At 38.2% G+C, this 1134702-nt stretch overlaps 16 protein-coding genes, 3 long non-coding RNA genes, 4 other non-coding genes and 2 pseudogenes across 57 annotated transcripts; 9 read left to right on the forward strand and 16 right to left on the reverse strand.

Annotated features, from left to right (window-relative positions):
- Nucleotides 1–12795: 12795 nt before the first annotated feature.
- Nucleotides 12796–46535, reverse strand: LOC137248432 (zinc finger protein 91-like). Its single transcript, XM_067779370.1, has 13 exons — nucleotides 45800–46535; nucleotides 44951–45252; nucleotides 44799–44895; nucleotides 44505–44738; nucleotides 44166–44438; nucleotides 20384–20667; nucleotides 16856–17468; nucleotides 16550–16789; nucleotides 15963–16481; nucleotides 15707–15888; nucleotides 15539–15638; nucleotides 13650–13886; nucleotides 12796–13571 (listed from the first exon to the last, which is right to left on the reverse strand). Exons 1-13 carry the CDS (start codon nucleotides 46432–46434, stop codon nucleotides 13238–13240), a joined length of 4050 nt encoding a protein of 1349 aa, XP_067635471.1. The 5' UTR covers nucleotides 46435–46535; the 3' UTR covers nucleotides 12796–13237.
- A 7377-nt stretch (nucleotides 46536–53912) lies between these two features.
- Nucleotides 53913–96290, reverse strand: LOC137248433 (zinc finger protein 493-like). The gene is made up of 11 exons (XM_067779371.1): nucleotides 95134–96290; nucleotides 94647–95071; nucleotides 94118–94214; nucleotides 93817–94050; nucleotides 93450–93752; nucleotides 59152–59880; nucleotides 58767–59074; nucleotides 58609–58708; nucleotides 57602–57835; nucleotides 57175–57528; nucleotides 53913–56581 (listed from the first exon to the last, which is right to left on the reverse strand). Exons 1-10 carry the CDS (start codon nucleotides 95778–95780, stop codon nucleotides 57213–57215), a joined length of 3393 nt encoding a protein of 1130 aa, XP_067635472.1. The 5' UTR covers nucleotides 95781–96290; the 3' UTR covers nucleotides 53913–56581; nucleotides 57175–57212.
- A 5518-nt stretch (nucleotides 96291–101808) lies between these two features.
- Nucleotides 101809–239753, reverse strand: LOC137248434 (zinc finger protein 91-like). Its single transcript, XM_067779372.1, has 16 exons — nucleotides 239046–239753; nucleotides 238628–238992; nucleotides 238473–238572; nucleotides 224865–225101; nucleotides 224451–224778; nucleotides 165686–166250; nucleotides 165535–165634; nucleotides 165240–165476; nucleotides 164852–165157; nucleotides 103728–104399; nucleotides 103389–103655; nucleotides 103233–103316; nucleotides 103101–103154; nucleotides 102732–103024; nucleotides 102341–102677; nucleotides 101809–102260 (listed from the first exon to the last, which is right to left on the reverse strand). Exons 2-16 carry the CDS (start codon nucleotides 238893–238895, stop codon nucleotides 101924–101926), a joined length of 4185 nt encoding a protein of 1394 aa, XP_067635473.1. The 5' UTR covers nucleotides 238896–238992; nucleotides 239046–239753; the 3' UTR covers nucleotides 101809–101923.
- LOC137249313 (uncharacterized) lies at nucleotides 121878–124257 on the forward strand. Its single transcript, XR_010952337.1, has 3 exons — nucleotides 121878–122213; nucleotides 122896–123997; nucleotides 124052–124257. It is a non-coding gene; the product is annotated as an uncharacterized lncRNA (long non-coding RNA).
- On the reverse strand, nucleotides 122650–133252 carry LOC137249307 (zinc finger protein 345-like). Of its 10 annotated transcripts, XR_010952328.1 has the most exons (8): nucleotides 129114–133252; nucleotides 128756–129048; nucleotides 128429–128528; nucleotides 128119–128355; nucleotides 126902–127216; nucleotides 126551–126669; nucleotides 124221–125805; nucleotides 122650–124157 (listed from the first exon to the last, which is right to left on the reverse strand). XR_010952328.1 is itself a non-coding variant. In XM_067780652.1 (6 exons), exons 1-6 carry the CDS (start codon nucleotides 129734–129736, stop codon nucleotides 126606–126608), a joined length of 1632 nt encoding a protein of 543 aa, XP_067636753.1. In that variant the 5' UTR covers nucleotides 129737–133252; the 3' UTR covers nucleotides 125819–126605. The 10 variants fall into 10 exon arrangements, 1 of the variants encoding a protein (XP_067636753.1); XR_010952330.1 differs by having other exon boundaries at nucleotides 122650–125801; XR_010952327.1 differs by having other exon boundaries at nucleotides 122650–125805.
- On the forward strand, nucleotides 156330–925235 carry LOC137249306 (uncharacterized). Of its 5 annotated transcripts, none has more exons than XM_067780647.1 (9): nucleotides 156330–163400; nucleotides 170223–170369; nucleotides 205390–205447; nucleotides 312386–312495; nucleotides 454304–454412; nucleotides 496690–496798; nucleotides 531459–531567; nucleotides 881131–881234; nucleotides 925159–925235. In XM_067780647.1, the coding sequence occupies exon 1, from the start codon at nucleotides 159621–159623 to the stop codon at nucleotides 161376–161378; it is 1758 nt and encodes a 585-aa protein (XP_067636748.1). In that variant the 5' UTR covers nucleotides 156330–159620; the 3' UTR covers nucleotides 161379–163400; nucleotides 170223–170369; nucleotides 205390–205447; nucleotides 312386–312495; nucleotides 454304–454412; nucleotides 496690–496798; nucleotides 531459–531567; nucleotides 881131–881234; nucleotides 925159–925235. The 5 variants fall into 4 exon arrangements, with proteins under 5 accessions (XP_067636748.1, XP_067636752.1, XP_067636749.1 ...); XM_067780648.1 differs by having other exon boundaries at nucleotides 454321–454412; XM_067780649.1 differs by lacking the exons at nucleotides 312386–312495; nucleotides 454304–454412; nucleotides 496690–496798; ... (1 more) ...; nucleotides 881131–881234; nucleotides 925159–925235 and adding an exon at nucleotides 205675–205775.
- Nucleotides 242934–244340, reverse strand: Mocs2B (Molybdenum cofactor synthesis 2B). The gene has a single exon (XM_067778675.1). The coding sequence runs from the start codon at nucleotides 244204–244206 to the stop codon at nucleotides 243049–243051; it is 1158 nt and encodes a 385-aa protein (XP_067634776.1). The 5' UTR covers nucleotides 244207–244340; the 3' UTR covers nucleotides 242934–243048.
- On the forward strand, nucleotides 249473–254018 carry LOC137249279 (uncharacterized). 9 transcript variants are annotated; one of them, XM_067780600.1, is made up of 7 exons: nucleotides 249473–249580; nucleotides 250252–250535; nucleotides 250602–250746; nucleotides 252326–252549; nucleotides 252613–253320; nucleotides 253573–253656; nucleotides 253722–254018. In XM_067780600.1, the coding sequence occupies exons 2-7, from the start codon at nucleotides 250362–250364 to the stop codon at nucleotides 253890–253892; spliced, it is 1506 nt and encodes a 501-aa protein (XP_067636701.1). In that variant the 5' UTR covers nucleotides 249473–249580; nucleotides 250252–250361; the 3' UTR covers nucleotides 253893–254018. The 9 variants fall into 9 exon arrangements, with proteins under 9 accessions (XP_067636701.1, XP_067636702.1, XP_067636700.1 ...); XM_067780601.1 differs by having other exon boundaries at nucleotides 249498–249519; XM_067780599.1 differs by having other exon boundaries at nucleotides 249526–249765.
- Nucleotides 274914–277026, forward strand: LOC137248435 (uncharacterized; annotated as a pseudogene).
- Nucleotides 426935–430168, reverse strand: LOC137248437 (uncharacterized). The gene is made up of 4 exons (XM_067779373.1): nucleotides 430063–430168; nucleotides 429461–429835; nucleotides 428691–429364; nucleotides 426935–427123 (listed from the first exon to the last, which is right to left on the reverse strand). The coding sequence occupies exons 1-4, from the start codon at nucleotides 430166–430168 to the stop codon at nucleotides 426935–426937; spliced, it is 1344 nt and encodes a 447-aa protein (XP_067635474.1).
- LOC137251565 (U1 spliceosomal RNA) lies at nucleotides 444806–444969 on the reverse strand. The gene has a single exon (XR_010953300.1). It is a non-coding gene; the product is annotated as a U1 spliceosomal RNA (small nuclear RNA).
- LOC137251530 (U1 spliceosomal RNA) lies at nucleotides 487192–487355 on the reverse strand. The gene has a single exon (XR_010953275.1). It is a non-coding gene; the product is annotated as a U1 spliceosomal RNA (small nuclear RNA).
- Nucleotides 528519–528682, reverse strand: LOC137251531 (U1 spliceosomal RNA). The gene has a single exon (XR_010953276.1). It is a non-coding gene; the product is annotated as a U1 spliceosomal RNA (small nuclear RNA).
- LOC137248438 (uncharacterized) lies at nucleotides 541838–544067 on the forward strand (annotated as a pseudogene).
- On the forward strand, nucleotides 544828–545060 carry LOC137251560 (U11 spliceosomal RNA). The gene has a single exon (XR_010953296.1). It is a non-coding gene; the product is annotated as a U11 spliceosomal RNA (small nuclear RNA).
- LOC137247715 (uncharacterized) lies at nucleotides 581918–583394 on the forward strand. The gene is made up of 3 exons (XR_010951882.1): nucleotides 581918–582099; nucleotides 582169–582790; nucleotides 583113–583394. It is a non-coding gene; the product is annotated as an uncharacterized lncRNA (long non-coding RNA).
- LOC137249294 (apolipoprotein D-like) lies at nucleotides 612104–635660 on the reverse strand. The gene is made up of 6 exons (XM_067780622.1): nucleotides 635559–635660; nucleotides 624392–624509; nucleotides 624135–624268; nucleotides 621725–621804; nucleotides 621566–621658; nucleotides 612104–612465 (listed from the first exon to the last, which is right to left on the reverse strand). The coding sequence occupies exons 1-6, from the start codon at nucleotides 635579–635581 to the stop codon at nucleotides 612290–612292; spliced, it is 624 nt and encodes a 207-aa protein (XP_067636723.1). The 5' UTR covers nucleotides 635582–635660; the 3' UTR covers nucleotides 612104–612289.
- On the reverse strand, nucleotides 848700–929093 carry LOC137249312 (uncharacterized oxidoreductase SAR2567). Of its 4 annotated transcripts, XM_067780663.1 has the most exons (4): nucleotides 928720–929093; nucleotides 928371–928569; nucleotides 851542–852305; nucleotides 848700–851460 (listed from the first exon to the last, which is right to left on the reverse strand). In XM_067780663.1, exons 3-4 carry the CDS (start codon nucleotides 852293–852295, stop codon nucleotides 851249–851251), a joined length of 966 nt encoding a protein of 321 aa, XP_067636764.1. In that variant the 5' UTR covers nucleotides 852296–852305; nucleotides 928371–928569; nucleotides 928720–929093; the 3' UTR covers nucleotides 848700–851248. The 4 variants fall into 4 exon arrangements, with proteins under 4 accessions (XP_067636764.1, XP_067636763.1, XP_067636762.1 ...); XM_067780662.1 differs by lacking the exons at nucleotides 928371–928569; nucleotides 928720–929093 and adding an exon at nucleotides 925330–925448; XM_067780661.1 differs by lacking the exons at nucleotides 928371–928569; nucleotides 928720–929093 and adding an exon at nucleotides 925330–925444 and having other exon boundaries at nucleotides 848700–851457.
- A 24222-nt stretch (nucleotides 929094–953315) lies between these two features.
- On the reverse strand, nucleotides 953316–958888 carry CDK2AP1 (CDK2-associated protein 1). Its single transcript, XM_067780626.1, has 2 exons — nucleotides 958442–958888; nucleotides 953316–958377 (listed from the first exon to the last, which is right to left on the reverse strand). The coding sequence occupies exon 2, from the start codon at nucleotides 958320–958322 to the stop codon at nucleotides 957369–957371; it is 954 nt and encodes a 317-aa protein (XP_067636727.1). The 5' UTR covers nucleotides 958323–958377; nucleotides 958442–958888; the 3' UTR covers nucleotides 953316–957368.
- Nucleotides 958889–971775: 12887 nt separating this feature from the next.
- On the forward strand, nucleotides 971776–992522 carry Klp10A (kinesin-like protein 10A). Of its 8 annotated transcripts, none has more exons than XM_067780630.1 (6): nucleotides 971785–971897; nucleotides 972842–973250; nucleotides 973321–974544; nucleotides 989716–989962; nucleotides 990026–990763; nucleotides 991146–992522. In XM_067780630.1, exons 3-6 carry the CDS (start codon nucleotides 973586–973588, stop codon nucleotides 991464–991466), a joined length of 2265 nt encoding a protein of 754 aa, XP_067636731.1. In that variant the 5' UTR covers nucleotides 971785–971897; nucleotides 972842–973250; nucleotides 973321–973585; the 3' UTR covers nucleotides 991467–992522. The 8 variants fall into 8 exon arrangements, with proteins under 8 accessions (XP_067636728.1, XP_067636731.1, XP_067636732.1 ...); XM_067780631.1 differs by having other exon boundaries at nucleotides 971837–971897; nucleotides 972839–973250; XM_067780629.1 differs by having other exon boundaries at nucleotides 971846–971985; nucleotides 972839–973250.
- Nucleotides 975679–990364, reverse strand: LOC137249300 (uncharacterized protein F13E9.13, mitochondrial). Of its 2 annotated transcripts, none has more exons than XM_067780635.1 (2): nucleotides 989287–990364; nucleotides 975679–976681 (listed from the first exon to the last, which is right to left on the reverse strand). In XM_067780635.1, exon 2 carries the CDS (start codon nucleotides 976624–976626, stop codon nucleotides 975808–975810), a length of 819 nt encoding a protein of 272 aa, XP_067636736.1. In that variant the 5' UTR covers nucleotides 976627–976681; nucleotides 989287–990364; the 3' UTR covers nucleotides 975679–975807. The 2 variants fall into 2 exon arrangements, with proteins under 2 accessions (XP_067636736.1, XP_067636737.1); XM_067780636.1 differs by lacking the exon at nucleotides 989287–990364 and having other exon boundaries at nucleotides 975679–975962; nucleotides 976041–976817.
- Nucleotides 992523–1048908: 56386 nt separating the features above from the next.
- LOC137247717 (uncharacterized) lies at nucleotides 1048909–1051550 on the reverse strand. Of its 2 annotated transcripts, XM_067778677.1 has the most exons (6): nucleotides 1051421–1051550; nucleotides 1050918–1051138; nucleotides 1049975–1050864; nucleotides 1049583–1049875; nucleotides 1049322–1049521; nucleotides 1048909–1049251 (listed from the first exon to the last, which is right to left on the reverse strand). In XM_067778677.1, the coding sequence occupies exons 2-6, from the start codon at nucleotides 1051089–1051091 to the stop codon at nucleotides 1048961–1048963; spliced, it is 1848 nt and encodes a 615-aa protein (XP_067634778.1). In that variant the 5' UTR covers nucleotides 1051092–1051138; nucleotides 1051421–1051550; the 3' UTR covers nucleotides 1048909–1048960. The 2 variants fall into 2 exon arrangements, with proteins under 2 accessions (XP_067634778.1, XP_067634779.1); XM_067778678.1 differs by lacking the exon at nucleotides 1051421–1051550 and having other exon boundaries at nucleotides 1050918–1051159.
- A 4204-nt stretch (nucleotides 1051551–1055754) lies between these two features.
- On the forward strand, nucleotides 1055755–1068402 carry Dredd (Caspase-8 Dredd). 2 transcript variants are annotated; one of them, XM_067780637.1, is made up of 7 exons: nucleotides 1055755–1055937; nucleotides 1061834–1061896; nucleotides 1061949–1062749; nucleotides 1062813–1063023; nucleotides 1063734–1063867; nucleotides 1064120–1064271; nucleotides 1067792–1068402. In XM_067780637.1, the coding sequence occupies exons 1-7, from the start codon at nucleotides 1055833–1055835 to the stop codon at nucleotides 1067928–1067930; spliced, it is 1605 nt and encodes a 534-aa protein (XP_067636738.1). In that variant the 5' UTR covers nucleotides 1055755–1055832; the 3' UTR covers nucleotides 1067931–1068402. The 2 variants fall into 2 exon arrangements, with proteins under 2 accessions (XP_067636738.1, XP_067636739.1); XM_067780638.1 differs by having other exon boundaries at nucleotides 1055799–1055937; nucleotides 1061978–1062749.
- Nucleotides 1068403–1071888: 3486 nt separating this feature from the next.
- LOC137249310 (transmembrane protein 198) lies at nucleotides 1071889–1110633 on the reverse strand. Its single transcript, XM_067780660.1, has 7 exons — nucleotides 1110506–1110633; nucleotides 1106298–1107152; nucleotides 1082753–1082855; nucleotides 1081287–1081549; nucleotides 1081049–1081213; nucleotides 1080657–1080962; nucleotides 1071889–1079591 (listed from the first exon to the last, which is right to left on the reverse strand). Exons 2-7 carry the CDS (start codon nucleotides 1106400–1106402, stop codon nucleotides 1079412–1079414), a joined length of 1122 nt encoding a protein of 373 aa, XP_067636761.1. The 5' UTR covers nucleotides 1106403–1107152; nucleotides 1110506–1110633; the 3' UTR covers nucleotides 1071889–1079411.
- A 3690-nt stretch (nucleotides 1110634–1114323) lies between these two features.
- On the reverse strand, nucleotides 1114324–1122907 carry LOC137247719 (uncharacterized). Its single transcript, XR_010951883.1, has 3 exons — nucleotides 1122466–1122907; nucleotides 1122201–1122390; nucleotides 1114324–1114762 (listed from the first exon to the last, which is right to left on the reverse strand). It is a non-coding gene; the product is annotated as an uncharacterized lncRNA (long non-coding RNA).
- Nucleotides 1122908–1134702: the final 11795 nt, after the last annotated feature.

A 1134702-nucleotide genomic window follows, 5' to 3' on the forward strand; every position in this document is an offset into this window, starting at 1 on the left:
TCGCCTCCAGCTTTGTCATTAAAACCATTCATGCTGTTGCAACCACTAGGATCAATATCGCAATGATGTGTATTGTGACCGGGCTTCCCGCATTTGAAACATTTGATAACTCTCTCACTCCGCTTTCGCGATCCTTTCAGCGCCTCCAATATTGCATCTACCCACTCCGGCCTTTCTACTTCCACACGGGGTGCTTTGAAAACTGGCTTACACAGAAGCGAAGCTGTTTCCTGAATCAGAGCTTGTGAAACCGTTTCTGCCAATGTCAGCTTCGGGTTTGCGTATGTAGCTCGCTTTGTTTCCACGTCCCGTAGGCCATTTATAAAACTCTAGATTTTTACCCTCTCGGTGTATTCCACGGGTGCGTCCGCATTTGCGAGATGAGCCAATCTTTCAAGATCCGAGCCAAACTCCTGCAAAGTCTCATTCGCTCTCTGGTGACGGTTTTGCAACTCAATTTGGTATATCTGTTTTCTATGCTCGCTTCCATAATGTCTCTCGACATTGGCCATAGTTGTTCCGCTCCCCAATTGTTCACTGCTGCGGTCTTCTCAAACTGTAGCTTAAAGACCTGTAAAGGTACAGAACTGTCAAACGTTTAGGATTTTATCTTCAGAGTAGACGTTGAAGTGATTGGACGGTTCAATTGTAACTCCTGAATCCGATCTTTCAAAGCATACATCTCGGCCTCCATTTTCTCTTGTCTTTCACTAAAAACCACCAGCTGCTATGAGAATTTTGTTTCCTGTGCCTCCAGCTGCGAGGATATGCGATCCTCCGGTGCTTTCAACTGCTCAGCTAACTGAGATGCCATATATGTCTTCTGTTCTTCCAGTTGAGTTTCCATCTTGGATGCCATATATGTCTTCTGTTCTTCCATCTTGGATGTTAAACGTGTCTCCTGCGATTCCAGCTGAGATGCCACTGTTGATGTTTGAGCAGTTATTGCAGCCAATATCATGTTCAAGTCTGTGCTGGTAACTATCTGCGGTGTTTCATTTTTCTCCTCCAATTTTGTTGTCTCATCGCCATCAAAATTAAAGACATACTCTTCCACGTCAATTCCTTCTAATTCCATTGCCTGTCGTAGTCGTTCCTGAAGTTCTAGTTTAAGGCCGGTTGTATTCAATCCACGGCTCTCCAACTTCTTCTTCAGTTGCTGGATCTTCAATTCACTTAACTTTGCCATGTCCAAGTTGTATTCCCAATCTTCGGAATTTATTCAACAATTCCTCTTCTAACACCAATTGTAACGAATTTACTGCAATTCCGCTTATTTCAGCTCTTCTACTAAGGTTCGTATCGCTAAACTGTTGCATAAATAACACAACTATTCAATAATGCGAAATGGCCTTTATTAAAGTACTTCACAATAAATAACTCTACTATTGCTCGCCAGATAGCGTCTTAAATCCAACTGATTGTCGCGCCTCTACTGTTGCTGCTTTTATGCTGTGTGATGTCCTCGTTGCATCTTCTAGGCGCTTCCAGCATTTACTTAGTTACTGGTATATAGTTATAACTACAGATGCACGTGTGTAGCTCTCATATGCGCGTGTATTTGTGAGCGACACTTCCACTTATAATTGCATACTTTTGGGAGCATCTCAGATAAGATATATGTATGTGTTTGTGCGTTGTATCTCCGCTGCGTGTACGTACATATGTGTAGACATAATGATTGAATTATTGATGTGCATACAAGTCACTGCTTAGCATCGGCTTAGAGATGACAGTACCCCTTCGTGTTGCTAATATTCGTAACAGTATGTATGCAGAAAAGATTTCTTTGAGTTCCTTAACCAAAGATTTTGGAGTGTTCTGCAACTTAATGCGTGATTTATTAGGCGAGAAACATTACCCAGGCAATTTTATCTTCTGCCAAGTATTTCCTTTAAACCCGTGAATTGCTTCCTGCTGTACCGTTTCTGTTATTTGTGCTGCCTCTCCAGAGCCATACAAAAAGATAACATCTATAATGATGGTTAGGGTTTAAGTTGTTGCTCCTGCCCATGTTCCATCAGCGCGCTTGGCAATGGTCTTGTTTTATTTGTTATTGGGCTAGAATTTTACCAAGGCCTGCTGAATCCCTCGTGACCTCGATAGACTCGCAATGTTCTTGCCAGGGTTTTGTTCTTCTACCCTCTCGATATTCCACTTTAGATCGCTAAGGTTTTTATCCCATCATAGAGGGAAGTGTTCTTGATCCTTCAAATGGGACAGATAATTTTGTGTGCTACCTGGCAACTTTTTTTCAGAGACTCTACTCGGCTGTCCAGATTATCTGAAGGTTTAATGGATGTCTTGTTTGTAGATATAGATTTCCATGCGGAGGCTTTATTTCACTTTCCTAGTCTATAATAAGTGGGATCGTACGATGATCAGATAAGCAGATATTTTTCAAAACTTTCCAATTTCTTTCTTATAATTGCTAACCTTGGCTACGCATTGCTCGAGAAATTCCTGAGAGAACTAGTCCTCACGTTTGATGACCCTGCACCACCCTCTACAGATCTCATCACAATTGTAGGCGTGAACTACAGTCTGCCTCTCCACGAGGTGGTCGACGACCATCTCAGGTATTTGTTGCAGGGGCGATCCAACAACAACGGGTGATGCGCTCCCATAAAAACTCCTCCCCGAGCTGTAGGAAACATGGGAATTTCCTTTTAGTTCGTTCCACATTGAGATCTCAGCAGAAATTCCAAAGTAATACTTAGGCCCATTCGTTGCGGCAAGGCGACCTAAAATGACGGATAATTTGACTATAACTATGCAAAAACTTTTCGCAATATAAAGATAAGAAGTTTTTTGAAATAGGAATTTTGACATACACGGTTCAAAAACATTAGGCAATATTAATTTTTAAGCTGGCAAGCTAGATGAAACTTTAATGCAAATAGCATCAATGCAAAGTGCTTATGGTTTAAGATTTTCACTTTATTATCGAAAAAGATGTGACCACGTTTATCAAATCTCACCGGAAGTGAAGTCTTCTTCATCTCCTTTTATTATACAGAGTTGCTTTTTTTTCTATAGTAAATGTCGGAAGCGCATGTTCCATGTCAGCAAAGTCCATTCGTCGTGGCTGCAGCGAGTTGGTGTTACCTTTTAAGTTTTCAATCTCCTTAATTAATTTTAACATTTCCACCCGCTTGCGTAGTGCCATAAGTTCCTAATCAATATTGGAGATGTTGGTGGCGGCAGTCGTATTGGCGAAAATCGTGGGAATATTATTAGTGTCAGCAGTGAAAGGCACATCGGCAATGGCGGCCATATTGGCAGTGGCAATCATATCGGCAGTGGCGGCTATAGCGGCAGTGGAGGCTATATCAGTAGCGGTAGTGGTGGTAATTTCGGCGGTATCTATAACTGCGGCAATATTGGTGATTGCTCTATCGGCAGAAGTAGCGGCGGTGGTGGCAATACCAGTGCCGGCAGTATTGATAGATGTGGCGGCATCGGCAGTACCAGTGAAAGCGGCAGTATCAGCAAGGGCAGCGTTATTGGTCCCACCACCAATCACCTCCTGTAATGTAGCGGCGGTGGTGGCAGTATTTATGGCGGTATCGGCAGAGGCGGCAGTACCAGTGAAAGCGGCAGTATCAGCGAGGGTAGCGTTATTGGTCCCATCGCCAATCACCTCCTGTAATAGTCGGCGAAGTTGACTGTTCGTAGCGGTAGATGGAAATCCAATTCCCAACTTGGTCAATGAAGCTATAATGTTGGCTCTGGTGTCACCCATAGCAATTTTCAGAATTTTATTGTGTTATACGATTATTGGCGTATGCTTTGTGGTTGAACCCCACACCTGAGATATAAAAACAGTGTTTTTGTTCTGGTTTAAGTTGGATGGTTTAAGATTTTCTCTTTATTATCGAAAAGATGTGATCACGTTTATTAAATCTCACCGGAACTGAAGTCTTCTGCATCTCCTTTTATTATACAGAGTTGCTTTTTTTTCTATAGTAAGGTATTGTAACGAATTTACTGCAATTCCTCTTATTTGCAACCTTCTACTAACGTTCGAATCGCTAAACTGTTGAATAAATAACTTCACTATTCAATAATGCAAAACAGCCTTTATTAGACTATTTTCAAAATAACACTACTATTGCTCGCCAGATGGCGTCTTAAATCAAACTGAATGTCGTGCTTCTACTGTTGCTGTTTTTTATACTCTGTGATTTCTCGTTCGCATCTTCTAGGCGCTTCCATTTCTAGAATTTACTAGTTGGTTGTCAGCTATAAAATTACTACGTTTATAGCTTCTCATATGCGCGTGTATATGTGAGCACAATTATAATTGCATACTTTTGGGAGCATCCCAGATAAGATATCTGCATGGCTTTGTGCGTCTCATAGGCTTATACTACGTTTCTACTACCGATACGTACTTAGAGAAGTCACCCTTAACACACAATAGTTTGATGACAATATTATAAGCTTACAGTATGTTTATATATTTGTACATATTTACATACGTTTTAACTGGCAGAAACTCATTTTTTAAATCACAACAGCCCGCAAATTCTAACCATCGCTAACTCTAACCCTTAGGCTCGCTTTTTCAGTACAAGTTCAACTCAGTTTGTCGCTTGCTCTTATTCGACAGTTTTTCGGCCTACTTCAACTGAAGTTTAAGCTGAGCTTAAGCGACCGATCTGGCAGGGTTAAACTCTAGTTAACCTATCAGTTATTTGCGTTCGTTCGAAATGGCGTCGAATATACCCAACAAGCATTTGAGCTGGAGTAACATTAGAGTCACATGTAAGTCCACGACAGTGGAGAAGTGCCGCAAATCTCTTAACGAGATCGCTGAGCAAACTTCCCTCAGTCTGGTATGGATGTCTGGACACTCGGAAGTACCGGGCAAGGGATGTCTGTCGAACTTGCAAGAGGGGGCACATCCGTTCCGTTTTCATCATCCTGGAAGGGATTGAGCATGCCGCTCGCTGCCTGTAAGCTCACTTTGAAAGGAATTTTCCTTAGGGAAGCGGGTGTGAGATGGAGCAATCTCGTATCCTGCTACCACACTAAGCTCGTGTGACCTGAATGGGACGCGAGACGTACAAGAAGTCTCCTTCTTCTCGGAAGGGGGGGACATATCTCTTGTGGTTGGACTTATAACTGGCTACATAGCAATCGGGAAGCATGCACAACGGCTGGGTGCTCCTTATAATGATTACTGCAGGAGCTGCAAAGACGAAGAGGAGATAGAAACAGTCAAGCATTTGATTACTGTAGGAGCTGCAAAGACGAAGTGGAGATAGAAACAGTCAAGCATTTTCTGTGCGACTGTCCTGCGTTTTGGCCCAAGAGGAAAAATCTCGGGGATCTCCCTTCTTTGGCGATCATTGTGATCTGGCTAAGTTGGAACCTAAAAAATTCCTGACATTTGCTGAATTGACCTGTTGGTTTGAGTAGGGGAGAGATCCACGTGGTATCACAATGGGACCTTTTGGGCCTAAGTGCACTGGTGCTCGCACCGGTGGCCACTCTAACCTAACCTAACCAACATTAGAGCTCATGTTGATAACTAGGCATACTTCTAAAATCTCAAGAGTTGTTTCGAAACAGTGACTCAACTGTTGTTGTTGTTGTAGCGATTAGGTTACTCCTCGAAGGCTTTGGGGAGTGTTATCGATGTGATGGTACTTTGTCTGATACAGATCCGATACGCTCCGGTAACACAGCACCATTAAGCTGCTGGCCCGACCATCTCGGGAACGAGTGACTCAACTCGAGAATCATAGCTATCTTTTAATTTTACAAAATTTTTCAAAGGTTGGATAGTGATTGGATGAAGTTGGATATCAACTCGAGAACTATCTAGTTTAAGAATAATTAAATAATGATGTTGGATAACACTTCCGGAACTAGATATATATTTCGCTGGAGAATTTTTTTCCATGTGTGTTGGGTAAACAAAATCCAGCTGTTGCCGTATCTACAAATTATCTAGATAATAAAAAACCAATGTTGCCGCACAAAAAGCATACCCCAAAGGCGGCCGTAAACTGTGACTGAAATACTGCTCAGTACTTTAACCGGAGTTTAAGCAAACATAGTTTAAGCTTTGCTCAAACAATTACTGTAACCGGGCCTTAATCGCCAAAAATATCTAAAACTGTATCAAGTGCGCAGAAAAGTATGCAACATTTGATACCATATGATCACAAGGAATAACAACGTAACTCCTATAATTTTACGTAGCACATAGGTGGTTTTTCCTTATGACCACGGGTGGGCATGAGCTTAGCACCTGCTAAGCGGCCATATACGTATACGACGAGCGAACGAAAATGACTACTTCGTCAAAATCAACGACCAAACACATTTAGTTTGATTTCGACTGCCGTACAATAAGGAAGTGTCGCACGTAATATTACCACACAAAACGGTCGAAAAATACGTACATATGAATGAAAAATTTCCAGGTTGGGTTGGAGTTATCATGGTGGAATAACCAGGTGAAGTAAGCCGTCAATTGTATCGCTCTAAATTCTCCTTTGTTCTGTCATTCGGTTCATCTGAAAATTTTTCACCAATATTGGCCCCGAAAGTGTTTTGTTTTGCATTTTTCAGGAGTAAAAGATGGTAGTTTTAGTATTTTTTAAACGGTTTTATTTAGCTTGACTTGAACAGGCCGTTATGAACGAATTTTGTAATTAAAATTTAAGTAACTTTCGGATAAGCTACAAGCTTGAAACTTGGAATATAGTTCAGGACCCGATTACAATGCAATAATAAGAAAAGAAAACTCCGATAGGTGGCGCATGGATCGAAATATTTCAAAAAATCGTATTTGTGGTCCGATTAGGCTCATATTTGGAACACATAATACATACATGAATAGTAATAATAATACTAAAATGTAGAACAAAATTAGGTACTAGTCATCACACCCCTCATCAATCTAGGGAGTTGATCACAAATTTTTATAATTTTCCCGCAAACTAAACATTGTGGCTTATTGACGCTATTTAAAACAAAAATAAAATAATTAAAAAAAAATGTTTAAGTTAAACGGTTTTATTGAAAACAATACTTACATGAAGTAATAATAATACGAAAAGCTAGAAAATAATTAGGTAGGTACTAGTCATCACACTCTTTATCAATCTATGGCGTTGATCAGACAATTAAATAAAAGCGTTGGGCACGTGAAATTTCTAAAAATGTGACTGATTAAGGTTCAGTTAGTTTTACTTATGACTATCAGTAGAAATATGACGCGTCCAACGCTTTTATTTAATTGTCTGATCAACGCCATAGATTGATAAGAAGTGTGATGACTAGTACCTACCTAATTATTTTCTAGCTTTTCGTATTATTATTACTTCATGTAAGTATTGTTTTCAATAAAACCGTTTAACTTAAAAAATTTTTTTTAATTATTTTATTTTCAAGTTTTTAGTCTTTATTTAATGCCTATTATTTCTCATTCTATTTAGTTCATTTAGTGACTCATTATTACAAGGACTATTTCCTGACAATTTGTTACAACCTAAGTCCTCAATACATAATCCTTCCAAAGACTTTACTCTGCGCCACGTATGCTTGTCCCTCCTCCAACTCCAAAATAATTTGATGTCACTTCTATCGGACTGTATGCAATATTTGTTCCAAACATGAGCCAAATCGGGCATCATAGGTCGCTTTCTATTCATGTATCTATGTATTATGTGTTCCAAATATGGGCAAAATCGGACCACAAATATGATTTTTTGAATATCTCGATCCTTCCGCCACCTAGCGGCGATTTTTTTTGATAGGTCGCTTTCAATTCTTGTATGTATTAAGTGTTCCAAATATGAGCCAAATCGGGCCACAAATACGATTTTTGCGAATATATCGATCCATGCGCCACCTAGCGGCGATTTTTTTTCATAGGTTGCTTTCTATTCTTGTATGTATTGTTTGTTCCAAATATGAGCCAAATCGGGCCACAAATACAATTTTTGTGAATATCTGGATCCATGCGCCACCTAGCGGCAATTTTTTTCACAGGTCGATTTATATTCTTGTATGTATTAAGTGTTCCAAATATGAGCCAAATCGGTCCACAAATACGATTTTTGCGAAAATCTCGATCCATGCGCCACCTAGCGGCGATTTTTTTCTTATTATTGCATTGTCATCGGGTTCTGAACTATATTCCGAGTTTCATGCTTGTAGCTTATCGGGAAGTTACTTAAATTTCAATTATAAGATTCATTCACAACGGCCGTGCAGCCGTGCATGCGGCCTGTCAACTTAAGCTAAATAAAACGGTTTAAAAAAAGCTACTTCCCATTCAACCTGAAAAATTTTGCATTCATAAGAACGTACATACATTCGTATTGTACGACCAAACACTGTACCAAGACTGCGTGCGATATGTGCTTATAGTACAAGCGCTGAAATCAAACTAACTAAATCGCTGTATCCGTATCCCTAAAGCCGGAGTCATTGGTGCCGTATGTCGTATCGCTGTATCCGTATCCCTAACGTAATCAGCTGTTTATCGTTACGACGGTAAACCAAAACCCAATTGGTTGGCTACGATACGGTTACGACCTTAGCGGCACCAATAATCGATTGCATTGATTCTCATAAGGTTGGTAGAATCAGCTGTTAAAAGGTTACCGATACGGTTACCGATAAAGCACCAATGTCTCCAGCTTAACGTAATCAGCTGTTTATCGTTACGACGGTAAACTAAAACCCAATTGCCGTACAAGAATACTGACTTATCATATGACTATCATCTGATTGTCAGCAATGTCAACCTAACGATCAGCGCCTCATACAAACTTTCTATCACAAACTTAAGGGGACTTGCGCAAATGTGATGTAAACAACTGTGTACGTGTGAGTTTTTGTCTCCTTCTTATACACCAACAGGGCCTACTGATTAAGTATATAGCCGTACTGCTCACTCTCATTCCTTTTCCTGGGTCAGTGCTGACACTCTAAGTATCAAAAAGTGTCATAAATTATAGTTTACTGTAGATATCAGGTTTGACTGTTTTACTATCATAAATGACCATCGTTATATTCCGCCAAAAATGAAACAATGCTTTTTGCTTTTTATTTACTTTATTTCATTACGTTTTTAATTTTGTTCTTATTTGTTTAAAATAACTAGTTTTATAGGAATTCGAGTTCAGAATGTTCAATTTAAATTCAGAAAATAACAAAACAACAGAAGAGCGCTTTCCCCATGCGGAAACACATTTAAAAATTAATCACCACTAACCACTATTATTTTTCGCGTATCAATTTTTTGAGTGCGCCCCATACATTCCGACAGCTTTTGGTATTTTTTAATATTATTTTCGATTTTTTTTCTTTTAGCATGGAGCTTTGAAATGCTCTCTTTTTCATTTTTAAACTTATTTTTTATATGGTTTTCGTCGGTTGAAAATGGCGGAATTTAAAAAATAACAAGACAACCGTGATAATCATTTGATTGTCATATGACAGTCAGTAGTGACAACATGATTAAATCGGATAAACTGTTCTCGCATACATAAAATTCCGTTGAGAATTATGTATCTGTCTCACATGCATAATGGTATCTGCTGTATGTTCTTTTGTTCTGTACCAGGTGTCCGAAGCTTTGCCAGTTTGAGTCCTTTTTCATTATTATAGGCTGTCGTTGGGAACATGCGGACATGCATGAGCGAACAAAGGAACATACATAAATTTGTGTATCAATGTTTACGTCATCGCAGGATCAGCATTGTCAATTACAAGTGTGAGTGTATTAGTAAAACTATCAGCGTTTCTTGTAGGGTGATTGGCTACGATACGGTTACGACCTTAGCGGCACCAATAATCGATTGCATTGATTCTCATAAGATTGGTCGAATCAGATGTTATAAGGTTACCGATACGGTTACCGATAAAGCACCAATGTCTGCAGCTTAAATATTTGACTTTACATTCGTGCTAGCCACGCGTTCGTGTATACTAACCCATTCTCAATTTGGTAATCGTGCATATGTAGTGGTGCCCACCTATGCTTATGACCCTATGGTAATAAATGTTGCATCCTTTTCTGCGCGCTTGTAATACGGCCCATACATGACACAAAAACCATGCGCAAATATAAAACGACGAAATTTGTGCAAATGAAAATTTTGACATACACGGCTCAAAAACACTGCGCAATATTCATTTTTAAAGTAGCGCAACAAATGAAACATGTATTTTAATTGTATAAAAAAGGCATTAATTGTATAAAAATTCACTATTTATTTTCCACAGTGCTGGTAATTCACGGTATAAGTCGAAAAACTCGCACAGAAGCGTTTATTTTCCATTGTATTTATAAAATATATATTTTAATTGCAAGACCAGCTCAACTCATTGCAGCACTGCACAATATTAATTTTTCAACTAGCGCAACAAATGAAACATGCGTTCTAATTGTATAAAAAAATTATAATTTATTATTGAATTTGTGTGAATTCCTGTTACAAGCTAGAGATGGTCCTTGCGCCTTCGATATTAACATTTTTATGCAATAATTACTGATGCTATATTATCAGGAACCCCAGGTAAACTGTGTAAGATTTACCACACACGAAGAAAAAAGCATGTGCAATATTTGCAGACATGCGTAAATATCAAAATCGTTTTGATTTTAGCGCAGTTCTTTGCGCAAATAGCGCAACCAGTGCACACACCGGGCAAATCCTTGTGCAAATTGGTATTGGCACAAGGATACTTGAGCCGTGTAATTGGCGTATTGGATAAGAGCAGAATGAATATGACGAACAAAATCATCAGCGCAGTATTCGTCAAGTTCGTTTCCGTAGTTGTTAGTACCGGATGCGCCGCCAAACCTTAAACACGTCTCGGAAGTTTTGCCACGATGTGCTTACTAAATTTCTAACATTGAAAGGGATATATTACTGTAAACAGTGTGTGGAATACTGTGGCAGTGGTGATTGTAAAATAAACATTATTAAAAGTAAAATAAGTTAAAGGATTTAAAAAGTAATGTGTGAATATGAATGCAATTAAAATTGAATAAGCCGCGATAGTTCAGCGAGCACGCGCTGAAAAAAGAACATTCGGGAAGTGCTAAAAAATACATTCATGTGCGCGAATATATAAGTTAACCCGTTGTGGGTTTAAAACTTAAAAAAAATTATTTTTTTTTTGCCGGCTTATGCCGGTGTTTTTCACTTTATTACTTTTACATGAGCAAAATACAACTGAAATACAACTGAACTTAAAACTATATTAGTATGGCTTTTTATTAATTCTTAGCGACGGCCCAATTGCAGCGGCGTCGCATCGTTGTTGGTATTTTCATATGTTGCAGTGGTATCGTATCACTGTCAATGTTCCCATCCGCTGGTGACGCGCGGTTGACGTTTGTTGGATGCTCGTATAGAAATATGAAGCTAAGGTATGAGCAGTACTTGCAGTGTGAACTATGTTCCCACGGAGCGGTAGTGAGGCATCAGCATTTATTTCATATGCATGCGAGTTTTGTAACTGGAGTGAAGAATGCAGGTGGCTTATGTTGTTGATATCATGTCACCAGTAATATTCCCATGATGTGAATATGCTTAGTCAGCGTTTATCGCATACTCGTGTGCTGCGATGTGACTTATGCGGCAGTTACTCACGAACGTACGTACCAAAAACGTGTCAGCTGACACGACCTATCTTATGAGTGTGCAATGTAAACGAAAACTCACCGACGTGCAACGCCCGTACGTACGTAGCCCGGAACGTAGAAATCAAAACAATTTTGATTTTTTCCGTAAGAACGTGTCAGCTGATCGCTCTCTCACTAGACAGAGTTGCCTAGTAAACTTTTGTGCGCTAATTTTTGACCGTTTGCAGTTTTATGCAAAAACACCTAATTAAAGTTTGAAAAATTGTGAAAATAATTCGAAATAATTATGTAAAAGTGCTGATTATAAATATGTAATCTATTTATATTTATTTAATATTAATTCCAGCCTTTTACAACATCAAAAATTAAATTGGAAAAAGTTGATGTTTGCATAAGCAGGCATGCAAAATGGTGAATGGCAACAGTGCTTATCTGTAAACAATACACACACAAATATGTTATGTACATGTACACAGACGCACACATTGATTCCTACGGGCTTGAGAGTTCGGTCAAACGTGCTTCGTACGACAAACGTCCTTACGTACGGCACACGTCGGTGGGTAACTGCCGCATTAGAGAATGCAGGCAACCCACTATGTGAATGTTTGTGAAGTTTGAATGTGTGTGGTGTTAACTTATACATACATATGTATGTGGGAAGTTGCATTAGATTGCCTAATAAACAGTATTAAAATTTTCTCTTATTTCCATTCTTAACGGTGTTTTTTTAATTGTGCATTGCGGTTACCTATGTACATATGTACATAAATCACATTTTCGGTGCAAAGATTTTTGGTAGGCTGACCATTTTACTTCTTTGATAACCATTGAGGCTATCCTTAAAAAATAATTTTATGATGCGATTTAATGTGCATTCCCGCATAGCTGTGTGTATAGAAAAGTGCAGAACTGTTCAAATGTGCTATTGTGCAAAGTAAGGAGAAAAGTCGATGAAAGTCCTTTCCCAAATGTATTTAAATATACATAAATGTATGAAAAGCAGTAGAGCAGTCTCATTATTCAAGAAAGTGAAGTGTAAAAGGAATGTGTACGTGTATGTACAAAGATATGTAAGTGAAGTAACAGTTGCTAAAAGAAATTGCTACTAAAAGCGATATATTAACTTTTAAGAAAAAAATAAAGATAATAATAATAAAGAAGTGGAAGACGTTACGCATTCAAGAAGTGTAGCTTTATTAAATTAAGTAAGGTAAGTAGTCAATTTCTTTATCAATTAGTTCCATAACAGCCATTTTTAAATTTTCCAAATATTGGCAAAAACGTAACGCTTCTTTTGATACTCCCCTAGGCAAAGTTTTTAAATAAATAATTAGCGCTTAATCGGTTACGGCCGTCCAACAAGGTGCGCCAGTCCCTTTTTCACTGGGTTAGCTGGCGCTAATTGATCTTACCAAGAGAATTTAAATTATTTTCGCTGGTCCTTCCAGCCGCAATATCATCTTTTATTCGGGCAACATGTAATAGCCAGCGTAGCCGATGTGTTTTAATTTGCTGGACTATGTTATTGTGTTTGCTTGCACTGTGTTATTGGTAAAATAATTAGAAAAACCCAAACAAGCAAATGCGTTTCTTTCAGAGTTATTATATTCACACACATCGAGTTTTATTGCAAATATTACAGATGCTATTCGTCAATTTTAATTGCAATTTAACCTCAGCCTCCTTTAATGCTATCATATTTTGTTCACGTGTCTCTGGATCTTCATTTTTATGCTTGATTATGTGTAAATTCAATTCCGACACTAATCGGAATGCCAATGGGCATAATTCGCATCTATAAACATTATCACCTATATGAATACGTAAATGCTTGATTAGATCGTTGCCCTGGGCATAGGCACATTCGCAGTATTTGCATTTGTATGGTTTTTCACCGGTGTGAATGCGTATATGTCGGCGCTGCTGGTCAGCACGAACAAAGCTTTACGGTTTATTTAAAACGAGAAAGTGATCTTAATTAAGATATCTTTATCTATCAAAGGATTTTGTGGTAACTTACCGCATTCCACAAAAGTCACATTTATATGGTTTTTCACCGCTATGATTCAGTTTATGTTTCCTTAACAGACTGGCTTGCCTAAAAGCATAGCCACAAACATCACAAATGTGTGATTTTACTGCGTTATGTGTTTTTTTGTGACTGATCAAGTTGCTACTACAACGGAACTTCTTTGGACAAAGAGGACATTCGTAAGCCTTTATAACACTGTGACGTCCAAGATGATTTTTTAAGTTGCTGCAAAGAGATTATTAAGACAATAATAATAAATTAGACTTGGTACTCTTTGTACGAGGGGGCAAACATTCATTCAGAGTTAAATAAAAATAAATGTAAGACGCGATAACCTCCGAAGAGATCTAAGGCCGAGCTTCTCTTCCAATTTGCGTCGTGCTCCTCTTGATTTTTCCCTACATTTTGGCCGGACGGGACCTACATGTTTTATGCAGACTCCGAACGGCATCTGCAAGGCAGGTGAGTTTTCACTGAGAGCTTTTCATGGCAGAAATACAATCGGAGCGCTTACCAGACACTGCCGAGGGGCGACCCCGCTTAGAAAAATTTTCTTCTAATTGAAAAATCTTATTTCTAAAATTTTGATGTTGCTTTGCCCGGGAGTTGAACCCAGGGCATACGGTGTGATAGGCGGAGCACGCTACCATCACACCACGGTGGCCGTCATTCAGAGTTATAAGTTTGAAAATTCAATGGCTATTTTCTTTTCAGTTCAACTGAAATATATTCGGGCCTAACTTGGTTGGGCCGAAAATATAAGTATATCTCAAAGTTGGCTCCTGAACCCTTTTCTGTCGGATTGGCGGAGGTGGGATGTGCAATGCTACCCAAAACTAGAGTTAGGGAAATATTTTGTACTCACTCATGAACTAACGGAACAAAGATCCTTTTTTTCTTAAAACAAGTGAAAACACATGGCAACACCACATAAAGATATCAAAATACGTTCATACATTGAGTAATTAAGAGAAATTCTTGTAATTGTTGATGGCGCTATAATTCATAGAATGCGGCCAAGTTATTCGATGTAGGACGTTTTAAATTTTGTTAGAATCGATAAATCCGTTTATGATGCAACTGGGTCGATTTATTAACCGATATCGCGCCATCGATTTTTCGATAGGATTTGAGCTCAGGAAAAAAAAGTTCCAATCAATTTCAATTGATTGTAAATATTAAATATAAAAAAATATATATATATATATCTATATATATTTTTTTTTTTTAAAAAACTTATCGACGTTTTTAGCGGACATTTTTGCGTTTCACAGGGTATACATATGAAAATTTTTTTAGTAGGTCATGAAAAAAACTAAAAATCAAAGTCGAAAAAATGTAATTTCGCAGCCTCGAAAGTTATTTTTTTGGGTATGCGTAGTGGAACTTTTTTTCCTGAGCCCAAATCCTATCGAAAAACCGTTGGCGTGATATCGGTTAACTTGCGTCCATACAAATCGGCCCACCCTATGTCTGCATAAAAATGAATTTGTTTCTGGGCCTGTACAACTGTGTGTTTTATAGGCATCCAAATATCTAAAAATTTTAGTGGAATTTTCACAATAGGCGCGCGACATCACTCGCAATTTGCTCAATATAACCATATGCAGTTATTTTGTATTTGCGGTTGATCGTTCATGAAAAATAGCAAACTTCTGTTAGTAGCACCCTCGTATTATTTCACTTATTTATAGTTATATATTTGAACGACTGGAGTGAAGAAGCGGATTTATGTTTTGAGCCCGGAAAAAGTGAAAAACTTATTGAATACTTATATGAAAGCTTTATGGGGTGTCCTTTTTTCTTATTTTATTTTTTGCGGCTTTAAACCAAAGTCCGCTTTATAATTCCAGCCGTGCATATACATATGTAATTACGTTGACGCCGTAAATGATTTGCCACACTCGGGACATAAAAATGGTCGTTCGCCTGTATGTGTCCGTGTATGATTCCTTAGCGCATTCGATCTTTTATAACCTGCAAATTGATGTTGTCTATATAACCATGCCAACGACTTTTAATACAAGTTTTGAAATTTCACTCACACTTATCGCAAAATTTGCATTGATATTTACGGAACGCCTTAATTTGGGTTTTGGACTTTTTTACTTTTTTTTGCTTTTGTAATTTTTGTTCTTCACCTTCTTTGTGGCGCTTTAAATGGCATTTTAAAAAGCGGGGTGTACTAAAACTTTTATTGCATAGAACACATATAAGTTGCGGCGAGCTATAAAGATAAAACATTCGAATATGAAATTAGTGCAATATTCATTTCATAAAGTTTAAGTAATTAATACGTACGTCGAGCTAACTCCTTTCTCTGTTGCAGCCGTGAACGGTGTAAGCAATTTTTCACCTCTATTGCTATACTCAACATTAGATTCATTGTTAACTGCTTTTACATGATTCACAGCATTAACACTGAAATCAGATTTGATAGCTGATCCATTGCCTTGCGGGGGATCATCAACAGTAGTAGTTGGTTCTTCTGGTAAGATGTTTACCAGTTCTAGCTTTTTGGAAACTAGAAGTGGTTCTTGCACATTTAAAACTGTATATTTTACATTGGACTCATCGTTTTTACATGCCTCATTGTTTTCATAATTGTCAGTATCAACACTGGAAAAAGTTTTGATTGGGGATTTTGATAGAGGATTATCAGAGCTATATTGATATGTTTGTAATGCTTCCTGCTTTGTTCTCCAAGTTTGTGTTAGTAATCTTTTTTCATCCTTTTTTTTGTGGCGAATCAAATGACATTTCAAATAGCGGGATTTACTAAAATTTTTATTGCATATAGCACATATATATGGAGGCGATCTATAAAGAGGGTACATACGTAATAACTGCATTATTTGTTAATAAAAGTTAAAATAATTTATGCTTACGAGTTAGTTTTCTCCGTCTCTATAACATGCAGTGAATTATTGTTTACCACACTCGGTACGAGCAGCTCATCACTATCACTATATTCAACATTGGATTCGTAATTCTCAAATTCAGCATTAGTATAAGTTTTAATAGATTTAGATTTTTCATCCTTTTTTTTGTGGCGAATCAAATGGCATTTCAAATAGCGGGATTTACTAAAATTTTTATTGCATATAGAACATATATATGGAGGCGATCTATAAAGAGGGTACATACGTAATAACTGCAATATTTGTTAATAAGTTAAAATAATTTATGCTTACGAGTTAGTTTTCTCCTTCTCTATAACAGTCAGTGAATTATTGTTTGCCACACGCGGCACGAGCAGCTCATCACTATCACTATATTCAACATTGGATTCGTAATTTTCAGTTTTGATAGCTGTTCCATTGCTCTCGAGAGGATCATCAGCGCTAGTTGCTGGTGTTTTAGGCAAAGTTTTCACAGATTCAAACTCTTTGGAATCTAGAAGATATGCCTGTACTAAAATTTCCTCATTGTCCAATTTTTCGTTTTCCGCTGGTGGTTCAATTAATATTTTTAAATTAGTTTTTCTTTCAGCGACCAGTTCATACATATGTTGCTGTGATTGTTTACATATTTGCTGGAATCGATATGCACTTTTCAATTTCTGCAGACATTCACAACAAATTTTTTTTGGCAGCTCGTCATTTAACTGCACCTCTATCTGTGGTATTGTATTGCATAGCAGCTGAGTGATAGACAAAGAGTCACATTCCTCAATTACATCAAGGAGAGACTGCCATTGTTGCTCTGGAGTGATAGTGTCGCATGAAGACATTTCAACTAGTTCATGCATACAAGTCCGACATAGGTAATCAAATAACAGCTTATCAGTTACCATTTTGGTTGGTTTATTTCAATCCTTTTAAGAATTGCAATACTATACTTTAAATAATGTATTGAAACGAATCTACTTGATTTGTATGCAAAACAAGTGAACATTGGTGTTTATAGAGCTGAATTTCTATTCGATTTCTAATCGATCTTTTTTTAGGAAATAAAGAATCGATTTCCTATCGAAGTTTTTATCACTAAAGGGCCAATTAATGGTGACTTATAACCATAACCAAATAAAACAGCTGATCGAACCTACCTTATGGAAATCAATGTAATCGATTAATAGTGCCATACTATAACGCTAACGCCATAACCATTGTGAATGATGACTAAGTGTGATATCTTCTGCATAAACGTCAAAATTCCAAAGTGATTGGATCACCTGATTCGTATTTGACTAGCGCTGTCTCATTCTGTATCTCTTTCTATCACCCGCTGAAGATAGGCGCCGCCATATTGAACAGCCTGTCAAAACGCTGAAAAGTAGCCATATTGAACAGCCTGTCAGGCAGTTGACAGATAAGATAACACACTTTGTCATCATTCACAATGGCCATAACCATACCATAGCCAACCTATTGGTTTTTGGTTTCTCGCCATATTCATAACCTAAAAATATTTGAGTTGGTGAATTTAATAACTTTTCGTAGATTTTATTCATTGTTTTGAATACTTTATTACTAAGAGACTTATTTTTTGTGGAATATGTTTGTAATTCTTATGAAATTTTCACAATTTTTAGGTTAAGGCACCATTAATCGATCAAATTGGAGATGGTTATGGGCATGGGTATGGTTACGACTATGGCGTTAGGGTTAAGGAAGTTTAAAGCTGGAGACATTGGTGCTTTATCGGTAACCGTATCGGTAACCTTTTAACAGCTGATTCGACCAACCTTATGAGAATCAATGCAATCGATTATTGGTGCCGCTAAGGTCGTAACCGTATCGTAGCCAACCAATTGGGGTTTGGTTTACCGTCGTAACGATAAACAGCTGATTACGCTAGGGATACGGATACAGCGATACGACATGCGGCACCAATGACTCCGGCTTAATTGACTCGTCAATATACTGCCGAAGCAGCAATATCATTTTTTAGTTATGTCCGCATAATTATTAAATATTCGTTTAAATATAATAGGGGGACTCATTAAAGCATGAAATTTATAAGGTGTAAAATTATATCCATTAACACACGCTGTTATATGAACGTAACTAGTAATATTATTGATAAACTTAATTGTCGATCAGCTGTATTATTGCCAAAAAAAGTTTTTGATTGTTATACAAATTAAAAAATGCCAAGATTAAGTGAAAAATCAAAACTAAAATGTCTTTACTAAGATATTATTATAAATGACTTGCTGATGTTGGAGATTTCTGACGGAAATGACGGTTGTTATGTTTGCAAGGTTTGAGTTTATCGCGTTTACACCATGAAATATGCGCGTAAATTTATACAAATTGTGTAAATGATTTTTAATACAAAATTTGACAGTTCTTTTACGTACTAGATAAATTTATACGTTTACACACTTTATAAGGCATTTATAAAGTTAAATGAGTCCCCCTAATGTGGTTTTTGATAAAGAAAATATGTTTTGTGCAACGTAAAAAAGGCTTATGTTTTGTCTATTTAAATAAACTTTCGTTTATTAAAAAAAAATTACAAAAATTGTAATAATGTGCAATATTAAAATCAAAGTTACTTAAAATCGATTATCATAGTCGTATGATATAACATATATAACGGAGATACTAAACGGTAAAATGAAATCAACTTAGAGATTATTGTAACAAAGCATGTACAGTCATGTACATTCAATTTAAACTTCAACTAATAATTTTATAAGAAAAATCAATTAATACAATACTAATGATAAAACATTAAACAAAATGCGCTTATATGTAACAAAGATTGTGAAATAATTTCAAAATAAATAAATATAATAAATTAATTTGAGTGATTGCATCTATACATTTAATATTGTAATCCATCAGAAATGAAGGTACTGACACTCGTCGTTAGTAATAATTGTGTACCAGCCCTAATAGTCACTGGATGGAATGCCAACGCCATCTAACAGTCAGATCGGTTGCACGAGCAGAAGGTGTAATGTGAAAAATATAAGTATGGCAGTGCTGTCTTTTAGGCAAGAATCTGGCGATCAGCCAATCAGGTGCTCGCTTTGATTCTTGCTTAGCTGACGCAGCCCTCTGTACATAGTGTACAAGTACAAGTGTGTTGACTTATCTGTCAAGCATTCTGACAGGCACTCGCTGGATTCGGAATGACAGCGAATTCAAAATGGATACCATTACCGAGTGCGCCGAATGATTGAAAAATTGAAAAAGTCGATACGATTGGTAGTCAAAAATGTTGTGGTTGAGACCAAAAATGCGACTCTAGACCTGAGATTTCCATCAGGTGAGCGAGGCTGTTTGTATTTTTGACGTTTATCGCTTAGTGAACACACTTGGTATAGGTACACTATGCCTCTGTAGGAAAACATCGGTAGCTTATTATAAGAAAGATGTTTAAAGAAAATGTGAAAATATGGCAATGAGGTAGACACGAAAAAAGAAGAAAGAAGATTGATTGAGAATAGAGCACTGAATGCGAACGGATAAATAAAAAAACCCAACCTTGGCATTATTATTACAAATAAACCGGAATTATAGCTCAGGTGTGAAAAAAGAACTTACGTACCACAAAAACAATTGAAAAATGAACATTCGTGAGGAAATGGCCAATATCTTGGCTGATGCTGGGGTGGAATTTCCACAAACAGCTACAACAACGCAGTTGCGGAAATTGTTAAAAAACGTGGTTGGGACTGGCCAAATCCCTTCCACCAATATTGCCTTACGCGTTCCTTCAGCTATTAATACAAATGATTCATTTGCCGCGGATAACCAAAACATTACCAATGATTTTATTATTTCTGGTGTTTCCGGCACTGCTGATGGTGCCGTAACCGATGCCGCTGTCAACGATGTCCCTGTCACTACAGACGCCATCACCACCGCCGCTGTCATCGCCATTCCCGACGCTGAAACCGCCGCCATTACTACCACCGCTGCCACTGCTACTACCACCGCTGCCACTGCCACTACCGACGCCATCACCACCGCCGCTGTCATTGCCAATAGCGACGCCATCACCACCGCTGCCACTATGGCCAATACCACAACCGAGTTCACTGAAGAAGCTGCAGGCATATTATACGGGGAAATGCCTAACAGTCTACAACATATAAAAGATGAACTGAACAAAAGGATAGAAATCCTAAGAAAGGAAAAAGAAATCGTGACATTGGAAAAATCCGTTGCGGACTTAAAACGTGAATTCCAAAACGCACGAAACGACACCCCCATTGGTAACGGTAGGCTACAAATCCCAAATCGTTTAACTTTTCGAGACATCGAACATACCATCACAAAATTTGACGGTGAAAATAAAGCATATAGCGTGCACGACTTTCTTCGCAATTTTGATAGAGTCATGCAGATGTTAAATGCAGACGACATTTTTAAGTACACTTGCTTGTGCAATTCTCTTTGTGGTGACGCTAAACTTTTACTATATAGAGACGTTCTAAATTACGAAGATTTAAAATCGCTTTTGGTTAGAGAATTTGGTCGGGTGGTGAGCCGTTACGAAGTATACAAAGCGTTGGCCACTCATAAATGGGATAAAAAAAGCAGCATTCGCCGATATGTGTTGGAAATGGAAAACATCGCTGCTCGTTGTGACTATGTCGACGAATTTGAACTGATCAACTTTATAGTTGATGGCCTCCAAGACAGGTCCCCGGAAATATATATCCTAATAAACACAAGGACGATGAAAGAATTCAAACAATCGCTTGACCTATACGAGCGTCGTCGCTCATCTCGCCCATCTATATGCGACAACGTTCAAAAACCGAAACCATCAAAATCAAATACGCCAAAGAACGATGAAACTAATGCAGCAGAAATACGCTGCTTCAATAGCACCCATATGGGACACTTTCAGAGCAAATGTCCATACGAAAAAAGGCCGGTGGGAAGTTGTTTCCGTTGCTGTAAGATGGGCCATGACCACCGCAGTTGTACTAACTCAAAAAAGGTACTAAACTTGAAGAAAACAGTTGCTGCAGTCGGGACCGACACTGAAGATGGGGATGAAGAACGTTGCTACCGAATGTTAGGATCTATGAATATGGTAAGTGTCGCCTATGTAACAAAACAAGTTAAGTGCAAAAGATTTATGGATTGTTTATCTCTCTTTGATACTGGCAGTCCAACTAGCTTTGTTCGCAAGTCCGCCGTGCCATTTGATATGAGCGGAGTCGCCAAGCAGTCAAAATATCGAGGATTGGGAAATAACAAATTAATGATTTTTGGAAAAATTAAATGCGAAATAAAATTTAAAAATTAAATAGATGAATTTGTTTTAAATGTGGTGCCTGATGACATTATGGAGATTCCTCTAATTTTAGGCAGAGATTTTTTAAAAAGATTTCATATTTGCTTATGCTTATTAGGTGATGCGACAATTAAACATACAAAACAAGAAAATAATGATATGCCAGATAACACTTCTTATTTCTGTGCGCTTAACTTGAATAATATACCTAGTCTTAAGGGTGAAAAGAGGCATTCAGAATTACAAATCTCTGTACCAAATAGCAGTATACGGGTAGAAGATGTTGAGCTCGAAGAAATAAACGTAGTGTCTCATGAGGCTTGCAGCGATGGGTTATGCCCACTTGATCAAAATTTTAGTGAGAATATTTCTAATAAACAGGCCGCCTGCATATCTGACATTAATATAAATCAAGAATTAGAAGAAAATAGTACTGATGTATTGAGAAAGACCTTAGAAGATAACTATTTGAGGCCAAGAAATATCGAATCTAAACCGTATGATTACGAGATGAAAATAAGGTTAGTTGAGGATAAACCATTCCATGCGTTGCCAAGGCGACTTTCTTATTATGAAAAAGCTGAACTTAGAAAGATAACGGATGAATAACTGGAAAAGAGTATCATTAGGCCAAGCGATTCACCATATGCCTCTGCGGTTGTATTAGTAAAAAAAAAAAAGAATGGCGAAATTCGTAAATGTGTTGAATACCGACCGCTGAATAAATTAACAGTTCGGGACAATTTCCCGCTCCCCTTGATCGAAGACTGCCTCGACTATCTAGGCGGAAAAAAATTTTTCTCAACACTAGACCTAAAAAACGGATTCTTCCATGTTAAAATGGCCCCAGATTCCATTAAATATACAGCTTTTGTAACGCCTTACGGTCAATTTGAATATATGCATATGCCGTTTGGGTTAAAAAACGCCCCCGCTGTATTCCAGCGATATGTCCACATTTTCAAAGATTTGGTTGACGATGGATCGATAATGATATATATGGATGATTTAATTGTAGCCACGGTAGAATTCCAAACCCACGTTAAGATCCTCGGCAAAGTACTTAGAAGAATGAAAAAAACGAATTTAGAACTTAGGCTAAATAAATGTATGTTCGGGTTTAATACTCTCAAATATTTAGGCTATTCAGTCAGTTCGGATGGCATTCGCCCCAGCGATGCGCACATAGAAACAATCAAAAAATATAGGCTCCCGAAAAATTGTAAAGAACTTAAGACCTGCTTAGGCCTCTTCTCATACTTCAGAAGGTTTATTCTGAATTTTGCCAAAATAGCTGGACCATTACAAAAACTGACACGAGATGGTGTTAAATTCGAACTGTCAGAAGACTGTTTACGAGCCTTTAAGGAACTTAAAATAAAACTGTCGTCCGCCCCAGTGCTTGCAATATACGATCCGAAGAAACAAACTGAGTTGCACTGCGATGCAAGTTCAGCAGGTTTCGGTTCGGTCATACTCCAAAAACAAACGGACTGTCGTTTGCACCCGATTATGTACTTTTCAAAAGCCACCTCACCCGCGGAAGCAAGATACCACAGCTTCGAACTGGAAACCCTGTCCATCATATACGCTCTACGCCGGTTTAGAGTTTATTTGGAAGGAATTCCGTTCAAGATAGTCACAGATTGCAACTCCCTTACGATGACTTTAAGTAAAAAACAACTTAACCCGCGTATAGCCAGATGGGCTCTAGAGCTTGAAAATTATAACTATACAATTCAACACAGAGGTGGAGTTAACATGGGACACGTTGATGCGCTTAGCCGCTGCCCTGAAGCCGGAACTGCCGATGAATCCGAATCAATCGTCGCTACTATCGACAAGAAGCCTGCGGGAATAACAAAACTCTGCGAAATGGTCTTCGCCGCGAATGCCGACGAAGCAGATTTTCACATCCAAGCGACAGAATACCGCAACAATAACATAAAACAATTACGAGAAAAGCTAGAGACAGGTCCCGTGCCGAACTTTGAATTAGTAGACGGTCTCGTCTTTAGGAAAGAGGGGGAGGGGAGGCTACAGTTGTACGTCCCGAATGAGATGGAGAATAACTCTATTAGACTGGTTCATGAGAAAATTGGTCACTTAGGCGTCGATAAGACGTGCGATCAACTAAAGAAACACTATTGGCTACCCAAGATGAAAGATAAAGTAGAAAACTTTGTTCGAAATTGCATTAAATGCATCATGTACTCAGCCCCAGCCCGCGTGAACAAGCGAAATATGCATAGCATTGCTAAAATACCGATACCATTCGACACCATACATGTCGATCACTTTGGCCCTCTGCCCTCCATTAACTCGAAGCGCAAATATATTTTAGTGGTTGTTGATGCATGCACGAAGTTCGTTCGTTTGTATCCAGTAAATTCAACGAGTACGAAAGAAGTCATAGCTTCCCTAGACAAATACTTCAGTTATTACAGCAGACCCAAGAGGCTGATATCTGACCGCGGCTCTTGTTTCACTTCTCTCGAATTCGACGCGTATTTGTTAAAAAACAACATATGTCACGTGAAAGTAGCCACGGCAAACGGACAGGTAGAAAGGGTGAATAGAATAATCAAGGCCATGTTGAGTAAAATCTCCGAGCCGATTAACCATGCCAACTGGTCAGCCAAGTTAGGTCAAGTAGAATACGGTCTTAATAATACCATACACCACCACTGGTTACGCACCAAGTATGTTGCTGTTCGGTGTGGAACAGAGAGGAGCGATAATCGATGAATTGACAGAACACCTAGAGGATAAAAACCATTACAGTGCGCCTCGTGACCTTGAGGCTACCCGTGCGTCTGCCTTAGCTGCTATAGAAATGTCACAAGAATATAACTTAAAATACTTTTCCAATCGCTCCAAGCCTCCTGAGACATACAGTGTCGGTGACTTTGTTGTCATACGTAATGTAGATACATCGGCCGGTTCTAATAAAAAGTTTATACCAAAATATAGAGGCCCATACGTAATTCATAAGGTATTACCACATGACCGATACGTAATAAGAGACATAGAAAATTGCCAGTTAACCCAGTTACCCTATGATGGTATTATAGAAGCATCGCGCATTAGAATGTGGTCTGCCGATGCATCTGAATGCCACTCAACTCCCGTTTAGGCGACACTCCATGTATTTCAAGTATATTGTGTTTATTTTAAGTAAGAACAATTTAGCTTATAGTTACAAATAGAAATAAGTGATTTAATAATCGTGGTCGATTATAGTGTCAGATTGGCCGAAGCTATAATCCATCAGAAATGAAGGTACTGACACTCGTCGTTAGTAATAATTGTGTGCCAGCCCTAATAGTCACTGGATGGATTGCAGCCAACGCCATCTAACAGTCAGATCGGTTGCACGAACAGAAGGTGTAATGTGAAAAATATAAGTATGGCAGCGCTGTCTTTTAGGCAAGAATCTGGCGATCAGCCAATCAGGTGCTCGCTTTGATTCTTGCTAAGCTGACGCAGCCCTCTGTAGGAAAACATGGGTAGCTTATTATAAGAAAGATGTTTAAAGAAATGTGAAAATATGGGAATGAGGTAGACACGAAAAAAAAAGAAAGAAGATTGATTGAGAATAGAGCACTGAATGCGAACGGATAAATAAAAAAAACCCAACCTTGGCATTATTATTACAAATAAACCGGAATTATAATATCAAATTTAAAACAGAGACATTAAACATTGTATAATGGAAAACATGTGCTACATGACATAACGGAGCTACGAAGCTGTAAAAAGAACAGTAATTGCGTGATTAGTTCTACTCAAAATTAAAAAACGAAATTTAAAATAAATACATTAAAGACTATAAAAAAATTAGTAATCTAGAAAAATAAAACAAATCATTACATATGGAAGAAAAAAAATCATTTTAAAAACTTAACATCTGTCAATTCATACTGTTTTTGATTACCCTGGCCACATGGATGAATTGCTCGGTCATACAAATTGAAAATAAAAAAAAAGAGATTATTGTAATGCATTCAACCTAAAGTGACTAAAATTAAATCTATTTAACATTTTTGGACATATGAGTAACTAAAAATAAGAGCTGCTATACACAGTGAAATTATGGAGACATGCTGATATATACATTCCCTACAAGAACACTGACTATCATATGACTATCATCTGATTGTCAGAAATGTCAACCTAACGATCAGCGCCTCATACAAACTTTCTATCACAAACTTAAGGGGACTTGCGCAAATGTGATGTAAACAACTGTGTACGTGTGAGTTTTTGTCTCCTTCTTATACACTAACATGGCCTACTGATTAAGTATATAGCCGTACTGCTCACTCTCATTCCTTTTCCTGGATCAGTACTGACACTCTAACTATCAAAAAGTGTCATAAATGATAGTTTACTGTAGATATCAGGTTTGACTGTTATACTATCATAAATGACCATTGTTATATTCCGCCAAAAATGAAACAATGCTTTTTGCTTTTTATTTACTTTATTTCATTACGTTTTTAATTTTGTACGTGATAAAAGCATACGTGTTTCTTATTTGTTTAAAATAAATAGTTTTATAAGAATTCGAGTTCAAAATGTTCAATTTAAATACAGAAAATAACAAAACAACAGAAGAGCGCTTTCCTCATGCGGAAACACATTTAAAAATGAATCACCACTAACCACTATTATTTTTCGCGTATCAATTTTTTGAGTGCGCCCCATACATTCCGACAGCTTTTGGTATTTTTTTAATATTATTTTAGATTTTTTTCTTTTAGCATGAAGCTTTGAAATGCTCTCTTTTTAATTTTTTAGACTTATTTTTTATATGGTTTTCGTCGTTTGAAAATGGCGGAATTTAAAAAATAACAAAACAACCGTGATAATCATTTGATTGCCATATGACAGTCAGTAGTGACAACATGATTAAATCGGATAATCTGTTCTCGCATACATAAAATTCCGTTGAGAATTATGTATCTGTCTCACATGCATTATGGTATCTGCTGTATGTTCTTTTGTTCTGTACCAGGTGTCCGAAGCCTTCCCAGTTTCAGTCCTTTTTCATGATTATAGGCTGTCGTTGGGAACATGCGGACATGCGTGAGCGAACAAAGGAACATACATAAATTTGAGTATCAATGTTTACGTCATCGCAGGATCAGTATTGTCAATTACAAGTGTGAGTGTATTAGTAAAACTATCAGCGTTTCTTGTAGGGATTGCAATCACGAATACAAAGGTACATTATTTGGCAACAAACAACAACAGAGGAATGCAAAATAAAGAAAACACATCATTTACAAAAACTCAACATCTGACAACTCATACTGTTTTTGATTAGACGGCCCATACATGACATAAAAGCCATGCACAAATATAAAACGACGGAATTTGTGCAAATGAAAATTTTGACATACACGGCTCAAAAACACTGCGCAATATTCATTTTTAATGTAGCGCAACAAATGAAAGATGTGTTTTAATTGTATAAAAAAGGCACTAATTTTATAAAAAACACTATTTATTTTCCACAGTGCTGGTAATTTAGAGTAAAGTCGAAAAACTCGCACCAGAAGCGTTTATTTTCCATTGTATTAATAATATATATTTTTTAGTTGCAAGACCAGCTCAACTCATTGCAGCACTGCGCAATATTCATTTTTCAACTAGCGTAACAAATGAAACATGTGTTCTAATTGTTTAAAAAATTATTATGTATTATTGAATTTATGTGAATTCCTGTCACAAGCTAGAGATGGTCCTTACGCCTTCGATATTAACATTTTTAAGCAACAATTACTGATGTTATATTATCAGAAACCACAGGTCATTGTAAATTTTACCAAGTAGCGCAACTAACAGCTGATCGGTGAAAATTCGCACATTCACACGCACAGTTCTCGAATCAGTTTCAAAAAAAACTAGATTATTTAATTCAAATTTTAAAGTGAGATAATCCTTACAAATTTATGTATACAGAATATATATGGCGTTTTTGTTGTTATTAAAACAATAGTTTTATTTATATTAAAGCTTTTATAATTTTTTTTTTTTAACTTTGAAAAATCTCCGAACACCATTCCTTCATTATATGACATTCGACTGCCTAGTCCAATGCCTTCCACTCTATTCGCAACATAACCTCTACTTAAGCTGCCAAACTATATACATATACACATATATGTACACATATGTACGTACACGCATCGGAGAAGCAACGCACAAACTCATGCAGATATCTTATCTGAGATGCTCCCAAAAGTATGCAATTATAATTGTGGAAGTGTCGCTCACAAATACACGCGCATATGAGAGTTATACACGTGCATCTTTAGTTATAATTATATAGCAGTAACTAAGTAAATTCTAGAACAGAACCGCCTAGAAATGTCAACGAGGAAACCAAACACGATGAAAACAGCAACAGTTGAGGCACGACAATCAGTTTCGATTAAGCACACTATCTGTCGAGCAACAGAAGTGTTATTTTGAAAGTACTTGAATAAAGACCATTTTGCATTATTAAATATTGTAGTTATTTATTCAACAGTTTAGCGATACGAACGTTAGTAGAAGGTTACAAATAAGATGAATTGCACTAAATTCGTTACAATTGGTGTCAGAAGAGGAATTGTTGAATAAATTCCGCAGATTTTGAATACAACTTGGCCATGGCAAAGTTGAGTGAATTAAAGATCCAGCAACTGAAAAAGGAGTTGGAGAACCGTGGATTCAATACAACCGGCAATAAGATCGAACTTCAAGCATGGCTACGAGAGGTAATGAAGTCGCAAGGAATTAATGTGGACGAGTATGTCTTTTATCCTGATGTGGAAGAATCAACAACAAAAATTGAAGAGAAAAACGAAACATCGCAGACAGTTACCAGCACAGACTTGAACATGATATTGGCTGCAATATCTGCACAAACATCGACAGTAACATCAATGTCGTCGCAAATGTCATCTCAACTGGAAGAACAGAAGACCTATATGGCATCACAACTGGATGAACAGAACACAAGTATTGCATTTCAACTGGAATCGCAGGAGACACGCATAACGTCCAAATTGAAGCACAAGAAACGCGTATAACAGAAATGTCATAACAAATATCCACAAACATGTCATCACAACTGGAAGAGCAGAAGGCATATATGGTATCCCAACTGGAAGAGGAAAAGACATATATGGCATCCCAACTGGAATCACAGGAGACACGTATCTCAGAGATGTCGTCAGAAATAACATCTAAAATTGAAGCACAAGACGCACGAATATCCGAAATGTCGGCACAAATTTCAGCACAGGTATCATCGCAGATCTCTGCACAGTTGGAAGCGCGTATGGACAAAAAAATTACGCAGTTTGAGGAAAAAACGAGGCCGAGGTGGATGCTTTGAGAGGACATATCCAGGAGTTGCAACTTAATCGTGCGGCTGCTTCAGCGAGTAATACGAAGGTAAAAACACCATCCTTTGACGGTTCTGTTCCTTTCCAGGTCTTTAAGCTACAATTTTTTCAAAATTTTACTTCATATGCATACATTTGCTTATTTCATATACAGTAACTCATGTGAATAAGTAACATAGATCCAAAAAAATTTAAAGGACTTAAGAATATTACTTTATTGTACTTAAATACTCTAAAAAATTCTAAAAATTCGGAAAAAATATTTAAATTTTTTATGAAAATTCGTCGAATTTTTCAAACATTTTTTAAATATAATTTAGTTTTTGTTATAGATCGTGACAAATTTTCTTATGGGAAATTAGTTAAACTAAATTTGCGAAAGCGAAAATTGTAAGAATTGCCCAAAAAGGAGTGTTTCCTTATTTACGTGAGTAACTGTACATACATATGTACATACATATTTTGTATTTATTTGAGTATTTATCCTGGCACTACAATTTTTACAAAATTAATTTATAGTACCAGTCAGGAATGTAAAAGTGAATTACAATAATAATAATAACAATGTAAATAATTAAATTAATTATGTGAAAATTACTTATTACAAAAATTTAAAAGTAAAGTATCATACAAAGTAGAAAAGACAATAGATTTAAATTAAATAAAATCTGAGCCAACAAAAAGTTATAGGATAGGTTATCTTTTATAATTATGTTATTATTCGCTATCATCACTTTCACGATGAGTCACTTGTGGAATAGTCGTGAGCACCAGCAACACTACTGTGAAAGCTTGAAACAACTGGGGTATTTATTGACTCCTCAACATTATCGGGAGACAGTAAATTTAAGACTTCTGAGGTCAGACTTTTAAATTTTTTCTCAGGTATCTCCCTAAAACTGTTAACTAAAGGATCTGATGTTATAAGCAACATATTCATAAGATCTCTATTCGTGGCTTCACGCGACTGCTTTTGTGGGTTATCATCCCTGAATCGTCTCAAATCTTTGTTACGGGCTTCCTGTGCTTCCTCAGAAAGTTGAACAATAGGTAAAATTGCTGATTTTATAATATCAGTACTATGCACTAAGATTTTATGAACTGTAACAGGCATATTAAACGATGGATAGAGATCTATGTATAGTTTTTTAGTCTCGACCGCAAATTTTTCAAATCTTTGGATATTTATATTGTACCCAGATGCTAATGCGCGAAGGAGAGTGTCGAATCTTTTGATGAGCGTTACATCCAATCCCGTAATCTCAGCACTAGCCTCAGAATTTTCGAAAAACCTACGAGCAGTGTTGCCGTCATTGGTATTGCCGAAACCTGGTTTTGGTTTATCTACTATCAATCCAAGTACACTTTTAAATTTTTTACTTCGAGGCTATAACTTATGTGAAGCAAGCATTCAAACATCTTATTCATGCATGGAGAGTAGGCAAACCAAAACCAAGATTATCTCTGTTAGGCGTAAAGTACCGCAACTCATTATTCATATCTTTTGGAGTGGCACCAAAAATATAACACGTTTGTGCGGAAAAAGTTTCAGTCAAAGCATTGCAAACTTTTCCGTCAATCATTGTTAGAAGCATATTGTGATTTACGGAAACTTCGTATTCTTCGAGCATGTACTTTGTTGGCAACAACGCATTTATCTCCTCTAAAACTTTGTTCGTTTCAAAAACAATAAAACCTTTTGTTTCTTTAGAAAAAATAAATATAATTGGACGACAATACATGGTAGAAGAAGGTCGAGGATTCTGCCAAACAATGTTACCTTTTTCATCCTGTAATTGAAGAGGAACGAAAGAGAATATAAACAAAAAGTCATCAGTGTCAGAACTGCATGTAAACTTTTGCTTATATGTGCTATGGCCAGAACTTCCATCGCAACCCCACTTGCTGATTAAAGCATCAACGTCAAGTTTGTAGGTAATAAACTAACAAAAACTTCTTGATTTGCTAAAACTAAACGCTCAACAGTTTTATCTAATACGGACTGGACTTTAATTTCCGCACGTGTTTCACTCACATCAATTTCATTTGGATAGCATTCTGGCTTAGCTTTTCTTAGACTATAAAATGATGGATACACCTTATGGCCTGCCTTGATGCTCCACTTCCGAGTCGTTTTGTACCCATGAGTCGTCGACTTGCTATCTACGTAGTATGCTAAAGCTTCTACGTTGCTCAAGCATCTTGCATCTGGCTCACATGTCATCTTTTTGCCGGTTATTTGAGTGGTTTCCTGTAATTTTTTTATAATGTTAGCAACATTTCTGTTGCCGGACATACGCGTTGATACTTCTGCCGTATAAAGTAACTCACCAGGACTTCTAGATTGCAAGAGATCATCCACTTTCACTGCAGCTAACAAAGTCCTTCTTTCGTGTTCCGGGGCCGGGGTTACCCAAAGAAGTGGTTGGTTGGTCTGATGGCAAATTTGAATCCATCGTTATTGTAAATGTGACCCGAAAGGCACTCCGAGTTTTTATTCAAAAATCGCTCCTTATGTCTTCCAGAAGTGTTCCACTTTTGATCCAGCGTCGACGAATATGCCGATATTTATAAGCTTAAACTTTTTACCGAATACTCGGCTGCTTCGTTTAAATCGTACTTAAGTACAACAAAACTCAATAATTCTTTATATCTGCTTTCCTTCGAATGTTGAACCCAAAGGTCAAAAAACTCCGTTCTTGGTACGGTTATAACTAAACTGCTTTATGTTGTTGATTTTCCAACAGGGTGAATAGTTGATGATTGTTGTGCTGCCATCTTAAGTGTCGTTGATCGTTCTGATTTGTTATCAGTTGTACAGTATTTATATTACATTCAGGTATTGGCGTAGATGCTACCAAATGGGGTTGTTTTGTGTGGCGTTCCTGTGTGGTTATACCTGCATTAGGATTGCTTTGTGTGTACCAGTTTTTATGCCTTGGTGACTGGTGCGGTAGGTTTTGGCAGGTTGAAGTCAGTGATCTTCGCCTTTTTGCTTTTGGTGTGCTCTTATTGGCCTTGCGCGTTTATTTTTGTGTGTTTTATGGCTACGTGTTTGTTCCCTGTACCTGGGAATTGGTTTTGCCGTTTGTAGATCAGCTTTAAAGGTTCAAATATCTCGTCGGAGCTGGTACGTACATACATCCTATTTTATATGTAGAGATAACTAAATCTACAAAAAAAAAATTAAAAATAGATGTGCAAAGAATTCGCAATGGTTTTTTCTTTCGACTTTTAGAGAATACTTGCGACTATAACATATGTAAAATTTAGCCCGGATGTCCGCGGATGTATGTAACTTTTTTGTCCCTAAAGTTAAAAATATAGAGAAAAAATACCTTTTCTTCTTAATAACGGAATGTTAAATATATTGAAAATACTCTAATTGCGAAAGAATTACTATTAAAAAATTTTACTTACCTTCGAGCTTAGAATCCATCAAAAAAATTATATAAAAGTGTTCACTTAAAAGAAATATGAAGCTTAATATTCAACAAAAATTTTGCAAATTAATCAATGCATTTTACGGCCACTCCTGCCTTCTTACTTCAATTACTCAATATATTTGAGCAAAAATATCAAAAAAAAGCAAAAATTCCGTTATTTGGTTTATTTTCTTTCATTTCTCATTACACTTTTCTTGGAATAAGAACGTTGTTTTTGTCCAGCTAACTTGTTCTACACGAAACACTGTGCGCAGCAGTGAACAACTGGAATGTTGAAGATAAAGTTGCTGCATTGTTCATGGCGTTTAAAGGCCTGCAGCTGATATTTTACAAACCATTCCAGAGGGCGAACGGAACTGTTATTAAGCATTGATGGGCGCTTTAGCGAAACGATACGGAACTGAGCATAGGAGACAGATATACCAAATGGAGATGCTGAGCCGCTTCCAGAGGCCTGGTGAAACATTGCAAGAGTTTGCGTCGGATGTTGAAAGGCTAGCACATTTAGCGAATGCGGACGCACCCGTGGAATACACTGAAAGGGTACAGATTCAGAGCTTTATAAATGGCATGCGTGACGTCGAAACAAAGCGAGCTACATACGCAAACCCAAAGCCAACATTCGCAGAAACGGTATCACATGCTCTGATTCAGGAAACAGCGTCGCTTCTGTGTAAGCCAGTTTTCAAAGCACGCCGTGTGGAAGTAGAAAGGCCAGAGTGGGTAGACGCAATTTTGTGAAGGAACGCAACAGAGGAATAATGGTGCAATCAAATGTTTCAAGTGTGGTAACCCAGGTCACATTGCTCGTCATTGCAGCACCGGTCCTGGTAGTTCCAACTTGGGTGGCCGTAAACGCAAAGCTGGAGGAGATGAGCAAGAGCGTGCCAGATGTAAAGATCGTGAGCTAGCTCCATCTGTTGAATGTCCTGTGATATCTATCTCGCAAATTGGAAGAAAATCGAGCAGTATTGCCGTCAAAAGAAAGCTGGATGGCAAGGATCGTGTACTGACTGTAGATACGGGCGCATCTCACTCCTTAATCCGATCTGATTTGGTCAATAGGAGAGTAAAGCCATTACCTGGAGTAAGGTTGCGTAAGGTCACAGGTGAGTATAACCAAGTCCAGGGAGAAGTAATATGTGAAGTCTTAATTGGGAAGGTCGTGGTTCTACACAAATTCATTGTGGCGGAGATTGTTGATGAAGTCATATTGGGAGTGGACTTCTTAGGTGACCATGACATCAAGATCGATATGCAGAGAGGGGTTATGCGATATGAGAACCAGGATGTACCACTTAACTTTAGTTTGGAGGAAGGGTTCAGCAGTAATCTAGTACTGGTGGAGAAGACTCGACAAAGACCACGGAAGTCAACGGTAAAGGTTGATGTATCGAATGGGCCAAATAAAGCCAAATCGAAAGTACCTGCGAGATAAACACTAGCATTGACAAAACCAAAGGGACGCACGAAAACGAAGCAAAGAATTTCCCAGAAGGAATGCGAGGGTGATTTCAAGCCAGGGCGCACCACTGTTGTGAAACTTGGGAACGATACTGATTATGCGAAGCCAATACGTCCAGCGCAAGCTCTGCGAAGTAGTTCATTGGCCAAACAACAGAGTGCTAGGGAACGATCCAGGATAATGAGTAGTAAGATGAAACGCAGGTACGATGAGCACAATAATTCGGAAGGTCTCTTGGTGCGAGATTTGGTACTGTTATACAACCCTCACCGGCGGAAAAGTGTTCTATCCATATTTCGGTGCAGTTGGGAAGGCCCGTACTAAGTTGTGAAGAGGATCAGTGATACCATGTACCGCATACAAACCATTGGGAAACCCCGAAATAGAAGTGGTACATTTGGAGATGCTAACAGCGTTTAGATCGAGGGAGTTGTCTGATCGGGACGATCAGACGTAGGTGGAGGGCAATGTAACGAATATTAGCAGCACTAAGGGATACTATCATCTCTAAGCTGATGCTAAGCAGTGACTTGTATGCACATCAATAATTCAATCATTATGTCTACACATATGTACGTACACGCAGCGGAGAAGCAACGCACAAACACATGCAGATATCTTATCTGAGAAGCTCCCAAAAGTATGCAATTATAATTGTGGAAGTGTCGCTCACAAATACACGCGCATATGAGAGCTATACACGTGCATCTGTAGTTATAATTATATAGCAGTAACTAAGTACATTCTAGAACAGAACCGCCTAGAAATGTCAACAAGGAAACCAACACTATAAAAGCAGCAACAGTTGAGACACGACAATCAGTTTCGATTAAGCACGCTATCTGTCGAGCAATGGAAGTGTTATTTTGAAAGTACTTGAATAAAGGCCATTTTGCATTATTAAATATTGGAGTTATTTATTCAACAGTTTAGCGATACGAACGTTAGTAGAGGAATTGCACTAAATTCGTTACAATACTATATAAAGGATTACTTGTGTACACCGATAATTCAGTATTGTTACGACAACGACGATGGCAAGAAATCCCATCGATACTATCCCCTCAACTGTTTGTTGTAAGTCGTGTGGTTTGGATACACATACGCGTAAGAGTAGCAAAAAATGAGCCAATTATTTGCCGCCTCGAAGAAAGCGTGGAGGAGCAGGAGGAACCGAAACAGAAACCGCTACATCCGAAGAGGAAGAAGAAAAAATTTCAACGATAAAAGTTGCATTGCATCAACATTGTCTGGACGAACGAGTTTTCGAGAAAATTCAATCGGGTGTTTGTGAAATGTATGCTTTATTTGTCGACGCGAGTCTCTATATCAATTATTCACTGTACAAACGATGGAACAGCGGACATTTTTACGACAACGGTGAAGGAAAAATTGATTTTTTACCATACTTTTACGAACTACTCGATAAAAGTAAAGTTAAATATGACATAGATCAGGATTACAGACGTCTTCGTGCCACTCATTACACTAGCCGTCTCTACGACAAAGCAGTTCGATCAAATTTATTCGTAAAACAGGCAGCTCAGTATGCCACTTTGTTACACAACAATTTACTTATGCATGCCTACGCGAGATTACGAAGATTTTTTTAACACTTCCACCGATGGTCGTTTAGTCTATCAAACACTGGATGTTCTATTCACCCGATGCAGCAAATATGAAGCAAGCGAAATGTTACTGTCTCAAATGTCGCTTGAATTTCTACGACATTGAAAATAAATCAAAGTATGCCAAATACATCAAATAGTTTTTTCTTTTGCAACGCTTCAATCACGCTAATGGAAATAAAAATGTTCGACTAGTGCCTCTTCTAAAACAGGGTCACCATCGCGTTCATTGCGATTCGTTTGCATTGCATCAATTGCTTACTTCGATGAAACTGTACAAGGGACATGTGCGCGATATGCCAAACGAGGAATGGTACCAATGGTTCGCTATACGACCACTGGAGACTAGACGTAAAAAGTTTGGCTACTCGATGCAAACCGATGGAGTGGCAGTCTCTTTTTCTCAGTGAATTTATTCGTCATCCGACAGCGACTAATGAACCGACAGTGGCGAATGAACCACAGACGAAATCGAAAAAGCAAAAGATCAATGAAACCAAATCTACAGCGAAGGCTCGATATTTGATTACTGTGCGTCTCGGACTGTCGCAAAACAAGTACACTCAATTGATCGGTCTGGATCCGGGTGCACGTTTGGGTGGCTTTGCTAAAGATCTCACTTCTGACGGTTCAACGAGAATGATTAAAACTTTAAGTAAACAGTATCATCATCTGGCTGGTTTCAATACGCGACAAAAAAAATTACAAAAATGGACAAAGTGTGTGGTGGATGACAATATTTTGCAACTGGAACCACATCAGTACATTGAATACACGGAGCATCGATTCCGCAATTTTGAGATGAAACAGCGCGTTTTCAAACAGCGCAAGGTGACTCGATTGAAAGTTCAAGCGTACGTGTGCCGCGAGAAAGCTGCACGAAAAGTTGTCGAAATGATTATTTGTAATACTAGCAGCAGTAGCAGCCCAGCTCATCGTACAATGATTGTAATTGGAGACACGGAAATAAATCGAAATTCACCTGTTAAATGTTACGTTCGAACACCCAATCGAACGATCGTCAAACATTTACGATCGATTGGTGGGGATGTACTGCGAATCGGGGAATTTCGTACCACCAAACTGTGCAGTCGATGTCACTGCGAAGCCAAAACAAGTCTCTCTCCACACCGATATCAGTTTTGCCAAAAATGTAATATCTCATGGAACAGGGACGTAAACGCCGGCAAAATATATCCTCTTTTTGGGCTTTCATCATTATGTTATGGGACTGGAGATGCCTGAAGCTTTTCAGCAAAGCGTGCAGAAACAGAAACCATCGACGACGACAACGGCAGCAGCAGCCGAAATGGACGATCAAAGGAGATGAAAAAATAACAAACATAATGCAGATTGTATTTTGATATTTTGTTGTATTATGTTGATTGTATGTTTTTTTAACAATAAAAATGTACGATTTAGCCTTTTCTGATTGTTAGCGAAAAATCATGTGATGCGATACAGGTCGCGTGTGACTTGCGCATTGATTTTTTTCTGCCTGTTAGAGGGTTATGCGAAGTAAAGTGCACACGCAGCTCTGAAGCTAAACGAAAAGCTGACGGACACAATTCAAATCTATAAACATTCAGCCCAATTCTAAACGAAAATTCCGTGCGAGTTTTTTCCCTTCTCCCATTCCTCGTATTCTAAATAAAAATTCCTTGTGAGTTTTTTCACTACTCCCTTTCCTCGTATTCTGAACAATGTTCGAAAAAGCGGAAACCGGTTATGGGAGAAAATTAGGTACTATGAATGTGAGGGAGAGGGAGATTTCTTTGCCATTTCATAGGAGTTTTTTCACTAGTTAAATTAAAGGGAATGCATCAAAATAGTTAAAGGAAATTCGTTCTTTTAAGAAATAACACTTATTTGTACAAATTTGTGCTAAAATATGTATTTACATTCTACCACAATATTCTCACTGTTAATACAACAACAACCACAATATTCTTTATTTTAAGTCGAAAAGTATATCATAAGCAACGGAAGAGCTCTTCGCATATTTGATGCAGCCATCCAGAAATTGCGCAAGGATTTTTTAAGAAGGCTTAAATAGATCTTAGCATATGGAGAAAGGCGAACTCAACTCGAATTGGCCGCCAGAAAATTGCTTTGCAGAATGAATGCAGGCAACTCCGCCGGATTTGTGTTATCCCGCCAGTCTTTTTCTTATGCTCCTCTGTTGATGTTGCTGTGGCACCAATTCATTACTCATTTCAGTGAATACCACATGAAATGCAATAATGTGCATTGTTTATACCTTATTTCTTAATTTCAAACTAATTGGCAACAATAATTAAACTTTACAATTTTTAAACAAAATAAGAAATGCGCAACGAAATTTCAATTGACAAAACAGCTGACTTCGAAAATTCGAAATTCCTATTCCCCAATTATTCTTTTCCCTAGGAGAAAAGAATTGGAGGAATTTTTCCGCGGGAATAAAAAAATCCGCGAGAATATTTAGAATTGGTCTGATTATCTCCGATGTGAGTGCGTAAATGCTTCATGTGATCGTTACTTTGGGCAAAGGCGCGTTCGCAATATTTGCACTGGTATGGTTTTTCTAGAGAATTTAAACACAATGAGAAGGCGTTTTTTTGGCATCCACTGCTTACGATCCATTTGCATGTGACACGTCTTGCACTTCACCACTATTCCCCAAATTCATGTTAACTTAACAGGGTGCAAGACGTAACAGAAAATTCTCGTAACGATTTTCTCTGTTTGTCTGTTACCAAAAAATTCTCTGATCAGAGCAAATATATTGGAAATTTTAATTCTCTGATTTTTATACTCAGTTGAGCAGAGCTCACAGAGTATATTAAGTTTGATTGGATAACGGTTGGTTGTACAGGTATAAAGGAATCGAGATAGATATAGACTTCCATATATCAAAATCATCAGTATCGAAAAAAAATTCGATTGAGCCATGTCCGTCCGTCCGTCTGTCCGTTAACACGATAACTTGAGTAAATTTTGAGGTATCTGATGAAATTTGGTATGTAGGTTCCTGGGCACTCATCTCAGATCGCTATTTAAAATGAACGATATCGGACAATAACCACGCCCACTTTTTCGATATCGAAAATTTCGAAAAATCGAAAAAGTGCGATAATTCCTTACCAAATACGGATAAAGCGATGAAACTTGGTAGGTGAGTTGAACTTATGACGCAGAATAGAAAACTAGTACAATTTTGGACAATGGGCGTGGCACCGCCCACTTTTAAAAGAAGGTAATTTAGAAGTTTTGCAAGCTGTAATTTGGCAGTCGTTGAAGATATCATGATGAAATTTGGCAGGAACGTTATACTTGTTACTATATGCCTGTTTAATAAAAATTAGTAAAATCGGAGAACGACCACGCCCACTTTTTAAAAAATTTTTTTTTTAAATTCAAATTTTAAAAGAAAAGTTAATATCTTTACAGTATATAAGTAAATTATGTCAACATTCAACTCCAGTAATGATATAATAAATAAATGTAAGGCGCGATAACCTCCGAAGAGATCTAAGGCCGAGCTTCTCTTCCAATTTGCGTCGTGCTCCTCTTGATTTTCCCTACAAATTGGCCGGACGGGACCTACATGTTTTATGCCGACTCCGAACGGCATCTGCAAAGCAGATGAGTTTTCACTGAGAGCTTTTCATGGCAGAAATACACCCGGAGTGCTTGCCAAACACTGCCGAGGGGCGACCCCGCATAGAAAAATTTTCTTCTAATTGAAAAATCTTATTTCTAAAATTTTGATGTTGCTCTGCCCGGGAGTTGAACCCAGGGCATACGGTGTGATAGGCGGAGCACGCTACCATCACACCACGGTGGCCGCCAATGATATGGTGCAACAAAATACAAAAATAAAAGAAAATTTCAAAATGGGCGTGGCTCCGCCCTTTTTCATTTAATTTGTCTAGGATACTTTTAATGCCATAAGTCGATCAAAAATTTACCAATCCTTGTGAAATTTGGTAGAGGCTTAGATTCTAGGACGATAACTATTTTCTGTGAAAAAGGGCGAAATCGGTTGAAGCCACGCCCAGTTTTTATACACAGTCGACCGTCTGTCCTTCCGCTCGGCCGTTAACACGATAACTTGAACAAAAATCGATATATCTTTACTAAACTCAGTTCACGTACTTATTTGAACTCACTTTGTATTGGTGTAAAAAATGGCCGAAATCTGACTATGACCACGCCCACTTTTTCGATATCCAAAATTATGAAAAATGAAAAAAATGCCATAATTATATACCAAATACGAAAAAAGGGATGAAACATGGTAATTGTATTGGTCTATTGACGCAAAATATAACTTTAGAAAAAAACTTGGTAAAATGGGTGTGACACCTACCATATTAAGTATAAGAAAATGAAAAAGTTTTGCAGGGCGAAATCAAAAGCCCTTGGAATCTTGGAAGGAATACTGTTCGTGGTATTACATATATAAATAAATTAGCGGTACCCGACAGATGTTGTTCTGGATCACCTTGGTCCACATTTTGGTCGATATCTCGAAAACGCCTTCACATATACAACTAAGGGCCACTCCCTTTTAAAACCCTCATTAATACCATTATTTTGATACCCATATCGTACAACCATATTCTAGTCACCCCTGGTCCACTTTTATGGCGATATCTCGAAAAGGCGTCCACATATAGAACTAAGGTCCACGCCCTCTTAAAATACTCATAAACGCCTTTCATTTGATACTCATATCGTACGAACAAATTCTAGAGTCACCCCTGGTCCATCTTTATTGCGATATCTTGAAAAGGCGTCCATCTATAGAACTTAGGCCCACGCCCTTTTAAAATACTCATTAATACCTTTCATTTGATACCCATATCGTACAAACAAATTCTAGAGTCAGGCCTGGTCCACCTTTATGGCGATATCCCTAAATGGCCCACTTCTTCTTAAAATACTCTTTAATACCTTCCATTTGATACACATGTCATACAAACACATTCCAGGGTTGCCCTAGGTTCTTTTTACAACATGGTGATTTTCCCTTACTTTGTCTCCACAACTCTCAACTGAGTATGTAATGTTCGGTTACACCCGAACATAGCCTTCCTTACTTGTTTGTAAATAAATTATGATGATTCATTGTAAATTGACTTGCCCCATTAAGGTCTTAGGAGGCAATTATTTAATAGGGTGTTTGATGCAGGTGTAAAGCACTTGTATCAATTTCAATCAAAATCAATAAAAGTTTCTTTTTATAAGGTACAGAAGAAGGCAGAAAATTTGAAAAAGAGCCGGATTCACCAGGCCATCATAAAAATGTGTAGGGTTACTGGATAATATAAATTGAATTTGGCATCTCTAATGAATGCTGCTAAGTAAAAAGTACTAGGGCTATCTCCTTTGTACAACATATGAATATATTTCCAAGTCAGAAATTAACGTTAGTTATATATATCTTCCACGCATTCACTCACCATCACTTGATTGAAACTCATGCATTTCGCATCTCTAATGAATGCTGCGAAGTAAAAAGTACTATACGAATCATAGAGGATAATAGGGCTATCTCCTTTGTACAACATATAAATATGTTTCCAAGTTAGAAATTAACGTTAGTTATATATATCTTCCACGCATTCACTCACCATCACTTGATTGAAACTCATGCATTTCGCATCTCTAATGAATGCTGCGAAGTAAAAAGTACTATACGAATCATAGAGGATAATAGGGTTATCTCCTTTGTACAACATATAAATATGTTTCCAAGTTAGAAATTATATATATGTTCCACGCATTCACTCACCACTCACCACTCACTAGATTGAAACTCATGCTTATAACTGCCTGTTAGGCTATTAAACTTCACAAGCTATTGTGGCACAGCTGTGTAGGCAACTACGTTGTTGTACGATTTCGTGGGTTCGAAGCCCGCTCCAGTTAAAATCCTTCTTTATTTTTTTTTAGCTGAAATTATAAAAATTCTGATATTGCGCCAAAATAGCAAAATTTTGCCGATAAGCGCGTTTTCTTACAATGCAATATCAAAGCAAAATTTTTTGCAAGAATATATAAAAATGTGCTTAAACCATTTGACAAAATTAAAAGCTAACCAAATTCAAACAATTGTTGAATTACTTTCAATTGTTAGAAATTGTTCTCGAAGCTAAAAAGGGCATTTCAAGACCATTAAAAGCTGGCATGGTAATAGGCGACCATACAAAATAGCAAATGTCGCTAAAAATATGCAAACATTTTTCCTAACTTCCATACCCGCCTCAAGCACAAAAGTCAAACCAGAGAAAAAATCTTAAATTTTGATTTTGTGTCGATTATTATTACCAACACATTCAAACATTTCGTCCGGCCTCGTACATATAGGCCAAAACTAACACAACCTTAGATTTTGGCGGGGAAATCTTACATTCCCGCCTACGTCTCAACAACAAAATCACAAACATAAGAGGAAGAACAAAAAATCGAAGTCAGACAAAATTTTTATTTCTACTTGATTCCGCTTACTAACACATTCAAAGTTTCTGTCTGGCCTCGTACATATAGCCCAAAACTACTACACCTAAGAGAAAAACTTCCTTTCCCGCCTACTACACATTGTCCAAAAGCAAACTTATAGAATTAATTTTTTCAAAGACATTGTAAAAATCCATCTTGCCTTGTCTTCAAAGTGTAAGAAGAAGAATCATTGGGCAAGAAACATTTTAATATTATCAGGCGCTCATAAAAATTGGTGCGTGTGTGAAATGTATGAAAATAGTTTTTTGGCTTTCGTACGCACATATGCTATTCCTTTTACGCGTGAGGCTATACCATACAAAACTTCATATTTCCATTTCTGTTCTGATATTTCGAAGTTTCGAATGAGAAGAAAAAAATCTTCTTTTTCTTCGCCGCCTTCACCTGACCCACAAACAAAATAGCAAAAGCGAAATATTTTTGAGGTCGTTCGCACTTGCAAGCGGAATGTATAGAGTTGGGTCGTTTCGTTCTGAACTTGTTCAATTGACCGGGTCTCTCAACTGAACAAGTGAACTAGATCTTCGATTTCGGTTCTATTTGTTCTTTTAGTTCGTTTTACCTAATGTTATTCTTTCTCTCTTCTCGTTCACGAACATTGTAAATTCATACATACATACGTAGAAATTCACAGTGAGCACGAATGTCGATGATGCCACTTATGCGATATGTGTGTATATATTTATGAAAAACATCTTTTGTAAGAAACTAATTATTATATTTATTAAACTTGAAAAGTTCATATTTACAATTTGTGCCTGTACTCTTTCAACTTCCTCGATCTTCCGAAATTTGTAACTTTTTTTGAAGTTAATTATACATATGTATATATATTAACTTACTTATTCATAACACATTTAAATATACCTACACAAAGCATTGCTGCATACACTTGCTTGAAAAAAAAGGAAAAGATGAACAAAAAGAACGAAAGAACCGAATCTCTGAAATGAACGGAAAAGCGCAACTCTAGCAATGTATTTGTAATTATACATGGTCAGTTGATCAGGTCAGAATAAGGTAATCAAAAATTTGAAACGCAAAATAGTCAAAAACGGAAAAAATTGCCAAAAATCGGCGGAATTTTCTATGAACTTAACATTTGCACTTTGTTAGGGTAAAATTAAAAGGGCTATACAACTGTATACTTGAAATATTATTTCAAATTACAGAAAAAAATCCACACTTAATAAATATAATTAAATAAGCAAAATGACATAGACTTTTCGGCTTTTGCTTATCGAAAATTCATAATTCGATATGTTAACGGGTTTTTCCATCAATAAAAAAAAAAAGAAAACAAGCTTTATTAAGGTTCGAACCTGAAACACCTGCAGCCTTAAACGAGTGCCTAACAGGTGCGCCAAACCTACTATGACTTTTATGCTGTCTTATCTGCTACTTTGATCGTATATACGAATTTGCGCGCCATAAGGCTATTTTCAACCCTCCATTTACCATTGAAATTAAGCCTATTTTACCTTTTTTAAAATTTCTAAATTATATTAATTAAATTCAAATTCATATTAAATTATAAAACAAGCAAATATATTGCTACAAGTAATAAAATTTAAATTTAATTAATCCTACTAAATACCTATATTCCTACAAAGAAATCATATTAAGAGAAAATCCAGAGAATTTATACACCGGCTGAAACTGTTGACAGAGAATTTTCTGCTGTTAACTGGTTAACATTGAAATTGGATTGTGTGTGGTGAAGTGCAAGACGTGTTCACATGCAAAAAAGTTGGAATCTAGCAAAAACGCCTTCTCATTGTGTTTAAATTCTCTGATAAATATTAAAAGACAGCAGTAGTGATGATAACCTTTGGTTCTCTTAAAGTCTCTCTGCTTCCTTTAACGCTTTCATATTTTGTTCACGTGTCTCCTCATCCTCGTTTTTGTGCGAAGCAAAGTGTGCCCGTAGCTCTGATGCCAAACGGAAAGTTAATGGACATAATTCACATCTGTAAACATTGTCACCTAGATGAGTACGTAAATGTTTGATATGATCATTACTTTGGGCATAAGCGCGGTCACAGTATTTGCATTTATATGGCTTTTCACCGGTATGTGTACGCATATGACGACGTTGATGATCTGGGCGAACAAAACTTTTTGGACGAGCCGAAAGGAGTAGAAATTAGTTTGAATATTTATTATTTCTTAATGCTGCTTACCGCATATCACAATAGTCACATTTATATTTTCTTTCGCCAAGATGATATCTTTTATGTTTCTTTAATTCATAAGGTTGGCTAAAAGCAGCGCCACAAATATCGCAAATGTTTGTTTTGGCTTCATGTATTTTTTTATGGTTGTACACACTGCTGACACAAGTAAACCTAAGCGGACAGTAAGGGCACTCGTAAGGCTTATCATCACGATGGCGTAGACGATGTTGCTTGAGGTTACTACACATAAAATAAATAAATTAACATATATTATTGTTCCATTTTGTATTTTATAAATACCCTTCTGTGCTAAAAGATTTGCCACACTCAGGGCACAAGACCCGTTCACCTGTATGCGTGCGTACATGATGCTTTAGTGAAACAGAACTTTTGTAAACTGCAAATAAATATTTGTTTATTATATACTACGATTCGAAAGGTAATTGTTTTACTTCTATCACAGAATTCACAGGCATAATGTTTCAAAGAATTTTGTGTTTGGTCAGCAGAATGTCGTAGCCTTTTATGATTCGCTAATGTGACAGGGGAATTATACGTCTTTTCACACAGATCACAAACATGGCTTCGTTTCTTTTTACCCGCTTTGCTATTGTGTATCAAACGATGCTTGTGTAGTGATTCCGGTTTTTGGAAACAACGCTGACAAAGTTCACACTTAAAACGGTAATTATCAGTTTTTTTCTTAAGATGCAAAGGAATTTCTTGTTTATCAGTTTTCAATTTGTTGGGTTCGCTAAATGATTTATTGCATATATCACATATACATATATCAAGTTAGGCTATTTAGAATGACACGAATTTATCAGCGCAAAAGTAATGTAACCCGGAATTCAGTTACTGTTCTGATTAGGTTGCGTTAAGTAGTGCTCTTGCAATGCAAGGGTGCAATAAGATTTCTTCTAGTATCCATAAGTATATGGCACTAAAAGCATCATATTTGCATGGCCACAAGACAACATATTGTAATATCAATTCACCAAGACCCTAGCACGATTTTTTTGCGAAACTTACAAAATTTTGGTAAGATATATTAAAATACATCCGCAGAAAATTTGGAAATGTTAGAACCAATAACAACGCAACTATGTAGTTTTTAAAAGGCCATATCTGCATGTAATAAAACAATTTTTTTTGCTTCTCCTGCAATTATTTTAATATGTTGGCTAGGGTCTTTGTGAATTAAGCTTACTATATCGTATGAGCGATATAAGTGGAAGCGCCACTTTAATAACACCGCTTTAGCGCTAATAACCTCATCTATGTACATAAATAAAACTCACCCCAAGCTTACTTGTTCCATTTCGGCTTCCTTTGACGTTTCTTCAGTTTTAACAGTGACCGTTGGAAGCAGAATTTCCTCATCACTAAATTCAGCATAAGAGTCATCGGTCCCTATCTCAGTTTTCACAAAACCACCAACATCAAGAGGAAAATCCGCGCTATGGTCTTTTGTATCACTAGTGCTTTTTAAAGGATCCGCAATGCTCAATTGTGGCTCTACCGGCAAAGTGTTAACACACTTAAAATCAATTCTGTGCTCTTCGGTGTCCAGAACAAAGTCTAGTACTGTTGGGCCTGTATGTTTAGCATTTGGATATCTTTTAGAAATCAATTCACGCATTTGTTGATCAGATTGTACGCAGATTCGCTGGAACCGATAAGCGTTTTGCAATTGTTGAAGACATTCACAACAAATTTTCTTTGGCAGCTCGTCATTTAGTTGCACTTCCAAAATTTGCGGGATTATGTTAGAAAGTAGCTCTGCTATTTGTAAAGCCCCACATTCCTGAATTGTATCAAAGACAGATTGCCATTTCTGCTCCGGACCAGTGTTGGCTTCAAATAAGGGTTCATTCAGTTCGTGCATACACGTCCGACAAAGCGAACTGAATAGCTGATCAGTGATGTTAGCCATATAGTTGTATTATTTTTCTTGTTTAATTAGTAATACTTTTTCATTACAGAAAAATTAAAAGATGCAAGACGAATTGTGTACAAAATTCTGCTAATCTGTCAGTAGAGATGTAAAAGACAACTTCTTAGGCATAGCCGATTAAAAATAGTCGATTTTTTTACAATCGACTTTTGTGGCGAAATTCTTTCTCGAAAATTGCTAAAGGGCCTGCCACCACCTTATAATGTTCTACCAAGATAAAAAGATATTGTTGCGGAGCTGGTAACACTATTCACCACCTTCATTTGCTTTCGTTCGTTTAATTGCAACAACGAAAAAAGCGACAATATTATCGACAGGTTTTCCGCGAATAACTTTTAAACGAGATAAAAAACTTAGTTTCTGCTTTCGGATTCTGAATCTTGACGCAAATACACGTCTTTTGATACTGCCATCGAATGCGACCCGAATTTTAAGTGCAGGACTTAAGTTGAAATTTTACTAAATTTGGAAATTAAAAAGCTTATATTTCATAAACTAAGAGTTTCCTAGAGCTGCGGATTCCATTTTGGTGATTTTTAGGACCCCGTCTACCCGTACTAATCAACAAAAGTTTGAAAAACGTGGCACCTTATTCAAAATATTCCCCTAGCAATTTAAGGTTTCAAATCATTACTGCAAATGACGGTATCGGTCTTCTTTTTAACTTTGCAAGCAAACTGTTATGTTTTTGCTTAATTTGAAAGATATAAGGGAAAAAATGAGTTAGGCTGTTATGACTTGTTGACTGAAAAAATTTAAAATTTCTTAGTTTGAGTTGGGCTGTTATTCCGAATAAAAAAATGTTTAGAAGTGCCTAAAGTTGAAATCTTATGTGTAGTTATGCTATTATTCCTTACTTTTAAATTATGAATTTTATTATTAAGTCAGTTTTATATAGTAAATCTTGAAATGCGATAATAAATTCATGAGCTTAACACCGGCTTATAATAATTCAATTTCAATTATTATGTTTTCTCAGAGAAACTGAAAAGAAAGAAACATTTACTGGCATGATGTATATTGGAACGATTTTCCGTCATCCCTTGTCAAAACGGAAATCGACACTGATAATGGCACAACGCCGAAACCGGTTTGTCTCAAAACCAAATTTGACAATGGATGACGGAAAATCGGTTCAATATACACCATTTATCCACCCTGTCGAAATATAAAAAAAAAAAACGAAATAAGTCATTTACTAGCATATTGCGATGGTACCATTTCGAAAACCGCCAACCTAATCATCATCAGGCAATTTCGTAATGTTGTCAAAGGTTTCACTGGTTAAACTGCAAAATACAGCTTCTGTAATTGCATTCGTAGAAAACAATTTATTTTTTCACTTCTATTTTCAGTATTTCCACTAAATTTTTACCCGCTAAATCTTGCTTGCTAAATCTTCTTTCTTTTTTAATTTAGTTTACCTGGTGATTCCACCATGTATCCCAACAAACATTGATATCCAATATCATTCTCCAATTAACTTCCTCTCCAAATGCAGTCAAAGTTGCCCTTTAAAAGTTCACAAGTTTTTTATACTCCAGGTTAATAGAGGAAAGAATCCAAAATTTGCTTTAGACTAAAAAACATCAAAAACCTTTAAAATTCCTAACGAAAACCTTGACGGTGACATAAATACTTCTAAGATCGCACTGGCTAAAAACGTTATCTGACATGCTAAACATTTTTTCTCCATCTCGACGGCTGGGTGGAACGTGACCCTATCTAGGCTGCAAGCTCGAAAGCGCCCTACCTAATAATATTTTTCAAAAACACCCTATTTCGGAATCCCTAACTCAGAATTTTTTCATCAACACCCCAGCTAATGCTCATCAGATAGGTCTTTTTTGAAATATACTCTGAGATGGCGCGTTACTTAACTCAAAAGGATTATATTCCGCAAATGAGTTTTAAAAGGATTATATTCCGTAAAATTAATTTATTTGTTAAAACAGAATGTTCAATTCTTTTATAGATTCTTGAAAAAAAACTGAAAAACTATTTTACATTTCATTTCAAATACAAACGGTAATTCAAATATTACTGAATGATATTACATGAACATAAAATACAGTACAAAGAACACAAAGTACAATTTACACCTCTAATATAACTCGCCCCTCCTTAAGATTCGAGTCCCATCGAATCATTTATACGTGAAAATTTAAACGCGAAATTTAACAAAAAATAAAACAAATTTTCACATAATTAAACATATTTTAAATCCATATTTTCAATTTGAACATGTGTAACATTCAAATAAGAATTACAATTATCAAATTTAAAACCTTTTTTTCATTTTTTTAAGAAGTATTATAAAGTATAAATTTTATTATAACAATTGTTTTAATCATACATATAATTTTTCTTGTTTATTTAAACATTCTCAAATTATAATTATTAGGGTTGTATAGATTTTGAAGGTCTTCGAAATCTAGCAACATCGATTTTATTTTTATTATTGGAATAATACTTTTTAAACCTTTTTGCCGTTTTCTGTCTAATAGCTGTAGGATTTTTCATATAAAGATTCGGTTGATTTAATTCAATATTTATATTTTCTCTTTTCATATTAATTCTATCTATTGTTTTTTTCTTTGTATATTCTATTCTTGTTTTTATTTCTTCAAAATTTATTTCCATCTTATTTATAAAATCAATGGGTTTTAACTTGGTGGTGCTTTGAATGGTGTTATTATAAAAATGTATAGCTTTAATTACTAACTCCTCCGAATCATCAATATTTTGACTATGTTTTATTATTCTTATATGTTCAAGTAGTGTTGAGTGCATCCTCTCTATGTCTGAGTTTCCAGTGTGAGAATTCGGTGTAGTATAATGGGGTTTTATGTTATTTTCTCTACAAAAAAGTTTTATTAATGTATTATTGAATTCATTATCCATAACCAATTTATTTGGTTTTCCTAAAAATGCTATCCTTTCTTCAATTTTTGTTTTAATTGTCACCATATTTTTATCATTAAGTTTATGTGCTGTCCCTAATTTCGTAAATTTATCAATTGATGTTAAAAAACAAGTTTTCTGAATTTGAAAAATATCTATATGCACTATTGAATTTGGTTTATCAGGTGTCGTAGAATAATGAAATTCGTTTCTTAATGGTTTCCGATCATACTCATATTACAATTATTGCAATAAATAGGATAAATTTAATTAGTTTAGAATTAAAGTAAATATCTTTCAATTCTTCATAATTTTCCTGAATTCCTCGATGGTTGCCTTTTATATGAATATCGTCAATAAAGACTCTTCAGATCCAATATCGTTTGAAATTTTCGTACATTTTATAAAATGCAGATCTTTGTTATTACAAAATAATTCAATTAATAACCTTTCAATTTCATCGTACATATTATCACCAATTTCGGAATATATTCCGACCTTTCCTTTTCTAAATTCCCTTCTAAATAAATCATTTAAATAATGAGTATTATTAAAATCATTTTCTGAAACATATACTATTTTATATTTTTTAAAAAGCATCTCTTTTTCTTCATTTTTATTTTTAACTATTCTTATTTGCATTTTGTATTTATTGACAATTTTATTAACTATAAAAAATTTTGCGTATAAATTTTTTATCGAGTTTTGAATTGAATTCGAAGTAATTGGTTTAACTGAACTCTACTTAAAAAGTCTGCCACCATATTCTCCTTCCTCCTCTATATCAAAGTAAAATTCATCTAATATTTTCCATCTAATTATTCTAGAGTTAGGATCTTTTAATGAATAAAGCCATTTCAAAGGTTGATGATCAGTTTGAACTAAAAACTTACGACCATAAAGATAAGGGCGGTAATATTTCATTGACCATACAATGGCCAGTAATTCCTTCTCTAATGTTGAGTAATTTTTTTCGTGCCCATTCAACGTCCTGCTCGCAAAGCATATAGGCTTTCCTTCCTGGCTTAAAACTGCCCCAATGGCTACATTACTTGCATCTGTTGTGAACACAAACTTTTTATTGAGATCCGGATAAATTAATAAGGGTGGATTAATAAAAATTTTCTTCAATTTTTCAAAAGCTTCTACATACGATTTATCATTGATATCTATTTTGCTATTCTTTTTCTAATATTTTATTATTGGACTAGCTATAAAAGAGTAATTTCGAATGAATTTCCGGTAATATCCGGTTAAACCTAGAAAAGATTTTATATCCTTCAGTTCTTTGGTATTTGCAAATTCTGTATTACACTGATTTTTTCTGGATTTGGCTTAATACCCTTATTCGTTATTACATGCCCAAGAAAAGTAGTTTCTTTTGATAAAAATTTACACTTATTGATTTGAACTTTTAAATTATATTCATTTAATTTGTTAAATATTTTCTTTAAACTTTCCAAATGTTCAGCTAAAGAAGTTGAAAAAACTAATATATCATCCATATATATTATACAAATTTTATTAATATAATCTGATAAGACATAATTTAACATACGCTGAAAAGTTGCAGGTGCATTTTTGAGACCAAAGGGCATTCGAATGAACTCGAAATGGCCCTTTGCTGTCAAAAAAGCTGTTTTTTCAATATCGTTTTCCTCCATCAAAGCTTGATGAAAGCCTTTTGCAAGGTCCAACGACGAAAAATATTGCGCTTTTCCCAGTTTATCGAACAAGGATTCTTTATTTGGAATTGGATATTTATCATCCACTGTAATTTCATTTACTTACTTACTTAATTGGCGCTTAACCGTCTAAACGGTTATGGCCGTCCAACAAGGCGCGCCAGTCGCTCCGCCAACCGGCGCCAATTGGTCACACCAAGGGAGTTTAAATCATTTACCACCTGGTCCTTCCAACGGAGTGGGGGCCGCCCTCTACCTCTGTTTCCATAGGCGGGTTCCGATAGAAACACTTTCTTGGCCGGAGCCTCATCTTTCATTCGCATAACATGGCCTAGCCAGCGCAGCCGCTGCGTTTTAATTCGCTGGACTATGTTGATGTCTGCGTAAAGCTCGTACAGCTCATCATTAAATCTTCTTCGGTACTCGCCATCGCCAACGCGTAGAGGTCCATAAATCTTTCGAAGAACTTTTCTCTCGAACACTCCCAAAGCCGCTTCATCTGCTGTTGTCATGGTCCATGCTTCTGCCCCATATAGCAGGACGGGTACGATAAGTGACTTGTAGAGTATGATTTTCGTTCGCCGAGAGAGGACTTTACTTTTCAATTGCCTACCTAGTCCAAAGTAGCATTTATTGGCAAGATTAATTCTTCGCTAGATTCAGTGCTGATGTTGTTGCTAGTGTTGATGCTGGTTCCCAAATAAACGAAGTCTTTTACTATTTCGAAATTATGGCTGCCAACAGTAGCGCGGTTGCCAAGGCGCATATGCGCTGACTCTTTGCTCGATGACAGCAGGTACTTCGTTTTGTCCTCATTCACCATCAAACCCATCTTTACCGCTTCTTTTTCCAGTTTGGAGTAAGCAGAACTAACAGCGCGGGTGTTTAGGCCGATGATATCAATGTCATCAGCATATGCCAGTAATTGCACGCTTTTATAGTATATTGTTCCAGTGCGGTTAAGTTCTGCAGCTAGTATAATTTTCTCCAGCATCAAATTAAAGAAATCGCACGATAGGGGGTCACCCTGTCTGAAACCTCGTTTAGTTTCGAACGGCTCGGAGAGGTCCTTCCCAATTCTGACTGAGATGATGGTGTTGCTCAACGTCATTTTGCACAGCCGTATAAGTTTTGTGGGGAAACCAAATTCAGACATAGCGGCATATAGGCAGCTCCTTTTCGTGCTGTCGAAGGCGGCTTTAAGGTCGACGAAGAGGTGATGTGTGTCGATTCTCTTTTCACGGGTTTTTTCCAAGATTTGGCGCATTGTGAAAATCTGGTCGATGGTAGATTTACCAGGTCTGAAGCCGTACTGATAAGATCCAATCAGCCGGTCCACGGTGGGCTTCAATCTTTCGCACAATACACTTGAAAGGACCTTATATGCGATATTAAGAAGGCTGATTCCACGATAGTTGGTGCATTTTGCAGTATCACCCTTCTTGTGGACTGGGCAAAGAACACTTAGATTCCAACCGTCGGGCATGCTTTCGGCCGCCCATATTTTGCTAAGAAGCTGCTGCATGCGCCATACCAACTCCTCGCCGCCGAACTTGAATAGCTCCGCAGGCAATCCATTTAACTTTCTAAACCAATTTTATTTAACTTTCTAAAATCTATAACTAACCGCCATTTTTGTTTAATATTATTATCTGACTTCTTTTTGACAATCCACAAAGGAGAGTTGTATGGTGACTTACTGGGACGTATTATATTTTGTTTTAGCATATCATTTACCTGCTCTTCTATTTCACTTTCTAAAATCTGAGGATGTCGGTAATTTTTACAATATATTGCTTTTTCAGAAGTGGTTATTATTTTATGTTTTACGCAGTTCGTTGTTGTTAGGTTTTGACCTTCAATATAAAACGTTTTTTTTATTTTTATGTAAAAAATTTTCTAATAATTTCATTTCTTGTTTATTCAAATTATTTGGTATTAAATCTTTGAATTTTGTTATATCAAATTTTTCTAAATAATGTATTTCTTCATAAACAATATTAAATTCATAAGTAAACAATCTTATTTCATTGTTATTTACCGTAAGTGTATTTTTTTTTTTAAATCTATTATAGCTCCAATTGGCCGTAAAATATTCATTCCTATGATGCAATCAAAATCTTTATCCAAAAAATTTGTGAGTTTAACAGACAAAGTGCTATTGAGCCCTATTCTTGAATCCATCGTAGAAAATCTACGAATACAACCCTCCGCTACGAATACGAAGAATTTGCTATCACTGAACTCATGTGAAACTGAAAAAAGTGCTGCCAACATATAATGTCAAATTTTGGTTATTCGAAGTCAGCTGAGCGATTGTAAGTAAAAAATTTCAATTTAAATTTTAGTTTAAAATTGCATTATATCATTTAAAAAAAAAAAGTTTAGTGCTTAAAATGGATTCTATATCATTTGCAGCTTTGTTAGAAGAAAATGAGCAAGAAAGGCGTGATTTAAAAATTGCGAGGAGTCTTGAAATTAGAAGAGGCTATGTATGTGAAAGGATCCGTGTTTTAATGAACTTATAAAGGTTTTAAAAAATTGTGTTTTATAAAAACTTTCCGCCTAAACAAGGTTGCGTTTACCTACGTGCTCGGTGTTATAAATGAAGGAAGTACACCGTTCGGTGGGTCATGTTCAATGAGTCCTATAATTCGCTTAGCATCGGTAAAACCTTTTTTTTTTACGGAAGGTAGCTATCAGCACGGAGTTGGAAAATATTTTGACTTTCCGATGTGTCAGACCACATTTTCCAAAGTTTTAAAAGATGCCTTACTAATTTTCCAAACGCGGCTATGTCCACAATTGATATACTTAGATATGACCAACGAAGAGAAACGTAGCGTAAAAAGGAAGTTCTACGAAAAATATAGGTTTCAGGGTGTAATCATGTTTTATAGGTTTTGCAATAATTGTCATTATTATAAGACCCTTAAAAATTAAAATAAATATTTTAGTAATTTAATTTTAATTTAATTCTTTTAAGCCTTCTTCCAAATCTGTGAAGCTAAGTTGCCGATATGCATACGCATTACTTTTTTCCAGATAGTTGCATCTTTTGTTGGTGGCGCAATACTATTTCCAATGTTTTCCCAAAATTTGTTAACCTCCTCCGTTGGGCACTTTGTAAAGCCTAGCCGCCATTTCAGGGTGCTGCTGCAATAGGTCAAGTAAGCAGGAACATTGTTGGCGAGTTGTGACAATTTTTGACCTATTATAACAATAGATTGTAATTAAATTAGTATATATATCACTCTTAATAATATACTTATATTTTATTTGTTTAATATCACTTTTTATTCTGAATTTTTAATGATTTTACTTTTTCCCACAAACTGATACGCGTCGTAGAAAATTTGTACGAAACTCTACGATTTCAACGTTCGAGTGTGTTCAGTGAAGGCTTTCTACGAATTTCGAACTTACGATGGTTTCAGTAAACGTACTTTCGTAGAATTTACGAAAATCGAGTATACAATAGGGTTGATTATTTTCCTTGAATTCATTTGGTACACTCACTATTACCTCTTCCGTTACAATATTATTTCCTATTAAAGTATTTAATAAAATTGGTTTGGCAAATATTTTCCTTATTCCAATTTTAGAAAAGAAATCATAATCACCTAGAGTTGTAGCAGCACCACTATGAATTAAACATTTTGTTTTTGTGTTGTTAATTGTCAAAATCACTATGGGTAATGAAAGTTCTGAGGCTGTATACGAAAATTTTCCGTACTATTGTTAAAATCAACTTCCATTGGTTGTTGAAAAGTATTACCATTTCTACCTTCAATTTGTGGATTTGGCTTACAATTTCCAGAATTATAGCTGAAATCCTTCTGTTGCATATTTTTATAAGGTTAGAACTGATATTCATTAGTTTTGTAATTTCCATTTGAGTTATTATTATAGCTTAATTTATTTTGCGTACGAAAATTTGCACTTCGAAAATTGTTAGGGTTTGATACTTTATTAGCATTGTTATTGGAGATATAACTAAAGCTATAAGGTTTATTTTGAAAATTATTACTTGGAAAACTATATGCATGTTTTTTATTCATTAATTGTATATCTTTTAACAAATTATTTTCTAGAAAAAAAGAGTAAGAAGCTTTTATAGATGTAATATTATTTTGAATTAATAATGTTTTTATACTAATAGGCAAAAAATTAATATAAATGTCAAAAATTAGCCTCTCATTATTTTCCGGAGTATACGAAATATTAGGCTCTAAACTATACTTTGTATTCATTAAACTTAAAATGTTACATAGTTTATAATTTAATTCTTCAATATTCCTTGCTTCTACGTTTAATGCATCACTTCTTAAATTGAAAAAACTTCGTTTTACTCCAAATTCTTCTTTAAGTTTTCTTATAATGTCTTCCCATGAAGGATTTAATAAAGTTTCTACTGATCTTAACGCCTTACCTTGCAGTCTGTTACTTAAAATTGCTTTTACCGTATCTTGATAGTCTATTTGCGTCAATTGTAACACCGTTGCGACATCTCTCAAATAATTGGTTAAGGTATTTTCACTACTCCCATTGAAGACTGGCAAGCTCCTGGCTTCACGCAAACTCTCTGCTAGTGTCAAAGCCATCTCAAATTATAATTTATGTATATGTTATAGTTTGCGTTTAACAGCTGTCTTCAGCTTGTGGATTCAATGATGATAAAACGTTATTTGCAATGTTTTACTGTTAACACTTTATTGAAAACTATAACTTTACTCAGTATCGTAATTGTTGGTTTTTTTATATATACTTTTTTAATCTTTAATTCTTTATTGGTTTTCTTAATTTGCCTAAACAAATTTCTTTCAGATTTCGGATAAGTCCACTTATTAAATTTTTTTTTTTGTAAATTATCACAATTTCACGATCAAAATTTCTTAAATTTGTCTGGTATTTTTTTTTTCAAAATTGCTTATTTGTTTATTGTTTGAACTTTTCAAACATAAATGTCCTTTTAAGGATGCGCATATATATTTTTTAAAATTTTTCTTCTCTCTTAAATTGATCTTTTTTTTTTTAACTGATGTTGTTTTTGGGTTCAGATCGGTTGGCAAATTAACCGTCACAGGATACGTTATCGTACAACCTATCCCATCCTCGTCGCCACTTAACTCAAAAGGATTATATTCCGCAAATGAGTTTTAAAAGGATTATATTCCGTAAAATTTATTAATTTGTTAAAACAGAATGTTCAATTCTTTTATAGATTCTTGAAAAAAAACTGAAAAACTATTTTACATTTCATTTCAAATACAAAATGTAATTCAAATATTACTGAATGATATTACATGAACATAAAATGCAGTACAAAGAACACAAAGTACAATTTACACCTCTAATATAACTCGTTCCTCAACCGAGTTCTGAGAGAGGGCGTTTTTTAAGCAAATTCTGAAGTAGAGCGTTATTCAAAAGTTTTCTGAAATAGGCTGTTTTTGCAACAGAGATAGGGCTAAGTAGAATTAGCAGTGGATATAGTACGATTGTCTTAATACAAATATATATTTACACATATATATATATTGTAACGAATGTTAGCAGCACTGAGCGATGCTATCGTCTCTAAGCGATGCTAACCAGTGACGTGAATGCACATCAATAATTCATCATTATGTATCTACATAAACGAATAAATAATTGCGTCTACACATATGTACGTATACGAACATCTGAGCGGCAATGCACAAATACATGCATATATCTTATCTGAGTTGTCACAAGAGAGAGCAATAATTTGTGCACGTAGTTGTGGCTGGCGATTTTGTAGCCGAAACAACTAGTAACTTCTGGAAATCGAAGAGCCTAGAAGTATGCAGCGTAAACTATAAAAGCAGTGCAGGCGAGTAAGAAGTAATTCAGTTTGATTTGAATTGTCAAGCAGTTATCTACGATATCTAGCGAGCAATAGCACTATTATTTTGAAAGTCAGTTTCCTTTAAGATATGAGTTTGGTTATTAAGCTATTCGTTGCACAGTTTGAGTGTTATTGTGAAGTATTTTAATAAAGGCCATTTTTCAGTTATTCAATATTGGAGTTATTTATTCAACAGTTTAGCGATACGATCCTAGCAAAAGGGCAAATAAGAGGATTTGCAAATAAAAATTCGTTACAATATATATGACCAATCCATTATGCTGTGGTTTTCGTATTCACTGTGGTTGCAACCCATCCGAGTATAGCTTTGCCAATTTAGCCTCTTCGTCTTTTAAGGCTTTCATATTTAGCTCTCGCGTCTTTTCATCCTCGTTTTTATGTAAAGCAAAATGTTGTCGCCTCAATGAAGCTAAACGAAAAGCTAGCGGGCATAATTCACATCTATAAACATTATCACCTACGTGGATACGTCGTAAATGTTTAACAAGATCACCACTTTGAGAAAATGAGCGATTGCAGTATTTGCACTTATAAGGTTTTTCGCCGGTATGAATGCGCATATGTCGGCGTTTATGATCTGGTCGAACAAAGCTTTAAGGCAGTGTCGGAACAAAAGTATCGTTAAATTTGGATAAATATCAACGAAGTTTTGATAAGAACTTACCACATTTCACAATAGTCACATTTATAAGGTTTTTCACCATTATGTAACTTTTTATGTTGCTCCAACCGATGACGTTGCTTAAATGCAGAACCACAAATATTACAGACGTGTTGTTTGAGTGAATGCATTTTTTTGTGATTGGACAAATTGCCGGGACAAGAAAATCTTAAGGGACACTGGGGACACTCGTAAGGCTTGTCGTCACTGTGACGTAAACGATGACCTTTGAGTTTGCTGCAAATAATACATCAGGATTAAATTAAAATTTTGCCACAAGTAAGAAGTACAAACCGTATCGATAATGAAAAACTAAAAATAAGATTCGATAGATATTTGTTTCCTGAGTACAACACTAAACATTGTGCAACTTGACGGTAATTAAACACACAAAAAAACTCAAATCGCTTTCCACATTCTCCTTCCAAATGGGGCTTGCCTTTTTTTGCTTCCATTCACCGTTGCCAACAATAACAAAACGAGTACAAAAGTGACTTTTAGATCATGTTGTTGTTGTTGTAGCGATAAGGACACACCCCAAAGGCCTTGGGGAGTGTCATCGATGTTGATGATCCTTTGCCGGATGCAGATCCGGTACCAAGCCGACCATCTCGGGAACGATTTGTTATGACATGTGGCCTTCTAAGCCATAATCGCCCCCCCCCCCTCGCCGCGGATAGGTGAGGTTGACAATTGGGTTTGGAGAAGCTATATATTGCGCTGGCAACCTGAAAGGGTTGTGCTACACAACCCCTTGAATCTATTTGGTATTTTAGTCGCCTCTTGCGACAAGCATACCTACCGCAGGTATATTCTAACCCCCCCTAACCCGCTGGGGAAATCATACTCTCCGTCTGTTATGAAAGCTCTGCTTTTTTTTCCTAAAATACCTCTCGCTTTCCGTTTCAACTAACTTAAGCTTTCAAAGCAAACAAAGTTTGTTGTAACCAAGGAAAGGCTTCAATTCAACCAAATTTTTTGTTTTGTATCGAAACGGTTGGGATATTTACCGTTCCGTATTAAATGATTTTCCACACTCAGGGCACAAGAATACTTCAGTGGTGTGTTTACGTATTGTGTGTTTTTTTAACACAACTGAACTTTTAAAAACTGCAAATAAACCTTATTTTTGTAAAGAATTTTAAGAATTGAAAATAATTTTATATACTTTTCTTGCAGAACTCGCATGTGTGCTGTCGTTGTAAAGTTTCTGTAGGATGCCGCACCCTTTTATGCCTCATTAATGCACGCCGCGAGCTGTACGTTCTTCCACACAGATCACAATCATTGCAGGTGATAATATCATTGGGTTTGGCATCGTGTGCCAAACGATGATTCTGTAGCGATTCAGCCTTATGAAAATGACGATTACAAATATCACATTTAAAACTGCTAATTGTAATTTTTTTCTTGGACTTGGCTTTTGGTTTATCCTTCTCTTTAAGTTGTTTCACTGCATTGAAATGTAGAGTCCGACTATAAAGGTGTACACGGGAGTATATGTTTGAATGCATATATCAATAATAACCCTTTTATATAATATCTATACTTACACCAGATTTGCTTTTTCAACTTCTCTTGTTTCTACCGCCATTATTACTTCATTTGCAACTGCGGCCATTGCCTGCGAAGTTTCGTTATCACTAAATATAACATCATGTGGCTCATAATCACATAGCTCATCCTTAACAAAGTCGCTATCGTCACTTTTAGGATCTTTACAATGTTCCATTATATCATTGATGCTTTGCAAAGGGTCCACACCACTTGTTAACGGTGCATCGAGCAAAATTTTCGAACATTTTAAATCAACTCTCTGCACTTTAGTCTCTTGCGGGTATTGTTGTACTGGAGCTTCGATTGTGGCTCTAGCGGCCTGTCCCGAATCCTCTGTTATGATGGAACACGTATTCGTTTTGGCGATCATGTCACGCAATTGCTGATCGGCTTCAATGCACATCTGTTGAAATCGATACACACATACCAATTCGTCCGCACATTTACAACAAATTTTCTTTGGCAGATCGTCATTTAGCTGCACTTCTATTTCCGGTACTGCTTTGGAAATCAGATTACAAATTTCGATCGTGCCACATTCCTCAATAGTATCAAAAATAGATTTCCATTGCTGCTGTGGTTTAGTGCTGGCCCCAAATGAGGATGCTCCGATCACTTCATGCAAGCAAGTTCGGCACAGGTAATTAAACAGGCTATCGGTTGTTTTGGACATTTCTATTTTTTCATTTTGATACTCCTGCTGCCAAGGCGAATTCAGTACCAGGTGTTGTTATCCCAACAGCTGATTGATTATTTTCCAAGGCGAATTCAGTACCAGATGTTGTTATCCCAACAGCTGATTGCTTCGTTTTGGTTATTTTCCATATAACGCCTTGTACTTTAATATGTCAGTTAATCGAAATGAATTAAAATTTTCTTTTGACTTGAACTACTGCAGCTTGAGATCCCAAGAAATGCCGAAATCCCGGGATTTTAATAAATGTGATTCAGCCTTCGGGTTATTAATACTATTGTCAGGACGCGCCGTTTGATACCTCTCTCGATATTTTTGGTAGCGCATTAGCAGTCGACCCCTCAACTAGACTTTTACCAAAGAACTTTGCATGTCAATGCAACATCAACGATTTGAGCCAAAAAAATCCAGAGGTCTGATTCAGTTTGTTTGGCAACACTGCCGCTAATAAATCTACTTTTTCAAAAATAGATGTCGCTGCTCGACCTTTAGTTGTATGTGCCAAGGCCGATTTTTCAGTGCGAATTTAGCCTTACGACTTGTTTCGATAACATAAAATTATACTGCTCATCTCAGTTTAAGCTTCCTTAGTGGGACGGATAAAGTCCTGTCAACTTATGAAACACAATAGCGACAACTGCCTATCACAACTCATGAGTACAAAAATATCGCGACCTCTGCCTCTCAAGTCTAGCGAAGATCCAGGGCATTGAAGTAAGAATTAAACATGATACAGAGCTAGAAAACTCACTGGATGAGGGCTGTTGTGTTAATGTTTAATCCATGTTGTTTCCCAATACTTAAGAGAGAGTATAGAAACTGTTGCTTTATTATTTTGCCGTGAACCACTCAGACCTAAAAACTGATGCTCCTAATGCGTTTAACATGGCGATTCTAGTTTGAATTTGACCATCTCCCGCAGTACCCTGTTGGCTTGACTCATCCATTTCTGTGCTTTGAAATAAGCCGTCGCTTTCGCTGTTGTTAAGTCCATAGTGAAAGTTAAGTCTTTCTGACGCACTGGGTCGTAAGAATTATCTGTCGGACTTCGACTTGTCCCCTGATTTAATTTTGTACATACGATCGGAATATCGTTTACGCAGTAATTTCCAGTGAATTTCAACAATTGGTGCCATAAGGACTCACACAGAGAGTGATCCCGAAATGGCCCCGACGGGATCCCGGACGGATACCGAAAACCATCCAGTAATGATGCTCACTTTGTAAACCCTCGACTTATTTGACCCATTGAGTCTGTAATATTAGTGAAGGCCAGTATAAGTAAAGTTATAATGTGTAAAAATGTAAACCCCCACCCCCTTTCCATGTTCAAAAAAAATGTCGCTAGTAGACTATTGTCTGTGCCCCAAATTTAATCAAAATCCGTGTAGCCGTTCAGGCGTGATTCGGTCACAAAGACAAAAAAAATACAATAATTAAATTATAACTGTTCCTAGGGGGCGGGACATCCCCCCTTTTCAAAAAAATATAGCTTCTAGACTATTGGCTATATGTGTGCCAAATTTCATCCAAATCGGTCCAGCCGCTCTTGCGTGATTGAGTCACAAAGATAAACGTCTGGACAAACATCCAAACATCTAAACATCCAAACTTTCCCATTTATAATATATATTAGATAGCCTTTCCCGCGGCCCCGTCCGCAAGGAGTAATTGAAATATATGGGCTATTCACGTTAGCCTACTTATCAAGTTTTCTGTTTAAAATTTTTTTTTCTGTCTAATGCATTTTATTTTTGTAATTGAGTAAAAAAAGGACTAAATGAGCTGATAACCTGATAGGATCTCCAAATGATCTCGAAATTATCCAGAAAAAGCCACGAAATGATCCCGACGCTATCGCGGACGGATCCCGAAAACCATCCAGAAATGCCCCTGAAGGGCGTCCAAAAGTTCCCGGGATAGTCCCAAAAAAACCCGTAATGACAAAGACATGATTCTAGGCTTATCTAGAGAACCACACAGAAATTATCCCTGAAGGGTACCAAAATGATCTCGAAATAGTTCCGAAAAAGTTCCGAAATGACCCTGACGGGCTCCCGGACGGATCTCAAAAACCATCCAGGAAGGATTCCTAAATTATCCCGACATAGTCCAGAAAAAATTCCGAAATGACCCCGAGGGGATCCACGACGGATCGCGAAAACCATACAGAAATGATTCCGGAAGGGTCCCGAATGACCCCGAAGGGATCCCGGACGGATCCCCAAAACCATCTAGAAATTATGCCGGAAGGTACTCCAAATGATCCCGAAAAAGACCTGAAATGACCCCGACGGGATCCCGGACGGATCCCGAGAACCATCCAGAAATGATGCCGGAAGGGATCCCAAATTATCCCGAAAGAGTCCCGAAATGACCCCGACGAGAACCCGGACGGATACCGAAAACCAACCAGATATGATGCAGGAAAGATCCTCAAATGATCCCGTATTAATTGAGAAAAGTCCCGAAATGACCCCGAAGGGATCCCGGACGGATACCGAAAACCATCTAGAAATGATGCCGGTGGGTACCCCAAATGATCCCGAAATCGTCCCGAAATGACCCCGTCGGGATCCAGGACGGATCCCGGAAACTATCGAGAAATGATGCCGCAAAGGTTCCCAAATGATCCCGAAATAGTTCCGAAGTGACCCGTCGGGATCCCGGACGGATACCGAAAACCATCCAGATATGATGCAGGAAAGGTCCTCAAATGATCCCCTAATAGTCCCAAAATGACCCTGACGGGATCCCGGATGGATGCCGAAAACCATCCAGAAATAATGGCGAACGGGTCCGCAAATGATTCCGTATTAGTCGCGAAAAAGTCTCGAAATGACCCCGACGGGATCCCGGACGGATCCCAAAAACCATCTAGAAATGATGCCGGATGGGACACCAAATGATCCCGAAATGACCCCGACGGGATCCAGGACGAATTCCGAAAACTATCCAGAAATGATGCCGGAAAGGTTCTCAAATGATCCCTAATAGTCCCGAAATTACCCTGAAGGGATCCCCGACGGATCCCGGAAACTATGCAGAAATGATGCCGCAAAGGTTCCAAATGATCCCGAAATAGTCCCGAAATGACCCCGTCGGGATCCCGGACGGATCCCGAAAACTATCCAGAAATGATGCCGGAAAGGCCCTCAAATGATCCCGAAATAGTCCCGAAAAAGTCCCCAAATTACCCCGGCGGGATCCCGGACGGATTCCAAAAACTATACAGAAATGATCCCGGAAGGGTCCCAAAATAATCCAGAAATAGTCCCGAAAAAGTCCCGAAATTACCCCGGCAGGATCCCGGACGGATACCGAAAACCATCCAGATATGATCCCGGAAGGATCTCGATATGACCCTAACGGGATTACAAATAAGGTAAAGCTAATTATAGAACAATGTTAATAAGGCAGTAGGCGCGTTGGAGTGAATGAAGAGTTACATAGAAACATACAGGTAAAACTAATAAAAGCGTGCTAATAAAAACAACTGAAGGAGGGCGGATGGCGGGAGGAGAAGGAGAGGACCACTGATCGTTTGTTTAGATCTCGATCTGTATGTGCCAGATACCAAAAACCATTGATTTAGGAGAAAATTTATATTGAGTTATAACAATTTATAGATTTTACACCAGAGGGGCAGAGAAGGGGGGGGGGGGGGGGCAGAGAGTATCACTGCTCACTTTGTAAGCCCTCGACTTATTTGACCCATTGAGTCTGTAATATTGGTGAAGGCCAGTATATGTAAAGTTATGTGTAAAAATTATTAAAAAGTAATTTTTCGAAGGGGTCGTGGGGCCCCACCCCCTTCCCATGTTGCCAATATATTTATATTTATATTTATATTTATATTTTATATTTATATGACTTCCTTACAGACTAGTTAAAAATAGAGAAAAGTTCAAGCTTAAATTTATAAATGCTATTATTAAAGTTAAGAAGACCACTATATCGATTTGCTAGGTGTAAAGCCTTGGATATGGGTTCATTCAACGCGTAATTCGTTCGATGAGTTACTTCAACAAATAGTCTGGTGTGCCTTAGATCACGTGGTGGAATATATGAAACGAATAAATTAGATAAATCAGGGCAGTTTATATTACCGTTGATAACGTTATAGGCAAGCATGAGTGAGATACAAGTTCTACGGTCATACAAAGCCTGGAGTCCGAGCAATTTACGCCTGCTGATATATGATGGGAGGCCATCGGGCCAGTGAAGCATACGCAAAGCAATTTTGGTGAAAATTCTTTGAACTCTCTCAATTTTATGTGAGCTCCCTTCATAGACTCCATATAATCGAGCAATATTCCAGACGACTTCTTACCAATGCCGTAAAAAGTGCCTTCAAAGTCATCGGATCCTTGAAGTCCCTGGAATTACGTCTAATAAACCCGACCATTGCAAAAGATTTGGAAATAATAAAGTCGATGTGACCAGAAAAAGAGAGTTGGTTGTCAAAAATTACGCCCAGATCTTTTATCTCTCGACAACGGTTTAAAGATCCAGCATTTAATTTGTAGTTGAAAAAGGTGGTAGTGACCCTTTTAGAATAGGAAACCACGCAGCATTTGTTAGTATTTAAAAGTAGGTTATTACTTGAACACCATTCATTAAAAGAATCGAGATCATAAAAAAAAAAAATAAATGTAAGGCGCGATAACCTCCGAAGAGATCTAAGGCCGAGCTTCTCTTCCAATTTGCGTCGTGCTCCTCTTGATTTTCCCTGCAAATTGGCCGGACGGGACCTACATGTTTTATGCCGACTCCGAACGGCATCTGCAAAGCAGATGAGTTTTCACTGAGAGCTTTTCATGGCAGAAATACACTCGGAGTGCTTGCCAAACACTGCCGAGGGCGACCGCGCTTAGAAAAATGTTCTTCTAATTGAAAAATCTTATTTCTAAAATTTTGATGTTGCTTTGCCCGGGAGTTGAACCCAGGGCATACGGTGTAATAGGCGGAGCACGCTACCATCACACCACGGTGGCCGCCGAATCGAGATCATATTGCAAGTTAATGCAGTCAGAAGTATCCCGTACGGTTAGAAAGAGTTTGACGTCGTCTGCAAACATTAAACATTTAGCAAATTTGAATTTTTGAGGTAGATCATTAATAAAAATTAGGAACAACAGACGGCCACAGTGGGTTCCCTGTGGGATTCCAGACCAAGCGTTAATAAGCGCAGTAGACTGGTTGGCTCCGATTGACACAAAAAGCTTTCTATTCGATAAGAAGCTTGAGAAGAACTTCAGCAAACTTCCGGTCACTCCGTACATCCCCAGTTTTTGCAATAGTATAGAGTGGTCGACCTTGTCAAATGCTTTCGAGAAGTCAGTATAGATGACGTCTAGTTGCGCATGGTTCTCAAAGGCATCTACAATTTGGCTAGTGACTAAAGCCAGATTGGTAGAAGTAGACCTGCCAGGAAAAAACCCATGCTGACACTCAACAATAGCCTTGACTATGTAGTCAAACAATTTGCTATGAAGGATACTATCGAATAGTTTTGCCAGAGTACTATTGGTGCAAATTTTTTAGAAAAATTTGGTATTTTGGTAGATATTAAAAATAAAGAAATTACAGATTTGAAAACAAAATTAAAAGTTTCTGGATCTTCTGGTTTTTGCGATATATTTTCCCTTAAGATTCCTATTTCAGAAAATAAATTTACAAATATTTTAAATGAAATTCCTCTTATTACGCGTGAACCTAATTATACTGAAAAAGTACAACACAAAACAGTTCACCGAATAGAAATAAAAGGAGTATCTCCTTTTTCTAAACCTCTTCGTCTAGATCCTATAAAATTAAAAATAGCTAAAACTGAATTTGAATTTTTAGTCAAAACTGGAATATGTAGACCTTCTAACTCTCACATCGCTTCTCCACTCCATCTGGTCCCTAAGAAAAATCCAAATGACTGGAGAGCTTGTGGAGATTACAGACGACTTAATTTTATAACAATACCAGATAGGTATCCCTTACCTCATATTCATGACCTTAACATAGATTTAAAAAATAAAAAGATATTTTCAAAAATTGACCTCATTCGTGCATATCACCAAATACCAATGGCAGAAGAAGATATTCACAAAACAGCTATAACAACTCCATTCGGAATGTTTGAATTCGTACGAATGCCATTTGGATTACGAAACAGTGCTCAAACATTTCAACGTTTCATAAACGAAGTATTTTCAGGTTTAGATTTTGTTTTTGTCTATATTGACGATATATTAGTAGCTAGTAACAATGAGGAAGAACATATAGAACATTTAAAAAAAGTTTTTAAAAGACTTGAGAAATATAATTTAAATATTAAACCTACAAAATGTATTTTCGGAGTTAAAAAATTGGACTTTGTAAGTTATGAAATTTCTAGTGAAGGAATCAGGCCTTCTTTTGAACGAGTTGAAATTATTTCTAATTTTGAAAAACCTCTCTCAATTAATAAATTACAAAAATTTTTAGGTATGGTGAATTATTAGATATATTAAAATGTTAGCAAAAGAACTTAGTCCACTACATGAAATGTTAAATTTTGCTATCAAAAATAAACTTAAAGAATTAAATTGGACAGAAAAAACTACTTCAGCTTTTGAAAATGTTAAGAAACTTTTTACACAAAAAAACACTACTCACCCACTTTGATAAAAATGGTCAACTATCACTTGCTGTAGATGCATCAAATGTTGCAATTGGAGCAGTTCTACAACAAATAAGTAATAACTCTTTAGAACCACTTGCATATTTTTCAAGAAAATTAACTCAAACTGAAATTAATTACTCTACTTTTGATAGAGATCTTCTAGCAATATACAACTCTATTAAACACTTTAGACATTTTCTTGAAGGAAGAACATTTACTATATACACTGATCATAAACCTTTAACACATGTTTTAAATTCAAAAACAGACAGATCACCTCGTCAAACCCGTCATCTTGAATACATTGCACAATTCACCAATGACATTCAATACATTTCTGGCAAAAATAATACAGTAGCTGATACTCTCTCACGGATTCCAGATATTAATACAATTTTAACAAAAGATATTAATTTTCAAACATTATATGATGAACAACAAAAAGATGAAATTCTTAAAAAATTAATTTCAGATCTTAGTTCCAAAAATAATTTAAAAGAAATTAATATTCCTCTTCTAAATCTCAATATTTGGTGTGACATTACTCAAAAACCTTTTAGACCATATGTTCCTAATTCAATGAGAAAAATTATATTTGACAAAATTCATTGTTTATCTCACCCAAGTGTTCGAACAACTAGACGTCTCATTCAATCTAAATATTTTTGGCCAGAAATGCGTAAGGAAATTAATAATTGGGCAACTAGTTGTATTAGTTGTCAAAAATGTAAAATTTCTAAATATACGAAAAGTCCTATTCAAAAAATTGATATTCCTTCAGGAAGATTTAAACATATACATATGGATCTAGTTGGTCCACTACCTATATCCAAAGAAAATCGGTATATATTGACTATTATCGATAGACACACGTTGGCCAGAAGCATATCCATTAAAAGATATTTCAGCAAAAACAGTATCAACTACATTTGTTCAAAATTATGTTCCTCGTTTCGGTATTCCACTCAAAATTACAGTAGATCAAGGTTCACAATTTACATCTAAATTATTCACTGAATTAACTGTTTTATTAGGGGCTCATAAAATTCACACTTCTCCATATCACCCACAGTCAAATGGAATGATTGAAAGATTTCGTAGAACTTTAAAAACGGCAATTACAGCTTCGGACGACTCCACACATTGGTCAGAGATTTTACCTTGGATAATTTTAGGCTTACGAACTTCTATTAAAGAAGATTTGAAATGCTCTTCCGCTGAACTTGTATATGGACAAACAATTAGACTTCCTGGCGAATTAGTTGTTTCTAATTATAATAATGAAATTGATAACACAAATGAAACTCTTACTAAACTTAGAAAACATTTCTCAATTGTACGATCAAAAATAACTCATCATATCAAAGAAAATGATTTTATTCCCAAAAATTTAGATACTTGTGAATACGTCTTTCTTAAAGTTATTCATAAGTCTAATTTACTTTAAAGTTATTTCCAGACAAAATAAAACATTCAAAATTCAACATGGTAATACTATTAAAACTGTTTCCATAGATTTACTTAAACCCGCACATACAATTATGACTAATACACGAAACAAAAATACACTACACTCCACAAAAAAAATTTCATTTAACATTAATTAATATTTAATTTTATTGATCGTTTCACTGGAGGGGGAGTAAATGTAGGATCTATACTAAGTTGTTTATTTTATTTATATTAATACTTTTACTTGTTTCCTACTTGTGATTTTTAAATTTTTTTTAAATAATTAAGTTACCTTTTTTAAATGAAAATTTTGGAAGTTATCAAAATAAGAAAATTATATTAGAATATAAAATTTTGTTAAACGAATTAATATTTCAAAATAATTCAATAAAAATTTATAGAATAAATAGTTTATTATAATTATTCTATACCGATCAGACAAATCTCTCGATCTAAACGCTGCTAGCATCGCCAAATGTACCACTCTTCTATTTCGGGATTTCATAATTGCTTGCGTGCGGTAGATGATATCACTGATCGTCTTCGCAACTCTGTACGGGCCTTCCTAACTGCACCGATATTTGGATGGAACACCTTTCCGCCGGTGAGGGTTGTATAGCAGTACCAAATCTCCCTCCCGGAAACCTTCCAAATTATTTTCCTTGTCGTACCTGTGTCTCATCTTACTACTCATTATCCTGGATCGTTCCCTCGCACTTTGTTGGTTGGCCAATGAACTACTTCGTAGAGCTTGAGCTTGACGGATTGGCTTTGCATAATCAGTATCGTCTGGACGCTTCACAACAGTAGTGCGCGCTGGCTTGAAACCGCCCTTGCATTTTTTCTGAAAAATTCTTTCACTCGTTTTAGTGCGTCCATTAGGGTTTGTCGATGTCGGTCTTTTTCTCGCAGGTACTTTTAATTTTTCTTTATTTGGCCCATTCGATCCATCAACCTTTCCTTTTGACTTTCGTGGCCTTTGTCGAGTCTTCTCCGCCATTACTCGATTATTACTGAACCGTTTCTACAACTTGAAGTTAAGTGGTACATCCTGGTTCTCATAACGCATCACCCTTCTCTGCACATCGATATTGATGTCATGGTCAACCAAGAAGTCCACTCCCAATATGACTTCTTCAACGATCTTCGCCATGTGTAGAACCGTGACCTTTCCAATCAAGACTTCACATATCACTTCTCCCTGAACTTGGTTATACTCGCCAGTGACCGTACGCAACCTTGCTCTGTTGACCAAGTCAGATCGGATCAAGGAATGAGATGCGCCCGTATCTACAGTCAGAACACGTTCTTTACCATCCACATTCCCTCTGACGGTAAGACTGCTCGATTTTCTACCAATTTGCAACACAGATATCACAGGACATTCAATAGCTGGATCTAGCTCTCGATCTCTACCTCTTACTCGCTCTTGCTCATCTCCTCCAGCTTTGCGTTTACGGCCACCCACATTGTTGGAACTATTAGGACCAAGATCGCAATGACGTGCAATGTGACCGGACTTCCCGCATTTGAAGCATTTGATAACTTTTTCACTCCGCTTTTGCGATCCTTTCAGCGCCTCCAATATTGCGTCTACCCACTCTGGCCTTTCCACTTCCACGCGATGAGCTTTGTATGCGGGCTTACTCAAAAGTGACGCTGTTTCCTGAGTCAGTGCGTGGGATACCGTTTCAGCAAATGTTAGTTTTGGATTCGCATATGTAGACCATTCCGTATGCCATTTATGAAGCTCTGGATTTTTACCCTTTCAGTGTATTCAACGGGTGCGTCCGCATTTGCAAGATGAGCCAATCTTTCGATATTTGAAGCAAACTCCTGCAATGTCTCATTTGCTTTTTGGTAGCGGTTTTGCAACTCAATTTGGAATATCTGTTTTCTATGCTCGCTTCCATAACGTCGTTCTACAGCAGCCATCAATGTGTCATAACTGTTCCGTTCGTACTCTGGAATAGTCTGTAAGATTTCGGCAGCTGGTCCTTTCAATGCTACGAAGAGTGAAGCAACTTTATTTTCCGCATTCCAGTTGTTCACTGCCGCGGTCTTCTCAAACTGTAGCTTAAAGACCTGGAAAGGAATAGAACCGTCAAAGGATGGTGTTTTTACCTTTGGATTACTCGCGTAAACAGCTGGCCGATTTAATTGTAATTCCTGGATCCTATCTTTCAAAGCATCCATCTCTGCCTCTATTTTATCCTGTCGACCCCTGAAGCCTTCATGAAACTGGGTTAGTTTTTCTTCCATATGCGCTTCCAGTTTCGATGATATACGGACTTCCTGCTCTTCTAGTTGTGTGGAGATCTGAGATGATATCTGTGATGAAATTTGTGCCGACATTTCGGAAATACGCGTCTCCTGTGCTTCAATCTTAGATGTTATGCGTGTTTCTTGCGATTCCAGTTGAGATGACATTTGTGACGACATTTCTGAAATGCGTGCCTCCTGTGATTCCAGTTGGGATGCCATATATGTCTTCTGCACTTCCAGTTGGGATGCCATATATGTCTTCTGTTCTTCGAGCTGTGTTTCCATCTTGGATGTAATCTGTGTCGACATTTCTGACATTTGCGACGACATTGATGTTACTGTCGATGTTTGTGCAGATATTGCAGCCAAAATCATGTTCAAGTCTGTGCTCGTAACTGTCTGCGATGTTTCGTTTTTCTCTTCAATTTTTGTTGTTGTCTCGTCCCCATCAGGATAAAAGACAAACTCGTCCACATCAATTCCTTGCGACTCCATTACCTCTCGTAGCCGTGCTTGAAGTTCGATCTTATTGCCGGTTGTATTTAATGCACGGTTCTCCAACTCCTTTTTCAGTTGCTGGATATTCAATTCACTGAACTTTGCCATGTCCTTGTTGTCCTCTGGAATTTATTCAACAATTCCTCTTCTGACACCAATTGTAACGAATTTTACTTCAATTCCCCTTATTTGCAATCTTCTGCTGAGTTCGAATCACTAAACTGTTGAATAAATAACTCCAATATTGAGTAATGGGAAAATGGCCTTTATTAAAGTACTTCACAATAACACTCAAACTTTGCAACGAATAGCTTGCTTAATAACCAAACTGATTGATAGCTCAAATGAAACTCTACTATTGGCCGCCAGATTGCGTGCTTAATCAATAACTGCTTGATAGCTCAACTCAAACTGAATTCCAGCGCCTCTACATTTGCTGCCTTTTATACTCTCTGATTTCAACGTTGCATCTTCTAGGCGCTTCCATTTCCAGAATCTTCTAGTCCATCAGCTCTCAAACATCTCAGTGTAACTACAATTGCACGATTTTATAGCTTCTCATTGCATACTTTCAGGAGTATCTCAGATAAATGCATGTGTTCGTGCATTGACTCTCCGCTGCTCGTATACGTACATGGTACATATGTGTAGACGCAATTATTGTTTCGTTTATGTAGATACATAATGATTGAATTATTGATGTGAATTCACGTCACTGCTTAGCATCGGCTTAGAGATAGCAGCACCCCTTAGTTTTGCTAATATTCGTAACAATATCAATGTGAATTACTAGTCATTTCTTTGCACTATTAAGGTACTACTAGCTCGACCATCTCGGGAATGATTATATTTAAACCTTCTAGGCCATCCCGCCCTCCCCACCCCCTAGTTCCATGAGGAACTTGGGGTCGCCAGAGCCTCAGCTGTCAATGAAACAGCATCCTCCACTGTTAGGTGAGTTGACAATTGGGTTGGAGTAGCTATATATTGTATGCTGGAAACCCCTGAGAGGGTTGCGAACACAACCCCTTGAAATTGGATTTACCCAATTGAGACATGCCTTTGGTGTATGATAAATGCTTTGCGCTGACTATTATCTACTACAATTCTTACATGTCGATAACTACATGCTTTCTTACAGACTAGTAAAAATAGAAAATAATTCAAGCTTAAACTTATATAAGCTGTTATTAAAATTAATAACACTACTGAATCGATTTGCTAGATGTAGAGTCCTAGTTATAGGTTCATTCATAGCATAATTCGATTTATGAGTTATTTCGATAAATAATCTATTATGCCGAAGATCACGCAGTGGAATATATGGAATGAACAAAGTAGATAAATCAGAGCAATTCGTGCTAACGTTTATTACATTATAGGCAAGCATGAGTGAGATTCAAGTTGTTCTGTCATGCAAAGTCTGAAGACCAAGCAACTTGCACCTGCTGGTATATGATGGGAATCCGTCTGGCCAGTGAAGCATACGTAAAGCAATTTTGTAAAAATTTTTGGAACTTTCTCAATTTTATATGAGTTAGATTCATAGAAAGGATTCCATATTATTGAGCAATATTCAACACCACTTCTGACCAAGGATATATAAAGTGCCTTCAACGTCATAGGGTCCTTAGAGTCACTGGTGTTACGTCTACAGAACGCAACCATTGCAACAAATTTTGAAACAACGAAATCAGTGTGACTAGAAAAAGAGAGTTTGGAGTCAAAAATTACACCCAAGTCTTTACTCTCTTGACAACGATTAAGAGATTTAGCATTTAGTTTGAAGATAAAGTATGTGGCAGTTGTCTTTATGGAATACTAGCAGACCCGTCATACGTTGTTCTGCCCTAAATTTGGTCTATCTCCATACATTTTAATAAACTTTTTCCGTCTAACTCTACCCCCCCCCCCCCTACCCCTCCTCACTTTTTCTTAATCCCTTTATTCACTCCTCCCTCCGTCTTTTCGCTTCATCTATCTCTATTTTCGTCTCACTCTATCTCTTTCTCAGTCTCCTTCTCCTTCCGTTTTTTCTCTTCTCTAAAGTTTTTCCCATTCGTCTTCATCCCTTATTACCAGGCAAATCGAATAGGACGTATGTAAATAGTTATGTGGGTATTATTAATTCATGTCTTTATTTCGGCTTCGCATGCACATTTATCAGTTTTGCCAGGTTAATGCAACTAAATCGAATATCACAATGAAAATTACTTTAAAGCTCTCAGCAACAACTTTCATTTGAAATCCATATTACACACATATTCTAGGGGTATCCGGGTCCAGGTTTTGCCCATATCTTGAGACCCTAGTCACCCAGCTGTATAAAAATTACTCTGCACTAAAGCACTCATCAACAGCTTCAATTTGATACCCATAATGTAAAAAAACATCCTAGTGTTACCTTGATGCACGTTTTGGCCTATATCTCGAGACCGTTCACAAATAAGTATGAAAACTACCCTGTACTAAAGCACTCATCAACAGCTTTCGTTCCTTATCCATATTCTATAAACACATTCTAGGCGTACCCGCGTCCACGTTTTCGCTTATATCTCGAGACCATAGTTACACGCGGGTATGAAAAATACCCCGTATTAAAGTACTCATAAATAGCTTACATTCGATACCCATATTGTACAAAGATATCCCAGGATTACCCAGGTCCACGTTTTGATCTCAATACCCTATCCAGAACGGGATAAAAATTAACCTATGTCTGTCTCCTGGTTCTAAGCTACCCCTTCACCAATTTTCAGCCAAATATGTTCATCCGTTACTTCCTCTTCAATCACTCTTTATCTATTAAAAAAGCGCATCAAAATCCGTTGCGTATTTTTAAAGGTTTAAGCATTCAAAGGGGCATAGGGACAGAAAAAGCGACTTTGTTTTATACTATGTAGTGATGTACATCCATACATACCTATAAACCTACGCCCGAAGTTAATTAACGCAGCGAATGCTATATATGTACGTATGTATGTGTCGCATCAAGCCTCACTCAAAAGCAATTAGCGCGGACAGTTCACAGCGAACAAACACACATACGCATTTTTTGATAAAAATGTTACTTTTGTTTAAACAATTTGGCTGATATAAGAAAGGAATCGAGTATTTTTTTTTTGCGGATCGAAGGTAAATATTTCAAAGTTTTACTGAAAAGTAGAATTTTTTAAATCCATCCATCCGTTTATGAGTTATAGCTGTGTAAACAAAAATTTTATGATTTTTTACTACATTTTGTCAATTTGTCACGCCCCTATAATATATACCATTAAATTATATTAACTGTACCATCTCACGTAGCTAAGCTTTCAAATGCAAAAAACCGTTTTGAAATCGGAGCATTCTGTGTGAAGTTATGTGCATACATGGCATTTAGCGACTTTATTTTATAAGATTTATATAGAAGACACAACACAACATTTGTTTGATTTTAAAAATAAGTTATTGTCTGCGCACCATCCGGCAAAAGAGTTCTGATCAGAAACGTTAGAAATAAAATAAATAAATAAATGTAAGGCGCGATAACCTCCGAAGAGATTTTAGGCCGAGCTTCTCTTCCAATTTACGTCGTGCTCCTTTTTTTATTTTTCCTATAAATTGGCGGGACAGGACCTACTTGTTTTATGCCGACTCCGAACGGCATCTGCGAGGCAGATGAGTTTCAACTGTGAGCTTTTCATGGCAGAAATACACTCGGAGTGCTTGCCAAATACTGCTGAGGGGCGACCCCGCTGAGAAAAATTTTCTTCTAATTGAAAAACCTTATTTCTAAAATTTTGATGTTCCTTTGGCCGGGGTGTGAACCCAGGGCATTCGGTGTGGTAGGCGGAGCACGCTACCATCACACCACGGTGGCGGCCGCCAATAGTTAGAAATAGTTTGACAAATAAATAGTATTTTTTGTGAAATATATACTTTTAGTGTTATATTGCAATCATTAAAGGGGAGGGTGATGGGGAAACATATTGAGTAAAAAGTGCTAAGTCAGGAGAAAAAATTTGTTTTGAGTGAGGAAATTGTGCTAAGTCATAAAATAGCTGCTGGGTTAGCATACATGATTTTTATTTATCTTTTTCAAAGCTTCTACACTCAAAAGTATTGCAACTAAGGTGTCCTCATTCACAGTTTTGAAAAAAAAAGTTATTTCAAAAATTATTCAGTTTTTTTCATCTCCTGTAAAATTCGTAAAAAGTGACTTAGCACATTTTCACATTAAGCTAACGAAATTTTAGTTTGATACAAATCATTTCTGCTTAAGTTCGTGAAATCTAATAAAATTGTTTTATTATTTTAATATGGAGCTTTTACAAAATAAGGTGATTAATTATTTTATATTATCTTTAAAATAAAATAACAAAACTGTGTTTTTATACCAATGAACGATCAAGAATAACTCACTGGTACCATATAGCGATACTGAGTCTGAAAAGACATATTCTGGGGAATTAGAAAACGAGATATGCGTTGGAACAAGAGGGTACAAGAAGAAACGAAAACTTCCTAAAAGATTTCGGGGTAAAAAACGAAAGCTGTATGAAGTTAAACCAAATCCCTGCGTAGGTAAAAAGTGTGGAAACAAGTGTTGTGAAAAGCTTAGTGAGCAAGATCGGTTGGTGCTAAATGAACACTTTTGGGGCTTAGGCAACAAGATACGAGAAAGAGATTCGCTTCTATCGTGCATCAAAGGAGAACATCAGATAGCCTTAAAAAACAGTGGAGCTATGCATATTTCGTTACCTATAACGAAAAGGGTTTAAAGTTTGTCAGCAGTGTTTACTGAAAACACTTAATATTTCCCAAAACACGTTAATATGTGTTAAAAAAAAACGTAACCCTTCAAATACCTCTTGCCTGACCAAAAAAGACCTCCTCCCCATAATAAGTCTGACGAAATAAATGTAGCTCTTTTGAAATCATTCATTGAACACCTACCAGCAGTTCCTTCCCACTTTTGTAGGAACAAAAGTACTAAGTTATATCTTCCACAGTACTTTCGAAACGTGCGAACTTTTTATAGGTGTTACACGCAGCACTTGATAAATACAAATCAGGAGCAAGCTAAGTTATCCCTAAGTTTTTCGTACCATTTTCAAAAATGAATACCATATAAGCTTCCCTTTGCCAAAAAAGACAAATGCATTATTTGGAAAAGTATAAGAATTCGGAGAGAGAAGCACAAAACCTTTTACAGCAAACTGAGGAACATAAAATGCACATACGGGACAGAGATAAATCAAAAGAAAATTTCTTAGAGGACCAAAGAAAAAGCAAAGAGAATTGGGAGTATATCTGCGCCAGCTTCGACCTTCAGAAAGTATTGAATGCACCACACGGAAAAAGCGTAAACCTTTTCTATTCAAGAACATATGCTTTTTATAATGAACACATTTAGGAAAACGGCACAAGAAACGGTTATTGCTTTTTATGGGGTGAATCGGATGCAAAACGTGGATGTAACGAAATTTCCAGTGCAATTTTCCAATACTTAAATATCGTGGATGAAACGGGGACTCATTCTGATATAAGTCTATATTGTGATAGTTGTGTTGGGCAGTACAGGAACAGAGCTATGCAAAGATAATATATTTCTTAGAGAAGGCTGCTAACATAAAACACATTAAATTAACTACCTGTTGCCTGGGCATACCATGATGCCCGTGGACTCCATACATAGCACTATTGAGTCTTTTATTCGCGATAGAAATGTTTGGGCTCCAAGTGAAGGGTATACAATTATTTCGAACGCAAGAACTATACCAGAAAATTATACATGCATTTCAATTCATAATTCGGATTTTAAAGATTGGAAAACCTTTTCTCAAGCTTTTCTTCCAGCTTCAGTTAAAATATCATTTACGTCTTTGCGTTGCGCTATCTTCGAAAAAAATTCTCCATTGGTTAAACTTCACTATGGTTATTTTCACGATAGCGAAAAAAAGGTATACGATCTCAGTACAATTATGCGGTCAAGACGAAATTCTCTCATACTTAGTAAGGTTCCTGTTACCTTGTATGATCACTTCTTACACATTTCATCTTCAAAATATAACGACCTAAAAGCTCTTTGCGAAAAGAATATCATACCAAAACAATTTCACTATGAATATATCAGCTTATCCCATACTGGAAAGATAATTGATACATTGCCTGAGACAAACGAAGATGACTGAATTATTTTGTTTACAACAATACTGTTTAATATATTGTATTCAAATTTGGAATTGTATAAGTTTCTTTTAATTTCAAATGTATGTATGTACTAAAAAATTACAATAAATACGCCTTTAATGTGCCCCTATGTAATCTGAAATATATAATTGAATAACTTAAAATTTAAGGTAACCAACAAAATAATGTTTGGAAAGTGAGCCAACATGACAGCAAAAAAAAACGTAAGTACAGATAACAGGACTTTCGGTACAGTGTGGTCAAAAACCGAAGTCTTAATTGTAGGCTCAAGAAATATTTTATGCACATACCAAATTTCATGATAGTAGCTATTTTTTGTCAGAAGATAATTACAAAAAACCCACTGTAAAATTTCCTTTTTGTTGGTTACATTTAAATTGCGGGAAGGGCTCGATATATTAGATTAGATATTAGATTATTGTAAACTTTCTCTTTATAGAATTACGAGTTTATTTTACTGTTTTGTTAGTGAACTCTCTTTTCACTTAATTCAATATGATTCTTTCACCACAACATAATACACAAACATCTACATTTACTAGCAATTTAAACGACACTTTGATAGATTTACCAAATGACACTTCTCAACAACAAATTACAAATCCATATGCAAATGTTACTCAAAATGAAATTACAAATCCATATGCAAATGTTACTAAAAATGAAATTTTGTCAGTTTCAGTAAAGCTTCCACAATTTTGGACTAATTGTCCGGAAGCATGGTTTATTCATGCCGAAACACAATTTAGTACTAAAAATATTACACAAGAAAACACTAAATACGAACATATCATTACAGCACTTCCGCAGGAAGTAATAATAACTATTTCAGATTTTATCCAAAATCCCCCTATTAATAACAAAGACACTCACTGCGCTTCCCAAGGCAGTCGGTTCTATGTACCGGAGCGACTCGGGATTTTTCCCGACCAAGGACTGTCATTTCAGTGTAACCCCATTTAATTTGTTTCGTCCCTCCCACAAATTGTCATCCTCCCAGCAGCTCCTTGCAGCAGGACTGCTCCATATTCTCTTGCTCCGGGAAGGTATCGAATCCAATCCGGGTCCGTCTCCTGACCCCGGTCCTGAGAAATGGTTTTGCTGCATCTGCCGGAAAAGAATCTTTTTAGGACGGTCATACTCTGTTCAGTGTGTCTCGTGTAAGGGATGGTTGCATCGGACAGGTTGTTCTGGGCTTGATCCCAAAACCCGACGTCCACGTAACTTTTATAAATCTTTTGTGGCTCCTTGCTGTTCACGCCCAAGGGCGCCTCGTAGTCTACGTCTAAGCGCCCCCCCATTACCTTCCAGCAGCCCCGCTGCTCAGCAAGCCACAACAAGTACCCGCTGCTGCTCGCGCCTTACGGCGCCAACAACTCAAACAGCTGCTACCACTCATAACTACAATCTTCGTAGTAGAGTCGGAAGCAATGCTGAGCAACAGCCCCTGCCCCCGTCTTCTCCCCCCCTCTTTTCCGGCAGCAATCGTGTAGGTCAGGGAACCAGACTCTTAGTCCCTACCTCCGTTTGCACCGTTTGCCAGCACAGAATATATATGTTTGCGACATCCGCCCAATGCAGCTCCTGCCTTGGGTGGTGCCACTTTCCTAGATGTTCTGGTCTCCGCGACGGCAACCCCTCGACGGGTTTCATCGCGCCATGTTGCCAGGTCGCAAACCCAAATCATCCGGGTACCCCAATGCTTGCCCAAGGACGCCCAGTCCCAGGGCCACAACAGCAATTGCGTCCTGGCCTTCCTCAACCCAGGCGTAGTCACCCGTCACTTACCCCCAGAGTGGCGACGTCTCCCCTCATGCACTTCAGAATTCTGCAGTTAAACTGTAATGGACTAACTGGGAAGATTACGGAGATAGTCAATTTCATGAAGCGGCACAACATCCGCATTGCTGCGATTCAAGAGACTAAACTCACAGCACGATCTGCATTGCAGACCTGCTCTGGGTATAATGTCCACAGAAAAGATCGCGAGAGCGGAAATGGAGGCGGCCTCGCGTTTATAATACACCACTCTGTGCAGTATCACATATTTGATCCTGGCATCGACCGCAGGGACAACGTCTTAGAACGTCAAGGCCTATCTGTCCGGTCAGGCGATGCAAACCTAGAAATCATCAACATCTACATCCCCCCTGCCACCTGTTGCCCCGGTGGATACCGCCCTAATATCAGAGCCTTACTCACTGGAAACAATCGCATTATTTTAGGCGACTTCAATGCCCATCATGATCTATGGCATTCAAATTTGCGGGCGGACAGTAGGGGCGAGATGTTGGCGGATCAAATAGAAGAAACGACGTTCTGCACAATAAACGGAGACGCCCCCACACGTATGGTAGGAAGCTGTCACAGTTCGCCAGATATCTCAATCGTGAGCGCAGAACTCGTAAACTGCGTCAACTGGCAGCCGATGGTATCATTGGCATCCGACCACCTGCCTATACTTGTTTCGCTCGAGCGTACCGCCGACTTCATCGTCACCGAAAAACGCACTTTCATAAACTTTAAAAAAGGAAAGTGGGAAGAATATAAATCCTTTACAGACAACCTCTTTGCTGCCCTCCCTATCCCGACTGATGCCCGCCAAGGGGAGCGTGCCTTCCGCAAGGTCATTGAATCCGCCTCGGCACGTTTCATTCCCGCCGGGAGAATTCCCGAAATCCGGCCCCACTTCCCGGCGGAGGCCGCAAACTTAGCGAGTGAACGTGTCCTTATAAGGCAGCTTGATCCAGGCGACCCCCAAATAAGGGATATAAACCAACGCATCAGATTGCTTGTGGATGAACACAAGCGGGCGAAATGGGAGGAGCACCTAAGAGGTTGTAACCTCTCTACCGGTGTGGGTAAAGTTTGGTCCACCGTAAAGTCCCTATCGAATCCGACTAAGCACAAAGACAAAGTTTCCATCGCCTTTGGCGACAAAGTGCTGTCGGATGCGAAAAAATGCGCGAGCGCTTTCTGCCGACAATATATAATGCATTCTACGGTCGACAAAGTTAGACGGAGGGCCAACAGACACGCACATAAACACAAATTCAGCGCGTCACCAATCACCATCACCGCTAAAGAGGTTGAGGACGCCATTGGTCGCGCTAAACCATCCAAAGCAGTGGGCCCAGACGGCATAGCCATGCCGATGCTTAAAAGCCTAGGGAAAGAGGGTTTCAAATATTTAGCGCAGGTCTTCAACCTGTCTCTTTCCACCTTTGTCATACCCGAGAAATGGAGAATGGCCAAGGTGGTCCCGCTACTAAAGCCTGGTAAACCAGCTAACATAGGAGAGTCGTATCGTCCGATATCTCTCCTATCGCCAGTAGCAAAGACGCTCGAAGCCATTTTGCTCCCTTATTTCCAAGCATATTTGCAACTAGCCTCCCATCAGCATGGCTTCAGAAAACTCCATAGCACTACCTCCGCGCTAAATGCCATCAGCACCCAGATAAATTGCGGTTTAAATCAAAACCCCCACCATAGAACAGTACTCGTAGCGCTAGACCTATCAAAAGCTTTTGATACGGTCAACCATGGCTCGTTACTGCAAGACCTGGAAGGGTCTACCCTTCCCCCATGTCTTAAAAGGTGGACCGCGAATTATCTGGGTGGTCGGCAGGCATCGGTGCTATTTAGAAACGAAACATCAAAGCCAAAGAGAATTAAACAAGGGGTGCCACAGGGTGGTGTCCTATCCCCACTTTTGTTTAATTTCTACATATCTAAGCTACCTTCACCACCGGAAGGAGTCACAATCGTTTCCTACGCCGATGACTGCACAGTAATGGCCACAGGCCCAGGCCCACAGATCGATGAGCTATGCAATAAAATAAACGGCTACCTCCCTGATCTCTCCAGTTTTTTCGCCTCGCGAAACCTGGCATTATCACCGACTAAATCTTCCGCGACCTTATTTACAACATGGACGTCCCAAATGTCGACCATTTTGAACATCCACGTCGATGGCTCTACGCTACCGACTGTCCTACACCCCAAAATCTTGGGTGTGACGTTTGATCAGGATCTACATTTTGGTGAGCACGCAGCCGCAATTGTTCCGAGAATTCAGAGCCGTAACAAAATCCTCAAATCCCTTGCTGGCAGTACCTGGGGAAAAGATAAAGAAACGCTCATGACTACATACAAAGCAATTAGCCAGCCGATTACGTGCTACGGGTCACCCAAATGGTCGCCAAGCCTAAAAATTACCCACTGGAAGAAGCTACAGGCCTGCCAAAATACTGCTCTCAGAATTGCCACGGGCTGTCTTCTTATGTCCCCAGAACACCATCTACATAATGAGGCGAGAATACTCCCCATCAGGGAAAGAAACGAGATGCTGACCAAACAGTTCCTGTTGAATACCCAGAAACCTGGGCATCCCAACAGACATCTGATTGACGAGCCAGCACCGCCTAGGGGCTTAAGGAGTCATCTCCGTAAGCATTTTGAGGAAATACGGCATCTGAGAACACAGCCGTATGAAGCGAAAAAACATAAGCAGGTCCTTGGTGAACTCCACAAACAGGCGTCGGACCTTTATGCCGGGAATTGCCCGGTGAACCCAGTACTCAAAGTAAAGTATCCAAAACTTGCGGAAGAGGAACGCATACTCCCCAGGGAAACGCGTGTCACTCTGGCTCAACTTCGTTCTGGATACTGTAACAGGTTAAACTCTTACCTATCCAGAATCAACCCCGACATACAAAATGTATGCCCCGCTTGCAATGTGTCCCCACATGACACCAACCATCTCTTTAATTGTAATGTGGAACCAACGCCTCTAACACCCCTTTCCCTATGGTCCACCCCTGTTGAAACAGCAAGTTTCCTTGGACTCCCGTTAGAGGATATTGATGACAGTTTGTGATCGGTCGCGTCAGTTAGGTGGGGCGAAGCACTGCTACAACAACAACAACAACAACACTCACTTAGCGAAAGTTCGAAACTTGATAAAATTTTAAACGATTCTGAGATGGGTGAGCCCTCAGAATTTTATCGTTCATTAATTATATTAGCCGGGTAAAATTTTAGGGAAAATATTTTAAAGAAAATTTGGATGCGTAAACTTCCTAAAAATTTGAGTATGATTTTGGCTAGTTCGAGAAATAATATTAACGAATTAACAAAATTAGCAGATAATATTAGGGAAGTGATTAACAAAAATTAAGTATTTTCGGTTAATAATTTTTCGGAAACAAAAGCACAAAATTCTGTTGTTAAAAACTTGGTTAAAACGACTTCTTTGATTTGTGAGAATTTCCAGACTCTCTTTAGAGTTATCTGAAGTCAAAAACCATATTTATAGAAATCAACCTAGATCGCGGTCTAGTTCGAGAAACAAATTACGAAACATTTAGGCATAGACCGAATTCACGAAATAATCAAAATTGGTTGTGTAGATTTCACTACAAATTTGGAAGTAATGCCAGGAAATGTGAACAACCTTGTTCGTATAACAAAAACAAAGATTCAAAAAACTAAATTCTTCCGTTTTGTAGCGACGAACAACGGAAATTTAGAATTTTCGACACGTCGCTTATTTATTTTTGATAAGGAAAACAAACAAAACTTTTTAATTGATAGTGGAGCAGAAATTCCGATATTACCCGCGTCATAATAAAGATTCTGACACTGCAATTTACGTTCCAAAAGATCTTCAAACTTGTAAATTTGCATTTGTTCGAGTCATTAATAAACATTCATTACAACAACCATATGAAGGACCTTACAAAATTGTGGAAAAGATCAAAAATGTTTAAAACTTGAAATAGATAATAACATTAAAACTATTCCTATTGATAGCTTAAAACCTGCAATAATTGAAATAACAGACACAAACAACACCAAGAATTTACGTTCAATTTGTTTAATGTTAAATTTTCTTGAAGGGGGAGTAATGTAGGGTTGTTATTATTATACTCAGTTGAGCAGAGCTCACAGAGTATATTAACTTTGATTGGATAACGGTTGGTTGTACAGGTATAAAGGAATCGAGATAGATATATACTTCCATATATCAAAATCATCTTAAAATACTCATTAACACCTTTCATTTGATACTCATATCGTACAAACAAATTCTAGAGTCACCCCTGGTCCATCTTTATGGCGATATCTCGAAAAGGCGTCCATCTATAGAGCTTAGGCCCACGCCCTTTTAAAATACTCATTAATACCTTTCATTTGATACCCATATCGTACAAAATAAATTCTAGAGTCACCCCTGGTCCACCTTTATGGCGATATCTCGAAAAGGCGTCCACCTATAGAACTTAGGCCCACTCCCTTTTAAAATTATCATTAACACATTTCATTTGATACCCATATCGTACAAACAAATTCTAGAGTCAGGCCTGGTCCACCTTTATGGCGATATCCCTAAATGGCGTCCATCTATAGAACTATGGCCCACTTCCTCTTAAAATACTCTTTAATACCTTCCATTTGATACACATGTCATACAAACACATTCCAGGGTTACCCTAGGTTCTTTTTACAACATGGTGATTTTCCCTTACTTTGTCTCCACAGCTCTCAACTGAGTATATAATGTTCGGTTACACCCGAACTTAGCCTTCCTTACTTGTTTTTAATTTAACTTTGTATTTTAGTTACTTTGAACTTTGTTATTTTAAAATGTTTTATCAATATTTTAATTTTCAATATTAATTTTTCAATTTTCAAAAATTTTTATTATTGTGAAAAATTTAAAATAAAACCGACGCATACATTTAGGCGTATTGAAAAATATAGTTTTAAAGTTTTTATAAATTAAAACGTGATTTCAATCACCACAATATTTGCGGATTTCTTCGAATCTAATTATTCAAACACCTCTCGAATTTTCCTTTCAGATTGTCCCCCTTGAATTCCCAGGCTCACTCATCTCGAAAATGTAAAAACTTCTTACTCTAGTCGTCTGGATCAAATTCCGTCAGTTGTGCTGAAATCTTGTGCTCGATACTAATATCGACATCTAGCCTGTTTGTTCAATGCCTCCCTGAAGCAAGGGATATTTCCCAAGAAGTGGAAAGAATCATTCATAATACCACTGCATATAAATGGAAGTAGAACATGTTATAAATTACAGAGGAATAAATAAAATCAACACTATTCCTAAGCTATTTGACACGATAACCACAGAACAACTTGCTTTTAGAGTATCTTCATTAGTTGACTTTTGACAACATGGCTTTGGCAAGGGTAAGTCTATGGTGTCCAACTTCTTGAGTTTACAACCTTTGTATCCAACAGTTTTAAAACTAATTGTGAAGTTGATGTTATTTATACTGATTTTAGTAAGGCATTTGATAATGTTTCACATTCCATACCTTTATTCAAACTTGATCGGTTAGGATTTCCTCCATTGTTCCTCTCTTGGGTTTCTTCTTATTTTAAGGAAAGAAAAAAAATCAGTTATATGTAATAATTGCTGGTCTCAGTTCATAAACGTAACTTCTGGTGTTCCACACGGCAGCCACCTTGGTCCAGTTTTGTTCCTTGTTGTTGTTGTTGTAGCAGTGCTTCGCCCCACCTAACAGCTGCGACCGATACAAATTGTCATCAATATCCTCTAACGGGAGTCCAAGGAAACTTGCTGTTTCAACAGGGGTGGACCATAATGAAAGGGGTGTTAGAGGCGTTGGTTCCGCATTACAGTTAAAGAGATGGTTGGTGTCATGTGGGGACACATTGCAAGCGGGGCATACTTTTTGTATGTCTGGTTTGATTCTGGATAGGTATAATGTTTATTATTTATTATTAAATTATTAACTTTGTATTTTATACTTTACATTTTGAATATTTTGTTATCGAATTACTTTTTAAAATATGAAAACTTTGGTGATATCAAAATGAAAATTTATGATTGATAAAATTTTAAACATCAAATAAATAAAATAATATTTTTTTAAAAAATAAATATTTGATTAACCACCAAATATTTTGGGAGGGGGAGTATATGTAGAGTTATCTACTTGCAAAATATATACTTGTTATATTTTAAATTTATTCTTATTATATTATTTATTTTTTATTATCAAAAAATGAAAATATTTAAGTCATCAAAAATATCTTTTTAAAAAAATAAAGTTTAAATATATTAATCAAAATTAAATAGAAAATTATTATTTTCTATAATAGGTAAGAGTATAACCTGTTACAGTATCCAGAACGACATTGAGCTAGAGTGACTCGCGTTTCCCTGGGGAGTATGCGTTCCTCTTTCGCAAGTTTTGGGTACTGTTGTTTGAGTACTGGATTCACCGGGCAATTCCTGGCATAAAAGTCCGACGCCTGTTTGTGGAGTTCACCAAGGACCTGCTTGTGCTTTTTTGCTTCATACGGATAAGTTCTCAGGTGCCGTATTTCCTCAAAATGCTTACGGAGATGACTCCTTAAGCCCCTAGGCGGTGTTGGCTCATCAATCAGATGTCTGTTGGGATGCCCAGTTTTCTGGGTATTCAACAGGAACTGTTTGGTTAACATCTCATTTCTCTCCCTGATGAACAGGTCTGCAGTGCAGATCTTGCTGTGAGTTTAGTCTCTTGAATCGCAGCAATGCGGATGTTGTGCCGCTTCATGAAATCGAGTATCTCCGTTATCTTCCCAGTTAATCCATTACAATTTAACTGCAGAAGTCTGAAGTGCATAGGGAGAGACGTCGCCACTCTGGCAGTAAGTGACGGGTGACTACGTCTGGGTTGTGGAAAGCTAGGACGCAACTGCTGTTGTGCCCCTGGGACTGGACGTCCTTGGGTACTTGGTGTATTTGGGTATGCGACCTGGCAACATGGCGCAATGAAACCCGTCGAGGGGTTGCCTTCGCGGAGACCAGAACATCTAGGAAATTGGCACCGTCCATGGCAGGACAACGGTGCTGGCAAACGGTGCAAAGGGAGGTAGGGACTAAGAGTCTGTTTCCCTGATCTACACAATTTCTGGCGGAAAGAGGGGCGAGAAGACGGGGGCAGGGGCTGATGCTCGGCATAGTTCCCGACTCTACTACGAAGATTGTAGGTATGAGTGGGAGCAGCCGTAAGAGTTGGTGGCGCCGAGCAACAGCGGGTACTTGTTGTGGCTTGCGGATCAGCGGGGCTGCTGGAAGGTAGCGGGGGCGCTAAGGCGCAGACTACGGGACGTCCTAGGGCGTGAACAGCAAGGAGCCACAAAAGATTTATAGAAGTTACGTGGACGTCTGGTTTTGGGATCTAGCCCAGAACAGCCTGTCCGATGCAACCATCCCTTACACAAGACACACTGAAAAGAGTATGACCGTCCTAAAAAGATTATTTTCCGGCAGATGCAGCAAAACCATTTCTCAAGACCGGGGTCTGGAGACGGACCCTGATTGGGTTCGATACCTTCCCGGAGCAAGAGAATATGGAGCAGTCCCGCTGCAAGGAGCTGCTGGGAGGATGATAATTTGCGGGAGGGACGCAACAAATTAAATGGGGTTACACTGAAATGGCAGTCCTTGGTCGGGAAAAATCCCGAGTCGCTCCGGTACATAGAACCGACGGCCTTGGGAAGCGCAGTTTTGTTCCTGTTGTTCATTAATGACCTTCCAAGTGTTTTGAAGTACTGCAAGCCGTTGATGTACGCCGATGATATCAAACTTTTAATGCATATCCGCTTACCCGTGGATAGGGAATTTCTTCAGGCGGATCTGAATAGTCTAGTTGATTGGTGTAATGTAAACGCCATGTCACTAAACCTTCCTAAATACAAGTTCTTGTGTTTTACAAGGAAGTCCTTCCAATCTCATGATTATGCTATTAGCGATTATTTAATCAAGCAAGTCACTAACTTTTTTGATCTGGGCGTTATAATGGATCCAAAACAGGATTTTAAATTTCATATTGAATCTTGCGTGAATAGGGCTAAACGTACTTTGGCTTTCGTTAGGTCTCTTAAGCTAGCCCAACCTTTTCAGCCCAATCAAAAAACGAGACCGTACTAAATTGCACAACATTTATTACTAATTTAGTACCGATTAATTAAATTGATTACTCTTGTATTTAAAAAATATCGAGGGTTGGGCTAGCTTAAGTTTAAGCCAGCCCAACCCATATGCACAATCAAAAAACGAGACCGTACTAAGCTGCAAAACATTTATTACTAATTTAGTACCGGTTAATTAAATTTATTACCCTTGTATTTTAAAAAATATCGAGGGTTGGGCTAGCTTAAGTTTAAGCCAACCCAACCCATATGCACAATCAAAAAACGGGACCGTACTAAACTGCAAAACATTTATTACTAATTTAGTACCGGTTAATTAAATTTATTACCCTTGTATTTTAAAAAATATCGAGGGTTGGGCTAGCTTAAGTTTAAGCCAGCCCAACCCATATGCACAATCAAAAAACGAGACCGTACTAAACTGCAAAACATTTATTACTAATTTAGTACCGGTTAATTAAATTTATTACCCTTGTATTTTAAAAAATATCGAGGGTTGGGCTAGCTTAAGTTTAAGCCAACCCAACCCATATGCACAATCAAAAAACGAGACCGTACTAAACTGCAAAACATTTATTACTAATTTAGTACCGGTTAATTAAATTTATTACCCTTGTATTTTAAAAAATATCGAGGGTTGGGCTAGCTTAAATTTAAGCCAACCCAACCCATATGAACAATCAAAAAACGAGACCGTACTAAACTGCAAAACATTTATTACTAATTTAGTACCGGTTAATGAAATTTATTACTCTTTTATTTTAAAAAATATCGAGGGTTGGGCTAGCTTAAGTTTAAGCCAGCCCAACCCATATGCACAATCAAAAAACGAGACCGTACTAAATTGCACAACATTTATTACTAATTTAGTACCGATTAATTAAATTGATTACCCTTGTATTTTAAAAAATATCGAGGGTTGGGCTAGCTTAAGTTTAAGCCAACCCAACCCATATGCACAATCAAAAAACGAGACCGTACTAAACTGCAAAACATTTATTACTAATTTAGTACCGGTTAATTAAATTTATTACCCTTGTATTTTAAAAAATATCGATGCACAATCAAAAAACGAGACCGTTCTAAACTGCACAACATTTATTACTAATTTAGTACCGGTTAATTAAATTTATTACCTTTGTATTTTAAAAAATATCGAAGGTTGGGGATCACGTTTAATGCTAAATGCCGACCGGACAGTAATAAAGTTATAAGCAAAACTTATGTATATGATTCGATCTACGGAAAGGGGGTTTTGGTCCCTAACTCCAAATTTTGGGGATTTTTTGGAAATTATAAAAATGCACTTTTTGTATACTCGAGCAGACCTACAACTTGATGTATAGATCGCAAGAAGCATACTTAAACTTTTTTTATTTTGTCACAGTTTTATTTATAAGTTCTTTTATATCAGTAATAAAAATAATACAATGAATGGTGTTTTGTATTTGTTTTCAAAGTTTTATATCGAATTATCTTGGTGTACATTGTATATGTACATCCAATTTTTCTATAAATAAAATTTTTAGCCTTTGTTTTAATGGAATATACATATATAACATTCGTAAAAGCTAAAAAAAAAACTCAAATAAAATTATTTAAGTAAGTACGTTGTTCGTAATAAAAGTTGTAAATGCTTCGAATATTTTTAAACGTCCGCTAGCTTAAATTTAAGCCAACCCAACCCTCGATATTTTTTAAAATACAAGGGTAATAAATTTAATTAACCGGTACTAAATTAGTAATAAATTTTTTGCAGTTTAGTACGGTCTCGTTTTTTGATTGTGCATATGGGTTGGACTGGCTTAAACTTAAGCTAGCCCAACCCTCGATATTTTTTAAAATACAAGGGTAATCAATTTAATTAATCGGTACTAAATTAGTAATAAATGTTGTGCAATTTAGTACGGTCTCGTTTTTTGATTGTGCATATGGGTTGGGTTGGCTTAAACTTAAGCTAGCCCAACCCTCGATATTTTTTAAAATACAAGGGTAATAAATTTAATTAACCGGTACTAAATTAGTAATAAATGTTTTGCAGTTTAGTACGGTCTCGTTTTTTGATTGTGCATATGGGTTGGACTGGCTTAAACTTAAGCTAGCCCAACCCTCGATATTTTTTAAAATACAAGGGTAGTCAATTTAATTAATCGGTACTAAATTAGTAATAAATGTTGTGCAATTTAGTACGGTCTCGTTTTTTGATTGTGCATATGGGTTGGGCTGGCTTAAACTTAAGCTAGCCCAACCCTCGATATTTTTTAAAATACAAGGGTAATAAATTTAATTAACCGGTACTAAATTAGTAATAAATGTTTTGCAGTTTAGTACGGTCTCGTTTGTTGATTGTGCATATGGGTTGGGTTGGCTTAAATTTAAGCTAGCCCAACCCTCGATATTTTTTAAAATACAAGGGTAATAAATTTAATTAACCGGTACTAAATTAGTAATAAATTTTTTGCAGTTTAGTACGGCCTCGTTTTTTGATTGTGCATATGGGTTAGGTTGGCTTGTAATAAATTTCATTAACCGGTACTAAATTAGTAATAAATGTTGTGCAATTTAGTACGGTCTCGTTTTTTGATTGTGCATATGGGTTGGGCTGGCTTAAACTTAAGCTAGCCAACCCTCGATATTTTTTAAAATACAAGGGTAATAAATTTAATTAACCGGTACTAAATTAGTAATAAATGTTTTGCAGTTTAGTACGGTCTCGTTTTTTGATTGTGCATATGGGTTGGGCTGGCTTAAACTTAAGCTAGCCAACCCTCGATATTTTTTAAAATACAAGGGTAATAAATTTAATTAACCGGTACTAAATTAGTAATAAATGTTTTGCAGTTTAGTATGGTCTCGTTTTTTGATTGTGCATATGGGTTGGGTTGGCTTAAATTTAAGCTAGCCCAACCCTCGATATTTTTTAAAATACAAGGGTAATAAATTTAATTAACCGGTACTAAATTAGTAATAAATGTTTTGCAGTTTAGTACCGTCTCGTTTGTTGATTGTGCATATGGGTTGGGTTGGCTTAAATTTAAGCTAGCCCAACCCTCGATATTTTTTAAAATACAAGGGTAATAAATTTAATTAACCGGTACTAAATTAGTAATAAATTTTTTGCAGTTTAGTACGGCCTCGTTTTTTGATTGTGCATATGGGTTAGGTTGGCTTGTAATAAATTTCATTAACCGGTACTAAATTAGTAATAAATGTTGTGCAATTTAGTACGGTCTCGTTTTTTGATTGTGCATATGGGTTGGGCTGGCTTAAACTTAAGCTAGCCAACCCTCGATATTTTTTAAAATAAAAGAGTAATAAATTTCATTAACCGGTACTAAATTAGTAATAAATGTTTTGTAGTTTAGTACGGTCTCGTTTTTTGATTGTGCATATGGGTTGGGTTGGCTTAAATTTAAGCTAGCCCAACCCTCGATATTTTTTAAAATACAAGGGTAATAAATTTAATTAACCGGTACTAAATTAGTATTAAATGTTTTGCAGTTTAGTACGGTCTCGTTTTTTGATTGTGCATATGGGTTGGGTTGGCTTAAACTTAAGCTAGTCCAACCCTCGATATTTTTTAAAATACAAGGGTAATAAATTTAATTAACCGGTACTAAATTAGTAATAAATGTTTTGCAGTTTAGTACGGTCTCGTTTTTTGATTGTGTATATGGGTTGGGCTGGCTTAAACTTAAGCTAGCCCAACCCTCGATATTTTTTAAAATACAAGGGTAATAAATTTAATTAACCGGTACTAAATTAGTAATAAATGTTGAGCAGTTTAGTACGGTCTCGTTTTTTCATTGTGCATATGGGTTGGGTTGGCTTAAACTTAAGCTAGTCCAACCCTCGATATTTTTTAAAATACAAGGGTAATAAATTTAATTAACCGGTACTAAATTAGTAATAAATGTTGAGCAGTTTAGTACGGTCTCGTTTTTTGATTGTGCATATGGGTTAGGTTGGCTTGTAATAAATTTCATTAACCGGTACTAAATTAGTAATAAATGTTGTGCAATTTAGTACGGTCTCGTTTTTTGATTGTGCATATGGGTTGGGCTGGCTTAAACTTAAGCTAGCCAACCCTCGATATTTTTAAAATACAAGGGTAATAAATTTAATTAACCGGTACTAAATTAGTAATAAATGTTTTGCAGTTTAGTACGGTCTCGTTTTTTGATTGTGCATATGGGTTGGGCTGGCTTAAACTTAAGCTAGCCAACCCTCGATATTTTTTAAAATACAAGGGTAATAAATTTAATTAACCGGTACTAAATTAGTAATAAATGTTTTGCAGTTTAGTACGGTCTCGTTTTTTGATTGTGCATATGGGTTGGGTTGGCTTAAATTTAAGCTAGCCCAACCCTCGATATTTTTTAAAATACAAGGGTAATAAATTTAATTAACCGGTACTAAATTAGTAATAAATGTTTTGCAGTTTAGTACGGTCTCGTTTGTTGATTGTGCATATGGGTTGGGTTGGCTTAAATTTAAGCTAGCCCAACCCTCGATATTTTTTAAAATACAAGGGTAATAAATTTAATTAACCGGTACTAAATTAGTAATAAATTTTTTGCAGTTTAGTACGGCCTCGTTTTTTGATTGTGCATATGGGTTAGGTTGGCTTGTAATAAATTTCATTAACCGGTACTAAATTAGTAATAAATGTTGTGCAATTTAGTACGGTCTCGTTTTTTAATTGTGCATATGGGTTGGGCTGGCTTAAACTTAAGCTAGCCAACCCTCGATATTTTTTAAAATAAAAGAGTAATAAATTTCATTAACCGGTACTAAATTAGTAATAAATGTTTTGCAGTTTAGTACGGTCTCGTTTTTTGATTGTGCATATGGGTTGGGTTGGCTTAAATTTAAGCTAGCCCAACCCTCGATATTTTTTAAAATACAAGGGTAATAAATTTAATTAACCGGTACTAAATTAGTAATAAATGTTTTGCAGTTTAGTACGGTCTCGTTTTTTGATTGTGCATATGGGTTGGTCTGGCTTAAACTTAAGCTAGCCCAACCCTCGATATTTTTTAAAATACAAGGGTAATAAATTTAATTAATCGGTACTAAATTAGTAATAAATGTTGTGCAATTTAGTACGGTCTCGTTTTTTGATTGGGCTGAAAAGGTTGGGCTAGCTTAAGAGACCTGCTTTCGTTAAACGTTGGTCTAAGGAATTCAACGACCCATACGTTACAAAAACTCTTTTTTATCATTGGTCAGGCCTATTTTGGAATACGTTTCAATAATTTGGAATCCACGTTATCAGGTTGATTCTGACAAGCTGGAATCGGTCCAGAAACAATTTTTGCTTTAAAACACCTACCTTGGGATCCTTCCAAAAATCTTCCATTTTTGCTAGGTGAAATCAAGATGTTCCAACTAGGCCATCTAGACATTTTCACTCAATTTTTGTAGCTACATGCAGATCGATTTATGAAATGCACGAGCTGTTTATGTAATGGTTTTAATAAACACTATACAAATTTCGACGCCTGTGACTCGTTTCTTGGTATTAAAAAGTATCTTTTAAAATTAAATTTGTAATTTTAAATGAACCAAACAACGCTTAACGGTAATAATACTATTCAACCCTCTATTTCAAATATGAAAGTACTAGTTATTGGAAACTTGTTTGCAAAATTGTGATTTGATCATTATTTTTATATGTATGTACTCAAATTTATTCTGTATAAATTTTGCTTACAATTAATTTGCTCTATTGTTGCCTATTTCATAAGTTCACGTGTGCCCCCTACTGGGCAAACAGCTCCTTCATGAGCACTTTGTGTGAGGTCTTTTTGAGATACTTATAAAAATTCATTTACAACATTTTAACTTCTGCTTACTTCTAAGTTTTGAATTTGAAATTGTCAAGCGTTTAATTGAATACTTATTGAATACTTATTGAATACTTTTTAAATATTATTTTGAAATTGATGATTGCATATGTTATTTCTATCGTACATTTAGCTTTAAATTAAGTGTCTGTATATTTGGTCTGTATAATTGTTTAATTTTTAGACTGAAATAAATTAAATTAAATTAAAATACGGTTTCCAATGTCTTAGCTACTGGCGAAAGGAGTGATATCGGTCGATAAGACTCGCTTTCGTTAGCTGGTTTGCCAGGCTTTAGTAGCGGGATTATCCTGGGGAATGGCGAAGGATTCCAGTGACAGGTTGAAAACTTGTGTTAGGTTTTTTATTCCCTCATCGCCAAGGTGTTTAAGCATTGGCATGACTATTCCGTTGGGACCTATCGACTTGTAGGGCCAGGCCTTACGGATGGCTGCTTCAATCTCTGTGGGGGTGATGCTAATGGGTGGGACGTCGTGTTTATGTTTATGGACTCGTCTGTTAGCACGTCATCTGGCTTTGTCCACCTGTTTCATAAGTGCGCTTAGCGGTTCATACACAGTTTAAGAGCAGGCGTATATGCGTGAATATCGTAGGATTTTGTTAGTCAACAATTTACGACATAATACTGTTTATAAGACTTTTTTTAAGTATTTATTGTACAATGTGATTGATGTGTGCACTTGTTACTGCGAACGCTGACAAGCTAGATTTGCCAGTTTGGCCTCTTCTTCTTTTAAGGCTTTCAAATTACGTTCACGGGTCTCTTCATCGTCGTTTTTATGTGTAGCAAAATGTTGTCGCCTCAATGAAGCTAAACGAAAAGCTAGCGGGCACAAATCGCATCTATAAATATTATCCCCCAAGTGGGTACGTAAATGTTTAACATGGTCGTTACTTTGAGCAAAGGCTCGGTCGCAGTATCTGCATTTGAATGGTTTTTCACCGGTATGAGTGCGCATATGACGGCGCTGCTGATCAATGCGAACAAAGCTATTTGTGAGAGAAAAGTTTTAATAAATTACAATATTTTTAAAGTAATGTTATGACAATATACCGTTTTTCACAATAGTCACATTTATAAGGCCTCTCGCCACTATGGTGCTTTTTATGATTCTTTAACTCATAAGGTTGCGTAAAAGCAGAACCACAAATATTACAAATGTGTCGTTTGGCTTCGTGTATTTTTTTGTGATTATACAGATCGCTGACACAAGGGAACTTACGCGGACAGTGGGGGCACTCGTAGGGCTTGTCGTCTCCATGACGTAAAAGATGAGTTTTCAGACCACTAAAGGTAATAAATAAATGGATTATTTAACAAATTGAATTCTATAATTATGCTATAATGTGAGTACCCTTCGCAACTGATTGACTTGCCACATTGGGGACACAACACGGGTTCAGCTTTATGCCTACGTACGTGCTGCCTTAATGCTTCAGAATTTTTACAAACTGTAAATAAATGTTACATTCGTAAATTTAATGAGATGTATTCACAATAATTTCTCTTATAAAATTATATTATTATGATGGAAAAACTGGAAGGAATTAAACATACTGGTTGATATTGTAGGTATTTTGACCCTGTCAAAGATCTCTTCAAATATCTTTTTAATTTTAAATTAGAGATTATATTCTTCCCGAGTACGATTCGAACTCGAGTCATCAAATTTCTAACACCGCAGGCCTGCGATTAGGCTATCTGTCACTGCGTCTGTTTGTATGTGGCTTAACTTCAGTTTTTCCCGCACAGTGTACCACATATAAACAAAATGATTGAGCTCTACTGCATCAAGCAAATAAAATGAAATAAAAGTAAGAAAACCAAGGGGGGGAAAAGCTCAAAACTAAACAAATCCTTCGCGCGAAATTTTCTGTAGTTACCTTTTTCGCAGAATGTGCATGAAAGTGATTTCAATGATATATCAGGGTTTCCTGTAGCCTTTAGGTTTTTTGAGTTGTTCCTTGACTTAAGTTCGATTGGTGTCAGTACGGTGGAATGTCGTAGCCTTTTATGCCTTTCTAAGGTCAGTCTCGAGCTGTACATCTTTTTACACAAATCACAAGCATGACTTTTTAGTTTATCATTTGTTTTTTCACCGTGCATCAATCGATGTTTATTTAAAGAATTCAGTTTTTTAAAATGACGATCGCAAACGTCACATTTAAAATGATCGTCAATATTCAAATACTCCGTGAGAATTTCTTTTATCTCTGCATCCTTTTTTCTATGAATCTTCATATGATTTTTTAAAAAGCGTAGCGCCTTATAAGATTTGTTGCATGTGGGACAGACATGCGAAGGCAATCTATAAATAGTGATATATGTGTACAAACATATATGCATACAGTCAATAAAATATCTACTTACGCCAAGTTAAGTTGCTCTGTCTTCATGTCCTTTGTAATTACATCATATTTAGCACTGGCCGTTGAGATCAGAGTTTCGTTATCACTATACTCAGCATTATGCCCATCACTCGCAATCTCTTCATAATCAGAAACATAATCTTCAAAATTCGTGTAATGTTTCTTTGCGTTGCTAACTATTTTAAAAGGGTCAGCATCACTAAATGTTGCTGCTAACGGCAATGCGTCAACACACTCAAAGCCCATTCCTTGCTCTCTACTTTCTTGTACTGAGGTATCTTTAAAGTCTACCACATTTTTCACCGTTGGCTCTGTACATATATATGAAAAGCTATTTCTATTAGCAATCAATTCTCGTAGCCTCTGATCGGTTTCTAGGCACTGTTGTTGGAACTGATATGCATTCATCAATTGCCTCAAGCATTTACAACATATTTTTTTTGGCAGTTCATCACTTGACTGCACTTCTATCTGAGGTATAGTGTTGGATAGTACCTCAGCGATACGTAAATTTCCATACTCCTCAATCGGCTCAAAGATGGATTGACACTGCTGTTTTGACATATCCGATGCGTCGAAAGACGTTTCAGCTAACTGATGCATACAAGCTCTACACAAATAATCAAAAGACGTTTCACTTGTGGCCATTTTTGTAAATTTCCTGAATAGTTTGACAAAATTGCAATGTTTACGCCATTGTATAAATCATTCTTTTCTATATAGTTCGACAGCTTAAATTGAAGTTTGGTAGCGAATTGGGTAACGTTTTACAAGACGGTGCACCACCTAATTTTTACCAAAAAATATCATTTTCTGGTTTTTGTAAATATACTTCTCCAAATAAAATTTTTTTATTTCCGTTTTCGGATTCTAAAAACAGAGGGAAGCGCGTCCATCATTGTTTACCACCCACATAGGTTGCCAGCTTAAATTGTAGTTATGTTGCGAATAAAGTGGAACGCAATAAAAGAAGGCAGTCGAATGGAGTGGAATGAAGAACAGCAGCAAGAGCGGGATTGCTTTGCATCAATATATCTTCAATCTTTGTATCAAAATTGAAGACCAATTTAGAATAAATAATAGGGGGATTCATTAAAGAATATAAATTTATAAAGTGTAAAATTATATCCATTTACACACGCAGTTATATGAACGCAATACAAACAGTAATATTATTGATAAACTTAATTGCCGATCACCTGTATTATTGCCAAAAAAATGTTTGATTTGTTATACAAATTAAAAAATGCCAAGATTAAGAGAAAAATCGAATCTAAAACTTCTTTACTAAGAAATTCTTGCTGATGTCGAGGATTTCTGATGAAAAGGGCGTGCATTATGTTTTCAAGGTTGCATTCCTTTGAGTTTACCACGTTTACACCATGAAATGTGCGCGTAAATTTATACAAATTGTGTAAATGATTTTTCATACAAAATTTGATAGTTCGTTTACGCACTAGATAAATTTATACGTTTCCACACTTTAGTTACGTTCCATTGAGACTTGAGCGAGATTCGGATAGAAATTTAACATGCAAATGCAACAACAACGTTGTGATCCTGATATTTATCTGGTTCAATTTCTGATCCGTATAGCAGTTCTGTTCGTTTCGTTTTCTGTAGTAGATTTTTTGATAGCTAACCACTTTTTAGTTGGTAGCACTCATGGCTCAACTATATGGTTGGTTCATCTCTACAGCAACAACATACATTTATTCACATTGCCAAAATCAGAGTGTTGCTGTTAGACGAATGGAATGGAATGAAATCATAAAACTTAGCAGCATTTGTATGTAGTAAGAAAATGTTGTAAATTCGTTGGTTTCATTTTAAGTTTGCCATCTCCTTCTGACAATCTCTACTACAGTGAAATGAAAAAAATAAAATCAGCTGGTGAGATGAGCCAACCATATAGTTGAGCCATTGTAGCACTGAACGAAATATGTGTACATTTGTGTATACATAAAAGAATTCGCCATATTTAAAAGCAAAAACACTGAAAGAGTAAACAACTTGAAGATGATGTAAGGAAAATAAATAGTTTGCTTACGTGCGAAACTATTTAAATGTTAATAATTCTATCAGTATCTTAAAATTGTGTGTTCGTTTCTTATTTCCAACAAAACAGATGTTTTATATTAGTGCTGCCAGTTCTCATAAAGTTGATCCAGATCGTTCAAATGAGATTTGAGCCAGAGCCAGAGCTCGATAAACCAATGGAACGGCCCTTTTATAAGGCATTTATAAGGTTGAATGAGTGCCCCTAATAGCCGTGTTTTTTTTCACACGCGTATAAGTTTACGTTTGCGCGTAAAAAACACGCTTATCCTCGCTTAGATAATGATTAGGAGACCCATCTAGCGGCAGAGGTTAAATAACTAGCTACAGCACAGGGCGTACCGAAAAGCGGAGACACAACCCTCTCATGGTCATAGGGTATAACATATAGCAGAACCAGTTGCGAAGAATTGTGGACATATATAGAATACATAGAATTAGTGTAGAGGGTGAAACATAGACGCATATTTCAGTTACATCTGAGTATAATGCGTATTGAAATTTAATAGGACAAATTTCATGCGCACCAATTTCACGGGTGTATTTAAAGTTTGTCGCTTAGCAGTGCATATAAAGTTTAAGCCTAAAGGTATATAGAAGTAAAAAAAACACAGCTAATATAATAATCAGAGCTGGGTAGTAATGATTACTTTAGGTAATCAGTACCCGTCGATTCCCCATTACATGTACTTGGGGAAAGTAATCAATTTCTTTCCTCCACAACAAAGGAATTGATTACATTTCAATTCCTCAAAAAAAATACCAAAAGTAATTTCGTTTTTTGAGGCTCAAGTACAAAAAAATTTTTCTTTGTAATTGAGAAAAAAATACTTTGTTCAAATGTAATTTCTGCCCAAGTACTTTGGAAAGGAATTGGAAATGTAATTGAAAATTTTTTGCGATTCAAGTGGTGATCTCATGAGGCCATTGTAACTTTTTGGACCATAAGAAAATGTTTTTAAAACACAAGCACTGCCTTCAGTGACTTGCAATTCATTTCTTCTCGCCATATATGAGGAGGGTTATGGTAAGATTGTATCATCGTAGTTTAGATTTTCTGTTGAATGGCCGGCCAATTGCTTTGTACGTGGCTAGCAATGCTTCTTCATCTTTTCCCCAAGTGCTACTGGCAAGCGACTTGAGGATTTTGTTGCGGATTTGTACTTTAGATACAACTTCGATGGCATACTTCTTGAAGGTGAGAGTGTGACCGAATGTTGCTCCTAAGATATTTTAATGGCTGACAATCGGTAACGCAACACCATCGACGTCAACGTCCAATATTCCACGTCGCAAAACAGTGACCGTGGATTTGGCCGGCTAAGTTCGGATAATTTACAGTTTATGTTTTTATACAAAGGGGAAAGGGTGAATCTTCTATATTTTGGAGTATAGTACCGTGGTTGACTGTGTCAAAAGCTTTTGACAGTGCTGGTAGTGCTATATATTTTGCGGAAGCCATGCTGATGAGTGGCTAGGCGAAGATTCGCAGTAAACGGAGCAGGAAGGTTTCTAATGTCTTCGCTACTGGCGAACAGAGTAATACCGGTCGTTATAACTCACCTTCGTTAGCCGGTTTCCCAGGCTCGAAAACGTGCGTCAGATAGCTTTCTTCCTCAGTGCCAAGATGTTTTAGCATTGGCATGACTACTCCATTTGGACCTATTGAATTAGAAGGTTTGGCTCTTTTCGTGGCTTCTTCAACCTCTGTGCGGTGATGGTAACGGGTCACACGTCGTGTTTGTGTCTATGTTCACCTCATCCGGGGAATTAAAAATTCCGGGCATTAAAAAATACCGGCAAAAACCGCTCACGCATATCTTCGAGGCACAAGAGTTGTATCGCCAAAGGCGATGGATAAATTACACAGGCCGACAAAATTTAACCAACATTCAGACCCAGATACCGGACTGTATATTTTCCAAGGTTTATGATGCTCTGAAGGTTTAGAAATAAATAAATATGTTTAAAGTCCAAAGTTAATAGTTTTGCAAGGACTTATATTATAAAAGGAATAACAGTTTCAGCCCCTGGAATAATGGGGATACCATTACTTAAAAACTCACAAATTTTGCGTAACGCCTTATTGCCAAAAGCGAGAACAACATCGTACTGTGAGGAGGTGGAAATGCAAATATCCCGACTTAAAATCAATGAGGCACAGAAGAACATCTGACCACTAAACTTTTCAAACAAGGAGGCGAAGGGATGCATCATTTCTACGCAAACTTTAAAATATTAAGAAGCATTTGGCATAGAGAAATTTAGTAGCGCATGGTGCCGCTATACCTTAGCTACACTTCACCTCAAATGCTTCTGAGGTTTTATACGTTTATACGGACGATTTGTCATTGTCTTCTTTAATATTATTTATTACAATATGGTTCAGAAGAGGCAACTATTGATGGATCAAAAGATCAAGAATACGAGAAAAAAGTTTTCCGGAACATTATTGGTATTTACGTTATGCCAGCTGAATGAATCAAAGAGAATTAAAAAGTATGCTGCTTACCTATAGCCACTACCCTTTGATAGCGGAGGAAGGAGAGAAGATCCCTTACCAGTTACCACTCAAAAGCAAAATCTGATGAAATAATGAAAAGTGTGACCCGAAAAGTCACCCACATCAACCCGCGTAAGTTCCTATACACTTGTAGTTTTTCAATTACTTTCGCAATTCCTTTGAGGAATGGAATGGGAAATTCGAAAGTACTTTTTCAATTCCTTGTAATGTAATTGGAAAATTTTCAATTACATTTGCAATTCCTTTCGAAAGTACTGGGCAGAAATTACATTTGAGCAAAGTATTTTTTTTTTCAATTACAAGCAAATATTGTTTGTACTTGAACCCCAAAAAACGAAATTACTTTTGGTATTTTTTTTTTTGAGGAATTGAAATGTAATCAATTCCTTTGCCGTGGAGAAAAGGAATTGATTACTTTTTCCAATTACTGAGGAATGTAATGGGTAATGTAATGGAATTGAAATTACCCAGCTCTGATAATAATAAATATGTACCTGAATAGAAGCAAACATTTTCGGTAATTCTATACGAGAGCATGACACTGCTAATACGCGTCCAAAAATATCGAGAGAGGTGTCAAACGACGCGTTTTGACATCAGTATTAATAATCCGAGACCGGAAAGGAAAAATTTTAAGTCGTTCAAAAGATATTAACGAAAAACTGAAAAATGACCTGTTGGTCTCTCCTAAACCGGGGGTGGAATCCACAGTACTTTTGCCAAAACTATATCCGCGCAAAACACTTATGTTCACAATTTTTTTTTGTGGGTACAACAACATTACAACGACCACATGAAAATCGGCAACTTCAACTGCAAATATCTCCGGACAGAGATAAAATTTTTATTTCCTGGTTTCGGATTATTGTTTTCGAGATTAATACTTGTCTTTTGACACCTCTTTCGATATTTTTGGACGCGCATTAGCAGTGTCATGCTGTCGTATAGAATTACCACATTTTCTCTTAATTACTACAAAGAAGGTATCCTAAATTCTATACTTTCCAAAGTTATCACAGTTTATGTCTGTTTAAAATTTTATTGAATTTCCTTAAAGATTTTCGTAATATGGCCATTAGTGATGTTTGTGCGTGTGTGATAATTTTGAGCAATCAGCTGTTAGTTGACATAAACTGTGATCATTTTGCACAAATCACAAAAGAAGATTGCGCATTGTGCATGTAAACAAAAGATCAACTGTTTTTTATGGGCAATTTTTACGTAATTTTCCTTTAGCTCTTGTTTTTTTCTCTTTCTTTCATTCGCCCAAGCAGTCAAGTGTGACGTAGATGCGCAGAACGAAGCAATTTTGAACTCGTGAATGCGGAATCTGGGTAGGTGATTTGCGATCATTTTGGATCTGGATATTTAACAGGTTAAACTCTTACCTATCCAGAATGAACCCCGACATACAAAATGTATGCGCTGCTTGCAATGTGTCCCCACATGACACCAACAATCTCTTCAATTGTAATGTGGAACCACCGTCTCTAACACCCCTATCATTACGGTCCGCCCCTGTTGAAAAAGCAAGTTTCCTTGGACTCCTGTTAGAGGATATAGATGACAATTTGTGATCGGTCGCACCTATTGGTATGTATAGACTTATTTTTACCAATTATAGCAACTTTCGCGATATATAATGTTCTATACTTATGCTATCATTATTTAAGCATTCTATAGTTGTTGTTGTTGTAGCGATAAGGTTGCTCCCCGAAGACTTTGGGGAGTGTTATTGATGTGATGGTCCTTTGCCGGATACAGATCCGGTGACACAGCACCATTAAGGTGCTAGCCCGACCATCCCGAGAACGATTTATTTGGCCACATTCACATTCAGGCCATTCCTCCCTCCCCACCCCCAATTTCCATGAGGAGCTTGGAGTCGCCAGAGCCTCGTCTGTTAGTGAAACGGGATTCGCTGGTCGAAGGTGAGGTTGACAATTGGGTTTGGAGAAGCTGTATATTGCGCTGGCAACCTGAAAAGTTTGCGCTACACAACCCCTTGTATCTTGTATTTTAGTCGCCTCTTACGACAGGCGTACCTACCAGGTGTATATTCTGACCCCCTAACCCGCTGGAGGAATTTAAGCATTATCTGTTTTTGGTTTGTACAATTTGCTTTAATAGGGAATAAGAGTATAATTTAAGTGGGCTGAGTAGGTTAAAATATTTTCATAATTTGGGTTTTTTTTTTTTTCAACTCAATTCAGATTTTACTCTGTGTTCCTTGGTCCTGCGCAAACTTGGCGTCAAATTTGAATAGCAATTTTGCATCTTCTTCCTTAATTACTTTCATAATTAGTTCTGCAGGGGTATCTGGAGCTACTTTTTTATGCGTTGCGAAGTGCACACGTAACTCTGAAGCTAAACGAAAAGTTAATGGACATAGCTCACATCTATAAACATTATCACCTAGGTGAGTACGTAAATGTTTAATATGATCGCCGCTTTGGGCAAATGCGCGATCACAATATTTGCATTCGTATGGCTTTTCACCGGTGTGTGTGCGCATGTGGACGCGCTGAGCACTCTTGCGAACAAAGCTATTTGGCGAAATAAGAAGTTAATGAAAATTAGAATTTTTAAATATACATACTACGAGTGATCTTTTTTTTTAACTTACCACATTTCACAATATTCACATTTAAAAGGTTTTTCATTGTTATGATACCTCTTATGCACGGCTAATTGACACGATTTGGTAAAACCAGCACCACAAATATCGCATATATGTCGTTTAATCCCCTCATGTATCATTTTATGTTGAGCCACATAGTTCGGACAACGAAACTTTAACGGACAGTAGGGACACTCGAAAAGTTTTTCATCGCCGTGACGTAAAATATGCTGCTTTAGATTACTAGGATCGGAGAATGATTTACCACATTCGGGACACAAGTATGGACGCTCGCCTGTATGCTTGCGTATATGAATCTTTAGAGCCTCAGAATTTTTATAAGCTGTAAATTTAAGTTTTACATATTTAATTTCGTGTTCTATACAAAAAAGCTTACTTTTATCACAGAGTTGGCATGCAAATTGTTTTAATCTTTTCTGTTGTTTTTGAGTAGAATCAAGTAATTTCTTCTTATGCCTTGATGGTTTAGGCAGTGAATTCGACTTGTCGGTATTCAGATTACCAGATCGTAATTTAAGCACTCTCTTTGGCCTTTCGATGGAATGATATCTTTTTATATGCCTCTTTAACGAAGACTTCGTGCTGAACGTATTCTCACATATGCCGCAAATATTTCCTAACAATATTTTATCGATTTTCTCACTGTCTAAAGATTCTGTTTGCTTGCCACTGAAATTACAAATTTTAGTAATTGCTTAAAAAATTGGTACCTTCTCCAATAATTCCTTAAAATGCTTTATCTTACGCTGATCGCGCTATATCAATTTGCGCATTGTGTAAACTTGGTGTCTGCTCGTAACTGAAATAATCAATTTAGATATTTGGCTTAAAATTTGGTACCTACTCCAATGAGTTCTTTTTTTTTTTTTTTGCTTACGCTAATCGCCCTTGGCCCTCCTCAGAGTATGCTATCAACACTCTATCCATTTGTTCATTGTATAAACTTTGTGTTTTTTCGCCACTAAAATAGAAATTTTCAATAATTTTCTAAAATGTTTTACACCAATACTTCCTTTGGAAATATCAATCTTACTCTAATATCTCCTGTTCCTTCCGTAGTTCACTAGAATGTCGCAATTGTCTGTGCTCCTCTAATTTAGAATGCGTGTTATAAGTTTCGTCACACAGTTCACAAGCTATCTTTTTTAACGCTTTTTTAGGTTTTGTACCAGAATGAAATCTTCTTTTATGTCTTTTTAATGAGCTCAATGTGCTGAACGTCCCCTTACAACTATCACAAATATTTCTTAGTAGGTTTGTATCTGTTTTCTCATGTTGTATACTTTTTGGTTGTTCGCCACTGAAATACAAGCATAGGTAATTCATAAAAATACATTTTTTTATATAATTTCTTAAACAAGTTGATACTTACGATAGCCTCACTTGTTTCTCTGCTGTTTTTACTTTCAGCATTTTATTTTTCACAAAGACGTTTAAGGGTAGTGTTTCACCATCGCTTTCTCCAGCATCTTCACATGGCTCGTTTTTAAAATATTTGCTAGCATCTTCCTCCGAATCTGAGCGATGTTCCATCACCACTTCGATATTTTGCAGAGGGTCTACTGGATGTACTTGTGGTGGTTCTGGTGTAGTGTTCACAGACTCAAACTCAATGGTTTGTTGATTTGCGTCCAAAAGAGATTCTAGTTTTAAACATTCACTTGATTTTGTTTTATTTTTTACTGATGATTTTTTTATTGATATTTTTGAATCTTTACTCCTTTTGTCAACCAGTGCACGCATTTGTTTATCTGATTGGGTGCACATCTGCTGGAACCTAAAAAGATTCAGCAATTGCTCTAAACAACCACTACAAATTTTCTTTGGCAACTCGTCACTTGGCTCCACTTTCACTATTTGCGGTATTGTTTTGGATAGCAACTGAGCGATTTGTAGATCTCCACAATCCTCAATCGTATCAAAGATAGATTGCCACTGGGCTGGTTTTTTGTTAAAGTCATTGTAGAGAAATTCCGTTAGTTCATGCATACAAGTCCGACACAGAAAATCGAAAAATTGTTCACTCGTTGCCATTTTAATTGACCTTTACCTTTTATCGTATTAACTTTTATAAATATGTATAATAAATTTCGTGCAATACAATTGGAATATATGTACGAAGATATTAGTTCACAAATGATTTGTGATATCAGTTGGATGTAGAGCTGGACTTCGATTCGATATTTAATCGTGTTTAGGTCAGCAATCGATTCTTTGTAATCGTTCGATCTGTCTTAACTTTTTGTGTGTTCTCAGTATCCACAAAGAAATTAAAATTATAACCTAAAACTCACCCCTATTCTGCATTTCGATTACGTTCCAGTTCTACGCTCCGCTTTAATCGAAGTTTGGTATTCTGCATTACGACGGAATCGTAAAGAGAAGAGGATGAGCAAATGATTTTTCGAAATCAGCTGTTGGTACGGAATGTGTTAACATTGGAACAAAATAAATTAAAGACAATTTGTAAAAAACACTGAAAAACGTTTATATTTTATTATCCACGCCATTTTGTACAAAAAGAGCAATAGAATATATTGCCGCAGTGTTATATTTTTTTGAGTGAAGTGCTTTCATAATTGTAAGTGTGTTTTTGTCGTTCTTTTGGCCAATTCCCTGCCGTGGCCATCAAGTTTTGTTAAAACGGATTCCTGCACGAATACAGTTGACATTTTGCTGAATTTTAAGGATGCTAATTTCATTGCACTGGCCTAAAATACTTTATAAAGGTTTATTTATTCTTTCCGCAAGGATTGTTTACGTTTTCGCTTCACCTTCCTCTACTCCGGCAGCTTGCTTTAGCATATAACTGAACCCAACGAACTGACACAAATTATAGCTGTCTATTCGCTTCCCAAGGCAGTCGGTTCTATGTACTGGAGCGACTCGGGATTTTTCCCTACCAAGGACTGTCATTTCAGTGTGACCCCATCTAATTTGTTTCGTCCCTCCCACAAATTGTCATCCTCCCAGCAGCTCCTTGCAGCAGGACTGCTCCATATTCTCTTACTCCGGGAAGGCATCGAATCGAATCCGGGTCCGTCTCCTGACCCCGGTCCTGAGAAAGGGTTTTGCTGCATCTGCCGGAAAAGAATCTTTTTAGGAGGGTCATACTCTGTTCAGTGTGTCTCGTGCAAGGGATGGTTGCATCGGACAGGTTGTTCTGGGCTTGATCCCAGAACTTGACGTCCACGTAACTTTTATAAATCTGTGGCAACGCCAAACATATATATTCGCTGGCAACCATCGTCACGTTGACAAGTAATTTTTTCCTTTCTTTTTTAATCTTAGATTCTTACCTTCATTTTGTATTAAGCTTTCAATAAAATTTCGTTGAGCAATTAACACGTGATATTTTATATTGGTGACCTCTCATTTCCACCTATTGCCTGACTTATCAAACAAATGTCTCGTTGACCACAATACGGGCAAAACAATAAAAGGTGTGTTACGTCAGATGCCCGATTATAATATCGCCACTCTAAATACAGAAAACGTGCCCCGAACTCTACTTAGTGTATATAAATGCCTTTTTCGCCCATCCGCCAAGTTTCAGATGCTTACAACTACCTCGGTGCATCATCACATAGATACAACTGGTCCACCGGTTGCAGAAAAACCTCGGCGCCTCAGTGGCGAAAAATTAGTGGCTGCAAAGGCAGAATTTAGGAGTCTAATAGAAACGGCATATGCAGAGCATCCAAAAGTCCTTGGTCGAGCCCGTTACATATGGTTCACAAGAAGAATGGTGAGTGGCGCGTTTGTGGAGACTATAGAAAGCTCAATTCGCAAACCACTCCTGATCGCTACCCCATAGCTCATATTCATGACTTCAACGAGAAGCTGCACGGAAACACGATTTTCTCAACCATCGACCTTGTCAAAGCTTATCACCAAATACCAATGGCAGATGAAGATGTTGCCAAGACCGCCGTATGCACGCCGTTTGGATTGTTTGAGTACTTATATATGCCTTTTGGACTTCGAAACGCCACACAGACATTTCAGCGAATTATGGACTCAATTTTCAGGGACATAAATTTTGTGTACATATATGTTGACGACATACTCGTAATGTCCAAAACACAAAACGAGCATCAGGAACATTTACGTATAATTTTTTCTCTTTTAAAGCAACATGGCCTTCGCATTAATCTTGATAAATGTAAATTCAGCGAACCTGAAGTCGAATTTTTAGGATACACTGTTAATTCGCAGGGCTGTAGGCCACCAAATGATCGGGTAGCCGTTATTGAAAAATATAATAAACCTGAAACTATTGCCGACCTCCGAAGGTTTCTAGGTATAATAAATTATTACCGACGGTGCATACCCCATGCTGCCAAACTCCAAGCTCCACATAATGAGTACCTGCATGACTCAAAAAAGAATGATAAAAGAAAAATTGTCTGGACACCGAAATCGAGTAAGGCGTTCGAAGCATGCAAAAAGAGTATTTCCAATGCAGCAATCGTTGCGCATCCAGTATGCAACGCTCCTCTTGCACTCACATGTGACGCTTCAGACGTGGCCATTGGGGCCTCGGTTGAACAAAAAATTAATAGCGTTTGGCGTCCCCTCGGATTTTTCTCCCGAAAATTATCCCCAACCGAGCAAAATTATAGCACATGATCGGGAGCTTTTGGCGATTTACGAGTCGGTAAAATACTTTCGACATTTTCTAGAAGCGCAGCAGTTTATCATCAAAACCGATCACAAGCCTCTCATGTACGTTTTCACGCAAAAGCTTGACAAAGCATCACCTCGTCAGCTACGTCAACTTAACTACATATCGCAGTTTTCAACGAGCATCGTACATCTTTCTGGTGACGAAAATTCAGTAGCAGATGCACTGTCGAGGCTTTACACAATTTCTATGCCAACTGCAGTTACTAATAAGCAACTTCAAAACGCGCAAGAGATGGATAGTGAGCTAAGAGAACTGTTAACCTGCACAAATTCTTTAACATTGCGGCGCATGAATTTCGACGATCAAACAAAAATTTATTGCGATACTTCTACAGGCCAAAACAGAATCCATATACCAAAAAACTTACGGTTTCAAATTTTTATTTCGGTTCATGGGCAATCACATCCGAGTTCACGATCGACCCTTCGTCAAATGCGAGGTAAATATGTATGGCCAGCGATTAATAAAGACGTCGCTCATTGGGCCAGAAGTTGCCTGCAATGTCAGAGAGCTAAAATCAGCAGACACAATCATTTCATACCTATCAAAATTCAGATGCCTAACAATCGTTTTGATCACGTCCATATGGACATAGTCGTTCTGCCACCTGACAGAGGTTACCGATACTGCCTAACAATGATTGATCGATTCTCTCGATGGCCGGAGGCTGTTCCACTTCGAAACATCACTGCTGACGTAGTTGGGCAAGCTTTCTGGAACCATTGGATATCGCGCTTTGGATGTCCAAAGTCAATAACAACTGACCAAGGTACCCAATTTGAGTCTGCTCTTTTCAACTCACTATCTAAACTCATTGGCGCACAACACATACACACAACAGCATATCATCCGTAATCTAACGGCATGATAGAAAGGTGGCATCGATCACTCAAAGCCGCCCTTATGTGTCATGACAGCAATCGGTGGACTACACTGCTACCAATCGTACTCTTGGGCCTCAGAACGAGTTTCAAAGATGATTTGCAAGCCTCTTCGGCTGAGTTTGTTTACGGGACCAATCTTCGCTTACCCAATGAATTTTTAGACCATAATGAGTCTACGAGTAGCCCGCACAATTTTATCAACAGACTTAGAGAGCAAATGAGAGTACTACGTCCAGTCCCAGCAGCCCACCATAGTAAAATTAAGCCATTTTTAGCAAAAAACATGAGCAGCTGCTCCCACGTATTTCTCCGAACAGATTCGGTGCGTGCACTATTGGAACCACCATACACTGGGCCCTATGAAGTGATATCCATAGACCATCCGATCGAGTTTTCACCATAAGGATCGGGAACAAAGATGTCCAGGTTTCTGTAGAACGGCTTAAACCAGCTTTCATTACTTCCGACCATTAATATTTTCAATGAAGTTATTAAGAAGGGAGTGATGTGGCAACGCCAAACATATATATTCGCTGGCAACCATCGTCACGTTGACAAGTAATTTTTTCCTTTCTTTTTTAATCTTAGATTCTTACCTTCATTTTGTATTAAGCTTTCAATAAAATTTCGTTGAGCAATTAACACGTGATATTTTATAAATCTTTTGTGGCTCCTTGCTGTTCACGCCCAAGGGCGTCCCGTAGTCTACGTCTAAGCGCCCCCCCCCCCCCCCCCCTACCTTCCAGCAGCCCCGCTGCTCAGCAAGCCACAACAAGTACCCGCTGCTGCTCGCGCCCCACGGCGTCAACAACTCAAACAGCTGCTACCACTCATACCTACAATCTTCGTAGTAGAGTCGGAAGCAATGCTGAGCAACAGCCCCTGCCCCCGTCTTCTCCCCCCCTCTTTTCCGGCAGCAATCGTGTAGATCAGGGAAACAGACTCTTAGTCCCTACCTCCCTTTGCACCGTTTGCCAGCACAGAATATATACGTTTGCGACATCCGCCCAATGCAGCTCCTGCCATGGACGGTGCCACTTTCCTAGATGTTCTGGTCTCCGCGACGGCAACCCCTCGACGGGTTTCATCGCGCCATGTTGCCAGGCCGCATACCCAAATACACCGGGTATCCCATTGCTTACCCAAGGACGTCCAGTCCCAGAGCCACAACAGCAGTTGCGTCCTAGCTTCCACAACCCAGGCGTAGTCACCCGTCACTTACTCCCAGAGTGACGACGGCTCCCCTATGCACTTCAGAATTCTGCAGTTAAACTGTAATGGATTAACTGGGAAGATCACGGAGATAGTCGATTTCATGAAGCGGCACAATATCCGCATTGCTGCGATTCAAGAGACTAAACTCACAGCAAGATCTGCACTGCAGACCTTTTCTGGGTATAATGTCCACAGAAAAGATCGCGAGAGCGGAAATGGAGGCGGCCTCGCGTTTATCTTACACCACTCTGTGCAATATCATATATTTGATCCCGGCATCGACCGCAGGGACAATGTCTTAGAACGTCAAGGCCTATCTGTCCGGTCAGGCGATGCAAACCTAGAAATCATCAACATCTACATCCCTCCTGCCACCTGTTGCCCCAGTGGATACCGCCCTAATATCAGGGCCTTACTCACTGGCAACAATCGCATTATCTTAGGCGATTTCAATGCCCATCATGATCTATGGCATTCAAACTTGCGGGCGGACAGTAGGGGTGAGATGTTGGCGGATCAAATAGAAGAAACGACGTTCTGCACAATAAACGGAGACGCCCCCACACGTATGGTAGGAAGCTGTCACAGCTCGCCAGATATCTCAATCGTGAGCGCAGAACTCGTACACTGCGTCAACTGGCAGCCGATGGTAACATTGGCATCCGACAACCTGCCCATACTTATTTCGCTTGAGCGTAACGCCGACTTCATCGTCACTGAAAAACGCACTTTCATAAACTTCAAAAAAGGAAAGTGGGAAGAATATAAATCCTTTACAGACAGCCGCCTGGCTGCCCTCCCTATCCCGACTGATGCCCGCCAAGGGGAGCGTGCCTTCCGTAAGGTCATTAAATCCGCCTCGGCACATTTCATTCCCGCCGGGAGAATTCCCGAAATCCGGCCCACTTCCCGGCGGAGGCCGGAAATTTAGCGAGAGAACGTGACCTTATAAGACAGCTTGACCCAGGCGACCCCCAAATAAGGGATATAAACCAACGCATCAGATTGCTTGTAGATGAACACAAGCGGGCGAAATCGGAGGAGCACCTAAGAGGTTGTAACCTCTCTACCGGTGTGGGTAAACTTTGGTCCACCGTAAAGTCCCTATCGAATCCGACTAAGCACAAAGACAAAGTTTCCATCGCCTTTGGCGACAAAGTGCTGTCGGACGCGAAAAAATGCGCGAGCGCTTTCTGCCGACAATATATATTGCATCCTACGGTTGACAAAGATAGACGGAGAGCCAATAGACGCGCACATAAACACAAATTCAGCGCGTCACCAGTCACCATCACCGCTAAAGAGGTTGAGGACGCCATTGGTCGTGCTAAACCATCCAAAGCAGTGGGCCCAGACGGCATAGCCATGCCGATGCTTAAAAACCTAGGGAAAGAGGGGTTCAAATATTTAGCGCATGTCTTCAATCTGTCTCTTTCCACCTTTGTCATACCTGAGAAATGGAAAATGGCCAAGGTGGTCCCGCTACTAAAGCCTGGGAAACCAGCTACCATAGGTGAGTCGTATCGTCCGATATCTCTCCTATCGCCTGTGGCAAAGACGCTTGAAGCCATTTTGCTCCCTTATTTCCAAGCAAATTTGCAGCTAGCCCCTCATCAGCATGGCTTCAGAAAACTCCATAGCACTACCACCGCGCTAAATGCCATTACCACCCAGATAAATTGCGGCTTAAATCAATACCCCCACCATAGAACAGTACTCGTAGCGCTAGACCTATCAAAAGCTTTTGATACCGTCAACCATGGCTCGTTACTGCAAGACCTGGAAGGGTCTACCCTTCCCCCATGTCTTAAAAGGTGGACCGCAAATTATCTGGGTGGTCGGCAGGCATCGGTGCAATTTAGAAACGAAACATCAAAACCAAGGAGAATTAAACAGGGGGTACCACAGGGTGGTGTCCTATCCCCACTTTTGTTTAATTTCTACATATCTAAGCTGCCTTCACCACCGGAAGGAGTCACAATCGTTTCCTACGCCGATGACTGCACAATAATGGCCACAGGCCCAGGCCCAAAGATCGATGCGCTATGCAATAAAATAACCGGCTACCTCTCTGATCTCTCCAGTTTTTTCGCCTCGCGAAACCTGGCATTATCACCGACTAAATCTTCCGCGACCTTATTTACAACATGGACGCCCCAAATGTCGACCATTTTGAACATCCACGTCGATGGCACTACGCTACCGACTGTCCGACACCCCAAAATCTTGGGTGTGACGTTTGATCAGGATCTACATTTTGGTGAGCACGCAGCCGCAATTGTTCCGAGAATTCAGAGTCGTAACAAAATCCCCAAATCCCTCGCTGGCAGTACTTGGGGAAAAGATAAAGAAACGCTCATGACTACATACAAAGCAATTAGCCAGCCGATTACGTGCTACGCGTCACCCATATGGTCGCCAAGCCTAAAAATCACCCACTGGAAGAAACTACAGGCCTGCCAAAATACTGCTCTCAGAATCGCCACGGGCTGTCTTCTTATGTCCCCAGAACACCATCTGCATAATGAGGCGAGAATACTCCCCATCAGGGAGAGAAATGAGATGCTGACCAAACAGTTCCTGTTGAATACCCAGAAACCTGGTGTGGTAGTTGATAAATATACCACTATTTAATTGTACAAACACTATTTTATTTTTTATAAAATATCTTTATTTTAATGACTCCTAAATGTATGTTACAATACGTTTTAAAAATTCATAACCGAATGAAAATTTTTGAAAGAATAATCTCAAAATTGAAATATAAAAAATTAACAAGAACAAAAATTAAATTCATTTAAAGTAGGTACATTTAAAGTTGAATATAAATATAACCCTGCAATACTCCCCCTTCCGGAGATTTAACGTTAAATAAATTAAAAGTAACTTTCTCTTTTGTTTTTGTGTTAGCTGTTTTTCCTATTATATTTGTTGTTATTTGTTCCTGCTTTCTTTGTAGTTATTTTGGTAGCTGCTTGTTTTCTTACACGCTTTTGTGGTGTTATTGCTTAACGTTTGATTGGTTGCTTTCTAGCTTTAATATATTCCGCGTTCAGTATCTCAAAAATATTAACAAGTAACTGAGCATTTGTAAATTTTCTGCTCTTTATTTCAAATCAATCTTTTAGTTAAATTTAGATTTTATTTTTTAATTATTTTAATTTTATACAGGATGTTATTAATAAATCGCACCGCTAATTGTTTGTTCTAATTTTTGCTTTTTAACTACTTTTTGCAATAACACATTTTTGATGATCCAATTTAGGGAATAAATCACGCTAATTTTCTTATGCCTGTTTGGCTGCGTTAATTTCAGCTTGTTGTATAGATGAATCATTTGCCGTTGCCAAATGCTTGGTACGAAAATAAACTGCTACATACTGTGGTATTTAATATATAAATCACTATTTAATAATAAGCACTATTTATTTTTATAAAATATTTTTATTTAACCGCTCCTAAAAATATGTTACAAAACGTTTTTAAATATTTCAACCGAATGAAAATTTTTGAAAGACAATATTTTACAATTGAAAAATAAAAATTAACAAGAACAAAAAAATTCAATTTATTTAAAGTAGGTACATTTAAAGTTGAATATAAATATAACCCTACAATACTCCCCCTTCCGGAGATTTAATGTTAAATAAATTAAAAGTAACTTTCTTTTTTGTTTTTGTGTTAGGTATCTGTATTTTATCAATCATTGCTGGTTTTAAACGATCAATAGGAATAGATTTAATTTCATTGTTTATTTCAATTTTAAAGTTTTTAATATCTTTTTCAATAACTCTATAAGGACTTTCATACGGATGTTGCAAGGAATGTTTGTTTATTACACGTACAAAAACAAAATGACAATCTTTTAAATCTTTTGGAACAAAAATACCACTAGAATTTTGATGATGTTCCAAATTTGATTTAAAATTTTTAAAATGTTCACGCAAACTACTTAAAACATCCGTTGAAGTTATATTCTCTGTAGTTGAAACAAATAATTCACCAGGTAATCTTAAATTTTGTCCATAAACCATTTCAGCCGGTGTTGCTGAAATATCTTCTTTAAAAATCGATCGCAAACCCATAAGTACTATTGGTAACTCTTCATACCAATCTCTGGATCCATTCCTAGGCATTATTGAAGATTTAAGCTGTCTATGAAAACGTTCTATCATTCCATTAGCTTGGGGATGATAAGGAGAAGTTGTTATTTGATGACTTCCAAGAAGTTTCGTTAATTCTGAAAACAAGTTTGAAGTAAATTGAGATCCCTGATCTGTTGTTATTTCTAATGGAACTCCAAAACGTGAAATATATTCTTTAAAAAATTTATTTACAACCGTAGCTGCAGAAATATCTCTTAGTGCGAATGCCTCTGGCCAACGTGTAAATCTATCAATTATAGTTAATATGTAACGATATCCTTTTGAAACAGGTAAGGGTCCAACAATATCTAAGTGAATGTGTTCAAATCTAGATTTTGGAATTGGAATTTTCATAACTGGAGATTTTGTATGACGATGTACTTTCGATTGTTGACAACTTATACATTCTTTAGACCAAGTATTAATATCTTTATTCATTTTAGGCCAAAAATATTTCTTAACTATCAAACGACGTGTAGCTCTACTACCAGGATGTGAAATCCCATGTAACATATCAAATATTATTTTTCTTAAATTGTTTGGAATGAAAGGCCTAGGATTTTCTCCTGACACTTCGCACCATATATTAAAGTTAAGAACAGGAATTTTTATTAGTTTCAAATTTAAAAATGTTTGCTCTGAGGTAAGTTTGCTTAATTCACTGTCTTGTTGTTGTTCACTTTGTAAAATTTTTAAATTAATGTCCGAATTATTAATCCATTCTACTTCAAACGCACGAGATAATGTATCAGCTACAACATTTTCTTGTCCTTTAATATACCTAATGTCATTCGTAAACTGAGCAATGAATTCCATATGTCTAGTCTGTCTTGGACTGCGTTCTGTTTTTGAATTTAAAGCAAATACAAGAGGCTTGTGATCTGTGAAAACTGTAAATTCACGTCCTTCTAGAAGGTAACGAAAATGTTTAATGTTCAAATAAATAGCTAATAGTTCCCTATCAAATGCACTATATTTAATTTCGGATGGAGACAATTTCTTTGAAAAGAATGCAAGTGGTTCTGACTTATTATTAAACGTTTGATGTATGACACCACCTATTGCCGTATTAGATGCATCTACATTTAAAGAAAGTTTTGCATCTTTGTTAAAATGATTTAACAATATCGCAGATGCAAACTTTTCTTTAATGCATTCGAAAGCTTTATTAGATGCATCGTCCCAAATTCAAATCTTGTCTCGCTTCTTATTTGTTCTATTAATTAAATCATAGATAACTGTCGTAAACTCTGCTAATTTTTTTATATATCGATGGTAATAATTAACCATACCAATAAATTTTTGTGCCTGCATAATAGATTTTGGACGATCAAAATGTCGAATGGCTAAAACTTTTTCTTCTGAGGGTCTAATTCCCGTTTCAGAAATATTATGTCCTAAAAAGTCAACATTTGTTACGCCAAAAGTACATTTACTTGGTTTTATATTTAAACCGTACTCCGTTAGGCGCTGAATAGTACGCGAAGATCTTTGAAATGTCATTTTCGCTTGCCACTAAGAGATCATCAATATATGTAAAAACAAAGTCTAAATCATTAACTACTTCATTAATAAATCGTTGAAAAGTTTGCGCGGAGTTTCTAAGCCCGAAAGGCGTAGTGATTGCAGTTTTATAGATATCCTCTTCTGCCATTGGAATTTGGTGATAAGCTCTTACCAAATCTAGCTTCGAAAATACTTTCTTATTTCTGAGATTCTAGTTGAAGTTATGAACATGGGGCAAAGGATAACGATCAGGGACTGTTACAACGTTTAATCTTCTAAAATCTCCACAAGGACGCCAGTCATTTAACTCCTTCTTGGGTACAAGATGCAAAGGAGATGCTACCGCTGAATTAGAAGGCCTACATATCCCTGTCTTTACTAAAAAATCGAATTCAGTTTTAGCTACTTTGAATTTAATAGGGTCTAAACGTCTTGGTTTAGAAAATGGTAAATTTCCTTCAGTGACTAGTCTGTGAACTGTTGTATGTCTAACTGGTTGTGAATAATCTGGTTCAGAAAATAAAGAAGGAAATTCTTTCAATAACTTTGTAAATTTGTTATCAACAGCGAAAACTTTTCGTAGCGAAACATCACAAACACATGAAATTGTGTTAACTGAAAGACTTGTTACCGGATCTACTAAGCATTTGCGTTTAACATCAATTAAGAGACCATATTTACACAGAAAATCAGCACCGATAATTGGTTTAGCTATATCCGCTATTAAAAACGTGAACGGAAATTCGCGACGCAGTCCTAAATTAATATTTAAAAGTTTTTTACCGTATGTCGAAATCGTTGAACCGTTAGCTCCAGTTAAAATAATATCTGATGACTTTTTCGAACTTGAAGATTTTGAAACCGGATGCACTGAAATTTCTGCTCCACTATATATTAAAAAATTAAGTTTGTTTGTTTTATCAAAAATAAATAAGCGACGTGTAAAGGTGTCTAAATGTCCGTTGTTTGTCGCCGTAACAACGGATGACTTTAGTTTGACGAACTATTGTTATTTTTAAAAGCGCATGGTTGTTCGCACTTCAAAGCCTGATTACCAAACTTATAATGATACCTACAGAGCCAATTTGGGTTGTCACGAGACTTTGATCGATATCTAGAAGGACTTCTAAAGCGATTCCTACTAAAAGATCGGGACCTTGAATAATTTTGACTCATCTGATTTTTAATTTCACTGATCTCTAATGATAATTTTTCAAAATTTTTGCAAATAATGTTAGTTGTTTGAACTAAATTTGAAATAATTGTATTTTCGCTTTTAGAATTTGGAAAATTACTAACTGAAGCTATTTCATTTTTATTATAAGCTTCCCAAATATTATCGGCTAATTTAACTAATTCACTTATTTCAGTCGAATTCGAACTAGCAAGGATAATACTTAATTTTTTTGGAAACTTCCTTATCCAAAACTTTTTAAGAATTTCCTTGCTAAAATTGTTTCCAGAGAGTAGCACTAGAGACCGATAAAACTCAGAAGGTTTACAATCTCCCATTTCTGAATCGGATAACATTCGATCTAACTTGGCATTCTTACTTAATGAGTGCCGTTCAATTAAAATTTTCTTTAATGCAGAAAATTTGTCATCTTCAGGAGGATTTTGAATAAAATCAAGAATTGTCATAATTACATCCTGCGTAAGTGCAGTTATGACATATTCATATTTTGTCCCTTCCTGAGTAATGTTCTTTCGACTAAATTGCATTTCAGCATGGATGAACCATGCTTCAGGGCAATTAGTCCAAAATTAGGGAAGTTTTACCGATGTAGTAAAAATTTCGTTATTTTGATTCACATATGGATTTGGTAAATAATTTTGATAATTTTCATTATCCAAATCAATAAGCGAATCGTTTACGGTGATTGATGGTGAATGAAGCATTGTTAATAAAAATAATTACAAAAATTATATTATAGGAAGAAATAAAAATGTCCGGAAAGGAGCGTTTACAAAACCAAAATGTTTAATCTATTTTGATACATATACATATACATATAAAAAATATTAATGCTAGATACAGCTCACCAAATATTTCTCGCAATTGTATATTTTTTACTTATTTCGAAATAATATGTTTGTCCAGAAAATCCAAAATTGCATAACAAATTCTTGAGTTCCTTTTCTACACGTTCTCTGCACTCGCAAGTGAGCTGTTTTTCCTATTATATTTGTTGTTATTTGTTCCTGCTTTCTTTGTAGTTATTTTGGTAGCTGCTTGTTTTCTTACACGCTTTTGTGGTGTTATTGCTTAACGTTTGATTGGTTGCTTTCTAGCTTTAATATATTCCGCATTCAGTATCTCAAAAATATTAACAAGTAACTGAGCATTTGTAAATTTTCTGCTCTTTATTTCAAATTAATCTTTTAGTTAAATTTAGATTTTATTTATTAATTATTTATTTTAATTTTATACAGGATATTATTAATAAATCGCACCGCTAATTGTTTGTTCTAATTTTTGCTTTTTAACTACTTTTTGCAATAACACATTTTTGATGATCCAATTTAGGGAATAAATCACGCTAATTTTCTAATGCCTGTTTGGCTGCGTTCATTTCAGCTTGTTGTATAGATGAATCATTTGCCGTTGCCAAATGCTTGGAACGAAAATAAACTGCTACATACTGTGGTATTTAATATATAAATCACTATTTAATAATAAGCACTATTTATTTTTATAAAATATTTTTATTTAACCGCTCCTAAAAATATGTTACAAAACGTTTTTAAATATTTCAACCGAATGAAAATTTTGAAAGACAATATTTTACAATTGAAAAATAAAAATTAACAAGAACAAAAAAATTCAATTTATTTAAAGTAGGTACATTTAAAGTTGAATATAAATATAACCCTACAATACTCCCCCTTCCGGAGATTTAATGTTAAATAAATTAAAAGTAACTTTCTTTTTTGTTTTTGTGTTAGGTATCTGTATTTTATCAATCATTGCTGGTTTTAAACGATCAATAGGAATAGATTTAATTTCATTGTTTATTTAAATTTTAAAGTTTTTAATATCTTTTTCAATAACTCTATAAGGACCTTCATACGGATGTTGCAAGGAATGTTTGTTTATTACACGTACAAAAACAAAATGACAATCTTTTAAATCTTTTGGAACAAAAATACCACTAGAATTTTGATGATGTTCCAAATTTGATTTAAAATTTTTAAAATGTTCACGCAAACTACTTAAAACATCCGTTGAAGTTATATTCTCTGTAGTTGAAACAAATAATTCACCAGGTAATCTTAAATTTTGTCCATAAACCATTTCAGCCGGTGTTGCTGAAATATCTTCTTTAAAAATCGATCGCAAACCCATAAGTACTATTGGTAACTCTTCATACCAATCTCTGGATCCATTCCTAGCCATTATTGAAGATTTAAGCTGTCTATGAAAACGTTCTATCATTCCATTAGCTTGGGGATGATAAGGAGAAGTTGTTATTTGATGACTTCCAAGAAGTTTCGTTAATTCTGAAAACAAGTTTGAAGTAAATTGAGATCCCTGATCTGTTGTTATTTCTAATGGAACTCCAAAACGTGAAATATATTCTTTAAAAAATTTATTTACAACCGTAACTGCAGAAATATCTCTTAGTGCGAATGCCTCTGGCAACGTGTAAATCTATCAATTATAGTTAATATGTAACGATATCCTTTTGAAACAGGTAAGGGTCCAACAATATCTAAGTGAATGTGTTCAAATCTAGATTTTTGAATTGGAATTTTCATAACTGGAGATTTTGTATGACGATGTACTTTCGATTTTTGACAACTTATACATCCTTTAGACCAAGTATTAATATCTTTATTCATTTTGGGCCAAAAATATTTCTTAACTATCAAACGACGTGTAGCTCTACTACTAGGATGTGAAATCCCATGTAACATATCAAATATTATTTTTCTTAAATTGTTTGGAATGAAAGGCCTAGGATTTTCTCCTGACACTTCGCACCATATATTAAAGTTAAGAACAGGAATTTTTATTAGTTTCAAATTTAAAAATGTTTGCTCTGAGGTAAGTTTGCTTAATTCACTGTCTTGTTGTTGTTCACTTTGTAAAATTTTTAAATTAATGTCCGAATTATTAATCGCTTCTACTTCAAACGCACGAGATAATGTATCAGCTACAACATTTTCTTGTCCTTTAATATACCTAATGTCATTCGTAAACTGAGCAATGAATTCCATATGTCTAGTCTGTCTTGGACTGCGTTCTGTTTTTGAATTTAAAGCAAATACAAGAGGCTTGTGATCTGTGAAAACTGTAAATTCACGTCCTTCTAGAAGGTAACGAAAATGTTTAATGTTCAAATAAATAGCTAATAGTTCCCTATCAAATGCACTATATTTAATTTCGGATGGAGACAATTTCTTTGAAAAGAATGCAAGTGGTTCTGACTTATTATTAAACGTTTGATGTATGACACCACCTATTGCCGTATTGGATGCATCTACATTTAAAGAAAGTTTTGCATCTTTGTTAAAATGATTTAACAATATCGCAGACGCAAACTTTTCTTTAATGCATTCGAAAGCTTTATTATATGTATCGTCCCAAATTAAAATCTTGTCTCGCTTCTTATTTGTTCTATTAATTAAATCATAGATAACTGTCGTAAACTCTGCTAATTTTGGTATATATCGATGGTAATAATTAACCATACCAATAAATTTTTTTGCCTGCTTAATAGATTTTGGACGATCAAAATTTCGAATGGCTAAAACTTTTTCTTCTGAGGGTCTAATTCCCGTTTCAGAAATATTATGTCCTAAAAAGTCAACATTTGTTACGCCAAAAGTACATTTACTTGGTTTTATATTTAAACCGTACTCCGTTAGGCGCTGAAATAGTACGCGAAGATCTTTGAAATGTTGTTCCTCATTTTCGCTTGTCACTAAGAGATCATCAATATATGTAAAAACAAAGTCTAAATCATTAACTACTTCATTAATAAATCGTTGAAAAGTTTGCGCGGAGTTCCTAAGCCCGAAAGGCATTCGTACAAATTCAAACATGCCAAAAGGCGTAGTGATTGCAGTTTTATAGATATCCTCTTCTGCCATTGGAATTTGGTATAAGCTCTTACCAAATCTAATTTTGAAAATATTTTCTTATTTCTTAGATTCATGTTGAAGTCATGAACATGGGGCAAAGGATAACGATCAGGAACTGTTATGACATTTAATCTCCTAAAATCTCCACAAGGACGCCAGTCATTTTACTCCTTCTTGGGTACAAGATGTAAAGGAGATGCTACTGCTGAATTAGAAGGTCTACATATCCCTGTCTTTACTAAAAAATCGAATTCAGTTTTAGCTACTTTGAATTTAATGGGGTCTAAACGTCTTGGTTTAGAAAATGGCAAATTTCCTTCAGTGACTAATCTGTGAACTGTTGTATGTCTAACTGGTTGTGAATAATCTGGTTCAGAAAATAAAGAAGGAAATTCTTTTAGTAACTTTGTAAATTTGTTCTCAACAGCGAAAACTTTTGGTAGCGAAACATTACAAACACATGAAATTGTGTTAACTGAAAGACTTGTTATCGGATCTACTAAGCATTTGCGTTTAACATCAACTAAGAGACCATATTTACACAAAAAATCAGCACCGATAATTGGTTTAGCTATATCCACTATTAAAAACGTGAACGGAAATTCGCGAGGCAGTCCTAAATTAATATTTAAAAGTTTTTTACCGTATGTCGAAATCGTTGAACCGTTAGCTGCAGTTAAAATAATATCTGATGACTTTTTCGAACTTGAAGATTTTGAAACCGGAAGCACTGAAATTTCTGCTCCACTATCTATTAAAAAATTAAGTTTGTTTGTTTTATCAAAAATAAATAAGCGACGTGTAAAGGTGTCTAAATGTCCGTTGTTTGTCGCCGTAACAACGGATAACTTTAGTTTGACGAACTATTATTTTTAAAAGCGCATGGTTGCTCGCACTTCAAAGCCTGATTACCAAACTTATAACGATACCTACAGAGCCAATTTGGGTTGTCACGAGACTTTGATCGATATCTAGAAGGACTTCTAAAACGATTCCTACTAAAAGATCGGGACCTTGAATAATTTTGGCTCATCTGATTTTTAATTTCACTGATCTCTAATGACAATTTTTCAAAATTTTTGCACATCATGTTAGTTGTTTGAACCAAATTTGAAATAATTGCATTTTCGCTTTTAGAATTTGGAAAATTACTAACTGAGGCTATTTCATTTTTATTATAAACTTCCCAAATATTATCGGCTAATTTAACTAATTCACTTATTTCATTCAAATTCGAACTAGTAAGAATAATACTTAAATTTTTGGGCAACTTCCTTATCCAAAGCTTTTTAAGAATTTCTTTGCTAAAATTGTTTCCAGAGAGTAGCACTAGAGACCGATAAAACTCAGAAGGTTTACGATCTCCCATTTCTGAATCGGATAACACTCGACCTAATTTGGCATTCTCACTTAATGAGTGCCGTTCAATTAAAATTTTCTTTAATGCAGAAAATTTGTCATTTTCAGGAGGATTTTGAATAAAATCAAGAATTGTCATAATTACATCCTGTGGAAGTGCAGTTATGACATATTCATATTTTGTCCCTTCCTGAGTAATGTTCTTTCGACTAAATTGCATTTCAGCATGGATGAACCATGCTTCAGGGCAATTAGTCCAAAATTGGGGAAGTTTTACCGATGTAGCAAAAATTTCATTATTTTGATTCAAATATGGATTTGGTAAATCATTTTGATAATTTTCATTATCCAAATCAATAAGTGAATCGTTGACTTGATTTCGTGGTGTAGATGTACGTATATTATTTGATGGTGAATGAAACATTGTTAATAGAAATAACTACACAAATTATATTATAGGAAGAAATAAAAATGTCCGAAAAGGAGCGTTTACAAAACCCAAATTATTAATCTATTTTTATACATATACAGATACATATAAATAATATTAATACTAGATACAGCTCACCAAATATTTGTCGCAATGGTTGATGAATTTAGACAATGTATTGTGCAATGGCTTTATAGTTGATTGATGAAATTGGACAATGTATTGTGCAATGGCTTTAATTGTTTTGTATTTGTAGCTTTTGTTGTTGTTGCTCTTGCAATGTTTGATTGAAAGGCTGATGTTAATGACGCAGCGGTAACGTCTGAAATAATGACAATCCAAAAATACGACGAAGACGACGTCGTGCAGTTGAAAATAAACTAATTTTATAGAAGTGAATCTAGTTTTTGGACCACCACGTCTACGTCAAATACGCGTTAGAGAGGGCTCTTGTGATGTTCACGATATATTTGGTATATATTTTCAACTTGTTTTTCAGATAATTCTTCGAGTAGTGAGGACACTTCACACTAGTTTAAAGGTACGAATTACAAAACTTTTAGCGAGTTAGAGCTGGACGTTGCAAGATGTTACGCACTTTATTTGAAAGTGAATTTAAATAAATCTCTTCGCTGGTCTTTTGTAAATCAATTAAAGTTTGTTCAAGTGCACCACCTTTAACAATTTGTTTAAGAATTTGCTGATAGAAACGTAATAAGTTGGATATAGTAAACAGAATTATGGTATCGTTTTCGGAAGTCAATATGGTTTCCACTCGCATAATATATAACTAGGAAGAGAATAAATCGATTTTTGCTGAACATCAACTGGTGGCGTTATTATTTCATACAGCATACAAGAATTAAAATTTGATTCGTTGTTTTTGAAGGACGGTTTTTATGTTTGGCTGGCTAGATCGCCAATGTAGTATTTAATATAAAATCACTATTTAATAATAAGCACTATTTATTTTTATAAAATATTTTTATTTAACCGCTCCTAAAAATATGTTACAAAACGTTTTTAAATATTTCAACCGAATGAAAATTTTTGAAAGACAATATTTTACAATTGAAAAATAAAAATTAACAAGAACAAAAAAATTCAATTTATTTAAAGTACGTACATTTAAAGTTGAATATAAATATAACCCTACACATACATATAAACTCTTGTATTAGTTGGCTCAATAGACTCTATCACTTAATAAACTGATATTTCAGATTCTCCGCTTTCATTATTGGCAACATAAGACAGTATTGTTTTAGCTACGATTTTTGATCATTCCAATAGAGCTTTTAAAAATACTTCCAACAAATCAGCGTGATCCTTAGTCTTAATTAACGATGAGCGTTTTTCTTATCACTGTAGGTTTTTTAAAAAAGGCCTGGCTGATCGCCAATGTGGTAGTTGATAAATATACCACTATTTAATTGTACAAACACTATTTTATTTTTTAATAAAATATCTTTATTTTAATGACTCCTAAATGTATGTTACAATACGTTTTAAAAATTCATAACCGCATGAAAATTTTTGAAAGAATAATCTCAAAATTGAAATATAAAAAATTAACAAGAACAAAAATTAAATTCATTTAAAGTAGGTACATTTAAAGTTGAATATAAATATAACCCTACACCTGGGCATCCCAACAGACATCTGATTGATGAACCAGCACCGCCTAGGGGCTTAAGGAGTCATCTCCGTAAGCATTTCGAGGAAATACGGCACCTGAGAACCCAGCCGTATGAAGTGAAAAAACACAAGCAGGTCCTTGGTGAACTCCATAAACAGGCGTCTCACCATTATGCCTGGAATTGCCCGGTGAATCCAGTACTTAACGAAAATTATCCAAAACTTGCGGAAGAGGAACGCATACTCCCCAGGGAAACGCGTGTCACTCTTGCTCAACTTCGTTCTGGATACTGTAACAGGTTAAACTCTTACCTATCCAGAAGCAACCCCGACATACAAAATGTATGCCCCGCTTACAATGTGTCCCCACATGACACCAACCATCTCTTCAATTGTAATGTGGAACCAACGCCTCTAACACCCCTTTCCTTATGGTCCACCCCTGTTGAAACGGCAAGTTTCCTTGGACTCCCGTTAGAGGATATTGATGACATTTTGTGATCGGTCGTGGCTATTAGGTGGGGCGAGCATCGCTACAACAACAACATATCTGTCTATTATAATGGAATCAATAGCCGCGGCATTATTTATGGAATTGGAAAGCAACGCATACGAAAATTGCCAGGCGAGAATGGAAAGGCAAATATTGCGAGATTTGTGTAATTCATTTGAGATGAGTGACGAATTGTAAGAAATTGAACTTAAAAGTGGTAAAGTTTAATGACTTATTTTCTTATTTAGGTTCAAAAAAACTTTCGACTTAATAAGGATGCTTTCAAGTATGTGTTAGATACTTTTGCGGGGCAAATACGTCCAAGGACTTCGACATCGACATGTTGTTTTTGACCTGGAAACATATAAAAAACAATCATCATCAAGCCTTCTACGTTTCTTAACAAGTTTTACTTACATTTTTGTTATAAATTAATAAAAAAATAAAAAGAAAATATTTTTCCGCCAACTAATTTGCAACTTAGAAAAACGGAACTACGATCGAAATGCAGAATACAAAAAATCGAACGATTTGAAGTTGGATCGAAAGAGATTGGAACACAGAATACCAAAATTCCCAAATCGAAAAAATTCCAATCCAAGTCGAAATGCAGAATAGGGCTGAACAATTTTTCGGGAACAACATTGGTGAAACATTTTCAGATAGCCGAATGACAGAACAAAGAAGAATTTAGAGCGGGACAATTGACGGCTTACTTCACCTGGTTATTCTACCATGGATTCTAAGCTGTCTAATTTTCACCTTTCTCTTTTCCTTCGTGCTTCCACTTAGACATAACACCCTAGAGGTGGTTCTTTGTCTATGAAAAAATTCGCAATCCTGATTTGTTCCTAATTACCATATATCGAAAGGAAAAAATTATATGGGAAATCTGGTTCTTTAATTAACGATTAGAAGTGCGAAAACTAAGAAAATCTCGTTATATTTAAACTGGGTCTTACTGCTACAATAATAAAAGTTTTGTTGGTTGTCTTCCTTTGATTTCGAATTCAAAACTCATTGATAGCATATTATTAATATAGAAATATAGGATTTATATTACATATGTATATGCAAAATATGCAGTGCAGGGGTTGCCAACGCAATTTATAGCTTCTCCAACCCAATTGTCAACTCACTTACCCGTGACAAATCCTGTTTCTTTAGCAGCCGAGGCTCTGGCGACCCGAAATTCCTCATGGATCTAGGTGGGAGGGCAGTATGGACTTGAATTTTTCATGCGGTCATACTAAATCGTGAACGCATCGCCAATGGTGAACAAAACTAAACGGTTACGAGAATTCGCTACCAATAATATAATTTTCCTGTCCCAATATGTAGTGAGGAACACTTTCAACCGGTTTGCTTTGGTTTTGATATCTTTACAATTTAAGGAACAGGTCAAAATTATTTACTAATTTTTTACTAAATGTAAATAAAGGATTTATAACTTTATATTAAACAGCGAAACGGTAAAATTCAAAATTACATAAGTGCAAAACTGTAACACGCCTTATTTTATATTTTTGTGTGCTACCTGATTAGTTATTCAACACTATTCTTGAATCCATCGTATGTTCGATTTTCGTAGATTCTACGAAAGTCCGTTCACTGAATCCATCGTAAGTTCGAAATTCGTAGAAAGCCTTCACTGAACTCTCTCGAACTGTCAAATCGTAGAGTTTCGTATAAATTTTCTACGACGCGTATCAGCTTGCGGAAAAAAGTGAAATTATCTCAAATTCAGAATAAAAAGGAATATTAAACAAATAAAATGTAAGTATATTATTAAAAGTGATATTTATACTAATTAAATTGCAATATATTGTTATAATAGGTCCAAAATTGTCACAACTCGCCAACAATGTTCCCGCTTACTTGACCTATTGCAGCAGCACCCTGAAATGGTGCTAGGCTTTACAAAGTGCCCAAAGGAGGAGGTTAACAAATTTTGGGAAAACATTGCAAATTGTATTGCGCCACCAACAAAAGATGCAACTACCTGAAAAAAGTAATGGTTTTGTAATATGTATGCATGTATGTATATCGGCAACAGAGCTTTACAGATTTAGAAGAAAGCTTAAAAGAATTAAATTAAAATTAAATTACTAAAATATTTATTTAAATTTTTAAGGGTCTTATAATAATGACAATTATTACAAAAACTATAAAACATGATTACACATTGAAACCTATATTTTTCGTAGAAATCCCTTTTTACGCTACGTTTCTCTTCGTTGGTCATATCTAAGTGTATCAGTTGTGGATATAGCCGCGTTTGGAAAATTAGTAGGGCATCTTTCAAAACTTTGGAAAATGTGGTCTGACACATCGGAGAGTCAAAATCTTCTCCAACTCCGTGCTGATAGCTACCTTCCGCAAAAAAAAAAAAACGTAATACCGATGCTAAGCGTATTATATGAGTCATTGAAGATGACCCACCGAACGGTGTACTTCCTTCATTTATAACACCGAGCACGTAGGTAAATGCAGCCTTGTTTAGGTGGAAAGTTTTTATAAAACACAATTTTTTAAAACCTTCATTAGTTCATTAAAACACGGATCCTTTCACATACATAGCCTCTTCTAATTTCAAGACTCCTCGCAATTTTTAAATCACGCCTTTCTTGCTAACAAAGCTGCAAATGATATGGAATCCATTTTAAGCACTAAACTTTTATTTTAAATGATATAATGCAATTTTAAACTAAAATTTAAGTTGAAATCTTTTATTTACAATCGCTCACCTGACTTCGAATAACCAAAATTTGACATTTTATGTTGGCAGCACTTTTTTCGGTTTCACATGAGTTCAGTGATAGCAAATTCTTCGTATTCGTAGCGGAGGGTTGTATTCGTAGATTTTCTACGATGGATTCAAGAATAGAATAGGGCTGATTATAATGGCATTAAAATGATAACACACAAGTGCCACTAAAATTATATATCAAAATATGTTATTCAAACGGAGCTGTAGAAGAGCAGTTGCTGTAGTTCAAATTAATATAGCATGTTACAGTATTACTTGCCACATTAGTTGCGTATGCAGTCCAAAGGTTACAAGCTGGTTTTACTTAACGACTATTATGTTCACTTACTCCAACGACTTCTTAGCTGATTTAGCAAATTTTAATTGCAATTGAGCCTCTTCATTCAACAGGGCTTTCATATTTCGATCACGTGTCTCTTGATCCTCGTTTTTATGCGTTGCATAGTGTAAACGCATATCTGTACTTGAAGGAAACGCCAATGGGCATAATTTACATCTATAAACATTATCACCTAGGTGTATACGCAAATGCTTCATATGATCATTAGTTTGAGCAAAGGCGCGTTCGCAGTATGTGCATTTGTAAGGTTTTTCGCCGGTATGTGTGCGCATATGACGGCGTTGAGCACTCATGCGAGGAAAGCTGTTTTTGTTTAGAGGCGTAATTAAAGTTTGAAAAGAAATTCTAATTTATATATTACACAATGTAGTATGTGCCGATCCATGTCAAAGCTGCCTAAGTCCACAGATGGCATTTTTTCAGATTTTGTATGAAATATATACTAGTATACTAGTAGACCAAATCTATAGTTTAAAACAAACAAAAATTACCCAAATAATGACAATAATATTAAGAACGCGTATTTAATCCTATCTTTTTTTTTTAAGTAAAAGTTCTACTGTACGTGCAGGCCAAAACTACCTAACAAGCCAACCTAATATAAACGCAAGCAAGCCATTTTCTGTCAAAAATGTCTCATGTACATACAACTTGTATGAGAGCAACCCAAATTTAATTTGCTGCGTAAAAACCTAACTCGATTTCCAATTTTTGTTCTGCGTGACATTTGCATACATGCTTTACATTGTCGCAAGGCAGGCTTATTTGGGTTAGGGCACAAAACGCCGGTTGTTTGCGTGCGCTAAAAAACGCAGTGAGGTTTTATTAGGTTGGCTTGTAAGTCCATTCAAGCGAATCGGATTATGCTCTGCTACTGCATACCGTGACAAATTTGTTGGAACTTCCAAAGTGGGCACATCAACAAGTTCGGATTTTAACAAAAATGTGATACAATTTATCAAAACTAAGTCTATATGGTTTCCATATGATTTTTAAAGTGCTTAGACCCAACTAGATCTTAACTTTTTGTTTGCAAACGCTTTCAATATTGTATTTGGCAATTATCACATATGTAATAGTTATAACAGTTTTCCAACGTATATGTCAAATGCCAGCTCTGAAACAAATAACTTGAGTTGCCCAACATTTTCTTATGATGAACTTAAGCGACTTGTAAATGTATCGACTCATTACAGTTAACTTACCGCATTTCGCAACAATCACACTTATAAGGTTTTACATTATTATGATACCTTTTATGCATAGACAATTGATTTGATTTGCCAAAACTATAGCCACATATATCGCAAACGTGTCGTTTTACTCCTTCATGTATTATTTTATGATTAGCCACGTCGTTCGGACAACTAAACTTCGAGGGACAATAGGGGCATTCGAAAGTCTTGTCGTCACCGTGACGTAAAATATGCTGCCTGAGGTTTCTGTAAATAATGCGTAGCCAAAATGAAAATAAAGAATGTTAAGTGGTTGTGTTTAATATGAATGTAATTATACCCTGCCTGGCTGAATGATTTGCCACACTCGGGACATAAGTGTGGCCGATCGCCTTTATGCGTGCGCTCGTGCGCCTTAAGTGCCGCCAGTTTTTGAAAGCCTGAAAATAAGTTTTATGTATGATGTGACGCTCGAAAAGAAACCCCCAACACGAAAAAATTAATTTTTGTTTTTTTGAGGGTTAATTACAAATTAAAGTTCATTCTAGATATTGTTAAAAACCGAAAATCGATATCTTTATTACTTTTTTAGCCCTACTGGAAAGGGGGCCTTTCCCGTGGACGTCACAAATGCGTATTCGGTAACCATAACAAAAAAAAAACTTACTTTTTCCGCAGATATCGCAGGGATTATTTTGTTGTTTCTCCATAGAATGCTGCAATTTCTTATGCTTCGCTAATTTGAACCGTGTTTTATATGTTTCATCGCACTCGTCACATGGATACTGTTTTATTGATTTCTGTTGTTGGGAAGGATGCCGTAATTTTACATGCTTCGCCAGCTTCGTCCTCGTGCCGCACAATTCATCGCACAGATGACAAGAAAGCTGTTTGAGTGGTATATTTGTGGTTTCGATAGAATGATATTTCTTTGTATGTAAGTTTTGTCTTTGTGCGCCCCTAATATACATGGATAGATAATGAAATGTGGGTTTGATATATTTTCTCTAAAAATCGGTACTTACTTTAGTTTTACTGTTTCTTCCTCTGATTCTACCATCAACACTTTGTTTTTTGCAGAGATTATTGCTGACAATGCTTCACTATCACTATAATCAGTATTGTGTTCATCAACATATATCTCATTTTTAACAAATGCGCTTAAGTTATTTGACTCATCTTTGCCATATTCAATAACTACGTCGATATTTTGAAGCGGATCAGCAGCGCTGGATGATGGCAATTCTGGTAAAGCGCTTGCAATTCCAACTCCCTTTATAGCTCCTTGAGATGTTTCCTCTTCCATAATTGACATTTTTTCATATTTAGCCCTTTCTACGATCAATGCGCGCATTTGTTGATCGGATTGGATGCACATACGTTGGAACCGATTTACGCTTAATAACTGTTGTACGCATTTAGAACAAATTTTCTGTGGCAGCTCGTCATTTAGTTGCACTTCAATTTGCGGTATTGTGTTGGACAACAGCTCAGCCAATCGGAGAGTACCGCATTCTTCAATCCTATCAAATAAGGATTGCCAGTTTTGATCCGCCTTTGTGTTGGTTTCGAAGTGGGACACTTCAACCACTTTCTGCATACATGTCCGACACAGGCAATCAAAAGATCGTACACTTGTTATAGCCATTTTATATGTGTTATTTTCATAGATTATTATTTCTTAAATGCCAGTCAATTATATACATATAAACACATCAAACCCCTAATTTGGGATTTTCCATGGATATTAATAAAATTGGGGACTTTCAGCGAAAACAATCTTTGTTGATACGTACCAGTGTTGCCAGAACGTTTTCAGAGAAAGGCTAGATGGACAAAAAATAAAAGCTAAATAAAAAATTTATTTTTAAAGCCTGGGGCCATGGTACATGCTTATGTGTCGAAGCTATAAGCGCTTTCAGTTGAAACCGCCGCTTAGGTAATTGTCGACCTGATTGATAGTGTTGTATAGTGTTGCATATTCAAAAATAGGGCACCTTTGTAAACGAGCGAATGAAATGAACATACGAATGTGCAGATAAACAAAAATTGTTCATCGGAGATCAACTACTACCAACTTGCTTCAATTTACGTCTTTTGTTATGAATGGTTTTTAGATTGCAAACAAACCGATGTAATTTACACCGACTTTAGTAAAGCATTTGACTCTGTTAATCACGAGCTCCCTACAAGAATACTGACTATCATATGACTATCATCTGATTGTCAGCAATGTCAACCTAACGATCAGCGTCTCATACAAACTTTCTATCACAAACTTAAGGGGACTTGCGCAAATGTGATGTAAACAACTGTGTACGTGTGAGTTTGTGTCTCCTTCTTATACACCAACATGGCCTACTGATTAAGTATATAGCCGTACTGCTCACTCTCATTCATTTTCCTGGATCAGTGCTGACACTCTAACTATCAAAAAGTGTCATAAATGATAGTTTACTGTAGATATCAGGTTTGACTGTTATACTATCATAAATGACCATTGATATATTCCGCCAAAAATGAAACAATGATTTTTGCTTTTTATTTACTTTATTTCATTACGTTTTTAATTTTGTACGTGATAAAAGCATACGTGTTTCTTATTTGTTTAAAATAAATAGTTTTATAAGAATTCGAGTTCAGAATGTTCAATTTAAATTCAGAAAATAACAAAACAACAGAAGAGCGCTTTCCTCATGCGGAAACACATTTAAAAATGAATCACCACTAACCACTATTATTTTTCGCGTATCAATTTTTTGAGTGCGCCCCATACATTCCGCCAGCTTTTGGTATTTTTTAATATTATTTTCGAATTTTTTTTCTTTTAGCATGGAGCTTTGAAATGCTCTCTTTTTAATTTTTTAAACTTATTTTTTATATGGTTTTCGTCGGTTGAAAATGGTGGAATTTAAAAAATAACAAAACAACCGTGATAATCATTTGATTGTCATATGACAGTCAGTAGTGACAACATGATTAAATCGGATAATCTGTTCTCGCATACATAAAATTCCGTTGAGAATTATGTATCTGTCTCACATGCATTATGGTATCTGCTGTATGTTCTTTTGTTCTGTACCAGGTGTCCGAAGCCTTCCCAGTTTCAGTCCTTTTTCATGATTATAGGCTGTCGTTGGGAACATGCGGACATGCGTGAGCGAACAAAGGAACATACATAAATTTGAGTATCAATGTTTACGTCATCGCAGGATCAGCATTGTCAATTACAAGTGTGAGTGTTTAGTAAAACTATCAGCGTTTCTTGTAGGGAATTTGCCATCTCTAGAGAATCGTAGAGTATTACTTGGCGTTATGTTCATTCACAAGCTCATCATTGGCGTGATTGACTCCCCTGACCTAATCAGTCAACTAAATTTTGCGGTTCCTGCTAGGGCGTCCAGACATTTCGTGCCTTTTCATTTACCTCTATGCCGGCAAAATTTTGCTAGAAACAGTCCCCTACGTCATTGGTGCTCGCGGTACAATGATTTGTATAACTGCATTGGCTTTGAATGTTCGTTTGCTGCTTTACATACTGCTATACTCTTATGCATGGTTCAACTATATACAGGTTGGCTCATCTGTAAAGCAACAAAATATGTCTGTTCAAATTGTCAAAATCTGTGTATTGGTGTTGGTGCGAATGGTATGGAATGGAAACATAAAACTTAGCAGTTTTTGTATGTGTAAGTAAAATGTTGCCAATGGGTTGGTTTCATTTTGAGTTTGCCATCTACTTTTGACAATCCCTTCGACCATTCAATGACATAAATAAAATCAGCTGATGAGATGAGCCAACCTGTACATAATTGAACCATGACTCTTATGTTTAGCCTGATATTTTAATTTTATTTTTTCTTATACAATGCGATGTCAAATGCTTATAACATACAAATTTTCCTAGCGGCGATTTTTTTTCATAAGTCGCTTTTTATTCTTGCATGTATTATGTGTTCCAAATATGAGCCAAATCGGGTCACAAACACGATTTTTGTGAATATCTCGATCCATGCGCCACCAAGCGGCGATTTTTTTTTCATAAGTCGCTTTTTAATCTTGCATGTATTATGTGTTCCAAATATGAGCCAAATCGGACCACAAATCAAAAACGATCAAAAAAGTTAGTACTGATTTTTTGCTATTTTCAAAATTTAAATCGAATTTTCTCAAAAACGGCTCAGTAGAAAAAGCCTAAGTTTTGGATTCTGACTTAATTTGGTCCATAAAATAAGAATCCACGAGAAAATCGGTTGTGCTTTGACCCTTCAATTAAACTTGCTTCAGGCACACCGTGGGCCCCGGTTACCATAAAAATTTACTCAGACCGATCCAACACCGGTTTCGCATCAAAATTAAATACGTGTGAAGCATTACAACACCAACACGAAATTTTAATCAATTTTTTGCAAATATGTTTTGACAGAAATAAATTTTTTAATTTTTGCTTTCAAATTCCTAAATCGTACGTACGAATTTTTTGATTTCTCCTCGGTAATTTTTAATAAAAATTAGGAAGTCTTGTACTACTGCACCACCTACTAAATTTTATGCATTTTATTTACCAGAAGGAAAAAAATTGTGTAATTGTTTACTTTAGCTCACAACTGCTAAAACCCGACCAAAAATATCGGGAGGTGTCAAAAGACGCGGTTTGATCCCAGGACCACGAATCCGAGAGAGGAAATTCAAAATTTTATTTCGTTTCGGAGATGATCACTTCTGTATTTTAGGCGACTTTAATTTGCCTAACATTGTATGGTCATGTGTCAACAATAGTTCAAATCTTATTCCTACGAATGTTTCCAGTACCTCTGAGGTGTATCTTATTGATAATTTCCTAAATTTCAATCTATCCCAGATAAATAGCTTCTCCAATCAGTTATCTAGAATGTTAGATCTTGTCTTCATCAGTGATAATATTAACTGCATGGTGGCTGAATGTCTGGATCCACTATCTAGCTCTGGTATTCACGACATACCGCTTACGCTTGCCATAGAGTTTTACATTTTCGACAGCATCACTGCCAATAATGAAGCTCTGTGAAGTTGGCACCTACTTGGGCGAATAATTAAAAAAACCATATCTCATTCGTTTGTCCAACGTTTGTCCATGTTTGTCCAGGAGAAATTTTCGTTTGTCCACCTTTTGTTAAAAAGTTATTTCAAAAAAAAAAAAAACAAATCGTGTGTGAAGTTGGCACCTCCATTTGCGTGTATTTAAAAAAACGAAATGCCATTCGTTTGTCCACGTTTGTCCAGGAATATTTTTCGTTTGTCCACCTTTTGTTAAAAAGTTATTTCAACAAGTAAGGAAGGCTAAGTTCGGGTGTAACCGAACATTACATACTCAGTTGAGAGCTATGGAGACAAAATAAGGAAAATCACCATGTAGGAAAATGAACCTAGGGTAACCCTGGAATGTGGTTGTATGACATGTGTATCAAATGGAAGGTATTAAAGAGTATTTTAAGAGAGAGTAGGCCATAGTTCTATGGATGGACGCCATTTAGGGATATCGCCATAAAGGTGGACCAGGGCTGACTCTAGAATGTGTTTGTACGACATGGGTATCAAATGAAAGGTGATAATGAGTATTTTAAAAGGGAATGGGCTTTAGTTCTATAGGTGAACGCCTTTTCGAGAAATCCCCATAAAGGTGGACCAGGGGTGACTCTAGAATATGTTTTTACGATATGGGTATCAAATGAAAGCTGTTAATGAGTATTTTGAAAAGGAGTGATCCTTAGTTCCCTAGGTGGACGCCGTTTCGAGATATCGCCATAAAGGTGGACCAGGGGTGTCTCTAGTTGTACGATATGGGAATCAAATGAAAGGTGTTACTGAGCGTTTTAAGAGGGAGTGGGCATTAGGTCTATAGGTGGACGCCTTTTCGAAATGTCGCCATTAGGGTGGGCCAGGGGTGACTCTAGAATGTGTTTGTACGATATGGGTATCAAACGAAAGGTGTTACTGAGCATTTTAAGAGGGAGTGGGCATTAGGTCCATAGGTGGACGCCTTTTCAAGATATCGCCATTAGGGTGGGCCAGGGGTGACTCTGGAATGTGTTTGTACGATATGGGTATCAAATGAAAGGTGGTAATGAGTATTTTAAAAGGGAGTAATCCTTAGTTCTATAGGTGGACGCCTTTTCGAGATATCGCCATAAAGGTGGACCAAGGGTGACTCTAGAATGTTTGTACGATATGGGTATCAAACGAAAGGTGTTACTGAGCATTTTAAGAGGGAGTGGGCACTAGGTCTATAGGTGGACGCCTTTTCGAGATATCGCCATTAGGGTGGGCCAGGGGTGACTCTAGAATGTTTGTACGATATGGGTATCAAACGAAAGGTGTTACTGAGCATTTTAAGAGGGAGTGGGCATTAGGTCTATAGGTGGGCGCCTTTTCGAGATATCGCCATTAGGGTGGGCCAGGGTGACTCTAGAATGTGTTTGTACGATATGGGTATCAAATGAAAGGTGGTAATGAGTATTTTAAAAGGGAGTAATCCTCAGTTCTATAGGTGGACGCCTTTTCGAGATATCGCCATTAGGGTGGGCCAGGGGTGACTCTAGAATGTTTGTACGATATGGGTATCAAACGAAAGGTGTTACTGAGCATTTTAAGAGGGAGTGGGCATTAGGTCTATAGGTGGACGCCTTTTCGAGATATCGCCATTAGGGTGGGCCAGGGGTGACTCTAGATTGTTTGTACGATATGGGTATCAAAGGAAAGGTGTTACGTAGCATTTTAAGAGGGAGTGGACATTAGGTCTATAGGTGGACGCCTTTTCGAGATATCGCCATTAGGGTGGGCCAGGGGTGACTCTAGAATGTTTTTACGATATGGGTATCAAATGAAAGGTGTTACTGAGCATTTTAAGAGGGAGTGGGCATTAGGTCTATAGGTGCACGCCTTTTCGAGATATCGCCATTAGGGTGGGCCAGGGGTGACTCTAGAATGTGTTTGTACGATATGGATATCAAATTAAAGGTATTAATGAGGGTTTTAAAAGCGAGTGGCCCTTAGATGTATATGTGAAGGCGTTCTCGCGATATCGACCAAATGTGGATCAGGTGATCCAGAAAATCATCTGTCGGGTACTGCTAATTTATTTATATATTCAATAACACTAACAGTATTCCTGCCAAGATTCCAAGGGCTGTTGATTTCGCCTTGTAGAACTTTTTCATTTTCTTCTACTTAATATGGTAGGTGTCACACCCATTTTACAAGGTTTTTTCCAAAGTTATATTTTGCGTCAATAAACCAATCCAGTTACCATGTTTCATCCCTTTTTTCGTATTTGGTATAGAATTATGGCATTTTTTTAATTTTTCGTAATTTTCGATATCGATAAAGTGGGCGTGGTTATGGTCGGATTTCGGCCATTTTTTATACCAAGATAAAGTGAGTTCAGATAAGTACGTGGACTAAGTTTAGTAAAGATATATCGGTTTTTGCTCAAGTTATTGTGTTAACGGCCGAGCGGAAGGACAGACGGTGGACTGTGTATAAAAACTGGGCGTGGCTTCCATCGATTTCGCCCATTTTCACAGAGAACAGTTAACGTCATAGAATCTATGCTCCTACCAAATTTCAAAAGGATTGGTAAATTTTTGTTCGACTTATGGCATTAAAAGTGTTCTAGACACACTAAATGAAAATGGGCGGAGCCACGCCCATTTTGAAATTTTCTTTTATTTTTGTATTTTGTTGCATCATATCATTACTGGAGTTGAATTTTGACTTAATTTACTTATATACAGTAAAGATATACAGTAAAGATATTAAATTTTTTGTTAAAATTTGAATTTAAAAAAAATTTTTTTTAAAAAGTGGGCGTGTTATTCATCCAATTTTGCTAATTTTTATTTAGCACATATATAGTAATAGTAGTAACGTTCCTGCCAAATTTCATCATGATATCTTCAACGACTGCCAAATTACAGCTTGCAAAACTTTTAAATTACATTCTTGTAAAAGTGGGCGGTGCCACGCCCATTGTCCAAAATCTTACTAATTTTCTATTCTGCGTCATAACGTCAACCCATCTACCAAGTTTCATCGCTTTAACCGCCTTTGGCAATGAATTATCGCATTTTTTCGGTTTTTCGAAATTTTCGATATCGAAAAAGTGTGCGTGGTTATAGTCCGATATCGTTCATTTTAAATAGCGATCTGAGATGAGTGCTCAGGAACCTACATACCAAATTTCATCAAGATACCTCAAAATTTACTCAAGTTATCGTGTTAACGGACGGACGGACGGACGGACGGACGGACGGACATGGCTCAATCAAATTTTTTTTGGATCCTGATTATTTTGATATATGGAAGTCTATATCTATCTCGATTCCTTTATATATGTACAACCAACCGTTATCCAATCAAACTTAATATACTCTGTGAGCTCTGCTCAACTGAGTATAAAAAAAAAAAATCCTGTGTGAAGTTGGGCCCTCCATTCGCGAGTATTTAAAAAAACCAAATGCCATTCGTTTGTCCATCGTTTGTCCATCGTTTGTCCACGTTTGTCCAGGAAAAATTTTCGTTTGTCCACCTTTTGCTAAAAAGTTATAACAAAAACATTTTTTTTCGAAAAACCCCAAAAATTTTTTTGTTTCGCTTTATTGTGCTAAATCGTATGTCCATCGTTTGCCCATCGTTTGTTCATGTTTGTCCAGGAAAAAATTTTCATTTGGCTACCTTTTGTTAAAAAGTTATAAAAAATTTTTTTTTTTTCGAAAAAACCCAAAAAAAATTTTGTTTCGCTTTATTGTGCTAAATCGTATGTCCGTCGTTTGCCCATCGTTTGTCCATGTTTGTCCAGGAAAAATTTTCATTTGGCTACCTTTTGTTAAAAAGTTATAACAAACATTTTTTTTTCGAAAAAACCCAAACAAAATTTGTTTCGCTCTATTGTGCTAAATCGTATGCCCGTCGTTTTCCCATCGTTTGTCCATGTTTGTCCAGGAAAATTTTTCGTTTGTCCACCTTGTGTTAAAAAGTTATAACAAATTTTTTTTTTTCTCGAAAAAACCCAAAGAAATTTTTGTTTCACTTTATTGTGCTAAATCGTATGTCTGTCGTTTGCCCATCGTTTGTTCATGTTTGTCCAGGAAAAATTTTCATTTGGCTACCTTTTGTTAAAAAGTTATAACAAATTTTTTTTTTTTCGAAAAAACCCAAAAAAAATTTTGTTTCGCTTTATTGTGCTAAATCGTATGTCCGTCGTTTGCCCATCGTTTGCCCATCGTTTGTCCATGTTTGTCCAGGAAAAAGTTTCATTTGGATACCTTTTGTTAAAAAGTTATAACAAATTTTTTTTTTTCGAAAAGAAAATGTTTAAATTATAACTTTTTAACAAAAGGTGGACAAACGAAAATTTTTCCTGGACAAACGAATGGCATTTGGTGTTTTTAAATACTCGCAAATGGAGGTGCCAACTTCACACACGATTTTTGTTTTTTTGAAATAACTTTTTAACAAAAGGTGGACAAACGAAAATTTTTCCTGGACAAACATGGACAAACGATGGGCAAACGACGGACATACAATGTAGCACAATAAAGCGAAACAAATTTTTTTTTGAGTTTTTTGGAAAACAAAATTTTTGTTATAACTTTTTTACAAAAGGTGGACAAACGACAATTTTTCCTGGACAAACGTGGACAAACGAATGGCATTTGGTGTTTTGAAATACTCGCAAATGGAGGTGCCAACTTCACACATGATTTTTGTTTTTTTGAAATAACTTTTTAACAAAAGGTAGACAAACGAAAATTTTTCCTGGACAAACATGGACAAACGATGGGCAAAAGACGGACATACAATGTAGCACAATAAAGCGAAACAAAAATTTTTTTGGGTTTTTTCGAAAAAAAATGTTTTTGTTATAACTTTTTAACAAAAAGTGGACAAACGAAAAATTTTCCTGGACAATCGTGGACAAACGATGGACAAACGAATGGCATTTGGTTTTTTTAATTACTCGTAAATGGAGGTGCCAACTTCACACACGATTTTTGTTTTTTGAAATAACTTTTTAAAAAATAGTGGACAAACGAAAATTTTTCCTGGACAATCGTGGACAAACGATGGACAAACGAATGGCATTTGGTTTTTTTAATTACTCGTAAATGGAGGTGCCAACTTCACACACAATTTTTGTTTTTTTGAAATAACTTTTTAAAAAAAGGTGGACAAACAAAAATTTTTCCTGGACAAACATGGACAAACGATGGGCAAACGATGGACATACGATTTAGCACAATAAAGCGAAACAAAAAATTTTTTGGGTTTTTTCGAAAAAAAATGTTTTTGTTATAACTTTTTAACAAAAGGTGGACAAACGAAAATTTTTCCTGGACAAACGTGGACAAACGATGGACAAACGAATGGCATTTGGGTTTTTTAAATACTCGCGAATGGAGGTGCCAACTTCACACAGGATTTTTTTTTTGAAATAACTTTTTAACAAAAGGTGGACAAACGAAAATTTTTCCTGGACAAACGTGGACAAACGATGGACAAACGAATTGCATTTGGTTTTTTTAATTACTCGTAAATGGAGGTGCCAACTTCACACACGATTTTTTTTTTTTTTGAAATAACTTTTTAACAAAAGGTGGATAAACGAAAATTTTTCCTGGACAAACATGGACAAACGGTGGACAAACGAATGAGATATGGTTTTTTTAATTATTGGCCCAAGTAGGTGCCAACTTCACAGAGCTCGATAATGAGTCTCTTGGTTTTTCTTTTAGACGTGGCAATTTTGATTTAATTTTTCAGGAGGTCTCCTTGATTGATTGGGAAGCTCTTTTTCTGGGTTATGATCTTTCTGAGAGTTTTAATGTTTTTAAAAATACCGTGAATCAAATCTGTATTAATAATATTCCGCGGAAGAATAAGAGTTGTTATAAAATTCCATGGTATACTAAGAAACTAAAGCGACTAAAGAATCTGAGGAATAAGTATTTTAAAAAGTTCAAATATACCAAATTGTTGGCTCATAAACGTAAATACCTTTTTTACTCCAATAAATTCAAAGCGTTAGGCAAGAGGCTCCACAGGTCTTTTGTTAGCAACTATGAATCTGACATCAAAGTAAACCCCAAGGCTTTCTGGAACTATGTTAAGGCTAAAAAACTTTGCTCGTCTATTCCTTCATCAGTCTTTTACAATACGGAGGGAGCTTCTGAACCTTTTGCGGCGGCTAATTTATTCGCAGACTTCTTTCGCGCCAACTTTGTGGCAGAACCTGATCTCCCAACGGTTTTCCCCTCATTAGTAGCTAATTCTATTAACTTCGGCGCCCTGAATCTGTCGCTAGACGATATTGTTAATGGGATTCGAAATATAAAATTGTCTACCCAGACAGATATTGACGGCTTATCGTCTTATCTTTTTAAAAACTGTTTGGCTTTGGCCACCCCACTCCTGCTAATTTTTAACAAATCTCTCGAGTGCGGCGAGTTTTTGGATGCATGGAAGATGACCCTCATCACCCCTGTTTTCAAACACGGTAACAAAAACAATGTTGCTAACTATTGCCAAATTGTCTACCATTTCGAAACTCTTGTGAGTATATTGTCAAACAGAAAATGTATTTTGCCGTTAGGCATCTAATCATAGAGAATCAGCACGGTTTTGTGTCTGACAGATCTACTGTGACGAACCTGTCGATTTTCTCTGAATTCTGCCTATCAGCCTTTAACAGTCGCCTTCAAGTCGATGCAGTATATACTGATTTTTCTAAAGCGTTTGATAAAATCAGCCATTCAATATTGATCTCAAAACTCAATTTTTCTTTCTTGGTTAAAATCGTATCTTGTCCAGCGGAACTGTGTCGTTGTGTTAGAAAATGCGCGTTCGAACTCTTTTGTTGCCACCTCAGGCGTACCTCAAGGTAGCATTCTTGGACCATTACTATTTATAATTTTTATAAATGACATTTCGGTCTGTTTTAAACAATCAAACTTTCTGCTATATGCTGATGATTTAAAGGTTTTCTCTACCATTTCAAACTTGTCAGATTCAGATAAGTTACTATCCGATTTGGACAATGTCGCTGCCTGGTGTAATTCAAACAATATACCGCTAAACGTAAGTAAATGTTTTCACGTAACATTTTCTAAATCTCGTTATCCCATATTCACATCTTATACCATTTGCAGTTCCCGCCTCTCAACTCTTACAGAACTGAAAGATATTGGGGTAGTTTTCGACTCTAAGTTTTCGTTCTCGATACATTTAAATTCTACAATTGCTAAGGCCTATTCTCTTCTTGCTTTTATCCGGCGTTTTAGCTCAAATTTTACGCATCCTTATACCCTTAAGATACTGTTCACCTCACTTGTTCGCTCCAAGTTGGAATATGCCTGTTTCATTTGGCGACCCTATCATGAGTGTCATATCAAGAGGCTCGAAAGTGTGCAAAAAAGCTTTGTTCGTTTTGCACTGCGTTGTAGCGTCATGTAGTGCCAGCCAACTAAAAACTTAAAATAAAACTAAAAACTAAAATAGCTGGCATCACCTCCACATGCAACCATGCATGTATGCACTTGGCGTTATGCGGCAGTTACCCACCGACGTGTGCCGTACGTAAGGACGTTTGTCGTACGAAGCACGTTTGACCGAACTCTCAAGCCCGTAGGAATCAATGTGTGCGTCTGTGTACATGTACATAACATATTTGTGTGTGTATTGTTTACAGATAAGCACTGTTGCCATTGACCATTTTGCATGTATGCTTATGGAAACATCAACTTTTTCCAATTTAATTTTTGATATTGTAAAAGGCCGGAATACATATTAAATAAGTATAAATAGATTACATATTTATAATCAGCACTTTTACATAATTATTTCGAATTATTTTCACAATTTTTCAAACTTTAATTAGGTGTTTTTGCATAAAATTGCAAACGGTCAAAAATTAGCGCACAAAAGTTTACTAGGCAACTCTGTCTAGTGAGAGATCGATCAGCTGACACGTTCTTACGGAAAAAATCAAAATTGTTTTGATTTCTACGTTCCGGGCTACGTACGTACGGGCGTTGCACGTGCGTGAGTTTTCGTTTACATTGCACGCTCATAAGATAGGTCGTGTCAGCTGACACGTTTTTGGTACGTACGTTCGTGAGTAACTGCCGCAATACTGGGTGAAAGAGTCGAATGACGGAGAGAATTCTGATTGGCTGAATCTTCCGTTACTCGACTCTATCACGCCACTGCATCATGCGATTTTACCGCTATGTACTTTTGGCATAGCGGCAGGGCTGCTTTGAAGCGTCAGCAGTTTTGAGTTTTTGGGCAGAGTTTGAAGTGAACCGGCTGCGGCAATACACGCGAGAAAGAACTAAGAATAAAATAACTAAGGACTAGGTTTATTAAAACTAAACATTTATTGTGCAAATAAAACTTAAAGCAACTTAACAAACAAACATAAGAGAACTTTAATAAAAAAGTAACTAAAATTAAAGCAAGTGCGGTGTTTATTTATTTTGCGTGTGTGGGCGCGCGAGGGGCTGTATGCCCAAAATTAAGTGGCATCGAAATGCCACTTTACATGGCGACCGTGACATGCGTTCGCAACGAAAGAATTTTTTTGTTAGAATAATGCGATTCTTTTCCATGTTTTAACTCGGAAAAAATAAAAACGGTTGTGTAAGAAAATCGCCAAAACTTTTTATTTCAAAGTGCAGCATATTTTAATATATATACTAATTTTCTACGCTTCGCGTTAATAACCGAATGACGGTGCCGAAAATCCACGAAACGGGATATCAGAAGACAGTAGCAGTGAAAATTATTGTGCCTAACGTAGTACAGTCCCATAGGGAGTTGATACCGTTTAATACCAAAAAGTAGGCGTGGAAAAACGTAAATTGATTGCGAATCGCAGAAACAAAAGATTTCCAAAAATAATTTTTGCCATAAAAATATGTTGAACATTTTTTTAAATATCAACATTATCACAGTGATGGTTTCTCACCGAATAAAAGTGAAGGTGGTGAGAGTTTGCTACGTTAATATGGGAAAAATGACGTTTCAATTCCTAAGTTGCGGCGTCGATGGAAAAATTTCGCAAAGGAAAAAAATTGGAAATTGCGGTGTCGTTTTAGAGCTCCGAAATTACGGCGCGACATTGTACATACATAATACAGTTTAAACGAACTCAAGTGTTAAAAAGGAAAATCTTCAAAAAATACAAAACCTACAAAAAAAAATTTGTAAACTACACAATTACACAAAATATTCTTAAATCAACAAAATATACAAAGATATGGGTGAACTGAACTAAAACTACAAAAATAATCCCAAAAAAAAAACATATATGTATATATACTATATATAAAATCTACAAAAAAGTACAAAATCTAGAAATTGAAAAAACTGGAAATAATACAAAAAAATCAAAAACTGAAAAATTAAAGCAAAAAAAAAAAAAAATTTTCAAAATTACACAATCACACAAAAAAAAAAACAAAACAGATTTCAAAGCGAAGAAACTGAATTAATGGCAACAATAAACATTTACATTTAAAAGAAATCTACGAAACACATACATGGATTCTAAAATTTTTCAACAAAAAAAAAATCATCCAAAACTCATCACTTGCCTGGAAACAAATGAAAATTACATAAAGGCAGATTATCATCACACTTCGAAAGGCGTGGAACACCCATTAGCCATACAAATAAAAGGTACCGGTGAAGATGTCAACCTGCAGATGAACCACGAAATATCAAGGGAAGGAGCAAAGTATGTATTTTATTTTCAAATACTTGTTTTAATCGTAAGCGCCATACAAAGGTTTATGTACTATTTTTATGTAGCCTAGAAATGCTGAAAATCAACCGATTGCGGTTTTCAAAAATTAAATAAATATAACTTTTTCCAAATATTTCTCAAATGCTTTCAAACCATTAATAGTATTTTTTGTAAACATTTACAAGTAACATTTCACAGTTTAAATACGTAGAAACATATGTATACCCTCAATACAAAAAAAGAAATGTCTTAATACATTACATACCCTAATACATATATAATGATATGCCATAAAATGAAATTTTTGCCTTTATATAACACATGAATTTAATATGAAAAAAAAATAAAAAAAATTTTCATTAACTACAATTTTAAACAAAGCGTTTCGTTTGCTGTAGAAATTATATATATACATGTTCTCGTGAAACAGTTTGGAGATTTTATTAATAGCGGTGCGTCCGCAATATAATAGAAGATTGATAGAAAGCAGTGCGTCCGTGATACAAACTACGTTTTTCATACTTTCAATATAAAGCGATGTGGACGTAAACATCGCCGTATATTCGAAAAAAAATAAAATTTTGGTTAGGCTTGTGGAAACAAGTGCGGTTTTTTTATATTTTTTTCCAATAGTCCGAAAAAAAAATATACCAGCCTGTTTCGGTTTTTACAAAATAAATAAAACCGGAACACGCTTGCCTATTTCCTTTTGCAAATCCCATTCTGGGGGGCGAGAAACCACAGACCAAGTGTCCTTTTTAGGACAACCTGTCCATTGGTTAGCTAGCGGGGCTAACCTAGTGGGGGACAGTCGGTAAGTCCGACTAAGTTCGGCACGGAAGGGGGGTAGGCATTTCTCTAGCCTATAATTTAGAGAAAATCCGCAGACCGGATGTTCCTTTGTTTAAAAAAAAAAAAAAAACAATTATATAACTTTCTTAACCAGACTTACCATTTTATAAAATTTATACCAAACGCAACAAATATTAACCGGATTTTCAAATAATACTCGGATTTACAAAATATTTACCTGATTTACAAAATTTTTTTTCTTTTGAAATAATTTTCAATAAAATTACCCTGTTTCAAACACATGTCCGATTCTGAGGGCAATTCCAGCGATAAATTAAGCTCTAAAGGAAGGTGTTCACTAGCTCGTCAAGAAGATTTTTTAGGATTTAATGACTCAGATTTCGCAGAAAATAATAATTCAAATTTTCAGCCAGTAACTAATATTATAAACACTCAGCCTTCAGCAAATCCGTCTAATAATTCAGACAACCTACTAACTAGCACTTCCAATTTTCAGTCAGGAGCTGACTTTTCCAATTCTCACTCTACTTCAAATTCTTCTACTTTGCCTTCAACAAATAATTCTTCAGATTTACAATCGAATAACAATATTTCAATCATGGCAACCTCAGAACAGAAAAAGGTGTTCATTACCAGTTGCGCCTCAATTATTAGGGACAAATACAGCGGCGATCCACTGGCACTAGAATCTTTTATCGACAATATAAAATTAATTGAAGCCTTCTCAGATGAAAATTTAAATAGTACTTTTATTGCATTTTTGAAATCCTAACTTGAGGGAAAAGCACGCGAAGCATTGCCAACCGTGATAAACTCAGTTGAGGACATAAAGACTTCTTTGAGAAATAGAATAAAACCGGACAACTCGAAAGTTGTTTCTGGTAAAATAGCGTCCTTACATGTCATCAATAATAACTACTCGGACTTTGCTAAGCGCGTTGAAGAACTATCCGACGCATTGGAACGTTCTTTGATTATTGAAGGTATGACACAAACCAAGGCACATGAAATGGCCGTAGAGCAAACAGTGAATGTGTGCAGGTTGAACACTCGTTCAGAGTTGGTCAAATCCATCCTGGCTTCAACTACCTTCAGTGATTCAAAAGACGTAGTTGCAAAAATGATAGTCGAACGTAATAATGAGGTAAAAGAAAGACAAGTACTAGCATTCCGTGCTCGTGGTAATTGGCAAAATAGTTTTCGAGGAAATTATAGAGGTAATAATTTCAATAATAGGTACAACAATCCAAATGCAAGATTCAACAATAACAATAGAAATAATTACAACAATAATAATTACGGGTACAATAATTCTAATAGAGGTAATAATGACAGATATAGCACTAATAGAAACAATCAGCCTAGTAGTAGTAACAATAATGCTAATAATAATAGACGTTCAAATTCGCGAAGTAATGTCAATGTACGCGCTTTAAACGTGAACGACCCTCAGGAGCGAACACTGGGGGCTCGGGATCACGATTTAGACAATTAAACGAATCTTCTTCAAAAATATTAAAATCCATCTACTGCTTGAACCTTAATTATTCAGATTTTATTGAACTTCAATGTAGCGATTCCTACAAACCATGTACTTTTCTAGTAGATTCTCAAGCAGATATTTCTTTAATCAAAATTTCATACTCGACAATCTTGGCAGAGCCAAATATTTTTCGACTTTAGATCTTTTTTCTGGTTTTCACCAAATACGACTTCATGTTAATTCTAGAGACGTTACATCTTTCAGTACAGATCGAGGAGCTTTTCGTTGGAAAGTTTTACCTTTCGGTTTAAATATAGCACCAAACTCTTTTTCACGTATGATGTCATTAGCATTTTCAGGTATTTCGCCAAATCAAGCTTTTATGTACATTGACGATGTTGTCGTCATCGGATGTAGCGAGACACATTACCTCAAAAATTTAGAAAAAGTTTTCGAAACTTGTAGAAAATTCAATTTAAAGTTAAATCCCAACAAATGCAATTTCGTTCGTTCTGAAGTAACTTTTTTAGGCCATAAATGCACCTCCAAAGGCCTGCTGCCAGATGACTCAAAAATAGACGCAATTAAAAAATACACTAAGCCTAAAGACAAGGACGCTGTTAGGCGATTCGTTGCATTTGCAAATTATTATAGGCGTTTTATACCTAACTTTGCGTCACTGGCAGCCCCTTTAAATCGTCTAAATCGGAAAAAAGTTGAATTTGTTTGGGATGATGCTTGCGAAAATGCTTTCGAAAAATTAATATTATCATTAATGTCTCCTCAATTATTACAATACCCTGATTTTTCAAAAGAATTTATTATCACTGTAGATGCATCTAAGAGTGGTTGTGGCGCTATATTAAGCCAAAAGCATGGAGATAATGACTTACCGATTTGCTTTGCATCAAAATCTTTCAATAAAGCCGAACAGAAAAAGGCAATCATAGAATTAGAACTTTTAGCAATACATTTTCCTATAAAACATTTTCGGCCGTATGTCTACGGTACACATTTCACGGTAAAATCAGACCATAGACCATTAGTTTATCTATTCAATATGAAAGATCCTTCCTCGAAACTCTCTAGAATCAGATTAGATTTATCAGAGTACAATTTTACAATTGAATATATTAAAGGAAAATCGAATGTTGTGGCTGATGCTCTTTCGCGTATAAGTATAGACGAGATTAAAGATTCGACAAAACACGTTTTAGCCGTTAAAACGCGGTCACAAACTAAACAACAAGAATTACAAAATGAAAAAATAAGTTTAAATGATACGACCTCTAACGATAATAAAGTACAAGTTTATGATAAATTTTCATACGATTTTTCAAAAAAGGTACCGCGAGTAAAATGAACAATACAATATAATAAACATAAGATCTCCAATTTACAACTTTATGCGCATTTAAAACATAAAAAATACAATTTGCTTAATCTCGTGACTGTTAACGAAATAACGAATTTAGATGAGTTACTTTCGAGGCTGGAAAAAGCAGCCGACAATCACAATATTAAACAATTAGAGTGGCCAAAAAATGATATATTTTTCAATAATTTTTCAATTACGAATTTTAAAATCCGCGGAAATGAAATTTTAAAATCATTACAAATAATATTGACGGACCCTGTAGAGACCGTAACAGACAATGAACAGAAACAAAAACTTATGACAATTTATCACGAAGATCCACTGTTAGGAGGTCATTGCGGAACAAAAAGGTTATATGCAAATTAAGAACTAAATATTACTGGAAAAACATGACACGTGATATAGCGAAATTTGTGAAAAATTGCAATAAATGTCTTTTAAATAAAGTGAGACCAAAAACAAAAGAAAATCTTGTCCTTACTCCAACACCCTGTAAACCATTTTATATAGTGATTATCGATACAATAGGTCCACTTCCAGAGTCAAACTATGGTAACAAGTTCGCTGTTACTATGATTTGTGACTTTTCTAAATACCTGGTAACAGTAGCTGTACCAGATAAATCAGCAAAAACTATCGCATGTGCTATTTTTGAAACCTTTATACTAACATATGGTACAATGAGAGCCATTAGATCCGATTTAGGGACGGAATACAAAAATGAATTATTCTCGGAATTAACAAAACGTTTAAAAATTGATCATGATTTCTCAACAGCTTATCACCACGAAACTGTTGGTACTGTTGAAAGAAACCATAGAGTCTTTAACGAATATTTACGTGCATATCTAGATGAAACGTATTCAGATTGGGATACGTATTTGAAATATTTTACATTTTTACATAATACTACAAGTAGTTCGGTTTTCGATAATAAATTTACTCCTTTCGAATTAATATTTGACAGGAAATCTACATTGCCACATGAATTACAAAAGGAACAAATCGATCCGATCTATAATGTAGAAAATTATACAAAAGAACTAAAATATAGAATGCAAAAATCTCATAAAATGGCAAGAAATTTGATTAATAAACATAAAATTAGAAATAAAGAATTATACGATAAAACGGCTAAGCCTTTAGAAATTAAAATTAATGATAGGGTTTTAGTAGAAACAGAACCGAGAAATAAACATAGAAATATATATCAAGGTCCCTACATAATAAATAATATCGACGGACCAAATGTAACAATTTATGATGAAATTAATAAAATTAGGGGGACTCATGTAACCGTATAAATGCCTTATAAAGTGTGTAAACGTATAAATTTATCTAGTTTACGCACGAGCTGTCAAATTTTGTATGAAAAATCATTTACACAATTTGTATAAATTTACGCGCACATTTCATTGTGTAAACACGGTAAACTCAAAGGAATGCAACCTTGCAGACATTACAGACGGCTTTTTCATCAAAAATCTCCAACATCAGCAAGTAAAGGCGTTTTAGTTTTGATTTTTCACTTAATCTTGGTATTTTTTAATTTGTATAACAATCAAAAAAATTTTTTTGGAAATAATACAGCTGAAAAGCAATCAATTTTATCAAGAGTATTACTAGGTGCGTTCATATAACCGCGTGTGTAAATGGATATAATTTTACACCTTATAAGTTTATATGCTATCATGAGTCCCCCTATTGAAAAAACTGTACATAAAAACCGTATCCAAAAATTTTATTAAAATTTATAGTACTTTTAAATTTTACTAATTAATCTTTAAATATGAATATATTTTAAGAATGCGCCAAGGAATGTAACAAAAAAAAATTTTTTTATGTTAATTTCGATACGAGCTAATTTACTAAATATATGTCACCTAAATAATATAAAAAGATAGCAACTTACTTACGTTAAGTAGTAGTAATAGTAGTAGCTTATACAATAAGCTTACCATACAAGATAAAATATCGGCTCACTTCAAACTAAACTAAATTATCAAAATCTAAAAATTAACTTTTCCTTTTTTCTTTTTGCAAATTTCAATTTTAACTCTTTTTGATATAGCCTAAAGAAGAATGTGGCAAGACTGATCACCTTGCCAAATTCTTCTTTTCCAAAGGGGGATGATGTAGCGTCATGTAGTGCCAGCCAACTAAAATAGCTGGCATCACCCCCACATGCAACCATGCATGTATGCACTTGGCGTTACTGGGTGAAAGAGTCGAATGACGGAGAGAATTCTGATTGGCTGAATCTTCCGTTACTCGACTCTATCACGCCACTGCATCATGCGATTTTACCGCTATGTACTTTTTGCATAGCGGCAGGGCTGCTTTGAAGCGTCAGCAGTTTTGAGTTTTTGGGCAGAGTTTGAAGCATTGTTTACTATATAGTTTGGCAGCTTAAGTAGAGGTTATGTTGCGAATAGAGTGGAAGGCAGTGGACTAGGCAGTCGAATGTCATATAATGAAGGAATGGTGTTCGGAGTTTTTTCAAAGTTAAAAAAAAAATTATAACAGCTGTAATATAAATAAAACTATTGTTTTAATAACAACAAAAACGCCATATATATTCTGTATACATAAATTTATAAGGAGTATCTCACTTTAAAATTTGAATTAAATAATCTAAAGTTTTTTTTTTGAAACTGAGTCGAGAACTGTGCGTGTGAATGTGCGAATTTTCACCGATCAGCTGTTAGTTGCGCTACTTGGTAAAATTTACAATGGTTTGAAGTGAACCGGCTGCCGCAATACACGCGAGAAAGAACGGCGTAGTTAATAAAACTAAGAATAAAATAACTAAGGACTAGGTTTATTAAAACTAAACATTTATTGTGCAAATAAAACTTAAAGCAACTTAACAAACAAACATAAGAGAACTTTAATAAAAAAGTAACTAAAATTAAAGCAAGTGCGGTGTTTATTTATTTTGCGTGTGTGGGCGAGCGAGGGGCTGTATGCCCAAAATTAAGTGGCATCGAAATGCCACTTTACAGCGTTCTTTGAAATTTTCCGACCCGATTCCTTCCTACGAAGCCAGATGTGCACTCATCAACCTACAGTCTCTAGAATCTAGAAGAACCTTGCTGTCAATGACCTTTGTTTTCGACATTATCAACGGTTCAATCGATGCGCCAGCTCTCCTTGAGGGTATCCGCTTCCATGTACCAAACAGGCCGCTAAGAAATAGCAACATGTTTTATACGGGGTTTATTCGGACCCTCTATGCTTCTAATGCTCCCATTTCTCGGATATTAACAGAATTTAATCTTCGCTCAAATTCTTTAGAAATCGACTTTTCATTATCTAAACCTATTTTTATTTTATTATATTTTATTATTTTGTATTTTGTATTACATTTGTTTATCTCTACGTAGTCTGTAAGTATATTTTTGTACTAGACTACTTTTGTAATTTGTAACTGATCAAATTACTATTTAAATAAATAAATAAATAAATATTTTCAAACAAAATTGAAAATTTTCATGTGGTTGTTGTTGTTTTGATGATTTTGTAGTACCCACAAGAAAAACTGGGTAAAAGTGTTCTGCGCGGATATAGTTTTGGTCTCCAAACCGGTGTTGGACCCACCCAGGGTAATTTTTTATAAGCGCGGCGGAAGGCCGCCAATGCAGAAAGGTGTTCTGCGCAAAAATACTATGGATCCCACCCTCGGTTTCAGAGCGCTCCGGGCCATTTTTCGGTTTTTTGAATTTTCGCTCTCGGATTCGTGGTCCTGGGATCAAAACGCGTCTTTTGACATCTCTCCCGATATTTTTGGTCGGATTTTAGCAGTTGTGAGCTAAAGTAAACAATTACCGAAAATTCTATGAACTGTTAAAACGAAAAGTAATAATATACAACAGGAATTGACTGCTTATACAAGTTCAAAAATGTTGTGAGAGTTGCCAAAAGCCGCATTTCATTCTTCGATTTGCAGTTGCAGACAGCAGATTAATTTTTTAAATACGGATATAGTGTCAAAACTGTTGCCGACGCCATCTTATAAAAAAAAATTTTCCTAAATTAAGATAAGTTTCAGACTTTTTTAATTTTTTGTTGTCTTTTGTGTGTCCAGAAGTGGATTATAAATGCGTATACATTTCATTGTCAATTTTTACTATTCCTTGTTATTAATATCAATCTCGGTGAGTAAAAATTAATTGATTTAATTTTTTAATTCAAAATGGAGGACGCTTCGGCGTCGGATGATGTTGGTGTAGGAGATCCTGGTGGTGGTGAGGTTAGGATTTTGGGTGAGGGAAATGAACTTATGGATGTTAGGGCTACTGCTGGATCTCGGTTTGACGATTTCAATTTAATGGAGGAGTTGATATCTAGTCCTTCTCGGAATGAGGTTGGTAGTAGAAAGATGAAAAGGAAAAAAATTAAGGCCGAAGTTAGAAGAAATGTTAAAAGGGCTGCAAAAAGTAGTAATATACCTGCTTTTCAAGGCATGCTGGCACGGAAGGGTATGTTCCTATGTAATAAAAATGATGAAAACAACACTAATTGTTCTTCTGGTGGTCAGGGTGTTTTAACACACATAACCTCAAATCCATTTTCTGATGATAAAATGAAGGCTATGGAAAATCGTAGCGTAAATATAAATTATGGAAGTTTTTTGGCTAAGGAAGCTAAAAAGCATATTGAAAATGAATTACTGAACATAACCTCAAAAGAAAAAATGGAAAATGGAGTATTGAATAATGATGGTGATAGTGGTGAAAATTGTTTGAATGTTGCCTTGAATTCAAATGGTGGAAATAGCGTGGCTATCATACAGACCAATTCTAAATATTCTCGCGGAATTTTTTTCTCGCGGATTTTTTTATTCCCGCGGAAAAATTCCTCCAATTCTTTTCTCCTAGGAAGGAGAAAAATTAGGGAATAGGAATTTCGAATTTTCGAAGTCAGCTGTTTTGTCAATTGAAATTTCGTTGCGCATTTCTTATTTTGTTTAAAAAATTGAAAAGTTTAATTATTGTTGCGAATTCGCTTGAAATTAAGAAATAAGGTATAAACAATGCACATTATTGCATTTCATGTGGTATACACTGAAATGAGTAATGAATAGGTGCCACAGCAACATCAACAGAGGAGCATAAGAAGAAGACGGCAGGTTAACACAAATCCGCCGGAGTTGCCTGCTCTCATTCTGCAAAGCAATTTTCTGGCGGCCACATCGAGTTGAGTTCGCCTTTCGCCATATGCCAAAATCTAATTAAGCCTCCTTAAAAAATCCTTGCGCAAGTTCTGGATGGCTGCATCAAATATACAAAGAGCTCTTCCGTTGCTTATGATATACTTTTCGACTTAAAATAAAGAATATTGTGGTTGCTGTTGTTTTTGTACTAACAGTGAGAATATTGTGGTAGAATGTAAATACATATTTTAGCGCAAATTTGTACAAATAAGTGCTCTTTCTTAAAAGAACCAATTCCCTTTAACTATTTTGATGCATTCCCTTTAATTTAACTAGTGAAAAAACTCCTATGAAATGGCAAAGAAATCTCCCTCTCCCTCACATTCATAATACCTACTTTTCTCCCATAACCGGTTTCCTCTTTTTCGAATATTGTTCAGAAAAGGAGGAAAGGGAGAAGGGAAAAAACTCTCAAGGATTTTTTATTTAGAATACGAGGAATGGGAGAAGGGAGAAAACTCGCACGGAATTTTCGTTCAGAATTGGGCTGATAACCTTTTAAATAGTAATTTTGTTAGGGGTGAATTGCTTGGGACAAATGATTTTCATAAATGTGATGTAATTTACTTTCCCTTAAATTATAATGGTTTGCCTGCTGTTTTGCTTGGTACTGCTAAGTCAAGTCTTTTTAAAAATATTAATGTTAAAAATGGACTTTATTTTTGGAATAAAATTAAGACTTTTGATATTGTTGGGGTAAAGGATGTTATTGTTACGGGAAGAACGCTTTACAAAATTGTTTTTGAAAATGTAGAAATGGCTAATGCTTGTTTAGATAACAAGAGTTTGCGGGAGGCTAATATAATGTCATTTATCCCTAAGTCCTTTTTGCAGACGTGTGGTGTTGTAAGAAATATTCCGGAGGATTTAACTGATGAGGAAATTTTCAAAAATATTGGTTCAGATATTAATGTAATTGGTGTTTCTAGGATTAAAAGAAGAGATAGAGATGATAAAACTGAGACAATTAAGATTTTCTTTGAAGGGTGTAAACTTCCTTCTGAAATTACAATTTTCTATACTAATTTCAAAGTTTTACATTATTTTCCCCCAGCTAAGCAATGTTTTAACTGTGGTAGACTTGGCCATACTAAGTTAAGTTGTAGGGCTAAAACTCGTTGTATATTATGTGGAATTGGGGGTAAGTGTGCTGAGAAATGTACAAATCCCAAGTGTATTCTCTGTGGTGATGGGAATCATGTATCTATCAACAGGAATGTATGTCCTAGGTGGCAAAAAGAGAAGGTTATTGAGGCCATGACTATTAAAAAAATTAGTAAGAAAGAGGCGTTTACTACATATGCTCAATTAAACAATTCAAATAGGTTTGAGTTGTTAGAGGACTTTGATGCTAACTTTCCAGAGTTACCGAGTTCTGAACCAAAGGTTCTGAATAATGATAATGAAATTAATAACAGGTTGGTTAAGAAAAAGTATAGTAAAGTGGCTAAAATGCCTGTGCAAGTTGTGAAAGCTATTGAAGTCAAGAAAAGTTTTCCTAAAAGTCCGATTGTTCCTTGTTATGAAAGGGCTTGTTTGGCGGCCACCGTGGTGTGATGGTAGCGTGCTCCGCCTATCACACCGTATGCCCTGGGTTCAACTCCCGGGCAAAGCAACATCAAAATTTTAGAAATAAGATTTTTCAATTAGAAGAATATTTTTCTAAGCGGGGTCGCCCCTCGGCAGTGTCTGGCAAGCGCTCCGATTGTATTTCTGCCATGAAAAGCTCTCAGTGAAAACTCATCTGCCTTGCAGATGCCGTTCGGAGTCGGCATAAAACATGTAGGTCCCGTCCGGCCAATTTGTAGGGAAAAATCAAGAGGAGCACGACGCAAATTGGAAGAGAAGCTCGGCCTTAGATCTCTTCGGAGGTTATCGCGCCTTACATTTATTTTTTTTTTTTTTATGAAAGGGCTGGTTGAGGGAGTTGAGTCACTGAAGAATAGAATGGAAAGGTTTAGAAATAATCATAATGGTAAGAGTCCTTCAATATAATTGTCAAAGTTTAAAAACGAATAAATCAAATATTAATATGTTTTTAAATCAAAATAATGTGGATATTGTAGTTTTGCAGGAGATTTTCTCCCATGATGAAAATTTAGTTGAACATAAATTAACTAATTTTTAATTAATTAAAAAAACTAGACCGGATGGTTATGGTGGTGTTGCGATTGCTTTCAAGAAAAAATTTAAGTTTTGTAGAGTTAAATATAATACTGATTGTGATATCATTATTGCAAAAACAACAAATCTTACTCATAACATGATGATTTGTTGTGTTTATCTTCAGCCTAATATCCCTAGTGCAGTTTTTGATTCTGAAATGTCAAAATTGATTGTCTTTTTAAACTCCCAATCTAATGTCTTATTGTTGGGGGATTTTAATGCTAGACTAACTGGATGGGGTGACAATTTGGATTCTTCCAAAGGTAAATTGCTCGTTAAAATATTGGAAAACTCATGTTTTAGATGTCTTAATGATGGGACCAAAACCTATTATGTTAGCTCAATCTTGATGGATGAAGGGTATTCTAGTGTTCTGGATCTTTCTTTTACCAATATTTTGTCTGATGTAGAATGGAGTTGTAAACGTATGTATGTTGGAAATAGTCATCACTGTCCGATTATAATTGATATTGGGGATATTTCCAAATTTCCATCTCTTTTTGTGTCTAAAAATCTACTTTTGAAAGAAGTTAATGAGATTAAAAATATAGAAAATTTAGATGATTTAACAAATAAATTTGATAAGGCTAGAGAAAAGGCGTCTATTGATTTGGATCATTTTAAGCATATACCTAAAGTTTGGTGGAATAATGAATTGGAAAGGAAATATAGGATTCTAAATGCAGCTAGGTGTAAGACAAGAAGGGTATCAAGAAGGGAGGATCTTGATGAGGCTTGTCGATTACTTGAGGACAGGAAGCAATTTGTTAAAGAGGCAAAAAATAAAAGTTTTTTGGAGGCTGTAGAGTCGTTGAATTCTGAACCAAATACAAAAAAGGCATGGTTTTTTGTTAACAATGTGAAGAATGTTGGGGCTAGTTCAGTTTCGTTGTGGTTGTCTGAAAATAATGCTCCATATTTGGTATTTTTAGGTAATCAAGTAGTTAATAAAGAAAGTCCTTCTCTTCATGTTATGTTGGATAGATTACCATTGTTACCATGTGCTATGAATGTTGATTTTGATGCTAGTTTTATGGGTTTGAGTGAGATAATTGCTAAAAAAAAGTCGACTGCTGGTGGTGAGGATAACATATAAGATGTTGAATGCACTTAATCCTGATACCTTTTCCAACATGGCAAAGCTTTTGCAAGGTCATTTTGATCTTAATATTATTAAAGACTCGTGGAGGAGAATTTCAGTTGTGCCCATTCCTAAAGCTGGGGCGAATTTAAATGAGATTGGTAACTTTAGACCAATTTCCCTAATTTCGGTTATGATAAAGAGTATAAATTTGGTTATTAAGGAGTTTTTAACTGATTTTGTTGAGAAAAATGGCATTGTTCCTAATAGAAGTTTTGCCTATAGAAAGCATAAATCCACAACGGTATGTCTTAATGAATGCCTTCAGGTTATTGGTATTGAAAAAAATAACAAAAAAAAGGTTTTTGTATGTAGTTTAGATTTATCGAATGCATATAACTGTGTAGATATAGTGAAGTTGATCGAAATACTTAATAATTGTGGTATTGATCGTAAGGTTTTTAGCTGGATATATAATTTTCTTCACAGAAGAACATTAATATTAGGAAAAAATCAAATAGTCATTGAAAATGGTTTGCCACAGGGTAGTATTTTATCGCCTATTCTTTTTAATTTATATACTGCGAAATTAATCTTCTAAGTGATGATAGTACTCATATTTTTCAATTTGCAGATGATTTTCTTATTGTCTCGGTTGGTAGGTCTTAAGCTAGGGCTTTTGAAAATTTACAGGCAAAGGTTTTAGATTTTCAACAATCTTGTAATCAGTTGTGTTTAGATATTAATGATACTAAGACAAAGTTTATGTATATGGCTAAAGGTAACAGAAATTCCTTCGCATTGAGGGTTGGAGAGAGTCAATTTGAACAAGTAGGTCAAATTAAATTTCTTGGCAGAGTTTTAAATTCTAGTGGTTCTTTAAATGATCAAGTTATTAAGGTTAAGAGTACAGGCAAATAATCTTGTTAAACGTTTAACTTCTATAAAAGCTGGTCTTTCTCCTAAAGTTGCTATAAATCTTTATAGGGCCTTTGTTAGATCAAAACTAGAGTATGGATGTACTACATGGGCCAATGCTCCAAGTGGTTACAATCTAAGGTTGTCTAGAGTTGTTAGTGATACCTTGAGAAGGTGTATAGGTGTGCCACCAAGTGCGCCTGTTCATAGTAGATTTGTGATTGCAGGTGAGCTGCCACCCTTATTTAGATCTGGTAAAGAGTTGGTTCAGCAGTGGATGAAAAATTCTGATTTAAGGGAATTGGTTGCTAATGAACCACAAATTAATACCAGTTACAGTATAACTTATTATAAGTTCAAAAATATTTTTGATAGTGTCATCAAAGCACCACCCAACTACCCTATAAAACATGCAATTTATTTTCATATACTTTGTCAAATATGCATTGTTCCTGTAATAACCCGTTTGCCTTTTTTATCTATGTACGAATTCGTCAACTATGTTTTTGTTGTAATATTCCGTTTGTTAAATTCTTTCGTTTGAGTATGTACGTATGTATGCGTGTCACGTTAGCTATAAGTATACTTATGTACAAAAATTTTCCACTTGATTCCGTTTTAAATTTGGTACTTCGAATTAATCGTTGGCAAGCATACGGAGAAGAAACAGCGAAATAAACCACCACTATCCATCCATCATTGGACTATTGTAACATAAGAAGCGCCATTTGTCGATTTATTTCTTCGGCTGAATAGTTTGGCTTGTATTGGATTTTGATGCGTTAAATTCGCTCACCCTTGGCCAACGATAACAAGCTTTATTTCGTTTTCTTAACATTTAATGAAGGCGCGCCGCCTAAGTAATTTGTTTGTCAAAATTTAATTTGTGTTTGCATTTTTGCCATCGTAAAATAAATGCAACGCACGCCACCTCGTAGAAGTGCACGATTAAACGCCACGAATAATACAAATATGAGTTTACAGCCAGGCGGATTATCATCAATTTTAGAAGATTCGCCTCTAAGTGCCGTTCCAAGCAGGGACTCAGCCGCCGCCGCAGCTGCTACTATGTTTTCCCCACCAGCCGGAGATGCAACAGTTGACCTTGCAATTGGGGACTCCAACGCCGCCGGTGCCTGCAAAGACACCACCTTTAGTACACCAGTCTACGAAGCTATAGATTTAATTGGTGACACCAACGCCGCCGGTGCCGCTAAAGAAACCACATTGGGTTCGTCAATCGATCTTCGTGCAATTGAAAAGCGCATAGCCATGCCGGAGTCCCAATTGAAGGTCACACAGGTGCAGCTAAGGGATAGGGAGGTGCAAAATTAAACCTTTAGAGCTGTCCTCCAAAGCAGAGGTAGTTCTGCCGTTATTTACGCCAGCAGCGTAGTCGCGCAGTCGCAGCCAGTGCTGCCACCGTCGACGCAAGCAGAGTTTACTGCACCATCAAGTAACGGATTACCGTTTCGTGAGTCTCGTTTTGCGATACCATATACTGCGGTGAATACACACAATGGAACGTCACAGCCAGTTCCTCGAAGTACAGCTCCAACCGCTAGCAATTTGTATAGCACATTTGCGCCGAATAATTTTTTGCCATCACATGCGTCGTATGCGTCAATGCCTGTGCATGGTGCTAACAGTGGCAGCACTCACCTCACAGCTCGTGTTATCCGAGAAAGTTGTTGGACTTGCCGGAGTTCAGCGGTCGGCCAGAAGATTGGCCGGTAATCCATACGGCATTCATGGAATCTACGGTGGCGTACGGTTACAGCGACTTCGACAACAATCAACGTCTTCAAAAGTGCCTTAAAGGGGACGCCAGAGAAACGGTGAAATCATTATTAATTCATCCATGCAATGTAAGTTGTATTATTGAGCAGCTAAAATTCCGTTTCGGGCGTCCAGAGCAACTGATTAGAAGCCAGTTACAGCAGGTAAAAGAAATAATGCCAATTCCGGAAAATGCGTTAAACAAGCTGATACCGTTTGCCACCAAAGTCAAGAATATTTGTGCCTTTTTACGTTCAGCTGACGCAAACCACCACCTTGGTAATCCTACATTACTCGACGAGCTGATCTCAAAGCTACCCATGATTAAACGTATTGAGTAGGGACGCTATGCAGCTGCCGTGGAGCCACGTCCCACAGTGGTTCACTTTTCCGATTGGCTAACCACTCTCGCCAACGTAATATGCACAATTCACGACGAAAATCAATTTGGGGCTCGTGATCCAAAACGCCGAGTAGTTCTTCATGTGCGTGATAAGCATCAGTCGCAAAAATTCCCGATTTGCCAGGGCCAGCATAAGTCAGCCGATTGTTCTCGCCTTGTAAATGCTACAGTAGCAGGTAGGTGGTCGGAGGTAAAATCACGTCGATTATGTTTCGCATGCTTGAATGTCGGTCATACAACAAGAGAGTGTAGACAACGCAAGGTATGTTCCATAGAGGGATGTAAGAGAGTCCATCACAGACTTCTTCATGAAGCAGAGCCAATGCCTTCGCCGTCACAGTCAGCCCAGTCGTTAATGATCACCAATCGGGATTCGTTAGTACCACTTGCTCAGCCAGACCACCAACAAGCGTCGAATGGTACAGGTAATACAAAATTGAGTTGCGTCCAATCACAATATGAACAAGCTTCGAATGATAAGGGTGCAGCTGTTTTGAGCTGTGCATCAAGCTCTACCAAGAATAGGCTACTTTTTCGCATCCTTCCCGTAAAATTATACGGACGACAACGCCGAATCGACATGTATGCTCTGCTTGATGAAGGTTCATCTATAACCATGCTGGATGACAGTATCGCCAAGGAGTTAGACTTGCGATGCCGACCGCACCACCTCAGTGTCCAATGGTTCAGAGGACACGCTGTACGCGAGCAAGCAAACCTGGTCGACCTACCCATAAGTGGTCTTGGTATGGCAAAAAAGCACAAGCTGCAAAACGTCTATGCCGTGCAAAACCTACAGCTGCCTATGCAAAGCCTTAGTTCAGCCGATCTACAGTGTGAGTATAATCAAATAAGTAAACTTCCGGTAAAGCCACTTATTGACGCAGTGCAAAAAATGCTCATCGGCATAGGCAATTGCCATTTAGGTCTGGCATCTACCACCATCGCAATGAAACAGTATGGTCCATTTGCAGCAAACACAGAGCTTGGTTGGGTAGTGTTTCGACCAAATGGTAAGCAGTCTCAAGTGCCATCAAAGTGCTTATTCGTTAATACCAATGTGAATAGATCGCTTCACGATATTGTAGCTGACTTTTTTGAAGTCGAAAGTTTTGGTGTAAGGGCCGCACCACCTATCGAAAGTGAAGCTGATGTTCGCGCCAGAGCAATACTAGAGGCAACCACACGTCGCGTTGGTACAAGGTTCGAGACCGGTCTTTTATGGCAACAAGACAAAGTCACGCTACCCGGCCATGGCGATAAAAAGATTGGTGAGTGTTGAAAAACGAATGAGTCGTGATTCAAGTTTCGCTGCGTCCTAGAAGCGAATCATTCAATCATACATCACTAGTGGTTATGCACGCAAATTAACGCCTTCCGCAGCCGCCCTGTTAACGCCTCGAACTTGGTACCTACCGCACTTTGCGGTGGTTAATCCGAACAAGCCTTTGAAACTGCGATTAGTCTTTGATGCCGCTGCTGAAGTAAACGGTGTGTCTTTGAATCGTTATATGCTGAAAGGGCCGCAAGAGTATAGGCCATTGCCTGCGATCCTTTTTAATTCTTGTGAGCGAGCAATAGGTGTCTGCGGCGACATCAAAGAGATGTTCCATCAAGTGTTGATACGCGAAGAAGACAGGTGTGCCCAAAGATTTCTGTGGCGAGACGGGGACTCAAGCAAACAACCCGATATATTTGAAATGTGCGTGATGACATTTGGCGCAGCTTGCTCACCCAGTGCAGCTCACCACGTAAAGATCCGAAATGCCATGGATCACCGAAATGACGATCCTATTACAACTCGTGCCATAAAATCGATCGTAGACAACCATTACGTTGATGATCTTGTGGACAGCTTCGATACCACAACCGAAGCAATTGCCATCGCCAAGAAAGTTAAGGCCATTCACCTGGATGCCGGGTTTGAGTTACGTGATTTCTCGTCGAGCTCACAAGAGGTATCCGCTGCATTGGATGGGACGGATCTTATAAAATTTCTCGGTAAGAAAGAAGATTTGTCCACGGGGAGAGTATTGGGTCTGCATTGGTGCCCAACTACGGATTGCTTTAGTTTCAGTCCGAAATTCAATAACGTCAGCGAAGAGGTGTTGCGAGGTGACAGGCGGCCTACTAAGCGACAACTAGGACTTCTCGCCAATTTCGTCGTTGGTGCCAAACTCGTCATGCGTGAAGTATGGCGCCATGAAACCAGCTGGGATGATCCACTGCCCGAAAACATTGCCGATTTGTGGGAAATGTGGTATAAGCAACTAGACGCCGTAATTGAGTATGCAATTCCTCGTTGTTATTTCCGGAACGGCAGTCCAGCACAACTACAGCTCCATGTATTCGTGGACGCCAGCGAAAATGCATTCGCAGCCGTTGCGTACTGGAGAGCAACCAATTGTCATGGTGACGTCGAAATATCCTTTATATGCGCGAAATCAAAATGCGCTCCATTAAAACCACTGTCTGTACCACGGCTAGAACTCCAAGCAGCCGTTCTGGGTACGCGTTTGATGCAAACTATACGCGACGAACACAATCTAAAGTTTGAAAGGTGCATACTGTCGAGCGATTCTAAAACCGTCGTCTCATGGGTTCGAAGCAAACATCGCCGATACAAACCATTTGTCCAACATAGAATCGCTGAAGTCTTGGCCGCCACAAAGGTATCTGATTGGAAGTGGATACCCACCAAGGAGAACGTAGCTGATGAGGCCACACGCTTCAACAACAAAGTCGATTTCAGCCCAGCCGCCCGTTGGTTATATGGTCCCGCATTTCTTCGCCAGAATGAGTCTATGTGGCCTTACGAAGAAACCATCACCACGACTGATCAAGACTGCGAGGAAGAACTCCGCCCACGATACGCATTGGTCACTGTAAGTTGTGAATTTATAAATTTTAATCGCTTCTCTTCATTCAACAGGTTGTTGAGAACTACAGCCTGGGTCATTCGTTTTGTTGAATCATGTCGCCATCGAGAGCAAGGCAATAATCAGTATGGGCTAACTTCCGACAATCTACAAACCGCCAAGCCTCTTCTTTGTCGTCTTGCACAAGCCGAGTCATTCCGCGCAGAAATTCTTGGTACTCGAAGTGGGCAAGGAGTATCATCAGACAGTACATTGTTGCAGCTGTCACCCTACCTCGACAGCGACGGTTTACTGCCCGTTCACGGCCGCATAGATGCTGCCAGCTGGCTTCCAGCTGATACCCGGCACCCCATAATACTTCCGCCAACACATCTGTTCACGAAGTTGTAATGCATCATCATATACTCATGTGCCACCAAACATAGAGGCGACTATATGCTCCATACGTCAGAATTATTGGGTACCACGTTTAAGAAGCCTCTTACGTAATATCATCGCCAGTTGCCTCGTGTGTCGCATTCGCAAGACATCACCTGTTCCTCCTTTAATGGGATCACTTTCAGTCGACAGAGTTACCCCGTATGTAAGGCCATTTACGTACACGGGGCTGGACTACTTTGGGCCGATTAATGTGGCAGTGCGGCGAAGTACGGAGAAAAGATGGGTGGCCCTCTTTACGTGCCTCACAATACGAGCAGTGCACCTAGAGATAGCGCATGACCTAAGCACTGATGCCTGCATCGTCGCAATACGTAAGTTCGTTAATCGTCGGGGTGTCCCCATCCGCATAAGGTCCGACAACGGGAAAAATTTTGTCGATGTCAATAATGAGGCAAAGCGTTTCAACGAGGTGTTCGATTGTGAGCGTATACAGAGCGAGCTATCTCAAAAGGGAGTCGACTGGATTTTCAACTCGCCGTTCAACCCATCTGAAGGCGGCGCTTGGGAGAGGATGGTACAGTGTGTTAAAAGAGTGCTGCGTCACACGCTAAAAGAGATCGCGCCAAAGGAGCACACATTGAATTGTCTGTTAATCGAGGCAGAGAACATTGTAAATTCGAGGCCACTTACGCACTTGCCAGTGACTGCTGATCAAGATCAGCCGCTAACACCAAATGATTTTTTACTCGGGACGCCGAATACTGCCCAAACTCCCAAAACGACTGACATCGAGGTTACATGCGCACTTCGCCAACAATGGCGCATCGCCCGACAGCTCCGAGACCACTTCTGGAAGCGTTGGGTATTAGAGTATCTACCTACGCTGACACGGCGTGTAAAGTGGTGCCAGCGTACAAATCCAATGGTTAAGGGAGATCTTGTGTTCATTTGTGACCTAAACGTGCCACGAAAGGATTGGTGCCGGAGCATGGTAGAAGAGGTGTATCACGGTCGAGATGGTGAAGTGCGTCAAGCTGACGTGCGCACAAGTTCAGGTTTACGGCGGAGAGCAGTATCGAGATTGGCCCATCTTGATATTGATAATGGTGAATCGAGTCGATCCACGGGGGTGGGGATGTCATCAAAGCAGCGACCAACTACCCTATAAAACATGCAATTTATTTTCATATACTTTTTCAAATATGCATTGTTCCTGTAATAACCCGTTTGCCTTTTTTATCTATGTACGAATTCGTCAACTATGTTTTTGTTGTAATATTCCGTTTGTTAAATTCTTTCGTTTGAGTATGTACGTATGTATGCATGTCACGTTAGCTATAAGTATACTTATGTACAAAAATTTTCCACTTGATTCCGTTTTAAATTTGGTATTTCGAATTAATCGTTGGCCAGCATACGGAGAAGAAACAGCGAAATAAACCACCACTATCCATCCATCATTGGCAAAAATTATCGAAAATAAAGATGTTGCATGCGCGAACTTCGGTGGAAAGCAGCGGAGCGTAACAAAATTCTAGTAGGTCACTTCCACCACACCACAAATTTTAACACGATTTTTAACATAACTTAAGCACAGAAATACACTGATTGGAGTTTTAGAGAGTAAAAATGTGAATTCTGAACACATTAGCTGAATAAAAAGTGTACAAATAATTGTTAAATAACAAATACAGACAGTTGTAGTTTAACAAATTCTGCTGTGGTAAGTGGTGAATGTGACCTACTAGAATTTTGTGAAGCTTGCCTCACACGATTTTTCGTCTATGCAATGTCTCTATATTATATCGTTTCTGCCATTGGACTATTGTAACATAAGAAGCGCCATTTGTCGATTTATTTCTTCGGCTGAATAGTTTGGCTTGTATTGGATTTTGATGCGTTAAATTCGCTCACCCTTGGCCAACGATAACAGATAGAATTATTACCACTGTAGGTTTCAATAAACATCCTAATCTTGTTTTTCAAAAGCATAGTCTGCTTGGGTCAAAAAAGAATTATTCGAATGTTCAGGTAAAGATGATGTATAATGAAATGAAAAATACGTTGATTGGAAATGGATTTTATATCTTTTCTACGGAGTGACTGTGTTGGGTGTGGTGTATATGATTTACATAACAATGTGTCTTTTTTTTTTATAAATTAAATGAGAAATTTTCATCTATTACTGGGGATCTTATAGCGATTAAGCAGGCTATAAATTTGATTGCTAGGCAGCAGAGAGAAAAAGCTATTGTTTTTTCTGATAGCTTATCAGCGTTGGAGGTGTTAGATAAGGTTTGTACTGACAATTTTATTGTAGCCGAAATTCATAACAGTAGGTCAATTGCGTGAAAATTTAGTTACAATTCATTTTATTTGGGTACCAGGTCATATGGGTATTGGATTTAATGAGAAAGCTGATATTGCTGCTAAAAATGCTGTGTTAGCGGGTCAAAATTTGGTTATTGGGCTTACTCCATATGAAGCACTTTTGAGGATTAACGATGAAATTTGGAATGATTGGAATAGTGAGTTCAGAAATTTAAGTCTTTCTGTAGGTAATCGTTTTGCGGAGGTTTTTAATGATGTTATCAAAATTCCGTGGTATAGAGACAAGAAGATTAATTTTAGTAGTATGGAGATTAAGCTTATTAATAGATTAATGATGGGTCATACTTATTGTTATTAATTGCAACAACGAAAAAAGCGACAATAGTACCGACGGGTTTTCCGCGAATAACTTTTAAACGAGATAAAAAATGAAGTTTCTGCTTTCGGATTCTGAATCTTGACGCAAATACGCGTCTTTTGATACCGCTATCGACATGTGCGACCCGAATTTTAAGTGCAGGATTTAAGTTGAAATTGTACTACATTTGGAAATTAAAAAGTTTATATTTCATAAACTAAGAGTTTCCTAGAGTTGCGGATGATAATTTTGTGATTTTTAGGACCCCCTCTACCCCTACAAATCAGCAAAAGTTTGAAAATCGTGGTACCTTATATAAAATCCAACCCAAAGTTTATTTTACTTTGGATCGCATGGTCGGTGATGCCCACATCGAGTTCTTTTTTAAAGGCAGCTCAAGGCAACCAATACAAAATTGTATTCTTCGCAAAAATACTATGCGTTATTGATACCAAGTTAAAGAGGCGCCTTTTGGCACCTCCCGATATTTTGCACGTTTAGTAGCAGTCGACGCCTATTGTAAATTGTTACTAGAGTCATGAGAGTTTGTTAACTATTAGGAATACGAATAATAAGTGAATACACTTTAAAATTGTTGCAATTCATTAGTAACCGTTTTCCAAAACATGTGTTTACATTTGCACGCTTACAGTAATCTTGGATTGATTTTTGGGTACGTATGTATATATCAGGAATCTGTGCAACCCATTGATTAGGTAAAACCTGAGTCATTCTGGTAGATAGACCCGACTGCTGGAAGAATGTAAAAGGTTATTTATCTTCGTAATCCTATGGATAATTGGTCTCAGCAAATTTTAGTTGCAATTTAGCCTCTTCTTCCAGCAAGGCTTTCATATTTTGCTCACGTGCCTGTGGAATTTCGTTTTTATGCATCAGAAAGTGCGAGCGCATCTCTTTACCCGAAGGAAAAGCCAATGGGCATAATTTACATCTATAAACATTATCCCCTAGGTGAATACGCAAATGTTTCATATGATCATTATTTTGAGAATAGGCTCGTCCGCAGTATTTGCATTTGTAGGGTTTTTCGCCGGTATGAGTGCGCATATGACGTCGCTGAGCAGTCATACGAATAAAACTGTTTGTAATTAGAAATGCAATAAGATGTTGAAATAAATCTAAATATACATATGTATGTATATATTTGCATGTTAGCCTACCGCATTTCGCAACAATCACATTTATAGGGTTTTTCGTTATTGTGCCACCTTTTATGCATAAGTAATTGATTTGATGTACGAAATCCATAGCTACATATGTCGCAAATATATGGTTTGACCTCTTGATGTATTATTTTATGACTAATCACTTCATGCGGCGAGCGAAACTTCGACGGACAATAGGGGCATTCGAAAGGCTTGTCATTATCGTGACAGTATATATGCCGTCTCAAGCCACTGCAAATAATACAAAACGAATTAGAAATAAGAGAGTAAGAAATATACATCCGATTACCTAGAGTCACAAAATGATTTTCCACACTGGGGGCATAAGAATGGACGTTCGCCGGTGTGCCTACGTATGTGAGCCCTTAATACCTTAGCTTTTTTAAAACCTGCGAATTAATTGTATATTAGGTTGCATATCTATAACTATTAACAAATACTTTTGTCGCAGAAATCGCAGCGGTGGTTCCGTTGAACTTCAGTAGGATGCTGTAGTTTTTCATGGGTTAAGTTATCTGTTTTATCTTTAAAATCATCTATTACGACTTCAATATTTCGCAGCGGATCTGCAGGGCTCTCTAATAAAGCGTTCATAGATCCACACTCTATTTGACGCTCATTTGATTCCAAAAAGGAGGCCTGTTTTAAAGCCTTGGATGTGTTTTCATCTTGCGTGAATTCCTTTGTTATTGATATTTTTGAATCTGTGATCCTCTTAGCGATCATTGCACGAATCTGTTGATCGGATTGTGTGCACATTTCTTGGAACCGATATACACTGAGTAATTGCTGTAGGCATTTAGAACAAATTTTCTTCGGCAGGTCACTTTGTTGTACCTCTATTTGCGGTATGGTATTGGAAAGCAATTCAGCGATTCTTTTATCGCCACATTCCTCAACCGTATCGAAGATATATTTCCACACATTATCTATTTCCTGCATACAAGTCCGGCACAAGGAATCTAAAATTTGTTCATTTGCTGGGGACATTTTGTTGTTGTATGTTCGTCACATAACCCTACAAGAAACGCTGATAGTTTCACTAATACACTCGCACTTGTAATTGACAATGCTGATCCTGCGATGACGTAAACATTGATACTCAAATTTATGTATGTTCCTTTGTTCGCTCACGCATGTCCGCATGTTCCCAACGACAGCCTATAATCATGAAAAAGGACTCAAACTGGGAAAGCTTCGGACACCTGGTACAGAACAAAAGAACACACAGCAGATAACATTATGCATGTGAGACAGATACATAATTCTCAACGGAATTTTATGTATGCGAGAACAGTTTATCCGATTTAATCATGTTGTCGCTACTGACTGTCATATGACAATCAAATGATTATCACGGTTGTTTTGTTATTTTTTAAATTCCTCCATTTTCAACCGACGAAAACCATATAAAAAATAAGTTTAAAAAATTAAAAAGAGAGCATTTCAAAGCTCCATGCTAAAAGAAAACAAATCGAAAATAATATTAAAAAATACCAAAAGCTGTCGGAATGTATGGGGCGCACTCAAAAAATTGATACGCGAAAAACAATAGTGGTTAGTGGTGATTCATTTTTAAATGGGTTTCCGCATGAGGAAAGCGCTCTTCTGTTGTTTTGTTATTTTCTGAATTTAAATTGAACATTCTGAACTCGAATTCTTATAAATTATTTATTTTAAACAAATAAGAAACACGTATGCTTTTATCACGTACAAAATTAAAAACGTAATGAAATAAAGTAAATAAAAAGCAAAAAGCATTGTTTAATTTTTGGCGGAATATAACAATGGTCATTTATGATAGTATAACAGTCAAACCTAATATCTACAGTAAACTATCATTTATGACACTTTTTGATAGAGTGTCAGCACTGATCCAGGAAAAGGAATGAGGGTGAGCAGTTCGGCTATATACTTAATCAGTAGGCCATGTTGGTGTATAAGAAGGAGACAAAAACTCACACGTACACAGTTGTTTACATCACATTTGCGCAAGTCCCCTTAAGTTTGTGATAGAAAGTTTGTATGAGGCGCTGATCGTTAGGTTGACATTGCTGACAATCAGATGATAGTCATATGATAGTCAGTATTCTTGTAGGGTTAAGTAAATTACTAGAAAATAATCAAAACTTATTCAAAGAAAATATGTACACTATGGAGCAAAAGTGAACAATTAAGAATCAATTTTGCAGGTTATGTCATACACAAAACGTAGTGTTATAATATGACAGAAATCAATAGCATTGCCATTGTTTTTGGAGCAAAAATTAATTAATTAATAAAAACAACAAACGCATTTTACACAATTCGTCTTTAAGTAAGAATAGGTATAGTGTTCACTTTTGCACTCATTCAAATTTTTTGCACTTGGATAAAGTGGGAGCGGCGTTATATACCGTTATTAGGTATTTTACTAAGATAAGGGGTTGACTTGGTATTTGCTATTCCTGCTATAATCAGTTTGTCCTAGTTCGCTGTGTAAAGTGGAAATATTAACCTTTATTTACAAAATGAAGCCTCGTAACAACAAAATGATTGCAGAGGTAGAAAAGCTGCTTCAACTAGGCAAGTCTACACGGGTAGTTGCAAAGCAACCTAAACTCTCCCAACCACAAGTGATGAAAGTGAAGAAATTAAAAAATTTGGCCACTCAGTATTGCAAAAATGGCCGATCAAAGAAGATAAAGAGTAGCGAAGCGAAGCTTCTGGCACGTTCCTTAATAACCAGGAAAGCAAAAACAACAAAAGAGGCAGCGCAAAGTATTAATTGTGAAGCCAGTGTGTGGACTGCCCGGCATGCGTTTAAAGGAGTTGGTTGTTTTCCTGCAAAAAATGCCCAAGAAGCCTACGCTTTCAGCAAAAAACCTATAAGTTCGCATAGCGTTTGCAGTACGTCATAATAATTGGACTATTAATGAGTGGAGACGCATTCATCTGACCATAGAACGCGTCTCCAGTTATTAATAGTCCAATTTTTGTGACGTGCTGCAAGCGCTATGCGAGCTTATAGGTTTTTTACAGAAAGCTTAGGCTTCTTGGGCATTTTTTGCAGGAAAACAACCAACTCCTTTAAGCGCATGCCGGGCAGTCCACACACTGGCTTCACAATTAATACTTTCCGCTGCCTCTTTTGTTGTTTTTGCTTTCCCGGTCATTTAGGAACGTGCTATAAGTTTCGCTTCGCTACTCTTTATCTTCTTTGATCGGTCATTTTCGCAATACTGAGTGACCAAATTTTTTAATTTCTTCACTTTCATCACTTGTGTTTGGGAGAGTTTAGGTTGCTTTGCAACTACCCGTGTAGACTTGCCTAGTTGAAGCAGCTTTTCTACCTCCGCAATCATTTTGTTGTTACGCGGCTTCATTTTGTAAATAAAGGTTAATATTTCCACTTTTCACAGGGATCTAGGACAAACTGATTATAGCTGGAATAGCAAATACCAAGTCAACCCCTTATCTTAGTAAAATACCTAATAACGGTATATAACGCCGCTCCCACTTTATCCAAGTGCAAAAAATTTGAATGAGTGCAAAAGTGAACACTATACCTATCCTTACTTAAAGACGAATTGTGTTAAATGCATTTGTTGTTGTTTTTATTTATTTATTAATTTTTGCTCCAAAAAGAATGGCAATGTTAATTGATTTCTGTCATATTATAACACTACGTTTTGTGTATGACATAACCTGCAAAATTGATTCTTAAGTGTTCACTTTTGCTCCATAGTGTATTTAACAATTTTGGATATTTACTAAACCTGCAGTTTTTGTTTATCTATGGCCCTTTTTTTGAAGTCTAATAAAGCGGCAATTACCCACCGACGTTTGCCGTACGTACGGACGTTTGTCGTACGAAACACGTTTGACCGAACCCTCAAGCCCGTAGTAATCAATGTGTGCGTCTGTGTACATGTACATAACATTTGTGTGTTGTTTACAGATAAGCACTGTTGCCATTGACCATTTTACATGCATGCTTATGCAAACATCAACTTTTTCCAATTTAATTTTTGATGTTGTAAAAGGCTGGAATTAATATTAAATAAATATTAATAGATTACATATTTATAATCTGCACTTTTACATAATTATTTTGAATTATTTTCACAATTTTTCAAACTTTAATTAAGTATTTTTGCATGAAACTGCAAACGGTTAAAAATTAGCGATCAGCTGACACGTTCTTACGGAAAAAATCAGAATTGTTTTGATTTCTACGTTCCGGGCTACGTACGTACGGGCGTTGCACGTCGGTGAGTTTTCGTTTACATTGCACACTCATAAGATAGGTCGTGTCAGCTGACACGTTTTTGGTACGTACGTTCGCATGGTTCAACTATATACAGGTTGGCTCATCTGTAAAGCAACAAAATATGTCTGTTCAAATTGTCAAAATCTGTGTATTGGTGTTGATGTGAATGGTATGGAATGGAAACATAAAACCCAGCAAACACTGCCTAACGCATTCACGTATACAAATGCAAAATCTTCAGCTGTTATCTCCTCTACAACAAAAACAAGTTTGTTCTGGCTATAGCGGAACTATACCAGGTGGTACCACGGTGACCACTGATTTGTCTTTTTTTAATGTGATTTGCTACATCAACTTCCGGCGCATTACGATTTTGACATTAGTCCATCGATTTACAAAAACAAAGTACGTGGAACTTTTATGTATGTTTGTAGCTATGTCACCATGCTACCACCTTGTATGGTTCCGCCATGGTTCTGGCTGAATGTCAGAGAGGGAAGGGGATATATTATTTTTGCATTATTGTCTATTGTATGCATTCCCACTCATTTGTTTTGCTTTCTTGACTTATTGCACGCGTCAAAAAATTTTAATAGTATGTAAATTTAATTAATTTAATGCTGAAACTTCAATTGAATTAAAAAAGAATAGATGCTACCGCTTCTAATAGTAGAAAATCCCTTTCTGGAGTTATACTAAATAAAATTAATGCTGACTCTACCAAGGGATCGTCTAGTAAAGTGCAGATGCAATTGGCAGTGCTGGGTCTGTAGCAGCAACTGGAGCCCACAAACGCCACGAATTCCCAGAATCTTCTGATCAAGAAAACCAACAATAACCGAATAAAAAGCGTAAGTTGCTGTTGAACGGAGGTATGTATTAGTATATATCCACAATATACGAACGAAAATTTTAATGAACGCAACAGCTGTACTTGAGCAAAGTACTAGAGCTGGATTCTTCGACTTTTTGGAGAATCCATTTTTTCGATTCGATTCTCAAAAAAAAAATCGATTAAATCGAGCTGAAAATAGTTGATTGCTGCTCAATTGCTTACCAAGGTTTCACCGCTAAAAAATCTCGTCAGTTTCTTTCTCGTTTCGTTGACTTAGGAATTTTGGCAACATCAAAGAGTACCACAGGGTTATTCACTTGTTCCCCCCATCGGAGTGAGATTGATAGTGTATGCGATACCTAAATACCATGCTTTCTGTGTTTTTTTCACACATTCCAATATTGTGCGCAGACATTTCCACAGTTAGTTCTGCAATGTTAGCTTAGAAATCACAAGGAGAAAAACTTTTGGCTATAACCCTATTAATATTTCATCATAGCTGCGGTATCGAGAGTCGATGGCATGGCCCTTTTCAAGAGAAAAGTTTTGTCGATGAATTATGACCATCTCCGCCGAACCAGCCGATAGGTCTTGTTATGGGAATTCATGAACGGTTTCGGCACAGCAGGTGTTCCTATCGGCATCCGCATTTGAAAACAGACGAAGTGGAAGACCTCCGCCAAGAAGACTTGATCTCCCTTGGTTCCCGCAATTGGTATCAGTTATGTGAAGCCGGGATAGCTAGGCTGACAATGCCAAAATCTCCTTTTACTCATAGCCACCATCATAATGGCGTATAGGCATAGTTCATGGTTTTTAAAAAAGTCAAGCTTTTTGAAAATTTAGACTCTATTTTACTTGGTCTGTGAATATGGGCCAATAAAGCTAAATTTATAAAAAATTACAACAAATATATTTTCTGCAAGTTTTTACCTATAAATATGAAATAGGCACAGTTGCTGAAAGATGGCTAAAAAAGCGAACGATTCTAAAAAGAAAATCGATTCTTCATTTCTTAAAAAAATATCGATTAAATCGATTAAAAATCGAATCGAAATCCAGCTCTACAAAGTACTCGTAGTAAAGGCTCCATTACTGATACTTAGCATAGACTTGACTTAGCTTGCGAACTGTCACTTACAGTTCTGTTAAATGAACATTGCATGTTACTGATTACTCAAAACTTAACTTGACTTAGAAGTCTGTTGAATTTTGATTTTCTATTTAAGTTCTAAGTGACGTTTACATTTTGAGATGCCATTTGTTTGTTTCCATTTCATTTTGACATTTTGTCATACAAATTGACATTTATTTAAAAATAAATTTCAATGCTGATTATGATGCCAGATTTTATGCGCCAAGTGGAGTATAATCGTGGCTAACTTGCCAAGTTTACGCCAAGTCAAGTCAAGTCTATGCTAAGTATCAGTAATGGGGCTTAACTCGTATCGGAACAACACTATGTACGATTGTGAATGATGACTAAAGGCTCCATTACTGATACTTAGCATAGACTTGACTTGACTTGGCAACTTAGCCACGATTATACTCCACTTGGTGCATAAAATCTGGCATCATAATCAGCGTTGAAATTTATTTTTAAATAAATGTCAATTTGTATGACAAAATGTCAAAATGAAATGGAAACAAACAAATGGCATCTCAAAATGTAAACGTCACTTAGAACTTACATAGAAAATCAAAATTCAACAGAGTTCTAAGTCAAGTTAAGTTTTGAGTAATCAGTAACATGCAATGTTAATTAAACAGAACTATAAGTGACAGTTCGCAAGCCAAGTCAAGTCTATGCTAAGTATCAGTAATGGAGCTTTAAGTGTGTTATCTGTCAACTGCCTGACAGGCTGTTCAATATGGCTACTTTTCAGCGTTTTGACAGGCTGTTCAATATGGCGGCGCCTATCTTCAGCGGGTGATAGAAAGAGAGAGAGAATGAGACAGAGATAGTCAAATACAAATCAGGTGATCCAATCACTTTGGAATTTTGACGTTTATGCAGAAGATATCACACTTAGTCATCATTCACAATGCTATGTACAGCAAATTTTCCATTTACCAGGCCATAGTGTACAAGTACAAGTGTGTTGACTTCTTTCTGACAGGCACTCGCTTAAGTTAGCATAACGGGAAAATCTGGGTTGCCATTGTTGTTTCGGTTGAAAACGGTCAATTAGGGTTCTGTGCAGAGACGTAAAAGATTGAAACAGGGTTTATGTAGTCACAAAAGTGTTGCTCCTGTTCCACAGCATTATAATTTTATATCATGGCGAAAAGCGTTCAGTTCAGAGTTACTGATTTTCATTAAAAGTTTAATTTATTACGGAGGGTTACTCCTTTAAGTGTAAAAAGCAGAGAAAACGTAGAGTTTTTCAAATTATTGTGAAAAACTTTTTAATTTGAATTTCTGTACTCAAGTTCACTATATTTGTGGAACACAAGGATCTGGAGACCAATTCTTTAACTATGAAAAACTGAAAAATATACAATTATTGAAAACACATTTGCACACACAATTTACACTTTGAATTTAGTTGTGTTTTTATGCACAAGGTGTTGAAACTAAAAACAAAATTTTCATTTGTCAGAAAAAATAAAGAAAAAACGGACTAATGTAAAAAACCCTATCGAAATACAAACTCTGGCTTGTTTGTTTTTAATGAACTACGTTGTATTTTTCTTGTATTTCGTTAGTTTTTTTAAATATAGTTCACACACTTACACCAGTACTGAAACCTTATTGGCTCCCTCGACAAAAAATATAAGACAAAATACAAGAAAAATACATAGAAAATAAAGTAGTGTCATATAGGAGTTTGATTGCTTACACTTAGAGCACCATTTTATTTGCAATAGACTTTCACAGCTACAAAAATTAAGGCGGATTTACACAGACGCTTTGGTTGTGTTGCATTCATTAATTCATTTTTCGGGCGAAGTATCGAAAAATTTACATAAATGCTTTGGTTGCGTGTCTACGCTTTCACAACGCCATACGAAAAACAATGACACGCCGTATATTATTTTTGCTTTGAAGCGACCAAAGCGTTTATATAATTTTGCCCTTATGCATTTGTGTAAACAGCCTTAGAAGTGAAATTTGTCCATGTTACACGTGTGGCGCTTTATATTTTGAATCTAATTTAAATAAATTTTGCTTTCCGTATGTTTCCGCATTGTTGCAGGCTTCAAATCTTCTAGTATTCTTATTTCCGCGGAAATATATGCAATTATTTCATCTGTGAATACTACAAAGTTTTATTAAACTATCAAATGCAACTCGGCTTGAACTGCTCTTATGTACCAAAAATGCAACTCTACACCATTTTAATATTAAAATGAGAAAACTTCAACTTGAAATAAGAAAACTTCATTTGAAAATAAGAATAGACAAATTAAAATGAGAAAGCTTCAGTTTAATGTGAGAAAATTTCATTTGAAAATCAGAATAGTAAATTTAAAATAAGAAAACTTCAGTTTAAAATGAGACACTTTCATTTGAAGATCAGAATAGTCACTTCAAAATAAGATTGTTTCATTTCAAAATAGGAAACCATTATTTGAAAATAAGACAAGCCACTTGAAAACGAGAATATTTCATTTAAAAATAAGAAAATATCATTTCAAAAACAGAACTTTTTATTTGAAAACGAGAATCCACCAATTGAAAATGAGAAAAAAAAAATGTTATAAAAATTTGACTATAACTAATTTCCTACAGGCATATTTTCTAAAGCTACAGCATTTGTATGGATGAGTGAAACGCTCGTGCACAATCACCGCCAGTTATGGTTACTTTAGCTCCGTCCACCAAATATTCCAAGTACTGCAATGGGAATGGTCATGTGACTCTTAACATATGTTTTTATCTTAGCCCAAATGGTTTCAATAGAGTTGATCATGGGCGAATAAGGGCCAAGGCGTAACACCTGCGATCGTCCACCTGAATGGTTACATACAGCGTTCTCTATTGTAGAGTGACATAGAGCATTGACGCAAATTATAACAAATCAAGGTTAATACTATAGTTCTGCTCTAACCACGAAACCATGACATCGACTTGTTCCCGAGAAAGAAGTTTGGGATTGCAGCCGCCTCTTGTTTTTGAGTTTTTCTTATAAACTTTTCTCGAACATTCTTCGGTATCTGAAAAATTATATGTATATAAATACATATAGGTATACAAAGATTTTAGCTTGTCTGCATTTGACCATACCATCTATTTCCTGGCGACAAATTGGGCACATTTTGTCATCCCTGTTCAATAGAGAACGAATGCAGTGCTCGTGAAATAGGTGCTTACATGGTAGAATACGCGAAATCGCTCTTCTATCCATTTTTCAACGCAAAAAAGTACGAATGTCCTGGAACTGCATTATTACTGCTGCTCTGTTTTACTCGATTAATGTTGCACCGGTCTGCCTGTTGTTGTCCTTGGCGCTTTTATACGCTATCAAAAGTGTGCGCATCTTCGCCTCCAACGCCTTTATTGTTACAGTGGTGTCCTACAAAATCAATATAAAACATAATCAACCTTTTGAATACAAAATTTAGTAAAAGAAACATACCAAAAAGCCTCGTCCAAACATATCTTCCAACACGTTCACGTACGCATACTTCTTTTTCCTGCTATGCTTAAACTCGACCTTTCGGGCACTGTAGCACTGCAACAAAAGAAGCGTCTCCTCTCTCGTCCAACGTTTCCTTGATTCTTTTCTGAAAAAATTTAGTAAATATACATTATTTAGAAATTTTTATAATATTTACACAAAACTACTTACATTTCTCCTGCTGACATTTTGTTTTTTAATTAGGGATGGTAAAACAGACTAAAAAAGTCGATAAAACTACTTATTGAAACTTGGAAGTACTGATTTTATATTCTACTATTTCATAAGCGACAAAAAAACTTGTCTCTTAGCAGTCTTAAGCGTAAACAGCTACGCGCGTGTTAAAAAACACGGCTAATATTATTATCTGATCGTTGCCTAAGTACTTGATGTCTTTTTCATTAAAGAGGTGCTGTTGTGCATAGTTGTTTTTATTTAAAACCTAAGCTCATACGATATTATATTCTCATTTCAAAACAAAACTTTCTTATTTTTTAATTAAAGTTTCTCAATTTCAAATGTTCTTTTCTCATTTTAAAATGACTATTCCTATATTCAAATGAATATTTCCTATTTTAAAATGAAGGTTTCTTATTTTGAATTGCCTAATCTGATTTTTAATTGAGTTTTTCTTATTTTGAATCGAAATTTTCTCATTTTCAAGTAAACAATCCAATTTAAATGGAGAATTCTCGTTTTTAAATGAAGCTTTCTCATTTTAAGTTGAAAAGTCTGATTTTGAATTGAAATTTTCCCATTTAAACTGAATTATCTGATTTTTAATTGAAGGTTTCCCATTTTAATCTGAAAATGGTGTAGACCTGAGATTTGCATCAGGTGAGCGAGGCTGATTGTAGTTTTGAATTTTACCGGTTAGTTGACACACTTGTACAGGTACACTATGTACCAGGCATGCGCTGTGTGGTACCGTAAATTATTGGGATACAGTTATCAGGTGTGTCACGGAATTCAATTGTTGTCGGAATCGGATTTGAAAACAATAAAAATATTCGTCACTCCGTCATTCGTGTTGAAACTCGATTTATAGACCAAAAAACAATTTACTTATTTTACCAAACCAAAGTCTTTTGAGTTCAATGCAGCAATATTCATTAGTTTCAAATCCGATTCCGGCAACAATCGGATTCCATGACACCCTTGAATAAGTAATAATAAACAAATAAATCAATAAAATCTATTTGGCAGGTAACACCTTTGTCCCTGTTATATTTATACCCATATCACCAAGTCCAAATTTTTAAAATATTTTTGGATATGCAGTGGCTTGTTCAATTTTCATTTTAATCAGCTAGGGAAAATTGATATTTTTCCGTAGAATTTTTTTGAATTATGCTTATAATCTTAAACTTCAGTTGAAAGTTTAAAAAATTGCCTGTTAATCCTACGGCAAGTTTATCCCAGGGCAGCATGTTAACGTTAATTTTGTCAATAAATGGAAAAAGTGCATTATTGTTTCGTTTTTCAATAAAATGAAAAAGATAACGTCGAATTAATTGAGAATAATATTTAAATGTAAAAAATTATAGAACTATAAAAAATGAATGTACGTTGTAAGGTTCGTGAATACGTCTGTGATGAACTGTACGAGATATTTAACCCCATTTTATACAGTTCAACCTTAAATTTAGGATGTAGGAAAACAAGTACAGATTTTTAATATTTTCTAAAATGTGCTTTATAAAACTATATTGGTTAGTTTCTTGTTAGTTGTCGCTATATAAAATTATAGCCTTCTTTAAATCTGTTTTCACAACATTCATATTTTATTTCAGAAGATAAGCTATAACCTCAAAATTAAATTAAAGTTTTTAAAGTCTACTTATAAAAAAAATGGTTTCAAAATGTTATATGGGGTCATGCGCCTACTTTACATACGGTTAAAGTCAAAAAATTCAGTTTATCCGAATTATCTAGAAGTCATCTAACACAAGTATGCTCAAAGCTACTAAAAAAAAGTCCAACATTGTATTTGTTCAATGGAACAAAAAATAAAAATATTTTATGAAAAAAAAAAAATGTTTTATTTCTATGTATGATAAAGATAAGTAGAGGAACTTCTGGGGACAAATTATTTTTGCCTGGGGTAAGATTTTTGAGCTACTTTAGGGATTTTTATTGGTTGGCAAGACTGAATGTGCTCTATAAATAGATATTCATATGTATATAGATACGTATGTCTGCATAAAACTTGTTCGGGGATGCATGCACAACATACCGTGAAATATCAACGTAACGTAACGAATTCTTCTGTACAACTACTATATTCCGACTGGTACGCACTAGGTTGAAACTTGTATCATTTATAAATGCAAATGGAGTGTCCAGAGTTAGAACAAAAGCTTCTTATTTTTTTCCTGTTTTCGTCATAAGAGGACTGAGCTATGACCCTGATATTTATCCAGTTTGGTTGCTTATGCTGAAAAAAGCCAGTTAGCTAACAAGAAAGTTTTTGAATGAGTACTAATTATGAGATTGTTTGCAACTAGATGGTTTGACTGCAGGGTATATCTATACACATAAACCTGTAAAACTAGCGATGGAAAGGTAGTAAGAATCGTACCTTTTATTCAAACTTCTCTTAGGAAATCTTTAGACGTATCAAATATTGTATTATTCGTTTGTTAGATCATAAAACACCATTGTTTGTTGAGACAGCAGGAAAGTTATTGAGACCAGATGAACTGAATGTGGTTTCAACAACCCACCAACGGTTTTACAATAACTTCGTTTAAGAGAGTATTACAAGAAGTTATTAATTTCATATAGGGACTTTCCAGATAAAGCATATATGTATATACCTATACGTTTAAATGTTAGTCTATCGGGATAAATATGCAACTAATGGCGTTTTATTTTCAGTAATAAAGTGACCCTGTGGGTTCTTCTCAGCTCTCTCGTGAGTTTGCGTGTTCCTTGCACAAAGAATTTTCCACTAAATAAGAAAAGGGGACTGATTACATATTAATGGAGCTATTTTGCATAGCACCAGGTGACATAGTTCAAAAGTTAGAGTTTAAGAGTGCAAAATGGGGGTAACATTTTACCAGCTTTCACGAGTCTCTCAACCAGACAATACTTTTTTTACTAACTACGGAATGTGACATTTTATGTCAACCAAAAGGTACATCAAATTAAGTAGGCACACTTTGAACCAGGGATGCACCTTAACGTTAAGCTAATCGTTTATCAAAAAATTTCCACCGTTTCCGTTGAAACACTTCGAAATATTATCGATAAAGAAATTATCAAGATAAATTGTATCTCGTTTTTAACCGAAACGAAAAGCTTTCGTTAACGTTAAAAACGTTAACGAAAACGTGATACTTTATGTTTGAATTGTGCTGGCAATGCTATAGCCATGGTGAAGCCGTAAGGTGGCAACAACGAGCGCACATACACACACAAACTCTATGTAATTTGTTTGTGTAATTCGTTGGTGGTAATGTCAAAAATACTCTGAGAAATGTTCGTACTGTCAAAATTCATGAGAAAAGTTGCAATCAGCTTGGATAATGCTTTCACCTTTAATGACTCCGCCATCAATCAGCTTTGCCAGCATAGTTTGAAATTAATAATCAACATAAACGATTTGATTTCGTTTTGATATGGCAGAAAACGAAACGAAATCATTTCGTTAATTTGACGATCTTAACGTTAATAAACGAAACGAAATGACTTCGTTTCGTTTATTAACGTTGATTATCGTAACGAAATGATATCGTTTCGTTGGTTAAGCATGCCTGCTTTGAACGTTCGATTTTCCGTCTTTGGTTAAATAACCAGTTTTCGTTAGCGCTGATTTTCTTTCAGTTGCATGTATCTATTGCATATGTTTATACGTAAGTACGTACGTGTTATTTTCTTTTGCCCATAACGGGGTGGATTTAACTTCATTCATTCAAACATAACTAATATACGAGGGTATTTCATACATGATACTGTAATGTTTATACTTCGCCAATAGTTTTTGAAATGTTGGGTATAAAAGTAGAAATTTGGTTCAGTTAATCACATTCGGGGTTTCGGTTAGGAGCAGTAGACATCTTCAGCACGCTGCTAAAGATTTTCGATTTAGTTTTATTATGGTACCGTAATTTAGGCAAAATTCACAATTGCGTGAACGTAAGTATCTGCGTATAAACTTGGTTTATTATCAAGTATAATGTGTCTAATAATGGTTTCACAACCACAAAAAAAATATGTTTTAGGTAGGGAAAATATTTTCTCTTTCAGCTATATATTTATATATATACTATGTATATATAATGTATGTAGGGTCAATTGCTAAAAATTGTCTCTACTGTAGTGCGTGGATGACGCAGTAAATTTTTTAAACGATTCACACATTTTAAAGCTGCATTCGTTAAGAGTGCTTCGCTGAGCGAAATTAACGTCGCACTCGGTGAAGGTCTCTGCAAAAATCGCGAGTACTCCATGAATGCATGTATGGAAAATGTTTAATGCACTCTACCAATGCCAACAGCTCTCTCCGCGTAACGCAGTAGTTCCTCTCTGGTTTTCCAATCGAACGGCTGTAATATGCAACTACCTTTTCCTGTCCATCGACCAGTTCTGATAAAACGCCTCCTATAGCATATCCACTCGCATCTGTATCTAGAATAAAGCTATTCTCTGGAAAACTTCCTCCAAGTTCTTAAAATGTTCATCAAAATTGTTGCCCAACACGATGATGTCGTCCAGGTACACCAAGCATGTTTTCCAATGTAGTCCTTTCAGTACCTGATCCATGAGTCTCTCAAAAGTAGCTGGTGCATTACCAAGTCCAAAAGGCATCACTGTAAATTGCCAAAGACCATCACCCACACTGAAGGCTGTTTTCTCTTTATCTTCCTCCTTCACTTCAACTTGCCAGTAGCCGCTTTTCAAGGCCAGTGTGGAAAACCATTTCGTACCAGATAGCGAGTCCAGAGTGTCGTCAATTCTTGGCAATGGGTAGCTATCCTTTTTTGTTACGTCATTCAACTTCCGGTAGTCCACGCAAAACCTCATTTTTCCATCCTTCTTTTTTACAAGTACTACCGGTGAGCTCCATGGACTAGCTGATGGTTCGATGACGCCGCTGTCGCTCATTTCTTGAATGATTTGACTCACAACTTCCCGCTTCGCCAGTGGAACACTACGTGGAGCTTGACGGATCGGCCACGCATCTCCAGTGTCCATTTGATGTTTCACAACGTTGGTGCGACCTGGTTTAGAATCATCCTTTAGGAGCAGTTGTTTTGCCTTACTCTGATATGCTTCCTCTAGCCCCTGCGTCCATGCCGTGATGTCATTTGAAAGATCAGTATTACTAGCTGAAACGTGTTCCTGGAGCTGTTCACAGTTAATAACTACTTCAGCCTCTTGGCATCTTCCCAAAATAGCTCCTTTAGTCAGTTTGAGTGGTGACTTGAACTCATTGAGTACTCTAACCGGAATACGTCCATCTTGTTTTGTCATAGCCAGGGTTTTTCCTACAAGTATGTTTAGTGCTGATTTGTTTGCTGCTTCGACAACCCACAATTTGTTTGTCCCACAATCTCCATCAACCTTTGCCCAGATGACTGCTTCGGATTTTGGTGGTATTTGCTGACTCTCTTCCACCAGCACTCGTTTACTGCTGTAGCCTCTCTCGTAGCCGAAATTAAGGTGTACATCCATGTTTTTATATCGCATCGTCTTGCTTTGCATGTCGATCTTGATGCCCTGGTCGATTAAGAAGTCCACTCCAATTATGATTTCATCAACAATTTCTGCCACTATAAAATTGTGTACTACCGTGACGTTCCCAATTGCGACTTCACATTCTACTTCTCCAATTACCTGGGTGTCCTCTCCCGTGGCTGTACGTAATCTTGCTCCAAGCAATGGTCTTATCTTTTTGTTGACTAAATCCGCTCGAATGATGGAATGAGATGCACCCGTATCTAAAGTCAGTAAACGTTCCTTTCCGTCCACATGTCCTCCAACAGTAAGAATGCTCGATCTTCTTCCAATCTGCGAGATAGAGATTATGGGGCATTCAATTGCGGGAGCCAGCTGTCGCCCCTTGCGGCTGACTCGATTTAGTTTAACGATTGAGTGGTCTTGGAGATTTGCTCATCACCTTCTGCTCTGCGTTTACGACCACCCACATTGTTGGAGCTATTGGGACCGCTGCTGCAATGTCGTGCAATATGACCTAGGTTGCCGCACTTGACACATTTAATAACTCCGGCATTTTTCTGTTGTGATCCCTTCAGTGCTTCCAAAATTGTGTCTTTCCACTTCCACACGATGAGCTTTGTATGCTGGTTTACTCAATAGTGAGGCCGTTTCCTGAGTCAATGCATGTGATACCGTTTCAGCAAATGTCAGCTTTGGGTTTGCGTATGTAGCTCGCTTCGTTTCCACGTCCCGTATGCCATTTATGAAACTCTGGATTTTTACCCTTTCAGTGTATTCCACGGGTGCGTCCGCATTTGCAAGATGAGCCAATCTTTCAATATCTGAAACAAACTCCTGCAATGTCTCATTTGCTTTTTGGTAGCGGTTTTGCAACTCAATTTGGAATATCTGTTTTCTATGCTCGCTTCCATAACGTCGTTCAACAGCAGCCATCAATGCTTCATAAATGCTCCGCTCTCCTTCGGGAATCGTCTGTAGGATTTCCGCTGCTGGCCCCTTCAATGCCACGAACAGTGCAGCAACTTTATCTTCCGCATTCCAGTTGTTCACTGCTGCGGTTTTCTCAAACTGTAGCTTGAAGACCTGGAAAGGAACAGAACCGTCAAAGGATGGTGTTTTTACCTTTGGATTACTCGCTGAAACTGCTGGGCGATTTAGTTGCAACTCCTGTATACGATCTTTCAAAGCATCCATCTCGGCCTCCATTTTATTTTGTCGTTCACTAAAAGCCTCCAGCTGCGATGAGACTTTTGTTTCCTGTGCCTCCAGCTTCGTTGAGATACGCTCTTCGTGGGCTTCGAGTTGTAATGTTATGCGTGCCTCTTGCTCTTTTAATTGTTCTGCAATTTGTGACGCCATGTGTGTTTTCTGTTCATCCAATTGTGCTTCAATCTTCGCTGTTATACGGTTCTCCTGCGATTCCAGTTGAGATGACATTTGCGACGACATTTCGGATATACGTGTCTCCTGTGCTTCAATCTTGGATGTTATACGTGTCTCCTGCGATTCCAGTTGAGATGTTATATCTGTCTTTTGTACTTCGAGCTGTGTTGACATATCGGTTGATATTTGTGACGACATTTGCTTCAGCACTGCTAGTATCGCGTTAGTGTCTACACACGCCAATGGATTCGAAGTCTCTATCTTCTCCTCCAATTTAGTCGCTGGCTCTTCCACATCAGGATAAAAGACATACTCGTCTACATCAATTCCTTCCAACTCCATTACCTCTCGTAGCCGTGCTTGAAGTTCGATCTTATTGCCGGTTATATTCAATATACGGGTCTCCAACTCCTTCTTCAGTAGCTGGATTTTCAATTCACTGAACTTTGCCATGTCCTTGTTGTGCTCTGGAATTTATTCAACAATTCCTCTTCTGACACCAATTGTAACGAATTTGCTGCAAATTCCTCTTATTTGACCTTTTGCTAGGTTCGTATCGCTAAACTGTTGAATAAATAACTCCAATATTGAATAATGGAAAAATGGCCTTTATTAAAATACTTCACAATAACACTCAAACTGTGCAACGAATAGCTTAATAACCAAACTGATAGCTCAAATGAAACTCCACTATTCAAAATAATACTGCTATTGCTCTCTAGATATCGTCTTAGTAGTAACTGCTTGACAACTTAAATCAAACTCAAACTCCTCGCCTTTACTGTCACGCCTTTTATACTTTTTGATTTCTAATTGCATACTTCTAGGCTTTTCCATTCCAGAAATTACTAGTTAGTTTCGGCTACAAAATCGCCAGCCACAAGTACGTGCACAAATTATTGCCCTCTCTTGTGACAACTCAGATAAGATATATGCATGTGTTTGTGCATTGCCGCTCCGCTGCTCGTATACGTACATATGTGTAGACGCAATTATTTATTCGTTTATGTAGATACATAATGATTGAATTATTGATGTGAATGTTTGTAGTTTACAGTCTCTCGAGTACACATAGGCGTATAAGTAAATGCATCTGTGTGTGACATCTCTCTCGGCTGCCTTATATATGTGTATACTTGATTTGATTATTGACGTAAATACTGCTTAGCATGGCCTTAGTGATGGTATAGCTTAGTGATGCTAATATCCGTGACAATATGTTAGTGTAGAAACATGAGTTGGTCCATTGCTGCATTACAGTGGACCACATGATCCAACGATTTTTTCAGGGAAACTTAGCAACACTCAACTTGACGTGGAAGTCTGTTGAATTTTGATTTTCCATGTAAGTTCTAAGTGACGTTTACATTTTGAGATGCCATTTTTATTTTTATAAAAAAAATGCATTATAAAGCTTTTAGCTTGAAACAGAATGCCCTGCCGCCGCGAAATTTACGCGACGATAGATTTATTTCTATCGTCGCCGCTGGGCGATGACGACAAATATTCCAAGGATTGCTGCTGTTCAATTTTTTTATGTATAAAAAAAGAAAAACTAATATCCAAAAAATTTTTTTTTTACATATAATTCTTGATTTTACTGCCAAACACGTTCAAAAAAATTTGGAGGGATATCGAAAGACAGTGTTTCGGTATCATTATTAATAGACCGCCAAATATTGATTAATATTATCAAAAACTAAAAGGTAATTAGCACAAACATTTGCTAAATTTTCTTTTTTCAATACGCTCTTGTGAGTCACATCCCTACAAGAATACTGACTTATCATATGACTATCATCTGATTGTCAGCAATGTCAACCTAACGATCAGCGCCCCATACAAACTTTCTATCACAAACTTAAGGGGACTTGCGCAAATGTGATGTAAACAACTGTGTACGTGTGAGTTTTTGTCTCCTTCTTATACACCAACAGGGCCTACTGATTAAGTATATAGCCGTACTGCTCACTCTCATTCCTTTTCCTGGGTCAGTGCTGACACTCTAAGTATCAAAAAGTGTCATAAATTATAGTTTACTGTAGATATCAGGTTTGACTGTTTTACTATCATAAATGTGGGAATATAGAAATGGACAACTAGACGGACTTATACGATAGTATGAACGGACTATAGTATGATCGGACAATAGTACAAACAAATACACCTCTGTATATTTGAGGAACAATGAAAATGACACACAAAGACAGACGAGAGATACAAGTGACTGAAGAGAATTACAGTTTACGTGCTACCGCAGGCCACAACGGACGTCTATTTACATTTAATTAAAATCAATAAAATGTGTTATAAACTATTGTACTAAATACTATTTAAACTTATTTTAATGGAACAGTGATCTTAGTTTCAACAAAGTGTAAGTACTTGGCTCCGAACCCTACAAGTGGTGACAGAAGTAGGATGAAACTCTAAAAAAAAAGCCTACAAAAATTTTCAAGTGAGCGTTTTTTTAAATGAACATTTAATGTACGAAAGTTTGTGCGAAAATACGTGTGGTCTGCGAAACAGAATTTTTCTCGTTTTTGGCCGAGTACAGTCATTAAACTGTGTAGCCTCAGTGAGCCGTTAGCACCGGTAAATGCACATCACCCGATGATTGGAATATCCCGCTAGTTTCAGGCCCAAGTTAAACAGTAAAGTCCCGGTTTCTAAGAGACGTGAGCGCAGTAACGCTCGTTTGTAGCAGCAGGCGCGGTTGGCTTCTGTGTGAAGCAGCAACGCGCACAGTCGTTCCTGAAGTTGTGCGCAGCGCCAATTGAGTTGAGCTTCTGTGTGAAGCAGCGACGCGCACAGTCATCAAACACCGAATTAGTAAGCGCGGTTGGCTTCTATGTGAAGCAGCGACGCGCATAGTCGTTTTAAAGTTGTGCGCACCACCAAGACAGTTGAGCTTCTGTGTGAAGCAGCGACGCGCACAGTCATCAAACATCGAATTTGTGCATGCATAGCAGCAGGCGCGGTTGGCTTCTGTGTGAAGTAGCAACGCGCACAGTCGTTTTACAGTCGAGCGCAGCTTCGAGCGCACAGATATAGAAAGTGGCGATACGATTGTCCAAAGAAGAAGAGCTTCTGAGTGAAGCGAAAATCATCAACAGTTTAAATTGGTACGCGGTATCAGGTGCGCTCGCCTCTAGGTGAATCAGCAACGTATAAGTATAAATTTCAAACGCAGCGTCATTAAGCGCAGCGTCACGCTCAGTCGCGGAAGTTACGACCCGTTATCGACAAAACAGCACAAATTGGTGCGTAGCAGCAGGTGCGTTTATCTTCTGGGTGAAGCAGTGAAAAGCCAAGTTACAAACTCAGCGTCAGCAGCACAGCATTACCAAACATTCAATTGAACGCAGGGCGCTTAGACATTGAAATTACGGCCCGTTACTGTACAGCGTAGCAGAAAACAGCAACAACAATTAAATAATCGTGTGCATTTCATAGCGACAGAAAGCAAAATCGCAAAATTTTTGAAAACAAAAACCATCGAGTGGACAACAACAACAGACAGCGGTATCGTAAGAAGAGAACTTTTTTTTTAGTTTACAGTAATAAGGTATGAGTTTTTGATTTACTTGATTCGTTATTTGATTTTTATTTTCTCAGAGAGAAATTAGAACGAAATAGAATTGATACATTGCACTAATAAAAGAGTTTGCAATTGGAATAGCATTGAAACAAAAATTTGTCGTAAAGTAGAAAAATAATAACAGAGTAAATACAATTCCAATAAGAATTTAAAGTAAGCATAGAAGAAGAGAACTAATAACACAGAAAACAAAATCCAATAAGAATTAAACGTAGGCAACTAGAAGTAAACAAAGTTTGTTATTTTGCGAAGAAGACTGCTTATTAATTTGTTTGCATAAGTTACGAATCATTTAAAAAATTTCAAAATTTTCTGATATAAAAATTAAATCTGATTCAATTTATGTTTTATGTATACTTGTTAATTTGATTATTATTGTAAGTTTTAACGTTTGTATTGACCATGGACCGTGAACAAATTTTCAGATTAACAGTGAACGAACTTAAAGATAAATTAAGTGGATTGAATCTTTCAACTAATGGTAGAAAGGCAACGTTACAAGACAGACTATGTGAGCACTTCGGCCTGACTGTAAGCGACGATAATTATTCAAGTGATGAAAGCGTATCGGTTCAAAGCGTTGTTGCACCGGCCGTCGGTGGTGGACGTGCAGTCTTCACCTTACGTGACATTGAACACTCCATGCTTATGTTTAGTGGCTCTGGTTATCCTACTGTCGGAGAATGGCTAGAAGTGTTCGAAGAAAATGCAGCTGCCGTGAAATGGGATGAGTTGCAAAAGTATATATATGGGAAGCAGCTGCTCAAGGGGGCAGCTAAAATGTTCGTCCGCAGTCAGCGCGGTGTTTCAGATTGGAGCTCATTAAAGCGTTCGTTGAAAGAAGAGTTCGGCACAGCGGTGTCTTTCATTGAAGTTCATAGGGCGCTTAAAAATCGCCGAAAACGACCCAATGAGGACTTCCGTGAATATTTATACAGTCTCATTGAAATCGGCAAGCCTATAAATCTAGACGATAGGAGTTTAATTGAATATTTTGTCGAGGGCATACCAGATGATAGGACTAACAAAAGTAACCTGTACCAATCAAAGACAATACAAGAGTTGAAGGAACAAATCCTTGTATACGAAAAGGTTCGCAACGTGCGCCAACCCAGTATAAGCTTTTCGAATCAGTCTAGGGTTAAAGAGGAGAAAAATCCGGTTTCCTCTAAATCACCAGGGAGTGGTAGTTCAAGGCGTTGCTACCGATGTGGAATGGTAGGGCACATAGCAACTAGCTGTGCACAAACACAAACAGTTTGCTACGGGTGTGGTCAACCAGATTATCGTTTAGCGCAATGTCCTAAGAAACAATTGGAGGTTAAAAACGAGAAACCCAAGATAAATACATTAGGGGTTTCGGAAAGAAAAAAATCGAAAGGTTGCGTGATTTTTAAAGATTTAAAATATAACAACTTTACATTTTCGGCGTTACTAGATACCGGCTGCGATTTATGCCTGATGCGATACGACGTTTTGATGATGATGGGGGAAGTTGAGTTAGCAAACAAGATACACCGGCTGGAGGGTATAGGTAACAGTGGCATTAATACTCTGGGTAGTTTAGATTTGAAGTTGATTGTCGACGAAATAGAGTTACATGTCACGTTCCATGTCGTATGCGAGCGTGACATCGGTTATCAAGCCATTATTGGAAATGATGTTTTAAGGCAGGTGGATCTAATGGTATCAGAGGACGAAGTCTTATTTAAGCGGAAGGGAAATAGTAATTTTGTAGGAGATATTGTAGAGGGCGATGGTGAGCTAGATTTAGTAAGAGAATTAAGGAGTTTGTGTTTGTTCGCAGCATCAGCAGAGAAAGGCGATGTTGACGTAGACTTATCGCACCTTAAGCAGGCACAAATCGACGAAATTCAAACCCTTATCAAAGATTATAACCCTCTAATGCGCCATGCCTCCCCGATAGAAATGAAAATTTCTCTAATAGACGATGTCCCTGTTTACCAGACACCTAGACGCATGTCCTACGCTAATACGCTTATGTTTAATATGCGCAAAAATTCTTAAATTTGTTGTTTTATTATTTTTATCGTACGTAATTGCAGATCTTATTCGTGGGACTTTTTTCGAAAAATTAAATGAAAATTTGTCGTAGACATGTAAAGTAAGTTGTTTTTCGTCGTTTTTGTCTGTTTTCCTATGTAAATTTTTGTCGTTTGCCTTTTTTGTCATGGCTCTTGTCTGTACTGCCAAAATTTGTTTATTAGCTTCTTTAATCTCATCGATTGTTATACGCGATAGTGCATCAGCACAAACGTTTGATTTACCTTTTATATATACAATAGTAAAGTTATATTCAGATAGTTCCAGTCTTATTCTTGAAAGTTTTGAAGATGGGTCTTTCATGTTGAATAAGTATACTAGAGGTCTATGGTCTGATTTTACAATGAAATGGGTACCATACACATATGGTCGAAATTGCTTGATTGCAAAGTAAATAGCTAAAAGCTCTAATTCTATAATAGGCTTTTTCTGTTCTGCTTTATTAAATGCTTTAGAAGCGAAACAAATTGGTAAATCACTACCTTGCTGTTCTTGACTTAAAATAGCGCCACATCCAGTTGTGGAAGCATCAACTGTAATAATGAATTGTTTAGTAAAATCTGGATATTGAAGTAATTTTGGTGAAAGTAACGCTGCTTTCAAAGATAAAAATGCTCTTTCGCACTCTACATCCCATACAAATTCAACTCTTTTTCTGCTTAATCGATTTAAAGGCACTGCCAGAGACGCAAAGTTAGGTATAAACCGTCTGTAATAGTTTGCAAACGCGACGAATCGTCGTACCGCGTCTTTGTCAGTCGGTTTCGTATACTTTTTAATTGCGTTTATCTTAGAGTCGTCTGGCAACAAACCTTTGGCTGAGCATTTATGACCTAAAAATGTAACTTCTGGTCGTAAAAAGTTGCATTTGTTTGGGTTAAGTTTGAGGTTAAAAGATCTACAAGTATTGAAAACTTTTGAAAGATTTTTAATGTGGTGTGCTTCGCTACACCCTATGACGATAATATCGTCGACGTATAAGAATGCGACATTGGGTGGTATACCCGAAAAAGCTATGGTCATCATTCGCGAAAATGAGTTTGGTGCTATATTTAAGCCGAATGGAAGCACTTTCCATCTAAATGCGCCACGATCAGTGCTGAATGACGTAATGTCACGAGAGTCAGGATGCAAGGGGATTTGATGAAATCCTGAAAAAAGATCTAATGTGGAAAAATATTTTGCTCTACCGAGATTGTCTAAAATATCGTCAACTCTAGCTAGTGGGAATTTATCAGCAATGAGTTTTTTGTTTACTGCGCGAAAATCTACGCATATACGATATGCTTTTTGACCATTTGTATCTTTCTTTGGGACTACAATCAAAGGACTATTGTAATTCGAATAACTAGGTTCAATCAAATCGTTGTCTAATAATTTATTTACTTGGCGATTTATTTCTTCGCGTTGAGAATATGGCAATCTATAGTTTTTAACATATACCGGATCGTTGTCTGTCAATCTTAGTTTTTGCTCGTAAAAGTTATTTAAAGTCATTTTGTCCGTGTCAAGAGCGAAAATGTCGGCATAATCTATGCAAAGGTCAATTAATTTACTATGAGCATGTTGAGGTATTTGATTTTTTAAAATCGAAGTTAGTTTTTTCGTACGTTTGTCTTCTGTTTCTGTCTTGTTAATTGTATAAACATTAAAGTTTGAAAGTTTTTCTGTCTGAATACTTTTTCTTTTGACACACTTTATATCATCCGTGGTATTTATAACTTTAATAATTGGCTTACTGCAATTAACAATGCACCTAGCTGTGAAAACACCTTTTTCGATTTCCTGCGAGTCCACGAAAAGTGGCTCGGGTGAATTTCCTAAATCAAAAAGTCTGAATATTTCGCATCTCGGTGGAATGATACAACTGTCGCTTTCTGTTCCGTGTAGGATTGGTATCGCGACTTTTTCATTACCTACCCAAAAGGAAATACTATTTCTTTCATAATTAATAATGCATTTGTTAATTTTCAGAAAATCTTTACCCAGTATGCCATCGGATGGAATATTAAAGTCTTCATTTACTACGTGTAAAGTATGTTTAATAGAAAAGTTTGAAAAATTTAAATTTGCGGTAATTTTACCTAAAGTAGAAACTGAATTAGAAGTGACACCGGTAATATTGATAATGTCGTTCGTATTTACTGAAATGTTACTGTCTAGACATGATATTTTTATTAAGGAAATGTCGGCTTGCGTGTCTACTAGGAAAGAACAAAATTTTTGTGACTCGTTTAGTTGTAATTCTATGAAATCTGAGTAATTTAAATTTAAACAATAGATGGCTATTGGTGAGGGAAGTTCGCTTACTCGCTTAATTCGTCCTCCCTCAGTGTTCGCTCCTGAGGGGCACTGGCGTTTAAAGCGCGAACGTTTGCGTTTCGACCTCTACCATTGGCTGATCTCGAATTGCTGTTTCTATTGTTACTATTGTTTGGATTAGGGTTGGTATTTGGACGCGCATTATTATTGTGATTATTTTGATATCTATTTCCGTGATAATTCCTGTATCTTTGATTATTATTACCGTTATAATTGCTGTTGTGTGAAAATGAACTGTTATTATTTCTATAACCAGTATAGCCGCGGTTTGGGTAAAAACTTCGATAGCTACCACGTGAATTTCTAAATGTACTGTTACCACGTGATCGAAAAGCTAAAACCTGACGCTCAGTTACTTCGTTGTTTTGTTCTACAATTAATTTTGCTACTACGTCTTTCGGATCAGTAAATGCCGTTGAGGCTAAAATGGTTTTTACTAAATTGGATTTTGCATTTAGACGACACACGTTAACAGTTTGTTCGACTGCCATTTCATGAGCTTTCGTTTGAGTGATCCCTTCAATAATAAGAGACCGCTCAAGTGAGTCAGCTAAGTCTTCTACTTTTTTGGCAAAATCTGTATAATTATTACCGCTAACGTGCAACGCTGCAATTCTCCCTGCTACAACTTTCGAGTTGTCTGGTTTGATCCTATTACGTAGAGCTGTTTTAATTTCGTTGACTGAAGCTACTTGTGTTGGTATTGCTTCACGAGCTTTACCCTCTAATTTTGATTTCAAGAACGCTATAAAAGTATTGGTTAAATCTGCAGTAGCGAATTGTTCGAGTAATTCAATTTTGTCTATAAAAGAATCAAGTGCTAGTGGATCACCACTGTAGTTTTCTCTAATAGAATTAGCACATGTGTTAATAAAAATTCTCTTTTCCTCTGGAGTTGCCATGATTTGATCGTTAAGATCTGGAGCTGAATTAGCAGAAGATGAGGCCACGTTTGTACTAATTGGATCGTTAAGGTCTGGGTTTTCGTTGGAAGAAGGCTTAACTAAGTTTGCACTATTTGGGTCGTTAGGATTTTGTTTTAAAGTAGAAGAAGTTAAAATTTCACTATTTGAATCGTTAAGATTTGAAGCTAAAGTTGAAGTTGAATTTTTAATGGAAGAATTTTCGAAGCCTGGAAAATCTGTTGATAAAGAAAATCTATTTTCCTGGTTTGTGACTTTTTCGGTCGAAGATGAGGCTAAACTTTCGTAGCTTGAGCCTGATTTGTCTGAATCGGATTCTGAATCTGAAGTTTTTTTCACTTGTCTACCACTTCTAAGGTTGTACATATGAAATTACTAAAGCACTTGCTTGAATGTTGAATTTATATTCGAAGTTAAATTGTTGAGGAAAAAGAGCGAAGAAGAAAAAAAGTAAGGAAATATTTAACCATTTAGTAGAGGAACTTAATTGAAACTGCAGTGAATTTTTATGAAAGATCTATGAAAGTAATTGATATTAAAATGGCTCAAAATTATGTATATGAATAGGTAAAAATCTTAAAATGTACTCACGGACGCACCGCTTTATTCAAAAAATCTCAATTTGGTTTTTCTCGGAACCACCGCATGTATTAAAAATTGAATTGGTTTTTCACGGAACCACCGCATGTTATAAAAATTTAATTCGTTTTTTCGAAAACCACAGTATGTATCAAAAAAAAATTAATTGTTTTTATCGAAAACCACCGTATGTATCAAACAAAATTAGTTGGTTTTATCGAAAACCACCCTAATATCAAAATCCAAAATTTATATGCTATTGAAACAATCCAAGTTAATTATATGATAAGCGAATGCATTGCATATAATTGTAATTAAAATGTTTTTATATAAGTATATATGTTAGAAGAAAAAGACCCGTAAGCAATAATAATTTTAAATACATACATATATATACTTAATTGTCGCTGCTGCTAGTTTCCGTTACTGCTGCTGCTGCGCTGGCCTGAATCGCTGCTGGTGTTGTTGCTGCTACTGGTGGTGGTGACAAAATGGCGTTGTATTTGGTGGAATGGTTTTCGTGGTCCGTTATGCGTGGCGTGGCGTGATGTGAGTGCCGTTAGGTACAGACTCGCTGGTATTACCAAGCTAATACTTTAATTTGGTCGATTAGATTTAGAAATTATAGTTTTAATGAAATTTATTTTAGAAATTAGTAGTTTGGTTAAATTAGGTTTAGGAATTACAGATTTATTTAATTGTATTTAGAAGTTGTAGTTTTAATATATTTAATTTAGAAAATTTGTTAAGTTTGCTTTAAAAATTGTTGTTACATATATTGAATTTGGTTTAGAATTGTAGCTTTATTAGAATTGTAGCTTTTGATTTAGAAAAATTATGAAATTAAATTTAGAAGTTATAATTTTATTAAATTTGATTTAGAAATTGTAGATTTAGTGAATTTGATTTGGAAAATTATTAAATTTGTGTTGAAAATCGTAGTTTGTTAAATTTGAAATTGGAAAAGTGTTAAATTTCCTTTTTTTTTTTTTTTTTTTTTTTTATTTTTTTTTTTTTGGTTAAATTAGATTTTGAAATTGGGGTTTTATTAAATTTGAATTAAATTTGAATGAAAATTGTAGTTTTAATGATTTGATCTAGGAAATTGCCAAATTTGGTTTAGAAATTGTATTTCAGTTTATTAAATTTGATATTGAGAATTTTAGCAATTTAGATTTATTAAATCTGATGTGAAAATTGTATTTTATTTTTTTTATTAAATTTGATATTAAACACCACGCACTTTATCCTTGCTTTCGCACACCACGCACATTATCTTTTCACCGCTAGCCAAAGACTATCCTTAGTTAAAAAAATTTTCCACACTCACCACCAGTCCTTCGTCGAAAAAATCCGTTTGCCTTTTGTCACGGTCGCCATATAAGTTACGGCTTCGCCAGCCGACCCAGACTCACCCTCGGTTACCTGGAAGTGGTCCCAGCGCCATATAAGGTACAAGTTGAAAACGTGGAGGGCGCCGCCTCCATATTGTTGCCATGGTGTGCATTTGCTTAAAATTGCACTACCGCGGCGGCCGTCTGCGGTACACTTTAAAAAGCATAAAAATCACAACTCTACAATTACTTTTCTGTAACTTGAATTTAATTTCTTTATTTAAAACTTTTCTGTACACTCAAATGCGTCTGCATACTTTGATATCCAAAATTATATTAATGGCGGTGAAACATGAAAGTGCCGATGTCACTCTTGCCACTCGTCACTTTCATGTTTCACCCCACATATCGTATTCTCTCTTACACACTACATTACAATATGTCATGACGTATTATGTTTATATTTTATTCTTTCTCTTTTAATATTCACAATTAAATATCATTGTGAGTAACAATATTGAGATGTTGCCAGATGATTATTAAAGAGTTAATTTGGGGGATTTTATCCTTACAGGAACATAGTAGAGAACCAGATTTCAGAGTGGCTACAAGAAGGAATCATTTGCCCAAGTTCTTCGGAATATGCATCCCCCGTCGTTTTAGTAGGCAAAAAGGACGGTAGTCATAGGTTATGCTGTGATTACCGTCGCTTGAATGAAAAGATAATTAAAGATAATTTCCCGATGCCATTGATGGACGACGTCCTTGAGAAGTTGCAGAATGCGCGTATGTTTTCGACCATCGACTTACGTAACGGATTTTTTCATGTGCCTATCGAAACTAAATCTCGAAAGTACACGTCGTTCGTGACCCACCAAGGTCAATACGAGTTTCTATTCGCACCATTTGGCATTTGTAACTCTCCCGCGGTTTTCTCAAGGTACATTTTTGCGGTTTTTAAAGATCTAATAGATAATGAAACTCTAGTTGCTTACATGGACGACCTAATTATCCCATCAAGAGACAGAGAGGAAGGCGTCGTCAAACTAAGAACTGTGTTAAAAAGGGCAGCCGAGTACAATATGCGAATAAAATGGGAGAAATGTCAATTTCTGTTAGAGAAAGTTGATTTTCTAGGCTACATCGTAGAAAATGGCAAGATTCGACCTTCGAAAGCAAAAACGTGCGCAGTTGAAAATTTCCCTATGCCCAAAGACAAGAAATCAGTTCAGAGATTTTTAGGGCTGACATCATATTTTAGGCGTTTTATAAATGGGTATGCAGTGGTCGCTAAACCACTGTCAGACCTTTTACGGCAGGGCACCAAGTTTGTGCTTGGAAGTGATCAAGTCGCAGCGTTTCAACAATTAAAAGGAGCGTTAATTAATGCACCTGTACTGAGTCTATACAACCCAAAAGCGGGAACGGAAGTTCACGCTGATGCGTCAATGTATGGGTACGGTGCGGTACTTCTCCAAAAAGACAGTGAAGACCAACAGTACCACCCCGTACAGTATATGAGTCGCAAGACCACGGAAACGGAAGAGCGATATCACTCATATGAGCTTGAGGTTTTGGCCATTATAGCTGCGTTGAAGAAGTGGCGCGTGTATTTAATAGGCATTCCGTTTAAAATAGTGACGGACTGCAATGCATTCACGATGACTATGCGGAAAAGAGACGTTCCTTTAAGAGTGTCGCGTTGGGCACTATTCTTGCAGGATTTTACATACACGTTGGAGCATCGCTCTGGATCTAAAATGCGACATGTCGACGCACTGAGTAGGGTTAGGTGTCTACTCCTGGAAGATTCCCTGCAACATAAATTGCAGCAAGCCCAAGCTCAAGATGAATGGGCAAAAGCGATTATGAAAATTCTGGAGAAGGACTCCTACCAGGACTTCTACGTAAAACGTGGCGTACTATACAAAAATCCCATTAAGGAACTTGTAGTGGTACCGGCATTAATGGAGGATGAAATTATAAAGATAGCACACAATCAAGGTAATTTCTCAGCGAAGACAACTCAAGATATCGTCGAAAAAACGTACTACATACCACAAATTTCAGCGAAGGTAAAGCAAATATTGAGAAGTTGCGTACAATGCATAATTTCGGATGCAAAGGCGGGTAAAAAGGAAGGTTACCGAGAGCCAATATGCAAGGACGATCGTCCACTGGGTACGTACCATATTGACCACGTTGGCCCTATGGAGAAGACCAGCAAGCGTTACGTCTATTTATTGGTAATTGTCGATGCGTTCTCAAAATTCGTTTGGTTATACCCAACTCGTAGCACAGGCGCTGAGGAAGTAGTCGGCCATCTGAAGAAACAGTCGTCTGTTTTCGGTAACCCGAAACGAATTATCTCAGACAGAGGGACGGCTTTTACATCCACGTCCTTTAAGCAATACTGCGAAAGTGAAAACATCCAGCATCTATTGATAGCCACTGGCGTACCAAGGGGAAACGGACAAGTGGAAAGAATACATAGGACCATCATGCCCATGCTAACCAAGCTTTGCGGAGAAAATCCGAAAAATTGGTACAAATATGTCGAACAAGTCCAAAAAACCTTGAACAATACGCCACCTAGAAGCACTAAGATTTCACCATTCAAACTGCTTACCGGAGTGGAGATGCGCGACAATTCAATGCCGGATTTGCGAGAACTCCTCGAAAATGAAGCGATTGACGAACTTAGCAAAGAGAGAGAATACATACGCACGGAAGCACAGCAAAATATTGAAAAAATCCAACAAGAAAATAAAAGAAATTTTAATGCAAAACGAAAAGAAGCAACCAGTTACGAGCTAAACGATTTGGTAGCCATTAAGCGTACCCAGTTTGGTAGTTCACTAAGATTGCGACCTAAATTCTTCGGGCCTTACTCGGTAGTAAAGATAATGAACCATGGACGATATGAAGTGGAAAAGGTAGGGGAAGGTGAAGGCCCAAAACGAACCACCACTGTCACCGAATATATGAAAAGGTGGCAGCCCCCGTTTGAGGCCAAACGTTACATCAGGATGGCCGAATGTGGGAATATAGAAATGGACAACTAGACGGACTTATACGATAGTATGAACGGACTATAGTATGATCGGACAATAGTACAAACAAATACACCTCTGTATATTTGAGGAACAATGAAAATGACACACAAAGACAGACGAGAGATACAAGTGACTGAAGAGAATTACAGTTTACGTGCTACCGCTGGCCACAACGGACGTCTATTTACATTTAATTAAAATCAATAAAATGTGTTATAAACTATTGTACTAAATACTATTTAAACTTATTTTAATGGAACAGTGATCTTAGTTTCAACAAAGTGTAAGTACTTGGCTCCGAACCCTACATAAATGACCATCGTTATATTCCGCCAAAAATGAAACAATGCTTTTTGCTTTTTATTTACTTTATTTCATTACGTTTTTAATTTTGTTCTTATTTGTTTAAAATAACTAGTTTTATAAGAATTCGAGTTCAGAATGTTCAATTTAAATTCAGAAAATAACAAAACAACAGAAGAGCGCTTTCCCCATGCGGAAACACATTTAAAAATTAATCACCACTAACCACTATTATTTTTCGCGTATCAATTTTTTGAGTGCGCCCCATACATTCCGACAGCTTTTGGTATTTTTTAATATTATTTTCGATTTTTTTTCTTTTAGCATGGAGCTTTGAAATGCTCTCTTTTTCATTTTTAAACTTATTTTTTATATGGTTTTCGTCGGTTGAAAATGGCGGAATTTAAAAAATAACAAGACAACCGTGATAATCATTTGATTGTCATATGACAGTCAGTAGTGACAACATGATTAAATCGGATAAACTGTTCTCGCATACATAAAATTCCGTTGAGAATTATGTATCTGTCTCACATGCATAATGGTATCTGCTGTATGTTCTTTTGTTCTGTACCAGGTGTCCGAAGCTTTGCCAGTTTGAGTCCTTTGTCATTATTATAGGCTGTCGTTGGGAACATGCGGACATGCATGAGCGAACAAAGGAACATACATAAATTTGTGTATCAATGTTTACGTCATCGCAGGATCAGCATTGTCAATTACAAGTGTGAGTGTATTAGTAAAACTATCAGCGTTTCTTGTAGGGATATGACTACCCTACAAGAATACTGACTATCATCTGATTGTCAGCAATGTCAACCTAACGATCAGCGCCTCATACAAACTTTCTATCACAAACTTAAGGGGACTTGCGCAAATGTGATGTAAACAATTGCGTACGTGTGAGTTTTTGTCTCCTTCTTATTCACCAACATGGCCTACTGATTAAGTATATAGCCGTACTGCTCACTCTCATTTCTTTTCCTGGATCAGTGCTGGCACTCTAACTATCAAAAAGTGTCATAAATGATAGTTTACTGCAGGCATGCTTAACCAACGAAACGATATCATTTCGTTACGATAATCAACGTTAATAAACGAAACGAAGTCATTTCGTTTCGTTTATTAACGTTAAGATCGTCAAATTAACGAAATGATTTCGTTTCGTTTTCTGCCATATCAAAACGAAATCAAATCGTTTATGTTGATTATTAATTTCAAACTATGCTGGCAAAGCTGATTGATGGCGGAGTCATTAAAGGTGAAAGCATTATCCAAGCTGATTGCAACTTTTCTCATGAATTTTGACAGTACGAACATTTCTCAGAGTATTTTTGACATTACCACCAACGAATTACACAAACAAATTACATAGAGTTTGTGTGTGTATGTGCGCTCGTTGTTGCCACCTTACGGCTTCACCATGGCTATAGCATTGCCAGCACAATTCAAACATAAAGTATCACGTTTTCGTTAACGTTTTTAACGTTAACGAAAGCTTTTCGTTTCGGTTAAAAACGAGATACAATTTATCTTGATAATTTCTTTATCGATAATATTTCGAAGTGTTTCAACGGAAACGGTGGAAATTTTTTGATAAACGATTAGCTTAACGTTAAGGTGCATCCCTGGTTTACTGTAGATATCAGGTTTGACTGTTATACTATCATAAATGACCATTGTTATATTCTGCAAAAAATTAAACAATGCTTTTTGCTTTTTATTTTATTTCATTACGTTTTTAATTTTGTACGTGATAAAAGCATACGTGTTTCTTATTTGTTTAAAATAAAGAGTTTTATAAGAATTCGAATTTTTTTATATTATTTTCGATTTTTTTTCTTTTAGCATGGAACTTTGAAATGCTCTCTTTTTCATTTTTAAACTTATTTTTTATATGGTTTTCGTCGGTTGAAAATGGCGGAATTTAAAAAATAACAAAACCGTGATAATCATTTGATTGTCATATGACAGTCAGTAGTGACAACATGATTAAATCGGATAAACTGTTCTCGCATACATAAAATTCCGTTGAGAATTATGTATCTGTCTCACATGCATAATGGTATCTGCTGTATGTTCTTTTGTTCTGTACCAGGTGTCCGAAGCTTTCCCAGTTTGAGTCCTTTTTCATTATTATAGGCTGTCGTTGGGAACATGCGGACATGCATGAGCGAACAAAGGAACATGCATAAATGTGAGTATCAATGTTTACGTCATCGCAGGATCAGCATTGTCAATTACAAGTGTGAGTGTATTAGTAAAACTATCAGCGTTTCTTGTAGGGTAATTGAACGGGGAAGTTGTTAAAAACCCGCCAACAACTATTGATTAATATTATTAAAAGTGCGTTTGCTTCGCTGAGCTAAATTAACGTCGCACTCGGTGAAGATGTTTAGGTTTACAGTTAACGTTTTTTTTTATAATAAAAAATTCATTATAATGCTAGAGAAGGGTCAAATATCGATATTTTTGAGAAGTCCATAATATAATAGAGATGGGTAAATAGCTACGTTGGTACTAAGAAGCTTTTATGGTATCAAGAGTCATCTTAAAAAGGATATCCCATCAAATCCGCTTTATGTTTCCCTGACGTTTCATGAGTGTATGGGTCAATCTGAACCATGTCATCCACCAATGGGATTTCGCAAAACCGACTTCACCGGTTTTTGAGCGATTTTTTTTTGTATCCATCGAAAAAGATTTGTTTTTTTTAATTTGTCTTCTCACAGTTTGGGAAACATCAGTTATAAAATTTACGTGATTTTTTTAATATCTTCCCTTTTATGCCCGTTTTTTCAGTGCAAATTTGACTAGAGGTTTAACCTTGCCTGTCATTTTGTTCGATAACATAAAATTGTGCTGCGCATCTCAGCTTAAGCGACCAAAGTGGCGGGTTTTACTGTAGTAACTTAGTGCCTAAGCCTGGGTATTGCCTCATTTATTGTGGATTTGACGCCAACGCCATTATGTTTATATGTTTATACTATGGTCATCACTTTCACCTTATGGCTATATCCCTAGTAATAACCGCTTAAGTAAAGAAGTACGTATAGATATGTACACATGTATGTATGTACATATACATATGTATCTGCGCTTAAGCTGCAGTTACCCACGAACGTACGTACCAAAAACGTGTCAGCTGACACGACCTATCTTATGAGTGTGCAATGTAAACGAAAACTCACCGACGTGCAACGCCGTACGTACGTAGCCCGGAACGTAGAAATCAAAACAATTTAGATTTTTTCCGTAAGAACGTGTCAGCTGATCGCTCTCTCACTAGACAGAGTTGCCTAGTAAACTTTTGTGCGCTAATTTTTGACCGTTTGCAGTTTTATGCAGAAACACCTAATTAAAGTTTGAAAAATTGTGAAAATAATTCGAAATAATTATGTAAAAGTGCAGATTATAAATATGTAATCTATTTGTATTTATTTAATATTAATTTCAGCCTTTTACAACATCCAAAATTAAATTGGAAAAAGTTGATGTTTGCATAAGCATGCATGCAAACTGGTCAATGGCAACAGTGCTTATCTGTAAACAATACACACACAAATGTTATGTACATGTACACAGACGCACACATTGATTCCTACGGGCTTGAGGGTTCGGTCAGACGTGTTTCGTACGACAAATGTCCGTAAGTACGGCACACGTCGGTGGGTAATTGCCGCTTAACTGCCGCATAATTGTTTGTACACATTACGACTAACCTTGCCATATTGCTTAAACTAAAAAATGGGAATTTTGATAAAGCATCGCCACCTGTTGTTGTTGTAGCGATAAGGTTATTCCCCGAAGGCTTTGGGGAGTGTTATCGATGTGATGGTCCTTTGCCGGATACAGATCCGGTACCACAGCTCCATTAAGGTGCTAGCCCGAGCATCTCGAGAATGATTTATATGGCCACATTAAGCCTTCAGGCCATGAGGAGCTTGGGGTCGCCAGAGCCTCGTCTGTTAGTGAAACGGGATTCGCCGCTCGAAGGTGAGGTTGACAATTGGGTTTGGAGAAGCTATATGTTGCGCTGGCAACCTGAAAAGGTTACGCTACACAACCCCTTGAACCTGGAATTTTAGTAGCCTCTTACGACAGGCATACCTAACGCGGGTATATTCTAACCCCCTAACTCGCTAAATGCTATTATTACTCCAAAAGTTAATGCTGAAAAATCTTTCTTACATTGGCGTTTCTGGTATAGAACTAAAATGGTTTCAAGACTTCCTAATTAACAGATACCAAAGAACAGTGATTGGAACGTCCGTATCGGATAAAAGGGAGGTACTTGTTGGTCTACCTCAAGGGTCTGTGCTGGCAGCCATACTGTTCAATATATATATTAATGATATAACTAGCTCCATTAAGCACTGTGAAATAAAATTGTTTGCTGATGATACATTGCTGATGATAAGTTGGAACAATATTACTGAAATATATGCTAAACTGCAAGAAGATCTCAACAGCGTATATGGTTGGTTATGCGTAAACAGACTGAAAGTCAATGTCAATAAAACGAAATTTATGGTTACATCTAGACGCAATTTTCAAAACAGTGAACTACAAAACTTTAACATAAATAACGAACTAATTGAAAAAGTCAGCACCATAAAATATATGGGAATAAAAATAGATGATAAGCTGAATTTCAACGAGCACGTGGATTATACGGTTAAATATTTAAATAGAAGGTATAAAATCATCGTCTACAGATCTATAATCGAACCTCATTTTATTTATTGCCCAATTATATTTTTCATCTTGCGAGATAGTCAGATATACAAGCTACAAAAGCAACAGAACCGAGCTATGAGATTCATTCTCGAAAAACGGTATGACACACCTATCAGAGACATGCTATGCTCTCTTAATTGGCTTAGCATTAGACAGCAACTTTTTTATTATACCATGAAATTTATTAAAAACATAATAGAAGGAACTTTGCCTGCGTATTTGAGGACTAATATAAAATATGTAAAAGATATGCACTCTGTAAATACTCGTAATAAAAATGATTTTAATCTGCCGGCTTATAAAACTGAAGCAGACAAATGTAATATGTATTATAAAGGTCTTAAATCCTATAATGAACTACCGAATGATATTAAATCATGTCATTCCAATAAATTTAAACAAAAATTGTACAATTATTGCAGAACACTACCAATTTAGTGCTGGACAGGCGGGCTTCCATAGCATCGATAGAAGTGCAGCGAAACTATTCTGCTATGTAGCGCCAAGACTTCCAAGCTCTTGTACGCATACAAAAAAGGTTTCCGAAGCACATACTCAAAGGCATCACTCGATTAACTCAGTGCATCGCCATGCGTAAAATGCCTACATACTACACTAGCACAACACTTTGTTCGCATGATCTGAAAGTCTCCCATCCATAGTAATCCAAGGTAGGACATAGATGTAACTATTCTAGATTGCATAGTCCAGAAGACAATTATAAACATGTAAAATAGATTTAAGTTAGGCTTAGGAAAGCCGTAATAAATAAATACATTATAAATTACGGGTTGAACCTCGCGTTCATCATACACCATTCTGTGCAATATCATTTATTTGATCCGGACATCGGCCGCAGGGACAGTGTCTTAGAACGTCAAGGCTTATCTGTCCGGTCAGGCGATGCGGACCTAGAAATCATCAACATCTACATCCCTCCTGCCACCTACTGCCCCAGTGGATACCGCCCTAATATCAGCATTATCTTAGGCGATTTCAATGCCCATCACGAGCTATGGCATTCAAACTTGCAGGCAGACAGTATGGGTAAGATATTGGCGGATCATACGGAGACGCCCCCATACGTATGGTAGGGAGCTGTCACAGTTCGCCGGATATATCATTCGTGAGGGCAGGACTCGTAAACTGCGTCAACTGGCAGCGGATGGCAACATTGGCATCCGACCACCTGCCTATACTAATTTCGCTCTAGCGTACCGCCGACTTCATCGTCACAGAAAAACACACTTTCATAAACTTTTAAAAAAGGAAAGTGGGATGAATACAAATCCTTTACAGACAACCGCTTTGCTGCCCTCCCTATCCCAACTGATGCTCGCCAAGGGGAGTGTGCTTTCCGCAAGATCATTGAATCCGCCTCGGCTCGCTGCATTCCCGCCGGTAGAATTCCCGAAATTTTGCCCCACTTCCCGGCGGAGGCCGCAAATTTAGCGAGAGAACGTAACCTTATAATACAGCTTGATACCGGCGACCTCCAAATAAGGGATATAAACCAACGCATCAGATTGCTTGTGGATGAACACAAGTGGGCGAAATGGGAGGAGCACTTAAGCGGTTGTAACCTCTGTGCCGGTGTAGGTAAACTTTGGTCCACCGTAAAGTCCCTATCGAATCCGTCTAGGCACAATGACAAAGTTTCCATCGCCTTTGGCGATAAAGTGCTGTCGGATGCGAAAAACTGCGCGAGCGCTTTCTGCCGACAATATATAATGCATTCAACGGTCGACAAAGATAGACGGAGGGCCAACAGATGCGCATATAAGCATAAATTCAGCGCGTCTCCAATTACCAACACCGCCAAAGAGGTTGAGGATGCCATCGGTCATGCTAAACCATCCAAAGCAGTGGGCCCAGACGGCATGCCGATGCTTAAAATCCTAGGGAAAGAGGGTTTCAAATATTTAGCGCATGTCTTCAACCTGTCTCTTTCTACCTTCGTCATTCCCGAAAAATGGAAAATGGCCAAGCTGGTCCCGCTACTAAAGCCTGGGAAACCAGCTAACATAGGAGAGTCATATGGCCCGCTATCTCTCCTATCGCCAGTAGCCAAGACGCTTGAAGCCATTTGCTCCCCTATTTCAAAGCAAATTTGCAGCTAGCCTGTCATCATCATGGCTTCAGAAAACTCCATAGCACCACCACCGCGCTAAATGCACCCAGATATTGCGGTTTAAATCAAAACCCTCACCATAGAACAAAACTCGTTGCGCTAGACCTGTCAAAAGCTTTTGATATGGTCAACCATGGCAATACCCAGAAACGTGGGCATCCCAACATATATCTGAATGATGAGCCAACACCGCCCAGGGGCTTAAGGAGTCATCTCCGTAAGCATTATGAGAAAATACGGCACCTGAGAAATCAGCCGTATGAAGCAAAAAAACACAAGCAGGTCCTAGTGAACTCCACAAACAGGCGTCGGACCTTTATGCCAGGAGTTGCCCGGTGAATCCAGTACTCAAAGAACAGTACCCAAAACTTGCGGAAGAGCGCACACTCCTCAGGGAAACGCGAGTAACTCTAGCTCAACTTCGATCTGGATACTGTAACAGGTTAAACTCTGACTTATCCAGAATCAACCCAGATATACAAAATGTATACCCTGCTTGCAATGTGTTCCACATGACACCAACCATCTCTTCAATTGTAATGTGGAACCAACGCCTCTAACACCTCATATTATGGTCCACCCCTGTTGAAACAGCAAGTTTCCTTGGACTGCCGTTAGAGGATATTGATGACAATTTGTGATCGGTCGCACCTATCGGATGGGGCGAAGGACTGCTACAACAACAACAATAACAACGGGTTGAACCAAGAATCCAATCATAGAACAGTACCTGCCAAAAGCTTTTGAAACCGTGAATCACGGCAAGTTACTCCAAGACTTGGAAGGGTCTACTCTTCCACCTAGTCTTAAAACGTGCACGCTATCTATCTGTTTGGGTGCCACGCATTGGTGCAGTTTAGGAATGCAATATCCAAGCCAAGAAAAGTTTAAAAAGCACTTCCCGGGGAGACGAGCGTCACACTTTCCCCCAGCGGATTAGAGGGTCAGAATAAACCCGCGGTAGGTATGCCTGTCGTAAGAGGCGGCTAAAAGACCAGATTCAATGGGCTGTATAGCGCAACCCTTCAGGTTGCCAGCGCAATATACAGCTTCTCCAAACCCAATTGTCAACCTCACCTATCCGCGGCGAATCCCGTTTTACTAACAGACGAGGCTCTGGCGACCCCAAGCTCCTCATGGAACTTGGGGGTGGGGAGGGAGGGATGGCCTGAAGGTTTTATGTGGCCAAATAAATCGTTCCCGAGATGGTGGGGCTAGCACTTTAATGGTGCTGTGTTACCGGAGCGTACCGGATATGTAACCGGCAAAGGACCATCACATCGATAACACTCCCCAAAGCCTTCGTGGAGCAACCTTATCGCTACAACAACAACAACAACGAGCGTCACTCCGGCACAACAGTGATTTGAATAATTTAATAGAATCAACCCCCACATACGCAATGTACACACAATTCCCGCATGTAATAGGTCCTCAACCATTTTTCCAACTTTTATGCGGAACCAACGCCCCCTTTCTTTACTTCAACCCTCTTGAAACTGCAAGTTTCCTTGGACACCCGTTTTTTACATTTTATAAAATGATGAATTTTGTGTTCTGGCACGAGTGTAAGTTTCCGAACCAAAACTAATGCGTTCATATTCACCCTGGTAGCATGAATCATTGTAAACTTTAGTAAACAATGGCACGAATTGTCATCATGCCAGCTAAAGTTAGTTTAGACGTTTTTTTACGCGCAAACGTAAACGTATACGCGTGCAAAAAACTCACTTACTTAATTGGCCCTTAACCGTCTAAACGGTTATGGCCGCCCAACATGGCGCGCCAGCCGCTCCTTCGCTCCTCCAACCGGCCCCAATTGGTCACACCAAAGGAGTTTAAATCGTTTTCCACCTGGTCCTTCCAACGGAGTGGGGGCCGCCCTCTACCTCTGCTTCTATAGGCGGCTTCCGATAGAAACACTTCCTTGGCCGGAGCATCATCTTTCATTCGCATAACATGGCCTAGCCAGCGCAACCGCTGTGTTTTAATTCGTTGGACTATGTGGATGTCTGCGTAAAGCTCGTACAGCACATCATTAAATCTTCTTCGGTACTCGCCATCGCCAACGCGTAGAGGTCCATTTTCTCTCGAACACTCCCAAAGCCGCTTCATCTGCTGTTGTCATGGTCCATGCTTCTGCCCCATATAGCAGGACGTGTAAAAAACACGGCTGTTATATATAAATATTTCAACTAGGTTGTTTACTTTAGAATTGCTAGAAGCAAATTAATCTGCTTCGTAAGAATAAGCGTATATAAGTTGCTAACCTCACTGAGGTAATCGACTTCTATTTATTTCTTTTCAGGTTTATGATAAGTAATGATATTCTGAGCTATTAGCTATGTTCCTACCAATAATATCAGGTAAGTTTTTTCTCTTTTGAAATTTATTTTTTTCACTTACGGCCATATTCCGACCGTTGTTGGGTAAAATTTTTACCGAAGTATTATGTGACCGAAAAACGCTACCAGTTCATGTAACCGCGATTGCGGCCTACATGGTTATACTGTAAAGATACGCTATTTAAAATAAAATGATAATGTGAACCAAACTTTTTGCTAAAAGGTATTAATATTGATGTATATTGCAGCGATTTTTCGCCATCCCTTGTCAAAAAATTTGTAGGCAAACCGGTTTCGGCGTTGCGCCATCATCAGAGTCATTTTTCGTTCCGATCTGTTGTTATCGTTCGGATTATTGTTGCCGAGGTCAATACACGACGTCTGACATCTCTCCAGGCATTTTTGGACTCGTATTACAGAGCAGGGGTGCTAATTGACTGCTTGCTTTACATAATATCTATCGCTGTATTTAGGTTAACGCTCAATAGTTTTCCGAAGCTCTCGAGTTCATCACTGTTTTAGTCTTGTACCTGAAAAATTGATGGATCGTCTAAATAAAACGAATTTCATTAGGTATGGTTATTTTTGAGAGAGATTTAATAAATCTTAACTATTAAAGCTCTAAGTGGAGATATAGTATTAGCAGAAACGATATAATATAGACCCATTGCATAGACGAAAAATCGTGTGAGGCAAGCTTCACAAAATTCTAGTAGGTCACATTCACCACTTACCACAGCAGAATTTGTTAAACTACCACTGTCTGTATTTGTTATTTAACAATTATTTGTACACTTTTTATTCAGGTAATGTGTTCAGAATTCACATAAGCAGTCCAATTCTTTTAGCGCTCTTTCGGTAGCCATGTTGCTGAATATCAAAATTTATCGTCACAATCTCAACGCTACTTTATGTCGATAACAATAAACCACAATTCAATTAATTCTAAAATGGGTAATCCCCGACAAAGTTTGAACGTACCAGTCGTTTGTTTTTCCTTAGAAGAGCCTTCAATAAATATCTTTCTCGTTCTCTTTTTATACTTTTTACAAAGTGTTTTTTTTTTTTTTTGTTCTTGATTACGTCTATGTATGGTGCTATTGTATGTGTTTTACGCGTACATTTATAGTATCTTCCCACTCAGCATTTAGGTGATTAAATTTTTAATTCCCCTACATATCAATACAATTTGATTACTCTTTCTGACTAAATAATGAGTTATCATACAGTTGAATAAATGAAATTATCAAATACGAATACTTTTAATGCTCAAAAACTGAATATAGTTTTTCAATCACATTTTGGAATCATATTTGAATCAAATGTGTTTACTTTAGGTGATCAAAAATTTTAATCATTTTTCATTCAGCTTTCTGAATCTTTTCTGGCAATCTTTGTTGACTGAATAATGAATTTTATACTTGTTAAAATTTTACTTTTCATTGAAGATCTAATTTTTTTTCACATACACACATTTTTTCAATCATGAAGTTCATAAAAAATATATTAAAATTTTATTCTTCAAGACAAGAAATAATGTATGTATATACTGCTCCTAACAAAAGATGTCCCCAGAAAATACAAATTATACCATTAGACAATACAAAGGTTGTGAACTATTTGAACCGCAGGTAAGTGAAACTCTCTTGACATACATATGTACCTGGATATGGCTTCGACATCCCGTACCATATCGTGTTTTAAGATGTTGACGATCATAGCTGACGCTGGATGTTGTAGTCGCAGGTTTATATTGGTCTAGTTTGTTTGCGAATTACCTTTTGTTCAATAGCTCACTTCCGCATGCTTTCTTCCCCTGATGAAATAAGATTACTATGTAGTATCTTATTTTGTGTGAGATATGAAGAATAAATGTATGATAATCGCATTCCAAAAATTATTCAAAAATCTCAACCAAAATGATTGAAATATGATCACGAATATGATCAGAAAATGACTGTGAAAAGCATTCAAACAAAACAAAGCCCAATTTTACAATGATATCAAATATGAACAAAAAGCGTTTCGACATATGAATCATAAATGATTATTCAAGAATAATCACATTTATGGTACATTTTTCTCCCGCCGATACGTTAATTTTCGACCAGAAAATGCTTTTAAATTTGAACGTTTTTAATCATCTTGGGTGTGACGGACTTTTCCTTGCGCCGGGGTATGCTCAGTCCGTCCAGGATCCCTGTGGAATTAGAGAAGAATCCCTATCGTCTCCTTTTAAAGAGAAAGATCCCGTTTGTCGTTATAGAAAGAAACGTTATAAACTCTTTATTCCAAAATATTCAAACTACCCTTAAAGCTATGGCGACGGAGGTGGGAAACCACCGTCGGTTCTACGCCGATGGGGTTGGGAAAACCCCCACCGGGACTACGCTTAAACTAAAAATCTCAGACTACTTCATAAAGAAAGCGGAGGTGGAGAACCACCACTTCCTCACAGTCGGTGGAGTTGGGAAAACCCCCACCGAGTATATAGCTTAAGAATACCCTGCTCTTCCTGAAGGTTGCGGAGGTGGAAAAACCACCACAATCCCTCTAACGATGGGGTTGGAAAAACCCCCAAAGTTGCTAAAAATAAAGAACTCGTGAGATGGAAAAATCCCAGGAGTCCCATTCACCGCTAAACAAGGCGTTAGCAGGCTACTATACCTAGCTGGCTAATGGATTTCGAGACACAAACCACAGAGGATTGCGAGATACAAAACATCCACAGGAAAGGCACGGAGAGAAAGCAAAATAACTAGCAGGCATGGTGAAGATAACTTGGGTGTATTACCTCAATCGTGAGGAACTTCTCAAATACGCATCCGAGTTTGGGCTGGAAGACAGTGGAACGGTGGAAGAGCTACGCAAGCGCCTAGCAGGCTTCATCCAGACGAAAGGTACCGACACAAGATTCCAGGAACGATTCACAGAATTAGCCCTACAGCACGTCCGACCAGTAATCACGGTAAGACCACCAACTCCGAGCAAACATCGCCAGGCGACAACACACAGGAAAATGTCAACGAAACAACCAGGCACGAAGAGGGGTCACGAACACCGCCATACGCGATGTACCAACCAGCATCACATACAAATATAATGGATCGAGTACGTAAGTGGGGCCTGAAATATGACGGTGGTAAGGACCCGCTATGTTTTATTGAACGGGTGGAGGAGCTGGCCGACAGTTACGAAGTTGGTCGCGATTCCATCCCACGAGCGTTACCTGAGTTGCTGAAGGACAAGGCCTTGGTGTGGTACCGGAACAACAACAGGCAGTGGGAAGAGTGGGAAGCCTTCAAGAAGGACTTTCTAAAATTTTTCCTGAGCTCGAGGTATTTCGAGAAGCTAGATGACGAGATCCGTCAGCGTACGCAGCGCGCAGGTGAGCAGTTAAAATATTATGTTTTATCGTTACAGGCACTCATGCGTCACGCTGACTACAACGGCGAGCAGAAGCTGAACCGGATTTACAGAAATTGTCGACGAGAGTACCAGCTTTACATCAAACGGAGCGAGTTCACCAGCTTAGAGGAACTGGTAAGCATGGCCGAGGACTACGAGAACATCATACCGGAGAAAGAACCGCTGAGGCCGGCGGCGAAACCTTTTGTGCCACGACGGCCAACCGAGCATTATCAATATATATACGAAGATGAGAAGCAAGGAGATCGGAGAACGGAGCGCAACGGCAAGCGAGCACGCCAGAGCATGCGACGACACCACACCAAGGGCCCACCGATCCACGGAACGCATGCAGGCGATGCGGGGAAAGCGGACACTACGCACATGGGTGTCGAAACGAACGAAGGGATTTCTGCTGGCAGTGTGGCCGAGTAGGTATACTAACGCGTGACTGCTGTCGTGGACAGCAGGGAAACGGGCAGAGACCCCATTGGTATCGAGGGGTGGCGTCTCAACAAACCCAACCTCGTACTCAGTAAGTACATTTAGGCAGACCCAAGGGCGAATCTTGGCTGCAGTAACCCTGGATGGAGAGGAAGTCGTGGCGTCAGTAGATACGGGGGCGACACGAAGTTTCATCAGCGAGAAGACAGCGGCGAAAATAGACGCACGGAAGCTCAAGAAGGTACAGACACGAGTGGTGATGGGCGATGGCAGCGCAGCATGGATAGCGGAGGCAGTGGACGCAGAGGTAAAACTGGGGGATCAAGTGCATCAGAGTGAGTTGTTAGTTCTGCCTGGGTTAGTCGACAGCGTGGTGATCGGGACAGATTATCTGGTAAAGGCTAAATTTGAGCTGAGGTGTGGCAACGAAACAGTGACGTTACGAGCAGAAGAGAGAGCACAGGAGATGGTGACGTGTACAACCATGATGGAGGACGAAGGTAGCGCAAGTATCGAGAAAGACGTGAGGAGTGACGTTGCGGTGAGTACGTTTCTAAAGCGCGAATTACAGATTTTCGAAGAGATGACAGGAGTATCCAACATTGCCACGCATAAGATAGTGATGCGAGATGACCGTCCAATCAAACAGCGGTATTTCCCTAAGAACCCAAAGATGCAGGAGATCATAAACAAGGATGTAGACGAGCTAATAGAGAAGGGTTGCATCGAACCATCCCACAGCCCACACAGTGCACTAATAGTTCTAGCCCGGAAGAAGAACGGCAAATGGAGACTCTGCGTTGACTATCGGCAGCTCAACGCTCGCTCAGTGCCAGATGCGTACCCACTCCCAAGAATACAGCATATCTTAGATAGGCTACGTAGTGCGCGTTTTATCAGCAGTCTGGACCTCAAAAATGGTTATTGGCAAATCCCGATGGAAGAAGATAGCAAGAAGTATACAGCATTTACCGTACCCGGCCGAGGGTTGTATCAATGGAAAGTGATGCCGTTCGGTCTACATTCCGCTCCGGCTACGTTTCAGCGAGCACTCGGCCGTGTTATTGGCCCAGAGTTGGAACCAAATGCGTTTGCCTACCTGGATGATATCATCATCACCAGCACAACTTTGGAAGAGCATATAAAGCACCTAGGAGAGGTATTTCGGCGGCTACGGAGGGCGAATCTGAAGATCAACCCAGAAAAATGTGAGTTTTTTAAGAAAAGTTTGAAATATCTAGGACACGTCGTCAGCGAGGAAGGAATACACACGGATCCCGACAAAGTTGCGGCTATCAAGGAGCTGGCGCCACCACACAACATACGAGAGCTAAGGCGATTTCTGGGGATAGTTTCTTGGTACCGGAGGTTCGTACCCGACTTTTCACAAGTTGCGCACACACTGACGTCAATGTTGAAGAAGGGAAGTAGGTGGAAATGGTCCGAAGAACAACAGGCGGCATTCGAAGCGTTGAAGAATGCACTAATACAAGCACCAGCACTAGCTTGCCCAGATTTCGATTACAGACAGACGCGAGCGATTATGGTCTCGGAGCAGTTCTCACACAGGGGTTGGATGACGAAGAACGAGTAAAAGCGTATGCTAGCCGCCGGCTGAATAAAGCCGAGATGAACTACTCACCAACTGAGAAGGAATGTTTAGCAATCGTGTGGGCAATAAGGAAAATGAGACCGCATTTAGAAGGGTACAATTTCACGGTTATCACCGATCACCTGGCTTTGAAATGGTTGAACGCGATCGAAATTCCGTCAGGCCGGATCGCTAGATGGGCGCTCGAGTTACAGCAGTATTCATTCGACGTGCAGTATAGGAAGGGCAAGATGAACGTGGTCGCAGATGCACTGTCGAGGCAGCCACTGGAGGAACAGCTGGGTAGCCTTACGACACATGAAGAAAGTTTGAGTTGCAAGTGGTACACGTCAAAGATGGCTGAAGTAACGAGGACACCAGAGAAGTTTCCCGAATACGTCATAGAGGAAGGGAGACTACACAGACGAATTGGAAGTCAAATGGATGGTGAGGATGCGGTACCTTGGAAGTTATGCGTGCCGAAATCGGAGAGGCGAAGAGTGCTTAACGAGATTCACGACACACCAAGCGCAGGGCACATGGGGATACGGAAATCCATCGCGCGTGCAATGATGCGGTATTACTGGCCTGGGATGTTCAGGGACGTACGGAAGTACGTGCAACAATGCCACGCATGTCAAGGCTACAACTGCAGGTAAGATGCTAACGCAGATTTCAGATGAACCTTTTGCTACCGTTTGTGCAGATTTCGTTGGACCACTCCTTCGTTCGAAGCATGGTAATACGATGGCATTAGTTTTCGTGGTTAAATTCTCGAAATGGGTAGAGATCATAGCAATACGGAAGGCGACGACGGAGAATGTGATCAGAGGTATGAGGGAGAGGATTTTGGCCCGATTTGGCGCGCCAAAAATTCTAATCACAGACAATGGAGCACAGTTCACAAGCAGGAATTTCAAGAAGTTTTTACAAGAAGCTGGCACAAAGCACCAGCTAATTGCACCGTACACACTGCAAGAGAACCCGACGGAGAGAGCGAATCGTAACATCAAGAGGATGATAGCACAATTCACTGGGAAGGAGCATAAGACATGGGATGAGTTGTTGCCAGAGATGACACTAGCACTGAATACGAGCGTATGCGAGTCAACAGGCTACAGTCCAGCATTCGTGGTACAGGGTAGGGAACCGAGGATCCCCAACGCCCTCTACGATGAGCAAACACTTGGCACAGGCGGGGAGAAGGTGGCTCTCAGTGAAAAGATGGCGAAAATGCGAGAGGTATATCAGATGGCACGTCGTAGACAACAGCAAGCATCAGCGGAGAAGGCAATGCATTATAATTTACGTAGGAGACAATGGCAACCGGCGGTGGGCGACTTGGTACTAGTAAAAGAGCATCAGCTGTCCAAGGCAGTGGACAATTTCGCAGCAAAGTTAGCACCAAGATACAGTGGGCCTCATCGTGTAACGAACTTCGTATCGCCCGTAACCGTCGAGCTAGACAAGGTGCATAACGGTAAAAGGAGAACGGCACACATAAGCGAGCTAAAAGCATACCATCAAGCGACAGTCGAAGAAGAAGCAAGTCCAGAAACAGAAAGAAGAATACGTTCACCCCGTGAACGTGGTAAGTCAAAAGCGCCCCGCCAAGCCCCGAATGGGGGCTTCACCGAAGTTCCCATCGGGGAACAAACGAGACGACCGACGACGATAGCAACAACACAACGCGCACCATCATCAGCATCGTGTAGTAGAACCTCGAACCAACATTCCACCGAGGAACACAAAGAGCAACTGGCCGTAGTAAGAACATCGCCACGCGCGTCAACATTGCAAACAGTCCAGGTCACGGAAGAAGATCAGACGGATTACAGCACGGTAGCGACGTTTGGTTCACTAGCACTCGCCAATTCAGGAGCAAATGATTTCGGAATCGAACGCGCAGACATAATCAACAATGAAGATGAAGACCGGAGTGGGTGGCACACAGCACGAGCGCAAGCCCCAACCCTAGACAACGGGATCCTGACGGCGATGAACTACGCCAACCACATAGCCAGCCAATGCTATAACCTGATGACCGAATTCTGCATAACATTTCATTTTAGAACAAGACCCAGATCACCCTATAAATAACGCAAGTATTGACCGCTACGAGAAATTGAATTTTACAATGGTGACAGTAAGTCACATTACGGCAGGTGAGGAGAGAGCGTTAGGACCCAAATCCACCAGCTTTGGGGCCCACACACGTAAAACCACATTTTTCAAATTTTACAATATTCAAATTCAAATTTACCGACATTTTTTTTGAAAATACCCTAATGTACATATACGTATAACCTTGAATTTACATTCGTATATTGGTACATCATCATTCCGCAGCAGCAGGACCACACATACAGCGAAAACCAAAGCACATAAAGAGATTAAAATATCCTGCAACAACAAGACAACGTACCCAGGAAATCATGATGAGCGCTGCCGGGAATAATACCGTTAGACGATCCGCGAGGACTCCTATAAAAAGGGAGCACAACACCGAAAATAAATCAAAAGTTTCTAAACATGGACAAAAGCGACAATGCAAGTTATACCACCGAGAGTGCTAAGGACGGTTCACTCCGTATCAGAATCCGGCGGGACCTAAGCCAGCACAACTACCATACGACGGGCCCAGTGCCACTAGAAGAGGAGGAAGTTGCCTACGACGGCGAGACCGACAGTCAGGGCACGGAAACGTTCGGGTATCTCAGGGGCAACGAGGACGGCCCGATACCTAGCCCGAGGTACGAGACGGTGTCGGAGTACGAGTCGGCAGGGTCACTTGTCGACATGGGTAACGAGATCCAGAGCCCGACATACAGTACTGAGTGCGGATATGAACCCGAGGAGCGTGCCGTGGTCCGGGACTCTACCCCAATTCCCATTTCCTCAGACAGCGAGGAAGAAGGCGACGAACCACCACCGAAGCAACAGGGCGAGTTTTCCATACGCCAAACCGACGAAGAGGTACAAGGCCGGGGGTTTGTCGAATACCAGCGGCACATCACCCTCCGCATGCGGATATACGACGTCAACGCAAGCACGGAACCCCCGACCAAGTGGAGGATCTTGGAGGCGGTAATGGGACCACCAACGAACGACAACGACGACGACGAAATATTTAGCCGTTTGACCAACGAGGTCAACGGCAGCCTCAACGACGACGACGAAATATTTAGCCGTTTGACCAACGAGGTCAACGGCAGCCTCAACGACAGCGACGTACTAAGCCTCAACGCGAGTGACGGTATGTCGACGACAAAAGGCGATACCAGCGTAAGGCCCGCCGACGACGGCAACACAGGCGAAGGTGAGGATGTGCTCACAGAAATCGAGAGGTGGCTCGAAAAGACAACAGCGGAGGCGACCGATGGGCCAACCGAACCGGAGTCGAACCCCGAGGAATTAGCGAGAGACATCAGGGAGCACGTACAGGTAGTACGGACGAAGCGGCGGAAGAACAGGTTCCATCGGAACATAGACGGTCACACGTACCGAGTGAGAATCACTAGGACCGGCTTGGTAACGGTAACCCTGCTTACGGCAGGTGAGGGGAGAGTGTGAGGATCCAAATCCACCGGCTTTGGAGCCCACACATTCGAACCTACAAATATTTATCAAAACTCATTAAAACGTGTATAAATCCTACTTGAATTACAATGAATTTATACATATAGCATGTAAAACGTACAAAACTGAATTATATAAATTAAATTTACACATACAAAATAATCATTTTTGAATCACCCTAATATACATATAAACATTCATGACACTGAATGTCATGCTGAATATACATCCAGTAGATATTGCGGGAAAGGCAGCCGCGGCCCGGTCGTTGGTCAGGCTTCGTGATATGGGTTATATGCTTTCTGATTTCGGACACTCTAGCCTTCTTACTAGTTTCGACTTTATCCCGGACAGGACGGACTATTGCATGCCGGTGGCCGCTCCCTATACAACCTTCACCCCAGTCATTCCCCCGAGGGAGGAGTGGAGAACAGGAATTATCTGGGGCATGGGACCGGTTAACTTGTTCACGGATGGGTCGAAGTTGGACGGAAAGGTTGGCGGGGGGTCTTTTGTCAAGAGCTAAATGTAAGCCGCAAGTTTAAGTTGGCTGATCACTGCAGTGTATTCCAAGCGGAAGTTGCTGCGATTAAGGATGCGGTGGATGAAATGCTATCCAGCGCTACTACGGTTAGGGAATTTAACATCTACTCTGATAGCCAAGCGGCTATAAAGGCCTTGAGCTCAACTACAGTGCGATCGAGGGTGGTCTGGGAGTGCCTGACCACACTTGCGATTGCATCGAATTATTTTACAATTAAGATTATCTGGGTCCCGGGCCATAGTGATATTCCGGGTAACTGTCAAGCGGATCTCTTAGCCCGAATCGGTACAACTGAACCGGATGAAGGTGGCTGTAGGGATTTCGGGATTCCGCTAGCCACCTGTGGATTGCTCTTCCATAGCTGGGCCTCGAGTCAGCTCAGCAAACGTTGGGCGGACACTACGTCTTGTAGGATATCAAGATCTTTCTGGCCGAAAGTGGATGGCAGGAGGTCTGCTGAAATAATTGGGTTCACTAAGGCTCACCTATCAATGGTCATTGGGGTTTTGACAGGGCACTGTCCCATGGGTATCCATGCGGTACGTCTCAATATATTGGAAACTCCATCCTGCTGCAGCTGTATGGAGGATGATGAGGTGGAATCACCAAATCACTTTATGCTTGACTGCCCAGCTTTTGCCAGAACTAGGCGAAAGTATTTTGGTCGTGACTCACTTGGATCTCCCGAGGAGCTATCCAAGGTTGAGATCGGGATCATTCGGAACTTTATCGTTGCTACCCAACGATTCTCTAAGTAGTTATATCTACGTCACCGTTAGTTTAGTTTATTATATGTGGTATCACAACGGACCGCCATGTTGTCCAAGTGAGCTTCCTCTCATCAGGGAAGCTACCACCCAACCTAACCTAAACATTCATGACAACATCTAATTTCTTCGTTTAAATAATTGTCTCTGCCCGCATACGGTAAATATTTTGGTTGAACATTATAATTTCCACAGATAACCCATAACCGGCTGGAATTTTAAATAATGCTGGGAATACAGCAATGCAATAAGCAACACACATAAGCTCCCATTGCAAGAACACCAAAACGTACAAACATGCGTATACCAAGCCATTGCGACCAAGCACAGCCAAAGAGGATAGATATATTAAGAGACGTCAATCGTCAAAAAGTAGCGAATTTGCTCGCTGGAACGAAGTAACGAATGTTGACTGAGACATAGTCGGCCAGTTGTTGCCAATTGATATTCGCATTTATTTTACTCATTTGTGGTGTATTCTCCTCGCGCCATTATGAATGTGGGGAAATATGCCAAAATTAAATGAGCTCTTTGCAGTGTTGAGTGTTTGTGAAGTTGCAGCAAATTGCAGAAATTTTTGTTTATTTCTGCTGAGCAATTTCTGTACGAACAAAAACCAATTAATATGCCTAAATGTATAACTTCCATGATACATTTATGAATTATCTCATCCCTTTGTATTAATAATTTAAAAAGTACAAAAATTCATGTAAGTACTGTTTTGCCGACGGCATATACACACTAGAAATCTATGTATATTAAAAACTTTTATGTTTGAAGATAATTAAAATGTTAGGAATTAGTTATAAATATATAGGCACAGCAAAGAGCCACATAGTGGCAATTGATTGAATTGGAATTTATTAAAGGTTGTTGGTAAAAATGTATCTATATTAACAACGTTTTGCCGACGGCAAACGCATATGCCCAATTCTCAATGAAATTAAAGATTTATTGGGTTTTTATCTGGACTATGGGTGGGATGGTTGTTGGGTAAGTATTACTCAAAGCCTGGTTTCATCAGCCAAGTCGAAAGATAAATGCACTTGACCAGCACCAATTCCACCCTTAAATATGTATGTATATGCATATATAAACATGAAGCATGTGGCGGTCGATCAGCTGTTGAGCATTGTATCATTGAATATATGTGTATGAAAATACAAACCAAAGTCACCAAAGCAAAAAGTACAAATGTACGTACATATAATACTCCAAGTAAAGGCACACATGGATAAAAACTTTGGTCGCTTTGATACTGTGGCAGCGTCTTAAGATATTAATAAAACAACTTGCCACTTTCCGCGTTATGAAACGACCAAATAATTTATGTAAATTCGCGTATACGGAGATGTATATGTAAATATCAATGCTCGTAGCAATTAGCCGACGAAATACAATATGCACGAGCCAAATTATGTGTCGTCGGTGGTTAAAAGTGTTGCCGTTTGTACCTTTAACAACTCACAGCTAACAGAGGAATTTATTATTAATACTCAAATAAACGAATTTATTGCTATTTTGCGAAATAATGTTATATTTCTTCGCAAAATTACTTTAATTCATTTCGCCGCTCCCATTTATTAATTTTTATCTATGAAAATAATGTAAAATTCTTACTTTGTACTGACATGTGATAAACAAGTCAGCATATACAGTATGACGTCACAATGCGAATACAGGGCCAGAAACGGGTAAAACACCACTCTTATGTAGCAACTGCAACACAGTTGCTGCAAATTTGGCTGCGTGACTGCGCGAACAATTTTTCGGCAGAATATGATAGGGGGTTTCAAATAGAAAATAAAAATGTCCATAAGCTGTGACAACTCGGCAATTCAGGATATGAGAAAATTATTTGCAATAATTTATATGAACAATGGATGGAAATTTTTAGATTATATTGCTAATATGTTAGTGGACATTTACTAGGCAATATCTGTGCATGTTTGTTTGCATTTTTTACTACCATATTAGTACTTTCATACAGGCTTATAAATAGTTTGGTATTATTTCAAAGGAAAAGTGCGGGGTTATGAAAGTAGTTATGCTCGTCATAATGAATACCCCCAATATGCATCGAAGTTGGAATTTATAAAATCGCAAAAATTTGTCTTTTGACGATTTTATCAAATGCCATGTTGCCGAATTGCAAAATTCTATCTTCAATTTGGACAACTTAAGAAGAAGCATTTATGAATGAAAAATCAAAAGGAAGCTAGTTTTCAGGATTTTGCGATTTACATACAAAACATGAGCATACATATATACATATGTATGTGTGCTTGTGCGTATGGTTGGATGGTTGAAGTGAATTTTGTTTTGTTTGTCAACATGCGAATATAAAAATATTTCTTAGCTTACATATGAACATAGATTTGTACATATGCTTGTGCGTAAGAATAGTTTTTGTTGGAAGTGGTTGATTGAAACAGTTTGTCTTTTATTTGAAAATGAGAATGTACAAACATTTGTTAGCTTATGCATGGATATATTGGTATCAATTAAGTGGGTGGGAAATGGGGGTGTAGGCTGATCTTTAGTTTAGGAATATATGTGTGTACATATATGCCAATCCTGATTATTCCGGTATACTTAATGGTGGGTCTATCTATTTTCCTTTGAGAACTTACAATTTTGGGTTTCGCGACGAAATTAATATACCATTTCATTTTCATTAAAGGTATAAAAATTTTAGCACTCCCATATGCCCTCACATATAATTTCGAATCGTGAAAATGCTTGAATTTCTTATGAGAGTGCCAAGAAAGAGCACTCCCGTATGAAGCTCAGGAACTTGTGTATGATAAAAAAATTACACTAATAATTTGACAACTATGTTGTATATTGTATATAGTTAGGAACTAGGAAAAAGTTAAAGCAGCGGGGACAATTTCCACCGCCTAGGGCAGCGCCATGTTAAATTCGCCAGTTGAGAACATGTAAAAGAGATAGACGGCGAATTATCAGTGGTTCAGAATGCAGTAGAAATACACTAATTTTGAACTAGAGACTCTCCTTACGAGGTAGTTCTTTTGCTAATACATATATGTATTTAAATTTGAACATTTAAGTACTTCAAAAGTTTTCAAATTCAATTTCCAATGCAAAATTCGCGGAAATGTCTACATTCGCTTTTAGTATGATTATTGAAACCCAAATTCCGACGATATATGTACCTATATATAATATGTTCCCACAAAACTTGAGGCTAGAGGTCAATGTAATTTTTCGCTACTTTCAGAATTAAATTTTTGGCTGTTTTATGTTGGTGATATAACTATTGACATAATATTTTAAGCAAATATTTTGTAACATGAAACCAAATATTCTACTTTTTCCGACCTCAAACAATTAAAATTTTTTAAATACAAAAAAAGTTCAGTGAACATACAATTTTGTACATGTATTGTGATTCGCACTTTCATATAAAAAATTTTGAGCAGCACTGCTTTTCATTGAAAATCTTATTTTTTTTCACATACACATTTAGAAAAAATATATTAAAATTTTAATATTTATACAAAGATATTCTTCAAGACAAGAAATAATGTAAATTTCCCCAACCATTTTTCCACCTACGGCTTTCCAGAAAATTCATAATGGTTGGACAATACCTACAAAAGTTGTGCGCTATTTGAACCCCATTTGAACAGGTGTATATCGGTCAAGTTTGTTTGCGAATTACCTGTGGTTCATCAAATAGTTCACTTCCGAATGCTTTCTTTCCCTGATAAAATAACATTATTATGTAGTATCTTATTTTCAATGAGATATGAAAAACAAATGCATGATAATCGCATTCAAAAATGACTCAAAATTATCAACCAAAACGATTGAAATATGTTCATGAATATGATCATAAAATGACTGAAAAGCAATCAAACATCACTCTAAAATGATAACAAATATTTCACTCTGAATGCTTTGACATTTTGCAGAAGTTGCAGTCACACTCAACTTCCACTCAGTCAATTTTTATTTCCCCACACCTGGCTGTCAAATTGAGGACAAGATGTGAAGGCAACTGGCCGACTACCTCTCGGTTAACATCGAGTAAAATTTCTTTCAGCGATCAAAAATTTCTGAAAAGAAACGAAAGCCGATTGACGTCTCTTATTATATCTATCCTCTTTGGCACAGCAGGCATTGAAGCGAACCGTCAGGGCGGACATCGCACAAAGAGGAAACGAAAAAAATGCAATGTACTAGGAAGACGTCACGTTAGCATACCAACAACACAGCGTGGGTACTAGACACTTACAAGTTACCTATGAAGGGCAACCAACTCGTTGACAACAACAAGACCCAATAAGCAGGTAGCAGCGGGAAATCAAAAATAACTATGCCAGCTAACTGGAGATGCGTACCAACGAACTCACATGTTAGGGGGGGCAGTACAAGAGGCATTTTTACATACGCAATTTAGAGATAAATACTTATAATGCGATATATGGGTAGAATAATACAGTTAAATGTAAGATACCTTAAGTAAATACATATAATAAGTAAAATTTATTGTTGCAGGATAACTGTCCACCTGCGCGTGGACAAGTATAAAAGGGCGACAAATTTCGCGAATTGAGACAGTAGCCAGCTAGGTATAGTAGCCAGCTAGGTATAGTAGCCTGCTAACGCCTTGTTTAGCGGTGAATGGGACTCCTGGGATTTTTCCATCTCACGAGTTCTTTATTTTAGCAACTTTGGGGGTTTTCCAACCCCATCGTTAGAGGGATTGTGGTGGTTTTTCCACCTCCGCAACCTTCAGGAAGAGCAGGGTATTCTTAAGCTATATACTCGGTGGGGGTTTTACCAACTCCACCGACTGGGAGGAAGTGGTGGTTCTCCACCTCCGCTTTCTTTACGAAGTAGTCTGAGATTTTTAGTTTAAGCGTAGTCCCGGTGGGGGTTTTCCCAACCCCATCGGCGTAGAACCGACGGTGGTTTCCCACCTCCGTCGCCATAGCTTTAAGGGTGGTTTGGATATTTTGGAATAAAGAGTTTATAACGACAAACGGGATCTTTCTCTTTAAAAGGAGACGATAGGGATTCTTCTCTGATTCCACAGGGATCCTGGACGGACTGAGCATACCCCGGCGCAAGGAAAAGTCCGTCACAGGGGTATGATATTTGAATATTTTTTGATCAAAATTTTCAAAAAATGCTGGCTGGGTTTAATGTCAAATGCACAGTAAACTGAACACTGCCGTCAAATATAATGCTACAAGAGCAATAACATACTATATAAAGGATTACTTGTGTACACCGACCATTCAGTATTGCTACGACAACGACGATGGCAAATAATCCCATCGGTACTATCTCCTCAACTGTTTGCTGAAAGTCGTGTGGTTTGGATACACATACGCGTAAGAGTAGCAAAAAATGTGGCAATTATTTGCCGCCTCCAGAAAGCGTGGAAGAGCAGGAGGAACCGAAACAGAAGAAGAAAAAATTTCAACGATAAAAGTTGCATTGCATCAACTTTGCCTGGACGAACGAGTTTTCGAGAAAATTCAATCGGATGTTTGTGAAATGTCTGCTTTATTTGTCGAAGCGAGCCTCTATATCAATTATTCGCTGTACAAACGATGGAACAGCGGACATTTTTACGACAACGGTGAAGGAAAATTTGATTTTTTACCATACTTTTAAGAACTACTCGATAAAAGTAAAGTTAAATATGACATGGATCAGGATTACAGACGTCTTCGTGCCAATCATTTCACTGGCCGTCTCTACGACAAAGCAGCTCGATCAAATTTATTCGTAAAACAGGCAGCTCAGTATGCGACTTTGTTTCACATCAATTTATTTATGCATGCCTACACGAGATTACGAAGATTTTTTCAACACTTTAGACTTCAGACACTGGATGTTCTATTCACCCGATGTAGCAAATATCAAGCAAACGAAATGTTACTGTCTCAAATGAAGCTCTATCTCGATTACGATGGTCGCGAATTTCTACGACATTGAAAAAAATCAAAGTAAGCCAAATACATCAAACTGTTTTTTTCTTTTGCAACGCTTCAACCATGCTAATGTGTAAGATCATAAATGCAACCATGTCAACTAGTTAATAGAAAAAGGAAGAAAAGAGAAGATGGTGGACTTCCGGTTCATTATTGATTTGCCGACTGAAGAATAAAGTATTAAGATAATTAATCCGGACGTTTCTGCTGTTTTATTAACCATCGAAGGTAAAAATTACATCTCAGGTGTGTTAACGAACCTCGCGCACTATTATAAACAACTATTTTGTAAAATAGATGCTCGAGAAGGCATTATTAAAGTTTTAACTGAATATAATGTGGATTTTTCTCCTACTGCCAACATTATACAATTACGCAGATTACTGCAAAATATAGTTGGCGTGGGAGATAATAGCTCCGCAAATACGATGAACACTGCGAACACAAATATATTGGAGAACATTCCGGACGAAATGATTGAGATAAATGCTGCCGTTTCTATTGAGTCCTCTGCCGCCATTGCCGTTACCACCGTTCATACTGCCGCCACTGCCGTTCCAACTGCCTCTACTACCGATGTTTTGGTTGAATTCAATTCAACGCCTGCCGTTCACGATGTTTTTACTGCCGTCTATTCTGCCGCCGATACCGTCTGATATGCCGCCACTGCCGTCTATTCAGCCGCCGCTACCGTCTGCTCTGCCGCCACTGCCGTCACCGCCGTTCATACTGCCGCCACTGCTGTTCCAACTGCCTTTACTACCGACGTTTTGGTAGAATTCAATTCAACACCTGCTGTTCACGAAGTTTTTGCTGCCGCCCCATCAAACTCTGCCCCAATTGACGCAAGAAACACGACCATAAGTGTGGATGACGAACTGGTGGCGCTACGAAAACGTATGGAAATGTTCAAATTAATGAAAGAAATCGACGAGCTAAGAGCTAGTACTGGGGTACAACAGCAACGTAGACTGGATTTTGCCGATATAGAGCATGCTATGCCGATTCATTATTGATTTGACGACTGAAGAATAAAGTATTAAGATAATTAATCCGGACGTTTCTGCTGTTTTATTAACCATCGAAGGTAGAAATTACAAATGGAAAGAAAAATTTTCGACTACTGCCTTTTCTCAAACACGGTCACCATCACGTTCATAACGATTCGTTTGCATTGCATCAATTGCTTACTTCGATGAAACTGTACAAGGGACATGTGCGCGATATGCCAAACGAGGAATGGTACAAATGGTTCGCTATACGACCACTGGAGACTAGACGTAAAAAGTTTGGCTACTCGATGCAAACCGATGGAGTGGCAGTCTCTTTTTCTCTCAGTGAATTTATTCGTCATCCGACAGCGACTAATGAACCGACAGTGGCGAATGAACCACAGACGAAATCGAAAAAGCAAAAGATCAATGAAACCAAATCTACAGCGAAGGCTCGATATTTGATTACTGTGCGTCTCGGACTGTCGCAAAACAAGTACACTCAATTGATCGGTCTGGATCCGGGTGCACGTTTGGTCATGGGTGGCTTTGCTAAAGATCTCACTGCTGACGGTTCAACGAAAATGATAAAAATTTCAAGTAAACAGTATCATCAACTGGCTGGTTTCAATACGCGACAAAAAAAATTACAAAAATCGACAAAGTGTGTGGTGGATGACAATCTTTTGCAACTGGAACCACATCAGTACATTGAATACACGGAGCATCGATTCCGCCATTTTCGAGATGAAACAGCGCGTTTTCGAACAGCGCAAGGTGACTCGATTGAAATTTCAAACGTACGTGTGTCGCGATAAAGCTGCACGAAAAGTTGCCGAAATGATTATTTGTAATACTAGCGGCAGTAGCAGCCCAGCTCATCGTAAACACAAATACAAACATCGTACAATGTTTGTAATTGGAGACACGGAAATAAATCGAAATTCACCCGTTAAAGGTTACGTTCGAACACCCAATCGAACGAGCGTCAAACATTTACGATCGATTGGTGGGGATATACCGCGAAACGGGGAATTTCGTACCACCAAACTGTGCAGTCGATGTCACTGCGAAGCCAAAACAAGTCTCTCTCCACACCGATATCAGTTTTGCCAAAAATGTTATATCTCGTGGAATAGGGACGTAAACGCCGGCAAAAATATCCTCTTCTTGGGCTTTCATCATCACGTTAAGGGACTGGAGACGCCTGAAGCATTTGAGCAAAGCGTGCAAAACAGAAACCATCGACGACAACAACGGCAGCAGCAGCCGAAATGGACGATCAAAGGAGGCGAAGGATAAATGAAAAAATAAAAAACATCATGCAGATTGTATTTTGATATTTTGTTGTATTATGTTGATTGTATGTTTTTTTAACAATAAAAATTTACGATTTAGCCTTTTCTGATTGGTAGCGAAAAATCATGTGATGCGAAACAGGTCGCGCGTGACTTGCGCATTGATTTTTTTCTGCCTGTTATAGGTTATGATTAGCAAAGTGCAAACGCATCTCCGAAGCTATTAGGTGGGGAGAGGCACTGCTACAACAACAGCAGAGGGCGTTTTTCAAGCAAATTCTGAAGTAGGACGCTATTCAAAAGTTTTCTGAAATAGGCTGTTTTTGCAATAGAGATAGGGCTAAGTAGAATTAGCAGTCGATATAGTGCGATTCGCTTAAATACAAATATATATTTACACATATATATATGACCAATCCATTATGCTGTGGTTTTCGTAGTCACTGTTGGTTGTAACCCATCCGAGTATAGCTGTGCCAATTTAGCCTCTTCATCTTTTAAGGCTTTCATATTTCGCTCACGCGTCTTTCCGTCCTCGTTTTTATGTAAAACAAAGTGTAAACGCATCTCCGAAGCTAAACGAAATGACAACGGACATAGCTCACATCTATAAACATTAGCACCCAGATGCCTGCGTAAATGTTTAACATGATCGTTACTTTGAGCAAAAGCGCGCTCGCAGTATTTGCATTTGTAGGGTTTTTCGCCGGTATGAGTACGCATATGACAACGTTGATATTCCATGCGATTAAAGCTTTTGGGGTGGTGCCAAAATGTAATTTATTAATATAGTTAAAAAAGTATACAAATTTAAATAGACTATATGTTTATACAACTTACCGCATTTCACAATAGTCACATTTATATGGCTTTTCACCGCTATGCAACATTTTATGACGCTTTAAATCATCTGATTTGCTGAAGCTAGCACCACAAATATCGCAAATGTGTTTCTTAATCCCTTTATGTACCGCTTTATGTTTACACACATCATTCGGGCAAGTAAACTTTGCTGGGCAGTACGGGCACTCGAAAGACTTTTCGCCACCGTGACGTAAGCGATGCTGTTTTAGGTTGCTAGGATAATCAAATATAGAATTATTGTTCATAGGCCCCACGGAAGATTAACACTTTTCTCTTGTTCATGTGGAAAACTAGCACAGTTTATTGTTCGCGTGGAGGACTAGCGCAGTTCGTGGTTTCTGTGGAAACCTAGCACGATTCTGTTGTTCGTGAATCGTGCTAGTTTTAAACACGAACAACGAAGCTGTGCATGGCGGAACCAGGATGTGTAGTTCCGCAGTCTTCCACACGGATAAGGAACTGTGGTAGTTTTTCACGTGACAATGAATCGTGTCTTTCATGGTAATTTGAACCGTGCTAGTCTTCCATGGGAGCGACATATGTGCATGTACGAGTCTACTAACAAAAGTTCACTCAGTCAACCAGAAGAAAAATTTTTCGTAATCAATCTAAGTCTACTCTAGATAGCCGTTATTTATTTCAATGCATTTATTAAGCGTGCGGGGCACGTAAGGTCTCCTACCATTTTTCAACTTTTATGCGGAACTAACGCCTCTAACGCCCTTTATTTGGTTCAACCCTGTTGAAACTGCAAGTTTCCTTGGACACCAGTTTTTTGTACATTTTATAAAATGATGAATTTTGTGTTCTGACACGAGTGTAAGTTATCGTCGCTACTTTATGTCGATAAACACAATTCAACTAATTCTAATATGGGTAATCCCCGTTCAAAGTTTAAACGTACCAGTCGTTTGTTTTTGCTTAGATGAGCCTTCAATAAATATCTTTTTCTTTTTTGTATACTTCAGTATTGTTACGACAACGACGATGGCAAGTAATCCCATCGATACTATCTCAACTGTTTGCTGTAAGTCGTGTGGTTTGGATACACATACGCGTAAGAGTAGAAAAAAATTTGCCAATTATTTGCCGCCTCGAAGAGCAGGAGGAACCGAAACAGAAACCGCTAAATCCGAGGTTAGGTTAGGTTACAAGGGCTGAGCTGGACACTATGGTAACAGCTCACTACTTAAGCCACCAATAGGCCCATTGTAATACCCTATACGGTCTCAAAGAGGACCCCTACCCTGCCTAAAGCGGGTCTAACCACCTCGTGGAAATTATAAATTTTGCTAGAGCCTTTACTTCATAGCTAGAGACCTCAGTGAGGTCATGTAGAAAAGGTTTACCAAGGATGGCCAACCTACGCCTACTAAGCGCTGGACAATGACACATAAGGTGCTGGACACTCTCTTCCTCTTCTGTACATCTGCAGCTGCGACAATAGTCGAAGGTCGTTACCCCCATTCTAGCACCATGCGTGCCTATTAAGAAATGCCTTGTTAGAACCCTTATCAGGGACGATAGAACTGAATCAGAAGCGCTTCTGTGCGCCCCTTGTCATATGAGGGCCAGGTTTGCCTGGATGTCTCACACGATGATATGGCTGACAATAGTCCATTTGTAATTCTTATAGTGCTTGTGTTCACACGAAGCCTGAAAGTCGCCATGGGTATACCTACCGAATCATTTCCCGGAAGGATATGGTCCGTGGTGCCTCTTCTGGCCAGCTCGTCTGCTCTGCAATTGCTTTCAATATCCCTGTGCCCAGGTACCCATATAAGGCTGATACTGAAGTGCTGAGCCATCTCGTTAAGAGATCTGCGGCATTCAGTGACCGACTTTGCGTTGTCGACGAATGAGTCCAGGGCCTTTATTGCGGCCTGACTGTCTAAGAAAATAAGCACCCGTTTACCATCCTTAGGCATAGACCCGAGATGGTTCACAGCCGTGTGTATTGCCAGCATTTCCGCTTGGTAAACACTACAGTGATCTGGTAGGGGAAAAGAGACCTCTAGACCCAGATCCGGCGAAAAGAGGCCTGCTCCCACCTTCCCGTCAAGCTTATAACCATCCGTGAATATGTTGATGGCATCCGGTACCGTATGTTGTCGGGTATTCCAGTCCTGTCGCGATGGTATATATATACTATAGTTTTTAACGAAGACGTTCTTTGGCGTGCAGTAGTCAGTGCGCACCGGTATTGGGACTGGGGCGTTCTTGCCCAGGATTTTTGCGTGTCCGCTAGATCCATTTGACCAGAGACATGTTTCCCTTATGCGTAGAGCGGCGATGACCGCTATTTCCTTCGCCACCAGGTCAAGAGGTGGAAGGTATAGCATTGTGTTGAGTGCTTCAGATGGAGTGGAGCCGAGAGCCCCGGTGATGCTGAGCTCCGAACTCCGTTGGACCTTTTGAAGCGTTTTAAGATAGGTACTTTTAGCTAGTGCAGGCCACCAGACCAAGGCACCATAAAGAAGAATCGGGCGCACAATGGCTGTATAAATCCAGTATGTCACCTTAGGGGAGAATCCCAGGAGGTGCCAATTGCCCTCTTGCAGGTGAACAGCGCTGCTGCTGCCTTCTTGCATCGCTCCACTATATGGCTGATCGCTAAACGCTAAAAACGTACCCCCAATTCTTGGCGGTGTTAGATTTGGTAATTTTTACCTCCTCGTGAAGAGGACAAACTCGGTTTTAACCGGGTTGACTTCCAAACCTGTGGCTGTGGCCAAGTGCAAAATTTTGGATACGCGATCACTTGGTGACCTTCTGATTCCATGAGGCGTAGTAGTTGGTTGACGGTAACCACCCAAAATAGCGGAGAGAGAACACCTCCCTGCGGAGTGCCTCTGCCGACCGGTCTGCGGATCACGCATCCACCTAGCTCAATTTAATCTGTCATAAACTCCACCAGGCACGCGTCCACCCCCAGATCGGTCAGCGCCGAGGTGATGACCTCCGGGAGAACGTTGTTGAAGGCACCCGCTATATCTAGAAATGCCACCAATGTGTATTCCTTGAGGTCTAATGACCTTTCGATAACGGATACCAGTGAGTGCAAGGCCTTGTCAGTTGACCTGCCCTTAGTATAGGCATGCTGAGCTTGCGAAAGAAGCGACGGCTCAATCCTCCTCCTGATGTAGTCCTCTAGGAGTCTTTCGAGTGCTTTAAGCAGAAAAGAAGATAAGCTTATAGGCCTATAATCATTTGGTTTAGGTGGGAGGGTTTCCCTGCCTTGGGGATAAAGACCACGTTGACTTCCCTATACGATACTGGTACGTAATTGAGCCTAAGACAACCTATAAACATCCCTTTAATCCAGGGCCTTATAAGTTCGGCAGTATACTGTAGCTGAGCCGGAAAAATTTCATCCAGCCCCGGCGATTTATAGGGCTTGAAGGTCTGTAAAGCCCAATCTATCCTTTTATCATCTGTGATTTCGCTTATCAGCTGATCATTAGGTGACCCTCCGCTGACAATACTTGAAGACACGCCCGCACTTGCTGGGAAGTGCGTGTCCATTAGCAAGTTTATGGTTTCAGCGCTGGAGTCCGTCCAGTGCCCATCCGGCTTTTGGACGTAACTTAGCTGAGTTGGAGATTTCGATAGCACCCTCCTTAACCGGGAGGCCGCGGATGTGGATTCAATACTGCCGCAGAAATCCCTCCAGGAGGATCGCTTTCCATTTCGGATTGCTCTTTTATATATATTTATTTTCGCTTTATAAACAGCCCATGAGGATTCATGCCCATCATGCTTTGCTTTATTAAAGGCCGACTTCCTAAGCTCATCAAAACCGGACGACCACCATGGTGGTTTGTGAGTTTCCAAAACCTTTTTAGTCGGGCAAGCCCTATCTAAAGCATTCCTACATTCGAAGAGGAAGAAGAAAAAATTTCAACGATAAAAGTTGCATTGCATCAACATTGTCTGGACGAACGAGTTTTCGAGAAAATTCAATCGGATGTTTGTGAAATGTCTGCTGTACTTGTCGAAGTGAGTCTCTATTACAATTATTCGCTGTACAAACGATGGAACAGCGGACATTTTTACGACAACGGTGAAGGAAAAATCGATTTTTTTTACCATACTTTTACGAACTACTCGATAAAAGTAAAGTTAAATATGACATGGATCAGGATTACAGACGTATTCGTGCCACTCATTACACTAGCCGTCTCTACGACAAAGCAGCTCGATCAAATTTATTCAGGGATTCAAGGGGTTGTGTAGCGCAACATATAGCTTCTCCAACCCAATTGTCAACCTCACCTTCGAGCGGCGAATCCCGTTTCACTAACAGACGAGGCTCTGGCGACCCCAAGCTCCTCATGGAACTTGGGGGTGGGGAGGGAGGGATGGCCTGAAAGTTCAATGTGGCCATATAAATCGTTCCCGAGATGGTCGGGCCAGCACCTTAATGGTGCTGTGTTACCGGAGCGTATCGGATCTGTATCCGACAAAGGACCATCACATCGATAACACTCCCCAAAGCCTTCGGGGAGTAACCTAATCGCTACAACAACAACAACAACAACAACAACATCAAATTTATTCGTAAAACAGGCAGCTCAGTATGCGACTTTGTTTCACAACAATTTATTTATGCATGCCTACACGAGATTACGAAGATTTTTTCAACACTTTACCACCGATGGTCGTTTAATCTATCAGACAATGGAGGTTCTATTCACCCGATGCAGCAAATATCAAGCAAACGAAATGTTACTGTCTCAAATGCAGCTCTATCTCGATTTCGATGGTCGCTTGAATTTCTACGACATTGAAAATAAATCAAAGTATGCCAAATACATCAAACTGTTTTTTCTTTTGCAACGCTTCAATCACGCTAATGGAAAGAAAAATGTTCGACTAGTGCCTTTTCTCAAACACGGTCACCATCACGTTCATTACGATTCGTTTGCATTGCATCAATTGCTTACTTCGATGAAACTGTACAAGGGACATGTGCGCGATATGCCAAACGAGGAATGGTACAAATGGTTCGCTATACGAGCACTGGAGACTAGACGTAAAAAGTTTGGCTACTCGATGCAAACCGATGGAGTGGCAGTCTCTTTTTCTCTCAGTGAATTTATTCGTCATCCGACAGCGACTAATGAACCGACAGTGGCGAATGAACCACAGACGAAATCGAAAAAGCAAAAGATCAATGAAACCAAATCTACAGCGAAGGCTCGATATTTGATTACTGTGCGTCTCGGACTGTCGCAAAACAAGTACACTCAGTAAATTTCAAACGTACGTGTGCCGCGAGATAGCTGCACGAAAAGTTGCCGAAATGATTATTTGTAATACTAGCAGCAGTAGCAGCCCAGCTCATCGTAAACACAAACACAAACATCGTGCAATGATTGTAATTGGAAACACGGAAATAAATCGAAATTCACCTGTTAAAGGTTACGTTCGAACACCCAATCGAACGATCGTCAAACATTTACGATCGATTGGTGGGGATGTACTGCGAATCGGGGAATTTCGTACCACCAAACTGTGCAGTCGATGTCACTGCGAAGCCAAAACAAGTCGCTCTCCACACCGATATCAGTTTTGCCAAAAATTTAATATCTCATGGAACAGGGACGTAAACGCCGGCAAAAATATCCTCTTCTTGGGCTTTCATCATCACGTTATGGGACTGGAGATGCCTGAAGCATTTCAGCAAAGCGTGCAGAAACAGAAACCATCGACGACGACAACGGCAGCAGCAGCTGAAATGGACGATCAAAGGAGGCGAAGGATAAATGAAAAAATAAAAAACATAATGCAGATTGTATTTTGATATTTTGTTGCATTATGTTGATTGTATATTTTTTAACAATACGATTTAGTATTTTCTGATTGGTAGCGAAAAATCATGTGATGCGATACAGGCCGCGTGTGACTTGCGCATTAATTTTTTTCTGCCTGTTGAGGTTAATTCAGAACTGTACTTGCTTGGGCATTTCTTTTACAATGTAAGCTAGGTAAATAAAATTGCTGATTAACGACGAAATGACCAACTGGTACAATTGTTAAGGAATTATGCCTTAACGGCATCAATCATTTTGGTTTTTTTTAGCTTTTGGATGTAACAAGAAACAACCTAGTTTTAAATCTAGGTAATACGGTGCTCTTCGTACCTCTGATGCTTTGTCATTTTGTTGTTATTGCAATGATAAAGACACTTCGAAGTTTGTGGAGAGTTGTCGATGATCATAGTCTTGTCGGATATAAATAGGTGAGCTACGCCTATTATGTAATATGTAGCGTTACATCTTATTTGGGATTCCTGCAAACTTTTGGCAACTTTTGCTAAGCGGTATTCGGCATACCATTTTGCCGTGGCTGTTTAATAATTTTCAAAGCGTATAGGGCCAAGGATTTTGTAGTGAATTGGAATGACAGTTGTACATGCTTATTCTCATTGATCCGGTTGTTACCGACGAAAAAATATAATTATTTTGGGCCGCCCTAACTTCAATTTTACCATCAAAGCAGATCAGAAGATCAATAACACTGAGTATGTGCAAACAAATGTACATACCTACGAACACATGATATGGATATGCAATCCACCCTCTATTGCACTAATTCTATCATTCGCATCAACAAACATTGAACTTGCATTCTATTATACTTCATATACATTCATACGAACATTAATATTTTCTTTATACTAACATGTACATATGTATGTACATACATATGTTACTTCTTTTGTTAACTTCGTTATTGTTTGAGAGTTTTTTATGATAGAAACAGTAATAACATGGACTAACATATGAAAAGAAATCAGCCGATTTAACGGTAACATCACGCCAGATTTGATATTCCTACTTTGGCATAAATACTAGCATTTTGCATATTTAGAGGACAGTTGTTCAAGTGAAGCTAAATAAACAAAATAGTTTTTAAGCGCCTCCGTCGCTACGGATCGCTAACAAAAGTTTTGTGTTTTATTTTCTGTAACAACTGAGTTGCGCCGACCGCACCATTTCTTAAAAACTATTTTGCACATAAATTTATATCTTTTCTAAAAACGTGTTTTAGTGCTATAAAAAGTATCTTTTCGATTCGGTAATTTTAAACACGATTTTTAAAACGCGAACATGCCAAATAAACGCGGTAAAAATTCGGTCTCTAATTGCCAAAGATGTGACGAAGTAGACAACGAGATGATGGTCCAGTGCGATACCTGCGACGCCTGGTTCCACTTCAGCTGTGTTGGAGTCGACAGCGATGTGGCTGACAGAAGTTGGGTTTGTGAACTGTGCGAGCAAATCAAGTCAGCAACTAATACGCAACCGGCAGCATCTTCATCACCATCAATCAACAACAATGGAAATGTGCATTTTCTGGGAGTTGGTTCTAATAATACTCAACAACAGGCGTCAGCTGCAAGTATTACTACAACCGAGGGTGTAACAGTACCGACAACGTTTGCGACTGTGCAATCTGCCACCGCCATTAGTTCATCTTTTCCGAGGTTTGCGTCCAACTGCTGGGACTTTTGGGATTTCGAATCCACTCCACCAATGCAGGGCCGTCTACCAACGACAATGACAACAGGGCGCTATACAACGCTCCCGGCAAGGGTTTCTGCCAGTCAAATCGCACCAGGTAAGACATCCGTTTACTCAGCGTACCCTATATCGCGCGACGTAACTGCACGACAAATTGCACCAAATGTCCAAGAGCCACATAATCCACACGACCACGACCTATACCGAAAACTTCAACTCGAAAAGCTAGACGAAGAGATGAGGATGCAGCAACAATACCTGGATAGTAAGTATAAAATTCTGTCGCAATTCGACGAGCTTCCTTCAAACAGAAGTGCACATTTTACTACGGCCGCTGGCCCTACCCCCGCGCAATTGGCTGCGAAACATGCTATTCCTAAGCAGCTTCCCACCTTCAATGGAGATCCTGACGAATGGCCACTTTTCATTAGCAGTTTCGATAATAGCACCGCCGTAGCTGGCTATTCCGACGCTGAAAATTTAATTAGACTACAGGCATGCCTTAAAGGTAAAGCACGCAACGTCGTAAAAAGTAAGTTGTTCTTGCCTTGTATGGTACCTGAAATTATTAAAACTCTTAAAATGTGTTTTGGTCGTCCGGAATTAATTCTCGAGCGCGCAGTAAGTAGAGCTCGTGCACTCCCACCAGTAAAAGACAAATTAGAGTCACTCATTGAGTTTTCGCTTTGTGTACGGAATATCTGCACTACGATGGAAGGGTGTCAAATGTATATGCACCTACACAATCCCCTTTTAGTAAAAGAGCTAGTCGATAAGCTCCCAAACAACCAAAAACTTAACTGGGCTGTTCATCCAAAAGATGATAAAATACCCGTGGTAAAACAATTTAGTGATTGGTTGTACAGCTTAGCTGAAGCAGCGAGTACAGTAGTTAGCTTAGTGCCAACTAACACTCGCATGATTAATACCCATATAGCTGAAAATTCGCCTGACCGTGCTCGGGAAAAACGAAAATCTAATCAAGTTAATAAGTGTCCTATTTGCAAAGGAGGTGAGCATAAAGTAGCGCAATGCGAATCATTCAAAAACCTCACACTTCAACGCAAGTGGGATGCAGTGAAGGCAAACAACCTTTGTCGACAATGCCTTAACTCGCATAGACGTGAATGTTATTTAAAAAGGATATGCGGTAAGGATGGGTGCACATTCAAGCATCATCCTTTGCTTCATAAATCGGTAAGCCAAGTTGAACCAGTTAGCACAGCAACTGATGTCTCAGACGCACCGGTTAATACCCACTGCGATGGCAACGAAAGCAAGCAACCATTATTTAGAATAGTGCCGATCCACGTTTATTCCAAAAATAAAATATACAACACCTTTGCATTTTTAGACGAGGGCTCGTCCGTTACATTGATGGAAAGAAAGGTATTTGATGAACTAGGTCTGGACGGCGATAATGATCCTTTATGTCTAAAATGGACAGGGAATACAACGCGCGTTGAAGCCAACTCTAAAAGAGCAACAATCCAAGCCTCGAGTACTACAAATGTTCGAAAGTATACTTTAAAAAATATCCACACCGTTGATGACCTCGGTCTACCACCACAATCAATTAACATTTCTGAGCTACAGAAAATGTACCCATATCTAGCAGGCCTACCCATTGCATCGTATAGGAACGTAAAACCATCAATTTTAATCGGCGTAGACAATTGGAGATTGGCAGTTCCACTAAAAATAAGGGAAGGAACTTGGTCACAGCCAATAGCTTCAAAAACACGCTTGGGATGGACCCTTCAAGGATGCGACGCTGTACGTAGACCAGAATACCAACTAAACATATACACATGTGACTGCGAAAAAAGGTACGGCGAGTTACATGAAATGGTAAGCGATTTCTTCAAAATAGAATCCCCTAGACCCACTCATATAATGTCCAAAGATGACGGAAAGGCAGTAAGCATTATGAACAATACGTGCCAAAAGGTTGGAAACCGCTTCGAAATAGGATTATTATGGCGTGATTGTAACGCCGTTTTGCCTGATAGTTATGCATATGCGAAACGTCGACTAGATTGTTTAAGCAAGAAATTCATTAAAGACCCTAAATTGGAATCTACTATCCAAAACCAAATAGATAACCTGATCGCGAAGGGCTACGCGAAGAAGCTTACATACAACGAAATTTCGTCACCTGGTGGTAAGATATGGTACTTGCCAATATTCATAGTAACTAACCCAAACAAGCCAGGGAAAATTCGAATGGTATGGGACGCAGCTGCGAAGGTAAATGGCTTTTCACTTAATGATTTTCTGCTTAGCGGCCCGGATTTGCTAAATTCTTTAGTCGATATTTTATTATCATTTAGAGTTGGTAGAGTTGCTATATGCGGAGATATCGCGGAGATGTTTCACCGCATTAACATTCGCAATAGCGACATGCACGTTCAGAGATTTTTATGGTATGATAAACTTGATGACTCTCAAAAGCCAAGCGTATATGTTATGCAAGCGATGACTTTTGGACTTAATTGCGCGCCCTGCATTGCCCACTTTGTTCGCGATAAAAACGCCGAAAGCTTTAGCGAGGAATATCCTCGTGCAGTGGAAGCCGTGAAACATAATCACTACGTGGACGACTATATCGACAGCGCAGAGGATGCAGAATCCGCTTTGGTACTAGCACGACAAGTGCAAAGAATACACGAAAACGCTGGGTTTGAACTTCGAAGTTGGTCATCAAATTCAGTAGACGTATTACAGCAACTCAATGAAAACTCTGTTACTACTCAAGCAGCTAAGGAATGGGACTCTACAACAAAAGTTCTTGGAATGTTTTGGGATCCCACATGCGACAGTTTTAAATACATATGTCGCTTTGCAAGACTTCGTCGTGACGTTATTAATCAGCCCCTTGTACCTACAAAGAGGGAGGCTTTACAAGTTTTAATGTCCATTTTTGATCCCTTGGGTTTTGTAAGTTGCTATACCATAGGACTAAAAATTCTTTTACAGGATGTCTGGCGCTCTGGTATCTCTTGGGATGAACCATTTAACGATAAGCTGTACGAAAAGTGGTGCGAATGGAAAAGTTGTATGCCGTCGATAGCAGCAGTCGAAATACCGCGATGCTACTCCATACATTTGAAAGATGCAGATGACGTCCAATTACATACCTTTGTTGACGCCGGAGAAAGCGCATACGCAACTGTTTGCTATCTGCGAGTACGAAAGGGTGATAATATAACAACAACACTAGTGGCGGCGAAATCAAAAGTCGCACCGTTAAAGCCTCTATCCATTCCAAGGTTAGAGTTGCAGGCTGCAGTTATCGGGGTCAGACTAGCGAATGTTATCAGTAAAGTCAACTGTATAGGAATAACGTCAAAGTTTTATTGGTCGGACTCAAAAACAGTCTTGCGATGGCTTCGTATGGATCCAAAAAATTTTCATCAATATGTTATGCACCGAATAGGGGAGATTCTCGAGGATACAAATGCGAAGCAATGGCAATGGGTACCATCAAAATTGAACCCTGCGGACTTGGGAACAAAGGTCTCTGCAAGGGACGCATATCAAACGTGGTTCAGTGGTCCAGAGTTTTTAATGTCAAATCCGACAACATGGCCGAAATTCGACGACGTAGAACAAGCTCCAATAGACGTTTCTGAAATTAAGCATTATGCTCTGCATACTACGAAAATTGAAATGCAGTATCCCGATTTAAATATAGAATATTTTTCAGATTGGAAAAGGCTTTACCGAGCTGTGGCTACATTTTTTATATATATCGACCGACTTCGCACAAATGCAGCGAAACAACAAAATTATTCGATCATCTTCGATCATATCCAAAAAGCAAAAAATTTTCTATTCAGGTATGTTCAGAATTCTGAATTTAGTGCTGAAATAAAGTCACTAAAGCAGGGTAAGCCTATTGAGAAATCGAGCAAATTAATTTCACTTAATGTTTATTTAGATCAAAACGACATATTACGAAGCAAAAGTCGAATCGAGCATTTAAATAATCGTGAAATCATAACATTACCTAATAACCATTATGTTACGTTTTTAATAGTGCGTTGGACACATGAGCGCTTTCATCACCAGATGCACGAGTCAATAATAAATCATCTACGTGGACAGTACCACATAAGTCACCTAAGAGTGTTATACCGAAAGGTGCGGAAAAGTTGTCAGAGCTGTAAAAACGCCGTTGCTGTTCCACAAGCTCCACAAATGGCAGCACTACCTGTCGCCAGGTTAGCGGCTTTTGAAAGACCTTTCACTTATGTTGGCATCGACTATTTTGGTCCACTATCGGTTATCGTTGGAAGACGGCGTGAATGGGTCGTATTGTTTACATGCCTTACCTTACGGGCAGTACATATTGAGGTAGCGCACAGCCTAGACACGAGCTCCTGCATAATGGCCATACAAAATTTCATTTCACGACGAGGATGTCCAAGGGAGATTTTCACAGATAACGGAACAAATTTCAAGGCATCAGAAAAAATAATTTACGCGATTATAAACGATACAGAAATAACATCGCACTTCGAAAACATAAAGTGGAGATTTAATCCCCCAAGTACCCCTCACATGGGAGGAGTATGGGAACGTCTAGTAAGGTCAGTAAAAAATGTACTTTTCCAAATACTGCCTTCTTCAAACTTTAATGACGAGAGTTTGCGAAATGCTCTGCATGAGGTGGAGTTCATCATAAATGCGCGACCGCTTACGTACGTCTCACTGGACAGCGGCGATGACGAAGCTCTCACCCCCAATCATCTTTTACTTGGATCATCTGACGGTTACAAGCTTATTTGTTCCGAAGAACATACCATACGACAGCGTTGGTGCTTAACCCAGCAATTTGCAGACCGATTTTGGCAGCCATGGGTTAAAGAGTATGCACCTATCATCTCCAGGCGTAGCAAGTGGTTCAGCAAAGTACCCCCCGTTCGTGTTGGTGATATTGTGGTGATAGTCGATCCCGATTTGCCTAGAAATTGCTGGCCAAAAGGCAAAATTGTTAACACTATAACGGCTAAAGATGGACAGGTACGGAGCGTTATGATTCAAACGAAGTCTGGAGTACTTCATCGACCAGTGGCAAAAGTTGCAGTTTTAGACGTCGGTAATAAGTCTGAGTAAACGCGTATGTCATAACTTGTTTACGGCGGGTGGAGCGTTACCGACGAAAAAATATATATATATGTACATACATATGTTACTTCTTTTGTTAACTTCGTTATTGTTTAAGAGTTTTTTATGATAGAAACAGTAATAACATGGACTAACATATGAAAAGAAATCAGCCGATTTAACGGTAACATCACGCCAGATTTGATATTCCTACTTTGGCATAAATACTAGCATTTTGCATATTTAGAGGACAGTTGTTCAAGTGAAGCCAAATAAACAAAATAGTTTTTAAGCGCCTCCGTCGCTACGGATCGCTAACAAAAGTTTTGTGTTTTATTTTCTGTAACAACTGAGTTGCGCCGACCGCAACACCGGTTTTAGGTGGATTTACTCTTGATTTCCGGACTGTGTTAATGAGACTTCATTTCGTTCGTGAAACTCAGCGATTAACTTTTTTATATTCAGATATTTACTTAGCGCACTGCTTCAAGAATTCATCAGCAAAATTTCAATATAGGTTGTTGTTGGTGTTGTATAGGTCTATCTTAACTCTGTCCTATTACGGAAGAATATATTGCTTGGAATATGGGGCCTGCCGAAAAAATACTAATTTTGTTTTGTTACCTTCCACAGGGTGGATAATTGATGTATATTGGAACGATCTTCCGTCATCCATTGTTAAATTTGGTTTAGAGACAAACCGGTTTCGGCGTCGTTCTATCTTCAGTTTCCAAACAAAACTGATAAGAGATAACTGAAAATCGTTCCAATTGACATACATCGAAAATATACTTGTTGCAATCGGAGCCGAAAACGAAACAAATTCGTCGACCGATTTTCTCTAGCATTGCTAGGGGAATTTCGTCTGACCCATTATCACATATTTTGTTTTCCCAATCCCATTTTAACTCAGCGAACTTTTGCTACTATCCTCTCATTATACCCCGCTTGACTGAATGCTTTGCCACACTCCGGACATAAGTACGGCCTTTCTCCTGTATGTGTACGTAAATGAACCCTCAGCGAATCACATCTATTATAACCTATAAATTTTAAATTGTGTTAATATGTTTCTTATTGTAAGAATCTTATTCTTACTTTTATTGCAGAATTCACAGGGATATTGTTTTGATAGTTTCTGTGAGTTTTCTGCAGAGTGATAGTTCTTTTTGTGGCTCGCTAATGCGCGCTTTGAGCTGCATGTCTTTCCACAAATTTCACAAACATTGTCATTTAGCTGGTTGTCTTCTCCCACATCGTGTGTCAAACGATGATTATGTAGAGATTCCGGTTTATGAAAAAGGCGATTACAGATATCACAATGAAAACGATAGGATTCCAATTTCTTCTTGTGCTGCACAGGCATCTCTTGATTCTTTTTTGTATGTTTATTCAAATGTATTTTCAAATACCGTGGCTTTTGAAAAGATTCATTGCATAGATGACAGTTATGCTGCAACTTGCTATAGAAATGTCTATCAAATAGATTGACTGCAAAACATATATTGGTACTTACGATAAGCTTTCTTTTTTTTACTGATAACATTGAAAGTGGTGTTTCATTGTCGTTATATTCAATGTTGTGTTCATCACATGGTTCATTTTTTACATTTTTGCTATCATCATCGGTACAATCTTTCATTACAACTTCGATGTTTTGTAGTGGATCAGCAGCGGGGATTTGTGGCGTTTTTGGTGAAATATCTACAGACGCAAATTCAATTGTTCGAGGAGTTCCTGCCATAAGAGTCTGTTGTTTCAAAACTATGTTTGCGATTACATCATCTTTCACGGGAGATGCATCCCTTGTGGACTTTTTCAACTCAGTTTGTCCTTGCGGAATCAACTTACGTATCTCCACATCGGATTGTCTGCACATTTGCTGGAATTGATAAACATTCAGCAATTGTTCCAGGCATTCAGAACATATTCTCTTTGGCAGCGCGTCACTTAGAAGCACTTCTAATTGCGGTATTGAATTGCTTAGTACCTCTGCGATTTGTAAGCCGCCACATCCATTAAATGTATCAAAGATAGATTGCCAATTTTGATTTTGTTTACTATTTGCGTCGAACAAAGATACTTCAGCTAGCTCATGCATACAAGTCCGACATAGGCAACTGAAAAATTGATCATTTATTGTATCCATTTTATTATCGATGCAAGAAAGTTAAAATAATCTAATTCTGCTGAGCAAGTGACTCCGATTAGGGCAGAACTTCAACCCGATTTTTAATCGATATTTTCTTAACGACCGAAGAATCGATTGTTTTTTAGATGCGCTCGATTTTCTTAGCCTGCGAAGTTTGGATCATCTTACGGTAAACCGTAAAAACGCTGGCGAAAATCCTTGAGCTGAGCCCGCCTAGAGGGTGCCGGCTGGTAATAGTTACTACAGTTACCCCGCTAGGTGAGTGCCATTAGTGCCTTAGCTCCTTAATAGCTCTGGCATATGGTAGTGGCTCTTGAACGTGGCCTCAAAGTGGGGGCCGGATCGGTTGTGTTATGCGTTGCCATGCCGATGGTCAGCCTGGTTGGGGACCTCACAAATAGCCCAGTCGCTAACGGAGCCCTCTGGGAACCAGGCGACACCCAGTTGTAATTTTGGCCTTACCCCAGGTATAGCGGATATCTGCCTGAGGTGGACGACCCCGTTCTCCGCAAATCGTGGGGTTCAGTGATGGAGTTTAAAAACAAAAATAATTGTAACAAGGCAGGAACTCGTAAAAAGCCGGAAGAGGTAACACCCATCAACCTGGGAGCTCGTGCGATGCAAGGCCCCTCTGCCGGCGCTGCTATTGCGGGTGGTGCGCAAAGGCTTCAGGCGCCAGTTAACCTAACTAAGAAGAAACTGAAGAGCGTTATTAAACTATTAAAATCGTTTAACAATTAAGTTTAGCCCCCGAATTCCAACCTTTGCTAACGCTAAAACTCCATCGTCAAAAATTTCTAAAACGGTATCAAGTCCGCAAAAAAGTATGCAACATTTAGATCTGCCCCTTTCCGTATGAAAAATATATATGCGCTCTTATTAGTAAATATTCTAAATGCCTTCAAATAGTTACAGCTGACTTTCACCGGGAAAGTAGCCAGTTGTTGTTATTGTTGTAGAAGTGCTTCGCCCCATCCAATAGGTGCGACCGATCACAAATTTTTCCTCTAACGGGAGTCCAAGGAAACTTGCTGTTTTAATAGGGGTGGACCATATTGATAGCAGTTAGAGGCATTGGTTCCACATTGCAATTGAAGAGATGGTTGGTGCCATGTGGGGACAAAGTTAAAACGTACCAGTCGTTTGTTTTTGCTTAGAAGAGCCTTCAATAAATATTTTTCTCTTTTTATACTTCAGTATTGTTACGACAACGACGATGGCAAGTAATCCCATCGATACTATCTCCTCAACTGTTTGCTGTAAGTCGTGTGGTTTGGATACGCATACGCGTAAGAGTAGCAAAAAATGTGCCAATTATTTTCCGCCTCGTAGAAAGCGTGGAAGAGCAGGAGGAACCGAAACAGAAACCGCTACATCAGAAGAGGAAGAAGAAAAAATTTCAACGATAAAAGTTGCATTGCATCAACATTGTCTGGACGAACGAGTTTTCGAGAAAATTCAATCGGATGTTTGTGAAATGTCTGCTTTATTTGTCGAAGCGAGCCTCTATATCAATTATTCGCTGTACAAACGATGGAACAGCGGACATTTTTACGACAACGGTGAAGGAAAATTTGATTTTTTACCATACTTTTACGAACTACTCGATAAAAGTAAAGTTAAATATGACATGGATCAGGATTACAGACGTCTTTGTGTCACTCATTACATTAGCCGTCTCTACAGCAAAGCAGCTCGATCAAATTTATTCGTAAAACAGGCAGCTCAGTATGCCACTTTGTTTCACAACAATTTATTTATGCATGCCTACACGAGATTACGAAGATTTTTTCAACACTTTACCACCGATGGTCGTTTAATCTATTATCCACTGGATGTTCTATTCAGCCGATGTAGCAAATATCAAGCAAACGGAATGTTACTGTCTCAAATGCAGCTCTATCTCGATTACGATGGTCGCTTGAATTTCTACGACATTGAAAATAAATCAAAGTATGCCAAATACATCAAACTGTTTTTTCTTTTGCAACGCTTCAATCACGTTAATGGAAAGAAAAATTTTGGACTAGTGCCTCTTCTCAAACACGGTCACCATCACGTTCATTACGATTCGTTTGCATTGCATCAATTGCTTACTTCGATGAAACTGTACAAGCGACATGTGCGCAATATGCCAAACGAGGAATGGTACAAATGGCTTGCTATACGAGCACTGGAGACTAGAGCACATGGAACTTGGGGGTGGGGAGGGAGGGATGGCCTGAAGGTTTAATGTGGCCATATAAATCGTTCCCGAGATGGTCGGGCCAGCACCTTAATGGTGCTGTGTTACCGGAGCGTATCGGATCTGTATCCGACAAAGGACCATCACATCGATAACACTCCCCAAAGCCTTCGGGGAGTAACCTAATCGCTACAACAACAACAACAACTAGACGTAAAAAGTTGGGCTACTCGATGCAAACCGATGGAGTTGCAGTCTCTTTTTCGCTCAGTGAATTTATTCGTCATCCGACAGCGACTAATGAACCGACAGTGGCAGATGAACCACAGGCGAAATCGAAAAAGCAAAAGATCAATGAAACCAAATCTACAGCGAAAGTCGAGATTTGATTACTGTGCGTCTCGGACTGTCGTAAAACAAGTACACTCAATTGATCGGTCTGGATCCGGGTGCACGTTTGGTCATGGGTGGATTTGCTAAAGATCTCACTGCTGACGGTTTAGCGAGAATGATTAAAATTTCAAGTAAACAGTATCATATCTGGCTGGTTTCAATACGCGATAAAAAAAAAAATACAAAAATGGACAAAGTGTGTGGTGGATGACAATATTTTGCAGCTGGAACCACATCAGTACATTGAATACACGGAGCATCGATTCCGCCATTTTGAGATGAAACAGCGCGTTTCGAACAGCGCAAGGCGACTCGATTGAAATTTCAAACGTACGTGTGCCGCGAGAAAGCTGCACGAAAAGTTGTCGAAATGATTATTTGTAATACTAGCAGCAGTAGCAGCCCAGCTCATCGTACAATGATTGTAATTGTAGACACGGAAATAAATCGAAATTCACCTGTTAAACGTTACGTTCGAACACCCAATCGAACGATCGTCAAACATTTACGATCGATTAGTGGGGATGTACTGCGAATCGGGGAATTTCGTACCACCGAACTGTCCAGTCGATGTCACTGCGAAGCCAAAACAAGTCTCTCTCCACACCGATTTTTTTCTGCCTGTTAGAGGTTAGTAAATATTCCATCTCCTAGAACTTGTCAGCATACTGATATTCGGCGAAACAAGTTTTAATTTTTATTTATTTTTCAAAAATGTACATATATTTATTCTTACATAACTTAATATTTACCCTAAACCCGTAAATGTTCTTTCGAATACTATAAGGGTTAGTTAGTATTCTCTATATTATTATAATTCTGTATTTCTTGTATAAGGGAATTCAATTCGTTTACGCTATATTTGTGTACTTTATGACCCACAACTGCCGCATTATCTTGCTCATGTTTAGCTTTAGCCTGCTTATTGGCATTAATATCACCTTTATCTGAATTTTTCGTATTATTGGTAGCATCTAGCATAAAATGATAGTATTCCGGCGATATAGATTCCAAACGTAACAGACGATCTTCAATCGCTTTAAGGCGCATATGCACGGGTAAATGATCATTGGATGAATGAAACAAGTGTTGCTCAACGGTTTCTATACGCTTCTTTAAGACAGTGTCGTCTATGCTATTTTTTTCTTCTTTCACTGCCGTCTTGGTATGCGCTGATGGCGCTCCTCCATCACTTCCCATCAAATTATCTAATGCACCAAGATAATTTGGACGTGTGGTTTGTGGGCCATCTAAATTTGTAACGCGCCCAATTTTTAAATGACTTGTATTACTTTCTTGTCTTATCAATGCACTATTTACTCTAGCGCAACTATCCGCAGATACATCGTTATTGATAGGATTGCAGATGTAATCCATAATATTATTTTGATCGATTTCTTCACGTTTTTTAGCGAGGAAGCAAGCTATACGATTTTTGACTTCAACTTTTCTGGCTCCTATTTGTACTAACTCCTTTGGCACTGGTACTTCGTTATCTATTTTAGATTTTGCGAAACAAAATGCTTCTTTATTTTGTTTCCATTCTGACGCGCCATCGTCATACAGTTCCTTCTTCCAAATTGGCACGTTCCGTTTTAGCTGATCAATTGCATAAGAAACAGCTTCTAATGACGCTTGGCGATGTGGTGTGGCGATTGCTATAACAACACTTGCTTCTTTCGGCGCCACTAAACCCAGCCGATGATATAAAGCTATATTTACAATTCCTGGCCATAGTCTACGCAAATCAATACATAAGTTTTCAAGTTCCTTGTACGCCATTGATTCATATGCCTCATATTCTAGCGAGTGTACTTGCTTGCCATCAAATGTGTCTCTTGTTGTGCCCACAAACAATGATACAGCACCGCATTTCTCATGACTTACCAACTTACTAATTACGCCGGCATCTAGCGTATCATGCGTGATCGCTAAAAAATTTGCCATTATACATATATCGACATTAGCCACCGCTAACTGGTGGTATAATTGCAATTTCGTCGTCAGGGTGTAATTCTAATGTCTCTTCCAAATCTTCACGGTATATTTCGTTTACGGCCAATACAAAACTAAAATTGTTGATTCTTTCTAGCTGGAAGTTTTCGCAGATTTCTTTTATTAACTCAGCAACCAGTATTTGCCGTTTGCAAACAAATGTTGCAGTTTCTACTCCTGCAATTTCACGTGCCTTGGCGAAGAACAAAATCTTAACACAAATAAAATCTTCCTTATTATTTGCAGACATTGGTACTTGAGCTTTACTTTTCCATATACACGTCATATATTATCACTTATCAGTACGATTATATAATTAGTAATTTTGAACATATTTATTAATAAGTCTGTAAGGATGATGATGATGAATAGAGTTGGGTCGTTTCGTTCTGAACTTGTTCAATTGACCGGGTCTCTCAACTGGACTAGATCTTCGATTTCGGTTCTATTTGTTCTTTTAGTTCGTTTTATCTAATGTTATTCTTGCTCTCTTCTCGTTCGCGAACTAGACAATTTGGATATAGAATTGAAAATTTTAGTTTTCAGAGAAAAATTGTTGATTGGGTACACTTTTTTGTTTTTGATACTTTCTTTTGTTAACATTCGTTTAAAAAAAAAAGTAAATGTGCGGAAAATCTCTTGTAAGTAACAATTTAAAAGCTTTTTTTTACAATTGTGTTTCAATTTAGCAGTGTATTAATTTTGCAGATACCATCTATATGTGCAGCGGCTACTTCTGCATTGCATATAATGAATTATGAGGTTATACTCTGCGACTTATGCCCCTATTTTCATAGTACTACCCATGGTTCAATTATATGGTTGACTCATCTGTAAAGCAACAAAATATGTCTGCTCAAATTGTCAAAATCTGTGTATTGGTGTTGGTGCGAATTGTATGGAATGGAAACATAAAACTTAGCAGTTTTTGTGTGTGTAAGAAAATGTTGCCAATGTGTTGGTTTCATTTTGAGTTTGCCATCTCCTTTTGACAATCCCTTCGGCCATGCAATGAAATAAATAAAATCAGCTGATGAGATGAGCCAACCATATAATTGGACCATGGTACTACCCGAAGTTGGATATTGCCTACATATTTTGAAATATTTCCAAGTTCGTGTCCCAATAACCTAAGATATCTTCTCGAAAATGTTGAAATCGTTATTAACTTTTAAGAAAGATGCTTCCTGCTCTGCTCTGAATAAGTGTCTTAAGCGAAATGCTATAGAACTTTAAATATAGAAGCTGCCAAGGTTTGGCATTCGCTCAAATATTGGCAGTCATTTTTAGGGGTAAGTTTCTGGGTACATTGCGTGGTATTACGAAGACATACTCCGGTAAACCCTAGTAAAACGGAACGAGGAAATACGAAATTCCTGCATTAAGGTTATCCTCAATTGATGGCTTACAGCTGATCCTGTCTGATAGGGTTACTGTAAGTACGGAGGCAGGAGGTTGGTTAACCACCAAACTGCTGGCCACTTGTAGTCTTTTTCATCTAAGACGACCGCCCCCGCGAAATCAAGTATTTGGCTTCAAGAAGTGTGTGTCTCATGAGAATGGTCTAATCTCTTCGCAATGGCATCCCACTTTGTATGTATGAATCACATTGTCTCCTTAGTTTTGTTAGGCAGAGAGGACTTGGCTTTCTGTACAATCTCTATGGGACTGGAGCTATCTCGAACAGCATCTTCTCACTGAATTTTTTCTTTTCCCTCTGGATCTTTCTTTATCATGAATTTCTGCCAGAGGGTAGAGTATGACTGTATCTGTCCACTTGTACGTCGTGTAGACAGCCTGCCTGAATTTCTTCGCTGGAGTTTGTTTGATCTGAACCCGTAGTCTATAACTTTCATCATTGTTTTCAAAATCGAAAATGTGAAACTAATTTTTACGAAAGATTCATCCAAGAGTGGTACCTTTTTGCCTGTATTATTTATGAAAACGACTTTTTCTCTTCTCCTTACCCTTGAAATTTACAAATATTTCTGCAGGAATCATGGAAATATACCGGCTACTACTGCTTCGTATTTACAAGTATATCGCGCAAAGACCGTCTATTATTTACCCTATTTTCAGTGAAGAGGCTGGAATTGTAACCAATCTTTTTATTTCTGATTTCTTGGAGTCTTGGGATATGTTTCACAAGAAATACAAATCTTACAATTCAAGTAAATTTGTTCTGACAATTTTTTCTTTCCTTTGTGGAACGGTCCCCTGATCGTCTGACTTTACACGAAAATTATACATTTAAGTTGAAATAAAATAAACGAAAGATATTAATTATGATGCCTTATTTCATTGTTTTGTCATATTTGATTTGTTATTTTAATATAATTTTACTAAATTTTATGCATATGTTTTTGTACAAATGAAATACCTTTTTAATAACGGGATTAAATTCTTCGCGTTTTTTCCTTTCCTTCTAAAAAGCAACCATGAGTGCTTGTGTCAAATTTTCAAAAATGCTACATCCGAAACCTTTTGTAATTTAATCATGTTGTTCGTTCATCAGAAACAGAACGAAAGAACCGAATCTCTGAAATGAACGAAAAAGCACAACTCTAATGATGAAAGATGATTAAACAAAGTGCAAGCGGTGACAGCTGATTTGCCACGCTGCCAACCATTGAAAATGTATGGATTTTGGGCGTGTGCATGGTTTGTCACGCGACATCGGCGCAACAATTTTTTGCCTATTTTATCAATCGCTCTTTGCAGCGTCCCGTAGTACTGCTACCGCTAAATATGAATTGCTCCATAAGAACACATGCAAACAATATTTTGCCTTGTAGTTTAGTAATGCTTGAAACAAAATGCCCTGACGCCGCGAAATAAACGCGACGTCCAACCATGTCAAAAATAGAATCCCCGTAATTACATGAAGGTGAACACAATGAAAGTGAAGAGCGAAATTTACGCGACGTCATTTTGCGACGATAGATTTATTTCTATCGTGGCCGCCGAGCGATGACGACAAATATCACAAGGGTTGCTGCTGTTCAATTTTTTTAAGTATAAAAAAATAAAACATAATATCCAAAACCAATTTTTTTTTTACATATAATTCTTAATTTTACTTTCGAAAGACGTGTTTCGGTATCATTATTAATAAACCGCCTTTTTTTAATTAATATTATTAAAAACTAAAAGGTAATTAGCACTAACATTTCCTAAATTTTCGTTCAACACTGTTTTCAACTAACCGGGTACGTGCGCTGTCAAAAATTTAAACTCATGCAAGCTTATGGAAACGTACGTAACGTGCGCCGTATACATGCAAAGTGTATTTTTTTAAATTAAAGGGTTATAGTATTAATGTTCGCCCTCCGGATTAACACAGCTCTTAACATTTTGGGCGTGTTCTAGCAGTCAAGTGCTGAAGCAAAGAATTAAAATGTTTTAATTGTTTTCATCTTTATTTCTAAAGAATGGCCACTCTGAATAAACAACGGCATTGTGTTTTAAGTAGACGAAATTTCTGGGCGTAATTTGAAAAATGTCATCCGCTGGGGTCTGGGATATGAACCCCATTGTACAGAAGACAAATGTAAACAAAAGCATCGTTCTACAAAACAAAAAATTTAGATGATATGTGGCGTGCGATTATTCTGTAAACTGATTTTTATGACCTCAAACATTCTCGGTGTGCTCATAATTCATTTATTTATTTACTAGAGGAAAAGAAGCGCCGATGCCTTCTTTACCAAAGATAAAGAGCACTGGTAAGATGGGGTTACACTGAAATGACAGTCCTTGGTCGGGGAAAATCCCGAGTCGCTCCGGTACATAGAACCGACTGCCTTGGGAAGCGAGATGAGATGAGATGCTGACCAAACAGTTCCTGTTGAATACCCAGAAACCTGAGCATCCCAACAGACATCTGATTGATGAACCAGCACCGCCTAGGGGCTTAAGGAGTCATCTCCGTAAGCATTTTGAGGAGATACGGCACCTGAGAACCCAGCCGTATGAAGCGAAAAAACACAAGCAGGTCCTTGGTGAACTCCATAAACAGGCGTCGGACCTTTATGCCGGGAATTGCCCGGTGAATCCAGTACTTAAAGAAAAGTATCCAAAACTCGCGGAAGAGGAACGCATACTCCCCAGGGAAACGCGTGTCACTCTTGCTCAACTTCGTTCTGGATACGGTAACAGGTTAAACTCTTACCTATCCAGAATCAACCCCGACATACAAAATGTATGCCCCGCTTGCAATGTGTCCCCACATGACACCACCCATCTCTTTAATTGTAATGTGGAACCAACGCCTCTAACACCCCTTTCCTTATGGTCCACCCTGTTGAAACAGCAAGTTTCCTTGGACTCCCGTTAGAGGATATTGATGAAAATTTGTGATCGGTCGTGGCTTTTAGGTGGAGCGAAGCATTGCTACAACAACAACAACAATGACAGCACTGGTAAGAACACCTTCGGTTCGTCTTTGTTTTTTTTTTTGTTGTTACATACATCCGAAAGGAATTACTTAAATTAACTTAAAACTTATAGATAATTAACTCTAGATTAATTTCTTAAGATTCGTGAACCTTAGGAATTCATTAACTCTGTCGATGGATTCAACACCTGGAGTTTTTAGCAGACTGGTAGGGCTCATTTCGCCGAAGATGTTAGCTCTGAATTTAGCGAAGTGTTGACATTTGTCGAGAAGATAAATCAGAGTTTGTTTCTGTGTTATAGAAGGGCAAAATGTCACGCCCATACCCGTAAGAACTTAATCATGCGTTATGATCGTGTGTCCTGTGCGTAGTCGAGTAAATGCCACAGCCGAGTAACTGTTACAGCTGACTTTGACCGGGAAAGTAGCCGGTCTTCCTTTGGTGTTTATGTTTGCGTAGTGGTATGTGACGTTGGCTTAACTCACCGTTCAGAGAGTAAAATTTTCTCTCACTGAACTGACAGAAACGTGTTTGCAACTTATCAACAAAAGTCGTGTTCGCTGAAAGCGCCTAATTTCTCCATTTGAAAAGTAGCGAAAATCATTTTCTAAAAGTATGTCGTTTAGTTTAAGATTGCTATGAACGACTATTTAAATGTATTTGAAAATAGTGCAACTTTTCAAATGCACCTCAAATTGACAGACAACAAAAACGTTTGTTGCAACAGTGAAGGTCGAAATTGTGCTGTATTGTTACCCTTACTCATCGTTGCATTCAATAGTAGCGTACCCCAATTAGAAAACAGAACTTTTATTTAGAAGAGTATTATCACAACAAAAGCATAAAACAAAACACAAAATCAGAGAAGGTCGGCCTTATCTGGAGTAGATTGTATTCGAGATTCTCTGTCTTTGCAAATAGTTATTGTGGTTGGGTGTTTCCCATTGTGAAATTACAGAAAACGCTGGAGCAGCATATAAATCGTTCAGAATGAGAGTCAAAAGTTATTCAAATTACCAGCGTTAATGTAATCGGACAGCACGGCATAAAAAATTAAGTTAATAGTCTAGTTGAGGGGTCGACTGCTAATACGCTACCAAAAATATCGAGAAAGGTGTCAAAAGACGCGTATTAATCTCGAGAACAATAATCCGATGGCGGAAGAAAAATTTTATCTCTGTCCGGAGATATTTGCAGTTGAAGTTGGCGATTTCCATGTGGTTGTTGTTGTTTTTGTACCCACAAAAAAAATTGTGCATCACCGTGGCGGTAGCCACGGTTATACCACACACCCGGCCTTGGCATGGCGTAGCCCAGGGTTATTTTTTATAATCGCGGCCGAAGGCCGCCAACGCAGAAAGGTGTTCTGCGCAAAAATACTATGCATCCGACCCCCGGTTTCGGAGGTACCCGCGGGTCTTTTTTCGGTTTTTCGTTAATATCTTTTGAACGCGTTAAAGCTTTTATTTTCCGCCTTCGGATTATTAATACTGATGTCAAGACGCGTAGTTTGACACCTCTCTCGATATTTTTGGTAGCGTATTAGCAGTCGACCCCTCAACTAGGCTATTACCAAAATTAAAAATATTTTTTTCTAAAGCAACGTCAATTAAGAACAAGCATAAATTTATTAATCAATAAATGCGAGTTCATTAAACAAATTATTTTAGCAAATTCAAATTTAATTCATAAACAAAAATACGACCAAAAATGTCAATATTTGGCACAGAGTTTGAACAAGTTTGGCCAAAGGCTGGCTCAGCTATAAAACTAACAGAATTCGGCAAGAAACTATTGCATAAATGTCTGAAAGTGGAAAAGCCAAATGTGGCCCATGTTGATATTAAAAGATTCATAAGAAAATCTTCCAACTTTCCGATAGAGGTGAGTACATCAGTTCTTTGCGAAAATCATGCAATTTAATATTGGTTTTTGCTCCTCCCACATAAGTTTGGCACCAATACCTGTCGTGTAATGAGTCAACCTAAAGATCGCTATCCGGAAATTCAAAAACAAATCGCTTCTGTTTATCCGATTATACATGAACGTGTATTAGGATTGTATTTGGCATTCTTGGAGCATAAATGCAAGTATGGTGGGTAACTGTGTGTGCAGATTTCTGATAACTATTTTATTTATTTTTTTACTCATATCAACTGTTTGTTGAATGATATTTCACAAACAAATGCAACCGGAAGATTACATTTTATATGTATACTAGCAGAGCTAATTTATTACATATTTATGTTAGGAGAACCGAGCATGAATTTTAAAGGCTGAACTTCAGTCAAATCTTACCGAAGCTAAAAGTCTATGCAATGAGCAGGCAATGACCCCAATGATGTACAGTTCTTATGAAATTTTTTCGAAAAACTTTTGGCCAAGGTTTTTTGGTTGTTATTTGATTATGTTAGTGCAAAAACTGTGTGCGTTAGGCTAGGTTTCTTGGTGTTTTCGACCACTTGAAAGTCTTTGGTTGTTGTTGTAGCGATAAGGACACTATCCGAACGTTTTGGGGAGTGTTATTGATGTTGATGGCCCTTGCGGATATATATCCGACACGCTCCGGTTACAAACACCATTCTACGCCAAACCGCTGTCCCACCCTCTAGATCCATGAGGAACTTGCGGTCGCCAGAGCCTCAGCTGCTGAAGAAACAGGATTCGGGTTGTTGAGGTTGATAAATAGGTTGGAGAAGCTGTAAATTGCGCTGGCAACCCCATGGATCAGTTTCGTATTTTAGTCGCCACTTACGACAGATATACCTGCCGTGGGTATATTCTAAGCCCGCTAACCCGTGATAATACGTCACAGTGACTTGAGCTATGCCTATTTAGTGAAACGATATATCAAAGAAGACCGATCTCGACCGCTGATAAGTTTTCCGGAGATCTAAGTGAGCAGAAACTGAAATACTTTTGTTAGTGTATTAGCGCAACCATCAGCACCGTGTTGTTGTTGTAGCGATAAGGGTGCTCCCCGAAGACTTTGGAGAGTGTTATCGATGTGATGGTCCTTTGCCGGATACAGATCCGGTTCGCTCCGATGCCACAGCACCATTAAGGTGCTGCCCGACCATCTCGGGAACGATTTATGTGGCCACATTAAACCTTCAGGCCATCTCATCCCTCCCCACCCCCAAGTTCCATGACGAGCTTGGGGTCGCCAGAACCTCGTCTGTTAGTGAAACAGGATTCGCCACGGATAGGTGAGGTTGACAATTGGGTTTGGAGAAGCTATATATTGCGCTAGCAACCTGAAGGGTTGCGCTACACAGCCCCTTGAATCTGGTATTTTAGTCGCCTCTTACGACAGGCATACCTACCGCGGGTATATTCTGACCCCCTAACCCGCTGGGGTCCATCACATCAGTCCATGGGGTCCATCAGCACCGTCTTGTAGAGTAATAAAAAAGACAGCAGCGAGTGAGGAATTCCTTGAATTCCACATTAGGTGCGCTGGGTACCTTCTCGTATGTAAGTTCGTGATCGGGTTCTTATTTCGTCTCTAGAGGTTTTGGTGGAATTTATCAAACTTTCAGGGCATGGAATAGGGTAAGGATAGGAAGGGTAGGTTGATTCTTTTGTTTTAAATTAATTTGTGGTTTAAAAAGCATAGAATATAAAGTAAATATTAAGAATTTAAAATTTTTTATAAAAAAAATTAACGAAAGACTTTCCAGGCAATAAACGCGAACTTGAGCTTTACCAAAATATAACGCTCACCGAATTCGTACAGCGTTTGCTAACGAAGCGTTGTGTTAGTTTCTTCGGTAAAAACGATAAATATCTTTTATTATCGGGTCATCGTGGCTGCAGTGGATTCTTGGATATTGCCACTGATGCCGAGAAACCACCGCTACTATTGCAAGATGTGCTCTGTTATGATGAAATAAAGGTAAGTGCAAACGAAATACATTATGTATTTATTTAAGTTACTAATTTTCACCTTTCCCCATAGCTTTCTGTATTCCTTTCCGTATCTTCATACACAGAATTTCTCAATGATGGCAATCGACAAAATTGTGGCGTGCTTGAACCAAACAGGTCACGCATTGAAACAGATGGCATTATTATTGGTTTGATTGGCGCCAGGCTTGTACGACGTGATGTCATGGAATTCCAAGATATAATAATTACACAGAAACAGAATACGAAAGAAAATGGTTACGGTTTGCCATCGGATATTGAAGCCAATACACGTTCAACCGACTACAGACGCTTGTGGCGTGAGTTCTATGAGGAACAGGATTATCTCTATGATCAAGTTGTGAAGGATTGCAAACGTTTTGGTGATGCACGCGCCAAAAACGATATATTCGATAATGTGGTGATGAAGAAACGTTATACCATATCATTTGATACGTTCCTATTGGAGAGTGAAGCGCGCGCTGCTGCAGCAGGAAAGCAAGCTTACTTACATGTGGTTGGCATTGGTTTAGGTGTATGGCGTGCAGCTGAGCAGCAAGAGAAAATCTTTTTGGAAACATTTGCTCAGCGGCTAAAAGTGTTATTGCCGAAATTAACGCATGTGAGCGTAGTACATTTCTCATGGTTTAAACTGAGTGAATGGGGCGATTTGAAGAATGGTGGTATTTATAAATCGGAAACACATCCAGCTGGTGGTATTAGAACATTACTCTCAAAGCGAAATCCAGCCGATAAGCTGGTGAGCGAGTGTGGTTATTTAAGATATATAGGTTTAGTATATGTTTTTGATGTGTAAAGAAAATGGTGAAGGAGTTATGAAGAGGAAGACGATTTCTTTACGATGAAGTTCAGTCTAATCAAGTTCACGTCCTGCACTAATATTTACACATCAAATTTCCCTTAGTTGCGTTTGTTGCGAAGTTAAGCGCAAGTTTGTTTCAGTTTCCTTTTTTCACATTTTCTTTTATTCTAAAATTTTTAAACTTCCCAGAAAATGCCTGAGTTGGATAATTTTCTACTGATTGTTTCTTATGCGTGGGACGGCAATGCCTTACCGGGTAATGAGTTTTGGATGGTAAGCAATGTAATTCCTTTTTATGCCAAATAATTTTGTGTAATTTACGATTTATTCTTTTACAGAAAATGTTGAAATCTACTGGTGACTCTTCCACTGCTTGCAGCACTCTTATCACAGAATTGCATAATCCTCATATCAATTCAGACCTGGTAAATGGCTCAAATTTGCATATCGCTTCTGAGAAACATGGCGTTTTGCATATCTCCCATTATGTTAAAAAGTTGATGGAATAAAACCCTTATTAATACCAAAATTGCTTTACTTAATACTGTTGTGCAATATTTTATATGCATATTATAATATATTTATTTGTATTTGTTAAATTTATATGTTAATAAAAACTAAAAAAATAACATTTAGTTGACTAAATATATTAATTTTTTTGGTTAGGTTTTATTTTAGCTAGGATAGCCATCATTTTGGTTAGGTGAGATTAGTTAAAATTTGGTTTAGTTAGGTTCGGTTAGTATAGCCGCCGCCACCATAAACCCCCTCACAATTTCCAAAGTCATGTTTAGCGCAGGTTTATAAATCTGTGTAGTTAAATATTATACTGATTTTGTTTTCCGGCTTCGCTGGTTTTTTTTTTTTTTTTTTTAGATTTGATTGCATGGAGGAGGACCTTCTTATATTTGAAAGTCCCAGTTCCAGGTTATTGTTTATGTATGTTGTTTATATTGTTTATGCATAAAATGATTAATTTCTGGATTAACTTTCCAAAGTATGTAAGTAATTTAGGCTCCACTAGTACACAATGGTAATACCAACTGGCCAGAACCATGTGTAGTAGCTTGCTATTTGTATTTAACTATGTGCTTTGTAAACTGGGTTTTTCATGGCACCACGCCAGGTTATTTTCAAATTACAGTTATATGTATGTTTGTTATTTATTAAATTTGTGTTTATGTCCAATTTAATTTGGTAAAGGTCTTTAATTTGTAGATATTTTTCCAAATCTTCATATCACAATAGTTTCAATTTTTGTTTATTTTCATTAAGTTGGTATTTTTGTCCACTTTCTTTGTTAAAATTTTCCAATCTCCAATATCACTTTATGGTTGTATGTTTGTATAATCCGGTGAGTTTTAATATAATATATACAGATGCTCTAGTCCATTCAATTGTTGTTTTTGTCCAATTGTGTTAATTATTTTTCGTTTATTTCATTTTTGTAAAAGTATTTTCGTCTTATCAGGTGTTATATTTTATATTTATTCTGGTTATGTGTACATGACTGTACATTAGTATATAATAAGGATATTTTCAATCCCGTTATTAGTTTTTGTTTAAATTTTCCAATCTCCAATATCACTTTATGGTTGTATGTTTGTATAATCCGGTGAGTTTTAATATAATATATACAGATGCTCTAGTCCATTCAATTGTTGTTTTTGTCCAATTGTGGTAATTATTTTTCGTTTATTTCATTTTTGTAAAAGTATTTTCGTCTTATCAGGTGTTATATTTTATATTTATTCTGGTTATGCGTACATGACTGTACATTAGTATATAATAAGAATATTTTCAATCCCGTTATTAGTTCTTTTGCAATAAAATTTGCAGTTAGATGTATGCAACGACACTGCATAGTACATATGTAAATCGAGCATGCTTTTTCAGCATCAATTATATACACTCCGTTAAATTGTCCCGTTTATTTTCGAGAATTTTATTTCCATTAGTATGTATGTATATGAGCATTAATTTTCAGTGGCCTGTTGCCAAGTGTCTTCAATGTTAAATTTGATTTTGCACGATAGCAATTATATGTATGTTTTTGCAGAAAGTGCATGTTTTATTTTAAAGTTTTTTAGGATTTTTGCCCAATAGCAAATGATTGTAATTTTTTGCACAATTTGCATATTTTTACGATACAGCGCACAATTCGTAAGTATTTTTAATTAATTTTTGTCATTTCGACTCCCGCACTATCCGCCATTTTATTCTCAAACCGCGTGAGTAAAGCCCCTTAATAACACGCGGTTGAGTTGTGGGGAAAACCGAACTTGACGCGACGACGTCAGAAAACGAAGTGCTTCGCTGGTTTGATAAGAGTAGACAGTCATACTCCACTCAACCACATTCACGCTTGACTCTACGCCTAGAAATGTAATATAGGGACCAACAACTTCTCCATCAGAATGAGAATGCTACGGGGAGACTCCTACAGTGATACTTAAATTTTTTAAAATATTTAGACTTACAAACCGAAAAAAGTTTCGAATACATTACCAGTGCAGATGAAAAAACGGTAATAGTCTAGTTGTCAGCCTCACCTACCCGTGGCGAATCCTGTTTCATTAACAGCATACCCTGCTAGACAGCTGTCAGTCATTTGAGGCATCAATTGACAGATATGGCTGATGGAAATTTACATCAGGGCGTAAAGCAGTTTCTATCAGGTTGTTAGAAGCGACATAACAAACCTGATGTAAACATTCTGTATACGTGTATGCATACACATACATACCATGGTTTTCCGTACGAGTAAAAGGAAACATTTATGCGAGTGTATTAGTGATGTCAACAATTTTGTTAATGTGTTGGCGTTGCCGTCAGCTCTGTCTAGCAGGGTAGGCTCTGGCGACCCCGAACTTCGGATGGATCTAGGGAATTTTAATTTTAAAATAAGTTCTTTATTTGAAGTTTACAACGAAAAAGAATCAAATTTTCTTAATGACATAAAAAATTATACACATAAAAAGTTCTTATGATCGAATTATTGAAATTACATTTTCATCAAGTTACAAATAACACAGTGTATTGAGTAAAAAGAATGCTTCAGAACATTTACGAAAAGATGAGACTAATTTTACTTTGAACACAAATTGTCCCTTATTAGTAATATATAACTCCTCCCGACGAAGATACGTTCCCATTAAAAGGCACGTTTATATTAGTCACAAGTTTTTGCATAGGTTCTTTTTAGTTTATGAATTACATATAACCAAATCGTAAGTAAAAGTAAAGTAAAAGTTTATAGGTAAATGTTCTTAATTTATATAACATACATGTAATGAAATTATTTTACATAATCATAATATCAAATAACTAGATTTAATGAGTATATGCTGTCTATTTGTCCGTCGTTTACATGTTATTTACCAATCGAACCTATATTGACAACATTTGAATGATTATCATCACTATCGCTAAGTTCACAGTTTGGTATCCCTATAGAACGATTTTGAATTTTTTTTTTTTAACTTTCTGAACTTGTCTTTATAGAACTTTTTGGGTTTGTTATTCCTAGCAGTTGTAGCTTGATATTCTTTCCCTTGTTCTTTAACTACCTTTGCTTCTATATATCTAGGCATATTTTTATTTCCGGTTTTTGCTATACTGTCAACAACCATTGTTTTATCTATTTTTTGATCCTTCCTATTCTGAGTCTGATTAATTTTGTTAATTACTTGTTCTTTCTTTTTTCTAATCTTTTATAAATTACTTCGTTGTCCACATGTCCATGATGAATACTAATTGGCTTTCCTTTAGTTGATAAATGAATTAAATTATTATAATCTTTTAATGCTTTATATACCTTATTGGTTTTTAGAATAATATCATTAATTGTTTCTCTGTATTGCATAATTCGTATGTTCTCATTAAGAGTACTATTGAGTCTCTCTATATCAGAGTTACCTGTATGTCTACTAGGAGTTGTAAAGTGATATTGTATGTCGTTTTGCTCGAGAAATTCCAGGAATGGTAATGTTTTAAAAGTTGTCTCATTGTCTAGAGTAATTAACTTGGGTTTTTCCATGTAGGAAAATATTTTGGTTGGTAGTCGGATACTTCTCAGTATTGTTCAGATACCAAATATCCATGTGGTGGTGTTCAAATGGTTGTTTAGGTGTAGGTGTTTTCTCATAAGGTAATTTAATTGGATTTCTTTCGAATTTTCTTAAGCATATTTTGTAAATATTTTTAAATTTTGTAATTTTTTCTTTAAGGTTTGGAAAATAAAGTTCTCTTTTTAATTCTTTGTAAGTATTGTCTATTCCTGGGTGATTGTATTCCCGCCTATGTTTTTTAAGTATTTTTTCATCGGAACACTGAGGTAAGACTTTAGTGCATTTGTATATTTTACTAACTTTTACATGATCGAAGATTATTATATATATTTTGGAAATCTTTAAATACTTCATCATTATCAAAATAAATACCAGTTTTATGTGCCCTGGATTTTTGCAAGGCTTCTATTAATTGATTCCTAGAATATGTGGGTTGCTTAAATATTACACTGTCGCATAAAAGGATTTCCTCTGTCGTTAAGACTAAAATTCTTGATTTAAACATATTAAGAGGTTTTTCACTAATTTCGATTCCTCTATTAGATTCGTCTTGAGCACTATGAATGGTATCTTAAGTCATCGGGTTCCTGTTGACTACTCTGGTAATGTACTTTTACGATATGTTCCGTAAGTGTATCAGTCCGTTTATAACGTTTATTACAGAAAGTACACACATTTGTACGAAGTTTGCATTGTTTTTCATGTTTATCTTTTTTTCTTCTGATGTATGCTTAGAACTGTAATATTGGCACATATATACCTTTTTTTATGCCTGAGCAAATGACTCTTTAGACTGTTCCTATTTTTGAAGGATTTGTTACACTCCTCACACTCAAAAATATTTATTTCCTCAAAACTAATTTTTATTCTTGACAAAGCATGTGCAACTTTATTTCCTTTACCTTCTGCATGCATTATATTAAAATCGTATTCACTTAGTAAAATTTTCCATCTTTGTATTTTAGAATTCGGTTCCTTCAGATTAGATAACCATATTAAGGGCCTATGATCACTTTTTAATTGAAATTTTCTGTCCCAAAGATAGTGTCTAAATTGTTTTCTTGCCCAGATGATTGCCAATAATTCCTTCTCAATTGTGGAATAATTTACTTCGTGTTGATTTAAAGTTCTAGAGACGAAAGCTATCGGACCGTGTGATTGAGATAACACAGCTCCTAATGCAAACCCACTTGCATCTGTCGTTAATGTAAATTCTTTTTCAAAATTGGGATATTGTATAACTAAATCACTACTTAAGAGGTGCTTTAATTTTTCAAAAGCATTCCTATAATCCTTGTCACTAATATTTATTTTTGTTCCTTTTTTCAATCTTAAAGTAAGTGGTTTAGCTATTTTGGCATAGTCCTGAATAAATTTTCTGTAATAACCTGTGAGTCCCCGAAAAGATTGTATCTCTTTAACATTTTTGGGAATAGGAAAATTTTTTGTACACAGAATTTTGTCATTGTTCGATTTAATTCCATTTGGAGTAATTATATGACCTAAAAATTTTGTTTCATGCCTAAGAAATTCACTTTTATTTAAAGACACTTTTAAGTTCGCATTTTGAAGAGTCTTTAATATTAATGCTAAATTATGAATATGCTCATCCAAAGTCGTGGAAAATATTGTAACGAATTTGCTGCAAATCCTCTTATTTGCCCCTTTTGCTAGGTTCGTATCGCTAAACTGTTGAATAAATAACTCCAATATTGAATAATGGAAAAATGGCCTTTATTAAAATGCTTCACAATAACACTCAAACTGTGCAACGAATAGCTTAATAACCAAACTGATAGCTCAAATGAAACTCCACCAATCAAAATAATACTGGTATTGCTCGCTAGATATCTTCTTAGTCGTAACTGCTGATCAACTCAAATCAAACTGAATTACTTCTTACTCGCTGGCGCCGCTTTTATAGTTTACGCTGCATACTTCTAGGCTCTTCGATTTCCAGAAGTTACTAGTTGTTTCGGCTACAAAATCGCCAGCCACAACTACGTGCACAAATTATTGCTCTCTCTTGTGACAACTCAGATAAGGTATATGCATGTGTTTGTAGTTTACAGTCTCCCGCACACACATAAGCGTATAAGTAAATTCATCGGTGTGTGACATCTCATCTCTTGCTGCCTTGTATGTAAATGTTGCTCGTCGGAATGTGTACATATGTGTAGACGCAATTATTTATTCGTTTATGTAGATACATAATGATTGAATTATTGATGTGCATTCACGTCACTGCTTAGATCGGCTTAGAGCTGGCAGCACTCCTTAGTTTTGCTAATATTCGTAACACTGCCCTCCACCTAAGTCTGATCGTCCCGATCAGACAAATCTCTCGATCTAAACGCTGCTAATCTCTCCAAATGAACCACTTTCATTTTGGTTCGTGGTTTGGTAGTGGTTTGTATGCGGTACACTACATCGTTGATCCGTTTTACAACTTTGTATGGTCCTTCCCAGTTACACTGCAATTTCGGGGACAAACCTTTTTTTCGTTGTGGGTTGTATAGCAGCACCAAATCTCCTTCCTGAAACCCTTCCGAATTAATTGCTTTATCGTACCTCGCTTTCATCTTGTCACTCATAATCTTTGCTCGTTGCCTTACCAGATCGTGTATCTCTCTCAGCTCTTCTTCTAAGACATCAGTGGATTTCTTGACATTCCTCTCCGCATCGGCATCTATCCCATACTTCAAATCAGCTGGCAGTCGGTCATTGCCAAAAATTACCTTTGCGGGAGTTTGGCCCGTTGTGTCATGTACTGCCGATCGGTAGGCCATCAAGAATAATGATATGTGTGTATCCCAGTCCTTATGGTACTTGTCGACTACTTTCCTTAAATGCTCCTCCAATGTTCTATTGAAACGTTCCACCATACCATCGGACTGAGGATGCAATGCAGTTGTCCGTGTTTTTCGAATGCCCAACTTCTTGCACAGTTCTTGGAACACAGCTGATTCAAAATTCCTGCCTTGGTCAGAATGTAACTCCATTGGTACACCATACCTGGCAACCCATTCGTTTTTAACCACTTCTGCTACTGTTTCTGCTTCTTGGTTTGGGATTGGGTATACCTCTGGCCATTTACTGAAATGTATTTGTTTCCGCGGTTGCTAGTAGGAAATGGACCTGCGACATCCATGGCGATCCTTTCAAATGGTGCACCTGAAATATACTGCTTCATCTGGCCACGACTTCGGGTTTTGGGCCCTTTCGCTCTGTTGCATACCTCGCAATTGGCAATCCACTCGGTGACCGACTGACGGCAACCAACCCAATAGAATCTCTGCTTAATTTTCTCGAGTGTCTTCGTGATTCCAAGATGGCCTCCACTTGGACCATTGTGCAACTCGCTGAGCACGTCAGGAATCCTCTTTCTGGGAACAACTATAAGTTTCTTCTTGCACTGACCATCCTCACTCTCCCATACTCGATGCAAGCAACCGGATATCAATTCCAAACTGTTCCACTGTGCCCAATATGACTTCGCAATGGGACTCTCTGCTGACATATCCTCTCTGCTTGGTCTTTCGTTTCGTTCGAGCCCTTGCATAACATGTGACAGATCCGTATCTTCTAGCTGACACTTTCTTAGTTGTTCCTTGTCCCATTCATCCGTACACGTTATAGTCATTAGCCGGACATCTATAATGTCTTCTTTAGCCTCGGCCTTTGAACAGTGCTTGCATTCCAAACTACATGGCCTTCGTGACATTGCATCGGCATTTCCATGGGTACTACCTTTTCGATGCTCAATGGAAAAGTCATAGCTTTGAAGTCGCTCGATCCACCGTGCCAATTGTCCTTCCGGATTACGGAACTGCAGAAGCCATTTCAATGCTGCGTGATCTGTCCTGACATGGAATCGCTGGCCGTAGAGGTATTTGTGAAAATGTTTAATGCACTCTACCAATGCCAACAGCTCTCTCCGCGTAACACAGTAGTTCCTCTCTGGTTTTCCAATCGAACGGCTGTAATATGCAACTACCTTCTCCTGTCCATCGACCAGTTGTGATAAAACGCCTCCTATAGCATATCCACTTGCATCTGTATCTAGAATAAATGTTGCTCCTGGAATCGGATATGCTAACATTGGGGCAGTGCACAAACGCTCCTTCAATGTTTGGAAAGCCACTTCTTGCTCCTTCTTCCATTCAAAAGCTTTGTTTTTTCTTGTAAGCTCATGGAGGCTATGGGCTACGCTGGAAAAATTTGGTACAAATCGGCGGTAATATGTGCACAGCCCAAGAAAACTTCTCAATTCATGTAGATTCTGTGGTCTTGGCCAATCCTGTACAGCCTCTATTTTTTCGTTCGCAGTGCAGATGCCCTCTGTCGTTACCTTGTGACCCAAATAATTGACTTCCTTTTTAAACAGCGCACACTTTTTGGGACTTAACTTCAGACCAGCGCCAGCTATTCTCTGGAAAACTTCCTCCAAGTTCTTAAGATGTTCATCAAAGTTCTTGCCCAATACGATGATGTCGTCCAGGTACACCAAGCATGTTTTCCAATGTAGTCCTTTCAGTACCTGGTCCATGAGTCTCTCAAAAGTAGCTGGTGCATTACAAAGTCCAAAAGGCATCACTGTAAATTGCCAAAGACCATCACCGACACTGAAGGCTGTTTTCTCTTTATCTTCCTCCTTCACCTCCACTTGCCAGTAGCCGCTTTTCAAGTCCAGCGTGGAAAACCAGTTCGTACCAGACAGCGAGTCCAATTCTCTTCTTGTCGTCAATTCTTGGCAATGGGTAGCTATCCTTTTTCGTTACGTCATTCAACTTCCGGTAGTCCACGCAAAACCTCATTTTTCCATCCTTCTTTTTTACAAGTACTACCGGTGAGCTCCATGGACTAGCTGATGGTTCGATGACGCCGCTGTCGTTCATTTCTTGAATGATTTGACTCACAACTTCCCGCTTCGCCAGTGGAACCCTACGTGGAGCTTGACGGATCGGTCTCGCATCTCCAGTGTCAATTTGATGTTTCACAACGTTGGTGCGGCCTGGTTTGGAACCATCCTGGTCAAATATGTTCGCGTATTTTATGAGCAGTTGTTTTGCCTTACTCTGATAGGCTTCCTCTAGCCCATGCGTCCATGCCGTGATATCATTTGAAAGATCAGTATTACTAGATGAAACGTATTCCTGGAGCTGTTCACAGTTAATAACTACTTCGGCCTCTTGGCATCTTCCCAAAATAGCTCCTTTGGTCAAATTGAATGGTGACTTGAACTCATTGAGTACTCTTACCGGAATACGTCCATCTTGTTTTGTCATAGCCAGGGTTTTTCCTACAAGTATGTTCAGTGCTGATTTATTTGCTGCTTCGACAACCCACATTTGTTTGTCCCACAATCTCCATCAACCTTTGCCCAGATGACTGCTTCTGATTTTGGTGGTATTTGTTGACTCTCTTCCACCAGCACTCGTTTACTGCTGTAGCCTCTCTCGTAGCCGAAATTAAGTGGCACATCTATGTTCTTATATCGCATCGTCTTGCTTTGCATGTCGATCTTGATGCCCTGGTCGATTAAGAAGTCCACTCCAATTATGATTTCATCAACAATCTCTGCCACTATAAAATTGTGTACTACCGTGACGTTCCCAATTGCGACTTCACATGATACTTCTCCTAGAACCGTGCTGTCTTCTCCAGTGGCTGTACGCAATCTTGCTCCATGCAATGGTGTTATCTTCTTGTTGACTAAATCCGCTCGAATGATGGAATGAGATGCACCCGTATCTACAGTCAGTAAACGTTCCTTTCCATCCACATGTCCTCCGACAGTAAGATTGTTTGACCTTCTTCCAATTTGTGAGATAGAGATTATGGGGCATTCAATTGAGGGAGCCAGCTGTCGCCCCTTGCGGCTGACTCGCTTTAGTTTAACGATTGAGTGGACTTGGAGATTTGCTCATCTCCTTCAGCTCTGCGTTTACGGCCACCCACATTGTTGGAGCTATTGGGACCGGTGCTGCAATGTCGTGCAATATGACCTGGGTTGCCGCACTTGAAACATTTAATAACTCCGGCATTTTTCTGTTGTGATCCCTTCAGTGCTTCCAAAATTGTGTCTACCCATTCTGGCCTTTCTACTTCTACACGATGAGCCTTATATGCTGGTTTACTTAATAGGGAGGCAGTTTCCTGAGTCAATGCATGTGATACCGTTTCAGCAAATGTCAGTTTTGGGTTCGCGTATGTAGCTCGCTTCGTTTCCACGTCTCGTATGCCATTTATAAAACTCTGGATTTTTACCCTCTCGGTGTATTCCACGGGTGCGTCCGCATTTGCGAGATGAGCCAACCTTTCAACATCTGAAGCAAACTCCTGCAATGTCTCATTTGCTTTTTGGTAGCGGTTTTGCAACTCAATTTGGAATATCTGTTTTCTATGCTCGCTTCCATAACGTCGTTCTACAGCAGCCATCAATGCTTCATAATTGTTCCGCTCTCCTTCGGGAATCGTCTGTAGGATTTCCGCTGCTGGCCCCTTCAATGTCACGAACAGTGCAGCAACTTTATCTTCCGCATTCCAGTTGTTCACTGCTGCGGTCTTCTCAAACTGTAGCTTGAAGACCTGGAAAGGAAGAGAACCGTCAAAAGATGGAGTTTTTACCTTCGTATTGCTCGCTGAAGCAGTCGGCCGATTAAGTTGCAATTCCTGTATACGACCTCTCAATGCATCCACCTCTGCCTCGAATTTTTCTTCAAACTGCGTTATTTTCTCGTCCATACGCGCTTCGAGTTTTGATGATATACGCGCCTCTTGCTCTTTCAGTTGTGTTTCCATCTTTGATGTAATCTGTGTCGATATTTCTGAAATACGTGTCTCATGTGTTTCCAGCTGGGATGCCATATATGCCTTCTGCTCTTCCAATTGTGATGTTATACGGGTTTCCTGCGATTCCAGTTGGGATATCATATACGTCTTCTGTTCTTCCATCTGTGATGACATATACGTTTTCTGTTCTTCCAGTTGTGATGACATGTTGGTGGATATTTGTGATGACATTTCTGTTATACGTGCCTCTTGCGCTTCCATCTTAGATGTTGTCGATGTTTGAGCAGTTATTGCAGCCAATATCATGTTCAAGTCTGTGCTGGTAATTGTCTGTGATGATTCGTTTTTCTCTTCAATTTTTGTTGTCTCCTCGCCATCAAGATGAAAGACATACTCTTCCACATCAATTCCTTCTAATTCCATTGCCTCTCGTAGTCGTGACTGAAGTTCGAGTTTAATGCCAGTTGTATTCAATCCACGGTTCTCCAACTCCTTCTTCAGTTGCGGGATCTTCAATTCACTTAACTTTGCCATGTCCTTGTTGTCCTCTGGAATTTATTCAACAATTCCTCTTCTGACACCAATTGTAACGAATTTGCTGCAAATCCTCTTATTTGCCCCTTTTGCTAGGTTCGTATCGCTAAACTGTTGAATAAATAACTCCAATATTGAATAATGGAAAAATGGCCTTTATTAAAATGCTTCACAATAACACTCAAACTGTGCAACGAATAGCTTAATAACCAAACTGATAGCTCAAATGAAACTCCACCAATCAAAATAATACTGGTATTGCTCGCTAGATATCTTCTTAGTCGTAACTGCTGATCAACTCATATCAAACTGAATTACTTCTTACTCGCTGGCGCCGCTTTTATAGTTTACGCTGCATACTTCTAGGCTCTTCGATTTCCAGAAGTTACTAGTTGTTTCGGCTACAAAATCGCCAGCCACAACTACGTGCACAAATTATTGCTCTCTCTTGTGACAACTCAGATAAGGTATATGCATGTGTTTGTAGTTTACAGTCTCCCGCACACACATAAGCGTATAAGTAAATTCATCGGTGTGTGACATCTCATCTCTTGCTGCCTTGTATGTAAATGTTGCTCGTCGGAATGTGTACATATGTGTAGACGCAATTATTTATTCGTTTATGTAGATACATAATGATTGAATTATTGATGTGCATTCACGTCACTGCTTAGATCGGCTTAGAGCTGGCAGCACTCCTTAGTTTTGCTAATATTCGTAACAATATTATAATATCGTCTAAATATACATAACAAATTTTATCTATGAATTCGCGCAAAACGGTGTTCATTAGTCTTTGAAATGTGCTGGTGCATTTTTGAGTCCAAAAGGCATACGATTAAACTCAATAGTGTCCGCCTAGAGTACTAAATGCTGTCTTCTCCCGGTCTTCTGGCTTTACTTCAATTTGGTAAAATCCTTTAGTAAGGTCAAGTGTTGTAAAATAATTTAAAATAATTATATCTACCTAACGTATCTAAAATTCCGTCAATATTGGGTATGGGGTATTTATCTTCTTTGGTAACTTCATTAAGCTTCCTATAATCTTTAAAAATTCGCCATTCTTTATTACCAGTATTATCTTCCTTTTTGAGTACAACCCATATTGGTGAATTATATGGTGACGTAAAATGCTAATTATACCCTGATTTAACATTTCTGTAATTTGGCTGTTAACTTCTTTTTTATGAATCTCTGGATAGCGATATTTGCGCGAATAAATGGGAGAGCTATCTTTGGTTGGTATATTATGCTTAAGCTCATGGGTAAAAGTTGGATCGTCGCCTTTTTTATAAAACACTTTCTTACAAACTTTCAAGAGATTTATTAATTTATCCTTCTCTTCCTGATTTAAATGATCAACCCTAATGTCCTTTTTTACATCCCATATTTCTGGATATGGCTCACATTTTTCCATAAGGCTTATATTTAGGTCATAACCCTTTTCGTCCTCGTTGTTGAAAAATATTGGTAAAGTTTGTCCGTTTAAATTTAGTGTTTTGTTCCTGTAATTTATTATACCGTTTTCTTGTAATATCTCGTTTCCTATTAGTCCATCGAACTTAGAATGAAAGTCATAAATATGAAAAGTGCTGTCCTTTTGTAAAGGTAATGATACCCTATTTTTAGGCATAATTGCATCTTGAAAGATAGTTATGATACCTGAAGCAGTTTTTATACTTAACGGTTCTTCGCGATTTCGTATTGTACTAGGTGGAGAATTTTTTCTATTTAATAAACTAATTGTACTACCGCTACCAATTAAAAGGTTGGTTTTAAAATTATTTTTTACTCATCGAATATAGGGTAAGTTTGATTCGTATCCGAGGCTATTAACTGAAAGTCCTGACCGTCTTCAATAAAATTTGTTTGTGATCGTCTTGTCTGCGTAGACGTGTCTACGTCCATTGGTTCAACAGAACTCCTATCTGTAAATCTTGGTTGATAAAACGCTTGATTTTGTGTGTTATTTCCGAAACTATTTTGCCTAAAACAAGTATTATGTTGCAAATTGTTGTGGTTGTAACTTTTTGCTTGCCACTGCTTTTGCTCATAATTATTTCTAGAACTATTATTTAGAACTTGTTTAGAATAAATTCCATTCCTTTGATTACTATTTGGACCTTTTTTTCAGAGTTGTTCGAATCATTTAAGTCCTTCTGCAGTTAATTCATGCAATGCCTCTTCCAGGGTACTTGGTTTCAATGCATAAAAAATGGTCCTTATGTGTACTGGTAACTTATCTTTAAATGTATTTAAAGCAGCTTCAATATTTTTAGGAATCTCAAACGCTATTATTTTCCTGAGCACACTTTTAATTTAAAGTAGTTGGGTTTTTTGTATATGGTTATAGAAACTAAACACATCGCCTCTATATTGGGAAGATCGCAAATCTTCATAAAATTGACTCGACGTTTTGAAGCTACTAAAGTTTTGAATCAACATTTTTTTTGTTGTTGACGACTGACACGAATGGCTATGTGTTTCTATATCCTGCCTAGCTCGTCCAGTGAATTTACTCTTAATTAAATTAATACACATTCGTTGCGACCGTTCATTATACAAGCTAAGCGTTGATATAATGTCGTCTATATTGGACAAGAAAATCGGTAAGTCCTCCTTTCGCCCATCAAAGGCTTGTAATCGCTCAATATATTTAATGGAATTTAAATCTAAATTACGTAGTTCAATATTACCAGGATATATGTTGTTGGCTGATACATTGCCTTCGTTCACTAAGCTTTCTTCTTCCGACTGCAAATTCATGGTCCTTGAAGTATATAGTGTTACGAATTTTTATTTGCAAATCCTCTTATTTGCCCTTTTGCTAGGATCGTATCGCTAAACTGTTGAATAAATAACTCCAATATTGAATAACGGAAAAATTGCCTTTATTAAAATACTTCACAATAACACTCAAACTGTGCAACGAATAGCTTAATAACCAAACTCATATCTTAAAGGAAACTGACTTTCAAAATAATAGTGCTATTGCTCGCTAGATATCGTCTTACTCGTAACTGCTTGACAATTCAAATCAAACTGAATTACTTCTTACTCGCTGGCGCCGCTTTTATAGTTTACGCTGCATACTTCTAGGCTCTTCGATTTCCAGAACTTACTAGTTGTTTCGGCTACAAAATCGCCAGCCACAACTACGTGCACAAATTATTGCTCACTCTTGTGACAAAGGTATATGCATGTGTTTGTAGTTTACAGTCTCCCGCACACACATAAGCGTATAAGTAAATTCATCGGTGTGTGACATCTCATCTCTTGCTGCCTTGTATGTAAATGTTGCTCGTCGGAATGTGTACATATGTGTAGACGCAATTATTTATTCGTTTAAGTAGATACATAAAGATTGAATTATTGATGTGAATGTTTGTAGTTTGCGCACATAGGCATATAAGTAAATGCATCAGTGTGTGACATCTCTCTGGGCTGCCTTATATATGTGTATACTTGATTTAATTATTAACGTAAATACTGCTTGGCATGGCCTTAGCATCGCCTTAGTGATGGGATAATTTAGTGATGCTAATATCCGTGACACTGCCCTCCACCTAAGTCTGATCGTCCCGATCAGACAAATCTCTCGATCTAAACGTTGCTAGCCTTTCCAAATGGACCACCTTCATTTTGGTTCGTGGTTTACCGATGGTTTGTATGCGGTACACTACATCGTTGATCCGTTTTACAACTTTGTATGGGCCTTCCCAATTACACTGCAATTTCGGGGACAAACCTTTTTTACGTTGTGGGTTGTATAACAGCACCAAATCTCCTTCCTGAAAACCTTCTGAATTAATTGCTTTATCATATCTGGCTTTCATCTTGTCACTCATAATCTTTGTTCGTTGCCTTATCAGATCATGTATTTCTCTTAGCTCTTCTTCCAAATCACTAGTGGATTTCCTGACATTTCTCTCCGCATTGGCATCTATCCCAAACTTCAAATCAGCTGGCAGTCTAAGGTCATTGCCAAAAATTACTTTTGCAGGGGTTTGGCCCGTTGTCTCATGCACTGCTGATCGGTAAGCCATCAAGAATAATGGTATGCGGGTATCCCATTCTTTATGGTACTTGTCCACTACTTTCCTTAAGTGCTCCTCCAATGTTCTATTGAATCGTTCTACCATACCATCGGATTGAGGATGCAATGCAGTTGTCCGTGTTTTTCGAATGCCCAATGACTTACACATTTCCTGGAACACAGCTGATTCGAAATTCCTGCCTTGGTCAGAATGTAACTCCATTGGTACACCATACCTTGCAACCCAATTGTTTATAAAAACTTCTGCTACCGTTTCCGCTTCTTGATTTGGGATTGGGTATACCTCTGGCCATTTGCTGAAATAATCCATAACTACCAGTACATATTTGTTTCCGCCGTTGCTAGTAGGAAATGGACCGGCGACATCCATAGCGATCCTTTCAAATGGCGCACCTGAGTTATATTGCTTCATCTGGCCATGACTTCGTGTTCTGGGCCCTTTCGCTCTGCTGCAAACCTCGCAGTTCGCAATCCAATCAGTGACCGACTGACGGCAACCAACCCAATAGAATCTCTGTTTAATCTTCTCGAGCGTCTTCGTGATTCCAAGATGACCTCCGCTTGGACCATTATGCAGCTCGCTGAGCACATCAGGAATCCTCTTTCTGGGAACAACTATCAGTTTATTCTTGTATTTACCATCCTCACTCTCCCATACTCGATGAAGGCAACCGGATATCAATTCCAAACTGTTCCACTGTGCCCAATATGACTTCGCAATGGGACTCTCTGCTGACATCTCTTCTCTGTTTGGTCTTTCATTTCGTTCGAGCCCTTGCATAACACGTGACAGATCTGCATCTTCTAGCTGGCACTTTCTTAGCTGTTCCTTGTCCCATTCATCTGTACATGTTATAGTCATTAGCCGGACATCTATAATGTCTTCTTTAGCCTCGGCTTTTGAACAGTGCTTGCATTCCAAACTACATGGTCTTCGTGACATTGCATCGGCATTTCCATGGGTACTACCTTTTCGATGCTCAATGGAAAAGTCATAGCTTTGTAGTCGCTCGATCCACCGTGCCAATTGTCCTTCTGGATTACGGAACTGCAGTAGCCATTTTAAAGCTGCGTGATCTGTCCTGACACGGAATCGCTGGCCGTAGAGGTATTTGTGAAAATGTTTAACGCACTCTACCAATGCCAACAGCTCTCTCCGCGTAACGCAGTAGTTCCTCTCTGGTTTTCCAATCGAACGGCTGTAATATGCAACTACCTTCTCCTGTCCATCGACCAGTTGTGATAAAACGCCTCCTATAGCATATCCACTCGCATCTGTATCTATAATAAATGTTGCTCCTGGAATCGGATATGCTAACATTGGGGCAGTGCACAAACGCTCCTTCAATGTTTGGAAAGCCACTTCTTGCTCCTTCTTCCATTCAAAAGCTTTATTTTTTCTTGTAAGCTCATGGAGGCTATGGGCTACGCTGGAAAAATTTTGTACAAATCGGCGGTAATATGTGCACAGCCCAAGGAAACTTCTTAATTCATGTAGGTTCTGTGGTCTTGGCCAATCCTTTACAGCCTCTATCTTTTCGTTCGCAGTGCAGATGCCCTCTGTCGTTACCTTGTGACCCAAATAATTTACTTCCTTTTTAAACAGCGCACACTTTTTGGGACTTAACTTCAGACCAGCGCCAGCTATTCTTTGGAAAACTTCCTCCAAGTTCTTAAGATGTTCATCGAAATTCTTGCCCAATACGATGATGTCGTCCAGGTACACCAAGCATGTTTTCCAATGTAGTCCTTTCAATACCTGATCCATGAGTCTCTCGAAAGTAGCTGGTGCATTACATAGTCCAAAGGGCATTACTGTAAATTGCCAAAGACCATCTCCGACGCTGAAGGCTGTTTTCTCTTTGTCTTCCTCATTTACCTCCACTTGCCAGTAGCCGCTTTTCAAGTCCAGTGTGGAAAACCATTTCGTACCAGAGAGCGAGTCCAGAGTGTCGTCAATTCTTGGCAATGGGTAGCTATCCTTTTTCGTAACGTCATTCAACTTCCGGTAGTCGACGCAAAACCTCATTTTTCCATCCTTCTTCTTTACAAGTACTACCGGTGAGCTCCAGGGACTAGCTGATGGTTCGATGACGCCGCTGTCGCTCATTTCTTGTATAATTTGACTCACAACTTGCCGCTTCGCCAGTGGAACACTACGTGGAGCTTGACGGATCGGCCTCGCATCTCCAGTGTCAATTTGATGTTTGACAACGTTGGTGCGGCCTGGTTTAGAACCATCCTGGTCAAATATGTTCGCGTACTTTAGGAGCAGTTGTTTTGCCTTACTCTGATATGCTTCCTCTAGCCCCTGCGTCCATGCCGTGATGTCATTTGAAAGATTAGTATTACTAGCTGAAACGTGTTCCTGGAGCTGTTCACAGTTAATAACTACTTCAGCCTCTTGGCATCTTCCCAAAATAGCTCCTTTAGTTAGTTTGAGTGGTGAATTGAACTCATTGAGTACTCTTACTGGAACACGTCCATCTTGTTTTGTCATAGCCAGGGTTTTTCCTACAAGTATGTTCAGTGCTGATTTGTTTGCTGCTTCGACAACCCACAATTTGTTTGTCCCACAATCTCCATCAACCTTTGCCCAGATGACTGCTTCGGATTTTGGTGGTATTCGCTGACTCTCTTCCACCAGCACTCGTTTACTGCTGTAGCCTCTCTCGTAGCCGAAATTAAGTGGTACATCCATGTTCTTATATCGCATCGTCTTGCTTTGCATGTCGATCTTGATGCCCTGGTCGATTAAGAAGTCCACTCCAATTATGATTTCATCAACAATCTCTGCCACTATAAAATTGTGTACTACCGTGACGTTCCCAATTGCGACTTCACATGATACTTCTCCTAGAACCGTGCTGTCTTCTCCAGTGGCTGTACGCAATCTTGCTCCATGCAATGGTGTTATCTTCTTGTTGACTAAATCCGCTCGAATGATGGAATGAGATGCACCCGTATCTACAGTCAGTAAACGTTCCTTTCCATCCACATGTCCTCCGACAGTAAGATTGTTTGACCTTCTTCCAATTTGTGAGATAGAGATTATGGGGCATTCAATTGAGGGAGCCAGCTGTCGCCCCTTGCGGCTGACTCGCTTTAGTTTAACGATTGAGTGGACTTGGAGATTTGCTCATCTCCTTCAGCTCTGCGTTTACGGCCACCCACATTGTTGGAGCTATTGGGACCGGTGCTGCAATGTCGTGCAATATGACCTGGGTTGCCGCACTTGAAACATTTAATAACTCCGGCATTTCTCTGTTGTGATCCCTTCAGTGCTTCCAAAATTGTGTCTACCCATTCTGGCCTTTCTACTTCTACACGATGAGCTTTGTATGCTGGTTTACTCAATAGTGAGGCCGTTTCCTGAGTCAATGCATGTGATACCGTTTCAGAAAATGTCAGCTTTGGGTTTGCGTATGTAGCTCGCTTCGTTTCCACGTCCCGTATGCCATTTATGAAACTCTGGATTTTTACCCTTTCAGTGTATTCCACGGGTGCGTCCGCATTTGCAAGATGAGCCAATCTTTCAATATCTGAAGCAAACTCCTGCAATGTTTCATTTGCTTTTTGGTAGCGGTTTTGCAACTCAATTTGGAATATCTGTTTCCTATGCTCGCTTCCATAACGTCGTTCTACAGCAGCCATCAATGCTTCATAATTGTTCCGCTCTCCTTCGGGAATCGTCTGTAGAATTTCCGCTGCTGGCCCCTTCAATGCCACGAATAGTGCAGCAACTTTATCTTCCGAATTCCAGTTGTTCACTGCTGCGGTCTTCTCAAACTGTAGCTTAAAGACCTGGAAAGGAACAGAACCGTCAAAGGATGGTGTTTTTACCTTTGTATTGCTTGCTGAAACAGCTGGGCGGTTTAATTGCAACTCTTGTATACGACCTCTCAAAGCATCCACCTCGGCTTCGATTTTTTCCTCAAACTGCGTTATTTTCTCGTCCATACGTGCTTCGAGTTTTGATGATATACGCGCCTCTTGTGCTTCGAGTTGTACTGTTATGCGTGCCTCTTGTGCTTTCAGTTGTGTCTCCATTTTTGATGTAATGCGTGTCTCCTGCGATTCTAGTTGTGATGCCATATATGTCTTCTGTTCTGCCAGTTGAGATGACACTGTCGATGTTTGAGCAGATATTGCAGCTAAAATCATGTTCAAGTCTGTACTGGTAACCGTCTGCGATGTTTCGTTCTTCTCTTCAATTTTTGTTGTCTCCTCGCCATCAAGATGAAAGACATGCTCTTCCACATCAATTCCTTCTGCTTCCATTGCTTCTCGTAGCCGTGCCTGAAGTTCGAGTTTAACGCCGCTTGTATTCAATCCACGGCTCTCCAACTCCTTCTTCAGTTGCGGGATCTTCAATTCACTTAACTTTGCCATGTCCTTGTTGTCCTCTAGAATTTATTCAACAATTCCTCTTCTGACACCAATTGTTACGAATTTTTATTTGCAAATCCTCTTATTTGCCCTTTTGCTAGGATCGTATCGCTAAACTGTTGAATAAATAACTCCAATATTGAATAACGGAAAAATTGCCTTTATTAAAATACTTCACAATAACACTCAAACTGTGCAACGAATAGCTTAATAACCAAACTCATATCTTAAAGGAAACTGACTTTCAAAATAATAGTGCTATTGCTCGCTAGATATCGTCTTACTCGTAACTGCTTGACAATTCAAATCAAACTGAATTACTTCTTACTCGCTGGCGCCGCTTTTATAGTTTACGCTGCATACTTCTAGGCTCTTCGATTTCCAGAACTTACTAGTTGTTTCGGCTACAAAATCGCCAGCCACAACTACGTGCACAAATTATTGCTCACTCTTGTGACAACTCAGATAAGGTATATGCATGTGTTTGTAGTTTACAGTCTCCCGCACACACATAAGCGTATAAGTAAATTCATCGGTGTGTGACATCTCATCTCTTGCTGCCTTGTATGGAAATGTTGCTCGTCGGAATGTGTACATATGTGTAGACGCAATTATTTATTCGTTTAAGTAGATACATAAAGATTGAATTATTGATGTGAATGTTTGTAGTTTGCGCACATAGGCATATAAGTAAATGCATCAGTGTGTGACATCTCTCTGGGCTGCCTTATATATGTGTATACTTGATTTAATTATTAACGTAAATACTGCTTGGCATGGCCTTAGCATCGCCTTAGTGATGGGATAATTTAGTGATGCTAATATCCGTGACAATAGTGATAAAATGATTATACGATTTATAAAGATGTTCAATTTTGCAAGCTTTAGGGATTGATGAATAATTTCACGTTCCTTGAAATGCTCCTCTACGGACTACGCAATATAGGAAGATATTCGGGCTTCTTGTTTGTTGCAACGTTCAAGTAATAATGAAATCCTTTCCTTTCAAATCGGTTTAGTAATTCCTCTCCAAATTTACAAAATTTAAGGATATACAAATCGGTTTTCGTTGTAAGGAACCTTTGCTTATTTTACAAAGGGGTATCCTACCGACTGCGACAATTTTAATTTTAAAGTAAGTGCTTTATTTGAAGTTTACAACGAAAAATAATAAAAATTTCAAAATCAAAAAATAATGACATCAATATTTATAGAAAATTATACACATTAAAATTTCTTATGATCGAATTATTGAAATTACATTTTCATCAAGTTACAAATAACACAGTGTATTGAGTAAAAATAATGTCTACAGAACATTTACAAAAAGATGAGACCAATTTTACTTTGAACAGAAATTGTCCTTTATTAGTATTATGTAACTAGGGGGTGCGAGGGCGGTATGACCTAGAATGTTGTATGTGGTCATACCAAATCGTTCCCGATGTGGTCGGGCTAGTACCTTTATGGAGCTTGTTACCGGTACGTACCGGATTTGTATCCGGCAAAGGACCATCAACATCGATAACACTCCCCAAGGCTTTCGGGGAGTGTCCTTATCGCTACAACCACAACAACAGTCATATCACCGGATATATATCTTAACAAAAATTATATGGCGCCAATTGTCAAGCTTGGACTTTCTTTCCGGTTGTAAGAGGCTTCTTCCGCTTCCTTTATGAATCTCTATACGTTTTACCGTAAGTTTTAAATTCCTTGCTTCCATAGGTAATGATATCGAATGCCCCATCTACAACGGTATGACACTTACCCATTTGGTACAACGTTTGTTAACAAAACGTTGCGTCGTTTTTATGGGAGCTAACGATAAATACCTGCTAATAACAGGACAGAAAGGCGCGGGTGGATTCCATGATGTTGGCACTTTAGCTGAATGTTCCGAATTAAAGCTGAATAATGTCTTGAGCTATGTTGAAATAAAGGTTGGTGCTACAAGTAGCAAAATCAATTCAAAGCCTCGAACTTACCTCATTTCATACCTAACCTCGAATTCGCGCGCTTCAATATCTAACCTCAAATTCCCATTCCTACTCTACACAGTTATCTGCATTTCTCTCCATCTCTTCGCACACGGAATTCCTAAACGATGGCAATCGCTTCAATGCAGGCATAATTGAAACTGATAAAACAAAAATTGAAACATCTGGCGTTGTTATTGGGTTAATCGGGGGTCGTTTCGAGTCCATGGATGTTATGGAGTGGCAAGACATTATGGTCACACCAATGCAAAATACCGAAGAGCATGGTTATGGTAGTACGCTGATTGAAGCTGAATTGGCACAGAATTGTATTAGTGTATATCGTCAGCTTTGGTCAAGTTTTTACGAAGACCAGGAAAAACTCTACAAAAATAAGCGTACTGAATACGCCACGCTACTTCAAAGTTCCAAATACCGATTTCATATTTGATAATCTGTTGATGAAGAAACGCTATGCGATATCCTTTGATGCTCTTTTGCTGGAAGCGAACGCACGTGGTGCTGAGTTAGGGAAACAGGTTTACTTACATGTGGTCGGCATTGGTTTGGGTGTGTGGCGTGCGGTACAGCATCAGTATAAGATATTTTTGGAAACTTTTGGTGAACGTTTGCAGGAACTAATGCCATGCATGTCTAACGTATCGGTGGTGCATTTTTCGCATTTCAGAGAGAGCAGTTGTGGTATTCTGAAGGATGGCGGAGTGATTGCAGCGGAGGGGCATCCAAATGGTGGTATTAAGATGTTCTTGAGAAATCGCGAACCTGCGGCGAAACTGGTGAGCTTTTATTTAATAAGAAAAAGAAGCTGGGGAGGGAGAGAGGTATAATGTATCTATATTTTGTGATACTAATGCTTGCTGGCCAAGGTAACGAGGTAGTGCGGCAGCCAACCATACCAAAGACTCCAACTTCAAAGTCTCTCTAAACGGTGTCGTCCCTCGACAGTGGTTTGGTAAGATCTCCTAGTATTTTCAGCTATTAGAAGCTTTTCTCAAAAAAATGCATTAACATATCGTGAGACATGCCCTTCCAGGTCGACTTTAATTTATTTTGAAATTTGTGTGGTCATAGATGGCGCTAAGCGCGAACTGTTAGAGTAGGAACGGCACCTTTTATTCTAATAAACTTTTTTAATCCGACACACTTTACCACCCATTCACGAGGCTTTTCGCTGCATTTTGGTTATGTATAAATAATTTTTTTTTTTTGTGAAATCCTTGTTTAGCCGCCAGAGTTTGAAAAAATGCTCATAGTAGAATCGTATGCATGGGATGGTAATGCTTTGCCAGGCAATGAATTTTGGATAGTAAGCGAAGAGACATATATATATATCATTTTTTCGATTTGCTGATTTTTTTTCTGTTTTTAGGGTTCTCTTACGGGTTCTGGAGATCCTGCAGCTACCTGCAGTACTCTGATATCGGAGCTGCATAACCCGCATATAAATAAAAAGCTGGTGAATGGTGAAAATTTGCATGTAGCCTCAGATCGTTTTGGGGTTTTGCATAGTGCAGAATTTGCGAAAAAAATTTTAGGGTAACGAACTTATGGAATAGGTATGTATCACTACACATCTACGTCTAAGCTATACATCTCTAAACATTTATGTACGCCTGCATGGTATTTAGTTTACTACTTTACAGATTACATAGTGAGACAACTTCCTACGTAGATTCAAGTTGTGGGAGTGCCCCTATCGCTACAACAACAACAATAAGGTTTAAATCAATGGCCCTTATTTCGCTCCTACGCATCAAGGAGTATTAAAACAAAATAAAAACTAGGTATCAAAATTCAAGTACAAGATTTAAAAAAAAATTAACAAAAATTAGGGAAAAATTAACAAAATTTGAATATTTTAAATGAAAAATTTCTTGTTTTAATGTTTTTTGAATAATAAATATTGTAATACATTTTTGGGATTTAATTAAACATTTTGGATTTATTGAAGTAATGCGAGAGGAAGTAATTTTTTTTAGATCATTGACCAATGGAACTCGCCTTAAGGGCCAGTTAATGATGACCTAACCATAACCACATAAAACAGCTGATCGAACCAACCTTATGGAAATCAATGTAATCAATGAATGGTGCCATACCATAACGCTAAAGGGCCAATTAATGGTGACTTATAACCATAAAACCATAACCAGATAAAACAGCTGATCGAACCAACCTTATGGAAATCCATGTAATCGATTAATGGTGCCATACCATAACGCTAACGCCATAACCATACCATAGCCAACTAATTGGTTTTTGGTTTCTCGCCATATCCATAACCTAAAAATATTTGAGTTGGTGAATTTAATAACTTTTTGTAGATTTTATTCATTGTTTTGGATACGTTATGACTAAGAGACTTATTTTTTGTGGAATATGTTTGTAATTTTTTGCGTTTTCATTTTTATGAAATTTTCACGATTTTTAGGTTAAGGCACCATTAATCGATCACATTGGAGATGGTTATGGATAGGATATGGGTATGGTTACGACTATGGCGTTAGGGTTAAGGAAGTTTAATTGGCCCTGTATGCTTTATCTCACAGTTTGATTGTTATCAAAACAGTTTGAGAGACACTATAAAAATAATACAGACAATCACAGTTTGACGCACTGGTGGTTGGAACAGGTTATGGTAAAATACAGCTATAAATATAATAATTTGACGGTATCTATAATTTATATTCAAAACTATCCAACTGATTCAACTCATGTTTAAAATCAGAGATGGCGCTATTTCTTCTCGCGAATTGGTATAACCATCTCCCATCACTGTCCACTTACTTGGAACAATATTTTTAACTGCGAATAGTTCTGTTACAATGAGAAACTTCTAGAATACTGATTTCGCCTTTCATTAAGTCTTTCAAAGTCTCAACGTACCGCCGGTACATGAAAGGAAGTCGCCACAATGTGTGAATTATATTTATTACAGACAAGGTGACTGTACACACTTGTCCCGACGTCCAGCTGTACAAAAACAAAATCCCAGCGGAAGTCCGAGGTTCCGTTCTTCTAGTTCCACCACTGTTGTTATTGTGTTAACAGTGTTTCGCCCCATTCAATGGGCATGACCACTCAATCAAATTGTCATCAAAGTCCTCTAACGGGAGTTCAAGGAAACTGGCAGTTTCAACCGGGGCGAACTCAAGGGAGATTGCTGTTAGAGGCGTAAGTTCCACATTACCATTGAAAAGATGGTTGGTGTCATGTGGGGACACATCACATGCAGGATATACATTACGTATGTCGGGGTTGATGGTGGACAAGTAAGAGTTTAACCTGTTACAGTATCCAGAACGAAGTTGGGCCAGGGTGACTCGTGTCTCCCTTGGTAGTGTGCTTTCTTCTTCTGCAAGGGTGGGATAAGTTCCGCCACTTTTTTAATGACAACGAACTCGGCTTTAAAAGCCATGAGCAAATAGGGTAGTATTAGCTTAGATAGGAAGAGGTCGGCCCCTACTCTGTTGTTACGCATACATGATACATAGGTTAGGTTAGGTTGGGTGGTAGCTTCCCTGATGAGAGGAAGCTCACTTGGACAACATGACGGTCCGTTGTGATACCACATATAATAAACTAAACTAACGGTGACGTAGATATAACTACTTAGAGAATCGTTGGGTAGCAACGATATAGTTCCGAATGATCCCGATCTCAACCTTGGATAGCTCCTCGGGAGATCCAAGTGAGTCACGACCAAAATACTTTCGCCTAGTTCTGGCAAAAGCTGGGCAGTCAAGCATAAAGTGATTTGGTGATTCCACCTCATCATCCTCCATACAGCTGCAGCAGGATGGAGTTTCCAATATATTGAGACGTACCGCATGGATACCCATGGAACAGTGCCCTGTCAAAACCCCAATAACCATTGATAGGTGAGCCTTAGTGAACCCAATTATTTCAGCAGACCTCCTGCCATCCACTTTCGGCCAGAAAGATCTTGATATCCTACAAGACGTAGTGTCCGCCCAACGTTTGCTGAGCTGACTCGAGGCCCAGCTATGGAAGAGCAATCCACAGGTGGCTAGCGGAATCCCGAAATCCCTACAGCCATCTTCATCCGGTTCAGTTGTACCGATTCGGGCTAAGAGATCCGCTTGACAGTTACCCGGAATATCACTATGGCCCGGGACCCAGATAATCTTAATTGTAAAATAATTCGATGCAATCGCAAGTGTGGTCAGGCACTCCCAGACCACCCTCGATCGCACTGTAGTTGAGCTCAAGGCCTTTATAGCCGCTTGGCTATCAGAGTAGATGTTAAATTCCCTAACCGTAGTAGCGCTGGATAGCATTTCATCCACCGCATCCTTAATCGCAGCAACTTCCGCTTGGAATACACTGCAGTGATCAGCCAACTTAAACTTGCGGCTTACATTTAGCTCTTGACAAAAGACCCCCCCGCCAACCTTTCCGTCCAACTTCGACCCATCCGTGAACAAGTTAACCGGTCCCATGCCCCAGATAATTCCTCTTCTCCACTCCTCCCTCGGGGGAATGACTGGGGTGAAGGTTGTATAGGGAGCGGCCACCGGCATGCAATAGTCCGTCCTGTCCGGGATAAAGTCGAAACTAGTAAGAAGGCTAGAGTGTCCGAAATCAGAAAGCATATAACCCATATCACGAAGCCTGACCAATGACCGGGCCGCGGCTGCCTTTCCCGCAATATCTACTGGATGTATATTCAGCATGACATTCAGTGCCAAGGTAGGTGTTGTTCTCATGGCGCCACTGATCCCGATAAGCGCCGTCCGTTGCACTGACACTAGCATTTTGGAGGTGCTCGCCGTGTCCAGTGCTTTCCACCAGACCAGCACCCCATATAGCAGAATCGGTTTGACCACCATCTCATAAAGCCAGTGTACTACTCCTGGCGAGAGCCCCCATCTCTTTCCGATAGCCCCCCTGCAGCAGTACAAGGCAACCGCGGCCTTCCTGGCCCTATCTTCCACATTGGGCCTCCAGGACAGCTTCTTGTCCAGAACAATTCCCAAATATTTAACCCTGTCAGTAAGTACCAACGGTACCCCTCCAATCGAAGGAGTTCTGAAGTCGGGTATCTTATATCTCCTTGTAAAAAGAACCAATTCTGTTTTTCCCGGGTTGACCGCCACTCCACATGATTCAGCCCACCTAGCCACAGTATCCAGGTATCCCTGCAGAACATCGCGCAGGGTGCCCAGAAATTTGCCCCTGACTAGGATAGCGAGGTCATCTGCATAGGCAACCACCCGACAGCCATTGGCTTCCAGCTCCACAAGAAGCTCGTTGACTACCACAACCCAGAGCAGAGGAGATAGGACACCTCCCTGTGGCGTGCCCCTGCACACTTTCCTCCTTATTATGGCTCCTCCCCACTCCGCTGCGACAATTCTGCCGCATAGAAGTTTGCTAATAAATTCAACCAGAGCCGCTTCGACTCCTAAACCCACCAGAGCTCTTTCGATTGCCCCCGGTAGAACATTGTTAAAAGCCCCCTCGATGTCTAGAAAGGCACCCAGAGCATACTCTTTATGTTCTAGAGACCCCTCTATTTGCTTTACAATCGAATGGAGAGCCGTTTCCGTCGATCTGCCTTTGCAGTACGCATGCTGTGAAGCCGACAGTAACCCCCCAGGTATCCTTTCTCGTAGGTACAGGTCAATCAGCCGCTCAAGCGTCTTAAGAAGAAACGACGAGAGACTGATTGGCCTGAAATCCTTAGGTGACACATGAGAGCCCCTGCCGGCCTTCGGAATGAAGATGACCCTAACCGTGTGCCACGACCTAGGGATATAGTTAAGCCTGAGGCAGTTAGTGTAGATGATGGCCAACCAGCGGCAGGAAATCCCTAAAGACCCTTGAAGTTGCGCAGGAATGATGCCATCCGGACCGGGTGACTTATAGGGCTTGAACGAATTTATAGCCCAGGATATTTGACTTTCCCGTAGTGGGATGGCAGGCATTTCTGCATGGCCAGCAACCGCCGACCACGCAAGCGAAGATCCCTGCGCAACTGGGACATCGGGAAAATGATTGTCCAGTAAAAGTCTCAGGGACTCCTCGCTACTCATCGACCAGTCCCCACCATCATCTCTCAGATACCCCCGAGGGGCGGGATTCCTAGAGAGTATTTTTCTAAGCCTCGCGGATTCATTGCAGCCCTCTACGTTTTCGCAGAAGCTTCGCCATGAATCCCGCTTGGTTAACCTTATTTCATATTTATAAATCCCCAGACTCACCTTATAGAGCTCCCAGTCCGAGGGTAGTTTACTCCTCCTGGCTCTATTAAAGAGCCGCCTACTGGACGCTCTTAGGTCGTCAAGGGAATCAGACCACCAGGGCGGCTTGCCCTTCCCCCTGTAAGTTTTCAGTGGGCAGGACTGTTGAAAGGCGCTATTGCCTGCCAAGGTGAAGTTTTCCACCAGATCGTCTATTTCAGATTCGGACAGGTCCGAACCAGCGATAGGCGCCTCAGGCAATAGCTCTCCCAACTTCCTACAATACAAGTCCCAGTTGGTAATTTTAGGGTTCCTAAAAGATATTTTACCGGGACTTTCTTCATTCACCGAGAACTGAATATATCGGTGATCAGAGAAAGAGTGCTCGTTGAGAACCCTCCATCCAGATATCCGATCTTCCAGTTCTCTGCTAACCAGGGTGAGGTCCAAGACCTCCTCCCTTACCGCAGTAATAAAAGTCGGGTCATTCCCCCTATTACATATACAAAGTCCCTCATCTACAATAAAAGTAAATAAAGACTCACCTCTGGTGTTCGTATCCGAGCTCCCCCATATGCTATGGTGTGCATTAGCATCGGCACCTATGATTACGCCAACACCTCTTCGCCTTGCTTCAGCGGTGATTTCGCCCAGTATCACAGGCGGTGGTCCCGTTACGTCCCCATGGGGCATATACGCTGAGACCACCCACAATTCGCTACTGCCTCGCTCGAGGCAGACCGTGGTTACGTCAGCATTGCTGAAATTAGAGAGAATAAAAGCTTTAAATTCCTTTTTAATAAGCACACAGGATCTAGGCCTACCTGCCTCCCCATGAACCAAGGTGTTGAATTTTCCCGTCCTTAATCCAGAAATTTTTCCGCCGTTACTACTCAGCCACGGCTCCTGGACAAGGACAATATCCACTCCGCCTTTCTCAAGACAGAGCAACAAGTTTGCGGAAGCCGCCTTAGAATGCTGAAGATTGATTTGACGGATTTCCATCAACACCACTCTTCTTCTTCTGCACCCCATCCTTGGCGGCTTCGCCCTCGGAGACTAGGAGATCCTCCTCCTCCCCCAACAGACGACTTACACTGATGACGGATCCCGCCATCGATGATTCGCCCTCGGAGGCCAGGAGCTCCTCCTCGGCCCTATCAGCCAGACGACTAGCACTGATGACAGATCCCGCTATTGACGGGACGTCAACAGTGCTTTCGCTGTCCAAATTAGCGGAGTCAGCATCCACAACCATGGGTACTGGCTCCCCTGCGGACGCCTCCACCTCCAGAACAGTCTCTGTGGGAGAGGAACCATCCCCCCTGGAATCGGCGTGGTAGATTTTAAGAACCACACGCTCGAGGCCATAGGAGATAACCCCCCTCGTGTCAGAGAGAGGACCGGTGGACTCTGCGTTTAGCAGAATCAGCACTTGCCGACGTGGCCCAACAGCCTCCTCTACTCTGAGGACCCTCCAGTTATGCGTCGGAAGGTTCGGGTTGCAGTAACGCATTAGTTAGAGTATTTTCTCCGGCTGAGATGGCCCGGCAGGCAACCACACCCGAGCCCTCGGTCGAAGGGGGAGATCCCTCCGTTCCACGGCCTCGAGTCTGGCCCCCTCCAGACCTCCCCTACCAAAGAAATTATTTTCTTAAAGATACAGGCCGACCGCTCGTCAGCACAAGTAATCAGTCTAAAACCATGATACCACCCCGAGTATTCGAAGCATGGCCGCGTACCTGGGCTCTCCATAACAGCGGTCATATAGGCCGCTGATATGGCGCTGGCGACCCACGGCCACTCCTCTCGGGAGATGGCACCATCCTCCCTACTCCTATCCAGGACCCCGAGGGTGATGGAGCCTGCACGCTTAGCGATTTCGCTAAACGAAATTGCGTCCCCACCTCCTCGGGCCCTTTTTGTCGTTGAGGCATTCCGCTCATCCGACCTTTGCCGCTTCATAGCCCCCAAACCCTGCTGCTCACCCGCATCGTTCGACACCGGTGCGTGGTCGTCGCAAGCTACGACGCTCCTGGCCCACTCCAGCGTCCGGGAATGCTTCTCAGACATCTGAGCTGCATCCCTTCCGCCGTAGCGCTCCAAGATCTTCTCAGCTAAGCGCCGATCACCCAGAGCTTTCCTACGCGGCGTCGATCGCCTACCTTTCCCGGCAGGCTTCGACCCCAGGGCTCCCGTTGGGAAAGCTCCTCGCGACAGGGCTTCCTTACTAGTACTGGGCTGCTCCGTCGCATTCGTCGGACCTCTGCCTTTCCCTGTCACAGCCCCATATGGGCCTACATTGGGTGTCGGTTTCGACACCCCTCCACTACCCGAACTACCCGTACCTACGGGGTTTGAAACCAAACCCCTGCGCTGATCCGTCTGATCAGCCCTTTTGACCCGCCGGGAGCTTTCCCGGCTGGCGGCGACCTGCTTCGGAGCACTCTCCGCACCTGTCGCGTCCCCCGCACCATGACGACTTTCGCCGTCACTCCTACCCTCCTTTTTATTCGTCTTCGTGTCCATTCTAAGAAGTCCCCCCTCAAGGCCGCTATCCGGAGCCGATTGTGTAGTCGCCCTTCAACGGTCCCGTGGTTATCTATGCTGCGCAGGGAGGCCACGCGAGGGTTGACGCATTACCTTATGAGTAATGCGTTCAGAGCCAGACCGGACGCAAAGCGGGAAAATCTTCAACCGCACCTACACCACCAACTTAACGGCGACGGAGCCGGAACGTACCTTGAGGCCCGCCACGGTTTTAACGGGACGTGGGCAGGTGCAGCATTAGCCTACCAGCCATTTCGATAGGGTTTCACCCCGACCTACTAAGGTGGCAGAATACTGCACCTACCAGCCCAAAGTCATCAATTCCTATCCATAGTCAAAATCAAGTCCCTAACAATCCGGTTCGTCACCGTTGAGTACCGATCTTGACCCTTAACAGGGTCCTCCCTCCCCTGAGCTCGGCACAATGACTCAGGGGTGCGGGTTTTATCGAGTTGTCCTCTCTAGATCCGCCATTATCAGTAGAAGCAGGGACACCTCGTGCAGGACGTGACAACCAATCACGTGTGACAATTCGTCACTATGGCCGGTGTAAGACTGATACCAGTCCCTGATCCAGAGCCTGGAACCACGTATGATATCCAAGCCAAGTATCTTAACCCCCATGATACATAGGTAGTGTTATGAATTTTATTATGAAGCTCGATCCCCGGTTAATGATGAACAATCGGTCACAAAAGAGCATGCTAGCATTACTTCTCTAATATTTTTTTTTATTTGTGTATTTTTGTATACCATTTCAATAAAAGTGTGCTAACCGGTGCACAAATAAGACGTTCTTTTGTGTTCGTTATGTGGCTTGCAAAATATTTGTTGTCACAGCACCGACATTAAAAAATTTTACAGGACAAAAAACGCGTGATACTCTATTGTTGGACGCAGAGAAGAAAATATACCAATGAAAGCCAAATCATTTAATTCAAATTTATTCTTTTTAATGCATTCATGAAAGCAAGCATGCATATTTCGTGTTTATTATTTTCTTTAAAAAAAACTGCTCTTAGGCGCAAACATCTGTTGTTGCAGTTTTTGAACGGAAAGTGAAAGCATGATCAACATATGCATATATTTGATATATTCCAGGAATTTTCAAGGATCTGCCCCTAAATTCCAACCAAAGTACCAAGTGCGCAGAAAAGTTTGCAACATTTAGTACCATATGTTCATAAAGAAGAACCGCCTAAGTCCTTTGTAAAATTTCCTCTAAAATACACACCATCTGTCACTTATATTTTCATATACTCACATTTGGATCTTAGAGAACTCATGTTTTTGTTGTGGTTTTAATCCGAAAAGCATTTCTCAGTTCTTTGTCGGAAATTAATCCGCTACGCTCCGGCACTAATGCATTCTGCTTTTACCCGCACAGCGGTGGGAACGATTTATCGAACCTCGAACCTTCTGATCTGTCGACCCTAAATTTTAATGTTCTCTCAGTAAATACTTCCAGTTACCTATTAAATAGAAGATCTCATAACAGTAAAGCAGTAAACACAGTCATGCTATAGATGTTGCATACTTCTAAGCATCAAAGTTAAATATTAATTATATAATTATTTGTAAAATTTATTCAAGCGAGTATCTTATTTTAAATAAGAATAGGAAAGCTCCACAGTAGTGTCCGGTAATTAGCTACTACTCCATATCACAACTCTTTCTTCACTTGAACTAAATTGATCACTCAGCGCCTAAATATATTGTAACGAATTTACTTGCAAATCCTCTTATTTGCAATCCTCTGATAAGTTCGAATCACTAAATTGTTGAATAAATAACTCCAATATTGAATAATGGAAAAATTGCCTTTATTAAAGTACTTCACAATAACACTTATACTTTGCTACTCGCTGGCTTAATAACCAAACTGATTGATAACTCAAATTAAACTCTACTATTGGCCGCGTGCTTAATCAATAACTGATTGATTGCTCAACTCAAACTGAATTACTTCTTACTCGCTTGCCCCGCTTTTATAGTTTACGCTGCATACTTCTAGGCTCTTCGATTTCCAGAACTTACTAGTTGTTTCGGCTACAAAATCGCCAGCCACAACTACGTGCACAAATTATTGCTCTCTCTTGTGACAACTCAGATAAGATATATGCATGTGTTTGTGCATTGCCGCTCCGCTGCTCGTATACGTACATATGTGTAGACGCAATTATTTATTCGTTTATGTAGATACATAAAGATTGAATTATTGATGTGAATGTTTGTAGTTTACAGTCTCTTGCGCGCACATAGGCATATAAGTAAATGCATCTGTGTGTGACATCTCTCTGGGCTGCCTTATATATGTGTATACTTGATTTGATTATTAACGTAAATACTGCTTGGCATGGCCTTAGCATCGCCTTAGTGATGGGATAATTTAGTGATGCTAATATCCGTGACACTGCCCTCCACCTAAGTCTGATCGTCCCGATCAGACAAATCTCTCGATCTAAACGTTGCTAGCCTTTCCAAATGGACCACCTTCATTTTGGTTCGTGGTTTACCGATGGTTTGTATGCGGTACACTACATCGTTGATCCGTTTTACAACTTTGTATGGGCCTTCCCAATTACACTGCAATTTCGGGGACAAACCTTTTTTACGTTGTGGGTTGTATAACAGCACCAAATCTCCTTCCTGAAAACCTTCTGAATTAATTGCTTTATCATATCTGGCTTTCATCTTGTCACTCATAATCTTTGTTCGTTGCCTTATCAGATCATGTATTTCTCTTAGCTCTTCTTCCAAATCACTAGTGGATTTCCTGACATTTCTCTCCGCATTGGCATCTATCCCAAACTTCAAATCAGCTGGCAGTCTAAGGTCATTGCCAAAAATTACTTTTGCAGGGGTTTGGCCCGTTGTCTCATGCACTGCTGATCGGTAAGCCATCAAGAATAATGGTATGCGGGTATCCCAATCTTTATGGTACTTGTCCACTACTTTCCTTAAGTGCTCCTCCAATGTTCTATTGAATCGTTCTACCATACCATCGGATTGAGGATGCAATGCAGTTGTCCGTGTTTTTCGAATGCCCAATGACTTACACATTTCCTGGAACACAGCTGATTCGAAATTCCTGCCTTGGTCAGAATGTAACTCCATTGGTACACCATACCTTGCAACCCAATTGTTTATAAACACTTCTGCTACCGTTTCCGCTTCTTGATTTGGGATTGGGTATACCTCTGGCCATTTGCTGAAATAATCCATAACTACCAGTACATATTTGTTTCCGCCGTTGCTAGTAGGAAATGGACCGGCGACATCCATAGCGATCCTTTCAAATGGCGCACCCGAGTTATATTGCTTCATCTGGCCATGACTTCGTGTTCTGGGCCCTTTCGCTCTGCTGCAAACCTCGCAGTTCGCAATCCACTCAGTGACCGACTGACGGCAACCAACCCAATAGAATCTCTGTTTAATCTTCTCGAGCGTCTTCGTGATTCCAAGATGACCTCCGCTTGGACCATTATGCAGCTCGCTGAGCACGTCAGGAATCCTCTTTCTTGGAACAACTATCAGTTTATTCTTGTATTTACCATCCTCACTCTCCCATACTCGATGAAGGCAACCGGATATCAATTCTAAACTGTTCCACTGTGCCCAATATGACTTCGCAATGGGACTCTCTGCTGACATCTCTTCTCTGTTTGGTCTTTCATTTCGTTCGAGCCCTTGCATAACACGTGACAGATCTGCATCTTCTAGCTGACACTTTCTTAGTTGTTCCTTGTCCCATTCATCTGTACATGTTATATTCATTAGCCGGACATCTATAATGTCTTCTTTAGCCTCAGCTTTTGAACAGTGCTTGCATTCCAGACTACATGGTCTTCGTGACATTGCATCAGCATTTCCATGGGTACTACCTTTTCGATGCTCAATGGAAAAGTCATAGCTTTGTAGTCGCTCGATCCACCGTGCCAATTGTCCTTCCGGATTACGGAACTGCAGAAGCCATTTCAACGCTGCGTGATCTGTCCTGACACGGAATCGCTTGCCGTAGAGGTATTTGTGAAAATGTTTAATGCACTCTACCAATGCCAACAGCTCTCTCCGCGTAACACAGTAGTTCCTCTCTGGTTTTCCAATCGAACGGCTGTAATATGCAACTACCTTCTCCTGTCCATCGACCAGTTGTGATAAAACGCCTCCTATAGCATATCCACTCGCATCTGTATCTAGAATAAATGTTGCTCCTGGAATCGGATATGCTAACATTGGGGAAGTGCACAAACGCTCCTTCAATGTTTGGAAAGCCACTTCTTGCTCCTTCTTCCATTCAAAAGCTTTGTTTTTTCTTGTAAGCTCATGGAGGCTATGGGCTACGCTGGAAAAATTTGGTACAAATCGGCGGTAATATGTGCACAGCCCAAGAAAACTTCTCAATTCATGTAGGTTCTGTGGTCTTGGCCAATCCTTTACAGCCTCTATTTTTTCGTTCGCAGTGCAGATGCCCTCTGTCGTTACCTTGTGACCCAAATAATTGACTTCCTTTTTAAACAGCGCACACTTTTTGGGACTTAACTTCAGACCAGCGCCAGCTATTCTCTGGAAAACTTCCTCCAAGTTCTTAAGATGTTCATCAAAGTTCTTGCCCAATACGATGATGTCGTCCAGGTACACCAAGCATGTTTTCCAATGTAGTCCTTTCAGTACCTGGTCCATGAGTCTCTCAAAAGTAGCTGGTGCATTACAAAGTCCAAAAGGCATCACTGTAAATTGCCAAAGACCATCACCGACACTGAAGGCTGTTTTCTCTTTATCTTCCTCCTTCACCTCCACTTGCCAGTAGCCGCTTTTCAAGTCCAGCGTGGAAAACCATTTCGTACCAGATAGCGAGTCCAGAGTGTCGTCAATTCTTGGCAATGGGTAGCTATCCTTTTTCGTTACGTCATTCAACTTCCGGTAGTCCACGCAAAACCTCATTTTTCCATCCTTCTTTTTTACAAGTACTACCGGTGAGCTCCATGGACTAGCTGATGGTTCGATGACGCCACTGTCGCTCATTTCTTGAATGATTTGACTCACAACTTCCCGCTTCGCCAGTGGAACACTACGTGGAGCTTGATGGATCGGCCTCGCATCTCCAGTGTCAATTTGATGTTTCACAACGTTGGTGCGGCCTGGTTTAGAATCATCCTGGTCAAATATGTTCGCGTACTTTAGGAGCAGTTGTTTTGCCTTACTCTGATATGCTTCCTCTAGCCCCTGCATCCATGCCGTGATGTCATTTGAAAGATCAGTATTACTAGCTGAAACGTGTTCCTGGAGCTGTTCACAGTTAATAACTACTTCAGCCTCTTGGCATCTTCCCAAAATAGCTCCTTTAGTCAGTTTGAGTGGTGACTTGAACTCATTGAGTACTCTTACCGGAATACGTCCATCTTGTTTTGTCATAGCCAGGGTTTTTCCTACAAGTATGTTTAGTGCTGATTTGTTTGCTGCTTCGACAACCCACAATTTGTTTGTCCCACAATCTCCATCAACCTTTGCCCAGATGACTGCTTCGGATTTTGGTGGTATTTGCTGACTCTCTTCCACCAGCACTCGTTTACTGCTGTAGCCTCTCTCGTAGCCGAAATTAAGTGGTACATCCATGTTTTTATATCGCATCGTCTTGCTTTGCATGTCGATCTTGATGCCCTGGTCGATTAAGAAGTCCACTCCAATTATGATTTCATCAACAATTTCTGCCACTATAAAATTGTGTACTACCGTGACGTTCCCAATTGCGACTTCACATTCTACTTCTCCAATTATTTGGGTGTCCTCTCCCGTGGCTGTACGTAATCTTGCTCCAAGCAATGGTCTTATCTTTTTGTTGACTAAATCCGCTCGAATGATGGAATGAGATGCACCCGTATCTACAGTCAGTAACCGTTCCTTTCCGTCCACATGTCCTCCAACAGTAAGATTGCTCGATCTTCTTCCAATCTGCGAGATAGAGATTATGGGGCATTCAATTGCGGGAGCCAGCTGTCGCCCCTTGCGGCTGACTCGATTTAGTTTAACGATTGAGTGGTCTTGGATATTTGCTCATCACCTTCTGCTCTGCGTTTATGACCACCCACATTGTTGGAGCTATTGGGACCGCTGCTGCAATGTCGTGCAATATGACCTGGGTTGCCGCACTTGAAACATTTAATAACTCCGGCATTTTTCTGTTGTGATCCCTTCAGTGCTTCCAAAATAGTGTCTACCCAATCTGGTCTTTCCACTTCTACACGATGAGCTTTGTATGCTGGTTTACTCAATAGTGAGGCCGTTTCCTGAGTCAATGCATGTGATACCGTTTCAGCAAATGTCAGCTTTGGGTTTGCGTATGTAGCTCGCTTCGTTTCCACGTCCCGTATGCCATTTATGAAACTCTGGATTTTTACCCTTTCAGTGTATTCCACGGGTGCGTCCGCATTTGCAAGATGAGCCAATCTTTCAATATCTGAAGCAAACTCCTGCAATGTCTCATTTGCTTTTTGGTAGCGGTTTTGCAACTCAATTTGGAATATCTGTTTTCTATGCTCGCTTCCGTAACGTCTCTCTAAAGCGCTCATCAATGTTTCGTAATGGTTCCGCTCGTACTCTGGGATGGTCTGTAAGATTCCGCGGCAGGCCCTTTCAGTGCCACGAACAGAGCTGCAACTTTATCTTCAGCATTCCATTGGTTCACTGCTGCGGTCTTCTCAAACTGTAGCTTAAAGACCTGAAAAGGAACAGAACCGTCAAAGGATGGTGTCTTAACCTTTGGATTACTCGCTGAAACAGCTGGGCGATTTAGTTGTAACTGCTCCATACGACCTTTTAAATCATTTACTTCTGCCTGAAATTGAGCCATTTTTGCATCCTGCACTTCCAGTTTTGATGATACCTGTTCCAAAATTTCTGCCGACATTTCAGATATACGTGCCTCTTGCGCTTCCAATTGAGATGCCATATATGTCTTTTGGTCTTCCAGTTGAGATGACACTTGCGACGTCATTTCTGAAATACGTGCCTCCTGTGATTCCAGTTGGGATGCCATATATGTCTTTTGTGACTCCAGTTGGGATGTTATATTTGTCTTTTGTTCTTCCAGTTGTGATGACATGTTGGTGGATATTTGTGATGACATTTCGGACATTTGTGCCGATATTGCAGCCAATATCATGTTCAAGTCTGTGTTTGTAACTGTCTGCGATGTTTCGTTTTTCTCTTCAATTTTTGTTGTTGTTTCGTCCCCATCAGGATAAAAGACAAACTCGTCCACATCAATTCCTTGCGACTCCATTACCTCTCGTAGCCGTGCTTGAAGTTCGATCTTATTGCCGGTTGTATTTAATCCGCGGTTCTCCAACTCCTTTTTCAGTTGCTGGATCTTCAATTCACTGAACTTTGCCATGTCCAAGTTGTATTCCCAATCTTCGGAATTTATTCAACAATTCCTCTTCTGACACCAATTGTAACGAATTTACTTGCAAATCCTCTTATTTGCAATCCTCTGCTAAGTTCGAATCACTAAATTGTTGAATAAATAACTCCAATATTGAATAATGGAAAAATTGCCTTTATTAAAGTACTTCACAATAACACTTATACTTTGCTACTCGCTGGCTTAATAACCAAACTGATTGATAACTCAAATTAAACTCTACTATTGGCCGCGTGCTTAATCAATAACTGATTGATTGCTCAACTCAAACTGAATTACTTCTTACTCGCTTGCCCCGCTTTTATAGTTTACGCTGCATACTTCTAGGCTCTTCGATTTCCAGAACTTACTACATAGTTGTTTCGGCTACAAAATCGCCAGCCACAACTACGTTCACAAATTATTGCTCTCTCTTGTGACAACTCAGATAAGATATATGCATGTGTTTGTGCATTGCCGCTCCGCTGCTCGTATACGTACATATGTGTAGACGCAATTATTTATTCGTTTATGTAGATACATAAAGATTGAATTATTGATGTGAATGTTTGTAGTTTACAGTCTCTCGCGCGCACATAGGCATATAAGTAAATGCATCTGTGTGTGACATCTCTCTGGGCTGCCTTATATATGTGTATACTTGATTTGATTATTAACGTAAATACTGCTTGGCATGGCCTTAGCATCGCCTTAGTGATGGGATAATTTAGTGATGCTAATATCCGTGACAATATTGTAACGAATGTTAGCAGCACTGAGCGATGCTATCGTCTTTAAGCAGATGCTAAGCAGTGACGTGAATTCACATCCGTAGATCAATCATTATGTATCTACATAAACGAAACAATAATTGCGTCTACACATATGTACCATGTACGTATACGAGCAGCGGAGAGCCAATGTACAAACACAAGCATATATCTGCGATACTCCTATAAGTATGCAATGAGAAAAACTATAAAATTGTGAATTGTAGTTACAGCTGAGAAGTTTGCGAGCTGCTGGACTAGTAGATTCTGGAAGCGCCTAGAAGATGCGAAGGTTGAAATCAAAGAGTATAAAAGGCGGCAATTGTAGAGGCACTGGAATTCAGTTTGATTTGAGTTGTCAAGCAGTTTCAACTAAGACGCTATCTAGCGAGCAAGAACAGTATTATTTTGAATAGTAGAGTTTCATTTGAGCTATCAATCAGTTTGGTTATTAAGCAAGCTATTCGTTGCACAGTTTGAGTGTTATTGTGAAGTACTTTAATAAAGGCCATTTTGCATTATTACAAATTGGAGTTATTTATTCAACAGTTTAGTGATTCGAACTTAGCAGAGGATTGCAAATAAGAGGATTTGCAAGTAAAATTGTTACAATTGGTGTCAGAAGAGGAATTGTTGAATAAATTCCGGAGGACAACAAGGACATGGCAAAGTTCAGTGAATTGAAGATCCAGCAACTGAAGAAGGAGTTGGAGAGCCGTGGATTGAATACAAGCGGCGTTAAACTCGAACTTCAGGCACGGCTACGAGAGGCAATGGAAGCAGAAGGAATTGATGTGGACGAGTATGTCTTTTATCCTGATGGCGATGAGACTACAAAATTGGAGGAGAAAAATGAAACACCGCAGACAATGGCGAACACAGACTGGAACATGATATTGGTTGCAATATCGGCACAAATGTCCGAAATGTCATCACAAATTTCCACCAACATGTCATCACAACTGGAACAACAGAAAACGTATATTTCATCACAGATGGAATCCCAAGAGACACGAATAACATCGAAAATTGAAGCACAGGAAACGCAAATTTCTTCACAACTGGAAGAACAGAAGACGTATATGGTATCCCAACTGGAATCGCAGGAAACCCGTATAACATCACAATTGGAATAACAGAAGACATATTTGGCATCTCAACTGAAAGCGCAAGAGGCACGTATATCTGAAATGTCGGCACAAATTTCGGAACAGATATCATGTTGTTGTTGTTGTAGCAGTGCTTCGCCCCACCTAACAGACGCGACCGATCACAAACTGTCATCAATATCCTCTAACGGGAGTCCAAGGAAACTTGCTGTTTCAACAGGGGTGGACCATAGGGAAAGGGGTGTTAGAGGCGTTGGTTCCACATTACAATTAAAGAGATGGTTGGTGTCATGTGGGGACACATTGCAAGCGGGGCATACATTTTGTATGTCGGGGTTGATTCTGGATAGGTAAGAGTGAAACCCTGCTCTTTGTGAAACTGGAAGAGCAGGATGCAAAAATTTTACAACTCGAGGACAAAATTGATGGCGAAATAGAAGCGTTAAAAGGTCGTATGGAGCAGTTACAACTAAACCGCCCGAACAGTTATGAAGCATTGATGGCTGCTGTAGAACGACGTTATGGAAGCGAGCATAGGAAACAGATATTCCAAATTGATTTGCAAAACCGCTACAAAAAGCAAATGAGACATTGCAGGAATTTGCCTCGGATGTTGAAAGGTTGGCTCATCTCGCAAATGCGGACGCACCCGTGGAATACACCGAGAGGGTAAAAATCCAGAGTTTTATAAATGGTATACGGGACGTGGAAACGAAGCGAACTACATACGCAAACCCAAAGCTGACATTTGCTGAAATGGTATCACATGCATTGACTCAGGAAACGGCCTCACTATTGAGTAAACCAGCATACAAAGCTCGTCGTGTGGAAGTGGAAAGACCAGATTGGGTAGACACAATTTTGGAAGCACTGAAGGGATCACAACAGAGAAATGCCGGAGTTATTAAATGTTTCAAGTGCGACAACCCAGGTCATATTGCACGACATTGCAGCACCGGGATCAATAGCTCCAACAATGTGGGTGGCCGTAAACGCAGAGCTAAAGGAGATGAGCAAATCTCCAAGTCCACTCAATCGTTAAACTAAAGCGAGTCAGCCGCAAGGGGCGATAGCTGGCTCCCTCAATTGAATGCCCCATAATCTCTATCTCAAAAATTGGAAGAAGGTCAAACAATCTTACTGTCGGAGGACATGTGGATGGAAAGGAACATTTACTGACTGTAGATACGGGTGCATCCCATTCCATTATTCGAGCGGATTTAGTCAACAAGAAGATAAGACCATTGCATGGAGCAAGATTGTGTACAGCCACTGGAGAAGACAGCCAGCACGGTTCTAGGAGAAGTATCATGTGAAGTCGCAATCGGGAACGTCACGGTAGTACACAATTTTATAGTGGCAGAGATTGTTGATGAAATCATAATTGGAGTGGACTTCTTAATCGACCAGGGCATAAAGATCGACATGCAAATCAAGATGATGCGATATAAGAACATGGATGTACCACTTAATTTCGGCTACAGGAGTGGCTACAGCAGTAAACGAGTGCTGGTGGAAGAGAGTCAGCAAATACCACCAAAATCAGAAGCAGTCATCTGGGCAAAGGTTGATGGAGATTGTGGGACAAACAAATTGTGGGTTGTCGAAGCAGCAAATAAATCACCACTGAAAATACTTGTAGGAAAAACCCTGGCTATGACAAAACAAGATGGACGTATTCCGGTAAGAGTACCCAATGAGTTCAAGTCACCACTCAAACTGACTAAAGGAGCTATTTTGGGAAGATGCCAAGAGGCTGAAGTAGTTATTAACTGTGAACAGCTCCAGGAACACGTTTCATCTAGTAATACTGATCTTTCAAATGACATCACGGCATGGACGCAGGGGCTAGAGGAAGCCTATCAGAGTAAGGCAAAACAACTGCTCCTAAAGTACGCGAACATATTTGACCAGGATGGTTCCAAACCAGGCCGCACCAATGTTGTGAAACATCAAATTGACACTGGAGATGCGAGGCCGATCCGTCAAGCTCCACGTAGTGTTCCACTGGCGAAGCGGGAAGTTGTGAGTCAAATCATACAAGAAATGAGCGACAGCGGCGTCATCGAACCATCAGCTAGTCCATGGAGCTCACCGGTAGTACTTGTAAAGAAGAAGGATGGAAAAATGAGGTTTTGCGTGGACTACCGGAAGTTGAATAACGTAACGAAAAAGGATAGCTACCCATTGCCAAGAATTGACGACACTCTGGACTCGCTATCTGGTACGAAATGGTTTTCCACGCTGGACTTGAAAAGCGGCTACTGGCAAGTGGAGGTGAAGGAGGAAGATAAAGAGAAAACAGCCTTCAGTGTCGGTGATGGTCTTTGGCAATTTACAGTGATGCCTTTTGGAATTGTAATGCACCAGCTACTTTTGAGAGACTCATGGACCAGGTACTGAAAGGACTACATTGGAAAACATGCTTGGTGTACCTGGACGACATCATCGTATTGGGTAAGAACTTTGATGAACATCTGAAGAATTTGGAGGAAGTTTTCCAGAGAATAGCTGGCGCTGGTCTGAAGTTAAGTCCCAAAAAGTGTGCGCTGTTTAAAAAGGAAGTAAATTATTTGGGTCACAAGGTAACGACAGAGGGCATATGCACAGCGAACGAAAAGATAGAGGCTATAAAGGATTGGCCAAGACCACAGAACCTACATGAATTAAGAAGTTTCCTTGGGCTGTGCACATATTACCGCCGATTTGTACCAAAATTTTCCAGCATAGCCCATAGTCTCCATGAGCTTACAAGAAAAAATAAAGCTTTTGAATGGAAGAAGGAGCAAGAAGTAGCTTTCCAAACATTGAAAGAGCGTTTGTGCACTGCCCCAATGTTGGCATATCCGATTCCTGGAGCAACGTTTATTCTAGATACAGATGCGAGCGGATATGCTATAGGAAGCGTTTTATCACAACTGGTCGATGGACAGGAGAAGGTAGTTGCATATTACAGCCGTTCGATTGGAAAACCAGAGAGGAACTACTGCGTTACGCGGAGAGAGTTGGCATTAGTAGAGTGCATTAAAAATTTTCACAAATACCTCTACGGCCAGCGATTCCGTGTCAGGACAGATCACGCAGCTTTAAAATGGCTTCTGCAGTTCCGTAATCCGGAAGAACAATTGGCACGGTGGATCGAGCGACTACAAAGTTGTGACTTTTCCATTGAGCATCGAAAAGGTAGTACCCATCGAAATGCCGATGCAATGTCACGAAGACCATGTAGTTTGGAATGCAAGCACTGTTCAAAAGCCGAGGCTAAAGAAGACATTATAGATGTCCGGCTAATGACTATAACATGTACAGATGAATGGGACAAGGAACAGCTAAGAAAGTGTCAGCTAGAAGATACAGATCTGTCACGTGTTATGCAAGGGCTCGAACGAAACGAAAGACCAAACAGAGAAGAGATGTCAGCAGAGAGTCCCATTGCGAAGTCATATTGGGCACAGTGGAACAGTTTAGAATTGATATCCGGTTGCCTTCATCGAGTATGGGAGAGTGAGGATGGTAAATGCAAGAAGAAACTGATAGTTGTTCCCAGAAAGAGGATTCCTGACGTGCTCAGCGAGCTGAATAATGGTCCAAGCGGAGGTCATCTTGGAATCACGAAGACGCTCGAGAAGATTAAACAGAGATTCTAATGGGTTGGTTGCCGTCAGTCGGTCACAGAGTGGATTGCGAACTGCGAGGTTTGCAGCAGAGCGAAAGGGCCCAGAACCCGAAGCCATGGCCAGATGAAGCAATATAACTCAGGTGCGCCATTTGAAAGGATCGCTGTGGATGTCGCCGGTCCATTTCCTACTAGCAACGGCGGAAACAAATATGTACTGGTAGTTATGGATTATTTCAGCAAATGGCCAGAGGTATACTCAATCCCAAATCAAGAAGCGGAAACGGTAGCAGAAGTGTTTATAAACAATAAGAGAAATACATGATCTGATAAGGCAACGAACAAAGATTATGAGTGACAATATGAAAGCCAGATACGAAAAAGCAATTAATTCAGAAGGTTTTCAGGAAGGAGATTTGGTTCTGTTATACAATCCACAACGTAAAAAAGGTTTGTCCCCGAAATTGCAGTGTAATTGGGAAGGCCCATACAAAGTTGTAAAACGGATCAACAATGTAGTGTACCGCATACAAACCATCGGTAAACCACGAACCAAAATGAAAGTGGTCCATTTGGAAAGGCTGGCAACGTTTAGATCGAGAGATTTGTCTGATCGGGACGATCAGACTTAGGTGGAGGGCAGTATAACGAATGTTAGGCAGCACTGAGCGATGCTATCGTCTTTAAGCCGATGCTAAGCAGTGACGTGAAATCACATCCATAGATCAATCATTATGTATCTACATAAACGAAACAATAATTGCGTCTACACATATGTACCATGTACGTATACGAGCAGCGGAGAGTCAATGCACAAACACAAGCATATATCTGAGATACTCCTATAAGTATGCAATGAGAAAAACTATAAAATTGTGAATTGTAGTTACAGCTGAGAAGTTTGAGAGCTGCTGGACTACTAGATTCTGGAAGCGCCTAGAAGATGCGAAGGTTGAAATCAAAGAGTATAAAAGGCGGCAATTGTAGAGGCACTGGAATTCAGTTTGATTTGAGTTGTCAAGCAGTTTCGACTAAGACGCTATCTAGCGAGCAAGAACAGTATTATTTTGAATAGTAGAGTTTTTTTTTTTTTTTTTTATTTTAGTAGAGTTTCATTTGAGCTATCAATCAGTTTGGTTATTAAGCAAGCTATTCGTTGCACAGTTTGAGTGTTATTGTGAAGTACTTTAATAAAGGCCATTTTGAAGTATTACAAATTGGAGTTATTTATTCAACAGTTTAGTGATTTGAACTTAGCAGAGGATTGCAAATAAGAGGATTTGCAAGTAAAATCGTTACAATATGTAACCATATTACAAACAAACCAAAATTCCAAACAATTGAACAATTTCAATTTAAACAATTTTACAAAACAAAGTTAACATAAATTGTAAAGCGCAGCATGTCACATATATACAGGCGTCCAAGCTCTTATATTAATGCACATCCCTGCCTCTGTTTGTATTAATTTAAATGCAAAAAGTATTAGAATATAAAAGTCTTAATTTTTTTTTTTTCTTTGTTTTATTTAATTAGAAATTTTTAGATATGTGATTTCAATGGCTTTTTATGAAAGCACACACATACAAGCATAAATGTGTGTATAACCTTGTACGAAATTCGGTAATAATATTGTGACGAATACTTGCAACACTAAGGGGTACTATCATCTCTAAGCTTGTATGCACATCAATAAATCAATCATCATGTCTACAGATATGTACGTATACGCAGCGGAGAAGAGACGCACAAACGCATGCATATATCTTATCTGAGATGCTCCCAAAAGTAGGCAATTATAATTGTGCAAGTATCACTCACATATACACGCACATATGAGGAGCTATAAACGTAGTAATTTTATAGCTGATAACTAACTAGTAAATTGTAGAAATGGAAGCGCCTAGAAGTATGCGAACGAGAAATCACAGAGTATAAAAGGCAGCAACAGTAGAGGCACGAAAATCAGTTTTGAATTAAGCACACTATCTGTCGAGCAATAGAAGTGTTATTTTGAAAGTAGTATAATAAAGACCATTTTGCATTATCGAATATTAGAGTTATTTATTCAACAGTTTAGTGATTCGAACGTTAAAAGAAGGTTGCAAATAAGCGAAATTCCGGTAAATTCGTTACAATATGTTACTCAGGTTAGATAGCATTTGAATGACCGTTTCCCTCACGAAAGTAAAAGAGCATACCAAGGCATACTGTCCCATTGTGACAGCATCGGCTAGTGTTAAGGTTTTAGTAATTTCCTTAATCTATCATTCTATGCTGTAGCCAATAACCTCCTGAATTTGCTATCGCAGCGTATTACAAGATGATCCAACACCTAGGCACTTCCTGATATCGCAAGTAAAACCGACCTGATTAGGAGTTGCATGTGCTCTAAATTCAGAGCACCATTGATTGGGTAGTTTTTTTTGTGTTTCGTTGAGGGAGGAAATGCTTTATGCACTGTGCTGACAATATCCCATCTGGCTCTTCGGCAGGTGATGTTATTGATAACACTGCCCGGGGATAGGTCGCCAACTACCTCTTCTACCCTCCTTCGCTGATCAGAGAAGTGCCCGCATTCGAAGAAGGTGTGCAGGTATTTGCGGAAGTAACCGTATCCGGTTCGAAACTGGGTCAGATAAAAGTCTACCTCTCCGTGTGGTCGCTACAACCGTGGATTTAGGTCAGGGATTTGTTCCACTTCCTTACGATGCTGTTGCTCCACTGATCTTGCCACTTCGAAACGACTCTTCTCGCACCTTCATGGCAGCAGCAGCTCTACTCGCTTGCGAACCGTTGTCGTATATTTCTTTTCTTTCCTCAGCGAGAATATATATCGGTATGGTTCCCGCCACAACCAGGATAGCTTCAGCTGAGACCGTGCGGTAAGCCAAAGCTATTCGCAGCGTCCCTTTGCGTTGGAGCGAGGTGAGGGCGACTCAGTTCTTCCGGTATTTCGTTGGGTTCGCCCATATTTCTGCACCATATAAGAGTATAGAATCCGAGGCTGATGCAAGCAGCTTCCTTGTGCATGACCTTGGACCACCTGTGTTTACCATTAATCTACTCAAATTCGATATTATACGCGCAGCTCTTTCGCAGGCTCCTCGTATGTGAACCGAGAAGGTGAGTTTGCTGTCTAACCTCACTCCCAGATATTTCGTTGAAGTGAGTGTTTCTATTGGCTGGTCCTGGGTAGTACCTGGAAGCCTGGTCAGCGAACTTACATTGAACGAGGGGGATGGTCTCGCAAGCATTAATCTTGGAACGGGCGGTAGGTCATCAACGAAAAAAAGCACTGCGTCAACATCGTGCGTTGTTATTGACCGGAGCGTTATTATCATTCGCGGGCCATGGTCTATCATAGAGCTGCAAAACTTTCGATGGTTTTATAGAAAAACATCAATTTTTCATGAAAATATCTCATTTTTGTATACTTCGAAGTAAATTTTTATAATTTTTGATTTAATTTCCCAATCCATACCAAATTTGGACAGCACCTTAACATATGCACTGAGTCAGTTCATTCAGTTCATTAGTCTTGCAGCTCAAGTCTATCAAGTGAAATCGATAGGTTTTTATGGACAGAACTGTCGTATTCAAATGAACCGTATCCGACAGTACCTGCTCAAGAACTAACAGGCGCAATGTCCCCGTAGGACATGTTCAAACAATAGGATTAGTTCGACCCATACCTATGCAGAGTTTACAACTAGCTTTAGTCGCATGGAGTACTGCGACTCACCTTGAATTCATCTAAGATTTGTTGCACTTTTTGTAGAGTATATATATATATATATATATACAAATACATATGTATGGTCCGGAAAAAGGCATTAGCTGCTGCTATTTTGCGACAAAACCACACAATAATAAAAGCAAAAATATACTCAATCGTGCTGCTCGTTGTTGTCCTTCCGTTAGTCTGTTGTTAACTGTAAATTGTGTTTAATTCAGTGAATTGTAAAATAAATACAAACAATATGGCACCAAGTATTCCGAATATTAGTACGTAATAGGAAGTCTACATATGTCTTAATCCTTATGGAAATGAATATAGCTGTTGTACAAGTCTATATACCCAGTAAACGCATTCAAAATAAAGCATTTTTTATAAATTTTTGTTGGGCTAATAACACTGTGTTGAAAAAAAGACAAAAGTGAAAATACCTGGGAAGTGATACAATTTTTCTAGTAGAAGATCGTAGAAGAAGTTGGAAGATCTTAGAATGACTGCATACAAGATTTTCCCCGGACACCTCCAAAATCGTGAGTTACGGGTAAAAAACTGGGTTTTCATAACTTTGCACTCTTACAAGGCTATAACTTTGTTGGTCCTAAACCGAATCTAAGTTTATTTCCTGATCCTATAAGAGATTTAGAGCTTTCCATGGATGTATATATTAAATAGGAAAATAAATAGATAAATTTGAGATTTCGTAGGTTCTCTCCTAGCTACGCCACTGCGAGGAGTGACAAATGGGTTTATGCAGAATCTGCACTAAGATAGTTCTTCAGCAAACGAAAACTTGCGTAAAATATAGGTTTTTCTCTTGGATACTGTTAGCTTCAGTAATTGATAGTTTTGATTCTTACAAATCACCAGGCAACTACGGTATTATATTTGGTTAGGTAAGGCCAAGCTTACATATAACAAGATTATCTTGATTCCTGTACTTAAGTTCGAATCGGTAACAGAATTTTCCATTCAAAGCTTTCTCTTCGATAATAGGCAATTATTTTAGAAAAATTCGATAATTTTTCATATTGTAACGAATTTTGGGGAATTCCGATTATTTTGCACCTTCTGCTAACGTTCGAATCGCTGAACTGTCGAGTAAATAACTCCAATATTCAGTATTGCAAAATGGTCTTTATTTAGACTACTTTGGGAGTAGTAATTCACAATAACACTTTTACTTCACAACTAAGAGCGTGTTTAAAACAAACTGATTGGTTATTCCTCAGCTTGCGCTGCTTTTATACTCTCTGTTGCCTCGTTCGGAAATTTCTCCTAAGGTCTGGACTTTTCACGAACATAGAACAGTTATATCGCATACTTGGTTATTTAGCTATATGCGTGTGTATGTGTGAGTAGCAACTTCTACTCTTAGCTAATGGCTATGTATGTGATATGTGAGATATCTCTTCTCTTCGAACTGCTGGTTATGTGTGTGGAATATACTTCGTTGCCTTGTACATAAGTGTGGCTGCTTGCTGTTTTTGTTGTTGTGATTATTGACTAACAGCATAGTGATGTAAACATTCGCCATAATATACTACTTGGAGTTGGTCGTCGGACTCTTCTCTAGTTGGAAGAACGTACTAAAAAAACGTCAAGATAAAATCTTGAACAAAATGACCGAACGAACATAAGATTTGAAAGCTATAATCTAGCTCCTAGGCTTGGGATAACTTCAAGTATTAAGCAGTATTCCATTAAAAGCATTCACCGTCAGGTCGCAAATACAGCTCGGATGTCACTATGCACTGGCACCCAGATAAGTTCGTCAGCTTTCATCTATAAGTATCTTGAGAATGAAGCCGCCTGATAGTCCGGGTATATCTTTAATTCCATAAGAAATAACTTATGACCAAATTTACTAGCCATCTCCCGGATAAGTTCCGCATCCACACCCATCTCGAGGGTATGTCTGGTAAGGTGTACCGGAAAATCATCACTCTGGCTTCATCTTCATTTCACAAGGCATACAACCTTCGTGCGGCATGTCCTTGAAGGACATGCTCTTGGTATTAGTCATCACACTCCTCATAAATCTAGGGCGTTGATAAGACAATCTACTATATATTTGTGAAAGTATGTCTGTATGTATGTTTGTACCTGCAGCCTAAACCGCAGAATAGAATCGAACGAAATTTTGCCATTACATACCCTGAGTGCGTCAATCTATGGTAGGCTATATAAAAAAAGTTTTCGACAAGGGGGCGTGGCACCTCCCATACAGCTGGAATTTTTCGTAGTCAATATATCTGAAAGTATTAAGGCTAGACGACTGAAATTAGGCGAGTGGTTATATGAGACCAATCCCTACCCCCTCCAGAAAAACTGGGTATAATGAAAAAGGGGGCGTGGCACCTCCCATACAACTGGAATTTTTCGTTGTCAATATATCTGAAAGTATTAAAGCTAGACGACTGAAATTAGGTGAGGAGGTATATAAAACTAATCCCTACCCCCTCGGAAAAAATTGGGGATAGCGAAAAAGGGGCGTGGCATCTCCCATACAAATGGGGGTTGGAATCAGTCTAATATATTAGTTTATATAGCACTGCTTTTATTTATACCCGAACGACGTCGGGTACTCTGCTAGTTAAATAATATTGATAGTCATATGTAAGACCAACTGAACCTTAATCAGGTAATGCCACGCCTCATATTTTTAGAAATTTCACGTGTCCAACGCTTTTTTTAGTTGTCTAATCAACTTCCATGATTGATGAGGAGTGTGATGACGAGTGCCTAGGACCTACCTAATTATTTTCTAGCTTTTAGTATTATTATTACTTCATGTAAGTATTGTTTTCAATAAAACCGCTTAACTTAGACATTTTTTTAAAATTATTTTATTGATTATCATATCCGAAACACAACCAAGAATATTGTAACGATTTTACTTGCAAATCCTCTTATTTGCAATCCTCTGCTAAGTTCGAATCACTAAACTGTTGAATAAATAACTCCAATATTGAATAATGGAAAAATGGCCTTTATTAAAGTACTTCACAATAACACTTATACTTTGCTACTCGCTGGCTTAATAACCAAACTGACTGATAACTCAAATGAAACTCTACTATTGGCCGCCAGATCGCGTGCTTAATCAAACTGATTGATAGCTCAACTCAAACTGAATTACTTCTTACTCGCCTGCCCCGCTTTTATAGTTTACGCTGCATACTTCTAGGCTCTTCCATTTCCAGAACTTACCAACTATATTCGTGTGTGTATAGTTCTCATATAGTTTCTACTTGTTTACAATTGTCTACTTTTTGGCGCTTCTCAGATGTACAAGTTACGTTCCTTCGGATTAAGAGAACAAAAAAAAATATATTTTTAGTGGGACAGCATGTCCGCATTTATTGAAGTCCAGTATAAACTTAAAACTAGTGATTACAAGTAATTGGTTTTTATAGTTATAATTTGCTCACTCAACAAAAGTACTTAATATTAAATTGTTCATTTAAGAATGTTTTTTATTTCATGTAGCAGACGCAATAGTTAAAGTGCTTTGCAATCATTTCCTGTTTACCAGATTTTGGCTATTACTGTTGATGCGACGATTATTGACTTTGGTCAAAATCGGTGCATGTGTTAAATCAGCAATTATTGCGTAAAAATTAATAAAGCTCGTGTTACCTAATTGGAACGCGATTTCCTGTTTATTAGTTTTAGCTATTCTTGATGCGGCGATTATTGACTTTAGTCAAAAATCGGTACAAGTGTCAAGTCAGCTATTGTTGGGTGAAAATTAACAAAGCTCGTGTTAACTCTTCCCCTCTTAAGTCGATTGCCCTCAATCGGCACAAATTTTACAAAGAGAAAAAAAAATAAAATAAAAATCATATAGTAACTTGCAAATATGGGTTTTTAGGTACGTCTGCAACACGTTCCGTAGTTACGTGGAACTTTTTTTTATTTTTATTGTAGAAAATTAGAGTGGCCATAACGATAATGGTAATAATTATTATGTTGGTACTTATGCTAATTACATGTTTTGTTATATTATCTTTTACTAGCAACTGAATGTCGCTTTTATGCTCTAGATGGCTTACATATAAAGTCTCAAGTTTTAGATTTAGATTTGTTTCGTTACTATCTTTGATATTGGTTATTAAGTTCGGTAGAACAAATGTATCGTAACTTCTTAGGTTTAGATTGCTGTAGGTTATGTTGTATATTACAATTTTACAGTTTTCAAATTTTATTAGGAATGTGCCTTTTTGCATGAATTTTAGTTTATTGCAATCGTGAGATATATTTCCATTAAAGTGTTTTAGTATTAATATTCCTGGTTCAATTTCTACAACTGCGGGTTTCGTTAAATATTTCAATTTACATTGAGCTTCCCTGAATTCTAAAATGTTAATAAGACATTCGTCATTTTTTTTGATCAAATTTTTCTCAAAGTTATTTTTTACATCTGAACTGTATATGTAATTTTTATCATCCACGAGTACTTCATACTCATTTAGTACAATTGACTTGTTTGAGGCGTTGGGAAGGGGTTCGAATCTTATTTTGGATAGGATGTTTGTGGAAAATTGCGGGATGAGTAGGGTGAGTATAATAATATTCTCTTGAAAGATGACAGCGACCTTGATATTCCTATAACTGTCGTAGTCCTTGATTAGGTCCAGTTCAGTTTGAGTCATTATGTCGGTAGGGACTATACCTAGTTTACTAGAAAATATGATCTGTTCTATATCGTTTATGTGATTTCTTAAGAGTGTTATGTCATTGTTAATCCTGTACGTATGTTCGATGAACTGAACTTCGTCTTCTAATGTTTGTATTTTGTTTAACGTGGAATGCCGAAATGTACCTAATTAGTCGCTTATAAGAGCTTGTTGCCTATTTATATGGGTTGTAATATTGTCTATCTGTTGTGTCAAGAAACTGTTAAACCGCGTTATATTGATTGCATTGTCCGTGATTGTCCGTTCATTATTGTGTACCTGATCTAGCGCGTTTTTGATCTCTCGTTCGTCGTCACTGTCCATAGAACCTGCTATGAATTTCAAGCCTTTACCCAGTACGTTAATTAGTCCTCGCTTGGTTTTTGTGTGTGGGCGCAACCTATCTATTTTTGCTCTTAGTAGCAGAAAATTTTCGTTGATGGACTCCAAAACTTGCGTGTCTTCAAAGGAAGTTGTCTTTAGAATTTTTATGTTGTCCGTGATACGTAATATCGTGTCCTCGTATGTGGTTAAGTTGATAAAATGTAGTACCTTGTCGTTATGGTTAATCGTCTTTAGTTCTCCTGTCTTGATTGGTACATATCCGTTGTTGCTCGTTAAGTCCTGCACACTAATTTGTTGGCTTTTGACACCAAGCACGAGTGTCCAGAGGAAGACTGTCGTTAGTAGCATTTTTCTGTGGAAGTTAGGGTAATTGGTTTAGCATTGTCTAATGTTTTTCTTGTGAACTATCCTGCCTGACTTTGTTTTAATGGTTGTGTTAAGGTTCTCTGCTACAATTTCTTTCTTATACCTAGCTGATAACTTATTTCCTAATCTCCTATTTATTTTTACGAATATAACGTCTCCTTCTGAAAAGGTTTTCGGGGTTTGTCTATCTTTATTGTGATAGCAAAGATCCTGCTGTTGTTTTTTCTGTAATTTCTCTTTGATTTCCTGCCTATCTTTCTCTAGGAGGTCGGGGTCGCTACTAATTCTTCTCCCAAAAAATATTTCAATTGGTTTTTTTCCTGTCGTAGAATGCGCCGAGTAATTATACTCTTTAACGGATTTTTCTAATAATTCACTGAAGGATCGGTGGCTTTTCTCCACTTGTAGACAGCGCATTATTTCCTGTAGGGTGGAGTGAAAGCGTTCGACTTGCCCGTTCGAACAACTAGTATATGGAGGTGTTCGATATATTTCTGTACCGAATTCGTTGTTAATCATGAAGTTTATAGATTCTGAGTTGAAGGATCTCTCATTGTCCATTACTATTGTTTCTGGTACTAAGGCAAATAGGATATCCCTTATTGGTTGCCTTATGTCTTCGGCTGCTTTGGATCGAATAACCTTTGCTACTGCATATTTGGAAAATTTATCCACAGCTGTTAGAATTAGTTGTTTACCCATTATTAATATGTCCATATGGACTATTTGGCCTGGAAATTGTGGAATAGGTGTAGCTTGTATTTGAGGTTTTGGTGGATTACGCTCGTATTTATTTTCTTTGCATGTAACGCACGATTTGATAATTTTTTTAATTTTATTTGTCATTCCGGGAAAGTAATACCTTTCCAGAATTTGTGTTTTATTTTCTTTACTATTCCTGTGGGCTCTATTGTGTGTTCTAATAATAATTTCCTCCTGCTCTTTTTCATCTGTTACGTTCTGAACCTCTACCTGTGTAAACCTGATGCGATATTTGCTGAAATGTATTGGGTATAATTCCTGTATTTTTACCATTATGGGTTCCTCCGTTTTAATGCAGTTTATTACTGATGGGTTGAGGTATCTCTTGAGGATTGAGATAAGCGATTGATGGGAGAATTCTGGTTCTTTAATTATATGCTGATGGTATGTTGGGAATATTATTTTAAATTGGTAAGAGGAAACTTCGTCGTTTTTAAGAAATATTTGATTTTTGAAAGCGTTAATAGGTACTTCGACACTATATATTAGATTGTGAGATGAACTGTCGTCTGAATTTGTTGCCATAGACAAAGTGTTAACCTGTGTTTCATTATGGGGTATTCTTGATAGGGCGTCGGCCACTACATTTTGTTTGCCTGGCTTATAAAATATCTCGTAAGAGTATTCCTCGAGAGCTGCCTTCCATCTTTTCATTTTTGAGTTGTTATTTTTATTGCTAAGTGCATATGTGAGCGGCTGGTGGTCGGTAAAAATTTCCACCTTGGCCGATCCATACAAAAAATTTCTAAATGAGTTTAAGGCCCAGATTATGGCTAACATTTCTTTCTCGTTAGCTGCGTAATGTTCCTCCGCCTTACTTAAGGTTCTTGAAATGAAAGCCAATGGCTTAGAATCTTGGGATAGAACGGCTCCAAGAGCAAATTTGGAGGCGTCTGTTACTAGCTGAAAGCTTTTATTGTAATCGGGATATGCAAGTACGATATCCTCGGAGGTAAGCGAGAGTTTTATATTGTTGAAGGCTCTTATGGCATCTTCATTCAAACTTATATTGACTTTCGAAGATTTATTTTTGGATATTCTGCCTTCTTCCCCTCTTAGAAGAGATGTTAGGGGTTTTGCTAACTTTGCGTAGTCTTTTATGAATCTACGATAATATCCTGACATGCCAAGGAAACTTCGAAGCTCTTTTAAAGTTGTGGGTTGCGGAAAATTTGCAATTGCTTCGACCTTCGCGGGATTTGTTCTAACACCGTTTGGAGATATAACATATCCCATGAACTCAACTTCTTTCTTAAAAAAATTACACTTGTCCAACTGGACTTTCATATTGGCCTCTTCTAGGGTTGCAAATATTTTCCTAATGTGATTGAGGTGTTCATCCTCAGTTTTACTGAAAATGATTATGTCATCGATATAGACGTAGCAGTACTTTGCTATATGCTCGCGAAGTATGTCGTCTAAGGCTCGTTGGAAAATAGCGGGAGCGTTTTTAAGCCCGAATGGCAAACGAGTAAATTCGTATTTGCCACCTTTTATTGAGAATGCGGTTTTTTCGATGTCAGATTCCTTTAGAGGAATCTGGTGAAATCCGCTTTTCAAGTCTAAAACGGAGAAAAATTTACTTTCTCCAAGGTTTGAAATTACTTCCGATATTTCGGGTATAGGGTATTTATCAGCCATTGTAACTGAATTCAATTTTCTATAGTCTATGACCATGCGATACTGTTTATTACCTTCTGAGTCTGGTTTTTTAGGTACGATCCATACGGGTGAATTATACGGGGATCGGGATGGCCTTATGATACCATCATTCAGTAATTTCTTTACTTGTGATTCTATCTCGCCTTTTAGCGATGCTGGGTACGGATAGAATTTTGAATATACAGGGGAGTCAGTTTGTGTTCTGATCTGTCCCATAACCTTCGTAGTGTAAGTAAGCTTTTCGTCCGGTTCGGAGAAAAGATTGGGATATGTATTCACAATATCCTTCATACTATTTATTTGTTTGGGAGATAAGCCCTCCTCTTTTATATTTATTGCGTTGACGTTGTGCGAAGCCTGCTGCTTAAGCCTGACCATACGGTTATTTTTTAAAACCATTTTGTTTTCTGCGGTATATATTACTGCTCCTAGTGCCCTAAGTGTGTCGTTTCTCAAAATGGCATCGAATGATTTTAATAAGGGCAATAGGTAGAATTTAATTTTTTCCTCTGTGTTAAAGAGGTTCACATAAGTGTGTTCCGTTATCTTAACATCTCCTGCAATTGATTTTGCATGGAAAGGTTTTTTGTTTTGAATTCGCTTCTTTGCTAAATTCGGTTTTACGTAATTTTTGCTGGAGCCTGTGTCCAGCAGGAATTTTAGGATACTTCCGCTCTCCGTCTTTACTTCAATGTATGGAAGCGAAGAGCTAATTATCCTAAAAAATTGACATTATTGTATTCAGCGTCTTCATCTTCGACCTCGTCTTTGTATTGGTTATCTTCACTTGCCGTATCTATATGAAACGTCCTTTGGTTTTTGGTGGGTGGCTGGTTGTTGACCGATTGTGGAGGTCTTTTACCCTGAAACTGATTCTGAGGTGGTTTGTTCATATAATTAATGCGCCGTGAATGTATGCTCTGCTCTACTTCCATTGGCTCCGGTTTTGGTTGAGGTTTCGGTGGCCTTGGAGGAGTACTCGTATCCTGAATTTGGTTGGAGAACTGTGGTTTGTCCTTCCATCTTGGTTGATTGGTTTGTGGCTCGTGAGCTAATTGTGGATAGAAAGACTGCTGTTGGGAGGGATACTTTCCCGCATTTGGATATCCTTTTTTAACATTTTGTGCATGATTTGTTCTGTAGTTTTGATTGTCTAATTTCATACATAGGTGAAGGGCCTGTGGAAGGTCAGCGGGTTCTCGAATGCCCAGTAATCGTGGTAAGTCCCCATTTAGACCCCTAATGAAAGTGTCAAGTGCCTTATCCCTATATGATTGCGTCATCATGCGCAGAAATTCGCCACTCATTTCCATACATCCTAATTTATTGAGAATTAACGAAAGGTATTTGTAAACCTGTTGGTAGAAGTCGGCAATGCTCCTGTTACCCTGCACTAGAGTGGTTAATTGATATTCCAAAGTGGAGATATCTCTCTTGTCTGCATAATGCATTGTTAGGCATTTGGTAATTGCCGACCAATCCAATGGCGTATTATACGATTCCAGTGCCGTATCAGCATTTCCCGTTATTTTTTTCCTAATCACGCTAAGGATTCCGTAATACTTCGGAGTTCCCTTTAGCGGTTCGTAAATACTTAATATCCGATCTACACTTTTTTTCCATGAATTGAACTCACCAGGACGACCGGAAAAATCTTTTAGGCACTTAACCACGTCCGGAATTTTATCTAAATCTCCTAAGTTACCCCGATGCCTATCTTCAGTTGTTTGGTCTATTGCCGAACTGAGAAATGCGTTGGGATTGAGAGTGGCCTGTACTACACTTGGTCCTTGTTGTTGCAAAACATCTGTCGCAATATTAATTATTAGGGCCCTTAGGTCTTCTATGCTTAACTGTTGTCTATCATTTGATGCCTGAGGGGCGGTAGGATTTTGGGAAAGGACTTGAGGACGGATTAAGTTATTAGGGTTTGCCATTTCGATATTAATGACTACCACTACTTTTTATTTATATCCTTCTTTCTAGTTAAATATGTTCTTCTTTCCTATTATTATATAAAATTAGCTGTATAAGCTTATTCTAAGTTTTAGGTATAGTAAAAAAATTATGCTTTCCTTGCTCACCTTTGCTCGTAAATGTTGCAAATGTCGAAACTGATGAGGGTATGAAGATGTTGTTGTTGTTGCGAATAATTTTAGCAATCTCAAATGTTCCTTGCTCACCTTTGCTCGTAAATGTTGCAGATGTCGAAACCGATGAGGTTATTAAGATGTTGTTATTGTTGCGAATAATTTTAGCAATCTCAAATGTTCCCTGCTAACCTTTGCTCGTAAATGTCGCAAATGCCGAAACTGATGAGGGTATGAAGATGTTGTGGTTGTTGCGAATAATTTTAGCAATCCCAAATGTGTTGCTGTCCTGCGCACGGATTTATTCCACTTCTCCTATGCCGCTCTGGATATGGTGCTTTGCGTTTGGCCGTTCACTAGCGGTGCTATCGTAAAGTATGAACTTCTTTAATGCCGCTCTGGGTATGTTACTTTGCGTTTGGCCGTTCACTAGCGGTGCTATCGTAAGGTATGAACTTCTTTTATGCCGCTCTGGGTATGTTACTTTGCGTTTGGCTGTTCACTAGCGGTGCTATCGTGAATATTCCACCGCTTTTGCTTCCCTGATTTTAGGGAGGTATTTATTATTTCTTTACTAAATCGATCACTATCACTGACACTTTTTAATATTTTGTTTTTTTTATATAGCTCGGGCTGGTACGTGGTACCACCGGTTCGTGTTGCACTACTGGGGGACCGTCACTATAATCGCGAGTATCACGAGTCCTTATTTTTATGGGACTTCTTTTTTTCGACGACGCGAATCCTTACTTGTTTGTTTTCAGGATTTTTTCCGCGATTTTTGGCTCGGGCGCCAGTTACGTTCCTTCGGATTAAGAGAACAAAAAAAATATATTTTTAGTGGGACAGCATGTCCGCATTTATTGAAGTCCAGTATAAACTTAAAACTAGTGATTACAAGTAATTGGTTTTTATAGTTATAATTTGCTCACTCAACAAAAGTACTTAATATTAAATTGTTCATTTAAGAATGTTTTTTATTTCATGTAGCAGACGCAATAGTTAAAGTGCTTTGCAATCATTTCCTGTTTACCAGATTTTGGCTATTACTGTTGATGCGACGATTATTGACTTTGGTCAAAATCGGTGCATGTTTTAAATCAGCAATTATTGCGTAAAAATTAATAAAGCTCGTGTTACCTAATTGGAACGCGATTTCCTGTTTATTAGTTTTAGCTATTGTTGATGCGGCGATTATTGACTTTAGTCAAAAATCGGTACAAGTGTCAAGTCAGCTATTGTTGGGTGAAAATTGACAAAGCTCGTGTTAACTTACATATGTGAGTTTGTAGTTTAAGCTGGAGACATTGGTGCTTTATCGGTAACCGTATCGGTAACCTTTTAACAGCTGATTCGACCAACCTTATGAGAATCAATGCAATCGATTATTGGTGCCGCTAAGGTCGTAACCGTATCGTAGCCAACCAATTGAGTTTTGGTCTACCGTCGTAACGATAAACAGCTGATTACGTTAGGGATACGGATACAGCGATACGACATACGGCACCAATGACTCCGGCTTTACAGTCTCCCGCACACACATAAGCGTATAAGTAAATTAATCTCATCTCTCGCTGCCTTGTATGTAAATGTTGCTCGTCGGAATGTGTACATATGTGTAGACGCAATTATTGATTCGTTTATGTAGATACATAATGATTGAATTATTGATGTGAATTCACGTCACTGCTTAGCATCGGCCTGGAGATGGCAGCACTCCTTAGTTTTGCTAATATTCGTAACAATATGTATTTTGTATGGAAAATTGAGTTCAATAAGGGCTTTAATATGTAAAACTTGACTAATTAACTCATTAATGCTCTATGTGAAATTGGTATTAAACTTTTTTTGTGTCTTTCAGGTAAACCTTCGAACAAGAAATTTAAATCAGTTGATAATATAAATACGAGTATTGGAAAAGTGTGCACTAACGGCTTAGAGCTTAAACTATTATTAAATGACACCAAAAAGGTAAAAATCTTATTTTATAAGTATTTATGTATATAGATATACAATATTCAAACATTCGTACCTCAGTTTTAAGTCCTCGAACTCCAAAGTATTTTGATGTCACTTCTACCGGACTGTATGTAATATTTGTTCCAAATATGAGCCTAATCGGAGCACAAATACGATTTTTTTGAATATCTCAATACCTGCGCCACCTAGTGGCGATTGTTTTTCATCGGTCACTTTCTATTCACGTATGTATTATGTGTTCCAAATATGAGCCAAATCAGACCACAAATACGATTTTTTGAAATATTTCAAGTCATGCGCCACCTATCGGAGTTTTTTTCTTATTATTGCATTGCCATCGGGTTCTGAACTTTATTCCAAGTTTGAAGCTTGTAGCTTATCGGGGGGTTACTTAAATTTTAATTACAAAATTCATGTCGGCCGGCCGGCCTGTCAAGTCAAGCTAAATAAAGCTGTTTAAAAACTGTTCCAGTCAGTCTCACGTCTAGTGTATTTGCAAACTCTCAAGGATATCGATATCACGTTCATCTACACATTTGTCCATTTATCCATTTACTTGCAGCACATTGTGTGACAATTTAAAACCAACAGCAACAACAACAGAAAAGCAAATACACCATCTAACATAAGTTTTATAAATCATATAACATAACACTATAAATGAGTTCCGTTGCTATTTATATGCAATGTTGTTGTTAGAAGAGTTGTTTTGTTGTAGCCATTTGGTGCATGATGGCATGCCGTGTAAAGGAAGAAGCGACCAGAAAAACGCATACAGCAGCAAAAGAATCGTACGAATAAAAAGTGTGACATAAAAATTCGATCAAGTTAAGTGAATTGCTATCCGCAAGCACACGCACACACAAACCCATGCTCTCACATTTAGAGGCTTTCCAGTGTCTTGCTTTCCAGTGCCTCGGAAAGCTCATTAAGGAGATGAAGGAGTTTGTAGGAAGTGGAAAACGCACCATTAACCAAAACCTTCGGGATTTGGTCAAGGCTATTGCGATCTCCTACGAGCAAGCCACGGATGCGCTCAAGAAGACGAGTAATTCTTGCTGGGAAGTGAAGCAGTCACAGATTACCCCATCTCTGGCACAAAGCGTGCAACAGAAGTCTACAAAACGTGGCCGTGAGTGCGCATCCGGGGGTACGCCATCGCCGCAGGTGCGACCAAAGAAGAAGAAGAACGCGCAAAAGACCTCAGAAGTCGTGAACGCACCAACGAAGGAAGTAACAGAGTTAGTGAAAGAACCAGAAAAAGGAGGAGCTTGGGCGACGATTAAAAAGCAAAAGCGCCCGAAGCAGAGACCAGCCCGCCCCGACGCAATCCTGATCAAAAGCTCAGGCGATTGCTCATACGCGGATATCCTTAAAGCGGTTAAAAATGAAGAGTCACTGAGAGAAATGAACACAATGGTTCGTAAGATCCGCAAGACTGCTAAAGGAGAACTCCTCTTCCAACTCAGTAGGCAGTCGGACAATGACACTGCGAAACTTGAAGCAGCTGTAGGACAAGCTCTCTCAGGGAAAGCTGATGTCAAGTCCCTCAAGGAGGAGTCTCTGTGCGAAATACGCGATATAGACGAAGTAACGACGGTTGAAGAGGTCTGCCAGGCGCTGAACACACAGCTTGCAGGTTTCAATGCTAAGCCGTCTTGTGTGCGATCCTTGCGCAAAGCGTACGGCGGTACGCAGACTGCGACTATGTCTTTACCCACCGAGTTAGTTCGGGAACTTACGAGAAGTGGTAAAGTCCGAATCGGATAGGTCATATGCCGAGTCCGAGCAAAAGTTCAGCCGAAACGATGCTTTAACTGTCTCGAGTTCGGACACAGCAAGAAACTGCGGCACCGAATCCAATCTCAAAGGCGTTTGCTTTAAGTGCGTGGGCCAAGGGCACGCGGCGAAATCATGCACTAACGCGCTTAAGTGCTTATTGTGCGCTAGAAGAGGGCTCAGCTGCACAGACCATCACACTAGTGGCTATAAGTGCCCAGTATATAAAGAAGCGGTCCAGAAACAAAGACCTTTATGAGATTATTGCAACTTAATCTTAACCATTGTGAAGCAGCCCAGGACCTTCTGGCACAAACAGTTTTGGAGTTGAAGATTGACTTAGCACTTCTTAGTGAGCCCTACAGAGCGAAGACTGCGAATTGGATACAAGACGAATTGAGCAAGACTGCTATTTGGTCCTGCAGACATAATCCCTTATATGCGGAATTAATACTTAAGGAACGAGGATTCGTATGCGGTAAGATTGATGGCATTTACATTTACAGTTGCTATATACCACCTAGTACGCCGCTGGACGCGTTCGAAGAAATCGTCGGGAAAATAGCCATGGATGCGACGTTGCGGGAGCGTTTCGTCATCGCGGGAGACTTTAATGCATGGGCTATAGAGTGGGGCTCACAGAGAACATCTCCCAAAGGGAGGGCTCTGCTCGAAGCATTTGCATGCCTTGATGTAGCGCTCCTTAACGTGGGTGGGCAAAACACCTTCTTAAGAAATGGGTTCGGCTCCGTAATCAACATAACGTTTGTCAGCGCCAATCTCTACAGGTTGGCTGAGTGGAAAATCAGTGATTGCTATACCCAAAGCGATCACTCAGCGATTGTGGTGGACATCAACCTCGAGGGGGGAGGGCGACCCACTATACAGCCACCCCTAAAAAACAGAGGTTGGAATATCAATACTTTCGACCCCGACATATTCAAGCTAATGTTGACAACAGTCGAACATAGAGGAAGTGCTAACGACATGGCGAATAAATTAATGGCGGATATTAGAGCAGCATGCGATGCGTCAATGGCTAGAAAGACCAAGCGCAAACAACATTGTTCCACATTTTGGTGGAACGAGCGCATACACTCCCTAAGGAGAGAGTGTATTCAGGCTAGGAGGCGCTATCAACGAGCCAGAGGGAGACCGGAATTTCTAGAGTGCAGAGCTACCTACAAAAGAGCGCGACTCGCACTTAAGAGAGCAATAAAAGATAGTAAGCGCGAATGCTTTCTCAAGCTTTGCGATGACGTCGAGAATGACCCTTGGGGCACAGCTTATAAATTGGTTTTTAAGAAATTGAAACAGCTGAAAAAGAAGTTGTTTGTTATAAAAAGCCAAGCGATGGCAGCGCACAAAATTACTTACATAACAAACTTATTTAATACTTATATACCTACACATAAACATACATATGTATATGCATAACATATAAGTATGTATTTGGGAAGTGGGTGTGAAGGTCATGGTATTCCAAGTGACAAATACTTTGTTGTTGACAATAGTTGCTTTTTTTTGCAAGGGAGCTTGAAAAAACGATTCAGCTAGCTTAGCAGTTTCATCTTGGGGGAATCATACAGGTGGTCTAATAAAATCAGCTAATTGATACCTTTTTTAGCTGCTTTGACTTTTCTACATCTAGCTCAGTACGTTTTTGGCACTACACATGAGCCATCATCCAGTGAGTTTTCTAGCTCCGCACAACGCTCAATTCTCCGTGAATGCTCGGCATCATTGGGAAATATTTGTACACATGAGTTGTGATAGGCAGATGTCCGCCTACCACACCGAAGACCCTGGGCTCACGCCCCGAGCAAAGCAACATTAAAATTTTAGAAACACGTTTTTTTCAATTAGAAGCAAATTTTTCTAAGCTGGGTCACCCCTCGACAGTGTTTGGCTAGCACTCCGAGTGTATTTGTGCCATGAAAAGCTCTCAGTGAAAACGCCTTGAAATGCCTTGCAGATGCCATTCGGAGTCGGCATTAAAGAAGTAGGCGCCGTCCTGCCAATTCGTAGGAAGAATTAAAAGGAGCACGACGCAAATTTGAAGAAAAGCTCGGCCTAAAATCTCTTCGGAGGCTATAGCGCCTAACATTTATTTTCATTAAACCGGATGAGCAGGTGGCTAGGGCTAAACGGTATGATAGAAAGAAGAAGAAGCACATTGAATTTCATTGCCCTAAAATAATTCGGGAGTACAACATCCATATGGGAGGGGGGGGGGGGGGGGTGGGTGAGGCGTTGACCTTATGGATGGTTTAATGGGACGGTATCATATAAGAGCCAAGACACATGATGCAATGACTCGTCCTTTTTATCACTTCATTGATATGGCTGCAACAAACGCTTACATTCTATATCGTCGAATTCACACGGAGAAGTTGTATAACTCCAGTTATGTGTTCCCTGAAAAAGGGAAAATAATAAAGCTACCTCAATTGCGAGAACAGATGGCTGCTGGTCTTGTGTTGTACACTCAGATTCGTTCGGTGGGTCGCTACCTTCAACATCTTCAGGAAATCAAACCGCTCTTCGTAAGTGGAGGAAGAAAAGCTGTTAATCCAGTTGATAACTTTTTCATGTCATTTTCGCAAAATTAGTTTAAACTTAGCCTAACCGAATACTGAAAAACCAGTCCTAGGAAGTTAACTTTAATAACAATTACACCAAAATATTTGAACCAAACAAATATCCTACTTTTGCATAATGAAATATCATGAATCTATGCCCAATTAAGAGCCTGCACATAAAATATTGTTACGAATATTAGCAAAACTAAGGAGTGCTGCCAGCTCTAAGCCGATGCTAAGCAGTGACGTGAATGCACATCAATAATTCAATCATCATGTATCTACATAAACGAAACAATAACTGCGTCTACATATATGTACCATGTACGTGTACGAGCAGCAGAGAGTCAATGCACAAATACATGCATATATCTGAGATACTCCTATAAGTATGCAATGAGAAAAACTATAAAATTGTGCAATTGTACTTACAGCTGAGAAGTTTGAGAGCTGCTGGACTAGTAGATTCTGGAAGCGACTAGAAGATGCGAATGTTAAAAACAAAGAGTATAAAAGGCGACAGATGTAGAGGCGCTGTAATTCAGTTTGATTTGAGTTGTCAAGCAGTTTCGACTAAGACGCTATCTAGCGAGCAAGAGCAGTATTATTTTGAATAGTAGAGTTTCATTTGAGCTATCAATCAGTTTGGTTATTAAGCAAGCTATTCGTTGCACAGGTTGAGTGTTATTGTGAAATACTTTAATAATGGCCATTTTGCATTATTACAAATTGGAGTTATTTATTCAACAGTTTAGTGATTCGAACTTAGCAGAGGATTGCAAATAAGAGGATTTGCAAGTAAATTCGTTACAATATATATATTGGTTTTATTGCAAATTACAAATAGATTATTCACAGATATGCAAAGGACGCTATTGCTATCAAACGTTCACTCGACTCTAAGGATACTGTACTTAGTAAAATGTCATTGGATTTAATGCACAAACATTAGCAAAATGTAATGACACGAAATGAGCGCAAACGAAGTCAATTCGTCTAATTACCGTGTGCATATGCACCTAAAAGTAGACCACGCAAAATAAATTAACAACTTTTTTTTTGCGCAAATTTTTTTTTGTGTATGCAGAATCTTAAAATTTATGTAGAGAGCCACTTTCTGTTTACGTAAAACACAAACAAGCTGCAAACTCATTTGCGCTTTAATCTCGTTTGTTCCTTCTCTTGGCTGGCTGCTGCTTCGATCGTTAGTTCTTGTGCTGTGACCACGGTTGCCAAACCATGTTTTTATTTGAAACCAAAATTGATGGAAAAACAAACCAAACTTTTGTTTTATTTTTTTAGTACACAGATAATTGAGCAACTCACAAGGGTGTCGTATTCGTTGTATTCATTTTGTTCGCATAACGGTACCACGTAACGGCATAAACTAATCGAGATAGATATATACTGCTATATATCAAGATAATCTGGGCGAGAAAGGAAATTCATTCAGCCATGTCCGTCCGTCTGTCCGTAAACACGATAACTTGAGTAAATTTTGAGGTATCTTAATGAAATTTGGTATGTACGGTCCTGCGCACTCATCTTAGATCGTCCACTTTTCCGATATCGAGAATTACGAAAAACCGAAAAAGTGCGATAATTCATTACCAATTCAAGTCTTAAAAGTTCGTATTGAGTGACAACGGATCACATTTAATTCGGCTCGAAGTCCTGGAATTCCTTGATTTCTTTACATAGGATTTCTTTGTAAAAATTTTGAAAGTCTTACTTTTCGTTTGACACTTCGATATGTATCGGTATGCTATGGCCGCGTCCCAATGGCATTTCTCTTGTACATGAGTTTTGATGCAAAAGCGAACATCGTCACAATCGCGCAAGATGTTGCGTTGTAAATATACAAGAACTTCAGACTTAGCAGTAGTAACTTTTCGGCTTTATAAACATTCGCAATACACAAGTAAAATACTTCCTAACATATTTGGTCTCCTATTCATTTGTTAAAATGCAATTTCAGCCAAAACAGATGTAAAATTCTTCTTCTTATGCTTTGCTTGCAACAAAAGTTGGAAGTTTGGCTACTTTTTCATGTCATTTCCGCTCCCCGTGCAAATGCATGCAATCAACGCACCTGTCACCGCACGATACTGCATAAAAGTTGTATGTGACGGGTATTTAAATGGAAATTTACATATATGCGGGCTAATGAAATTCGATTGCATTCAACAGCGCGTTTAATGAAGCAAATTATGTGGGTAATGTTTTGCGTTTTTACCTCCGTGAAAAAGGACCAAAATTGTAAAGAAAAAGAATGGAGCCAGCGGACGTAACGGAATTTGCAGCAATTTTTGCTTAAAAAGAGCAATGTGGCAACCTTGGCTGTGGAATACGAAAGCAGCCGCATTACCGTCACTCATACGCCATGTAAGCCATTGCTAAAAATTAATAACAACGCAATATATTTACTTAATATTTACAGAGTAGCGTGTTCATGCTACAATGTTGCAACGGTACTTGCTTGCACCGTTATGTGCTTGACTGCCTGCAACCAAGCAACCGAAACTGCAACGTAAAATCCTCAAGTGACATTTTTGTCAGCTTTTTGCGGCTTTGCGACAGTCATTTTTCTTTGCAGCATTTTGTAATTTTTGTGACAAAAAAAATACAAATTTTTAACATTTTTAAACCAGGGTTCAGAGAATGTTTGAAATATAATTTTTTTTTTCACAAATTATTCTTTATAGCAAACACTTGCTTCGAATTTTTTTGTTCTTATCATTCCCAAATATTTGAAATTTATTGAAATATTTATACAGCTGGAGTACAGGTTCAACTACTATCACAAATAAAAATTTAAAAAATTTGAATTTTTTGAGTAAGCAATTTTTGAAATTTTTTTTATTTACCTTTTCATTTGGAATACGAGTTAATTGAAAAAAAAAACATTTGTTTTCGTTCTCCAAAGAGTTTCCTTCATAGATCATACATAAAAATCTTTTACAAGGTGTTTTGTGTGAACTAGTGTTTGGAATGGGCAGAGTTTCACATATTGACAAAACAAAATTAGTGCAATACAATGCAGACACAAATTTGTCCAAGTATCTTCGTTTTGAAATAGAATTAAAAGGACATCTCTTGGGAAACATAAAAAGCCATTATGAAGCAGTTCATAAACATCATTTTGGTACTAATTTCATCGAAACAGATCTGGTAAGAAGGCGTCAATTAACGATGGCACCATTAAAGTTAAGCAGGGAGGAGTTTTGGAACTGCTGCGTTGGATTAGTAACAATTAAAAACATACCCTTTAGAATTTTTGACGATGAAAAATACTTTAAGAGATTGCTTCAGCCATATAGCGACACCTACTCTTTAACTATCAATTCTTTGCATGGAAAGTATTTACTGAGCATATAAGCTTGTGTGCTACTAAAATAAAAACCCAATTAAGACATATTTTAAAAGATAGAACTATAAGTCTTAAAATAGATGTGACAAGCGGAATGGGTAATAGAATATTAGGAATAAACGTTCAATACATAAAAGATTATAAAATTATGATCCATACAATTGGTATGATTCAATTACGATAAAGGCATGGCTCAAGTTTCATCAAGGATGAAATATCAAAGTGCTTAGATAGTTAGGGAATATGCCTAAAACATATATATTCCACAACCACTGATAATGGATCCAACATGATCAAGGCATCCAAACTCTTGCTTCGCGATGTAGAAGAAATGCAAAATGAGTTCGTGGACTATGCTCATTTAATTTTTTTGACTTTTTCTACTTTCATTTTTAAGGTTTTTTTCATGACTCACTAAAAAAATGTTCATATGTATACTCTGTCCGACCCAAAAATGTCCACTAAAAACGTTAGCGATAACAGTTTTTTGAAAAAAAAAAAAATTATTTTTGAACGTTTTTGGCGGACATTTTTGGGTGGGACAGGGTATACATGAAAATTTTACAATCAAATAAAAATTTTTTTAGTAGATCATGAAAAAAACCTTAAAACTCAAAGTCGAAAAAAAGTCAAGAAAATAAAATTTCGCAGGCTCGAAAATTATTTTTTCGGGTATGCGTAGTCGAACTTTTTTTCCTGAGACCAAATCCTATCGAAAAATCGATGGCGCGATATCGGTTAACTTTCGTCCATACAAATCGACCCACCCTAATGTATATTTCTTCATAATTATTATCCTTCGCAACTAATTATAGCGGTTATAAATAAAGCCGGGTGACGAAACCAAAATTCGTTTATTTACATTATCTTCTCCTTTACTTACTTACTTAATTGGCGCTTAACCGTCTAAACGGTTATGGCCGTCCAACAAGGCGCGCCAGTCGCTCCTTCGCTCCGCCAACCGGCGCCAATTGGTCACACCAAGGGAGTTTAAATCGTTTTCCACCTGGTCCTTCCAACGGAGTGGGGGCCGCCCTCTACCTCTGCTTCCATAGGCGGGTTCCGATAGAAACACTTTCCTGGCCGGAGCATCATCTTTCATTCGCATAACATGGCCTAGCCAGCGCAGCCGCTGCGTTTTAATTCGCTGGACTATGTTGATGTCTGCGTATAGCTCGTACAGCTCATCATTAAATCTTCTTCGGTACTCGCCATCGCCAACGCGTAGAGGTCCATAAATCTTTCGAAGAACTTTTCTCTCGAACACTCCCAAAGCCGCTTCATCTGCTGTTGTCATGGTCCATGCTTCTGCCCCATATAGCAGGACGGGTACGATAAGTGACTTGTAGAGTATGATTTTCGTTCGCCGAGAGAGGACTTTACTTTTCAATTGCCTACCTAGTCCAAAGTAGCATTTATTGGCAAGATTGATTCTTCGCTGGATTTCAGTGCTGATGTTGTTGCTAATGTTGATGCTGGTTCCCAAATAAACGAAGTCTTTTACTATTTCGAAATTATGGCTGCCAACAGTAGCGTGGTTGCCAAGGCGCATATGCGCTGACTCTTTGCTCGATGACAGCAGGTACTTCGTTTTGTCCTCATTCACCATCAAACCCATCTTTACCGCTTCTTTTTCCAGCTTGGAGTAAGCAGAACTAACAGCGCGGGTGTTTAGGCCGATGATATCAATGTCATCAGCATATGCCAGTAATTGCACGCTTTTATAGTATATTGTTCCAGTGCGGTTAAGTTCTGCAGCTAGTATAATTTTCTCCAGCATCAAATTAAAGAAATCACACGATAGGGGGTCACCCTGTCTGAAACCTCGTTTAGTTTCGAACGGCTCGGAGAGGTCCTTCCCAATTCTGACTGAGCTGATGGTGTTGCTCAACGTCATTTTGCACAGCCGTATAAGTTTTGCGGGGAAACCAAATTCAGACATAGCGGCATATAGGCAGCTCCTTTTCGTGCTGTCGAAGGCGGCTTTAAAATCGACGAAGAGGTGATGTGTGTCGATTCTCTTTTCACGGGTTTTTTCCAAGATTTGGCGCATTGTGAAAATCTGGTCGATGGTAGATTTACCAGGTCTGAAGCCGCACTGATAAGGTCCAATCAGCCGGTTCACGGTTGGCTTCAATCTTTCGCACAATACACTTGAAAGGACCTTATATGCGATATTAAGAAGGCTGATTCCACGATAGTTGGTGCATTTTGCAGTATCCCCCTTCTTGTGGACTGGGCAAAGAACACTTAGATTCCAACCGTCGGGCATGCTTTCGTCCGCCCATATTTTGCTAAGAAGCTGCTGCATGCGCCTTACCAACTCCTCGCCGCCGAACTTGAATAGCTCCGCAGGCAATCCATCAGCGCCCACGGCCTTGTTGTTTTTCAATGTGGTTATTGCTATTCTAACTTCGTCATAATCGGGCGGGGGGACATATATTCCATCATCATCGATTGCGGGATCGGGTTCTTCATCTCTGCGCGGTGAATTGCTGCCTCCATTTAGGAGAGCAGAGAAGTGTTCCCTCCATAATCTAAGCACTCTCTGGACATCAGTTACAAGGTCGCCGTTTTCATTCCTACAGGAGTTTGCCCCGGTCTTAAAACCTTCCGTCTGTCGCCGTATTTTTTGGTAGAATTTTCGGGCGTTATTCCTGGTGGCTAGCAGCTCAAGCTCCTCGCACTCACGCCTTTCTGCTTCTGCTTTTTTCTTCCTGAAAAGGCGTCTCGCTTCCCTTTTCAACTCACGATAGCGTTCACAGACTCCTCTTGTCGCGCTCGCTTTTAACGTAGCCCTGTAGGCAGCGTCTTTTCTTTCGGTTGCAACGCGGCATTCTTCATCATACCAGTTGTTTTTTCGTGGCCGCCGGTAACCAATTTTTTCCTCGGCGGCAGTATGAAGTGCTTTGGAGATATGCTCCCACTGCTCCTGTATTCCTTCAGGATGAGTTGTGCCCTCAGAGAGCAGGTGCGAGAGTCGAGTTGCGAAATCATTGGCAGTCTGTTGTGATTGAAGCTTTTCGACGTCTAGCTTTCCTTGTGTTTTTTGTTCCTTGTTTTTAGCCGCGTTGAGGCGGGTGCGTATTTTGGCTGCAACGAGATAATGGTCCGAATCGATGTTAGGTCCTCGGATCGTTCGCACATCTAAAACACTGGAGGCATGCCGTCCGTCTATCACAACGTGATCGATCTGATTGCGAGTATTTCGATCAGGAGACAGCCATGTAGCTTGATGTATCTTTTTATGCATGAACCTCGTGCTTGATATGACCATGTTTCGAGCACCGGCAAAGTCAATCAGCCTCAGTCCGTTAGGAGAAGTTTCATTGTGTAGGCTGAACTTTCCGACTGTAGGGCCAAAAACACCTTCTTTGCCCACCCTGGCGTTAAAGTCGCCAAGCACGACTTTTATATCATGACGGGGGCAGCGCTCGTATGTGCGTTCTAATCGTTCATAAAAAGTGTCTTTCACCTCACCGTCTTTCTCCTCTGTCGGCGCATGGGCGCAGATGAATGATATATTAAAAAATTTTGCTTTTATTCGAATAGCGGCGAGACGCTCGTCCACAGGCGTGAACGCCAGCACTTGGCGACAAAGTCTCTCTCCCACCACGAATCCGACGCCGAAACTGCGCTTATTCGCATGGCCACTCCAATATATGTCACAATTTTTGATCTTCTTTCTTCCTTGCTTCGTCCAACGCATTTCTTGGATGGCGGTGATGTCAGATTTTGCTTTGACGAGGACATCAACCAGCCGGGCATCTGCACCAATCCCATTCAGGGAGCGGACGTTCCAGGTGCATGCCCTCAATTCATTGTCCTTCAAACGTTTGCCATGGTCGTCATCAATAGAGAGTGTATTTATCCGAGGCTTGTTGTTATATTTCATTGGAGTATGGTTTTACGTGACGGGTCCCAAGCCCAGCGCACAACCCGCTCAGCGGGGGTGAAAATATTAATTGGCACGTTTATATAGCGAGCCGCTTGCTCCAAGACAGACGCCCGCTTGCAGCCGCACCTAGAGGTGTACAGACGCTGCCGATGAAATCTCCCCCGGCTAGCCCTTAAACCGATTATGTCAGAGTGGCCTAGCCAGGTTGTCGCCTTCTCACATTAGCTCACCGCTAAACGGGTGTTTAGCGGCTACCCAGAGGATACTTGGCCGCAAGCGACCGGCAGTAGTGAGCTGCTTGAACCGCATGCAAAAGAATCGCTCTGGCCATTCCCAGGTGAATGGCGGTCAGAAGCTTTCCCCACTTTCGTGGACTTCTACACACGGCCCCACCCTCATTCATTCATTTTATTCATTATTATCCTGTGCAATCTTAAATTTATACAATTTATAAAACAGAAGTATACTTATATATATAAAATTAGCAAAAGATAACAGTTAATGGTGTTTAGTGTCCAAATAACAGGACAGAGATAACACCATTTCTTTAAATAACTATAAATCTATGTTGTACATTGTGGGGTGCAATACAAAATCTATGTAATGAAGAAAAAATATTTACAGAAGTTGAAGAATTAAACAAATTCCAATTTAAAAGTGTGCTTACTACGAAAGAATTATACAGAGGTAGTGAAAGACAAAAAATATAATGAAAATACTAGTAATTATATTATATTATATTATATTATATTAATTAATTATAAAATTTGTTAAATTTAAAATTTTTTAAAGGGAAATACTTTACGTAACAGGCCGCAACAGAACTTCTATATCATCATGATTCAAACAAAGGAGCCATAATTTCACCTCCTTCAAGAAAACGGATAGTCTCATAATGCTTTGTATTGCTTCGGGAAGCTTATTTAAAACCATGCAGGACACTATTGTGTAGAAGTTGCGAAACAGGGTGGTACGAGAAGCAGGAACTACAATATTTGAATGTGAGCTGCTTCTTAGCCTTTGTGGGGGGTATATTGGACTACGTAGATACCCACACCTCATAAAAAATATTTTTAAAACTTTATAGAAATACAAGTGCCTCACAGGCAGAATATTTAACCGTTTAAAAAGGTTCATAGTGTGTGTGTATTGTTTACATTAGAAAACCAACGGTACCATGGCATCGCCATCGCAGCCTTTCCTACTAAGGGCCCGGCCGCTTCATATGCTTGTCACAGCATCTTTACGTTCGTCAAGGATCATTCGAACTAAAAGAACTCTGTAATACACGCGTCACTTTATAAAACAAAGCACTTATGCCCTTACAGGCGCTCATTGTGGTGAACAGTAGGCGAGTATTTCGGAGTGGACTCATAGAAGCTCAGCTAAAATCTGAATCTCCACACCTTTAGGTTATCGTGTCTCAAAAATAGGTTGCTTATGTTCCTCATGGCGCAGGATCGAGAACGCAATAGGCCCCCACAACACATATATCTGCTGAAATGCCTATGATAAATAGGGGGAATGTTTGCTTAAAAATGTATAAAAGAAAAATCATTCAGTTGTATAAATGAAATGGAAGCAGACTATTTGTCAAAATTGTATAAAGGCATAATTGAATATAAAAAAAAATTGTTTTTCCGAATTTATAGAATATTTAATTATTCGTCAGTAATAAATGAAAACAAATGTTTGTTTTAAACTTGATTCGCAGACGGTATAAAAAATGAAATGAATGAATTTTAACTCTTTGTAAAAGAATTTTCCTGAACCCTGTTTTAAACGTGTGTTCGCATAACATTTGAGTGTGTGACAAACGAATAAGCTCTATCGCAACAGCATTGTGGAATGTTTCGTGAAAAAGGTTAAATGTTTTAGATAAAAAGCTTGTTGGGGTTCTCTTGTTTTTGCAGTAAAATTAAATATTTCAAATATCAAATTATTATTTTGTTGGTTTTTATCATAAAAGCAAAGTTTTAAGTTACCGTAAAAAACAATTTTAAAAATCTGTTTTTTTTTTGTATTAGTTACTTCAAAGGGTGAGACGCGGTTGTTAAGCGAGATTCTCTGAGTTTGTAACTCGTTTATTTTTCTGAGGGGCTGCCATTTAGTAGACATGGACACGGACTATATGGCTACTCCTATGAAAATGGCCTATACATTCATCTTTCCGTTTTATCCCCTTATCATTACTTCGTTATTGTTCGAAATGAGCGAAGCAGGTTGAGCTAGTCGGTCCTAATTGGTTACGCTCCGGAACAGAAAATATTTCTATCAACACCCGTGTTTGGCAACAGAGGAATGTGCAGATCACCACAGGGTTGGTTGGAATAGAAGGAGGAATACTGGATCTCCTTGGTGCGCGCAGCAATGCCAACATGGACTAGAAGGTTAAGCGCCAAATAATGATGGCAATGATAGACAAGTGTACAACATTATTTTACGTAGCTCTACGTTAGTTTTCATTTTTGACGTTGTGGAAAGCTTGACTTCAGCAGCTAATATATTGTAACGAATTCTGTGAAATTCCTGATAATTATACACCTTCTGCTAGCGTACGAATCGCTGAACTGTCGAATAAATAACTCCAATATTCAGTATTGCAAAATGGTTTTTATTAGACTACTCTGGGAGTAGTACTTTACAATTATACTTCACTAAGAGCGTGTTTAAATCAAAGTGATTACTGGTTCCTCAGCTTGCGCTGCTTTTATACTCTCGGTTACCTCGTACGCCAATTTCTCCTAAGGTCTAGACGTTTAACGATCATGTGTTCTAGAACAGCTGCACCTCATGTACATAAGTGTGGCTGCTTGTTGTTTTTGTTGTTGTGATTATTTACTAACAGCATACTGGTGCTAATATTCACCACAATATTTTTAAAAATTTCATGAAACGCCTATTCAAAAATAATTAATTGAAAGCTGACTGTGTCATTACTAAAAAAACTTAAAGGGGTACTCTAAATTTGCAGAAGTTTCTGTATGATGTTTAGATTATTTTTAATTGTAACATTAATTTTATGTTTTATATATCTTAGTAGTCGACCGCATTGTGTCTGTGTCGACTTTAATCCAAATAAATTAAAAATTAAAATTAAAACATGATTTATTCAGGAATTTAACCAATTCCATTGCGGCTTAAATTTGCCTCTAAAATCGCCTAATCCAATGTCTGAAGGTCGCTTTGTCATAAACAATGTTTGCCCCCGGGCTTATAATTCGCAATTTCGTGACGGCAATATTCGTATTCGTAAAAAGTATTTGTATCCTAAATTTTCAAATCACTCCAATCATGACAGATAAAAATTTGTTTTCACTTTTTGTGGCATTGCCTTATTAATGTATTGCCATTAACTTCAAACGCACCGAACGAGCATCATTTGCTTAGAACTTATTTACCTCTAAATTTTGAGTGTTGGCTAATGACATAATAAGCAAGAAAAAAACATGCATAGTAAAAGGCGAGAAAATGAATTGTAAAAACTGATAAAGCGAAAAGATTTATTTGTAATATGTTTATGACGAAAACGATTGCTCATACTTACATACAACAAAAAATACAAGAAATTACGAAGCGAATTTATGAATGGCAATTGCGGTCGATAATTTCAGTTGGCGCATGGTAGATGAGAATAATTGAGTCGGCAATTAGCAGGAAGTTGACTATGAACAAACAAAAACAAAAAAAATAGATGGTCACTATGTGTAGGTGAAAAAGTAATACTAAACTTTCACAATCATTCTCGAAACACTAATCATTTGATAATTACACTGTAGAACACTCGGCTGGTTATTGAGGCTAACCAATTTTTTCAAGAGATTGATTGCTGAGTAAAAAAGTAACTTCCCCGCTTTTCTAAGCTATCCTCCTATATTCGAAATTGGACCTTTATCTTCGAAACAACAAAAAAGTTGATGAATTTCTAATGCCACACTTGTAATCCCATGCATTTTAGTGATCTGAGTCCGAAGCCGCTGTCAGAATTGGCCTAGCAGGTTCCGTTTCGGGCTATAACCTGATATCGGATTCGGACTTAGCGCATCAAAATGCATGAGAATAATATAAGCCGCATCTCCATGTACGCCAAATTTATTTTTTTCCTTTAGTTCTGTAATTTTTATACCCAGCTGTACTTGTACATAGGGTATTATAAGTTTGATTGTATAACGGTTGGTTGTACACGTATAAAGGAATCGAGATAGATATATCATATATCAAAATCATCAGTATCGCCAAAAAAATTTTATTTAGTCAAGTCTGTGCGTCCGTTAACACGATAAATTCAGCCAATATTGAGATACTTCACCAAATTCGGTATATGGGCTTATCTGGACTCAGAATAGATTGGTATTCAAAATTAGCGAAATCAGACGATAACCACGCCCACTTTTCTGTTATCAAAAATTTTGAAAAAAAAAAAAAGATAACTAAAAAACAATACCGCTAAGCTAATGAAATTTGGTAGGTGGATTGGTTTTATGACGCAGAACACAAATTTCAATAAATTTTGGAATGTGGGCGTGACATCACCCACATTTAGAAGAAGAAAATTTGGAAGTTAAACAAGCCGTTAAAGATATCATATTGAAATTTTTTATATAGACTGAGTGAAGATAATCAAAATCGGTTAAGACCACGCCCACTTTTCCTAAATGTCTAACCCTAACAAATTTTGCAATAACTCTATGTAGTTACATTTGACATTTTTAAAATGGGCGTAACCCGCCTCTTTTCTTGTTACTCTTTCCAAAATGCTCTGCTAATCCGAACTAAATTTGACATACACATTTTTTTCATAGCTACAACTGTAAAACCGCATTTTTACCCGCTCAAGTTTATTAGTATCCTTTTTGCTTCTTTTGAACGAAAATGAGTTCGGAATAGAACCATATATATATTATTGTGCAGCCTTATAACACTATTAACCACACAAAGCAAACAACAACAGCGTTTCTAGTGCACAGCTGGGTATGCAATGTTCGGTTTCACCCGAACTTAGACTTTCTTACTTGTTAGTTTATATTTTTGTTTCGAAGATTCAGCATTTTGAACTTTTTTGGAAGAAAAAAAATTATGCAGTTCAAATAAGAAAAAAAGGCAAACCACACCTGAATTTTTAGTTAACTAAACACAATAAATAAATTAGCATAAGTCCAATTTCCAAAGCGAATATCCATGTTTTGGGGGCTTACTTCGAAAAACAACGATATCACTTTTTTGCTTATGGACCAATCTTTTCAAAAACTTTGTTTTGTCCAATATCCAGCCGAACGTTGTTCAGTATATGAAATTAGACTTATACCGGACGACTAGCGCGAGAAGCTAAATACATTATTTTCGAACTCATATTCATATTTATTGAGTCAATGGCAGAAACCTTACTGACTAGATTTACAAGTTTGCAAATTAACTTAAAACTAAGCAACTAAAATTAATTAATTCAAGGATGAGATAAATTTTCTCGATAGTAAGACTCAATCCGTAACTTAAACAAAGGCCTGGGCATTGCAAAGTCAAGATTTAGCATTCTGGAAATTTTATTAAACTCTTCGAGACCTCTTGTGAGAGGGGCAAAGCTAAGGTAATTGGTTCTCAGAACTTCACCGTAGAATATATTATGAGAGCGTAGAGATCTACTAGGAACTAGAAAATTTAACTGCTCCAACAGAGCTGAGCAATCAATAGTACCAGAGATAATATCGTAAATAAACATTAAATGTTGTACTGAGCGTCTGACATGCAGTGGCATAACATTTATAAGCATGCACCTGTTTATATAAGGTGGTAAGGGATTAACAAAATGAAGGGGTAGGAGGGCGAATCGAATGAATTTACGTTGAACCCTTTCAATTCTAGCAGAGTATGTGCTGTAAATGGGATTCCATATGATAGAGGCGTACTCTAATTTAGATCGCACTAATGAATTATACAATATACTCCTAGAGTATGGGTCCTTAAAATCCTTCGCATAACGCCGTAAAAAAGCTAAATTAGCATACGCTTTTGGTATAAGATAGTTAACATGGTTAACGAAAGTGAACGAAGAGTCGAAAATGACACCAAGATCACGAAATTCTTTGACCGAGGCAAGATATGTATTAGCGATATAGTATGTTGACGTAAGCGCACTTGTAGATCTATAAAACGTTATATGCCAACATTTGCTACTGTTAAGTCTCAGATGATTATTAAAAGCCCACACATTAAGAGCATCCAAATCTCTCTGTAGGAGCAATGCATCCGATACAGTGGTGATACGCCTAAACAGTTTTAAATCATCAGCATAAAGTAAATAATTTGAATGCTTTAAATATAAGCCGACGTCATTAATGAAGATAACAAATAAGATTGGACCGAGAATACTACCTTGTGGCACCCCAGAGGTTGCCAAGAACTCATACGACCTCATATTCTCGATTTCAACAAATAAAATTCGGTTTGTCAGGTATGACTTTAACCATGACAGAAAAGCTGAATGGAAACCAATGTACTCAAGTTTCTGAAGAAGTATCTTGTGGGACACTGTATCAAACGCCTTAGAGAAATCTGTATATATAGTATCAACTTGATACCCATCCTTAAAAGCAGAAACACAGTATTGCGAAAAAACAGCTAAGTTTGTCACTGTTGAACGACACGCAACAAACCCATGCTGACATGGATCGATTATTCCTTTAATAGCAAAAGCCAACTTCTCCTTTACTACTTTCTCAAACAGTTTTGAACAGGTTGATAGTTTAGAGATTGGCCTGTAGTTTGCTACCTCGCTCTTATTTCCAGACTTGAAGATTGGAGTAATAGAAGCCAATTTCCATCGATCAATGAAAACGCCAGTGGACAATGACACATTAAAGATATGGCACAACGGCACGCATAGCGAACTACTACATTTTTTAACCAATAAAGAAGACAACCCATCAATATCTTTTTTTTAAAGAAGATTGTAGGGACGAGATTCCATTAATAATATCTGATTCCGATACCAATAATGAACCAAAGTCCAAGGAATTAGCTGTATCAGAACCAACCCTAACATCAGAAATATTAGAGTCAACAACAAAATTAGATTTGAAAAAATCAGCAAAAAGGTTCACTGTTTCCACTAAACTGTTTGAACTAATGCCATTAAAATTGACAGAGGTTGGAATATTGGAGCAAACTTTTTTTGTACGGACAAAGTTCCAAAAGGCCTTGGGGTTTTGCTTTAACTCTTCTTCGAAACGAGAGATGTATTTATTATATAAAAACTTATCAAGCACATTGAACTGATTCATGTATAATAAATATCGATCTCTAAATGAAAAGTCGTTGGTTGCTTTGTACAACTTAAAATACTTATTTCTAAGATTTTTAAGCTTTTTTAACCTGGTATTGTACCAGGGTAATTTATGTATTTTGCTTCGAAGAAGGGGGAGATTTCTACTAAATATATCAGATAACTGCAGCAGAAAAATTTCAAAGCATTCAGAGGCATTTTTAGCACAGAAAATAGACTTCCAGTCAATTTCAGCAATACTCGAATTGAGTGCATCAAAATTTGCATCTTTGAAATTGTAGGAGGGAGTATTTTGAGTGGTATTGTTGTTAGGTACAAATTCAATGAATTTTAATAATAAAGATAAGGGTACGTGATGCATGTCCGATTTGCAGATAGGAAATTGACACTCAGATAAGTGAGAAATTAAATTTTCATCGACAAAAATAAGATCTTATTGTTATCCAGTAGCTGGTTCACAAATGAATTAATCTGAACAAAGTTGGCACTAAAAAGAGTATCTAAAAAATATATTTCATGTTGATGATTGACATTCATAGGTGAGCTTATGGTTTCTTTTCTGGTCCTTTTTAATACGAATATTTGCTGGGACGTGAAGCAAAATATGTTGAGATGTTTGACCCAAAAACCTCTACCGTGTTTGTTTATCAGTATTAATAATTTTTTTATTGCTCCATTCAGCAGATCTTAAACCAAATTTGTACGTGTTTATAATTTTTTAGCCACAAATTGCTGCAAAATCTCACTTAACAATTTGTTTACATTTGGTCGTATGTCCTTGCTCCTCTCACGAAATAAATTTCACTTTACTCACAATAAGCGCCACGAAAGGCACTTTAAAACTGTGTCATCAAAAGCAAGTTGTTAAAAACATGAATATTCATCATCATCATCATGAAACAAATTAATTCTCTTAAGAAGTTCATAAACTCAAAACACTTGGTAAAAGTGAATAAAGCAACGAAATCAAGATCGAAAGCAAAATTAACATTGAGACAGAAGCGTGAGCGGTACTGGATCGATGAGCCAGACCGAAATCAACTCATTGAGCTGATACCCAACTGGTTGATGTCCTCGCGAATGGCTGAAAGCCTGACATCACTGCCGTATCGGAAATGCGATGTAGTTGCAAAGGCAGGAGAACAAACGGGCTGTGCATAATCTGCCACATAGGCTTGGGAGATGAGAGCAGAAAACTTAGTCACAGTGTTAGATTTATGGTGACAAAGAGACCTGTCAAGTTTTATGAAAAACTAGAAACTAGACATTCGACCTCTGACTGTAACGACAATTTTCAACCTCATGGACTCATGGTGGACCCTGTTTCTATAGTAGGCGGGGCTCTGGCGACCACAAGTTCCTCATAGAACTTGGCGTGGGGACGGGACGACCTAGAAAGTTCAATGTGGTCATATTACATCGCTGTCAAGATGGTCGGGCTTGTGCCTTAATGATACTTGTTACCGGAACATACCGGGTCTTTATCCGACAAAGAACCAAACTTTTCGGGGGGGGGGGGGGGGTGTCTTTATCGCTACAACAACAACAATAGACTCAACGCCGGAAAAATCTCTACAGGAACGATAATGGGGACCTTTTTACCTACATACAGAGCCTGATTTAGTTATACAGGAAATTCTTCTCCTCATTGCTATATGAATAGAGAGATGAAGCCAGAAACAGAGTTTACATTCCGCCAGCCAACAATGACAAAGGGACAATGGTAATATCCTGGTTAAGAAACGAAAAAAAACAAAGCGCCGGAAACGATGGACGACTAGTCGAGCTGTTCCCAACGCGGAGTGAAGAGTTGCCGAAGACTATGCATCAACTCGTATGCAAAATTTGGACGCATGATCGAATTACTATACTGTGTACTACTCAATCAGGAAGAAATACAATTCCGTAAGTCGCCAAATTTATTAGATGTTATCAGCGCAACTTCAGACGTAATAAACATTCCCGCCGACAAAATTTGTATCAAAGACCAGTAACGTATGAATTACGAAGGAGATCTCCGAGCCATTAAAAGCCGAAAGGGGCTTCAGAGATGGCTACTGCCTATCATGTGATTTCTTTCATCTTAAGTTGAAGAGGTTCTTCCATCAGGAGATCTAAATCCTGATAGTACAGTCCATTACGGGAGCAGTTTATAGTCTTTAACAAACGTGCCGTAAGTTCTTGTCTGGATAAAGAGACAAAAAAGTGCATTTTGTGGCAGACAATTACCAAACGCTGTTATTATTGTGATTAAAGATGGAATCGGCGCATTTCTGCCATAGCTGTCACGTCACTGATAAAAACTAAACTCACTCCACAAACAAAAATCACGCCATAAAAGCCGCTCATCATAATCTCTCTTTATTATGGACGGTGTCGTGGATAGTTTCCTATTTTCGGGTTAAGTGGCTTAGAATATTCCCGCGGTAAGCAAATCTGTCGTAAGAGGTGACTAAAACCCACAGTCCCAAAGGTCCAAGTGGTCAAGAAAAAACGGATCATAAGGCAGTCGGCAGGAGATGATAGTGCCGAAAAGTACATTATTCATATACGACAAACCACTGCCCACATTCGTAACAATCTGCTAACCGTTGGGGATGTGGGTACAACAACAATAACAACATTGATTATAAGATGGGGAAGTGCTGAACAAACAGTTTTGTTGAATACCCATCAAACAGACATCTGATTGAAGAGGCCACACCTCCCAAGGGCTTAAGAAGCCAGCTCCGCGAGCATTATGAGGAAACAGCCGGCACCTGAGAACACAGCCGTATGAAGAAAAAAACACAAAGAGGTCCTCAGTGATATCCACAAAAAGGCGTCGGACCTCTATACCAGGAACTGCCGGGCGAACCCAGTGGTTGCTGTTGTTGTTGTTGTTGTAGCGATAAGGACACTCCCCAAAAGTCTTGGGGAGTGTTATCGATTTAGATGGTCCTTTGCCGGATGCAGATCCGGTACGTTCCGGTACCAAGGCCAACCATCTCGGGAACGATTTGTTATGACTACATGCAACCATTTTGGCCATACCGCCCTCCCACCCCCTAGATCCATGAGGAATTCGGGGTCGGTGAACCCAGTTCAGAAAGACTAACAAGCAGAACTCGCAGAAGAGGAAAGCACTCTCTGGAGGGCGCTTCCCAAGGCAGTCGGTTCTATGTACCGGAGCGACTCGGGATTTTTCCCGACCAAGGACTGTCATGTCAGTGTGACCCCATTTAATTTGTTTCGTCCCTCCCACAAATTGCCATCCTCCCAGCAGCTCCTTGCAGCAGGACTGCTCCATACTATCTTACTCCGGGAAGGCATCGAATCCAATTCGGGTCCGTCTCCTGACCCCGGTCCTGAGAAATGGTTTTGCTGCATCTGCCGGAAAATAATCTTTTTAGGACGGTCATACTCTGTTCAGTGTGTCTCGTGCAAGGGATGGTCTCATCGGACAGATTGTTCTGGGCTTGATCCCAAAACCCGACGTCCACGTAACTTTTATAAATCTTTTGTGGCTCCTTGCTGTTCACGCCCAAGGGCGTCCCGTAGTCTACGCCTAAGCGCCCCCCCCCCCCCACTACCTTCCAGCAGCCCCGCTGCTCAGCAAGCCACAACAAGTACCCGCTGCTGCTCGCGCACCACGGCGCCAACAACTCAAACAACTGATACCACTCATAACTACTACCTTCGTAGTAGAGTTGGTAGCAATGCTGAGGATCAGCCCCTGCCCCCGTCCGTCGACCGCAGGGACAATGTCTTAGAACGTCAAGGCCTATCTGTCCGGTCAGGCGATGCAAACCTAGAAATCATCAACATCTACATCCCTCCTGCCACCTGTTGCCCCAGTGGATACCGCCCTAATATCAGGGCCTTACTCACTGGCAACAATCGCATTATCTTAGGTGATTTCAATGCCCATCATGATCTATGGCATTCAAACTTGCGGGCGGACAGTAGGGGTGACATGTTGGCGGATCAAATAGAAGAAACGACGTTCTGCACAATAAACGGAGACGCCCCCACACGTATGGTAGGAAGCTGTCACAGCTCGCCAGATATCTCAATCGTGAGCGCAGAACTCGTAAACTGCGTCAACTGGCAGCCGATGGTAACATTGGCATCCGACCACCTGCCCATACTTATTTCGCTCGAGCGTACCGCCGACTTCATCGTCACTGAAAAACGCACTTTCATAAACTTCAAAAAAGGAAAGAGGGAAGAATATAAATCCTTTACAGACAACCGCTTTGCTGCCCTCCCTATCCCGACTGATGCCCGCCAAGGGGAGCGTGCCTTCCGTAAGGTCATTGAATCCGCCTCGGCACGTTTCATTCCCGCCGGGAGAATTCCCGAAATCCGGCCCACTTCCCGGCGGAGGCCGATAACTTAGCGAGAGAACGTGACCTTATAAGACAGCTTGATCCAGGCGACCCCCAAATAAGGGATATAAACCAATGCATCAGACTGCTTGTGGATGAACACAAGCGGGCGAAATGGGAGGAGCACCTAAGAGGTTGTAACCTCTCTACCGGTGTGGGTAAACTTTGGTCCACCGTAAAGTCCCTATCGAATCCGACTAAGCACGAAGACAAAGTTGCCATCGCCTTTGGCGACAAAGTGCTGTCGGATGAGAAAAAATGCGCGAGCGCTTTCTGCCGACAATATATAATGCATCCTACGGTCGACAAAGATAGACGGAGAGCCAATAGACACGCACATAAACACAAATTCAGCGCGTCACCAATTACCATCACCGCTAAAGAGGTTGAGGACGCCATTGGTACCCCAGCGGGTTAGGGGATCAGAATATGCCCGCGGTAGGTATGCCTGTCGTAAGAGGCGACTAAAATACCAGATTCAAGGAGCTGTGTAGCGCAACCTTTCAGGTTGTCAGCGCAATATATAGCTTCTCCAAACCCAATTGTCAACCTCACCTATCCGCGGCGAATACTGTTTCACTAACAGACGACCCCAAGCTCCTCATGGAACTTGGGGGTAGGGAGGGAGGGAATGGCCTGAAGGTTTAATGTGGCCACATAAATCGTTCCCGAGATGGTCGGGCTAGCACCATAATGGTGCTGTGGTACCGGAGCGTACCGGATTTGTATCCGGCAAAGGACCATCACATCGATAACACTCCCCAAAGCCTTCGGGGAGCAACCTTATCGCTACAACAACAACAACAACAACAGGACGCCATTGGTCGTGCTAAACCATCCAAAGCAGTGGGCCCAGATGGCATAGCCATGCCGATGCTTAAAAGCCTAGGGAAAGAGGGTTTCAAATATTTAGCGCATGTCTTCAACCTGTCTCTTTCCACCTTTGTCATACCCGAGAAATGGAAAATGGCCAAGGTGGTCCCGCTACTAAAGCCTGGGAAACCAGCTAACATAGGTGAGTCGTATCGTCCGATATCTCTCCTATCGCCAGTGGCAAAGACGCTTGAAGCCATTTTGCTCCCTTATTTCCAAGCAAATTTGCAGCTAGCCCCTCCTCAGCATGGCTTCAGAAAACTCCATAGCACTACCACCGCGCTAAATGCCATTAGCACCCAGATAAATTGCGGTTTAAATCATTACCCCCACCATAGAACAGTACTCGTAGCGCTAGACCTATCAAAAGCTTTTAATACGGTCAACCATGGCTCGTTACTGCAAGACCTGGAAGGGTCTACCCTTCCCCCATGTCTTAAAAGGTGGACCGCAAATTATCTGGATGGTCGGCAGGCATCGGTGAAATTTAGAAACGAAACATCAAAACCAAGGAGAATTAAACAAGGGGTGCCACAGGGTGGTGTCCTATACCCACTTTTGTTTAATTTCTACATATTTAAGCTACCTTCACCACCGGAAGGAGTCACAATCGTTTCCTACGCCGATGATTGCACTATAATGGCCACAGGCCCAGGCCCAAAGATCGATGCGCTATGCAATAAAATAAACGGCTACCTCCCTGACCTCTCCAGTTTTTTCGCCTCGCGAAACCTGGCATTATCACCGACTAAATCTTCCGCGACCTTATTTACAACATGGGCGTCCCAAATGTCGACCATTTTGAACATCCACGTCGATGGCACTACGCTACCGACTGTCCTACACCCCAAAATCCTGGGTGTGACGTTTGATCAGGATCTACATTTTGGTGAGCACGCAGCCGCAATTGTTCCGAGAATTCAGAGCCGTAACAAAATCCCTCGCTGGCAGTACCTGGTGAAAAGATAAAGAAACGCTCATGACTACATACAAAGCAATTAGCCAGCCGATTACGTGCTACGCGTCACCCATATGGTCGCCAAGCCTAAAAATTACCCACTGGAAGAAACTACAGGCCTGCCAAAATACTGCTCACAGAATCAGCACGGGCTGTCTTCTTATGTCCCCAGAACATCATCTGCATAATGAGGCGAGAATACTCCCCATCAGTGAGAGAAATGAGATGCTGACCAAGCAGTTCCTGTTGAATACCCAGAAACCTGGGCATCCCAGCAGACATCTGATTGATGAACCAGCACCGCCTAGGGGCTTAGGGAGTCATATCCGTAAGCATTTTGAGGAAATACGGCACCTGAGAACCCAGCCGTATGAAGTGAAAAAACACAAGCAGGTCCTTGTTGAACTCCATAAACAGACATCGGACCTTTGTGCCGGGAATTGCCCGGTGAATCCAGTACTCAAAGAAAAGTATCCAAAACTCGCGGAAGAGGAACGCATACTCCCCAGGGAAACGCGTGTCACTCTTGTTCACCACATGGCACCAACCATCTCTTTAATTGCAATGTGGAAGCAACGCCTCTAACACCGTTAGAGGATATTGATGACAATTTCTGAGTGGTCGCTCCTATTGGATGGGGCGAAGCACAGCTACAACAACAACATGATGGGAAGGGACATAAAGAATTCGAAAGTCGAGCTGTCCGGTAGTTTAACCACGCCTATTGATTAACATTATCACTAATCAAAATTAATATAAACTCACGACACTCTGTATTTCCTAAAAGTATGCAGCATTTGTCATAATTTTTTTACTTAAATTTGAGTATTTATTGTTTTTTAATGCTGAAAACCCACCAATTGAGGAGACTCCATTTTAAGAGAAGTTCATATATTATCACATTAATGGGTATTTCTCTTTTTTACAATGTAACGCATATTCTCCCTTTTTTATTTAATCTCTTAATCTAAACTGAATGTTGTGTTCAACCTAAGCGTTCTTAATCACTTTTTCATATTTGAAATTTAAGTTGTTTGGAGTTAATTTTTTTATTCCACGCGCTTACACGCTACACACACACACAAATACAAATACGCTACAAATTATTCATTAAATAAATACTATGCAATTATTTATAGCCTACTTTTGGGCGATTAAAAATTACATTTACATAATCATACAGACACGTGAGCAATTACATTTGTATAACGGTATTTTACGACTCGTTCACTGCGCACCGGAGACACTCTCCAATGTAGTTTATTTCAATTTAAGTGTATAACGGTAACCGCAGAAAAAAAAAGTAAATTGTGGCTTAATGGAGCAGCTACAAAACGAAATGGCCGAAAGTATGCTACATGACTTTTTAATTAGCAGGTGTTGTGGCATATGTTATAACAAATGAATGGCAGCTGTCAACACATGTATGTGTGAATGTATGTGTTAACATGGCTTGATGTATACCAAATTCATGAGCATTTTATTTTTCTATGTATGTAGTGGTGCCCATATTAATGGCATTTGGAAGCGCACTTCAGTTATAAAGTTAGCGACTACACAGCAATACAGATAATAAAAAAATTTAAGGCGCGATAACCTCCGAAGAGATCTAAGGCCGAGCTTATCTTCCAATTTGCGTCATGCTCCTCTTGATTTTCCCTACAAATTGGCCGGACGGGACCTACATGTTTTTTTTATGCCGACTCCGAACGGCATCTGCAATGCAGATGAGTTTTCACTGAACGCTTTTCATTGCAGAAATACACTCGGAGCGATTGCCAAACACTGCTAAGGGGCGACCCCGCTTAGAAAAATTTTCTTCCAATTGAAAAACCTTATTTCTAAAATTTTGTTGTGCATTCGGTGTGGTAGGCGGAGCACGCTACCATCACACCACGGTGGCCGCCGCAATACAGCTAATATACTGCTTTTTTTGCATATGTGTTTGTGTCTATGTATACAAATACATATATGAACCAGGGCTCCAAAATAAAAGCTAGGTTAGGTCAGATTAGGTGGCCACTGTCAAGTTAAAAGGCGCTTTAGTGGGACGTAGTGTTACCACATTATCTGATGGTAAAGCTGGCTTCCATCTATTTGGAAAATCGCTGTGCGAAAAGATAAAATTACGACGAATAAGTAAGAATTGGGCCATGGATACTAAGGCGCACCGCATATACTCCCATTGATCAGTGCACTGTTAAGTATCCAACTGCCATAGCTAATAGCGCTTGAACAAACTCAACATTTCTCCAAAAAAACCTTGATACCTTGTAGTGTTACTTGGAATGCACCTCACTTCGAATACATTGAACGATACAAAATATACAAGCACCAAAAAGACCTTGATACCTTGTAGTGTTACTTGGAATGCACCTCACTTCGAATACATTGAACGGTACAAAATACACACGCACTTATAGACCACACAAGTACTCATATTTTACTGACCCAAATAATCACTTGAACTCAGCATAAGTTTGTTTACATTTGTCAACCCGTCACATTGACCGACATATGTGCCCTATCATAGTCATATTGACTGTAGAACCCCATACATGGGTTACTAGAATACGCTGATAAGCATTTGCTCATTATGAATTCATGTACATCTAGTTTATAAGTATTAGTGTAAATATGTTTTAGTAATTTGGAAATATTTTGTATAAAAGAAAGCGGTTCATGAATAAAAAATCAATTCTATTTGAACTCCGAAAGAACATTGTTCCGTACTTATTTATCATTTATTACGACCTGTCAAAAGGTGGCATCAGCACATAGCTTCTTTAGCTGACTCAGGGTCCACCTGTCAAGAAGCAAAGATCAAGTGGCTAGCGAAACTATAAAATATCTATAGGTCACCATATTCGCAAACGTCAGCGCCGAGCAAGTTATCAGTGTAATAATTGCCGGGTATATCTTTATGTCCTGGTATTCAGATATTTTTTTATCAAATATTAAATCGAGGCTACTGCGAATGTGATCAATTGAATGTGATTAACACTTATGTTGTAGCTAGTTAACTACCTTAGTAAATAATTAATTTCGGTAGCCGGTTATACCGGCGAAACCATCACATACACCGCATGCTTAATCTTGTTGTTGTTGTCTTTGTAGCGATAAGGACACTCCGCATAGGTTTTTTGCGGGTGTTATCGATGTTGATGGCTCTTTGTCGTATATAGATACGGTACGTTCCGGTCACAAGCACCATTTTGGTACTAGCTCGACCATCTCCGGAACTATTTAGTATGATCACATGAAACCTTCTAGGACATACTGCCCTCCCAGCCCCTAGGTCCATGGGGGATTTTAGGTCGCCAGAACCTTGGGCTGCTAAACAAACAGGATTTTCCACGGGTATGTGCGGTTGACAATTATGTTGGATAAGCTTTAAATTGCGCTGCCAACAACTTGAAATGGTTGCGCTACACAGCCCCTTGAATAAGTTTGGTATTTTAATCGCCTCTTACGACAGGCATACCTGCCGGGGATATATTCGCTAACACGTACATAATCTTCCAAAGTACTTTTATATCGAAAACACCCACAGATGCCTCCTCTGATCAATGCTTCTGCACCACAGAGCAGAACGTATATGATATGTGACTTGCTTTTGAATTGCCTATACAGTTCAAAGTAGCATTTGCTGGCAAAAGTCCTTCTTCGCTTGTTTTCTACATAACCCAACCTAATCTATAAATTGCATTGTTTGACAGTAATTTGCTGACCGAAATTTATCTCTCTACGATTTATTATTATAAGCGATTTCCAATTGGTTGACCTTTATTTAATAAATTGACAACAGCTTGTTTGCGTTTTCGAAAAGGAGCTACAGCGCTAATTCGTTGCTGTTCTCTTCACATATCTACACACCGACATATGTGCACCAACACACACATATTAAATATATGAAAGGAATGAATAATTTCATTGCAACCTCAACATAGTTGCTGCTGCTGCGCCTAAGTGTATGCAATATATCACAGCATAGGCATGTATATGTGTGTGCGGGAGCCGTGAGGTTATATTTTTGTTGCTTTTATAGTTTAGCCTCGCATACTTTATGAGTAATATCATTGCTTTCATTTGTTGATGTTGTTGTTGTTGGCGACAATTGACATTTTGCGCTCACAGCGCTTTTGTTGCTTTAATCAAAGGCAACCGATTTGCTATGTTAATTGCCCAAATATATGCGTGTATGCAAGTTCTATTTATTTTTAGTGAGGATGTATAAAATATATATTTTTTCACTTGATAGCACTTGATAGAGCAAACATCACAAACAGAAATTCGAAAATAAAACAAATCAACCCTAACATATTGTAATGAATTTAGGGAAATCCTGGTTATTACGCACCTTCTGCTAACGTTCGTATCGCTGAACTGTCGAATAAATAACTCCAATATTCAGTATTGCAAATGGTCTTTATTATACTACTTTGAGAGTATTACAATTATACTTCACTTCACAATAGCGTGTTTAAATCAAACTGATTCGTTTTTACTCAGCTTGCGCTGCTTTTATACTCTCTGTTGCCTCGTCCGTATGTTTCTCCAAAGGTCTAGGCGTTTCACCTTCTAGAACTCTTGTATCTCCTGCTTGGTAATTAGTTATATGCGTGTGTATGTGTGAGTAAGAACTTCGGCTGATGATTACATGTGTGTGTGTGAGATATCTCTTCACTTTGAGCTGGTTATGTGTGTGCATGTACTTCTCGTCGCCCTCCATGTATGTGTGTAAATGAAGATTAATGTGCTCATGTACACAAGTGTAGTTTGCTTTAATGTTGTTGTTGTTCTGCCTTTATTTCCTAACAGCTTAGTGATGCTAAAATTCGCCACAATATTAAATACTCATTATTGATTTAAAATGCCTAAAATGACCATAGAATTTATTTATCATATGCTGAATATGAATTGCTATTAATCGCACAAAAGCAAATATATTGCATGGCTTTTGGCTATTTAAATATTTCCATATGCATGCGTGTATGTCAAAGCTAAAATTTTAGCATAGTTAAAGTTTGTGCACCTAAAAGTATGTAACAAAAAGTATGATATTTACATTACAAAAGCAGCGCATACAATATACATATATTTATACACGAATTTTTTTTTATGTTGTAAATGAAATTTCAAAATAATTTTATGCGCCTAAAACTATGCAATTTTTTAGCAAAGTCAAATTAATTATATATCGAAAAGCCAGCTAAACTGGAAAATACTTCACAAAACAAATTTGTTGGTCATCCAATCAAGCTGAAAATCTTTGGACAGTTCATGTTCCTTCTTTTGCCAATTTCGGGCTCAAATCACTCTTGTTTTCTTCCATGTGACTGAAACGCGGGTTTAGAAAAGGCATGTAACGATGCGTCATGGAATTCCTTAACCAAGGGTATTTGTTCCTCTGCAGCATTATAGGGAGAATTAAATATAGGATTCTTGGTATATAGAGAGAAATTGTTTATTGACCAGATACTTTTCTTTTCCATCCATCAACACCACAGGTACTTCCTTAAGAGCATATATAAGGTTGTGCAAAGTCTCCGCTGCCAATCCTTCCTACGTTCCCTTTTATTGTTGAAGCGATAAGGATAATCCTAGAATGTTTTGGGAAGTGTTATCAATGTTGATGGCCCTTTGCGGGATATACATACATAGATCCGGTACGTTCCGGTTACAACCACCATTAAGGTATTAACTCGGGAACGATTTAATATAACTGCATTGAACCTTCTCGGCCACGCCGCTCCAAACAATTTTTCAAATTACTTGCATACTTTATTTAGGAAAGCAATTGTTTGTTTCCTACAAAAACAAACAGACTCGAATGTGAAAAAACAAATTTCAAAAATACGCATTAATTAATTCTTTCGTTATTTTTATGCAATTTATACAAATTCTATATATTTTTGTTGCGATATATGTCAAATTGTCAAAAAACGCATGCATCAACAGAAAAAAGTTATACTTTAACAAGTTAAATTTGATTTGGCAGCACCTATTGAAATGCATACATATAACTATAAATTCAAAATCTACTACGGCGCCTCAAAGTATGCAATGCATACATATTTGTATATGGAAATATAAGCATCAGTCAGTAGGGCTATAAGTATTTACATTTCCACTTTTATGTCATATTAAATAGTTCAAAGAGTTCTTTTAAGCAGAAATTTACTTAAAGAAAAATTTTAAAGTATGCAATAAATTTGCAAAAAGTCTAAATCAGATTTCAGACGAAAACATTCCCCTGTGTTAGACACATAAAATAAAATAATTTTCATTGCTTTATCAACCATTTATTGTGTACTAGCCTTTACCCGCGGCCCCGTCCGCAAGGAGAAAATTAAATATATGGGCTATTCCCGTTAGCCTGCTTATCAAGTTATCTGTTTAAAAAAATTTTTCTGTCTAATGCATTTTATTTTTGTAATTGAGTAAAAAAAAGAACTAAATGAGCTGATAACCTGATAGGAAACCCAAATGATCCCAAAATTAATCAGAAAAATCCACGAAATGACCCCGACGCTATCGCGGACGGATCCTGAAAACCATCTAGAAATGCCACGGAAGGGTCTCCAAAAGTTCCCGGAATAGTCCCAAAAAACCGGAAATGACAACGACGCGATTCTGGACTTATCCAGAGAACCACAAAGAAATGATGCCTGAAGAGTACCAAAATGATCCCGAAATAGTCCCGCAAAAGTTCCGAAATGACCCTGACGGGCTGCCGGACGGTTCTCAAAAACCATCCAGAAAATATCCAGGAAGGGTCCCTAAATTATTCCGCCATAGTCCAGAAAAACTACCGAAATGACCCCGAGGGGATCCACGACGGATCGCGAAAACCGTACAGAAATGGTTCGGGAAGGGTCCCAAATGATCCCGAAATAGTCCCGAAAAAGTTCCGAAATGACCCTGACGGGCTCCCGGACGGTTCTCAAATACCATCCAAAAAATATCCAGGAAGGGTCCCTAAATTATTCCGCCACAGTCCAGAAAAACTACCGAAATGACCCCGAGGGGATCCACGACGGATCCCGAAACTAACCAGAAATGATGCCGGAAAGGTTTTGAACTGATCCCCTAATGGTCCCGAAATGACCCTGAAGTGATCTCGAACTGATTCCTAAATAACCCTGAGGGATCCCGGACAGATCTCGAAATCCATACAGAAATGATCTTGGAAGGGGCCCAAAATGATCCCGAAATAGTATCGGAAAGGTCCAGAAATTACCCCGACGGGATCCCGGACGGATCCCAAAAATTATCCAGAAATGATGCCGGAAAGGTTCCCAAATGATCCCCTAATAGTCCCAAAATGACCGAAAACCATCCAGAAATTATGCCGGAAGGGACCCCAAATGATCCCGAAAACCATACAGAAATGATGCCCGAAAATAACCCAAATTATCGCGAAATAGTCCCGAAAAAGTCCCGAAATGACCCCAAGGGATCCCGGACGGATCCCGAAAACCATCCGAAAGGGTCCCCAAATGATCCGACACCAGTCCATAAAAAGTCCCGAAATAATCCCGACGGGATCCCGGAAGGATCCTGAAAACTATATAGAAATGATGCCGGAAGGTACCCCAAATGATCTCGAAATAGTCCCGAAATGACCCCGACGGGATCCCGGACGGATCCCGAAAACCATCTAGAAATTATGCCGGAAGGCACACCAAAGGATGCCGACATAGTCCCGAAATGACCCTGACGGGATCCCGGACGGATCGCGAAAACCATCCAGAAATGATGCCGAAAGGGTCCCTAAATGATCCCGAAATAGTCCCGAAATGATCCCGGACGGATCCCGAAACCATCTAGAAATGATGCCGGAAGGCACCCCAAAGGATGCCGACATAGTCCCGAAATGACCATGACGGGATCCCGGACGGATCCCGAAAACCATCTAGAAATGGTGCGGGAAGGTACCTCAAATGCTCCCGAAATACTCCCGAAATGACGACGACGGGATCCCGGACGGATCCCGAAAACCATCCAGAAATGATGCCGAAAGCGTCCCCAAATGATCCCGTGTTAGTCGAGAAAAAGTCCCGAAATGACCCCGACGGGATCCCGGACGGATCCCGAAAACCATCTAGACATGATGCCGGAAGGTACCTCAAATGATCCAGGTCGAGAAAAAGTCCCAAAATTACTCTGACGGGATCCCGGACAGATCCCGAAAACCATACAGATATGATGCCGGAAGGGTCCCCAAATGGTCCCGTATTAGTTGAGAAAAAGTCTCAAAATGACCCTGATGGGATCTCGGACGGATCCCGAAAACCATCCAGAAATGATACCGAAAGGGTCCCTAAATGATACCGAAATAGTCCCGAAATGACCCCGACGGGATCCCGGACGGATCTCGAAAACCATCCAGATATTATGCCGGCAGGGTCCCCAAATGATCCCGTATTAGTCGAGAAAAAGTCTCAAAATGACCCTGATGGGATCTCGGACGGATCCCGAAAACCATCCAGAAATGATCCCGTATTTGTCGAGAAAAAGTCACGAAATGACGAAGACGGGATCCCGGACGGATCCCGAAAACCATCTAGCAATGATGCCGGAAGGTACCCCAAATGATCCCGAATTAGTTCCGAAATGACCCCGACGGGATCCTGGAAGGATCCCGAAAACCATCCAGAAATGATGCCAAAAGGGACCCCATATGATCACGAAAAAGTCCCGAAATTACCCCGACGGGATCCCGGACGGATCACGAAAACCATGCACAAATGATGGCGGAAGGGACCCCAAATGATCCCGAAAAAGTCCCGAAATGACCCCGACGGGATCCCGGACGGATACCGAAAACCATCCAGAAATGATGGCGCTAGGTGCCCCAAATGATCCCGAAATGACCCCGTCGCGATCACGGACGAATCTCGAAAACTATTCAGAAATGATGCCGGAACGGTCTTCAAATGATCCCCTAATAGTCCTGAAATGACCCTGACGGGATCCATCCAGAAATGATTACGGAGGGGATCCAAAATAACCCCGAAAGGTCCCGTAGTTATCCCGGAAACCATCAGGAATTTATCTCTCAAAGGTACGCAAATGATCCCGAAAATACCCCGACGGAATCCCGGACGGATCCCGAAAACTATACAGAAATGATCCCGGAAGGGTCCCAAAACGATCCCGAAAAAGTCTCGAAATAGTCCCGAAAAAGTCCCGAAATTACCCCGGCGGGATCCTGGACGGATCCCGAAAACCATCCAGAAATGATCTTGGAAGGGTTTGGATACGACCCTAACCATGGTTATAAGGCAGCAGGCGCGTTGGAGCGAATGAAGAGTTACATTGAAACATACAGGTAAAGCTAATAAAAGCGTGCTAATAAAAACAACTGAAGGAGGGCGGATGGCGGGAGGAGAAGGAGAGGACCACTGATCGTTTTTCCAAAATTGTTTAGATCTCGATCTGTATGTGCCAGATACCAAAAACTCTTGATTTTGGAGAAAATTTATATTGAGTTATAACAATTTATAGATTTTACACCAGAGACGGAGAGAAGGGGGGAGGGAGACGGAGGGTGTCACTGCTCACTTTGTAAGCCCTCGACTTATTTGACCCCTTGAGTCTGTGATATTGGTGAAGGCCAGTATACGTAAAGTTATAATGTGTAAAAATTATTAAAAAGTAATTGCTCGAAGGGGTCGTGGGACCCCCACCCTTCTTTCCATGTTCGAAAAAAATTTCGCTAGTGGACTACTGTCTGTGTCCCAAATTTCATCAAAATCCGTGTAGCCGTTCTGGCGTGATTCAGTCGCAAAGACTAAAAAATATAATAATTAAATTATAACTGTTTCTAAAATATAAAAAATTGAAAAATATACAGCTAGTAGATCCTTCTAGACTATTGGCTATATGTGTGCAAAATTTCATCCAAATCGGTCCAGCCGTTCTTGCGTGATTGAGTCACAAAGACAAACGTCTGGAAAAACATCCAAACATCTTCACATGCCCGAAATGACCCCGACGGGATCCCGGACGGATCCCGAAAACCATCTAGACATCATGCCGGAAGGTACCTCAAATGATCCAGGTCGAGAAAAAGTCCCAAAATTACTCTGACTGGATCCCGGACAGATCCCGAAACCCATCCAGAAATGATACCGAAAGGGTCCCTAAATGATACCGTAATAGTCCCGAAATGACCCCGACGGGATCCCGGACGGATCCCGAAAACCATCCAGATATGATGCCGGAAGGGTCCACAAATTATCCCGTATTAGTCGAGAAAAAGTTTCAAAATGACCTTGATGGGATCTCGGACGGATCCCGAAAACCATCCAGAAATGATCCCGTATTAGTCGAGAAAAAGTCACGAAATGACGAAGACGGAATCCCGGACGGATCCCGAAAACCATCTAGCAATGATGCCAAAAGGGACCCCATATGATCCCGAAAAAGTCCCGAAATGACCCCGACGGGATCCCGGACGGATCACGAAAACCATGCACAAATGATGGCGGAAGGGACCCCAAATGATCCCGAAAAAGTCCCGAAGTGACCCCGACGGGATCCCGGTCGGATACCGAAAACCATCCAGAAATGATGCCGCTAGGTGCCCCAAATGATCCCGAAATGACCCCGTCGCGATCTCGGACGAATCTCGAAAACTATTTAGAAATGATGCCGGAACGGTCTTCAAATGATCCCCTAATAGTCCTGAAATGACCCTGACGGGATCCCGTACGGATCCCGAAAACCATCCAGAAATGATTACGGAGGGGATCCAAAATAACCCCGAAAGGTCCCGTAGTTATCCCGGAAACCATCAGGAATTTATCTCTCAAAGGTACGCAAATGATCCCGAAAATACCCCGACGGAATCCCGGACGGATCCCGAAAACCATCCAGAAATGATCCCGGAAGGGTTTGGATACGACCCTAACCATGTTAATAAGGCAGCAGGCGCGTTGGAGCGAATGAAGAGTTACATTGAAACATACAGGTAAAGCTAATAAAAGCGTGCTAATAAAAACAACTGAAGGAGGGCTGATGGCGGGAGGAGAAGGAGAGGACCACTGATCGTTTTTCCAAAATTGTTTAGATCTCGATCTGTATGCGCCAGATACCAAAAACTCTTGATTTTGGAGAAAATTTATTTTGAGTTATAACAATTTATAGATTTTACACCAGAGACGGAGAGAAGGGGGGAGGGAGACGGAGGGTGTCACTGCTCACTTTGTAAGCCCTCGACTTATTTGACCCCTTGAGTCTGTGATATTGGTGAAGGCCAGTATACGTAAAGTTATAATGTGTAAAAATTATTAAAAAGTAATTGCTCGAAGGGGTCGTGGGACCCCACCCCTCTTTCCATGTTCGAAAAAAATTTCGCTAGTCTGTGTCCCAAATTTCATCAAAATCCGTGAATGGCGTGATTCAGTCGTAAAGACTAAAAAATATAATAATTAAATTATAACTGTTCCTAGGGGGCGGGGACCGCCCCCCTTTTGAAAAATATATAGCTAGTAGATCCTTCTAGACTATTGGCTATATGTGTGCAAAATTTCATCCAAATCGGTCCAGCCGTTCTTGCGTGATTCAGTCACAAAGACAAACGTCTGGACAAACATCCAAACATCTTCACATCCAAACTTTGCCATTTATAATATAATATATATATATATTAGATTAGAATCTAATATATTGTAACGAATTTACTTGCAAATCCTCTTATTTGCAATCTTCTGCTAAGTTCGAATCACTAAACTGTTGAATAAATAACTCCAATATTGAATGATGGAAAAATGGCCTTTATTAAGTACTTCACAATAACACTTATACTTTGCTACTCGCTGGCTTAATAACCAAACTGATTAATAACTCAAATGAAACTCTACTATTGGCCGCCAGATCGCAGGCTTAATCAAACTGATTGATAGCTCAACTCAAACTGAATTACTTCTTACTCGCTTGCCCCGCTTTTATAGTTTACGCTGCATACTTCTAGGCTCTTCGATTTCCAGAACTTACTAGTTGTTTCGGCTACAAAATCGCCAGCCACAACTACGTGCACAAATTATTGCTCTATCTTGTGACAACTCAGATAAGATATATGCATGTGTTTGTGCATTGCCGCTCCGCTGCTCGTATACGTACATATGTGTAGACGCAATTATTTATTCGTTTATGTAGATACATAAAGATTGAATTATTGATGTGAATGTTTGTAGTTTACAGTCTCTCGCGCGCACATAGGCATATAAGTAAATGCATCTGTGTGACATCTCTCTGGCTGCCTTATATATGTGTATACTTGATTTAATTATTAACGTAAATACTGCTTATCGTGGCCTTGGCATCGCCTTAGTGATGGTATAACTTAGTGATGTTAATATCCCTGACACTGCCCTCCACCTAAGTCTGATCGTCCCGATCAGACAAATCTCTCGATCTAAACGCTGCTAGCATCGCCATATGTACCACTCTTCTACTCCGTGGTTTCTCAATGCTTTGTATGCGGTAGATGATATCACTGATCTTCTTCACAACCTTGTACGGGCCTTCCCAACTGCACCGAAATTTGGATGGAACACCTTTCCGCCGGTGAGGGTTGTATAACAGTACCAAATTTCCCTCCCGGAAACTTTCCGAATTATTTTCCTTGTCGTACCTGTGTTTCATCTTACTACTCATTATCCTCGATCGTTCCCTCGCACTCTGTTGCTCGGCCAATGAAGAACTACTTCGCAGAGCTTGCTCTGGACGGATTTGCTTTGCATAATCAGTATCGTTCCGACGCTTCACAACAGTAGTGCGCTCCGGCTTGAAACTACCCTCGCATTCTTTCTTCGTTTTAGTACGTCCGTTAGGGCTTTTCAATGCCAGTGTTTCTCTCACAGGTACCTTCGGTTTTGATTTGTTTGGCCCATTTGTTCCATCAACCTTTACCTTTGAATTTTGTAGCCTTCGTTGAGTCTTCTCCACCAGTACCCGATTACTGCTGGAACCTTTTTCCAAACTAAAGTTAAGTGGCACATGTTGGTTCTCATAACGCATCACCCTTCTCTGCATATCGATCTTGATGTCATGGTCAACCAAGAAATCCACTCCCAATATAACTTCATCAACAATCTCCGCCACAACAAATGTGTGCAGAACCATGACCTTCCCAATCAATACTTCACATATCACTTCTCCCTGAACTTGGTTATACTCGCCAGTGACCGTACGCAACTTTGCTCCAGGTAACGGTTTCACTCTCCTGTTGACCAAGTCAGATCGGATCAAGGAATGAGATGCGCCCGTATCTACAGTCAGTATTCGTTCGTTGCCATCCACATTCCCTCTAACGGTAAGACTGCTCGATTTTCTACCAATTTGCGACACAGATAACACAGGGCATTCAATAGCTGGATCTAGCTCTCTACCTCTTACTCGCTCTTGCTCATCTCCTCCAGCTTTGCGTTTACGCCCACCCACATTGTTGGAACTATTAAGGCCAAGATCGCAATGACGTGCAATGTGACCGGACTTCCCGCATTTGAAGCATTTGATAACTTTTTCACTCCGCTTTTGCGATCCTTTCAGCGCCTCCAATATTGCGTCTACCCACTCTGGCCTTTCTACTTCCACTCGATGAGCTTTGTACGCTGGCTTACTCAAAAGTGAGGCTGTTTCCTGAGTCAGTGCATGCGATACCGTTTCAGCAAACGTTAGTTTTGGATTCGAATATGTAGCCTGCTTCGTTTCCACATCTCGTATGCAATTTATAAAGCTCTGGATTTTTACCCTTTCAGTGTATTCCACGGGTGCGTCCGCATTTGCAAGATGAGCCAATCTTTCAATATCTGAAGCAAACTCCTGCAATGTCTCATTTGCTTTTTGGTAGCGGGTTTGCAACTCAATTTGGAATATCTGTTTCCTATGCTCGCTTCCATAACGTCGTTCTACAGCAGCCATCAATGTTTTATAACTGTTCCGTTCGTACTCTGGAATCGTCTGTAAGATTTCCGCTGCAGGCCCTTTCAATGCCACGAACAGTGCAGCAACTTTATCTTCCGCATTCCAGCTGTTCGCTGCCGACGTCTTCTCAAATTGGAGCTTAAATACCTGGAATGGAACAGAATCATCAAACGTTGGGGATTTTACCTTCAGAGTAGACATTGAAGTGATTGGACGGTTCAATTGTAACTCCTGAATCCGATCCTTCAAAGCATCTATTTCGGCCTCCATTTTATCTTGTCGCCCACTGAACCCTTCCTGAAACTGCGTTAGTTTCTCTTCCATACGCGATTCTAGTTGTGCAGAGATCTGCGATGATACCTGTGCTGAAATTTGTGTCGACATTTCTGATATACGTGCCTCTTGTGCTTCAATTTTAGATGTTATTTCTGACGACATTTCTGAGATACATGTCTCCTGTGATTCAATCTTCGCTGTTATACGTGTCTCTTGGGATTCCATCTGTGATGACATATACGTTTTCTGTTCTTCCAGTTGTGATGACATGTTGGTGAATATTTGTGATGACATTTCTGTTATACGTGCCTCTTGTGCTTCCAGTTGATATGCCAGTTGAGATGACACTGTCGATGTTTGAGCAGATATTGCAGCTAAAATCATGTTCAAGTCTGTACTGGTAACCGTCTGCGATGTTTCGTTTTTCTCTTCAATTTTTGTTGTCTCCTCGCCATCAAGATGAAAGACATACTCTTCCACATCAATTCCTTCTGCTTCCATTGCCTCTCGTAGCCGTGCCTGAAGTTCGAGTTTAACGCCGCTTGTATTCAATCCACGGCTCTCCATCTCCTTCTTCAGTTGCCGGATGTTCAATTCACTTAACTTTGCCATGTCCAAGTTTATTCGAAGTCTTCGGAATTTATTCAACAATTCCTCTTCTGACACCAATTGTAACGAATTTACTTGCAAATCCTCTTATTTGCAATCCTCTGCTAAGTTCGAATCACTAAACTGTTGAATAAATAACTCCAATATTGAATGATGGAAAAATGGCCTTTATTAAGTACTTCACAATAACACTTATACTTTGCTACTCGCTGGCTTAATAACCAAACTGATTAATAACTCAAATGAAACTCTACTATTGGCCGCCAGATCGCGGGCTTAATCAAACTGATTGATAGCTCAACTCAAACTGAATTACTTCTTACTCGCTTGCCCCGCTTTTATAGTTTACGCTGCATACTTCTAGGCTCTTCGATTTCCAGAACTTACTAGTTGTTTCGGCTACAAAATCGCCAGCCACAACTAGGTGCACAAATTATTGCTCTCTCTTGTGACAACTCAGATAAGATATATGCATGTGTTTGTGCATTGGCGCTCCGCTGCTCGTATACGTACATATGTGTAGACGCAATTATTTATTCGTTTATGTAGATACATAAAGATTGAATTATTGATGTGAATGTTTGTAGTTTACAGTCTCTCGCGCGCACATAGGCATATAAGTAAATGCATCTGTGTGTGACATCTCTCTGGCTGCCTTATATATGTGTATACTTGATTTAATTATTAACGTAAATACTGCTTATCGTGGCCTTGGCATCGCCTTAGTGATGTTAATATCCGTGACAATATCTAATATCTAATCTAATCTAATATATATTATAAATGGGAAAGTTTGGATGTTAAGATGTTTGGATGTTTGGATGTTTAGATGTTTTGATGTTTGGATGTTTGGATGTTTGGATGTTTTGGATGTTTGGATGTTTGGATGTTTGTCCAGACGTTTGTCTTTGTGACTCAATAACGCAAGAACGGCTGGACCGATTTGGATGAAATCTTGCACACATATAGCCAATAGTCTAGAAGGATCTACTAGCTATATATTTTTCAAAAGGGGCGTGGTCCCCGCCCCCTAGGAACAGTTATAATTTAATTATTATATTTTTTCGTCTTTGCGACTGAATCACGCCAGAATGGCTACACGGATTTTGATGAAATTTGGGACACAGACAGTAGTCTACTAGCGAAATTTTTTTCGAACATTGAAAGAGGAGTGGGGGTCCCACGACCCTTCGAGAAATTATTTTTCATAATTTTTACAAATTATAACTTTACGTATACTGGCCTTCACCAATATCACAGACTCAAGGGGTCAAATAAGTCGAGGGCTTACAAAGTAAGCAGTGACACCCTCCGACCGCCCCCCTTTATCTCCCCCTCTGGTGTAAAATCCATAAATTGTTATAACTCAATCTAAATTTTCTCCTAAATCAATAGTTTTTGGTATCTGGTACATACATAACGAGATCTAGACAATTTTGGAGGAACGATCAGTGGTCCTCTCCTCTACTCCCGCCATCCGCCCTCCATCAATTGTTTTTATTAGCACGCTTTTATTAGCTTTACCTGTATGTTTCTATCTAAATTTTTATTCGCTCCAATGCGCCTGCTGCCTTATTAACATGGTTTTATAATTAGCTTCACCTTATTTGTAATCCCGTGAGGGTCATATCGAGACCCTTCCGGGATCGTTTCTGGATGGTTTTCGGGATCGGTCCGGTATTACGCCGGGGTAATTTCGGGACTTTTTCGGGACTATTTCGGGATCATTTTGGGACCCTTCCGGGATCATTTCTGTATAGTTTACGGGATCCGTCCGGGATCCCGTCGGGGTTATTTTGGAACATTTTCGGGACTATTCCGGAATCATTTCGGGACTATTTCGCGATCATTTGGGGACCCTTCCGGCATCATTTCTGGATGGTTTTCGGGATCCGTGCGGGATCTCGTCGGGGTCATATGGGGACTTTTTCGGGATCATTTGAGGGCTCTTCCGACATCATTTCTGGATGGTTTTCGGGATCCGTCCGGGATATCGTCGGGGTCATTTGGGGACTTTTTCGGGATCATTTGGGGGCTCTTCCGGCATCATTTCTGGATGGTTTTCGGGATCCGTCCGGGATCTCGTCGGGGTCATTTGGGGACTTTTTCGGGATCATTTTGGGGCTCATCCGGCATCATTTCTGGATGGTTTTCGGGATCCGTCCGGGATCCCGTCGGGGTCATTTCGGGACTTTTTCGCGACTAATACGGGATCATTTGGGAACCCTTTCGGCATCATTTCTGGATGGTTTTCGGGATCCGTCCGGGATCCCGTCGGGGTCATTTCGGGACTATTAGGGGATCATTTGTGGACCTTTCCGGCATCATTTCTGGATAATTTAAGGTATCCATCCGGGATGCCGACGAGGTCATTTCGGGATTATTTCGGGATCATTTGGGATACCTACCGGCATCATTTCTGGATGGTTTTTGGGATTCGTCCGGGATCCCGTCGGGGTCATTTCGGGACTTTTTCTCGACTAATACGGGATCATTTGCGGACCCCTTCGGCATAATTTCTGGATAGTTGTCGGGATCCGTTCGGGATCCCGTCACGGTCATTTCGGAACTATTAGGGGATCATTTGAGGACCTTTCCGGCATCATTTCTGGATAGTTTTTGGAATCCTTTCGGGATCCCGTCAGGGTCATTTCGGGGCTCTTTCGGGATCATTTAAGGATGGCTTTCAGGATTCGTCCGGGAACCCGTCAGGGTAATTTCTGGACTTTTCCGAAACTATTTCGGGATCATTTTGTGACCTTCCCAAGATCATTTCTGGATGGATTTCGGGATTTGTCCGGGATGCCCTCAGGGTCATTTTGGGACTATTAGGTGAACATTTGAGGACCGTTCCGGCATCACTTCTGGATGGTTTTCGGTATCCGTTCAGATTCCCGTCGGAATAATTGCGGGACTTTTTCGGGATCATTGGGGTCCCTTCCAAAATCATTTCTGGATGGTTTTTGGGATTCGTCCGGCATCCCGTCGGGGTCATTTCGGGACTTTTTCTCGACTAATACGGGATCATTTGCGGGCCCTTTCGGTATCATTTCTGGATAGTTGTCGGGATCCGTTCGGGATCCCGTCAGGGTCTTTTCGGAACTATTGGGAGATCATTTAAGGACCTTTCCGGCATCATTTCTGGTTAGTTTTCGGGATCCTTTCCGGGTCCCATCAGGGTCATTTCGGGACTTTTTCGGCATCATTTAAGATTGGTTTTCAGGATTCGTCCGGTATCCGTCAGGGTAATTTCTGGACTTTTCCCAGACTATTTCGGGATAATTTTGGGACCCTCCCAAGATCATTTCTGGATGGATTTCGGGATCTGTCCGGGATGCCGTCAGGGTCATTTTGGGACTATTAGGTGATCATTTGAGGACTTTTTCGGCATCACTTCTGGATGGTTTTCGGTATCCGCTCAGGATCCCGTCGGAATTATTGCGGGACTTTTTCGGGATCATTTGGTGTCCCTTCCGGCATCATTTCTGGCTGGTTTTTGGGATTCGTCCGGCATCCCGTCGGGTTCATTTCGGGACTTGTTCTCGACTAATACGGGATCATTTGCGGGCCCTTTCGGCATCATTTCTAGATAGTTGTCGGGATCCGTTCGGGATCCCGTCAGGGTCTTTTCGGAACTATTAGGTGTTCATTTGAGGACATTTCCGGCATCATTTCTGGATAGTTTTCGGGATCCTTTCGGGGTCCAGTCAGGGTCATTTCGGGACTTTTTCGGGAACATTTAGAGATGGCTTTCAGGATTCGTCCGGGAACCCGTCAGGGTAATTTCTGAACTTTTCCGAGACTATTTCGGGATAATTTTGGGACCTTCCCAAGATCATTTCTGGATGGATTTTGGGATCAGTCCGGGATGTCGTCAGGGTCATTTTGGTATTAGGTGATCATTTGAGGACCTTTCCGGCATCACTTCTGGATGGTTGTCGGTATCCGATCAGGATTCCCTCGGAATCATTGCGGGACTTTTTCGGGATCGTTTGGGGTCCCTCCCAAGATCATTTCTTGATGGATTTCGGGATCTGTCCGGGATCCCGTCAGGGTCACTTAGGGGTGCGTTCGAGATCCCGCCAGGGTCATTTCGGGACTTCTTCGGGAATATATCGGGATCATTTCTGGATGGTTTATGGGATCCGTCCATGACCCCTTAAGGGTCATTTCGGGACTATTAGGTGATCATTTGAGGACCTTTGCGGCATCACTTCTGGATGATTTTCGGTATCCGTTCGGGATCCCGTCGGAATCAATGCGGGAATTTTACGGAATCATTTGGGATTCCTTCCGGCATCATTTCTGGATGGTTTTCGGGATTTGTCCGGGATCCCGTCGGGGTTATTTCGGGACCTTTTCGGGGCTAATACGGGATCATTTGGGGATCCTCTAGGGGTCGTTTCGAGACTTTTTCTGTATTATTTCGGGATCGTTTTGGGACCCTTTCGGCATAATTTCTTGATGGTTTGCCGGATCCATCAGGGTCATTTCGGGACCATTTTGGGATCATTTGGGGACCCTTCCGAGATCATTTCTGGATCCGTCCGGGATGCCGTAGGAGCCATTTCGGGATTTTTTGTTACTTTTCCGGGATAGTTTTTGCACCCTTCCGGGATCATTTCTGGATCTGTGCGGGATCCCATCTGGGTCAATTCCGGACTATTTCGGGATCATTTTGGAATCCTTCCGGAATCATTTCTGTATGATTTTCGCGATCCATCGTGGATCCCCTCGGAGCCATTTCGGAACTTTTTCTGGAGTTAGCCGGGATAATTTAGGGACCCTTCCTGGATATTTTCTGGATGGTTTCTGAGATCCGTCCGGGAGCCCGTCAGGGTAATTTCGGAACTTTTTCGGGACTATTTCGGGATCAATTTGGTACCCTTCAGGCATCATTTCTGTGTGGTTATCTGGATAAGTCTAGAATCGTGTCGTTGTCATTTCGGGTTTTTTTGGGACTACTTCGGGAACTTTTGGAAACACTTCCGTTTCTGGATGGTTTTCGGGATCCGTCCGCGATAGCGTCGGGGTCATTTCGTGGCTTTTTCTGGATAATTTCGTTATCATTTTGGGATCCTATCAGGTTATCAGCTCAAAAAGTTCTTTTTTTTACTCAATTACAAAAATAAAATGCATTAGACAGAAAAAAAATTTTAAACAGATAACTTTATAAGCAGGCTAACGTGAATAGCCCACATATTTCATTTTCTCCTTGCGGACGGGGCCGCGGGTAAAGGCTAGTATATATTATAAATGGGAAAGTTTGGATGTTTGGATGTTTGTCCAGACGTTTGTCTTTGTGACTCAATCACGCAAGAACGGCTGGACCGATTTGGATGAAATTTTGCACACATATAGCCAATAGTCTAGAAGGATCTACTAGCTATATATTTTTGAAAAGGGGCGTGGTCCCTGCCCCCTAGGAACAGTTATAATTTAATTATTATATTTTTTCGTCTTTGCGACTGAATCACGCCAGAATGGCTACACGGATTTTGATGAAATTTGGGAGACAGACAGTAGTCTACTAGCGAAATTTTTTTCGAACATGGAAAGAGGGGTAGGGGTCCCACGACCTATTCGAGCAATTACTTTTTAATAATTTTTACACATTATAACTTTACGTATACTGGCCTTCACCAATATCACAGACTCAAGGGGTCAAATAAGTCGAGGGCTTACAAAGTAAGCAAAGACACCCTCCGCCCCTTCCCCCCTTTATCTACCACTCTGGTGTAAAATCTATAAATTGTTATAACTCAATATAAATTTTCTCCTAAATCAATAGGTTTTGGTATCTGGCACATACAGATCGAGATCTAGACAATTTTGGAGGAACGATCAGTGGTCCTCTCCTTTTACTCCCGCCATCCGCCCTCCTTCAATTGTTTTTATTAGCACGCTTTTATTAGCTTTACCTGTATGTTTCTATTTAACTTTTCATTCGCTCCAATGCGCCTGCTGCCTTATTAACATGGTTTTATAATTAGCTTCACCTCATATGGAGACCCTTCCGGGATCATTTCTGGATGGTTTTCGGGATCGGTCCGGGATCCCGCCGGGGTAATTTCGGGACTATTTCGGGATCATTTTGGGACCCTTCCGGGATCATTTCTGTATAGTTTTCGGGATCCGTCCGGAATCCCGTCGGGGTTATTTTGGGACATTTTCGGGACTATTCCGGAATCATTTCGGGATTATTTCGCGATCATTTGAGGACCCTTCCGGCATCATTTCTGGATGGTTTTCGGGATCCGTCCGGGATCCCGTCGGGGTACTTTCGGGATGATTTGCGTACCTTCGAGAGATAAATTCTTGATGGTTGCCGGGATCATTACGGGACTTTTTCGGGGTTATTTTGGGTCCCTTTAGGCATCATTTCTGGATGGTCTTCGGGATTCGTCCGGCATCCCGTCGGGGTCATTTCGGGACTTTTTCGCGACTAATACGGGATCATTTGGGGACCCTTTCGGCATCATTTCTGGATGGTTTTCCGGATCTCGTCGGGGTAATTTGGGGACTTTTTCGGGATCATTTTGGGGCTCTTCCGGCATCATTTCTGGATGGTTTTCGGGATCCGTCCGGGATCTCGTCGGGGTCATTTGGCGACTTTTTCGGGATCATTTGGGGGCTCTTCCGGCATCATTTCTGGATGGTTTTCGGGATCCGTCCGGGATCTTGTCGGGGTCATTTGTGGACTTTTTCAAGATCATTTGGGGGCTCTTCCGGCATCATTTCTGGATGGTTTTCGGGATCCGTCCGGGATCCCGTCGGGGTCATTTCGGGACTTTTTCGCGACTAATACGGGATCATTTGGGAACCCTTTCGGCATCATTTCTGGATGGTTTTCGGGATCCGTCTCGGATCTCGTCGGGGTAATTTGGGTACTTTTTCGGGATCTCGTCGGGGTCATTTGTGGACTTTTTCAGGATCATTTGGGGGCTCTTCCGGCATCATTTCTGGATGGTTTTCGGGATCCGTCCGGGATACTGTCGGGGTCATTTCGGGACTTTTTCGCGACTAATACGGGATCATTTGGGAACCCTTTCGGCATCATTTCTGGATGGTTTTCGGGATTCATCCCGGATCTCGTCGGGGTAATTTGGGGACTTTTTCGGGATTATTTGGGGGCTCTTCCGGCATCATTTCTGGATGGTTTTCGGGATACGTCCGGGATCTCGTCGTGGTAATTTGGGGACTTTTTCGGGATCATTTGGGGGCTCTTCCGGCATCATTTCTGGGTGGTTTTCGGGATCCGTCCGGGATCCCGTCGGGGTCATTTCGGGACTTTTTCGCGACTAATACGGAATCATTTGGGAACCCTTTCGGCATCATTTCTGGATGGTTTTCGGGATCCGTCCGGGATCTCGTCGGGGTAATTTGGGTACTTTTTCGGGATCATTTGGGGGCTCTTCCGGCATCATTTCTGGATGGTTTTCGGGATCCGTCCGGGATCCCGCCGGGGTAATTTCGGGACTATTTCGGGATCATTTTGGGACCCTTCCGGGATCATTTCTATATAGTTTTCGTGATCCGTCCGGGATCCCGTCGGGGTTATTTTGGGACATTTTCGGGACTATTCCGGAATCATTTCGGGATTATTTCGCGATCTTTTGGGGACCCTTCCGACATCATTTCTGGATGGTTTTCGGGATCCGTCCGGGATCCCGTCGGGGTAATTTCGGGATCATTTGCGTACCTTCGAGAGATAAATTCTTGATGGTTGCCGGGATCATTACGGGACTTTTTCGGGGTTATTTTGGGTCCCTTTAGGCATCATTTTTGGATGGTCTTCGGGATTCGTCCGGCATCCCGTCGGGGTCATTTCGGGACTTTTTCGCGACTAATACGGGATCATTTGCGGACCCTTTCGGCATCATTTCTGGATGGTTTTCTGGATCCGTCCGGGATCTCGTCGGAGTAATTTGGGTACTTTTTCGGGATCATTTGGGGGCTCTTCCGGCATCATTTCTGGTTGGTTTTCGGGATCCGTCCGGGATCCCTTCGGGGTCATTTCGGGACTTTTGCGCGATTAATACGGGATCATTTGTGGACCCTTTCGGCATCATTTCTGGATGGTTTTCGGGATCCGTCCGGGATCTCGTCGGGGTAATTTGGGGACTTTTTCGGGATCATTTGGGGGCTCTTCCGGCATCATTTCTGGATGGTTTTCGGCATCCGTCCGGGATCTCTTCAGGGTAATTTGGGGACTTTATCGGGATCATTTGGGGGCTCTTCCGGCATCATTTCTGGATGGTTTTCGGGATCCGTCCGGTATCCCGTCGGGGTCATTTCGGACTTTTTCGCGACTAATAAGGAATCATTTGGGAACCCTTTCGGCATCATTTCTGGATGGTTTTCGGGATCCGTCCGGGATCCCGCCGGGGTAATTTCGGGACTATTTCGGGATCATTTTGGGACCCTTCCGGGATCATTTCTGTATAGTTTTCGGGATCCGTCCGGGATCCCGTCGGGGTTATTTTGGGACATTTTCGGGACTATTCCGGAATCATTTCGGGATTATTTCGCGATCATTTGGGGACCCTTCCGGCATCATTTCTGGATGGTTTTCGGGATCCGTCCGGGATCCCGTCGGGGTAATTTCGGGATCATTTGCGTACCTTCAAGAGCTAAATTCTTGATGGTTGCCGGGATCATTACTGGACTTTTTCGGGGTTATTTTGGGTCCCTTTAGGCATCATTTCTGGATGGTCTTCGGGATTCGTCCGGCATCCCGTCGGGGTCATTTCGGGACTTTTTCGCGACTAATACGGGATCATTTGCGGACCCTTTCGGCATCATTTCTGGATGGTTTTCGGGATCCGTCCGGGATCTCGTCGGGGTAATTTGGGGACTTTTTCGGGATCATTTGGGGGCTCTTCCGGCATCATTTCTGGTTGGTTTTCGGGATCCGTCCGGGATCCCGTCGGGGTCATTTCGGGACTTTTTCGCGACTAATACGGGATCATTTGGGAACCCTTTCGGCACCATTTCTGGATGGTTTTCGGGATCCGTCCCGGATCTCGTCGGGGTAATTTGGGGACTTTTTCGGGATCATTTGGGGGCTCTTTCGGCATCATTTCTGGATGGTTTTCGGGATCCGTCCGGGATCTCGTCGGGGTAATTTGGGGACTTTTTCGGGATCATTTGGGGGCTCTTCCGGCATCATTTCTGGTTGGTTTTCGGGATCCGTCCGGGATCCCGTCGGGATCATTTCGGGACTTTTTCGCGACTAATACGGGATCATTTGGGAACCCTTTCGGCATCATTTCTGGATGGTTTTCGGGATCCGTCCCGGATCTCGTCGGGGTAATTTGGGGACTTTTTCGGGATCATTTGGGGGCTCTTTCGGCATCATTTCTGGATGGTTTTCGGGATCCGTCCGGGATCCCGTCGGGGTAATTTCGGGATCATTTGCGTACCTTCAAGAGATAAATTCTTGATGGTTGCCGGGATCATTACTGGACTTTTTCGGGGTTATTTTGGGTCCCTTTAGGCATCATTTCTGGATGGTCTTCGGGATTCGTCCGGCATCCCGTCGGGGTCATTTCGGGACTTTTTCGCGACTAATACGGGATCATTTGCGGACCTTTCGGCATCATTTCTGGATAGTTTTCGGAATCCTTTCGGGATCCCGTCAGGGTCATTTCGGGACTTTTTCGGCAACATTTAAGATTGGTTTTCAGGATTCGTCCGGGATCCCGTCAGGGTAATTTCTGGACTTTTCCGAGACAATTTCAGGGTCATTTTGGACCCTCCCAAGATCATTTCTGGATGGATTTCGGGATCTGTCCGGGATGCCGTCAGGGTCATTTTGGGACTATTAGGTGATCATTTGAGGACCTTTCCGGCATCACTTCTGCATGGTTTTCGGTATCCGTTCAGGATCCCGTCGGAATAATTGCGGGACTTTTTCGGGATCATTTGGGGTCCCTTCCGGCATCATTTCTGGATGGTTTTTGGGATTCATCCGGCATCCCGTCGGGGTCATTTCGGGACTTTTTCTCGACTAATACGGGATCATTTGCGGGCCCTTTCGGCATCATTTCTAGGTAGTTGTCGGGATCCGTTCGGGATCCCGTCAGGGTCTTTTCGGAACTATTAGGAGATCATTTGAGGACCTTTCCGACATCATTTCTGGATAGTTTTCGGGATCCTTTCGGGGTCCCGTCAGGGTCATTTCGAGACTTTTTCGGGATCATTTAAGGATGGCTTTCAGGATTCGTCCGGGAACCCGTCAGGGTAATTTCTGGACTTTTCCGAGTATTTCGGGATCATTTTGGGACCTTCCCAAGATCATTTCTGGATGGATTTCGGGATCTGCCCGTCAGGGTCATTTTGGGGCTATTAGGTGATCATTTGAGGGCCTTTCCGGCATCACTTCTGGATGGTTTTCGGTATCCGTTCAGGATCCCGTCGGATTCATTGCGGGACTTTTTCGAGATCATTTGGGGTCCCTCCCAAGATCATTTCTGGATAGATTTCGGGATCTGTCCGGGATCTCGTCAGGGTCATTTAGGGATGCGTTCGAGATCCTGTCAGGGTCCTTTCGGGACTTCTTCGGGACTATATCGGGATCATTTCTGGATGGTTTACGGGATCCGTCCAGGATCCCTTAAGTGTCATTTCGGGACTATTAGGTGATCATTTGAGGACATTTCCGGCATCACTCCTGGATGATTTTCGGTATCCGTTCGGGATCCCGTCGGAATCATTGCGGGACTTTTTCGGAATCATTTGGGATCCCTTCCGGCATCATTTCTGGATGGTTTTCGGGATTTGTCCGGGATCACGTCGGGGTTATTTCGGGACCTTTTCGGGGCTAATACGGGATCATTTGGGGATCCTCTATGGGTCGTTTCGTGACTTTTCTGTTTTATTTCGGGATCATTTGGGGACCCTTCCGGCATAATGTCTTGATGGTTTGCCGGATCCATCAGGGTCATTTCGGTACCATTTTGGGATCATTTGGGGACCCTTCCGAGATCATTTCTGGATCCGTCCGGGATGCCGTAGGAGCCATTTCGGGATTTTTTGTTACTTTTCCGGGATAGTTTTTGGACCCTTCCGGGATCATTTCTGGATCTGTGCGGGATCCCATCTGGGTCAATTCCGCACTATTTCGGGATCGTTTTGGGATCCTTCCGGAATCATTTCTGTATGGTTTTCGCGATCCGTCGTGGATCCCCTCGGAGCCATTTCGGAACTTTTTCTGGATAATTTCGGGATAATTTAGGGCCCCTTCCTGGATATTTTCTGGATGGTTTTTGAGATCCGCCCGGGAGCCCGTCATGGTCATTTCGGAACCTTTTCGGAATCATTTTGGAACACCTTCAGGGATCATTTCTGTGTGGTTCTCTGGATACGTCTAGAATCGTGTCGTTGTCATTTCTGGTTTTTTTTGGCACTATTCCGGGAACTTTTGGAGACCCTTTCGGGGCATTTCTGGATGGTTTTCGGGATCCGTCCGCGATAGCGTGGGGTCATTTCGTAGCTTTTTCTGGATAATTTCGGTATCAATTGGGGTCCTATCAGGTTATCAGCTCATTTAGTTCTTTTTTTACTCAATTACAAAAATAAAATGCATTAGACAGAAAACAAAATTTTAAACAGATAACTTGATAAGCAAGCTAACGCGAATAGCCCATATATTTAAATTTCTCCTTGCGGACGGGGCCGCGGGTAAAGGCTAGTATATTATAAATGGCAAAGTTTGGATGTTTGTCCAGACGTTTGTCTTTGTGACTCAATCACGCAAGAACGGCTGGACGGATTTGGATGAAATTTGGCACATATATAGCCAATAGTCCAGAAGGATCTACTAGCTATACATTTTTCAAAAGGGGGGAGGTTCCCGCCCCCTACGAACAGTTATAATTTAATTATTATATTTTTTAGTCTTTGCGACTGAATCACGCCAGAATGGCTACACGGATTTTGATGAAATTTGGGAGACAGACAGTAGTCTACTAGCGAAATTTTTTTCGAACATGGAAAGAGGGGTAGGGGTCCCACGACCTATTCGAGCAATTACTTTTTAATAATTTTTACACATAATAACTTTACGTATACTGGCCATCGCCAATATTACAGACTCAATGGGTCAAATAAGTCGAGGGCTTACAAAGTGAGCAGTGACACCCTCCGCTCCCCGCCCCTCCCTTTCTCCCCTCTGGTGTAAAATCTATAAATTGTTATAACTCAATATAAATGTTCTCCTAAATCAATAGTTTTTGGTATCTGGCACACACAGATCGAGATCTAAATAATTTTGGATAAACGAGCAGCGGTACTTCTCCTCCCGTCATCCGCCTTCCATCAATTGTTTTTATTAGCACGCTTTTATTAGCTTTACCTGTATGTTTCTATGTAACTCTTCATTCGCTCCAACGCGCCTGCTGCCTTATTAAAATGGTTCTACAATTAGCTTCGCCTTATTTGTAATCCCGTTGGGGTCATATCGAGACCCTTCCGGGATCATTTTTGGATGGTTTTCGGGATGCGTCCGGGATCCCGCCGGGGTCATTTCGGGACTTTTTCCGGGATCATTTCTGTATAGTTTTTCGGGATCCGTCCGGGATCCCTTCGGGGTTATTTTGGGATATTTCGGGACTATTCCGGGATCATTTCGGGACTTTTTCGTGAATATTTAGGGACCTTTCCGGCAACATTTCTGGATGGGTTTCGGGATCCGTTCGGCATCCGGTCGGGGTATTTTCGGGATCATTTGCGTACCTTTGAGAGATAAATTCTTGATGGTTTCCGGGGTCATTTCGCGACTTTTTCGTGATCATTTGGGGTCCCTTCCGGCACCATTTCTGGATGGTTTTCGGGATCCGCTCGGGATCATTTCGGGACTATTAGGGGATCATTTGAAGACCTTTCCGGCATTATTTCTGCATAGCTTCCGGGGTTCGTCGGGGATCATTTCGGGACTATTAGGAGGTCATTTGAAGACCTTTCCGACATCATTTCTGCACAGTTTCCGGGATCCGTCGGGGATCTCGACGGGGTCATTTCGGGATCATTTCTGCATAGTTTCCGGTGTTCGTCCAAGATACCGTCGGGGTCATTTCGAGACTTTTTCTCGACTAATACTGGATAATTTGAGGACCCTTTCTGCATCATTTCTGGATGGATTTCGGTATCCGTCCGGGATCCCGTCAGGGTAATTTCGGGACAATGAGGGGATCATTTGATCTCGACGGGGTCATTTCGGGACTATTTCGGGATCATTTCTGCAGAGTTTCTGGGGTTCGTCCGAGATACCGTCGGGGTCATTTCGGGACTTTTTCTCGACTAATACGGGATCATTTGGGGTGCCTTCCAGCATCATTTCTGGATGGATTTCGGTATCCGTCAGGGATCCCGTCTTGGTCATTTCGGGACTTTTTCTCTAATAATACGGGATTATTTGGGGACCCTTTCGGCATCGTTACTGGATGGTTTTCGGGTTCCGTTCGGGATACGCGCGGGATCATTTCGGGACTCTTAGGGGATCATTTGAGGACCTCTCCGGCATCATTTCTGCATAGTTTCCTGGATCCGTCGGGGCTATCGACGGGGTAATTTCGGGACTATTTCCGGATCATTTGGAGTACCTACCGGAATCACATCTGGATGGTTTTTGGTATCCGTCAGGGATCCCGTCGCAATCATTTCGGGAATTTTTCGGGATCATTTGGGCTACCTACAGGCATCATTTCTGAATGGCTTCGGGATTCGTCCGGGATCTCGTCGGGGTCATTTCGGGACTTTTTCTCGGCTAATACGGGATCATTTGGGGACCCTTTCAGCATCATTTCTGGGTTTTTTTAGGGATTCGTCCGGGATTCCGTCGGGGTCATTTCGGGACTTTTTCTCGACTAATACGGTATAATTAGTGGACCCTTTCGGCATCATTTCTGGATGGTTTTCGGGATCCGTCCGGGATTCCGTCAGGGTGATTTCGAGACTATTAGGGGATCATTTGAAGACCTTTCCGGCATCATTTCTGGATAGTTTTGGTGATCCGTTCGGGATCCCGACGGGGTCATTTTGGGACTATTTCGGGATCAGTTTGGGGTACCTACCGGCATCATTTCTGGATGGTTTTCGGTATCCGTCCGGGATCCCGTCGGGGTCAATTCGGGACTTTTTCGGGATTTTTGGGGTCCCTTCCGGCGTCATTTCTGGGAGGCTTTGGGGATACCGTCGGGGTAATTTCAGGACTTCTTCGAGATCATTTGGGGTCCCTTCCGGCATCATTTCTGGGTGGTTTTAGGGATCCCTACGGGATCCAGTTGGGGTAATTTCGGGACTATTTCGGGATCACTTGGTGCACCTTCCGGCATCAATTATACATGGTTTTCGGGATCCGTCCGTTATCCCGTCGGGGTGATTTTGGGACTTTTTCCCGAATAATACGGGATAATTTAGGAACCATTTCGGCATCATTTCTGGATGATTTTCGGAATCCGTCAGGGATCCCGTCGGAGTCATTTCGCGACTTTTTCGGGATCATTTCTGGATGGTTTTCGAGATTCGTCCGGGACCCGTCGGGGTCATTTTAGGACTTTTTCCGGATCATTTGGGGTACCTTCCGGCATCATTTCTAGATGGTTTCGGGATGCCGTCGGGGTCATTTCGGGACTTTTTCGGGATCATTTGGGGTATTTTTCGGCATCATTACTACATGGTTTTCGGGATCCGTTCGGGATCGCAGCAGGGTAATTTCGGGACTATTAGGGGATCATTTGGGGACCTTTCCGGCATCATTTCTGGATGGTTTTCGGGATCCGTCCTGGATCCCGTCGGGATCAATTCGGGACCTTTTCGGGGTTATTTCGGAATCATTTTGGGTATTTTCCGACATCATTTCAGTATGGTTTTCGGGATCCATCCGGGATTCCGTCGGGCCATTTCGGGATCATTTTGTGTCCCTTCCGGCATAATTTCTGGATGGTTTTCGGAATCCGTCAGGAATCCCGTCGGGGGCACTCCTGTAATTTTTCGGGACTAATACGGGATGATTTGGCGAGCCTTTCGGTATCATTTCTAGATGGTTTTCGGGATCTGTACGGGAACCCATAAGGGTAATTTCGGGACTTTTCGGGACTATTTCTGAATCATTTTGGGACCCCCCTTAATTAATTTCTGGATGATTTTCGGGATCTGTCCTGAAATTTTAGTATCATCTTGGAACCCTTCCGGGATCATTTTAGGTCTCTTCGCAACCGGTAGTTCAGCACACATGCCTTTTTAAATTATGAGCTTTTATGGCAGTGGATTTGTTGCTAATTATTCGTAATTAAAATTGGGTATGTTTTATCTTCAATCTAACACAGCTTTTTCGTTCTATCTTCGTGTAAGGAGCTGTTATAACTATAATTACACCTTTTGTAATATTTTAACCAACTAAATACCCGAAAAAGCAACACTATTTTCGTCTAAAAAATTCTCTTTGGTTTTAGCTAATTGTAGTTTCACTCCTTTGTTCTATGAGTAGTAATTCTTTCACCCCTTTCATATCAGTTAATTTAATTTAAAAACAAAATGTATTTTTTTAATTCGAAAAAACTGTATTGTACTATTCATGAAAGCGTGCCTTTCAGCTTATCTTCTCATTTAGTTCTTTTTTTTTACTAAATTACAAAAATAAAATACATTACACAAAAATAATTTTTAAACAGATAACTTGATAAGCAGGCTAACGTGAATAGCACATATATTTTATTTTCTCCTTGCGGACGGGGCCGCGGGTAAAGGCTAGTTTAAAATAAATCTATGTCTGATAATATGCAAAAAATAAATTGTATAGCAACGAAAATGCACCTGAAAATGTAATCATATTGACTCATTTTTTGCTAACACAGCTAAAAGTATACTTCTGGTTTTTTATACGGACCATTTAACGTTACTTATTTACTTTCGCCCTTCACAAACTGCTCACACCAATTTCAAAACCCGTTAATTCACGCATAACTGACTCCCAGCCAAATAAATATTAATTATTACCGCTTAGTTGCCCGTATTAACTTTTACGTGCCAGAAGTGTCTAAATGCATACCAAAGGTCTATTATCAATTGGTGTTTTTTCCGATTAATTGCGCTTGCATTTGAGTATGAAATTGACGCAATGTACAGTTGTTACGCCTAAATTTATGCTACGAGTTTTTAAGCACTCTCAATATATGTACTTCGTAAGGTTAGAAAGTTACATAAAATTATATTGAAAATTTCAAAAAGATATTTAAAGTTTACAATTAGTATTGCTACTTACCTTAGTTATTTACGCTCTCAGAAGTAGGCAACTTGAAATTTCAACAAATATTTACTTACGCATCCTACTAATTAAAGCACAACTTATGAGATTCAACTGTTTCTTATATTGTACATATTTGCTTACACACAAATTGTGTAAGCATAGAATAGCCGTAATTATTTAAATTAATTACGCTTTTAACCTATTTACACGCATGCACACAAGCATATAATATAATAGTGATGTACAGAACCGAAAAACTGTGTACTTTGATGAAAAGATTGATGAGCCACGTTTTAATAGAGCTGGAAAATTTTTAAAGCATAGGACAGCTAATGCTAAAAGAAAACGTTTTAAAAATACTCGACAATTTATTGCAACACAACCTCGCGGTTAAAATTTTGAGCCGAAATTTTAAACCATTCATCAATTGAAGCAATTTTTCAAATCTCTTTGATCTAAATTAGAACCGTTTCAATTTACTACTCATATGTTTTTTTTTTTAATTTTGGCCGGCTTAAAACAAAACATCCAAAACGTTAAAAAATGTTAAAAATAAAGGCTTCAAGAACAGAAATAGGTCTTTCGGAAAAAATCAAAAGAGCCAATAATTATCTCAGAAAAAAATTAAAATATCATTTAAACACTAAACAAATCTAAAAATGCAAAATATATTAAAAAGTCCATTAAAAAACACTGAAAATGATTGCAGGAAAAAAAATTTTTCCAAAGCAGTCATATAAATATCCAAACTAATCGAAAAGCGCCCCAAGAAAACTCATCAAAAAGAGGAAAATCGAAAAATATCCAAAAGTAGGACTGAGAATACAAATATCCAAAAAACTAAAATATAAAATATTAACATATCTCAAAATATTTTCAAAAGAACTTTAAAATAGCCAAAGGATTAATCACCTCAGAAAAGAATATTTAAAAGAAAGAATATTAAAGAAATATTTAAGAAGAAGAAATTGATCCCAAAAATACTTACAAAAATTTGGGTGTTTTGTTTAATTTGTTTAAGCTTTTCAATAGAAATTAATTTTTTTCCAAGCGAGCAATAAAAGCGGTCATTCAAACAAACAGAAAAAAATTTCAAAGAAGATCGCAGGAAATCTAAAAATATTCTAAACGAGGTAAAATGTATCCGGAAAAACGTAAAGTTTCCAAAAAAACAAAGCATGTTCTTAAAAGGACCTAAAAATACGCAAAGTAACGGATAAGAAGTCTTAGAAAAATTAAAAAAAATAAATAATAGAAGGAAAATTGGATCCCAAAACACTTAGCGAAACGGCAAAACTAAGAAAGGGAAGACTGAAAACTAAAATTATTTTTAAGAAGGTAAATTGTCACATGGAAAACAAAAAATATACAGAAAAAATTTAAAAAAAAAAATTGTATTTCGAAGAACCATAAAGCTAAGATCTCTTTATATCAACAAAAAAATCAAAGTAGTCTCAGGAAAAGCTTAAAAGACAAGGTCATGAGAAAATTGTAATCAAAAGCTAAAAATGGTCAAAAAAGCTTAATATTATACAAAGCGCCATGGAAAAATTATAATCAGCAAACCAAAAATGGTCTAACAAAATCTATACCAAATTAAAAGAAACCACAAACCCTTATATAAAATGCTGTTTACTAACAGCACTACGGTAGTACTAGATCTTCACAATTTATTGTATTCGCGTATTTCACTTATAGCATTTTTAAATCAAACTTATTGACTATAACTTGGATATCGCCGCTTTTACACTCTCAGTTGCCTTGTTCGCCTATTTCTCCCAGAGTCTAGACTTTTCGCAAACAGCCGCCTTGAACACTTTCTTGTTTATTTCTCGTTTCTTTTATCACATATTTGATTATTTACCTATGTACATGAACATATATGTATGAGTAATGTCATCTTCGCTCTTAGCTGATTACATGTACCTATTTCTTCTTCGCTCTGATTACATGTTTGTGAAATTTAGTTACTCATATTCGACTTTGTCTTCTATGTAAATGTGAGAGTAATGTCTCTACGCTCTTAGTCGCTGTGTTAATGTGTGCGTGGCTATTTATTGCTTCATCTGCTTCGATTGCTCTTGTAGTTGTGCAACATGTATTTACTAGTGGCAAAATGATGTATCGAAATTGCTAATATTCGCCACAAAATTCCATCCAAAGAACCATTGCCCGATGAAGTCATTAAATATTCAAATCAGGAAAAAATGACCTCATAATAATCAGGAAATATTATTAATTAGATGATGATGTCGAAAAAATTAACAAAAGATACCTAATTAACTGAAAGTATCTTTGAAAATTTTAAAAGTGCTTAAAAGGATTTGAACATTGAAAATGAGCCCAGTTGCTTACCCAAGGGAGGTGATTAATTATGTAATTTATTCGTCCGTCGGACTGAAGATTAATACGCAGATAATTAGACCTTGTCACTGAGGGATCTGCCGTCTCTCCGACATGTTGCAGCTGAAAGTATTATGAAGAGGTGATCAAACTGATACATTTCTATGGAGTGCTTATCTGGGGAAGATTTGTATTTCTAATATGATCAATGTTGGTTGGTAGCAGTATTGCTTTTAGAGCAACACCCACTTTTTGGTTGAATATACTGCAGTGGACATTGCGGTGTAGGGTGTAGGGATTGTGGACTAAGGGCCCGCCAACCTTCTTACCAACTCCCATTTAAGCCAGGTAAGATAGATTATTGTGACCTGAGAAACTTGCTCAAGCCTGGCTCGAAGCAAGGTGAATCAGTGTCTTGACAAGCTTCAGCATAGAGGGCTGCCTTCGAAGATTTTCTGGACGTAGGGGTAGGTCAGATATTGTTGCACTGTAATATAAAATGTGAAATAACCTTTTCGCCCAGAAACCAGTTTGCAAAGAAACAGCTCCTTAAATATGCCCCGAACGGCACAGCACTAGCCATAATTGCACAAGTAAAGGGCTGAGTTTATGAAATACGAAATGCGGACAGCATAAGGCAAAATATATTGTATAAATCAAGAAGATGACATGAAATTTCATGAAAAAGAGTTGAGAGCTTTTTTGTTTGTAGCAGCTGCAATTTGATATAGTCTGCTTCTCATCTCTCATATTAAAAGTGCGAGGAAGTGCGAGGAAGTGCATGTGCTTTTTCGTTTGTTGAGTTTTGCATTCAATCAGCTTAATTTTACTCGAATTTACGCTATTAATTAATAAAGCGCGAAGAATTTGATTACAAGATTTATTTGCATAATGCAGACTATTATTATTAAGGACTTTAAGCATGTTAGTGTGAAGAAAATGAGCAATACGATTGCTTATTTATTTTGATGTTGTAGAACAAAAATCATAGTTTTAGGAATAAAAGAATTAGGATTATTGGCGTGGTACATAAAACTAAAACCGCAGAAAATATTCTCGGTAACTAGTTTTTACTCAAAATTCATTTGAAGTGGTTCATAGACTGTGGGCGCGTTGATGCCGAGTTTCTAAGTTAATCTTCGATAAACTCTTGTAGTTTTGAAAGCAGACTACTGCTTGATATTGTTACAGAAATTGAGTCCAAATACGAATGTACTGAATCTAATACCTTTTTGTCGCATATCTGGCGCCAATATACTCTACCCTTTATTTCCTTCCTATTTCAAAAATAAACAGCAATTAGAGACTGTAACCGGATACCGGATGAGGTTCCTTCTCGACTGCCGTATGGCCTTAATATAAGTCCATTTCTTTAGGAAGGGAATGATTGCACAGAATATATAACTGCGAGGAGTTTTAGGCCGAACTTGCTTCCCATTTTTGGCATGCTACTTTTAATTTAATTTTTCCTACAAATTTGCAAACTCCGATGATGGGCAATCTATGGGAGGGCTAATGCTTGCTGACGTAAGATCTCATTTTTAAAAACATTTCAAAAGCACTTTAATTTTTTTTAAATTGTCTTAGGATATGAGCCTGTGCGAGCGCACTACCCCTGTAGCAACGCGGTTTCCAATACTTGAAAAAATATTGTCAAGAAACTTAATTGCATAAATTTAGGTGTGCTTGTTTCTTCTGTGTAGTATGAAGCCAAATTATGAAATCATATCACGACTACTGAAGCCGTAAAGTATACAATTATCTTTCCTTAACAAAAAAGCTCTTTAAAAGTTACGAGCGACATGCAGCAGAGGAGAGAGATTCGCTTCCAAGTTGTTTCGTGTTGCTTTTTAATTCTTCCCACTCTAAATTGCAGCTGCAAGGCATACGAACCACTTCCAAGGGGGAAACCCTGCTTACAAAAACTTTTTTCTAGTCGAAACAACTTTTTTCTAAATTTTTGATGTTGCTTTGTCCGGGACTTGAGCCCAGGACCTTGTTGTTGTTGTTGTTGTTGTAGCGATTAGGTTACTCCCCGAAGGCTTTGGGGAGTGTTATCGATGTGATGGTCCTTTGTCGGATACAGATCCGATACGCTCCGGTAACACAGTACCATTAAGGTGCTGGCCCGACCATCTCGGGAACGATTTATATGGCCACATTGAACCTTCTGGCCATCCCTCTCCCTCCCTACCACCAAGTTCCCTGAGGAGCTTGGGGTCGCTAGAGCCTCGTCTGTTAGTGAAACGGGATTCGCCGCTCGAAGGTGAGGTTGACAATTGGGTTGGAGAAGCTATATATTGCGCTACACAACCCCTTGAATCCCCCAGGACCTTCGGTGAGGTAAGCGCAGCACACTATCGCCACACCACGGCGACCGCATGCTAAGATTGCCCAAAATATGTTTTAATAAAATTACAAAGGTTTCGAAAGAAATACTTCAGTTATATATTATTAAAATTGTTATCCCTATTCGATACAAAAATTCCCGAAATATTTTTCGTGCCTTTTTCTTATTCCTTCTTTTGCTGTCTTTCTTCATTTTAGCTCATTATGGACGATAAAAAGACTTCCCGAACAAACAGCGACTTAACATACAAATATTAACTTGGGGTCGCCAGAGCCTCGGCTGTTAAAGAAACAGGCTTCGCCTCGCGTAAGTGAGGTTGACAATTGGGTTGCGGGAGCTATGAATCGCATTTAACAACCCCTATAACTTGCTTCATTGAAGGTTCAAAATGAATTTGAAACATTTTAATATCTATTGCGTACATTTAGGCGGCTTTTTGGTAAAGCGTATTGCAAAAATATAAATTAAAGTGCATCTTTCTTAATTTCTTTCCCAAAGCGTAATTCATACTAAGAAAACTAATGAGAAGTTATTACAATACACAAACTATGTAGTAAGCTAAGGCTAAAAGAGTTATGCTTTTAGGCGCTCAGACGTTACTTAAGATATATATTATGATGATATTTTGCTTTAGCTAAAACTGGTATAGGGGACCTCATTTATTGAAAAGCCCGAAAGTGCTCACACGATTTTCTAAATATACAAGGATAAAAAACATGTCACTCTAAATAACATACGTCATATTTTACATTTTTTTAGGAGTAATATAGATGTGAGTCAAATTTAAAATAGATTATCGTATTACTTAAGTTTAGGTGCATTCAAAATGTCAAGCGTACTCAAAAAAGTACAATAAAAATTTACATTTTACAACCAAAGAATCAAAACCATGCCAATTATTTTTTCATAACCTAAACGAAAGCAAAAGAAGAGACTAAAAAATGTAATATACTTTCAGGCGCGCACTAACAGCAAATTGAATGAAACAAGCAAGTTGAAAAGTTGTACTTAGTTTTAACTTTTTTTGTTTTCTTTTATATATGTATATGTTACGTAAGAGTGTACATACTTTTGGGAGCATATAGCCAAGCAGTGGAAAAAAACTCACAAGAGAAAATAAAACAATTGCAACAAACAAAATTGAATCAAACGAAAGCATATAAATGCAAATGAGAAAATATATTGGAGTACAGCGCAAAACCATTTTTGAAACTTTATGACATGACTATATTTAGTTTTGTGTTTGGCAGCTGGCCCCAGTCTCCACTGGCTCTCTAGCCTGCTTACTTTGTTGCCATAACAGCACAGTAAGGGTAACACAGCCTAAGGTGCAGTGCCAAGTAAAAGGCTGAATTTAAGTGTTGGAATTTCATTAAAATTTTATTATCGTTAAAAAATGATGCTCTCCTGCTTTTGTTTGTTTCCTCACGTAGTTTTCTTTCACTTTTTACTAAGTCAGCAGGCCAACTTTCGTTATTCCCCCTTCACAATTTGGGAGTGCATACTTTTAGGTGCCCGCGAGAATATGGTGCTCAATTTTATTGTCATTTTGCCGGGTGGGCTTTATGGCTTCGGATAAATTTTTGGGAGTTTTCTATATTTATAAATTTAATTATTTTCTTTGCCACTGGGTATTAAGGGAAAGGTTTTTATTTCCAATATTTTGTATATGTTAGAAAAGGGGAATATGGGGATCGAATCAAGACAAGAGCTACAGAGTGGGAGGAAACTAGCTCCGTTGAGAACTATTTTGTATGTTTATTTTCATATTCGTCAAATGGGTGCAATGACACAAGGACTTAAAATCTAATGTCGTCAACTCTTCCACTGAGTAGTCCGTTCGGCTATAAGATGGAAAAGTTTCGAAGCAATGCTAGGGAAACTGATGCCGAACGATAAGTTGGTGGTCCTCTTGAATTCGAAAGGCCGAAATTATATCCTCACACAAATTTTATACCGTACCCATGTCCAGCTATGGTACTCCATTTGTGGTCTTTCCTGTCACTTTAGGTTGCGTACCACTGCGGGCAAGCGTCTTGTTAAATTTGACTCAGAAGATTGGATCAATGACGAAAAACGGGAGCTAGCATCATGAAATTGAGACAAAGGGATGCTACCCCACTATTTTTGAAACAGAAATCCATGAAAAAGAAGTTTGTAGTAGAAAATGCCTACGAAGAGCCTTGTCCTCGACCAATATTCTCATTATGTCAGACGTGCCGGGTTCACGCAATTACTTCTAAGCACGCACTAGGAAACCCGTATGTAACTGGGAAGCAAAGCAGCTCAGGCAACACAGAATTGAATTCCCAGGTCCAAGGCAGGCTACATTATTCATACTCGCAGCAACGAGAGTATCAGCCAAACTCATTAGTCCAAGGAGGGAGGTACTACGAACTGTACGATTTCTCCTAAGCAAGAAAAATCTATCTGTTACACAAATCTGTCGCATTTCAGAGCTGGAGGATGAAACGCCGGTTCACTATCTTGGCGAATTCGTAGCTTTGGCAAAGCTAAGACTCTACTATATAGTTGGGGTAGCTCTTAACCGCTTCGTAATATGAAGTAAAACGTCCAAAGAGGTATTTAAATATAGTAAAAGCCTCCACATACAGTAATAGGGTGAAAGATCAAGCCAAAGTATCTAAATGAAGGTCGCAGTACATCGAGGACTAATAATAATAACAATAACCATCGCTTTGGCTGCCAACTTGTGAGCCAAAGTTTACAGAGAAAGCAAGTTCTACTGTGGACTGCAGACCTTGTTGAGAATGAAAGTCCGTTCTTCACAAGCAAAACTCACGCTCTAAGAGTCTTTAGCAGACCATTTTGACGAAGAGCCATGTTTGTTACAAGCATATGATGAGATGACCCCCTGGAGTAGCTCTGCATAGAAGAACAAGGATCCAGCGACTTTGCTTGGTTAGCCATGCACATGATCAACATCAGCATCATGCATTTAAACGATTCTTAAACAGGCAACAGCAAAATTTCAGGTGAATGATTACGTTCACTAGCTGCATAACTATGCTAATGCTAAACTCAAAGGCATAGCAATAAAAAAAATCTTTTTCTTCGACAACACATCTTTATATATTCACATGTGCGCTCTTTGTTGTTACGTCCCTGCAAAAAATCATGCGATCAATCCCCAAAGAGAGTAATCTGCGATTGATCTCTTTTGTCTTCATTGGGCTACCTTAAGCAACAAGGTCCTTTTTGTTGGTACAGTTGTAGCAAATTTTAAGAAACAATCAAAAAAAAAAAACCAAGCGAAATGGGGAAAATAAAAAAAAAATCCGCAAACCTAGCCTAGTATACCAGTATCCTAGATTTCACTATTGCAGGATTTGTTTTTGTTATACTTTTCTACTATACCAATACGAAAAAGAAAATAAAAATATTGTATTAAAGTTTAAAAAAATTATCAAATCGGTAAGAATCCTAAATGGAAAGAGGACTTGTCTGAAAGTACTCGTAGGCGAAGAAGGATTATCTGTCCAATAGCACCCGTAGGGTACGAAGATGATCTGCCCCACAGTAATCAAACAGGTACTAAGAGGACCTGTCCGACATCACCCATTGGTGTACAAAGCGGACCTTCGAACAGCACCCGTTAAGGGTATAAATCAGAGTAGAAAACGGATCTGTCGGCCAGTACCCGTAGGGGTACAAAGAGGCTCTGTCCGACAGTGCCCGCTCGGGTATTCTGCGCCTATTTATTATTAAAAAAATTTTAGATTTAAGTTATTTATCAGAGTATTTAACAAAATACTTGTGAATTGTTTTAATGAGCAGCATTACCGTAGTAAAAAGACTGAATTTATTTAGTAAGTTACTTCAATATAAACCGTAAATGAAATTAGAACAATTATCATATATATTATTTCTAATTGCTGTTTTTATGTACGGGTTCCTTTTTCGCTCTTATTTGGAATCCCAATCTATGAATAAAGTTTTGGTTGTAAAGATGGAGATTCGGGCTATTAAGCTAGCTTTGGACAATTTTGGCCGTAGTGATTTTCTTTAGCTGTATTTTATTAAAATAATTTGTTAAAAATAAACGATTGTGACCACACAAAGAAATCTATTTGTACTATGACACTATTGTGAATATTTGCACTGTATTGCCGGCAGTTGCTACCATACGTCAGATGGCAGCGCAAGTTTTAATTGATTGATAGAACAGCTGATTTCTGTTGTTATTTGGGAAAAGACTTTTATATTGATTGCGCACGATGCGCACGTAATTATTGTTTTATTTTAAAATAAATTACATCGGTGAGTATCATTCTACTACAATTGAGGTCAAAAATGCATCTGGGGCCTCTTTGACTCCTTATTGATACCAAAAGGGACTAGTCGTCATATTTTCCCATATGGTTAAAAGGGGATTGGTCCTGTCGATTCCTTTTGGGTATAAATGGCTACAATTATTCTCTTCATAGGGCGTGCTCAAACAAATGGAAACAGTTCAACTCATGCAAAGAAATCAAAACTGGCACCGGTCGCATACTCCTTTGCGACTCATCCCGGATTCATCTTAGACTAATCGCATTTTTTGCAAGGGTATTTTGCCATATACGACGACTTCATTTAAATCCTTAAAGTATGCAAGCATTTTTTGGCGCCAAAAAAAACCAAAGCAATAAATGAAGCAAAAAGTGCAATTGTTTTTTTTTTTTGCCTCTAAAGAATTTAAATTCCAGTCTTCCTTGTTTCTATTTTATGTATAGCTATTTATTCCTTCTTCTCTAAAATTTCAGTTTTTATGCCCTGCGCCGCCTTGTGTTGCAAACACTTTGTGCGCCGCTTCTCTGCCTCATTTAACCTTGCACTCGCTTGTATTTTTTTGCTTCTGTGGCGCTTTCACCGAAAAAGTGGTAAATAATTTGTTGCGCTTGCGATTTCTCTCTACATTCTCTACGTTTTTATTATCATTTTATAATTTTTTATGTGACCGTAATCCACACTTTCGCATGCACAAGGGCAAATTTCTATCTCCACAGTTGTGCACTTGCAAAATGTTCAAAAGTTGTAAGCAGTCGTTTTTTGTGTAATAAATGGTTATTTTTTTCTCTCAATTTTTTCACATTTGTTGCAAGATTTTTATTTTTACAATGGCTATGCACTGCTTTTCCAACGCTTCAAGAAATTTTTAAGAAGTGCTCGTCACTTATATAATGTTCAATTGAAAAGCAAAAACAAATGAACTCACTTAATATGTGTTTGTTTTCTAATTCAAATTTTTATTTAAGCAAACAGAAACATTTTGAAGCTTTAGAAAAAAAACCACCTTTTGATCCAGAAAAAACCAAAATTTGTATATTTTCCAACTTTAATTAAACTTCGGTAGTGGTAGCGGTAGACCCTTACAAGATATTCTATAACCTTTCAAGTTCACTTGAAAAATTGTATATTAACTCGAAAGAAATGTATCAAAGACAAAACTATTACTTCACACCAACTCACAAGCCATTTATAAACCACATTTTAAGTGGCGCAAGTGATTGCATTCCTTTCAATTGTTTTCTTATAGATTTTCCTACGAAAAGCTAAGCATATGCTCCTTACATACCCATATTCACACTTGCCTTATCATCCGATTCCACTTGCCAAGACTTCATATGAAGACAAATATGAAGATGGCACATACTTCATTCGTCCTTTACTGCGGTTATATTATTTTGAGTTATGTCACTCACTAGTCGCCACTGAATTTATAGACATGAGTACATCGTACATCGCAATTTATGTTACATTTTGATCGATATCGCATCACAGTAAGTCAAGTCACATCACATTAAGGTTGTTGTTTCGTCAGAGCCATATGGTTATGCAATAAAATAATCCGATTAATGTACAGTACTACAATTAAAGGCTTCATTCTGTATTGCGAACGGTAGCTCAGACCAACGATTCGCCTTCAAACTTTTTCGTCTAGCAATGGTATCCTCTATAATTTTCTTTCGGCCTTTACGCAGTTGTCAAATAATATGTTACCATCGTTTAACATAGTGCAAATACACTGGCGATTCGTGCCTGAGGCGAAACGAACGTTCGTTTCGTCATAGAGAATGAGTAATTAAATTACTTTATCATTATATAAGACGTTGTACGTTGCGATATCACGTCACATAACAAATGTTAAAGTCACATCACCCACTAACCGCACTTTAAACTTATTGAATATAGTCGAATCACATCGTCATTCCAAGATTGCGTTACATCGTTATAGTCAATAACTCACTACTTAATATCAGGGAATCATATCACATCGCAGCACCAACATAGCGATGTCATATCATTCCTTATAATTTTTAAGGCATATTGTAGATGCCATAACCACATCCAGAGCTCATATTCATTAAACCAATAACATAAAATTTGTATTATTAATATTAGACAAAAATACCAAAGTTTTCTGCAATGATTACTAGGGCACGTTTCTGAATTTCACTTCTTTATCAGCTAGCTTCTTGGGTGCTGAGCTTTGAAATCACGTACACCTGCATTCATACAGGTGTTAAGTTAAATACCTCTGTCCACTCAGCCATTTCAATGCCCCGCTGCACGTTTTGAAACATGTTTCTAACTTTTTGCCATTTTGTTGTTGCTCCTTTTATACACACTTTGGTATATATACATATATACTATATGTTTTAAACTCAAATTGTGTGGAATATTTTTCGGCGCGTTCAACGGAGAAAAATATTGTAAAGCACTGAGATTGTCTCATATAAATAAAATGTTTAGTGCAATTCTTAGGTAGATATATATACAACTCTTATCAATTCCACCCATAGCTGCACAACTGCTATCTGTTACATGACTGCAGTAATTTCATTTGATGCTGCATCTTCTGTTCTCCTACCAGTTTAACCAGCTGTTACAGTTAGTTCGTTGGTCACACTAATTTTGTGGCGGAAAAAACTTAAACCAGTGTTGAAGTTGTATTTTTTCCAATTTTTTCTTTTTTTAGCAATTTGCACTTTTTACTTGCCTTTTCAATGTCATTTCTAATAAATAAATGAGAGAAGTTAAAGAAGAGCGTTTGCTTCAAATGCATTTGAAAGAAATAAAAAATTTATTTCAAATTAAAAAGTGTTCAATAAACTTTTTTGATAACTTGAAATTAAGAATGTACTAGATTTATTAGAGAAGTATTATAAAAAAGTAATACCGTAAAATAGCTGTCGCCTTCTCCGTCCTTATGACGCATTGTTTCACTTTTTTCTTTTCAAAATATTTCATAAAATTAGAAAAAACATATTGCTTAAAAAGTTTTCATGCGTGCAAAACAATAGCAAACTAAACTTCATTGTTCATGTGCTTCTAAAAATAGCATAATGCAAAACTTGGTCACAGAGAGTATAGCCAACAACAATTGCATAGCTTGCGTTACTTACAAGTATACAACGTATGTTGGTTTGGAAGTATAAATACATATATTGTAACGATTTTTGGGAAATTCCTGATAATTATTCACCTTCTGCTAGCGTTCGAATCGCTGTACTGTCGAATAAATAACTCCAATATTCAGTATTGCAAAAAGGTATTTATTTAGTCTACTTTGGGAGTAGTACTTCACAATTACAAATATACTTCACTATACTTAAATTAAACTGATTACTGATTCCTCAGCTTGCATTGCTTTTATGCTCTCGGTTACCTCGTTCGCCCATTTCTCCTAAGGTCTAGACGTTTCACGAACATTCCTTCTAGAACAGTTATATCTCATGCTTGGCTATTTAGCTATATACATGTATATCAAAAAGTTTTTCTTCAAGCAATATGCGTGTGTATGTGTGAGTAACAACTTCTGCTCTTAGCTACCGGCTACATATATGTATGTGAAACATCTCTTCGCTTCGAGCAGCTGGTTATGTGTGTAGAAAATTCTTCATTGTCTTGTATATAAGTGTGGCTGCTTGCTATTTTTGTTGTTGTGATTATTTATTAACAGCATAGTGATGCTAATATTCGCCACAATATGAAAAAAAGGCAAACGGGATGAACTTGCATTTCGGCATATTATGGCTTTGGTCCAGAATGTTTATCAGCAATTCAAACACCGCAGTAGTGCGGGTTCAAATCCTACTGCTGGATGAAAAAGCCTTCAAGAGAAACAGCTCTCGCCTCTTTCGTACTGATATCGCGTTACTTCAATGTTTTCCAAAATATTCAATAAAATTAAAATTAAACGTTGCTTTAAAATTTTTTCATATACCCTCGCTTAAAACAATAAAAATTGGGGAAATTTTATTATTTTTTAAAGTGAAGCGAACTGAGTATTGAGACTCAAATAGAAGAAATCAATACTAGCAGCAGGGCACAAGTTTTGTTGAACAGCCGACTTAACATTCAGAAAGAGGTATACCATTTATGAAAATCCTGAGGATTAGCTCTATGTGACACTATGGCTAGGGGAACAGGCAAGGGATAAATTAGGCAATATGAATCCACGAACTTACTTACAATGGCGGTCGACGTGATGTGATGGCCGAAAGCTTCGCATACCACACTGCAGGTCCTGGGTTCAAGTCCCGGGCAAAGCAACATTAAAAATTTAGAAAAAATCTCCTCGAAGGCAAATCGCGCCAAGTATATTTTTTTAGAAGTTTTGAAGCTGTTATATGTAAAACTTGAGGACTGAGTCAACTGTGGTACGTTGCGTAAATTTAGGGTTCAATAGGATTTCATATCTACTGCAAACATTGCACTTAATTGAAAAGATCGAAATTAAAAAACCAAAAAGAAAACGAATCCCTTTATTTTCATAACGTAAACCCATATGCCTTTTTGTTGTTGTAATTTAAAAACAAGCAAAATATTGAAAAAGTTTTGCTTCGAAACTATTGATAAAATTAAAAATAAACAATTTATGTTATAAATTTTGTCCGCGCTTTCATTAGAGTAAACAATGTTGGTTGTAGACATTAAGCTGGGTCGATTTTCAATGGTGTGATTTTTGTATTGAAATTTGAAAATAAAAAAAAAATCACAAGCAAAATTTTTAATGGAAAAAACTAGCATAGTAAAATAACTTATTTTCTAACCAAACATCTAAATAGTACCAAAAATTTTAAAAACTACTAGTACTTTCTGAGAGAAAAAATATGCATAGATAAAAAACCGACTGCTATTATCTGAGTAAATGAATAAAATTTTGCTTGCCTAATAGCGAAATAAGGAAAAATTTTAAAATAAATATAATTCGTAAGTAAAAGAAACACAAAAAATTATTATTATTTTTTGAACGAACGAATATAAAGGAACTTTTTTAAGCGAAATTAAAATTTATTTAAAATGATATTAGAGAAAAATTACAAATTTTACAAACGGCTATGGTTACTAGGACATGTTTCTAAATTTCACTTCTTCATTAGCTAGCTTCTCGACAGCTTAGTTTTGAACTCGAAATCTCCGACATTCATACTTTATACTAGTGTAAAGGCAGATGCCTTTATCCACTCAGCCTCATGAATGTCCCTCTGCTCGCTTTGCAATTGGTCTCTAAGCGTTGCCTTTTTGTTGCTATGCCTTTATTCACCAGTTAGGTACATATTAATTCTATATGTTTCTTAATCTAAATTGTGTGGAGTAATTTTAGGGGCGCCCTAAGATCTTAGTAACATTGGGTTTTTTATAGCATTGCGTTTATAAGCAGTACTTCCGCTGTTCACTATTATATCAATAATGGGCGAGACAGTCTCATATTGCTTCATACGATTGTTTTTGTTATTGATATACGAGAAAACTTACAAAATTTATACACGGCGATGTTTCTGAATTTCACTTCTTCATCATTTAGCTTTTCGGGAGCTGAGTATTGTACTCGAATCTCCAACATTCATCAACTCTGGCTGACTACTTGTACTCGGTATAGCTGTTACAAGCGAATACACAAACCATTGCCACCAAAGAGCATGTAAGAGAGTCTTGTAAGATTTTTCCACTCAGCAGTAAGCAATGAGAGTTAAAATGCGCAGTAGTTGTTTAAGAGAAATTTATTACTGGAACGATTTCTCATCACTTGTTCCAGTACTCTTATATTTGAATATAATATGTTACGGTAAAAGGGTAAAATCAGATATTCAAAATAAGACGCAATGATGTTAAGATAATGCTTAAAAAATGAAGTTCACTGAACGCGACCAGAAAAAAATAAAATTTATAATATTTTTTGTGTTTGGAATTTCCAGAACAAAACAAAATTAGATTCGATAAATTTAATTATTTAAAAAAATTGAATTAGGTGAAATAAAATTTAATTGACTTGAACTAAACTATGTAAAAGTTAATTACACTAATTTAAATTAAATAAAGTCAAATTCAGTTCAAATAAACTAAATACTTCAACATAAAATTTGACTAAATTTAATTTAATTTAAAATGGATTAAATCGAGTTTGAATTGTAACAAATTGAATTAATTATTTTAAAGTAAACACTGTTAAATTAAAATTAACTAGGTTAAATCAATTCAATTAAATCAAATTAAATTACATCATTTTTTTTTTTTAAATTACATCAATTCCAAATGACTAAGAAAGTGCCAAACAAAATTAAGCTTAATTAACTGAAATGTAATCTAACGAGAATTAAATTAATTAAAAAACAATAATTTTCTTAACAACGCCTTGGCCTCGAATTGGAATGTGGAATGCTTAAACTAAGTGTTTAAAAAATTTATCTAATTAATAAATTTATTTAACCTAAATCAATTTGTTTGAATTCAATGGAAATAATTCAAATTTAGTTAAAGCCTGATTGCATTGGATTGTATTCAATTTAGTTTAGTAAATGAAATAAAAAGTTAAAAATAAATTGAACAAAATTTAGAGCTACAAAATGCAAATAAATTATTAGACTAAATATAAAAATTGAAATAAAACTAGATTGACTCAAACTAAATTACGTAAAACTTCATTGAACTAAAAAAACAAATGCAGTTTATTGAAAAAAGTTAACTGCAAAAAATTCAGTCAAACAATTAAAAAAAAATTCATGTCAGTTTAAGTTTAATTAATTCATAGTCGTAATGTTGCGCTGTTTAATTTTTTCCCCAAAAATTTAATAAAATAAAAAAAGTGTTTCAAAAAATGCTAACATGGACAATTCCCGGTTTGTGATAACAACTAACTATAATGTTTATTTATATTTGTTCCTATTCAACAAATGTATTAATATGAACACAGATAAAAAATATGAAAATAAATTAAAGCAAAACAAGTAAGGACGGGACTGTCTTCATACCTTTCATGAATGGGGCTGAACAATAATCTTATCCCATTCGTAATCTCCAAAAATACGCTGTATAAGATAAGAAATATATAGTGAACAGATGTACATACCTAAACGATTTTAAGATAAATATAAAAAAATAGCAAAAAACCCCCTTATCTGAACGATAGGTTGTATGGGATATATATTATATATATTAGACTTAATATAAAAATTGAAATAAAACTAGATTGACTCAAACTAAATTACGTAAAACTTCATTGAACTAAAAAAACAAATGCAGTTTATTGAAAAAAGTTAACTGCAAAAAATTCAGTCAATCAATTAAAAAAAATTCATGTCAGTTTAAGTTTAATTAATTCATAGTCGTAATGTTGCGCTGTTTAATTTTTTCCCCAAAAATTTAATAAAATAAAAAAAGTGTTTCAAAAAATGCTAACATGGACAATTCCCGGTTTGTGATAACAACTAACTATAATGTTTATTTATATTTGTTCCTATTCAACAAATTTATTAATATGAACATAGATAAAAAATATGAAAATAAATTAAAGCAAAACAAGTAAGGACGGGACTGTCTTCATACCTTTCATGAATGGGGCTGAACAATAATCTTATCCCATTCGTAATCTCCAAAAATACGCTGTATAAGATAAGAAATATATAGTGAACAGATGTACATACCTAAACGATTTTAAGATAAATATAAAAAAATAGCAAAAAACCCCCTTATCTGAACGATAGGTTGTATGGGATATATATTATATATAGCTCCGATCAAAATGATTTTTTCATGAAATCTTTTATGATATATTAGAATAAATATCACCAAGTTTAACGTTTTTATATTGGAAACTAAGGGAGAAATGGCCAAAAATCTTTCCATCTGAACGATTGGGAATGGTATATACTATATACATATAGCTCCGATCAAAGTGCTTCCCAAGGCAGTCGGTTCTATGTACCGGAGCGACTCGGGATTTTTCCCGACCAAGGACTGTCATTTCAGTGTGACCCCATTTAATTTGTTTCGTCCCTCCCACAAATTGTCATCCTCCCAGCAGCTCCTTGCAGCAGGACTGCTACATATTCTCTTACTCCGGGAAGGTATCGAACCCAATCCGGGTCCGTCTCCTGACCCCGGTCCTGAGAAATGGTTTTGCTGCATTTGCCAGAAAAGAATCTTTTTAGGAGGGTCATACTCTGTTCAGTGTGTCTCGTGCAAGGGATGGTTGCATCGGACAGGTTGTTCTGGGCTTGATCCCAAAACCCGACGTCCACGTAACTTTTATAAATCTTTTGTGGCTCCTTGCTGCTCACGCCCAAGGGCGTCCCGTAGTCTACGCCTAAGCGTATCCCCACTACCTTCCAGCAGCTTCGCTGCTCAGCAAGCCACAACAAGTACCCGCTGCTGCTCGCGCCCCACGGCGCCAACAACTCAAACAGCTGATACCACTCATAACTACTACCTTCGTAGTAGAGCTGGTAGCAATGCTGAGCATCAGCCCCTGCCCCCGTCTTCTTCTCCCCCCCCCCTCTTTTCTGGCAGCAATGTGCAGGTCAGGGAAACAGACTCTTAGTCCCTGCCTCCGTTTGCACCGTCTGCCAGCACAGAATATATAGGTTTGCGACATCCGCTCAATGCAGCTCCTGCCTTGGGTGGTGCCACTTTCCTAGATGTTCTGGTCTCCGCGACGGCAACCCCTCGACGGGTTTCATCGCGCCATGTTGCCAGGTCGCAAACCCAAATCATCCGGGTACCCCAATGCTTGCCCAAGGGCGCCCAGTCCCAAGGCCACAACAGCAATTGCGTCCTGGCCTTCCACAACCTAGGCGTAGTCACCCCTCACTTACCCCTAGAGTGGCGGCGTCACCCCTCATGCACTTCAGAATTCTGCAGTTCAACTGTAATGGACTAACTGGGAAGATTACGGAGATAGTCGATTTCATGAAGCGGCACAACATCCGCATTGCTGCGATTCAAGAGACTAAACTCACAGCAAGATCTGCATTGCAGACCTGCTCTGGTTATAATGTCCACAGGAAAGACCGCGAGAGCGGAAATGGAGGCGGCCTCGCGTTTATTATACACCACTCTGTGCAATATCATATATTTGATCCTGGCATCGACCGCACTGACAATGTCTTAGAACGTCAAGGCCTATCTGTCCGGTCAGGCGATGCAAATCTGGAAATCATCAACATCTACATCCCTCCTGTCACCTGTTGCCCCAGTGGATACCGCCCTAATATCGAGGCCTTACTCACTGGCAACAATCGCATTATCTTAGGCGATTTCAATGCTCATCACGACCTATGGAATTCAAACTTGCGGGCGGACAGTAGGGGTGAGATGTTGGCGGATCAAATAGACGAAACGACGTTCTGCACAATAAACGGAGACGCCCCCACACGTATGGTAGGAAGCTGTCATAGCTCGCCAGATATCTCAATCGTGAGCGCAGGACTCGTAAACTGCGTCAACTGGCAGCCGATGGTAACATTGGCATCCGACCACCTGCCCATACTTATTTCGTTCGAGCGTACCGCCGACTTCATCGTCACCGAAAAACGCACTTTCATAAACTTCAAAAAAGGAAAGTGGGAAGAATATAAATCTGCAACAGACAGCAGCTTTGCTGCCCTCCCTATCCCGACTGATGCCCGCCAAGGGGGCGTGCCTTCCGTAAGGTCATTGAATCCGCCTCGGCACATTTCATTCCCGCCGGGAGAATTCCCGAAATCCGGCCCCACTTCCCGGCGGAGGCCGCGAGCTTAGCGAGGGAACGCGACCTTATAAGACAGCTTGATCCAGGCGACCCCCAAATAAGGGATATAAACCAACGCATCAGATTGCTTGTGGACGAACACAAGCGGGCGAAATGGGAAGAGCACCTAAGAGGTTGTAACCTCTCTACCGGTGTAGGTAAACTTTGGTCCACCGTAAAGTCCCTATCGAATCCGACTAAGCACAAAGACAAAGTTTCCATCGCCTTTGGCGATAAGGTGCTGTCGGATGCGAAAAAATGCGCGAGCGCTTTCTGCCGACAATATATAATGCATCCTACGGTCGACAAAGATAGACGGAGAGCCAATAGACACGCACATAAACATAAACTCAGCGCGTCACCAATTACCATCACCGCTAGAGAGGTTGAGGACGCCATTGGTCGCGCTAAACCATCCAAAGCAGTGGGCCCAGACGGCATAGCCATGCCGATGCTTAAAAACCTAGGGAAAGAGGGTTTCAAATATTTAGCGCATGTCTTCAACTTGTCTCTTTCCACCTTTGTCATACCCGAGAAATGGAAAATGGCCAAGGTGGTCCCGCTACTAAAGCCTGGGAAACCAGCTAACGTAGGTGAGTCATATCGTCCGATATCTCTCCTATCGCCAGTGGCAAAGACGCTTGAAGCCATTTTGCTCCCTTATTTCCAAGCACATTTGCAGCTAGCCCCTCATCAGCATGGCTTCAGAAAACTCCATAGCACTACCTCCGCACTAAATGTCATTAGCACCCAGATAAATTGCGGTTTGAATCAATACCCCACCATAGAACAGTACTCGTAGCGTTAGACCTATCAAAAGCCTTTGATACGGTCAACCATGGCTCGTTACTGCAAGACCTGGAAGGGTCTACCCTTCCCCCATGTCTTAAAAGGTGGACCGCAAATTATCTGGGTGGTCGGCAGGCATCGGTGCAATTCAGAAACGAAACATCAAAACAAAGGAGAATTAAACAAGGGGTGCCACAGGGTGGTGTCCTATCCCCGCTTTTGTTTAATTTCTACATATCTAAGCTACCTTCACCACCGGAAGGAGTCACAATCATTTCCTACGCCGATGACTGCACAATAATGGCCACAGGCCCAGGCCCAAAGATCGATGAGCTATGCAATAAAATACACAGCTATCTCCCTGATCTCTCCAGTTTTTTCGCCTCGCGAAACCTGGCATTGTCACCGACTAAATCTTCCGCGACCTTATTTACAACATGGACGCCCCAAATGTCGACCATATTGAACATCCACGTCGATGGCACTACGCTACCGACTGTCCTACACCCCAAAATCTTGGGTGTGACGTTTGATCAGGATCTATATTTTGGTGCGCACGCAACCGCAATTGTTCCAAGAATTCAGAGCCGTAATAAAATCCTCAAAACCCTTGCTGGCAGTACCTGGGGAAAAGATAAAGAAACACTCTTGACCACATACAAAGCAATTAGCCAGCCGATTACGTGCTACGCGTCACCCATATGGTCGCCAAGGCTAAAAACCACCCACTGGAAGAAACTACAGGCCTGCCAAAATACTGCTCTCAGTATCGCCACGGGCTGTCTTCTTATGTCCCCAGAACACCATCTGCATAATGAGGCGAGAATACTCCCCATCAGGGAGAGAAATGAGATGCTGACCAAACAGTTTCTGTTGAATACCCAGAAACCTGGGCATCCCAACAGACATCTGATTGACGAACCAGCACCACCTAGGCGCCTAAGGAGTAATCTCCGTAAGCATTTTGAGGAAATACGGCACCTGAGAACCCAGCCGTATGAAGCGGAAAAACACAAGCAGGTCCTTGGTGAACTCCATAGACAGGCGTCGGACCTTTATGTCGGGAATTGCCCGGTGAATCCAGTACTTGAAGAAAAATATCCAGAACTCGCAGAAGAGGAACGCATACTCCCCAGGGAAACGCGTGTCACTCTTGCTCAACTTCGTTCTGGATACTGTAACAGGTTAAACTCTTACCTATCCAGAATCAACCCCGGCATACAAAATGTATGCCCTGCTTGCAATGTGTCCCCACATAACACCAACCATCTCTTTAATTGTAATGTGGAACCAACGCCTCTAACACCCCTTTCCTTATGGTCCACCCCTGTTGAAACGGCAAGTTTCCTTGGACTCCCGTTAGAGGATATTGATGACAATTTGTGATCGGTCGCGGCTATTAGGTGGGGCGAGCATTGCTACAACAACAACAACTACATCAAAGTGATTTTTTCAGAAAATCTTCTATGATATATTAGAATAAATATCACCAAGTTTAACGTTTTTATATTGAAAATTACGGGAGAAATGGCTAAAAATCTTTCTATCGGAACGATCGGTTGTATGGGATATATATTATATATAGCTCCGATCGAAATGATTTTTTCATTAAATCTTTTATGATATATTAGAATAAATATCACCAAGTTTAACGTTTTTATATTGGAAACTAAGGGACAAATGGCCAAAAATCTTTCCATCTGAACGATCGGTTGTACTGGAATGGTATATACTATATACATATAACTCCGATCAAAGTGATTTTTTCAGAAAATCTTCTATGATATATTAGAATAAATATCACCAAGTTTAACGTTTTTATATTGAAAATTACGGGAGAAATGGCTAAAAATCTTTCTATCTGAACGATCGGTTGTATGGGATATATATTATATATAGCTCCGATCAAAATGATTTTTTCATGAAATCTTTTATGATATTGTTACGAATCTGCCGCTAATCCTCTTATTTGCAATCCTCTGCTAAGTTCGAATCACTAAACTGTTGAATAAATAACTCCAATATTGAATGATGGAAAAATGGCCTTTATTAAGTACTTCACAATAACACTTATACTTTGCTACTCGCTGGCTTAATAACCAAACTGATTGATAACTCAAATGAAACTTTACTATTGGCCGCCAGATCGCGTGCTTAATCAAACTGATTGATAGCTCAACTCAAACTGAATTACTTCTTACTCGCCTGCCCCGCTTTTATAGTTTACGCTGCATACTTCTAGGCTCTTCGATTTCCAGAAGTTACTAGTTAGTTCGGCCAGAGAATTGTTCGGCTACAAAATCGCCAGCCACAACTACGTGCACAAATTATTGCTCTCTCTTGTGACAACTCAGATGTATTTGTGCATTGCCGCTCCGATGCTCGTATACGTACATATGTGTAGACGCAATTATTTATTCGTTTATGTAGATACATAATGATTGAATTATTGATGTGAATGTTTGTAGTTTACAGTCTCTCGCGCATACATAGGCGTATAAGTAAATGCATCTGTGTGTGACATCTTTCGGCTGCCTTATATATGTGTATACATGATTTGATTATTGACGTAAATACTGCTTATCGTGGCCTTGGCATCGCCTTAGTGATGGTATAACTTAGTGATGTTAATATCCGTGACAATATATTAGAATAAATATCACCAAGTTTAACGTTTTTATATTGGAAACTAAGGGAGATATGGCCAAAAATCTTTCCATCTGAACGATCGGTTGTATGGGAATGGTATATACTATATATAGGTCCGATCAAAGTGATTTTTTCAGAAAATCTTCTATGATATATTAGAATAAATATCACCAAGTTTAACGTTTTTTTATTGGAAATTAAGGGAGAAATGGCCAAAAATCTTTCTATCTGAACGATCGGTCGTATGGGATATAACTATATATAGCTCCGATCAAAGTGATTTTATCAGGATATTTTCTATGATATATTAGAATATATATCAACGAGTTTCACGTTTATACTTTCTAAATTGCGGCAGAAATTTCCAAATCGTCTTATCTGAACTATCGGTTGTATATATATCTCCCATATATATACCGGATCCGACAAATGTCTAATATAATACAAAAATACATCCTTGTGCTAAACTTCATTGAGATATCTCAAAATTTGAGAGACTAGTTTGCGTTCAAACAGATAGACGGGCAGACAGACGGACGGACGGACAGACGGACATGGCTATATCAACTCAGTTCGTCGCCCTGATTAATTCGGTATACTTAATGGTGAGTCTATCTTCTATATTTCTCAACGTTACAAACATCGGACCAAAGTTAATATACCATTTCATGTTCATGAAAGTTATAAAAATATTTATTTCGTTTGTGACCGTTAGTTTAAAGCAGCTAAACTTAAAGTAGACTAAACCAAGTCAAACAAGTAATGAAGTCTAATTTCGGATGAAAATGAACATTATATGCTCAGCTGTGAGTTTTTATCTTATTCGAAATATTTCTCTTTATAATTTAAACAATATTACCGAATTTTATTACAACAAGTCAATTTTTCTTTGAGTTTTTGCTCCCGAAATGCTAGAAATTATTATAAAATGGATGGTGCTACGCCCAATTCCAAATATTGTAATTTTTTCGAATTTATTCTTATTATACCATTTTTAGAGTTAGAAATCATTGATATGATGTTATTTTTAGCATAAATACTGGCTATTACAATGCTACATATAGAAATGGGCGTGGTCTTTAACCGATTTAGTAAATTTTTAACAAGATTATCCAAAGTTACGTGTACCTAGTGTTGTCGCGTTATATAAACTTGTCTTCGAATTATGGTTCCGTAAAGGTAGAAGAATGCTTCGTCCTAAAATAGAGGCGAGGCCACGCCCATTTAAAAAAAAGTTGTATCTCTTAAATTTTCTGTTGTCATAGAACTTTAGAAATAAAATAGCAAAAATATTACTTATATCTTCACCTACGATCCTTTTAATAATCTTTTATGTAAAATGAAATTGAACGGTTATCGATTTAAAACCAATTATATTTTTGAAATTGCTTTTATAAGTGGGCGGTGGTGTCACATCCCTTTTCAAAAATTTCCTATGAATCTACCTAACAACTTACATATGAAAATTAGTTATTGTAGGTTTATTACTAACTGAATAATTACGTATTTGTTTTTTCTAAAATGATGTCGCCAATAAATATCGGTGAGCCACAATGAGTGTTGACATTTTAGTAGATTTTTGCTCAGTTTTATTTTGGCTATTAAATAAAATAAACAAGATAAAACAGATCAAATAAAGTACAATAAAATTAGTAAAACGAAACAAAAAGAACATTAAATGAAAGTGTAAACAGAGGGATCGAGATCATGCAAGTTGAATTTACACGGTCGGGGTTTTCTGGGTCGGTCGGTCGGTCGGTCGGTTTTATTTTGGCTATTAAATAAAATAAAATATAACAAAATAAAATTAAATAAAATAAAATAAAACAAGATAAAATAAAAGAAAAGAAAATGAAATAAAATAAAACAGATAAAATAAAGTACAATAAAATTAATAAAACGAAACAAAAATAAAAGTAATTGAAAGTGTGAACATAGAGGATCGAGATCATGCAAGCTTAATTTACGCGTGGTGACGTTGTCGGTTTTTTCTCGGTCGGTCGGTCGGCCAGTCTGTCGGTTTTATGTTGACTATTAAATTAAATTAAATAACACGAAAGTGTGCACAGTATGTAGTTGGAATTGCAGCACGAGAATCAGCAAATATGCGAAAAGTGTATTTTCATTGCTGGTATTAAAAGTGTCAACAAAAACAAACGATAATTTTCAAGTTGGAGCAGTTAGTATTTGGTGAGTTTTTTTTGTAAAATAAATCAAAATATAATAAAATAAAATCAAGTTAAAAAAGTTAAGGAAGTGAAAATAAAGTGAAGGAAAAGGAAGGGAGTGAGGAAAAGATATAAAGGTAAGGAGAAAACAGAAAAGAAAGGAGAGGAAAGGAAGGGAAAGGGAAGAAATGTTAAGGAATGGAAGGGGGAGAAAAGGAAAAAAGGTAAGTTCGTTTAGTCATTGCCTAATATGGTAAAGAAATGTAGTCATGGGTTTTTGTGCACCAACATTCAACGACATCAAGTAAATTAAATCGGCACGTAATTGTTGAGCAAAATAAACTAAAAGATGAAAAAACTTTGTAAACAAAAATAAATCATATTAATACTTAGGTAAAGTTCATAGGCTCGTAATGACCAGACGAATGACTAATTTATTTTTACAGATTTTTGATAATGCAAACATATAAAGCACCTATAACTCGATTTTTGAAAAAAATGTGTAGCTCTTTATTTTGTTTTTGTAATGTAAATTGGATCTTGTCATTATCAAAGCTCTACGGGGTGTACATGAAGACAAAACAAAACGCAGCTTCTGCAAATGCTGTTAAAAGTGATCCCCATTCTCTCGGCATGGAGGCCATCCAGCCAGTGTTCCGTTATTATGGTAGTGATCATAAAAATTTCTTTTCTTGTAATATTAAGTGGTCCTCTGTTCTCTTACTATCGTAACTCGACCAGATTTGCTTAGTTATCCTGCAGGTGTCCGAGGAGTACCAGTTGGAAACAGCTAACTCCTTGAATCTGTTATATATGTATATTTTAATTGATGTAATTGGACTATGTATCTCGATAGCCTCCGCAGCTTCCAGCAGTGCCCCTGCTCTTGCAAATTCCTCTGCCTTCTCGTTACCCTCGATGTTCCTGTGACCAGGTACCCATATCAGGGTTGTATTTGCGAAGTTAGCTGCGACCTCTTGCATCTGCTGACGGCCTTAGACGATGTGATGGGGGAGTTAAGCGTCATGAGCGCTTTTTTAGCATTTAGGACAGCCCTTATTAACTCGTTCTATCATCGGAAGTGCTGAATAGGAAAGCATCAGTTGATTGTTCGAAAATTCAGAGTCATTGAAACCAACCGCTTGGTTCTTGTTTAGTATTTTATACTATTGCAGTTTTCTCACCACCACCCTTAGCTGCTACATCCGCTTATGTCATAAGCCGCACACCCTTAAACTTAAAATTTTTACGAAATAAAACTTTAGTTAGGAGAAGAATATTTTAACAAAATTTTTTTATAAAATATTTTAATTGTTTACCAAAGCTGAGAATTTTATACTTAACTAGCAGACCCGGCAGACGTTGTTCTGCCCTAAATTTGGTATATCTGCATACGTTTTAATAAGCTTTTTCCGTCTATATCTGCCCTTGCCCCTCTAAACTTTTTCCTAATCTTTGTATTCACTCCTCCCTCCGTATTTTTCGCTTCATCTATCTCCATCTTCGTCTCATTCTATCTCTTTCTCAGTGTCCTTCTCTCTTTTCTCTTCTCTCAAGTTTTTCTCATTTTTCTTCATATCTTATTGCCAGCCCCAGAGGGTGGTATGTATTTTGTTCCAGTCCCAGTCCCAGTCCCACTCCGAGTCTCAGTCTCAGTCCCAGTCCTAATCCCAGTCCCAGTCCGTCTCTGGTCTACTTCCCGGAAAAAAGCATCGTAAATACTAATATAGGCAAATTTATATACAAAATTTCAGGCAAATCGAATAGGACGTATGTAAATAGGTATGTGGGTATTATTAATACATGACTTTATTTAGGATTCGCATGCATATTTATCAGTTTTGCCAGGTTGATGCGACTAAATCGAATATCACAATGAAAATTACTTAAAAGCTCTCAGCAACAGCTTTCATTTGATATCCAAAATACACACATTCTAGGGGTATCCGGGTCCACGTTTTGGCCTATATCTCGAGACCCTAGTCACCAGTAGGTATGAAAACTACCCTGTAGTAAAGCACTCATCAACAGTTTTCCTTTGATATCCATATTGTATAAACATTGTCTCGAGGTATCCGTGTCCACGTTTTGGCCTATATCTCGAGACCCTAGTTACCAATAGGTATGAAAACTACCCTGTACTAAAGCACTTATCAGCAGCTTTCATTTGATATCCATATTGTATAAACACATTCTAGGGGTGCCCGGGTCCACGTTTTGGCCTATATCTCGAGACTGTAGTCACCAATATGTATAAAACTACCCTGTACTAAAGCACTCATCAACAGCTTTCATTTGATATCCATATTGTATAAACACGTTTTAGGCGTGCCCGGGTCCATGTTTTGGCCTATATATCGAGACCCTAGTCACCCAGGGGTACGAAAAATACCCAGTGTCAAAGTACTCATACACAGCTTCCATTTGATACCCATATTGTACAAACACTTCCTGGAGTTACCCGGGTCCATGTTTTGGCCCATATCTCGAGACCCTAGTCACCCGGTATCAAAGTACTCATTATATAAACCTTCCCTGTGGAAAAATACATATATATACCAATTTTCATAATAATCGGTCCAGTAGTTTTTGAGTTAATCGATGACATACATACAAACATTCATTTTTATATATATAGATTTCCCGGCAAGTATTCGAATTTTTCTCACCTTTTAAACCTTCCCTAGACCTCCACGAATAATTCAAGACCAAGAAAAGATAAATCCGTTCAGCCGTTCTCGAGTTTTAGCGAGACTAACGAACAGCAATTCATTTTTATATATATAGATAGAATATAAACTGAGAGCTTTGAAAATGGCAGTATAAAAAGAAGTCCAAATAAATGAGCATTTTCTAAACAAATATATTTGGTCTTCAACTTTATCCAAACCTGTAATTCCAAATATATTTTCGAATGTTTTCAATATAAGTAAACATTTTTTGTTGAACTTTGAGATACGTCAGTAGAATTATTCTTAGTGTTCATTTGGGGAGACGACAATAGGTTGTTGTTTTTGTGTTAACAGTGCTCTGCCCCATTCACTGGGCGCAGCCACTAATAAATTGTCATCAAAATCCTCTAACGGGAGTCTAAAGAAACTAGTAGTTTCAACAGAGGTAAACCATGGGGAAGTTACTGCTGGACGCGTAGATTACACATTACAATTGAAAAGATGGTTGGTGTCATTTGGTACACATCGTATGCAGGACATATTTTACGTATGTCGAGGTTGCTTATGGACAAGAAAGAGTTTAACCTCTTAAAGTATCCAGAACGAAGTTGGCCCAGGGTTACTCGTGTCCCCCTTGTTTTCTTCTTCTGCAAGGGTAGAATAGTGTATATTAAAAATGTGGTTCACCGCGCGCAACCTAGGCGAAAGGTGTTTACCGATTCTGTGAAACATACTTTCTTTAATAATTTGGGAAAAATTTAAACAACGTGACATCAGGACGGACAAGGCGACAGCTGTTTCGATTATACCTTTTAAATCTCTTCAAGGCCTTTTCTCCCGGGAGTGGGATTTGAACCCGCACTCCTACGATGGTTGAAGTGTTACAAACGCATTCAGCCACGTCATGCCTTGGTTGTTGTAACCGCCTTACCAACGCATAACTTAAACACATGATTACATACGGCGTATGTACTGTGTATAAAGAAAATATGCAAAAGAGGTCAATTGGGATAAGGTTTACAACAACCAAGCCATGACGTGGCTGAATGCGTTTGTAACACTTCAACCATCGTAGGAGTGCGGGTTCAAATCCCACTCCCGGGAGAAAAGGCCTTGAAGAGATTTAAAAGGTATAATCGAAACAGCTGTCGCCTTGTCCGTCCTGATGTCACGTTGTTTAAATTTTTCCCAAATTAATAAATAAATTATAAATTAAAAATTGCTTCAAATAAATGTTTTCATACATTTAAAAGCAATTAGGGCAATTCCCGCTTAACTCGCACAAAACATATTTTCTTTTTTAATTTTTTTTGAAGTCAGGAGACTATTTTGTCTTGACATTTTCGGATACAGCTCACATTTCATCCGTATATCATTCGATTCGGATCTAAAAAAATGATTTCCTATATTATGGTATCATTATAGGTCGCTTCGTCGTTGGGCTAACTGGCGCCAACTGGTCCCAGCGAAATGGGGACCGCCCTCTTCTTCCATAGGGGGGTTCCGATATGAATGCTTTTTTAGCCAGAGTATCATCCTTTATTCCCTTGTACAGCTCATATCTTTCGAAGAACTTTTCTCTTGAACATTGTCTCATCTGATGCTGTTATAGTCCATGGGTCTGCACTATAAAGCAATATGGGTACGTTAAGTGACTTGTAGAGCACGATTTTCGTTTGCAGATGAGGTACTTTACATGTATGGTCATTTGGAGCGGCAACAACGCCAATTGACCTTTTGATCGTTGGCCTTATGTCACCCCACCTACCTATCTACATAAATTATCACAGTTTAAGAGCAATAAAACTATTTCGTAGTAGAAAATCTAATTCAAATATTGCTTAAATTTTAAGGACGGAACAATTTTCCTTGCAAATAAACCCAAGAAGAATCAATCAACTTAATTAATTAGCTTCCAGCCTTTAATATTTTATGTATTATTTGAAAAAACTTTTTTCAACATTTTTCACATGAATATTTTAATACACTACGCTAAACAACTATTTTCAACAAAGTTTTATTTATTCTTACACAAATCAACATATAGTATTTGTGAGCATCCGTAGAATAATACACACACATATAGGACACACATTGCAACATATTATTTAAGTGTGTGAAAACAGAAAATTATTTGTATGACATTTAATGCGACACAAAAAATGCAAAAGTATTGTGAAAAATAATAAGAAAGCAAGAAAATATGCAAAGATATGTATATACAGGCGTATATACATGCATGTATGTATGTACATATGTATGTATGTATGTATGTGTGTATATGCGTATAACTTTGTATTCAAGCAAGATGCGTATTACATATTTTAAACATAAAATGAATTCTTCGTTTTTCTTCATTTTCTCTCCCCAGCATTAGCGTAGGTACGCATTTTTAGACCCAAATTTTCTTGCTATGTATAGTCTCACATGAGTAAAACCCTAAAACCGTAACCGTTATTGCCTTTTAAGAGTGTTATCACTAAATCCACAATTCTATCAAATGTTTACTGTCAACGAATGCCCAGTAGCTTAATCGATTCGATATGTATGCATGTAAGCATCTAATATCACATGAAGTTGATATCGACCGCCTGAAGGTAGAACACCATCTCGTATACGTAACATTTTGCCAAAGGCTGGACAGACAGCAGTGCTGAATAGTGGTTAGAACATTTCTGATTTTATGTTGAGAAAACAGAGCTTAAAACATTTTTTTTGATATAGAGAGAAAATTGAAAATAAAATTTTGAAAAAAAGTTTTATAAGAAAAAATGTTTGTTTGTTTAAATTTCTTTCTAAAGTTTTTCAATCGCATTTCATTCAAAATTTTAAAATTCGTTTTCTTTAATGTAATTTTTTTTTCTTACTAAATTTTGTCTTTAAATCTTTTATTTAATTTCTGTTTAACATTAAAAAAAAAAAACATTAAAAAACCGTAATAAAATAAAAAATTATATATATTATTTCTAATTGCTGTTTTTATGTACGGGTCCCTTTTTCGCTCTTATTTGGAATCCAAATCTATAAACAAAGTTTTGGTTGTAAAGATGGAGAATCTACCTAATAAAAACTTGGGTTAATCGGGGATTGCCCGTATTGCTTTAAATATATGAAACACTTAGTTGAAGCAATTTTTAATTTTATAATTTATTTAATAATTTGAGAAAAATTTATTTGATGTCACGTTGTTTAAATTTTTCCCAAATTATTAAATAAAAAACTTGGTATAATATCTGGGTCTAAAATTTTTCGGCATACGTAATGATAGGTGGAAACTATTGTTCAAAGCTTATATATTTATATTTAAATATAAATACTTTCAGCGAACTCTTTTTCCAAAAGCATGATAATAACAGCAATCTGAACAACAAATTTTTGTGAATTATAACTTTAATACACTTAAAGGGTTAACGCAAAAAAAAAAAAATATGCATACCAATTTAAGCGGAAAGTAGGCCGCCCAAAACTATAAATGCAAGCAAAATACTTCAAACAGATTTATTACCCAAATAAGACCGTAAAAACATTTGCAAGTCAAATAAAAGTAGTCAAACATATCAGCGCATTTTAGTAACCAACCCCCACCACTAAAGCGTACAAGCGAAAGCATTAAATATGACATCACTTAAGACGTCATTCCGGTCTCGTGTAACAATAGAAGCATAAAATAGAGTTTTAAACACCATATTATACGAACAAAAAGCTTATTAATAAATTATTGAGTAGCACACAAATTTATAGCGCGCTTTAGTAAATGAACAATATCAGTGAACAGAAAAATTTCGATAAAATAAGTGAACCATTTCAACTGCAAATAACCAAAAGACGTGCACATAAAGAGAATTCAGAATTTTGATCATAATATTACTCGAACGCATAATAAGCGCTTAGTTAAAGTCTTCAACTGCATAGACATGATTTTGCAATAAAAATTCAACATAATTTTAGGCGCTACCCACAAATGACATAGAAAACGTTCCTTGCGCTACTTTCTGTATGTTTTTTATAATGATAAAAACTTGTATCTCAAAACCAGCATGCAAAAAATCGATAGCTTTAAAAATGTTTGCAACGTATCACAACAAAATAAATATTGGCATATTTTCAGGCGTTAATTAAAAACTGTTGTCTTTAGGTAACAACCAAAATATTGTTAATACAATTTTTCTTTCTTTTTTTGCGTTTTTCTTTTGGCATATGCATTTCATACACACATGCACATTTACATACGTGCTCATGTTGTATTAATGAAACAGAATTTACTTTCACTTGAGTGGTGCCTAAAAGCACGCATAATTGATAAAGTGCAAAAAGAAATTCGTGTACAAATTCAAGACAAGTATAAATAGCTTAAGGTCTTAGCAAACAGGAGCTTGCTCATATTTTTTTTGTTTTTATTTTGTTACGCTATTAATTGAATAATGATTTTTGGCAGAATACTTTTAGGCATTTCCGCGCTTAAAGGCAGACTGTGAAAGCTAGCAACTACAGCATTCTATAAGATGTTGTCTTAGTTTTGGTTATTATCTTTCTTGTAGGCACATCATTAAATATTGTTTATATATATTTTTATTTTTTGTTTGTATGGACGTTGACCAAAAAATATGTCATGGTATGGAGTACTCAAGGCAAAAAAGAGTCGTATGGTCCTGCCCGGAATGCCAACTTGGTTTATAGAAAGAAGTGTAATGATGATCTGTATGAGCTTCACACAGCTATGAAATAGGCTTCGCTGCCTAGATCCTGCTTATTATTTCTATATTTTTAGGCGTGTCAAATGAAAGTAATTTAAGTGCTCATAAAACATGCTGCAACGCTTTGTTTGTCTTTTTTTCGTCCAGATATTCTATAGCAGTCTTTCGTACTTTTATTTGCTTTTACTTGAACTAAAGTTTCAGTTGTCTCAATTAGGAATTACTTAAATGCATAATATGTGTATAGATTTGCTTAATTTAAGCATGGCCTACATTTAGGCGCATTCAAGCGATAGCTGCTCAATTTATGTTTTGTAGATATTTATGCGAATACGTAATCAAAAAGAAAAAGAGGCTGGCCAAACGGAAATTGGCAAATATTTGGGTTGCGAAAAAATTATGTCGAATTGCTAGAAAATAAAAGCAAAAATATAGCAAATAAATAAATAAATATAGGACAAAACTATGCCAACATATAAATGTACGTAAGCGACCAGATGTTTGTACTGACTTTAAAATGGGACGTTGAAATTCTCTGGGTTTAAACAACAACTCTGAGACATTTATGCTGTTATGGATGTCGTTGAATTATTTTAGGAAATCGGAATGTGTTGTGAATATGGAATGAAAAAATAACTACTTATTGTGCGTTTGTTTGTAAATATATCTTTAAGACAGCAATTTTCTTTAAGTTTACTTTTAGAAAATGCCGTTTTTGTTATTTGTATGTAGATATAATTTTATGTACATATGTGCAATTCAGGAAACAAAAGCAAACAAACCTGACAGCAACAACAAAAATCGTCAACGGTTGGAATGTAAAGATAGCAACATTATGCTTTTTAGACACACATACGTGTTTACCGTTGAATGTGTCTTTTCAATATTGTTAATGTGCTTTAGATACCTTTTTTGCAAAACGACTTTAATTGCAAATTTCTGAAGGAGAATGACATTTTTCATTAATATTGATTTTATTGTAATAACATAATGAAATTTTACATGAGTGCTACACGCTAAGACTCCTAGACACTAGGGTAGGCACCTTGTCGATGGGTTGAGGGCTTAGTTGTTGTTGTTGTTTTATTAACGATAAATACACTCCCCGATACGATAAAGACACCCCCTGCACTAGTGCCATGAGGAACTTGGGTCGCCAGAGCCTCGCCTGCTAAACATGTGTATGATACATTCATCTTTGTAACAGGATTTCCCTCGCGTAGGTGAGGTTGACAATTGGGTTGCGGAAGCTTTGAAGGTTTAAAGCTTTGTACTGCGCTTACCAACCCCTTGAATCCCTGAGGGCTTAGTCAAACCTCATACCGCCCAACTATGTGGCGGAGCTGTTTGGGGGCTGCCGATGTCGTTGACCAAGAAATGCCAGCACGCTTAATACAGGGTCTTATGCCCTGCCCATTTGATGGCTAGGTGATATATATATTCGGCTGTTATTCAACGGAACCTTTTCAATACAGAGCAGCCTCGGGAAGTAATGGGCGCCGCTGTGGCGGACAGTGATCTTCACCATATCTAATAATAAGAGGGATGACACAGAGAGAACGGAGTCACAACCTAAGGAAGACAAAATAGCTGTGGTGGGCCCAGCAGACCTGGAGGGTGAAGGCAGTTCAAGAGTTTCGGTGCAAAAGACCAAGATCGAGTGGGCGGTGAAAACTTTATGCAAGATCCCATCTAGTATATTTTCTGCATTGGTAAAAATGTAGTGTACAGCGGTCGTAAAACGGCTTAAAATAATATTCGACGGGTGCTTTAGATTGAATCATGCACCCCACTCTTGAAAAACTGTTTGTGTTTTTTTTTCTACTAAAGACGTGGAAGAATTGCTAAGAAGAATTGACACAACATAACATGAGTACTGCCAAGTCAGTAAACACGGCAGTGCATAGAGTGGTTGATAGAAGACTACTAACCTTAGACATTGCTAGGTTTTCTCTAAACGTGCGATGATAAATGGTTTTAATTACATTGAATTATATTCTGTCTAGATGGTGTATCATCACCTCTGCCATGGATGCTGGAGCGGTTCGACGAGGAACCTGCATACTTACGGTGGGTTTATCGCCAACGTGAAGAAGCCGGATATTGTCTTGTATTCTAAGGGGTATAAAGGCCCAAATCGGACTAGGCCCAAGCTAGAAGGAGTGACCCTGCAAGAGAAACCTTGTACGAAATATCTAGAAATATTTCTAGACAGTAAACTGTCGTGGGAGCTTAACGTGGAGGAGGGAGTGAAGCAAGCCTTGACAGCACTTTATGCATGTAAAACAATGCTGCGTGTGTACGTGGGGCTTTTGCCTTCTGTTTCTCTCTCATTGACTATTTACACCAATTGTAAAGTCTGATCTTATACTATGAATTCCTTGTTTACTGGGCCGCCACAAAAAACTTACCTCAAAAAATTTGAGGGGTACGCACGCTATCAACGCTTAGCATACCGGATGCTCTGAAAACAACCCGACGGCTTTCCTGTGTGTCTTTCTGAACATTCCTTCTGGTGCTCTGTTGGCAAAGAACATAACGTTAACAACTGCAATGAGATTCAATGCCTCGGGGCAACTTGAGCGCGGGCAATTCATAGTAGTGTATCATCATCTAATACTGAACTAATAGACTACCTAACAACGTACCTGCGGTTCGATGAGGTTCTTAGAGCATCAATAGAGGTAGAGTTCCCAAGTAAAGGAAGGAGTAGAGTCTGCGGTATAATGTGCTGATCCGAAAATAAACAGATCCTACAAACTGCCAGATCGCTGTAGTTGTTTTTCAGACAGAAGTAGTAGCCGTGACCAAAGCAGTAGGAGGAAAAGAATCGTATATTTTAAAGATTTAAATACACTGAAAGAAATGGTGCTAGTAAAATCAACAAATCGGTTCTGTTGTTCTTGACTTAAAGAGATTCGGTGAAATTGATCGGATTGTGGTTAATTCGACCGATTTCTTTGTCAAGCGAACAAATTAGTTTAGTCATTTCAACAGAAGAGAAATTGTCGCTCTTAAGTTAATAAAATTCTGTAAAATTGACAGATTCCTAATCAATGTAACTGATTTTTTTGTTAACACAACTGATCTCACTAGTCATTTTAGCAGCGATTAACAGTCAATGCATGAGCAAATTTCAAAGAGAATTTTACGCTCACTGCGCTCTCTACTTTGTACTTATGTATGTTGTGTTCTATATGTATGCACATATTTACGTATGTATATGGGGGCCGCCGTGGTGCGATGGTAGCGTGCTCCGCCTACCACAACGAAGACCCTGGTTCACACCCCGGGCAAAGCAACATAAAAATTTTAGAAATACGGTTTTTCAATTAGAAGAAAATTTTCCTAAGCGGGGTCGCCTCTCGGCATTGTTCGACAAGCACTCCGATTGTATTTCTGCCATGAAAAGGTCTCAGTGAAAACTTATCTGCCTTTCAAATGCCGCAACATAGATACTTTCGTACAAAGCTGTCGCAACAACTTTTTTTTGTTCATTTTCTCATATTTATAATTATTGGCTAAACAAACACATTTCAACAGTAGCATGCCAACGCTAATAACATAGAACCTTTGTGTGTCACATCATTATTAATCTTGCTTGTCAGACAGTTCATTATGGCAATAATTAAAGCTCTTCTTATTTTACGCGCCTTTGGCTGACTTTTTTCGCAAGCACGTTTGCATAACGTATACTTATCATTTCCTTACATTTGTATATTTGACACCCACAAACCTTCTCAGAACTCATTCAGTCTATGCGAGGTCCTCACGTACCAGCCAGTTCAACCTAACCTTTTTAGTAATTATAAAATACGTGTTGTTAAATTTGTATTTACCTAGCACATGCTTCATTTGTATGTGACCGGAGTGGTGTGTTACGCCTACGACATCAGAAGTCCTGGGTTCAAGTCCCAGGCAAAACTACATCAAAAATTTAGAAAAAGGTTTTTTTTTTTCAATTAGAAAATAGTTTTTCTAAGCTATCCGCCCTGATAAACACTCCGGGTGCATTTCTGCCATGAAAAGCTTCTCAAAGGAAATGCATCTACCTTGCAGCTGCCATTCGGTGTCGGCATAAAACATGTAGGTCCCGTCCTGCCAATTTGTAGTGACAATTAAAAGATGCACCGCGCAAATTGGAAGCGAAGTTCGGCCTAAATCTTTTCGGAGGTAAATCGCGTCAAGATTTTTTTTTTTTATTTTATCTGTTTCATCTTAACAAAATTCTCTTTATATTCCCTTCTAAATCATTTAATAAACATAATTACATAACTCATAAAATAAGAATTTAATTTTCGCTTTCTCGCTTTGGTTGAGCTTCTTAGTTTCCTTTTGTAGCATTTTAATAATAGCCTTAATAGAGAGGGGTTTTAATTTTCATTAAATGGTTAAATCGGAGTAAATTTGACAGTCAACATTCACGATCGGTAATTCAGTTGTTGTTGTTGATGAAGCGATAAGGACACTCCCCGAAGATTTTGGGGGGAGTGTTTTCGATATTGATGGTCCTTTGTGGAATTCAGATCCAGCACGTTCTAGTAACAACCAACATTAAGGTACTAGTCCGACCATCTCGGGAACGATTTAGTATGGCCACACGAATTCTTCCATGAATTCTTCTAGATCCATGTGGATCTTGGGGTCCCCAGAGCCCTAAGAAAAAGGATTCGCCATAGCTAGGTGAGGTTGAAAATTGGGTTGAGAAGCTATAAATTGCGCTGGCAACGCTTTGAAAGGCTTGCGATACACAACCCCTTTGAATTAATTTGGTATTTTAGTCGCCTCTTGCGACAGTCATACCTGCCGCGCGTATATTCTAAGCCCCTAACCCACGAGGGCATGGTAATTCTGTTCATATTCTATAACTAACTTCCAAAGTAATATGATGGTAAAAAGAGGATTTCAACGGCAACACAGCAGAAAATCACTCTATGTTATATATGTTGAATATAGGCCAAATAAACTCAGGTATAACGAACATTAATCTGCTTTAAATTGCTAATTTAAAATCAATTTTAAAATAAACAGTTATTAACTCACATTACTTTCCATAGATGATACTCAAGAACTGTTAGGATTAAGGGAAAATCCCTAATCCCTAAATCTTACTCTTTTTAAATTTTGAATGCGTTAGATCATGTTAATTTCCAAGTACTATGAAGCTCTCCTCTGCCAAAACCGCTATATATTATGAAAATTGATTGAGTTAGGCTAAGTAAACGAGACGTTTATCAACAATATGTAGGGAAATCGGAAACATCTTTAGGTTTCAGAAGATTGTGTGTGTGTCTATTTTAAATACAGAGCTTCTCTCTCTTGGCTCCTGCAGTTGTCATTTCGTAGGGCATCGCAATGTTAAAAATGTCAGTTGAAAGCAACGCAAGAGGACAGAATCAGAATTAGTACCGTCTCTTAATGCTATAGTTCTGCGCTGATGCGGAGCTAACGCAATTCGCTGAAGAGCTTTTCTTCATCAAATTATGTGCGTCATTAATTGGCGTTAACATTGCAGTTTGACTACTCCTTTACCCGCAAAATAACGCGACAGCGTGTGTACAATAAACAGACCGCATGCTTTAGCCATATTTCGGCCTAATGAATTTCGTTTGTAAAGCAGCAGCTAACTATGAAAATAAATAGTAATTAGCAAATTTTAATAGAATTTGAAAATACGGTGGTACTTAATTAGCTAAGTGCTTTAACATACAAAGGGAGTGGCATAAAAAATTCAAACTTCATTACAAAAATTAATGTAAAATGTGGTATTCAGAATATTCAAAGTTTTACCTTAAATCCTGAAAGAATGCTGCAATTTTCAATTAACAACATTACATACATATTAGTTTCCAGTAAAACTGCAATCTACTCACTAACTCATGTTAAATAATGTTGCTTGGAAATTTGTAAGCTCTATATTATGTTTAAATTTTCTACTAAACAGACCAAACACAGAGTGACTCCGATACGCAAAAACGACTCCGACACGATGAAAAGGTCCTTCTTTTTATCCGTTTAACATACTCTTTCCTGTTTTTTAAGTTCACAGACTTTGGCCGTGTTTTTTTTACACGCGTATACGCTTCGTTTGCGCGTGAAAAAAACGCATATTTTCGCTTAGATAATGCTTAGGAGACCCATCTAGCGGCAGTGGTTAAACAACTAGCTACAACACAGGGTGTACCTAAAAGCGGAGACACAACCCTCTGTTGTATTTCTGTGTATAACGTATAGCTGAATCAGTTGTGATAAATAGTGGACGCGCAAAGAATACATAGAATTAGTGCAGAGGGTGAAACATAGACATATATTTCAGTTAAATCTGAGTATAATGCGTATTGAAATTTATTAGTACTAATTTTATGCGTAGCAATTTCAGAGGTGTATTTAAAGTTTGTCGCTTAGCAGTCCATATAGAGTTTAAGCGTAAACGTATATAGATGTGAAAAAAACAGGGCTTTTATTTCAGCACAATATATCAGCAATAACATTTTATTCAGATTAATTTAGTTACAGCACAGAGTGACACAAAACCTTAGTAAAATTTTGGTACACGTTGTTTGACCGCAATTTTTTTTCGGAATTTTTAATCACTAACATTTTTTCTCACTACTGTCTTGTATACTGTCCTATTGTGAAATATCGAACTTTTTATTTAAATACAGACTGGTTCGTATGTGCTAGGAGACTTCCGAACAAGTTTTTCATTTTTATCTATTTTCTAATCTAATAATGAGTGCGACAGTTTAAATAAAGTGTACATTAAAACATAGATTGACTCAAGTGCTTAGGAATCAAACGGACTGAGTATGCAATTGAGAAGTAAAGTCCTCTCTTGACTAACAAAAATTACGCTCTACAAGTCGCTCATCATAACTGTCCTGATGTATGGCTAGGAGTCATTTACGCTGTCGAGAGAATATGAGATAAAGTGTTCGTGAGAAAAGTGCTCCAAAAGATTTATGGTCCTGTCCATGACGCCGACGGCGAGTGTCGAAGAGGGTATGTATAATGATGAGCTGCATGAGATTTATGTAGATATAACGATAGTGCAGCGAATAAAATTCCAAATGCTTCGCTGGCTAGGTCATGTTAGGCGAATGGACGAAGACGCTCCGTTCAAGAAAGTTTTTCAGTCGACACCGCAGTCTAGAAGCAGAATAAGGGGGGACCTCCACTGAGTTGTGAAAGGCAGGTGAAGGAAGACTTGACCTCTTTTGATGCTCCCAATTGGCGTCAGTTATCGCGAAACAGGGATAGCTGGCGTGACTTGTTACAAAACGGCCAAAATCGCTGAAGCGTTTAAGCGCCAATTAATGATAATGTTGACTCAAGCGCTTAGTAAAACTGACGGATAAACTTTGTGTTTTTGCTTCCCTTAAAAATATCAGTGTTGCTGTTCTCAGTCATTCTATAAAAATATATTTTTATATCTCCTTTCTTTTCCTAAAATTGATTAATTTAGGGCACAGAGTGACTCATATACTTAATTTAGCTTTTAGAACGTGTTTGTTATCGCTTCAATTTTGGGTCAATTTTTATACATAATCTTGCTTCTTTCAAATCTATACTTTTATTTTGAACTATTCAATTAAAAACCTAAAGTGCCTCAAGTGTAAAGTAAAAGTTTAAGGAACTAGCTCCAATATTTTGGTTGATATGCTCTTCCGTAGAGCTCGATCGGAATACAGAGTGATTTATATGAAATCCTGCAACTTATTTATAAATATTAATGCTCTAAGCTACCCATGGTTGTATTTCTTAGTACTTTCTCAAACAAAATGTTCATATTGATATTAAGAATTCGTGATAGGGGCAAACTTTCTACTGCACTTTATCTAAATCTATAAATTCAAAAATTTTACGGTACTTTCTAACTAAAAAAAAACAATTTTAGCACCCGTTTGCATTTCATAACATTCCTGCACCCTAAAAGTATGCCACTTAAATAAAAATATAATTCATATCCCCAAATTTTATAGCCTCAAGTTTGCAAGCAAGAATACGAGACTTCTTTCTACTTTGTTGCTTGATGAAAATCAAAAGAAGCGCATAAAATTTAAAGCGAAATATGCACTTCGAAACATTTCGAAGCGGCAGACGCACTAAGTACTTAAATAATCTTTAAAAGAACGCGGTATTAACTTACCCGATTGAATTAACTAAGGAGCGTCTTTTGATGAGACAACTTAAAAAGTTTGTTAGCGAACTGTCGCATAAAATAGCAAAGAAAGTGTGTAGGTTCATATATACTAATGCACTTAAGTCATTGCTTAAATACATTTGTAGGATGGTGTTTTGTAAGTGAGAGGTGTGTTTCAAAGTAAATTTTTTTTTTTGTGTTTACTACTTAACTGCATATAAATCGCGTGCTTTCACCCAATTACCAAAAGTTTTGCGTGAAAAGTAGTTCAATTCAAGTTGGCGCCCAAAAGTAGGCCACACCGAAATGGAATACCCATATTGATTCAATGTGAAAACAAATTTATTTGAAGTTTTCGAAAATGAGAATAAACGAAAACTAAATGCTTTCATTGCGAAATTTTGAATATTTAAGTGTAGGAAGGAAAAGTTACCATTTACCGACATTTAGGCGCTTTAAAGAAAACGTGTTTAATGCTACATAGCTCTAACAAACAATGTTCTTCTTAAGCGGTCGCATTAATTTCTACACCTGTAAATTTATAATTTTTTATACAAAAAAAATCTATATTTTATGCAAATTTCAACTTCAAGGACAAACAGGTGGATTTTTCTCAAATCAACAACACAATACAGATAAATGAGTGTAGGTACACATAACAACAAAGCCATTAGATATGTATTAAAAATATGATCAGTAAGAAAGTGCCATGAATCTGCCTAAGAATATGCTACGTTTAAACCAGTACATTTGCACAACAGCTGATGTCGGCTTAATGTAGACTATATTTTGTATTTGTATATCAATCATCCTAGAATAGTGATGTACAAGGCCAGCAAAGCTTAGAAAAGAAACGAAGCATTCTTTGTAGTTATCCCACTCAGCATTTAGGTGATTCAATTTTGAATTTCCCTACATATCAATACAATTTGATTACTCTTTCTGACTAAATAATGAGTTATCATACAATTGAACAAAAGAAATAATCAAATATGAATACTTTTGATGATGAAAAACTAAAATGCATTTTTCGATCACTTTTTGGAATCATTTTTGAAGTCCTTTAATGACTAAATTTTAATATTTCATAAAAACCAACAAAAACAATAATCAAATATGCTTACCTTTGATGATCAAAAACTGAATATAGTTTTTCAATCACATTTTGGAATCATATTTGAATCAAATGTGTTTACTTTAGGTGATCAAAAATTTATAATGATTTTTCATTCAGCTTTCTGAATCTGTTATGAATATATTTATTGACTGAATAATGAATTGTATACTTGTTGAAATTTTACTTTTCGTTAAAAATTTTATTATTTATGAAAAAGATATTCTTCAACACAAAAAAAAAATGTAATGCGGCTCGTGGACGAAGATTTCCCCAACCATTTCTCCCCTTCAGCTTCCCAGAAAATACATAATGATTGGTCAATACATAGGTTGTGAGCTATTTGAACCCCAGGTAAGTGAAACTATCTTCACATACCTGGATACGGCTTCAACATCCCGTATCGTATCCGTATTTTAAGATGCAGACGATAATGCTGATGTTGGATGTTGTAGTCGCAGGTGTATATCGGTCAAGTTTGTTTGAGAGTTAGCTGTGGTTCGAATAGCTCAATTTCGCATGCTTTCTTCCCCTGATGAAATAAGATTATTATGTAGTATCCTATTTTGAATGAGATATGAAGAATAAATGCATTATAATGGCATTCAAAAATTATTCAAAAATCTCAACCAAAACGATTGAAATATATTCACAAATATGATCAGAAAATGACTGTGAAAAGCAGTTAAATATTGCTCTAAAAATATTAATGAATAGCGTTTCGAAATAGGAATCATAAATGATTATTCAAGAATAATCACATTTATGGTACATTTTTCTCCCGACGATACGTTAATTTTCGAACAGAAAATGCTTTTAAATTTGAACGTTTTTAATCATCTTGGGGTATGATATTTGAATATCTTTTGATCAAAATTTTCAAAAAATGCTGGCTGGGATGTGTGTATAAGAAGAATTGTGAAAAAATTTAAGCGTAGAATTTGTGTGTGCGATGTTTAAGGCTTGAAGTCACTGATGACCTGATATGAAACTTCTCGCTCTCTGAGAGCGCGTGAAAATGTGCATTTTTTATAATTTTGGCCATAGATGCCATCATACTCAAAATCAAATTTGGGCATTTCAGAATAACTTTGGGGTATTTTGCATGGTAAAGGTTTAATTTATGATTTTCACCGAAAATTTACTCAAGATTGTCAAATATGATATCAAAAAACTCGAATTTTTATCAGGATTACAAATCCGAAGAAAAAAATAACTCTTTTTCACCTGTGGAAAATTTATCAGTGACAACACCTTTCATCGAAGGGCTGCACACGAAATGGGTTTTGGTAGCAACTTTCGATTGATATAAAAGTCAGCTTCTTAGTCTATGCATTGATGTAAATGGATGCCAAAGGCCATGTTTTTGTGGAGCGTTGCGACATTCCATTTTTGACAGCTGAGATAAATTGTAGGTATACGTATAGGTTAACGCAACATGTTTAATTAATAGCCTTTTGCGGACGACAACGCAGATACCTCACCAAGTGATCTAATTTCGTAATTTCTTATACATTTTTTTCGTTTTTTATTGTATGTGGATATACATATGTATGTATGTAGATAAACGTTTTGGTCGCATCAAAGTGAAAAAAGGGGCTAGCCGCTTATTGTTATCTTATGGCGGTGCCAGAACAACAAAGCAAAGCAACGCAATCGAATTATACCTATTATTTCATATTTTTTCACTTATCTACCACAAAATATTTCTACAAAACTTTACCTTTTTTGTAGACTTTAATAAGTTTTTATCAGCTTACTTGCTGATTTATTTGAAAATAATGAAAACGAACGGATTTCTTGGAGTTTTTGTTTTTGCAATTTTAGGCAACTCTATAGCCATCTGATTTCAAGCCCCAATCTTGGAAACGAATGAACTTTTGTTTACAATTTAATGAACAGAGAGCTGATTTCAAGCCCCATTCCTGGAAACGAATTGAGAGAGAATGAATGTTTCGTATGAAGTCATCAGTGCTTGAAGTACAAGCGAGAACTCATTCACTGCTTGCCCTGCTGAATCTCAGTCGCTGCGCTCATACGAGATGTATACGCCGAGTGAATTGCCGATGCTCTACGAAGCTCTTGAGGGCATCTCTGGTGTAGGATGATTAAATTTTGAGGAATGCAGAGGTCGTTTTAACTCACTGCTTAAACTCATTTAGATTTCATTAGAAATTGTAAAAAGTAAATTCAGATTAAATTTAGATAATATGAAATAAAATATTAAAACGGATACAAAAAAATTTTATTCAATATAGATTAAAGTGAGTTAAGATAGCTTAAAGTTGAACTAAAATTTAGTTGAAATAAAATTTGTACAATATGAATTGACAAAATGGGAAATTAAATTAATTTTTCGATTAAATTGTCTTTAATTTGAAATTGAATTGAAGCGGCATTTAAAGTGATTTAATAATTGAATAAAAATTTAGTTCAAAGAGAATTTAAGTGAATTAATTCAAATTCAAGCGCACTTGAAAAAATATTTTAAGGAAATTGAACCAAAATTTGATTGTAAATGAATTTAAATTGAATAAAGATCGAAATTGAACTGAATTGAAATCGTTTTGAAATTGATTTTGAGTTGAACACAAATTTAATTGAAAGGAAATTGAAGTTAATCGGAATTGCATGGAAATAAATTTAGGACAAAATTGAAGCAGCGTTAGAAATTGAGCACTAATTGCTTATTTACTTGGAAAAATATATTGATTAAATTGAAATTTAATTTAGTTATAGTGGCATTCGAGATTGTGTTGAAACTGATTTGAATTGAACTGAAATGGAATTGGAATTGAAATGGATTTAAATTAAAATTGACTCAAAACCGAAATAAAATACTTTAAAATTGAATTGAAATCGAGTAGCTATTTAATTGGTTGTGAAGTGAAATATTTTTTAATTCCAAGATTAATATAATTGTAATTGACTAAAATACACATAAATTTAAATTTAAATAAAGATCTAATAGAATTGAGTGTGAATTGAACTTTATTGAAATAACTAGCTTACCTGGCAGACGTAATCCTGCCCGAAAATTAGTGAGCTCACATATAAAAAATGAGGCAGAAATCTGAGCTGAGAAAAAAAAAAAACAATTGATGAAACATTTCACATATTAAAATTAGATAGAATTCGAAAAAAGCGAACACGCTACAACCTTAGCTTAATGCAAATAAAAAAAGCAGTTTCTCATATTATCAAATTTAAGTATGTGTACGTGTACTCATCGTATATGAGGCGGCGCATTATTCAACCCAAGCGTAAAGAATATCAAGCTTAAGCATTTTAGCGCGCCAGAAAATATGCAAGGAAATAACACTTTATATGAAATGTGTGTGGAAGAGCTGCAATGTGTGTATGTGTGTTTATAAGTGTTAATACAAAAAAATATTCATTATTGAAAGCCGTCTGATATAAAAATAATAACAAGAACTTGAGCAAAAGAAGAGGATATGTTTAAAAAGACACTTGGTGGATCTACCTAGATGGAGATTTATTATAAGGATCTGAGTACCGGTTCATGTGTACAGCTCTAACAAGCTATCAATAAACTTCAATCATTGTGTACCTGAATTTATTTTCAGCTATCGCTTAATTTTATCTGCAGTGAAGTAAAACAGCTTCTGCGCCAAAAACTATATATCGACAGCCCCACTGCAAAACCCTGTAAGTCACTATTTTTCCAAAAATAAGGTTCTGAGCCTTCCGTGAATATACAGGGTTTTGCAGTGTGGCTGTCGATATGCAATATTAAGTGGTATATAACGGCTCTTTGCAGTCATGCCATCATAGCCGGAAGACTATTTTTGGATATTAAAACCATGCAAAGAACTAACTAAATATTGTAAGACTATAGACATATTCAGTCTATGTTGGGTCTTTATTGACCGGCCAATTAACCCTAACTGAACATTGCATATTTTTAGGCGCACCTTTAGTGCTTTGGGGCGTTTGATGTTAAACACCAACAAATGTAATTTAGAATGTAATTTAGTAAGGTCTTGACTGGTTCGAATAAATCGTTCTTATCTTTTTGTTACTTGTTTATGCCGAAAGAAAATTAATTATTTTTTAACTACAAAGTATCTCATATTTTAAAGCGCGAAAAAGTATAAAAAAGTGTTCATGGATTTTTTCCTCTTTTCTTCTCTGTTATTGATAAGTGGACTTGCGCGCATTAAAATGCAGTTAAAATGGGGTTACCACTTCCCGTTTCTTTTCAGTGGTGAAATGTATTAACCTGTAAGTTTGAAACCTTCAAATCACAATGCAAATCCCTGTAAGTTATTCCCACTGTGATGGAGCAAGACCTTGCCTCGAAAATATGAGTATTTTTGGTTTTCTTTGTAATGTTTTTGTGTATTATTCAGAACAGGGTTCTCTTCCATTCTACGTCACACTCATCAATTGGGAGTTGTTGTAACAATGGAAAATGAGCTGGTAGTAAGGTGCCTACTGATAAAGAAACTAATGAGTAAAACTAGGGAAGTTATACCGATAAACAAATTATATGAGATATGAGAGAGTAAATAGAGTAATGATAAAAGTTGTTGGTAGTATGAGTATTATTATATGACTATATTCTAAAAAAATGCCTCCCTTTTTTCGCCCTGCAACGAAAGAAAGGAAGAAACATTGTAACTAACGTTTATTGGAATCTTACACACTTATTAGTTTATACACTTTTTACATACATATTTTTATTACATATTTACGTTACCGCTTCCTGTGGCTTGCTAGTTAGAAAAATGTTAATTGCTCCTACCTCAGTTCGATCTCCACAGTCGCGTTTTGATCCGCTATATTAATAAAGTTTATAACTCTTTAAGTTTAAATGAAGTTTAATAGTTGTTTTTATTAAAGTTGTGAATGAAAAAAATCATTTAAATTTTGAAAATGAGTAAAGTTCCTGCGTCATTCCCTTCAAAGGAGGCCCTCTCTGTCGATGAAGGGGCTGTCATTGACGATCATAACCACGATTTGAATGAAGAATCCATTCAAGGTGCTGCTGTAGATGATTTCGACACTGATTTGGATGAAGAGTACATTCCGGTAGAAACTGATCGTAGCCAGTCAGATTTGGAATAGGTTGATGAGCCGGGAGAGACTGGAGCCGAATACGCAGAAACTCACCAAGCTCAAAGTGGGCGTGAATTGGCAGTCGAACCAACAGAAAAAAAGATGAGGAGAATTTCAAAAGAAACTGCTAATGTAAGGATAAACCAGAAAAAAAGAAGAGAAATGGGTGAAAGTTACCACGGAATCAGAAAAAATAAAGGAGAAAACTGTGGATGGGACTGCAAGGTTGAGCGCCCCTCAATTACAACCTCCATGGAACTGCAAAAGAAGTTTGGAAGATAAAACGCTCCAGTGCCGCCGATTTTCTGAAGATGATAGGAAGAAACTGCATAGTAATTTTTGGAAAAACAAGACATGGGGAGAAAAGAGAACTATTGTTACGTCTCTGGTGGATGTTGTTAAGCCATTGCAGATCTCTCATCGTAAAGACTCTGAAAAAAGTAGAAGGAGCCGAACGTTGTACTACCACCTCAAACTTCAAGAAAAGAGAGTTCGCGTTTGCGCCAAACAGTTCTGTCAAACTTTTGATGCACCTTTTTTGTGAACAGCGGTATTGACGAAAATGATCAAAATTTTGCAGACAACAACGAAGAAGTGGAAGTTGGCGTAGCTGAGGAAAGAGTTATTTTTTTTTTTTTTTTTTTTTTTTTTAATGGACGTTGTGGCAGCGCGCTGCCCTCAAGTGGCCCAATGAAACCAGGCTAATCCTGTTCACGCGATCGATTTATATATATATATAATAACTTTTTTTTTTTATTTTTATTTTGCCGAGTCTTTGATGGGCAGCGGTTTGTCAAGCGTCACGATCTGAGACTGCTCAGCTACAGAAGAAATTTCATCAGCCAAGTGTAATACTTAAAGAGAACAGAAGCAAACGTATTATACATTAATTTAGAGAGGTGAGAACAATCTTTTTTATAGAAAAAAGGGAGTCCGAGCTATCAAATGTGTTTGAGTGAGAGTTATAATCTTGGCATAAACGCCGAAAAGGTTCATTTTGTTCGAAATTCGTTCTACATTGTTTCAGCAGAAGAGGTTTGAAGTGTCTCGATGTCCGAGAGGGAACGCAAAAGTTCACTTCATTCAGAAGGAATGGGCTCGAAATTGATCCATTTAAAAGTTTTGTCATAAATATCACACCAAGCATTTCCCTTCGACTAGCAAGAGTTGGAAGATTGATAAGCTTTAATCGATTAGTATAAGGTGGAAGATTAGTTAAAGAGTCCCATTGGAAATTTCTTAAGGCAAATAGTAAAAATTGTTTTTGTATTGATTCGAGACTGTCTGCATGGACTTGATAACGCGGATTCCAAATTATCGAGCCGTATTCTAATATTGGCCTAACTAATGTTGTAAAAAGTGCTTTAGTTATGTAAGTGTCGTTAAATTCTTTTGACCACCGTTTAACAAATGCAAAAACACCTTTGCCTTTATTCACTGTAGCATTAATATGAAGATTGAAACTAAGTTTGGAATCCATCATGACTCCCAAGTCAATAAAATTATTTACAGTTTCTAGACTATAGTTGTTAATTGTATATGAAGCTGGTGGCGAAACTCTCCGAGAAAAACACATGAATTTACATTTTTTGAGATTGAGCGGCATATAATTTACATTGCACCAGGTAACCAAGTGATTTAAATCCATTTGAAGCAAGGAATGTTCCTCAACCGAGGCACATGATTTGAAAAGTTTTACATCGTCTGCGTACATCAAGATTTTTGAGTATTTAATTGTACCAGATATATCGTTTATGAACAACAAGAACAGAATCGGACCAAGATGGCTGCCCTGAGGAACACCAGAAGAAACATTGATGACCCCAGAAAGTGTATCTCCTCAAAAGCGAGGCATCAAATTCCTGCAATGAGAGCAAAGGTTGATAACCTCAATAACCTTTTCAGCAGATTGCCTCACATGGAGTCGCATTACTGCCGCAAAAATACAACTAAATTTTACCTCGAGCCGATATTCCAAACCAAGAGGGATGTCTACAATCTCTACAAAAGTGAGACTGGGGCGTGTGCACTTTCTTACTCAAAATTTGAACAATCAACAACGTCTTTCAATTTATAAACCACGAAAAGATCAATGTGATCTTTGCGTGAGTTTCAAAGCTGGAAATTGTTTTTTGTATGAAGCTCATCAAAAGCGGAAGACAAAATGAAGTTATGCACGCACAATATCACGGTGTTCAACAACAAGAATCATCATGTTCTATGCTACATGTGGCATAAGGCTGAGGGTGGAATAACGACCAACGAATTTGCGACTCTCTTTATGAAATACATCCGTCGGATAGCCCCCACCCTCTCGGAAGGTCAGGACGTGATCCTATGGAGCGATTGAGCAGGATACCAAAATAGGAACCAGAACCTATCGAATGCTCTACTGAAACTAAGTGGTGAGCTCAACATGAATATTATTCAAAAATATCTCTTGGTTGGTCACACTCAGATGGAGTGTGACTCCATTCACGCTCAAATTGAACGCAAATTGAAAAACAAAGTGATATACACACCAGCAGACTATCTGTAAGTGATTCAAGATGCGCGGACCAACCCCTGTCCATATGAAGTTGAGTACTTGGACCACACCTCATTCATGGACTTCTCTAAATTGGGACCAATGGACTCCATCCGACCAGGCCGCTCGACTGGAGACCAAAAAGTTTATGACTTGAGAGCCATTAAATACACGCCATCTGGGCAATTTTTTTACAAACTCTCATTCGATGAAGAGTGGACTTTGCTTGAGAAGAGAAGCAGGAAGAACTCATTTGAAGGGATCGTTAGAAGGCTGTACAATTCACCATTGAAAATAAAATAGGAAAAATTTAAAACACTTACAGAATTTCAAAAATATGATTCCAAAAGATTATCATGCGTTCTATGACAATCTTAGTCATTAGATTTGAAAAGAGGCATAAACTAGACTTACGGACCTGCTGAACTTTTGTACCTCCAGTTATATAAACTTGCTAGGTTCTTTTTTTGATGAATTCATTAAGTTCGAATAAAGTTTAAGTACGTTAATAAGTGATAACTATTTATTATCCAATGCGTGCAAATACCCGTAAGTTTGCAATAAATCTGGTGTATATTCCTGTAAGTAACAAAATTTAGCGTAGGAGCAACATTGGCTCCAAAAATTGCATCGTTGCTTTTAGTATGGCATTGAAAAAAGTTCGGTTCATATGATAAAATAATCACAGTTTTTTGTCTCTCCTGAAAACTTTTTGATTTTGAACATACAGGGTTTTGCAGTGTGGCTGTCGATATGCAATATTAAGTGGTATATAACGGCTCTTTGCAGTCATGCCATCATAGCCGGAAGACTATTTTTGGATATTAAAACCATGCAAAGAACTAACTAAATATTGTAAGACTATAGACATATTCAGTCTATGTTAGGTCTTTATTGACCGGCCAATTAACCCTAACTGAACATTGCATATTTTTAGGCGCACCTTTAGTGCTTTGGGGCGTTTGATGTTAAACACCAACAAATGTAATTTAGAATGTAATTTAGTAAGGTCTTGACTGGTTGGAATAAATCGTTCTTATCTTTTTGTTACTTGTTTATGCCGAAAGAAAATTAATTATTTTTTAACTACAAAGTATCTCATATTTTAAAGCGCGAAAAAGTATAAAAAAGTGTTCATGGATTTTTTCCTCTTTTCTTCTCTGTTATTGATAGCATTTTTTTTTGTATATTTTTCATTTCCATTAGGAAATTCTTCCCCCTCCACTTCTTTCACACAACAAACAAATAATATTACATGATTTCCTGTTTTTATTTTGCCATTACATACAAACTTGCGCGCTTTTAAATATTTATATGTTCATACGCCTGTATGTATGCAATGCTGTATACTTAAATCTGCTATTTACATTTTTTGATTTTTCCTCTCGCCACACATTGGATTTGCTTTCATACAGACAACATTTTCTCATTAAAATATCATGCTTCACTTTTAACATAAAATTCCTTTTGAAATTTATTCGTTATTTTGTTGTTTTTTTTTAGCTTAACGCACAAGGCAGATAATGAGCTTTTGAGAAGTGAGTGAACTGATGTACATATGTACATTAGTTTGGTTCGATTTATTTACCGATATCGCGCTATCGATTCTTCGATAGGATTTGGGCTCAGGAAAAAAAATTTCCACTACGCATACACAAAAAAATATTTTTCGAGCCTGCGAAGTTTCAGTTTTTTTTGAATTTTTTTCGACTTTTGATTTTTAAGGTTTTTTTCATATGCCCTACTAAAAAAAATTTCATTTGATTGTAAAATCTTCATGTATACCCTGTCCGCTAAAAACGTTGGCGATAACAATTTTTTTTTTGCGGACATTTTTGGGTCGGACAGAGTATACATGTAAAAGTCAAAGTCGAAAAAAAGTCAAAAAAACAAAATTTCGTAGGCTCGAAAATAATTTTTTGGGTATGCGTAGAGGAACTTTTTTTCCTGAGCCCAAATCCTATCGGAAAATCGATGGCGCGATATCGGTTAACTTTCGTCCATACAAATCGACCCACCCTAATGTACATACCTATAATGAAATGAAAAAAATAACGGTGTTAATGTATTGAAAAGTGCTGATGAGTCATTATTAAATAAATCAAAATAAATTGTTATTGACCTATGCTGATTTTATCAAGAGCATTGGTAAGGCATCTCGTATGTGTTGGATGTGCGGGAAAGGGACCTGTTGGGAAATAAGGGCAGCACATTCACTCTAAACCAAGCGAGATACCAGATTTACATTTATTATGAGTTAGCAAGCTTTCTGGAGCTTTGGAGCTTTGAAGATTTTTATAGATGTTGAGCTTTTTAAAGCTTTAACATTTTTAGAGCGTAGTACTGTCTACTTTTAGCAGCAAAGCAGATATTAGCTTTGTACTTTTGGGAAAGTTTTCGGATTTTTTGAGCTTTTTGGAGCTTTTAAGTTTTAGAAACTCAACAGCGCTCTAAATGACATGTGTCTCAACGTCCTTTTGATCTCTCGCATGGATTCTACACTTTCCGATTAGCTAAGATCAAATGCAGATGGAAAATCTGTTCTGCTCCAAACTTTTTTCGTAATTTTTGATGTTACTTCGCCCGGGAGTTGAACCCAGGACCCTCGGCGTTGTAGACGGAGCACGCTACCACCACACGACGGCGGCCATTTTCGTACATGTAGACTTTGAGCTTAAAATCTTGAGTCATGGCTTAATATGCAACTTTTATCACAACTCTCTTTAAAATGAGAGCGTTGGCTCATCGGTCATCATTGGCTGGGGAATTTCTTTACAGATAGGTCGAAACTTGATGGGAAGGTTGGTGACGTATCACGCCTCGAACCAGCGATTCCACAAAAAGAGCTGTGTAGCCATTTCTAAACTAAATGGAAATCGTTCCACGTTACGACCTCAAGATCTATACTCAAGTTAGTTTGATTTGGATCTCAAACGGATCCATAATATCCAAATACCGTACCCATCAATTACCACCAATATATGTCACCTTTAGGTTGCAATGGCTTGTCCGTCAGGTCCTCAGAAAGATGACTTTTTAAGTTCCTGGTGGGCGGAGCCGCTTCAACGTTCTTCTGTTACCGCTTTTTTCACTATCAAAAATGGACTTCACTACTTTTATGCATATGGCCCATTGGCTCATTTGGCATGGCTATGGTTATCGTGGTATAAGTCATCATGCGATTTGAAAGAGAACACGTTAAAGAAATCTCTCTAAGTTTGACCATCCAAAACAGATTGCAACGCCATAGCTTTAAAGCATCGTTTCTGAATAATTCAAGTCAGCTTGCGAAGTTTGAAGAAAGTCGCAAAAAACCCAAAAACATGAAACCCGAAATTGCTAACATCGTCTGGCATTATATCTCTAGTACATGAATAAACATTAGTATATATGTGGAAAAATTAACTTTTGTATTGGTGTTTGAGTGAAAACAAATCTTTTCCTACATTTTACTATAATTAGCACAATGACACACACCAATGATGCTTTGGCTGACAGCTTGGTTTGATGCTTCTTAAGCAGACCAACGAAACAAAAGGACTCTGCACACACAGCAACATTGAGAAGTATAGGACAAAATAATGCAATGAGGCGAAACTAGGTAAACAGCTAGTTGTATTAGCTGTCATTCTCATTCTTTTGTCTTGTGTACTGTATTTAGACTAGATGTTCCCTTTATAGATGTGTTTCTGTTTTCTCATTTTCTATGCAGCTAACCAACAACTGTCAAGTATCACTCACACATATAAAGCTAGTATGAACCCCGCAAAAAAAGCGATTATTCTAGAATGAATGCGGGATGAGTCACAAAGGGATATGATCGCTTTATATGAATTGGAGTGATACCTTTTGTTCGAGCAGACTAATTGAACCTGTTTATGCCTGTCGAACAGGCCCTCTTTGTACCGATACAGGTTGTTTTGGTACAGATCCTCTTCGTACCGCTACGGGTAATGTCGGACAAGTCTTCATTGTTTGAACAGGGGTACTGTCGGGCAGGTCTCCTTCGTACCCCTACAAGTACTGTCGAACAAGTCCTTTTTCTACCCGCACAGGAATTCTTATCCATCTAACAATTTCTTAAATTCGGATATAATATTTTTAGTTTTTTTTTGTATTGGTATTGAGAAAATAAAAGTAAAACAAATACTACGAAAATGGAATATGTGGTACTAGTATTTAGGCTCGGTATAGAGCTTCGCATATTTCTTAAATAATTCCTTTCAATTCTATTTTACCCATTTCTTTGCCATTTTTTTTTTTTTTTATTGTTTCTTAAAATTGGCTACATAAATTTCAAACTGACTAATCCTAACTGTGCTCAAAAAGGGCTAGATGGAGTCAATTATACCCCAATATCGACAAATGAGATCAATCGCAGACCACTCTTTCTAGGGATTAATAGCATGCTATTTTGCAGGGAATGCCCGGCAATAGAGCACCAAACTACCTAATTTATAGTCAGAATTTTGAGGTGAGCTTGGACGACTAGTCCTAACCAAATCCTGGAAAGCATGGGATTAGTTTTGGAGGTAGTTTACAACTATTTGATTGTGTTATAATTCATACGCTCATTAGTTGAATCGTATTTGTTTCTGCTGTAGAAATGAATAAGTGTGCCTTCGTAATTATTATTTATTGCGCGCAACGTAGCAGTTTTGTGGTTAATTCCCCACTTATGGGGAATTTTGAACGTTTGTGCGCAGTTTTCTGGGAATGCTGTAGTTTGGGGAATTTGTTGAGAACTTCCCTTTAGCAATGACATATGAATCATTTGAAATTAGCAAAGCAGCTGTCTTTTTTTACACTTTTTCCTTGAACTACACCAGCGGAACCAGTAACAGGTTACTGCTGTAAATCAGCTGATTGGTACTTTTTGTCATTAGTCCGATTTTGACATTAGTCTGTCGAATTACAAAAACAAAGTATATGGAACTTTAATTTATGTTTGTAGGTATATCACCATGATGCCACCTTGTTTGGTTCCGCCATGAACAATACTGTAACGATTTTACTGCAATTCCCCTTATTTGCAATCTTCTGCTAACGTTCGTATCGCTAAACTGTTGAATAAATAACTCCAATATTGAATAATGGAAAAATGGCCTTTATTAAAGTACTTCACAATAACACTTATACTTTGCAACTAGCTTGCTTAACAACCAAACTGATTGATAGCTCAAATGAAACTCACTCCTCGCCTCTACTGTCGCGCCTTTTATACTTTTTGATTTCTCATTGCATACTTCCAGGCTTTTCCATTCCAGAACTTACTAGTTAGTTTCAGCTACAAAATCGCCAGCCACAACTGCGTTTATAACATCTAATTTGAGTAATACTTGCACAAATTATTGCCCTCCCTTGTGAGCAATTCAGATAAGATATATGCATGTGTTTGTGCATTTATTCTCCGCTGCTCGTATACGTACATACATGGTACATATGTGTAGACGCAATTATTGTTTCGTTTATGTCGATACATAATGATTAATCTATGGATGTGCATGATATCACTGTTTAGCATCGGCTTAGAGATAGCAGCACCCCTTAGTTTTGCTAGTATTCGTAACAATACTGACAGACGAAGCTTCAGTAAGCATTAGAGGTTTACGCCGATCACTTTATCGGCGGCGGCGGCGTAAGCTCTATTATATACCGGCGGCGGAGGCGTGGGCGGCGCGCCGGCATACGCCAGTGTTTTTACTTTAAAAAGCTTGATTTTTCTATGTAAAAAAATAATTTTAGGAAAGGTTTTGTTCGTGTGTATTTAAGGAAATTAACGTGTTGGCCATTTCGCAAAGATCCGGGGTTTTTGCCTCAAGATTTCGCAGAACGCTCAAAAGTTTTTAGGAGTAGCTCTTTGCGGAGGGATTGTCCCTCGTTCACTTACTCCACAGAGGCTTCAAACCTAGCCCCGGTCTTTGGAATTGGCACTGCTGCGTCTGCTGAAAAGAAATAGATACATAAAATAGTCACACTTTTGTCTGTATACCCCGTGCAAAGCGTAGTTTCACCTAGGGTTAACTCCCAATAATCGCCGCGAACACAATTTCTTTAAATCATTTGTGGCTCCTTGGTGGTCACGCACAAAGGCGACTTACGGTTGCTGTTAATGGTCTATTAATACTCATGACTCTCGTGGCACAGGGCGCCTCCAGTTTTTTCGGCTGTTTTTAAGAGCTACACCAGTCGACGTAACTTTCCTAGAAGCTCTAGCTCCGAAGACTTTCCAACGGATGCTTTTGTCACCTTTAAACGTTAGGGAGTGACTATTCGGCCAAGGATGCCGCCCTCGAAATCATAAGCAGTCTAATTGGATGTCATTGCGTAATGGGTGAAAATCGTTTAATCCTCGGCGCATCTACATAATTAAAATTTTACAAAGACCCTGGATAAAATTTTTAAAATGTAGACCAAAGTTTGAAGACGTTTGTGTTCACAACATTGATTTCAATATTCTTTGTTAAATCAAACCGATATTTTAGAATGAAAGTCGACCGATTTTAAGTTGAAAGATGTTAACGGCACCTTTTTTGGGTATTTTGCTTTTTATAACAACTTGAGGACAATTTATTTATTTAAATTCATTGTTCATTATTAATTTTTTGAAAAAAAAAAAATATGCAAACTGGGCATATAAATTTATTATATAACTTTTCTATTAGTGTTTTGTTTTATGCCCCTATTGCCGTTTACAACTCAATTTAGTTAGGTTGTAATTAAAACAACTCAACTTTAAGACAACTCAACTCCTGTTTGGTATTACGAATTACAACTATTTCAGTTGAAGTTGAATAGAGTTGCCAACTTCAGAAAGTGATGATTTGACAGATAAATGAACAGCTGATCAATTTGTGGCGGAAATTTAAGCATTTGCAAAAGTGATTTTGTTATTAAAAGCAAAACGGATATTATGTGAAATCTATTTTATAATGGCGAAAATGTTGGTGATTGACATGTCGCGAATACGGAAAACATTCGCGTGATCATTCCAATCCCTTGGAACTACCAAGCACCAAGTAAGAAAATGTTAAAGTGACAAATGATGAGCTTCTAATGAAGTTATTTTTGCAGATTTGAAATGAAGCATTTTGCTCATTACTAAATAAAATTAAGGACCATTTCCGCATACGCGTCCGATTCTTGGTGACGGCAGCTATCAAATATGCTGTGGAAATGATTTTGGTGTTGGACTGGTTTTAGATATTATTGAGGAGCATATTTGTGCGAAGTGGATTAAAACCCAAACAGCAAAAATTGTATTTTACTCTAAAACAGGATTCCCAGGAGTAGTGATTAGAATTAATGGGACTCACGTTCCCATAATTTCACCTGTTTTGGCTGCATCCGAACTGCGGCCAGCCTCGTCCAACTTCGGAATGTCGCTCCATAAAGTCAAAAAGTTATTCAATGTAATATTTCGTTTAAACGTTGTTTTTCTATAAATGTCTACAAAATTGTTGATTATTGTTTGATTAGAAAAGGTTAAACTACCAGCTTTAATTTTTTTGTTTTTTTTTTGGTAACGTTTTATGAGCCCATGCACTATCTAACTCTTATTAAAGGTGGTATCAAAAGACGCGTGTCGATCTCCGTTTTTAGGATTCGGAAGCGGAAATTAAAAATTTTATTTCTGTCGAAAAATATTTCCATAAACCACAAAATGGCCCAGACAGTGTCCGAAATATGAGGCCCCATCCACAGTTTTTGGACAGAACATGTTTCTTTCTTTTGGCCGCGATTTTTAAAAATAACCCTAGGTGGGTCCAACACCTTTCTGCATTAGTGTGTACAAAAAATCTGGCAAAATACAACAACAACATGCAAAATTGAACCGAAATGATATGACAGAAATTAAATTTTTAATTTTTGTTTTCAGACTCTTAAATAGGAGGTCGAAACGTGTCTTTTGATACCAGCTTTAAAAATGTTTGTTAAAAATTAGGTGGTAAACCGCCTTGTAAAACGTTACCTTTTTTCAAAACAACTGCAAAATTGTATGAGACAACTGCTAGTAATAAGTTGTAAGATTTTGACGTCTTTGACAACTACCCTAACACAAGGTTGTAAACGGTAATGCCACAAAAAGTTGTTAAACTAGACAACTCAACCGACATTTTTTTTGACAGGTTGACTTGTAATCTGTAATACCAAATTGCGAAATTTCAACCCAACCAGAGTTAAGTTGTAAACGGTAATAGGGGCATTAATAACTTGGTGAATTGGGTGATGCAAAGTGCGTGTTAAGCTGAGATCGAAAACGCCTGTTTTTTAAATAACTTTTCAACAGGTGGAAAGAGTTAAATTTCGCAATTAGTTTTTTATAACTGGCAGTGATGCGCATCCATTGATACCACTTTCGACCATATCCGACCAATTTTCGACATGAACAATAAATGGCCTAAAAAGTCTTAAACGAGTAGAAAATATAGTAACGCGCTGGACGCCGCCGACGCCGCGCCGATATTTTTGACATTCGGCGGCGTCGTGTGGAAAACGATCAAAATCGGCGGTTTCTACGCATGTAGAAAACGAAAATTTCTATAACTTATAGTCCGAAATAACAGCGCGGCGAAATACAAACATAAATAAAAATTACATTTACTTTGTTTTTATTATTCGATGCGCTGATGTCAAAATCGTACTGGGCCGACTTAAATGATGTACCAATCAGCTGATTTCAAGCCCTGACCTGTATGGTTCCGCCATGCATGAAACTTATTGCTCTCTGAGAGCATTTGAAACGGTTCATTATTCATAACATTGGCCATTTCTCGCCAATATACGGCAAGTTTTTTCTTTTTTGTAATTTATCTTCTTATCAATCACTTTTGAAATACGAAATTTAGACCCATATTAAGCTAGTGTTAAACCAGCATTGAGCCCAAATAAATACCCTCCTAAATATTTACTTAAAATCGAATGTAGTGTATATCTCCTCTAATACCTAATAATTATTGCTGCGTTATTACGGCACAGAACTGCAACACCCCCTGCGTTTCAATGGACACTGACTGATCCAGATCACGATAAAAATTGTACATGCACAACAACAATCTGATTCACATACATTACATTGGTGTTGCATTTGCATCTTAAATTTTTTATCGGGATCTGGATCACTGCCCGTTGGAACGCGTAGACTGTTGCATATGCACAACACTGTTGTTTGCTATAGCATCCACATCCGGCAATATGTTTTAATTTCTCTAATAAAATACTGATATATTTCATAACTACTCGTGAGTATAAACAAAAATGTAAAGAATTGTGAAAGATTAAACTGATCGTTAACAAATACATAAGCACAGAGGAAGAGGGCGGCCCCCACTCCGCTGGAAGGACCAGGGGCCCTATTCAGTAACTGTGAGTTTTAAAATGTACATTTTTTCTTCATATAATTTGTATGAAAGAAAAATGTACATTTCAAAACTCATAGTTACTGAATAGGCCCTCAGGTGGAAAACGATTTAAACTCCCTTGGTAAGACCAATTGCCGACAGTTGGCAGAGGGGGTCGAACACACTCTATCTATTTATGTTTGACTATGAAACTATGAATACACCACCTAGCATAATGTTGAAATATTTTTTTTTTACTTCTCAATAGCGGTGGGACATCGCTAACTGACTTATCATAAATTTAATTTAGATTTTATTGATTTTTTTTGTTTTTACATGTTTTACCAATATTAAATTTCTTTTCTAAGACATATTCAGGAAACCATGCCAAAGCATGCATAAACCGTTATTAATTTTATTCAACCATGACAATTCATTAAAATCCATTTCGCTTATCTCCATTTCCGTATCGAGTATGCGGCCGAACCATGGCATCTCGTCTTCGACTATGACAAGATCAAACGTATTATTCACAGCTCTCCACTGGTTGCACTGCAAATAATTTTTCAATGTAAATGATTTTAAATTTCTTTTAAACTACATAGTACATCTTAATCTGAACTAATATTGTAATGAGAAAAGATTTATTCGCTTGTCTTGAGGCTCCGAAACTATTGGACCGATTTTTAGCAAATTTTGTACGTGTGTGATTCGCCAGGTCTGCGAAAAGATTTTAAGCTATATTTTATTCCGCTGTATTCCTAGGGTCTTGAGAGCAAGTGTTCATACACCTGCAGATATCTTCTAAACCTGGCCTAGTACCTCGTTTGAAAGATCTTTTCTCTACCTGGATAAGTTTAAATGTAGGCCAGAGGTAGCCCTAGATTGTTTTTTCACGATATGAATATACAATTAATGGCGAGACTTCGGATGTATAATGTTCTGAAGTTTAGTTAGCAGGTATCAAAATACTGCTGGGTGACTAGGGTCTCGAGATAGACATATATCAAAAACTGGACATGGGTAACTCTAGGATGGATTTGTACAATATGGCTATCAAATGGAAGTTGTTGATGAGTGCTTTTGTGTAGAGTATTTTTGATTTCGATATGTCAACCGATTTCCGGGATATTAACCTAAATATGGATCAAGGGTAGGCGTACATTATGTTTTTACGATATGAGTATTAAATGTAAAAAGGAAAGCGAGATAGAGAAACAGAATATAAAAAATTATTTTCAAATAAAAATGTAAACTAAAATTTCGGCATACTTATTTTAGAGGGTTGTCTATCATACAGAACCGCCTTTGAGTTCTATTACGATCGGAGTAGATTTTACTATACGTTTAGAAATATTATAACTATATAAGCCGCTACTAAAATTGTTTAGCCAAAAAGATTAACGTAGCTTTGTGTTCCCCAAAAGAATATAGAAAAAAATTTTCAGAAAACTATTTTTTTTGTTTTTGGGAAATTTTTAAGGACAATTAAGCAATCAAAATTTATCACTTTTGTAATACAAGTAAGTAAATACTGGAAAATAGAGCTACCGAAAAATTGAGGTTATGTTGTTGACATCACCTTTGTAATTACATCATGGCACATACGACGAAGAGCAGACCTTGTGATTGCCTAATTATTTTCGATAAAAAACTCAGAAACTAATTTTAAGAAACAAGATTTTTAAATCTAAAAAACTTCACTTACATTCTGGAGCCAATGGCTTAAAAACGGAAGTACCCTTTTCAAAATATTTCCTCTAAGCAAAAAAAAAATGGACCAGTAATTTTCGTAAATAAAATAGAATTAAAATAAATACTTGGCGCAATTCTACTTAAAACTAGTTGCAGCTTATTATTTTGTGTTTCATAAAGAAATGATGCTCGATTCAAATAAATTTCTTCAAACGTTATAATTTACTATGCATACATATTTTTCAAATTATCATATTTAAATGATCAGTAGTCACCGTCAAAGGTATAGTAAACTGATTATTTAGTTAGTTGTTTTGACAGCAATCGTATGAAAAATCATGTTAAAAAGCCACTACTAACTTTAGAGTCGACTCTGACTTTGACTATATTTACATATCGCACTACAATATTCTAAAATACTTACAATTCTGTAAATTTCTATGCTGTCAAAATACGATTGACAAACGACGACCTTAACAGCCTCTCTATCCTGCGTATTTCTATTACTTAACATATTAGTTAAAAAGTTCAATATTTTCGGGATGTGCTCATCACAACTGAACACTCGTAAATACTTCAATTTGTCGCACATGCGAAAGAATCTACAAGATGAAATTTTGTTCAAAACTAAATTACCAATTTGCAATTCTTCGAGGTTAACTAAATCACTAAACATATTGAGTGTCAGTTCATCTTCTTGTATGGTTTTGATTAAACATAAACTTTTTAAACTTGTCAATTTTGCTATATCTTTCATTGTTCTCTCTGTCATCCAAGCATTTTTAAACGTAAGCTTCTCCAAATTTTTGAATTCAAGCAAACCATCAACTAAAAATTTTATATTATCGGCAGCGCAATCGCATAACGCATGAGAATATTCACATTTTCTAACATTGAATTTATTGAGTGTGAGAACTTTTAGATGGGGTAGCTTACCCAGCACCAACCACCACTTGAAAACCTGGCAGTCAATTTCTACTTCTTCAAGATTTTCTAGATGATGCAAAGGTGGTGCATGCCGTAAAGAGTTTAAACCAGGATCGGGGCTGAATAATTCCACAATGTCTTGCCAGCTTTTTTTAGTACGTACTAATTTTTCTGAAAAAAATTAAGATTCAATTAATAAAAATTTTTTTATTTTATGTTTTATTTTTTATTGATTTTTTAAACCAACTTTTAAATTTCTAAACTCACTTGTACCAGCACACTTCAAACGTTTCAAATTGGGCAGCGGCAGCAAATCCATTAAATCATCATCACTTGTTTCTAGCAATTCAACTTCCTCGATTTCCGGATGTTGCTTACTTAGATTCTTCCAAAAATAAGTTTTATATGCTGTCTTCAACCTTACTTTTTTTATATCATTCAATGACGAATATTGTGTTCCAATCAGATGTGCGCAATGCGTAGCGATATGATCATCTAACAAGTTTTCTTCATACTTTGTGCTCTTTAGCTTACGCGTAAATGATGCGCTATAAAGCCGACAAAACCTTCCACAAACTTTAGACCAAGATAGTTGATCTTTTTTATTTACGACTTTTGCGAGTATAGCAAATAGGCAATCATCTGGTAGATCCAAAATGTTCATGGGGTTCGTTGACATTTTTTGCTGGAAAATTTAGTGAACATTTTTTCCAGGCATGCTTAACCAACGAACCGATATCATTTCGTTACGATAATCAACGTTAATAAACGAAACGAAATGACTTTGTTTCGTTTATTAACGTTAATTATCGTAACGAAATGATATCGGTTCGTTGGTTAAGCATGCCTGATTTTTTCAATGACTTTACATAGGATTTCGATTTTATTTGACTGTATAAGCTCAAAATCGGCGGTCGCCCCTCGGGAGTGATTTGGCAAACACTCTGACTTGCGGATGCCGTTCGGAGTCAGCATAAAACATATAGGTCCCGTCCGGCCAATCTGTAGGGAAAATTAAAAGGAGCACGATGCAGGTTTATTTTTTATTTCTTCGTTTAGAAGAGAAGCTCGGCCTAAGTTCCTCGGAGATCAATCAAGCCAAGAATTTTTTTATATGCTCAAAACCTTAGATTGGGGTCTAAAAGAGTAACCCCTCAACTTTTTTGTTATTAAAATTTTCAGATTGATGTCAAGTCTCAACTTTCACACTTCTGTGCAACGGTACATGATTAAAAACTTAAGTCCAACTTTGAAACCATTTTATTAATTTAATACTGCGTTTTTTAATATTTATTTCGTTTTAAATTTGAAGCTTGTTTTATTTTTCACCAAATATTAAAGTAAAAAGAAATTTTTAAACAAATTATGCAATATTTTAGAGGTGTTCGGCGCTGATTAAGACAGAAGTTAGGCTATTTAAAGCCCATGTAAACCTCGCAAAATTGTAAGAGTTTAAATTTTTTTTTATTGACTTCTTCGGTTTTAAATAGCAGTGTTTTTTATGAATTTTTTTTTAACATTGCTTTTTAGCGAAATTTAGCATTATAAGCTGTACATCATTTCAAACCTACACAGTTTTATACAGTGAGTTTTCCAAAATTACTTACCTTTGTTGTTTTTCTATATAAAACTACAAGACACAAAGAGAGTATTATATAATTTTTTTATTCTCAAAGCTTTATTATAATTTTTATAGTTAATAAAAATTATATTGTTTAAATAATACGAAAATTCCTCACACTTTGTTGAAACGAAACTCGTCTTTCCTTTAAACAACCACCGTAATCTCTTGCTATCGCAAAAGCACTGAATAAAACCTTCAAAAACTGCAAATATAAAAAAAAAATCCTGCCAAATTTCAAGGTTGTACTACAAAATTCCACTTTGCTGATCTTACCTGCCAAATGTGTCTTCGTAAGGAAAGGATAAAAATGGCATAACTGGTTGTTAATACTTCCGATGTGACTTTAATCTCTCTCTCTGTCTCTCTCTCGCTCTTTGTTTTTAATACCATGTGAAGAAAGCACTGATCATTGCTTACAAATACATTTACGAAGGTATTAGTTAAATTCTTGACATCTTTAAGATACAAATATTTTTTGTCTCCGTAAAGACCTGAAATTAGTCTCGTTACACTCGTTGAGTATAAAATAGCTGCACTCGTAAATCCACTTCTCTCACACTCGTTGAGTATAAAGTAGCTGCACTAGTAAATACACTTCTCTCAGAATACAACCTCGACTAAATTGTTTTACTTCTAACGAAGACATTGTTGGGTAAAAGAGAGCAATAGAATTTTGGTTTTGTATAAAAAAAAAACAAGATTGTTTCATTGCCCCGTTAGGAACAAATTAAAAATATACATATAGTTAAATGTGTATAAACCTGAAGGTCCACAACATCGTATATGAGGTCATATAGTGATTCGTTCGAAACACATTGTGCTTAAAAAAAAAAAACCAATAAAATGCCCACTCAGCGGAAACACTTACCAGATATCCGGTAACAGTTTTCAATAGTATAAAAAATTTAACTTTAATTATATGTATTATTGCTTATTGTTTATAAGTTGTCTTTTGCCTTTGTTATTGCAAGAGTCCTTTCTAAAAAAGACTGACCAAGAATTTCGAGTTTTCATGATGATATGATATTAGGCTTTAAGTTTTTCTTCAATCAGTAGCAACTATAGCAATGCTGCTAACTCTTTATCGCATTTCCCTCTTCTGGATCAAATTTTCCCTTTTCATACAAAAGAGTTTACCCACAGAGGAACCAAGTCTGTAAGCTGAAGACAATAAAGCAACGCAGCTGTTTTCATAATTTTCTTTAAGCTTTTCTAACTTTACGAAGCCTAGATAAATAAGTTTTTAAGAATTACAGGGCTGACCTAATCTCCTCCAAACAAAATACCGATTTGAAACGAGACTCAATCGTAAAGCTTAGAATTTAAGGTTATGTTAAGAGGTAATCGGAAAAAGTTTGTTTAAAATCCTTGTGATCAAATACAGCCACAGCTACATTCTCATTCACGTCGGCGGGGACAAAACGACAGCTGTCAAATTATTTTTACACATGTTCTTATGAGGATCGTTATTTTCGGCGCGACAGGGCAGCACCACAATCAATCACGAATGCCGTTGTAGCGAGAATAAAGGGCCCATTACTGATACCTGATACTTAGCATAGACTTGACTTGGCCTGAGAACTGCCACTTACAGTTTTGTTAAATGAACATTGCATGTTACTGATTACTCAAAACTTAGCAACACTTAACTTGACTTAGAAGTCTGTTGAATTTTGATTTTCTATGTAAGTTCTAAGTGACATTTACATTTTGAGTTGCCATTTGTTTGTTCCCATTTCATTTTGACATTTTGTCATACAAATTGACATTTATTTAAAAATAAATTTCAACGCTGATTATGATGCCACATTGTATGCGCCAAGTGGAGTATAATCGTGGCTAAGTTGCCAAGTTTGCCAAGTCAAGTCAAGTCTATGCTAAGTATCAGTAATGGAGACTTAAACCTAATTCTATTTTTTGGTAGCGACAGTCGCTGGCGTAATTTTTATATTGTCAATAAAAACTAAAAAAGAAGTAAATGACAGATAACAAAAGCTCAAATCATTACTTTGGGTGTTTTTTTAAACATAATCATTTTTTTTTTCTAAATTTGTCGCTACTGTTTGCTATAATTTATATTTGCGGCTGCCGCGTTCAAAGTAATTAAGTAACCAATGCTTGGCAACGGTTGTCGGTAAGCTTTGCTTTAATGGGTTCTATATTGGTCATCACGGTTGTTACACCATGTTTTCATTTGGGACCAAATTCTATAGAAAAAAGGACCAAATCTCACAGAAATGGACCAAAGTGGTCTAAAAACAAATCGGCAATTCACAGATGTGTCGAACTCGTTGTAAAATCTTAAATTTCAGATTGTGGTAAAATAAAATGTCACTTACTTACTTAATTGGCGCTTAACCGTCTAAACGGCTATGGCCGTCCAACATGGCGCGCCAGTCGCTCCTTCGCTCCGCCAACCGGCGCCAATTGGTCACACCAAGGGAGTTTAAATCGTTTTCCACCTGGTCCTTCCAACGTAGTAGGGCCGCCCTCTACCTCTGCTTCCATAGGCGGGTTCCGATAGAAACACATTCTTGGCCGGTGCATCATTTTTCATTCGCATAACATGGCTTAGCCAGCGCAGCCGCTGCGTTTTAATTCGCTGGACTTTGTGGAATACAATAGCCGTGTTCTTTTTACACGTAAACGTCTATACGCTTAAACTTTATATGGACTGCTAAGCGTCAAACTGTTTGTCGCTTAGAAGTCCATATAAAGTTTAAGCGTAAACGTATATAGATGAGAAAAAAAAACAGTTAATGTTATTATTAAAGTTTCTGAGGTTGACCTCTCCAACGGGATTAATTTGACACAAAGCGTTTATATCAGTTCTACGTTGGACATTTGTAGAGTTATCGCGTTCAGAAAATTTTTCTGCCTTCCAATAAAAATATTCCTTGTTTAAAGATGCTTATTCTAAATTATATACACTGAAATTTTTTAAATATTCAGTATTTTGATATAATCATTGTACCTAAAATCACTCGTATTGATGGTATAATATTGACAGAATTGCAGGCCGGAAGTATGTATATATATGTAAACGTTTAACTCTGTAACTGATATTGAATTTGAAAGTTGTATAGAAGAAACGCCATTAACTTCCAAACACAAAAATTTAAAATATAGCGGTTTCGCAGTATGAGGCGTATGCAAGAATACACTTTCCAGGGTGAGCCTACGAGTCTTTAATTCAAGAATGACTGCATCAGTAGCAAAATCCGTCAAATTTCTTTGAGGTGCACGTGCATTTGCAACAACTTTTTTAAAGCTCTAGGAGCGACAAAAATCTCTCACGAAGTGTTTGACAACCAATTGAAATATCTAGCCACCAAAACAAGGTTTTTTCTGATTAGCCGCTTGTTTCATCAACAATTAATGAAAATTGTTTTGCTTCAAGGTCCCATACTTTTCTAAACAATCTACTGGATGAAGTGCCATTGTTCTGCATTTCAATAAACGCAAATTTTTTCGTAAAAAATCCATTGAGGTAAATTGAAAATTATATAAGGGTTGATGAAGGTGTGAAAAATTTTGTGGGCAGTGTTGTATATTTTTACCTCAGTGAAAAAAAAATTTTGGTTTCAGCCTAAAAAGGAGCAAAATAGAAAAAAAGCGACCAGCGGACCAAATGGGGTTGGAAAGGACAATTTTTGGTTCAAATGGAGTAAAGTGGCAACCGTGTACGCCATGTTGAATGAAATGCCGCACATTTTAAATGCCAATGTACATACATACATATACTTACAAAAATTCCCAATATTCTTACAAAGCCAACAAATTATGTAGTTTTTTCTTTGGCTGAAGCAGAACACTGCCTGTGTTAACATCACTGGTATTGAGTGCAAACAATAACTTTGTTATATTTAGTTTAGCTTTATATATTTTTTTAATAATAATTAATAAATATTAAAAATACAAAATTTAAAAAAACCTCGAAAATTCTCGAGATTCGAACCCACGAGATTTCGCTGACTCGCGCAAAATTGCTTCGGCCACGCCACTGCAACCAACAACATATATTTGTCAAATGCTCTATTTGGCAACTGTACAAATCAAGGTGGTATTCATTTAATCTTTTATATTATGTCAGCACGGTTGCCACACCATGTTTCCATTTGGAACCAAAATTCATTAAAAAAAAGGGCCAAATTTGTTTTGTTGTATGAAAAACGTAAAGGAATCGAAAAATCGAACAATAAAAATAAAATAAACGTTTTACATTGTTCAATGCTTTAAATCGCAATATATGCTGTCGGTTAACTGTTATAAGCATGACTTAAATTAAATTACTAAGACCGAAATACCCAACCACTAAAACAAGACCTTTCCGTCTGACAAGTCGTTGTTTTATCAACCATTAATGAAAATTAGTCAACGTTTTCTACATCAAAATATTCGTCAATTAATATACTTTGCCATAGAAAATCGTTTTTAATAACAAATTATTATTTTGCTAAAAAAATCTGTTTGTTTTAAATAATTAAAAATTAATAAAACTTCACCGCCTCCGAGAAAATTTTGACACATTTCATTCAATTCTACAATCTCTTAAAAAAATGTTGGTGAAAAAAAAGTCATTATTTTGCATTAGGTCAAAAGTTATACATGTTTGTGTGACCGCGCTCATACCTCCATTAGCAAAGTAATAATTTGTTATTAAAAACAATTTTCTTATGGCAAAGTATATTAATTTACGAAAATTTTGATGTGAAAAACGTTGAGTTTCGATAAACCGTTCACGAGTTATTGATTTTTTAAAATAACATGATCAAAAACTGTAACTGTAAATAACTAATGTAAAATTTTTTTTTGCGAAAATATTTTGGGGATTTCGTTTTTACATATTAATCAATGAGAACTGAGATAATCGATTTAAAGTGGCCCACTTGAGAAATTTCGACCCATGTATAAATTTTATATCCTACAACTTTTACATTTTACAACGAATACAACACTCTAGTAATTTGCCGAATTGTTTGTATACCAATAAAATAAAACTAAAATTTGGTCCTTTTTAGATCTGGTCTTTTCTTTCGATGAATTTTGTTCCCAAATGAAAACTTGGTGTGGGAACCGTGCTCGTTAATACACTTCTCTCAGAATACAACCTCGACTAAATTGTTTTACTTCTAACGAAGGCATTGTTGGGTAAAATAGAGCAATAGAACATTGGTTTTGAAAAAAAAAAACAGGATTGTTTCATTGCCCCGTAAGAAAAAAATTACAGATATACATATAGTTAAATGTATATAAACCTGAAGTGTTGTTGCCCACAAACGGTTCAAATAAAAACATCCAGCAAAAGCATCTTAAACTAGTTAATAACTGAATGTTTCCTCAAATAAAATCTAACACAAAATCGTATACGAAGTCATATAGTGATTCGTTCGAAACATGGATAACATTTACACATTGTGCTTAAAAAAAAAAAACAATAAAATTATGTATTCTTAGCAAGCAGCGGAAACACTCACCGGATATCTAACAGTTTTCAGTAGTATAAAAATTTAACTTTAATTATATGTATTATTACTTATTGTTTATTAGTTTTCTTTCGCTTTTGTTATTGCAAGAGTTCTTTCTAAAAAAAACTGACCAAGAATTTCGAGTTTTCTTGATGACATGATATTAGGCTTTAAGTTTCTTCAATCAGTAGCAACTATAGCAATGCTGCTAACTCTTTTTATCGCATTTCCCTCTCTGCTGGACAAATTTTCCCTTTTCATGAAACGAGTTACCTACAGAGGAACCAAGTGTGTAAGCTGAAGGCCGTAAAGTAATTCGGCTGTTTTCTTAATTTTCTTTTAGCTGGTTTTCTAACTTTACGAAGCCTAGATAAACAAGTTTTTAAGAATTACAGGGCTGACCTAATCTCCACCAAACAAAATACCGATTTGAAACGAGACTCCATCGTAAAGCTTAGAATTTAAGTTTATGTTAAAAGGTATGTAATCGAAAAAAGTTCGTTTAAAACCCTTGTGATCAAATAGAATACCAAATTCCGCTCAAACAACTCATCATGAATATGGCCACTATTATTATCCCTAGTATTTAACCAACTACGTTCTCATTCACGTCGGCGTCTACAAAACGGCATCTGTCAAATTATTTTTACATATGTTCTTATGAGGATCGTTATTTTCGGCGCGACAGAGCAGCACGACAATCAATCATGAAAGCCGATGTAACCAAATTAAACCTAATTCTATTTTGGGAAGCGACAGTGAGTGGCGTCCTTTTTATTTTGTCAATAAAAACTAAAATAGAAGTAAATAACAGATAGTAAAATCATTCTTTTGGACTTTTTTTTAAACATAATTAAAAGTTTTTTCTAAATTTATATTGGTGACTGCCGCTTTCAAAGTAATCAAGAAGCCAATGCTTGGCAACGGTTGTCGTCAAGCTTTGTTTTATTGTGGTTGTGATCTGTAGACGCCGTGTTCAAGGTGATCAGCCCTAAGCGGGAGACATTGGTGCTTTATCGGTAACCGTATCGGTAGCCTTGTAACAGCTGATTCGACCAACCTTATGGGAATCAATGCAATCGATTATTGGCGCCGCTAAGGTCGTAACCGTATCGTAGCCAACCAATTGGTTTTTGGTACCGTCGTAACGATAAACAGATGATTACGTTAGGGATACGACTACAACGATACGACATACGGCACCAATGACTCCCGCTCTAATCACGAAAGCCGTTGTAGCCAGATTAAACCTAATTCTATTTTGGGAAGCGACAGTGAGTGGCGTCCTTTTTATTTTGTCAGTAAAAACTAAAATAGAAGTAAACAACAGATAATAAAAGCTAAAATCATTCTCTTGGTCGTTATATAAACATAATATTTTTTTCTAAATTTTTCGCTACTGTTTCTGTAATTTATATTTGCGGCTGCTGCTTTTAAAGCTGGAGACATTGGTGCTTTATCGGTAACCGTATCGGTAACCTTTTAACAGCTGATTCGACCAACCTTATGAGAATCAATGCAATCGATTATTGGTGCCGCTAAGGTCGTAACCGTATCGTAGCCAACCAATTGGATTTTGGTTTACCGTCGTAACGATAAACAGATGATTACGTTAGGGATACGGATACAGCGATACGACATACGGCACCAATGACTCCGGCTTAAAGTAAATAAGAAGCCAATGCTTGGCTACGGTTGCCGTCAAGCTTTGATTTACAATCCAACCTAATATAAACGCACGCAAGTCATTTTCTATAAAAAATGTCTCAAGCACATAAAACTTGTATGAGAGTAAAGGCTCCATTACTGATACTTAGCATAGAATTGACTTGGCTTGCGAACTGTCACTTACAGTTATGTTAAATGAACATTGCATGTTACTGATTACTCAAAACTTAACTTGACTTAGAAGTCTGTTGAATTTTGATGTTCTATGTAAGTTCTAAGTGACGTTTACATTTTGAGATGCCATTTGTTTGTTTCCATTTCATTTTGACATTTTGTCATACAAATTGACATTTATTTAAAAATAAATTTCAACGCTGATTATGATGCCAGATTTTATGCGCCAAGTGGAGTATAATCGTGGCTAAGTTGCCAAGTTTACGCCAAGTCAAGTCAAGTCTATGCTAAGTATCAGTAATGGGGGCTTAACCCAAATTGAATTTGCTGCGTGAAAACCTAAATCGACTTCCAATTTTTGTTCTGCGTGACATTTAGATTTGACGTTTGCACACATGCTTTACATTGTCGCAACGCATGCTTATTTGGGTTAGGGCAAAAAACGCCGGTTGTTTGCGTGCGCTAAAAAAACGCAGTGCGGTTTTATTAGGGTGGCTTGTTATTGTGGTCTGTACATTCCGTGTTGAATGTAATCAGCCCTGGTATTACTATCCCTGGTATTTAACCAACTACGTGCTCATTCACGTCGGCGACCACAAAACGACATCTGTCAAATTATTTTTAAACATGTTCTTATGAGGATCGTTATTTTCGGCGCGACAGAGCAGCACGACAATCTAATCACGAATACCGTTGTAGCGAGAATAAACCTAATTATATTTTTGGGTAGTGACAGTCGCTGGCGTCCTTTTTATTTTGTCATTAAAAAATGAAAAAGAAGTAAAGAACAGATAATAAAAGCTCAGATCAGTACTTTGGGTGTTTTTTAAACATAATTAATTTTTTTTTGTAAATTGTTTGCTATAATTTATATTTGCGGCTCTCGCGTTCAAAGTTATCAAGTAACCAATGCTTGGCAACGGTTGTCGTCAAGCTTTGCTTTAATGTAGTCTGTATACGCCATGTTGAATGTAATCAACCCTAATGCCGCAAATTTTCAATGCCAATATACATACATACATACATATACTAATAAAAATTCCCCATTATTCTTACAAAGCCAACAAATTATGTACTGTTTTTTCTTTAGTTAAGCGGAACACTGCCTATGTTAATATCACTGGTATTGAGAGCAAACAATTATCATTGTTATATTTCCGTTTAGTTTTATATATTTTTTTTTTTATAATAATTAATAAATATAAAAAATAAAAATTAAATATGATATCTTCAGGACTCCAACCCACGACATTTAAGTAGCTTGCACAAAATCGTTCCCACTACGCCGCTGCAACTAACATTTAGTAGTTGTCAAATGCTCTATTTGGCAACTGTACAAATCATATTCATTTCTTTTATATTCTGTAAGCAAGGTTGCCACATCATGTTTTCATTTGGGACCAAAATTCATTGAAAAACGGCAAAATCTCCAAATAAAGGACCAAATTTGTTCTGTTTCATGATTAACATAAGGGGATCGAAAAATCGATCAATAATAATAAAATAAACGCTTTACATTTTTCAATGTTTTAAACCGCAATATATGCTGCCGGCGGATTTAGTAATCATGACTTAAATTAAGCAGATATAAAAAAATTAGAAACACGTTTTTTCAACTGCAAAAAAGTGATTTGCAAACTCTCCGAGTGTATTTCTGCCCTGAAAAGCTTTTCAATGAAAACGCAAATTGGAAGAGAAACTCGGACTAAAATCTCTTCCGAGGTTATCGCGCCCTGCATTTATTTTTATTTATTTATGCAAATATATTACTAAGATCGAAATATACAACCACTAAAACAAGACCTTTCCATCTGACAAGTCGTTGTTTTATCTTTTATAAAATCTACCATTATTATTTTTAAGTAATTGGAAGATTATATCGTCGGTCCTATGGAAAACTAAAGGCCCCACTACTGACACTTGTATAGACTTGACTTGACTTGAGAATTGTCACTTACAGTTCTGTTAAATGAACATTGCATGTTACTGATTACTCAAAACTTAGCAACACTTAACCTAACTTAGAAGTCTGTTGAATTTTAAATTTATTTCATAACATTTTATCATTGGCAAGAGGAATTTTATAAAAAAAAATACTTCCAAAAATCAATAACCAAAAAATTAAAATAAGCACCGAAAAGAAAAAAAATTTTTTTAAAAATTCGACACTAGATGTCCCCTGCAAAAATTGTTGGATTACGTGTTCCATTTTCTTCATGTTGGAGTACTCTAACAATACTCCTTTGCAATGCGTTTGGGGACCATCATCAGCCGATCATTGCTCGTTTTTTAAAGACCGTGATCACGACACGATGACGATCGAACAGAGTTGCCAAAAGAAAAATATTGCATACAAATAACTGATAATAAAATTTTACTATAGCGACTCTGATAACATGCGCACTGGTTTTATGTATACATACTATAGTATAGAGAAATATTAGTTTCTTTATTCACGCAGATGCTAAATAACATAAGAATATTCGTAGTAAAAAATATAAAAGTTATATTGCCCATCTTCATTTACTTTCATTTTAAATTAAATTCACTCCGATAATTATTTCCGGCACAATTCCCCTTTAGTACTTTGGCATATGATCCTCTGTGGGTGCTCCATGGAGTACAACAGTGAAAGGACTTTGGAAAGTACTCTCACGTATGTACTCTATGGAATACTCACAAACAAAGCGAGAGTGGATCACCTACTTCTCTCCTAGGACATCGCAATGTTAATTGGAGCACATTTTTTGTATGAATACAGATTAGTTTTGGAACACTCCTATACTCCCAAAGGAATATTCCTTACATTATTTATGGAGTACTCGCGTTTTTTGAAGGTTCTTCATCTTGTATGGGGTGGCTACTACCATGATACAAAAAAGAAGGTAGTTCCACTCAAAATTTTTTGACGTATTTGCGGATTTTTGAAGTTTCATAATGTTTGTTGTTTTGCCAAAAGCGTTACCATACCATTACCATTTAAGCCGAAATTGTGGTTTTTCGAGATGGAAATTTCCTGTAGGATGAAAACGCAATGCTCATCTGAGACAATAATAATATGCTTTAGCGCGATTTATGTGAATATCGATCGATTGAGAATACAGTAAAACATGCAATTTTATTGAAAAATTGTGGATAATGACTATATATAATGATACAGTACTCACAGCTTATTTCGTGCAGCTACAGAACAAAACTGTTGAGCTACATATCCAAAATTGACCACAAATTTTTAATGACATTTAAGACGAGACATTGTGGAAGTGGATTCATGAGGTGTGGACAGTTCCATATTACCCATGCCTGCACAATCCCGGCACAATGTGGATATGTGTTAAAGGTTATTTTGAAATCGATCACGTACACCTAATGCGGCAGTTACTCACGAACGTACGTACCAAAAACGTGTCAGCTGACACGACCTATCTTATGGGTGTGCAATGTAAACGAAAACTCACCGACGTGCAACGCCCGTACGTACGTAGCCCGGAACGTAGAAATCAAAACAATTTTGATTTTTTCCGTAAGAACGTGTCAGCTGATCGCTCTCTCACTAGACTGAGTTGCCTAGTAAACTTTTGTGCGCTAATTTTGGACCGTTTGCAATTTTATGCAAAAACACCTAATTAAAGTTTGAAAAATTGTGAAAATAATTCGAAATAATTATGTAAAAGTGCTGATTATAAATATCTAATCTATTTATACTTATTTAATATGTATTCCGGCCTTTTACAATATCAAAAATTAAATTGGAAAAAGTTGATGTTTCCATAAGCATACATGCAAAATGGTCAATGGCAACAGTGCTTATCTGCAAACAATACACACACAAATATGTTATGTACATGTACACAGACGCACACATTGATTCCTACGGGCTTGAGAGTTCGGTCAAACGTGCTTCGTACGACAACCGTCCTTACGTACGGCACACGTCGGTGGGTACCCGGTTGTCGTACGAAGCACGTTTGACCGAACTCTCAAGCCCGTAGGAATCAATGTGTGCGTCTGTGTACATGTACATTACATATTTGTGTGTGTATTGTTTGCAGATAAGCACTGTTGCCATTGACCATTTTGCATGTATGCTTATGGAAACATCAACTTTTTCCAATTTAATTTTTGATATTGTAAAAGGCCGGAATACTATTAAATAAGTATAAATAGATTAAATATTTATAATCAGCACCTTTACATAATTATTTCGAATTATTTTCACAATTTTTCAAACTTTAATTAGGCGTTTTTGCATAAAATTGCAAACGGTCAAAAATTAGCGCACAAAAGTTTACTAGGCAACTCTGTCTAGTGAGAGAGCGATCAGCTGACACGTTCTTACGGAAAAAATCAAAATTGTTTTGATTTCTACGTTCCGGGCTACGTACGTACGGGCGTTGCACGTCGGTGAGTTTTCGTTTACATTGCACACTCATAAGATAGGTCGTGTCAGCTGACACGTTTTTCTACGTACGTTCGTGAGTAACCACGGCTTAAATCAGGGCAATTTGCAACAAATTGGCTTCTCGTAAGGTTAAAACAAATTTTTGTCAATTGTGCCATCAAAGAAAGTTATTTTGCCAACTCCAGACGCAGCCAAGTAGGCCCAAAACATCATCCACGACCATGATTCAATTACAAGAGGTTTGCTCGACAGACAAATTTTTTGGCAATTCCGGCCATTTTGCTCCCAAATCGAATTGACATCCGTTAAGTGTGTTGTTTCTTTGCGATTTTTTGAAAAATATTAGTAGTAGAAATAGGAAGCAATCAGTTTACAAATACCGGATAAGTACTGAACTGCATAATTCCTTAACCCTTTTTATAATTTTATAGTGAATTTATTAACTATGCCTCGAGCCATTAGTATGACTGAACATTGAACATAGGGGTAATTTTGTGAAAAGTGAGGACACCAAAATATCGTGCACTTTCGTAAACCTATGAATATACGAAACCTAAACCAAATCAAAATTCATCTTTCAACGTCAAAACTTCGACTAGTAAATCGATTCACGCAAAAAAGTCATTAGTAAGTAATGGAGATGCCATAACGAAATGTATTTATTTGGCATGTTAACTTATTCAGGTAAAAGTCTAGAACAGGAGTATACTGCTAATACGCGTCCAAAAATATCGAGGGAGGTGACCTCGGCAACAATAATCCTAAGGCGGAAAAGAAAAATGTTATCACTGTCCGCGGATATTTGCAGTTGAAGTTGGCAATTTTCATGCGATTGTTGTAATGTCTTTGTCCACAGAAAAAGATTTTGTGTACAAAGGGATTTTGCACGCATTTAATTTTGATCTAAACTCATTGGTGGACCGGCCAGGGTAATTTTTTATAAGCTCGGCTGAAGGCCGCCAACGAAACCCGGGGTCATATTTCGGTTTTTCGTCAATATCTTTTGAACGAGTTAAAATTTTTATTTCCGTCTTCGAATTATTGTTATCGATGTCAATACGCGTCTTTTGACACTTCTCTCGATATTTTTGGGCGCGTATTAAAAGTCGACCTTCTGTTCTATTAATTCCGTATGTTCGGAACATTCGTCTCCATTTAAGAATTTGGAGAATCGGTTTGGAATATTTTGTATATACTTATTTGATATATTCGGATCTCGTGAGGTAGTATCAAATGAACGTATTCCGAATATTCTAAATTAACGGTTTGTCCGGAACGCTTTCATGAATACTTAACGGAAGAGCTTTCCGAAATTTCAGAATAAAAAGGTAAATACTCCCTGTGTAGCAGGATCTCACAAAAGCTTAACTCTTCTGTCAAAGTCAAGGTAGGAATATAAAGTTCTAAGACAATAAGCCATTTTCATTTATATTTGTTTTTGTCAGTTCATTGCGGCTCCTGAGTAGCATATCACCCCATGTCGGCTGCCTATTCAAAATCGTGCTATCTCAAAATATTTTTCAAAAATTTCCCAATTCAGGATTTGTCACAAAACCGCCCTATATTAGAGTTAGATTGAAAAACGCTTCATCTCAGAATGTTTTTCATTAACTCCCTCCTATGGCAAAATGCATTGAACTTATACTCATATAGAGTTTTTGAAACAAATTTTGAGATAGTGCATTTTTGAATAAAATTCTAACGTACGGCATTCTTCAAACATTTTCTGAAACGATGACCAAACCAACATAACTTTATCAATTCACGAAATATTTAGTAGAAAACGAGTTATTTCCCCAAAAACTTTTGGCATTTATAAATTTATTATCACTACTAATATACTAACAAGAATACTTTTCTACTACAATTTTCACTTAAGGGGATTGAATTATTCCCCGTTTTCCTTACTTCGTAAAAGCAACCGGTCCAGATTTTTCAATTTGGGAGTGTCAAAGATCTGTCATCATTGGAGAACAAACCTCTAGTAATTGAATCATGATCCACGACTATATCAAACAGTTGCCTTCAAATTTTTATAACACTTTTTTTTTATAACACAAGCTAATATAACTTGTTTTGATGAAATTGTGTCAATTGTTCCGCAAATGTTAAGTGGCTAACGTCACACTAAATGGAAGGAATTATCTCCATTTTTTGCATCATGACCTACACTACCTAAAAACGACCAAAATTGAAAAAGTGGAACAGACCACGAAGCAAACTAAAGTGACAACTGTGCCTGCGCCATATCCAACGCTACAATATTTATTAACAATGTCGGGACGGCGCGAACGCCATTCCCGGCTACCAAAAATTACACGCACGAGTTATTCGCATTAGGAATAATCGCGAAGGTCAACTCGGCCGAAGTGCAATGGCCAAGCCTCGCTCCGGAGGAACCGCCTTCATGATCACGGTAACCTCTACGCCAGGTAAGTATGCTTTCATCAGCTAACAACTAACTATTTCAACGGACTCACGCATAAAATAAATGAGAATTATAGGCAATTTCATTTCAATCTTTGGTCGATGAATGAAATTTTAAAACACTAAAATAAGCAATAAAAAGCGTGTGATGTTTGTAAATATGTACATATGTACGTATTATCTGAATTTGTGTTTTTATAAATATGCGCCATTGTATGTGCTTTTAAATGTGTATGTATGTATGTTCATTTGGGCTTCGTGGTAATGTACTGTATTTGCTGGAAAAACAAGTTGTATGTTTAAGCGATGCACTTGGTCGCATATGATAAAATAATATTCCCTTTTAATTTGTGGGCCTTCAAAGGCGCGTTGTTATTTATTTACGAGTGATAGATATGGGTATTGGATTAGTTTAATAAAAATACATATGTATATGTACATATGTAGGTACATATTTAAATTATTTTCAAAATTTATAAAAAAAAAGTTAAAACTGTGCGAAAACGAATTTGCAGAAGAAGTAGAATATTGAGACCAAGGAGCTCGACTATAGGTATCGATAGGAAAACTGAAGACATTTTAGCTTTCCTAGATTTACCTTTTAGTTGGCCGTATAAGCGTGGTATCCAAGTCACAACCAAACGCTCAAGATTTTCCTCTTGTAGACCAAGTTAAACATTCTGTAACAACTGTTTTTGTTTTATCGGCGTATTGATAAAGGATTCCTGGTTCAAATTCGAGCTCATTACCTATAATAATAGTTTTTATGGTAATTAAACATTTTTGTTTAATTTTTTCTGGAATTATTCCAAATTAAAAAATAATTTTTCAATTATAGAAAAAAGAAAAAAAATTGGAATTATCATCAAAATTATTGTTATAGGCCTTGAGCTCGAATTCGAACCGTAAACATTTCTTATTAGAAAATATGTCGACCTATCTTAAGAGAAATGTCGAAAATTAAAGTTTTGTTAACAAATACATACGTACTTATCTCTGGCGTTCTGTTAATATGGTAAAGATTAGGGTGACCAGATCGTTCGGACGCCAATCCGGGACGCCTGGCTCAAATACCCCCCCCCCCCTTCTACACCCGATGGAGAGATGGAAGGTAAAGGCCTCCCCCCCCAATTTACTAAAATCTGGACATTTCGGGAATATCCGGGACGGCGGGACATTTCATCAAAATTTGGGACATGTCCGGATGAATTTTTCGGTCCATCGCACAAATAATAAATTTTTCACAGTAAATGCCCGCAATTCATCGGACGATAAGATTGAACACGCGCGAATTTATCGGCAGTGAAAAACGACAACAGGCAACAATTCGGTGATCGGTTGAAATGTACACACGCTCATTTAAATACATGTGTCTATTTTTATCGGACGATTACGACCGGCATCGGGCGATCAAAATTGGTGGCTGTGTAAGCGTACTCTAAGCATTTTTTTGAAAATGTTTCGCCAAAACTCATTCACCGAACACATCGTGAACTGCGTTCAGCAAATTTCAAAAGCGAAAAAGTACACTTTTTTGGAGTGCATTTTTTTTAAATGTGAAGCGTTTAAAAAGTTTAGTGCGTCATCTACGCACTTTTAGTAAAGGGTAAGTTCCGCGCTTATGCGCCATCGCTGAAAAGAAGGTTATTTTCCCTACCTAACTCTGTCATATTTAATCCAAAATTATAAGTTCCAAATAAGGGGGTTACCAAGTTTCTTACCAGTATACTTAAACCTTATTCTAGTAAGTTTTTGTCTACGCAACGATTCCCTAAACAAAACTATATTTAAAATCTTTAACAGCGCGTAAAAGATGTAAACTCTAGCTAATCGAAACCTCGAATGTGATGAGCTTAAAAAATTTCTGGTTTTTATACCCATCATATAATTAACTGTCAGTGAAGTTTTAATATTGCAGTATATGTAATGTACGAAATATATGGTAGTTATATATTCTAAATCAAGTCCGATCGCCCCCAATGAAGAACACAATTTTTGTGTAGTAACAATTTAAATGATAATCGTAAAACAACTTAGGGGAAAACTCAAGGGATGGGAAATTGTAGATATGAAATTCTACCTAATTTAACAATGGAAGGAAGCATATGCATTGCATATATTTTAACAAATGAGATCTGGCGACGCGTAAAACCCGTATTTGGTACACCAAGTACCTGCAGGTTGTCAACGACATCCACCGAGATTCCTCTAAATCTCGTCTGTGTCGATAGACGTAACTAAGCAGCGGCACTAATTCAAGCATAATGTAAATAAAATAATTTAAATCAAACTTTTAAGTTAAACGGCTTTATTGAAAACAATACTTACATTAAGTAATAATAATACTGTCACGGATATTACCACCCCTAAGTTATCCCATCACTAAGGCGATGCTAAGCAGTATTTACGTTAATAATCAAATCAAGTATACACATATATAAGGCAGCCCAGAGAGATGTCACACACAGATGCATTTACTTATACGGCTATGTGCGCGCGAGAGACTGTTAACTACAAACATTCACATCAATAATTCAATCTTTATGTATCTACATAAACGAATAAATAATTGCGTCTACACATATGTACGTATACGAGCAGCGGAGCGGCAATGCACAAACACATGCATATATCTTATCTCAGTGGTCACAAGAGAGGGCAATAATTTGTGCACGTAGTTGTGGCTGGCGATTTTGTAGCCGAAACAACTAGTAACTTCTGGAAATCGAAGAGCCTAGAAGTATGCAGCGTAAACTATAAAAGCAGTGCAGGCGAGTAAGAAGTAATTCAGTTTGATTTGAGTTGATCAGCAATTACGACTAAGAAGATATCTAGCGAGCAATACCAGTATTATTTTGATTAGTGGAGTTTCATTTGAGCTATCAGTTTGGTTATTAAGCTATTCGTTGCACAGTTTGAGTGTTATTGTGAAGCATTTTAATAAAGGCCATTTTTCCATTATTCAATATTGGAGTTATTTATTCAACAGTTTAGCGATACGAACCTAGCAAAAGGGGCAAATAAGAGGATTTGCAGCAAATTCGTTACAATTGGTGTCAGAAGAGGAATTGTTGAATAAATTCCGGAGGACAACAAGGACATGGCAAAGTTAAGTGAATTGAAGATCCCGCAACTGAAGAAGGAGTTGGAGAGCCGTGGATTGAATACAAGCGGCGTTAAACTCGAACTTCAGGCACGGCTACGAGAAGCAATGGAAGCAGAAGGAATTGATGTGGAAGAGCATGTCTTTCATCTTGATGGCGAGGAGACAACAAAAATTGAAGAGAAGAACGAAACACCGCAGACGGTTACCAGTACAGATTTGAACATGATTTTAGCTGCAATATCTGCTCAAACATCGACAGTGTCATCTCAACTGGCAGAACAGCAGACATATATGGAATCGCAGGAGAACCGTATAACATCCAAGATGGAAGAACAGAAGACATATATGGCATCACAACTAGAATCGCAGGAGAACCGTATAACATCCAAGATGGAAGAACAGAAGACATATATGGCATCACAACTAGAATCGCAGGAGACACTTTTAACATCCAAGATGGAAGCACAAGAGGCACGTATAACAGAAATATCATCACAAATATCCACAAATATGTCATCACAGCTGGAAGAACAAAAGACATATATGGCAACCCAACTGAAAGAACAAGAGGCACGCATAACAGTACAACTAGAAGCACAAGAGGCGCGTATATCATCAAAACTCGAAGCGCGCATGGACGAAAAAATAATGCAGTTTGAAGAAAAATTCGAGGCAGAGGTGGATGCGTTGAGAGGTCGTATACAGGAATTGCAACTTAATCGGCCGGCTGCTTCAGCGAGTAATACAAAGGTAAAAACTCCATCTTTTGACGGTTCTGTTCCTTTTCAGGTCTTTAAGCTACAGTTTGAGAAGACCGCAGCAGTGAACCAATGGAATGCTGAAGATAAAGTTGCTGCACTGTTCGTGGCATTGAAGGGGCCAGCAGCCGAAATCCTACAGACGATTCCCGAAGGAGAGCGGAACAACTATGAAGCATTGATGGCCGCTGTCGAGAGACGTTACGGAAGCGAGCATAGGAAACAGATATTCCAAATTGAGTTGCAAAACCGTCACCAAAGAGCGAATGAGACTTTGCAGGAGTTTGCCTCGGATGTTGAAAGGTTGGCTCATCTCGCAAATGCGGACGCACCCGTGGAATACACCGAGAGGGTAAAAATCCAGAGTTTTATAAATGGCATACGGGACGTGGAAACGAAGCGAGCTACATACGCAAACCCAAAGCTCACATTTGCTGAAACGGTATCACATGCATTGACTCAGGAAACTGCCTCCCTATTAAGTAAACCAGCATATAAGGCTCATCGTGTAGAAGTAGAAAGGCCAGAATGGGTAGACACAATTTTGGAAGCACTGAAGGGATCACAACAGAAAAATGCCGGAGTTATTAAGTGTTTCAAGTGCGGCAACCCAGGTCATATTGCACGACATTGCAGCACCGGTCCGAATAGCTCCAACAATGTGGGTGGCCGTAAACGCAGAGCTGAAGGAGATGAGCAAATCTCCAAGTCCACTCAATCGTTAAACTAAAGCGAGTCAGCCGCAAGGGGCGGTAGCTGGCTCCCTCAATTGAATGCCCCATAATCTCTATCTCACAAATTGGAAGAAGGTCAAACAATCTTACTGTCGGAGGACATGTGGATGGAAAGGAACGTTTACTGACTGTAGATACGGGTGCATCTCATTCCATCATTCGAGCGGATTTAGTCAACAAGAAGATAACACCATTGCATGGAGCAAGATTGCGTACAGCCACTGGAGAAGACAGCACGGTTCTAGGAGAAGTATCATGTGAAGTCGCAATTGGGAACGTCACGGTAGTACACAATTTTATAGTGGCAGAGATTGTTGATGAAATCATAATTGGAGTGGACTTCTTAATCGACCAGGGCATCAAGATCGACATGCAAAGCAAGACGATGCGATATAAGAACATGGATGTACCACTTAATTTCGGCTACGAGAGAGGCTACAGCAGTAAACGAGTGCTGGTGGAAGAGAGTCAGCGAATACCACCAAAATCCGAAGCAGTCATCTGGGCAAAGGTTGATGGAGATTGTGGGACAAACAAATTGTGGGTTGTCGAAGCAGCAAACAGATCAACACTGAACATACTTGTAGGGAAAACCCTGGCTATGACAAAACAAGATGGACGTGTTCCGGTAAGAGTACTCAATGAGTTCAATTCACCACTCAAACTGACTAAAGGAGCTATTTTGGGAAAATGCCAAGAGGCTGAAGTAATTATTAACTGTGAACAGCTCCAGGAACACGTTTCAGCCAGTAATACTAATCTTTCAAATGACATCACGGCATGGACGCAGGGGCTAGAGGAAGCATATCAGAGTAAGGCAAAACAACTGCTCCTAAAGTACGCGAACATATTTGACCAGGATGGTTCTAAACCAGGCCGCACCAACGTTGTGAAACATCAAATTGACACTGGAGATGCGAGGCCGATCCGTCAAGCTCCACGTAGTGTTCCACTGGCGAAGCGGCAAGTTGTGAGTCAAATTATACAAGAAATGAGCGACAGCGGCGTCATCGAACCATCAGCTAGTCCCTGGAGCTCACCGGTAGTACTTGTAAAGAAGAAGGATGGAAAAATGAGGTTTTGCGTGGACTACCGGAAGTTGAATGACGTTACGAAAAAGGATAGCTACCCATTGCCAAGAATTGACGACACTCTGGACTCGCTCTCTGGTACGAAATGGTTTTCCACACTGGACTTGAAAAGCGGCTACTGGCAAGTGGAGGTAAAGGAAGAAGACAAAGAGAAAACAGCCTTCAGCGTCGGAGATGGTCTTTGGCAATTTACAGTAATGCCCTTTGGACTATGTAATGCACCAGCTACTTTTGAGAGACTCATGGACCAGGTACTGAAAGGACTACATTGGAAAACATGCTTGGTGTACCTGGACGACATCATCGTATTGGGCAAGAACTTTGATGAACATCTTAAGAACTTGGAGGAAGTTTTCCAGAGAATAGCTGGCGCTGGTCTGAAGTTAAGTCCCAAAAAGTGTGCGCTGTTTAAAAAGGAAGTCAATTATTTGGGTCACAAGGTAACGACAGAGGGCATCTGCACTGCGAACGAAAAAATAGAGGCTGTAAAGGATTGGCCAAGACCACAGAACCTACATGAATTGAGAAGTTTTCTTGGGCTGTGCACATATTACCGCCGATTTGTACCAAATTTTTCCAGCGTAGCCCATAGCCTCCATGAGCTTACAAGAAAAAACAAAGCTTTTGAATGGAAGAAGGAGCAAGAAGTGGCTTTCCAAACATTGAAGGAGCGTTTGTGCACTGCCCCAATGTTAGCATATCCGATTCCAGGAGCAACATTTATTCTAGATACAGATGCGAGTGGATATGCTATAGGAGGCGTTTTATCACAACTGGCCGATGGACAGGAGAAGGTAGTTGCATATTACAGCCGTTCGATTGGAAAACCAGAGAGGAACTACTGCGTTACGCGGAGAGAGCTGTTGGCATTGGTAGAGTGCGTCAAACATTTTCACAAATACCTCTACGGCCAGCGATTCCGTGTCAGGACAGATCACGCAGCGTTGAAATGGCTTCTGCAGTTCCGTAATCCGGAAGGACAATTGGCACGGTGGATCGAGCGACTACAAAGCTACGACTTTTCCATTGAGCATCGAAAAGGTAGTACCCATGGAAATGCTGATGCAATGTCACGAAGACCATGTAGTTTGGAATGCAAGCACTGTTCAAAAGCCGAGGCTAAAGAAGACATTATAGATGTCCGGCTAATGAATATAACATGTACAGATGAATGGGACAAGGAACAGCTAAGAAAGTGCCAGCTAGAAGATGCAGATCTGTCACGTGTTATGCAAGGGCTCGAACGAAATGAAAGACCAAACAGAGAAGAGATGTCAGCAGAGAGTCCCATTGCGAAGTCATATTGGGCACAGTGGAACAGTCTAGAATTGATATCCGGTTGCCTTCATCGAGTATGGGAGAGTGAGGATGGTAAATACAAGAATAAACTGATAGTTGTTCCCAGAAAGAGGATTCCTGACGTGCTCAGCGAGCTGCATAATGGTCCAAGCGGAGGTCATCTTGGAATCACGAAGACGCTCGAGAAGATTAAACAGAGATTCTATTGGGTTGGTTGCCGTCAGTCGGTCACTGAGTGGATTGCGAACTGCGAGGTTTGCAGCAGAGCGAAAGGGCCCAGAACACGAAGTCATGGCCAGATGAAGCAATATAACTCAGGTGCGCCATTTGAAAGGATCGCCATGGATGTCGCAGGTCCATTTCCTACTAGTAACCGCGGAAACAAATACGTACTGGTGGTTATGGATTATTTCAGTAAATGGCCAGAGGTATACCCAATCCCAAACCAAGAAGCAGAAACAGTAGCAGAAGTGGTTAAAAACGAATGGGTTGCAAGGTATGGTGTACCAATGGAGTTACATTCTGACCAAGGCAGGAATTTCGAATCAGCTGTGTTCCAGGAAATGTGTAAGTCATTGGGCATTCGAAAAACACGGACAACTGCATTGCATCCTCAATCCGATGGTATGGTAGAACGATTCAATAGAACATTGGAGGAGCACTTAAGGAAAGTAGTAGACAAGTACCATAAAGAATGGGATACCCGCATACCATTATTCTTGATGGCTTATCGATCAGCAGTGCATGAGACAACGCGCCAAACCCCTGCAAAAGTAATTTTTGGCAATGACCTTAGACTGCCAGCTGATTTGAAGTTTGGGATAGATGCCAATGCGGAGAGAAATGTCAGGAAATCCACTAGTGATTTGGAAGAAGAGCTAAGAGAAATACATGATCTGATAAGGCAACGAACAAAGATTATGAGTGACAAGATGAAAGCCAGATACGATAAAGCAATTAATTCCGAAGGTTTTCAGGAAGGAGATTTGGTGCTGTTATACAACCCACAACGTAAAAAAGGTTTGTCCCCGAAATTGCAGTGTAATTGGGAAGGCCCATACAAAGTTGTAAAACGGATCAACGATGTAGTGTACCGCATACAAACCATCGGTAAACCACGAACCAAAATGAAAGTGGTCCATTTAGAAAGGCTGGCAACGTTTAGATCGAGAGATTTGTCTGATCGGGACGATCAGACTTAGGTGGAGGGCAGTGTCACGGATATTACCACCCCTAAGTTATCCCATCACTAAGGCGATGCTAAGCAGTATTTACGTTAATAATCAAATCAAGTATACACATATATAAGGCAGCCCAGAGAGATGTCACACACAGATGCATTTACTTATACGGCTATGTGCGCGCGAGAGACTGTTAACTACAAACATTCACATCAATAATTCAATCTTTATGTATCTACATAAACGAATAAATAATTGCGTCTACACATATGTACGTATACGAGCAGCGGAGCGGCAATGCACAAACACATGCATATATCTTATCTCAGTGGTCACAAGAGAGGGCAATAATTTGTGCACGTAGTTGTGGCTGGCGATTTTGTAGCCGAAACAACTAGTAACTTCTGGAAATCGAAGAGCCTAGAAGTATGCAGCGTAAACTATAAAAGCAGTGCAGGCGAGTAAGAAGTAATTCAGTTTGATTTGAGTTGATCAGCAATTACGACTAAGAAGATATCTAGCGAGCAATACCAGTATTATTTTGATTAGTGGAGTTTCATTTGAGCTATCAGTTTGGTTATTAAGCTATTCGTTGCACAGTTTGAGTGTTATTGTGAAGCATTTTAATAAAGGCCATTTTTCCATTATTCAATATTGGAGTTATTTATTCAACAGTTTAGCGATACGAACCTAGCAAAAGGGGCAAATAAGAGGATTTGCAGCAAATTCGTTACAATACTAAAAGGGCGTTGATCAGTCAATTAAATAAAAGCGTTGGACGCGTGAAATTTCTATTGATAGTTATATGTAAGACCAACTAGACCTTAATAAGGTCTCACATTTTTAGAAATTTCCCGCGCCCAACGCTTTTATTTAATTGTCTGATCAACGCCCTAGATTGATGAGGAGTGTGATGACGAGTGCCTAGGACCTACGTAATTATTTTCTAGCTTTTAGTATTATTATTACTTCATGTAAGTATTGTTTTAAATAAAACCGTTTAACTTAAACATTTTTCTAAAATTATTTTATTGATTATCATATCCGAAACACAACCAAGAATATGTATTTTGTATGGAAAATTGAGTTCAATAAGGGCTTTAATATAGAAAACTCCACTAATTAACTCGTTAATGCTCTATGTGAAATTGGTATTAAACTTTTTTTGTGTCTTTCAGGTAAACCTTCGAACAAGAAATTCAAATCAGTTGATAATATAAATACGAGTATTGGAAGAGTGTGCACTAACGGCTTAGAGCTTAAACTATTATTAAATGACACCAAAAGGTAAAAATCTTATTTTATAATTTATTTAATAATTTGGGAAAAATTTAAACAACGTGACATCAGGACGGACAAGGCGGCAGCTGTTTCGATTATACCTTGTAAATCTCTTCAAAGCCTTTTCTCCCGGGAGTGGGAGTCGAACTTACTTACTTATTTTATAAGTATTTATGTATGTAGATATACAATATTCAAATATTCATACCTCAGTTTTAATTCCTCGAACTCCAAAGTATTTTGATGTCACTTTCACCGGACTGTATGTAATATTTGTTCCAAATATGGACCAAATCGGACTACAAATACGATTTTTTTGAATATCTCGATTTTTGCGCCACCTAGCGGCGATTTTTTTTCATAGGTTGCTTTCTATTCTTGTATGCAATACGTGCTCCAAATATGAGCCTAATGGGAGCACAAATACGATTTTTTTGAATATCTCGATACCTGCGCCACCTAGGAGCGATTTTTTTTATATGTCGCTTTCTATTCATGTATGATTATGTGTTCCGATTATGAGCCAAATCGGACCACAAATACGATTTTATTTCGATCCATGGGCCATTCTCCATTGCAGTGTCATCGGGTTCTGAACTATATTCCAAGTTTAAAGCTTGTAGCTTATCGGGAAGTTACTTAAATTTTAATTACAAAATTCGTTCATAACGGCCAAGTCAAGCTAAATAAAACCGTTTAAAAACTCTTCATAGGTACTTATTCAGTTACCTTGTCATATTGTATCTAAATTGAGCTGAACATGCCTGATATATATGTATGTACATTAGACTGGGTCGATTTATTACCGATATCGCAGCATCGAATTTTCGAGCTTGCAAAAAAAAAAAATGGCGAAAGGGTAAATTTTTCGACACCGTTTTTATAACAGTTTTTTGGAAAAAAAATGTTTTTAGGGCTTTGAGGAGTGTTTTGGTCGAAAAATTTACCCTTTCGCCATTTTTTTTTTTGCAGGCAAGAAAATTATTTTTTTTTGGTATTCGTAGTGGAACTTTTCTTTCCTAAGCCCAAATCCTATCGAAAAATCGATGGCGCGATATCGGTTAACTTTCGTCCATACAAATCGACCCAGGTTAATGTACATGTGTATATCGATCGTATATGACTGTTAGATCGGGTCTAAGTCTAGAAACGGTATTTCTATTGATTTTTTCTCATCCCTGCTTTTGTTTAACACATATTATGTACATCGTATTGTAGGGGTGAAGAATGAGCAATATTTGCACATACCCACATAGCCAATATGTAGACCCTAGTATGAATTAATGCACTTGGAAAATGGGGGTGATATACAATGGGATTTCAGTTGACAAATTTAACAACGAAAGCGGCAGTTACCCACCGACGTGTGTAACGTACGTATACGTTTGCCGTACGTACACACATTTGAGCGAAATTTATGTCAGTAGTGGCAAAGACAAAATTGTGGCCATTGACCTATTTGAAGGCATGCTTATGCAAACATCAACTTTTTCTATTTTAATTTTTAATGTTGTAAAAGACTGGAACTAATATTAAATAAGTATAAATAGATTACATATTTATAATATGCACTTTTAAATAATTATTTCGAATTATATTCACAATTTTTCAAACTTTAATTAGGTGTTTTTGCATAAAACTACAAACGGTCAAAAATTATCGCATAAAAGTTTACTAGGCATTCCTAAGGCTGGTAAATCCTCTCATAAACCGATTAGTCTCTCTTCCTTTGTGCTAAAGACCCTAGAGAGGATCAAAAGTGATTTCATCATGACCACTATTGATAGCAAGCTCTTATCTGGCTATCGACATGCCTACATCAAGGGCAAATCCACAGACTGCGCTGCACAGCCTAGTCTCTACTATAGAAACATCCTTGATCGAAAAAGATTTCTGTCTAGTGGCCTTCCTAGATATTGAATGAGCCTTCAACTCAATAACGCCTTGACGGATCTGAGCGTAACAACGTCCCTCATGGGACTAATCCATCAACTACTCAGGGGAAGGAAAATACTTTCATCCATGGGGAAGTCTGATATAATACGCTATGTCACAAGCCTCAGGGCGGGGTTCTTTCCCCGCTTTTATGGAACCTAACGGTGAACTCGCTATTACGAGACACACGTTGGGGTGGCAGCAAGGTTGTGGCATATGCGGACGACCTAGGTATTGCTTATAGGGGCAGGTTTGGCGGAAACCTTGTGTGACTTGATGCAAGTAGCACTGCGGGAGGTTTCCTCGTGGGCTTCCAGATGCGGACTCGACGTCAATTCAGATAAGGTGGAACTTGTCCTATAGACCAAACGGTACAAAATACCCCACCGGAACTAAATGGAGTGCGCCTTAATCTGGTCGATAGGGCTAAATTCCTAGGCGTCGTCCTGGACAAAACGTTGAACTGGAAAGATAATATTATCCAGCGCCAGAAAAAAGCGTATATCGCTTTATACACGTGTAAAAGAGCCATAGGCAATAAATGGGGTCTTACCCCCAATATTTGCAGATGGATCTACACATCGATTATCCGACCCATACTGCTATACGGGGTAGTTGTATGGTGGACAGCCTTCAAACCGAAACTTACTAGAAAAAGTGCACAGATCTAGTATGATCTACATAAGTGGTGCTCTGAGAACAACGCCAAGCACTGCTCTTGAAATAATTCTTGACATCCTACCTCTGGATCTAGCAGGATACCGCGCAGCTACAACGTCAGCACTGCGGTTAAGAGAAACGTCCAGCTGGAGCACTAAGCCTACAGGTCATGGCAGCACACTAAGCTGGACGGTAGGGTTGGAGGGAGCGTCTTTTCAAAGGACTCAGCTCCCAACTTTCTTTCAGACTACCTGATCATTGCAGCGTCTTCCAAGCAGAAGTAGCAGCTATCATAGACGCCGCGACTCAAATAGGCACACAGAAGACCGGCAAGGAAATCTTTATTTTCAGCCATAGCCAAGCGGCAATAAAATCCCTTGGTTCCTATTCATTCAACTCCGAATTGACACTAAACTGTCGCCGATCTCTTCAGGAGATGGCCCAACAGAACCGTGTACACCTCACATGGGTCCCGGGACACAGGGAAAAAGAGGGAAACTGCGCTGCAAACGAACTTGCTAGGCAGGGTACGACCAGACAGATTCTTCCTGATAAAGAAAGCCTAGGTATGCCCTTTGCCACTTGCAAGCTAATGCTTAAAGAGTATACCTACAGTCAAGCCAACGAAAGATGGCTACTAACCCCGGGATGTAGAATATCAAAGCAATCTTGGCCTAAATGGGATACTGAGAGATCCTGTCACGTCTATACCCTAAGCAGGGACAAAATCTCCTCACTGGTAGGAGTTCTGACTGGGCACTGCCTCATCGGAAGGCATGCGGAAAATTTAGGAGTGCCCTTCCGACGATGCTGCAGAAGTTGTAAAGAAGACGAGGTAGAGGAAACGGTGATGCAACTCATCTGCAACTGCCCGGCGTTAAGTGGCCCCAGACAACGCTGTGTGGGAGCTCCCTTCCTGGGCGATCTCCGCCAGGTCTGGGAGCATTATATAAGGGACTTGGTAGCTTTTATCAAATCCTCGAAATTGTTCGAAGAGGAGGGCCAATGGTGTCTTTCTGTGGTACCACAACGGTCCAACTGATACTGGCCTATGTGTGCCCATGGGGCCGCCACTACTACCTAACCTAACCTTACTAGGCAACTCTGTCTAGTGAAAGAGCGATCTGCTGACACGTTCTTACGGAAAAAATCGAAATTGCTTTGATTTCTACGTTCCCGGCTACGTACGAACGTGCGTTGCACGTCGGTGAGTTTTCGTTTACATTGCAAATTCATAAGATAGGTCGTGTCAGCTGACACGTTTTTTGTACGTACGTTCGTGGGTAACTGCAGCTTAAGCGCAGATAAATATGTATATGTACATACATACATGTGTACATATGTATACGTACTTCTCTACTTAAGCGGTTATTACTAGGGACATAGCCATAAGGTGATAGTGATGACCATAGCCTAAACATATAAACATTGTATAAACATAATGGCGTTGGCGTCAAATCCACAATAAATGAGCCAATACCCAGGCTTAGGCACTAAGATACTGCAGTTTAAACTACAGTAAAACCCGTCACTTTGGTCGCTTAAGCTGAGATGCGCAGCACAATTTTATGTTATCCAACAAAGTGACAGGCAAGGTTAAACCTCTAGTCAAATCTGCACTGAAAAAACGGGCATAAAAGGGAAGATATTAAAAAAAATCCCGTAAATTTCATAACTGATGTTTCCCAAACTGTAAGAAGACAAATTAAAACAAAAAATCTTTTTCGATGGATACAAAAAAAAGCGCTCAAAAACCGGTAAAGTCGGTTTTGCGAAATCCCATTGGTGGATGAGCTGATTCAGATTGACCCATACACTCATGAAACGTCAGGGAAACATAAAGCGGATTTGATGGGATATCCTTTTTAAGATGACTCTTGATACCATAAAAGCTTCTTAGTACCAACGTACTTAGCTATTTACCCATCTCTATTATATTATGGACTTCTCAAAAATATCGATATTTGACCCTTCTCTAGCATTATAATGAATTTTTTATTATAAAAAAAAACGTTAACTGTAAATCTAACCTTCACGGAGTGCGACGTTAATTTCGCTCAGCGAAGCAAACCCACTTTTAACTTTTAATAATATTAATCAATAGTTGTTGGCGGTTTTTTAACAACTTCCCTGTCCAATGAGTCATATGTGACTCACAAGAGCGTATTGAAATAAAAAAAAATAAAATTTAGCAAATGCTTGTGCTAATTACCTTTTAGTTTTTGATAATATTAATCAATATTTGGCGGTCTATTAATAATGACACCGAAACACTGTCTTTCGATATCCCTCCAAATTTTTTTTGAACGTGTTTGGCAGTAAAATTAAGAATTACATAAAAAAATTGAACAGCAGCATCCCTTGGAATGTTTGTCGTAATCGCCCAGCGGCGATGATAGAAATAAATCTATCGTCGCGTAAATTTCGCGGCGGCAGGGCATTCTGTTTCAAGCTAAAAGCATTTTTTTTATAAAAAAAAAAACTTTAACTGTAAACCTAAAGGGCCCTTTACTGATACTTAGCATAGACTTGACTTGGCAACTTAGCGACGATTATACTCCACTTAGCGCATACAATCTGGCATCATAATCAATAAATATCAATTTGTATGAGAAAATGTCAAAATGAAATGGAAAAAAAACAAATGGCATCTCAAAATGTAAACGTCACTTAGAACTTACATAGAAAATCAAAATTCAACAGACTTCCGAGTCAAGTTAAGTGTTGCTAAGTTTCCCTGCAAAAATCGTTGGATCATGTGGTCCACTGGAGTACTTACCCTTATACTCCACTGTAATGCAGCAATGGACCAACTCATGTTTCTACACTAACATATTGTAAGCCGATCATTGCTCGTTTTTAACGATTGTAATCACTACAAGATGTTTATTGGACTGGGTACTCCATGGATTACTCTGATGTAATGCGGAGCTGGAGTATATGGTCCAGCCCTAGGACATCGCAATGTTAATTGGACCATATTTTTTGTATGAATTTTGGAGCACTCGGTTGGTCTATAGCGAGTACACTCCATGTATGCATGCGATTTTTGCAGGGACCTTCACCGAGTGCGTCGTTATTTTCGCTCAGCGAAGCACTCTTAACGAATGCAGCTTTAAAATGTGTGAATTGTTTAAAAAATTTACTGCGTCATCCACGCACTACAGTATAGACAATTTTTAGCAATTGACCCTACATACATTATATATACATAGTATATATATATAGCTGAAAGAGAAAATATTTTCCCTACCTAAAACATATTTTTTTTTTTGGTGGTCGTGAAACGATTATTAAACACATTAGACTTGATAATAAATCAAGTTTATACGCAGATACTTACGTTCACGCAATTGTGAATTTTGCCTAAATTACGGTACCCTAATAAAACTAAATCGAAAATCTTTAGCAGCGTGCTGAAGATGTCTACTGATCCTAAACGAAACCCCGAATGTGATTTACTGAGCCAAATTTCTACTTTTATACCCAACATTTCAAAAACTATTGCCGAAGTATAAACATTACAGTATCATGTATGAAATACACTCGTATATTAGTTATGTTTGAATGAATGAAGAAGTTAAATCCACCCCGTTATGAGCAAAAGAAAATAACACGTACGTACTTACGTATAAACATATGCAATAGATACATGCAACTGAAAGAAAATCAGCGCTAACGAAAACTGGTTATTTAACCAAAGATGGAAAATCGAACGTTCAAAGTGTACCTACTTAATTTGATGTACCTTTTGGTTGACATAAAATGTCACATTCCGTAGTTAGTAAAAAAAAGTATTGTCTGGTTGAGAGACTCGTGAAAGCTGGTTATTTTAACTCAGTCGACTCTAATGGCGTTTTCTGTTTGGAAAAAATTTTACCCCCATTTTGCACTCTTAAACTCTAACTTTTGAACTATGTCACCTGGTGCTATGCAAAATAGCTCCATTAATGTGTAATCAGTCCCCTTTTCTTATTCAGTGGAAAATTCTTTGTGCAAGGAACACACAAACTCACGAGAGAGCTGAGAAGAACCCACAGGGTCACTTTATTACTGAAAATAAAACGCCATTAGTTGCATATTTATCCCGATAGACTAACATTTTAACGTATAGGTATATACATATATGCTTTATCTGGAAAGTCCCTATATGAAATTAATTACTTCTTGTAATACTCTCTTAAACGAAGTTATTGTAAAACCGTTGGTGGGTTGTTGAAACTACATTCAGTTCATCTGGTCTCAATAACTTTCCTGTTGTCTCAACAAACAATGGTGTTTTATGATCGAACAAACGAATAATACAATAGCCGTGTTTTTTAACACGCGCGTATACGTTTCGTTTGCGCGTGTTAAAAAACGCCTATCTTCGCTTAGATAATGCTTAGAAGACCCATCTAGCGGCTGTGGTAAAACAACTAGCTACAGCAACAGGGTGTACCGAAAAGCGGAAACGCAACGCTCTGATGGCCATAGGGTATAACATATAGCTGAATCAGTTGCGATGAATTGTGGACACACATATAATACATAGAATTAGTGTACAGGGTGAAACAAAGACACATATTTCAGTTACATCTGAGTATAATGCGTATTGAAATTTAGTAGGACAAAATTTATGCGCAGCAATTTCAGAGGTGTATTTATAGTTTGTCTCTTAGCAGTCAATATAAATAGCCGTGTTTTTTAACACGCGCGTATACGTTTCGTTTGCGCGTGTTAAAAAACGCCTATCTTCGCTTAGATAATGCTTAGGAGACCCATCTAGCGGCTGTGGTAAAACAACTAGCTACAGCAACAGGGTGTACCGAAAAGCGGAGACGCAACGCTCTGATGGCCATAGGGTATAACATATAGCTGAATCAGTTGCGATGAATTGTGGACACACATATAATACATAGAATTAGTGTACAGGGTGAAACAAAGACACATATTTCAGTTACATCTGAGTATAATGCGTATTGAAATTTAGTAGGACAAAATTTATGCGCAGCAATTTCAGAGGTGTATTTATAGTTTGTCTCTTAGCAGTCAATATAAAGTTTAAGCGTAAACGGATATACGCGTGTTAAAAAACACGGCTAATATTTGATATGTCTAAAGATTTCCTAAGAGAAGTTTGAATAAAAGGTACGATTCTTACTACCTTTCCATCGCTAGTTTTACAGGTTTATGTATATAGATATACCCTGCAGTCAAACCATCTAGTTGCAAACAATCTCATAATTAGTACTCATTCAAAAACTTTTTCGTCAGCTAACTGGCTTTTTTTTTAGCATACGCAACCAAACTGGATAAATATCAGGGTCATAGCTCAGTCCTCTGATGACGAAAACAGGAAAAAATAAGAAGCTTTTGTTCTAACTCTGGACACTCCATTTGCATTTATAAATGATACAAGTTTCAACCTAGTGCGTACCAGTGGGAATATAGTAGTTGTACAGAAGAATTCGTTACGTTACGTTGATATTTCACGGTATGTTGTGCATGCATCCCCGGACAAGTTTTGTGCAGACATACGTATCTATATACATATGAATATCTATTTATAGAGCACATTCAGTCTTGCCAACCAATAAAAATCCCTAAAGTAGCTCAAAAATCTTCCTCCAGGCAAAGATAATTTGTCCCCAGAAGTTCCTCTACTTATCTTTATCATACATAGAAATAAAACATTTTTTTTTTTTTCATAATATTTTTCTTGTTCCATTGAACAAATACAATGTTGGACTTTTTTTAGTAACTTTCAGCATACTTGCGTTAGATGACTTCTAGATAATTCGGATAAACTGAATTTTTTGACTTTAACCGTATGTAAAGTAAGCGCATGACCCCATATAACATTTTGAAACCATTTTTTTATAAGTAGACTTTAAAAACTTTAATTTAATTTTGAGGTTATAGCTTATCTTCTGAAATAAAATATGAATGTTGTGAAAACAGATTTAAAGAAGGCTATACTTTTATATAGCGACAACTAACAAGAAACTAACCAATATAGTTTTATAAAGCACATTTTAGAAAATATTTAAAATCTGTACTTGTTTTCTTACATCCTAAATTAAAGGTTGAACTTCCCTACTGTTTGTATCACTGACTCCAGTACGAACTGCAAGCAAAGAAGTGTATAAAATGGGGTTAAATATCTCGTATAGTTCATCACAGACGTTTTCACGAACCTTACAACGTACATTCATTTTTTATAGTTCTATAGTTTTTTACATTTAAATATTATTCTCAATTAATTCGACGTTATCTTTTTTATTTTATTGAAAAACGAAACAATAATGCACTTTTTTCATTTATTGACAAAATTAACGTTAACATGCTGCCCTGGGATAAACTTGCCGTAAGATTAACAGGCAATTTTTTAAACTTTCAACTGAAGTTTAAGATTATAAGCATAATTCAAAAAAATTCTACGGAAAAATATCAATTTTCCCTAGCGGATTAAAATGAAAATTGAACAAGCCACTGCATATCCAAAAATATTTTAAAAATTTGGACTTGGTGATATGGGCATAAATATAACAGGGCCAAAGACGTTACCTGCCAAATAGATTTTATTGATTTATTTGTTTATTATTACTTATTCAAGGGTGTCATGGAATCCGATTGTTGTCGGAATCGGATTTGAAACTAATGAATATTGCTGCATTGAACTCAAAACTCTTTGGTTTGGTAAAATAAGTAAATTGTTTTTTGGTCTATAAATCGAGTTTCAACATAAAGCGAAAATTTCCAAATCCATGACGAATATTTTTATTGTTTTCAAATCCGATTCCGACAACAATTGAATTCCGTGACACACCTGATAACTGTATCCCAATAATTTAATATGTGGTACTAATGGAATATGTGGTACTAGTATTTAGGCTCGGTATAGAGCTTCGCATATTTCTTAAATAATTCCTTTCAATTCTATTTTACCCATTTCTTTGCCATTTTTTTTTTATTGTTTCTTAAAATTGGCTACATAAATTTCAAACTGACTAATCCTAACTGTGCTCAAAAAGGGCTAGATGGAGTCAATTATACCCCAATATCGACAAATGAGATCAATCGCAGACCACTCTTTCTAGGGATTAATAGCATGCTATTTTGCAGGGAATGCCCGGCAATAGAGCACCAAACTACCTAATTTATAGTCAGAATTTTGAGGTGAGCTTGGACGACTAGTCCTAACCAAATCCTGGAAAGCATGGGATTAGTTTTGGAGGTAGTTTACAACTATTTGATTGTGTTATAATTCATACGCTCATTAGTTGAATCGTATTTGTTTCTGCTGTAGAAATGAATAAGTGTGCCTTCGTAATTATTATTTATTGCGCGCAACGTAGCAGTTTTGTGGTTAATTCCCCACTTATGGGGAATTTTGAACGTTTGTGCGCAGTTTTCTGGGAATGCTGTAGTTTGGGGAATTTGTTGAGAACTTCCCTTTAGCAATGACATATGAATCATTTGAAATTAGCAGAGCAGCTGTCTTTTTTTACACTTTTTCCTTGAACTACACCAGCGGAACCAGTAACAGGTTACTGCTGTAAATCAGCTGATTGGTACTTTTTGTCATTAGTCCGATTTTGACATTAGTCTGTCGAATTACAAAAACAAAGTATATGGAACTTTAATTTATGTTTGTAGGTATATCACCATGATGCCACCTTGTTTGGTTCCGCCATGAACAATACTGTAACGATTTTACTGCAATTCCCCTTATTTGCAATCTTCTGCTAACGTTCGTATCGCTAAACTGTTGAATAAATAACTCCAATATTGAATAATGGAAAAATGGCCTTTATTAAAGTACTTCACAATAACACTTATACTTTGCAACTAGCTTGCTTAACAACCAAACTGATTGATAGCTCAAATGAAACTCACTCCTCGCCTCTACTGTCGAGCCTTTTATACTTTTTGATTTCTCATTGCATACTTCCAGGCTTTTCCATTCCAGAACTTACTAGTTAGTTTCAGCTACAAAATCGCCAGCCACAACTGCGTTTATAACTTCTAATTTGAGTAATACTTGCACAAATTATTGCCCTCTCTTGTGAGCAATTCAGATAAGATATATGCATGTGTTTGCGCATTTATTCTCCGCTGCTCGTATACGTACATACATGGTACATATGTGTAGACGCAATTATTGTTTCGTTTATGTCGATACATAATGATTAATCTATGGATGTGCATGATATCACTGTTTAGCATCGGCTTAGAGATAGCAGCACCCCTTAGTTTTGCTAGTATTCGTAACAATACTGACAGACGAAGCTTCAGTAAGCATTAGAGGTTTACGCCGATCACTTTATCGGCGGCGGCGGCGTAAGCTCTATTATATACCGGCGGCGGAGGCGTGGGCGGCGCGCCGGCATACGCTAGTGTTTTTACTTTAAAAAGCTTGATTTTTTTATGTAAAAAAATAATTTTAGGAAAGGTTTTGTTCGTGTGTATTTAAGGAAATTAACGTGTTGGCCATTTCGCAAAGATCCGGGGTTTTTGCCTCAAGATTTCGCAGAACGCTCAAAAGTTTTTAGGAGTAGCTCTTTGCGGAGGGATTGTCCCTCGTTCACTTACTCCACAGAGGCTTCAAACCTAGCCCCGGTCTTTGGAATTGGCACTGCTGCGTCTGCTGAAAAGAAATAGATACATAAAATAGTCACACTTTTGTCTGTATACCCCGTGCAAAGCGTAGTTTCACCTAGGGTTATATCCCAATAATCGCCGCGAACACAATTTCTTTAAATCATTTGTGGCTCCTTGGTGGTCACGCACAAAGGCTACTTACGGTTGCTGTTAATGGTCTATTAATACTCATGACTCTCGTGGCACAGGGCGCCTCCAGTTTTTTCGGCTGTTTTTAAGAGCTACACCAGTCGACGTAACTTTCCTAGAAGCTCTAGCTCCGAAGACTTTCCAACGGATGCTTTTGTCACCTTTAAACGTTAGGGAGTGACTATTCGGCCAAGGATGCCGCCCTCGAAATCATAAGCAGTCTAATTGGATGTCATTGCGTAATGGGTGAAAATCGTTTAATCCTCGGCGCATCTACATAATTAAAATTTTACAAAGACCCTGGATAAAATTTTTAAAATGTAGACCAAAGTTTGAAGACGTTTGTGTTCACAACATTGATTTCAATATTCTTTGTTAAATCAAACCGATATTTTAGAATGAAAGTCGACCGATTTTAAGTTGAAAGATGTTAACGGCACCTTTTTTGGGTATTTTGCTTTTTATAACAACTTGAGGACAATTTATTTATTTAAATTCATTGTTCATTATTAATTTTTTGAAAAAAAAAAAATATGCAAACTGGGCATATAAATTTATTATATAACTTTTCTATTAGTGTTTTGTTTTATGCCCCTATTGCCGTTTACAACTCAATTTAGTTAGGTTGTAATTAAAACAACTCAACTTTAAGACAACTCAACTCCTGTTTGGTATTACGAATTACAACTATTTCAGTTGAAGTTGAATAGAGTTGCCAACTTCAGAAAGTGATGATTTGACAGATAAATGAACAGCTGATCAATTTGTGGCGGAAATTTAAGCATTTGCAAAAGTGATTTTGTTATTAAAAGCAAAACGGATATTATGTGAAATCTATTTTATAATGGCGAAAATGTTGGTGATTGACATGTCGCGAATACGGAAAACATTCGCGTGATCATTCCAATCCCTTGGAACTACCAAGCACCAAGTAAGAAAATGTTAAAGTGACAAATGATGAGCTTCTAATGAAGTTATTTTTGCAGATTTGAAATGAAGCATTTTGCTCATTACTAAATAAAATTAAGGACCATTTCCGCATACGCGTCCGATTCTTGGTGACGGCAGCTATCAAATATGCTGTGGAAATGATTTTGGTGTTGGACTGGTTTTAGATATTATTGAGGAGCATATTTGTGCGAAGTGGATTAAAACCCAAACAGCAAAAATTGTATTTTACTCTAAAACAAGATTCCCAGGAGTAGTGATTAGAATTAATGGGACTCACGTTCCCATAATTTCACCTGTTTTGGCTGCATCCGAACTGCGGCCAGCCTCGTCCAACTTCGGAATGTCGCTCCATAAAGTCAAAAAGTTATTCAATGTAATATTTCGTTTAAACGTTGTTTTTCTATAAATGTCTACAAAATTGTTGATTATTGTTTGATTAGAAAAGGTTAAACTACCAGCTTTAATTTTTTTGTTTTTTTTTTTGGTAACGTTTTATGAGCCCATGCACTATCTAACTCTTATTAAAGGTGGTATCAAAAGACGCGTGTCGATCTCCGTTTTTAGGATTCGGAAGCGGAAATTAAAAATTTTATTTCTGTCGAAAAATATTTCCATAAACCACAAAATGGCCCAGACAGGGTCCGAAATATGAGGCCCCATCCACAGTTTTTTTGGAAAGAACATGTTTCTTTCCTTTGGCCGCGATTTTTAAAAATAACCCTAGGTGGGTCCAACGCCTTTCTGCATTAGTGTGTACAAAAAATCTGGCAAAATACAACAACAACATGCAAAATTGAACCGAAATGATATGACAGAAATTAAATTTTTAATTTTTGCTTTCAGACTCTTAAATAGGAGGTCGAAACGTGTCTTTTGATACCAGCTTTAAAAATGTTTGTTAAAAATTAGGTGGTAAACCGCCTTGTAAAACGTTACCTTTTTTCAAAACAACTGCAAAATTGTATGAGACAACTGCTAGTAATAAGTTGTAAGATTTTGACGTCTTTGACAACTACACTAACACAAGGTTGTAAACGGTAATGCCACAAAAAGTTGTTAAACTAGACAACTCAACCGACATTTTTTTTGACAGGTTGACTTGTAATCTGTAATACTAAATTGCGAAATTTCAACCCAACCAGAGTTAAGTTGTAAACGGTAATAGGGGCATTAATAACTTGGTGAATTGGGTGATGCAAAGTGCGTGTTAAGCTGAGATCGAAAACGCCTGTTTTTTAAATAACTTTTCAACAGGTGGAAAGAGTTAAATTTCGCAATTAGTTTTTTATAACTGGCAGTGATGCGCATCCGTTGATACCACTTTCGACCATATCCGACCAATTTTCGACATGAACAATAAATGGCCTAAAAAGTCTTAAACGAGTAGAAAATATAGTAACGCGCTGGACGCCGCCGACGCCGCGCCGATATTTTTGACATTCGGCGGCGTCGTGTGGAAAACGATCAAAATCGGCGGTTTCTACGCATGTAGAAAACGAAAATTTCTATAACTTATAGTCCGAAATAACAGCGCGGCGAAATACAAACATAAATAAAAATTACATTTACTTTGTTTTTATTATTCGATGCGCTGATGTCAAAATCGTACTGGGCCGACTTAAATGATGTACCAATCAGCTGATTTCAAGCCCTGACCTGTATGGTTCCGCCATGCATGAAACTTATTGCTCTCTGAGAGCATTTGAAACGGTTCATTATTCATAACATTGGCCATTTCCCGCCAATATACGGCAAGTTTTTTCTTTTTTGTAATTTATCTTCTTATCAATCACTTTTGAAATACGAAATTTAGACCCATATTAAGCTAGTGTTAAACCAGCATTGAGCCCAAATAAATACCCTCCTAAATATTTACTTAAAATCGAATCTAGTGTATATCTCCTCTAATACCTAATAATTATTGCTGCGTTATTACGGCACAGAACTGCAACACCCCCTGCGTTTCAATGGACACTGACTGATCCAGATCACGATAAAAATTGTACATGCACAACAACAATCTGATTCACATAGATTACATTGGTGTTGCATTTGCATCTTAAATTTTTTATCGGGATCTGGATCACTGCCCGTTGGAACGCGTAGACTGTTGCATATGCACAACACTGTTGTTTGCTATAGCATCCACATCCGGCAATATGTTTTAATTTCTCTAATAAAATACTGATATATTTCATAACTACTCGTGAGTATAAACAAAAATGTAAAGAATTGTGAAAGATTAAACTGATCGTTAACAAATACATAAGCACAGAGGAAGAGGGCGGCCCCCACTCCGCTGGAAGGACCAGGGGCCCTATTCAGTAACTGTGAGTTTTAAAATGTACATTTTTTCTTCATATAATTTGTATGAAAGAAAAATGTACATTTCAAAACTCATAGTTACTGAATAGGCCCTCAGGTGGAAAACGATTTAAACTCCCTTGGTAAGACCAATTGCCGACAGTTGGCAGAGGGGGTCGAACACACTCTATCTATTTATGTTTGACTATGAAACTATGAATACACCACCTAGCATAATGTTGAAATATTTTTTTTTTACTTCTCAATAGCGGTGGGACATCGCTAACTGACTTATCATAAATTTAATTTAGATTTTATTGATTTTTTTTGTTTTTACATGTTTTACCAATATTAAATTTCTTTTCTAAGACATATTCAGGAAACCATGCCAAAGCATGCATAAACCGTTATTAATTTTATTCAACCATGACAATTCATTAAAATCCATTTCGCTTATCTCCATTTCCGTATCGAGTATGCGGCCGAACCATGGCATCTCGTCTTCGACTATGACAAGATCAAACGTATTATTCACAGCTCTCCACTGGTTGCACTGCAAATAATTTTTCAATGTAAATGATTTTAAATTTCTTTTAAACTACATAGTACATCTTAATCTGAACTAATATTGTAATAAGAAAAGATTTATTCGCTTGTCTTGAGGCTCCGAAACTATTGGACCGATTTTTAGCAAATTTTGTACGTATGTGATTCGCCAGGTCTGCGAAAAGATTTTAAGCTATATTTTATTCCGCTGTATTCCTAGGGTCTTGAGAGCAAGTGTTCATACACCTGCAGATATCTTCTAAACCTGGCCTAGTACCTCGTTTGAAAGATCTTTTCTCTACCTGGATAAGTTTAAATGTAGGCCAGAGATAGCCCTAGATTGTTTTTTCACGATATGAATATACAATTAATGGCGAGACTTCGGATGTATAATGTTCTGAAGTTTAGTTAGCAGGTATCAAAATACTGCTGGGTGACTAGGGTCTCGAGATAGACATATATCAAAAACTGGACATGGGTAACTCTAGGATGGATTTGTACAATATGGCTATCAAATGGAAGTTGTTGATGAGTGCTTTTGTGTAGAGTATTTTTGATTTCGATATGTCAACCGATTTCCGGGATATTAACCTAAATATGGATCAAGGGTAGGCGTACATTATGTTTTTACGATATGAGTATTAAATGTAAAAAGGAAAGCGAGATAGAGAAACAGAATATAAAAAATTATTTTCAAATAAAAATGTAAACTAAAATTTCGGCATACTTATTTTAGAGGGTTGTCTATCATACAGAACCGCCTTTGAGTTCTATTACGATCGGAGTAGATTTTACTATACGTTTAGAAATATTATAACTATATAAGCCGCTACTAAAATTGTTTAGCCAAAAAGATTAACGTAGCTTTGCGTTCCCCAAAAGAATATAGAAAAAAATTTTCAGAAAACTATTTTTTTTTTTTTTGGGAAATTTTTAAGAACAATTAAGCAATCAAAATTTATCACTTTTGTAATACAAGTAAGTAAATACTGGAAAATAGAGCTACCGAAAAATTGAGGTTATGTTGTTGACATCACCTTTGTAATTACATCATGGCACATACGACGAAGAGCAGACCTTGTGATTGCCTAATTATTTTCGATAAAAAATTCAGAAACTAATTTTAAGAAACAAGATTTTTAAATTTAAAAAACTTCACTTACATTCTGGAGCCAATGGCTTAAAAACGGAAGTACCCTTTTCAAAATATTTCCTCTAAGCAAAAAAAAAAATGGACCAGTAATTTTCGTAAATAAAATAGAATTAAAATAAATACTTGGCGCAATTCTACTTAAAACTAGTTGCAGCTTATTATTTTGTGTTTCATAAAGAAATGATGCTCGATTCAAATAAATTTCTTCAAACGTTATAATTTACTATGCATACATATTTTTCAAATTATCATATTTAAATGATCAGTAGTCACCGTCAAAGGTATAGTAAACTGATTATTTAGTTAGTTGTTTTGACAGCAATCGTATGAAAAATCATGTTAAAAAGCCACTACTAACTTTAGAGTCGACTCTGACTTTGACTATATTTACATATCGCACTACAATATTCTAAAATACTTACAATTCTGTAAATTTCTATGCTGTCAAAATACGATTGACAAACGACGACCTTAACAGCCTCTCTATCCTGCGTATTTCTATTACTTAACATATTAGTTAAAAAGTTCAATATTTTCGGGATGTGCTCATCACAACTGAACACTCGTAAATACTTCAATTTGTCGCACATGCGAAAGAATCTACAAGATGAAATTTTGTTCAAAACTAAATTACCAATTTGCAATTCTTCGAGGTTAACTAAATCACTAAACATATTGAGTGTCAGTTCATCTTCTTGTATGGTTTTGATTAAACATAAACTTTTTAAACTTGTCAATTTTGCTATATCTTTCATTGTTCTCTCTGTCATCCAAGCATTTTTAAACGTAAGCTTCTCCAAATTTTTGAATTCAAGCAAACCATCAACTAAAAATTTTATATTATCGGCAGCGCAATCGCATAACGTATGAGAATATTCACATTTTCTAACATTGAATTTATTGAGTGTGAGAACTTTTAGATGGGGTAGCTTACCCAGCACCAACCACCACTTGAAAACCTGGCAGTCAATTTCTACTTCTTCAAGATTTTCTAGATGATGCAAAGGTGGTGCATGCCGTAAAGAGTTTAAACCAGGATCGGGGCTGAATAATTCCACAATGTCTTGCCAGCTTTTTTTAGTACGTACTAATTTTTCTGAAAAAAATTAAGATTCAATTAATAAACATTTTTTTATTTTATGTTTTATTTTTTATTGATTTTTTAAACCAACTTTTAAATTTCTAAACTCACTTGTACCAGCACACTTCACACGTTTCAAATTGGGCAGCGGCAGCAAATCCATTAAATCATCATCACTTGTTTCTAGCAATTCAACTTCCTCGATTTCCGGATGTTGCTTACTTAGATTCTTCCAAAAATAAGTTTTATATGCTGTCTTCAACCTTACTTTTTTATATCATTCAATGACGAATATTGTGTTCCAATCAGATGTGCGCAATGCGTAGCGATATGATCATCTAACAAGTTTTCTTCATACTTTGTGCTCTTTAGCTTACGCGTAAATGATGCGCTATAAAGCCGACAAAACCTTCCACAAACTTTAGACCAAGATAGTTGATCTTTTTTATTTACGACTTTTGCGAGTATAACAAATAGGCAATCATCTGGTAGATCCAAAATGTTCATGGGGTTCGTTGACATTTTTTGCTGGAAAATTTAGTGAACATTTTTTCCAGGCATGCTTAACCAACGAACCGATATCATTTCGTTACGATAATCAACGTTAATAAACGAAACGAAATGACTTTGTTTCGTTTATTAACGTTAATTATCGTAACGAAATGATATCGGTTCGTTGGTTAAGCATGCCTGATTTTTTCAATGACTTTACATAGGATTTCGATTTTATTTGACTGTATAAGCTCAAAATCGGCGGTCGCCCCTCGGGAGTGATTTGGCAAACACTCTGACTTGCGGATGCCGTTCGGAGTCAGCATAAAACATATAGGTCCCGTCCGGCCAATCTGTAGGGAAAATTAAAAGGAGCACGATGCAGGTTTATTTTTTATTTCTTCGTTTAGAAGAGAAGCTCGGCCTAAGTTCCTCGGAGATCAATCAAGCCAAGAATTTTTTTATATGCTCAAAACCTTAGATTGGGGTCTAAAAGAGTAACCCCTCAACTTTTTTGTTATTAAAATTTTCAGATTGATGTCAAGTCTCAACTTTCACACTTCTGTGCAACGGTACATGATTAAAAACTTAAGTCCAACTTTGAAACCATTTTATTAATTTAATACTGCGTTTTTTAATATTTATTTCGTTTTAAATTTGAAGCTTGTTTTATTTTTCACCAAATATTAAAGTAAAAAGAAATTTTTAAACAAATTATGCAATATTTTAGAGGTGTTCGGCGCTGATTAAGACAGAAGTTAGGCTATTTAAAGTCCATGTAAACCTCGCAAAATTGTAAGAGTTTAAATTTTTTTTTATTGACTTCTTCGGTTTTAAATAGCAGTGTTTTTTATGAATTTTTTTTAACATTGCTTTTTAGCGAAATTTAGCATTATAAGCTGTACATCATTTCAAACCTACACAGTTTTATACAGTGAGTTTTCCAAAATTACTTACCTTTGTTGTTTTTCTATATAAAACTACAAGACACAAAGAGAGTATTATATAATTTTTTTATTCTCAAAGCTGTATTATAATTTTTATAGTTAATAAAAATTATATTGTTTAAATAATACGAAAATTCCTCACACTTTGTTGAAACGAAACTCGTATTTCCTTTAAACAACCACCGTAATCTCTTGCTATCGCAAAAGCACTGAATAAAACCTTCAAAAACTGCAAATATAAAAAAAAAATCCTGCCAAATTTCAAGGTTGTACTACAAAATTCCACTTTGCTGATCTTACCTGCCAAATGTGTCTTCGTAAGGAAAGGATAAAAATGGCATAACTGGTTGTTAATACTTCCGATGTGACTTTAATCTCTCTCTCTGTCTCTCTCTCGCTCTTTGTTTTTAATACCATGTGAAGAAAGCACTGATCATTGCTTACAAATACATTTACGAAGGTATTAGTTAAATTCTTGACATCTTTAAGATACAAATATTTTTTGTCTCCGTAAAGACCTGAAATTAGTCTCGTTACACTCGTTGAGTATAAAATAGCTGCACTCGTAAATCCACTTCTCTCACACTCGTTGAGTATAAAGTAGCTGCACTAGTAAATACACTTCTCTCAGAATACAACCTCGACTAAATTGTTTTACTTCTAACGAAGACATTGTTGGGTAAAAGAGAGCAATAGAACTTTGGTTTTGTATAAAAAAAAACAAGATTGTTTCATTGCCCCGTTAGGAACAAATTAAAAATATACATATAGTTAAATGTGTATAAACCTGAAGGTCCACAACATCGTATATGAGGTCATATAGTGATTCGTTCGAAACACATTGTGCTTAAAAAAAAAAAACCAATAAAATGCCCACTCAGCGGAAACACTTACCAGATATCCGGTAACAGTTTTCAATAGTATAAAAAATTTAACTTTAATTATATGTATTATTGCTTATTGTTTATAAGTTGTCTTTTGCCTTTGTTATTGCAAGAGTCCTTTCTAAAAAAGACTGACCAAGAATTTCGAGTTTTCATGATGATATGATATTAGGCTTTAAGTTTTTCTTCAATCAGTAGCAACTATAGCAATGCTGCTAACTCTTTATCGCATTTCCCTCTTCTGGATCAAATTTTCCCTTTTCATACAAAAGAGTTTACCCACAGAGGAACCAAGTCTGTAAGCTGAAGACCATAAAGCAACGCAGCTGTTTTCATAATTTTCTTTAAGCTTTTCTAACTTTACGAAGCCTAGATAAATAAGTTTTTAAGAATTACAGGGCTGACCTAATCTCCACCAAACAAAATACCGATTTGAAACGAGACTCAATCGTAAAGCTTAGAATTTTAAGGTTATGTTAAGAGGTAATCGGAAAAAGTTTGTTTAAAATCCTTGTGATCAAATACAGCCACAGCTACATTCTCATTCACGTCGGCGGGGACAAAACGACAGCTGTCAAATTATTTTTACACATGTTCTTATGAGGGCCCATTACTGATACCTGATACTTAGCATAGACTTGACTTGGCCTGAGAACTGCCACTTACAGTGTTGTTAAATGAACATTGCATGTTACTGATTACTCAAAACTTAGCAACACTTAACTTGACTTAGAAGTCTGTTGAATTTTGATTTTCTATGTAAGTTCTAAGTGACATTTACATTTTGAGTTGCCATTTGTTTGTTCCCATTTCATTTTGACATTTTGTCATACAAATTGACATTTATTTAAAAATAAATTTCAACGCTGATTATGATGCCACATTGTATGCGCCAAGTGGAGTATAATCGTGGCTAAGTTGCCAAGTTTGCCAAGTCAAGTCAAGTCTATGCTAAGTATCAGTAATGGAGACTTAAACCTAATTCTATTTTTTGGTAGCGACAGTCGCTGGCGTAATTTTTATATTGTCAATAAAAACTAAAAAAGAAGTAAATGACAGATAACAAAAGCTCAAATCATTACTTTGGGTGTTTTTTTAAACATAATCATTTTTTTTTCTAAATTTGTCGCTACTGTTTGCTATAATTTATATTTGCGGCTGCCGCGTTCAAAGTAATTAAGTAACCAATGCTTGGCAACGGTTGTCGGTAAGCTTTGCTTTAATGGGTTCTATATTGGTCATCACGGTTGTTACACCATGTTTTCATTTGGGACCAAATTCTATAGAAAAAAGGACCAAATCTCACAGAAATGGACCAAAGTGGTCTAAAAACAAATCGGCAATTCACAGATGTGTCGAACTCGTTGTAAAATCTTAAATTTCAGATTGTGGTAAAATAAAATGTCACTTACTTACTTAATTGGCGCTTAACCGTCTAAACGGCTATGGCCGTCCAACATGGCGCGCCAGTCGCTCCTTCGCTCCGCCAACCGGCGCCAATTGGTCACACCAAGGGAGTTTAAATCGTTTTCCACCTGGTCCTTCCAACGTAGTAGGGCCGCCTTCTACCTCTGCTTCCATAGGCGGGTTCCGATAGAAACACATTCTTGGCCGGTGCATCATCTTTCATTCGCATAACATGGCATAGCCAGCGCAGCCGCTGCGTTTTAATTCGCTGGACTTTGTGGAATACAATAGCCGTGTTCTTTTTACACGTAAACGTCTATACGCTTAAACTTTATATGGACTGCTAAGCGTCAAACTGTTTGTCGCTTAGAAGTCCATATAAAGTTTAAGCGTAAACGTATATAGATGAGAAAAAAAAAAACAGTTAATGTTATTATTAAAGTTTCTGAGGTTGACCTCTCCAACGGGATTAATTTGACACAAAGCGTTTATATCAGTTCTACGTTGGACATTTGTAGAGTTATCGCGTTCAGAAAATTTTTCTGCCTTCCAATAAAAATATTCCTTGTTTAAAGATGCTTATTCTAAATTATATACACTGAAATTTTTTAAATATTCAGTATTTTGATATAATCATTGTACCTAAAATCACTCGTATTGATGGTATAATATTGACAGAATTGCAGGCCGGAAGTATGTATATATATGTAAACGTTTAACTCTGTAACTGATATTGAATTTGAAAGTTGTATAGAAGAAACGCCATTAACTTCCAAACACAAAAATTTAAAATATAGCGGTTTCGCAGTATGAGGCGTATGCAAGAATACACTTTCCAGGGTGAGCCTACGAGTCTTTAATTCAAGAATGGCTGCATCAGTAGCAAAATCCGTCAAATTTCTTTGAGGTGCACGTGCATTTGCAACAACTTTTTTAAAGCTCTAGGAGCGACAAAAATCTCTCACGAAGAGTGTTTGACAACCAATTGAAATATCTAGCCACCAAAACAAGGTTTTTTCTGATTAGCCGCTTGTTTCATCAACAATTAATGAAAATTGTTTTGCTTCAAGGTCCCATACTTTTCTAAACAATCTACTGGATGAAGTGCCATTGTTCTGCATTTCAATAAACGCAAATTTTTTCGTAAGAAATCCATTGAGGTAAATTGAAAATTATATAAGGGTTGATGAAGGTGTGAAAAATTTTGTGGGCAGTGTTGTATATTTTTACCTCAGTGAAAAAAAAATTTTGGTTTCAGCCTAAAAAGGACCAAAATAGAAAAAAGCGACCAGCGGACCAAATGGGGTTGGAAAGGACAATTTTTGGTTCAAATGGAGTAAAGTGGCAACCGTGTACGCCATGTTGAATGTAATGCCGCACATTTTAAATGCCAATGTACATACATACATAAACTTACAAAAATTCCCAATATTCTTACAAAGCCAACAAATTATGTAGTTTTTTCTTTGGCTGAAGCAGAACACTGCCTGTGTTAACATCACTGGTATTGAGTGCAAACAATAACTTTGTTATATTTAGTTTAGCTTTATATATTTTTTTAATAATAATTAATAAATATTAAAAATACAAAATTTAAAAAAACTTCGAAAATTCTCGAGATTCGAACCCACGAGATTTCGCTGACTCGCGCAAAATTGCTTCGGCCACGCCACTGCAACCAACAACATATATTTGTCAAATGCTCTATTTGGCAACTGTACAAATCAAGGTGGTATTCATTTAATCTTTTATATTATGTCAGCACGGTTGCCACACCATGTTTCCATTTGGAACCAAAATTCATTAAAAAAAAGGGCCAAATTTGTTTTGTTGTATGAAAAACGTAAAGGAATCGAAAAATCGAACAATAAAAATAAAATAAACGTTTTACATTGTTCAATGCTTTAAATCGCAATATATGCTGTCGGTTAACTGTTATAAGCATGACTTAAATTAAATTACTAAGACCGAAATACCCAACCACTAAAACAAGACCTTTCCGTCTGACAAGTCGTTGTTTTATCAACCATTAATGAAAATTAGTCAACGTTTTCTACATCAAAATATTCGTCAATTAATATACTTTGCCATAGAAAATCGTTTTTAATAACAAATTATTATTTTGCTAAAAAAATCTGTTTGTTTTAAATAATTAAAAATTAATAAAACTTCACCGCCTCCGAGAAAATTTTGACACATTTCATTCAATTCTACAATCTCTTAAAAAAATGTTGGTGAAAAAAAAGTCATTATTTTGCATTAGGTCAAAAGTTATACATGTTTGTGTGACCGCGCTCATACCTCCATTAGCAAAGTAATAATTTGTTATTAAAAACAATTTTCTTATGGCAAAGTATATTAATTTACGAAAATTTTGATGTGAAAAACGTTGAGTTTCGATAAACCGTTCACGAGTTATTGATTTTTTAAAATAACATGATCAAAAACTGTAACTGTAAATAACTAATGTAAAATTTTTTTTTGCGAAAATATTTTGGGGATTTCGTTTTTACATATTAATCAATGAGAACTGAGATAATCGATTTAAAGTGGCCCACTTGAGAAATTTCGACCCATGTATAAATTTTATATCCTACAACTTTTACATTTTACAACGAATACAACACTCTAGTAATTTGCCGAATTGTTTGTATACCAATAAAATAAAACTAAAATTTGGTCCTTTTTAGATCTGGTCTTTTCTTTCGATGAATTTTGTTCCCAAATGAAAACTTGGTGTGGGAACCGTGCTCGTTAATACACTTCTCTCAGAATACAACCTCGACTAAATTGTTTTACTTCTAACGAAGGCATTGTTCGGTAAAATAGAGCAATAGAACATTGGTTTTGAAAAAAAAACAGGATTGTTTCATTGCTCCGTAAGAAAAAAATTACAGATATACATATAGTTAAATGTATATAAACCTGAAGTGTTGTTGCCCACAAACGGTTCAAATAAAAACATCCAGCAAAAGCATCTTAAACTAGTTAATAACTGAATGTTTCCTCAAATAAAATCTAACACAAAATCGTATACGAAGTCATATAGTGATTCGTTCGAAACATGGATAACATTTACACATTGTGCTTAAAAAAAAACAATAAAATTATGTATTCTTAGCAAGCAGCGGAAACACTCACCGGATATCTAACAGTTTTCAGTAGTATAAAAATTTAACTTTAATTATATGTATTATTACTTATTGTTTATTAGTTTTCTTTCGCTTTTGTTATTGCAAGAGTTCTTTCTAAAAAAACTGAGCAAGAATTTCGAGTTTTCTTGATGACATGATATTAGGCTTTAAGTTTCTTCAATCAGTAGCAACTATAGCAATGCTGCTAACTCTTTTTATCGCATTTCCCTCTCTGCTGGACAAATTTTCCCTTTGCATGCAAAGAGTTACCTACAGAGGAACCAAGTGTGTAAGCTGAAGGCCGTAAAGTAATTCGGCTGTTTTCTTAATTTTCTTTTAGCTGGTTTTCTAACTTTACGAAGCCTAGATAAACAAGTTTTTAAGAATTACAGGGCTGACCTAATCTCCACCAAACAAAATACCGATTTGAAACGAGACTCCATCGTAAAGCTTAGAATTTAAGTTTATGTTAAAAGGTATGTAATCGAAAAAAGTTCGTTTAAAACCCTTGTGATCAAATAGAATAGCAAATTCCGCTCAAACAACTCATCATGAATATGGCCACTATTATTATCCATAGTATTTAACCAACTACGTTCTCATTCACGTCGGCGTCTACAAAACGGCATCTGTCAAATTATTTTTACATATGTTCTTATGAGGATCGTTATTTTCGGCGCGACAGAGCAGCACGACAATCAATCATGAAAGCCGATGTAACCAAATTAAACCTAATTCTATTTTGGGAAGCGACAGTGAGTGGCGTCCTTTTTATTTTGTCAATAAAAACTAAAATAGAAGTAAATAACAGATAGTAAAATCATTCTTTTGGACTTTTTTTTAAACATAATTAAAAGTTTTTTCTAAATTTATATTGGTGACTGCCGCTTTCAAAGTAATCAAGAAGCCAATGCTTGGCAACGGTTGTCGTCAAGCTTTGTTTTATTGTGGTTGTGGTCTGTAGACGCCGTGTTCAAGGTGATCAGCCCTAAGCGGGAGACATTGGTGCTTTATCGGTAACCGTATCGGTAGCCTTGTAACAGCTGATTCGACCAACCTTATGGGAATCAATGCAATCGATTATTGGCGCCGCTAAGGTCGTAACCGTATCGTAGCCAACCAATTGGTTTTTGGTACCGTCGTAACGATAAACAGATGATTACGTTAGGGATACGACTACAACGATACGACATACGGCACCAATGACTCCCGCTCTAATCACGAAAGCCGTTGTAGCCAGATTAAACCTAATTCTATTTTGGGAAGCGACAGTGAGTGGCGTCCTTTTTATTTTGTCAGTAAAAACTAAAATAGAAGTAAACAACAGATAATAAAAGCTAAAATCATTCTCTTGGTCGTTATATAAACATAATATTTTTTTCTAAATTTTTCGCTACTGTTTCTGTAATTTATATTTGCGGCTGCTGCTTTTAAAGCTGGAGACATTGGTGCTTTATCGGTAACCGTATCGGTAACCTTTTAACAGCTGATTCGACCAACCTTATGAGAATCAATGCAATCGATTATTGGTGCCGCTAAGGTCGTAACCGTATCGTAGCCAACCAATTGGATTTTGGTTTACCGTCGTAACGATAAACAGCTGATTACGTTAGGGATACGGATACAGCGATACGACATACGGCACCAATGACTCCGGCTTAAAGTAAATAAGAAGCCAATGCTTGGCTACGGTTGCCGTCAAGCTTTGATTTACAATCCAACCTAATATAAACGCACGCAAGTCATTTTCTATAAAAAATGTCTCAAGCACATAAAACTTGTATGAGAGTAAAGGCTCCATTACTGATACTTAGCATAGAATTGACTTGGCTTGCGAACTGTCACTTACAGTTATGTTAAATGAACATTGCATGTTACTGATTACTCAAAACTTAACTTGACTTAGAAGTCTGTTGAATTTTGATGTTCTATGTAAGTTCTAAGTGACGTTTACATTTTGAGATGCCATTTGTTTGTTTCCATTTCATTTTGACATTTTGTCATACAAATTGACATTTATTTAAAAATAAATTTCAACGCTGATTATGATGCCAGATTTTATGCGCCAAGTGGAGTATAATCGTGGCTAAGTTGCCAAGTTTACGCCAAGTCAAGTCAAGTCTATGCTAAGTATCAGTAATGGGGGCTTAACCCAATTTGAATTTGCTGCGTGAAAACCTAAATCGACTTCCAATTTTTGTTCTGCGTGACATTTAGATTTGACGTTTGCACACATGCTTTACATTGTCGCAACGCATGCTTATTTGGGTTAGGGCAAAAAACGCCGGTTGTTTGCGTGCGCTAAAAAAACGCAGTGCGGTTTTATTAGGGTGGCTTGTTATTGTGGTCTGTACATTCCGTGTTGAATGTAATCAGCCCTGGTATTACTATCCCTGGTATTTAACCAACTACGTGCTCATTCACGTCGGCGACCACAAAACGACATCTGTCAAATTATTTTTAAACATGTTCTTATGAGGATCGTTATTTTCGGCGCGACAGAGCAGCACGACAATCTAATCACGAATACCGTTGTAGCGAGAATAAACCTAATTCTATTTTTGGGTAGTGACAGTCGCTGGCGTCCTTTTTATTTTGTCATTAAAAAATGAAAAAGAAGTAAAGAACAGATAATAAAAGCTCAGATCAGTACTTTGGGTGTTTTTTAAACATAATTAATTTTTTTTTGTAAATTGTTTGCTATAATTTATATTTGCGGCTCTCGCGTTCAAAGTTATCAAGTAACCAATGCTTGGCAACGGTTGTCGTCAAGCTTTGCTTTAATGTAGTCTGTATACGCCATGTTGAATGTAATCAACCCTAATGCCGCAAATTTTCAATGCCAATATACATACATACATACATATACTAATAAAAATTCCCCATTATTCTTACAAAGCCAACAAATTATGTACTGTTTTTTCTTTAGTTAAGCGGAACACTGCCTATGTTAATATCACTGGTATTGAGAGCAAACAATTATCATTGTTATATTTCCGTTTAGTTTTATATATTTTTTTTTTATAATAATTAATAAATATAAAAAATAAAAATTAAATATGATATCTTCAGGACTCGAACCCACGACATTTAAGTAGCTTGCACAAAATCGTTCCCATTACGCCGCTGCAACTAACATTTGGTTGTTGTCAAATGCTCTATTTGGCAACTGTACAAATCATATTCATTTCTTTTATATTCTGTAAGCAAGGTTGCCACATCATGTTTTCATTTGGGACCAAAATTCATTGAAAAACGGCAAAATCTCCAAATAAAGGACCAAATTTGTTCTGTTTCATGATTAACATAAGGGGATCGAAAAATCGATCAATAATAATAAAATAAACGCTTTACATTTTTCAATGTTTTAAACCGCAATATATGCTGCCGGCGGATTTAGTAATCATGACTTAAATTAAGCAGATATCAAAAAATTAGAAACACGTTTTTTCAACTGCAAAAAAGTGATTTGCAAACTCTACGAGTGCATTTCTGCCCTGAAAAGCTTTTCAATGAAAACGCAAATTGGAAGAGAAACTCGGACTAAAATCTCTTCCGAGGTTATCGCGCCCTGCATTTATTTTTATTTATTTATGCAAATATATTACTAAGATCGAAATATACAACCACTAAAACAAGACCTTTCCGTCTGACAAGTCGTTGTTTTATCTTTTATAAAATCTACCATTATTATTTTTAAGTAATTGGAAGATTATATCGTCGGTCCTATGGAAAACTAAAGGCCCCATTACTGACACTTGTATAGAATTGACTTGACTTGAGAATTGTCACTTACAGTTCTGTTAAATGAACATTGCATGTTACTGATTACTCAAAACTTAGCAACACTTAACCTAACTTAGAAGTCTGTTGAATTTTAAATTTATTTCATAACATTTTATCATTGGCAAGAGGAATTTTATAAAAAAAAATACTTCCAAAAATCAATAACCAAAAAATTAAAATAAGCACCGAAAAGAAAAAAATTTTTTTTAAAAATTCGACACTAGATGTCCCCTGCAAAAATTGTTGGATTACGTGTTCCATTTTCTTCATGTTGGAGTACTCTAACAATACTCCTTTGCAATGCGTTTGGGGACCATCATCAGCCGATCATTGCTCGTTTTTTAAAGACCGTGATCACGACACGATGACGATCGAACAGAGTTGCCAAAAGAAAAATATTGCATACAAATAACTGATAATAAAATTTTACTATAGCGACTCTGATAACATGCGCACTGGTTTTATGTATACATACTATAGTATAGAGAAATATTAGTTTCTTTATTCACGCAGATGCTAAATAACATAAGAATATTCGTAGTAAAAAATATAAAAGTTATATTGCCCATCTTCATTTACTTTCATTTTAAATTAAATTCACTCCGATAATTATTTCCGGCACAATTCCCCTTTAGTACTTTGGCATATGATCCTCTGTGGGTGCTCCATGGAGTACAACAGTGAAAGGACTTTGGAAAGTACTCTCACGTATGTACTCTATGGAATACTCACAAACAAAGCGAGAGTGGATCACCTACTTCTCTCCTAGGACATCGCAATGTTAATTGGAGCACATTTTTTGTATGAATACAGATTAGTTTTGGAACACTCCTATACTCCCAAAGGAATATTCCTTACATTATTTATGGAGTACTCGCGTTTTTTGAAGGTTCTTCATCTTGTATGGGGTGGCTACTACCATGATACAAAAAAGAAGGTAGTTCCACTCAAAATTTTTTGACGTATTTGCGGATTTTTGAAGTTTCATAATGTTTGTTGTTTTGCCAAAAGCGTTACCATACCATTACCATTTAAGCCGAAATTGTGGTTTTTCGAGATGGAAATTTCCTGTAGGATGAAAACGCAATGCTCATCTGAGACAATAATAATATGCTTTAGCGCGATTTATGTGAATATCGATCGATTGAGAATACAGTAAAACATGCAATTTTATTGAAAAATTGTGGATAATGACTATATATAATGATACAGTACTCACAGCTTATTTCGTGCAGCTACAGAACAAAACTGTTGAGCTACATATCCAAAATTGACCACAAATTTTTAATGACATTTAAGACGAGACATTGTGGAAGTGGATTCATGAGGTGTGGACAGTTCCATATTACCCATGCCTGCACAATCCCGGCACAATGTGGATATGTGTTAAAGGTTATTTTGAAATCGATCACGTACACCTAATGCGGCAGTTACTCACGAACGTACGTACCAAAAACGTGTCAGCTGACACGACCTATCTTATGGGTGTGCAATGTAAACGAAAACTCACCGACGTGCAACGCCCGTACGTACGTAGCCCGGAACGTAGAAATCAAAACAATTTTGATTTTTTCCGTAAGAACGTGTCAGCTGATCGCTCTCTCACTAGACTGAGTTGCCTAGTAAACTTTTGTGCGCTAATTTTGGACCGTTTGCAATTTTATGCAAAAACACCTAATTAAAGTTTGAAAAATTGTGAAAATAATTCGAAATAATTATGTAAAAGTGCTGATTATAAATATCTAATCTATTTATACTTATTTAATATGTATTCCGGCCTTTTACAATATCAAAAATTAAATTGGAAAAAGTTGATGTTTCCATAAGCATACATGCAAAATGGTCAATGGCAACAGTGCTTATCTGCAAACAATACACACACAAATATGTTATGTACATGTACACAGACGCACACATTGATTCCTACGGGCTTGAGAGTTCGGTCAAACGTGCTTCGTACGACAACCGTCCTTACGTACGGCACACGTCGGTGGGTACCCGGTTGTCGTACGAAGCACGTTTGACCGAACTCTCAAGCCCGTAGGAATCAATGTGTGCGTCTGTGTACATGTACATTACATATTTGTGTGTGTATTGTTTGCAGATAAGCACTGTTGCCATTGACCATTTTGCATGTATGCTTATGGAAACATCAACTTTTTCCAATTTAATTTTTGATATTGTAAAAGGCCGGAATACTATTAAATAAGTATAAATAGATTAAATATTTATAATCAGCACCTTTACATAATTATTTCGAATTATTTTCACAATTTTTCAAACTTTAATTAGGCGTTTTTGCATAAAATTGCAAACGGTCAAAAATTAGCGCACAAAAGTTTACTAGGCAACTCTGTCTAGTGAGAGAGCGATCAGCTGACACGTTCTTACGGAAAAAATCAAAATTGTTTTGATTTCTACGTTCCGGGCTACGTACGTACGGGCGTTGCACGTCGGTGAGTTTTCGTTTACATTGCACACTCATAAGATAGGTCGTGTCAGCTGACACGTTTTTCTACGTACGTTCGTGAGTAACCACGGCTTAAATCAGGGCAATTTGCAACAAATTGGCTTCTCGTAAGGTTAAAACAAATTTTTGTCAATTGTGCCATCAAAGAAAGTTATTTTGCCAACTCCAGACGCAGCCAAGTAGGCCCAAAACATCATCCACGACCATGATTCAATTACAAGAGGTTTGCTCGACAGACAAATTTTTTGGCAATTCCGGCCATTTTGCTCCCAAATCGAATTGACATCCGTTAAGTGTGTTGTTTCTTTGCGATTTTTTGAAAAATATTAGTAGTAGAAATAGGAAGCAATCAGTTTACAAATACCGGATAAGTACTGAACTGCATAATTCCTTAACCCTTTTTATAATTTTATAGTGAATTTATTAACTATGCCTCGAGCCATTAGTATGACTGAACATTGAACATAGGGGTAATTTTGTGAAAAGTGAGGACACCAAAATATCGTGCACTTTCGTAAACCTATGAATATACGAAACCTAAACCAAATCAAAATTCATCTTTCAACGTCAAAACTTCGACTAGTAAATCGATTCACGCAAAAAAGTCATTAGTAAGTAATGGAGATGCCATAACGAAATGTATTTATTTGGCATGTTAACTTATTCAGGTAAAAGTCTAGAACAGGAGTATACTGCTAATACGCGTCCAAAAATATCGAGGGAGGTGACCTCGGCAACAATAATCCTAAGGCGGAAAAGAAAAATGTTATCACTGTCCGCGGATATTTGCAGTTGAAGTTGGCAATTTTCATGCGATTGTTGTAATGTCTTTGTCCACAGAAAAAGATTTTGTGTACAAAGGGATTTTGCACGCATTTAATTTTGATCTAAACTCATTGGTGGACCGGCCAGGGTAATTTTTTATAAGCTCGGCTGAAGGCCGCCAACGAAACCCGGGGTCATATTTCGGTTTTTCGTCAATATCTTTTGAACGAGTTAAAATTTTTATTTCCGTCTTCGAATTATTGTTATCGATGTCAATACGCGTCTTTTGACACTTCTCTCGATATTTTTGGGCGCGTATTAAAAGTCGACCTTCTGTTCTATTAATTCCGTATGTTCGGAACATTCGTCTCCATTTAAGAATTTGGAGAATCGGTTTGGAATATTTTGTATATACTTATTTGATATATTCGGATCTCGTGAGGTAGTATCAAATGAACGTATTCCGAATATTCTAAATTAACGGTTTGTCCGGAACGCTTTCATGAATACTTAACGGAAGAGCTTTCCGAAATTTCAGAATAAAAAGGTAAATACTCCCTGTGTAGCAGGATCTCACAAAAGCTTAACTCTTCTGTCAAAGTCAAGGTAGGAATATAAAGTTCTAAGACAATAAGCCATTTTCATTTATATTTGTTTTTGTCAGTTCATTGCGGCTCCTGAGTAGCATATCACCCCATGTCGGCTGCCTATTCAAAATCGTGCTATCTCAAAATATTTTTCAAAAATTTCCCAATTCAGGATTTGTCACAAAACCGCCCTATATTAGAGTTAGATTGAAAAACGCTTCATCTCAGAATGTTTTTCATTAACTCCCTCCTATGGCAAAATGCATTGAACTTATACTCATATAGAGTTTTTGAAACAAATTTTGAGATAGTGCATTTTTGAATAAAATTCTAACGTACGGCATTCTTCAAACATTTTCTGAAACGATGACCAAACCAACATAACTTTATCAATTCACGAAATATTTAGTAGAAAACGAGTTATTTCCCCAAAAACTTTTGGCATTTATAAATTTATTATCACTACTAATATACTAACAAGAATACTTTTCTACTACAATTTTCACTTAAGGGGATTGAATTATTCCCCGTTTTCCTTACTTCGTAAAAGCAACCGGTCCAGATTTTTCAATTTGGGAGTGTCAAAGATCTGTCATCATTGGAGAACAAACCTCTAGTAATTGAATCATGATCCACGACTATATCAAACAGTTGCCTTCAAATTTTTATAACACTTTTTTTTTATAACACAAGCTAATATAACTTGTTTTGATGAAATTGTGTCAATTGTTCCGCAAATGTTAAGTGGCTAACGTCACACTAAATGGAAGGAATTATCTCCATTTTTTGCATCATGACCTACACTACCTAAAAACGACCAAAATTGAAAAAGTGGAACAGACCACGAAGCAAACTAAAGTGACAACTGTGCCTGCGCCATATCCAACGCTACAATATTTATTAACAATGTCGGGACGGCGCGAACGCCATTCCCGGCTACCAAAAATTACACGCACGAGTTATTCGCATTAGGAATAATCGCGAAGGTCAACTCGGCCGAAGTGCAATGGCCAAGCCTCGCTCCGGAGGAACCGCCTTCATGATCACGGTAACCTCTACGCCAGGTAAGTATGCTTTCATCAGCTAACAACTAACTATTTCAACGGACTCACGCATAAAATAAATGAGAATTATAGGCAATTTCATTTCAATCTTTGGTCGATGAATGAAATTTTAAAACACTAAAATAAGCAATAAAAAGCGTGTGATGTTTGTAAATATGTACATATGTACGTATTATCTGAATTTGTGTTTTTATAAATATGCGCCATTGTATGTGCTTTTAAATGTGTATGTATGTATGTTCATTTGGGCTTCGTGGTAATGTACTGTATTTGCTGGAAAAACAAGTTGTATGTTTAAGCGATGCACTTGGTCGCATATGATAAAATAATATTCCCTTTTAATTTGTGGGCCTTCAAAGGCGCGTTGTTATTTATTTACGAGTGATAGATATGGGTATTGGATTAGTTTAATAAAAATACATATGTATATGTACATATGTAGGTACATATTTAAATTATTTTCAAAATTTATAAAAAAAAAGTTAAAACTGTGCGAAAACGAATTTGCAGAAGAAGTAGAATATTGAGACCAAGGAGCTCGACTATAGGTATCGATAGGAAAACTGAAGACATTTTAGCTTTCCTAGATTTACCTTTTAGTTGGCCGTATAAGCGTGGTATCCAAGTCACAACCAAACGCTCAAGATTTTCCTCTTGTAGACCAAGTTAAACATTCTGTAACAACTGTTTTTGTTTTATCGGCGTATTGATAAAGGATTCCTGGTTCAAATTCGAGCTCATTACCTATAATAATAGTTTTTATGGTAATTAAACATTTTTGTTTAATTTTTTCTGGAATTATTCCAAATTAAAAAATAATTTTTCAATTATAGAAAAAAGAAAAAAAATTGGAATTATCATCAAAATTATTGTTATAGGCCTTGAGCTCGAATTCGAACCGTAAACATTTCTTATTAGAAAATATGTCGACCTATCTTAAGAGAAATGTCGAAAATTAAAGTTTTGTTAACAAATACATACGTACTTATCTCTGGCGTTCTGTTAATATGGTAAAGATTAGGGTGACCAGATCGTTCGGACGCCAATCCGGGACGCCTGGCTCAAATACCCCCCCCCCCCTTCTACACCCGATGGAGAGATGGAAGGTAAAGGCCTCCCCCCCCAATTTACTAAAATCTGGACATTTCGGGAATATCCGGGACGGCGGGACATTTCATCAAAATTTGGGACATGTCCGGATGAATTTTTCGGTCCATCGCACAAATAATAAATTTTTCACAGTAAATGCCCGCAATTCATCGGACGATAAGATTGAACACGCGCGAATTTATCGGCAGTGAAAAACGACAACAGGCAACAATTCGGTGATCGGTTGAAATGTACACACGCTCATTTAAATACATGTGTCTATTTTTATCGGACGATTACGACCGGCATCGGGCGATCAAAATTGGTGGCTGTGTAAGCGTACTCTAAGCATTTTTTTGAAAATGTTTCGCCAAAACTCATTCACCGAACACATCGTGAACTGCGTTCAGCAAATTTCAAAAGCGAAAAAGTACACTTTTTTGGAGTGCATTTTTTTTAAATGTGAAGCGTTTAAAAAGTTTAGTGCGTCATCTACGCACTTTTAGTAAAGGGTAAGTTCCGCGCTTATGCGCCATCGCTGAAAAGAAGGTTATTTTCCCTACCTAACTCTGTCATATTTAATCCAAAATTATAAGTTCCAAATAAGGGGGTTACCAAGTTTCTTACCAGTATACTTAAACCTTATTCTAGTAAGTTTTTGTCTACGCAACGATTCCCTAAACAAAACTATATTTAAAATCTTTAACAGCGCGTAAAAGATGTAAACTCTAGCTAATCGAAACCTCGAATGTGATGAGCTTAAAAAATTTCTGGTTTTTATACCCATCATATAATTAACTGTCAGTGAAGTTTTAATATTGCAGTATATGTAATGTACGAAATATATGGTAGTTATATATTCTAAATCAAGTCCGATCGCCCCCAATGAAGAACACAATTTTTGTGTAGTAACAATTTAAATGATAATCGTAAAACAACTTAGGGGAAAACTCAAGGGATGGGAAATTGTAGATATGAAATTCTACCTAATTTAACAATGGAAGGAAGCATATGCATTGCATATATTTTAACAAATGAGATCTGGCGACGCGTAAAACCCGTATTTGGTACACCAAGTACCTGCAGGTTGTCAACGACATCCACCGAGATTCCTCTAAATCTCGTCTGTGTCGATAGACGTAACTAAGCAGCGGCACTAATTCAAGCATAATGTAAATAAAATAATTTAAATCAAACTTTTAAGTTAAACGGCTTTATTGAAAACAATACTTACATTAAGTAATAATAATACTGTCACGGATATTACCACCCCTAAGTTATCCCATCACTAAGGCGATGCTAAGCAGTATTTACGTTAATAATCAAATCAAGTATACACATATATAAGGCAGCCCAGAGAGATGTCACACACAGATGCATTTACTTATACGGCTATGTGCGCGCGAGAGACTGTTAACTACAAACATTCACATCAATAATTCAATCTTTATGTATCTACATAAACGAATAAATAATTGCGTCTACACATATGTACGTATACGAGCAGCGGAGCGGCAATGCACAAACACATGCATATATCTTATCTCAGTGGTCACAAGAGAGGGCAATAATTTGTGCACGTAGTTGTGGCTGGCGATTTTGTAGCCGAAACAACTAGTAACTTCTGGAAATCGAAGAGCCTAGAAGTATGCAGCGTAAACTATAAAAGCAGTGCAGGCGAGTAAGAAGTAATTCAGTTTGATTTGAGTTGATCAGCAATTACGACTAAGAAGATATCTAGCGAGCAATACCAGTATTATTTTGATTAGTGGAGTTTCATTTGAGCTATCAGTTTGGTTATTAAGCTATTCGTTGCACAGTTTGAGTGTTATTGTGAAGCATTTTAATAAAGGCCATTTTTCCATTATTCAATATTGGAGTTATTTATTCAACAGTTTAGCGATACGAACCTAGCAAAAGGGGCAAATAAGAGGATTTGCAGCAAATTCGTTACAATTGGTGTCAGAAGAGGAATTGTTGAATAAATTCCGGAGGACAACAAGGACATGGCAAAGTTAAGTGAATTGAAGATCCCGCAACTGAAGAAGGAGTTGGAGAGCCGTGGATTGAATACAAGCGGCGTTAAACTCGAACTTCAGGCACGGCTACGAGAAGCAATGGAAGCAGAAGGAATTGATGTGGAAGAGCATGTCTTTCATCTTGATGGCGAGGAGACAACAAAAATTGAAGAGAAGAACGAAACACCGCAGACGGTTACCAGTACAGATTTGAACATGATTTTAGCTGCAATATCTGCTCAAACATCGACAGTGTCATCTCAACTGGCAGAACAGCAGACATATATGGAATCGCAGGAGAACCGTATAACATCCAAGATGGAAGAACAGAAGACATATATGGCATCACAACTAGAATCGCAGGAGAACCGTATAACATCCAAGATGGAAGAACAGAAGACATATATGGCATCACAACTAGAATCGCAGGAGACACTTTTAACATCCAAGATGGAAGCACAAGAGGCACGTATAACAGAAATATCATCACAAATATCCACAAATATGTCATCACAGCTGGAAGAACAAAAGACATATATGGCAACCCAACTGAAAGAACAAGAGGCACGCATAACAGTACAACTAGAAGCACAAGAGGCGCGTATATCATCAAAACTCGAAGCGCGCATGGACGAAAAAATAATGCAGTTTGAAGAAAAATTCGAGGCAGAGGTGGATGCGTTGAGAGGTCGTATACAGGAATTGCAACTTAATCGGCCGGCTGCTTCAGCGAGTAATACAAAGGTAAAAACTCCATCTTTTGACGGTTCTGTTCCTTTTCAGGTCTTTAAGCTACAGTTTGAGAAGACCGCAGCAGTGAACCAATGGAATGCTGAAGATAAAGTTGCTGCACTGTTCGTGGCATTGAAGGGGCCAGCAGCCGAAATCCTACAGACGATTCCCGAAGGAGAGCGGAACAACTATGAAGCATTGATGGCCGCTGTCGAGAGACGTTACGGAAGCGAGCATAGGAAACAGATATTCCAAATTGAGTTGCAAAACCGTCACCAAAGAGCGAATGAGACTTTGCAGGAGTTTGCCTCGGATGTTGAAAGGTTGGCTCATCTCGCAAATGCGGACGCACCCGTGGAATACACCGAGAGGGTAAAAATCCAGAGTTTTATAAATGGCATACGGGACGTGGAAACGAAGCGAGCTACATACGCAAACCCAAAGCTCACATTTGCTGAAACGGTATCACATGCATTGACTCAGGAAACTGCCTCCCTATTAAGTAAACCAGCATATAAGGCTCATCGTGTAGAAGTAGAAAGGCCAGAATGGGTAGACACAATTTTGGAAGCACTGAAGGGATCACAACAGAAAAATGCCGGAGTTATTAAGTGTTTCAAGTGCGGCAACCCAGGTCATATTGCACGACATTGCAGCACCGGTCCGAATAGCTCCAACAATGTGGGTGGCCGTAAACGCAGAGCTGAAGGAGATGAGCAAATCTCCAAGTCCACTCAATCGTTAAACTAAAGCGAGTCAGCCGCAAGGGGCGGTAGCTGGCTCCCTCAATTGAATGCCCCATAATCTCTATCTCACAAATTGGAAGAAGGTCAAACAATCTTACTGTCGGAGGACATGTGGATGGAAAGGAACGTTTACTGACTGTAGATACGGGTGCATCTCATTCCATCATTCGAGCGGATTTAGTCAACAAGAAGATAACACCATTGCATGGAGCAAGATTGCGTACAGCCACTGGAGAAGACAGCACGGTTCTAGGAGAAGTATCATGTGAAGTCGCAATTGGGAACGTCACGGTAGTACACAATTTTATAGTGGCAGAGATTGTTGATGAAATCATAATTGGAGTGGACTTCTTAATCGACCAGGGCATCAAGATCGACATGCAAAGCAAGACGATGCGATATAAGAACATGGATGTACCACTTAATTTCGGCTACGAGAGAGGCTACAGCAGTAAACGAGTGCTGGTGGAAGAGAGTCAGCGAATACCACCAAAATCCGAAGCAGTCATCTGGGCAAAGGTTGATGGAGATTGTGGGACAAACAAATTGTGGGTTGTCGAAGCAGCAAACAGATCAACACTGAACATACTTGTAGGGAAAACCCTGGCTATGACAAAACAAGATGGACGTGTTCCGGTAAGAGTACTCAATGAGTTCAATTCACCACTCAAACTGACTAAAGGAGCTATTTTGGGAAAATGCCAAGAGGCTGAAGTAATTATTAACTGTGAACAGCTCCAGGAACACGTTTCAGCCAGTAATACTAATCTTTCAAATGACATCACGGCATGGACGCAGGGGCTAGAGGAAGCATATCAGAGTAAGGCAAAACAACTGCTCCTAAAGTACGCGAACATATTTGACCAGGATGGTTCTAAACCAGGCCGCACCAACGTTGTGAAACATCAAATTGACACTGGAGATGCGAGGCCGATCCGTCAAGCTCCACGTAGTGTTCCACTGGCGAAGCGGCAAGTTGTGAGTCAAATTATACAAGAAATGAGCGACAGCGGCGTCATCGAACCATCAGCTAGTCCCTGGAGCTCACCGGTAGTACTTGTAAAGAAGAAGGATGGAAAAATGAGGTTTTGCGTGGACTACCGGAAGTTGAATGACGTTACGAAAAAGGATAGCTACCCATTGCCAAGAATTGACGACACTCTGGACTCGCTCTCTGGTACGAAATGGTTTTCCACACTGGACTTGAAAAGCGGCTACTGGCAAGTGGAGGTAAAGGAAGAAGACAAAGAGAAAACAGCCTTCAGCGTCGGAGATGGTCTTTGGCAATTTACAGTAATGCCCTTTGGACTATGTAATGCACCAGCTACTTTTGAGAGACTCATGGACCAGGTACTGAAAGGACTACATTGGAAAACATGCTTGGTGTACCTGGACGACATCATCGTATTGGGCAAGAACTTTGATGAACATCTTAAGAACTTGGAGGAAGTTTTCCAGAGAATAGCTGGCGCTGGTCTGAAGTTAAGTCCCAAAAAGTGTGCGCTGTTTAAAAAGGAAGTCAATTATTTGGGTCACAAGGTAACGACAGAGGGCATCTGCACTGCGAACGAAAAAATAGAGGCTGTAAAGGATTGGCCAAGACCACAGAACCTACATGAATTGAGAAGTTTTCTTGGGCTGTGCACATATTACCGCCGATTTGTACCAAATTTTTCCAGCGTAGCCCATAGCCTCCATGAGCTTACAAGAAAAAACAAAGCTTTTGAATGGAAGAAGGAGCAAGAAGTGGCTTTCCAAACATTGAAGGAGCGTTTGTGCACTGCCCCAATGTTAGCATATCCGATTCCAGGAGCAACATTTATTCTAGATACAGATGCGAGTGGATATGCTATAGGAGGCGTTTTATCACAACTGGCCGATGGACAGGAGAAGGTAGTTGCATATTACAGCCGTTCGATTGGAAAACCAGAGAGGAACTACTGCGTTACGCGGAGAGAGCTGTTGGCATTGGTAGAGTGCGTCAAACATTTTCACAAATACCTCTACGGCCAGCGATTCCGTGTCAGGACAGATCACGCAGCGTTGAAATGGCTTCTGCAGTTCCGTAATCCGGAAGGACAATTGGCACGGTGGATCGAGCGACTACAAAGCTACGACTTTTCCATTGAGCATCGAAAAGGTAGTACCCATGGAAATGCTGATGCAATGTCACGAAGACCATGTAGTTTGGAATGCAAGCACTGTTCAAAAGCCGAGGCTAAAGAAGACATTATAGATGTCCGGCTAATGAATATAACATGTACAGATGAATGGGACAAGGAACAGCTAAGAAAGTGCCAGCTAGAAGATGCAGATCTGTCACGTGTTATGCAAGGGCTCGAACGAAATGAAAGACCAAACAGAGAAGAGATGTCAGCAGAGAGTCCCATTGCGAAGTCATATTGGGCACAGTGGAACAGTCTAGAATTGATATCCGGTTGCCTTCATCGAGTATGGGAGAGTGAGGATGGTAAATACAAGAATAAACTGATAGTTGTTCCCAGAAAGAGGATTCCTGACGTGCTCAGCGAGCTGCATAATGGTCCAAGCGGAGGTCATCTTGGAATCACGAAGACGCTCGAGAAGATTAAACAGAGATTCTATTGGGTTGGTTGCCGTCAGTCGGTCACTGAGTGGATTGCGAACTGCGAGGTTTGCAGCAGAGCGAAAGGGCCCAGAACACGAAGTCATGGCCAGATGAAGCAATATAACTCAGGTGCGCCATTTGAAAGGATCGCCATGGATGTCGCAGGTCCATTTCCTACTAGTAACCGCGGAAACAAATACGTACTGGTGGTTATGGATTATTTCAGTAAATGGCCAGAGGTATACCCAATCCCAAACCAAGAAGCAGAAACAGTAGCAGAAGTGGTTAAAAACGAATGGGTTGCAAGGTATGGTGTACCAATGGAGTTACATTCTGACCAAGGCAGGAATTTCGAATCAGCTGTGTTCCAGGAAATGTGTAAGTCATTGGGCATTCGAAAAACACGGACAACTGCATTGCATCCTCAATCCGATGGTATGGTAGAACGATTCAATAGAACATTGGAGGAGCACTTAAGGAAAGTAGTAGACAAGTACCATAAAGAATGGGATACCCGCATACCATTATTCTTGATGGCTTATCGATCAGCAGTGCATGAGACAACGGGCCAAACCCCTGCAAAAGTAATTTTTGGCAATGACCTTAGACTGCCAGCTGATTTGAAGTTTGGGATAGATGCCAATGCGGAGAGAAATGTCAGGAAATCCACTAGTGATTTGGAAGAAGAGCTAAGAGAAATACATGATCTGATAAGGCAACGAACAAAGATTATGAGTGACAAGATGAAAGCCAGATACGATAAAGCAATTAATTCCGAAGGTTTTCAGGAAGGAGATTTGGTGCTGTTATACAACCCACAACGTAAAAAAGGTTTGTCCCCGAAATTGCAGTGTAATTGGGAAGGCCCATACAAAGTTGTAAAACGGATCAACGATGTAGTGTACCGCATACAAACCATCGGTAAACCACGAACCAAAATGAAAGTGGTCCATTTAGAAAGGCTGGCAACGTTTAGATCGAGAGATTTGTCTGATCGGGACGATCAGACTTAGGTGGAGGGCAGTGTCACGGATATTACCACCCCTAAGTTATCCCATCACTAAGGCGATGCTAAGCAGTATTTACGTTAATAATCAAATCAAGTATACACATATATAAGGCAGCCCAGAGAGATGTCACACACAGATGCATTTACTTATACGGCTATGTGCGCGCGAGAGACTGTTAACTACAAACATTCACATCAATAATTCAATCTTTATGTATCTACATAAACGAATAAATAATTGCGTCTACACATATGTACGTATACGAGCAGCGGAGCGGCAATGCACAAACACATGCATATATCTTATCTCAGTGGTCACAAGAGAGGGCAATAATTTGTGCACGTAGTTGTGGCTGGCGATTTTGTAGCCGAAACAACTAGTAACTTCTGGAAATCGAAGAGCCTAGAAGTATGCAGCGTAAACTATAAAAGCAGTGCAGGCGAGTAAGAAGTAATTCAGTTTGATTTGAGTTGATCAGCAATTACGACTAAGAAGATATCTAGCGAGCAATACCAGTATTATTTTGATTAGTGGAGTTTCATTTGAGCTATCAGTTTGGTTATTAAGCTATTCGTTGCACAGTTTGAGTGTTATTGTGAAGCATTTTAATAAAGGCCATTTTTCCATTATTCAATATTGGAGTTATTTATTCAACAGTTTAGCGATACGAACCTAGCAAAAGGGGCAAATAAGAGGATTTGCAGCAAATTCGTTACAATACTAAAAGGGCGTTGATCAGTCAATTAAATAAAAGCGTTGGACGCGTGAAATTTCTATTGATAGTTATATGTAAGACCAACTAGACCTTAATAAGGTCTCACATTTTTAGAAATTTCCCGCGCCCAACGCTTTTATTTAATTGTCTGATCAACGCCCTAGATTGATGAGGAGTGTGATGACGAGTGCCTAGGACCTACGTAATTATTTTCTAGCTTTTAGTATTATTATTACTTCATGTAAGTATTGTTTTAAATAAAACCGTTTAACTTAAACATTTTTCTAAAATTATTTTATTGATTATCATATCCGAAACACAACCAAGAATATGTATTTTGTATGGAAAATTGAGTTCAATAAGGGCTTTAATATAGAAAACTCCACTAATTAACTCGTTAATGCTCTATGTGAAATTGGTATTAAACTTTTTTTGTGTCTTTCAGGTAAACCTTCGAACAAGAAATTCAAATCAGTTGATAATATAAATACGAGTATTGGAAGAGTGTGCACTAACGGCTTAGAGCTTAAACTATTATTAAATGACACCAAAAGGTAAAAATCTTATTTTATAATTTATTTAATAATTTGGGAAAAATTTAAACAACGTGACATCAGGACGGACAAGGCGGCAGCTGTTTCGATTATACCTTGTAAATCTCTTCAAAGCCTTTTCTCCCGGGAGTGGGAGTCGAACTTACTTACTTATTTTATAAGTATTTATGTATGTAGATATACAATATTCAAATATTCATACCTCAGTTTTAATTCCTCGAACTCCAAAGTATTTTGATGTCACTTTCACCGGACTGTATGTAATATTTGTTCCAAATATGGACCAAATCGGACTACAAATACGATTTTTTTGAATATCTCGATTTTTGCGCCACCTAGCGGCGATTTTTTTTCATAGGTTGCTTTCTATTCTTGTATGCAATACGTGCTCCAAATATGAGCCTAATGGGAGCACAAATACGATTTTTTTGAATATCTCGATACCTGCGCCACCTAGGAGCGATTTTTTTTATATGTCGCTTTCTATTCATGTATGATTATGTGTTCCGATTATGAGCCAAATCGGACCACAAATACGATTTTATTTCGATCCATGGGCCATTCTCCATTGCAGTGTCATCGGGTTCTGAACTATATTCCAAGTTTAAAGCTTGTAGCTTATCGGGAAGTTACTTAAATTTTAATTACAAAATTCGTTCATAACGGCCAAGTCAAGCTAAATAAAACCGTTTAAAAACTCTTCATAGGTACTTATTCAGTTACCTTGTCATATTGTATCTAAATTGAGCTGAACATGCCTGATATATATGTATGTACATTAGACTGGGTCGATTTATTACCGATATCGCAGCATCGAATTTTCGAGCTTGCAAAAAAAAAAAATGGCGAAAGGGTAAATTTTTCGACACCGTTTTTATAACAGTTTTTTGGAAAAAAAATGTTTTTAGGGCTTTGAGGAGTGTTTTGGTCGAAAAATTTACCCTTTCGCCATTTTTTTTTTTGCAGGCAAGAAAATTATTTTTTTTTGGTATTCGTAGTGGAACTTTTCTTTCCTAAGCCCAAATCCTATCGAAAAATCGATGGCGCGATATCGGTTAACTTTCGTCCATACAAATCGACCCAGGTTAATGTACATGTGTATATCGATCGTATATGACTGTTAGATCGGGTCTAAGTCTAGAAACGGTATTTCTATTGATTTTTTCTCATCCCTGCTTTTGTTTAACACATATTATGTACATCGTATTGTAGGGGTGAAGAATGAGCAATATTTGCACATACCCACATAGCCAATATGTAGACCCTAGTATGAATTAATGCACTTGGAAAATGGGGGTGATATACAATGGGATTTCAGTTGACAAATTTAACAACGAAAGCGGCAGTTACCCACCGACGTGTGTAACGTACGTATACGTTTGCCGTACGTACACACATTTGAGCGAAATTTATGTCAGTAGTGGCAAAGACAAAATTGTGGCCATTGACCTATTTGAAGGCATGCTTATGCAAACATCAACTTTTTCTATTTTAATTTTTAATGTTGTAAAAGACTGGAACTAATATTAAATAAGTATAAATAGATTACATATTTATAATATGCACTTTTAAATAATTATTTCGAATTATATTCACAATTTTTCAAACTTTAATTAGGTGTTTTTGCATAAAACTACAAACGGTCAAAAATTATCGCATAAAAGTTTACTAGGCATTCCTAAGGCTGGTAAATCCTCTCATAAACCGATTAGTCTCTCTTCCTTTGTGCTAAAGACCCTAGAGAGGATCAAAAGTGATTTCATCATGACCACTATTGATAGCAAGCTCTTATCTGGCTATCGACATGCCTACATCAAGGGCAAATCCACAGACTGCGCTGCACAGCCTAGTCTCTACTATAGAAACATCCTTGATCGAAAAAGATTTCTGTCTAGTGGCCTTCCTAGATATTGAATGAGCCTTCAACTCAATAACGCCTTGACGGATCTGAGCGTAACAACGTCCCTCATGGGACTAATCCATCAACTACTCAGGGGAAGGAAAATACTTTCATCCATGGGGAAGTCTGATATAATACGCTATGTCACAAGCCTCAGGGCGGGGTTCTTTCCCCGCTTTTATGGAACCTAACGGTGAACTCGCTATTACGAGACACACGTTGGGGTGGCAGCAAGGTTGTGGCATATGCGGACGACCTAGGTATTGCTTATAGGGGCAGGTTTGGCGGAAACCTTGTGTGACTTGATGCAAGTAGCACTGCGGGAGGTTTCCTCGTGGGCTTCCAGATGCGGACTCGACGTCAATTCAGATAAGGTGGAACTTGTCCTATAGACCAAACGGTACAAAATACCCCACCGGAACTAAATGGAGTGCGCCTTAATCTGGTCGATAGGGCTAAATTCCTAGGCGTCGTCCTGGACAAAACGTTGAACTGGAAAGATAATATTATCCAGCGCCAGAAAAAAGCGTATATCGCTTTATACACGTGTAAAAGAGCCATAGGCAATAAATGGGGTCTTACCCCCAATATTTGCAGATGGATCTACACATCGATTATCCGACCCATACTGCTATACGGGGTAGTTGTATGGTGGACAGCCTTCAAACCGAAACTTACTAGAAAAAGTGCACAGATCTAGTATGATCTACATAAGTGGTGCTCTGAGAACAACGCCAAGCACTGCTCTTGAAATAATTCTTGACATCCTACCTCTGGATCTAGCAGGATACCGCGCAGCTACAACGTCAGCACTGCGGTTAAGAGAAACGTCCAGCTGGAGCACTAAGCCTACAGGTCATGGCAGCACACTAAGCTGGACGGTAGGGTTGGAGGGAGCGTCTTTTCAAAGGACTCAGCTCCCAACTTTCTTTCAGACTACCTGATCATTGCAGCGTCTTCCAAGCAGAAGTAGCAGCTATCATAGACGCCGCGACTCAAATAGGCACACAGAAGACCGGCAAGGAAATCTTTATTTTCAGCCATAGCCAAGCGGCAATAAAATCCCTTGGTTCCTATTCATTCAACTCCGAATTGACACTAAACTGTCGCCGATCTCTTCAGGAGATGGCCCAACAGAACCGTGTACACCTCACATGGGTCCCGGGACACAGGGAAAAAGAGGGAAACTGCGCTGCAAACGAACTTGCTAGGCAGGGTACGACCAGACAGATTCTTCCTGATAAAGAAAGCCTAGGTATGCCCTTTGCCACTTGCAAGCTAATGCTTAAAGAGTATACCTACAGTCAAGCCAACGAAAGATGGCTACTAACCCCGGGATGTAGAATATCAAAGCAATCTTGGCCTAAATGGGATACTGAGAGATCCTGTCACGTCTATACCCTAAGCAGGGACAAAATCTCCTCACTGGTAGGAGTTCTGACTGGGCACTGCCTCATCGGAAGGCATGCGGAAAATTTAGGAGTGCCCTTCCGACGATGCTGCAGAAGTTGTAAAGAAGACGAGGTAGAGGAAACGGTGATGCAACTCATCTGCAACTGCCCGGCGTTAAGTGGCCCCAGACAACGCTGTGTGGGAGCTCCCTTCCTGGGCGATCTCCGCCAGGTCTGGGAGCATTATATAAGGGACTTGGTAGCTTTTATCAAATCCTCGAAATTGTTCGAAGAGGAGGGCCAATGGTGTCTTTCTGTGGTACCACAACGGTCCAACTGATACTGGCCTATGTGTGCCCATGGGGCCGCCACTACTACCTAACCTAACCTTACTAGGCAACTCTGTCTAGTGAAAGAGCGATCTGCTGACACGTTCTTACGGAAAAAATCGAAATTGCTTTGATTTCTACGTTCCCGGCTACGTACGAACGTGCGTTGCACGTCGGTGAGTTTTCGTTTACATTGCAAATTCATAAGATAGGTCGTGTCAGCTGACACGTTTTTTGTACGTACGTTCGTGGGTAACTGCAGCTTAAGCGCAGATAAATATGTATATGTACATACATACATGTGTACATATGTATACGTACTTCTCTACTTAAGCGGTTATTACTAGGGACATAGCCATAAGGTGATAGTGATGACCATAGCCTAAACATATAAACATTGTATAAACATAATGGCGTTGGCGTCAAATCCACAATAAATGAGCCAATACCCAGGCTTAGGCACTAAGATACTGCAGTTTAAACTACAGTAAAACCCGTCACTTTGGTCGCTTAAGCTGAGATGCGCAGCACAATTTTATGTTATCCAACAAAGTGACAGGCAAGGTTAAACCTCTAGTCAAATCTGCACTGAAAAAACGGGCATAAAAGGGAAGATATTAAAAAAAATCCCGTAAATTTCATAACTGATGTTTCCCAAACTGTAAGAAGACAAATTAAAACAAAAAATCTTTTTCGATGGATACAAAAAAAAGCGCTCAAAAACCGGTAAAGTCGGTTTTGCGAAATCCCATTGGTGGATGAGCTGATTCAGATTGACCCATACACTCATGAAACGTCAGGGAAACATAAAGCGGATTTGATGGGATATCCTTTTTAAGATGACTCTTGATACCATAAAAGCTTCTTAGTACCAACGTACTTAGCTATTTACCCATCTCTATTATATTATGGACTTCTCAAAAATATCGATATTTGACCCTTCTCTAGCATTATAATGAATTTTTTATTATAAAAAAAAACGTTAACTGTAAATCTAACCTTCACGGAGTGCGACGTTAATTTCGCTCAGCGAAGCAAACCCACTTTTAACTTTTAATAATATTAATCAATAGTTGTTGGCGGTTTTTTAACAACTTCCCTGTCCAATGAGTCATATGTGACTCACAAGAGCGTATTGAAATAAAAAAAAATAAAATTTAGCAAATGCTTGTGCTAATTACCTTTTAGTTTTTGATAATATTAATCAATATTTGGCGGTCTATTAATAATGACACCGAAACACTGTCTTTCGATATCCCTCCAAATTTTTTTTGAACGTGTTTGGCAGTAAAATTAAGAATTACATAAAAAAATTGAACAGCAGCATCCCTTGGAATGTTTGTCGTAATCGCCCAGCGGCGATGATAGAAATAAATCTATCGTCGCGTAAATTTCGCGGCGGCAGGGCATTCTGTTTCAAGCTAAAAGCATTTTTTTTATAAAAAAAAAAACTTTAACTGTAAACCTAAAGGGCCCTTTACTGATACTTAGCATAGACTTGACTTGGCAACTTAGCGACGATTATACTCCACTTAGCGCATACAATCTGGCATCATAATCAATAAATATCAATTTGTATGAGAAAATGTCAAAATGAAATGGAAAAAAAACAAATGGCATCTCAAAATGTAAACGTCACTTAGAACTTACATAGAAAATCAAAATTCAACAGACTTCCGAGTCAAGTTAAGTGTTGCTAAGTTTCCCTGCAAAAATCGTTGGATCATGTGGTCCACTGGAGTACTTACCCTTATACTCCACTGTAATGCAGCAATGGACCAACTCATGTTTCTACACTAACATATTGTAAGCCGATCATTGCTCGTTTTTAACGATTGTAATCACTACAAGATGTTTATTGGACTGGGTACTCCATGGATTACTCTGATGTAATGCGGAGCTGGAGTATATGGTCCAGCCCTAGGACATCGCAATGTTAATTGGACCATATTTTTTGTATGAATTTTGGAGCACTCGGTTGGTCTATAGCGAGTACACTCCATGTATGCATGCGATTTTTGCAGGGACCTTCACCGAGTGCGTCGTTATTTTCGCTCAGCGAAGCACTCTTAACGAATGCAGCTTTAAAATGTGTGAATTGTTTAAAAAATTTACTGCGTCATCCACGCACTACAGTATAGACAATTTTTAGCAATTGACCCTACATACATTATATATACATAGTATATATATATAGCTGAAAGAGAAAATATTTTCCCTACCTAAAACATATTTTTTTTTTTGGTGGTCGTGAAACGATTATTAAACACATTAGACTTGATAATAAATCAAGTTTATACGCAGATACTTACGTTCACGCAATTGTGAATTTTGCCTAAATTACGGTACCCTAATAAAACTAAATCGAAAATCTTTAGCAGCGTGCTGAAGATGTCTACTGATCCTAAACGAAACCCCGAATGTGATTTACTGAGCCAAATTTCTACTTTTATACCCAACATTTCAAAAACTATTGCCGAAGTATAAACATTACAGTATCATGTATGAAATACACTCGTATATTAGTTATGTTTGAATGAATGAAGAAGTTAAATCCACCCCGTTATGAGCAAAAGAAAATAACACGTACGTACTTACGTATAAACATATGCAATAGATACATGCAACTGAAAGAAAATCAGCGCTAACGAAAACTGGTTATTTAACCAAAGATGGAAAATCGAACGTTCAAAGTGTACCTACTTAATTTGATGTACCTTTTGGTTGACATAAAATGTCACATTCCGTAGTTAGTAAAAAAAAGTATTGTCTGGTTGAGAGACTCGTGAAAGCTGGTTATTTTAACTCAGTCGACTCTAATGGCGTTTTCTGTTTGGAAAAAATTTTACCCCCATTTTGCACTCTTAAACTCTAACTTTTGAACTATGTCACCTGGTGCTATGCAAAATAGCTCCATTAATGTGTAATCAGTCCCCTTTTCTTATTCAGTGGAAAATTCTTTGTGCAAGGAACACACAAACTCACGAGAGAGCTGAGAAGAACCCACAGGGTCACTTTATTACTGAAAATAAAACGCCATTAGTTGCATATTTATCCCGATAGACTAACATTTTAACGTATAGGTATATACATATATGCTTTATCTGGAAAGTCCCTATATGAAATTAATTACTTCTTGTAATACTCTCTTAAACGAAGTTATTGTAAAACCGTTGGTGGGTTGTTGAAACTACATTCAGTTCATCTGGTCTCAATAACTTTCCTGTTGTCTCAACAAACAATGGTGTTTTATGATCGAACAAACGAATAATACAATAGCCGTGTTTTTTAACACGCGCGTATACGTTTCGTTTGCGCGTGTTAAAAAACGCCTATCTTCGCTTAGATAATGCTTAGGAGACCCATCTAGCGGCTGTGGTAAAACAACTAGCTACAGCAACAGGGTGTACCGAAAAGCGGAAACGCAACGCTCTGATGGCCATAGGGTATAACATATAGCTGAATCAGTTGCGATGAATTGTGGACACACATATAATACATAGAATTAGTGTACAGGGTGAAACAAAGACACATATTTCAGTTACATCTGAGTATAATGCGTATTGAAATTTAGTAGGACAAAATTTATGCGCAGCAATTTCAGAGGTGTATTTATAGTTTGTCTCTTAGCAGTCAATATAAATAGCCGTGTTTTTTAACACGCGCGTATACGTTTCGTTTGCGCGTGTTAAAAAACGCCTATCTTCGCTTAGATAATGCTTAGGAGACCCATCTAGCGGCTGTGGTAAAACAACTAGCTACAGCAACAGGGTGTACCGAAAAGCGGAGACGCAACGCTCTGATGGCCATAGGGTATAACATATAGCTGAATCAGTTGCGATGAATTGTGGACACACATATAATACATAGAATTAGTGTACAGGGTGAAACAAAGACACATATTTCAGTTACATCTGAGTATAATGCGTATTGAAATTTAGTAGGACAAAATTTATGCGCAGCAATTTCAGAGGTGTATTTATAGTTTGTCTCTTAGCAGTCAATATAAAGTTTAAGCGTAAACGGATATACGCGTGTTAAAAAACACGGCTAATATTTGATATGTCTAAAGATTTCCTAAGAGAAGTTTGAATAAAAGGTACGATTCTTACTACCTTTCCATCGCTAGTTTTACAGGTTTATGTATATAGATATACCCTGCAGTCAAACCATCTAGTTGCAAACAATCTCATAATTAGTACTCATTCAAAAACTTTTTCGTCAGCTAACTGGCTTTTTTTTTAGCATACGCAACCAAACTGGATAAATATCAGGGTCATAGCTCAGTCCTCTGATGACGAAAACAGGAAAAAATAAGAAGCTTTTGTTCTAACTCTGGACACTCCATTTGCATTTATAAATGATACAAGTTTCAACCTAGTGCGTACCAGTGGGAATATAGTAGTTGTACAGAAGAATTCGTTACGTTACGTTGATATTTCACGGTATGTTGTGCATGCATCCCCGGACAAGTTTTGTGCAGACATACGTATCTATATACATATGAATATCTATTTATAGAGCACATTCAGTCTTGCCAACCAATAAAAATCCCTAAAGTAGCTCAAAAATCTTCCTCCAGGCAAAGATAATTTGTCCCCAGAAGTTCCTCTACTTATCTTTATCATACATAGAAATAAAACATTTTTTTTTTTTTCATAATATTTTTCTTGTTCCATTGAACAAATACAATGTTGGACTTTTTTTAGTAACTTTCAGCATACTTGCGTTAGATGACTTCTAGATAATTCGGATAAACTGAATTTTTTGACTTTAACCGTATGTAAAGTAAGCGCATGACCCCATATAACATTTTGAAACCATTTTTTTATAAGTAGACTTTAAAAACTTTAATTTAATTTTGAGGTTATAGCTTATCTTCTGAAATAAAATATGAATGTTGTGAAAACAGATTTAAAGAAGGCTATACTTTTATATAGCGACAACTAACAAGAAACTAACCAATATAGTTTTATAAAGCACATTTTAGAAAATATTTAAAATCTGTACTTGTTTTCTTACATCCTAAATTAAAGGTTGAACTTCCCTACTGTTTGTATCACTGACTCCAGTACGAACTGCAAGCAAAGAAGTGTATAAAATGGGGTTAAATATCTCGTATAGTTCATCACAGACGTTTTCACGAACCTTACAACGTACATTCATTTTTTATAGTTCTATAGTTTTTTACATTTAAATATTATTCTCAATTAATTCGACGTTATCTTTTTTATTTTATTGAAAAACGAAACAATAATGCACTTTTTTCATTTATTGACAAAATTAACGTTAACATGCTGCCCTGGGATAAACTTGCCGTAAGATTAACAGGCAATTTTTTAAACTTTCAACTGAAGTTTAAGATTATAAGCATAATTCAAAAAAATTCTACGGAAAAATATCAATTTTCCCTAGCGGATTAAAATGAAAATTGAACAAGCCACTGCATATCCAAAAATATTTTAAAAATTTGGACTTGGTGATATGGGCATAAATATAACAGGGCCAAAGACGTTACCTGCCAAATAGATTTTATTGATTTATTTGTTTATTATTACTTATTCAAGGGTGTCATGGAATCCGATTGTTGTCGGAATCGGATTTGAAACTAATGAATATTGCTGCATTGAACTCAAAACTCTTTGGTTTGGTAAAATAAGTAAATTGTTTTTTGGTCTATAAATCGAGTTTCAACATAAAGCGAAAATTTCCAAATCCATGACGAATATTTTTATTGTTTTCAAATCCGATTCCGACAACAATTGAATTCCGTGACACACCTGATAACTGTATCCCAATAATTTAATATGTGGTACTAATGGAATATGTGGTACTAGTATTTAGGCTCGGTATAGAGCTTCGCATATTTCTTAAATAATTCCTTTCAATTCTATTTTACCCATTTCTTTGCCATTTTTTTTTTATTGTTTCTTAAAATTGGCTACATAAATTTCAAACTGACTAATCCTAACTGTGCTCAAAAAGGGCTAGATGGAGTCAATTATACCCCAATATCGACAAATGAGATCAATCGCAGACCACTCTTTCTAGGGATTAATAGCATGCTATTTTGCAGGGAATGCCCGGCAATAGAGCACCAAACTACCTAATTTATAGTCAGAATTTTGAGGTGAGCTTGGACGACTAGTCCTAACCAAATCCTGGAAAGCATGGGATTAGTTTTGGAGGTAGTTTACAACTATTTGATTGTGTTATAATTCATACGCTCATTAGTTGAATCGTATTTGTTTCTGCTGTAGAAATGAATAAGTGTGCCTTCGTAATTATTATTTATTGCGCGCAACGTAGCAGTTTTGTGGTTAATTCCCCACTTATGGGGAATTTTGAACGTTTGTGCGCAGTTTTCTGGGAATGCTGTAGTTTGGGGAATTTGTTGAGAACTTCCCTTTAGCAATGACATATGAATCATTTGAAATTAGCAGAGCAGCTGTCTTTTTTTACACTTTTTCCTTGAACTACACCAGCGGAACCAGTAACAGGTTACTGCTGTAAATCAGCTGATTGGTACTTTTTGTCATTAGTCCGATTTTGACATTAGTCTGTCGAATTACAAAAACAAAGTATATGGAACTTTAATTTATGTTTGTAGGTATATCACCATGATGCCACCTTGTTTGGTTCCGCCATGAACAATACTGTAACGATTTTACTGCAATTCCCCTTATTTGCAATCTTCTGCTAACGTTCGTATCGCTAAACTGTTGAATAAATAACTCCAATATTGAATAATGGAAAAATGGCCTTTATTAAAGTACTTCACAATAACACTTATACTTTGCAACTAGCTTGCTTAACAACCAAACTGATTGATAGCTCAAATGAAACTCACTCCTCGCCTCTACTGTCGAGCCTTTTATACTTTTTGATTTCTCATTGCATACTTCCAGGCTTTTCCATTCCAGAACTTACTAGTTAGTTTCAGCTACAAAATCGCCAGCCACAACTGCGTTTATAACTTCTAATTTGAGTAATACTTGCACAAATTATTGCCCTCTCTTGTGAGCAATTCAGATAAGATATATGCATGTGTTTGCGCATTTATTCTCCGCTGCTCGTATACGTACATACATGGTACATATGTGTAGACGCAATTATTGTTTCGTTTATGTCGATACATAATGATTAATCTATGGATGTGCATGATATCACTGTTTAGCATCGGCTTAGAGATAGCAGCACCCCTTAGTTTTGCTAGTATTCGTAACAATACTGACAGACGAAGCTTCAGTAAGCATTAGAGGTTTACGCCGATCACTTTATCGGCGGCGGCGGCGTAAGCTCTATTATATACCGGCGGCGGAGGCGTGGGCGGCGCGCCGGCATACGCTAGTGTTTTTACTTTAAAAAGCTTGATTTTTTTATGTAAAAAAATAATTTTAGGAAAGGTTTTGTTCGTGTGTATTTAAGGAAATTAACGTGTTGGCCATTTCGCAAAGATCCGGGGTTTTTGCCTCAAGATTTCGCAGAACGCTCAAAAGTTTTTAGGAGTAGCTCTTTGCGGAGGGATTGTCCCTCGTTCACTTACTCCACAGAGGCTTCAAACCTAGCCCCGGTCTTTGGAATTGGCACTGCTGCGTCTGCTGAAAAGAAATAGATACATAAAATAGTCACACTTTTGTCTGTATACCCCGTGCAAAGCGTAGTTTCACCTAGGGTTATATCCCAATAATCGCCGCGAACACAATTTCTTTAAATCATTTGTGGCTCCTTGGTGGTCACGCACAAAGGCGACTTACGGTTGCTGTTAATGGTCTATTAATACTCATGACTCTCGTGGCACAGGGCGCCTCCAGTTTTTTCGGCTGTTTTTAAGAGCTACACCAGTCGACGTAACTTTCCTAGAAGCTCTAGCTCCGAAGACTTTCCAACGGATGCTTTTGTCACCTTTAAACGTTAGGGAGTGACTATTCGGCCAAGGATGCCGCCCTCGAAATCATAAGCAGTCTAATTGGATGTCATTGCGTAATGGGTGAAAATCGTTTAATCCTCGGCGCATCTACATAATTAAAATTTTACAAAGACCCTGGATAAAATTTTTAAAATGTAGACCAAAGTTTGAAGACGTTTGTGTTCACAACATTGATTTCAATATTCTTTGTTAAATCAAACCGATATTTTAGAATGAAAGTCGACCGATTTTAAGTTGAAAGATGTTAACGGCACCTTTTTTGGGTATTTTGCTTTTTATAACAACTTGAGGACAATTTATTTATTTAAATTCATTGTTCATTATTAATTTTTTGAAAAAAAAAAAATATGCAAACTGGGCATATAAATTTATTATATAACTTTTCTATTAGTGTTTTGTTTTATGCCCCTATTGCCGTTTACAACTCAATTTAGTTAGGTTGTAATTAAAACAACTCAACTTTAAGACAACTCAACTCCTGTTTGGTATTACGAATTACAACTATTTCAGTTGAAGTTGAATAGAGTTGCCAACTTCAGAAAGTGATGATTTGACAGATAAATGAACAGCTGATCAATTTGTGGCGGAAATTTAAGCATTTGCAAAAGTGATTTTGTTATTAAAAGCAAAACGGATATTATGTGAAATCTATTTTATAATGGCGAAAATGTTGGTGATTGACATGTCGCGAATACGGAAAACATTCGCGTGATCATTCCAATCCCTTGGAACTACCAAGCACCAAGTAAGAAAATGTTAAAGTGACAAATGATGAGCTTCTAATGAAGTTATTTTTGCAGATTTGAAATGAAGCATTTTGCTCATTACTAAATAAAATTAAGGACCATTTCCGCATACGCGTCCGATTCTTGGTGACGGCAGCTATCAAATATGCTGTGGAAATGATTTTGGTGTTGGACTGGTTTTAGATATTATTGAGGAGCATATTTGTGCGAAGTGGATTAAAACCCAAACAGCAAAAATTGTATTTTACTCTAAAACAAGATTCCCAGGAGTAGTGATTAGAATTAATGGGACTCACGTTCCCATAATTTCACCTGTTTTGGCTGCATCCGAACTGCGGCCAGCCTCGTCCAACTTCGGAATGTCGCTCCATAAAGTCAAAAAGTTATTCAATGTAATATTTCGTTTAAACGTTGTTTTTCTATAAATGTCTACAAAATTGTTGATTATTGTTTGATTAGAAAAGGTTAAACTACCAGCTTTAATTTTTTTGTTTTTTTTTTGGTAACGTTTTATGAGCCCATGCACTATCTAACTCTTATTAAAGGTGGTATCAAAAGACGCGTGTCGATCTCCGTTTTTAGGATTCGGAAGCGGAAATTAAAAATTTTATTTCTGTCGAAAAATATTTCCATAAACCACAAAATGGCCCAGACAGTGTCCGAAATATGAGGCCCCATCCACAGTTTTTTTGGAAAGAACATGTTTCTTTCCTTTGGCCGCGATTTTTAAAAATAACCCTAGGTGGGTCCAACGCCTTTTTGCATTAGTGTGTACAAAAAATCTGGCAAAATACAACAACAACATGCAAAATTGAACCGAAATGATATGACAGAAATTAAATTTTTAATTTTTGCTTTCAGACTCTTAAATAGGAGGTCGAAACGTGTCTTTTGATACCAGCTTTAAAAATGTTTGTTAAAAATTAGGTGGTAAACCGCCTTGTAAAACGTTACCTTTTTTCAAAACAACTGCAAAATTGTATGAGACAACTGCTAGTAATAAGTTGTAAGATTTTGACGTCTTTGACAACTACACTAACACAAGGTTGTAAACGGTAATGCCACAAAAAGTTGTTAAACTAGACAACTCAACCGACATTTTTTTTGACAGGTTGACTTGTAATCTGTAATACCAAATTGCGAAATTTCAACCCAACCAGAGTTAAGTTGTAAACGGTAATAGGGGCATTAATAACTTGGTGAATTGGGTGATGCAAAGTGCGTGTTAAGCTGAGATCGAAAACGCCTGTTTTTTAAATAACTTTTCAACAGGTGGAAAGAGTTAAATTTCGCAATTAGTTTTTTATAACTGGCAGTGATGCGCATCCGTTGATACCACTTTCGACCATATCCGACCAATTTTCGACATGAACAATAAATGGCCTAAAAAGTCTTAAACGAGTAGAAAATATAGTAACGCGCTGGACGCCGCCGACGCCGCGCCGATATTTTTGACATTCGGCGGCGTCGTGTGGAAAACGATCAAAATCGGCGGTTTCTACGCATGTAGAAAACGAAAATTTCTATAACTTATAGTCCGAAATAACAGCGCGGCGAAATACAAACATAAATAAAAATTACATTTACTTTGTTTTTATTATTCGATGCGCTGATGTCAAAATCGTACTGGGCCGACTTAAATGATGTACCAATCAGCTGATTTCAAGCCCTGACCTGTATGGTTCCGCCATGCATGAAACTTATTGCTCTCTGAGAGCATTTGAAACGGTTCATTATTCATAACATTGGCCATTTCCCGCCAATATACGGCAAGTTTTTTCTTTTTTGTAATTTATCTTCTTATCAATCACTTTTGAAATACGAAATTTAGACCCATATTAAGCTAGTGTTAAACCAGCATTGAGCCCAAATAAATACCCTCCTAAATATTTACTTAAAATCGAATCTAGTGTATATCTCCTCTAATACCTAATAATTATTGCTGCGTTATTACGGCACAGAACTGCAACACCCCCTGCGTTTCAATGGACACTGACTGATCCAGATCACGATAAAAATTGTACATGCACAACAACAATCTGATTCACATAGATTACATTGGTGTTGCATTTGCATCTTAAATTTTTTATCGGGATCTGGATCACTGCCCGTTGGAACGCGTAGACTGTTGCATATGCACAACACTGTTGTTTGCTATAGCATCCACATCCGGCAATATGTTTTAATTTCTCTAATAAAATACTGATATATTTCATAACTACTCGTGAGTATAAACAAAAATGTAAAGAATTGTGAAAGATTAAACTGATCGTTAACAAATACATAAGCACAGAGGAAGAGGGCGGCCCCCACTCCGCTGGAAGGACCAGGGGCCCTATTCAGTAACTGTGAGTTTTAAAATGTACATTTTTTCTTCATATAATTTGTATGAAAGAAAAATGTACATTTCAAAACTCATAGTTACTGAATAGGCCCTCAGGTGGAAAACGATTTAAACTCCCTTGGTAAGACCAATTGCCGACAGTTGGCAGAGGGGGTCGAACACACTCTATCTATTTATGTTTGACTATGAAACTATGAATACACCACCTAGCATAATGTTGAAATATTTTTTTTTTACTTCTCAATAGCGGTGGGACATCGCTAACTGACTTATCATAAATTTAATTTAGATTTTATTGATTTTTTTTGTTTTTACATGTTTTACCAATATTAAATTTCTTTTCTAAGACATATTCAGGAAACCATGCCAAAGCATGCATAAACCGTTATTAATTTTATTCAACCATGACAATTCATTAAAATCCATTTCGCTTATCTCCATTTCCGTATCGAGTATGCGGCCGAACCATGGCATCTCGTCTTCGACTATGACAAGATCAAACGTATTATTCACAGCTCTCCACTGGTTGCACTGCAAATAATTTTTCAATGTAAATGATTTTAAATTTCTTTTAAACTACATAGTACATCTTAATCTGAACTAATATTGTAATGAGAAAAGATTTATTCGCTTGTCTTGAGGCTCCGAAACTATTGGACCGATTTTTAGCAAATTTTGTACGTATGTGATTCGCCAGGTCTGCGAAAAGATTTTAAGCTATATTTTATTCCGCTGTATTCCTAGGGTCTTGAGAGCAAGTGTTCATACACCTGCAGATATCTTCTAAACCTGGCCTAGTACCTCGTTTGAAAGATCTTTTCTCTACCTGGATAAGTTTAAATGTAGGCCAGAGATAGCCCTAGATTGTTTTTTCACGATATGAATATACAATTAATGGCGAGACTTCGGATGTATAATGTTCTGAAGTTTAGTTAGCAGGTATCAAAATACTGCTGGGTGACTAGGGTCTCGAGATAGACATATATCAAAAACTGGACATGGGTAACTCTAGGATGGATTTGTACAATATGGCTATCAAATGGAAGTTGTTGATGAGTGCTTTTGTGTAGAGTATTTTTGATTTCGATATGTCAACCGATTTCCGGGATATTAACCTAAATATGGATCAAGGGTAGGCGTACATTATGTTTTTACGATATGAGTATTAAATGTAAAAAGGAAAGCGAGATAGAGAAACAGAATATAAAAAATTATTTTCAAATAAAAATGTAAACTAAAATTTCGGCATACTTATTTTAGAGGGTTGTCTATCATACAGAACCGCCTTTGAGTTCTATTACGATCGGAGTAGATTTTACTATACGTTTAGAAATATTATAACTATATAAGCCGCTACTAAAATTGTTTAGCCAAAAAGATTAACGTAGCTTTGCGTTCCCCAAAAGAATATAGAAAAAAATTTTCAGAAAACTATTTTTTTTTTTTTTGGGAAATTTTTAAGAACAATTAAGCAATCAAAATTTATCACTTTTGTAATACAAGTAAGTAAATACTGGAAAATAGAGCTACCGAAAAATTGAGGTTATGTTGTTGACATCACCTTTGTAATTACATCATGGCACATACGACGAAGAGCAGACCTTGTGATTGCCTAATTATTTTCGATAAAAAATTCAGAAACTAATTTTAAGAAACAAGATTTTTAAATTTAAAAAACTTCACTTACATTCTGGAGCCAATGGCTTAAAAACGGAAGTACCCTTTTCAAAATATTTCCTCTAAGCAAAAAAAAAAATGGACCAGTAATTTTCGTAAATAAAATAGAATTAAAATAAATACTTGGCGCAATTCTACTTAAAACTAGTTGCAGCTTATTATTTTGTGTTTCATAAAGAAATGATGCTCGATTCAAATAAATTTCTTCAAACGTTATAATTTACTATGCATACATATTTTTCAAATTATCATATTTAAATGATCAGTAGTCACCGTCAAAGGTATAGTAAACTGATTATTTAGTTAGTTGTTTTGACAGCAATCGTATGAAAAATCATGTTAAAAAGCCACTACTAACTTTAGAGTCGACTCTGACTTTGACTATATTTACATATCGCACTACAATATTCTAAAATACTTACAATTCTGTAAATTTCTATGCTGTCAAAATACGATTGACAAACGACGACCTTAACAGCCTCTCTATCCTGCGTATTTCTATTACTTAACATATTAGTTAAAAAGTTCAATATTTTCGGGATGTGCTCATCACAACTGAACACTCGTAAATACTTCAATTTGTCGCACATGCGAAAGAATCTACAAGATGAAATTTTGTTCAAAACTAAATTACCAATTTGCAATTCTTCGAGGTTAACTAAATCACTAAACATATTGAGTGTCAGTTCATCTTCTTGTATGGTTTTGATTAAACATAAACTTTTTAAACTTGTCAATTTTGCTATATCTTTCATTGTTCTCTCTGTCATCCAAGCATTTTTAAACGTAAGCTTCTCCAAATTTTTGAATTCAAGCAAACCATCAACTAAAAATTTTATATTATCGGCAGCGCAATCGCATAACGTATGAGAATATTCACATTTTCTAACATTGAATTTATTGAGTGTGAGAACTTTTAGATGGGGTAGCTTACCCAGCACCAACCACCACTTGAAAACCTGGCAGTCAATTTCTACTTCTTCAAGATTTTCTAGATGATGCAAAGGTGGTGCATGCCGTAAAGAGTTTAAACCAGGATCGGGGCTGAATAATTCCACAATGTCTTGCCAGCTTTTTTTAGTACGTACTAATTTTTCTGAAAAAAATTAAGATTCAATTAATAAACATTTTTTTATTTTATGTTTTATTTTTTATTGATTTTTTAAACCAACTTTTAAATTTCTAAACTCACTTGTACCAGCACACTTCACACGTTTCAAATTGGGCAGCGGCAGCAAATCCATTAAATCATCATCACTTGTTTCTAGCAATTCAACTTCCTCGATTTCCGGATGTTGCTTACTTAGATTCTTCCAAAAATAAGTTTTATATGCTGTCTTCAACCTTACTTTTTTATATCATTCAATGACGAATATTGTGTTCCAATCAGATGTGCGCAATGCGTAGCGATATGATCATCTAACAAGTTTTCTTCATACTTTGTGCTCTTTAGCTTACGCGTAAATGATGCGCTATAAAGCCGACAAAACCTTCCACAAACTTTAGACCAAGATAGTTGATCTTTTTTATTTACGACTTTTGCGAGTATAACAAATAGGCAATCATCTGGTAGATCCAAAATGTTCATGGGGTTCGTTGACATTTTTTGCTGGAAAATTTAGTGAACATTTTTTCCAGGCATGCTTAACCAACGAACCGATATCATTTCGTTACGATAATCAACGTTAATAAACGAAACGAAATGACTTTGTTTCGTTTATTAACGTTAATTATCGTAACGAAATGATATCGGTTCGTTGGTTAAGCATGCCTGATTTTTTCAATGACTTTACATAGGATTTCGATTTTATTTGACTGTATAAGCTCAAAATCGGCGGTCGCCCCTCGGGAGTGATTTGGCAAACACTCTGACTTGCGGATGCCGTTCGGAGTCAGCATAAAACATATAGGTCCCGTCCGGCCAATCTGTAGGGAAAATTAAAAGGAGCACGATGCAGGTTTATTTTTTATTTCTTCGTTTAGAAGAGAAGCTCGGCCTAAGTTCCTCGGAGATCAATCAAGCCAAGAATTTTTTTATATGCTCAAAACCTTAGATTGGGGTCTAAAAGAGTAACCCCTCAACTTTTTTGTTATTAAAATTTTCAGATTGATGTCAAGTCTCAACTTTCACACTTCTGTGCAACGGTACATGATTAAAAACTTAAGTCCAACTTTGAAACCATTTTATTAATTTAATACTGCGTTTTTTAATATTTATTTCGTTTTAAATTTGAAGCTTGTTTTATTTTTCACCAAATATTAAAGTAAAAAGAAATTTTTAAACAAATTATGCAATATTTTAGAGGTGTTCGGCGCTGATTAAGACAGAAGTTAGGCTATTTAAAGTCCATGTAAACCTCGCAAAATTGTAAGAGTTTAAATTTTTTTTTATTGACTTCTTCGGTTTTAAATAGCAGTGTTTTTTATGAATTTTTTTTAACATTGCTTTTTAGCGAAATTTAGCATTATAAGCTGTACATCATTTCAAACCTACACAGTTTTATACAGTGAGTTTTCCAAAATTACTTACCTTTGTTGTTTTTCTATATAAAACTACAAGACACAAAGAGAGTATTATATAATTTTTTTATTCTCAAAGCTGTATTATAATTTTTATAGTTAATAAAAATTATATTGTTTAAATAATACGAAAATTCCTCACACTTTGTTGAAACGAAACTCGTATTTCCTTTAAACAACCACCGTAATCTCTTGCTATCGCAAAAGCACTGAATAAAACCTTCAAAAACTGCAAATATAAAAAAAAAATCCTGCCAAATTTCAAGGTTGTACTACAAAATTCCACTTTGCTGATCTTACCTGCCAAATGTGTCTTCGTAAGGAAAGGATAAAAATGGCATAACTGGTTGTTAATACTTCCGATGTGACTTTAATCTCTCTCTCTGTCTCTCTCTCGCTCTTTGTTTTTAATACCATGTGAAGAAAGCACTGATCATTGCTTACAAATACATTTACGAAGGTATTAGTTAAATTCTTGACATCTTTAAGATACAAATATTTTTTGTCTCCGTAAAGACCTGAAATTAGTCTCGTTACACTCGTTGAGTATAAAATAGCTGCACTCGTAAATCCACTTCTCTCACACTCGTTGAGTATAAAGTAGCTGCACTAGTAAATACACTTCTCTCAGAATACAACCTCGACTAAATTGTTTTACTTCTAACGAAGACATTGTTGGGTAAAAGAGAGCAATAGAACTTTGGTTTTGTATAAAAAAAAACAAGATTGTTTCATTGCCCCGTTAGGAACAAATTAAAAATATACATATAGTTAAATGTGTATAAACCTGAAGGTCCACAACATCGTATATGAGGTCATATAGTGATTCGTTCGAAACACATTGTGCTTAAAAAAAAAAAACCAATAAAATGCCCACTCAGCGGAAACACTTACCAGATATCCGGTAACAGTTTTCAATAGTATAAAAAATTTAACTTTAATTATATGTATTATTGCTTATTGTTTATAAGTTGTCTTTTGCCTTTGTTATTGCAAGAGTCCTTTCTAAAAAAGACTGACCAAGAATTTCGAGTTTTCATGATGATATGATATTAGGCTTTAAGTTTTTCTTCAATCAGTAGCAACTATAGCAATGCTGCTAACTCTTTATCGCATTTCCCTCTTCTGGATCAAATTTTCCCTTTTCATACAAAAGAGTTTACCCACAGAGGAACCAAGTCTGTAAGCTGAAGACCATAAAGCAACGCAGCTGTTTTCATAATTTTCTTTAAGCTTTTCTAACTTTACGAAGCCTAGATAAATAAGTTTTTAAGAATTACAGGGCTGACCTAATCTCCACCAAACAAAATACCGATTTGAAACGAGACTCAATCGTAAAGCTTAGAATTTTAAGGTTATGTTAAGAGGTAATCGGAAAAAGTTTGTTTAAAATCCTTGTGATCAAATACAGCCACAGCTACATTCTCATTCACGTCGGCGGGGACAAAACGACAGCTGTCAAATTATTTTTACACATGTTCTTATGAGGGCCCATTACTGATACCTGATACTTAGCATAGACTTGACTTGGCCTGAGAACTGCCACTTACAGTGTTGTTAAATGAACATTGCATGTTACTGATTACTCAAAACTTAGCAACACTTAACTTGACTTAGAAGTCTGTTGAATTTTGATTTTCTATGTAAGTTCTAAGTGACATTTACATTTTGAGTTGCCATTTGTTTGTTCCCATTTCATTTTGACATTTTGTCATACAAATTGACATTTATTTAAAAATAAATTTCAACGCTGATTATGATGCCACATTGTATGCGCCAAGTGGAGTATAATCGTGGCTAAGTTGCCAAGTTTGCCAAGTCAAGTCAAGTCTATGCTAAGTATCAGTAATGGAGACTTAAACCTAATTCTATTTTTTGGTAGCGACAGTCGCTGGCGTAATTTTTATATTGTCAATAAAAACTAAAAAAGAAGTAAATGACAGATAACAAAAGCTCAAATCATTACTTTGGGTGTTTTTTTAAACATAATCATTTTTTTTTCTAAATTTGTCGCTACTGTTTGCTATAATTTATATTTGCGGCTGCCGCGTTCAAAGTAATTAAGTAACCAATGCTTGGCAACGGTTGTCGGTAAGCTTTGCTTTAATGGGTTCTATATTGGTCATCACGGTTGTTACACCATGTTTTCATTTGGGACCAAATTCTATAGAAAAAAGGACCAAATCTCACAGAAATGGACCAAAGTGGTCTAAAAACAAATCGGCAATTCACAGATGTGTCGAACTCGTTGTAAAATCTTAAATTTCAGATTGTGGTAAAATAAAATGTCACTTACTTACTTAATTGGCGCTTAACCGTCTAAACGGCTATGGCCGTCCAACATGGCGCGCCAGTCGCTCCTTCGCTCCGCCAACCGGCGCCAATTGGTCACACCAAGGGAGTTTAAATCGTTTTCCACCTGGTCCTTCCAACGTAGTAGGGCCGCCTTCTACCTCTGCTTCCATAGGCGGGTTCCGATAGAAACACATTCTTGGCCGGTGCATCATCTTTCATTCGCATAACATGGCATAGCCAGCGCAGCCGCTGCGTTTTAATTCGCTGGACTTTGTGGAATACAATAGCCGTGTTCTTTTTACACGTAAACGTCTATACGCTTAAACTTTATATGGACTGCTAAGCGTCAAACTGTTTGTCGCTTAGAAGTCCATATAAAGTTTAAGCGTAAACGTATATAGATGAGAAAAAAAAAAACAGTTAATGTTATTATTAAAGTTTCTGAGGTTGACCTCTCCAACGGGATTAATTTGACACAAAGCGTTTATATCAGTTCTACGTTGGACATTTGTAGAGTTATCGCGTTCAGAAAATTTTTCTGCCTTCCAATAAAAATATTCCTTGTTTAAAGATGCTTATTCTAAATTATATACACTGAAATTTTTTAAATATTCAGTATTTTGATATAATCATTGTACCTAAAATCACTCGTATTGATGGTATAATATTGACAGAATTGCAGGCCGGAAGTATGTATATATATGTAAACGTTTAACTCTGTAACTGATATTGAATTTGAAAGTTGTATAGAAGAAACGCCATTAACTTCCAAACACAAAAATTTAAAATATAGCGGTTTCGCAGTATGAGGCGTATGCAAGAATACACTTTCCAGGGTGAGCCTACGAGTCTTTAATTCAAGAATGGCTGCATCAGTAGCAAAATCCGTCAAATTTCTTTGAGGTGCACGTGCATTTGCAACAACTTTTTTAAAGCTCTAGGAGCGACAAAAATCTCTCACGAAGAGTGTTTGACAACCAATTGAAATATCTAGCCACCAAAACAAGGTTTTTTCTGATTAGCCGCTTGTTTCATCAACAATTAATGAAAATTGTTTTGCTTCAAGGTCCCATACTTTTCTAAACAATCTACTGGATGAAGTGCCATTGTTCTGCATTTCAATAAACGCAAATTTTTTCGTAAGAAATCCATTGAGGTAAATTGAAAATTATATAAGGGTTGATGAAGGTGTGAAAAATTTTGTGGGCAGTGTTGTATATTTTTACCTCAGTGAAAAAAAAATTTTGGTTTCAGCCTAAAAAGGACCAAAATAGAAAAAAGCGACCAGCGGACCAAATGGGGTTGGAAAGGACAATTTTTGGTTCAAATGGAGTAAAGTGGCAACCGTGTACGCCATGTTGAATGTAATGCCGCACATTTTAAATGCCAATGTACATACATACATAAACTTACAAAAATTCCCAATATTCTTACAAAGCCAACAAATTATGTAGTTTTTTCTTTGGCTGAAGCAGAACACTGCCTGTGTTAACATCACTGGTATTGAGTGCAAACAATAACTTTGTTATATTTAGTTTAGCTTTATATATTTTTTTAATAATAATTAATAAATATTAAAAATACAAAATTTAAAAAAACCTCGAAAATTCTCGAGATTCGAACCCACGAGATTTCGCTGACTCGCGCAAAATTGCTTCGGCCACGCCACTGCAACCAACAACATATATTTGTCAAATGCTCTATTTGGCAACTGTACAAATCAAGGTGGTATTCATTTAATCTTTTATATTATGTCAGCACGGTTGCCACACCATGTTTCCATTTGGAACCAAAATTCATTAAAAAAAAGGGCCAAATTTGTTTTGTTGTATGAAAAACGTAAAGGAATCGAAAAATCGAACAATAAAAATAAAATAAACGTTTTACATTGTTCAATGCTTTAAATCGCAATATATGCTGTCGGTTAACTGTTATAAGCATGACTTAAATTAAATTACTAAGACCGAAATACCCAACCACTAAAACAAGACCTTTCCGTCTGACAAGTCGTTGTTTTATCAACCATTAATGAAAATTAGTCAACGTTTTCTACATCAAAATATTCGTCAATTAATATACTTTGCCATAGAAAATCGTTTTTAATAACAAATTATTATTTTGCTAAAAAAATCTGTTTGTTTTAAATAATTAAAAATTAATAAAACTTCACCGCCTCCGAGAAAATTTTGACACATTTCATTCAATTCTACAATCTCTTAAAAAAATGTTGGTGAAAAAAAAGTCATTATTTTGCATTAGGTCAAAAGTTATACATGTTTGTGTGACCGCGCTCATACCTCCATTAGCAAAGTAATAATTTGTTATTAAAAACAATTTTCTTATGGCAAAGTATATTAATTTACGAAAATTTTGATGTGAAAAACGTTGAGTTTCGATAAACCGTTCACGAGTTATTGATTTTTTAAAATAACATGATCAAAAACTGTAACTGTAAATAACTAATGTAAAATTTTTTTTTGCGAAAATATTTTGGGGATTTCGTTTTTACATATTAATCAATGAGAACTGAGATAATCGATTTAAAGTGGCCCACTTGAGAAATTTCGACCCATGTATAAATTTTATATCCTACAACTTTTACATTTTACAACGAATACAACACTCTAGTAATTTGCCGAATTGTTTGTATACCAATAAAATAAAACTAAAATTTGGTCCTTTTTAGATCTGGTCTTTTCTTTCGATGAATTTTGTTCCCAAATGAAAACTTGGTGTGGGAACCGTGCTCGTTAATACACTTCTCTCAGAATACAACCTCGACTAAATTGTTTTACTTCTAACGAAGGCATTGTTCGGTAAAATAGAGCAATAGAACATTGGTTTTGAAAAAAAAACAGGATTGTTTCATTGCTCCGTAAGAAAAAAATTACAGATATACATATAGTTAAATGTATATAAACCTGAAGTGTTGTTGCCCACAAACGGTTCAAATAAAAACATCCAGCAAAAGCATCTTAAACTAGTTAATAACTGAATGTTTCCTCAAATAAAATCTAACACAAAATCGTATACGAAGTCATATAGTGATTCGTTCGAAACATGGATAACATTTACACATTGTGCTTAAAAAAAAACAATAAAATTATGTATTCTTAGCAAGCAGCGGAAACACTCACCGGATATCTAACAGTTTTCAGTAGTATAAAAATTTAACTTTAATTATATGTATTATTACTTATTGTTTATTAGTTTTCTTTCGCTTTTGTTATTGCAAGAGTTCTTTCTAAAAAAACTGAGCAAGAATTTCGAGTTTTCTTGATGACATGATATTAGGCTTTAAGTTTCTTCAATCAGTAGCAACTATAGCAATGCTGCTAACTCTTTTTATCGCATTTCCCTCTCTGCTGGACAAATTTTCCCTTTGCATGCAAAGAGTTACCTACAGAGGAACCAAGTGTGTAAGCTGAAGGCCGTAAAGTAATTCGGCTGTTTTCTTAATTTTCTTTTAGCTGGTTTTCTAACTTTACGAAGCCTAGATAAACAAGTTTTTAAGAATTACAGGGCTGACCTAATCTCCACCAAACAAAATACCGATTTGAAACGAGACTCCATCGTAAAGCTTAGAATTTAAGTTTATGTTAAAAGGTATGTAATCGAAAAAAGTTCGTTTAAAACCCTTGTGATCAAATAGAATAGCAAATTCCGCTCAAACAACTCATCATGAATATGGCCACTATTATTATCCATAGTATTTAACCAACTACGTTCTCATTCACGTCGGCGTCTACAAAACGGCATCTGTCAAATTATTTTTACATATGTTCTTATGAGGATCGTTATTTTCGGCGCGACAGAGCAGCACGACAATCAATCATGAAAGCCGATGTAACCAAATTAAACCTAATTCTATTTTGGGAAGCGACAGTGAGTGGCGTCCTTTTTATTTTGTCAATAAAAACTAAAATAGAAGTAAATAACAGATAGTAAAATCATTCTTTTGGACTTTTTTTTAAACATAATTAAAAGTTTTTTCTAAATTTATATTGGTGACTGCCGCTTTCAAAGTAATCAAGAAGCCAATGCTTGGCAACGGTTGTCGTCAAGCTTTGTTTTATTGTGGTTGTGGTCTGTAGACGCCGTGTTCAAGGTGATCAGCCCTAAGCGGGAGACATTGGTGCTTTATCGGTAACCGTATCGGTAGCCTTGTAACAGCTGATTCGACCAACCTTATGGGAATCAATGCAATCGATTATTGGCGCCGCTAAGGTCGTAACCGTATCGTAGCCAACCAATTGGTTTTTGGTACCGTCGTAACGATAAACAGATGATTACGTTAGGGATACGACTACAACGATACGACATACGGCACCAATGACTCCCGCTCTAATCACGAAAGCCGTTGTAGCCAGATTAAACCTAATTCTATTTTGGGAAGCGACAGTGAGTGGCGTCCTTTTTATTTTGTCAGTAAAAACTAAAATAGAAGTAAACAACAGATAATAAAAGCTAAAATCATTCTCTTGGTCGTTATATAAACATAATATTTTTTTCTAAATTTTTCGCTACTGTTTCTGTAATTTATATTTGCGGCTGCTGCTTTTAAAGCTGGAGACATTGGTGCTTTATCGGTAACCGTATCGGTAACCTTTTAACAGCTGATTCGACCAACCTTATGAGAATCAATGCAATCGATTATTGGTGCCGCTAAGGTCGTAACCGTATCGTAGCCAACCAATTGGATTTTGGTTTACCGTCGTAACGATAAACAGCTGATTACGTTAGGGATACGGATACAGCGATACGACATACGGCACCAATGACTCCGGCTTAAAGTAAATAAGAAGCCAATGCTTGGCTACGGTTGCCGTCAAGCTTTGATTTACAATCCAACCTAATATAAACGCACGCAAGTCATTTTCTATAAAAAATGTCTCAAGCACATAAAACTTGTATGAGAGTAAAGGCTCCATTACTGATACTTAGCATAGAATTGACTTGGCTTGCGAACTGTCACTTACAGTTATGTTAAATGAACATTGCATGTTACTGATTACTCAAAACTTAACTTGACTTAGAAGTCTGTTGAATTTTGATGTTCTATGTAAGTTCTAAGTGACGTTTACATTTTGAGATGCCATTTGTTTGTTTCCATTTCATTTTGACATTTTGTCATACAAATTGACATTTATTTAAAAATAAATTTCAACGCTGATTATGATGCCAGATTTTATGCGCCAAGTGGAGTATAATCGTGGCTAAGTTGCCAAGTTTACGCCAAGTCAAGTCAAGTCTATGCTAAGTATCAGTAATGGGGGCTTAACCCAATTTGAATTTGCTGCGTGAAAACCTAAATCGACTTCCAATTTTTGTTCTGCGTGACATTTAGATTTGACGTTTGCACACATGCTTTACATTGTCGCAACGCATGCTTATTTGGGTTAGGGCAAAAAACGCCGGTTGTTTGCGTGCGCTAAAAAAACGCAGTGCGGTTTTATTAGGGTGGCTTGTTATTGTGGTCTGTACATTCCGTGTTGAATGTAATCAGCCCTGGTATTACTATCCCTGGTATTTAACCAACTACGTGCTCATTCACGTCGGCGACCACAAAACGACATCTGTCAAATTATTTTTAAACATGTTCTTATGAGGATCGTTATTTTCGGCGCGACAGAGCAGCACGACAATCTAATCACGAATACCGTTGTAGCGAGAATAAACCTAATTCTATTTTTGGGTAGTGACAGTCGCTGGCGTCCTTTTTATTTTGTCATTAAAAAATGAAAAAGAAGTAAAGAACAGATAATAAAAGCTCAGATCAGTACTTTGGGTGTTTTTTAAACATAATTAATTTTTTTTTGTAAATTGTTTGCTATAATTTATATTTGCGGCTCTCGCGTTCAAAGTTATCAAGTAACCAATGCTTGGCAACGGTTGTCGTCAAGCTTTGCTTTAATGTAGTCTGTATACGCCATGTTGAATGTAATCAACCCTAATGCCGCAAATTTTCAATGCCAATATACATACATACATACATATACTAATAAAAATTCCCCATTATTCTTACAAAGCCAACAAATTATGTACTGTTTTTTCTTTAGTTAAGCGGAACACTGCCTATGTTAATATCACTGGTATTGAGAGCAAACAATTATCATTGTTATATTTCCGTTTAGTTTTATATATTTTTTTTTTATAATAATTAATAAATATAAAAAATAAAAATTAAATATGATATCTTCAGGACTCGAACCCACGACATTTAAGTAGCTTGCACAAAATCGTTCCCATTACGCCGCTGCAACTAACATTTGGTTGTTGTCAAATGCTCTATTTGGCAACTGTACAAATCATATTCATTTCTTTTATATTCTGTAAGCAAGGTTGCCACATCATGTTTTCATTTGGGACCAAAATTCATTGAAAAACGGCAAAATCTCCAAATAAAGGACCAAATTTGTTCTGTTTCATGATTAACATAAGGGGATCGAAAAATCGATCAATAATAATAAAATAAACGCTTTACATTTTTCAATGTTTTAAACCGCAATATATGCTGCCGGCGGATTTAGTAATCATGACTTAAATTAAGCAGATATCAAAAAATTAGAAACACGTTTTTTCAACTGCAAAAAAGTGATTTGCAAACTCTACGAGTGCATTTCTGCCCTGAAAAGCTTTTCAATGAAAACGCAAATTGGAAGAGAAACTCGGACTAAAATCTCTTCCGAGGTTATCGCGCCCTGCATTTATTTTTATTTATTTATGCAAATATATTACTAAGATCGAAATATACAACCACTAAAACAAGACCTTTCCGTCTGACAAGTCGTTGTTTTATCTTTTATAAAATCTACCATTATTATTTTTAAGTAATTGGAAGATTATATCGTCGGTCCTATGGAAAACTAAAGGCCCCATTACTGACACTTGTATAGAATTGACTTGACTTGAGAATTGTCACTTACAGTTCTGTTAAATGAACATTGCATGTTACTGATTACTCAAAACTTAGCAACACTTAACCTAACTTAGAAGTCTGTTGAATTTTAAATTTATTTCATAACATTTTATCATTGGCAAGAGGAATTTTATAAAAAAAAATACTTCCAAAAATCAATAACCAAAAAATTAAAATAAGCACCGAAAAGAAAAAAATTTTTTTTAAAAATTCGACACTAGATGTCCCCTGCAAAAATTGTTGGATTACGTGTTCCATTTTCTTCATGTTGGAGTACTCTAACAATACTCCTTTGCAATGCGTTTGGGGACCATCATCAGCCGATCATTGCTCGTTTTTTAAAGACCGTGATCACGACACGATGACGATCGAACAGAGTTGCCAAAAGAAAAATATTGCATACAAATAACTGATAATAAAATTTTACTATAGCGACTCTGATAACATGCGCACTGGTTTTATGTATACATACTATAGTATAGAGAAATATTAGTTTCTTTATTCACGCAGATGCTAAATAACATAAGAATATTCGTAGTAAAAAATATAAAAGTTATATTGCCCATCTTCATTTACTTTCATTTTAAATTAAATTCACTCCGATAATTATTTCCGGCACAATTCCCCTTTAGTACTTTGGCATATGATCCTCTGTGGGTGCTCCATGGAGTACAACAGTGAAAGGACTTTGGAAAGTACTCTCACGTATGTACTCTATGGAATACTCACAAACAAAGCGAGAGTGGATCACCTACTTCTCTCCTAGGACATCGCAATGTTAATTGGAGCACATTTTTTGTATGAATACAGATTAGTTTTGGAACACTCCTATACTCCCAAAGGAATATTCCTTACATTATTTATGGAGTACTCGCGTTTTTTGAAGGTTCTTCATCTTGTATGGGGTGGCTACTACCATGATACAAAAAAGAAGGTAGTTCCACTCAAAATTTTTTGACGTATTTGCGGATTTTTGAAGTTTCATAATGTTTGTTGTTTTGCCAAAAGCGTTACCATACCATTACCATTTAAGCCGAAATTGTGGTTTTTCGAGATGGAAATTTCCTGTAGGATGAAAACGCAATGCTCATCTGAGACAATAATAATATGCTTTAGCGCGATTTATGTGAATATCGATCGATTGAGAATACAGTAAAACATGCAATTTTATTGAAAAATTGTGGATAATGACTATATATAATGATACAGTACTCACAGCTTATTTCGTGCAGCTACAGAACAAAACTGTTGAGCTACATATCCAAAATTGACCACAAATTTTTAATGACATTTAAGACGAGACATTGTGGAAGTGGATTCATGAGGTGTGGACAGTTCCATATTACCCATGCCTGCACAATCCCGGCACAATGTGGATATGTGTTAAAGGTTATTTTGAAATCGATCACGTACACCTAATGCGGCAGTTACTCACGAACGTACGTACCAAAAACGTGTCAGCTGACACGACCTATCTTATGGGTGTGCAATGTAAACGAAAACTCACCGACGTGCAACGCCCGTACGTACGTAGCCCGGAACGTAGAAATCAAAACAATTTTGATTTTTTCCGTAAGAACGTGTCAGCTGATCGCTCTCTCACTAGACTGAGTTGCCTAGTAAACTTTTGTGCGCTAATTTTGGACCGTTTGCAATTTTATGCAAAAACACCTAATTAAAGTTTGAAAAATTGTGAAAATAATTCGAAATAATTATGTAAAAGTGCTGATTATAAATATCTAATCTATTTATACTTATTTAATATGTATTCCGGCCTTTTACAATATCAAAAATTAAATTGGAAAAAGTTGATGTTTCCATAAGCATACATGCAAAATGGTCAATGGCAACAGTGCTTATCTGCAAACAATACACACACAAATATGTTATGTACATGTACACAGACGCACACATTGATTCCTACGGGCTTGAGAGTTCGGTCAAACGTGCTTCGTACGACAACCGTCCTTACGTACGGCACACGTCGGTGAGTAACTGCCGCATAAATCAGGGCAATTTGCAACAAATTGGCTTCTCGTAAGGTTAAAACAAATTTTTGTCAATTGTGCCATCAAAGAAAGTTATTTTGCCAACTCCAGACGCAGCCAAGTAGGCCCAAAACATCATCCACGACCATGATTCAATTACTAGAGGTTTGTTCTTTAATGACGGCAGAACTTTGACACTCCCAAATTGAAAAATCTGGACGGGTTGCTTTTACGAAGTAAGGAAAACGGGTAATAATTCAATCCCCTTTAGCGAAAATTGTAGTACAAAAGTACCTTTAGTAGTATATTAGTAGTGATAAAAAATTTGTAAATGGCAACAGGTTTTGCAGGAAATAATTAATTTTCTACTAAATATTTCATGAATTTATAAAGAATATAGAATATAGAATTTTATTCAAAAATACACTATCACAATTTGTTTCAACAACTCCCTATATGAGCATAAGTTCAATGCATTTTAACATAAGGGGGAGTTAATGAAAATCATTCTGAGGCGTTCTTCAATCTAATTCTAAAATAGGGCGTTTTTGTGACAAATCATGAAATGGGAAGTTTTTGAAAAATGTTTTGAGATAGGACTATATTTAAAAGGCAGCCGACATGGTCTGCCAAAAAAAATGTAAAAGAAAATGGCTTATTGTCTTAGAACTTTATATTCCGGTCTTGACTTTGACAGAAGAGTTCAGCTTTTATGCGGTCCTGCTACACAGGGAGTATTCACCTTTTTACTCTGAAATTTCGGAAAGCTCCTTTACGTTGAGTATTCATGGAAGTCTTCCGTTAATTTAGAATATTCGGAACACGTTCGTTTCATACTACCTCACGAAGTCCGAATATATCAAATAAGTATATACTACATAATATTCCAAATATAAACCGATTCCCCAAATTCTTAAATGGTGACGAATTTTCCGAACGTACGGAATGAATAAGTTAACACGCTCAATGAGTACATTTCGTTATGGCATCTCCGATATTTACTAATTACATTTTTACGTAAATCGATTTACTAGTCGAGTTTTTGACGTTGAACGATGAATTTTGAAGTGGTTTAGGCTTCGTCTGTTCATAGGTTTACGAAAGTGCACGATTCCTTGATGTCCGTACTTTTCAAAAAATTACCTATGTTCAGCCACACTAATAGATCATGGCATAGTTAATAAATTCATCATAAAATTAAAATAAATGTTCTAAGGAATTATGCACTTCAGTACTTATCGGGGATTTGTAAACTGATTGCTTTCTATTTCTACTACTAATATTTTTCGAAAAATTGCAAAGAAACAACACTGTTAACGGATGTCAATTCGATTTGGGAGCAAAATGGCTGCAATTGTCAAAAAATTCGTCTGTCGAGCAAACCTTCTGATTGAATCATGATCCACGACTATATCAAACAGTTGCCTTAAAATTTTTATAACACTTTTTTTTTATAACACAAGCTAATATAACTTGTTTTGATGAAATTGTGTCAATTGTTCCACAAATGTTAAGTGGCTAACGTCACACTAAATGGAAGGAATTATCTCCATTTTTTGCATCATGACCTACACTACCTAAAAACGACCAAAATTGGAAAAGTGGAACAGACCACGAAGCGAACTAAAATGACGACAACTGTGCCTGCGCCATATCCAACGCTACAATATTTATTAACAATATCGGGACGGCGCGAACGCCATTCCCGGCTACCAAAAATTACACGCACGAGTTATTCGCATTAGGAATAATCGCGAAGGTCAACTCGGCCGAAGTGCAATGGCCAAGCCTCGCTCCGGAGGAACCGCCTTCATGATCACGGTAACCTCTACGCCAGGTAAGTATGCTTTCATCAGCTAACAACTAACTATTTCAACGGACTCACGCATAAAATAAATGAGAATTATAGGCAATTTCATTTCAATCTTTGGTCGATGAATGAAATTTTAAAACACTAAAATAAGCAATAAAAAGCGTGCGATGTTTGTAAATATGTACATATGTACGTATTATCTGAATTTGTGTTTTTATAAATATGCGCCATTGTATGTGCTTTTAAATGTGTATGTATGTATGTTCATTTGGGCTTCGTGGTAATGTACTGTATTTGCTGGAAAAACAAGTTGTATGTTTAAGCGATGCACTTGGTCGCATATGATAAAATAATATTCCCTTTTAATTTGTGGGCCTTCAAAGACGCGTTGTTATTTATTTACGAGTGATAGATATGGGTATTGGATTAGTTTAATAAAAATACATATGTATATGTACATATGTAGGTACATATTTAAATTATTTTCAAAATTTATAAAAAAAAAGTTAAAACTGTGCGAAAACGAATTTGCAGAAGAAGTAGAATATTGAGACCAAGGAGCTCGACTATAGGTATCGATAGGAAAACTGAAGACATTTTAGCTTTCCTAGATTTACCTTTTAGTTGGCCGTATAAGCGTGGTATCCAAGTCACAACCAAACAAACGCTCAAGATTTTCCTCTTGTAGACCAAGTTAAACATTCTGTAACAACTGTTTTTGTTTTATCGGCGTATTGATAAAGGATTCCTGGTTCAAATTCGAGCTCATTACCTATAATAATAGTTTTTATGGTAATTAAACATTTTTGTTTAATTTTTTCTGGAATTATTCCAAATTAAAAAATAATTTTTCAATTATAGAAAAAAGAAAAAAAATTGGAATTTTCATCAAAATTATTGTTATAGGCCTTGAGCTCGAATTCGAACCGTAAACATTTCTTATTAGAAAATATGTCGACCTATCTTAAGAGAAATGTCGAAAATTAAAGTTTTGTTAACAAATACGTACTTATCTCTGGCGTTCTGTTAATATGGTAAAGATTAGGGTGGCCAGATCGTTCGGACGCCAATCCGGGACGCCTGGCTCAAATACCCCCCCCCCCCTTCTACACCCGATGGAGAGATGGAAGGTAAAGGGCCCCCCCCCCCCCCAATTTACTAAAATCTGGACATTTCGGGAATATCCGGGACGGCGGGACATTTCATCAAAATTTGGGACATGTCCGGATCAATTTTTCGGTCCATCGCACAAATAATAAATTTTTCACAGTAAATGCCCGCAATTCATCGGACGATAAGATTGAACACGCGCGAATTTATCGGCAGTGAAAAACGACAACAGGCAACAATTCGGTGATCGGTTGAAATGTACACACGCTCATTTAAATACATGTGTCTATTTTTATCGGACGATTACGACCGGCATCGGGCGATCAAAATTGGTGGCTGTGTAAGCGTACTCTAAGCATTTTTTTGGAAATGTTTCGCCAAAACTCATTCACCGAACGCATCGTGAACTGCGTTCAGCAAATTTCAAAAGCGAAAAAGTACACTTTTTTGGAGTGCATTTTTTTTAAATGTGAAGCGTTTAAAAAGTTTAGTGCGTCATCTACGCACTTTTAGTAAAGGGTAAGTTCCGCGCATATGCGCCATCGCTGAAAAGAAGGTTATTTTCCCTACCTAACTCTGTCATATTTAATCCAAAATTATAAGTTCCAAATAAGGGGGTTACCAAGTTTCTTACCAGTATACTTAAACCTTATTCTAGTAAGTTTTTGTCTACGCAACGATTCCCTAAACAAAACTATATTTAAAATCTTTAACAGCGCGTAAAAGATGTAAACTCTAGCTAATCGAAACCTCGAATGTGATGAGCTTAAAAAATTTCTGGTTTTTATACCCATCATATAATTAACTGTCAGTGAAGTTTTAATATTGCAGTATATGTAATGTACGAAATATATGGTAGTTATATATTCTAAATCAAAACCGATCGCCCCCAATGAAGAACACAATTTTTGTGTAGTAACAATTTAAATGATAATCGTAAAACAACTTAGGGGAAAACTCAAGGGATGGGAAATTGTAGATATGAAATTCTACCTAATTTAACAATGGAAGGAAGCATATGCATTGCATATATTTTAACAAATGAGATATGGCGACGCGTAAAACCCGTATTTGGTACACCAGGTACCTGCAGGTTGTCAACGACATCCACCGAGATTCCTCTAAATCTCGTCTGTGTCGATAGACGTAACTAAGCAGCGGCACTAATTCAAGCATAATGTAAATAAAATAATTTAAATCAAACTTTTAAGTTAAACGGCTTTATTGAAAACAATACTTACATTAAGTAATAATAATACTAAAAGGGCGTTGATCAGTCAATTAAATAAAAGCGTTGGACGCGTGAAATTTCTATTGATAGTTATATGTAAGACCAACTAGACCTTAATAAGGTCTCACATTTTTAGAAATTTCCCGCGCCCAACGCTTTTATTTAATTGTCTGATCAACGCCCTAGATTGATGAGGAGTGTGATGACGAGTGCCTAGGACCTACGTAATTATTTTCTAGCTTTTAGTATTATTATTACTTCATGTAAGTATTGTTTTAAATAAAACCGTTTAACTTAAACATTTTTCTAAAATTATTTTATTGATTATCATATCCGAAACACAACCAAGAATATGTATTTTGTATGGAAAATTGAGTTCAATAAGGGCTTTAATATAGAAAACTCCACTAATTAACTCGTTAATGCTCTATGTGAAATTGGTATTAAACTTTTTTTGTGTCTTTCAGGTAAACCTTCGAACAAGAAATTCAAATCAGTTGATAATATAAATACGAGTATTGGAAGAGTGTGCACTAACGGCTTAGAGCTTAAACTATTATTAAATGACACCAAAAGGTAAAAATCTTATTTTATAATTTATTTAATAATTTGGGAAAAATTTAAACAACGTGACATCAGGACGGACAAGGCGACAGCTGTTTCGATTATACCTTGTAAATCTCTTCAAAGCCTTTTCTCCCGGGAGTGGGAGTCGAACTTACTTACTTATTTTATAAGTATTTATGTATGTAGATATACAATATTCAAATATTCATACCTCAGTTTTAATTCCTCGAACTCCAAAGTATTTTTTTGAATATCTCGATACCTGCGCCACCTAGGAGCGATTTTTTTTATATGTCGCTTTCTATTCATGTATGATTATGTGTTCCGATTATGAGCCAAATCGGACCACAAATACGATTTTATTTCGATCCATGGGCCATTCTCCATTGCAGTGTCATCGGGTTCTGAACTATATTCCAAGTTTAAAGCTTGTAGCTTATCGGGAAGTTACTTAAATTTTAATTACAAAATTCGTTCATAACGGCCAAGTCAAGCTAAATAAAACCGTTTAAAAACTCTTGTCATAGGTACTTATTCAGTTACCTTGTCATATTGTATCTAAATTGAGCTGAACATGCCTGATATATATGTATGTACATTAGACTGGGTCGATTTATTACCGATATCGCGGCATCGAATTTTCGAGCTTGCAAAAAAAAAAATGGCGAAAGGGTAAATTTTTCGACACCGTTTTTATAACAGTTTTTTGGAAAAAAAATGTTTTTAGGGCTTTGAGGAGTGTTTTGGTCGAAAAATTTACCCTTTCGCCATTTTTTTTTTTGCAGGCAAGAAAATTATTTTTTTTTGGTATTCGTAGTGGAACTTTTCTTTCCTAAGCCCAAATCCTATCGAAAAATCGATGGCGCGATATCGGTTAACTTTCGTCCATACAAATCGACCCAGGTTAATGTACATGTGTATATCGATCGTATATGACTGTTAGATCGGGTCTAAGTCTAGAAACGGTATTTCTATTGATTTTTTCTCATCCCTGCTTTTGTTTAACACATATTATGTACATCGTATTGTAGGGGTGAAGAATGAGCAATATTTGCACATACCCACATAGCCAATATGTAAACCCTAGTATGAATTAATGCACTTGGAAAATGGGGGTGATATACAATGGGATTTCAGTTGACAAATTTAACAACGAAAGCGGCAGTTACCCACCGACGTGTGTAACGTACGTATACGTTTGCCGTACGTACACACATTTGAGCGAAATTTATGCCAGTAGTGGCAAAGACAAAATTGTGGCCATTGACCTATTTGAAGGCATGCTTATGCAAACATCAACTTTTTCTATTTTAATTTTTAATGTTGTAAAAGACTGGAACTAATATTAAATAAGTATAAATAGATTACATATTTATAATATGCACTTTTAAATAATTATTTCGAATTATATTCACAATTTTTCAAACTTTAATTAGGTGTTTTTGCATAAAACTACAAACGGTCAAAAATTATCGCATAAAAGTTTACTAGGCATTCCTAAGGCTGGTAAATCCTCTCATAAACCGATTAGTCTCTCTTCCTTTGTGCTAAAGACCCTAGAGAGGATCAAAAGTGATTTCATCATGACCACTATTGATAGCAAGCTCTTATCTGGCTATCGACATGCCTACATCAAGGGCAAATCCACAGACTGCGCTGCACAGCCTAGTCTCTACTATAGAAACATCCTTGATCGAAAAAGATTTCTGTCTAGTGGCCTTCCTAGATATTGAATGAGCCTTCAACTCAATAACGCCTTGACGGATCTGAGCGTAACAACGTCCCTCATGGGACTAATCCATCAACTACTCAGGGGAAGGAAAATACTTTCATCCATGGGGAAGTCTGATATAATACGCTATGTCACAAGCCTCAGGGCGGGGTTCTTTCCCCGCTTTTATGGAACCTAACGGTGAACTCGCTATTACGAGACACACGTTGGGGTGGCAGCAAGGTTGTGGCATATGCGGACGACCTAGGTATTGCTTATAGGGGCAGGTTTGGCGGAAACCTTGTGTGACTTGATGCAAGTAGCACTGCGGGAGGTTTCCTCGTGGGCTTCCAGATGCGGACTCGACGTCAATTCAGATAAGGTGGAACTTGTCCTATAGACCAAACGGTACAAAATACCCCACCGGAACTAAATGGAGTGCGCCTTAATCTGGTCGATAGGGCTAAATTCCTAGGCGTCGTCCTGGACAAAACGTTGAACTGGAAAGATAATATTATCCAGCGCCAGAAAAAAGCGTATATCGCTTTATACACGTGTAAAAGAGCCATAGGCAATAAATGGGGTCTTACCCCCAACATTTGCAGATGGATCTACACATCGATTATCCGACCCATACTGCTATACGGGGTAGTTGTATGGTGGACAGCCTTCAAACCGAAACTTACTAGAAAAAGTGCACAGATCTAGTATGATCTACATAAGTGGTGCTCTGAGAACAACGCCAAGCACTGCTCTTGAAATAATTCTTGACATCCTACCTCTGGATCTAGCAGGATACCGCGCAGCTACAACGTCAGCACTGCGGTTAAGAGAAACGTCCAGCTGGAGCACTAAGCCTACAGGTCATGGCAGCACACTAAGCTGGACGGTAGGGTTGGAGGGAGCGTCTTTTCAAAGGACTCAGCTCCCAACTTTCTTTCAGACTACCTGATCATTGCAGCGTCTTCCAAGCAGAAGTAGCAGCTATCATAGACGCCGCGACTCAAATAGGCACACAGAAGACCGGCAAGGAAATCTTTATTTTCAGCCATAGCCAAGCGGCAATAAAATCCCTTGGTTCCTATTCATTCAACTCCGAATTGACACTAAACTGTCGCCGATCTCTTCAGGAGATGGCCCAACAGAACCGTGTACACCTCACATGGGTCCCGGGACACAGGGAAAAAGAGGGAAACTGCGCTGCAAACGAACTTGCTAGGCAGGGTACGACCAGACAGATTCTTCCTGATAAAGAAAGCCTAGGTATGCCCTTTGCCACTTGCAAGCTAATGCTTAAAGAGTATACCTACAGTCAAGCCAACGAAAGATGGCTACTAACCCCGGGATGTAGAATATCAAAGCAATCTTGGCCTAAATGGGATACTGAGAGATCCTGTCACGTCTATAACCTAAGCAGGGACAAAATCTCCTCACTGGTAGGAGTTCTGACTGGGCACTGCCTCATCGGAAGGCATGCGGAAAATTTAGGAGTGCCCTTCCGACGATGCTGCAGAAGTTGTAAAGAAGACGAGGTAGAGGAAACGGTGATGCAACTCATCTGCAACTGCCCGGCGTTAAGTGGCCCCAGACAACGCTGTGTGGGAGCTCCCTTCCTGGGCGATCTCCGCCAGGTCTGGGAGCATTATATAAGGGACTTGGTAGCTTTTATCAAATCCTCGAAATTGTTCGAAGAGGAGGGCCAATGGTGTCTTTCTGTGGTACCACAACGGTCCAACTGATACTGGCCTATGTGTGCCCATGGGGCCGCCACTACTACCTAACCTAACCTTACTAGGCAACTCTTTCTAGTGAAAGAGCGATCTGCTGACACGTTCTTACGGAAAAAATCGAAATTGCTTTGATTTCTACGTTCCCGGCTACGTACGAACGTGCGTTGCACGTCGGTGAGTTTTCGTTTACATTGCAAATTCATAAGATAGGTCGTGTCAGCTGACACGTTTTTTGTACGTACGTTCGTGGGTAACTGCAGCTTAAGCGCAGATAAATATGTATATGTACATACATACATGTGTACATATGTATACGTACTTCTCTACTTAAGCGGTTATTACTAGGGACATAGCCATAAGGTGATAGTGATGACCATAGCCTAAACATATAAACATTGTATAAACATAATGGCGTTGGCGTCAAATCCACAATAAATGAGCCAATACCCAGGCTTAGGCACTAAGATACTACAGTTTAAACTACAGTAAAACCCGTCACTTTGGTCGCTTAAGCTGAGATGCGCAGCACAATTTTATGTTATCCAACAAAGTGACAGGCAAGGTTAAACCTCTAGTCAAATCTGCACTGAAAAAACGGGCATAAAAGGGAAGATATTAAAAAAAATCCCGTAAATTTCATAACTGATATTTCCCAAACTGTAAGAAGACAAATTAAAACAAAAAATCTTTTTCGATGGATACAAAAAAAAAGCGCTCAAAAACCGGTAAAGTCGGTTTTGCGAAATCCCATTGGTGGATGAGCTGATTCAGATTGACCCATACACTCATGAAACGTCAGGGAAACATAAAGCGGATTTGATGGGATATCCTTTTTAAGATGACTCTTGATACCATAAAAGCTTCTTAGTACCAACGTACTTAGCTATTTACCCATCTCTATTATATTATGGACTTCTCAAAAATATCGATATTTGACCCTTCTCTAGCATTATAATGAATTTTTTATTATAAAAAAAAACGTTAACTGTAAATCTAACCTTCACGGAGTGCGACGTTAATTTCGCTCAGCGAAGCAAACCCACTTTTAACTTTTAATAATATTAATCAATAGTTGTTGGCGGTTTTTTAACAACTTCCCTGTCCAATGAGTCATATGTGACTCACAAGAGCGTATTGAAATAAAAAAAAATAAAATTTAGCAAATGCTTGTGCTAATTACCTTTTAGTTTTTGATAATATTAATCAATATTTGGCGGTCTATTAATAATGACACCGAAACACTGTCTTTCGATATCCCTCCAAATTTTTTTTGAACGTGTTTGGCAGTAAAATTAAGAATTATATGTAAAAAAAATGTTTTTTGGATATTAGTTTTTCTCTTTCCATACATAAAAAAATTGAACAGCAGCATCCCTTGGAATGTTTGTCGTAATCGCCCAGCGGCGATGATAGAAATAAATCTATCTAAATTTCGCGGCGGCAGGGCATTCTGTTTCAAGCTAAAAGCATTTTTTTTATAAAAAAAAAAACTTTAACTGTAAACCTAAAGGGCCCTTTACTGATACTTAGCATAGACTTGACTTGGCAACTTAGCGACGATTATACTCCACTTAGCGCATACAATCTGGCATCATAATCAATAAATATCAATTTGTATGAGAAAATGTCAAAATGAAATGGAAAAAAAACAAATGGCATCTCAAAATGTAAACGTCACTTAGAACTTACATAGAAAATCAAAATTCAACAGACTTCCGAGTCAAGTTAAGTGTTGCTAAGTTTCCCTGCAAAAATCGTTGGATCATGTGGTCCACTGGAGTACTTACCCTTATACTCCACTGTAATGCAGCAATGGACCAACTCATGTTTCTACACTAACATATTGTAAGCCGATCATTGCTCGTTTTTAACGATTGGAATCACTACAAGATGTTTATTGGACTGGGTACTCCATGGATTACTCTGATGTAATGCGGAGCTGGAGTATATGGTCCAGCCCTAGGACATCGCAATGTTAATTGGACCATATTTTTTGTATGAATTTTGGAGCACTCGGTTGGTCTATAGCGAGTACACTCCATGTATGCATGCGATTTTTGCAGGGACCTTCACCGAGTGCGACGTTATTTTCGCTCAGCGAAGCACTCTTAACGAATGCAGCTTTAAAATGTGTGAATTGTTTAAAAAATTTACTGCGTCATCCACGCACTACAGTATAGACAATTTTTAGCAATTGACCCTACATACATTATATATACATAGTATATATATATAGCTGAAAGAGAAAATATTTTCCCTACCTAAAACATATTTTTTTTTTGTGGTCGTGAAACGATTATTAAACACATTAGACTTGATAATAAACCAAGTTTATACGCAGATACTTACGTTCACGCAATTGTGAATTTTGCCTAAATTACGGTACCCTAATAAAACTAAATCGAAAATCTTTAGCAGCGTGCTGAAGATGTCTACTGATCCTAAACGAAACCCCGAATCTGATTTACTAAGCCAAATTTCTACTTTTATACCCAACATTTCAAAAACTATTGCCGAAGTATAAACATTACAGTATCATGTATGAAATACACTCGTATATTAGTTATGTTTGAATGAATGAAGAAGTTAAATCCACCCCGTTATGAGCAAAAGAAAATAACACGTACGTACTTACGTATAAACATATGCAATAGATACATGCAACTGAAAGAAAATCAGCGCTAACGAAAACTGGTTATTTAACCAAAGATGGAAAATCGAACGTTCAAAGTGTACCTACTTAATTTGATGTACCTTTTGGTTGACATAAAATGTCACATTCCGTAGTTAGTAAAAAAAAGTATTGTCTGGTTGAGAGACTCGTGAAAGCTGGTTATTTTAACTCAGTCGACTCTAATGGCGTTTTCTGTTTGGAAAAAATTTTACCCCCATTTTGCACTCTTAAACTCTAACTTTTGAACTATGTCACCTGGTGCTATGCAAAATAGCTCCATTAATATGTAATCAGTCCCCTTTTCTTATTCAGTGGAAAATTCTTTGTGCAAGGAACACACAAACTCACGAGAGAGCTGAGAAGAACCCACAGGGTCGCTTTATTACTGAAAATAAAACGCCATTAGTTGCATATTTATCCCGATAGACTAACATTTTAACGTATAGGTATATACATATATGCTTTATCTGGAAAGTCCCTATATGAAATTAATTACTTCTTGTAATACTCTCTTAAACGAAGTTATTGTAAAACCGTTGGTGGGTTGTTGAAACTACATTCAGTTCATCTGGTCTCAATAACTTTCCTGTTGTCTCAACAAACAATGGTGTTTTATGATCGAACAAACGAATAATACAATATTTGATATGTCTAAATAGAAGTTTGAATAAAAGATACGATTCTTACTACCTTTCCATCGCTAGTTTTACAGGTTTATGTATATAGATATACCCTGCAGTCAAACCATCTAGTTGCAAACAATCTCATAATTAGTACTCATTCAAAAACTTTTTCGTCAGCTAACTGGCTTTTTTTTTAGCATACGCAACCAAACTGGATAAATATCAGGGTCATAGCTCAGTCCTCTGATGACGAAAACAGGAAAAAATAAGAAGCTTTTGTTCTAACTCTGGACACTCCATTTGCATTTATAAATGATACAAGTTTCAACCTAGTGCGTACCAGTGGGAATATAGTAGTTGTACAGAAGAATTCGTTACGTTACGTTGATATTTCACGGTATGTTGTGCATGCATCCCCGGACAAGTTTTGTGCAGACATACGTATCTATATACATATGAATATCTATTTATAGAGCACATTCAGTCTTGCCAACCAATAAAAATCCCTAAAGTAGCTCAAAAATCTTCCTCCAGGCAAAGATAATTTTCCCCAGAAGTTCCTCTACTTATCTTTATCATACATAGAAATAAAACATTTTTTTTTTTTCATAATATTTTTCTTGTTCCATTGAACAAATACAATGTTGGACTTTTTTTAGTAACTTTCAGCATACTTGCGTTAGATGACTTCTAGATAATTCTGATAAACTGAATTTTTTGACTTTAACCGTATGTAAAGTAAGCGCATGACCCCATATAACATTTTGAAACCATTTTTTTATAAGTAGACTTTAAAAACTTTAATTTAATTTTGAGGTTATAGCTTATCTTCTGAAATAAAATATGAATGTTGTGAAAACAGATTTAAAGAAGGCTATACTTTTATATAGCGACAACTAACAAGAAACTAACCAATATAGTTTTATAAAGCACATTTTAGAAAATATTTAAAATCTGTACTTGTTTTCTTACATCCTCAATTTAAGGTTGAACTTCCCTACTGTTTGTATCACTGACTCCAGTACGAACTGCAAGCAAAGAAGTGTATAAAATGGGGTTAAATATCTCGTATAGTTCATCACAGACGTTTTCACGAACCTTACAACGTACATTCATTTTTTATAGTTCTATAGTTTTTTACATTTAAATATTATTCTCAATTAATTCGACGTTATCTTTTTTATTTTATTGAAAAACGAAACAATAATGCACTTTTTTCATTTATTGACAAAATTAACGTTAACATGCTGCCCTGGGATAAACTTGCCGTAAGATTAACAGGCAATTTTTTAAACTTTCAACTGAAGTTTAAGATTATAAGCATAATTCAAAAAAATTCTACGGAAAAATATCAATTTTCCCTAGCGGATTAAAATGAAAATTGAACAAGCCACTGCATATCCAAAAATATTTTAAAAATTTGGACTTGGTGATATGGGCATAAATATAACAGGGCCAAAGACGTTACCTGCCAAATAGATTTTATTGATTTATTTGTTTATTATTACTTATTCAAGGGTGTCATGGAATCCGATTGTTGTCGGAATCGGATTTGAAACTAATGAATATTGCTGCATTGAACTCAAAACTCTTTGGTTTGGTAAAATAAGTAAATTGTTTTTTGGTCTATAAATCGAGTTTCAACATAAAGCGAAAATTTCCAAATCCATGACGAATATTTTTATTGTTTTCAAATCCGATTCCGACAACAATTGAATTCCGTGACACACCTGATAACTGTATCCCAATAATTTACGGTACCACACAGCGCATGCCTGGTAAATTTGCTGTACATAGTGTTGTTCCGATACGAGTTACTACGAGTATTTTTTAGAGGTGGATTTCAGTTCGATTTTTAATCGATTTAATCGATATTTTTTTAAGAAATGAAGAATCGATTTTCTCTTTAGAAACGTTCGATTTTTTTAGCCTTAGAAGTTTTGACCATCTTTCAGCAACTGTGCCTATTTCATAGCATAAAAACGTGCAGAAAATATATTTGTTGTAATTTTTTATAAATTTAGCTTTATTGGCGCATATTCACAGACCAAGTAAAATAGAGTCTAAATTTTCAAAAAGCTTGACTTTATTAAAAACCATGAACTAAGACTATACGCCATTATGATGGTCGCTATGAGTAAAAGGAGATTTTGGCATTGCATTTGTGCAATTCAGCCTAGCTATCCCGTCTTCAACATAACTGATACCAATTGCGGGCACCAAGGGAGATCAAGTCTTCTTGGCGGAGGTCTTCCGCTTCGTCTGTTTTCAAATACGGATGCCGATAGGAACACCTGCTGTGCCGAAACCGTTCATGAATTCCCAAACAAGACCTGTCGGCTAGTTCGGCGGAGATGGTCATAATTCATCGACATAACTTGTCTCTTGAAAAGGGCCATGCCATCGACTCTCGATACCGCAGCTATGATGAAATATTAATAGGGCTATAGCCAAAAGTTGTTCTCCTTGTGATTTCTAAGCTAACATTGCAGACCTAACTGAGGAAATGTCTGCGCACAATATTGGAATATGTGAAAAAACACAGAAAGCATGGTATTTAGGTATCGTATACACTATCAATCTCACTCCTATGGGAGGAACAAGTGAATAACCCTGTGGTACTCTTTGATGTTGCCAAAATGCCTCAGTCAACGAAACGAGAAAGAAACTGACGAGATTTTTTAGCGGTGAAACCTTGGTAAGCAAGTGAGCAGCAATCAACTATTTTCAGCTCGATTTAATCGTTTTCTTTTTTGAGAATCAAATCGATAAATCGATTCTCCAAAAAGTCGAATCGAATCCAGCTCTAGTACTTTGCTCAAGTACCGACCAAGGCGGAGTCATACAAAGTAGCATCACGGTGACATACATACATAAAAACAGAAATATAAATTCCATGTACTTTATTTTTGTAAATAGAAGTCAAAATCGTACTGCGCCGGAAGTTGGAGTGTTAAATTCTGTGGACATTTGAAAGAACAACCTAAGTTGAGGTAAGTAAATTTCCCAGTTTTTTAATAATAAAGAAACTTTTTTTGGACGGTCATTTCTGTCTAATCGCCGTAATAATATCATGGCTACTTACGGAGATATGAAATCTGTAAGAGCATCTTAACTCAATATTTGTCACTAATGCATTTGCTAAAACAACTTAAGTCACATAAGATAGAAAAGGTAAAAAATATTCGAAATAAGTTTCTAACTACCGCTGGGGAAAGCAACTTAAGTAAATACAGGTTGCTCCCTTTTTTGTTTAATTCACTTTTGGAAAAGCAACCTAATCCCGTGTAAGTGCTTTTCCGCGTGCAGAATATGAAATAATATAAACATAAAAGGAGTTCGGTTCATTTTACAATTAGTAATAAATCAACTTTCGTCGTGTCAACACAACTTACGTCTTGCTAAGAGCATTCTCTGAACATTTTTAAAGTAAAAACGCTTAAAGTGTTGATATTTTAATTACACTTAGGAGCTTCTATTAAATTCAAATATCAGCAAAAAATTACAGATAAGATATTTTGCAATGAAAAGAGGAACGAAAATGGCAAGAAAATTGCCAAAAATATACACAAGCATTTTATCACCTAATTCGATAGAAACAACAACTAAAAGTAGTTTGTTGAAAGACCAGCAAATTCAAGGTACGGTCTCGGATTTAGCACCCCTTTGTATAGAAGCTAGCGCGTCATTTGTTGTTGCAGTAGGAACATCTTCACTGTCTCCATCTGAAGCTATACAGTCTAAGGTTTCTGATGGATTTATAAGTGAAACCGAGTCTGAAGAGGACGCCTTTCATGAAACTGATTTTCTTGATTCAGATTTTATCCCTTCAAGTGATGCTTCGGAGCTAAACTCCACCACTGAAAGCATACAAATTATGAGAAAAGCATTAGAGTCAAACATTAACAATTTCGACTCACCCGGTTTGAATGAGGTCGACATTTTTTCTACTCCAACTGAATTGTTAAAACGAAGTAAAACACCAGGTAGAAATATTAACAAGGAGTACAAAAAATCTATAAGTAACTGCATGACTGACATAAATGTATGCGTACTGTGGGAATGTAGGATGAAATGTAAAACAAAAATTAGCGTCGAACAAAAAACCAGCCTTTTAAGAAGTTGTTATAGTACAGGCGACTATAGTTCACGTCGATAAATATTGTCAAACTTAATTGAAGTTCAACATAAAAAAACGTCAACCCTTGCAAATCCTAATAAACGGGAGTACGTCTATATTTATCATTTTGAAACTAACGGCGAAAAACAAAAGTTTGCAAAAAATGCTTTCTTCAATTTTATGGTGAAACTGAACAGAGAATCAAAACTGTTTGTAAATACCAAATACAACAGGAATACGGTGGAGTTATTCCCGATGACCGCCGGCGACAGCGTGTCCCAATCAACAAACTAACAATTGAAAAGCATAATGAAGTTTTGAACTTCATAAACAGTATTCCAAAATATGAAAGTCATTACAGTCGATGTCATACTACCAAGCTCTATTTCCAACGAGGCCTTAATCTGGCATCATTTTATAGATTATATAAAGAAAATATTTCTAATCCGGTATCAGAAACTAAATTTCAGGAGATATTTAAAGCTCTAGATATTAAATTTAAAAAGCCCCAGCTTGACTTATGCACTCAATGCGAGATACTAAAAGTAAAAATTAAAAACAAAGAGAATATAGAGGAAAAAGCTGAGATTAAATTACAATTACAAAAGCACCACGATGCTGCTGATTTCGCCTACGCTTGTAAGAAAAGGGACAAAGAACTTTCTCTTCAAGATAGTCTGTGAAAATGTTTTCTTTTGACCTTCAGCAGTGACTGCCAACGCCTTATTTGAAAGCTTCTATTTTTTTATAAACTTCTTTGTGGACTTTCAATTTAACTATTCATGATGGTGCAATCAATAAAGCTAACTGCTATATTTGGCATGAAACTATTGCGAAGCGTGGAGCCAATGATATCGGCTCTTGCATTTATAAATGTCTTCTAGGCTTACCCAATAATATAAAGCATGTCATTTTGTACAGCGATTCCTGCACTGGTCAGAACCGTAACTCATTTATTTGTGCTATGTTCGTAAAAGTATTGGAAGATCATCCTACAATTGAAATGATTGATCACAAATTTCTTGTTGTTGGTCATACTCATCTAGAATGTGATACAGTTCACGCACAAATAGAAAAGAAGAAAAGAAACTATTCTGTTTCTATTCAGCATCCCCATGACTGGTCTAATTTAATTGCTGCTACAAACAAAAAGTATATTACTCAGGACATGAAACAGGAGGATTTTTACAATTTTCATGCACTGATGAAAGACAAATATACCTGGAGAAGCAATAACACCAATGGTTTGTATTTTATACTATTTTATACTTACTTATATTTATTTAATCATTATTCGTATTTTTAGGTGAAACGTTTGAGTGGAAGCTGGTAAGGTGGCTGCGGTATGAAAAAAAGGAACCAGGACTGATACGGTACAAATATTCTCTTGACGTGGACGATTCATTCAAGGAGTTGAACATAAGTGCACGACGCAAAAGAAATCAAAACATCGAGATCTCAAAATGTTATACAGGTCCTCTTCCGATTTCTGTAAACAAAAAGCGCGATTTACTTGATATGTTGCCATTGATTAAACCAGAGCTCCATAATTTTTACCAAAATATTAAAGTGGAAGGACAACATGAAGTTGAAATAGATTCAGATTTGGATGAAATTGAAGAAAATAACTTATAGTTGAATAAATGGAAATTAGAACAATTGTCAATGTATTATTATATGCAAGTACATTTCAAGATTATTGGATTAAATCATTTTATTTTCTTTCCTACTATATGTTGTATATGTTTTTTCTTTTGATTTTTTTGGTTTATTTTGTCGATTACTATTAAAAATGAATTTTAGACTCTTCACTTCCAATATTCTGTTTGCAAAAGTAACCTAAGTCATCATACGTAACCAAATTATTTAAAAATTTTATAAGAAGTGATTTTTGTAAAACCTCTTATGTGACTTAAGTTGATATTTTTTTCTAAAACCAGTTTTGCAAAAGAACTTAATTTTTTTGAAATTTATTTAAAAAGAAATCGTTACATATAGAGAAGAAATTTTACTAAAAGAGGTACGGTAGATCATGGTTTCATTATATAATGGTTTTATTTCTATTTAGTAACTACCAACAAAGATTTTGTACGCAGCTAAAGGTGTTTTTTCGCTCTCCTGTAAAATTTGAGTTTTAGACTTAAGTTGTTCTTTCAAATGTCCACAGAATTCTCGATGCCTACCATTCAAATACAAAGAATGCTTTGCGTATAATCTGCTCTCCCAACTAAATTTAAATAATGTACATATGTACATACATATGCCCATATGTTCCTGCATATAACACAAAGCCGGTAAAAGCAGAATATTTTCGTTCCTTCATGCTGTGTGCTATTTAAAAAAACTTTACATTTCTCAACTGCTTTATTTATGTCATAATATTTTTTTAAAGCTGTTGTGCAAATTGTTTCAAAAAGGGTGCTCGTCTTGCATCTAATATTCCAATCGGGGTTCAATACCTCGCGTGCAGACGCATTGCAGTGTTCGTGTTAAGCTTTATATAAATGGTGAAGTAGGTTGAAGTTCGACTTGCTTCTGATTTTATACTAACGTTGTGAACACTCCAGTGGGGTATGGCTTTGCATATCCAGTACATAATTTTTTGATATGAGATTTGGCTGCCAAAGGCATTGCTTTCAAGTGATTGCGTAGCCTGAGAGCGCTCGATCTCGTCTGGAGAATAATAGAGTTTTACTTTTTTGTTCATTTGAAAAATTCTGTTCGTTCGTTCTTTTTGTAATGAACGAACAAGTTGTTCTTTTTTTATTCATCTGTTCCTTTTTATCAAGTAAATTTGTTCACTCTTGCTCACACCAAAGAAGGATAGATAAATACAATAAAAGCCGTCACTCGTTATTTTGTGGCGAGTATCTCGCTGGAAATTGAAAAAATTGATGCTGTATGTTTTCTGAGAGGAACATTTTTAATTGTCTCGCATTTATCCATGCCGTGTAGGCCCCTTGTGCAACTGTGCTTTTTGGAAAGAGAATTAAATAAGTTAATTAAATACAGTCGAAAAATATACAAATACCCCACGAAAATGTATAGAAGACATTTATCTCGCCCAAAAAAAAGTAGCGGCTACCTCTCAGTATACATCGAGTAAATGCCAAAAAACTAACGAGTGACGGCTCTAAAAGCCCCCATTACTGATACTTAGCATAGACTTGACTTGACATGGTGTAAACTTGGCAACTTAGCCACGATTATACTCCACTTGGCGAATAAAATCTGGCATCATAATCAGCGTTGAAATTTATTTTTAAATAAATGTCAATTTGTATGACAAAATGTCAAAATGAAATGGAAACAAACAAATGGCATCTCAAAATGTAAACGTCACTTAGAACTTACATAGAAAATCAAAATTCAACAGACTTCTAAGTCAAGTTAAGTTTTGAGTAATCAGTAACATGCAATGTTCATTTAACAGAACTGTAAGTGACAGTTCGCAAACCAAGTCAAGTCTATGCTAAGTACATGGTTCAATTATGTACAGATTGGCTCATCTCATCAGCTGATTTTATTTATGTCATTGCATGGTCGAAGGGATTGTCAAAAGGAGATGGCAAACTCAAAATGAAACCAACACATTGGCAACATTTTACTTACACATACAAAAACTGCTAAGTTTTATGTTTCCATTCCATACCATTCGCACCAACACCAATACACAGATTTTGACAATTTGAACAGACATATTTTGTTGCTTTACAGATGAGCCAACCTGTATATAATTGAACCATGGCTAAGTATGAGTAATGGGCCCTTTAGGAACACAAAATTAATATTTAAAAAAATGACAGCTGCATTCAATGCAAAAACATTTGATAAAAATATTTTAGGTATAAAAGATTTAGATTCAGGTATAAAAGTTGACAAATTGTTGCCTACGTCTATACTAATAACTCATGTTTCAATCACTACATTAACAGTTCTTTGAGTTCTTTAAATGCCTCAGTTTTTTTCGTATCAACTTGGACATGGCAAAGTTCAGTGTATTGAAGATCCAGCAACTGAAAAAGGAGTTGGAGAGCCGTGGATTGAATACAACCGGCATTAAACTCGAACTTCAGGCACAACTACGAGAGGCAATGGAAGCAGGAGAAATTAACGTGGACGAGTATGTCTTTCCTCTTGATGGCGAGGAGATAACAAAAATTGAAGAGAAAAATGAAACATCGCAGACAGTTACCAGCACAGACTTGAACGAGATATTGGCTGCAATATCTGCACAAACGTAGACAGTAACGTCGAAAATTGGAGCACAAGAAACACGTATTTCAGAAATGTCGACACAGATAACATCCAGGATGGAAACTCAACTGGAATCACAGGAGGCACGTATAACATCCAAGATGGAGGCACAGGAGGCACGCATTTCAGAAATGTCGTCACAAATGTCAACTCAACTGGCAACGCAAGAGACACGCATAACATCCAAGATGGAAAAACAACTAGAATCACAGGAGAACCGTATAACAGCGAAGATTGAATCACAGGAGACACGTATCTCAGAAATGTCGTCAGAAATAACATCTAAAATTGAAGCACAAGAGGCACGTATATCAGAAATGTCGACACAAATTTCAGCACATGTATCATGGCAGATCTCTGCACAACCACAATCGCGTATGGAAGAGAAACTAAAGCCTCGTTTTCATTATGGCATATATGTCGTCAAATGTTGCCAAAATAATGAAAACGGGCTGCCAAATAGTGTCAGTTACGTTTGCAGTCAGGTTTGACAGCTCACTGTCAGACAAAATGGCATCCAAGTGAAAACGACCAAATTTCAGTTTGCCAGCGCTGTTGGAAACGTTCCCGTCAACCGATTTAAATGAAATTTGGCACAGAGATAACGTATCACCTTCTAAGACTTTCTACTTAGGTGTTGTCTCACAAGGTTGCCACCTATTCGAAATTAAAAAAAATTGCATTACATATACCGATATGGGTATAAAATGAAAGGTATTTCACCCCGCATTACAATAGGGACATTTTTGAGTAGGGTTGCCATTTAGGGTTGCCACCTATTCGAAATTAAAAAAAATTGCATGAGATATACCGATATGGGTATCAAACGAAAGGTATTTCACTCCGCATTACAATAGGAACATTTCTGAGTAGGGTTGCCGTTTTTGGTTGCCACCTATTCGAAATTAAAAAAAAATTGCATGAGATATGCCGATATGGGTATCAAACGAAAGGTATTTCACTCCGCATTACAGTAGGAACATTTCTGAGTAGGGTTGCCATTTAGGGTTGCCACCTATTCGAAATTAAAAAAAAATTACATGAGATATGCCGATATGGGTATCAAACGAAAGGTATTTCACTCCGCATTACAATAGGAACATTTTTGAGTAGGGTTGCCATTTAGGGTTGCCACCTATTCGAAATTAAAAAAAAATTGCATGAGATATGCCGATATGGGTATCAAACGGAAGGTATTTCACTCCGCATTACAGTAGGAACATTTCTGAGTAGGGTTGCCATTTAGGGTTGCCATTTAGGGTTGCCACCTATTCGAAATAAAAAAAAAATTGCATGAGATACGCCGATATGGGTATCAAACGAAAGGTATTTCACTCCGCATTACAATAGGGACATTTTTGAGTAGGGTTGCCATTTAGGGTTGCCACCTATTCGATATTTAAAAAAATTGCATGAGATATGCCGATATGGGTATCAAACGAAAGGTATTTGACTCCGCAATTACAGTAGGAACATTTTTGAGTAGGGTTGCCATTTAGGGTTGCCACCTATTCGAAATAAAAAAAATTGCATGAGATACGCCGATATGGGTATCAAACGAAAGGTAATTCACTCCGCATTACAATAGGAACATTTTTGAGTAGGGTTGCCGTTTAGGGTTGCCACCTATTCGAAATTTAAAAAAAATTGCATGAGATATGCCGATATGGGTATCAAACGAAAGGTATTTCACTCCGCATTACAATAGGGTAATTTTTTAGTAGGGTTGCCATTTAGGGTTGCCAACTATTCGAAATTTAAAAAAATTGCATGGGATATGCCGATATGGGTATCAAACGAAAGGTATTTCACTCCGTATTACAATAGGATCATTTTTGAGTAGGGTTGCCACCAATTCGAAATTAAAAAAAAATTGCATGAGATATGCCGACATGGGTATCAAACGAAAAGTATTTCACTCCGCATTACCAACCGGGACATTTTTGAGTAGAGTTGCCGTTTGGGGTTGGAGTAGTTGGAGGACGTAATGGATAAGTCAGCTTCAAATTCTGCAATTTTCGTTCATCCAGTCGGTAGTACCACTGAAAAAAGGAAGCGGGTGAGAAAACTGACTGAAAAATGGACAGCCGAGCAAACGTAGAGGCTATTGCAGGAAGTAGAAGTCAGGGAGGGGACCTTAAATTTTCTTTCGTCTCAATACAGGGACCGGAATTTGAGGGAGGCTCAATGGCAAGATGTGGCGGATATTTTAAAGATGTCGCGATTTGAGGTATCTGCCAAGTGGAACAGCCTGCGCTGATCTTTCCGCGTGAGTTCCTTTTCTCTTTATAAATATACTAGCATTTACCCGCGGCCCCGTCCGCAAGGAGAAAATGAAATGTATGGGCTATTCACGTTTTAGCCTGCTTATCAAGGTATCTGTTTAAACATTTTTTTCTGTCTAATGCACTTTATTTTTGTAATTGAATAAAAAAAAAGGTCTATATGAGCTGATAACCTGATAGGATCCAACAAATGATCCCGAATTTATCCAGAAAAAGCCACGAATTGACCCGACGATATCGCGGACGGAAACCATCCAGAAATGCCCCGGAAGGGTCTCCAAAAGTTCCCGGAATAGTCCCAAAAACCCGAAATGACAACGACACGATTCTTGACTTATCCAGAGAACCACACAGAAATGATCCCTGAAGGGTACCAAAATGATCCCGAAATAGTCGCGGAAAAGTTCCGGAATGACCCTGACGGGCTCAGGGACGAATCTCAAAAAACATCCAGAAAATATACCTAAAACCCTCCAGAAATGATGCCGAAAGGGTCCCCAAATGATCCCGTATTATTCGCGAAAAAGTCCCGAAATGAACCCGACGGGATCCCGGACGGATACCCAAAACCTTTTAGAAATGATGCCGGAAGGTACCTCAAATGATCCCGAAAAAGTTCTGAAATGACCCTGATGGGATCCCGGACGGATCCCTAAAACCTTCCAGAAATGATGCCGAAAGGGTCCCCAAATGATCCCGTATTAGTCTCGAAAAAGTCCCGAAATGACTCCCACGGGATCCCGGACGGATACCCAAAATCATCTAGAAATGATGCCGGAAGGTACCCCAAATGATCCCGAAAAAGTCCCGAAATGACCGTGATGGGATCCCGGACGGATCCCTAAAACCCTCCAGAAATGATGCCGAAAGGGCCCCCAAATGATCCCGTATTAGTCTCTAAAAAGTCCCGAAATGACCCCGACGGGATCCCGGACGGATACCCAAAACCATTTAGAAATGATTCCCGGAGGTACCACAAATGATCCCGAAAAAGTCCCGAAATGACCCTGATGGGATCCCGAACGGATCCCTAAAACCCTCCAGAAATGATGCCGAAAGGGTCCCCAAATGATCCCGTATTAGTCTCGAAAAAGTCCCGAAATGACCCCCACGGGATCCCGGACGGAACCCGAAAAGCAACCAGAAATAATGCCGGTAGGCACCCCAAATGATCCCGAAATGACCCCATCGCTGTCAAAAATATTTACTTAACGTTTGACGTCAGTGGTGAAAACTGGATGTCAATCGACTGACACCACAATTTGATGACAGTCTTTGGCACACACTGCTATATCGACTTCATGCCAGTTTTTAATATGTAATGAAAACACATTTGACACCAAATTGCCATGACGACAGTTATGTCAGTATTTGATGTCAGTGATTTTGACATAGTGAAAACAAAGCATAACGCAGTTTCAGGAAGGGTTCAGTGGTCGACAAGATAAAATGGAGGCCGAGATAGATGCTTTAAAAGATCGTATTCAGGAGTTGCAATTGAACCGTCCAATAACGTCAACGTCTACTCTGAATGTAAAATCCCCAACGTTTGATGGTTCTGTTCCTTTCCAGGTATTTAAGCTCCAATTTGAGAAGACGTCTACAGCGAACAACTGGAATGCTGAAGATAAAGTTGCAGCTCTGTTCGTGGCAGCAGAACAACTACGAAACATTGATGAGTGCTCTAGAGAGGCGATACGGAAGCGAACACAGGAAGCAGATACACCAAATAGAGTTGCAAAACCGTTACCAAAGAGCGAATGACACTTTGCAGAAGTTTGCCTCGGATGTTGAAAGATTGGCTCATCTCGCAAATGCGGACGCACCCGTGGAATACACAGAGAGGGTAAAAGTCCAGAGTTTTATAAATGGCATACGGGACGTCGAAGCGAAGCGAGCTACATACGCAAACCCAAAGCTGACATTTGCTGAAACGGTATCACATGCATTGACTCAGGAAACTGCCTCCCTATTGAGTAAACCAGCATATAAATCTCATCGTGTGGAAGTAGAAAGACCAGAGTGGGTAGACACAATTTTGGAAGCATTGAAGGGTACGCAGCAGAAGAATAATGGTGCAATCAAATGTTTGAAATGCGGAAACCCTGAGCACATTGCTCGTCATTGCAGCACCGGTCCTGGTAGTTCCAACTTGGGTGGCCGTAAACGCAAAGCTGGAGGAGATAAGCAAGAGCGAGTCAGATGTAAAGATCGAAAACTTGCCCCAGCTATTGAATTTCCTGTGATATTTGTGTCGCAAATTGGAAGGAAATCAAGCAGTCTTACCGTCAGAGGGAATGTCGATGGCAAAAAATGTGTTCTGACTGTAGATACGGGCGCATCTCATTCCTTAATCCAATCTGACTTGGTCAAGGGGAGAGTAAAACCGTTACCTGGAGCAAGGTTGCGTACGGTCACAGGCGAGCATAACCAAGTCCAGGGAGCAGTGGTATGTGAAGTCTTAATTGGGAAGGTCATGGTTCTACACAAATTCATTGTGGCAGAGATTGTTGATGAAGTCATATTGGGAGTGGACTTCTTAGTTGGCCATGACAACAAAATCGATATGCAGAGAAGGGTTATGCTTTATGAGAACCAGGATGTGCCACTTAGCTTCAGTTTGGAAAAGGGGTTCAGCAGTAATCGAGTACTGGTGGAGAAGAGTCGACAAAGACCACGAAAGTCAAAGGTAAAAGTTGATGGAACGAATGGGCCAAACAAAACAAAATCAAAGATACCTGCGAGAGAAACACTGGCATTGACAAACCCGAACGGACGCACCAAAACGACTGAAAGAATTTTCCAGAAAGGATGCAAGGGTGGTTTCGAGCCAGCGCGCACTACTGTTGTGAAACGTCAAGACGGTACAAAGTCAATCCGTCAAGATCAAGCTCTGCGAAGTAGTTCTTCATTGGTCCAACAACAGAGTGCGAGGGAACGATCCAAGATAATGAATAGTAAGATGAAACGCAGGTACGATGAGAACAATAATTCGGAAGGTTTCTTGGAGGGACATTTGGTACTGCTATACAACCCTCACCGGCGGAAAGGTGTTCCATCCAAATTTCGGTGCAGTTGGGAAGGCCGTACAAAGTTGTGAAGAAGATCAGTGACACCATCTACTGCATATAAACCATTGGGAAACCACGAAGTAGAAGAGTGGTACATTTGGATATGCTAGCGGCGTTTAGATCGAGAGATTTGTCTGATTGGGACGATCAGACTTAGGTGGAGGGCAGTGTTACGAATATTAGCAACACTAAGGGGTACTGCCATCTCTAAGCCGATGCTAAGCAGTGACTGTATGCACATACATAAATCAATCATGTATCTACATAAACTAATAAATCATTATGTCTACACATATGTACGTACACGCAGCGGAGAAGAGATGCACAAGCACATGCAGATATCTTATATGAAATGCTCCCAAAAGTATGCAATGGTAATTGCATGTGTAGCTCACAAATACACTCGCATATGAGAAGCTATATACGTGCATCTGTAGTTATAATTATATGGCGGTAACTAAGTAAATTCTGGAAGCGCCTAGAAGATGCCACGAGGAAATCACAGAGTATAAAAGCACCAACAATAGAGGCGCTACAAACAGTTTTGATTAAGCACGCAATCTGTCGGGCAATAGTAGAGTTATTTATTGTGAAGTACTTTAATAAAGGCCATTTTGCATTATTAAGTATTGGAGTTATTTATTCAACAGTTTAGTGATTCGAACTTAGCAGAAGGTTGCAAATAAGAGGATTTGCAGTAAATTCGTTACAATATTTTGACAACTACTGTTAGCAACATTTATTCTAGATACAGGTGCGAGTGGATATGCTATAGGAGGCGTTTTGTCACAACTGGTTGATGGACAGGAGAAGGTAGTTGCATATTACAGCCGTTCAATTGGAAAACCAGAGAGGAACTACTGCGTTACACGGAGAGAGCTGTTGGCATTAGTAGCGTGCATTAAACATTTTTGCAAATACCTCTACGAACAGCGATTCCGCGTCAGGACAGATCACGCAGCGTTGAAATGGCTTCTGCAGTTCCGTAATCCGGAAGGACAATTGGCACGGTGTATCGAGCGACTACAAAGCAATGACTTTTCCATTGAGCATCGAAAAGGCAGTAACCATGGAAATGCTGATCCAATGTCACGAAGAACATGTAGTTTGGAATGCAAGCACTGTTCAAAGGCCGAGGCTAAAGGAGACATTATAGATGTCCGGCTAATGACTATAACATGTACGGATGAATGGGACAAGGAACAACTAAAGAAGTGTCAGCTAGAAGATACTGATCTGTCACATGTTATGCAAGGGCTCGAACGAAACCAAAGACCAAATAGAGAGGAGGTGTCAGCAGAGAGTCCAATTGCGAAATCATATTGGGCAAAGTGGAACACTTTAGAATTGATATCCGGGTGCTTGCATCGAGTATGGGAGAGTGAGGATGGTCAATGCAAGAAGAAAGTGATAGTTGTTCCCAGAAAGAGGATTCCTGACGTGCTCAGCGAGTTGTATAATGGTCCAAGCGGAGGTCATCTTGGAATCACGAAGACGCTCGGGAAGATTAAACAGAGATTCTATTGGGTTGGTTGCCGTCAGTCGGCCACTGAGTGGATTGCGAACTGCGAGGTTTGCAGCAGAGCAGGGGAGTAGCCAGAAAATTGCCTGGGTGGGGGCGGGGGAGGGTTTAAAAAAAATTTTTTTTCAGTTAAATAAATAAAAAAAGATGTTGCCTTTAGCTTTAACATTAAAGTACGTGTATTTAGGATATGATATGGAAAAGGTTACATTAAAAACTCAAGCGCATGCGTCGGCTTTTCTTTGCCATTTCATCTAAAATCAGCCTAAGGGTTGAAAAAGATCTCTCGTTCGTTGCCGTTGTTACTGGAAGCGTACACAAGATTTTCAACAACATGTGAACATTAGGAAAAGCCACAGAATCGCATTCCTGTAATATTAATCATAGATAAATTGATAAAAAAAAACCGAAGTAACTCCTTCAGTAATAAGTAGAATTCATGCTTTTTGAGCCTATGCATGAGATCTAATGTATACGTATATAAAATTCAAAAGAAAGAAACTGATCGAATAGAAAAAAATTTTATGTAAAAAAGTCATATCTACACGGAAAAAACACATTTTAAAATGTGAAAAATACATTATTTTTCATTTATCAAATAATTTGAATTTTACATTTTTGAAATGTGTTTTTGATATGAAAAAAATGTAGATATTACATTATAATAAAGTGTTTTCCACATGGAAAATAATGTCAAATTTGCATTATTTTTCAAAATAGGAAATGTGTACTTCGAAAAAATGCAGTAAATTTAACATTATTTAAATGTGGAGAATAAAATCAAGCACGAGAGTTAGCATCGTTTAGTTCGGCAAACAAACAGAATCGTAAGCAATGTTTATATTGTAACGAATTTGCTTGCAAATCTTCTTATTTGCAATCCTCTGCTAAGTTCGAATCACTAAACTGTTGAATAAATAACTCCAATATTGAATAATGGAAAAATGGCCTTTATTAAAATACTTCACAATAACACTCAAACTGTGCAACGAATAGCTTAATAACCAAACTGATAGCTTAAAGGAAACTGACTTTCAAAATAATAGTGCTATTGCTCGCTAGATATCGTCTTACTCGTAACTGCTTGACAATTCAAATCAAACTGAATTCCTTCTTACTCGCCTGCATCGCTTTTATAGTTTACGCTGCATACTTCTAGGCTCTTCGATTTCCAGAAGTTACTAGTTGTTTCGGCTACAAAATCGCCAGCCACAACTACGTGCACAAATTATTGCCCTCTCTTGTGACAACTCAGATAAGGTATATGCATGTGTTTGTAGTTTACAGTCTCCCGCACACACATAAGCGTATAAGTAAATTCATCGGTGTGTGACATCTCATCTCTCGCTGCCTTGTATGTAAATGTTGCTCGTCGGAATGTGTACATATGTGTAGACGCAATTATTGATTCGTTTATGTAGATCATAATGATTGAATTATTGATGTGAATTGACGTCACTGCTTAGCATCGGCCTGGAGATGGCAGCACTCCTCAGTTTTGCTAATATTCGTAACACTGCCCTCCACCTAAGTCTGATCGTCCCGATCAGACAAATCTCCCAATCTAAACGCCGCTAGCATCTCCAAATGTACCACTCTTCTAATCCGTGGTTTCCCAGTGGTTTGTATGCGGTAGATGGTATCACTGATCTTCTTCACAACTTTGTACGGGCCTTCCCAACTGCACCGAAATTTGGCTGGAACACCTTTCCGCCGGTGAGGGTTGTTTAACAGTACCAAATCTCCCGCCAAGAAACCTTCCGAATTAAAGTTCTTGTCATGCCAGTGTTTCATCTTACTACTCATTACCCTGGGCCGTTCCTTCACACTCTGTTGTTTGGTCAATGAACCACTTCGTAGAGCTTGCGCTGGACGAATTTTCTTTGCATAATCGGTATCGTTCCCACATTTTACAACAGTAGTGCGCTCCGGCTTGAAACTACCCTCGCATTCTTTCTCGGAAATTCGTTGCTTCGTTTTCCTGCGTATTTTAGGTTTTTTCAATGCCAGTGTTTCTCTCGCAGGTACTTTTGATTTTGATTTATTTGCCCCATTCGATCTATCAACCTTTGCCTTTGACTTTCGTGGTCTTTGTCGAGTCTTTTCCACCAGTACCCGATTACTGCTGAACCCTTTTTCCAAACTAAAGTTAAGTGGTATGTCCTGGTTCTTATAGCGCATAATTTTTCTCCGCATATCGATCCTGACGTCATGGTCAACCAAGAAGTGCACTCCCAATATGACTTCATCAACGATCTCCGCCACAACGAATTTGTGTAGAACCATGACTTTTCCAATTAATACCTCACATACCACTTCGCCTTGGACTTGATTATATTCGCCTGTTACCGTACGCAACCTTGCTCCAGGTAATGACTTTACTCTCCTGTAGACCAAATCAGATCGAATCAAGGAATGAGATGCCCCCGTATCTACAGTCAGTACACGCTCTTTACCATCCACATTCCCTCTGACGGTAAGACTGCTTGATTTCCTTCCGATTTGCGACACAGATATCACAGGACATTCAACAGCAGGGGCAAGTTTTCGTTCTTTACATTCGACACGCTCTTGCTCATTTCCGCCAGCTTTGCGTTTACGGCCACCCACATTGTTGGAACTATTAGGACCAAGATCGCAATGACGTGCAATGTGACCTGGGTTGCCGCACTTGAAACATTTAATAACTCCGGCATTCTTCTGTTGTGATCCCTTCAGTGCTTCCAAAATTGTGTCTACCCATTCTGGCCTTTCTACTTCTACACGATGAGCCTTATATGCTGGTTTACTTAATAGGGAGGCCGTTTCCTGAGTCAATGCATGTGATACCGTTTCAGAAAATGTCAGCTTTGGGTTTGCGTATGTAGCTCGCTTCGTTTCCACGTCCCGTATGTCATTTATGAAACTCTGGATTTTTACCCTTTCAGTGTATTCCACGGGTGCGTCCGCATTTGCAAGATGAGCCAATCTTTCAATATCTGAAGCAAACTCCTGCAATGTTTCATTTGCTTTTTGGTAGCGGTTTTGCAACTCAATTTGGAATATCTGTTTCCTATGCTCGCTTCCGTAACGTCTCTCTAAAGCGCTCATCAATGTTTCGTAGTGGTTCCGCTCGTACTCTGGGATGGTCTGTAAGATTTCCGCGGCAGGCCCTTTCAGTGCCACGAACAGAGCTGCAACTTTATCTTCAGCATTCCATTGGTTCACTGCTGCGGTCTTCTCAAACTGTAGCTTAAAGACCTGAAAAGGAACAGAACCGTCAAAGGATGGTGTCTTTACCTTTGGATTACTCGCTGAAACAGCTGGGCGGTTTAGTTGTAACTGCTCCATACGACCTTTTAACGCTTCTATTTCGGCATCAATTTTGTCCTCGAGTTGTAAAATTTTTGCATCCTGCTCTTCCAGTTTCACAAAGAGCTGCGCTGATACCTGTTCCGAAATTTGTGCCGACATTTCAGATATACGTGCCTCTTGCGCTTCCAGTTGAGATGCCAAATATGTCTTCTGTTCTTCCAATTGTGTCTCCATCTTTGATGTAATCTGTGTCGACATTTCTGCCATACGCGTTTCTTGTGCTTCAATCTTCGATGTAATCTGTGTCGACATTTCTGACATACGCGTTTCTTGTGCTTCAATCTTGGATGTTATGCGTGTCTCCTGCGATTCTAGTTGTGATGACATTGTCGATGTTTGAGCAGATATTGCAGCCAAAATCATGTTCAAGTCTGTGCTCGTAACTGTCTGCGATGTTTCGTTTTTCTCTTCAACTTTTGTTACTTCCTCGCCATCAAGATGAAAGTCATACTTTTCCACATCAATTCCTTCCGCTTCCATTGCCTCTCGTAGCCGTGCCTGAAGTTCAAGTTTAACGCCGCTTGTATTCAATCCACGGCTCTCCAACTCCTTCTTTAGTTGCTGGATCTTAAATTCACTGAACTTTGCCATGTCGTTGTTGTCCTCTGGAATTTATTCAACAATTCCTCTTCTGACACCAATTGTAACGAATTTGCTTGCAAATCTTCTTATTTGCAATCCTCTGCTAAGTTCGAATCACTAAACTGTTGAATAAATAACTCCAATATTGAATAATGGAAAAATGGCCTTTATTAAAATACTTCACAATAACACTCAAACTGTGCAACGAATAGCTTAATAACCAAACTGATAGCTTAAAGGAAACTGACTTTCAAAATAATAGTGCTATTGCTCGCTAGATATCGTCTTACTCGTAACTGCTTGACAATTCAAATCAAACTGAATTCCTTCTTACTCGCCTGCATCGCTTTTATAGTTTACGCTGCATACTTCTAGGCTCTTCGATTTCCAGAAGTTACTAGTTGTTTCGGCTACAAAATCGCCAGCCACAACTACGTGCACAAATTATTGCCCTCTCTTGTGACAACTCAGATAAGGTATATGCATGTGTTTGTAGTTTACAGTCTCCCGCACACACATAAGCGTATAAGTAAATTCATCGGTGTGTGACATCTCATCTCTCGCTGCCTTGTATGTAAATGTTGCTCGTCGGAATGTGTACATATGTGTAGACGCAATTGACGTCACTGCTTAGCATCGGCCTGGAGATGGCAGCACTCCTCAGTTTTGCTAATATTCGTAACACTGCCCTCCACCTAAGTCTGATCGTCCCGATCAGACAAATCTCCCAATCTAAACGCCGCTAGCATCTCCAAATGTACCACTCTTCTAATCCGTGGTTTCCCAGTGGTTTGTATGCGGTAGATGGTATCACTGATCTTCTTCACAACTTTGTACGGGCCTTCCCAACTGCACCGAAATTTGGCTGGAACACCTTTCCGCCGGTGAGGGTTGTTTAACAGTACCAAATCTCCCGCCAAGAAACCTTCCGAATTAAAGTTCTTGTCATGCCAGTGTTTCATCTTACTACTCATTACCCTGGGCCGTTCCTTCACACTCTGTTGTTTGGTCAATGAACCACTTCGTAGAGCTTGCGCTGGACGAATTTTCTTTGCATAATCGGTATCGTTCCCACATTTTACAACAGTAGTGCGCTCCGGCTTGAAACTACCCTCGCATTCTTTCTCGGAAATTCGTTGCTTCGTTTTCCTGCGTATTTTAGGTTTTTTCAATGCCAGTGTTTCTCTCGCAGGTACTTTTGATTTTGATTTATTTGCCCCATTCGATCTATCAACCTTTGCCTTTGACTTTCGTGGTCTTTGTCGAGTCTTTTCCACCAGTACCCGATTACTGCTGAACCCTTTTTCCAAACTAAAGTTAAGTGGTATGTCCTGGTTCTTATAGCGCATAATTTTTCTCCGCATATCGATCCTGACGTCATGGTCAACCAAGAAGTGCACTCCCAATATGACTTCATCAACGATCTCCGCCACAACGAATTTGTGTAGAACCATGACTTTTCCAATTAATACCTCACATACCACTTCGCCTTGGACTTGATTATATTCGCCTGTTACCGTACGCAACCTTGCTCCAGGTAATGACTTTACTCTCCTGTAGACCAAATCAGATCGAATCAAGGAATGAGATGCCCCCGTATCTACAGTCAGTACACGCTCTTTACCATCCACATTCCCTCTGACGGTAAGACTGCTTGATTTCCTTCCGATTTGCGACACAGATATCACAGGACATTCAACAGCAGGGGCAAGTTTTCGTTCTTTACATTCGACACGCTCTTGCTCATTTCCGCCAGCTTTGCGTTTACGGCCACCCACATTGTTGGAACTATTAGGACCAAGATCGCAATGACGTGCAATGTGACCTGGGTTGCCGCACTTGAAACATTTAATAACTCCGGCATTCTTCTGTTGTGATCCCTTCAGTGCTTCCAAAATTGTGTCTACCCATTCTGGCCTTTCTACTTCTACACGATGAGCCTTATATGCTGGTTTACTTAATAGGGAGGCCGTTTCCTGAGTCAATGCATGTGATACCGTTTCAGAAAATGTCAGCTTTGGGTTTGCGTATGTAGCTCGCTTCGTTTCCACGTCCCGTATGCCATTTATGAAACTCTGGATTTTTACCCTTTCAGTGTATTCCACGGGTGCGTCCGCATTTGCAAGATGAGCCAATCTTTCAATATCTGAAGCAAACTCCTGCAATGTTTCATTTGCTTTTTGGTAGCGGTTTTGCAACTCAATTTGGAATATCTGTTTCCTATGCTCGCTTCCGTAACGTCTCTCTAAAGCGCTCATCAATGTTTCGTAGTGGTTCCGCTCGTACTCTGGGATGGTCTGTAAGATTTCCGCGGCAGGCCCTTTCAGTGCCACGAACAGAGCTGCAACTTTATCTTCAGCATTCCATTGGTTCACTGCTGCGGTCTTCTCAAACTGTAGCTTAAAGACCTGAAAAGGAACAGAACCGTCAAAGGATGGTGTCTTTACCTTTGGATTACTCGCTGAAACAGCTGGGCGGTTTAGTTGTAACTGCTCCATACGACCTTTTAACGCTTCTATTTCGGCATCAATTTTGTCCTCGAGTTGTAAAATTTTTGCATCCTGCTCTTCCAGTTTCACAAAGAGCTGCGCTGATACCTGTTCCGAAATTTGTGCCGACATTTCAGATATACGTGCCTCTTGCGCTTCCAGTTGAGATGCCAAATATGTCTTCTGTTCTTCCAATTGTGTCTCCATCTTTGATGTAATCTGTGTCGACATTTCTGCCATACGCGTTTCTTGTGCTTCAATCTTCGATGTAATCTGTGTCGACATTTCTGACATACGCGTTTCTTGTGCTTCAATCTTGGATGTTATGCGTGTCTCCTGCGATTCTAGTTGTGATGACATTGTCGATGTTTGAGCAGATATTGCAGCCAAAATCATGTTCAAGTCTGTGCTCGTAACTGTCTGCGATGTTTCGTTTTTCTCTTCAACTTTTGTTACTTCCTCGCCATCAAGATGAAAGTCATACTTTTCCACATCAATTCCTTCCGCTTCCATTGCCTCTCGTAGCCGTGCCTGAAGTTCAAGTTTAACGCCGCTTGTATTCAATCCACGGCTCTCCAACTCCTTCTTTAGTTGCTGGATCTTAAATTCACTGAACTTTGCCATGTCGTTGTTGTCCTCTGGAATTTATTCAACAATTCCTCTTCTGACACCAATTGTAACGAATTTGCTTGCAAATCTTCTTATTTGCAATCCTCTGCTAAGTTCGAATCACTAAACTGTTGAATAAATAACTCCAATATTGAATAATGGAAAAATGGCCTTTATTAAAATACTTCACAATAACACTCAAACTGTGCAACGAATAGCTTAATAACCAAACTGATAGCTTAAAGGAAACTGACTTTCAAAATAATAGTGCTATTGCTCGCTAGATATCGTCTTACTCGTAACTGCTTGACAATTCAAATCAAACTGAATTCCTTCTTACTCGCCTGCATCGCTTTTATAGTTTACGCTGCATACTTCTAGGCTCTTCGATTTCCAGAAGTTACTAGTTGTTTCGGCTACAAAATCGCCAGCCACAACTACGTGCACAAATTATTGCCCTCTCTTGTGACAACTCAGATAAGGTATATGCATGTGTTTGTAGTTTACAGTCTCCCGCACACACATAAGCGTATAAGTAAATTCATCGGTGTGTGACATCTCATCTCTCGCTGCCTTGTATGTAAATGTTGCTCGTCGGAATGTGTACATATGTGTAGACGCAATTATTGATTCGTTTATGTAGATCATAATGATTGAATTATTGATGTGAATTGACGTCACTGCTTAGCATCGGCCTGGAGATGGCAGCACTCCTCAGTTTTGCTAATATTCGTAACAATATGTATGTTTATATATAGCTTGTCGCCGTGACGTAAGGGCAGAAGAATCATGCAAATATTCAGACGCATGGAGTTTTCATATTTGCCTTTTAATTCCGATGAATGTAATCGCGGTTGAGGCAAACGAGAAAACGCCTGAATTGATTATATTCACGCATGCAATAAGTTGGTTGATTTTAAATAATGTCGATTATGTTCTTTTAAGCAAGTTGGAGCATTGAACACGATCATGTTGCCAAATGTAATCGAACGTTGTTGTGTTCGATTTTTGCTGTTCTCTCATATGTATGTATGTAGATGGTCGTTAGGCAAATTTACAAGGAAACTTCTTTATGAAATTATAGTAAAAGTTAACATGTACATTTGTATATTTAATAAATTGCAGAATTATTATGAAACAGTATATGATTAAAATAAAGGTGTCCACTTCGTACATAAATATGCTTGCATATTAAAAATATAATATCACCATCAAAGTAAATACGTAGCAGAACTATGAAGAAATTTATTAAAATAGACATAAAAACATCAAATATTTCAATAGTAACGACCTAAAACATCAAATGATCCTGAGGCAAGGGTGGGTTTAAGCCCCCAAGGCACGAATTTCGAATCAGCTGTGTTCCAGGAAATGTGTAAATCATTGGGCATTCGAAAAACACGGAAACTGCATTGCATCCTCAGTCCGATGGTATGGTGGAACGTTTCAATAGAACCTTGGAGGAGCATTTAAGGAAAGTAGTAGACAAGTACCATAAGGAGTGGGATAGATAGATAGATAATTAATTGAGGATCGCACTGCGACCATTGGTCTATTGTGCCCTCAACTGCTTCACAACACCTCATCCAAGCCGACATCTCTGATGAACCCTAGCAGTTCACCTGGCTTGAGGGATTTGATGTGAGAATGCTCCGGCCATGGTGAGCCCATAAACTTAGCTCTACGTCTTGAGATTGCATCGCACTCCAAGAGGATATGGTCCGCCGTCTCCGCTGATCGATCACAAAATCGGCATGTGTTGTTCGATATTATACCCAGCTTTTGCATGTGACTGTTCAGTCTACAGTGTCCTGTAAGAATAGCTGTTAGAATTCTTAGGTTATTTTTCGAGAGGCCTATAAATGCCCTGTATCGAGTTTTGCAGTAACCCCCTAACAGTAACTTAGATTGTCTCAGGCCTGGCATATTACGCCAGTGTTTTTCCCTCTTTTCTTTTTCTTCTGCTAATAGATGCCCCCTAATTTCCTGCGGGCCTACTGGCAGGAACGGCTCAGGACCAATAGGTCGTATCGTTGCTGCCTCTCTGGCCAGGCTGTCCGCCTGCTCGTTTCCCTCGACTCCCCTGTGGCCAGGAACCCAGGCCAACAGTAGTTCATTGTGTGCTCCTAGTTGATTCAGCCTTTCCACACACTCAATGACTAGTGCTGATTTTATTTCAAATGCCGAGATGGCCTTGAGGGCGGCCTGGCTGTCACTGAGTATGGCAATTTTCTCATTGGAGTATTTTCGCTGAAGGTTCAGGTCCGCGCACTGGCTTATGGCGAATACCTCCGCTTGAAAAATGCTTGGGTATGCTCCCAGGGGTATTGATATCTTGGCTCTGGATCCAACGACTCCAGATCCAATCCCCTCTGGGGTCTTCGAGCCATCGGTATACCATACTATACTGTTTAGCTGCTGAATGCTCTCAATTCTGTTTTCTTCCCACGTACCCTTGTCTCCCAGTTCTACTTTATGTCTTTTCTCATATACTATCTGCCTGAGGATATCATCCCTCGGGAGTTGAGAGATTGGGATCTTCTCTCTCAATTCCTCCATGTTCCGAGACGATATGACTTTACCTTTGCCCGAGCCCTCCTTGACGATATTAAGGAGGGCTCGCTTTGCTGACTGCTCTATCGATAAATGCAGCGGGGTTAGATCGAGGATAGCTTCCAGCGCTGTTGTGGGGCATGTGCGCATAGCTCCCGTGATGCACACACATGCCAGTCGCTAAAGTTTTGACAGTGCTTGCCTCGTCGTCGCCCGAGTTGTTCTTGATGCCCAGGCTATTGAGCCATATGTTATCATAGGTTTTATTATAATGGTATACATCCATCTTAGCACGTGTGGGCTACAGCCCCATGATTTGCCTGCTAGACGTTTGCATACCATGATGGACCTCGTGGCCCTAGTCTTCATGGAGTCGAAGTGTTGTTTCCATAAGAGCTTGGTGTCAAACATGATCCCCAAGTATTTCACTGCGGTTCCATATTCTAGTTCCACGCCATCTATTGTTATTGCTCTCAGGGCTGGTAGGACCCTTCTTCTGGTGAAGGGGATGATGGTTGTCTTAGATGGGTTGATGTTAAGACCCACATTGGCGCACCATTCCCTTGTAATGTTCAATGCTCTTTGTATTATGTCACAGAGCGTACTCTCGAATTTACCCCTTGCAATTATGACGATGTCGTCAGCATATCCTTGGCATCTTATGCCACTGTCTGATAGCTTTTGCAGGAGTTCATCCACTACTAGGCTCCACAAAAGGGGTGACAGGACACCTCCCTGGGGGCACCCTCTCGTGGTAATAACCTTAACTGCGCTGCTGCCTACTTGAGCTTCAGCGATTCTTGTACGGAGTAGATTGTCAATCCATCTCTGGATAGGCAACTGAACTCCTCTTCTCTGCAGTGCTATGTTTACGCTTTCGTGAGATGTGTTGTCAAAGGCACCCTCAATATCAAGGAAAGCGCAAAGCACTGTTTCCCCTGTTTCGAACGCCCTCTGTATTTCAGATGATAACTGGTACAGAGCTGTGTCCGTGGACCTACCCGCTCTGTAGGCATGCTGGCTATAATGTAGGGGCCAGCTCTTGAGGGCGTTCGACCTGATTTCTTGGTCTATTATCTTTTCCATTGCCTTCAAGACAAAGGAGGTTAGACTTATTGGTCTGAAGGACTTCGCTTGTGAATAGTCCTTTTTACCTACTTTTGGTATGAATACTACTCTTGTTCTTCTCCACATCGTGGGTATATATCCCAGTGCCAGGCTATCTCTCATGATCCTGGCGAGATGTGGGATGATCTGTGTCCCTTGCTGCATTAGCGCCGGGTAGATGCCATCCACCCCCGGAGATTTGTATTTCTCAAAAGATTCCACTGCCCATCTGACTCTGGCCTCACAAAAGAAGGAGTTTGCTAGTTGCCAGTCTGATGGGGTTGGTCTAACTCTGGGGAACACAGGTTCCGGTACTTGCGGTGAGGCCTCAGGAAAATGCGCTTGCAGCAAGGCCTTTGCTCGCTCTTCCACCGTTTCGGTATAGGTACCGTCTGGGAGCCTGATTGCTAGGTTTGTCTGTCTCTGCTCTTTGGCTAGGGCCTTGTGTAGCCTTGCCGCTGCAGGCGTGCTGGAAATTCCCTCACAGAAATTCCTAAAACTTTCCCTTTTTGCTTTTTTTATCTCCTTATTGTACTTAGTTAGATTCTGGGTGTATTCCTCCCAGTTGCCGGTTCTCCTTGCCTCGTTAAAGAGTTTCCTGACTTTCCTCCTTAGCAACGTCAGGTCATAAGACCACCAGGGGGTTGCCTTCTTACCCTTAATCAAGGAGACCCGGCAACTGGAGTTATAGGCATCTATCATTATTTGATTTGCCCTTTCCACCTTGCTCTCTAACTCGGTACAATTGGTACTTCTGCCTTTACTCTTAAGGCTATCTATGTTAGCTTCTATAATACTTTTGTAGCTGTCCCAGTCTGTTTTCCTGGGATTTCTTCTAGGGTTGGTTTGCCCCGACATAGCGCCCAGCTCAAACCTTATGATTCTATGGTCCGAAAGGGAGGGTTCATCTGAGACCCTCCATCTCGAAATCATATTATCAGTTAGGTTGTTGCCGAGCGTTATATCAAGGACTTCTGCCCTAGCTCTCGTAACAAACGTCGGTTTACTCCCGACGTTGTATATGCTTAAATCATTACTGGTTATATATTCTAGCAAACACTCACCCCTTTGGTTGGTATCACTGCTGCCCCATTCCGTATTGTGGGAGTTAGCATCGCTTCCTATGATTAGAGGAAGTTTCGCTCTTCTGCAGTGAGCTACCAGCTTCTGTACGTTATCTGGGGGGACCATGTTGTCGTCCCCCGGGAAGTAAGCTGCGGCTAGCACAATGCTGGAGTCTTCACCATTGACTTCCGCATCTATTTGTACCGCCACCAGATCTCGACTGAAAAACTCTATAATGCAAAAATAGTTAATATCTGCTTTAAGCATTACACATGCTTTAGGTCTCTGCTGGGAGAGATCCCAAATTACTCTACTGTTACTTACATTAAGTCCCCTCACCTGTCCCTTGTATGCCCAAGGTTCCTGAATGAGGGCTATGCCCAGATCATCCGAGGCAAACCTCCTCGCCAGTACAGCCGAAGCTGCAATGGCGTGGTGGAGGTTGATTTGGGCTATCTGTATGCTTAAGCCGGTCATTTTGGCCCGGCCGGCCTCATCGGATCGTCGTAATCCGACAGCCCGCTTTCGCTGTCATCCCGCTTGTCCAGTGCCAGCTCTTGGAGGTCCAAGCCCTCAATGAGCTCCTGTGTGGTGGGTATTTGTTGTTCCGTTTGTTCCGCGACCTCATCGCTATTACTCGCTGCGGTAGGAGAGTTTGTAGTCACACGAGCCTTGATGGTGTCGGTGCTCGCATCTGACATGTCCTCGTCCGACATCTTGTCTATGTCGGCGTCCTCGACCGCCTTGTCTTCCTGCCGCTCACTATTCCCTGGTGGCTTCTGCCTCCAGGGTCTTACTTGGATCAAGCCGTACCTGTAGTGCAGCTTGAATCCATTCCTACGTGTGAGCTGGTACGATTCTTCAGCAATGCCCACGTCGAGACGTAGGCCCGTTTCTTCCGCGCTGCTATTTATAACGCGCCACCTCTGCGTCTTAAGGCCCTCGTTCTGGTTAGCGAGGAGCCGGATCGCAAATTCTCTGGGACGGTCCGCACTCCTGGGGAGGAACATTGTCACGTTATGCGTGCGCGGTATGTCATCCCCGCGCCTTGTGCATAATTGTGTCCCTGTCCACCCCTCGAGTGTTGGCACTACTTCCTCGAGCCACTTTGCGGTTTTCTCGTCCTCGCAGTCAACGAGGAGGAGCCCTGCTCAGAAGCACACCCCGCAAAATACTAGAGCATGCCCACACCCCCTGAAGACTACATCCATAATTAGCTCCTGGAGATTTGTCAGGTCCTCCTGACTTAGTGCATCCGCCGTGGGATACCCGCAGACCATTATTCTTGATGGCTTACCGATCAGCAGTGCATGAGACAACGGGCCCTGCAAAAGTAATTTTTGGCAATGACCTTCGACTGCCAGCTGATTTGAAGTTTGGGATAGATGCCGATGCGGAGAGAGATGTCAAGAAATCCACTGGTGTCTTGGAAGAAGAGCTGAGAGGGATACTCCATCTTGTAAGGCAACGAGCAAAGATTATGAGTGACAAGATGAAAGCCAGATACGATAAAGCAATTAATTCGGAAGGTTTTCAGGAAGGGGGGGGGGGGGGGGGGGATTTGGTGCTGTTATACAACCCACAACGAAAAAACGGTTTGTCCCCGAAATTTCAGTGTAATTGGGAAGGCCCATACCAAGTTGTAAAACGGATCAACGAACCAAAATGAAAGGGGTTCATTTGGAAAGGCTGGCAGCGTTTAGATCGAGAGATTTGTCTGATCGACACTAAGGGATAGTATCATCTCTAAGCCGATGCTAAGCAATGACTTGTATGCACATCAACAAATCAATCATTATGTCTACCCATACGTACATACAAGCAGCTGCGAGTAACGCACAAACACATGCATATATCTGAGATACTCCCAAAAGTATGCAATCATTTGTGCAAGTATCACATATACACGAGCATGGGCCATGCGGGAAACTATAAAATCATGCATATGTAGTTATAGCTGAGAAAGTTAGAGTTTGTAAACGAGAAGCAAATTCTAGAAATGGAAGTATGCGAACGAGAAATCACAGAGTATAAAAGCGGCAACAGTAGAGGCACGACAATGAGTTTGATTTAAGCAAGCTATCAGTTGCGAAGTATAAGTGTTATTGTGAAGTACTTTAATAAAGGCCATTTTGCATTATTGAATAGTGGAGTTATTTATTCAACAGTTTAGTGATTCGAACGTTAGTAGAACGTCAGATACGTAAGATAAGCTTGATCCACTAAATGATGTTAACTATTATATCCTAGGTCCGATTTACACAAATTTCAAAAGAATATTTGGTTTTCACTGTGAGTTAGATGCGTTACAATATTTGACTAATTAACTTATTGCGGCCACCGTGGTGTGATGGTAGCGTGCTCCGCCTATCACACCGTATGCCCTGGGTTCAACTCCCGGGCAAAGCAACATCAAAATTTTAGAAATAATGTTTTTCAATTATAAGAAAATTTTTCTAAGCGGGGTCGCCCCTCGGCAGTGTTTGGCAAGCGCTCCGGGTGTATTTCTGCCATGAAAAGCTCTCAGTGAAAACTCATCTGCCTTGCAGATGCCGTTCGGAGTCGGCATAAAACATGTAGGTCCCGTCCGGCCAATTTGTAGGAAAAATCAAGAGGAGCACGACGCTAATTGGAAGAGAAGCTCGGCCTTAGATCTCTTCGGAGGTTATTGCGCCTTACATTTATTTATTTATAACTTAATCAAAATGTAAATTTTACTTAAATTTGTTTAAATTTAACTCTAACTAGTCTTATTATTGTAAAATAAGTTTAAGAAATTAATATTTTTGGATTATCATTTAATTAAATGATTAAAACTATAAAATCGCTGAAATGTATGTCAAAAATCCCCATATTCATATCTATTCATTTTTGTTTGGAATGTCATCATTGACAAAAATGTGCATTTTTGCAGCGCTCTCTCGAAACAAAGAGTTCCAAATCCATTCATCTATAACTTTGTTGCGCTCAGTGTTGCCAGGTGATGCAAAAAAAAGAAGCTAGATTGGCAAAAAAAAAGGTTAGAAAAGGCTAAATTTAGAAAAAAAAGAAGCTAAAAAAAGGCCAGACATTTTTTGGTTAATTCATTAAATTGTTTTTATATTTTAGTTTACACATTTGTAAATAAAAACTTATAAACATAACTTAAGCATAACTTCCTGTTTCAAAATATATCAGGCACATTTTCTTTGACTAGCACATGGAATTACTTTAAATGATTGCATCTATCTATCTATAAATCTTACAAAATAAAGTCGCTAAATGCCATGTATGCACATAACTTCACACAGAATGCTCCGATTTTAAAACGGTTTTTTGCATTTGAAAGCTTAGCTACGTGAGATGGTACAGTTATTATTATTTGAAGGTATATATTATAAGGGCGTGGCAAATTGCCAAAATGTAGTAAAAAATCATACAATTTTTGTTTACACAGCTATAACTCATAAACGGATGGATGGATTTAAAAAATTTTACTTTTCAGTAAAACTTTGAAATATTTACCTTCGATTTGCATAGAAAAAAAAAATACTTGATTCCTTTCTTATATCAGCCAAATTGTTTAAACAAAAGTAACATTTTTATCCAAAAATGCATATGTGTGTTTGTTCGCTGTGAACTGTCCGCGCTAATTGCTTTTGAGTGAGGCTTGATGCGACACATACATACGTACATATATAGCATTCGCTGCGTTATTTAACTTCGGGCGTAAGTTTATAGGTATGTATGGATGTACATCACTACATAGTATAAAAGAAAGTCGCTTTTTCTGTCCCTATGTCCCTTTGAATGATTTAACCTTTAAAAATACGCAACGGATTTTGATGCGTTTTTTTTTAATAGAAAAAGAGTGATTGAAGAGGAAGTAACGGATGAACATATTTGGCTGAAAATTGGTGGAGGGGTTGCTTAGAACCAGGAGACAGACATAGGCTAATTTTATCCCGTTCTGGATAGGGTCTTGAGATCAAAATGTGGACCTGGGTAATCCTGGGATATGTTTGTACAATATGTGTATCGAATGTAAGCTGTTTATGAGTACTTTGATACGGGGTATTTTTCGTACCCGCGTGTAACTAGGGTCTCGAGATATAAGCGAAAACGTGGACGCGGGTACCCCTAGAATGTGTTTATAGAATGTGGATAACGAATGAAAGCTGTTAATGAGTGCTTTAGTACAGGGTAGTTTTCATACCTATTTGTGAAGGGTCTCGAGATGTAGGCCAAAACGTGGACCCGGCTACCACTAGAAAGTGTTTATACAATATGGATAACAAATGAAAGCTGTTGATGAGTGCTTTAGGACAGGGTAGTTTTCATACCTGTTTGTGAAGGGTCTCGAGATATAGGCCAAAACGTGCATCAGGGTAACACTAGGATGTGTTTTTACATTATGGGTATAAAATTGAAGCTGTTGATGAGTGCTTTAGTACAGAGTAATTTTTAAACCGCTGGGTGACTAGGGTCTCAAGATATGGGCCAAACCTGAACCCGGATACCCCTAGAATGTGTGTGTAATATGGATATCAAATGAAAGTTGTTGCCGAGAGCTTTAAAGTAATTTTCATTGTGATATTCGATTTAGTTGCATTAACCTGGCAAAACTGATAAATGTGCACGCGAAGCCGAAAAAAGACATGAATTAATAATACCCACATAACTATTTACATACGTCCTATTCGATTTGCCTGGTAATAAGGGATGAAGAAGAATGGGAAAATCTTTAGAGAAGAGAAAAGACGGAAGGAGAAGAGTGAGGACGAAAATAGAGATAGTTGAAGCGAAAAGACGGAGGGAGGAGTGAATAAAAGGATTAAGAAAAAGTGAGGAGGGGGAGGGGGGGCAGAGTTAGACGGAAAAAGTTTATTAAAATGTATGGAGATAGACCAAATTTAGGGCAGAACAACGTCTGACGGGTCTGCTAGTATGTGTATATACATAAAAAAAATATTACAAACTAATTATTTATATAAAATATTCCCCATCTGAAGAATCAGAAGAGCTTATGTCTGGGTATAAAGTTTCGTTATTTACCATAGATATGAGATCATAGGTAATTTCAAAGTCATTACAACATTTAGATAAGCGTTTTAACGAGCACCTAATATTAAGCAGCGCATTAAGCATTTTAATTTTTATTTTGTTCCTTAATTTAGTTTTCAAAATTTTCATGCCACTAAAAACTCTTTCAACCTCCGCGTTACTAAGTGGTAATACAAAAAAACTAAATATGAATTCGACAAGTTCTAAAAAAGGAGGTTCGTTTAATGCATTTTTATGTTCTCGGACTTCCGACCAAAATTCCATGGCGGAGTGTACATTTTTCCATTGTATAGTTATAATTTTTCGCCACTGCAGCTCTATTAATGCTATTTGACTTGAAGAATAACTATACTTCTCTTTTTCAAAGTAAGAAAATACATCTGGCTCTGAAATTTTCAACGAATTTTCAGCAGAAAAAGAATTAATCTTTTGTAGAGAACTCAAATTATTAGGTATTAGGTGTTCACAGGAACTATTGAAATTATTTTATTTTAGAAATTTTTAAAAATACATTCGGAGTAAAAAAGGCCAGAAAAAAGTCACGAAGCTAAACACAAAATTTCGAGGCTGAAGGCAAAAAAAAAAGGCTAAATCTAGCCTCGAAAAGGCTAACCTGGCAACACTGGTTGTGATGGTCGTACAGCCAGGAAATGTCGTACGCGCGCTTAAAACATATTACCAGAGAGTGCGTATGACACGTGCTCATTGTTCAATTCAAAGACGACTTGATACGAAACTCTCTCATTTTTTGCGCTCTCACGAGGGATTTATCTCAAATTTGTGCTGGCAATAATCACAGATAAAGCTGAAGCGGGTGCCAGAACAAAAAATGTGCCAGCTAAAACGAAAAGCGGGCCAAAAATTTGGTAAACTTATATGAGTTAACCGGGGATTGCCCGTATCGCTTTAAATGTATGAAAACATTTATTTCAAGCAATTTTTAATTTTATAATTTATTTAATAATTTGGGAAAAATTTAAACAACGTGACATCAGGACGGACAAGGCGACAGCTGTTTCGATTATACCTTGTACCCGCACTCCTACGATAGTTGAAATGGTTATAAACGCATTCAGCTACGTCATGCCTTAGTTGTTGTAAACTTTAGTTTGACCTACAACTGTAGAATAGCGTTCAAAAATTATGGGAAAAATGATAAAAATACTAGTTTTAGTGTAAGTATTATTAGTTCGAAGGCGGAGGTAAATATTATTTTCCATTCAACAGTTATCACTAAAAATAGGTTTTGTAAATATGAAGTCCCGATGCAACCAGTTCATTTTGATCACAGAACCTGGAGCGTCAGACATGTAGGATAATCCCTATCCATTAAATGATGTTAACTATTATATCAGAGAATTTAAACACAATGAGAAGGCGTTTTTTTGGCATCCACTGCTTACGATCCATTTGCATGTGACACGTCTTGCACTTCACCACTATTCCCCAAATTCATGTTAACTTAACAGGGTGCAAGACGTAACAGAAAATTCTCTTAACGATTTTCTCTGTTCGTCTGTTACCAAAAAATTCTCTGATCAGAGCAAGAATATTGCAAATTTAATTCTCTGATTTTTTGTAAATAAATTATGATGGTTGGAAGGTTGAAGTCTTCGGCTGTGCCTGTCCTTACTTTTTTTTTTATATTCAAAGTGTGAATTTGAATCTGTGCCTATGATTCAGGGCAAAACAAAAACAAAAGTGCTACAAGTGTATAGGGGTTGAGCAGCTCCGATGTAAAGAAATATTTTGACAAGTATAAAATACATTATTCAGTCAACAAATATAGTCAAAAAAGATTCAGAAAGCTGAATTAAAAATTATTATAAATTTATGATCTCCTAAAGTAAACACATTTGATTCAAATATGATTCCAAAATGTGGTTGAAAAAATATATTCAGTGTTTGATCTTCTAAAGTATTCACATTTGATAATTTCTTTTGTTCAATTGTATGGTAACTCATTATTTTGTCAGAAAGAGTAATTAAATTATATTGATATGTAGGGAAATTGAAAATTTAATCACCTAAATGGTGAGTGGGTATAAACAAACCTAGATTGGTATACACACATATATTCCGAAACTAAAGATCAGCCTACACCCCCATTTCCCACCCACTTCATTGATACCAATATATCCATGCATAAGCTAACAAATGTTTGTACATTCACATGTTCAAATAAAAGAGAAACTGTTTCAATCAACCACTTCCTACAAAAACTATTCTTACGCACAAGCATATGTACAAATCTATGTTCATATGTAAGCTAAGAAATATTTTTATATTCGCATGTTGACAAACAAAACAAAATTCACTTCAACCATCCAACCATACGCACAAGCACACATACATATTTACATATGTATGCTCATGTTTTGTATGTAAATCGCAAAATCCTGAAAACTAGCTTCCTCTTGATTTTTCATTCATAAATGCTTCTTCTTAAGTTGTCCGAATTGGTGATAGAATTCGGCAACATGGCATTTGATAAAATCGTCAAAAGACAAATTTTTGCGATTTTATAAATTTCAACTTCGATGCATATTGGGGGTATTCATTATGACGAGCATAACTACTTTCATAACCCCGCACTTTTCCTATGAAATAATACCAAACTATTTATAAGCCTGTATGAAAGTACTAATATGGTAGTAAAAAATGCAAATAAACATGCACAGATATTGCCTAGTAATTGTCCACTAACATATTAACTATATAATATAAAATTTCCATCCATTGTTCATATAAATTATTGCAAATAATTTTCCCATATCCTGAATTGCCGAGTTGTCACAGCTTATGGACATTTTTATTTGCTATTTGAAACCCCCTATCATATTCTGCCGAAAAATTGTTCGCGCAGTCACGCTGCCAAATTTGCAGCAACTGTGTTGCAGTTGCTACATAAGAGTGGTGTTTTACCCGTTTCTGGCCCGAATTCGCACTGTGACGTCATACTGTATATGCTGACTTGTTTATCACATGTCAGTACAAAGTAAGAATTTTACATTATTTTCATAGATAAAAATTAATATATGGGAGCGGCGAAATAAATTAAAGTAATTTTGCGAAGAAATATAACATTATTTCGCAAAAGAGCAATAAATTCGTTTATTTTAATTTAATAATAAATTCCCCTTTTAGCTGTGAGTTATTAAAGGTATAAACGGCAACACTTTTAACCACCGACGACACATAATTTGGCTCGTGCCTATTGTATTTCGTCGGCTAATTGCTACGAGCATTGATATTTACATATCCATGGCCGTATACGCGGATTGCCATAATTGATTTGGTCGCTTCATAACGCGGAAAGCGACAAGTCGTTTTATTAATAACTTAAGACACTGCCACAGCATCAAAGCGACCAAGCTTTTTATACATGTCTGCCTTTAATTGGAGTATTATTGAATATGTATATATGTATGTACATTTGTACTTTTTTGCTTTGGTTTGTATTTTCATACATATATATTCAATGATACAATGCTCAACATCTGATCAACAGGCACATGTCTTTTGTGTATTGTTGGTCTTATTTACATATTTAAGGGTTGATTTGAGGCAGGTCAAATGTATTTAAGTTTGACTTGGCTTATCAAACCTGCCTTTGAAAATATTCAAGTACATAGGTACTTACATCATTGTACTGAATAACACATATAAAATGCTTTAGGAAATTTCTTTATAGGTACCTCCCCTCCCACCCATAGTCCAAATAATAACTAAATATTTTTTTATTTATTCAATTGTTATCAAATATTTTATTTATTTCAATTTTTCAATTTATTAATAATTCATACTTCATGGTTAATATGCATACATTTTATGCAAATTAACGTTTTATAAATATGCAATGGATTTCGTGTGCACAGAAATTCCAAGTGTGCAAATGCCGTCGGCAAAACACTATTTGCATGCATATTTCAATTTGCATACATTTTCCTAACATTTTAATTTATTAACAAAAAGGGATGGGATAATTCATAAATGTATGATTAATTTACATACATTTCGTGAAAGGGCATATCTTGGGTATATGAATAGGTTTTTGTTTGTAAAGAAATAAGCAAAATTTCTGCAATTTGCATCAACATAAAACAAGCAAATATATTGCTACAAGTAATAAAATTTAAATTTAATTAATCCTACTAAATACCTATGTATATTCCCACAAAGAAATCATATTAAGAGAAAATCCAGAGAATTTATACACCAGCTGAAACTGTTGACAGAGAATTTTCTGCTGTTAACTGGTTAACATTGAAATTGGATTGTGTGTGGTGAAGTGCAAGACGTGTTCACATGCAAAAAAGTTGGAATCTAGCAAAAACGCCTTCTCATTGTGTTTAAATTCTCTGATTATATCATAGGTCCAATTTACTGAAATTTCAAAAGAATATAGGGGTTTCACTGTTAGTTAAATGCGTTACAATATTTGACTAATTAATTTAATCAAAACGTAAATTTTACTTAGATTTGTTTATATTTAACTCTAACAAGTCGTATTATTGTAAAATAAGTTTAAAGAAATGAATATTTTACGACTATCATTTTATTAAATGATTGATACTATAATCGCTGAATCATTGAAACATATATGAATGGATTTGCGACTCTTTGCTTCGAGAGAGCGCTGTCAAAATGCACATTTTTGTCAATGATGCCACTCCAAACAAAAATTAATAGATCTGAATATGGGGATTTTTGAAATACATTTCGGCGATTTTATAGTTTCAATCATTTAATAAATGATAGTCGAAAAATATTAATTTCTTTAAACTTATTTTAAAATAATACGACTGGTTAGAGTTAAATATAAACAAAACTGAGTAAAATTTACATTTTGATTAAATTAATTAGTCGAATGTTGTAACGCATTTAACTCACAGTGAAAACCAAATATTCTTATGTCGGACGTTCCAGGTTCTGTGATCAAAATGGACTGGTTGCATCGGGAATTCATATTTAAAAAACCTGTTTTCGGTGATAACTTTTGAGTGGGATATAATATTTACCCTCCGCCTTCGAACTAATAATATTTATACTAAAACAAGTATTTTTATACTTTTCCCATAATTTTTGAACGCATTTCTACAGTTGTGGGTCAAAATAAAGTTTACCGAAAATTTTGGCCCGTTTTTCGTTTTAGCTGGCACATTTTTTGTTCTGGCACCCGCTTCATCTGCCGCGAGGGATTTATCCAAGGCGAATTCATTACAGGTGGTGTTATCCCATCAGCTGATTGCTTGTTCTTCTTCGTTTTTTTCGCCGTGAGCAGTAGAATCAGAGAATTTAAACACAATGAGAAGGCGTTTTTGCTAGATTCCAACTTTTTTGCATGTGAACACGTCTTGCACTTCACCACACACAATCCAATTTCAATGTTAACCAGTTAACAGCAGAAAATTCTCTGTCAACAGTTTCAGCTGGTGTATAAATTCTCTGGATTTTCTCTTAATATGATTTCTTTGTGGGAATATACATAGGTATTTAGTAGGATTAATTAAATTTAAATTTTATTACTTGTAGCAATATATTTGCTTGTTTTATGTTGATGCAAATTGCAGAAATTTTGCTTATTTCTTTACAAACAAAAACCTATTCATATACCCAAGATATGCCCTTTCACGAAATGTATGTAAATTAATCATACATTTATGAATTATCCCATCCCTTTTTGTTAATAAATTAAAATGTTAGGAAAATGTATGCAAATTGAAATATGCATGCAAATAGTGTTTTGCCGACGGCATTTGCACACTTGGAATTTCTGTGCACACGAAATCCATTGCATATTTATAAAACGTTAATTTGCATAAAATGTATGCATATTAACCATGAAGTATGAATTATTAATAAATTGAAAAATTGAAATAAATAAAATATTTGATAACAATTGAATAAATAAAAAAATATTTAGTTATTATTTGGACTATGGGTGGGAGGGGAGGTACCTATAAAGAAATTTCCTAAAGCATTTTATATGTGTTATTCAGTACAATGATGTAAGTACCTATGTACTTGAATATTTTCAAAGGCAGGTTTGATAAGCCAAGTCAAACTTAAATACATTTGACCTGCCTCAAATCAACCCTTAAATATGTAAATAAGACCAACAATACACAAAAGACATGTGCCTGTTGATCAGATGTTGAGCATTGTATCATTGAATATATATGTATGAAAATACAAACCAAAGCAAAAAAGTACAAATGTACATACATATATACATATTCAATAATACTCCAATTAAAGGCAGACATGTATAAAAAGCTTGGTCGCTTTGATGCTGTGGCAGTGTCTTAAGTTATTAATAAAACGACTTGTCGCTTTCCGCGTTATGAAGCGACCAAATCAATTATGGCAATCCGCGTATACGGCCATGGATATGTAAATATCAATGCTCGTAGCAATTAGCCGACGAAATACAATAGGCACGAGCCAAATTATGTGTCGTCGGTGGTTAAAAGTGTTGCCGTTTATACCTTTAATAACTCACAGCTAAAAGGGGAATTTATTATTAAATTAAAATAAACGAATTTATTGCTCTTTTGCGAAATAATGTTATATTTCTTCGCAAAATTACTTTAATTTATTTCGCCGCTCCCATATATTAATTTTTATCTATGAAAATAATGTAAAATTCTTACTTTGTACTGACATGTGATAAACAAGTCAGCATATACAGTATGACGTCACAGTGCGAATTCGGGCCAGAAACGGGTAAAACACCACTCTTATGTAGCAACTGCAACACAGTTGCTGCAAATTTGGCAGCGTGACTGCGCGAACAATTTTTCGGCAGAATATGATAGGGGGTTTCAAATAGCAAATAAAAATGTCCATAAGCTGTGACAACTCGGCAATTCAGGATATGGGAAAATTATTTGCAATAATTTATATGAACAATGGATGGAAATTTTATATTATATAGTTAATATGTTAGTGGACAATTACTAGGCAATATCTGTGCATGTTTATTTGCATTTTTTACTACCATATTAGTACTTTCATACAGGCTTATAAATAGTTTGGTATTATTTCATAGGAAAAGTGCGGGGTTATGAAAGTAGTTATGCTCGTCATAATGAATACCCCCAATATGCATCGAAGTTGAAATTTATAAAATCGCAAAAATTTGTCTTTTGACGATTTTATCAAATGCCATGTTGCCGAATTCTATCACCAATTCGGACAACTTAAGAAGAAGCATTTATGAATGAAAAATCAAGAGGAAGCTAGTTTTCAGGATTTTGCGATTTACATACAAAACATGAGCATACATATGTAAATATGTATGTGTGCTTGTGCGTATGGTTGGATGGTTGAAGTGAATTTTGTTTTGTTTGTCAACATGCGAATATAAAAATATTTCTTAGCTTACATATGAACATAGATTTGTACATATGCTTGTGCGTAAGAATAGTTTTTGTAGGAAGTGGTTGATTGAAACAGTTTGTCTTTTATTTGAACATGTGAATGTACAAACATTTGTTAGCTTATGCATGGATATATTGGTATCAATGAAGTGGGTGGGAAATGGGGGTGTAGGCTGATCTTTAGTTTCGGAATATATGTGTGTATACCAATCTAGGTTTGTTTATACCCACTCACCATTTAGGTGATTAAATTTTCAATTTCCCTACATATCAATATAATTTAATTACTCTTTCTGACAAAATAATGAGTTACCATACAATTGAACAAAAGAAATTATCAAATGTGAATACTTTAGAAGATCAAACACTGAATATATTTTTTCAACCACATTTTGGAATCATATTTGAATCAAATGTGTTTACTTTAGGAGATCATAAATTTATAATAATTTTTAATTCAGCTTTCTGAATCTTTTTTGACTATATTTGTTGACTGAATAATGTATTTTATACTTGTCAAAATATTTCTTTACATCGGAGCTGCTCAACCCCTATACACTTGTAGCACTTTTGTTTTTGTTTTGCCCTGAATCATAGGCACAGATTCAAATTCACACTTTGAATATAAAAAAAAAGTAAGGACAGGCACAGCCGAAGACTTCAACCTTCCAACCATCATAATTTATTTACAAAAAATCAGAGAATTAAATTTGCAATATTCTTGCTCTGATCAGAGAATTTTTTGGTAACAGACGAACAGAGAAAATCGTTAAGAGAATTTTCTGTTACGTCTTGCACCCTGTTAAGTTAACATGAATTTGGGGAATAGTGGTGAAGTGCAAGACGTGTCACATGCAAATGGATCGTAAGCAGTGGATGCCAAAAAAACGCCTTCTCATTGTGTTTAAATTCTCTGATAGAACGGTTAAATTATTTTTTCTTGAATTCAAAAATTCTGCTGTGGCTAAAAAAATTATTAAATTTGAGTGTGTTTTTTGATATTCCTTTAAAAAAATATTAAAACGAACATAATGAGAAAGTGCGCGGTGTGTAAGAAAAAATACGCGGTTGGAAAATGTTCGTTTTTTATGGTTCCAGTTGGTGAAGCCGAAAGGCTTTTGTGGTCCACATTGTGCCGAGTGCAGCTTGGAGAAAAGGATTTTATTTGCGCCGATCACTTTTCTCCTTCGGATATGGTATGCTCACGCAGAAAAATAAAGTAATTGGCAAAAGCTGTTCCGTTTTTACAACCGGCATATGTTGATAAAGACCACGGCATGCCATCTGTTGTAAATAACGTAAACAGAAAATTTGTGTAAGTGATTTAACTTTCGTTTTCCCAAAAGTTAGAAAGTATATTTTACTATATTTAGTACGGAAATAATTCCCCCAAATACACAAGCAATAAATACATACATTACCGAGGATAACGTGCAACCAAGGTAAAGAGAAATATATATGATTTTGGCAAAGAATCTATTTCCATTTAATTTTAATATAGTTCGAGCATTTCTTTGTCGGAACTGGCGGAAGTGCAGCTAAAAGACTGCGAAACCCAAACCGAGTGAATATGACTTGAAACGTGAGGCAAAAACATATCAAAAAATTGTGATTTGATAGTAAATGCATTATCTTTTTCCATATAGCTCGTTATCTCAATTGTCAGACTTAACGAAAGGGCAGCTGAAAGACTGCGAAACCCAAACCGAGTGAGTATGACTTGAAACGTGAGGCAAAACCATATCAAAAAAATGTGATTTGATAGTAAATGCATTATCTTTTTCGATATAGCTCGTTATCTCATTTGTCCGAATTAACGGAAGTGCAGCTGAAAGACTGCGAGACCCAAACAGAGTGAGTACGACACATAAGTCGCTGGACCTGACTATTTGTATGATTTTTTTTTCGTATTTTTAGCCCTAGGGTATTTGAATTTCTATGCCAGGTTGAAAACTGTAACCTAAGGAAAGAAAATAAGGCGTTGCAGGCGGAAAATAGGAACTTAAATTACAAGCTTGATGAAGTAAATGCTTTGATAAGTAACTTGAGGACGATATTCACGGAAGGACAAATAAAAAAAATGGTTTTCCCAGGTATATTTCAACGTCCCCTCTTCAATTATAGAAATTGCAAACATTAATTATATTTGATTTCATAGATAGTAAATTAAGGTGGTCGTATAAGGATATATCCAGTGCAGTGTGCTTGCACGCTTCGGGGCCAAGGGCATACCACCATCTATATGAAAATGGGTTTCCCCTTCCACACATGTCCACTTTGCAGCGATGGTACCGTAAATTCGATATAAGCGAGGGTCTGCTGACCCCATGCCTTGAACAAATGAAGTATTCTGAGCTCAGTGATGAAGACAAGCTATGTATACTTGCGTTCGATGAGATGAAGGTTGCTGAAGTATATGAGTATGACGAACGAGGAGACCAAGTACTAAGGCCCTCAAGGGTGGTTCAAGTAGCAATGGCCCGTGGGTTGCGAAAATCGTGGAAACAGCCGGTCTTTTTCGATTTTGATTGTCCAATGACAGCAACACTCCTAAATAGTATTATTTCTGCACTGAAAGATGTAGGTTTCCCTGTGGTGGGTGTCGTGAGCGATATGGGCTCTACAAATCGTACTCTATGGAAGAAATTAGGAGTGACTCTAGGTAAGGTTCATAACAAGGCTGCAAACCACTACAAACAACTACGCTTCCCACTGCAGCCGGTTCTTTGTACCGGAGTGACTTAGGATTTTTCCCTACCAAGGGCTGCTATTTAAGTCTAACCCCATTTAATTTGTTGCGTTCCTTCCACAAATTGTCATCCTCGGAGCAGATCCTTGCAGCAGCACAAATCCATACTCTCTTGCTCCGGGAATATGTTGAACCTAACCCCTGCTCAGAGAAGTTTTTTGCTGCGTTTGCCAGAAACGACTGTTTGGACGGTCACACTAATGTCAGTGTGTCACATGCAAAGGATGGTTGCGTCGAGTGGGGTGTTCTTGGTTAGATCCTAACATTCGATCAGCAACCTCAAAAATGCAACTGTATAGTTTTTCTATACAAAGACTTATCAAAAGCCTTTGAGACAGTGCTGGTGTCCTATCCCCATATTTGTTTAATTTTTACATATGAATGAAAGCTCCCTTCGCCACCAGAAGGAGCTACCATTGGGCCCTACGCCGAAGACTGCACGACAACGACAACAGGTAGAGGCTCTTCCATCTGACTGAAGAGGAACTTGAGGGTCATTTCCGTGAGCACTATGAAGTAATCCAGCGCATAAGAACTCAGCATATCGTCCAATAGACACGGTCCGCATAACACCCTGGATTAGGGGGTTGGCAGCTCTTGGTCACTGACATCCTGGCGCCCTCCTATGAGGCGAAACGGCGTAGATTTCAGTCCAAAGCCGCTCCGCCTCATAGTCGGGCGCTATGGAGTTGGGATAAGCCCTCCCACCAACGACAAGGTGCCTACCCTAGTGTTGTAGTGTTTCTAATAACACTTTTACAAATTTTCAGACAAGCCGTGGTTTCCACATCCATGTGACAACAACGATAAAGTGTTTGCGTTTGCTGATCCGCCACACTTACTGAAATTGATAAGAAATCATTACAACGAGGGTGGGTTGATCTGGGAAAATAAGCTACTGACGAATAGGACGATATGCGACGTGTTAAAACACACATCACCATCGGATGTATCCATAGCCTTTAAAATAAACCAGGAACATTTGTCAGTTAAAGGCATAGGTAAATAAAGATTCTCTTCTTCACGAAATTTATGCAGTTGCAACATATTTTTAGGGCTTCAAAAAGTAAAACTTGCAGCGCAGCTGTTTTCAAACACAGTTGCCAATGCTATAAGGCGTTGCTCCGCACTAGGGTTCGATATATACCAGCCAACTGAGACCGCTGAACTTTTTCAGCTTGTAAATGACTGGTTCGACGTACTTAACTCGAGTATAAATACTTTCGGTTATCCCGGCAAGGTAAACCCTCGATTTGTTTTAGATAAACCTTTTTTGCTTTAACTTTACCACTTAAGGAACCATTTGGAACAGCGCTTCCCAAACAGTTAGACGTGCTTAATAGGATAAACAACTACATGATGTTGCCTATAGTTCCTAGTAAAAACGGTGCAGGTCTTGAATTTTTTCAGAAGGGAATATTGATGACGAACCGAGCATTAGTATTGCTGTACGAGTATGTTAATTCAAAATCAAAGGTGGAATATATACTCACCAATCGCCTAAACCAAGATTTTCTGGAGCATTTCTTTGGTGCTATTCGAAGTAAAGGGGGATTAAACGATCACCCGTCACCAAAAGAATTTAAATACAGGATTCGAAAATACATTTTAGGTATATATAATATGAACCAATGCCACAAAATTTCAGTCTGAATATATATATTATTTTTTACATTTATAGCGCGTAACACAGAGTGTCTTCAAGGAACAGGTAACGTTGAGAGAGACTCAACCGAATGGCTGAATTCCACTGAATTTCAGACGCCACAGATATCTGTAGACACCAACCAATCAGGTACGTCAGAGGGTTTCGAGGAAATGGATGTGGATGAAGAAGCTTCCATGCAAATCGAAACAGATGTTGTCAACGCGCTGAATGGTTCCCAGTTAGAAGAATGTGGTGTGTTACAAGAGGATGCCTTGGAGTATATTTCAGGGTACGTGATCAAAAAGCTGCAACTAGAGGAGCATCACACCACAGAGTTCACCTCCTCCTGATCTGTAGACCTGACGTCGAAGGGGTATTTAAAAAAGCCATGCACACAATTTTTGAGTGGTGTGATCTCTTTGGAGAACATTTTCCATAATATGAATGGCTTTGAAATATCCCATGCGAAAAGTATCCACCAGCAGTTAATGAGAAAAAGTGCAGCTGTAGATTTGCCCGATAATGCGAAGCGGCTATTTTTTAAATGCAGAATTTTCTTCCGCATAAGAAACCTCAATAGGCGACTCAAAATTCAAAAAGCAAAGCAAAGATTAATGGGCTTCAAAAAGTTTATTAAAATAAAGCTTTGAGCAGGGTTAGTAAAATGTGCACATGCAGTAGTTAAGACAAAAATGGCAATTCACAATGTTCACAACTGATTTTCTGGATGAAGAAATTATTCTTAACCACTTCCTTAACGAAAAACTTCTATGAATTCTGTAAACCATCTCAAAAAAGTTGAAAATTCGAGAAAATTTTGAGATTGGTTTGCAAAGTTTCATTACAGAATTCATTGGAGGTTTAAAAATTGCAATTGCTATTGATGTTTTTCGCTGCTGTATATGCAGTTATATTAAAAAAAAAAACATAATTTCGTGTAATGTAGGTAAACAAATTTTAATTTTTACATATTACAGTTTTGTGATACATTGGAACCCCAGAAATTTTGGCATTAGTTTGTCTCTTTTCATATGCAGCATACAAAGTCAAAACCTTTAAAACGAAAAATGTTCATCTTTATTTGCATATATATATACATACATATCAGTTATTTAGTTAAGTTCTTTATGAAAAATATTTATTATTGGTTAAAGGAATAAAATTGCATGCCCTTGGTATAATTAAATGCCTTGTTTAGCAGCATATACAGCTAGTTCTCTCGTTTGTTAGTCTTAGAATTTATTTTAAGCTTAAATATATAATAATAGTGATAAATGCCTTGTTGATTATTAAATTACTACGTTTTCCTTTACTCTTTGATTCATGTGCAACCCATTTGCGGGACATATATTTTTCCAACATTTATTCCAAATCGATCTATAAAGAAGGTCCTGGGTTCAAGTCCCGGGAAATGCAACATGAAAATGTTTGGGTTTTTTTTAATTAGAAAAAGTTGTATCGAGTGTATTTCTGCCAATAACTTTTTCAGCGAAAATGTATCTGCTTGCAGATGCCGTTCGGAGTCGGCAAAAATATTTAACTAGCGACCCGCTAATTTGTGGAAATAATAAAAAAAAACAGTAGCACAACACAAGTTGAAAGAGAAGTTCGTACATACGATGACTGCCCAGGGATTCAAGGGGTTATGCAGCGCACCTTTTTCAAGGTGCTGCCAGCGCAACTTATGTAGCCTCTCCAACGCAATTGTCGACCTCACTTACTAGTTGCGAATCCAGTTTATTTAGCAGGGAGGCTCTGGCGACCTCAAGTATGTCACGGAAAGGGGTTGATGACCTAGAGGGTCAACGTGGTCATATCATCATCGAAATTGTATCATTGGTCTAGGTGGAGTATAACGAATTATAAATTTATCGATTTACTGACCATTATACTCAGTTTACTTAGAGTTAAACTTCGTCCAAAACAGTCGAGCCGTTCTGGTGTGATTGTGTGATAAAGGCAGCCATTTCCATTTAATATAAGAAAGACGGCCACACAAGTGTACTTATGTCATAGGAAATGGTTACACTAAAATGATTTCTATGGGATTCACTCTGTTTTTAATCGAACTTGCGCTTTAATATTTCTCTTCGGTAATAGTCTAGTTGAGGGGTCGACTGCTAATACGCTACCAAAAATATCGAGAGAGGTGTCAAACGACGCGGAAAATAAAAATTTTAACGCGTTCAAAAGATATTAACGAAAAACCGAAAAAAGACCCGCGGGTACCTCCGAAACCGGGGGTCCGATCCATAGTATTTTTGCGCAGAACACCTTTCTGCGTTGGGGGCCTTCGGCCGCGATTATAAAAAATAACCCTGGGCTACGCCATGCCAAGTCCGGGTGTGTGGTATAACCGTGGCTACCGCCACAGTGATGCACAATTTTTTTGTGGGTACAAACACAACAACAACCACATGGAAATCGCCAACTTCAACTGCAAATATCTCCGGACAGAGATAAAATTTTTCTTTTCCGCCTTCGGATTATTGTTCTCGAGATTAATACGCGTCTTTTGACACCTCACTCGATATTTTTGGTAGCGTATTAGCAGTCGACCCCTCAACTAGACCATTACCTTCTCTTCTGCCAAATATGGAACAGCAATATAAAAATATGACTACGGCTCTACCAGCACAAAAGTAACAAATGGGAAAAACAGCGCAGGACCTGCAACTTCTCTGCTATTGTCGGCAAGTTGTGATAAACGTGAAATTTTTTGTCTAACTAGACGAACAACCATTGTATTAGTCCAAAAAGAATCCATAATCCCGGCTTGAACCATCTTTTGGCACTAGATTTATCTGGTCACAATTTGCACCTGGAACAATTGTATTAGGTTTATTTATGAATATTAAAACAAAACACAGTGATTGATGATCATTGGTTTACACGTATTTATTCCCGAAATACGTAAATAAATGCTCTTATATGTACAATTATTTACAATTATTTACAAAGAATGGCTGCAAATGGCTGTCAATATTTGATCTGTTCTATTTCACATTGACATTTGTCGGTACAAAAATTTAAGGCGAATCAAGGCGAATATAGTCGAATTCGCTTTGCCACCACCTGTATGGATTCGCCTTGGATTTATCTGTGATTGTTCCCAGCACAAATTTGAGATAAATCCCTCTTGAGAGCGAAAAAATGAGAGAGTTTCGTATCAAGCATATATGTAATACTTCTATATCACTACTACTGAACTGTGCAGCCTGTCAAACATTACAGCACAGATATACAACGAGAGAAGGAGACAAAACCTTAGGGCTGTCGTTAAATTTTTGTAAAAAAGGGGATTAAATATATGTATATTTCAACAAGCCGCCTTGCTTCTATCAATATTGTACATTAGGCTATTTCGTTCTCCAAATGAAAAAGTAAGCTTTTGTTTTCCATTAGTATTATAAAATTTTCAAATCATATGGCAATTTAAAGACGCACGCGCAGGGATTCGAGGAATATATCTCTTCATTGCTAATGTCACCCTTCTGGTTCAATCTGGCCGGAAAACAGGATTTGTTGGTATCGTCGTTGCTTTAAGAAATATTTTTCACTATTTGAGAACCATAAAAATTTCGGCATGACATACCTTTTAACTTATAAGTTTTCACAGGTTTCAACAACAATCCCAACGCAGTTCAATTTAAAAGTGCATATAGACGACTCTTAGTAAGGCACGAGTTAAGTGTGACTGAAAGTGGGAATTGTACTTTCGACGGCGAATCCATTCTAGAGGCATCATCAGTGTCTACTAGTATCCTTAAAAAAATAGCGAGGTAATAGATTTCGAGTTAGCAAATGTTTATGTTAATACGATGTGGGGATTGTATATGTGGACAATGTTGTTCGTTATATTGCTGGCTATGTTGCTTGGAAGGTACAAAAGAAAATGAAATGTTCCACATGTCAAGGGCAATTGATAGATGAAGAAATGCCTTTACTTTCAGAGGACAAAAATAAAGCTCCGTTTGTCGCACCATCTGTCGCACCATCTGTAGACGTATGTAATATTTGTATAGTGTCAGAGAAAGCTTTAAGACAAGTTCTCAAGGCATGCTCTATTGGAAATGCAAAATTAAGTTTAATAAATTAAAATTTTCAAAATACAAGTGATGCATTCTCCAATTATTTAGCAATGACATCTTTAATAATCACCGGCCACAGCTGTGTAAGGAAGTAATAAGTTTTTATTTGGATATTCGTTTTGTTTTTTGAAACGAAAAAAAAGCACGGACGAAAAAGAGTATGTTAGAAAAAAATTTACAAAATTGATATTTTTGTTTACTTCATCAAAAATTTACTTCATTAAAAACTCAAAATAAATAAAACTTTGAAAACGTTCATATATCGTTTCTTCAAGCTAATTCACTTTAAATTATTTATAAAAACGTTTAAAGAAATGCTTGTTGGGATGTATGCATAAGTATATTTTTATACATGTATATTTAAAATTTTTTCATTTCAAAAATATGAATTCTTCGCCTTGTTTTTTTTACTATTTATGTAAATAATGTACTTTGTATGGCTGCAGCCCATGTTTAAATAATAAATACATCAAGCCTTGTATTTTATTTGTTGACCTTTTCGTTGTTTAATCGACTAAACTGAGATTTTATAACAATTAGTATGCAGAAGTTGGGTAAAGGGGATAGTGACCCGTTGTAACCCCTTTAATACTCTTTTTACACACGCTACTACAATTCACCCTAACAAAGCCGGCGCATGCACAGAACATACATTTGCACAGTTTCAGCAAATAAAGATTGACAGAAAATTTGCACATTAGACAGATAGGAAGGTATTAATATAGAAGTATTGCATATATGGTATCAAGTCATCTTTGCTTTAAATCAAACTAAATAAATAATTGATTTTGCTTTCGTGCTCGCTACCCGATCGTGTATACTAACACATTCGCAATTTTGTAACCGTGTAAATGTAGTGGTGCCCACCGCTGATCATGATTAACAAGGGCCGAATTCAAACAAGCTTAATCCAAGCCAAAAGGAAATAGTGGCGGAGTTCATGGCGAGACCCCGCTTTGGCATCGGCTTGCTTCAACTTCGTCAGAAGGAAACTAAAAGCTTATTTAGTTAAGCGAAACTCTTCAAGAAACTACAATAACCTATATATAAAAGAAAGTGGTGTTAGTTACACTATAACTCAAGAACGGATGAACCGGGAAGTAGACCAGAGACTGACTGGGACTGGACTGAGACTCGGAGTGGGAGTGGGACTTACCTCCCCCGGGGACTGGCAATAAGGGATGAAGAAGAACTTGAGAGAAGAGAAAGAGATAGAGTGAGACGAAGATAGAGATAGATGAAGGGAAAAAGACGGAAGGAGGAGTGAATAAAAGGATTAAGAAAAAGTGAAGAGGGGTGAGGGCAGAGTTGGACGGAAAAAGCTTATTAAAATGTATGCAGGTAGACCAAATTTATGGCAGAACAACGCCTGCTGGTTCTGCTAGTTTACGCTTTGTTCAATAAGTCCAAAGGGTACTGCGCTCTCTTAACCGCCTTCGAACTATATTTTCATCGCCTTCGCTACTACTGGAGCTCAAAGAAAACAATAAAATTGGATCCATCGCTACTTTCTTTTCTACTTTCTTGGTTTTTGGAAAAATACATTGCTTAATAATTTTGATACGAATTACATTTGCTGTTGTTAAAGGGGTCAGTGATCTTTGTTCCGAAAACCAAACATTCTCGATGCAAATCAGGGTTGAATCTTTCTTGCAAACATCCTTCTGACAGGTAAAAATTAGTTTTGTGTTTCCTGATGTCCCACACCTCATGCAATTATTCCAAAATGACTTTATTGATGAGATTTTATGTTTCTAAAATATATCCCTTTCAAAACATGTCATAGAAGACCTAATTAAAGTACAATTTCGACCCGCCTTTAACAAAAAAATAATACGTTGAACTTTAAAGCTGTTTGTATATAACTTACATTGCAACTTTTTGTCAGCAAATCCCATAACACGAATTTTGTTAATAACTGAACGTTTTTGGAAAATATATTTTAACTTAAAAACGACGGATATATACATTATACTGGGTAAAAAAGTTGCAAATGGTAACGGCATAAATGAATCATAAACGGCATAAATGATACAGATTTATATATAAAAAAGCGGCTACCGTGAAGTGGAGCTACCATTATTTTATAATTTTTTTTTTTCAAAGTAAAAATACATGTTTTACTGTACGTTCAAAAGATATGTACATATGTATGTATATGTGCACATTAATCGTGCTAAAGCATATTATTGGAAGAAATTTCCATCCCGAAACACCACAATGTTGCTTTAAAAAGTAACGGCATGACAACGCTGCTAGCCAAACAACAAACTTTATGAAACTTCAAAAATCCCCAAATACGTCACAAATTCTTGAGTTGAACTTACCTTCTTTTTTATACCATGGTCGAATAGCTAAACCAAAGGAAACGTTTGACTTTTTCTAATGCCAAATAATATGTTTATAATAAATCAATAGAATCAGTTTTGTTGTATTTTTAGTAATTGGGTTTCGGGATCCGTCCGGTATCCCGTCGGGGTAATTTCGGGAATTTTTCTGGACTATTTCGTGATCATTTGCGTACCCTTCAGAGACCAATTCTGGATGGTTTTCGGGATCCAGTCGTGGTCATATCGGGACTTTTTCTGTATCATTTAAGGACCCTTCAGGAATCATTTCTGCATGGTTTTCGGATCCGTCCGGGATCCCGTCAGGATCATTTCGGGACTTCGTCGGGACTATTTCGGGATAATTTCTGGATGGTTTTCAGGATCCGTCCGGGATCCCGCCAGGACCATTTCGGGATCATTTGGGGACCCTTCAGGCATCTTCTTCGGGACTGTCCGGGATCATTTGGGTATCCTTCCGGTATCATATCTGAATGGCATTCGGGATCCCGTCAGGGTCATTTTGGGACTTTTTCGGGATCATTTAGGGACCCTTCACGAATCATTTCTGCATGGTTTTCGGTCCTTCCGGGATCCCGTCAGGATGCTTTCGGAACTTCGTCGGGACTATTTCGGGATCTTTTCTGGATGGTTTTCAGGATCCGTCCGGGATCCCGCCTGGATCATTTGGGGACCCTTCAGGCATCTTTTTTGGGACTGTTCCGTGAAATTTGGGGATCCTTCCGCAATAATTTCTGAATTATTTTCGGAATCCCGTCTGGGTAATTTCGGCACTTTTTCAGGACTCTTTCGGGGTCAATTGCGGACCCTTCAGCGATCAATTCTGGATGGTTCAGGCATATTTTTCGGGACTGTTCCGGGATAATTTGGGGATCCTTCCGGAATAATTTCTGGATTATTTCGGGATCATTTGGGTATCCTTCCGGTATCATATCTGGATGGCATTCGGGATCCCGTCAGGGTCATTTTGGGACTTTTTCGGGATCATTGAGGGACCCTTCAAGAATCATTTCTGCACGGTTTTCGGTCCGTCCGTGATCCCGTCAGGATGATTTCGGAACTTCGTCGGGACTATTTCGGGATCATTTCTGGATGGTTTTCAGGATCCGTCCGGGATCCCGCCTGGATCATTTGGGGACCCTTCAGGCATCTTTTTTGTGACTGTTCCGTGAAATTTGGGGATCCTTCTGCAATAATTTCTGGATTATTTTCGGAATCCCGTCTGGGTAATTTCGGCACTTTTTCAGGACTCTTTCGGGGTCAATTGCGGACCCTTCAGAGATCAATTCTGGATGGTTCAGGCATATTTTTCGGGACTGTTCCGGGATAATTTGGGGATCCTTCCGGAATAATTTCTGGATTATTTTCGGGATCCCGTCAGGTTATTTCGGTGCTTTTTCGGGACCATTTCGGGATCATTTTGGGACCCTTCCGGGATCATTTCTGTATAGTTTAGATACTGTCGGGATTATTTTGCGACATTTTAGGGACTATTCCGGGACCATTAGGGGATCCTTCCCGGATCAATTCTGGATGGTTTTAGGGACCCCCGTCAGGGTCAATTCGGGAATAATACGGGATCATTTGGGGAGCCTTCCGAAGTCATATCTGGATGACTTTCGGGATCCCGTCAGAGTAATTTCGGGACTTTTTCGAGATAATTTAGGAACCCTTCAAGAGTCATTTCTGCATTTTTTTTGGATCCGTCCTGAATCCCGTCAGGATGACTTCGGGACTTCGTCGGGAAAATTTTGGTATCATTTCTGGATTGTTTTTGGGATTCATTCAGGATCCCGTCAGGGTAATTTTGGGACTATTTTGGTGTCATTTGGGGACCCTTCAGGCATCATTTCTTGATGGTCTCCGGGATCCCGTCGAGGTCATTTCGTGACTTTTTCTGTATTATTTCGGGATCATTTGAGAACCCCTCCGGCATCATTTCTGTTGTGTACCCTTCAGGGATCATTTCTGTGTGGTTCTCTGAATCAGCTTAGAATCGTGTCGTTGTCATTTCGGGACTTTTTTGGGACTATTCCCGGACCTTTTGAAGACCCTTCCGGGAGTATTTCTGGATAGTTTTCGGGATCCGTCTCCGATACCGACGGGGTCATTTCGTGGCTTTTCTAGATAATTTCGAGATCATTTGGGGACCCTATCAGGTTATCATCTCATTAGTTCTTTTCTTACTCTATTACAAAAATAAAATACATTAGACAGAAAAAAATTTTTTAAGAGATAACTTGATAAGCAGGCTAACGTGACCAGCCCATATATTTCATTTTCTCCTTGCGGATGGGGCCGCGGGTAGAGGCTAGTCTAATATCTAATTCCAATTTTCTAATCTAATATCTAATATCTAATATATATTATAAATGGGAAAGTTTGGATGTTAAGATGTTTGGATGTTTGGATGTTTGGATGTTTAGATGTTTGGATGTTTGGATGTTTGGATGTTTGGATGTTTGGATGTTTGTCCAGACGTTTGTCTTTGTGACTCAATAACGCAAGAACGGCTGGACCGATTTGGATGAAATTTTGCACACATATAGACAATAGTCTAGAAGGATCTACTAGCTATATATTTTTCAAAAGGGGCGTGGTCCCCGCCCCCTAGGAACAGTTATAATTTAATTATTATATTTTTTCGTCTTTGCGACTGAATCACGCCAGAATGGCTACACGGATTTTGATGAAATTTGGGACACAGACAGTAGTCTACTAGCGAAATTTTTTTCGAACATGGAAAGAGGGGTGGGGGTCCCACGACCCTTCGAGAAATTATTTTTCATAATTTTTACACATTATAACTTTACGTATACTGGCCTTCACCAATATCACAGACTCAAGGGGTCAAATAAGTCGAGGGCTTACAAAGTAAGCAGTGACACCCTCCGCCCGCCCCCCTTTATCAACCCCTCTGGTGTAAAATCCATAAATTGTTATAACTCAATCTAAATTTTCTCCTAAATCAATAGTTTTTGGTATCTGGTACATACAGAACGAGATCTAGACAATTTTGGAGGAACGACCAGTGGTCCTCTCCTCTACTCCCGCCATCCGCCCTCCATCAATTGTTTTTATTAGCACGCTTTTATTAGCTTTACCTGTATGTTTCTATCTAACTTTTTATTCGCTCCAATGCGCCTGCTGCCTTATTAACATGGTTTTATAATTAGCTTCACCTTATTTGTAATCCCGTAAGGGTCATATCGAGACCCTTCCGGGATCATTTCTGGATGGTTTTCGGGATCGGTCCGGGATTACGCCGGGGTAATTTCGGGACTTTTTCGGGACTATTTCGGGATCATTTTGGGACCCTTCCGGGATCATTTCTGTATAGTTTACGGGATCCGTCCGGGATCCCGTCGGGGTTATTTTGGAACATTTTCGGGACTATTCCGGAATCATTTCGGGACTATTTCGCGATCATTTGGGGACCCTTCCGGCATCATTTCTGGATGGTTTTCGGGATTCGTGCGGGATCTCGTCGGGGTCATATGGGGACTTTTTCGGGATCATTTGAGGGCTCTTCCGGCTCATTTCTGGATGGTTTTCGGGATCCGTCCGGGATATCGTCGGGGTCATTTGGGGCTTTTTCGGGATCATTTGGGGGCTCCTCCGGCATCATTTCTGGATGGTTTTCGGGATCCGTTCGGGATTTCGTCGGGGTCATTTGGGGACTTTTTCGGGATCATTTTGGGGCTCATCCGGCATCATTTCTGGATGGTTTTCGGGATCCGTCCGGGATCCCGTCGGGGTCATTTCGGGACTTTTTCGCGACTAATACGGGATCATTTGGGAACCCTTTCGGCATCATTTCTGGATGGTTTTTGGGATTCGTCCGGGATCCCGTCGTGGTCCTTTCGGGACTTTTTTTCGACTAATACGGGATCATTTGCGGACCCTTTCGGCATCATTTCTGGATAGTTGTCGGGATCCCGTCACGGTCATTTCGGGACTATTAGGGGATCATTTGAGGACCTTTCCGGCATCATTTCTGTATTATTTTCGGAATCCTTTCGGGATCCCGTTAGGGTCATTTTGGGACTTTTTTGGGGCTAATACGGGATCATTTGGGGATCCTCTAGGGGTCGTTTCGTGACTTTCTGTTTTATTTCGGGATCATTTGGGGACCCTTCCGGGATAATTTCTTGATGGTTTGCCGGATCCATCAGGGTCATTTCGGGACCATTTTGGGATCATTTGGGGCCCCTTCCGAGATCATTTCTGGATCCGTCCGGGATGCCGTAGGAGCCATTTCGGGATTTTTTGTTACTTTTCCGGGATAGTTTTTGGACCCTTCCGGGATCATTTCTGGATCTGTGCGGGATCCCATCTGGGTCATTTCCGGACTATTTCGGGATCATTTTGGGATCCTTCCGGAATCATTTCTGTATGGTTTTCGCGATCCGTCGTTGATTCCCTCGGAGCCATTTCGGAACCTTTTCTGGAGTATGTCGGGGTAATTTGGGGACTTTTTCGGGATCATTTGGGGCTCTTCCGGCATCATCTCTGGATGGTTTTCGGGATCCGTGCGGGATCTCGTCGGGGTCATTTGGGGACTTTTTCGGGATCATTTGGGGGCTCTTCCGGCATCATTTCTGGATGGTTTTCGGGATCCGTCCGGGATATCGTCGGGGTCATTTGGGGACTTTTTCGGGATCATTTGGGGGATCTTCCGGCATCATTTCTGGATGGTTTTCGGGATCCGTCGGGATCCCATCAGGGTAATTTCGGGACTATTAGGGGATCATTTGTGGACCTTTCCGGCATCATTTATGGATAATTTTCGGTATCCGTCCGGGATGCCGACGAGGTCATTTCGGGATTATTTCGGGATCATTTGGGATACCTACCGGCATCATTTCTGGATGGTTTTTGGGATTCGTCCGGGATCCCGTCGGGGTAATTTCGGGACTTTTTCTCGACTAATACGGGATCATTTGCGGACCCTTTCGGCATAATTTCTGGATAGTTGTCGGGATCCGTTCGGGATCCCGTCACGGTAATTTCGGAACTATTAGGGGATCATTTGAGGACCTTTCTGGCATCATTTCTGGATAGTTTTTGGAATCCTTTCGGGATCCCGTCAGGGTCATTTCGGGGCTTTTTCGGGATCATTTAAGGATGGCTTTCAGGATTCGTCCGGGAACCCGTCAGGGTAATTTCTGGACTTTTCCGAGACTATTTCGGGATCATTTTGGGACCTTCCCAAGATCATTTCTGGATGGATTTCGGGATTTGTCCGGGATGCCCTCAGGGTCATTTTGGGACTATTAGGACCGTTCCGGCATCACTTCTGGATGGTTTTCGGTATCCGTTCAGATTCCCGTCGGAATAATTGCGGGACTTTTTCGGGATCATTGGGGTCCCTTCCAAAATCATTTCTGGATGGTTTTTGGGATTCGTCCGGCATCCCGTCGGGGTCATTTCGGGACTTTTTCTCGACTAATACGGGATCATTTGCGGGCCCTTTCGGTATCATTTCTGGATAGTTGTCGGGATCCGTTCGGGATCCCGTCACGGTCATTTCGGAACTATTAGGGGATCATTTGAGGACCTTTCCGGCATCATTTCTGGATAGTTTTTGGAATCCTTTAGGGATCCCGTCAGGGTCATTTCGGGACTTTTTCGGCATCATTTAAGATTGGTTTTCAGGATTCGTCCGGTATCCGTCAGGGTAATTTCTGGACTTTTCCCAGACTATTTCGGGATAATTTTGGGACCCTCCCAAAATCATTTCTGGATGGATTTCGGGATCTGTCCGGGATGCCGTCAGGGTCATTTTGGGACTATTAGGTGATCATTTGAGGACCTTTTCGGCATCACTTCTGGATGGTTTTCGGTATCCGCTCAGGATCCCGTCGGAATTATTGCGGGACTTTTTCGGGATCATTTGGTGTCCCTTCCGGCATCATTTCTGGCTGGTTTTTGGGATTCGTCCGGCATCCCGTCGGGTTCATTTCGGGACTTTTTCTCGACTAATACGGGATCATTTGCGGGCCCTTTCGGCATCATTTCTAGATAGTTGTCGGGATCCGTTCGGGATCCCGTCAGGGTCTTTTCGGAACTATTAGGTGTTCATTTGAGGACATTTCCGGCATCATTTCTGGATAGTTTTCGGGATCCTTTCGGGGTCCAGTCAGGGTCATTTCGGGACTTTTTCGGGATCATTTAGAGATGGCTTTCAGAATTCGTCCGGGAACCCGTCAGGGTAATTTCTGAACTTTTCCGAGACTATTTCGGGATAATTTTGGAACCTTTCCAAGATCATTTCTGGATGGATTTTGGGATCAGTCCGGGATGCCGTCAGGGTCATTTTGGTATTAGGTGATCATTTGAGGACCTTTCCGGCATCACTTCTGGATGGTTATCGGTATCCGATCAGGATCCCCTCGGAATCATTGCGGGACTTTTTCGGGATCATTTGGGGTCCCTCCCAAGATCATTTCTGGATGGATTTCGGGATCTGTCCGGGATCCCGTCAGGGTCATTTAGGGGTGCGTTCGAGATCCCGTCAGGGTCATTTCGGGTCTTCTTCGGGAATATATCGGGATCATTTCTGGATGGTTTATGGGATCCGTCCATGACCCCTTAAGGGTCATTTCGGGACTATTAGGTGATCATTTGAGGACCTTTCCGGCATCACTTCTGGATGATTTTCGGTATCCGTTCGGGATCCCGTCGGAATCAATGCGGGACTTTTACGGAATCATTTGGGATTGCTTCCGGCATCATTTCTGGATGGTTTTCGGGATTTGTCCGGGATCCCGTCGGGGTTATTTCGGGACCTTTTCGGGGCTAATACGGGATCATTTGGGGATCCTCTAGGGGTCGTTTCGTGACTTTTTCTGTATTATTTCGGGATCATTTTGGGACCCTTTCGGCAGAATTTCTTGATGGTTTGCCGGATCCATCAGGGTCATTTCGGGACCATTTTGGGATCATTTGGGGACCCTTCCGAGATCATTTCTGGATTCGGCCGGGATGCCGTAGGAGCCATTTCGGAATTTTTTGTTACTTTTCCGGGATAGTTTTTGCACCCTTCCGGGATCATTTCTGGATCTGTGCGGGATCCCATCTGGGTCAATTCCGGACTATTTCGGAATCATTTAGGAATCCTTCCGGAATCATTTCTGTATGGTTTTCGCAATCCATCGTGGATCCCCTCGGAGCCATTTCGGAACTTTTTCTGGAGTTAGTCGGGATAATTTAGGGACCCTTCCTGGATATTTTCTGGATGGTTTCTGAGATCCGTCGGGGAGCCCGTCAGGGTAATTTCGGAACTTTTTCGGGACTATTTCGGGATCAATTTGGTACCCTTCAGGCATCATTTCTGTGTGGTTATCTGGATAAGTCTAGAATCGTGTCGTTGTCATTTCGGGTTTTTTTGGGACTACTTCGGGAACTTTTGGAAACACTTCCGGGGCGTTTCTGGATGGTTTTCGGGATCCGTCCGCGATAGCGTCGGGGTCATTTCGTGGCTTTTTCTGGATAATTTCGTTATCATTTTGGGATCCTATCAGGTTATCAGCTCATAAAGTTCTTTTTTTTCCTCAATTACAAAAATAAAATGCATTAGACAGAAAAACAATTTTAAACAGATAACTTTATAAGCAGGCTAACGTGAATAGCCCACATATTTCATTTTCTCCTTGCGGACGGGGCCGCGGGTAAAGGCTAGTATATTATAAATGGGAAAGTTTGGATGTTTGGATGTTTGTCCAGACGTTTGTCTTTGTGACTCAATCACGCAAGAACGGCTGGACCGATTTGAATGAAATTTTGCACACATATAGCCAATAGTCTAGAAGGATCTACTAGCTATATATTTTTGAAAAGGGGCGTGGTCCCCGCCCCCTAGGAACAGTTATAATTTAATTATCATATTTTTTCGTCTTTGCGACTGAATCACGCCAGAATGGCTACACGGATTTTGATGAAATTTGGAACACAGACAATAGTCTACTAGCCAAATTTTTTTCGAACATAGAAAGGGGGGTGGGGTTCGCACGACCCCTTCGAACAATTACTTTTTAATTATTTTTACACATTATAACTTTACGTATACGGGCCTTCACCAATATTACAGACTCAATGGGTCAAATAAATCGAGGGCTTACAAAATGAGCAGTGACACTCTTCGCCCCCCTCTCCCCCTTCTCTCCTCCTCTGGTGTAAAATCTATAAATTGTTATAACTCAATATACATTTTCTCCTAAATTAATAGTTTTTGGTATCTGGTACATACAGATCGAGATCTAAACAATTTTGGAAAAACGATCAGTGGTCCTCCCCTTCTCCTCCCGCCATCCACCCTCCATCATTTGTTTTTATTAGCACGCTTTTATTAGCTTTACCTGTATGTTTCTATGTAACTTTTCATTCGCTCCAATGCGCCTGCTGCCTTATTAACATGGTTTTATAATTAGCTTCACCTTATTTGTAATCCCGTAAAGGTCATATGGAGACCCTTCCGGGAACATTTCTGGATGGTTTTCGGGATCGGTCCGGGATCCCGCCGGGGTAATTTCGGGACTTTTTCGGGACTATTTCGGGATCATTTTGTGACCCTTCCGGGATCATTTCTGTATAGTTTTCGGGATCCGTCCGGGATCCCGGCGGGGTTATTTTGGGACATTTTCGGGACTATTCCGGAATCATTTCGGGATTATTTTGCGATCATTTGGGGACCCTTACGGCATCATTTCTGGATGGTTTTCGGGATCCGTCCGGGATGCCGTCGGGGTACTTTCGGGATCATTTGCGTACCTTCGAGAGATAAATTCTTTATGGTTGCCGGGAACATTACGGCACTTTTTCGGGCTTATTTTGGGTCCCTTTAGGCATAGTTTCTGGATGGTATTCGGGATTCGTCCGGCATCCCGTCGGGGTCATTTCGGGACTTTTTCGCGACTAATACGGGATCATTTGGGGACCCTTTCGGCATCATTTCTGGATGGTTTTCGGGATCCGTCCGGGATCTCGTCGTGGTAATTTGGGGACTTTTTCGGGATCATTTGGGGGCTCTTCCGGCATCATTTCTGGATGGTTTTCGGGATCCATCCGGGATCTCGTCGGGGTCATTTGGGGACTTTTTCGGGATCATTTGGGGGCTCTTCCGGCATCATTTCTGGATGGTTTTCGGGATCCGTCCGGGATCCCGTCGGGGTCATTTCGGGACTTTTTCGCGACTAATACGGGATCATTTGGGAACCCTTTCGGCATCATTTCTGGATGGTTTTCGGGATCCATCCCGGAGCTCGTCGGGGTCATTTGGGGACTTTTTCGGGATCATTTGGGGGCTCTTCCGGCATCATTTCTGGATGGTTTTCGGGATCCGTCCGGGATCCCGTCGGGGTAATTTCGTGACTTTTTCGCGACTAATACGGGATGACTTGGGAACCCTTTCGGCATCATTTCTGGATGGTTTACGGGATCCGTCCGGGATCCCGTCGGGGTCATTTCGGGACTTTTTCGCGACTAATACGGGATCATTTGGGAACCCTTTCGGCATCACTTCTGGATGGTTTTCGGTATCCGTTCAGGATCCCGTCAGGGTCTTTTCGGAACTATTAGGAGATCATTTGAGGACCTTTCCGACATCATTTCTGGATAATTTTCGGGATCCGTCCGGGATCCGTCCGGGATGCCGACGAGGTCATTTCGGGACTATTTCGGGATCATTTGGGATACCTACCGGCATCATTTCTGGATGGTTTTTGGGATTCGTCCGGGATCCCGTCAGGGTCATTTCGGGACTTTTTCGGGATCATTTAAGGATGGCCTTCAGGATTCGTCCAGGAACCCGTCAGGGTAATTTCTGGACTTTTCCGAGACTATTTCGGGATCATTTTGGGACCTTCCAAAGATCATTTCTGGATGGATTTCGGGATCTGTCCGGGATGCCGTCAGGGTTATTTTGGGAATATTAGGTGATCATTTGAGAACCTTTCCGGCATCACTTCTGGATGGTTTTCGGTATCCGTTCAGGATCCCGTCCGAATAATTGCGGGACTTTTTCGGGATCATTGGGGTCCCTTCCGGCATCATTTCTGGATGGTTTTTGGGATTCGTCCGGCATCCCGTCGGGGTCATTTCGGGACTTTTTCTTGACTAATACGGGATAATTTGCGTGCCCTTTCGGTATCATTTGTGGATAGTTGTCGGGATCCGTTCGGGATGCCGTCAGGGTCTTTTCGGAACTATTAGATCATTTGAGGACCTTTCCGGCATCATTTCTGTATAGTTTTCGGGATCCTTTCGGGGTCCCGTCAGGGTCATTTCGGGACTATTTCGGCAACATTTAAGATTGGTTTTCAGGATTCGTCCGGGATCCCGTCGGGGTAATTTCTGGACTTTTCCGAGGCTATTTCGGGATCATTTTGGGACCCTCCCAAGATCATTTCCGGATGGATTTCGGGATCTGTCCGGGATGCCGTCAGGGTCATTTTGGGACTATTAGGTGATCATTTGAGGACCTTTCCGGCATCACTTCTGGATGGTTTTCGGTATCCGTTCAGCATCATTTCTAGATAGTTGTCGGGATCCGTTCGGGATCCCGTCAGGGTCTTTTCGGAACTATTAGGAGATCATTTGAGGACCTTTCCGACATCATTTCTGGATAGTTTTCGGGATCCTTTCGGGGTCCCGTCAGGGTCATTTCGGGACTTTTTCGGGATCATTTAAGGATGGCTCTCAGGATTCGTCCGGGAACCCGTCAGGGTAATTTCTGGACTTTTCCGAGACTATTTCGGGATCATTTTGGGACCTTCCCAAGATCATTTCTGGATGGATTTCGGGATCAGTCCGGGATGCTGTCAGGGTCATTTTGGGACTATGAGGTGATCATTTGAGGACCTTTCTGGCATCACTTCTGAATGGTTTTCGGTATCCGTTCAGGATCCCGTCGGAATCATTGCGGGACTTTGTCGGGATCATTTGTGGTCCCTCCCAAGATCATTTCTGGATGGATTTCGGGATCTGTCCGGGATCCCGTCAGGGATATTTAGGGATGAGTTCGAGATCCCGTAAGGGTCATTTCGGGACTTCTTCGGGACTATATTGGGATCATTTCTGGATGGTTTACGGGATCCGTCCAGGATCCCTTAAGGTAATTTCGGGACTATTAGGTGATCATTTGAGGACATTTCCGGCATCACTTCTACATGGTTTTCGGTATCCGTTCAGGATCCCGTCGGAATAATTGCGGGACTTTTTCGGGATTATTTGGGGTCCCTTCCGGCATCATTTCTGAATGGTTTTTGGGATTCGTCCGGCATCCCGTCGGGTTCATTTCGGGACTTTTTCTCGACTAATACGGGATCATTTGCGGGCCCTTTCGGCATCATTTCTAGATAGTTGTCGAGATCCGTTCGGGATCCCGTCAGGGTCTTTTCGGAACTATTAGGTGATCATTTGAGGACATTTCCGGCATCATTTCTGGATAGTTTTCGGGATCCTTTCGGGGTCCAGTCAGGGTCATTTCGGGACTTTTTCAGGATCATTTAGAGATGGCTTTCAGGATTCGTCCGGGAACCCGTCAGGGTAATTTCTGAACTTTTCCGAGACTATTTCGGGATCATTTTGGGACCTTCCCAAGATCATTTCTGGATGGATTTCGGGATCAGTCCGGGATGCTGTCAGGGTCATTTTGGGACTATGAGGTGATCATTTGAGGACCTTTCTGGCATCACTTCTGGATGGTTTTCGGTATCCGTTCAGGATCCCGTCGGAATCATTGCGGGACTTTGTCGGGATCATTTGTGGTCCCTCCCAAGATCATTTCTGGATGGATTTCGGGATCTGTCCGGGATCCCGTCAGGGATATTTAGGGATGAGTTCGAGATCCCGTAAGGGTCATTTCGGGACTTCTTCGGGACTATATTGGGATCATTTCTGGATGGTTTACGGGATCCGTCCAGGATCCCTTAAGGTCATTTCGGGACTATTAGGTGATCATTTGAGGACATTTCCGGCATCACTTCTACATGGTTTTCGGTATCCGTTCAGGATCCCGTCGGAATAATGGACTTTTACGGAATCATTTGGGATTCCTTCCGGCATCATTTCTGGATGGTTTTCGGGATTTGTCCGGGATCCCGTCGGGGTTATTTCGGGACCTTTTCGGTGCTAATACGGGATCATTTCGTGACTTTTTCTGTATTATTTCGGGATCATTTTGGGACCCTTTCGGCATAATTTATTGATGGTTTGCCGGATCCATCAGGGTCATTTCGGGACCATTTTGGGATCATTTGGGGACCCTTCCTGGATCATTTCTGCCGTAGCAGCCATTTCGGGATTTTTTGTTACTTTTCCGGGATAGTTTTTGCACCCTTCCGGGATCATTTCTGGATCTGTGCGGGATCCCATCTGGGTCAATTCCGGACTATTTCGGGATCATTTTGGAATCCTTCCGGAATCATTTCTGTATGGTTTTCGCGATCCATCGTGGATCCCCTCGGAGCCATTTCGGAACTTTTTCTGGAGTTAGTCGGGATAATTTAGGGACCATTCCTGGATATTTTCTGGATGGTTTTTGAGATCCGCGCGGGAGCCCGTCAGGGTCATTTCGGAACCTTTTCGGGATCATTTTGGAACACCTTCAGGGATCATTTCTGTGTGGTTCTCTGGATACGTCTAGAATCGTGTCGCTCTCATTTCGGGTTTTTTTGGGACTATTCGGGGAACTTTTGGAGACCTTTTCGGGGCATTTCTGGATGGTTTTCGGGATCCGTCCGCGATAGCGTTGGCGTCATTTCGTAGCTTTTTCTGGATAATTTCGGGATCATTTGGGATCCTATCAGGTTATCAGCTCATTTAGTCCTTTTTTTTACTCAATTACAAAAATAAAATGCATTAGACAGAAAACAAAATTTTAAACAGATAATAAGCAGGCTAACGCGAATAGCCCATATATTTAAAATTTTCCTTGCGGACGGGGCCGCGGGTAAAGGCTAGTAATATTATAAATGCGAAAGTTTGGATGTCCAGACGTTTGCATTCGTGACTCAATCACACAAGAACGGCTGGACGGATTCGGATGAAATTTGACCCACATATAGCCAATAGTCTAGAAGGATCTACTAGATATATGGTTTTTAAGAGGGGGGGGGGAGGTCCACGCCCCCTATGAACAGTTATAACTCAATTATATTTTTTCATCGCCAGAACTGCTACACGGTTCTTGATGAAATTTGGGACACAGATAGACAATATTCGAAAATGGAAAGGGGGAGGGGTCCCACCACCACTTCGAATAATAACTTTTTATTCATTTTTACACTTTATAACTTTAAGTATACTGACCTTCACCAATATTACAAACTCAATAGTTTAAATAAGTCGAGGGCTTACTCCACCTCTGGTGCAAAATCTATAAATTGTTACAGCTCAAAATAAATTGTCTCCTAAATCAATAATTTTTGGTATCTGGCTCATACAGATCGAGATCTAAACAATTTTGGAAAAACGATCAGTGGTGCCCTCCTTCCCTCCCGCCATCCACCATCCTTCAATTGTTTTTATTAACACGCTTTTATTAGCTTCACCTTATTCGTAATCCCATCGGGGTCATTTCAGGACCCTTCCGGGATGTTTTCTGCATGGTGTTTGGGATCCGTCCGGGAGCCGGCATGGTCCTTTCGGAACTTTTTCGGGACTATTTCGGGATAATTTATTTATTTATTATTTATTTATTTCGAAAAGTCAAAAACAACAGCTGTTCTTACTGACTAAACCAAATTCAACAACATTACTTCAAAACAGATTAAGTAAGTTAAGGAAATAGATTTAGAAAAAGAAAAATCAAACAATTGAATTAGAGATCTCATTGAAGTCGCGCAGAGTGGGCAATATAGGAGCATTTCGGGCATAGTTGGTAGACGTAAGTTTAATATAAAATGGATAATAATAAAAACGTAGAGACCTAGTTGGTGTAGGAAAGTTAATAGAGCCCAGCAAGGATGCACAGTAGGCCGGGTCGATTTGTGGGGAGGCAGAAAAATAAGAAGAAGAAGAAACTTTGCCGAAGGAACCATACCTCTAAAACGAATTCTGATGTCCCCCAATTTGGGTCGAACTTTTGGGTAGGGGCAAATTTTGAAAAATCCCACTTTGACCCATTTAGAGTGCTCCAATCGAGTCCAAATGTATGACCGACCCCCACTAAATTTGGAGGCCCGACCCACAGATGCCAGTGGCACACCCCCTGGAACCCCCTGGCGGTCCACCATACAAACATTTAAAAAAATCGCCGGTTTTGCACTTTACATGAAAAAATCAGCGAATGCCTATGTTTTTTCTTTTTGGAGTTTATTTTTCTCTTTATAAATTTATTTAGTCAGAACATATGTAAATGAAAAAATGAATTTAACTTAGTAATAGAAAATAAATTTAAAAAAATTATTAGAAATTAGCATTTTTAAAACCCTTTTAGAACCAAGGCATCACTGTGATGCATTTGCATGTCGTAAACATAGTTGTGTGGGTTTTTTATTCAACCGTTTTAAGAAATGAAGGTATCACTGTGACACAATTGCAGATCGTAAAATTGCTTGTGTTGTTTTTTTAAGCCACCACAAGACACAGCAGGTAGAATTGAAATTACCATTTCATTCTTATTACCTCGTCTCGTAGGCCATATATAACGCAACAATTTTTGTGAATGCATTAAGTCGTTGTGAAGAACACAAAGTGTGAAGTGCTAATTTCAGATAAAAAAATATTAAAAAAAAAAATAATAAGTGAAGTGACCATTCCAAATCAAAAAGTTTACAATAAATCCACCATCCTCTACACCGCAAGATGAAGCAACTACATCAATAACTATCGAAAACCCAATGAGTCATATACCCAAGCATGATGTTACTGTTTTTGGTGTGTCTACTGATTTAACTGATCTTAATTTACCAACCCATCTGGATATCTTGAGATATTATTTTTACTTAAGCGAACGTGCTAAAACAGAACGAAAAAATTTTCCCATAAATCATTCACTATTCAAGTACAAGATAAGCTGATTGGAATTTGGGAAAAACTTGGTATGGAAATAATACTGAAAAAAGTGTATTTAATAAATTGAATAAATTGCTTGACAAGTATCAAGAGCAAATCAAGAGAAGAAACAACACCCAACAATTTACAGAGTATGTAAAATCTCCGGAAACAATTTTTTACTTGTGAAACTCTTCCGGTAAGTTATTGCTATCACTCATTTATTATAATTGTCAACCATTTTTAATTATTTTATTATTATATATTTTCAGGTGGTGGACGGCTTCCAGAAAATTTAGTGCAAAATATGAATTTTCCACTGATTCGAAGTACTTATACGACATGGCCCATGCAATTTCTAGCGGCGTGGTTCCGGTGAATCTGGCTAACATCAAACCAGGGAAAATTGTACATTCTCGGTGGTTCACCGAGGCCGCTAGATTATTGCGATTATATGTGACAACGGAAATCCAGATGCAAATTTAAGAATTCTGGTTGAATTTATAATTAAATGTTATGTGCCAATGTACTTCAATATCAAGAATTACAGCTCTGTCGTGTACGGCAGTGCATTATTTTTCAAGTTCATTGGTTGGTCACGATTTCTAGAACCTCGTTTACGCAAAATTGTCAATCAAGTAATTAAAGATAATTCATATTATACGCATTCGGAAAATATCTTGTTATCAATGTTGTTTGATGATAGCAAAGAAAAGCGCGACTGTGCCATCAAGAAAATTCTACGCTATCGAACCGATGTTGACGAGCCAATGGAACTCAGAGTTTATAAAAAACCAGATATAAACTTTAATTGCACAAGTTATACGAAAATGATCAATTTGAATGATATAAATATCGTATTTGAACCACCATTCACGCAAGCATTCCGTACGATACATTGAAAGAATATTTAAATCAAGATGATCCACCGTTTAATGATCCAAAAATTCCATCACACATACAAGGAACGGAACGACATGTTCAATTGCTAGCTAGCGTTTCCAAACGGGTTATACCGGAAAATGTAGAGGCTGTTAAGGCGACGACATTAGAGAGCCGTGCGAAATTGCCTAGACTTGAAAGTAAAAAAGACTTCAAACAATAATTTTTTTTAGTTTCTTTTCTGTAACTCACTTAAATTAATTTTTTTCATTTACATATTGTAACGAATTTTCTGCAAATCCTCTTATTTGCAATCCTCTGCTCAGTTCGAACCACTAAACTGTTGAATAAATAACTCCAATATTGAATAATGGAAAAATGGCCTTTATTAATGTACTTCACAATAACACTTATACTTTGCTACTCGCTGGCTTAATAACCAAACTGATTGATAACTCAAATTAAACTCTACTATTGGCCGCCAGATCGCGTGCTTAATCAATAACTCATTGATTGCTCAACTCAAACTGAATTACTTCTTACTCGCCTGCCCCGCTTTTATAGTTTACGCTGCATACTTCTAGGCTCTTCCATTTCCAGAACTTACCAACTATATTCGTGTGTGTATAGTTCTCATATAGTTTCTACTTGTTTACAATTGTCTACTTTTTAGCGCTTCTCAGATGTACATATGTGAGTTTATAGTTTACAGTCTCCCGCACACACATAAGCGTATAAGTAAATTCATCTGTGTGTGACATCTCATCTCCGCTGCCTTGTATGTAAATGTTGCTCGCCGGAATGTGTACATATGTGTAGACGCAATTATTGATTCGTTTATGTAGATACATAATGATTGAATTATTGATGTGAATTCACGTCACTGCTTAGCATCGGTCTGGAGATGGCAGCACTCCTCAGTTTTGCTAATATTCGTAACACTGCCCTCCACCTAAGTCTGATCGTCCCGATCAGACAAATCTCCCAATTTAAACGCCGCTAGCATCTCCAAATGTACCACCCTTCTAATCCGTTGTTTCCCAGTGGTTTGTATGCGGTAGATGGTATCACTGATCTTCTTCACAACTTTGTACGGGCCTTCCCAACTGCACCGAAATTGGGCTGGAACACCTTTCCGCCGGTGAGGGTTGTTTAACAGTACCAAATCTCCATTCCGGAAACCTTCCGAATTATTTTCCCTGTCGTACCTGTGTTCCATCTTACTACTCATTATTCTGGATCGTTCTCTCGCACTCTGTTGCTTGGCCAATGAAGAACTACTTTGTAGAGCTTTTTCTTGACGGATTGGCTTCACATACTCAGTATCGTTCCGACGTTTCCCAACAAAAGTGCGCGCTGGCTTGAAACCATCCTTGCATTCTTCCTGAAAAATTCTTTCAGTCATTTTAGTGCGTCCATTAGGGTTTGTTGATGCCGGTCTTTTCCTCTCAGGTACTTTTAATTTCGCTTTATTTGGCACATTCGATCCATCAACCTTTGCCTTCGACTTCCGTGGCCTTCGTCGAGTCTTCTCCACCAGTACCCGATTACTGCTGAACCCTGTTCCCAAACTAAAGTTAAGTGGCACATCTTGGTTCTCATAACGCATCACCCTTCTCTGCATATCGATCTTGATGTCATGGTCAACCAAGAAATCTACTCCCAATATAACTTCATCAACAATCTCCGCCACAACAAATTTGTGTAGGACCATGACCTTCCCAATCAATACTTCACATATCACTTCTCCCTGAACTTGGTTATACTCGCCAGTGACCGTACGCAACTTTGCTCCAGGTAACGGTTTTACTCTCCTGTTGACCAAGTCAGATCGGATCAAGGAATGAGATGCGCCCGTATCTACAGTCAGTATTCGTTCTTTGCCATCCACATTCCCTCTGACGGTAAGACTGCTTGATTTCCTTCCAATTTGCGACACAGATATCACAGGGCATTCAATAGCTGGATCTAGCTCTCTACCTCTTACTCGCTCTTGCTCATCTCCTCCAGCTTTGCGTTTACGGCCACCCACATTGTTGGAACTATTAAGACCAAGATCGCAATGACGTGCTATGTGACCGGACTTCCCGCATTTGAAGCATTTGATAACTTTTTCACTTCGCTTTTGCGATCCTTTCAGTGCCTCCAATATTGCGTCTACCCACTCTGGCCTTTCTACTTCCACACGGCGTGCTTTGAAAACTGGCTTACACAGAAGCGACGCTGCTTCTTGAATCAGAGCTTGTGACACCGTTTCTGCGAATGTTGGCTTTGGGTTTGCGTATGTAGCTCGCTTTGTTTCGACGTCTCGTATGCCATTTATAAAACTCTGGATTTTTACCCTCTCGGTGTATTCCACGGGTGCGTCTGCATTTGCGAGATGAGCCAACCTTTCAACATCTGAAGCAAACTCCTGCAATGTCTCATTTGCTTTTTGGTAGCGGTTTTGCAACTCAATTTGGAATATCTGTTTCCTATGCTCGCTTCCATAACGTCGTTCTACAGCAGCCATCAATGCTTCATAATTGTTCCGCTCTCCTTCGGGAATCGTCTGTAGAATTTCCGCTGCTGGCCCCTTCAATGCCACGAATAGTGCAGCAACTTTATCTTCCACATTCCAGTTGTTCACTGCTGCGGTCTTCTCAAACTGTAGCTTAAAGACCTGGAAAGGAACAGAACCGTCAAAGGATGGTGTTTTTACCTTTGTATTGCTTGCTGAAACAGCTGGGCGGTTTAATTGCAACTCTTGTATACGACCTCTCAAAGCATCCACCTCGGCTTCGATTTTTTCCTCAAACTGCGTTATTTTCTCGTCCATACGTGCTTCGAGTTTTGATGATATACGCGCCTCTTGTGCTTCGAGTTGTACTGTTATGCGTGCCTCTTGTGCTTTCAGTTGTGTCTCCATTTTTGATGTAATCTGTGTCGACATTTCTGCCATACGCGTTTCTTGTGCTTCAATCTTCGATGTAATCTGTGTCAACATTTCTGACATACGCGTTTCTTGTGCTTCAATCTTGGATGTTATGCGTGTCTCCTGCGATTCTAGTTGTGATGCCATATATGTCTTCTGTTCTTCCATCTTGGATGTTATACGGTTCTCCTGCGATTCCATATATGTCTGCTGTTCTGCCAGTTGAGATGACACTGTCGATGTTTGAGCAGATATTGCAGCTAAAATCATGTTCAAGTCTGTACTGGTAACCGTCTGCGATGTTTCGTTCTTCTCTTCAATTTTTGTTGTCTCCTCGCCATCAAGATGAAAGACATGCTCTTCCACATCAATTCCTTCTGCTTCCATTGCTTCTCGTAGCCGTGCCTGAAGTTCGAGTTTAACGCCGCTTGTATTCAATCCACGGCTCTCCAACTCCTTCTTCAGTTGCGGGATCTTCAATTCACTTAACTTTGCCATGTCCTTGTTGTCCTCTAGAATTTATTCAACAATTCCTCTTCTGACACCAATTGTAACGAATTTTTATTTGCAAATCCTCTTATTTGCCCTTTTGCTAGGATCGTATCGCTAAACTGTTGAATAAATAACTCCAATATTGAATAATGGAAAAATGGCCTTTATTAATGTACTTCACAATAACACTTATACTTTGCTACTCGCTGGCTTAATAACCAAACTGATTGATAACTCAAATTAAACTCTACTATTGGCCGCCAGATCGCGTGCTTAATCAATAACTCATTGATTGCTCAACTCAAACTGAATTACTTCTTACTCGCCTGCCCCGCTTTTATAGTTTACTCTGCATACTTCTAGGCTCTTCCATTTCCAGAACTTACCAACTATATTCGTGTGTGTATAGTTCTCATATAGTTTCTACTTGTTTACAATTGTCTACTTTTTAGCGCTTCTCAGATGTACATATGTGAGTTTATAGTTTACAGTCTCCCGCACACACATAAGCGTATAAGTAAATTCATCTGTGTGTGACATCTCATCTCCGCTGCCTTGTATGTAAATGTTGCTCGCCGGAATGTGTACATATGTGTAGACGCAATTATTGATTCGTTTATGTAGATACATAATGATTGAATTATTGATGTGAATTCACGTCACTGCTTAGCATCGGTCTGGAGATGGCAGCACTCCTCAGTTTTGCTAATATTCGTAACAATATGTTCTGACTAAATAAATTTCTTAAGAGAAAAAAAAAACATTATTATAAATAAATAATAAATATTATTATAAATAAATAAATAAAAATAAAGAAAAAACAGCCATTTAGCTGATTTTTTCATGTAAAGTGCAAAACCGGTGATTTTTTGAAATGTTTGTATGGTGAACCCCCAGGGGGTTCCAGGGGGTGTGCCACTGGAATCGGTGGGTCGGACCTCCAAAGTTAGTGGGGGTCGGTCATACATTTGGACTCGATTGGAGCACTCTAAATGGGTCAAAGTGGGATTTTTCAAAATTTGCCCCTACCCAAAAGTTCGACCCAAATTGGGGGACATCAGAATTCATTTTAGAGGTATGGTTCCTTCGTCAAAGTTTCTTATTTTGATCCCTAGAATACGATTTTTAAATCGACCCGCCCTAATGCACAGTCAATATCACCATATCAAAGACAAAGAAAGCGCCGTCCTTCTAATTACGAGGAATTGTAAATTAGTAAGCAGCAGCCGGGAGCGATTGGGTCGGAGAATTGTAGAGATAGATCTAAGATAAAATTTGAGAAAAACCTTTTGTCCTCGTTCAATTCTGTCAATTGCAAACTTATGATACGGCCTCCAAATAAAGGCCGCATATTCAAGTTTGGAGCGTACAATGATGAGTCAAGCAATTTCAGGATATATGGATCTGAAAAATTTATGCATTACGTCTTAGGAAACCGAGAGAGGCATACGCACTAAAGATAATGTAACTAATATGGTTATTGAGCGAGAACGAGGAGTCGAAGATTACAACAAGGTCCTTGATTTCGAGTAGGGATTGAAGAGGAGCACCTGAGATACTGTATGTTTTTGGTAAGGCATTGTGGATTTTTGCGAACGTAATATGATAGCACTTGTTAAGATTAACAAATAGATGCGAGTCACGGAACCAGAGTGCTAATCTATTTATGTCTTCTTGTAGACACTGTGCATCTTCAAACGTTTTAATCGTTGAATAGAATTTTAGTCATCAGCATAGAGTAAGAACTTTGACGAGGTGTAACATTTGCCAATATCATTAATAAACAAAATGAAGAGAAGAGGACCTAGGATACTCCCTTGGAGTACGCCAGAGATGGCAGTAAAAAACTTCGACGATACACCCTCGATTGATACCTTACATCATCTATTCATCAGGTAGGAACACAACCTATTGAGGAACGTGGAGTGAAATCCAAGCGAAGCTAACTTTCGTAGTAACAAATTGTGAGATACCTTGTCGTATGACTTGGAGAAATCCGTGTAGATACAGTCCACTTGATGGCTGATGAGAACACATTCAAGCAATATTCACTGAACACTGCTAAATTAGTGACTGTAGACCGACCAACAACAAAGCCATGCTGATTTGGTAGAATACAGTGTTTCACTGCGAAATACATTTTTTCTTTAACAATCCCTTCGAAGAGTTTATATATAATAGATAACTTAGATATTGGCCTATAGTTTGAAACATCATAATTCTTACCATTTTTGAAGATTGGGGTAATATCCGCAATTTTCCCTGGCATCCGGAAAGATCCCGGAGCTAAGAGATTGGTTAAAAATTATCATTAGGGGGACAACAATAGCAGAACAATTTTTTAGGAGGACAGCGCTTAATCCGTCTCGATCAGTTTGAGTAGAGTTTTTCAGTCCTCTAATACCGTTGGGGTGCCTGCAACTGTGTTTCTGTATAATAAACTGGCTAACTCTCCCATAGACATTGCTAATTTGTTTGCCGAATTTTTCAATCCAACTTCACAATTGATGAAGTAGTTTCACCAAATGAGCATAGTCATTATAAACATCAGGCAATTTTGAATTTTGGTGATCGGCGACTTACCTACAATGACATTATTAACGGTATTAAAATAAATAAATGTAAGGCGCGATAACCTCCGAAGAGGTCTAAGGCCGAGCTTCTCTTCCAATTTGAGTCGTGCTCCTCTTGATTTTCCCTACAAATTGGCCGGACGGGACCTACATGCTTTATGCCGACTCCGGCATCTGCAAGGCAGATGAGTTTTCACTGAGAGCTTTTCATGGCAGAAATACACCCGGAGCGCTTGCCAAACACTGCCGAGGGGCGACCCCGCTTAGACAAATTTTCTTCTAACTGAAAAGCCTTATTTCTAAAATTTTGATGTTGCTTTGCCCGGGGTGTGAACCCAGGGCATACGGTGTGGTAAGCGGAGCACTGCCTGGCCGCCTGATTTCGAAGACATGGGTCTTAAATGCAGAATAGCAATCATTTAGATCCATCCCGGAGAGAAGAGAATCCCAACAAGTATCAAGAAAACAGGCGTTAAATTTTTGGAAATCACGCAAATGAAGCTTTAAAGAAAGTTTACTATCAGATTGGTGGGCAATGAACTCATAGAACTCAACCTTCAGGCACAATGGGATATGATGTCGATCTGCGGCCCCCAGCGGGTTAGGGGGTTAGAATATACCCGCGGTAGGTATGCCTGTCGTAAGAGGCGACTAAAATACCAGATTCAAGGGGCTGTGTAGCGCAACCCTTCAGGTTGCCAGCGCAATATATAGCTTCTCCAAACCCAATTGTCAACCTCACCTATCCGCGGCGAATCCTGTTTCACTAACAGATGAGGCTCTGGCGACCCCAAGCTCCTCATGGAACTTGGTGGTGGGGAGGGAGGGATGGCCCGAAGGTTTAATGTGGCCATATAAATCGTTCCCGAGATGGTCGGGCTAGCACCTTAATGGTGCTGTGTTACCGGAGCGTACCGGATCTGTATCCGGCAAAGGACCATCACATCGATAACACTCCCCAAAACCTGTGGGGAGCAACCTTATCGCTACAACAACAACATGTCGATCTGCGAGTGAGATAGGCGAAATACATTCAGAAATAGAAGTATTTAGATTCGTACTAACGAAAATGAGATTAAGAATTATATTACGCTTGTTAGTAAAACTGTTGATTTGAACAAGATCAAGACTTAATATGTTATCAATGCAATAAGATTCTTGTACCGCAGTTACATTGGTAGGAATTAGAGTAGCTGCCACACAACTATATATTTGATACAAACACATAGTTGATCCAGGATAGTATCAAGATTACTCTGAGTAATTTCAAAGGACCTTAAGTTACGCCGGACCGCAATCAGCATGCCCAAAGAACAGCCAGTTTTCAAACAATCTCTGTCTTTACGAAAAACGTTGAGCCAAGTTTCAACACGAAAACATCGGAATCCAAGCTCGAATTGAATGTTCGGATTGCATCGGACTTTGTGCGCGTGCCACCCATATTTTGAAAATATATTTTTTGGGTACCCTTCGGGGATAATTTCTATGTGGTTCTCTGGATCGGTCTAGAATCGCGCCATTGTCATTTCGGGACATTTTTGGAACTATTCCGAAACATTTTGGGGACCCTTCCGGGAGCATTTCTGGATGGTTTTCGGGATCCGTCCGCGGTACCGTCAGGGTAATTTCGTGGCTTTTTCTGGATAATTTCGGGATTATTTAGGGACCCTATCTGGTTATCAACTCATTTAGTTCTTTTATTTACTCTATTACAAAAATAAAATACATTAGACATAAAAAAAATTTTAAACAGATAACTTGATAAGCGTGAACTTGATAAACGTCAATAGCCCATATAATTTATTTTCCCCTTGCGGACGGGGCCGCGGGTAAAGGCTATTAAAAAATATTTAACACTTAACGCCTCGGTTTTTTACGCTGCTGCTGTACGGATGTATCATAATTTGCGCAATTCTCTTGAATGGTCCCTTGGAGCAGATTTGGGTTAATATTTTGTTCACATAGTGGGGCAGTGTAAGCAATCAAATCTTTAGTGTTTAGTTTATGGTTTCGTGTATAAATCCAAAGGTATTCTAAATTTTGGAAGAGAAAATAATGTTATAAATATGTTTAATGTGATTTTTGAATGACATGTTAAACTGTGATTACTGCGGTTCGTCCATTTGTCCTACATTTTTCGAATTTTGTACAAATGGTACAAAATCCAGCCCACCGGACTCAATTCAGGCTTTTCATATTCTTAAATTTTTGTTCTTGAAAAACGAACGACCTGTTCTCAAAACAACAACCTTGTTTTTGAACTGACAACCATTTTCTTGAAAAGAGAACGACTGGTCTAAAAATATGAACAAATGTTCTATTAATGAGAGCAATGTTCTTAAATTAAGAACAGTGTTCTTAAATTAAAATAAAGAAAAAAGAAACGGTATAATTCGTGTACAATACAATGTCAAATACAACATTTGGCACAAGCTATCAAGCATTTGTAGTGGCCCAGCGGCTATGATGTTGCGGTTGTGGTCGTGTGGCGCGAATTCGATCACCGTCAAGCTCTAAACTTTTTTATATTCTTTTTTATATTCTATTTTTTAACTCTTATTTTTCGTTCAGTTCCATTCGTATATGCACAGGCAATTCTCAAACTTGTTATGAAATGTTTTAAATATATATTCAGATTGCATCATCAAATAAGAAAAAATTCTCAATAATATAAATGTATGAAAAAATGGATATTATGTCAAGTGTTTTGGAATTTAGTAATAGTTTTTTTGTTATTAATATTTTTTATTAATGACAAAAAAATTATATATTAATAAAAAAATAAATAAATGGTACCTTCCCACTCCCACCAATGATCAAGCACAAAGCGTTCTTGAATTGAGACCGAAAACTGTTGAATCGACCACAAATCGTTCTCGAAGCGGGAGAACGAAAAATCTTAAATCAAGCAAAAATGGTGCTTGAAATGAGTACAGAAGGTTCACACATCAATACCAAAGTGGCCATAAAATACGAACGGTGTGCTTGGAAAAAGTGTTCTTAAAACAAGGCCATCGGTCACGAGTTAAGAAAAACGTAATTAACATACTTTTGTCAAAGAATGTTCTTAATTTTGAACTTGTTTTGTTCATTTTAGAACGATTTTTTCTCTGAGTGTACGTAGACTTTTGGTTCAGGGACCATGATGAAGATATGTGTGGGAATTATTTACCCACATCCGTTCTGGAATTTGGTTTGTTAACCAAATTATTACCATGTTGGGCCTTCTTCAGTGTCATTGTTTTTATACTCAGTTGAGCAGAGCTCACAGAGTATATTAAGTTTGATTGGATAACGGTTGGTTGTACATATATAAAGGAATCGAGATAGATATAGACTTCCATATATCAAAATAATCAGGATCCAAAAAAAATTTGATTGAGCCATGTCCGTCCGTCCGTCCGTCCGTCCGTCCGTTAACACGATAACTTGAGTAAATTTTGAGGTATCTTGATGAAATTTGGTATGTAGGTTCCTGAGCACTCATCTCAGATCGCTATTTAAAATGAATGATATCGGACTATAACCACGCCCACTTTTTCGATATCGAAAATTTCGAAAAACCGAAAAAATGCGATAATTCATTGCCAAAGGCGGTGAAAGCGATGAAACTTGGTAGATGGGTTGACGTTATGACGCAGAATAGAAAATTAGTAAGATTTTGGACAATGGGCGTGGCACCGCCCACTTTTACAAGAAGGTAATTTAAAAGTTTTGCAAGCTGTAATTTGGCAGTCGTTGAAGATATCATGATGAAATTTGGCAGGAACGTTACTACTATTACTATATATGTGCTAAATAAAAATTAGCAAAATTGGATGAAGAACACGCCCACTTTTTAAAAAAAAATTTTTTTTAATTCAAATTTTAACAAAAAATTTAATATCTTTACTGCATATAAGTAAATTAAGTCAAAATTCAACTCCAGCAATGATATGATGCAACAAAATACAAAAATAAAAGAAAATTTCAAAATGGGCGTGGCTCCGCCCATTTTCATTTAGTGTGTCTAGAATACTTTTAATGCCATAAGTCGAACAAAAATTTACCAATCCTTTTGAAATTTGGTAGGAGCATAGATTCTATGACGTTAACTGTTCTCTGTGAAAATGGGCGAAATCGGTTGAAGCCACGCCCAGTTTTTAAACACAGTCCACCGTCTGTCCTTCCGCTCGGCCGTTAACACAATAACTTGAGCAAAAACCGATATATCTTTACTAAACTTAGCCCACGTACTTATCTGAACTCACTTTATCTTGGTATAAAAATGGCCGAAATCCGACCATAACCACGCCCACTTTATCGATATCAAAAATTACGAAAAATTAAAAAAATGCCATAATTCTATACCAAATACGAAAAAAGGGATGAAACATGGTAACTGGATTGGTTTATTGACGCAAAATATAACTTTGGAAAAAACTTTGTAAAATGGGTGTGACACCTACCATATTAAGTAGAAGAAAATGAAAAAGTTCTACAAGGCGAAATCAACAGCCCTTGGAATCTTGGCAGGAATACTGTTAGTGTTATTGAATATATAAATAAATTAGCAGTACCCGACAGATGATTTTCTGGATCACCTGATCCACATTTGGTCGATATCGCGAGAATGCCTTCACATATACATCTAAGGGCCACTCGCTTTTAAACCCCTCATTAATACCTTTAATTTGATATCCATATCGTACAAACACAATCTAGAGTCAACCCTAGCCCACCCTAATGGCGATATCTCGAAAAGGCGTGCACCTATAGACCTAATGCCCACTCCCTCTTAAAATGCTCAGTAACACCTTTCGTTTGATACCCATATCGTAAAAACATTCTAGAGTCACCCCTGGCCCACCCTAATGGCGATATCTCGAAAAGGCGTCCACCTATAGACCTAATGTCCACTCCCTCTTAAAATGCTCAGTAACACCTTTCCTTTGATACCCATATCGTACAAACATTCTAGAGTCACCCCTGGCCCACCCTAATGGCGATATCTCGAAAAGGCGTCCACCTATAGACCTAATGCCCACTCCCTCTTAAAATGCTCAGTAACACCTTTCGTTTGATACCCATATCGTACAAACATTCTAGAGTCACCCCTGGCCCACCCTAATGGCGATATCTCGAAAAGGCGTCCACCTATAGACCTAATGCCCACTCCCTCTTAAAATGCTCAGTAACACCTTTCGTTTGATACCCATATCGTACAAACACTCTAGAGTCACCCTTGGTCAACCTTTATGGCGATATCTCGAAAAGGCGTCCACCTATAGAACTGAGGATTACTCCCTTTTAAAATACTCATTACCACCTTTCATTTGATACCCATATCGTACAAACACATTCTAGAGTCACCCTGGCCCACCCTAATGGCATAATATATCGAAAAGGCGCCCACCTATAGACCTAATGCCCACTTTCTCTTAAAATGCTCAGTAACACCTTTCGTTTGATACCCATATCGTACAAACATTCTAGAGTCACCCCTGGCCCACTCTAATGGCGATATCTCGAAAAGGCGTCCACCTATAGACCTAGTGCCCACTCCCTGTTAAAATGCTCAGTAACACCTTTCGTTTGATACCCATATCGTACAAACATTCTAGAGTCACCCTTGGTCCACCTTTATGGCGATATCTCGAAAAGGCGTCCACCTATAGAACTAAGGATTACTCCCTTTTAAAATACTCATTACCACCTTTCATTTGATACCCATATCGTACAAACACATTCCAGAGTCACCCCTGGCCCACCCTAATGGCGATATCTCGAAAAGGCGTCCACCTATGGACCTAATGCCCACTCCCTCTTAAAATGCTCAGTAACACCTTTCGTTTGATACCCATATCGTACAAACACATTCTAGAGTCACCCCTGGCCCACCCTAATGGCGACATTTCGAAAAGGCGTCCACCTATAGACCTAATGCCCACTCCCTCTTAAAACGCTCAGTAACACCTTTCATTTGATTCCCATATCGTACAACTAGAGACACCCCTGGTCCACCTTTATGGCGATATCTCGAAACGGCGTCCACCTAGGGAACTAAGGATCACTCCTTTTCAAAATACTCATTAACAGCTTTCATTTGATACCCATATCGTACAAACATATTCTAGAGTCACCCCTGGTCCACCTTTATGGGGATTTCTCGAAAAGGCGTTCACCTATAGAACTAAAGCCCATTCCCTTTTAAAATACTCATTATCACCTTTCATTTGATACCCATATCGTACAAACACATTCTAGAGTCAGCCCTGGTCCACCTTTATGGCGATATCCCTAAATGGCGTCCATCCATAGAACTATGGCCTACTCTCTCTTAAAATACTCTTTAATAACTTCCATTTGATACACATGTCATACAACCACATTCCAGGGTTACCCTAGGTTCATTTTCCTACATGGTGATTTTCCTTATTTTGTCTCCATAGCTCTCAACTGAGTATGTAATGTTCGGTTACACCCGAACTTAGCCTTCCTTACTTGTTTTTTCTACTTTCCACCGTGTAAAAAAATCAGAAAAAAAAAACTGTATTAATCATCTCTTCATCATCGGATGCAGTGACCTCTTACCTTCCAGTGATATTGATTCTCAATTAGAATTCTCAAACCCATTACAAACATGACCGGAATAGTGTGGAATCAAGACGATTTTCTTATGTACATGTTTCTTAAGTTGTAGTTTGAAAATTTTTTAAAAGGGTGTTTGGTCTCATAAGTTGAACAATGCAGAAAATCAAATTGGAAACTAAATTTTTCTACAACTTTTGAGAATTTTTTTCTCTTGCTTCCTCGGAAAAATTGCCAATTGAAACTTATTGTAATAGTATTGGCGTTCTGGACTTTTCTATTCTCTGCTATGCTACCGAAGGCTTCCACAAACTAAATTTAATCTTTATTACCTATCAATTTGATCATTGATTGCAATGTGAAATAGTTAACAGTTTGAAAAATTATTAAAAATGTATTTGATAAAAATAGGAAGATATAATTTTTGGAAAAAATTAATATAAATGTTTTGTAAAAAAAAAAAAAATTGTAAAAAAAATGAATTTAATTAAATTATTAAAAGATATATCAGAAAAATCTGTATTAAAAAATTAGATAAAAAAAAATAATACAAAAAAAAAAATGTTCGAATGAAATAAAAAATTTGGAAGAAAATTAGCAAATAAATTAATAAATTATTAATATAATAGTTTTTAATATAAAAAAGAACTTATGAGACAATTGGTAAAGAAGTAAAAAAATTTAAAAACTTGTTAAAAAGAAAAATAGAAAAGATTTTGACAAAAACTTGATTTAATTAAACCTATTACAGAAATTTGACAAAAGAGAATTCGAAAAAAAAAATTTTTATATAGAACTAGTAAAATAAATAAACAAAGAAAATTTTTGAAAATAATTAGTAAAAAAAGAAAGCATTTGTTTCAAATGAGTTTAAAAAATAAAAATAAGTAATTAGTAACAAGAACAAAAAAAAAACATAAAATTTGTGAAATTGCAAGAAAATAGAAAACTTGATTTCATAGAAATTAGTAAAGTATATTGGTAAAAAAATGTATTTAAAACAAGTAAGGAAGGTTAAGTTCGGGTGTAACCGAACATTACATACTCAGTTGAGAGCTATGGTGACAGCATAAGGGAAAATAACCATGTAGGAAAATGAATCGAGGGAAACCCTGGAATGTGTTTGTATGACATGTGTGTCAAATGAAAGGCATTAAAGAGTATTTTATGAGGGAGTGGGCCATAGTTCTATAGGTGGACGCCATTTAGGGACATAGCCATAAAGGTGGATCAAGGTTGACTCTAGAATGCATTTGTACGATATGGGTATCAAATGAAAGGTGTTAATGAGTATTTTAAAAGGGAGTAATCCTTAGTTCCATAGGTGGACGCCGTTTGGAGATATCGCCACAAAGGTGGACCAGGGGCGACCCTAGAATTTGTTTGTACAATATGGGCATCAAACGAATGGTGTTAATGAGTATTTTAAAAGGGGGTGGGCCTTAGTTCTATAGGTGGATGCCTTTTCGAAATATCGCCATAAAGGTGGACCAGGGGTGACCCTAGAATTTGTTGGTACAATATCGTTATCAAAAGAAAGGTGTTAATGCGCATTTTAAAAGGGAGTGAGCCTTAGTTCTATAGGTGGACGCCGTTTCGAAATATCGCCATAAAGGTGGACCAGGGGTGACTCTAGAATGTATTTGTATGATATGGGTATCAAATTAAAGGTACTAATGAGGGTTTTAAAAGGGAGTGGTGGTTGTTGTATAGGTGGTTGCCTTTTCGAGATATCGCCATAAAGGTGGACCAAGGGTGACTCTAGAATGCGTTTGTACGATATGGGTATCAAATGAAAGGTGTTAGTGAGTATTTTAAAAGGGAGTAATCCTTAGTTCCATAGGTGGACGCCGTTCGAGATATCGCCATAAAGGTGGACCAGGGGTGACCCTAGAATTTGTTTGCACAATATGGGCGTCAAACGAAAGGTGTTAATGAGTATTTTAAAAGGGAGTGGGCCTTAGTTCTATAGGTGGACGCCGTTTCGAAATATCGCCATAAAGGTGGACCAGGGGTGACTCTAGAATGTGTTTGTACGATATGGGTATCAAATGAAAGGTGTTAATGAGTATTTTAAAAGGGAGTAATCCTTAGTTCCATAGGTGGACGCCTTTTCGAGATATCGCCATAAAGGTGGGCCAGGGGTGACTCTAGAATTCGTTTGTGCTAATATGGGTATCAAACGAAAGGAGTTAATGAGTATTTTAAAAGGGAGTGGGCCTTAGTTCTATAGGTGGACGCCTTTTCGAGGTATCGCAATAAAGGTGGACCAGGGGTGACTCTAGACTTTGTTTGTACGATATGGGTATCAAATGAAAGGAGTTAATGAGTATTTTAAAAGGGAGTGGGCCTTAGTTCTATAGGTGGACGCCTTTTCGAGGTATCGCCATAAAGATGGACCAGGGGTGACCTTAGAATATGTTTGTACGATATGGGTATCAAATGAAAGGTGTTAATGAGTATTTTAAAAGGGCGTGGGGCTTAGTTCCATAGGTGGACGCCTTTTCGAGATATCGCCATAAAGGTGGACCAGGGGTGACTCTAGAATGAGTTTGTATGATATGGGTATGGAATTAAAGGTATTAATGAGGCTTTTAAAAGGGGGTGTTGGTATTTGTATATGTGAAGGCGTTTTCCAGATATCGACCAAAATGTGGACCAGGGTGACCCAGAACATCATCTGTTGGATACCGCTAATTTATTTATATATGTAATACCTGCCAAGATTTTAACGGTTTTTTATTTCGCCCTGCATAACTTTTTCATTTTCTTCTACTTAATATGGTAGGTGTCACAACCATTTTATGAAGTTTTTTCTAAAGTTATATTTCGCGTCAATAAAACAATCCATGTTTCATCCCTTTTTTCGTATTTGGTATAGAATTATGGCATTTTTTTTCATTTTTCGTAATTTTCGATATCGAAAAAGTGGGCGTGGTCATAGTCGGATTTCGTTCATTTTTCATACCAAAATAAAGTGAGTTCAAGTAAGCACGTGGACTAAGTTCATTAAAGATATGTCGATTTTTGCTCAAGTTATCGTGTTAACGGCCATGCGGAAGGACAGACGGACGACTGTGTATAAAAACTGGGCGTGGCATCAACCGATTTCCCCCATTTTCACAGAAAACTGTTAACGTCGTAAAATCTATGCCCCTACCAAATTTCAAAAGGATTGGTTAATTTTTGTTCGACTTATGGCGTTAAAAGTATCCTAGACAAATTAAATGAAAAAGGGCGGAGCCACGCCCATTTTGAAATTTTCTTTTATTTTTGTATTTTGTTGCACCATATCATTACTGGAGTTGAATGTTGACATAATTTACTTATATACTGTAAAGATATTAAATTTTTTGTTAAAATTTTACTTTAAAAACATTTTTTTTAAAAGTGGGCGTGGTCCTTCTCCGATTTTGCTAATTTTTATTAAGCGTACATATAGTAACAGGAGTAACGTTCCTGCCAAATTTCATCATGATATCTTCAACGACTGCCAAATTACAGCTTGCAATACTTTTAAATTACCTTCTTTTAAAAGTGGGCGGTGCCACGCCCATTGTCCAAAATTTTACTAATTTTCTATTCTGCGTCATAAGTTCAACTCATCTACCAAGTTTCGTCGCTTTATCTGTCTTTTGTAATGAATTATCGCACTTCTTCGGTTTTTCGAAATTTTCGATATCGAAAAAGTGGGCGTGGTTATAGTCCGATATCGTTAATTTTAAATAGCGATCTGAGATGAGCGCCCAGAAACCTACGTACCAAATTTCGTCAAGATACCTCAAAATTTACTCAAGTTATCGTGTTAACGGACGGACGGACGGACGCACATGGCTCAATCAAATTTTTTTTCGATCCTGATTATGTTGATATATGGAAGTCTATATGTATCTCGATTCCTTTATATATGTACAACCAACCGTTATCCAATCAAACTTAATATACTCTGTGAGCTCTGCTCAACTGAGTATAAAAAGAAAGAAATAATTTAGAAAAAAAACTTATAAAAATAAAAATAATTAGTAAAAAAATTTTGTAAAAGAAGTCAGTAAAAAAAATTTGCAAAATTAAATAATAAAAAAAATTATGAAAAATGTTTCTTATATAAAATTACAACAAAAATTATTAAAAAAAGTTTTTTTACTCCATACATTGCACGGCACTATGGACTCATTAATCCTATTTGACCTATTTGACATCCTCACGGGCCGGCCAGATCAACTATACATTGCGATACATTTTAAAATACATGTCTTGTATGTGAGAGAGTCTTATTAGCGTATCTTCTTTAGTGCCTTTATGGCATAGAGAATGAGAATAAGTCGGCTGAAAAAACTTTTAGTAAAATAAGACATTGTCCAAAAAACTTAAGATTTGAAAAGGTTTGCACTGGTACTGATTTTCCACCAATAAGAAAACTCCTTCTTTTTATACTTGAATCGCTCAAATGATCTTGGAGACCATTCGCTTTCGGTGACGAACATGCATAATAAGGGACCTGGTCTGGCGGCGTTCGAACATAGACACAGATCGAAATGCTTACTCAAAACAAAAATTACTAACCTTCGTGGTTACACTCAGGTAAATTCTTGCAGGCATAGATGATAACATATTGGTCGTAAACAATACTTAGAATTCTGTAATTAATAGAGAAATCTGCAAAATATAAATAAAAGTTATAGTTTAAATTTTTAAGAACATAACATAATTATAATAACATACCATCTACATCATCATATTTAATTTTAAATTGTCCATCCTCAAGGAATATAAGTCTTCCTGTTCTAAAGTTTATGGACTGGCTAATAAATGTGAAAAAAATGTGTTAAACTGCTGTGTATATTTTCAAAGTAAACAACAAGAAGAGTATATAAACGCTACTGTGAGCTGAGAGAGGAAGCGAGGCGCCTTTGCAGGAGGAAAAATGCATAGGCAGAAAGGCATGAGTGCGCGGAGCATGGCTTTTAGTCACCAGGAATGACGCCTGCAAATCTTAGCAAAATAAATTCGACGATAGACGAAAGGTTCTTAGTCCGGGGTAACGGTGACTTTGCTTGTTGTTTCTCACAAAACGGTGATCTTTTAACTGATGTTCAGAGAGTACTTAGATTGTGTAGGGAACACTTCTTTGACCTTCCAAATGGAAACAGCGATGTACCTATCGCCCAAGGAAGATGATAACTTTGATCGCGCAATCGATGAATTTATGGAATTTATGTTCCTCCACCCGACTATGACGAAATCAGAATATCAATAACCAGATTAAAAAACAACAAGACCGCGGGCGCTGATGGTTTTCTTGCGGAGCTATTCAAATACGGCGACGAGGAGTTGATAAAAGGCGCATGTATAAGCCTTTGTGCGAAATACTACCGGATGTACGAAATATGATCGGACGAGTGCATTTCTCACACCTGCAATCTAAGTGTTATTTGCCCAGTATACACAAAGTGGGATACTGCAAACTGCAAACTGCAACTTCAAACCTGGTAAATCCTCAATCGACCACATTTTGACTATACGCCAAATCTTGGAAAAAAGTCGCAAAAAAAAATTGACACACATTACCTCTTCGTCAAATTTAAAACCGCCTTCTGGAAGGACCAGATGGAAAACGATTTAAAATTATTGGTGTTGAAACGGTTGAGCACGAAGTAAGTAAGTAAACCCACGAGTTAGTAAATTCCATTTGTAGAACACATTTGTAGCGACAAAGTGTTTTAAAATACCGCTAAATTAGACCATGGATATATCCTTCGGAGATCTGACTAAGCTGAGAACAAAATACTATAACCTAGAGCCGAAAAAAGTTCTGAACCCTTAAAGCATGTAGAGACAACCTGATTTAATCTCATCGTCGTCAAAGCAGCTTCAACACGAAGAGGTTTTGGGTATTCGTCAGATCTCTAATCAATATTTTGGGAACCCTAATCACCAGGGCTGCATGAGCCTTGTTGAGATCAAACATTTCAGTAGACCAGCTCTCCAGTCCATTATTTGCTTGGCTGATTTGTGGCTTTATTTTAAACTTTACACAGGAAATTTACCCCTAACCAGCATGATTAGGTCATCTATGCAAGAAAACACTTGACAGCAATTGTTTTCGAGGTCACAGGGTAGATAGAGGATATTGTACACTGCTTTGGGGTGACTCTGCTCCCACCCAACGTGTAGTCATTTGAGTTTAAAGAAATTTTTTTTTAAATCAAATTTTATAGTTAATTGTTTTTCTTGTTTCGTTCTCGATAAATTGCACTAAACACAACACACAACGCCGAAACCGGTTTGTCTTCAAACCAAACTTGACAAGGAATGGCGGAAAATGGTTCCAATTCAAGTAATTGTTGTATATTGGAACAATTTTCCATCATTCCTTGTCAAATTTGATTTGAATACGAACCGGTGTGCCATCTTCAGTGTTATTTTTTGAAAACGAAAAATAAATATTCTGGCGAATGTTGACATCACTAGGCTGTTAGTAGATAATCACGCAACAACAAAAATATTAAAGCGAGCCACACTGGTGTACATGAACACATAAATCATCATTTATACACATACATAGAAGGCGACGAAGAGATATCTCACACACACACACATGTGGTCATCAGCTGAAGCAGTTACTCACACATACACACGCATATGACTTTGAGAAACGCATAAACTACAAATATACATATATATCGCTGGTAACCAAGCAGGAGATTCTAGAAGGTGAAACGTTTAGACCTTTGGAGAAATGTGCTGACGAGGCAACACAGAGTATAAATGTAGCGTAAGCTGAGGAATGACAATAGAGTTTGATTTAAACACGCTATCAGTACGCTGTAGTGAAGTATAATTGTACTACTCCCAAAGTAGTATAATAAAGACAATACAGATTATTGGAGTGATTTATGCAACAGTTTAGCTATTCGAACGTTAGCAGAAGGTTTCAAATAAGAGGCATTTCCCAAAATTCGTTACAATACTTTAACAAACAAATATTTTACCTATGCACTTGGAATTTGAAAAAAGTTTCTTTTGACACAAAATTCGTCACTTTTACACCCTGTCGAAAAATCAACAACACAAAAGACAACATAACTTTCACCTAAAACCAGAAGCTTTGCCTGCAATTAAAAATACTTACTCATCCTCCTTTATTTCGCTGTATTCTACTATATATTCATTGTTAGGTGCAAGAGTGTAATCTGTTTTTTGGCAGCGGTATTCGTGATCGTTCTTGTAGGGATATCTAGTTCGCAAATACCAGCTACCTTCGAGCTGTAAATAATTAAAACATAAGCTTTTAAAATGGTGTAAAGTCTATGCATAGTACTATGAAATTGGTCTAGCTTTATAGAGCTGACACTTAATTTGTATAAGTATATAGAACTTAATACTCACCCTTTTTAGATCCACTTTTGGCAAATGTTTTATATCTGTTCGACAAGAACCTGATCTTTTAATTTGTCCGGCCACCAAACATGATGATGTCAAAAAAATTAAAATTGACAAAGGAGCACTGAAAAAAAAAGTGAAATTAATTAAAAAATGATATTATATTGTTAAAAGAAACTTCGAGGGATGAGTATATTATTTTATTGCATTTTATTTTATTTTGCATTTGATTTAATACATTTTTTTTAACTTAATTTGATACTTTTTTATTTAATTTTATATATTTTTATTTTATTTTTTCACTTTATCTTTTTTATTTCATTTTATTTTATTTTTTAGTTTATCTCATTCAATTTTTTTTATTTCATTTTATTTTATACTAGCAGACCCCGCAGACGTAGTCCTACCCTAACGTTGGTCTATCTGCATAACTTTTATGAGGTTTTTGTTCTTACTCTCCTTCCCAATCTCTCTCCCCAATTTCTCTATTATTTTATTCACTTCCTCTCTCTGCCTTTCTCTGTTTCTGGGCCTCTTTCTCCCTCTCCACTTTTCCCATCCTTCTTTTCTTTCTATCTCCACCTCCTTACTCCTCCGCTCCACCTATCCCTATATCTTCATCTAACTCAATCTCTTTCTCAGTTTCTTTTCTTTCTTTCCTTACCTTTCCTTTCCTTTCCTCCCCTTTACTTTCCTTTTAGAAAAGTTCACTGAACACCTTTGCAACTGTTTTGATAAATCTATGTGATAATTTAAACTTTATTTACAATAAATGTTAATCACTTGTAATCATTTCGTTCTGGCTATTTATTTTTGTTTAAAAAATAACACTTTGTTATGATAAAATTAATTCACTTTGAGCACAGCTTACACAAATTGCGAACAAATTTTAATAAGAAAATTTGTGAAAAACACTTAGGGCTGCCATGAAAAAATATAAAAAATTGGTACTCAGTTATTTTGTCTTTACGATCAGCACACAAATTAGCATAAAAAATATATTGAAGAATTAAGTCTCCTTAGTGCACAGACATTGTAAAAGTAAAGCTTTTATTTACATATGCATTCTTAAAAATTTATGTTGCATTAAGTTGGCAACACGCATAAATATGTGCATACATCAGTGTTGTCACTTCTAAAATCTATTTAGTAGTAGATTTTCAAAAAAAGGGTGGTAGATCACCTAAAATAGTTTTAGAATTTTCAAAAACATTAAAACCAATTTTTTTCAAATTATTATTATTCAACGATTAAAACGAACATAACACCTTCAAGTGCATTAACAAAATACATGTAAACCATCTGTATGAAGAGTATGTGTATACTGTATAGGCTTTAGACCTTATCAAATAAAAAAATATAATTAAATAATAGTGGGACTCTCACCTAGTTTTTAATTCTTAGGTTGGTAGTCGGTAATTTTTAGGCGTTTTTTTTAATAAACTATTTGAATAAGTATCAAAGAACTAGTCTTAAAAGTTTTTTTACTACAAAAACCTTAACAGCTGAAATTGATAATCAAATGTGAACTACCGACCAAGAACTTTAACAAACCATGTGTGGATACGACTAAAGGTAATTTACAGTCTCCAAATATTCCATTTTTCATAACACATAGTTCAAACATATCGATTGAAGAACTCCCAAAATGTGTTTCATAAACGTCCCAGCTTATGTCACAAATTTATTAAATTTAAGCTGAAATAGGACGTTGTTCCGAAATTTTCTGGGATAGGGCGTTTTCGAAACGGCGCACAGTGTTTCGTGCAGAACAAGCTAGCTGGACAAAAACGAAGTTCTTATGCCAAGAAAAGTGTAATGAGAAATGAAAGAAAACAAACAAAATAACGGGATTTTTGTTTTTTTGATATATTTGCTCACATATATTGAGTAATTGAAGTAAGAAGGCAGGAGTGGCCGTAAAATGCATTGATTAATTTGCAAAATTCTTGTTGAATATTAAGCTTCATATTTCTTTTAAGTGAACAATTTTATATAATTTTTTTGATGGATTCTAAGCTCGAAGGTAAGTAAAACTTTTTTATAGTAATTCTTTCGCAATTAGAGTATTTTCAATATATTTAACATTCCGGTTATAAGAATAAAAGGTATTTTTTCTCTATATTTTTAACTTTAGGGACAAAAAAGTTACATACATCCGCGGAATCCGGGCTAAATTTTACGTATGTTCTAGTCGCAAGTATTCTGTAATAGTCGAAACAAAAAATTATTGCGAATTCCTTGCACATCTATTTTAATTTTTTTTTTGTAGATTTAGTTATCTCTACATATAAAATAGGATGTATGTACATACCAGCTCCGACGAGATATTTGAACCTTTAAAGCTGATCTACAAAAGGCAAGACCAATTCCCAGGTACAGGGAACAAACACGTAGCCATAAAACACACAAAAATAAACGCGCAAGGTCAACAAGAGCACACCAAAAGCAAAAAGGCGAAGATCACTGACTTCAACCTGCCACAACCTACCGCACCAGTCACCAAGGCATAAAAACAGGTACATACAAAGCAATCCTAATTCAGGTATAACCACACAGGAATGCTACACAAAACAACCCCATTTGGTAGCATCTACGCCAATACCTGAATGTAATATAAATATAGCACAACTGATAATAAATCAGAACGATCAACGACACTTAAGATGGCAGCACAACAATCATCAACTATTCACCCTGTCGGAAAATCAACAACACAAAGCAGTTTAGTTATAACCGTACCAAGAACGGAGTTTTTTGACATTTGGGTTCAACATTCGAAGGAAACCAGATATAAAGAATTATTGAGTTTTGTTGTACTTAAGTACGATTTAAGCGAAGCAGCCGTGTATTCGATAAAAATTTAAGCTTACAAATATCGGCATATTCGTCGAAGCTGGATCAAAAGTGGAACACTTCTGGAAAACATAAGGAGCGATTTTTGAATAAAAACTCGGAGTGGCTTTCGGCTCCAGACTTCACATTTACAATAACGGTGGATTCAAAGTTGCCCCGGAAGACGAAAGAAGGAATTTGTTAGCTGCAGTGAAAAAACCAAACGGCGTCGAGTGGATGACCTCTTGCAATCTAGAAGTCCTGGTGAGTTACTTTATGCGGCAGAAGTATCAACGCGTATGTCCGGCAACAGAAATGTTGCTAACATTATAAAAAAAATCACAGGAAACCACTCAAAGATCCGGCAAAAAGATAACATGTGAGCCAGATGCAAGATGCTCGAGCAATGTAGAAGCTTTAGCATATTTAGTAGATAGCAAGTCGACGACTCATGGGTACAAAACGACTCGGAAGTGGAGCATCAAGGCAGGTCATAAGGTTTATCCATCATTTTATAGTCTAAGAAAAGCTAAGGCAGAATGATATCCAAATGAAATTGATGTGGGTGAAACACGTGCGGAAATTAAAGTCCAGTCCGTATTAGATAAAAATGTTGAGCGTTTAGTCAGCAAGTGGGGTTGCGATGGAAGCTCTGGCCATAGCACATATAAGCAAAAGTTTACATGCAGTTCTGACACTGATGAGTTTTTGTTTATATTTTCTTTCGTTCCTCTTCAATTACAGGATGAAAAAGGTAACATTGTTTGGCAGAATCCTCGACCTTCTTCTACCATGTATTGTCGTCCAATTAAATTTTTTTTCTTCTAAAGAAACAAAAGATTTTATGGTTTTATGGTTACGAACAAAGTTTTAGAGGAGATAAATGCGTTGTTGCCAACAAAGTACATGCTCGAAGAATACGAAGTTTCCGTAAATCACAATATGCTTCTAATAATGATTGACGGAAAAGTTTGCAATGCTTTGACTGAAACTTCTTCCGCACAAAAGTGTTATATTTGTGGTGCCACTCCAAAAGATATGAATAATGAGTTACGGGACTTTACGACTAACCGAGATAATCTTGGTTTTGGTTTGTCTACTCTCCATGCATGGATAAGATGTTTTGAATGCTTGCTTCACATAAGTTATCGCCTCGAAGTAAAGAAATGGCAGCTTAGGAATGAGGCAGATAAAGAGAGTGTAAAGCTACGTTCCAACGAAATCCGGAATAAATTTAAAAGTGTACTTGGATTGATAGCAGATAAACCAAAACCATGTTTCGGCAATACCAATGACGGCAACACTGCTCGTAGGTTTTTCGAAAATTCTGAGGCTAGTGCTGAGAATACGGGATTGGATGTAACGCTCATCAAAAGATTCGACACTCTCCTTCGCGCATTAGCATCTGCGTACAATATAAATATCCAAAGATTTGAAAAATTTGCGGTCGAGACTAAAAAACTATATATAGATCTCTATCCATGGTTTAATATGCCTGTTACAGTTCATAAAATCTTAGTGCATAGTACTGATATTATACAATCAGCAATTTTACCTATTGGTCAACTTTCTGAGGAAGCCCGTAACAAAGATTTGAGACGATTCAGGGACGATAACACACAAAAGCAGTCGCGTGAAGCCACGAATAGAGATCTTATGAATATGTTGCTTATAATATCGGATCCTTTAGTTAACAGTTTTAGGGAGATACCTAAGAAAAAAATTTATAAGTCTGACTTCAGAAGTCTTAAATTTACTGTCCCCCGATAATGTTGAGGAGTCAATAAATACCCCAGTTGTTTCAAGCTTTCACAGTAGTGTTGCTGATGCTCATGGCTATTCCACAAGTGACTCAGCGAATGAAAGTGATGATAGCGAATAATAACATAATTATAAAAGACCTACCCTATAACTTTTTGTTGGATCAGGTTTTATTTAATTTAAATCTATTGTCTTTTCTACTTTGTATGATACTTTACTTTTAAGTTTTTGTAATAAGTAATTTTCACATAATTAATTTAATTATTTACATTGTTATTATTATTATTGTAATTCACTTTTACATTCCTGACAGGTACTATAAAATAATTTTGTAAAAGTTGTAGTGCTAGGATAAATACTCAAATAAATACAATATATGTATGTACATATGTACAGTCACTCACATAAATAAGTAGACACCCCTTTTTGGACAATTCTTACAATTTTCGCTTTCGCAAATTTATTTTAACAAATTTTTTTAGAGTATTGAGATTTGTAGTCCATTCAATTTAAGTACAATAAAGTAATATTCTTAAGTCATTTAAATTTTTTTGGATCTATGTCACTTATTCACATGAGTTACTGTATATGAAATAAGCAAATGTATGCATATGAAGTAAAATTTTGGAAAAAAATAAAAAAAAGAACACACTGTGCGGCGGTAGAGATACGGCGATATTCCACTCCGCAGTCGAAAAATCTGATTATTACAAAGTTTTTGGCACGAATTTCCCATCAATAAAGTTAAATTTTACATAAAATTGTATAAGTTCTTTTGAAGGTACGTAAGTGTTATAAAAATCACACATTTCTTTGGTGAAAATTTGAAAAATTTATACAGAGTATTCTTTGCATTTAATTTTCACCATACTTAAAAACCTAAATTTTAGGTCATTGTGAGCAACTTAAAGAACATAGTCAAATTCAGGCAAATAAAAAAGTGGTAGATTTAGAAAAAAAGTGGTAGGAGTGGTAGATCCGGGTTTTAGCCTAAATAGTGGTAGATCTACCACTATAGTGGTAGAGTGACAACACTGGCATACATATGTCATAAAATGAAATTACATACATACATCCATACATATAAATGTACTCCCAAAGTTAAATAATGCAGCGAATGCTATGTACGTACGTATGTGACCCATTATGTCTCATACCGTTTTCTTTTCTGGCTATAGTGTTACGGTTTTGTACGCCGCGCAAGGGTTGTTGTTCTATTCTAAAAAACAGGCAACGCCTTTACGGGGTATTTCGTTCTTTTGTGAAAATTGTTGCCTGCTCGCAACGCAAAAGCGTTACACTTTTACCCTGTATAAAATGGCGGTGTGGCAGTGCAACTCTGTGAAACTCTCAATTCGTTTTTGAGTTCCACATATACCCTGCAAAAATCGGAGGTACTCCATGCATGCATGTATGGAGTACTCGCTATGAACCAACCGAGTGCTCCAAAATTAACCACAATTCATACAAAAAATATGGTCCAATTAACATTGCGATGTCCTAGGACTGGACCATATACTTCAGCTCCGCATTACATCAGAGTAATCCATGGAGTACCCACAGTCCAATAAACATCGTGTAGTGATTACAATCGTTAAAAACGAGCAATGATCGGCTTACAATATGTGCGTGTAGAAACATGAGTTGGTCCATTGCTGCATTAGTGTGGAGTATAAATGTAAGTACTCCAGTGGACCACATGATGCAACGATTTTTGCAGGGTTAGGCAACAATTTATTTCAGAAAAGAAAACGCTATCACTTAAACCAAGTTTGCGCGCACAGTTGACAGCGAACAACCACACGCACTGCATTTTTTTGTAAAAATGTTACTTTTGTTTAAACAATTTTGCTGATATAAGAAAGGAATCAAGTATTTTTTTATGCAGAATGAAGGTAGATATTTCAAAGTTTTACTGCCAAGAAGAAATATTCCAATCGATCCATCCGTTCCAAATTTATGGCTGTGTAAAGAAAAATTTTATGACCGTTCTCGAGATTCGCGCTGACAACCCCATTCAGCGACTTATTTTTATATTATAGAATATTATGTTATAACATTTTATTTCATAATTTTTTTTTATTTTACTAAATTCTCTTTTCTTAAATTTTTTTAGATTTAATTTTATCTTAGTTGGTTTTATTGAATTAAATTTTATTTTATTTATTATTTTTCTTTTTATTTTATTTTATTTTATTTTATTTTCTTTTATTTTATTTCACTTTATCTTTTTATTTCATTTTATTTTATTCTTTTTTACTAGTCTACTGTTTTCTTTTTATCTTATTGTTTTTATTTCACATTATTTTATTTTGTTTTAGCTTACATTAATTTATTTAATTTTACTTTAGTTTATGCAATTTTTTATATTTTTTAGCCTTTATTTTATATTATTTTTGTTTATGTTATTTTCCTATTTTGTTTCGGCGGTTGTCTTGGACTTTGCGTCAGACTTCGATAAACTTCTAACAAAAATTAAGGAATAGTCGAGTTTCTGTAGTGCACGTAGATAATATTTCAGGTTGAATAAGCACCCAATGTAATGGCGGACGCCGTGGTGTACGTACTAACGTACCACATCGAAGATCCTGTGGTTAAGGACAGTAAAATGCAGGTTCAAAATCTTTAAAGAAAGCGAAATTTCTAGAAATAATCGGTGCAATCCGCTGGCAGTAATTTGGTATTTCTATCATGAAGAGCTTCTGAGCGAAAATTCATCTGCATGCAAATGCCTTTTTGAGTCTTCATGTAGGGACGGGTCCGCCAGCTTGTATAAAAAATTTAAAAAGTAACACGACGGAAACACGAAGTAAAGCTCGGACTTAATCTTCTCGGAGGCATGTCGCGCGTTATTATACTCAGTTGAGCAGAGCTCACAGAGTATATTAATTTTGATTGGAAAACGGTTGGTTGTACAGGTATAAAGGAATCGAGATAGATATAGACTTCCATATATCAAAATCATCAGGATCGAAAAAAAATTTGATTGAGCCATGTCTGTCCGCCCGTCCGTTAACACTGTAACTTCAGTAAATTTTGAGGTATCTTGATGAAATTTGGTATGTAGGTTCCTGAACACTCATCTCAGATCGCTATTTAAAATGAACGATATCGGACTATAACCGCGACCACCTTTTTCGATATCGAAAATTTCGAAAAACTGAAAAAGTGCTATAATTCATTATCAAAGACGGATAAAGCGATGAAACGCCCAGTTTTTATACACAGTCGACCGTCTGTCCTTCCGCTCGGCCGTTATTAACACGATAACTTGAGCAAAAATCGATATATCTTTACTAAACTCAGTTCACGTAATTATCTGAACTCACTTTGTATTGGTATAAAAAATGGTCGAAATCCGACTATGACCACGCCCACTTTTTCGATATCGAAAATGACAAAAAATGAAAAATAATGCCATAATTCTATACCAAATACGAAAAAAGGGATTAAACATGGTAATTGGATTGGTTTATTGACGTAAAATATAACTTTAGAAAAAAACTTTGTAAAATGGGTGTGACACCTACCATATTAAGTAGAAGAAAATGAAAAAGTTCTGCAGGGCGAAATAAAAAACCCTTGAAATCTTGGCAGAAATACTGTTCGTGCTATAACATATATAAATAAATTAGCGGCATCCGACAGATGATGTTCTGGGCACCCTGGTCCATATTTTGGTCGATATCTGGAAAACGCCTTCACATATACAACTACCACCACTCCCTTTTAAAACCCTCATTAATACCTTTAATTTGATACCCATATCGCACAAACACATTCTAGAGTCACCCCTGGTCCACCTTTATGGCGATATCTTGAAAAGCCGTCCACCTATAGAACTAAACCCCACGCCCTTTTAAAATACTCATTAACCCCTTTCATTTGATACCCATATCGTACAAACATATTCTAGAGTCACCTCTGGTCCACCTTTATGGCGATATCTCGAAAAGGCGACCACCTATAGAACTAAGACCCACTCCCTTTTAAAAAGACTCATTAACACCTTTCATTTGATACCCATATCGTACAAACAAAGTCTAGAGTCACACCTGCTCCACCTTTATGGCGATATCTTGAAAAGGCGTCCACCTATAGAACTAAACCCCACGCCCTTTTAAAATACTCATTAACACCTTTCATTTGATACCCATATCGTACAAACATATTCTAGAGTCACCTCTAGTCCACCTTTATGGCGATATCTCGAAACGGCGACCACCTATAGAACTAAGGCCCACTCCCTTTTAAAAAGACTCATTAACACCTTTCATTTGATACCCATATCGTACAAACAAAATCTAGAGTCAGCCCTGGTCCACCTTTATGGCGATATCTCGAAAAGGCGTCCACCTATAGAACTAAGGACCACTCACTTTTAAAATACTCATTAACACCCTTCGATTGATACCCATATGGTACAAACGCATCCTAGAGTCACCCCTGGTCCATTTTTATGGCGATATCTCGAAAAGGCGACCACCTATAGAATTAAGGCCCACTCCCTTTTAAAAAGACTCATTAACACCTTTCATTTGATACCCATATCGTACAAACAAAGTCTAGAGTCACCCCTGGTCCATCTTTATGGCGACATCTCGAAAAGGCGTCCACCTATAGAACTGAGGACCACTCTCTTTTAAAATACTCATTAACACCTTTCGTTTAATCCCCATATTGCAAACAAATTCTAGAGTCGCCCCTGGTCCACCTTTATGGCGATATCTCGAAAAGGCGTCCACCTATAGAACTAAGGCTCACTCCCTTTTAAAATACTCATTAACACCTTTCATTTGATACCCATATCGTACAAACAAATTCTAGAGCCGCTCCTGGTCCACCTTTATGGCGATATCTCGAAAAGGCGTCCACCTATAGAACTAAGGCCCACTCCCTTTTAAAATACTCATTAACACCTTTCATTTGATACCCATATCGTACAAACAAATTCTAGAGTCGCCCCTGCTCCACCTTTATGGCAAAATCTCGAAAAGGCGTCCACCTATAGAACTAATGCCCTTTTAAAATACTCATTAACACCTTTCATTTGATACCCATATCTTACAAACAACTTCTAGAGTCACCCCTGGTCCACCTTTATGGCGATATCTCGAAAAGGCGTCCACCTATAGAACTAAGGCCCACTCCATTTAAAATACTCATTAACACCTTTCATTTGATACCCATATCGTACAAACAAATTCTAGATTCGCCCCTGGTCCATCTTTATGGCGATATCTCGAAAAGGCGTCCACCTATAGAACTAAGGCCCACGCCCTTCTAAAATACTCATTAAAACCTTTCATTTGATACCCTTATCGTACAAACAAATTCTAGAGTCGCCCCTGGTCCACCTTTATGGCGATATCTCGAAAAGGCATCCACCTATAGAACTAAGGCCCACTCCCTTTTAAAATACTCATTAACACCTTTCATTTGATACCCATATCTTACAAACAAATTCTAGAGTCACCCCTGGTCCACCTTTATGGTGATATCTCGAAAAGGCGTCCACCTATAGAACTAAGGCCCACTCTCTTTTAAAATACTCATTAACACCTTTCATTTGATACCCATATCGTACAAACAAATTCTAGAGTCACCCCTGGTCCACCATTATGGCGATATCTCGAAAAGTCGTCCACCTATTGAACTAAGTCCACGCCCTTTTAAAATACTCATTAACACCCTTCATTTGAGACCCATATCGTAAAAACAAATTCTTTATGGCGATACCCTAAATGGCGTCCACCCATAGATCTATGGCCTACTCCCTCTTAAAATACTCTTTGATACCTTCCATTTGATACACATGTCATACAAACACATTCCAGGCTTACCCTAGGTTCTTTTTCCCACATGGTGATTTTCCCTTATTTTGTCTCCATAGCTCTCAGCTGATTATGTAATGTTCGGTTACACCCGAACTTAGCCTTCCTTACTTGTTTATTTAAAACTTTTGATTTGATCGACTAATGTACATATAATCCACGAAACACTTGTAAGATTGCCATCTGTGGAGTTAGGCACTTTTTATATGTGTCTACTTATACATAGATATGTTTTTCAGCCGACTGCGGAAATAAACCACCGATTTGATAACGTGGCCGAATCGATTCGCTTGGTAATTTTAAATTTTGTTTGTGTGTGAACGCATTGAATGTAGCCAGTAGCCTATCAGCAGGTACTGCAAATTATAAATTAGATTCATTGGGCTCAATTAGATTATGTTAGGTTGAACTGCCTGGTTCGCGAAGCCATCCATTGACTTATGAGTCCAAAGTGTTACCATGGCGTTTGTTTAAAGAAAACTGGAAACCCCTGTTTAAAAATAGGACCTTGCTTACGAAATAACTCCGAACTTTTGGTAAAGTTTTGTAGGACCTATGCAACTAGCTGTTTCTAACTGTGTTTTAAACACAGGATGTATATGTTTCTCTAAATTTATACCAAAAAGACATATAGCAGTATATAGTTTATTAATATAACGATTTGACCCTTAAATATGTTTTAATTTACAACACTATTGTTGTTTCGATAAATATGAAATGATAACATTGATTTAATTACTTACATAGCAAACTGATTCTTTAGCATTTTGTATAGTATTTTCTTGAAGAGATCACAAGGAAATATAACTTACTTCTTCGACACTAAAACTGACAATTTGATATTAAAATTTAACACACCTTTTATACTTGTACTCTATACCGATTTTTCCAGCGAAAATTCCACACACACACAAAACACATTATACAAACACATTCCAAATAAAAAAAACAAAAGCAGTAAAGCCCGGTTTATCAGTAGTTGGTTAAGCTAAGCTTAAACTAAGTTTGCTTAAACCCTATTAAAATTTAAACTCCAATTAAACTACGGAGCAGTTTTTAAGTCGCAGTTCAAGGCCGCCTTTGGGGTATGCTTTTTGTGCGGCAACATTGGTTTTTTTATTATCTAGATAATTTATAGCTACAGCAAAACAGCTGGATTTTGTTTACCCAACAAACATGGAAAAAAATTCTCCAGCGAAATATATATCTAGTTCCGGAAGTGTTATCCAACATCATTATTTAATTATTCTTAAACCAGATAGTTCTCGAGTTGATATCCAACTGCATTCTCCAATCACTATCCAACCGTTGAGAAGTTTTGTAAAATTAGAAGTTTTCGAGTCGATCTCCAACGTCAATAATATTTCCCAATTTTTATCCTAATTTCGAGAGATTTTGAGAAATGTACAGTTCTCAACACATTTCTCCAGTTGATATCCTACATTGCATATCGAGTTGAGGTGGAATTGAAAAAAATCTCCAAGGTGGTACCACCAAAACCAACAGCTGTTTATTGTGAGAAATATACCTGGTTGATAGCAGTAGTGAAGCGTAATTAATCAAAAATAAATTATATAGGCGGCCGTCGTGGTATGATGGCAGCGTGCTCCGCCTACCACATCGAATATCCTGGATTCACGCCCCGGGCCAAGCAATATCCAAATTTTAGAAACAAGGGTTTTCAATTAGTTGAAAATGTTTTTAAGCGGGGTCGCCCTTCGGCAGTGTTTGGCAAGCACTCCGAGTGTATTTCTGTCATGAAAAGCTCTCACTGAAAACTCATCTACCTTGCAGATTCCGTTCGGAGTCGGAATAAAACAAGTAAGTCCCGTCCCGCCAATTTGTAGGAGAAATTAAAAGGGGCACGACGCAAATTGGAAGAGAAGCTCTTCCTAAAATCACTTCGGAGGTTATCGCGCCTCACATTTATTTATTTTTTAAATTATATATATTTCATTTTATTTTCGTGTAAATTCTGTAGTATGGAATCTTACATTTGAGTCCAGTTAGAGAACTACAAGTTATTAATAAAATTTTTTCAACTTCAGTAATAGCATTATTTGTTTTATAAAAAATTCCCTCTTTTGCTGAGTACGCTTTGATTCTCGAGTTGAGCTGTTTTGAAACTACTCCTGAGATTTTAGAAGTATGCCTAGTTATCAACATGAGCTCTAAAGGTACTCAAGCCGAAATGCTTGATTCGTATATTCGACGCCATTTCGAACAAACGCAAATAACTGATAGGTTAACTATAGTTTAAACCTGCCAGATCGGGCGCTTAAGCTCAGCTTAAACTTCAGTTAAAGTAGACCGAAAAACTGCAGAATAAGTTTAAGCGTAGTTTAACTGACAAACTGAGTTGGACTTGTACTGAAAAACCGGGCCTAAATAGCCTAAGTTCGGGTAAAATTGTACATACCCTACAGAAAAAATGAGAGACAGTCACGCAAAGCAAGAGTTTCGCAATACTGGTTTAGGTCCGTCTATTTTTTCTACGATATAGAAATTTTCATTTTCTACATACTCGTGTCTCTGTTATGTGCATTTCCTAACACAGTGTAAAAAAAGTAATCTGTTTGGCCAATTTTCGTTTATTCACAAAAGATGTTTTGTTCTACAAAATTGTCCAACTTATCGATTTAACCCGGGGTTAGCCGCCCTGTGTTGGTGAAAACATAAATATCAAATGAATCTATCTGATAGGTAGCTATCCTCCTGATAAAATCTAACTTAACTGGAGATGGTAAAACGGCCCTTAATGACTACCTCCGAACTGGTGCTATTCGGATGCATATCGGGAGAGTGGGTAGCCACACTTGTATCAACAACGCTGAAGTCTAATTTAAATTAATTAATAAAAGTTTGCGACTATTTCAGAACAATCTAAGAATAAACCAATTAGGAACGCTTTTAAAAAGGTCTACACTGAACTTACTCTTTGAACGCATCGTTAACTAATTCAATCGTAGGTGGTTCTGAAGTAGTCGCAGCCTTTGATTAATTTTTTAAATATATATACCTAGCTCGAACCTAAGCGCTATTGGTACAGGTGTGAGTACTAAATATAAGGCCTTCATCCGATTAGTACCCGTTCAACACCATTCATTTTTTCTGCTGGGTATTCATAATCAAAATCATGTCCCTAGCTATCTGAATCTTGGAATTATTTTTTTTTTCTAAATTTTATTTGATTTTTATGACTCAATAAACACACAATACTACTTTGGTTTCCTTAAAGTGCTTTGAAAGGGCAATTAAAAGCTTCCAAAATAAATTATTTACCTTTAAGAAACATGTATTGTTTAATTTATCTCATTCGTACACTTTTTTGCATATATTGATAATGAGCCAAGCTATCGGAACATAAAAAGTTCCAAAAAGTGAAAAAAATCAATTTTCATCTCTTTTATCTATCAATATAAAGCGCCAAATACACGACACGAACATTCCCGTTATGTCATGTTTCTGCGACCTTTTCTGTCGTGTATGGTGGTGTTTGCCAGTTCGCGCAAATGTTCGCCAAAAATCAAAATATTTTAATTTTTGGCGAACATTTGCGCGAACTGTTCGTGCGTGTATGGCGAAATAGCTCATAATCGTAGTAATTTCTGAACGGAACAGACGTGCGCGGAAAAGTAAAATGGACAATAAAAAATTTCTGAGTGAATTTATTGAAATGTATAAATCTTTGCCATCATTGTGGCAAGTGAAAAGCAAAGATTATTGTAATAGAAGTAAAAAGAATAATGATTATGCGACTTTAATCGAAAAATTAAAAGAAGTAGATCCTGATGCCACAAAGGATACAGTTATAAAAAAAATAAAGTAGTTTGCGGGCGCAATACCGGCGTTAATCAAAAAAAAAAAGAGAGATAGTTTGAAGTCTGGTGCTGGTGCTGAGGATGAATTCCAGTTCTTTAATAAGCTCACTTTGTCCAAGAACTGTTCGTTTTTTAAACCATTCTTTGCACCAAATTCTTTTTTTGCAATCTTCTCTCTTTTTTTTACGCTTAATTGCCACAGCGAGCAATATTGCTCCAGCACAATTGTTGTCCGTATTCATCGCTGTCTGAAAGAGAACTAATGTTCGGCCAAAAGTTCGTATGGTGTATGGCCAAAGCTGCGAACAAGATTGCGGAATGTTCGCGGAAATGTTCGTGTCGTGTATTTGGCGCTTAAGCAGACCCGGCAGACGTTGTTCTGCCCTAACTTTGGTCTATCTACATACACAAGTTTTTACCTCTAACTCTACCTCCTTCTTGTCCTTTTACTCACTCATCCCTTTGCCTATCTCTTTCTATGCCTATCTTTCTCCCTCTCCGTCTTTTCCGCCCTATCTTCGTCTAAGGCCATCGCTTTCTCCGTCACTCTTTTCTCTCTAGTTCTTATTCTTCTCCATCCCTTATTCCCAGTCCCGGTTCCAGTTACAGCCCCAGTCCCAGTGAAAATCCAAGTCTCAGTCCCAGTCCCTCCCCTAGTCCCAGTCCCGGTCCTTGGTCCGTTTCCCGGAAATAAGTCTCGTAAATACTATTCCAGGCAAAGGGCTGCCTAAATACCTAATTTCAGGCAAATCGAACTGTGAATAGAGTTTGTTGGAATAGATCGTTCCCGGGTGCCATTTCCGGGAATCGATTTATTAGGAGTTCTCTTCGGCTTGCCACGGAGCGAACCTGCAAATTTGATCAAAATCGGAGAGTGATCCTTCTTTATATGTTTACTGATAGATAGATTAAATCTCCTTAGTGCACAAACATTGCGAAAACGAAAATTTTTAACCTTCTACTACTGTTATATAAACTCTTTTTAATTGAAAATTATTTTCTATTTTTTAGTTCGGTTAGCTATAAAAGCGTGTTTTTTTAGTTTTTTTAAACTACTATTTATTTTATTTACTTTACCTTGTGATTCCACCATGGCTCCTGTGATTGAATCATGCTTAAAATAGGCGCCGTGTGTAAATATGATAAACAACTCCAATAGAGAAGTTGCCGATAATCGTCAACCAATTTAGTTATCGCTTTGTAGTCCAATTGGACCGCAAACGCATTTGACGTTGTATGACGTTGTTTACTTTTGAACAGGTGAAAAATATCTTAAAAACAGTTTTTTCAACTAGATATAATAGAACCTCATAATTGAAAACATAATTAATGTGCTTTGTTTGCTTTGTATAAACAAATGGCAAAACTAGAAAAATAATAACTTAAAAATAACAAAATATTACCCAATGAACCCATAGCAAAAAAAAAAAGTTTTAAGGTCAGTAACTAAAGTTGAAAAGGTTCCGGAACATTCTTTTATTTTTGTATCCTTCGACTGATATTTTGTTTCGGCGGTTGTCTTGGACTTTGCGTCAGACTTCGATAAACATCTAACAAAAATTAAGGAATAGTCGAGTTTCTGTAGTGCACGTAGATAATAATTCAGGTTGAATAAGCACCCAATGTAATGGCAGACGCCGTGGTGTACGTACTAATGTAACACATCGAAGATCCTGTGGTTAAGGACAGTAAAATGCAGGTTCTAAATCTTTAAAGAAAGCGAAATTTCTAGAAATAATCGGTGCAATCCGTTGGCAGTAATTTGGTATTTCTGTCATGAAGAGCTTCTGAGCGAAAATTTATCTGCATGCAAATGCCTTTCTGAGTCTTCATGTAGGGACGGGTCCGCCAGCTTGAATAAAAAATTTAAAAAGTAACACGACGGAAACACGAAGTAAAGCTCGGACTTAATCTTCTCGGAGGCATGTCGCGCGTTATTATACTCAGTTGAGCAGAGCTCACAGAGTATATTAATTTTGATTGGAAAACGGTTGGTTGTACAGGTATAAAGGAATCGAGATAGATATAGACTTCCATATATCAAAATCATCAGGATCGAAAAAAAATTTGATTGAGCCATGTCTGTCCGCCCGTCCGTTAACACCATAACTTCAGTAAATTTTGAGGTATCTTGATGAAATTTGGTATGTAGGTTCCTGAACACTCATCTCAGATCGCTATTTAAAATGAACGATATCGGACTATAACCACGCCCACCTTTTTCGATATCGAAAATTTCGAAAAACCGAAAAAGTGCTATAATTCATTATCAAAGACGGATAAAGCGATGAAACGCCCAGTTTTTATACACAGTCGACCGTCTGTTCTTCCGCTCGGCCGCTATTAACACGATAACTTGAGCAAAAATCGATATATCTTTACTAAACTCAGTTCACGTAATTATCTGAACTCACTTTGTATTGGTATAAAAAATGGTCGAAATCCGACTATGACCACGCCCACTTTTTCGATATCGAAAATTACGAAAAAATTAAAAAAATGCCATAATTCTATACCAAATACGAAAAAAGGGATGAAACATGGTAATTGGATTGGTTTATTGACGTAAAATATAACTTTAGAAAAAAACTTTGTAAAATGGGTGTGACACCTACCATATTAAGTAGAAGAAAATGAAAAAGCTCTGCAGGGCGAAATAAAAAACCCTTGAAATCTTGGCAGAAATACTGTTCGTGCTATAACATATATAAATAAATTAGCGGTATCAGACAGATGATGTTCTGGAAAACGCCTTCACATATACAACTACCACCACTCCCTTTTAAAACCCTCATTAATACCTTTAATTTGATACCCATATTGCACAAACACATTCTGGAGTCACCCCTGGTCCACCTTTATGGCGACATCTTGAAAAGGCGTCCACCTATAGAACTAAACCCCACGCCCTTTTAAAATACTCATTAACCCATTTCATTTGATACCCATATCGTACAAACATATTCTATAGTCACCTCTGGTCCACCTTTATGGCGATTCTTGAAAAGGCGACCACCTATAGAACTAAGACGCCTTTTAAAAAGACTCATTAACACCTTTCATTTGATACCCATATCGTACAAACAAAGTCTAGAGTCACACCTGTTCCACCTTTATGGCGATATCTGGAAAAGGCGTCCACCTATAGAACTAAGCTCCACGCCCTTTTAAAATACTCATTAACACCTTTCATTTGATACCCATATCGTACAAACATATTCTAGAGTCACCTCTAGTCCACCTTTATGGCGATATCTCGAAAAGGCGTCCACCTATAGAACTAAGGCCCACTCCCTTTTAAAATACTCATTAACACCTTTCATTTGATACCCATATCGTACAAACAAATTCTAGAGTCGCCCCTGGTCCACCTTTATGGCAATATCTCGAAAAGGCGTCCACCTATAGAACTAAGGCCCTTTTAAAATACTCATTAACACCTTTCATTTGATACCCATATCTTACAAACGAATTCTAGAGTCACCCCTGGTCCACCTTTATGGCGATATCTCGAAAAGGCGTCCACCTATAGAACTAAAATACTCATTAACACCTTTCATTTGATACCCATATCGTACAAACAAAGTCTAGAGTCACACCTGTTCCACCTTTATGGCGATATCTGGAAAAGGCGTCCACCTATAGAACTAAGCTCCACGCCCTTTTAAAATACTCATTAACACCTTTCATTTGATACCCATATCGTACAAACATATTCTAGAGTCACCTCTAGTCCACCTTTATGGCGATATCTCGAAAAGGCGTCCACCTATAGAACTAAGGCCCACTCCCTTTTAAAATACTCATTAACACCTTTCATTTGATACCCATATCGTACAAACAAATTCTAGAGTCGCCCCTGGTCCACCTTTATGGCGATATCTCGAAAAGGCGTCCACCTATAGAACTAAGGCCCACTCCCTTTTAAAATACTCATTAACACTTTCATTTGATACCCATATCGTACAAACAAATTCTAGAGTCGCCCCTGGTCCACCTTTATGGCGATATCTCGAAAAGGCGTCCACCTATAGAACTAAGGCCCTTTTAAAATACTCATTAACACCTTTCATTTGATACCCATATCTTACAAACAAATTCTAGAGTCGCCCCTGGTCCACCTTTATGGCGATATCTCGAAAAGGCGTCCATCTATAGAACTAAGGCCCAATGCCTTTTAAGATATTCATTAACACTTTTCATTAGATACCCATATCGTACAAACAAATTCTAGAGTCACCCCTGGTCCACCTTTATGGCGATATCTCGAAAAGGCGTCCACCTATAGAACTAAGGCCCACACCCTTTTAAAATACTCATTAACACCTTTCATTTGATACCCATATCGTACAAACAAATTCTAGAGTCGCCCCTGGTCCACCTTTATGGCGATATCTCGAAAAGGCGTCCACCTATAGAACTAAGGCCCACTCCCTTTTAAAATACTCATTAACACTTTCATTTGATACCCATATCGTACAAACAAATTCTAGAGTCGCCCCTGGTCCACCTTTATGGCGATATCTCGAAAAGGCGTCCACCTATAGAACTAAGGCCCTTTTAAAATACTCATTAACACCTTTCATTTGATACCCATATCTTACAAACAAATTCTAGAGTCGCCCCTGGTCCACCTTTATGGCGATATCTCGAAAAGGCGTCCATCTATAGAACTAAGGCCCAATGCCTTTTAAGATATTCATTAACACTTTTCATTAGATACCCATATCGTACAAACAAATTCTAGAGTCACCCCTGGTCCACCTTTATGGCGATATCTCGAAAAGGCGTCCACCTATAGAACTAAGGCCCACACCCTTTTAAAATACTCATTAACACCTTTCATTTGATACCCATATCGTACAAACAAATTCTAGAGTCGCCCCTGGTCCACCTTTATGGCGATATCTCGAAAAGGCGTCCACCTATAGAACTAAGGCCCACTCCCTTTTAAAATACTCATTAACACTTTCATTTGATACCCATATCGTACAAACAAATTCTAGAGTCGCCCCTGGTCCACCTTTATGGCGATATCTCGAAAAGGCGTCCACCTATAGAACTAAGGCCCACGCCCTTTTAAAATACTCATTAACACCTTTCATTTGATACCCATATCGTACAAACAAATTCTAGAGTCGCCCCTGGTCCACCTTTAAGGCGATATCTCGAAAAGGCGTCCACCTATAGAACTAAGGCCCAATGCCTTTTAAAATATTCATTAACACTTTTCATTAGATACCCATATCGTACAAACAAATTCTAGAGTCACCCCTGGTCCACCTTTATGGCGATATCTCGAAAAGGCGTCCACTTATAGAACTAAGGCCCATACCCCTTTAAAATACTCATTAACTCCTTTCATTTGATACCCTTATCGTACAAACAAATTCTAGAGTCGCCCCTGGTCCACCTTTATGGCGATATCTCGAAAAGGCATCCACCTATAGAACTAAGGCCCACTCCCTTTTAAAATACTCATTAACACCTTTCATTTGATACCCATATCTTACAAACAAATTCTAGAGTCACCCCTGGTCCACCTTTATGGCGATATCTCGAAAAGGCGTCCACCTATAGAACTAAGGCCCACTCTCTTTTAAAATACTCATTAACACCTTTCATTTGATACCCATATCGTACAAACAAATTCTAGAGTCACCCCTGGTCCACCATTATGGCGATATCTCGAAAAGTCGTCCACCTATTGAACTAAGTCCACGCCCTTTTAAAATACTCATTAACACCCTTCATTTGAGACCCATATCGTAAAAACAAATTCTTTATGGCGATACCCTAAATGGCGTCCACCCATAGATCTATGGCCTACTCCCTCTTAAAATACTCTTTGATACCTTCCATTTGATACACATGTCATACAAACACATTCCAGGCTTACCCTAGGTTCTTTTTCCCACATGGTGATTTTCCCTTATTTTGTCTCCATAGCTCTCAGCTGAGTATGTAATGTTCGGTTACACCCGAACTTAGCCTTCCTTACTTGTTTATTTAAAACTTTTGATTTGATCGACTAATGTACATATAATCCACGAAACACTTGTAAGATTGCCATCTGTGGAGTTAGGCACTTTTTATATGTGTCTACTTATACATAGATATGTTTTTCAGCCGACTGCGGAAATAAACCACCGATTTGATAACGTGGCCGAATCGATTCGCTTGGTAATTTTAAATTTTGTTTGTGTGTGAACGCATTGAATGTAGCCAGTAGCCTATCAGCAGGTACTGCAAATTATAAATTAGATTCATTGGGCTCAATTAGATTATGTTAGGTTGAACTGCCTGGTTCGCGAAGCCATCCATTGACTTATGAGTCCAAAGTGTTACCATGGCGTTTGTTTAAAGAAAACTGGAAACCCCTGTTTAAAAATAGGACCTTGCTTACGAAATAACTCCGAACTTTTGGTAAAGTTTTGTAGGACCTATGCAACTAGCTGTTTCTAACTGTGTTTTAAACACAGGATGTATATGTTTCTCTAAATTTATACCAAAAAGACATATAGCAGTATATAGTTTATTAATATAACGATTTGACCCTTAAATATGTTTTAATTTACAACACTATTGTTGTTTCGATAAATATGAAATGATAACATTGATTTAATTACTTACATAGCAAACTGATTCTTTAGCATTTTGTATAGTATTTTCTTGAAGAGATCACAAGGAAATATAACTTACTTCTTCGACACTAAAACTGACAATTTGATATTAAAATTTAACACACCTTTTATACTTGTACTCTATACCGATTTTTCCAGCGAAAATTCCACACACACACAAAACACATTATACAAACACATTCCAAATAAAAAAACAAAAGCAGTAAAGCCCGGTTTATCAGTAGTTGGTTAAGCTAAGCTTAAACTAAGTTTGCTTAAACCCTATTAAAATTTAAACTCCAATTAAACTACGGAGCAGTTTTTAAGTCGCAGTTCAAGGCCGCCTTTGGGGTATGCTTTTTGTGCGGCAACATTGGTTTTTTTATTATCTAGATAATTTATAGCTACAGCAAAACAGCTGGATTTTGTTTACCCAACAAACATGGAAAAAAATTCTCCAGCGAAATATATATCTAGTTCCGGAAGTGTTATCCAACATCATTATTTAATTATTCTTAAACCAGATAGTTCTCGAGTTGATATCCAACTGCATTCTCCAATCACTATCCAACCGTTGAGAAGTTTTGTAAAATTAGAAGTTTTCGAGTCGATCTCCAACGTCAATAATATTTCCCAATTTTTATCCTAATTTCGAGAGATTTTGAGAAATGTACAGTTCTCAACACATTTCTCCAGTTGATATCCTACATTGCATATCGAGTTGAGGTGGAATTGAAAAAAATCTCCAAGGTGGTACCACCAAAACCAACAGCTGTTTATTGTGAGAAATATACCTGGTTGATAGCAGTAGTGAAGCGTAATTAATCAAAAATAAATTATATAGGCGGCCGTCGTGGTATGATGGCAGCGTGCTCCGCCTACCACATCGAATATCCTGGATTCACGCCCCGGGCCAAGCAATATCCAAATTTTAGAAACAAGGGTTTTCAATTAGTTGAAAATGTTTTTAAGCGGGGTCGCCCTTCGGCAGTGTTTGGCAAGCACTCCGAGTGTATTTCTGTCATGAAAAGCTCTCACTGAAAACTCATCTACCTTGCAGATTCCGTTCGGAGTCGGAATAAAACAAGTAAGTCCCGTCCCGCCAATTTGTAGGAGAAATTAAAAGGGGCACGACGCAAATTGGAAGAGAAGCTCTTCCTAAAATCACTTCGGAGGTTATCGCGCCTCACATTTATTTATTTTTTAAATTATATATATTTCATTTTATTTTCGTGTAAATTCTGTAGTATGGAATCTTACATTTGAGTCCAGTTAGAGAACTACAAGTTATTAATAAAATTTTTTCAACTTCAGTAATAGCATTATTTGTTTTATAAAAAATTCCCTCTTTTGCTGAGTACGCTTTGATTCTCGAGTTGAGCTGTTTTGAAACTACTCCTGAGATTTTAGAAGTATGCCTAGTTATCAACATGAGCTCTAAAGGTACTCAAGCCGAAATGCTTGATTCGTATATTCGACGCCATTTCGAACAAACGCAAATAACTGATAGGTTAACTATAGTTTAAACCTGCCAGATCGGGCGCTTAAGCTCAGCTTAAACTTCAGTTAAAGTAGACCGAAAAACTGCAGAATAAGTTTAAGCGTAGTTTAACTGACAAACTGAGTTGAACTTGTACTGAAAATACGGGCCTAAATAGCATAAGTTCGGGTAAAATTGTACATACCCTACAGAAAAAATGAGAGACAGTCACGCAAAGCAAGAGTTTCGCAATACTGGTTTAGGTCCGTCTATTTTTTCTACGATATAGAAATTTTCATTTTCTACATACTCGTGTCTCTGTTATGTGCATTTCCTAACACAGTGTAAAAAAAGTAATCTGTTTGGCCAATTTTCGTTTATTCACAAAAGATGTTTTGTTCTACAAAATTGTCCAACTTATCGATTTAACCCGGGGTTAGCCGCCCTGTGTTGGTGAAAACATAAATATCAAATGAATCTATCTGATAGGTAGCTATCCTCCTGATAAAATCTAACTTAACTGGAGATGGTAAAACGGCCCTTAATGACTACCTCCGAACTGGTGCTATTCGGATGCATATCGGGAGAGTGGGTAGCCACACTTGTATCAACAACGCTGAAGTCTAATTTAAATTAATTAATAAAAGTTTGCGACTATTTCAGAACAATCTAAGAATAAACCAATTAGGAACGCTTTTAAAAAGGTCTACACTGAACTTACTCTTTGAACGCATCGTTAACTAATTCAATCGTAGGTGGTTCTGAAGTAGTCGCAGCCTTTGATTAATTTTTTAAATATATATACCTAGCTCGAACCTAAGCGCTATTGGTACAGGTGTGAGTACTAAATATAAGGCCTTCATCCGATTAGTACCCGTTCAACACCATTCATTTTTTCTGCTGGGTATTCATAATCAAAATCATGTCCCTAGCTATCTGAATCTTGGAATAATTTTTTTTTTCTAAAATTTATTTGATTTTTATGACTCAATAAACACACAATACTACTTTGGTTTCCTTAAAGTGCTTTGAAAGGGCAATTAAAAGCTTCCAAAATAAATTATTTACCTTTAAGAAACATGTATTGTTTAATTTATCTCATTCGTACACTTTTTTGCATATATTGATAATGAGCCAAGCTATCGGAACATAAAAAGTTCCAAAAAGTGAAAAAAATCAATTTTCATCTCTTTTATCTATCAATATAAAGCGCCAAATACACGACACGAACATTCCCGTTATGTCATGTTTCTGCGACCTTTTCTGTCGTGTATGGTGGTGTTTGCCAGTTCGCGCAAATGTTCGCCAAAAATCAAAATATTTTAATTTTGGCGAACATTTGCGCGAACTGTTCGTGCGTGTATGGCGAAATAGCTCATAATCGTAGTAATTTCTGAACGGAACAGACGTGCGCGGAAAAGTAAAATGGACAATAAAAAATTTCTGAGTGAATTTATTGAAATATATAAATCTTTGCCATCATTGTGGCAAGTGAAAAGCAAAGATTATTGTAATAGAAGTAAAAAGAATAATGATTATGCGACTTTAATCGAAAAATTAAAAGAAGTAGATCCTGATGCCACAAAGGATACAGTTATAAAAAAAATAAGTAGTTTGCGGGCGCAATACCGGCGTGAATCAAAAAAAAAAGAGAGATAGTTTGAAGTCTGGTGCTGGTGCTGAGGATGAATTCCAGTTCTTTAATAAGCTCACTTTGTCCAAGAACTGTTCGTTTTTTAAACCATTCTTTGCACCAAATTCTTTTTTTGCAATCTTCTCTCTTTTTTTACGCTTAATTGCCACAGCGAGCAATATTGCTCCAGCACAATTGTTGTCCGTATTCATCGCTGTCTGAAAGAGAACTAATGTTCGGCCAAAAGTTCGTATGGTGTATGGCCAAAGCTGCGAACAAGATTGCGGAATGTTCGCGGAAATGTTCGTGTCGTGTATTTGGCGCTTAAGCAGACCCGGCAGACGTTGTTCTGCCCTAACTTTGGTCTATCTACATACACAAGTTTTTACCTCTAACTCTACCTCCTTCTTGTCCTTTTACTCACTCATCCCTTTGCCTATCTCTTTCTATGCCTATCTTTCTCCCTCTCCGTCTTTTCCGCCCTATCTTCGTCTAAGGCCATCGCTTTCTCCGTCACTCTTTTCTCCCTAGTTCTTATTCTTCTCCATCCCTTATTCCCAGTCCACGTTCCAGTTACAGCCCCAGTCCCAGCGAAAATCCAAGTCTCAGTCCCAGTCCCTCCCCTAGTCCCAGTCCCGGTCCTTGGTCCGTTTCCCGGAAATACGTCTCGTAAATACTATTCCAGGCAAAGGGCTGCCTAAATACCTAATTTCAGGCAAATCGAACTGTGAATAGAGTTTGTTGGAATAGATCATTCCCGGGTGCCATTTCCGGGAATCGATTTATTAGGAGTTCTCTTCGGCTTGCCACGGAGCGAACCTGCAAATTTGATCAAAATCGGAGAGTGATCCTTCTTTATATGTTTACTGATAGATAGATTAAATCTCCTTAGTGCACAAACATTGCAAAAAATAGAACTTTTGTTTAAGAATTTTAACGAAAATTTTTAACGAAACTGTGCTGTTCAAATGATGATGAACTTTAAATCATTTATGTTGTGTTTACCTGACATTGTAGCAATTTTCCACGCCCATATAATTATACCTTCGCATTATATCGGAAATGTCTATTTCACGTTGCTAAGCTTTCAAATTGAAAAAACCGCTCAGCGACTCTATTTTTAAGATTAATAGATATAGATAGATCGTTAATAAATACAATCTTGAATTTGGAAAGATGTAATCTCTTACACTACTAAACGTATTGGATTGCAACTTGCTTTAATAAAATACTACATGTAGCTCTATAAAATAGCTTCTTAAAAGGAAAATTAGCCTAACAATTTTTTACACTAAGGACAACATTGCTGCAAACGAACGCAAAAAAAGTGCTGTAATGGCACGAATGTGATTGTGTGATTCGTAAATCAACAACCCTACGTTCTGTTGTGGTAGGTGTAAGCTAACTATCTACAACGTCAAATGATTTGCCGTCAATTTGACTACAAAGTGACAACTAAGTTGACCAATAATTGAAAACAACAATTGCCCATTTACCATTACAATATCATTTGCTAACATGTTGGCATTTTATTTTCGTTTGCGACTGGCGTTCCCATCAGCATATAATGACACAGCGTGTAAAACAACGGGAAATAATAAAATGGGTTGTGAATTAAATGAGCACAAAATTTTAGCGTGGATTTTGACCATGAACTTCTTTATCGATTTTGAGTCAGTAATGTAACAGAATGAAACGCCGTTGACCCCAACTGCCCACAGGGTCAGCTTGAGGCAGTTTTGATGTCAGTCATTTGGACCTAATGATAACCAAGCAAGTTTGTTTTGATTTGTTTTTCAAATGTTTTTTAATATTTTTGTTTTGTTTTCATTTCAATTTTCAAGAACATTTCCGCACATTTAACACGGAAAACATTTTTATTTGGTGAAAAATATTACTTTTCTTAATTTACTTATTTAATTAATTTCATAAATATAATATATAAGACGCAAATCCCATTTCTATGTCAGCCACGAAACAATTGTTGTTATTGTTGTAGCGATAAGGTTTCTACACGAAGGCTTTGGGGAGTGTTATCGATGTGATGGTCCTTTGCCGGATACAGACCCGGTACGCTCCGGTAACACAGCGCCGTTAAGGTGCTAGCTCGACCATCTCGGGAACGATTTATATGACCACATTAAACCTTCGGGCCATCCCTCCCTCCCTCCCCACCACCAAGTTCCATGAGGAGATTGGGGTCGCCAAAGTCTCATTTGTTAGTGAAACAGGATTCGCCGCGGATAGGTAAGGTTAACAATTGGGTTTGTAGAAGCTATATATTGCGCTGGCAACCTGAAGAGTTGCGCTACACAGCCCTTTGAATCTGGTACTTTAGTCGCCTCTTACGACAGGCATACCTAACGCGGGTATATTCTGACCCCCTAACCCGATGGGACCCACGAAACAATTCAAGATTGCGTAAAAAGATAAAAACGATAATGCAGTTTCTTATGGGTGATATTGAAAGATCCATTTAGGTATCTATTATTGAGTTGTGTAACGTCTAAAGAAGGCTGTAAAGGGATGGGAATTCCCGGGGCTCGACGCCTTAGAATCTAGGGCTTACATTTGTTTAGTTAATATACCTAATTCATTCGTACAGTAAAGTATTTAGTTATAAACATGAAAGGGATCAGTCGAATGATACAAAAATAAAAGAGTGTTCCGGAACCTTTTCAACTTTAGTTACTGACCTTAAAACTTTTTTTTTGCTATGGGTTCATTGGGAAATATTTTGTTATTTTTAAGTTATTATTTTTCTAGTTTTTGCCATTTGTTTATACAAAGCAAACAAAGCACATTAATTATGTTTTCAATTATGATGTTCTATTATATCTAGTTGAAAAAACTGTTTTTAAGATATTTTTCACCTGTTCAAAAGTAAACAACGTCATACAACGTCAAATGCGTTTGCGGTCCAATTGGACTACAAAGCGATAACTAAATTGGTTGACGATTATCGGCAACTTCTCTATTGGAGTTGTTTATCATATTTACACACGGCGACTATTTTAAGCATGATTCAATCACAGGAGCCATGGTGGAATCACAAGGTAAAGTAAATAAAATAAATAATAGTTTAAAAAAACTAAAAAAACACGCTTTTATAGCTAACCGAACTAAAAAATAGAAAATAATTTTCAATTAAAAAGAGTTTATATAACAGTAGTAGAAGGTCAAAAAATCATTTATAGTTAATCACCTCAAAATAAAATTATAATAAAATTTAAGTTATTAACAGAACAATTTAATTCAGATTAAAAGCGTGGGGTAAATTTGACTACATTTCATATCTTTCCTCTCAGATAGTTGCCAATAGAATGATTGTAACATTCAATATCAAGCACCCCACGCTTTTTACTGTGAATTAAATTATTCTGTTAATAACTTATATTTTATTATAATTTTATTTTGAAGCGATTAAATATAAATGATTGTTTGACCTTCTACTACTGTTATATAAACTCTTTTTAATTGAAAATTATCTTCTTAGTAGTATGTATAATGTTTGGTAAAAACAAAATGTATAAAATTAAAAAAAAAAAAAAAACAAAAATCGCAAACACTGCCACCAATTTAAATTCTCCTTTTTTAAATTTCTGTGGCACGAAGAGTTTTCCATCTTCGAATTTTGCGAACGTTCTCTGAGCGTACAAATATTTTATTCGGTTTTTTTGGTGAAAACCCAAAAGTTTGCATAAAATGCCTCTCAGTCCCCCAAAAGCGTGCGAAACCGGGACAAAACCAAAAGGTGGCCCAAAGGAAGAAACGGAAAAGGAAAGGTCAACATCCCCCCGCCGGAAATCCAAATCAGTTGACCCATCCGCGCAAAAGTTTATCGCGGAAAGTGACAATCTGATGAGATACTGTGCAAAATTCAACGAAGCACCGATTCAGGATCACACTGAATCGTATCTCATGATAAAGGACAAATCTCTAGATGATTATTGGGCACGACTTCAATCGGCTTACGATCTGGTATTTTCGAAACCAGACGAAAGTTTCCCTGAAGACTTCAAGAGTTCAGTGCAAGGCAAACAATGCGCCTGCCTTGATACGTATGAAGTGACTAAAGCAAAGATTGCCGATCAACTTTCGTTGATCAAAATGATGGCAACGCCGAGTCCACCACCCCGCGTGGACCAACCCCCGGCTGAGGCAAATATTTACCTCAAAGTCCCAGCATGCGACACGGAGACCTTTTATGGTGGCTATGAAGAATGGCCCGCTTTTCGTGATATGTTCACAGCGGTGTACATTAACCACCCAAGGCTCTCCCGTGCTCAGAAATTGTACCATCTCCGGTACAAAACGCAAGGCAAAGCCGGCTCCATCGTCAAGCAATATGCGTTGAGCGATGATAACTTTGACCTTGCCTGGGAAGCTTTACGGTCACGATACGAAAACAAGCGAATCCTGGTTGACAACCAGATAAAATCCTTACTGACTCTTGCCACTATTCCATCCGAAAACAGTGAGCAACTTCAGAAATTGCAAAATACAATCAACAACTGCCTATCCGTCCTTCACTCCCAAGGAGTTACGACAGACAGTTGGGATCCGATTCTGGTGTACATTTGTTCATCAAAGCTCCCAGAAACAACCCTGTCACTTTGGCAACAATCTCTCTCTTCTCGAAGAGATCTACCCTCATGGTCACAAATGAACGACTCTCTCACCTCGAGATATGAAGTCGTTGAAAGGGTCAATAGGCTTCAACCAAGCAAACAAAAACCAGTCGCTCATCAAAATTCTGCGCAAAACAGGTCCTTCAACAGGACGCAAACCCTTGTGGCAGAATCTAAAAAGGAAACTTGCCAATGTTGCAACTCCCCGCACCTTATTAAATTCTGTCCACAATTCAAGCGAATGTCTGTGCAAAACCGGACAAAATTCGTAAAACAAGCTAAGCTGTGCACAAACTGCCTTAGCAGCACTCATATCATCAATGAGTGCACGAGCAAGTGGTCATGTTCGACATGTCATCAACGGCATCACACGCTGTTGCATGCGAGCACAAGCTCAACGTTCCACCCCGCGAACAAACGCACCAAACGTGCAGCACACAACTGCTGAGTCAACACCTCCCGTTCGACAAACGCAGAATAGCTCCGATTCTAGCGAGCTACCGTGTTGTTCAAAACACGCACCGGTTCAATCATTGCATGCAGCCAATGATAACCAAATTCTCCTTCCTACTGCTATGGTCGCAGTCGAACACGAAGGGGAATTATTTCAACTGAGAGCCCTTATTGATCAGGGCTCGGAAAGAACTTTCATTTCCTCGAAAGTTCAAAAACGGTTGAAACTTCCATTCGAACATTCAAATTTCGAAATCTCTGGCATGGGTGGACAAGTCGTACAAAAGTCCTCCAAGCTTTGTCCTTTGACACTGGTTGCATCCAAGGCCATGAAAAGGATAAAGGCTCATGCCATTGTGTTGCCGCAACTTACAAAAAATCTGCCAACATCCACCATTAGTCGCAAAATCTGGCAGCAGTTCAAACTCCTTGAGCTCGCTGATCCCAGTTGCCACATACCAGGTCAGACTGACATGGTCATTGGCAGCGACATACTTCCACAAATTCTGCTGGAAGGCATAAAAAAGGTGTGCGGTAGCATCCTTGCGCAACAAACCATTTTTGGTTGGATTCTCAGTGGTCCAATAACTGAAAATGTTGTGTCATTCTCGACACAAGTCCAAGCGTCAAACGAGACACTCAGTTCTCAACTGAGAAAATTTTGGGAAGAGCAGGAAATTCCACAACCTCCACAGATATCCCCCGAGGATCAAGCATGTGAGCAGATATATGCAACAACCACAACACGTGCACCAAACCGTCGATACATTGTGCGACTTCCATTCAAGGAAGAGTTTCCTGAAAAACTCCCCCTCGGCAAATCCCGCCCGGCTGCTCTGCAGCAATTTTTCAGCATGGAGCGATCGCTTAAGAAAAAGGAGTAGTTAGGTGCAATGTACAACAACGTGTTGAAAGAATATCTCGACCTTGATCACATGGAATCTGCCGACCCATGCGAAATAACTTCGAGTGGCAAGGTCTTCTCATTTTACTTGCCACATCATGCGGTAGTCAAACCAGATAAGGTCACCACCAAAGTTCGTGTGGTTTTCAACGCCTCTTAAAAATCTGGGTCAGGAAAATCCCTGAATGACGTGCTATACACTGGTCCAACTCTCCAACCAGATATCATGCTACTAATTCTACAGTGGCGCATGCATAAGTATGTGTTGAATGGAGACATTGAAAAAATGTACCGTTAGATCCTTATACACGAGGACGACAAAGATTTTCAGCGAATCCTATTTCGCAAATCGGCCAACTCCAATGTTAGCGATTTCAGTCTAAAAACGGTTACATTCGGCGTCAATTGTGCACCATATCTCGCTATTCGTACGTTGCATCAACTATCCGATGACACGAAAGCGACATTCCCGTTGGCTGCAACAATTCTCAAGACGCAAACGTATGTCGACGACATCCCATCCGGAGGTCATACTATCGATAACGCCACTGAATCACTCGTTCAAGTGATAAACGCCGTAAAATCAGCTGGTTTCATACTACCGGCTAATCACCCGGCCATATTAGAACAGTTTCCGAAGGAGGATCTTCTAGACTCCAACTTCTTAAAATTTGAGAGCACTTCCAATACCAAAACTCTTGGCATTCGATGGAACGCGCTCACGGATAAATTTTCATACACCATGCTGCCGGAACATATCCAAAATGCGGTCACAAAGCGACAAATTCTATCGTCTGTTGCAAAACTTTTTGACACGGCAGGATGGCTGTCGCCAGTTATGATCCAGGCCAAGATGCTTCTCCAAGAAATCTGGCTGGATGGAAGCGATTGGGATGAAAGCGCCAAACCCGCAACATTATCAAAATGGCAACATTTCGCAGAAAATCTGCCAGATATTTGCCACATCGAAATCCCTCGATGCGTTAATGTCGTTTCAGGGCAAGACACCCAAATCCACGTGCATCGGAAAAAGCATACTGCGCAGCGATTCACATCCGCACACATGGGGGCAACCAAATAAAATCTTCTCTTTTGGTTGCGAAAGGCAAAGTTGCCCCCATAAAAACTGTAAGCTTACCCCGCTTAGAGCTATGTGGTGCAGTCCTACTCGCCAAACTGGCTTCAATTGTTCGAAAACAGCTCGACTTACAAGCATGCAACACATTCTTATGGTCAGATTCTGAGATTGTACTAGCCTGGCTAGAGAAATCTCCGTCGACCTGGAAGACTTATGTGGCCAACCGTACCTCTCAAATTCGAGAATATCTTCCCAGCGGCACCTGGCGCTATGTATCTAGCCAAGACAACCCTGCTGATTTTGGCACACGTGGTTGCAAGCCGCATGATTTGATAGGCTCTTCACTTTGGTTGCACGGACCACAATGGCTTTCTTGCCACATTTCGGCATGGCCAAAGCCGAAAGCAGGTAGCGCTTCCCCACCCGAGAAACGCAAGTTCGAAGCATATCACGCACTCGAGGAAGAAGACGACATTCTTCAACGTTTCTCCTCATACTCTCGAGCTCTCCGTGTGATTGCATACGTGTTCCGCTTTGCGAACAATGCCTGCAACAAATCCAAATCGGTGGCAACAACACATAATCCCCATCTGACGTACAAAGAGTTGCAACATGTGAAAACGCGGCTTATGGCAATGGCACAATCTCGCCATTTCGGGGCGGAAAAGAGCGCCTTACAAAACAATATGCCAATAAGCAAAAAGAGTTCCCTTCTGGCTCTTGACCCATTTCTGGATGGATACGGGCTCCTACGTATCGGTGGAAGATTGGAACATTCTACAATGCAATACAACGAGAAGCATCCAGTAATCCTTCCTCCGGATTCAAGGCTCTGCCAGTTGTATCTGGAGTTTTTACACCGCCTGCTTCTTCATGCAGAAATGCGGTTAATGCTCCAAATGGTGACGTACCAAAACTAAAGCCCCTTATAAAGAAATGCATTTTTCAATGCAAATCTTGCACGCTTTTCAAACAGAAAACGCGCACGCAAATAATGGCAGCTCTACCACCTGAGCGCTGCAATTTCTCACTCCCCTTTTCCACAACAGGAGTAGACTTTGCCGGTCCATTCCAAATAAAAGCATCGGTTCTGAGGTCAACCACTATCATAAAAGGGTACGTGGCTGTATTCGTCTGTTTTTCCACAAAGGCAGTACACCTCGAGCTATGCTCCGACCTTACCACCGAAGCCTTTCGCGCAGCATTCGCCCGATTCGTTGGCAGACGAGGTGATCCCTCAAAAATGATGAGCGACAATGGTAAAACGTTCATTGGCGCTCAACGCGCACTTGAACGCGACTTCGTTAAATTTCTTAACGAATGCTCCGCGGACATTGTCCAGAAATATGCCCCCCAGGGAATAAACTGGCAGTATATTCCACCCAGCGCCCCTCATATGGGCGGCTTGTGGGAATCCGCAGTAAAAAGTTTTAAAACCCACTTCAAAAAACCGCTGCATCCCACAAGTTTACATTCGAAGAATTCACGACGCTGTTGGTGCGTATTGAAGCAGTTCTCAATTCGAGGCCTCTAACCTCACTATCCCAGGACCCAGCTGACTTCACAGCGCTCACTCCGGGTCACTTCCTTCGAGGTGCACCGCTATTAGCCATTCCTGAGCCAACCGTGGAAGACCTCTCCTGGATAAATCGATGGGAAAAACTCAAATCGCTACATCACCAATTCAGTCGACGTTGGAAAGAGGATTATCTGAAGGACCTTCAGAAGCGCTATAAATGGCAAACGCCACAGCGAAATCCTCAACCAGGCGACCTCGTCGTAGTTAAAGAAGATTCGCTCCCACCCACCGAGTGGCGTCTGGGACGAATCGAGAACGTTCGCCTCGGACCTGACAACCATGTTCGGGTTGTAGAGGTTCGCACCCAAAATGGGTTTGTGTTACGTGGCTGACTGTTTGGGTGGTGAGGAGCGGCGGCAAGCAAGTATGCTTGCGGGCCCAGGCTAGCTCGTCGTCTTGGGCGGGGTATTGCACCACCGACCTCACCCGCAGCCACATGAACAAAAAGAGGGTTCATACCTGCATGTGTATAGAAAGGAGAGAAAAAGCTGAAAAAGATAGAAACAAACGTGAGGGGCAGAGTTAAGAGGGGAAAAAGATGGAGGCCTGTCCTGTCAGGTGGAGTCTACCCTCCCTCTGCAGTGCAACTTGCACCGCACTGTGGGCACTGTGCTGACTCCTATCTACTTACAGTGCACCCAAACCTGACTCTGGTCTGTCCTCTGTCAATCGGTAATTTTCCCTAAACACTCACCTTCACCTTACCTTGCCACGCACAAGCGCAGCACCAACACCAAATATTGTCAACCTAACCCTGCATAATGAATATATTCAAATTTCATCCAAACATAATTCTTATAATTTATTTACAAAGTTCTTGGTTTACAAATTAGCAAACTACTAGTTCAATGATTTATAAAAAAAAGAGAACTTTAAACTCAGAGTGTAATACAAAATACTGTGACAATGATTTCAAAAGGCTTAGCTACTATCAATTTCTAATGTTTCTATTTACTCAAAGAAAAAAAAGATGCTCAAATATAATGCTGAACTTTATTACTAGCTAACATTACAAATTCATGGGAATGCAGGAAGAAGTAGATAAATTTCAAATTCAATGCAATACAATATACCTATGACTAATAGACAAAGTGTCTGAATTCAAATATAGAATTCAAACTTTTAGGGCCACCCTAATGCACTATTATTAAAAGGAGCTAATTCTAAATCCTAAAGATACAAATTCAAATAAAATAAGAGGGCGAACAAAAAAAAAAGCAAGTGCCCTAATCCCTGACCTACCGCAACCGCTCAAGTAAACATAAGATCAAATATGTACAAGCAAAATTAGGTCACCTAAGCAAAGGAATTTATATGTTTATGAAAACAAAAGGTATGTATGTAAGTGCAAATGTATGTTTGTGACGTTTTTCATGCATGTACATATGTTCGTTGCAATCTGTTTTTATTTTTCTGATTTGCTAATTCCTGTTCTATTTTTGCAAGAGCAGGAATCTGTGCTAACACATGTACATACAACTAAACAGGTGTATTTTGATAAATTTTAATGTTTCACTCAAAACACTCACCAAGTTACTCTTCTTATCCAACGGCGCCGCTGCAGTTGAGTAGCTGAAAAAAGAAAAACTCAAACATACATATGTACATATGACCACACTCAAGGTAGCCACCCTCAAACACTCAGACAAGATCACTCGCTAGTGATCTTTGATAATGAGTGCTCTGGTAGTATCAAAGCTGCCCGCGTGATGGAAAACCGCGAAAATTAAAAATTAAAAATGTGTAATCAAAAAAAAATGTTCTTGGTGCTGAAGGCACACTGTGCATATACACCCTCGGGGTGTGATGTTGCAATTGATTTTGCCAAGTACAAAAAAAAATGAAAAGATGGCAAAAAAATCGAATGATTGAAAATCCTAATTTGGTGCATATGCAAAAGAAAAATGTGTATATGGTAGGAAGTGGAGATATAAAAATACAAAGAAAAATTAAATGTCAAACTGACGTAGAAAAATTAAAACAAAAAAGGAAGAAAATGAAGAATCGAAGAGAAAAAAATGTGATGGAGGCAGAAGTGCCACCATTAACTCCTGAAATATGGAGTTAAAGTAAAACTCAGACTTTATATGCGCGAAACGGAAATGCTTGGCCCCGGAGATATAATGCCCCGTTTTTGCCCGTTCCCTGTAAAAATTATGACCCTTATACCAATATTTAAATAAACTTAATAATATATCCCAAACATACAAATTTCAACATATAACCTAATGTGTTGTTTGAAAAGCTCCTCCTTTGTTGTGTATGGTGTAGTGGCTGTTGTTGTTGCGGCTCAACTCCGCCAGTGAAAGATGTTATGTGTAAATTCCAAGTCCTTGTAGGTGATTCTGTTGTTGGGCGGTATGTCGCCCATATGAATAATTTGTTGTTTTTGTTGATGGTGTGGTGCACGCCGGTAAAAATAAGTAGTGTAGTGCTTTTGGATGCGTGATAATTGTTGTTGGCCGGAATGCCGCCAATATGCAATATGGTGTAGTTGCTGTTGAGGGTTATGCCGCCAATATAAAAACGTTGTTGTAGTATTGTTGGGCGGTATGTCGCCAGGAAAAAAAATAAATACCGGTTGTGGTTGGTGTTGCGCCGCCAATATAGCAAAAATGGTGTAGTTGTTGTTGAACGTTTTGCCGCCACTAAAAAAAAATGCTGTTGTGTTTGTTGCGGCCCTATATCGCCAATATGAAAATGCTATAGTGGTTGTTGTTGTGGAGTGCGCTAACAAATTAAAATTTTAGTGTAGTGCGTGGTAGTTGTTGTTGTTGCGTTGACCGCCAAGTATACTGTATTTGCTTTTTGGCGGTACTCCGCCCATATACGTGCCCAGTGGGTCTTTCCCAAAGGAAAATCAATTGTGCGCTCTTGTAACTTGTAATTTTTTGACAACTGATTCCAGCTCTTTGCACGTACCGCGGAAACTTTTCGACGCGCACAATTTTCTTTACAAAGCGGTTTAATTCGTGCACTACTAAGGACTATGCACTTTGTAATTTACGGTTGTAAACGCGCACTTCACTTGTGATTTTTCACTACTCACTTGCACTGGGCACTGTTGAAACAAGACTTTGGCCCGTTGACTCAGTTTTCCCCTTCTTATAGCCACCGCCGTGGTAAGGAACGTTACCCAAAAACGGAAAATTTTTACCATTACATGCCAAACTTTCTTTTCGGCTTTCCCGAATTTTCCATCTATACAATCATGCACTCATACATTCATACGCTTACCGCTCCACAAAACGAACACCTACACAGATACATTTGGTTCGTGCCTTGACCGCTTACACTGATGCATTCACACGTTCATAGCCTTTCACAAATACACATCCCCATACATAATACCGAACAGAACAAACACATAGTTACATATCATTCGTCAAGGCTGCTAGGTTGTTAGCAACATGGTGAAATTTTACTTATTATAACAACATGATGCCAAGCGCAACATCTTATTTCCGTTGCAACATTGTGTTCACTATAGGTACAATGTTGTCAATGTTAATGTTATTATGTTAATATTATTTTAATGGCGACATTGCGGCCACGGCACGGACCTGGAGACAAAACACATAAACACATAGACACATATACACGCTGTCACCCATTCAAGCCAGTATGGAGACAGGCTGTCGTTACAGGCTCGCAACCGCCGATGGTGCCTGCACTATGGAGCGTGTGCGTAGAAAAGTTTAAACGCAGGCTGGCAAGTATTATTTCCCGCGTCCAACGTGTGGCCTCGACCCACGACTCAATGCCGGGCCTATTTTTTTTTCACGCCTTTAAATTTTGGTTCTGTTTAACTAGGAACTAAATCACTGGGCTAATGCTACTACTTAAACGTATATCACAGATACTACTCTACATATCTAATAGTAAATAAAATATCACAGATAAAACAAATAAAAAAAAAAAATAAATAAAAAAAATAAAATAAAATAAAATATCACAGATGGCAAAAAAAATGTATATAAAAAAAAATATCACAGATCAAATAGTCAAGTAGGTAAAAAAAATAAATAAAAAAAATAAAAAAAAAATAAATAAATGCAAAAATAATCAAATAAATAAAAAGGTCAAAAAAAAAAATAAATAAAAATAATTTAATAATATAATCACATACGTCAATAAATTAATAAATACAATACGTCGATAAATAAATAAATAACATAGAACAAGAGTACTAGCACTACAAAAAACATTAAACTATTTTGCAAAAATATCTTTAGCGTGGTATACGCCGATCTTTTTCCCATTGCTGTCGCCAAGTTCATACATTGAGTTCCCTATAACGTTTAAAAAAATACATCTTACTTGTTTTGGAGCTAATTTAGCGTTGTAATTTTCGGCTTGGGAACTTTGTTTAAAGTTTCGGCGATATACCACTTGTCCAATTTGAAACTTAACATCCCTACTCCTAGTGTCATATACCTTTTGGCTTCTTTCATGGGCCAACTTCAGCTCTTTTATAATTTTGTTCCTAATCATTTGCATTCTATCGCTTGTTGCCTCTACCTCACAATCAACATCCTTTACCGCCGCCAGCTTTCGGTATAGCTCATATGATGCAGCATGCTGTATCATAGGCATACCGAAAGTGGCAAAATATGGCGACATGTTGATTGCAGAAGGTGTGACGCTGCGGAGTGCAAATACGGCATCACTGACGCACTTGTCCCAATTCTTTTGATTGTCCTTTATAAAGGATCTTATGATTTGCAAGACAGATCTATTTACCCTCTCCGCAGCGTTACTTTGTGGCGAGTAAAATGCAGTTTTTATATGTTTGGTGCCATATTTTTCTAAAAAGTTGTTGAAGATCTCAGATACAAACTGTTTTCCGTTGTTCGAATGGACATATTCGGGCACGCCGAACATGTGGAAAACATCCCTCTCTAAATATTTTATGGCTTCAGCTGAAGTTGCCCTTCTCATCGGTTTTAAAAACACAAACTTCGAGAAAGATCAAGACAAACAAAGACATATACATTACCATCTACAGTACGCGGATACGGACCCATAAAATCAATGAACAGACGTTGGAAAGGTCGTTCTGTGACTTTTTGTTTCCCCATTAACGGTTGTTTAAAAACGTTTTGTGTCTTATTTGCTTTGCAAGTTTCGCAATCTTTTATATGGGCGCATACATCTGTGACCATTCCTGGCCAGTAATATTTCTGACGTAGTCGGGACAGCGTGTTGTGAATGCCACCATGACCAGCGGACGGTGAGCTATGAGACGACTCTACCAGCCCCGGTCGCAGTTCCGACGGAACCCAGAGCTTCCAGGTCTGGTCCGCTAGAAGATCGTCCCCCCTGTCGAATTGCGTCCGTTTGTAAACGTAACCGTCCGATAAACACAGATCCGGTAACTTGTCTTTGTTCTCGGTGACCGTCTTTTTCAACTCCGTATACTCCTCCGACTCGAAGCACGGTGACTCGAGACACACGTCTATGGCTCTGTCATTCGTTTGTATTTCGTCCATGTGCATTCGTGAGAGTGTGTCGGGAACCACGTTTTGCGCACCTTTTCGATGTTTGATATCGAAATCATAACCTAACACCTTGCCAACCTCCCAAAAAGATCTTTCTGATTCATGAGCCATTTGAGGCTGGCATGATCAGTTATGATGGTGAACGGGGTTCCTTCCACATAAGGTCGGAATCTTTTAACACTCACGATCGCAGCATAGCATTCTAGTTCTGTTATGCTGTAGTTCTTCTGCGCTTTATTTAGTTTTGCCAAAACGTAGGCAATCGGTCTTTCGTTCTGGTCATCGTCCAACTGAAACAAAACCCCTCCCACTCCGTCCGTTGATGCATCACATTGAATATAAAAACGACGCTTAAAGTCAAGATGTGTAAGCACCGGTGCCGAAACCAAACTCTGCTTTAAAATTTCAAATGATTTTATTGCTTCTTCCGTCATTGCAAACTTTTTGATTTTGTCTTTCTTGAGGCAGTCGTGCAGCGGCGCTGCAATAGTCGCATAGTCCTGTATGAAACGTCGGTACCAGCCCGACATACCCAGGAACCGTCGTAGTTGCTTCGGGGTTTTCGGAACTGGAAAGTCCCTCACAGCCACCACTTTGTTGGCGTCTGTCCTAATACATCCATCCCCGACAACGTATCCTAAATAGCGAACCTCTTTAAAAGAAAACTTGCTCTTTTCTACATTTATAGTTAACTTAGCCTCACGAAGACACCGAGCGACCTTTTCCAATAAACACATATGGGACTCGAAATCTACAGAACAAACTAACAAATCGTCAAGATAAACAAAAACACATTCACGTAAAGCGGCCGGAATGACCTTGTCCATGAGACGACACATTCGTTGTGCTGCATTGCACAACCCGAAAGGCATGACGGTAAATTCGTAAAGGGGTCGGCCAGGGACAGTAAAAGCAGTCTTTTCTCTTGACTTCTTCTCCAGAGGAATCTGCCAGAAAGCGTCCTTCAAATCTATCGCGGAAATAAATCGTGTATTTTGTAGTCGGCTGAGGATTCCATCAATGTGGGGTAAGGGGTAGGCATCCTTAATAGTTCGTTCGTTGACTTTGCGAGCGTCAAGGCACAAGCGGTTTTTCGTCCCTTTTATTACCAGTGATACCGGCGAATTCCAGCTGCTGTTGGACTCCTCGATGACTCCCATGTCCAACATTCGATCTAACTCTGCGTATATGAGTTTTTGAATAGCTGGTGAAATCGGGTAATGGCGCTGCTTTATTGGCAGATTCTCGTCAACCACCTCGATGACGTGTTCCTCCTTATCTGTTTGGCCTAACCCTAATACCGCGAAAGACGGGAATTGGGCTTTTACCCGCTCCAACCTATTATTTTGCTCCGGTATTAAAACGTGCTGTTCTGTTTCTGTTTTTCCTACTTGCATTTATTGTATCACAAAATATTCTCTTTCTCGCTTCTTCGTACTCTAGCTTTCTTTGGTGTAAACTCTTAATCTCCTTCTTTTCCGGTGTTATTCTTGGTTGATTCACTTCTTCCCTGTTTTCCGTATCCCTTCTCCTCAAAATTTTTACTTGAGTGTTTCCGGGTTGCCTGTCTCCTGGCTGGAGTCCCCGGTCAACTCCGCCAGCCTCGGGTTTCCCTGCTTGGGATTAAAAACACAAAAGGACGAATCACTACCACACGCAAAACAGACCATATTGTGGAACGAGGACGAACATTTATTTGGTCTTTGTGCTTCTGCCGGGTTTTTCACAAAGTGATCCACCGGCATACCGCACGAAAAACACAACATCAAGTGGAAGGGTGATGCACAAAAGGAGTTGACAGTCGACTTAGACGCAGGACTAACAGAAGGACGAACACTATTGGTGTGGTGTGGGCGCTGAAGCTTCCTATCAAAAGCTTCGGCTTTTGTTTCCCCTAATTGCTCTGGCTGTTCAAAATTAATTTCATTAATGACCCTCGACCTACTTTTATTTTCTTTAATAAGCTTTTCGGCTCTCTTGCATTCCGACTTGAGCTCCGCCAACGAGTCCATTTTTATGGAGAAGGTCAAGTTGGCCAGGTACGGTTTGAGGTTGCCCCTGATGATGCCAACCAACTCCCTCTCAGGGATCCTCTTCCGCAAACGGAACGTCAAGTTGTGGACTTCGCTATAAAAGTCGTCGAAAGCTTCTGCGGGCTGCTGTTTCCGTTCCATTATTTCACGGATTATTTCATAGTCGGACTCAGCAGACTTGAAGTAGCTTAGCATCTCGGCCTTCAGCTCGAAATAGCCGAAATCGGGCTCATCTGCATGGTCCTCTAGGACCTGCCAATACCACTTCAAGGCACCGCCGGAAACCAGACTATGAAAGTCCGTGAAAAGCTGGAAGTAGGAAATATTGTGTTGCTCCCGCATGCGTTCAACACGAAAGATGAAGCTTTCGACGCTTACACCCTTATCGGTCCCATCAAATTTGATGTGCCACTTTTCTAAATCTAACTTTTTCCACCTTGGAGGGTCACTACCATCTCGCTCAGTAAACCGACTGCCACTCGGAATACCATTGCGGGTAGCAGGCTCCCCCCCTACGGTTCTGAGGCTCGGGCGTGGATGCCACAGCGGACCGATGTCCCACCGCGTGACTGGATGCCTCCATCTCTGCCACGTGACCACCAAGATGATCGACGTTGGTCTTGATGCTCCGCACTTCACCCGCCATTTGCACCACCAAATCTTGTTGTTGCGCCATCATCGCCATCATGCGGCTCAGCTGTTCAACATTGGTTGCGTGATCACTGGCGTCGGTGCGAGGAGCATTTAGGCCACCGTGAACTACTGCTGGTGCGTTTCGCGAATGAACATCGCCCCCCTGTGCACCCACGTTCTCGCTGTCGGACATTTGGCACACCAAATCGATTTTCTGCGAGAAATTTAAACTATTTTCCGAGTCGTTGAACGACACCCCGTTCGCGAAAGACACCCTCAGCGGACGTTCAGGGCCAAACGATCCGAAAATCCGCGACGCGCACCTATTGAAATAGTCTGTGGGCACAAAGTCGACGGCCCTGGGAATACCAGTGTCGATTTGATTGAACACCGAACCAGCGATCTGGTTTTCTAGTGCGGCCCTCGTAACGCTCCTAGCGACTGGTCTAGCAGTGTTTAGTATACCTAATCCCTCTGCAACACGATTCTCGGCCTCCTCGTCCTTGTCAGACATTCACTGTCTGAAGGAAACCCAAAAACAAAAGTAAACCCAAGTAAAATTGGAAAAATAAAAACGAATGGACTAAAAATTTTGCCCCGGACGCTCTAATGTATCCACGGGCACGATATCCCAAACTGCGAGTACCCACCGACGTTCAACTCAAATGGAAACAAGTAAGGAAGGTTAAGTTCGGGTGTAACCGAACATTACATACTCAGTTGAGAGCTATGGTGACAACATAAGGGAAAATAACCATGTAGGAAAATGAACCGAGGGAAACCCTGGAATGTGTTTGTATGACATGTGTATCAAATGAAAGGCATTAAAGAGTATTTTATGAGGGAGTGGGCCATAGTTCTATAGGTGGACGCCATTTAGGGATATAGCCATAAAGGTGGATCAGGGTTGACTCTAGAATGCGATTGTACGATATGGGTATCAAATGAAAGGTATTAATGAGTATTTTAAAAGGGCGTGGACCTTAGTTCTATAGATAGACGCCTTTTCGAGATATCGCCGTAAAGATGGACCAGGGGTGACTCTAGGATGCGTTTGTACGATATGGGTATCAAATGAAAGGTGTTAATGAGCATTTTAAAAGGGAGTAATCCTTAGTTCCATAGGTGGACGCCGTTTCGAGATATCGCCATAAAGGTGGACCAGGGGTGACCCTAGAATTTGTTTGCACAATATGGGCATCAAACGAAAGGTGTTAATGAGTATTTTAAAAGGGAGTGGGCCTTAGTTCAATAGGTGGACGCCGTTTCGAGATATCGCCATAAAGGTGGGCCAGGGGTGACTCTAGAATTCGTTTGTGCAATATGGGTATCAAACGAAAGGAGTTAATGAGTATTTTAAGAGGGAGTGGGCCTTAGTTCTATAGGTGGATGCATTTTCGAGGTATCGCAATAAAGGTGTACCAGGGGTGACTCTAGACTTTGTTTGTACGATATGGGTATCAAATGAAAGGTGTTAATGAGTATTTTTAAAAGGGAGTGGGCCTTCGTTTTATAGGTGTTCGCCTTTTCGAGATATCGCCATAAAGGTGGACCAGGGGTGACTTTAGAATTTGTTTGTATGATATGGGTATCAAATGAAAGGTGTTAATGATTATTTTAAAAGGGCGTGGGGCTTAGTTCTATAGGTGGACCCCTTTTCGAGATATCGCCATAAAGGTGGACCAGGGGTGACTCTAGAATTCGTTTGTGCAATATGGGTATCAAACGAAAGGAGTTAATAAGTATTTTAAGAGGGAGTGGGCCTTTCTGGACCAGGGGTGACTCTAGACTTTGTTTGTACGATATGGGTATCAAATGAAAGGTGTTAATGAGTATTTTTAAAAGGGAGTGGGCCTTCGTTCTATAGGTGTTCGCCTTTTCGAAATATCGCCATAAAGTTGGACCAGGGGTGACTCTAGAATGAGTTTGTACGATATGGGTATCAAATTAAAGGTATTAATGAGAGTTTTAAAAATGAGTGGTGGTAGTTGTATATGTGAAGGCGTTTTCCAGATATCGACCAATTTGTTGACCAGGGTGACCCAGAACATCATCTGTTGGATACCGCTAATTTATTTATATATGTAATACCTGCCAAGATTTTAAGGGTTTTTTATTTCGCCCTGCAGAACTTTTTCATTTTCTTCTACTTAATATGGTAGGTGTCACAACCATTTTATAAAGTTTTTTCTAAAGTTATATTTCGCGTCAATAAAACAATCCAATTACCTTACCATATTTCATCCCTTTTTTCGTATTTGGTATAGAATTATGGCATTTTTTTCATTTTTCGTAATTTTCGATATCGAAAAAGTGGGCGTGATCATAGTCGGATTTCGCTCATTTTTCATACCAAGATAAAGTGAGTTCAGATAAGTATGTGAACTGAGTTTAGTAAAGATATATCGATTTTTGCTCAAGTTATCGTGTTAACGGCCACGCGGAGGGACAGACGGACGACTGTGTCTAAAAACTGGGCGTGACATCAACCGATTTCGCCCATTTTCACAGAAAACAGTTAACGCCATAAAATCTATGCCCCTACCAAATTTCAAAAGGATTGGTTAATTTTTGTTCGACTTATGGCGTTAAAAGTATCCTAGACAAATTAAATGAAAAAGGGCGGAGCCATGCCCATTTTTAAATTTTCTTTTATTTTTGTATTTTGTTGCACCATATCATTACTGGAGTTGAATCTTGACATAATTTACTTATATACTGTAAAGATATTAAATTTTTTGTTAAAATTTTACTTTAAAAAAATTTTTTTTTTAAAAGTGGGCGTGGTCCTTCTCCGATTTTCCTAATTTTTATTAAGCGTACATATAGTAATAAGAGTAACGTTCCTGCCAAATTTCATCATGATATCTTCAACGACTGCCAAATTACAGCTTGTAAAAGTTTTAAATTACCTTATTTTAAAAGTGGGCGGTGCCACGCCCATTGTCCAAAATTTTACTAATTTTCTATTTTGCGTCATAAGTTCAACTTATCTACCAAGTTTCGTCGCTTTATCCGTCTTTTGTAATGAATTATCGCACTTTTTCTGTTTTTCGAAATTTTCGATATCGAAAAAGTGGGCGTGGTTATAGTCCGATATCGTTCATTTTAAATAGCGATCTGAGATGAGTGCTCAGGAACCTACATACCAAATTTCATCAAGATGCCTCAAAATTTACTCAAGTTATCGTGTTAACGGACGGACGGACGGACGGACATGGCTCAATCAAATTTTTTTTCGATCCTGATTATTTTGATATATGGAAGTCTATATCTATCTCGATTCCTTTATATATGTACAACCAACCGTTATCCAATCAAACTTAATATACTCTGTGAGCTCTGCTCAACTGAGTATAAAAAGAAAGAAAATTTAAAAATGTGACCCAAAGAATTAATTTCAATAAGAACAATCTGTGTATATTTGCAGCTCGAAATAGGCTTAAGTAAATATAAAACAACCAGGTAATGTGATTCAAAAAAATAATAAATAATATAAAGATACCAAAAAATTCAGTTTATATGTATAAAAGTAATATGTTAGTGTGTATGTGTATGTAATTCAATTAGTGTATATGTATAAAAGGATTAAATTTTATGCCTTATATGTCCAGTAGGCAGACCTATAAAAATTACCCCAAAGCCGAAAAAAAAATAACCGGGGGTATATGTAGTTGAAACCAAAAAATATTCAAATTCAAGTTGGTAAACTACGATACAAAGGTATGAAGGAAACAAATAAAAAAAATATAAATAGAAAAAATGCTTCCGAATTCAAGAACAAAAAAACAAAAAAAAAAACAACGGTACTACTCTAACCCTTCTATGAACTCAAAATAGTAAAAATCTTACAATTAAATAAAAATAAGAAAAAGTTTGTTATTATCCAGGCACTTTGTTAGTGGTCGCCTTTGTTGTGGTTACTCCAAACCCAAAAATTTTAAAACACAATTTCAAAAAAAAAAATGTTTGGAAACAATCCTAATACGAAAATAATCCGTAAAAACATAAAAAAAACAAAAATAGTTTATAACTTCGAAACTTCAAAAATATTAAATTTTGACTTCGAACTAAAAAGTTAAGAAATGAAATTTAATGTATTTGTATTGGTGTCCGTGGTGCTGCCTTGGCGAAGGTTCAGAGAAAGTGGTTAGTCCGTCTCTATGTATTTGAAGTCTGGTCAATCGTGCTGTCCGTGGAAGTGTGGCACTTCACGTTCAAGAACTTGTTCCTAAGCGTGGATGCCACACCTCCTACTCCCAAATATCGTGGCGACGACTGTAAACCTCACTTACCGGCAGTGCTGGACTCCCGGTAAGGTAGCTTGAACAGCTCGCCACGATCTCCTACCTAAGTCCGCCTCTAGCTAAGTGTCATACCAGTTACCACTTTGTTGAGTTGTTGAAGTTCAACAAAGAAACCCTGACATGGACACTCAGCTAATCCCTATCCTCTGGTCATGATGACACTTGGCGATCAGGTGAACCCAGTCGGCGTTGCCATCATGACTGTCTCTGTTCTGTCAAAAGACGGAAATAAGGATTGGGTTTGAAAGGAACATAGGATAAAAAAAAAAAAACAAAGCTGAAAAAGATAGAAATAAACGTGAGGGGCAGAGTTAAGAGGGGAAAAAGATGGAGGCCTGTCCTGTCAGGTGGAGTCTACCCTCCCTCTGCAGTACAACTTGCACCGCACCGTGGGCACTGTGCTGACTCCTATCTACTTACAGTGCCCCTAAACCTGACACTGGTCTGTCCTCTGTCAATCGGTCATTTTCCCTAAACACTCACCTTCACCTTACCTTGCCACGCACAAGCGCAGCACCAACACCAAATATTGTCAACCTAACCCTGCATAATGAATATATTCAAATTTCATCCAAACATAATTCTTATAATTTATTTACAAAGTTCTTGGTTTACAAATTAGCAAATACCACCCTACTACTAGTTCAATGATTTATAAAAAAAAGAGAACTTTAAACTCAGAGTGAAATACAAAATACTGTGACAATGATTTCAAAAGGCTTAGCTACTATCAATTTCTAATGTTTCTATTTACTCAAAGAAAAAAAAATGCTCAAATATAATGCTGAACTTTATTAATAGCTAACATTACAAATTCATGGGAATGCAGGAAGAAGTAGATAAATTTCAAATTCAATGCAATACAATATACCTATGACTAATAGACAAAGTGTCTGAATTCAAATATAGAATTCAAACTTTTAGGGCCACCCTAATGCACTATTATTAAAAGGAGCTAATTCTAAATCCTAAAGATACAAATGCAAATAAAATAAGAGGGCGAACAAAAAAAAGCAAGTGCCCTAATCCCTGACCTACCGCAACCGCTCAAGTAAACATAAGATCAAATATGTACAAGCAAAATTAGGTCACCTAAGCAAAGGAATTTATATGTTTATGAAACAAAAGGTATGTATGTAAGTGCAAATGTATGTTTGTGACGTTTTTCATGCATGTACATATGTTCGTTGCAATCTGTTTTTATTTTTCTGATTTGCTAATTCCTGTTCTATTTTTGCAAGAGCAGGAATCTGTGCTAACACATGTACATACAACTAAACAGGTGTATTTTGATAAATTTTAATGTTTCACTCAAAACACTCACCAAGTTACTCTTCTTATCCAACGGCGCCGCTGCAGTTGAGTAGCTGAAAAAAGAAAAACTCAAACATACATATGTACATATGACCACACTCAAGGTAGCCACCCTCAAACACTCAGACAAGATCACTCGCTAGTGATCTTTGATAATGAGTGCTCTGGTGGTATCAAAGCTGGCCGCGTGATGGAAAACCGCGAAAATTAAAAATTAAAAATGTGTAATCAAAATAAAAATATTCTTGGTGCTGAAGGCACACTGTGCATATACACCCTCGGGGTGTGATGTTGCAATTGATTTTGCCAATAATAATAGAAGTAAGTACAAAAAAAATGAAAAGCTGGCAAAAAAATCGAATGATTGAAAATCCTAATTTGGTGCATATGCAAAAGAAAAATGTGTATATGGTAGAAAGTGGAGATATAAAAATACAAAGAAAAATTAAATGTCAAACTGACGTAGAAAAATTAAAACAAAAAAAGGAAGAAAATGAAGAAACGAAGAGAAAAAAATGTGATGGAGGCAGAAGTGCCACCATTAACTCCTGAAATATGGAGTTAAAGTAAAACTCAGACTTTATATGCGCGAAACGGAAATGCTTGGCCCCGGAGATATAATGCCCCCTTTTTGCCCGTTCCCTGTAAAAATTATGACCCTTATACCAATATTTAAATAAACTTAATAATATATCCCAAACATACAAATTTCAACATATAACCTAATGTGTTGTTTGAAAAGCTCCTCCTTTGTTGTGTATGGTGTAGTGGCTGTTGTTGTTGCGGCTCAACTCCGACAGTGAAAGATGTTATGTGTAAATTCCAAGTCCTTGTAGGTGATTCTGTTGTTGGGCGGTATGTCGCCCATATGAATAATTTGTTGTTTTTGTTGATGGTGTGGTGCACGCCGGTAAAAATAAGTAGTGTAGTGCTTTTGGATGCGTGATAATTGTTGTTAGCCGGAATGCCGCCAATATGCAATATGGTGTAGTTGCTGTTGAGGGTTATGCCGCCAATATAAAAACGTTGTTGTAGTATTGTTGGGCGGTATGTCGCCAGGAAAAAAAATAAATACCGGTTGTGGTTGGTGTTGCGCCGCCAATATAGCAAAAATGGTGTAGTTGTTGTTGAACGTTTTGCCGCCACTAAAAAAAAATGCTGTTGTGTTTGTTGCGGCCCTATATCGCCAATATGAAAATGCTATAGTGGTTGTTGTTGTGGAGTGCGCTAACAAATTAAAATTTTAGTGTAGTGCGTGGCAGTTGTTGTTGTTGCGTTGACCGCCAAGTATAATGTATTTGCTTTTTGGGGGTACGCCGCCCATATACGTGCCCAGTGGGTCTTTCCCAAAGGAAAACCAATTGTGCGCTCTTGTAACTTGTCATTTTTTGACAACTGATTCCAGCTCTTTGCACGTACCGCGGAAACTTTTCGACGCGCAAAATTTTCTTTACAAAGCGGTTTAATTCGCGCACTACTAAGGACTATGCACTTTGTAATTTACGGTTGTAAACGCGCACTTCACTTGTGATTTTTCACTACTCACTTGCACTGGGCACTGTTAAAACAAGACTTTGGCCCGTTGACTCAGTTTTCCCCTTCTTATAGCCACCGCCGTGGTAAGGAACGTTACCCAAAAACGGAAAATTTTTACCATTACATGCCAAACTTTCTTTTCGGCTTTCCCGAATTTTCCATCTATACAATCATGCACTCATACATTCATACGCTTACCGCTCCACAAAACGAACACCTACACAGATACATTTGGTTCGTGCCTTGACCGCTTACACTGATGCATTCATACGTTCATAGCCTTTCACAAACACACATCCACATACATAATACCGAACAGAACAAACACATAGTTACATATCATTCGTCAAGGTTGCTAGGTTGTTAGCAACATGGTGAAATTTTACTTATTATAACAACATGATGCCAAGCGCAACATCTTATTTCCGTTGCAACATTGTGTTCACTTTAGGTACAATGTTGTCAATGGTAGTGTTATTATGTCAATATTATTTTAATGGCGTCATTGCGGCCACGGCACGGACCTGGACACAAAACACATAAACACATAGACACATATACGCGCTGTCACTCATTCAAGCCAGTATGGAGACAGGCTGTCGTTACACTTGTTATACGACCCTTAGTTAAACTGTGCTTCCTTCCAATGGAGCACTCTTCGAGCACAGCGCTCTAACTTATATACGTTTCCCCTGTATAATTAAATTTCCGTTTATCATCCGCTGTATCCAACTACTTCTCGTTTCTCTGTCTGCTCTTATACTTCCAGGACGACATCCATCTGGCTCTCACGGCAGAGACCGACAACTGCCTTCAGTGTCGGCTCTGCCTCCACTACCACGCGCAGCGGACCGATCGAATAAACCAGTGGCAACCCCCAAACCGGAACATATGGCCAAGCGCACGATCACGCGCACCCCACGAGGCCTGCCAACGACGTAATATAGCCAGTCGCGCCTCAAATATCACCATCCGCGCCTTGCAGGAACTTCAGAAGGTCCTTACAAGCACCTCCCTGCAGGGCGGGCAGGATGTTTAAGCCGCCTCCAATAAGATCCAGACGGCGGCGAAATTCCTATGCGCAGCCGTGCACGGCGAGTGGAAAGGCGCAAATTCACAAGCACTGCCATCGTCAGCAACGATCCTTTTTTCAACAAGTTAGTCTAGCACTATCAATCGGCAATCGCGGACGCGCTCCTATTTTAACGTGCCATAAGTATATATATATATATACAATTATAATATATATTTTTTATATGATCAGCCAAAGTTGTTTTTTAAAGTTTATAGTTAATTTACTCAACCAAGTTTTCTGTGCAAAGTGAATTTTGTAAAATCATGGACAACTAAAGAAGAAATTAAAAATTTATAACGTTTTAAGAAAAATCCAACAGCTTTTTATTTAGCCAAGTGAAGAGTGTAGCGAAGGAAGACCCGGTGAATTTGTTCATCTATTTTTTAGTTCGGTTAGCTATAAAAGCGTGTTTTTTTAGTTTTTTAAACTATTATTTATTTTTAATTTTTTAGTTCAAGTAATTTTAAAAGTTTTAGTCGAGAGTGATGAAACCTCGAAACGCGACTGGTCCATGGATGAATACAACCCCACGGCACCGAAAAGGGCCAAGACGCACGGGGGCTGGACGCGGTCTTTCGCCGAAATTGCCAAGGGCCGGCAGATCATTGGCATTATAGACGAGAACAGCGAAGATGGCAGGATCCCGAAACAACAGTGGAAGTGGATCGAGGCCGCGCTCGCTACGGTGGCCGTTAAGATTAAGAAAGGCAACCCTGGTCCACCGCCATCTTACACCGATGCAGGGTGGTTCCAGGGCAATGTCAAGGTAATTGCCTGTGACGACGGCAGGTCAGTAAACCTCTATAGGGCCGCCGTCACGCTGATAGGGGTGGTATATCCGGGCACGCGCCTCAAAGTAGTGGAGGTGCGTGATATCCCCTCACGACCAAGGGCTAGAGCCTGGGTTCCAGTGACGCCAACGGACCCAGCTGACATCCTGGAGTTGCTCCAGGAGTACAACCCGCCACAGGTTTGGAAGTCAACCCGGATAAAACCGAGCTTGTCCTCTTCACGAGGAGGTACAAAGTACCAAACCTTACACCGCCAAGAATTGGGGGTACGTTCTTAGCGTTTAGCGATCAAGTCAAGTATTTGTGAGTCATTCTGGATAGGAAGCTATTATGGAGTGACCATATAGTGAAGCGATCCAAGAAGGCAGCAGCAGAGCTAATCACCTGCAAGAGGGCAATTGGCACCTCATGGGAATTCTCCCCTAAGGTGACCTACTGGATTTACACAGCCATTGTGCGCCCGATCCTTCTTTATGGTGCCTTGGTCTGATGGCCTGCACTAGCTAAAATTACCTACCTTAAAATGCTTCAAAAGGTGCAACGGAGTTCGGAGCTCTGCATTACCGGGGCTCCCGGCTCCACTCCAGATTCCGTTACATACATACCTGGATACATAGATACATAGATAGATACAGGCCAAGCTAATAAAAGCGTGTTAAAAGGGGCTCCAGTATGCTCTTTCGTAGATGTGCTATGCATCCTCTTCTATCATTAATAAAGGAATGCGTTCTTCGCATTATGTGCAAGGTTTCAAATCTATGGCCATTTGAGGTGGTCATAAGTTCAATTGACATTATGTCCGTTAACCTTATGTCACCCCACCATCACATTATTGCATTGTCATTGAGCCTTGATACGTGTGCAAAGTTTCAATCAAACCTATGGCCATTCAAAGTGGTAATAAGGCCAACTGACCTTAAGGCCATTGTCCTTATGTCACCACCCCATCACATTAATGCATTTTCATCGAGCCCTGATACGTGTGCAAAGTTACAATCAAACTTATGGCCATTCAAAGTGGTAATAACGCCAATTGACCTTATGGCCGTTGACCTTATGTCACCATACCATCACATTAATGCATTGTCATCGAGCCTTGATACGTGTGCAAAGTTTCAATCAAACTTATGGCCATTCAAAGTGTTAATAAGGCAAATTGACCTTATGTCACCGCACCATCACACTAATGCATTGTCATCGAGCCTTGATACGTGTGCAAAGTTTCAATCAAACTTATGGTCATTCTAAGTGATAACAAGGCCAATTGACCTTATGGCCGTTGACCTTATGTCACCACACCATCGCATTAATGCATTGTCATTGAGCCTTGATACGTGTGCAAAGTTTCAATCAAACTTATGGCCATTCAAAGTGGTAATAAGGCTAATTGACCTTATGGCGGTTGACCTTATGTCACCGCACCATCACATTAATGCATTTTCATCGAGCCTTGATACGTGTGCAAAGTTTCAATCAAACGTATGGCCATTAAAAGTGATAATAAGGCCAATTGACCTTATGGCCGTTGACGTCATGTCACCACACCATCACATTAATGCATTGTCATCGAGCCTTGATACGTGTGCAAAGTTTCAATCAAACTTATGGCCATTCAAAGTGGTAATAAGGCCAACTGACCTTATGGCCGTTGACCTTATGTCACCACACCATCACATTAATGCATTGTCATCGAGCCTTGATACGTGTGCAAAGTTGTAATCAAACTTATGGCCATTCAAAGTGATAATAAGGCCAATTGACCATATGGACGTTGGCCTTATGCCACCACACCACCACATTAATGCATTGTCATCGGGCCTTGATACGTATGCAAAGTTTCAAATTAATCAGACTTCTAGAAACCGGTGAAAATTAAGCTCAAAGATTCCGTTACATATAGGCCAAGCTAATAAAAGCGTGTTAAAAAGACAGAAGATATACGCAATCTGAAACGGTAAGGATGTATTTTCGACGGTCAGAAGAGGGTAAAATTTGTACCCACTTTAAAAAAATAGGAGTAGAAAAATAAATACCTTGCTACGAAAGCCATTACAGAAATTCCTTTATTCAGCATATGAGTGCCATCTAACGCCAATGCAAAATTTAATACAAAGGACCAGTGCGAGTTTTCATTACTTTTAGGATCGAATAAAAATAAAAATTCAATTTGGCCACTTAAACTGTGATGAGCAGTAAAATTTGATGGATGCGGCCAAAGTAAACTGACCTCAACTTCAACTGGAGTTGAAACTTTCATTCAAAAACCGGACATAAAAGAAAAATGGTTATTCTTATATAGTACGTATGTACGTCAGTTATTTAGTTGAACTGTTCTGCCTTTTGCGGGACTTAAATTGGTTTCGGGTTCGATGAAAGGTTTTACAGTCACATTTGGAAGTGATCGTGATACTCTCAAATGTGTTTCCATCCATTAAAATTAATTGACATGTTCATCTGCTTTGTTGATTTATCGTTGAGTGGGGAGTAAAACATATATTATTCTTCTCTTAATCAGAAGATCCCCCAACATTTCTTCACAGTTGTATTCCTGATGTATTACTAATGTTACCAACTTATTATTTACAAAATATGTCAGGGGATAGACTAGCCCAGCGGCAGTCGGCCTAGCACCAGAAGTTGCTGATCCGAAGCGAGCTGGATTCATATATTCTAAATTACAATCCTTAAGTGTAACATTACTCTCACCTTAGTGGTATGATTCTTAAAGCAAAACAGCAACAGTGAGTTATGCCTGAAACAAAATGCCGAGCGAGGACAATATACGCCGCCTCGGGTGATGACATTTTTCAAATTACGCCCAGACATTTCGTCTACTTAAAACACAATGCCGGGCGAAATTGACGCTGTTTATTCAGTGTGGCCATTATTTAGAAATAAAGATGAAAAAAAATTAAAACTTTTTTAATTCTTTGCTTTAGCACTTGACTGCTAGAACACGCCCAAAATGTTAAAAGCTGTGTTAATCCAGGGGCGAATATTAATATTGTAACCCTTTAATTTAACAAATACAGTTTACACGTATACGGCGCACGTTACGTACGTTTCCTAAGCAGGGAGGACCTAAGAACTCTTACTGGGTACTATACGGAACACTGCGGTATACGATATCACCTAAGTAAATTAAATCTATCTGATACAAAAATTTTTCGTTTCTGTGAGCTGGATGATGAAACGCCGGTTCACATTCTCTGCGAATGCGTCGCCCTAACTAGGCAGAGACTATCCCATCTAGGTGGTGCGACTCTTAATCGCTATGTGATATGGAGTAAAAAGCCTGAAGAGGTACTTAGATACATCAAAGGTACAACATCCAGATACAAAATTAGGCTGAAAGGTCTTGCACAATAGATCTGCACACAGGTCGCAGTGCTTCCAGACCTATCAATAATAATAATAATAAGCTTGCCATTTGACAACGCACCTACCCGGTTAGTTGAAAACATTGATTGAAAAAACGAAAATTTATCAAATTTTTGTGCTAATTACCTTTTAATTTTTAATAATATTAATCAAGTAAGTTGGCGGTTTATTAATAATGATACCGAAACACGTCTTTCGATATCCCTCCCAATTTTTTTGAACGTGTTTTGGCAGTAAAATTAAGAATTATATGTAAAAAAAAACAGAAAACTTGTTTTTGGGTATTATGTTTCCTTTTTTTATACTTAAAAAAATTGACCAGCAGCAAACCTTGGGATGTTTGTCGTCATCGCCCGGCGGCGACGAAGAAATGAATCTATAGTCGCAAAATGACGTCGCGTAAATTTCGCCCTTCGCTTTCATTCATGTAATTACGGGGATTCTATTTTTAGCAGGGCGAAGTCCGTCGCGTTTATTTCACGGCGTCAGGGCATTGTGTTTCAAGCATTACAATTTATTGTGTATTTAGAATACCACTGTTTTAGCGAAGTATTTTCAAAATATGGTATAAGAATTATGACAATTTTGGAGTTCTTGAAGGGATGAGAAAAACATCCTTTGAAAGTCTTCAGTAGCACTGTACAGAGGAAGATCCCTGGTTGAATATGACGTGAATGCAAATAGTTTGTTTTAACAAAGACCTGTCTTAATTTTTTGGGAACAAATTAAACATATATAATGAAAACATCAAAAATATGGACGTATTGCCTTAGCACGGCTTTGCTTATGGAAGCCAACGCCAAAGATACTCAAATGATAAATTTCTGTAATTAAATCCAGTAAAGGTCCATCGATATTGACCTAATAGTTTATGTGAATAAAGTCCTAAAAGTGGCATATTTTACACCTGAAAATTCGGGGACAACATTGGTGAAAAATTTTCAGATTGTCGAATGACAGAACAAAGAAGAATTTAGAGCGAGACAATTGACGGCTTACTTCACCTGGCTATTCCACCATACATAGGAACCATGATGTCATGAACCAATAAACAGATCACGCATAAAAAAATGAGAGAGCAAAAAATCATAGTTAGCTGTGAAATAAATTTTCTCGGCGTGACGTCACGCTTTTGACAACTTTTTTCATTTCTGATGCAGTATTCAGACTTTATTCCAATCGGAGTATTTTGCTCCGCTCTTATCTCCTACTACATTTTTTATCTCAAAGGTTTATTTGGGTCGAGTTGAAATCTAAATAGTATTACTACTTAATATATTTTGGTTGAAGTTTTCATTGTATACGTATGAAAAGCTGATTGTTTGCTTCATTGTCGTGTCTTAAGACATATTTGTTCACATTTTACTCACTGTTTTGTACTTCTTTCGTACGGAATTAGAATAGAAGGAGTAAAATATAAGTAAAATTCGGTCCGGGTGCAATCTGTAAATCCTGAAAAATTATACATACATCACTTCTTGAAGTTTTATATAAAAATGAAATTCGTTGAGTCAGTGAGGTCAGCTAACCCTGTTTTGCGATAACATTCGCCAATTGCGAGCACCAAGGGAGGTCAAAGCTTCCTTCAACTGTCTCTCCCAACTCAGTGAAGGTCTTCTCTTTCCTCTGTTTACAAACTGCCGAAGCGTATTCGTTCATCCGCATAACATGAACTAGCTAGCGAAGCTTTCTGTTTTTATTCGCTGCACTATTGTCATATCTGCAAAAAGCTCATACAGCTCATCATTATACCTCCTTCGATACTCGACGTCGACATCACGGATAGGAGTATAAATATCCCGTACTTCGTCTCATCCACATTTACTGCAAGACCCACTTTTTTTGCTTCTTTATATTATACCAACCCTTCGGCTCCATGTTTGAACAGCCCGGCGGGTATCCCGTCATTACTTGACACTTTGTGATTTTTTAGCATTGATATTGCCATTCTCATTTCGCGATAGTTGGGTGCCATAGAGTGTTTTTCATAATCGGCGATCGAATTATCTCTTTACGTCAGTTACCAGGTCACCATTAGCGTTCCTACAGGAATCTGCCCCCGGTCTTGAAACCTTCTGTCATTAAAAGGGCATGAAAGATGTATGGTAAACCCAAAATAATAATAATAATATTTTTTCGCGATAAATATCCGGAGAGATAGAGCCCACCTTTCTTCCAGATTGTGGTGTGCTAATGGGAGCATTAATTGGTAATCCTGCACGTTTTAAGCCGACTCCATGTGCCTTATCAGATGGCAGATAACTTTTTTGCCAAGAGACTTTTCAAGCCACCACATCAATTTGATGTTAGTTGTTAGCCCGCTTACAAAAAGGAAGAAAAATATACTCCGAAAATTTAATTTTTACTCCGGCGTAATCGTTCACTCAGGTAACAGTTTTAAATGCTCCGAACACTGGTAGCGAAATATGAGAGAACTGTAATAAATCGAAAAATTTCAAAAGCGCTACGTCATCAAACTTTTTTTTACAAATTCGATTACAAATACAACAACTCCGGAATGCGGGATCTTGGCTAATTTGTTCATGCCATGATGTAATAACGACAAGGTGGTATATGTAGTGACAGCTCATTTTGAAAACTCCCATATTAAGCGAAGGATGAGAGAAAGGGGAAGAAAAGAACGGGCCCTTTTGTGAAATAGTATTAAATCTATTACTTTTTTTAGCAAAGCACGAAACTAATATTTTGTAATTTGTTTATTAAAGAAGTGAATATAGGCCAAAGCGACTGCCGCGGTAAATAGGTAATGTGTCTTTTTACTATAACGAAATTTTTGGTATCCAGTTCAAAGTACTTTATAAACAAATGTTAAGTATTTTTATTTAACGGCGTCGTCCTTCGATAATGGTTTGATAAGCGATTCGAGTGTGTTTCTGCCAAAAAAACATTCGCCAAAAAAAAAAAAAATAATAGTATAGGTCCCGCCAACTTTTGATTATGCCAAATTTTGTTTCGAGAAGGGGTATCAAAATGCTTATCCTGCAACCAATATGCTTATAGCCCAACTGTGGGCAGAGGTCCAAAGCCAAATAGAGCTTCGGGTCTCCCTTGGTGGTATGCTTTCTTCTTCTGCAAGGATAAGATAGTGTATATTGATAACGTGGTTCACCGGCCGCGACCCAACAAAAGCGTTTAATGATCCTGTATGGATTTTGCTTAGGGCTCCTTGCTATGTAGGTGCCTGATCTCATCCTGTGGAGATGTTTCCTTAACCCTCTTGGAGGTCGGGCTAGATCAAGCAGTTGTTTGATAGTTTCCTGGTTTGTTACTAAGCAAAAACTGTCCCTTCAGCATTTCCTTATGCTCCTTAATTTTGAGATATTTTGCCTTACTATATAATGGTGTCAGGGTTCATAAGAAGACATTCTGAGTGCAGCATTTTAGCAGGCCTGCAGCCTTTTCCAGTGTGAGTGTTTTAAGACTAGGCAACCAAACTGATGCCGCGTAGTAGAGAGCGGCCGGCCAATTGCTTTGCAAGTGGCTAGCAACGTTTCTTTATCTTTTCTCCAAGTACTGCCGGTGACCAACTTGAGAATTTTGTTGCGGCATTGTACTTTGGATACAATTTCGGGTGACATGTGACTGGAAGGTGATTTTGTTATCGAACGTTACCCCTAAGATCTTTAGGTAACTGACATTCGATAACGTAACACCATCAACGTGAAGTCCAATATTTGCGTCATCTGTTCCTTCTACGTCCTAAGCAGAGTGGCCCTGGATATGGTCGGTGATAGTGCCAGGACGCGCGAGGTGAAGAAACCAGGAATACAGGGGAGATAGCGATTTATTCTATAAACTAACTCGGCGTGCCGTAGTTGACTGTGTTAAAAACTTTCGGCAGGTCGAGTGCCACGAGCACCGTCCTATGATGGGGGTTTCAGAAAGTGCATTTGCATTGCATAACGCAAAAATAAAACTCGATGGTTAGATATAAAATTACGACAGTAATAAAGAATTATATTTCTCAGTAGACACCATTTATATGCGGAGCAGGAACATTACTGTCTTGCGATTCACGTCTTCGTCGTTCTGTCGTTGACGATGAAGTAATGGATGGGGTGCTAGAGATTGTAACTATTTTCGCTTCGATTTGGCCATCAAGATGGCTATAAGTTGTTCCAAACTCACAGGGCGTGCTTGCTTTTCTGGCTCATCCTTACTTAAGTAATCCCACAGCTCTTTATCTCTTTGGAAAGACAATTTTGGATCGGTGGCAATCAAATCAGCTGCATTCAGCTTTGCGTCTGGTTTCTTGCATCGCCGCCAACAAAACCTGTAAATAAAGTTATAAGAACTTATTTAAAATAATATCTATCAGTATTATATAAATTATAAAACATCTTACCATCATTTAACGCCGAAAATTTGGCAAATTAAAATAACTTTGTTGAGTAAACAATACATTTATTTAGAAATGTCACTAGTTTGAACGATAGAAAAGTCAACACAAAATAGAGTTGGAGAAAAAAAGTGATGCCGTTTCATACCTTTCCAGGAAAATATATTTGTATGGTTTTTACTACAATTTTTCCTCTGAATGAAAAAGAAGTTTCGAAAAGAGGCAAATCGAGTTTCAGAGTGGGAGTTCAAGATGGCGGATTAGAAAGAGAAGCTGTCGACGTCAGTCACCTTGTAATTGCATCATGCACAGGAGCTTTCTTTGCTCGGCTGACAATTGCAGCCATTTGCTCCCAAATCGAGTTAACATCCGTTAACTGTGTAGTTTCTTTGCGATTTTTCGAAAAATATTAGTAGTAGAAATAGGAAGCAGTCAGTTTACAAATACCCGATAAGTACTGAACTGCTAATTCCTTAGAAAAATTTCTTTTTATACTCAGTTGAGCAGAGCTCACAGAGTATATTAAGTTTGATTGGATAACGGTTGGTTGTACATATATAAAGGAATCGAGATAGATATAGACTTCCATATATAAAATTATCAGGATCCAAAAAAAATTTGATTGAGCCATGTCCGTCCGTCCGTCCGTCCGTTAACACGATAACTTGTGTAAATTTTGAGGTATATTGATGAAATTTGGTATGTAGGTTCCTGAGCACTCATCTCAGATCGCTATTTAAAATGAACGATATCGGACTATAACCACGCCCACTTTTTCGATATCGAAAATTTCGAAAAACCGAAAAAATGCGATAATTCATTGCCAAAGGCGGTGAAAGCGATGAAACTTGGTAGATGGGTTGACGTTATGACGCAGAATAGAAAATTAGTAAGATTTTGGACAATGGGCGTGGCACCGCCCACTTTTAAAAGAAGGTAATTTAAAACTTTTGCAAGCTGTAATTTGGCAGTCGTTGAAGATATCATGATGAAATTTGGCAGGAACGTTACTACTATTACTATATATGTGCTAAATAAAAATTAGCAAAATTGGATGAAGAACACGCCCACTTTTTAAAAAAAAATTTTTTTTAATTCAAATTTTAACAAAAAATTTAATATCTTTACTGTATATAAGTAAATTAAGTCAAAATTCAACTCCAGCAATGATATGATGCAACAAAATACAAAAATAAAAGAAAATTTCAAAATGGGCGTGGCTCCGCCCATTTTCATTTAGTGTGTCTAGAATACTTTTAATGCCATAAGTCGAACAAAAATTTACCAATCCTTTTGAAATTTGGTAGGAGCATAGATTCTATGACGTTAACTGTTCTCTGTGAAAATGGGCGAAATCGGTGGAAGCCACGCCCAGTTTTTAAACACAGTCCACCGTCTGTCCTTCCGCTCGGCCGTTAACACAATAACTTGAGCAAAAACCGATATATCTTTACTAAACTTAGCCCACGTACTTATCTGAACTCACTTTATCTTGGTATAAAAAATTGCCGAAATCCGACCATAACCACGCCCACTTTATCGATATCAAAAATTACGAAAAATTAAAAAAATGCCATAATTTTATACCAAATACGAAAAAAGGGATGAAACATGGTAACTGGATTGGTTTATTGACGCAAAATATAACTTTGGAAAAAACTTTGTAAAATGGGTGTGACACCTACCATATTAAGTAGAAGAAAATGAAAAAGTTCTACAAGGCGAAATCAACAGCCCTTGGAATCTTGGCAGGAATACTGTTAGTGTTATTGAATATATAAATAAATTAGCAGTACCCGACAGATGATTTTCTGGATCACCTGATCCACATTTGGTCGATATCGCGAGAACGCCTTCACATATACATCTAAGGGCCACTCGCTTTTAAACCCCTCATTAATACCTTTAATTTGATATCCATATCGTACAAACACATTCTAGAGTCAACCCTAGCCCACCCTAATGGCGACATCTCGAAAAGGCGTGCACCTATAGACCTAATGCCCACTCCCTCTTAAAATGCTCAGTAACACCTTTCGTTTGATACCCATATCGTAAAACCATTCTAGAGTCACCCCTGGCCCACCCTAATGGCGATATCTCGAAAAGGCGTCCACCTATAGACCTAATGTCCACTCCCTCTTAAAATGCTCAGTAACACCTTTCCTTTGATACCCATATCGTACAAACATTCTAGAGTCACCCCTGGCCCACCCTAATGGCGATATCTCGAAAAGGCGTCCACCTATAGACCTAATGCCCACTCCCTCTTAAAATGCTCAGTAACACCTTTCGTTTGATACCCATATCGTACAAACATTCTAGAGTCACCCCTGGCCCACCCTAATGGCGATATCTCGAAAAGGCGTCCACCTATACACCTAATGCCCACTCCCTCTTAAAATGCTCAGTAACACCTTTCGTTTGATACCCATATCGTACAAACACTCTAGAGTCACCCTTGGTCAACCTTTATGGCGATATCTCGAAAAGGCGTCCACCTATAGAACTGAGGATTACTCCCTTTTAAAATACTCATTACCACCTTTCATTTGATACCCATATCGTACAAACACATTCTAGAGTCACCCTGGCCCACCCTAATGGCGATATATCGAAAAGGCGCCCACCTATAGACCTAATGCCCACTTTCTCTTAAAATGCTCAGTAACACCTTTCGTTTGATACCCATATCGTACAAACATTCTAGAGTCACCCCTGGCCCACCCTAATGGCGATATCTCGAAAAGGCGTCCACCTATAGACCTAGTGCCCACTCCCTCTTAAAATGCTCAGTAACACCTTTCGTTTGATACCCATATCGTACAAACATTCTAGAGTCACCCTTGGTCCACCTTTATGGCGATATCTCGAAAAGGCGTCCACCTATAGAACTAAGGATTACTCCCTTTTAAAATACCCATTACCACCTTTCATTTGATACCCATATCGTACAAACACATTCCAGAGTCACCCCTGGCCCACCCTAATGGCGATATCTCGAAAAGGCGTCCACCTATGGACCTAATGCCCACTCCCTCTTAAAATGCTCAGTAACACCTTTCGTTTGATACCCATATCGTACAAACACATTCTAGAGTCACCCCTGGCCCACCCTAATGGCGACATTTCGAAAAGGCGTCCACCTATAGACCCAATGCCCACTCCCTCTTAAAACGCTCAGTAACACCTTTCATTTGATTCCCATATCGTACAACTAGAGACACCCCTGGTCCACCTTTATGGCGATATCTCGAAACGGCGTCCACCTAGGGAACTAAGGATCACTCCTTTTCAAAATACTCATTAACAGCTTTCATTTGATACCCATATCGTACAAACATATTCTAGAGTCACCCCTGGTCCACCTTTATGGGGATTTCTCGAAAAGGCGTTCACCTATAGAACTAAAGCCCATTCCCTTTTAAAATACTCATTATCACCTTTCATTTGATACCCATATCGTACAAACACATTCTAGAGTCAGCCCTGGTCCACCTTTATGGCGATATCCCTAAATGGCGTCCATCCATAGAACTATGGCCTACTCTCTCTTAAAATACTCTTTAATATCTTCCATTTGATACACATGTCATACAACCACATTCCAGGGTTACCCTAGGTTCATTTTCCTACATGGTGATTTTCCTTATTTTGTCTCCATAGCTCTCAACTGAGTATGTAATGTTCGGTTACACCCGAACTTAGCCTTCCTTACTTGTTTAATTTTATGCTGAATTTATAACTATGCCATGATCTGGCCGAACATAGGTAAATTTATTAAAAGTACAGACACCAAGGAATCGTACACTTTCGTAACCTATGGACATACTAAACCTAAACCGATTCTAAATTCATCGTTTAACGTCAAAAACTCGACTAGTTAATCGATTCACGTAAATATGTCATTCGTAAATAATGGAGATGCCATAACGAAATATGATCATTGAGCATGTTAACTTATTCATTCCGTAAGAATTTGTGGAATCGGTTTATATTTCAAATATTATGTATATACTGTATCAAACGAACGTGTTCCGAATATTCTAAATTAACGGTTTATCCAGAACACTTCCATGGATATTTAACGGACAAGAGCTTTCTGAAATTTAAAAATAAGCAGATGAACACTCCTTGTGTAGCAGGGCCGCACAAAAGCTTAACTCTTCTGTCAAAGTCAAGGCCGGAATATAAAGTTCAAGACAATACACCATTTTCTTTAATTTTTTTGTCAGTTCATTACGGCTGCTGAGAAGAGTATCACCATTTTGACTGCCAGTTAGAAATAGTCTTATCTCAAAATATTTTCAAAAATTTTCGATTTTAGGATTTGTCACAAAAACGACCTACATATATCAGAATCAGGTTGAAGAAGGCCTTATCTCAGAAAGCTTTTCATTAACTCCCACTTATGTCAAAATGCATTGAGCTTATGCTCAGATAGGAAGTTTTTGAAACAAATTTTGAGATAGCGTATTTTGAATAAAATTGTGACGTACGGCATTCTTCAAACAAATTCTGCAAGAATGACCAAACCAACATAACTCTTTAACAATTCGCGAACTATTACGCAACAGTTTGACATTTCATTTCATTTGATTGTGGCCACCGTGGTGTGATGGTAGCGTGCTCCGCCTATCACACCGTATGCCCTGGGTTCAACTCCCGGGCAAAGCAACATCAAAATTTTAGAAATAAGATTTTTCAATTAGAAGAAAATTTTTCTAAGCGGGGTCGCCCCTCGGCAGTGTCTGGCAAGCGCTCCGATTGTATTTCTGCCATGAAAAGCTCTCAGTGAAAACTCATCTGCCTTGCAGATGCCGTTCGGAGTCGGCATAAAACATGTAGGTCCCGTCCGGCCAATTTGTAGGGAAAAATCAAGAGGAGCACGACGCAAATTGGAAGAGAAGCTCGGCCTTAGATCTCTTCGGAGGTTATCGCGCCTTACATTTATTTTTTTTTTTTTATTTTATTTATTGAAAATTTGAAAAGTTGTTGTGAAATATTGGAAATACCTATCAATTAAGACTTTTAAAAATTTGTGTTTCAAATCAAAAAAAAGTTCTTCAGTAAAAACAGTTAAAAAAAAAAACAACCGTAACTTGGCGAGCGCAGGGCATGTACACAGAACGTGCTTAACTGTTTCTTCCTGCAGCACCCACTTCCTATACCTTCTGTTACTACCAAGGCCTAAAAAATAAGCGTGTGACGCCTGAAGGCAGTGTCCAGTTAGAATGCCCATAATGAGCATTAACTCTTCTCTCTTCAGAGATATGAGCCACTTTGTGAGTCTAATATTGTGTGAGTCGGATTTAGACATGATGTTATAAATTTTGCAGACTCACGCTTTTGGCTACTCCTTTCCAGCTTGATGGATCATATGCAGCTCCTGTCTCGTTTTGATTTCTCCCAAACGGATTGGCAATTCGTCGCTTCAGCGAGTGTTGCACCCTCCTTGGCAACTCATCGTTCAGTATAGATGTATGGTCCGGCTTGAGCGAAGTTTTTCCATGTTTTTTTGCATTCCAGAAGACTTCTTGATGAAGTACTGTTTGAGGTTATTGGCTTAATCGCCGCCTGACTACCAATATGAAATGTAGACCAACTGAGATTGATAATTTCAAAGGTTCGAGATGGGTTCTATATAGGTCTTACAACCTTAGACTTAACAAGTAAGGAAGGCTAAGTTCGGGTGTAACCGAACATTACATACTCAGTTGAGAGCTATGGAGACAAAATAAGGAAAATCACCATGTAGGAAAATGAACCTAGGGTAACCCTGGAATGTGGTTGTATGACATGTGTATCAAATGGAAGGTATTAAAGAGTATTTTAAGAGAGAGTAGGCCATAGTTCTATGGATGGACGCCATTTAGGGATATCGCAATAAAGGTGGACCAGGGGTGACTCTAGAATATGTTTGTACGATATGGGTATCAAATGAAAGCTGTTAATGAGTATTTTGAAAAGCAGTGATCCTTAGTTCCATAGGTGGACGCCGTTTCGAGATATCGCCATAAAGGTGGACCAGGGGAGTCTCTAGTTGTACGATATGGGAATCAAATGAAAGGTGTTACTGAGCATTTTAAGAGGGAGTGGGCATTAGGTCTATAGGTGCACGCCTTTTCGAAATGTCGCCATTAGGGTGGGCCAGGGGTGACTCTAGAATGTGTTTGTATGATATGGGTATCAAATGAAAGATGGTAATGAGTTTTTTAAAAGGGAGTAATCCTTAGTTCTATAGGTGGACGCCTTTTCGAGATATCGCCATAAAGGTGGACCAAGGGTGACTCTAGAATGTTTGTACGATATGGGTATCAAACGAAAGGTGCTACTGAGCATTTTAAGAGGAAGTGGGCATTAGGTCTATAGGTGGACGCCTTTTCGAGGTATCGTCATTAGGGTGGGCCAGGGGTGACTCTAGAATGTGTTTGTACGATATGGGTATCAAACGAAAGGTGTTACTGATCATTTTAAGAGGGAGTGGGCATTAGGTCTATAGGTGGACGCCTTTTCGAGATATCGCCATTAGGGTGGGCCAGGGGTGACTCTAGAATGTTTGTACGATATGGGTATCAAACGAAAGGTGTTACTGATCATTTTAATAGGGAGTGGGCATTAGGTCTATAGGTGGACTCCTTTTCGAGATATCGCCATTAGGGTGGGCCAGGGGTGCCTCTAGAATGTTTTTGTACGATATGGGTATCAAAAGAAAGGTGGTAATGAGTATTTTAAAAGGGAGTAATCCTTAGTTCTATAGGTGGACGCCTTTTCGAGATATCGCCATAAAGGTGGACCAAGGGTGACTCTAGAATGTTTGTACGATATGGATATCAAACGAAAGGTGTTACTGAGCATTTTAAGAGGGAGTGGGCATTAGGTCTATAGGTGGACGCCTTTTCGAGATATCGCCATTAGGGTGGGCCAGGGTGACTCTAGAATGTTTGTACGATATGGGTATCAAACGAAAGGTGTTACTGAGCATTTTAAGAGGGAGTGAGCATTAGGTCTATAGGTGGACGCCTTTTCGAGATATCGCCATTAGGGTGGGCCAGGGTGACTCTAGAATGTGTTTGCACGATATGGGTATCAAATGAAAGGTGGTAATGAGTATTTTAAAAGGGAGTAATCCTTAGTTCTATAGGTGGACGCCTTTTCGAGATATCGCCATAAAGGTGGACCAAGGGTTACTGAGCATTTTAAGAGGGAGTGGGCATTAGGTCTATATGTGGACGCCTTTTCGATATATCGCCATTAGGGTGGGCCAGGGGTGACTCTAGAATGTTTGTACGATATGGGTATCAAACGAAAGGTGTTACTGAGCATTTTAAGAGGGAGTGGGCATTAGGTCTATAGGTGGACGCCTTTTCGAGATATCGCCATTAGGGTGGGCCAGGGTGACTCTAGAATGTGTTTGTACGATATGGGTATCAAATGAAAGGTGGTAATGAGTATTTTAAAAGGGAGTAATCCTTAGTTCTATAGGCGGACGCCTTTTCGAGATATCGCCATTAGGGTGGGCCAGGGGTGACTCTAGAATTTTTGTACGATATGGGTATCAAACGAAAGGTGTTACTGAGCATTTTAAGAGGGAGTGGGCATTAGGTCTATAGGTGGACGCCTTTTCGAGATATCGCCATTAGGGTGGGCCAGGGTGATTCTAGAATGTGTTTGTACGATATGGATATCAAACTAAAAGTATTAATGAGGGTTTTAACAGCGAGTGGCCCTTAGATGTATATGTGAAGGCGTTCTCGCGATATCGACCAAAATGTGGACCAGGGGATCCAGAAAATCATCTGTCGGGTACTGCTAATTTATTTATATATGCAATACCACTAACAGTATTCCTGCCAAGATTCCAAGGGCTGTTGATTTCGCCTTGTAGAACTTTTTCATTTTCTTCTACTTAATATGGTAGGTGTCACACCCATTTTACAAAGTTTTTTCCAAAGTTATATTTTGCGTCAATAAACCAATCCAGTTACCATGTTTCATCCCTTTTTTCGTAGTTGGTATAGAATTATGGCATTTTTTTCATTTTTCGTAATTTTCGATATCGATAAAGTGGGCGTGGTTAAGGTCGGATTTCGGCCATTTTTTATACCAAGATAAAGTGAGTTCAGGTAAGTACGTGGGCTAAGTTTAGTAAAGATATATCGATTTTTGCTCAAGTTATTGTGTTAACGGCCGAGCGGAAGGACAGACGGTGGACTGTGTATAAAAACTGGGCGTGGCTTCCACCGATTTCGCCCATTTTCACAGAGAACAGTTACCGTCACAGAATCTATGCCCCTACCAAATTTGAGAAGGATTGGTATATTTTTGTTCGACTTATGGCATTAAAAGTATTCTAGACAAACTAAATGAAAATGGGCGGAGCCACACCCATTTTGAAATTTTCTTTTATTTTTGGATTTTGTTGCATCATATCATTACTGGAGTTGAATTTTGACTTAATTTACTTATATACAGTAAAGATATTAACTTTTTTGTTAAAATTTGAATTTAAAAAAAATTTTTTTTAAAAAGTGGGCGTGTTCTTCATCCAATTTTGCTAATTTTTATTTAGCACATATGTAGTAATAGTAGTAACGTTCCTGCCAAATTTCATCATGATATCTTCAACGACTGCCAAATTACAGCTTGCAAAACTTTTAAATTACCTTCTTGTAAAAGTGGGCGGTGCCACGCCCATTGTCCAAAATCTTACTAGTTTTCTATTCTGCGTCATAACGTCAACCCATCTACCAAGTTTCAGCGCTTTAACCGCCTTTGGAAATGAATTATCGCATTTTTTCGGTTTTTCGAAATTTTCGATATCGAAAAAGTGGGCGTGGTTATAGTCCGATATCGTTCATTTTAAATAGCGATCTGAGATGAGTGCTCAGGAACCTACATACCAAATTTCATCAAGATACCTCAAAATTTACTCAAGTTATCGTGTTAACGGACGGACGGACGGACGGACGGACGGACGGACGGACGGACGGACATGGCTCAATCAAATTTTTTTTCGATCCTGATTATTTTGATATATGGAAGTCTATATCTATCTCGATTCCTTTATATATGTACAACCAACCGTTATCCAATCAAACTTAATATACTCTGTGAGCTCTGCTCAACTGAGTATAAAAAATTACTCTTATCATCTAAAAGAGACTGTAGGCTCATGACGGGCATTCCAACTGGACGCTGCTTTCTGGCGTCGCATGCTTTTTAGTAAGATCTAGTTAGTAATAGCTAATGTAGAAAGTGCCAACTCGAGGAGGAAACGATCGAACACGTTTATTTCGTTGCAAAGCTCATCGATATGTTGGCCTGGGCCTGTGGCCATTATTGTGCAGTCATCGGCGTAGGAAACGATAGTGACTCCTTCTGGTGGCGAAGGTAGCTTTGATATGTAGAAGTTTAACAAAAGTGGCGTGCCACAGGGTGTTGTTTAATTCTTCTTGGTTTGGATGTTGCGTTCCTAAATTGCACTGATGCCTGGCGACTACCCAGATAATTTGCGGTCCACCTTTTACGACTTGGGGGAAAGGTAGACCCTTCCAGGTCTTGCAGTAAGGTGCCATTATTGACCTATGAAAGGCTTTTGACAGGTCTAGCGCAACTAGTACTATTCTATGGTGGGGGTTTTGATTTAAACTGCAATTTATCTGGGTGCTAATGGGATTTAGCCCGGTGGTGGTGCCATGTAGTTTTCTAAAGCCATGCTGATGATAGGCTAGTTGAAAATTTGCTTTAAAGTTCGATGAGCTTTACAACAAAATAAACGGCCCCCTCCCTGATCTCTCCAGTTTTTTCGCCTTGCGAACCCTGACATTATCACCGACTAAATAATCGGTGACCTTATTTACAACATGGACGTCCCAAATGTCGACCATTTTGAACATCCACGTCAATGGCACTACGCTACCGACTGTCTTACACCTCAAAATCTTGGGTTTGACGTTTGATCAGGATCTACATTTTGGTGAGCATGCAGCCGCAATTGTACCGAAAATCCAGAGCCGCAATAAAATCCTCAAATCTCTTGTTGGTAGTACTTGGGGTAAAGATAAAGAAGCACTTATAACCAATCACAAAGCAATTGGCCAGCCGATTGCATGGCACGCGTCCCCGATATGGTCGCCAAGCCTAAAGACTACTCACTGGAAGAAGCTAAAAGCCTGCCAAAATACCGCCCTCAAAACCGCCACGGGCTGCCTTCTTATGTCCCCAGAACACTATCTACATAATGAGTTGCGAATACTCCCTATTAGGGAGAGAAATGAAATGCTAACCAAACAGTTTCTGTTGAATACCCAGAAACCTGGGCATCCCAACAGACATCTGATTGATGAGCCTATACCGCCCAGGGGCTAAAGGAGTCATCTCTGTCAGCATTATGAGGAAATACGACACCTGAGAATACAGCCGTACGAAGCTAAAAAGCACAAGCAGGTCCTTAGTGTAATCTACAAAAACGCGTCGGACTTCTATTCCGGGAATTGCTCGGTGAATCCACTAAATGAACAATACCCAAAACTAGCAGAGGAGTGAAACGCGCGTCACTAGGAACAGTTATAATTTAATTATATTTTTTTCGTCTTTGTGGCGGAATCACGCCAGAACGGCTACACGGATTTTGATGAAATTTGGGACACAGATAGACAACAGTCTACTGGCTAAAAATTTTTGGAAAATGGAAAGGGAGGGCGGTCTCACGACCCCTTCGAATCATTCTAACTTTAAGTATACTGACCTTCACCAATATTACAAACTCAATGGTTCAAATAAGTCGAGGGCTTACAAAGTGAGCAGTGACACCCTCCTCCCCCTCTCTCCACCTCTTGTGCAAAAGCTATAAGTTATTACAACTTAAAATACATTTTCTCCTAAATCAATAATTTTTGGTATCTGGCTCATACAGATCGAGATCTAAGCAATTTTTGAAAAACGATCAGTGGTGCTCTCCTTCTCCTTCTTCCATCCGCTTTCCGTCAGTTGTTTCTATTAACATGCTTTTATTAGCTTTACTTTATTTGTAATCCCGTCGAGGTCATTTCGAGACACTTGGTCATGGTAATTTCCGGAATTTTTCGGGATCCCGTCAGGATAATTTGAGGATTTGGAAATGTTTTGGGACTGTTTCGGGATCATTTGGAACCCGTAGGGACTTTTTCGGCACTTTCGGGATCATTTGGAGACCCTTCCGGCGTAATCTCTGGATGGTTTTCGTGATCCGTCCGGGATCCCGTCAGGGTCATTTCGAGACTTTTTCGGTACTCTTTCGAAATCATAATCGATGAGTTTGAGTGAGTAAGGCGTGATTGTGCGGTGCTCTTGAGTTTTTCTCTCTTTTTTACCTAGGTTAGGTTAGGTTGAACTGGCCGGTCCATGAGGACCTCACATAGACTGATTGAGTCCGTAGTGGTACCAGAAGTTTGTTTTAACGACCAAACTGAAAAACCCTATCAAAAACCAGGACCTATGTTATAAAATAACTACGTTCTCTTGGCAAATACTAGAAGCTTCCTAGGCCTTAAACTACTTGCTGCTTCTAGATCTGACAGCTGTATCACTCCTAATAGCTGGAGCCTTAGACTGGCAAGTGCAGGGCACGAGCACAGAACGTGCTCGATCGTTTACTCCTCCACCCCGCACTTCCTACATCTGCTATCACTGACCAAGCCGAATTTAAAGGCATGTGACGCAAGAAGGCAGTGTCCAGTCAGAATACCCGTCATGAGTATATAGTCTTCTCTTTTTAATGATAGAAGCAACTTTGTTAGTCTAAGGTTTTGAGACCTACACATAATCTTCGACACTTTACAGCCCCGCGCTTAAACCCACGCCTTTCCCGCTTGGCCGATCATGTGCACCTCTCTCCTTCGCTTAATATCGCCCAGTCTAATTGGGACGTCTACGGAGCAAGCTTCAAGGGATGCGCCCTTTTTAGCTAGTTCGTCCGCTTTTTCATTCCCGTCTATTCCCATATACCCTGAGACCTATTATAGATGTATGCTTCTCCCTGTCCCGATTCTCTCCAGAGACTGCTTACACTCTAACATGCATTTATAATCTAAATTTTAGATGATGTGCTATGCGAGATTATTGACTTAATTGCTGCTTGACTGTCAATATAAAAGTTAAAACGGTTGCACCTTAAGTTATTCTCTTCCGGTGTTTCTACTGCTTTGGTTATGGCTAATATTTCCGCTTGGAAAACGTTACAGTAATCCGGCAGCCTGTAGGATCTGCTTATTTCCGGGTCAGCACAGTATACCGCAGACCCTACTCCTTCCACTACTTTGGAACCATCTGTGTACACATGTATCGCCTCGTCCGCCATTTGCTCACCCTTGCGCCAACCGTCCACCTCTATTGTGGCCTTAAGATCTCCTTCGAAGCGCAGATAGGGAATCAGGTAGTCTGATCGTCTTGTGATTGATGACGCTATACTACTATGGCCATATGGTCGGCGCTCAAGCTGCCCCGAGGCACCGAGCCTGGTTGCAGTTGTTAATGTTCTGTTCTTTGCTACCAGGTCTACAGGTGGAATGTGCAGAATGGCATACAGTGCAGCCGTCGGGGTTGTTTTCAGGGCTCCCGTAATGCTAAGCATCGATAGTCTGCATACCCCCTCTAATTGTTCGGGGTATGTTGTTTCTTGTATGGCTTTCCACCAAACAAGAACTCCATATGAGAAAGAGAGAGCGATAAGCCCCAAGTAAACCCCAGCATTTTTTTACATGCATAGAGTGCCGTTGAGGCCCTCTTCACCCTCTCCTCCACGTTGAGCTTCCATGACAGCTTACTGTCTACGATGATTCCTAGATATTTTGTGCAAGGTTTCTCCTGTAAGGTCACCCCTCCTACCTTAGGCCTGGTCCAATTTGGGACCTTGTACCTCTTTGTAAACAAGACCATATCCGTCTTCTCCGCATTGACTTTCACCCCGACATTAGATGCCCAGGTATGAATATCCCGAATCGCCCGACCCATCAAAGAACTAATCGTTGGAAGGCACTTTCCACTTATGACAATTGCAACGTCATCTGCGTAAGCCGTAAGTTTTACGGGTCACTCATGGAATCGCCTGAGCAGTTGGTTCATGACCAGCGTCCACAGCAGAGGTGATAGCACCCCTCCCTGCGACGTGCCCCTGTCCACTGATTTCGTGGCCTCGTACAATCTCCATTGTGATGTAATCTCCTTTCAACTTAACATGCAGCCGATCCATCTGATTAAGGCGGGATGTACTTTAATGTAATTAAGACCATCCATAATCGCCCATTTAGAAACATTATTGAAAGCCCCGGCAATGTCCAAGAACACTCCTAGAGCATACTCCTTATATTCCAGGGATTTCTCTATGCTTATTACCACCATATGCAATGCGGTGTCTACCGACTTGCCTTTGGTGTACGCATGTTGTGTTGTAGAGAGCAGCTTTTCATCCACGTTGGACTTTATGTACACATCTATCAGCCTCTCAAAGGTTTTGAGCAGATATGATGTTAAGCTAATGGGATTCACGTGACCGATCTTCCCCGCCTTTGGTAGGAAAGCTTCACGAGCAGTTCTCCAAGAGTGCGGTACATGATTCAGCCTTATGCACCCATCGAATATTATTTTACGCCATTCCACGACCGCCATACTTGAAACTTGTAGCATGGCCGGGAATATACCATCTGGGCCAGGCGATTTTAACTTAGAAAACGGTTTCACTGCCCATTCGATCTTGGTATCGGTCACCAAGCCCGGCACTACCTGCTCCGTGATCGAAGCGTGATGTCTGCTGGCTCTTATAAACCATCTCCCGATGGGAAATGTATGTCGAGAAGCACCTCAAAGGATTCCTCACTATTACGTGACCATTCCCCGTTCTCTTTCTTTATTAGTCCCTGGACTATGTTTCCCCTTGCTAGGACTTTTTTCAACCGTGCTGTTTCGCTGGAGTACTCTATGTCCATACAGAAACTTTTCCATGAGATTCTCTTCGCCCTGGAAATTTCACGCTTGTAGATACTCAGCAGATCCCTGTACCCGTCCCTACACGCTTCGCTTTCCGGGGTCTTTGCGAGCTTAAACATTTCTTTTACCAGTCTTCTTAGAAGGTTCAGCTCATTCCTCTACCATGACGGCTTTGCTTTTCCTCTGAATCTTCTTAGAGGACAAGCTCTGTTATACGCAGTCATAAGCGTCCTTGTTAGGAATTCATTCGACTCCTCCAGTTCCTCCACATAGGCAAACTCTTTGGGTTGTCCGAGCTTTGTTTCTACCTGTTTCTGGAATTTAGTCCAATTCGTTGACCTAGTGTTTCTAAAGATTCCTCCCTTCTCTACCCTCTTTAGGGGGATGCTGAAGCTGATATACGCATGGTCGGAGAAGGATGGTCTATCAAGAACCATCCAATCATACCTTGATATATTACGCTCGGAGCTCAATGTAATATCCAGAACATTGCTGGATGTTGGACCAATGTATGTAGGAACATTTCCCCTGTTGGCTATCTGCAAATTCGTTTTCAGGATGTAACAAAATAGAGATTCGCCTCTCTCGTTAGTATCTGCTTCTCCCAACGCATTGTGGTGCGCATTTGCATCTGGCCTATGACCAACCGCCCTTTGCGCCCTTCCTCCTGTACTAGCTTTTTGCACTCCATCGGTAGAACCTCCGCAGCATGGGCCATGTAGCAGGACGCCAGGGTAAATGCCTGCTTATTTTTTTTTACCTAAAAACAACATCTAATTTCTTCAAATTGGTGCTGCATTTGCATGTTTTTATGTTTGTTTAATTCGCGCATTTTGTCTTGAGCGGTTTCATCTGATACTGCAAAATGTTTACATAATGTCTCTCGAAAATGCCGAAGAAATCCTCCGTGGGAACCTTCTACCCCGCCAAACACACCACACACGCCACTTGTAGGCGTAGATGACAAATTCCAACACAAGATGGATGAGCAGAGAATGGCAATTGTTGATGAGTTCACAGTAGTAATGAAAAAGACAATAGCCGATTCCGAAGACAGGGTCAAAGAGGATAGAAATAATAAGAGACGTCATTTCATACTTAAGGGATCATATTAATTAAACAATTCATCCTCTTTCCAACGATCACAATATACAAATGTGTAGAAGGTAATTTTCTTATACCCGGCAATCAGGTACATTACAAGTGAAAATCGAACTGACATCTCTTATTATTTCTATCCTCTTTGGCTGTTCTCTGCGCGCGAACGAAGCCAGCTGTTTAAGTCTGTTGCCAAAGATTATCGAAAAGTAAAGATGTTGCAGGCGCAAACTTCAGTGGAAAGCAGCGGAGCTTCACAAAATTCTCGTAGGTTACTTTCACCACACCAAAAACTTTAATACAATTTTTAACATAATTTAAGCACACAAAATATACTGATTGTAGTTTTAGAGTGTAAAAATGTAAATTCTGAACACATTAGCTGAATAAAAAGTGTACAAATAATTATTAACGCCTCGATTCTGAGCGTTACCGGTAAAATAGTTCCCAGAACATTATGTAACCGAATATCGTTACCAGTTCTTTTATTCGCGATTCTGGCCCAAGTGGTAACGCTGTCATCATCAAGAAACTCACCAGTGTCTGGAGAAATTTGAATGGTAGTTTTCTTCGCTTTCTCGGTTGCCATTTTGACCAAAAAAGGTCCCTTCCAACCCCATTTGGTCCGCTGGTCCCTTTTCTTCAATTTTGGTCCTTTTTAGATTGGTACTTTTCTTTCTTTTTCACTCAGGTAAAAATTCACAATGTTGCCCAAAAATTCGCCACACTTTCGTTAGCCCCCATATAATTTTGAATTTACTTCAATGGAACTCTCACCATAAAAAATTGCTCAGTCAGTAAAATGTACCAGAACAATAACATTTCACCTAGGATATAATTAAGACAGGCATTAAAAGGAAAAGTGTTGGCAAACACATTGTCGTTAATTGTTGCTGAAATAACCGACTAATCAAAAAAAAAACTCTTGTTTTATAATAATATTAATAACGGCTAGATATTTCGATCCGTTATATAACACTATGTAAAATATATGAAAATAAAAATTTCTTCTCGCCTAGCATAGCTTATAGCGAGCACTCTGTCGTGAGCCTAACACTTTCGAAACTTATACAAAGAAATTCGATGCATTACTTCTCGTTTGTAACTTTGGTATTTAAATCTTTCTCACCCAGCTCAATGAGTTCAAGGAATTCCAGCACTATTGTGGTGTTAAGCTACGCAAGGTAATTGAAAACTAAGTATCTTCGCATATTTTAACTCGAAGACAGAAGGAAGCTAATGCAAAAGAGATTTGATTTCGGAAGAAATGTTTTGTATAAAGTTATTCCCGTAGGCGCCAGCAGAATCCCTGAGTCCTAGGATCAAAACTCACACTTACTGAATCTAGGCTCTGATATTAAGTTTAAACGCTAAGAGAAAAGGTAAGCATCTATAAAAATAGCACTAACAAAATTGCCTAGTTTCATTTATGATTTACTGAGTTTTCCACATACATAGTTCGGCAACACCAGAACGCAAATTTTGAACCGTTTCTTACTAAAACCTAACTACACCATACATTTTATTTCATTGCAATCAACAACATAACGCTGGAAGCAAGAGCTTTGTGACCAAAACTAGGTTCACAACGTTTGGTTGGTGGAAGACATAGACTTATCCTATGTCAAAATATAGTATAATTTTTGGTTGCATGCCCATATATTTGTTTGTTTAGCTTGAATTAAAGGAAAGTGTTCACTATGCTTAGTCAAATTTTATATAGAAACATCCTAAAATTTTGTATTTTATACTAATAAAATAAAACAAAAATTTGGTTCTTTTTTCGGTGAAGTTTGGTCCCAAATGAAAACATGGTGTGGCAACCGTGTTCGCTTTACCGAAAATGTCTCACTTGTAGATACGAGGTTAACGAAAAAACGGGACGATGTGTATATGCATATTATGCATGTTAGGTTACTACATAGGTATATTGTAATTTATTCTGTGAAAGTACATAATGTAAACAAATATGTACAGCAAGAGGCAACACTTTTTTACTATTATCTTTACTTATTTGCGCTTACAATTCTTTATTTTTCAGTTTCACCCTTTTCTGAACAACAGCTGTTGTGTGGTTATTTCGATGTAACCACCTACTTTTGTGGGTAAAAAGTTACCCGGCTACTTTCGCAGGTAGAATACCAAAAGGGTGTAAAAGGTGCCACATGATTTCGTTACCGTGGTGAAGAATGTTGTTACCACACTAGAATCGGAGCGTAAGTAACAAATACAGACAGTGGTAGTTAACAAATTCTGCTGTGATAAGTGGTGAATGTGACCTACTAGAGGTTTTGTGAAGCTTGCTTCACACGATTTTTCGTCCCTACAACATCTTTACTTTTCGATAATATTTGCTATTGCTGCATTTTGTAGACATAAGCAGAGATCGCTTGCGCTGTCGGATGTTAATATACCTGGCTTTTAGCATCTGCGTTTTCAATTCGTGGAAAAGTTTTTGTACGAATAAATCCCAAGGAAGAGCCTAAATTGATAGCTAAAAAAGGGTAAGTAGATTTTATTTTGATCACCGGGGATGGAAGAAGAGCAGCTAATTAATTTGACCATACTTTTAGTTACATATAATTCTTTGTTTTTTTGAATTAGAAATATTTATTAATATGTATAATAGGCCGAGTCGATTTGTGGGGAGGCAAAAAAATCGCCCATTGCTCTGTGAAAATCATATTCTAGAGATCAAAATAAGAAACTTTGCCGAAGGAACCATACCTCTAAAACGAATTCTGATGCCCCCCCCCCCCCCCTTTGGGTCGTAGGGGCAAATTTTGAAAAATCCCACTTTGAAATGCCTATGTTTTTTTCTTTTTGGAGTTTATTTTTCTCTTTAGAAATTTATTTAGTCAGAACATATGTAAATGAAAAAATTAATTTAACTTAGAATAGAAAAGAAATTAAAAAAAATTATTAGAAATTAGCGTTTTTACAACCCCCTTTTAAAACCAAGGCATCACTGTGATGCATTTGCATGTCGTAAACATAGTTGTATGGGTTTTTATTCAACCGTTTTAAAAAATAAAGGTATCACTGTGACACAATTGCAGATCGTAAAATTGCTTGTGTTGTTTTTTTTTAAGCCACCCCAAGACACAGCAGGTAGAATTGAAATTGCCCCTACCCAAAAGTGCGACCCAAAGGGGGGGACATCAGAATTCGTTTTATAGGTATGGTTCCTTCGGCAAAGTTTCTTATTTTGATCCCTAGAATAAGATTTTCACAGAGCAATGAGCGATTTTTAAATCGACCCGCCCTAATGTATAAGTTTTTATTTTATTATTTAATCACTTTTCATATGTACTCTCCTGTTACCCCTTCTCTGTTATGCACTCTAGTATGTTGGCAATTTGAAACGCACACTTGTGGATTTATTTATGAAGTACTTTGTACTTATGACGATAGTGCCACTTCTTTAAAAAAAAAAATACCAAAATAAGAACACCACAAAATCGAAAAAACATACAAAATGGGAAAACAACAAAAACTAGTTTTTCAGTTATCAATACAAAACGAAAAACCCTTTTTTGAATTTACTGTGCAAAAAATTATGAGATACCGGGACACCTATTTATCGGGTACAATTTTGCAACTTCTCCTCCAAGCAAAATACAAAATTGCGTCCTCTTGTTGCAAAAGTTTTGTTTGAACGAACAGGATTTTTCCAAAGTTATTAACACTTTGTTCAAGCTAAATAGCTCAGCTGTTGGCTCTAATGCATGTAACAATAAGATAGTACTGAAGATTTTGAGTGATTGTCATCCTGGATTTCAGGTTTGTCATTTTAACTCGAGAAGTTTGAATCAAACAAAACTTTATTACTTAAATCATGTTTTTAGCTCTGGTTGTATTGATGTTCTGTGTATTCCTGAAACTTGGTTTGAGAATGATATGGCTGACTGTAATTACCAATTTCTTGATTACTGTATTGTAAGGAATGACAGACAGCAAGACAATCGTAATTGTGGATATCATATCCGTCAACTGCCTGACAGCATGTTCAATAAGGCTACTTTTTTAGCATTTTGGCAGCGTTTTGACAGGGTATTCAATATGGCGGCGCATAGGGCGAGCTATCTTCAGCGGTTGATAGAAAGAGATACAGAATGAGATAGCGATAGTCAATTAAAAATCAGGTGATCCATTCTATTTGTAATTTTGACGTCTATGCAGAAGTTATCACACTTGTTTTATCCACAATGCCAAGCGCGGTGGTGGTATCGCGATCTATTATAAAAAGGCATTGCAGGGAAGAGTAATTGACAGGTCAGATCATCTTGATCCTGTCGAGTTTTTGATGTTTGAGTTCTTCAATAATTCTGAGCGTTGCCTTGTTGTATGTGTATATAATCCGAAAAGGTTATATGATTTGGGTAACTTTTTAAAGAGTTTCGATAAATATAGTGCAATTTATGAACACATACTCTTGAGTGTAGACTTAAATATAGATATGCTTGTGGAAAACGATCGGTCCAAACATTTTGTTGATAACATATCAGGCGTAGGAGTGGAAGTTGTAAATAAACTTGCTACTCGTTTCGGACCCCATTGCAAACCTAGTTTACTAGATGGCTGACAGGAGCAATGTCTTACATTTTAATCAGGTTTTTCTGGGAGGTGTTAGCGACCATGACTTAATATTTTTGAGTTATAATTTAGTTTTGCTACCTACGAATACTATTTCCATTGGCAACCTGTACGTTCGTGATTTCAATAGAATCAATGTCAGAGTTTTAGGTCTGAAGCATCTTCACTTACTTGGAATGATAGTTGGTTTGAAATTGTTTCCAATTTGGTTAACTACCTATTTAATAAATATGTCCCACACTGAAAGAAATGGTGCTAGTAAAATCAACAAATAGGTTCTGTTGTTCTTGACTTAACGGAGATTCGGTGAAATTGATCGAATTACGGTTAATTCGACCGAGTTCTTTGTCAAACGATCAAATTAGTTTAGTCATTTCAACAGAAGAGAAATTGTCGCTCTTAAGTTAACAAAATTCTGTAAAATTGACAGATTCCTGGTCAATCTAACTGATTTTTCTGTTAACACAACTGATCTCAATGGTAATTTCAACAGCGATTAAAAGTAAATACATGAGCAAATTTAAAAGAGAATTTTACGCTCACTGCGCTCTTTACTTTGTACTTATGGCGATAGTGCCACTTGTTTAAAAAAAAAAATACCAAAATAAGAACACCACCAAATCGAAAAAACACACAAAATGGGAAAACAACAAAAACTAGTTTTTCAGTTATCAATACAAAACGAAAAACCCTTTTTTGAATTTACTGTGCAAAAAATTATGAGATACCGGGACACCTATTTATCGAGTACAATTTTGCAACTTCTCCTCCAAGCGAAATGCAAAATTGCGTCCTCTTGTTGCCAAAGTTATTAACACTTTGTTCAAGTTTTTACGAATTTTCACTCACGCGAACGAATTTAATAATATAATAAAAAACATCCTTTTTTAATGTTGATGTTTCCGACAACATAAAAGCTTGAGTTGTTTTGGAATCGTTTCAACTGAAAGTGTTACGAAAATTAAACTTGCCGAATTACATGTAAAGTTACTCCAGTGCACAGTGTTTAGAGTAGAACAAGCTAGCTGGACAAAATTATTTTGATTTTCCGTTTCATATGCAGTCATTTATTACAACTACGTCATTTTTTTCTGCCATATGTTCTTTTTTTTATTTTTTTCCAAAATTTTACTTCATATGCATACATTTCCTTATTTCATATACAGTAACTCATGTGAATAAGTGACATAGATCCAAAAAAATTTAAAGGAGTCAAGAATATTACTTTATTGTACTTAAATTTAATGGACTACAAATCTCAATACTCTAAAAAATTCTAAAAATTCGGAAAAAAATTAAAATTTTTTATGAAAATTCGTCGAATTCTTCAAACATTTTTTAAATATAATTTAGTTTTTGTTATAGATCGTGACAAATTTTCTTATGGAAAATAAGTTAAAATATGAAAATTCGTCGAATTTTTCAAACATTTTTTAAATATAATTTAGTTTTTGTTATAGATCGTGACAAATTTTCTTATGGGAAATTAGTTAAAATAAATTTGCGAAAGCGAAAATTGTAAGAATTGTCCAAAAAGGGGTGTCTACTTATTTATGTGAGTGACTGTACATATGTCCATACATGTTTTGTATTTATTTGAGTATTTATCCTGGCACTACAATTTTTACAAAATTATTTTATAGTACCAGTCAGGAATGTAAAAGTGAATTACAATTATAATAATAACAATGTAAATATTTTAATTAATTATGTGAAAATTACTTATTACAAAAACTTAAAAGTAAAGTATCATACAAAGTAGAAAAGACAATAGATTTAAAATAAATAAAACCTGATCCAACAAAAAGTTATAGGGTAGGTTATCTTTTGTTTGTTTAGAAAAAATAAATTTAATTGGAAGACAATACATGGTAGAAGAAGGTCGAGGATTCTGCCAAACAATGTTACCTTTTTCATCCTGTAATTGAAGAGGAACGAAAGAAAATATAAACAAAAACTCATCAGTGTCAGAACTGCATGTAAACTTTTGCTTATAAGTACTATGGTCAGAGCTTCCATCGCAACCCCACTTGCTGATTAAAGTATACGTCAAGTTTGTAGGTAATAAACTAACAAAAACTTCTTGATTTGCTAAAACTAAACGCTCAACAGTTTTATCTAATACGGACTGGATTTTAATTTCCGCACGTGGTTCACCCACATCAATTTCATTTGGATAGCATTCTGCCTTAGCTTTTCTTAGATTATAAAATGATGGATAAACTTTACGGCCTGCCTTGATGCTCCACTTCCGAGTCGTTTTGTACCTATGAGTCGTCGACTTGCTATCTACGTAGTATGCTAAAGCTTCTACATTGCTCAAGCATATTGCATCTGGCTCACATGTCATCTTTTTTCCGGATATTTGAGTGTTTTCCTGTGATTTTTTTATAATGTTAGCAACATTTCTGTTGCCGGACATACGCGTTGCTACTTCTGCCGCATAAAGTAATTCACCAGGACTTCTAGATTGTAAGAGGTCATTCACTCGACGCCGTTTGGGTTTTTCACTGCAGCTAACAAAGTCCTTCTTTCGTCTTCCGGGGCCGAGGTTACCTGAAGAAGTGGTTGGCTGGTCTGATAGCAACTTTGAATCCACCGTTATTGTAAATGTGAAGTCTGGACCCAAAAGTCACTCCGAGTTTTTATTCAAAAATCGCTCCTTATGTCTTCCAGAAGTGTTCCACTTTTGATCCAGCTTCGACGAATATGCCCATATTTGTAAGCTTAAACTTTTTATCGAATACTCGGCTGCTTCGCTTAAATCGTACTTAAGTACAACAAAACTCAACAATTCTTTATATCTGGTTTCCTTCGAATGTTGAACCCAAATGTCAAAAAACTCCGTTCTTGGTACGGGTATAACTAAACTGCTTTGTGTTGTTGATTTTCCGACAGGGTGAATAGTTGATGATTGTTGTGATGCCATCTTAAGTGTCGTTGATCGTTCTGATTTTTTTTTTTTTTTTTTTTTTTTTTTTTTTAATGGACGTTGTGGCAGCGCGCTGCCCTCAAGTGGCCCAATGAAACCAGGCTAATCCTGTTCACGCGATCGATTTATATATATATATAATAACTTTTTTTTTTTTTTTTTTTATTTTGCCGAGTCTTTGATGGGCAGCGGTTTGTCAAGCGTCACGATCTGAGACTGCTCAGCTACAGAAGAAATTTCATCAGCCAAGCGTAACACTTAAAGAGAACAGAAGCAAACGTATTATACATTAATTTAGAGAGGTGAGAACAATCTTTTTTATAGAAAAAAGGGAGTCCGAGCTATCAAATGTGTTTGAGTGAGAGTTATAATCTTGGCATAAACGCCGAAAAGGTTCATTTTGTTCGAAATTCGTTCTACATTGTTTCAGCAGAAGAGGTTTGAAGTGTCTCGATGTCCGAGAGGGAACGCAAAAGTTCACTTCATTTAGAAGGAATGGGCTCGAAATTGATCCATTTAAAAGTTTTGTCATAAATATCACACCAAGCATTTCCCTTCGACTAGCAAGAGTTGGAAGATTGATAAGCTTTAATCGATTAGTATAAGGTGGAAGATTAGTTAAAGAGTCCCATTGGAAATGCTTTGTTATCAGTTGTGCAGTATTTATATTACATTCAGGTATTTGCGTAGATGCTAACAAATGGGGTTGTTTTGTGTAGCGTTCCAGTGTGGTTATACCTGCATTAGGATTGCTTTGTATGTACCTGTTTTTATGCCTTGGTGACTGGTGCGGTAGGTTGTGGCAGGTTGAAGTCAGTGATCTTCGCCTTTTTGCCTTTGGTGTGCTCTTGTTGACCTTGCGCGTTTATTTTTGTGTGTTTTATGGCTACGTGGGGGGCTAAGATACTTGGCTTGGATATCATAAATGGTTTCAGGCTCTGGATCAGGGACTGATTTCAGTCTTAGACCGGCCATAGTGACGAATGTCACGCGTGATTAGTTTTCACGTCCTGCACGAGGTGCCCCTGCTTCTACTGATAATGGCGGATCTAGAGAGGACAACTCGATAAAACCCGCACCCCCTGAGTCATTGTGCCGAGCTCAGGGGAGGGAGGACTCTTTAAGAGTCAAGATCGCTATACAACGGTGACGAACTGGACTGTTTTAGGGCTTTGATTTGACATTAAATTTGGACTTGATGACTTTGGGCTGGTAGGTGCGGTATTCTGCCACTTTAGTAGGTCGGGGTGAAACCCTACCGAAATGGCTGGTAGGCTAATGCTGCACCTGCCCACGTCCCGTTAAAACCGTGGCGGGCCTCAAGGTACGTTCCGGCTCCGTCGCCGTTAAGTTGGTGGTGTAGGTGCGGTTGAAGATTTTCCCGCTTCGAGTCCGGTCTGGCTCTGAACGCATTACTCATAAGGTAATGCGTCAATCCTCGCGTGGCCTCCCTGCGTAGCATAGATAACCACGAGACCGTTAAAGGGCGACTACACAATCGGCTCCGGATAGCGGCCTTGAGGGGGGACTTTTTTAGAATGGACAAGACTAATACGAATCCGCCAAGGATGGGGTGCGGAAGAAGAGCGCTTTTGATGGAAATCCGTCAAATCAATCTTCAGCACTCTAAGGCGGCTTCCGTAAATTTGGTGCTCTGCCTTGAAAAAGGCGGAGTGGATATAGTCCTTGTCCAGGAGCCGTGGCTGAGTAGTAACGGCAGTAAGATTGCTGGATTAAGGACTGGAAAATTCAACACCTTGGTGCATGGGGAGGCAAGTAGGCCTAGATCCTGTGTGCTTGTTAAAAAAGAGATTAAAGCTTTTATTCTCTCTAATTTCAGCAATGCTGACGTAACCACGGTCTGCCTCGAGCGAGGAAGTAATGAAATGTGGGTGGTCTCAGCGTGCATGCCCCACGGGGACGTAGAGGGACCACCACCTGCGATACTGGGTGAAATCACCGCTGAAGCAAGGCGGATAGGTGTTGGCGTGATCATCGGTGCCGATGCCAATGCCCATCATAGCATTTGGGGAAGCTCGGATACCAACACTAGAGGTGAGTCTTTATTTACTTTTATTGTAGATGAGGGACTTTGTATATGTAATAGGGGGAATGACCCGACTTTTATTACTGCGGTAAGGGAGGAGGTCCTGGACCTCACCCTGGTTAGTAGAGAACTGGAAGGTCGGATATCTGGATGGAGGGTTCTCAACGAGCACTCCTTCCCTGATCACCGATATATTCAGTTCTCAGTGAACGAAGAACGTCCCGGTAAAATATCTTTTAGGAACCCTAAAAGTACTAACTGGGACTTGTATTGTAGGAAGCTGGGAGAGCTACTGCCTGCGGTGCCTATCATTAGTTCGGGCCTGTCCGAATCTGAGATAGACGTTCTGGTGGAAAACTTCACCTCGGCAAGCAATAGCGCCTTTCAGCTGTCCTGCACATTGAAAACTTACAGGGGGAAGGGCAAGCCGCCCTGGTGGTTGGATTCTCTTGACGACCTAAGAGCGTCCAGTCGGCGGCTCTTCAACAGAGCCAGGAGGAGTAAATTACCCTCGGACTGGGAGCTCTATAAGGTGAGTCTGGGGATTTATAAATATGAAATAAGGATAGCCAAGCGAGATGCATGGTGAAGCTTCTGCGAAAACGTAGAAGGCTGCAATGAATCCGCGAGATTTAGAAAAGTACTCTCTAGGAACCCCGCTCCTCTGGGGTATCTGAGAGATGATGGTGGGGACTGGTCGCTGAGTAGCGAGGAGTCTCTAAGGCTTTTACTGGACAATCATTTTCCCGATGTCCCAGTTGCGCAGGGATCTTCGCCTGCATGGTCGGCGGTCGTTGGCCATGCAGAAGTGCCTGCCATTCCAATACGGGAAAGTCAAATAACCTGGGCTATAGGGTCGTTCAAGCCCTATAAGTCTCCGGGCCCGGATGGAATCATTCCTGCGCAGCTTCAAAGGTCTTTGGGGATTTCCTGCCGCTGGTTGGCCATCATATATACTAACTGCCTCAGGCTTAACTATATCCCGAAGTCTTGGCACACGGTTAGGGTTATTTTCATTCCGAAGGCCGGCAGAAGCTCTCATGTATCACCTAAGGATTTCAGGCCAAACAGTCTCTCGTCGTTTCTTCTTAAGACGTTTGAGCGGTTGATTGACCTGTACCTACGGGAAAGGATACCTCGGGGGTTACTGTCGGCTTCACAGCATGCGTACTGCAAGGGCAGATCGACGGAAACGGCTCTCCATTCGATTGTAAAGCAAATAGAGGGGTCCCTAGAACACAAAGAGTATGCTCTGGGTGCCTTTCTAGACATCGAGGGAGCTTTTAACAATGTCTTACCGGGGGAAATCGAAAGAGCTCTGGTGGGTTTAGGAGTCGGGGCGGCTCTGGTTGAATTTATTAGCAAACTTCTATGGGGCAGAATTGTCGCAGCGGAGTGGGGAGGGGCCATAATTAAGAAGGCACGCCACAGGGGGGTGTCCTATCTCCTCTCCTCTGGGTTGTGGTAGTCAACGAGCTTCTTCTGGAGCTGGAAGCCAATGTTTATCGGGTGGTTGCCTATGCAGATAACATCGCTATCCTAGTCAGAGGCAAATTTCTGGGCACCCTGCGCGATGTTCTGCAGGGCTACCTGGATACTGTGGCTAGGTGGGCTGAATCATGTGGATTGGCGGTCAACCCGGGAAAAACGGAATTGGTCCTTTTCACAAGGAGATATAAGATGCCCGATTTCAGAACTCCCTCGATTGGAGGTGTACCGTTGGTACTTTCTGATAGGGTTATATATTTGGGGATTGTTTTGGACAAGAAACTGTCCTGGATACCCAATGTCGAAGATCGGGCCAGGAAGGCCGCCATTGCCTTGTACTGCTGCAGAGGAGCTATCGGGAAGAGATGGGGACTCTCGCCAAGAATAGTACACTGGCTTTATGAGATGGTGGTCAAACCGATTCTGCTATATGGGGTGCTGGTCTGGTGGAAAGCACTGGACACGGCGAGCACCTCCAAAATGTTAGTGTCAGTGCAACGGACGGCGCTGATCGGTATCAGTGGCGCTCTCAGAACAACACCTACCTTGGCCCTGAACGTCATGCTGAACATATACCCAGTAGATATTGCGGGAAAGGCGGCCGCGGCAAGGTCGTTGGTCAGGCTTCGTGATATGGAATATAGACTTTCTGACCGCGGACACTCTAGCCTTCTTACCAGTTACGACTTCATCCCGGACAGACCGGACTACTGTATGCCGATAACTGCTCCCTATACAACCTTCACCCCAGTTATTCCAGAGAGAGAGGATTGGGGAAGAGGAATTATCTGGGGCATGGGACCGGTTAACTTGTTCACGGATGGGTCAAAGCTGGATGGAAAGGTTGGTGGGGGGGTCTTTTGTCAAGAGCTAAATTTAAGCCGCAAGTTTAAGTTGGCTGATCACTGCAGTGTATTCCAAGCGGAAATTGCTGCGATTAAGGATGCGGTGGATGGAATGCTATCCAGTGCTACCACGGTTAGGGAATTTAACCTCTACTCTGATAGCCAAGCGGCTATCAAGGCCTTGAGCTCAACTACAGTGCGATCGAGGGTGGTCTGGGAGTGCCTGACTTCGCTTGCGATTGTATCGAATTATTTTACAATTAAGATTATCTGGGTCCCGGGCCATAGTGATATCCCGGGTAACTGTCAAGCGGATCTCTTAGCCCGCATCGGTACAACTGAACCGGATGAAGATGGCTGTAGGGATTTCGGGATCCCGCTGGCCACCTGCGGTTTGCTCCTCCATAGCTGGGCCTCGAATCAGCTCAGCAAACGTTGGGCGGATACCACGTCTTGCAGGGTAGCAAGATCTTTCTGGCCAAACGTGGATGGCAGGAGGTCTGCTGAAATAATTGGGTTCACTAAGGCTCACCTATCAATGGTCATTGGGGTTTTGACAGGGCACTGTCCCATGGGTATCCATGCGGTACGTCTCAATATACTGGAAACTCCATCCTGCTGCAGCTGTATGGAGGATGATGAGGTGGAATCACCAAATCACTTTATGCTTGATTGTCCAGTTTTTGCCAGAACTAGGCGAAAGTACTTCGGTCGCGACTCGCTTCGATCTCCCGAGGATATATTCAAAGTTGAGATCGGTACCATTTGGAGCTTTATCGTTGCTACCCAACGATTCTCTAAGTAGCTAGATCTAAGTCACCGTTATTTTTGGTGTATGTGGTATCACAACGGACCTTCGTGTTGTCCAAGTGAGCTATCCTTATCAGGGCAGCTACCACCTAACCTATCCTATCCTATGGCTACGTGTTTGTTCCCTGTACCTGGGAATTGGTTTTGCCGTTTGTAGATCAGCTTTAAAGGTTCAAATATCTCGTCGGAGCTAGTACGTACATACATCCTATTTTATATGTGGAGATAACTAAATCTACAAACAAAAATTAAAAATAGATGTGCAAAGAATTCGCAATGGTTTTTTCTTTCGACTATTAGAGAATACTTGCGGCTATAACATATGTAAAATTTAGCCCGGATGTCCGCGGATGTATGTAACTTTTTTGTCCCTAAATTTAAAAATATAGAGAAAAAATACCTTTTCTTCTTAATAACGGAATGTTAAATATATTGAAAATACTCTAATTGTGAAAGAATTACTATTAAAAAATTTTACTTACCTTCGAGCTTAGAATCCATCAAAAAATTTATATAAAAGTGTTCACTTACGGCCCGATTCTTAGCGTTACCGGTAAAATAGTACCCAGAACATTATGTAACCGAAAATCGTTACCAGTTGTTTTATTCGCGATTCTGGCCAAAGTAGTAACGCTGTCATCACCGAAAAACTCACCAGTGTCTGTGGTGAAATTTAAAAGTTGGTTTTCTTCGCTTTACCCATGGCGGAACGATACAAGGTGGCAGCGTGGGGCAGCTGAATAAAATTTTTTTTTTATTTAATTTGATACATCAACTTTCGGCGCAGTACGATTTTGACATTTGCCCATCGAATTTACAAAAACGAAGTACATGGAATTTGTATTTATGTTTGTAGGTATGTCACCATGCTGCCACCGTGTATAGTTCCGCCATGGCTTTACCGACGATGTGTCACTCGTAGATACGATGTTAACGAATAAACGGGAAGATGTGTATATATACATATATATATATATATATATATACATATGTGCATACATGCATACGTTTTTACATAGCTATATTGTAATATATACTGTGAAAGTACATGGAAACAAATATGTATAGCAAGAGGCAACACTTTTTTACTATTATGTTTACTTTCTTGCGCTCACAATTCTTTATTTTTCAGTATTGCCTTTTTCTAAACAACAGCTTTTGTGTGGTTACATCAATGTTACCACCTATTTTAGTGGGTAAACAATTATCCGGCTACTTTCGTGGGCAGAATACCAAAAGGGTACAAAAGTTCCCACATGAAGAAAGTTGCCGTGGTGATGAAAGTTGTTACCACATTAGAATCAGGCTGTTAAAAGAAATATGAAGCTTAATATTCAACAAGAATTTTGCAAATTAATCAATGCATTTTACGGCCACTCCTGCCTTCTTACTTCAATTACTCAATATATATGAGCAGAAATATCAAAAAAAAAGCAAAAATCCCGTTATTTTGTTTGTTTTCTTTCATTTCTCATTACACTTTTCTTGGAATAAGAACTTTGTTTTTGTCCAGCTAGCTTGTTCTACACGAAACACTGTGCAGTGGTGAATTACCTTCTAGCGATTCGATTACTTTTCTATAACTTACAAGTTCTCTATTTAAAATGTTATGTTAAACATTTATACAAGTTTTGTTCGAAACAATCAAGTGTGGCAACTACATGCGAGAGAAGAAATTGAGATTGAGCTGAGCTGCAACTGAAAGAATTGAGAATCAGTTTTGTGACTACTATTTTCGTTTCTATTTGCAAAGCGAAGTTCAAAACTATAAATTAAATAAATTATAAAATATAAAATTTGGTGAAAGTGCGGTTAATAAAATAAAGTAATAAAGTGTATAATGTTTAATGTATGCCAGCATATTTGATTTAAGCCCAATTGACGTTTGGTTAGTAAGTGCCACCGTGGTGTGATGGTAGCGTGCTCCGCCTGCCACACCGTATGCCCTGGGTTCGCATCCCGGGCAAAGCAACATAAAAATTTTAGAAATAAGGTTTTTCAATTAGAAGAACATTTTTCTAAGCGGGGTCACCCCTCGGCAGTGTTTGGCAAGCGCTCCGAGTGTAGGGAAAATCAAGAGGAGAACGACGCAAATTGGAAGAGAAGCTCGGCCTTAGATCTCTACGGAGGTTATCGCGCCTTACATTTATTTATTTATATGGCAACATAGGTACTTTCGTACAAAGCTGTCGCAACAACTTTTTTTGTTCATTTGACTACTAAAATGGTCAATTACGAATCAACGATTTGTGCGCAGTTGATTCAACATCTTGTTGCGATGGATAAAAATTAACAGAAATTTCGGTTGAATTGACCCGTGTTTCGGTTGATTTTACCAGTGTTTTTCTTTCAGTGCACTTAAAAAATTAGAGTGAACAAAAATAAGCAACCATGGTTCAATCGAGAAGTACTTCAAGCAATAAAAGAAAAAAATTAAAGCTATTCACTATGGAGGAAATCCTCTTGTGAAGAAAACTGGCAGGCTTATAAGATATTGCGAAACCGAGCTACGAAAATTACTAGGGATGCCAAAAGGGGTTATTTCCAAAGCAAACTTGATGTATGCCTACCACCAAAGAATTCTCTCGAATAATCTAAAACAACTTGGTATTAAGAATGATTTTGTGACGACTATGAGTGACACTAAGTGATACTCACATCCCTAGTCTGATGCTAAGTAAGTGAAGTCACAACAACAATAAAGCAGACAGTCACTTGTATCTACATAAACGAAAAAAACATTATGTCTACACATATGTACGTACACGCAGCAGAGAAGAGATGCACAAACACATGCAGATATCTTATCTGAGATGCTCCCAAAAGTATGCAATTGTAATTGTTGAAGTGTCGCTCACAAATACACGCATATGAGAAGCTATATACGTGCATCTGTAGTTATAATTATATGGCGGTAACTAAGTAAATTCTGGAAGCGCCTAGAAGATGCCACTAGGAAATCACAGAGTATAAAAGCACAAGCGGTAGAGGCGCTATAATCAGTTTTTGATTAAGCACGTAATCTGTCGGGCAATAGTAGATTTCCATTTAAGCTATCAGTCAGCTTGGTTATTAAGCAAGCTAGTTGCAAAGTATAAGTGTTATTATGAAGTACTTTAATAAAGGCCATTTTTCCATTATTCAATATTGGAGTTATTTATTCAACAGTTTAGTGATTCGAACTTAGTAGAAGATTGCAAATAAGGGAAATTGCAAGTAAAATCGTTACAATTTAAAATCGGAATGCTTGATGGAGGCTGATGTAATGAATGACTTCTTTGCTACCAAGTTACCGAATGAGAGTGAGTCAAATATTTCCAGCGACGATTCTTTGCTTGATTGGTGCAGTAAATTTGAAAAAAAAGTGTAAATTTAACTTTTCTAATATTATAATACACTTCCACCTTGCGCACTTGTGTGTATTGAGCTTAGTATGCAATCGAAAATATTTGGATTTTTCAAATGCATAGTAGGCGAGGTGAAAAAAATAATTTGTTTGGAGTTTGAAAATTTGATTTGGTTGTGCTCGAATGTAAAGAATCGTGTTCATCTGATATGCAAATTAATAACCAAATTTAAAAAAAATACATTTTAATTATTAAATAAAATATTAATATAAATAGTTACAAAATATACGTGTATGTGTGTTTTAATTAAAGCGTATGCGTGTGTATTGGTGCGTAAATGCACGTAAGAAGACATTCCTTTTATGGAGTCTTTATATGGCGACCGTGGGCCGGAGCCCTACAATAAGAAAATTTATGAAGTTTGAAGAATTGCATTGAAAATGAATTAATGCAAATTATATGTGTATATGTGTTGTGACGTAATAAAAAAAAAAGACAAAAAAAAAATTAAAAAAAAAAAAGTTTTATACTATCGAAATACAAAATTAAATTTAAATCTTACAAAAAAAAAAAAATCTATGAAAATAAAGATATAGAAATATAGATAAAGAAATAAGTTAATAAGAGCTAATATATGAACTAATATCCACGTTTTAGAAAACTTAAATATATATATATATTCGTATATAAAAAAAATATTATCTTTGAGCTGTAACAATAATCTGTGAATACTGTTTACAGTAGAACAAAACGAAAAGCGGAACGAAGAGAAATACTAATATTAACATATTAAGTGAACGAAAGAGGAACATAGAGAAATACTAATATTAATATATTAAGTGAACGAAAAGCGGAACTGAGAGAAATACTAATATTAACAATGGTATAAAAAGAAAAGGAACTAAATGCGAACGGAAATGTCAAAGAAACATAAAAATATTCAGTAAACAGTTGTGAGCGGAACAAAACGAAATCGGAAAGTGAAAATTAGTGGAAGAATTTTGGAAAAAGGAAGCTACCGAAATCAATAATGTCCCTCAACTAAACTGCAACAGGGTAGTCAACTATTGAATGGAACAAGTCAGCACTGAATATTAGCAATAATGAAACAATATATTACGAGCGGAAATCATACACTACTACAACAACAACAGCGGAACTAATAATGATTGCAGAATTGGGTATGGCGCACAGTGTACGAAACATGTAGTTTAGCAAATATAAAATAAATTTTTTTTCTTGAACTAAAATTTTCTTAATTTATATTATTATACTTTTGCACATTTATTATAGTACCACCACACACATGTACTCATTACATATTTACATACAAACTATTACTAATATAATTTATCTAAATATTTAACAATAAAAAAATTAAAAAAAAAAAAAAGAAATAAAATTTAAATAATAATAATAATAATTAACATTTTACTAAACTTTATTTTAAATATATTAAAATATATTAGCATATGTATGTACAAGTATTCGTGTTAATGACAGTGGGCTGGTGTTGATGAAAATTTTAAAATATTTCTTTTTGTTTTTATTTGTTTTTGAAGACAAAATTAAAACAAAATAATTGAAATAAATAATTGAATTCAAATTATTTAATTTTTCTTTTAGGGTTTGATAACACAAATCATTCTACCAAACTTCATCTTCTAGTTCGATTTCTAATTTTGACCTAACTTCAAATTCTAATTCTTATTTTACTTCTGATACTATTTCAAATTTTAACGATTTAAACATGGCTACTCTTGAGCAAAAGGTCATTCATAAGTACTTGTGCCTCGATTATTAGAGAAAACTATAGCGGTGATCCGTTATCACTTGCCTCGTTTATAGATAAAATTGATTTAATAGAAGATTTAACTGATGTATCTTTAACTACTACATTTATATCATTTTTAAAGTCGAAACTCGAAGGCAAAGCTCGCGAAGCTCTACCAACGCAAATAGATTCTATTAGTCAGATTAAAGATGCTTTACGTAGCAGAATTAGGCCAGATAACTCGAAGGTTGTTGCGGGTAAAATTGCGGCCTTAAGGGTAAACAATAATAATTTTACTGATTTTTCAAAACAAGTAGAAGATCTTTCTGATTCGCTAGAACGCTCTTTGATCATCGAAGGTATGACACAGGCAAAAGCTCATGAGATGGCGGTTGAGCATACTGTTACTGTTTGTAGGTTGAACAGTCGTTCAGCTATGGTGAAGTCTATCCTTGCATCAACAACTTTTAAGGATTCAAAGGATGTTGTTGCTAAAATGATTATTGAGCGTGAACAGGAGGTAAAAGAGCGGCAGGTGTTAGCGTATCGCTCACGTCCGATAAGATCTAATAGTTTTCGCGGGAATTTTAGAGGTAATAATAATTTCGGATACAATAACAATTTTAGATTCAATGGTAATGCAACTAGACCTAACAATAATTTACATTTTCGAAATACTAATTACAATGGAGGTAACAATAGGTATAATAATTACAACAACAATTACAATAGAAATAACAATCGGTCTGTAAATAACAGTAATTCAAATAATCAACGTTTAAATAACAGGAATTCAGTCAATGTTCGTTCTTTAAATGCCGAAGCCCCTCAGGAGCGAACACTGAGGGAGCAGGTGCTATTGGGTTAAATTCTTTTAAATCAATATATTGTCTAAATTTAAATTATTCTGATCGAAGTCAACTGTAGTGATTCTTATAAAATATGTTCTTTTCTTGTAGATTCTCAGGCAGATATTTCACTTATAAAAATTTCTAGTTTAGCAAGTGACGTAATAGTACATAACAGTAATGTAATAAATATAACAGGTGTAACAACAGACACAGTAATAACTTTAGGCACAGTTAGTACGAACATAGTAGTTTCAAATATATTATTTCCTCTGACTATTCATGTTGTTGATGACAACTTTAATATTCCTTCGGATGGTATAATAGGAAAAGACTTTTTAAAAGCAAACAAATGTATAATCAATTATTCGAATGATACAATAACGATAGGACTAGGGAGAGAAAGAGTTAATATTTCAATTTTGCATAGCACTTCAACAGATACTCTTGTAATTCCACCAAGATGTGAAGTTTTTCGTGTTTTTAGTTTGAATAAATCGGAAAATCCAGTTTTTGTCGATTCTCATACCGCAAAATGTGTCATTGATACGGAACATCCTATTTTAAAAATTATTAATACTACTGATGAAGTGAAGTATGTTAAAAACTTCAATATTCAAACTGAGGACATAGAAAATTTTGATATCTATCGCATAAATGAAACATCTGTTGATTCAAAACGCATAGAAGAGCTTAAGTCAGTTTTAGTAAAACAAATACCTTCGTATGCAAAAGATAAATTACTTGACTTATGTTTGAAATATTCAGATATTTTTGCTCTAAAAATAGACTTAATGACGATTAATAATTTTTACGAACAAAAATTAAGACTAACGGACAAGACACCAGTGTACATAAAAAATTATAGATTGCCATATTCACAGCGTGCTGAAATAAATAAACAGGTTGATAATTTGTTAAAAAATGATTTAATTGAAGGAAGTTGTTCAAATTATAACAGCCCATTGATTTTAGTACCGAAAAACGACCCAACTGGACAAAAAGCATATCGAATGTGTGTAGACTTTAGAGCAGTCAATAAAAAACTTGTTGCAGATAAATTTCCTTTGGCACGTGTTGATGATATTTTGGATAACCTTGGTCGAGCTAAATATTTTTCGACTTTGGATCTTTTTTCGGGTTTCCATCAAATTCCATTACATAAAGATTCGAGAGATATAACATCATTTAGTACAGATCGTGGATCTTTTCGTTGGAAAGTTTTACCATTTGGACTAAATGTTGCTCCTAACTCATTTTCAAGAATGATGTCAATAGCATTTTCCGGTATTGCACCTAATCAAGCCTTTATGTATATAGACGATATTATAGTCATTGGATGTAGTGAGACCCATCATTTAAAAAATTTGGAGAAAGTTTTTGAGACATGCAGAAAGTTTAATTTGCGGCTTAATCCTAATAAATGTAATTTTCTTAGATCTGAGGTAACATTTTTGGGGCATAAATGTTCAGCAAAGGGTTTGTTACCTGATGATTCAAAAATAGAGGCAATTAAAAAGTATCCTAAGCCGCGTGACAAAGACGCAGTTAGAAGATTTGTTGCATTTGCAAACTATTATAGGAGATTTATACCTAATTTTGCTTGTTTAGCGGCACCTTTGAATCGTTTGAGTCGGAAAAATGTTGAATTTAATTGGGATACCTCGTGCGAGCTGGCATTTGAGAAACTAAGAAAAAGTTTAATGTCTCCAAAACTTTTGCAATATCCAGATTTCACTAAAGAATTTCTAATAACAGTTGATGCTTCGAAAATTGGGTGTGGTGCGATATTGAGTCAAGATCATAATGGTAACGATTTACCAATTTGTTTCGCTTCAAAAGCATTTAGCAAGTCTGAACAAAATAAAGCAATTATCGAATTAGAACTTTTGGCAATATATTTTGCAGTTAAGCAGTTTCGGCCATACGTTTATGGTACACACTTTATAGTGAGATCAGATCATCGGCCGTTAGTTTATTTATTTAATATGAAAGATCCTACGTCAAAACTGTCTAGAATACGTTTAGAGTTATCTGAGTATAATTTTACTATAGAGTATATAAAAGGTAAAGCGAATGTAGGTGCAGATGCTCTTTCTCGTATAACTATAGATGAGTTAAAAAATTCGACTAAACATATATTGGCAGTACAAACAAGGTCAATGACAAAGCAAAAAGAGGAAATACAGATACAAAACGATAACCGACAAATACAGACAGAAACATTACAAGTTTACGACAAATTTGCTTATAATTTTTCAAATAAAATCCCGAGAATAAAGTCGAATATAAATTATGATAAGAATGGTGATATTAGTAATATAGAAATATGTGCGCACTTAAAACATAAAAAGCTCGAGCTACTTAATTTTGAGATTGTTAACAAAATAGTGAATTTAGATGAGCTACTTTTGAGGCTGGAACATAATGCCGGCAATCACAATATTAAGAATATTGAATGGCAGAAAGATGATAATATTTTTCATCATTTTACTATTGCAAATTTTAAAGAAACCGGGAATAAAATTTTAAAACATTTAATAATTATATTGACAGAGCCAGTAGAGACGGTAACTGATGAAGACACGAAATTAAAACTTATGACAGTTTATCATAATGATCCAATATCAGGTGGTCATTGTGGATATAAGAAGTTATACGCGAAAATACGTACAAAATATTTTTGGAAAAATATGACGCGCGATATTGCTAAATTTGTGAAAAATTGTGAAAAATGCCTGTTAAACAAAGTTAAGCCCAAAACAAAAGAAAATATGGTGCTTACACCAACACCTTGCAAGCCTTTTGATATAGTAGTTATAGACACGATAGGACCTTTGCCTGAGTCGAATAATGGGAATAAGTTCGCAGTTACCATTATGTGCGGTTTGAGCAAATATTTAGTTACAATAGCTATTCCAGATAAGAGTGCAAAAACAGTTGCATCTGCAATTTTTGAAAGTTTTATTTTAATTTATGGAATAATGAAATCTATTAAATCAGATTTAGGTACAGAATTTAAAAATGAAATTTTTGCGGAATTGACTAAACTTTTGAAAATTGAGCATAATTTTTCAACACCTTATCATCATGAAACTGTTGGTACTATTGAAAGGAATCATCGTGTATTTAACGAATATTTAAGAGCTTACCTTGACGATTCATTTCCCGAATGGGACGTTTATTTAAAATATTTTACATTTTTGCATAATACAACAACAAGTACTGTTTTTGATAATCTATTTACACCTTTTGAATTAGTATTTGGTAGAAAAGTTACTTTGCCAAATGAGTTAAAGAAGGAAAATATAGATCCAATTTATAATGTTGAAAATTATGCAAAAGAGGTAAAATATCGTATGCAAAAGTCACATCTACTTGCAAAAGAATTAATTAATAAACATAAAATTAGAAATAAAAATGTTTACGATAAAACAACAAAACCTTTGACTATTAATATAAATGATCGAGTTCTAATAAAAAAAGAACCTAGAGATAAACATGCAAACATATATCAGGGCCCCTACACTATAACAAAAATTTATGGAGTTAATGTAACAATTTTTGATAACAAAATTAAAAAGAAAAAATTAGTACATAAAATAAAGATAAAATAAATATTCTTATATTTTAGTTTTAGCATAGACTAAAATTTAGTTGTTGGATTAATAAAAATTAAAAAACACAAAAAAAAAAAAAAAAAATAAATTAATTGTTTACTAATACAAATTGAATTTAATATTTGAATTATTAACATAATGTTTAGAATATAAGTTAGTAATTATTTGTAAATTACTTAATGTAGTATTAACCTAATATAGTATTAACATAGTAGTAATAATAATAATTAATAAATAAGTTAGTCTGGTTTTTTTTTGTTTTTTTTGTTTTAATACAAATTGTTCTGAATGATCGAATTTTAGGAAGGGAAGGTACCTCTAAATAATGCATATTCGTTCATTCAAAACAATAATTCTTGCAGCTGAATAAGCAAGAAGGACGTGACAAAACTGATCATTTTGTCACATCCTTCTTTTCGAAAGGAGGGTGATATAATACACTTCCACCTTGCGCACTTGTGTGTATTGAGCTTAGTATGCAATTGAAAATATTTGGATTTTTCAAATGCATAGTAGGCGAGGTGAAAAAAATAATTTGTTTGGAGTTTGAAAATTTGATTTGGTTGTGCTCGAATGTAAAGAATCGTGTTCATCTGATATGCAAATTAATAACCAAATTTTAAAAAAATACATTTTAATTATTAAATAAAATATTAATATAAATAGTTACAAAATATACGTGTATGTGTGTTTTAATTAAAGCGTATGCGTGTGTATTGGTGCATAAATGCACGTAAGAAGACATTCCTTTTATGGAGTCTTTATAATATCACTGAATCTGAAACAATACAATCCATACTTTCAATAAAATCAAATGCAACAGGGGAAGATAAAATAACTCTAAGATTTATTAAACTTATATTGCCATATGTGATTTCGCCTTTGACGCATATTTTAAATTTTGCTTTAACAATTCTAAGTTTTCCTAATGCTTGGAAAAAGGGTAATGCTTCTCAGCCATGGATTTTCGGCCTATAAGTATTCTTCCATGTTTATCAAAAGGTTTGGAAAAGCTCTTATCGAACCAGATAAGGAAATATGTGACTGAAGAAAACCCGCTTCCGGAAAATCAACCAGGTTATCGCATTGGACATAGTTGTTCAACCGCTATGCTCAAGGTTTTAGAAGACATACGACCAAACTTTGACAATGGCGACCTCACAATTCTAACGTTGTTGGACTTTTCTAAGGCATTCGACACGGTCTGCCACATATATCTCCTGCATAAGCTAAAAAAATATTTTGGATTCAGTAGCGATGCTGTAAAGCTATTTGACAAACAGGTACCAACGGGTGATATGTGGAGATAGTGGATCCAGATTATTACCAGTAAAATCTGGGGTACCACTAGTTTTATATATAAGTGTTTATTTAATTAATGAAATAAGTTAATTGTTACATTTTAAAGTTAATGCGTTAAAGTATATCAATTGAAAGATAAAAAAGTAATAAAGAAGAAGATAAAGAATGTTCTGGCAACACAGTTGCCAGATGTATATATAAATAATTTATTGTCGTGGCGCTGCCATCTCGTTTCATACATAACAACTTGGTTCTATTCTTGGTCCAATTTTATTTATTTTGTACATTAGTGACATAGAAAAATGCTGTCGTAATGTATCCATTCATCTCTACGCGGATGATGCTCAGGCATACCTTTCTGCCCCTCTTGGCTTAATGGAGGACATAGTTTGCCGATTAAATGAAGATTTAGAAGCTATATTTCAATGGTCTAAAAAGAACAAGGTACACCTTAATGCATCCAAAACACAGGCGATTGCTATATCACATTTTTTCTACAATCTGGATGGCATTTCTCCGATAGTTCTAAATGGAAGTGTTGTGAAATATGAGAACACTGTCAAAACTCTTGGATTTATCTTAAATAAGCATCTTACTTGTGTTGATCATGTGAATTCCTAAATTAGTAGGTTATATTATATTGTCACGGATATTAACACCACTAAGTTATACCATCACTAAGGCGATGCCAAGGCCACGATAAGCAGTAATTACGTCAATAATCAAATCATGTATACACATATATAAGGCAGCCGAAAGATGTCACACACAGATGAATTTACTTATACGCCTATGTATGCGCGAGAGACTGTAAACTACAAACATTCACATCAATAATTCAATCATTATGTATCTACATAAACGAATAAATAATTACGTCTACACATATGTACGTATACGAGCAGCGGAGCGGCAATGCACAAACCCATGCATATATCTTATCTGAGTTGTCACAAGAGAGAGCAATAATTTGTGCACGTAGTTGTGGCTGGCGATTTTGTAGCCGAAACTAACTAGTAACTTCTGGAAATCGAAGAGCCTAGAAGTATGCAGCGTAAACTATAAAAGCCGGGCAGGCGAGTAAGAAGTAATTCAGTTTGATTTGAGATTTGGATTAAGCGTTATCTAGCGAGCTATAGCAGTATTATTTTGAATAGTAGAGCTTCATTTGAGCTGTCAATCAGTTTGGTTATTAAGTAAGCTATTCGTTGCAAAGTACAAGTGTTATTGTGAAGTACTTGAATAAAGGCCATTTTGCATTATTATATATTGGAGTTATTTATTCAACAGTTTAGCGATACGAACTTAGCAGAGGGTTGCAAATAAGAGGATTTGCAGCAAATTCGTTACAATTGGTGTCAGAAGAGGAATTGTTGAATAAATTCCAGAAGACAACAAGGACATGGCAAAGTTCAGTGAATTGAAGATCCAGCAACTGAAGAAGGAGTTGGAGAGCCGTGGATTGAATACAAGCGGCGTTAAACTCGAACTTCAGGCACGGCTACGAGAGGCAATGGAAGCAGAAGGAATTGATGTGGAAGAGTATGTCTTTCATCTTGATGGCGAGGAGACAACAAAAATTGAAGAGGAAAACGAAACATCGCAGACAGTTACGAGCACAGACTTGAACATGATATTGGCTGCAATATCTGCACAAACATCGACAGTAGCATCAATGTCGTCACAAATGTCATCACAACTGGAAGAGCAGAAGACATATATGGCATCACAACTAGAATCACAGAAGACACATATTGCAGAAATGTCGTCAGAAATAACATCAAAGATCGAAGAACAAGAAACGCGTATTTCAGAAATGTCGTCGCAAATGTCATCTCAACTGGAAGAACAGAAGACATATATGGCATCGCAACTGGAAGAACAGAAGACATATATGATATCTCAGTTGGCTCAGCAGTTGAAAGCGCAAGAGGATCGCATATCATCGCAGTTGGAGGGTTTTAGTGAACGACAAGATAAAATGGAAGCTGAGATGGATGCTTTGAAAGATCGGATTCAGCAGTTACAATTAAATCGTCCAGCAGTTTCAGCGAGTAATCCAAAGGTAAAAACACCATCCTTTGACGGTTCTGTTCCTTTCCAGGTCTTTAAGCTACAGTTTGAGAAGACCGCAGCAGTGAACAACTGGAATGTGGAAGATAAAGTTGCCGCACTCTTCGTAGCATTGAAAGGACCAGCTGCCGAAATCTTACAGACTATTCCAGAGTACGAACGGAACAGTTATGACGCATTGATGGCTGCTGTAGAACGGCGATACGGAAGCGAACACAGGAAACAGATATTTCAAATAGAATTGCAAAACCGCTACCAAAAAGCTAACGAGACTTTGCAGGAGTTTGCTTCGGACATTGAAAGATTGGCTCATCTTGCAAATGCGGATGGACCCGTGGAATACACGGAAAGAGTGAAGATTCAGAGCTTTATAAATGGCATACGGGACGTCGAAACGAAGCGAGCCACATACGCGAACCCAAAGCAAACATTTTCTGAAACGGTATCCCATGCATTGACACAGGAAACGGCGTCATTATTGAGTAAACCAGCATACAAAGCTCATCGTGTGGAAGTAGAAAGGCCGGAGTGGGTAGGTACAATTTTGGAAGCTCTGAAGGGGTCACAACAGAAAAATGCCGGAGTTATGAAATGTTTCAAGTGCGGTAACCCAGGTCACATTGCACGTCATTGCAGTAGCAATTCCAATAGTTCCAACAATGTGGGTGGCCGTAAACGCAGAGCTGAAGGAGACGGGCAAATCTCCAAATCCACTCAATCGTTAAACTAAAGCGAGTCAGCCGCAAGGGGCGACAGCTGGCTCCCTCAATTGAATGCCCCATAATCTCTATCTCGCAAATTGGAAGAAGGTCAAACAATCTTACTGTCGGAGGACATATGGATGGAAAGGAACGTTTACTGACTGTAGATACGGGTGCATCTCATTCCATCATTCGAGCGGATTTAGTCAACAAGAAGATAAGACCATTGCATGGAGCAAGATTGCGTACAGCCACTGGAGAAGACAGCACGGTTCTAGGAGAAGTATCATGTGAAGTCGCAATTGGGAACGTCACGGTAGTACATAATTTTATAGTGGCAGAGATTGTTGATGAAATCATAATTGGAGTGGACTTCTTAATCGACCAGGGCATCAAGATCGACATGCAAAGCAAGACGATGCGATATAAGAACATGGATGTACCACTTAATTTCGGCTACGAGAGAGGCTACAGCAGTAAACGAGTGCTGGTGGAAGAGAGTCAGCGAATACCACCAAAATCCGAAGCAGTCATCTGGGCAAAGGTTGATGGAGATTGTGGACAAACAAATTGTGGGTTGTCGAAGCAGCAAATAAATCAGCACTGAACATACTTGTAGGAAAAACCCTGGCTATGACAAAACAAGATGGACGTATTCCGGTAAGAGTACTCAATGAGTTCAAGTCACCATTCAATTTGACCAAAGGAGCTATTTTGGGAAGATGCCAAGAGGCCGAAGTAGTTATTAACTGTGATCAGCTCCAGGAATACGTTTCATCTAGTAATACTGATCTTTCAAATGATATCACGGCATGGACGCATGGGCTAGAGGAAGCCTATCAGAGTAAGGCAAAACAACTGCTCATAAAATACGTGAACATATTTGACCAGGATGGTTCCAAACCAGGCCGCACCAATGTTGTGAAACATCAAATTGACACTGGAGATGCGAGGCCGATCCGTCAAGCTCCACGTAGTGTTCCACTGGCGAAGCGGGAAGTTGTGAGTCAAATCATACAAGAAATGAGTGACAGCGGCGTCATCGCACCATCAGCTAGTCCATGGAGCTCACCGGTAGTACTTGTAAAGAAGAAGGATGGAAAAATGAGGTTTTGCGTGGACTACCGAAAGTTGAATGACGTTACGAAAAAGGATAGCTACCCGTTACCAAGAATTGACGACACTCTGGACTCGCTCTCTGGTACGAAAAGGTTTTCCACACTGGACTTGAAAAGCGGCTACTGGCAAGTGGAGGTAAAGGAGGAAGACAAAGAGAAAACAGCCTTCAGCGTTGGAGATGGTCTTTGGCAATTTACAGTAATACCCTTTGGACTATGTAATGCACCAGCTACTTTCGAGAGACTCATGGATCAGGTATTGAAGGGTCTACATTGGAAAACATGCTTGGTGTACCTGGACGACATCATCGTATTGGGCAAGAATTTCGATGAACATCTTAAGAACTTGGAGGAAGTTTTCCAAAGAATAGCTGGCGCTGGTCTGAAGTTAAGTCCCAAAAAGTGTTCGCTGTTTAAAAAGGAAGTAAATTATTTGGGTCACAAGGTAACGACAGAGGGCATCTGCACTGCGAACGAAAAGATAGAGGCTGTAAAGGATTGGCCAAGACCACAGAACTTACATGAATTAAGAAGTTTCCTTGGGCTGTGCACATATTACCGCCGATTTGTACAAAATTTTTCCAGCGTAGCCCATAGCCTCCATGAGCTTACAAGAAAAAATAAAGCTTTTGAATGCAAGAAGGAGCAAGAAGTGGCTTTCCAAACATTGAAGGAGCGTTTGTGCACTGCCCCAATGTTAGCATATCCGATTCCAGGAGCCACATTTATTCTAGATACAGATGCGAGTGGATATGCTATAGGAGGCGTTTTATGACAACTGGTCGATGGACAGGAGAAGGTAGTTGCATATTACAGCCGTTCGATTGGAAAACCAGAGAGGAACTACTGCGTTACGCGGAGAGAGCTGTTGGCATTGGTAGAGTGCGTTAAACATTTTCACAAATACCTCTACGGCCAGCGATTCCGTGTCAGGACAGATCACGCAGCTTTAAAATGGCTACTGCAGTTCCGTAATCCGGAAGGACAATTGGCACGGTGGATCGAGCGACTACAAAGCTATGACTTTTCCATTGAGCATCGAAAAGGTAGTACCCATGGAAATGCTGATGCAATGTCACGAAGACCATGTAGTTTGGAATGCAAGCACTGTTCAAAAGCCGAGGCCAAAGAAGAAATTATAGATGTCCGGCTAATGACTATAACATGTACAGATGAATGGGACAAGGAACAGCTAAGAAAGTGCCAGCTAGAAGATGCAGATCTGTCACGTGTTATGCAAGGGCTCGAACGAAATGAAAGACCAAACAGAGAAGAGATGTCAGCAGAGAGTCCCATTGCGAATGCATATTGGGCACAGTGGAACAGTTTAGAATTGATATCCGGTTGCCTTCATCGAGTATGGGAGAGTGAGGATGGTAAATACAAGAATAAACTGATAGTTGTTCCCAGAAAGAGGATTCCTGATGTGCTCAGCGAGCTGCATAATGGTCCAAGCGGAGGTCATCTTGGAATCACGAAGACGCTCGAGAAGATTAAACAGAGATTCTATTGGGTTGGTTGCCGTCAGTCGGTCACTGAGTGGATTGCGAACTGCGAGGTTTGCAGCAGAGCGAAAGGGCCCAGAACACGAAGTCATGGCCAGATGAAGCAATATAACTCAGGTGCGCCATTTGAAAGGATCGCTATGGACGTCGCCGGTCCATTTCCTAATAGCAACGGCGGAAACAAATATGTACTGGTAGTTATGGATTATTTCAGCAAATGGCCAGAGGTATACCCAATCCCAAATCAAGAAGCGGAAACGGTAGCAGAAGTGTTTATAAACAATTGGGTTGCAAGGTATGGTGTACCAATGGAGTTACATTCTGACCAAGGCAGGAATTTCGAATCAGCTGTGTTCCAGGAAATGTGTAAGTCATTGGGCATTCGAAAAACACGGACAACTGCATTGCATCCTCAATCCGATGGTATGGTAGAACGATTCAATAGAACATTGGAGGAGCACTTAAGGAAAGTAGTGGACAAATACCATAAAGAATGGGATACCCGCATACCATTATTCTTGATGGCTTACCGATCAGCAGTGCATGAGACAACGGGCCAAACCCCTGCAAAAGTAATTTTTGGCAATGACCTTAGACTGCCAGCTGATTTGAAGTTTGGGATAGATGCCAATGCGGAGAGAAATGTCAGGAAATCCACTAGTGATTTGGAAGAAGAGCTAAGAGAAATACATGATCTGATAAGGCAATGAACAAAGATTATGAGTGACAAGATGAAAGCCAGATATGATAAAGCAATTAATTCAGAAGGTTTTCAGGAAGGAGATTTGGTGCTGTTATACAACCCGCAACGAAAAAAAGGTTTGTCCCCGAAATTGCAATGTAATTGGGAAGGCCCATACAAAGTTGTAAAACGGATCAACGATGTAGTGTACCGCATACAAACCATCGGTAAACCACGAACCAAAATGAAAGTGGTCCATTTGGAAAGGCTGGCAACGTTTAGATCGGGAGATTTGTCTGATCGGGACGATCAGACTTAGGTGGAGGGCAGTGTCACGGATATTAACACCACTAAGTTATACCATCACTAAGGCGATGCCAAGGCCACGATAAGCAGTAATTATGTCAATAATCAAATCATGTATACACATATATAAGGCAGCCGAAAGATGTCACACACAGATGCATTTACTTATACGCCTATGTATGCGCGAGAGACTGTAAACTACAAACATTCACATCAATAATTCAATCATTATGTATCTACATAAACGAATAAATAATTACGTCTACACATATGTACGTATACGAGCAGCGGAGCGGCAATGCACAAACCCATGCATATATCTTATCTGAGTTGTCACAAGAGAGAGCAATAATTTGTGCACGTAGTTGTGGCTGGCGATTTTGTAGCCGAAACTAACTAGTAACTTCTGGAAATCGAAGAGCCTAGAAGTATGCAGCGTAAACTATAAAAGCCGGGCAGGCGAGTAAGAAGTAATTCAGTTTGATTTGAGATTTGGATTAAGCGTTATCTAGCGAGCTATAGCAGTATTATTTTGAATAGTAGAGCTTCATTTGAGCTGTCAATCAGTTTGGTTATTAAGTAAGCTATTCGTTGCAAAGTACAAGTGTTATTGTGAAGTACTTGAATAAAGGCCATTTTGCATTATTACATATTGGAGTTATTTATTCAACAGTTTAGCGATACGAACTTAGCAGAGGGTTGCAAATAAGAGGATTTGCAGCAAATTCGTTACAATATATTAAGGCATTTTTTTATAAAAATTATTAATGGCCTTTAATCTTTAAAATTTATTAAACTATTTTATGAGCTCGAGGCCTTATCCAAATAAAAACGCAGTATAAATATTGTATATTTGTATTTTTATTTTGTATTCGATATTTCGACTTCAGTCTGAAGTCACCATCAGGAACAATTGAGTATGTTATAAAACGCAGTATAAATATTTTATATTTGTATTTTTATTTTGTATTCGATATTTCGACTTCAGTCTGAATAACATACTTTTGTAAAACTTACTTTCGCACAATCATCCCGTACTTGCAATCTAATTGTTGTTAAGTATTCAACTAACATCGAGAATGTTTTTCGTTAGGGCTGTGCGTTGTGGAATGCTTTGCCTAATAAAGTAAAGTGAGAATCACATCCTAAGCGCTTCAAATTAGCTGTATTCGTACCCTTTGTTTTTGAACATTCTTAGGTGTTTTACTTTTTTCTTTTTTTACTTACCACCATGGAACATATGTCTGTATGGTTTCAATGTTACTTCTATTTTTTTGTTTAGCTTTTAAACTTACTTTGTACTAATAATAAGAATAATAACAAATATGACGCTGTAAAAGACTGTCTTAAGCGGGAGTCATTGGTGCCGTATGTCGTATCGCTGTAGTCGTATCCCTAACGTAATCAGCTGTTTCTCGTTACGACGGTAAACCAAAAACCAATTGGTTGGCTGCGATACGGTTACTACCTTAGCGGCACCAATAATCGATTGCATTGATTCCCATAAGGTTGGTCGAATCAGCTGTTATAAGGTTACCGATACGGTTACCGATAAAGCCCCAATGTCTGCAGCTTTATATGTGTATTTTAAATAAGTAAATAAATTAATTAACACAAACCCTTCTGGCATCATTTCTGCATGGTTTTCGGGATCCGTCCGGGATCCCGTGAGTGTCATTTCGTGACTTTTTCGGGACTATTTCGTGATCATTTGGGGACCCTTCAGGGATCATTTCTTGGTTGTCATTTCATGACTTTTTCTGGACTATTTCAGGAATCATTTAGGGACCTTTCCGAGATGCCTTCCGGATCCGTCGGCGATCCTGCCGGAGTCATTTTCGGACTTTTTCGGGACTACATATTTCGGGACCCTTCCGGGATCATTTCTGGATATTTTTGGGATCCGTCCGGGATCCCTTCGAGGTTATTTTGGGACATTTTCGGGACTTTCTGGGTGGTTTTCGGGATCCCCTTAGGTATTTCGGGACTACTACGGGATCATTTGGGGACCCTTCCGGAATCATTTGTGGATGGTTTTAGGGATCCCGTCAGGGTAATTTCGGGACTTTTTCGGGATAATTTAGGGACCCTTCAGGAATCATTTCTGCATGGTTTCCGGATCCGTCCGGGACCCCGTCAGGATCATTTCCGGACTTCGTCGGGACTATTTCGGGATCATTTCTGGATGGTTTTCAGAATCTGTCCGGGATCCCGTCAGGATCATTTGGAGATCCATCCGGCATCATTTCTGGATGGTTTTCGTGATACGTCCGGGATCCTGTTGGGGTAATTTCGGAACTTTTTATCGACTCTTTCGGGATCATTTGCGGACCCTTCAGAGATCAATTCTGGATGGTTTTCGGGAGCCGCCCGGGATCCCGTCGGGGCCATTTCCCTATCAGGTTATCAGCTCATTTAGTTCTTTTTTACTCTATTACAAAAATAAAATACATTAGACAGAAAACATTTTTTTAACAAGTAACGTGATAAGCATGCTAACGTGAATAGCCCGTATATTTCATTTTCTCCTTGAGGACGGTGCCGCGGGTACGGGCTAATAATATTATAAATGCGAAAGTTTGGATGGTTGTTTCGAGGGCTTACAAAGTGAGCAGTGACACCCTCCTACCCCTCTCTCCACCTGTGGTGCAAAATTTATAAATTGTTACAACTCAAAATAAATTTTCCCCTAAATCAATATTTTTTTTTGTATCTGGCTCATACAGATCGAGATCTAAACAACTCAATTGTTCAATTGTTTTTATTAACACGCTTTTATTAGCTTCACCTGTATGTTTGTTTGTAACTCTTCTTTCCGCGCGTCCTGCATTATTAACACGATTTTATTATTAGCTTCACCTTATTTGTAATCCCATCGGGGTCATTTCAGGATCCTTCCGAGATTATTTCTGGATTGTTTTCGAGATCCGTCCGGTATCCCGTCGGGATCATTTCGGGTCCTATTCGGGATAACTTAGGAATCCTTCCGGGATATTTTCTGGATGGTGTTTGGGATCCGTCCGGGGGCCCGTCATGGTCCTTTCGGAACTTTTTCGGGACTATTTCGGGATCATTTATTTATTTATTATTTATTTATTTCGAAAAGTCAAAAACTACAGCGGTTCTTACTGACTAAAACAAATTCAACAACATTATTACAAAACAGAGTTAAGTAAGTTAGGGAAAATAGATTTAGAAAAAGAAAAATCAAGCATAATTGAATTAGAGATCTCATTGAAGTCGCGCAGAGTGGGCAATATAGAAGCATTTCGGGCATAGCTGGTAGACGTAAGTTTAATATAAAATGGATAATAATAAAACCGTAGAGACTTAGTTGGTATAGGAAAGTTAATAGAGCGCAGAAAGGATGGACAGTCAATGTCACAATATCAGAGACAAAGAATGCGTCGTCCTTCTAATTACGAGGGATTGTAAATTAATAAGCAGTAGGCGGGAGGTATAGGGAGGGATTGGGTCGGAGAATTGTAGAGATCTAAGACAAAATTTGAGAAAATCCTTTTGTACTCGTTCAATTCTGCCAATTGCAAACTTATGGTACGGCCTCCATAAAGGCCGCATATTCAAGTTTGGGGCGTACAAACGATGAGTAAAGCAATTTCAGGGTATATGGATCCGAAAAATTTATGCACTACGTCTTAGGAAACCGAGAGAGGCATACGCACTACAGATAATGTAACTAATATGGTTATTGAACGAGAACGCGGAGTCGAAGATGACAACAAGGTCCTTGATCTCGAGTAGGGATTGAAGAGGAGGACCTGAGATACTGTATGTTGTTGGTAAGGAATTGTGGATTTTTGCGAACGTAATATGATAGCACTTGTTAAGATTAAGAAATAGATGCGAGTCACGCAACCAGAGTGCTAATCTGTTTATGTCTTCTTGTAGCCACTGTGCATCTTCAGACGTTTTAATTGTTGAATAGACTTTTAGTCATCAGCATAGAGTAAGAAATTTGACGAGGTGAAACATTTGCCAATATCATTAATAAACAAAATGAAGAGAAGAGGACCTAGGATACTCCCTTGGAGTACGCCAGAGATGGCAGAAAAAACTTCGACGATACACCCTCGATTGATACCTTACATCATCTATTCATCAGGTAGGAACACAACCTTTTGAGGAACGTGGAGTGAAATCCAAGCGAACCTAACTTTCGTAGCAACAAATTGTGAGATACCTTGTCGAATGACTTGGAGAAATCCGTGTAGATATAGTCCATTTGATGGCTGATGAGAACGCATTCAAGCAATATTCACTGAAAACTGCTAAATTATGACTGTAGACCGACCAACAACAAAACCATGCTGATTTGGTAGAATACAGCGTTTCACTGCGAAATACATTTTTTCTTTAACAATCCCTTCGAAGAGTTTAGATATAATATTAACTTAGATATTGGCGTATAGTTTGAAACATCATAATTCTTACCATTTTTGAAGATTGCGGTAATATCCGCAATTTTCCCTGGCATCCGCAAAGATCCCGGAGCTAAGAGATTTGTTAAAAATTATTATTAGGGGGACAACAACAGCAGGACAATTTTTTAGGAGGACAGCGCTTAATCCGTCTCGATCAGTTTGAGTAGAGTTTTTCAGTCCTCTAATACCGTTAATAATGTCATTGTAGGCAAGTCGCAGATCGCCAAAATTCAAAATTGCCTGATGTTTAGAATGACTATGCTCATTTGGTGAAACTACTTCATCAATTGTGAAGTTGGATTGAAAAATTCGGCAAACAAGTTAGCAATGTCTATGGGAGAGTTAGCCAGTTTATTATCCAGAAATACAGTTGCAGGCACCCGAACACCACCCTTGAGGCAGTTAAATTTCTTTGACAGCTGCTTGTACAGGGTCAGATGATTTAGTTCTTGAGATTTCATGAACTTTTTGTGCAACTTATTATGCTGGTTCTTAAGTCGTTTTAGGCCATGAGTATACCACGGAATTTGTAAGGTTTCTTTCGATTAAGTGGAATATTCGCCCAACAGATTTCGAAGACATGAGTCTTAAATGCGGATTAGCAATCATTTAGATCCTTCCCGGAGATAAGAGAATCCCAACAAGTATCAAGAAAACAGGCGTTCAATTTTTGGAAATCACGCAAATGAAACTTTAAAGAAAGTTTACTATCAGATTGAACTCATAGAATTCAACCTTCAGCCATGCTGATGATAGGCCAGTTGCAAATTTGCTTTAAAGTTCGCTGAGCTTTGCAAGAAAATAAACGGCTACCTCCCTGATCTCTCCAGTTTTTTCGCCTTGCGAAACCTGACATTATCACCAACTAAATCATCGGCGACCTTATTTACAACATGTGTGTAAGGCGCGATAACCTCCGAAGAGATCTAAGGCCGAGCTTCTCTTCCAATTTGCGTAGTGCTCCTCTTGATTTTCCCTACAAATTGGGCGGACGGGACCTACATGTTTTATGCCGACTCCGGCACCTGCAAGGCAGATGAGTTTTCACTGAGAGCTTTTCATGGCAGAAATACACACGGAGCGCTTGCCAAACACTGCCGAGGGGCGACCCCGCTTAGAAAAATTTTCTTCTAATTGAAAAACCTTAGTTCTAAAGTTTTGATGTTGCTTTTCCCGGGGTGTGAACCTAGGGCATACGGTGTGGTAGGTGGAGCACCACCTAGCCGCCTGATTTCGAAGAAATGGGGCTTAAATGCAGAATAGCAATCATTTAGACCCATCCCGGAGAGAAGAGAATCCCAACAAATATCAAGAAAACAGGCGTTCAATTTTTGGATATCGCGCAAATGAAACTTTAAAGAAAGTTTGCTATCAGATTGGTAGGCAATGAACTCATAGAATTCAACCTTCAGGTACAGTGGGATATGATGTCGATCTGCGGCCCCCAGCGGGTTAGGGCGTTAGAATATACCCGCGGTAGGTATGCCTGTCGTAAGAGGCGATTAAAATACCAGATTCAAGGGGTAGCTTCTCCAAACCCAATTGTCAACCTCACCTATCCGCGGCGAATCCTGTTTCACTAACAAATAAGGCTCTAGCGACACCAAGCTCCTCATGGAACTTGGTGGTGGGGAGTTAGGGATAGCCTGAAGGTTTAATGTGGCCATGTAAATCGTTCCCGAGATGGTCGGGCTAGCACCTTAATGGTGCTGTGTTACCGGAGCGTACCGGATCTTTATCCGGCAAAAGACCATCACATCGATAACACTCCCCAAAACCTTCTAGGAGCAACCTTATCGCTACAACAACAACAACAACAACAACAACATGTCGATCTGCGAGTGAGATAGGTGAAATACATGCAGAAATAGAAGCATTTGGATTCGTACTAACGAAAATGAGATCAAGAATTATATTAAGGTTGTTAGTAAAACTGTTGGTTTGAACAAGATCAAGACTTAATATGTTATCAATACAATAAGATTCTTGTACCGCAGTTACATTGGTAGGAATTAGACTATATTTGGATTAGCTGCCACACCACTAGATATTTGATACAAACACATAGTTGATCCATGATAGTATCAGGACCGCAATCAGTACGCCCAAAGAACAGTCAGTTTTCAAAGAATCTCTATTTTTACGAAAAACGTTTAATAAATATTCTAGTCGAAAAACTCACTGTCGTGAAAGTCGGGCGGAGCCAAGTTTCAGTTAACACGAAAACATCGAAATCCAAGCTCGAGCTGAATGTTCGGATTGCATCGGATTTTGTGCGCATGCCACCCATATTTTGAAAATACATTTTTTTTGGGTACCCTTCGGGGATAATTTCTATGTGGTTCTCTGGAACGGTCTAGAATCGTGCCGTTGTCCTTTCCGGACATTATTGGGACTATCAAATTTGGTGAAGATATCTCAATATTTACTCAAGTTATCGGGTTAACGGACAGACGGACGGACGGACGGACGGACATGGCTCAATCAAATTTTTTTTCAATACTGATGATTTTGATATATGGAAGTCTATATCTATCTCGATTCCTTTATACCTGTACAACCAATTGTTATCCAATCAAAGTTAATATACTATGTGTGCAAAGCACGCTGAATATAAAAATAACGAGCAGAAAGAATGGCACAATTCAAAAGCGTACACAAATATCTATGGAGGAGTAATTACTTACAGGAAGCATATGTATTAAGTTATATCAAAGGGGATAAATCAAATTTATCCTCTTTGGTTATAAAATCAGAATCAAAAGCAATTGTGTTGTTGTGATCATTGTGTGTAGTTGGTGGGATAATTTAACAACTACATATGAGCGTGTGTTTCTGTGCAGCTCCAAAAATGATAATGAAACAATAAGGCAAATATTTATTTAAACTACATAATTAATCGTCAAGAGACCAAAACAAATTATATTGTAACGAATTTGACAACTCAAATCAAACTCAATTACTTCTTACTCGCTTGCCCCGCTTTTATAGTTTACGCTGCATACTTCTAGGCTCTTCGATTTCCAGAACTTACTAGTTGTTTCGGCTACAAAATCGCCAGCCACAACTACGTGCACAAATTATTGCTCTCTCTTGTGACAACTCAGATAAGATATATGCATGTGTTTGTGCATTGCCGCTCCGCTGCTCGTATACGTACATATGTGTAGACGCAATTATTTATTCGTTTATGTAGATACATAAATATTGAATTATTGATGTGAATGTTTGTAGTTTACAGTCTCTCGCGCGCACATAGGCATATAAGTAAATACATCTGTGTGTGACATCTCTCTGGGCTGCCTTATATATGTGTATACTTGATTTGATTATTAACGTAAATACTGCTTGGCATGGCCTTAGCATCGCCTTAGTGATGGGATAATTTAGTGATGCTAATATCCGTGACACTGCCCTCCACCTAAGTCTGATCGTCCCGATCAGACAAATCTCTCGATCTAAACGTTGCTAGCCTTTCCAAATGGACCACCTTCATTTTGGTTCGTGGTTTACCGATGGTTTGTATGCGGTACACTACATTGTTGATCCGTTTTACAACTTTGTATGGGCCTTCCCATTTACACTGCAATTTCGGGGACAAACCTTTTTTACGTTGTGGGTTGTATAACAGCACCAAATCTCCTTCCTGAAAACCTTCTGAATTAATTGCTTTATCATATCTGGCTTTCATCTTGTCACTCATAATCTTTGTTCGTTGCCTTATCAGATCATGTATTTCTCTTAGCTCTTCTTCCAAATCACTAGTGGATTTCCTGACATTTCTCTCCGCATTGGCATCTATCCCAAACTTCAAATCAGCTGGCAGTCTAAGGTCATTGCCAAAAATTACTTTTGCAGGGGTTTGGCCCGTTGTCTCATGCACTGCTGATCGGTAAGCCATCAAGAATAATGGTATGCGGGTATCCCATTCTTTATGGTACTTGTCCACTACTTTCCTTAAGTGCTCCTCCAATGTTCTATTGAATCGTTCTACCATACCATCGGATTGAGGATGCAATGCAGTTGTCCGTGTTTTTCGAATACCCAATGACTTACACATTTCCTGGAACACAGTTGATTCGAAATTCCTGCCTTGGTCAGAATGTAACTCCATTGGTACACCATACCTTGCAACCCAATTGTTTATAAACACTTCTGCTACCGTTTCCGCTTCTTGATTTGGGATTGGGTATACCTCTGGCCATTTGCTGAAATAATCCATAACTACCAGTACATATTTGTTTCCGCCGTTGCTAGTAGGAAATGGACCGGCGACATCCATAGCGATCATTTCAAATGGCGCACCTGAGTTATATTGCTTCATCTGGCCATGACTTCGTGTTCTGGGCCCTTTCGCTCTGCTGCAAACCTCGCAGTTCGCAATCCACTCAGTGACCGACTGACGGCAACCAACCCAATAGAATCTCTGTTTAATCTTCTCGAGCGTCTTCGTGATTCCAAGATGACCTCCGCTTGGACCATTATGCAGCTCGCTGAGCACATCAGGAATCCTCTTTCTTTGGAAAACTTCCTCCAAGTTCTTAAGATGTTCATCGAAATTCTTGCCCAATACGATGATGTCGTCCAGGTACACCAAGCATGTTTTCCAATGTAGTCCTTTCAATACCTGATCTATGAGTCTCTCGAAAGTAGCTGGTGCATTACATAGTCCAAAGGGCATTACTGTAAATTGCCAAAGACCATCTCCGACGCTGAAGGCTGTTTTCTCTTTGTCTTCCTCCTTTACCTCCACTTGCCAGTAGCCGCTTTTCAAGTCCAGTGTGGAAAACCATTTCGTACCAGAGAGCGAGTCCAGAGTGTCGTCAATTCTTGGCAATGGGTAGCTATCCTTTTTCGTAACGTCATTCAACTTCCGGTAGTCCACGCAAAACCTCATTTTTCCATCCTTCTTCTTTACAAGTACTACCGATGAGCTCCAGGGACTAGCTGATGGTTCGATGACGCCGCTGTCGCTCATTTCTTGTATAATTTGACTCACAACTTTCCGCTTCGCCAGTGGAACACTACGGGGAGCTTGACGGATCGGCCTCGCATCTCCAGTGTCAATTTGATGTTTCACAACGTTGGTGCGGCCTGGTTTAGAACCATCCTGGTCAAATATGTTCGCGTACTTTAGGAGCAGTTGTTTTGCCTTACTCTGATATGCTTCCTCTAGCCCCTGCGTCCATGCCGTGATGTCATTTGAAAGATTAGTATTACTAGCTGAAACGTGTTCCTGGAGCTGTTCACAGTTAACAACTACTTCAGCCTCTTGGCATCTTCCCAAAATAGCTCCTTTAGTCAGTTTGAGTGGTGAATTGAACTCATTGAGTACTCTTACCGGAACACGTTCATCTTGTTTTGTCATAGCCAGGGTTTTTCCTACAAGTATGTTCAGTGCTGATTTGTTTGCTGCTTCGACAAATCACAATTTGTTTGTCCCACAATCTCCATCAACCTTTGCCCAGATGACTGCTTCGGATTTTGGTGGTATTCGCTGACTCTCTTCCACCAGCACTCGTTTACTGCTGTAGCCTCTCTCGTAGCCGAAATTAAGTGGTACATCCATGTTCTTATATCGCATCGTCTTGCTTTGCATGTCGATCTTGATGCCCTGGTCGATTAAGAAGTCCACTCCAATTATGATTTCATCAACAATCTCTGCCACTATAAAATTGTGTACTACCGTGACGTTCCCAATTGCGACTTCACATGATACTTCTCCTAGAACCGTGCTGTCTTCTCCAGTGGCTGTACGCAATCTTGCTCCATGCAATGGTGTTATCTTCTTGTTTACTAAATCCGCTCGAATGATGGAATGAGATGCACCCGTATCTACAGTCAGTAAACGTTCCTTTCCATCCACATGTCCTCCGACAGTAAGATTGTTTGACATTCTTCCAATTTGTGAGATAGAGATTATGGGGCATTCAATTGAGGGAGCCAGCTGTGGCCCCTTGCGGCTGACTCGCTTTAGTTTAACGATTGAGTGGACTTGGAGATTTGCTCATCTCCTTCAGCTCTGCGTTTACGGCCACCCACATTGTTGGAACTATTGGGACCGGTGCTGCAATGTCGTGCAATATGACCTGGGTTGCCGCACTTGAAACATTTAATAACTCCGGCATTTTTCTGTTGTGATCCCTTCAGTGCTTCCAAAATTGTGTCTACCCATTCTGGCCTTTCTACTTCTACACGATGAGCCTTATATGCTGGTTTACTTAATAGGGAGGCAGTTTCCTGAGTCAATGCATGTGATACCGTTTCAGCAAATGCCAGTTTTGGGTTCGCGTATGTAGCTCGCTTCGTTTCCACGTCTCGTATGCCATTTATAAAACTCTGGATTTTTACCCTCTCGGTGTATTCCACGGGTGCGTCCGCATTTGCGAGATGAGCCAACCTTTCAACATCTGAAGCAAACTCCTGCAATGTCTCATTTGCTTTTTGGTAGCGGTTTTGCAACTCAATTTGGAATATCTGTTTCCTATGCTCGCTTCCGTAGCGTCTCTCGACAGCGGCCATCAATGCTTCATAGTTGTTCCGCTCTCCTTCGGGAATCGTCTGTAGGATTTCGGCTGCTGGCCCTTTCAATGCCACGAACAGAGCTGCAACTTTATCTTCATCATTCCAGTTGTTCGCTGTCGACGTCTTCTCAAATTGGAGCTTAAATACCTGGAATGGAACAGAACCATCAAACGTTTGGGATTTTACCTTCAGAGTAGACGTTGAAGTGATTGGACGGTTCAATTGTAACTCCTGAATCCGATCTTTCAAAGCATCCATCTCGGCCTCCACTTTATTTGGTCGTTCACTAACAGCCTCCAGCTGCGATGAGAATTTTGTTTCCTGTGCCTCCAGCTTTGTTGAGATACGTTCTTCTTGTGCTTCGAGCTGTAATGTTATGCGTGCCTCTTGTTCTTTTAATTGTTCTGCAATTTGTGACGCCATGTGTGTTTTCTGTTCTTCCAATTGTGATGCCATATATGTATGTCTTTTGTTCTTCCAGTTGAGTTTCCATCTTGGATGTTATCTGTGTCGACATTTCTGAAATGCGTGCCTCCTGTGATTCCAATTGTGATGACATGTTGGTAGATATTTGTGATGACATTTCGGACATTTGTGCCGATATTGCAGCCAATATCATGTTCAGGTCTGTGTTCGCCATTGTCTGCGGTGTTTCTTCCATTTTTGTTATTTCCTCGCCATCAAGATGAAAGTCATACTCTTCCACATCAATTCCTTCTGCTTCCATTGCCTCTCGTAGCCGTGCCTGAAGTTCAAGTTTAACGCCGCTTGTATTCAATCCACGGCTCTCCAACTCCTTCTTTAGTTGCTGGATCTTCAATTCACTGAACTTTGCCATGTCCTTGTTGTCCTCTGGAATTTATTCAACAATTCCTCTTCTGACACCAATTGTAACGAATTTGCTGCAAATTCCTCTTATTTGCCCTTTTGCTAGGTTCGTATCGCTAAAATGTTGAATAAATAACTCCAATATTGAATAATGGAAAAATGGCCTTTATTAAAATACTTCACAATAACACTCAAACTGTGCAACGAATAGCTTAATAACCAAACTGATAGCTCAAATGAAACTCCACTATTCAAAATAATACTGCTATTGCTCGCTAGATATCGTCTTAGTCGTAACTGCTTGACAACTCAAATTAAACTCAATTACTTCTTACTCGCTTGCCCCGCTTTTATAGTTTACGCTGCATACTTCTAGGCTCTTCGATTTCCAGAACTTACTAGTTGTTTCGGCTACAAAATCGCCAGCCACAACTACGTGCACAAATTATTGCTCTCTCTTGTGACAACTCAGATAAGATATATGCATGTGTTTGTGCATTGCCGCTCCGCTGCTCGTATACGTACATATGTGTAGACGCAATTATTTATTCCTTTGTGTAGATACATAAAGATTGAATTATTGATGTGAATGTTTGTAGTTTACAGTCTCTCGCGCGCACATAGGCATATAAGTAAATGCATCTGTGTGTGACATCTCTCTGGGCTGCCTTATATATGTGTATACTTGATTTGATTATTAACGTAAATACTGCTTGGCATGGCCTTAGCATCGCCTTAGCGATGGGATAATTTAGTGATGCTAATATCCGTGACAATATACTTAAAATTGTGTGTGAATATGCCAGCATAAGTTGAGCTCAACGCCAGTATTTAGGGAAACGAAGCAAAATCATATGCGTCAACAAGCTGTCATAGTTGTGTTGTTAAACTTCTAAAAAGATGAAAATAGTGTACGTAGTACGTGGCTAACGATTATTGTCGAAGAAGAAAATGTGGGGGAAAACAACAACTGTGTTTTAATTTTTGACCATATGTGCTGAACCCAGCAAACACGAAGAAAAAGTACATTGTACAAATTACTTCGTATAAACGTATTCATTGTACTAAAAACAACAATCATCATTTCAACATTGCGGAACGAATAACGTGAACGCCATTGCTAATCATTTCAATAATAATTTCAACAATCAAAATTTCAACAAATAAATTATTTTATAATCTAATTTCCACAAGAATTTATAATTTAAAATTAATTAAATTTAATTGTTCTTTAAATATTATTGATTTAAATATAAATATATATGCATTTGTATATTTATATCTATACTTCTATACTAATTATATAAAAATGCTTATATGGGAAATGTTTGGAACGGCTAATCTCAAGAAGTACCAAACCGATTTTTATGATTTTTTTTTCAGAAAGTATTGGCGCAAATAAACACCCTGCGCTTTTTATTTTTTCCATTTTCACAAACTAAAGCCCTTTATTTTTAGGATAAAATTCATGAAAACCCCCAAATAACGCAAGCATACAATTTTTCGATGACCAAACCCAAGCTACAGTGGGCCAACAAAAACAACTTCATGTTTGTGAAGAGATACATATACTCCATTGTGGATAAAACAGGTGTGATGTCTTATCCGTCAACTGCCTGACAGGATGTTCAATATGGCTACTTTTTAGGGTTTTGACAGGGTGTTCAATATGGTGGCGCATAGGATCAGTTATCTTCAGCGGATGATAGAAAGAGATACAGAATGAGACAGCGATAATCAATTACAAATCAGGTGATCCATTCTATTTGTAATTTTGACGTCTATGTAGAAGTTATCACACTTGTCTTATCCACACTGATATACTCACAGCCAAAGAGAGTGCGTCATTTCGCTCTTGGCATATGCACGAGTTTTTTGCGCGCAACGAGCTGATGTGTGTACAATGTACATTCTACATACATATGTATGAAAGTTAGACGGCCCATACATGATACAAAAACCATGCGCAAATATAAAACGACGGAATTTGTGCAAATGAAAATTTTGACATACACGGCTCAAAAACACTGCGCAATATTCATTTTTCAACTAGCACAACAAATGAAACATGTGTTCTAATTGTATAAAAAAATATCATGTATTATTGAATATGTGTGAATTCCTATTACAAGCTAGAGATGGTCCTTACGCCTCCGATATTAACACTTTTAAGCAATAATTACCGATAATTATATTATCAGGAACCAAAGGTAAACTGTGTAAGATTCACCACACACGAAGAAAAAAGCATGTGCAATATTTGAAGACATGCGTAAATATCAAAATCGTTTTGATTTTAGCGCAGTTCTCTGCGCAAATAGCGCAACCAGTGCACACACCGGGCAAATCCTTGTGCCATTTGGTAATTGGCACAAGGATACTTGAGCCGTGTAATTGGTGTATTAGCGCGAGCAAATCAAGGAACGTACATATGTATCTCTTTTTCAAACTTCATTGTGTTTATGATTGTATGCTGCAAAATATTGCCTAGAAAAAAATACATGGACAAGTGTACCATATTATTGGAAGCTTTTTACCACCGCCCAACATGGTTCCAAAATCTTTACAAATATATTTTTCTTCCCAAGATGCTGCACAAACTTTTCAAAGAGATATTTTGAAATTAATTCAAGAAATTCTGCTTGAAAATAATGTGTATGTTCCAAGTTTTATAACTTCTATGGGGCGTATGCCATCTAATTCGAACAACTATGGGGTTGTAATCCATGCCGACAAACGCCCTGTTAATGAACACCGTGGTCGATATAATGCCCCGACTACAGGCGAGGTCGCAGTATTGATAGGAGAGGAAAATGCTGGTCCACGCCATCTTGTGCTACAGTCCCACGATAACACACTCCATCGTGTGTCAGGAATTCATCCTTCATATGACCACTTGCAATACGCTATCATATTTTTAAATGGTGAGGACGGTTACAGCATAAATATACCGCTTTATAGCTTTAATGCGCTTAATAGATATGGATATATCTTTAACCGACACTGTGTGTACATGGCTGCTAAACTAATGACCAAAAGGTTGAATTTTATAAGAGCACACCAAAAGACGTTGCTTGCAAATAGTTATATACATCTAAGGGATGCTGTTAGGGAGGATTGCAATCCTGAAAATATTGGTCAGTTAGTAATTTTGCCTTCTTCACTAACTGAATCGCCTCGATATTTGCATGAACGTACACAAGACGCCCTCTTATATGTCCGTCATTATGGAAGTCTTGAATTATTTATAACATTCACATGCAATCCAGAGTGTTGTGAAATCAAAAACGAATTGTTTCCTAATCAACGACTAAGTGAGCGCCATTAAATTGTGTCAAGAGTATTCCATATCAAACTACACCAACTCATGAGTTTAATTACAAAACAAGATATTTTTGGAAAAGTTAGATGCCATATGTTTACTGTTGAATGGCAAAAGCGGGGTCTACCTCACGCGCATATGTATTTTGTATATGACATGGATCGCATTATATCAGAAGAAATTCCAAATAAAAACGAAGATCCGATGTTGTATGATATAATTACTAAAAATATGATCCACGGCCCATGTGGGGTTGATACATCGCCCTGCATGTTGAATGGACGATGCATTCCCGGAAGTTTTTAATTAATGGAAATAATGTACCGTATTTCATGTATTAATTTTTTACGTTCTACAATCCAATTTCGACTGCTGAGTGGAATAGCACCCTATTCAAAATTCTTTTCAAAAACTTCCTACCTGAGAATTTTACTCAAAAATGCCCTACCACAAAATTTGTTTGAAGAACGCCCTATTTCAAAATTTGTTTCATCTCGGTATAAATTCAACACATTTTGAGCTGAGATAAATTCTGAGATGGAGCGTTCTTCAATCAAATTCTGAGATAGGGCGTTTTCGAAAAAAAAAATTCTGATATCTATAGGTTGTTGAAAAGAGTTTTGAGGTGGGGCGTTTTTGAATAGCGTTTTGAAATAGAGTTATAGTAGACTCAGCATTCGATTTACATAAGTACCTTATGTTATTTGAATTGTTATCTTTTTGTGTTTTCTTTCAAAGTTGTTCTTTAATAAATCGTTTATAACGCTATTGAATTTAAAAGTGTTTGCATTTCATACAACAGAGGGTATTACACTATTAGCTTCCTAGCAGAAAAAATACATGACATATGCATGTGTATCTCTTCTTTAAACTATACCCAAATAGCAAAAACTCAATAGATTTACTTTTTGTGGTGTAATAAAGTAAGCCGGGTACTTGCTAGTATACATATCGTCGCTGCGATCACAAAAACAGTTATGTGTTTTTCAGTAACTGTTCAGGATTTGGAAAAAACGTGTGTCCATTTGCAAAATTTTGCAAATGTATTTTTCAAATATTTTATGGAAGGTATGTTATTGATGTGTGAAGGAAAAAATCATGTTTTTTAACCCATAACGACGTGATAAATATTTGCGCCGTTTTAAAGCACACATCTGCTTTCAAACATGATTAAAATTTGCTTTTGGCGGTAGGGAAATGTATGAAATTTGTGTCATATTTCCTCATAATGCTTACGGAGATCAGATGTCTGTTGGGATGCCCAGGTTTCTGGGTATTCAACAGAAACTGTTTGTTTAGCATTTCCTTTCTCTCCCTAATAGGGAGTTCTCTCGCCTCATTGTGTAGATGGTGTTCTGGGGACATAAGAAGACAGCCCGTAGCGGCTCCGAGGGCAGTGTTTTGGCAGGCCTTTATTTTCTTCAGGTGAGTAACCTTTAGGCTTGGCGACCATATCGGTGACGCGTGGCATGAAATCGGCCGGCCAATTGCTTTGTAAGTAGTAATGAGCGTTTCTTTGTCTTTACCCCAAGTGCTGCCGGTAAGAGATTTGAGGATTTTATTACGGCTCTGGATTTTCGGTACAATTGCGGTTTTATGCTCTCCAAAATGTAGATCAGGATCGAACGTCGCACCCAAGATTTTAGGGTGGAAGACAGTCGGTATCGTGATGCCGACGTCGGGATCAAATAGATTATATTGCACTGAGTGGTAGGTGATTAACACGAGACCGCCTCCATTTCCGCTCTCGCATTCTTTTCTGTGGACGTTATGTCCAGAGCCAGTCTGCAGAGCAGATCTTGCTGTGTGTTCGGTCTCTTGGATTGCTGCAATGCGGATGTTATGTCGCTTCATGAAATCAACTATCTCCGTGTTTTTCCCAGTTAACCAATTACAGTTTAACTGCAGAATTCTGTGTTGTTGTGGCTTGCTGAGCAGCGGGGCAGCTAGAAAGTACTTCGGGTGCTAAGGCGCAGACTGCGGGACGCCCTTGGGTGTAAACAGCAAGGAGCCACAAAAGATTTATAAAAGTTACGGGGCTTTGGGTTTTGGGGTCTAGCCCAGAACATCCTGTCCGATGCAACCTTCCCTTGTACGTGACACACTGACAAGAGTCTGACCGTCCTAAAAAGATCCTTTCCGGCAAATGCAGCAAAACCATTAATCTGGGCCGGGGTCAGGTACAGGTCCCGGATTGGGATCGATACCCTCCCGCTGCAAGGATCTTCTGAGAGGATTGCAATTTGTGGGAGGGACGCACCAAATTAAATAGGGTTGCACTGAAATAACAGCCCTTGGTCGTGAAAAATGCCGAGTTGCTCCAGCTCATAGAACCGGCTGCCTTTGGAAGTAAGATGGTTTTAATTATTTTGTACATTGAAATCAAAGCACTTTCGCCAGCGCTTAAAAAAAATTATAAGCAAGTACATAACCGTTTTTCAGAGTACTTCTAGGACTGTGAGCACATAACTGTTTTCGGTCACTTCTAAACCAAAAGAGATATAAAAAAAACGGAATATGCAGAAATGTGGGCTCTATATAGTGATAATGAAATATGCAATAAAAAAAATTTTGACAAAAGCCACATAACTGTTTTCGTTAGCGCAGCGACGATATGTATATAATTAATATTTCAAATGTTTAATATTCAACAAAATTAATAATTTAAATTTCAATCTTTTAACAATTTAATATTATCTATTATCTGCAATCTTACTATTACTTTCTTGTTAACTCCCTTTCTTGATATATTTTTATTTCGTTAAAAAATGCTTTCTCGTTCACCCATTCGTACACGTAATTTAACAAATTTTGAAAACCAAACAATAATAACACAATGAATGCGATAGATCAAAATATAACACAAAACACACATCCAATAACAACAATAGAAGAAAACTTAAACTCAAGACAAAATATAGTTAAACCTATTAAACTACCTTCATTTTGGAAAGAATGTTCTAATGCTTGGTTGAAGGACAGTTTGAAATTAATAACACAAACGATGATAATTTAAATGTTCAAAATGTCCTTGTAACACTTCAACGAGATAGGATTTCAAGATTTAAGACGTAATTAATCCTCCTCCTCTTTTTAACAAATATGTACATATTTGTATTTGTATTTGTATTTATTTAGTAATTAAACATTAGTACAATGAGACTTAGGTTATAGTACAACAGCAAAATTATCAAAAATATAAATGCTTGGGGAAACAATTAAATAGAGATATCAGATACATCATATCTTAAAATTAATGCAAATAAGCAATTAAAAAAAATCAGCAACCCCACCAATCTTGGCTTGCTAGGGCCAATAATATAAATAATTAAAAATAAAATACAATTTCATAAAATAAAATAATTATGTTAAGATTAAAATGTGTAAGACAAACATTAAAGCTTGAAATTAAGTCACTCTTAATAATATAATGATTCATTGACTAGCTTTTAGATGTTTACAAAGAGGTACAATGTCCCAAATTGGACCAGGCCTAAGGTAGGAGGGGTGGCCTTACAGGAGAAACCTTGCACGAAATATCTAGGAATCATCCTAGACGGTAAGCTGCCATGGAAGCTCAACGTGGAGGAGAGGATCAAGAAGGCCTCAACGGCACTCTATGCATGTAAAAGAATGCTGGGGTGTACGTGGGGCCTGTCGCCCTCTCTTTCTCATTGGGTTTTTACAGCGATTGTAAGGCCTATTCTATACTATGGAGTTCTTGTTTGGTGGAAAGCCACACAAAAAACAACATACCTCAAAAAATTAGAGGGGGTATGCAGACTATTCATGCTTAGCATTACGGGAGCCCTGAAAACAACCCCGACGGCTGCACTGTATGCCATTCTGCACAGCCCACCTGTAGACCTGGTAGCAAAGAACAAAGCGTTTACGACCGCAACCAGGCTCGGTACTTTGGGGCAGCTTGAGCGCCGACCATATGGCCATAGTAGTATAACGTCATCAATCACAAGACGAACAGACTACATGATTCCCTATCTGCGCTTCGAGGGAGATCTTAAGGCCACAATAGAGGTGGACGGTTGGCGCAAGGGTGCGCAAATGGCGAACGAGGCGATACATGTGTACACCGATGGTTCCAAAGTAGTGGAAGGAGTAGGGTCTGCGGTATACTGCGCTGATCCGGAAATAAGCAGATCCTACAGGCTGCCGGATTACTGTAGCATTTTCCAAGCGGAAATATTAGCCGTAACCAAAGCAGTAGAAACCCTGGAAGAGAATAGCTTAAGCTGCAACCGTGTTAACTGTTATATTGACAGTCAAGCAGCAATTAAGGCAATAATCTCGCATAGCACAGCATCTAAATGCGTGTTAGAGTGTAAGCAGTCTCTGGAGAGAATCGCGACAGGGAGAAGCATACATCTATATTGGGTCCCAGGGCATATGGGAATAGATGGGAATGAAAAAGCGGACGAACTAGCTAAAAAGGGTGCATCCCTTGAAGCTAGCTCCATAGACGTCACAATTAGATTTGGCGAGAGGTGCACATGATCGACCAAGCGGGAAAGGCGTGGGTTCAAGCGCGGGGCTGTAAAGTGTCGAAGATTATGTGTAGGTCTTACAACCTTAGACTTACACAGTTGCTTCTATCATTAAAAAGAGAGGACTGTAGACTCATGACGGGTATTCTGACATGACACTGCCTTCTGGCGTCACATGCCTTTAAATTAGGCTTGGTCAGTGATAGCAGATGTAGGAAGTGCGGGTTGGAGGAGAAAACGATCGAGCACGTTCTGTGCTCGTGCCCTGCACTTGCCAGGCTAAGACTCCAGCTATTAGGAGTGATACAGCTGTCAGATCTAGAAGCAGCAAGTGGCTTAAGTCCTAGGAAGCTTCTAGTATTTGCCAAGAGGACGGAGTTATTTTATAACATAGGTCCTGGTTTTTCAGTTTGGTCGTTAAAACAAACTTCTGGTAACACTACGGACTCAATCAGTCTATGTGAGGTCCTCATGGACCGGCCAGTTCAACCTACTTCCCTACACACGGGGAGCAAAACTAATTCAAAATCGGTTCAGTAGTTTAGGAGTGCATTGGCTTCAATTGTGTGACACGTGTTTTTTATATATTAAGAAGAAGAAGAAGATTAGGTACACACTAATTCTATCCTCGTGTTCCAATGAAACATGAACCAGATACGGACAGAGATTTAACAGGAAAGCGCAACAACAGTGTGATCCATATGGTTCAAATTGTTGTTGCATTTGCATGTTAAATCTCTATCCGTACTGGTTCGCGTTTCATTGGAACACGAGGTATATGTCTTTAATCCTATTTTGTTGAATACTTATAGGCGCGCTCTCAAGGGCTTGGTAATATTGGATTTATTTATTTATTAAACTTTTTGGTTGGTTTCAAAACAATTTCAAGATTTTAAATTTGTTGTTAAGTAATGTTTAGCATTGAAACCGAATAAAATTAGACAAGTAATAGATAAAGGTGAAATTAGTTCGAAGATATAATTTAACCGATGAATGACCAAAAATGTAGGCTCAAATTAGAAAAAGATGTTCTCAAGTTAACAATATGCTGCAAAAATGACAGATTCTCTATCTATCTAACTGATTTTACTGTTAAAAGGACTAATTTCATGGGTCATTTCGACAGTTAAAAACTGTCATTATGCAACTGCATCAGCTAATTTGAAAGATAAATTTATGCTTTGGGTGACTACTACTTGGTCCTTATGACTATAGTGCCACAGAAATCTCTGTAATATCAACAGCTACTGTTATTCCAATGTTGACGGAAAGCTGTTATTTTAAGAGTTTTCATTGGTGTTGTTAGGGTGCCATTAATATTGTTAATAGAAAAGGTGGCCAACGTAGTGCGATGGTAGGTAGCGTTCTTCGTTTATCACGCCGAAAATCCTGCGTTCCAGGCCCGGAAAAAAACATTAAATGCTTTGGTAAAAAGTTTCTTCAATTGGAAAAATAAAAATGTCTGAGCTGGGTCGCCTCGCAAATATTTTTTTTTTGAGTCAACATCTATTTGATATTATATAGATAGAATATGAAAGAAACATTGGTTGAATTGACCCGTAATTCGGTTGATTTTACTAACTTTTTTCTTTCAGCGGGCTTTAAAATGGTTTATTTCCTTCTTATCGTGTTGTAAGACTCTGGAGGGCTTGTTTTGAACTATACATGACCTTAACACCGCCTATATGTCCAATGCGATATAGCTTTGAAGATAAATCTGTTTATCAGCTATCATAAGACAAACGAGTTGAGGTTGGTTGGTTGATGTGGATAAGAATTCTCTCAGAACAACCGAAATCGCTCAGTGAACTCGATCATGAATTTATTGAATTTTGTGGGTCTTATCTTAAGTTGAGTTTAATAAGGTGAATAATTCTGTAGTTAAAATGCTTACTGGTTAGTCAATAGGCCGCAATTGGGTTCTGCCTTTATTCTACTCCGCTCAATTAATTTGGGTTGGGAGTTGTGTTGTGGCATCGGCTCAATCATTTATAAAAATTTACTTTTTTCTGTTGAGTAATGCAATCACGCGTAATAATTACCAATACACGCATCACCATTATGCAATTCAATTGACTGTGAATTCATTTCTTTGCACAGATTTATGCGTCAACCCACAGCTCCCACATGAGCATAACCAGCGAAATGTGAGTCCGGTAGCGCTTATCATTCAGATGCAGTTTCGTTTTGGGTGAATCTACATTTTTAAATTGCCTGTACCACAGTAGGCGCATATTAGTGATTTATTTGATTTTCAATTTATGATGCGCAGTGTAAAGAGGTGAAAAACATTTTATGAAAGTTTATTAATTTTTAAATGAAATGAAAATTAGTTGGAAATGTGAAGCATTGTGGATAAAACAAGTGTGATATCTTATCCGTCAACTGCCTCACAGGATGTTCAATATGGCTACTTTTTAGGGTTTTGGCAGCGTTTTGACAGGATGTTTAATATGGCGGCGCATAGAGCCAGATATCTTCAGCAGATGATAGAAAGAGATACAGAATGAGACAGCGATAGCCAATAAAAAATCAGGTGACCCATTCTATTTGTAATTTTGACGTCTATACCGAAGTTATCAGACTTCTCTTATCCACAATGATGTGAAGAGAAACACATATGTACATATGTGTCCACACATGAGCCGCCCGAACTTTGATTTTCGAAGCTAGAGTAACTGTGATCTTAGTAAACGTGGTACAAATTGAAATTAGTTTCGATAGAGCCCCAGACTTCTCGAATTTGAAAATAAATGTTCGAAATGTTTGAAAACCCGTTATGACCCAGTTTCTGCAAAAATATGTATGTAAGATAATGCACCTAGTTTCGGGAGGGCCCCAGTATTTGTGATTATCGAATTCGGCTTCCACGATATGAGATGGTTGATTGGCGCATACTAATAGTACCAGAAGAAGTACAAAGTTTTACTCATTAAATGAGTTCTAAAAAAGCCGTAAAGGCAAACATCAATACAACGATTGTTGGATGAGTTATAAGGAAGGTATTGATATCTATCCGATAACAACAGATCTTAAGAATTATAGTCGTCGTTCGGCGTTCGCCAAAATACTTCACTAGAGACATGATGAGGCTTTTTTCTCAATACCATTTAAACCCCTAAAGCGAACTTTTATTCAGCATTCCAATTAAAGATACCCATCTTAGACGAGCTACAAGGTGTTTCAGATCTCTCACCAAAGCACTGAGAGCGTTGTGCAAAATGCGATAATGTTGGGAAAATCTTTTCTGGCGTTGCAATTGTCATAAGTGGAAAGTGACTTCCAACGATTAGTTCTTTGATGGATCGGGCGCTTCGGGATATTCATAACTGGGCATCTAATGTCGTGTTGAAAGTCAATGCGGAGAAGACTAATATGGTCTTGTTTACAAAGAGGTACAAGGTCCCAAATTGGACCAGGCCTAAGTTAGGAGGGGTGACCTTACAGGAGAAACCTTGCACAAAATATCTAGGAATCATCCTAGACAGTAAGCTGTCATGGAAACTCAACGTGGAGGAGAGGGTCAAGAAGGCCTCAACGGCACTCTATGCATGTAAAAGAATGCTGGGGTGTACGTGGGGCCTATCGCCCTATCTTTCTCTTTGGGTTTTTACAGCGATTGTAAGTCCTATTCTATACTATGGAGTTCTTGTTTGGTGGAAAGCCACACAAAAAACTACATACCTCAAAGAATTAGAGGGGGTATGCAGACTATCGATGCTTAGCATTACGGGAGCCCTGAAAACAACCCCGACGGCTGCACTGTATACCATTCTGGACATCCCACCTGTAGACCTGGTAGCAAAGAACAAAGCGTTAACGACCGCAACCAGGCTCGGTGCTTTGGGGCAGCTTGAGCGCCGACCATATGGCCATAGTAGTATAACGTCATCAATCACAAGACGAACAGACTACATGATTCCCTATCTGCGCTTCGAGGGAGATCTTAAGGCCACAATAGAGGTGGACGGTTGGCGCAAGGGTGCGCAAATGGCGGACGAGGCGATACATGTGTACACCGATGGTTCCAAAGTAGTGGAAGGAGTAGGGTCTGCGGTATACTGCGCTGATCCGGAAATAAGCAGATCCTACAGGCTGCCGGATTACTGTAGCATTTTCCAAGCGGAAATATTAGCCGTAACCAAAGCAGTAGAAACCCTGGAAGAGAATAGCTTAAGCTGCAACCGTGTTAACTTTTATATTGACAGTCAAGCAGCAGTTAAGGCAATAATCTCGCATAGCACAGCATCTAAATGCGTGTTAGAGTGTAAGCAGTCTCTGGAGAGAATCGCGACAGGGAGAAGCATACATCTATATTGGTTCCCAGGGCATATGGGAATAGATGGGAATGAAAAAGCGGACGAACTAGCTTAAAAGGGTGCATCCCTTGAAGCTAGCTCCGTAGACGTCCCAATTAGATTTGGCGAGATTAGGCTAAGGCGAGAGGTGCACATGATCGACCAAGCGGGAAAGGCGTGGGTTCAAGCGCGGGGCTGTAAAGTGTCGAAGATTATGTGTAGGTCTTACAACCTTAGACTAACACAGTTGCTTCTATCATTAAAAAGAGAGGACTGTAGATTCATGACGGGTATTCTGACATGACGCTGCCTTCTGGCGTCACATGCCTTTAAATTAGGCTTGGTCAGTGATAGCAGATGTACGAAGTGCGGGTTGGAGGAGAAAACGATCGAGCACGTTCTGTGCTCGTGCCCTGCACTTGGCAGGCTAAGAATCTAGCTATTAGGAGTGATACAGCTGTCAGATCTAGAAGCAGCAAGTGGCTTAATCCTAGGAAGCTTCTAGTATTTTCCAAGAGGACGGAGTTATTTTATAACATAGGTCCTGGTTTTTCAGTTTGGTCGTTAAAACAAACTTCTGGTAACACTACGGACTCAATCAGTCTATGTGAGGTTCTCATGGACCGGCCAGTTCAACCTACATACCTAGGTATCTAGGTGTTATTAGGGAGAAAAAATGCTTTTTTTTTGAAATTTTCTATAAATTTCGAGTTAAAAAAAGTGATTTCTCATGAACAATTTCAAAATAAAACTAATTCATTTTGATAGTTATTTTTATTATATGAGTTTTAATGTTTTAACTTTAATACAACTCAACTTATGTTTTTACTTTAAATTATTTTAATATTTATCAAGTCATTTAAATATTTGTTTTCAATTTTTATATTTCAAAAATGTTCATTAATAAAAGACATCGATTTTTATAAGACTAACTTAATAATTTTTAATTATTTATGCAAATCATCACAATGGACATAAAGGAGAAATTGTAAAACGATTATGAAGGAAAATCCGTTTTTTTCGAATTCTAATTTTATATATTAAGACGTTATTTAAAAAAAAAAAAAACATTCATCAAAATTTACGAAGGAAAATCCTTTAGAAGAAAATATGTATGGAATTGTTTTTAACAAAATATGAAACGGAACTTCCTATAAATTCCATTATAACATTTAATGTTATTTCAAAAAAGCTTTTAATTCAAAGCTATTTATGAAGGATGAATTAAAAAAAAATAAAAAATAAATAATCCGCGTCACCAGATTGCCGAACTGCAACTGAGCCAAAATCACATCGGCATCTCATTTTATGCATTCATAGAACGCGCAGCCTCCTGCGACAGCTAGAATTTTTGCTGACAAATATGAATAAATGAAAATAAAAACAACTTTAAATAATTTGAAATCACATCCAACTTTTTTTTGCAAAAACGTTGGCATTTGAATTTGGGAAATCTTGGACGCATTTAATAAACTTTTAAAATGAATAACGTTTTTGTTAATTTTAAAATCAAAGCTCATACTATGTACAAACACACACCAAATTGGCAATTTATATCATTTGGACAATTTATTACGCAATTTATCATATAATAAATTTTAATCATAAATTGCCAATTTAAAAAAAAATTGCTTAATAAATTGTTCCAAACTGCAAATGCAACCTTGTAAAGTGTGTTTATTGAGAAGATTTAACGTCAATTTTACGAAAAAAACCCAAATGTCAAAGTAACAAAATGTCAAATAAAAATAAAATAAAATAAATCAATATTTTGTTAAAAATACGGAGAACAACGTAAATTGTGAGTAAATTTCAAATTTTTAAAAGCCAACCGTAAATCCACACTTGATTCTATAGCTTTAAAAAACAGCCCAAGTTTAGAATTTTCCATATTTTTAAAACTATTTTTTTTTTTTTCACAAATAAATTTTAAGTTCAAAACAACACCAGCTGTCAAATTACTATTGTGTAAGCTAAATTGAGTTGTATGAACACCACTCAATTTAAATTAAAATTGCCTCAATTTATTTTTCTGTTGAACATATTTCACGGAAAAAAGAAAAAAAGTTGAATTTCCAATTTTTGTATAGCTGGGAAATCAGTGAATGATTTCTTTGAGAAATATATTCAGAAAATTTTAAATATGGATTCAAATTTTGGCGTAGACTACCTTATAATGAAAATAATTTGACGCACTATATACAAAATTTAGTAAATCTAAAAATAAAATATATAAAAAAATTCTCAAATTCAAGGCCAACTTTTTTTGAAAAAAAAAAAAAAATATTCAAATTTGTATTTGGATTTAGGCCCAGCCAACTTCGACAAATAGGCATGTTGTTCTAATTATAAGGCTGGGTACGAGTTCGCCTAAATTTTAGGTACCTAAATTTAACTGGAACTTTCCAGCACTGCAACAATTTAGGAAAAAATTTTCAAAACTGTACGAGTTCATTTGACAACCTAAATTGTTTGTTTATGCTAAAGAAAAAACCAAAAAAATCATTAAATTACATATTTTCACATTTTGCTACATTTATGCATGTCCGCAGCAAAGCCTACGAGTAATCAAAGGAATATGGCAGAAATGCCAGCTGACTCAAGGTAATCGTGTGGCTGGGCGAAGAAAAGCTTTTTTGTGAGGGCTTCCACCGACATAAGATAGTGGGCGTACAACTTATAGGGACTATTTACACTGGGCATATAACAATTAGCACATTTTGGGTCTTTGAGTCAGGTCAGTTGTATTCGCAGTGTTCTCCAAATTATTATTGCTTTCGGCGAAACGTATCTTCGTCATATCATCTAATACAGTATCAACACTTCACTAGCCATGAGATACATCCACTAATCGGCATTTTTTTTTTGTCAAAAGGTTCATTTTATTCGTGTTGTTATTTTAAATAAGCAAAAAATTGATTTTTGTTTTTTCATACTTGACATAACAATTTAGGTTGAAAAGTATGCTGAAAAAAAATCTAAATTTTTTCTTTTCACTGCCTTACCGGCATTTTCCAGTGATTTAGGTTTTTTTCTCAATTTAGGTCGTAATTTAGTCAAACTCGCACACAGCCTAAGAAAAGTTTTTAAATTTTGATCTACAATATTTAAACAAATTGACAATAAATAAATGGTTAAGCTTAAAAGAAAGGTTCACACCGGTACTCAAATTCAGAGACGTGTACGAGCTGCAGTTTTTGCAACAGTGTTACTTTTTATGACAGCATCACGGTTCTTCGGCAAAGTTTGAGTGGCTGTGGCAACGTCGCGCGTTTGCTGATTGAAAAGTTGAAAATCTATCGAAAGTAGGATTTAAGCAATATGTGCAGCAATTATTATTTGGAATAATTGATAAATTTTAAAATGAAAAAAATATATATATAAATATTTAAATAATAATAATAGACACTGAATTCGATGTTCGTCAAAAATTAAAAAAAAAATTTTGACGCATATTAGAAAGAACGATGAAAATAAACACCAACTTAAAAAAAAATAAAAGGCCAAACTTAGTCAAAGCCGTTTTCGACAGGTGCAATTTATTTCTTCTTTGCCAAATTTGAAACTATTTAAAAGGAAACAAAAAAATGAATTTTTTTGAAGACCTAAAACTTCAAATTTGAGTTCATACAAGTTAAAAAGATATAAAAATCTTGAAACCAAAGTAACTTAAAAAATAACTAAAAATTAAAAAAAAATGAAAGTTGAAATTGGATTGCAAAAACTAAATAATTTAAAAAATTTGGTAATAAAACTAGTAACACAATTAAAATGTAAAAACGGCCGACTAATCAGTTCAGATGTTGCGCCATCTTCAGTGTACTTTCTTAAATATTCTTTCCTGTTAAGCATCCATTTGGTTATTTAGTAAGCTAAGACGTCACGAAGACGCGTTAGTGTTAAACAAATCGTTCCCCCGGCAATCGGGTTAGTACTGGAACTTACTGGAATAATATGCGATATTATAGGAAAAACTCTCTAGACCCCTCGATGGGTATTTTTATCTTTACTACAACTACTACAATGTTCTTATTGTTATTGTTATTGTAGCGATAAAGACACTTCCCGAGTATTTTGTGGATTGTTACCATGTTGATGGTCCTTTTCCGGGTATAGATCCGGAACGTTCCGATAACCAGCAATAATAAGGGACAAGCCCGACCACCCCGGGAACAATTTAATATGACCACATTGAACCTTCTAGGCCATACTACCCGCAACTCTCTAGTTCCATGAGGAACTTGGCGTCGTCAGAGCCCCGGCCGCTTAAGAAACAGGATTCGCCACGGGTGGGTAAGGTTGGCAACTGGGTTGGAGAAGCTTTAAATTGTGCCGGTAGCCCCTTGAATGTTTTTTTTTAAAGTCGCCTCTTACGACAGGCATACCCCAGCGCATTAGGGGCTAAATGTATTTAACTTAACAATGTGTGACTTAATTTGAAAGTTCTATAATAGCACTATAATAGCCGTGTTTTTTTTACACGCATATACGTTTACGTTTGCGCGTAAAAAAACGGTAATCCTCGCTTAGATAATGCTTAGGAGACCCATCTAGCGGCAGTAGATTTAACTAACCAGCTACAGCACAGGGTATACCGAAAAGCGGAGACACAAATCTCTGTTGTATGTCTGTGTATAACCTGTAGCTGAATCAGTTGCGATGAATTGTGGACACGCACCATTTTAAGAGGTGATACATAGAATTAGTGTGGAGGTGAAACATAGTCACAAATTTCAGTTACATCTGAGAAAATGCCTATTTTGTAGTACTAATTTTATGTCCATATAAAGTTTATGCGTAAACGTCTTACTTACTTACTTAATTGGCGCTTAACCGTCTAACGGTTATGGCCGTCCAACGAGGCGCGCCAGTCGCTCCTTCGCTCCGCCAACCGGCGCCAATTTGTCAAACCAAGGGAGTTTAAATCGTTTTCCACCTGGTCATTCCAACGGAGTGGGGGCCGCCCTCTAGCTCTGCTTCCATTGGCGGGTTACGATAGAAACACTTTATTGCCCGAAGCATCATCTTTCATTCGCATAATATGGCTTAGCCAGCGCAACCGCTGCGTTTTAATTCGCTGGACTATGTGGATGTCTGCGTATAGCTCGTACAGCTCATCATTAAATCTTCTTCGGTACTCGCTATCGCCAACGCGTAGAGGTCCATAAATCTTTCGAAGAACTTTTCTCTCGAGCACTCCCAAAGCCGCTTCATCTGCTGTTGTCATGGTCCATGCTTCTGCCCCATATAGCAGGACGGGTAATGTAATTACGAAGATTCTATTTTGACTAGGCGAAGTGCGTCGCGTATATTTCGCGGCGTCAGGGCATTGTATGCACATCAACAAGTCAATCATTATGTCCATACAAGCAGCGGAGAGCACAAACACATGCATAAATCTGAGATACTCCTAAAAGTAGGCAATCATCTGTGGAAGTATCACTCACATATACACACGCATATGAGAAGCTATAACGTGCATCTAAGTTATAGCTCATGATGAGTTTATAGCTGATAAACAACAAAGTTAAATTCTAGAAACGCCTAGAAGTATGCGAACGAGGAAATCACAGAGTATAAAAGAGGTAAAGCTGAGAATCAGGAATCAGTTTGATTTAAGCATGCTATCTGTCGAGCAGTAGAAGTGTTACTTTGAAGTACTTTAATAAAGACCATTTTGCATTATTGAATAGTGGAGTTATTTACTCAACAGTTTAGTGTTTCGAACGTTAGTAGAAGGTTGCAAATAAGAGGAATTGCACTAAATTCGTTACAATTGGTGTCAGAAGAGGAATTGTTGAATAAATTCCGAAGATTGCGAATACAACTAGGACATGGCAAAGTTGAGGGAATTGAGGATCCAGCAACTGAAGAAGGAGTTGGAGAGCCGTGGATTGAATACAAACGGCATTAAGATCGAACTGCAAGCACGGCTACGAGAGGTAATGGAGTTGGAAGGAATTAATGTGGACGAGTATGTCTTTTATCCTGATGTGGAAGAATCAACAACAAAAATTTAAGAGAAAAACGAAACATCGCAGACAGTTACGAGCACAGACTTGAACATGATTTTGGCTGCAATATCTGCACAAACATCGACAATGGCATCTCAACTGGAATCCCGGAAGACATATATGGCATCTCAACTAGAATCCCAGGAGAACCGTATAACAACAAAGATGGAAACTCGACTGGCAGAACAGAAGACATATATGGTATCCCAAATGGAATCACAGGAGAGACGCATATCCGAAATGTCGTCACAAATAACATCCAGGATTGAAACAGGAGGCACGTATATCCGAAATGTCGTCACAAATAGCATCCAGGATTGAAGCATAGAAGGCACGTATATCCGAAATATCGGGACAAATTTCAGCACAGGTATCATCGCAGATCTCTGCACAGCTAGAAGCCCGTATGGACGAAAAAATAATGCAGTTTGAGAACAAAATCGAGGCTGAGGTAGATGCTTTAAAGGGTCGTATACAGGAGCTGCAACTAAATCGCCCAGTTGTTTCAGCAAGCAATACGAAGGTAAAAACTCCATCTTTTGACGGCTCTGTTCCTTTCCAGGTATTTAAGCTCCAGTTTGATAAGCCCGCAACTGTGAACAACTGGAATGCTGAAGATAAAGTTGCTGCACTATTGGTGGCATTGAAAGGATCTGCTGCTGAAATCCTACAGACGATTCCCGAGGGAGAGCGGAACAACTACGAAACTTTGATTAGTGCTCTAGAGAGGCGATACGGAAGCGAGCATAGAAAACAGATATACGAAATGGAGTTACTGAACCGCTTCCAGAGGCCTGGTGAAACATTGCAAGAGTTTGCGTCTGATGTTGAAAGGTTGGCACATTTAGCGAATGCAGACGCACCCGCGGAATACACCGAAAGCGTAAAAATCCAGAGCTTTATTAATGGAATACGGGATGTCGAAACGAAGCGAGCGACATACGCAAACCCAAAACCTACATTCGCCGAAACGGTATCACATGCTCTGATTCAGGAAACAGCGTCGCTTCTGTGTAAGCCAGTTTTCAAAGCACGCCGTGTGGAAGTGGAAAGGCCAGACTGGGTGAACACAATATTGGAGGCGCTGAAGGAATCACAACAGAAAAATGACGGAGTTATGAAGTGTTTAAAGTTCGGTAACTCAGGTCACATTGCTCGTCATTGCAGCACCGGTCCTGGTAGTTCCACCATCGAGATCGAGATCTAGCTCCAGCTATTGAATGTCCTGTGATATCTGTGTCGCAAATTGGAAGGAAATCAAGCAGTCTTACCGTCAGAGAAAATGTGGATGGTAAGGAGCGTTTACTGACTGTAGATACGGGCGCATCTCATTCCTTAATCCGATCTGATTTGGTCAACAGGAGAGTAAAGCCATTACCTGGAGCGAGGTTGCGTACGGTCACTGGCGAGTATAACCAAGTTCAGGGAGGAGTGATATGTGAAGTCTTAATTGGAAAGGTCACAGTTCTACACAAATTCGTTGTGGCGGAGATCGTTGATGAAGTCATATTGGGAGTGTACTTCTTAGTTGACCATGACATCAGGATCGATATGGGGAGAAGGATTATGCGCTATGAGAACCAGGATGTGCCACTTAACTTCAGTTTGGGAAAAGGGTTCAGCAGTAATCGAGTGCTGGTAAAAGAGATTCGACAAAAACCACAGAAGTCAAAGGCAGCAGATCGGGCAAGGGTTGATGGAACGAATGGGCCAAACAAATCAAAACCGAAGGTACCTGCGAGAAAAAAACTGGCATTGACAAACCCTAACGGACGCACTAAAACAACTGAAAGAATTTTCCATAAAGAATGCAAGGGTGCTTTCAAGCCAGTGCGCACTACTGTTGTGAAACGTCAAGACGATACTGATGATGCAAAGTCAATCCGTCAAGATCAAGCTCTGCGAAGTAGTTCTTCATTGGCCAAAGAATAGAGGGTGAGGGAACGGCCCAGATATAAATATTGAACTTTCAACGGAGATATACGAGGAACTTGAGAGCTACAAGAGCTTCACTTGTGTGTTTGTATGTATGTAACTCCTCATTTACCATCTCTTCAAGTGGTATGGATATGCCTGCGTGTATTTGGTTGGTCGTGAATAAAGAAACGTGCTTATTTTTTTTTTAGCAAAATACACTTTAAATATATTGTCAGATAGACAAACGGTAACCTTCGGCTTTCAAGTTTTCATATTCTTATAATGCTGTACAAATGAAAAAAAAAAATCATAATTGATAAAATGATACATGCACCACACAGGGTTAATTCTTTTGTTTACATTCTTTTTACAGTATAGTTCCTTATGAGAGAATCATATTCAACTGTCAATCACACTTTGTTAAATTCTCTTTGGTTAGGGACTTAGAATACAACAATCATAGGAGACATCTTGAATTGAAAAGATGATAAATGAAAATGGTATTAAGATCTTCACCGATCTTCACTCCACAACCACAAACATTGAAGTTTACGTGAGGAGGTTTGCCAATTTTACCCAACACCCGCTCTACGACCACAAAATGTAATATATATATGTATAAGCCAGGAATTGAGCCCACTCCATACACCTGAGTTCCGGTTAATTGAGCGCTATTGGGCTCATATTGAATGGCTGAATTTGTACCAAAGGAAACGATTGATTCTTAGAATTTGTTTCAAAGCGATTTTAAAGATAAATATACACATATAACGTTTATCGGGTCTTCAAAGAAGAAAAAAAATCAATTTGTATATTTTGCCAATTATGAAAGAAATTTTTTGTATAAATTTCGAACTTAAAACAAAAACTTTTTAAACGATTTTATGGATATACAGGATTTTTCGTTTTTATAGAAGAAGTTTTTTCTATAAACTTAAAACTTAAAAAAAAATACAATAAACTTTATAAACGATTTTACGGATATACATACAAGGATTTTTCGTTTTTGTGACGAGACAATTTTTTTTTATAAATTTCAAACTTCAAAAACAAAAAAAAAAGGAAATTGTGTTTCCCAAGTTTGGCAAGTCCTGGCAGCGTACTTGAATCGTCTCCCAAATATTTTCTTTTTTAGAAAAAATTATGATATGTATTTTGCCAATTATGAAAGAAATCAGCATAGATCATGCATCAAATTCAAGCTCTGCTGAAGCTTCAAGAAAAACGGATCTAGAGATATGGTGCGATGTTGGCGACATAGTAAGAGCCTGCAGCAAAACATCTTACTTGGATGGAAAATTTTTCCAACTCAACTTGAAGTTGCGCACTCACTGCAAAATGCACAACCTACGGTGTGACTTGCAAAGGAGGATTGGGTCATTCTCGAATTTTTTACGCCATCCGAACGTAACCTTTCAGAAAATTCTTGTGAAAACTTTTGAATTTTTGCTTGTTGAAATATTTGAAAATGTTAGAAAAAAATTTGGGTCAAAAAATGAAAATTGTTGTCAACTGTAGGGTATTAGTAATAGATTAATTGTATTAATTTAATTTAACTTTGTAAATTTATTACTTTGAATTTTTGTAATTTTCAACATGTATCTAAATGTTATTTTCCAATGTTGAATTTTATAACATCAAAAATTTTCATTCTTTGAAATTTTGTTAAACAAAAAGATTTGAAATAAACTTAAATTATTATTATTATTTTATTTTGCATCTAAAATACATTGGTCAAAAAAGCCTAACCAAAATTTAATTCTATAAATAAATTGACCGGAAAAAGTCATTATTAAACCAAAATATATGTTTTATATAAAAGGAGTTTCAACTTAAACCAAAATACGTCTATAAAAAGAATTTCAATTGTAAACTACATCAACATACATGAAGCGTTTCCAAAAATTAAACAAATATGCGGACATTTTACATTGAAAACATGGGGAAACTTTTGAAAAAAATTGTTGACGGATTGAGTGAAAATAATTGTGTACTTTTCTAACATAGTACCAGCTTTTATGATGAATACTATATTATATCATATAAAAAACAATGATTTTTAAGAAGAAATTTATTTTATGTTTTAATGAATGAAAGGAAGTATTTGTGGGAAAACTGCAGCAAATAATAAATTTTTAATTTTTTCTCAAGTTTGTATCATGTTTTCTAAATAAGTGTATAGATGTTTTACGTTGAGGAAATTTTTTGGAAACAATCCAATTTTTTTTTTTGGCGAATATGAAAAGGAATCAAATTTTTCTTAAGTTTACAGAAAACGGTTTCAAGAAGTCAATATATTTTAATAAAGGCGTTATTACTTTTAATTTTCGTATTAAATAGTACGGATTTAGGGATTCAGGCGTTATTAGGGAGAAAAAAATACTTTTTTTTGAAATTTTCTATAAATTTCGAATTAAAAAACGTGACGTTTTAGATTGAGGAAATTAAAAAAAAAAAAAACTTTATTTGATCGAATATTTTTTTTTTTGGCGAATATGAAAAGTAAACAGGATTAAGATTATTTCTCAGAAAGTTTATTTTAAATATATGAATAGATGTTTTACATTAAGGAAATTAAAAAAAAATATATATATATTTATTTATTCGAATAATTTTTTTTTTTTTTGAGAATATGAAAAGTAAACAAAATTTTAGATTGGGGTTATTTCTCAGAAATTTTGTTTTAAATAAGTGTATAGATGTTTTACGTTGAGGAAATTTTTTGGAAACAATATATTTTTTTTTGGCGAATATGAAAATGATTCAAATTTTTCCCAAGTTTACAGAAAACGTTTTCAAAAAGTCAATATTTTATTTAAGGCGTTATTACTTTTAATTTTCGTATTAAATAGTACGGATTTAGTTAGGGATTCAGGCGTTATTAGGGAGAACAATTTTTTTTTGAAATTTTCTATAAATTTCGAATTAAAAAAAGTGACGTTTTACATTGAGGAAATTAAAAAAAAAATATTTATTTGAGCGAATATGAGAAGTAAACAAAATTTTAGATTGTGGTTGTTTCTCAGACATTTTGTTTTAAATAAGTGTATAGGTGTTTTACGTTGAGGAAATTTTTTGGAAACAATCCATTTTTTTTTGGCGAATATGAAAAGGATTCAAATTTTTCCTAAGTTTACAGAAAACGTTTTCAAAAAGTCAATATTTTATTTAAGGCGTTATTACTTTTAATTTTCGTATTAAATAGTACGGATTTAGGGATTCAGGCGTTATTAGGGAGAAAAAAATACTTTTTTTTTTGAAATTTTATATAAATTTCGAATTAAAAAAAGTGACGCTTTACATTGAGGAAATTAAAAAAAAAACTATTTATTTGATCGAATATTTTTTTTTTGGCGAATATGAAAAGTAAACAGGATTAAGATTATTTCTCAGAAAATTTATTTTAAATATATGAACAAATGTTTTTTTTTACATTAAGGAAATTAAATAAAAAAATAAATATTTATTTATTCGAATAATTTTTTTTGGCGAATATGAAAAGTAAACAAAATTTTAGATTGTGGTTATTTCTTGGAAATTTTGTTTTAAATAGATGTTTTACGTTGAGGAAATTTTTTGGATCTATTTTTGTTGGCGAATATGAAAGGATTCAAATTTTTCCTAAGTTTACAGAAAACGGTTTCAAAAAGTCAATATTTTATTTAAGGCGTTATTACTTTTAATTTTCGTATTAAATAGTACTGAGGAAATTAAAAAAAATATTTATTGATCGAATATTATTTTTTTGGCGAATATGAAAAGTAAACAGGATTAAGATTATTTCTCAGAAATTTTTCCTAAGTTTACAGAAAACGTTTTCAAAAAGTCAATATTTTATTTAAGGCGTTATTTCTTTTAATTTTCATATTAAATAGTACGGATTTATGTATTTAGGTGTTATTAGGGAGAACAAATGCTTTTTTTAATTTTCTTTAAATTTCGAATTAAAAAAGTGACTTCTCATGAAGAATTTCAAAATAAAATTAATTCATTTTGATAGTTATTTATATTATATTAGTTTTAATGTTTTAACTTTAATACAACTCAACTTCTGTTTTTACTTTAAATTATTTAGTATTTATCAAGTCATTTAAATATTTGTTTACAAATTTTCAAAAATGTTCATTAATAAAAGACATCGATTTTTATAAGACTAACTTAATAATTTTTAATTATTTATGCAAATCATCACAATGGACATAAAGGAGAAACTGTAAAACGATTTTGAAGGAAAATCCGTTTTTTTTCGAATTCTAATTTTTATATATTAAGACGTTATTTAAAAAAAAAAAAAACATTCATCAAAATTTACGAAGGAAAATCCTTTAGAAGAAAATATGTATGGAATTGTTTTTAACAAAATATGTAACGAAACTTCCCATAAATTCCATTATAACATTTAATTTTATTTCAAAAAAGCTTTTAATTCAAAGCTATTAATGAAGGATGAATTAAAAAAAAAAAAATAAATAAATAATCCGCGTCAGCAGATTGCCGAACTGCAACTGAGCCAAAATCACATCGGCAGCTCATTTTATGCATTCATACAACGCACAGCCTCCTACGACAGCTGGAATTTTTGCTGACAAATATGAATAAATGAAAATAAAAACAACTTTAAATAATTCGAAATCACAGCCAACTTTTTTTTTGCAAAAATTTTGGCATTTGAATTTGGGAAATCTTGGACGCATTTAATAAACTTTTAAAAATGAATAACGTTTTGTTAATTTTAAAATCAAAGCTCATACTATGTACAGACGCACACCAAATTGGCAATTTATACCATTTCAACAAATTTATTATTCAATTTATCATATAATAAATTGTAATAATAAATTGCCAATTTAAAAAAAATTGCGTAATAAATTGTTTCAAACTGCAAATGCAACCTTGTAAATTGTGTTTATTGAGTAGATTTAAACGTCAATTTTACGAAAAACGTCAAAGTAACAAAACGGCAAATAAAAATAAAATAAATCAATATTTTGTTAAAAATGACGGGGAACAACGTAAATTGTAAGTAAATTTCAAATTTTGAAAGCCAACCGTGAATCCAAACTTGATTCTATGGCTTTAAATAAAAACACACGTTTAGAATTTTCCATATTTTTAAAATTATTTTGTTTTTCACAAATAAATTTTAAATTCAAAACAACACCAGCTGTCAAATTACTATTGTGTGAGCTAAATTGAGTTGTGTGAACACCACTCAATTTAAATTGAAATTGCCTCAATTTATTTTTCTGTTTGAACATAGTAACATATTTCATGAAAAAAAAAAATAAAAGTTGAATTTCCAATTTGTGTATAGCGTGGAAATCAGTGAATGATTTCTTTGAAAAACATATTGAGAACATTTTAAATTTGGATTCAAATTTTGGCGTAGACTACTTTATAATGAAAATAAATTGACACACTATATGCAAAATTTAATAAATGAAGGGCTTAGAACCAAAAGGATCTAAGCAACATCGACGTTGAATTGAGATAATTAAGGTTAAAGTAAATTACTTATTGTAAATTCTGGGTAAATGCGTTCGAAATGATTCCTGCCTAAATGAATGCAGGTTAGTCAACTAATTCAAAGGATGTTTACTGCAGATGGAAAATAACTGTAAATTTCCAAAAATTATTGCAAAAATTTCCAAAAATTATTGCAATAAAATTTCGAGCGTTGATTGCTCGGCCAAAAGAACATGCAGAATTTTTGAAGTATGCAGTTTTGTAGCCCGTTTAATTGTAATATAATAAAGTGCTAAACCTAAGTTCGTAGGAAGTCTCGCTGATTTTTGGCAATTTTTTTTCTGGATCCAAGCGCACTTAGACCCTTTTGGCTCCAAAAATTGTTGCAATAAAATTTCGAACGTGGATTGCTCGGCCAAAATAACATTTAAAATTTTTCCGAGTATGCAGTTTTGTAGCCCGTTTAATTTTAATATAATAAAGTGCTAAACTTAAGTTCGTAGAATGTATCGCTGATTTTTGGCATTTTTTTTTTCTTACGAGGATAAGGACTTTTTTCCATATAAAAAAAATTACGTTAAAAAATTCATATGGGGTATAACTCAAGGAAAAAATTGCCAAAAATTAGGGAAATTTTTTTACAAAACTAAGATTAACTTACTGGCTTCAAAACTGCTTACTCAAAGGAGTTCTAAAAATCTTGAGAAAAAAGTTGAAAATCCGGCAAATTTTCGCGAATTTGGCATACATTAGGCATAGTGACATTTTATTAAGTATTTACAGAAAATATACAACGTACAGTTGGAGTTCAGCAAAAATTTCGCTATTTTTAACCCAGATATGCCTAAAGACTTTTTAATACAAGAAATCTTTAAATTTTTCTTTAATTACGATACTTAAATAGATATTAGAGCAAATCCGGAAAGAAACTTAAAAAAGGATAATTTAAATAGGTTTTATAGGCCGTCCTTTTTTACAGGACACCAAAAATTTTTTGTGGCGATTTTCAGCAACAAAATCGTGTAATTTTGCAAAACTTTAATCACTATCATAATATTTTGTTTATAAACTATTCTATCTTGTCAAAAGAAGTAGTTCTTGTTGAAATTTGCATTTTTCATGGTGGACGATTTGGGCTGTGAGCCACCGTGTGTCTAATTATCGTAATCAGATAAAATACTGTCGTGGGCTTCATCAAGTTCTGCATTTTCATCTTCCTTCTTAGTTTGACTTTTTTTTGTGAATTTTTGATGTTTGTCTCATGGAGAATATTCATATAAAAATCGTGGTGGACAAGTGGAATGTACGGAAGAAGCTGGGTCAAGTTTTCCCATTTTAGGTATGGAATCTTCAACGGAGTTGGGTGTAAAGGCTTAAACACATCTTCGTTTAGCAGGAAAGATGGTCTTCCGACTTTAAGCGCTGAGCATTTTTCGCTCACAAGTACTTCCGGGAAATAATGTTATTGAGTTCACTCATTTCAATTTAAATTGAGCAAAAATGTCGTAAGCACACAAAATATGTAAATTTGATACCACGAATTAGATGACAATTTTTTGTAAAAACAGCTGACTTTCTAAACGTCAGTTTCATTTTATTTTATTTTGTCACTGCTATACGATGATGTATTTTCATGTAAGTCTGTTAGTCAAGTATTGAACCCAAGTCTGCGGCACATACGAGAGAGGGGAGAGGCTTCTTCACCTCTTTCAAATCAGCGAGACTTCCTACGAACTTAAGTTTAGCACTTTATTATACTAAAATTAAACGGGCTACAAAACTGCATACTTGAAAAAATTCTGCATTTTCTTTTGGCCGAACAATTAAATTTTATTGCTTGGAGGAGCGCACTTAGATCCTTTTGACTCCAATCATTAATGCAATAAAATTTAGTACGTTTTTGGCCTGGCAAATATATGGCACTAAAATGTCCAAAATGGCTTGGATCGCATTGTCAACAAATAGACACTATATTAAATATACAAATATGGGTATAACTCAATTAAAAAAAAAAAAATGTCACTTAGATCCTTTTGGTTCTGAGCCCTTCAAATCTAAAAATAAAAAATATAAAAAAAAATTCTCAAATTCAAGGCCAACTTTTTTTGAAAAAAAAAAAAAAAATTCAAATTTGTATTTGGATTTAGGCCCAGCCAACTTCGGCAAAAAGGCATGTTGTTCTGATTATAAGGCTGGGTGCGAGTTCGCCTGAATTTTAGGTAGCTAAACTATTATTCCACTGGAACTTTCCAGCACTGCAACAATTTAGGAAAAAATTTTCAAAACTGTACGAGTTCATTTGACAACCTAAATTGTTTGTTTATGCTAAAGAAAAAACCAAAAAAATCATTAAATTACATATTTTCACATTTTGCTACATTTATGCATGCCCGCAGCAAAGCCTACGAGTAATCAAAGGAATATGGCAGAAATGCCAGCTGACTCAAGGTAATCGTGTGGCTGGGCGAAGAAGAGCTTTTTTGTGAGGGCTTCCACCGACATAAGATAGTGGGCGTACAACTTATAGGGACTATTTACACTGGGCATATAACAATTAGCACATTTTGGGTCTTTGAGTCAGGTCAGTTGTATTCGCAGTGTTCTCCAAATTATTATTGCTTTCGGCGAAACGTATCTTCGTCATATCATCTAATACAGTATCAACACTTCACTAGCCATGAGATACATCCACTAATCGGCATTTTTTTTTTTTATCCAAAGGTTCATTTTATTCGTGTTGTTATTTTAAATAAGCAAAAAATTCATTTTTGTTTTTTCATACTTGACATAACAATTTAGGTTGAAAAGTATGCTGAAAAAAAATCTAAATTTTTTCTTTTCACTGCCTTACCGGCATTTTCCAGTGATTTAGGTTTTTTTCTCAATTTAGGTCGTAATTTAGGCAAACTCGCACACAGCCTAAGAAAATTTTTTAAATTTTGATCTACAATATTTAAACAAATTTACAATAAATAAATGGTTAAGCTTAAAAGAAAGGTTCACACCGGTACTCAAATTCAGAGACGTGTACGAGCTGCAGTTGTTGCAACAGTGTTACTTTTTATAACAGCATCACGTCTTCGGCAAAGTTTGAGTGGCTGTGGCAACGTCGCGCGTTTGCTGATTGAAAAGTTGAAAATCTATCGATCATCGCTAGAAAATCAAACGCAACATAAAAAGCTTCACTGCGCTATTATTGCACATCATCAGCTTGAGTATCAGCAACATTCCATCAATTAAGTAGGATTTAAGCAAAATGTGCAGCAATTATTACTTGGAATAATTGATAAATTTTAAAATGAAAAAATATAAATATTTAAAAAATTATTATTGACCTTTAAATAGTTTAATAAATTATAAATATTTAAAAATAATAATATACACTGAATTCGATGTTCGTCAAAAATTTAAAAAAATTTGGAACAAATTTTGACGCAGATTAGAAAGAACGCTGAAAATAAACACCAACTTAAAATAAAAATAACAAGTAAGGAAGGCTAAGTTCGGGTGTAACCGAACATTACATACTCAGTTGAGAGCTGTGGAGACAAAGCAAAGGAAATCACCATGTTGTAAAAGGAACCTAGGGTAACCCTGGAATGTGTTTGTATGACATGTGTATCAAATGGAAGGTATTATAGAGTATTTTAAGAGGAAGTGGGCCATTGATCTATAGATGGACGCCATTTAGGGATATCGCCATAAAGGTGGACCAGGCCTGACTCGACAATTTGTTTGTACGATATGGGTATCAAATGAAATGTGTTAATGATAATTTTAAAAGGGAGTGAGCCTAAGTTCTATAGGTGGACGTTTTTTCGAGATATTGCCATAAAGGTGGACCAGGGGTGACTCTAGAATTTATTTTGTACGATATGGGTATCAAATAAAAGGTATTAATGAGTATTTTAAGAGGGCGTGGGCCTTAGTTCTATAGGTGGACGCATTTCGGAATATCGTTATAAAAGTGGACCTGGGTTGACTCTAGAATGCGTTTGTACAATATGGGTGTCAAACGAAAAGTGTAATAAGTGTTTAAAAAGGGAGTGGGCCTTTGTTCTATGGGCGGACGCCTTTTCGGGATATCGCCATAAACGTGGACCAGGGGTGACTCTAGAATACGTTTGTACAATATGGGTATCAAATGAAAGGTGCTAATGAGTATTTTAAGAGGGCGTGGGCCTTAGTTCTATATGTGGACGCCTTTTCGAGATATCGCCATAAAGGTGGACCAGGGGTGACACTAGAATTTGTTTGTACGATATGGGTATCAAATGAAAGGTGTTAATGAGTATTTTAAAAGGGAGTGGGCCTAAGTTCTATAGGTGGACGCATTTCGGAATATCGTTATAAAAGTGGACCTGGGTTGACTCTAGAATGCGTTTGTACAATATGGGTGTCAAACGAAAAGTGTAATAAGTGTTTAAAAAGGGAGTGGGCCTTTGTTCTATGGGTGGACGCCTTTTCGGGATATCGCCATAAACGTGGACCAGGGGTGACTCTAGAATACGTTTGTACAATATGGGTATCAAATGAAAGGTGCTAAAGAGTATTTTAAAAGGGTGTGGGCCTTACTTCTATAGGTGGACGCCTTTTCGTGATATCGCCATAAAGGTGCACCAGGGGTGACACTAGAATTTTTTTGTACGATATGAGTATCAAATGAAAGGTGTTAATGAGTATTTTAAAAGGGCGTGGGTCTTAGTTCTATAGGTGAACGCCTTTTCGAGATATCGACATAAAGGTGGACCAGAGGTGACTCTAGAATTTGTTTGTACGATATGGGTATCAAATGAAAGTTGTTAATGAGTATTTTAAAAGGGTGTGGGCCTTAGTTCTATAGGTGGACGCCTTTTCGAATTATCGCCATAAAGGTGGACCAGGGGTGACTCTAGAATTTGTTTGTACGATATGGGTATCAAATGAAAGGTGTTAATGAGTATTTTAAAAAGGCGTGGGCCTTAGTTCTATAGGTGGACGCCTTTTCGAGATATCGACATGAAGGTGGACCAGGGGTGACTCTAGAATTTGTTTGTACGATATGGGTATCAAATGAAAGGTGTTAATGAGTATTTTAAAAAGGAGTGGGCCTTAGTTCTATATATGGACGCCTTTTCAAGATATCGCCATAAACGTGGACCAGGGGTGACTCTAGAATGTGTTTGTACGATATGGGTATCAAATTAAAGGTATTAATGAGGGTTTTAAAAGGGAGTGGCCCTTAGTTGTATATGTGAAGTCGTTTTCGAGATATCTACCAAAATGTGGACCAGGGTGATCCAGAACATCATCTGTCGGGTACCGCTAATTTATGTATAGATGTAATACCACGTACAGTATTCCTTCCAAGATTCCAAGGGCTTTTGATTTCGCCCTGCAAAACTTTTTCATTTTCTTCTACTTAATATGGTAGGTGTCACACCCATTTTACCAAGTTTTTTTCTAAAGTTATATTTTGCGTCAATAGACCAATACAATTACCATGTTGCATTCCTTTTTTCGTATTTAGTATACAATTATGGCATTTTTTTCATTTTTCGTAATTTTCGATATCGAAAAAGTGGGCGTGGTCATAGTCGGATTTCGGCCATTTTTTACACCAATACAAAGTGAGTTCAGATAAGTACGTGAACTGAGTTTAGTAACGATATATCGATTTTTGCTCAAGTTATCGTGTTAACGGCCGAGCGGAAGGACAGATGGGCAACTGTGTATAAAAACTGGGCGTGGCTTCAACCGATTTCACCCTTTTTCACAGAAAGCAGTTATCGTCTAGGAGCTAAGCCTCTACCAAATTTCACAAGGATTGGTTAATTTTTGTTCGACTTATGGCATTAAAAGCATCCTAGACAAATTAAATGAAAAAGGGCGGAGCCACGCCTATTTTGAAATTTTCTTTTATTTTTGTATTTTGTTGCACCATATCATTACTGAAGTTGAATGTTGGCATAATTTACTTATATGCTGTATAGATATTAACTTTTCATTTAAAATTTGAATTTACAAAAAATTTTTTTTTAAAAGTGGGCGTGGTCGTTCTCCGATTTTGCTAATTTTTATTAAGCAGACATAAAGTAATAAGAGTAACGTTCCTGCCAAATTTCATCATGATATCTTCAACGACTGCCAAATTACGGCTTGCAAAACTTCTAAATTACCTTCATTTAAAAGTGGGCGGTGCCACGCCCATTGTCCAAAATTTTACTAGTTTTCTATTCTGCGGCATAAGCTCAACTCACCTACTAAGTTTCATCGCTTAATGCATATTTGGTAATGAATTATCGTACTTTTTCTATTTTTCGAAATTTTCGATATCGAAAAAGTGGGCGTGGTTATTGTCCGATATCGTTCATTCAATTTACTCAAGTTATCGTGTTATCGGACAAACGGACGGACGGACATGGCTCAATCGATTTTTTTTTCGATACTGATGATTTTGATATATGGAATTCTATATCTATCTCGATTCCTTTATACCTGTACAACCAACCGATATGCAATCAAAGTTAATATACTCTGTGAGCTCTGCTCAACTGAGTATAAAAAGATCAAACTTAGTCAAAGCCGTTTCGACAGGTGAAATTTCTTCCTCTTCTTCCAAATTTTAAACTATTTAAAAGGAAACAAAAAAATGTTTCATAAATTTAATGAATGTTTTTTAAAGACCTAAAACTTCAAATTTGAGTTCATACAAGTTAAAAAAATATAAAAAATCTAGAAACCAAAGTAACTTAAAAAATATCTAAAAATTAAAGAGAAAATGAAAGTTGAAATTGGATTGCAAAAACTAAATAATTTGAAAAATTTGATAATAAAACTAGTAATACAATTAAAATGTAAAAATCGCCTACTAATCAGTTCTGATGTTGCGCCATCTTCAGTGTACTTTCTTAAATATTCTTTCCTGTTAAGCATCCATTTGGTTATTTAGTTAGCAAAGACGACACGAAGACCCGTTAGTGTTAAACAAATCGTTCCCCCGGCAATCGGGTTAGTAATGGAACTTACTGGAATAATATGCGATAGTATGGGAAAAACTCTCTAGACCCCTCGATGGGTATTTTTATCTATACTACATCTTCTACAATGTTGTTATTGTTATTGTAGCGATAAAGACACTCCCCGAGAATTTTGTGGAGTGTTACCGATGTTGATGGTCCTTTTCCGGGTATAGATCCGGAACGTTCCGGTAACCAGCAATAATAAGGTACAAGCCCGACCATTCGGTAACAATTTAATATGACCACATTGAACCTTCTAGGCCATACCGCCCACAACTCTCTAGTTCCATGGGGAACTTGGCGTCGTCAGAGCCCCGGTTGCTTAAGAAACAGGATTCGCTACGGGTGGGTAAGGTTGGCAACTGGGTTGGAGAAGCTTTAAATTGTGCTGGTAGCCCCTTGAATGTTTTTTTTAAGTCGCCTCTTACGACAGGCGTACCCCAGCGCGTTAGGGGCTAAATGTATTTAACTTAACCATGTGTGACTTAATTTGAAAGTTCTATCATAAAAAACTGCACTATAATAGCCTTGTTTTTTTTTACACGCATATACGTTTACGTTTGCGCGTAAAAAAACCGTTATCCTCGCTTAGATAATGCTTAGGAGACCCACCTAGCGGCAGTAGATTTAACTAACTGGCTACAGCACAGAGTATGCCGAAAAGCGGAGACACAAATCTCTGTTGTATGTCTGTGTATAACCTGTAGCTGAATCAGTTGCGATGAATTGTGGACACGCACCATTTTAAGAGGTGATACATAGAATTAGTGTAGAGGTGAAACATAGACACATATTTCAGTTACATCTGAGTATAATGCCTATTGAAATTTAGTAGTACTAATTTTATGTCCATATAAAGTTTAAGCGTAAACGTCTATAGATGTAAAAAAAAAAACACAGCTATTGTCAAGAAGAAAAAAATACTAAAATATTTTAGGAAGTTTTTTTAAAGTCATGGTTTAAATTTGTGAAAACTAAAAAACACGCCGTAGCACAGATGTTCGTGTCTCCGCTATTAAGTTTGTAGCAATTTATTTAACCACTTGCAGTCTTCAATAATTGCCGCTAGATGGGCCTTAAGCCGGAGTCATTGGTGCCGTATGTCGTATCGCTGTATCCGTATCCCTAACGTAATCAGCTGTTTATAGTTACGACGGTAAACCAAAACCCAATTGGTTGGCTACGATACGGTTACGACCTTAGCGGCACCAATAATCGATTGCATTGATTCTCATAAGGTTGGTCGAATCAGCTGTTAAACGGTTACCGATACGGTTACCGATAAAGCACCAATGTCTCCAGCTTAACTCTCATTATTTATTTATTTCAATCGTGGCCGCCGGTTGATGACGACAAACATCCCAAGGGTTGCTGCTGTTAAATTTTTTTAAGTATAAAAGAGAAAACATAATATCCAAAAACAAATGTTTTGTTTTTTTTTTACATATTGTGACGAATATTAGTGACACTAAGTGATACTCACATCACTAATCTGATACTAAGAAAATAAAGCCACAACAACAATAAAGCAAGTAGTCACTTGTATCTACATATACGAATCAATCATTATGTCTACACATATGTACGTACACGCAGCGGAGAGGAACGCACAAACACATTCATATATCTTATCTGAGATGCTCACAAAAGTAGGCAATCATTTGTGCAAGTATCACTCACATATACACGCGCATATGAGAAGCTATAACGTGCATCTGTAGTTATAGCTGGTAACTAAGTTAAATTCTAGAAACGCCTAGAAATATGCGAACGAGGAAATCACAGAGTATAAAAGGAGGTAAAGCTGAGAATCAGTAATCAGTCTGATTTAAGCACGCTATCTGTCGAGAAGTAGAAGTGTTATTGTGAAAGTAGTCTAATAAAGACCATTTTGCATTATTAAATATTGAAGTTATTTATTCAAAAGTTTAGTGATTCGAACGTTAGCAGAAGGTTGCAAATAAGCAGAATTACACTAAATTCGTAACAATATAATTGATTAATCTTATTAAAAACTAAAAGGTAATTAGCAGAAACATTTGCTAAATTTTAGTTTTTTCAATCAATGTTTTCAACTAACCGGGTACGTACGCTGTCAAAAATTTAAACTCATGCAAGCTTATGGAAACGTACGTAACGTGCACCGTATACATGTAAACTGTATTTTTTAAATTAAAGGGTTATAATATTAATGTTCGCCCTCCGGATTAACACAGCTCTTAACATTTTGAGCTTGTTATAGCAGTCATGTGCTAAATCAAAGAATTAAAAAAGTTTTAATTTTTTTTCATCTTTATTTCTAAATAATGGCCACTCTGAATAAACAGCGTCAATTTCGCCCGGCATTGTGTTTTAAGTAGACGAAATGTCTGGGCGTAATTTGAAAAATGTCATCGCCCGACGTGGCGTATATTGTCGTCGCTCGGCATTGTGTTTCAAACATAAGATGGGAGCGATGGGTAAGAGCTGTGCAGTAGTATTAACGAACTTATCGAGGCCGAGTCCATTATAACATCTGTAAAAAAATTGTTTACCGAAGGATAAGTTCAAAAACTAAAAATCCTAATAAGATTTTCTAGAAGTGGGAGGAAATATATAAATATATATATTAGACTGGGTCGATTCATTAACCGATATCGCCCCATCGATTTTTCGATAGTTCCACTACGCATACCCAAAAAAAATTAATTTTCGAGCCTGCGAAAAAAAATGGCGAAAGGGTAAATTTTTCGACCAAAGCACTGCCCAAAACCCAAAAAATTTGGGGGTTTTGGTCGAAAAATTGAACCTTCCGCCACAAATCGACCTAGGTTAATATATATATTGTTCCACATATGTCCAAGACATCATTTCATTGTAGTGTTAAGACGTTACCTTTTCGAAAAGGCACTCTCATGTCAAATAATGCATTAAAGCACGTGTAGGAGGTGTTCGGGGGTCATAAGGTCTTAAGCATTTTGACAGGCCTGCAACCTTTTTCAGTATGTATTTTTGTAGCACATGAGCGGCCGGCCAATTGCTTTGTACGTGGTTAGCAACGTTTCTTTCTTTTCCCCAGGTGCTGCCGGCAAGTGACTTGAGGATTTTGTTGCGGCTTTGTACTTTAGTGACAATTTCGGTGGCATGCGCCTTGAAGGGCAGAACATTATCAAACGTTACCCCTAAGATCTTTGGGTCGTAAACAGAGTGGCCGTGGATTTTGTCGATGATAATGCCAGGTTGCGCGAAGTGAAGAAACTAGACAGACGGGAGATAGATGTTTATTTTAGAAACTAATTCATCTATTGAAGGGCCAGGTCCTGTTGCCATAATCGTGCAGTCGCCTGCAAAGGAAATGATTGTAACTCCTTCTGCTGCGGAAGGGAGTATTGATATATATTGAAATTACAACAGAAGCGGGGATAGAACACCACCCTGTGGTACCCCCGTTTAATTTTCCTAGACTTTGTGTCAAAAGCTTTTTACAGTTCAACCGCCACGAGCACCGCCCTATGATGGGGTGTTTCCTGATATAGTCCTTAATTTATCGTCGGCTGTAACGTAACTTTTTCATTATATTACAGACTTTACTTACAAGTCCACTATATTGTATTTCACTGTATTACATAATACGACACTATTGAAGTAGGAAACTTATTTTGGTGGATATTTTAATACGACAAATGAAACCGACAGGCTACATGTCCCTACAAAAAGCATATATAGAAGCGATGAGTGCAGTGAGGACTCCTGAGACAAATATGATGACGCCGTGAATGAAATATTGTTAGAATATATTGATGAGGCTCCAAAAGATGTAAATATTGAACTTCCAACGGAGATATACGAGGACCTTGAGAGCTACAAGAGCTTATATAAGCTTCATTTGTGTGTTTGTATGTATGTAACTCCTCATTTACCATCAGGTGGTATGGATATGTTTGCGTGTATTTGGTTGGTCGTGAATAAAGAAACGTGCTTATTTTTTTGTTAGCAAAATACCCTTTAAATATATTGTAACGAATTTACTTGCAAATCCTCTTATTTGCAATCCTCTGCTACGTTCGAATCACTAAACTGTTGAATAAATAACTCCAATATTGAATAATGGAAAAATGGCCTTTATTAAAGTACTTCACAATAACACTTATACTTTGCTACTCGCTGACTTAATAACCAAACTGATTGATAACTCAAATGAAACTCTACTATTGGCCGCCAGATCGCGTGCTTAATCAAACTGATTGATAGCTCAACTCAAACTGAATTACTTCTTACTCGCTTGCCCCGCTTTTATAGTTTACGCTGCATACTTCTAGGCTCTTCGATTTCCAGAACTTACTAGTTGTTTCGGCTACAAAATCGCCAGCCACAACTACGTGCACAAATTATTGCTCTCTCTTGTGACAACTCAGATAAGATATATGCATGTGTTTGTGCATTGGCGCTCCGCTGCTCGTATACGTACATATGTGTAGACGCAATTATTTATTCGTTTATGTAGATACATAAAGATTGAATTATTGATGTGAATGTTTGTAGTTTACAGTCTCTCGCGCGCACATAGGCATATAAGTAAATGCATCTGTGTGTAACATCTCTCTGGGCTGCCTTATATATGTGTATACTTGATTTAATTATTAACGTAAATACTGCTTGGCATGGCCTTAGTATCGCCTTAGTGATGGGATAATTTAGTGATGCTAATATCCGTGACACTGCCCTCCACCTAAGTCTGATCGTCCCGATCAGACAAATCTCTCGATCTAAACGTTGCTAGCCTTTCCAAATGGACCACCTTCATTTTGGTTCGTGGTTTACCGATGGTTTGTATGCGGTACACTACATCGTTGATCCGTTTTACAACTTTGTATGGGCCTTCCCAATTACACTGCAATTTCGGGGACAAACCTTTTTTACGTTGTGGGTTGTATAACAGCACCAAATCTCCTTCCTGAAAACCTTCTGAATTAATTGCTTTATCATATCTGGCTTTCATCTTGTCACTCATAATCTTTGTTCGTTGCCTTATCAGATCATGTATTTCTCTAAGCTCTTCTTCCAAATCACTAATGGATTTCCTGACATTTCTCTCCGCATTGGCATCTATCCCAAACTTCAAATCAGCTGGCAGTCTAAGGTCATTGCCAAAAATTACTTTTGCAGGGGTTTGGCCCGTTGTCTCATGCACTGCTGATCGGTAATCCATCAAGAATAATGGTATGCGGGTATCCCATTCTTTATGGTACTTGTCCACTACTTTCCTTAAGTGCTCCTCCAATGTTCTATTGAATCGTTCTACCATACCATCGGATTGAGGATGCAATGCAGTTGTCCGTGTTTTTCGAATGCCCAATGACTTACACATTTCCTGGAACACAGCTGATTCGAAATTCCTGCCTTGGTCAGAATGTAACTCCATTGGTACACCATACCTTGCAACCCAATTGTTTATAATCACTTCTGCTACCGTTTCCGCTTCTTGATTTGGGATTGGGTATACCTCTGGCCATTTGCTGAAATAATCCAAACTACCAGTACATATTTGTTTCCGCCGTTGCTAGTAGGAAATGGACCGGCGACATCCATAGCGATCCTTTCAAATGGCGCACCTGAGTTATATTGCTTCATCTGGCCATGACTTCGTGTTCTGGGCCCTTTCGTTCTGCTGCAAACCTCGCAGTTCGCAATCCACTCAGTGACCGACTGACGGCAACCAACCCAATAGAATCTCTGTTTAATCTTCTCGAGCGTCTTCGTGATTCCAAGATGACCTCCGGTTGGACCATTATGCAGCTCGCAGAGCACATCAGGAATCCTCTTTCTGGGAACAACTATCAGTGTATTCTTGTATTTACCATCCTCACTCTCCCATACTCGATGAAGGCAACCGGATATCAATTCTAAACTGTTCCACTGTGCCCAATATGACTTCGCAATGGGACTTTCTGCTGACATCTCTTCTCTGTTTGGTCTTTCATTTCGTTCGAGCCCTTGCATAACACGTGACAGATCTGCATCTTCTAGCTGGCACTTTCTTAGCTGTTCCTTGTCCCATTCATCTGTACATGTTATAGTCATTAGCCGGACATCTATAATTTCTTCTTTGGCCTCGGCTTTTGAACAGTGCTTGAATTCCAAACTACATGGTCTTCGTGACATTGCATCAGCATTTCCATGGGTACTACATTTTCGATGCTCAATGGAAAAGTCATAGCTTTGTAGTCGCTCGATCCACCGTGCCAATTGTCCTTCCGGATTACGGAACTGCAGTAGCCATTTTAAAGCTGCGTGATCTGTCCTGACACGGAATCGCTGGCCGTAGAGGTATTTGTGAAAATGTTTAACGCACTCTACCAATGCCAACAGCTCTCTCCGCGTAACGCAGTAGTTCCTCTCTGGTTTTCCAATCGAACGGCTGTAATATGCAACTACCTTCTCCTGTCCATCGACCAGTTGTGATAAAACGCCTCCTATAGCATATCCACTCGCATCTGTATCTAGAATAAATGTTGCTCCTGGAATCGGATATGCTAACATTGGGGCAGTGCACAAACGCTCCTTCAATGTTTGGAAAGCCACTTCTTGCTCCTTCTTCCATTCAAAAGCTTTATTTTTTTTTTTGTAAGCTCATGGAGGCTATAGGCTACGCTGGAAAAATTTTGTACAAATCGGCGGTAATATGTGCACAGCCCAAGGAAACTTCTTAATTCATGTAGGTTCTGTGGTCTTGGCCAATCCTTTACAGCCTCTATCTTTTCGTTCGCAGTGCAGATGCCCTCTGTCGTTACCTTGTGACCCAAATAATTTACTTCCTTTTTAAACAGCGCACACTTTTGGGACTTAACTTCAGACCAGCGCCAGCTATTCTTTGGAAAACTTCCTCCAAGTTCTTAAGATGTTCATCGAAATTCTTGCCCAATACGATGATGTCGTCCAGGTACACCAAGCATGTTTTCCAATGTAGTCCTTTCAATACCTGATCTATGAGTCTCTCGAAAGTAGCTGGTGCATTACATAGTCCAAAGGGCATTACTGTAAATTGCCAAAGACCATCTCCAACGCTGAAGGCTGTTTTCTCTTTGTCTTCCTCTTTTACCTCCACTTGCCAGTAGCCGCTTTTCAAGTCCAGTGTGGAAAACCATTTCGTACCAGAGAGCGAGTCCAGAGTGTCGTCAATTCTTGGCAATGGGTAGCTATCCTTTTTCGTAACGTCACTCAACTTCCGGTAGTCCACGCAAAACCTCATTTTTCCATCCTTCTTCTTTACAAGTACTACCGGTGAGCTCCAGGGACTAGCTGGTGGTTCGATGACGCCGCTGTCGCTCATTTCTTGTATAATTTGACTCACAACTTGCCGCTTCGCTAGTGGAACACTACGTGGAGCTTGACGGATCGGCCTCGCATCTCCAGTGTCAATTTGATGTTTCACAACGTTGGTGCGGTCTGGTTTAGAACCATCCTGGTCAAATATGTTCGCGTACTTTAGGAGCAGTTGTTTTGCCTTACTCTGATATGCTTCCTCTAGCCCCTGCGTCCATGCCATGATGTCATTTGAAAGATTAGTATTACTAGCTGAAACGTGTTCCTGGAGCTGTTCACAGTTAATAACTACTTCAGCCTCTTGGCATCTTCCCAAAATAGCTCCTTTAGTCAGTTTGAGTGGGGAATTGAACTCATTGACTACTCTTACCGGAACACGTCCATCTTGTTTTGTCATAGCCAGGGTTTTTCCTACAAGTATGTTCAGTGCTGATTTGTTTGCTGCTTCGACAACCCACAATTTGTTTGTCCCACAATCTCCATCAACCTTTGCCCAGATGACTGCTTCGGATTTTGGTGGTATTCGCTGACTCTCTTCCACCAGCACTCGTTTACTGCTGTAGCCTCTCTCGTAGCCGAAATTAAGTGATACATCCATGTTCTTATATCGCATCGTCTTGCTTTGCATGTCGATCTTGATGCCCTGGTCGATTAAGAAGTCCACTCCAATTATGATTTCATCAACAATCTCTGCCACTATAAAATTGTGTACTACCGTGACGTTCCCAATTGCGACTTCACATGATACTTCTCCTAGAACCGTGCTGTCTTCTCCAGTGGCTGTACGCAATCTTGCTCCATGCAATGGTGTTATCTTCTTGTTGACTAAATCCGCTCGAATGATGGAATGAGATGCACCCGTATCTACAGTCAGTAAACGTTTCTTTCCATCCACATGTCCTCCGACAGTAAGATTGTTTGACCTTCTTCCAATTTGTGAGATAGAGATTATGGGGCATTCAATTGAGGGAGCCAGCTGTCGCCCCTTGCGGCTGACTCGCTTTAGTTTAACGATTGAGTGGACTTGGAGATTTGCTCATCTCCTTCAGCTCTGCGTTTACGGCCACCCACATTGTTGGAGCTTTGGGACCGGTGCTGCAATGTCGTGCAATATGACCTGGGTTGCCGCACTTGAAACATTTAATAACTCCGGCATTTTTCTGTTGTGATCCCTTCAGTGCTTCCAAAATTGTGTCTACTCATTCTGGCCTTTCTACTTCTACACGATGAGCCTTATATGCTGGTTTACTTAATAGGGAGGCAGTTTCCTGAGTCAATGCATGTGATACCGTTTCAGAAAATGTCAGTCTTGGGTTCGCGTATGTAGCTCGCTTCGTTTCCACGTCTCGTATGTCATTTATAAAACTCTGGATTTTAACCCTCTCCGTGTATTCCACGGGTGCGTCCGCATTTGCGAGATGAGCCAACCTTTCAACATCTGAAGCAAACTCCTGCAATGTCTCATTTGCTTTTTGGTAGCGGTTTTGCAACTCAATTTGGAATATCTGTTTTCTATGCTCGCTTCCATAACGTCTGTCTAAAGCGCTCATCAATGTTTCGTAGTGGTTTCGCTCGTACTCTGGGATGGTCTGTAAGATTTCCGCGGCAGGCCCTTTCAGTGCCACGAACAGAGCTGCAACTTTATCTTCAGCATTCCATTGGTTCACTGCTGCGGTCTTCTCAAACTGTAGCTTAAAGACCTGAAAAGGAACAGAACCGTAAAATGATGGTGTCTTTACCTTTGGATTACTCGCTGAAACAGCTGGGCGGTTTAGTTGTAACTGCTCCATACGACCTTTTAGCGCTTCTATTTCGGCATCAATTTTGTCCTCGAGTTGTAAAATTTTTGCATCCTGCTCTTCCAGTTTCACAAAGAGCTGCGATGATACCTGTTCCGAAATTTGTGCCGACATTTCAGATATACGTGCCTCTTGCGCTTCCAGTTGAGATGCCAAATATGTCTTCTGTTCTTCCAATTGTGATGTTATACGGGTTTCCTGCGATTCCAGTTGGGATATATGGGATACGTCTTCTGTTCTTCAAGTTGTGAAGAAATTTGTGTTTTCTGTGCTTCAATCTTCGATGTTATTCGTGTCTCCTGCGCTTCCAGTTGGGATGCCAATTGCGACGACATTGATGCTACTGTCGATGTTTGTGCAGATATTGCAGCCAATATCATGTTCAAGTGCTGGTAACTGTCTGCGATGTTTCGTTTTTCTCCTCAATTTTTGTTGTCTCCTCGCCATCAAGGTGAAAGACATACTCTTCCACGTTAATTCCCTCTAATTCCATTGCCTCTCGTAGTCGTGCCTGAAGTTCGAGTTTATTGCCGGTTGTATTCAATCCACGGCTGTCCAACTCCTTCTTCAGTTGCTGGATCTTCAATTCACTGAATTTTGCCATGTCCTTGTTGTCCTCTGGAATTTATTCAACAATTCCTCTTCTGACACCAATTGTAACGAATTTACTTGCAAATCCTCTTATTTGCAATCCTCTGCTACGTTCGAATCACTAAACTGTTGAATAAATAACTCCAATATTGAATAATGGAAGAATGGCCTTTATTAAAGTACTTCACAATAACACTTATACTTTGCTACTCGCTGACTTAATAACCAAACTGATTGATAACTCAAATGAAACTCTACTATTGGCCGCCAGATCGCGTGCTTAATCAAACTGATTGATAGCTCAACTCAAACTGAATTACTTCTTACTCGCTTGCCCCGCTTTTATAGTTTACGCTGCATACTTCTAGGCTCTTCGATTTCCAGAACTTACTAGTTGTTTCGGCTACAAAATCGCCAGCCACAACTACGTGCACAAATTATTGCTCTCTCTTGTGACAACTCAGATAAGATATATGCATGTGTTTGTGCATTGCCGCTCCCCTGCTCGTATACGTACATATGTGTAGACGCAATTATTTATTCGTTTATGTAGATACATAAAGATTGAATTATTGATGTGAATGTTTGTAGTTTACAGCAGGCATCGGCGTTTCATACATCTTAAGATGGTGAGCAGCTCACACAGATAGCCTGCGCTCTTTGTTTAGTGAATGGTTCAGTCTGCAATGAGCAGTTGGCATGTCAACATCGAGTGTTGGTATCGCTAGTTGCGCAGCGAAAAATGTATGCACGTATTTACGTAAATACAAATTATTAATATGAATTAATTTAACTAATTTAATATGAAAAAATGCAACTCTCCTCAAAAAGTTTTAATTTTTTGTTGCATTCAACTTATTTAAGTTTTTATGCGAACTTTCCAAATGTCGTTTGATGTTATCCTTCGGCTTTCAAGTTTTCATATTCTTATAATGCTGTACTACAGAGACAAATGAAAAAAAGTATAAGTGATAAAATGATACATGCACCACATAGGGTTAATTCGTTTGTTTACATTCTTTTTACAGTATAGTTCCTTGTGAGAGAATCATATTCAACTGTCGATCACACTTTGTTAAATTCTCTTTGGTTAGGGGTCTTAGAACCGGGTTGGGTTTTTCGATACAAATGTACTTTTTTGATACAATTTGACTCAAGAAAGTACTGAAGTACTACGCTGCCCTTTTGGTACAATTTTGCCTACAGCTAATATTCTAATTTAAGTAATGTATCTTGACGCTATGGCAACCTTCTTTCGAACAAACGACAACGTTCATTTCGTCTGTGTACTTGCACTAGTAGTTCGATTAGCACTGTCTCTCTTTATCACATACGATTTTTCAAGCAATAATTAGTTTGAAATAATATGTACCTACATACATATGTATGAAACCCACCTGTTTTCAGTGAAATCAAAAAGAATATTTGGATAACACTACTATTTCTAAATAGATAGATAGTGGCCCTGATGAATAAAAAAAGCAATTGCTTTTTTTGACCTTTTCCTTAAATTTCAATGAATAAAAATCCAAGCAATTGCTTTTTTTATAAGCATTTGCTATTTCTAAAAGCAACTGCTATTTTCATTCAGGATTTGATTATTTCTATAAGCAATTCCTGAATTCCGAATGAATAAATGAAGCATTTGCTATTTTTAGGTAGCATTTGCTTACGATTTTTCAAGGCTGCTCTACCCCATGCTAAATTTTTCGTAATTTAGTTTTTATTCGATTTTCCTTCGCGCAACATTTGACTATGGCGCAGTTTTTGACTATTCGTAAAAGAAAACACTATAATGTGCGAAGGGAATGTAATAATGAAGACTTTCGGAAGCTATATCGAATCAATCGTGAGAACGTAAAGTGGTTGAGCACCTATTTTTTGGACGAAACTTGCGAAAAACGAGGAGGTGCGTTATCAGCATTTGAAAAGATGAAGATCTTCCTGCGCACAATTTCCGATTCGGGCTATGAAAATAGCGTAGCAGAAGAGGTTGGAGCTTATCAAACTACAGTATCCAAAACTTTTAATTTAGTAATGAGTGAAGTTTTAAAGAAGACACATGTGTGAATTAAATTTCCAAAGTCTGGCGGGGAAATGATTGCTGCTAAAAATGGATGGAGGGAAGGGTACTCTTTTCCAAATTGTATCGGAGTGATAGGCTGCACACATGTTCGAGTTCCGAAATCACAAGCTTTCGGTAACGAGTACGTCAACAGAAAGGGCTTTACTAGCATAAACGTGCAGGCAACTTGTATTGAAAAAGAAATATTTACAAGTGTAGATTGCCAGTGGCCAGCCTCCGTACATGACAGCAGGATTTTTAAAAATTCGGACATTTATGATGTACTTCAAAACTCATCAGAAAACGTGCTACTTCTTGGAGATGATGGTTATGGTATATCTCGCTTTTTGATGACACCATGGAGGAATCCAATAACTCTTCAACAGCGGCACTACAATAAACTATTTTGCAGAGAACGAGTTGTAATTGAACAATGTTTTGGACAATTGAAAGCAAGGTTTCCGATTTTACAATACAAAGTTCGCAGTAAGATTGAAAACCCCCTTCAATTATAATTTGTTGCATTGTTTTGCACAATATTGCAAAGTTTTTAAAAGATGAACCCTTTGAACTGCCGCAAGAGCCCCACTACTTCGAACAGGTTCCAGCCGAACCTATGAATAACAACGTGATGTGGCAATTGGGCCTGCAAAAGCGAGAACTTTTAACGCAGCAACTTTGTGATGGAATTTGAAATATTTACTAATATTTAATAATTGTTTGGGCTATAAAACAGTATACCAAAAATGTTAAATAAAAATTAATATAAATATATTAAATAAATAATTTAACAAATATAACTAAATAAACTTTTATTCATTTTTTTCAACATATGTATATATATGTGTTGCTTCAAGTAAAAGCTTAAACTTTGTAGAAAAAGCAGCGGTGCCTAAAATTCTAATTCATATAATAATTAGCAACTGCTTATTAGTTCAAGCAATAGCCTTTTCAGCAATTGCTTTTGCTAATAAGGAATTGCTTACTAGCAATTGCTTATTTTTTATTCATCAGGCCCAGTATATATTGCGGCGCTGAAGTAGATCTATTCATTTGTAAAAATTTATGGAAAAAACAAGATATTCAAAATTTTAAACTAAACGTTGAACTATTTTACAAGGAGTTTTGTAAAAACCTACAGACGAAAATTGACTTTGATAATGAAATTTTGAATTGGGTCACAAAGCTTGCTTCTGAAACTGTTTTATCAGGACAAGTAACTGGCATTGTTCCACTGGTTGCTAAATTATTTCCTACATGTAAAATTGATAAAATCGAGGAAAATAATTCGGAATATCGAGCCCTGTCAGAACACGAAGAATTGCATGCACTTAAAAATCATTCCATTTCTGTTTTGGGCAAACGTGCGATTATTGAAAAATGAACTGAACGAGTAGTTTTTTGCAAATATATACAGAATTGCACAGGAGGTTTTATCAATTTCACATTCTTCAGCGAATATTGAAAGAATATTTTCGATACAGAATATAATTAAAACCGGGTGTAGAAATCGTTTACTTGTTGAATCAGTTTCCTCTTTGATAAAAAAAAAGGATTTTATTAAGACCAGGGGGCAATGTTGTTATAATATGCAAATTGATAAGGGAGTTAGTTGTGAACAAAGTTTAATCGTTGACGAGGATGAAAAGTCTTTTGATTAATAAACATACATACATATATGCAAATATTTAAAATATACCTATGTAATAATAGTATGTTTTATGTATGATAAAAGAATATATATGTTTTTCAAAAACTCTTATTGAACTAAAAAAAATGTTTCCTTCTAAATAAAAAGAAAAATTAATTTCAAATGAATTCATGCATTAACCGTCCTGTTCATAGATTGCTACCCGGGTAACTTTTGCATATTCAAAAACCATTTTTACATAATCTACAAATAGAAACGAGTCAAAATTTTGTGGCATCCTATGGAAATAAGTTGTCTACAAAAAGGAGACAATTTTTTAAATATACTTTCATAAAGATGATTTTTTTAATAAATTAGTTTTCTATCACTAGTTCTCAAGGCTGGGATACCCAGGTACCACTAGTAGTTCTCACGTATGAACTGCCTTGTGGTACCCGTGTACCCAACCATGCGAACTAAGAAGAAAAATTATGCATGAACAGAACGGTTAAGCACGTATTTTTAGTTTGGTACTAAAAAGTAAAAAGAAGTAAATGAGTAATAGTGCAATATATGTATGTAAATCAGTACAATTTGAACGAAAAAAAGTACGATTTTTGAGTGGATTTAGTACAATTCATGAAACGTCATTTCCCAACCCTGTCTTAGAATACAATATGATTGACATCTTGAATTGAAAAGATGATAAATCAAAGTGGTATTAAGATCTGCACCGATTTTCACTCCACAACCACGAACATTGTTACGTGAGGATGTTTGCCAATTTTACCCAATACCGGCTGTACGAACACAAAATGTAATATATATATGTATAAGCAAGGAATTGAGCCCACTCCATACACCTGAGTTCCGGTCAATTGAACGCTATTGGGCTCATAATGAATGGCTGAATTTGTACCAAGGGAAACGATTGATTCTTAGAATTTGTTTCAAAGCGATTTTAAGGAAAATATATACATGTAACGATTATCGGGTCTTCAAAGAAGAAAAAAAAAATCAATTTGTTTTTCGGATGGGTATTTTACCAATTATGAAAGAAATTTTTTGTATAAATTTCGAACTTAAAAAAAACTTTTTAAACAATTTTATGGATATACAAAGATTTTTAGTTTTTATGACGAGGCAAGGGGCGTTGATAATTTCTATGAAAGACATTTTTTTCTATAAATTTCAAACCCCAAAAAAAGGAAATTGCGTATGTGGGTACTTGTCTTATTTAAGTTTAGTTAATTGCTTTATTTTATTTCAACTTAACTGTTAAGCCACTTTGATTTTAATATGTTCATATCCATTTCAATATTTTGTTATCAATTTGAGTTTTCTTTGTTTAAACAATTTTTATTATTAAAATTGAAGAACTGAGTAAACAACCTTCTTGGTTATTAAAATAAAAATATAAATAATTGATCAACAAGGGGCGTTGATAATTTTTATGAAAGAAATTTTTTCTATAAATTTCAAACTTCAAAAAAAAAAAAGAAAAAAAGAAGGAAATTGCGTATGCCAAAAATGGTAAGTCCTGGCAGCGTAATTGAATCGTCTAAATATTTTTTTGAGGAAAAATTATGATATGTATTTTTCTTATTACGAAAGAAATGTTTTCCATATATTTCAAACTTAAAAAAAAACTTCTTTAAAACAATTTTATAGATATGAAATATTTTTCGTAAATAATGCAAGGGGCGTTGATAATTTCTGTGAAAACTTGTCTACAAATTTGGTTTTTTGAAATATGAACAAACCACAAAGATCGTTATTTTTCTTCTAGGATAGGAAGGAAGTAATTGTGTTTGGAAAAAAAATTAAATAATAAATGTTTATTTTTTCTTCTCAAGAATAAGGAAACTTAATTTTTGCACTTGAAAAAGTTTCTATCAGACTTCGAAAAATTCCCAAATTGGGGAACTACGAGTTCAAAATAAAAAATATATAAATTAAGACAAGAAAAAATTCGTTTTTTATTTTCCTGGAAAGGAAATAATTGGTTTTGGGGAAATTGCAAAAAATAATGTTTCTTTTGCGATAACATAAACCAATTTTGTAATGAAACTATAACCTTATACCGCAACTTAAATTCTCTATCAGAGGAAAATTTAAATTTTTTTCAAGGATAAATAAATAAATGTTTTTGGAAAAATGGCTGAAATAATAAGCTTCTTTTAAGCATAGAAAGATTTGTTACGAAAATTAGATGTTTTGGTTTTAAATATTTTTCATAATATTCCAGAAAATTATTAAGTTTTCTATACACACAGCATTTGAAGGCATTATTACTTGAAGTCAAATAAAAAATTATTTTTCATTTCATCAAGTTTTGTAATTGTTGTTTACGCTTTCCGGTGAGCTTTTCCAGATTGTAAAATTGATAATAAAGGTAAAGGAAATGAACTGAACTAAGTTTTCACTTTATGCAATTTTTGAAGGCGTTAAAAACCTCGAGGTGAGTCGAAAATATAGAAACTCCGGCAGCATATATGAAACGTCTCTAAACTAGTTTTTAAGATATAAGTATAGGAACGAATATTTTACGTTGAAAATAAAGGCGAACATTTTTCAGAAAAAAATAATTTCTTTATTAAATTTAGAGAAAAGTTTCGCGTTTCCTTTGAGGATAGAGCAGAATTCCCTACAAAGGATTCGAAAATTAATAAATATATTAAACTTTCGGTCATGTCTAGGATTTATTTTTTTGAAAGAAATTGAGTTTCAATTAAAAACTTGATTTTAAATTAAATTGTTCGTTAAAAAAAAACAGGTAAAAAACAGAAAATAACCCGCACCAGCACAGTGCTGGGGGTCAACTAAATTTCAAAGTCTACTCGGAAGATTCTTTTATACATTCTCGAAAACGCACAGCCTCCTTCGGCAGCAAGCATTTTTTCTTACAAAAATAAAACAAATGGATAATAAAAATAAAAATTAAGAATAATTCTCAAAATCCAAGCCAACTTTGTTTTAAAATAAGAAACCATTTAAATGGAGAAAATTTTAGTAAATTTTCAAATAAAAGTATGTTTTTTCAAAAGCAGTTTTGTGTTTGGAATTAACTTCAGGCACAGCCTACTTCAATAGATGGCGTGCTGAATTTAAAAATAAAAAAATTATAATAATAAATTAAAATTGAATTTCAAGTTGGGAGTAAGTTTGTTCAAAAAATATTTAAAATTAGAATTTTGTCCTATGTACAGGCATTTTTGGGGTACACAATCCCATTTTTTGATTCGTGTTGTTGTAGCTGTGTGGGTTCTTAGTTTTTTGTAAACAAGTTTTGAAGATTTTGTGTCATAAATAGTGTTTGTTCGTTTATTATTCTATCGTCGCATGCTTTCTGTTTGTACATTTCGATATTTTCGAGAACGCTCAGACGTCGACTTTTGCTTGTACGTGAAAGACTTATGACTGTATTTTATTGATGTTTGCAGTATACCATTTATTTTCGAATATGTGATTCGCAAAGTTTCATGAAATCTGAAGTTTTCAAAAACATCACAGACTTTTCAGGGGACAAAATTTTAGATCCTAGCTATTTACCGACTGAGCAAAGGAAGAAAACGAGAGAAGAATTTGATGGGTCAAGTTTGAATTTTTGGCGTAAAAAAGCTTACGCTTCCCACAAAACATTTAGCTTAGGTCATGCATCAAATTCCAGCTCTGCTGAAGCTTCAAGAAAAACGGATCTAGAGATATGGTGCGATGATGGCGACATAGTAAGAGCCTGCAGCAAGACATCTTACTTGGATGGAAGGCTTTTCAAACTCGACTTGTAGTTGAGCACTCACTGCAAGATGCACAACCTGCGGTGTGGCTCGCAAAGGAGGATTGGGCCATTCTCGAATTTTTTACGCCATCCGAACGTAACCTTTCAGAAAATTATTGTGAAAACCTTGGAATGTTTTGCTTGATGAAATATTTGAAATTACAAAAAAACTTGGGTCAAAAAATGGAAATTGCTGTCAACATACATGAAGCGTCCCCAAAAGGTTAAAGAAACATGCGGGCATTTTAGTACGTGAACTGAGTTTAGTAAATATATATCGATTTTTGCTCAAGTTGTCGTGTTAATAGCGGCCGAGCGGAAGGACACACGGTCGACTGTGTATAAAAACTGGGGGTTTCATCGCTTTATCCGTCTTTGATAATGAATTATAGCACTTTTTCGGTTTTTCGATATCGAAGAAGTGGGCGTGGTTATAGTCCGATATCGTTCATTTTAAATAGCGATCTGAGATGGGTGCTCAGGAACCTACATACCAAATTTCATTAAGATACCTCAAAATTTACTCAAGTTATCGTGTTAACGGACGGACGGACATGGCTCAATCAAATTTTTTTTCGATACTGATGATTTTGATATATGGAAGTCTATATCTATCTCGATTCCTTTATACCTGTACAACCAACCGTTATCCAATCAAAGTTAATAAACTGAGCTCTGCTCAACTAAGTATAAAAAGGAAATTGCGTATCCCAAATTTGGTAAGTCCTGGCAGCGTACTTGAATCGTCTCCTAAATATTTTTTTCTTAGAAAAAATTGTGATATATATTTTGCCAATTGTGAAAGAAATTTTTTGTATAAATTTTAAACTTATTAATTACTTTATTTTATTTCAACTTAACTGTTAAACCACTTTGATTTTAATATGTTCATATGCATTTCAATATTTTGTTATCAATTTTGATTTTTCTTTGTTTAAAAAATGCTTATTATTAAAATTGAAGAACTGAATAAACAACCTTCTTGTTTATTAAAATAAAAATATAAATAATTGATGAACAAGGGCGTTGATAATTTTTATGAAAGAAATTTTTTCTATAAATTTCAAACTTCAAAAAAAAAAAAAAAGAAGGAAATTGCGTATGCTAAAAATGGTAAGTCCTGGCAGCGTAATTGAATCGTCTAAATATTTTTTTGAGGAAAAATTATGATAGGTATTTTTCTTATTACGAAAGAAATGTTTTCCATATATTTCAAACTTAAAAAAAACTTCTTTAAAACAATTTTATAGATATGAAATATTTTTCGTAAATAATGCAAGGGGCGTTGATAATTTCTGTGAAAACTTGTCTACAAATTTGGTTTTTTGAAATATGAACAAACCACAAAGATCGTTATTTTTCTTCTAGGATAGGAAGGAAGTAATTGTGTTTGGAAAAAAAATTAAATAATAAATGTTTATTTTTTCTTCTCAAGAATAAGGAAACTTAATTTTTGCACTTGAAAAAGTTTCTATCAGACTTCGAAAAATTCCCAAATTGGGGAACTACGAGTTCAAAATAAAAAATATATAAATTAAGACAAGAAAAAATTTGTTTTTTTATTTTCCTGGAAAGGAAATAATTGGTTTTGGGGAAATTGCAAAAAATAATGTTTCTTTTGCGATAACATAAACCAATTTTGTAATGAAACTATAACCTTATACCGCAACTTAAATTCTCTATCAGAGGAAAATTTAAATTTTTTTCAAGGATAAATAAATAAATTTTTTTGGAAAAATGGCTGAAATAATAAGCTTCTTTTAAGCATAGAAAGATTTGTTACGAAAATTAGATGTTTTGGTTTTAAATATTTTTCATAATATTCCAGAAAATTATTAAGTTTTCTATACACACAGTATTTGAAAGCATTATTACTTGAAGTGAAAGAAAAAATTATTTTTCATTTCATCAAGTTTTGTAATTGTTGTTTACGCTTACCGGTGAGCTTTTCCAGATTGTAAAATTGATAATAAAGGTAAAGGAAATGAACTGAACTAAGTTTTCACTTTATACAATTTTTGAAGGCGTTAAAAACCTCGAGGTGAGTCGAAAATATAGAAACTCCGGCAGCATATAGGAAACGTCTCTAAACTAGTTTTTAAGATATAAGTATAGGAACGAATATTTTACGTTGAAAATAAAGGCGAACATTTTTCAGAAAAAAATAATTTCTTTATTGAATTTGGAGAAAAGTTTCGCGTTTCCTTTGAGGATAGAGCAGAATTCCCTACAAAGGATTCGAAAATTAATAAATATATTAAACTTTCGGTCATGTCTAGGATTTATTTTTTGAAAGAAATTTAGTTTCAATTAAAAACTTGATTTTAAATTAAATTGTTCGTTAAAAAAAACAGGTAAAAAACAGAAAATAACCCGCACCAGCACAGTGCTGGGGGTCAACTAAATTTCAAAGTCTAATCGGAAGATTCTTTTATACATTCTCGAAAACGCACAGCCTCCTTCGGCAGCAAGCATTTTTTCTTACAAAAATAAAACAAATGGATAATAAAAATAAAAATTAAGAATAATTCTCAAAATCCAAGCCAACTTTGTTTTAAAATAAGAAACCATTTAAATGGAGAAAATTTTAGTAAATTTTCAAATAAAAGTATATTTTTTCAAAAGCAGTTTTGTGTTTGGAATTAACTTCAGGCACAGCCTACTTCAATAGATGGCGTGCTGAATTTAAAAATAAAAAAATTATAATAATAAATTAAAATTGAATTTCAAGTTGAGAGTAGGATAGGATAGGATAGGTTAGGTGGTAGCTGCCCTGATAAGGATAGCTCACTTGGACAACACGAAGGTCCGTTGTGATACCACATACACCAAAAATAACGGTGACTTAGATCTAGCTACTTAGAGAATCGTTGGGTAGCAACGATAAAGCTCCGAATGATACCGATCTCAACTTTGGATATATCCTCGGGAGATCCAAGTGAGTCGCGACCGAAGTACTTTCGCCTAGTTCTGGCAAAAGCTGGACAATCAAGCATAAAATGATTTGGTGATTCCACCTCATCATCCTCCATACAGCTGCAGCAGGATGGAGTTTCCAGTATATTGAGACGTACCGCATGGATACCCATGGGACAGTGCCCCGTCAAAACCCCAATGACCATTGATAGGTGAGCCTTAGTGAACCCAGTTATTTCAGCAGACCTCCTGCCATCCACTTTTGGCCAGAAAGATCTTGCTATCCTGCAAGACGTGGTATCCGCCCCACGTTTGCTGAGCTGATTCGAGGCCCAGCTATGGAGGAGCAATCCACAGGTGGCCAGCGGGATCCCGAAATCCCAACAGCCATCTTCATCCGGTTCAGTTGTACCGATGCGGGCTAAGAGATCCGCTTGACAGTTACCCGGGATATCACTATGGCCCGGGACCCAGATAATCTTAATTGTAAAATAATTCGATGCAATCGCAAGCGAGGTCAGGCACTCCCAGACCACCCTCGATCGCACTGTAGCTGAGCTCAAGGCCTTGATAGCCGCTTGGCTATCAGAGTAGATGTTAAATTCCCTAACCGTGGTAGCACTGGATAGCATTCCATCCACCGCATCCTTAATCGCAGCAATTTCCGCTTGGAATACACTGCAGTGATCAGCCAACTTAAACTTGCGGCTTAAATTTAGCTCTTGACAAAAGACCCCCCCACCAACCTTTCCATTCAGCTTTGACCCATCCGTGAACAAGTTAACCGGTCCCATGCCCCAGATAATTCCACTTCCCCAATCCTCTCTCTCTCTGGAATAACTGGGGTGAAGGTTGTATAGGGAGCAGTTATCGGCATACAGTAGTCCGTTCTGTCCGGGATGAAGCCGAAACTGGTAAGAAGGCTAGAGTGTCCGCGGTCAGAAAGTCTATATCCCATATCACGAAGCCTGACCAACGACCTTGCCACGGCCGCCTTTCCCGCAATATCTACTGGGTATATGTTCAGCATGACGTTCAGTGCCAAGGTAGGTGTTGTTCTGAGAGCGCCACTGATACCGATCAGCGCCGTCCGTTGCACTGACACTAACATTTTGGAGGTGCTCGCCGTGTCCAGTGCTTTCCACCAGACCAGCACCCCATATAGCAGAATCGGTTTGACCACCATCTCATAAAGCCAGTGTACTATTCTTGGCGAGAGTCCCCATCTCTTTCCGATAGCTCCTCTGCAGCAGTACAAGGCAATGGCGGTCTTCCTGGCCCGATCTTCCACATTGGGTCTCCAGGACAGTTTCTTGTCCAAAACAATCCCCAAATATTTAACCCTGTCAGAAAGTACCAACGGTACCCCTCCAATCGAGGGCGTTCTGAAATCGGGCATCTTATATCTCCTTGTGAAAAGGACCAATTCCGTTTTTAACGGGTTGACCGCCAACCCACATGACTCAGCCCACCTAGCCACAGTATCCAGGTAGCCCTGCAGAACATCGCGCAGGGTGCCCAGAAATTTGCCTCTGACTAGGATAGCGAGGTCATCTGCATAGGCAACCACCCGACAACCATTGGCTTCCAGCTCCACAAGAAGCTCGTTGACTACCACAACCCAGAGGAGAGGAGATAGGATACCCCCCTGTGGCGTGCCCCTGCACACCTTCCTCTTAATTATGGCCCCACCCCACTCCGCTGCGACAATTCTGCCGCATAGAAGTTTGCTAATAAATTCAACCAGAGCCGCCTCGACTCCTAAACCCACCAGAGCTCTTTCGATTTCCCCCGGTAAGACATTGTTAAAAGCTCCCTCGATGTCTAAAAAGGCACCCAGAGCATACTCTTTGTGTTTTAGGGACCCCTCTATTTGCTTTACAATCGAATGGAGAGCCGTTTCCGTCGATCTGCCCTTGCAGTACGCATGCTGTGAAGCCGACAGTAACCCCCGAGGTATCCTTTCCCGTAGGTACAGGTCAATCAACCGCTCAAACGTCTTAAGAAGAAACGACGAGGGACTGATTGGCCTGAAATCCTTAGGTGATACATGAGAGCTTCTGCCGGCCTTCGGAATGAAAATAACCTTAACCGTGTGCCAAGACTTCGGGATATAGTTAAGCCTGAGGCAGTTAGTATATATGATGGCCAACCAGCGGCAGGAAATCCCCAAAGACTTTTGAAGCTGCGCAGGAATGATTCCATCCGGGCCCGGAGACTTATAGGGCTTGAACGACCCTATAGCCCAGGTTATTTGACTTTCCCGTATTGGAATGGCAGGAACTTCTGCATGGCCAACGACCGCCGACCATGCAGGCGAAGATCCCTGCGCAACTGGGACATCGGGAAAATGATTGTCCAGTAAAAGCCTTAGGGACTCCTCGCTACTAATCGACCAGTCCCCACCATCATCTCTCAGATACCCCATAGGAGCGGGGTTCCTAGAGAGTATTTTTCTAAATCTCGCGGATTCATTGCAGCCTTCTACGTTTTCGCAGAAGCTTCGCCATGCATCTCGCTTGGCTATCCTTATTTCATATTTATAAATCCCCAGACTCACCTTATAGAGCTCCCAGTCCGAGGGTAATTTACTCCTCCTGGCTCTGTTGAAGAGCCGCCGACTGGACGCTCTTACGTCGTCAAGAGAATCCGACCCCCAGGGCGGCTTGCCCTTCCCCCTGTAAGTTTTCAATGGGCAGGACAGCTGAAAGGCGCTATTGTTTGCCGAGGTGAAGTTTTCCACCAGAACGTCTATCTCAGATTCGGACAGGCCCGAACTAATGATAGGCACCGCAGGCAGTAGCTCTCCCAGCTTCCTACAATACAAGTCCCAGTTAGTACTTTTAGGGTTCCTAAAAGATATTTTACCGGGACGTTCTTCGTTCACTGAGAACTGAATATATCGGTGATCAGAGAAGGAGTGCTCGTTGAGAACCCTCCATCCAGATATCCGACCTTCCAGTTCTCTACTAACCAGGGTGAGGTCCAGGACCTCCTCCCTTACCGCAGTTGAGAGTAAGTTTGTTCAAAAAATATTTAAAATTTGAATTTTGTCCTATGTACAGGCATTTTGGGGTACACAATCCCATTTTTTGATTCGTGTTGTTGTAGCTGTGTGGGTTCTTAGTTTTTTGTAAACAAGTTTTGAAGATTTTGTGTCATAAATAGTGTTTGTTCGTTTATTATTCTATCGTCGCATGCTTTCTGTTTGTACATTTCGATATTTTCGAGAACGCTCAGACGTCGACTTTTGCTTGTACGTGAAAGACTTATGACTGTATTTTATTGATGTTTGCAGTATAACATTTATTTTCGAATATGTGATTCGCAAACTTTCATGAAATCTGAAGTTTTCAAAAACATCACAGACTTTTCAGGGGACAAAATTTTAGATCCTAACTATTTACCGACTGAGCAAAGGAAGAAAACGAGAGAAGAATTTGATGGGTCAAATTTGAATTTTTGGCGTGAAAAAGCTTACGCTTCCCACAAAACATTCAGCTTAGGTCATGCATCAAATTCCAGCTCTGCTGAAGCTTCAAGAAAAACGGATCTAGAGATATGGTGCGATGATGGCGACATAGTAAGAGCCTGCAGCAAGACATCTTACTTGGATGGAAAGCTTTTCAAACTCGACTTGGAGTTGAGCACTCACTGCAAGATGCACAACCTGCGGTGTGGCTCGCAAAGGAGGATTGGGCCATTCTCGAATTTTTTACGCCATCCGAACGTAACCTTTCAGAAAATTATTGTGAAAACCTGGGAATGTTTTGCTTGATGAAATATTTGAAATTACAAAAAAACTTGGGTCAAAAAATGGAAATTGCTGTCAACATACATGAAGCGTCCCCAAAAGGTTAAAGAAACATGCGGGCATTTTACATTGAAAGCATGGGGAAACTTTTGAAAAAATTTGTTGACGGATAATAACTGTGTACTCTTCTAACATAGAACCAGCTTTTATGATGAATACTATTATATCATATAAAAAACAATGATTTTTAAGAAGAAAATTATTTTTTGTTTTAATGAATGAAAGGAAGTGTTTGTGGGAAAACTGCAGCAAATAATAAATTTTTAATTTTTTCTCAAGTTTGTATCAGTAGTATAACTCATTTTAGGAACGTAGCAGTTTTCATTCCGAGAATTCGTTTCGAAAACATGAAAACTTGGTGAAATATTTGAAGGCATTAAAAGAAAGTTATTAAAATTAGAAGAAGCGTCTTCAAGTGTGGAATGTATTTTTTAGTAAAATTAACAATTGCAGACATTTTGTAATTGTCCTGGGTGAAGAAAACGGAAACTCTGGCAGTGTACATGAAGCGTATCCAAAATAGCTTTTTGAGATATATATATGTATATACTCTTTAGTTTAACTGTCCTGTGCATAGATGGGTACCCGGGTACCTTTTGCATATTCAAAAGCCATTTTTAAATAATCTACAAATAGAAACGAGAAAAAGAAAAAAATTTGGCTGAAAACGAGAATATATATTTTAGTTTGATACAAATCATTTCTGCTTAAGTTCGTGAAATCCAATAAAATTGATTTAATATTTTTATATGGAGCTTTTACAAAATAAGGTGATTAATTATTTTATATTATCTTTAAAATAAAATAACTGTTGAGTTCGAATTTTCAACCATGAGACATATGTATTTATTTATTACTACAAGGGTTAATGCATAATCATGCCAATCCTGTATTTATTGACATTTGCATTATCTCTATTCCTTTTGTACACAATTCTTTCTTACATTCTGGCTTACAGTCCATTTTTCTTATATATACCGCTCGCTATCGAATAATTGCTTTTGCTAATACTTGCCAATATTTTTGAGTACTTTAATTTGAATTAATAAAGTTATTTGTTGTTAAGAATTAAAGTATTCTCGAGTGTTGATTTCGATTTGGAAACCACCGCATCAGAGCAGCAGAAGCATTTCTTGCCGTACTGACAATCCGCTACAGGTATTAGCCGCAAAAGGTAAATCTACAAGAGAAGGTAATAATCCGCATCATGTTTTGATCCTTACGAGCCGGATCTGCTAAGCTGTGCAAGTATATATAAAGAAAAATATTCGCATTTAAATATATTTGCAAACCACATACAAGTCGTCGCATCGGAAATTTAAATAGGTGTCACAATCTGACATTGGAAATCCGCCGTGACATTCATTTAACCGCTACTACAGATTTCGATCTACGTTTTTTCATCTTTTTTATGCTGTAAATCGTATCGCCTTTGAGTTGCCCTCCGCAAGCAGCAGCAAACAAACCGTCGGAGAAATATATACATAGTACATAAATTACATACGTACATTAGACCCTTCCATTTTTATAATTTTTTTGCAGCGAAGTACAATGTCTACTTTCGTCAAAACGCGTGACTCTGCCCTCAACGCCATTAAGCGGTACATGACGAAAAGTAAGGACGACGATTTTATTTTGGATGTCGATAATGTTGAAAGCTATCTGACATTGTTGAGTGAGCAATGGGCTCGTTTCAACACCGCGCAAGATGCAGTAGAGGTTTCGTGTGGAGCCGACAATATTGAGGTGGAGGAAAATGCTCGCATACAGGCCGAAACCTGGTATTGAACGGCGTTGGCAAATTTTAAGCGCGTGCAGAAATGTAGTGCTGAATCTGTGTCGCAACCAATTTCGTCGTCAGCAACTGTGTCTGCATCCGTTTTACGATGCTTTTTGTTCGCTAGTCGAAAGCAATACTACCTTGTCGGGCGGGCAAAAGTTGTACTATCTGCGTAGTTGTTTAAAAGGAGACGCCCTTAGCATAACAAGTGGCTTTAAGATAAGCGACGCAAACTATACTGAGGCGTGGAACCTGCTCAAGGCGCGTTACAAGGTTATGCGCGTCATCGTTGAAGCGCATATTAGGGCCTTAGGTGACATTAAAAAGGTCACTAATGACTCTGCTGATGCCATCAAAAGCGTTCTTAATGCATTTCATCAGCACATTCGAGAGCTCAAAGCGTTAGGTAGGCCGGTCGAGTTTTGGGACGATTGGCTAGTCCACGAGATCGTTAACAAACTAGCGTTCGAGACCCGGAAGCAGTGGGAGTTGTCGCTGGTAAGCGATGAGCCACCAACCCTTGATCAGTTGACTACCTTTTTAGAAATACGATGCCGCTCGTTAGCGATGCTAACTACGCCTGATACCCAGACCACAGTAGGGAAGGTAACCCCGTCAAAATCAGCTGGAAAGTCAACAAAAGTTTTGCACGCGATCTCGGAACGAGCCAATATGCGATGTCTATACTGCAATGCAAGTCACAGGATTTATGCTTGTGAGAAGTTCCGCAATCTAGATGCCACCGCCAAATCGAAATTCCTTAAAGAATCCAAAGCCTGTCTTAACTGTTTGAGTCCTGGACATTTCAAAGACCGCTGTAACAGTACCTCCGCATGCCGTATATGCCACCAACGGCATCACACACTGCTTCATGGTATGGGAGTATCAACCGCTAGCACTACAACAGCTCATTTCATCGCTGAGGCTGACTGCAATGCAACGACTGCTCCATCTGCCATCCCCCTTACAACTTTCTCGACTAGTACCGCATCCACTATCGTTAAACCACCATTAACTTCCGCTACCACATCTGTTTCGTCATGCCTGAGCTCTAAGGCTGACCCGCTAGCCATAAGGCAACATGCCGTTTTGCTTTCAACCGCTGCCGTGAAGGTTCGCTCGTCTGTTATTTGATTCGGGTTCACATGCGACGTTCGTAACCGAGGCGTGTGTGCAGCGTTTAGGTCTACCCCGAACATCGGCTTCCGTAGTGGTCACTGGGATCGGTTCATCCCAAGGATGTCGCTGTAAGGCTGAGACATCACTTTTACTCTCATCGAGTTTTTCGGATGACTGCTACTCAATAGATGCCTTGATTTTACAAAAAATTACAGGCGACTTGCCATCGCAAAAGCTGGACATCCCTGAATGGCCACATATTATGGGGTTGCTTCTGGCAGACCCGGACTTCATGAAACCCGGACGCATCGACATTTTGGTTGGAATGGATGTCATGGGCCGTCTCATCTGTACCGAACTTCGCAAAGGTCCACCCGGCACACCGATAGCGCAAAAAACAGTATTCGGTTGGACTTTGTGCGGAAATGTTGATACTTCGCCGTCGTCAACCCAACAAGTACAAACGCTGCACTGTGATGTGCAAATCGATCGAGCTCTGACTAGGCTGTGGGAACTTGAAGAGTCTCCACGTAAACAGCATTTGACGTTCGAAGAGCGCTTCTGTGGAGATCACTTCGCATCTACGCACTGCCGGTTGCCTGATGGTCGCTTTTTAGTGGAGTTACCGCTGAAAGTTGACGTGCCATTGGGTGACTCTCGCGACTTCGCAGTTCGCAGTCTGCTGCATATGGAACGGAGGATGACTCGTGACACCAAGTTGCAGGCACATTACAACGAGTTCATGCAAGAGCTTATGGAAATGGGACATATGGAAGCCGTAACGGGAGCAACGAATAATGCTGTCTATTACATGCCGCATCATGCAGTGTTGAAGGAGTCCAGCATCACGACGAAGCTAAGAGTCGTTTTCAACGCTTCCGCCAAAACTTCGTCCGGAAATTCGCTAAACGACGGGCTGTTTGTTGGACCGCAACTGCAACAGGATCTGTATTCCATACTATTACGCTTTCGAACTCATAGCTATGCTGTAACAGCGGATGTTGCTAAGATGTATCGTCAGGTATGCGTATCGTCGAAGCACGTGGATTTGCAATGCATCGTTTGGCGTTCTGACCCATCTTTGCCTATTCAAGACTACCGCATGCTACGAGTAACCTATGGTGTGGCGGCCACGTCTCATTTAGCTATAAAAGCCCTACAACATACCGCTAAATATTCGTCGAACAGCTGCGAAAGATCCGTTTCAGCGATTCTTTATGATTTTTATATGGACGATTTGCTCACTGGTGCATCCTGTAAAACTCATTTGCAATCATTACAACGGAACGTGTCGGAGATTTTGAAGGAAGGTGGTTTCGAACTGCGAAAGTGGACAACGAATTGCAAAGAGCTGAACGAAAGTATTTCCGAGTCATCAGGAAGTATATCACACTACGTGGTGGATGGTAAGGACGTACATGCGCTTGGTTTAATGTGGGATACCGAGCAAGATCATTTCACCTTTGCAGTCAACCTGAAGGAGGAACCTACACGTTTAACTAAAAGATCGTTCTTGGCCGATGCCAGCACATTGTTCGACCCTTTGGGCTTACTCGCTCCGGTAACAATCAAATCGAAGATGTGGTTCCAAGACGTTTGGCGCTCTGCAGTTGGATGGGACGACCTGATCCCAGACTCGATCGCCAGGGCGTGGCTCGATCACCGGTTTCAGCTGCTGCAGAAACTGAGAGAATTGAGGGTGAATCGCTGGCTTGGATCTGGAACAACAGGGGCACTCACCGAGCTACATGTTTTTGCTGACGCTTCGGAACGCGCTTATGCTGCTGTTATCTACGCTCGCACTTTGCAATACGACGGCACGGTCACAGTTTCTGTCATTTCGTCGAAAACTAAGGTGGCACCGCTCAAAACGACCGCACTGCCTCGTCTAGAACTTTGTGCGGCGCATTTAGCTTCAAAGTTAGTTCGTAGCGTGATGAACAGTTGGTGCGATATCCGTTACCCGCTGTACGCTTGGACGGATTCGACGATCACGCTAGCTTGGCTGCAAGCACACCCTAGCAGATGGATGACCTTCATAGCAAACCGAGTTGCCGACGTTCAAGAAATCTTGCCTCCCGAGTGTTGGAATCATGTGCGTACAGCATTGAATCCTGCTGATTGTGCTTCAAGGGGTATATCGCCTTCTGATTTGCTTGGACAACAGCTGTGGTAGAACGGTCCTGATTTTTTGAAGGGTACAAACCAGTTCTGGAAGGAAGGTTCCTTGAAGCCGCATACAACCGATCTAGGCGTCCGCAACAAGGTCGAAGCCCACGTGATCAACTCGGATGACCACTGGCCAGTCATTAGGAAATATTCGTCGTTTTCCAAGTTGCGTCGTGTCATCGCTTACATATTAAGGTTTATATCAAACTCTCGTGCTGCTGTCAAACGCCTCAATGAAAAACGAGCTGGGTCTTTAAGCGGTCTGGAGTTAATGGAAGCTGAACGCTGCTTAATAAAGTATTCCCAAACCCTTTACTTTGCTAACGAGATCTCCTGTTGCACCGCAAATCGGCCGATCCCGGTACGCAGTAGCTTGTTGCGCTTGCAGCCCTTTCTCGACCCGAACGGTATCCTTCGGGTAGGTGGACGACTAAAATCCGCAGAGGTCACGAATGATGTCAGGCATCCAATAATTTTGGCTAAAAATTCCCCGCTATCTCGATTAATAATTTCTGATATTCACCGTTTTACATTACATGCTGGGCCGCGCATAATGCAGGTCGTATTACAACGTCGCTACTGGATAATTGGCGTCCGCAATTTAATCCGTAGCATTTATCATAAGTGTGTTAAGTGCACTTGCATCAATCGCAACGCCTCCAAACAGTCCATGGGTGACCTTCCAGCGTTTCGTACGACTTACTCTCGCTGCTTCACACGCACTGCGGTCGACTTCGCCGGTCCCTATTCGTATAAGTTTACCCATGGAAGAGGAGCGAAATCCATTAAGGGATATATTTGTTGTTGTTGTTGTTGTAGCAATGCTCGCCCCACCTAATAGCCGCGACCGATCACAAATTGTCATCAATATCCTCTAACGGGAGTCCAAGGAAACTTGCCGTTTCAACAGGGGTGGACCATAAGGAAAGGGGTGTTAGAGGCGTTGGTTCCACATTACAATTAAATGGTTGGCGTCATGTGGGGACACATTGCAAGCGGGGCATACATTTTGTATGTCGGGGTTGATTCTGGATAGGTAAGAGTTTAACCTGTTACAGTATCCAGAACGAAGTTGAGCAAGAGTGACACGCGTTTCCCTGGGGAGTATGCGTTCCTCTTTCGCGAGTTCTGGATATTTTTCTTCAAGTACTGGATTCACCGGGCAATTCCCGACATAAAGGTCCGACGCCTGTCTATGGAGTTCACCAAGGACCTGCTTGTGTTTTTTCGCTTCATACGGCTGGGTTCTCAGGTGCCGTATTTCCTCAAAATGCTTACGGAGATGACTCCTTAGGCCCCTAGGCGGTGCTGGTTCGTCAATCAGATGTCTGTTGGGATGCCCAGGTTTCTGGGTATTCAACAGAAACTGTTTGGTCAGCATCTCATTTCTCTCCCTGGTGGGGAGTATTCTCGCCTCATTATGCAGATGGTGTTCTGGGGACATAAGAAGACAGCCCGTGGCGATTCTGAGAGCAGTATTTTGGCAGGCCTGTAGTTTCTTCCAGTGGGTAGTTTTTAGGCTTGGCGACCATATGGGTGACGCATAGCACGTAATCGGCTGGCTTGGTATGTGGTCATGAGCGTTTCTTTATCTTTTCCCCAGGTACTGCTACAAGGGATTTGAGGATTTTATTACGGCTCTGAATTCTCGGAACAATTGCGGTTGCGTGCGCACCAAAATGTAGATCCTGATCAAACGTCACACCCAAGATTTTGGGGTGTAGGACAGTCGGTAGCGTAGTGCCATCGACGTGGATGTTCAATATGGTCGACATTTGTGGCGTCCATGTTGTAAATAAGGTCGCGGAAGATTTAGTCGGTGACAATGCCAGGTTTCGCGAGGCGAAAAAACTGGAGAGATCAGGGAGATAGCCGTTTATTTTATTGCATAGCTCATCGATCTCTGGGCCTGGGCCTGTGGCCATTATTGTGCAGTCATCGGCGTAGGAAACGATTGTGACTCCTTCCGGTGGTGAAGGTAGCTTGGATATGTAGAAATTAAACAAAAGTGGGGATAGGACACCACCCTGTGGCACCCCTTGTTTAATTCTCCTTGGTTTTGATGTTTCGTTTCTGAATTGCACCGATGCCTGCCGACCACCCAGATAATTTGCGGTCCACCTTTTAAGACATTGGGGAAGGGTAGACCCTTCCAGGTCTTGCAGTAACGAGCCATGGTTGACCGTATCAAAGGCTTTTGATAGGTCTAGCGCTACGAGTACTGTTCTATGGTGGGGGTATTGATTCAAACCGCAATTTATCTGGGTGCCAATGACATTTAGCGCGGAGGTAGTGCTATGGAGTTTTCTGAAGCCATGCTGATGAGGGGCTAGCTGCAAATGTGCTTGGAAATAAGGGAGCAAAATGACTTCAAGCGTCTTTGCCACTGGCGATAGGAGAGATATCGGACGATATGACTCACCTATGTTAGCTGGTTTCCAAGGCTTTAGTAGCGGGACCACCTTGGCCATTCCATTTCTCGGGTATGACAAAGGTGGAAAGAGACAGGTTGAAGACATGCGCTAAATATTTGAAACCCTCTTTCCCTAGGTTTTTAAGCATCGGCATGGCTATGCCGTCTGGGCCCACTGCTTTGGATGGTTTAGCGCGACCAATGGCGTCTTCAACCTCTCTAGCGGTGATGGTGATTGGTGACGCGCTGAATTTGTGTTTATGTGCGTGTCTATTGGCTCTCCGTCTATCTTTGTCAACCGTAGCATGCATTATATATTGTCGGCAGAAAGCGCTCGCGCATTTTTTCGCATCCGACAGCACCTTATCGCCAAAGGCGATGGAAACTTTGTCTTTGTGCTTAGTCGGATTCGATAGGGACTTTACGGTGGACCAAAGTTTACCTACACCGGTAGAGAGGTTACAACCTCTTAGGTGCTCTTCCCATTTCGCCCGCTTGTGTTCGTCCACAAGCAATCTGATGCGTTGGTTTATATCCCTTATTTGGGGGTCGCCTGGATCAAGCTGTCTTATAAGGTCGCGTTCCCTCGCTAAGCTCGCGGCCTCCGCCGGGAAGTGGGGCCGGATTTCGGGAATTCTCCCGGCGGGAATGAAATGTGCCGAGGCGGATTCAATGACCTTACGGAAGATACGCTCCCCTTGGCGGGCATCAGTCGGGATAGGGAGGGCAGCAAAGCTGCTGTCTGTTGCAGATTTATATTCTTCCCACTTTCCTTTTTTGAAGTTTATGAAAGTACGTTTTTCGGTGACGATGAAGTCGGCGGTACGCTCGAACGAAATAAGTATGGGCAGGTGGTCGGATGCCAATGTTACCATCGGCTGCCAGTTGACGCAGTTTACGAGTTCTGCGCTCACGATTGAGATATCTGGCGAGCTATGACAGCTTCCTACCATACGTGTGGGGGCGTCTCCGTTTATTGTGCAGAACGTCGTTTCTTCTATTTGATCCGCCAACATCTCACCCCTACTGTCCGCCCGCAAGTTTGAATGCCATAGGTCATGATGGGCATTGAAATCGCCAAAGATAATGCGATTGTTGCCAGTGAGTAAGGCCTCGATATTAGGGCGGTATCCACTGGGGCAACAGGTGACAGGAGGGATGTAGACGTTGATGGTTTCTAGATTTGCATCGCCTGACCGAACAGATAGGCCTTGACGTTCTAAGACATTGTCCCTGCGTTCGATGCCAGGATCAAATATACAATATTGCACAGAGTGGTGTATAATAAACGCGAGGCCGCCTCCATTTCCGCTCTCGCGGTCTTTCCTGTGGACATTATACCCAGAGCAGGTCTGCAATGCAGATCTTGCTGTGAGTTTAGTCTCTTGAATCGCAGCAATGCGGATGTTGTGCCGCTTCATGAAATCGACTATCTCCGTAATCTTCCCAGTTAGTCCATTACAGTTTAACTGCAGAATTCTGAAGTGCATGAGGGGTGACGCCGCCACTCTAGGGGTAAGTGACGGGTGACTACGCCTAGGTTGTGGAAGGCCAGGACGCAATTGCTGTTGTGGCCTTGGGACTGGGCGCCCTTGGGCAAGCATTGGGGTGCCCGGATGATTTGGGTTTGCGACCTGGCAACATGGAGCGATGAAACCCGTCGAGGAGTTGCCGTCGCGGAGACCAGAACATCTAGGAAAGTGGCACCACCCAAGGCAGGAGCTGCATTGAGCGGATGTCGCAAACCTATATATTCTGTGCTGGCAGACGGTGCAAACGGAGGTAGGGACTAAGAGTCTGTTTCCCTGACCTGCACGATTGCTGCCAGAAAAGAGGGGGGGAGAAGAAGACGGGGGCAGGGGCTGATGCTCAGCATTGCTACCAGCTCTACTACGAAGGTAGTAGTTATGAGTGGTATCAGCTGTTTGATTTGTTGGCGCCGTGGGGCGCGAGCAGCAGCGGGTACTTGTTGTGGCTTGCTGAGCAGCGAGGCTGCTGAAAGGTAGTGGGTGGGGGCGCTTAGGCGTAGACTACGGGACGCCCTTGGGCGTGAGCAGCAAGGAGCCACAAAAGATTTATAAAAGTTACGTGGACGTCGGGTTTTGGGATCAAGCCCAGAACAACCTGTCCGATGCAACCATCCCTTGCACGAGACACTGAACAGAGTATGACCGTCCTAAAAAGATTCTTTTCTGGCAAATGCAGCAAAACCATTTCTCAGGACCGGGGTCAGGAGACGGACCCGGATTGGGTTCGATACCTTCCCGGAGTAAGAGAATATGTAGCAGTCCTGCTGCAAGGAGCTGCTGGGAGGATGACAATATGTGGGAGGGACGAAACAAATTAAATGGGGTCGCACTGAGATGACAGTCCTTGGTCGGGAAAAATCCCGAGTCGCTCCGGTACATAGAACCGACTGCCTTGTTCTTTTATTTGTAAGTGCACGGGTGCGATGCATCTGGAGTTCGTAGGAGATCTGTCGACCCCTCCATTCCTCAACGCGTTCAAGCGTTTTATTAATCGTAGAGGATACTGCAAGACCATGTTTTCCGATAATGGCACGAATTTCGTCGGAGCCGAGAAGGAGCTTCGTGTCATGTACGAAAAATGTATGGAAGACGATACGCTGCAGAATTTCTTCGCTGATTCGCACATAGAATGGCGCTTCAATCCACCGACCGCGCCTCACATGAGCGGATACTGGGACACCGGTATAAAACGGATCAAGTACCATCTGAAACGCGTTTTAGGTGAAACCCTCTTGTCTTACGAGGAATTCAGCACGCTATTAACGGAAGTGGAAGCTTGCGTAAACTCCCGTCCATTGTACGAGATTTCTACGAATGCACTCGACCTCGAAGCTCTAACACCGGGGCACTTTATTATCGGCGAACCGCTTAAGTCTATCCCGGAACCTGAGGGTCAAGGGTTCCGGGGAAATCTCCGGCAAAGGTGGCAGTTGATATCATCCATAAGACAGCATTTCTGGCGTCGTTGGAGAGACGAGTATCTCGTGAGTTTACAACGCCGCACCAAGTGGTTTAGGCCGACGCGTAACTTTGAAGATGGAGACGTTGTGGCTGTATTCGACGAAGCTACCCCTCCCACAAAGTGGACACTAGCGAGGGTAGTTCGATGTCATCCGGGAGCTGACGGTCGCACAAGGTCGTCACGGTAAAGACTCCTAATGGCGAATTCAAACGGCCGATTACGAAAATATGCCTTCTACCTACGAAAGGTGACTTATTTTGCGAGAACGAAGAATCATGAAGACACATTTTTTAACCATGTTAAAATTGCTCACATTTTTTATATTTTAAACATTGTTTTGTTAACAGTCGAATCTGAACATAATAATCTAATTCTGTTAAACCTTTTTTTTATATAATGATTAAATTCTGTTAAGTTTATTTTTCTATTTTGTAAACATAAGAAATGTAAAATCAAATGTAATTTAAAGTTGAACGTATCATACGTAACTAGATAGTTCAAGGGCGGCGGTATGTTGAGTTCGAATTTTCAACCATGAGACATATGTATTTATTTATTACTACAAGGGTTAATGCACAATCATGCCAATCCTGTATTTATTGACATTTGCATTATCTCTATTCCTTTTGTACACAATTCTTTCTTACATTCTGGCATACAGTCCATTTTTCTTATATATACCGCTCGCTATTGAATAATTGCTTTTGCTAATACTTGCCAATATTTTTGAGTACATTAATTTGAATTAATAAAGTTATTTGTTGTTAAGAATTAAAGTATTCTCGAGTGTTGATTTCGATTTGGAAACCACCGCATCAGAGCAGCAGAAGAATTTCTTGCCGTACTGACAACCCGCTACAGGTATTAGCCGCAAAAGGTAAATCTACAAGAGAAGGTAATAATCCGCATCAATAACAAAACTGTGTTTTTATACCAATGAACAATCAAGAATAACTCACTGGTGCCATATAGCGATACTGAGTCTGAAAAGACATATTCTGGGGAATTAAGAAACGAGATATGCGTTGGAACAAGAGGGTACAAGAAAAAATGAAAACTTCCTAAAAGACTTCGGGGTAAAAAATCGATAGCTGTATGAAGTTAAACCAAATCCCTGCGTAGGTAAAAATTGTGGAAACAAGTGTTGTGAAAAGCTTAGTGAGCAAGATCGGTTGGTGCTAAATGAACACTTTTGGAGCTTAGGCAACAAGATACGACAAAGAGATTGGCTCCTATCGTGCATGACCTGGAAATGCGTTCAAAGGAGAATATCAGATAGCTTTAAAAAACAGTGGAGCTATGCATATTTCATTACCTACAACGAAAAGCGTTTCAAAGTTTGTCAGCAGTTTTTACTGAAAACACTTAATATTTCCCAAAACACGTTAATATGCGTTAGAAAAAAACATAACTCTTCAAATACCTCTTGCCTGACCAAAAAAAGACCTCCTCCCCATAATAAGTCTGACGAAATAAATGTGGCTATTTTGAAATCATTCATTGAACACCTACCAGCAGTTCTTTCCCAGTATTGTAGGGACAAAAGTACTAAGTTATATCTTCCACAGTACTTTTGAAACGTGCCAACTTTGTATAGGTGTTACACGCAGCACTTGATTAATACAAATCAGGAGCAAGCTAAGTTATCCCCAAGAGTTTTTCGTACCATTTTCAAAAATGAATACCATATAGGCTTCCATTTGCCAAACAAAGCCAAATGAATTATTTGTGAAAAGTATAAGAATTCGGACAGAGAAGCACAAAACCTTGTACAACAAACTAAGGAACATAAAATACACATACGGGATAGAGATAAATCAAAAGAAATTTTCTTAGAGGACCAAAGAAAAAGCAAAGAGAATGGGACGTATATGTGCGCCAGCTTCGACCTTCAGAAAGTATTGAATACACCACACGGAAAAATCGCGAACCTTTTCTTTTCAAGAATGAAATCGTTTACGAAAACGGCACAAGAAACGGTTATTGCTTTTTATGGGGTGAATCGGATGGAAAACGTGGATGTAACGAAATTTCCAGTGCAATTTTCCAATACTTAAATATCGTGGATGAAAGGGGGACTCATTCTGATAGAAGTCTATATTGTGATAGTTGTGTTGGGCAGAACAGGAACAGAGCTATGCAAGCAATGATAATATATTTCTTAGAGAAGGCTGCTAACATAAAACACATTAAATTAACTTACCTGTTGCCTGGGCATACCATGATGCCCGTGGACTCCATACATAGCACTATTGAGTCTTTTATTCGCGATAGAAATGTTTGGGCTCCAAGTGAATGGTATACAATTATTTCGAACGCAAGAACTATACCAGAAAATTATGCATGCATTTCAATTCATAATTCGGATGTTAGAGATTGGAAAACCTTTTCTCAAGCTTTGGCTTCCAGCTTCAGTTAAAATATCATATACGTCTTTGCGTTGCGCTATATTCGAAAAAAATTCTCCATTGTTTAAACTACACTATGGTTATTTTCACGAAAGCGAAAAAAAAGTTATACGATCTCAGTACAATTGTGCGGTCAAGACGAAATTCCCTCATACTTAGTAAGGGCCCTGTTACCTTGTATGATCACTTGTTACACATTAGGATGCGCCTTAGCTATATGGGAGAAAAAAAATATAGCGTACAGGGCACAACACCCCCCCCCCCCCCCCCCCCCCCAAAAGTTGCATTCGAGTATAATATTATGTTCTGCAAAAAATTTTGGCGATTGGATAATGGGAAGACGTTGCGCAACGAGGGTTAAGTTTGCAAGATTCATAAAAAATTTTTTAAAATCACAATATCTTCAGTACTATTGAACCGATTTTCAATTTTACATTGGATACGTAATTGAAGTGCCTTTCATTTGAGGTACCACTGCTGTGGGTGCAAAACCGCGTATGTGCAAAATTTCAAATTTTATTTTAAAAACAACCCTGGTCTACGCCATGCCAAGTCACAATATCTTCAGTACTATTGAATCGATTTTCAAAACTTTTTTTTGCATTGGATAGGTAATTGAATTGCCTTTCATTTGAGGTACCACTGCTGTGGGTGCAAAACCGCGTATGTGCAAAATTTCAAATTTTATTTTAAAAACAACCCTGGGCTACGCCATGCCAAGTCCTTCTGCGTAGTACATCCTTCTGCGAAGTTGCATTAGAGTATTAAATTATATACATACATAAATATTCATAATCAGGAGCCATATGCAGGCATTGCATTGACACACAAACCTACATGTATGTAGCTCGCACAGCGGTGGCTGGCAGCTTGCAACTAATCTGCTACCAATTCGACACCACGCTTAAGTACTTTTTCTCCGTGCCGAACTTTGGTTTAGCCGAAGCCAAATCGTGTCGCGAAACACCTGAACAGGTCGTCGGTAAAAACCTTCTTAAGCGTGGCCAAAATGTAGGCATTTAAGCAGTAGTGAAATAAGTGATAAAGTGTTTAATAAAAATAAAAACTAAAAAGTGTTTAAAATTAGTGCAAGCTCCAAAGTGTCCAAAGAGATCAAAAATTGGGTACCAAAGAGTTCAAAAAATGTACCAAAAATCACTTTGGAGCTGCAAACTTGACTTATACAGACGTGATAATTATTTAGTTTATCAAGAAGTTTAAAGTGTGCTACCTCGTGTAATTTAAATAAGACAATTAAATTAAATTAAGTTAAAAATTCAAACCAGGACACAAGAAAAGTTATATCTATGATGAAAGCCAAATTGTCGGTGCTAATTTGTCATCCAACGAACAAGTTTTGCTTTTGCTTTTTTATAACCTTCGTAAAGTAAAATTAAGTCTCCGTGGTGCTGCTTACCTCGTTATTAAAGAAGTGGAAGTTTTGTGGGCTAAAGCACGAATACCAACGAAGAATGTGGACAAAAGTGTTTTAAAACTTGAAGGCTTGTATCAGGAATGGAAGAGGTTGCTGAAGAGCTCTAATCGCCGGACAACAATGCAGGAAAATTGGGAGCAAGATTTTGTTGCAACTTTTAATAACCTTTTTGACATTGCCCACGCTGATGCCCTACAACTAATTACGATTGAGGAAGATAAATTATTTCTTCTAAGCCAAAGGCAGGAAGGGAGACCCGGTTCAATGATTGGTTCAGATCGCGTCTTGTTGGAAAAAGAAAAGAGGAAACTCCTTCGCGAAGCTGTAGCAAAACGTAAAAGCGCCGAATATGTTGCTGACATCCATGGTAAGATATATAATTTAATACGGTTCGAGTTTGACGTTGTTTAGCGTAAAAATTTTAGCTTCACCATGTTTTTATTGTTTGTGTCAAGTGTGTTGCAAAAAGTATAAATTTTTTTCTTTTTGTTTTGTTGTTGTTGTTGTTGTTGTTGTAGCGATTAGGTTACTCCCCGAAGGCTTTGGGGAGTGTTATCGATGTGATGGTCCTTTGTCGGATACAGATCCGATACGCTCCGGTAACACAGCACCATTAAGGTGCTGGCCCGACCATCTCGGGAACGATTTATATGGCCACATTAAACCTTCAGGCCATCCCTCCCTCCCCACCCCCAAGTTCCATGAGGAGCTTGGGGTCGCCAGAGCCTCGTCTGTTAGTGAAACGGGATTCGCCGCTCGAAGGTGAGTTTGACAATTGGGTTGGAGAAGCTATATATTGCGCTACACAACCCCTTGAATCCCTTTTGTTTTGTTGTTTAATAGGCGAGTATAAAAATCCCGAATGCACGTTAACTGAAGATGAAAGTAGTGAAAATGAGCAAGATGATGAAGATTTATCCAAAGATTTCGACGATTTGCCGGGTCCCAGTAATGTAAAGAAAAGTCGGGCGCGAATCAACTTTATTACACCCGAGCTTGTCACAGTTCTGGATAAATGCAAAGTAATTGATCGTGATGCGGTACGAATACTAATAGCAACTGCTAAAGCTTTAAAACATGACGCTAACGACCTTATTATAAACGGAACCTCCATTCGACGGTGTTGTTTTCGATATCGAGTTGAATCCGCCCAAAAAATTTATCGTGCCTTCAAAAACCAGGAAATAACTGCAGTGGTGGTTCATTGGGATGGTAAAATTTTACCATCTTTGATCAACTCAGAGAACGTTGATCGGCTACCGGTAGTGATATCATTCAATGGTACTGAACAATTGCTTGGAATCCAATCAGCAACAAGCGTCAGCCATATACAACTTGCTCAGCGAATGGGGCCTTCTTGAAAAAGTGCAAGCCCTCTGCTGCGATACTACAGCGTCCAATATGGGACGTTTACAAGGGGCGTGTATAATTTTAGAGCAAAAATTAGAGAGAGACCTTTTATATTTACCCTGCCGACATCACATTCTGGAAATAATTTTGCGGAGCATGTTTGAACAAAAAATGCAAGTGTCTTCTGGTCCTGGTGTTCAAATATTTCACAGATTTAAACAGAGTTGGCAGAAAATAAATCAAATGAATTTCAAATGTGGTGTTGAGGATAACTATGTGAAAGATACACTTGTGGACGCATCAGAAATTATAGATTCGCCTTGCAGAATCTCAATGAAAATCAACCACGAGAGGAATATTAAGAATTACTCCAGCTAGTTGTAGTTTTTCTTGGTGGTACGATATCCCAGTTCGTATTTCGGGCACCTGGAGCATTTCATCATGCCAGGTGGATGGATAAGGCAATTTATTGCTTAAAAATATTTTTATTTCGGGAGGAGTTTAATTTAAGCAAATATGAGGAAGATGGAATTCGAGACATTTGTATATTCGTTGCAAAAGTTTATTTGAGAGCCTGGACAAGAGCACCAGTTTCTGCAGAAGCTCCAAGGCAAGATTTAGCTTTGATCAAGAACTTGTATGCTTACAGATACATAGATGAAAGGGCTAGTCAGGAACTGCTACGCAAATTTTGTAACCATTTATGGTATTTAACTGCAGAAGCTACTGGATTTGCCTTTTTTGATACACAAATCAACAATGACATAAAAAAACGTATGGTGACCGCTTTGAAAAATGTTAACGATACCGAGGAAAAAAAGTTGATAGTACCTTCACAGGATTATAGCCTTTATTCCGACAAAAGTATTGAAGACTTCATTTCACAAAAAACCAAAACTTTCTTTAAAAGATTCGGTATACCAACAGATTTTTTAGCAAAAAATCCTGTAGAATGGAAAGATGAGTCGTCTTACAATATCGGATTAAACATAGTTAATAAAAAAAATGTTGTTAATGATACGGCAGAAAGAGCAGTAAAGCTTATGGAAGATTTTAATAACGTACTTCCAAAAAATGAGGAAGAAAAGCAATTTATTGTTCAAACTGTAGCTGCTTATAGGAAACTTTACCCTGACGCAAAAAAGTCGACACTTTTGTAATAAGAGCATTAATGTACTATGTGTAAATGCCTATATGTATAAAAAAATTTATGAAAAAAAGGAATTTATTAAACTCGCTATTCTTTTTCAAAATGCAAATACCTTTTCTTATAAATTTTAGAAATAAAATCGCTCATAAAATTACCACTGTAGTATTATTGGTTTATATTGCAATTTTTATGAATCTTGTAAACTTAACCCTCGTTGCGCCACGTCTTCCCATTATCCAATCGCCAAAATTTTTTGCAGAACATAATATTATGCTCTAATGCAACTTCGCAGAAGGATGTACTACGCAGAAGGACTTGGCATGGCGTAGCCCAGGGTTGTTTTTAAAATAAAATGAAATTTTGCACAAACGCGGTTTTGCACCCACAGCAGTGGTACCTCAAATGAAAGGCAATTCAATTACCTATGCAATGCAAAAAAAGTTTTGAAAATCGGTTCAATAGTACTGAAGATATTGTGATTTTAAAAAAATTTGTATGAATCTTGCAAACTTAACCCTCGTTGCGCCACGTCTTCCCATTATCCAATCGCCAAAATTTTTTGTAGAACATAATATTATACTCTAGTGCAACTTTGGGGGAGGGGGGGGGGGTGTTATGCCCCATAGTTCAAAGTCAAAAAATAAGGCGCACCCTATTACACATTTCATCTTCAAAATATAACGACCTAAGAGCTCTTTGCGAAAAGAATAGCATACCAAAACAATTTCACTATGAATATATTAACTTATCCCATACTGGAAAGATAATAGATACATTGCCTGAGACAGACGAAGATGACTGAATTATTTTTTTTACAACAATACTGTTTAATATATTCACCCTTATCGCGAAGTTCACGCGGAAAAGTGTTCGTCTTCACTTTTTTGTTCGGGTGAAATTTTTCCGCCTATCGGCAATTTCGGGCGAACAAAAGTTCACTTCGAAACAGCTGATGCTCTATTGTGAACTAGCAGTGAACAAATAATTTACTTGCAATTGTGTAAATTTTGTAAACAAGCATATATTTCCTTAAAATACAACAAAAATAGAAATAAAAAATGTATAAAATAGTGTTTAGTATTGCACTTAGGTTGGTATTGATTGAGCGCGAGGAGAATATAAATGTGAAAGCGATTCGGAGGCAACTAAGGAACAGTTCTAACCCTTCTAAGCTAAAAATTAATATTTTCAGCAGTTTTGAATAACAAGTTATATTTTTTTCAATTAGATTTCGCCAATATCACTAGGGTAGGCACCTTGTCGTTGGTATGAGGGCTTAGCCGAACTCCATAGCGCCCGACTATGAGGCGGAGCTGTTTAGGACTGACATCTACACCGTTTCGTCTCATAGGAGGGCGGCGGGATGTCGGTGACCAAGAACTGCCAACCCCCTAATCCAGGGTGTTATGCGGACAGTGCCTATTGGACGATTTGCAGCCAGGGGATAAATTCGGCTGTATTCGAACGGAGCCTTCCCGATACCGGGCCACCTCGGGAAGTATTAATGGCCTTACCACAGCAAGGGGCGCTGCTGTGGCGGACGGTTCTTTCCCCGTATATAATACTGGACCGCTGAGCCCGCCTTGTCGGGCAGGTGGTCGTACGACCAAGATGAACGACTCATTACCTGATTATAATAAGGACGATGTAAAGAGGAGGACTGAGTCGACAAATGAGGACGACAAATACGAATTAAGCGATGCGTTGGACTCGGGGAGCGAGAGTAGTTCTGATTCAATGAACTCCGTGTTGGAGAAGCACACAAATGAAAACGGAGTAGAAGAGTGGCGAAGGGTACGGAGCAGAGGAAGTAAAAGAGCTCTCTCGCAGTACCGTGCAGCACTAAGAATTGTACAACGCTTGGGAGCAGTGGTCGACCCAACAGAAGTGGAGATCGAGCGCTTGGAATGGGCCCATGAAGCGGTAGAAGTAGGTCGAAGGCAGTTCAAAAGGTTGCTGCGAGAAACCCTCGGTTCTGCAACCGGTACGAGGAGGAAGAAGCGTCGAATGGCAGAATGAAGAGGGAACGTTCGGCGGAAGGCGAAAAGCCTGCTTTCAAGAGGCTGAAAGGACCCAGTCCTAGAGCCGCGAGGCAGGGCAGTCGCATAGACAAGACAAGTAGGTCCAAAGCTGTAAGACAGATGGGCTCCAATAGCGATGTAGCAACTACCTCGAAAGCTGCGAGTCAGAGGGAAGTTCCAACTACGGAAGTAGGAGATAAGCCAAAGGGAGATATCGCTAAGGCTCCGGCTTTCTCGGAGGCGCTAAAGGGAATTAACGCTAAGACTCCGGCTTTCTCGGAGGTGCCAAAGGGAGATAACACTAAGACTCCTGCTTTTCCCGAGAAGATGAGTGATGTGGCAAAGCAGTCACTGACTGTGGCGCTGGTTGATCGTAGCAGTCCTTTCGGACAAATGACTACTGAAAGGTGGAGATCTGTGGAAATGGAGCTTATTAGCTTAATGCTTAATATGATGCGAGAACAATCAAGTAAGCCCCTTCCAACCTTTGATTGGGGGGGATTGTATAATGGTGTGAAGATGATAGCGTGCGACAACATCGCGAGCTTGCGGTGGCTGGAGGAAGTGGTTCCAAACCTCCAAAGGCAAGGCACGAACGCGTGGTTTGAGGTGGTGGATAAAGCGGAAATTCCACGGTACCAAAAGTTAAGGTATGGATACCATGCGTGATGAAGTCGGAGGATACACTGTATACTTACTGTATCTCGGCCTACCGAGGATAGTCAGTTCTACATCTTCCAAATAAACAAGCAGGCGGAGGATATTTTGTACACGCAGCTTAGCAAAATGTCCTTTGGCACTGGCAAAATTTACATGCGACTCAGGAAAAGAAGTCCCGAGGATAAAAACCCTAACACGCTAGAGGTGGGCGAAGTCGAAAGGGACCTCAAAAGCCTAAGAGGAAAAAGACAGGGGAACGTCCCCGAAGTCACCACGAACGTGCTAGAAGAGGACCAACCGCTAAATGGCGCTGTGACTCGCACAGAGGAACACCCAGCACAACACTCACGAGAGGCTGAAGGGGGCCTCGAGTACTCTAAACCAAAAGGGCAAGGGGAGGACGACGACGTCAAGAGGAAGGTGCTGGAGGGGGACAAACAACCCAATGGTGCTGCGAGTCCTACAGATAAACCTCCAACACAGTAAAGTGGCGTCGAGCGAACTCCTCCTAACCCTTGAGGAGGGTTCGTTTGACGTGGCGCTGATCCAGGAGCCGTGGCTCTCATCGGGAGGAAAGATTTCTGGACTTAGCGCGCGCGGGTTTGGCGTTTACTACGCGCAAACGGAAGGACGGGTGCGAGCTGTAGTAATGGTAAGGAAACAGCTGCATTCATATATGCTGCCTAATTACACCACTGAGGATCTCGTAGCGGTGGCCGTTGAGCAAAAGAATAAGCAGGAATTTATCCTGGCGACCTGCTACATGGCCCATGCTGCGGAGGTTCCACCGATGGAGTGCAAAAGGCTAGTACAGGAGGAAGGGCGCAAAGGGCGGATGGTCATAGGCGCAGATGCAAATGCCCACCACAATGCGTGGGGAGGAGCAGATACGAACGAGAGAGGCGAATCTCTATTTTGTTACATCCTGCAAACCAATTTGCAGATAGCAAACAGGGGAAATGTCTCTACATACATTGGTCCAACATCCAGTAATGTTCTGGATATTACATTGAGCTCCGAGCGTGATATATCAAGGTATGATTGGATGGTTCTTGATAGACCATCCTTCTCCGACCATGCGTATATCAGCTTCAGCATCCCCTAAGAGGGTAGAGAAGGGAGGAACCTTTAGAAACCCTAGGTCAACGAACTGGACTAAATTCCAGAAACATGTAGAAACAAAACTGGGACAACCCAAAGAGGTTGCTAATGTGGAGAAACTGGAGGAGTCGAATGAATTCCTAACAAGGACGTTTATGACTGCGTATAACAAAGCTTGCCCTCTAAGAAGATTCAGAGGAAAAGCAAAGCCGCCATGGTGGAGCAATGAGCTGAGTCTTCTAAGAAGACAGGTAAAAGAAATGTTTAAGCTCGCAAAGACCGCGGAAAGCGAAGCGTGTAGGGACGAGTACAGGGATCTACTGAGGATATACAAGCGTGAAATTACCAGGGCGAAGAGAAACTCATAGAAAAGTTTCTGTATGGACATAGAGTGCTCCAGCGAAACAGCACGGTTGAAAGATGTCCTAGCAAGGGCAAACATAGTCCAGGGACTAATAAAGAAAGAGAACGGGGAATGGTCACGTAATAGTGAGGAATCCCTTGAGCTGCTTCTCGACACATATTCCCCATCGGGAGACGGTTTAGAAAAGCCAGAAGACATCACTCACACTTCGATCACGGAGTTAGTAGTGCCGGGCTTGGTGACCGATACCAAGATCGAGTGGGCAGTGAAGACGTTTTCTAAGTTTATATCGCCGGGCCCAGATGGTATATTCCCGGCCATGCTACAAGTCTCAAGTAGGGCGGTCGTGGAATGGCTTAAAATAATATTCGATGGGTGCATAAGACTGAATCATGTACCGCACTCTTGGAGAACTGCTCGTGTAGCTTTCCTAACAAAGGCGAGGAAGATCGGTCGCGTGTATCCCAAAGACTATAGCTTAACATCATTTCTGCTCAAAACCTTTGAGAGGCTGATAGATGTGTACATAAAGTCCAACGTGGATGAAAAGCTGCTCTCCACAACACAGCATGCGTACACCAAAGGCAAGTCGGTAGACACCGCATTGTATAGGGTGGTAATAAGCATAGAGAAATCCCTGGAGTATAAGGAGTATGCTCTAGGAGTCTTCTTGGACATTGCCGGGGCTTTCAATAATGTTTCAAAATGGGCTATTATGGATGGTCTTAATTACATTAAAGTAAATCCTGCCTTAATTAGATGGATCGGCTGCATTTTAAATTGCAGAAAGATTACGTCACAATGGGGATTGTACGAGGCCACGAAATCAGTGGACAGGGGCACGCCGCAGGGGGAGTACTATCACCTCTGCTGTGGACGCTGGTCATCAACCAACTGCTCAGGCAATTCGATGAGGGACCCGTAAAACTTACGGCTTACGCAGATGACGTTGCAATTGTCATAAGTGAAAAGTGTCTTCCAACGATTAGTTCTTTGATGGATCGGGCGCTTCGGGATATTCATACCTGGGCATCTACTATCGGGTTGAAAGTCAATGCGGAGAAGACGGATATGGTCTTGTTTACAAAGAGGTACAAGGTCCCAAATTTGACCAGGCCTAAGTTAGGAGGGGTGACCTTACAGGAGAAACCTTGCACAAAATATCTAGGAATCATCCTAGACATTTGAAATTAAAAAAAATGGATATTCCTGTTAATTTTTTTTATATTTCAATTTTGAAATTATAATAATCAAAAATTTTCATTTTCGTTCTATAAAAATTCTTTAAAAAGAAACGCAAGCATACTTTCGGGCGTTGTGCTATAAAAATATTTTATTATTTTAACCTAAAATAGATAGGGGTGTATTTATTTTAAATGGACTAAAACTCACAAATTGGTGTACCTATTTCAAATGGTCTAAAACCCACAACTTCCTTAAAACAATTTTATAGATATAAAAATATGTTTCGCTAAAGATGCAAAGGGCGTTGATAATTTCTGTGAAAACTTGTCTACAAGTTTGGTTTTTTGAAATATAAACAAAAACAAAGATCGTTATTTTTCTTTTAGGATAGGAAGGAAGTAATTGTGTTTGGAAAAAAAATTAAATAATAAATGTTTATTTTTTCTTCTCAAGGTTAAGAAAGCTTAATTTTTGCACTTGAAAGTTTCTATCAGACTTCGAAAAATTCCCAAATTAGGGAACTACGAGTTCAAAATAAAAAATATATAAATTAAGACAAGAAAAAATTCGTTTTTTATTTTCCTGGAAAGGAAATAATTGGTTTTGGGGAAATTGCAAAAAATAATGTTTCTTTTGCGATAACATAAACCAATTTTGTAATGAAACTATAACCTTATACCGCAACTTAATTCTCTATCAGAGGAAAATTTAAATTTTTTTCAAGGATAAATAAATAAATGTTTTTGGAAAAATGGCTGAAATAATAAGCTTCTTTTAAGCATAGAAAGATTTGTTACGAAAATTAGATGTTTTGGTTTTAAATATTTTTCATAATATTCCAGAAAATTATTAAGTTTTCTATACACACAGCATTTGAAGGCATTATTACTTGAAGTCAAATAAAAAATTATTTTTCATTTCATCAAGTTTTGTAATTGTTGTTTACGCTTTCTGGTGAGCTTTTCCAGATTGTAAAATTGATAATAAAGGTAAAGGAAATGAACTGAACTAAGTTTTCACTTAATGCAATTTTTGAAGGCGTTAAAAACCTCGAGGTGAGTCGAAAATATAGAAACTGCGGCAGCATATATGAAACGTCTCTAAACTAGTTTTTAAGATATAAGTATAGGAACGAATATTTTACGTTGAAAATAAAGGCGAACATTTTTCAGAAAAAAATAATTTCTTTATTGAATTTGGAGAAAAGTTTCGCGTTTCCTTTGAGGATAGAGCAGAATTCCCTACAAAGGATTCGAAAATTAATAAATATATTAAACTTTCGGTCATGTCTAAGATTTATTTTTTTGAAAGAAATTGAGTTTCAATTAAAAACTTGATTTTAAATTGAATTGTTCGTTAATAAAAAAAATGGCTGAAAACAAAAAGAAAATAACCCGCACCAGCAAACTGCTGGAGGTCAACTAAATTTCAAAGTCTAGTTGGAAGCTTCTTTTATACATTCTCGAAAACGCACAGCCTCCTTCGGCAGCAAGCATTTTTCTTACAAAAAATAAAACCAATGAATAATAAAAATAAAAATTAAGAATAATTCTCAAAATCTAAGCCAACTTTGTTTTAAAATAAGAAACAATTTAAATGGAGAAAATTTTAGGAAATTTTTAAATAAAAGCATATTTTTCAAAAAGAGTTTTGTGTTTGAACTTAAACACTTCAGGCACAGCCTACTTCAATAGATGGCATGCTGAATTTAAAAAGAAAAAAATTATAATAATAAATTAAAATTGAATTTCAAGTTGAGAGTAAGTTTGTTAAAAAATTGTTAAAATTTGGATGTTGTCCTATGTACAGGCGTACAACTAAAAAAAAAAAAAATAGAATTTTTTTAAATTATATCTCGAAACCCTAGAGAATTGTTTTGTAAAGAAAATAGAAAACTTTGTTCGCACATTTAGATTTAAGCGCAGCCTACTTCGATAGGTATAACTTTTACAGAAACTTATTGAGCAAAAAAAGTTTGTCTAAGAAAAATAAAATTAATTTAAAGAATTGGATGCAGGTACGGGCATAGGCTGCTTTGGTATGTGCTATTTAATGTCCTAGAGAAGGAACTAAATCTGAAGTCACCAACTTTTATTTTGTAAAAAAATTTAAATTCAAAGCTACCTATTTCAAAAACTTTGAGAAAATCAGAAATTCGTAAGCAATTCCCAAATCAATGAAAATTTTGCAACAAAAAATAAAATTTTTTACCTACATATATGTTCAGGTACATATTTTATTATTTAAATTATTGAAAACCTAGTTAAGTTTAAAAGTCCGAAATTATTGACACATAATACTCCTTACAATATTAAGTGCATGAATAAATCCACGCTCCATACGAAAACTAGCACTTTCAATTCTTTTGCAAAATAATTCAATGTAAAAAATTTGACAGTGTTAGTTTTCGTTTGGCGAAATATGAAATGACAAAAAATCGAGCAAAATTTAGTTATTCATTCATTATATTTTCTGAACGTTTTTAGAAGGTATTCAAATTAGTGCTGAACTTCGATTCGATTTTTTATCCATTCAATCGATGTTATTTTAAGGAATGAAGAATCGACTTTTTTCAGCATACGAAGTTTGCATCATCTTACAGTAAAAAATGTTCTTAATTCCACAATTTACTGCCTGCAAACACAATCTTTAGTAAACTAAAAACCATTGTGAATGATAACTAAGTGTGATATCTTCTGCATAGACGTCAAAATTCCAAAGTGATTGGATCACCTGATTTGTAATTGACTATCGCTGTCTCATTCTGTATCTCTTTCTATCACCCGCTGAAGATAGGTGCCGCCATACTGAACACCCTGTCAAAACGCTAGAAAGTAGCCATATTGAACATCCTGTCAGGCAGTTGACATATAAGATATCACACTTAAGGCTCCATTACTGATACTTAGCATAGATTTGACTTGGCTTGCGAACTGTCACTTACAGTTCTGTTAAATGAACATTGCATGTTACTCATTACTCAAACCTTAACTTGACTTAGAAGTCTGTTGAATTTTGATTTTCTATGTAAGTTCTAAGTGAGGCTTACATTTTGAGATGCCATTTGTTTGTTTCCATTTCATTTTGACATTTTGTCATACAAATTGACATTTATTTAAAAATAAATTTCAACACTGATTATGATGCTAGATTTTATGCGCCAAGTGGAGTATAATCGTGGCTAAGTTGCCAAGTTTACGCCAAGTCAAGTCAAGTCTATGCTAAGTATCAAATGGCATCTCAAAATGTAAACGTCACTTAGAACTTACATAGAAAATCAAAATTCAACAGACTTCTAAGTCAAGTTAAGTGTTGCCAAGTTTTGAGTAATCAGTAACATGCAATGTTCATTTAACAGAACTGTAAGTGACAGTTCTCAAGTCAAGTCTATGCTAAGTATCAGTAATGGAGCCTTTAGTTATCATTCACAATGCTAAAAACTCTTCACAAATTTTTTCCATTTTTTATTCGTTGATGAAAGGCGTTGCATACTTTTAGGCATCACGTAACCATGGCTTGTGAAAAAACACCCAAGAAATGCACCCACTTTTTAAATGGAAACTTTTTCTAGGGGGACTCATGATAGCATATAAACTTATAAGGTGTAAAATTATATCCATTTACACACGCGGTTATATGAACGCACCTAGAAATACTCTTGATAAACTTGATTGTTTTTCAGCTGTATTATTTCCAAAAAAATTTTTTTGATTCTTATACAAACTAAAAAATGCCAAGATTAAGTGAAAAATCAAAACTATAATGCCTTTACTTGCTGATGTTGGATATTTTTGATGAAAATGCCGTCTGTAATGTCTGCAAGGTTGCATTCCTTTGAGTTTACCGCGTTTACACAATGAAATGTGCGCGTAAATTTATACAAATTGTGTAAATGATTTTTCATACAAAATTTGACAGCTCGTGCGTAAACTATATAAATTTATACGTTTACACACTTTATAAGGCATTTATACGGTTACATGAGTCCCCCTTCTATTCAGTACTTCAAAGTATCGAATATTGGCAGTTGATTGTTTCTTTTAACAATGCACTGCTTTGCGCTCTAAAAGTATGCCAGCCAAAATTTTGCAATTAAAAAAGTGGTGTAACTGGAAGCTTGACCCTTATGCGTGACTGAAAGACTGAACGATTAGTTATTTTTTAAAGGTTTTTTCACAGAATTGTTTGTGGATTTACGCCATGCTGCGTAATTTTTTAGGATGTTTTTATTCCGGGTTGCTTAGTTGACTAATTTTATTGTCGCTCTTTGGTCAAGGTTGTCTTCCTTTTCCATGATATTATTTTTAAATAAATTTTTAACCGACTTACATCTATAAAATTATTAGCTTTTATAGCTTATTTTGTGTATGCTTGTGTGAGAGTTCCAAATAAATTTTGTAGCCAAAATTTAGTTGGTAATATTTGTATATTGAAAATGTAATTTTGGGTGCAATTTATTACAAGGCATTTATAGTAAGAAGCACATGCATACCAAATACATATATTAGCATCCCGCACAAAAGTATGCAATATTAATCTGGTGGAAAAGCCTAAAAGTAGGCAAAATTAAAATGAAACAATGTCTCACTTTTATTAACAGAAAACTATTGATAATTTTTCGTCAGTGAGCATATCCCTGTATGGAGTACTCGCTATGGACCAAGCGTGTGCTCCAAAACTAACCACAATTCATACAAAAAATATGGTCCAATTAACATTGCGATGTCCTAGGACTGGACCATATACTCCAGCTCCGCATTACATCAGAGTAATCCATGGAGTACCCACAGTCCAATAAACATCGTGTAGTGATTACAATCGTTAAAAACGAGCAATGATCGGCTTACAATACGTTCGTGTAGAAACATGAGTTGGTCCATTGCTGCATTACGGTGGAGTATAAATGTAAGTACTCCAGTGGACCACATGATCCAACGATTTTTGCAGGGATCTGGAAATTTCAATTTCTTAGAGCCTGCGAATGTGGGTATTTGGCAACTGTCAGATAAATTCGTTGTCATAGTCAGAGAAGGCGGAACTTAAGTGAGTTGTTAAGGTCATTGCTATCAATACAATCAGCATAAGCATAATTGTAAGCTGTTATAATATATTATACCCTTGCGATTTATGTAGATCTACTACTGGAGTTATCTTCTTTAGTATCACGTTATTACCCTGCAAAAATCGTTGGATCATGTGGTCCACTGGAGTACTTACCATTATACTCCACTGTAATGCAGCAATGGACCAACTCATGTTTCTACACGAACACATTGTAAGCCGATCATTGCTCGTTTTTAACGATTGTAATCACTACACGATGTTTATTGGACTGTGGGTACTCCATGGATTACTCTGATGTAATGCGGAGCTGGAGTATATGGTCCAGTCCTAGGACATCGCAATGTTAATTGGACCATATGTTTTGTATGAATTGTGGTTAATTTTGGAGTACTCGGTTGGTCCATAGCGAGTACTCCATACATGCATGCATGGAGTACTCGCAATTTTTGCAGGGTAGTCACATTTTCTTATGCCTGGCTCGGAGAAGTCCTTTTATATCCTTACGTAGCTAAAGGTGTCATGATTTGAAGTCGACACAGTGATGGTCGTGAAGACCTAGTTAATGGCAGATTTACTTGGGCTCAAACCGCACTGATTAGTTACAAGTGGCCTGATTCCACGGAAATAAGCGCCGTAAGCGTAATCGCCTTAATTACTTCTACTAACGTTCGAATCACTAAACTGTTGAATAAATAACTCCACTATTCAATAATGTAAAATGGCTTTTATTAAAGTACTTCACAATAACACCTATGTATACTTCGCAACTGATCGCTTGCTTAAATCAAACTGATTGTCGTGCCTCAACTGTTGCTACTTTTATACTGTGCGGTTTCCTCGTTGACATATTTCTAGGCGCTTCTATTTCCAGAACTTACTAGTTAGTTATCAGCTATAAAATTACTCAGATATAACTAACGATACACGATTTTATAGCTTTTCTCATAGCCCATGCGCGTGTATATGTGAGTGCATCCGACACAAACTCTTGCAATGTTTCACCAGGCCTCTGGAAGCGGTTCAGTAACTCCATTTGGTATATCTGTCTCCTATGCTCGGTTCCGTATCGTCTCTCGACAGCGGCCATCAATGCTCCATAACTGTTCCGTTCGCACTCTGGAATAATCTGTAAAATTTCAGCTGCAGGCCCTTTCAATGCTACGAACAGTGCATCAACTTTATCTTCAGCATTCCAGTTGTTCACTGCTTGCGTCTTCTCCAATTGAAGCTTGAATACCTGGAAAGGAACAGAGCCGTCAAAAGATGGAGTTTTTGCCTTCGGATTGCTCGCTGGCACAGCTGGGCGGCTTAGTTGTAACTGCTCCATACGACCTTTTAACGCTTCTATCTTGGCATCAATTCTGTCCTCGAGTTGTAAAATTTTTGCATCCTGTTCTTCCAGTTTCACAAAGAGCTGCGATGATACCTGTTCCGAAATTTGTGCCGATATTTCAGATATACGTGCCTCTTGCGCTTCCAGTTGAGATACCAAATTCTTCCAATTGTGATGTTATACGGGTTTGCTGCGATTCCAGTTGGGATGCCATATCTGTTGATATTTGTGACGACATTTCTGAAATGCGCGTTTCTTGTGCTTCAATTTTCGATGCTATTTCTGACGACATTTCCGCAATATGTGTCTCCTGTGATTCCATCTTGGATGTTATTTGCGATGACATTTCTGAAATGCGTGCCTCCTGTATTTATGACACTGTCGATGTTTGAGCAGATATTGCAGCCAAAATCGTGTTCAAGTCTGTGCTCGTAACTGTCTTCCATTTTTTTTTTGTTTCCTCGCCATCAAGATGAAAGACATACTCTACCTCTCAATTCCTTCTGTTTCCATTGCCTCTCGTAGTCGTGCCTGAAGTTCGAGTTTATTGCCGGTTGTATTCAATCCACGGCTTTCCAACTCCTTCAGTTGCTGGATCTTCAATTCACTCAACTTTGCCATGTCCAAGTTGTATTCGTAATCTTCGGAATTTATTCAAGAATTCCTCTTCTGACACCAATTTTAACGAATTTAGTGCAATTCCGCTTATTTCAACCTTCTACTAACGTTCGAATCACTAAACTGTTGAATAAATAACTCCACTATTCAATAATGCAAAATGGCCTTTATTAAAGTACTTCACAATAACACGTATACTTCGCAACTGATAGCTTGCTTAAATCAAACTGATTGTCGTGCTTCAACTGTTGCTGCTTTTATACTGTGTGGTTTCCTGGTTGACATATTTCTAGGCGCTTCTATTTCCAGAACTTACTAGTTAGTTATCAGCTATAACTGCAAGCAACTTACTCAGCTATAACTACAGATGCACGATTTTATAGCTTCTCTCATAGCTCATGCGCGTGTATATGTGAGTGATACTTTCACAAATGATTGCATATTTTTGGGAGTATCTCAGATATATGCATGTGTTTTGGGCGTTACTCTCCGCTGCTTGTATGGACATATGGATAGACATAATGATTGATTTGTTGATGTGCATACAAGTCACTGCTTAGCATCGGCTTAGAGATGATAGTATCCCTTAGTGTTGCTAATATTCGACACAATATTTTGTATTATAGCTGAGGCATGCTATGCCTCCGTTTTTTAACAGCTTAGCCGTAGGCCGTGGTTTTCCGGCACGTTGTTATTTATTATGCTGGATATTGCCATTCTCAATTCGTGATAGTAGGGTGCGGTAACGTGTATTACTTCTTCAGGGATCAGGTTTGTCGTATCCGTCGCTTCCTAGCAATGTGAAAAATTGTTTTTTCCATAATCACTTCGACCTTGAAACCTTCTGGTATCTAGCTTCAACAAGATGACATAGCAAATGAGCTTTATTTATTTAGAAACAAAATTAGGTAAAAAGTTGGAAGATGTTTTGATGTGAATTTTATTAAAGAAACCCGAAAAATTATGCTATGACTAACTAGTGTTCTAAGGTAACTACACACGCCTGATAGTATGTTGAAAGGAACTTTCTCATCTATATGAAATACGCATCAAAAGGTTCTGTTCAGTTTTTAAAAAATGGCACAAAAGAATGCAATGAGATGTAGTAAAAATAATAATTAAATGTAGAGAAACGTTTAAATTCATACAATACTCTCAGTAAGAAATAATGCCCAAAAGTATGCTATCGTATTCTTTAAGGCAATATTTACAAAGAAGCTCATTACTTATATTCTTACTTTTTCATATAGCAAAAGAAGAACTAGCAAAGTTTTGGTAGCCACATAACTTTACAAAGCAATACCTGTATTAAAAGTCATAAAAAGTAGATTGAAAGCCGGAGATGGTATATGCATGCTTCTTTGGTAAGCATTTAAATCAGCAAAACTTTAAGCAAAATGAAAACAATTTTTAGTTTGTATAGCCGAATATTTTAAAACACGAAAGCTCTTCTTTATACATATATTGCATACTTTTAGGCTAACTTTAGACAATAAAGCACTTATGCAGCTTCCACGATTTGCTTATACATATCTATATTCTCCTTTCATTGACCAGTATAACAATCAGAATATAATTTCAAATACCACAAATTATTGTTTGCTTAAATTTGACTATATTGCATATATTAAGGTGCATAATAAAAAGCTACAAACAACTACTTTGGTTGAAATATTTGCATTCGAAATTGAATTCAATTAGCATAGTAAATACCATTAATATTTTGATAAATGCCTTTGAGTTGGAAATGTTTTTTTCTTTCAATAATATGAATGTTCTAACTAGTTGCCTACTTTTGGAAAATTTGGTATTGTAACGAATATTAGCAGCACTAGGGCGCTGCAATCAGTTTCGATTAAGCACGCTATCTGTCCGGCAATAGTAGAGTTATTTATTGTGAAGTACTTTAATAAAGGCCATTTTGCATTATTAAATATTGGAGTTATTTATTCAACAGTTTAGTGATTCGAACTTAGTAAAAGGTTGCAAATAAGAGGATTTGCAGTAAATTCGTTACATTCGTATAGTTGCTAAAAAGGAATAGAAGTAGCAAATTTGCCTGCCAAACAAACCACCGCTGTATAGGTAAAATGGTTAGCGCAGCATGCCTAAAGCGTACTGATGATGAAGGCTTAGCACCCTTCGAAATGGATCTATCTGCGCAGCTATGGCAGGTTGTCTGAAAAATTTTCTACTTACTATTCCAAAAACAAAATACAATTTTTCAAATTTAGAAAAATTAAAAAATAACAATAATTATCATTAGAAAAAATTATTGTTCTGGCCTTGAGCTCGAATCGAACCTTGAATCGTAAATTCATTACAGTATGTTGGCAATTTGATAGCATACTTTTTGGCTTATGCGTTTTCGAATAGGTAATTGTTTGTTTATACAGTTGTTATTTGCAATATATGAGAAATCCGAACACTATTTAGAAGGCATACATATTTGCAATGGAATTATTTCGTAGTCTAATTAAAATAAATTAAAAAACATTAAATCTCGTTGTTATTTAATAATCCCACTGCTGGCATTATTTCGGAGAGCAGGATACTCTAACCGGTTTTCGTCAAAGATGTCTAAAGCATTTAAATTGGCAAATTTTAGATGAAAAATGTATGAAAAAAATTAGATTTCTTTAATTTCAATAAAAAGGTTTGATTTCTAAAGTTTTCTGCTTTTATAAAATGGAGACCAGCACCCAAATTCCAAACTCCGTCGCTATAAATATCTAAAACAGTATCAAGTGCGCAGAAAAGTATGCAACATTTAGTAGCATATGATTACTGGGAATAAGAGCCTAACTGGAATGCCCTTACATGAGAATTAGACGGTTATTCGTTATGACCATATGGTAACATATGTGCACTTGATAATGTTTTAGATATTTTTAGCGATGGAGTTTTAGCGTAATACCTATACGACACTACTTTATTTTCTCTGTATTTTTCTTGTATTTTATCTTATATTTTTTTCGCCCTCCCTCCTAATACGGTTTCAGTACTGGTGTAATTGTGTAAACCATGGTATAAAAAACTAACGAAATACAAGAAAAATACAATCTAGTTCATTAAAAACAAACGAGCCAGTTTGTATTTCGATAGGTTTTTTGACATTCGGCCCTTTTTCTTTATTTTTTCTGACAAATGAAAATTCTGATTTTAGTTTGAATTCTTTATTTTTTTTTGTGTGCATAAAAACACAACTAAAATCAACTTTCTGGTGAAAAAGTGAACAATCGGAAACCGAAATAATTTTCTTGTGTTATTTGCATTGTTTTTATTGTTAAAAATGTTAACGTAAAAATAAAATTTAAAACATAAACAAAAACATGTAAAACTCACTAAATTTGGAGGAATAGTGGTCTCGCTTTTTCATGTTAAAATTGTTTTTGTAATTTGAAGTTCCGATAAAGTTTCGTCAGTTTTTCTAGCTTGGAATCCAATACAAAATAAAGTAATGTCACATAGGCATTACATCTCCACAGATTCACTTCGATTAAACCTAGTGCAAAACAGTTAAAGAATGGGAATTCCTGTTGTCAAATGTGCCTTTCGGTTTTTAGAGTTGCAGCTGGATATCACTTGATCCCGCTTGTTGTAAAATTGTGTCGGCTCGAGGTTAATAAAATCTGCTAAGTGAACTGCTCTAATGTGCTAAGAGAGACTAATGCGAAAACCTCAAAATTCTCAGTCAAAATAATCTCTCGGAGCCCCTCCGGCCTGAATCCGCCCTTGTAAATCCTGCTCAAATCTTCTAAATTGGTATAAAAATTGAAAAAGTCAAAGTTTTCTTGCAGTCCATAATTTTCGTTTTTAGTTGCATCTAGCATGGTCATTTAATAACTTTGCGAGCATATCTACATATGTATGACGTCAGTCTGCATGTACATACATATGTATGTATGTAACTTTCGTTCTGTATTATTTCGCACGTTTCACTTAGAGGTTTTCCCAATTTGAAAGATACAAAAGCAGCTTACCTCATTGTTCATACCGTCAGGGTGCTCTTATCATGATGGAAGTCCTTTGAAATGCTAAATATGTACATACATACATATGTATTTGATAGTACGTATGTATACGTGCATATAAGTATGGGTATTCGTGCTGTAAAAATTTCTTATGTAAACTTGCAATGCATAGCCAAAATATTTTGATAATAAACTTGCTTTTGTTTTGAACACCTTGCATCAAATGCTTTTATTATACGCAAGCATGAGCTATTTTGCAACATATGTATGTATGTGAGCGTCCTTACATACCAATATTCGTCTATAGCAGTTACAAAACTACCGCGCCTCATCCTTCTTTTATGTCCGCCCATTTTCTATGCCCTTTGGCATGCTTATCTAGTATCTTTAATACAATTACCATTATACAGAGTTTCATAGCCATTCACATCCAACTCAATGTCAAGCACATTGTGGTTCCTGTTCGTTTTGATACAGTTCAAGGACTTGTGACTCGACTCTATCGTTTATTCAACGCAACATCCAAGGCCGATAGCGTTAACAGCATCAATTCCTCAGTTAACGACTGGCATGCGTTTACAGAATGAGCTGGATTTGATTCAATTTTACCTGAAACTTTTTGGTTTTTGATGTTAAGCTGCTGGAATGTTAGTCAGAAAATTCTGGGAAAAATTAGTAGGAATTTTTTTGCAATTAACAATTTTTGTTGGTATTTCTTGTGCAAGGGAATGTTTGGCCTTTGGTATTTGAAAGCGAAATTTCATTTTTTAGAAAGTAAATGAAATAATGGATTTACATACATACATATGTGACTCTTCCGTTGGAGGTAGTTTTGATAATCATTTGCTTATTAATGAATTTCAAAGAGTAGCTTATTATATTCAAACCACTCTGAAAAATTTCCCGAAAAGGAAAATTTATATTTTGTGAAGAAAACGACGACAGTTAGCTTAGTTTCAATTTGAAACCAGGGAAGTATACAGAGGAGCATTTAAAAGCAAAAATCTTTTATCAGTCGTTAAGTTTTAAGTCGACCTTGTCCGAATCTCAGTACCTACTGAGTTATCGCGTCTATATAACAAAACATATCATAACTATTTATATACCTAACAAAATGTTGTGAAAGAGAATCTATGACATGCAGCACTTTCCACAAATAAGATTTTTCATTGTTGGATTTTCAGCACCAAGTTCAAACTTGTAGGTTTTGTTTTAACCCAGATAACCCTGATGTACTATATGTAGTACACCAATTTCATGTCGATTCACGCACGCACCCGATGGCCAGGATGTATATTTGCATGCAGTAGAAATTGCACAACACCGTTAGTAAGTGTTTAAAGTCCCTCAGTAAGAGATGTGCTCGTTGTCTTATTCAGAAAATTACTAATTTTGAAAAATGCAAAAGTATAACATAAGATTTCAAAAGTGAGTTAAAATTTATATCATAAAATTTAAAAAATATATATTTTTTATTAAAAAATTATAGAGAAATAAACGAGTTTTTAAATGTGTAAAATTATAGTTAAATACATTGAAAATTAATTAGTAGTAAAAATGAGCAAATATTAGTGTACTACATATAGTACATTAGGAAGATAGGTGTCTACAAGATCTATTTTTTTGCAGGGGTCTCTGGCTTCATGAGGTTGTTGTTTTGTTGGAAGATGGTGAAGAAAACACTGGCGACATCGACGAAGTGGTGTTGTTTCCTCCAGTTAATGCAAACGACGAAGATTCTGGTCCTGAGGAAGTTTTTGGCGTAAATAATTTTCCATCTGCCCAACTGCAAGCGCTAGCAGAAATAAAGTTTTAGTGCAGCCGGGCCTGAAAGCTCATCGGATGAGTCGGACCATAATATACCGTTATATATGTAGAACAACCGCATTTGATTTACATGTATAACTCTAACATGGGGGGAGTGGAACGTTCTGACCAAAATATAAGCTTGTATAGAACTTCAATGAGGGGCAAATGGTACCTGCCTTTGCTAGCCCACTGCATTGATATGGCGCTCCAAAACGCTTGGATCATACATCGCGAACGGGGCGGAAGTTTTGACCAACTGAGCTTGAGGCGTGCAGTGGCTACCATGCTGCTGACTGCCCATCGAAAGCAATCAACTTACCAAAAGGCCATCCAAGTTGCCCTAAATAAGCCGAGATTCGCTATGACCGTATGGATCATCTCGTAGAGCCACAGGAAAAACAAACCCGATGTGGATATTGCCATCAAAAAACCACTACAAGATGTGTAAAATGCAATATTGGTGTACATACAAAGTGTTTTGTAAACTTCCATTCCAATAAATAAAAATATGTTTTTATCCCTTACATTCCTAATGTACTATATATAGTACACCTGTAAAATAATAAAAAAAATTTTTTTTTAAAAAAAAGTATCAGAGTCTCTTTTTATAGCAGTTTTAAACAGACATTTCCAAAAAAATCAAAAGTTTTCGCCTGAGTAACTTTTAGGGTTATCTGGGTTAAAACCAAATATGTACATATGTATACGAATTTCTATTTTTAGATTTATTATAGTTTTTGTTATTGATGTAAGAGACAAATTACAAAGTTTACAAATGGCGATGGGGACAGTGACATATTTCTGAATTTCATTTCTTCATCAGCTAGCTTCTCGGGAGCAGAGTATTGAACTCGACATCTCCAACATTCATACTTTACATTAGTGCCCTTATCCACGCAGCCATATGAATGCCCCACAGCGCGCTTTGCAATTGGTCTCTGAGTATTGCCTTTTTATTGTTATTACTTTATATACCACTAGAAGACCCGGCAGACGTTGTCCTGCCCTAAATTTGGCCAATATGCATACATTTTAATAAGCTTTTTCCGTCTGACTCTGCCCTCCCCCCTCTTCAATTTTTCCTAAATTTTTTATTCACTCCTCCCTCCGTCTTTTTCGCTTCATCTATCTCCATCTTCGTCTCATTCTATCTCTTTCTCAATCTCCTTCTCCTCTCTTTTCTCTTCTCTCAATTTCTTCTCATTCTTCTGCATCCCTTATTGCCTGTCCCAGAAGGTGGTATGTATTTTATTCCAGTCCCAGTCCTAGTCCCACTCCGAGTCTCAGTCCCAGTCCTAGTCCTAATCCCAGTCCCAGTCCGTCTCTGGATAATATATTACTCTGTACTAAAGCACTCATCAACAGCTTTCATTTGATATCCACATTCTATAAACACATTCTAGGGGTACCCGGGTCCACGTTTTGGCCTATATATCGAGACCCTAGTCACCCAGGGGTATAAAAATTACCCTTTACTAAAGCACTCATCAACAGCTTTCATTTGATATCCATATTCTATAAACACACTCTAGGGTACCCGATCCACGTTTTGGCCTATATCTCGAGACCCTAGTCACCCAGTCACCTATCCTATATTTCAAGTTAGATCAAGCTACACACTGGGACAACCCAAAGAGGTTGTTAATGTAAAGGAACTGGAGGAGTCGAATGAATTCCTAACAAGGACGCTTATGACTGCGTATAACAAAGCTTGCCCTCTAAGAAGATTCAGAGGAAAAGCAAAGCCGCCATGGTGGAGCAATGAGGTGAGTCTTCTAAGAAGACAGGTAAAAGAAATGTTTAAGCTCGCAAAAACCGCGGAAAGCGAAGCGTGTCGGGACGAGTACAGGATCTACTGAGGATCTACAAGCGTGAAATTACCAGGGCGAAGAGAAACTCATGGAAAAGTTTCTGTACGGACACAGAGTGCTCCAGCGAAACAGCACGGTTGAAAAAAGTCCTAGCAAAGGCAAACATAATCAAGGGACTAATAAAGAAAGAGAACGGGGAGTGGTCACGTAATAGTGAGGAATCCCTTGAGGTGCTTCTCGATACACATTTCCCATCGGGAGACGGTTTAGAAGAGCCAGCAGACATCACTCACACTTCGATCACGGAGCTAGTAGTACCGGGCTTGGTGATCGATACCAAGATCGAGTGGACAGTGAAGACGTTTTCTAAGTTTAAATCGCCGAGCCCAGATGGTATATTCCCGGCCATGCTACAAGTCTCAAGTAGGGCGGTCGTGGAATGGCTTAAAATAATATTCGATGGGTGCATAAGACTGAATCATGTACGGCACTCTTGGAGAACTGCTCGTGTAGCTTTTCTACCAAAGGCGGGGAAGATCGGTCACGTGTATCCCAAAGGCTATAGACCCATTAGCTTAACATCATTTCTGCTCAAAACCTTTGAGAGGCTGATAGATGTGTACATAAAGTCCAACGTGGATGAAAAGCTGCTCTCCACAACACAGCATGTGTACACCAAAGGCAAGTTGGTAGACACCGCATTGCATAGGGTGGTAATAAGCATAGAGAAATCCCTGGAATATAAGGAGTATGCTCTAGGAGTCTTCTTGGACATTGCCGGGGCTTTCAATAATATTGCAAAATGGGCGATTATGGATGGTCTTAATTACATTAAAGTACATCCTGCCTTAATCACATGGATCGGCTGCATGTTAAATTGCAGAAAGATTACATCACAATGGGGATTGTACGAGGCCACGAAATCAGTGGACAGGGGCACGCCGCAGGGAGGGGTGCTATCACCTCTTCCGTGGACGCTGGTCATCAACCAACTGCTCAGGCAATTCGATGAGGGGCCCGTAAAAATTACGGCTTACGCAGATGACGTTGCAATTGTCATAAGTGGAAAGTGCCTTCCAACGATTAGTTCTTTGATCGGGCGCTTCGGGATATTCATAACTGGGCATATAATGTCGTGTTGAAAGTCAATGCGGAGAAGACTGATATGGTCTTGTTTATAAAGAGGTACAAGGTCCCAAATTGGACCAGGCCTAAGTTAGGAGGGGTTACCTTACAGGAGAAACCTTGCACAAAATATCTAGGAATCATCCTAGATAGTAAGCTGTCATGGAAACTCAACGTGGAGGAGAGGGTCAAGAAGGCCTCAACGGCACTCTATGCATGTAAAAAAATGCTGGGGTGTACGTGGGGCCTATCGCCCTATCTTTCTCATTGGTTTTTACAGCGATTGTAAGCCCTATTCTATACTATGGAGTTCTTGTTTGGTGGAAAGCCACACAAAAAACAACATACCTCAAAAAATTAGAGGGGGTATGCAGACTATCGATGTTAGCATTACGGGAGCCCTGAAAACAACCCCGACGGCTGCACTGTATGCCATTCTGGACATCCCACCTGTAGACCTGGTAGCAAAGAACAAAGCGTTAACGACCGCAACCAGGCTCGGTGCTTCGGGGCAGCTTGAGCGCCGACCATATGGCCATAGTAGTATAGCGTCATTAATCACAAAACGAACAGACTACATGATTCCCTATCTGCGCGTCGAGGGAGATCTTAAGGCCGCAATATAGGTGAACGGTTGGCGCAAGGGTGTGCAAATGGCGGACGAGGCGATACATGTGTACACCGATGGTTCCAAAGTAGTGGAAGGAGTAGGGTTTGCGGTATACTGCGCTGATCCGGAAATAAGCAGATCCTACAGGCTGCCGGATTACTGTAGCGTTTTCCGACCGGAAATATTAGCGGTAACCACAGCAGTAGAAACCTTGGAATAGAATAGCTCAAGCTGCAACCGTGTTAACTTTTATACTGACAGTCAAGCAGCAATTAAGGCAATAATCTCGCATAGCACAGCATCTAAATGCGTGTTAGGGTGTAAGCAGTCACTGGAGAGAATCGGGACAGGGAGAAGCATACATCTAAATTGGGTCCCAGGGCATATGGGAATAGATGGGAATGAAAAAGCGGACGAACTAGCTAAAAAGAGCACATCCCTTGAAGCTTGCTCCGTAGATTTCCCAATTAGATTGGACGAAATTAAGTGAAGGCGAGAGGTGCACATGATCGACCAAGGGGAAAGGCGTGGGTTCAAGCGCGGGGCTGTAAAGTGTCGAAGATTATGTGTAGGTCTTACAACCTTAGACTAACACAGTTGCTCCTATCATTAAAAAGAGAGGGCTGTAGACTCATGACGGGTATTCTGACTGGACACTGCCTTCTGTCGTCACATGCCTTTAAATTAGGCTTGGTCAGTGATAGCAGATTTAGGAAGTGCGGGTTGGAGGAGGAAACGATCGAGCACGTTTTGTGCTCGTGCCCTGCACTTGCCAGGCTAAGACTCCAGCTATTAGGAGTGATACAGCTGTCAGATCTAGAAGCAGCAAGTGGCTTAAGTCCTAGGAAGCTTCTAGTATTTGCCAAGGGGACGGAGTTATTTTATAACATAGGTCCTGGTTTTTGATAGGGTTTTTCAGTTTGGTCGTTAAAACAAACTTCTGGTAACACTACGGACTCAATCAGTCTATGTGAGGTCCTCATGGACCGGCCAGTTCAACCTACTTCCCTACACACGGGGAGCAAAACAAATTCAAAATCGGTTCAGTAGTTTAGGAGTCCATTGGCCTCAATTGTGTGACACGTGTTTTTTATATATTAAGAAGAAGAAGAAGATTAGGTACACACTAATTCTATCCTCGTGTTCCAATGAAACATGAACCAGATACGGACAGAGATTTAACATGCAAACGCAACAACAGTGTGATCCATATGGTTCACATTGTTGTTGCATTTGCATGTTAAATCTCTATCCGTACTGGTTCGCGTTTCATTGGAACACGAGGTATATGTCTTTAGTCCTATTTTGTTGAATACTTATAGGCGTGCTCTCAAGGGCTTGGTAATATTGGATTTATTTATTTATTAAACTTTTTGGTTGGTTTCAAAACAATTTCAAGATTTTAAATTTGTTGTTAAGTAATGTTTAGCATTGAAACCGAATAAAATTAGACAAGTAATAGATAAAGGTGAAATTAGTTCGAAGATATAATTTAACCGATGAATGACCAAAAATGTAGGCTCAAATTAGAAAAAGATTTTCTCAAGTTAACAATATGCTGCAAAAATGACAGATTCTCTATCTATCTAACTGATTTTACTGTTAAAAGAACTAATTTCATGGGTCATTTCAACAGTTAAAAACTGTCATTATGCAACTGCATCAGCTAATTTGAAAGATAAATTTATGCTTTGGGTGACTACTTCTTGGTCCTTATGACTATAGTGCCACAGAAATCTCTGTAATATCAACAGCTACTGTTATTCCAATGTTGACGGAAAGCTGTTATTTTAAGAGTTTTCATTGGTGTTGTTAGGGTGCCATTAATATTGTTAATAGAACAGGTGGCCAACGTAGTGCGATGGTAGGTAGCGTTCTTCGTTTATCACGCCGAAAATCCTGCGTTCCAGGCCCGGAAAAAAAAACATCAAATGCTTTGGTAAAAAGTTTCTTCAATTGGAAAAATAAAAATGTCTGAGCTGGGTCGCCTCGCAAATATTTTTCTTTTTTGAGTCAACATCTATTTAATATTATATAGATAGAATATGAAAGAAACATTGGTTGAATTGACCCGTAATTCGGTTGATTTTACTAACTTTTTTCTTTCAGCGGGCTTTAAAATGGTTTATTTCCTTCTTATCGTGTTGTAAGACTCTGGAGGGCTTGTTTTGAACTATACATGGCCTTAACACCGCCTATATGTCCAATGCGATATAGCTTTGAAGATAAATCTGTTTATCAGCCATCATAAGACAAACGAATTGAGGTTGGTTGGTTGATGTGGATAAGAATTCTCTCAGAACAACCGAAATCGCTCAGTGAACTCGATCATGAATTTATTGAATTTTGTGGGTCTTATCTTAAGTTGAGTTTAACAATTTTTGTTGTTATATCGGCCTACTGATTTTAAGATCGCGGGTTCGAATCGAGCTCAAGGCCTAACAATAATTTTTTATCATTATTATTGTTATGATACATTTTTTCTTAATTGAAAAAATTTTTAAATTAGAATAGAAGAACGAAAAAATTTTAGACAACTGCCAAAGCTCGTTGTATAGATCCATTTCGGGAACTGCTAAATTCCTTCATCGGCAACGTTTAGGCGCCGCTGCTATAACCATTCAGCCATCACAGCGGTTTTTTGTTTGTCTTCATTAATCCTACTTCTATTCTGTTTCGTGCCAATTGATATTCACAACACTGCGACATCTGTTGCAGAATGGCTGTGAAAATTGGACTTGTTTGTTGGCAATGCCGCCATAGTGTCATAATTTATTGACACTTTTTTCCCCGTGCTCTGGGATGTATTAACAATTTTTGTTGTTATATCGGCCTACTGATTTTAAGATCGCGGGTTCGAATCGAGCTCAAGGCCTAACAATAATTTTTTATCATTATTATTGTTATGATAAATTTTTTCTTAATTGAAAAAATTTTTAAATTAGAATAGAAGAAAGAAAAAATTTTAGACAACTACCAAAGCTCGTTGTATAGATCCATTTCGGGAACTGCTAAATTCCTTCATCGGCAACGTTTAGGCGCCGCTGCTATAACCATTCAGCCATCACAGCGGTTTTTTGTTTGTCTTCATTAATCCTACCTCTATTCTGTTTCGTGCCAATTGATATTCACAACACTGCGACATCTGTTGCAGAATGGCTGTGAAAATTGGACTTGTTTGTTGGCAATGCCGCCATAGTGTCATAATTTATTGACACTTTTTTCCCCGTGCTCTGGGATGTATTAACAATTTTTGTTGTTATATCGGCCTACTGATTTTAAGATCGCGGGTTCGAATCGAGCTCAAGGCCCGCTGTGATGGCTGAATGGTTATAGCAGCGGCGCCTAAACGTTGCCGATGAAGGAATTTAGCAGTTCCCGAAATGGATCTATACAACGAGCTTTGGCAGTTGTCTAAAATTTTTTCTTTCTTCTATTCTAATTTAAAAATTTTTTCAATTAAGAAAAAATTTATCATAACAATAATAATGATAAAAAATTATTGTTAGGCCTTGAGCTCCATTCGAACCCGCGATCTTAAGTTGAGTTTAATAAGGTGAATAATTCTGTAGTTAAAATGCTTACTGGTTAGTCAATAGGCCGCAATTGGGTTCTGCCTTTATTCTACTCCGCTCAATTAATTTGGGTTGGGAGTTGTGTTGTGGCATCGGCTCAATCATTTATAAAAATTTACTTTTTTCTGTTGAGTAATGCAATCACGCGTAATAATTACCAATACACGCATCACCATTATTCACTTCAATTGACTGTGAATTCATTTCTTTGCACAGATTTATGCGTCAACCCACAGCTCCCACATGAGCATAACCAGCGAAATGTGAGTCCGGTAGCGGTTATCATTCAGATGCAGTTTCGTTTTGGGTGAATCTACATTTTTAAATTGCCTGTACCACAGTAGGCGCATATTAGTGATTTATTTGATTTTCAATTTATGATGCGCAGTGTAAAGAGGTGAAAAACATTTTATGAAAGTTTATTAATTTTTAAATGAAATGAAAATTAGTTGGAAATGTGAAGCATTTTGGATAAAACAAGTGTGATATCTTATCCGTCAACTGCCTCACAGGATGTTCAATATGGCTACTTTTTAGGGTTTTGGCAGCGTTTTGACAGGATGTTTAATATGGCGGCGCATAGAGCCAGATATCTTCAGCAGATGATAGAAAGAGATACAGAATGAAACAGCGATAGCCAATAAAAAATCAGGTGACCCATTCTATTTGTAATTTTGACGTCTATACCGAAGTTATCAGACTTCTCTTATCCACAATGATGTGAAGAGAAACACATATGTACATATGTGTCCACATATGAGCCGCCCGAACTTTGATTTTCGAAGCTAGAGTAACTGTGATCTTAGTAAACGTGGTACAAATTGAAATTAGTTTCGATAGAGCCCCAGACTTCTCGAATTTGAAAATAAATGTTCGAAATGTTTGAAAACCCGTTATGACCCAGTTTCTGCAAACATATTTATGTAAGATAATGCATCTAGTTTCGGGAGGGCCCCAGTATTTGGGATTATCGAATTCGGCTTCCACGATATGAGATGGTTGATTGGCGCATACTAATAGTACCAGAAGAAGTACAAAGTTTTACTCATTAAATGAGTTCTGAAAAAGCCGTAAAGGCAAGCGTCAATACAACGATTGTTGGATGAGTTATAAGGAAGGTATTGATATCTATCCGATAACAACAGATTTTCAGAATTATAGTCGTCGTTCGGCGTTCGCCAAAATACTTCACTAGAGACATGGTGGGGCTTTTTTGTCAATACCATTTAAACCCCTAAAGCGAACTTTTATTCAGCATTCCAATTAAAGATACCCATCTTAAACGAGCTACATGGTGTTTCAGATCTCTCACGAAAGCATTGAGAGCTTTGTGCAAAATGCGATAATGTTGGGAAAATCTTTTCTGGACAAACGAGCCCTGGATGCTCCTTTCTGCACCAGCACAGCAATATTCAGGCATACAAGCCTTTTGGTGGAGTTTAATACATTAATGGGCTTTCTTTTTTTAGCAACATTCAGCAGAGAAGTTCAGTTTGCTTACTGACTATGCATTCCAGTGTTGCTTTCGCTTTAGCACTCCTACAACCAAACACCATGCTCATTTCACATCAAGTTTGGTCTGATAATCGAGTAGTAGTCATAAACTACTTTAAGTATTTAAGCGACAAATGCTCAAACCTTAGTACATAGTTCAGAAAGGGACTGAACATAAGGTCAGTGGCGAAGATTCGAAAATATTGTAACGAATTTTGGGAATTCTGATTACTATGAACCTTCTGCTATCGTTCGAATCGCTGAACTGTGGATTAAATAACTCCAATGTTCAGTATTGCAAAATGGTCTTTATTTAACCTACTTTGGGAGTAGTATGTACTTCACTAATAGCGTGTTTAAATCAAACTGATTATTATGCCTCAGCGTGCGCTGTTTTTATACTCTGTGTTGCCTCGTTCGCATATTTCTCCAAAGGTCTAGACGTTTCACAACCAGGCTTTCTAAAAGAGTTGTATCTCATGCCTGGTTATTTAGCTATATATATGTATATATGTAGTTTACGTTTTTCTTCTAGTCATATGCGTTTTTATGTGTGAGTAACAACTTCTGCTCTTAGTTGCCGGCCACATATATGTACGAGTATGTGAAATAATCTCTTTGCTTCTGGCTACTTGCTTTAATGTGAACATGTACATACACAAGTGTAGCTGCTTGCTGTTTAGATTAGAAGCCTCGCCTGTGAGGATTCCTTTGGTCCTTTTCTCGAAATGGTCATTTCAAAAATAGCTATAAATTCAAATAAATAAAAGGTCCCAAAGCCAACGAGTCAATTGACCGACTTATAAACTGCTTTGAAAGGCAGCCGATGATTACCTCAGAATCTGATCACCTGCCCATACTCCACTCAATATACCGAGCAACAAATTTAATCACCTCTAAACGGCGGATTTTCATTTATTTCAAAAAAGCAAATTGGGAAGATTATATAACTTCCACAAGCCAGTCTTTTGCTGCTCTCCATCGACAAGTTCGAATCCATAAAATGGTCTTTTGATTATTGGGTTAATAAGCTTGTGTCGACAGTAGGCAGTGCCCTACTGGAACGCCTATCGTAATCCATGCTTCGCCAATCCATGTTCTTCCTATTTGATTGATCCTGATCTCTGGACCGTGTTGCCTGCATTAAAGTTGATTCGAACACTTAAGCAGTTTAAGTTTCAAAAGGGCAACGATTTTTCATCATTCCCTGCTTCGTACGATCTATCATTTCTGCATCGATGCGCCACCCTCTATCTCTATTGTGGCTCTAAGATCCGTATATAGCAGGCCTTACACTACTACACCTACTTTTGCTAATTTGCAACTGTCCGATATGCACCCTTGCGCCATCTCTATTGTGCCTTCAAGATCCTTTCGAAGTCTCGAATGGCACCATGTTGCCTGTCCGCCCTGTATTAAACGACGCTATACCACTATGCCCATGTTGCCGCATTCAAGATGAGCCGAGATACTTTAAAAAAATCAATAGGCCTAGCATGTAGCTAGTACAGGTTCACTTTCGAAATAATGTGGGAAAACTTATCGGTATACTGATGAGCTGGCTAAAAAGGGCGCATCCCGTTGAAGCTTTTACAATACACGTTCCAATCAGATTTAGCGCGATTAAAAGAAGAGCAAAGTTGCACATGATCGACCAAGCTGGAAGGGCATGAGACCAAGCGAGGGGCTGCAAAGTGACGAATATCAAAGGCAGATCTTACGTTCTTAGTCTAACGATCTTACTCTTATCACTAAAATGAGGGACTGTAGGCTTATGATGTATATTTTGGCTGTATATTCTGGTGTCAGATGTTTTCAAATTAAGCCCTTTCCGCGATAGCAGCTTTAGGAAGTGCAGATTGCAGGACGAAACGATCGAGTATGTACTGTGCTCGTTTCCTGCGCTCAGCAGACTAAGACTCCAGCAGCCGGGGTCCAGTAATTAGAATTAGATATTGTGATATTCCTACCAGGAACAGCATGCGCCTCACTGATATTTGAAATCAGTACAACGCTGGTATTTAAATTTACTCACCATTTAAATAATAAACTACGGCAATTGATGTATTTCGGGTGGGAGTCTGCACAGTCGAGCGCCAATAACTGTAAACTTCACTCATAAATAAAAATGTGCATACATGCAAAGAAATAAGGGATTTACACAAAAAAAAGAAGATAAAAAGGCATTACAATTGGCATGCAAAGCCCGATGACAGGCTGATTGGCAAGTGGGAAGGAAACGAGAATGACAGAGTAGTAGGATATTAAATAAGTGCTACTTGGAAATGGATATTAGAGATAAATGTAAGACTAAATAAGTAATCCCGTTCTCGCGTGCTCCGACATTCAATTTTGAATCAATACTTATGCTATGGCGATGGGACTTGCAATTTTTGGGGCCTGAATGCGTACGTTTCGAGCTTTTATTAAGAAATGCATCGTGGGTCCCGGCATCTTACAACACATACCAATCATTTTGAAAGTAGTACCGTGAGTCCTGCGTGCCCCGATATCCCCTTCTCATCGCTAATGAACATTCAAGAAATATGTCGTAGCGTTAATCCAGTTTTATTATGGTTTCAACACGCAATAAAAAAAGTATGATATATACTTACACAGCAAACAGTTAATAATTCAATAAAAATAACAACAATAAAAACTAATGAAAACCGGATAATTTCGCTGACGGTAGGAGGAACAAAAAAACATAAAAAAAGACGAGTAAGGCAGGACAAAAAAGGCTTTTCAAATAGATCAACTGAGGTACCTAACCTTTACCGGAACGCGTGGCGGCTATCCTTTGACTACAGTGACAAGTTAAAATAATTATGTTGTTGTTGTAGCGATAACGACACTCCCCGAAGGCCTCAGGTAGTGTTATCGATGTTGATGGTCTTTTGCGGGGATGCAAATCCGGTACGTACCGGTAACAAGCACCATTAAGGACCATCTCCTGAACTATTTGGTATGACCACATGAAACCTTCTGACAGGGTGGATAAATGATGTATATTGGAACGATTTTCCGCCATCCCTTGTCAAATTTGTTTTCGAGACAAACCGGTTTCGGCGTTGTGCCATCATCAGTGTCGATTTTCGTTCTCGAAGAAGCAATACTTATGCACTGATGATGGCATAACGCCGAAACGGGTTTGTCACGAAACCAAATTTGACAAAGAATGACGGAAAACCGAAAATATTCAAAGGCAACGGATTCTGTTGAACAATAGCTTTGTAAGGAAGGACGAATATATATTTGTTACGTGTGTGTGTGTGCTTTTCTATTCTGTTTGCCTTATTTACACAACAAACGAATAAATTGCGGTATTTGCATAGCAATAACAACACACACACACAAATAAAATCGTCCACCCTCACTCTGCAAAATAAACCGATTCACAGAAATCTAGCAATTACGCGTAACGTACGGTATGCTCGAATTTAAAGAAAGTAAGTTCAAATTCGTTTGGAACCAAAAAATCTATACCAAGGTGCAAACTAGAACATTACATATACAAACGGTCCCAGAAAATATATGCTTCTTGAAGAGTCCCGAGACCTAAACTATTTAAAAGTTTTTTAATATATTACTGGTTACGGAAGATTTGGCAAGAGGATGATCTTCATGTTCATGAAATCTTAAATCAATAATATCATTTTATAACGTGGACCAAGAATTTAGAATGTCCATATCGTTTTCTAATTGACTGCTGGCTCACCGGGCGAATAGCGAGACTCTTTCATCCATGGGCTGAAACACAGGCTTTGTAAACTACTGCAACTACAATCGTTAAGGACCTGCAATACATTTTTTTTCGGGAATTTTTCGAGAATGAGAAGTTATAAGGGGAGATACTAGCGCGAAAATTAGTGGTTCCGTAAAATTTGAAAGGTGAACATGAATATTTTGAGGTCTTTTCTGGTTTTCGCAAAAAATGTCGAATCTATTTTGAAAGTTTGGAAAGTGGTTGTAATATATGTTTACAAAGAAATTTTCATTATCTAAATTTCAAAAATTTTTACTTAATTGATGCTTCTTCGCTGGGTTAACTGTCGCCAAATGGTTACACCAAGAGAGTTTAAACCGTTTTCCACTTCATGCTTCCAGTGTAGTGGCGCCCGCCCTCTTCCACTGCTTTCATAGGCGGGTTCCGATAAAAATACTTTCTTAGTTTGAGTGTCATCTTTCATTCGCATAACATGGCCTAGCCAGCGTAGCCGCTGCGTTTTAATTCGCTGGACCATGTTGATGTCTGCGTAAAGCTCGTATAGCTCATCATTAAATCTTCTTCAGTACTCGCCATCGCCAACGGCTAGAGGTCCGTAAATCTTTGAAGGAACTTTTCTCTCGAACACTCCTAGAGCCGTTTCATCTGGTGTTGTCGTGGTCCATGATTCTGCACCACATAGCAGGACGGGTACGATAAGTAACTTGTAGAGCATGACTTTCGTTTGCCGAAAAATTACTTTAATTTTCAATTACCTACCTAGTCCAAAGTAGCGTTTATTGGCAAGAGCGATATCCCAAATAAAGCTGTATCCCAAATAAGCGAAGTCTTTTACTATTTCTAAATTATGGCTGCCAACAGTGGCGCGGTTGCTAAGGCGCAAACGGGCTGACTCTTTGCTCGATGACAGAGCATGTACTTCGTTCTGCCCTCATTCACTATCAAACCCATCCGCTGTGTAGCTAAATGGTTAACGCAGCGGGCCTACATCATACTGATGATGAAAACTTAGCAATCTTCGAAATGAATCTAAATGCGCAGCTATGCCAGGTGATCGAAAATGTCTAACTTCTATTCCAAATTAAAAAATAATTTTTCAATTATAGAAAAATTAAAAAAAAAAAAAAAATATCATAAAAATTATCAAGGCTGTCCAAAAATGTTTATATGGAAGTGCAAATCACAATACCAATACGAAATTATATGTACACTTATACTTTTATAAATTGAAAAAAAAATATTTTAAATATTTAAAGAATTTTGATGATGATGAATAAATTTTGAAGTAAAATTTTTCTCAGTGCTATAATATTTTTGAAAAATTTTTTGGTGTCAAATTGTTAGTGTAAGCTTCATGTGGAAGTGCTTTTTCTTTGCACTTTCATATGAATCGAATTTATATGTGAGGGCATATGGATGTGCTATGAAAATTTATTTGTATATTGAAATTGTGAATTTGCATCTGTGCCTATTCTTCAGGTCAAAACAAAAACAAAAGTGCTACAAGTGTATAGGGGTTGAGTAGCTCTGACAATTATTGTTATACGCCTTGAGCTCAAATCCGAACCAGCATTTTTTTTGTTTGAAGCTTTCCAAAATTTTAAAGTGGTGAAATTTTTTTAAATCGATTTTAAGAAAATATGCTTTTATTTTGTTTCAAGTTTAAAAAATTAATAAAGCTGTATACTACGACAATTGGGTATATAAAAAAGTATCTCTTTGCTAAATATCTGCCTGGTTGACCACAAAGTAGCCACTAATGAATTCTGTGTCAACACCAGCTGCTCACACATTTACATATACATACGTACGTGCAATCAAGTGCCCAATGACGCCAATAGCTATGTGGTATTGCTGAAAGCTGTGATTGCAAAGGTTTATAAAGGGATATTGGTATAGGGGGAGAAAAATCGATCACATGTCATTTTACGTTATGCCTTTTGTTGTTCAAACACAATTGGGATCTATGTTTGCGTGTTGATTGTGCTTGTGCTACACACACATGTGCATATAAAGCTGTAAGCGTAAGTGCTATAGTAAAAATTATAAAGGTAAAAAATGATATGCAAATCATTCAAAATTTTTTCACTGCACTAAAAAGTGAATTGCCTCAGTAACGCGCCAAGCAATTAGCTAACTAATCTGAGAATTTCATAGCAATAATTTTAAAGTTGTTAAAGTTATAAGCTTTATTTTCCATGCGCCTGTGGGTATGCAACAGTTTTTGCAATTTTCTGCACGTTTATGCTGTTTAAGTGCATTTCTTAGTTACTGAATGTGCGTTATAAAAGAGAAATGCATTTAAAAAACAAGTAAGGAAGGTTAAGTTCGGGTGTAACCGAACATTACATACTCAGTTGAGAGCTATGGTGACAACATAAGGGAAAATAACCATGTAGGAAAATTAACCGAGGGAAACCCTGGAATGTGTTTTTATGACATGTGTATCAAACGAAAGGCATTAAAGAGTATTTTATGAGGGAGTGGGCCATAGTTCTATAGGTGGACGCCATTTAGGGATATAGCCTTAAAGGTGGATCAGGGTTGACTCTAGAATGCGTTTGTACGATATGGGTATCAAACGAATGGTGTTAATGAGTATTTTAAAAGGGAGTGGGCCTTAGTTCTATAGGTGTATGCCGTTTCGAAATATCGCCATAAAGGTGGACCAGAGTTGACTCTAGAATGTGTTTGTACGATAGGGGTATCAAATTAAAGGTATTAATGAGGGTTTTAAAAGGGAGTGGTGGTTGTTGTATAGGTGGTCGCCTTTTCGAGATATCGCCATAAAGGTGGACCAGAGGTGACTCTAAAATGCGTTTGTACGATATGGGTATCAAAAGAAAGGTGTTAATAAGTATTTTAAAAGGGAGTAATCCTTAGTCCCATAGGTGGACGCCGTTTCGAGATATCGCCATAAAGGTGGACCAGGGGTGACCCTAGAATTTGTTTGTTCAATATGGGTATCAAAAGAAAGGTGTTAATAAGTATTTTAAAAGGGAGTAATCCTTAGTCCCATAGGTGGACGCCGTTTCGAGATATCGCCATAAAGGTGGACCAGGGGTGACCCTAGAATTTGTTTGTACAATATGTGCATCAAACGAAAGGTATTAATGAGTACTTTAAAAGGGAGTGGGCCTTAGTTCTATAGGTGGACGCCGTTTCGAAATATCGCCATAAAGGTGGACCAGGGGTGACTCTAGAATGTGTTTGTACGATACGGGTATCAAATGAAAGGTGTTAATGAGTGTTTTAAAAGGGAGAAATCCTTAGTTCCATAGGTGGACGCCGTTTCGAGATATCGCCATAAAGGTGGACCAGGGGTGACCCTAGAATTTGTTTGTTCAATATGGGTATCAAAAGAAAGGTGTTAATAAGTATTTTAAAAGGGAGTAATCCTTAGTCCCATAGGTGGACGCCGTTTCGAGATATCGCCATAAAGGTGGACCAGGGGTGACCCTAGAATTTGTTTGTACAATATGTGCATCAAACGAAAGGTATTAATGAGTACTTTAAAAGGGAGTGGGCCTTAGTTCTATAGGTGGTCGCATTTTCGAAATATCGCCATAAAGGTGGAACAGGTGTGACTCTAGAATTTGTTTGTACAATATGGGTATCAAAAGAAAGGTGTTAATGAGTATTTTAAAAGGGAGTAATCCTTAGTTCCATAGGTGGAAGCCGTTTTGAGATATCGCCATAAAGGTGGGCCAGGGGTGACTCTAGAATTCGTTTGTGCAATATGGGTATCAAACGAAAGGAGTTAATGAGTATTTTAAAAGGGAGTGGGCCTTAGTTCTATAGGTGGACGCCTTTTCGAGGTATCGCAATAAAGGTGGACCAGGGGTGACTCTATACTTTGTTAGTACGATATGGGTATCAAATGAAAGGTGTTAATGAGTATTTTTAAAAGGGAGTGGGCCTTCGTTCTATAGGTGTTTTGCCTTTTCGAGATATCGCCATAAAGGTGGACCAGGGGTGACTTTAGAATATGTTTGTACGATATGGCTATCAAATGAAAGGTGTTAATGAGTATTTTAAAAGGGAGTGGGCCTTAATTCTATAGGTGGACGCCGTTTCGAAATATCGCCATAAAGGTGGACCAGGGGTGACTCTAGAATGGGTATCAAATTAAAGGTATTAATGAGGGTTTGAAAAGGGAGTGGTGGTTGTTGTATAGGTGGTCGCATTTTCGAAATATCGCCATAAAGGTGGACCAGGGGTGACTCTAGAATTTGTTTGTACAATATGGGTATCAAAAGAAAGGTGTTATTGAGTATTTTAAAAGGGAGTAATCCTTAGTTCCATAGGTGGACGCCGTTTCGAGATATCGCCATAAAGGTGGGCCAGGGGTGACTCTAGAATTCGTTTGTGCAATATGGGTATCAAACGAAAGGAGTTAATGAGTATTTTAAAAGGGAGTGGCCTTAGTTCTATAGGTGGACGCCGTTTCGAAATATCGCCATAAAGGTGGACCAGGGGTGACTCTAGAATGGGTATCAAATTAAAGGTATTAATGAGGGTTTGAAAAGGGAGTGGTGGTTGTTGTATAGGTGGTCGCATTTTCGAAATATCGCCATAAAGGTGGACCAGGGGTGACTCTAGAATGAGTTTGTACGATATGGGTATCAAATTAAAGGTATTAATGAGAGTTTTAAAAGGGAGTGGTGGTAGTTGTATATGTGAAGGCGTTTTCCAGATATCGACCAAAATGTGGACCAGGGTGACCCAGAACATCATCTGTTGGATACCGCTAATTTATTTATATATGTAATACCTGCCAAGATTTTAAGGGTTTTTTATTTCGCCCTGCAGAACTTTTTCATTTTCTTCTACTTAATATGGTAGGTGTCACAGCCATTTTATAAAGTTTTTTCTAAAGTTATATTTTGCTTCAATAAAACAATCCAATTACCATGTTTCATCCTTTTTTTCGTATTTGGTATAGAATTATGGCATTTTTTCATTTTTCGTAATTTTCGAAATCGAAAAAGTGGGCGTGGTTATAGTCCGATATCGTTCATTTTAAATAGCGATCTGAGGTGGGTGCTCAGGAACCTACATACCAAATTTCATCAAGATACCTCAAAATTTACTCAAGTTATCGTGTTAACGGACGGACGGACGGACGGACGGACATGGCTCAATCAAATTTTTTTTCGATCCTGATTATTTTGATATATGGAAGTCTATATCTATCTCGATTCCTTTATATATGTACAACCAACCGTTATCCAATGAGTATAAAAATCAAAGCTATACTGTCAAAATCACTGTCACGTCTGAGTAAGCAATGCGTGTTCTTTTCTTATTTGTGGTAAAACCACAAAGCGTACAAAGCGAGTGCAATGGATCAGAAATGGTCACTGACGTGATAAAATAAAGAGAAAAATATAAAAGTTGATGAAAACGGTAATGGATCTTAATGGCAAATGGAGGGAACTTAGCTTAATGCGAATGCGCATTTTTTCCCCTTTGTTTTCTATTCTAGACTTAAAATTTATAGGAAGAGGAATAGCTAAATGAAGTAGAAGAAAAAATCACGGTTTTTCTTACCTACGAACTTACTTTGTTTATTGAGGACGGAGTTTTTAGAAGCATTTCTTTATTTGCCTGAACAAGCGCTACGCGAATAAAATTTCGGTTTCGTCTAATTTTCTTGACGTGTGAACTCAGCTTAAGATGACTAATCATCACTTTTGGACCGCAGACTGTGGTCTAAATTTCACCGCTTCAGTTTTGAAGCTTCTATTTTCTACCTTTAGATGGAATACTACGAACCGCAAGTAAACTTCCATCCACGCAGTCTTTGGTTGCTGCTTCCCGACGTCCAATTTTAGCGTAGGTTGAACTGGCTGGAACATTTAATGTACCCTTTGACACCAGTTGTTGTGGAGAAATATAATCGAGCTATGTTTAAAATAGGCGGACGAAGCTTTCATTTTTTTCCCCCTCTAATGTAGATTTCTACTAGAAGCGTTCCGATCACCGAAATTAAGCAGCGTCGGGTGCGGTTAATACTTAGATGGGGGACCTCTTGGGAAGACCGCGTGTTGTTGGCATATCCAATTTTTTTAGCCTAAGGTCCTTGTTGCTATGGCTTTATAGCTTTATTATAATTTTAGATTTTGAATAAATTAATAAACTACAGGCGTGGTTCTCACTCTATACTAAATCTAATAAAAATCTTTTATTCGAACTTGTTTTATTTATTTTTCAATTATAGCATTAAAAATTTTAGCTCTTACAATTTTTCTTTAAATAATAAACGTGGCCACAAATTTAGTTTTTATAGTAACACAAATAAAATAGGTTTGTAAACAAACAGAGAAATATCAATAAAAGGAAAAGAATTTTCATTTTTCACTTTGTAAAACATTTTTCCAAAATTATTAAAAAATTTGCTCGTGAAACCCGCAACTTTTGAGGCACAACAAAAAAATTTAAAAAAAGATTAAAAAAAAGTAAATTTTTTTTTATTTTTTCCAAATCTTAAAATTCAAAAAGATAAAATTTTGTTTTAAAATAAAAAATGAGAAAGAAAATATCCGATAAAAACAAATAAAATATTAAATAAGAAAAAAGTGTACAAATTGAAAATGGGAAAAAATAATATTTCCGACAGTAACACCATAAAGTAAACGAAAAAATAACAAGCTTAAGAAATCAAAAAAAATATACATATTAAAAAAGAATGTAAAAATAAATTAACAGAAAATATATTCCGATAAGAAGAAAGTACTTATTAAATATAAAAAATATGAAATAAAAATCAAACAAAATTTTATCGCCTATGCAACGATGAAAATACCTCAATTAATAAACTGTAAAAGACAAAAAATATATTTAATTATATTATTAAAGAAACAAAAATATACAGATAATAAAAATGAAAAAACATTTTATTTCTGAAAAAAAAAAACTACATCCAGAGAAAAAATCGTTCTAAAACCAACTAAACAAGTTCAAAATTAAGAACATTCGTTGACAAAAGTCTGTTGAGTACGTTTTTTCTTAACTCGTGACCGATGGGCTTGTTTTAAGAACAGTTTTTCCAAGCACACCGTTCGTATTTTATGACCAGTTTGGTATTGATGCATGAACCTTCTGTGCTCATTTCAAGCACTATTTGTGCTTAAAATAAGATTTTTCGTTCTCACGCTTCGAGAACGACTTGTGGTCGATTTAACAGTTTTCGTTCTCAATTCAAGAACGGTTTGGGCTTGATCATTGATGGCAGGGGAAAGTATTTTTTTCAATAGGTACTCATTTATTTTTTATTAATAATAATTTTTTTGCGATAATTAAAAAATATTTATAACAAAAAATGAAATAAGGTCCAAAAATTTAAGAAAAAACGCATAATATGAATTTTTTCATATATTTCTCTTATTGATAAATTATTCTTATTTGAAGATGTTGTATTTAACATTGTAGTACACACGAATTGTACCGTTTCTTTTTACTTGAACTTAATTTAAGAACATTTTTCTTAATTTAAGAACATTGTTCTCATTAATAGAACATTTGTTCATATTTTAAGACCAGCCGTTCTCTTTTCAAGAAAATGGTTGTCAGTTCAAGAACAAGGTTGTTGTTTTGAGAACAGGTCGGTCGTGTTTCAAGAACGAAAAGGTAAGAACATGAAAATCTTGAATTGAGTCCGGTGGTGCTGGATTTTAGAACGGCGTTTTTCTCTGAGTGTATTTGATAAAAAAATAAAATGATACCAAAAAATTATTATAAATAAAAGTAGGAAAACATTATTTAGTTACAATTATTATCATGAATTAAAAATATGTTATTTCAATAATAATAAATAAAATAAATTGAAGAAAATGAAAATGAGAAAGAATTATACTTATTATTTTAAGAAAGGATTATAACAAAAAACAGTAATATAAAAAATTTATTATGTATTTCCCAGTGTAACAAAAAAAAAATAAATAAATAAGTAATGATAAAAATTACACTTTTTTTAAATAACAGAGGCAACAATTTTCATAAATATATGCGACAATAACAAACAAAAACCTCAAAACAATGCAGCTAATAAAAACGATAAAAAAAACTAAAAAGCGAATAAGACTGAGAAAAAACGTTATTTTGTATAACAATAAAATTGTATTTAATAACAAAATCTAAATAACAAAAAAAAACCAAATTAACGATAGCACAAAAAAGGTAAAAAAAAATCCAAAAGATAATTTTTATGATGCTAAAAAGAAGCAAATAAAAATAAAAGTCGTAGAAAATTAAAGTGGCAAAATATTATGTATCCGATTATAAAAAAGGATGAGTAAAAAAAAATACTTAAGATTAAAAATTACATTATTTACAAAAATTAACATACAAAAACTTTACAGTTTACATACATACATACATATATATAAAACATATTAACAAAAAATATAAAAAGCTAAAATTTACATAGAAAAAGTGCTGGTATACCTACAAAATTCAATAACGTAAACTTCGAAAAAGAGCAAATTTTATTTTCTCCGTATATAACATTTTGTACGACTTTTAAATACAACTTATTTTTAACAACATTTATTTTCCAAATATTTTCCAGCTTCCATGTAAAAATTGAATTTTCTTAAATCGAGAATTAATAACGTCAATTTGTATATTATTTTTGTTTAAAATAAACTTTTTGGAGTGTCCCCAAATATTATCTACCAAAGTGCATCACGGGCGCAGCATGTGAGACATTCTCGTAATGCCATTTGGTTTTAGCAACGAACCGCTCATACACGGTGCACACGCCCTACACCATCACTAAGCTTCAGACGCAAAGACGATCGACATGGCAACATGAAATTCAATTTGTTATTTTGCACCAATTGGTAGCGTTCCAGCGGCACAATATCCCACAGTGCCCGCTCTATTACGTGCAATGAGTTCGCGTTTAAAACGTCCGCTGTGTACTGTGTTGGGGCGTCCTCACTTTCAGAAGCTACTACAATGAGTTGAGTAAATAAAAAGAAAATAAATCATTAATCATATAAAAAAAAGTAATAAAAGCGCCCCAATTACTCACCGTGCGGCACTGGCGCTTTGTATAGCGCATCCGCTTTTAAGCCGCTCGTATCCAGCGACACCACCTTCACGCCAGATGGCTGCAACTCCTTACGCAACTCTTCCACACATTTCTCTACTGCTGCGCGTGATGCATTGAATGCCACTAACCCAGCTTCGCCTTCCTCACCACCAGCGCCAGCGCCCAAATAGATGAGACGACCACGCGTTGGTCGCAAAAAACCCACAAATACTTTAGCCACGCGCAGCGATCCGAGTACATTAGTTTTTAGCATTTGTTCCCACTGTTGTCCCTCCTGCAATTCAACACGTCCACGATAGAGGCTGCCGCTTGTATTGATAACTGCCGCTATGCCGCGTTCGCCCGCATTCATGTGCGCGCCCATTGCATTTGTGGTTTCGCGTAGCACATCTTCGCGTGTCACATCCAGCTGCATGGGTATGATGGCGCCGCGTATGGGCTCTTCACTGTATTCGCGCATTTTCAACCAACCATTCAAGAGCTTGGCGGGCAATGAATCTTCTGTATCACGCATACCGGCGAAAACGCGGCATCCTTTATTGGCGAGATGTGTACATAGTTGTAGACCGAGCGCGGTGTCGGCGCTTGTTATGAGAACTGTGCTCGGTTGTGCTTCGACTACTTCGGCAATGTCGTCGCGTACTTTGCATATTAGATAGATGATTAGCGCGCCGGCTATGGAGAAAAGGGCCAACAGCTGAAAAGCCAAAACCAATGCGGTCATTGGTTCCATTATGTCATTGCTATAAAGATGAAAGGAAAGAAAAAAATGAGAAGCAATTAGTTTCCGGGCTCGTTATTTCGTGTATGTATATACATCGGATTTCTTAATAAGTAAACGTAGATAAACATGTTTCATAGAAATAACATTTTAAAAGACACTCGTTCAGTACGGCCTTGAAAGATATTTTTTGTAGTGACAAAAAGCGCTGGCAATATCACTTGGAAAATGGCTAGCATAGGCTAGTGACAATTTTGTTGCCAAAGCTGTTTTGACGGACCAGTTTTTGAGAAAAGAAATACAAAATTAAATCAATAAATTACCCTATCAACAATTAAATTTATAAATATAAAAAATAAGTGCTGTGCGTTAGCCTCGCCAAAACTTAAAAACGTGTTGAGTGGGTGCTAGAGTGGGAGTGAGAGTTGGAGTGGGATCAGGAAGGAGATAAATGGAGTAAAGGATGGACAAGAATAAAAAGAAAAATGGGGGATGAAGTAGACGAGAATGGTATTAAGAGAAAAGAGGGAAAGTGAGGCTCACTTTTTGTATGTAGGCAAACCAATTTTCGGGCTGAACAAAGTCTGCTGGGTACACTAGTTAATTTATAAAATTTTGGGCGCAGATCACAGACAGTAAAACATAAAAACATTTATAGCATTTTCACTGTGTTCCTTTTTTTAATAATTTATTTTTACTTAATCTTATATATCACTAGCTTTACCAGGCGCACGTTGTAACGCCCGAGATCGAATGGATGTTGTGTTATTTTTTCTGTTTTGTTTGTTGATAATTTAATTTATTGTTCTGTAAATGAATTGAATTTTGTACGCATATTTGGTGAAATTTTCTGTTAAAACATTTTATTCTTGTATCTTATTGTATCTTATTTTATATTATTGTATTACTTTTACCGCTGATGATTGTTACTTTGATTACATTCCGAAGAAGCATGATTGGTGAACCAATTTTCAAAGGTGATATATGCGCATGCATTCCTTTTGGTTCTAAGGAGTATAGAAATTCATTTGGATAACTCACAATTTTATCTTCATCTGTAACTGTGTCGATCGATTTATATTTCGTCACTTCACCAGGAAATTGATTTTGAAAGCGATCATTGATTTTGTTAACATGATCATTTTTGGGAGCTAAGATAGTTCTTTCGCATAGCCAAAAAACAAAAACATTTAAATTTAAAATTCTTAATTCTGAAATATGAAAAACTTTCGTCTTGATCGAAGGAACCTCGAGCCAAAATTTGGTGATGATCGAAGTATAGCAAACACGTTTTCATAGGGAACACACACACAGAATTTGATTTTTATAGACGATGTAGATAGACTGAAGATAAACAATTTTTTAACAGCGGCAGATTGCTAAACGTCCAAAAGGCATAACAGCTAAACTCAACAATGCAGTCAAGCTTTAGGTGTTAAAATAACTTAAGTTTGTACGGCAGCGATATTTTTTCCCCATTCCACATTTTACTGGAGGTTTTAGGACTTAACGTCACATAGCGCCTTACCAATTTTAATTATCCTACCATTACGACATCCAGATATATGCAGTATAATATATTCCATTTGTATTGGAGGTGCCACGTCCCCTTTTTCCCAATTCCATATTTTCTTGGTGATGTTAAGGATTGACCTCAAATAACTCCTTACTGAATTTCAATGTTCTGGCATGTATACCTTCAAAGTTATGCAGTACCAAAGATTCCATTTGAATGGAAGGTTCCACGCCCCCTTTTTCCCAATTCCGCATTTTCTTGCTTTAGGAATTGACCTCATCTATCTCCTTACTGAATTCAATGTTCTGGCATGTATACCTTCAAAGGTATGCAGTACCAAAGATTCCATTTGTATGGGAGGTGACACGCCCCTTTTATATATAGAAATTATTTTTAGCCTAAAACCTTCCCGTTGATCGAAGGAACCCATAACCAAAATTTGGTGATGATTAATGTGTGGGAAATACGTTTCCATAGCGAACACACACACATACAGAATTTGATTTTTATATATGGGGTATTCCACCCCATTTCGACCAATTTTGAACCCGACCCCTTTAGAATTGGCTGAAAGTTGTTCTTCTTTTTCTAGCTTACGATAGACGTTTTTCAGAATTTTTCCAAATTTTTTCATCCAACTCAAAAAAAGTAATGAATTTAAAAAAAACACCGTTTTTGTTTTCAAAATGCTATAACTTTTTCAAAAATTGACCGTTTGGGATCTTTTTTTTTAAATTTGTTTTTTAATGTACTTTTAGGAAAAAATGCAAACAATTTTTAAAGTTTTTTTTTTTAAATTTTTCAGTTTTTCGAGATTTTTCGAATTTCGCCATTTTAAAATAAAAATTTTTTTTTATCAATTTTATTTATATAACAAAAAAATGTAAGAAAATGATTTTTAAGTATTCTTTTCTTTATATATTATGGTAATCTACGATTAAAATAACCAGGATTAATGACTGACACAGTAAACATAAAAACACAACTATCTATTTTCCATAATATATAAAGAAAAGAATACTTAAAAATCATTTTCTTACATTTTTTTGTTATATAAATAAAATTGATAAAAAAAAATTTTTATTTTTGAAAAATTTTTTTCAATTAAATAAAAAAAAATATAGAAAAAAATCGGCCCACTCCGGGATTAGTGGGGATGATTGCAGAATTGATTAGAGTTTTTATGAGAAAAAAAATGGCGAAATTCGAAAAATCTCGAAAAACTGAAAAATTACAAAAAAAAAACTTTAAAAATTTTTTTGTATTTTTTCCGAAAAGTACATTTAAAAACAAATTTAAAAAAAAAAAGATCCCATACGGTCAATTTTTGAAAAAGTTATAGCATTTTGAAAACAAAAACGGTGTTTTTTTAAAAATTCATAACTTTTTTTGAGTTGGATGAAAAAATTTTAAAAAATTCTGAAAAACGTCTTTCGTAAGCTAGAAAAAGAAGAAAAACTTTCAGCCAATTCTAAAGGGGTTGGGTTCAAAATTGGTCGAAATGGGATGGAATACCCCATATATATAGCTAAACCGATTTGGAATTTCAAAATCAACTAACCATCATCTCTCCTTCCTGTATCTTTCCTAAAAATTGCATGGCAATCTGTCGAGCCGTTCTCGAGTTATGGAGTGACAATCAAAATGTACACTTCTTTTTATATATATAGATTTCTAATTGCTGTTATTATGTGCAGGTCTCTTTTTCGCTCTTATTGGAATCCAAATCTATAAATAAAGTTTTGGTTGTAAATATGGAGATTCGTGCTATTAGTGTGCTTTGAGCATTATTGGTCGTAGTGCTTTTGTTTACCTATATTTTAATAAAATAATTTATTAAAAATAAACGATTATGAGCACACAAAGAAATCCATTAGTACTATGGCACTATTGGGAATATTTGATTAGAACTAACACTGCATTACCGGCAGTTGCTAACATTCGCCATATGGCAGAGCAAGCGCATATAAGTTTTTATTGATAAGATGATTGAGAGAACAGCGGACTTCTATTGATATTTGATATGAGACTTTTATATTTGTTGCGCAAGATGCGCATGGGTCCGAATAGTTAATTTTTATTTCTTTTTGCTTTAGTTCAATGTGTGCCATTTCAACTTGCTTCCGTCCTTTGAAAACTGGTATTGACTTGAACGGGTTTATAATGCTATTTAAAGCTTGCTACTTCCATCTGAACACTTCCTGAATTTACTTTACTGGATGCATATAACCAATTATTATAAATTTATATGCGAATTTATGTACATTAGGGTGTGCATCAAGTCGCATTTATAAGAATTAATTTTAATTTTTTTATGCTGGGGCATCTACAGTTCTTGCCCCAAAAAACAATACCCAGTAAGGAAAAATGCACTGAGGAAAAATGCTGGTGAAATCGGAAATAGCTGTTGAAACAACTTGGCACAAATTCTTGATTCTGAATTGACTGTATCAATAGTAAGAAAAAGTTCTTCAGAAGTAAACTATAGCTCCGTTGAAAAAAAAATAAAAAATTACCAATACAATTCGTGGCGTGACATCACTAATATTAGTGTCACCCTAAGAATACCAATGAAAACTGTTGAAATAACTCAGCCGTTTCTTTTCAGTTGAAATTACTAAACAAATGTGTTATCTTGACAAAAAACTCGGTTGATTTAACCCTTAATTATACTGTATGTCTGTTAATTCAAGAACAACAAACCTGATTTGTTTATTTTACAAGCTTCATTCATTCGGTGTCTAAAGGAAATTTTTCAGTAGACTTCTGAATTAATTCACATTCAAAAGTTACCAAGTTTACCATTTAGTCTTCTCTGATATATTAAATTTTTCAAGTTTTTTAAGCAATTAGCACTCTAATGTTTGCACTTGTATATATACATAAAGCGCAATCATAGCAAAACTCATTTAAATTCCAACTGTCAATAAGCGAACGAGGCGGTTCCACCATACGAAAGGCCGACCGACCACCTTGGCCAATAAATGAAGTCATTGATGTAGTTAAAATACATGTTAAACATATTTAATGAAGAAGGCAATCAAATAGAATGGGATAAAACGGTGAAAAATTAAAAAAAAAAATTATTGTTTCAACAAGTCAGGAAACTTTACACATATGTACATATTTTGTGTGTTTTAACATTGGAGTGTGCTATTATTGCAATATTTTATTAACTCACACTCAATAATAAACAGCTATCCTATTTTGTTGCAGCACTTGGTAAAGGAAGTAGGACATTCAGATTGCACACCCTAATGTTTATATCAGCACATTGTACATATATTTCTTATGGCTGTAAATCTTTGCTAGTCTTTCTTTCCTCCATTGTAATCTCTTGCGATTTTGTCTGAATTGCAACACTCTTAAAATTGACTAGGTGAAAAGTGTATTACAACACACATACACATCATCATCACATGTTGTAGAAAGTTTAAAAGGAAAAGGTACACAAATGTAACGAATTTACTGCAATTCCCATTATTTGCAATATTCTGCTAACGTTCGAATCACTAAACTGTTGAATAAATAACTCCACTATTCAATAATGCAAAATGGCCTTTATTAAAGTTCTTCACAATAACACTACTATTGCTCGCCAGATAGCGTCTTTAATCAAACTGATTGTCGCGCCTCTACTGTTGCTGTCTTTTATACTCTGTGATTTCCTCGTTGCATATTTCTAGGTTTTCTATTTCCAGAACTTGCTAGTTAGTTATCAGTTATAAAATTACTCAGCTGTAACTACAGATTCATAATTTTATAGCTTCTCTCTATGCGACACTTCCACGATTATAATTGCATACTTTTGGGAGCATCTCAGATAAGATATCTGCATGTGTTTGTGCGTCTCTTCTCCGCTGCGTATATACATATGTGTAGACATAATGATTGATCTATTTATGTGCATACAAGTCACTGCTTAGCATCGGCTTAGAGATGATAGTATCCCTTAGTGTTGCTAATATTCGTCACAGTACAATTAATTTAGCTGTCTTTAACATGCAGTAAAGCAAAAATAAAAAAATTTTATCAAAAGGCAAGATGCAAATTTGCTGACCAATGCTTTGGCTAAAAACAAAAAACAAATAAAGTCACACGTCGCTAGCCACAAGTGGAGCATTGCAGTGGAGGATGATGCAGCTTGGCCCAAAACAATTGTTGCATGCAATTGGCAAGTTAAGACCTTCAAGTGGGTGTATGGAAATGGCGTTATGGCTTTGTTTCTTTTTCCTTTGCGCACTGAGCAGCTAAAAAAAAAAAATACTTGGCGCGATTTATCTCGGTGGAAATTAAAGGCGATCTTTTCCAATTTTCTCCCTTTTTAAATGTTTTCCTACAAATTGGCGGGACGACGGTACCTACATACATGTTTTATGCCGGCTCCGAACGACATATGCGAACCAGATGAATTCGAAGCATTGCATGGCAGAAAAGCATTCGGAGTGTTTACCGAGCTACTGCCGAGGGACGACCTCACATATCAACACTTTTCTAATTGAAACATTTTTTTCTAAATTCTCTATAATGCTTTGCCTAGGACGTAAACTCAGGAGCTTCGGTGTGGATAGCGGAGCTCGCTACTACCACACCACGGCAGCCGCCAGCTGTCTTGTGCCATTTTCACAGAGTTTTTATATCAAACAGACTTTGTTATCTAAAAGGTTGGATAATTAAATTTGTATTTTTTCTACGATTCAGCTTTCGCAATTAAAAAAAAAACAATTAATTTAAAAAAAATTAAATTAAGTTTAATAAAACAAAATAAAATAAAATTAAATAAAAAAAATTATAGTAAATGAATAATCAAATAAACCAAAATAAAATTAAAAGAAAAAAGTAAACAAATTTAATTATAAAAAAAAAATTATAATAAAATAAAATACTAGAAAAAATAATTTTTTCTAATGAGAATTATTGTTTTTTTTTAATTTTTCTATAATTGAAAAATTGTATTTTGTTTTAGGAACTAGTCCGCAGGTATGGCAGGTTGTCTGAAAAAATGTCTACTTACTATTCCAAAAACAAAATACAATTTTTCAGCTATAGAAATATTGAAAAAAAAACAGTAAGTAATTATCATTAGAAAATTGTTGAAATAAAATACGATAAAATAAAATAAAGTAAGAAAAAAATAAAATAAAACGAAACAAAATAAAATAAAAAAAAATAAAATAAAAACTAAATAAAATAAAGTAAAATAAAAATAAAAATAAATAAAATAAAATAAAATAAAACAAAGAAAGTAATTAAAAAAATAAAGTAAAATAAAATTAAATAAAATAAAGTAAATTAAAATAAAATAAAGTAAAATAAGAATAAAAAACACAAAATAGAATAAAACAAAATAAAAAATAAAATAAAAATTGAGCAAAATAAAATTATATAAAATGAAACAAAGTAAAAAAAATACTGATTTATCGACCTTTTCTTCTTAAATTTCCAATTTGCTGGCTCGAGGTCTATGTTTTTCTTGCAAAAACTAATAAAACACAAGTGTTTCGTTCTGCCAATATATTTCGAATTACCGTCGGTAATCGGCTTCAGGACAAACTAATGACAACATAAAATATTAATGTAATAAATAATTAACATTTGATTTTAAATATTGTAAACAAACACAGAACCCTAATGGCCCATTGTGAAAGCAATGGACACTCACCAAACTTTGATGAAGCTTCTGTGCTCCAACAAGAAAAACAATACAAGAAGAGATTCACATTAGAAATGCTGCACATAATCAACACATCGACAGACAAGAGAATAAGTTACACATCTGATGTAGAGAACGTGGCGCAGGCGTACAGATTTTTGTTATCAAAAAAATAATTTTTTATCATTATTATTGTTATGATAAATTTTTTCTTAATTGAAAAAATTTTTAAATTAGAATAGAATAAAGAAAAAATTTTAGACAACTGCCAAAGCTCGTTGTATAGATCCATTTCGGGAACTGCTAAATTCCTTCATCGGCAACGTTTAGGCGCCGCTGCTATAACCATTCAGCCATCACAGCGGTTTTTTGTTTGTCTTCATTAATCCTACTTCTATTCTGTTTCGTGCCAACTGATATTCACAACACTGCGACATCTGTTGCAGAATGGCTGTGAAAATTGGACTTGTTTGTTGGCAATGCCGCCATAGTGTCATAATTTATTGACACTTTTTTTCCCCGTGCTCTGGGATGTATTAACAATTTTTGTTGTTATATCGGCCTACTGATTTTAAGATCGCGGGTTCGAATCGAGCTCAAGGCCCGCTGTGATGGCTGAATGGTTATAGCAGCGGCGCCTAAACGTTGCCGATGAAGGAATTTAGCAGTTCCCGAAATGGATCTATACAACGAGCTTTGGCAGTTGTCTAAAATTTTTTCTTTATTCTATTCTAATTTAAAAATTTTTTCAATTAAGAAAAAATTTATCATAACAATAATAATGATAAAAAATTATTGTTAGGCCTTGAGCTCGATTCGAACCCGCGATCTTAAAATCAGTAGGCCGATATAACAACAAAAATTGTTAATACATCCCAGAGCACGGGGAAAAAAAGTGTCAATAAATTATGACACTATGGCGGCATTGCCAACAAACAAGTCCAATTTTCACAGCCATTCTGCAACAGATGTCGCAGTGTTATGAATATCAGTTGGCACGAAACAGAATAGAAGTAGGATTAATGAAGACAAACAAAAAACCGCTGTGATGGCTGAATGGTTATAGCAGCGGCGCCTAAACGTTGCCGATGAAGGAATTTAGCAGTTCCCGAAATGGATCTATACAACGAGCTTTGGCAGTTGTCTAAAATTTTTTCTTTATTCTATTCTAATTTAAAAATTTTTTCAATTAAGAAAAAATTTATCATAACAATAATAATGATAAAAAATTATTGTTAGGCCTTGAGCTCGATTCGAACCCGCGATCTTAAAATCAGTAGGCCGATATAACAACAAAAATTGTTAATACATCCCAGAGCACGGGGAAAAAAAGTGTCAATAAATTATGACACTATGGCGGCATTGCCAACAAACAAGTCCAATTTTCACAGCCATTCTGCAACAGATGTCGCAGTGTTGTGAATATCAGTTGGCACGAAACAGAATAGAAGTAGGATTAATGAAAACAAACAAAAAACCGCTGTGATGGCTGAATGGTTATAGCAGCGGCGCCTAAACGTTGCCGATGAAGGAATTTAGCAGTTCCCGAAATGGATCTATACAACGAGCTTTGGCAGTTGTCTAAAATTTTTTCTTTATTCTATTCTAATTTAAAAATTTTTTCAATTAAGAAAAAATTTATCATAACAATAATAATGATAAAAAATTATTGTTAGGCCTTGAGCTCGATTCGAACCCGCGATCTTAAAATCAGTAGGCCGATATAACAACAAAAATTGTTATCAAAAAAATAATTAGTTTTATACCCCCCACGTTAAGCAGTACAAACGTGTAAATAAATGTATGTACGTGTATGAGTAATGCTAATTATTTATTATATTAATGTTTTATGTTGTCATTAGTTTGTCCTGAAGCTGATTACCGACGGTAATTCGAAATATATTGGCAGAACGAAACACTTATGTTTTATTAGTTTTTTCAAGAAAAACATAGACCTCGAGCCAGCAAATTGAAAAAAAAAATTTAAATTAAATAAATTAAAATAAAATGAAATAAAAACTAAACAAAATAAAATAAAATAAAGTAAAATAAAATTAAAAATAAACATAAAAAAATTTAAAATAAAATAAATTAATTAAAAAAAGTAAGGAAAATAATTAAATAAATTATAATAAAATAAAATAAGATAAAATGAAATGAAAAGTAAAAAAACAACATTTTATTTTAATAATAATGGAAAACGGCTAAGGCTTAAATATAAAGAAAAAATGAAGTTGATTTGAATTAAATACGAACTAAAATATAATACAAATTATATAAAAGTTAAAAAAATTAGTTGTTTTTAGACACTAATGGTAAGCATACAAGTAAATACATAAAATAAAATAAAAAATATGATAGTAAAAAAAGGAAAAAGCCAGAGCTTACATAAAAAATTGGACTAAAAATATTTGAAAAAATAAAATTTATTTAAAAGCGTGTAACACATAATATGAAATAACATAAAATAACTTTATAAACCTATTTTATTTTTTTATGAATAAAAATTTTATTTGTTAGAGTATTATCACAAAAATCTTTATCAGTTAATAAATTTCAAAGAGCCCTAAATAAATTTTCGAAGAAGTGAACTACCCAAAATTTGGTTGAAAGCTAAGTATCTACAACAAAAAGAAAAGAACGAAAAATGTTAAATATTTAATATTTTTTTTTTTTCAAATTTTTAACACGCAAAATCAATTATAGCTGCTTCATGTGCCAATAGAATTTGGATTAAATTATCAAATTTCCAAACTGATTGGCGTGCTAAAGATAAAGCAAAAAAAAAAAAACAATAAAGAAAACAAAAACAAAAGCAAAGGAAAAAGTGAAAGGCTTCGCAAGTGCGTAATAAATCATCAAATAACCAAAACTCATACATGTGTGTACATATCTGAGTAAATTTGACAAAACAACCTATCTCGTGTTAAGATAATGGCGTTTAAGGCCCACTTGCAGACTGTCAACTTACCTTTTAAATGCAGAGTTAGTTTCAAAAATTTGCGAAAATATATGAGTTTAACCCCTGATGTCAGGTTAACTCTGAGTTAAAAGATAACTTGCCGTTCTGCAAGTGAGCCTAAGTAACTTATCACTAAAAAACTATCAGCATCTCATCATTATGGCTTCTCACATTTTTTTACCAGTCATTTAGCGCTGTGACGGATTTTTATTAAGCAGCCAGAATATCAACTTTAAGTTAACTCGAGATAGGTTGTTTTGTCAAATTGTCTCAGATTGTATTCATGCATGTAGTTCTGCAGCCACATAATTTTATTTTTTTTTATTTTTTCAAGTAAAAAGAACACTCTTATTTCGAAATCACTTTTTATGACAGGTGAATTACTTTTAATTTACATAGCAGTAAGTTGTTCACATTGAACTTAACCCGCGACAGTTGTTAGTTAGACAATAATGTAGAGCAAATGGCGATTGATAATAAATGACAAGCAAAAACAATAAAGGAAAAAACTAAAATAAAGCAATAAAATAAAAAAAGATAAACTAGAAAAAAATTATATTAATAAAACATTCCGCAGCTATGAATGTATAAGAAGCATGAATAACATACTAGAAAACATGAAATCAAGCAAAATACTTTGTACATTCCCTTAACCACCGACGAGGGCTTATTTCTGGTCTTGAGTTAATGAAAATCCGTATTGTTGCACTGTGAACTTTATTTAGATCTATTGCGCTTGACATGTTTAGCCCATTACTGTATCTGGAGGCTTCCAATGTATTTAAGCTCCTCTTCAGGCTGTTTAGTAAAGAAACAGTGTTTACTCCATATCACGAACGTATTAGGAGTCACGCCACATACATAGTTGGGAGATACTCTGCAAAGCCTTTACAAAAGTAACCGATTTTTTTATCGAACAGATTTAACTTCAGTAATATCTTAGACTACAGTATCATAGCGCGAGTTCGTAGATCGTATCTGCTTAGATTAATGAGGTTCGTTGATACTCTCGTTGCTGGGAGTATAAACAATTTGGCCTGGCTTTGCGCTCCGGATTCAGTCGAGTGTCGTCTGAACTGTTTTGTTTCTCAGTTACTCATGGTTTTCCTAGTGTGTGTCTTTGTGAGTCTACAGAAGGGCTCTGAAACGTACAATGCTGCTAAAGTACCCTGCTTAGCTCGGTAGCAGTTCATTATCTTCATGTCCCTCATACTCCGGCGGCAACCCGTCCTAACAAAATCTTGTTTTTGTATCCCAGATTACTTAGGATTGCAATGCATTCATCCAATTGCTGAGAAGTAAATGTGTAGGACTGCAAGGTACATAAGACTGCCTGGCTGTCTGACATAATGAGGATACTCGATAGTTTTCTTCTCCAGGTAAAAGGCACTAGGACAGTTTTGGATAGGATTGATAGCCACACACCTCCATTTTATGATGCGCTGTATGTATTAAGCATATGGCTTTAAGAATTTTAAAAATGCGATACTATGAGTATAAAATGGTTTTGAAAATATCTCTGCCGGTTCAGAGAGATTTAAGGCGTGCAGTAGTGCCGCTGGACCTTTTCTAGGGTGTTACCATATCTTAAAATATGTACTCTAGTATAACACCCTGAAACAGCGACATCAGCACGACGAAGGAGCATCCGTCGCATACCTCCCATTTACTTTATACTTAATTTATCAAATTCAGGTAAAGGTCTGGAGAGCTGGCATTTTAGATGGGCGCTAGGAATCACGTAGCTGAAGGCACTGACACCTTTTATTCAAGTCGGCCACAATCTTTTTGTGTGTGCGCGCATCCAGATAAGCTCAATGCCAACAATTTCATAGCCTAATATTATAAAACGGATAGATATGGAACGCGTTCAAATCATTGGTGATCCGTGGCTAATTTTGATTCTGACACGCAGTATGCGTCGTCGCAACGCTTATTACGTGGCACACATTCTCATTACATCTGTGCACAACATTACAGTTCTTTGCGCGCGAATGCAAGTGCGCCGTCTCAGTGTCATGCGTTAATGTTGAAACGTGACTGGCCCCAACAGCTGACTAAAGCCTCTTAACATCCTATCAATTGTCCATTGTAAAGTAATTTCAATGCGATCCCAGTGCTAGAGCTCATGATCCGCGTACTTTCTAAACATTTTTTCGCTCCATCTTTATGTTTTTGCTTCGTTTTTTGTTTGCGTTGAAGAATATGGAATTTACGCATTCAACTGTGAAATTGGCAAAGCAGCAAAAAAGTTATAGAAAAAAACATGCGGTCTATTGAAATTTACGCACGCACCAATGAATATCATTGCATGAAGCGTTTAGACCGATGATTAGTCAGTTGTAGGTTACGTAGTGGTAGGTACTTGCATTAAGTATGAACGTGTGATGAGTGTGACATTCAGAGCGTCCTAGTGACCTACATTCATTTGCCGTAAACAGTACAACGTAAAAGAATAGAATGCTATCACCATGCACACACGAAGCACGCAAAAGATCAATGAGCGAAATAGGTAACACAGATGGAATAACTCTGAACGAGCGGTGTTAACGCAAGTTTGCTACCACGTATATGTTCGATTTAATGTACATAAGTACCTGCCGATGTCGGGTCAAAAAATGTTTGACCAGCGCCCAAGAATCGTTTTCATTGGTATCAATTTAAGATGTGGACACACCATTACCTTGGTTAGGTTGAATGCGTATGTAAAACCTCTTTCAATCCATGGGTCATGACAGCCGGTTGCAATGCAACTCCACATTATAGCTAACCAGCTCTTCCGCCTTTGCATATTAACCATAGTCGCAACGATGCTGAAATGAGCAGAAAAGGAGCAAGCTCTGCGGGCTCTCTGCGCCTCGTTGTATCAACTTTAAAGTATCTACCTACTCCGGATCGGCGTTACATTTTTTACAATCGCACTTGAACCTAGTGTGGTTGGTGGAGCACGCCACGGCGGTAGTAACTTTTTGTAAAAACTTTTGATAGCTAGGTTAGGTTAGGTTAGGTAAAACTGGCCGGCACATGAGAACCTCACATAGATTGAATGAGTCCGTAGTGTTATCAGAAGTTTATTCAACGACCAAACTGAAAAACCCTATCTAAAACCAGGACCTATGTTATAAAATAACTCCGTCCTCTTGGCAAATACTAGAAACACTCTAGGACCTATGCCACTTGCTGCTTCTAGCGCTGACAGCTGTATCACTCCTAATAGCTGGAGTCTTAGCCTGGCAAGCGCAGGCACGATCACAGAACGTGCTCGATCGTTTCCTCCTCTAATCCGTGCTTCGTACATCTGCTATCACTGGCCAAGCCTAAGTTGTGAAGGCAGAAGGCAATGTCCAGTCAGAATACCCATCATGAGTCTACAGTCCTCTCTTTTTAATGATAGAAGCAACTTTGTTAGTCTAAGGTTGTAAGACCTAAACATAATCTTCGACACTTTACAGCCCCGTGCTTTAACCCACGCCTTTCCCGCTTGGTCGATCGTGTGTACCTCTCGCCTTCTCTTCATCTCACCCAATCTAATTGGGACGTCTACCGAGCAAGGTTCAAGGGATGCGCCCTTTTTAGCTAGTTCATCCACTTTTTCATTCCCATATATTACGATATGCCCTGGGTCCCAATATAGATGTATGCTTCTCCCTGTCCGGATTCTTTTCAGAGACTGCTTACACTCTAACACACTCTTAGATGCTGTGCTACGCGAGATTATTGCCTTAATTGCTGCTTGGTTGTCAATATACAAGTTAACACGGCTGCTGTTTAAGCTACTCTCTTCCAGTGTTTCTACTGCTTTGGTTACGGCTAATAATTCCGCTAGAGTGATCTGACAGCTTGTAGGATCTGTTTATTTCCGGATCAGCACAGTACACAGACCGCAGACCCTACTGCTTCCATTACTTTGGAGCTATCTGTGTACACGTGTATCGTCTCGTCCTCCATTTGAGCACGCTTGCGGTTAACCATCCATCTCTATTGTGGCTTTAAGATCTCCATCGAAGCGCAGATAGGGAATCAGGTAGTCTGTTCGACCTGTAATTGATAATGCTATACAACTATGGCCATATCTTAGGCGTTCAAGCTGCCCCGAGGCACTGAGTCTGGTTGCAGCTGTTAACGCTATGTTCTTTGCTACCAGGTCTACAGGTGGAATGTGCAGAATGGCATACAGTGCGACTGTCGGGGTTATTTTAAGGGCTTGCGTTATGCTAGGCATTGATAGCCTGCATACACCTCTAATTTTTTGTGGAAGGTACTTTTTTGTGTGGCCGTCCACCAAATAAAAACTCGATAGTATAGGATTGGTTTAACAATCGGTGTAAATACCCAATGAGAAATAGACGGCAATAAACCCCACGCACACCCCAGTATTCTTTTACATGCATAAAGTGCCGTCGGAGCCTTCTTCACCCTCTCCTCCACGTTGAGCTTCCACGACAGCTTACTGTCTGGAATGGTTCCTAGATATTTTGTGCAAGGTTTCTCCTGTAGGGTCACCCCTCCTAACTTAGGCTTGGTCCAATTTGGGACCTTGTCCTCTTGTAAACAAGACCATATCCGTCTTCTCCGCGTTGGCTGACAACCCGACATTAGATGCCCATATATGGATATCCCGAAGCTTTATTTCGTAAATCTTTTTTTTTTGTGAAATTTTTGCTATGATTGGTAGTTACATTTTTTTTTTTTTTTTTTGTATTTACCTAAGTTTTTATTTTTGTAAATCTTTTTAGTGTTAAGTTTTTGTATTATTTTCGTTGACAATTTTTGGTATTTCAATATTCAAATATGTTTTGTCAAATATTAGTTGAAAATTTGTATACTATTTTAGTGTTAGCTTTTTGTTTTGTTAAAACTTGTGTAAGGTTTGTTAAACTTTTTTAAAGTAACTGTTTGTAAATTAGTTTTTGTTTGCAAAACTTTGTGACAGCTGCTTCTTGTATGATATCTTTCTATTGTAACGAATTTGCTGCAATTCCCCTTATTTGCAATCCTCTGCTAAGTTCGTATCACTAAACTGTTGAATAAATAACTCCAATATTGAATAATGGAAAAATGGCCTTTATTAAAGTATTTCACAATAACACTTATACTCTGCAACTCGCTGGCTTAATAACCACACTGATAGCTTAAATGAAACTGACTTTCAAAATAATACTGCTATTGCTCGCTAGATAGCGTCTTAATCGAAAACTGCCCATAGTGCCTCTACCGCTGATGCTTTTATACTCTGTGACTTCCTCGTGACATCTTCTAGGCGCTTCCAGAATTTTACTTAGTTAGTTATAAATTTCTCAGCTACAACTACAGATGTATAATTTCTCATTTGAGTAATACTTGCACAAATTGTTGCCCTCTCTTGTGACAACTCAGATTAGATATATGCACGTGTTTGTGCATTGCTTCTCTGCTGCTCGTATATGTACATATGTGTAAACGCAATTATTGATTCGTTTATGTAGATATATAATTATTAAATTATTGATGTGAATTCACGTCACTGTTTAGCATCGGCCTAGAGATGGCAGCACCCCTTAGTTTTGCTAATATTCGTAACACTGCCCTCCACCTAAGTCTGATCGTCCCGATCAGACAAATCTCTCGATCTAAACGCTGCTAGCATCGCCAAATGTACCTCTCTTCTATTTCGTGATTCCCCAATGCTTTGTATGCGGTAGATGGTATCACTGATCTTCTTCACAACCTTGTACGGGCCTTCCCAACTGCACCGAAATTGGGCTGGAACACCTTTCCGCCGGTGAGGGTTGTATAGCAGTACCAAATCTCCCTTCCGGAAACCTTCCGCATTCTTTCTGGAAAATTCTTTCCTTCGTTTTAGTGCGTCCGTTCGGGTTTGTCAATGCCAGTGTTTCTCTCGCAGGTATATTTGATTTTGTTTTGTTTGGCCCATTCGTTCCATCAACTTTTACCTTTGACTTTCGTGGTCTTTGTCGACTCTTCTCCACCAGTACTCGATTACTGCTTAACCCCTTTTCCAAACTGAAGCTGAATGGCACATCCTGGTTCTTATAGCGCATAATCTTTCTCCGCATATCGATCCTGATGTCATGGTCAACTAAGAAGTCCACTCCCAATATGACTTCATCAACAATCTCCGCCACAATGAATTTGTGTAGAACCATAACCTTTCCAATTAATACCTCATATACCACTTCTCCTTGGACTTGGTTATACTCGCCAGTGACCGTACGCAACCTTGCTCCAGGTAACGGTTTTACTCTCCTGTTCACCAAGTCAGATCGAATTAAGAAATGAGATGCGCCCGTATCTACAGTCAGTACACGTTCTTTGCCATCCACATTCCCTCTGATGGTAAGACTGCTCGATTTTCTACCAATTTGCGACACAGATATCACAGGACATTCAATAGCTGGAGCTAGCTCTCGATCTCTATATCTTACTCGCTCTTGCTCATCCCTTCCATCTCTGTTATTAAGACCACCCATGCTGTTGAAACCACTAGGATCAAGATCGCAATGACGTGCAATGTTACCGGGCTTCCCGCATTTGAAGCATTTGATAACTCTTTCACTCCGCTTTTGCGATCCTTTCAGCGCCCCCAATATTGCGTCTACCTACTCTGGCCTTTCTACTTCCACACGGCTTGCTTTGAAAACTGGCTTACACAGAAGTGACGCTGTTTCCTGAATCAGAGCATGTGATACCGTTTCGGCAAATGTTGGCTTTGGGTTCGCGTATGTGGCTCGCTTCGTTTCGACGTCCCGTATGCCGTTAATAAAGCTCTGAATCGTTACCCTTTCAGTGTATTCCACGGGTGCGTCCGCATTTGCAAGATGAGCCAATCTTTCAACATCCGAAGCAAACTCCTGTAATGTCTCATTTGTTTTTTTTGGTAACGGTTTTGCAACTCAATTTGGTATATCTGTTTTCTATGCTCGCTTCCATAACGTCTCTCGACAGCGGCCATCAATGCTTGATAGTTGTTCCGCTCTCCCTCGGGAATCGTCTGTAGGATTTCGGCTGCTGGCCCCTTCAATGCTACGAATAGGGCAGCAACTTTATCTTCAGCATTCCAGTTGTTCATTTCTGACGTCTTCTCAAATTGAAGCTTGAATACCTCGAAAGGAACAGAGCCGTCAAAAGATGGAGTTTTTACCTTCGGATTGCTCGCTGGAACAGCTGGGCGATTTAGTTGTAAATGTTGCATAAGACCTTTCAACGCTTCTATCTCGGCATCAATTTTGTCCTCGAGTTGTAAAATTTTTGCATCCTGCTCTTCCAGTTTCGCAAAGCGCTGCGATGATACCTGTTCCGAAATTTTTGTCGACATTCCAGATATACGTGCCTCTTGCGCTTCCAGTTGAGATGACATCTACGTCTTCTGTTCTTCCAATTGAGATGACATTTGCGACGCCATTTCTGAAATGCGTGCCTCCTGTGACTCCAGCTGAGATGCCATTGTCGATGTTTTTACAGATATTGTGCTCGTCACTGTCTGCGGTGTTTCGTTTTTCTTGTTGTTGTTTTGTCGCTATCATAATGAAAGACATACTCCTCAGTATTGTAGATTCCTTCAAATACCATAGCTACACTTAGTCGTTTTTGTAGCTGGGATTTATCGCCAGAAGTAGCCAATCCACGGACTTCCAACTCCTCCTTCAGTTGCTGGATCGTCAATTCACTCAACCTTGCCATGTCCAAGTTGTATTCCCAATCTTCGGAATTTATTCAACAATTCCTCTTCTGACACCAATTGTAACGAATTTGCTGCAATTCCCCTTATTTGCAATCCTCTGCTAAGTTCGTATCGCTAAACTGTTGAATAAATAACTCCAATATTGAATAATGGAAAAATGGCCTTTATTAAAGTATTTCACAATAACACTTATGCTCTGCAACTCGCTGGCTTAATAACCAAACTGATAGCTTAAATGAAACTGACTTTCAAAATAATACTCCTATTGCTCGCTAGATAGCGTCTTAATCGAAAACTGCCCATAGCGCCTCTACCGCTGATGCTTTTATACTCTGTGACTTCCTCGTGGCATCCTCTAGGCGCTTCCAGAATTTTACTTAGTTGGTTATAAATTTCTCAGCTACAACTACAGATGTATAATTTCTCATTTGAGTAATACTTGCACAAATTGTTGCCCTCTCTTGTGACAACTCAGATAAGATATATGCATGTGTTTGTGCATTGCTTCTCCGCTGCTCCGTTTATGTAGATATATAATGATTGAATTATTGATGTGAATTCACGTCACTGTTTAGCATCGGCCTAGAGATGGCAGCACCCCTTAGTTTTGCTAATATTCGTAACGTTATATATAACAGCAAAAAAGTCGTATAACTAACGAAAAATTTAAAATGCAGCATAAAAAAAACAATAATTGGAAACAATTACCAAATATAAAGCCCTAAAAAAATTGCCAAAAAAGAACCAACTAGCCAAGTAAATACCAAATACGTCGCACAACTGCTAAGCCACATAATGAAATTGTCAATCAAGTCACAAAAAAATGTATGTAGAGCGCGTTATAATTTCTTAATTGAAAATGTATTTTTGTTCATGACACGAATTTGGTCATAATTAAATCAATTGCGAAATTTTGCGATTTAATTGAGCTGCATAAGTACTAAGTAAGACAAGTTGTTCAATAACAACCTTAGAATAAAGATTTTACACAAAAATGCTTTGCATTAAAAAAATTTTAAAACAAAATTTTTTAATTAAAATCTTATTGCACAAAGTAGAGCTGCAAAAGGGAATTCCACATAATTTAAATGCTTAAAAGGTGCTTTCAAGGTTTTCTTAAAGTTATGGAGAGGCATAGTGCGCAGAAAGAATATATAACTTTCAGCAGCAAGAAAACCCATTTACCTATATTTATATATTTCTTGAGAGCTGTCCCTCAGCTCCAATCTTCGTATAGCGGGAATAGGACACCAACCTGAGGTGCCCCTAGTATAATTTTTCTGGGTTTAGATGTTACGTTTCTGAATTGCACCGATGCTTGCCGACCAGAGTGATAATTTGCGGTCCACCTTTGAGACTTGGAGGAAGGGAGAACCGTTCCAAATCTTGCAGTAACGTACCGTGGTTGACCATATAAAAAGCTTTTGATAAGTCTAGCGCTACGTGTACTGTTGTGTGTTGGGGGTTTTGATTCAATCTGCAATTTATCTGCGTGTTGATGGCGCTTAGCGCGGTGTTATGTTCGCAGCGAATTAGGAAAGCAGAACGCCTTCAAGTGTCTGGGCTACTGGCGATAGCAGAGATATCGGATGATAAGATGCTCCTATGTTGGCTGGTTTCCCAGGATTTAGAAACGGTACCACTCGGGCAATTTTCCATTTGTCGGGGTTGAAGAAGGAGGACAAGGACAGTTTCAAGACATGCACTAGATATTTAAATAAATAAAATAAAATAACAATAAAAGCAACTATTATTCCGTTCTCTTACATCACTATGGCACTACATTGCGTATACGTAACCCAGTAAAAACCGCATGCAACGATTGAGTGGGTTGCTATTTACGTACAGACCGCCACACCATAATTATTATGTGGTTAATAAACAGGCATAACGGTCATTTTGGCTGCAGTAGAGCGCTCATATGCGCATTTCCGCTCGCGCAACGCAACAACTGTGCTATAAAAGCAATAAAAGCCAACCAAAGCTAATGCTGCGCATGCGCACCACAAATACTACAACGAACCAAAACTAGATGCGGTGTAAGCATAAATAACATTCGTAACGATAATAATTGGTTAATTTTTTATGGTTGCTTTTTTACCGGAAAATGCAATGAAAAATATTTTATTCACAAACAGGTAAATATTGTGAAGTTTAGCCTTACCTAGTAATTGTCATCGCAAATTAGTAGGAGAAATATTACAGATAGTAAAAGTGAAATATTTGTTCAAGCGTCAAAAAACAATAGGAAATTTATGGTCAAATGCCAAAGGCAGCAACTGAGACGGCAATAAAATCCGCCTTGGACACCCAGACATTTAACACTCAAATATTTAGTTTTTGAAATCACTTCGTTTTGGTCTGTAAGCAAGTCCATTCAGACTTCAGCAAATATGCAATTAGCGCGGGATTAACAATACATTTTTCGTTTGCATTGGAGGTCAAATTTTTTTTTACGATGAAAATTGTAAAGATACAAGGTGGCGAGGAAAAGGAGCATTCAAATTGCTTTTGTAGAAATTTTAAAATATTTTTTTACCAAAAAACAGTTTTTAGTCAAATTGCGCGAGATATTGTTTTGGTGTTGGAGAGGCGGGAAAACTCGCTGAGCTGCTCAAACATTGAGGGTCAAGCGCATTCCTCCTGATTGCAATTTAAATATGTTTTGCCGAATCCACAAAGAAGGCGAGCTCTATCGTATTGCACGAAAAACTGAAGCTTAAGGTGAACGAAATTATTGGACATTATCAGTGCGGCTTCAGACCTGTTAAATCGACTATCGAACAGATCTTTACGATACGTCAAATCTTAGAAGAAACCAACCTCACCTATCAGTGGCGAATCCTGTTTCATTAACAGCCGAGGCTCTGGCGACCCCGAACTCCTCATTGATCTAGGGGGTGGGAGGGGGGTATGGCCTAGGAGTTCGCATGTGGTCATAACAAATCGTTCCCGAGATGGTTGGGCTTGGTACCGAAACGTACCGGATCTGCATCCGGCAAAGGACCATCAATTCGATAACACTCCCCAAGACTTTCGGGGAGTGTCCTTATCGCCACAATAACAACAACAACAAGACTTCAAAACAACTTTTGACAAAGCGAAGCTCTGTTTTAAGTTCCTTGCAAAAATTATAAAGCTTTGCCAAATGACGTTGAGCCACAGCATCAAGTCTGCAAGGAATAATAGATTGATCTCCCCGAGCCATTTGTAACCAAACTAGTTTTCACACAAGGTGACTCAGAATACATGCCCGTCGTAAGAGTCAGCTAAAATCCACAGAACTTGAAAGTTCGACGTGATCATTGCAAATCGTTCTCGAGATGGTCGGTCGAGTAGTTTCATGTTTCAGTTTCCGAAAAGTACCGGATCAATATGCGGAAAAGCATCTTCAAAACCTTCGGGGATTGAATTTAACGCTACAAGAAGAAATCTAAGCGACTGTTTTTTCACATTTTTCTTAACAGTAGCATATCTAGACCACGAAGGTGCAATGTATTATAAGATCGTAACATGGGCTGCTGTCCTAAAAAAACGTCCCGCAAGTTTTACCCTTGCTGGATTGTATATATAGGTGAAAAAGTGGGGTTTGCAGTAAACGAGGAAATGACGAAGTGTTCCTGTCAGCAAAGAAAGAGTAGTAGCACTCGTGCTTTCTAAGCAATGTTACTGCCAACGAATGAAGTTCGAGACTGTCATATTAGCTTAGAAATCATACGGAGAATCACGCTTGCCAATCAGTTCTACTTTGATCTGGAAATTGATAAATAAAGTCCCCTCTCGATATATGGCTCGGAATTATAAGCCTTGCCGAAAGACGATTTTATTACCTTTGGAGTTTTCGTTGCCTAGCTCCATTTTATAAGAATAAAAGAAGGCGCTCAGGCTAAGAAAATATTCCTAATTGTACTCGGAAGTAATGGAATAGGGAGACCTCCATAGAGGTCTGATAATAACTTTATAAACAGAAGACAGCTGGCACTTTGAAACAGCTTAATCTAGAAGGTTCAATGTGGTCAGATTAAATGGTTCCCGAAATTTCCGGCCAGTACCTTGATGCTGCTTGTTACTGGAACGTACCGGATCTATATCCGGCAAGGAACCGTCAACATCGATAACACTCGTCAAAATCTTCGGGGAGTGTCTTTACCTCTACAACACAACAACACCTTTAAGTAAAATGTATAGATTTTAGCACCCTTTTTCCATCCAATCTTCGGCATTATATTATGAAACACAATAAACTTAGCAGCGTGAGCTTTTCTTAATTCCTACCGTTGTTGTAGAGTTAAAGGCAATTCATTCTGGAAAAAGTGCCAGTAAGGTACTAGCCCGACTATTTCGGGAACAGTTCGTTTTTGACCACGTCAAACCTTCTAGTTCTTTCAAGTCTTACTACAGACATGCATACTGCACGAATATTCTAGCCCCTTAACCCGCTGAGGTATTGGCCTTGTGTGGTTACAAATGCTCCGAAGAGATAATTTTCAATCATTGTAGAGCTGATGGTGTGGATGAACATCACCAAAACCTATCGCTTCAAGAAGAAGAAGAAAGGGAACAAGTTGTTAGATAAAGAGTGTTAAGTTGCGTCACCTAGTATTTGCATTACTTGTTGCCAAACAAATTTATGTTACACTTGAGCGTGAAAAATGCCACTTAACAAATGCCAAATCAAAAAAAGTTAAGCCAACTGACAGAACACACACAAAACAACAACAAACTACAATAATTATACTTGAATCCACTTGATGAAGCATGCACGGTCGTTGCAACGAAAAAATCGTCATGCGCAAAAATTTCACTTTCACGCTTGTGCAAATCGGACCGCAACGCTTCATTTGTGTTTACTTTTCGATTGTTTTAATGTGCGCTCGCATATTTTTAAAGCCCCATCACATAAACAGTTTTTCATATAGATGCGTTTAACTCAATCTTATGCATTATGAGTAGATTGCACGTATTTTTATGGACAACGGTAGATTAAGCTACACGGGCGCCATCTGACATGAAAAAATAGCCAACTTGCAAAGCATAAAAAGAAGAATTTGTCATTTTCTTTGGCTACGGATGCTGGCACACTTTGCAAGTGAAATTCTTTTCCCAATCGTCGGTGACTTTTCTAACATTTTTCGCAATTGAAAACTGCAATATAACAATCGAATACGACACAAAATATGTTAGCAAGTATTTTTGCTATATAGGTAGAATGTTTACAACAGTGCTTCGCAAATTTGGTATGTGAATGGGCCAGGCGAAATAAACTTCAATTGCCAAATCTGAAGTTCCTTCATATTTCTAAACGCAACATCTTGGTTGATTGTGGCTATGTTATACGCCAATTACACGGCTTAAGTATCCTTGCGCCAAGGATTTGCGCGGTGTGTGCACTGGTTGCGCCATTTGCGCAGGGAACTGCGCTAAAATCAAAACGATTTTGATATTTACGCATGTCTGCAAATATTGCACATGCTTTTTTCTTCGTGTGTGGTGAATGTTATACAGTTTACCTGTGGGTGGTTTCTGATAATATAACATCAGTAATTGTTGCTTAAAAATGTTAATATCGAAGGCATAACAGGAATTCACATAAATTCAATAATACATAATAATTTTTTATACAATTAGAACAAATGTTTCATTTGTTACGCTAGTTGAAAAATGAATATTGCGCAGCGCTGCAATGAGTTGAGCTGGTCTTGCAACTAAAAAATATATATTATTAATACAATGGAAAATAAACGCTTCTGGTGCGAGTTTTTGGACTTAATCTGTAAATTACCAGCACTGTGGAAAGTAAATAGTGTTTTTTTATAAAATTAGTGCCTTTTTTATACAACTAAAACACATCATTTGGCTGGATTATTACAAAGTTTCGTTTCTATTTTTATCTACCTTTTGCGGCTTATGCGGTGCTTATTAAGTTATGCAGCTACTCAACTTAGTCCGCTGCGTTATTGTTGCTCAATATTGTGCCGGCGATTATATGCACCACACCAAATAAACAAGCGCTAATCGTATTTGCTGGTCAGGTACAACAGCATTTTTGTGATTTTTTTTTTATAACCAAGTTTAAAGTTTTGCATGCGCGCTATATGAGCGGTGGTAATTTTTTTATTTTTAATAATTTTTTTATTATGGTGTTGCTGCTGTTTTTTTGTTTTTTTTTTTGTGTTTTTTGTTATGCATGCCAACGTTAATTTGGCCCCAAAATGTGTTGCCGCCAGCCATTTAGCAATCGCTATTCACTAAATATTAATCCGGTTTTTAAATCAATTTTGCTTTTCTTGCAGCCTTTTTTGGCTGCTTTTTATACTCAGTTGAGCAGAGCTCACAGAGTATATTAAGTTTGATTGGATAACGGTTGGTTGTACATATATAAAGGAATCGAGATAGATATAGACTTCCATATATCAAGAAAATCAGGATTGAAAAGTGTATCCGTCCGTCCGTCCGTTAACACGATAACTTGAGTAAATTTTGAGGTATCTTGATGAAATTTGGTATGTAGGTTCCTGAGCGCTCATCTCAGATCGCTATTTAAAATGAACGATATCGGACTATAACCACGCCCACTTTTTCGATATCGAAAATTTCGAAAAACCGAAAAAGGGCGATAATTCATTACAAAAGACAGCTAAAGCGACAAAACTTGGTAGATGAGTTGAACTTATGACGCAGAATAGGAAATTAGTAAAATTTTGGACAATGGGCGTGGCACCGCCCACTTTTAAAAGAAGGTAATTTAAAAGTTTTGCAAGCTGTAATTTGGCAGTCGTTGAAGATATCATGATGAAATTTGGCAGGAACGTTACTCCTATCACTATATGTACGCCTAATAAAAATTAGCATAATCGGAGAAGGACCACGCCCACTTTTAAAAAAAATTTTTTTAAAGTCAAATTTTAACAAAAAATTTAATATCTTTACAGTATATAAGTAAATTATGTCAACATTCAACTCCAGTAATGATATGGTGCAACAAAATACAAAAATAAAAGAAAATTTCAAAATGGGCGTGGCTCCGCCCTTTTTCTTTTAATTTGTCTAGGATACTTTTAACGCCACAAGTCGAACAAAAATTAACCAATCGTTTTGAAATTTGGTAGGGGCATAGATTTTATGACGATAACTGTTTTCTGTGAAAATGGGCGAAATAGGTTGATCCCACGCCCAGTTTTTATACACAGTCGTCCGTCTGTCCTTCCGCATGGCCGTTAACACGATAACTTGAGCAAAAATCGACATATCTTTAATGAACTTAGTTCACGTGCTTACCTGAACTCACTTTATCTTGGTATGAAAAATGAACGACATCCGACTGTGACCACGCCCACTTTTTCGATATCGAAAATTGCGAAAAATGAAAAAATGCCATAATTCTATACCAAATACGAAAAAAGGGATGAAAAATGGTAAGGTAATTGGATTGATTTATTGACGCGAAATATAACTTTAGAAAAAACTTTATAAAATGGTTGTGACACCTACCATATTAAGTAGAAGAAAATGAAAAAGTTCTGCAGGGCGAAATAAAAAACCCTTAAAATCTTGGCAGCTATTACATATATAAATGAATTAGCGGTACCCAACAGATGATGTTCTGGGTCACCCTGGTCCACATTTTGGTCGATATCTGGAAAACGCCTTCACACCACTCCCTTTTAAAACTCTCATTAATACCTTTAATTTGATACCCATATCGTACAAACTCATTCTAGAGTCACCCCTGGTCCACCTTTATGGCGATATCTCGAAAAGGCATCCACCTATAGAACTAAGACCCACGCCCTTTTAAAATACTTATTAACGCCTTTCATTTGATACCCATATCGTACAAACATATTCTAAAGTCACCCCTGTTCCACCTTTATGGCGATATCTCGAAAAGGCGAACACCTATAGAACGAAGGCCCACTCCCTTTTAAAATGACTCATTAACACCTTTCATTTGATACCCATATCGTACAAACAAAGCCTAAAGTCACCCCTGGTCCACCTTTATTGCGATACCTCGAAAAGGCGTCCACCTATAGAACTAAGGCCCACTCCCTTTTAAAATACTCATTAACTCCTTTCGTTTGATACCCATATTGCACAAACGAATTCTAGAGTCACCCTGGCCCACCTTTATGGCGATATCTCGAAACGGCGTCCACCTATGGAACTAAGGATTACTCCCTTTTAAAATACTCATTAACACCTTTCTTTTGATACCCATATTGTACAAACAAATTCTAGGGTCACCCCTGGTCCACCTTTATGGCGATATCTCGAAAATGCGACCACCTATACAACAACCACCACTCCCTTTTAAAACCCTCATTAATACCTTTAATTTGATACCCATATCGTACAAACATATTCCAGAGTCACCCCTGGTCCACCTTTATGGCGATATTTCGAAACGGCGTCCACCTATAGAACTAAGGCCCACTCCCTTTTAAAATACTCATTAACACATTTCGTTTGATGCCCATATTGTACAAACAAATTCTAGGGTCACCCCTGGTCCACCTTTGTGGCGATATCTCGTAACGGCGTCCACCTATGGAACTAAGGATTACTCCCTTTTAAAATACTCATTAACACCTTTCATTTGATACCCATATAGTACAAACAAATTCTAGAGTCACCCCTGGTCCACCTTTATGGCGATATCTCGAAACGGCGTCCACCTATGGAACTAAGGATTACACCCTTTTAAAATACTCATTAACACCTTTCATTTGATACCCATATCGTACAAACGCGTTCTAGAGTCACCCCTGGTCAACCTTTATGGCGATATCTCGAAAAGGCGACCACCTATACGACAACCACCACTCCCTTTTAAAACCCTCATTAATACCTTTAATTTGATACCCATATCGTACAAACGCATTCTAGAGTCAACCCTGATCCACCTTTATGGCTATATCCCTAAATGGCGTCCACCTATAGAACTATGGCCCACTCCCTCATAAAATACTCTTTAATGCCTTTCATTTGATACACGTTCCAGGGTTTCCCTCTGTTAATTTTCCTACATGGTTATTTTCCCTTATGTTGTCACCATACCTCTCAACTGAGTATGTAATGTTCGGTTACACCCGAACTTAATCTTCCTTACTTGTTTATTATGCGCAATACTTGTGAAACACCACGTATGTAATTATATTTTGTGCACGTTTATTTATTGTGTTTGAGAATATTTGCGAAAATTAGTTAATTCTATAATACACTGAAAGAAATAAGATGTTAAAATCAAGCGAATTACGGGTTAATTCAACCGATATTTCTGTAAATTTTCATCCATCGCAGTTAGCGGTTGAATCAATTTCGCACAAGTTATTGATCCTGAATTGATCGTTTTTTTTTTAAGATTTTGATGTTGCTTGAACTTTTAAAAAACTGTTTACTACAAATTTTAATGCTGCTTTTCTGACCCTTGAATCCAGGACTTTCGGTGTAGGTGTATCACGCTACCAATACACCACTGCAGTCGCTAACTCTGCTCTCTTAACTAATAATTGTAGCTATCATCCTGGAAATACCAATGAAAACTTTTAATATAACTAATTTCCGTCGACATAATAACAACTGTTGCTGTTGATATGGCAGAGATTTCTGTGGCACGATAGTCATGAGAAGAAAGTAGCGTGCGCCCTGAGCGTAAGTTTCTCTTTAAAATTAGCTGTTGAGTTTGCATAATATTGACAGTTGTTCTCTGTTGAAATGACCAATGAAATCAGTTCTTTTAAGAGAAAAATCAGTTAGTTGATTGAGAATCTGTAATTTTTTCAGAATATAAGATTTGTCTTTTTTAAATGTATATACATATGCACTTAAACTTTATATGGACTGCTATGTGTGTACTTTATCTACATTTAAATTATTGCGCAGAAAATTAGTACTACTAAATTTCAATATGCCTTATACTCAGTGGCAACTGAAATGTGTCTCTCTATTTTATCTCTACAATATGCCTCCGTTATTCAAGTACAACCCGCTTTGAGCCGATAAATATTTGCCACTGCCGCGAGTTTTAAATAGTTACCGCTAGATGGGTATTCTAAACATTATCTAAGTGATGATAAGCGGTTTTTTTTTACCCACAAATGTAGATGTATATACATGTAAAAAACACGGCTATTGTCAACTTGAGGCTAGCAGTTTTTCTTCTGTTGAAATAAGTAAACAAATTTGTTACACAATGTTACTAAGCTCTTGATAGCGCCCCTATAAGTATTCCACACACAAAGTCAACACTTAGAGACCAATTGCAAACCGAGCAGCGGGGCATTCATATGGCTGAGTGCATAAAGCAAAATGCCTTTACACAGAAACATGTCCTAGTAACCATTTAAACAATTGTATAAAGCAATATGAGCATATTAAATACGAATTCGTTATCGGTTTTATTAGCAATCGCAATAAATTTTACTGAATAACTGTTCACTCTAGCACAACTAACCTAATTTGTTAATTTTATTTGCTTCATTTCTTTCCGTGTAGTTGTACCCAATAATTTGTTCAGCAAGTGTACTGTACGAATATATGTAAGATGAAATATTGCGCCATCTATTTAGTTTGACAAACAGCTGTTCACAGCTATTTGTGCTTCTACTTTCCGTTTCCTCTTTGTGGTAGCTATTATTAGGCTGACACAATTTACGAAAATTGGTGATTTAATTATGGGAATGTTGGTTTTTGTTTACCAACTTTATGAGCGGAAATATATTATGGAATCGTTCTGCATGTTGTCCAGCTTTGCTTTGCATTCTTCGGATATAACGATAGTCAGTACTGACGCTGCGCGTTGAAATAAATTAGTTTGAACAGGTCAAGCCGCGTTCTGCATGATCTGAAGCAGGACTTGTGGTTAGCCGTTGTAGAGGGTCTACACTATGGCGATATTAACGTTAGGATACATTTTTCAACAACTATGTTATTTACTAAAAAGTTGCTACAAGCATACTTAACTGCTTCGTGGAATAAGCGCCAACAAAATGATAACATCGCTTGCCTAATCGACTTTTTTACTTCTTTTCAGGTTTATGCTACGAAATGGCAAATTCTGAACTCCTTCGTTATCACCTTTTAAAGCTATGTTATTCCTTTGATAAACTATATTCCTACCAAGTGCAATAATTTCAGGTAAGTTTTTTTTCTTTCTTTGTAATATATTTTATTCAGAGGGGACACTTTTGAAGTCGCACGGTCTCTAATCTATCATTGCTTTATGATAATTAGATAATAATTTTTTGAAATGCGAAAACAAGACTAGCCTATATAAACACATCTTAAATATTCACTAAAAGTTGAATGTAGTGCATACCTACTAATCATCATCATATACCTATATTATTTCTAATTGCTGTTTTTATGTGCGGGTCCCTTTTTCGCTCTTATTTGGAATCCAAATCTATAAATAATGTTTTGGTTGTAAAGATGGAGATTGGGGCTATAAGCAAGCTTTGGGCAATTTTGGTCGTAGTGATTTTGTTAAGCTATATTTTATTAAAATAATTTGTTAAAAATAAACGATTGTGAGCACACAAAGAAATCTATTTGTACTATGGCACTATTGTGAATATTTGCACTGCATTACCGGCAGTTGCTAATGTACGCTACATGGCAGCGGAAGCTGTAAGGCTATTATACACTAGATGGCAGTGCACGCTGTAAGGTAAGTTAATAGAACAGCTGATTTCTGTTGATATGTGATAAGAGACTTTTATATTGGTTGCGCAAGATGCGCACGGGTCAGGCTCACCTACTAATTATTGCTGCATTATTATCGCACAGCACTGCAACACTATCTGCTGCATATGCACAACACTGTTATTTGCAATAGCATCCACATCCGGGTGTACGGCAACAAAGTTTAGTTTCTTCAACAAAATGCTGAAATATTTTATATTTTCTCGTGACTGTAAGCAAAAATGTAAATAATCGTGAGCGCTAAATCGATGGGTAACAATGGCCATCATCCAGTGAGTTTTCCAGCTCCGTATCACGCTCAATTCTAACGGCAATGCTCTGGATCATTGGTAGACTTGAGAAGCAGAAGTCATGATATTTTTATACACATGAGTTGTGACAGGCAGATGTCGCGGTTATGGCTAAAGCCAGGCAGCGACATCTATTTTAAAAAAAGTAGGTTTACTGGAGGAAGTGCCGCCAAACTAAGGTCATTGGCATATGATAAAAGACATGGTCATAGTCAAAATAAAATAGGTTTTATATTTAGTTGCTGCTTTTTTGACAGATAGCTCATAGAAATATGTCAAAAATTTGCAACTAAAATTAAAACCTAATGGCGCATAATCATAGTCAAAATAAAATAGAAGCTTTTTGACATAATTTTCTATGAGCTATCTGTCAAAAAGCTGAAACTAAATTTAAAACCTATTTTATTTTTACTATGATTATGCGCCATTTTATTTTGACTATGACTACGTGCCATAAAATTTACAAATTATCTGGCTTACGAACTGAACCAGACTTCTATCTGGATTTATCTGGCTAAAATCGTTGTTGTTGCAGTTACATGCAAAATTTTTTATCTGGCTCAGGATCTTTGCGACCGGATGATGACTAATAAATATGAAGAAAATCAAAGATATACAGCCCATTTCTAAACAAAAGTTTCTTGTGAGTTTTTTCCTTCTCCCATTTCCCGTATTCTAAATAAAAAATGCTTTTGAGTTTTTCACTTCTCCCTTTCCTCTTATTCTGAACAATGTTCGAAAGAGGGAAAACCAACAAATGGAAAAAAGTTGGTATTATGAATGTGATTGAAAGGTAGATTTCTTTGTCATTTTTTAGGAGTTTTTCCACTTGTTAAAGGGAATGTATGAAAATAGTTTAATTAAATTGTTTCTTTTACGAAAAACCATACTTTGTACAAATTTGCGCGAAAATAGACTAATATTCTATGACAATACTCTTCATTTTGCGTCTAAAAGTATATAAATAAGCAACGAAAGAGGTCTTAGCAAATTTTATGCAGACATCCAGAAACTGCGCAAGGCTTATTTAAGAAATTTCGGCATATGACGAAAGAGGAATTCAATTCGGCTTGTCCGCAAGAAAATTTCTTGCTGAATGGAAGCAGGCAACTCCAGCAGATTTGTTTTATCCCGACATTTCTCTTCCCCGATTATTGTTCTCCCTGGGAGAGAAGAATTGGATGCATTTTTCCGCGGGATTAAAAAAATCCGCGAGAGCAAAATTCCGAAGGAGTATATAGAATTGGTCTGATAGCAAGATCAAGTGTGAGAGGAAAGTCACTTCAACGTGAGCACCCTACAATAAAACAACAAAATAAAAATCTGCTCCGCATCAACTATTTTTCCATATTTGTTTGTGTGTGTATGTATGTATGTGCAATATGAATGTGATTTCAGTGAAATTTTCAAGTAAGCCTCTGTCGGCCAGTCGTTATTATTGGCTACATACTTTTTTCAGTTAACTATACAAGTTTTCGTCTAATTCAGAATTGGAATATAAATTTGAACAAACGTTAATAAGTTGCTGGACAAGTGGGTGACATAATACTACGTTCCACCAATTTCGTCTGCCATCGGCTTTATGCAAAATATCTCTTGGCAGAAATATAGTTTTTAATTTTCGCTTTCGGATTACTGATACCAAGGTAAGCCGTGTTCTCTAATACCCTTTCCGACGTGTTTTAGCGGTCGATCAAAACCAGCAAACACGGCGTTTGGGTTTGGTGGAAACGTAGTATTATAAAATAGGGTAGGTTGAAAAAATATTGTCACGGATATTAACATCACTAAGTTATACCATCACTAAGGCGATGCCAAGGCCACGATAAGCAGTATTTACGTCAATAATCAAATCATGTATACACATATATAAGGCAGCCGAAAGATGTCACACACAGATGCATTTACTTATACGCCTATGTATGCGCGAGAGACTGTAAACTACAAACATTCACATCAATAATTCAGTCATTATGTATCTACATCAACGAATAAATAATTGCGTCTACACATATGTACGTATACGAGCAGCGGAGCGGCAATGCACAAACACATGCATATATCTTACCTGAGTTGTCACAAGAGAGAGCAATAATTTGTGCACTTAGTTGTGGCTGGCGATTTTGTAGCCGAAAATAACTAGTAAGTTCTGGAAATCGAAGAGCCTAGAAGTATGCAGCGTAAACTATAAAAGCGGGGCAGGCGAGTAAGAAGTAATTCAGTTTGAGTTGAGCTATCAATCAGTTTGATTAAGCACGCGATCTGGCGGCCAATAGTAGAGTTTCATTTGAGTTATCAATCAGTTTGGTTATTAAGCCAGCGAGTAGCAAAGTATACATATGTAAGTGTTATTGTGAAGTACTTTAATAAAGGCCATTTTTCTATTATTCAATATTGGAGTTATTTATTCAACAGTTTAGTGACTCGAACTTAGCAGAGGATTGCAAATAAGAGGATTTGCAAGAAAATTCGTTACAATTGGTGTCAGAAGAGGAATTGTTGAATAAATTCCGAAGATTGGGAATACAACTTGGACATGGCAAAGTTCAGTGAATTGAAGATCCAGCAACTGAAAAAGGAGTTGGAGAACCGTGGATTAAATACAACTGGCAATAAGATCGAACTTCAAGCACGGCTACGAGAGGTAATGGAGTCGCAAGGAATTGATGTGGACGAGTTTGTCTTTTATCCTGATGGGGACGAAACAACAACAAAAATTGAAGAGAAAAACGAAACATCGCAGACAGTTACGAGCACAGACTTGAACATGATATTGGCTGCAATAACTGCTCAAACATCGACAGTGGCATCTCAGCTGGAATCGCAGGAGACACGTTTAACATCCAAGATGAAAGAACAGAAAACGTATATGTCATCTCAACTAGAAGAACAGAAAACGTATATGTCATCACAGATGGAATCCCAAGAGACACGAATAACATCGAAGATTGAAGCACAAGAAACGCGAATGTCAGAAATGTCGACACAGATTACATCCAAGATGGAAACGCAATTGGAAGAACAGAAGACATATATGGCATCCCAACTGGAATCGCAGGGGACACGCATAAAATCAAAGATGGAAGAACAAGAGGAGCGCTTATCATTGCAGGTGGCACAAATGTCTTCACAGTTAGAAGCACAGGAAGCAAGGGTAACATCAAAGCTGGAAGCGCAGAATGCAAAAATCGCTCAATTTCAGGCAGAAGTCGATGATTTGAAGGGTCGTATGGAGCAGTTACAATTAAATAGTCCAGCAGTTTCAGCGGGTAATCCAAAGGTAAAAACACCATCCTTTGACTGTTCTGTTCCTTTCCAGGTCTTTAAGCTACAGTTTGAGAAGACCGCAGCAGTGAACAACTGGAATGTGGAAGATAAAGTTGCCGCACCCTTCGTAGCATTGAAAGGACCAGCTGCCGAAATCTTACAGACTATTCCAGGGTACGAACGGAACAGTTATGACGCATTGATGGCTGCTGTAGAACGGCGATACGGAAGCGAACACAGGAAACAGATATTTCAAATAGAATTGCAAAACCGCTACCAAAAAGCTAACGAGACTTTGCAGGAGTTTGCTTCTGACATTGAAAGATTGGCTCATCTTGCAAATTCGGATGCACCCGTGGAATACACGGAAAGAGTGAAGATTCAGAGCTTTATAAATGGCATACGGGACGTCGAAACGAAGCGAGCCACATACGCGAACCCAAAGCAAACATTTTCTGAAACGGTATCCCATGCATTGACTCAGGAAACGGCGTCATTATTGAGTAAACCAGCATACAAAGCTCATAGTGTGGAAGTAGAAAGGCCAGAGTGGGTAGACACAATTTTGGAAGCACTAAAGGGATCTCAACAGAAGAATGCCGGAGTTATTAAATGTTTCAAGTGCGGCAACCCAGGTCACATTGCACGTCATTGCGATCTTGGTCCTAATAGTTCCAACAATGTGGGTGGCCATAAACGCAAAGCTGGAGGAGATGAGCAAGAGCGAGTAAGAGGTAGAGAGCTAGATCCAGCTATTGAATGCCCTGTGATATCTGTGTCGCAAATTGGTAGAAAATCGAGCAGTCTTAGCGTCAGAGGGAATGTGGATGGCAAAGAACGAGTACTGACTGTAGAGACGGGCGCATCTCATTCCTTGATCCGATCTGAATTGGTCAACAGGAGAGTAAAACCGTTACCTGGAGCAAAGTTGCGTACGGTCACTGGCGAGTATAACCAAGTTCAGGGAGAAGTGATATGTGAAGTATTGATTGGGAAGGTCATGGTTCTACACAAATTTGTTGTGGCGGAGATTGTTGATGAAGTTATATTGGGAGTGGATTTCTTGGTTGACCATGACATCAAGATCGATATGCAGAGAAGGGTGATGCATTATGAGAACCAAGATGTGCCACTTAACTTTAGTTTGGAAAAACGGTTCAGCAGTAATCGGGTACTGGTGGAGAATACTCGACGAAGGCCACGAAATTTAAAGGTAAAGGTTGATAGATCGAATGGGCCAAATAAATAAAAATCAAAAGTACCTGCGAGAGAAACACTGGCTTTGACAAAACCTAAAAGACGCAGGAAAACGAAGCAACGAATTTCCGAGAACGAATGCGAGGGTAGTTTCAAGCCGGAGCGCACTACTGTTGTGAAGCGTCGGAACGATACTGATTATGCAAAGCAAATCCGTCCAGCGCAAGCTCTGCGAAGTAGTTCTTCATTGGCCGAGCAACAGAGTGCGAGGGAACGATCGAGGATAATGAGTAGTAAGATTAAACACAGGTACGACAAGGAAAATAATTCGGAAGGTTTCCGGGAGGGAAATTTGGTACTGTTATACAATCCTCACCACGGGAAGGTGTTCCATCCAAATTTCGGTGCAGTTGGAAAGGCCCGTACAAGGTTGTGAAGAAGATCAGTGATATCATCTACCGCATACAAAGCATTGAGAAACCACGGAGTAGAAGAGTGGTACATATGGCGATGCTAGCAGCGTTTAGATCGAGAGATTTGTCTGATCGAGACGATCAGACTTAGGTGGAGGGCAGTGTCACGGATATTAACATCACTAAGTTATACCATCACTAAGGCGATGCCAAGGCCACGATAAGCAGTAATTACGTCAATAATCAAATCATGTATGCACATATATAAGGCAGCCGAAAGATGTCACACACAGATGCATTTACTTATACGCCTATGTATGCGCGAGAGACTGTAAACTACAAACATTCACATCAATAATTCAGTCATTATGTATCTACATAAACGAATAAATAATTGCGTCTACACATATGTACGTATACGAGCAGCGGAGCGGCAATGCACAAACACATGCATATATCTTATCTGAGTTGTCACAAGAGAGAGCAATAATTTGTGCACGTAGTTGTGGCTGGCGATTTTGTAGCCGAAAATAACTAGTAAGTTCTGGAAATCGAAGAGCCTAGAAGTATGCAGCGTAAACTATAAAAGCGGGGCAGGCGAGTAAGAAGATAATTCAGTTTGAGTTGAGCTATCAGTTTGATTAAGCACGCTATCTGGCGGCCAATAGTAGAGTTTCATTTGAGTTATCAATCAGTTTGGTTATTAAGCCAGCGAGTAGCAAAGTATACATAAGTGTTATTGTGAAGTACTTTAATAAAGGCCATTTTTCTATTATTCAATATTGGAGTTATTTATTCAACAGTTTAGTGATTCGAACTTAGCAGAGGATTGCAAATAAGAGGATTTGCAAGAAAATTCATTACAATATGTATAAAGCTATAAAGTTAAAAAGTATTTCTCTAACACAAGTGGTTTAACGGCTTTATTGATGCGATTATAAAGTCATCTTTACTCGAGTGTAGGTGTCGAGCATTTATGATTATAAATCAAAAAAAAAAAAAACCCAAAATATTAGATACACAAATAATACAAACAAATAAAATAAAAAATTTTTTGAGTTTAAATTATTTGTGTGCTTGTAAATTAATTTCGTATACAAATGTATGAGTTCATCAGCTGCCAAAAAAGCGATTCACATTTTTAAGCAAATTAGGCAGCAAATAAATTCAGTAAACAATTTTTATAAGCAAGCGATTACCTGAAAATTCAATAAAGATTAAGTGCGATCAAGCATTTTCTGTGCGATTGTCCTGCCATTTGGCACAAGAGGACGAAATCTCTGGAATCTCCCTTCTTTGACGATCTTTGCGATCTGGCTAAGTTGAAACCTAAGAAATTTCTGACGTTAGCTGAATAGGGGAGAGATCCATGTGGTATAACAACGGGACCTTTATGGGCCTAAGTGCACTGGTGCTCGCACCGGTGGCCACTCTAACCTAACCTGACCTAAGTGCGATCAAATGATTGTGATTTAGAATCTGTAGGCTTTGGAAAAGTAAAAATAAAATATTTGAAGAATAGTATGTTTTAACAATAAAACCACACTCAAGGCATATCACTAACACTTCAAATCGTCATACAAACCACAAAAATTGGTTTGACTTATATAACCAAAATCTAACGTGAGAAAACGTTTCCAATCCTTTGTGTACAAGCTTATTGACAATCACTTTGTTGTGGTTTGATATTTGACTAACATACTTTTAAAAACTTAAGTATCGGTCGTGTGAATATATAACGCAAATAAAGGCCGATTGCTAATTTTTTGTATTGAAGACAAGAAGATTAGCTTGCTTCGAAAAGATAAAACATAAATAATAAAAATAAAGATTTATTGAGTTAATGGCAAGTAAATGAATGAGTTTAGTAGTAAAACTGCGTTGAAAATGTTAAACTTAATGATGGAAAGCAAAATAAAAAAAGTACGCTTTCCATAAAACTTCTTAGCCGGATGATAACCATAAAAAGTTTTTAAAATAAAAAACTAATTAATTACTGTAAAAGTTGGCTAAAAAGAGGTTTGGTCAAAAAGCAATTATTTTTCGAAATTTTATAAGAATTCAATTCTGACACAAAAGAGAAAGTTCAAAGCGGGTAGCCGAATTTATAATATTTATATCTTATTGTATGTATGTATGTATATACTTCTGCTGTACGCGTGTTTGTGACTGAACGACATACATAGATACTAGAGAAGTAGGAGAATTAGTTCGGGAGAGATTTTCTTATTGACTTGAACTACTGATCCTGTCTATGTGGAAATATGTAAGCCAAAAAGTTATAGTATTGTACAACTAAATGAATGCGGCCGCCATGGTGAAGGATAACGTGCTCCGCCTACCATACCGAAAGTACTGGGTTAAAGTTCTGTGTAATGCAACATCAAATATTTAAAACAAAAACGTTTTCTCAGGTTTTTGTAAGCATAGTTGGCACTCAGCAGTGGTTTTTAAAACACCCCGTGTGTATTTCTGTCATGAAAAGCTTATCGGTGAAAATTCATCTGCCTTGTCTTCGATATAAGACATTTAAGTCCTGTTCTGGCAATTTGTAGTGAAAATTAAAAGGAGCACGACGCAAATTGGAAGAGAAGCTCTGAAAAGTCTCCTCGAAGGTAAATCGTTTAAACGCACATAGGTATTTTGCTTAACATCACGACTTATAAGCGCAAAACTGAATTTTTTGTTCACGAATAATTTGAAAAATTTTTAAACACAGTCAAAAACAAGTAAGGAAGGTTAAGTTCGGGTGTAACCGAACATTACATACTCAGTTGAGAGCTATGGTGGCAACATAAGGGAAAATAACCATGTAGGAAAATGAACCGAGGGTAACCCTGGAATGTGTTTGTATGACATGTGTATCAAATGAAAGGTATTAAAGAGTATTTTAAGAGGGAGTGGGCCATAGTTCTATAGGTGGACGCCATTTAGGGATATCGCCATAAAGGTGGATCATGGTTGACTCTAGAATTTGTTTGTACGATATGGGTATCAAATGAAAGGTGTTAATGAGTATTTTAAAAGGGAGTGATCCTTATTTCCATAGGTGGACGCCGTTTCGTGATATCGCCATAAAGGGGACCAGGGGTGACTTTAGAATGCGTTTGTACTATATGGGTATCAAATGAAAGGTGTTAATGAGTATTTTAAGAGGGCGTGGGCCTTAGTTCTATATGTGGACGCCTTTTCGAGATATCGCCATAAAGGTGGACCAGGGGCGACTCTAGAATTTGTTTGTACTATATGGGTATCAAATGAAAGGTGTTAATGAGTATTTTAAAAGGGAGTTGGCCTTAGTTCTATATGTGGAAGCCCTTTCGAGATATCGCCATAAAGGTGGACCAGGGGTGACTCTACAATTTGTTTGTACTATATGGGTATCAAATGAAAGGTGTTAATGAGTATTTTAAAAGGGAGTGGGCCTTAGTTCTATATGTGGACGCCTTTTCGAGATATCGCCATAAAGGTGGACCAGGGGTGACTCTAGAATTTGTTTGTACGATATGGGTGTCAAATGAAAGGTGTTAATGAGTATTTTAAGAGGGCGTGGGCCTTAGTTCTATATGTGGACGCCTTTTCGAGATATCGCCATAAAGGTGGACCAGGGGTGACTCTAGAATTTGTTGTACTATATGGGTATCAAATGAAAGGTATTAATGAGTATTTTAAGAGGGCGTGGGCCTTAGTTCTATATGTGGACGCCTTTTCGAGATATCGCCATAAAGGTGGACCCGGGGTGACTCTAGAATTTGTTTGTACTATATGGGTATCAAACGAAAGGTGTTAATGAGTATTTTAAAAGAGAGTGGGCCTTAGTTCTATAGGTGGGCGCCTTTTCGGAATATCGTTATAAAAGTGGACCAGAGTTGACTCTAGAATGCGTTTGTACAATATGGGTATCAAACGAAAGGTGTTAATAAGTGTTTTAAAAGGGAGTGGGCCTTAGTTCTATGGGTGGACGCCTTTTCGGGATATCGCCATAAACGTGGACCAGGGGTGACTCTAGAATGCGTTTGTACAATATGGGTATCAAATGAAAGGTATTAATGAGTATTTTAAAAGGACGTGGGCCTTAGTTCTATAGGTGGACGCCTTTTCGAGATATCGCCATAAAGGTGGACCAGGGGTGACTCTAGAATTCGTTTGTACGATATGGGTTTCAAATGAAAGGTGTTAATGAGTATTTTAAAAGAGTGTGGGCCTTAGTTCTATATGTGGACGCCTTTTCGAGATATCGCCATAAAGGTGGACCAGGGGTGACTCTAGAATTTGTTTGTACGATATGGGTATCAAATGAAAGGTGTTAATGAGTATTTTAAAACGGAGTGGGTCTTAGTTCCATAGGTGGATGCCTTTTCGAGATATCGCCATAAAGGTGGGCCAGGGTTTACTCTAGAATTTTTTTGTACGATATGGGTATCAAATGAAAGGTGTTAATGAGTATTTTAAAAAGGAGTGGGCCTTAGTTCTATATGTGGACGCCTTTTCGAGATATCGCCATAAACGTGGACCAGGGGTGACTCTAGAATGTGTTTTTACGATATGGGTATATGTGAAGGCGTTTTCGAGATATCGACCAAAATGTGGACCAGGGTGATCCAGAACTTCATCTGTCGGGTACCGCTAATTTATTTATATATGTAATACCACGAACAAGATTCCAAGGGCTTTTGATTTCGCCCTGCAAAACTTTTTCATTTTCTTCTACTTAATATGGTAGGTGTCACACCCATTTTACCAAGTTTTTTTCTAAAGTTATATTTTGCGTCAACAGACCAATACAATTACCATGTTTCATCCCTTTTTTCGTGTTTGGTATATAATTATGGCATTTTTTTCATTTTTCGTAATTTTCGATATCGAGAAATTGGGCGTGGTCATAGTCGGATTTCGGCCATTTTTTACACCAATACAAAGTGAGTTCAGATAAGTACGTGAACTGAGTTTAGTAAAGATATATCGATTGTTGCTCAAGTTATCGTGTTAAAGGCCGAGCGGAAGGACAGACGATCGACTGTGTATAAAAACTGGGCTCGGCTTCAACCGATTTCGCCCTTTTTCACAGAAAACAGTTATCGTCCTAGAATCTAAGCCTCTACCAAATTTCACAAGGATTGGTAAATTTTTGTTCGACTTATGGCATTAAAAGTATCCTAGACAAATTAAATAAAAAAGGGCGGGTCCACGCCCATTTTGAAATTTTCTTTTATTTTTGTATTTTGTTGCACCATATCATTACTGAAGTTGAATGTTGGCATAATTTACTTATATACTGTAAAGATATTAACTTTTCTTTTAAAATTTGAATTTAAAAATTTTTTTTTTTAAAGTGGCCGTGGTCGTTCTCCGATTTTGCAAATTTTTATTAAGCATAGCAGACATATAGTAATAAGAGTAACGTTCCTGCCAAATTTCATCATGATATCTTCAACGACTGCCAAAACTTCTAAATTACCTTCTTTTAAAAGTGGGCGGTGCCACGCCCATTGTCCAAAATTTTACCATTTTTCTATTCTGTGTCATAAGTTCAACTAACTTACCAAGTTTCATCGCTTAATCCGTATTTGGTAATGAATTATCGCACTTTTTCGATTTTTCGAAATTTTCGATATCGAAAAAGTGGGCGTGGTTATTGTCCGATATCGTTCATTTTAAATAGCAATCTGAGATGAGTGCCCAGGAACCTACATACCAAATTTCATCAAGATACCTCAAAATTTACTCAAGTTATCGTGTTAACGGACAGCTCAATCGAATTTTTTTTCGATACTGATGATTTTGATATATGGAAGTCTATATCTATCTCGTTTCCTTTATACCTGTACAACCAACCGTTATCCAATCAAAGTTAATATACTCTTTGAGCTCTGCTCAACTGAGTATAACAAGTAAAGGTGTCGGGAGTAATCGAACATTATATACTCAACGTGAGCTTCAATTGTATATTTCATTTCAGATAAATTACTTTTCTACATAACACGTGACACCGCCCGTTTAAAAAAAATGTCTCCCCATTTCCTCTTACAATAAAACTTGATAAGTGAAATATCATTGATTCAAAACTATTTTTTGCTAAGTTATAGCTTATTATTCTAGTCTACGACCCTTTTAAACTTGTTTTATATTGCATTTATTTTGATTTTTACCGCTGTCCAAAAAGGCAAAACGTTCCCCAGAAAAAAATTTCGATTATGCAACAGATAAGGAAGTCTAAGTTCGGGTGAAGCCGAATATTATATACCCGGCTGTACACTTGAAATGCTGTTGTTGTTTGTTTTGTGTGCTTAATAGTATTAGAAGGCTGCGAAATAATACATATACATATGCTTCTATTCTCAACTAATTTTTCTTCGAGTTATGGCTCCCGAAACATCGAAAATTACTTAGTCATAAAAGGGGCGGTGCCACGCCCATTTTTAAAATTTGAAGTTTTTACTTCATTATTTTATGTCGTATATTTGATTGTAACATAATGTAGGCAGGGTGCAGGGTGCCGATGGCCAAAAAGGCAAAACGTTCTCTAGAAAAAAATTTCGATTATACAAAAAGAAAGTCGAAGAAAAAAATTGCAAAGCGTCTGCCCAACAAGATGGGCCGATTTCATGAAGTCGTATCCACTTACATTGAACTTCGGCCAGCAATATTCGAAGCCTTTGAAGAGATAGCAGAAGGGAAAAACGACAAAACTCCAGCACAAGCTTCTCAGTTTGAAGCTGCTATTTCTAACGTGCAATTCTAAACGTTGCTGTTGTTGTTGTAGCGATAAGGACACTCCCCGAAGGACTTGGGGAGTGTTATCGATGTTGATGTTCCTTTGCCGGATGCAGATCCGGTACGTTCTGGTAACAAGCACAATAAAGTAACCAGCCCGACCATCTCGGGAAACGATTTGTTATTACCACATGAAACCTTCTAGGCCATACCGCCCTCCCACCCCCTAGATCAATCAGTGGTTCGGGGTCGCCAGAGCCTCGGCTGTTAATGAAACAGGATTCGCCACGGGTAGGTGAGGTTGACAATTGGATTGGATAAGCTATATTGCGCTGGCAACCCCTTGAGAGAGTTGCGCTACACAAGAAACCACGCATCAGTAAACATCAATCAAATAGATGCAACGTTGATACTGAGAGCATCGAAGATTATTATAGAATCGCATTCTATATTCCATTCCTTGATGCATTCATAACTCATATCAAGAGTCGTTACATGAAACACCAAGTAATTTTCGAAAATGTCGGTGTTTTGTTCCGCAAAAATGAATACAACGCTGAAAAATGCAATAAACTGCATGAATTTTATAAAAGGGTTATGAATTGTTCCAAAACCGAGTTTGCAATGGAAGTCAAAATGTGGAGAAGGCGAGTCGATGGTCACAATTTTAAAAACGTGTTTGATGCACTTGAGGTGGGTACAATTTTGATGATTACCTACAAAATATGTATGCTATATTTCTTATTTAACATGTTTTTTCAGATGGTGAATCTAAATGCTTTCGAACATGTAAATAAGATAGTGCGCGTGTTATCCCTTCTACCAGTTTCGGCAGCAACACCAGAACGCACATTTTCTGCCTCAAAAGGTTAAAATCATACTTGCGGAGTACAATCAGTCAAGAACGTTTGAATGGACTCGCTTCATTGAATATCCATATTGATACACCACTTTCTGTAAACGAAATACTAGAAGAGTTTTTCAAAAAACCTAGGCGATTGTTGGGAAATAGTTATGGAAAAAATTAGTTTATTTATGCTGTATGTGTCTAAATTCAATTTTCATATCATAAAAAAGGTACGAAAAATACCTCACATCTACACCATCTTCTTCAATTTTGTAATTATTAAGCTTGAGATGCCCATTTTACAAGCTGAAGCAAATTTAAAGTACTTTTCGTACCGTTTTTACGACATGAAAATTGGTTAGTAGCCAAAATCGGTCAGTGCTGATATTCTTAATAAAAGTGCATATGTTAATTTATTTAAGTTTTACCGGTAACACCGTCATTTTAACTTTGGTACTTTCTATTAACATCTCCACGAACCCGACCCCCTCCCCCCGTAAATCCGCCACTGTCTACTACCCTTTAAAAAAATCTTTTATATAAAAGTAGGCGGTGGGTGCCACACCCATTTGAACAAATTTTTTTTTAATTTTTATCAAGGGTCTCAATATCAGTCCACATGTCAAATTTCAACATTCTAGGTGTATTATTTTCTAAATCATCAGGTTTTTTGTTTTTTCCAAAATGTTATATATATAAAAAAGTGGGCGTGGTTATCATACTATTTCGCTCATTTTCAATACCAATCTATTATGGGTCCACATAAGCTCGTGTACCAAATTTGGTGAACATATCTCAATATTTACTCAAGTTATCGTGTTAACGGGCGGACGGACATGGCTCAATCAAATTTTTTTTTCGATTTTGATATATGGAAGTCTATATCTATCTCGATTCCTTTATACCTGTACAACCAACTGTTATCCAATCAAAGTTAATATACTCTGTGTGCAAACCACGCTGAGTATAACAAAGCAAAATAATGCTGCATCACCTCTTAATTGCGCCAAGATGTCTTCGCAGCCTCTTTGTGTACACCTGTAGGGCCAGCCAACGCAAAGTAGGTATGCACAAATTCAGTTGATTGGGAATGAATAAGTACGTTCGTCGCTAAACGCACAAATTTACTTGCGCAAAGCGTTTGAATTTTTTTTTACTTAGTGTAGATCACGTTCCATTGGCTAACATTTGCATAAATGGCAGCTGCCGTTTATAATAAAACGAAATGAAAAAATAACTTACGCGCATGATCGCATTGCTAGACACACCATAATATTTGTATTTCTATGAATGTAAACTTTGTATATTTAATTTGATTTTTTACGCTTTAACTTGCCTATTTGCATGCCCAGATCTCGAAATAGTGACTTTGTTTGCCTGAAAAAGAGAAATTTCCTTGGCGAAGCAACTAATGTTTTCCAAATATGTAGTTGATTGCTACGTGCTTCAATTTCAAAAATGTTGTTCAAATTGCATGACAGTAATTTAATTTACATATGGTATGTGCACAGTTTCTTACAAAAAGCATTGATGGGTCATTAAGATATTGAAAGCAACAATCGAATTAGAAATTTGTATTTAAAAATTCGGCAACCCTTGACAATATCTACTGAGCTTAAGCTTTCAGCGGTTGCTGTATGCGGAGCCCTTATATGCATTTCAGTAACAAATTATGTTGCTGTTGTTGTTGTAGCGATTAGGATACTCCCCGAAGTCCTTAGGGAGTGTTATCGATATTGATGATCCTTTGCCGGATGCAGATCCGGTACGCTTCGGTAACAAACATGATTAAGGTACTATATTGACAGCCAAGCAGCAATTAAGGCAATAATATCGCATAGCACGGCATCTAAAATTGTGTTAGAGTGTAAGCAGTATCTGGAAAAAATCGTCACAGGGGGAAGCATACATCTAAAGAGGTCCCAGGGCATATGGGAATAAAGGGGAATGAAAAAGCAGATGAACTAGCTGAAAAGGGCGCATCCCTTGAAGCTTGCTCCGTAGACGTCCCAATTAGATTGAGCGAGATTAAGAGAAGGCGCACATGATCGACCAAGCGGGAAAGGCGTGGGTTCAAGCGCGGGGCTGTTAAGTGTCGAAGATTATGTGTAGGTCTTACAACCTTAAACTAACAAAGTTGATTCTATCATTAAAAAGAGAGAACTGTATACTCATACGGGTATTCTGACTAGACACTGCCTTCTGGCGTCACATGGAGGAGGAAACGATAGAGCACGTTTTGTGTTCGTGCCCTGCGCTTGCCAGGCTAAGACTCCAGCTATTAGGAGTGGTACAACTGTCAGTTCTAGAAGCAGCAAGTGACATAAGTCCTAGCAAGCTTCTAGTATTTGCCAAGAGAACGGAGTTATTTTATAACATAGGGCCTGGTTTTTGATAGGGTTTTTCAGTTTGGTCGTTAAATAAACTTCTGCTAATGCTACGGACTCTTTCAGTCTATGCGAGGTCCTCATGGACTGGCCAGTTCAACCTAGCCTAACTAGCCCCACCATCTCGGGAATGATTTAGTATGACCACTTGAAACCTTCACGGCCATACCGCCCTCCCACCTCTTAGATCCATGACGAAATTCAGGTCAACAGAGCCTCGGCTGTTAAAGGAACAGGATTCGCCAGGGGTATGTGAGGCTGAAAATTCGGTTGGAGAAGGTATATATTGCGCTGGCAATCCCTTGAAAGGCAGCGTACAGTTCACAAATGCGCCTAATTTGTGTATCTGATGTATTAGGACGTAGACTTCAGTATCCTGCAAAGCAATCATAGGACTCAGTGTGTCCTGCATAGACGTTTCTAATTGAATTAGCAGTTTGGTCTGCCTTTTCCTATGAAGTTAAGCCAGTGTTTCCTAGACTGTTTAGCCTTCCTGTTACCTATGGATTATCAGAGCACAAAAAAGGGCCGTGGCCCATAAACTGATGTGCATCCTGTTTAGCAAAGTTTTCTGCCGGTATATTAGCTTAATTTCACTCAAAATCGACAATCGACAAATGATTAGGTCACCCGCAACATCTACTTGCTTTTCTGCCAGCTTCTGCAGTTTGAGTTTTTTGGTATACACCACCAAAACTTAAATTTTTTTATCTTGCTGAGTTCAATTTTATGCACGTGATTGCAGTCGCAATGAAATGTTCTATTCGATCCAAGCCATTTCAAAGCCTTTTTGCGACATATGTTATAACCAGTGGAAAACTTGGTTGTTTTAAGTATGGATTCTTTGAATCTCGATTATTGAAAGCCCTCCGTAAAACTCTAGGAACCATGTGTTGATTGCGATCGAACCATGTTGTTGTTGTTGTTGTATTAACGGTAAACACACTCCCCGAAAGTTTTGGGGAGTCTTATCGATGTTGATGATGAATTTCCGGATATGTTCCAGTAACAAAGCACCATAAAGGTACTAGTCCGACCATCTCGGGAACGTTTAATATGACCACATTAAACCTTCTAAGCAATCCCGCCCCCCACCCGCTAGTTCCATGACGAACTCAGGTTCTCCAGAGCCTCGCCTGCTAAATATAATCGATACTCACCATCTTTTTGTGGATTTCAAAGCAGCCTTTGACAGCGCGAAATAAGTTGCTTGTGTGCTGCTAAGTCTGAATTTAACTTCACTGCAAAGTAAATACAGCTCTGCCAAATGACGTTGAGCAACACCAAATGAGGCTTCAGACAAGGCGACTGCCTTGCGTGAGATTTCTATTACATAATGCTGGAGAAGATAATTCTAGCAGCAAAACTAAACCGTAATGGTACATTCTATTATAAGAGCGTACAAATACTGGCGTATGCTGATGATATTGACCTTATATTGTACCGTGAGTTCTGCCTTCTCTGGATTGGAGTAAATGAGGACAAGACGAAGTACTTGCTCTCATACAAGTAAGAATTGGCACATTTTTGCCTTGGCAGGCACGTCTCCGTTGGGAACCAGCATTAACAGCAAAAGACAATCTCAGCTTAGAAATCAAATCAAACGTAGAATAACTCTTGCTGTGTTTGGACTTAGTCCTCTCGCGATGAATAAAAATCATGCTCTACAAGTCGCTCATCATACCTGTCCTGATGTATGGCTTGGAATAATGAACGGTGTCGAGAGCAGATGAGATGGCTCTTGGAGTATTCGAGAGCAAATATTTATTGTTCTTTCTGTCCGTGATGCCGACGGCGAGTATCGAAGGAGGTATGATGAGAAGCTTTGCACAGATATGGAGATAGTGCGTCTAATAACAACCCAAAGCTTCGCTGCCAAGGTCATGTTATGCGAATGAACAAAATCGCTCCGTCCAAGAAAGTATTTCAGTTGACACAGCAGTTTGGAAGCAAAGGAAGGGGGAGACCTCCACTGAGTTGGGAGTGTCAACTGGATCAAGACTTAACCTCCCAATTAGCGTCAGTTATCGCGAAACAGGGATAGATTCTTGTACCGAAACGGTCAAAATCGTTTGGTTTTAATGATGATGATGAAGTTGTTTTTTCTGTCCACTTTAGTACGCAAAGTCCCGAAATCAATTTGGACAATATCCATTTAGGGAGACCCTAATTTGTGGCTCCTACTCATTCCTTTTTCTCGTCGATTGTGAGCAAGAGAGCGACGAAGGAGATAAGATGCAGACTTGAAACGTACATATGTTTGACGTTAATATCAGGTTAAAAAAAAAATTACGTAAATTGTATGTCAACTATTAGCAGCTAAATGAGAAGAATTTAACACAATAGAACAAACTCAAAATTCTAACATTTAAAAAAAATTATTACGATATCCCACCAATTGTCAAGCATTTTTTGAATACCTTGGCGAATGCCAAAACTACTCATAAAAGTCTTACATTGTTTTATAGCGCGCACAAAGGGACGCTTTCAGCGAGAACAACGGCCCCACATAGCGAATTCAGCAAAAAAAGATCCTAAAATATAAAACAAGCCACATATATTGTTTTTAAATATGTATTTACTTTGCGGTATTTTTTTTTTCGGCCTTGTTTTTGTTGGGTTTGGAGTCGACCTTATTTAAATGTGCCACTTTGATGCAGCCGGCGCGAGCCGCGAACAGATGGTGTGAAGCACATAAATTTGTAGCATATTCAAAATTATAATGTAATAATGCAAAAAAAAATGACACTGGCCGCGCTTGAATGCATTGTTCGCCAGCTTTGTAGATAAATTTGCAATTTAAATTTTATTTCACGTGATTTCGAAACCGAAAATCAGGCATAAAAATGCCAATGACTATGATAATACCGTGACGCCTTACGCATAATCATAACCTCGTAAACTAAATATTAAATGAATTTTGGTCATAAAATGACAAGACTTCCAGCAGATTGTATTCTAATGATTTTTGGGGAGTTTCTGATAATTATGCGTCTTCTTCTAACGATGGAATCGCTGAACTGCCGAATAAATAACTCCAATATTCAGTATTGCAAAATAGGCTTTATTTGGACTACTTCGGGAGTAGTACTTCACAAATGCAATTATATTTCACTACTAGCGTGCTTAAATGAAACTGATTCTGATTCCTCAGCTTACGCTGTTTTTATACTCTCGGTTACCTCGTTCGCCCATTTCTTCTTAGATCTAGACGTTTCACGCACATGCCTTCTAGAACAGTTGTATCTCATGCTTGGTTATTTAGCTATATACATGTATATCTATAATTTATGCTTTTCTTCTAGCCTATGCGTGTGTATGTGTGTGCAACGACTTCTGCTTTTAGCTGCAGGCTACATATAAGTATGCGAAATAATCTCTTCGCTTCAATCTGCTGGTTATATGTATGGAATATTCTTCATTGCCTTGTATATAAGTGTGGCTGCTTGCTTTAATGTGTACATGTAGATAAGAGTTGCTGCTTGATTTTTTTGTTGTTGTGATTAATTACTAATATCATAGTGATGCTAATATTCGTCATTGTTGGTGTAGTGATAAAGATACTCCAGGACACGCCTTTGACAAATATAGATCCGGTACGTGCCGGCAACAAGCATCATTAAGATACTAGACCGACCGTCTCGGGAATGATGTGATATGCACACATTGAACCTTCTCGGCCATTGCGCTTATCAACCCCTTGAATCGCTTTCGCAGAATCTGAAAGAGTATTATGCAGACTCGAAGAGTGGGGAGGGGGAATGGGGAGATGCATTTCGTCGTAATTTCACTCGAAAACTAAAGGTAATTTTTCAAGCGAAATAAGAAAACTCGAAAACAATTGTTATTTTCTGAGCGGAAAATAAAAATTACTGTTATTTGTAATTAATGGATTAAAGTAAATTAAAGTGACTGTGTAAATGCACACTATTCTGATATCACGCACAATTGTGTTCACCATTCAGGTTCCACATCCGATTCGACTATTGATAATTATTTTTTGCCTGGACCTTCGAACAGTGAGGAGACAATGAAAACATCAAACAAAAATGTATGTTTACATGAATCCGAAATCATATAGATCGTGGTGACACTGATGAAGGTTCATCTTCAAAAATTCTTCCAACAATACCACTAGCTCTGTATCAAAGTCCAGATTATTCAAACGACTTCGACATCGGTGAATGATGAGTTTTTGCGATATGAAGAAGTCAACGAAATAATTGGTCGAGGTAATCAAAAGTGCCCTGTTATTTTTCGACGTGCTCGTCATGACGAGGCATTTCCTACCTCGTTGTTAAACAGAATCTTGCCAAATGGGGAGAAAGTGGAGCGTGAATGGTTGGTGTGGAGTGCCAGTAGCAATAATTTTTATTGCCTACCATGTCGTCTGTTAAGCACCAGTACTTTAAATCGACCTAAAATTTGTTGTCCTGGCCGATATTCGAAATTCCAGGTATGGAAGAAGCTATACGATAAACTTCCATCACACGAAAATACTCAAGATTACATTAAATGTTATATGATTCAAGGTTCGATTCGAGCTGAAGGCCAGAACAATAATAAAAAACAAAAACAATTGTTAATAAATGTTATATTCAATGGCGATCTTTACAAAATCTAATTCAAACGGAGGCTACAATTGATACACTTATCAATGACCAGCTAATCACTGAAACTCAAAAGTGGAAAGAAATTTTATATAGAATTTGGGACACTATTTTATTATTGGGCGGAAGAGGCCTAGTTTTCAAAGGCGAAAGTATATATTTCGGTGAACGAAACGATGGACATTTTTTGGGTATCTAAGATCTCATAAGCCATTAAGATCCGTTACTTAGAGATCATTTGGAGAAAGTTAGGTTTTCACAACAGCAGCACAAACGTTTACAACTTCACTATTTTTCCGCAGACATTCAGAACGAGTTCATAGAAATGTGTGCATAGCATGTGAGGGAAACTATCTTAGATCAAGGCAAGAAAGGCAAGTATTTTGCTATTATTGTTAATACTACGCCTGATGGTAGTCACGTTGACTACGTTCATTTTGGTGTTTGGCTTTCGTGGATCGTAACCAAAAACTGGTCAGGAAATCGCTGATTTAATGTGCCATACTCTAGGTAAACATAAAATCCCTTTAAAAGATTGTCGTGCACACGGGTATGATAACGGCGCCAATATGAAAGGAGCTTACAACGCAGCACAACGCCACATTCTCGACAAAAACTCGAATGCTGATTACTAGCCTTGTGCAACCCACAGTCTCAATTTATGTGGTGTTGATGCTGCAGAATGTTGTACGGCTGCAATTAATTTCTTCGCAGTTGTACAAAAATGTTTTACTATTTTCAGCAGCCGTCCACAGCGATGGGACATCCTCAGACGGGCGGGATGGCGTAGAAGGTCGCATGTGGTCATAACAAATCATTCCCGAGATGATCGGGCTTGGTACCGAAACGTACCGGATCTGCATCCGGCAAAGGACCATCTACTTGATAACACTCTCCAAGGCCTTCGGGGAGTGTCCTTATCGCTTCAACAACAACAACATGGGACATCCTAAAAGAAAATGTAGCGAACTCTCTTCACAGTCTTTCAGACACTAGGTGGTCGGCTAGAATTGAGGCAATCATGACCATTCGCAAACCATGTTCCAAAATTAACACAAGCACTAAACGCATTTATTAAGCTAAATTTGACTGCACAAGCATACGGAAATATTACATCAACAAGTTCGAATGTATCTTGCTGTCCTCAATTTGGTCCAAAGTACTGACTACCATTAATGAAAAAACGTGGTCCTCAAAGCTAAAGACGTCACCATAGCTGTTGAGGTCCGACAACTAGATGCCTTATTAGCTGATTTGAAGTTGATCAGGAACCAATGGGAAACAATTTTAAAGGAATGCAAAACAATTGCTATACAATTGAACATTTCGCCAAAGTTTCCGGACATTCGAAAGAGAAAACCCAAAAGACGTTTTGAAGATAATGGAAATGAGATGATTACGGATGATCCAGAGTCTGATTTTAAAAACGATACATTCTTGGTGATCGTTGATTCGGTAATCACTGGCATTGCCAAATGCCATCTATGTTCATTGGTGTTGCTTTACGTATCGTTTGCTCTATACCTGTCACTGTAGCTAGTGCAGAACGTTCTTTCAGCGTCCTTGCAAGAATCAAAAGCTTTCATAAATCGTGTTCATATCAAGAGCGAGTTTCAGGACTTACCACGCTTTGCGGTGAATCCGTTTTGGCAAGACAGTTAAATTTTGATATTATTATAACCTTCTATATTGAATAATTAAAATTTATAATCATCATTAAATTTATCAGAAATGTAATAAAATGTTACCAAATAACTAGAAAAGATTATTTAAAGCAATACGTGGCTGTTAAAAGAGAATTTTATTTCTACTTTACAATAGAACAGTATAAATAGTAAATATTTTGTGTTAATTTTATTTTCAGCTCTTAGTCCAAAAAATCATTTAGCTGATGTTGGAATTTTTTTTTTTTGATGTAATTGATGGATGATTCATGACTGAGACGTTGTTAATTCAAATTAATCAAATGTTTCAGTGGATTTTTATAGGGGGCCCGTAAATTGTTTAGTCCCGGGTCCGGATTTTCTCTCTACGGCCCTGTTATTATGTTTCATGGAAAACGTAATCCCGGATAGTATATTGAAAATGAGCAATAGCAACCTTCTTAACTTTGAAGTAAAATTTCTGGCACACCCTGTAACATGCCAAGCAACAGATTATCAATGCACTTGGCGGGAAAATTGAAACATATTATATCAAATGCAAACATGCTGCAGCACTATTAAAATGTCTTGTAAGCAACAAACGGAACTAAAAATTAAGTAAAATACTGTCACTTTCCGGTTGTTTGATTGCGTAAACACCGCAACACAAGGAAAACATTCACATTGTCAAGAGCAGTGAACGCATTTCGTGTTGATCATGACATGAAACAAATGGCAAAGCAGGAAGGTGGGGAAAAGTAGTAAAGATACATAAATAAATGAAATAAATTATATTGGTGAGAAATAGCTGTACATATACGTAGTGTTGCAACAACAATAGCAGCAGAGATGAAGTCATTAAACGGCTATAGCAAAAAAAAGGAAACGAGAAGCGGATGCTGTCTTTGACAACGCCTTGACTGGTAAGAAAATAGCTTTTTGCCAAAGAAAACACCATAATATCTATGAAGTTGTCGTTGTTTAACAGTATTTGCACACGGCAAGTTAAGCGTTTTTATTGCTGTCGATAAACAGCGACAATTGTCTCATACCACACGCACGAATGCCTTCTTGTAATGGCCGAGCCACAATCAACTTTTTCATATAGATACGTTCAGCTTCCGATTGGGAAATTGAAATTTATTTAGCCTTGCCCATTCACATGCAAAATTCTGCGAAGCACTATTATAAACATTCTCACTATACAAGAAAAATACTTGCTAGCATATTTTGTGTTCTATTCGTTTGTTAAATTGCTGTGAAAAATGTTAGAAAAGTACCAACAAGTGGGAAAAATAATTTCACTTGCAAAGTGTGAAAGCACCCTTAGCTTTGCTCGAACAAAAGTTGGAAGTTGGCTACCTTATCATGTCAGATGGAGCCAGTGTCGCCCGATACGTGCAATCTACTCATCATGCATAATATTGCGTCAAAAGCATCTATATGAAAAACTGCTTATGTGACGGTGCTTTAAGTTTTTTACATACCTACAACCAATTGCAGTGCCATGTCACTTATGTCACTTGCATATGTACAGTACAAAGTTTACTAAAAGCCTTCCGCGATTTACAACCAGATTGACTGAATTTTTGTATGTGTGCGTGTCGGGTATTTGACGCTTGCCCCGCGACTATCAAATAAAATGCCATCAATCAACATTTGCATTGAGAAACCGTAGCGTTCGGACGTGAATATGTCGTCATCGGATGATGACTTTTTTTACTTGCAACTACAGCAGTTTTATTAAATAATAAAAAAATTAATAAAAATTTTATTAAATAATAATAAAAGCTTTACATTCCATAAAGCTGGTAAACATTGATAATTTTCAATAAATTTTAATATGAATTGCTGTTCTTCCGAGCACTTGTTCATTTTGAATGTCGACACAAACTAAATACAACACTGCGTTTTGTCAATCACACACCGCGACTATCAAATAAGCTAGCGTCAAATGAAAAAATCAAAAATTTTTGATTTTCATCAACGTGTAGCCGACAACAAATACGTGTGTCACGAAACCACCCGACTGCACTAACACACACAAAATTCAGTCAATCTGGTTGTAAATCGCGGAAGGCTTTAAACTAGCTGCATAGGGCATTAGCCGATGCAATGTAATCTTATAGTAGGCCATATATTTTTCGCAAAGCTCAAGGTGAAGAAAACTGCAAATATTAACGTAACAATGAAACAGCTGCACTATGGGAGGAAGTCATAAATGCATATTATGCGAAAATCATTTTCAAGTTCAAAATGCGGCACAAAAAAAAAAACAAAATGTAAGTGCGCACTCAACTACGCGTTGCCTCATTAATGAAGCCCAGACGAAGAAATGTGTGCGCTCGTCATGTTTGCTGCGATCAGCCCTAAGACACCCACATACAAAGATGCTGACTAAATAATGCAAGTACAATGCCATTGCAAAAGATTTTCAGTAGGCAGCCAATGTAAACGTTAAAGATCATTGCACTTGGAAATAAATGCAGTCATATTTGCAAAGGATTTTTGTGCTTGTGAAGATGGTCGTAGTTGCAGTGATCGTGAATTATTTCGGAAGTGGAATAGATAAAAGTGAGCGTAATATGAACAAGTGAGTTGTTTTGAAACTATACTTAAAATCCAAAATGTTAAATGAATTACTATAAAACTGTCAAGCGCACAAAATCCACAAAACCGCAAACAAAATTTTCTAAAACTTTCCCGTTTCTTAAATAGACATCTTCTTTAATAGGCCTTTGAACTGCTCAGATCGGCAAAAGTTGAATTTTTCTGAAGGGTGCTGCACAATTACCCAGCAAACACAGTTTCTAACGTTAAAGATATATTGTGATTTTACATTAGAATTCTAATGTAGTTCTTTAGTGCACCTCGAACGAAAACTAGGTGAGAGAGCTAGGTTAGAATTCGATTAGAGGTTTGCTCACGCAGGTTTTTTTCATGACCGACTAAAAAATTTCATTTGATTGTAATAAATATCTATATTTTTTTTTTTTGTCAAAAAACTCTTATCGACAACGTTTTTAGCGGACATTTTTGGGTCGGACAGAGTATACATATGAAAATTTGTTAGTAGGCCATGACAAAAACCTTAAAATCAAAGTCGAAATAAGTAAGAAAATGTAATTTTGCAGGCTCGTAAAGCTATTTTTTGGGTATGCGTAGTGGAACTTTTTTCCTGAGCCCAAATCCTATCGAAAAATGATTGCGCGATATCGATTAACTTTCGTCCATACAAATCGACCCACCCTAATGTAGATACTGAAGGAATAAGTGACAGCGAAAATTTCGTTTAAATTAGGCTTTGAATTATTATAAGAAGCTTTGAAATATATTCACATCAAGTACACAAGCTAAACACCCATTAAAAGCTTTTGATATAATAAAACAATGCATATTGAAATTTTAAATAATTGCATTTAATTCGCCTTCAATTGAAAATTCACATTAGTAACTAATAAGAAATTGACGCTAAAACTCGAAAATGCTATAACTCTCAACAATCTCGCAAATCGTCTTCTAACCTACCTTGAATTTGATTCTTTTCTAATCGTTCTCTAACTTGGATGATTGTTGGGTAGCCCCTTGAAAACAAAAATGCTCACATTACTTAATGTAGCCATTTTGCGTAGTTAAGACAATTAAGCAAATCAAGCAATCAACATGTTTTCACACTATAGAAAGTAATTCGAAAACTATAACAAATCATCCAAAGCATGCCAAATTGCTGAGGGCGTTAACTGCGAAGCACGACAACTTACGCCTGCGCAAACATTTTCAGACACTTCACGTCAATTATTGCAACGTTAGGTCTTAGGTGCGCATAATTTTTAATTTCTGACTGCATTTTTGCCCTATCACGATATGTTTTTTTTTCTATGTATCACTTTTTATTGTTACCTAAAGTGTACACGTCGGCTCCAACGCGTTCGCTTACCTTCCCGCATTGGGAATATGCAGGCGATCTGTTGGCTATATCCCATTGTTGGCAGACTTGAGATTTTTAATTTATTATGTTACGTTCACATTGAAGTTTTTGTGTTTGTTGTCATCAGCTGCTGTTGGCTTATGTTGTTCGTTAGTTTATAATTTCATTTCATATTTTTATGTAAAAAACAAAAACATTTTTTTTTTTCAATTTCTTTGCGCTTTTGCAGTTTGTTGGACTTAATGGCGTTATGTCGTATTATGTAATTAATTACAGTAAATTTGTGTTGGTTTTGTTTTTGTGATATTGTGATGATTTCGAATTGCGGCGAGGTTAATGCAATTAATAATTTGCATTCAATTTCCTAGATGCCATCCGATTTTATTTTAAAAGGTACAACAATCTTAACGCCTACCGTTGCCTCTTGATTTAACTTTTATGTTGTAATGTGAGATAGGAATACTAGGATATCATTTCTCCCCCTTCAAATTTCTCTCAGTAGGTCAAGCCTTCCTTCACGATCTCTCTCTAAAAGCCTCTCAAAACTACTTTTTTACTATACAATATACAATATGTGCACTAATATTTTTATACTCAGCTGAGCAGAGCTCACAGAGTATATTAACTTTGTTCGCATAACGGTAATCCGTAACGGCATAAACTAATCGAGATAGATATAGACTTCTATATATCAAAATACTCTGGGTGAAAAAAGAAATTCATTTAGCCATGTCCGTCCGTCCGTCCGTCCGTAAACACGATAACTTGAGTAAATTTTGAGGTATCATGATGAAATTTGGTATGTAGGTTCCTGGGCGCTCATCTCCGATTGCTATTTAAAATGAACGAAATCGGACTGCAACCACGCCCACTTTTTCGATATCGAAAATTTCAAAAAACCAAAAAAGTGCGATAATTCATTACCAAAGACGGATAAAGCGATGAAACTTGGTAGGTGCGTTGACCTTATGGCGCAAAATAGAAAATTAGAAAAATTTTGGACAATGGATGTGGCACCGCCCACTTTTAAAAGAAGGTAATGTAAAAGTTTTGCAATAATATACTTTTAATGCCATAAGTCGAACAAAAAATTCCCAATCCTTGTGAAATTTGGTAGGGACATAGGTTCTATGACGATAACTGTTTTCTGTGAAAATGGGCGAAATCGGTTGAAGCCACGCCCAGTTTTTATACACAGTCGACCGTCTTTCCTTCCACTCGGCCGTTAATACGATAACTTGCGCAAAAAACGATATATCTTAACTAAGCTTAGTTCGCGTACTTATCTGAAGTCACTTTATCTTGGTATGAAATATGGCCGAAATCCGACTATGACCACGCCCCCTTTTCCGATATCGAAAATTACGAAAAATGAAAAAAATGCTATAATTCTGTACCAAATATGAAAAAAGAGATGAAACATGGTAATTGGATTGGTTTTTTGACGCAAAATATAACTTTAGAAAAAACTTTTTAAAATGGGTGTGACACCTACCATATTAAGTAGAAAAAAATGAAAAAGTTCTGCAGGGCGAAATCAAAAGCCCTTGGAATCTTGGCAGGAATACTGTTCGTGGTATGACATATATAAATAAATTAGCGGTACCCGACAGAAGATGTCGTGGGTCACCCTGGTCCACATTTTTGTCGATATCTCGAAAACGCCTTCACGTATACAACTAAGGGCTAGTCCCTTTTAAAACCCTCATTAATACTTTTAATTTGATACCCATATCGTACAAACACATTCTAGAGTCACCTCTGGTCCACCCTTATTGCGATATCTCGAAAAGGCGTCCACCTATATAACTAAGGCCCACTACGTTTTAAATAATCATTAACACCTTTCATTTGATACACATGTCATACAAACACATTCCAGGGTTACCCTAGGTTCTTTTTGCTAAATGGTGATTTTCCCTTATTTTGTCTCCAAAGCTCTCAGCTGAGTATGTAGTGTTCGGTTACACCCGAACTTAGCTTTCCTTACTTGTTTCTTTTCATTTCCTTTTATCAACAGAATTTGTACTTTGGGCATGCATATGCAAAATGTCATAAGTCTCCGCTAGCGTTTGGCAAGATATCTACAAGTAAAGTAACAAGAATTTAGGTCAAATATCAATTGTCGGTGAACGCACGTTTGCATGTTTAGTTGGCAAAAGGTAGAGCACAAAATGCAACGCAAAACACCTACGCCACATAAGATAATATGACAAAAATTACTTACATTCTTTTGTTAACTTTTACAAGTAAATTCAATAGAGGCCCACTATATGTGCTTTCAATTTTGTAAAACAAATGATTAACAAGTAAGAACGTGACTGTCTCTCGGCTGTGCCGAAGACTTAATACCTTTCATGAATGGGGCTGAACAATAATTTTATCCCATTCCTAATATCCAAATAACCGGGTGTATAAGATACGAGATATATAGTGAACAGATATCTAAGCAATTTTTAAGATAAATATAAAATAACAAAATAAGTAGGTACTTTGCTTGAGGATGCAAAGTTTCACGTTTTTTGTAGTGAAATAGTATGACCATGAATCACTTATCTCAACAATATATGACGTAAACGTAGGTATTTGATGAAATTTGAAGCTTCTAGCCGTTAAATAGGGGGCAGAAATGAGAGTTTATATGGGGTATATAATTTATATACTACCGATCTCTATGATTTTCTTATCTGAACAATCGGTTGTAGAGGACACATGCTATATATGTACATATACCACCGATCTCTTCGTTTTTTGGTATATACGAAAGCATATGGTGAAATTTGAAGGTTCTACCTATTAAAATGAAATTACGAAAGGTTTCTCATCTGAACAATCGGTTGTATGGGATACATACCATACAAACGAGCGATCTCTATTTTTTTTTTTTTTTTCAGACAACAATATATGCTTTATACGTAAGCATTTGGTAAAATTTGAAGCGTACAGCTGTTAAAATGGGACAGAAGTTACGAAAAGCTTCTTATCTTAACAATCTGTTGTGGGGGATATATGCTATATATACGATCAATGTCATCCATTTTTTCAGACAATATACGCAATATACGAAAGCCAATGGAAGTTTCAAGCTTCAATCTGGTATATTGAGCAAAAAATCCTCTTTTCTGAAAAATCGGTTGTACACTCAGAGAAAAAATCGTTCTAAAACGAACGAAACAAGTTCAAAATTAAGAACATTCGTTGACAAAAGTCTGTTAAGTACGCTTTTCTTAACTCATGACCGATGGGCTTGTTTTAAGAACAGTTTTTCCAAGCACACCGTTCGTATTTTATGACCAGTTTGGTATTGATGTGTGAACCTTCTGTGCTCATTTCAAGCACTATTTGTGCTTAAAATAAGATTTTTCGTTCTCACGCTTCGAGAACGACTTGTGGTCGATTTAACAGTTTTCGTTCTCAATTCAAGAACGGTTTGGACTTGATTTTTTTCAATAGGTACTCATTTATTTTTTATTAATAATAATTTTTTTGCCATAATTAAAAAAAGTTTATAACAAACAAATTGTTATTATAGTCCAAAAATTTAAGAAAAAATGCATAATATGCATTTTTTCATATGTTTCTTCTATTGAGAAATTATTCTTATGTGAAGAAAAATAATTGAACGAAAAATAAAAGTAAAAAAATTGTTTTAAAAATTTTATAGTTTGACGGTGATCGAACTCGCTCCACGCGATCGCAACCACAACATCATAACCGCTGGGCAACTACAGCTGCTTGACAGCTTGCGCCAAATGTTGTATTTAACATTGTAGTACACATGAATTGTACCGTTTCTTTTTACTTGAATTTAATTTAAGAACATTGTTCTCATTAATAGAACATTTGTTCATATTTTAAGACCAAGAAAATAGTTGTCAGTTCAAGAACAAGGTTGTTGTTTTGAGAACAGGTCGGTCGTTTTTCAAGAACAAAAAAGTAAGAACATGAAAATCTTGAATTGAGTCCGGTGGTGCTGGATTTTAGAACGGCGTTTTTCTCTGAGTGTATGGGGGATATATGCTATAGTGGTCCGATCCGGCCGGCTCCGACAAATGTCTAATCGGACACCTAAATATGCCCGCTCACAAAATTTTGTCAAGATATCTCAAAAATTCAGAGACTAGTCTGCATACAAACATACAGACGGACCATGGCTAAATAAACTCAGCTCTTCATCCTGATCATTTCGGTAGACTTATTGGTGGGTCTATCTAGTTTCCTTTAAGGACTTGCAATTTTGAGATTCGTGACGAAGTTAATATACCATTTCATTTTCATGAAAGGTATAAAAACAAAAATGTATATGTGCAATTGGAAACAAATAATTTCGTATATCATTCGTAGTTGCTTATTTGTATTCGGCCATATATATATAACGCAGCCATAAAGGTAATGGCCGCGTCACAATCAACTTTTTCATATACTTATATGCGTTCAACGCGATCTGATGCATGATGAGTAGATAGCATGTGTTTTTATGGAGAACGGTGGATCAAGCGACACTAGCGCCATCTGACATACAAAAGTTGCTATTCTTCAACTTTTGCTACATATAAAGTATAAGAAGAAGAATTCGACATTTGCCTTGGCTATGAGTGCTTTCACACTTTGCAAGTGAAATTATTTTCCCCACTCTTTAGTACTCCAACGTTTTTCACAATTAAAAACTGCATAGGAGACAAAATATGTTGTATTTGTTGTTTATAATAGTGCTACGCGAAATTTTGTATGTGAATGGGCAAGGCGAAATAAGTTTCAATTGCTAAGTCTAAAGTTCCTTTATATTTACAATCGCAACATCTTTTGCGTGATTGTGGCGAGGTTACTGTCCACATAAGATTCCGTTGAACGCACCTTTATGAAAAAATGCATTCTAACGCTGCCATAATAAGTATGAATGAACATTTGTTATTATACCTCGAAATAATCAATCCAATCGTTCCGCTGGTTGTTTATGATATTTTTCTTAAGAGCTATTTATTGCATCTATTACGACTACATTGTTCGTTTGTCAACCCAATTTACAATGTTATTTGAATGCGTCCGTTGAGTCACCATGTAGTCAAGGTGCGGCGAGTGCAAGTTTCATTCCACGTATGAACTTCCAGACTCTTCATTAATAAGATAGCTGTAAGCTTGGCTTATCCAGGAGATTTTTGCTATTAAGAGCTTGTTCTTCGATTCGAAATTCTAGATCGCCTTCATTTATATAAAACTCTTGACAGTGTTAGAATGGACGTAACAGTTTTGTCTACGTCAAGAGCCAAACGTCCAAAATTAAATAAGGAAACACGAGTCCGTCTGATTGGTGTGCTCTGATACTCGATATAAATAAGTAAGCAAGGCTAAGTTCGGGTGTAACCGAAGATACATACTCCGCTGCCAAATTACAGCTTGCAAAACTTTCAAATTACCTTCTTTAAAAAGTGGGCGGTGCCCATTGTCTAAAATTTTACTAATTTTCTATTCTGCGTCATAAGGTCAACCCACCTACCAAGCTTCATCGCTTTATCCGTCTTTGGTAATGAATTATCGCACTTTTTCGGTTTTTCGAAATTTTCGATATCGAAAAAGTGGGCGTGTTTATTGTCCGATTTCGTTAATTTTAAATAGCGATCTGAGATGAGTGCCCAGGAACTTACATACCAAATTGCATTACGATACCTCAAAATTTACTCAAGTTATCTTGTTTACGGACGGACAGACGGACATGGCTAAATGAATTTCTTGTTTCGACCAGATCATTTTGATATAAAGAAGTCTATATCTATCTCGATTAGTTTATGCCGTTACGGAGTACAGTTATGCGAACAAAATTAATATACTCTGTGCGCTCTGCTCAGCTGAGTATAAAAACATTAAATTAGCTACCGGATATATCGATATTAGAGAAGAATTACAAAGTTTACAAGCGGCGATGGTTACTAGGACATGTTTCTGAATTACACTTTTTCATCACCTAGCTCCTCGGGAGCTGAGTACTGAAATCGAAATCTCCAACATTCACACTTATGTATACTTTATATTTATAACAAAAAGATATGCCTTGGAAGTTGGACACAGTGCGTATTCTGGAGCGAGGGGTTATAAAGGATAATACCAATTTTTGGTGTCTTTCTATTTTTCGGAAATTATTGAAAATAATAATTTATTTTTGATTAGCATTTGTTAAATTGACAATAAAATCCGACCCATCAAGCAAAACGTACTCGATTTTTGACTCCATTCGGAATTTTTATTTTGTGTGGAAGATTGAGTTCAAGAAGGACATTAATGTACAAAACTTGACTAATTATTTCATTAACCCTATGTGTGAAATAGGTATAAGTTAGATAACTCCAGGAAAACAATAACAAGTTAACTGCATACACTAGTATAACAGGCCTTTCACCAACCCGTTCAGCAAACGAGTTTGAATAATTTTAGTACATCATCATCCCGCCATAAGCGGACATTTCAATATCGCGCGATTGAGTTTCTGGTACAGCATGACAAGCGAATTTCTGTTAACAATTGCCCCAACAATGTTCACTTGCCGGAATTGAAATACGTTTATGATGCTCGCATAAAAGTAAAAAAAAACTCAGTAAACTACAAAAGAAAGTCATTCTGCTGTGATTTTTCCAAATGTGCATAGGTACAACGACGAAGAAAGTGAAAGATGCGTGTTGCTGTAGGAATTGTATGCGATCAGCGGGCAACACAACTCAATTGAGCTAACTAAAGTTTATTGGTTCACTATTTAGCTGCACAATCAACTCAGGTATCGAAAAAAAAGTAAAGTAACAGTAAACTACAAAGCAAACAAAAGGTGAACACCAATAACGACAATACATTTGACTTGCATTGGCTGTCGAAAGAAAATTAATGCATTATTTTCAGTTTCGTTTTTTTTTCTCTAACGAAGGCAATTTATTTTTTGTAATTTTTTTAATAACAATACTATGCACAAAGAAAAAGAAACATAAAATACTATTCGCAATAAATGAAATCGAATCGCAATGAGCCGAAAGTGGAACAATTTTTCAGTGTTGAACGGTGCGTGGCGGTAATTCACGTGTGTAGTGCGGGCTGCACTTGCAGCAACTGCACAACAACAATGTAAAAATAATTTTACAAGCAATTAAACAAATATTAATTGCAACTAAATAGATGTTTTTTTTTTTTTGCTTAGCTTAGCTGCACTTCGCAACTCACTTGAAATGCCATTTATATGGCTCCCGTTGGACGCAGCAGCTTCAGGCATGCTTAACCAACGAACCGATATCATTTCGTTACGATAATTAACGTTAATAAACGAAACAAAGTCATTTCGCTTCGTTTATTAACGTTAAGAACGTCAAATTAACGAAATGATTTTGTTTCGTTTTCTGCCATATCAAAACGAAATCAGATCGTTTATGTTGATTATTAATTTCAAACTATGCTGGCAAAGCTGATTGATGGCGGAGTCATTAAAGGTGAAAGCATTAGCCAAGCTGATTGCAACTTTTCTCATGAATTTTGACAGTACGAACATTTCTCAGAGTATTTTTGACATTACCACCAACGAATTACACAAACAAATTAAATGGAGTTTGTGTGTATGTCCGCTCGCTGTTACCACCTTACGGCTTTACCATGGCTATAGCATTGCCAGCACAATTCAAACATAAAGTATCACGATTTTGTTAACGTTTTTAACGTTAACGAAAGCTTTTCGTTTCGGTTAAAAACGAGATACAAATTATTTTGATAATTTATTTATCGATAATATTTCGAAGTGTTTCAACTGAAACGGTGGAAATTTTTTGATAAACGATTAGCTTAACGTTAAGGTGCATCCCTGAGCAGCTTGTACTGCAACTGCACTGCACTGCAATGCCAACGTCTAGCTATGATTGCGCTTTCCGTCGTAAAAATGTCGTAAAAACTTGTGCTTGTAACGAAATGGAATGAATGTCGATTGATGTTTTTATGTTTTTCAATTATAAAAAATATTAGCGAAAATGTAAAGCTTTAAATTACGTGGAAATTTCGTGCTAAAAGTTAAAGTTATTAAAAAGAGAAAACTCAGGCGTGTTTGGCAACTGCAAATAAAAAGAAAAAGGTATAAGGAGCAAGGAATCCAGAAAAAAAAGTAATTAAAGACGAAAAAATTAAAAATAATTATTGTAAGAGAAGTTGTCTTCTAAGTTATGTTCGGATAACTTCCTTGTGCATTACTGGAGCAGGTACGCTCAAAGATATATGTACATATCTAAAATTGCCTGAAGCTGACCAAAAGTCAAAAGCGTTTCCATTATGTCACACAAAGCGTGCACCATTATAAGCTCTAACAAGTAGCGCGAAAAACAGCTGATCGCTCAAAACTAGGGTAATTCTATACGACAGCATGACACTGCTAATGCGCGTCCAAAAATTCTTTTCGGAAATTCAAGTTAAATATTTAAACAGACATAAACTTTTCTAATTTTAGAATGTGCAGCATTTAGGTCACCTTATTTGCATTAATTAATAGAATAAATTTTCGCTCATATCACTGCACCACGAATTTCAACTTTTTCTCTTTACCAGATACGCCGTTATGAAGTTCGTATGTAAAATCACCCCCTGATTTCGAAAATTGAGTTCATTTTTGATTCTATGGTACCGTTTTTGAGATATTTGCAATTTATCTCCCTTTAATTACGTATATCTTACGAACGGGTCAAGCAATTGCAAAAGTTTACAGAAACGGAAAGACGATAGAATTTGCTATAATACGTCATACATTTTTTTTTTTTGCTCAACCAGATAGTTTTCGAGATATTAGCTTATCATTTCAGATTTTTGTTTTTTTTTTATGAAAAATATGAAAAAAATTACTCTTTGCGAGGGCAGCATTCCAGATATTTTTTCTTTACGTAAAGCTATGTTTAATTAGAAAAAATAAGCTATCATCGAAGAAAATCGATGCAAAACTACGTAAGTTATAAGCGATCAAATAAAAATACCCAGGTTGCGCAACTTCAATGTATGTATACATACATATGTATATTAAAGGTATAAAGTGCAAATGGGATATTACCCGGATAAACGAATAACACAATAACAATGATAATACTTTTTCTTTAAATAAATCAAATAGAACTTTTAATACTCGAATTGTTTTATAATAGGTAGAGTGGTTGCATCGAAAGGAAGAGTGGTTGGGTTCGAAACCTGATGTAGGCATGTAGTTATAAACATGTATTTCCGTCACTTATAGGTAAGTATGCAGATAGATTTTCAAAATTATAAGACACAGAAAATTTTTAAAGTCTACATCTAAAACAGGTAGTATTTTCTTTTCGCGGCTTCGTATAAAAAGGAACCTTTCTGTCTAGGTAAGATTTGATTTTTTCAATTTTATTCTTGTTCCGAGTATAAATATGAGTTAATGTGCCTTGAAACTTCATAACATCTGCAAGGCTCGCCGGAGATAGTTCAATTCATAAGTCAAACTTCAGAACCGTGATCTATTAAAAAAAATAAAATGAGTAAAAGGACGCGAGAATTTGAGTGTAATAACGATCCAGATATGTTCTGTTTCATGTGTGGCCAATATACTATCATAAGGCGACGACGAGTGTTCTCAGATCATATGAAAACTTTGTACTCCAAGTATTTTGGCATTGAGCCTAAAAATGCTGAATGACCATGGACACCGAACACTTTGTGTACATCGTGTCGAGTGGAATTGATTCAGTCGGAATCAGGACAACAAATAAAATTTGATACACCAATGATATGGAGAGAACCTATTTGCCATTCAATAGAGTGTTATATTTATCAAACAAAAGTACTTGGCGTTGGAAGATCAAGAAGAGTAACCTATGCCAGCGTACCTACAGTGACATTACCAGTACTACATTCAACGGCAGTTGCGGATCCAGTTCCATTGTCAACAGTAATATCTTAGTGCGGGGAATCAAGTTGTACTGAATTTCGCAAGGGAAACGAGAGAAACGTTCTGTCACAAGCACAACTTAATGATTGGATAAGAGATTTGGAACTATCCAAGGAAAAGGCCGAGATCCACACTTCTCGTATGCAACAATTTAAATTTGTGTCATCCGATGTTAAGGTGATATATTGTAGAACTCGTCACGAACCATTTTCCAAACACTATACCAAGAAAGACAGTATATGCTACTGCAACGACATTTCTGGTTTATTCAAAGAGTTTGGTCAAACATATGATTCAAAAGAGTAGCGATTGTTCATAGACAGCAATAAACTGAGTTTGAAGGCTGTATTATTGCATATTGGTAGCAAAAATGCTTCTATCCCGATCGCAAATGCAGTAAATACAAAGGAAACGTACGAGGAAATGCAAAAACTACTCAAGTTTATCAAATATGAAGAGCATGATTGGAAAATATGTTCTGATCTCCAAGTCGTTGCCATGCTATGCGGTCTACAAAGTGGCTACACCAAGCACTGCTCCTTCCTCTGCAAGTGGGATAGCCGAGCTCGTAAGGACCACTACGTCAGAAAGGATTGGCCGGAAAGAGGCGAGTTTACCATTGGTGTGGATAACATCAAATACACCCCTCCTGTCAAGAAAGAGAAAACCATACTTCCACCCTTACACATCAAGCTCGGTCTCATTAAAAACTTTGTTAAGGCTTTGGACAAAGAAGGTGAAGCATTCGACTATTTGAAAACAATTTTTCCAGATATTTCTCAAGCCAAGATAAAAATTAAATTTTTTACGTAGTAGAATTGAAAAATTTGACGTGCGCCTATACATATGTACAAACAAAAAGAGAGTACATAAAACTATATAATAACAACTAAGGAAGGCTAAGTTCGGGTGTAACCGAACATTACATACTCAGTTGAGAGCTGTGGAGATAAAGTAAGGGAAATCACCATGTTGTAAAAGGAACCTAGGGTAACCCTGGAATGTGTTTGTATGACATGTTTATTAAATGGAAGGTATTAAAGAGTATTTTAAGAGGAAAAGGGCCATAGATCTATAGATGGACGCCATTTAGGGATATCGCCATAAAGGTGTGCCAGGCCTGACTCGAGAATTTGTTTGTACGATATGGGTATCAAATGAAATGTGTTAATGATAATTTTAAAAGGGAGTGGGCCTAAGTTCTATAGGTGGACGTCTTTTCGAGATATCGCCATAAAGATGGACCAGGGGTGACTCTAGAATTTATTTTGTACGATATGGGTATCAAATAAAAAGTATTAATGAGTATTTTAAAAGAGCGTGGGCCTAAGTTCTATAGATGTACGCCTTTTCGAGATATCGCCATAAAGATGGACCAGGGTGACTCTAGAATTTGTTTGTACGATATGAGTATCAAATGAAAGGTGTTAATGATTATTTTAAGAGGGCGTGGGCCTTAGTTCTATATGTGGACGCCTTTTCGAGATATCGCCATAAACGTGGACCAGGGGTGACTATAGAATTTGTTTGTACGATATGGGTATCAAATGAAAGATGTTAATGAGTATTTTAAAAGGGCGTGGGTCTTAGTTCTATAGGTGGACGCTTTTTCGAGATATCTCCATAAAGGTAGACCAGGGTGACTTTAGAATTTGTTTGTACGATATGGGTATCAAATGAAAGGTGTTAATGAGTATTTTAAAAGGGAGTGGGCCTTAGATCTTTAGGTGGATGCCCTTTCGAGATATCGCCATAAAGGTGGGCCAGGGGTGACTCTAGAATTTTTGTGTACGATATGGGTATCAAATGAAAGGTGTTAATGAGTATTTTAAAAGGGTGTGGGCCTTAGTTCTATAGGTGGACGCCTTTTCGAGATATCGCCATAAAGGTGGACCAGGGGTGACTCTAGAATTTGTTTATACGATATGGGTATCAAATGAAATGTGTTAATGAGTATTTTAAAAGGGAGTGGGCCTTAGTTCTATAGGTGGATGCCTTTTCGAGATATCGCCATAAAGGTGGGCCAGGGGTGACCCTAGAATGTTTTTGTACGATATGGGTATCAAATGAAAGGTGTTAATGAGTATTTTAAAAGGGAGTGGGCCTAAGTTCTATAGGTGGACGCATTTCGGAATATCGTTATAAAAGTGGACCTGGGTTGACTCTAGAATGCGTTTGTACAATATGGGTATCAAATGAAAGGTGCTAATGAGTATTTTAAAAGGGTGTGGGCCTTAGTTCTATAGGTTGACGCCTTTTCGAGATATCGACATAAAGGTGGACCAGGGTGACTTTAGAATTTGTTTGTACGATATGGGTATCAAATGAAAGGTGTTAATGAGTATTTTAAAAGGGAGTGGGCCTTAGATCTATAGGTGGATGCCCTTTCGGGATATCGCCATAAAGGTGGGCCAGGGGTGACTCTAGAATTTTTGTGTACGATATGGGTATCAAATGAAAGGTGTTAATGAGTATTTTAAAAGGGAGTGGGCCTCAGATCTATAGGTGGATGCCCTTTCGAGATATCACCATAAAGGTGGGCCAGGGGTGACTCTAGAATTTTTGTGTACGATATGGGTATAAAATGAAAGGTGTTAATTAGTATTTTAAAAGGGTGTGGGCCTTAGTTCTATAGGTGGAAGCCTTTTCGAGATATCGCCATAAAGGTGGGCCAGGGGTGACTTTAGAATTTGTTTGTACGATATGGGTATCAAATGAAAGGTGTTAATGAGTATTTTAAAAGGGAGTGGGCCTCAGATCTATAGGTGGATGCCCTTTCGAGATATCACCATAAAGGTGGGCCAGGGGTGACTCTAGAATTTTTGTGTACGATATGGGTATCAAATGAAAGGTGTTAATGAGTATTTTAAAAGGGAGTGGGCCTTAGTTCTATAGGTGGATGCCTTTTCGAGATATCGCCATAAAGGTGGGCCAGGTGTGACTCTAGAATGTTTTTGTACGATATGGGTGTCAAATGAAAGGTGTTAATGAGTATTTTAAAAGGGTGTGGGCCTTAGTTCTATAGTTCTGTGAGCTCTGCTCAACTGAGTATAAAAATGCAAACTTATGTACATGTAAATTCTAAAACTTGCAGCGTTTGCAATTCATATTTAAAGTATTCACAGCAAAATATGCAAAAGAGCTGAAAGTTTGTCTCGCTGAATATACTAAAAAATCACTAGCTAAACGAGAAAGAAATAAAAAAATAATTATCATTGCCAATGGAAGTTGTTTTTTATGTAGATTTTATGTTTCAAGATGAACCGCTTCTAATATTGACATAACAAAATTAAGAAATTTAAAGTCGTTAATATTTACTCAGTAGTGAATCGAGTATTCGGCTAATCGACTAGCGGAAAGCAAAACATTGATAATAGGAGGTGAAATCCTTATGGAGACACCAACATTATCCAGCAAATTAAAACACAGCGGCTACGCTGGCAGAAGGACATGTTATGTGAATGAAAGATGATGCTCCGGCTAAAAAAGTATTGTAACGAACTTTGGGGGATTCCGATTATTTTGCACCTTCTGCTTACGTTCGAATCGCTGAACTGTCGAATAAATAACTTCATTATTCATTAGTGGTATTTATTTAGACTTCTTTGGGAGTAGTACTTCACAATAACAATTATACTTCACGAATAGCATGTTTGAATCAAACTGATTACTGTTTCCTCAGCTAGCACTGCTTTTATACTCTCGGTTACCTCGTTCGTCCATTTCATGATCATTGCCTTCTAGAACATTTGTATCTTATACTTAGCTATTTAGCTATATACATTTATATATGTAGTTTATGCTTTTCTTCTAGCCATATGTGTGAGTAACAACTTCTGCTCTTAGCTGCCGGCTACATATATGTATGCTGCTTCATGTATTCTGCTTCAAACTGCTGGTTATATGTATGGAATATTCTCCGTTCTTCTTCCTTGTACATAAGTGTGGCTGCTTGCTTTAATGTGTACATTTACATAAGTGTGTAATATTCGCTACAGTATTCTTATCGGAACCCACCCGATTTCTGAAATAGGGCGTTATTCAAAGATTTTATGAGATAGGGTTCATTCCAAACGGCGGCTCAGATAGGGTGATGTGTGCCATTCAGTAGTCGAAATTCTCTCATTAGTATAGTTAATTCTGAACGCAGTAGTGTACTAAGCTAAAATGGACTATTTCTTTCATTGTCCTCGAAGGTTTGGAGAAGAGTATGGATATCGGAAAGCCTTCGCCGTATACGAACTATCAATTTCGGGTAATTGCTCTACTACCGTTGAAACGATTTCTTTGACTCATTAAACCCATAGGCCAACTCACCTTGTCGGTATGGTGTCTGAAAGTTGCTTAGATTTGACAGTACCAAATAACGTGAAGAAAATTTTAAATTGGCTGCAAAGAATATGTTGAAATGAAGTCGTCCAATCACTACAAGCCCACCTGACTAAAAGCAGGTAGTTTTGATGACCAAGTAAACCAATCTCACTGAACCAAAACTTAACTCGACCAGCATGGCTGAGCCCATCACTACCCATGAATTTAAGAAAATTGTAAAATCAAGCAAATCACAAAAATTCAGCTTAATCTATGTTGACTGTTATAGTTGGCTGTATGTAGGAATGTTGAAGAAACTCGTTTTGTCAACTCGCCTTTGTATCATCATTTAAACCCGCATTTTTTCTACTTTTTTTTTGTTTTTGGGTGTGTCTGCCAATAGTGCTTAGTCGCATGATTTCTTTAGTCAAACCCACTCACTCGCTTTACAAATATGTACTTGAATATTTCGAAATTGCGCCAAGTCGCATTATACAAATGTCAATAGCAAATGGATGACAGCATATTTGTCCGAGCAGTTACCTTTCCACATACTCGACTCATAAAGAATTTATGACATGCAGAGAATAGAGATGGATATTTAATCGCGATGCCACTTGATTCCAACACTGAACTCATAGATACAACACCGCACAGTGTGGCGGGCTAATATTTCTTCGGTCGGTTCTGTGAGACCCGAAATTTACCGATTAGTACAACATAGCTCAATGAAGGTAACTCCAAAACTTGATAGCAGAACGACACATGGCTTGAGGTTTAACTGGCCGATCAACAAAGACCACACATAAACTGAATCTATCCGCAGTGCTACCAGAATTTGTTTGACAACCAAACGAAAAATCCCCACTTAGGTACCAGGACTAATTTTATATAATAACTCAATCCACTTGGAAAATACTAAACATTTTCTAGAACCTAGCTTAATTGCTGACTCGATATGTGGCAACTCTGCTACCCCTAGTAGATGGTGCCTTCACCTCGCGAGCACAGGACACCAACACAAAACATGAGCAACCGTTTCTTCCTGCAGTTCACACTTCCTAAATCTGCTTATAATAATGTGACGCCAGATGGCAGTCTCCAGCAAATCGTTATGAACCGTCCCAAAATTGCACATCAAATCATTTTGATGTTTGTACCGTAAGCTCTGAGTCGCAACTCCACCCAGCGGGTGGCGCTAAGAATATACTCCCGGAAGGTATGCCTGTCGTAAACGGCGACTAAAATACCAAGGGGTTGTGCAGTGCAACCCTTTCAAGGGGTTGCTAGCGCAATATATAGCTTCTCCAACTCAATTGTCAACCTCACCTACTCGTGGCGAATCCTGTTTCTTTAACAGCCGAGGCAAAGGACCATCAACATCGATAGCACTACCTATGGGCTTCGGGGAGTGTCCTTATCGCTACAACAACAACAGCAACAATTCGGGACTCCAGACATCCCACGCCCATCACTAGTACAGGTACAAGTGTGCAAACAAATTTTTACTGTACATTTTGCTTACAAACGCAATTAAAGAATCGCACAAGCCCGTACTCTAATGCCGCATTTAACATTTATGGATTTCATTCCAATCTCACTCAAATTTTTAAAATTTTTCTCACAACAGAAGTTAAATAAGGCATGTTTGCTTTACAAAAAAAAAATTACATTTGTAATACTAGAACCCCAGGTTTTTGTTTTGCACTCATTTTTCATTATTACGTAGATGATCTCATTTCAAAGGAAATTATATTCTGTTGCGATTGTTTTATTTTTGCTGAAAAGTTAATTGGTCTCACATTACATACAATTACAAGCAATGAAATAATGAACGAATATTTGACTGATGTCAAGCATTTGGCGAATATGCAGGGACTGACTGACAGGAAACTGCGCATGCCTGGGCATATTGTATGTGGTAAAAAATTACTGCATTTCATATATTAGTTCTCATTTAAATTTTACGAATAATGTTATTTGATTTGCATTACCAAAAAAAAAATGATTGAATTGTACTGCTAATGCAAATCAATGCATACCACAGTTTTAATTACAAAGGAGATTCCATTATCGGTACAAATCTATTTTTACTGCATTACTACATATAATTACATAGATTACATTAAAAACGAATGTTTCCAACTGAATTATACTAATGCAAATAAAATAACACTACTTATACCAGAAGTTTATTTCTGTTGAAAAACTTTATTGACAGTAAATTTTAAGTAGTAATGCAAATGGTAATGCACTATCAGCAAAACTTGTATGTAGAATAAAATTTCACTATTGGTTCAAGTTTATAATAAAAAATAAATGTAAGGCCGAGCTTCTCTTCCAATTTGCGTCGTGCTCCTCTTCATTTTCCCTACAAATTGGCCGGACGGGACCTACATGTTTTATGCCGACTCCGAACGGTATCTGCAAGGCAGGTGAGTTTTCACTGAGAGCTTTTCATGGCAGAAATACACTCGGAGCGCTTGCCAGACACTGCCGAGGGGCGACCCCGCTTAGAAAAATTTTCTTCTAATTGAAAAACCTTATTTCTAAAATTTTGATGTTGCTTTGCCCGGGGTTTGAACCCAGGGCATACGGTGTGGTAGGCGGAGCACGCTACCATCACACCACGGTGGCCGCCATTGGTTCAAGTTTATTTCAATTAAAAATAATACAAAATGCCCATCTCGGAAATTAACAACAAATGCTTAGAAACCACTAAATTAACAAACCAAAGTCACAATTTGTAAACAAATACAAATATGTTTAATATATTTTCGTACATAGTTATGTGTTGAAATTGTATACTTGAAAATCAACAGACATGTTAAAACCACGATATGCTTACAAGCATATTGATCAATTATGGCTAATACGTAAAGTATATAATCAACTTGAGAACTTCATTGTGCATGTAAATATGATTACTTTAACAAGTTTTCGAGGTTATGCATTAATAGTGGCTAAATGGAATTCCTATGCTGAAAAAATGCTACGCTTATATCTAAACATTTAAAAGGCCCTCTCAAACAAAATTTTGAAAAATATCCCAAACTAAATTAAAAAAAAAAAATTTTTTTCTTTCCTTATTTATGTAATTATATTATTTTGAGCTTTATTGATTTTATTTTTTGAAGATATTTTTTATAATTTGATCCTTAGTATTTTATTTAATTCTTTTTTAATTTTTTTTAATGTTATTTATTTTGTTCTATTTTTATTTATTTTATTTTTTTTTTACTTTATTTTATTTTACCTCATTTTATTTTACTTTATTTTATTCTATTTTGTTTGACTTTATCTTTTTTATTTAACTTAATTTTATTTTATTTTATGATATTTAATTTCACTTTATTTTATTTTATTTTATTTTCAACTGCGTTTAACTTTTGGTATTCACTTGTTCTACTTTTCAAATTTTTTTTATTTTACTATGAAATTTCTATTGATATTCATATGTAAGACCAACTAAACCTTAATAAGGTTATGCTACGCCTCACATTTTTAGAAATTTCGGGCGCCCAACGCTTTTATTTATTTGTCTGATCAACGCCATAGATTGATGAGAAGTGTGATGACTAGTACCTAGGACCTGCCTAATTATATTCTAGCTTTTAGTATTATTATTACTTCATGTAAGTATTTTTTTCAATAAAACCCTTTAACTGAAAAAATTTTTTTTAATTATTTTATCGATTATCATATCCAAAACACAACCAAGAATATGTATTTTGTATGTAAAATTGAGTTCAATAAGGGCTTTAATATAGAAAATCTGACTAATTAACTCATTAATGCTCTGTGTGAAATTGGTATTCAACTTTTTTTTTTGTCTTTCAGGTAAACATTCGAACAAGAAATTCAAATCAGTTGATAATATAAATACGAGTATTGGAAGAATGTAAACTAATGTCTTAGAGCTTAAACTATTATTAAATGACACCAAGAAGGTAAAAATCTTATTTTATAAGTATTTATGTATGTAGATATAAAATATTCAAACATTCATACCTCAGTTTTAAGTAACTCGCCAAAATCAGTTCGTTTACCTTGATCCAACTTTTTTGAACAACAGTATGCATTTTGTAAAATTTATTGTTTATTGAATCCTTTTGCAGCAGAAATTTTTCCTTTTCATTAAACATAAAATAATTAAAAGAACAATTTTTAAGATAAACGGTTTTATTGAAAACAATACTTACATTAAGTAATAACGAGCCGGACCAGTGCGCATCTTGCGCAACCAATATAAAATTCTCTTATCAAATATCAAAAAAAATCAGCCGTTCTATCAATCAATTAAAACTTACAGTTTGCGCTGCCATCTAGCGTATGATAGCAACATCCAGTAATGCAATGCAAATATTCACAATAGTGCCATAGTACAAATAGATTTCTTTGTGTGCTCACAATCGTTTATTTTTAACAAATTATTTTAATAAAATATGGCTAAACAAAAGCTCTACGACCAAAATTGTCCAACCCTCGCTAATAGCCCGAATCTCCATCTTTACAACCAAAACTTTATTTATAGATTTGGACCCGTACATAAAAACAGCAATTAGAAATAATATATTTAATAATACTAAAAGGTAGAAAATAATTAGGTAGGTCCTAGGTACTAGTCATCACACTCCACATCAATCCAGGGCGTTGATCAGACAAATAAATAAAAGCGTTGGGCGCGTGAAATTTATGAATACATATGCGACGCGTAGCATAACCTGATTAAGGTTCAGTTGGTCTTACTCATGATTATGAATAGAAATTTGACGCGTCCAACGCTTGCATTTAATTGTCTGATCAACTCCCTAGATTGATGAGTGTGATGACTAGTATCTAGGACGTACCTAATTATTTTCTAGCTTTTAGTATTATTATTACCTAATGTAAGTATTGTTTTCAATAAAACCGTTTAACAAACAAATTTTTTTTAAATTATTTTTTTATATTTAGCTCAATTGAAACTTTGGTTACAACTTTTTTGATTTTTCTTACATTTGAGTCTTTTAATTTCATCTTGTATTAACATTTTATATGATTTTTTTTATTACTTTACCTTTATTTTAATTTTTTTATGTGTCGTTCATACTTTTTATTGTACTTATTATTTTGCTTCATTCAGGTTTTCATTTACATTTTTCTAATTAAATTTTTTTTTTTAAATGAGTTTCTTAAACATTGTTACCACTCTTATTAACATTCAGTTTCATACTCAAATACATTACGTCCATTTATAAGTGATATATTGCTTTGTAATGAGGTAAGTATGTTCATATGTATCTATCTGTATATGCTGGAGAACTAATTAATTGGATATACAGCTGCTTGCTGTTAACAGCAGAAGCCAAACAATTTTAAGCATAATTTGATTTCTCACTTAAACTGTATACCTAGAAAAGTTCAATGATTTCACCTGAGTTTACTCAATGCTTCAAATTAGGCCGTGTTGCATTTTGTTTATTTCTGATTATTCTTTGATCTATATGCCTTTACGGACCAGTCTATAACATGCGTAGCATGGCCTTCTAGGCAGTGTAAGTACTTTTCTAAAGCAGCTCGACATTCCTCATAAAACTCGTTACTTTTCAGGGCTCGGGGGAGCCCTTTATTGCTGCAGTGGCAGTACTTAGTGAGTGGAAATTGTGCTATTACATGATGAGGCCAAAGATGGCTATATGTATCGTGGAACATTCACTGCACAGATGCGTTTGTATATCTTATCTCTACATAAAAGGCTTATTCCCGCCGTTGCTCTCCACGTGATCACTGTGCTTTAATCTTCTGTGATTAGGAACTTATTGAAACCGTTTTGCTGAAATCTGGTGCTGTAGATGAGCATATATCGAGCTGCGTCGAAGACTATCAATCGCAACTCCTTGGTCATTGCATTTTTCATAGTTTCTCGTTATTTTCTAGTTATTCGCGTCGGTCTCATAATTTAATGTTGCGTACGAGCAGATAAATTTTATATTGGAAAGCCTCGCCTTAAACGGCTCGCGGTAAGACCCTCGGTTTTTCTGTTAACGACCGTACTGGCCATTTACCACCACAAAACCAAAATCGTGGCTACGTTTTCTGGCTCATTTCTTATGGCCACTACGGTTGACGTCGCAAGATCGGATAGGCGTAGGTATATGACTCTAAAGGGGTCCAGACATTCCAGGTGAATGCCCTCAAATCTTAGTCCTTAAATGGTTTGCCGCAGTTTCTCATCCGAGACTTGTTACAAATCCTCTTTGGGAGGGGTTTGTACGTACTGGGTCCCAAGCCCAGCGCTCAACCAGGATTTGGGATCAATAAATAGATACACACCTATATATTGGCCCAAGACAGACGCCCGCTTGTATCTAACAACAAAAGTTGCAAAAAAATGAACAAAAACTTAGTAATAACAAATCAAAAAGCTAATTAAAACGGAACAGTGAAAATAATTACAACTAATATAAAAATAGCAGAAAGAATAACAACAACGTTAATAAACAAAAATATAAGAATATAATAGAATTGTGCTTTGGTTTCCTCGGGCTCTCGTTAGAGGATATTGATGGCAATTTGTGTGGGATCGCATCTATTGGATGGGGCGCAGCACTGCTGCAACCACAACAACAAGAACAGAAATTAAGTAAAATTTACGTATAACAAACACAACATTTACTGCCAACGAAAAGACTACTGTAAAAATAACAGTAACAAATATTAGGAAAACAAGAAAATTGTACAACAATACAACAAAAACACAAATCAACACAACTTTTGCAGTAACAAACACAGCAATAACAACAGTCAGAAAAAAGACAGAAAAAGTTGAACACCAACTGCTAAAACAATAACAAACAAATTTTTTTAAAAATACAGCAATAAAAGCAACAAAAACAGTAACAAAAATCGAGAAAAATACAAGATAGACAACAGCGCTGTTGTAAACAAAAATAGAAATATATCAATAACAACAGCAAAGAAACAAACTTACAAAAAATTTTATGACCATAAATTCTTAAGTGAAATTTGTATCACCCTTTTAACCTCTCCAGCTTGTATGTCCCACTTACCTTTCTTATAACCTTTTGCGGTCCAAGCTTAGTTATATGAATGATGGCAAAGATTTCAAAACTCGCTGCAACAACAAAAGCATTAAAAGATCGAACGTAATCCAAACGCCGACTTTTTTGCTTGTTTATCAAAACTTTGTTTATAAGTCGCAGATGGGCAAAAAACTAAGAAATGGTTGTGCTTGTTTTATAATTTTGTCTGAAGCGCGTATATATGTTTGTGTTATAATTAATGTAAAACCAAAACAAAGCAAAAATTAAAAACAAAATAAATGAATAAAACGCGCAGTATTCAAAGGCGCTCAATTCACACCAAAATAGAGTGTTAATTCAACATCACCAAGCTGACCACTTAAACCACTTCAATCCATTGTGTTGCTGCTTTTTTAATATGAATATTTTTTTTTTTATATTTTAACCCTTTTGAAGGTGGTTTTATTATAATTTTTTTTGCAGCGAAGTTTTTCGTAGACAAACACAAAATGAACAGATTCGATATTCCTTTAGGCGCATTCGCTTTTAACTGAACAGTTTTAAGAAGGCGCACAAACGAAATACCGGATTTTTATATTAAAATGCCGGATTGTAATATTGGAGATAAGCGCGTTGCGCGAAAATAAACACAAAACTAAACCAAAATAGAAATATCAGCGCGCAATTTAAGACAACCGCTTTGCTGACGTTGTTTATCAATCGCGTACAAATTAAAGACTGTTGTGAGCGCTACTCACAACTAAGATATCAAGCCTGAGCGCGCGCCTAGCCGAAGACGTTCAAAAGAAAAGAAAAACAAACAAGCGCTTCAATAGTTGTTCCATACTACAGCGCGCCTCATACCGCCCCACCGTACACACACAACGCGCTTCATTATAAATTTCGTGCGCCCCTTTGTAAACTGTTTTTTTTTTGTAAATACATAAACACGCGCTACCGAAGGCGCTCAGTAAGCGCGCTCGCGGCGTTTCAAGTGCATGCTGTCGAAAATCTTTTAAAAAGCTATGACTTTCAAAAGACGTTTTGATCGCCATCACATACACTTGTGAATGCTTTAGGTGAACGCGCTGTGTCGCCTGTCTAAGACATGTTTGATGCGACTGCGATAATATGCGCGCATCAGTATTTTTGTTTATTTTTCGATATCATCGCGCCCGCGCGCGCGCTCTTCCTTTCGTTTATATTGTTTATTACTGCCACTAAAGCTGTAATTTAAAGTTGACGGAATATAAATAAGAGTGAAAGCAATCAAGTCGTTAGTTATCGCGGGTGACTTCAAGATTTCTGGATACAACTGTTGCCACTGCATTTAAGGGATGCTATCCCAATGTTAGCGTTGTTCCGCGCGCTTCGCAAATGATAGGGTCCAACACGGCTCGAAAAAAATCCGGCATATTGCGCCAAATAATAGTCCCATAGAACTTAGATCGCTCTTCAAATAGATGCCTGCAGTTAAGTTGGAGCTTCGACTGGTCAGGTTAGGTTGCAAGAACGTGGGTGTGTGGAAATTTTTGTCCATTGCGAGTGCCGGGTGGCGGCACATTCGTCCAACCAGATTATTTCCGAGTGGTCTTCAACGAACCACTTGCTTTCTCTGATAAATTTAACCTGGAGTGAAATAACCACCTTTGCAACCTCTGCCAGACTGTCGAGAATCCGTGCGCCCCAGAAAACTGAGACGTCTTGTTAATAGTCCTGGACATCGGCAGAAGTTGGCTACTTTTCCATATCATATGGCGCCAGTGTCGTTCAATGTACCGTTCTCCATAAAAAATACTTGCAATCGACTCATAATGCATAAGCTTGTGGTAAACTCATCTATATGAAAAACTGCTTATGTGACGGAGCTATAATAATATTCAGTATTGCAAAATGGTCTTTATTTAGACTACTTTGGGAGTATTACTTCACAATATGCTTCACTAATAGCGTGTTTAAATAAAACTGATTACTGCCCTGCTTTTGCACTTTCTCCTAAGGTCTAGACGTTTCACCTTCTATAACAGTTGTATCTCATACTTGGTTATTTAGCTATATGTGTGTGTATGTGTGAGTAACACCTTCTCCTCTTAGCTGATGACTACATATGTGTATGTGAAATAATCTCTTCGCTTTGAGTTGCTGATTATGGGTGTGGAATATTCTTCATTGCCATGTACATACATAGTGTGGCTGCTTGCTTTAATGTGTACATGTACATAAGTGTGACTCCTTGCTTTAATGTGTACATGTACATAAGTGTGGCTACTTGCTTTATTGTTGTTGTGCATTTACCTATTTAGCAGCAGCATGGTGATGTTAATATTCGCCACAATATGTTAGCCAAGGCACAAAGTTATTAAATATTTTCAATGAAATAACAGTGCTCATCTTCCGTATCCTCAGAAATATGTCTATTTGTAAGCTTGTAATTGCTGCTAGCTGTGCTGCTCACACAGGTTGCAAGTATAAGCAGGTTATAGTTGGTTCGCTACTTCGGTAGTTTTTATGCATATTTTCTTTCTATTCCTGCTTAAGTTACTAGCGACATATTGACATATCACCACTAACCATTCCGGTTCATCAAAACGTTCGGCATATGTCATGTCATCAACAACAATTCATACAACTCGTCATTGCTTCAAAGTTAAGAGGCACGATCACGTCCTCTGTTACTGTCGTTCACAGATACGAATCAAATGGGAAACGTACTTTAAACAACATAGCACATAGATTCGACGCCATTTCGTAGTTGGGTCAGCACGTATTATGACGGAATGTTGTTCCAGTAGATTTAGCGCAGCAAAAGAAGAAAAATGTGGGCAGCTAACATTTTATTGGTCAGCCTGCTAACTTCACAAGCTCGAGTTTTGCATATAGAAACACGTTATGGATATGCAAGTACACGCTTTTGGATGCATGATTGGACACATCAGAAGTCTCAGTTGCATTGCTTAGTTGCTTGCCGTTTTGTTAAGCTAATCGTAGAAGCTACTGTGCTCACTCAGCTTTGGAATATGGTAATGACAGCAGGCATCCGCATATTACCAGAGAGTACAACTTGTTTGAAGTATTCACAAATGCCCGGGCTAATGTTTGATTTGGCGTCCCACTGTCCACTGTCGCAGCTTTAAAAACTTCTGAAAAATTATTAATGTTTAGATAATTTCGTAATTGGTAGATTTACATAACATAAACGAATTGTGGCTAAAAAAAAAAAAAATAAATGTAAGGCGCGATAACCTCCGAAGAGATCTAAGGCCGAGCTTCTCTTCCAATTTGCGTCGTGCTCCTCTTGATTTTCCCTACAAATTGGCCGGACGGGACCTACATGCTTTATGCCGACTCCGAACGGCATCTGCAAGGCAGATGAGTTTTCACTGAGAGCTTTTCATGGCAGAAATACACCCGGAGCGCTTGCCAAACACTGCCGAGGGGCGACCCCGCTTAGAAAATTTTCCTCTAATTGAAAAACCTTATTTCTAAAAATTTTGATGGTGCTTTGCCCGGGAGTTGAACCCAGGGCATACGGTGTGATAGGCGGAGCACGCTACCATCACACCACGGTGGCCGCCATTATATTGAGCGTGGCTATAAATTAGTCAAAGGCGCAACTTTTCCGGCTGAGACATGAATTGCGCATGCCGCGAAATGTAAAAAACAAAATACTAGGAAAATGTTGTTAAGAAGTTGCGAAACGCCTTACAGCTTGCAAATGGCTTCCTCACCTTTGACATGAGAGCAAAGTGCCCGGAAAGCTCAACATGGGAATACTTTTCTGTCGGCACCCATATTTTGAAGTGTCAGTTGTCGCTCAACAATTACAGCTCATGTTTCAGGGTCCTCAACGATCAAAATCACCTAGGCGGTTAGTCGCCAATTAATGATGATGATATTGGCAAGCGGCAATTGAAATAACAAAAAATGTTTTGCATTGTTTTTTACTCATGTTGTTGTTGTTGTTGTAGCGATAAGGAAACTCCCCGAAGGCCTTGGGGAGTGTTATTGATGTTGATGGTCCTTTGCCGTATGCAGATCCGGTACGTTCCGGTAACAAGCACCAATAAGGTATGACCACATGAATGTGTGAGTAACACAAAGGCCATAACGCCCTCCCACCCCCTAGATCCATGAGGAAATTGGTGTCGCCAGAGCCTCGGCTGTAAAATATTTTTTGTCAGCAGGTAGATTATAGCAGGAGTGCGGGTTCGAAACCCTCTACCGAGAGAAAAGGCTTTGAAGAGATGTGCAAGCTATAATAGAAACAGCTGATGCCTTATCAGTACTGATACCAGGTCGTTCAAATATTTTCCAAACTATTTAATAAAATTCAAAAATTAAAATTTTTAAATAAATTTCATGTAATTTTTTCTGCCATATGGAAAAAATTTTAAGTAATTTTCGTTTTTATAATTCCTAATTTAAATTTATTTGCAAATTGTAGGATCTGATTAAAAATTGCTTTATTTGTTTTATATACATTCATTTTTTTCGATTAAAATCGTAAAACTCAAAAGTGCAGCCGTTCAAATAAAAAAAAAAAACAAAAAAAATTATTTAATACACTTAAGTAAAAATGATTGTTTTAATTTCCTATTATAAATTTAATTTCCTATCCTAAATTTATTTGAAAGTGATTTTTTAGTAACTGATAAAAAAATGTATTGTTTGTTGTGATTATTTGTTTCATTAAAATCTTTTGAAATAAAATATTCAATATTTGAATTAATTTTTCACCTAATAAAACATAATAGTAAAAATTTTTTCTTAGGTTAACAATTTTATTTTAATTGTTAATATAAATTTATTATTGTTTTAACTAATTTAAATTTATTTTCATTAAATTTTTATATGTACATATATTTATTTTGGTAAAAATTTTCTAAATAAATAAAAGTAATTTTTTGCTAAAAGTTTATTTAAAAAAAAAATTATAAACTTAATTTTTTTAGTTCGAAGTTAACAATTTTTTTTAGTTGTTAATATAAATGTATTATTGTTTTATCTAATTTAAATTAAATTACAATTTTTTACATACATAACCTAACCTAACCTAAATAAATAATAGTATTCTTTTTTTTATTAAACATTTTTTAATGAAATAAATTTTTTTTAATTTTAATAATTTATTTTAAAAAAAATTATTCATATTTTATTAAATTTTTTTCTTTTGCAATAAAATCTTGAATATTTTACTTTTGAAAACGTTAAATTAGAGTAAAATCGTGATTTGTATGTAAAAGAAATCAGACACAGCTGTTCGTGTGTCAAGTTGCTATAATTTTTTTCATTATTGTTGTCGTTGTTATTGTTGATGGTGAAGATTTGATTGCTTTACTTGTTGGCACACTTCAATTGATAAAAGACATTGAAATTCATGTTAATTCATATGATACGGATCAAATTTATTTGTAAATATGTAAGTACATATGTAGCACATATGAATGTATGTGAGTATGCTGTAATTTGGATTTGGAAATTATACGATTTTCTATTTTCAAAAATATTCGTAGTTATCTCTGAAAAACACGTGTAATAAGTTGAAATTTTTCTTAAAAGAGTGTCCGATGAGTTAACTGACGTGTTTCTTTCAAATTCTTAAATGTACAGGAAATATGCAAAGAAGTAACAGGAAAGTAGGTAATCGAAAGATACCAATGCAAACCGGAATGATGTTTGTTTAAGAAGTCAGGCGATTTCGTGCTATTCACAATAACAGATTCGACTGTATGAGGACATCTGAGTAAGGTGGAGTGCTGGGCACTCTATACCGTAGCAACAAACTAGAGCAGACCGGGAGGCATACTATTTTATTGCTGACTATAGCGTTTTACAAAGAACTACTACTGTTTTAAGGGCAATGCCTAAAAGGTATTTTCCAACAAGCGGCTCTTTGCTTCCCCTACGAGCTTTTTAATTCTCAATCTACAATTTTGTATTACTGTTACATTCTAATTCACTGCGAGCATTATTTACATCTATTGTGCTTGACCATTCAGCCTATTACTCTATGTGGAGGCCTCTAATGTGCTTAAGTAACTCTTCAGGCTATTTACTCCTTATCACGATGTGATTAAAAGTCACGGCCCAAGATGGGAGAGTCTCTACCTTGCCAGAGCGACGTATTCGCAGAGAATGTGAACCGGCGTTTCATCATCCAGCTCACAAAAGCGACAGATGTGTGTATCGGATATACTTAAGTTACTTAAGTGATATCGTAGACTACAGTGTCTCGTATAGTACCCAGTGAGAGTTCGTAAGTCCACCCTGCTTAGATATATGAATTTGGCTGACACTCTCCTTGCTGGGAGTATACAAAATTTGACCAGTCTTTGCCCTGGATATTGAGTTCAGTGATGTCTGAACTGCTTTGTTACCCAGTTACTTATGCTCTCCCTAGTGTGTGCCTTTGTGAGACCACAGAAGAGTTCTGGACCATAGAATGCTGCTATAGCACTCTGCTTGCCTACATAATCTCCCTGTTCGTTGCCTTCATATCCCTGAGATCCGGAAATCTATTCTAACAAGGCCCTATTTTTGGCTCCAAGGTCATTTAAGATTTCAGTGCATTTATCCACTAGCTTAGAAGTAGTTGTGAAAGACTATAAGGCACGCAAGGATGCCTGGCTGTCTGACATAATTTCATCCACGAGGATAAGCCTCTCCGTAGACATTCCCGACTGCAAACTTTTATTGCATGGATTTCTGCCTGCAAAATAGTTGGGTAGCATCCCATTGGTATCGTTTACTGGAAGTTCTGCCCATGGATGCCAGCTCTCCTTTTCAATTGCCCACTCAATCCAAATAAGCACTTATTGGCAAGTGTTATTCTCCGTTTGATTTCCAAGGTGATATTGTTTCTGTTAATGTTAATGCTGGTTCGCAGGTAGACAAAGTTCTCACAGTCTCGAATTTATATCCGCCAACAGTGGCGTGGCGGCCAAGAGGAGAATGACAGCAATTGGTTCGTATTGTCCGGTGAATGAGGAAGGCATCCTGTTTTCCTCTTTATCTAACCCAGAACAGGCAAAACTCATGGCGCTTTTGTTATGGCCAACGATATCAATAACATCAGCAAGCGCCAGCAATTGTAAGCTCTTGTAATAGATTGTGCCATTACTGTTAAGTTATCTTCTCTAGTAGGCTAAACAAAAGGAAAGCGCCTTGTCTGAAGCCTCGTTTGTTTGGAATGGTTCGGAGAGGTCTTTTTTAAAACTTACGGTGCTGATGGTGTTGACCAACGTCATTTGGGAGAGCCTTATTAACTTTGCAAGGAACTTGAATTCAAACATAACAGCATACAAGCAAGGTCTTTTCGCACTGTTGCTGCTTTGAAGTCAAGATAAAGAAAAAATTCAAATATAAATATAAACACTTGCCAGAAGGTGTTTCTTTTGTCATAGGAGAATTGGCCCTATATTGATTTAGCATTGAATTCCTGTTTATTTCTCGAGCAACGTAGCTGTAGCTCTAGCTAAATACCGCTTGTGGTTGAAAGTAAAGAAGAACTCGATTTGACCCAACTTATTGCCCAAGGATAAGATGACCAATTAGCTCAAATCTTCAGGAGCCTTTCTTTATATAAAAAAAAATTGACTATATTAAGCTGAAGAGGACGATTTCTAATTGAACGTAGAACTCACCCACATCTGCTGATTTTCTTTTTCCCGACTCATGACGGCACCTGATAATGTGACCTATTCAAAAATGAGTATTCAAAATGAATTTCGGGCCTTAGTAGAAGAGAAATCAATCATCTTCAGCTTAAATGGTCAATAGTTCTCTCGCCCCTTGTGTGAAGTTCAATAAACGAGATCTCGCTCGGATATATTACACATTCAAACAAACCTAAAAATGCATAGCGTTCGCCGCCTAACCTAATTTCTACAATGCGACACCTACAGTGCATTTAAGTGTTTACCCTCATGAAATCGTAAACCACAGCTCATGCATACCGTTACTTCTTGAATACGTATGCCAACGAGTTTCAATTTTCAATGCGTCGACCGTAAAATGTCAATGTACTTTGCTTTTGTTGTTATTCAACGCAGATAGGTGCATAGGTATATGTTTGCAGGTTTGTGCTCGTCCAAAATGCATATTTACTACATCCATACATACAAATAAATTAGGGGGGACCGAAAAGTCCAGCTTTTACTTTAAAATGTGGTTCGAAATGTTGTTCGAAACATCTTTTAACTTTTATTACCTCCAAGATAGTGGTTGTAGTGTTTTAAAAGGCCTGAGATTAAGTCAGCGCTTGGAATTGAAACAAGATATACCTAAATACTCCGACGCAGTTAATCGCGCAGGTTCTTTACTTTAAGAAACCTTAAAATAAAAAATATTTGATGTCTTGTCATAACGCCCGACTAATATCCTATAGCGATTCTTCCTTCCGTTAAATGGTCTTGATAACAATATGTGTAAGGATGTGTGGTCTGCTCGCAAAACAACAACATATTGAATGCATTTCTTCTTTAACGACATTTTGTGAAATCTTTACACCGAAGAAACGCCAAAGCTGTAATAAACTAAGAGCAAAGCCTTCCATTTTCCTAAACTATATTTTAGCAGTGGATGCACCTACTAGATATTACTGGTTTTCCTATTCAAACGTGTCGAGTTACCTGCGCCGGTGCTTGGATATTCAATGAGTGGATGAATGGCTTATTTCAAGCGGTCCCTCCAGCGTCCGGTATATGTGCCTCATGAACGTTCGTCTACTCGTGAGACCAAACATGACTTTAATTTCAACAAAAACAAAAATGAAAAATAAATAAAGCCTTCCATTTTCCTAAACTATATTTTAGCAGTGGATGCACCTACTACATATTACTGGTTTTCCTATTCAAACGTGTCGAGTTACTTGCGCCGGTGCATGGATATTCAATGAGTGGATGAACGGCTTATTTCAAGCGGTCCCTCCATCGTCCGGTATATGTGCCTTATGGACATCCGTCTACTCGTGAGACCAAACATGACTTTAATTTCAACAAAAGCAAAAATGAAAAATAAATAAAATTAAAAACTTACTCCAAAAATGTGGACACGATGTACATGATACGAAACACAATGCCCCTCTGAACGTCACAGAGCCTAAAGGGGACGGTCTGAAGTGCCTAAGGTGATACCATATATTGTATAACTAAACCAAGGCAATCACAATAATATCCGGGACGACCAGTTTATACCGTTTATATGGACATTGCGGACTAGATGAAACTAGGTACTAACGATTACAGGGCAACGACTAGAACGACGATGCGAAACACCAGCAGTTTAATGGACCTATAATACTCCCACGTTACGGCATGCCTGTCTTAAGAGGTGACTAAAACTCACAGCTCCGATGGTTGGTGGTTTGAAAAAACTCGTCCACGCTGATGTCCGACCAGTGGGTTTTACTACGGGAGCGTACCAGATATTCCAAAAAGGACTGTCCATATTCGCAACATATTTAGGTTAGTGTTTTTGGGATTAACAATTTAAAAGTATATGCAATAAAAAAATAAAAATTTAAGAGGTAAAGAAGAAGAAGAACAAAAGAAAAGACAAAAAAGAAACCACAAAAAAAATACATGAGCTAAATTAAAGCAAAATTAAATGTATATCGGGGCATACAACAGAACCCAATGCCTGACGCACCACCGCAGGCGACATTTCCCGGAAGAAGAACCGATCTGCGCATTAAATTTGTATAGCGTTGTAACCTCGCACTCAGCTTGAGTTGTGATATTCGAATAAAAGGAATTGGGATCCTAACCTAAACATATACTGCCTTTTTAGTTCGGGTACTTATCGAATAACCCTCGTACTTATTTGGACCTACAAATCAAGCTGTCTTATTAGCTTTGTTTATACATTTGTTTTTTTGTTTTTATACGTTTCAATCGTAGTTATTAAGGAAAATAAAACTTTTCTACACGCAGGCATCTTCATGCATCCGCCTATACGTCCTCCGTCCCACCAGCTGGACTTAAACCATTTTTAACAAATCACAAAAGCGTAAAATTCGAAAGTTTTCGCTTCGTTTTCCGCTGATGGTGCCACTGCATTTAACACATAGTATTATTTACAATTTGTTAATGTTGTTTCTGCTATTACTTTTTTCATTTGATTCACGCTCGTTGCATTTACTTGAGCGCTACCGCCGAAACTGCGAAATCGTATTAACAATTGGGTCTTGCCCACCCACCCACATCAAACATGCAATAAGACGGCGAGTTGAGGCGGGATAGGTATCGACATATTGACGACTGGCAAGCTTACTGTCCGCATGTCGTCGATGTAATTCACATACTTCATATCTTCTAGTAATTATAGCGTAGCAATAATTTTGCAACTTGTACGTCACGCATTACATAAACGTGCGTTTACATGAGCCATACAGAGTAGAGGTTTACGCCGATCACTTTATATTAAGGAAAGGTTTTATTTGTATGTATTTAAGGAAATCAACGTGTTGGCCATTTCGGAAAGATCCGGGGTTTTTGCCTCAATATCTCGCAGACCGTTGAAAATTTTTCAGGAGTAGCTCCTTGCGGAGGGATTTTCCCTCGTTCGCATACCCCAGAGAGGCTGCGAACCCAACCCCGGTCTTTGGAATTGGCACTGCTGCGTCTGCTGAAAAGAAATAGAGATACATAAAACAGTCACACTTTTGTCTGTATATCTCGTGCAAAGCGTAATTTCAAGGGCTAACTCCTAATAATCGTCGCAAACACAATTTCTTTAAATCGTTTGTGGTTCCTTGGCAGTCACGCACAAAGACGACCTACGCTTGCTATTAATGGTCTATTAATACTCCTGGCTCCCGGCGGCCACCGTGGTGTGATGGTAGCGTGCTCCGCCTACCACACCGTATGCCCTGGGTTCACACCCCGGGCAAAGCAACATCAAAATTTTAGAAATAAGGTTTTTCAATTAGAAGAAAATTTTTCTAACGGGGTCGCCCCTCGGCAGTGTTTGGCAAGCGCTCCGGGTGTATTTCTGCCATGAAAAGCTCTCAGTGAAAACTCATCTGCCTTGCAGATGCCGTTCGGAGTCGGCATAAAACATGTAGGTCCCGTCCGGCCAATTTGTAGGGAAAAGCAAGAGGAGCACGACGCAAATTGGAAGAGAAGCTCGGCCTTAGATCTCTTCGGAGGTTATCGCGCCTTACATTTATTTTTTTTTTTTTAATACTCCTGCCTCTCGTGGCACAGGGCGTCTCCAGTTTTTCGGCTGTTTTAAGAGCTACAATTCCCGATGTGAGAACAGAAGCAATCCCGACCGCCAGTCGCTACCACGCCTCCTGACCCTCACACCATATGCCAGCACAGAAGCTATAGGACTGCGACTTCGAACTCATACCTTCGTCGACGTCACTTTCCGAGAAGCTGTAGGTGTATCTCCGAAGACTTTCCAACGTATGCTTTTGTCGCCCTATGCTGCCGAGCTACACCAGAGAAACACCTTCAAACGTTAGAGAGTGACTATTCGGCAAAGGATGCCGCCCTCGAAATCATAAGCAGTCTAAGTGGATGTCATTGCGTAATGGGTGAAAACCATATAATCCTCGGCGCATCTACATAATTAAAATTTTACAAGGACCCTGGATACAATTTTTAAAATGTAGACCAAAGTTTGCAGACGTTTGTGTTCACAACATTGATTTCAATAGTCTTCGTTAAATCAACACGATATTTTAGAATGAAAGTCGGCCGATTTTAAGTTGAAAGATGTTAACTGCTGTTTTCCGGCCTTATGATATAAGAGCTCATTATGGATGACCGCGTAGCTTCAGTTTTCAGACTAGTTCGACTTCCACTACGTTAGGGTAATAGCACACACGGTCATTAGTTGGACTGTCTTGGGAAAGCTTTTGCTTCACCACTTCGAATGTTCTTGCGAAGGACAAAGCCTCACATGGTAAATATATGTGCCCACGTATTCACATTTGTAAAAGGAGCCGTAACGTGTAGGTGATATTTAAACTTGGTTGATAGGCTATAATCAATGTGATTCACTCCAAGGGACAATTTTGGATAGGGCCGCCAACTTTAGGAAATGTCAAAGCGGGAGACTTTGGTGTTGAAGGATGAAGTGTGTGAAGCAAAACTAACATTTCAGACGCTATTGTATAGTTTCGCAAATAAACAACAGATGTTTGCATGTAAGCCCAAGTGATTTTTCAAACCCTTCTCATGCGTACGTACATATATCCTCAACTTAAGTATGAGGTAAGAATCATTTCAAAGGAGTGTTTATGCCCCTAAAAACTAAAAGATTTTGCATCACTGATTTGGCTTATTCTGTCAGCCAATCGCAATATAAATTTTCTTAAAAATCGGCACCTTTTTTGGGTATTTGCTTTTTTTAACAACTTGAGGACAATTTGAAAACATGTTCGCCTTGGGTCATTTTTTTGAATTCATTGTTCATTATTAATTTATTTTTAAAATATGCAAAGTGAGCATATAAATTTATTATATAACTTTTATTTTAATGTTTTATTTTAATAATTTGGTGAATTGGGTGTTGCAAAGTCCGTGTTAAGCAACGCTTGTTTTTTTAATAACTTTTGTACAGTTAGAAAGAGTTAAATTTCGCAATTAGGCTAAGTTTATGATCGAGCGTAATCGCATCGCGCGATGCGACGATAATCGCTGTTAGCGATAAGTTATATTAGTGCATATGGAGATGTTTATGACAAAGCGATTTAGCGTAAAGCGAACTGAGCGATTACAATCGACAAAAGCGACGAAAATTTGGAACCAAAATATTTTGATTCAGTTGAGCGAAATTTGCGAAACAATATGGATGTTTTCATTGAAAAGGTACAGCAGTGTTTGTCGAATTTGCGTCATGCAGATTACCACAATCGCGATTGGATGCACTTGATATTTTTTTGTCTTATGTATACTTTTTAAATATTTTTTTTGTAACAAATAGCTATTTTCTTATAATAAAATTTTACGAGTTAATGTACACATGTTGCTTTCTCTACACTGCCACAACGTGAATAAAAAGATGTTGAGTTATATTGCTGAGCATTCCATCGCTTGCGATTTCGCTCTACTATAAACACTCAATCGCCAGCGATAACGCTAGCGAAAATGTAACAAGCGATGGAGCGTTTCTCGCCGCATCGCGCGATGCGATTACACTCGATCATAAACTTAGCCTTAGTTTCTTATAACTGGCAGTACTGTGCATCCGTTGATACCACTTTCGACCATATCCGACCAATTTTCGACATGAACAATAAATGGCAGCCTTAAACGAATAGAAAATATAGTAACGCGCCGGACGCCGCCGCACCGATATTTTTGACATTCGGCGGCGGCGTGCGAAAAACGACCAAAATCGGCGGCGGCGGGGTTTATCGGCGGCGTATATCTCTAATACAGAGGGGCTGGATTGTGACTATTAAAGTGTTTGGCAGGAAATTGAGCTGTGTGAGCAAATATTGATAAATGGTTGCTAAATGGGTGCGTGTACGAAGTAGTTACATATACCAAATTTCGAGGAAAATTATATGACTTCCAAGTAGATATGAGCTTGGGTCTTATGGTCACATTCGATTCTGCAGAAGCCAACTTTGATATTACCTTTGAACTCTTTCAGCGATTCGCCAAAATTCTATTCGCTGCTGATGCTTTGGTTGCAGAAGGAGTAGGGTAGTCTCTTTTCCAAAAGTTAATAAAAGCGTCTATGAAAAGCTTACGATTTTTAAACATGTTACTCTTTCGTCCTTTGCTATAAAAAAAACTATCGAAACACCACATTTTAAGGCAGGAGATTGAATACTTTAAAGCTGTCATCGGATCAACATACTATAAGGTGGGATCATTCATTGAAAGCATCAAGTTTACCGAAGATAGAGCATACATACGGCGTGGCTCTATTCAAAAGGAACCACGCCTGCCAAGTAAAAAATGGAAAGTTAGGAGATTAGCGTTGAAATTTCACATTACAATTTTCACGGACGGATTTAAAAGGCAATCAACGTTGTTGCGTTAATCTTTTACTTCCAGTTGCTCCGATATCTAAACGTGGCACAGCTTTAATCAACGTCTTCCAATCCGAGCTTTTGCAAACCAAAAGCGTGCAAGCTATTTCTGCCTTCAGAAATACAATATACCGTAGTGTAGGCGAGACAGCTGCCAATCGTCTATAGTACGCAGAAGAAGCATGAACAAGTTTCTTTCCAAACCTGGCTTGGAGAACTTGTCATAACTCAAAAATGCCAATATAGGATAGCTTCGCATTTCACTTTGGATTTTAGTTTCGCCGAAATTAGTGCCAAAAACGGTTTTGTGATCATTCCCAGCTGCACCAACTTTCAGTTTTGGGGGGCCAACGCTGTTCATCTCCACACTCAACTCTGAAGATTAATATCGTGGCGTGCGCAAGTAGCTATCGCGCGCACATCTCTAGTTCCAAAAAATATTCACAATTGGACGCAAAAAATAAATGTAAAGGCGTCATTTGATTTTAAAGGCGTCATTTGATTTTAAAGGCCTAAAAGCAACGCCTGGCTCTTCTATCGGAGCACGTAACACGAGTTAAATGAACGAGTTGGGGTAATAAGGAAAATGCGAAGAGCTACTAACATTGATTGCATATTGATTGTATATTGGTACATAAAAACCACGTTCCATTGTGATGGAGAAGTTCAATATGACTACAATCGCGAAGTTAGCAGAGCAAAAAGATCATCATGGAAAAACGTCTGTGCTGAAATGGAAAGTTCTGGCCTAGCAGCAAGATTAAGGAAATTTAAAGTATAATGAGGACTAAACGAGTAACAGGGTCCCTGCGCCTATTGGCGCACATTAGTATGGGGGGCGGCGGACAGACATCACTAACATTCCAATCTCGGAGCGAGTAATGTTAGTTTTGGTTACTTATAGCAAAATCAAGGAGACGGAAAAACTCTTTCCAGGTTTGAAATCACCAGGTCCTGCCGTGCTGCAAATGTCGGGAAGTTCGATCATATAATGATCTTTGATGAGTTCATAAGACTGAAGCATGGGCCGAACTCTTTTAAAATGTCTCTCATCTGCCCGCCATCAAAGGCAGGAAAGATAAGTTAGTTTTTTCCCAAAGAATACAGATCCATTACAATAACATATGTATTTTCTTCTAAAAACCTTGAGATTCTGATAAATTTACAAATAAAGTCGAATATTGTGGCATCCGACCACCTGCCTATACTTGTTTCGCTTGAGCGTACCGCCGACTTCATCGTCACCGAAAAACGCACTTTCATAAACTTTAAAAAAGGAAAGTGGGAAGAATATAAATCCTTTACAGACAACCTCTTTGCTGCCCTCCCTATCCCGACTGATGCCCGCCAAGGGGAGCGTGCCTTCCGCAAGGTCATTGAATCCGCCTCGGCACGTTTCATTCCCGCCGGGAGAATTCCCGAAATCCGGCCCCACTTCCCGGCGGAGGCCGCAAACTTAGCGAGAGAACGTGAGGGATATAAACCAACGCATCTGATTGCTTGTGGATGAACACAAGCGGGCGAAATGGGAGGAGCACCTAAGATGTTGTAACCTCTCTACCGGTGTGGGTAAACTTTGGTCCACCGTAAAGTCCCTATCGAATCCGACTAAGCACAAAGACAAAGTTTCCATCGCCTTTGGCGACAAAGTGCTGTCGGATACGAAAAAATGCGCGAGCGCTTTCTGCCGACAATATATAATGCATTCTACGGTCGACAAAGTTAGACGGAGGGCCAACAGACACGCACATAAACACAAATTCAGCGCGTCACCAATCACCATCACCGCTAAAGAGGTTGAGGACGCCATTGGTCGCGCTAAACCATCCAAAGCAGTGGGCCCAGACGGCATAGCCATGCCGATGCTTAAAAGCCTAGGGAAAGAGGGTTTCAAATATTTAGCGCAGGTCTTCAACCTGTCTCTTTCCACCTTTGTCATACCCGAGAAATGGAGAATGGCCAAGGTGGTCCCGCTACTAAAGCCTGGTAAACCAGCTAACATAGGAGAGTCGTATCGTCCGATATCTCTCCTATCGCCAGTAGCAAAGACGCTCGAAGCCATTTTGCTCCCTTATTTCCAAGCAAATTTGCAACTAGCCTCCCATCAGCATGGCTTCAGAAAACTCCATAGCACTACCTCCGCGCTAAATGCCATCAACACCCAGATAAATTGCGGTTTAAATCAAAACCCCCACCATAGAACAGTACTCGTAGCGCTAGACCTATCAAAAGCTTTTGATACGGTCAACCATGGCTCGTTACTGCAAGACCTGGAAGGGTCTACCCTTCCCCCATGTCTTAAAAGGTGGACCGCAAATTATCTGGGTGGTCGGCAGGCATCGGTGCTATTTAGAAACGAAACATCAAAGCCAAGGAGAATTAAACAAGGGGTGCCACAGGGTGGTGTCCTATCCCCACTTTTGTTTAATTTCTACATATCTAAGCTACCTTCACCACCGGAAGGAGTCACAATCGTTTCCTACGCCGATGACTGCACAGTAATGGCCACAGGCCCAGGCCCACAGATCGATGAGCTATGCAATAAAATAAACGGCTACCTCTCTGATCTCTCCAGTTTTTTCGCCTCGCGAAACCTGGCATTATCACCGACTAAATCTTCCGCGACCTTATTTACAACATGGACGTCCCAAATGTCGACCATTTTGAACATCCACGTCGATGGCTCTACGCTACCGACTGTCCTACACCCCAAAATCTTGGGCAAAATACTGCTCTCAGAATTGCCACGGGCTGTCTTCTTATGTCCCCAGAACACCATCTACATAATGAGGCGAGAATACTCCCCATCAGGGAAAGAAACGAGATGCTGACCAAACAGTTCCTGTTGAATACCCAGAAACCTGGGCATCCCAACAGACATCTGATTGACGAGCCAGCACTGCCTAGGGGCTTAAGGAGTCATCTCCGTAAGCATTTTGAGGAAATACGGCATCTGAGGACACAGCCGTATGAAGCGAAAAAACATAAGCAGGTCCTTGGTGAACTCCACAAACAGGCGTCGGACCTTTATGCCGGGAATTGCCCGGTGAACCCAGTACTCAAAGTAAAGTATCCAAAACTTGCGGAAGAGGAACGCATACTCCCCAGGGAAACGCGTGTCACTCTGGCTCAACTTCGTTCTGGATACTGTAACAGGTTAAACTCTTACCTATCCAGAATCAACCCCGACATACAAAATGTATGCCCCGCTTGCAATGTGTCCCCACATGACACCAACCATCTCTTTAATTGTAATGTGGAACCAACGCCTCTAACACCCCTTTCCCTATGGTCCACCCCTGTTGAAACAGCAAGTTTCCTTGGACTCCCGTTAGAGGATATTGATGACAGTTTGTGATCGGTCGCGTCTGTTAGGTGGGGCGAAGCACTGCTACAACAACAACAACAACAATATTGTTCAACTTAATGCACGTAAACCAAAGGCAAGTCGGTAGACACCGTACGCAGTACTCCTTAGACGACTTTCAACAAATGGACTATAATGGACGGTCTTAGTTCCATTAAAGTAAACTCAACCTTCAAAAGTTAGTAAATAATTGACGCTATATAATGACGCGAAATGAGACAGAAACCCGCCGGACGGAATCTATCGCCTATGCTGTAGACGTTGGACCTCAATCAACTTAGCAGCAGTTTCGTCAAGAGACCGCTAATTTATAGAGTCCATTAGAGATGGAAGAGTGGCACAAGAGAGGGAAAATATCGGACCATTCGGATACGTGTACACAGATGCCTCGAAGCCAACGGACGAGTTTGTGGTCTATTATACAATATTTTAGGCGGAAGTGGTAGCTGTGACCATAGAGATGCTGGAGGCAATATGCGTAACTTGCAGCCACAGGCATGCGGCCAGACGATAACGCTGCATAAAACAGCAATTATAAAGAAGCCTTATACAGTGCAAAGAAGCACTAGAATGAATTGGACTTCGTAAAAGCATACCTTTATATTGGGTTCCCGGTCATATGGGCATAGATGGTAAAGAAAAGACTTAACCACGCAATAAAGGCATGAAAACAAGCACGAAGGTGCAAGTGTCAACGATCAAATCTTATGACATCAGCCTTACAAAGGCGTTCTTATCACCTAAAAGAAAGGAGTTTAGGTCTATGATGGGCGTCCCGTGGAATCACATGTGCATGAAGTAGAACGTGCGGACTGCAGATTGAAACCGGTTAAGCATACATATATCGTGTTTGTGTTTTGCGTTCACTAGATTAAGGTGCCGGCTATTGGAACTGGTGCAATTTTATGATCTAGAAGCAGGAAGTAAGATGGGACATATATGAGACAGAACCGAGTTATTTTATAACATAGATGCCAGTTCTTCATATAGGTTTTTATTTTGACTATTGGCATATTCAGTCTATGTATGGTTTTTGCGGTTCAGTCAGTTCCACCAAATTAAGGGGACGCTAATGCTACCCTATGATTTAGGATCCCATCAGATCCATATTTCCGTGTGCTAAGGCTATTAAAATTAATTCAGATGGGTAATTTTTCCTTGGATTATAATAAACGGCATTTTTTTGGAGAGATGTTCGAACGATTTCTTTCACTTAAAGTGCCGGTGGGCTTCATGATGGAGTTGACGAAAGCGACCATAAAGGGCACTCATTTCCAAAAATTTCCTTAGAGTAAAACGCGTTTGTGAAATTGTCATCATATTTTGTTTTCTATTTGAATTATGCATATTTCCACTTGTTTTAACCTCAAAATTAGTTACATTTTAATTTTACTTCCTTTATATTAGCTCGGTTAAATATTTGTCCGCATTTTCAAAGTAATTATGCAATTGATTTTTAAGTAACTTCTCATTGAGCTACAAACGTGAAACTTATCAATATGTAGCCAATTAATTTCGCTCCACCTTTATATTTTTAATTCTCATAAATATTTTTACAATTTCTATGTTAAAGTTAAAAAATCAAAGTTAAGCAAGAATATGTCTTTGTATAAGGACACATTTTTTGCTGATTTTTGTCCATTTATATAAAGGAAGTGATTAGAATGTTTATATTTTTTTTTTTATTTATTAAAAAAGTACACAGATTGAGGTTGTTGTTCTAGTACCGACACTGAAATTTCAATATAAATTTATGTAATACGTAGGATGTACATTAGACTGGGTCGATTTATTAACCGATATCACGACGTCGATAAAGTATTGCGCAGCACTACTTTCTTATACTTTTTTGTATGGCACTGTGAATTGCACTTAAATTTTTTTGTATGGCACTGCGAATTGCACTTAAATTTTTTATACTCAGTTGAGCAGAGCTCACAGAGTATATTAAGTTTGATTGGATAACGGTTGGTTGTACATATTTAAAGGAATCGAGATAGATATAGACTTCCATATATCAAAATAATCAGGATCGAAAAAAAATTTGATTGAGCCATGTCCGTCCGTCCGTCCGTCCGTTAACACGATAACTTGAGTAAATTTTGAGGTATCTTGATGAAATTTGGTATGTAGGTTCCTGAGCGCTCATCTCAGATCGCTATTTAAAATGAACGATATCGGACTATAACCACGCCCACTTTTTCGATATCGAAAATTTCGAAAAATCGAAAAAGTGCGATAATTCATTACAAAAGACAGATAAAGCGGCGAAACTTGGTAGGTGAGTTGATCTTATGACGCAGAATAGAAAATTAGTAAAATTTTGGACAATGGGCGTGGCACCGCCGACTTTTAAAAGAAGGTAATTTAAAACTTTTGCAAGCTGTAATTTGGCAGTCGTTGAAGATATCATGATGAAATTTGGCAGGAATGTTACTGCTATTACTGTATGTACGCTTAATAAAAATTAGCAAAATCGGAGAAGAACCACGCCCACTTTTAAAAAAAATTTTTTTTAAAGTAAAATTTTAACAAAAAATTTAATATCTTTACAGTATATAAGTAAATTATGTCAACATTCAACGCCAGTAATGATATGGTGCAACAAAATACAAAAATAAAAGAAAATTTCAAAATAGGCGTGGCTCCGCCCTTTTTCATTTAATTTCTCTAGGATACTTTTAACGCCATAAGTCGAACAAAAATTAACCAATCCTTTTGAAATTTGGTAGGGGCATAGATTTTATGACGGTAACTGTTTTCTGTGAAAATGGGCGAAATCGGTTGATGCCACGCCCAGTTTTTATACACAGTCGTCCGTCTGTCCTTCTGCATGGCCGTTAACACGATAACTTGAGCAAAAATCGACATATCTTTAATGAACTTAGTTCACGTGCTTACTTGAACTCACTTTATCTCGGTATGAAAAATGAACGAAATCCGACTATGACCACGCCCACTTTTTCGATATCGAAAATTACGAAAAATTAAAAAAATGCCATAATTCTATACCAAATACGAAAAAAGGGATGAAACATGGTAAGGTAATTGGATTGTTTTATTGACGCGAAATATAACTTTAGAAAAAACTTTATAAAATGGTTGTAACACCTACCATATTAAGTAGAAGAAAATGAAAAAGTTCTGCAGGGCGAAATAAAACCCCTTAAAATCTTGGCAGGTACTACATATATAAATAAATTAGCGGTATCCAACAGATGATGTTCTGGGTCACCCTGGCCCACATTTTGGTCGATATCTGGAAAACTCCTTCACATATACAACTACCACCACTCCCTTTTAAAACTCTCATTAATACCTTTAATTTGATACCCATATCGTACAAACTCATTCTAGAGACACCCCTGGTCCACCTTTGTGGCGATATCTCGAAAAGGCGTCCACCTATAGAACTAAGCCCCAGGCCCTTTTAAAATACTCATTAACACCTTTCATTTGATACCCATATAGTACAAACATATTCTAAAGTCACCCCTGGTCCACCTTTATGGCGATATCTCGAAAAGGCGAACACCTATAGAACGAACGCCCACTGCCTTTTAAAAATACTCATTAACACCTTTCATTTGATACCCATATTGCACAAAAGCATTCTAGGGTCACCCCAGCTCCACCGTTATGGCGATATCTCGAAACGTCGTCCACCTATGGAACTAAGGATTACTCCCTTTTAAAATACTCATTAACACCTTTCTTTTGATACCCATATTGTACAAACAAATTCTAGGGTCACCCCTGGTCCACCTTTATGGCGATATCTCGAAAATGCGACCACCTATACAACAACCACCACTCCCTTTTAAAACCTTCATTAATACCATTAATTTGATACCCATATCGTACAAACACATTCTAGAGTCACCCCTGGTCCACCTTTATGGCGATATTTCGAAACGGCGTTCACCTATAGAACTAAGGCCCACTCCCTTTTAAAATACTCATTAACACCTTTCGTTTGATGCCCATATTGTACAAACAAATTCTAGGGTCACCCCTGGTCCACCTTTATGGCGATATCTCGAAACGGTGTCCACCTATGGAACTAAGGATTACTCCCTTTTAAAATACTCATTAACACCTTTCTTTTGATACCCATATTGTACAAACAAATTCTAGGGTCACCCCTGGTCCACCTTTATGGCGATATCTCGAAACGGCGTCCACCTATGGAACTAAGGATTACTCCCTTTTAAAATACTCTTTAACACCTATCATTTGATACCCATATCGTAAAAACGCATTCTAGAGTCACCCCTGGTCCACCTTTATGGCGATATCTCGAAAAGGTGACCACCTATACAACAACCACCACTCCCTTTTAAAACCCTCATTAATACCTTTAATTTGATACCCATATCGTACAAACACATTCTAGAGTCACCCCTGGTCCACCTTTATGGCGATATTTCGAAACGGCATCCACATATAGAACTAAGGCCCACTCCCTTTTAAAATACTCATTAACACCATTCGTTTGATGCCCATATTGTACAAACAAATTCTAGGGTCACCCCTGGTCCACTTTTGTGGCGATATCTCGAAACGGCGTCCACCTATGGAACTAAGGATTACTCCCTTTTAAAATACTCATTAACACCTTTCATTTGATACCCATATCGTACAAACGCATTCTAGAGTCAACCCTGATCCACCTTTATGGCTATATCCCTAAATGGCGTCCACCTATAAAACTATGGCCCACTCCCTCATAAAATACTCTTTAATGCCTTTCATTTGATACACATGTATTACAAACACATTCCAGGGTTTCCCTCGGTTCATTTTCCTACATGGTTATTTTCCCTTATGTTGTCACCATAGCTCTCAACTGAGTATGTAATGTTCGGTTACACCCGAACTTAACCTTCCTTACTTGTTTTTCTTAGTCTATTTTTCTTTTTCATTTTTAACGATTTAATACGCAAATTCTCTAGCTACCAGTTATAAAAACATCATTTATTCGCCAAAAATAACCAGTTTATATTAAAACGTAGTGAAGTTTAGACGGTTTTATTGCGTTGTGAATTTTAAAGATGCACTGCATCACTAGAGTGGTTCTATTTTTGCTCTGTTGCCAGCTTAGTTTGACAAGTGGGTAACGTGAAATTGTGTCCAAGTATTTTTCATACGTCGAAGTTTTTTTATGCTTCCAGCTGATTGTGTATTTGATGAGCATCAATTAAATATTGGCGATTCGTTTCAAAATCCTGGCCATTGTGCTGTTTATCACTGTGATGCTGAGGGCAGCATATCGGCTAAAACGTAAGATAGTCTGTTTCTTGTTCCAATTTTTCGATTTAATAAATTAAATTTTTTGTATTCCACAAAGCTGCGCGGAATCTGTACCACCAGCAAACTGCATAACTATACCACAAGATAACTCCAAACCATATCCCGATTGCTGCAAGCGTCATGAATGCTGAGCTGAATTAATGTTTATATAAAAACTAGTGATTACTTGAAAAATGTTGTGCATAAAGCGTATACAGTTAGCAACACTATTCCGTTCAAACTAAAAACTTAATTTTTTTTTATAAGCGAAGGAAACAGTCATTGTGGGACTTCAACTCGTACTAAACCTCCTACCGTCTAAGTACCGTTCCCCCGGTACTACCGTCAAGTACTCCGTCGGAAGGTGGGTTGACCACTGTTGTTGTTGTAGCGATAAGACCCGAAGGTCTTGGGGAGTGTTATCGATGTTGATGGTCCTTTGCCGGATGCAGATCCGGTACGTTCCGGTAACAAGCACTATTAAGGTACTAGCCCAACCATCTCGGGAACGATTTGGTATGAACACATGAAACATTCTAGGCCATAACGCCCTTCCACCCCCTAGACCCATAAGGAAATTGGGGTCGCCAGAGCCTTGGCTTAAAGAAACAGGATTCCCCACGGGTAAGTGAGGTTGATAATTCCGTTGGAGAAGCTATATATTGCGCTGGCAAACGCCTTGAAAGGGTTGCCCTACACAACCCCTTTAATCAATTTGGTATCTTAGTCGCCTCTTACAACAGGCATACCTGCCGCGGGTATATTCTAAACCCCCTAACCCGCTGGGGATTTCGTCATTTCTATTAGCTAGAAGCTTGAAATTTCATAGCATAGGTACATGAAGGGATATATTGTTACGATCGGTCATATATATAATATACATTCCATACAACCGCTTGTTCAGATTAGAGGGTTTACGTAATTTCGTCTTCATTTTACAGTCAGAACTTCAGGGCATGCTTATATATAAGGCATACATTAGCCGTGTTTTTTTTAACACGTATACACGTCTACACGGGTAAAAAAACGCTTATCCGCACTTTGATAATGTTAAGGAGACCCATCTAGCGGCAGTTGTTAAATAACTGGCTACAGAACGGGTTGTACCGAAAAGCGGAAACACACACCTATAGCTGATAGGTTGCGGTGAATAGTGGACACACACCATTTGTAGAGGTAATACATAGACACATATTTCAGTCGCATCGTATAATGCGTATTGAAATTTAGGAGGACTAATTTTCTGTGCAGCAATTTCAGAAGTGTGGATAAAGTTTAACGTAAAACGTATAACGTATGAAGTTTAAGCGTATATGTATATAGATGTAAAAAAAACACAGCTATTGTTGTTTAAAAAATTGTTAACATAGGTCGTATATCTAAATATATATAAATTTCGTGTAACGTTGATTGTCTACGATGGACTCCTATCTCCTACTTAACCGGTTTCAATCAAATTTGCACACCGTGTGCATTTTGATCCAACTTGAAAGACAAGATAGCGTTATTGTGAAGTTTCTTTTCGGGAAGTAGACCAGGGACCGATCTATTCAAACCAATTATAGTCAGTTCGATTTGCCTGAAATTTGGTATATATGTAGAAAGCACTTTGCCTAGACTTGCATTTACGATACTTTTTTTCTAGGAAGAGGACCAGGAAACGATCTTTTCGAACAAATTCTGTTATTGGTTCGATTGGGCATACGGGTAGCTCTTTGCCTAGATTAGTAAATATGAGACTTTTTTCGGGAAATGCAGCAGGGACCGACTGGAACTGGGACTGGGACTTGGGGTGGGACTGCGACTGGGAGCGGCACTGAGACTAGGACTTAGACTTTGACTGGGACTTGGGGTGGGACTGGGACTGGGAAAAGGTGATGGAGAACAAGAAGAACTACAGAGAAAGAAAAGATGGAAGGAGAAAGAGAGTTAGACGAAGATAGAGAGATATGGATAGATGAAGCGGAAACAAAGTGAGGGAAAAGACGAAGAGGGAGAAGAAGAGAAAGGCAGAGGGAGAAGTGAAAAAAGATAAAGAAAAGGGGGAGAGAGGGGAAGGGAGATTAAGTAGTAAAAACTGCTCAAAAGTTATGCAGATAGACCAAAGCTGGAGCGGAGCAACGTCTGTCGGGTCTGCTAGTATAATACAGGTGTATCCCATACAACTGATGGCTCAGATTTTATTACCTTTGGAAATTTCATCAGATTATTGTTCAGCTCCATTTATGAAAGGTATGAGGTCTTCGGTACAGCCAAACACAGTCCCGCTCTTACGTTGCTTACGTGCCATAAAATTGAATTGTTCACGTTTTATTCAATTAATATATTATTTTTATTGTACATAGATAGTTTTCTCACAAGTATCTATTTTTATTTGTATATAAGAATAAACTTGGTACAGGTGCTATATTTTTATTTTTAACGAATTTCGCTCATAAATTTTACGTTATTCTAAGCCTCTCACCTATGTATACATGCATATACATATTTAAATTTTTTTTAGCTAATAGACAATTTTATTTTTTTGTTTAGTATTAACTAATCATTAGTATTAACTAATTTGGTAAACTTTTTTTTTTATATGGGATATATTTGGGGACTTTTGTTTGCATTCAGTGGACTTTAGCCAGGAACGTTGCTATAAATATTTGCATACAAATTTCGCTACAAAATTCCCTACATTTTTGAGGTATTCACTATACTTTATTGTTAACTATCTATTTAAAGTAAAAACAATGCGATTTTATTTTATAATTTTTTTGGCTGTCCTATTTATTCGGAAATTTCAGACGAATAATTTTTTTTCTATTCGTCCGAAATTTTATTTTAGTCTTTTTTGTCCTGCTTTTTGTTGTTTTTCTTTTGGTTTTTGTTTCTTTTATTACGTTACTATTGCTGTGGTTTCTTTTTACAGTGCTTTGGTAGCGAATTATTTAACATCAGATCTTTCGGACGGATAAGAAAGAAATATCCACTTCCAAATTTTCTTTATCACTACGCCGTGTGTTGAATTAACCTGCACTAGTCAACGTTTGTGCGGCAGCTGATATAGCATTCACAGGTCAAATAAAACTTTTTTCATTTAAAATGAAACTTTTTTCATTTCAAATTAAACTTTTTTCAAATCAAATGAAACTTTTTTCATCTAATGTTTTTGCGACCTTTGTTTACTAATATCACTCAGTATTGCTGGCTCGAGGTCTAATTTTTTTGTCTGTTTTGCAAAAAACAATAAAACACTAAGGTGTTGTGTTAATGTCAATATATTTCAATATATGTCAATATATTCAAATTTTCAATAACAATTGTGCTAATAAAAATGTGCTGTGGTAGCTTCATATTTCGGCTGCTGAGTGTTATATCATCCCATTTCGGCTGCCTAATCGGAAACTTACTGCCTCGTGAAACTTACGAAAAACAACCTATTTCAGATGTTGATTGAAGAACGCCCCACATAAAAAAGACTTTTATTCTGAAAATTCCTAACTCAGAAATTTACAAAATCGCGCTAGCCGAGCATAAATTCAATACATTTTAAAAATTCTGGAGGACATCGAAAAAAGTTGGGCATAAAAATTTTAACTTTCAATTCTAACGCTAAGAGATACCTCATAGCAATTTCGTTTTCTTAAAAAAGGGGGGATTTTTGATTTTTTATAAGAAATGTACCTGGGCTTTGCAAAATAGTACCAAAATGAGTAATCCGGATATCGAAAAAAAATCGAATATGACATTTTTGCTCAGTTAACTCGTTTAAAAATTTCTCGAGGTTACAGCTCAATCGCAAACTATAGGGGACGACTGCAAAGGCTATGAATTCGCAAAATAAGTTAATAACAAAGCTTTTCTTTTGAAATAAATTAAAAGTGACTTTAACGGTACACACAGAAACCTTGATTATAAAATATTTTCCAGCGCAATTTTATTTTCTGTAATGGAACGGTCAAGAGTAAACTAAGCTCAATTTAACTGCAGGCTAAACTCTCACTGAACAACTGGGCATTGCGTGACAGGATCTGACTTCAATAAGGTAAATAAGAAATAATAAGCTGTCAGTTTAAAGAAAATTATAATAAATAGCAAAATAAAAAAGGACAATAGCCATTATCCCCAGCGGTTTTGGGGGATAAGCGGGGCTAATGTGGTCATATCAAATCGTTTCCGAGATGTTGGCGCTTGTACCTTAATGGTGCTTGTTACCGGAACGTACCGGATCTTTATCCAGCAAAAGACCATCAACATCGATTACACTCTCCAAAAACTTCGTGGAGTGTCTTAATTGACAATTACTTTGGTATAGCTATTATGAAATAAAAATGGTTGCATTTGATTTGAAAAAAGTTTCATTTGTTTTGAAAAAGTTTCATTTGTTTTGAAAAGTTTCATTTGACCTCAAAATGCTATAGTTAGTGATCATTAGCCGGTATCGTATACAGTTATCGAACTTATATATTTTTCATAGATGAATGTTAATGAAAAGCAAATTTTGCATGTCATATAAGTACAATTTATAAATATTCATATATATTTGTATATATTTTTCTATTGTACTAATTTTATATTTTTTTATGTAAATCTGTGTGTATATAGACGGTATATATTATTTTTAACCTATGGTGATTAAGTCAGTGTATGCAACAATTTTTTTTTAATTTTAAGTTGTTATACATTTGTTTCTTCACGATTTTTTTGGTAATTTCAAATAAAAAACGGCGCGATTCGCACCTGACGCAGTAATACCGCGGTCATTTAAAAACAAAATTTACAAAAAATACTTCATACTACGGGATAAAGAAGTCAGATGTGTTTCCTGCTATTAATATATTTTTTTAGCTAATGCACTATGGTCTAAAATGACATTTTGTGGTAGAAAGGACATCTCAACAAGCTGGTGATTAAAAACAAACATCTTATTTATAAAACTTTTACAAAATTTAAAAAAGTTACCTTATCTATGAGGTCTAAAGCGATTTTTTATTGGACTCATTAACATTTTTTTCCTTTGCAATGGACTATGATTCCAATTGACAATTTTTTGGCAAATAATAATTATTTAATAATTTGGGAAAAATTTAAACAACGTGACATCAGGACGGACAAGGCGACAGCTGTTTCGATTATACCTTGTAAATCTCTTCAAAGCCTTTTCTTTTTACAAGGCCTAATCGAAACAGCTGTCGCCTTGTCCGTCCTGATGTCACGTTGTTTAAATTTTTCCCAAATTATTAAATAAATTATAAAAATTAAAAAATTGCTTCAAATAAATGTTTTCATACATTGAAAAAAGCAATATGGGCAATCCCCGATTATTAAAATCATACAAATGATAATTATATTTACATAATAGATGATTAGAAAAACAACTTTATTGATTCGCATTAGATTTCTTCCGTAAATAAGTAATAATTTTTTTTATGTGTATGTATGTATGTCTAGTTTTTCCCAAATTCACATAGACTACAAAAGCTTCAGTTTTCAGCCTCAAAAAAAAAATCTTTATTTTTTATGCAAAGCACAAGCGAAATTTTTTCCCATTTTTTAATTAATTATTAAGAATATAAATATTTTTGGCCAAAAATTCCGACTATAGTACAAATGCATCATTATGATAGATTTGCTAATATCTACACATGCATATCATCTGTGTGTGCGTAGGCCTCTTTACATATTCAATTAATGTTTAAAATTGTTTACCAATTATTTTTATGTATAAACTTTACTATTCGACGTTGCTAACAATATGTATAAAAAATTAAACTGCACAAAGCCTACACTCAATTTATATTTATAACAAAAAGTATAGAACATCTCCATTTTTAATTAAAGAAATCGGTTAAAAATTTAGTTTTTTTTTTTAATTATGAATGAAAAAGTATTTTTAAAGTTTGGCATATTAATAAAAAAATGAGGAAAGACTAATAGTCGAAATGGAAACTTTAAAAGTTTTCCACTTTTGTAAATCTGAAGGTTTTGTTTGACAATTTTATTGTTTTGTTTTGGAAATACACAAATGACGAAGGTTAAAATAGCTGTTAAATAAAATTAGTTGCATTTGCAATCAACATAAAACAGAATTAAACAATATACAGAATACAAGCTTTTAAAAATTATATTGAATTAAATTAAGATTGGTAAATTTTTGACATAAATCCGACGTCATAGAGAAATTCTACATAAATTCATTAAAATATCCAAAATTATGCTAAACTAAATACTAACAAACGCACTATTTGACAACGGAGTTGCCATTACTGCCAACATCATCACTTCTACACCTTAACTGCTCAACACCTAAAATACTATCGCTAATTCTGCAAACGACACCAACGCCTCCACTATCATCATCATCAACGTCCAAAACGGCCATATTTCATGGACGCGCTGAACGTTCCGTCTCCATGAGGCACTCACGCACCAATATGCGCGCATGAACGATGCCACGTTTTAAACGTTCCGTTGAGCTACGCGACCCAGTATATGTTGGACGTATATCGCGTCCCATTTCTTCAATCACCGCCAATAGCTGCGCATATTTACTCAAGCCATTACCAACCGATGCTGTACCGGCTGTTGGCAAATTTGCAGTCGATGTCATGGGTGTTGTTATGTTGGAAGATGTTTGTGTGGTTATGACGATGGGCGATGTTGACTGTGGATATTTTAGTTGCGATTGCGCTGCGCTTAATATTGCTGCCGCATTATTTCCCACACCCAGCACATTACCAACATTCATGCTACCACCACCGTTACCAACATTAGCAACACCGATGTTACCAAACCCACTGGCCGTAGCAGCTGCAGCGGCACTAGTGCCACTGCCACCACTATTATACATTGCGCTACTATTATTGCTGCCGCCGCTACTGCTACTAACACGTTGCGTCGAGGCGGGTGAGGCGATGGTATTCGATTGCTGCTGCAGTAGTGCTAATTGCGCTTGTAGTTGTTGTGTATATTGAAGTGCTGCAACTGCTGCAGCGGCTGAGGTACTTGTCGACTGTTGATGATAATCACGTTCGCGTTTACTATATAAATCACGTACGGTGCTGCTGGTACTTGCGCCACCACTATTTCTGCCACTTCCTAGAACACTGTGATGCAGGTCAAGCACTGTCGTGGCACTTGAGGAATTGGAGCTTGATGCACCACCGCTACGATCACGCGTTGGATGATGTATAGCGGAAATTTGTATTTGTGGTTGTTGTTCACGTTGCTCGCGTTGTTGTTGATAATTGTAAAAGTTTTGTACTTGTGAACGTGGTATTGGGGTCACCGTGACGTCACTCAGTTTGGACTCCACTGCTTGTATGTCCATGATATCCATTTTGTCTGCGTTGAGGTGATACTCTTATTAGTTGCAAATAAACGATAATAAGAGTCTATAAGTTAAGACAATTCAACATAAATATTTTTTTGTTTTTCTATAAAAACACAAATACTTGCACTCAAAATGGTTATATGTGGAAAAAGAACAGCGCGTTTGCTTGCAAAATTGGATTAGTAGAAATTTGCTTCTCGTTGTTCTCGTTTTGTGTCTTCCACGCAGGTACTTTTATTTTCTTTTTAGTTGACTTTTCTTGACGATATGTAGGGGGAAAACGCAATTGCGAGGAGGTTTGAAAACACTAAATTATTTGTGTAAAGTAGCACAGTAATTGAGTGTGAGTGATATCCATGTCAAACTAATGCTGCTAGTATCGATTGCTTGAGTTATTTAGCGGTCGAGGGTATCGATGCATTTGCGTTCAAACTATTTATTGTTGTTGCGCTAGTTTTTTATCAAGAAAATATGCAATGATATTCTCGTTACCCATTAATTCATAACTTAACTATAATCGCCAGTAAAGTAAAATTAAAGCTGGAGTCAGTGCCGTATGTCGTATCGCTGTATCCGTATCCCTAACGTAATCAGATGTTTATCGTTACGACGGTAAACCAAAACCCATTTGGTTGGCTACGATACGGTTGCGACTTTAGCGGCACCAATAATCGATTGCATTGATTCTCATAAGGTTGGTCGAATCAGCTGTTAAAAGGTTACCGATACGGTTACCGATAAAGCACCAATGTCTCCAGCTTTAAGCTGCCTTTTAACAGCTGATTCGACCAACCTTATGAGAATCAATGCAATCGATTATTGGTGCCGCTAAGGTCGTAACCGTATCGTAGCCAACCAATTGGGGTTTGGTTTAAGCTGGAGTCATTGGTGCCGTATGTCGTATCGCTGTATCCGTATCCCTAACGTAATCAACTGTTTATCGTTACGACGGTAAACCAAAACCCAATTGGTTGGCTACGATACGGTTACGACTTTAGCGGCACCAATAATCGATTGCATTGATTCTCATAAGATTGGTCGAATCAGCTGTTATAAGGTTACCGATACGGTTACCGATAAAGCACCAATGTCTCCAGCTTTACCGTCGTAACGATAAACAGCTGATTACGTTAGGGATACGGATACAGCGATACGACATACGGCACCAATGACTCCGGCTTAAACAAATATTTGCCGTTTTTCAGTGAGTTTTACAGCTCCGGCTCACGCTCAATTCTCACGGGAATGCTCTGGATCATTGAGACACTTGAGAAGCAGATGTCGTGAAATTTTCGCACACGTGAAATGTGATAGGCAGATGTCGCCGCTGTTTTTCATTTAACTCATACGGCGAAAGGCTAGGCAGCGACATCTATTTTTGAAAAAGTAGGTATATTAAAGGCCGCGTTGCCAACCTAAAAGAAGTAATTAACAAATTATCTGGCTCACAAATTGAACCAGACTTCTATCTGGCTCAAATCGTTGTTGTTGGATTTACTTGCAAAATTATTTATCTGGCTCAGGATTTTGCCACCGGATGATAGCTATTATTTATTATTCGCTTATCGATAAGTCATCGCAAACTATCGAGCGCTGGCTGTCGATAAATAAACGGCCTTACTGAGTGAGAATAAAATAAAGTTATAATCCGCCCCACCGGTGAGCACTGGAAACTACGCGAATGCTGACACAAAATAAAAAATGTCGATAAATTCCAAAGAGAAAAATTTAACTAAAAGAATGCGCGCATGCAGATGAAAAAAGGGATGCCGTATAGGTGAAAAAAATTGTTTTTCGAAAATTACGACTGAAAAATTCGTTAATTTTGGCCCATATTATGAGCATTATTCGATCTTCGCCGGCTATCGAAGATCGAAAATCGAATTTGAAATTGGTATTATGACAACTCATCTCTGTTGAAATTTTCGTTGTGTATCTAAGTTTCAAGCGAATAGAAATTTGTTGTCGACGCTGTATCGAATAGAAAAAGAATTATTTAAAATGTAAGTTTACTTTTTTACTACCTGGTAGTAATTTTGAACTATTTGAATAAATTTGATATAGGTCCATGGGCGTGAGTACAAAACAGCAGCTTGAAAGACTGGTTTCAATTATGGAACAAAATCCCCATATAGCAAAGGAACTTGCACATTATAGAAATGCAACTTTGCTTGATGCAGCTCAGCCTCCTCGTAATTCAATTTTATCCATCTTTCACAAATAAAATTTTCCAAGACATTCAACACCCCTGATAGTACCACAGACACAGTTTGCTGGGCAATTCCGAGTGCATTTTCGTTTCCAATGCTCAGTTGGTAGGATCCCTGAGCACAAAATCGGAGAACTGGTGCCAAAATTAAAAAATAATAGGAATAGACTTGGCTCTTGTGCATTGCTGCAGCAGTTCATCTGTGTTCATCTGTACGGGACAACAAGTCCATGAACGCTCTGGACGCTTTGGACAGTCTGAAATTTTGAATAAATCTATAAACAAAACCTATAATTTCAACAATTTAACAACTTATTTAGAAGGCTACACTTACGTGGTGGAATTCATTTCCAAAGGATTTGAAGCATCTCACCCGTCTTCTACTTCTGGTTAGCTCCAGTAAGCTTTCCTCTTCAGCTGACGAATTATCAAACCACAATTCCGTTGTAGTCATACTTTTATTTTTAATATTTGCATTTAATAACTAGTTCTGCTTTTGTTTATTTATTTTATTTTATTTGACAGAGTATTGAAAATGTGCTATTGTGAACTTTTGAATTTATCGAAATTCACAATAACGCTTGCCTTCATCGAACGCGCGTCATAATACCGAATGAAAATTCGTTCGATCAGCTCTTTCGACCACAGTCGAAGATCGAATTTGTCTCATAATAGGGGCCTTTGTTGGCTGGATAATGTTTCCTTCAGTTGAGTGGTTGAACCAAAGAGGATAAATATAATAAGAGACGTCACTCGTTACTTTGCATAATGTTTTTTTTTTCTTTTGGGCAAGATGTGCATAAATGTCTATACCTTTTCGTGGGGTATTTGTGTTTATTTTCCCGTCTGTATTTCATTAATTAATTAATTCTCTTTCCAAAAATCACAATTGCATAAGGTGCCTACACGACATGGATAAATGCGAGACAAATGAAAATGTCCCTCATGGAAAACATTAGGCATAAATTTTTTAATTTCCAGCAAGTTACTCGCCACACGTAGAAGACTGGCAGCTATTATTATATTTATCTTCTTTGGTAGAACATTTGTTCTGTGAACGACGAGTTGAGCCAACTGTCAGACAGCCCGAACCGACCAATTAAAGGGAGGGGTATCAAAAGACGCGTTTTGATCTCAGTATCAATAGTCTGACGGCGGGAAAAAAATTTGCGTCGTTCAAAAAATATTAACGAAACCCCGAAATATGACCCCGGATCCCTCCGAAACCAGGGGGTGGGATCCATAGAACCCCCACTTCAAAGCAAATTCGCAGCTAGCCTGTCATCAGCATGGCTTCAGAAAACTCCATGGCACCACCACCGCGCTAAATGCCATCAGCACCCAGATAAATTGCGGTTTAAATCAAAACCCCCACCATAGAACAGTACTCGTTGCGCTAGACCTATCAAAAGCTTTTGATACGGTTAACCATGGCACGTTACTGCAAGACCTGAAGGGTCTACCCTCCCCCATGTCTTAAAAGTGGACCGCAAATTATCTGGGTGGTAGGCAGGCATCGGTGCAATTTACAAATGAAACATCAAAACCAAGAAGAATTAAACAAGGGGTGCCACAGGGTGGTGTCCTATCCCCACTTTTGTTTAATTTGTACATATCTAAACTACCTTCGCCACCAGAAGGAGTTGCTATCGTTTCCTACGCACAATAATGGCCACAGGCCCAGGCCCACAGATCGATGAGCTCTGTAACAGAATAAGCGGCTACCTCCCTGATCTCTCCAGTTTTTTCACCTTGCGAAACCTGGCATTATCACCGACAAAATCCTCCGCGACCTTATTTACAACATGGACGTCCCAAATGTCGACCATTTTGAACATCCACGTTGATGGCACTACGGTACCGACTGTCCTACACCCAAAAATCTTGGGTGTGACGTTTGATCAGGATCTACATTTTGGTGATTGTTCCGAAAATACAGAGCCGTAATAAAATCCTCCTTATGTCCCCAGAACACCATCTACATAATGAGGCGAGAATACCCCCATCAGGGAGAGAAATTAGATGCTAACCAAACAGTTCCTGTTGAATACCCAGAAATCTGGGCATCTTGCGGAAGAGGAACGCATACTCCCCAGGGAAACGCGAGTCACTCTAGCTCAACTTCGTTCTGGATACTGAAACAGGTTAAACTCTTACCTATCCAGAATCAACCCCGACATTCAAAATGTATGCCCGGTTGCAATGTGTCCCCACATGACACCAATCATCTCTTTAATTGTAATGTGGAACCAACGCATCTAACACCTCTTTCATTATGGTCCACCCCTGTTGAAGCAGCAATTTTCCTTGGACTCCCATTAGAGGATGTTGATGACAATTTGTGATCGGTCGCAGCTGTTAGGTGGGGCGAAGCACTGCTACAACAACAACAAGATCCATAGAACACTTCCGCGTTAGCGCCCTTCGGTCGCACTTATAAAAAATTACCCTGGCCGGCCCATGAATGAGGTGGGGACAAAATTAAATCCGTGCAATATCCATTTGTACAAAGGTGTTGTCGAGATGAATCGTCTTTTGACACATCTCTCGATATGTTTGGCCACGTATTAGCAGTCGACTAGACTTTTACCAAAATTAATGCTCAGCAAATCGACGTAAAACCCCAAGTATTTTTGATCCACTCAACGGTGCCTTCAGAAATATATCACTTAACGATTGGTCTTTGATAACAATGGACGCTTCTTTTAAGCGGGAGTTATTGGTGCCTTATGTCGTATCGCTGTAGTCGTATCCCTAACTTAAGCTGGAGACATTGGTGCTTTATCGGTAACCTTTTTACAGCTGATTCGACCAACCTTATGAGAATCAATGCAATCGATTATTGGTGCCGCTAAGGTCGTAACCGTATCGTAGCCAACCAATTGGGTTTTGGTTTACCGTCGTAACGATAAACAGCTGATTACGTTAGGGATACGGATACAGCGATACGACATACGGCACCAATGACTCCAGCTTAAAGCTAAAAGGTTACCGATACGGTTACCGATAAAGCACCAATGTCTCCAGCTTTAATCAGCTGTTTATCGTTACGACGGTAAACCAATTGGTTGGTTACGATACGGTTACGACCTTAGCGGCACCAATAATCAATTGCATTGATTCCCATAGGGTTGGTCAAATCAGCTGTTATAAGGTTGCCGATACGGTTACCGATAAAGCACCAATGTCTGCAGCTTTAGGGTATACCCCAAGGCGAATCAGGTGGTGTTGTCCCATCAGCTGATTGCTTCTTCTTGATAATTTTCCATACAAAGCCTTGAACAACAAAATGTCAGTTAATCGAAATCTATGAACATTTTCTTTTGACTTGACAATCATCTGCACGGCGAATTGGTTGAATTCGTTCTGCTACCACCTGGTATAGATTCGCCTTGGTATACCCCTACAAGCACGGCTGCTGCTTGTTATCTTTGGGACCCAAATTCATCGATAAAAATTACAAAATATCAAAATAAGGTCCAAACTTTTTTTTCATGATTTTTGTATACAAACAAACATACGTTTAAATCAGCAAAGGGTACTTAAAATTCAGACTTCTCATTCACAAACAAAGCTTATTTCAATCCACCTTGTACCTACAGAGCTGCACAGTTCTGTGTGCATTCCTTCAACATTATTTTCATACATTTAGATCCTCCCATTAGAGGATGTTGATGACAATTTGTGATCGGTCGCAGCTGTTAGGTGGGGCGAAGCACTGCTACAACAACAACAAGATCCATAGAACACTTCCGCGTTAGCGCCCTTCGGTCGCACTTATAAAAAATTACCCTGGCCGGCCCATGAATGAGGTGGGGACAAAATTAAATCCGTGCAATATCCATTTGTACAAAGGTGTTGTCGAGATGAATCGTCTTTTGACACATCTCTCGATATGTTTGGCCACGTATTAGCAGTCGACTAGACTTTTACCAAAATTAATGCTCAGCAAATCGACGTAAAACCCCAAGTATTTTTGATCCACTCAACGGTGCCTTCAGAAATATATCACTTAACGATTGGTCTTTGATAACAATGGACGCTTCTTCTAAGCGGGAGTTATTGGTGCCTTATGTCGTATCGCTGTAGTCGTATCCCTAACTTAAGCTGGAGACATTGGTGCTTTATCGGTAACCGTATCGGTAACCTTTTTACAGCTGATTCGACCAACCTTATGAGAATCAATGCAATCGATTATTGGTGCCGCTAAGGTCGTAACCGTATCGTAGCCAACCAATTGGGTTTTGGTTTACCGTCGTAACGATAAACAGCTGATTACGTTAGGGATACGGATACAGCGATACGACATACGGCACCAATGACTCCAGCTTAAAGCTAAAAGGTTACCGATACGGTTACCGATAAAGCACCAATGTCTCCAGCTTTAATCAGCTGTTTATCGTTACGACGGTAAACCAATTGGTTGGTTACGATACGGTTACGACCTTAGCGGCACCAATAATCAATTGCATTGATTCCCATAGGGTTGGTCAAATCAGCTGTTATAAGGTTGCCGATACGGTTACCGATAAAGCACCAATGTCTGCAGCTTTAGGGTATACCCCAAGGCGAATCAGGTGGTGTTGTCCCATCAGCTGATTGCTTCTTCTTGATAATTTTCCATACAAAGCCTTGTACAACAAAATGTCAGTTAATCGAAATCTATGAACATTTTCTTTTGACTTGACAATCATCTGTACGGCGAATTGGTTGAATTCGTTCTGCTACCACCTGGTATAGATTCGCCTTGGTATACCCCTACAAGCACGGCTGCTGCTTGTTATCTTTGGGACCCAAATTCATCGATAAAAATTACAAAATATCAAAATAAGGTCCAAACTTTTTTTTCATGATTTTTGTATACAAACAAACATACGTTTAAATCAGCAAAGGGTACTTAAAATTCAGACTTCTCATTCACAAACAAAGCTTATTTCAATCCACCTTGTACCTACAGAGCTGCATAGTTCTGTGTGCATTCCTTCAACATTATTTTCATACATTTAGATCCTCCCATTAGAGGATGTTGATGACAATTTGTGATCGGTCGCAGCTGTTAGGTGGGGCGAAGCACTGCTACAACAACAACAAGATCCATAGAACACTTCCGCGTTAGCGCCCTTCGGTCGCACTTATAAAAAATTACCCTGGCCGGCCCATGAATGAGGTGGGGACAAAATTAAATCCGTGCAATATCCATTTGTACAAAGGTGTTGTCGAGATGAATCGTCTTTTGACACATCTCTCGATATGTTTGGCCACGTATTAGCAGTCGACTAGACTTTTACCAAAATTAATGCTCAGCAAATCGACGTAAAACCCCAAGTATTTTTGATCCACTCAACGGTGCCTTCAGAAATATATCACTTAACGATTGGTCTTTGATAACAATGGACGCTTCTTCTAAGCGGGAGTTATTGGTGCCTTATGTCGTATCGCTGTAGTCGTATCCCTAACTTAAGCTGGAGACATTGGTGCTTTATCGGTAACCGTATCGGTAACCTTTTTACAGCTGATTCGACCAACCTTATGAGAATCAATGCAATCGATTATTGGTGCCGCTAAGGTCGTAACCGTATCGTAGCCAACCAATTGGGTTTTGATTTACCGTCGTAACGATAAACAGCTGATTACGTTAGGGATACGGATACAGCGATACGACATACGGCACCAATGACTCCAGCTTAAAGCTAAAAGGTTACCGATACGGTTACCGATAAAGCACCAATGTCTCCAGCTTTAATCAGCTGTTTATCGTTACGACGGTAAACCAATTGGTTGGTTACGATACGGTTACGACCTTAGCGGCACCAATAATCAATTGCATTGATTCCCATAGGGTTGGTCAAATCAGCTGTTATAAGGTTGCCGATACGGTTACCGATAAAGCACCAATGTCTGCAGCTTTAGGGTATACCCCAAGGCGAATCAGGTGGTGTTGTCCCATCAGCTGATTGCTTCTTCTTGATAATTTTCCATACAAAGCCTTGTACAACAAAATGTCAGTTAATCGAAATCTATGAACATTTTCTTTTGACTTGACAATCATCTGTACGGCGAATTGGTTGAATTCGTTCTGCTACCACCTGGTATAGATTCGCCTTGGTATACCCCTACAAGCACGGCTGCTGCTTGTTATCTTTGGGACCCAAATTCATCGATAAAAATTACAAAATATCAAAATAAGGTCCAAACTTTTTTTTCATGATTTTTGTATACAAACAAACATACGTTTAAATCAGCAAAGGGTACTTAAAATTCAGACTTCTCATTCACAAACAAAGCTTATTTCAATCCACCTTGTACCTACAGAGCTGCATAGTTCTGTGTGCATTCCTTCAACATTATTTTCATACATTTAGATTTTTTGGTTTGCTCAAATCAATCTCACGTTGTTTACTATATAGTTCATTGTGGATAAGACAAGTGTGATAACTTCTGCATAGTCGTCAAAATTACAAATAGAACCGATCACATGATTTTTAATTGACTACCGTGGTCTCATTATGTATCTCTTTCTATCACCGACTGAAGGTATCCAGCCTTATGTGTCGCCATATTGAACATGCTGTCAAAACGCTGCTAAAATCCTAAAAAGTATCCATCTTGAACATCCTGTCAAACAGTTGACGAATAAGATATCGCACTTGTTTTATCCACAATGATATAGTCTGGCAGCTTAAAATGGTAGTCATGTTGCGTATAGAATGGAAGACAGTAGGAGGACTCATGTAACCGTATAAATGCCTTATAAAGTGTGTAAACGTATAAATTTATCTAGTGCGTAAACGAGCTGTCAAATTTTGTATGAAAAATCATTTACACAATTTGTATAAATTTACGCGCACATTTCATTGTGTAAACGCGGTAAACTCAAAGGAATGCAACCTTGCAGACATTGCAGCAGGCATTTTTATCAGAAATCTCCAACATCAGCAAGTAAAGGCATTTTAGTTTTGATTTTTCACTTAATCTTAGCATTTTTAATTTGTATAACAATCAAAAAATGTTTGTTTGGCAATAATACAGCTGATAAAGAATCAAGTTTATCAAGAGTATTACTAGGTGCGTTCATATAACCGCGTGTGTAAATGGATATAATTTTACACCTTATAAGTTTATATGCTTTCATGAGTCCCCCTAGTAAAAGTAGGCAGTCGAATTGAGTGAAATGAGGAACAGCAGGAAGAGCAGAGTTGCATTGCATTAATATACCGTAAATTTTTGTATCAATTTTACAGATAAATGTAGAAAAAATAACTAAATACTTGAATAAAAGCAAACATATTCTCTTAAATACTACAAGTAAGGTGTGCTCAATGCTATATATTCCAAAATTATCACAGTATACGTTTGTTTCAAAATTTAACTTAAATTTTCTTAAAGACTTTCATAATATGGACGGTAGTTATGTTTGTGTGTGTGGGATAATTTTGAGCGATCAGCTGTTAGTTGCACTATTTGTTATGATTTACAATGCACATAAGATTCTGCATTCACGAGTTCAAAATTGCTTCGTTCAGCGCATCACACTTGACTTCTTCAGCGAATGAAAGAAAGAGAGAAAAAACAAGAGCTAAAGGAAAATGACGTAAAAATTGCCTTTAAAATAATAGTTACGTTCCATTGAGACTTGAGCGAGATACGGATAGAAATTTAACATGCAAATGCAACAACAACGTTGTGATCCTGATATTTATCTGGTTCAATTTCTGATCCGTATAGCAGTTCTGTTCGTTTCGTTTTCTGTAGTAGATTTTTTGACAGCTAACCACTTTTGAGTTGGTAGCACTCATAGCTCAACTATATGGTTGGCTCATCTCTACAGCAATAACATACCTTTGTTCACATTGCCAAAATTAGCGTGTTGGTGTTAGACGAATGGAATGGAATGAAAACATAAAATTCTGCTGTGGTAAGTGGTGAATGTGACCTACTAGAATTTTGTGAAGCTTGCCTCACACGATTTTTCGTCTATGCAATGTCTCTATATTATAACGTTTCTGGTTTTGCCTACAGTGCAGGTAGTTTTGCTGCTGCTTGATTATTTCATAGACACATGTCCAGCTGTATTTACCTGGCACCTTCATACAGCGACTTATGCAACATTTCGAACTATTTCAAACTCACAGCCTGTTTGAAGAACCAGGGACAATTTAAAATAGAGATGTTGCAAGCGCAAACTTCGGTGGAAAGCAGCGGAGCATCACAAAATTCTATTATGTCACTTCCACCACACCACAAATTTTAACACAAGTTTAAACATAATTTAAGCACACAATATGCACTGATTGTAGTTTTAGAGCGTAAAAATATAAATTCTGAACACATAGCACCTGCAATATCGTCTGCAAATGATACATGAAGCTTCCGAACGACGTTCGTAGCTGTGCAAGAATTTTACAAATGTCTTTTGGGCTTTAAAAAAAAAAAAAATGTAAGGCGCGATAACCTCCGAAGAGATATAAGGCCGAGCTTCTCTTCCAATTTGCGTCGTGCTCCTCTTTATTTTCCCTACAAATTGGCCGGACGGGACCTACATGTTTTATGCCGACTCCGAACGGCATCTGCAAGGCAGATGAGTTCTCACTGAGAGCTTTTCATGGCATAAATACACCCGGAGCGCTTGCCAAACACTGCCGAGGGGCGACCCCGCTTAGAAAAATTTTCGTCTAATTGAAAAACCTTATTTCTAAAATTTTGATGTTGGTTTGGCCGGGGTGCGAACCCAGGGCATACGGTGTGGCAGGCGGAGCACGCTATCATCACGCCACGGTGGCCGTTGGGCTTTATGTCATCAAAATATCTTTACCCATTTTTCCCAACATTTCTTTTTTTGCTGCCTGTGGCAACCGTGCTCAGCTGCTTCAGGGCTGTCATCTCATCCATATATCCATTGTGAATGATGACAAAGTGTGATCTCTTATCTGTCAACTGCCTGACAGGCTGTTCAATATGGCTACTTTTCAGCGTTTTGACAGGCTGTTCAATATGGCGGCGCCTATCTTCAGCGGGTGATAGAAAGAGATACAGAATGAGACAGCGATAGTCAAATACGAATCAGGTGATCCAATCACTTTGGAATTTTGACGTTTATGCAGAAGAGATCACACTTTGTCATCATTCACAATGCATATATCGTCTTACTCTTTCTCGCTCACCCCAAACCATGGCGCAACGATACAAGGTGGCAGCATGGGACAGCTGATTTTAAACTTTTTTTATTTGATTTGATACATCAACTGCAGGCGGAGTACGATTTTGACATTTGTCCATCGAATTTACAAAAACGAAGTACATGAAATTTTAATTTTTATGTTCGATGATGGTAATATAGTTTGGGGTATAGCGGAACGATACAAGGTGGCAGCATGGTGACATGCGTACAAACATAAATACAATTTTCATGTACTTTGTTTTTGTAAATTCGAGAGACGAATGTCAAAATCGTATTGCGCCGGAAGTTGATGTATCAATTGAAATTAAAAAAAGTTTATAATCAGCTGTACCATGCTGCCACCTTGTATCGTTCCGCAATGATTACCAACCACACAGAAGATTTTGCATTCACGAGTTCAAAATTGCTTCGTTCTGCGCATTTACGTCACACTTGACTGCTTCAGCGAATGAAAGAAAGAAAAAAAAAACAAGAGCTAAAGGAAAATGACGTAAAATTGCTCATAAAATTATGTTTACATGCGCAATGCGCGACCTTCTATATTTCAATCATGATTACCAACAAAAATTCCACTCAAACCATGGTTCAATTATGTACAGGTTGGCTCATCTCATCAGCTGATTTTATTTATGTCATTGCATGGTCGAAGGGATTGTCAAAAGGAGATGGCAAATTCAAAATGAAACCAACACATTGGCAACATTTTATTTACACATACAAAAACTGCTAAGTTTTATGTTTCCATTCCATACCATTCGCACGAACACCAATACACAGATTTTGACAATTTGAACAGACATATTTTGTTGCTTTACAGATGAGCCAACCTGTATATAGTTGAACCATGACTCAAACTCAGTTATCATTTGGCGTATGTGGAACAGTGTTGCCATTTGTGCTTTTGGAACCAGATCTAGCCCTTTTTTTCGTTTAGCTCCCAGCTCTTTTTTTGGCCCTTTTTAAAATGTTTGGCTCCAAATCTATTTCGGCAATACGTATTGTGAAATTTGTAATGCGTTTTATGTGTGTCGAAATTTTATTTTATTTGTTTCGTTATGAATGATGTTGCAAGTCGGTACTCAACTGATAACAAACACTTTAATCGATAATCTGTGCCATGTGGTTGTACATTTGCTTTTCAAGCTGTGCAAGAGCATAGTGTCACCTTTTAAGAGTTTAGACCCTTTCACTTCAAATTATAATAAATTTTTGTTTCCCGTACCTTATTTTCATTATACCTTTGAAGAATATATACGAATTAAAAAAGAATTTATTAAAACAAAGATACGTAATATATGTCGCGACTTCATAATTAAATTAATAGAGCAATTAAGGCAACGCTTGCCGCAAAATATAGAAACGCTTAGCAAAATAGATTTATTTTCAGTTGAAAACACATTGAGAATTGTGAAACCTCAATTGTTTTCATGTTTCACAAATGACTAGGTTAGAAATGCAGTGGAAGAATATCTATCTACAAAATTGGAAAAATGTGACTTCAGCTTTAAGTTTTTGGTTTGAGGTTAAAGAGTTTAAGAACGCGTTAAATGAAAACCATTTCCCAGATCTTGTCGATTTTGTGCTTACATTTCTTTTGCTGCCAATAAGTAATGCTGAAGGTGAAAGAACTTTTTCAAACATGAGTTTAATTAAAAGCAAACACAGAAACAAAATGAATTTAGTTATGTTGAATTCGCTTCTGACAATAAGAACGGCTGAATAAACGCTGTCATGACTTTGAAATAAACAACGATCTCTTAAAATTAATGGATGCAAAAAATATTATGAATGTAGCAATAATAATAATTCATCTTTCGAGGACGAAAACATAGATTTTGAAGTCTAAGGTCCTTCATATATATCTCTTCCCAACATAAACTTAAATATCGCACGATACCTTACCGCCAAATGGCGAAACAAAAGTTAAAAAATAAAACATATTTTTGTTGTTAAAAATATAAAATAGCTCTTTTTGCAACGGGGTTTGGATTTTCGTGAAGAAATTCAGCCTTTCTAGCCTTTTTTTCTAGATTCTAGCCCCTAAGAAATTTTTTTCCTGGCAACACTGATGTGGAACGCAAATTTTTTCTGCTGCTTTTTGAAATTGTTCGTGCATTTTTTTTCATCTCTAGCTTTTGGCAGCCATAACCGTCGCAACATCTGCTCCTATTGAAGTTAAAATCTTTTATAAAATGTGAGTTGTTAATTTTCTTGCATTTTAACAAAGTGAAAGTGAGAAAAGTGCAATAAAAATCATTGGAAAGCCGTAGTTGAAACAAAAGGTGACCAATTGGCTGCAGTCATTTATGCAGTTACTTTGTTAGTGGCGTTGCTTCGTCTTTTACTCTGCTGCTGCATGTAAATGCAATTTTTTTTTATAATGGCCTTTGTTGTAAAAAATTGAAATTTTTGGTGTGGGAAAATATTATGCAGCGATAGTTCTAATGATTACATTACTCTCGTTTTTTAATTTGGGCCGCTTTAATAGAAAATAACTGCATTTGCAATATTCTATTTTCATTCTGTTCGCCGATGGGTACTTGTGTATTGCACAATTGCGGACAGCTGAAAATTCGAAAGGGAAACTGCAATAAATGTGGAATGGGAAAAGGCGGCTGAGTAAATGTTAGTTGCAGGGTTGTCGGCTCACTGTCTTTTTACCAAAGTTAGTGTTTAACAAATTGATTTTTAGTGCCTAATTTTAACCGAGAATTCAGAACCAGTAATGGGCGTTTTGTTTTCTAAAGTTTTGAAAAAATTAGCAGTCGACCCCTGTTCTAGACTTTTACCCAAAATAAAGACAGCACAAAGTCGCTGTGCACAAACAACTCTGTGCCCGTCACATATTTGAAAGCTCCGAAATTTTCCATTTCAAGACACAGAAAGTACAATTTGTAAAAAAGAAATGTGTAGAATTTCGGTAATTCAAACAAAACTCATTTGCATTTTGTGTCAAAATTCATTGGAAAACTGAAAAAAATTCAAAAAAAAATATTTTAAATATCTTTATTGCACTTTTCATGTATTTCACTCATCTGTTTTTATTATCAACGCTTTATTTAAAATTTGCACTGCAAACCATCCTTTGCAACGATATTTTGTGTGTGTGTCTGAATTGGATAACACTGTTGGCAGCAGCGAATATAAAAATAAAAAGCTGGTAAAACAGCAAGATATTAAAAAGGGAAAATAAACGTTAAGCGAAAAAAGGCGGATACAGCAAATGCCAACAGTCGCTTCGAGGCTCGAATGTCAGTTGTATTTCGAATTGGCAGCCAACAGCAACAACAATTGAGTTTTCACTCGGCAAAAATACCAACAACTACAAGTAAAAAGCGAATTATCAACAAAGCAAACAATCATAAAACAAGAGACAACGAACAGTTGAAAACGAGTGAAGAATTCCGTAGGATCACCGCCCGCCGCGCAGCTGTTTACTTTGTTGTTGCCCTCGTCAACCCGGCCATTGGGTTGTAGTTGTTGCTTGCAAAGCCGTAGTGAGTAATCGTAGCAACGGAAAAATTTTTAGTGAAACCCCCACGTTGAGGTGTTAAAACGAAATAAAATCGAATAGAAGTAATTATTAAAAGTAATTAAACTATTTTTTTTGTTAACAGACACGCCCAAAAAAGATATAAGAAATCGGAAATCGAATTGAAGGCATAAGTGCCGAAGGGATAATTTGTACAGTATAACGAAACAGTAGCAGTGCCCTTTCATTTGTGCAAACAGCCAACGCATACGAAAACGTAAAAAAGCAAACAGCAAGAACTGACAAGTAAAAGACTGATTTCAGCAGCCGGAACACCAGCCACATTAGCCAATAAGTGTTGTAATCAACCGCACAAACGCAACAGTGGACCAGCTCCAACTCCCACCACAATGGAATTCGTTACAGTGGGACAAAGCGTCAAAATTAAACGCACAGATGGTCGGGTGCACGCCGCTGTAGTATCTAAAATTAATGAAACTGGCAAATCGATCACTGTCGAATGGTATGAACGTGGCGAAACTAAAGGCAAAGAAGTTGAATTGGATGCCATACTCGCGTTAAATCCGGAGATACTGCAAGATCCTGAACCTGAACAAAATGCTGCACCCGAACCGAAAAAACAAGCGACAGCGCCAAACAATCTATCGCGTAATGCAACACAGGGTGCCATCGGGCATCGTACCAATCGTGCTACCATCAATGCCACAAGTTTACTTTCTTCATCCGCTGTATCAGAACATTCCGAGAATATACCACCACCACCAACAACGGGTATAGTACGTTCACGAACTACTAACAATGCAACGCGTTTAGCATCAGCTGCTGGTAGTGGAGGTGGTAGCAGTGCTGTTGGCGGTGGAATTACTATGAGCACTAGCGCAGGCAATTCATCATCCATAGCGTCTAGTTCAGTGGCGGGAAATGTGGGTGCGCGTCGTTCCTATGTTGTCAAAGAAGTTGAACGTTTGAAGGAGAATCGTGAAAAGCGGCGCGCACGTCAAGCGGAAATTAAGGAAGAAAAGAATGCTCTTATGAATCAGGATCCGGGTAATCCTAATTGGGAGACAGCGCAAATGATACGTGAATATCAAAGTACTTTGGAATTTAACCCACTTGTCGATGGCCAGGTTTATGAGGATCATCAAATAACAGTGTGTGTACGTAAGCGGCCACTTAGCCGTAAAGAGATGACACGCAAAGAGATTGATGTGATTTCAGTGCCGCGTAAGGATACGCTCATTGTGCATGAGCCACGCAACAAGGTCGACCTAACAAAATTCCTTGAGAATCATAAATTTCGTTTTGATTACGCATTCGATGACCGGTGTGACAATGCTGTGGTCTACAAGTAAGTTATTCAAAATAACATTAATTTAAACCATAAATGTGTATGTATGTATGTATGTATGTATGTATGTATGTATTAATGTATGTACATGTATTTTTTTTTTTTTTTCCAAATTAGTTTACCGCCGTTGACAATTTTTGTTGAATGGCGCGGTAGGCAATTGCCTTTAAGTAAAGAAAAATCATAAAATTTTACATTACTTGGTGGAGGATATGTTGACAAGAATTATTCCTCTCGCTACGTCACCGTCAGATAGTCCAATTAGAAACCTCCTAGATTCAGCTCCCCTGAGATCAACGTAAATATTAAATCTGTGAAGAAAACGCCTAGCAGCTTTGTTCTCTTCTGTGATATGTGTATGTATATGTATGAGAAGAAATTCTTTTCGCTGCTGCAAGTAGACCGCATTAATTCAGTATAGTTCTGGGATAGGTGCTGCGCTATGGATAAAGTATGTTAGATGTCCGACAAGTGACAGGTTAAACAATGTTACATTGAAATAAAGGAGCCATGTGCGCCAGATGAACAAACTTTCTTTAGGCACAAGCCATATTTCCAACTATATTGTGGTTCCAGAACTTCCAACAGAAACTTCTCTAACACCCTATTGAAACTGTAAGTTTCCTTGGACTCCTTTCGAGCTCCTTTCACTTGGACTCCTTTAGCGGATTTTTATTAGTGATCGTGCCTAATAAGGGGGGTAAAGCATTGCTACTTTAACAACTTGATTTTTTGGATACCTTGCTTAAAAGATTCCTGAACACCAACTACTCCTTTTACGACCAATCTGGTATCTTCTAAAGCGAAGCTACCTAACATATATCGCAATCAACTCTTTGAAGGCAACCACCGTAGCCTGTTGGAATAGCTACGTTTTTCGGTCCTCCGTAAGGGGTTATCAGAACCTCTGCTATTCATGTAGTACATATATGTATTTACTAAATTTTATAACAGCCTCGTAACTGAGGGGTTTACAATTATGTTAAATATGCTGAAAAGGTATGTATTGGAACCACAGCCCTTGGAACCACTCTCAGTCGACTTACCTGCATCTTTTCCTCTTTCTTATGACTTTTGCTATAACATAATTTAATAATAAATTTGTAAATTGTAACTAATTATTTGAGGTTTAAAGTGAATATCGAAGACTTTATTCGTAAGTAATTTATTTATATTTCATTAGAGTAACTATCGTCCATTTCCATACCGAAAAAAAAACATCAGTCGTCTTGGTTGCTGATAGAGGCAAACATTGTAATCCGTTTATTTCAATTCGTTGATTTCATTCATAAATCCACTAAGCGTTTTCTCACAAATTTCATTTGCCCAGTGGCCCTTAACCTTAAAATGCGAACCAACTATGACAGCTTTAGCTTTTGTATAATATTGCTTTAAGTTCTCCGTTGTTACGCCTGAGCCTATAAGTAGTGGCAAGCTTAGTTTTCCGGCCACATCATCTACATCTTTCATACTAGTCGCATCACCAGTTGAGTTACCTGTTATAACAATACCGTCTGTTAGAAAAAACTCCGCAGTCTTAGCTGTCTCCAGTAAGCTAACATCCTGCGTAATAACATGGGAACTATGTTTCTTCTTTATATCTGTAAAAATTAACAAATTATCGGCATCTATTTGCCTACGATACCGCAATAACTCTCCAGCACAAGCATCAGTATAACCTTCATCAGCAATATGTGCGAAAACAAAACCTTCAGCTCGTATGAATTGTAGATCACACGCTTTTGCTACAGCTAATGCTTGTTTATTACCAGAAGCAAGTATTTGTAGACCACATGGTATTTCAGCTGGTACAGTTTGCCGAATTTCGTTAGATATCCTAGCGAGACAAGCTACCGTTTCAGGTCCAAGGAGACGACTAGGTAGATACGGTACATCATGCATATTTTCAATTAATATTGCATCCACTTTGTGTTTAACATAAATTTGTGCTTCCCGTATAGCTTTATCCACAATGCTGCGCCAGTTGCCTTTATAATCCGGTGTACCTGGTAATGCATCAACATGTACCATTGCAATTACATTACAGTTTTTATTTCCGAATACCTTCAAGAATCGATTCATTTTTATACCGTGCTTTTGTGTTTAATTACACTTATTTTTCTAAAATATTATTACTCTACAGTAAATATGGAAGCACTTGCTTGATTTTGCTGGTTTGTTTCTTGAATTATATAGCAAGTCACAATGACAAACAGCTGGCAATGTTTGTATCACTAACCACAGCTGCCATTGCCCTATATTTGGACCAATAATAGTTTCTTTTTGGCTTATGAGTATTCCGCTGATCCAGTTTATTGTGAATAAATTATAGTTAAAAAAAAAAAAAACTAAAAAAAACACGCTTTTATAGCTAACCGAACTAAGAAATAGAAAATAATTTTCAATTAAAAAGAGTTTATATAACAGTAGTAGAAGGTCAAACAATCATTTATATATATAATATATAAAAAATATAATTATATATATAATATATAAAAAATATAATTATATATATAATAATTTATATATATAATAATTTATATATATAATAATTTATATATATAATAATTTCTTAAATTTATTGATATTTAGACATTGTTTTATTTCAGATGGTAGATCGTTGTACTCTCCCAATCCCTCGTAGTATATATTGTTCTTGTCGAATTCTGTTCCAACAGCTGGTAGACGAAAGTTATTCCTGTTTCTTGTGTGGTAGTCATGAACCTCGCTGTTGTATGTTACTCGGTCATTTAAACATTTCGACAGGTTGCCTAGTTTCATGTTGTGTATGAATTTTAGAATGTAGTATACAATGAGTTGCTTTACACTCAGCCAATTTAAACTTTCTAGCATTTCATGTATTGGGGTATCATATCGTTTTCTAAGAATAAACCGCATTGCTTTATTTTGTTTCACCTGTAGTTTTGCGATGTTCGAGTCGGCTAACATGAATAATATCGTAGGGCAGTATATGAAATGAGGTTCTATAGTGGACCTATAAACCATAATTTTATAATATGACGTGCTTGCATGTCCGGAACATAAATCCAATTTTTTTTTGATATGTTTGCCTCTGTATATTTAAGATGCTCATCGAACTTAAGTTTCTCATTCGCATTCTAGTTATAGCTTCTATGTCCGACGAACAACTTATTGTCAATAATGCATCATCTGCGAAGAGTCGTATCTTGCAGTGGCTAAGACAGCACTTTATATCGTTTATATATACAATGAATAATATTGCAGCAAGAATAGATCCTTGTGCAAGACCTATGTCAACATCAACTTCCGGCGACGATGTGCTTCTAATTATGGTTTTCTGTTGTCTGCCAGAAAGGTAGCTTTTAAACCACCGCAGTGCTGTCCCCAATGTTATGCAGTTTCCTCAGTAGGATGACCCTGTCGATGGTTTCAAATGCCCTTTTTAGGTCCAGGAAGACCGACACTGTTACTAACTTGTTTGATAGGCTTTCTTTCCATTCCGCTATAACTAGGTTTAGAGCGCTTTCACAAGAGTGTTTGGTTCTGAACCCTGATTGTTCACATATAATAATTAGATTTTTATTCAGGTAATCGAGAAGCTGGTCTTTTACGATTTTCTCTAAAATCTTTTCATCACTAGGCAACGTATTAATAGGCCGTATTTCCTCTGGTTTTTTAGTCCCTTTAACTTTTTCAACTGTCATCACTGTCGATGTTTTCCAGCATGCTGGGACTACACCTTCTCTAAAGCTCTCATTAACAATACATGTATAAGCGCATCCCAAATATGCCATACTGTCTTTGTATACACCTTCTGTTACCAGTTCATCCATACTTATTTTTTAAATTAGTTGCTGTTCTCAACAGCTGTTCCACATTAATTTGCTTCAGTTCAAAAACACCCCCCTAATATCCTCTGTGGATTCATCTGATGTAGCTGGTGTGATGCTCTCGACAAAGAACTGATTCAAATGGGTCGCGATATCGGGGTCTCCTTCAATGGCTGTACTATTTATTACTATACGTTTTACTTGGGCTGTGTCATGACTCATGTTTATGGCATCTTTAAGACATTTCCACATTAGTCTTTGATTGTTGCAATTAAGTGCTATTTTATTTTCCATGTATTGCTTCTTTTTTATTTTTACAAGTTTTTAATATTTACGTTTTGTATAACTATAACTATCCCACTCATTTGTGCTCTGTGCTATTTTGTAAAGCTCATATTTTAATTTGTTTAACTCCGTAAGCTCCCGGTCATACCATTTATTTACTAATTTAATTTGCACTCGTTTCTCGTAGGTAAGCGTTGCCATTATATCCCCTAAGATATTGTTAATAGTTTCAACTTTAAGTCCTATATCACATTTATTCAGCTCCGATATATTGTAATTCCTAAGAAGAGCAACCAGACTTTCCTTTGTATAATTATCCCAGCATACGGGGTTTTCATATATTCTCATTTTGAACGGGCATTTTGAAGCAGATCGTTTCATGGTCTGATATTCTATGGTTTTCTAGATTTTTTATTTCAATTTTATCATTGTTACTATAAAGAAGGTCCAACAACATCGAGGCAACGCTCTCCAAGGCCTGAATATGCCTGCGGTAGGCATGCCGTTCGTACGAGGCTACTAAAATCAACCGACCGGAAAGTTTGAGGGGTTAAAAAATCGATCTCGATTCAGTCGGACCAATAACAGAAGGTGCTGTTGCTGTTGTTGGTGTTGTTGTTGTAGCAGTGTTCAGAAGGTGCTAGTACCGGACCGTACCACATTCATATCCAGCAATGGACTCCCCAATAATCCAACAATAAGAGGGCGACGAGGGAATGCCCTATGTTGTCAATATCGTATGTGTAAACTTGACCAATCAATTCAAAGCAACCTTTTGTATCAATTACGAAATTACCACCATTTGGGAAACATTTATATTCCCTTCATAATATTATTGCCTGACATTTTTACAAATTAAGTCCTTTTCCATAATAAATGTTGGCCTGGAAAAAAATTGATATGGCAACCGTTTCACTGACTTCACGATCGTTTTCGCATAAACATGCATCGTCAATCTGAGACTGTATATACATCCATATATATATATATGATCAAATAATTCAAATCGTGCACGTGATTGTGGGATCGCTTTCATATGTTCCTTGTTTATAATGCCATAAAAGCTCATTAAACGACCAAATGTTTGTGGCTGCTCACTGTTTAAACTTTACTTTGAAAATTGTCTTTTGCAGCTACAGGAAAGTAGAAGAAATGACAGCAAATAGCCAAATAGCTGAAAATACTAATTATACTGTAACGAATTTGCTGCAAATCCTTTTATTTGCAACCCTCTGCTAAGTTCGTATCGCTAAACTGTTGAATAAATAACTCCAATATGTAATAATGCAAAATGGCCTTTATTCAAGTACTTCACAATAACACTTGTACTTTGCAACGAATAGCTTACTTAATAACCAAACTGATTGACAGCTCAAATGAAGCTCTACTATTTAAAATAATACTGCTATAGCTCGCTAGATAGCGCTTAATCCAAATCTCAAATCAAACTGAATTCTTCTTACTCGCCTGCACCGCTTTTATAGTTTACGCTGCATACTTCTAGGCTCTTCGATTTCCAGAAGTTACTAGTTGTTTCGGCTACAAAATCGCCAGCCACAACTACGTGCACAAATTATTGCCCTCTCTTGTGACCACTGAGATAAGATATATGCATGTGTTTGTGCATTGCCGCTCCGCTGCTCGTATACGTACATATGTGTAGACGCAATTATTTATTCGTTTATGTAGATACATAAAGATTGAATTATTGATGTGAATGTTTGTAGTTTACAGTCTCTCGCGCGCACATAGCCGTATAAGTAAATGCATCTGTGTGTGACATCTCTCTGGGCTGCCTTATATATGTGTATACTTGATTTGATTATTAACGTAAATACTGCTTGGCATGGCCTTAGCATCGCCTTAGTGATGGGATAACTTAGGGATGGTAATATCCGTGACACTGCCCTCCACCTAAGTCTGATCGTCACGATCAGACAAATCTCTCGATCTAAACGTTGCCAGCCTTTCCAAATGGACCACTTTCATTTTGGTTCGTGGTTTACCGATGGTTTGTATGCGGTACACTACATCGTTGATCCGGTTTACAACTTTGTATGGGCCTTCCCAATTACACTGCAATTTCGGGGACAAACCTTTTTTTCGTTGTGGGTTGTATAACAGCACCAAATCTCCTTCCTGAAAACCTTCTGAATTAATTGCTTTATCATATCTGGCTTTCATCTTGTCACTCATAATCTTTGTTCGTTGCCTTATCAGATCATGTATTTCTCTGAGCTCTTCTTCCAAATCACTAGTGGATTTCCTGACATTTCTCTCCGCATTGGCATCTATCCCAAACTTCAAATCAGCTGGCAGTCTAAGGTCATTGCCAAAAATTACTTTTGCAGGGGTTTGGCCCGTTGTCTCATGCACTGCTGATCGGTAAGCCATCAAGAATAATGGTATGCGGGTATCCCATTCTTTATGGTACTTGTCCACTACTTTCTTTAAGTGCTCCTCCAATGTTCTATTGAATCGTTCTACCATACCATCGGATTGAGGATGCAATGCAGTTGTCCGTGTTTTTCGAGTGCCCAATGACTTACACATTTCCTGGAACACAGCTGATTCGAAATTCCTGCCTTGGTCAGAATGTAACTCCATTGGTACACCATACCTTGCAACCCAATTGTTTATAAACACTTCTGCTACCGTTTCCGCTTCTTGATTTGGGATTGGGTATACCTCTGGCCATTTGCTGAAATAATCCATAACTACCAGTACATATTTGTTTCCGCCGTTGCTAGTAGGAAATGGACCGGCGACATCCATAGCGATCCTTTCAAATGGCGCACCTGAGTTATATTGCTTCATCTGGCCATGACTTCGTATTCTGGGCCCTTTCGCTCTGCTGCAAACCTCGCAGTTCGCAATCCACTCAGTGACCGACTGACGGCAACCAACCCAATAGAATCTCTGTTTAATCTTCTCGAGCGTCTTCGTGATTCCAAGATGACCTCCGCTTGGACCATTATGCAGCTCGCTGAGCACATCAGGAATCCTCTTTCTGGGAACAACTATCAGTTTATTCTTGTATTTACCATCCTCACTCTCCCATACTCGATGAAGGCAACCGGATATCAATTCTAAACTGTTCCACTGTGCCCAATATGACTTCGCAATGGGACTCTCTGCTGACATCTCTTCTCTGTTTGGTCTTTCATTTCGTTCGAGCCCTTGCATAACACGTGACAGATCTGCATCTTCTAGCTGACACTTTCTTAGCTGTTCCTTGTCCCATTCATCTGTACATGTTATAGTCATTAGCCGGACATCTATAATGTCTTCTTTAGCCTCGGCTTTTGAACAGTGCTTGCACTCCAAACTACATGGTCTTCGTGACATTGCATCGGCATTTCCATGGGTACTACCTTTTCGATGCTCAATGGAAAAGTCATAGCTTTGTAGTCGCTCGATCCACCGTGCCAATTGTCCTTCCGGATTACGGAACTGCAGTAGCCATTTTAAAGCTGCGTGATCTGTCCTGACACGGAATCGCTGGCCGTAGAGGTATTTGTGAAAATGTTTAACGCACTCTACCAATGCCAACAGCTCTCTCCGCGTAACGCAGTAGTTCCTCTCTGGTTTTCCAATCGAACGGCTGTAATATGCAACTACCTTCTCCTGTCCATCGACCAGTTGTGATAAAACGCCTCCTATAGCATATCCACTCGCATCTGTATCTAGAATAAATGTTGCTCCTGGAATCGGATATGCTAACATTGGGGCAGTGCACAAACGCTCCTTCAATGTTTGGAAAGCCACTTCTTGCTCCTTCTTCCATTCAAAAGCTTTATTTTTTCTTGTAAGATCATGGAGGCTATGGGCTACGCTGGAAAAATTTTGTACAAATCGGCGGTAATATGTGCACAGCCCAAGGAAACTTCTTAATTCATGTAGGTTCTGTGGTCTTGGCCAATCTTTTACAGCCTCTATCTTTTCGTTCGCAGTGCAGATGCCCTCTGTCGTTACCTTGTGACCCAAATAATTTACTTCCTTTTTAAACACCGCACACTTTTTGGGACTTAACTTCAGACCAGCGCCAGCTATTCTTTGGAAAACTTCCTCCAAGTTCTTAAGATGTTCATCGAAATTCTTGCCCAATACGATGATGTCGTCCAGGTACACCAAGCATGTTTTCCAATGTAGTCCTTTCAATACCTGATCCATGAGTCTCTCGAAAGTAGCTGGTGCATTACATAGTCCAAAGGGCATTACTGTAAATTGCCAAAGACCATCTCCGACGCTGAAGGCTGTTTTCTCTTTGTCTTCCTCCTTTACCTCCACTTGCCAGTAGCCGCTTTTCAAGTCCAGTGTGGAAAACCATTTCATACCAGAGAGCGAGTCCAGAGTGTCGTCAATTCTTGGCAATGGGTAGCTATCCTTTTTCGTAACGTCATTCAACTTCCGGTAGTCCACGCAAAACCTCATTTTTCCATCCTTCTTCTTTACAAGTACTACCGGTGAGCTCCAGGGACTAGCTGATGGTTCGATGACGCCGCTGTCGCTCATTTCTTGTATAATTTGACTCACAACTTGCCGCTTCGCCATTGGAACACTACGTGGAGCTTGACGGATCGGCCTCGCATCTCCAGTGTCAATTTGATGTTTCACAACGTTGGTGCGGCCTGGTTTAGAACCATCCTGGTCAAATATGTTCGCGTACTTTAGGAGCAGTTGTTTTGCCTTACTCTGATATGCTTCCTTTAGCCCTTGCGTCCATGCCGTGATGTCATTTGAAAGATTAGTATTACTAGCTGAAACGTGTTCCTGGAGCTGTTCACAGTTAATAACTACTTCAGCCTCTTGGCATCTTCCCAAAATAGCTCCTTTCGTCAGTTTGAGTGGTGAATTGAACTCATTGAGTACTCTTACCGGAACACGTCCATCTTGTTTTGTCATAGCCAGGGTTTTTCCTACAAGTATGTTCAGTGCTGATCATTTGAAAGATTAGTATTACTAGCTGAAACGTGTTCCTGGAGCTGTTCACAGTTAATAACTACTTCAGCCTCTTGGCATCTTCCCAAAATAGCTCCTTTAGTCAGTTTGAGTGGTGAATTGAACTCATTGAGTACTCTTACCGGAACACGTCCATCTTGTTTTGTCATAGCCAGGGTTTTTCCTACAAGTATGTTCAGTGCTGATTTGTTTGCTGCTTCGACAACCCACAATTTGTTTGTCCCACAATCTCCATCAACCTTTGCCCAGATGACTGCTTCGGATTTTGGTGGTATTCGCTGACTCTCTTCCACCAGCACTCGTTTACTGCTGTAGCCTCTCTCGTAGCCGAAATTAAGTGGTACATCCATGTTCTTATATCGCATCGTCTTGCTTTGCATGTCGATCTTGATGCCCTGGTCGATTAAGAAGTCCACTCCAATTATGATTTCATCAACAATCTCTGCCACTATAAAATTGTGTACTACCGTGACGTTCCCAATTGCGATTTCACATGATACTTCTCCTAGAACCGTGTTGTCTTCTCCAGTGGCTGTAAGCAATCTTGCTCCATGCAATGGTGTTATCTTCTTGTTGACTAAATCCGCTCGAATGATGGAATGAGATGCACCCGTATCTACAGTCAGTAAACGTTCCTTTCCATCCACATGTCCTCCGACAGTAAGATTGTTTGACCTTCTTCCAATTTGTGAGATAGAGATTATGGGGCATTCAATTGAGGGAGCCAGCTGTCGCCCCTTGCGGCTGACTCGCTTTAGTTTAACGATTGAGTGGACTTGGAGATTTGCTCATCTCCTTCAGCTCTGCGTTTACGGCCACCCACATTGTTGGAGCTATTGGGACCGGTGCTGCAATGTCGTGCAATATGACCTGGGTTACCGCACTTGAAACATTTAATAACTCCGGCATTTTTCTGTTGTGATCCCTTCAGTGCTTCCAAAATTGTGTCTACCCATTCTGGCCTTTCTACTTCTACACGATGAGCCTTATATGCTGGTTTACTTAATAGGGAGGCAGTTTCCTGAGTCAATGCATGTGATACCGTTTCAGCAAATGTCAGCTTTGGGTTTGCGTATGTAGCTCGCTTCGTTTCCTCGTCCCGTATGCCATTTATGAAACTCTGGATTTTTACCCTCTCGGTGTATTCCACGGGTGCGTCCGCATTCGCGAGATGAGCCAACCTTTCAACATCCGCGGCAAACTCCTGCAAAGTCTCATTCGCTCTTTGGTGACGGTTTTGCAACTCAATTTGGAATATCTGTTTCCTATGCTCGCTTCCATAACGTCGTTCTACAGCAGCCATCAATGTTTCATAACTGTTCCGTTCGTACTCTGGAATCGTCTGTAAGATTTCCGCTGCAGGCCCTTTCAATGCCACGAATAGTGCAGCAACTTTATCTTCCGCATTCCAGTTGTTCACTGCTGCGGTCTTCTCAAACTGTAGCTTAAAGACCTGGAAAGGAACAGAACCGTCAAAGGATGGTGTTTTTACCTTTGGATTACTCGCTGAAACTGCTGGACGATTTAATTGTAACTGCTCCATACGACCCTTCAAATCATCGACTTCTGCCTGAAATTGAGCGATTTTTGCATCCTGCGCTTCCAGCTTTGATGTTACCCTTGCTTCCTGTGCTTCTAACTGTGAAGACATTTGTGCCACCTGCAATGATAAGCGCTCCTCTTGTTCTTCAATCTTTGATGTTATACGGGTTTCCTGCGATTCCAGTTGTGAAGAAATTTGTGTCGACATTTCTGAAATACGTGTTTCTTGTGCTTCAATCTTCGATGTTATACGGTTCTCCTGCGATTCCAGTTGAGATGACATATACGTTTTCTGTTCTTCCAATTGTGATGCCATATATGTCTTCTGCTCTTCCAGTTGTGATGACATTTGTGACGACATTGATGCTACTGTCGATGTTTGAGCAGATATTGCAGCCAAAATCATGTTCAAGTCTGTGCTGGTAACCGTCTGCGATGTTTCGTTTTTCTCTTCAATTTTTGTTGTCTCCTCGCCATCAAGGTGAAAGGCATACTCTTCCACATCAATTCCTTCTGCTTCCATTGCCTCTCGTAGCCGTGCCTGAAGTTCGAGTTTAACGCCGCTTGTATTCAATCCACGGTTCTCCAACTCCTTCTTCAGTTGCTGGATCTTTAATTCACTGAGCTTTGCCATATCCTTGTTGTCTTCTGGAATTTATTCAACAATTCCTCTTCTGACACCAATTGTAACGAATTTGCTGCAAATCCTTTTATTTGCAACCCTCTGCTAAGTTCGTATCGCTAAACTGTTGAATAAATAACTCCAATATGTAATAATGCAAAATGGCCTTTATTCAAGTACTTCACAATAACACTTGTACTTTGCAACGAATAGCTTACTTAATAACCAAACTGATTGACAGCTCAAATGAAGCTCTACTATTTAAAATAATACTGCTATAGCTCGCTAGATAGCGCTTAATCCAAATCTCAAATCAAACTGAATTCTTCTTACTCGCCTGCACCGCTTTTATAGTTTACGCTGCATACTTCTAGGCTCTTCGATTTCCAGAAGTTACTAGTTGTTTCGGCTACAAAATCGCCAGCCACAACTACGTGCACAAATTATTGCCCTCTCTTGTGACCACTGAGATAAGATATATGCATGTGTTTGTGCATTGCCGCTCCGCTGCTCGTATACGTACATATGTGTAGACGCAATTATTTATTCGTTTATGTAGAAACATAAAGATTGAATTATTGATGTGAATGTTTGTAGTTTACAGTCTCTCGCGCGCACATAGCCGTATAAGTAAATGCATCTGTGTGTGACATCTCTCTGGGCTGCCTTATATATGTGTATACTTGATTTGATTATTAACGTAAATACTGCTTGGCATGGCCTTAGCATCGCCTTAGTGATGGGATAACTTAGGGATGGTAATATCCGTGACAATACTTATTAGCATTCTCAAAATGTTTCATTGCTACCGACCATCAAATGTCAGTAGAAGAAAAGAGAAGAGCCATTTTTGGCGACTCACTAAGGACGGTGAAATATTTTTGATAGCTGAAGTAATGTGAAATTTAGAACGATCGTTAAAAATGAAATTAGAAAATAATGCAGACAGGGAACTTATAAATTAAATAATGAGAATCAGACAACACTTGTTTGATAATTTATAGGGTCGTTGGAAAAAATAGCTTGAAAAAAGCTTGACTATATGACGGTGAACATGCTGTTTCGGCAGTGTAGCAACAAGAGGAGATTAGCTTGGGATAATTCGATCTGGATACTGCAATAGGTTAGATATAGTGTCTTAATTTTCCAAAATTAACCCAGACATTTCCAATATATCCGCCCTTGATGTATGTTCCATCTTTCAATTGCAATGTGGAACCAACGCCTGTAACACCTATATACATATATCTCTTTGGTCAACCCTGTTGAAACGTGGAACTTGTGAAGGGGTAGGGGAAGGAGTCGAGTCCCGGGGATATACATATGCACATACATAGTTTAACCGACAAAAATATTTCTTAATGTTGCTGTTGTAGCGATGACATTCCTCGCAGGCCTTGTGGAGTGTTATCGATGTTGATAGCCCTTTTCCGAATGCATATCCGTTACGTTCCATTAAGGTACTAGCCCTACCATATCGTGAACGATTTGGTATGACCACATGAAACCTTCTAGGTCATAACGCCCTCACATCCCCTAGATTCAGATTCATAACTTGGGGTTGCCAGAGTCTCGGCTGCCAAAGGAACAGGATTCGCCATGGGTAGGTGCGGTTTACAATTGGGTTGGAGAAGCTATATATTGCGCTGGCAACCCCTTGAATCAGTTTGGTATTTTAGTCGCATCTTACGACAGGCATACTTGCCGCGTGTATATTCTAAGCCCCCTAACCCGCTGGGGTGAGGTCTTGATGTTTTTGGCTAGTGCGGCCGACAGTTCTTAGCAAGGTGTGACTCCATTTCGTTCCGGTACTGGCTCGTGCAGTCCGACTGTTAAGCGAAAGTGAATAACATGATTTAACCTCACCAAGCCCTTAAAGTCGTATCACTATACCCCGAAATAGCCGTTTGAATTCAGCAGTTCCACCTAATATGAAAAAAAAACCCTAAAGTGCCTATTGCTCTCGACGTCCGACTGTCAGATATTTTGCTATTACATTTTCTTTTAATTTCACATGATTTTTATCACGATATAGATTGAGACTATCGAAAACAGCGAGGTCAGACATTCAGCGGCCACCCTTGACCGTACAAATTTTTTTAGATTAGTGCTTTTATTGCCGTTTGCCTGTCCGACGTACTCCCAAATCTAGATCTGGGTAACGCAAAAATGGAAAAACTATGTGCCTGCTTATATGTACTTGACATCACTTTTTCGTCAACATTATATTTTGTTCAAAAGAATGCCCAAATCTAGAAATAAGAAAATCATCTTCGTTCTAACTTAATTTTAATTGTTACTTTGTAAATTGCATTTTTTATTGTTTTTGTATCTGTTCAAGCCATTTCTACAGCAGAATTAATATACTTTCTTACATAGAAATCATACCATTTTCATGGCAACCTCCGAAAACCACTATATTTTACATTATGTTTACACTCAAACAGTTTGTTAAATGTTATTTACTAGATGGAATAAGTAAAAGAGTAATGTACAAAACCAAAAATGTTAAAATCATTACCTATTATCGTTGTTTGTGGCAAAAGTTTTTTGTCTACAGAAAATTTGTTTCATTCACAAAGAAGTGTGGGGTTGTTTGCATATATACTGCAGCAACTCAAAAGCAGATTTTCCACTCCACTGACGTAAATTGGCTTCTCGCTTTCGCCAGAACTGTTTATTAGTTATAAGTGATAAATGTTATGGTTGTATGCATTGCAAAATCTTATTTTTTTGTTGCTTCTTTTGCAGTGACTTTCGCAAGATATGAATTTTATGATTTTGTAAGCAAAAAATATTTGAGGACAAAAATTTTTGAAAACCAGTTTTTTGAAAATTGCTGCAATTTTTGGCTGTTTTGTTCATTAACAGTTTTAAGCTAAGGTTTCCATTAAACATTTTCTTTTGTTTTTTAAATTTTTCTTTAAATTTAAAAATAAAAATTGTTTTTCTATTAAAAATATGTACATTTTATATTGTTAATATTTTTTTTAATATTTGATTTTTTTTCAATTAAAATTTTATAAATTATATGTTTTTATATTTTAATTTTTTTCCTTCTACAATGTTTACTTCATTTCTCAGTCTGAAAACAAGCAAATACTCTAAAAGCCCAGGTCAAAAACTTTTGAAAACCGTATTTTGAAAATAATCTACATACATTTGTTTCTGGATTGTTCTTTGTTTTGTTTATTCGCCATTTTCGCAACTTTTTCAATTTTTATTAAATGTTCGGGAGACAATTTTAACAACTTGACCAACAGCACGGACAAGACGACAGCTGTTTCGATTATACCTTGTAAATCTCTTCAAATCCCACTCCCGGCAGAAAAGGCGTTTATTTAATTTCACAGTTTTGTTATTTACTTTGTGCACTTTAATCAAGCTCAGTTAGTCACATGTTTACATACAACGTAGTATATAGTACAAAGCTATCAGTGTAACAATCATTGAGTCATTCAATTGTCTTGCGCCAGTCAATAACTATAAAACAAAAGCTATTTATTTAGTTTTACATACACATGCATTTTATAAAACATTCTATCCAATCGATTGATAAATGTTTTATGTTATCAAAAACGGAGTTTAATTATATATTTGCTGCTAGGTAGGTAGATATGCGGGTAGAATGGCTGCCACCCAGTTCATCTTTCGGCCAACGAAAACTCCAGAGTTGTTGACGTCTGATAAGCACCTGTTCTAACAAGATCGAGCTTTTTTACAGAAAATAGTCAACATCACTCTTCTTTTCCTTTTTGAATCTCCAGTTCTCTCCCTTTCTCCTTGGGTTCCTACCATCTTTGATTTGAATATAACTATGTACAAGCTATATTTTTGATCAAAGCAAAATAGATTGGCTTGGCCGCTGTTCTTGTTGTAGAAAAGTTTATGCTTTGGCCTCATGAAAAATTAGCACTAGTTACTATTTGTTGTTTTTATCTAAACCAGGTATACTGCTAAGCCTTTAGTGCAAACCATTTTCGATGGTGGCATGGCGACATGTTTCGCCTACGGTCAGACTGGTTCTGGTAAAACACATACCATGGGCGGTGAATTCAATGGTAAAGTACAGGACTGTAAGAATGGAATTTATGCTATGGCTGCGCGTGATGTATTCATTTATTTGAAAAGTTCGCGTTATCGTACGCTGAATTTGGTTGTGTCTGCTAGCTTTTTTGAGATTTATAGTGGAAAAGTAAGTAACTTTGCAGTATTCCGCATACTACATTATTAACCAATTCATTTCACTCCTACTTAGGTCTTTGATTTACTTTCCGACAAACAAAAGTTACGCGTACTAGAAGATGGCAAGCAGCAAGTGCAAGTTGTGGGCTTAACTGAAAAGGTTGTCGATAGTGTAGACGAAGTACTCAAACTTATACAACATGGTAATACGGCGCGTACATCAGGTCAAACATCGGCCAATTCAAATTCATCACGTTCACATGCAGTTTTTCAAATTGTTTTACGTCCGCCTGGTTCAACAAAGATACATGGCAAGTTCTCTTTTATAGATTTAGCTGGTAATGAACGTGGTGCTGATACATCATCGGCCAATCGACAGACGCGTATGGAAGGCGCTGAAATTAATAAATCACTATTAGCACTTAAAGAATGTATACGGGCGCTAGGCAAACAATCGGCACATTTGCCATTCCGTGTATCAAAATTAACACAAGTATTGCGTGATTCTTTCATTGGTGAGAAGAGTAAGACATGCATGATAGCGATGATATCGCCAGGTTTGAGCTCGTGTGAACATACATTGAATACGTTACGTTATGCGGATCGTGTTAAGGAGCTTGTTGTTAAGGATATGCCAGATATGATGCGTGAAGGTGATGGTGAACATGTTATTATGGAGGAAGACGAAGATCATATGGTCGTACAAAGTAATCGATCACATAATCATAACTTAAATAACAATAACAATAATAATAATAAGAACAATGGACAGCTGTCGGAGAATGATTTGACATTGTTGCGATCACTAAGTGTAAGTGGAAATATGGAAAAAATTCTGTGTTGTGACGCATTTTGGATGTGGATAGTTAATAAGAGCGCAATTGAAACCTAAAAATATATCAGCCATGGATACCAAGGCCCCCTTGCAGAACGGCAAGTTACTGTTAATCTGACATGAAAGAGTCATACGGTTTTGACAAATTTTTGAAATGAATCTGCTTTAAAAATATAACTTGCTGTTTTGCAAGTTGGCATACAAGCCTAGTGTTGGTTTGAGCTTACAATTTGCTAGTCTATGAAAAAATATTGGTTTTGAGTTCGGCCACAAATTTTTGTCCTATCAACATTCATTTTGAATACACATATAATAATTTTTTTATGATATATACTTATAAATCTTTCTTCCATAATAGGAACATGACATGTCCGATGAGTTGCTTGTACAACACGCAGCCATTTCCGATTTGCAACAAACCGAAGAAATGGTAGTGGATCAACATCGTTTAGTCAATGATTTTCTATCACAATTTTTGCCCGAATCACTAAAGCTGTACGATCTAACCAATTATGTTGATTATGATCAGGATGCTTATTGTAAACAGGGCGAGGCACTTTTCACACAACTTGCTGAACTTGCAACTGGCTGTCGAGATTTAATGGCTGATTTTCGTGCTAAAATGGCCAAAGAAGAAATGTTGTCATGCACGATGAAACCAACTGTCGGAAAGCGCTAAACAATTGTGTACAAATGTAAAACAAAACGAGATGTGTGTATAAGACAATGCAAAATACAAGAACAAGCCACACATAAATATATATGATAATATAAAAGAAAGACATAATTAGAAATCAGAAGCGCAAGCAAAGGCAAGATAGCGCTAAAAGTGCTGAATGTATAAATTAGCAGAAAAATTCAAAAGAAAAATGTTGAACGGCAGCAATAACAAACAATATGTAGGCGTAACAATTTAATAATTATAATATAATAATAAAAAAGCAAACAATACTCCTATAACTAACGCATTTACATCATCACCATGAAAAGCGACAACCGCAAACTGCATTATATGATTGCTAAACCAAACGCTCGAAAGTGATAGGCGCTGTTTGTTGCTACAGCCACATAAATAACACGAAACGCATTTAAATGTTCACTAACATCATCACCATTGATATTCTTTGGTTTTAACTAAACCTAACGAACCCAGTTGCTTGTTTGCAACAACCACTAGTATTTCCTCTTATTGTCAGTATAAAAATGTGTGCGCTCTTACGTATTTTAGATTTAGATTTGAAAGCAAAAAATAAGTCAGACATATGTGCCGCAAGCAACAAATTAAAATACAATGCGAAATTGGGCTAGTTGTTTGGATATAGGCAAAGAAAAGTTGCATAATTAATTGAACTTTTTAACACTTAATGATAGCCATTGAATAATTTAAATTATAGCCACACATACTTGCGCCAACTTGCGGCACCAAAGTTGTAAGCAGCACTTCGGGGATTTTCGTAATCATCAGCTGTCATCGAATTAAGAAAACCGTATGCAGCGCAAATATCAACTCGTTTAAGCACACACCCACACACTCACTCCTATACTCATACACATTTCTAAACAATGCCTTATTTAGCTGTAACACCATTTTCATTATTATTAATTAATATTATACCAGGCTGATGTACACATACGCAGTTGAATGTTTGACCGCCTTAAATGTTGAATTTAATGTTTTGATAATAATGATGTTTTTGAGTTGAAAAATGCATATTATATAATTTTAATACAATAATTTTTCGTCTTTTTAACTTCCCTTAAAGTTATTTATTTATTTATTTTTTTTTTTAACTTTTTTTTGCACCTACAAGAAAAGTAGCAAAAACCATATGGAAGCATATGAAATTAAGAAATTTATATATACACAAAAACAAAATGAAATTGCTTAATTGTTATGCTGAGTTCACAAACGTGCTGTGCTGCAGTGCCGACCGAACCATAGTTAAAAAAAAAATGTAAAGGTGATTTGTAAAAACTGCATTTTTAGCTTTGTTTTGGCGAGTTTGTGATCAGAAAACCTCATTTCAGCTTGAAAACATTTTTGATTTTGAAATGCTGAATTCTAAAAGCAAAAAACTGCAACATTTAAAGTTAAGTTGAGTGCAAAAAGTCCGCACTTTTATTTATTTTTATTGATTTTATTCAGGGCTGTCATGGAATCCAATTGTTGTCGGAATCGGATTTAAAAACGACAAAATAATTACTTTGGTGTCATGAAATCCAATGTTATCGGTTTAATGTTCGAATTGGAATTAGTGTCGGTTTTAGGTGTCACAGAATCCGATAATATCGATTTTGCTATCGGAAACAATCCAATCAGTTAATGCTGTTGGATTTCATTTTTTCCTAGTTGTATTTCTCTTGCAGTTGAGTATTTTCTAAAAATGTAAGTAAATAAAAGTTTATTTTATAAAAATAAATTTACATATATTTTCATTCTTAATAGGGGAAAACATAAAAATTCAATGCAAAGCAGTATTTTGACTGAATTTATGGAGAAACATTCAGATAGTGCGAAGGGCTTCACGAAGCACATCATCTAAAATAGTTGACACCGTGCTTCTACCTACACTCATGCTAGAATCCTTGCTAACTGTTCTTTGATAGGGTCCTTCAGCTAAAAATCGTAACGTAGCTGCTAGTTGCAGCACTGGGAGAACTTTCGAGCTACTTGAGCGTCCTTCACTGGTGTCCAATACCATTCGGAAAGCCTCTTTGTTTATGCGATAGTATGCAATGTAACTGCAAATACACTATAAATATTTATAAACCCACATTAAGAAATATATTTAATTACGCTGTCTCTGGAAACTCAAATGGATTGCTGCGATCTCTCAAAATTTTCCTTTTGACCTTCTCGCAACTTTCTTCTTCCAATAATATAAATGCTACAACTGCTGATGCCATTTTGATGTCAATAAATTTGTTTATTTCTGTTTAAAGGCACAAAACAACTATTTTATAAAATTTTGCCAAAAAAATTAACATCAAAATTGCCGGTGCACCACAAAACAGCTGATTCGAACATCGGTTTTATTTACATTCGAAAAGAGCAAAACCAATACGGTTTTATGACACCAATTTAAATCAATATTGGTTTGTAATTCCGACAAAACGCAAAACCGACTTGGATTCCATGACAGCCCTGTTTTCTTCATTTCACTCTGTACGATAAACAAAATTGTTTCTGAACCAATGGTTACTTCCTTTCAAAAAAAAACTACTAGTAAAGAAAAGCTCCCCAAGAAAACCTATTCGAAAACGCAATATATCAGCAAAAAATTGACGTACTCCCTGATTCGAAACTCTGCACAAACGCGTGTCCTAAACTTATATCGAAAAGTGAAATTCCATTGTCATACCACCCGCAATCGTGGATTTTTGTCGTCACAGTCGAGTTAGGTCGCGATTCCAATTAACCGTCGTTATATACTTTCACAGAGAAGAAAAATATCCAGTAAAATCTATTTAAAATAATGTAGCCAAGTGTGTTTGTTCATAACTTATTTAATACTTCATTGCAAACTAAAATAACAACAGCTAAAGGTTTCTCGTATTAATAAATGCAGTATGGTGGGTTCGATTATCCTTGTGTGGTCAAAGTTTAGTTGGACATAGATTGCGCGCTAAATATTATAAGAAATATTAAATATATTTAACAGATCATGAAAAATACTTAAATACCGCTTATACGTTGTAGATTAAACCTTTTCGGAACCATTGTTGGGCCCTTGTGTGTTAAATCCACTGATAACTGTTGGGACCCGTCCAAATGAGGGATTCAAGGAGTTGATAAGCGCAATACAAAGCTTTAGGGCGGGATGGCCTAGAAGGTTTAATATGGACCATCAACATTGAGAACACTCCCCAAAACCTTCGGGGAGTATCTTTAACCTTAATACAACAACAACCCGTCCAAATGACCAGAACTGCACACTTCATTAAAAAAAGATACTTTTTGGTATAATAGCAATAAAATGGGAAGTAATAAATCTTATTTCAATTCTCTAAATGAAACCAATTTGAAAAGCTTCGAAGGGCGTTTTCATTATTCGGCGTTTCATAACAGCTAAATTTAAAAGGGTTACAATTACTTCAATTTAAGCAAATTATTAAAGTGAATAACAATAAGCAAGTGCTGTGAAAACCTATTTCACAAGATAAACTGTCACTTTTCGATCTTTAAATTAAAACTTCTGTTAATACAAAAATTTTAGAGGATTTGATTAAATTTTGTACAGAGCGCAGAGAGCTTGCAATTCCGTAGTCGCGTACAATCACGCAAACGAACGAAATTTTACCAAACAAAGACAATCGAATCGCACTGCTTTTATTATAAGATTCAATTAAGTTTTCTTATTTCAGTTTGTAATGAAGTCCTACATAAACTGCAACCAATTATACTTGACTGCTTTTTGTTTGAATAGATTTTGCTGAGTTTTCTTTTTCATTATGGGAAAATCCGCTAAATCGTCATTTCTGTATATTTCATGGACCGTATCAAAAAACAAGTTTGCAAGACACCGATTGAAGTGCATGCTTAGTCGGTACGCTAATGCATTGATTATACTGCGAAATTTTGCTATTTTTAATTTATACGGCGAGATTTTAATGTATTCATCTAAACATATGTACGTACCTGCTAGTTCTTACTCTTTTCCATTCTTAAGTAACTTTTAAGTATTCCAAAATCCACTTTCTACGCTTATTTACCACTGTCTAATGTGAAATTAAAAACTAGGAAACTGCGCAAAGATTTCATTTTGCAAATCAACAAAAAAAAAATATTTAAAAAACAAAAACTCAAATGCTGCTACTAACCAAAAAACGCCACCATCTCAAACCACAGTCACTCTTCTTGTTGTTGTCGCATTCAATAATTATACATACACGCGTAGGAAACAAAATAAAAAAAATTTGTTTGAGAGCAGCACAATTTTGACTTTTGTGCTCTTCGCTGCAGCGAGCAAATAATTACTCCAACAACAGTAATACATATTTATTAAATAAATTGAAATTAATTAATTTATTAAATTGCAACAGTAACAACAGCAACATCAATTATACATCACATAAATACGTATTGTTGATTTTCCTAAGCTTTTATGGTGTTTAGGGCGTAAAAGAGAAATTTCTGTTATATCTTAAAAAATTTTAAATAAAAAAGAAGGGCTTCAAAAATCAATAAAAAATTTGGAAAAAAACAATTCATATTTAATGGAATGGATAGATAAGAAAAATTCCTTATAAAATTTGAACGATAAACTTTTTTAGAGTAGCATCTAATATTTAAATTATATATACACGTAAATACTAAAAAAAGAGTTCTTAAAACAAAATAAAAACAAAAAACATTAAAAATTTAATTTAACAAATTAACAATCAAAATGTGTGTAGCTTTTCTGTTATTGCACCACAGCACAAAAAAACAATATAGGGTGGTATGTGTGAGTCAAGGCACACTTAAAAAGACTGCTTTATTCATTTATTTGATTTTCCGACGCGTTTTTGTCTTAAAAATCGGAGTGATTTTCGACGTATTTTTGTGCGGTGAGAACGAATCTGGCTACAAGGCTAAGTTAAAAGCGAACGCGACAAGAAGTGTACACTACCGCGTATTGAAATGGCGAGCAAGACACCTTTACAGTAAGAAAAATTCAGAGGCAGAAAAACGTGAGTGTGAGGAATTTAAGTTGCTAGGTACCAGCTTTAAGCTCTGGGCTAACTCTTGTAAAAACGTAAACGGCAATACCTGGTAGATAACACATGCCCAGAGAGTGCTTATCCTATGTGGGGAACACTTCTCTGTGCTCCTAAATGGAGAAAGCGGTAAAACATCCAGTGAAGATGATAAACTTGAGTCTGTAATCTTTGATGATGGAATCAATGTTTCCCAACTCGATCATGACGAAGTCCGAATAGCAATAACCAGATTACAACAAGGCCGCGGGCGCTGATAGATTGTCTGCGGAGCTACTTAATTTGGCGGCGAGAAGTTGGTAAGCCGCATGCATCAACTTCTATACACAATATGGTCGGACGAGTGCATGTGCATGACTGGCGATTGTAATCTTAGTGCTGTTGTTGTTGTTGTAGCAATGCTCGCCCCACCTAATAGCCGCGACCGATCACAAATTGTCATCAATATCCTCTAACGGGAGTCCAAGGAAACTTGCCGTTTCAACAGGGGTGGACGATACGGAAAGGGGTGTTAGAGGCGTAGGTTCCACATTACAATTGAAGAGATGGTTGGTGTCATGTGGGGACACGTTGCAAGCGGGGCATACATTTTGTATATCGGGGTTGATTCTGGATAGGTAAGAGTTTAACCTGTTACAGTATCCAGAACGAAGTTGAGCGAGAGTGACACGCGTTTCCCTGGGAGTATGCGTTCCTCTTCCGCAAGTTTTGGATTATTTTCGTTAAGCACTGGATTCACCGGGCAATTCCCGGCATAAAGGTCCGACGCCTGTTTATGGAGTTCACCAAGGACCTGCTTGTGTTTTTTCACTTCATACGGCTGGGTTCTCAGATGCCGTATTTCCTCAAAATGCTTAGTGCTCTTTACCCAGTTCACAAGAAGGGGGATCCTGCAAGCTGCATATAAGATCCTGTGCAGCGTATTATGCGAAAGATTGAAGCCCACCGTGATTTTGAAAAACACACACCTCTCCGTCGATTTTAAAGCCGCATTCGATAGCAGGGGGATATAGGAGCTGATTATACGCCGCTATGTTTGAATTCGGCTTCCCCGCAAAACTTATATGGCCGTGCGAAGTGGCGTTAAGCAACACTTAACAGCTCAATCTGAAATGGAAAGGGTCTCTCCAAGACGTTCGATGCTAAACGAGGTTTCAGACATATCATGCGAAATCTTTGACTTGATGTTGGAGAAAATAGTACATGCTGCAGAACTCTACCGCTTTGGAACAATCTTCTGTGAGAGCGTGCAATTACTGGCGTACGCTGACGACATTGACATCATGCTAACTGAAAAAAACAAGGAGAAAATATGGGGTTGACTGTGAAGTGAGGACAAAACGAAGTACCTGCTGTCATCACGCAAAGAGTTGGCGCACTTGCGCCTTGGCAACCACGTCACGTTGGCCGACATAAATTTAAAGTAGTTAATTTAAAAACCAGTATTAACACAAACAACAACTGATTGAACCGCATGAACCGGATTTAGTAGGCAATTGAAAAGTAAAGTCTTCTATCGGCAAACGAAAATCATGCTCTACAAGTTTCTTATCGTATCCATCCTAATATATGGCGCATCAGCTGGACGCTGACACCATCTGATGAGGCGGCTCTGTAAGTGTTCGAGAGAAAAGTTCTTAGAAAAATTTACTGAATTCTACGCTCTAGTGACGGCGAGTACCGAAGAAGATTTAATGGTGAGCTGTACGACCTGCGAATTAAAACACAGTGGTTATGTTGGCTAGACCGAGTGCGGCCCACTCCATTGTCATACCACCCGCAATCGTGGATTTTTGTTGTCACAGTCGAGTTAAGTCGCGATTCCAATTAACCGTAGTTATATACTTTCACAGAGAAGAAAAATATCCAGTAAAATCTATTTAAAATAATGTAGCCAAGTGTGTTTGTTCATAACTTATTTAATACTTCATTGCAAACTAAAATAACAACAGCTAAAGGTTTCTCGTATTAATAAATGCAGTATGGTGGGTTCGATTATCCTTGTGTGGTCAAAGTTTAGTTGGACATAGATTGCGCGCTAAATATTATAAGAAATATTAAATATATTTAACAGATCATGAAAAATACTTAAATACCGCTTATACGTTGTAGATTAAACCTTTTCGGAACCATTGTTGGGCCCTTGTGTGTTAAATCCACTGATAACTGTTGGGACCCGACCAAATGAGGGATTCAAGGAGTTGATAAGCGCAATACAAAGCTTTAGGGCGGGATGGCCTAGAAGGTTTAATGTGGACCATCAACATTGAGAACACTCCCCAAAACCTTCGGGGAGTATCTTTAACCTTAATACAACAACAACCCGTCCAAATGACCAGAACTGCACACTTCATTAAAAAAAGATACTTTTTGGTATAATAGCAATAAAATGGGAAGCAATAAATCTTATTTCAATTCTCTAAATGAAACCAATTTGAAAAGCTTCGAAGGGCGTTTTCATTATTCGGCGTTTCATAACAGCTAAATTTAAAAGGGTTACAATTACTTCAATTTAAGCAAATTATTAAAGTGAATAACAATAAGCAAGTGCTGTGAAAACCTATTTCACAAGATAAACTGTCACTTTTCGATCTTTAAATTAAAACTTCTGTTAATACAAAAATTTTAGAGGATTTGATTAAATTTTGTACAGAGCGCAGAGAGCTTGCTATTCCGTAGTCGCGTACGATCACGCAAACGAACGAAATTTTACCAAACAAAGACAATCGAATCGCACTGCTTTTATTATAAGATTCAATTAAGTTTTCTTATTTCAGTTTGTAATGAAGTCCTACATAAACTGCAACCAATTATACTTGACTGCTTTTTGTTTGAATAGATTTTGCTGAGTTTTCTTTTTCATTATGGGAAAATCCGCTAAATCGTCATTTCTGTATATTTCATGGACCGTATCAAAAAACAAGTTTGCAAGACACCGATTGAAGTGCATGCTTAGTCGGTACGCTAATGCATTGATTATACTGCGAAATTTTGCTATTTTTAATTTATACGGCGAGATTTTAATGTATTCATCTAAACATATGTACGTACCTGCTAGTTCTTACTCTTTTCCATTATTAAGTAACTTTTAAGTATTCCAAAATCCACTTTCTACGCTTATTTACCACTGTCTAATGTGAAATTAAAAACTAGGAAACTGCGCAAAGATTTCATTTTGCAAATCAACAAAAAATATTTAAAAAAAAAAAACTCAAATGCTGCTACTAACCAAAAAACGCCACCATCTCAAACCACAGTCACTCTTCTTGTTGTTGTCGCATTCAATAATTATACATACACGCGTAGGAAACAAAAATAATGTTTTAAAATAGGCTTCAAAATAAAAAAAAATTTGTTTGAGAGCAGCACAATTTTGACTTTTGTGCTCTTCGCTGCTGCGAGCAAATAATTACTCCAACAACAGTAATACATATTTATTAAATAAATTGAAATTAATTAATTTATTAAATTGCAACAGTAACAACAGCAACATCAATTATACATCACATAAATACGTATTGTTGATTTTCCTAAGATTTTATGGTGTTTAGGGCGTAAAAGAGAAATTTCTGTTATATCTTAAAAAATTTTAAATAAAAAACAAGGGCTTCAAAAATTAATAAAAAATTTGGAAAAAAACAATTCATATTTAATGGAATGGATAGATAAGAAAAATTCCTTATAAAATTTGAACGATAAACTTTTTTAGAGTAGCATCTAATATTTAAATTATATATACACGTAAATACTAAAAAAAGAGTTCTTAAAACAAAATAAAAACAAAAAACATTAAAAATTTAATTTAACAAATTAACAATCAAAATGTGTGTAGCTTTTCTGTTATTGCACCACAGCACAAAAAAACAATATAGGGTGGTATGTGTGAGTCAAGGCACACTTAAAATTACTGCTTTATTCATTTATTTGATTTTCCGACGCGTTTTTGTCTTAAAAATCGGAGTGATTTTCGACGTATTTTTGTGCGGTGAGAACGAATCTGGCTACAAGGCTAAGTTAAAAGCGAACGCGACAAGAAGTGTACACTACCGCGTATTGAAATGGCGAGCAAGACACCTTTACAGTAAGAAAAATTCAGAGGCAGAAAAACGTGAGTGTGAGGAATTTAAGTTGCTAGGTACCAGCTTTAAGCCCTGGGCTAACTCTTGTAAAAACGTAAACGGCAATACCTGGTAGATAACACATGCCCAGAGAGTGCTTACCCTATGTGGGGAACACTTCTCTGTGCTCCTAAATGGAGAAAGCGGTAAAACATCCAGTGAAGATGATAAACTTGAGTCTGTAATCTTTGATGATGGAATCAATATTTCCCAACCCGATCATGACGAAGTCCGAATAGCAATAACCAGATTACAACAAGGCCGCGGGCGCTGATAGATTGTCTGCGGAGCTACTTAATTTGGCGGCGAGAAGTTGGTAAGCCGCATGCATCAACTTCTATACACAATATGGTCGGACGAGTGCATGTGCATGACTGGCGATTGTAATCTTAGTGCTGTTGTTGTTGTTGTAGCAATGCTCGCCCCACCTAATAGCCGCGACCGATCACAAATTGTCATCAATATCCTCTAACGGGAGTCCAAGGAAACTTGCCATTTCAACAGGGGTGGACGATAAGGAAAGGGGTGTTAGAGGCGTAGGTTCCACATTACAATTGAAGAGATGGTTGGTGTCATGTGGGGACACGTTGCAAGCGGGGCATACATTTTGTATATCGGGGTTGATTCTGGATAGGTAAGAGTTTAACCTGTTACAGTATCCAGAACGAAGTTGAGCGAGAGTGACACGCGTTTCCCTGGGGAGTATGCGTTCCTCTTCCGCAAGTTTTGGATTATTTTCGTTAAGCACTGGATTCACCGGGCAATTCCCGGCATAAAGGTCCGACGCCTGTTTATGGAGTTCACCAAGGACCTGCTTGTGTTTTTTCACTTCATACGGCTGGGTTCTCAGATGCCGTATTTCCTCAAAATGCTTAGTGCTCTTTACCCAGTTCACAAGAAGGGGGATCCTGCAAGCTGCATATAAGATCCTGTGCAGCGTATTATGCGAAAGATTGAAGCCCACCGTGATTTTGAAAAACACACACCTCTTCGTCGATTTTAAAGCCGCATTCGATAGCAGGAGGATATAGGAGCTGATTATACGCCGCTATGTTTGAATTCGGCTTCCCCGCAAAACTTATATGGCCGTGCGAAGTGGCGTTAAGCAACACTTAACAGCTCAATCTGAAATGGAAAGGGTCTCTCCAAGACGTTCGATGCTAAACGAGGTTTCAGACATATCATGCGAAATCTTTGACTTGATGTTGGAGAAAATAGTACATGCTGCAGAACTCTACCGCTTTGGAACAATCTTCTGTGAGAGCGTGCAATTACTGGCGTACGCTGACGACATTGACATCATGCTAACTGAAAAAAAACAAGGAGAAAATATGGGGTTGACTGTGAAGTGAGGACAAAACGAAGTACCTGCTGTCATCACGCAAAGAGTTGGCGCACTTGCGCCTTGGCAACCACGTCACGTTGGCCGACATAAATTTAAAGTAGTTAATTTAAAAACCAGTATTAACACAAACAACAACTGCTTGAACCGCATGAACCGGATTTAGTAGGCAATTGAAAAGTAAAGTCTTCTATCGGCAAACGAAAATCATGCTCTACAAGTTTCTTATCGTATCCATCCTAATATATGGCGCATCAGCTGGACGCTGACACCATCTGATGAGGCGGCTCTGTAAGTGTTCGAGAGAAAAGTTCTTAGAAAAATTTGCTGAATTCTACGCTCTAGTGACGGCGAGTACCGAAGAAGATTTAATGGTGAGCTGTACGACCTGCGAATTAAAACACAGCGGTTATGTTGGCTAGACCGAGTGCGGCCCACTCCGCTAGCATGGCCTGTTGGAAAAGGATTTAAATTCCCTTAGTGTGACCAATATTTATTTATTTATTTATTTAAAGTCGACGCAAACACAAAGCGGTCGACTAATTATTGTAATAGACAGATATATATGTACAATACAGAGCCATTCTTAAAATTAAAAAATTCAAAAAAGGTACATAGAAAATTTGTATGTTATAAACATTTGACATCGCATTGTATAAGAAAAAATAAAATTAAAATATCAGGCTAAACATAAGAGTATAGCAGTATGTAAAGCAGCAAACGAACATTCAAAGCCAATGCAGTTATACAAATCATTGTACCGCGAGCACCAATGGCGCAGGGGATTGTTTCTAGCAAAATTTTGCCGGCATAGAGGTAAATGAAAAGGCACAAAATGTCTGGACGCCCTAGCAGGAACCGCAAAATTTAGTTGACTGATTAGGTCAGGGGAGTCAATCACACCAATGATGAGCTTGTGAAGGGATTCAAGGGGTTGTGTAGCGCAATATATAGCTTCTCCAACCCAATTGTCAACCTCACCTTCGAGCGGCGAATCCCGTTTCACTAACAGACGAGGCTCTGGCGACCCCAAGCTCCTCATGGAACTTGGGGGTGGGTAGGGAGGGATGGCCTGAAGGTTTAATGTGGCCATATAAATCGTTCCCGAGATGGTCGGGCCAGCACCTTAATGGTGCTGTGTTACCGGAGCGTATCGGATCTGTATCCGACAAAGGACCATCACATCGATAACACTCCCCAAAGCCTTCGGGGAGTAACTAATCGCTACAACAACAACAACAACAACATGAGCTTGTGAATGAACATAACGCCAAGTAATACTCTACGATTCTCTAGAGATGGCAAATTAATTAGAAGAAGTCTATTCCTGTATGGTGGAAGATGAGTACTTCATTCCCAGTTGAGACCTCGTAATGCAAAAATTAAAAAGCGTCTCTGGACCGACTCAATCCGATCAACATGGATTTGATAGATCGGAGCCCAGACACATGAACAGTACTCGAGAATAGGACGTACCAGCGAGGTATAAAGGATCTTTGTGAAATAAGGGTCATCAAACTCTTTAGCCCAACGTTTGATAAAACCTAATACACCAGTTGCTTTGTTTATAGCGGTTGAAATATGTGTGGTAAAACTTAATTTCGGATCAAAAATAACTCCTAGATCAGTTACAATAGATATCCGCTCCAAGGGGTCGCCGTTAAGTGTATAAGATGATAGGACCGGCTTCACACGGTGAAAAGTCATTTGCTTACATTTAGAGTAATTCAAAAAAAGTAAATTTGCAGTACACCATCTTTGAAATGAGTCAAGATCGGCCTGAAGCTGATTAAAACAGAACAAGTTCGAAGGCAGATATGTGTAACAAAGTTTTACATCATCTGCATACATAAAAACTCTAGAATGTAATATAACCTTTGGTAAGTCGTTAATGAACAGGTTAAAGAGTAATGGACCCAAATGGCTACCCTGGGGCACGCCAGAAGTTACATCAAACGACTTTGAAAGATTGTTGTTAAAGAAGACTCGCTGAGTCCTATTTTCAAGATAACTTGAAATCCAATTTAATAAAGGCGCTGGAAAACCCAGAAGATCAAGTTTGGTAACTAAGAGCTCGTGATTAACAGAGTCAAATGCTTTACTAAAGTCGGTGTAAATTACATCGGTTTGTTTGCAAACTAAAAAACCATTCATAACAAAAGACGTAAATTCAAGCAAGTTGGTAGTAGTTGATCTCCGATGAACAAAACCATGTTGACAAGGCGATATTAAAGAGCTACACAAGTATTGAAGCTGGTATGTAATTATCTGCTCAAAAGTTTTAGGGATAGCTGAGAGCTTAGCTATGCCTCTGTAGTTCTCAATATTAGACCTACTACCTTTTTTATGCAAAGGTATAATTAAACGATTGTTTCCAAATAGATGGGAATGATGCGGATTCCAGAGACAGTTTAAATAATTTAAAGATAGGTTCTGATAAGCTGACAGCACAGTACTTAAGTACACAACTAGGAACACCATCTGGACCCGGTGAAGATATCGGTTTCAATGCAAGAAGTTTATTAAGAACAGTATCTTTATCAATAAATGGGTTTAAAATATTATTAGAACTTTCCAAGCAATATGGATAAAGATTAGACTGGACACATTGGGATGAATAGGTTGAATTAAAGAATTCAGCAAATAAATCTGCGATTTCGTGATCAGAATTTGCGTTTTTGCACCCATAAATAAAAGTAGATGGGAAACCAGAAGTTTTCCTTTTGGAATTAACAAATCTGTAGAAACGTTTCGGATTATTAGTAAATTGGGATTTGCAACATGATAAGTAACCTTTATAACACTGCTGGTTAAGACGATGGGATTCAAGGGGTTGTGTAGCGCAATATATAGCTTCTCCAACCCAATTGTCAACCTCACCTTCGAGCGGCGAATCCCGTTTCACTAACAGACGAGGCTCTGGCGACCCCAAGCTCCTCATGGAACTTGGGAGTGGGGAGGGAGGGATGGCCTGAAGGTTTAATGTGGCCATATAAATCGTTCCCGATATGGTCGGGCCAGCACCTTAATGGTGCTATGTTACCGGAGCGTATCGGATCTGTATCCGACAAAGGACCATCACATCGATAACACTCCCCAAAGCCTTCGGGGAGTAACCTAATCGCTACAACAACAACAACAACGATGAAAATTGGAGCGCGCCACTAAATATTTAGATAAATCAATAGCTTTACCAGATCTTTTGAAACGCTTATAGAGTCTAGATTTAATATTATCAAGTCTTAATAGTTGCTTTGAGAACCAAGGTGGTTTACCCGTGGTGGTACTGGAATAACGAAGGGGGACACAGCTTTCAAACAAAGCATCAAGAGAACTATAAAACAAGGAAGTCGCTGTTTCAACGTCTGTACACGCATAAAGCTCACTAAAATTCGTCTTTGAAAAACATCTCGACCGGGGTCGGGAATTGGGCTTAGAAATATCGAGCATCACAGGTTGAACAACATCCAGTACTATCTCAACCGTAGGATGAAGAGGGTCTTCAGGAAGGGATAATGGGGGAGTTCGGGTTAGAGTAATACCCGCAGAGTCATCTGTAAAAACTAAGTCTTAAGATTTTCCTTTTGGAATTTAAAACATTATTAATTTGGAGAAGAGATGTATCTAGCAGGCTATTTAAAAACTCGTGCTGAGTAGTGGGAGTTATCCCTACAAAGAAGAGATTGCCGCGACTTATTGGCCGGGCAAACTAGTTTAAACGTTTAAGCGTCAATTAAGTATGTAAGAACATAAATTTGAAAGCGAAAAGTGCATATCATCAAAAACGTGCTTTGAAGCATTTTTTCTCCTATTTTTTTTTTCAAAACCATTCTATATGGTTTTTATATGGGAAGAACTAAACTCAAAATCATGACGCACTAAAATAAAAATCCATGTAAACCTGTGTAGTTGATATGTGCATATATATTAGAACGATTTTCCTCTATACGGTCAACTTCCACCAAGCCGGTTTCAGGGTTGTACCATTTTTTGTTCTTTTCTTGTCGTCATAAACAATTTGTTTTCCTTTTTTGCAAAAATTTGATTTGGTATTTTAAATCTAAAGTTCAGAACATTTTTGGTTCTAAAAAATAAAGAAACGTCTTTCCTTTTGTTATGTCCTATAAAGGAATAAATCAGGCATGCTTAACCAACGAAACGATATCATTTCGTTACGATAATCAACGTTAATAAACGAAACGAAGTCATTTCGTTTCGTTTATTAACGTTAAGATCGTCAAATTAACGAAATGATTTTGTTTCGTTTTCTGCCATATCAAAACGAAATCAAATCGTTTATGTTGATTATTAATTTCAAACTATGCTGGCAAAGCTGATTGATGGCGGAGTCATTAAAGGTGAAAGCATTAGCCAAGCTGATTGCAACTTTTCTCATGAATTTTGACAGTACGAACATTTCTCAAAGTATTTTTGACATTACCACCAACGAATTACACAAACAAATTACATAGAGTTTGTGTGTGTATGTGCGCTCGTTGTTGCCACCTTACGGCTTCACCATTGCTATAGCATTGCCAGCACAATTCAAACATAAAGTATCACGTTTTTGTTAACGTTTTTAACGTTAACGAAAGCTTTTCGTTTCAGTTAAAAACGAGATACAATTTATTTTGATAATTTCTTTATCGATAATATTTCGAAGTGTTTCAACGGAAACGGTGGAAATTTTTTGATAAACGATTAGCTTAACGTTAAGGTGCATCCCTGGAATAAATGCACGCGCTTGATTTTAGGTTATACTATATAATAAAAACTTCAATTTATTTGTATGAGGAATTTTACATCATAGCTATAGCAGTTGTAATTATATCACTATATGAAAAAAGGAAAGAGTATATATATATATATAATAATAATAATGACAGTAGGAAAAAGATCCAACTGTTGGTAAATACATAACAGTCTCCCACGCTTAATAGAGAACATGGTCATCTAAGCGTGCAGGAGGTCTTCGGACCCTACTCGACCTTTTTACAGTTTCGTCAGGCGTTGATACTGGATTTGGTTGTACCATTGGTTTTTGTTGTGTAGTCGGAGTGGTAACGGTACGCTCAATGTAGATTTCCTCCTTTTTTGAATTTTCTTGCACGGGAGGTTCAGCAAACGTTACATGCTTTTTAGGTTGATCAATACCAGACTTGTACAATTGGTTTATATGTCGTTTCAACTCATAACCGTCATCCAGCTTAACTTGATAGTTTAGATGTCCGAATTTGCGTTTCACAACACCAAATTTCGAGCTAGGTTTATTCCTGTGAAACCACCGCACTTGAACCCTACCACCTACACTTAGATGACGCACTTTTGGATTATGTGTTGCTGATTTCAATTGTTTGACTGGTCGCATAGCATCCAATTTAATTCTTAATTCACGTCCTAAATACATTTGGGCTGGGGTTTGACCATTTGTCAAAGGCGTTGCCCTGAATCGAAACAGGATTTCTCGTAGTTTGATATTCAATGGTAATTTTTCATCATCCATCGCTGTTAGCTTCCTTTTCAGAATTTGGACGTATCTTTCAGCCAATCCGTTTATTGCTGGGTGTCCAGGGGCTATAAACTTCTGAATAATTCCATTTTCGCAACAAAATTCTCTAAACATTGCACTTTGGAATATCGTTGCATTGTCTGATACAATGGCTTGTGGTAATCCGTGTGTCGCACAAATATCTTGTATTAAATCTATAGTCTTTTCAGAGGTTGGGGCATCCCTTATTATTCGAATTTCCGGCCATTTCGATTTCGCATCTACTAGTATGAAAAAATAGTGATTTCGAAATGGTCCTGCGTAATCAATGTGCACTCTTTGAAATTTTTCGGTTGGTTGTTCCCAATGATGCGTTACAACTTTTGGAGGACTTTTTATCACATCCGCACAACTAGGACACGATTTTACCAGTCGCTCTATATCCGCGTCGATGCCCTTCCAAAACCGGTACTTCCTAGCGAGCTATTTCATTTTTACTATGCCCACATGTGTGTAATGTAGCTCTTTTAAAATTTCTGCACGTAATCTTGATGGTATAACAACACGGTCACCTTTAAATATGACACCATCTTGTAACGAATAATTGGGATCACAATTCTTGCCATCCAGTAAGTCCTTCTTTAATTTTGCTAGTTCCACATCACGCTCTGTTTCGTTTGAAATAGTAGTGGCGTTGATTGAAAATGTCGATATTTGATTGATCGTCCCGTCCTGAATATTGCGTACTTCTTCATCCAAAAAATGTTTAAACGTCGATATTTCGTTGTTAGGTGCTCTCGATAAACAATCTGCGTTCACAATATCTTCAGCTTTACGATGTTGTATTTTGTAGTTGAATCCCTGCAAGAATGAAGCATAACGAAGTAGTCTTGCTGAGGTCATGGCTGGTGTTTTTGCACTCTGATTAAATATTCTCGTTAGAGGACGATTATCTGTCAGTAATGTGAATTCTCTTCCGTATAAATACATAAAAAACTTATCAACGGCAAAAATAATTGCTAACGCTTCTCTGCCAAGCTGGCTGTAATTTTGTTCTGCTTTTGTTAATGCTCTTGAAATAAATCCGACGGGGCGTTCCTCTCCTTCAATAATATGAGATAGTACTGCAGCTATTCCCGTTGGGCTTGCGTCGCACGCTAATGTTATCGGCAAAGCTTCGTTGAATGGTACTATAACCCTGTCTTTAAGAATTTCCTGTTTAAGCTTTTTAAATGATTCTTCGCATTGTGTTGTCCAATTAAACTTTTTATTTTTTTCTAAAAGCTTGCGTAAAGGGAATGTAATTGTCGAAATATCCGGTAGAAATTTTGAATAATATGTAATCATTCCAAGGAATCTTCTTAATTGCTCTACATTTTGAGGTTTTGGCATGTCTATAATCGCCTTTACTTTATCTGGACATTTTGCTATTTTGTTATGACTTACTATATATCCAAGGTATTTAATATTTTCTTTAAAATATTCACATTTTCTTTTGTTGACGTGCAGTTGATATTTATTCAATCTTTCAAAGCATTTGATCAGATGTTCTTCACATTCTTTCAACGTTGCACCATGTATAATTATATAGTCAAAATAAGAGACTTCCTTTGAGGCCTTGTAATATTTGATCTAAAATACGGTTAAACTCACTCGGATCAGTTTTAATTCCAAAAGATAATCGATTCATTTGGTACGTACCTCGGTGCGTTGAAATAGTTTGCACTTCTTTGCTGTCATCATCAACTCGTACATGCAGATATGCTTTGAATAAGTCTAACTTGCAAAAATATTTAGAATTCTTTAAACTGTTAAAAATTTCATCGACTCTTTTGATTGGATAATGAGCGGTTTCCAACTGAGGGTTAACAGCTACTTTATAGTCGACGCATAGTCGTACATTACCATCAGGTTTTGGAATTACCACCAAAAGTGAACCCCAATTGCTAGTATTAATTTTTGTAATTATGCCGTTTCGTTCTAAATTATCCAGTTCACGTTCTACTTTTTCGCGTATGGCAAAAGGCACTGGCCTTTCTTTTAAGAACACTGGCTTTGCACCCTGGCGTAGTTTTAAACTACAAACCAAATCTGGAATCCATCCAACACGTTCTTCGAAAATTTCTGAAAATTGTTGTGGCTAATGTCGTTTTTAGAACTGTCTTCGTCAATTTCATGTAGATTAATTTTCAAATGGCGTATCCATACACGTCCCAGTAATGCGGTACGTTTCGACGATACAATGTACAAATCTTCTTTTGATTTCCTATTTTTGTACTTTACGTCCACAGTAACGACTCCTATTGGCACAAAAACATCATCTGTATAAACGCGGAAGGCAATATTTGTTTTCCTTAGCGGTGTTTTGATATTTAATTTCATAAATTGATTTTCCGGCAGTAACGTGTAGCCGGCACCTGAGTCGACTTCGAAGTTTTGCTTTCTTCCATTAATTAACACATCTGTATAAAATTTTTCTGCGTCCATACGTGATATTTTTGCAGTGCTAGGTTCATAAATGTCGATAACTTGATTCACACCATAATATTCCTCTTCTGTTGTGAACGATTCAATAGCATTTGATGTAGTGGTGTTATTGGTTGCAATTTTCGATTTCTTTTGCTTTATTCTATCTTGAATGCAGACCTTTTTGACATGACCAGTTTAGCCACATGAATTACATTTTAACTTGCCTTTCTCTACATTGCATTCTTTTGATAAATGCGGAATGCGAGTGATTCCGATCAGCAACAATAAATATAGGCCGAAAATACCGAATTCCAGCGAAATTAGTTGTTGAAACTGTATGGAGTTACAGGTGGTGACTGATTTTCTTTTCCATAGGGCCGGGTGCATTGTATTTTGCTGCTACCAGTATTACCATTCCCTTTTCGCGCTCCAGTATCGGTCTATCATGTAAAAAATAAAAGAAAAAAACAATTTATCTTTATCTTATTGGAAGGGTTTTACAATGCTCCAATAAACTTTTTTTTAAAAGTATTGAAGTTATTACTACTTTTTATGTGATTAGGAAGTTCATTGAAATATTTCAGACCCTTATAAAATATATTTTGCTTGTCCACTTCTGTTTTGAAAAAAGGTAATCTAAAATTATTGTTTTCTCTGATTACGTATGAATGTGCATCATTTACATATGTATATAAGCTTTCCGCTGAGGTATGTTGGCAATTTACCGTGCTTAATATTAAATACAAATTTCATACTGTGGTAGAATATGAGCTGTTTTATACTCAACCAGTTTAGTGCTTCTATCATGTTATTAATGGGAGTATCATACCTCATGTTTAATATAAATCTCATAGCTTTATTTTGCATAACTTGTAGCTTATCTACCTGAGTTACATTGGCCATAAAGAATATTGTGGGACAATATATGAAATGCGGCTCTATGATGGATTTATACACTTTCAGTTTGTATTTTCTACTGATAATTTTGCATGACCTCTTCCAAAAACCAATTTTCTTGCCTATTTTGGCAACTATATAATTAATGTGATCATTAGATTTTAATTTATTATCAATCTGAAACCCTAAGTACTTGAAAGTTTTAACTTCGTTAATGTTTGAGTTCATTATTTTTAGTTCGATATTACAAGATTCCTTATTCATCGCTCTAGATATGACCATAAAATGGGTTTTATTAACATTAAGTTTAAGCTTATTGTTACAAAGCCACCTGTATAGGGTGTTCGAGTCTTCCTGCATTTTGCTCCTAGCTAACATGATATCAATTTCACTTACTTCGAGCAATGCGTCATCCGCAAACAGCCTTATTTTACTATGTTTTAGCGCCGAAGATATATCATTTATATATATGTTAAATAGGACCGGTGCCAAAACCGATCCTTGTGGCAATCCAATTCCTGTCAATACCTCATCCGAGACAACCAATTCAATGGCTGTTTTTTGTCTTCGGTTACCTAAAAAGCTCCCCTCACTAGGGTAGGCACCTTGTCGTTGGTGTGAGGGCTTAGCCGAACTCCATAGCGCCCGACTATGAGGCGGAGCTGGTTAGGACTGACATCTACGCCTTTTCGCCTCATACGAGGGCGGCGGGATGTCGGTGACCAAGAACTGCCAACCCCCTAGTTCAGGGTGTCATGCGGACCGTGCCTATTGGACGATTTGCAGCCAGGGGATAAATTCGGCTGTATTCGAACGGAGCCTTCCCGATACCGGGCCACCTCGGGAAGTATTAATGGCCAAATACGAATTAAGCGATGCGTCGGAGTCGGGGAGCGAGGGTAGTGCTGATTCAATGAACTCCGTGTTGGAGAAGCACACAAATGAAAACGGAGTAGAAGAGTGGAGAAGGGTACGGATCAGAGGAAGTAAAAGAGCTCTCTCGCAGTACCGTGCAGCACTAAGAATTGTTCAACGCAGTGGTCGACCCAACAGAAGTGGAGATCGAGCGCTTGGAATGGGCCCATGAAGCGGTAGAAGTAGGTCGAAGGCAGTTCAAAAGGTTTGCTGCGAGAAACCCTCGGTTCTGCGACCGGTACGAGGAGGAAGAAGCGTCGAATGGCAGAATGAAGAGGCTACGTTCGGCGGAAGGCGACAAGCCTGCTTTCAAGAGGCAGAAAGGACCCAGTCCTAGAGCCGCGAGGCAGGGCAGTCGCATAGACAAGACAAGTAGGCCCAAAGCTGTAAGACAGATGGGCTCCAATAGCGAGGTAGCAACTACCTCGAAAGCTGCAAGTCAGAGGGAAGGTCCAATTAAGGAAGTAGGAGATAAGCCAAAGGGAGATAACGCTAAGACTCCGGCTTTCTCGGAGGTGCCAAAGGGAGATAACACTAAGACTCCTGCTTTTCCCGAGAATATGAGTGATGTGGCAAAGCAGTCACTGACTGTGGCGCTGGTTGATCGTAGCAGTCCTTTCGGACAAATGACTACTGAAAGGTGGAGATCTGTGGAAAGGGAGCTTATTAGCTTAATGCTTAAGATGATGCGGGAACAACCAAGTAAGCCCCTTCCAACCTTTGATTCGGGGGGATGGTATAACGGTGTGAAGATGATAGCGTGCGACAACGTCGCGAGCTTGCAGTGGCTGGAGGAAGTGGTTCCAAACATCCAAAGGCAAGGCACGAACGCGCGGTTTGAGGTGGTGGATAAAGCTCAAATCCCCACGGTACCAAAGGTTAAGGTATGGATACCATGCGTGATGGAAGTCGGAGGATACACTGCGACTTCTGCAGAATCAGAATCCGAACATACCGACACAGGATTGGAAGGTACTTACTGTATCTCGGCCTACCGAGGATGGTCAGTTCTACATCTTCCAAATAAACAAGCAGGCGGAGGATATTTTGTACACGCAGCTTGGTAAAATGTCCTTTGGCACTGGCAAAATTTACATGCAACTCAGGAAAAGAAGTCCCGAGGATAAAAACCCTAACACGCTAGACGTAGGCGAAGTCGAAAAGGAGTTTAAAAGCCTAAGGGAAAAACAAGTAAGGAAGGCTAAGTTCGGGTGTAACCGAACATTACATACTCAGTTGAGAGCTATGGAGACAACATAAGGGAAATCACCATGTAGGAAAATGCACCTAGGGTAACCCTGGAATGTGGTTGTATGACATGTGTATCAAGTGGAAGGTATTAAAGAGTATTTTAAGAGAGAGTAGGCCATAGTTCTATTGATGGACGCCATTTAGGGATATCGCCATAAAGGTGGACCAGGGCTGACTCTAGAATTTGTTTGTACGATATGGGTATCAAATAAAAGGTGTTACTGAGCATTTTAAGAGGGAGTGGGCCTTAGGTCTATCGGTGGACGACATTTCGAGATATCGCCATAAAGGTGGACCAGGGGTGACTAGAATATGTTTGTACGATATGGGTATCAAATGAAAGCTGTTAATGAGTATTTGAAAAGGAGTGATCCTTAGTTCCATAGGTCGACGCCGTTTCGAGATATCGCCATAAAGGTGGACCAGGGGTGTCTCTAGAATGTGTTTGTACGATATGGGAATCAAATGAAAGGTGTTACTGAGCATTTTAAGAGGGAGTGGGAATTAGGTCTATAGGTGGACGCCTTTTCGAGATATCGCCATTAGGGTGGGCCAGGGGTGACTCTAGAATGTTTGTACAATATGGGTATCAAACGAAAAGTGTTACTGAGCATTTTAAGAGGGAGTGGGCATTAGGTCTATAGGTGGACGCCTTTTCGAAATGTCGCCATTAGGGTGGGCCAGGGGTGACTCTAGAATGTGTTTGTATGATATGGGTATCAAATGAAAGATGGTAATGAGTATTTTAAAAGGGAGTAATCCTTAGTTCTATAGGTGGACACCTTTTCGAGATATCGCCATAAAGGTGGACCAAGGGTGACTTTAGAATGTGTGTACGATATGGGTATAAAACGAAAGGTGTTACTGAGCATTTTAAGAGGGAGTGGGCATGATGTCTATAGGTGGACGCCTTTTCGAATTATATCGTCATTAGGGTGGGCAGGGGTGACTCTAGAATGTGTTTGTACGATATGGGTATCAAACGAAAGGTGTTACTGAGCATTTTAAGAGGGAGTGGGCATTAGGTCTATAGGTGGACGCCTTTTCGAGAAATCGCCATTAGGGTGGGCCAGGGGTGACTCTAGAATGTTTGTACGATATGGGTATCAAACGAAAAGTGTTACTGAGCATTTTAAGAGGGAGTGGGCATTAGGTCTATAGGTGGACGCCTTTTCGAGATATCGCCATTAGGGTGGGCCAGAGGTGACTCTAGAATGTGTTTGTACGATATGGGTATCAAATGAAAGGTGGTAATGAGTATTTTAAAAGGGAGTAATCCTTAGTTCAATAGGTGGACGCCTTTTCGAGATATCGCCATAAAGGGGGACCAAGGGTGACTCTAGAATGTTTGTACGATATGGGTATCAAACGAAAGGTGTTACTGAGCATTTCAAGAGAGAGTGGGCATTAGGTCTATAGGTGGACGCCTTTTCGAGATATCGCCATTAGGGTGGGCCAGGGGTGACTCTAGAATGTTTGTACGATATGGGTATGAAACGAAAGGTATTACTGAGCATTTTAAGAGGGAGTGGACATTAGGTCTATAGGTGGACGCCTTTTGGAGATATCGCCATTAGGGTGGGCCAGGGGTGACTCTAGAATGTTTGTACGATATGGGTATCAAACGAAAGGTGTTACTGAGCATTTTAAGAGGGAGTGGACATTAGGTCTATAGGTGGACGCCTTTTCGAGATACCGCCATTAGGGTGGGCCAGGGGTGACTCTAGAATGTTTGTACGATATGGGTATCAAACGAAAGGTGTTACTGAGCATTTTAATAGGGAGTGGGCATTAGGTCTATAGGTGGACGCCTTTTCGAGATATCGCTATTAGGGTGGGCCAGGGGTGACTCTAGAATGTTTGTACGATATGGGTATCAAACGAAAGGTGTTACTGAGCATTTTAATAGGGAGTGGGCATTAGGTCTATAGGTGGACGCCTTTTCGAGATATCGCCATTAGGGTGGGCCAGGGGTGACTCTAGAATGTGTTTGTACGATATGGATATCAAATTATAGGTATTAATGAGGGTTTTAAAAGCGAGTGGCCGTTAGATGTATATGTGAAGGCGTTCTCGGGAAATCGACCAAAATGTGGACCAGGTGATCCAGAAAATCATCTGTCGGGTACTGCTGATTTATGTATATATGGAATACCACTAACAGTATTCCTGCCAAGATTCCAAGGGCTGTTGATTTCGCCTTGTAGAACTTTTTCATTTTCTTCTACTTAATAAGGTAGGTGTCACACCCATTTTACAAAGTTTTTTCCAAAGTTATATTTTGCGTCAATAAACCAATCCAGTTACAATGTTTCATCCCTTTTTTCGTATTTGGTATAGAATTATGGCATTTTTTTTATTTTTCGTAATTTTCGATATCGATAAAGTGGGCGTGGTTATTGTCGGATTTCGGCCATTTTTTATATCGAGATAAAGTGAGTTCAGATAAGTACGTGTGCTAAGTTTAGTAAAGATATATCGATTTTTGCTCAAGTTATTGTGTTAACGGCCGAGCGGAAGGACAGACGGTGGACTGTGTATAAAAACTGGGCGTGGCTTCAACCGATTTCGCCCTTTTTCACAGAAAACAGTTATCGTCCTAGGAGCGAAGCCTCTACCAAATTTCACAAGGATTGGTTAATTTTTGTTCGACTTATGGCATTAAAAGCATCCTAGACAAATTAAATGAAAAAGGGCGGAGCCACGCCCATTTTGAAATTTTCTTTTATTTTTGTAATTTGTTGCACCACATCATTACTGGAGTTGAATGTTGGCATAACTTACTTATATGCTGTAAAGATATTAACTTTTCTTTTAAAATTTGAATTAAAAAAAATTTTTTTTAAAAAGTGGGCGTGGTCGTTCTCCGATTTTGCTAATTTTTATTAAGCAGACATAAAGTAATAAGGGTAATGTTCCTGCCAAATTTCATCATGATATCTTTAACGACTGCCAAATTACAGCTTGCAAAACTTCTAAATTACCTTCATTTAAAAGTGGGCGGTGCCACGCCCAATGGCCAAAATTTTACTAATTTTCTATTCTGCGTCATAAGCTCAACTCACCTACCAAGCTTCATCGCTTAATGCGTATTTGGTAATGAATTATCGCACTTTTTTGATTATTCGAAATTTTCGATATCGAAAAATTGGGCGTGGTTATTGTCCGATATCGTTGATTTTAAATAGCGATCTGAGATGAGTGCCCAGGAACATATATACCAAATTTCATGAAGATACCTCAAAATTTACTCAAGTTATCGTGTTAACGGACAGACGGACGGACGGACGGACGACTGTGTATAAAAACTGGGCGTGGCATCAACCGATGTCGCCCATTTTCACAGAAAACAGTTAACGTCGTAAAATCTACTCCCCTACCAAATTTCAAAAGGATTGGTTAATTTTTGTTCGACTTATGGCGTTAAAAGTATCCTAGACAAATTAAATGAAAAAGGGCGGAGCCACGCCCATTTTGAAATTTTCTTTTATTTTTGTATTTTGTTGCACCATATCATTACTGGAGTTGAATGTTGACATAATTTACTTATATACTGTAAAGATATTAAATTTTTTGTAAAAATTTTACTTTAAAAAAATTTTTTTTTTAAAAGTGGGCGTGGTCCTTCCCCGATTTTGCTAATTTTTATTAAGCGTACATATAGTAATAGTAGTAACGTTCCTGACAAATTTCATCATGATATCTTCAACGACTGCCAAATTACATCTTGCAAAAGTTTTAAATTACCTTCTTTTAAAAGTGGGCGGTGCCACGCCCATTGTCCAAAATTTTACTAATTTTCTATTCTGCGTCATAAGTTCAACTCATCTACCAAGTTTCGTCGCTTTATCGGTCTTTTGTAATGAATTATCGCACTTTTTCGGTTTTTCGAAATTTTCGATATCGAAAAAGTGGGCGTGGTTATAGTCTGATATCGTTCATTTTAAATAGCGATCTGAGATGAGTGCTCAGGAACCTACATACCAAATTTCATCAAGATACCTCAAAATTTACTCAAGTTATCGTGTTAACGGACGGACGGACGGACGGACATGGCTCAATCAAATTTTTTTTCGATCCTGATTATTTTGATATATGGAAGTCTATATCTATCTCGATTCCTTTATATATGTATAACCAACCGTTATCCAATCAAACTTAATATACTCTGTGAGCTCTGCTCAACTGAGTATAAAAAAGACAGGTGGAGGTCCCCGACGTCACCACGAACGTGCTAGAAGAGGACCAACCGCTAAATGGTGCTGTGACTCGCACAGAGGAACACCCTGCACAACAGTCACGAGAGGCTGAAGGGGGCCTCGAATACTCTAAACCAAAAGGGTAAGGGGAGGACGACGACGTCAAGACGAAGGTGCTGGAGGGGGACAAACAGCCCAATGGTGCTGCGAGTCCTACAGATAAACCTCCAACACAGTAAAGTGGCGTCGAGCGAACTCCTCCTAACCCTTGAGGAGGGTTCGTTTGACGTGGCGCTGATCCAGGAGCCGTGGCTCTCATTGGGAGGAAATGTTTCTGGACTTAGCGCGCGCGGGTTTGGCGTTTACTACGCGCAAACGGAAGGACGGGTGCGAGCTGTAGTAATGGTAAGGAAACAGCTGCATTCATATATGCTGCCTAATTACACCACTGAGGATCTCGTAGCGGTGGCCGTTGAGCAAAAGAATAAGCAGGCATTTATCCTGGCGTCCTGCTACATGGCCCATGCTGCGGAGGTCTAACCGATGGAATGCAAAAGGCTAGTACAGGAGGAAGGGCGCAAAGGGCGGTTGGTCATAGGCGCAGATGCAAATGCGCACCACAATGCGTGGGGAAGAGCAGATACGAACGAGAGAGGCGAATCTCTGTTTTGTTACATCCTGCAAACTAATTTGCAGATAGCCAACAGGGGAAATGTCCCTACATACATTGGTCCAACATCCAGCAATGTTCTGGATATTACATTGAGCTCCGAGCGTGATATATCAAGGTAAGATTGGATGGTTCTTGATAGACCATCCTTCTCCGACCATGCGTATATCAGCTTCAACATCCCCCTAAAGAGGGTAGAGAAGGGAGAAACCTTTAGAAACCCTAGGTCAACGAACTGGACTAAATTCCAGAAACATGTAGAAACAAAACTGGGACAACCCAAAGAGGTTGCTAATGTAGAGGAACTGGAGGAGTCGAATGAATTCCTAACAAGGACGCTTATGACTGCGTATAACAAAGCTTGCCCTCTAAGAAGATTCAGAGGAAAAGCAAAGCCGCCATGGTGGAGCAATGAGCTGAGTCTTCTAAGAAGACAGGTTAAAGAAATGTTTAAGCTCGCAAAGACCGCGGAAAGCGAAGTGTGTCGGGACGATTACAGGGATCTACTGAGGATATACAAGCGTGAAATTACCAGGGCGAAGAGAAACTCATGGAAAAGTTTCTGTACGGACATAGAGTGCTCCAGCGAAACAGCACGGTTGAAAAAAGTCCTAGGAAAGGGAGACATAGTCCAGGGACTAATAAAGAAAGAGAACGGGGAATGGTTACGTAATAGTGAGGAATCCCTTGAGGTGCTTCTCGATACACATTTCCCATTGGGAGACGGTTTAGAGGAGCCAGCATACATCACTCACACTCCGATCACGGAGCTAGTAGTGCCGGGCTTGGTGACCGATACCAAGATCGAGTGGGCAGTGAAGACGTTTTCTAAGTTTAAATCGCCGGGCCCAGATGGTATATTCCCGGCCATGCTACAAGTCTCAACTAGGGCGGTCGTGGAATGGCTAAAAATAATATTCGATGGGTGCATACGACTGAATCATGTACCGCACTCTTGGAGAACTGCTCGTGTAGCTTTTCTACCAAAGGCGGGGAAGATCGTTCACATGTATTCCAAAGACTATAGACCCATTAGCTTAACATCATTTCTGCTCAAAACCTTTGAGAGGCTGATAGATGTGTACATAAAGTCCAACGTGGATGAAAAGCTGCTCTCCACAACACAGCATGCGTACACCAAAGGCAAGTCGGTAGACACCGCATTGCATAGGGTGGTAATAAGCATTGAGAAATCCCTGGAATATAAGGAGTATGCTCTAGGAGTCTACTTGGACATTGCCGGGGCTTTCAATAATGTTGCAAAATGGGCGATTATGGATGGTCTTAATTACATTAAAGTACATCCTGCCTTAATCAGATGGATCGGCTGCATGTTAAATTGCAGAAAGATTACATCACAATGGGGATTGTACGAGGCCACGAAATCAGTGGACAGGGGCACGCCGCAGGGAGGGGTGCTATCACCTCTGCTGTGGACCCTGGTCATCAACCAACTGCTCAGGCAATTCGATGAGGGACCCGTAAAACTTACGGCTTACGCAGATGACGTTGCAATTGTCATAAGTGGAAAGTGCCTTCCAACGATTAGTTCTTTGATGGATCGGGCGCTTCGCGATATTCATACCTGGGCATCTAATGTCGGGTTGAAAGTCAATGCAGAGAAGACGGATATGGTCTTGTTTACAAAGAGGTACAAAGTCCCAAATTGGACCAGGCATAAGTTAGGAGGGGTGACATTACAGGAGAAACCTTGCACAAAATATTTAGGAATCATCCTAGACAGTAAGCTGTCATGGAAGCTCAACGTGGAGGAGAGGGCCAATAAGGCCTCAACGGTACTCTACGCATGTAAAAGAATGGGTTTTTACAGGGATTGTAAGCCCTATTCTATACTATGGAGTTCTTGTTTGGTGGAAAGCCACACAAAAAACAACATACCTCAAAAAATTAGAGGGGGTATGCAGACTTTGTTACCTGACTCAACTCCAAATCAGGCCGTGTTGAACTCATTGTGAAAATTCGGGTACGCTTGCCTACCGCATGAGCCAGCTCGTCGGTGTTTGGTAGGGTCTGTTTTATTCACGGTCCATACACGTACAATCAGAACATTTAATCGTACCCTGCTCCACGGGATGCCGACTGATCCGTCCCGCATCCTTGCTTCCTCACTGTGAATAGCAACTGATCATCGCCCCCTTGGTTTGTCTCAATCGCGAGAGACCGGCCATTCCATCCCTCCACACCTTTGCTAATCATGGCCTATAAGATTAGCCCCTGTAATAACCCTTGCCCCAATCCATTTACTGAAAGCCCCGAAAATCACTCATCACACACCCTGTTTCTTCTTAACAATTCATTTTATTAACTTAAGCCTATTTTACACTATTATTTATGCGCTCATGAACATACATTTCAATGTGAGACAGGTTATTTTCTCATCCCGGTAGTTATCAGGCGCATGGAGTAGGGAAAGTAGCGGAGTATTCCCAATCTGGGGTTATAGCCTCTGAAGCAATCTGAACCTGGAACCTAAGACGTCTTGGTTTGGGGCTCATAAATGAGCGGGCCACTTGAGCCCTTGTGACAACAAAATTTTCTACTCACTCCCTCTCCCTCGCATTACACCACAGATTATACCGACCTCAAAATAATTTGCCTCCTCTATACAAACTTCAATACTTCTAATCTATATTCGTATAAAGATTCCAACACATTAACATTGATGAAAAGGATCACTAACTTATGCTAGCTAGGTATATATCTAATACATCGCCTTCATTGGCACTTGACTCTATTATTCTATCTATTTCATTTAAATTTCAGCAAAGTGTGTAGATCATCTGTATTGTTCATTGCCCCAGTGGCTGAATAATTATCAAATATGTATTTTATCTGGAGATATTTGTGGAGCAGCTACGGAACCCGCAGACGTCATCGATGAATATTTCGCTTAGGGTGTATTGGGGGTTCTAATCCCTTCCTGACCAAAGCAGGCCTCTATTCGCGCTTACGCTCTTCAAGTGTATATGATATTCCTTACCCACTGATGAGTTTTCATTGTGTTCAGACGAGGAGTAGGGATGTTTTATATTTCGTTGGCAAAACGCGAATATGGCACTTTACTGTGTCCAATAAAACTTTTGTATAAAATTTCTTTTTTTTACTCTTGAGTTAAAGTAGATCAAAGTTGTAATAGGTGCTGTCTGGCTGACGTATCCACGAAAAAAGGCCGAGCCAACCTCGGAAGGAAACATCAAACTTTATCGTCATGGCAGTCGTGCTGTCAAACACGTTTTCACAGAGTTCTCACAATATTCACCTTTTGATTTCTAAGCAACGCATTCACATGAACTGCGTTACCCGTTAACGCTTACGGGAAACGTCATTATACCTATCGTAACAGAGCGAGCCAAACGATGCGAACTACGTATGCATGGTTGGTTCGAAAAACGAATTATACGTCTATTACATCTACGTCCGTATATCCTTGCCATGGAAAATGCCTACCGGTTTACCTTTCATGTCGCCCAGTTCATATAAACAGTTTCCCACAGGTTTCAGAACAATCGATCTGATGAACTTACTTGACAGTTTCGCATAAAAATTGCGCGCAGCGTCGCTTTGCCTGAAGCTTCTCCTATACACGATTTGGCCTGTTCTAAACACAATTGGCTTGGCCCTGGTGTTGTAAACCCGTTTGCCCTTTTCGTAGGCAGTTTTCATGGCTTGGATGATCTTATCTCTTAGCACTCTCAGCCGCATGTCTCGAGGTAAGACCTCGACGTCCGAATCTGCAACACTTTCTATTTTACGTAAAATGGAATAAGATTCTGCGTGCTGTACCATAGTCTGCCCAAAGACCGCCCTATACGGCTCCATCTGTATCGCTTCATGAACCGCACTTCGAAGAGCAAATGCCGCCTTAGGCAGATGGATGTCCCACGACCTCTGGTCTGACTCCCCGACATAAGATCTTATGATGGCTAAAAGGGATCTATTAATTCGTTCCGACGCGTTAGCCTGTGGGGAGTAGAGCGCTGTTCTAATGTGTTTAACCCCATAATCTTTCAGGAATGCTGTGAAGTGTTCGGACACAAATTGCCGTCCGTTATCCGAATGTATGACCAAAGATGTGAAATATTTCCTGTTCCAAATATCTAACCACTTCTTTTGAGGTGGCCTTTCTCATTGCTTTTACAAGTAAGAACTTCGAATAGTGATCCAAGACCACAAATATGTACGCATTTCCGTCCCGAGATCTGGGGTACGGCCCACAGAAATCAATATAAAGCCTCTGAAACACTCTCTCTGTCTCAGTTTGTTTCCCCATGAGTGGTCGAGTTATCACATTAGGTGCCTTGCAGCACTTGCACACCTCGCAATTCTTAACGAACTTCTTCACTGCAACCACCATCCCCGGCCAATAATAACTGTTACGCAGACGATAAACTGTTTTTGCCACTCCTGCATGCCCTGCTGAAGCACTACCGTGCATTCTTTGGAGTAGAAGCTCTCTTAATCCCTGTGGTACCCATATCTTCCACACCGCCTCCTCGGCTTCGTCCTCCCGTTGGAACCGCGTTCGTTTATATATTATCCCGTCTTGTATAATGACATCCGGAAATCTGCCAGCCTCTGCCTCAATCGCCAACTTTAAGCGATTATAATCTTCCGAATTGAATTCTGGGTCTGTCATGGATAAGTCTGTCCTAACTCCCATGTCTTCCAATTCCTCCATATACATTCGACTGAGTACGTCAGGAACAACATTTCTTGATCCTTTGCGATGCGTTATCTCAAAGTCGAATCCCTGTAATTTCATGCTCCATCGAGCGAGTCTACCCGACAGATCCTTTTGACCCATGAGCCATTTGAGGCTCATATGATCAGTTATTATAGTAAATCGTGTTCCATCTATATAAGGGCGAAATTTTTGAACACTTACGACCGCAGCCAGGCACTCTAGCTCGGTCACTGTATAATTTCTCTGGGCCGAGTTCAGTTTCTGAGATATATATGATATGGGTCGCTCATTTTCTTGTTCATCTAACTGGAATAAAACTCCGCCGATGCCTATGGTAGATGCATCGCATTGCACATAAAAGTGTTTTGTGAAATCGGGATTGACCAATACCGTCGGTGATGCCAAATCATTCTTTAATGAGTTGAAAGCTGTAATGGCTTCCGGGGTCATTTCGAACTGGCCCTTTCCTTTTAGACAATCCGTCAAAGGTGCGGTGATGGTGGCAAAGTTTGGGATGAACCTCCGGTACCATCCGGTCAATCCCATGAACCTTCGCAGCTGTTTAACTGTGCTTGGAACTGGAAATTGTAGCATCGCTTCCACCTTTGATGGATCCGTCCTTAACTCCCCTTGACCAATAATGAACCCCAGATAGGGTATCTGCTTCTGACAGAACTTAGATTTCTCCATATTTATCGTCAATCCTGCATTAGAGAGACACTCAGCAATCTCCGACAAATGATGCAAGTGGGTCTCAAAGTCAGGGGAGCACACTAGGAGGTCATCTATATATATAAAAATATTGTCTCTGAGTCTTGAGGGAACCACACGATCCATCAGGCGGCACAACCTCTGACTGGCATTGCACAGCCCGAAGGGCATGACCCTGAATTGGTACAATGGCCGCCCTGGCACCGTGAAGGCAGTTTTTTCTCGGGAAGACTTTTCCAAAGGGATCTGCCAAAAGGCATCCTTTAAGTCCAACCCCGTTATAAAGAATGTATCTTTCAGTCGGCTTAGGATTCCCTCCACGTGCTGTGTAGGGTATGCGTCCTTCTTCGTGCGCTCATTAAGTTTGCGCATGTCCACACATAGCCGATTTTTCCCTGGCTTTTGCACTAAAACTATGGGGGAGCTCCACGCGCTATCGCTTTCCTCTATTACCCCTAATTTTAGCATCCTATCAATTTCCTCATATGCGCCTTTTTGCTTGGCTGGGGACATGGGAAAATAGCGTTGCTTGATTGGTATGGTCTCTTCAATTACGTGTTCCATTAAATGCGTTCTTCCCAATCCGAGCTTCGCCGATGAGGGGAATAAGTTCTTCACATGCTCCAATCGGCGCTTTTGCTCTGCTGATAATTCAACCATGTTCGAACTGTCCAGGCTAATTTCGGAAACTACGGCCGGAGCAAGGTCGAATTTCGCCCAGAAGTCTATGCCTAAATATAAACTCTGTTTTAAGTTTGGCACCAAATACAAGGTAAGTTCTGCTGTTTTCTGTCGCCATTGCACTTTTGCCCTTACTCTCCCGACAATGGCCTGCCCTTTACCGTCAGCCGTCTTCAAAACCTCGTCCATCAATTCTACATCTCGCTTATTAAACATTTTCATTGCGTTGCCCCCTAAACAACTTACCGAAGCGCCACTATCTAATAAGCCCCTTATTGGCATACCATCTATTGTTACCTCCACGTAGGGTCGGTTATCCTCCTCATTCCGAATAATTGTTGCCTCCAAGGCCCGCTTTGTGTCTTTCCTATCCTTGGCCTTTTCCCGTAGTTTTGCAATTTTTATCTTATTCCTCTTCTTACTTTCAAGTCTTTTTCCCTTTTCCCTCGCCCCAAATATTCTGTTTCTAATCTCCTGATATCGTGACTTTCTTTCATCGTAAGACTTGAACCACCCTTGCGTTACTGGCGGCTCCCGACATCTCGTGTTTTGTAGCAAGGTCACAGGCTTCAATTGGTTTCCGGGATCGTCCGATCCTGACGGCATTTCCCGGTTTTGCCGCCATTCTTCTGGTTTTCCGACCTGCATCTATCACATAGTGCACAATTTGAGCTCATCCGGTTACATTTGTAGCAAGACAGCTCGTGAAAGTGCGAATCACATGGCTTTTTCTTCAGAATGTCCTCTCTTTTCGCGGACGTCCTCCCTTTTTGCTCCCGCTCTGTCCGATTTGGCTCGTTCCTACGGAACTTTTCCCTGCTCTGTCCCTCCAGCGCTTCTACGACAATTTCTTCCTTGGCATTTCCGCTATGTTCCTGTTGTATTTGTTCTATCTCCTCGACCTGTTTTTTTCTCGGGAATTTAGGGTCTTGCTCCTTCAAATGCTTCTCTGCCCTTCTGCATTCCTGTTTTAGCTGCTCTAAGGTCTCTATATGGCATCCAAAGATGAGGTTTTTTATCCTTGGTTTTAAATTTCGCCTCATCAGGCTCAGAAGGCTGGACTCCGGCATCTTCGCTTTCATGGTAAATGCCATGCCCTTTATGCATGCGTAGAATTCATCGAAGGTCTCGTTAGACTCCTGTTTTCGCTCATTCATAGCCATTCGGATTTCTTCATCACAATCGGCTTTCCTGTATTGGTCCAGCAGTGCTTTGCGCAGCTCCTCAAAGCCTTCGTTTTTGTCATCAGCATGCTCTTCCATATAAAGCCAAAACCATTCTTGGGCAGCCCCCTCCAAGAGTAAGTGAAAATTGGCATATAGGTCTTCGGCGGAAATATTATGTCGTTTCTGTAACGTTTCGACCCGGAATAAAAACCGCTCAACCGGTATTGATTTCGCATTTCCATCATATCTTAAGCCCCAGTCTTTGATAACCTTGAACTTTAATTTGTTGGACCTGCCATGATCACCCTCTGGTGATGAGGGCAAGAAGAGTTTTCGACCGATAGGTGGCCTTTGGCCACCATTTGAGATCTGCTCACGTTCCACCTCTGGCGGTTCTCGTCCGTTCTCTGAAGTGTGCGAGATGGTATTGGACCCATTTGTGCCTTGCTTAAGTTCTTGACGTTCCTCCACCCGGGAGACTCGATTCCCCAGGTTTCGTACATCTCTTCGAATTTCGGCCATTGCTTCGTGAACCGCCTTCGAAGTGGCTTGATTCACATCCATCTGATATTGGAATAGCATTGACTCAAATTTTTGTAGTATTTCACCACTTATCTTATCTACCATGGTGGTCTCTGGTGTGGAGACGTCTCCTATTGGTACCTTTCGTTGGTTTGTGGATGCCTGTGGAGGCGTTTCCTCGCCCGTATGTTGTGTGTGTATGCCACTTTCGTGGTTCGCCTCGTGCTCGTGTTGAACACCGACGGGGCTCTCACCCGAGTTTCCAAGGGCTGAGGTGGCCATGTGCACTACTTCGACTTGCTTTTTACCGCTACTACGTAGACCCTTTCGCTTGGAACTTCTTCTTGGCATAATAATCAATTCAATTATTTTAAAACTCTAGTTTCTTGTAGACCTCGTTTTAACCTGCTCTTCCCTTTATGGTATAATTTACCACTTTCCTATAAAATTATTTATTTCGTGTTGTTGATGGTGTGTGATGAGCTTCTTTCTTTTGGGAGCCTTCGTTAACGGATTCTTTTCCCCCTTTGTGTCCGATATTCACCCTTCCACGACCAGATGGTACTAAACTTCTCCCTCTGGGTTGGACTGGTCTAACATCATCCCTCCAGAAGGCAGGTGCAGAGCTACCTCAAGCGTTTCCTGTCCAACAATGCTGTAGCCGCCCTTACATCTCCGCCTTCATTACTCCCGTATTCTGTAAACGGTTATCGACCAACGCTTTCATCTAGCTTATGTCGCCAGGTGAGACATGGGTGTGATAACTAAACCCACCCTATTCAGATAATCAGTTGCACTTGATGCTGCCGCTAGCGGCAGAAACATCAACTATTTTGGCCTCTTCGGGCCCCACGTTGGGCGCCATTTTCTTTTTGTTACCTGACTCAACTCCAAATCAGGCCGTGTTGAACTCATTGTGAAAATTCGGGCACGTTTGCCTACCGCATGAGCCAGCTCGTCGGTGTTTGGTAGGGTCTGTTTTATTCACGGTCCATACACGTACAATCAGAACATTTAATCGTACCCTGCTCCACGGGACGCCGACTGATCCGTCCCGCATCCTTGCTTCCTCACTGTGAATAGCAACTGATCATCGCCCCCTTGGTTTGTCTCAATCGCGAGAGACCGGCCATTCCATCCCTCCACACCTTTGCTAATCATGGCCTATAAGATTAGCCCCTGTAATAACCCTTGCCCCAATCCATTTACTGAAAGCCCCGAAAATCACTCATCACACACCCTGTTTCTTCTTAACAATTCATTTTATTAACTTAAGCCTATTTTACACTATTATTTATGCGCTCATGAACATACATTTCAATGTGAGACAGGTTATTTTCTCATCCCGGTAGTTATCAGGCGCATGGAGTAGGGAAAGTAGCGGAGTATTCCCAATCTGGGGTTATAGCCTCTGAAGCAATCTGAACCTGGAACCTAAGACGTCTTGGTTTGGGGCTCATAAATGAGCGGGCCACTTGAGCCCTTGTGACAACAAAATTTTCTACTCACTCCCTCTCCCTCGCATTACACCACAGATTATACCGACCTCAAAATAATTTGCCTCCTCTATACAAACTTCAATACTTCTAATCTATATTCGTATAAAGATTCCAACACATTAACATTGATGAAAAGGATCACTAACTTATGCTAGCTAGGTATATATCTAATACATCGCCTTCATTGGCACTTGACTCTATTATTCTATCTATTTCATTTAAATTTCAGCAAAGTGTGTAGATCATCTGTATTGTTCATTGCCCCAGTGGTTGAATAATTATCAAATATGTATTTTATCTGGAGATATTTGTGCAGCAACTACGGAACCCGCAGACGTCATCGATGAATATTTCGCTTAGGGTGTATTGGGGGTTCTAATCCCTTCCTGACCAAAGCAGGCCTCTAGACCTCTAGCCTCGCTAGACCTATCAAAAGCTTTTGATACGGTCAACCATGGCTCGTTACTGCAAGACCTGGAAGGGTCTACCCTTCCCCCATGTCTTAAAAGGTGGACCGCAAATTATCTGGGTGGTCGGCAGGCATCGGTGCTATTTAGAAACGAAACATCAAAGCCAAGGAGAATTAAACAAGGGGTGCCACAGGGTGGTGTCCTATCCCCACTTCTGTTTAATTTCTACATATCTAAGCTACCTTCACCACCGGAAGGAGTCACAATCGTTTCCTACGCCGATGACTGCACAGTAATGGCCACAGGCCCAGGCCCACAGATTGATGAGCTATGCAATAAAATAAACGGCTACCTCCCTAATCTCTCCAGTTTTTTCGCCTCGCGAAACCTGGCATTATCACCGACTAAATCTTCCGCGACCTTATTTACAACATGGACGTCCCAAATGTCGACCATTTTGAACATCCGCGTCGATGGCTCTCCGCTGGCTGTCCTACACCCCAAAATCTTGGGTGTGACGTTTGATCAGGATCTACATTTTGGTGAGCACGCAGCCGCAATTGTTCCGAGAATTCAGAGCCGTAACAAAATCCTCAAATCCCTTGCTGGCAGTACCTGGGGAAAAGATAAAGAAACGCTCATGACTACATACAAAGCAATTAGCCAGCCGATTACGTGCTACGCGTCACCCATATGGTCGCCAAGCCTAAAAATTACCCACTGGAAGAAGCTACAAGCCTGCCAAAATACTGCTCTCAGAATTGCCACGGGCTGTCTTCTTATGTCCCCAGAACACCATCTACATAATGAGGCGAGAATACTCCCTATCAGGGAAAGAAGATGCTGACCAAACAGTTCCTGTTGAATACCCAGAAACCTGGGCATCCCAACAGACATCTGATTGACGAGCCAGCACCGCCTAGGGGCTTAAGGAGTCATCTCCGTAAGCATTTTGAGGAAATACGGCATCTGAGAACACAGCCGTATGAAGCGAAAAAACACAAGCAGGTCCTTGGTGAACTCCACAAACAGGCGTCGGACCTGGGATTCAAGGGGTTGTGTAGCGCAATATATAGCTTCTCCAACCCAATTGTCAACCTCACCTTCGAGCGGCGAATCCCGTTTCACTAACAGACGAGGCTCTGGCGACCCCAAGCTCCTCATGGAACTTGGGGGTGGGGAGGGAGGGATGGCCTGAAGGTTCAATGTGGCCATATAAATCGTTCCCGAGATGGTCGGGCCAGCACCTTAATGGTGCTGTGTTACCGGAGCGTATCGGATCTGTATCCGACAAAGGACCATCACATCGATAACACTCCCCAAAGCCTTCGGGGGGTAACCTAATCGCTACAACAACAACAACAACAACAGGCGTCGGACCTTTATGCCGGGAATTGCCCGGTGAACCCAGTACTCAAAGTAAAGTATCCAAAACTTGCGGAAGAGGAACGCATACTCCCCAGGGAAACGCGTGTCACTCTGGCTCAACTTCGTTCTGGATACTGTAACAGGTTAAACTCTTACCTATCCAGAATCAACCCCGACATACAAAATGTATGCCCCGCTTGCAATGTGTCCCCACATGACACCAACCATCTCTATAATTGTAATGTGGAACCAACGCCTCTAACACCCCTTTCCCTATGGTGCACCCCTGTTGAAACAGCAAGTTTCCTTGGACTCCCGTTAGAGGATATTGATGACAGTTTGTGATCGTTCGCGTCTATTAGGTGGGGCGAAGCACTGCTACAACAACAACAACAACAACAACAGAATAGCTTAAGCTGCAACCGTGTTAACTTTTATATTGACAGTCAAGCAGCAATTAAGGCAATAATCTCGCATAGCACAGCATCTAAATGCGTGTTAAAGTGTAAGCAGTCTCTGGAGAGAATCGGGATAGGGAGAAGCATACATCTATATTGGATCCCAGGGCATATAGGAATAGATGGGAATGAAAAAGCGGATGAACTAGCTAAAAAGGGCGCATCCCTTGAAGCTTGCTCCGTAGATGTCCCAATTAGATTGGGCGAGATTAAGCGAAGGCGAGAGGTGCACATGATCGACCAAGCGGGAAAGGCGTGGGTTCAAGCGCGGGGCTGTAAAGTTTCGAAGATTATGTGTAGGTCTTACAACCTTAGACTAACACAGTTGCTCCTATCATTAAAAAGAGAGGACTGTAGACTCATGACGGGTATTCTGACTGGACACTGCCTTCTGGCGTCACATGCCTTTAAACTAGGCTTGGTCAGTGATAGCAGATGTAGGAGGTGTGGCTTGGAGGAGGAAACGATCGAGCACGTTCTGTGCTCGTGCCCTGCACTTGCCAGGCTAAGACTCCAGCTATTAGGAGTGATACAGCTGGCAGATCTAGAAGCAGCGAGTGGCTTAAGTCCTAGGAAGCTTCTAGTATTTGCTAAGAGGACGGAGTTATTTTATAACATAGGTCCTGGTTTTTGATAGGGTTTTTCAGTTTGGTCGTTAAAACAAACTTCTGGTAACACTACGGACTCAGTCTATGTGAGGTCCTCATGGACCGGCCAGTTCAACCTACCTACCTACCTAAAAAGCTCTGAAACCACTGCAGCTCGTTGCCCCTAATTCCAATTTTTCTAATTTTTTAATCATTATATTTCTGTCTATAGTTTCAAATGCTCTCTTTAAGTCGATAAAAACCGCAAGTATACTTTTTTTTTATTTAATTCTTCTTTCCAACTCGATATTACATAATTTAAAGCCGTTTCACGAGAGTGGCCTTCTCTGAAACCGGATTGTTCTTTAATTAGTACTTTATTTATTTCCAAGTAACTTATGAGCTGATTTTTTACTACTGTTTCTAGAATTTTTTCGATATTCGGCAACGTGTTGATCGGTCTCAGATCTTCTGCCTTTAATGAATTTTTTACCTTCTTTATTGGCACTATTGTTGATATTTTCCATGCGTCGGGCACTATTCCTTCTACTAATGATTTATTTATGATAAATGCATAGAAATGTCCCATGTATGACACCGAATCCTTAATTACTCCTTCTTATAGTAAATTGGTTCCTCCGATTTTATTTTTTAACCTTTTAGCTACCAATATGACATCATCAACCGTAACTTCTTCGAATTTCAGACATGTGCTAACGGTGTATTGCACACTGTCGCCACTATCAAAAGTTTCGATTTCTCGATTTATGTCACCAATACTATCAACAAAGAAGGAATTCAACGCTTGAGTTATATCTTCGGGTGTTTCATATCTTATACCATTTACAATCACTTTTAGAATATTTTCACGCACCTCAGTTAAGTTTACTGCTTGCTTGAGGTGTTTCCAGATTAATTTCCTATCAGAGGAATTTAAGGCGATATTTTTTACTTAATCCTTTTAATTTTGATTAGTTTCTTATAATACTTCGCAACCGTATTATATTCCGAAAATTCACCAGATCTTCTGGCTTGTGAGTGCAATTGGATTTAATTTGTTAATTTCGGTCAGTTCATGATCGTACCACTTATTTCTCAACCTCACTATCCTGTCTTGTTCTGATGTTAATAAACCCATGCAGTGTGATAAGCAGGTATTTATATATTCAACCGAGTCATTGAGATGCATATTTTTTAATACGCTGAAATTATAGTTTCTTAATAAGTAAATGAGGTTATCAGCAGAATAATTCTTCCAACACATTGTGGGTGTCATTCTCCGCAGAGGATTTGAATTACACACTTTGAAAGCAAATGAAATGGTTTCGTGATCAGAAATTCTGTGATTTTCAAGATTAGTACAGGACAGTACATCAGAATTTGCATATAATAGATCTATTCTCGTTTGTGACCTCTCAACAATCCTTGTATTGAAATTCACCATTTGCCTCATCGCGCTACGTGAAAATATCTCTTGAGCTTAGAACTCGTTGCGGTATTAACATTCATGTTAATGTTAAAATCCCCAATTAAAAAGGAGTTTGTACCACTCTCCAGTTCCTCAGAAAGTATAGCTTCCAAGTGATTTAAAAATTCGATATCACTAGAGCTTGGAGAATGGTACAACACACCTATTTGCCATTTAAAGTCGAACTTTTTTAATTTAATTATAGCACACCAAACATTTAAATCAATAGATCTATTATACCTGACTTTGTACTCGATACCTTTTTTTAATAGTAAGACTACACCTCCTGTGTGTCTACTATGAGAATCGCAACGAACCATTGTATAATAAGGAATGTTTATTTCCGCATCACTGACATCCGGTGTTATACATGCTTCTGAACATAGAACGATGTTCGGATCTAACTCTTCTATAATTCTTTCGAGTTCAGCTGTGTTAGATAGAAAACTACAAATATTTAGGTAAATGCACTGTAAGTTAAAAGCTTTTATCCCCCGATCAGCTAGTTTTGGTGGCTAAAAGCCCACGCGTTGTCTTTCCAGCTTAAGTTTCCTTAAATAAACTGGGCATTCATGACTCATGATGTTGTGTTCTGTATTAATATTGTCACGGATATTAACACCACTAAGTTATACCATCACTAAGGCGATGCCAAGGCCACGATAAGCAGTAAATACGTCAATAATCAAATCATGTATACACATATATAAGGCAGCCGAAAGATGTCACACACAGATGAATTTACTTATACGCCTATGTATGCGCGAGAGACTGTAAACTACAAACATTCACATCAATAATCAATCATTATGTATCTACATAAACGAATAAATAATTACGTCTACACATATGTACGTATACGAGCAGCGGAGCGGCAATGCACAAACACATGCATATATCTTATCTGAGTTGTCACAAGAGAGAGCAATAATTTGTGCACGTAATTGTGGCTGGCGATTTTGTAGCCGAAACTAACTAGTAACTTCTGGAAATCGAAGAGCCTAGAAGTATGCAGCGTAAACTATAAAAGCCGGGCAGGCGAGTAAGAAGTAATTCAGTTTGATTTGAGTTGTCAAGCAGTTGCGATTAAGACGATATCTAGCGAGCAATAGCAGTATTATTTTGAATAGTAGAGTTTCATTGAGCTATCAATCAGTGTGGTTATTAAGCAAGCTATTCGTTGCACAGTTTGAGTGTATTGTGAAGTACTTTAATAAAGGCCATTTTGCATTATTACAAATTGGAGTTATTTATTCAACAGTTTAGTGATTCGAACTTAGCAGAGGATTGCAAATAAGAGGATTTGCAAGCAAATTCGTTACAATTGGTGTCAGAAGAGGAATTGATGAATAAATTCCAGAGGACAACAAGGACATGGCAAAGTTCAGTGAATTGAAGATCCAGCAACTGAAGAAGGAGTTGGAGAGCCGTGGATTGAATACAAGCGGCGTTAAACTCGAACTTCAGGCACGGCTACGAGAGGCAATGGAAGCAGAAGGAATTGATGTGGAGGAGTATGTCTTTCATCTTGGTGGCGAGGAGACAACAAAAATTGAAGAGGAAAACGAAACATCGCAGACAGTTACGAGCACAGACCTGAACATGATATTGGCTGCAATATCTGCACAAACATCGACAGTAGCATCAATGTCGTCACAAATGTCATCACAACTGGAAGAGCAGAAGACATATATGGCATCACAACTAGAATCACAGAAGACACATATTGCAGAAATGTCGTCAGAAATAACATCAAAGATCGAAGCACAAGAAACGCGTATTTCAGTAATGTCGTCGCAAATGTCATCTCAACTGGAAGAACAGAAGACATATATGATATCTCAGTTGGCTCAGCAGTTGAAAGCGCAAGAGGATCGCATATCATCGCAGTTGGAGGGTTTTAGTGAACGACAAGATAAAATGGAAGCGTAGATGGAGGCTTTGAGAGATCGGATTCAGCAGTTACAATTAAATCGTCCAGCAGTTTCAGCGAGTAATACAAAGGTAAAAACACCATCCTTTGACGGTTCTGTTCCTTTCCAGGTCTTTAAGCTACAGTTTGAGAAGACCGCAGCAGTGAACAACTGGAATGTGGAAGATAAAGTTGCCGCACTCTTCGTAGCATTGAAAGGACCAGCTGCCGAAATCTTACAGACTATTCCAGAGTACGAACGGAACAGTTATGACGCATTGATGGCTGCTGTAGAACGGCGATACGGAAGCGAACACAGGAAACAGATATTTCAAATAGAATTGCAAAACCGCTACCAAAAAGCTAACGAGACTTTGCAGGAGTTTGCTTCGGACATTGAAAGATTGGCTCATCTTGCAAATGCGGATGCACCCGTGGAATACACGGAAAGAGTGAAGATTCGGAGCTTTATAAATGGCATACGGGACGTCGAAACGAAGCGAGCCACATACGCGAACCCAAAGCAAACATTTTCTGAAACGGTATCCCATGCATTTACTCAGGAAAGGGCGTCATTATTGAGTAAACCAGCATACAAAGCTCATCGTGTGGAAGTAGAAAGGCCGGAGTGGGTAGATACAATTTTGGAAGCTCTGAAGGGGTCACAACAGAAAAATGCCGGAGTTATGAAATGTTTCAAGTGCGGTAACCCAGGTCACATTGCACGTCATTGCAGTAGCAATTCCAATAGTTCCAACAATATGGGTGGCCGTAAACGCAGAGCTGAAGGAGGCGAGCAAATCTCCAAATCCACTCAATCGTTAAACTAAAGCGAGTCAGCCGCAAGGGGCGACAGCTGGCTCCCTCAATTGAATGCCCCATAATCTCTATCTCGCAAATTGGAAGAAGGTCAAACAATCTTACTGTCGGAGGACATGTGGATGGAAAGGAACGTTTACTGACTGTAGATACGGGTGCATCTCATTCCATTATTCGAGCGGATTTAGTCAACAAGAAGATAAGACCATTGCATGGTGCAAGATTGCGTACAGCCACTGGAGAAGACAGCACGGTTCTAGGAGAAGTATCATGTGAAGTCGCAATTGGGAACGTCACGGTAGTACACAATTTTATAGTGGCAGAGATTGTTGATGAAATCATAATTGGAGTGGACTTCTTAATCGGCCAGGGCATCAAGATCGACATGCAAAGCAAGACGATGCGATATAAGAACATGGATGTACCACTTAATTTCGGTTACGAGAGAGGCTACAGCAGTAAACGAGTGCTGGTGGAAGAGAGTCAGCGAATACCACCAAAATCCGAAGCAGTCATCTGGGCAAAGGTTGATGGAGATTGTGGGACAAACAAATTGTGGGTTGTCGAAGCAGCAAATAAATCAGCACTGAACACACTTGTAGGAAAAACCCTGGCTATGACAAAACAAGATGGACGTATTCCGGTAAGAGTACTCAATGAGTTCAAGTCACCATTCAATTTGACCAAAGGAGCTATTTTGGGAAGATGCCAAGAGGCCGAAGTAGTTATTAACTGTGAACAGCTCCAGGAATACGTTTCATCTAGTAATACTGATCTTTCAAATGATATCACGGCATGGACGCATGGGCTAGAGGAAGCCTATCAGAGTAAGGCAAAACAACTGCTCATAAAATACGCGAACATATTTGACCAGGATGGTTCCAAACCAGGCCGCACCAATGTTGTGAAACATCAAATTGACACTGGAGATGCGAGGCCGATCCGTCAAGCTCCACGTAGTGTTCCACTGGCGAAGCGGGAAGTTGTGAGTCAAATCATACAAGAAATTAGTGACAGCGGCGTCATCGAACCATCAGCTAGTCCATGGAGCTCACCGGTAGTACTTGTATAGAAGAAGGATGGAAAAATGAGGTTTTGCGTGGACTACCGAAAGTTGAATGACGTTACGAAAAAGGATAGCTACCCGTTACCAAGAATTGACGACACTCTGGACTCGCTCTCTGGTACGAAATGGTTTTCCACACTGGACTTGAAAAGCGGCTACTGGCAAGTGGAGGTAAAGGAGGAAGACAAAGAGAAAACAGCCTTCAGCGTCGGAGATGGTCTTTGGCAATTTACAGTAATGCCCTTTGGACTATGTAATGCACCAGCTACTTTCGAGAGACTCATGGATCAGGTATTGAAGGGTCTACATTGGAAAACATGCTTGGTGTACCTGGACGACATCATCGTATTGGGCAAGAATTTCGATGAACATCTTAAGAACTTGAAGGAAGTTTTCCAAAGAATAGCTGGCGCTGGTCTGAAGTTAAGTCCCAAAAAGTGTTCGCTGTTTAAAAAGGAAGTAAATTATTTGGGTCACAAGGTAACGACAGAGGGCATCTGTACTGCGAACGAAAAGATAGAGGCCGTAAAGGATTGGCCAAGACCACAGAACCTACATGAATTAAGAAGTTTCCTTGGGCTGTGCACATATTACCGCCGATTTGTACAAAATTTTTCCAGCGTAGCCCATAGCCTCCATGAGCTTACAAGAAAAAATAAAGCTTTTGAATGGAAGAAGGAGCAAGAAGTGGCTTTCCAAACATTGAAGGAGCGTTTATGCACTGCCCCAATGTTAGCATATCCGATTCCAGGAGCAACATTTATTCTAGATACAGATGCGAGTGGATATGCTATAGGAGGCGTTTTATCACAACTGGTCGATGGACAGGAGAAGGTAGTTGCATATTACAGCCGTTCGATTGGAAAACCAGAGAGGAACTACTGCGTTACGCGGAGAGAGCTGTTGGCATTGGTAGAGTGCGTTAAACATTTTCACAAATACCTCTACGGCCAGCGATTCCGTGTCAGGACAGATCAAGCAGCTTTAAAATGGCTACTGCAGTTCCGTAATCCGGAAGGACAATTGGCACGGTGGATCGAGCGACTACAAAGCTATGACTTTTCCATTGAGCATCGAAAAGGTAGTACCCATGGAAATGCCGATGCAATGTCACGAAGACCATGTAGTTTGGAATGCAAGCACTGTTCAAAAGCCGAGGCTAAAGAAGACATTATAGATGTCCGGCTAATGACTATAACATGTACAGATGAATGGGACAAGGAACAGCTAAGAAAGTGCCAGCTAGAAGATGCAGATCTGTCACGTGTTATGCAAGGGCTCGAACGAAATGAAAGACCAAACAGAGAAGAGATGTCAGCAGGGAGTCCCATTGCGAAGTCATATTGGGCACAGTGGAACAGTTTAGAATTGATATCCGGTTGCCTTCATCGAGTATGGGAGAGTGAGGATGGTAAATACAAGAATAAACTGATAGTTGTTCCCAGAAAGAGGATTCCTGATGTGCTCAGCGAGCTGCATAATGGTCCAAGCGGAGGTCATCTTGGAATCACGAAGACGCTCGAGAAGATTAAACAGAGATTCTATTGGGTTGGTTGCCGTCAGTCGGTCACTGAGTGGATTGCGAACTGCGAGGTTTGCAGCAGAGCGAAAGGGCCCAGAACACGAAGTCATGGCCAGATGAAGCGATATAACTCAGGTGCGCCATTTGAAAAGATCGCTATGGACGTCGCCGGTCCATTTCCTAATAGCAACGGCGGAAACAAATATGTACTGGTAGTTATGGATTATTTCAGCAAATGGCCAGAGGTATACCCAATCCCAAATCAAGAAGCGGAAACGGTAGCAGAAGTGTTTATAAACAATTGGGTTGCAAGGTATGGTGTACCAATGGAGTTACATTCTGACCAAGGCAGGAATTTCGAATCAGCTGTGTTCCAGGAAATGTGTAAGTCATTGGGCATTCGAAAAACACGGACAACTGCATTGCATCCTCAATCCGATGGTATGGTAGAACGATTCAATAGAACATTGGAGGAGCACTTAAGGAAAGTAGTGGACAAGTACCATAAAGAATGGGATACCCGCATACCATTATTCTTGATTGCTTACCGATCAGCAGTGCATGAGACAACGGGCCAAACCCCTGCAAAAGTAATTTTTGGCAATGACCTTAGACTGCCAGCTGATTTGAAGTTTGGAATAGATGCCAATGCGGAGAGAAATGTCAGGAAATCCACTAGTGATTTGGAAGAAGAGCTAAGAGAAATACATGATCTGATAAGGCAACGAACAAAGATTATGAGTGACAAGATGAAAGCCAGATATGATAAAGCAATTAATTCAGAAGGTTTTCAGGAAGGAGATTTGGTGCTGTTATACAACCCGCAACGAAAAAAAGGTTTGTCCCCGAAATTGCAATGTAATTGGGAAGGCCCATACAAAGTTGTAAAACGGATCAACGATGTAGTGTACCGCATACAAACCATCGGTAAACCACGAACCAAAATGAAAGTGGTCCATTTGGTAAGGCTGGCAACGTTTAGATCGGGAGATTTGTCTGATCGGGACGATCAGACTTAGGTGGAGGGCAGTGTCACGGATATTAACACCACTAAGTTATACCATCACTAAGGCGATGCCATGGCCACGATAAGCAGTAAATACGTCAATAATCAAATCATGTATACACATATATAAGGCAGCCGAAAGATGTCACACACAGATGAATTTACTTATACGCCTATGTATGCGCGAGAGACTGTAAACTACAAACATTCACATCAATAATCAATCATTATGTATCTACATAAACGAATAAATAATTACGTCTACACATATGTACGTATACGAGCAGCGGAGCGGCAATGCACAAACACATGCATATATCTTATCTGAGTTGTCACAAGAGAGAGCAATAATTTGTGCACGTAGTTGTGGCTGGCGATTTTGTAGCCGAAACTAACTAGTAACTTCTGGAAATCGAAGAGCCTAGAAGTATGCAGCGTAAACTATAAAAGCCGGGCAGGCGAGTAAGAAGTAATTCAGTTTGATTTGAGTTGTCAAGCAGTTGCGATTAAGACGATATCTAGCGAGCAATAGCAGTATTATTTTGAATAGTAGAGTTTCCTTGAGCTATCAATCAGTGTGGTTATTAAGCAAGCTATTCGTTGCACAGTTTGAGTGTATTGTGAAGTACTTTAATAAAGGCCATTTTGCATTATTACAAATTGGAGTTATTTATTCAACAGTTTAGTGATTCGAACTTAGCAGAGGATTGCAAATAAGAGGATTTGCAAGCAAATTCGTTACAATATTTAAACCTAACCGATTATTACTATCTATGCAATTACCACATTTATTTAGGGGAGCACTCTGTACAGTCTTCGACTTTATGTTCCCCGCTGCATTTACTACACCTCTATTTAAGTGTACAAGTAGCCGCTATATGGTTAAACCCTAAGCATTTATAACATCTTTTTACCGTTTGAGCATCGTAAACTGGACAGCGCACAGTGTTTCTTGTAGAACAAGCTAGCTGGACAAAAACAAAGTTCTTATTCCAAGAAAAGTGTAATGAGAAATGAAAGAAAACAAACAAGATAACGGGATTTTTGCTTTTTTTGATATTTTTGCTCATATATATTGAGTAATTGAAGTAAGAAGGCAGGAGTGGCCGTAAAATGCATTGATTAATTTGCAAAATTCTTGTTGAATATTAAGCTTCATATTTCTTTTAAGCAGGTATGCTTAACCAACGAACCGATATCATTTTGTTACGATAATTAACGTTAATAAACGAAACAAAGTCATTTCGTTTCGTTTATTAACGTTAAGAACGTCAAATTGACGAAATGATTTTGTTTCGTTTTCTGCCATACCAAAACGAAATCAAATCGTTTATGTTGATTATTAATTTCAAACTATGCCGGCAAAGCTGATTGATGGCGGAGTCATTAAAGGTGAAAGCATTAGCCAAGCTGATTGCAACTTTTCTCATGAATTTTGACAGTACGAACATTTCTCAGAGTATTTTTGACATTACCACCAACGAATTACACAAACAAATTACATGGAGTTTGTGTGTGTATGTTCGCTCGCTGTTAGCACCTTACGGCTTCACCATGGCTATAGCATTGCCAGCACAATTCAAACAAAAAATATCACGTTTTTGTTAACGTTTTTAACGTTAACGAAAGCTTTTCGTTTCGGTTAAAAACGAGATACAATTTATCTTGATAATTTCTTTATCGATAATATTTCGACGTGTTTCAACGGAAACGGTGGAAATTTTTTGATAAACGATTAGCTTGCATCCCTGCTTTTAAGTGAACACTTTATTATATAATTTTTTGATGGATTCTAAGCTCGAAGGTAAGTAAAATTTTTTAATAGTAATTCTTTCGCAGTTAGAGTATTTTCAATATATTTAGCATTCCACTATTAAGAAGAAAATGTATTTTTTCTCTATATTTTTAACAAAAAAGTTACATACATCCGCGGACATCCGGGTTAAATTTTACATATGTTATATTCGCAAGTATTCTCTAATAGTCGAAAGAAAAAACCATTGCGAACTCTTTGCACATCTATTTTAAATTTTTTTTTTTTTTTTGTAGATTTAGTTATCTCTACATATAAAATAGGATGTATGTACGTATCAGCTCCGACGAGATATTTGAACCTTTAAAGCTGACCTACAAACGGCAAAACCAATTCCCGGGTACAGGGAACAAACACGTAGCCATAAAACGCGCAAGGTCAACAAGAGCACACCAAAAGAAAAAAGGCGAAGATCACTGACTTCAACCTGCCACAACCTACCACACCAGTCACCAAGGCATAAAAACAGGTACATACAAAGCAATCCTAAGGCAGGCACACAGGAACGCTACACAAAACAACCCCATTTGGTAGCATCTACGCCAATACCTGAATGTAATATAAATACTGCACAACTTAAGATGGCAGCACAACAATCATCAACTATTCACCCTGTCGGAAAATCAACAACACAAAACAGTTTAGTTATAACCGTAGAGCGGAGTTTTTTGACATTTGGGTTCAACATTCGAAGGAAACCAGATATAAAGAATTATTGAGTTTTGTTGTACTTAAGTACGATTTAAGCGAAGCAGCCGAGTATTCGATAAACAGTTTAAGGAGTGATTTTTGAATAAAAACTCGGAGTGGCTTTCGGGTCCAGACTTCACATTTACAATAACGGTGGATTCAAAGTTGCCATCAGACCAACCAACCAGTTCTTCAGGTAACCCCGGCCCGGAAGACGAAAGAATGACTTTGTTAGCTGCAGTGAAAAAGCCAAACGGCGTCGAGTGGATGACCTCTTACAATCTAGAAGTCCTGGTGAGTTTCTTTATGCGGCAGAAGTATCAACGCGTATGTCCGGCAACAGAAATGTTGCTAACATTATAAAAAAATCACAGGAAACCACTCAAATATCCGGCAAAAAGATGACATGTGAGCCAGATGCAAGATGCTTGAGCAATGTAGAAGCTTTAGCATACTACGTAGATAGCAAGTCGACGACTCATGGGTACAAAACGACTCGGAAGTGGAGCATCAAGGCAGGCCATAACGTTTATCCATCATTTTATAGTATAAGAAAAGCTAAGGCAGAATGCTATCCAAATGAAATTGATGTGGGTGAAAAACGTGCGGAAATTAAAGTCTATTAGATAAAACTGTTGAGCGTTTAGTTTTAGCAAGTCAAGAAGTTTTTGTTAGTTTATTACCTACAAACTTGTATACTTTAATCAGCAAGTGGGGTTGCGATGGAAGCTCTGGCAATAGCACATATAAGCAAAAATTTACATACAGTTCTGACACTGATGAGTTTTTGTTTATATTCATTTTCGTTCCTCTTCAATTACAGGATGAAAAAGGTAAAATTTTTTGGCAGAATCCTCGACCTTCTTCTACCATGTATTGTCGTCCAATTAAATTTATTTTTTCTAAAGAAATAAAAGATTTTATTGTTTTTTAAACGAACAAAGTTTTAGAGGAGATAATTGCGTTGTTGCCAACAAAGTACATGCTCGAAGAATACGAAGTTTCCGTAAATCACAATATGCTTCTAACAATGGTTGACGGAAAAGTTTGCAATGCTTTGACTGAAACTTCTTCCGCACAAAAGTGTTATATTTGTGGTGCCACTCCAAAAGATATGAATAATGAGTGACGGGACTTTACGCCTAACCGAGATAATCTTGGATTTGGTTTGTCTACTCTCCATGCATGGATAAGATGTTTTGAATGCTTGCTTCACATAAGTTATCGCCTCGAAGTAAATAAATGGCAGCTTAGGAATGAGGAAGATAAAGAGAGTGTAAAGCTACGTTCCAACGAAATCTAGAATAAATTTAAAAGTGTACTTGGATTGATAGTAGATAAACCAAAACCAGGTTTCGGCAATACCAATGACGGCAAAAATTTAAAAGTGTACTTGGATTGATAGTAGATAAACCAAAACCAGGTTTCGGCAATACCAATGACGGCAACACTGCTCGTAGGGTTTTCGAAAATTCTGAGCTAGTGCTGGGATTACGGGATTGGATGTAACGCTCATCAAAAGATTCGACACTCTCCTCCGCGCATTAGCATCTGGGTACAATATAAATATCCAAAAATTTTAAAAATTTGCGGTCGAGACTAAAAAACTATACATAGATCTCTATCCATGGTTTAATATGCCTGTTACAGTTCATAAAATCTTATTGCATAGTACTGATATTATAAAATCAGCTATTTTTCCTATTGGTCAACTTTCTGAGGAAGCACAGGAAGCCCGTAACAAAGATTTGAAACGATTCAGGGATGATAACACACAAGAGCAGTCGCGTGAAGCCACGAATAGAGATCTTATGAATGTGTTGCTTATAACATCGGATCTTTAGTTAACAGTTTTAGGGAGATACCTAAGAAAAAATTTAAAATTCTGACTTCAGAAGTCTTGAATTTACTGTCCCCCGATAATGTTGAGAAGTCAATAAATACCCCAGTTGTTTCAAGCTTACACAGTAGTGTTGCTGATGCTCATGACTATTCCACAAGTGACTCATCGAATGAAAGTGATGATAGCGAATAATAACATAATTATAAAAGATAACCTACCCTATAACTTTTTGTGGATCAGATTTTATTTAATTTAAATCTGTTGTCTTTTCTACTTTGTATGATACTTTACTTTTAAGTTTTTGTAATAAGTAATTTTCACATAATTAATTTAATTATTTACATTGTTATTATATTATTGTAATTCACTTTTACATTCCTGACTGGTACTATAAAATAATTTTGTAAAAATTGTAGTGCCAGGATTAATACTCAAATAAATACAAAATATGTATGTACATATGTACAGTCACTCACATAAAAAAGTAGACACCCCTTATTGGACAATTCTTACAATTTTCGCTTTCGCAAATTTATTTTTACTAATTTCCCATAAGAAAATTTGTCACGATCTATAACAAAAACTAAATTATATTTAAAAAATGTTTGAAAAATTCGACGAATTTTCATATTTTAACTAATTTCCCATTAGAAAATTTGTCACGATCTATAACAAAAATAAATTATATTTAAAAAATGTTTGAAAAATTCGACGAATTTTCATAAAAATTTTAATTTTTTTTCCGAATTTTTAGAATTTTTAGAGTATTGAGATTTGTAGTCCATTCAATTCAAGTATAATAAAGTAATATTCTTAAGTCTTTTAAATTTTTTGGATCTATGTCACTTATTCACATGAGTTTCTGTATATGAAATAAGCAAATGTAAGCATATGAAGTAAAATTTTGGAAAAAAATAAAAAAAAGAACACATGGCTGAAAAAAATGACGTAGTTGTAATAAATGACTGCATATGAAACGGAAAATCTCATAAAATAATTTTGTCCAGCTAGCTTGTTCTACACGAAACACTGTGCAGCGGTCCCAACCAATACTGATTTTCTTGCATTTCAACACGTCTTCATAGTATTTGTGCTCAATCTCAATGACTGCATTGATATATGAGGCTCTGTTTTCCTTCCTTGATTTAATAACTCTTACACATTTCATTTTAGCATCTCGCAAAAACTCATTTTGGTTGGTGATCTCACCAACTATTTCCTCTTCAGGATGCTCAGTACTAATGTTAGTCACCATGATTTTAGGAAAATATATTTTTGTTTCAGCTATGTTGTATTTACTTTTATCTAGCCTTTCTGTTAGAGTGTTCTTAATTTTATCCTTATCACTAGCTGACTTCGCACTAATAATTATTGTACCATTGTTTCTATTTTGTACCCTACCTATTGTCAAATTGTTTTAAGTCCGGGCAAACTTTTGTAAGAACGAAAACGGCGACCTTGTAACTGATGTCCAGAGAGTACTTAGATTATGGACGGAACACTTTTCTGCTCTCCTAAATGGAGACAGCAATTTACCGCACAGGTATGACGAACCAGATCCCGCAATCGATGATGATGGAATAAATGTCCCCCACCCGATTATGACGTAGTCAGATTCACGTTATACTTTTCATTTCATTTATTGATAGGTTACATTAGTACAATGAGATGTATGATCTCTTATAGTACAACAGTATATGGAACAGCAAAAATACAGATAATTCTTAAATCTAGGCAAGATCATACATAACACAAGAAAAAAAAGAAACAAATACAGATATAGAAAAATAAAGCATGAAGTCAATAATCACAGACAAATTATTATTTAGATAGCGAAACTTGTGAACAAATCAACTAGAGAGTATTAATGTATTTTACCGGTAGTAAGCACATAAAACTGCCCTAAAGTTGCTTTTAGTAATACTACTGCGAATTGGTATCGTGTTCCAAGTACGAATGGCATTGACAAAGAATAGCCGCGAGGAGGTAAGGTAGTTATAACTTGGTACAATCAGATCATGAGTCCGGGAGGACCTGGGAAAAATTAGCTTATCATAAAGATATCTAGGTTCCTTACATATAATAAGTCTGCAGAGAAAAATACAATTTCTGGCCTTCACATAGTCAGTTATATCAAACCCTAGTAATGTTGTTGTTGTTGTTGTAGCAATGCTCGCCCCACCTAATAGCCGCGACCGATCACAAATTGTCATCAATATCCTCTAACGGGAGTCCAAGGAAACTTGCCATTTCAACAGGGGTGGACCATAAGGAAAGGGGTGTTAGAGGCGTTGGTTCCACATTACAATTGAAGAGATGGTTGGTGTCATGTGGGGACACATTGCAAGCGGGGCATACATTTTGTATGTCGGGGTTGATTCTGGATAGTATCCAGAACGAAGTTGAGCAAGAGTGACACGCGTTTCCCTGGGGAGTATGCGTTCCTCTTCCGCGAGTTTTTTGGATAATTTTCGTTAAGTACTGGATTCACCGGGCAATTCCCGGCATAAAGGTCCGACGCCTGTTTATGGAGTTCACCAAGGACCTGCTTGTGTTTTTTCACTTCATACGGCTGGGTTCTCAGGTGCCTTATTTCCTCAAAATGCTTACAGAGATGATTCCTTAAGCCCCTAGGCGCTGCTGGTTCATCAATCAGATGTCTATTGGGATGCCCAGGTTTCTGGGTATTCAACAGGAACTGTTTGGTCAGCATCTCATTTCTCTCCCTGATGGGGAGTATTCTCGTCTCATTATGCAGATGGTGTTCTGGGGACATAAGAAGACAGCCCGTGGCGATTCTGAGAGCAGTATTTTGGCAGGCCTGTAGTTTCTTCCAGTGGGTGATTTTTAGGCTTGGCGACCATATGGGTGACGCGTAGCACGTAATCGGCTGGCTAATTGCTTTGTATGTAGTCATGAGCGTTTCTTTATCTTTTCCCCAAGTACTGCCAGCTAGGGGTTTGAGGATTTCGTTACGGCTCTGAATTCTCGGAACAATTGCGGCTGCGTGCTCACCAAAATATATATCCTGATCAAACGTCACACCCAAGATTTTGGGGTTTACGACAGTCGGTAGCGTAATGCCATCGACGTGGATGTTCAAAATGGTCGACATTTGGGACGTCCATGTTGTAAATAAGGTCGCGGAAGATTTAGTTGGTGATAATGCCAGGTTTCGCGAGGCGAAAAAATGGAGAGATCAGGGAGGTAGCCGTTTATTTTATTGCATAGCGAATCGATATTTGGGCCTGGGCCTGTGACCATTATTGTGCAGTCATCGGCGTAGGAAACGATTGTGACTCCTTCCGGTGGTGAAGGTAGCTTAGATATGTAGAAATTAAACAAAAGTGGGGATAGGACACCACCCTGTGGCACCCCTTGTTTAATTCTCCTTGGTTTTGATGTTTCGTTTCTAAATTGCACCGATGCCTGCCGACCACCCAGATAATTTGCGGTCCACCTTTTAAGACATGGGGGAAGGGTAGACCCTTCCAGGTCTTGCAGTAACGAGCCATGGTTGACCGTATCAAAAGCTTTTGATAGGTCAAGCGCTACGAGTACTGTTCTATGGTGGGGGTATTGATTTAAACCGCAATTTATCTGGGTGCTAATGGCATTTAGCGCGGTGGTAGCGCTATGGAGTTTTCTGAAGCCATGCTGATGAGGGGCTAGCTGCAAATTTGCTTGGAAATAAGGGAGCAAAATGGCTTCAAGCGTCTTTGCCACTGGCGATAGGAGAGATATCGGACGATACGACTCACCTATGTTAGCTGGTTTCCCAGGCTTTAGTAGCGGGACCACCTTGGTCATTTTCCATTTCTCAGGTATGACAAAGGTGGAAAGAGACAGGTTGAAGACATGCGCTAAATATTTGAAACCCTCTTTCCCTAGGCTTTTAAGCATCGGCATGGCTATGCCGTCTGGGCCCACTGCTTTGGATGGTTTAGCACGACCAATGGCGTCCTCAACCTCTTTAGCGGTAATGGTGATTGGTGACGCGCTGAATTTGTGTTTATGTGCGTGTCTATTGGCTCTCCGTCTATCTTTGTCGACCGTAGGATGCATTATATATTGTCGGCAGAAAGCGCTCGCGCATTTTTTCGCGTCCGACAGCACTTTGTCGCCAAAGGCGATGGAAACTTTGTCTTTGTGCTTAGTCGGATTCGATAGGGACTTTACGGTGGATCAAAGTTTATCCACACCGGTAGAGAGGTTACAACCTCTTAGGTGCTCCTCCCATTTCGCCCGCTTGTGTTCATCCACAAGCAATCTGATGCGTTGGTTTATATCCCTTATTTGGGTGTCGCCTGGATCAAGCTGTCTTATAAGGTCACGTTCTCTCGCTAAGTTTGCGGCCTCCGCCGGGAAGTGGGCCGGATTTCGGGAATTCTCCCGGCGGGAATGAAATGTGCCGAGGCGGATTTAATGACCTTACGGAAGGCACGCTCCCCTTGGCGGGCATCAGTCGGGATAGGGAGGGCAGCAAAGTGGTTGTCTGTAAAGGATTTATATTCTTCCCACTTTCCTTTTTTGAAGTTTATGAAAGTGCGTTTTTCAGTGACGATGAAGTCGGCGGTACGCTCAAGCGAAATAAGTATGGGCAGGTGGTCGGATGCCAATGTTACCATCGGCTGCCAGTTGACGCAGTTTACGAGTTCTGTGCTCACGATTGAGATATCTGACGAGCTGTGACAGCTTCCTACCATACGTGTGGGGGCGTCTCCGTTTATTGTGCAGAACGTCGTTTCTCACCCCTACTGTCCGCCCGCAAGTTTGAATGCCATAGATCATGATGGGCATTGAAATCGCCTAAGATAATGCGATTGTTGCCAGTGAGTAAGGCCCTGATATTAGGGCGGTATCCACTGGGGCAACAGGTGGCAGGAGGGATGTAGATGTTGATGATTTCTAGGTTTGCATCGCCTGACCGGACAGATAGGCCTTGACGTTCTAAGACATTGTCCCTGCGGTCGATGCCAGGATCAAATATATAATATTGCACAGAGTGGTGTATGATAAACGCGAGACCGCCTCCATTTCCGCTCTCGCGGTCTTTCCTGTGGACATTATACCCAGAGCAGGTCTGCAATGCAGATCTTGCTGTGAGTTTAGTCTCTTGAATCGCAGCAATGCGGATGTTATGCCGCTTCATGAAATCGACTATCTCCGTAATCTTCCCAGTTAGTCCATTACAGTTTAACTGCAGAATTCTGAAGTGTATAAGGGGAGACGTCGCCACTCTGGGGGTAAGTGACGGGTGACTACGCCTGGGTTGTGGAAGGCCAGGACGCAATTGCTGTTGTGGCCCTGGGACTGGGCGTCCTTGGGCAAGCATTGGGGTACCCGGATGATTTGGGTTTGCGACCTGGCAGCATGGCGCGATGAAACCCGTCGGGAGGTTGCCGTCGCGGAGGCCAGAACATCTAGGAAAGTGGCACCACCCAAGGCAGGAGCTGCATTGGGCGGATGTCGAAAACCTATATATTTTGTGCTGGCAGACGGTGCAAACGGAGGTAGGGACTAAGAGTCTGTTTCCCTGACCTGCACGATTGCTGCCGGAAAAGAGGGGGGAGAAGACGGGGAAGGGGCTGATGCTCAGCATTGCTACCAACTCTACTACGAAGGTAGTAGTTATGAGTGGTATCAGCTGTTTGAGTTGTTGGCGCCGTGGGGCGCGAGCAGCAGCGGGTACTTGTTGTGGCTTGCTGAGCAGCGGGGCTGCTGGAAGGTAGTGGGGGGGCGCTTAGGCGTAGACTACCTGACGCCCTTGGGCGTGAACAGCAAGGAGCCACAAAAGATTTATAAAAGTTACGTGGACGTCGAGTTTTGGGATCAAGCCCAGAACAACCTGTCCGATGCAACCATCAGCACGAGACACACTGAACAGAGTATGACCGTCCTAAAAAGATTCTTTTCCGGCAGATGCAGCAAAACCATTTCTCAGGACCGGGGTCAGGAGACGGACCTGGATTGGATTCGATACCTTCCCGGAGTAAGAGAATATGGAGTAGTCCTGCTGCAAGGAGCTGCTGGGAGGATGACAATTTGTGGGAGGGACGAAACACATTAGATGGGGTCACACTGAAATGACAGTCCTTGGTCGGGAGAAATCCCGAGTCGCTCCGGTACATAGAACCGACTGCCTTTGGAAGCGAAACCCTAGTAATCGTGTTCTCCAATTCGATATATGGTCAAATTTGTCTAACCCGAACACATAGCGCGTTACGAGGTTGAAAGCTACATTGATCTTATGGCAGAATGCGAGCTCAGCTTACTGTATACCAGTTCGGGATAGCATATAGCCGGCAAAATTAGCTGTATTGCAAGCTTTCTCCTAACATGGGGAGGAGTAAATGCCGCTGACGTTCGAAGGTTTTTTAATATATAGTATACTTTGCAGACAATAGAGTTTACATGATCATCGCATGTCAAGCTACTGGCTAATAAACCCAAGATTGGTCACTTTGAGCACCAGTTTTAGAACATTACCACCAATATATAAAGGATTACTTGAGAAAGCTATAGCTTTTTTAGATATCGGAAGGATGTAAGACTAATCACTATTAAGGCACAAATAATTTCTCGTGGCCCAAGCCGAAATGGATGCTTATTGAACCTTTCACAAAGATGACTGGTATCCTCATACCTTCCCGATAGATATAATTGAATGTCATCAGCGTAAGCGTGAATATTGGTCACCAGACAGCAGTGGTTTAAGGCTAGACAATTGTGAACCAATTTTGACACGTTGAGTTCTTCCCCCTAAATAGCTCCGCATAAGATGCGTTGCGGAAATACCAAAACCAAAATAATTAGTTATCTACATATATTTTTTTATGTTTTATTATTACAATATTCGTATTCACACAATTGGCACATTAAAACGTCATATCAGCACTTTCTTCAGACACGTCTATCGCGTAATCTGTACTGTAAATGGCTTCACCATTGCCATTTTCAACGTCCACAACTAAAATACCATCAATTGGATCGCCTTCGTTAATTTCCAAGAAAGCTTCTACATCCCCTTCCTCCATCGTCAGCTGCTGTTGATGATGTTCATCGGTACCTATTTGATGAACATATGCTGGTTCCTCTGCTTCCTCTTCGACCAAATCATTTACGCTATTTGTGTTTGGGCCGGTCTTAGTATGTACGTTATAATGCGACTAAAATTAGGACACAAAAATAAAAACAGATGAATAACTCACAGAAGCTTTACTTTGAGGTATTGCATACTGTTAAATGATGTTTTCTTCGAAAGCGTTTGTCGCAAAATTCGCATTGAAAACGCCGGTCGCTGTTGTGTATGGATTGTTGGTGTAATCGCAATGTTGAGGGTGAAATAAATTTCTGTTTGCACTCAGAGCACTCAATCGATTTGTTTGTATGAGAATAACGATGCATTTTTAAATGCTGTAAAATAAGAAAGTCTTTGCCTATAAATAAAATGTTAGGTTGTAAGTACGAATTTGAGCAATTTTGTAAGATGATGCTTACCACATATTTCACATTCATATGGCCGATCACCAGTGTGGGTACGTGTATGCACGCGCAAATCATGCTTGGACAAGAATGCTTTCTCGCAGTGAGCACACTTGAAATTACGTACATTATTATGTCGATCCATATGATAACGGTAGTGCACCTTTTGATTAAATGTACGTCGACAAATATCGCAAGTATAAGCTGGTTCACCATAATGCAAGCGCAAATGTACGCGTAAAGCATCATTAGTGTGCAACAGCTTTGAACAATATGCGCAAGGGAATTTATTGGAATGCACTGTTTTGCTAGAGTCAAGAAGAAAAAGGATAATAGAGCAGTTAAATGTTTTATGTGAGCCTTAGAGTTAAAAAAAAATCAAGAGTAACGTGATATCTTACACCTACCGGTGTTGTAGAAAATCAGTGCGCCTCAGAAACTCTAAGCCGCAAGCTTGACAATCATAAGCACGTCTTATGCGGCCACCATTGCAAGCGCCGGCAACTTTGGGACGATCTAATTCATTTATGGGTAGACTACTATTTGTATCTTCCAAGTAAAGTTCATCGAAAAGTTCAATTGGTTCTTGTTTCAACGCAGGTTCCTGCTCTTCCTTACCCTTTTCATCAAAATAAGAAACGAACTCAATTTGTTCTGATGGTGTTGTTCTCATATTAGCCTTCTCATCCTCTGAATTATAAGGCTTGCAGCTGGTGCTATTTAAAGCAACCACTTGTAATTCATTCAATACTCCATTTGTTTCCTCTTCTACTGCTAGCAGTTCAGCGCCTGCTGTTGCTTCAGTTATCTCTTTTGTGTCATTAGATGGTGTTAATATATTGCAGTGCTCGCTCACTGCATTATACGGCATGAAAGTGCTATTCACTTGTAATTTATCCAGGACGACATTTGACTGTCTTGCTGGGTACAGCTCTTCGTTTGCTGATTTTGTGCTGGTGACAGCATTTATAGTTAGCGTTGGGAAATTATACTCATCCTCTCCATAATCAATTACATTTTGAGCTTGTGTGGTTGTATGTGCTGTTTCTGCTTCTGTTGGCATGCTTCTTTCCAGATATTCTTCGTCCAGTATAACCGAGTTTGTGATATCTAACTCTTCCTCTGTGAGATCACCACAAACAATTTGTTTATTACTTGGCTCTTGTTTAGGATATCGTTTGGCCAACTCTTCTAGTGTACGGCGCGCCCGCAAGGCTAGCTTGCGAAATAACCGCATTTGTAGATCACAACTATTGCATAAATATTGGGGATAGAACTCCATTGTTGTTGCATCAATCTACCAAAATATTTATTCATTTCTGTCATTATTATTATTTCTATTAATCATACCTCAACGCCCAATGTATCCTCATATAACTTTCCAGCCTCAGTCAGTTGCCATGTGTGCGACTGCATAACGCCGCCTTCCTCAATCACTTGTACAGCGTATATGCATGCAAAGTCACCATCCTGATTAAGACTGCGGCAAACCCGGCAACTATTTATCACCTCCTCCTGGGACATTATATTTAATAGTGATGGCTCGATATTTCGCTATTGGTGATTGCATCGCCGCTATTCATAGTGTACCTATACCAAGTGTGTTCACTAAGCGATAAACGTCAAAACTACAAACAGCCTCGCTCACCTGATGGAAATCTCAGGTCTAGAGTCGCATTTTTGGTCTCAACGACAACATTTTTGACTACCAATCGTATCGACTTTTTCAATTTTTCAATCATTCGGCGCACTCGGTAATAGTATCCATTTTGAATTCGCTGTCATTCCGAATCCAGCGAGTGCCTGTCAGAATGCTTGACAGATAAGTCAACACACTTGTACTTGTACACTATGCCGCTATTGACAAATCGCTAATAGCTATAGCTATTGCAATCCAAATATATCAGTGATTGGCTATTTTCCTTCATTCGATTCTTTTGAATGACAATCACCTCTGGCAGAATATCGCCAATAGCGATTATAGCGATTACAGCGATTGGCGATTTTCCTTCAGCCTGAAATTCTAATACTAATAGCAAAAAGTATATATTGTCAAGAGGCGTCACTCGATACTTTTGTTGTTGCCAAAGCAAATTACTCGATGTTTTCTCAAGGTAGTCGTTGTTTTTTTTTAGCAGATGTATTTATAAAAACGCCTTCTATACATTTTCGTGGGGTATTTGTGTTTATTTTAATGATTGTATTAAATTAATTAATTAATTCTCTTTCCAAAAATCGTAATTATGCGAAGTCACTTTACCGCATAACTATATAGGATTCAATTAAAAAAAACTAAACAAAACTTCCTTGAGAATCACATTCGACATGACAGGGTTGCTTTGGCAACAACAAAGTATCGAGTGACGCCTCTTAACAAATATATACTCTTTGCTAATAGCAGCGATGCAATCATCGATAGTGAGATATCGTTCATCATTGCTCATCTGTGTGCTTTACTTTCCGAAACAGCGAACGGAACAAAGCAAACTTGTGCAACAACTAGAACGACGACATTGTGAAGTCGGCTAGAAAAGCAGCCACGTGGTTTGGGTAATTTTTACAGACAAGCGAAAGATCGAATTCAAAAATAATCAACGCAAAGATCAAAGAGACCGCAAAGCACAACTCATTCAAGAGCAATTATCGAAGTGCAGAGGTATATAGAAGAAACTGTAATTGCACGAAAAGCTGATCCTTTTTTATGGTGGCAGAAAAACAATTACAAGTATCCCAATCTATCTCCTATAGCTCGCGAAAAGTTGGGGTGTTTAGGAACATCGGTTCCCTGTGAAAGACTTTTTTCTCAAGCCGGCCTTATTTTAAGCGAGAGAAGAATGCGCTTAGATGATGAAAAGGCTAAAATGCTTATCTTTTTAAACGCCAATCATAAAATATAAAATTCGTTATATTTTGATTTTATATTTAAGTATTTATAATAAAATAATTAATATTTGTCAAAATATTAAACAAGCAATATAAGTTAATTTTAAACCTTTAATTTCATGAAATGTATAAAAGAAATGGAATGACTGAATTTTTTTGTTTTTAATTACACTATGTGACGCCAAATAGACACGGGTCTTTAGACTTGGCCTAAGATTGATTGCCTGTGTTATTCATAAGTTCATACTTCTAGGCAGTTGCCGTTAACAGTTTTATAAAATTTGTGTTTTTGATGGTAAAATAAAAGAATTATAGAAACATATATCACTCGTCTTATTGTAAACAGATTAACTCAAAATTTAAGGTTTTTGGGAGAACGCAATTCAAGATTTGTCATATGGTTTGTATATGGTTGAATTCTCCGGCTAATTTCTAGGGCACTGCAGTGGATGACTAATTTTCTGCTAAAGAATATTTTTATACTAGTTTGAAGAATTTGCTATATTTTTCCTCTGTATTTTTCATTAAAAATTGATTCACTTTACTGTACAAATTTATGCAGCCAAATACAACTTTCAGAATAAATTCATACGGAGTATTTCTGAATACATCGGTGTAGTATAATATAGTAAATAAATCATGTTTTTATGGTGTTACATATACAGATTTATTTCGGGTTGATTCATCTTACATTTAAAAATCAAAGCATTTTCAATTAACAAAATTTATAAAACAAAGATGCATATACATATATTTCAGCTAGTTTCAGCTCATTGAGTGTAATACGAGTCTGAACATATTGTCGTCAGCCAGTTAATAATATATATCATAACATCTCAGAAAATTAGAATTTCACATTACATTAGTTTACAATTAAAGGTACATACTTTTTTCTTTTTATTCCAATTTTGGTTCATATATTCTAATAAAATTTAATTTAGTATAAATTAATGTATAACATTTAATCTACTCTGGTAAAAAGACTTAAACATGCATTTTTTATATACAAGTATACAAATAATTGCAGATTCGCTTATTAAAGATAAATTAAAGCGATCGCCATAGCTGTAAAAAATAGCCATAGCTGTAAAAAATAGCCATACCTATATTCACTGATAGCTCAAAATCGCTCTTCTGTATGGAATCGCTTGTTGAAATAAAGCGATCGCTATAGCTATAAAAAATAGCCGATATTCAAAAATAGCCATATCTATTTTCACTGATAGCTCAAATTCGCCATATCGTCCATCACTAATATTTAATAACGCTACATATGTTAACAAAAATGTTTGTTTATAAATAATCGGAAGCACAATCTCTGCTTCCAAGAAATTCGATTATTGGGATGAAATGGAATGTCGCCAATGTTGTAATCGACAGTACGTTGAATACCGATAGTCCATACAATGTTGTAAAAGCCCCGTCCTATAAGCAGTTTTTCATAGATGATCGTTTAATGCTATCTTATGTATGATGAGTAGATAGTAGGTAGATCGAGAGACACTAGCGCCATCTGACGGACAAAAGTTGCCAAACTGCAACTTTTGCTACATGTAAAGCATAAGGAGATTTCTACATTTTCTTTGGATAAGGGTGCTGGCCCGCTTTGCAAGTGAACTAATTTTTCCACTTGTTAGTACTTTTCTAACATTTTTCGAACCGCGAATCACACGGTGAAACTGCAGTTGCCTTAACCGCTATCCTGCTTGTATTTGTTAATTCGGTTATCTCATTTCTACACTAACAACACAATTGATACATTCTATAATTTGTGTATTATGTAGATAGTTTTTGTAAAGTTTCTTTTTCGCGGCGAATGAGATGCTTTGTAAACTCGGGTTCAGTTTTACATATTTATGTTTGTTTGTTTAATGGTGTGTTCAATTTATACTTATTTAAGAGTTCATGAGCTTAACACCGGCTTAAAATATTGAATATTCAGTTATTATGTTTTTCTAAGAGAAATTGAAAAGAAAGAGAGAAGCATTTACTGGCATATTGCGATAGTACTATGTCGAAAACCGCCACGAATTCATCGTCAGGCAATTTCGTATAGTTATCAAAGATTTCACCGAGATTCGAACCGCGAATCACACGATGAAACTACAGTTGCCTTAACCACTAGGCTATCCTGCTTGTATTTGTCTCCTTGTTTAATTCAGTCTATCTTATTTCTACACTAACAACACAACTGAGACATTCTGCCTCTATTAATTTGTTAATGTAGATTTGTTTTTGTAAAGTTTCTTTTTCGTTGCGAATGAGAAGCTTTTGTAAACCCGGGCTCAGTTTTACATATTTACGTTTGTTTGTTTTAATTGTGTGTTCAATTTATACTTATAATTAAGAATTCATGAGATTAACACCGGTTTATAATAAATGAATATTCAATTATTATATTTTTCTAAGAGAAGCTGAAAAGAAAGAAGCATTTACTGGCATATTGCGATGGTAACATCTCGAAAACCGCTACTTAATCAAGGCCGCGGCACAATGACACGTTTCATTTAGATGCGTTTAACACTAGCTTCTGCATTCCAATAACATCGCCACAATCAACCAAGATGTTGCGTTTGTAAATATGAAGGAACTTCAGACTTGGCAATTGAAGTTCATTTCGCCTTGCCCATTCACAAACAAAATTTCGCAAAGCACTGGTATAAACATCCTCGCTGTATAAGGAAAATACTTACACTTGCAAGATGTGCCAGCACCCTTAGCCAAAGTAAATGTCAAATTCTTCTTATGGTTTGTTTGTAACAAAATCTGAAAGTTGGCTACTTTTTCATATCAAATGGCGCCAGTGGCGCTCAATCTACCGTTCACCATAAAAATAATTGCAATGTACTCATACTGCATAAGAATGTGTTTAAGGGCTTCATTCTGTATTGCGAACGATAGCTCAAACGAACGATTCGCCTCCAAACGATTTCGTCTAGCAATGGTATTCTCTATCGGCCTTTACATTTCTTACTTTAAGTCAAACAGAAAAGCGAAAGCAGTTGTCAAATTATATATTGTCATCGCTTGTTATATTGCAAATACACTAGCGACTCGTCTTTGTGGCGAAACGAGCTTTCGTTTCGTAATAGAGAATGAGGCCCTAAACTTATCTATATGCAAAACTTCTTATCTTTCGGGCTTTCATCATCAGGCAATTTCGTAATTTTATCAGAAGCATCGTGCGCTGACAGATGAGTTTGCTGCTTGTGTTCGTATGGGAATCGTCAAATAGGTTATTCTTATGTGTTCGGGCCTTTAGCTATTTCCATTGTGAATTCACAATGGTAATTTGTCATCTTTGGGTTATTTCATTTGTCACAACATTTAGAAGATCCCATTTTTCAGCAGCATTTATTTTGGTTTTGGCTTACCATTTGTAATGGCATCTGAAGGGCAACAGCGTTATAATTTAGTTTCTAAACTGAATAATATCCACATAGACGATTTGCAGTACGTGGAGAGGGACTTATGCTTCTACGAATTGGTGAGTGCGCTGTATATTAGAAAACATTAAAATAAACCGCTTACCAGAAAAAAAAACATCAACAACGGTATTCTTGGTCCATTGAAAATAAAAAAGGAACAAACACTTGGTGCAAAGTCTCGTTCAATTTGTGTCGCGGTCCTTTTTATTTTTCCAAAAAAATCCTGGGACTGACCTTTATTACGCCGACTCTGGCCCCAGCGGGTTAGGGAGTTAGAATATGCCCGCGGTAGGTATGACTGTCGTAAGAGGCGACTAAATACCAGATTCAAGGGGTTGGTAGTGCAACCTTCCAAACCCAAACCCAATTGTCAACCTCACCTTCGAGCGGCGAATCCCGTTTCACTAACTGACGAGGCTCTGGCGACCCCAAGCTCCTCGAGGAACTTGCGGGTGGGGAGAGAGGGATGGTCTGACCGTTTAATGTGACCATATAAATCGTTCCCGAGATGGTCGCGCTAGCACCTTAATCGAGCTGTGTTACCGGAGCGTACCGGATCTGTATCCGGCAAAGGACCATCACATCGATAACACTCCCCAAAGCCTTCGGGGAGCAGCCTTATTGCCACAACAACAGCATTGCAAAAAGTGAAATAAAAAAAAAAGCATTACTGAATTACAACGCCGACTCTGGACATCTGCTAGGCAGATGAATTTTTCACTGTGACGCTTTCATAGAAATACATTGAATTTTTAAAGGCATCACGGCAGTCACACATTAAGTAATGCTTTTTATTTTTTATTTCACTTTTTGCAATAAAAATTGCAGTTGATGTATCCAATGAGAATTGTACGGTATGATATAAGTCGAGCTGCTTTTCAGCATAAAGTATACATAGATGAGTTTAATTTAGGTAATTCTTTACTCTAGCTCACAACTGCTAAAACTCGTCCAAACATATCGGGAGAGGTGTCAAAAGACGCCCAGGATCACGAATCCGAAGGCGGAAGTTCAACATTTTATTTCGTTTCGGAGATATTTGCAAACAAAATAGAAAATTTTCATGTGGTTGTTGTAATGTTGATAATTTTGATGATTTTGTTGTACCCACAAGTAAAAGTGTTTTGCGCGCATATAGTTTTGGTCTCCAAAATGGTGGTGGACCCACCCAGAGTAATGTTTTATAAGCGCGGCCGAAGGCCGCTTCCCAAGGCAGTCGGTTCTATGTACCGGAGCGACTCGGGATTTTTCCCGACCAAGGACTGTCATTTCAGTGTGACCCCATTTAATTTGTTTCGTCCCTCCCACAAATTGTCATCCTCCCAGCAGCTCCTTGCAGCAGGAATGCTACATATTCTCTTACTCCGGGAAGGTATCGAACCCAATCCGGGTCCGTCTCCTGACCCCGGTCCTGAGAAATGGTTTTGCTGCATTTGCCAGAAAATAATCTTTTTAGGACGGTCATACTCTGTTCAGTGTGTCTCGTGCAAGGGATGGTTGCATCGGACAGGTTGTTCTGGGCTTGATCCCAAAACCAGACGTCCACGTAACTTTTATAAATCTTTTGTGGCTCCTTGCTGCTCACGCCCAAGGGCGTCCCGTAGTCTACGCCTAAGCGTATCCCCACTACCTTCCAGCAGCTTCGCTGCTCAGCAAGCCACAACAAGTACCCGCAGCTGCTCGCGCCCCACGGCGCCAACAACTCAAACAGCTGATACCACTCATAACTACTACCAGGTCAGGGAAACACACTCTTAGTCCCTGCCTCCGTTTGCACCGTCTGCCAGCACAGAATATATAGGTTTGCGACATCCGCTCAATGCAGCTCCTGCCTTGGGTGGTGCCACTTTCCTAGATGTTCTGGTCTCCGCGACGGCAACCCCTCGACGGGTTTCATCGCGCCATGTTGCCAGGTCGCAAACCCAAATCATCCGGCTACCCCAATGCTTGCCCAAGGGCGCCCAGTCCCAAGGCCACAACAGAAATTGCGTCCTGGCCTTCCACAACCTAGGCGTAGTCACCCCTCACTTACCCCTAGAGTGGCGGCGTCACCCCTCATGCACTTCAGAATTCTGCAGTTCAACTGTAATGGACTAACTGGGAAGATTACGGAGATAGTCGATTTCATGAAGCGGCACAACATCCGCATTGCTGCGATTCAAGAGACTAAACTCACAGCAAGATCTGCATTGCAGACCTGCTCTGGTTATAATGTCCACAGGAAAGACCGCGAGAGCGGAAATGGAGGCGGCCTCGCGTTTATTATACAACACTCTGTGCAATATCATATATTTGATCCTGGCATCGACCGCAGTGACAATGTCTTAGAACGTCAACGCCTATCTGTCCGGTCAGGCGATGCAAATCTAGAAATCATCAACATCTACATCCCTCCTGTCACCTGTTGCCCCAGTGGATACCGCCCTAATATCGAGGCCTTACTCACTGGCAACAATCGCATTATCTTAGGCGATTTCAATGCCCATCACGACCTATGGCATTCAAACTTGCGGGCGGACAGTAGGGGTGAGATGTTGGCTGATCAAATAGACGAAACGACGTTCTGCACAATAAACGGAGACGCCCCCACACGTATGGTAGGAAGCTGTCATAGCTCGCCAGATATCTCAATCGTAAGCGCAGAACTCGTAAACTGCGTCAACTGGCAGCCGATGGTAACATTGGCATCCGACCACCTGCCCATACTTATTTCGTTCGAGCGTACCGCCGACTTCATCGTCACCGAAAAACGCACTTTCATAAACTTCAAAAAAGGAAAGTGGGAAGAATATAAATCTGCAACAGACAGCAGCTTTGCTGCCCTCCCTATCCCGACTGATGCCCGCCAAGGGGAGCGTGCCTTCCGTAAGGTCATTGAATCCGCCTCGGCACATTTCATTCCCGCCGGGAGAATTCCCGAAATCCGGCCCCACTTCCCGGCGGAGGCCACGAGCTTAGCGAGGGAACGCGACCTTATAAGACAGCTTGATCAAGGCGACCCCCAAATAAGGGATATAAACCAACGCATCAGATTGCTTGTGGACGAACACAAGCGGGCGAAATGGGAAGAGCACCTAAGAGGTTGTAACCTCTCTACCGGTGTAGGTAAACTTTGGTCCACCGTAAAGTCCCTATCGAATCCGACTAAGCACAAAGACAAAGTTTCCATCGCCTTTGGCGATAAGGTGCTGTCGGATGCGAAAAAATGCGCGAGCGCTTTCTGCCGACAATATATAATGCTTCTACGGTCGACAAAGATAGACGGAGAGCCAATAGACACGCACATAAACACAAACTCAGCGCGTCACCAATTACCATCACCGCTAGAGAGGTTGAGGACGCCATTGGTCGCGCTAAACCATCCAAAGCAGTGGGCCAAGACGGCATAGCCATGCCGATGCTTTAAAACCTAGGGAAAGAGGGTTTCAAATATTTAGCGCATGTCTTCAACCTGTCTCTTTCCACCTTTGTCATACCCGAGAAATGGAAAATGGCCAAGGTGGTCCCGCTACTAAAGCCTGGGAAACCAGCTAACGTAGGTGAGTCATATCGTCCGATATCTCTCCTATCGCCAGTGGCAAAGACGCTTGAAGCCATTCTGCTCCCTTATTTCCAAGCACATTTGCAGCTAGCCCCTCATCAGCATGGCTTCAGAAAATTCCATAGCACTACCTCCGCGCTAAATGTCATTAGCACCCAGATAAATTGCGGTTTGAATCAATATCCCCACCATAGAACAGTACTCGTAGCGTTAGACCTATCAAAAGCTTTTGATACGGTCAACCATGGCTCGTTACTGCAAGACCTGGAAGGGTCCACCCTTCCCCCATGTCTTAAAAGGTGGACCGCAAATTATCTGGGTGGTCGGCAGGCATCGGTGCAATTCAGAAACGAAATATCAAAACAAAGGAGAATTAAACAAGGGGTGCCACAGGGTGGTGTCCTATCCCCGCTTTTGTTTAATTTCTACATATCTAAGCTACCTTCACCACCGGAATGAGTCACAATCGTTTCCTACGCCGATGACTGCACAATAATGGCCACAGGCCCAGGCCCAAAGATCGATGAGCTATGCAATAAAATAAACGGCTATCTCCCTGATCTCTCCAGTTTTTTCGCCTCGCGAAACCTGGCCTTGTCACCGACTAAATCTTCCGCGACCTTATTTACATCATGGACGCCCCAAATGTCGACCATATTGAACATCCACGTCGATGGCACTACGCTACATTTGGTGCGCACGCAACCGCAATTGTTCCAAGAATTCAGAGCCGTAATAAAATCCTCAAATCCCTTGCTGGCAGTACCTGGGGAAAAGATAAAGAAACGCTCTTGACCACATACAAAGCAATTAGCCAGCCGATTACGTGCTACGCGTCACCCATATGGTCGCCAAGCCTAAAAACCACCCACTGGAAGAAACTACAGGCCTGCCAATATACTGCTCTCAGAATCGCCACGGGCTGTCTTCTTATGTCCCCAGAACACCATCTGCATAATGAGGCGAGAATACTCCCCATCAGGGAGAGAAATGAGATGCTGACCAAACAGTTTCTGTTGAATACCCAGAAACCTGGGCATCCCAACAGACATCTGATTGACGAACCAGCACCGCCTAGGGGCCTAAGAAGTCATCTCCGTAAGCATTTTGAGGAAATACGACACCTGAGAACCCAGCCGTATGAAGCGGAAAAACACAAGCAGGTCCTTGGTGAACTCCATAGACAGCCGTCGGACCTTTATGTCGGGAATTGCCCGGTGAATCCAGTACTTGAAGAAAAATATCCAGAACTCGCAGAAGAGGAACGCATACTCCCCAGGGAAACGCGTGTCACTCTTGCTCAACTTCGTTCTGGATACTGTAACAGGTTAAACTCTTACCTATCCAGAATCAACCCCGACATACAAAATGTATGCCCTGCTTGCAATGTGTCCCCACATGACACCAACCATCTCTTTAATTGTAATGTGGAACCAATGCCTCTAACACCCCTTTCCTTATGGTCCACCCCTGTTGAAACGGCAAGTTTCCTTGGACTCCAGTTAGAGGATATTGATGACAATTTGTGATCGGTCGCGGCTATTAGGTGGGGCGAGCATTGCTACAACAACAACGACAACAAGGCCGCCAATGCAGAAAGGTGTTCTGTCCAAAAATACTATGGATCCCACCCCCGGTTTCGGAGCGCTCCGGGCCCATTTTTTTTGACAGAAATAAAATTTTGAATTTCCGCTTTCGGATTCGTGGTCCTGGGATGAAAACGCATCTTTTGACACATCTCCCGATATTTTTGGTCGAGTTTTAGCAGTTGCGAGCTTAAGTAAAGAATTACCTTAATTTTCTTTAACACTCGGTTAAATTATTCCGTTACTAATTTTCGAGTACTTTTTATTTTAGTATGTATTATGTGGCCTGTTGCCCAAGTGTTTTTCGTGAGCCGTTACGATCCGTCATATGTATATGTATTAAAAGCGAATTGGTTATTATGTAGCACCACGACAGTTTTTGTTTTGCACGAATTTTTGATTCCTATTAGGAATGCAAGAACACCACCCTAACTCCAGGCAGGGAGGCATCGCATCTCCTAACTCCGCCTAAACGCCCGAGGGAAGCACAGAAGCCCACCTTGAGGCCTATTTTAATTTTCCACTCAACGCAAAAAAGTCTGAAAATTGACGTTGAGCCGGAATGGGATACTCCGCTTAGAAAAAGTATTTGTATTTATATTTTATTAGAGATTTTTTTCCTACATTCTAATTTTTCAATGTTGCTTTGTCCGGGACTTGAAGCCAGGATATTTGGTGTGGTAGGGTGGAGCTACCATCACACCACCGAGGCCGTGTTTGCATGCCTGATTAAATCTTGCAATGGCCCATATTTATATTTAGTCAAGCACTGGCTCCAAGAACACTTCAATGTCTGTCGGTAGTGATTTTATCTCTGATATTTAACAGGTATCCCTGGGCTTCCTACTTTTCGGCGATGAACGCGCGAACGCTGAATTCGTGCTACAAAAGGTAAGTGATAATATTTTTTTTTTTTGTATTTAATTTTTTTCTAAATTTATAGTTGCTCATATTATCGAACACACATAAAAGTTGCGGTTGTGGCGGCGCGGATTTGCTTACTAAATACCACAGCGTAAATCCACAAAATTGGCGTTCTCAGCTAGTCGAGGCATTGTCTATCATTGGAGCACGTCGTGTATTGCGTAAATTGGGCTTCGACTGGAATGAGTTGCATCAACACTATCTACCACACATTGGTGAATTGAGTCTGCATGTACATCCACTTTTAAAGGCTTTATATCGTGTATGTGAACGTTTGAAACCTGCACAAGCTGGCCAGTTGGTGTTACGTGTTAATGAACAACGTAAACGCCCAGATGAACTGTTGCGTTTTTATGATTTTGCGTATTTGGAAATATTTCTATTAGATTGGATATCTCGACGCATCATCACTTTGGGTGATCGTTCTGCGAATGGAGCCAATGTTGATGTTTTACTTGAATATTTAAAATTTAACGACTTAGATGTATTGAAATCATTACTGATTGAAACAATACTTAATAACGCTGACAAACGAACAGTAATGTTTAATGATAAAGCTCACATAAGCGTAGATAATGCTTCTAGAGTTACAAATAAAACATATAACATCTATACAAGCACAAAAGAAACAGTTCCGCCACACAACGCACATGAAAATGCGACAGCATCATGGCCACTATCACCTCCATCATCGGCATCGCCTGTGCTCAGTAGTGATTTAACAATGAGCGAAAAGTACGCCGTAAGTCGGGAGCGTGCGGGCATATTACTTATAATTAATCAGTTGAAATTCTATGAAGATCCTGATCCTGAATTGAAAGTATATTTGTGCTTTTGAAAAATTTAATTGATTTTATATTTGATATCACTTACTCATCTAAAGCATTTGCTACCGCAAAAACCACTATCGTCTCGCTATGGCTCAAATGTCGACAAATCGCGTCTGAAAGAAGTGTTTACTAGTTTCGGTTATAAACCACAGGAATTTGAAAATCTAACACATCTGGAATTGATGCATCGCATACGTGAGACTGTGAAGTTATCGTTTCAATTTGATTCGTTAATTGTTTGTATACTATCGCATGGCATTGATGGTTTGTATATGGTATATTGTAGGCCAATAGCTGACAATGAGGCCCATCGTTATCTACGTACTGAAAGCCACTAGAAACTATTTACAATGACTTGTCTTTCAGCAAATATTGCATGTCTTAGGTCAATACATTGTAGTGGTAGATCGCGCTATCGTAGCAAATGGATAAAAACTCTTAAAGTTCTGCTAAATAAGTTTAATTTACATTAAGGTCTAGAGTTTCAAACAAATATTTGAAATAGGTTATTTAACCATTTGCTAACAAGATACCTCTTTAAGCGGAGCTCTGAGTAGCAATGTTCGAATAACTCCTAACTGAGGATTTCTGGGTCTGGAAACTGGTCTCCAAACAAGTCGACAACTTTCCTAGTGTTCAACTGTATGTTGGAAATATAATGTTTAGAACGTTCTTAAATACGTGATTCTTAAATAGAGCCAAGCCTTCCCCTCAGAACCGCCAGACTTTCAAATTGTTTTCAACCCTCACAACAATCGTTAATGGAATAGTTAACGATTTGGCATTTTGTATGTGATATGGAGCCCAATAAGGGCTTTAACGTATAAAACTTTAATTATTTCATTTTATTTTCTGTGTGAAGTTAATATAATCTGATTATATTGTTGTAGCAATAGTATCGCCTACAAATTATGTCAGCTCTTGGACTATTACTCATTAAGCAATCATTCATTGTGTGCATTTTTTCAAAATAGGATCGGTTTATGGCAGCAATAGCATACCAGTAGAAATAACTGAAATTGAGCATATAATTACTGGTGATACGCTAATAGGCAAGCCAAAATTACTAATAGTACAGGCATGTCAAAAAGACGAATCTCCAATAAATGTAAGAATGTTACATACCCATATAAAAGAAGTTATTTAAAAAAATAATTTACGTGATTAGTCTTATTATCAAGCTCGTAAAAAAAGCTTATTATTTCAACGTGAAATCAACCGCTGTTATGCCTGAACCCTGACATCGTAGTTCGAAGCGCACATAAATTTAAACGTTTTTACTTAGTGTGAGGGTGAACTATAGTGTGAGGGTTCTGGTATCTGTGTACAAGCGATTAAATATCAATTTAATACTTCGCAGGCGAAGCGGAAAGTTAATTTAGCACCACATTGTTTCGGTGATATTGTGAAAGCCATGTCTACTGTACCCGGTTATTCTGCTATGCGTCACACGGTCGACGGTACTTGGTTTATACAAGAACTATGTGATGCTGTTCAGCGTTTTGGCGATCGGTAAATATATCGTTTTATTGCAATAATATATAAACTGGAAGAAAAAGAGTCATATTTGCAAAAAGAAGGGAAAAAAGAATAAAATTACTTGTAACAATTTTTGAATAGTGAAAAAAATGATTATTAGTAGTCAGTGTCAAATACATACATAAGGGCTTTTTTCTGTCTAGCAAGCGTCATTATATAACCATTTTATATACATACATATATGTGTAACTGTTCTTTTTTAATCGGCCATGACTTTTCAGTTTTGAGCAATATTATATTCAAAAATCATCTCCAAACAAACTCGTATGTCCAAACCAAAGAGCTTTTATTTGCTAAGAGCCGTCACTCGATACTTTGGCAACAACAAAACAACCAATTCATGCCGTATGCACAATTATAACTCTATAAAATATATATAGATATGGTAGACGTATTATAGGCAGTTAATTAAAATTATACTTAAGGTAGACGATTATGGAAAATCTGACAAAAAAAAATCAGCGACTACCTGGAGAAAACATCGAGTAAATTGCCAAAGTATCGAGTGACGGCTCATTTGTCATGAATAAATTTTCTATATACATGGGTTTGAGTCATGGTGGAATCACCAGGTGAAGTAAATAAAAAAATACACAAGATGTAGGCTATCTGAAATGGTAGGGATGTATTTTCAAAGGCCAGAGGAGGGTACAATTTTTACCCGCTTCGAAAAAATAGGAGTAGAAAAGTAGATGCCTTGCTACGAAAGCCATTACAGAAACTGTTTTTTCACAGGACCAGTACGCTTATATTACTTTTGGCATCGAATAAAAATAAAAAGGTAAAACTGTGATGAGCCGTAAATCTCAATAATAGCCGTGTTTTTTTTACACGCGTATACGTTTCGTTTGGGCGTGAAAAAAAACGCCTATCCTCGCTTAGATAATGCTTAGGAGACCCATCTAGCGGCAGTGGTTAAATAACTACAACTACATCACAGGGTGTACCGAAAAGCGGATACACAACCCTCTGATGGCCATAGGGTATAACATATAGCTGAATCAGTTGCGATAAATTGTGGACACACATAGAATACATAGAATTAGTATAGAGGGTGAAACAGAGCCGCATATTTCAGTTACATCTGAGTATAATGCGTATTGAAATTTAGTAGGACAAATTTTATGCGCAGCAATTTCAGAGGTGTATTTAAAGTTTGTCGCTTGGCAGTCCATATAAAGTTTAAGCGTAAACGTATATAGAAGAATAAAAAAACGCAGCTAATGCGTCCAAAGTAAACTGACCTCAAATTCAACTGCAGTTGAAACTTTCATCGAAAAACCGCACTTAAATGCGCTTCGGGTTTCATGAAAAGTTTTACAGTCCCACTTGGAAGTGGTCGTAATACTTTTAAATGTGTCTCCATCCCTAAGAATACATTGCAATTTCTATCTGCTCTGTTGATTTGTAGTTTAGTGTCGGAAGCAAAACATATGCCCTTCTAATATATTACAAAAGTGATCATAACTTCCCCTAAAAACTCCTGATAGTTGAATTCATGATGTATTACTAATGTTGCCAAGTTATTCTTTACTAAAATATGTCAGGGGATATACTAGCCCTGCCTAAAACCAGAAGATGCTGTTTCGATAGAGGCGGATTCATATATTCGAAATTACAATCCATAACTGCAACCTATTATCTTAGTGGTCTGATTTTTAGGGCAAAAAAACAAAAGTGAGCTAAAATTATTTGTAACTATATTTAGAATTCCATTGTTTTAATAAAATTTTTACATAAATAAGGTGTAATAGGACAGTTTTGGTGTTCTTGTTGTAGGAATGGCAAAACCATTCCTCGAATGTGTTAATTAGCGCTGCAGAGGCGAAAATCCTTAGTTGGATATGACGTGAATACAAATATTTGTTTTAACAAAGACCTGTTCCAATTTTTTTTGTAACAAATTATACATGCATACTCGTACATATTTGGACCTAATAATATATCACGGCCTTACTTATGGAAGCCAACACCAAAGATACCCAAATGATGAATCTCTGTAATTAAATCCAGTAAAAGTCCATCACTATTTTTTTTGGGGAAAAGAATAATTGATTTTTAATTCTGTTAAATTCCTCTGCCCGACACACGAATTCTGTTAAATTCCTCTGCCCGACATGAATTCTGCTATCACTCAGAAAGTTTCTGTTGAACAGAGGAATTTAACAGAATTCTTGTGTTGGGCTGAGGAATTTAACAGAATTCTTGTGTCGGGCAGAGGAATTTAACAGAATTCTTGAGTCGGTTTGAAAAAAAGTACTAAAACTACCTACCATCCATATTTTACTCCGAAAAATGTTGAAAATGGTGAAAAATTTTCAGATAGCCGAATAACAGAACAAAGAAGAATTTAGAGCGAGACAATTTACGGCTTACTTTCACCTGGTTATTCCACCATGATTGCATCATGGTATTTCGACATGATTCAATTACACCGATGTAGCTTTTTTAAAAATGTGACACTCCGCACTCATAGTTGTTTTTAAGAAGAAGCTGAGAAGGGGGAAAAATGAAATGAAAGGCACAAATTCGACAAAAATCTCCTTTTGAGTCACGACGATTGAAAAAGCTTTAGCTAACGGCTTTGTTAGAGAATGTGACCGTAATTAAACAACCTCCTTTCATAGATAAGTCCTAATATAGATAAGACTGCGGTTTAGAAGCTGAAAGCTTCTTACCAATTTGTCAGCCGGTCTTTCAAACTCGGCTACTTCGGCTAATTCTTCGAAGCTGGTTTAGATAAAAAAAAGTACTAAAACTACCATATTTTACTCCTGAAAAATGCAAAAAACAACACTTTTTCGGGGATAACATTGGTGAAAATTTTTCAGATAGCCGAATGACAGAACAAAGAAGAATTTAGAGCGAGACAATTGACGGCTTACTTCACCTGGTTATTCCACCATGGGTTTGAGTATAGAAAACGAAGAAACACTAGAAAGTTTTTCACAAATGTATTTTGTCGTTCCGTGTGGAAAACTTTTAATAGTAAAATGAAAAACTTTCTACGTTTTCTATGGATTCTAGACAGAGAGAACCCCTTATTTGTTTCATTATTTGCAATCATTTTAAATGCTTAAATAATAAAATAATTATTTTAAAATGCTTGCCATTAATTTTTTTTCATTGAGAGCTGCAAATAATTACTATTGTATTTATTTTATATTATTTTTTTTATTTACATTATTAATATAACTTTGATTATTTTGAATTCCTTTTAATATTTGCTTAAATTCATTTCACAAAAAATTAATTAATAACTTTTTGAATTAATTAATTAAAATAAAAATTTTTTTAATTGATCAATAATTTAATTAGTCGATTAATATCCTTTTTAGTAATTAAATAAACTTTTTCAAATTCGTTGATTATTTGTTGATCAGTTTTTGATTTTCTTTGAATGGAAAATTAATGATATATATTGATTATTTTTTAAATTAATTAATTACTGAGTTCTGGAATTAATTTTTTGTGACTTCTCTCCAATTCACAGACGTCACATTGTTGATATACTAATCGCTGTTAATCGCAAAGTGAGCGAGCGGCGTGGCAATGCAAATGAAGTAATGATGCCCATCTCAAGCAATACCTTGCGCAAATTTTTCTTTTTGCCACCACGTAATCAGTCATAGAGAAGCAGTTTCGGTTGAAATAATTATAACTTGTTTATGCAAACTGGATTTTTATTAAAATCTTGTCGCTGACTATGTCAAATTTAGTTAAGCCAAAAAGTTAAATTATATGTATATATATACATTATGAGATGGTCTTTACTTTACAAGGAAATTATAAATTTAACTAATAGACCCGACTAAAGATGTGCGTCAAACTATTTGTTTAAGCTTTGGCGGTACTTATCGAAACCCGCCTATGGAAACAGAGGAAGAGAGCGACTTCACTCCGCTGGAAGGACCATGTGGAAAACTATTTAAATTCTCAGGGTGTTACCAATTGGTGCCTGTTAGCACAGCGAATAAGCGACTGGCGCAACTTTTTATTTATTTATTTATCTAGAGGACGTAGTGTGGAACAACTTAAAGTAAAAGTTTAGTAAATGAAATATAGGAACAGTTTTATAATTGAAGAAAAACAAAAAATCGTTTAAATAATTCGGAACGAATTGTTGTTTTGGGGCTGCCATAACCGTTTAAAAGGCTAAAGTTGTCCGGAATTGGAGTTTTTTGTATGCTGTTATGTTTCAACTCCCTGCTAAGCTTATAAGCTTGCCAAATGACGTAGAGCAACAAAATCAGCTCCGTATGCATTGGGAAGCACCTGTCCGATACTAAATCAGGCTTCAGACAGTGACTTCCCCGTCTCTAACCTAATCCCGAAGAAGATAAATATAGCAGCAGTATAATACTGCCGTCCCAGCGGACCAGCGACCCCAGCGGGTTAGCGGATCAGAATATACCCGCGGTAGGTATGCCTGTCGTAAGAGGCGACTAAAATACCAGATTCAAGGGGTTGTGTAACGCAACCCTTCAGGTTGCCAGCGCAATATATAGCTTCTCCCAACCCAATTGTCAACCTCACCTATCCGCGGCGAATCCTGTTTCACTAACAGACGAGGCTCTGGCGACCCCAAGCTCCTCATGGAACTTGGGGGTGGGGAGGGGGGAATGGCCTGAAGGTTTAATGTGGCCACATAAATCGTTACCGAGATGGTCGGGTTAGCACCTTAATGGTGCTGTGGTACCGGAGCGTACCGGATCTGTATCCGGCAAAGGACCATCACATCGATAACACTCCCCAAATCCTTCTTTTTTTCCTGTTTTGGGAATTGAATTTTCAATTCCAATAAATGGCAAGAGGACCTTTAAATTGCCTCTTAAATCGCCAGGTTAACAAACGTATAAGGGTAATATACTTGCAACATTTAGACGTGCATAAGCAGCTAACATATGTCGCAAAGTAAAAACCCGTAGCACAAATTTTCTCCTTGTAATTGCTAAATATATGGCTTGTTGCCATGTGCTTTTTCAAACTTTGCAATTCATCGTGAATTATATTTTTATGTATGTATCCCAGTGGGTTCAGACATCCTCCCATTGTAATAGCAATGTTAATATAGTCATCATGTGTCATGTTAATTTGTTAAATAATTCAGCTTTTTGGGTAATTCCAAGTGGTGACTTGTTTTCTTTATGTAGATTATTAATATTTTAATCATAAAGTTGCACTTCCAATCGTAGAAATTTGTTTAATTGTAAAGTTGAAATCAGGTTAGACAAGGTATTGTAATGCGCTTGTTATAGTTATTCTGCTATGCTTATTTACTAATATTTACACTGCAAAGGGCTTGTTATAGTTATTATTTTATGCTTTTTTGCCAATATTTACTTAAACTTATTTTTGTAAATGTATATTCCACCTCAATTTTGGTGAAGAACTTATATCTTGTTTAATTGTAAAGTTAAAACCGGGTTAGACAAGGTATTGTAATGCGCTTGTTATAGTTATTATGCTATGCTTATTTGCTAATATTTACACTGCAATGCGCTTGCTATAGTTATTATTTTATGCTTTTTTGCCAGTAATTCCTTAAACTTATTTTTGTAAATTTATATCAGTCATATAAGGTATCATACTTTCATAAATTTATATTCATTCCAATAATTTCAAAAAAAAAAGAACGCCAGGTTATATTCAAATTGTCTTAAGTTGTTAATTATCCATTAAATTATTGTAATTATTTTTCATATTCACTCTAGTCATGTGTCCATGACTGTACATTAAAATATTAGGATATTTTCTATCCCGTTATATATCATCGGTGCCGTTATATGTATTTTTGTTATTTATTAAATTTGTATTTATGTCCAATTTAATTTGGTGAAGGTCTTTAATTTGTTGATATTTTTTCAAATCTATATGTACATTTATGTAGAAGTCCCTTTTTTTGTTCCGTTGATCCACGGTGGCGTTATGTATAATCCGGTAATTTGTCTTTCCAAGAATTATGGTCAAATTTGGTATATATAATTATTTAACTAGTCCAATGCTTTTAGCTCACACTTGCAAATAGTCTAATCCTTTTAGCTCACACCTTTAATATTTTTATGTTGTTTTATTTTAGTAAAGATATACATCGTAGTTGATTTTATACTGTGGCCAGTTTAAGTGAAATATGATTATATGTACATGACTGTACATTTATGTATTTGGTTAAAATTTTTTTTAAAGTTCCGTTTCTCCTCGGGGACATTATGTATTCTATTTTCCACAACGGTATGCATGTATATACATAAATCGATAGCTTTATGTATGTTTAATTTTACACATTTTTGTAAATTTATTTTTTTTTAAAACATTATAGTAATTTTTGAAGTTAATTTTTTCGGTTATTAGCCCGATAGCACTTGTATGATTTTGCAACTGAATTTGCGTATAAAACGAAAATTTTATACATATATTGTCGTTGGCTCAGGCCTGCGAATTTAACGCACCCAGTTGTGAACAATTGATGTTGGTTTATTAGATGGTAGGTTGGGTGGGTGGCTTATTTCTAAATCAGTTTACAGGTTAATAAAATCACATTACAAAACAAAATGACAAATTTTCTACTTACCGCTGTGTGCCTTATCCGACTGCTTGCCAACGAATGGCGGGTTTTCATATTACAAAATGGGACTTGGCAGACAGCGGCGAGTTTACATTTCAAGGTTACCAGATTATAAATTTTACTACTAAAATTATTGAACACAGGGCGTTCTGCAACATATATTTTAACACTTCCCGTGAGTGGTTTGTATGTTATTTGTTGAAAATGTTTCACTTTTTTTAGTTCTTTAACGCGAAACACATTTTCCTTACGCGTAACGCTGTGAAATTCCTTGCGGTCTGGATTTGTACTCAACCACATGTTATAAAGTCCAATTTTTCATATGGTTGAGCTGCAAGGAATTTCAGCGAACCGTTCACGACGAGATTGAAAACGCGAAATACCCCCAAAGCCTTCGAGGAGCAACCTAAGTGGTTGTGCAGTAATATGTATATATAGGAATGTGTATTGTGAATCGATTGTATGTGTGTTCCTGAACCGATGATAGGTGTGTTCCTGACATACAGTAATACGGAAGCGCACGGTGTCGCACGACACGATTTTCGATCTTTCCCGTAGATCTGCTGGCATGCGAAATAGCTGCCGAATACTCTGCTGATAATTAAAAGTTGTTTGAAGAATATAATAAAGTGGGTGAAACACGGGTTCTTTAAATCAGCATGGAATCATCGGTAAAAGAGACGTAGTGACCATCTACTTTATTAAAGCAATGTTAGAGATTTAGGGACCAGTCATGAATAATGGATCACTAGGTTTTGCATAAAATTTATAACAAAAATCTTCAACTTAAATTACTTTAAGCAAAGTTTCAAGAATATTCAAACAAGATATTTAGGGGTTTAACCCCCCTTTAATCGAAAAGGTGACAGTTTTTGACTTCGAATTGTAGTTTAAGGTAAACATTCTCTCTCTCGTCTGGCTTTGTATGATCTATGTATATGATCTATAAGCATTCTACTAAAATGTATTCATAGTCTTATAAATCAGAGAACAGCTACACAACTCCCTCACCTCCACAAAATAAATTTTTTTTTTTTAAATATAATATGCTTTATTGTGTACTGGCCTGTTTCACATTTCTGCCTTACATCATTACTCAATTTACAGTAAATGATACACTGTTTTTTTGTTGTATTTATGTATATTTATGCTGGAAAAAATACAATTTGTTAGCATTTTTCAACACATTACTTGGTATTGATTTTTGGGAATTTTAGTTTCAATTAAGAATTTCGGAACTTATATTTTAACATTTTTGAGCATCAAAGAAATTGTGTTAGCTTACAATGAACTTTGTATTTGTAGTAAAAAAAAATTTAAATTTTTATATTCGTTACATAAATGCATTTAAAGCAAGTTTAAACTGCGACACAAAAATAAATTTAATTACCTTGTTCATAAAAATTACAAAAGGTTTATAAAGGAAATATGTATATTGGAACGGTTTCGAGGCAAACCAGTTTCAGTATTGTGCCATCATCAGTGTCGATTACATTCGAAAATCGAAATCGAAACCAAATTTGACAAGGGATGACGGAAAATCGTTCCAATATACAACAATAATCTACCCTGTCGGAAAATCAACAAAACGAAATGAGTCGGTTTATAAAGCTTTTTAAAACGAAATTTTCATATAAATTTCTATTACATTAATTTTTATAAACTAATTTGTTTTTTATTAATATAGGGGTAAATTCTTAAAGAAAATTGTGACTGCATGCTCAACTAATCCTTATAATTTTTTTATTTCTGTATACTACATACGTACAAAATTTTAGTATATGTAAATAAAACTGTATATTACAATGATTTTCCGTCATCTTTTGTCAAATTTGGTTTGGAGACAAACCGGTTTCGGCGTTGTGCCATCGTCAGTGTCATTTTTCTTTCTGATGCTGTGCTGTTGTCGTTTGGCTTATATGTATTTATAGTTCCCCCGGTGCATGACCTTACTTACTTACCCTGCTGACCAGGTATTGTCAAATTTGATCTTTGTGTATGTATATATATGTGTGTGTTGTTAATGTGTGTGTGATATTCATTCAGAAACGGGGTGGCTTTCATTGATCAACTTGCGTGTTTGGCTGAGGCAGGTAGAAGTCATTAATTTTAGTTGTTTGCCCTTTTCTGTGTGTTTGTTGATAAGATTCGTTTATTGTTTTGTGTAAATAAAGTTGTGTAAACAAGACAGATGGGGGTTTTCGTAACAAATATTTTAAATATGGTTGAACCAAATTTTTATAACCTATCAACATTTAAATTTTCCCTGTTTTGTCTAATGATTTTAAATCTTTTTTAAGCAACTGCGTTTCTATAATAGTTAATTTCACATTAAGAACACTGCAAGGTATAACCGTTCTCGAAGTTTTTGCGCTATTTAATATATAAAAATAAATTGACAAGCAAAAACAAATAAAACATAATTAAAATAAAATGTTTCAATTTGTTCTTGTTTGAGAAAAAACTAGATATGCGTGTGGAGTTGAGATACTTGACATTTTTTTTAAAAATGTCACAAACGGTTCTACCCTTTAGTATTTTTAAAATGTCATAATATATACTTCATACATATGTATGTATGTATATATTAAATTATTTGTTTCTAATAAAATTTTTACTCTTAGCATTTAATTATTTGTGGCGAATGTATAGTAAGGTGTAATTCATTACAGTTCTAATCTCTTATGTATGAATTAAACTTTTTTTTAATTTTTTTTGTAAGTTTAATTTTTATTGTTTTTATTAACTCTGGAACTTATGCTTTTTGACCAAATTTTATTTCTTTTTTGGCTAAATCGTTATATATACATATAACTATTTTTAGATTTACAATATGTTTATGTGTATTTTGTTTTTGTTAGAAAAATATTTTTAATTTATTTTTTCTTACTTGAAGCCATTCACACTTTATGAAATTTAGTTTTGTCATGCTTAATAACGATTTATAGCTATTGAAGCGACTGACAAAAACTCTCTTAACATGCAAAATTTTTATTATTTATTATTATTTTTATTACTATACATATATATATTTTATATTAAAATTTGTTTATTTAATTTTTTATCAGCCGCCTCTTTTCTTGGTTGGCTTAATTATATGTACTTTATTAACGTCTGTTCGTGTTCACGAGACGAAACGTTAAATAGGAAAAAATGTATTTATTATTAATTTATTTTATGGTTTTATTAAATTTTATTTTATACTATCAACTCATATATATCGCTCGTTTCATTGTGAACAGAAGTAACACAAAATTTAAATTTTTTGTGAAAAGGCTTCAGTTGCCTTTTTTCATACAGTTAAATACCGGCTTTTATTTTTAACTCCAGGAAAAGAGTCCTTAACAATCGTAAAATAAATTCTTTACAGAATCGAAGACTTGAGACTTTCCGCAAAATAATAGATTCCACATTGTTTGCTGAGTGTATTCTGGAAAATTGTTTGGTCGGAACATTTTCCCAGAAAAAAGTAACTGTTAAAATGGGGTGCAGTAACAAAACTTAAATTTTTTGTATCACTCACTCGACAGTAAAGTTGCGAGTCTGGACGTGAAATCTACGGCCGTGACAGTTACACAATTAAATAAAAAATTTTTTTTTATACAATTTTCTCCATTTTTAAGAAAATATATTCCTATAACAAAGGACAAAAATATTTTTTTGTTTATATGAGATAAAAATTACACTAGTATAAAGTATGAATGTTGGAGATTTCGAGTTCAATACTCAGCTCAACTTCAAGCTAGCTGATGAAGAAGTGAAATTTAGAAACATGTCCTAGTAACCATCGCCGTTTGTAAACTTTGTAATTTTTCTCTAATATCAATAGCAAAAAAATTGTATAAAGCAATATGAGCATGTCTCGCTAATTAAATACAGATAAAAAACAATTAAGTTTTTGAGAAAATTACTTGTCTAGATTAAGGGCCGCGTTTCTATGGCGCAAAATCAATCCCATTTCTTCTTCGTTTTCAGGAATTGTTTTTGAGTGTACGTAGAATCGTATGTGTTTTGTGTATAAGTTATTGATATATTTGTAATTTAATATAAAGTGTGGCGGACGCCGTGGTGTGATGGTAGCGTTCACCGCATTCCACACCGGCGATCCTGGATTCACGCCCGGGCAAAGCCACATTAAAATTTTAGAAACAAGTTTTTTCAAATAGAAGAAAAATTTTCTAAGCGGGGTCGCCCCTTGGCAGTGTTTGGCAAGCACTCCGAGTAAATTTCTGCCATGAAAAGCTTCTCAGTGAAAACTCATCTACCTTGCAAGTAGGTCCCATCCCGCCAATTTGTAGGAAAAATGTAAAAGGAGCACGGCGGAAATTGGAATCGAAGCTCGGCCTAAAATCTCTTCGCAGGTTATTGCGCTTTACATTTTTTTATAGACATTTTTGTAGTTTCTAACAAATAAAAGTTTTTTATTCAAATAAATATATTCTCAAGTCTAATAAAAATAATGAGCTTTTATTATTTGTCCTCCTTTTTATTAAAATCCTTAAATTCCTTGGAAAAAGGGCATAGTACTAATTTACCAATTTTTTTTGTGTAAATATTTGGTATAATCTAGAAAGTGCTAAATTAGCTAAATTACGTACAAAAATCTGAAAAACTTATTCATGGAAATAAAAATTGAAGTGAATAGCCGGCTTCAGAATACAAAAAAATTTAAAATTACCACTTAGTTTTTTACCTCCAAATAGTAAATATTTACAGCCCGAATCTAAATATTCTCTCGGAATTTTGTCCCCGCGAATTTTTTTTCCCGCGGAAAAATTATTCCAATTGTTTTCTCCTAGTGAGAACAATAATTGGGGAAAAGGAATTTCGAATTTTCGATGTCAGCTGATTTGCCAATTAAAATTTTGTTGCGTATTTCTATTTTTGTTTAACAAATTGAAAAGATTAGTCATTGTTGCGAATTTGTTTAAAATTGAGAAATAAAATATAAACAAAGCACAGTATTGCATTTCATATGGTATTGAATGAAATGTGTAACGAATTGGTGCTATAGCAATACCAAGAGGGGAGCATAAGAAGAAGACTGCGCGATAACGCAAATCCGCTGGAGTTGCCTGCTTCCATTCAGCAAAACAATATTCTAGCGGCTAAGCCGAGTTGAGTTCCTCTTTCGTCACATGCCAAAATTTCTTAAACAAGCCTTGCGCAGTTTCTGAATAGCTACATCAAATTTGCTCAGAACTCTTCCGTTGCTTATTTATGTGTATACTTTTGGACTGTAACAAATAGTATTATTAATGTATTTTCGTATAAGAACCAGTAAACTTAAACTCTTTTGATGCATTCCTTTTAATTCAACATGTGAAAAAACTCCTACAAATGACAGAGAAATCTCCCTTTCAATTACATTCATAATACCTACTTTTCTCCATTAACCGGTTTTCCCTTTTTCGAACATTGTTCAGAATAAGAGGAAAAGGAGAAGTGAAAAAACTCACAAGGACTTTTTATTTAGAATACGAGGAATGGGAGAAGGGAAAAAAACTCGCAAGGAATTTTTGTTTAGGATCGGGATGTTAGTGACTCAAATAAGTTACTATTTGTCGCATTCTTTCGATTTTTAACAATTCATTTACATATTTTAAACCCATATTTTCACCAATCTTCTAGTTTTTTTCTTGAAACTCTTTTTGTACTGCTCTTCTTGCGTGCAACTTTACTCAAACATAGTTTTCAGTATTATTCTTAATTATTATACATACTTATATTGGAAGGGAATAAACTAGTTACGATATATTTGTTGTTTTTTTTTTGTTTGTGTTATTTAAACACTTTACAAACATGCATATTATTGTAAATTATATGTAAAAAATGCTACAGTAAACAGTTTGACTGATTTTGTTTAAGCTTAAGTATTAGTAATATACTTAATATAAGATATATGAACTTTTTTTCTTTGGTCAAAACCCCTCTTTAGAAATTTTAGCGCAATTAAACTTGTCAGAGAAATTCGCGCAAAAATTCACCATGCTCAAACAACCAGTCAGAGAATTGTACTTTAACGACTTGGTAACGTGCTTAGGATTTTTGTTTCGAAATTTTTATCTAACGAACTTTTATAAAATCACAATTAATTTCTTCATTCTACCCAAATAGTATAGAAATATTCAAAATAATATATAAATAGTATTTGATATCATACTTTCATATTTGCTTTAATAACAAGGATATAACATACATATTTTCCGAGCAAAATTTTAAGTTATCCATAGGACTAAAAAAAAGTTATAAACTTAAAACACAAAGGAACTTTTGTAGGTATATACGACATGTTATTCAGCCCCCAATTATTTTGCAAATTATGTGCCCAATTACGACAAGTTCCAAGCTAAACTTATAGCCGTTTTCACAAACTCGTTAACCGAATGGGGCGAAAAAAGCTTGGATGATTACCTAATCATCTCAGTCACAAGTGAACTAATTTACAATAATGGTGTGAATTTGTATGGGAAATTTATTGAAATCTGGCAAAAAGACTCAAAACAAAAGCAAATGATATGAAAATTGAAAAGTGAATCATTAAGAAAACATATTGTGGCAAATATTAGCATCACTATGTTGTTAGTAAATAATCACAACAACAAAAACAGCAAGCAGCCACAGTTATATACAAGGCAACGAAGAATATTCCCATACACAACCAGCAGCTTTAATCAGAGAGATTATTTCACATACATATATGTAGCCGACAGCTAAGAGCAGAAGTCGTTACTCGCACATACACACGCATATGGCTAGAAGAAAAATATAAACTACAGATATCATGTATATAGCTAAATAACCAAGTATGAGATACAATTGTTCTAGAAGGCGATGATCGTGAAATGGGCGAACGAGGTAACCGAGAGTATAAAAGCAGCGAAGCTGAGGAATCAGTAATCAGTTTGATTTAAACACGCTATTAGCGAAGTATAATTATACTACCCCCAAAGTAGTCTAAAGAAAGACCATTTTGCAATACTGAACGAGACAGCAGAGAGTATAAAAGGAGCGAAAGCTGAGTAAACAGCAATCAGTTTGATTTCAGCACGCTAACAGTTGCGAAGTATAAGTGTTATTGTGAAGTATTTTCAAAGTAGTCTAATAAAGACCATTTTGCATTATTGAATATTGGAGTTATTAATCGACAGTTCAGCGATTCGAACGTTAGCAGAAGGTGCATAATTATCAGAAATTTCCCAATATTTGTTACATTATTATTGAACTCTTTTTAATGAAGGGTCTGCTGATTGCTACTTAGTTGACTGCTGCAAGGAATAAACTACAAACATGCCGTATAGATAGTTTAATTCAGAAATTGCGTGTTGAGTTCCTTTCATACATTCCAGTTACAGCGGAACCATGTCTCATAACTTGCCTGAAAAAGGCCTTACCCATCAGTAAATTGATTGACCTTTTGCTTAAATTGTGCGGTTTTGAAAAAATTACTGCGATAAAGCATTTTTGGATACAAGTTTGCGTTACACTAAAATGGGAATAATTCTTGTTCATAAAAAGTTTTTCCTAAATTTAGTGAATCGAATTTCTATACGAAAACTAGTTCTTTGAAAATTGCTCATAAAGTTATTTAATGTAAAAAAAAATTTTAAGTGCTAGCTTTCGTAAAGTATTTAAAATTTTTTTTATTTGCAGTCAAATTTTTAGTGTTCCGATAAAAAATGTTCTATGTCAAAAAATCTTGTATATGAAAAAAAAAAAATGTTTTCCAACCGGCAAAAGGGACGCCAAACCGATTTTTCACGCAGCCTTCAATATGAACTAAAACTAATTTAACATTAATAACTAACTTCAACATAGCACATAAAAATAAAAATAAAAGCTGTACTTTTAAAGTTAAAGCTTGGTACACCCTGTTGTAAGATATATATATTTTTGAGTCATACTTTGTAACATTTCTCATGTCTGTATTTACCAAAGAGGAACTTAGAACTAGTTTAATGAATTTGTATGTATTTGAAACAATTTTTTAATTACATAAATATAGTAGATAAATCTTTTTCAGTAAATCAAATTTTGATACATATTTCGGTTTTTTTACAAAAAGCTTTTCTGCATACATTAATGGCCAATATTTGCCTTTAAGTAATTTTAACTTAATTTCGATATTATCATTTTACGCTTATATTTACTTTTTTTTTTTAATCTAAGTTTTGCGCGCGAAACCCACAATACATATATGTTTGGTCGTTTACGATCTGCGAATTATTAATGTAAGTACATTTCTATTGCAAACTCATGAGCTTTGTCAAAATTTCTTCACATAAGTTTTGTTTTTCAAAACATTTCAACTTCCGTTTTTTATCACATCAAATTTGTGTATCAATCGGCGCCATTTATTTGCCTTTTCGCTTTATACGAGCTTTGTTTCATCTTCATCGCTGCATACACACACATACTTCTAAAGTATAGTCATCTCTTTCGCACACATATGCTTGAACGCCATTTCCGCTTGCTTATTTCCGTTTTTTCCTTTTCTTATCCTTTTTGCTTTTCATTTCGCTACTTACATATAACTGTTGCTTGTTTGTTATCCTAAATCACGCACAATTTCAATTTTATCACACATTTCAGAATCGGGTATTGTGGTGAAGTGTGTACGATCGCTGCGAAAGGTATTACGTTCGTTCGAGCTCGTTTTAATAGAGCGTTCGGATGGCGTTTCTGCGCCACCTAATTGTATGCGTTTCTGAAGCGCTGACACGAAATTCTGTAAATGGGATTAAGTGGATTTTGAACATTCTTCCAATAATATGTATTTAGAGGCGGGAATTTCGAAACGATACTGTGTTTCTTATTTGTTTTTTATTTTTTTATTTTTACGAATTAAATGGGGTTACATTGAAATGACAGCCCTTGGTTGGGAAAATAAATCCTGAGTCGCTCCGGTATAGAGAACCGGCTGCCGTTTTTTCTTTCTTACTTACTCAATAATATAATTTAACGAAACCTTTGGTAATCAAGTATATTGACCCCAGTTTCAGATTTGAAAAAACAGTTAAAAAACATCGAAAAGGCATGCCTGGCTGAAGACGCGACTAAACTACAAACACCACAAGCTTTGAGGGGTCAATAATACTCTAGGCAGGCGGGCTAGTACCCGAATGCGCTTTTATGTGAGCGTACCGAGTTCAAATCCGGAAACGGACTGCCCATACCCGTAACAGTCCCATAAATGAGAACTAGCAGGCGCGGCCGAGGTCATTACCGACCTTTTGCTTGCCTTTATTTTTATTTAACTATTTTTCCAGAAAACATATATTGGTATTCCCTTTTCCGTGTTCATATCTCTTTCCATTTTTTGTATACCTGGACCGACTGTACTATCTACCTACTACCCCTATTTCTATAGGTATCGCTATCCAAATCCCGTTACTTATCACTATATTTACCCCTATACCTATTTTCTAAACCTATACACATCCATATCTCCAATCCTGTTTATATCCTTTACATATTCCACTCTTTCTCCCTAGGCCCTTTATATACCTACTATCCATATTCATATATCCATCTGTCTCTATCCCTATTTATATCCGTATCACTATCTGATTATATAGGTGTAGAATCGCGCTTATCGGCAATTGCTTTGTCTAGAACAGTGTTGAGCCAATACACCTTTCACAGGGTTGGATCATCGAATTGATCGACATTTAACTTAGTGGAATTGGTTATAAAATTTTAGTTTAAAGTCAACTTTTCCGCAATAGAGTTTCTATGATTCGATCTTATTTCCCGAATATATGTAAACATAATAGTTACGTAAAGTTCATACCTGAGATATAATATCACCACGCGCTGTGCGCACTTGATATAAATAACGGTACTTGCGTTGGCTTGCCTCTTCGCGCGTTTGCCGCGTTCTTCCACTCATGCGATTCCCACCTAATCCAGGAGAACCAGCACAGCGCGCCATCTGATGATGATGATGTCGCAGATAAATTCGTTTCCGATGATCAACACGCCAGGCAGTGATGAAGCATTGAATCATTATACCGATTATTATGGCAACCGGCCAGGTGCATATTAAAATTCCGCCATAGCAAGGCGGTGGCGAGGGGTTGGGTCTCATATTTAAAATCTTAAGTAGCAAAGAAAAAAAAAATAAATTCCGATTTCAATTATGTAACTAATTAATCAATTAAATATTTTCTTTTATGTGCTTACCCATTTTATCGTATCTAAACTGTGCATAAAAAAATCGACAGATGCAATAATCATTGTACTACCAACGATACTCGATGTTAGTATTGTCACATATTTAAGGCTGCATAACGTGAGCACGGAACAAATGAAAGCGCCACCCGCAATAGCAACATAAATTTCGCGATACTATAAGAATATAAACAAAGCTGGTATTTTTATTTGCGATTATTTAAAAAGTTATACATTTCTTCAAACTTACGCCAAATTCATTCTCTGGCATTGTTGCCACACATACAGCCATTGCTGCACCGGCTACTAGCGCGCCTGCAGTTGCGCTGATTAATATAGACGCTACCGGATATGTGGAACCAATAACCGCGCCAAATAAACCCGCAACAATTGCTAATGCCGAATCTGCGGGTTTGCCGAGTAGCGTTATTTGTAAATCTTGCAAAACGAAAATGCTATTGGCACCGGCTAACATGCCACTTAGGAAGCCCACAGCACGTAGACAGCGATAACCTAGGAAATGAAAAGAAATTACAAGTCCATGAAATTCCGATAACAAAATATAAAAATGCAAAAAAATTGGTAAGGCAAAAAGTGAAATTAACTTTTAAATTTAGATGGTAGGTGGGTCATAAACAACCTCTGCGCGAGATGCGGTAATGAAACCGCTTCCTATAGACCTACGCTGTGTACGAGCGCAGCAACACGAAGTGGATGGAAGTGTTATCGTAACGCGAAAACACACGAGAGACGCATACTTAGAATCGTGAGACCTAACTGCGTCACTGCAAGGAACCTTATATACTAGTCCAAAGGGATAGTTCCCAAAAATTCTACCAAAAAAGCCGGTGAATAATGGAAGGTTTCGGAACCGGGCAGATTCATAAATTAATGATTACAGATATCTTGTAACCAACGCACAAAGTTTGCCAAGTTTTGGAGGGGAATACTGCTCATTGCTAGTTAGCAAGCAAAATGACGAACCGCATCAGTGCCATGCCTTTCATACATGCCGAAAAGCCTGGCATGCCTAGCGTAATGCGTAAAAATATTACTCATACATAGATAAAACGCGGTTAAAATATTCTACAAACTCAGGAAGATTTTAATTCGCCCAAAAGTTGGTATTAGTCAATCTGGAATTGAATGGCATAAAAAAGGGGGACCCCTCTGAGTTGGAAGGGACAGAGGGAGGAGCACGTGATGTTGTTATTGCTGTTGTAGCAGTGCTTCGTCCCACCCAATAGGTGCGACCGATCACAAATTGTCATCAATATCCTCTAACGGCAGTCCAAGGAAACTTGCTGTTTCAACAGGGGTGGACCATAATGAGAGGGGTGTTAGATGCGTTGGTTCCACATTGCAATTAAAGAGATGGTTGATGTTATGTGGGGACACATTGCAAGCAGGGCATACATTATGTATGTCGGGATTGATTCTGGATAGGTAACATCAGTTATTACGAAACATAGATAGCTAGCGTGACTTGTTACGAAAGGAGCAAAATTGTGTAGGCTGCTAAGCGCCAAATAATGATGATGATTTTTGGGTTTTCAGATAAGGTTTAGCCCAATTAAGGGGCACACTTTGGTTGATAATAAGACAAAATGCCAAGGTTGCACTCTACTCAACTTAACTTGTGATTAAACAGGCACTGAAAACCCCGATCCTTGGACTTTTATGTACATTTGGCCTAAATTTTAAATGCATACTTACCAAGCACCGCATAAACAATGCCAAAAACTGCAGTTATCGTCCATAGTAAAGCGGACAGTGAGTCAGGTGTTGTTTTTGTACATGATGGACTCTCCAGAATGCCCTGCAACAATAAAAAATAATAATGAAAAGGAAAAGCATTCATTAAGAATTCAATTCCAAAATCTTTCTTATGAACAATGAAATATCAAGCAGCACCACGTGCTAAATGATAATAGAAACCTAAATCAATCAACTTGACATGAAAATCTATAAACGAATTACACTTATAAGCGCTGTTATTAAAAACTTATTCAGTTAATTCACTGTGGCTGAAAATTGGAAAGGTGCACCAAAATAAAAGGAAAAAAAACAAAGTTTAGTTAAAAGGTGGGTTAAAAGTACCTGCGCCAGCTTGGGTGTGTTTAGATGGGACGCCAAAACAATTCTAGCAAAACAAGTGAAGAAGTTTAAGTTGGGGTGAAACCGCACATTACATACCTAGCTGTACACTTGAAATGCTGTTGTTGTTTGTTTTGTGTGCTAAATAGTGTTACAAGACTGTGCAATAATACATATACATATGGTTCTATTCTGAACTAATTTTTCTTAGAGTTATGGCTCCCGAAACATAGAAAATTGCTTTGTCATAAAAGGGGCCCATTTTTTAAGATTTGAAGTTTTTCCTATTTATTGTTATAAATCCACTTGGGAAATGAAATTCCATTGATATAGTAAAGCTCTTTTTTGCAAAGATATAGCTTATTTTATTCGTCAACGACCCTTTTAAAAATCTTTTGTATAAAAGTGGGCGTGGTCCTTAATGGATTTCGTTAATTTTTCTTCAAAGCATTCCTTATAAAGGCAACCTCTCTGCCGAATTTTGTTACGATAGGTTTAACGATTTTTGATTTATGATCAATAATATTTGTAAAATTGATTTTATCCCAAGTGGGCGGTGCCAGCCCATTTTAAACAATTTTTTCAAATTTTTATCAAGAGTCTCAATATAAGTCCACACGTCAAATTTCAACATTCTAGGTGTATTATTTACCAAATAATCAAGTTTTTTTGTGTTTTCCAAAATGTTATATAAATATGTATATAAAAAGTGGGCGTAGTTATCGTCCGATTTCGCTCATTTTTAATACCAATCTATTCTGGGTCCAAAAAAGCTCGTGTACCAAATTTGGTGAAATATCTCTATATTTACGTAAGTTATCGTGTTAACGGACAGACGGACGGACAGACGGACATTGCTCAATCAAATTTTCTTTCGATACTGATGATTTTGATACATAGAAGTCTATATCTACCTGTACAACCAACCGTTATCCAATCAAAGTTATAATAATACCCTGTCTACAAGTACAGCTGGGTATAAAACCGTTTTGTGCGTTTTGTTTGCTTACTGTTGAGTATGACTTGGGATAAGTGTAGTTTTGTAAGTGCATGAGTGGCAAGAAGTGCGTCATAACCGCATTTAAATGCATTCATAACAAATGCCAACAGCAGCCACCACAACAACACATTAAAGCAAAAACAAAAAATGTTGTAGCTTTACTGCTTGCTGGCTGCTGGCTGTTAGCTGTTGGCGTCGGAAAATTTGGCGTTGCCGATGACAAAAACTTGGCGACTATTGCATAAGCAACATATCTACATAAAACAAGTAAGGAAGGCTAAGTTCGGGTGTAACCGAACATAACATACTCAGTTGAGAGCTATGGAGACAAAATAAGGAAAATCAATCTGGGGTAACCCTGGAATGTGGTTGTATAACATGTGTATCAAATGAAAGGTATTAAAGAGTATTTTAAGAGAGAGTAGGCCATAGTTCTATGGATGAACGCCATTTAGGGATATCGCCATAAAGGTAGACCAGGGCTGACTCTAGAATTTGTTTGTACGATATGGGTATCAAATGAAAGGTGTTACTGAGCATTTTAAGAGGGAGTGGGCCTTAGGTCTATCGGTGGACGCCTTTTCGAGATGTCCCCATTAAGGTGGACCAGGGGTGATTCTATAATGTGTTTGTACGATATGGGTATCAAATGAAAGCTGTTAATGAGTATTTTGAAAAGGAGTGATCCTTAGTTCCATAGGTGGACGCCGTTTCGAGATATCGCCATAAAGGTGGACCAGGGGTGTCTCTAGAATGTGTTTGTACGATATGGGAATCAAATGAAAGGTGTTACTGAGCATTTTAAGAGGGAGTGGGCATTAGGTCTATAGGTGGACGCCTTTTCGAGATATCGCCATTAGGGTGGGCCAGGGGTGACTCTAGAATGTTTGTACGGTATGGGTATCAAACGAAAGGTGTTACTGAGCATTTTAAGAGGGAGTGGGCATGAGGTCTATAGGTGGACGCCTTTTCGAGATATCGTCATTAGGGTGGGCCAGGGGTGACTCTAGAATGTGTTTGTACGATATGTGCATCAAACGAAAGGTGTTACTGAGCATTTTAAGAGGGAGTGGGCATTAGGTCTATAGGTGGACGCCCTTTCGAGATATCGCCATTAGGGTGGGCCAGGGGTGACTCTAGAATGTTTGTACGATATGGGTATCAAACGAAAGGTGTTACTGAGCATTTTAAGAGGGAGTGGGCATTAGGTCTATAGGTGGACGCCTTTTCGAGATATGGCCATTAGGGTGGGCCAGGGGTGACTCTAGAATGTGTTTGTACGATATGGGTATCAAATGAAAGGTGGTAAGGAGTATTTTAAAAGGGAGTAATCCTTAGTTCTATAGGTGGACGCCTTTTCGAGATATCGCCATAAAGGTGGACCAAGGGTGACTCTAGAATGTTTGTACGATATGGGTATCAAACGAAAGGTGTTACTGAGCATTTTAAGAGGGAGTGGGCATTAGGTCTATAGGTGGACGCCTTTTCGAGATATCGCCATTAGGGTGGGCCAGGGTGACTCTAGAATGTGTTTGTACGATATGGGTATCAAATGAAAGGTGGTAAAGAGTATTTTAAAAGGGAGTAATCCTTAGTTCTATAGGTGGACGCCTTTTCGAGATATCGCCATAAAGCTGGACCAAGGGTGACTCTAGAATGTTTGTACGGTATGGGTATCAAACGAAAGGTTTTACTGAGCATTTTAAGAGGGAGTGGGCATTAGGTCTATAGGTGGACGCCTTTTCGAGATATCGCCATTAGGGTGGGCCAGGGTGACTCTAGAATGTGTTTGTACGATATGGGTATCAAATGAAAGGTGGTAATGAGTATTTTAAAAGGGAGTAATCCTTAGTTCGAGATATCGCCATTAGGGTGGGCCAGGTGTGACTCTAGAATGTTTGTACGATATGGGTATCAAACGAAAGGTGTTACTGAGCATTTTAAGAGGGAGTGGGCATTAGGTCTATAGGTGGACGCCTTTTCGAGATATCGCCATTAGGGTGGGCCAGGGTGACTCTAGAATGTGTTTGTACGATATGGGTATCAAATGAAAGGTGGTAATGAGTATTTTAAAAGGGAGTAATCCTTAGTTCTATAGGTGGACGCCTTTTCGAGATATCGCCATTAGGGTGGGCCAGGTGTGACTCTAGAATGTTTGTACGATATGGGTATCAAACGAAAGGTGTTACTGAGCATTTTAAGAGGGAGTGGGCATTAGGTCTATAGGTGGACGCCTTTTCGAGATATCGCCATTAGGGTGGGACAGGGGTGACTCTAGAATGTTTGTACGATATGGGTATCAAACGAAAGGTGATACTGAGCATTTTAAGAGGGAGTGGACATTAGGTCTATAGGTGGACGCCTTTTCGAGATATCGCCATTAGGGTGGGCCAGGGGTGACTCTAGAATGTTTGTACGATATGGGTATCAAACGAAAGGTGTTACTGAGCATTTTAAGAGGGAGTGGACATTAGGTCTATAGGTGGACGCCTTTTCGAGATATCGCCATTAGGGTGGGCCAGGGTGACTCTAGAATGTGTTTGTACGATATGGGTATCAAATGAAAGGTGGTAATGAGTATTTTAAAAGGGAGTAATCCTTAGTTCTATAGGTGGACGCCTTTTCGAAATATCGCCATTAGGGTGGGCCAGGTGTGACTCTAGAATGTTTGTACGATATGGGTATCAAACGAAAGCTGTTACTGAGCATTTTAAGAGGGAGTGGGCATTAGGTCTATAGGTGGACGCCTTTTCGAGATATCGCCATTAGGGTGGGCCAGGGTGACTCTAGAATGTGTTTGTACGATATGGGTATCAAATGAAAGGTGGTAATGAGTATTTTAAAAGGGAGTAATCCTTAGTTCTATAGGTGGACGCCTTTTCGAGATATCGCCATTAGGGTGGGCCAGGGGTGACTATAGAATGTTTGTACGATATGGGTATCAAACGAAAGGTGTTACTGAGCATTTTAAGAGGGAGTGGACACTAGGTCTATAGGTGGACGCCTTTTCGAGATATCGCCATTAGGGTGGGCCAAGGGTGACTCTAGAATGTTTGTACGATATGGGTATCAAACGAAAGGTGTTACTGAGCATTTTAAGAGGGAGGGGGCATTAGGTCTATAGGTGGACGCCTTTTCGAGATATCGCCATTAGGGTGGGACAGGGGTGACTCTGGTATGTTTTTGTACGATATGGATATCAAATTAAAGGTATTAATGAGGGTTTTAAAAGCGAGGGGCCCTTAGATGTATATGTGAAGGCGTTCTCGCGATATCGACCAAAATGTGGACCAGGTGATCCAGAAAATCATCTGTCGGGCACTGCTAATTTTAACAGTATTCCTGCCAAGATTCCAAGGGCTGTTGATTTCGCCTTGTAGAACTTTTTCATTTTCTTCTACTTAATATGGTAGGTGTCACACCCATTTTACAAAGTTTTTTCCAAAGTTATATTTTGCGTCAATAAACCAATCCAGTTACCATGTTTCATCACTTTTTTCGTATTTGGTATAGAATTATGGCATTTTTTTCATTTTTCGTAATTTTCGATATCGATAAAGTGGGCGTGGTTATGGTCAGATTTCGCCCATTTTTTATACCAAGAAAAAGTGAGCTCAGGTAAGTACGTGGGCTAAGTTTAGTAAAGATATATCGGATTTTGCTCAAGTTATTGTGTTAATGGCCGAGCGGAAGGACAGACGGTGGACTGTGTATAAAAACTGGGCGTGGCTTCCACCGATTTCGCCCATTTTCACAGAGAACAGTTACCGTCATAGAATCTATGCTCCTACCAAATTTGAGAAGGATTGGTAAATTTTTGTTCGACTTATGGCAATAAAAGTCTTCTAGACAAACTAAGTGAAAATGGGCGGATCCACGCCCATTTTGAAATTTTCTTTTATTTTTGTATTTTGTTGCATCATATCATTACTGGAGTTGAATTTTGACTTAATTTACTTATATACAGTAAAGATATTAAATTTTTTGTTAAAATTTGAATTTAAAAAATTTTTTTTTTAAAAAGTGGGCGTGTTCTTCATCCAATTTTGCTAATTTTTATTTAGCACATATAGAGTAATAGTAGTAACGTTCCTGCCAAATTTCATCATGATATCTTCAACGACTGCCAAATTACAGCTTGCAAAACTTTTAAATTACCTTCTTGTAAAAGTGGGCGGTGCCACGCCCATTGTCCAAAATCTTACTAATTTTCTATTCTGCGTCATAACGTCAACCCATCTACCATGTTTCGTCGCTTTATCTGTCTTTTGTAATGAGTTATCGCACTTTTTCGGTTTTTCGAAATTTTCGATATCGAAAAAGTGGGCGTGGTTATAGTCCGATATCGTTCATTTTAAATAGCGATCTGAGATGAGTGCTCAGGAACCTACATACCAAATTTCATCAAGATACCTCAAAATTTACTCAAGTTATCGTGTTAACGGACGGACGGACGGACGGACGGACGGACGGACATGGCTCAATCAAATTTTTTTTCGATCCTGATTATTTTGCTATATGGAAGTCTATATCTATCTCGATTCCTTTATATATGTACAACCAACCGTTATCCAATCAAACTTAATATACTCTGTGAGCTCTGCTCAACTGAGTATAAATATGCAGAAGTACAATATATGTATAAGAAATGTGGCAAGAGTCATAGAGCAATGAAGAAATGCCTGCTGCAAACAGGTCGGCGGCGTCGGAGGACATTCGAATTTTGTAATCAAACAACGCCAGTGGCAGCACGGTACAACAGCAGGGGCAGCAGAAAGCGGCTGACTGCAGCATAAGTGGGCTGACAACAAGGTAAACAACAAATATGTATACATCTATGTAAAAGCATAGTTTTGAACAAAACAATTTAAAAGATAACTTTTTTTCGCATTACAAGTTGAAAATCAAAAGCAATAGCAAGTAAAACAGCAATTGGAAATTAATAATTGGGAACGTTTATAAATGCTGAAAAAAAGAATACCGAAAATTCAACTTAAATCAAATAATAGGATAAAAATATAAAAAAACATTCAAAATGGAATGTTAAGCGTCTACTAGGGGCTCCCCTGAAGTAGGCTGCAGTTCAATGTAGCCATAGTCAATCGAACTAGAATCTTAAGGATTTAGTATCGTGTCGTACTGGCTCTATATCCCCCAAAGAACTGAAAACAGCTACTGCATTCCCCGAAAAACAGCAACCGACAACACCTTTCCAAACGTTAGCTAGCTCATGGTATCACCTCTGCATTACGTTTCGTCATAAACAAGAAAACGTATAGCTGGTATGCTGGCTTACCATAAGGAGGTACTTTACTGAAGTAACGGGACGAATAACATTTAAATATTGGCAAGGAGAAAGAATTTCTTTCTTGAAAAGCTTCTCAGCAAAAAATAAAGATCAAAGCAGATGCCGTTCGGTGTCGGCATAAAACATGTAGGTCCGCCAATTTGTAGGAAAAATATAAAAGCAGCATACCATAAATTGGAAGGGAAGCTCGGTCTCAATGTATTCCGATGTATACCGCCTCAAAATATTGAAAAATACTTGTACGTACATGTCTGGCCCGTCTTGTTGGACGGCCATAACCGTTTAAAGAGTTAAGCGAAGTAGAGGAGCCGTTTGCAACAGTTTCACTCGCAGCAAGGAAGATTGAGGGAAGTATTGGACTGATAAATTTACGCAAGGGAGTGAGATAACTGTGGTAGTCTTTTCGTAGATAATTCAGATCCAAGTATTGTGTTTAAACAGGACCTTACGCAATAGAAGTCCTTGTAGTGCACGTTAACATCATGGGCAGTTCCTTCCGTGCGAGCAGTATTAAGGATAGCGACGTCACTAATCCTTAATTGTCTTTCTCTTTTAAGAATAGATGAAAATGATCAAAGCGGCAACAGCAAAACATGCTACAGGGACGAAATGACTGCAGAATTAAGCTTCCAGAAAGCCCAAACTTGAGCAGAGAGGTGTTTACTTACAACGACAGCTCAAAAATGGATTGGGAACTATATATGGGCTACGTTAGAGCAAAAGGTAAGCAGTCATACATATCCTGCCGGATAATGAAGCCACAGCAATCAGCAGAACGATTTTTAGTGGAGTCTACCATTCATGGAAAATAGGTAAAAAGATAGCGCTCCGTAACGATTGTAATCGTGACAAACAACTCTGTATGCACACCTTCGATACTAGAGGACCAGCGGATTAGGGGGTCCCCCAGCGGGTTAGGGGGTCAGAATATACCCGCGGTAGGTATGCCTGTCCTAAGAGGCGACTAAAATCCCAGTTTCAAGGGGTTGTGTAGCGCATCCTTTTCAGGTTGCCAGCGCAATATATAGCTTCTCCAAACCCAATTGTCAACCTCACCCATCCGTGGCGAATCCTGTTTCATTAACAGCCGAGGCTCTGGCGACCCCGAACTCATGGATCTAGGGGGTGGGAGGACGAGATGGCCAATAAGGTCGCATGTGGTCATAACAAATCGTTCCCGAGATGGTCGGGCTTGGTACCGGAACGTACCGGATCTGCATCCGGCAAAGGACCATCAACATCGATAACACTCCCCAAGGCCTTCGGGGAGTGTGCTTATCGCTACAACAACGACAACATATTCGAATTTTTAAAATTGCTGTGCCTATTTTAACATCGGAAAAGGACGAGTTTCCTTCTCAAACTAAAGAAATCTGCAAATAAGGAAGATAACATTCCAAATAGGTGCCAGCATGGGCCAAAGCTCAGGCGGAGGCGTACACTAATAAGTTTTCTCTGCGAAATCTAAGATAATGAGAGGAAGAGGAAGCTAATCTTATAGTATCCGTTCCTACACAGATTTCCGGGTCTAACTTTCCTCGAGTGTCCGTCGGTGGTAAAAGAAGTTGATCTTTCCGTTCCTCTCGAATTTATATGAGAAACTTAGCGATTTAATAAGGATTCAATGAAAAAAATTACGAATATGTCACTCACGACAATCATAGTGGAATTACAACTTCTGTTGAAGAAATGGGAAAAACTGTGGGCTCATAACACACCTACATAGGTACATGATATAAAACGCAAAATAGTATTTTAAGTTGACATGAGAATGTAAATCCAATTGTAAAAAGGAAACAATGAAAGTAAGAATAAAACAAGAATATGTAAAGAAGCTATCGCATACACCCACTAACAACTTGCTGGGTTATATTGTGCAGTGCATTGAAGTGGCATGACTGCTTTACAATTCGCCAAATTCTGCGACTCATTTATCACTTTCACAATTCATGATAATTTTGACCAATTTTTCCTTTACGTCTTCTCGTTCTTGTTTTTGCCTTTCCCTTTTTGCACTTCTGGGGCTTTTTAGTGCTTGCAAATAGTATGGTCCGAAAATGAAACCGTTTTAGTGGGCGCAATGAGCAGCCTAAATTATTGTGAAATTACTTGTTTTTTTTTATTCAGGCTCAGGTTTCCGCTAGCGGAAATAAATGTCCATTGTGAATGTAGACAGTGAGTGCCGAGTGCGGCTCGTTCAAGAAGATATTTTTTATTCAAATCCTTTTAAGTCAGATATAAAACGTGCTACCGAAATCCGCGCTGCTTTGCCTTACTTATATACAGTAAAGATATTAAATTTTTTGTTAAAATTTGAATTTAAAAAATTTTTTTTTTAAAAAGTGGGCGTGTTCTTCATCCAATTTTGCTAATTTTTATTTAGCACATATAGAGTAATAGTAGTAACGTTCCTGCCAAATTTCATCATGATATCTTCAACGACTGCCAAATTACAGCTTGCAAAACTTTTAAATTACCTTCTTGTAAAAGTGGGCGGTGCCACGCCCATTGTCCAAAATCTTACTAATTTTCTATTCTGCGTCATAACGTCAACCCATCTACCATGTTTCGTCGCTTTATCTGTCTTTTGTAATGAGTTATCGCACTTTTTCGGTTTTTCGAAATTTTCGATATCGAAAAAGTGGGCGTGGTTATAGTCCGATATCGTTCATTTTAAATAGCGATCTGAGATGAGTGCTCAGGAACCTACATACCAAATTTCATCAAGATACCTCAAAATTTACTCAAGTTATCGTGTTAACGGACGGACGGACGGACGGACGGACGGACGGACATGGCTCAATCAAATTTTTTTTCGATCCTGATTATTTTGCTATATGGAAGTCTATATCTATCTCGATTCCTTTATATATGTACAACCAACCGTTATCCAATCAAACTTAATATACTCTGTGAGCTCTGCTCAACTGAGTATAAATATGCAGAAGTACAATATATGTATAAGAAATGTGGCAAGAGTCATAGAGCAATGAAGAAATGCCTGCTGCAAACAGGTCGGCGGCGTCGGAGGACATTCGAATTTTGTAATCAAACAACGCCAGTGGCAGCACGGTACAACAGCAGGGGCAGCAGAAAGCGGCTGACTGCAGCATAAGTGGGCTGACAACAAGGTAAACAACAAATATGTATACATCTATGTAAAAGCATAGTTTTGAACAAAACAATTTAAAAGATAACTTTTTTTCGCATTACAAGTTGAAAATCAAAAGCAATAGCAAGTAAAACAGCAATTGGAAATTAATAATTGGGAACGTTTATAAATGCTGAAAAAAAGAATACCGAAAATTCAACTTAAATCAAATAATAGGACAAAAATATAAAAAAACATTCAAAATGGAATGTTAAGCGTCTACTAGGGGCTCCCCTGAAGTAGGCTGCAGTTCAATGTAGCCATAGTCAATCGAACTAGAATCTTAAGGATTTAGTATCGTGTCGTACTGGCTCTATATCCCCCAAAGAACTGAAAACAGCTACTGCATTCCCCGAAAAACAGCAACCGACAACACCTTTCCAAACGTTAGCTAGCTCATGGTATCACCTCTGCATTACGTTTCGTCATAAACAAGAAAACGTATAGCTGGTATGCTGGCTTACCATAAGGAGGTACTTTACTGAAGTAACGGGACGAATAACATTTAAATATTGGCAAGGAGAAAGAATTTCTTTCTTGAAAAGCTTCTCAGCAAAAAATAAAGATCAAAGCAGATGCCGTTCGGTGTCGGCATAAAACATGTAGGTCCGCCAATTTGTAGGAAAAATATAAAAGCAGCATACCATAAATTGGAAGGGAAGCTCGGTCTCAATGTATTCCGATGTATACCGCCTCAAAATATTGAAAAATATTTGTACGTACATGTCTGGCCCGTCTTGTTGGACGGCCATAACCGTTTAAAGAGTTAAGCGAAGTAGAGGAGCCGTTTGCAACAGTTTCACTCGCAGCAAGGAAGATTGAGGGAAGTATTGGACTGATAAATTTACGCAAGGGAGTGAGATAACTGTGGTAGTCTTTTCGTAGATAATTCAGATCCAAGTATTGTGTTTAAACAGGACCTTACGCAATAGAAGTCCTTGTAGTGCACGTTAACATCATGGGCAGTTCCTTCCGTGCGAGCAGTATTAAGGATAGCGACGTCACTAATCCTTAATTGTCTTTCTCTTTTAAGAATAGATGAAAATGATCAAAGCGGCAACAGCAAAACATGCTACAGGGACGAAATGACTGCAGAATTAAGCTTCCAGAAAGCCCAAACTTGAGCAGAGAGGTGTTTACTTACAACGACAGCTCAAAAATGGATTGGGAACTATATATGGGCTACGTTAGAGCAAAAGGTAAGCAGTCATACATATCCTGCCGGATAATGAAGCCACAGCAATCAGCAGAACGATTTTTAGTGGAGTCTACCATTCATGGAAAATAGGTAAAAAGATAGCGCTCCGTAACGATTGTAATCGTGACAAACAACTCTGTATGAACACCTTCGATACTAGAGGACCAGCGGATTAGGGGGTCCCCCAGCGGGTTAGGGGGTCAGAATATACCCGCGGTAGGTATGCCTGTCCTAAGAGGCGACTAAAATCCCAGTTTCAAGGGGTTGTGTAGCGCATCCTTTTCAGGTTGCCAGCGCAATATATAGCTTCTCCAAACCCAATTGTCAACCTCACCCATCCGTGGCGAATCCTGTTTCATTAACAGCCGAGGCTCTGGCGACCCCGAACTCATGGATCTAGGGGGTGGGAGGACGAGATGGCCAATAAGGTCGCATGTGGTCATAACAAATCGTTCCCGAGATGGTCGGGCTTGGTACCGGAACGTACCGGATCTGCATCCGGCAAAGGACCATCAACATCGATAACACTCCCCAAGGCCTTCGGGGAGTGTGCTTATCGCTACAACAACGACAACATATTCGAATTTTTAAAATTGCTGTGCCTATTTTAACATCGGAAAAGGACGAGTTTCCTTCTCAAACTAAAGAAATCTGCGAATAAGGAAGATAACATTCCAAATAGGTGCCAGCATGGGCCAAAGCTCAGGCGGAGGCGTACACTAATAAGTTTTCTCTGCGAAATCTAAGATAATGAGAGGAAGAGGAAGCTAATCTTATAGTATCCATTCCTACACAGATTTCCGGGTCTAACTTTCCTCGAGTGTCCGTCGGTGGTAAAAGAAGTTGATCTTTCCGTTCCTCTCGAATTTATATGAGAAACTTAGCGATTTAATAAGGATTCAATGAAAAAAATTACGAATATGTCACTCACGACAATCATAGTGGAATTACAACTTCTGTTGAAGAAATGGGAAAAACTGTGGGCTCATAACACACCTACATAGGTACATGATATAAAACGCAAAATAGTATTTTAAGTTGACATGAGAATGTAAATCCAATTGTAAAAAGGAAACAATGAAAGTAAGAATAAAACAAGAATATGTAAAGAAGCTATCGCATACACCCACTAACAACTTGCTGGGTTATATTGTGCAGTGCATTGAAGTGGCATGACTGCTTTACAATTCGCCAAATTCTGCGACTCATTTATCACTTTCACAATTCATGATAATTTTGACCAATTTTTCCTTTACGTCTTCTCGTTCTTGTTTTTGCCTTTCCCTTTTTGCACTTCTGGGGCTTTTTAGTGCTTGCAAATAGTATGGTCCGAAAATGAAACCGTTTTAGTGGGCGCAATGAGCAGCCTAAATTATTGTGAAATTACTTGTTTTTTTTTATTCAGGCTCAGGTTTCCGCTAGCGGAAATAAATGTCCATTGTGAATGTAGACAGTGAGTGCCGAGTGCGGCTCGTTCAAGAAGATATTTTTTATTCAAATCCTTTTAAGTCAGATATAAAACGTGCTACCGAAATCCGCGCTGCTTTGCCTGCAGTACTGGAGATCGAGAAACTAAGTTATGAACTTCGTCATCCTAACACTTTGCAGAAGATGTTTGTTTGTATACACAATGCTCGCAGTATAGGTGGTGCAGTGATGATACCAATACTGTGGATTTGTCGTCTAAGAGAAAGCCTATCGATTTCCTTTTTCAACATGAGCACAGGAACCTTAGACTTCGCAATCACAATTGCTCCACAGCGATCATATAACCCTTAATCTTAATCAGCGTTCTTTTGACCAAGTAAAGATAAAAATTTAGATGCTCTAAAGACGGCAACGAGGTTGAACATCTCCACGCAATCTTCGATTTGTGCCGCTTTATTGCAATGTCTTCATGTGGCAGTCAGGCTAATGAAAAAGATCGTTAAGCTGGTCTTTGGAACTATAATATTGTGCAGAAGTCGAGCAGCCTTTGGGAAGTGTAGACATTAAGCATGAAAACCCCTCTTTAGCTCCCAGTGTAGCCTAGTTCCAGTGCCATTTTCCATCTTTTAGCTATCGGCGTCGCCCCTTCAATAGTATTGTATATCTTATGTCTAGGTGCCGATAACATACCGCTTCATCCCCACCTAGTAAAGTTTCGTGTCAACGTTTGGTTGTTGTTGCAGTGGCGTAGCGAGCTTATTTTGCTCCCTGGGCCCAATAGCTTTTTAGCACCCCCCACCCATTATACGTAGCACCAGTGTGGTACGGATCTACACGGACCCATCAAAAAGATATATTTCCAACATAGCGACTTACATCTATAAGAATAGCAAGTGCTTATCGGACCCGGAATATCCCAGTGGACTGGCCGAAATGGCTGATCTGTATAACACTAATATCGAGCGACCATCTGAAGACGCCAAGAAAAGAGGAAGTACACAAAAAATAGCTAAGTGGCAAGAACGGTGGGAGGCTTCGAGTAAAGGGCGTTGGACCTTCACGTTATTTTGGGACGTAGCTCAATGGAATGAGCGGAAGCACGGCGAACTTAAGTACCATCTCACGCATACTAAGTGGACAAGGCGGTTTCAAAGAGTATTTATGAAAGCATAGGATAGAGGAAGAAAACGCAGAACGCAGAACACGTTCCACTGCCCCCGTTTTCACGAGGAAAGAGTTTTTGGGGACGAACCTACCACGAGAAATTTAGTATCACAAGTGTACAACAGGAAAGAGTGCTGGACTGCAGTGAACAAAATGGCATTTATAGTCATGGCACGCCTGATGGATGCTAAGTAAGGAAAAATGCGCAGGCGAAGCAGTGGTGATTAAATCGACACTCAGAGCAAATAGCGGGAACCTGGACGGAGGGACAACAGTAGGCTCTTCAAAAATGAGAAATATGGAACGGGTTGTTTTTAAGTCTACGGACGCACGGTTGATGCGACGGCAGTAATTATGGTGCATTAGGCCCTCCCGCAAAAAAAAAAACATTTTAAGCCTTCACCGTTGTACTGCTGCTCCAAAAAACGCATGCGTGATACCGGAAGGTCTCTCGGCTTATAAATGAAAGTCACTCGTGTAGCTCAATGTTTTAGAAGAACCAAGCTAAATTGAATGGTCTAAAGAAATTTCATATAAATTAACTCCAAGCAATAAACCATTTCTAAGGATCCCCTGAAGCTGAGCTGAGTCTTTCTTTGACCTTACACAATCAATAACTACTTTGTTCATGCAAACAACAAGCACTGAACTCAAAAGTTAATAAGTCAAAGTGTCTTTACAAAGCATAAAAAGTTTATAATCCTTTCAAACTTATGCACTTATTAAAACTTTTTACACACACACCACACGCTTACAAACTTAAGTATTTCTTTTTCTGCGCCTTTCACAACAAACTTGCATACATGCATGTATATGGGGTATTCCATCCCATTTCGACCAATTTTGGATTCGACCCCTTGGAGAATTGGCTGAAAGTTTTTCTTCTTTTTCTAGCTTACGAAAGACGTTTTTCAGAATTTTTTCAAATTTTTTCATCCAACTCAAAAAAAGTTATGAATTTAAAAAAAACACCGTTTTTGTTTTCAAAATGCTATAAAATTTTCAAAAATTGACCGTTTGGGATCTTTTTTTTTAATTTTTTTTTTAAATGTACTTTTCGGAAAAAATACAAAAAAATTGTTAAAGTTTTTTTTTACAATTTTTCAGATTTTCGAGATTTTTCGAATTTCGCCATTTTTTATTTTTTTTCTTATAAAAAACTTCAATCAATTCTGCAAACATCCCCACTAATCCCGGAGTGGGCCGATATTTTTTTTTTAATTGAAAAAAAAACTATAATTTTTTTTTGTATTTTTTCCGAAAAGTACATTTAAAAACAAATTTTTTTAAAACAAAAAGATCCCAAACGGTTAATTTTTGAAAAAGTTATAGCATTTTGAAAAAAACACCGTTTTTTTTTTAAACTCATAACTTATTTTGAGTTGGACACCGTTTTTGTTTTCAAAATGCTATAACTTTTTCAAAAATTTACCGTTTGGGATCTTTTTTTTTATAAAATTTGTTTTTAAATGTACTTTTCGGAAAAAATACAAAAAACATTTTAAAGTTTTTTTTTTTCAATTAAATAAAAAAAAATCGTCCCACTCCGGGATTAGTGGGGGTGATTACAGAATTGATTGAAGTTTTTTATGAGAAAAAAAAAATGGCGAAATTCGAAAAATCTCGAAAAACTGAAAAATTACAAAAAAAACTTTAAACATTTTTTTGTATTTTTTCCGAAAAGTACATTTAAAAACAAATTTAAAAAAAAAAAGATCCCAAACGGTCAATTTTGAAAAAAGTTATAGCATTTTGAAAACAAAAACGGTGTTTTTTTAAAAATTCATAACTTTTTTTGAGTTGGATGAAAAAATTTGAAAAAATCTGAAAAACGTCGTTCGTAAGCTAGAAAAAGAAGAAAAACTTTCAGCCAATTCTAAAGGGGTTGGGTTCAAAATTGGTCGAAATGGGATGGAATACCCCATATATTTATAACCTTCTGTACATATAAACGCAAGACCCACTACGCTGCCACTGAAGAGGTGGCCAGGTCATGGCCTAATCGCGCTCGTTCTTTAACTCATTGACGCGCAAGCAGTGGCGGATCAATGAGGGTATGAAGTTAGGGTTTAAGCTCTTGAGCATAACGGCGAAGGAATATGCTTCCAGCCTTAGGACAACGATCAAAACGCCCATGATAGATATTGTATCCTTTAATACCAAACCTAAATATTTTCTCGGCCCGCGTAGCATAAAAGACTCATGCAGCGCATAAAAGGGATCCATTTTTTTAGTCCATACGGAAAGCTGTCAAGAAGTCAACTAACCTTCAAAAGAAAACTGCTGATAGACAATATGCTGCCAGCTCTCCCATAAAGAAGCGCCCCAGCTATAGGAAATTACACAGTTGTCAGATTCAGAAGTAGCGAATAGAAAAGGTCTTAGAAAACGTTTTAGCATATACCAAGAGCACGGAGTGATTCTGCAACATAGTTATTGCTGTTTGATAAGGGATTTTCATCAAATACTCAGCATGTTGACAGGAGCGACAAATGCTCGAGGAGAAAGTCGATAACATTAAAGTGGAAATTTTGATGGGGTAGAAGTTTGGGTCAAATCAGCAAGCGTTGTCTGAGGCCCGTTTCACAAAATATAAGGTTAGTAACACACGCTTAAAAGTTGGTTCAAGCAAATTTTCAGACTTTTTTCTCTAAGTTGGAAACCTTTCAGTTAACTACAACGTTTTTTCATTTTATTCGGTTTAAGATATGACTTGTTATGGTACGTTTTGTTACACAGATGGGGTAGCTTTGTGAGAAGACTGATCTCCGTTGGTGCTCCCGATTAGCCTCCGTTGATGCGGAACGGAAGTGACGGACGTATCTCTTACACCACGGACGAAATCCACCCAAATTGTGCAGCACCAATTTGTGATGATGATGATCTACCCATTGCAGAGGAGGAGTTCAATCTTCCCGCATTATTCTGTAACAGCTTTAAGAGAGAGGAACATAAATGATGAAATAACTTTACCGGTTTGGAACAATTTTCTAAATAAAATAATTAATTGTTTCTTTTGTAGTTATTGTCTGCCTTAGTGTTGTTGCTTATTAAAAAGCGTTGGGCGCGTCCAATTTCTATTGATAGTCATATGTAAGACTAATGCGGCAGTTACCCACCGACGTGTGCCGTACGTACAGACGTTTGTCGTACGAAGCACGTTTGACCGAACTCTCAAGCCCGTAGAAATCAATGTGTGCGTCTGTGTACATGTACATAACATATTTGTGTGCGTATTGTTTACAGATAAGCATTGTTGCCATTGACCATTTTGCATGTATGCTTATGGAAACATCAACTTTTTCCAATTTAATTTTTGATATTGTAAAAGGCCGGAATACATATTAAATACGTATAAATAGATTACATATTTATAATCAGCACTTTTACATAATTATTTCGAATTATTTTCACAATTTTTCAAACTTTAATTAGGTGTTTTTGCATAAAATTGCAAACGGTCAAAAATTAGCGCACAAAAGTTTACTAGGCAACTCTGTCTAGTGAGAGAGCGATCAGCTGACACATTCTTACGGAAAAAATCAAAATTGTTTTGATTTCTACGTTCCAGGCTACGTACGTACGGGCGTTGCACGTCGGTGAGTTTTCGTTTACATTGCACACTCATAGGATAGGTCGTGTCAGCTGACACGTTTTTGGTACGTACGTTCGTGAGTAACTACCGCATAACTGCCGCATAATGCGGCAGTTACTCAGAGTTGCCTAGTAAACTTTTGTGCGCTAATTTTTGACCGTGTGCAGTTTTATGCAAAAACACCTAATTAAAGTTTGAAAAATTGTGAAAATAATTCGAAATAATTATGTAAAAATGCAGATTATAAATATGTAATCTATTTATATGTATTTAATATTAATTCCAGCCTTTTACAACATCAACAATTAAATTGGAAAAAGTTGATGTTTCCATAAGCATGTATGCAAAATGGTCAATGGCAACAGTGCTTATCTGTAAACAATACACACACAAATATGTTATGTACATGTACACAGACGCACACATTGATTCCTACGGGCTTGAGAGTTCGGTCAAACGTGTTTCGTACGACAAACGTCCGTACGTACGCCACACGTCGGTGGGTAACTGCCGCATAACTGAACCTTAATAACGGTATGCTACGTCTCACATTTTTAGAAATTTCACGCGCCCAACGCTTTTATTTAATTGTCTGATCAACGCCCTAGATTGATGGGGAGTGTGAAGACTAGTACCTAGGACCTACCAAATTATTTTCTAGCTTTTAGTATTATTACTACTTCATGTAAATATTGTTTTCCATAAAACCGTTTAACTCAAAATTTTTTTTAAATTATTTTATTGATTATCATATCCGAAACACAATGTATTTTGTATGGAAAATTGAGTTCAATAAGGGCTTTAATATAGAAAACTTGACTAATTAGCTCATTAATGCTCTGTGTGAAATTGGTATTGTTACGAATATTAGCAACACTAAGGGGTACTGTCATCTCTAAGCCAATGCTAAGAGTGACTTGTATGCACATCCATAAATCAATCATTATGTATCTACATAAACGAATTAATCATTATGTCTACACATATGTACGTACACGCAGCGGAGAAGCAACGCACAAACACATGCAGATATCTTATCTGAGATGCTCCCAAAAGTATGCAATTGTAATTGTGGAAGTGTCGCTCACAAATACACGCACATATGAGAGCTACACACGTGCATCTGTAGTTATAATTATATACCAGTAACAACGTAAATTCTGGAAGCGCCTAGAAGATGCAACGAGGAAATCACACAGTATAAAATCAGCAACAGTAGAGGCGCGAAAATCAGTTTCATTTAAGCAAGCTATTGGTTGTGAAGTATCAGTGTTATTGTGAAGTACTTTAATAAAGGCCATTTTGCATTATTAAATATTGGAGTTATTTATTCAACAGTTTAGCGATACGAACGTTAGAACAAGGTTGCGAATAAGAGGATTTGCAGTAAATTCGTTACAATTGGTGTCAGAAGAGGAATTGTTGAATAAATTCCGAAGATTGCGAATACAACTTGGACATGGCAAAGTTGAGTGAGTTGAGGATCCAGCAACTGAAGAAGGAGTTGGAGAGCCGTTGATTGAATACAACCGGCAATAAGATCGAACTTCAAGCACGGCTACGAGAGGTAATGGAGTCGCGAGGAATTGATGTGGACGAGTATGTCTTTTATCCTGATGGGGACGAGACAACAACAAAAATTGAAGAGAAGAACGGAAATCCAAGTCCAGTCGCAAGCAGCAAGAATAATGCGATATTGGCTTTGTTATCACAGATATCGACATAAATGGAAACCCAGGAAACACGCATAACAGAAATGTCATCACAAATATGCACAAATATGGCATCCGAACTGGAATCGCAAGAGACACGCATAACATCTAAGATTGAAGCACAGGAAACGCGTATGTCAGAAATGTCGACACAGATTGCATCCAAGATGGAAACTCAGCTGGAATCGCAGGAGAACGGTATAACAGCGAAGATTGAAGCACAAGAGGCACGGATATCCGAAATGTCGGCGCAAATTTCAGCACAGATATCATCGCAGATCTCTGCTCAACTGGAAGAGCAAGAAGGACGTATTTCTTCGAAGCTGGAGGCGCAAGAAAAAAAATTTTACAGTTTGAGGAAAAAATCGAGGCCGAGGTGGATGCTTTGAGAGGACGTATCGAGCAGATGCAACTAAATCGCTCAGCAGTTTCAACGAGTAATCCAAAGGTAAAAACACCATCCTTTGACGGTTCTGTTCCTTTCCAGGTCTTTAAGCTATAATTTGAGAAGACCGCAATAGTGAACAACTGGAATGCTGACGATAAAGTTGTTGCACTGTTCATCTCATTGAAAGGGCCTGCAACTGAGATTTTACAAACCATTCCAGAGAGCGAACGGAACTGTTATGAAGCATTGATGGGTGCTCTAGAGAGACGATAGGGAACTGAGCATAGGAAAGAGATATACCAAATGGAGTCACTGAACCGCTTCCAGAAGCCTTGTGAGACATTGCAAGAGTTTGCGTCGGATGTTGAAAGGCTGGCACATTTAGCGAATGCGGACGTACCTGTGGAATACACTGAAAGGGTAAAGATTCAGAGCTTTATAAATGGCATACGGGACGTCGAAACAAAGCGAGCTACATACGCAAACCCAAAGCCAACATTCGCAGAAACGGTATCACATGCTCTGATTCAGGAAACAGCGTCACTTCTGTGTAAGCCAGTTTTCAAAGCAAGCCGTGTGGAAGTAGAAAGGCCAGAGTGGGTAGACGCAATATTGGAGGCGCTGAAAGGATCGCAAAAGCGGAGTGAAAGAGTTATCAAATGCTTCAAATGCGGGAAGCCCGGTAACATTGCACGTCATTGCGATCTTGATCCTAGTGGTTTCAACAGCATGGGTGGTCTTAATAACAGAGATGGAAGGGATGAGCAAGAGCGAGTAAGATATAGAGATCGAGAGCTAGCTCCAGCTATTAAATGTCCTGTGATATCTGTGTCGCAAATTGGTAGAAAATCGAGCAGTCTTACCGTCAGAGGGAATGTGGATGGCAAAGAACGTGTACTGACTGTAGATACGGGCGCATCTCATTTCTGAATTCGATCTGACTTGGTGAACAGGAGAGTAAAACCGTTACCTGGAGCAAGGTTGCGTACGGTCACTGGCGAGTATAACCAAGTCCAAGGAGAAGTGGTATGTGAGGTATTAATTGGAAAGGTTATGGTTCTACACAAATTCATTGTGGCGGAGATTGTTGATGAAGTCATATTGGGAGTGGACGTCTTAGTTGACCATGACATCAGGATCGATATGCGGAGAAAGATTATGCGCTATAAGAACCAGGATGTGCCATTCAGCTTCAGTTTGGAAAAGGGGTTCAGCAGTAATCGAGTACTGGTGGAGAAGAGTCGACAAAGACCACGAAAGTCAAAGGTAAAAGTTGATGGAACGAATGGGCCAAACAAAACAAAATCAAATATACCTGCGAGAGAAACACTGGCATTGACAAACCCGAACGGACGCACTAAAACGAAAGAAAGAATTTTCCAGAAAGAATGCGGAAGGTTTCCGGAAGGGAGATTTGGTACTGCTATACAACCCTCACCGGCGGAAAGGTGTTCCATCCAAATATCGGTGCAGTTGGGAAGGCCCGTAAAGAGTTGTGAAGAGGATAAGTGATGTCATCTACCGCCTAAAAAAAATTGGGAAACCACGAAATAGAAGGGTGGTTCATTTGGAGAGGCTAGCAGCGGTTAGATCGAGAGATTTGTCTGATCGGGGCGATCAGACTTAGGTGGCGGACAGTGTTACGAATATTAGCAACACTAAGGGGTACTGTCATCTCTAAGCCATTATGTATCTACATAAACGAATCAATCATAATGTCTACACATATGTACGTACACGCAGCGGAGAAGCAACGCACAAACACATGCAGATATCTTATCTGAGATGCTCCCAAAAGTATGCAATTGTAACTGTGGAAGTGTCGCTCACAAATACACGCGAATATGAGAGCTACACACGTGCATCTGTAGTTATAATTATATACCAGTAACTAAGTAAATTCTGGAAGCTCCTAGAAGATGCAACGAGGAAATCACACAGTATAAAAGCAGCAACAGTAGAGGCGCGAAAATCAGTTTCATTTAGGCAAGCTATTGGTTGTGAAGTATCAGTGTTATTGTGAAGTACTTTAATAAAGGCCATTTTGCATTATTCAATATTGGAGTTATTTATTCAACAGTTTAGCGATACGAACGTTAGTAGAAGGTTGCGAATAAGACGATTTGCAGTAAATTCGTTATAGTATTACACTTTTTTTTGTCTTTCAGGTAAACCTTCGAACAAGAAATTCCAATCAGTTGATAATATAAATACGAGTATTGGAAGAGTGTGCACTGACAGCTTAGAGCTTAAACTATTATTAAATGACACCAAAAAGGTAAAAATATTATTTTATAAGTATTTATGTATGTAGATATACAATATTAAAACATTCATACCTCAGTTTTATCCAACTTTTTGCAACAACAACATGCATTTTGTCGTATTTATTGTTTATTGAATCCTTTTTTAGCAGAAATTGTTCCTTTTCATTAAACATAAAATAATTTAAAAGACATTTTAGGTTAAACAGTTTTATTGAAAACAATACTTACAATTTCACGCGCCAAACGTTTTTATTTATTTTTCTGATCAACGCCCTAGATTGATGAGGAGTGTGAAGACTAGTACCTAGGACCTACCTAATTATTTTCTATCTTTCAGTATTATTATTACTTAATGTAAGTATTGCTTTCAATAAAACCGCTTAACAACATTTTTTTAATTTTTTTATTTCATATGTCGCTTCAAATACGTGTTACAAATACGAGCCTAGTCGGAGCACAAATACGATTTTTTCAATATCACGATACCTGCGCCACCTAGCGGCGATTGCTTTTTATCGGTCACTTTCTATTCATGTATGTATTATGTGTTCTAAATATGATCCTAATCGGAACACAGATACGATTTTTTTCAATATCTCGATACCTGTGCCACCTAGCGGCGATTTTTTTCATAGGTCGCTTTCTATTCATGAATGTATTATTTATTTATTTATTTATTTCAAAATATGAGACTAATCGGACCACAAATGCGATTTTTTGAAATATTTCGACCCATGCGCCACCTATCGGAGCCTTTTGTTTATTATTGCCTTGTCATCGGGTTCTGAACTATATTCCATGTTTGAAGCTTGTAGCTTATCGGGAAGTTACTTAAATTTTAATTACAAAATTCGTGTCGGGCGGCCGGCCGACCTGTCAAGTCAAGCTAAATAAAACCGTTTAATTAAAAAACGTGCAATTACTGGCGTATGCTGAAAACATTAATATCATCGGCTTGAACACTCATGCCTTAAGTTCTGCTTGCTCCAAACTTGGAAAAGAAGTGGAAAGAATGGGTTTTGTTGGTGAATGAGGACGAAACGAAATACCTGCTGTCATGGAGCGAAGAGTCAGCCCACTTGCACCCTGGCAACCACGCCACTGTTGGCGGCCATAATTTCGAAATAGTAAAAGACATAGTTTAATTGGGAACCAGAATCAACACAAACAACAACTCCAGCTCCGAAATCCAGCCAAGATTCATTCTTGCCAATAAGGACTAGATGGGTAATTGAAAAGTAAAGCCCTCTCTCGGTAAACGAAAATCATGCTCTACAAGTCACTTATCGTACACGTCCTGCTTTATGGTGCAGAAGCATGAACCATGACATAAGATGAAGCCGCTGTGGAAGTGTTCGAGAGAAATTTCTTCGAATAATTACGGACCTGTGAGCGTTGGCGTCAGCGAATACCGAAGAAGGTTTAATGATGAGTTTTACACAGACATCAACATAGTCCAGCGAATTAAAACGCAGCCACTACGCTGGCGAAGTTATGTTATGCAAATGCACGATGATGCTCCGCCTATGGAAGCAGATTTCGATGGAAAGATCAGGTAGAAAACGATTTAAATTCCCTCGGTGTGACCAATTGGCGCACGTTAGCCCAGCTTAGAAACGACTAGGGCGGCTTTTTGGACAGCCATAATCGTTTAAACTGTTAAGCGCCAAACAAGTAAGTAATTAAATGAAATGATGAAGATGCAAGAGGAAAATAAAAAAGAGAGGAAAAGGAAGCAAGAGTAAAAGGAGAAGTGAAAGAAAAATAGAAAGATGAATTTGAAGAGTGAAACCTTTAAATTATATAGCATTTATTCATTATTTGCAAAGGACAATCAAATCTGCTAATGAGTGAAAAATTCAAAAGATTCAGAACTTCGTGATAAAATCCTAGAGGTTTACTTCAACAAAAACAACACATGCAAATACATAGTCGCATAACATATTCACTCACCTTTATCAAGAAGGGCCAATCCAAATTTTGCAATTCGCTTGTGTCATCATGACCATGGCGTTGTTGGTCATCCTCATTTTCATATAGTACGTCCACGGTATGCATTTTAGATAGCCACTGTTCTAGTTGTTGCTACAATTTTTGTTGTGTGTTTGCTGTTTGCCAAAGCAATTGGCCTGCTTTCAGCAAATACACAGCAAAGTGGGTGATGCTGCAGCAGTTGCAGCAGCGACGCTTCCGATGACTGTGACTGCAACAAAACGAATGTAACAGAACAGTTGGACTATTGTTGTTGTTTGAATAGGGCGTATTCGCGTGCGTGTGTGTACATTTGTGCGAAGAAAATCGAATAATTACTGCGGCAGCGACGCTGTGACGAACGCAGTTAATACTTATTTACATACAAAATATTTCTTATTTGATCACTTCTTTGCGAACGGATTTTTATTTATTGATGCAATTTTTTAAACAAATTTATATGCTTAACCAACACGCTTTGTACCCGTTTAATACAACTTCTCCCATAAAAAGCTATTTAATTTTTTAGCACACTTTTCTTTGCTGCAGCCAACGGAAATTTCAACGAAAGTGAAATTGTTTGTGCATTTAAACGTTTCATTATTATGCTATACCACATACTGTTAACTGTTTTTTACGCATCTACCTACTAATCGTTATTTAGTTATAAATATATAATTTTCACTTTTCATTTATATTTTGCATTGTTTTTTTTTTTATCACAAACACTTCCTGCTCGAGTAGTAAAATTTCGCGACTGCGAAACAAATCCTTTCCTCTTCGCTTACACAGACAATTTGTATTTATTATGGTACGGTCAGTAGCACATTTTCCACCCTAAATAACGAAAATTGAACGAATGGTAAAAAGGAATTGCTTTAAAGAAGCAACAATAAACCAAACTGTAGAAAACAAGAGAGAATACCAAGTACAGGAATTAGCGGCAAGAGAGTTGCTTTAAAAAATACATAAGTAAAAAAACAATTACATTACTTCAACTGTTTATTGCTTTAACCATAGGAAATTATGCCAAAAAGCTGTAACAAACTTTCAGTACTTGCTTAATTTCCCGACATGCGTAGAGTGGTTATAAACATAGAAAAAACCTTGAAATATAAGGAGTATGCTTTAGAGGTATTTTTAGACAACAATGTCTTTAAACCGGCGATAATGGATGGTCTAATAAGATTTTAGTACTTCCAGCCATAACCAGATGGAGCCAATCCATGTTAAAATGCAGGATGATAACTTCACAATGGGGGTTGTATGAGGCGACGAAATTAGTATGCAGTGGCATGCCGCAGAGCGGGGTATTGTCGCCTCTGCTGTGGACGCTGATTGTGAACCAACTGATCAGGCCATTCGCAAAGGGACCGGACAAACATACTGACATTGCAGTTGACATAAGTGGAAAGTACATTCCAACAATTAGCTCTTTCGATCGATCGGGAGTTTTGAGAAGTACGTACCTGGGCATCTAATGTCGGGTTGAGCGCCAACGCGGAGTAGATGGATATCGACTTGTTTACTAGGAGGTGTAAGGTCCCGATGGGATTCAAGGGGTTGTGTAGCGCAATATATAGCTTCTCCAACCCAATTGTCAACCTCACCTTCGAGCGGCGAATCTCGTTTCTCTAACAGACGAGGCTCTGGCGACCCCAAGCTCCTCATGGAACTTGGGGGTGGGGAGGGAGGGACGGCCTGAAGGTTTAATGTGGCCATATAAATCGTTCCCGAGATGGTCGGGCCAGCACCTTAATGGTGCTGTTACCGGAGCGTATCGGATCTGTATCCGACAAAGGACCATCACATCGATAACACTCCCCAAAGCCTTCGGGGAGTAACCTAATCGCTACAACAACAACAACAGGTCCCGATTTGGACTAGTTCCAACTAGTAGGGTGATCATGCACGAGAAACCTTCTACATAATATTTATGAATAATTCTAGATAGTAAGTTGTCGTAGAAGTTCAATGTGGAGGAGAGAATGAAGAAGGTATCGACGACAATTTATGCATGTAAAAGAATGCTGTGGTGTACGTGGTGTACGTGGTGTCTGTTGCCCTCTCTCTCATTGGATATTTACAGCGATTGTAAAACCTATTCTATGCTAAGAAATTTTTGTTAGGTGGATAGTCACACAAAAAAGTACCAAAAATTAGAGGGGTGTGCAAGCTATCGATGCTTGGAATAACTACACAATCCACCTGCCGACCTGGTGGCAAAGAACATAGCGTTTACAACTGCAACGAGACTCAATGACCCGAGGCAGCTTGAGGGCAGATTATACGTTGATATTAGTAAACCGTCATAAAATATTTCGGTACTGTGCTGCTTCGACGCCAGAAATCACCTTGCTCTTTTGGTTATTGCCACACCCATTTTGTTGTTTGTTGTTGTTCTAGAAATGGCCGAATTTATGGTTAAAAATGTTGTGGAGGCGAACGCATAGCCTATACTTCTACTATTTTTAGGCCCACACACTCACTTAGGTAGAAGACGAACACCTGAGCACATATAAGAAATTTTTTTTTAACAGAAGAAAGCTTAGTGATGCGCTTCATGGCTTTTCAGCTTCAGCTTGTTAACATAACCTTCCTAATGGATGGAAGGGGTTGAATCACCTAGAAGCTTCGACAAGGTCATATCGTTTCCGAGACAGTCGGGCTTATATTTTATTTTAAAAATTAGGTCTTGTGGTGAATGAGTACATGAAAAAATAATTTGCATATTCGCACCTTGAAAGTCACGTCAATGTTGACAAAGGGAAAAGAAAGCCAGTGTAGAAATCAAAGGTAGAATCATTCTTGCTAACAAGTGCGTCTTTATACTGGCTAAGCAATCGAAAAGTATAGTTGGTAAGGTGGGCAGATTTGTATGGACGAAAGTTAGCCGATATTGCGCCATCGATTTGTCGATAGGATTTGGGCTCAGGAAAAAAAGTTCCGCTACGTATACCCAAAAAAATAATTTTCGAGCCTGCGAAATTTTATTTTCTGACTTTTTTCGACTTTGGTTTTTAAGGTTTTTTCATGACCAACTAAAAAAATTTTCATATACATATATATATCCTGTACGACCCACAAATATCCGCTAAAAACGTTGGCGAGGAAATTAAAATTTTACAATCAAATGAAAATTTTTTTAGTAGGTCATGAAAAAAACCTTAAAAATCAAAGTCCAAAAAAGTAAAAAAAAATTAAATTTCGCAGGCTCGAAAATTATTTTTTTGGGTATGCGTAGTGAAACTTTTTCATGTGCCCAAATCCTATCGAAAAATCGATGGCGCGATATCGGTTAATAAATCGACCCACCCTAATAGTTGGGGTGGTGTTCTGAAAGATTTATGTTCCTTTCTGCCATGCCAATGGCTATGTATGGAAAGGATTTAATGCTCAGCAGCCTGATCTTTACGCAGTTCTGCATATAGTGCAACGAATAAAATCCCAAATGCTTAGTTGGCTAGACTATGTTATGCGAATGAAAGAATACGCTCCCTTAAACCTTCGAAGAGTGCACTGCACGAAGATTTAGGAAAATGTTACGTATATGGGCAGTTCATTCGCAGAATCGAACGGGACAAGGGACGTCGACTCAGCTTACATCTTTTCTAAAAAAAGTTGTTTGGCGTTAACAGTCCCATCTGACTTAAAATCGAACACTGACAATTTTCGTACACCTTTGACCCAACTGATTATTAAGTATTCTGCTGCAGAAATGTGTTCTATAACCGTATTAAATTGAAGGGTTTTACATTTCTAAACAATCTCCGGATCACTAAAAATTCTGAAATGATTGCTGCCGTTGTTCCTAGCGAAATATTCCCAAGGCATCAACTATAATAGACAAATATGAAATTATGCTTTGTATAATCATTTTAAACTTCTTAGCTTCTATTTTGTGTTTCCTATCACCTATTCCCATCTTTTGTTTATCCTTCAAACTGAACACACACAGTCTTTTACACTTTCAGGCGCCGCCCTCTCAGCTCATTTTCTCACTGTTATTTGAATAGGCTCCTCTTTTCGTTCTGCCACAACTCTTCCCGCTTTCGCTTTTCACTGCCTGCGCTGTAGCAGCGATTGAGAATGTGACTTTGACTGCGACTGCAGTTGTGTATGAAAATTTCCTTTCTCCACCTTTTCAATCAACAATTTGCCCATTAAAACTTATCCACTAAACATTACACCTGAGTTCTTGGCTTCAGATTACTTTTCAGCCAATTTTTACTAGATTTGTTTATTATTTAATTGAATAGCACAATTTATTTTAGCTTTTTTCATTTTTACAGCAAATTTTTCCCCCACACTCGGAACTTTGGACATTCATACAAAAATCATCCGCAATAAACCGTTGGTGCGTTGCGTAGCGCACGAAGGTCCTTTACCATTGTACAGGTCTACAAGTCGGATATGTAGCAGCACGCACATACACAGCCACGCTCACGTGATAAAATACTTGTTCTTGTTCGTTTATTTTGTGGATGCTATTTGGCACTGTTGTACTTCTTAGGACCAAACAAAGTTTAGTAGCTGCTATCGAAAACTGCTTAAAATTTTTTTTTCTTATATTACAAAGAAATATACTTATTTACTTTCAAACGAGCACTTAATTACATCTCTCTTTAATAACCATATATTTTGGACAATTTTAATTAACAAATTGTGATACTTTTTTATGGGGACGATTGCTAAAACACGACCAAAACCGTCGGGGGAGGTATTAATAGACGCGTTTTTACCTCGCATCCAATAATTCGAATACTTTTTCTCTTCGGACTATTGACAACAGGACAAAACGCGTCTATTCATTTTTCTTTCCGCTTTTTTGGACGGGTTATTGCAGTCGACCTCGGTTTCAAACTGTTTTTCGCGGAGAACTTTTGAACGGGTAGAAAAACTTAACTCCCGTGTTTGTATTCTTAATACCGAAATAACTACGCGTCCTCAGATACCCCAATAGAAGACTTTTTTATAATTTTCTGAAGGACCCACATGGGTGCACTTAAAATTTCCTACTAAATTCGTTAAAAGAAATTTACCATCACAGCAACCCATATCTGATATTCCGATCCCTTTTTTGCTTCCCTGCGTCGCTTTCGACGAAGCAACCCCGGTAATTTTGACACTTCGTTCAGTGTCAAAACTCATGTTCCACGCAGGTTCCACTGGGTTCCACGCTAGTTTGACACTGACCGAAGTGTCAAACGGCCGTGTGTTAGAAAGGGAAAGAAATTGTTTCCCTTTCATACATATCATACTTGTAAACCTGTACAATGTCCTTTACTTTCTCCTCGTTGTGTGGCAAAACTAGTGAGAATTTAGCTCTTTCAAAGTAGGGAATTTTTGCGTTTGTTATCAACACTCTTTTTGTTATGATTTATATCCCTACAAGACAGGTACCCGTTACCTAATCGAGTACTTAATCGTTACCAATAACTTGGTCACCAATTATCGTCTTAGGCCCTTATTATGTGTGTCACCGTGAATGTTTGCGTCGCATTCACTCACATTCACATTCACCCAGAATTCGTATTTTATAACTTCTTACGTATTCGGGTTTGTCCTCTTACGTAGTCACTACGTATTCAGTGAGACTGTCAAACCCAATACATAGCCAGTATAGACACTAATTACTTTTGTTATTTCGGAAAACTTTGCAGTGCAATTTTTTCGGAATAACTTCGTTTCAACGAGCTGACAATATTGCAGCGAAACACCTGACAATTGTAAAAAAAAGAAGAGTGTAAATTGCAATATTGATTGTCTGGTTGTTAATGTTTTTAAAACCAGTTGCTTGTTTATTTTTCAATTGCGGTTGAACTTTGCATGTTTCTTTATCTTTTTCCCAAGTACTGCCGGCAATCGATTTGAGGATTTTGTTGCGGCCTTGCACTACGGCTGCAATTTTGTTACCATGCGCCTTGAAATTCATACCACTATGGCCGTATGGGCTGCGCTCAAGCTTCCGTAGGCACAGCCTCGTTGCAGTTGTTAACGCTACACTGTTTGTAACGTTGACCTGTTCTTTCTCATAATCAAAGAGTCATAATATAAAAGCTGACATTTTTTACGACAAACAAAATTTCTGGTAAAAGTCCAGAACAGGGGTCGACTGCTAATACGCGTCCAAAAATATAGAGAGAGGTGTCAAAATACGCGTATTGACCTCGACAACAACAATCCGAAGGTCCGTAGATATTTGCAGTTGAAGTTGGCAATTTTATGTGGTTGTTGTAATGGTGTGCACTGAAAAAAATTTTGTGTAAAAAGGGATTTTGGACGTATTTAATTTTTATCCCACCCCATTGGTGGATCGGCCAGAGTAATTTTTGATAAGATCGGCCGAAGACCGCCAACGCAGAAAGGTGTTCTGCGCAAAAATACTATGGATGCCACCCCCGGTTTCGGAGGGACCCGGGATCATTTTTCGGTTTTTCGTTTATAAACTTTGAACGAGTCAATATTTTGATTTTCGTTTGACACGTATTAGCAGTAGACCCCTGTTCTGGACTTTTACCAGAAATTTTGTTTTTCGTAAAAAATTTCAATTTTATATTATGAGAAAGAACAGGTCAACGTTACAGTGTAGTCGACCCCTGTTCTAGAGTATTACCAAATTTCAAAATTTTTTTTTCAATATTTTGTGTTCGAATTTTATTTTAGACTTCCTTCAGTGTTCTTTCAAGTTGTATGTCGGAGTTGATTCTGGATAGGTAATTTAACCTGTTACAGTACCCAGATGGAAGTTTAGCTAGAGTAACGCGCATTTCCCTAGGGAGAGTGAGTTCTTCCTCTGATAGTTCTGGGAATTTTTCTTTGAGTACCGGATTTGTCGGGCAATTCCTGGCATAGAGGTCCGACGCTTGTTTGTGGATATCACTGAGGATATGTTTGTGCCTTTTTGCTTCATACGGGTCTGTTCTCAGATACCGTATTTCCTCATAATGTTTACGGAGATTGCCGCTTAAGCCCCTGGATCTCTGTTGGGATGCCCAGATTTCTGGGTATTCAAAAGAAACTGTTTGGTTAGCATTTCATTTCATTGTTGTTGTTTTTGTAGCGGTAAATCGTTATCGATTTTGATGGTCCTTCACCGGATATATATCAGGTATGTTCCAGTAACAAGCACCATTAAGGTATAAGCTCGACCATCTCGGGAACGATTTAATATGACCGCATTGAACCTTCTAGGCCAAACCACTAATAAATTTTTCTGAAGGACTTTTATTACAAAAGAAATAACAGTTTGGGTCCCTGGCTGTAATTTTTATAGGTTTCGCTTTTTTTTATTCCTGTAAAATTTGACGAAATATGCATCCACATTGAACGAAGCTCTAAATATAACCTTTATCGGCTGTCTATGGAATATTTCAATAATTTTTCTCACGACATGTTCAGATTCTTCAGTTTTTACTCAAAAATTATATAAAAACCACAATAAGAAAGCGAAGTGAATGAAGCAAACGCGACCCAGAAGCGAGTAAATATTTTGACAGCAAATATTAGTGTTCGCGACACTTTGCGTCGCTATATAATACGAAAAAACGTAATACAATCACCTACAGTCATCTATAGTCACTGAGAGTCACCGAAGAGAATGAATGCTCTTATATGATACGAATTTGGTTTCACTTGGGTGAAAGTGACTCTTCGCGTCACTTTGCGTTATACATAATAACGCCGTTAATGACTTACATTGCTGTCGTGAAAAAGGTAACGCATGCGCTCTCTCAAAATAGTGTACGTGTGACTCGCTTTCTCGCTCTTACCTATTGTGTTTTCGACATTCCTTCTCGCTCGATGTTATTTACATTTTTAAGTTACTTCATTAGGTATGCTTTCGTTATCGCTAACCAAAACATATGCAACAACAACAACACGGGTAACTGGCCTATCGGTTACCCGTACCGGTTACCTTCTGTCAATTCGCTTTTTATATGAATGAAACGCGTCCCTTTTCTTTAAATAATATTTAATTATGAATAAATTATGTATACAATGGTTTTTACAAAATAATTTCCTTAATTTTCTAGTAAACCTAACATATGCGCATATTTATATGTACAAACTACATATGTAAAGACATAAACTCATTCGTAGTCGTGCCCTTTCTGAAACCATTTTGAGTTTCGAAGCTCACACTGATGGTGCTCAATTTTTCCTGCGCGGGTGGTGTTGTTAGTATCAGTTTGCATAGATATGAGTGTTGTAGATATAATACCGGAATATATGCAGCCCCATTTCGTGCTATCAAAGTCGATTTGCAGGTGATGTTGAGCCTTTGAACTTGACCCTTTCCCATAATATGCGTGGTAGGGCCTTATATGTGATACTAAAAAGGCCGAGGGACAGTTGTCGCAGTTTTCTTGTAGTTTGAGCAAATGTACGTTCTTCTTACAGCCACAGCTGTAATATTGCTATGCCCACATGTCAAATCGAATTACCTAGAATGAAAAACAAACGAATATCAGTAAGGATAGATAATAAGTTTTTAATATAACCGGAAGTGCTTAATAAATACAAGATACTCAAGGGGATTTCAGATAACCAGAATCAGGACCTGTAAAGTAAATTCAAGTGAACCTCCACCATGCCAAGGCATCTTCCGGTAGCGGGGGTACCCGAAGATTATAACAAGGGATAATTGATAGATGTTGGGGTAATAGATAGTAAATTAGGCGTGCTACAAAAACAAAAACGAATAAATGCAGATGACTGTTTAATCCATTATGCGAAGTTCTTTGAATGGATGTGCAAATTGAAACGGGCAGAGTACTGCTAAAACTGCTTTCCCCGAGTAACCCGGGAACGAATTGATATGACTACGTCTATTCTTCTTTAGCAGCAGTGCCGAGCACCAATTCCCTTTTGGACAGGAAAGTAAACGTTTGGTTGTCTACAAGTTTATCATATGCCAGTACAGAACATACTCGTTTGCTGGATCTGAGCAGTACATCTAATTTTCCCAGATTTTCTGGGCGCAGCGAGGGTATCCTCCTGAATGGTGCATGTGTACCCTGCTGCCTTGCCTGGCCGCTCACCCAACAACACCAGGCACGACGGAACTTGCCTTGCGACGCCCAAAGTGCACTCACGCTTCTCATGGCTCCAGCGGGTTAGTGGGCTTAGAGTATACCCGTAGTAGCTATGCCTGTCGTAAGAGGCGACTAAAATACCAAATTGATTCAAGGGGTTTTGTAGCGCAATCCTTTTAATGGGTTGCCAGCGCAATATATAGCCTCTCCAACCCAATTGTCAACGTCACCTACCCGTGGCGAATCCTGTTTCTTTAACAGCCGAGGCTCTGGCGACCTCATGTTCCTTATGGATCTACATTTGAAGGCGCTTAGTTAGCTGACATCGCTTACTTAACCGGTAGATTCTAAAGTAAAAACCAAAATACAAAATATAGGTTAGGTTGAAGTGGCCGGTCTCACATAGACTGAATGAGTCCGTAGTGTTACCAGAAGTTTGTTTTAACGACCAAGCTGAAAACCCTATCAAGAACCAGGACCTATGTTATAAAAAAACTCCGTCCTCTTGACAAATACTAGAAGCTTCCTAGGACTTAAGCCACTTGCTGCTTCTAGATCTGACATCTTTATCACTCCTAATAGCTGTAGCCTTAGCCTGGCAAGCGCAGGGCACGATATTTCTCAGGGGCCCGGTATTTCTCGGGGGGCCCGCGATTTAGAGGTACTAAGACATTTTTTTAATTCAGGAGAGTCTTTAGTTGTTCCATGTGGAAATTTTAAGCCGAATTTCAAAAGCAACGAATATTGATAATGAACAGATTTTGGCTTTCGTGAATTGTAACCAAAAAACTGCTCAGAAAATCGCTGATCTAATTTGCCATACATGATTGAAGATTGTCGTGCACAAGGGTACGATAACGGCGCCAATATGAAAGGAGCTTACAACGGAGCACTACATCACATTCTCGACAAAAACTTGAATGCTGATTACTCGCCTTGTGCAACCCGCAGCTATGATAGCGTTTTCTTTTCTGGATAAAGTGTTACGCAAGCGTTGTTGTTCTATTCTAAAAAACAGGCAACGCCTTTACGGGGTATTTCGTTCTTTTGTGAAAATTCTTGCCTGCTCGCAACGCAAAAGCGTTACACTTTTACCCTGTATAAAATGGCGGTGTGGCAGTGCAACTTTGTGAAACTCTCAATTCGCTCTTAAGTTCCACATATACTCTGTTAATATGAGTGAATTTGGTGAGTTGAAATGTTCTTTGCATGCACTATAAATGTTGACCATTTTCTGAGGTAGGAGTAACTCTATTGTTGTTGTTGTTGTAGCGATAAGGTTGCTCCCCGAAGGCTTTGAGGAGTATTATCGATGTGATGGTCCTTTGCCGGATACAGATCCAGTACGCTCCGGTACCAAAGCACCATTAAGGTGCTAGCCCGACCATCTCGGGAACGATTTATGTGACCACATTAAACCTTCAGACCATCCCCTCCCTCCCCATCCCAAGTTCCATGAGGAGCTTGGGGTCGCCAGAGCCGCGTCTGTTAGTGAAACAGGATTCGCCGCGGATAGGTGAGGTTGACAATTAGGTTTGGGGAAGCTATATATTGCGCTGGAAACCTGCACAGCCCCTGGAATCTGATATTTTAGTCCCCTCTTACGCATACGACAGGCATACCTACCGCGGGTATATTCTGACCCCTTAACCCGATGGGGTAGAGTATTACCATTTACTTAGGCAACAATTTATTTCAGAAAAGAAAACGCTATCAATTTATGTTGTGTTGATGCTGCAGAATGTTGTACGGCTGCAATTATTTTCTTCGGCAGCACTCCACAACGATGTGACATCCTCAAAAAAAATGTACCTAGCTCTTTTCATAGTCTTTCAGCCAAAAGCCAAATTTGACTGCGCAAGCATACGGCGATGTTACCGGCATTCTCAAGTACATGAACAAGTTCGAATGTATCTTGCTGTCCTCAATTTGGTTTAAAACCCTACCATTAATGACAGAAGCGTGGTCCTCCAAGCGAGAGACGCCACCACAGATGTTGAGGTCCGACATGCCATTAGCACCCAGATAAATTGCGGTTTAAATCAATACCCCCACCATAGAACAGTACTCGTAGCGCTAGACCTATCAAAAGCTTTTGATACGGTCAACCATGGCTCGTTACTGCAGGACCTGGAAGGGTCTACCCTTCCCCCATGTCTTAAAAGCTGGACCGCAAATTATCTGGGTGGTCGGCAGGCATCGGTGCAATTTAGAAACGAAACATCAAAACCAAGGAGAATTAAACAAGGGGTGCCACAGGGTGGTGTCCTATCCCCACTTTTGTTTAATTTCTACATATCTAAGCTACCTTCACCACCGGAAGGAGTCACAATCGTTTCCTACGCCGATGACTGCACAATAATGGCCACAGGCCCAGGCCCAAAGATCGATGCGCTATGCAATAAAATAAACGGCTACCTTCCTGATCTCTCCAGTTTTTTCGCCTCGCGAAACCTGGCATTATCACCGACTAAATCTTCCGCGACCTTATTTACAACATGTAAGTCCCAAATGTCGACCATTTTGAACATCCACGTCGATGGCACTACGCTACCGACTGTCCTACACCCCAAAATCTTGGGTGTGACGTTTGATCAGGATCTACATTTTGGTGAGCACGCAGCCGCAATTGTTCCGAGAATTCAGAGCCGTAACAAAATCCTCAAATCCCTCGCTAGCAGTACTTGGGGAAAAGATAAAGAAACGCTCATGACTACATACAAAGCAATTAGCCAGCCGATTACGTGCTACGCGTCACCCATATGGTCGCCAAGCCTAAAAATCACCCACTGGAAGAAACTACAGGCCTGCCAAAATACTGCTCTCAGAATCGCCACGGGCTGTCTTATGTCCCCAGAACACCATCTGCATAATGAGGCGAGAATACTCCCCATCAGGGAGAGAAATGAGATGCTGACCAAACAGTTCCTGTTGAATACCCAGAAACCTGGGCATCCCAACAGACATCTGATTGATGAACCAGCACTACCTAGGGGCTTAAGGAGTCATCTCCGTAAGCATTTTGAGGAAATACGGCACCTGAGAACCCAGCCGTATGAAGCGAAAAAACACAAGCAGGTCCTTGGTGAACTCCATAAACAGGCGTCGGACCTTTATACCGGGAATTGCCCGGTGAATCCAGTACTTAACGAAAATTATCCAAAACTTGCGGAAGAGGAACGCATACTCCCCTGGGAAACGCGTGTCACTCTTGCTCAACTTCGTTCTGGATACTGTAACAGGTTAAACTCTTACCTATCCAGAACCAACCCCGACATACAAAATGTATGCCCCGCTTGCAATGTGTCCCCACATGACACCAACCATCTCTTCAATTGTAATGTGGAACCAACGCCTCTAACACCCCTTTCCTTATGGTCCACCCCTGTTGAAACGGCAAGTTTCCTTGGACTCCCGTTAGAGGATATTGATGACAATTTGTGATCGGTCGCGGCTATTAGGTGGGGCGAGCATTGCTACAACAACAACAGGTCCGATATCTAGATGCCTTATTAGCTGATTTGAAGTTGATCAGGAACCAATGGGAAACAATTTTAAACGAATGCAAAACAGTTGCTATTCAATTGAACATCTCGCCAAAATTTCCGGACATTCGAAAGAGAAAACCCAAAAGGCGTTCTGAAGATAATTTAAATGAGATGATTACGGATGATTCAGAGTCTGATTTCAAAAACAATACATTCTTGGTGATCGTTGATTCGGTAATCACTGGCATTACTGAACGATTTGCAGCTATGAGAAATTTGAACGAAGTTTTCCTTTTTGTGGCAATTTAAGACATGGATGAAACTACGGTTCGGGCGAGCGCAGCAAAATTTGTCGAAAAATACAAGTCGGATATTTCTCAAAGCTTAGAATGTGAAATATAGACGTGGTCATGGTGGTGGTGTTGCTATATATGTTAAAAGTAGTTTATCCTGTAAACTTTGCTGCAGTGCTAGTCCAAGTGATTCTGTCGAATATGTGTTCGAGACGTGTTCTCTGTAAATAATGAAAGGCTTCTTATCGGCTGTGCATACAGACCTAATAGTGGAGTTGACTTCTCTGGGTTTATTGAATTTCTCGAGCCTCTACTTATAAGCTATGATAATATAATCATCGCTGGGGATTTCAACTCCAACCTTCTCGTCGGCTCAACTCTATAGCTAAGTATGGAGTCTCTTGGACTTTTTCCCACCAATTTAACTTCACCTACACACTTTACTGACTCAAATTCTTCTTTGCTGGATTTATTTTTTGTGAATGATCCCCTGAAATTGCTCCACTACGATCAATTGTCGGCATCTTGCTTTTCAAAACACGATCTGATATTTCTTAGTTACAACTTTCAAACGTCACACATCCAATGTTCCTTTACGTATCGTGATTTTAGAAGCATAGATTACAGTTCCCTTAATGCAGCGGTGGAGTCGGTCGAATGGAGCTTGATTCTTACGCTGACATCGGTCGATGATCAGGCATCATTCCTACAGAACCATATTATTAGGCTTTTCGACAACCATGTGCCAGTGAAACTCAAGGCTGCTACACACAATAATACCCCTTGGTTTAGTGCCAATCTAAAACACTTAATTCACCAGCGTAACCTTGCTTACTCACGATGGAAAAGATACAAAACCCTGGAGGCTCACAACTGCTTCAAAGCAGCTATGATCGCTGCAAACAAAGCCATTAGGTCAGCTAAGCAGAAATTTTATAATAATAAGTTTAGTGCTGCTTTGAGTTCGAAGGAAACCTGGAAGTCGATTAAACATTGGTATCGAAAAATCCAAATGCGATATTTCTGTCCTCCCTGATGTAGACATTAACGAGATAAATATAAATTTTGTAAATCTGCCAATCTCAACTGACAATATATGTGCTGACAATTATTGTATTCGCGCTAATGTTGATTTTGGTCCTCTTGAGTTTGCTAGTGTCGATGATTGTGATGTCGTTCAAGCCATTCTTTCAGTAAAGTCTAATGCTATGGGGTTCGATGGTATATGTCCGAAATTTTTAAAAATAATTCTTCCTAAAATCCTTCCTCACTTAACCTACTTGGTTAACTCTGTGCTGACGTCCTGTGTATTTCCCAAATGTTGGAAAGTTGCTAAGGTAATCCCAATCCCCAAGCAAAACAAGGAGTATAGACCTATAGCTATTCTGCCTTTCCTTTCCAAGGTCGTCGAACGAATTTTGCACTGCCAGATAAATACTTATGTGCAGGATAATAATCTTCTCACAGATTCCCAGTCTGGATTCAGGTCAAATCGTAGCTGTAAAACGGCGCTCCTATCGGTGATAGAGGATATTCGAGAACAAGTTGACAAAAATTTTACTGCAAGAAGCTGGACAACCTATTTAATTTCTCCATCTGTGCAACAGCCTTAATCAGATCGTATTTGGCCGACCGAACTCATGCAGTAAGTGTTGGTAGCAGAAAGTCTGACTTCGTCAGTGTTTTAAGAGGAGTCCCACAAGGCTCAATCCTTGGTCCCCTGTTATTTGTTTTGTATATAAACGATTTGCCTGGTGTTCTCAAGTATTGTAATATTCACATTTATGCTGACGACGTACAATTGTATATGTGCTGTCCTAGTGATCGTACCAGTTCATGTATTAATAACTTAAATTACGATTTGTGTCAAATTGGTACGTGGGCTTATATGAACGGCTTATGTCTTAACCCTAAGAAGTCGAAATGTATAGTCATTCATAGAAGGTCAATAGATAAAAGTGGAATGGAAAATTTAATTTTAGACAACACTACTATAGAATACGTTGACACGGCAAAAAATCTAGGTGTAGTTTTTAACAAAACCTTGACATGGAAAGATCACATCTTCCGCACAGTGGGAAAAGTGTATGGGATGCTTCGTACACTCTGGCTTACACAATATTTTACTCTGTTACATATTCGTCTACTAATAGCAAAAGCGTACTTAATACCTACGCTCCTTTATGGTTGTGAGGTTTACTCTAATTGTGACTATGTATGTAATAGGAAACTTAATGTTGTTTATAACAACATTGCTAGATACGTCTATGGGTTGAAAAGACTTGACCACGTCTCTCATCATGCTTACAGGTTGCAAAACATTTCTTTCGATAACCTTATTAAACTTAAAACGCTCACTACGCTACATAAATTAATATATATGAAGGAACCTGACTATCTGTATCGGAGGCTAAATTTTCTCCAGTTGTTGTTGTTGTTTTTTTTGTTTCTCCAGTCGTCTAGATCTGTTCTCCTTACCCACTTCAGACATCGTATGCTAATATCTGATCGCCAGTTCTTCATTACTTCCATACGTCTTTGGAACTCGCTCCCTTCTAGACTTAGGCTTATAAGCAATGCTCTGCTCTTCAATAAAGAATTACCAAGTTTCTATAATAACCTAGACAATTAAAATACTGATTTCTTCTAAGCAAATGTACTCTATCATTCGTTTATTTTATTTATTTACTATTTATTAAATATATTATTTATTGTAACCTTTTCTTAGCCATAGTCATTAGCTTTAAGTTTCAAGTTTAAATTGTTCCTATTTTATGCCTTTTACCGACTAGCACTATAAAATTATTTTTGCCAAATTGTTGTGCTGGGATGAATTGCCTAATAAATACAAATACAAAATAGTTCACTTGAAACACATTTACGAAGCAAATTTTGATAAAGGTCTGTCACCATTGGAATTGCTAAATGCCGTCTATTTTCAAAATATGTATACAATTTTCCACCAACTTTTGTATTGGTTTACGTACCTTTTGCACTTTACCTGTCACTGTATCTAGTGTTATCTACTATTGCAATTTTTAATCAATACAAATCAATATAAATTACCGAAGCAAATACTGGCAAACCAAGATGCGTAGTTCCACCCTTTTTTGGGAAAATACATCCAACCAATTTTGTACCGTATTGCAAAGCATGTTGGTTGTGGAAAGTACCTTGTTTACCGGTAAATCCTTGGCAAATGACACGTGAATCTGCATTTAATTGTAGGTTTCTTGTTGTTTTGGCATATCCTGAGCTGAATCGCACCCCGGCAGAGATGATATATATTAGAATAATATAACCTTTTTTTATTAGTTAAAAATACACATACGTATAAATGAAAAGCAGAGAGTAAATAATGTTGCTTTGGTTGTAGCGATAAGGACACTCCCCGGGAGCGATTTAATATGACCACCTGAAACCTTCTAGGCCATCCCGTCGATTCCATACAACTTTCAGATTCTAAAAAAGGATCTCGACACGCGTCTTTTGATACCACCTTTGTTTAGGTTGTGCACTGTCTTGAAAATGTTACCTTTTTTGGTTTTGGAAATCGAATCTTCCAATTCCAATTGGTGGCAAGAGAACTTGGCTGCCTCTAGTTAATGCGCCAGGTTAATTTAGAAGTGCCTAAACCGCTAACATACGTCACACCTAAAAGCCCGTAGCACAAGCACTTTTTTAGTTTATTAGTTTAATTACCACAATTATAGTTTTTCATCGTTTTAAAATGTTTCCCGGAATAATTAATAAATTGTCGTATTAAGATGACGCTGTCGTTTCGATGACAGCAAGAAACGTCGATGTGTTAGTGGAGAGCGAAAAAAGCTTTGAATGTGTGGGTGAACTGGTTACCTCCGTCTTGTAGGGATATTGTGTTGAGGTGTTTTCGGGCGCTTGTCAAAAAAGCTCCTGTCAGCTGTAGGCTGTATTGGTAATGGTTATTATTGCATGATAATTTAAAATCTAACAACCTGTTATTACCGGACCTTCGTCCGATGACTATCGAAATTAATATGTTTATATATACATATTGAGCGGGCGAAGCTCTGGAGATCCCAAATTGTTTGTGGAAGCAGGAGGGGGATAAGCTAGAAGGTGCGATGTGATCACATATAAACTCGCTTCCGAGACAATACGGCATGTATGTACCTTAAGTTGCTCGCACAGTATCGTAGCGGGTTTACAACCAGCAAAGAGCTGTACACGTCGGCAACTCTCGCCAAAAGCTTTTGGTACTGTAGCTACTACCGCAACGGCCGCACTATTTAATACCTGAACAAAAGAAATTAGACTATCATTGGGTAGATATGAAAGACGCTAGTCAAGAGCCATAAATCACTCGCCAGCATTCTTGGGGTTAGATATGTCTGTCCTGTTGCAATACCTTTCTCAGAATTGCTTTGGTATGTGGAGTTAGAATATCACTCTTCTCCTCTAAGTTTCTAATTACACTGGTCGACAGCCAACATTTACCAGAGACGCCGTTATGAAATTCGTATGTAAAACCACCCCCTGATTTCCAAAATCGAGTTCATTTTTGATTCTATGGTACCGTTTTTGGGATATTTGCAATTTACCGTTATTCGAAAAAACCAAAAAGATGGCTCCCTTTAATTACGTATATCTCACGCACGGGTCAAGCAAAAACTTGCATCATACATTGTTTTTTGCTCAACCAGATAGTTTTAGAGATATTAGCTTAACATTTCAAATTATTGTTTTTTTTTTATGAAAAAATATGAAAAAAATTACTCTTTGCGAGGGCAGCATTCCAAAACCACAACTTATTTTCCAGATATTTTTTCTTTACGTAAAGCTCTGTTTAATTAGAAAAAAGATAAGCTATCATCGAAGAAAATCGATGCAAAACTACGTAAGTTATAAGCGATCAAATAAAAATACCCAGGTTGCGCAATTTCAACGTGTACCTCAAAACGTATGTATGGTATAAAGAAGAGTGAGATATCTAGCTATGCTCTGTTTCTATTTAGTTAAAAAGCTCAATTTATGAATGAAATTACCCATATTTTTTACTTTTTTTAAATTTATTTATGTTTATACTATATTATATATTATAATCTTTATCTTAATTTGATTTTACTATGTAGTCGAAATAATCATGTGTTCTACTTTGACGCTTATTCAGTTTAGGATCGGTTTCTCTTATGAGAAACCAGCAGTAATCACCCATCATTGCGACGTCCCAGAATCCTTGATATCGATTCTCAATTAATTTCATTTGCTGATGAAACCTTTCGTCATGTTCGTCACTTTCGTCGCCAAGATTTGCCGGAAAAAAGCTCAAATGTGAGTGCAGAAAGTGAATTTTTAAAGACGTATTTACGCCGCCTGGAAAGAAAATATTAGTTAGGTAAACAAGTTATAGAATTTGGGAAAATAATTTTAATAAGCCTTTAATATTTACCCATTTTCGCATAATTATTGATTAAGTCGTTCACTATCTGCTCGTAGTTAGGGCTTTTGTGTCTACCAAGGAAAGAAGTAACGACCTTTTCAAAGGATTCCCACGCTGCTGCCTCAACTGATGAGACTAGTCCTTTGAATTGATTATTGTTGATCAACTTTTTTATTTGTGGTTCAACAAAAATATCTTCCTTTATCTTGGCTTGAGAAATATGTATCTGGAAAAATTGTTTTCAAATAGTCGAATGCTTCGCCTTCTTTGTCCAAAGCCTTAACAAAGTTTTTAATGAGACCGAGCTTAATGTGTAAGGGTGGAAGTATGATTTTCTCTTTCTTGACAAGAGGGGTGTATTTGATGTTATCCACACCAACGGTAAACTCGACTCTTTCCGGCCAATCCTTTCTGACGTAGTGATCCTTGCGAGCTCGGCTATCCCACTTGCAGAGGAAGCAGCAGTGCTTGGTGTAGCCACTTTGTAGACCGCATAGCATTGCAACGACTTTGAGATCAGAACATATTTTCCAATCATGCTCTTCATATTTGATAAATTTGAGTAGTTTTTGCATTTTCTCGTAGGTTTCCTTTGTATTTACTGCATGTGCGATCGGGATAGAAGGCTTTTTGTTACCAATATGCAATAATACAGCCTTCAAACTCAGTTTATTGCTGTCTATGAACAATCGCCATTCTTTTGAATCATATGTTTGACCAAACTCTTTGAATAAACCAGGAATGTCGTTGCAGTAGCATATACTGACTTTCTTGGTATAGTGTTTGGAAAATTGGTTCGTGACGAGTTCTACAATATATCACCTTAACATCGGATGGCACAAATTTAAATTGTTGCATACGAGGAGTGTGGATCTCGGCCTTTTCCTTGGATAGTTCCAAATCTGTTATCCAATCATTAAGTTGTGCTTGTGACAGAACGTTTCTCTCGTTTCCCATGCGAAATTCAGTACAACTTGATTCCCCGCACTCAGATATTACTGTTGACAATGGAACTGGATCCGCAACTGCCGTTACTGGTAATGTCACTGTAGGTACGCTGGCATAGGTTACTCTTCTTGATCTTCCAACGCCAAGTACTTTTGTACTTTCCTGATTCCGACTGAATCAATTCTACCCGACACGATGTACACATAGTGTTCGGTGTCCATGATTTTTCAGCATTTTTAGCCTCAATGCCAAAATACTTGTAGTATAAAGTTTTCATATGATCTTAGAACACTCGTCGTCGCCTTATGATAGTATATTGGCCACACATGAAACAGAACATATGTGGATCGTTATTACACTCAAAATTCTTGCGTCCTTTTACTCATTTTATTTTTTTTAATAAATCACGGTTTTGAAATTTGACTTATGAATTGAACTATCTCCGGCAAGCCTTGCAGATGTTATGAAGTTTCAAGGCGCATTAACTCATATTTATACTCGGAACAAGAATAAAATTGACAAAATCAAATCTTACCTAGACAGAAAGGTTCTTTTTTATACGCGAAAAGAAAATACTACCTGCTTTAGATGTAGGCTTTAAAAAGTTTCTGTCTTATAATTTTGAAAATCTACCTGCATACTTACCCATAAGTGACGGAAATACATGTTTATAACTACATGCCTACATCAGGTTTCGAACCCAACCACTCTTCCTTTCGATGCAACCACTCTACTTACTATAAAACAATTCGAGTATTAAAAGTACTATTTGATTTATTTAAAGAAAAAGTATTTTCATTGTTATGGTGTTATTCGTTTATCCGGATAATATCCCATTTGCACTTTATATAATATATGTATGTATGTATACATACATTGAAGTTGCGCAACCTGGGTATTTTTATTTGATCGCTTGTAACTTACGTAGTTTTGCATCGATTTTCTTCGATGATAGCTTATCTTTTTTCTAATTAAACAGAACTTTACGTAAAGAAAAAATATCTGGAAAAAAAGTTGCGGTTTTGGAATGCTGCCCTCGCAAAGAGTAATTTTTTTTCATAAAAAAAAACAAAAATCTGAAATGATAAGCTAATCAGCCCTATTCTGCATTTCGACTTGGATTGGAATTTTTTCGATTTGGCAATTTTGGTATTCTGTGTTCCAATCTCTTTCGATTCAACTTCGAATCGTTCGATTTTGTGTATTCTGCATTTCGATCGTAGTTTCGTTTTTCTAAGTTGCAAATTAGGTGGCGGAAAAATATTCCCTTTTTATTAATTTAAACAGAATTTTAACAAAAATGTAAGTAAAACTTGTTAAGAAACGTAGAAGGCTTGATGATGATTGGTTTTTATATGTTTCCACGTCAAAAGCAACATGTCGATGTTGAAGTCCTTGGACGTATTTGCCCCGCAAAAGTATCTATCACATACTTGAAAGCATCCTTATTAAGTCGAAAGTTTTTTTTGAACCTAAATAAGAAAATAAGTCATTAAACTTTACCACTTTTAAGTTCAATTTCTCACAATTCGTCACTCATCTCAAATGGACTACACAAATCTCGCAATATTTGCCTTTCCATTCTCGCCTGGCCATTTTCGTATGCGTTGCTTTCCAACTCCACAAATAATGCCGCGGCTATTGATTCCATTATAATAGACAGCTATAATTTGTGTCTGTTCGTTGGGTCCAGTTATATGCCAAAGCAAGCTGCCGGAGTAGAGGAAGGTGAAGCGAAAACGTAAACAATCCTTGCGGAAAGAATAAATAAATCTTCATAAAGTATTTTAGGCCAGTGCAATGAAATTAGCATCCATAAAATTCAGAAAATGTCAACTATATTGGTGCAGGAATCCGTTTTAACAAAACATGGTGGCCACGGCAGGGAATTGGCCAAAAGAATGACAAAAACACACTTACAATTATGAAAGCACTTCAATCCAAACAAGTAAGGAAGGTTAAGTTCCGGTGTAACCGAACATTACATACTCAGTTGAGAGCTATGGTGACAACATAAGGGAAAATAACCATGTAGGAAAACGAACCGAGGGAAACCCTGGAATGTGTTTGTATGACATGTGTATCAAATGAAAGGCATTAAAGAGTATTTTATGAGGGAGTGGGCCATAGTTCTATAGGTGGACGCCATTTAGGGATATCGCCATAAAGGTGGATCAGGGTTGACTCTAGAATGCGTTTGTACGATATGGGTATCAAATGAAAGGTGTTAATGAGTATTTTAAAAGGGAGTAATCCTTAGCTCCATAGGTGGACGCCGTTTCGAGATATCGCCATAAAGGTGGACCAGGGGTGACCCTAGAATTTGTTTGTACAATATGGGTATCAAAAGAAAGGTGTTAATGAGTATTTTAAAAGGGAGTAATCCTTAGTTCCATAGGTGGACGCCGTTTCGAGATATCGCCATAAAGGTGGACCAGGGGTGACCCTAGAATTTGTTTGTACAATATGGGTATCAAAAGAAAGGTGTTAATGAGTATTTTAAAAGGGAGTGATGCTTAGTTCCACAGGTGGACGCCGTTTCGAGATATCGCCATAAAGGTGGACCAGGTGTGACCCTAGAATTTGTTTGTACGATATGGGTATCAAATTAAAGGTATTAATGAGGGTTCTAAAAGGGAGTGGTGGTAGTGGTATAGGTGGTCGCCTTTTCGAGATATCGCCATAAAGGTGGACCAGGGGTGACTCTAGAATGCGTTTGTACGATATGGGTATCAACTGAAAGGTGTTAATGAGTATTTTAAAACAGAGTAATCCTTAGTTCCATAGGTGGACGCGGTTCGAGATATCGCCATAAAGGTGGACCAGGGGTAACTCTAGAATTTGTTTGTACAATATGGGTATCAAAAGAAAGGTGTTAATGAGTATTTTAAAAGGGAGTGGGCCTTAGTTCCATAGGTGGACGCCGTTTCGAGATATCGCCACAAAGGTGGACCAGGGGTGACCCTAGAATTTGTTTGTACAATATGGGTATCAAAAGAAAGGTGTTAATGAGTCTTTTAAAAGGGAGTGATGCTTATTTCCACAGGTGGACGCCGTTTCGAGATATCGCCATATGGGTGGACCAGGTGTGAACCTAGAATGCGCTTGTACAATATGGGTATCAAACGAAAGATGTTAATGAGTATTTTAAAAGGGAGTAATCCTTAGTTCCATAGGTGGACGCCGTTTCGAGATATCGCCATAAAGGTGGACCAGGGTGACCCTAGAATTTGTTTGTACAACATGGGTATCAAAATAAAGGTGTTAATGAGTATTTTAAAAGGGAGTGATGCTTAGTTCCACAGGTGGACGCCGTTTCGATATATCGCCATAAAGGTGGACCAGGTGTGACCCTAGAATTTGTTTGTACGATATGGGTATCAAATTAAAGGTATTAATGAGGGTTCTAAAAGGGAGTGGTGGTAGTGGTATAGGTGGTCGCCTTTTCGAGATATCGCCATAAAGGTGGACCAGGGGTGACTCTAGAATGCGTTTGTGCGATATGGGTATCAAATAAAAGGTGTTAATGATTATTTTAAAAGGGAGTAATCCTTAGTTCCATAGGTGGACGCCGTTTCGAGATATCGCCATAAAGGTGGACCAGGGGTGACCCTAGAATTTGTTTGTACAATATGGGTATCAAAAGAAAGGTGTTAATGAGTATTTTAAAAGGGAGTGATGCTTAGTTCCACAGGTGGACGCCGTTCCGAGATATCGCCATAAAAGTGGACCAGGTGTGACCCTAGAATTTGTTTGTACGATATGGGTATCAAATTAAAGGTATTAATGAGGGTTTTAAAAGGGAGTGGTGATAGTTGTATAGGTGGTCGCCTTTTCGAGATATCGCCATAAAGGTGGACCAGGGGTGACTCTAGAATGCGTTTGTACGATATGGGTATCAAATGAAAGGTGTTAATGAGTATTTTAAAAGGGAGTAATCCTTAGTTCCATAGGTGGACGCAGTTCCGAGATATCGCCATAAATGTGGACCAGCGGTGCCCCTATAATTTGTTTGTACAATATGGGTATCAAAAGAAAGGTGTTAATAAGTATTTTAAAAGGGAGTAATCCTTAGTTCCATAGGTGGACGCCGTTTCGAGATATCGCCACAAAGGTGGACCAGGGGTGACCCTAGAATTTGTTTGTACAATATGGGCATCAAACGAATGGTGTTAATGAGTATTTTAAAAGGGAGTGGGCCTTAGTTCTATAGGTGGACGCCGTTTCGAAATATCGCCATAAAGGTGGACCAGGGGTGACTCTAGAATGTGTTTGTACGATATGGGTATCAAATTAAAGGTATTAATGAGGGTTTTAAAAGGGAGTGGTGGTTGTTGTATAGGTGGTCGCCGTTTCGAGATATCGCAATAAAGGTGGACCAGGGGTGACCCTAGAATTAGTTTTTTGAACAATATGGGTATCAAAAGAAAGGTGTTAATGAGTATTTTAAAAGGGAGTAATCCTTAGTTCCATAGGTGGACGCCGTTTCGAGATATCGCCATAAAGGTGGACCAGGGGTGACCCTAGAATTTGTTTGTACAATATGGGCATCAAACGAAAGGTGTTAATGAGTATTTTAAAAGGGAGTGGGCCTTAGTTCTATAGGTGGACGCCGTTTCGAAATATCGCCATAAAGGTGGACCAGGGGTGACTCTATAATGTGTTTGTACGATATGGGTATCAAATTAAAGGTATTAATGAGAGTTTTAAAAGGGAGGGGTGGTAGTTGTATATGTGAAGGCGTTTTCCAGATATCGACCAAAATGTGGACCAGGGTGACCCAGAACATCATCTGTTGGATACCGCTAATTTATTTATATATATAATACCTGCCAAGATTTTAAGGGTTTTTATTTCGCCCTGCAGAAGTTTTTCATTTTCTTCTACTTAATATGGTAGGTGTCACAACCATTTTATAAAGTTTTTTCTAAAGTTATATTTCGCATCAATAAACCACCACCGGCCACCGTGGTGTGATGGTAGCGTGCTCCGCCTATCACACCGTATGCCCTGGGTTCAACTCCCGGGCAAAGCAACATCAAAATTTTAGAAATAAGATTTTTCAATTAGAAGAAAATTTTTCTAAGCGGGGTCGCCCCTCGGCAGTGTCTGGCAAGCGCTCCGATTGTATTTCTGCCATGAAAAGCTCTCAGTGAAAACTCATCTGCCTTGCAGATGCCGTTCGGAGTCGGCATAAAACATGTAGGTCCCGTCCGGCCAATTTGTAGGGAAAAATCAAGAGGAGCACGACGCAAATTGAAGAGAAGCTCGGCCTTAGATCTCTTCGGAGGTTATCGCGCCTTACATTTATTTTTTTTTTTTTTAAACCAATCCAATTACCTCACCATGTTTCATCCCTTTTTTCGTATTTGGTATAAAATTATGGCATTTTTTTAATTTTTCGTATTTTTCGATATCGAAAAAGTGGGCGTGGTCATTGTCGGATTTCGTTCATTTTTCATACCAAGATAAAGTGAGTTCAAGTAAGTACGTGAACTAAGTTCATTAAAGATATGTCGATTTTTGCTCAAGTTATCATGTTAACGGCCATGCGGAAGGAAAGACGAACGACTTTGTATAAAAACTGGGCGTGGCATCAACCGATTTCGGCCGCTTTCACAGAAAACAGTTAACATCATAAAATCTATGCTCCTACCATTGGTTAATTTTTGTTCGACTTATGGCGTTAAAAGTATCCTAGACAAATTAAATGAAAAAGGGCGGAGCCACGCCCATTTTGAAATTTTCTTTAATTTTTGTATTTTGTTGCACCATATCATTACTGGAGTTGAATGTTGACATAATTTACTTATATACAGTAAAGATGTTAAATTTTTTGTTAAAATTTTACTTTAAAAAAATTTTTTTTTTAAAGTGGGCGTGGTCCTTCTCCGATTTTGCTAATTTTTATTAGGCGTACATATAGTAATAGGAGTAACGTCCCTGCCAAATTTCATCATGATATCTTCAACGACTGACAAATAACAGCTTGCAAAAGTTTTAAATTACCTTCTTTTAAAAGTGGGCGGTGCCACGCCCATTGTCCAAAATTTTACTAATTTTCTATTCTGCGTCATAAATTCAACTCATCTACCAAGTTTCGTCGCTTTATCTGTCTTTGGTAATGAATTATCGCACTTTTTCGGTTTTTCGAAATTTTCGATATCGAAAAAGTGGGCGTGGTTATAGTCCGATATTGTTCATTTTAAATAGCGATCTGAGATGAGTGCTCAGAAACCTACATACCAAATTTCATCAAGATACCTCAAAATTTACTCAAGTTATCGTGTTAACGGACGGACGGACGGACATGGCTCAATCAAATTTTTTTTTGATCCTGATTATTTTGATATATGGAAGTCTATATCTATCTCGATTCCTTTATATATGTACAACCAACCGTTATCCAATCAAGCTTAATATACTCTGTGAGCTCTGCTCAACTGAGTATAAAAATATAACACTGCGGCAATATATTCTATTGCTTTTTTTTTGTACAAAATGGCGTGGATAATAAAATATAAACGTTTTTCAGTGTTTTTTACAAATTTTCTTTAATTTATTTTGTTCCAATGTTCACACATTCCGTACAAACGGCTTATTTCGAAAAATCATTCGCTCTTCCTCTTCTCGTTACGATTCCGTCGTGATGCAGAATACCTAACTTCGATTAAAGCGGAGCGTAGAACGGGAACGTAATCGAAATGCATAATAGGGGTGAATATCTCGAAAACTATCTGGTTGAGCAAAAAACAATGTATGATGCATTTATAGAAAATTGTATCGTCTTTCCGATTCTGTAAACTTGACCCGTTCGTAAGATATACGTAATTAAAGGGAGCCATCTTTTTGGTTTTTTCGAATAACGGTAAATTGCAAATATCTCAAAAACGGTACCATAGAATCAAAAATGAACTCAATTTTAGGAATCAGAGGGTGATTTTACATACGAATTTCATAACGGCGTTTCTGGTAAAAAGAAAAAGTTCAAATTCGTGGTCCAGTGTTATCTTATGCTTAGAATAACTTTCTTCCTATGATATTCCACTCTATGCCTGATAGATGGAACAATAAAATGAACTTATCGCTCATCTAACTCAAAATAGAGCCTGCCTCTCGTATTGAGTTTTTTTTTTTTTTTTGTCAGATGAGCTACATATATGGTTATATTACTGCTTCAAAAGTTATGCTAAATATATTGAGCGAATCTCAAGTTGAGGATTCCAATTATACTCCTTCGAAATCTCCACTACCCACTTGAAAGATTCTGTATTTCCTCTACCAGCAGCAGTTGATTTTCTGGAGATCAAGAGTTTAAATCCGGCTTGGTGAATTTCACGCTCTTAACTGTAATCTTTTTGAGAAAAAATGCAGATTGTAGCTTTTCATGTCATGTTAGCACTATTATGTTCCAAAAGTGCTGTTGGAAATTATATTTTTTTATGACTATATTTGAATATACATATCGTTAGCTTAATGTGAAAATGTGCTAAGTAAATTTTCTTAAAAAATTGTATTTTAATGCAGTTTTAAACATGAATTCAAAATACATCGATCACCAAAAAAAAAATTTTTATTTTCCATTTTTACGTGCTGTGGATGATGTGTAAATGTGCTAAGTCGTCAGCTATTAAAAAGAATGTGCTAAGTCAACCTGTCAATTATATCAATCTGAATTACTAGTCATTTCTTTGTGCGCGCATTATATTTATTTATATAATTCAGTCAGTCTAAAAGTACATGCTTTGTTGTTGTTGTCGTAGTAACGATGAAGACACTCCCCGAAGGCTTTGGGGACAAAGCACTTTAAGGTACTAGCCCGACCATCTCGGGAACGATTTATATGACCACATTAATTCTTCTAGGCCATCCCGCCCTCCACACCCCCTAGTTCCATGAGGAACTTCGGGTCGCCTGAGCCTCGGCTCTCAATGAAACAGGATTCGCCACGGATAGGTGAGGTTGACAATTGGGTTGGAGAAGCTATATATTGCGCTGGCAACCCCTTCAGATTGAGACATGCCTTTGGTGTTTGATAAATGCTTTGCGCTGACCATAATCTACTTCAATTCTTATATGTCGATAACTATATGCTTTATTACAGACTAATTAAAAATAGCAAACAATTCAAGCTTAAACTTATATAAGCTGTTATTAAAATTAATAACACTACTGAATCGATTTGCTAGATGTATAGTCCTAGTTATAGGTTCATTCATAGAAAAATCGCTTTATGACTTATTTCGATAAATCATCTATTATGCCGAAGATCACGCAGTGGAATATATGGAATGAACAAATTAGATAAATCAGAGCAATTCGCGCTAAAGTTTATTTCATTATAGGAAAGCATGAGTGAGATGTCTTCTGTCATGCAAAGCCAGAAGACCAAGCACTTTGTGCCTGCTGGTATATGATGGGAGGCCGTCTGGCCAGTGAAGCATACGTAAAGCAATTTTTGTAAAAAACAAATTTAGACCTTTCTCAATTTTAGAGGAGTTAGATTCATAGAAAGGATTCCATATTATTGAGCAATATTCAAGACGACTTCTGACCAAGGATATATAAAGTGCCTTCAACGTCATAGGGTCCTTAAAGTCACTGGTGTTACGTCTACTGAACCCAACCATTGCAACAAATTTTGAAAAAACGAAGTCAATGTGACTGGAAAAGGAGAGCTTGGAGTCAAAAATTACACCCAAGTCTTAACTCTCTTCACAACGATTAAGAGATTTAGAATTTAGTTTTTATATAAAGTATGTGGCAGTTCTTTTTGGAATAAGACACAACACAGCATTTGTTTGAATTTAAAAATAAATTATTGTCTGCGCACCATCCGGCAAGAGTCCAGATCAGAACCGTTAGAAATAGTTTGACAAATAAATAGTATTTTTGTGAAATATATAGTTTTATTGTTATATTTCAATCATTAAAGGCGAGGAGTGATGGGGAAACATATTGAGTAAAAAACGCTAAGTCAGGAGAACAAAAATTGGTTTTGAGTGCGGAAATTGTGCTAAGTTATAAAATAGCTGCTGGGTTAGCATACACGATTTTTATTTATCTTTTTCAAAGCTTCTACACTCAAAAGTATTGCAACTAAGGTATCCTCATTCCAAAATTTATTTATTCCAAAAGTTATTAATTTTTTTTCGTCTCCTGTAAAATTCGTAAAAGTTGACTTAGCACATTTTCACATTA

This window comes from Eurosta solidaginis, chromosome 4 (genome assembly GCF_040869045.1).
Source record: "Eurosta solidaginis isolate ZX-2024a chromosome 4, ASM4086904v1, whole genome shotgun sequence".
Classification (NCBI taxonomy): domain Eukaryota; kingdom Metazoa; phylum Arthropoda; class Insecta; order Diptera; family Tephritidae; genus Eurosta; species Eurosta solidaginis.

What these genes read in the sequence shown, in the direction of transcription:
- LOC137248432 (XM_067779370.1), bottom strand. Translation starts at nt 46,434, where the DNA reads ATGGCTAACATCACTGATCAGCTATTCAGTTCGCTTTGTCGGACGTGT. An exon ending in AAATCTTTTAGCACAGAAGG is followed by an intron (nt 44,739 to 44,798) that starts GTATTTATAAAA and finishes TTTTATGTGTAG; the next exon opens with TAACCTCAAGCAACATCGTC. An exon ending in TTAAAGGAAGCAGAGAGACT is followed by an intron (nt 20,668 to 44,165) that starts TTAAGAGAACCA and finishes ATATGCCTGCAG; the next exon opens with CTTCTTCAGTGAACTCGGTT.
- LOC137248433 (XM_067779371.1), bottom strand. Translation starts at nt 95,780, where the DNA reads ATGGCCACAAGTGAAACGTCTTTTGATTATTTGTGTAGAGCTTGTATG. An exon ending in ACAGAGCAACTTAACTTGGC is followed by an intron (nt 95,072 to 95,133) that starts GTAAGTAGATAT and finishes CACTATTTATAG; the next exon opens with ATTGCCTTCGCATGTCTGTC. An exon ending in TGTGACTATTGTGAAAAACG is followed by an intron (nt 93,753 to 93,816) that starts GTATATTGTCAT and finishes TCTCACAAATAG; the next exon opens with CTTTGTTCGCATTGATCAGC.
- LOC137249307 (XM_067780652.1), bottom strand. Translation starts at nt 129,736, where the DNA reads ATGGCTATAACAAGTGTACGATCTTTTGATTGCCTGTGTCGGACATGT. An exon ending in GAAGAAACAGTAAAACTAAA is followed by an intron (nt 129,049 to 129,113) that starts GTAAGTACCGAT and finishes CATGTATATTAG; the next exon opens with GGGCGCACAAAGACAAAACT. An exon ending in TGTGATTGTTGCGAAATGCG is followed by an intron (nt 127,217 to 128,118) that starts GTAAGTTAACTG and finishes AAACAAAAACAG; the next exon opens with CTTTCCTCGCATGAGTGCTC.
- LOC137249306 (XM_067780647.1), top strand. Translation starts at nt 159,621, where the DNA reads ATGCTGAAAGGGCCGCAAGAGTATAGGCCATTGCCTGCGATCCTTTTT.
- LOC137248434 (XM_067779372.1), bottom strand. Translation starts at nt 238,895, where the DNA reads ATGCCTGTGCAGCACAAGAAGAAATTGGAATCCTATCGTTTTCATTGT. An exon ending in AAAGCATTCAGTCAAGCGGG is followed by an intron (nt 225,102 to 238,472) that starts GTATAATGAGAG and finishes TGATTATCCTAG; the next exon opens with CAACCTAAAACAGCATCGCT. An exon ending in AAATCATTTTGTGACTCTAG is followed by an intron (nt 165,477 to 165,534) that starts GTAATCGGATGT and finishes TATTATTTGCAG; the next exon opens with TGGCTTGAGACGGCATATAT.
- Mocs2B (XM_067778675.1), bottom strand. Translation starts at nt 244,206, where the DNA reads ATGGCAAATTTTTTAGCGATCACGCATGATACGCTAGATGCCGGCGTA.
- LOC137249279 (XM_067780600.1), top strand. Translation starts at nt 250,362, where the DNA reads ATGTCAATATTTGGCACAGAGTTTGAACAAGTTTGGCCAAAGGCTGGC. An exon ending in CTTCCAACTTTCCGATAGAG is followed by an intron (nt 250,536 to 250,601) that starts GTGAGTACATCA and finishes CTCCCACATAAG; the next exon opens with TTTGGCACCAATACCTGTCG. An exon ending in CGGGTAATGAGTTTTGGATG is followed by an intron (nt 253,657 to 253,721) that starts GTAAGCAATGTA and finishes ATTCTTTTACAG; the next exon opens with AAAATGTTGAAATCTACTGG.
- LOC137248437 (XM_067779373.1), bottom strand. Translation starts at nt 430,168, where the DNA reads ATGCTGACTCCGAACGGCATCCGCAAGTCAGAGTGTTTGCCAAATCAC. An exon ending in AAATAAAATCGAAATCCTAT is followed by an intron (nt 429,836 to 430,062) that starts GTAAAGTCATTG and finishes TGGATCTACCAG; the next exon opens with ATGATTGCCTATTTGCTATA. An exon ending in TTTGAAGTGTGCTGGTACAA is followed by an intron (nt 429,365 to 429,460) that starts GTGAGTTTAGAA and finishes AATTTTTTTCAG; the next exon opens with AAAAATTAGTACGTACTAAA.
- LOC137249294 (XM_067780622.1), bottom strand. Translation starts at nt 635,581, where the DNA reads ATGCTAAAGAATCAGTTTGCTAT. An exon ending in CAAAAGTGGATCTAAAAAGG is followed by an intron (nt 624,269 to 624,391) that starts GTGAGTATTAAG and finishes AATTATTTACAG; the next exon opens with CTCGAAGGTAGCTGGTATTT. An exon ending in TAAATATGATGATGTAGATG is followed by an intron (nt 621,659 to 621,724) that starts GTATGTTATTAT and finishes TATATTTTGCAG; the next exon opens with ATTTCTCTATTAATTACAGA.
- LOC137249312 (XM_067780662.1), bottom strand. Translation starts at nt 925,400, where the DNA reads ATGCATACTGTTGTTCAAAAAAGTTGGATCAAGGTAAACGAACTGATT. An exon ending in GCGAGTTACTTAAAACTGAG is followed by an intron (nt 852,306 to 925,329) that starts GTATGAATGTTT and finishes TCATCTTTATAG; the next exon opens with CAATGACATAATGGAACCAA. An exon ending in CAAAGCGCCAGTGCCGCACG is followed by an intron (nt 851,461 to 851,541) that starts GTGAGTAATTGG and finishes AACTCATTGTAG; the next exon opens with TAGCTTCTGAAAGTGAGGAC.
- CDK2AP1 (XM_067780626.1), bottom strand. Translation starts at nt 958,322, where the DNA reads ATGGATATCATGGACATACAAGCAGTGGAGTCCAAACTGAGTGACGTC.
- Klp10A (XM_067780627.1), top strand. Translation starts at nt 973,586, where the DNA reads ATGGAATTCGTTACAGTGGGACAAAGCGTCAAAATTAAACGCACAGAT. An exon ending in GACAATGCTGTGGTCTACAA is followed by an intron (nt 974,545 to 989,715) that starts GTAAGTTATTCA and finishes TATCTAAACCAG; the next exon opens with GTATACTGCTAAGCCTTTAG. An exon ending in TTGAGATTTATAGTGGAAAA is followed by an intron (nt 989,963 to 990,025) that starts GTAAGTAACTTT and finishes ACTCCTACTTAG; the next exon opens with GTCTTTGATTTACTTTCCGA.
- LOC137249300 (XM_067780635.1), bottom strand. Translation starts at nt 976,626, where the DNA reads ATGAATCGATTCTTGAAGGTATTCGGAAATAAAAACTGTAATGTAATT.
- LOC137247717 (XM_067778677.1), bottom strand. Translation starts at nt 1,051,091, where the DNA reads ATGTCCCAGGAGGAGGTGATAAATAGTTGCCGGGTTTGCCGCAGTCTT. An exon ending in AGGATACATTGGGCGTTGAG is followed by an intron (nt 1,050,865 to 1,050,917) that starts GTATGATTAATA and finishes ATATTTTGGTAG; the next exon opens with ATTGATGCAACAACAATGGA. An exon ending in GAAGAAAACATCATTTAACA is followed by an intron (nt 1,049,252 to 1,049,321) that starts GTATGCAATACC and finishes TCCTAATTTTAG; the next exon opens with TCGCATTATAACGTACATAC.
- Dredd (XM_067780637.1), top strand. Translation starts at nt 1,055,833, where the DNA reads ATGGCATCTGAAGGGCAACAGCGTTATAATTTAGTTTCTAAACTGAAT. An exon ending in CTGAATTCGTGCTACAAAAG is followed by an intron (nt 1,061,897 to 1,061,948) that starts GTAAGTGATAAT and finishes CTAAATTTATAG; the next exon opens with TTGCTCATATTATCGAACAC. An exon ending in AAGACGAATCTCCAATAAAT is followed by an intron (nt 1,063,868 to 1,064,119) that starts GTAAGAATGTTA and finishes AATACTTCGCAG; the next exon opens with GCGAAGCGGAAAGTTAATTT.
- LOC137249310 (XM_067780660.1), bottom strand. Translation starts at nt 1,106,402, where the DNA reads ATGCATACCGTGGACGTACTATATGAAAATGAGGATGACCAACAACGC. An exon ending in ATTGGCCCTTCTTGATAAAG is followed by an intron (nt 1,082,856 to 1,106,297) that starts GTGAGTGAATAT and finishes TTATTGTTGCAG; the next exon opens with GGCATTCTGGAGAGTCCATC. An exon ending in GTGGTGATATTATATCTCAG is followed by an intron (nt 1,079,592 to 1,080,656) that starts GTATGAACTTTA and finishes TCCCATTTACAG; the next exon opens with AATTTCGTGTCAGCGCTTCA.